This window comes from Schistocerca americana, chromosome X (assembly GCF_021461395.2).
Source record: "Schistocerca americana isolate TAMUIC-IGC-003095 chromosome X, iqSchAmer2.1, whole genome shotgun sequence".
In the NCBI taxonomy this organism is placed as follows: domain Eukaryota; kingdom Metazoa; phylum Arthropoda; class Insecta; order Orthoptera; family Acrididae; genus Schistocerca; species Schistocerca americana.
In genome coordinates this window covers 167,598,291-168,718,244 of record NC_060130.1, presented here as the reverse complement: position 1 = coordinate 168,718,244, position 1,119,954 = coordinate 167,598,291, and the positions used below count along the sequence as shown (strand labels likewise).

The 1,119,954-nt window shown below is 43.2% G+C and overlaps 1 protein-coding gene, 1 long non-coding RNA gene and 1 pseudogene across 6 annotated transcripts; 2 read left to right on the top strand and 1 right to left on the bottom strand.

Annotated features, from left to right (window-relative positions):
- Nucleotides 1–47,942: 47,942 nt before the first annotated feature.
- LOC124555543 lies at nucleotides 47,943–68,037 on the top strand. The gene is made up of 3 exons (XR_006968560.1): nucleotides 47,943–48,191; nucleotides 50,956–51,159; nucleotides 67,703–68,037. It is a non-coding gene; the product is annotated as an uncharacterized LOC124555543 (long non-coding RNA).
- A 60,951-nt stretch (nucleotides 68,038–128,988) lies between these two features.
- Nucleotides 128,989–129,106, bottom strand: LOC124557312 (annotated as a pseudogene).
- Nucleotides 129,107–192,643: 63,537 nt separating this feature from the next.
- Nucleotides 192,644–1,090,020, top strand: LOC124555490 (transcription factor CP2). 5 transcript variants are annotated; one of them, XM_047129412.1, is made up of 15 exons: nucleotides 192,644–192,882; nucleotides 571,135–571,999; nucleotides 729,270–729,396; nucleotides 841,333–841,413; nucleotides 884,249–884,394; nucleotides 889,886–889,997; nucleotides 890,330–890,474; nucleotides 897,614–897,826; nucleotides 914,266–914,412; nucleotides 915,281–915,391; nucleotides 934,043–934,128; nucleotides 1,076,624–1,076,789; nucleotides 1,078,324–1,078,520; nucleotides 1,086,413–1,086,657; nucleotides 1,088,028–1,090,020. In XM_047129412.1, exons 2-15 carry the CDS (start codon nucleotides 571,729–571,731, stop codon nucleotides 1,088,078–1,088,080), a joined length of 2,100 nt encoding a protein of 699 aa, XP_046985368.1. In that variant the 5' UTR covers nucleotides 192,644–192,882; nucleotides 571,135–571,728; the 3' UTR covers nucleotides 1,088,081–1,090,020. The 5 variants fall into 5 exon arrangements, with proteins under 5 accessions (XP_046985368.1, XP_046985371.1, XP_046985369.1 ...); XM_047129413.1 differs by lacking the exon at nucleotides 192,644–192,882 and adding an exon at nucleotides 434,722–435,034; XM_047129414.1 differs by lacking the exon at nucleotides 192,644–192,882 and adding an exon at nucleotides 537,475–537,611.
- Nucleotides 1,090,021–1,119,954: the final 29,934 nt, after the last annotated feature.

Sequence of the window (1,119,954 nt, the reverse complement as noted above, 5' to 3'; positions counted from 1 at the left end):
AATCAGCCTAACACAATAGCGTGATTGCACTCTTCTTTAGAACAAATTGGACCTACTTCTTTGCTACACTTCCACGTAAGATTATGGCATAGGACAGTACTGAGTGAACATATGCTAGCTATTTCCAGCACCATATCGAATAGGTTTCGTTACTTTTCTTAGCTCTTCACAGTTAACAGTCTGTAATGATTTTTTAATTACCAGTATGTACCCAGGAGCAGATATAAACTTAGATCACAATTTAGTATTGGTGAAGAGTACACTGAAATTTGAAAGATAAGTCAGGAAGAATCAGTGCACAAAGAAGTGGGACACAGAAGTACTAAGGAATGAAGAGATAAGCTTGAAGTTCTCTGAGGCTGTAGATGCTGTGACAAGGAATAGCTCAGTATGCAATTCAGCTGGAGATGAATGGACATCTCTAAAAAAAGGCAATCACAGAAGTAGGAAAGAAAAACATAGGTACAAGGAAGGTATCTGTGAAGAAACCGTGGGTAACAGAAGAATTACTTGTGTGAGCGTTGGAAGAAGGAAGTACAAAAACATTCAGGGAAATTCGGAAATACAAGTCACTTAGGAATGAAAGAAATTGGATGTGCAGGGAAGCTGCATGAAAAATGTGAAAAAATCGAAAAAAATGATGGTAGGAAGGACTGATTCAGCATATAGAAAAGTCAAAACAACCTTCAGTGAAATTAAGGGCAAGGGTGGCAACATTAAGAGTGCAATGGGAATTCCACTGTTAAATGCAGAGAGAGCGGATAGGCGGAAAGAGTTCAATGAAGGCCTGCATGGGGGGAATTACTTGTCTGGTGACATGATAGAAGAAGAAACTGAAGTCTATACAGGATCCATAATTAGAAACAATTTAACAGAGTTTTGGAAGACTTAAGATCTAATAGGGCAGAAGGGATAGATAAAATTCCACTAGAATTTCTAAAATTATTGGGGGGAAGTGGCAACAAAACGACTATTCACTTTAGTATGTAGAATGTACGAGTCTAGCGATATACCATTTGACTTTCGGGAAAATATCGTCCACACAATTCCGAAGATTGCAAGAGCTGACAAGTGCGAGCATTATCGCACATTCGGCTTAGCAGCTCATACATCCAAGTTACTGAAAAGAATAGCATGCAGAAGAATGAAAAAGAAAATTGAGACTGTGTTAGATGAAGATCAGTTTGGCTTTAGGAAAGGCGATAGAAAGGCCGTTGTGACGTTGCCGTTGATATTGAAAGCAAGACTGAACAAAAATCAATACACGTTAATAGGATTTGTCGACCTGGAAAAAGCATCCGACAATATCCAGTGGTGCAAGATATTCGAAATTTTGAGAAAGATGGGGGTAAGCTATAGGAAACGGCGGGTAATATATAATATTTACAAAAGCCAACAGGGATAAATAAGACTGGAACACCAAGAATGAACTGCTCGGATTATAAAGGGTGTAAGACAGAGATGTAGGAATGGAATGAACCGAGTGTTGAGCACAGAATATGGACTGAGAGTAAATCGAAGAAAGACGAAAGTAATGAGAAGTAGCAGAAATGAGAACAGCGAGGACTGTTGATCACGAACAGATGAATTTAAGGAATTTTGCTACCTATGCAGCAAAATAACCCATGACGGAAAGAACAAGGAGGACATAAAAAGCACTCTAGCACTGGCAAAAAAGGCATTGCTGGTCAAGAGATGTCTACTAGTATCAAACATAGGCCTTAATTTGAGGAAGAAATTTCTGAGAAAGTGCGTTTGGAGCACAGAATTCTATGGTAGTCAAACATGGACTATGGGAAAACAGGAAAAGAAGAAAATCGAAGCATTTGAGGTGTGATGCTACAGAAGAATGTTAAAAATTAAGTTGACTGATAAAGTAAGGAGTGAGGAGGTTCTCCAGAGAACCGGCGGGGAAAGGAATGTATGGAAAACATTGACAGAAGAGAGAAAAGGAAACTGGAAAACAGTTATAAGTCGGGGATTTTGCAGATGAGATATATAAACCAGTGTTAAGGTACCTCAGTCTGTTTTGTTTCTTCAATGAGCTGGGGACTCTCATAGGCTCTGCAACTAATTTAGAAGTAAATGAGACAGGTTGTCACTAATGTTTAGTTACAGCACCACTGTTAAAGTGGAAATATTTATCTTTATTTGTTTATACAAAACTTCAGGAAAACCGAAAATTGCGGCGGCACACGTCAGCTTTCACCCATGATATCGTAAAAATGTAGGATTCCCCTATTTAAAACTTAGACAATACGGCGAACATGACGTCACATATTACACACGCAAAAGTACAAGAACAACAGGTAAATTAATTATTTGCAGAAATTACAAAAAACTAATAGGACAAGCACAGGAATTATTGGGTTTAGGGTGAAGACAAATTAAATACACTACAGTCACAATAATGAAGACGTACCAGAACAGACAGTACCTCAAAAATCAACCAAACGAAAACCTCAGCAATCACAATAACAAAAAACCTGCAAAAAAATTGGTATGGGAAATTTCAATTGACCTACAACCTTCAGACGAAGTCCACGACATCACAAATATGGAAACCGACAAACCGGAAATTTCACATGTCCCATATAGCTGAATCGAAGGCTGCGGTATCACGAACCCACACATAACTCCTAAACCGGCTATCAGGAGATTCATTTGACCTACATAGTTGAAACGAAGTCAACAATATCACCATCCAATTCATAACTCCAAAACCTGGTATCGACACTTTCACTCGACTTATACAACTCAAAGCTGACAATACCAACAAACCACAACTAGCAGAACTAACTATTCTCAAAACTAAACCAGACCAAAATAACTGCAACACACTCCACATTATCGGCGTCATAACAATAGATTCCTCATCTGCTCATATTCCCAAAGCGTCCTTCTCGCTGTTGGTCATATGTGCTTAGCAGAGAGGATGGTGCAAGAAGTGCAGGATGCTCTCCCCTTGCAAAGGGAAGACAAGGAAATCATTTTCTGCTGTGTTCGAGGCCACATATGGATTCAGGACATGAACTCGCTGATGAGGCTGCCAAGGAAGGTTGCTCCCTTCGATTTCCTGATCGCTGTTCAGTCCCCTACAGGCTGTCACCTCATTTGTGACCACGAAGGCCTTGTGTTGGTGGGAGACTCAGTGACTGGAAGTGTGGAATAATACACTAAATTCAGTAAAACCTTCAGTGCGACCTAGGCTTACCTTCATCAGACCGACGGATTGAAGAAGGCCGCGCGGTCTCGAACGCCTCGTCAAGGTCCGCGCGGGTCCCGCCCCCCCCCCCCTCCCCCTCACCGCTCCCCTCGTCGGAAGTTCGAGTCCTCCCTCGTGCATGGGTATGTGTGTTGTCTATAGCGTAGGTTAGTTTCTTAGTTTCAGTTAGATTAAGCAGTGTGAAAGCTTAAGGAACGATGACCTTAGCAGTTTGGTCCCATAAGACCTTACCACAAAATTACCGGTCTGAAGAAGCAGCCCTTCTGCGGTTTAGTGTGGGACATTACCCATTGACACATGACTTACTCTTAAGTCGTGGGAAATTACCGCTGTGTTATCAATACGGCATATTTTAATTGAGTGTGTTTTATATGACAACCTAAGGGTTGATCTGGATTTCCCACAGGACCTACCCTTCATTTTAACTAATAATGGGGTGAGTGTGGTTTGTCTTTTAAGACTTTGTGTGACGTCTGGAATTCTTCCCAAAATATTGGGTGTGAGATTTTAATGTGTCACATAGTGGCTTCGTCATTCACTGTTTATAATTAGTCATCCAGCCACAGTCATCTGCTCCTTTCTTAAGTACGTCTTTACTGGGATTTCATCTATGATTTTAATTAATTATTTTGCTGTGTCTCGTCCTGATTTTATTACGAGCTTTTCTGATGCTCACCTTATTGGAATTGCGTTTCAATACTTGTGGGAAAGCAATTTGGTTTCCCGTTTTATTGTTATTTTTCAATACATTTTCACCATGCTTGTAGGCATATCATTCATGCAATGGCGCCCTCACCCATACATAATTCATCATCATCAACACTCCAGAATACGCAAAATTACAATCATAAAAAACTAATCTAACACACACACACACACACACACACACGCACACACACACACACCAAAAAACCAAAATAACTGTTAGTAAAACCCATACCTCCCTAATCCTACCCTCCTAAACGTCACCCACCTATACGAAGCCAATTTTAGTATAAAAATATAAATAACAAATACTATCATCATTCAAAACTTCAGAAAATCTAGCCCAAATAAAACACAAACCTATTTGCCCCATCCCACTACCACAATAACCCAAACCACATTAAACAATGCCCTTCTCCTTCTTCTTCTTCTTCAGTAGCGCTACAGTCCTTGGTGAGCGTTGGCTTCTTCAACAATCTTCCTCCACACTTCTCGGTTATTTGCTGCTCTTTTCTACTCCCGGACTCCCATACTGGTGATATTCATTATTACCTCGTCGATCCATCTTCTTCTAGGTCTCCCTTTTCGCCTAACTGAATGGATCACACCTTTCATCATTTTCTTTGGAATTCTATCCTCTGTCATTCTCTCCAAGTGTCCTAGTCATAGTATTCGCTGTGATTTCACAAATTTTACTATGTCCCTGCCTTGTATTAACTCATGTAATTCGGCATTATACCATATTCTCCAGCCTTCTTTCTCCCTTATTGGCCCCTAGATTTTGCGAAGTATTTTCCGCTCAATGGTTCTTTGTGGATTTTTATCATGTTCTGTCAACGTCCATATCTCTGACCCGTATGTGATAACTGGGCAGACTAAGGAATTATATATTAGCAGTTTAGTTTTTCTTGTAACGAGGCTATTTTTGATAAGTTGCATATTTGCAGAGTAAGCTCTGTTTCCTCCTTGTATTATTTCTCTTATAGCCTTTCCAATACTGTTATCATTTGTTATTAGGGCTCCCAAGTAGTTAAAAGAGGACACTCCTTTGAAGCATTTCCCATTGATGTTTAGGTTTTTAGGGGTTCTTCTGGCCTCAGATTGTGACATTACCATATATTTTGTTTTGTTTTCATTTACTATAAGGCCAATTTTAAGGCTTCTGTTTCCACTGCCCGATATGTTTCTAGGAGTGTATTGGTATTTCTTCCTACTATAGCAATTTCATCAGCGTATGCACATATCTGGCTAGTATTCATAAATATGATGCCCCTTCTGTTGATTTTATTTACTACACTATGCAGGGCTATATTGAATAGGATAGTGGAGAGACTATCACCTTGCTTAACACCTTTCATCTACATCTACATGCATACTCTGCAAATCACATTTAAGTGCATGGCAGAGGGTTCATCGAACCACCATCACAATTCTTTATTATTCCAATCTCGTATACCGAGCAAGGTGGCGCAGTGGTTAGCACGGGAGGACGACAGTTCAATCCCGCGTCCGGTCATCCTGATTTAGATTTTCCGTGATTTCCCTAAATCGCTCCAGGCAAATGCCGGGATGGTTCCTTTGAAAGGGCACGGCCGACTTCCTTCCCTAATCCGATGAGACCGATGACCTCGCTGTTTGGACTATTCCCCCAAAACAATCCAATCCAATCTCGTATAGCGCGCGGAAAGAATGAACACCTACATCTTTCCATACGACCTCTGATTTCCCTTATTTTATCGTGGTGATCGTTCCTCCCTATATAGGTCGGTGTCAATAAAATATTTTCACATTCGGAGGAGAAAGATGGTGATTGGAATTTCGTGAGAAGATTCCGTCGCAACGAAAAACGCCTTTCTTTTAATGATTTCCAGTCCAAATCCTGTATCATTTGTGTGACACTCTCTCCCATATTAAGCGATAATACAAAATGTGCTGTATTTCTTTGAACTTTTTCGATGTACTCCGTCAGTCCTATCTGGTAGCGCAGCAGTATTCTAAAAGAGGACGGACAAGCGTAGTGTAGGCAGTTTGCTTAGTAGGTCTGCTACATTTTCTAAGTGTCCTGCCAATAAAACGCAGCCTTTGGTTAGCCCTCCCCACAACATTTTCTATCTGTTCTTTCCAGTTTAAGTTGTTTGTAATTGTAATACCTAGGTATTTAGTTGAATTTACCGCTTTTAGATTAGACTGATTTATCGTGCAACCGAAGTTTAACGAGTTCCATTTAGCACTCATGTGGATGACCTCACACTTTTCGTTATTTAAGGTCAACTGCCACATTTCGCACTATTCCGGTATTTCCTCTAAATCGTTTCGCAGTTTGTTTTGAGCTTCTGATGACTTTATTAGTCGATAAACGACAGCGTCATCTGCAAACAATCGAAGACGGCAGCTCAGATTGTCTCCCAAATTGTTTATATAGATAAGGAACAACCAAGAGCCTACAACACTACCTTCGGGAACTCCACAAATCACTTATGTTTTACTCGATGGCTTTCCGTCAATTACTACGAACTGTGACCTCTCTGACAGGAAATCACAGATCCAGTCACATAACTGAGACGATATTCCATAAGCACGCAATTTCACTACGAGCCGCTTGTGTTGGACAGTGTCAAAAGTCTTCCGGAAATCCAGAAATACGGAGTCGATCTGAAATCTCTTTCAATAGCACTCAACACTTCATGTGAATAAAGAGCTAGTTGTGTTTCACAGGAACGATGTTTTCTAAACCAATGTTGACTGTGTGTCAATAGACCGTTTTCTTCGAGGTAATTCATGATGTTCTAACACAATATATGTTCTAATATCGTGTTGCATATCGACGTTAACGATATGGGCCTGTAATTTAGTGGATTACTCCTACTACCTTTCTTGAATATGGATGTGACCTGTGCAACTTTCCAGTCTTTGGGTACGGATCTTTCGTCGAGCGAACGATCGTATATTATTGTTAAGTATGGAGCTAATGCATCAACATACTCCGAAAGGAACCTAATTAGTATACAGTCTGGACCAGACTGTATATTAAGTGCTTTAAGTTGCTTCACTACTCCGAGGACATTTACTTCTACGTTACTCATGTTGGCAGCTGTTCTCGATTCGAATTCTGGAATATTTACTTCGTCTTCTTTTGTGAAGGCATTTCGAAAGGCTGTGTTTAGTAACTCTGCTTTGGCAGCACTGTCTTCGATAGTATCTCCATTGCTATCGCGCAGAGAAGGCGTTGATTGTTTCTTGCCGCTAACATACTTCACATACGACCAGAATCTCTTTGGATTTTCTGCCAGGTTTCGAGACAAAGTATCGCTGTGGAAACTGTTATAGACATCTCGCATTGCAGTCCGCGCTAAAGTTCGAGCGTTTGCTTAAATTTGGCATGTTTGTTTCGTTGTTTCTGCAACAGTGTTCTAACTCGTTTTGTGTACCAAGGAGGATCGGCTCCGTCGTTTGTTAATTTATTTGGTATAAATCTCTCAATTGCTGCGGATACTATTTCTTTGAATTTAAGCCACATCTGGTCTACACTTATATTATTAATTTGTAATGACTGGAGATTGTCTCTCAGGAAGGCATCAAGTGAATTTTTTCTGCTTTTTCGAATAGGTATATTTTTCGAGGATTTTGGGATTACAATATTCAGTCTCGCTACGACAAGACAACCCTGTGTTCACTAATACCTGAATCGGTTTTGATGCTCGTTATTAACTCAGGATTATTTGTTGCTAAGAAGTCAAAGCTTTCACTTGTTCTGCTAAGGACCTTTTGCTCTTGTCTCTGTCGTTGTCATTCTGATTAGTCTTATTAGTTTAGCACTTCTTTCAGTACTCTGTATAGTTCTTGCCGATTTATACTGTCAAAGGCTTGTTTGAAGTCGGTGAATAGGAAATGCAGATCTGTATCATATTCATAGAACTTTTCCACCATTTGTTTTATCATAAATATTTTATCAGTTGTTCCTCTGTCTGGTCGAGAGCCACACTGATATTCCCCTGTTATGCCTTCTGCACACTTCTGTAACCTTTCGTTTAATATACTTGTGAAGATCTTATAAGCTGTGCTTAGGAGTGTTATACCTATATGGTTTTCACATGCTGTTCTGCCCCCATTCTTATAAATGGGGATTATTATTTCAATTTTCCAATTATCTGGCATAGTTTCTGTTTCCCATATATCTGGTATTATTGTGTGCAGTCGCTTTATTACAGCGCCACCACCAGTTTTTATTAATTCAGCAATTATGCTGTCTTCTCCAGGGGCTCAATTGTTTTTTTACATGTGTTCAGCCTGGGAGACCTCTTGTAGTGTTGGCTTTCTTGCCTCATTGGTTTCATTGTCTACTTCCAGCTACACTCTTTCCTCCTGTGCGGCTGTCTCTTCATCTTCTAGTCTGGTACTTAGTGTATCTTTGAAATACTCTGCCCATCTGCCCACTATCTGTTATTCCTCCCTTATCATTTTCCCATCTTTACTGGAACAGGCCATTGTTTTTTGTTGGAAAAACAATGCCCTTCCCCAGGTTTGCTGCAAAATCCATGAACATATTCTTAGTTCGAATACAACGAATTTTCTCGAGGCCGAGAAGCACTCAGCTTGCCCTTTTCTCACATGATATACTGCGAACTATCGATGAAGGGCGAAAGGCATATTCCATATTTCTGGATTTCCGGAAAGCGTTTGACACGGTGCCCCATTGCAGACTGTTAAATAAGGTAGAGCATATAAACAGATAAACTTCTTAAGTAATATAACCCAGTATCTTCTACTCAACGGCAAGCGTCCGTCAGAGACAAGGGTGTCGTCAGGAGTGACCCAGGGAAGGGTGATAAGATCACTGTTACTCTCTATATACACAAATGATTTGGCTGACAGGGTGGGTAACAATTTGCGGTTGTTTACTGATGACACTGTGGTGTACGGCAAGGTATCGAAGTTGAGTGACTGTTGGAGAACGCAAAATTTCTGGTTTAGTTCGTATACAGCATTAGTAATGTCCTGCTTGACAGTCATATCCTTTAAATATCTGGGCATAACGTTGCAAAGCAATATGAAATGGAACGAGCATGTAAGGATTGTGGTAGGATAGGTGAAAGGCCGACTTTGGATAACTGGGAGAATTCTGGGAAATTATGGTTTATCTGTAAAGGAGGCAGCATATAGCACACTAGTGCGACCTATAGTTGAGTACTGTTCGAGTGTTTGGGGTCCATACCAAGTCGGACCGAAGGAAGACGTCGAAGCAATTCATAAGTGGACTGCTAGATTTGTTGCTAACACGTTCGAGCAGCACAGAAGCGCTACAGAGATGCTTTGGGAATTCAAATGGGAATCCTTGCAGGGAAGGCGTCGTTCTTTTCGAGGAACATTATTGAGAAAATTTAGAGAACCGGAATTTGAAGCTGACTGCAGAACGATTTTGTTGCCTCCAAAATACATTGTGCAGAAAGACCACGAAGATAAGATAAGAGAAATTAGCGTTCATATGGAGGCACATATACACTAGTCTTCCCCTCGCTGTAATTGCAAGTGGAACAGGAAAGGAAATGACTAGTAGTCGTATGGGGTACCCTCCGCCACGCGCCATAAGATGAACTGCCGACTATCGATGTAGATGTAGATTACAGACTTCCAACACACCCATCCCTCTACCCCCCAATAACCCTCTACAGTCTTTGCATATGCTATCTTTGCCTAATCTATAAATCTTACAGTATGGTTCACCATTAAATGTTGGTAACCCCAGAACCAAAATCCCTGTATGAAGACAAAGAATCTGAAACAGTTTTGCGCCATTAAACCAACCACAACCCAGTTTGCACATCTCCCCACCACCCTAAAAGCCAAATCACCCTAGGGAACAACAGCTCCTCACACCCACTTTCCCACAGGACAGTCACTTGTCTCATACTTATCCTTCCAAAAGGCAGATACATCAATCTTTACAGCAAACCCTAGCCACCCAAAAGCCCCCCCCCCCCTCTACTTTATAAACTCCGAACACACCTCACAGCAACAAAAAAATCAGTCTAAAATACAGTTAACACTGACACCCACCTGATGAGAAGAAATTCAAGTAGACGAATAATAACACCAATAACAAGTTAGCAAATCAATATAACACACAGAAACCCCGAATTCTCGAACCAGGAATCCCTCCTAATAGACATCCAAATGTTCTCACGACAGCACCATCACATGTACTCATCTCATGTTCTAGAAGCAGTGACCTTCGTCAACTTCATCAATTCCACAGAGTGCCGACACCTCACACTCACCACCATGAGGCCATATAATGGCATAAATTTAACTATCACAGCCATATAGTCGCCCAAGCAGCAACTAATGACTGACTGGTAAATTTAGTCACCAGATCTGTGCTTAGCACCAAATAATAAATAAACAAAATTGCATTTCAAATCAGGTATGAACAAATTTAAGTCGAAAAACTAACAACTTCAAAACTGAAAACAAGTCAGTAGCCAATTACGAAAAACGTTAAAATAACTCAGTGACAAGGAAACGAAAGCAAACCCTGAAAACGCCTAGTAATATACTGGATTTTGTACAATGCTGCACGAACATCATTAGAAACAATTTATAAACTCAGAAATCCTACATTAGAGTGCACCAGCGTGTACTCCAATACACCTTCTGCAAACATGATCCATATCAAAGGCTCCACACCACAATGACGTCACACAACACAAGACCGTTAAATCGTGAATCAAAACCGACGTGTGATAACGAAACTTTCGGTTGGGAGGTTATAGCTGCTATCATTAAGTTTTTCCAGTTGTATGGTTTAATCGCCGAGCGCATTAGGTGTCACCAGTGTGGCAAATTGATGAAATTAATTAGAATTGGCTCTTCCTCAAATCAAGGATCTGTTTATGTGAAGGTCGCTTCACGATAAGTTTGGAGCCCTTCATGTCAATGTTTGGAGCTCCATTAGGAGAGGTTCCTGGATGGCTACCCTTAAAGGATATTGTGTTGTTAACATACGATTGGTCTTATTATTATTCTATTTGATTGTGTGGATATGAGACTGGTGAGTTGGATTTGTTTGTGGTGGATTGGTTCAAATGGCTCTGAGCACTATGGGACTTAACTTCTGAGGTCATCAGTCCCCTACAACTTAGAACTACTTAAACCTAACTAACCTAAGGACATCACACACATCCATGCCCGAGGCAGTATTCGAACCTGCGACCATAGCAGTCGTGCGGCTCCAGACTGTAGCGCCTAGAACAGCTCGGCCACCCCAGCCGGCTGTGGTGGATTGGTATTCTTTTTGTCATGAGGTGTGAGCTGTGTTTATTAAGTATAGCCAGCCGAAGTGGCCGAACGGTTCTAGGCGCTACAGTATGGAACCTCGCGACCGCTATGGTCCCAGGTTCGAATCCTGCCTCGGGCATGGATGTGTGTGATGTCCTTAGGTTAGTCAAGTTTACGTAGTTCTAAGTTCTAGGGGACTGATGACCTCAGAAGTCAATTTACATAGTTCTCAGAGCCATTTGAACCATATTAAGTATAGGAGATCTTTGGTGGGAGGGGGGCAGGGGTAATTGTTGTAGAAACTGATGAACTGTAGTTTGGAAGGGCTACACTTGGGAGGGGTGACTGTCTTGTGGGAACATGGGTATAGGGCACTGTTGTTCCGAGGGGTGGGTGTTCTGGTATGGATTTTATGGTGTTGGGAAGATGCAGTAAATGGATTTTACTTGGAATAATAGAAGAGTGTATTGATGAGGGCTAAACTACAGTTTCTGATTTTTTTCTTCAGATAGGAATTTGGATAGTAAGGGTTTTCGTCATTTAACGGTAAATCATAGTGCAGAGTTTAAGGATATACATGAATACTATAGAGAGTTATTGGGCGGCTATCATGTCTGTTACAGGGATGGGCAGAGGCACACTTCGATTCTACGATCTCTTCTTGATGATTACAGGCTGGAATAAAAGTGTGTCAGAAAATTATTGTTCATTAATTTTTTTAAACTTGTGAGTAAAATGTATGGTCCAAAGTGGGTTGGTTAAATTTGAGGGATCAGGTGGAGGAGGGGTGTGTTTAACGTGGTTTCGAGGTATTGCTGTAGGAAGAGGGGCTTTTATGCATGGGTGGGCATTACGTTTCTGTGGCTGTTTTTTTTATATTTTGTGTATTAATTTGTTATGCACAGGTATTTTACGGTTAGGGACGGGCATCAGTTGGTGAGTGGATGGTGTTTAGGGGTGTTATGCTTTGTGAGGTGTGGCTTTTAGGAATAGTTGTGTGTGTGTGTGTGTGTGTGTGTGTGTGTGTGTGTGTGTGTGTGTGTGTGAAAGAGAGAGAGAGAGAGAGAGAGAGAGAGAGAGAGAGAGAGAGAGAGGGAGGGAGTTAGATGGCCAGCCTATATTAATCTGGCAGTTGAGTATAGTTATTAAGTGCGTTTCGGTCTTAATTGTAAGACTCCAAGGGATTTGTTTATGTGTGTAATTTATGTTGGATTAATTTGGTATATTTTGGAGGTTACGTTGGTAGTTGAACTTCGTATTTATTGGTTTATATTGGTGGGTGTCGGGGAGTGTGGTCTGGTGTCATTGGTTTGTGGGGGTTGGTGGTTTTGTGGCTTTCAGTTAAGCTACACAGCTCAATGGGAATTTGTGGTACTGTGTATTTAATTTGGATTCCTTGTAGAGCTGGATTCGTTTGAGCTATATAAGTCAAGTGAAATTTGCGGTACTGGGTTGTAGAACTTATATGTGGTGTCCTGGTATTTCCGGCTTGTTTTGAGCTATGTAGGTCAAGTGAAATGTACAATATCAATGCTGTATTTTTTGCATTTTGTGGTTGGGTTGATTGCTGAGGCTTTACTGTGCCTCATTTTCGTGTTAACATTTGTTCTAGAATAATTTCGTGATTCTTATTGTCATATATTTAGTTTGTCCCCACTGAAAACCCCCTACTTCCTGTGGTTTCTAATTAGTTTCATTCTGTTGCTGGTGTTAGATACTTCGTGAATTATTTGTGTTTGTTGCAGGTGAAGTGAGTGACGTCATGATCGCCACATTGAATACATTTGAAATATAGGTGTCCGCCATCTTGATGATGTAATAGGTCAAAACAGACAGGTGGAATCGCAACTTTCAGTAATTCACCTCACAATAAAAAACACACAGTGGCCATTACATAATTATGTAAGGCACCTGTTGCTTTTATTATGTTATCAATGTGGCTGGCTTCCAAATTTATGGTGGTGTGAAAAATCCTACATCTGCTTTTGAAATTCCAAAAAAGTTCTCAAAGTGGACTGAGTCTTGCATAATTGGTAGTTGCAGATTTATTTCTCCTGTGCAGTTCAAGTCACTCTGTTGGAATGGTTTTGCCATACCACTCCTCAAAGGAAATGTCCCATCCCTTATGAATGCATATGGAAGTTTTCACGAACTGTTAGTGACTTCTGTCTCTCTTGAAACGTTCAAAGATTTGATTTATAATCTCCCTGAAAATTCTGCACTCTGATATTCTGCCATTTGTGATAAAAACGAACAGAATGAATCTATAATTTGCATCAGCTACGGAAATAGGGCAATGCTGTCAGTATGTTTGTAGTTAATATAAAACGAACCACTTCTATTGGAGGCATAATCGTAACAGGCTCTCTGTCAGTGCAGCAAATATAGTGAGGAAAATTCCACCTCTTTTCAGAATCACTTTTTACAGTGGATCAGTCTATGTAAATTGACTTCTGAGGTCATCAGTCCCCTAGAACTTAGAACTACGTAAACTTGACTAACCTAAGGACATCACACACATCCATGCCCGAGGCAGGATTCGAGGATCAGTCATGCTCTGTATTAGGAGCTATTAAAATGGATAATTCTGATGTTAATAATATTATGTAAAAAGTATATATGAACACTTTAATGAAAAGTATGTTACTGTTACATGTATTACAGCTGATAATTTTCAGCTGAGAGTATGCTAAGTGTTACACAATTTTATAGGAGACACACTAAAGACAGATGTAATGTCTGTGCTCTGACTTCATTGACTACGTTATACTGCATAAAGGCTCAAATGCAATGCATATACAATCAGTGCACAATAAAAGAAAATTGGAATACTCGTTAAAGGCACATAAAACACAATTACACAATTTTTTACAATTATAACATAACACTTTTAAATGATTTTTAAAATTTTTTGTTGATTTTATTTCCTCACTTAAGTTTGGTAGCTTGTTAGGAAAACTTTTGCCTTCTTCATGTGGGTCATTCATTGTCAGTTTGAGATTTTGCTCTCTTGTGTAATAATTTTCCTTTCTGCCTGTTGCATTGTCATGTATGTACTTATTAAGTAAACACTTATCGTTTGCTCTCACTGCCATAATATACTAATATATTGCTTGATTTGGGAAAACAAGTTCTTTTACTGGGACCTTCCAGGCGGTGTTTTTGAAATTTCGACTTCTTGATACGATATTTTACCGCTTTTTTGAGGAATTTAAAAGTGAGAATACGTTTGTTTTACGTCACTTCCACTGCAGCAAAAGTTCTATTGTACCACGTCTCAAACTATCCAATTCTGATTTTTTTCTGGCAGAGATAGCACTAGGGCATACCAGTGCTACATACATGTATATATAGTAAATTGCCCTGAGAACTTTATCCACACTGCTTTCTCTTTTGTGTATGAGGAAAATACATATGTTTATATTTTTACACAGAATATCTGTCTGCTCCATACTTCTTTAATTGCCTCTCTATGTATTTTAATATTTACATTAGATATTTCACTCTTTTTTGTTGGAAAAATTACATAAATTATTTTAGATTGATTTATAAAAAAAATGTTTTATATTAGATACCTGTCTGTATTTTCAGCGTTCATGATTGTTCAATCATATTTGAGGCATAAAGCTAGTATGCAACGTATGAAAGATTTGGAGGTAAGCCTTCAACTGATGACCTTCATGGTCATATGTAGTTACCAGTATAGTAACTACTACTAGAAGAAGTCTCCTGATCTAGCACCTAATATATGGAATCTACTACCAAAAGAAATTGTAGTGTCTCTGATTTAGTATTAGTAGTCATTACTGATCACTTCAAGAAGCCTAAGAAAGAGAACAATTGCAGTCAACATGAGAGACATCCTCCCCCCATGAACCATGGACCTTGCCGTTGGTGGGGAGGCTTGCGTGCCTCAGCGATACAGATGGCTGTACCGTAGGTGCAACCACAATGGAGGGGTATCTGTTGAGAGGCCAGACAAACATGTGGTTCCTGAAGAGGGGCAGCAGCCTTTTCAGTAGTTGCAGGGGCAACAGTCTGGATGATTGACTGATCTGGCCTTGTAACATTAACCAAAACAGCCTTGCTGTGCTGGTACTGTGAACGGCTGAAAGCAAGGGGAAACTACAGCCGTAATTTTTCCCGAGGACATGCAGCTTTACTGTATGATTAAATGATGATGGCGTCCTCTTGGGTAAAATATTCCGGAGGTAAAATAGTCCCCCATTAGGATCTCCGGGCGGGGACTACTCAAGAGGACGTCGTTATCAGAAGAAAGAAAACTGGCGTTCTACGGATCAGAGCGTAGAATGTCAGATCCCTTAATCGGGCAGGTAGGTTAGAAAATTTAAAAAGGGAAATGGATAAGTTAAAGTTAGATATAGTGGGAATTAGTGAAGTTCGGTGGCAGGAGGAACAAGACTTTTGGTCAGGTGATTAATGGGCTATAAATACAAAATCAAATAGGGGTAATGCAGGAGTAGGTTTAATAATGAATAAAAAAATTGGAGTGCGGGTTAGCTACTACAAACAGCATAGTGAACGCATTATTGTGGCCAAGATAGACACAAAGTCCATGCCTACTACAGTAGTACAAGTTTATATGCCAACTAGCTCTGCAGATGATGAAGAAATAGATGAAATGTATGACGAGATAAAAGAAATAATTCAGGTAGTGAAGGGAGACGAAAATTTAATAGTCGTGGGTGACTGGAATTCGTCAGTAGGAAAATGGAGAGAAGGAAACATAGTAGGTGAATATGGATTGGGGGGAAGAAATGAAAGAGGAAGCCGCCTTGTAGAATTTTGCACAGAGCATAACTTAATCATAGCTAACACTTGGTTCAAGAATCATAAAAGAAGGATGTATACCTGGAAAAATCCTGGCGATACTAAAAGGTATCAGATAGATTACATAATGGCAAGACAGAGATTTAGGAACCAGGTTTTAAACTGTACGACATTTCCAGGGGCAGATGTGGATTCTGACCACAATCTATTGGTTATGAACTGCAGATTGAAACCAAAGAAACTGCAAAAAGGTGGGAATCTAAGAAGATGGGACCTGGATAAACTGAAAGAACCAGAGGTTGTAGAGAGTTTCAGGGAGAGCATAAGGGAACAATTGACAGGAATGGGGGAAAGAAATACAGTAGAAGAAGAATGGGTAGCTTTGAGGGATGAAGTAGTAAAGGCAGCAGAGGATCAAATAGGTAAAAAGGGCTAGTAGAAATCCTTGGGTAACAGAAGAAATATTGAATTTAATTGATGAAAGGAGAAAATATAAAAATGCAGTAAATGAAGCAGGCAAAAAGGAATACAAACGTCTCAAAAATGAGATCGACAGGGAGTGCAAAATGGCTAAGCAGGGATGGCTGGAGGACAAATGTAAGGATGTAGAGGCATATCTTACTAGGGATAAGACAGATACTGCCTACAGGAAAATTAAAGAGACCTTTGGAGAGAAGAGAACCACTTGTATGAATATCAAGAGCTCAGATGGCAACCCAGTTCTAAGCAAAGAAGGGAAGGCAGAAAGGTGGAAGGAGTGTATAGAGGGTTTATACAAGGGCGATGTACTTGAGGACAATATTATGGAAATGGAAGAGGATGTAGATGAAGACGAAATGGGATATAAGATACTGCGTGAAGAGTTTGACAGAGCACTGAAAGACCTGACTCGAAACAAGGCCCCGGGAGTAGACAACATTCCATTAGAACTACTGATGGCCTTGGGAGAGCCAGTCATGACAAAACTCTACCATCTGGTGAGCAAGATGTATGAGACAGGCGAAATACCCTCAGACTTCAAGAAGAATATAATAATTCCAATCCCAAAGAAAGCAGGTGTTGACAGATGTGAAAATTACCGAACTATCAGTTTAATAAGTTATGGCTGCAAAATACTAATGCGAATTCTTTACAGACGAATGGAAAAACTGGTAGAAGCGGACCTCGGGAAAGATCAGTTTGGATTCCGTAGAAATGTTGGAACACGTGAGGCAATACTAACCTTACGACTTAGCTTAGAAGAAAGATTAAGAAAAGGCAAACCTACGTTTCTAGCATTTGTAGACTTAGAGAAAGCTTTTGAAAACGTTAACTGGAATACTCTCTTTCAAATTCTGAAGGTGGCAGGTATAAGATACAGGGAGCGAAAGGCTATTTACAATTTGTACAGAAATCAGATGGCAGTTATAAGAGTCGAGGGGCATGAAAGGGAAGCAGTGGTTGGGAAAGGAGTGAGACAGGGTTGTAGCCTCTCCCCGATGTTATTCAATCTGTATATTGAGCAAGCAGTAAAGAAAACAAAAGAAAAATTCGGAGTAGGTATTAAAATTCATGGAGAAGAAGTAAAAACATTGAGGTTCGCCGATGACGTAATTCTGTCAGAGACAGCAAAGGACTTGGAAGAGCAGTTGAACGGAATGGACAGTGTCTTCAAAGGAGGATATAAGATGAACATCAACAAAAGCAAAACGAGGATAATGGAATGTAGTCAAATTAAATCGGGTGATGCTGAGGGAATTAGATTAGAAAATGAGACACTTAAAGTAGTAAAGGAGTTTTGCTACTTAGGGAGTAAAATAACTGATGATGGTCGAAGTACAGAGGATATAAAATGTAGACTGGCAATGGCAAGGAAATCGTTTCTGAAGAAGAGAAATTTGTTAACATCGAGTATAGATTTAAGTGTCAGGAAGTCGTTTCTGAAAGTATTTGTATGGAGTGTAGCCATGTATGGAAGTGAAACATGGACGATAACTAGTTTGGACAAGAAGAGAATAGAAACTTTCGAAATGTGGTGCTACAGAAGAATGCTGAAGATAAGGTGGGTAGATCACGTAACTAATGAGGAGGTATTGAATAGGATTGGGGAGAAGAGAAGTTTGTGGCACAACTTGACTAGAAGAAGGGATCAGTTGGTAGGGCATGTTTTGAGGCATCAAGGGATCACAAATTTAGCATTGGAGGGCAGCATGGAGGGTAAAAATAGTAGAGGGAGACCAAGAGATGAATACACTAAGCAGATTCAGAAGGATGTAGGTTGCAGTAGGTACTGGGAGATGAAGAAGCTTGCACAGGATAGAGTAGCATGGAGAGCTGCATCAAACCAGTCTCAGGACTGAAGACCACAACAACAACAACAATGAGAGACATTGCAGACCAAAAAACAACGTCTTGCAGCTGAAAAATTAATAAATTATGCTTCTTCACATCGGAAATGATACAATTGAAATCCAATTATATGATATGCGATTTCAGTTAGTTAGTAGATCATTTGAACAATTTTTTATTGTAATAATGTGGAACAAATTAGTTTACAGGATATGTACATATGGTTAATGTTAGCATTAATGTACACATTATTTTTAGTCGTATTCATGCAGCTATATTTAAAAACTATTTTTTATGTGGACTACCAGTTTTTAAATAGAAAATCGTCCCTGGAAGAGAAGGAGTTGTTCAGGAAAAATAATTTTAGATTAGATTTAAAATTTGGTTTGCTGCCTGTCACACATCAAAAGATAAATGATTTTTGTTTCTGCATATTGAACTCCTTTATGACACTAACAGCTCTATTAATGGGTAATGATGATCATTTTTCCCCATAGTGTTGTAGGTATGCACCTCACTGTTCTTCTTAAATTGTGATGACTATTTATGACGAATTTCTTTAGTGAATGTTTGTCTTGTGACAGCGGAGTTAAAATGCCTAGCTCCTAGAAGCGGTATCTACATGATATTTGTGGGTGAACACCATATAATATCCTTGCTCCTCTCTTTTGTGCAATCAGTAATTGCTTTCTAAGTTGCGAGTTACCCCAGAAAATTATTCATTAAGATATTGTTAAGTGGCAATATTTTACAAAAATGTCAGGAGGTTAATTCGTTTGTTTCTAGGATTAGCAAGTATACGAGAGGTCAAGTAGCTGAACTTAATTGTTTGAGAAGCTCAGTAATATGCTTCTTCCAGTTCAAGTTTTCATCAATGTGTACACTCAAAAATTTTAGCATTCTATCCTATTTACTGACACCTGTTCATGTGAAACATCAATTACTGGCATGACTGCTTGTTGTATTGAACAGAATACAGAGTGTATTTCCAAAATTTATGGAGAATCCATTTTCTGAGAACCACCTAATAATTCTTTGGAAAACGTCACTTCCGATCTCTTCTGTTGCTTTCTATCGAATTTAATTTATTATAGTACAAGTATTGTCTGCAAAAAGTGACAGTTCTGACGGTTGAATGTTACGTAGAAGGTCATTCACATACGCACAGTCCAGTCACATTAATGTCACCACTGCCTGTGTTCGATATCAACGTGCAATAATCACTCACAGATAGCAAGTGGCAGGACTAGCAGTGGAGGTACGTAAATCAAGTTGCAGAATGCAGAAAACAGTGCCACCATTGTCGTAATCTGGAAACGGAATGATTTATCTGACATACAAAGAACATAATCGTTGACTTTTGGGCCAAGGGTCGAAGCATTTCCGAAACAGCTATAAACCGTTCATGTGCAGCTCTGTTTGAAATATACTGTGCATGGCAAAATGGCACTATCCAAAACTGGCTGTGGCGCAGCTTTGGTGCACCAATGGTCATTCATGACAGGAGTGAACGACAACTGCAGAGATGTGTACGGGTGAACAGTGGTATAACTGTTGAACAACTGACCACTTGGATGAACCAAAGGGCTACCAACATATTCTACTCATTAATTGTTCAGTGAAAGTTGCTGCGTATGAGTCTCTGCAGCAGGCGCTTGATTCACGCGCCCATTCTGACTGCTATTCATCAGCGACAAAGGCTGGAATTTGCACGCCAGTACTGCAATTGGACCACCACTGAGTAGTGAGAGGAGGTCTTTTCGGATGGTTCATGTTTAATGCTTCACTGGAAAGATGACCTTTGGCATGCAGGGCATGAAACATCTGAAAGCAAACAACCAGCAGCATCTGTCGCAGGGGTGTGGGCCAGAGTGCATTCCCTGGCAATCTCGTTATTCTGGAAGGCACAATGGATAAACATGAGTATGCATCTATCCTTGGGGACCCGGTCCACCTCCACATCCAGTTAGTTCTTCCGTGGCACGATGGCATCTATCAGCAAATAAGTCACCGAGCTCAGAGTGTATATGCGACTGCAAGTACTTCTCTGAGATTAATAGGTAGACGCAGTGTGGGGTGGCGGCTGAATGTCGCCGTTTACAAGCACCTGAAAACTATTTTTGTGGACAGCCAGAAAGCGATGGAGAAGATACTGACCACAATTTCCAGTCTGCAAGGCCACATTTCTCCTTGTATTCACTGAAAGGAAATGTTTCTACTTGCTTCTTACTTTGCGGTATCAGGAAGTATGGCTATAATTAAAAGTTTTGAGTTGTAACTGATAAATATTTTCAGTAAAAGTTAACACCTACAAAACATAATAATGTTACTGATAATAATAATAATGTCCCTATCTGAAACAGCACTATTAACAGTTCAGAGGTGACCTCTATGGGAGGTTCCAAGTAAAATGATCAAAATCATGGAGTCACATAATTAATGTTTTCATGTCAGACTGAGGCTACATACGACTTTTCATGTTTTTGTGTCTAACATTTAGGGTCATAAGTTTTTCTTAAAAACGCCTGTACTGACCAAAATATTGCTCTGATCAAGTTGCAACTTCTAGCTTCATTCTTTAGTGCCACTTATTTATTTCTTAAAGTAATATATTTAGCAAAACGTATTCATTCAGTCGAAGTAGAGAGGATATAAAATGTAGACAGGCAATAGCAAGGAAAGCGTTTCTGAAGAAGAGAAACTTGTTAACATCGAGTATATATTTAAGTGTCAGGAAGTCGTTTCTGAAAGTATTTGTATGGAGTGTAGCCACGTATGGAAGTGAAACAGGGACGATACATAATTTGGACAAAAAGAGAATATAAGCTTTCGAAATGTGGTGCTACAGAACAATGATGTAGATTAGATGGGTAGATCACATAACTAATGAGGAGGTATTGAACAGAATTACGGAGAAGAGAAATTTGTGGCACAACTTGACTAGAAGAAGGGATCGATTGGTAGGACATGTTCTGAGGCATCAAGGGGTCACCAATTTAGTATTGGAGGGCAGCGTGGATGGTAAAAATCGTAGAGGGAGACCAAGAGATGAATACACTAAGCAGATTCAGAAGTATGTAGGTTGCAGTAGGTATGGGGAGATGAAGAAGCTTGCACAGGATAGAGTAGCATGGAGAGCTGCATGAAACCAGTCTCAGGACTGAAGACCACAACAACAACAACAACATTCATTAGATCAATCTGAGACTTCACAATGTTAACATTAATATACTGAAGCATACAGTGACAAAGTTTTAAAGCTTATTTTTAAGTTCACTCTTAGAATGTGGTGCAGTACTTTGTATAATACGCACATATGTGTTATGATGTCGAGGCGCTAGTGGTAGTGAACTGAAGTAAGTCCCAGCTTACTGACTCGCCTCTGTATCTATCATAACGATACAGCGCTTGTTTCGCCTTAACAGGATAGGAAATGGTGGTGGGCCGCATCAGACTAATCAGAAGACTCATGCGAAAAAAGGAAAGCCAACTAGTGAATGATGGATGGGAGGGGTGAGGTAATGATGTTTTGCTTGTGTGGAAGAATTTTCTCGAGCACAGCTGGTTATAACCTCCCATATGACTGTATCCTGCTCTTTAATCAAAGGTGTAACAAGTAGTACAATATTCAAATACGCTTCTTCTTTCGTCCTGAGGTAATTACACCAGTCATAAGGCTATATCTTCAACTCACTTGGTAATTTAATGTGGGTATAATTTTTTTATTTCTTCAACCACTCTTTGCTCCATATGTCACGTTCACAAAGGGATGCCAAAGGCAGTGCATCGTTGTCTGAGGTTGACATATTTCTGGTGCAAACTCATGCTCATAGAAGTATGTTTGAGCTTTGGGGAGATGTGACTAATTTATGCATGCCTGCGCAAAAAACTTGCACAGGCGCGCCTGTCAAGCCCTTACCTTTAGTGACGTGTATGGCCACAAAGATGGCATGCTCACAGGCAGAGACTGCTAACTTGTCTGTGACTTGTCAATAACTTGTTATTTATGTTGTTTCTTGCCCACTCGTAGTTCATATTTCATGTGCAGCTATTGAGTTTGTTTTGCATATAATGAAATGAACGGTGTATCAGACTGTGGAGTTGGTGTCTGCAGAATGTCTGAGGTAAGTAGACTAAGCTGCAAAAAGCCCTCATAAAAGAGCAGACTTCTTTGTCAAATGCACCCTTGTCTAGCAATGGATTTGAAAATTTATCTGTATATGTATAGAGTTTGACAGATTAACAATATTTTGAAGCAGATGCTGCTCTTGAGGCTTTTGTCAGTAGTGAGAATGGCCAAAAATGCAGAAAGAGCATTTCCAACACTGATGCTGACACTGTGTTTAAAAGATAAGAAGATAACAAGTCGCTGATCGATGGAATGGTTTAAAATGAGAGAGAAATGTAGACATGAAAACCTCTTAATGAAAATGCTACACTCAGAACCTGATGATTACATCAACTTTATGCAGATGGACAGTGAAACTTTGAATAACTTGTTAAGAGTTACTTTGCCCTTGAATTGAAAAGGAAGACACAAGTATGCGATAATTTACTCTGTTCCACTTGGCCCTCTATTGATAGTTCATTAAATGACCATAATTTGGAAACAAATAGCCCACGTCATCCATGGAAGTACGGGAGAACTTAGATTTTTTTATTTCATTGCAATTCCGCTTGTATGTTACGTGTAGAACATTGATTTTGTTTGTAGCCTCTTCCTGCATAATATATGGCTGTTGAAGATTGTGACACCTCTACAATTTTGGTAATTGCCAGCGCTGTATTGTTTTCATCCTCGATCATAGTTTACATATTTGTGCAAACTCGCGATGCAGTGAGATAAATTGTAATAAAGCTATTTTGCTCTAAACATATGCGGCAAAACATCGACATGTGCATCAACCACCTTGTCAGAGTTCCTGTCAGTCAATATTTCTCAGAAGCACGTCAAACATAATCTATGCTTGACAAAACGTCAAACAACACACATTATTTGATTGTATATGAGGGCCTTTTTCTTTGCAGAAAATTGGTATTGTTTTTGACACCAGAGTTAACTGCATTCAGAGAAAAATTCTATCATGTGTTTTACGGGCAATCTACATTTCACAAGTCATTTGCAAATGTGGCATCATTTTGACATCACACGCAGTTATCGAAAAGCACAGGAACTGCTACTGACTTGTTAAAGTCTGAAGTGGGGTACTTGGAGATAGCATACTGTATTTCGTATCATAACTTTCGTATTATGAATGTATGCCATTTCGAGGCAATGGCACATTGAAGATTTATAAAAAAAAAACACATAATTCTTGATACGATTTATTATATTAAAACGTCACATATTGACATGTGGGCTGTTAACGCATTCATTATATCTAAGTTACAGTACACAGACTGAGATTAATGTAGTGCATCGTGGTGTGATGGTTTTAAGCAGTGAGTAGTAGCCATGTAAGTGGTTTACATCCTATAATAAACAAATTTTTTTCGCCATAACATTTCTCAAAATTCTAATATCTGTCCCTAAAAATGTAATGATTTTTTATTAAGTCAGTTGAAGAAGTACGAAATGCTGTTACCAAATATTATGTTAGTTCATCAGAGCTCATTTCAAAAGTTTTTGTAGAACACCAACAAATACAAGTATGTTTACCTTCTCCAACGTCGCTCCTTGTTTTGTTCTAATAACAGCAAAACAGTTGAAATCTTCAGACAGTGTAGATGTATATGACATATCTTGCAACATTCTAAAGAAAGTAATCGATTGTATTGTGTATCCCTTAAAGTATTGTGTAAATAAGTGTATATCCAAGGGTATTATGCTGATTAGCTTAAAGGTCTAGGGTAGTCCCAGTCACAAAAATGGCGATAAAGACTCACAATCAAGTTCCAGACCAATTTATATATTTCCAGCTATCTCTAAAGTATATTTACCAAAAGATTGAAAATCTAGGAATAATTAGTGGATCACAGTACTTCTTTAGGAAAAACTCGTCAACAGTTAATATTATAGACTCTGTAGTGACACATGTTCTTCGAGTGTTTGAGGGTCACTTTTTGTAACTTAAGCAAAGCTTTTGACTGTGTAGGGCATACATAACTACTAGACAAATATGGACTTCTATGGCATCAAATATGACAGCCTTAAATTATTAAAATTTTATCTATAGAATCGTCAGTAAGTTGTTGTTGTTGGCAAAGAAATGTCCAGTACAGAACAAGTTATGCTACATATTCGACATGGATCTGTACTTGGCTCTCTCTTGTTCCTAGTGGTGGTTAATGACCTGCCATCATTTTATAAATCCAGTACTGAGCTATATGCTGATAATACTGCTTTTCTTCTCAGCAGTAACCATTTTAGTAGTCTTAAAACTTGTCTTACAAAGGCAGTTGTTCAAGTGTTCTATTGGTTTAAGGCAAATGGATTCTTGCTGAATGAAAACAAAACATAGGAGATGGTTTTTAAGACTAAACGACAAGCTTCTGTAAAATGATCCAAGTTATGTTAACTTCTTGTGTATATATTTGTATGATAAATTATCTTGGGCTCAACATGTACAGTGTATTAGTGATATGTTGTCAAGAGTGATTTATTTGTTAAGGTGGCTTAGCGATTGTGTACCTGAAATATATCTCAGAACATCATATTTTTCATTTTTCCAATACATAATATCATGTCGTATTATTTTATGGGATAACTCTAGCTGTGTACATGACATATTAATACTGCAGAAGAAAGCTATTAGGGTAGGGCGTCCATTCATCAGATTTATCCTGGGATAGTCTGATTTTGTTTTCATAATGTCCCATGGCCCAGAAAATATTTTTTGATGACGCTCAAATATCTCACTTGTTGTGATTCTGCTTGGTTAAAGTGTTTTATGCTAGCAGTTTATTGCACAAGTCTGTATGCTAGGTGGTGCCATTTGTACAGCTTGCTCTATGATATTTGTTTATGTACTGTTACTGCTTCACAATGTTGGTAGTAACGATTTGTGTAAAGTTGTATTTTCGATTGGTTGAGATAATGAGAATTTCCATTTCTCTTGTGATGAGCTGTCTGAAGACGCTATAGTGGATACATGACAATTTTAAGTCTATACAGTCACTGCCCCATAACGCCAAAACGAAAGAGTAATTTTAACAACAATATAAAAAGTGTAAATATTGTAGAATGTAAATGTGTTTTCCTTAGTGAACTCTTTGTGGTTCTGATGAGAAAAGAAAACGGAATGAAACCTGAAACAGCGAAGACATTACTCATTGTCAAAACACACATTAACGAGCTATCATGTGCTAACTCTATGACAAAATGTCAAAAACACATTTCTATGTCCGTCAAATTTTGTCAATACATTCCGTTTCTTTTTTTCTTAACTGACCCAGGTTTCCTTCTAAACTTTTTAAAATGTCCCATTTCTTTGAAAAAATGAAATATACACCCTATATTCGGATAAGTACTGGTTCTTCATATTGTGAACAAAACGTTTTGATGGTAATTTTTATATTTATCATGTGATAGGCCAATTTTCTTTTCATGATGTCCCACTGTCCCCAAAAAAAAATTATGATGCTCAACTATCCTACTTCATTCTGATTCTGTTGGGCTAAAGTGTTTTATGCTAACAGTTTACTGCACAAGTGGATGTTTTGATTTATACAAAGAAGAATTTACTGGTAACAAAACGCAGAGAATGTACACATTGTTACAACACAGGAAGCAATAGATGCACTCATTCTCCATGCCACCGACTGTAAAAATCATTTACTGCCATGAACTCATGGCTCACAAAATCACGAAACATGCAAATGCGAATAAATATTCACCTGTTGATAATCTGGTAAAGCAAAATACCACTAAAAAATCGTGGAAAAGACTGACACGTTTGCAACAAAATTAAAAATAACTTAGTCTCAATCATCTAAAAAGTGTATAAAAGACTTTTTATGAGTTAGTTCTTTTAGAACACTTCTTTTCCAATCACACGTCTTCAATTGAAGTACATCTTCAACCACCAATATTATACTTTTCGTCAATTTATTACAAAAAATTTTACAAACAGCGACGCGTTTACGAAAGATTCTCAATGTCTTGGTGTTTTCAAACAGCTTTTGTTTATCAGACATAAGGTAAATGAGATATTGCTGTATTTCGTCTGCTAGAATGGTATCCACCATTTCTAACTACAGAACAACCACTGAAATTAGTTTTCAGAGTTTCTGAAAACTAGCTCATTTTGCTGAGACACCTTAACAAACACTGTTGATGTACATTTTGTTGTATTCAATGCTGGCTGGCTTTGGCTTTCTTTTTTTGCTTGTAAGTCATTAACTCGCCTCATTTTCTGGGCTGATAAAGGTGTATAAGGAAAAATTGTTTGTGTGTGTGTGTGTGTGTGTGTGTGTGTGTGTGTGTGTGTGTGTGTGTGTGCTATCGGTATTCGCAAACCAATGATGTATCCTACAATCTTAAAAGATCTTTGAATGAATAAACAAATAAAATTTAATGTATGTAACCAAAAGAGTGAGTTGTATAAACTTTGTGAGACCAAACATTGTATAAATTGCGAATTATATGTGGGAAACAGCTGCCAGTGTGTGATGGCAGCTGTTCAACTGAAAAGTAGTTGTTCGAAATGCCTCTATCGACGAAGACAAGATTCTGAAAACCTTGAAAGAGTGGCGTTTCTGCATATGATATTTACATGTCACTTGCTGGTTAGTTTACCATTGCAGACAGCATTTTCCCCTCTGAGTGTTATTTTTTTTATAAATATGCTTGTGGCCCCTTATTTCTCGTTGTGCAAAATCTATTTTCGGAGCCAACATTTGGGTTTCGTCTTCCTTGTATTTAACTTTTGTCACAGCTCTAGTGCTATTACCTTCATTATAGCATTCATACCTGCCCATATGATTTCAACAGACGCCATGTTGAAAGCTGAGCAACTACATAGAATGTTTGCCGTCCTCTGTGAATGGTAGCTCACGATGCCACTACAGAAAGCTACAAACTGTGGCGCCACGTTTGTTACGAGTGTGAACCCACCTTTATTCACAGCCCATTTCACATTAATACAGAACTTAAAACATTTATAAACGATGTAGCTTCAGGTTAAGGTACCCTGCTACAGCCATCTTCGGTTTGTAGGACGCCATGGCCCTGCAGTAAGGAAAAAGCGTAACTTTCAGTTCTCACTACTTGAGATGTATGTTATTGTTTTAAATGTCATGTTCGCGTCGCGTGTTGTTAATCGAACGATCACGAAAGTCGATAGAAAACTCACTTCGTCTTCGATTCAGTACGTGCAGTCAATGTCCCTGCAAACGTGACGCCATTTTGACGTCACACACAATATCGACAACCACCTGATCCGCTATCGACTTTCGTTAGCATTCAATACGGGCCTCTCACAAGATTTCATGTGCACATACTGGAGATCTAGAAAAATACGTCGTCCTTGGGATGATTTGTTGTAATTACTGTACTAATAAAATATCATGTAATGATTTATCAACATTTAACGCCATCATATAAGAGTGCTCTCTTATGTCAATAATGTACAAATTAGGAATGAAAGACACTTGTTTTATAATTTGCAGTATACCGTTTCAGTGTAACGGTGCATTAAAAATTTATCACAAACACATCACCATTATCATTAAATGTCACTTAATAACGCAGCAACGATATAAGACTTCAAAAAAGAATATGATTACCAAGACCATAGTTAAACATCACATGATTAAGTGATAGTTTTTAAGGCCAGTTCACAATGGCCGTCTTGTCCCATCCTGTCAAAACATTAAGCAATGCATTTCAAATAGTGGCATCCACATTGGCTGTTCTGTCCCGTCACGTCACAACATGGCACTGTCAAGGTGTCTCGGGAAGAACATTTTGATGGTTGCCGTCATCCATCTGTTGTTGATCACGTGACGCCAAGCTCATTTCTTACATCGCCATACACAGATCTCCATATTTTGTTTCATCGTGGTTTTCGTTGTTGATATCATCTGTTTAATATTTGTTATAAATTGTTTCGTTTCGTTATTTGATCGTTACAATTTATAAGAATGAAAGATTAATTGAAAAAATGATGTAGCTGTCTGAATTGTACAACGTGGGTGTACTGAATTATTTGCCCTCTACTACATTTATAAACTGGATTTTTATGCATACAGGTACTGTATTTAATATTTTACAATGAAATGGATTGTAGTATGGTTACAACTTGAAGTGAAAAAAATACTGTGTGTGGAATCAGATTGATCAGTAAGTGGAATTTATTTTAAGGTTGTCATGAGTTTGTAGTGATTCGTGAAGAAATGGACTGAAACATTCAGATATTGCAATTTGTTTGTTTATATATGTGTCTGTGGCATGCTCTGGATTGTCTGTGAAACCGTTTTCCAAGCAGCAGTTGTCAATATTTATGTGGTGTCACGAGTTAACCCCAGCACAAATAAGGCACTTGAACTATTAAAATCGAAATAAAAGGTGTAAAAAACTTAAATCTTGACAGGAAAGATATTGAGGGAAATGGGACTATTACACTAAAATTTGCATTTGATGAGCTACTAAACTTAACCCTAAATAAACTATTGGTAGCTCATATGACTTGGTTCCTTTTAGTAATTCTAGGTGTAATTTAGCATAACAAATTTAAAAACCCTGATGCTTTGACTTTCTAAAATATAAAATGCAGACTCCTCTTCCACGAGCTCCTTGTATAGTATGTGAAATTCCCTTCTGTATATTACGTTTATCGAACCCATGTACTTTTTTTCATTTTGCTTTGCACTTATGTCTGGCCTCTCTAATATACGAGCTGTCCATGCAACCTTCAAACCATCTTAGTACAATAAATGTCGTTTTTGTACAAATATGCACTCCAGCATCCATGTATGTAGTAAGCTACCACATTGTGTGCATCCACTTTGAGTGTAAAAACAGTAGAAAATTATCTTGCGAAGATCGCAATTCCCGCGAAAAATACAGCTGAGGAAAGGAATTGACTTGACATGCTGACTTGTGAGGGATAGTGTAAATACACTCTGCTGTGACAGTGCCATGACGTGACGGCCAGTGTGAATTTGCCTTATTGAATAATGTCGCAATTTATCGAGTCTAAAGTTGTTGGTTCACATCCTGTTACATGCAATTTTTTTCATGTTGGCGTTGTTAACACATTCTGTTACTTCCTTTTGTATGTAAGGTCACAGAAAAAGTTGTCCACGTTGTTAAACTGTTCATGAGAGCAATTTTAAAGTTTGAAACTGGATTTCATCGATAGTAATGGACAAAATTAATTATACAAAATCATTTGGAAAGATATGTTACAAACAGCAAATTTAGTATAAATTCATTCCTTAAACATTTATATTGTGGTTTTATTGGCATAATATTTAAAGTAATGTCATCCATTACAAGCAAAAAACGTGCTACTTTTATATAGCTGAACTCAAGATATATCTGACAAAAGTGTATTATCTGTCAGATTATTTTGCAATTAAAAACAGAGTTTCAAAAAACAAAAATACTTCTTGGTAATCGGTTCTCTTTGCTGTTTTAATTTCATGTAATGAAATGATAAAAAGAATAGAATGTAATATCACTTTGTCCCTACATCCATTTGTCAGCCTAGTGTAAAACAGTCTAGCTTCTTGTCTGCTACACTCCTTCAAATGCTGGAGGCACTGATACTTTGCTTTTGGTGTTGCCAGAGGACCCATTAAGACAAATTATGATTATTATTATTATTATCAGCAATATAAAAATAATTCTAAAAATATTTTATTATATTTTCATATTTTATCTCTGCAAGCAGGGAATGGATATTCTCCAGAGTGCTGTTCTTGAAGTTGCTATGAAACTCTCACCACTGATGAATTCCATACTTTGATAAAGTGTAATTCTTGTTCTGGCCTGAGCACAAATCACAAAAGCCTCAAGATGTTTGACTTCCTTGTGCAGTGATTCTGCCACAAAGCGATTTAAAAAGGAAACAACTTCGTTGGCCCCTTTTCTTCCAATATCTTCAGCATAAGTGTATGTCTTTGAAGTTGTATTTGAAACCTGATTAACACTGAAAGAGTAAACTGACAGCTGCCTTTTGTAATAGACATCATTAGTACTTATATTTGGTAAGCATGCATTTTTTTATAGTTTGTGAAGATTAGTTCTGCTTCATTAGTCCTTTGGCTTTTTGAACAAGAATTTCTCATTCTGGAAAAAAACGTTTCAGCTTTGATTTTGTGTACTTTTTGGTCGATGGTGATCTTATCAATTTCGTTCAAGACTTGTTTCATCTTGCTGTCGCCCAAATTTTCGGATAACATCGCATTCAGCACTTTCATCATAGCAGTGTTCTTATTGCAGGTTAAGTATGTATCATTTCTTGGATACTCAAAAGCTATATTGAATTTGGTGGTGAATACTTTTCTATGCATTTCATGTGGAATGTCAAAAATTCGATATTTTTCCTGGATCAACTCATGCAATTTTTCCACCAAAAGTTCCTCTCAGAGGTACTACTTCTTGGTCTTGTCTGTGCTGTAATGACGAGATCAATCCTTAGATCAATGAATGTGATCATAAACTGCCATTCGTACTTCTTCCTTATTTTTCCGTGACCTAGTCCCATGCTTACCCATTCCAGCATGAAGAGACTTTCCCAGTTCCAAAATTTACTGAACTGTCATTAATGGTCACCTTATTACTCCATATACTGCCATGAAGGCTTTTCTTTGTATAGGAATTTCATGTGCAATGTCTTCATCTGTCACTCGTATGATGTTACTGAAATTACTCTCTAGAAGCTGTGCTTTATTTTCGTTCTTCCTTGATCACCTTTTGTGAAGTGGAAGTATTATAGTCAGGTCTTTCAGATATGATGGTTGCTCGCTTCATCCTGGCATATTACTAAATTTTCGTATAATATTTGTCTTCAACACTTACTATCTCAAAAAACATATAGTTGCAGTCTTCTCCTGGTTCATGTGAGTGAACCCTTAATTTCTTCATGACTGTACTCATCCGCCCTCGTAACTGCCTTTTTGTAACAGTGTTAGTATCTGAAGGTCTCTGTCTTTCATCCTCAGATGGAGCAGTCATCATTCAGTACAAATAATATACTATAAAAACTGAAATGAATAATTTAGAAGACCTTCATTACTAAACAGAATATATGAAAGTATAGCAATGATTTTCACTAGTACCAACAATGCACAATAAACGAAAATTCTCTGTTTCTTGCTTCAACATTGTTTGCCAAGCCACAACTTAATACACAACATTGGACAAAGCACATTGGCGAAAGTCATAAGCACTTTCTTTCCCTGTATGTGTAATCGAAAATAGGTTATAGAATGTAGACTATTCATATTATTACACTGGACAATTAACAACATTATTGCAGAAGAAACCAAGCAGCACAGTCGCCGTAGTGTAGTAGTTATGATACTAGAGTGTTGCATGCAGGTCCTAAGTTCAAAATTCACTTAAACTGAAAAATTTTAATTTGTATATTTGGTTCGAGTACATTCGAGAAGTATCCACAAATGGGAAGAATCATTGTACAGGAATGATCTGTAGCTCTATAAATATCGGATGTGTTCTGGCCGGAGGCAGTTCGCTCCGCGCTCTTGTATGTGCAAGTGCTGTGTTAGTGTTCGTCATTCATCTACTTACACCTACCTCTGCGTGACGTTATTCTGGCGGAGGCGCCGGGTATTGGAACTTGTGATACCGCACATTATCGACGACACAGTGGCTCCCATCAGGCCAGGACAGAGCCGCCGTTTACGTGGCGAGAGACCCGAGTTCGAGGCATATTCAACAGATCGCAGTCTATCGGAGACAGAGGAAGAAGAAGAAGAGGATGTCGCAGTGACAGCAACTGTGTGCCACCACATGAGACATCCTTGCGGGTTCTCTGGTGATGATGGTCAAGATCCAAACAAGTGGTTGAAGGGATATGAGCGTATAGCCAAATTTAACAAATGGGATGACACCGTGTGTTTGGCTAACGCATTTTTCTACTTCGAGGGCAGTGCCAAGCAATGATATGAGAACAACGAGGAGAAGTTCACAAGTTGGAAAGTATTCCAGGCGGAACTGCGCAAGTATTTCGGCAACACACAACGACAGAAGTGCTAGGCGGAAGATAAATTAAAGTGCAGGGCACAGCGTCCAGGAGAAACTACAGCATCCTACATTCAAGACGTCTTAGACCTGTGTAAAGTAGTGGATCCTAGAACGAAGGAGGAAGATACGGTTGCAAATCTCATGAAGGGTGACATGTACCAAGCCCTATCATGAAGGAGATTTCGACAGCAGACGACTTCATAAAATGGTGCCAGTATATCGAGACAATGCATGAAAAAAGAATTACACGCAAGAAGTTTGAACGGCTTCCAAACGTCGTGTCGATGTCTGTGATGGAGGAAGAAACTGATTTCACGAGTGTTCTTCGTCAGACAGTGAAAGAGGAAGTTCAGAAGGCACTTGGATTGCACAGCAAGCAAAAAACCGAGACGCTTCAAGAGGTCATAAGGGAGGAAGTGGAACAGACATTGAACCCAATCTCTCGTTCTTCATTTCCCTTTAAAACGGTAAAAAATTCAGGATCCAGGCAAAGTTACGTTCCTACAATGCCGCGTGAGGAATCTGTTTGGGCACCAAGGAAGACTCATGTCTGGAGGATCCAGGATAAGCAACCTGTATGATTCCATTGCGGACGACCAGGATATGTGGTGTGCTATTGTCGAGAAAGGCGGCGGATGATAATGGCCGCGCCAGAAGACAGCAGACCGATCTTAGCTGATGCCAACTCCGGGACGACGAAGATAAACAAGGAGATGTGGGTGCAGGACGACGTAGGTCACCATCGCCGCAAGCTAGCCGCTGGAGAGGACGCTCCCCAACACGCCAATCAAGGTCTCCATCGTCGTTTAGAAGCTCCAGCCAATCACCTAGCCGCCGCAACATGGAAAACTAAAGGGTGCGACCTTCCTTGGAGGTGAGGCCGCCGAAGAGAAAATGTGGTGTCACAGCCAGACACCACACTTGCTAGGTGGTAGCCTTTAAATCGGCCGCGGTCCATTAGTATACGTCGGACCCGCGAGTCGCCACCATCAGTGATTGCAGACCGAGCGCCGCCACACGGCAGGTCTAGAGAGACTTACTAGCACTCGCCCCAGTTGTACAGCCGACTTTGCTAGGAAAGGTTCACTGAGAATTACGCTCTCATTTGCCGAGACGATAGTTAGCATAGCCTTCAGCTAAGTCAATTGCTACGACCTAGCAAGGCGCCATTTATCCTTTGCTATGTATCTAATGAAGCATGTACAGTAACAAGACCAATGTTCACCAATTGTGGATTAAAGTTAAGTATTCCAGCAGCTACGTACTTTTCTTTATAGCATTCATTACGTATCCTGTTTCAGATCTCACGCCATCCTGCGTGAGTTTAAGCGCGTGCCTTCCGGTTACCCGTCACTGTGGATTGGCTGTCTTGCCAGTCCACAACATTATTGGCGACGACGATTTATCGGTCGTATTGCTCTAATTTACTTGTGTCATGGCTTCGCCACAATCTCCAGATGTACTGTCCGAATTTTATCGCTTGCAGAATCAGCAGACGCAGGCGTTATTGGATGCCCTTGGACAGCTCGTCCAGGGTCAACGTGCAATGCAAAACGATGCGGCAGCCGCCGCTCCACCGCTACCGCAGCCGCAACACGCAGCTGCACCACCTTTTCGCCCGTTTGACGTGGAAATGGAAAGCTGGACGGAGTGGTCACGCCAATTTGGATTCCATCTCGCCGCCTACAGAATTCAAGGTAACGAGCGGCAGCCTCATTTATTGGGGTGTGTAGGGGTGCAAACGTACCGTGTGATAGTGAAATTATTTCCCCGACGCGACGTAGCAATTCTGTCCTACGAAAAAATTTTGTCTGCTTTAGATGCCTATTTCAGGGAATCAGTTAATGTAGTTGCAAAACGGTATACGTTCTTTCGTACAAAACGTACGGCCGGTCAAATTAATCGGGAGTGCGTTGCAACTTTGCAAGGCCTTACAAGGGATTGTGCTATTGAGTGTGAATGTGGACTCCCTTATTCAGATACTATGGTACGTGATGCAGTTGCACAGAACGTTTCTGATGTTCGTATCCGGGAGCAAATTTTGAAACTAGTCAATCCCTCCCTTCAACAAGAGATAGACATATTGGATAGGCAAGACACACTTGACTTTGCTCAGGAATCGTTTGAAACTTCGCCAGCTGTGTGTCACATTAACCGGCCCGCCGGGCGAGCTGCACGGAACTGTAAACAGCCCTTGCGCACGTCCGCGCAGCCACGTGTCCCGCGCCAGCATGCAAATGCAGTGAAATCATGCCCGCGGTTTGCTACTAGACATTCGCGTGGGAATTGCCCGTCACGCCAAGCTATTTGCTTCTTCTGTAATAAACAAGTACATGTTCAAAGTGTTTGCCAAAAAAGCTCAGATCGAACACTAAAAACCATTCCAGGCCCTTTGCTTCGCGCCGGAATCGAACCAAGAATACTGAGGCTCGTGACCCTTCGCCCATGGAGATTCATGTAGTTAATTCCACTCCGCCCAGTGCCACTCTCTCTAATAGTGACTGTGTTCGTCCCACAAAAAGTGTGCGTTGAGATCGACGGAAATCACGTCAAGTCGCGAGTGATTCTGTACCAGTCTCCGTTCACGTTCCACAAAACAGTCGCTCTTGTCGTCAGCAGGACAATAAACTTTTTGTAGACTTAGACATTAATGGCAACGTGATCCCATTCCAGCTCGATACCGGAGCTGCAGTTTCACTGATCAATAAAGACACATACAAACAACTGGGCACACCTCCGTTGCGTGCTGCAAATGTTCAGTTACATAGTTATTCCGGACAGCATATCCCTGTGTTAGGACAGTGCAGCCTTCTTGCAACATACAAGGGACAAACAAAACTTGTGTCGTTTTACGTACTTCCTTCTTCTTCTGCAGTGAACTTGTTTGGTTTAGATTTATTTCAGTTGTTTAACTTGTCTATAGTCAATCAGGTCCTATCAGTGAACCAGACTGTGCCTTCAGCCAGTGTTTCTCGTCTATGTGAAGAGTTTGCAGACATTTTTGCACCAGGCCTTGGTTGCGCTAAGAACTATACAGCACATTTGGCACTGAAAGTCAACGCGCAAGCGAAATTTTTCAGAGCGCGCAATGTTCCCCACGCATTGCGTGATGAGGTCGCATGAACATTACACGATTTGGAATCACAAGGTGTGATTGAACGTGTGCAAGCTTCTCTCTGGGCATCACCCTTAATAATTTTACCCAAACCTTCCGGTAAATTGAGACTTTGTGTGGACTTCAAGGCAACAGTGAATCCACAACTAGTGATTGCCACTTTTCCTTTACCCCGCCCGGAAGATCTTTTTGACAAACTGTGCCCGGGTAAATATTTTTCTAAGTTGGACCTAGCAGATGCGTACTTGCAAATACCGGTGGTCGAAGAATCCCAGCGCGTATTGGTGGTTAACACGCATCTTGGTTTATATCGATTCAAAAGACTGCCATTCGGGTGTGCATCCGCCCCTGCACTGTTTCAGCAGTATCTACAAACTGTTTGTGCGTCAGTCCCTACTGCAGCAAACTATCTGGACGATATTGCGATCTCCGGAAAGACGGAAGAAGAACATTTAGCCAACCTCCGAACATTATTTCACGTCTTGCGACTAAATGCTCTTCGCTTGCGGAAGGACATATGTGTGTTTTTTGCTCGTGACGTACCATATTTGGGACATGTAATCAATGCACAAGGCATACATCCCAGTCCAGAGCACCTCCGTGCCATACAAGACTTGCCTTCGCCGCAGAATTTGAAGCAGCTACAGCGTGTGCTGGGTAAAATAAATTACTACCATAGGTATATCCCACATGCCTCTTCCATTTCAGCTCCGCTTCATCGCTTACGCCGTAAAGGTGTTCCGTTCGTCTGGACGACGGAATGCGAACGCGCCTTTCGCCAGTTGAAATCGGCGTTGCTTTCTACTACTTGCCTTACGCCATTCGATCCCCAGAAACCCCTTTTGTTGATGGTAGATGCATCGGATTTCGGGATCAGTGCTGTGCTTGCGCACAAAGGTGGTTCGCATGATCGCCCTATTGCCTTTGCGTCCAAATTGCTCTCGTCAGCGCAAAGAAATTATTCACGGATCGAGAAGGAAGCTTTGGCTCTCGTGTTTGGTGTTACAAAGTTTCACGATTTCTTGTATGGTCGTCACTTTACCATCATCACAGACCACAAACCTTTGACATCGCTTTTTCATCCGAACAAGCCTGTACCTCCACGTACAGCGCAGAGATTCATTCGCTGGTCTATTTTCCTCTCGCAGTACCGCTACGATATCTTGTATCGGTCCACTGCTAAGCACGGAAACGCCAATGCGTTGTCCCGTGTGCCTGTTGCTGAGGATAGAGCATTCGATTCTTCCGAACTAGCTTGCATGTTCATTGATTCGGAAACCGATGACGTGGTCGAATCGTTTCCGATTGATTTTCGTCGTGTAGCTACAGCCACAGCTGCTGACCCTGTCCTTGCTACCGTTTTGCGTTTTGTTGCTACGCAATGGCCCTTGTCAAAGTCACGGATCGAGGATCCGTTGGTTCGCCGATTTTTTGCTCACCAGGAGAGACTTTTTGTACGACGTGGTGTGTTGTTGTTGCGTTCTGATAATGATCAGTCCAGGGTCGTGGTCCAACGTTCGTTACAGTCCTCTGTCTTACGGCTTCTCCACCAAGGACATTGGGGTATAGTGAGAGCGAAACAACTTGCTCGTCAGCACTGTACTTGGTTCGGAATCGATGCTGCGATTACGAATATGTGCTCTTCTTGCATGGCGTGTGCCGAACAACAATCCGCACCGCCGCGGAAATTATTTGCATGGCCGAAAGCCACTTCCCCTTGGCAACGCTTGCACATCGATTTTGCTGGTCCATTCTGGAATGCTCGATGGTTGGTTGTTGTCGATTCATTCAGTAATTTTCCTTTTGTTGTCCGGATGTCTTCCACGACGTCTTCTGCCACCATCCAAGCGTTGTCCGCTATCTTTTGCATTGAAGGTCTTCCACAGACTATTGTTTCCGACAATGGCCCACAATTCATGTCTGCAGAATTTCAGTCATTCTGCAAGGCCAATGGTATTCAACATCTGACATCCACGCCGTTTACGCCTCAGTCAAACGGTGCCGCTGAACGATTGGTCCGTACTTTCAAGTCACAGATGTTGAAGCTGAAAGAGTCGCATTCTCGGGAGGACGCGTTATTGCTCTTTTTGTCTTCGTATCGCTCTCAGCCCCGAGATGGTCGCTCGCCAGCTGAGTTGCTCCATGGTCGTCCTCATCGAACCTTGATGTCTTTGTTGCATCCGCCGCATCAGGTTCCTGTGCAGCGGCAGACGCCTGCTTTTGCTCCAGGCGACGTTGTCTACTATCGCAACTATCGAGGTTCACGGCGTTGGCTCGCAGGGCGCATTCTTCGCTGCCTCGGCCGCACTATGTATCTGGTTTTGGGGGCCTCTGGTGAGGTGCGTCGGCATCTCAATCAGCTGCGCCTCTGTCGTCGCCTGGGTTCTGCCGCTCCCCGTCTGCTTTCAGCGACGGTGCCGTCCGGTCAGTGCCCTGGGGACCCATCTACTGGCTCGCCTCATCCCCAGGTGTTACCGACGCTGCCTTCCATTTTGCCCCATGGCGACGCGCCGCCGCCGCCGCCGCCACCGCCGCCGCCTGTTCTCCCGCCGGCGACGCCCGCAGTGGACGCGTCGCTGCAGCCGCCAAGCGCCTCCCTGTGTCACGCCCCGCCGATCGCTTCCAGTGACCAGCTGTCCTCCGACATGGAACTCTTGCCTGTTCCGGACCAGTTGTCATCTTCGCCCGTCGGGTGCTCCGACTCGATGGAGGTGGACCCGTCGGCCCCTCCTGACTATCTTCGGGCGCATAAACCGCATGTTGGCGTGCACCCTGGACTAGGTTTTCAGGCGTTTCCTAGCTCCCTTCGGACCGAATGGCAGGGTGCGGGTGACACGGCCTCGCCTGTTGTTAGGCTCCCCACCTCGTCGCATACGCCAACATGGGGTCCTCTCCACGGCGGGCGGAAGCCTTATACCACAACCGTCCGCCGATTTGCGGGGGAGGAATGTGGTGTCACAGCCAGACACCACACTTGCTAGGTGGTAGCCTTTAAATCGGCCGCGGTCCATTAGTACACGTCGGACCCGCGTATCGCCACTATCAGTGATTGCAGACCGAGCGCCGCCACACGGCAGGTCTAGAGAGACTTACTATAGTTCAATTCTTTTATCTTGGCGGCTCGCGCATGCCCGCCTAGACGCGGGAGATTGCTGCGTTGCCAGTTGCACACGACGCACGCGCCAAGAGAAGCAGCGCCATAGTATAGCATAGTTCGCAAGCTTACGTTTAGGGGGGAGTGCGCAGTTCATGAAGTAAAGCCACCACGGCCGCATTAACCCTTGCGCTGCTACAGAGACGTGCTCCCTGCATTCCGCGCTGTGGGCGATTTTGTCACTGCACTGCTCGCCTGTGCAGACACATTGTGTTCCGACTGCTTTGACACTCTTTATCATTCGATTCCACAAAAACTATTTGGCTCAAAAATTAGATTTTTACCTATCTTCTTGACTGATACCTTCCCCCCATAAATGACTTAATTCTGTTTCGATGTTCAACGCAGTTATTATGCAGCATTAAATATAGTAAACCATTGCACGAAATTTTGAAGAGTTTGCAGAGGTAAAGTCCATAGAGTATACTTTCCGGATGGTCGATTTTAGTTGCCACTCTTCAAACTCTGCAAACTCTTCAAAATTTCGTGCAATGGTTTACTACATTTAATGCTGCACATCAAAACAAAATTAAGTCATTTATGGGGGGAAGGTATCAGTCAAGAAGACATGTAAAAATCAAATTTTTTGGCCAAATAGTTTTTGTGAAATCGAATGATAAGTGTGTCAAAGGAGTGGGTACACCATGTGTCTGCACAGGCGAGAAGTGCAGTGATGACAAAATCGCGCACAGCGCGGAATGCGGGGAGCACGTGTCTGCAGCAGCGAAAAAGTTAATGAAGAGGCAAAGCACTAGAAATTTCATTCAAACGAATAAAATTCGTGAAGTAAGGCACTCCAATATTGTTTTTAAATAAGTATAATATTAAGCACCATACAAGGTTTGAACTCATGACCTTTAACTTGGGAGCCCAACACCTTAACCGTTCCGCTACCTCACTCATCAAACAGTTTAATTCCATAAGGACTCTAACATCTCACGCAACTACTTATAAACACTGTTGGTATGACTATGAATTACTCACGCTTCGTCGAAGTACAATAGGAAATAAACAATTACCGCTGTTCTTTATTGCGAAAAAGCAGTTCGTGAGATTGAAACAAACACTTTTCCTTGCTATCGCCTGAATTAGGAGTCTTATTGCTTGTTTGGTTTAATTAATTAATAGAATATGAAGCAATTGGTATAAAGAATGCTTTTTCCAAACTTTCTATAAAAGAAAGTCTGCTATCAAGACATTGCTTTTGTTCTATTACTTTATTTATGACTGAACGTTTCTAAAACTGAAGACACTCTCCCGTGCTCTGCACTGCAGTTGAGATCTGGCAACGTCGTTCTCTGTTCATTGGCTGACTGTGTTTTGTGACGTCAGATGCGCAGAACGAACCTAAACTCGGCCGCCAAGATATATGACGCGCACTTTAGCACTCGCCCCAGTTGTACAGCCGACTTTGCTAGGAAAGGTTCACTGAGAATTACGCTCTCATTTGCCGAGACGATAGTTAGCATAGCCTTCAGCTAAGTCAATTGCTACGACCTAGCAAGGCGCCATTTATCCTTTGCTATGTATCTAATGAAGCATGTACAGTAACAAGACCAATGTTCACCAATTGTGGATTAAAGTTAAGTATTCCAGCAGCTACGTACTTTTCTTTATAGCATTCATTACGTATCCTGTTTCAGACCTCACGCCATCCTGCGTGAGCTTATAGCGTGCATTTCGGCTTCCTCAAACAACACGGTGTTGGCACTTCTGCCGACACTTCAGAAAAATCCTCCGCCTTCGATCACTACATACATGATAGGAAACTACGTCGATATTCTCGTGGATGGCCGACCAGCCCAAGCTCTTGTGGGCTCTGGAGTATCATATTCAGTCATTTCGGAGAAGTACCGTCGCCAGAAAAACATCTCTGCTGAAGGTGGCTAATGGGAAATACGTAAAACCTACAGGAAGATGTGTTATTCGTATGGGTATAAGTGGCCATACACAGCCCTTAGAATTTATCGTCTTACAAGAGTGTAGTCATGGCGTCGTTTTCGGATGGGACTTTTTGAAAGCTTCTCAGGCAATTCTAGATTGTGGCCGCTCGAAAATTATGCTAGATGATATGAGATATTGTGGACAGGAAGCTGTGCATCCAAGTGTGTAGAGACTATGTGTGCTGTATGAAGTGAGCATTCCTGCAGTCAGCACTAGAAAGGTAGCTGTCATGTGTCATGCCATACATCAACCCATGGATCTTGTAGTGGAATGTAATAGAAGCATACCACTGAATAATAACTTGGTCATCCCAGCCTCTGTCGTCTCGTTTAAGAACGGATTCGATGAATTGTGGATAGTTAAGTCACCGAGAACCGCAGATCCTTCCAAGATGCATGCGCATAGCAAACGCTGAGCCGTTAATTGCAGAACAGCTGAGCGTCATAGAAACCTCCCATGCCGAGTCTGTGGGCGAAATTGGCGCTACCACTATGAGACAAGATATTCTATCTCGACTATCACCAGGTCTCACTAAGGAACAACAGAAGAAGCTACTTGCCATTCTTCAAGAGTTCTCTGAATGCTTCAGTCCACAGGTGAAGAGCAAATTAGACAAATCGATGGTGAAGCACCGGATTAGCACTGGAGACCATCAACCAATAAGCCAGAGAGCATAACGTGTGTCAGCAATGGAACAAGTATGGCAGTTGACCCTTTTGTGTTGATTACAGGAAGCTTCATAAGATAACAAAAAATGACGTATACACACTTCCACGAATTGACGATACGCTAGATTGTCTGAAGGGGGCTATGTTTTTCTCAACCATGGACATGTAATCGGTATACTGGCAAATCGAAGTAGATGAGGCTGATCGTGAGAAAACTGCACTCATCCCCTCTAAGGGCCTGCATGAGTTTAAGGTAATGCCGTTTGGTTTGTGTAATGTACCACAAACTTCTGAATGAATGATGGATAATCTTCTAAGGCACCTGAAGTGGACGATGTGTCGTTGTTATTTAGATGACATTATAGATGACATTATAGTGTTCTCAGAGACATTTCATGAAGACATAAAGACTGAGGACCGTTCTTAAGTGTCTCCAACAAGCCAGACTGGAACTTAATCCAAGAAAGTGTCTCTTTGGAGCAAAAGAGATCAAAATACTTGGGCACCTTGTGTCAAATGAAGGTGTGCGGCCAGATCCAGAAAAGGTGAAAGCTATAACGGAATTTCCGATTCCTAAAAGTATTAGAGATGAGAGAAGCTTCCTCTGATTGTGTTCTTATTACTGTCATTTTATCAAAGACTTTTGTATCTCAGCCAGGCCACTCCAAGAGTTGTTAAAAGCCAATGCTAAATTTATCTGGGATGGTGCTCAACAAGATTCTTTCGATGTGCTATGAAAAGCTCTGACGACTGACCCTTTACTTGGTCTGTATGATGAGAGAGCACCTACTGAACTACACACAGATGCCAGTGGGTATGGGATCGGTGCTGTTCTGGTGCTGATTTCTGATGGAAAAGATAAGGTTATAGCCTATGCTTCTAGGACACTTGCAAAAGCCGAGAGAAACTACTCAACTACAGAAAGAGAATGTCTTGCTGTGATCTGGGACATGTGCAAATTTCGACAGTATCTCTATTGAAGGCCATTCACAGTTGTTACAGACCATCATTCACTTCGTTGGTTGACAGGTCTTAAGGATCCAACAGGGCGACTCGCCAGGTGGGCACTACGTCTTCAAGAGTATGACATTACCACAGTGTACAAAAGTGGAAGAAAACACCAAGATGCCCACTGTCTCTCAAGAAACTCTGTTCAAGACCATCAAGACTTTGATGAAGATAGTGACTGTCTCGCTGCACTCCAGGATCTATCTGCTGAGCATAATAAGGACGCCAAGACATCTCAAATTATGTTCGCCTTAAATTGATCAGAGGATGTAAAAGGACAATTTAAGGTAGTTAATGGATTACTTTGCAAGGAAAACTTTGATCTGTTTGGAAAGAGGTGGCTACCAGTGATTCCTAAACACATGCACTTAGATGTTCTACAGAAATTCCATGACACACCTGAGGCCAGACATTTAGGATTTATTAAGACATACGATAGGATACACAACAGATTTTTCTGGCCAGGTTTCCTTAGGAGTGTCCGTCACTATGTGTCGCACTGTCGAGAGTGCCATAGGAGAAAGGCAGTTCCCCAAAAACCACCTGGCCGACTCATACCAATTCCACCAGCCGAAACGCCTTTACAGCGTGTTGGGATTGACCTTCTTGACGATTTCCAACGTCTGCTAGTTGCAATAGATGGATTATTGTTTGCGCTGATTATTTGACACGCTATGCCATTACAAAAGCCGTGAAAACAGCCGAAGCATTCGAGGTAGCCAACTTCACCATAGCAGACATTGTATTAAAACACGGTGCCCCAAGGTCGTTAATTACGGATCGAGGGAAAGTTTTTCAATCGAATCTTGTGACAGAGATAAATCGTCGGTGCAACATTACTCATCACATGACGACTGCCTACCATACACAAAATAACAAGCTTACTGAACGCCTTAATAAGACCTTGGCCTACTGTTATCAATGTTCGTTACTGTTGAGCAGAGCAACTGGGATGAGGTGCTACCTTTCGTGATGTTTGCCTACAACACCGCCAAATAAGACACTGCAGGATATACGCCATTTCTCCTGGTACATGGGCGTGAGGCGACGACGACGATGGACACTGTGTCTCCGTTACTTCCTGATGACGTGGACGACGACTACATCGGCCAGGTGTTGACCAGAGCTGAGGAATCTCGGCAGTTAGCTCGACTCCGCACGCTGCAGGCTCAAGACAACGATCGCTGAAGGTATGACGCGAGCCACAGCCCTGTTGTCTACCAGCCTGGTGACCTCGTCTGGATCTTCACTCCTGTTCAGAAGGTTGGTCTCTCTGAGAAGCTCCTCAGGCGCTACTTTGGACCTCATAAGGTTGTAAGACAGTTATCTGATGTTACTTATGAAGTTGAAGATTTCGACCCCGACACAAGACGACGAAGGATCAGAGATACGGTCCACGTTCTTCGAATGAATCCCTATAAGGATCCTGCAACCCAGGATAAATTCGTAGCTCCAGCGTCAAGCAACAACCGGGAAGGTAACGAAGAACGTAGCGGCAAGGGAAGTTCTAAGAAGATCACCGCCAGGTCGAACATCAGTCATCGGGAGTCGGAGTATGCAGGACCGATGACTCATTCCCGGACTAGGAGGACGTAACACCGGGACACTGTTCACTTAAGGAAGGAGCAATGTCGCAGACGAAACAGCGTAGTGCAGTCGCTGTAGTGTAGTGGTTATGATACTAGATCGTTACATGGAGGGTTGTGAGTTCAAAACTTACCTGAATTGCAACATTTTGCCCGCCAAGGTGGCCGTTCTAGGCGCTTCAGTCTGGAACCGCGGTCGCAGGTTCGAATCCTGCCTTGGGCATGGATGTGTGTGATGTCCTTAGGTCAGTTAGGTTAAAGTAGTTTTAAGTTCTAGGGGACTGATGACCTCAGGTGTTAAGTGTGGTGTCACCGCCAGACACCACACTTGCTAGGTGGTAGCCTTTAAATCGGCCGCGGTCCGTTAGTATACGTCGGACCCGCGCGTCGCCACTATCAGTGATTGCAGACCGAGCGCCGCCACACGGCAGGTCTAGAGAGACTTCCTAGCACTCGCCCCAGTTGTACAGCCGACTTTGCTAGCGGTGGTTCACTGACAAATTACGCTCTCATTTGCCGAGACGATAGCTAGCATAGCCTTCAGCTACGTCATTTGCTACGACCTAGCAAGGCGCCATTACCAGTTACTATTGATGCTGTAAAACATGTACCGTCAAGAGCGATGTTCACCATTTACGGATTAAAGTTAAGTATTCCAACAGCTACGTCCTTTTTTGCTAAAGTCTAACTTCCTTGTCCTGTTCCAGACCTCACGCCAGCCTGCGTGAGCTAAAACGCGTGTCTTTCGGCTTCCTCTCATAGTGGGTTGGCTCTCTTGCCAATCCACAACATTAAGTACCATAGTGCTCAGAGCCATTTGAACCATTTTTTGGAACATTTTAATTTCTATCTCCGGTGCGAGTACATTCTAGAAGTTTCCACAAATGGGAAGAATCATTGTATTGGAATGTTCTGTAGCTGTATATATACCCTATATTTTCTGGCCAGAGGGAGTTCGCTTAGCACTCTTGTATGTACAAGTGCTGAATAAACCTTCGTTAAGCGAAGTTAGTGTTCGTCATTCATCTTCTTACACCTTCCTCTGTGTGACAATATTAAACAACACAGAATCCTACATGTCATGGCACATGTAACTCATTTTTGGAAAAAAGCGGACAGAGCACTATCTTTTCCTGTACTCTTCAAGTAGGTTCTGCAATATTGGATTCAGTCTGCTCTGAGAACGAAGAATGAAATAAATATTTAGCGATTACCAAGTATGTGGTTAGGCAAGAACCTAAGAGAACAACTTAAATTGCTGCGACTGAAACGAGCAACAATAATATTTATGTTCTTCCTTCTCACAAATATTTGGCTCCTTATTTCCGAATATGTGCTGCCGTTCGAGTGTGTGGCTGGGCAGGAACCTATAGTGCATTTAAAATTAGTTGCGATTTTTGACGTTTGCTGGCCTGGCTGGCCGAACGGTTCTAGGCGCTACAGTTTAGAACCGCGCGACCGGTATGGTCGCAGGTTCAAATCCTGCCTTGGGCATGGATGTGTGTGATGTTCTTAGGTTAGTTAGGTTTAAGTAGTTCTATGTTCCAGGGGACTGATCACCTCAGAAGATAAGTCCCATAGTGCTCAGAGCCATTTGAACCACTCTTTTTTTGACGTTTGGCTGACTAGATGGGGACATACCGCCGTTGCCCAAGTAACGCCAATGGCGAGCCGGCTTTTCATACTATGCCCCCAGTAGTTCGGTTGGTAAAGCGCCCCTGTTGCCACGCCGTGGATAAACAGTATCACGTGGTGTCGAGCATTAGAGGCACATATGTTCATTAGCTCTCGTTGTAAAGTGATATTTCCTGGCGCTGAAGTGTTGTACAGTCGTCAGGTATTGTGAACGAGTGTTTCGTGTTGGCGCTTCAGCACGTCTGAACACAAGATTCGCAGTAAAAGTGGTCGTCCAAGAACACGTTCACCGGCTGTGAAGATAATGTTCTTTTGCAAAATATTCCTCCTAATTCGGGAATAGTAATGGACAATGCACAATACTACTCGGCTGTGATGGATAAAGCTCCAACAATGCAGCGGAGAAAAGCGGCTATTTTTCTCTGGGTACAAGGAAATGTTCAATTGGATAAAGTTGAACCTAGCTTGTGTAAGGCGAAGTTGTTGGAAGTTGTAGTACTGTACAAGCTAAAAATTTCACGCTATCAGGTCGTCGAAATGGCTAACGCTAAAGAGCGCAATTTAATCAGGCTACCTCCATATCGTGCTCATTTCATTCTGACAGAATATATGGGCCTAGGTGAAAAGTAATGTGGCAAAAAACTACAATGAATTTACGCTCTGTGAAGCTGAAATACTGACAAAAGTAGCCATTGCAAATATTACATCACAGGACTGGTCTCAAGTTGTCAGCCAAGAATATTGCTGAGGAGATATGGAATCATGAAGGAGTGTGTCGAGTTTTAAGTAATACATCACCTCTCTTGTTACTGTGTTAATATCTGCTTCTTTTGACTAAACACAGAAGAGTTTACAGGTATACATCTAACATTCTAAAGCAGTTGAAATCATGGCAGAATCATAAAACATTGTATTATTAAACTATCAACTGAGGGCGAGGCATATCAGTGGTTATGAGAAAGCCCATTCTCAGTATAAAAACAAATGTGCAGCTTCTTCAGTTATATTGTTGCAAAACCCACGGCAAATCTCGTTTCACACGCTATTGATGGACCTTAAAAACTACATTGTTTCATTTAAAAAAATCTGTAGTTGCTCCACCGGCCGTTGTGGCCGAGCGGTTCTAGGCGTTTCAGTCCGGAACCGCGCTGCTGCTGCGGTCGCAGGTTCGAATCCTGCCTCGGGCATGGCTGTGTGTGATGTCCTTAAGTTAGTTAGGTTTAATTAGTTCTAAGTCAATGGGACTGATCACCTAAGAAGTTAAGTCCTATAGTGCTTAGAGCCATTTGAACATTTGTAGTTGCTTGAATATTGCGGTAGATATGGAAGTTTCGCGTATTAATCATATGACAAAATACTGTTCTCTTTGCGTGTTATCTTTTGCCAAAATCTTGTTTCGGTATCTCAGACCGTTTACCAGTGATATATGAATATTTCATTCTGCCTTTTTCACTGGCGAGTGCGTTTATGACGGAACCCTTTATATACATTCCATTATTTCGACATTGGAGACACATAGGCGATATCCATCCAGGTTTGAAGAATAATTTAATATCGTATCTAAATTTCATATGCAGCAACATATGACCTGACATACGCCAAACGCAAATTCATAGCGGCCCCTATTTTTCACTGCAAACTTTAAGAATTTCTGGCAGTACTTTAGCTAATATCGAAATATCTCAATAACTATGACTATTAATTTAATGATAGGTAATTCACCATCAAGCTAAAGAATGAAGCGCGTCTCAAAGTTTATTATTGCATAGCTCCCTTAAAATCGTTCGAGGAAACTACAGGTCGGCCAACTTGAGCGGCTCACAGGTTTCGCGCCGAGTAGGCCTGGCATTTCCGTCGCCTGCTGAAGTGCTCAGCGCACCCTGGCCCTAGGTTTCCATTCACTCGCTCCGTACTGAACTGTCAAAGTCGCAACTAATTTTAAGCGCACTACAAGAGTACATTTTCAGTCGCTGCGAGTGAAACGTGGAGCATTGAAATTCATATTCGTCTTTGTCACAAATATTTCGCTGTTTATTTGCGAATGTGTGGCATTTCCCGAGGATGTAGTTCGGGAGGAACCTAAGAGTACGGTTTTAAATAATGCGACTAAAATGAGCTGCAGTAAAAATTTTTCTCACAATTATTTCTCTCTTTATTTCCGAATATGTAGCGACTACAGAGTGAGTGTTTAGGTAGGAACCTAAGAAGACAGCTTAAATTGTTACAAGTGAATGGAGGAGCAGTAATAATACATATTCGCCCTTGTCAGAAAGTCGATAGCCAATCATATGGTCGTCGATATTGCGCGTGACCTCTAAATGGCGTCACGTTTACGGGAATTCTTGTGAAGCGAGGAGTATCCATGTATTGTTTGGGTGACCAGCAGTTCACAAGACTTTGTGAAACTGTGACGTCATTTTGACGTCACCCGCAGTTATCGAACACTGCAGGCCTCCGGGAGAAGCGAAAATGGGAAACAGCCAAAGAACTAACAGTGATGCAGACATTGTATGCAAACGTATATGGTTCGGTTATCCGCTGTTACATGTTTTTGATGACGTTCATCAGCAAAAAGAAACTACCAACACCGTGGACAAAGAGGTACAAAAAAATTTGCTTGCTTTTCTTTAAATGTATTTAATTCTGTACAGTAACATTCATCACTACATACAGTATTTCGCCACGGTACTTTTCTTGTCGTGTTAAACAGTTTGCAGACTCGTGATTAATTTGTGTGAGATACATGCTTTCCGTGGTTTAGGATTTTAGTGAGCTATAGGATGTGTTGAATTAACTGCACTCACGAGCTTGGTATTTACACGTTATTAGATATCTGTTGGCAGGTTACACACGGAGATTGACGTAGTATTTATTTAATATTGTTTACTTCACCAAATTATAGGTAATGGACGAGGAAACGGTCGTTGAAAAGGCAGATAATTTATTCGCGAGAATTGTAGTTGGAGTTTATCTAGTTGTTTGAAATTCTGGTATTTCTGTTTTAGGAAGGACATGGACAGTACCATCCCTAACGTTGTTGCCAATAAGGAGTTGAACACAAATCTTCGTGATTTCCCTAAATCACTCCAGGCAAATGCCGGGATGGTTCCTCTGAAAGGGAACGGCCGGCTTCCTTCCCCATCCTTCCCTAATCCGATGAGACCGATGACCATGCTGTCTGGTCTCCTTCCCCAAAACCAACCAACACAAATCTTCTTTCCTCTTCCATTTCATGTACCTTGCCTCCTACCAATGTGAACGCCCCAGCTGTGCCTAACTTGGTACATCTTAATGTCGATGAGAGAGTACAAACAGATTCAGATGTCTGTTCGGGAATTTTCTGTAATTTCCGTCTGTTTAAAGGTGAACACTAGATGGCTTTATTGACCTAGATCATAGCCTCATTTTTGTTTTTGTTTTTTAAGTGGACTGCTTGTGATAAATTTAATTTCTGACTATAAAGTATATGAATAGTCAGTATTGCCCAGGCCTGTATTAAAAGATCTTGGTGCAGGAAGAATGTTCTAAACATTCAGTTAAAACCTGAAATAATTTGTCATAAAGAACTATTGTAATTGTTAAAGTTGATGTCAGAAAAATTAAGTAGTAGACGTTCTGTATAAATTAGGAGCAAACTGTATTATTTAGGTTGATCTACTATGAAGTTGATAAACTATGACTTTTTCTCATGTGGATGCTTTTCATGTGTGATGTAGGCACCCCTAGTAAGAGCTCTGGAAGAAGTATTTTAAGGGATGGATTCCTCTAAATGTACAAATGTGGCTTTCTAAATTGACTAGACCAAGACAAAATGTAGTGCTATTCATCTGGTTCAACTGTGCTCGATATTAGATGTACTTGTCAGCATCCTTGGCGAGAGTTAAGTAATGAGACACCGTTGAATGTTTTGTAGTTGCTGTGTGACTCAAGTATTACTATACATAATATACACTGAGATAATAGAGAGTAGTTTGCTACCAAATTCAATGTTCCTGAATTTACTTTGTAGTTTTAGATAATTACAAACAAAAGTGTTCAGTATGGAATGAAAATGATGTATTTAGACTTCAGGATATGCCAATAGTTCAGTCTTTTCAATAAGCTTTATATGGTTCATAATCATTGGCTTTGCCAGCTTGAACAAATTGTCTGAACAGGAAAAGATTACACTTATTTTTATAAATATTGAAAGGAGTAGAGAGCTGAACATTGCTGTCAAGGGTACATGGTCATAGATTACATCGTAACATATTCAAAACCTCCTGAGAAAAAATTAGAATAACAAAACATCAGACTGTCTGCCATAATTAAAATAAACATAATAATCATCAGTGCAATGATATTGTAACTGAATTCTCATTAATAAAGAGCATGTTCATAGGAAGAGAACTTGATCATTTGAAAGGCCTTGCTTTCCATATAAGCAAGATCCTACTGACTTTCTGTCTTTCAGTGGAATCCATAAAGGAACTGAAAAAGGGCATTCTTCATGTTGAAACTTCAGTTGTTCGTCAATAGACGAACTTCATGAATAATAACAAATTACACAGTAAATGTTTACCTGCACTCAGCACTTTAATAGAAGCAGCCAAACACTTGGAATGGTAATAAGAAAATCATAGGAATTCATGGTGTAATGTAAATGGTCAACAGCATGTTGGATAATATTGCTGTCTGTTACTGTTCAGTATTTGACTGAAAGAAATTCTAGAATTTGGACCTTACTCTCTTGGCTTGTAAAACTGATGCAGCCTGCATGAGGTGTCATAGGGAAATGTCAGGTGGAGATCACAAGTTTGCCTCCATTGTATGTTAATTGGTTATGTAAACATACAATTCGAAGTTGGAAGTGCCCGTACTCCTGAATTGGTAGTAATTGAAGGTGACCGAGCGAGGTGACGCAGTGGTTAGACACTGGACTCGCATTCGGGAGGACGACGGTTCAATACCGCGTCCGGCCATCCTGATTTAGGTTTTCCTTGACTTCCCTAAATCTCTCCAGGGAAATGCTGGGATGGTTCCTTTCAAAGGGCACAGCCGACTTCCTTCCCCATCCTTCCCTAATCCAATGAGACCGATGACCTCGCCGTCTGGTCTCCTTCCCCAAACAACCCAACCCAATTGAAGATGTTAAAGCAACTGGGTACATATGATACAGGCACCTATTATGTGATACATGTTCCCAATCATGAATCCAAATATGAGGACTAAACACGTCAGTGTTAATAGAACTGAGTAATGATGGAGTCATGCAATGGTTCTTACGTGATGAAAAATACACAGCAAAGTCTAATTAATATAACACAATTTTTTCTGTATTATGAGGTATTAGTCATATTAAGCATGCTTGCTCTATTTCTTTCAGGGCTGACACTTGTTGCTATGTTGCTGGCAACACACAAGATTGGGCATGAAATGGAGTCTGAAAAATCAGTTTACTCCTCCAGAAGAGTACTAGATGTAACTTGATAAGCAGCCAAAATGGCAGTGAAAGTAAAAAAAATGTGTGCAATTTTGGATGAAATGTTCAAATAGATCTTGACTACAAAATGGAAGTTGGAATATTTATGTAAGTATAGTGTTGTTTCAGTGAGCAAGTGTGTAACTGTTTCCTACTATAAAAATATTTTTTAAATGTTGCATCTTGTTGGATTTGGTTTGTTATTCTTTATGTTTTCACTGAATTTAATAATGAATGTGAACTTATTTTGGTTTCACACAATGTCAAACAATATAATGATTACCACCCCCGATGAACCATGGACCTTGCCAAAAGTGAGGTGGCTTGGGTGCGTCAACGATACAACAATGCAGATAGCTTTACTGTAGGTGTGACCACAATGGAGGGGTATCTGTGAAGAGACGAGATAAACAAGTGGTTCCTGAACAGGGCAGCTGCCTTTCCAGTAATTGCAGGGGCAACAGTTTGGATTACAGACTGATTGGCTTTGAAACACCTGCCAATATGGACTTCATGTTCTGATGCTGTGAATGGCAGAAAGCAAGATGAGCCTGTAGTGTTACAGTTCCGTGAGGACATGCAGCTCTACTGTATTGCTAATTGATGATTGCATCCTCCTGAGCAAAATATTCCAAAGGTTAAGCAGTTCCCCATTCAGATTTCCTGGTAAGGACTAATTAGGATGATGTGGTCATCAGGAAAACCAAAACTGGAATTTTACCATTCGGAGCATGGAATGTTAAATCCCTTAACCAGATAGGTGGGTTACAAAATTTCAAAAGAGAAATGGACAAGTTGATGCATTTACTGTTTGATCTTGACTGATTCCCCCCCCCCCCCCCCCCCCCCCCCCCCCCCCTCCTTGTTCGGAGATACATTATTGCTGGGCTCTGAACATGTTCAAAACTGTAGTGAAACTTTTTCAGTTTTGTTTGCACAAAGAAAACTTTCAGCTGTTTCTAGTGAAAAATGAAGTAAATTGAAATAATCCTCATACAGGAACCCATTTCTGACCCCTCAACAGTACATTTTTTAAACTATGCTATAGTTTTGGTTATGTAGAGTAGGCCACAAGAAAGGACCTGGTTAGGTGGTTGGAAGAGTGGCTGTGTTTCATTGATGTCAAATTATGATTGAATTTGTGTGTGCCTTTGAGTCATGAGTGTAAAAGTTATGGAATCAAGAAGCTTCCTCAATTATGTAGGAGTCATGTGTGTTATTTGTGAATTGTAATGCTCATTTTTATCTTTTACAGTAGAATGTGAGTGTGCTCCCATTATTGGCAGTGTTGTTCAGCTACATATTCACTATAAAAGTTACACATTAAAGTTCACTACTGTTAATTATATTCCTTTATAATTCTACTGTTGCATGTCAAAAATATGCTGATATTTCTGAATTCAAAGAAAGAAAATATTGCACGGTTGTAACACTGTGTACAATTGACAAAAGTGCAAAGAAACCATCAAATTTTATATGCAGTTTTTAACTTCAGTGCTTCATGTGCACTAAAAATTGTGGAAGGTATAATAATAATGTGATAATGCAATGCAGAGTACACTTAAAACACTCAAATATGACTTTCTAGGACTGCACTGAGTAAAAGCCTGTGTCAGTGTCAGTCCGTTCAGTACAGTAAACAATTACTCCACCCTTGTTGAAGCTGACACTTCATATTGGGTCATCTTGTTGGCAAGTGGGACTAAAAATATTTAATAAGGAAGTCTCTTAATCTGGTATCATATGATGTATTAAATATTTTCCGTGTGGCATGTCTGAAATGGGTCGCCACCGAATCAAAATATGCCGATACCAGTATTAAAATTAAGTTGTAAATGAAATTTCGGTTAACAATGAAGAATTCCATCATTATCAGGGGTTACTAATGCAGAGTTACTAAATTCTGTTTTCAGGGTACCTCGTTATATTGCATTACGGACGTAAGCTTCCATAAACACATTTCTGTGACGAGTCCTCCCTACACCTGTCCTCTGTAGAATCCAGATCTTAATCAGTGTGTGAATGATACCCTTCATGTTTCTAAAATGTAGTTTGCAGTTACTGTTGTAATATGTCATTTTGATTTAAAGATAATGGGTTACAAAAGAAATGTGTGTATGTTTTCATAATTTCTAGCTTGAGAGCCACTTAATGACATGACATGCTGGAAAGGTAAAAATAGTAAATGAGAAGGAAAAGATGGATCACCAGTATCTTTGAGTTCATATTTGGAGGCAGTGAAAAATTTTCCAGGTCACTCCTCATATATGAACTTGCAATTTAATATCGTGAATTTGGATTAATATACTGTAGCCAAAAGTATGCTGAAACAATAAAAGTTTCTCATTGTGCTAATTCAGCAGTTACAATCAGATGACAAGTTCGCACTTTTATTGGTCAGAGAGTGTCAAAAGTACTCATATAAGTAAATATATCTGACATTCATGGTGATACAAAACTAAAATGGTATTTATGGCAGTTTACCAATGACACCATGATACTTCTCCATATATTGTTAAGACTGAAACAAAGTAATTTGTGGTATTGGTAGAATGTTGTTCAATGGATTGAATAATGAAACACAAGATTATAATTTTCATGGTTTTTCTGTCTTGGTAATTACTTAATTAAGCTTATCATGGCACAGACATGTTGGAATACACAAAAGTATTTCATGTGTAAAACATTGTTTGACTTTCATGTGGTGGTGTTAGATGTTGCTTCATCTTGTTTGTAAGTTCTGTTGCTCCAGCCGGGATTGGCATCAGTAGTTGCCCCACTCCACTTCTTTCAATGGTATTCCACTATGTTTCATTTATTGCAAGCTCAGACTTAGCCAGATGTGGATTAACCATGAATAGTTTATTAATTTAAAAAATTATAACAAAGCCTGAAGTGTTGTAAATAAAATTGTTTAGTAGCCTCAAGTTGCATATGATTTTCCTTTGACATGTTTCGCTCATCAGACCTGATCATCTTCAAAAGTTTATCAGTCGCTCTACATGACAAAAAAGTGAATCCCCCGGAAGACCGTTGGATGTCGATGTAATTTCATACACGAACACATTTTCCACAGATATGAAAATAATTAAATTTGCAGTTATCTGCGATTCAACAGTTACCAGTGTGTGTTAGTGTTTTTTGTGTTCAGCGTTATTACCTATTCTAGTAGGGTATATGTGGTCTGAACAGCATCAGATGTCGAGTGATCACTTTGAACTGCACAGAGATGCTGCACACTTGTGTGAGACAATGTTATCAGCATCTTACAGAGTTTGAAAGAAAACTCATTGTGGTTCTCCATTTGGCTGGCTGGTCATATTGTGCCGTATTCAGATTTGTTGGGCACACGAATTTGACAATGGCCCAATATTGGACTGCGTGCGAATTCTGGAACAGGCATAACCCTTCATCAAGCTTCCGATAACACTGTCTGACCACTATAAGGGAGAATCACTGTGTTGTGCACCAAGTACATTGTAACACCTCCACATCTGTGTGGCCAGTGGGTGCTAAATTTCTGGAGATGGACGCATCTGACAGGTGAAACGTGTCAAATAAAGGAGAGTTGTATGTGACTAGTGGCTGCTAAACATTTTTATTTTTAATGGTCACTATTCCCCCTCCAGGCGATGGCTGCTCTTGCTGAAGTATTCTGTTAAAATTAGGATGAATATTTTTGTTTACAATTGACTCAGTTTTTGCATCTGGTGATGATGATGATGATGATGATGAATGATGATGATGATGATGATGCTTTCCACCAAAGGACATCCCTAAAATATTTTTCTACTGTTTGCAGTTTCCTTTTCAGATAAGTGTGGAGACATTACCCTCGTAACTGATCCATGGCAGATTTCCTGTCTGTGTATTTGCCAAGCTAAGTGCTAAAGATGGATAACTTCCATTCCATTGTTTCAGGCGAGTAACGCCTAAGTAGTGCAGTGGGACTCTTGGCATGTTTTGTAAATGCAGTAAACAGCGGTTTCAGATAAAACCATATGTATTTTGGATTGTTAAAGTTCTCTGTTTGTATGTGCAACCTAAGGTCTGCATTAACTGAGTTTATCAGAAACTTTTTTTTGTGTGTTGCAGTGTTTTAGGTACTGAACTCATGTATGGGAGTATAAGGGTTCCAATCCCTGCCTGGCTATACAGACTTACATTCTCCGCAGTTTCGCTAAATGGTGTATAGTAAATGCTGGGATAGAAATGTCATATGAAATTTACTTAACTATTCTACATGAATCTGAGGTGCTCTGTGCCTAAAGTCTAGTTATAAATAAGGCATTTTATCCAAGTATTCCCTCCTTTCTTCTGTCTTCTGTGTTGTACCGTTCATCATCTTAGTACAAGAAGCCCTTAGGACACTCACATTTGAATAATATGATGTCTGACCCACAATTAAAAGAACCCTCATTCAGTGTAGTCCAGTGATTGCTATTAAGACTTAGCTGTTGTATGCGGTTAAGTAACACCAAAAATATATTAGGATGCTTTCATTAGACAAAATTACCTCCAGTCTTCTTGTAACTATTGCAGTTAGGTCATTGCTGTTTGATGATACTGATGGGAATTTAGTGCAAGTAATTATAGTGAATAAGATGATTATTTGCAAAGTTAGGCATTATCAAAATAAATGAATGACGGATATAGATGTAAATTTAATAATTGATATTGGGATCTGTATGGTAGAGAAGCAGCCACAGGCATACACTGAAGATTACATAATTTTAGGTAACATGCAGAGAATATATATGTGGAAGAAACAACTTGGAAAATTGTAAAAATTCCATTATAGAAGTTATGAATGGCTCAGTGATTATTTCATTACTAAGAAGGTTATCAGGTAAGCTATGTTTGGCTTAGGACTGAACACCAGATGGTATCAGATTGCCCATCCAAAACTTAAATGTTTGCTATTTCTGAAAACTGCACAACACGCACAATTAGAAGCCTTATCCAGTGCTTCTGTTTATAGGCGGCTTTTCTATCTTTTGCATATCCTCAGGCATGGAAACTATAGAACTTGCAGTTCGCTGTTTCAAGACCAAGGGTACCCCTGGTACGGGCCAAAAGTGTTGTCTTTTCCATTTCATATGAAAAGTCAGTTTCTGTAAATGTTAATCATTATCAGTACTGAGAACATTATGCAGCAATTGTCATACATGATATTTTTACTGGAACGTGTTTCAGGACTACCTTATCCCATTGTCCAGAACTATAAAACAAGGAAACAAACTAATTTATAGCAGCACTACACATATTAACAAATGTATAAAGAAAAAATATTCATATCACCTTGCAGTATAACATGCCTTACAGCTAGCAATTAGACCCAATCAAAAGAAAAAAAACAGCAGAAAACTTGCATTGTCAAACATATAACTGTTCCTAGAACATCTTGTGTTGGTGAATCATACTCTGAAGACTCAGTTTTAAATTAAAGGCAGCTGGGTAAAACTGCAGACATGAGGATATTGCACTTTCAGGGTAAATGGGGGCTGCTGTCAAATTTAGAGGAAGTGTAGATTTTTGTGCTTGAAGAAAGCACTATGTCTGCATGCTAAATCAGAAGATAGAAGTGTCCAAGGGGCATTTCTGTCCCCACTGTAGTGATGTCCTGGCGCGACAGTAGCTTGTGACAGCACCCCCTCCTACAGCAAAATGGGCTGCACTAGCTCAGTTGCCACTCTTTCCCAATGGCCCAAGCACAGCTGTGACATCAGCAGCAATGGGATGGAAAGAACCACGGTCAAATTTAATCTGCCTTAGGACTACTTAGATATTTTACTACAAGAAGAAAATGAGATATTATAATGGCCCCTCAACTTTATGATAAAGAAAATGAAGGTTAATAATATTTTTGCAGCACATAATAGTGAAGGTTGTTAAAACATTTTGATTTACGGGCATCTTGTAAATGACACTAAATTCAGACTTTATTTTATATTAGTTTGTGCATGTTTTGCGCCTTACAGAAAAAAATGCATTCTGTTCACAAAACCTGTCAGTTCAGCTGAAAAACTCGCAGTGATGCTTATTTTCTGCTGTATTACTCAAATTTTGGGCTAAAGTTAGTAAAATAATTTTTTTCTTTGTCACAGTTCTAATTGTTTAACAACTCGTTAAATTTTAGCACATCATAGAACATACCGGGTGATCAAAAAGTTAGTATAAATTTGAAAACTTAATAAACCACGGAATAATGTAGATAGAGAGGTAAAAATTGACACACATGCTTGCAATGGCATGGGGTTTTATTAGAACAAAAACATATTGCTAGAGGCGTGAAAGATCCCTTGCGCACGTCGTTTGGTGATGGTGTGCTCAGTCACCACTTTCGTCATGCTTGGCCTCCCAGGTTCACAGACCTCAGTCCGTGCGATTATTGGCTTTGGGGTTACCTGAAGTCGCAAGTGTATCGTGATCGACAGACATCTGTAGGGATGCCGAAAGACAACATCTGACACCAATGCCTCACCATAACTCCGGACATGCTTTACAGTGCTGTTCACAACATTATTCCTCGACTACAGCTATTGTTGAGGAATGATGGTGGACATGTTGAGCATTTCCTGTAAAGGACATCATCTTTGCTTCGTCTTACTTTGTTTTGCTAATTATTGCTATTCCGATCAGATGAAGCGCCATCTGTCGGACATTTTTGAACGTTTGTATTTTTTTGTTCTAATAAAGCCCCATGTCATTCCAAACATGTGTCAATTTGTACCTCTCTATCTACATTACTCTGTGATTTATTCAGTTTTCAAATTTATACTGACTTTTTGATCACCTGCTATATTATTCAGAACAAATGTTTACGGATGGTAATTAAACCCCTTACTGCTACATGCTGTCACATGTCTTCTTTAAAGTGAAAACAGTGAAATGTTTGGAAAACAGCTGTTTATTAACACTCTTGCATATCATTTAGGTAATAACTTCTGCATAATACTGAGTGACTGTGATAAAAGCCCATATGCACTCTCCCACCATTGACAGGTTTACAGCAAAGAAGAGAGAGAGAGAAATTAAAATAGATTGTATTCATTAAAATGGCAAGCTGTTTTAAGCTACTTTGAAAATGTAGTAAAAAATCAAACAACACTTTAATTTTATTTTAAAAGGATATACATCGTGCCCTGAAGATCACCATCGTCAAATATCAGTCTGTTCTGACACTTTTATACTTCTCATTTTTGAGTTCTATATCCATTACTTAATTCCTAAATTCCATATGCCTGTTCGACACAACAAAAATAGTGGAATTTTGTGTTCTCATAGCCATACCCATGCTCAGCAGAAATAAATTTATATATTTTTCAGTAGGTGCCTCTAGGTATTTTATTTTCAATTCTGCGGATGCTTTCTCCCCCCCCCCCCCCCCCCCCAAAAAAAAGAATGATATACTTTTTGTCCTCAACACACTTTTTTTTCCCCCCCACTCCAGATGTCCATGCCAAGGTCCATCTTTGCAACTAACACACCATGCAGTGCGGGTACAGCTGAAGAGAGTCTGTCGCATATGCCTTCAACCAGACAATTGTCGGAGATGTGTTTTGGAGGCAACCCTGTCAGGCTGAACACCTTAGGCACACTGTCCAGCGAGTGTAGCTAGGTGGAGCTTCCCTGCTGTTATGGGGCGGCATTATGTGGGGCCGACGTACGCTGCTGGTGTTCATGGAAGTCGCCATAACAGCTGTACAATACACGAGTGCCATCCTTCGACCAATAGTGCAACCTCATTGGCAGCATATTGGCGAGGCATTCGTCTTCATGGGCGACATTTTGCACCTAAATCGTGCACATCTTGTGAATGACTTCCTTCAGAATAATTACATTGCTCGACTAGTGGCCAGCATGTTCTCCAGACATGAACCCTATCGAACATGCCTGGGATAGATTGAAAAGGGCTGTTTATGGATGAAGTGACCCACCAACCCTTCTGAGGGATCTACGCCAAATTGCCGTTGAGGAGTGGGACAATCTGGACCAACAGTGCCTTGATGAACTTGTGGATAGTATGCCACGATGAATGCAAGAGAACGTGCTACTGGGTATTAGAGGTTCCAGTGTGTACAGCAGTCTGGACCACCACCTCTGAAGGTCTCACTGTTTGGTGGTACAACATGCAATGTGTGATTTTCATGAGCAATAAAAAGGATGGAAATGATGTTTATGTTGATCTCTATTCCAATTTTCTGTACAAGTTCCAGAACTCTCGGAACTGAAGTGAAGCAAACCTTTTTTTGATGTGTGTGTTTCCTGTTTTAGTTCATCAAATGTATCAATACAGTGTGTGGAGAAAGTTTAGGGACCTACCTAAATTTCGTTGAATCGTCATGTCACCTAAGTAACACTAATTGAGTCTATGCTTTAAATTATGTTACTAGAGATCTGAATCACAAGTTTGCAGTTAAAATTTCACTGCTGTAGTTCTAATACTTTTGGAGATGAATGTTTTTCCGTTTTGTAAACAGAGCAAAACAAATCTCGTTTCCAGGCTAAAGTGTTTTCCTTCTATAAAACTGCCAGTTCTACTGATATTACAATTTAAATGCCGCTTTATTATACCTTATCTATCAAAAGAATAATAATGCAAATGGGGGAAAAAATTCCTACTGATTGAGTTACCTCTCAAACAAGATTATTTCTGAATTACACTGTAGAAAATACAGCAACAAGACACAAGTTTCTCGAAATGATTTTATTATACCATTACTAGTTTTGGGCCTGAGCACATGGGCAGATGGTAGTGTTGACTACTTCTACATTTGTGTCATCCTGAAAAGCCCTCCTATAATATGAAAAGGAGGGCTTTTCAGGATGACACTAATGTAAAAGTAGTCGGTGCTACCACCTGACAGTGGGCTCTGATCTGAAACTGGTAATGATATAATATTCATTTAAATAAAACTTCTGGCTGAGTGCAGTATTTCCTACAGTTAATTTATGAAAACAGCTATGGTGTCCTCCAACCAAAATTGATAAAATAATGTTATTTTTCCCTGGTGAATTCAGTGGCAAAATTGGCCAGTTTTGTTCTACAACTACTACCGATTAGCTACACTTAGACGAATGCTGACAACACATCTTTTTTGTCCTTGTATTTTTATAATGGATCAGCAATCAAAATGATTCTTAACTGTTGCCAATCGGGAGTTATCACAAAACAAAGCTGATTGATTCTGCCACTGAATTTAACAGGGAAAAATTTTGTTCGAGAGGTGGTGAAATGAGTAGTTAGTATTTGTATGATATTTAAGTCGTAATGAAACAGCAGTAAAAATTTCATAGCTGTAGGAGTAACAGTTTTTGAGAAAGGAAAAGTTTTGATAAAAAGAAACAGGATTTTTAATGCCATTCACAAAATGCTAAAACATTCCATTATTAGAGCTACAGCAGTGAAATTTAACGGAAAACTCATAATTAAGATGTCTAATAATGTCATATAAAACATTGACTGAAATGCTGTTACTTTTTTCTGCAAGCACTTAAGCAGTCCAAATTTATTTTTCCTGAAGCCGAAAAAACAAACTACTGGCAGAGGAAAGTAGTATGCTTAAAATCAAGAAATTTACTTACTGTCTTCTGTGTTGAACTTTTCTGAGGAAAACCTAATGATCATACAGAACCAGTTTCTTTGGCTGCAATGAGACATTTGATCGTGTTCCACATTCTCTCTCTTCTATTTCTACGACATGAGTCCCTAATATTTCTCCATATGTTCTTGAAAATATCACTTAAATACCATGAAATATAGACTTATTAAAATTAAAAGCATATTAGCTTCATTATTTTTTCCCCTATTTATTTCCAGTCCTTTGAACAGAAAAACTTTTTTAACAAGGAAAGGAATTTTCAATAAAATGGCAGTTTTCCAACTGACGGTGCTGGAACAAAGTGCCTTTGTACTTATGATGCTTTAAATCTAAAGACACTGATGCTGAGAGACTAACTCACTGGGTATTACTTTCTGTGAGTGTCTCATTGTAGTTTTCTTTGTGTAGACACCATGTGACAAATAGGTAGAACACCTCAGTCGCACAGCTTTCGACACTGCACTGGTCGCTGATGCAGTGCTGAAACGGTGTCCGCACCAGCCACGCGCCGCAGCCCAAGATCTTGGACAATGTGTCTATAGTTTTAATCTGCCAGGAAGTTTCATATGGTTGCCCACAGTTGACAATTGTGCCTTGAGAGTATAACACGTCAGCATGAGATCGTCTAAGAAGAGTTTTATGTTTGACGATGCATGTTAGTTGCTGGGTTTTTATTTTTGACGGTGCCTAATGGTATATAAGTTTTAACGTATGTTATACTACAGGATGATGTAAATATTTTTGTGGGGTTGTTAGCACATATAGTATTGCAATGTATTGATGTTTTTGTTTTATGGCACTGTATAATGGGATAACATAGTTCTGAAATATGTTGTGGTAAAAATATCAAGTTTGACAACTGGTGTGTAACTTTCTCAGTACAGATTCATGAGACATTTGCACAATGGCTTTGCAACAGGTAATGAGTATCACTGACTCTGTAAATTCCCACAGTTCCATATGGAGGACACAGTACCAATAAAATGGTAATGAGGTTCCCGAATTTAATGTTTTATGTGAAACTCGTGTTGTTTCCAGAGCTGAAAGATCTGAAGTTGGGGGACACTTGTGCACGTTATGTTTCTTTAAGTGCCACAGTGGTAGGACCTGCAGTGTAGACAGAGCTTTCATGTTAGAGAGAAAATAGCCCAGGACATGGAGTCCACCACCTCTATCCATTTACAGTGCATGTAGGAATTAAAGGTAATGAATAAGCTGATGAATGTTTGAAAATAATGAAAAGGAGCCACTGTGGCATGATGTCGAGCCACTGCACACTGTCCTCGCACTTTCAAGAAAGATCATGTTTCAGCATTAAACCTCCTTATCCATTGTTATTTAGTGCATTAATTTAGAACTTCACTACCTTGAAACATCTTGGGCTGTGTACTCATGAATAATCAGTGCATCGATCTAGGATGAGTGGGAGGAATACGTCAAAAACAAGCTGGTAGCATAAGTTAGAAAAAGCTGTCCATGGCTGTAAGTTTAGTAATAATGGAGTTGCAAGATTGATTGATAACAGAGACCTACATTCTGGTTCTGTGTACTAGACTCAGTCCATTCTCACTTCCTCTGCCTGTTAAAACCACCTGCCCTTACCTGCTCTGCAGCTCTTACACTGTGCTCAAAGTGGTGTGGCATAGTTACTCTTTACATTAACTGAAACAACTCAGGAAGAGGTTCTTACACCACCAAATAAATAACACACTAGTTAGCTAATAACACACTGTATTATTGAGACACCCCTATGTCTTCCTATTAGGTTGGTGTATAGTAATAAGGTAATAAGATAGATGGAAACGCACAGTTGCAACACACCAAAATTCCCGGAGACTGTATGGTAGCTACTAATTCTGATTGATAAGAAGCACTATTCAAATTTTAAGCACTAGCAATGTCCCTCTGAGATCACAGTAACACCACTGCCACACAGGACTTTGAAAAGGAAATGTCAGGTTAGATATGAATCTGCTTGACATCTACACCCCATATTATCCAAGATAACAGAAACGGACACCCAAAGCAGTGACCAAAATGGTCATCCACAGCTATTCAGCACAACACACAAAAAGTTTGCAACAGGGTAGTAAGCATTAACCTACTTACCACGAGCAAGGTCTGATGATGTAACAATGTGACAAACTTTGTTCGTTTAAGCCAACAATGGCCAAGGCTGTAGGTAGTGTCACAGTCAAAAATATAACTTCAAAACAATGCTTCCTACATGACTGTTCATATTTTGACTTTATCAAAATAAGATGAACGATCAGAAAGATTATTGGATCCTTGATGTGGAAATGCCATTAGTTCCTTGTCCACCCTCAGATTGGATTATATATCCTTTCCATTCCTAATCCCCTATAGTGAGATCATCCAGGATGTAGAACATGTCAGAGGAACAACGGTACACAATAAATATTTACTAAGAAAAACAAATGTGCTAATGTATACCTTCCACATATCCCAAGTGGAATGATAGTCATGGATGTGGAATGAGTCAAAACATATTTTCATATACGAGGTGATAAGCAGTGAATAGAAGAATCAACCTTCCCAGTATCAGCACCCTTTATAAATCTGAACACATCATTATCTGTAAAGTGAGATCTACCATCTGCAACTTTGAAAGAATGGCAGACAGGTAGTTACTGTTGAATGATTGATTTATTGTTTTTGAGACACTCAACAACTTCAACAACCCTATATATAACAATTAGAGATGAATATGATACACCAATGAGGACAAACAATGTGAAACAGAGATTAAAATGCATCAGTGAAGAAAAATTGAATATATGTGTGGCTGTTCATAATAAATAAGTGGACCAACTACTGACACAAAAATTTCCTCCTTGTTATTTTAGGAAAGAGCCTTAATATCACTTGGTATGTTAAAATTAGCTTCACACGTACCTCATCAATACCTAAACTAAATGGCATATCCCCTGTCAAAGATCTTCTTATGTGTACAATGAGAAGCAAAAAAATTGCCCAGCCCGAATAATTTAGAGTCCAAGAATAGACCATTGCACATGTCCAAGTTCAGAAGTACCAGTGTTCACAACTCTAGTGGTCTGTGGAGCTTTGGTGTTTACATTGTCAAATAGAAGCAGTACAATAGTTAGGATACAGCACATGACAAGATCCATTGCAGTTTAGCTCATCATATCATTTCCTTTGAAAATCATTATTCAAGCATGTAGAAATGGTTGAAATATAAGAACGCCACATCAGTAGAATTACTATGACGAGTGTTTCACATCTGTTTCAGTGGTTGAGTGGATAGGCTGACGGGTTATGAACATAAAGTACGAGCGTTCCAATCTAACTGGAGTCAGCTAGCATTTTTTTTTATTTGTGCCTGTGCAGGCAATGTTTTAAACCTTAATTCTCTACAAACAGTGCAGTTGCAGGCTTTTCTAGGTTCCACATTCTTTCAAAAGATTCAGTTTTATAATAGTCTAGTCTTTAAACAGACAAGTGGTCATAGTAAAACCATTGAAAATGGATGTATTTATTTGTAATTACTTCGCTTGTCACCTGGTGTGTCTTTAGTTTTCAGCTAAGAGAAACGTATCAGCTGGTTAGCATATTTCTTGAAGTCCTTAAGCAGAGTTTACATGACCTAGTGGACACGCCTTCCAGTATTTGTTGTTTCCAGTAAAATATTCGTTCATCAACTACAGTAGACCTATTCTATCATTATGCTAAAAAGAAGAGGTAGGTAGCTCCTTGGTAGTGTGTCCACTTACTGTTCCGGTAGCTGTAGTATGTGTTGCAGCAAATTCACTGCACCCTTTTTTATCGCATTGCAAATGTTTCTTACTTGTTTTTACTTTTTGTTGTTAAATTTTATTTTCTTTTTTATCTTTTTTTAATTCTTTTCAGTAAATAACTAATTATGGTTTGTGAATTTGATGTCCAAACATAATCTTCCTTGGAAGGTAAAAGTTATCTGACCTCCCATAACAATAAAAATTATCTTCCTTGAAGGGTGATATTCATCTGATCTCCCATGAAATACAAATAATATAGCTGCCAATAGATTTGTATTTTGAAATTAATATTGTTGGCCTAATAACTATGCAGGCCTTTTACAGAAAATGAAATTAAAATGAAGAGTAAGCTAAGTATAGCTTCAGTATTTTGTCCACGTTCCATTGGCATCAAGAACAGCTTGGATCCTTTGAAGCATAGAATTGACAAGTCTATGGAAAGTCATCAACCATGGCATTTCTCTCCCGTGAAGAATGAACCAAATCTCATAGGGCATTCAGTTCCCGGAGGAGGGTTTGGCCAATTGTCCCACAGAGTCTTCTTAAGTTGTGATTGAGATCAGGTGATTTTTAGAGGCCACGGAAGGCATTGAATAATATTCTCCCTCCATTGAAACCAGCTCTGAATTCTAATGCTGGTGTGTGTGCGAGGATGAGGGGTGGTTCCTGCACCCATGTAAGATGTCCAGCCCCAACATTTCACATTTGTGTGTCCACTTCTAGCCTGTGTGACCACTAAGTGCACATCATATGATTGCCCATCTGTGCGGTAAACAAGAGCAGAACTTCTTCTCATGGACTCAATTGTGCATTCATCTGAGGAAATTACTTTCCTCCAGTTGACATCTTCCCAGGAACTCAATTGCTAGTTTATGCAAAGAATGTTAGTCAGACAATGGTTCCTCAATAAGGACATAACGGAACCCGATTCCATGGTCCTCGGCGAGTCCAGGAAATGTGAAGCTGTCCTTAGTTCTCAGATGAGTGACAAAGGAGCGTTCTGGGCCACCGTCACCAGTTTTTCATCATCTCCATGTAGAGACTCGAGGTCTTCCAGGTATTGGATGTTTTGCTACCTCACCATTATTTCTAAATTGTCTAAACCATCTTCTTGCTGTGGAAGCATCAACACCATAATGATGTCCTGTGTCTGATGCACTAACACTGTTTTCAAAGAAAGCAGTTACTCACTCGCAAACATTCACATCAGCCATTTCGAAGCAGACCTATGATGTGTACCAATCAGCTGATACATTTCTCTTAGCTGAAAGCTATAGAGGTACCAGGTGGCAGTCGAAGTAATCACAAATAAATATTTTTACTATGATCATTTGTCTGTTTGTTTAAAGATTAAACTATTATAAAATTGAATCTTTTGAAAGAACATTGAACCTAGAAAAGCCTACAACTGCACAATTTGTAGCGAATTAAGGTTTAAAATATTACCTTCACAGGTCGAAATAAAAAAATACCTTTGCCTCCAGTTAGATTCGAACTCTAGTCCTTTATGTTCGTAAACTGTCAGCCTATCCACTCAGCAACTGAAACAGATGTGGAACACTCATCATTGTAGCAATTCTACTAACGTGGAGTTCTTATATTTCAACCGTTTCTACATGCTTGAATAATGATTTTCAAAAGAAATGGTATGATGTGTTAAATTGCAAAGAATCAGGACATTATTATTGCTTATATCTGACAATGTAAACACCAAGCTGAAGCTCCACAGACCACTAGAGTTGTGAACACTGGCACTTCTGAACTTAGACATGTGCAATGCTCTGTTGTCGGACTCTAAATTATTCAGGCCAGGCAATCTTTTTGCCTCTCGTTGTACACGTAAGATGATAATTGCCAGGGGATATGTCATTTAGTTTAGGAAATGGTGAGGTGAGTGTGAAGCAAATTTTAACATCCCACGTGATATTAAGGCTCTTTCCTGAAATTGCAAGGAGGAAATTTTAGTGTCAGAGTAGCTGGTTCACTCATTATTTATTATGAACAGCCACATGTATTCAGTTTTTATATATGTATATTCACTGATGCATTTTAATCTGTTTCACATTTTCTGCACTTATTGGTATATGTATTCTAGAGTACACAATATATCAGCCAGTCAACAGTAACTGTGTGTCCGCCATTCTTTCAAAGTTGCAAATGGTAGATCTTAGTTTACAGACAATTATATGTCTCTGTACCATCTATGTTCACATCATCCTGAGGGTGAAGTGCTATAATCTCATAACATTGTCCATATTGAATTGACTTTCCACTGTGTAGCACTGAAGGAAATTTGAAACACATCTTTAAACAATATAGCTGAGTGCTGGATTAGACACAAACCTGGACCCATGCTACAATCAATGTTAGAGGCCCAGTTATAATGTGCCAGGAATTTCCATAATGGAATACAGTCCTCTGCGGAGTGAGGAAAGAAGTTTCTCCACTGGATTCGCAAGTCTAAGAGTAAGGAATGTACCAGGTGCAGATACAGTGAAACTTATCATTGGTCACAGGCAATGGAAATCAGTTCCACTGTAAATCCCAACAATGTGTTCAATAATAACTGTGCATTATCTGCGAATTGTCCTCTGTGCTCTAAATGAAGCCTTGTGTCTTTATAGTTGGTGGCACTTTTTAGCCTTCTTGCATTGCTTTGGTCTTCTGCCATAATATTGCATATGCCATCAAAATTCCATTTTGAAGCTCTGTGCACGAGATACTTTTGCCCACAAGAAATTAATAGTTCTGTGTACTTAATCATCCGAGGAAGTTTCCAGCTGATACACCATTTTCCTTCTCGTATGCAACATCACTAGTCCCTGTTCAAATTACTCTTAAAAGGTAGTTATCAGCTGACTTCACAGTCAGTATGAATGCTGATATTGTTGTTCGTAACTGTCTTTTGTATCATCTGCTGTATTTTTGAGTGAATGGAATGATGTAGAAGTAATTGTTGTTTCATTGAACATTGTTATTTTTTCTTAGATTATAACAATATAGTGAGCAATTTGTCTCAGCTATTAATTGTGGAATGTAGTAATTTTAAGCATTTGAATGAATAGTTTGCTTCATTCTACTTGCACTGTTCTGTTTGTACCAGTCCTAAAGCATTGTCATCATATTCTAGTTTTCATGAAACTCTAAAAATCTTTACTTCAGGACCAAGACTTTAACAAAAAATGCATAAAATAGTTTAATCTGCCAAGGAAAGTAATTATATGTTGTGGAACAATATTAATTTTATTTTTTTACTTTTATGTCCAGGAGTGACCATGGTGACCAATTAAAACTTAGAAGGAAGACAAAAATTTGCAGAAGATTCACAATAATTTGCATGCAAGATTAATGCTGGCCATATAGTGAACTGTGATAGTTCTGAAGTTTTTGGTCATTGGTCGTGGAGGCAGTTGGAAAGTTAATATCAATATGACCAAAGAACAGGATAATGGACTGACAGTCTGTAAATGTACTATATTCTCTGAAGTGAGGTTTAAAACTTATCATGAACCTTAAGGACATTGTAGTAACTTCCAGAAAACTCATGTTACTGTGTTACAAATAATTGTGAAAGTGAAAGCAATGAAAATTTGTTAACTGAACAGTCAATTTAATATACAATCTGTTTTTCTCCAGAGAACAGTTTGGAATTGTATTGTTTGTAACCCATCCTTCAATTAAATCATATCATTTTGAGAAGCAGAATGCTTCATATGCAAAGTCAAAGTGTTTCATAAGTTTGTACTCACCAGACAGGTTAAGAGAGCCCGACGTACCTAGTATTAAGAGACACAGATGCCTCAGACAGCATGGTTCCAGAACCATAGTTTCCTTTTCTAGCAAAGAAGAGAAGAAGGATGTGGAAAATGAGGCGCATCATAATGCACACAACCCAAGAAAGATCCATCATGTACAAGAAGGAATGGAAGTCTGGACAGAAGAAATGTCAGTGAACTTAGGGAATTTTGCAGATACATATTTTTCTCTTCTTGATAGATCAGTGCTCTATGACTGATTAATTAGCCTTCCTAATCTCAAAAATTATTAGTTAACATTTCTGTTTAGTTTCTTTCCTTCCTGTATATGGTGGGTTTTAGTTAGAACTTACTCCACAGTAATAATCTTTTATTTTTGAAAGCTTAGAATTGCAACAGTTTGTGGGTTTTGTCAACTGGCTAATATTTCCATCTTGTTTCAAAAGTACATCTGCTTCACCATTGTTTAGATTGAGTAATGTAGTTGAAGTGAAATGAGACGTATAAAAAAACTTAGACAGTAAAGGAATGTGGTGTGAAGGTAAGAGTGAAAAATCTGATGAGATTTGTATGCAAGGTATTTTTTCTTTACAAACACAAGGCCATGGGATATAAACCAACTGAGATATTGTCATAACTAGACCACAGCCATGAATTTATTAAATGAAGTTTTCATCTTTTCCCACTTACGCTGTTTTTATGTAGACCTCTTCTTCGTTACATAACTATGCTATTATTATTGTTGTTGTTGTTGTTGTTGTTGTTGTTGTTTGTTAAGCTAGAACAAGGTTCCATACTCAAGAAAATGGGAAAATATCCACATGATGTGCTTCCATTTGTTTTGGTTTACAAATTGTACTGTTCTCGATAGTTTGACAATGGTGTAACAAATACAGCTGAAGTGGGGAAAAATGCCACCTTTATCTAATCAGTGGAAAATTTTCTTGTCTCTCCTACTCTGCCTCTTACCTGTCCTCACCCTCATCCCTAGTTGTAGTAACTTATAGTCTATTGAAGAAAAAGTTAATTCATTAATAGCACAGAGGAAAGCATATGAAGGTAATGGATTAGATTTGGAAGATCTGGGTAGAAAGCAAATAATGTTAGGCGTTAAGCATCCAATGCTAAAACTATTGCTGAGTGTTCGGATCTTGTTTTTCTACAGTGTCCACACCTGGGACAATTGTCTGAGGGATGTGGACCAGAAGCTTACCAATGTTATCAGTCCTTTTTTATGCGCATGTGAACCACTCGATGTTTCAACTATATAGTGAGTGGCTATATTTGTTCCTTTCGTTATTAAAAATGATAATGGTTCACAATATAAGAGATAAGGAAAACAGTAATTGAATGCTTGTGTAATGGGACAATAGGCAGTTGTTGTTCCTATGGGGTAATAAAGTAAGTACACGTACAAAATGCAGAAAATATTTCTAAGGTGCTATTTTTGTATCAACTTTTATAATCTCTCTTTGTTTTTCTCACAATCAACGATAATGACAATACAGTTCACAAACCTTGAGAAAAGTTCATTACATCCCAAATTTGTTTTCACCTCTTGGAAATTTGAATAATGAATGGGATGAGTAAGAGTGCAGGCAAACAGCAATAGCCATGACAGGTTAAATATAAAATACTGGGAATAGGCATTGAAGGAAGTAGTGAGTCTTTCCCTCCACTTTCTCACACTCTAATCTGTGCAGTGCCAGTCTGTGCTAATCCCCCTCACTTTTCCTCAAGTGTATATAGCAGTCAATACAATGGACTCATATCCAGGAAGATTGTGGGGTGGAAATGCACTTCTGGTCAGCTTGACTTGCTGTGTCTGATTAGTTAATTTCAGAATTTAATGTGGTAACTGTCTAACAACCTACTTTAATTAGTGTGTTTGTCACCATGTTTTGTCCATGTGTATTTGTTGTAGATATTAATTCCTCAGTTAGTTGACCATTTGGCTATTGGATATATTTGTCAGTAGAATCAATGTTCACCCTTCCTTCCCTGTATTTGCTCTCCATTTCTTATTGTTATCAAACTGCTGTTATTTCACAAGGCATTGTCTGTTATTTATAGTAGTAGATAAGCAATCTGTAGCTTTAAAAACTATTGCCTCCTTTCTTTCACATGCCCTGATTTCTTTTCATATTTTCCTTACCCCCCCCCCCCCCCCCCCCTTCCTACTACATACATTTTCTCTGGAATAAAAACCAGAATACTATAATATTTACATTGTGCCACTGTTTGCTGTTTATATTACATTATCTGGTCATGTGAGACAGATTCTCCTTTTATTCAGTGTATAGTCTTTTGTAACCATATGTCTTGCTTTTTTTATATATGTGTGTATGCATGTTACAGTAGTCATTGGTACAGATTTTAATGATAGCAGTGTGTCTAGGAGGTAAATTTATTGGCAGTTGTACTAGGAATTACTATTATCTTGTTCTCAGGTTGTGTATGTGTCTTTTCAAATTAGATTTGTGATTAATTATAGATGGTGAAATATCTTGGTATGCTGTGAGGCATAGTGAAGATGGCTTGCCATCACACAATGTTTGTAGAAAGTTAATTAAAATGAACAGCCACATTTTTCAATGTGGACAATAGACCAGTGAACAGGAGAAATGAGGGGTTCAGAGCACAAGTGGCGTATCTCCACTTACTGAGATATTCGTTAACAGAGAGACATCTCCAGTTCAGAGCTATAAGTACATATGTCTGAGGTTTCATCATCTGTGCGTAGAGTGCAGAACTGCTTTATGCTTTAACTTCTTCGTGCCTTTGTTCAGAGCACAACATATTTATGTCCGTCCATGTGAAGCTTCTTGTAGGGATCATATTATGGAGTGTTGTTCAGAATATCCACCAGACAGCAAGGAAAATGTTTCTAGGAATGATACTATGACAAGTAATAATTAATAATAATCTATATGTAGCCAAAATCAATAAGATACTGATTCTAACCTAACCTGTCGAAGGGTGCTGCATTTTCCATTACATACACAACCGAACAGAAGTGCAATTTATAACAATTACGTATCGTGAATACTATGAACATATATAACTGCATTGTAGCATGGAACTACAGTATTTGACGTAACTTTATTTATCATACTTTTAGATTCTGAGGAAATGCACTGGGCACATAAAAGGATGCGAACTCCCTGTGCGTGGAAGCAGAACATCCATAAGAATAACAGGAACAGTGGACAATATATATCTCATCATGGAAAGAACCTTCCAGAAAAAATGTTTGAGGACAAGGAGTGTAACTGCAGGAGGGACTGTAATGCAAAAAATTGAGGCAAGTAAGAGGAAAGAAATATCTGGAAATTTTTGGAAATTAGCGGACAACTCCAGACAGAATGTGTATATTCGGGGACTTGTTCAGTCAAACTCACTACAAATAAAATGCTTGAACGATGGATCTCGTTCTCCAAAAGCAGTCAAATACAAATACTTTCTTAGGGTAGGAAATAATGGTATAAAAGTGTGCAAAAAGTACTTCTTAGGGACACTGCAAATAAATGAGGGGAGGTTATACAGGTGTATAGGAAAGGAGGAAGTGTTTGCTGTGACTGAGTCATGAGGAAGAAAAACACTTGGAAATAAAATAGACGACAGTAACGTTAAAGAACATATCAAGTTATTTCTATCTTACCAGAGTCATTATACCAGAAAGGATAATCCCAAACAACAATATCTCAGCCAAGACCTCACAGTGAGAAAAATTTATGAACACTCTATTGAATGGTATCTGAACACTGGCAAAGAACTGGTGAAAGCAAAATATTACTATCATGTTTCCAGTTCATAATTGAATCTACACTTGGAGCCTCCATCCAAAGATACTTGTAAAACTCATCATGAACTACAGTTGAAGATTGCAACTGAGGACGATATACAAAAAGAGACATAGGCTGCAAAACAAGGACGATGAACATGTAGCACAGGCTGAAGAAGTAAGTCGATGAAACAAGACAGAAATGAAATGTCTGGAGACCACTATGTGTTTACGTTTGATTTACAAAAGGCACTGCCCTTTCTAAAGCTGCAGACCCCTGTTGCCTACTATAAGAGAGTTATATGTGTATAATCTCGGAAGCCATTATTTTAATAATGGAAACGGATACATGTACATGTGGGATGAAATGGAAGGTCAGGGTCCCCCCTGTATCGTGAAACACCTTAAGGAATATGCAAAGACGTACAAAGTAATAACTGCACATTCTGATTCATGTACAGGGCAGAACCATAATTGTAAAATGTGTGTTTTCTTGATAAAACTAGTGCAAGACCCAGACATGAAAGTGGAAGTAATAAACCACATATTTTGATACCTGGCCATAGCTACCTGCCTAATGATGGGGACTTTAGTCTGATTGAATTAGCCAGTCACAAAAACAATATATTTACACAGCTGGTGATTGGGTAGACTTTATCCAAGGGTGTAAAAAGAAAAAAGGCTTTCATTGTTTGCATAATGAAGGTTTACGACTTTGTCAACAAAGGAGCTACTAGACATCACAGTGATCAGGAAAAGGGCTACTGATGGGTATCCGCTAAATTGCCTGCAAATCAGGTGATGCAATTTGAATGGGCAGTGCCATTTTCCATGAGGTTTAAATCAAGTTTCCATCAAAGGGAAGAATTTCATGAGGTGGATTTTCGTAAGACCTCTTCAAAGCCTGCATCAGTGACACAAGGGAGACTTTCCAAGACCAGGCAGCCTGTACAACCGACAAGGAGGAGAACATGCTCGATCTTCTAAAATTTATTCCTCCTGTGCATCATGCATCCTTCAAGAACTTACCTACGATGGCATCTACTCAACGTTCAGATTCCCAGGATTAGATTTTGGACAAGGAAAACGACAAACTTGTATTAACACATTGTACTTGAAGTTAACAGTGGATGACTGATAAGTGTTCACTGCACAAGCTAACTCCTTTCATTTTTTATTTAACAAGTCATTTCGTACGCATTTCCTGTATGATATTCTGTTTTTTAATATATTTAGAGAGACTTTAATGCATATTATCCTGTATTCGTCAGTACAGATAAATTATTAACATTGATTGTTTATATACTTATTAATGAATACTCCTCTTACTCAAAACTATTGTAGGTGGAGTTACGCCGCTTGTACTCTGAACCCCTCAAATGTGATGCATTGTATTCATGATGTATCTACACTCGCTGTTTTGTCACTTAAGTAACTTTTGCCATTGTAATGCATGAAGACATTTTAAGGACTATGAAGTAAAACTGTTCCAGAAATCAAACAAAGCTCTGAAATACAGGAAAACTTTTTGAGATATGTTATGTACGCACACAGTGTAAAGGGGGATGACATCAGCAATACACAAAATGGTATGAAACTGGTAAAGAGCCCTTCTCTTGGGATGACCAGATTGTGGACCATACTTAGTTACGGACCACCATCTTTGTTGAGGGTATTTTCCAAGATTTACATTTCACATTTTTTTATTATGCTATCGTAGAAACAGTTTTTCTCCATAATGAAAGATGTCTTGGAATGAATTTGGTGTCCATTTTGTAAAGTATGCTCTACAATTGCTGATAATTTATGCATGAACACGACTTGTGTGAATAAGAAAAATTATACGTACTGTAAGTAAATTTGCCAATTGATTATGTTTTACATTTCTTCTGCTTTTTTTTTTTTCCTTTTTCATTGAACCTTTTTTGTCTTCATACCTCAAATGGCTTTGTACACACACTATGCCATCTGCCATGATAAATGATGGAATGTGGTGGCTGACAAACTAGTTAGATTTTCTTCATACTAATACTGCTTTCAAATGTTTGTTAAAAAGTTTTGTGCCTTCTGTATAGAAGATGCTTAATAACAATAATAATAAAAAGCTCTTTTGAGAGTCAAATCCCTTCTTTGTAAAACTTAGTCTATCATGTTCAGAGTACTGTTTGCTTGAAAATCTTATCTTTTCTTTAATAATTAACCATATCCATCTGGGATTTCCTTTCCTTTTTTTCACCACCAAGGATTAAAACATTCCTGATTTATTCACCCTCACGTGTTGTCCAGCTGTCTCTCACTTGGTTGTCCAATATACTTTCTCCCATGTTTCAGCATTGTTGGAATTATGGCCTCATCCATTCTTATCACATGCCTGTTCCATTTCTGTCTCTATTTTATTATTTCTTTGATAAGATTAACTTCCTTAACATATAACATTCTCTTGGTGTCCATGAAAGTAAAGCCCACCATGCTTCTAAGAAATGTCATTTCTATTCTTTCTACATTTCTTCCTATAAAGTAATGGTGACACTGTAATAACTTCGAAGAATTTTAGTAATCTGTACCATCTGCTGTTCTGGAAGTCCCCCTTTCTTGTACAACACACAAACTAAACTTTTTGTAGCTCTGAAGTTGTATCATGATGTCCTAGTAATTGTCACAGTCCAGATGTAAGAACCTGTTGAATTGTTCAGTTTTGTCAATGACCAATTTAGCCTGGATTATCTGACTTCTTTGGGATGTCATTAGTTGGCCTTTGTTGTAGAACTGTTCCAATTAGATTCCAATGGCACTTTCATAAACATATGGTGTTCTATTGTGCAGGTGTATGCTTTGCTGATCAACAAAATTACACACCAATCTGGGAATTAGTACATACCTCTGCCATATACCAATTCAGATGAGATTCTATAGAGTCTTTCAACTAACAGCAGTTGACTGTTTCACAAGCCTGTGTCATATCTGAAGTAATTTCAGAAATACTAAAATTACTAAAAATTTATAATTTTCCATTACATTCAACTTTCTGATACTTTAATATTTTTGTAAATACATCAAATGACAACTTCAACTCAATATTCAGTCACCATAATAATTAAACAATATTTTGTTTAAGAGCATAAATTACATAATTTTCTCAGCTTACAAAGTGCAGCAGGTTTTTTCAGTTTGTGTAATATTATTTTGATCTGTTATGCTGTCTGAGTGACTGAGGGAATGAATGTGGCATGTATATGAGGTAGGAATCTTTAAACTAGTGAATAATCAAATGTAAGTGTGTGTGGGAATCTGATTGTGCAGGCTTGATGTGATTCACTTATGTGGAAGATAATGCTAATTGTAAAGCAGCTAGTTTTCACTATTGTAGGAAACTGGGGAACAATTACATGAAGAACTATTCCATCTCGTACAAGTTATATACAAAACAAAAGCACTCCCAACAGACTTAAAAAAAAGTATCACAGTACCAATACCAAAGAAAGCATCTCCAAAGAGATGTAAACAATATTGGACCTTCAGTTCTCTAATACACACCTCCAAAATACTGACCTCTTTCATTCTAAGGTGGACTGAAGGCAGGGCAATGATCGCGGAGGGCCAATTTGGCTTTAGTAGAGCTGTTTATATATGAGAGGTGGTATTCAGCTTATGATTAATTCTAGAGCAAAGACAAAGGAAGACTCTTAGAGACATGGTTAATAGTGGTATAAGGTACCCTCCGCCATGCAGTTTACATGTTTACTTTCTTTTGTGTTAGTATGTTCATTTTTGGGATGCTTAATTTGATCTGATATACCTCACTAAATGCTTATGATCTACATTTATTATGTCTTGTTTCTTTCTGCTTTTGTTTGTTTTCTTCAGCAAGATTATATAAATTACAAAAATATAGTTCTGATCAGCAAATTTTTCTAGTGTATCTGAACTAAACTCCATACAAACAAACCTTGGAAGGCCCAACAGTACCGACCGACCACTGTTTCATCATCAGCCAATAGGCCTCACTGGATGCGGATGTGGAGGGGCATGAGTTCACCACACTGCTTTCTTGGCTGTTATCAGCTCTCGTAATCAGAACTAATGTATCACCTCTGTCATTTTTATCGTAACCAAAGTTTTATGCTGAGTTATTGTTTTTTTGTGGTGTACTTGTATAAAACCCCATTGTCATTTTGTACTGAGATTTGCTGTCATTTATCAGTTTCTGTAAATCATTGTAGAGCACTGTCTACCCCCTCATCAGAAGCATTCACTTAGGAGCATAGATTTGAATGATTTCCGTGAAGTATTGTCTGTTTCTTTTTAAAGACAAGTTTTGTTCTTCTGTCTGAGATACCTCCAATATGGGGAACATCAATTTGCTTGTGTTTGGTAAAACTTTCAAATCAATTTTCTCTGTGTTCTGTCATTAAAGGACATAACTTAATTTTAATGCAAATTAGTCTAATTTGGTTCGCCACATGTGATGTTTAACTCCTCTTCCAACTCCTCAAACTTGTCCTTTAATCATAAGGCTCTGCAGATTATTGTACTAAAATAAAAGTTGTAGAAGCAGTTGGTTTTCCAAGCTCCATTTTAGTGTTTATTCTGCTGAACGTAATGTAGCAAGCTACAAATGCAGGAGTAGATGGGTACACCCCATTGCCTTAAGACATTGTCAGATTTGTCTCAGTCAACTACTTTCAAAACTCTCACCTGGGTCCGAATAGCAACATCCCAGGAACTAGAACAAGGCAGTAGGGCCTGCCACTACCAGAAGAGTTGAATGAGGCACGTGAACAATGTTAAACCTCGGCAGACCTATTCTCACAGCAGTCTCAGTTCAGGGCTAAGTGCTATTGAATCTCTGAGGCTAGGATGAACATAACCAGGTGACATGCTGATCACATGCCAGCAAAGTGCCATTTCAGTATTGTCATTTGGCAGTGAGCCAATGTGAGAGAGAACTTATGCATTTGTGTATAGCCTAACGGATTGCACACACAGACTCACTATCTTGTCTGCCATAGAGGTTAAACATACCATTTGTAGAATGCAAACATCACAAGCTGCATTTTATTCTTATAATAACAACTGAAATTCTTGATGTGGCATAAACATTTTCAAGCAACAAATATTGTTCTCAATTTAACTTGCATAATATTCAACTCTTCGAACATGGAAAAATAAATCATAAGATGTTGTTTCACCAAGAAAAATTGTATTTAAATCTTAAACGTTCTCTGTAATTCTCTCCGCTCTGCTGTCCACTCAAAGTGTGTCTAATAAATCGAAGAATCGCATTTTGGAGGATGGCAGTTGAAACTCCCATTTGATCACACTGGTTTAGGTATTTCTTGGTTTCCTTTACTTGCTTAAGATGAATGATGTGGTGGTTGCTTCAAAGAGGACACTGCTGATTTCTTTCCCCGTCTTTTTCCAATCAAAGTTTGTGCTTAGTCTGTCACAATGTCGTCATCAATGAACCATTACAACCTAATCTCTGTTCCTTCATTTAAATAAGGGATTCGAGATACCTTAATGGATCCAAGTGTTTCCTGACCTTTTTGCCCCCAATTCCAGTTTGGAGTTAATTTAAAATACTCGATCCAAAATTTATATTACTTTGACTGGTATATTTGGGCCTGTGCTTTCACTGCTTGTTTTGTCTAAAATGCTTCTGAGAATAATTGAGTAAATGTGAAGTCTGGGAGCTAAATAAGAGTACCTTTACAAAAAAATAGGTTTTCAGTTCTCAAACACTCCTCTAAACATGCTCTTATTTGAAGCTGTTACATCAAAAACTAATGCTTTATCATAGTGCTGAACATCCCATTCAGTGAGAGTTTCATAGATAGATGTTACCTTCGTTTTTACAGTTTCAGATTATAATGGAGATCCACTGAAAGGTAGTCCAGTTCCACCATTAGAAAGGCTCAAGGCATGTCTGTCTTATCTGTTAAAGCTAGAAGTAATTTACCACCTCACTACATTGCAGCAGTCTGCAATTTTGTATCTTTAAATTGCTTCTTGATTTAACTATCCCCTTGTCTCCCTTTTTCATTGAGTTTCTTTTCGAATTATGAATGTAAATCTTGTCTGTAAAATTACAGTATCTTGACAATATTTATCACATTAGTGCTTTAACAATATTTATCACAATGCTGCACTTCATTACAGTTCTTGCTATCAAGTTTTGTGAAGTAAACATACTCTTGATAAAATAATTAACAGTAGTTTAATATGCAAGTGATGATCAGCTTAAATATCGGTCACAACATCGAGTGCTATAACAATTTCACCAGAATAAAACACTGTTTTTAAGACTGGATAAAAAGCATCACAATTGGATACGATTGCAGAGTGAAAAATGTTGGCACTAATTTACGCTGCCTGCACCACGCTGACTATGGCGAACCTTCCCATACAGATCGACTCAGTTATTGCATTTGTAATTTCTGGTCACAGCATGTTTCAACCTAGGATGAACGCCAATTTTGTGGGAGGGGTGGCTATTTAGACAGACATAAGAATATGAGCGGATTTCTGAAACACTTAATGTTTCTAAAATTGGTTAGGTGAGATTTTGATTTTTTTTGTATGGACTATAAAAGTTTACTGTTATCTGGTTTATGGAAAATGTTGAAGGATAGTGTAAAATGTGAAAGTGTAAGGAACTTTGCTCTGTTTCCAAGTTAGAAATCCCCTACTTACATGTATGGCATCTGTTTTAAAAACAATCTTTTATAATTATAAATTATTCAAAATCCAAGTTAGTGTTTCAATTAGGGAGAAGTGACATATGATTCAGAAAAAATATAGTAACAAAAGTACAACGCTAAAGTTCAGACTCTTGTAACCAATGATGCAAAACAAGTAAGTAAAATTACAAAGTTCCGAACAGTCTGTGTCAATTATCTCAAAAGTTAGTTATTTTCAAGTAAATTCAAGTGAAATGTCTTACTTTTTAATGAATGGTAACAGCACCTCTCATTCTGTCTGTTAGCTCAAAATATTTCCCCAATCTTATTGTTGCCAACATTTCAGTTAGCCATAATTTTTAATTGCCCGAGCCTTTAGTGAAACTAATTGTCGTTGGAATCAGGAAGATAAATAAAACCAACTGAACTAAAAGTTAGATGAAATTTTTCATAAATAACAATTTGATATATGCTTGTATATTTTACATATTACTTGTTCATGGGCAAAGAAAGTAGATGGCGGAGATTCCAGCTTGCTGTGTTTCAAACTGACAGTGCAACTGTGACGTATCATGTGTGTTCTCTCCTTCCACTTTGTCAGGCAATGAAAGGAGGGAACATGCTTTCTGAAATGTTGCAGACACACTGTGGATGAATGTGGCAAGAACCCTAAGATGATTTTATTGCATTATTGTGAGAACTTTCATTTGCTAAATTGTTATTGTATTTTATTAGTCTGCTAACAGGAATTTCAGCATTTTTCTCATGAGTAACTGTGATAAGGTCTATAAAACTGCATTTCTTTTGAGATAGAAATGCTTGGTGCTCCACTTTTTAAGAAAGTCTAATTACTTCCATTTGGCAGAAAAATAATACTCCTGGCTTTTAACACCAGTGCATACTACTGTGCTGTTTAAAGCTCACAGTTAAAATTGATGTATTCTTTTAATGACTGCATAGTTCATGGGTTGGGTTGGGTTGGGTTGAGTTGAGTTGTTTAGGGGAAGGAGACCAAACAGCGAGGCATCGGTCTCATTGGATTAGGGAAGGATGGGAAAGGAAGTCGGCCGTGCCCTTTTGAAGGAACCATCCCGGCATTTGCCTGAAGCGATGTAGGGAAATCACGGAAAACCTAAATCAGGATGGCCGGATGCGGGGTTGAACCGTCATCCTCCTGAATGCAAGACCAGTGTGCTAACCACTGCGCCACCTCGCTCGGTGCATAGTTCATGAAAATTAGTAAACACGCATAAATGTTATTATTACTAGTCCTTGTACCACTTCTCCTTTATTTATTTCATGTTCCATTGATCTCAAGTTGTGAGCACCTCATGTGAGATGCAGAATGAGCCAACCCAACGCAAAGAATGTTTCATAACTATCATGATTAACGTTACTGACTGGTTTGTTTTTTTTTTTGTTTTTAAATCTACAAACTCTAGAAAAATTACTTGTACCTTAAGCTTTCTTTGCATATTTACAAAAACAGATAGCCGTAATGCAATTTTATGCTACACAATTGGGAAAAAGAGCAAAACTGCATACCCATAAGGAGTTACCTGAACAACAGATGATTTTACAAGATAAGTGTTCAAAGTTGCACATCAACAAAAGATAAGTCTGATAAGATATAAAGTAAATCATCTATTGCAGATGAATAATTTATCATAGGTAGTTATTCAGTTCTTTCTGAATACAATTCCCTTCTTATGTATAAAACTCTTCTGATTCATAAAATGTAATTGGATAGATAAAAAAAGTCCACTCACTAAGTGGCGGCAGGAGAACACGCATACAACAAATGAGTTTCAGGTATGTAAGTTTTTGAAGACAGTGTCTCCTTCCTCTGTCAGAAGGGTTGAAGGGGAAGGAAAAGAACTGGAGGGGTTCAGGAAAAGTAGTAGAGTTCAGAGAAGTCACCCAGAACCACTGGACAGGGGAGACTTAACGCATGGAATGAGAAGGAAAGACTGATTGTTGGGGATTGCACCGGATGAGATTTGAAAACCTGGGAGCTTAAAGCTGGAAGATGGGGTAATGTGCAAGACAGAGATTTCCCTTCCTGTCCCTCTGCAGCTCCCTGAACAGTCACACCACTCCTCTCCTATGAACAGAGCTTGGCAAACCTCCTTAATATCCCCCAGCTTTCTCCACAGCCTCCCAACCAATAACTCATAATCATAAGAACCAGTCACAACAGTATAGTGTTCTCACCCTCTCATCTAAAGCACTGTCCCCTGCTGAATTATATGCATTGTGCAAGGGTCTAACTTTCAGCACCAAACCTGCATTTAATCATGCTGCTTTGGTGAAGGACCTACTTTTCTTTACACCTAATGTCAACTGGAAATATCACTTTGCAACCCAACCCCAAAACATTTACAACTGTAAACCTGACATTGAACCCTACCTTGAACAGTTCGTCATGATCCCAACTTGATCCACCACCAGTACCTCAAAATCATCCCATAAAAGCCTTCCAAGAATTCCTCACATCTAGCATTGGTTCACAACCCATCCTCAGGTCCCTACAACGTGACCCTAACAACTGTGCAGAACTGCAGGCTCTGCATTCCCTAAAAGCTGATGACTCCATCATAATTCTCCCAGCAGACAGAGGGTCTACCACTGTGGTACTAGAGCAACAGGAGTGTTAGTGAAGGTCTACACCAGCTGTCTGACACATCTACATACATCATCTGCCATTAAGATCCCATCCCTATGACTCAAGTGACATGCAGTCCCTCCTTAAAACCTCAGGCCCCTCACAAGGACTAACACCTCAGTCCATAGAACTACTTACCTCACTCAAACCAAGCGCCCTCACCTTTTACACTGAAGAGCCAAAGAAAGTGGTACACTTGCTTAATATCATACACTCCTGGAAATGGAAAAAAGAACACATTGACACCGGTGTGTCAGACCCACCATACTTGCTCCGGACACTGCGAGAGGGCTGTACAAGCAATGATCACACGCACGGCACAGCGGACACACCAGGAACCGCGGTGTTGGCCGTCGAATGGCGCTAGCTGCGCAGCATTTGTGCACCGCCGCCGTCAGTGTCAGCCAGTTTGCCGTGGCATACGGAGCTCCATCGCAGTCTTTAACACTGGTAGCATGCCGCGACAGCGTGGACGTGAACCGTATATGCAGTTGACGGACTTTGAGCGAGGGCGTATAGTGGGCATGCGGGAGGCCGGGTGGACGTACCGCCGAATTGCTCAACACGTGGGGCGTGAGGTCTCCACAGTACATCGATGTTGTCGCCAGTGGTCGGCGGAAGGTGCACGTGCCCGTCGACCTGGGACCGGACCGCAGCGACGCACGGATGCACGCCAAGACCGTAGGATCCTACGCAGTGCCGTAGGGGACCGCACCGCCACTTCCCAGCAAATTAGGGACACTGTTGCTCCTGGGGTATCGGCGAGGACCATTCGCAACCGTCTCCATGAAGCTGGGCTACGGTCCCGCACACCGTTAGGCCGTCTTCCGCTCACGCCCCAACATCGTGCAGCCCGCCTCCAGTGGTGTCGCGACAGGCGTGAATGGAGGGTCGAATGGAGACGTGTCGTCTTCAGCGATGAGAGTCGCTTCTGCCTTGGTGCCAATGATGGTCGTAAGCGTGTTTGGCGCCGTGCAGGTGAGCGCCACAATCAGGACTGCATACGACCGAGGCACACAGAGCCAACACCCGGCATCATGGTGTGGGGAGCGATCTCCTACACTGGCCGTACACCACTGGTGATCGTCGAGGGGACACTGAATAGTGCACGGTACATCCAAACCGTCATCGAACCCATCGTTCTACCATTCCTAGACCGGCAAGGGAACTTGCTGTTCCAACAGGACAATGCACGTCCGCATGTATCCCGTGCCACCCAACGTGCTCTAGGAGGTGTAAGTCAACTACCCTGGCCAGCAAGAACTCCGGATCTGTCCCCCATTGAGCATGTTTGGGACTGGATGAAGCGTCGTCTCACGCGGTCTGCACGTCCAGCACGAACGCTGGTCCAACTGAGGCACCAGGTGGAAATGGCATGGCAAGCCGTTCCACAGGACTACATCCAGCATCTCCACGATCGTCTCCATGGGAAAATAGCAGCCTGCATTGCTGCGAAAGGTGGATATACACTGTACTAGTGCCGACATTGTGCATGCTCTGTTGCCTGTGTCTATGTGCCTGTGGTTCTGTCAGTGTGATAATGTGATGTATCTGACCCCAGGAATGTGTCAATAAAGTTTCCCCTTCCTGGGACAATGAATTCACGGTGTTCTTATTTCAATTTCCAGGAGTGTATATGGACCTTGCGAGCATGCAGAAGTGCCATGACATGACACGACATGAACTTGACTAATGTCTGAAGTAGTGCTGGAAAGAATTGACACCATGAATCCTGCAAGGCTGTCCATAAATATGTAAGAGTATGAGGGGTGGAGATCTCTTCTGAACAGCACGTTGGAAGGCATCCCAGATATGCTCACTAATGTTCATGTCTGGGGAGTTTGGTGGTCAGCGGAAGTGTTTAAATTAAGAAGTGTGTTCCTGGGAGCCACTCTGTAGCAATTGTGGACATGTGGGGTGTTACATTGTCCTCCTGGAATTGCCCAAGTCCATCGGAATGCACAATGGATATGAATGGATGCAGGTGATCAGATAGGATGCTTATGTACGTGTTACCTGTCACGGTCATATCTAGATATATCAAGGTTCCCATATCACTCCAACTGCACATGCCCCGCACCATTACAGAGTCTCCACCAGCTCGAACATTCCCCTGCTGACATGCAGGGTCCATGGATTTGTGGGGTTGTCTCCATACTCATATATGTCCATCCACTCAATACAATTTGAAATGAGACTCATCCGACTAGGCAACATGTTTCCAGTCATCTACAGTCCAATGTCTGTGTCAACGGGCCCAGGCGAAGTGTAAAGCTTTGTGTCGTGCAGTCATCAAGGGTACATAAGTGGGCCTCCAGCTCCAAAAACCCATATTGATCATGTTCCTTTGAATGGTTCCCACACCGACACCTGTCGATGGCCCAGCATTGAAATATGCAGCAGTTTGCAGGAGTGTTGCACCACTGTCACGTTGAACGATTCTCTTTAGTTGTCAATTGGCCCTGTTCTGGCAGGATCTTTTTCCAACCGCAGCAATGTTGCAGATTTGATGTTTTACTAGATTCCTGGTATTCACGGTACACATGTGAAATGGTTGTGTCGGGGAAATTCCACTTCGTTGCTACCTCGAAGATGCTGTGTCCCACCGCTTGTGTGCCAGTTATAACACCACATTCAAACTCATTAAATCTTGATAACCTGCCACTGTAGCAGCAGTGACAGATCTAACAACTGTGCTAGATACTTGTCTTATATAGGCATTGGCAACCGCAGTGCCGTATTCTCCCTGTTTACATATCTGTATTTGAATAGGCATGCCTATACCAGTTTCTTTCATGCTTCAGTGTACCTTCTTCCTAAGAGAAACGAACCCAACCATCATGGCTGTAATGTGCAATAGTTGCCAGCTTCAAAGCATCCACCAAACTTTTATCTGCCTTAAGTGATAAACACCTGCAACCCATAGTACAAAGACTGCCATCCCGTATTGAAGACAGCAACCATTTCCTAGAACATCTTAAATCTGCACCCATCCCACTCCCACCACACACGTTGCTTGTCACCACTGATGCCATCTCCCTCTATACCGACATCCCCCATGTATATGGTCTGTCTGCTGCTGAACACTTCGTCAGTCAGTGCCCACCTGATCCCAAATCTATGACATCCTTCTTGCTCACCTTAACCAACTGTATACTTGCCAACAATTACTTCACCATTGAGGGGCAGACTTACAAACAGACCAGGGGTATGGCCATGGGAACCAAGATGGCTCATTCCTATGCCAACTTTTCTCATGGGTCACTTGGAGGGGGGTTTCCTGGGATCCACAGGCCTCCAGCCCATGGTCTGGTTTAGATACATTGATGACATCTTTGCCATATGGACTCACAGGGAGGCTGTCCTGTTAAAATTCCTGGGACCTCTAAGTACATTCCCCCAACCAAATTTCACACATTCCTATTCCAAACCCCATACCACTGTTCTTGATGTTGGTCTCAACCTCACTGAATGCCAGCGACATACTTCCATCCATACTAAACCTACTAACAAACAACAGTACTTACATTTTGACGGTTGTCATCCTTTCCATGTCAAACATTCTCTCCCATACAGCCTTGGCATTCGCAGCTAACTTACTTGTTCAGATGCAGACTCTTTACAGCAATACCCCACCATTCTCAACTGAGCCATCACTGGATGTAATAATACACCACCATTCTCACATGTCATCACTGGATGTAATACCCCACCAGCCTAGTTCAAAAGCAGATTTCCCGGGCCATCACATCCAATGCTGATCCCTCCAAAAAACAACTTTGGAACACACCACTTGTCACTGAGTATTATCCTGATCTTGAATGTATTAATCAGCAACTTCGATAAGGCCATGCTACCTAAAATCATGCTCTGAGACGAGGTCCACTCTATCTGAGATTTTGCCCACCACGCCTAGAATAGATTTTCGTCCCACTCCCAATCTCCGCGCTGTCCTTATCAGTCCCTATGTTTCTTCTGCACCCTTCTCCCTACTCTATGGCTCCTACCACTGTGGCTGTCCCTACTGCAAGACTTGGCCTGTACATCCTCATACTGCCACCTATACCAGCCCTGTAACTGGCAAACATATACTATCAAAGGGAGAGCCACCTGTGAAATGAAATATCGTATATCAGCTATTATGTAAACACTATTCGGCCTTTTACTTTGGCATGACTACCATCAAGTTATCAGGATGAATGGGTGTAGGCAGAGGGTGTATACTGGCAATACAAGATATCCTGTTGCATTGCAAAAAAGAGCATGCTCTTCAATACAACTGTCGTAATGTTGGTGTCTGTTTCACCACACGCTCCATCTGGATTCTTCCCACAGACGCCAGTTTCTCAGAACTCCGCAGGTGGGAACTACTGCTACAACATGTCCTGGTTCTCGCCATCCACCTGGCCTTAATTTACGTTAACCTTTTCTGTCGCAGAAATTATTCACAGTAACTACTACACTCCTGTCTTCACTACATTTTAGTTTTCTAAAATGGTTCAAATGGCTCTGAGCACTATGGGACTTAACGTCTGAGGTCATCAGTCCCCTTGAACTTAGAACTACTTACACCTAACTAACCTAAAGACATCACACACATCGATGCCCGAGGCAGGATTTGAACCTGCGACCGTAGTGGTCGCGCGGTTCCAGACTGTAGCCCCTAGAATCACTCGGCCACTTCAGCCAGCATTAGTTTTCTATATCTTTTATGTTCTGACCTGTCTATTTTTTGCAATGCCCTCCCACCTCTATTACATACAATGCACTTAGCTTTTCACTCTTACTAACTTATGCTCAATGTTTTGGTAGTAATCTCTGTCTTGGAAATTACCCTGTCTTCTACCTTTAAGATCTCAGGTTTTAAAATCTCATCCAATGCAGTCTCCAACAATCAGTGTTTTATTCTCATTCCCTCTGGTAAGTTTCCCTGACCTGAGGTTCTAGGTGACTTTTCCAAACTCTACCTCTTTTCCTAAGTCTCTCCAGTATTTTTTCTTCACTACTCCTCCTTCCTGTTCAACCCTTCTGCCAGAGGGAGGAGCCACTGTCTCCAAAAGCTTACCTACTTACAACCTTTTTTAATGTGTGTGCTCCTGCCACCGCTTGGCGAGTAGATTTTTTTAATCTATTCATTTACATTATATGGTCAAAAAGATATTATTTTTGTTCTTCTTATAAGTAGATGGGCATAAGTAACATATATTTCTTTAATTTAGCTTTAGATTTTCATGACTTCTTAAAAAATTTTTATCTACTCTGGGAGACAGTTCAGCAGTGAACATGACCCTCAAGAATAGCTGGATATTTGCATTGATCCATTGTGCCCTCCAGCATGGACCCCTCTGACAGTTGTTGCAGGATATTTGCTTTTGGACATTTCATGCCATACATACCATCATCGGCCATCTGTCTGATGGAGCATAAAATGTGCTTCGTCTGAAAGGCTACCTGTTGCCACTCAGTGGCCATTCAGTTGTGGTATTGGCGTACAAATTCCAGCCCTTGGTGTCGATCAACAGCCCATACACACCAACATTCACTGAACAGTCATTGAAGAGACACTGTTGGTAACCCATTGGTTCACATGGGTGATCAGTCACTCAGCAGTTGCACATCTGTTCACCTGTACATATTTCCGCAGTCATCATTCACCCCTGTCATCTGTGGCCTGTGATGCACAACAGTTGCCTTGGTGCCAGTTTAAATAGCGCCATTTTGCCATGCATGGTACCCTTTAACCATGGCAGCATGTGAACTGTTAAATTGCTCCATTTTCACATTACAACAATGACTGCACTGTTCTCTGCATCCCCCCCCCCCCCCCCGACATGCTTTATGTACCCTTCACTGCTACTGCTGTCTGTCAGTGCACACAGAGAATATGGTGACAGACACAATCAAAAGCTTTTGATAAGTCACAGAAGACACTAATTGCTATCATTTTTTTCATTTAGAGACTCAAGGACTTCATTTGCAAATGCAAACACTGCGTCATCTGTTGAATAGCATTTCTGAAAGCCAAATTGGCTCTTGTTAAGAACTCTGTTCCTTGTCAGGTGTTCAGTAACTGTAGCATGCATTAATTTGTCTAGAATTTTAGAGAGAACTGTTAATAATGAAATAGAATGCTACAGTGGCCTGCACGAAAATAGGGCTTCAACGTCATATCGCCATCTTACAGCATTACCAGTTTTTTTATAGTGATAATTTCAAATGTTCGTAAAAATTCAAAAAAATATCGGGCAACTCTATTTTTAGCCTAGAATATGATGGAATACTTTCCAAAAGAAAATTCACACTATCTGCTAGGAAAAAAGTAAAAACTAACGTTACAAGGAATTTTGGAGGAAAATAATTTTTTACTTCAACCTGTGGTAGTAACAGAACCACTAATGTAACTGGACTGAAAAAAAAAAAAAATGAACATCCTCAAAGTTTGCAGAGGCATATTCGGCGTCTTTTATTTCGGAACCATAAAAGTATTCTGAAATAAAAAAATAGAATATAAGAGGTGTGAAACTGTGCCGACTGCGTAGCGAAAAATGTAGTTGCTGATGAGTTTTCGTTCTGTAGGACTGCGAAGAAACTTCTCACGAGAAAATTGTTGAGAAAACCACAAAATTATTTTTGATAACATTTCAGGCATCATTATCGTATCGTATCACGAACAGAGGCAAATAACGTCGGCGATATTCCGTGCGCAGCAGCGCGAGTCGTCGTAGGCTGTCGCCAAGAGTTTTGGTCGGACGGCTCTCTTTAATAAGACTGAGAATATTCCCTACTTCCCGAAAATATTTTACTGGCTGCTGATACATATGATTCGTCATTGCATCCATCACTCAAAACGCCAATATACGCTACGCAAAAGTGGTGTTGTTGCAGTCTTCAGTCCTGAGACTGGTTTGCTGCAGCTCTCCATGCTACTCTATCCTGTGCAAGCTTCTTCATCTCCCAGTATTTACTGCAACCTACATCCTTCTGAATCTGTTTAGTGTGTTCATCTCTTGGTCTCCCTCTACGATTTTTACCCTCCACGCTGCCCTCCAATACTAAATTGGTGATCCCTTGATGCCTCAGAACATGTCCTACCTACTGGTCCCTTCTTCCTGTCAACTTGTGCCACAAACTTCTTTTCTCCCCAATCCTATTCAATACCTCCTCATTAGTTATGGGATCTACCCATCTAATCTTCAGCATTCTTCTGTAACACCACATTTCGAAAGCTTCTATTCTCTTCTTGTCCAAACTATTTATCGTCCCTGTTTCACTTCCATACATGGCTACACTCCATACAAATACTTTCAGAAACGACTTCCTGACACTTAAATCTATATTCGATGTTAACAAATTTCTCTTCTTCAGAAACGCTTTCCTTGCCATTGCCAGTCGACATTTTATATCCTCTCTAGTTCGACCATCATCAGTTATTTTGCTCCCCAAATAGTAAAACTCCTTTACTACTTTAAGTGTCCCATTTCCTAATCTAATTCCCTCACCATCACCCGATTTAATTCGACTACATTCCATTATCCTCGTTTTGCTTTTGTTGATGTCCATCTTATATCCTCCTTTCAAGACACCTTCCATTCCATTCAACTGCTCTCCCAGGTCCTTTGCTGTCTCTGACAGAATTACGTCATCGGCAAACTTCAAAGTTTTTATTTCCGCTCCATGTATTTTAACCCCTATCCCCGATTTTTTTCTTTTGTTTCCTTTACTGCTTGCTCAATATGCAGATTAAATAACATCGGGGAGAGGCTACAACCTTGTCTCGCTCTCTTCCCAACCACTGCTTCCCTTTCACGTCCCTCGACTCTTATAACTGCCATCTGCTTTCTGTACAAATTGTAAATAGCCTTTCGCTCCCTGTATTTTACCCCTGTCACCTTCAGAATTTGAAAGAGAGTATTCCAGTCAACATTGTCTAAAGCCTTCTCTAAATCTACAAATGCTAGAAACGTAGGTTTGCCTTTCCTTAATCTATTTTCTAAGATAAGTCGTAGGGTCAGTATTGCCTCACGTGTTCCAATATTTTTACGGAATCCAAACTGATCTTCCCCGAGGTCGGCTTCTACTAGTTTTTCCATTTGTCTGTAAAGAATTCGCGTTAGTATTTTGCAGCCATAACTTATTACACAGATAGTTCGGTAATTTTCACATCTGACAACACTTGCTTTCTTTGGGATTGGAATTATTATATTCTTCTTGAAGTCTGAGAGAATTTTGCCTGTCTCATACATTTTGCTCACCAGATGGTAGAGTTTTGTCAGGACTGGCTCTCCCAAGGCTGTCAGTAATTCTAATGGAATGTTGTCTACTCCCGGGGCCTTGTTTCGACTTAGGTCTTTCAGTGCTCTGTCGAACTCTTAACGCAGTATCACATCTCCTATTTCATCTTCATCTACATCCTTTTCCATTTCCATAATATTGTCCCCAAGTACATCGCCCTTGTATAGACCCTCTACATACTCCTTCCACCTTTCTGCTTTCCCTTCTTTGCTTAGAACTGGGTTTCCATCTCAGCTCTTGATATTCATACAAGTGGTTCTCTTTTCTCCAGAGGTCTCTTTAATTTTCCTGTAGGCAGTATCTAATTTACCCCTAGTGAGATAAGCCTCTACATCCTTACATTTGTCCTCTAGCCATCCCTGCTTAGCTATTTTGCACTTCCTGTCAATCTCATTTTTGAGACGTTTGTATTCCTTTTTGCCTGCTTCATTTACTGCGTTTTGGTATTTTCTCCTTTCATCAATTAAATTCAATATTTCTTCTGTTACCCAAGGATTTCTACTATCCCTCGTCTTTTTACCTGCTTGATCCTCTGCTGCCTTCACTACTTCATCCCTCAAAACTACCCATTCTTCTTGTACTTTATTTCTTTCCCCCCATTCCTGTCAATTGTTCCCTTATGCTTTCCCTGAAACTCTGTACATCCTCTGGTTTAGTCAGTTTATCCAGGTCCCATCTCCTTAAATTCCCACCTTTTTGCAGTTTCTTCAGTTTTAATCTACAGTTCTAATGGTCGATATTTTGAAGCCAATAGTTTCACTGAAGTCAAGCAAAATGTGTGTTCAAAAGGTTTTGTGAAACCCGAGGGTTTATCTAAATTTACTGTAAGCCTACTATTCTCAGCACACAATACGTGCTTGGTACACAAAAACCTCATTCTTACTACTGCAATATCCCTGTCTTGTGTTACAAATTAAGTCCATTAGTACAGTTATTTAATTAAAAAACCAAGAGCGCGGAGGAGACAGTGCACTGAAGTGACTGGCCAGAATAATCAATTTTATCAAGGACATTACTCTGTATTTCTCTAGCCATCGGTTACTATCGTCTGTGATACTAAAGTAATACAATTCTACGTTCTAGCTTTTTGTAGAAGTCATAAAATATAGATTTCTGTGCTCTTCTCGGAGAATCGGAATAGGTGCTGGGACTGTTCTGCTGTTACTGCACTGTTTATATATACTGTTGATACAGAAGCACCACAACGGTTTGTCATTTTATGAACTGCATTACCCTTACTACGAAAGAGTCAGTAAATCCTTCTATAGATAAAAAGGAGTTAAATTTCGAATGTACAAGTAAACCAAATGCAGTAAGATTGTATCCGAATGTAAAGATATTCGATACAGGTTTTTAGAAAAAAAAAGACTGTTGTTAATTAATGCAGAATTGACAATCTTATTTTAATTGGCAGTTACTGTCGAGTAAACTAATCGCCACCACTTGTGTTAAATTTATCAGACGTGTACTGTAAGGGAAAAACATTCGCAGTATGTCCTCCACAACTGAAATGAATAGACAAACATTTAAATCAAGTCAGCTTTTTACATAGATGGCACTTACCTAAACTGAAGGATCTTCTGGCCCCGTGTCTTCAGATTCACTGTGGCTTGTTTCACCCGGGTGTATCATTACAGATTCCACTATGGTGTCTCTTAAACCCTGGTTCAAGAAATCAGTTCCTTGCAAAGTTTCTGCGTGTTTTACGCTCCTCTCCCAGCCCTGATGAGTAATATCGTGAAGAGCTTCGTGTGTTAGCTTCTCGACACCAGCAAGTTTGAAAGTAGTATTTCTTTTCACTACTTCTCGCTTTACTTCGGCCCATATCAATTCAGTGAGATTACACTGGCAGTGATACGGTGGTAGACGTACCACTTGGTGCCCCATTTCATTTGCCAGTTGATCTAATTGTGTCTTTTTGGCACCTACGATTTCTTCCTTAGACAGGAGTGCAGCCTTCGTTTCATCGACTGAAAATGAAACATTATTTCTTTCTAACTACTCCATAGTACCTGCCTTGCGCCAATTTGAACGTGGCAGCTTTTCTGTCTGAATGGAGTGGTAGCTGGCTTTATCCATCACGATAATTGACCCTTCTTCCAGCGCAGACAACAGTCGAATAAACGAATTCTTCAAAACTTCTCCATTCATTTCCGAATGGTAATCAGATTGGCAAGAACTTTTCCCACAACGAAAAACAAGTTTGGCCTCTGGTATGAAGCATTTGGTTAATGAACCAGCGTGGGCGGTGATTAATTGGCCACCTCTACCAGTAGGCACTTTCAAACCGCCGTTTCCTTCGGCGTCGTGCCTGTATACTTATTGGTGGGGTTCTGTGAAACCCAAGTTTCATCCCAAGTACACTATAGGCCTAGTGTCTTCAGCACACAAGAGGTGTATTGTACCCAAAAACTTCACTCTTGCTGCTTCAATGTCTCTGCATTCCATTAAGAATTTCCGTCCGTCATTACACTTCTTGAATCGGAAACCAAGGGAGTGGAGAAGACGAAGAACGGAGGTCTCTGACCCCTGAGTAATTAATTTTTTCATGGAGGTCAGCCTGTATTTTTTAGCCATTGGATACTCTCCTCTGTTTTAATATCCAAGTACAGTTCTACGCACGAGCTCTTTGTTAAAATCGTCAAAGTCGTTTTATTTCCGTTCACGTTCATATCCCTTTCTTGGAGACTCGAATCATTCATGTCTGGAGGTTCTGCCAATGACACAGATTTGCTAATACGGCCTACAGTTGACTTGGAGACACCACACGCTTTAGCAGTAAGTTTATGAATAATTTAAGTTTTTCCTCGCTTCTTCATTGTCGGCCAGATCAGTAAAAAACTTGAGTATATTTAATATGATAATTTTAGATTGCTTACGAATGTCTTTCCACCCTTAACACACATCGACCGGAGGAGTACTACAAGTAGGCCGTTGCTCCTGCATTGTTGTTCACCACCGAACACACGTCAAAGCACCTTTCTAAAGACAGTAACACACTGAGATCAGACGTGAACACTCGATATAGCACGGTAACACTGAACTTTCAGCTGCTCTGACCTACCGCACCGCTAACGGTACCTACATGGTAACACAACCTGCTGGCGGCAGGCAAAACCGTAACCTTGAGGACTCTACTTTCGTGCCAGCCACTCTAGTGAGCTCAGTTTCATCACCCTTCTTATAAATACTGGTTTGACAATGACATAACTAAATCTTTCTGGAACAATGCCTAGATGAACTGTGTTTGACTCAGAATCCCACTTTTAATAGATTATTAGGGACATTATCCACCACTGTGGTATTCTTACTTTTTAGAGACCAGATAACTGTTCAGCTTTCTACCACAGTCTAATATAACAGTCGCGACACTCACTGCTGTAAAAGTTGTTGCCGTTTGACAGGTGGAGCGACACTAGCGCTCCAAGCGGCAGGTAAGGTGAACGTCAGATGCGTCGTAAGCATAATGTTTATTTGCATCCATTTCCTACGTTATTTCCGAATTATTCGAGTTAGTTTCTTGCCTCCAAGAGTTTGTGTAGTATCAGAAGGCATATGTGTTTCTAAAAATGATTCTAAAATAAGCGCAAGTATGGACAAAAACCATGAATATAGTGGCAAGCTACAACACATTCGTGAAGAAACACTTGTGACATTGGACAGAATTGCAGCTTACCACGTCGATATCAAAAGAATATAAACACACAGAATCACATGTAAGAAGCACAGACATGTACCTCTACATGCAAAAGCGATGGACAGCTCGTTTATCGTTCTGTAGGCCTACTGTGTTTGTCATTGCCGCCTGTTGCCACAAGTACGACCTTCATCTTTATATTATTCTAAGTGGGACAAGCAACTAACAAATAGTGGGAGAAATATGCTGAAAACATTATAATGAGCTGATTATATTACATTTCACGCAAAACCAAATATTTTAATAATTTTTCAAACAATCTGTCTGTAGGCACTTTCCTTGTCCCATAATAGTTTCGCTCGAAGTCTAGCGATCTGCACATTCTGACACTACACACGCTTTTGTAAGACACGAACAGCTGCACTTAATCTAACCACTTCATCGTCAAAGCAGGTCCGTGTTGATGATTCTCACGAATATGGCACTAATACATGGAGAGTTGAACAGGCTGCTTCTATGTCATAGGACTGTTTTACAGCTTTAGATTGACTGTCGAATCTTTGTGGCAGTTTCCTCTTCATCGTCAGTTGAGGTGGCTTATTTGGAATGTCAAGCAGTGTGAGTACTGCATTCCACACGAGTTTGTTATTGTCTGCGTTCATGAACTGGTTTTGTTCGAAATGTAGCGAACAAAACCTAATATTATTATAGAGGTAAACCGGGTCTTTCTTCATAAGGTCTTCTCGTCTGCTATTAACTAGCCATACCTCTCAGGATCCTTAGGAAACCTGAAAAAGACAGCTGTGGTGTCTTCTTCCTATTGCTGCTGCAATTTATTGCGCTACAAACGCTCCCGATGGTAAAAACCATTGTGTAAATCAAAATAAACAGTCACTATTCGATATCACGATCGCGCCGAACTCACAGTTCAACCTACCGGCCGCTTGGGGCGCTGCTGGCGCTGAAGGCAACAAAATCGAGGCGAAGTGTCGCGACTGTTATGTTAGACTGTGCTTCTACAGCGACATGATCAAGGTACACTCTAGGGGATTATGTTTGGGTATGCAGCTTGCCATAAAGTCAAGGCTTCATCAACAGAGGGCTTACAACTGATTTGATGAGTAACAGATAGGAAATGTTTGTAAAGAAAATTCAGCTATACTTCTTGGATTTTCTGTTAAATTTTCTCTTGTCTGATTTTTTGGTCATCTGTGTCGTTTGTTTTTGCCTTTGTCCAACTTTTTACTATTTTCCAAATGTTTTCATTGTGTTATTAGAATTGTCTATTCTCTTCCTTTTTTTTTAAAAAAAGAATTTGATTCCTGCTTAACTTTGTTTATAAGTTTCCAGTACCATCTATAATGGTTCCATTTTTCTTTATCTTTAGTTTTTCTAATTGGCAGCACTGTTGTTAGTATTCAACTGTGAAGTGCAAACTGTTGAAGGCAAAAACAATAGTCATCTATAGAGTTAGAACAACACTGAGGCATTGCCAAAGAGACATACACAAAACATCTTTCCTGACTGGTTGAAGTAGACACATGAAACACCCATGCCAATTCCACTTCAGCTTTCAGGAACCTTCTCTTGCAGACTATAATATAGTGAACATTTTTTAACACGACATAGGAGATTTTAAACTATTTTATAATGTAAATTTTTAAGGTGAAGGTACACAGTTTTTGGATGTATTTTAAGAGAGACACAGTTCTTTTACTATTAACAAAAAGAACTTCATGATATGTGGCCCAAAATCAACCTACTTTGCTGTAGTAATCAATACAACCAAACTTAGCTTCCCAGTCTTGTTTAGGTAGGGGCTCTGCCTCATGCATCACGATCTTCCAATAGTCTTGTCTGATGTCTGCACCTTGATCAGCGATTGTAAGTATAACCTGTATCACCATACGAATCTTCTATACAGCACCATTAAGATATAGCCAGTTCAAAGGTGCTTTGCGGTTGGTCATGGGTTTGTTTAATCATTCCAAGGGTATCCAACAAAATAGCCAAGAAACCCCAATGGGAGAGACTGACAGGAGTGTTATGCATCACAGAAAGCCAGAATTACAAGATTTTGAGTGCTCATTGTTCAATACAACTGAATACCATTCATTCTCACATACATAATATGTAATGATGTGTGTAAAATGTAAAATTACAAATAATAATAATAATAATAATAATAATAATAATAATAAACAAACAAACAAACCACTAATTGGGCTAACGCCCCTTTTAGTGTGATTAGTTGGTTCAGGACAGAACTAGAGAAGCCTCGGACAAGCGCCGTCATGGTCGGGGACGACGCTTGAACCTTATGCCCGCCCACAATGGTAACGACACTGCTAGCCAACTGGAAAATGATTTAAATCCAAATAGAGGTGTTTTGCAGGATATGCTTCCTGCAACCACCCTAGAAGGAAAACAAAGACAGAGGATGAGATGGTCAGATGAAGTTAATCGACACCTCATGTTCTGTTATTACCAAGCAACAAACCTAGGAACCAACACAACTGGATACAGATCACAAGTATACACAACATTTATTACCAGATACCCAGAATTAAAATTTTTAACAGAACAACGACTAGCTGATCAGATCCGTGTAATAATAAAAAATAACAGGATACCCCAGTCAGAATTAGAAAACATCAAACAACAAGTACAACAAATACTGGAACAAAATAATGTGCAATCAGAAGAAGAAGAAAATACAGTAATGGACTCAAACATCCCAGAGCAAACAAACAAAGAACAACACGCACCAATTAAACAATCAGAGGAAAACGAAATCTTAAGACAGCCACCAGAACAAGCACAAATAGAACACGAAGTGACACAGATGTTAGATATAGAAGAAAAATTTCAGCTAACATATATAGAATACAAAGACACAAATACAGACATTAGACCATTCTTTCATAGACCACCAAATAACCCACAAGTCGAAACAACAATAAAAACTATCAACACAATCATACACAACAAAATAAATGAAAACACAACTATGGAAGAGTTAAAACTACTGGTTTATATAGGAGCACTCACTACACTAAATATACACACTAGGCAGAGATCAGAACCAACCAACACACAGAAGAAACCCACAAAACCAGCATGGCAACACAGGCTACAGATCAAAATAGAAAAACTGAGAAAAGACATCGGACAGCTAACACAATTTATAAGAAATGAAATCTCGCAAAAAAAACGAAAAAGGTTAGGTAAAATCTCACAACAAGAAGAGACAGAGCAATTAGACGAAAAGAAGCAGAAATTACAAGCATTATCCAAACGACTCAGAAGATACAAAAAAAGTGAAAATAGAAGGAAACAAAACCAAACATTCAACACAAACCAAAAGAAATTTTACCAGACAATAGATAACACACACATTAAAATAAACAATCCACCAAACATAACAGACATGGAACACTTCTGGAGCAACATATGGTCAAACCCGGTACAACATAACAGGCATGCACGATGGATACAAGCAGAAGCAGACACATACAAGATGATACCACAAATGCCTGAAGTGATAATTTTGCAACATGAAGTCACCCAAGCAATTAATTCTACTCACAATTGGAAAGCCCCTGGAAATGATAAAATAGCAAATTTCTGGTTAAAGAAGTTCACCTCAACACATTCACATCTAACTAAATTATTTAACAGTTACATTGCAGACCCATACACATTCCCTGATACACTTACACACGGAATAACATATCTGAAACCTAAAGATCAAGCAGACACAGCGAACCCAGCTAAATATCGCCCCATAACATGCCTACCAACAATATACAAAATATTAACTTCAGTCATTAAACAGAAATTAATGACACATACAACACAGAACAAAATTATAAATGAAGAACAAAAAGGCTGTTGCAAAGGAGCACGAGGATGTAAAGAGCAACTGATAATAGATGCAGAGGTGACATATCAAGCTAAAACTAAACAAAGGTCGCTACACTACGCATACATTGATTACCAAAAAGCTTTTGATTGTGTATCCCACTCATGGTTACTACAAATATTGGAAATATACAAAGTAGATCCTAAATTGATACAGTTCCTAAACATAGTAATGAAAAATTGGAAAACCACACTTAATATCCAAACAAATTCAAATAATATCACATCACAGCCAATACAGATTAAGCGTGGAACATACCAAGGAGACTCATTAAGTCCTTTCTGGTTCTGCCTTGCTCTGAACCCACTATCCAACATGCTAAATAATACAAATTATGGATACAATATTACTGGAACATACCCACACAAAATCACACATTTGCTATACATGGATGATCTAAAACTACTGGCAGCAACAAATCAACAACTCAACCAATTACTAAAGATAACAGAAGGATTCAGCAATGATATAAATATGGCTTTTGGAACAGACAAATGTAAGAAAAATAGCATAGTCAAGGGAAAACACACTAAACAAGAAGATTACATATTGGATAACCACAGCGACTGCATAGAAGCGATGGAAAAAACGGATGCCTATAAATATCTAGGATACAGACAAAAAATAGGAATAGATAATACAAATATTAAAGAAGAACTAAAAGAAAAATATAGACAAAGACTAACAAAAATACTGAAAACAGAATTGACAGCAAGAAACAAGACAAAAGCTATAAATACTTATGCCATACCAATATTGACCTACTCATTTGGAGTAGTGAAATGGAGTAACACAGACCTAGAAGCACTCAATACACTTACACGATCACAATGCCACAAATATAGAATACATCACATACATTCAGCAACAGAAAGATTCACATTAAGCAGAAAGGAAGGAGGAAGGGGATTTATCGACATAAAAAACCTACATTATGGACAGGTAGACAATTTAAGAAAATTCTTTCTAGAACGAGCAGAAACTAGCAAAATACACAAGGCAATAACTCATATAAATACATCGGCTACACCACTGCAATTTCATAACCACTTCTACAACCCTTTGGATCACATAACATCAACAGATATGAAGAAAGTAAATTGGAAAAAGAAAACACTTCATGGCAAGCACCCGTATCATCTAACACAGCCACACATCGATCAAGACGCATCCAACACATGGCTAAGAAAAGGCAATATATACAGTGAGACAGAAGGATTCATGATTGCAATACAGGATCAAACAATAAACACCAGGTATTACAGCAAGCATATTATTAAAGATCCCAATACCACAACGGATAAATGCAGACTTTGTAAACGACAAATAGAAACAGTAGATCACATCACAAGCGGATGTACAATACTAGCAAATACAGAATACCCCAGAAGACATGACAATGTCGCAAAAATAATACATCAACAGCTTGCCTTACAACATAAACTTTTAAAACAACACGTTCCTACATACAAGTATACACCACAAAATGTACTGGAGAATGATGAATGCAAATTATACTGGAACAGAACCATTATAACAGATAAAACAACGCCACATAACAAACCTGACACCATACTCACCAATAAAAAGAAGAAATTAACACAACTAATCGAAATATCCATACCCAATACAACAAATATACAAAAGAAAACAGGAGAAAAAATTGAAAAATACGTCCAACTGGCTGAGGAAGTCAAAGACATGTGGCATCAGGATAAAGTTGACATCATACCAATTATACTATCAACTACAGGAGTCATACCACACAATATCCACCAGTACATCAATGCAATACAGCTACATCCAAACATATATATACAACTACAGAAATCCGTAATTATTGATACATGTTCAATTACCCGAAAGTTCCTAAATGCAATATAACAAATACCGTACAGTTAAAAGGAAGTCACGCTTGATCAAGGTCCTCGTCACTTTCCATTTTTGACTAGACATAACGTCTGAGAAAAATTATATAATAATAATAATAATCGGACTTAACGTCTGAGAAAGTGAAGGATATAATAATAATAATAATAATAATAATAATAATAATAATAATAATAATAATAATTGCAATACAGGATCAAACAATAAACACCAGATATTACAGAAAGCATATTATTAAAGATCCCAATACCACAACAGATAAATGCAGACTTTGCAAACAACAAATAGAAACAGTAGATCACATCACAAGTGGATGTACAATACTAGCAAATACAGAATACCCCAGAAGACATGACAATGTAGCAAAAATAATACATCAACAGCTTGCCTTACAACATAAACTTATAAAACAACACGTTCCCACATACAAGTATGCATCACAAAATGAACTGGAGAATGATGAATACAAATTATACTGGAACAGAACCATTACAACAGATAAAACAACACCACACAACAAACCTGACATCATACTCACCAATAAAAAGAAGAAATTAACACAACTAATCGAAATATCCATACCCAATACAACAAATATACAAAAGAAAACAGGAAAAAAAATTGAAAAATACATCCAACTGGCTGAGGAAGTCAAGGACATGTGGCATCAGAATAAAGTTGACATCATACCAATTATACTATCAACTACAGGAGTCATACCACACAATATCCACCATTACATCAATACAATACAGCTACATCCAAACTTATATATACAACTACAGAAATCCGTAATTATTGATACATGCTCAATTACCCAAAAGTTCCTAAATGCAATATAACATATACCGTACAGTTAAAAGGAAGTCACGCTTGATCAAGGTCCGCGTCACATCCCATTTTTAACCAGACTTAACATCTGAGAAAGTAAAGAAATAATAATAATAATAAACCCCGTGGAACTAAGAAAGATAAAATAAACCTAAATTGCTTGGGATTTGCTGATGACCTAGCATTACTAGCTAATAATATTCAGGAAGCCACGAAACAAATAACAAGCTTACAAAATATAGCACAAAAATTAGGACTCCAGATATCATTTGAAAAGACTGAAATAATGGTAACGGATCCACTTGTAATAGATCACATCACAGTGAACAACAGGGAAATTAAAATAGTGAAACAATTTATGTACCTGGGTGAAATTATAACACATAAATTGGACAAGAAACCTGCATGGCGAGCAAGAACTAATAAAATGATAAAAGCTCAAAAACTAACATGGTCTACGTACAATAAAAAATGTCTATCAATTAAAACAAAATTAAAACATTACAAGACGGTGGTTCAACCAGAGGTTACATACGGAAGTGAAACTCTTTTTAAAGTCACCCAGAAAAACAGAATTGACAAAATTTTAAAAGTAGAGAGAAGAATTGCTAGAACATGCATAAATAAGAAATATCAAAAAGCTGGGGAATCGCGGATATTTCCAAATGAAGTGGTATACAGAGAACTGGAGCCCATCACTGATACTATACGAAAGAAAAGGACACCAGAAACCAGATTATCGAGGAAAATTATTGAGAAACTCTGGAATTTGAAACAACAAGGAGGATGGCTTAAGGAAATAAGAGAGGATATGGAAGAATTGGAAATAACTCTGGATGATTTGCAGAACAAAACGTCAAATTTAAAGAAGTTGAGGGACACAGAAATAAGATTTAAACCAAAAATTGACAAACGACATACAATGAAAAGGGTATTTACAGATAAGGAACGACGAAAAGCATCGGAACGAATGAAGAGATACTGGGCCACTCGGAAGGGGAAAATACCAAAGAAGAGGACCAGAAATGATTGACTGAAGTGGTCCAATGAGGCCGTAAAAGCAGAAGAAGAAGAAACCCCTTGGAGGTCCAGGAAAAGAATAGGCCTCCGGTATGTTCTGCCATTCGTAAAAGGCGACGAGAAGAACAAACCACTAATAGGGCTAACCCCCCTTTTAGTGTGATTAGTTGGTTCAGGACAGAACTAGAGAAGCCTCGGACAACCGCCGTCATGGTCGGGGACGACGCTTGAACCCTATGCCCGCCCACAATGGTAACGACACTGCTAGCCAACTGGAAAATGATTTAAATCCAAATAGAGGTGTTTTGCAGGATATGCTTCCTGCAACCACCCTAGAAGAAAAACAAAGAGAGAGGATGAGATGGTCAGACGAAGTTATTCGACACCTCATGTTCCGTTATTACCAAGCAACAAACCTAGGAACCAACACAACTGGATACAGATCACAAGTATACACAACATTTATAACCAGATACCCAGAATTAAAATTTTTAACAGAACAACGACTAGCTGATCAGATCCGTGTAATAATCAAAAGTAACAGGATACCCAAGTCAGAATTAGAAAATATCAAAGAACAAGTACAACAAATACTGGAGCAAAATAATCTGCAATTAGAAGAAGAAGAAAATACAGTAATGGACTCAAACATCCCTGAGCAATTAAACAAAGAACAACACGCATCAATTAAACAATCAGAGGAAACCGAAATCTTAAGACAGCCACCAGAACAAGCACAAATAAAACACGAAGTGACACACATGTTAGATATAGAAGAAAAATTTCAGCTGACATATATAGAATACAAAGACACAAATACAGACATTAGACCATTCTTGCATAGATCGCCAAATAACCCACAAGTCGAAACAACAATAAAAACTATCCACACAATCATATACAACAAAATAGATGAAAACACAACTATGGAAGAGTTACAAATTCTGGTTTATATAGGAGCACTCACTACACTAAATATACACACTAGGCAGAGATCAGAACCAACCAACACACAGAAGAAACCCACAAAACCAGCATGGCAACACAGGCTACAGATCAGAATAGAAAAACTAAGAAAAGAAGTCGGGCAGCTAACACAATTTATAAGAAATGAAATGTCAGAAAAAAAACTAAAGAGGTTAGGTAAAATCTCACAACAAGAAGCGATAGAGCAATTAGATGAAAAGAAGCAGAAATTACAAGCATTGGCCAAACGACCTAGAAGATACAAAAAACGTGAAAATAGAAGGAAACAAAACCAAACATTCAACACAAACCAAAAGAAATTTTACCAGACAATAGATAACACACACATTAAAATAGACAATCCACCAAACATAAGACGTGGAACACTTCTGGAGCAACATATGGTCAAACCTGGTACAACATAACAGGCATGCACGGTGGATACAAGCAGAAGCAGACACATACAAGATGATACCACAAATGCCTGAAGTGATAATTTTGCAACATGAAGTCACCCAAGCAATTAATTCTACTCACAATTGGAAAGCCCCTGGAAAAGATAAAATAGCAAATTTCTGGCTAAAGAAGTTCACCTCAACATATTAACATCAAACTAAATTATTTAACAGTTATGTTGCAGACCCATACACATTCCCTGATACACTTACACAAGGAATAACTTATCTGAAACCTAAAGATCAAGCAGACACAACAAACCCAGCTAAATATCGCTCCATAACATGCCTACCAACAATATACAAAATATTAACTTCAGTCATTACACAGAAATTGATGACACATGCAACACAGAACAAAATTATAAATGAAGAACAAAAAGGCTGTTGCAAAGGAGCACGAGGATGTAAGGAGCAACTGATAATAGATGCAGAGGTGACATATCAAGCTAAAACTAAACAAAGGTCGCTACTCAACACATACATTGATTACCAAAAAGCTTTTGATAGTGTACCCCACTCATGGTTACTACAAATATTGGAAATATATGAAGTAGATCCTAAATTGATACAGTTCCTAAACATAGTAATGAAAAATTGGAAAACCACACTTAATATCCAAACAAATTCAAATAATATCACATCACAGCCAATACAGATTAAGCGTGGAATATACCAAGGAGACTCATTAAGTCCTTTCTGGTTCTGCCTTGCTCTGGACCCACTATCCAACCTGCTAAATAATACAAATTATGGATACAATATTACTGGAACATACCCACACAAAACCACACATTTGCTATACATGGATGATCTAAAACTACTGGCAGCAACAAATCAACAACTCAACCAATTACTAAAGATAACAGAAGTATTCAGCAGTGATATAAATATGGCTTTTGGAACAGACAAATGTAAGAAAAATAGCATTGTCAAGGGAAAACACACTAAACAAGAAGATTACATATTGGATAACCACAGCGACTGCCTAGAAGCGATGGAAAAAACAGATGCCTATAAATATCTAGGATACAGACAAAAAGTAGGAATAGATAATACAAATATTAAAGAAGAACTAAAAGAAAAATATAGACAAAGACTAACAAAAATACTGAAAACAGAATTGACAGCAAGAAACAAGACAAAAGCTATAAATACTTATGCCATACCAATATTGACCTACTCATTTGGAGTAGTGAAATGGAGTAACACAGACCTAGAAGCACTCAATACACTTACACGATCACAATGCCACAAATATAGAATACATCACATACATTCAGCAACAGAAAGATTCACATTAAGCAGAAAGGAAGGAGGAAGGGGGTTTATCGATATAAAAAACCTACATTATGGACAGGTAGACAATTTAAGAAAATTCTTTCTAGAACGAGCAGAAACTAGCAAAATACACAAGGCAATAACTCATATAAATACATCGGCTACACCACTGCAATTTCATAACCACTTCTACAACCCTTTAGATCACATAACATCAACAGAACACCGAACGAGGTGGCGCAGTGGTTAGACACTGGACTCACATTCGGGAAGACGACTGTTTAATCCCGCGTCCGGCCATCCTGATTTAGGTTTTCCGTGATTTCCCTAAATCACTCCAGGCAAATGCCGGGATGGTTCCCTCTGAAAGGGCACGGCCGTCTTCATTCTCCATCCTTCCCTAATCCGAAGAGGCCGATGACCACGTTGTCTGGTCTCCTTCCCCAAAACAGCCAACCAACCAACAACATCAACAGATACGAAGAAAGTAAATTGGAAAAAGAAAACACTTCATGGCAAGCACCCGTATCGTCTAACACAGCCACACATCGATCAAGACGCATCCAACACATGGCTATGAAAAGGCAATATATACAGTGAGACGGAAGGATTCATGATTGCAATACAGGATCCAACAATAAACACCAGATATTACAGCAAGCATATTATTAAAGATCCCAATACCACAACAGATAAATGCAGACTTTGCAAACAACAAATAGAAACAGTAGATCACATCAAAAGCGGATGTATAATACTAGCAAATACAGAATACCCCAGAAGACATGACAATGTAGCAAAAATAATACATCAACAGCTTACCTTACAACATAAACTTATAAAACAACATACAAGTATACACCACAAAATGTACTGGAGAATGATGAATACAAATTATACTGGAACAGAACCATTATAACAGATGAAACACCACATAACAAACCTGACATCATACTCACCAATAAAAAGAAGAAATTAACACAACTAATCGAAATATCCATACCCAATACAACAAATATACAAAAGAAAACAAGAGAAAAAATTGAAAAAGACATCCAACTGGCTTAGGAAGACAAGGACATGTGGCATCAGGATCATGTTGACATTATACCAATTATACTATCAACTACAGGAGTCATACCACACAATATCCACCAGTACATCAATGCAATACAGCTACATCCAAACTTATATATACAGCTACAGAAATCCGTAATTATTGATACATGTTCAATTACCCGAAAGTTCCTAAATGCAATATAACATATACCGTACAGTTAAAAGGAAGTCATGCTTGATCAAGGTCCGCGTCACTTTCCATTTTTGACCAGACATTACGTCTGACAAAAGAAAGAAATAATAATAATAATAATAATAATAATAATGTCTTCCTTGCTGTTTACCATTCAAGAGTGTGACATGAAGGGCAGTGAAAAATGCTTGTGCACCTTGTACCCTTTGTCTCACATAAAACTGTGGCTCTCAGAGTATAGACATAGACATAAAAATGTCTTACGAGCAATCGCTTTTAAATACCATGTGAAGTTTCTCTATATTTCAGCAGTGAATGGATGCTGCTACTTGGTTTACTCACAAGTGATCTTTCATTGCCATGAAATTCCAATCTAGGATGCATTATATTCTTAAGACAGTAACAACTAATAACAAAGAGGAGACAATTGTTATTGTACGGTCATCTCATTAGGATGGACGGTGATCGACTAACAAAAAGAATATGGTGTTTCATCCAATCTAAGAAAACAAGGCCAAGATGGTTCGAAGAATGTGAAACAGATCTTAGGCAGATTGGTATCACAGAGAGAGAAATTCCTGACAAGAATAAATTTAGAAGATTGGTGAACAACTACCAAGGTTTTAAAATGGCATCAACGTCGAAAATATGGAGAGGACCATTATCTGAAGAGCGTAAACAGGCACTTCTTGGTGGGCTCAGAAGATACTGGCAGGAAGTCAAAGCTGGAACAAGAACAAGACCTGAACACTAGAGTGAAGTGGGTTGTTACCACGCAGTCCATAGAGGCTCAACTCGATAAAAAAAAGTTTCTGCCATGTCTGCCACATACTGCCAACACAAAAATGTATATTGCATGAAATTCACCATAACAGTGCACTTTCCCAGGAATCGCAGAAGGTATGTTGCAAGTTACCACATTTCAGGACTCTCATACAAATTCTCTCGTTTTCACTTTCCCTATGTTCTAAAAATTGAGAAAAGGGGAGTAATTACTGAACTCGTAGCTAAGTGACTCAACTCAAAAATGCAATACTTGAGAAAAATAGACGTCAAGAATTCTACAAAACATAAATTGAAATATTATTTAAGCATCTTTTAAATCCCAATTAGGGAATTTTGCTAGTATATTCCGTTGTGATCTATACAACAGCAGTATGGTCATGTAGTTCTGTTGTCATTGAACGTTGTGTGTTATTAGGTAATTATTAATTAATTCTTTGAGTTGTCACTTTTTGATTTTCAAAAAACTTTTGTTTTTTATGACCCTTCATGTAATATTTTTGCCACTTTTCCACCCATAATACTAACCCCCCCTCCCCCCCTTCTGTAATATAACGACATTCAAACCTCCATCGGGCAAAATTAGTACTTAAGTGAAAATAAAAAAATTAAAAACATGTTGAAATTGTTGTATTTCAAAAATACAATTTAAGGAACATAATCTACGAAAACAAAGAATCATAAATGGGCTTATATACTGTAGGAATCTTTTTTTGCAGAGAACATGGATTCAATACGAAATTTCGTAATATTTACAATTGCTGTATTCGCCAAAACACTGTCATTCTTCAGACATTGTAATATAAGATACAGACACTGTATAAACGCAGACATTGTAATACTGAATTATATTAAAATTACTTTATAAATAAAAAGTTTCGCAACTCGGAACGTGCCTTTGATCTTGAATACCGAATGCACATCTGCCAGTAGCAGCACTGAAGTGACACTGTTCTTGATGTGGCGAATCGTGAAGTAGCCTACAACAAAACTGAAACAACTGCATTGAAATGGACTGATTGCGAGATGGAGATGCGACATTTTTCATGCACATAAGGCACTTCACACACATTTTTAAGTGATAAAAACTATATTTTTTTTGACTTGTCACTTTTTCCCACGGTGTGATTTGTACCTGAGTGCAACATATTTGTGATTGTAGTTCAAAAATCTCGTCCAGAAAAGGAAATAAATACCAGTGTCAATACTGTGTTATGCATGAAACATGAATACACTAACGAGCCAAAACATGACCACTGCCCGCTACAAGATTGAAAGCCTCCTGAAGGTGTCACAGGCACGTGAAGTGATAAGGAATGTCTATAAATGGAGTAGAGACATATGAAGAATTATCCTAGTATTTTGCTATGGGGGTCATTTATCTGGGCTTCCACGGGACGTGTGGTACTAGTAGAAGGCACCATGATGGCTGTGGACTGCATAAACATTCTGGCTCATAATTTACTGGAGTTGGTTGACCTGTGCACATACATCTGATTCCACATATGTCCAGAAACCTACCAAGGATTTCCTGAATCCGTGATATGGAGAACAGTTTGTGTATGACATTCCAAGGTTGTACAATAATGAGGTGGTCATGATGTTTTGGCCCATCGTTCCATATACTCAGTAAGCAAACAAGAAAGGAGATTAGTTGTGATGAATGTGCCGCTTCATTTAGCAGAATGATTTTGTTAATGCCTTACCATACAACACTGCAATTAAAATTACACAGGATATGGACAACACATATCTCCAACTACAATAGTAGAGAATGGATAGTTGTGCTGACTGTGTAGAATGCTTATTTATTTATGCAGTTTGAGGCAAACAATCCAAGAGAAGACATTTGTTTAATCATGAAACACAGTGGTATTGGTAATGGTGATTGTGGAACACTTTGCCTACATTTGTGATGAAGCCATGCCCCCTTTTTCCAACCTCATCCTCTCCAGCCAATCACAACAGCCTAGTATTTTAGGAGACATTAAAATGAAATTACAGTGTAGCCCCACAGCATCCATTTTGGCTGTCCTCAAGAATAGCCAACACGTTACTATGTCCATATCTAAAATACCAGTAGATCATCAAAACACACACAAAAAAGAAACCACCTGAATTGTGTGAAATGGTACTAAAAATATTGTCAACTATGTTTTCATTCCTGAATACCAAAATTTGTTTATGGACTGGCAAGACAGTCAAACCTGTAAATTTCATTGGAAAATGCATAGCATTTGCTATGAGGAAGAGTATAAAACACTCTCCATAAATACACTCGTATGCAAAACTTAAGGATGGAAGTAACTGTCGTGTGATGTGTCACTGACATATAACATAGCTCAATGAAACTTGGACCAGATACAAATGGTTCAAATGGCTCTGAGCACTATGGGACTTAACATCTGAGGTCATCAGTCCCCTAGAACTTAGAACTATTTAAACCTAACTAACCTAAGAACGTCACACACATCCATGCCTGAGGCAGGATTCGAACCTGCGACTGTAGCAGTCGTGCGGTTCCAGACTGAAGCACCTAGAACCGCTCGGCCACTGCGGCCAACGTGGACCAGATACAGAAAGCACTGCTATGATATAATTAAGGAAAGTTAAATGAAAGAAATACATAATGAAACAAACAGAAATGACACTTTTATTCAAACAAAATAATAACATTTAAACCTCCATGATTCATGATGGTCCCCTGGACATTACAAAAGATGGGTCATGATGTTTAATTGGGTGTGCTTTGCAATGTGCTTGCGTGTTGGCCACAAGGTTGGTAAGGAGTTCTTGTGGTAGGATGTTACATACCTCCACCAGTACAGCTAACAATTGCAGTATTGGTGCATGCGGACTTCTGCAGTACATTTCTCCAATGCATCCCACTCGAGCTCTACAAGATTTAGGAGATGAGGAACAGATAGGCCAAATTCATTCACCAAATACCCTCTTTTTTCCAAGAGCTGCTCCACCTGCACTGTTCGATGCAGTCATGCATTATCATCAATAAAAATGAAGTCAGGGTCAAATACCACCCTGAAAAGAAGCACATGGGAATGTGTACAGTGTCACAATAAAGTTGTTTGGTGAGTATACTGTGTTCAGATATTTGTAGGTCCGTATGCCCATACAACATTACGCCTATGAACACTCGTATAGTGAGAGGCAGGAACACATAATGCACCCAAGAACAATATTGAACATGATCATTTTGTTGGTTATGGTGTGGTGAGACATAATGTTACCAGGGCATACAGACACTCAAATCTTTTAATGCAGTGTAGTCACTAGTCAGCGTTATTGTGACACTGTACTCCTTCCCCATGTGCATCTTTCCATGGGTGCATTAGGTCCTAACTTCAGTTTTATCGATGACATTGAGTAACCACATCGAACAGTGAGGGTGGAGGCACACATGAAATGAGAGTATATTCAACAAATAATGACCTGCTCATTCCCCCAATATAAATCCCAGCAAGCATGGGTGAAATACAATGGGGAGATGCATTGCAACTCTTGTACATGCAACATCGACCATACAGCATTTGTTAACTGTGCTGATGGAGGAATGGAACGCCCTACCGCAAGAACTCATTACCAACCTTGTGGCCAGCTTGGGAGCACATTGCAGAGCATGTATTGCTGACCATGGTGATCAAACACCCTATTATGAACTATGTCCCATTGTTAGTAATGTCCAGGGGACCATCATGAACTGAAGTCGTGGCGTCACCGCCAGACACCGCACTTGCTAGGTGGTAGCCTTTAAATCGGCCGCGGTCCGTTAGTATACGTCGGATCCGCGTGTCGCCACTATCAGTGATTGCAGACCGAGCGCCGCCACACGGCAGGTCTAGTCTAGAGAGAGACTTCCTAGCACTCGCCCAGTTGTACAGCCGACTTTACTAGCGATGGTTCACTGTCTGCATACGCTCTCATTTGCAGAGACGACAGTTTAGCGTAGCCTTCAGCTAGGTCATTTGCTACGACCTAGCAAGGCGCCATATTCAGTTACTATTCTGAACAGATAATATTGTGAATCATGTACCGTCAAGAGCGACGTTCATCACTAATGGATTAAAGTTAAGTATCAAACTAATTACGTCCGCTTTCTGAATTATAATTCCTTGTCATGTTCCAGACCTCACGTCAGTATAGTCCTTCCCTCCTCACACCAGCCTGCGTGAGCTAAGACGCGTGGATTTCGGCCTCCTCTAGTAACACGGTGTTGGCTCCTCTGTCAACACAACAGAAGTGACAAAGTAGTTAATCAAGATCACTTTCAGAAAGTTAACTCTTTTTGAAGAACAGCATATTTTTAGAAATCCTGAAAGACATTTCAACATGGATGAGGAAGGTTATCTATTGAAAGTTCATAAGGAACTGCAAGTAATCACAAAGAAAGGCACATGTAGGGCACACATAATTGGCAATGAACATATGGAAAAGGTAACTGTTGTCTCTTGTGCAAGTGCAACAGGAGCAGCTATTCCTCCAATGATCTTATTCAAAGGAAAACGCATGAAACCTGAGTTTGCTCACCATCTACCAACAGGACCTGTTTGCTCCATGACAGGAAAGGGATTAATGACATTGAGTGTTGTTGAATGGTTACACATTTTGTTCATCGTAGACTTGCTGGTCGGTGCTTGCTGATTTTTGATGTAGCCCAGAGCCACACAGATTGTGTACGGTAATAGTAGTCTGCAGACATGTATGCCACATTTTTATACCGCCTCTCGTCTGACACCACTCTTGAGTTGCAGCCACCTGATAAGACAGTATTTCGTTAATTCAAACAGCACTGGGGTCAAGAAGTAATGATGTACTGGCCTAATCATTGGGAGAGAACACCAAATAAACTATGCTTTGGAGAAATCTTTGCCAAAGTTTTGGAAAAATACATGACCATATCTAATATCACATCTTGGTCGCCGGTCAGAGTGGCCGAGTGGTTCTAGGCGCTACAGTCTGGAACCGCGCGATCGGTACGGTTGCAGGTTCTAATCCTGCCTTGGGCACGGTGTGTGTGCTGTCCTTAGGTTAGTTAGGTTTAAGTAGTTCTAAGTTCTAGGGGACTGATGACCTCAGAAGTTAAGTCCCATAGTGCTCAGAGTCATTTGAAACATTTTTGAACATCTTGGTCTAAGGCTATTGGATTGTAACTCCTTAAGTTGCATTTGCACCTAGTACGGCTTCTGAATTACAAAATCTTGCAGCTACAGAACCTTTGTGAACATCGACTCCATAAAAATCAAGACACAATTTATCTTCAGAGCCTGAGCCATGAGGTGTTCCAAATAGAAATCTGAATGGAGTACGCATATTGTGTGATGCAGATGACAATTCCATTCCAATTTGGTATGCTATACTCAATGTGCCCAAAACTAATTTTTTTTTATATTTGTTCTTATGGCTTTCCAATTGTTTGATGTGCTTCGCATCATACTATTACAAGTCTAGTTTGATGTACAATGTGGTTATAATTAAACTTTCCCTACTTGAGAAGGTCCCCATGAAAAGAAGTGTGATCATAAGATAATGAAACCTTGTGGAAACATTTGCAAGGACATGCAGATGAAAAATAACAAACAATCCATTGAAAGAAATACAGTTTAATTTCCACGTGAGGTGTAACACTTATTAATTGCTTACCATGTTAACATTCCAGATTATAAACATGTGATGACCATCTGCATCCACAACAGCCTGGAAGTTTGTGTGGATACCATTCAATTGTTTGTAGCAGTTTTCGAATGGTGGACTACGGTATGTTCAGATGTCGTGACACAGCTTGAAGACTGCTCATTGTATCCAGCATTCTCAGCCATGACTACAGTAACTTTTCAACATTGGTAGCACAACTGGCCGTCGGCCTCTCCCAGGAGCAATATCTAAACCGACAGTTCGTACAAACTTCCGAATCGTGTTTTTCAATCTTGATGTTTCTATACTCACGAAGAGCAGCAGCACTGTTGCTGTTATCTTGATAAAACAACTTATGAGTAAAAGCCCTGCTCCCCTTTCAAGACCCATATTGACTGCCTGCAACTGTAATGCACACTCTGTGCTTGTGTTTCAACCTTGTGTCAGAGTACCAGAATCAATGTCTAACAACAGTAAGTAATAATGCTAACACTATTACCAACACAAATCCTGCAGTGCACAGTCTGAACATCATTCCTATGGAGTTGGGTACTCATATGGCAAGTAGTTTTCTGTCTACACTGGCTGAAGCAGTGAAAGTTTAATGTAAATACTATTCCACAAAACTTCAAAACGTGAACTAGATTGAACTACTGCTTTATGCTCCTGTTGCTTGTCACCATCAACACACGGGTGCACTTGTGAACATCCAAAGTTCGACTATGGTACTATGCTTAGTTTAACCGAGGAACCGATCAAAGCCATTCTATGAAATATGAAAATGATCCGAAGCAGCAAAGGTATTTTATGCTTTTTCAGCACTTCTGTTTCCCGCCGTCCCGCGGCTTAATCACAGTGGAGGGGGAAGGGGGGGAGGGGAGGAGGGACGTGCTATATTATCGTGTACATGAATAAGACAGCAAAGGGCCCCTCTAAGACCCCCCCCCCCCCCCCTGTTGGACAACACTTTCAGTGCCACCAATGGAAATTTGTTGAGCGTGTTAAAAATATGCCTTTTGGAAACTTCACCACCAATTTAGTCTGAAGGCAGCACTGCTGCCTGAAGGTAGAGAAGGTAGACAAACCTAAACGAAGCATGTCAAAGGGGTTGCATAATTCTCAGGCTCTAGGTTAGCTGCCAGGCGGATTTGGTGTTGAAGTTTCTGACTGGTACATTTGTAATGTGCATAACAAAGTTGGGTGGATAGCACCAAGGGTGTTGCTTAATTTGGGTTCTTAGAGGGACACTTTGCCATTACATTCACATACATGATAATATAGCACCCCTACCTGCTCCTTCCTACGATCACGCCACAGGAGAGCGTGAAACAGAAGTGCTGGAAAAGCATGAACCTCTTTGCTGCTTTGGATCACGTTCAGTTTTCGTTGAATGGTTTTGAATGGTTCCTAGTGGTTCCTCCCTCTTTGCTGCTTTGGATCACGTTCAGTTTTCATTGAATGGTTTTGAATGGTTCCTAGTGGTTTCTATTTCTGTTATGCTTGTCAAGGGTCACAGTGTTCTTTCCAAGTCTAAAAAACGGCAGCAGCACAAAAAAGTGAAGTGTTTATGTCAAGTATCACAATATTATTTTTCACACTGTTCTGGCGTAACCACAAGCGCCGGAACAAAGATTAGGATCTCAAAAGCAAAGAGAGCGGTGAGATGATGTTAGCCAATAGCCCACAGACAAAGACCGCACCACAACCGGAGTGCCCTCTAGCCGAAGAGAATATAAGCACCACTACTGCCAGCCTTGACTGCACAGTATTTGCACAGCTAGCAGCCTGGCATGGTACTACGAGAACATAACGATTGCAGTGACGTGTGATCCACATCAATTTCTTACATGGACCTTGTCTACAGCAAACGACTTTACTTGTTTGCATGTCGCCCATCGCTTGTGACACCATTGTAATTTCAAAGTTAAGTATTGTCTATCTGTTTATTGAAACAAAAACTATTAATGTAATTTGCTTGAATTGTTGTACAGCATTCCAAGAACACAGCATCCTTTAGGTATCCTATACGATACGAGTGGGCAGGACCCCACACACACACACACAGAAACACACCTGTCAAATTGGTGCTTCAAACGTGACTGTGACCCTCAAATGAAGTGCCTAAACATATGTGGCTGAAAAGTTAACATGCTAAACAGATAGTCGACATTAAAAGTCAGACCTAAAAGATAAATGTTACAAAACTAATCTCACCAGGCCTATAACTGCAGAAAATACACACCAACAGGCATTTTGAATTATTGCTAAGTACTGAAAGAATGAAATTACACTGCTGAAGAAAATTAAATTTTTCGTAACGGCATAATTGCCTACCATTCCGACGCATCAGTTTGAAATTTGTCTCTAAGTTGTCTACAACCATTCTCTTTAAGAGGGGATGTAACAGAAAATGTAAACATTTATTTACAAAATCATAACAGCCATATTTATTAACATACAACTCTAAAATTTTTCATGTGTAAAGCAAAAGAGCTGTGTTTTAACGGAAAAATATAATAAAATATGCAGGATTAATATTTTTCCAGATATTTGAATTTTTAATTTTTTACTGTCTTTTTTTTTATTAAAAAAATGCCATAACATATATCCTAATCATGCAATTAATCTGAAAACTTTTCTGTAGTGTCCTGAGAAGGTTATAAGATCACTGAACTGCAGTTATTAATTTATGGTACAAATTGTATCATTAACAGAGTTTTCAATTTTGCACATCCAAAATTAACTTTTTTTCTACATACATTCATCTAGAAATCAGAATGTAATTGCAGGATCTCGTATTTTTTAGTTCCAGGAAGGCATCAAGACATTGCGAACAGTTCCTGAAAATTTCATAGCATTAGCACATATACTTTTTTTTTTTAGAAAAGGCTTCTAATAACGTATAGAATGTAAAGTGGAGAAAATGAGGTTCAAAGGTTTTCTTCTCATACTTACATATAATAAGCTTACCTCAACTTTAAAATCCTCAATACTGATACTCCTCATCCTCCAGGTTTCTCTTCTCTCCCCTTCGAATCTGCCTGGCCTGTACTTGCAGGTAAGAAACTGATCTGTTAGCTTTCTTGACCCTGCTCTCGTCGATGGTGTAAAATGCTTTTGTTGTAAACACGCCAGGATGTATACCAACATTCTTCACGTCAATTTTGCCATTATTTCCGTTATTGTAACATAAAACTTCATCATAGACACCTATTTTGAGTATTTCAAGTCAACAGAGTGTCCTTTTTGAGCATGTAACCCAAATTAAATTATTAAGACTTTTATTTGCATTTTCTGTGTTTCCGTGAAGACTCTTCCTCAATAAATCAGGGTTTGCAAGAAACCTGAATGTGGACTTAATTGCATTCATAACAGGTTCTGGTAATGAGTGTCTATGTGAATACGTCTCATTTCTGTTGTTGAACTGACACCAATCGTCTTTCGGACACAGATTGTGCATTGGTGTTTGGTCATTTGGTCAGTAGATAGTTTGTGGGAAAAAACTGCTCACACACGATACGCCTCATTGCCTCTAAATGATGTGTTCTTCCTCATAACTCTCCAATAATATAACTGAAGAGAATTAAATTCTTCCACAGTAAGCCTCCCTTTTTCTCCTAGTGGTTTTCCATCCTCAAGTACTTCCCCTTTCTCTCTTTGAGCAAGTGATGAAGCCTACCATACAGACTCTATCCGATGTGGCCAACACATTCCAACCATTCTATTGTTGTATAGTACGGTTTGTTATCTGTTACAGCTTTGAACGAAGACGAGTCCCCACCACCAAGGTATTTAGTATATCTAACACCATATTGGTCCTCAGATCTGGAGAACATCCTCACAACTGCAACATCGTCCATGCCCCCACTTGAGCCACTATATTTTTTACAACAAGCTTTTATTGCCACAGTTTCACACTGTATTCATTGTTAGACATTTTCCTTGTTGCACACCGGTGGCAGTATTTAGACATAATTTCTACATCTAAAACGTTACCTGAGTCAATACCAATAACAGATGCAACTCCATGACAGAGGACTGATGACCTCAGATGTTAAGTCCCATGGTGCTCAGAGCCATTTGAACCATTTGAACTCCATGATATTTGTAGGAGATTTACTGTCGTGAATATCTACCCCAGGATCTATTTCTTTTTGGTTTATTTCCACCAATACCTCCACTGCTTTCTTCATAGAAACTTTGGCAGTATCACATACAGCATCAGACATTTCTTTATTTATTTTTTCAAACCTGGCACACGGTGGAGGCATGTTCAGGAAACCACACAACATATTACCTCCTTCCCTGCTCTTCTTTCTTCAACAACAATCATGCATTCTGTATTTTTACAGGTAACACACGAACATGAAAACATTATAGCCTGTCAGAGAAGCTCTAAATCATTAAGTCTGAATATTTCGAGCTGCTTCCTCTTTTTTGTTGGCAAACCTATTTCTATGAAAGTACCGTTTCCTAAACACAGTTTTTCCACCACCCATTATGCATAAATCTTGACTTCCACGTAAACGTTTGCGAATTCAACCTTTCACCTACTAATGTGTGTTAGTATTGTCAAAATATAAATAAACCACATGCAAGAAAGTTTTCAGCCAGAGGTATAGACGTCAGCCAAAGATATAGAAAGATAATAGCATTCACACTGACAAAAATTCCGCTGAAGCAAGCAGTTTCCGAAACGTCGGAAATGGTGCGAGTGGCCGCCAGTGCAGGGTTAATCAGTTTAACAATTTAAATGCATTTCTAAAGGTGCTATCACGATGAAATTCACACACAACATATATTAAACTGTGTAGATCAATAAAATAATATTTATGACAAATCAATTTTTTGGATCAAAATCTGCCCTTTGCTGCAAAAGTGTGGCACCCTGCAACGTTGCCCCTGTGCTCAGAGACACTTCAAACAGCAAGCTGTGAGACGAGCGACAAAACAGAAGGCAACAGCTCAGAAGTTAATGTGGGCCTTAAGATGGGTCAGTGATGTCACATTGGCACCAAATTTCACCACAGTTCTGCTTAGCTCTATCATGGACGTTACACACAATGGGAAGGTCGTTATGTCACATCTTACCGACGTTTCACATCTTCTTTTGACACCTCTGCGATGGAGATCAGAACCACGACACCAAGCATTGAAATCACGTAGTTTTCTTATGTGTGGCCATGGGAAACATTTCAGGCACACCGCCACTCAGAAGCAACAAGAAAAGGCCTCTGGGGGTGGTATAAATGGCATCAATGAAACCACCTCTTGCCTTAGAGTGTTAAATTCCCAGACATTTCGCGATCAAAAATGACAGTTCGCAGTGCAGTAAGCATCAGGATGATATGTTTGACCCTGATGCCACTCCTATGGGGGTTTCAACCTTACTCTAAGGACACCTTGAGGCTGAAACCAAAATGAATGTGATCTGACCTCTTTGGAGTGTAGTGTAACCGCAATTTTTGCTATGGTATACAGGGAGGAACCACTAGGAACCATTCAAAACCATTCAATGAAAACTGAACGTGATCCAAAGCAGCAAAGAGGTTCATGCTTTTCCAGCACTTCTGTTTCACGCTCTCCTGTGGCGTGATCGTAGGAAGGAGCAGGTAGGGGTGCTATATTATCATGTATGTAAATGTAATGGCAAAGTGTCCCTCTAAGAACCCAAATTAAGCAACACCCTTGGTGCTATCCACCCAACTTTGTTATGCACATTACAAATGTACCAGTCAGAAACTTCAACACCAAATCCGCCTGGCAGCTAACCTAGAGCCTGAGAATTATGCAACCCCTTTGACATGCTTCGTTTAGGTTTGTCTACCTTCTCTACCTTCAGGCAGCAGTGCTGCCTTCAGACTAAATTGGTGGTGAAGTTTCCAAAAGGTATACTTTTAACACGCTCAACAAATTTCCATTGGTGGCACTGAAAGTGTTGTCCAACAGGGGGGGGGGGGGGTCTTAGAGGGGCCCTTTGCTGTCTTATTCATGTACACGATAATATAGCACGTCCCTCCTCCCCTCCCCCCCTTCCCCCTCCACTGTGATCAAGCCGCGGGACGGCGGGAAACAGAAGTGCTGAAAAAGCATAAAATACCTTTGCTGCTTCGGATCATTTTCATATTTCATAGAATGGCTTTGATCGGTTCCTCGTGGTACTACCTTGTATACCAGAGCAAAAATTATGGTTGCACAACATTCCAAAGAGAAGGTTACATCCTGTTTAACTGGGTTACAGCCCCACAATGTCCCTAGAGTAGGGTTTAAATCCACAGAGCTTTGCAGCAGCATTGAAATTTGTCAAGAACGCCACCCAGTTGCTCGTCGCGCTACAACTGTCGTTTTCGTCAGCGAAATTTATGGGAATCAATGGCACAAACGAAAAGGTGGTTTCATTGAAACCCTTTTTAATTTATTTTTTCACAAAATTATCAACTGTCTGTCTTTTCATTGAAATGTTTGTTCTCTTTCTGTAGTCTTGGCAATTATCATACTATATATTGGTTATAAGATATGAGTCATGTGGTAAGAATACATTACTTCGCAAATAAATGTGATGAATAGTGAAAGCAGACGAGATATCACATAGATATCTCACAGAAATGAAAACAACAAATAAGTAGGTGTGAACAATGTTACAACAAAGGAATTCAAGAGCCAAAACTTCCAAAACGGAATACAACTTCGAAAACGTTAAAAACATATGTTTTGATAGAGCATTTGTTACAGCTTATGTGATAAACCTCAGTAGTTATTAGACGTGAGAGAGCAGAATGGGCCGCTCCACAGAACTCATGGACTTCGCTTGTGTTCAGGTGATTGGGTGTCACTTGTGTCATACGTCTGTACACAAGATTTCCACACTCCTAAACATCCCTAGGTCCACTGTTTCTGATGTGATAGTGCAGTGGAAACGTGAAGGGACACGTACAGCACAGAAGCATACAGGCCGACCTCGTCTGTTGACTGACAGACACTGCCGACAGTTAAAGAGGGTCGTAATGTGTAATAGGCAGACATCTGTCCAGACTACAACACAGGAATTGCAAACTGCATCAGGATCCACTGCAAGTACTATGACAGTTAGGAGGGAGGTGATAAAACTTGGATTTCCTGGTCGAGAGGCTGCTCATAAGCCACACATCACGCCGGTAAAGTCCAAACGACGCCTCGCTTGATGGAAGGAGCGTAAATATTGGACGACTCAATAGTGGAAAAACGTTGTGTGGAGTGACGAATCATGGTACACAATGTGGCGATCCGATGGCAGGGTGTGGGTATGGCAAATGCCCCGTGAACGTCGTCTGCCAGCGTGTGTAGTGCCAACTGTAAAATTCGGAGGCGGTGGTGTTATGGTTTGGTGGTATTTTTCATGGAGGGGGCTTGCACCCCTTGTTGTTTCGCATGGCACTATCACAGCACAGGCCTACATTGATGTTTTAAGCACCTTCTAGTTGAAGAGCAATTCGGGGATGTCGATTGCATCTTTCAACACAATCGAGCACTTGTTCATAATGCACGGCCGGTGGCGGAGTGGTTACACGACAATAACATCCCTGTAATGGACTGGCCTGCACAGAGTCCTGACCTGAATCCTAAGGAACACCACTGGGATGTTTTGGAACGCCGACTTGAGCCAGGCCTCACTGACCGACAACAATACTTCTCCTCAGTGCAACAATCCGTGAAGAATGGGCTGCCATTCCCCAAGAAACCTTCCAGCACCTGACTGAACGTATGTCTGCGAAAGTGGAAGCTGTCATCAAAGCTGAGGGTGGGCCAACACCATACTGAATTCTAACATTACCGATGGAGGGCGCCACGAACTAGTAAGTCATTTTCAGCCAGGTGTTCCGATACTTTTGATCACATAGTGCATTTTCATCATTTTTTTGGGAGTGATCACATTCATACAAACACTTAAATCAGGCAAAGTGGCATAGCTCACCTACTAAACAAGCATACAAATTAGGTGCGTCGATAAGAGATTCCTATCATGGGACACACGTGCTGTCACTAATGCTGTGTATGACACACCAGATGTGTTTTCCGGTGGAGGATTCGGTTAACTTCTTGCCTTGTTATCAAATGTTTGTGGTTCTCATTTGAAAGCCACATCCTTTCGGCTGCTAATAGAGTCGTGCAGAATCAACTTTCGTTACAGGTCTCTTCCTTACACCTCTTAGTTGCAAACAGACGTTACCCCGCGACGCTGAATGCAATGAACTGGAACGTCAGTGACCCGATGGACAGTTCATAATTTTGTGAAAAAACAATTGCACGATGGAGCTTTGAACATGGGCTCATCTGCTTTGTAGCCTAACTCCGTCACTGCTTAAGGGGAGCCGGAGGTGCCTATACTGCCCATGTTAAAATCACTAAGTTTGAGGAACATTTATTAATAAACTACCAAATAGAAAAATTTGAATTTTTTTTACATATGGAGTGGTTCAGTATTGCAGTTATGACAGAGGGATTTTGGAGTATCTTTTCTAGTTTCCTTCTAATTATTTTTTTTATTAATGAACCAAATTTTTTTTACAAATAATTGCTTTATAATTAAACTGAAATGAAACTACTGAACATATCGCCAAATGGCTGTGTTACAATGTAAGTTTGACCACTAGGAGTGCTGTATAAAAATTTCATCTCTCTAGCTTGAGTGGATTTTGAGAAAATGTTCCTTATATTCGAAAAATTCTAATTTATGGGAAATGGCTATCAAAGTTTCTCAATACATTCCTGCACTATAGGATGGATTATCAGGGTCTTCTTCTTCATCCTCCAAAAGCTTCCTCTTCTGTCTTCTTTTCTGGCCTGTTGTTCCATCATACTTCATATGCCTTTCTCTTCTTTCTGCTCCTCTTATCCTTTCTCTGTCAATATTTCTTAGTGCTCACACAGTGTTCACCCCAGCTGTAAATCCTAATGCCTTCAGAACTTCACACTTCACACTGTTCCCTTGGTTGCAGGTTGCTATTGCATCATAAATTCCAAAGTGCAGTGTTTTTATGCTTACAAACACCCTTTTAGGAATCACTTTCCAAATCAAATTGTTTACGCTCTCATTAGGATTCTGCGTCTTTCCATGTAGACATTTGTGTAACAATTCTGGCTGTGCTAAGTCATGAAAAATTGGTTTCATTGCATTTATCATAGCTGCTGGCAAACCATATTTGTGATCATAGTCCTTTTTTGCATTATATTTGCACCAGGAATCTTCTGGGCACAGGCTGTGTTGAGGGTATTCATTGGAAGAGGCAGTATGAAGGAACAATGCCCACACTGCTTTTCGCATGTCACTAACATTACTAGTATTTTGCCTTATAGCATACCCATAGTATCTCTGTAGACGTTCAATCACCTCATCATTACTTGAACCCAAAGTTTGTTTGAGCCTTCGAAGCCGTGCACCCATACGCTTTTGCACATGCCCAATGCCTTCCAACTTTTCAACTACAAATTCATTTCCATATGGTTTCAGTTCCTCTATAGTCTTGAAACCTTTGGAGTCACAATCCCCAAGGCAGTATTTGTACCTAACGTTGTATCTGGGAACTGAACGTTCAAAAATTTGTTTCACTCCATCCACTTCCATTGCTCCACTTGATCCACTAAAATTTGCCTCACAGGTTCCACTGTGCTCTCCTTTGATTTTATTTTTGCACCTACAATGTTTTGATAATATTGAAACATCTATCACTTTTGCACTATCACCACAAGTAGCAGTTACAACCCCATTCAGGGATTTATGATCCCTCTTTTGCCAGGAACCATCTAATGCCACTACCAAATCCCTAGAACCACCGTTCATTTCTACAGATTCCTCCACTGCTTCCTTCATGGTTTTCAAAGCCACATCTTTTACAGAGGATCCTACCAGTTCACAGTAGTACCCAAATTTGCTTGGAGGCGATGGCAAGTTCATAATACCACAAAACAGTTTACCAGCAGCAGACCCTTTTCCAATGGATCGAAGACCATACGCAAGTCGAACATTCACATCAAACACTCTAGATCGTCCACTTTCACCAAAGAGACTGGCATGTGAATTGTAGAAAGTCACTTGATTCTTGCAACATGCACAGATTATCTTCATCTCACAAGCTAAACCAAAGTGCTTTGTTATCTCTTGTCCCACTCCTACACTTGAACACATTTTGCACAGAACACTTTCTTTCAGCACAGAAGATAATAATCCAATATTCAGTACTTCGTTAATATCATCACTGTCACTAACATATTCACGAAATCTGTCACTTCCACCAGTCAGCTTCTTGCTAGAAGATGTCACAGGGCTATGGCCGGCCAGTGTTGCTTAGCAGAAGCACGCACTGTTTCAGTAATTGTAGTATCGCAACTTGGTATTAGTGTTAATTTTCTTTTCCCTATGTTCTTCCTCTTCTTATATACACGGTTACTAAAACGTGGCATCGTAACCAGAACAATGCTTTACACAAGAAGTATAATACTACCAACAACAGGCGCAACACTGAACTAATTCGAAACGGTAAACAGCAAAGAGACGATGTTCCGCGCTCTTAGCGCTTCATTTGTCACAGAAAACAATGTAGCCAACCCTTGCACACTCGCTGTATGCGTAACATAAGGCACTGTATGCGTAACAGGCCGAGAAAATCCCAAGCAGTTCGCCAGGAAGTCACGAGAGGGTGTTAGATGCATTCAGCGGCCGCCCATTCCTCTGCAGGCGTGGGGTAAAATGGTAATAACTCCACTTCTAGGGCGAGTAGAACAATAATTCAAAGTTTACATTAAAGAGGAATGTTCCAATTAATTTTCGATAGCAAAAAAAAAGTCGTAATTTTTTGGATTTGACCACCTCTGGCTCCCCTTAACCGTGATGCGTAGGCTCTTCGTCTGAGCGCTATGTGTTACTCATTGAGCTTGAACTGTTCACTGTTTTTATCTCGTTTTTTCTTTTTCACAGTTTAGTACAACTTCTTCGTGTTTTCATGCTTGAACTGTGTTCAGTCTTTGACGGGCTGTCCACTGGGCCCTATTACCGCTAAATCTGAAGGGGGTGAGGTGAGGAGTTTTCCTTGTGAGAATCATAAGCGCCTAAAGGACATCACCATCGTTTGTGAGATTGTAGCATTTATTCATGGTTCTGGAATCTGTTGATCTCATGGTGAGTCAGTTTTATCTGTGCTCTAGACCCTCACTGTATACAGGGTGGTCCATTGATAGTGACTGGGCCAAATATATCACGAAATAAGCATCAACCGAAAAACTACAAAGAACGAAACTTGTCTAGCTTGAAGGGGGAAACCAGATGGCGCTGTTACATTGTAACAACCGAAATAAAATGTTCAAACGTACCTACGTTCTGTATTTTAATTTAAAAAAAAACCTTCCTATTACCAACTGTTCGTCTAAAATTGTGAGCCATATGTTTGTGAGTATTACATTGCCATATGTCACAAAGCGAAAAAAGTGGTTCAACTAAAACATTCATATTTCTTTACGTACTCCACGAATATGTAATAAAAAATGGGGGTCCCTATTTTTAAAAAACGCAGTTGATATCCGTTTGACCTATGGCAGCGAGTTAGCCACAAAGGAAATAGGGCCTCGGAGAACAGATCTTTTGATTGAGAGAGTGACGAAATCAAATAAGTGTGACTACAAGCGAATATTTAACAAGGAAGTGCACAGTTAGTACAAATTGTTGTGAGGGTGCAGCGTAAGAATATCTGATTTTCCGCCCGGAAGTAAATTCGTGAGCTAATATATTTGTTAGGTATCTTCTACATTTGTCCAAAAAAATGTAGAAGCAGAAAAACACCCACTTACACAAAAATGCGAAATGAAGAATTGCGAAAGCTAACACATTATTTTGTTGTTGCTCTAAACTGCATTTAATTATGCACAAAACAACAAAATTCCATAAAACAATTCTTTGATTTGTTAGATAAGTTATGCATCTTATGATTATTATCATTATTAATGCTGTTATTATTGTTGGCAGTGGCTGTAGTAGTACAAACTTTGTGATGAGCGTAACCGTTATATAACAGATGCTATTAATTTCACACTGTCAAATTTTTCTGATTCTAAAAATTTGTGAATGCTCACGAGCTGCCTCTGCTTAAAGGTGTAGGGCTATGAAATGAGTACTGAAGCTGGCTGTTGAGAACCAAAGAAGAAAATGAAATATAGGAGTGAGCTTGTGCGAGATGAGCGAAAAACCGAGAAAACAATTATTCTCTGGAAAATGGCTAAATGAAGAAATTTTTAAAAAGTAGGTAGGAACAGTCAATAGCGATAACACCATAGCGAATGCAAATCTTCAGTATAGTGCTATGAACAAAACGAAATGACTTTGTGAATCACACTGGAAGCCAGAGGCATGGGAAAGCTATGTACAACTAAAGAAGTATTCCTCACACAAGTTTTTTTTTTAATCATATGAGTTGGACAATGGAAATGGATATTATTACTGCTATGCTGTTATTATTACAATTCTATTTTACGAACCTGAACTTTAAAGCTAGAGTAACGAATTAAAATACAACAATTTTCGTAGGAAAATAGAACAAATTAATCTCATTTATGTCAATATAGCAGGAGCTCCCTGTCACCGTGTGTTAATACCTTCGTTTTTGGATATTTAAACCTGAGAAATAGCAAAAGGATGCTGCAATAACTAATATAAGATTGGATTCAACAATTGGAAAAAACAGTAAGCCACAGTTGTACAAAATGCACAAGCATAGTTAAGAATGCACTTTCCGCAAATATTAAGGATGAATTAAGTAATGATCAAAGAAATAACACATTTTCCATCCTTATAGATGTAATTAGGATATCAGCAATATCAGGTTAATGTGTATGTTAGTGAGATATGTAGACAAGTCGTAAGTCAAAACAAATTTTTGATCTAATTGCCATAGGTGGAGGGGAAGGTTTTTCTTTCCTAGAATAGTATACCGAGGTTTGAGTTATCTGTTGATAATGTTGTTGTGTTTTGTACTGACGATGCCCATGTTATGTTATGTAAGAATGAATCGCTTCGAGACCCATTTCTTAAGTGAAAACTCCGAGATAACTGTCAACGGTTATTTCAGTCATTCAGCTCATTTACTTGCCGTAATTGTTTTACACAAATCCCTAGCTATGTCGAAGTTCTGATATAGAATATTTCCAGCTATTTATCTTGCTCTCCAAAGCTTCAGAGTATGTTAGAGAAAGTTCATATGTTCTTCTCAGTTAAAAATATTAAACCCCAGTAAATCAAGATGGTCAGCACTTACAAACTGTGTTAATCATGTACCGCAACAATGGAACGTTCTTGTTGAGCTGTTTGTTGATGCATCATTGGAGGATAAGAATCCTGTAAGGAATATGATCTTTTCTGAACTTCAAAACCCGTACATAAAGGCTCATCTTCATTTTTTTGAACCAAGTACTCCTGTTATATAAACAGTTCAGTGCAATGTTTCAGTCATGGAAAGTCTCTGTACAAGACCTATATCCAGAAACCAGATGATTTATCGGAATTTTTGCAGTCAATTTTATCAAACCTTCCTTTCCCAGCAAGGATGAGAAGTTAGAGAATTTCAATGTATATGATCCTAAAGTGTTGCTCAGTACTGAAGAACGTACGTAATGTCGGAGGAAAAACTACAAAGATGCTGAAGGATTGTAGTGAGAGGGACAAAGAGCAATTCAGGTTAGTTTGTATGAAATTTTACCAAAAACAAGTGCGTGATGCCTACAAGAGATTTCCAGTAAACATCGATTTACATAAGAACATGGCATTTGTGAATCAAAAATTGCTCTTAGTCCCAATTCAGAGGTAGTATGTGATCAGCGTAACTTAACAAGAAGTATGAAAGGAAGGTCGATAAACATGAGGCCGTCAAAGAGTTCAACAAACTGAAGGGGTACTTCTTTGATACAGAAAAGTAGACATTGTGATCAAAGAATAGCGTCGAACTCTGGAGTGCAGTAGGTAAAATAAAATATTTCGCTGCACAGTATGTGTTCTCAAATGTTGCCAAACTAGCAAAAATAATACTAGTTCTGTCACATAGAAATGCAGATATCAAATGGGCATTCTCCATGATGACAGACATTAAAACTAAATAACGTAATAGGCTAAACCCAAAAACTTTAAGTGACTTGTTAAGAGTACAAATAGACATGAAAAAGAAACATTATTGTTGTATTATGTACCCAGTTATGGAGAAACATATCATTAAGTTTGGAAAATATGTGTATCAGCTCTGTGACAAAGAGGAACATTTGCTGGAATAGCCTGATGATGAATTATAATGGTTGGATTAGTAATGGTTCAAATGGCTCTGAGCACTATGGGACTTAACATCTGTGGTCATCAGTCCCCTGGAACTTAGAACTACTTAAACCTAACTAACCTAAGGACATCACAAACATCCATGCCCGAGGCAGGATTCCAACCTGCGACCGTAGCGGTCACGCGGTTCCAGACTGAAGCGCCTAGACCCGCACGGCCACAAAGGCCGGCGTGGGATTAGTAAACAAATGAGAAAAGTGAAATCATCTTTGAATTCCTCAGTTGTCTAGCTTACACATTTATTACAATCTTAAATTTAAAAAAATAGTAATTTCCCTAAAGATTGCATTTCATTAAACCTAACTTGTGATAACAGTTAAAGGCAACAGAATACTGTTTGGTAAAGATATATGCAATATGCAGATATAACTCTAATCAGAAAGTAGAAAATTTATTAGAATTCTGACAGTCAATTTTATCAGATTCTCTTTCCTCACCAAGGGAGAGAATTTAGACAATTTAAATTTATGTGACACTAATGTGTTAATCAAGATAAAAATCTCTGCCGGCCAGTGTGGCCGAGCGGTTCTAGGCGCTGCAGTCTGGAACCGCTCGACCGCTACGGTAGCAGGTTCGAATCCTGCCTCGGGCATGGATGTGTGTGATGTCCTTAGGTTAGTTAGGTTTAAGTAGTTCTAAGTTCTAGGAGACTGATGACCTCAGATATTAAGTCCCATAGTGCTCAGAGCCATTTAAACCATTTAAAAAATCTCTCCTTGTTATCCCACAATGTCCTAGAATGGAATTCAGCTACAACAAAGTGACCAAATATTGCTATACTTACAAGCTCATACACTTCACTGCCATTTTGAGAAACATTGAAACATTTCACCTACAAGGTCCGGCAGAAAAACCTCCCCTTTAAGGAAAGCTAATAAAAACAAAACCAAATAAGGTAGAGCAATTTTATTTATACTAAATAAAAGTACATATTATGCCATTTTAGAAAATACTCTTATGGTCTTACTTTTTAAATAAAACATCCCTTAAATGGCTTCCTGCACTGTCGACACACTGTTTGAGTCTTTCCCTGAAGTTATTCATTACTCTTTGAGTCATTTCAGGTGGAATAGCTTCAACCTCTTGTGTAATTCTTTCTTTCAGGGCTTGTAAAGATTGTGGACGTTGTTCATAAACTTTTGCTTTTAAATAGCCCCAAAGAAAGATATCACAGGGCGTTAAGTCCGGCGATCGTGGGGACCAGCCAATGTCTCCACGCAACGAGATCACATGTCCAGGAAACATTTCCTTCACCAATGCCAGTGACTTCCGCGCTGTGTGGGCAGTAGCACCATCTTGCTGGAACCACACGTTCTCTGTTTCACCAAAAAGCTCCCTTAGTTGCGGTTGGAGAAAGTCGCGGAGCATGGCACAATAGCGTTCACTGTTGACGGTTAAATTCCTGTCATTTTCTTCGAAAAAGTAAAGACCGATCACTCCGGAATTGTAAACAGCACACCATACTGTTACTTTAGGGCTATGAAGTGGTCGTTGATGAAGTTCTTGGGGATTGTGTTCACACCAGTACCTGCAATTTCGGCTGTTCACTGTTCCGGCAAGGTGAAAGTGTGCTTCATCAGAAAAAATCACAATATCGTTGGGACGAATGTTCCGAAGAAGGTCTTGGCACAAACTTACATGGACACCACAGTCTCGTTCACTCAGTTCCTGCGTAGTTACAATTTTGTAAGGATGCATTTTAAGATCTCGATGCAAGATTCTTCTCACACTTCGATCAGATATCCGTAATGCTGCCGCATGCTTTTTAGCGGATCATCGAGGAGATTGTTGAACTGAAGCTCTAACTGCATCAACATTTCCGGGGCCTGTTGCAGTCCGTGGTCGTCCAGGTGGTTTCCTTTTTAATGCGGAACCTGTCTCACGAAAGTTAGCAACCCAAGAATAAATTGTTTTCTTATCGGGAACAGGGTCCCGTCGTCCGAGCGCAAAGCGAACGCGAAAAGCACGTTGAGTATTAATAGGCGATTCGCCATTTTGAATAAAATCTTCCACTACGAAGGCACGATGTTCACCAGACCACGCCATGGCGTACACTGAAAACGGCACGTAGGCAGCTACTTAACGACGCGCCCCCCACCACTCTGCTCCTTCTACTGTCCGCTGCACGTTACTTTGTAATCGGGGAGTTTTTTATGCCGGACCCTGTATAAAGCTAACAAAGCTCGCCTGCGAATGAATTTTTGGCAATTACAATGGCAGTTACACTGAATTTTGGAAATAAAGTGAAGTAGTATCAAATTTTGGACAAGCAAGACCTTCCCACCTAAATAGACTGAGGTGTGGAACTTCTCTGTAGGTATAGGATTGTCATGTTCTCTGGGCTTTAATGTTTGTGTTACTTATGCTAATGTGCTTGATGGATTTATGAATAATAATGTAGTTACTGCGTGCCTAAATGGCGTTGTTTGTGCTTAGTTCCAACGGCCTATGTGAGCCAACTACAGTGGTGACCCTGACTTCATGCGTTCTTCATAACTTTGAGTTTTTCGACGTTGGGACAACACAGGAAACTTGCTCACAATGGCACACGTATATCATCAGTAACAGGATGGGTTACTTCTTCAGAAGGAGGACTAAAGCGCCATCACTGTTTCTTCTACACCAGAAGATTCAAATCAGAGAGGAAATGAGGCAGTAACCATTAATTTCATGGACCATAGTGCTAATGGTGGACCAATGCGTGAACATAGCAATGGACAGCAACTATGTTATAGTACGAATATAACCTTGATTCAGATTGCCATGTACAGTGAATCCTCCACATACTTAAAGGTGGAACAGTTTTAGAAAAGCCGGTGTTATTGCAAGAGACTACTGCGTCACATTCTACTGCGGCCGATTCTACCACATCGATTCATAACCTGAGGTCTCCACCCACTTCGCGTTATACTCTGTGACCGTTGGAGCGATGTGATGCGTGCTTCAGTGACTCAGCCATGCCAATATTAAATGGACAGTCGCATGAAGTATGCATCAGGTGTCAAACCGTGCCGGCAGCATGCCAAGATCTTTTGCCGTATAACTCTGGCAACACAATGCAGTGAGTGGTTAGTGCTGAACAATGATGAGTGGAAATCATTTCAGAGTTACCAGCGTTCCGACCCAACCACCCACAGACTTCGTTTGCACTCCGTCTACAGGCCATAAGTGGCCCATCGGGACCATCCGACCGCCGTGTCATCCTCAGTGGAGGATGCGGATAGGAGGGGCATGGGGTCAGCACACCGCTCTCTTGGTCGTTATGATGGTATTCTTGACCGAAGCCGCTACTATTCGTTCGAGTAGCTCCTCAATTGGCATAACGAGGCTGAGTGCACCCCGAAAATTGGCAACAGCACATGGTGGCCTGGATGGTCACCCATCCAAGTGCGGACCACGCCCGACAGCGCTTAACTGCGGTGATCTCACGGGAACCGGTGTAACCACTGCGACAAGGCCATTGCCTACATACAGACTTGGTTTCAAATCACTGAATTCAGTTTACAGAGTTATGGAATGGTGGATGATGCAATAAATTTGTAGCAGTGCTCAACAATTTAGCCGAACATTCTCATATCATTAGTGAGATCATTGCCACTCCAAGTACTTCAAACAAATCGTATATGATAAAAAAGGGCGTTATTTTCATGCCTGTCACAGATACCTGAACAACAAATAAGCTATGCCTTGTATGAAAAGACCGTCAGAAGTAGAACACCTTCGCAATTATGGCAGCACGTAAGCCACACAGTGGGACCTGACATATTTTCAGATGACACCTTATGGAGAATATGGCTGCCCAGGCTTCCACTGTCACTGCAAGCTACGCTAATTTCAAGAGCACATGTCACTATAGATATCAAAGTACACTTGGCTAATAGACTCTATGCAGTACCGCAGCTGCATAAGGAAGCGGGTATGCACTTAAGAAATATTACCAATAATATGCAGGGAAGCATATTGCCACAGCTGGAGAGGAATGGTTCTGGAGAAGTACGAACACTTACGAACTCGCATGAGCCTGGTAGGGTGCGACGTGAGGGATCACGGGATCCACTGAGACGAAATAGTACACTGATTAAGCAAGCTTTAGCTGAAGTAGCTGACTCCCTTCGAAGGAAGACTATTGACCCAAAGTTCTTGGCCTTGCATGGAGAGCATATCAACACAGTATGTAATGGCGCTTCATAGCCGAAGGAGATATGTTGGTTTCATGACAAATTTGAAGCAATACCGCGTAAATGTACTTCTCATTGCAATTTCGCATATCAGCAACAACATACTACTGTCAGTGCGATGGACGACAAAGCCCAAGAGCAATGCAGCGTACAAGGTGTAAAGGACCAGAATAACGTTTTGTTTCTTCAGCTTTAGGACACAAGGATTTACGTGGAGGATAGAGGGTCTGGTCGCCACTTCCTGGTAGACTCTGGTTCTGTAGTAAGCACCGTACCATGGGAACAGTCCCGTCAGGCAGCAAACCAATAAGGACCTTGCTATGTGGCGTTAACGACACACCAGTGCGTCATTGTGGAACATGTCGCCTCACAGTAGATTTTGGACTATCGTGCACTTTCTGCTGGAATTTTGTGATAGCAAATAGGGGCACCACATACTTTCACTAGATTTAGAAAAAGAAACGATTAGTTGCTCTGTTATTGAACATTGAGTGTAGAGGCAGATGGACAATTTAGGTGCAACAGCATGCGGAGATAAAAGAAAACGGTTGACGAAAATTGTAGTCGATAATGTAGAGCAGATCACCAAGACTCACACCAAATTACAGGAGATGGTACAGGAGAAAGTGTTATTGCATTAAGAAAATTCAGAGTTGCGGTAAGCTGTAATGATTCGTCAAGAACAGTAGACAACATTCAGAAGAGATTAGCAGCCATGCAGCATCAGGAGCAACAGCCTCGACTTCAGGTGGCGTAGTATCTCGACAGACTAGGCTGGAAGACACAAAATACACAGGTCAGTGTTGTGCAAGCCACCAATATTTTACCCGGGTATCTCGGCAAAAGGAAAGACACAGTTAATACAAAACGGAGACAAAAAGCATTTGGAGGTGTTGTTCAAGGCACAAAGCATTACATTCACAAATTGCAAGATCCCCTAGTCTACATCAATGCAGGAGGCTGGCATTTGGGCAGCTAAACAAGTTGTGAATGAACTTTTGCACTCTAGACATAGTTCGGCCTTCTGTTAGTAACTGGGCACCGCCGATCCATTTAGTATCTAAGAAGGAGAGTTCTTATAGATTGTGTGGAGATTATGGATCACTTAACTCCCATATTATAGCAGATAGGTATCAAATTCCCAACTTACAGGAGTTTTCACACGCTCTGGCAGTTGCAAATATATTTAGCTTGATAGACTGCAAATTCCCGTGGCGCCGAAAGACACTCCTTTTTGAAATGATGCGAATGCCTTACGGGTTATTAAGTGCAGCCCAGACATGGCAGCGTTGTATCGACTCAATGTTAGAAGAGCTTCCGTTCTGTTCTTGATACTTGGATGATATATTTCTTTTCTCAAAATCGGCAGAAGAGCATGAAACACATTTAAAATTGTTTTTGATACTGTGAAGATACATGGTGTCGTGGTCAACGAAGAGAAGTGTCAACTTCGGAAAAACGAGGTAAATTTTTTGGGTCATTCTCTAACTACTTCTGGCATTAGACCTACAGCTGATAGGATTGAACCAGTCCGCTCCATGCCAGGACCTACGACCTTCAAAGAACTGCGACGATTTCTTGGAGCAGAGAACTTTTACAGCAGACACTTGCCTCGGGCAGTGCAGTTGCAGGCACCTTTGGCAGACTCCTTGATGGGGAAAGACAATCATGGGAAGCGCGTGCTGAAGTGGACAGATGATATGAACAAGCTTTCGAGAAGATCAAACATAGCTAAGAACAGTCGGTTACGTTAGCACATCCGGTAGAGGGTGCCCCTTTAACTATGTCAGCAGACACGAGTGACGCCGCGATTAGAGAAGTTTGGCGTCAGATAATCAATGGAAAACCTTACCCACTGAGATTCTTTTCAAAAAAGCTAACTGCTGATCAACGCAGGTGGTCGCCGTTTGAGAGTTGACTGTTGGCAGCTTATGAGGCAATCAGGTACTTTAAGGCGGACATCGAAGTATGAAAATTCACAGTATTGACAGACACGTAGGCCCTCGTGGACTCAGTAAGAAAACATAGTAAACATTGTCCACCTCAACGTTTTTGGCACTTGGGTTTGATCAATAGATTCTCAACGGATCTGGTACACATTAGAGGGGTGGATAATATTTCCAGATTAAATTCACTGTCAATATACCTCGACCTCAACGACATGCAGCAGCCCAAGAAAACGACGCGGAGCTCCAACAATTGTTGTGAAAAGCAGGCAAATGGCTGATACAGCAGACAGGTTATGGTGTGACACATCATATGGTCGTGCCAGGCAGTTCGTGCCTAAAAAGAATAGACAAACTATCTTTCAGAAATAGCACGGTTTATCACATCTGGGAATACGTCCATATACCAGACTAGTGACAGAAGATTTTGTGTGGCTGAACATGAAAACAGATTGTAAACTTTGAACTCAAGCTTGGTGTAGGATATCAAAAGAGCAAAATAGATAATCACACAAGTCCTGCTTTAGGAACATTCTATGTTCCAGCTTGCCATTTACGGCTGGTTCGCCTAGACTTGATTGACTCTGTTCCCACATTTAGGGGATTTAAATACATCCCATCTGCCACTAACAGAGTGACAAGATGAGTGGAAGCCACCCCATTACCCAACATCACAGCTTGGTCTGCAATGAAAGCATTCACTGAAATGTGAATGGTTCACTTTGGATGCCCAGTGGCCATCATAACTGATCAAGCCTGACAGTTTGAGTTGGCACTGTTCTGAGCTTTTGTAAAATGTGTGGAGTGAAACGCTTTACAACCAACACTTACCACCCCGAAAGCAATGGGTTGGTAGGGCAGTGACACTGCTCGTTAAAGGAGGCATTAATGTGACACAGGGATGGGTGGCACGAATCTTTCCCTTCGATTTATTAGGAGTCAGATCACGATTCAATGAAGACATAAAAGCATCATTAGCAGAAATTCTATACGGACCTTCCGGCAGAGCTCGTCGAACGAGCAGCCTAACATGAATCTGGGCAGCTGCCAGAATTAGTACAACGTATGAAACTTCATATTTCCACTATTCACACTCCTCCCCCGACAACACACGCTGTTCCACGAGTTATTCACAAAGAACTGTAGAACCGTGCTTCCATGATGCTGAGGCATGATACAGTGAGTCCAGCCTGCCAGCTGTCATATTAAGTACCACATAAAGTGATACACCAAGGAATCAGCACTTTCGACATTAAACTAACAGAAAACCATCTATAGTCTCGGAATATAGGCTGAAATCAGCATAGATAGTGCAAGATGGGGACACGATTCGATATTCACAGGCTACTTCCGACATGCAGGATGACTCCAGGGATTCACATTATGCCCAGCAGCAACTGTCAGTTCCAGACCACGCCCACACCGAGGAGACTGCTGATGCGACCCAGCCACGCTCTGGACGCTGGCACAGGCCACAGGACCTTTTGGAGGACTACATGATGGAATAGCTTTAAGTGTTATATTACGCCATACACAGATAAAATAAATTTTGTTCTTTCTTTCTCTTTTTATTACACTGTTGTGATGATCTGGTGTGGACGTCAAATTTATATGACTCATGAAGTGATATCATGAATGTATCACTACGTACACTAAGGTGCTTTTTTACGTGACAGATAATTGCACTATGACATTGTTGAACAGGTATTTAGGTAGCAGAATGAGATTTTCACTCTGCAGCGGAGTGTGCGCTGATATGAAACTTCCTGGCAGATTAAAACTGTGTGCCCGACCGAGACTCGAACTCGGGACCTTTGCCTTTCGCGGGCAAGTGCTCTACCAACTGAGCTACCCAAGCACGACTCACGTCCGGTCCTCACAGCTTCACTTCTGCCAGTATCTTGTCTCCTACCTTCCAAACTTTACAGAAGCTCTCCTGCGAACCTTGCAGAACTAGCACTCCTGAAAGAAAGGATACTGCGGAGACATGGCTTAGCCACAGCCTGGGGCATGTTTCCAGAATGAGACCGGGCGTAAGTCGTTCTTAGGTAGCTCAGATGGTAGAGCACTTGCCCGCGAAAGGCAAAGGTCCCGAGTTCGAGTCTCGGTCGGGCACACAGTTTTAATCTGCCAGGAAGTTTCATATCAGCGCACACTCCGCTGCAGAGTGAAAATCTCATTCTGGAAACATCCCCCAGGCTGTGGCTAAGCCATGTCTCCGCAGTATCCTTTCTTTCAGGAGTGCTAGTTCTGCAAGGTTCGCAGGAGAGCTTCTGTAAAGTTTGGAAGGTAGGAGACGAGATACTGGCAGAAGTGAAGCTGTGAGGACCGGACGTGAAACGTGCTTGGGTAGCTCAGTTGGTAGAGCACTTGCCCGCCAAAGGCAAAGGTCCCGAGTTCGAGTCTCGGTCGGGCACACAGTTTTAATCTGCCAGGAAGTTTCATATCAGCGCACACTCCGCTGCAGAGTGAAAATCTCATTCTGGAAACATCCCCCAGGCTGTGGCTAAGCCATGTCTCCGCAGTATCCTTTCTTTCAGGAGTGCTAGTTCTGCAAGGTTCGCAGGAGAGCTTCTGTAAAGTTTGGAAGGTAGGAGACGAGATACTGGCAGAAGTAAAGGTGTGAGGACCGGGCCTGAGTCGTGCTTCGGTAGCTCAGATGGTAGAGCACTTGCCCGCGAAAGGCAATGGTCCCGAGTTCGAGTCTCGGTTGGGAACACAGTTTTAATCTGCCAGGAAGTTTCAGGTATTTAGGTAGTTAATTTTTATTTTCTTACATGTTGATATTGATATTGTATCCTTCTGCAGTTCATGTTTTTCTTCCTGTATACTTTCGTGCTTTTGGATTTATAACGCACTACGTGTTTAGTACTCCACCCCCTGATTGACACAGTGCTCCGCACTGCATAGGAGATGGGGGGAGGGGGGGCTATGTGGCAACAGAGTACTAAACATGAAGTGTTTTATAAATCTAGAAACACAGAAGTATACAGAAAAAACATAAAGTTCACAAAGTGCAGGTCCATCATTGACATTGAAGTTAGGAAATAATGGATTTCGACCGGGATCGTTTATTGGGCAGGCAAGACTTTCCCACATAAATGGACTGAGGTGTGGAACTTCTTTGTAGGTAGAGGATTCTCACGCTCTTTGGGCTTTAAAATTGATGTTAGTTACGCTAATGTACTTGTTCATATTTACTGTGTGTTTAAATAGTGTTGGTTGGCTGGCTCTGAGCACTATGGGACTTAACATCTATGGTCATCAGTCCCCTAGAACTTAGAACTACCTAAACCCAACCAACCTAAGGACAGCACATAACATCCAGCCATCACGAGGCAGTGTTGGTTGTAATTAGTCCCAGCTGCCTATGCCAGTTAATGTAAACTCCTTATACATTTGTAAGTTCAAATTCCATATAAACAGGAAAGTACCTGTTGCATCAAACAACAGTTACTATAAACAGGTACTATATTAACAGCGACCTTGTGAATCATCCACAATCTTCAGGTCCATCACTGCCGTCCTTGGTATCGCTGATTGTCAAATGGCCTCGTTAAAAACGTGCGGAATATACGCCTTTATAGTTTAAGGTTTTTATTTAGTTTATATATCGTCAGTAAGCTGTGTCGACTATACACTGAGGTGACAAAAACCATGGGACACTTCCTAACATTGTGTCGGACCTCCTCTTCCCCAGTGTATGCGACAACTCGATGTGGCATAGAGTCAACAAGTCATTGAAAGTCCCCTGCTGAAATATTGAGCCATGCCGCCTCTATAACCATCCATAATTGCGAAAGTGTTGCCGGTGCCGGATATTGTCTCGATCATGTCCCATAAGTGTTCAATGGGATTCATGCTGGACGATCTCGGTGGCCAAATAATTCACTCGAATTGTCCAGAAGTTTTTCAGACCAATTACAAACAACTGTGGCTGAGTAACAACGTGCATTGTCATCCATAAAAATTCCATCGTTGTTTGGGAACAGGAAGTCTGTGAATGGCTGCAAATGGCCTCCAAGTAGACGACTATAACCATTTACAGTCAATGATCGATTCAGCTGGACCAGAGGATCCATTCCATTCCATGTAAACACAGCCCACACCGTTATGGAGCCACTACTAACTTGCACAGCGTCTGTGGCTTCTATTAGTGATGGGACACCCAACTGTTTTTTACAATCGATTGTTTTTTTCGTTCAATTGGTTTTTTCAGTCGAATGAAACAACTGGATGAAACTAGTCTCTGTGGTCATGTTAGCTGACAGGCGTCTAGGGCTAACAGAAGTGGGGAGGGTCGACTACCGAGCAATCCGATAGATGTCTCCTATGGTCACGCTACTATGATCTTTTCGCGAGTTCAGGGTGCCCATTTCTGGTGTTCACCTCGGGAAGGCGGGAGAAGCCAGTTCGAAACAACGGTGCCTTGAAGATTTGTCACAAACGGTTTTTTACGAGATATTTGTCAAGATACTTCAACGAACTACTCCACTGGAGCTACACTATCATAAAAGTTTTCGTCCTAGTGCTCAAAAATGGTTGCCGATCAGTTAATCATCTGTACAACAGCAGTTAATTTAATGTTTGTGGCGAGCACTTTGCTTGAAAAGAAAGAGAAATCAAACAATTGTGGGTGAAACCGTGGATAGCAAGAATAGCTCAAAATGTACACTAGAATTAGCTCCATGAGCTACAGCGTGAAGATGTGACTCTGGGAGTAGGCTAATAAACATTTCAGTTTGCCCTTATGAAAGTAGCCCCCAAATTTGCTAACAAGATACTCGTATAAGAAATGTAATTTCTTAATTTCACTCATTATAATTGAAGTTTTTGGAAGGCCTTTACATAAAGAAAGACTGCAGTATTTACGTATCATTTGATGCTTAAGGTGACGTGTTCCGAGAAAGTATTCTCACTACCAAGAGCAAATATTTACATAGGTATTTTGCGTGATGTTTGTTTGTGTGTTGCTCTGTCTCTTATACCCTACGGTTGTCTTTTTATGGTTTACTGCAATCGGAAAACAGAACAGATTTATCATATAAAGTACATATGCAAATATTTTTACTTGATTATAAGAATAAACGCTTCAAATGCGTCGTGCTAAGCCTAAAAAAATGCGTAAAAGGTCACGTGTTTCCCCTTTTAAACCACGAACGTCATTTCTGCCGAAGATCGTCTAGTGGTTAGGTTCAGTTTTTTAGCAACAGGCGAAAGCTGTTCCAGCTTGCAAGACAGAACACGAATCCCACAACGTTCCATTTCACGTATACTTCAAGAAACATATGAACCAAAATGTAAATCACTTAAGAAGAAATTTGTGAAGGTTAGACTGGGTTATTTAGAGTATACATAAACACATTTCTTTCAATTATATAACCTACAATTTATTATTAACACTTGACGTTCCATTTCTCTATAGACTCCTTGTAGCCCATTTAATTTCTTCCTTAAATCATCCACCGCACACTACTTCGAATACAGGTGATTGCTGCAGCTATTTCTTTACAATATTCTAATCGCCTATGGGGATTTTTGTAACGCATGCTTCGTTTTGTGAAGAATTTCGTATTTTTGATACTTTGAAACGATCACTATGGTGGTAGCCGCGCACCAAATATACTTCGACGTTATTTTATAGGTTAAAGGCACTACAGCAAGCGAAGTGGCAACTATAAAGTGACGAACTGAAGGCTTTTCAGCGCCGATAGGTCATTAGGTGACATTTAATTATAACAAATCGTAAAAAAGAGTGATGCGTTTGTAACAAATACTCAGCGGGCAGTTCTTTTGAATTGGTTCCTCGACTTCCCGATCTGAACAGTAGCTAGAAATGGGAACACCATGGAGGTGAAAAAAGGAAGGGAGGTGGCATTACGTCAAAAGCCGATGTCCGCCATCTTAACTAGCCCAAAACATTAGGTTCACCGCATTCGTACCCCCATAGTTCACCACGGTAACACTTCCCCATGACATCACTCTGACTGTGTCGTATTACTTGAGCAAATACGCATTCAAGAACAGATAAACGTTCGAAATTGCCTTCCTGACACTATGGTATTAATGTAAGCTCTATAATTTTTAGTATTTAAAGCAGCTGTTAAGTGCATACAGTGGAAATAAGGAACAAGAAGGACTCGTAAACAGTAGTCTGCTAATGTTTTGGGCTACTTAAAATGGCGTCCACTCTGGCGTCAAAACAACTTACAGCATAAGTCTGTGGTGCCACTTCCCTTTCTTTTTACCTCCGTGGGGCACCTTGGACTCACAAAGGATAATGGTACCGAGACCATAGAGATGTCTGTCAGATTGCTCGGTAGTTGAGCGTCCCCATTTCTGTTATCCTAGATGCCTGTATGTAGGTATTGGGGAGCAGGTGTGGTAATCACAACGATAAATAATCACTCACACTCTCGTCACTTATTAATAATGCTTTTATCCTCACAGTGTATACACAATGTGTTTAGCGTAGAGCGCATACTACAGCGAACCGATCTGGCAAAGATACAGTTGTTCTTGCTGCAGTAGGGCAACGATATTATTGGGGTAGAACCACAGGTTCTACGTCCCCAAAGAGTCCCCCCCCCCCCCAAAAGTGGAAAACACAGTGACTGGTGTACAATGTGATGCGTTGTCCTGCTGGCAATGGTGTGGGTTCACATATCGTTTTCCGCCAGGTGCCTGGGCGACCGTAGATGCGGCCAGCCTGTGACATCAGCGGCAGTGCCGATGGGGTCGTGGCAGTGTCCGTTCACGTGTTGGTGGCTGGTGGTGCATCGTCCGGTGAGGTGGCAGTGCACCGGCGGCGGTGTCTGCTGTTGTTATGAAGTGCTCCCGGACCGATATGAGCATTGTAGGTGGAAAGGGTGTGGAGGGCTCTAATGACATCGAGACCATGCTGTAACCCAACTGTCTATTGTTGAACTTGGCCCTAACTATGAGTAGTGAGTCCTGCAGTATCTTCTGGGCGGTGGTCTCTCAGGTCTAGGCCAACTGTAAATTGACTTGAGGGGCCTGGAGCTGGGGCCAGTGGAGCATAAACACCGGGTATGTCCACGCCGGTTTTAGGCGGTTCAGTGACACTGTTGTCGTTTTTCCAGCTTCTAAGATATCAAAAGTGTTCGGCCCTCGTTTCAACACCTTGTACAGACCATTGTATGCAGGGTGGAGTGCAAGTTTGATAGCATCAGTCCTCAGCATGACTTGTGTACACGATTGGAGGTCCTTGCACACAAAGATGGTCAGTGTGGAATGGTGGTGGGATGCGGACATGGGAGATGTGATCCCTGACAGATTTACTAGGTTGATGTCCACAGGGTTGGTGGTATGTGATACGAACTCTGCTGGGAGGGTGATCGATTCCCCGTAGAGCACCTCTACCAGCAAGACATCCAGATCTTCTTTGCAGGCAGCTTGTATGCCCAGCAGCACCCAGGGGAGGACCTCCATCCATTCCTGGTCATGGTATGTGAGTGCTGTCTTGAGGGTGTGGTGCCACTGTTGCACAATTCCTTTGGATTGAGGATGGAAGGCCGTTTTGTGGACCTGGTGGCACGAACAGAGGTGCGGAGCTCAGAGAACAGGGCCAACTGAAAATGCCAGCCCTGGGCAGTTTTCAGGGACTCTGAGCAGCCAAAGTGTGTAATCCATAGTGTGATGAAACCTCGGACGACACTGTTGTCCGAGATATCAGTCAGGGGTATGGCTTCCACCCATCAAGTTGTCCTGTCGATGGCTGACAAGATGTACCTGTATCCGCTTGAATCTGGGAATGGCCCCACCAGGTGTATATGGAAATGTTGGAAACGGCCCTTCAGGACAGGGAATTTCCTGAAGGGTGGTTGAGCGTGACAGCCTGTCTTGGCCCACTGGCATTGGATGCAGGCTCTCATCCATGCAGCGCAGTCCTGTTTAATGTTAGTCCAAATGAAACGTTCTGTTATGAGTTTAAGTGTCGGACGTACTCTGGGGTGAGAAAAGTTGTGGAGGAGGTCGAACACTGTCTTCCTGAAGTTCTGTGGGATGACTGGTCATTGTCTACTATGGGATATGTCGCACCAAACTAGTTTGGTTGTGCAAGCAATGATGCACTGCTTGAGCAGGAGGCCCGTTGTGTGTCCAGATAGCAGGTTTTGAAGGTCGGTGTCAGTTGCTTGTGCCTCTGCCAGTTGGTCGAAGTCAAGGTGTACCGATGTAGCAGCGAGCCATTAGAGGTAATCAGCCACTGTGTTTTCTGCTCCCCGTACATAGCGGACGTCTGTAGTATATTGTGAAATCAAGTTCAGGTGGTGGAATCATCGAGGGGAGGTATTGGATGGCGGGTTTTAATATCAGCAGCTAGAGGGTGGTGGTCTGTGTATATAGTAAGCGGCTCTTCTTCATAAGTAAAAGAGCTCGATGAATTTTGCACAGCATACAAACCATACATAAAAGTGTATGAAACTCTAGAATTTTTTTATTTTATGAAAAAATGAATCAGCTGTTATATTTTAAACTTCATGTTTAGAAAAAACTCAAATTTTATAGTTAATTATCTCAATTTTTACCACAGTTTTTAATAGATTTGGAAAATTCTAGAGTTACATACACCTGTAAGTGTCGTTTGTACGCTGTGCAATCTTTCTTACTTATGAAGAAAAGTGTACCTATAGCAACAAATGCAGCCAATAGTAAGTGAAAAATGATGAAATTTCACCCATAAAAAATTTATTTTGTTATATTTTTGAACTTCCACTGCTGTGAGTGTGAATCCTGAATCCTTCCTGGTCATGCTGACAAAGTTTTATGAATTAATTTGTGAAAGTATCAACAACAGAAATTAAATTGCCCCATGGTGCCTGTCTTGCTCCAAGTTGGCCCATTTGACATCCTACTTCCTTTAATGTACTTATTGCAACAAATTAAAGTGATAATTTGCATTTATTACATTTAATTAAGACTTTTTAGCACTATAAAAATTTTTAATGGGTCTCCGATGTGGGTCTAGTGATCACTGTAACACATTGAACGCTGTTAAGCGGCTTGTAGAATCTTAGGTGTGTGTGAACATTACGCCACAAACCACACATTTCTATCTCTCCCCTTTTCTGAAATGTATGTGATCAAAGATGCAAAGATTGTTTTGGAACACCTTGTATTTTCCATACTTATTTATGGAGACAATGAGAAACTGCCAACAATCGTCGATCCCATGCACCCCAACGTCGCCCCGTCCACGAGACAACTGAATATTTTATTTGTCATTTGCCGGGGCTAAAACTGACTTACTTCACATTCATACTCCATTCTGTAAATGAGTACTATGTTTGAACATGAACATCTCTACAATGCGCTTTTACAAATCCTTGCTGCTCTCATGACTGCTGATGGGTAGGAGACGCGTACCCACTGACGTTGTCAGCAAGCGTGGAAACATTCCGCTTCTCATGTCCCCGCTCCCCACAGTACATTGTGAGCACCGGCTAACTTATTGTCTACAGACCATATGTGTCCAACGCAGTAATCTGATTTGACCCAGATATCTGGGGTTTTCGAAGATTTTGTCTGGGGATCGGCAACTTAAGTGGTGGCAGGCATACCCCAGCGATATACAACTTAATTACTTATGCGTTAATGGCACCTGGAACAAACTAATCCACAACAGTATATGAATCACTTTTAAATGATGAAGATAAAAATTAATCCATTCACTGTATAATTAATGAACATGTATAATGCTTATTTTAATTTTGGTGTACCCTCTGAGATATGGCTTCACTTTCCCCTGGGGGTAGGGATAACCTCTAGTGGTATAATGTAGCACTGCTTTAGTTCAACAAATGAAAGTACTGCAGGCTGGTTTCACTCAGGACAATGAATGGACTACTCAGTCAGCGAAAACATTAAAGAGTGGTTCCAGCTGAAAGAATGAATACATGGTTCAACCGACAGAAAAACTACTGAATGTTTTCACTAGTAAATGAAGAGCTTTAACTCAAAAAATAAATGAATAGTAATCCAACCGTCATTTAAAACTGCAACCTGCTGACTCGGCTGTTTTCATTCGGTAGTTCCCACAGACTGGTTTTATTCAAAGGAATGAATGAATAGTCCAACCAACGGAATCGATTATTTCATTCGGTTGCTCCCACAGACTGGTTTCACTGAAAACGATGAATGAATAATTCAGTCGATATATAAAACTACAACCGAATGAGTCGACTGTTTTCCAGCAACCAAATGAATCGATTGTTTTCATTCGGTTGTTCCCACCGCTAATGGCTTCCTTGGGTGTGTGCTATACTTGAACCCTACCATCAGCTATTGACAACTGAAATCGGGGATCATCTGACCAGGCCACGGTTTTTCAGTCATCTAGAGTTTGAACGGTACGGCGACGAGCCCAGGAGATTTATTTTTATTTATTTATTTTATTTTATTTATTTATTTAGCATCCAATAGATCACACATGTGATATAGGATTTGTGATTTGATTACACATAACACATAACAACACATACACATAATAAATGGACAAACATATACAAACAGCAAAACAAATTACATACACATAGTACATAAGTAGTGTACAAGAACTTATTACACAAAAACAAAAGTACATGCTCATGATAAACAGTTGTAGATCATGAACTACGTCTTATACACAAAATGTATTACGGATATTTTACAGATTTTTCATAAGTACCATAATTATGAAGTTGAAAACATAATTAAATTAGTTTGAATTTTTAAAAAATAAGTACAGGTTTCAATCCACAGTCTGAGACAGGTATTCATTTACACTGTAGTAGCATTTTTCCATCAAGTATTTTTTTACTTCACGCTTGAAATTATTTTTGCCTTTCAATTCTTTAATTTGAAATGGAAGTGCATTTAAAACTTTGTTCCTAAGTGGCTAACATGTTTCTGACTTCTAGTTTTTGCTACATACGGAATGTGGAAGTCTTTACAATGCCTTGTATTGTGATCATGGTAGCTTGAGTTGGTTTGGAGATCGCAGTTATTTTTACTGATCATTTCCAGGCATTTAAAAATATATATTGATGGTATTGTCAGTATCTTTAGTTGTCTGAATAAGGGTCTACAGTGAGTTTGTGGTGGGCTGTGTGTCATGATATGAATAGCTATTTTTTGCATAATAAAAATGTCATTTAGTCTTGACTTGGTTTTCCCCCAAAAACTTATGCCATAGCTTGCAACTGATTGGAAATAACTAAAGTACACCACTCTAATACATTCTTTGCTACATGTCTTGGATATTATTCGTAAGGCAAAACATGCTGAGCTAAGTTTCTGAGTAAGATATACACTGTGTTCATTCCAGTTTAAATCTTGGTCAATTCGCATTCCCAGAAACTTTGTGGTGCACACTTTTTCTATTTGTTTGCTATCCAGCATAAGGCACATATTTTCCCCTTGACGCTTGCTTCCATACTGTATAAAGTTTGTTTTGTTTGTATTTAATGTCAGCTTATTTGAATAAAACCATGACCGTATGTATGAGAGCATTTTTTCTGCTGTAGTACACAATGATTATTTTATATCACTAGTTATGATACTCGTGTCATCTGCAAATAGTAGAATTTTGGCTGAGCTGTCTGGAGCTTGTATGTCATTGATATAAATTAGAAATAACAATGGGCCCAGAATGCTGCCCTGTGGAACACCTATTTCAATTTGTTTTGGTGCAGATATGAGTTTAAAATTGTGAAGATTGTTGGATGATCTCAGCTCAACAACTTGTGACCTGTTTCGCAGATAAGATTCAAACCATTTTTTAACAGTACCCCTGATACCTATTGCTTCAAGTTTCCCTAGTAATATTACATGGTTCACAGTATCGAAGGCTTTGGATAAATCTAGATTAATTCCAACAACCTGTTTATTTGACTCCAAATTTCTTACTATTTTTGTTGTGTAGTCCAATATGGCTGTGCCCTGCTCGAAAACCATGTTGACTGTTATTTATTAGTTTACGTATTTATAGATATTTTGTAACCCTGATTTTCATTGATTTCTCAAGTATTTTGGAGAAGGCTGGGAGGAGAGATATAGATCGGTAATTTTCTCTTTTATATCTGTCACCATTTTTGTGTAGAGGTATCACTTTAGAGATTTTAAGTTTATCCGGAAATATCCCTTCACTAAGGGACAAGTTTGCTATGTGCACTATAGGTTTGACAACACGTGGAGCAATTTTCTTAATTATTGATACAGGCACATCATCCAGAGGAATTCCTGAAATGTCTGCAAGGGATGGTTTTGGGGGAGGGGAGGAGGATCTGTTTGAGAAGGCAGTCAGACCTGTTCTAGACAGGGTTCAACACTGGGTCTAGTATTTGGGGGCTGTGATTGGGTGGTGAAGTGATATTTCCAGTTGAGGTTCCGGGTGAATGAGAGGAGATCTTTAACCAGGGCAGTGTGGTTGAATTTAGGTGTGGGGCTAAAGGTTAAGCCCTTTGATAGAACAAATGTCTCTGGAGGAGACAGGGTTGTCAATATGTAAAATAAGGGAAAGACAACCATTCACCTATAGTGCACACATGGCACACAAAAATAGGTAATGTAAAACAGTTTTTGCACTAACTTTTGAGCTCCTGCTCTTTCTCTAGCAAAAGTACACACGCAACCACACAGACCCCCTAACACACACACACACCCATGATCCTTAGATAGTCTTCAGTTGTGCTACAGTCCTCCTCACTTGCTTTCTCACAACCTAGAGCCTCAAACTTCACTGTCACTGGATGAGCATATGAGCATATGGACTGTCAGACCAATTGTGTGATTGGATTGAAGAGTTCCTAGATAACAGAAAGCAGCATGTCATTCTCAATGGAGAGAAGTCTTCCGAAGTAAGAGTGATTTCAGGTGTGCCACAGGGGAGTGTCATAGGACCATTGCTATTCACAATATACATAAATGACCTTGTGGATGACATCGGAAGTTCACTCAGGCTTTTTGCGGATGATGCTGTGTTGTATCAAGAGGTTGTAACAATGGAAAATTGTACTGAAATGCAGGAGGATCTGCAGCGAATTGACGCATGGTGCAGGGAATGGCAATTGAATCTCAATGTAGACAAGTGTAATGTGCTACGAATACGTAGAAAGATAGTTCCCTTATCATTTAGCTACAAAATAGCAGGTCAGCAACTGGAAGCAGTTAATTCCATAAATTATCTGGGAGTACGCATTAGGAGTGATTTAAAATGGAATGATCATATAAAGTTGATCGTCGGTAAAGCAGATGCCAGACTGAGATTCATTGGAAGAATCCTAAGGAAATGCAATCCGAAAACAAAGGAAGTAGGTTACAGTACGCTTGTTCGCCCACTGCTTGAATACTGCTCAGCAGTGTGGGATCCGTACCAGATAGGGTTGATAGAAGAGATAGAGAAGATCCAATGGAGAGCAGCGCGCTTCGTTACAGGATCATTTAGTAATCACGAAAGCGTTACGGAGATGATAGATAAACTCCAGTGGAAGACTCTGCAGGAGAGACGCTCAGTAGCTCGGTACGGGCTTTTGTTAAAGTTTCGAGAACATACCTTCACCGAACAGAGGCGCTAAAGGCAATGTCATGTTGTTAGAAAAGGCACTCGCGTCGATCGTCTGCTACCATAGCCCATTAACGCCAAATTTCGCTGCTTTGTTGTAACGGATACGTTCGGCGTACATCCCATATTGGTTTCTGCGGCTATTTCTCACAGTGTTGTTTGTCTGTCAGTACTGTCAACTCTATATGAACGCTGATGCTCTCAGTCGTTAAGTGAAGGCCGTTAGTCACTGCATTATCCATGATGTGAGGTAATGCTTGAAATTTAATATTCTCTATTCTCGGCACGCTCTTGACACTGTAGATCCCGGAATACTGAATTGCCTAACGATTTCCAAAATGGAATGTACCATGCGCCTAGCTTCAACTGCCATTCCGGGTTCAAAGTCTTTTAATTCCTGTTATGCGGCCATAATCACATCGGAAACTTCATCACATGAATCAGCTGAGTACAAATGACAACTCCGCCAACACACTGCCGTTTTACACGTTGCGTACGTGATAGTACTGTCATCTGTACATGTGCAAATCGCTTTCCCATGACTTCTGTCACCTCAGTATATTATAAATTATATTTGGTATTGTAGCCGGATATAGCGGGACCTGAGTATGCTCGTTGCGGAAATGAGTTGTTTTTGGCTGGCAACGCGGGGTTTCATTCTTAAGGACCAAGCCGAGCTCCTACACAGCTAGCCGAGCTTTGGCGGGACATACAAAATACCGGTGATACTTGCACGGCGCGCAACACGAAGGTCATCTGATCTTTACAACCTACCATTACACTGTACTATCATTGGAAGTACATATAAACACACCAAAATTATAACAACTGTGAAAAGGAGGTCTTCTACTTGTTGTGTTACATGTTCATTCTCTTTTGATGACAGCAGCTGAACCCACAACTGCATTCGACATGCATAAGGCCATTTCTTACTGTTTTAATTATGAGTATAGCAGAAAATAAAACTTTTAAGAAAGAGAGAAAAACAAAGTACTTGCATTAATTCAAGTTTGTCAAATTTATTTGGGGATGATATTCATTTTCATGTCAATGACTGAAGATTGGTAGCAACAGCATAGTTACGATGTGAACTCCAAAACACTAAGAAACATTACAAAAGAAAAAACCTAAGATAAATTTTCGTTGTGTAAAAGTCAATATCTACTGCCTGTCTTGTGACAAAGAAACAGTAATGTCTTGTGCCTCAGCTGTACATGGTTTCTCGAAATACTTACGGTGCACTATTTTTCTCCTCTTCTTTGTAGAAAACAGCCATCTCTGAGTCAGTACACTTTGGTCCTTTCTTGATGAAGCACTGCAAGCACCATTTCTTTAATGATCTGTGTAGAAGGAGACCAAGAGATGAATACACTAAGCAGGTTCAGAAGGATGTAGGTTGCAGTAGGTACTGGGAGATGAAGAAGCCTGCACAGGATAGAGTAGCATGGAGAGCTGCATAAAACCAGTCTCAGGACTGAAGACCACAACAACAATGGTGCCACCAGCAATTAACGTAGCTTTCAGTCTTGACATTTGGCGTTTTAAGACCTCCAGGAAATATTGTGTCACCAGCAAATTTTCTCTTCATTTTCTCCTTCTGCTGATTCAAATTTAAAGACTCAATATTTTCTCTTTTAAGTTCGACCAATATTCTTTCTTTCTTAATTACTGATTCCCCTTCTTCATAAACATGTAATGTATCCTCCTAGATGTCATCATTAACATCATGAAAGTTACTGACATCCGCAGAACTGGATGGAAATAGTGGAATTAAAGCAGTTCTGGCGCAATTTTGATAACAAATTGGTATTTTGTCATCAAATCAATTAATTAAATTGATCAATTAACTACCCCCTCCCCCTCTAAGAAATCCCCAGCCCATCAGCATCCTTCCCCTTCCCCTCTGGGAAATCCCCAGCCGTTCCCACCTGTCACCTCTGGGAAATCCCCAGCTTTTCCACCCCCCCCCCCCCCCACTGCCCTCCCAGAAAAAAAATGGATGGGAAAAATCGCTCAGTCTGTGCTGAGCTGCTGGACTGGGAGGATTTCACAACTCAAACTTCAAATCAATGTCAGTTTCATCGTAGAGCACATAATAATGTATTGTTTATTTATAAAATTCAATTTGCAGAGGTTGGATCTCTTTATTTGATGGGAAAAGCTCATCATTCTCTGTTGTTAATTTAATTTTGGAAGGTGCAAGAGTTGTAAAACCCTTCCGAAAAAGGAATTAACCTGTTTAAAAGTAATTAAATATGTAAGTAAATCGCTTTTTTCTGATCGTTCATGGAATACTACCATGAAATTGGCATCAACATCATCATAAAAAGTCACCACACGTAACTACACTGCTACAGATCGCAATCATAGCACTAAATATACAGTGTGTTAACTGTAAGACGGCAGAGTTGTGAGGGGAGTGCGGGGAGAGGAGGAAGCAAGCATTGGCTGGCGTGGGGTGAGGAGTTGTTGGGGAAGGGGGGGAGACAAGGCACGCCTACCAGTTGCAGTGCTGGCACTACAAATTGCGCGTCGTGCTTACACGAAAGCAGACGAAAGGCTTGGAAGTAAAACTCGCTTTAAATGTTGTTCGTAAACGAAACTGAAATTACTATGCGCTCACAAACCATTCATCCGATTGCAAAGTACAGTAATACGAATGTGTTTCGAAATAATACAGTAACCAGTGGTGTTTCCATACAAAGCAATACGGTAGCAAGGAAAAATGAAATATAAGGTAATTCGGACAAAATAGGGGGCTCCTTCAAAGTGATCGTGAACAAAATATCTGAAATGGAAACTCACCTTTTCTTGCCAGGCGTTTGTGGTGATACGCCAGGATGATTCTTGGAAAACTGTTTGAATCTTCCAATGCTACGCATGCTTTGTTCTGTGTATGTAGCAGCTCTCACTGAAGATTTGTAAATGGGGTGAAGCAATTTTTTCTGCTCCCTTTCCCTTTCGCAGCATTCAATCACACGCAATATAATTTTGCGAGCATCGCTACGTAATACTGGTTTCCTTGTAACCGTAGGCCTACCGGTAGGGGTTGTTGGCGACTCCCGAGATGGGCCAGCAACTGCCTCTTCACTCATTTTGATAATGTTTAGCACAACTCCACAATAAAAACACGCAGAACAGTACAGCGCAAAACAATAACGAAGCAGACAACAATTGCTACCTTGTACAACACAGTCAGCTACGTAATGTTGGCAGCAGTCGTAACTGCGTGCCTACCGAAGCCTCCCGACGTTTACCGATTTCTGCCCATTCAGGACTAGGGAGAGGTCTGCCATCTAAAAGTTTACACGCTGTAGTCAGTCCAGACGTATCTCTCAAAACAGAGGTCTTCTTCATGGTAAATCATACATATCGCGATAAACATTAGTTAAAAACATCGTCACAGATAGAAATATTCATTAAAAACCGCTCGAAATTGGCAGGAAACTGAACTGACACCAATTTACACCGATCATGCGTGTAGAAATTGGTGGGAAATCATACATATCGCGAAAAATCATCGTCTCAGACTGCTAAAAACATCGCAATACACTGTGCTCAAGTTCACAGAAGAAAAAAACATGATTACAAACATCGCAGAATACTTGTGTCTTCATGGGAGTGGAGCGCTTCAAGTGTGTTGTAAAGCACATGCTGAACTCATAGGTCCTATGGGCAATTTGTCGATTTCAAACAGAGAATTCATGGGTCTTCCAAAAACAGTCTTGTAGGACATATACCGAGTTGATTCATGTATACAGCTGTTGAACATAGAAGCTACGTAAGTGACATATCTCTCTCAATCTAAATGTGATTTGCTGACACAGTACGACAGCATCCAAATGATTGTTTTATGGACACGTTTGAGGTGACTGTTTGCTTTGGGATGAGAAGGTGTTGAACCTCATTTTTTGATTCACAACAACTTGCATACTTGTGTGATCTGGCAGACATAAAATTTGTTCCTCAGTTAGTCAGGATAGCATCTGCAGATCCGTAAGGTAGAACCAAGTGATTTACATAGATGAAAGCAATAGCTTCTGCGGTCATGTCTGTGGGTGATACTGGGATTAGGCACCTAGCAAAGTGATCAACAATGAACAAGATGTTATTATTATTCTTTGTATTTAGTGGAAAGGGGCTGAAAATATCTAAGGTGATATTCTGAAAAGGCCTTGTAGGTTCTGGGTGAGTTTGTAAAAAATTTTGGTTCTCAATGAAGGCACCCTCTGCCTACAAGGCAGACAATTCTGTCTATATTTCCGAACACTAAACCTATCTGCGACTGAGTCATGCAATGGCAGCTCACAGAAAGGTAGATGATTACAGGTAAGTATGCATAGCAGCAAAACTTACATTACTTTTCAGCGTCAGTTGAGGTGGCACAAAGGCAGCAGTGTCAGTAAATCAGTGACATGTTGTGGAGCATTGCAACAATGAAGGTGGAGGCACTGAGGTTGGTGATGTCAATGGTGGCAATGTTGAAGGCAGCAGCAGTAACAGCATGGACCATCAGCAATGAGCCTGCAAAACTTGGCTGCAGGTGCAGTACAGTGGAGCTGGCAGCATGTGCCAGACTAGCATGTGAACAGTGTGCAGGCACCTCAGGAACATAGTGGCCAAGAGAGCACACCTATGCAGCAACGGGGCCATCTACAGCCTATCATGGTGATGGTATGCTCTACACACATTTGCACGTGGTGAAAAATATAGTATGCACATCCATGTGCAAAGAGGAAAGTTGGGCTTTCATGTAGCCTAGCCCACTAAACTATGGGCTAACTGCACACTATCAACTCTCACTCCTCACTGTATGTGCAGCAACTATCTGCAGAAGGAATTTATGCCACATGCCATCTTGTCCCAATGGTATGTCAGATCCTGAACTGATACCAGTTTTCTATATGATATGGCCGTGGTTGGATGGTGGCACAAAGTGAGCATCTGGGCTGTCAGGACAATTTTGGCAGAAATTGAGAATTGTATGGTTTACAGATTCAATAGTGGAGTTTTATTGACTCCAAACCTATTCTCTTAGGTATGTTGCACTCTGAGGTGACAGAGGGCTGCTGCAGCCAGACTGAGGAGTATATTGTCCATAAGGAGGAGGCGCTAGTAAACATGACTTGTCAGTAGGAGAACAGGCAGGCAAGAATCCATCCCAGAGATACTGGTGAGCTCTCGCCAGGCCGTACCGTGTCCCCATGTGTCCGCCTCAACCCCTTCTATTGGCTGGTTGAGGAGCACTTTGAATGTCCCTTGGTCAGTGATTCCGTTGGAACAGTGTCTCTTGTCAGCAGTACCTGTTGTTGGAACACTGCCCACATGAAATTAGCATGGATAGGTGCACACTGAGTAAAATCCAATAGTGCACGAACTCAGGCCTAACCACTGTTTCATCATAAGATCATGTTCTAGACAGTGACATGTAACAAAATAAAACTTTGAAAAATGTATCCCTCAGTCCTTCCATTAACCCCTCAGTATGACTGCTCACCATTACACATACCATTATCAGACATCTTGGCACTGGAGCACAACAAACAGTACTAAGAGCAAGACATTTTAGAGAGATCTTTAATGAAGTGTCATTGAAACTGCCTGTTTTCATAATGCACCATGCTACTCATAAATACAAAATTCACCATATACAGCATGTTAGTTTCGAAAGCAGTGAAATCACCAAAACAAAACAGTTAACCTCTTATGTAACCTAGAACTCGAGATCATCCTGTCACCACAACCAGATTTTTTGCTTTCACGTTCATTGGCTTCGCCAACTCACAACCAAACTGTTACCTTCCAACCTAACCTTGACCTTGGGCTAAGCTACATATCATTCTCTCGTAACAACCAGATTTCTTACTTCCACATTTTGTTGGCTTCACCGAATCACAACCAAACTGTTACCCTCCAGCCTAAGCTAGACCTTGGGATATGCTACAGATTAGCATGTTACCACAACCGGATTTTTTGCTTTCACATCCGTTGGTTTCACTAAATTCGCACTACACTGTTCCCTTCCAACCTAACCTAGGCCTTAGGCTGATCTCAGATCAGTCTACCACTAGAAGCTGAGCTCTTTGGTCCCAGCCTAATCAGACCCTTGGAAATCTGTGGTAAAGAAGAACATAAATGTAATTGTTTCAGTGTCATCAATTTAAGCTGTGCTACTACATCCCAGCCTAACCAAACCCTCAGAAATCACGTATTTAGATCACATAATATTCAGGAAAAACAGCCAAGAATAGAAATGTGATTGCTTCACTCACAGCACTCATGCTCTTAGATCCCAACCTAACCACATCCCTTGCCCCTTGCCCCCAATAAAAGAAAAAAAAATTATATGTGAAGGAATAGCCTTGCTTGTTCCTCTACAGTATGTATTTTAATTCATGTGTTTACTTTATGAAAAGGTCATGTGCCTTTGCTTGCTGTGACCAGCTAATTAGATTGCACCTCTGGTCCTAGCTGTGATTAGCTCACAGAAGTAAATCAAGTTACTGCCATTTTTATTTTAGTCCTTAAAAAGCTATGTGCCATATGTGGCAGCACTCATATTTATACTTGCAAATCATAAAAATATGCAGTTCCATTCACACAATGTGTTGGATACTAACTACTTCGTACACAACAGTAAGGAGAGGTGGGCTACAGAGAGGTGTAGCAGCTGTCACTGTAGGGAAGCTGGACAGGAGCAGAAGTGATTAGCAAAAAACACATAAATACAATAAAAAGAAGTTTTACTTAACTTACAACTTTCTCCAAGCACTGCAAAGAAACTTTAAGAAAGAACAAACAGTAATGAAGTTCAGCTGTTACAAGAAGCAAACTAAAGAGCATCATGTAGTGTGAGGCTCCTACTACTAATGCACGAATGAATTTTCAAAGGCTGACTTACACTGAAGACTGTGACTGAGACTGGGCCATGTAGCTGCTGCCAGCCATCCTATATCGAGATGACAGAGTGTGCTCATAGTTGGAGCTGCTGAAGGCATAGCTCAGCATGCATGCATCGTTGGATCCGTCAGGTCTGCAAGTGACCACTATCGGTGTCTTTCAGAAATGTGCATTTCCAGTGTCAACTGTGAGATTATGATGAGGATGGTATCAACCTATGATACCACACATTTCATTAAAGATCTCTCTAACATGCATCATTTTTGATATGGTATGTTGTGATAAAGTGACAAGATGTGCAGTAATGGTAACCCTTGTGCTTTACATGCACATTATCTTACAAAAAATCAGTTCAAAGTGTTGGCACGGAATACTGTTTGTTGAAAAGTAACTGCTTGATTGGTATGGAAGTAAAATTTTAAAAGCAATGCAATGAACTACTGGTATCCATTTTTGTGAAATGAAAATCAGTAGACATAAGGGAATTAAAAAGATTGGCTGCTAGTGGGCACTGATTTACATCAATGAGGTGAGTTGAAAATTTGTGCTGGACCAGGATTTGAACCAAGGTCTCCTGCTTACTAGGCAGATGCCCTGACCACTACACCATCCAGACACAGTGGTCACCACAACCACACAGTCTTCTCTAGTACACCTCCTGTCAGACCTAAATTCTTAAGTAATACCACACACTACTGATGTAGTGGCCCTGCTCATTAGTGTCATTATTTGTGGCAACTTGCCAATTCCTGTAAGAATGCAAACTTGGTGTGCATCTCCACTGAAGCGATCATTGGCCATCGTCACCTTAATTAATTGGTGTCTGTTGTTTTGGAAATGTCCTGCAGCCTCTATGAATCAAGACATAAAGGAATTAATGACATTAGCTGCCAGTAACTGCTGATTTATATCAATGGGGTAAGCTGAAAATTTGTGTTAAATCAGGATTTGAACCTGACACTCTTGTTTCATATGCAGATGTGTAGTGGTCAGTGCAGAACAGACATCACAGATGCATAAAATCAGGAGAATAGTGAACCATGTGAAATAGATTTTTGACTGCAGTTGTGCTGAAGGTATTATAACATAAAGTATGAGGCATGGTTGCCATGTAACACTGCTCAGTGAACATACGGAGTAATAGGAGTAAACATTGACAGAAACTAGTTTAAGCTGTTTACTCTTCCCAATTCATGTTTTGAATTCCCATCTGTGTTTTAAAACATTTAGATGATACTGCTTGTAATTGCAGCAATGTAAATTTGAAGGGAACATATATCTTATCATTATTAGGTTTATATTCAGTGATAGAAACCTTACCTGCCAGGGTAGCTGAGAGCGCCAGTGCACTGATTCCTGGGCGTGGATAGGCGCGCCGGTCCCAGATCGACTCCGCCCAGTAGATTAACGATGAGTGCCGGTATGTTGGCCAGCCTCAATGTGGTTTTTAGGCAGTTTTCCACATCCTGATAGGCAAATACTGGGCTGGTCCCTACGTTCGACCTCAGTTACACGACTCACAGATATTTGAAAAATATTCGCGCCATTTCATGTCTTACACTAGACGCAGACAGCTGGGATACAATAATTCCATCCCAGGGGGTTCAGGGTGGTGACACGAAGGGCATCCAGCCACCCTCTGCCACTAACACCACCAAATCAATAGTAACACGGCCGACCCTGTGTTGACACAGAACAAAGGCCCAAAGGAAATGATGATTCAGTGATAGAAACCTTATTTAAGAGAGGTTTTTTTTTATTTTGAAACTGTGTAAACTGTTAACAAATGAGAGAACTTCAACCTTTGTGGAAAAACTACCTCAAGTACTAGATACATTTGTGATTTTATAACTGAATTGTCAAAGTATCATTTTTATCAGCACCTAAAATAAAATGCAATTATTGGAGTTGTCTCACTGATGAAGTTTGTCGTTACATGTTCCATGAACCACTAAATGTTTCGAATGTTGATGTCAGAGTGCTGAACGAATGTATGGAACACAAATTTGAAAAAAAAAAGAACACACACACACACAAAATTGCTTGCCTTTGCTCATTCCAGTGTAGAGATGTAAGTGTTCAATCATGAGCTTTAGCTTTTATCCATTTACTTCAATTTCCTCCCATTCCTTTTCTGTATATATTCTGCATTCTCATATAGTGTCTCTGGTCTTTTCTTTTTCTCTAGCTTGCATAATAGCACTACTGATGAAAAGCCTAATTTTGTTTTTATTACTTATGAAAATACACATGGCTCACTTATTGCTACCAGCAACCAGCTACCAGCTACATGCATGCTCATCAACTAACATATGTTACATCACTGGTAGCAATAAGTGAGCCATGTGTATTTTCATAAGTAATAAAATTCTCACAGACATAACCACTGATCTAACGTACAACTTAAAGTGTACTTATCAACAACAATAGTTTGATCTTTACACCTTTTTTTTACGTCTTTAATTCTCTTCACTTTCCGTTCCTTAACTTTCGTGGCACTCTGTAAATATTGCTTGTACCGCACTAATTCCTACCAAGTCCTTTTTATTTATCACTTCTTTTATGAGCTTATTTGTATCATCCAGTAATCTGCTGGCAGTCAATCTTTTCTCCTTTTCTTCCTCTGTCATTTTCTTCAAAGTCTGTTCACTACGTTCAATACCACAGAACCATCTAGAAGTGTTCCGGAAGTCTAGATTCGACCATTATGTACACTTTATAAATTTGTGAGTTTATACCAAAACAATTGCCTACTAACCACCACTGCTGGGTTCTTGCTGACTGATAAGATCTCCCCTTTGACCTTACAAGGTGGCAAAGCACATTTTGTGTGTTCTTGACGATTTGTACCTCTTTGTAGGTACTTTGTCTCTAATTTTATCTTTTTAGCCCTTTTAAGCTGTACTCAAATACAAAATAATCATATTTCTATAATAATGATTTTCAGCTTCACAAAACATTATGACAAAAATATTTTTTTCATTTTACTGAAACTTGTCACACGCTGAAATAGCATTCCAGCACAGAGTCAACGACACCGATCAGCTGTACTGGTTGCAGCACAATTTCTTTCTGCCATGAAAACCATTGTTGTCTCACTGTAGTTTCTACACTTTCACTGCCAGTCTTTGCTGTAATGCAGTAGGTGATAGACACGACTTCTGAATGTCCAGATTTTGCTAAAGCAATTGAAGATATACAGTCAAATGCCGTATCAATAGAAATACTGCAAAAAAGTATGGAATTCTGTCAACTACCTTGAGAGACCATATAATGAGAAGACGTAAGGGAAAAAACAGAATAGAAACTGTGTTTAATGTAGAGGAAGAAAAAATCATTGCAGAACACCTGATTACTGTTTCAGAGTGGGATTTCCATTTATGAAATTTGATGTTCAGGTATTAGCAAAACATTATCTTGACAAAAGTGGACAGAATGCAAAACTGTACAAAAACAATGACAATGTTTAAATAATGCAGAAAGTAAATAACAATAATGTTATTTTGTGGTGTATCCTGCTACTGGTGTTCATGAGTGTGAGTGCACTGAGACTAGTGCCACTGTGTGTGTGTATTTAAACCCACCACCAATTGTATCAGTGCAAGCCAGACACTAGATGCTGCCTGTAGAAAGCATTCATATATCACAGTCTTTGCCATGCCGTCCACATGTGACTGGCACCTATATACGTGCAGAGCAGCATTGACTCACACTCACTATGTTCTTTATTTTTTACTGCTCACATCAGTTGTTCCGTGTATCACTTATGTTGCACATTCTGTACTGTTATTTTGTCTTGTTACGTGTAGAGTCACAACAGGCTTATGTCTGTCATTGTTCAGAGGTTTGCGAATAAACTCATATTTGTGTTACTTGGATCAGTTTCGTGTACTACTTCATTACTGGTGATAAGGATGGAATGGTTACTGCGTGCGCAGTCTTTAAGTGCAATTTTATCAGGTTTAGGCATTATGGACACCATGCTATCAGCCCGGATTGAACAGCTTACTTGGGCAGTGACCACTTTTTTGGCCTCCGTCAACAGACAGGGTAGCATTCCACTGGCCTATCCACCCAGTTTTCCTCTGTACGATGATTCAGCTGAGGATTGGGAAGCTTACAAAAAGAGAGTCATACAGAAGGTGCAACATAAGTGATATGCAGGACAACTGATGTGAGCAGTACAAACTAAAAGAACACAGTGAATCAGTGCTACTCCGCCCATATATAAACACGAGCTGCCAGTAGACAGCATGCCGTGTGCTGAAACAGTTGGTGATCGATTTAAGTACATGTGCGTGGCGACACTACTCTTGGTGCGCCCACACTTACATGCACTAGTAGCAGGATATGGCCAACTGGTTGCATTATTTCCCACAGTATAATTTTAAATAACAATGTACATTAAACGTCTCCTATCTCGGAAACCATTCTGAATAGGGCACATGTCCATATAAAGTTTTTCATTCAGAATTACTTGCACTGTCACCACTCAAAAGATGGACCTTTCCTCCTGACTCACCGTGTATACTGTATAAAACCTGCCAAGTGGCTATCTACGTAATGAGAAAAAAGGAATAAAATCACATCTAAAGCCACAGGCTGCAAGTTGTTTCTCTTGCATTGTCAATACATAGAAGGTGAAGTATTGTAGCCAAAATTAAGACAACAACTAAGACAAATACTGAAACAGTATTGGGCTATCCATTCACAGCCGTGATCAAATATATAATCTTTCAAAGTTAACAGATTCCTTACTTAATTGAAATTGTAACTTTGGTGCATTTAATCATACTTGGACAAATTTATAACAGACTTCTTGTGACAAATTATGTAATAACTTTTTCTAAATTTTTTGACATAAGATTATTTCACAATTCTGACCTGGGTTTGATGGGATAACTATACAATTCTACATACAGTATGCAAAAGAAATTGTACCCCTTCTAGCAGCTGTCTAGTGGATGAATGAAGCATTCCATGTGACTGGAAAAATGTGCAGACCATTCCCATTTACAAGAAGGGATACTAAACAGATGCACACAATCCTAGGCCTAAATCACTAAAATCAGACTGTTATAGAATTTTAGGATACATTTTATGCTTTGTCATATGATTTACATATCATGTTTCTTTTGTGAAATTTCTGACTTACCTTCAGATTTGTCAAATGTCTCCATGTTGTCTGTGATTTCACATCACTTAGACAAAATTCTGAATATACTGATCAAGACTCACTCTGGTGCACAAGGTTCTAACAAAGTTATAACAAAGAACCTTCTCAATAGTATTTTCACATTTTTTGATCCATCTACCAAATAAAACATTTACTCTATTGGTGAAAAACCTTTTTTCGTACAGTATTGCGTAAGTGTTTTTAAAAAAGCTATGGCATAAAACTTATTTTACACAACTAAATTGAAAAATACAGACTAAAACTGATCAATCTGAAAAAAATATAGACTGTTATTGATTTTACTGACCATTTTCCATCCCCGATGTATCTATCACCTTCTGGGTCTTGTGAGTAAAAATAGCAATCTGGGTCACTCGTGATCATTGTTTGCAGATTGTGTAGGGGAGATTTTCAGTCTCCAGAAAGGTTATAATATGCAAGCATAAAATGTATCCTAAAATTCTATAACAGACTGATTTTAGTGATTTAGGCCTAGGATTGTGTGCATCTGTTTAGTATCCCTTCTTGTAAATGGGAATGGTCTGCACATTTTTCCAATCACATGGAATGCTTCATTCATCCACTAGACAGCTGCTAGAAGGGGTACAATTTCTTTTGCATACTGTATGTAGAATTGTATAGTTATCCCATCAAACCCAGTCACCTTTTATCTGTTAACTGAATTCAGTTGATTTTCTATCCAACAATCACTTATTTCAATATCTGTCATTCTGATATCTGTGTAATGATTTAAAGGAGTAATTTCAGTATGATCTTCCTCAGTGAAACAATTTTAACAAGGATCTCAGTATTTCGGCCTCCTCTCTGTCATCAGTCTGTTCCAGTATCATTATGGCCACCAAGTGTAGACAGGTGGCTTTGATCCATTTACTTCTTAGTATTTTTGATCAGATTAGTGGATAGAATTTTACTTTTGAATACAATGATCACTTTGTGCATGGCTCTCCATAAACTAAGTTTGAGTTCATTCAGTTTTTGTTTATTGCAAATTTGCACCACAGTTCAGAATAACACAGGCACAGCAATGTCGTATTTATCAGCCGACATGAGGCAAGCACTTTCAAGTAAATGTCTTGCCTGTATACGAATATACATAATGAATGTACGAGTACAGGTCATAGATACATGGTTGACAACATATAGAAGTCTGAGTCTCACTGTGAGTTGTGCTCAGATAGTGTAATGGTAAGGCAACTGCTTGCAATAAGCAGGAAATTTAGAGTCCTGGTCCGACTGTAATTTGCATTGTCGTCATTCCATTACTTAGCTGATGGTTGCCCATATTCACAATTGTGAATACATTTCATGTAATGCCTGTAGTCACTGCAGTACCTGTTCCTTTAGACATGCATCACCTTTCTGTTGACTACAGATCATCATATGATGGCATAGACAATGAGCAAGATGACCATGCCTTGACTGAACTAGTAACTCCTGGAAAATTTTTATGGCTTGTGAGAAGGACAATGAATGAAGTACAGAATAATAAAAGACAGCAAAGAAATGTGTCTGATCCACTACATATATATTCAAGATGGTGTTAGGCAATGAGATTCTGTTAAGTTTGGAAGGTAGGAGACGAGGTACTGGCAGAAGTGAAGCTGTGAGGATGGGGCGTGAGTCGTGCTTGGGTAGCTCAGTCGGTAGAGTACTTGCCCGCGAAAGGCAAAGGTCCCGAGTTCGAGTCTCGGTCCGGCACACAGTTTTAATCAGCCAGGAAGTTTCAGATGCACTGGTGTTCTACTTTTTAGTGTTGGCTTGGAGAAGGTCATTAGAGATGCAAACCTGCTTAGTAGGGGAATGATGTTTTCTAACTCAGTGCAGATACTAGCTTGATGATGATGATGATGATGATGATGATGATGAGATGGATATAGGGCGTTTCAGAAGTGATGGTTAATATTCAGGGATATGACAGGAACAATCACTTGAAACAAAAAAGTCAAATAAACATGGGCTCTAAAATGCATACCTTAAGAGATATGAGCAATTCTTGATCTTTGACACTGTGAAACAAATCTCTTCTGCTGCAAGCTCTTTGCTTTCCATATTTTGGAAAGTGGTAGTATGGACCAAAACAAGAAGAAAATTTCTGGTAAACATGTGCTCTAAAATGCATACTTCAACAGCTGTGAGTACATGTTGACCTTTGCTACTTTGAAACTCAAAGCTTCTGATGAACAAGTGTTCATATCTTTTAACATATGCATTTTGGAGCACATGTTTACTGGACATTTTTTCCTTGTTTTGGTCCATACTATCATGTCCCAAAATACGGAAAGCAAAGAGCTTGCAGTATAAGACATTTGTCTCACAGTATCGAAGATCAAGAACTGCTCATAGCTCTTAAGGTATGTGTTTTAGAGCCCTTGTTTATTTGACTTGTTTCTTTCAAATGATAATTTTTGTCATATCCCTGAATATTGACCATCACTTCTGGAACACAATGTATAGTTACAAGAACTAGGAAGGCAATGGAGGAGACATTAATTGCACTTGTGCAGGACAGTAGGAATATGGAATGAGTATTAACCAACAGAAAATAAAATTTATGGCTGCTGGTAAAGCATGAAAGAAGAACATGCCACCCTCCATAATACTGGGCAATTATACTTTTGAGAGAGCTGAGCAGTTTAAATGTCTGGGATTAACAGTCAGTTACTCAAGTAACACATCTTATGAAATTGAAAGAGATTAATAGCAGCCATCTATTTTCCTTGAGGCTCTTAACTCATGCCACCAAACTAATGATTTAAAACACACTGCTAACATCAGTGCTTAAATATGCATCAGAAAGTGGGCCATTAACATCAAAAGATGCTGGAATTCTAGATGTCTTTGAGAGAAAGCTACTTCAAAAATCATTGGCTCATCCTGTGAGAGAGAAGGATGGAGGAGGAGGAGGAGGTACAGTCATCAGCTGTACACTGTATATAAAGATCCACATACTAAAAGAACAGTGAAATGAGCCAGATTCAGGTAGATGGGGCATGTGTCACAGTTGAGATATACAGAAGCAACTAAAAGAATATTAGATGGATATTTAGGGGGTCCACAAGGATGGTGTTGACTGGGAAACAGGTGGCTACATGGAATCCTGGGTAACCCACAGAAAATGGGCTGTAGGCAATGGAACGCTTAAGCACTGGATTGTGATAACTAATAGATAGGTGTAGAAGAGACCAAGGTGCATGATGAATTGTAGAGCCACAGAAGAAGAAGAAGGTGTACATTTAAACTAAGTGTATTTGTTTATACCAAACTAATGTATGCTTTCTGATTGCATCCATATAAGGGTCATTCCAAAAGTAGTACCCCCTATTTTTATTCTTGGAAGCTACAGGAGATACATAAATCACAACAGCACAGCTAAATATAGCAATATTTCAGCTACAGACTATCATTTTGTCACCTAGTCACCACCATTCATCATCCACTTTTGCCAACGATGAACCAGAGCCTACATGCCACACTTGTAAAAATCAGAACCTGCTGAGACTAATTACTTCCTTACAACTTTGACAACACCATCCAAGTCTTGAAAATGTTCACCACATAATCCATCTTTCAGAGGCACAAACAGATGGAGGTCTGAAGGTGCTAAACTGGGACTGTACGGTGGATGTGGTAAGACAAACTGGAGTGGGGCTGGCTTTATTGTGTTGCAAGTCAAAGCTGGTCTACTTCTCTGGCCTTACCCTGGAAATTGAGGCTTTCAGCTTTGTCAATGTTGTCTTGTAGCATGCTGAACTGGCAGTTTCTCCAGGATCTAGGACACCCAAAAGAACCACACCCTAGGTATCCCAGAAGACTGTGCACATCACTTTGCCTGCAGGCAGCTGTGTCTTGAATTTATTCTTTGACTGTGGGTTTGCATGTCGTAATTCCATAGACTGTCTTCTGGATTCCAGTTTGTAGTGGAGACACTACGTCTCATCTCCAGTGATGATGCTATTCAGAAAAGTGTCACCTTCAGCTTCATATTAGTCCAGCAGGTCATGACAAATTTACATTTGATGAGCTTTTTGTTCTTCTGTAAGTATCCGTGGGACTCATCTCGCACAGACTTCCAACATTGTTTTCAAGACATCACAGATGACATTCAGCTTTGCACACAATTCTCTGGTTGTTATCTGCCGATCAGCACAGATGAGTTGATGAAGATGCTTTTCATAGCATGGGACGATGGCGGTGCAGGGTCGACTGAGCCGTGGCTTGTCATGCACAGCCTTTTCACCACCTTGAAAATGCCGTACCCATCACCTCACATTGCTCACATCTAGTGTATCATCTCCATACCTCTTTATCAAGTGTCAATGGATTTCAGTCAGTGCAATTTCTTCAAAAGTGAGGAATTCAATCACACATCACTGTTCTATAGGCACGTCCATATCAGACTCCATTTTGGAACACTCCTCTGCTGGTGCCAACTACTGCAGAACAACAGAACCACCTGCAAATGAAAGAAGAAGGTTCAAGCATTAGCACTACACCAAAGACATCTGGCACAAACATCCAAAGTCAGCACAAAAAAATAGGGGACCTTACTTTCGGAACAACTCTCGTACAATTTGTGTTGTCTACAGATGGGTAAATAGTTTCTTAGTCACCCTGTAAATCTTGCAGAGGTCAGGACATAAAAGAATGTACTTGTGAACTGACATTAAAAAATATGTCATTTATAATTTTAATTGTATACAGATCTCCACTGGAAAATACGAACTGTTAATTAACATCTTGGTGCTCTGTTATGCTATAAGTCAGAACAAATGAAACAAATAACTATGTGCAGTGATTTGAATGCAGATTTTCTATAGGATTCTGAGAGTAAAAATAACTTTGAAATATATTTGAATAATACGATTTGGTATCAGTCATTAATTTTCCAACAGATTTGGATCAAGACAGTAGCAAACTGCTAATATTTTATATATTAAAGCCAAAGCAAGTAGGTCAACATGTATCCAATAGTTTATAGATTTTCATATCACTAAATGCATGTAATTGGGTAAACAACACATTACTATACAGTTCTAAAATACATTATGGTACTCAGTATTATTAATGGCTTCTGGAGAGAAAATTTCAAAGGAACTGAAAATGGTGGACTAGGATAAAATTTACAGGGGAAAAATTCACACAAGATCACAGAACAAAATAACATCTATATTGATTTGAATGGAAAGTTTATAAATGATAATTCACGTAACAAGGGGTATTTTAATAATCATTTCTTAAATGTAGTAAAGAGAATAGATTCAAGGAATTCAGTGGAAAAGTCAAGGCAGCCTGTTGGGAAAGCAGCTTGTTACAGCATAAAGTCAAGCACTGGCATGCCAGATGGGAATGAGAGAGCTGTGCACAGACATCAGCCAATTGCACACTGATAGACCCCTCTCCATGGTGACAATGCGACAGCAGCCACCTCTTTGTCAAGAGGACACAAGCATCACGCACGACTGGCCATGGCCCAGTTCTACAGAAGCTTCAAGACTAGCAATCTGAATGGAAGAGTCAACTGTATTACTTCACTTGTCTTAGAACTGTTATACTGAAGAGATTTCATATTTTGCCTGTCACCCTTTCCCCCCAATGGTATCCTCACCTTGTTGTGGTGGTGGGGCTTGCATGATCAAATGGTCCTGAGAGCTATGCCAGTGGTAGCTTAGCTACCAGCAGGGCCTCCCAAGCCCGACAGGTCGAAGGTGATGATCCAGACTAAGTAGGATACCCTGGTCCTCCAGGTTGGGAGTTGGGTGTAGGGCTAACAACACCACCTCATAAAACCAGTTGTGTTACGAAAGCTAGAGAGAAGCTTTGGATACAGAACAGACATCCAATACAATGAAGTAAGTGTAGAAAAGGACTACAATTTGGAACATGGAATGTACAGTCTCTGTACAAACCTTGGGTGGCAATAACTTTAGTTAGAGAATTGGGAAAGCAGAAAATGTCAGTAGTTGCCCTGCAGGAAGTTTGATGGGAAGGTACAGGGACAATAGATGTGGAAAATTACGCAATATTCTATGGGCAAGCAGTCAAGCGCAGTTTTGGAACTGGTTTATGTGTTAACAAAGACATTGTACAAATGAAAGGGAATTTTACGGCAGTGAACCTAAGAATCTCAGTTCTAACTTTATGAGTGAAAACCACCAACTTACCTTTGTGAACTGTCATAACAGAGGAAAGTGAAGATCAAGTAAAAGATATATTCTATGCAGAGCTGGAAGATGTTATGGATTCCATCCCTAAAAACAGCTGCAGAATTCTCATCGGTGATTTTAATGCCAAGATTGGAAAGGAGACCAGCTTTACTTCCACAATAGGCCTTCATAGTCTGCATGAAAATAGTAATGACAATGGAATAAGGCTAATTAGCTTTGCTACGTTCAAGGGCATGTTTATCAGTGGCACTAACTTCTCACATAGACAGGTACACAAAGAAACATGGGTACCCCAGATGGAAAAACAGTCAACATAGCAATTAATGCAGAAGCCAGGAACTGGATATGGATGTACGAAATCCCCATGGGGCTGAGTGTGGTTCTGACCATTTCTTGGTTAAAAGTCAACTCAGAGTCACCCTGAAACCAAGTGAAAGGAGTAAACTGAAGAAAGTAGCACATTCAGAAATAGAAAAAGTAGCACAGGAAGAAACCAGAACTGAACTTCAAGTTGAGATCAGGAATCATTTTACAGTACTGCTGGAAACAGGGGACTCAGATGTAAATCAGCAATGGGAAGAAATTATAAATGTGTTTACTAAGGCTGCAGGAGCAGTCATTGGAAAAAGAGTGGCAAGGAAGAGAAAACAGTTCAGTGAGGTGCATGAAGAGGCAGTCTAGAGGAGGAAAGAAGCCTGTGACTGATCAGAGCAGTAACGCAGAATTTGACAGACTCCGAAGAGAAACACTAGTGGTACTGTGGAGAGAAAAGGGGAAGTTTGTGAGTGTGGTTATTACAGAAGCAGAAACCCACTGAGAAATTCATAAAAAATGCCAAAGGAGAGATGCTGACAAATGAATACCAAATTGCAATGAGATGGGAAGAATGTAATCCCATAGATTTTCCCGGCGTGTTATATCATTATGTTCTTCATGGGTATGCTACCAGATATAATTGATTGTGTACTCAAGGAATCCATCAAAATACAATTATCCAATGACATTATTAACAGAGATAGAAGTTTTCCTTTAAGCAAGATAGAGAACCCTATTTTATCTGATATAAAACAACAACGGCCTGGTTTTCGACCCACCACATTTTAATTTGTAATTCATCACTTTCGCCAGTTTCTACCGCTGGTGGCGCTGCAATTCTTTGCTTCACAGGGGGCAGCTCTTCTGCTTCTCAAGCAAGTGCTGTAGCCTGGACCCAGGGTATAAAGGAGCTGCCGCTTCTGCCAGATGGATCGCCGAAATATTGTGTATTGAAGATGAATATATCCGGCAGCACACCCGTGAAGAACATAATCAGATGGGAAGAATATTTCAGTGACTTGTTAAATTGTGAAAATCCAATGACACTCTTTAACTTGTCCCTACCAGAGACAGCAGACCCTGAATACCTACTGCCAATTGTAGAAGAGATCAGGAAGCAGATAAAATGGCATAAAAAGGACAGAAGCCCAGGAGAAGATGGCATCTATGCTGAAATAATTCAGGAAGGGAGTGAATACCTTGCCACAAGAATTCGCAATTTAATAGAGATCATCTGGAACACTGAAAACATTCCAGAAGACTGGAGGAATGCACTAATTTGTCCCATCCACAAGAAAAATGACCAAATGGCATGTGAAAACTACCGTGGTATTGCTCTGCTCAATATCTGTTATAAGATCTTCTCAAACTGTCTTCTAGATTGAATCCAACTATTGTCAGACACCATTATTGGAGAATTTCAAGGAGGATTTTTCATGGGAGATCTACTATTGACCAAATCTTTGTCCTATGCCAGATCATAGAAAAAAGGTGGGAGTTTGGCCAAGAACTACACATGCTGTTTGTCAACTTAAGAAAAGCATATGATTGCATTCATCGGGAAAGTATGCTGAGGTGTCTGGAAGAGTTTGGTTTTGCCAAGAAACTAGTAAGCCTCACGAAGGCTTACCTGATGGATACTACAACAAAGGTAAAAATTGTAAATAAGGTGACTGAAGCATTCAAAATAAAAACTTGGTTATGGCAGTGCAATGGACTATCACCTGTTCTTTCCAATCTCGCATTAGAGAAGGTAATGTGAGAGATGTCATCTAATGAACTCAGAGGAGTCCAAACAGGGGATATGAACATCAAGTACCTCAGAGGTGCCTAATGATATAGTGCTACTATCTGGGTTGCAAGAAGAATGAGGGGAAATGGCTGACATGCTGGAAACAACAGAAACGAAAATTGGACTTCAAATCAATCAAGACAGAGTACATGGTTCTACACCGTAGACATAATGAAACTCGAGAACCACTTCCACCCTTACAGACAACTGGAGGTTCTTATCAGCAAGTCAGGGAGTTCAAACATCTGGGCGCAGTACTCAGAGATGAACCATCCAATAAAATGGAAACACAGGCAAGACTACAGGCAGGTAATCACTGTTACCACACCCTTAATGCTCTCCTCTAAACCAGAAGTTTGTCAAGACATTTCAAAATAAACATCTACAAAACACTCCTACAGCTAGTAGTACTATATGGATGTGCCACCTGGAGTACAACCAAGGAAGATCTGAACAGACTGATGATATATGAAAGGAAAGTCCTTCAGAAGATTTTTGGACCAGTTTACGATAATGAGAGTGAAAAATGGAGGATTCATCACAATACAGACTTGTATGATATTTACAAAGAGCCAAACATCATGGCTATAAAGAAGACACGACGACTCCAGTGGGCAGGGCATGTTGCACGGATGCAGGACAACCAATGGGTGAAAACTGTTCTCAACACCAAGCCAACCGGCAGAAGGCCTGTAGGAAGACCCAGAACTCAATGGAGTGACTGAGTATCCAAAGACCTTCAGACTGTGGGACTGCTGGAAGGATGGCAGAAAGGAGCTCAAGACTGGCTGAAGTGGAGGCAATCTCTCAAAGCAGTGCGCAGTCCATTGGGCCTGATCTTGTAAAGTAAAGTAAGTAAGTCTGTCGCCCTTTGCTTGCGACACATCTATGTAATTGTCAAAGTTAAGTATTGTCATTTATCTTATTGTAACAAAAACCCATTAATATGATTTGCTTGAATTGTTGTCTAGCGATCCGAGACAGCAGGTTTCCTGAACACCCCATATTCAACGAGTAGGCAGGATTCAACACAGCTTCCACAAAATTTAATGATTTGGTACTCTCACCCACTTCTCCACCTGAGACTATAAAAATAACACCCTCTCTCAAAAATAAAAGCTCACATGAAGTTGATGAACCTTCCAATAAATTTCTAAACAGTTGGTGTCATATTATAAGTATCAAGAAAAATTTAATGCAGTCTAACTCAGAACAATTTTTTCAGGAAGACTAAATTATACAATTGTTAAACACTTTTATAAAAAAGGGGACAGAATTGATGCCAATAGTTTTCAACCTGTTTTACTGTTAAAATGTTTTATATTTTTCGGATAGTGATGCTCTCAAAAATTGTGTCCCATCTTGATGATAATTATATACATAGAAAATTAGAATTTTAATTTAAAACTGATAATATTATCTATGACTGTATGCTTTCCCGGCGTATACAGCTGGTGAAGAGTTCTCAGGCTTCCAGCCGGGTGGCGGTGTCTTCAAACTGCGACGTTTCGCCGAGTGACATACTCGTCATCTTCTGGCGAAGTGTCTATGATTTCACTCACCAGACTTTACAAGGATTAAATAACAAAATAGCACAAGTTGGTATTTTCTGTAGCCTATCCAAGGCATTTAACAATGCTAATCGCTATTTCACAATCCGAACAAATTTAAAAGTAATAGCAGTGTACATGGCTACAACATTAGGAGAAAGGATGATCTTCACTACTCAAGGTTAAATCTAACTTTGGCTCAGAAGGGGATAAATTATGCTGCCATGAAAGTCTTTGGTCACTTACCTAATAGCATCAAAAGTCTGACAGATAGCCATACAGCATTTAAAAGGAGATTAAAAGAATTTCTTAATGGCAACTACTTCTACTCATTAGACGAATTTTTGTATATAATAAGTGGGTAATTTCCCTAACCCCCCCCCCCAAAAAAAAAGTGTCATGTAATATTTTGTGTGATGTAATATCTTGTATAGACACCTTTTATTAACCTGACACGTTCCACATCATTATGAAGTGTCGTATTCATGATCTATGGAACAAGTACTAATCTAATTTTATTACAACTCTTTAGAAATTTATTGGAAGTTTCGTCAACTTCATGTGAGCTTTTATTTTTGAGAGAGAGTGTTATTTTTGTAGTCTCAGATGGAGAAGTGGGTGAGAGTACCAAATCATTAAATTTTGTGGAAGCTGTGTTGAATCCTGGTGCTAAACGAGCAACAGTGTCATAGGTGATATACAATTACAAAACTGAAAAGTTTCGTGGAATTAATGGTATAGCTAATGGATGGCTGACACCCAATTAACAAAAAACGCAGAAGGTTCTACTTTGTAATCCATCTGTGATAGATAGGGCATATTTTTCAGGTTACATTTTAAATAATTAATGCTATTTCACAAAGTTCAATCTTGAGTCCAAACTATCCAGTAAAAACCTAAGCTTCAAGGAAAAGCTTTCATTGAGTAATCCAATAATATACTAAACCCCATACATATCATTTATGGATTGTAAAGACAAGATTAGACTAATTACAACATGCACTGAGGCATTTCAGCAACTCCAGCACTCCATACACAAATGGAATGGGAAGATCCTGTAATAAGAGAGCAATGCAGCATACCTTCTGCCATCCACTTCACAGTGGTTTGCAGGGTATAAATATACAGGCACACACCACACTACATATTTTCTCTCATGAAAAGTATTGTAACTAATCCATTAGAAGTAATGACATCCATAATTGTAAGACTACACTGCCTGACAAAAACAGGAAGACTCAGAGTGGGAGGAGGAAGGGAAATGAAACTTCACTGGTTGAGAGGGTATGTGATGTTATTTCAGTGATAACAAAATCAAGTTAAATTTAGAAAGAACTTGGCAGTATGAGCCCACTCATCAGTATACCATTGCACCCCTTCTGGTCTGGATGCATGCACTGATTCAGTTGGGAAGGGCATCATAAACTTGTTTTACCTTCTGAAGCAAGGTGGCCTCCAACTGTTGTAAGTGGTCCTAGATATCCTGGGTACTGACACTGGGACAGAGTTGATGTCAAAGCTGGTCCAACACATGTTCTATCAGGAACAGATCTGTGGATCTTACTGGTCATGGGCTTAGCTCAACATCACACAGACAGTTCATTGAGATACAAGTCACGTATGGACGAGCACTGCCTTGTTGAAAAATAGTACCACAATATTGCAACATGAGACGTAACACATGAGGATGCAGGATATCCATGACACACCATTACACCATCAGAGTTCCTTCAATCACTACCAGCCATAACATGAAGCTACATCTCACGGCTTCCTGCACCATGACACCAAGAGTAACATCAATGTGGCTCTCCAAAACATTCAAAGAATGGGACCTTTCCCCAGGTCATTGTGATACTCACCCACAATGGCCATTCAGGGTAGCGCAAAACTGCAATTCATCGCTGAACACAATGTGACACCATTCATCAGCAGTCTGATTTTCCTGGTCATGACAACACTCAAAACATAACTGTTTGTATTATGGTGTTAATTGCAGTCTACATACAGAACAACTGTACCCAGTCTGGCTGTTATTAGTCTCTAACCAATGGTGTGGGATGACACAGATGTTGCAAGGAGTTCAAGATTTGTTCTTAGATGCAAACACATATGTGAAAAGGTTATGATGTAGTTGGTGCACAATACAGAGGTTCTCCCTTGTGGTGGTCATATGTGATCAACTGAAAAATTGACAACCAGTATGCCTACTTTCAAATTCCTACACAGTCTCACACTGGGCCACTGCCACATCTGAATGCCTCACAAATCTAGATATTGCATGATCAACCAGTTCACTAAATGGATATCCACAATGAGATCCCTATCAAACTGTGTCATTTGGCACTAACTCTGTCTCATTTGTGTACGCAGCATCTCTGTATCTTTCACAGTGATCACTCAACATCTGACATGGTTGACATCCCCTTATATAACCTACCAGGCCTAGTAACAACATTAAACATAAACAACTCTTTCATCTTAAGGTGTCAGGTATTCTGTCAGATATCAGTTTCGGTCATGCACAATATTTCAACAACATGACTCATTATCATTGTCAGGTGCTACCTGACCAACTCACTGCATGGAACGGGTCCTGTATTTATACCTACAGCCTTATCCCTCCATGATCAGTTCCGTGTGTTCCATCTGCTGTCCACTCCCACTTAAAACATTCTCAGGTATTCTCTAAGTTTCTTGCTGGGAGATTGAGATGGAGACATATTACCTGTTTTAGCTAGGATTAGGTATCATATTATCTCCAGAGTGGCAAACAAGGTAAAACATTGAACAAGCATGGCATTTGTCATAAAGAGGTTTCAAGATATGTATCACAGTCTAGCTATGGTAGCCAGGGAGCTTTTGCACCTTCACCTGTACATGGAAGCCTCCTTTGCAGGTAAAGATTGGGACTGAGTAGACAGCGCCTCTCAGTTTCTAGCAGAGCGTGCCAGAAAGAATGCCTCAGCATGGCAATCTACAAAGCTTAACCATATGAGTAAGAAAGAACGACAGATGGAAGGCACATACACTCTAATTAACCGAAGTGGCAAGCAGTGTGAAGGTACTCAGCACAGGTCTCAACTTTGCATTGACTCCTAGAAATGTGCCCATTTCACATTTTATCAGTACAGTGGAGCAAGTAGCCAATACACTTCCACCAAATGTGACAAGAGAAATTCACCAGGAGGCCTGCAGAACACTCACCAAGATGAAGCCTCCAAATTCAAACATCTCAAGTGATGAGAGGGTTGCACTCAAGAGGCTCCTGAAAGACAGCAGGATTGTGGTGTTGCCAACAGACAAAGGGAACTCCATAGTCATTTTGCAGCAGGCTGATTACAACGAGAGGAGGACCTTGCATGCAGACTTTTGGAATGTAACCTTATGGACAGAGTGGACAAGAAGATCAGGTTTCTCTTGAAGGAAATGGGTATGTCTGACAAGGTCATCAAACAAATACGATTGAGAGTACCACTTTCATCTTGACTATATGTGTTGTGACTTGGCGAGACAGCCAAGCCACTATGAGGTAGCCGAAAGGCACGCGTTTAAGCTCACGCAGGCTGGCGTGAGGTCTGGAACAGTTAAAGGAGTTGAGCCTAGTAAAAAAAGTACGTAGCTTCTGGAATACTTAACTTTAATCCATAATTGGCGAACATCGGTCTGACGGTACATGCATCACAAGATAAATAGCAAATTATAATGGCGCATTGCTAGGTCGTAGCAAATGACGTAGCTGAAGGCTATGCTAACTATCGTCTTGGCAAATGAGAGCGTAATTTGTCAGTGAACCATCGCTAGCAAAGTCAGCTGTACAACTGGGGCGAGTGCTAGGAAGTCTCTCTAGACCTGCCGTGTGGCGGCGCTCGGTCTGCAATCAGTGACAGTGGTGACACGCGGGTCCGACGTATACTAACGGACCGCGGCCGATTTAAAGGCTACCACCTAGCAAGTGTGGTGTCTGGCGGTGACACCACAATATGAGCTGCCAAAAGTACACAAAGAGAGCGTGCCATTGTGCCCAATTGTCAGCAACATTGGTGGATCAACATATCCAGCAGCTAGGTACTTGAAGAAACTGTGGTTCCCATATGTGGGGCAACATATTCACCACATCCACAACTTTGAGGACTTCTCGCAACATCTGAAGGAACTACATATTACAGAGTCTGATATAATGGTCAGCTTTGATGTGGTATACCTGTCCACCGGGGTGCCACTGAAAGACTCACTGGAACTTATTGCAGACAAATTTGACAGTGCTCTGTTGCACCTGTTCAGGCATATACTGACCTCAACTTATTCTCTGAATGGAACATCAGACAGAAGGTGTAGACATGGACAGACCTCTGTCTGAAGTGGTTGCCATTACATTTCATGGGGAGATATGAAGAGGATGCATTAGAGATTGCTAGATACAAACCTACGTGCTTCTTCAGGTACATGTATGATACCTGTGTTGTCTGGCCTCATCGCAGGGAGAGGCTCAATGCGTTCCAGAAACATCTTAACTCACACCACCCAAACACAAAATTCACCACAGAACAGGAGAAGGATGATCAGCTGCTGTTTCTGGATGTACTTGTCAAAAGGAGAGCAGTTGGGTCATTTAGCCATGGTGTGTTTCGCAAACCTACACACACTGATTTATACCTGTGTGTCAGTGCAGAAGAATGGAAGGCACAAACCTTGTATGACCTAGATAGCTTGGCAGCAGAAATAGAGCATCTATGATCAGTGTTCTGCAAAAATGGATATACGGCCAAACAGATTCAAAATGTCCTTCAGTGAGCCACCCTGCTACAGGACCTGGAAGAGCAAGATGGAGCAAAGGCTATGGTGTACCTGCTCCATGCAGGACTTGTTTCTGCAAAAATCAGCAGGATTCTCAGGAAGCATAACATTAAGTGTGTGTTCTGCCCACTTACCAAACTAAGAGGACAACTCGGAAATGTGAAAGATGATCTGGGACTACAAAAACCATAAATATATAATATATCTTGCCAAAAAGTCATATTGTATATTGGCCAAACAACTAGGACAGTGGACATGTGATGCAAAGAACATCAGAGGCATACCCAACTAAAAGGCAACTAAACCAGCCATTGCTGAGCAATTTCTGGAACACAATCATTCCATGAACTACAACAATATGAGAATTTGGGCAGACACCCCTTGATACTGGGACAGTGTTATAAGACAACCAACAGAAATAAAGGTGACAGAAAGGCACATGAATCATGTCACTGGGTATGAACTCAGTAGAACTGGGGATCCTGCATTGGAATTACTGAAAACACAATGAGAAAAGGAGCAGAAATCCACAGAAAGAAGAACTAAGAGTGTGGACATGGGAAATGAACCCCAGGCAGAGCATCAGGCACACTGGACCAAAGATGAAATGTCACAGAATGCTTCTAGCAGGACATAACTGCAGGGGGAACATTAGAACCACACTGGACCGACAACAGAATGCCAGCACAACAACAGGTGTACAGGACCAAAGCTAAAATACCAGTGCTTGGCCTGGTGCATCGGAACAGAGAAGAGTCACCTAAGAATGCTTCTAACAAGAGAGAACCACAGAGGGAACACCTAGAATTGCAGCGGACCAAAAATGGAACATCAGCAAGTGGACAGTTGCACTGGATTGAAGATGGAATGCTAGCACTTGGCTTGGCACACTGGACTGAAGAGGGTGAAGGTGTAAAAAACCTTTTGTTAACACATGTAGCATGTGGTGCATATCTTGAATCTTCTCTATCACAAGAACCAAGCTTGTCCAACATTTTATCTTGTTTGCCACTCTGGAGTTGATGTGATGCTTAATCCTCGCAAAAACTAGTACTTATTTATGGACTCTTCCATTATGTCTTGGTAGAAAAATTCCACAATACAATATGAAAGTATTAAAATTTATAGTGTCAAAGTTTGTGGGGTATGGAAAAGGATATTCTATTATGTTTTAGTTTTGTGTAACAGTATACGTCAGTGTGGTGGTTTGTGGATATGTGGCTGGTTGATTGCATCTTGTGCAGCTTAAAAATGGGAATGTGCTCTGCTGTAATTTATCATTTTAACCATGTACTATGTTTGAATATTACCCATTTCATAAAAATGTTATTTACAATGTAAAACATGTTTGTTGCTCAACATAAAGTACTGGTGCTCAGTTAGATAGTTCTCAACCAGTGTCACAACCTCACAAACTGTGGCATCATAACCATATAATCTGTAATACTGTAAGATTACATATTCTAATTATTGTGTATCGTGCTGTCCATTGCCTGATGTTTAGCTTACAATGTTAGAAAACATGTTTATTGCACAACATAAATGAAGAGTGTTCAGTTTAACAGTTTCTCAGTCAAATTCAAGACCACAAATAAGGCTTTATAACCATTTAACCTGTAATATTGTGTAGTTTAATTATTTATTGTGTTTAACTTTGTCCATTGAGTAATGTTTCATACGCAACACTCTATGCAAGTGATTGCACCTTCACCTATAATGTTTGCTTACTGAAGAACAAGTGTCCCTTCCAGACATTAGCCAGTTGTTTCCCGAATATGACCTAATAGGTCAAAAACCAGTTTGAAATAAACAAAAATCAGTAGAAAAAAAGTGTACTTGATATTTAACCTTAAAAAACTAGTACTACATCTCCATCTCAACATCTCATCAGGAAACTGAGAGAACTCCAAACCCACACTTTCCTCTGTCAAACCTTGTGCAGCTTCTTGACATTTTGGTAGTTTTCCTACCCATAGAGTCTTTTGACTTAAATTTTCAGTGTTTCCCAGTGATCTATTGACATTTCGTGGTGTCAGGAATTCTGCCAGATATCAGCATTGTTCATGCTTAATATTTTGACAATGTGACTCATTATCTTCATCACGTGCTACCTGTGACTGCTCATTGAATGGAACAGGTCCAGTATTTAAACTTATAGCCTTTACCCCTCAAGATCAGTTCCAGGTGTTCTGTCTTCAGTCTGCTTCCACCAGAAATGTCTTAAGTGTTCCCTCTTTAGTCCGGTGAGCCAGGCCTAGCTCTGAAATTCCGTTCTCTGTGAAATGCCCATTAAACCCGCTGGGCAGAACAGGTGATTAGGATTGTGGAAAGGGCCAAATAAGGTGGCAGTCAGTTTCACTTCAAAATTGTAATTTATTGTAATTTAATGACACATTTAAACCAAAATGGCACATAGCCAAACCTTTACAACTACGAGTTTCAAAATCCAATTCTTGAGAATAAGACTTTAAGCGGTTGAAGGTCCACAGTTGATTTTCCAAAAATTCAAAAATACCTTAACCTTTAAGTTTTAAGTGGCCAAAAATATACTAAATGAAAAAGCAATGCAATGACAGTAACTAAATTTAAGAATAAGGTTTTAAGCGGCTGCAGGCCCACAATTGATTTTCCAAAAATTCAAAATACCTTAAATCTTTAAGTTTTAAGTGACTGACGGTGCATTAAATGAAAAGATAGCACAAAAACAGTAACTTTCAGCAAAATATCCACTTTCCAGAATTCAAACTTACTTATACGGCCTGAAGGCCCTTGACTTATATAAAACACAATAAAAAAATTTTGCTTTTAAAGCATTGGCTATAATAGATTACCAACAGACCATTAAACACCCATGAAAAGGACAGTATAGACAACAGCACTCAGATGCCTCTGTGGAGAGGTGGGGATGGGCCTGCCCTCAAAACATTAACGTTCACTTAGGTGAGACAGGTGGTGGGCCCAACTACACTTGATCCATCGGTAGCCCAACCAAGAGACAGTCACGGGCCGACCGACCAAACAACTTGCTAGCCACCAATCGGTACATGAAAATTCAAAGGCAAAACTGTTACGGACGTGATTATCCACAATGAAACATGTTTTAAGCTGTCAAAACCACACACCGTGTTGGACAGTGACAACAGGTGAGGAAAGGACACTGCCTGAAATTACGTTAGTGTCCAGGGCAGGTAACCAGAACACTAACGGCCACAAGGCAGAAAATTCCGCTGGTACAATTGAATTTGAAATAAGGTAATATAGTTAACTCCACCAAAAAATAACATTGCCCGAATTGATGTCAGTGGCCAGGGAATATAACCGGATTACTAACGGTCACAAGGCGGAAAATTCCGCTGGTGCACTTGAATTGTAGGGAACCAATATAGTTAATTCCACCACACAGCGGCTCAATTTTACCACTACAAACACTCAACAGTGAACCACCAAAACAAATGACACAACATGAATGGACGTGGCTTGGGTACTTAAGACACCACTCAAATTTGACGTCCTGGGTCGGTGAGCCAATAAGCTCGTAGCGATCGGACAGCTCCACACACGCTCTGACACTGCACAGGGACCACCAGTGGACCCATCTGACTGTGCCACACGGAGATATCCTCCTTGGTCCTCACGAACTGACTGACTCCCCTCAGCATAGCGACAACATATTAAATAGTCATCAGTGGAAATAATGCCATCTACACACACAACCTGACAAACACTTGCACGAAGACCTGAAAAATGGCCAACAGCAACTAAGCAAGCATGAAGACAAATTGGGAGTCATTGAGTCAATGCGCACGTGCGCGCACACACACACACACACACACACACACACACACACACAGAGAGAGCCAACTCATGAACAATCACTGAGTCAAAGCACATCGTCTGGTAGGACGACCAACCGACAATCCACCAAGACCGTGGCCCGGCCCAAGTAATGCGTGGTGGCAATGGTCGGGTGAGCTATGTTGATGCAGACCTCACTGCTCCAACCCAACTGCACTAGTGCCACATTGCAACTCCCTGACTGGCAGGTCTGGACTGCACTCCAGACGCGTTCAAACTCACTGTCAGCCTGAACTCGTAACCCGAACTCCCTTATGACAGACAACGACCAGGAAGTAATAGCAGCCGAGCAAAGATACTACGAGACAGGATATCTCACACTCTACTGACTTGGTACCCAGAGTCACAATTCATAATGTTTTCCATTACCTTTATCTCTATTGACTCTCTTATAATACTGTCCCAGTATCTGGAGATCTGTGCCAGATCCCTTCCTTATACTTCAAGGAATGATTGAGTTCCAGGCAGTGCTCAACAATGGCTAATTTAGTTGCCTGGCTTAATCAGGTGTGCTTCTGATGTTCTTTGTGTCTGACATCCACTGCAGTATTACACAGTGGCAAGATATATTATAAATGTTGCTTTTCATAGTCCCAGGTCACCTGTCGTGGTATCATCAATGCCTACATCATGGCACCTGCCACCATGTAGCCCCTGATCACATGTCTCATAGCACACACTCGGCAATTTTGGCTCATGTGCAGCGCTGCCCAACTCGACAGTGCAGGCACAGCCCTTGCACATAGCTGCTGCTGCAGGAAACTTAGCGATGCATGGCTGGTGCACCTACATAAAACAGTTGCACAACTGTACTGCACCTATCCTGCGGTGTCACACATAGACTCATTGACAGCAGGCATGTACCTATGACACCAGAGCTCTATAAGTGCACACAGCACCTCACTGTGGCAGCTTCATCTTAGACTTCACTACTGCTGATACCTCAGTGCCACACCATTTGGTTCACCCTCATCTGCACTCAACAATGCTTTGAACTGGACTATTCAGTACTCCAGATACTGTATTCATCCAAGGATGATGCTGATTGCCATCCCAGTGACAGTTCTAGCCCCATCACTGAAGTTGTATTATTCTGTTTTCTTTATTCACTTGTAGAGGAATAAACCTCCTTGATTACTCACACATTTTGTTATTTGTTGTTCCACTATTCACAGATATGACAAAATGGTGACAGAGGCTGCTTCTTATGTTGGTTTCTGTTTTCTGATGTGGTGGCATGTCCTTGCTTTCTAGTTCTGTGTCCACCACTTCCAAAATGTGATTATTACACTTGTTTTTCCTATTTTGATTGGGCAGCTTTCAGCTTTAGGTTTTGGAGGAGCTCCTCTTTGTTTCTTTGTCTTTTCTACATCTTGTTTTACTGGTCAGTTTTTATTTTTTATTTTTATTTTTTTTGTCATGGCAGCCACCCACTAAGAGGAACCCGTGATGTTGCATGAACTTTCCAAGTATCAGTCAGTATAGTTTACTGAAGTGATGGATAAGGTGACATTGCTGTTGGAGGACCGACAGCTTCCGCAGCAAGCCCCACTTCAACATGTTGCCCAGGCTGCTGATAATGGCAGTGGACATGAACCGGCTCCTCTACAATTTCTATGCTACCACACAGGAGTGGGCTGAATGCAGACTGCTGCTATTTCAACACTTTGTGGCATGCAGCATTTTGTTTTATGTTCAGTGTTCATAATTCTTTTCTTGGATTGGCATAGATATCTTGCACATTTGCATTAAGCTTTTCCCCCTTACTCAGCCTGAAGTTTTCAAAGGAAGTGCCAACCTGCCCAGTCCTATCAGCAGTGTTCATGGACTTATTGTGCATGACCTGCACATATACAGATGGTGGTAGTATTGTGCACACAAGGTATAAAAGGGCAGTGCATAATGTGGGCCACTTATGTAAGGAACTTAGAAAAATAATTCACCTTTCCCAAAAAAATGTGCGGCTCCTGTAAGGTTTGGTGACAGGTAGACAGTCAATCAAAAATGTTGCAGTCAGTGGGCTGTAGCCCTTTTTTTGTGAGCAAGTAGCCAAGGTATTGCACTTGCTCCTGCGATAACTGGTATTTGTGTAAGTGGCACTTGAGCCCTGCATCACACAATGCAGTAAAGAGGTACAAAGGTTGCACAGGTGGTCCTAACATGTAGTGCCCATGACACTGAAGTTATCAAGATAGTACAAGTACGGATGGAGGTTAATCAAAGGAACTAGTTCCTGTGTCCACCTGGAAACAGATATTCTGGTTTGCAATCATGAGATTGAGAAACAACTTAGTGGTGAAAGGATTTCCCTTAGAAACAACTGCTTGAAGTTCATGCACTGTCCCTTGACATGAGGGGAATGTCATATTACTGCCCCAATAGTTGATGACAAACCGTTCAGAGACACCCATCTTTACCACAGTGGGCACAGTGTGGCCAGCAGTTCAGACAGTCCACTTGCAGGTGTGTCATGAAGCAGTCAGACATGACAGGGGACCCTGTTATGCAAACAGGACATGTTAAGAGGTCATTGACATGTCCAAAATCAATGAACCACAACATCACTATTGGGGAAAAGACTTATGTAGAGTCCACCCATAAGTGGCGGCTGGACCACTGCTGTTTGGGGTCGAGCCATGAGGCCTTCATTTGCTGCTTTCCTGATCTCAAAAGTGTGCATTTTTCAACAGATTGTCCAAGGAAGGGTGTCTAGTTTGAGGGTTGCAGTGCAAACATCCAGATCTGTATCCAACTGGACCACTACATCTTGGGTCAAAGAATGTGCATATGAAGTAAAATCACTACATTGAGTCAATCCTTGTAGATCTGTCACCCATAAGCAATAGAGCTGATCAGGTTGCTTGTGGTACTGATGAAACTTGAGGTGCATTGCGACCATGTGTAATCATTGTGAATAATAATTTGACAGCAATAAACACATCTCCTCAAATTTGAGAGTGGAGCCAACTTTTTTAGTAAGAAAAATATCTCTGGGGAAGCCAAAGAAAAGAAGAGTGACCATTGGAGAGTGTCATCCAGAACCCAAAAAACAGCAAAAATGCTGTTTCAGCTGCTACAAATACATGTCACAACCTTCTTTGGCATCATTAAATGGCAGATATGTATGTGGGCATCTCTCTGTCTGGGAAGTGATCACAGCCTGGATGGGTTGGGAACCCTGAACCTGTAGGCAATTCTACGAACTGTGATTACCCGACATGAGCAGTCAATGCAGGAGGCAATATAAGAATTTGTACTGTAGTCTTCTTACAAAAACCTCTTATTTATTTGACGAGATCATTATGTTAATACATTACTGATGTATATGGTGTCTGAGGTATTCCATTTGCTCCTGAAGAAACTGGCATTTGTATAAGCAGCACTTCAGCCGTGCATCGTGCAGTGTAGTTAAGGGGTACAAAGGCTGCACAGGTGATGCCTGTGACAATGGAGTTATCAAGATAGTACAAGAAGGGATGGATATGGTTAACTGTTCATGTATTTCTGGAAGTTTTAGCAATATATAATGCCATCTTCAGATCCATAAAACCAGGCAGAGGTAGTTACATCATGCAATGATCTACACCACTCTGTCACAATACAAACGTAAAATGTGTGTAGTGTGCATTATTGTAATACCTTGATGTTCTTGTGAACACTGTATATTCTTACTGGGACAAGACTAGGGTAAATTATTGTGTGATGTAACTATCGTTGTCCAGTTTTATAGATCTTAAGATGACAGTTTATATTGCTGAAACTAGTAATCTAATAATGTATTGATATAGTGATCCCCAGTTCATTGCTGGAATCCACCTAGGAATGTAATTGCTTATCGGACCTTCATGATAAACTAATCATGGGCTGCCACGAGGACCAACCGATCTACAAATTTTTTTTTGATGAGCTTATGTGTGTGCATACTAGACGTATCTGTAAATTGTCACAAGATGGTTCTGTATCAGTATTTTTGTGTGGTAGAGGTATTGCACTGAAACTTAAATTATACACAGTACAATGCCCAATAAATTTAAGTTTCATTGCGATACCACTACCATGTATAAATATTGATACAGAATCATCTTTCGACAATTTACACATATGTCTAATATGTAATTTGTCAATAAAAAAAATTGTAGATTGGGTTGGTCCTTGTGGCAGCCCATGTGGCCTTTCAAACTTCCAGGGTCAAGTTACCAGACTTAGGATTGTTATGTGGCACAGCCATACTGAATTTGATTTTATCATGGCATTACATGTGAATGTCAGATTGATTTTTTAACTGTGATAGATGTGAGAGGTAATGTAACCAGCTGCAATCAGTGTCCTAATCTAAAGTGGAAGCATAGCAGCAGTGTGGTTGTGGACAGTTTATAACCAACGGGTACAGTTATGATTTGATAAGAACAAGCAGGAAACCCTGATTTAGAGTAATCTCTTTCTAGAAAATGTTGCTCAGAGTGTGCTGCAAGTCTTTCAATGTGCAGGCACTTTTATTTCTTGCAAGCCAGAGTTTACGTTGTGTGGCCACACAGTGAACATACTCTCAGTCACTAACACTAACAAGGGATTCTTCCCATCACACCTCCTTCAGATTTAGTGGTAAGATATCTCATCAAAAACTGAACACAGATCAAGCATGACAACAGGAAGAAGGTGTGCTGAACTGCGAAAAAAGAAGCAAAATACAAACAGTGAATGGTCCGAGTTCAAGATGAGCAGTGTTGAGCATATTTATGTACCAACAGCATCATGGTTATGTGGTTACAGTGTTGGAGGTCAAAGGAGGAGATCTATGTTCAAATCTTGCTCGTGCTCAAATTGTTTTTTCTCAAAATCATGAACTGTCCATCTGGTTATTCACATGCCTGTTCGCTGTATTCAGATTTGTGTCTGTGTCATAGTGTAACATCCATTTGCAACAGCAAGGTTCAAGAAAGGGACCTCTAGATATGCATACCTACTGTTTGTTCCACAGAAATGCCATGCCTTATGACTCTTGTGTTCAGTTTTGGAAGGTTTGACTTTTGAATTCCTTTGTTGTAACATAGTTCACACCCACTTATTTCTTGTTTTCATTTCTGTGAAAGGTCGATGCAGCATGTCACCTCCAATCACTATTCATCACATTTACTTGCAACAGTAATATCTTCTTACCATGTGACATATTCTATAACCAGTGAATGGTATGACAATTGCCAAGAATACAGAAGATGAAAAGACACATCAACAACCAGACAGAAAGTTCATAACTTTCTGAAGAAAATAAAAAACAATATGAGACATGAATGGGATTTGCACACAGATCTCCCCCTTTGCAGCCCAATACCATAACCGCATAACTGTAATGGAGTGGCTACATATGTGAGCTCGATGTTGCACATCTTGAGCTTGGAGCATTCACTGTTTCTATTTTACTTCTTTCTTCACAGTTCAGTATACCTAATTCCTGTTTTCGGTGCTTGATCTGTGTTCAGTTTCTGACAGACTCTCCACTGGGTCATATTATGACTAAATCTGGGGAGGGGGGCGTGATGGGGAGTTTCCTGCGTAAGGATAGTGCTGCCTGTTGCTTGTATAAAGCTAGATATGGAAAAAAGGAATGATGAAATCTACTGTCACATATAGTTATTCACACTGAAGAACATCAAGGAAATAAAAATTTTATTGTTTCCACTGAACAGACTGATCATCATTAGCAGTATTTTATACTTCCCACCACTATGATCTGAACTGGCTAATTTCCAGGTGGGAATTAACTTTAACTCTCATTCAGCACCTTCAGTTATGAGCATATTATAATAACTGTTGATGAGGATCAATTATTATACTGTACTGATCATAAGAAATACCAATTATGTATTAGCTGATTCCCATAGGTGAAAATTACTTGAACCTAGTAAAGCGAGGGCAACATATTAACTGTTTATGCATATAACTAGTAAGTCATAAGGTACTTCCTGTTTTGGAAATTACAACATTTTCCAGTGAATTATTGGAATAATATAAAACTATTGATTTTGAAGTCCTTTCCAAAATACAGCATGATTATAATTAAAGTTAAGCTTTCAAAACACTGTAGAAAAAATACCACTGGTCAGAATGATGTCAAACTGAAACGGAATATTATCGGAGAAGGGGAAAAACATATGGCAGAAGAAAAACAATATTGTGAAAATTGACCAATAGATGGCACTGTATGTGTCAGAATACATAAATGAAAACACCTGTCATGTGCATGACAGCATCATTTATCATAGGGAGACAGGTGCTTCTGGTCCTGTTACCGGTACCATCACTGGTACGCACTATGAGTGTCTTCTACGCAGCCACATCATTCCAGCTCTCCAACAGCGTGGGTGTGTGGATGGGACCATTTTTATGCAAGATGGTGCACCTCTGCACATTGCAATTCCAGTTAAGCAGCTGCTGAAGAGCCATTTTGGAAATGGTAGAATTAATTGCTGCTATTTCCCTACAGCCTGTCTGTCCCAATCACCTAATCTTAATCTGGCTGGGGGCTATCTGAAAGATGTTGTGTTCAGTGTTCCAATTGCAAACTTAGCTGCATTGAAGGCATACATTGAACAACACATCCTGAATGTGACCCCGGAAACACTTCAATCAGTTGTGGAATATGCTGTTTCTCGATTTCAACTTGATGCAGAAAATGGTAGACAGCATATTGAAAATGTTTTGCGCCAGTCACATGGAAATTAATAATGATTGGTGGTTTTTATGCAGTTTTTGGCCTCAGGACAAATAGAAACAAATGTGATTTATGCTTTTTATGCAGTTTTTGGCCTCAGGACAATTAAAAACCTATGTTATTAATACCTTTTATGCAGGTTTTGGCCTCAGGACAATTAAAAATCGATTTTTCCCATCTAATGTGATATGATCTTGCCATGGTGGATGGGCTTACATAACTAACAGTATCACACCTGTACACCCATGCACACTGAGTAAAACAGTTTGTTTAGTGTCAAACGGACGCCTTAGGCATTGTTGTATGATTGATCTGTCATTTGTAGTCGAGCAATATTATATTATGGTGCTTACAGTGCCATCTATTGCTACATTTCTTAACTATTTATTTTTCTTCTGCCATACGTTTTCCCCCTTCTCCAATAATATTCTGTTGCAATTTGACATCATTCTGACCAGTGGTGTTATTTCCACAGAGGTTTGAAAGCTTATCTTAAATTTAATGACCCTGTATTGCTGAAAGTACTAGTATGTTAAGTTTGTGTTCCTGTATTGCCAAGTGTATGGGCCTTAATGTCAAATTTTGTCAAATTAATTGCTTTTGAAAGTTTATTTCTATTACTTATTAATTCTTGTTGGCATTGAACAGGAACAGGGACAAGACATTAAAGTAGCTCATACCAATCCTGGATTCCACAGATAAGCCACAAACTTCATTATCAGAAGTACTGTAAAACCCCAGAGATTGTTATAAAAAATCCATACATTGTATGACTCCAAAAATAAAATTATAAGAGTAAAGGAAAGAAAACATTGCAGCATTATTAAGTAACAAACAAATAATAATAATAATAATAATAATAATAATAATAATAATAGTGAATCAAATGAAACTGAGTTCCCAGATGAGAGCTGTCAGAAATGACAACACCTTGAAATCATTGGCTACCAATTTCAATTATTACTTCCTGACAATGATAGCAAATATTGCCTCTACAATAATACACAAATGCATTAGAATCATCTTGCTTGGGTTGGAAGCTCCTCACAACGAGTATCAAGCTGTATGCGTTTGCTCAAATCTTGTTTTATGGAAAATACATGTGATGGAAAAAGTGACAGTGAAATATATAAACAAGGTGAGAAAACAGTACACACACTAGCAATAGAAAGAGGTATCCACCAGAGGTGTACAGCAGGATGGAAAATGTAAGTACAGTGACATACAGAACCACTAACCACAAAAAAGAATTTTAAAAATCAAGTAAATTTATTTGTGATTACTTTGCCAATGCCATGTTGTCAAAATGATAAAAAGGACACAAAAGTGCTGACCTGTAAAAATTTATTTTCACTAGGGATATAATTTTCAGATGAACAATCGAAACAAACCAAACAAAATGCGCATGTGTTCTCAGGCATAAAATAGATACACGACCATCAACTTTGTATTACATTTTACAGAAATAAATTTGACCCACAGAATATGACAAATAGGCGAGAAAACATGTCTGGGTAAACAAAAAAGAAATAAATTGTGTTTTACAGTACGCAAAATTTAAAAACTACAAATGGGAAAAATGTGATTATTCAATTGAAGAATTCATGCAGAACAGTTTGGCAATTTGAAAAGAAAAGAAACATTAAAGATTATGTGTTGTATAATAAATTGTTAATATAGTGTATTAATTGTATTGCAAGCTACAAAATGACTATAAGTGTTATACATGTTCTTGTTAAATTGTTCATGTCTAAAAATTCAGAAATGTCTGCTTAAATATGTTAAATATTATAACCTTTCCTAAAAATAATTTGACATGTCTCCAGTACAAAAATCTTTGATCTCTAACTGTTGGTTATGAGATGAATAAACTACATTCTACATTGACTCCAGTAGACACTGTTAACACCACCGGAAAGACAACCCCTAAAGAGATAACAAATACCATTATTTTATTTATGAATTGATAATTCTTATGACAATGATGTTGTCTCTGACAGAGTATTAAAAACATTGTTCTGACTAGACAGTAGTACTTTTGGCCTTTATAATCAGTCAGGGATTTTTGAATTCAGAATGGATAACCAAAACGTTAAGCATTGGGTGCAGTCTTGTTCCTAAATAATATACATTGACAGAAAAAAAAGTGCAACACCAAGAATGAGTTGTGCAACATAAGCAAAAGTTTGTAGGTGCGCTTCTACGTCTGAAAGATTATATCTATTCAAATTCCACCCCAACAGCATAAGATTGGTGCTAGTAGCACCACTATGAAGATGCAAATCAGGTTAGCTTGAAATACATGCTGTAACAGCTGTGAGCATCAGTTACCTTTAATATTGGATGTGGTGAGTTGATGTTAGTCAAGAAAGCCTTCAAGGCAAGAAAGACACCATTATCAACAACTCGCTGAGTTTGAATGAAGGCTACGAGCAGCTGGATGTTCCTTCTGCGATACTGCAGAAAGTGTTTACAGTAATGTAGCCATTGTACATCACTGCTGGCAGTGGTGGTCCAGGAATGTATGGTCGCAAAAAGATCAGGCTCTGGAGGGCCACGTTGCACAACCAAGAGGGAAGTCCATCACATGTGGCGTATGAATCTGGCACATCGCACTGCGTCTGCAGCAGCAATCTGAGCAGCAGTTGGCATCATGGTGACACAATGAACTGTTACAAATCAGTTACTTCAAGGACAGCTTGGAGTCAGATGCCCAGTAGCATGACTTTCACTGATCCCAAAGTACTGCCATTTGCAACTTCAGTGGTGTCAAAGGAGACCTCATTGGAGGACCGGGTGGAGATCTGTTGTGTTTTCTGGTAAAATGTAGTTCTACCTCAGTGCCTGTGATGGTCATGTGTTAGTTAGGAGGAAGCCAGTTGACAGCCTGGAACCAAACTGTCTAAATGCTACAGAACATTGGACCTACACTGGGAGTTATGATCTGGAGTGTGATTTCGTATGACAGAAGGAGCACTCTCATGGTCATTCCACACACTCTGAGTGCAAATTTATGTCAATCTGGTGATTCAGCCTGTTGTGCTGCCATTCATGAACAGCATTCCAGCAGATGTTTTTTAACAGGATAACTTTTGCCCAGATACCACTGTTGTAGCCCAACATGCTCTACAGAGTGTCTACATGTTGCTTTGGCCTGCCCAGTCACTAGCTCTGTCTTCAAATGAGCTCATATGGGACATTATCAATGACAGCTCCAGCATCATCTACAAACAGCATTAACCGGCCCTATATTGACTGACCGACTGCAACAAGTACAGAACTCCATCTCTCAAGCTGACATCTGGCACCTGCACAACACAACGCATGCACATTTGCATGCTTGCTTTCAACTTTGATTGTTGTGCTATTTATCTTGTACTTACATTAACCTGTGAGCTTTTAATGTTAATTACTTGATTATGTTACCTAGGCAAATGTATTCCCAAAATTTTATTGCTCTCCATTAATTATTTTTTGGAGTTGTGGTTTTTTTCCATTAGTGTAAATGACCTTCCGACAATTTTATATGATTGTTCAAAAACTGAAATGTTTCTGAATGACAAAAGCATACTAATCTAGGGCCCAAACACTACCCCATTACACACAGCACAGATGATAGCTGAACAGGTCTACAGCCATTTCATAGCAGTCTGAGCCTCAATCATATTATGCAATTCCAAATAAATAAAAATTAACAGATGGTAGCAGAAACAGATGTTATTGGTTACACACTACATAAAACACTATGTTTAAAATTCCTTAAGGTCCATATGGATAACACACAGAAACGTAGCCAGCACATAGAATACAGAAAAGATCTCATCAAAGAGGCCAAATCAGCATTTTTTGCATTTCTCTCATTGTGATGACTTGAAGACCAGGGTGCTAGATTATTCTGCATACTTTCACTCCCTGTTGTCTTACAGAATTGTCTTCTAATTCAATGAAGCCAATGTAAACAAAGTATTTACACAGAAAAAGTGAGCTGCAGGTATCAGTCACTTGGTTGCTATATATCACATATATTATGTACTTTTTGGAATGTGTCACAGTCTGCTGTACTTTAACGAAGGATGTTTTCATCATGTGATCCTTATTTTGATGTCGGCTTACCTGTGCTTTAAACCTTTATCAAAGCTCTGAAGATGACAGATTAATCTGTTGAAACTAGTAAAGTGAAATTAAAATTTTTATGTAGCTGATGGCTGATTTTTAGTTTGGTGAAAAGAATTCTTTGTACACTAGATAACTGAAGATCATGCACAGGTCTCTCCTGTGTTCGCCAAATCCTCATGTTTGTTCCCAGCACAAATATTTATTTTGTAATAGAATCATTTTCACAGTATGGGATATGTGTTATGGAAAATTTGAACAAAAACACACATCTAATCATTATGACAGTTCTTACATGTACATGTACTACAGCAGAGAATGTATAAATATTATGATAAGAATTGTCAATAAAAAATCAACTTTAAGTTAACTTCTACACTGTTGCAAGCATATTATGCTGACATTTAACATAATTTGGTTTCCATCAGTTCCTTCATTGACAGAAATAATTTTGGAGCAGTATACCATTGTTATTCTTACTTAATGGTTTTGTTTTTATTATTGATAATGGTGGTGTAGTATATAATATGATGCCTGTGTTCCATATACTACTGTAGCATTTACTCAGTCAGATGTACATTATCTTTTACGTGGGTGTGGTGATCATATACGAGGTAAATCAGATCAAACAGATGCAGATCCTTATTTATGGATGAGATGGTCTAAAATGTTAATTCATGGGACAAGCAATAATCTTACAGTTCCTTGAAAATTGGCTATGATGCCGTGTGTGGTTGTAATCACAGCATGACCTTTACAATCCATTTTTGTGTGACAAATGCTATATATTTCAACCCTCAGAAACAAATTAGCTCTTATCTCTGCATAGAAATGTTGCAAGAGACCAGGTTTACACCATCAGTGAACGATACAGGTACTGGTGGTACTGATGGAGGTAGGTTTTAATGGAGATCATGAACAGAATGAAGAGAAGTGGACCTATGGTTGAGCCTTGAAGGAGTCGTGAGGCAACTGGTATTTCATCATGAGGAGTTGTTATTCTCTCAGATATTATTTCTACCAAATGCCTTATGTTGCATAGATAGGGCTAAGCCCAGCCCTTGAAGACTCCTCTTATACCATACACATCAAGTTCACGGAAGAAAGTGAATAAGCAGGAAAAAAGCCTTTATTGGGCCAATAACAAGTCAAAAAGCATTTTTTTGTATTAAATGCATTTAATATCTGAAGAAAAAAGTTCATTGAATTACTTACTTTTCTGAAAGCCAGAATGCTATAGTGTTAGTAAGGAGCTACTTTTCAAGAAAGGTTCTAAATGGTTCAGGTAAAATGCCAGTTCTTAAGGAAGAGTTGGTTATGTCACAGTGGTTTCACTGTTATTGTCCTTTTTATTGTGTGGACAGGTATATTGTCAAGGACACATGAGAGGGGATTATTGATGTTCCTAAAAATTTTGAGAATCTCCTTCACTGCTGCAAGAATTAGAAAAGTGATTTTTCATAAAAAGTGCATTCTAAGGAGCAAGATTTTGCTACAGGAGAGTAGCCTGCTGACAGACTGTCAGATATACCTGAAAAATATTTATTAAATGTAGCGCATATCTGTTCGGTACCTATTATTTGCTGGCCATTGGAATTCTGGAGTTTCAGCTGGGTTAGATATTGAAATTTACTATAAGATTATTTATATCTCTCACTGTGGTTGACATCTGCAAAATAACCTTAAACTCACCTTATACTACGATCTCATTATATTTAGATTTACAGAAATACACAACATCTTCATATCCGTTCATGGACTGGGTTATATTACCATTAGGTGAGTGCTAGATGCAGATTATCATTACAATATTCCACTTGATTTCCATGCCACAGTATTCATACTCCTTAACAGCATTTCTTGTTGAGCATAAAAATCCATTTAACTGATTTTTGTGATTTACAAAGTGACAATACGAGATGGAAAAAATGAACAATTTGTCTCCTTGTCTAGGTTTTTATTTTCTTGCAGTCTAATGTATAGGTCTTCACCAAAGTGCTATTACACATCAAACAAGTAATTGAGCATTCCTGTAAGTTCAACAGACGTGTAAAAGCACACTTCATGAGCTACTCCGTCTATAATTCAATTCAAGAATTGAAGTTTCCTATTAACTGCATGTCAGCTAGCAATATTCTTTGCAAACAGGTCCCTACTCTTTATTGTATCACATCACTATGATCATACATATATTAACACAGCAGTAAAAGATAAGTATTGGCTATTTAATGTATGGTAACTGAGGAACCAGATTTAGTTTTAAGTGAGGCCTTTCCTGTTACTTGTATGTTTTAAATTTATACTGAGTGAGCACTGTTCATTTACAGAAGTTTAACAGTTCTGGTAGTTGATTATTAATGCAGTTTCTAACACCTGCTTCACTTTGTTAATGATTACCTAGACTGTCCCCTCATATATGGCAGTCTTCCTGCATGATGAGATCTGTGGAACTGGGCGAATGACCACATTCATGACATTGGACTTGTAAAAGTACAGGACAGCATAAAATATTACATATTTACATAATGTACAAAATCTTATCATTGGTATCAACACATCTTTATAACAAAAACATTATTCTGCTTAATTTGATTATAAAATTATATACGTACATACAGATAGAATAAATGCTAGTGAAACCCCTTCGCCGATTTTACTAAAACTATTATACCAGTACTTTCGTTAACTAAGCATAGTAACACAGCACAAAAACTAGGTGCATAATTAGGTACATACATGGCTGAAAGATTTTGTTTTTATCTGGGAATGGTTTATAATTATGAATTTTTGTTTAGAGAGTTATGAAGTAGACATACAGATTTGAGCAAAATTCCAGGTATTCATTAATGCTGTAGATGCTGCTGTTTCTTAATAGATTTTTAGTCCTTTTTTGAATGTGTTAATGTTTGGTATTTTTTTATGCTATCTGGCAATGCACTGTATAGAATTTTTGGTTTGTAAACAGCACCGTCGTGATATATTGATTTTCTGTGCACATCCCTATGATAGTCATCCCTGTTCCTTGTTAGATAATTGTGGATCTCACTATTCAAAGCTGAAACTTGATGGTTTTTAATGAAGCAGATGCTTTCAAATATAAATACGGATGGTAAGGTCATGAATTTTAATTCCTTGAAGATACCTCTACATGGTGCTCTGTAAGCAGCATCACTTATTAATCTTACAGCTTTCTTTTAGAGCTTAAAAGACTGATTTGTAAAAGAGGTATTTCCCCAGAAAACTATACCATACTTCAGCAGACTATGCATGTATGTGTAATAAGCACTTAACACTGTTTCAGTATCGCAGCAAACTTTAAGCACTCTTAATACGTAACAGTACTTGCTTAATTTTTTGTTAAGCATTTCTACATGTTTTTTTCCACCTTACATGCTCATCCACCCATAGTCCTAAAATTTTTTACGTAATTCTTTTGGTGAATTTGGCTATTCGATGACGTGAATTTTACGTTGGTCGCATTTTTGTTTCTTATATGGTTTAAGTTCATCCACACAGTTTTCTTGTCATTGACAACTAGACAGTTATCTTTAAACCATTTTTCTGCGACTTCTGCTGTTTTGTCGATTTTTTGCTGTATCTCATAAGCATTCTCCCCTTTCATAATAAAGCTGGTATCATCAGCAAATACTATGGTATCAGCTTATGGAAACTGTTGTGGTAGGTCATTAATAAAAATCAAGAATAACAATGGTCCCAATACCGAGTCCTGGTAGACCTATATGGCACAAGACGGGGAGGAAATTGAAACCTCTACAATAATAAGTTTAGAGTAATTTATTGTGATAGTGAGAAAAGAGGAAAGCATGGAGTGACAGTTATAATAAGAGGAAAACAGTCAAATAATGTAGGCAATACTTACCAAGTCAGTGACTGGCTAATGATTGTTAAGATAAACAGTAAACCTGTGAACTTGGTAATCATTCTGATATATTTCTCAACACTGGCTCATGAGTTGGAAGAAGTGGAGACTGTGTGTGAAGATATTGAAGCACTAGTGAAACTGACTAAAAAATGGCAGTATTGTAAGAATGAGCAATCCTAATGCAGTAGTGGGATCCCATGCAGAAAATAAGACAGTAGGAAACTTTGGTTTGGGGGAAAAACATGGAAGAGGTGAAAATTTGGTTGATTTCTGCAATCAAAATACAGTCAACACAAACACATTATTTGAAGTTTCTTTTAGAAGAAGGTACACATGAGAGGTGCCACATAAAACGCAGTTTTGGTTAGATTACATACCAATGAAGCAGAGGCACAGGAATCAGATAAAATTATGCAATGGTTATCCAGGTCCGGAAATAGATAGTGACCATAAACTAGTGTTAGTCGTTTGCTACACTAGATTTGAAAGAACTAAGAGAAATGTCAAAAGGAAATAGTGAAATATTGAAAGAAAAAGCAACAAAGATGTCTTTTGAAGAAAGAATCCACAAAACAGCTAATGGAAAAGATTTATCCAAGATAATTCTGAGTGTTACCCTTGCACTTCACAGTGGTTTGCAGATGTAAGACCTGGCATGATAAAATATCAGAAATGAAACATATTCCCAAGCTAAAGGAAGGATGTGATGCAAGGTTGATAATAGAAGCCAGCTAAATATCGAGGAGAAACCAGATACCACTCACATACAAGAAACATGTTATACTGTCTACTGTCATCGGGCAAGTAACGGGTATGGCACAGACTACTAACAATTACCTTAAACTTCCGGTCTGAGACACTGCAGTGTTTCACAAAAAGACTGGCCACTATGTGTAGCAATAAGTAAACCTTGGGCTGTACTACCGGTCAATTTGTTACCAAAACCTTTATTTGGCTTTCACATTCATTCATTTCGCCATCTCACAACCAAATCGTCATCTTTCAACCAAACCTATACCTCAGGCTGTGTTAAGATCAATCTGTCACCACAACCAGAATTCAAGGGACGGGGGTGGGGGTGGCCAATGCCACACTATAACCTACATGGATGTTACCAAGAGTGCAGTGGTAAATTTCAGAACTATAGTCACAAATACCTGAGTATCCATAGAATCTGTGTAATAAGTGGAATATTATCACAGAAGCGTGAAAGCTTCGTTTTAATTATTAACAACAAAAGATCATAAAAATAAAAACAAAGCAAGAATCCACATCGAATATAAAACATTTACACGAGTAGTCGGCGCCTGCTACTTTTTTAAGGCAACGAGTATAGGTCGACGATGATTAATCGGCGTTACGAACGTAATCGGGGGCAATTTCAAATGTTTTCTGCGTACTGATACTGACCCAAGACGCATACCCATGCACTGTATTTGTATGACAGAGAATTTGAAATAACCGCCCTCGGAAAACACGATAAATAGTCACAATCATTTCCAGATTGGTGGTTTTCTTGCTCTCTGTCAAAGCAAACGTATTTTTCCTTGAACGGACTAAGAAGTATTAGCAGTCAAACATCTACAATAGCTTTTGTGCACTCAAAGCAATACTGGGAAATAGAAAAACAAGTGCTCCGCACATGACTCCATGGATAATATAACGGAGGTTACCTTCACACCGCTGTTACATGCAGAAGTAACTTTCTGTAAATGATAATAAATCGCAAATTTAGAGAGATTCCAAAAATACAGAACAAGAAATATGTTTTGGGTTTTTTCAGCGTATTGGTGTCACGATAAATTGTTTTAATTATATGATAGTTTATAAATAAAGCATAATCATTATATATTGCCATGGCCATACTTTGAAAGATTTCGAACCTTTACGTTGTAATTTCATTTAACAATGTATACATTTATTCAAGCCTTTTTGGGCAAGGTACGTAAATGTAACTTCTGTAGAACAAACGGTGATATCGATAGCACCTCCTTTTAACAGACACTTTGCTTTTCTGCCGACCAGAGAAGTTCCGTGCAGTATTGTCTTGAAGTACGTATGTTGCATGTGTTACTCTGTACGGTACTCACGTTATTGCAAGCGTGAGGGACAGATGCGTTAGCCATCTGGGGCTGGATAATGACGTGACGCTGTGTTTCTTCAATACACAGAAATATCGGATACGTTGTTGACGTGTGTCAGTTAATAACAACGAAAACTTGGACGATTCACCGCGTCAACGCTCACGAGCCACACTTCCTTATACCAGTAGTCCTCTAAGGTAGGTGAAAGTGTGCATAATTGCATTTCAATATGCGAGAAATAAGTCTTAATACATTCCATCCTAACTTTTGTAATGAAATATGCTTTGCACAACTGTTGTCCTTTTGAATTGGTACCCTTCGTTTCACAGAGTTATGATTTCATAGTTGTAAAGAAACGCCGAAATAAATACAGCGTTGAAGGAGTACTGATAGTCACCCTTAGGAGAAATGCAGGTGAACGTCGTTTTACATATGATCTACACCGGCAGTACCGTAGTTACGCTTTCAAAGCAACAATTCTTAATAAGAAAGAGATATAGTACGTTCGATGCTCTGGCCAAGTATGTTGTCTTAGAATACATGAAATCATTGTGGACAAATTTTGTACTAACTAGTGAACAATTTATCAGACGTCATGTTTCCCCAACAGCGAACATCTGTATACAATTAAAAACCAGTGAAATATCCTAGTGCATCTTGTGGAATTCCATACTATCTGTGGTACAACTAAAATACCTTTTCGTTCTGTTCAGTGATGTTGCTTGTGGAACAGTGTGTACAATCATTAACTCCCGCTATTTCCCAGTAATCACCCAGTTCCCATAGAAACCCTTTACCAGCGTTTACTAATCAAAACTTAACAGTGCTTGTAGCTTCCAATGTAATATCTTTGGCGGACAAGACGCGCCAAGTTCGTGTATACAAATTTTTCCTATAGATGAATTGTTTTTAAAATTATGTTGCTGAAGAACATTACGACGGCGGATGGGAATTCATAAAAATCACGAATCTGTAATGATGTGAATGGCAAACAAATTTGTGGTTATGTAAAAAGAGTTCCTTCGTGACGCACATTTTTCGCGCAATGGAAATAACAGGAACAATCGAGCAGTAAGTTTTGGCATGATATAATTGTACTCTAATAGGTGTTCTTGCACATACGGTGTGACACTGAACTTGTATGGATTACTACATGGTATGTGTACTTACACATATCTCTGTCTGAGACAGTTATTACGAAATAAAGTAAAAAAGCTAACGAAGACATTGAAAATGGGGTTAATGATTTAACTTCCCTGATTATTTACAAGAAGGGAATACCGTCTCGTCATTGACCTCTAATCTGATAACTTACACTAAATACAAACATAAAAAGGAAATACAAATTTGGTTTAATTTCACTGAGAATTAGTGAAAGTAAACCAAACATGAAGATACATATGACTGTAAGTATTTTTAACGTATTCGTTGAAGTCTACAGATGCTGGTGCAAACAGACGTTTCTAATTGTTGTTTGTTGTTGTTGCAGGTAGATGACAGTATCGTCTCTAGTTACTACTCGAAAAGATGACAGAAACACAAGCCATAATTGTTGAGTGACATTACTTTACACCGGGATAAATGTGATGAAAGAACTGGCTAGAGCGCAGAGTTATGTGAGGGAGAAGCTCCATTACATCGTCAGCCTTTCTGTATCATCAAACTTCCATACTTCTGTTACCCTTTTTAAAATGCCTTGACAAAGCGTGACATCATGTAATTAAATGTAAGAAAGATCATTTAGCAGAAATAGTCCTGCTCATACTCCCGATGCTCCCTTCTCCCCACTCCCTGCTCTTCCTCTCATCAGGCAATGCCCTGAAGGAGACCTAAACCTGTAGTGCTGTAAAATGTCCATCCGAAACTCTCTGGGAAGGTGGAAGGAATCCAGTACACCCAGGAGTAATGACCAAACGTAGGTAGACTGTTCATTCCAGAGGCTCATAGTGATGAGCTGGTTATGTGACAGAAAAACGAAAATTCGTGCAAAAGAACTGATCGATTAATGTTCCTTCTACAAATACTGGACCTCAAGGATGTGCAAAATGCTAAATTGCATACATTTATTTTCGCTTGGACATTACTTGAAAAGCTCACGAAAAACATTATAATGTGTGCATACAAAAGTGCACAAGATAATTCTTTGGCTGTTGTAATCAAGCGTCATCAAAACAAAAAGTTTACGAACCTTTCTCACACAGATTGCATTACACAACTGAAACAATATCTAACTCAGGCATTACACACGTTTGAGCCTGCTATGAAATTCTTCAATGAAGTAAAAGAATTTAGCTGCTAATAACTCGCTAGGGTCCCCTTAAACTAATCGTCATTAAGATGCTTACCATTCTTCTAGGTGGTGTGCCACGTTATTGTATAAAACATAAACTATATAACCGTCGTGCCACCCATATTACAGCGGCAAGACTTATCTTTGTTAATAGTTAAACTTATATTTGCTGGCAAGTTACTGAAAACGGTTGGTATTTAGGCCTTTATGAAGATTAGTAACGCCTAGTACTGATTCTAAGAATTAATGCTCCAAAAAATTTCTGTTCAAAACTCTTTTTGGAAGTATGCTCGATTTAGTTTTTACCAATATATTTGTATCATCTGCTAACAAAACATTTGTATATGATAAAATTACTCTAGGAAAGTCATTAATTTACATGAGAAAAAGAATTAGGTGCTGAATTGGAACCTCGTGGGACACCACATACAATTAATTCCCATTCGGCTGAAGGTTGTTAGCTTACTGCAGGACTCTTTCCTATTGACATACTTTGTTTACCATTAGATATTACTTGAACCATTTTGCAGAATTTACTGAGACCTCATAATATTATAAATTACCGAATGGGATGTTGTGATTTACACAGTACACTGCATTTAATAGGTAATAGAATATACCAGTACCATGCAATTTGTCTATTCTCATTGCAATATAAATACTATTGCAATATAAATACTATTTAGAAATCCAAACTGCGACTTGACATCACTAGCAGGGATGTCTGAAATATTCTGGAGACTGGAATTCGTTTCTAATATCTGTCTCATAACCTGACTGGACCTTCACAGAGGTTCTACATCTACATCCATTTTCTACAAAGCACAGTGAAGTGTATGGCAGAGGGCACTTTCCATTGTCTGACATATTGAGGTTTCTTCCTGTGCCATTCACATATGGAGTGCAGAAACATTGACTGTTTTAATGCCTATGCGCAATCTTCTATTTGCGATGCATACAGGTTTGATACATAGGAAGCTGTAGTATATTCCTAGATTCCTCACTTAATACTGGTTCTTGAAACTTCGTTAATTGGCTTTTGTGAGACAGTTAACGTTTACCTTCAAGTACCTCTCATTTCAGCTTTTTGAGAATTTCCATGGTACTCTGTTACGACAAAAAACAAAACTTCAGCCATTTCTGCTGCCATTTTTTTGTATACATCCAGTATCCTATGTTAGTCCTACTTGATACGGGTTGCATACAGTTGAGCAATATTTTAGGATGGGCCACACGGATGATTTGTAAGAAGTCTGCTATGCAAACTGCATTTTCCCAGTATCCTACCTAAGAAATGAAGTCTGTCATCTGTTTTTCTTACGATTGGTCGTGTGTGATCATTCTATTTCATATGCCAACAAACTGTTACACCCAGATATTTATACGAGTTGACTGATTCCAACTATAGTATATTAGTTTATACATTTTTCAACATTTAAAGCAAGTAGCCAATCTTTACACCACTTTGAAGTCTTAGCAAGATCTGTGTGGATGTTTGTGTGGCTGTTTTTAAGGTAGTATTTCGTTATAGAAAACTGCATCATCTGCAAAAGTCTGACGTTGCTATTACTATTGTATCCCACATCATGACTACACAACATGAATAGTAAGGATCATAACACACTTCGCTGGTGCACACATGAAGTTACTTTTACATGTGTTGATGACATTCCATCCAAGATATCATCCTAAGTCCTCCCTACACATTAATCCGTAACTGATCACAAATTTCATCCATACTTTAGGTAATAAACGTTACTGTGGTGGTTAGTAAAAAGCTTCTCGGAAGTCAAGAACTACTGCATCCACACGTTTGCCTCAATCCGTGGCTATCAGTATGTCATGTGAAAAGAGCACAAATTAGGTTCCTCATTGTCGTTGTTCTCAGAATCCATGTTAGTTGGCCCTAAGAAGGTCATTCTCTTAGAGACACCACATACGAAGTTTAAATCCAGAATACTTCCAAGATTCTACAACATATTGACTAAGTGATATCGGACAATAGTTTTGCCGGTCACTTCTGCTCCCCTACTGCTGTGACCCATGCTTTCTTCCATCCACTGGGCACAGTTTTTGTCTGAGCTATCTACAGTGTATTATATTTGAGGGAAGAGTTAACTTAAGCTACAAATTTCCTATAGTAGCTGATAGATATTCCATGGAGGCTTGTTCAGCTTTAGCGATTTCAGATGTTTCTCAACACCACTGACACTAATATTGTATCATCTTTGTAGTGGTGCAAGAAAGAAGCTGGGACACTACTCCTGGTTCATCCTTTTGAAACCAACATTTAAAAACGAAGTTTACAATTCTGCATTTACTGTACTACACTAAATTTCGATCTTTTTCATGTGGTAGGAGGGGGAAGTTGCAATCGGTTTTTCAGAAACATTCTGCCATAGTTGTCACTGAAGATTCACGGACTGCCTCTTTGAATGCCAAACGTGGTTTATTTAGCATCTCCATACCCATAATCTGTTTTGTTTTATACGTGTTGTGCAGCAGCCAGTGCTTGTGTAGAAGCTTCTTTACACCGACTCTATACCATGGAGGGTGCCTCCTTCTATGAACTGTTGTGTTAGGTACATTTCTATTCTATCTATATTAATAATTAGAAGCTGAATTACGTTTTACTCCAGCAGTCTCATCATAGAAGCAATCGCTTAAGGAGCCAAATCATACAAAACGTTCTTTCATAGTTTAGAAAATCATGGTATATACTATCTGTTTCAAGCAAGGATGTATCTTTCATATTATGACGGAACACCTTAATTTCAGTTATTACTGTAGTGTGAGAACTTCGTCTAACACTGGTATGAACTAAGTAACATGCACTGTTTGACTGCTCTGAATAGTCTCTTGATGACCTCTTTGAAATGAGGCGAAACAGACCAAACTAAACCTTCCATTAGCGAGATCTTGATAATATGGATGAGCATTATGACTTGTTTGATCCTAGTGATCTCTGTGGGGGTGTATTAACTTTACCGTATCAGGTTGCCCTGAGTGGAATGGTTAGGACGTCCACACAACCTCGTGGGGACAAATGAGTTACTATTTCAATAAATGAGCAATGACACTGATGCAAAATAGTATTAAATTAAGAGGCTTGCAACAGTCTATGAACCACGCTACATTTTGTCTTTTTGCTCAGTAAGTGGTCTCGAGAAGACAGGTTCTCTGACCGAACCTGGAATTAGTTATTCATGTAAGCTATTATGTTTATTAACTCTGCTACTCAAGGAATACTGTAATCACGTTAATTCACGCTCTCCATACTGTCTAATCGCCAACTGAAATGCCAGCATCGAGAATAGAAGAGTAACTTACAGAGAATAAAGAGCACTGACAACGATAATTCCATGACGATATCTAGCGGGCTGGGATTCATAGTTTCTGGGAAGCGTTGGTACCCCAGAAGCAAGGTTCGTGAGTTCAAGTCCATCCTTGGGCATGTCTGTGGATTCAAAATGTGCAAACACTGTATGTGAACGTGTCCTTAGAGACAGGATTGATGTTGATACACTGAGAATATATATATATATATATATATATATATATATATATATATATATATATATATATATATGATAAATTTTGGGTATACTGTAAAAAGCACAAATCTAAGAGTTGCCAATTATAAATACCTATGAATTACAATTACGAAAACTTACATTGGAAGGACCACACAGATAATATTCTGGGGAAGTTGAAACAAAGACTGCGCTTTGTTGGCAGAACACTTAGAAGATGCAACAAACCCACTAAAGAGACAGCCTACATTACACTCGTCCATCCTCTGCTGGAATATTGCTGCGCGGTATGGGATCCTTACCAGGTAGGATTGACGGAGGACATCGAAAAAGTGCAAAGAAGGGCAGATCGTTTCGTGTTATCGCGCAACAGGGGTGAGAGTGTCACTGATATGATACGCGAGTTGGGGTGGCAGTCACTGAAACAAAGACGGTTTTGTTTGCGGCGAGATCTATTTACGAAATTTAAATCACCAACTTTCTCTTCCGAATGCGTAAATATTTTGTTGACACCCACCTACATAGGGAGAAATGATCATCATAATAAAATAAGAGAAATCAGAGCTCGAACGGAAAGATTTAGGTGTTCCTTTCTCCCACGCGCCATTCGAGAGTGGAATTGTAGAGAAGTAATATGAAAATGGTTCGATGAACCCTCTGCCAGGCACTCAAGTGTGAATTGCAGAGTAACCGTGTAGATGTAGATGTAACGATCTTATCATTGATATTAGTGCATTATTATAAAATAAGCTGGCTGAATGGGTGCACAGCCGAAAGCCACTTTTTAAAAAATACATAGAGGCTGCTACTCGCTGCTCGTTTAGGCTAAAAGGTCTACGACTTTGCTTCCGCTGTTTGCCGATAGGTGACGACAACGGTAAGTAGCGGTCGAAAGAAACAGATCGCACGCGTCAGGCAGTTCGCTTGGATCTCGGTCAACATAACCTCATTCAAACATTAGTCGATTTGTGTCTGCACCATAAAGTTGTTCTTGATTGAAAATGTCAGTTTACGAGCCTAATTCTCGTCATTTGCGGGAGGTGTTACTGTTTTGTTTGAATATGAACAAAACAGCGGCTGAGTCTCATCGAATGCTCTCAAGTACGTATGGTAAGGACGCTATTAGTGAAAGAACGTGTCGTGAGTGGTTTCAACTCCTCAAGAACGGTGATTTTAATGTCATAGACCGGCATAGTGGTGGAAGAGAGAATGTTTTCGAAGATGCAGAATTGGAGACATCGCTGAGTGAAGACTCGCGTCAAACTCAAGAAGAATTGGCACGATTAGTGGGAGTGACACAGCAAGCCATTTCAAAACGTCTCAAGGCTATGGGCATGATTCAGAAAGAAAGAACTTGGGTCCCGTGTGAGCTGAAACCAAGAGACGTTGAACGGTGTTTGTGAACAGTTGATTAAGAGGCTAAAAAGGAAGGGATTTCTGCATCGCGTTGTGACCGGGGACGAAAAATGGGTTCATGACGATAACCCTAAACGCAAAAAAATCATGGGGATGTCCCGGCCATGCTTCCATGTCGATGGCCAAACCGAATATTCACGGCTCCAAGATCATACTCTGCATTTGGTTGGACTAGCTAGGCGCCGTGTACTATGAGGTGTTAAAACCAAGTGAAACAATCACAAGTGCTCGTTATCGAACGCAATTAATGCGTTTGAGCAGAGCATTAAAAGACATACGACCGGAATACAGCGAGAGGCACGATAAAGTGATTTTGCAGCACGACAACGCTCGACCTCATGTTGCAGAAGAGGTCAAAAGTACTTGGAAATGTTAGAATGGGAAGTCCTACCCCACCCGCCATATTCTCCAGACATTTCTCCATCTGATTATCACCTGTTTAGATCAATGGCGCATGGCCTGACTGACCAACACTTCCGATCTCATGAAGAAGTCACAAATTGGATCGCTTCAAAAGATGAACAATTTTTCCGACGTGGGATCCGTACACTGCCCGAAAGATGGAAGAAAGTAGTGGTCAGCGATGGAAAATACTTTGAATGAGACATGTGTAACCAATTTCTTGCATTAAAGCTTCAAATGTTGGGGAAAAAACGGCGGAAGCAAAGTTGTACACCTTGTAGTTGCTCCATTGTTGGCGACTAGCAGGTCGCAGCGTAAGGTGTGCGTTATGTAATTAATGCTGCTTTTGAAAACGATAACCGTAATCATAGGGGACACTGTGACTGCTCCTTTAAGTTACAAAATGTGTTATCTAGTATAACAATGAAATACATATCAATATGTGTTCTTTAGGACTACTAATCAATAAAAGTACTCAGTTTATTATGAATTTCGAAGTCCACTATGAGTTTTGGGATGGTAAGCATCAGTGAATGAAGAGCAGAAAATTTGTGGTGGAAAGTTTGAAGAATCTGAAGGAGATTAGCAACGTTAACTTCAGGTAATAAACATATACCGTGTGGAAAGTGACATTTCCCCAAAGACTGGGGTTCACAACCAACTTTAGACCATGCACATAAATCCATTCCACATTTGCAGCCGCTTCAGTATCAGTGTGTTTCACGACTTTCGTAAAATGCTTCTTCAAACACAGGCAAAGCTACTGTATCAGTACTATACGTTTCACCCACTGGTCCATTTGTCACTGTGCTACCCAGACTATCATCAGTTACTGTAGTAGTAGTGTTTGAAACTGTAGAAACAGTACGCACTACATCATTGCATCAAAGTCTCCTCCAAATTCTGAATCTTCTGCTCTTCTGTAACATCTTCCCAACAGTTCATTGATAGTTCATATGTGAAGGAGATAGACATACTACTTAACAAATCCGTGCATATCATTAGTTGATCAGTACAATCTACTCCCATATACTGGTTGCCTATCTTGAGTCACATTCCAGTTCCTGATAATGTACAGAAGAGTGCGCTACTATGTGAATATCAGAAGATTGTTGATAACCCCAACCCTCCAATATTGAATTGTGTATTCCCTATGGAGCAGAAAAGATGAAGACCAAGGCATCCTGCTCTAATCAAAGCCAGTATTCTTGCTGAAAATTAATTCAGTGTCATCGACGAACGGAAACGCTACTGACAACAAAACTCTTTCACAATAACTGAAACTGCACTGCACCCTGGAGAAGTCCCCTGGATTTGACTAGCCTCAGGAAGTGTGGACTTCCCCCTTTGTGTTTGGGGGTAGAATAGGCCCGTAGTATTCTTGCCTGTCATAAGAGGTGACTGAAAGGAGTCTGCTACTTTTCGGCTTTAAGTCTTATGACCCCCTTTTAAGATTTGACCTCTGCCTTTCGAAATTCTACATTTGTGCAGTCCATTTGGGGAAGGATGCCTTGCCGGCCGGAGTGACCGTGCGATTCTGGGCGCTACAGTCTGGAGCCGGGCGACCACTACGGTCGCAGGTTCGAATCCTGCCTCGGGCATGGATGTGTGTGATGTCCTTAGGTTAGTTAGGTTTAATTAGTTCTAAGTTCTAGGCGACTGATGACCTCCGAAGTCAAGTCGCATAGTGCTCAGAGCCATTTTTTTGAAGGACGCCTTACATGGTGCATCATATATCCATCATGCACTGAGACCTTCTGCACCTATTATTGTCATGGCTCTGCAACCCTGCCTGTAATCCAGCTATTTGGGCGAGGACACCATACGAGGTGCATCATCTACATCCATTGCCCACTGTCCTCTTCTGCACCCATGATAGCGATGGCACTTTTTGCGCCAATACCCAGCACAGTAGCCTGTCCATCATGGAGAGCTCGCCATGTACCCTCTTCTTTGTAGCCCCCTGACAACAGGGATCACACTGCTGATGCCTGAGATGCGAAGTTCCCATGTATGCCAAGGGATAGATCCAGTCTTCCTGGAGCTTCTGGACTTCCAGATGGCCATCATCCTAGGTGGCCTTTGCTGTGGCTGGGTGGCGCTCATGGAGAGAGCCCCTGATTGGAGTGGTGGTCATACAGTCATACGGCCCCAGCAGTCTCCAAGAGTGGAAAAGGCCAGTTCAATATTGACAGATATTACCCCAAATCGTTCACCTCCCTGGCTACCCCATGGGAGGGATGCAGGGCTAAGAATCAAGGTGAGACATACTCTCTGCAATATTCAGTTGGTGCCAGGTATGATGGGGAGTCCTTTTCAATGACAAAGCCTATGTTTTTCGTAGAACACATAGAGGACAAGTTCGAGAAAGTGGCAGGCATGTCCAAAGTGAGAAATGTGTCAATCCTGATAAAAACAACCCCCCCCCCCCCCGCCAAGTCACTGGCATTGTTCACCTGTGACATGCTGTGTGATGTCACCCCATAAGAGCTTGAACATGGTCTAAGGGATTATATTCAGTAGAGATCTCCTACAGTCTGATGATGAGTTGCACACTAACCTACAGCAATGAGACGTCTGCTTTGTCAGGCGTGTGTAGTATAGGGGCCTAAGGACAACAGGGTTTCTACTGGTGCCTTCATCTTGGCCTTTGAGGGTGATACATTGCCTGAAAAGGTCAAGATGATGGTATACCAGTGTGACGTTAAACACAATGTTTCTACCACTATGTGGTGGTTCAAATGATGGAAATTTGTGCACATGTCCTCTCAATGTAATGTCATCCCCACGTGTAAGTAATGTGGACGTCTTTGTGCCCCTCCTCCTATTTGTGTGCTCTGCAAAGATCACCATTCCCACTGTTCGCCAGACTGCGCCATTGATCTGAAAGAGAGGAAGATAATGGAATATAATTCCCTGGACAGGCTGACCTACATAGAGGCTAAAATAGAAGTACGACTGTCTTAACCCTGTACACATGACGTCATCATATGGTACTGCTACAATGCCATCGCCTTTTATGAAAATAGCATGATCATCAGCGATTCCTCTCAAAGTGGGCCTTTAGGCCGCCAGACTATGCCTGCCCCCTTGATGGTTGGGGGCACTCCTCCTCCCGTTGCACCCCTAACATCTACTTCAGGAGCAACACCCCCTCCCCTACCCCCAGCAATTTCAGACATTGGTCCCCACCTTTGGCTGGAGATGCAACAGTCTCCTCCAGCTCCTCTTGCAAGGAAGGGGTCTCTCGGGACACTGCCTTCCTAGAATTCTGCTGAGACAAACTCAGAGCAGCCCTCCCAGCCAAAGAAGCCAAAAGAGAAGTGAGAGGGCAGAAAGAAGAAGCCTATCAAGAAGGCCCCCAACACCAACACTTTCAGCAGGCTCCAATTCTGAGGATGAGGTAGAGGTCCTAGTGTCCTCTGAGGACCTAGATCTCCCCAGAGACTTACAAGGGAACCTCCCCATCGCACCCCCCTCAGATTTAGTTCTAAGTTGGCACAGTGGCTAGGCCTTGAAAAACTGAACACAGATCAATCGAGAAAACAGGAAGAAGTTGTGTGGAACTATGAAAAAATAAGTAAAATATGCAAACTGAGTAGTCCATGCGCAACATAGGCAACATCAAGGAGAACGTGAGCTCAGGCGCGCCGTGGTCCCGTGGTTAGCGTGAGTAGCTGCGGAACGAGAGGTCCTTGGTTCAAGTCTTCCCTCGAGTGAAAAGTTTATTTTCTTTATTTTCGCAAAGTTATGATCTGTCCGTTCGTTCATTGACGTCTCTGTTCACTGTAATAAGTTTAGTGTCTGTGTTTTGCGACCGCACCATAAAACCGTGCGATTAGTAGACGAAACGACGTGCCTCTCCAATAAGAACCGAAAACATTTGATCGCAGGGTCATAGGTTAACCGATTCCTCCACAGGAAAACACGACTGATATATTCTATACGACACTAGTGACGGCATGTGCGTCACATGACAGGAATATGTTGTCGACCCACCTAACTTGTACACTTGGCGAATGGGTAAAAAGATTCTTCTAGCTTGGCCGATTTAGGTTTTCTTGTGGATGTGATAATCACTCGCAAAAAAGTAATGAAAACATAAGAGTTTGTCACATAAACTGCAATAAATGAATGCAACAGTTTCACAGTCGCACCGTTTTCCCTGTGCTCTGCCAAAACATGTGTTTTTCACGTTTTCAAATTTTTCCGTGTGTAGACCGTCAAATCCTGCATATGTCCAAGCAAATCTGAACATGTCCTGGAATTTTGGAGAGCGAAATTGATTATATATAAAATTAAAATTTTCTCGTGAGGGAAGACTTGAACGTAGGACCTTTCGTTTTGCAGCCGCTCACGCTAACCGGGAGACAACCGCGTTCCTGTGGACAGTTCTTCATTGATGTTACATATTTTCTGCATGGCTATTCAGTTTGTATATTTTGCTTATTTTTTTTCATAGTTTCACACAATTTCTTCCTGTTTTCTCGATTGATCTGTGTTCAGTTTTTCAAGGCCTATCCACTGTGCCAACTTATAGCTAAATCTGAGGGGGGTGCGATGGGGAGGTTCCCTTATTAGAACCAATGGACACAGAGGCCACAAACCCTCAACAGGTGGCAGAATGAGCACCTGACGCGTAAACTGCCTCCTTAACCACATCATACCTTCCCAGGCTACAGAAAGCATCAGGCTCCAGTGGAATTGCGGCTGTTTTCCCCCCACCTGGTTGAGTTATGACAACTCTGAAGTGTTACACCTGCTTTGTACATTACCTTTCAGGAAACTTAGTTCCTGGCAATGCAGACATCAGCCCTTCGTGGCTACTGGGGGTATTACAGAAATTGTACTGACTGTAACAGAATGTCAGGTGGAGTGTGTGTATATGTCCTTACCTCTGTATATGGCGAACCAGTGCCCCCTTAAAAACCCCTAGAAACTGTGGTTGTCAGTGTGAGGACAAGGCAGGAAATTAACATCTGAAATATCTACTTTCCTCCAGATGGTGAAGTACATCACCATATATTGACTGCACTAATTTCCCAACCCCCCACACTTTTGCTTCTTCTGGGTGATTTTAACGCCCATAACCCTTTGTGGGGTGGAACCAAGATTACTGGCTGTGGTAAAGTTGTCAAGAATGTACTAACTCAGCTCGACCTTTGCTTGCTAAATACAGGTGCACCCACTCATTTCAGTGTGGCACATGGCACATACTCGGTCATTGGTCCCTCAGTTTGCAGTCCTGGCTTTGTGTGGTCTATCCAATGGAGATTCATGGTAGTGACCACTTTCTGCTCTTCCTGTCCCTCCCCTGGCGTCACTCACCTGGACACTTGCCCAGATGGGCTCTTACCAAGGATGACAGGTATGCTTTCATCTCTGCTACGATTGTTGGATCTCAATCGCATGGCAACATCAATGTGGTGATCAAGGATGTAACTACAACCATTATTTCTGCAGCTGCATCGGTAGTCCCTTGTTCCTCAGATTTTCCTTGGCAGAAGACAGTGCCTTGGTGGTCATCGGAAATCGTTGAGGCCATTAGGGATCATAGGTGGGCCCTACAACATCATAGGCGGCACCTATCCCTGGAGCACCTTGTTGCCTTCAAACAGGTCCATCAGCTAATCAAAAGGCGGAAACAGGAGTGCTGGGAATGGTGCATCTCCACCAATGGAACACAAACCTCTTCTTCCCAGGCTTGGACTAAGCTCAGACACCTTTACAGATATCAGACCCCTACATGTATGGCATTTCCAAACATGGAGCACCAACCCAGATGCAACCGCAAACCATTTTTCCGAACATTATGCTCGAACCTCTGTGTCTGAGAATTTCCACCATGTCTTTTGTCTCCTAAAACAGTGGGTGGAATGACAACACCTATCTTTTACCACATGCCACCCTGAGCCGTTCTGTGCAAGCTGCTCAGACCTATGGTAAGCCAGCAGTTGTGTTGGTTCCTTGAGTAACGGGGTCTTCTGGCTCCGTCCCAGGGCGGTTTTCGCCAAGGTCGCTCCATCACTGACAACTTGCTATACCTGGAGTCTGCCATCTGAACGATCTTTTCCCGTCCTCATCACCCTACTGCCTTCTTTTTTGACGTGATGGAAGCCTATGACACCACTTGGCAGCAACACATCCTCACTACATTGCACAAGTAGGATCTCTGGTGCTCACTCCCGATTTTTATGCACAACATTTTGTCGCTCTGCACCTTGAGTTCGAGTCGGTGCTTCACACAGTTCCCCACCATATCCAAGAGAATGGGGTCCTGCAGGGCTCCATACTGAGCATCCTACTCTTTTTAGTGGCCATTAATGGTCTCGCAGGAGCTGTGGGGCCCTCAGTATCACCCTTCTTATATGCTGACGACTTTTGTATTTACGTTTGCTCATCCACTGTTGGTGTGGCTGAACGTCGACTGCAGTTAGCCATATGAAAGGCCCAGTCATGAGCCCTAACACATGGCTGACAGTATTCAGCCACCAGGACTTGCCTCATGCACTTCTGTTGTCATTTTGGTGTCCATCCACATCCAGAACTTTACCTCGATGACCAACTATCTAACGTAGTGGAGACTTATCGCTTTTTAGGACTGGTTTTTGATGCCCACTTATCTTGGCTTCCCCATCTTCGTCAGTTTGAACGAAAGTGCTGGCGGCATTTTAACACTCTTCAATGCCTGAGTCACCAACTGGGGTGCGGGTCACCCTACACTTTGCAGGTGTACAAAGCCCTTGTACAGTCTCGTCTTGACTATGGGCGCCTTTAATATGGTTCAGCACTGCTCTCAGCATTGTGGATGGTGCACCCTGTAACCACGATGCAGTTCAACTTGCGACAGGAGCTTTCCAAATGAGTCCAGTGAACAGCCAACTCGTGGAAGCTGGGGTTCCACCATTGTGGATCAGGTGACAACACCTACTAGCAAATTACACTGTGCATATTCGTAGCTCGCCTCAACATCCAAATTACCGTCTCCTTTTCCTTAGCATGGCAATCCATCTCCTGCAATGGCAGCCCAGGTCAAGGATTATAATTTCAGTTCATGTCTGGTCCCTTCTCACTGAACTGGATTAGTTTCCTCTCCCACCTTTCTTCTGGGTCCACTCATGTACACTTCCATGATCCATGCCTAAGCCACAGCTTCGTTTGGACCTATTGCAAGGCCCAAAAGACTCAGTTCCTCCTGAGGCCCTCCACCGCCAACAGGGCTCTGAAATAATCTACACTGATGGCTCGATGCTAGAGGGAAACGTAAAGCGTTTATTAATTCTTCTGAACAGATGCAGTTATTTGTTAGACAGCCAGTTTCAAACCCATACAGGTCCATGTTCAAGCCTGGCCCACTGAGGCTGCACTGACTGCCTGATTTTAATAAGAACATTGAATGGCAACACATGTTCTATAACTGTTAGCAGGATGAATGCTACCATCCACACATGCCTGTTACCAGGTCAAAATCAATGAAATGTTGGTAGATGGTTACAATGGCCTCGCTTATCCTGAACATTCTGAACAGCGCTCCTTGCCAGATGGCTGCAGTGTTTTCACTGCAGAATTGGTAGCCATCTCTCGCACTCTTGAGCAAAATCCACTCCTGCACAGGTGAGTCCTTCCTCATCTGTAGTGACTCCTTAAGCAGCCTACAAGCTGTTGACCAATGCTTCCCTCGCCATCCTTTGGTAATGAATATCCAGGACTCTGTTTATGCCCTCAAAAACCGTGGACGTTCAGTGGCCTTCATCTGGGCCCATAGGAAATATCGGAATCCCACGAAAAGAACTTGCTGACAGGCTGGCCAAAGGGACTACCGGTAGACCGACTCTGGAAATTGGCACACTGGAAACTGATCGATCAGCCTTATGCCAAAAAGTTTCTGGGATCTGGGATACCGAATGGCACACTCTAAGTACGCCAAATAAATTACGTGCTATAAAGGAGACAACGAATGTGTGGAGGTTATCCATGCGAGCCATCCGCAGGGACTCTGTTGTCCTTTGTTGGCTCCGCATCGGCCATACTTGGCTGACTCACAGTCATCTCCTCTGTCCTACGAACCCACCCCAGTGTCAGTGTGGTTCTCGATTGACTGTATCCCACATCATTTTGGATTGTTCTAATCTAGCCACCTTGAGTCAGACTGTTATTAACCTTCCTACGGTGTTAGGTGACAATACCTTAGTGGATGATCTAGTTTTAAGTTTTATTTGAGAGGGGGATGTTTATCACTCAGTCCAAGGATGGGCGCCTGGCCTTATCTCCCAGGTCCTCACCATACCTGCAATTTTTTACCTTTTCTCGCTCTTTCTGGTGCTGTTTATTCGACTTGATGTTCGTCTTTTCACTATATGTGTTTCTCTTGCCTTGCGTCTCTAGGCTGAGGATTTTAGTGTGTTGCACAGTGACTGGCTCATCCTTTTCTTGTTTTTGCGATCATCCAGCCCAGGCCATCTGCTATATTGTTTTAACACCTTCTACCTCTTTTTCCCTTTTAGTTCATGTTTTCACTTTTGACTTGCTTCTTTCGTTTTCTCCTTTTGTGGTTACACAGTGCGTTTCACGCATTTTGTTCCTTTCCCAGGTTTTAGGTGATAGGATTCTTTTGGGGTATGGTTTTCATCCGAGACGTGTATGGCCACGGAAAAAGGGACCGATAACCAAGCAGTTTAGTCCATTTACTCTCCAACCAACCAAACAAATGTGGGGCAAATCTTCATCACCATCTTGTGACCGTAGTGCTGAACGACAGACAGTTGTTCATATTGCCGGCCGAAGTGGCCGCGCGGTTCTGGCGCTGCAGTCTGGACCCGCGAGACCGCTACGGTCGCAGGTTCGAATCCTGCCTCGGGCATGGATGTGTGTGATGTCCTTAGGTTAGTTAGGTTTAACTAGTTCTAAGTTCTAGGGGACTAATGACCTCAGCAGTTGAGTCCCATAGTGCTCAGAGCCATTTTTGAGTTGTTCATATTATATAAAAATAGCCTGCACGTGCCTACAAGGGTCCTTTCGAAGATTTCCTGGCAGTGACGAGTAGTGTGATAAACGACATAAAAGACCTTGATACTCTCCTACAGATGTTGTCATTTGTACTATATGAGGGCATGCTGAAAAGTAATCGGCCAAGCGGTTTTAGGCGCTTCAGTCTGGAACCGCGCGACCGCTACGGTCGCAGGTTCGAATCCTGCCTAGGGCATCGATGTGTGTGATGCCCTTAGGTTAGTTAGGTTTAAGTAGTTCTAAGTTCTAAGGGACTGATGACCTCCGATATTAAGTTCCATAGTGCTCAGAGCCATTTGAACCATTTTTTGAAAAGTAATCCCTCCGAACTTTTTATGAGAAAACTCTTAAAGCTTTTTAAATAAAAAACGTTATTAACATTCTACATCTTTATTCTTCATGTCTACATATTTATTTCTCGACGTACTGACCCTGGCAATGAGCACATTTCCCTCTATGAGAGACGAGTCTGTTGATACTACCACTGTAGAATGTTTGTCGTTGTCGACGGAGCCACAACCTCACCTCTGCTTGCACCGCCTCGTCATCATCGAAGTGCCGTCCTCAGAGGTGTTCTGTAAGTTTCGGAAAGAGATGAAAATCGGATGGGGTCAAATCGAGACTGTATGGAGGATGATGACATTGAATTGTTGCAGATGTCGCAGTGCTCGTGTGTAGTGTGGCATTGTCTTGCTAAAGGAGACGGTGCTCCATGTGTGGATAAACTTTCCGAATTCGAAACTTGATTACAGCACGCTGTTTCTCATGCACTAATATGGTTACGCTACACGCCGCCATGTTACACGCTACAGTTTGGAGCCCTCTTGTGGCAGAGGGCTGCAAATATGTAGACATGAGAAATAAAGATGTAGGGTGTTAATAACGTTAATTTTATTTAAAAAGTTTTAAGTGTTTTTACAGCACGCCCTCGTACTCTACTGGGGAGCTCTGTTGATATGTAGTAGTTTAGTAATATTTTTGTACATGTATAGCTATTCTTGTGATTCAGAAACTCTTAATATGTCATACGATAAATAAAATCAATTAAAGCTCGATGGCTAACATTTTCGAAGTACACTACTGGCCATTAAAATTGCTACACCACGAAGATGACGTGTTTCAGACGCGAAATTTAACCGACAGGAAGAAGATGCTGTGATATGCAAATGATTAGCTTTTCAGAGTATTCGCACAAGGTTGGCGCCGGTGGAAAACAACGTGCTGACATGAGGAAAGTTTCCAACCGATTTCTCATACACAAACAGCAATTGACCGGCGTTGCCTGGTGAAACATTGTTGTGATGCCTCGTGTAAGGAGGAGAAATGCGTACCATCACGTTTCCGACTTTGATAAAGGTCGGATTGTAGCATATCGCGATTGCGGATGATCGTATCGCGACATTGCTGCTCGCGTTGGTCGAGATCCAATGACTGTTAGCAGAATATGGAGTCGGTGGGTTCAGGAGGGTAATACGGAACGCCGTGCTGGATCCCAACGGCCTCGTATCACTAGCAGTCGAGGTGACAGGCATCTTATCCGCATGGCTGTAACGGATCGTGCAGCCACGTCTCGTTCCCTGAGTCACCAGATGGGGACGTTTGCAAGACAACAACCATCTGCACGAACAGTTCGACGACGTTTGCAGCAGCATGGACTATCAGCTCGGAGACCATGGCTGCGGTTACCCTTGACGCTGCATCACAGACAGGAGCGCCTGCGATGGTGTCCTCAACGACGATCCTGGGTGCACGAATGGCAAAACGTCATTTTTTCGGATGAATCCAGGTTCTGTTTACAGCATCATGATGGTCGCATCTGTGTTTGGCGACATCGCGGTGAACGCACATTGGAAGCCTGTATTCGTCATCGCCATACTAGCGAATTAGCCGGCGTGATGGTATGGAGTGCCATTGGTTACACGTCTCGGTCACCTCTTGTTCGCATTGGCGGCACTTTGAACAGTGGACGTTACATTTCAGATGTGTTTCCACCCGTGGCTGTACCCTTCATTCGATCCCTGCGAAACCGTATATTTCAGCAGGATAATGCACGACCGCATGTTGCAGGTCCTGTACGGGCCTTTCTGGATACAGAAAATGTTCGATTGCTGCCCTGGCCAGAACATTCTCCAGATCTCTCACCAATTGAAAACGTCCGGTCAATGGTGGCTGAGCAACTGGCTCGTCACAATACGCTAGTCACTACTCTTGATGAACTGTGGTATCGTGTTGAAGCTGCATGGGCAGCTGTACCTGTACACGCCATACAAACTCTGTTTGACTCAATGCCCAGGCGTATCAAGGCCGTTATTACGGCCAGAGGTGGTTGTTCTGGGTACTGATTTCTCAGGGTCTATGCACCGAAATTGCGTGAAAATGTAATCACATGTCAGTTCTAGTATAATATATTTGTCCAATGAATACCCGTTTATCATCTGCATTTCTTTTTGATGTGTCAATTTTAATGGCCAGTAGTGTAATTTGCGAAACAATATTATAATGGACAGTCCAATGAAAACCAAACATCCGCCACAACAGGACCATGGAATTGTTCCATTCATAAGTAACGAACACACGTGTTAAGATATTTATCCCACTGGAAGACGAGATGATCATCTCGTGTTTCGTAGGACGTGATCGGCCGCTGACGGATCCACAGCCGTACCCACTCTTACACTTCCTAGTCCGACTGAAACCGACGTCCACGAATGTCTTTCTTCAGGTAGCCAAAGGTGTGAAAATCACCGTGTGAAAGATCCAGCCTGTACGGAGGGAGTTGCAGTGTTTCGCAACCAAATCGCTGAAGCGTAGGCTTCGTCCGATTGGTATTGATGTGGTGTATGTTATCGTGAAACAGGATGATTGCGTCCGACAGCATTCCAACAGCCCGATGTCAAACGGCAAAGTCAGTAGTTTAAATATCACACCTTTCCCCCTCCAAAGAAATCCAGAGCTGTTCACGCAAGTTACGGTAAGCTCATGATGACCGTCTTGGACTGCAGGGACCCTCTGCTCGTCGAGTTCCTCGAGCGCTAAACTAAAATCAATGCGCGGTGCTGTGAAGACACTTTGCAGAAACTGCGACACACCATTAAGTCAAAACGCCCAGGAATGCTGTTGCACGTGTTGCGCGATAACACCCGCCGTCACACTGCCTATTAGACGAAGGCTACAATTCAGCTATTTGGTTGGGAAACATTGCAATGTCCTCTGTGCAGCCCAGATCTTTCACCGTTTGATTTTCACATCTTTGGCGACATGAAGAAAGACATGCCATTGCAAAACAGAGGCATCTAGTGCTACACGGAGGTACTTCTACGAATGCATTGCATTGTATCAGTCATTTACAGTGTTCAAAGCAAAAGGTTGTGTTACGTGATTCCAGAGATTCTGACATGTTTTTTTGTAGTGATCACATTGAGGATCCAAAGAAGAGCGGCGCGTTTCGTCACAGGGTTATTTGGTAACCGTGATAGCGTTACGGAGATGTTTAATAAACTCAAGTGGCAGACTCTGCAAGAGAGGCGCTCTGCATCGCGGTGTAGCTTGCTCGCCAGGTTTCGAGAGGGTGCGTCTCTGGATGAGGTATCGAATATATTGCTTCCCTCTACTTATACCTCCCGAGGAGATCACGAATGTAAAATTAGAGAGATTAGAGCGCGCACGGAGGCTTTCAGACAGTCGTTCTTCCCGCGAACCATACGCGACTGGAACAGGAAATGGAGGTAATGACAGTGGCACGTAAAGTGCCCTCCGCCACACACCGTTGGGTGGCTTGCGGAGTATAAATGTAGATGTAGATGTAGAGGAGATCATTGACGGTGAAAGTAAGTATGTTTAAAGTTATCGTAATGTAAATTTGCATTTGTACTACAGCTTTTACGAGTGGTTTCGAAATGAAAGCAGTGGTGCAGTATTTATAAATTTGTTAAATTTTATGCCTATTTTTGCCTGTTATTTAGGGCTATATTTTTAGGCATTATGAGTTGGTGGCAGTTTCGAGATTCCAGATTGTGTCTAGGAAAAATGATGAATGGTCGAAAATTGTATGTCCCAGTGATTCTAAAGTGAAACCACCTCCTTAAAACTATTAATTGCTTAATATTTATCCATTCCATCTTTTATTCATTGCTCACCATGATAAAAAAGGTTATTTTTGTGAAAAAAACTCAAAATTATATTGTTTTTCGTACTGTCGGGACTCAAAGGGTTAATCATCGTTGGTATTAGATTCTACAGATGCGCTGCTACTTTTCTGCTGCTCACTCATCACATTGTGTCCTCTTCCTATACGCCACATCCGAAGATTGCCTCGGTGCCCCAAGTTCTAACGCGGCGTGATGTTGCAGATATGATGTTCGCAGGGAAGAAACTGGGTAATGTTGCTGTGGGAACTTTTTATTACTGAGTCAATAGTAAAAATCAGGATGTGCGGCAATAATCCTGTTTTATTCACACGATGCTGCAAACGAATACACGCACAAACGTGCTCGTGTATTGCACTATGGAGTTATTATTATTCACAAACTTTCTTTGCACAAAATTCTCACTCTACTACAGTACGAAAAACATTAAACCCATCTTTCCTGTCCATTGCAAATGAACCGTCCGTCCATCCTATTTCCGCCACTGGCTGTAACTGACTACGCAGACTCAACACAAACTAACAGTGGCTGCCGTGTTGCATTGTTGACAGCCGCCCCAAGTGTAATGCCTAACCCTTAAATATTAGTTTCAATATTCAGATTTATGCTTCAGTTAAATGGCTCATAGTAGTGTGGTAGCCATGGGAACGTACACAATCTATTGGATATTACAACCGCTCTCTGCTGCTTTGTATTCATCCACAAGGATTGAAGTCATGGCGAACGGATTACGATTTGTGTTAAGAACGCCTATCGCTGGCTTAGGGGCATAATTATAATGACACGACGGTTGCGCAAGAATTATTACGTTAATAGCAATAGCACTAGTTTTCAGAGTGTGTAAAGTTTTGGAAAGGGAGTCAGAAACAGAATCAGTGTCTCCTTGTGGAACTTTCCTAACCGTTGCTGGAGATATGTGGCGCGTGTGATATAAGACAGACAAAAATTGCGTAATTTTCTCCTCCTGTTCCTGCATACAATGCATCAAATATCTTACTTCTTCGCTGCACATCACTCTAGGTGTGTACATTGACTTCCCAGTGTCCACTGCCAGATCTGTGACTAGGGCATTCTTAGCTGGTTGGCCAGTCTTTGGCTTTCGACTTTCGTAACGGCAGCATCAAAAGTCAAGTCACAAGACACTCGTGCTGGTGTCGGAGGCATTTCTGCGAAGCATCCTCCCATCGCTGTCTTCAAGCACTCGTATGGGAATTCAACTGTGATGTTACAAAAGAACTTATGGAAGCTCAATCATATATGCTAAATTTATTAAATGTCGATCAGAAACAAATGCGAAAATCAATTTCTCAGCCGTGTTTGGATTGTTATAAAATGAATGTAACTTATTTTGTGCGACTGTGTACGAGGCCTAGGTTCACCATTTCACGGCACACACGAAAGAGCAATCAGATCAGTGAGTGGAAGTCGGTGGCCGTGCACAAGAAGGGCGAAGCCAGTTTCACCTACTTTGTCCAGTGTTTCCGTAGATACAAGACAGATTCCTCTCTGGATTACCTTCCAAAGAGTAAAACAACTGGCCATTACGAAGCAAGTATTCTTTAAGACTGTGTTAAATGCATGTGAAGAGAGGCCTGATTTGTGATAGAAAAAAATTTTTTTTTGGTCAAGTAGTGCAGTTGACCACAAAGGACCTTTGGCAGTGGGGAAACTGAGGGATTTGAAGTTTGAGGTGTCGAAACATTCCAGCGCTCTAGAGATGGCAGAACAGTGGAGGAAATGCATAAATCTGAAAGGTTTTCACTTCCCAACCAAGAAATTTTCACTTTTTCCTCGTATGAGGCGTGTGGGAAAAGTAATGAGACTGAGAACACTGCGAGCGATATGACAACGCTGCGTTGTTCTACTTACGTGGATCAGTGTATTCATTCCTGCCAGATGCTCAGTCCGAGCTTCAGCTCCGTACATCCATTACGTGATTTTTGAAAACACCATCAGTAAAGTTGTGTTTTTGTTGTGTGTTATGAAAACGGAAGCGCAGAATTCAGAGCAACATTATGCCATCAAGTTTTGTGTTAAACTTGGGGAATCCGCGAATTTGACCTTTAAAAAGTTGAAACAGGCCTATGGGAACATTCTAAATCAAGCGCACAAGTTTTTCGCTGGCAAAAATCATTTTTGGAAGGCCGAGAACGCGTTGAAGATGAACCTCGTCCAGGGAGACCTTCGGTTTCAAAAACCGACGCAAGCGCCGAACATGTGCGTGCTCTTGTGAGATCAGATCGAAGTGTAACAATAAGGATGATGGGTGACTAGTTAAACGTAAACATTTTCGCCGTACATCAAATTTTGACCGAGGTTAAGCATATGCGAAAGATTTGTGCCAAAATTGTGCCGAAAAACCCCACAACTGAGCAGGACAACCGAAGAAACGTGTGCGTTGAATTTCTTGGGGGATTGCCAGTACCCACGGATGGTTCAGTCGTGCGATCACAGGTGATGAATGTGGATTTTTGGGGGCGACCCTGAGCGGCACATTGAGACATCTCCTTGACCGAGGAACCTCGAATGAGGAAATCAAAGATGAAAACAATTTTGATATGCTGTTTTGACATAAGGAGTATCGCGCGTTAAGAATTTGTTCCTCCAGGAGATAGTGTCAGTCAAGTGTTTTACAGAGATGCCCCTTCCTCAGAAAGGTGTGAATCGAGTTAGACGAGATATTGCAGACAAGTGGATGCTGTATCACGACAATGCCTCATCTCATACGGCCACTTCCATTACGGAATTTTTGACCTCAAAAGTCATTCCTGTTGTTCCACAGTCCCCCTGTTCACCTGATGTGAGTCCTTGTGTCCTTTTTTCTTTTCGCTAAATTGAAAAAGTCTTAAAAGGACGTCATTTTGGTACTCTGGAGAAAATTCAGAAGAATGTGATCGGCATGTTAAAGGCCCTACCAGGTGAGGCATTTCAGTGCTGCCACCAAGACTAGGAACAATGACTTAGCCGGTGCATAGCTGCCAAATGGAACTGCTTTGAAGGGGACAATTCTGTTGTTTGAAGAAAATAGACTACTTGCCATTACAATTACTACACCAAGAAGAAATGCATTTCACGCATTTTGGGTGCATAGATCCTGAGAAATCAGTACCCAGAACAACCACCTCTGGCCGTAATAACGGCCTTGATACGCCTGGGCATTGAGTCAAACAGAGCTTGGATGGCGTGTACAGGTACAGCTGCCCATGCAGCTTCAACACGATACCACAGTTCATCAAGAATAGTGACTGGCGTATTGTGACGAGCCAGTTGCTCGGCCACCATTGACCAGACGTTTTCAATTGGTGAGAGATCTGGAGAATGTGCTGGCCAGGGCAGCAGTCGAACATTTTCTGTATCCAGAAAGGCCCGTACAGGACCTGCAACATGTGGTCGTGCATTATCCTGCGGAAATGTAGGGTTTCGCAGGGATCTAATGAAGGGTAGAGCCACGGGTGGTAACACATCTGAAATGTAACGTCCACTGTTCAAAGTGCCGCCAATGCGAACAAGAGGTGACCGAGACTTGTAACCAATGGCACCCGATACCATCACGCCGGGTGATACGCCAGTATGGCGATGACGAATACACGCTTCCAATGTGCGTTCACCGTGATGTCGCCAAACACGGATGCGACCACCATGATGCTGTACACAGAACCTGGATTCATCCGAAAAAATGACGTTTTGCCATTCGTGCACCCAGGTTCGTCGTCGAGTACACCATCGCAGGCGCTGCTGTCTGTGATGCAGCGTCAAGGGTAACCGCAGCTATGGTCTCCGAGCTGATAGTCCATGCTGCTGCAAACGTCGTCGAACTGTTCGTGCAGATGGTTGTTGTCTTGCAAAGGTCCCCATCTGTTGACTCAAGTATCGAGAAGTGGCTGCACGATCCGTTACAGCCATGCGGATAAGATGCCTGTCATCTCGACTGCTAGTGATACGATGCCGTTGGGATCCAGCACGGCGTTCCGTATTACCCTCCTGAACCCACCGATTCCATATTCTGCTAACAGTCATTGGATCTCGTCCAACGCGAGCAGCAATGTCGCGATACGATAAACCGCAATCGCGATAGGCTACAATCCGACCTTTATCAAAGTCGGAAACGTGATGGTACGCCTTTCTCCTCCTTACACGAGGCATCACAACAACGTTTCACCAGGCATCGCCGGTCAACTGCTGTTTGTGTATGAGAAATCGGTTTGAAACTTTCCTTATGTCAGCACGTTGTAGGTGTCGCCAACGGCGCCAAGCTTGTGTGAATGCTCTGAAAAGCTAATAATTTGCATATCACAGCATCTTCTTCCTGTCGAATAAATTTCGCGTCTGTAGCGCGTCATCTTCGTGGTGTAGCAAATTTAATGGCCAGTAGTGTAAAAACTTTGATAGATAAGAAATCAGTCTCATCACTTTTCTCTCACACCTCATAGGGCCCCGCGACAGATACCGTTAGTAGTCTTGGTTTGTTATGGGCGGCTTATGTCAGTTGAATGCATAGTACTACGATTAATGTAAAGGTGGGCTATAAGATATACATCTTGGTAGCCAGACGCTGAGAGCAGATGTAACGGGAAGCTGGCCGTGTAGAACGCTGCCCTGCGTGTCCAAGGCCGCTGGCGCGCCGCTGCGTCACGCGACCGTACCTCCAGCAAGTTCTTCCGTCTGCGAAGCGGCGAAAGGGACCTGCTGACGCGGATGCAACGCGTCACACGAGGCGCGTCAACGTTCCTACACTGCTGTCTGTTAGAACTGCGACACCACGAAGACGCCACGCAACAAACACCGAATTGCCACGGAGTGCGCTAACATTGACGTGTAAATGATTAAGCATTTCAGCGCATTAGTAGCAACGCCACTTACGTATTGTATCTAGGTAAACATTACGCAGCGGGTTTATCGTTCAGAAATCACAGATGAATGTTGGTTGTTTGTGAGAAAATCGTGTTATGCGTCGTGTAACAGGGAGAAGCGTCTACCATTACGTCGAATTCCTCGATAGTGGCAGGATCGTAGCCTGTCGAGCCCGCAGTTTATCGTTCCACGATACTGTAGCTCGCGTTGATCGGGGTCCCACGATTATCATGCGAACAAGGAATCGCTGGGATCTCCACTGGCTACGCGACTAGCGCCTGAGAGTACAGACATTCTTTTTCTCTCGGACGTGTACAATCGTACAGCCACGTCACGTGCCTTGAGACAGGAAAAGGGCCTGTTTGCAGCAAAACAAGTACCCGCACGGAGACTGCGACAACGTCGCGATCACCATAGTCTGTCAGCACGGCGACCTTTGTTGCAGCTTCTCTCGACGCGGCGTCAGAGAGATGCGCCGACAGCAGTGCGCCCAGAGACGACACTGAACGTAGGAATGGCACCACGTCGTCTTTTCAGAAGTGTCCCAGTTCTGCGTACAGCATCACGATGGATGTATCCGTGCCTCGACGCTCCGAGGAGAACAGACTTTGCCAGATCATATTGGCCTTGACTTGATGATATGAGGTGCTGTTAGGTACACAGCGCGATCGTCTCTGGATCGCACAGCCGGTAATTTGGACAGCAGGCGTTAACTTTCTAACGTATCAAGCCAGTGGCTGTGCCCTATCGTCGATGCCTCCGTGACATTACCTTTCAGCAAGAAAACGTAAGGCCCATGTTGCCCGTGCTGCCGTGCGTTACCACGATACAGAGGGTGTTCAATTGTTGTCGTGACCAACAGTTCTCCAGATCTCTCATCAGTACAAACATATGTTCATGGGTTACAGAGAGACTGGCACGCCACCGCTCCCCAGCTACCACGATTGTTGGATTCTGGCATTGAGTTGAAGCAGCTTGGAATGACGTACCCTCTCTGTTATCCAGTCTCACTTCGACTTGATACCCAGCCCGGTTAGACACGTTGTTGCTCCCAGAGGTATACCAAATTGCCGGCCACGGTGGTCTCGCGGTTCTAGGCGCTCAGTCCGGAGCTGCGCGACTGCTACGGTCGCAGCTTCGAATCCTGCCTCGGGCATGGATGTGTGTGATGTCCTTAGGTTAGTTAGGTTTAAGTAGTTCTAAGTTCTAGGGGACTGATGACCACTGATGTTAAGTCCCATAGTGCTCAGAGCCATTTGAACCATTATACCAAATTTCGCATCCTGCATATCTCAAAATAACCTACATATTTTTTCAAGTATTCTTCCTAATATACTCATAATATACTGAAGCGCCAAAGAAACTGGTATAGGCATGCGTATTCAAATACAGAGATATGTAAACAGACAGAATACGGCGCAGCGGTCGGCAACGCCTGTATAAAACAAGTGTCCGGCGCAGTTGTTAGATCGGTTCCTGCTGCTACAACGGCAGTTTATCAAGATTTAAGTGAGTTTGAACGTGGTGTTATAGTCGAGCAGTGTACCATTGCACGCGCGAATGGATACAGCATCTCCGAGGTAGTGATGAAGTGGGAATTTTCCCGTACGACCATTTCAAGAGTGTACCGTGAATATCAGGAATCCGGTGAAACATCAAATCTCCGACATCGCAGCGGCCGGAGAAAAATCCTGCAAGAACAGGACGAACGACTGTAGATAACCGTTCGACGTGACAGAAGTGCAATCCTTCTGCACATTGCTGCTGATTTCAATGCTGGGTCATCAACAAGTGTTAGCGTGCGAACCATTCAACGAAACGTCATCGATATGGGCTTTCGGAGCCGAAGGCGCACTCGTGTACCCTTGATGTCTGCACGACACAAAGCTTTACGCCTCGCCCGGGCCTATCAACACCGACATTGGACTGTTGATAACTGGAAACATGTTGTCTGGTCGGACGAATCTCGTTTAAAATTGTATCGAGCAGATGGACGTGTACGGGTATGGAGCCAACCTCATGAATCCATGGATCCTACATGTCAGTAGGGGACTGTTCAAGCTTGTGAAGGCTCTGTAATGGTGTGAGGCGTCTGTGGTTGGAGTGATACTGGACCACTGATACGTCTAGATACGATTCTAACAGGCGACACGTATTTAAGCATCCTGTCTGATCACATGCATCCATTCATGTCCACTGTGGATACCGAGGGACTTGGGCAATTCCAGCAGGACAATGCGACACTCCACACGTCCAGAAATGCTACAAAGTGGCTCCAGGAACATTCTTCTGAGTTTAAGCACTTCTTCTGGCCACCAAACTTCACAGAAATGAACATTATTGAGCATATCTGGGATGCCTTGCAACGTGCTGTTCACAAGAGATCTCCACCCCTTCGTACTGTTACGGATTTATGGACAGCCCGAGAGGGTTCGTGGTGTCAATTACCTGTAGCACTACTTCCGACGTTACTCGAGCCCACGCCACGTCGTGTTGCGGCATTTCTGTGATCTTGCAGGGGCCTCACACGATATTAAGCAGGTGTACGTTTCTGTGGCTCTTCAGTGTACATGGCAACGGCCTTGCCGCAGTGGATACACCGGTTGCCGTGAGATCACCGAAGTTAAGCGCTGTCCGGCGTGGTCGGCACTTGGAGGGGTGACCATCCAGGCCGCCATGCACTGTTGCCATTTTTCGGGGTGCACTCAGCCTCGTGATGCCAATTGAGGAGCTACTCGACCGAATAGTAGCGGCTTCGGCCAAGAATACCATCGTAACGACCGGGAGAGCAGTGTGCTGACCCCACGCCCCTCCTAACCGCATCCTCTACTGAGGATGACACGGCGGTCGGATGGTCCCGGTAGGCCACTCGTGGCCTGACGACGGAGTGCTTTTTTTTTTCAGTGTACATGCGCACAATAAGTAACATTTCATAATGTGCTAACCTGCCTGGTGCTGAATTTAATTACCAGCTGTGTTATAGATCACGCGCTCGTCAAAGCACTTTCCAACGGGAGATGAACTACTCTACACCGGGATACGTCCTACAGTCCTGTCGGGCCACCATTTTCCCGGCGTAGTGCAGCAACTCGACGTGGGATGGACTCAAGAAGTCGATGGGAGTCTATTGCAGAAATATTGAGCTATGCAGCCTCTATAGCCGCCCATAATTGCGAAAGTGTTGCCGGTGCAGGATTTTGTGCACGAACTGACCTCTTGTTTATGTCCCATAAATTATGATCGGATTCATGTCGGGCAGTCTGGTGGCCAAATCATTCGCTCGAATTCTCCAGAATGTTCTTCAAACCAATCGCGAACAGTTGTGGCCCAGTGACATGGTGCATCGTTATCTGGGAACATGTAGTCCATCAATGGCTGCAAATGGCTTGGAAGTAGCAAACATAACCATTTACAATCCGTTCCATGTAAACACAGCTCGCACCATTAGCTTGTACAGTGCCAGGTTGACAACTTGGGTCCATGACTTCCTGGGCTCTGCGCCACACTCTAACCCTACCATCATCACTTACCAACTGCAATCGGGACTCATTTGACCAGGTCCCGGTTTTTTAGTCGTCTAGGGTCCAACGAATATGGTCACGAGCCCATCAGAGGCGCTGCAGGTGATGTGCTGCTAGCAAAGGCACTCGCATCGGTAGTCTGTTGCCATAGTCCATTAACGCCAAATTTCGCCGCACTTTTCGAACGGATACGTTCGTTGCACGTGTTACATTGATTTCTGCGGTTATTTCACGCAGTGTTGCTTGCCTGTTAGCACTGACAAGTTTAGGCAAACGCCGCTGCTCTCGGTCGTGAAGTGAAGGCTGTTGGCTACTGAATTGTCTGTGCTGAGAGGTAATGCGTGAAATTTGGTGTTCTCGGCACACTCTTGGCACTGTGGATCTCGGAATATTGAATTCCTTAAAGATATCCGAAATGAGATGTCCCATGCTCCAGCTACGATTCCACTTTCAGAGACTCTTAATTCCCGTCATGCGGCCTCAATCACATCGGAAACCTTTTCACATGACTCACCCAAGTACAAATGACAGCACTGCCGTTTTATACCTTGTGTGCACAATACTACCACCATCTGTATATGTGAATATCGCTATCTCCTGACTTTTGTCACCTCAGTGTACATGTGGCGCTGCAGAACAAGCAGATCTTTTTAAAAAAACCAGACGCCTGAGACAGCTGCATTTAACTACCAGTTGTCAAGTACCGATGCAGATTGCGATGGAAAGAAAATTATACAATATTGCAGCTTCTTGAGAAGAAGTTGATGCAGCGTACAACTTAAGTGGCTGGGTCGTGAGAATGATAGTAATGTAAAAAATTAAAATAAAATGGGTTACCCACTGTTTCGTGCTGTATTAGGCTTGTTCAGACAATGGGGATTCTGTCTGCGTTGATCTTTACCAGCGGGTTGGGTTTACCGGCTAGGAGAAGAAACACCCGCTGTAGGAAGAGGACTCCAAATAATGTTAAGGATCTCGGAGCATCAACTAAAAAAAAAAAAAAAAAAAAAAAAAAAAAAAAAAAAAAAAAAAAAAAAAGTATCCCACAGTAACAGGATTCCGAGTCTTCCTCCAAATTGTATTTCCGTTGTCAAGAGAGTAGGAATGGTTCGAGAGCGTATCACGTTACGTGCAGGACGTATTTTTTTTTCCTTTAATGTGTTCGATTTCTTAAAAGCGATAGTACTGGTCAAAACGGGAAAAGAGTCGGATAAACGTATCTCCAGAAAACAATATTTGTTGAAATAAGGGTCATTTTACTTGCGTGGAGAACGCTGAGTGTGATGCCTTGTGAGACAGCACTTTCAAATGTCTCGTAAATTATCTGTTCCGCACGTATCTTATTGAGACTTTCTAGTATCAGAACAGGGCTAGTGAATGCAGAGAAATTAAAGTGCACTGTTTATCATCAGTTTCAGTGCGGTAAATTATCCGCGTTGTGGGAGAACGTTACCCTTGCCGAAAGACACGAATGAGGTTTATGCACGACGGAACATCCCCTTATCTTCTACGTGTCCTACCACAGTGTCAACACAAACGTTTAATGAGTGACTGACTGGTCGACGAGGTTCAGTAGCATGGCCTCCCCCTTAGCCTGACGTGTACACGTTACAGGAGCGTGTGTCGTGTGAATGTGACCAAATAGATTGTCGGGTGAGTTCGCAAGCGTTTGTGACTTTTTGAGAAGGTGGGTTAAAGGATGGATAAGAATATGTGATAATCACGTTGAGCATCTTCCGTAGCGTCAGTAGACAGATGGCTCTCGTACTGCTGAATAGCTCACATCTCAACAATATCTTTTTTTCTGGGCATATCTTTTTGTGGAATTTTTCCTAGTTTATGCCAATAGTATCTCCTGTAAGAACATGGGATTTTTTAACACTATATAAAGCCTGCAGTGTATTGTCATAACTTTTTAATCTGTTCAGCTGATGAGAAATGAAACGCTTTTGGTAGAAACAGCCACTCCCATCAAGCTGAACAAATCCGTCCTATCCCAATTAGTTGAGGGAAAATCGTAAGAAGTTCTGGTTTAACGTCAAGTCAGTAGGTGGATCAGAATCATCTTTTCATTCACTCAGTGATCCTTGTGGCACAAAAATGGAAGATGATAGAAATCAGGCCGAAACACTGAATTTTATCTTTCGAATTTCTCTCACTGACGAATATTCAAATACGGTTTCCTTCTTCAATCATCGCGCAGTCGCTGATATGCCAAGTATTGAGATAAATGTTCACGAAATAGAAAACCAACCTATTTATGACGGAAGATATGGCGTTATTATACATTACATTGGGAATCAAAACAACGTTATTAATGAAAATAGATAAAACATAGAGTACAAATATCTTACTTATATGGTTCAAGAGTTTATAAAATTAAGTTTCTCAATCCAGTCAACAGGGTGTCCTTTGGTTTGACTAGATATGATGTTAAAGTACATACCTGCACGATGTGTTTGGATGCTAAGCGGGCCGGCTGGAGTGGCCGAGCGGTTCTAGGCGCTACAGTCTGGAACCGCCCGATCGCTACGGTCGCAGGTTCGAATCTTGCCTCGGGCATGGATGTGTGTGATGTTCTTAGGTTAGTTAGGTTTAAGTAGTTCTAAGTTCTAGGGGACTGATGACCTCAGAAGTTAAGTTCCATAGTGCTCAGAGCCATTTGAACCATTTTGATGCTAAGCGGTGTCTAGTCGCATTGTTGTATGGAGATGGGACCGAGCGAGGTGGCGCAGTGGTTAGACACTGGACTCGCATTCGGGAGGACGACGGTTCAATCCCGCGTCCGGCCCTCCTGATTTAGGTTTTCCGTGATTTCCCTAAATCACTCCAGGCAAATGCCAGGATGGTTCCTCTGAAAGGGCACGGCCGACTTCCTTCCCCATCCTTCCCTAATCCGATGAGACTGATGACCACGCTGTCTGGTCTCCTTCCCCAAAACAACCAACCAACCTATGGAGATGGATGGTGAGCTTGCTGGTATAGTTGCTGTTCAGTCACATAGGAACACAGTATTCTGCTATGCTATACACTAATTCCTATGGAAATCAGTGGAACGTTGGAACTGTTGATCCCTATGTGGCATCAGACAGTTTTTGGAGACTACAAATAAATCAACTGAAATCGCTAAATAGAGGAAAACCATCTGTGAATGTTGAGGTACCTGTATTCTTATACACAGATTATGTGAAAGAACTTGCTTCCTATCAAGCAGCAGTGTATCGTTGGATGCAGGAGAAATTAAGGGTTGACGGCAATTGGAAAAACACGCAGGTCAATTTCATTTTTAATATTTATCGTCGGACAAATGCACGTAATTGTAGGCCTATATTTCTGACATAAATCTGGTGTAGAACTATGAAAGACGTTTTATGCTCTCGTGTTGTGACTCTTTTCGAAAACGAAAATCGCCTCTATAGGTGTCAGCTCTTGATCTTGAGATTTTATGAAAACTCTGTCTATTCGTCTAAGAGGTGAAAATGGCATGAAATAACCGCGCCCAGCCTGACGATGTGTTCCTTGACTTCTGGACCCTCCTTAGGACACCATCTTCAGTGCCAGGCAGGAGAGTCTCTGCGCCACAATGATGCTGAGGGCTATGCCGTCGTAGCATAGCTACTGGCAGGGCAATCCAAGTTGGGCAGGCCTCAGCAGAGGGGCCTGATGAAAGAGTGTTTCACAGCCTAGGGAAGGGAGGCCAGTTTGGGTACGGGCATGGAGATCCCGGGTTCCCCGAGCTGAGGAGCGCTGAGTGCCACCAGACCTCTCCTACTATAAATTCTGGGTATATTTTATGAATCACCATTATAGGCGCAGTGGTTCAACGTGGTGTGTTTCAGAGAACGGGCAGTTTGGCTTCACTGCATGGACTGCGAGAAAAGTACACAGCTCCATAAAAAAAACAGCCTCAAGGGGTGCTATTTGCTTATGCCCCCCTCCACCACCACCACCAAATTGTATAAGGCTTGCTCAGGTTCGTGAGACTCTGCTTGGGTCGACATTTGTTCCCCTAGCAGCTCATGGAATCACAATGGAGCGACCTCAGTCCAAATCTACTCCTGATGGGATGGATTCACCATCAGGTAGTACCTACACCCAGCCAACAGAGATAGCTTGGATGGTCAGTCCGCTCGAGAAGTCTCAGAATTATAGTAATAGGACACTAGTCTGCCATAACGGTTTCATCATAATAGAGGAGATCTCCGCTTTCTATACTCACTAGGGGTTAGAGGGTATTGCTGGGGCCTCAAAAAGTGTTCAGTGATTTCATAATGGCACACTTCTAGCTGAAACGGCCACATCACGCCACGTACCTAAACGTCTGGTATTTAAGACCTTAGGTGACTACCATGTTGTGACTGAATTGCATGACACCCGTAACTTCTTTAAAGGCGTGATTACCTACTCTGATATAATGGAGGTGCTCCCTTACATGAAGAATGGAAAACCGTGGGTGTCACGGAAGTGCAGAACTATATAAGGAGAATCAATGGCACATTGGAAAAAACTGCAACATGTATTCTGACCTTCAGCACTCCAGGATTACCTGAACATACTGAACATATTCTTGCAGGCTAAATGCATCTTAAGGTTTAACCGTTTGTCCCCCATCCAGTGCTACGCTTTAAATGCCAACAATTAGGTCCGATCGATATGGCATTTAAGGTAGGGCTAGAAGACTCTTGTACTCTTCCTTCAAAATGTATAAACTGCTCCGGATCAACCAGTATGGAGCAGCAAGTACCGAGTTTATAATGAGGAAAGGAAAATTCAGGAGTTGGAAGCTACGAGATGAATACCGTTTGGCTTTCAAGACTGTGCAACCTCGGACGTTTGCTACTTCTTTTGCGTCGGCTCTTAAGAAGCTAGTCGCTGAAAGTGATGCCCCCACACAAACTCAGGCCACATTAGAGTACGAGTACATGTACTTATCAATGTACCTGCAGAGTAAAAGCTGCACCTGACTCAGAAACCATTCGGAGCCGTCAACGACGGACTTGGAACCTCAGCCACATACCACTGCACAGCATCAGAGGCCCACTAAGCCATCCACCAAGCCCATCCAATCAACTCCTCCCATAAGTAAGGGAAAACATCAAACAAAAAGTCATTCGAAATCGAAGGAAGTGGCAGCTAAACCACCGGATCGGCGAGCACTCTCCCTTTCCGATGGTGATTTCACTGTCCTCTGTATTGATATCCACTTGGAGGCTTCAGAGATCCGGGCGCCGGCCGGGGTGGCCGAGCGGTTCTAGGCGCTACAGTCTGGAACCGTGCCACCGCAACGGTCGCAGGTTCGAATCCTGCCTCGGGCATGGATGTTTGTGATGTCCTTAGGTTAGTTAGGTTTAAGTAGTTCTAAGTTCTAGGGGACTGATGACCTCAGACGTTAAGTCCCATAGTGCTCAGAGCCATTTGAACCATTTGAGCCAAGAGCCGGGCGCTGTCTGATATTGCCCCTGGCCTCTCAGGTAAATCACCGCCTCTGAGGAAGAAGGACAAAAACAACCGTTGCTAATCACTGGCTCCCACAGGAACTTCTGTACGGCAGTGGATACCGATCGCATTTGGAAGAACTGCAGCTCTCGACCCAAGAGAGAACGTTCTGCATGTGCTTAGAAGAAACTCATTTTAAAATCACCAACACACCAGCGTTGAGGGGCTACCACCCATACAGGAAGGACGATCTTACTGCAGACGGCACTAAGGGTTGGGTGACTGTTTTGATCGGTGACAGATGCTACTCCTCTCCCGAGGGTCTCACCACAGCCGTGCAGTGGACATTCTCACACCAGCTAAAATCACAGCGTGTTCCTTATGTCTTCCACCTAATGATACATTGGAGGCAGATGCAATGACAGAACCCTTCCTTGTACTCCCTCGCCCATTCCTCCACCTGAGTTACTTCAATGCACCCAGTGTGCTGTGGGACTCGGCTACCACATGCCCAAGGGGTCGAATTATCGAGCGTCTGGTCCATTTAGAGAGTATATGCGTCTTGAACTTTGGTCAGATGACACACTTTTCTATAACTACAGTGTCATCTTCAGCCATTGACCTTTGGTTTTGTTTCCCATCTGTAGCAGACTCAGTTCTGTGGAAAATGGCCACAGATTTGCATTCCAGTAATCACTTTTAGGTGTGGGACTACCTGCTGGCTTAGATAGCTCTTCAAAGAGCAAATTAGTTGCGATACAGTCAGTAGGCCGTCTTTGAACATCAGGAATGTGCGCAGGAGATGGTAGACCATATCACCTGTGTGATCCACCGAGCTGACGCCGATTCCGTTCCCCAGTCTAACAACCACCTCAGGCGATGGCCTCTCCCTTGGTGGAACAAAGAATGTCACTCGGCAATCAGAGTGAGGTGCGCAGCTTTGTGGAAATTGAAACAGCATCTGACTACAGAAGATCTTCGTGCCTTCAGGTCTGTGGGAACACAAGTAAGGTGAATGATAAAAGAACAGAAGAGGAACTTCTGAAAGAAATTAGTGACTTCCGTTAATCAGTCCACTTCCACTATACAAGTTTGGGAACCAGTTCAAAAATGGTTCAAATGGCTCTGAGCACTATGGGACTTAACATCTGAGGTCATCAGTCCCCTAGAACTTAGAACTACTTAAACCTAACTAACCTAAGGACATCACACACATCCATGCCCGTGGCAGGATTCGAACCTGCGACCGTAGCGGTGGCGCGGTTCCAGGCTGTAGCGCCTAGAACCGCTCGGCCACACCGGCCGGCTGGGAACCAGTAGGGCGGATTTCAGGCAAGGACAGTACACTACCCTTTCGGCCTTGTTGAGAAATGGAGTCTTGGTGGAGGTGCTTGAAGACATGGCTGAGGTTTTTGCTGAACACCTTATTACTGTCACAGCATCATCCAGACAAACTCTTGAGTTCCACATGTTCCATAGGACTATGAAGATAAGGCAACTCCACTTCTTCTCGTGTAATCAGGAGGTCTACAACCTCCCAGTCTCCATATGGGAATTGGAATCAGATCAGTCTGCAGACAGAGACACTGCTCCATGACTCGATCAGATTCATTATGCCATGCTCTGTCATATGTGACCTGGAGCGAAAGGCAACCTCTTATCTTGTTTCAGTGAGATCTGATTTGATGGGCAGTTCCCTACCACCTGGAAAGAGATAATATTAATTTCACCATGAAAACCTGGCAAGGAACGTACCAACCTAACAGTTACCAGAGTGTGGCTTATACCAGCTGCATGAGTAAGACTACCGAGCGCAAGGTCAGCTGCCACCTCGTCCGGCTCAGCGTATCCCGAGTTCACCTGTGTCGCTCACATTGCGGTTTTAGGCGCTACCGTTCCGTTCTTGACAACTTAATCCTACTGGGGACGCCAAAACCATCTGGCCGGTGTGTTTCATGATCTTGAAAACGTGTACGACAGCACTTGGAGTTACAAAGTCATTCGACAACTTCATGAATGGGGACTATGTGGACGTGTGCCGCTTCTTATCCAATCCATTCTCGAGGAGAGTTGCTTTCGATTACGATTTGGTAATGCCTTGACTGACCGCTGTGTTCACGTGAATGGCTTCCGCCAAGGTAGTGTACTCAGTGTCACACTGTTCGCAGTCGCTATCAATTGGATCTCCTCTGCAATCAGGTGCCCTGTTAGACAGTCTTTGTCTTTGGATGACTTCGCGATCTTCTACTCTTTCTCTGATCTTACAACGACAAATAGGCAACTACAGCTGACGATCAGGAGGCTGGAAGCTTGGGCCAATAAAACTGGTTGCAGGTTCTCACCAGAGAAGACTACCTCAACCAATTTTAATAGAGCTCGTCGAAGTTTTAACCAGCCAGAGCACACGGTGTGGGGCAATATATTAAATTTTAAGTGCAATGTGTGGTTTTTGGGCCTATTATTGGATTCGAAATTAACCTAACTCCCGCACCTGAAAGACCTGTAAACAAAGAGCATCATATCATTGAATATTTTGAAATGCTTCAGCGGAAAGTTGTGGGGAGTTAACAGGTCCCACCTTCTGCAGTTTTATAGGGCATTTGTCGGATCACGATTCGCTCACGGCAGCGTGGCTTATGTATCAGCACGTACCTCCTACCTCAAAACGTTAGACGCTGTTCACCATGAGGGCATTTGGATATCAGCTGGAGCCTATCCCACTCGCACAGGCCGGCCGATGTGGCCGAGCGGTTCTAGGCACTTCAGTCTGGAACCGCGCAACCGCTACGGTTGCAGGTTCGAATCCTGCGTCGGGCGTGGATGTATGTGAAGTCCGTAGGTTAGTTAGGTTTAATTAGTTGTAAGTTCTAGGGGAATGATGACCTCAGATGTTAAGTCCCATAGTACTCAGAGCCATTTGAACCATTTTTGAGCACTCGCACAGTTCAGCGCATGTGTGTTGAAGCTGGTGAACCACCACTTCGAAATCGGCGACGCCTCCTTCTGGCTCGACAGGTCCTGAAAATCGTAGCACTGCCTTAGTCATTAGCATTTAGTGCGGCAATCCACCCCAACTTGCAGCGACTGTGCAGGAATCGACCCCATGCGGCCAAGCAATTCGGGATACGTGCTACCTACTGTCTCACGACTCTTGATATGTCAGACCTCCGAATACGAAGCGAGGGATGGAACAATTTGCCGCCTTGGCGTCTTCAGAGGCACAAAGTGGTTTTAAGTTAGACGAAGTACAAGAAAACTTGTACCCATACTACGTTTTGACAAATCTGCTTTCCTCTATTTTAAGTACGTACTACGGTTTTATCGTCCCAGGAGGAATGTTCTGCAGTCAAGGAAATGAGAGAAACGATCATTCGAAGCAAAACAGTGTAGTAAGCATGGGCTCTATACTGCATACCGTAAGAGCAACGAGCATTTCTTAATCTTCGGTACTGAGAAACAGACCTCTTCTACTGCAGGCTCTTTGCTTTCCTTATTTTGGGAGGAAGTAGTATGGAACAAAACAAAAAAGTCAAGTAAACGTGGCTTCTAAAATGTATACCTTAAGAGCTGTGAGCACTAGTTCAGTAGAAGAGTTGCGTTTCGCATTAGCGAAGATGAAGTGCTTATCGATATTAAGGTACGCGTTTTAGAGCCCATGTTTACTAGATTTTTTTGTTTCGAATGATCGTCCCCGTCATACCCCGGAATACTGACCATTCCTCCTGGTACACCATGCATACGGACGTCTCCCAGCAAATGAACTCGGTTGTTCAGCTGTTTTTTCCTGGCGGGTATTTCCAAGTACTCCTTCCGAAACATTTTACAAAGTATGATGCGTAGCTAAATGACATTATGACGACATTTGATTGGATTCGAGGGTATCACAGTACAAAGCTTCTCGTCTGCTCTGAGTCACTCAGTGTGTTACAAGCGGTCCATCACATGAATCCAGTATACCAGTTGATTCAGATCATCGATGACACCTTACAGTGGACCCAAAACGTAGGCAAGGAGGTTGTCTTTTACTGGGTACCTGCATACGTCGGGATGCTGGGAAATGTCTCAGCCCACAAAGCAGCCAAAGAAACGTGCAGAGATGGTGGTGTGCGTCGATGTGCCGAAACTTGCACTGCGTCATCTCATTGTCTGACTGAAGAATCATGCGTCATCGGAACACCGAGTGGGTGGAAGTGCGCTGGAAGTGACGAAACGATAAACTGCGGTCACTAAAATCGACCGCGCAGGCATAGCAGACTTCATGCCAACCACACCGATGGAAGGAAGTGCTGCTCATCAGAATGCACATGGGACATTGGCCACTAGCACATGGTTTCCACCTCCGGCTGCAGGATACACCACTCTGTGAAGTTTGTGGTGTGCCACTTCCGGTTCAACAAATTTTGGCTACATGTGTTTTATATGCTGACATCAGGGCAACCCTCACTTTGGCTGGACATCTGACCACTATCCTCGCCACCATTGACACCATTATCACACGGATTTTGAAATTTTGTGAACTGTCGGTCCTCGTTCCTAAAGTGCCGGGGAGGGAAGGTCAGCATGCTTTGAATGGATAGCTTGCCTTGTCATTTTGGCATTTATATTGATCGATTCTCATTGTCTTACTTTAGTGCTTCGTAACGGCGTTTTTTTTATAATTGATAGAATTTCTTGCATTATAAACAACTCTGCCTGTGGGAATAGCCTTCGTCCTCCTCCCGCTCCCTTCGCCCCCACACCTGAAGCCCCATCCACCCCCACAAGCAAATGGCATGCTGACATTTCGTAAGGGCGGTAATGACCACGCTGTTGAGAGCCCCACATCCATTATCATCTTCATCATCATCATCATTGACTACTGAAAAGCATTCCATACAGTTCCGCACTGACGTTTAGCGAAATAAAGCACGAGCTTACAGATTACTGGACGAGCTTTATAACTGGACTCAGCAATTCCTAAAAACGTACAACTCGATACGAATAAGATGAAACAGATGTTCGGGAATACACCAAGGGCGTGTTACACAGCTGTTTATATATATAATTATCTGGTGGATAACGTATCGGACGCTCCGTGGCGCCATTCCTGAATGGCGCTATAGTTTGCAGGAAAGATGCAACGCCAGGAAACTGCAGCGAAATGCATGAAGAACTGCAGAAAAGCGACACTTGGTGCGAGCCATGCAGTTGACTTTTATCATAAATACACTATGTGATCAAAAGTATCCGGACACCCCCAAAAACATACGTTTTTCATATTAGGTGCATTGTGCTGCCACCTGCTGCCAGATACTCCATATCAGCGACCTCAGTAGCCGTTAGACATCGTAAGAGCAGATTGGGGCGCTCCGCGGAACTCATGGACTTCGAACGTGGTCAAGTGATTGGGTTTCACTTGTGTCATACATCTGTACGCGAGATTTCCACACTCCTAAACATTCCTAGGTCCACTGTTTCCGATGTGGTAGTGAAGTGGAAACGTGAAGGGACACGTACAGCAGAAAAGCGTACAGGCCGACCTCGTCTGTTGACTGACAGAGACCGCCGACAGTTGAAGAGGGTCGTAATGTGTAATAGGCAGACATCTATCGAGACCATCACACAGGAATTCCAGACTGCATCAGGATCCACTGCAAGTACTAAGACAGTGAGCTGGGAGGTGAGAAAACTTGGATTTCATGGTCGAGCGGCTGCTGGTAAGCCACACGTCACGCCGGTAAATGCCAAACGACGCTTCGCTTGGTGTAAGGAGCGTAAACATTGGATGATTGAACAGTGAAAAAACGTTGTGTGGAGTGACGAATCACGGTTCACAATGTGGCGATCCGATGGCAGAGTGTGGGTATGGCGAATGCCCGGTGAACGTCATCTGCCAGCGTGTGTAGTGCCAACAGTAAAATTCGGAGGCGACGGTGTTATGGTGAGGTCGTGTTTTTTATGGAGGGGGCCTGCACCCCTTGTTGTTTTGCGTGACACTATCACAGCACAGACCTACATTGATGTTTTAAGCATCTTCGTGCTTCCCACTGTTGAAGATCAATTCGGGGATGGCGATTGCATCTTTCAACGCGATCGAGCACCTGTTTACAATTCAAGGCTTGTGGCGGAGTGGTTACACGACATTAACATCCCTGTAATGGACTGGCATCCACAGAGTACTGACCTGAATCCTATAAAACACCTTTGGGATGTTTTGGAAAGCCGACTTCGTGCCAGTCCTCACCGACCGACATCGATACCTCTCGTCAGTGCAGCACTCCATGAAGAATGGGCTGCCATTCCCCAAGCAACCCTCCAGCACCTGATTGAACGTATGCCTGCGAGTGTGGAAATTGTCATCACAGCTAAGGATGGGCCAACACCATACTGAATTCTAGCATTACCGATGGAGGGCGCCACGAACTAGTAAGTCATTTTCAGCCAGGTGTCCGGATACTTTTGATCACATAGTCTAGCTACGCGAAAAACCCACTACTGTTCGACTACACAATTGGTTATAAATTACTGGAACCATAAAATGTGTTATCAGTACCCATTTGTATTTACATAGAGTGGAACCGCCACGTGAAACTGGTTGCAGGGAGGTAGATGCCAGGCTGTGATTCATTTGAAGAACCCTTAGGAAGCGTAACTCCTCCCTGAAGAACTGGCTTACGAAACAGGCTCGTTCTACTGACTCTTCAATATTGCTCGTCATTGTTGGACCATTATCAGATAGTATCAATTAAAGAATAGAGAAGATCAAAAGAAGAGCGTCACATTTCGTAATGGGCTCGTTTATTAAGCATCAGAACGTTCGGGAATGCTCATCAAACTACAGTGACAGATGCTACACTAGAATTGTTATGCGTCACGGAGAATTTGGTGTTAAAATCCGAGAATGTACCTTCCAAGACACGCTTCTTGAAGTGAGCATGACAGCAAAATGAAATACACATAAATTATAGCTTATACGGAGGCTCAGTGTCGGACTGGCCATATAGTCGAGAGCTGGGCCCTAGCCTGTGCGAGCCGCCTACCCTCCCTATCCCCTGGCTTGCGACCTAGATGTGAAATGGCTCATACATACTTAGAGAGAAATGAAACAGAAAAATTAGAAAAGTGCTTCGCCCCGAGGCCATCTCTGAAACTTGCCACTATTTTTGAGCTCTTCATACTTTACAATTTTTTACTTAGTCATTTTTAGTGATTCTAATGTTTTTTATGCTAAATTCGGAAAAGCCAAGGGTTTCTTTCTCTCACATACGGTTTTTTCTCGAAGTAGTGACGGAGATCCAGAAAATTCAGACAAAACACATAAACGAAAAAAAAAATACATAAGACATGATAAAATAAGGCACTCATAAAATTAGAAGTAAGATATGTTCTTCAGCACTAATTCAAATGCATAAACCTTAATTTTATTTTTATTTTTTCCTTTTCAATTTTCCATTGCGTTTTCTTCTGCGCTCCGACTGAAGACACTGCGTATGCAGTATCCGACTGTAGTCAGCCTTCATGCTGACATCCCGTCGGTCACGGCGCCACCGTTCCATTTGTTTAATGTCTTGATGAATCCTTTCGCCTTCTTCCTCACTCACAGCACCTATATTTTCTAGAAAACAGCTCATGCAGGAGTCCAGAAACTGCAGCTTCAATTCTCTTTGAGGTATCCAATACTTTGAAGGTACCCAGGACGTTTCTTACAAATTGTCGTACTCACGGTATTTGCAGTTGTCAGGAAACTTGTTGACAACTTGTTAATAGGGTATCCGAGATTATCTTTAAATTTCATTCAATTTGCCTTCAGATGTTTCGCCTTTCATTAGTTTATGAACGTCAGGGCTGACAAAACCACCTTCTTTCGTCTTTGCTTGCGATAGCCGCAGTAACTTTTGCTAGAAAGCGAATAATCCTGTTTTGATACTAAACCGATGTACGTTGGCTATTGTGTTCCAAGATTCTTTAACAATTATGGCAATTTAAAGAAGAAATATGTCGATTCTGAATAAATAAAAATCAAGGCACAAACCTGTTTTTGGACGCCGTATGACTGCAACATCTTTTTTTGTTCGTGGTTTATGTAACAAAACACACAATTTAAATCTAAAACTGCAAGGAAAGACCAGATCAGTACGAACATAAGGGACCAGTTTAAAACATTCAAATGTAAACTAGTTTTTAGGAAAGCGTTGAAGAATGAAGACTTGACGCGTTTTTCTGACATGTAACGTGAACAAATCCGTTCTAGTGAAATTGTATCTTATAAGAAATACGCGATGAAAATTGTGAGGCTGCCAACACTGTTTGCAGATTATAAAATTTTGAAAGTCAGTGTCTGAGCAAAACGCAGAAGTGGTTGAGAACCAGTGCGATTCAGATTTGAAAGCGAAATTTTGTGTCCCTGGATTTTACAAATATTTTACTGCCTGATTTTAAAATACCAGAAAATTCGTATTTGAATTTATGGTTCAAATGGCTCTGAGCACTATGGGACTTAACATCTGAGGTCATCAGTCCCCTAGAGCTTAGAACTACTTAAACCTAACTAACCTAAGGACATCACACACATCCATGCCCGAGGCAGGATTCGAACCTGCGACCGTAGAGGTCTCGCGGGTCCAGACTGAAACGCCTAGAACCGCTCGGCCACAACGGCCGGCATTTGAATTTATATCCAAGTCTGTAAGTACTTACAAGCAGATATTGAACTCATGAAGGGAAATAAATCTCCCGTCCGATCCAGAATTACTGACAATCAACCAGTCTAGAATTTAATCACTGCAAACGCAGTTATCCTCCAGGCAGAAACATTAATTTTGCTGTCGTTCTTCTGCCTTTGGTACTGCACATTCAAAATAAATCTGCATTTGTATGAAACGTAAAGGGCTTAAAGATTTTCTTTAAAAGGAAGAAAATAGTTTATCGTTTTACTTGCTCCTTAATGTATAGTATATTTAAATAAATGCGCATTTCAATGAAAGTTGATTTTTTTCCAGAAAATACGAACTCGCACCTCGTTGATTTGTACCGGATTAGCCTCTGAGTTTGACATGCTTGTTGTACACTTCAATGGAGTCAAAGTGCAATGCCAAAATATCAAGCAGATGGTGTCGAAAGTTTTCTAATGTCAGAAAACACAAAACGTAGAGAAACACAAAGATATTGCTGTGATCCGAAAACTGAGGAGAGTCGCAACAGACTGCCCCAGGAACATCATAAAGCTCAACGTAAGACATTTAAATAAAAGCATCCTCTGCGAGTGAAGCAACTGTGTAAAAACACGTTTCTGGATTAAAGACGTGCAAGTAATTGTGTTGTAGAAAGATGAATCTTGTAAGTGTTTGATACTGTAGAGAGTGACCATAATCAGTGGGAGTTCGCGTTTTAACGCACAACAGAACGATGCACTATAGTCAAAGCTGCGAGGACTCACGGGGGAATGAAATAGAGTGAAGTGCACGATAACATACAGTGCCAGTCGTTAACTTTCCGAACTGCGGAGCCAGTGTTAGCACGCTCCGAGATTAGTCAGCCACCATCACGGTTATCAGTTTTGTAAATAAAGTTAAGTGTTGGTACAACGGGTTCCATTGACCTTTGTGTCGTAATCCACATTCGGCCATCCTACAACGTAGGAAATAATTCCTCCAGTGTCGTTTCGCTCGTTTGTGTCACCATGTTCGTAAGATGCGAATGGTTTACGATTCTTTCAGAAGCTCGAAAGGCGCAGTTTACGGTAATTTAATGATGGCCAGTTTCTGGCAGCCCTAAATGCGAAATTTGCTTGCGGTGAACAGATCATGTCCAGATTCGTGGCCGTTGCAGGCGCCCACTAGTGAAGGAGAAGAGCATTCTCGCTCACGTCTCTCGCCACCTGAAGCGTTGCCAGCCACTGACAAAGGACAGACGCCTCCAAGGCTGCGGAGGCGTTTTTCAGCTCACAAACACCTCACACGCGGAAATCTGCCTTCTTCAACAGGAACACTTTACTGTAGCAAACTTGTGCACTGGAGCCCATCTCAAAGCTACTGGCACCGTCCTATTCACAGCCACGAAGTAAAAAACTGAGGACGCGTCAAGTGATGCAGTGGATAACACATCGTTCAGCAACTAGCATCCAGTGCCACTGCAGCCACCTTGGATTAAATTATTTAATCGATATTAAAGGGGTTCGTTTTTCAACAATGAGTAAACTCTAGTCTCGTGATGGCTGCAGCGACTGCTCACAGTGGGCAAGTAGTTTATAGCAAAGCGTGCTATTGGACGGATTTTTGTTTGATTAGATTCTAACTAGCTTTTAGGATTTCGTTCCATACTGGAAATCTCATTCTTACTTCCAGTAAACTCATTTTTAGCGTCGTATGTTCTAAAACCTTACCCGGCACCGTTTCGAACATCCGTTCATTCCCACCTTGTGTTCTGTAAATCCCCTCATGAACGAAAGGCTTCAGCGATCTGTACGAGTCAAGTTATACAGCAGAAGACGGAAGCAACCATCGTAATCTTCTATTTTACTGTCGTACTGTTTTAGTACGGTATATACTCTACTGCCCATTAAAATTGCTACACCAACAAGAAATGCAGATCATAAACAGGTATTCATTGGACAAATATATTATACTAGAACTGACATGTGATTACATTTGCACGCAATTTGGGTGCATAGATCCTGAGAAATCAGTACCCGCAACAACCACCTCTGGCCGTAATAACGGCCTTGATACGCCTGGGCATTGAGTCAAATGCATGGCGTGTACAGGTACAGCTGCCCATGCAGCTTCAACACGATACCACAGTTCCTCAAGAGTAGTCACTGGCGTATTGTGACGAGCCAGTTGCTCGGCCACCATTGACCAGACGTTTTCATTTGGTGAGAGATCTGGAGAATGTGCTTGCCAGGGCAGCAGTCGAACATTTTCTGTACCCAGAAAGGCCTGTACATGACCTGCAACATGCGGTCGTGCATTATCCTGCTGAAATGTAGGGTTTCGCAGGGATCGAATGAAGGTTCAAATCGCTCTGAGCACTATGGGACTTAACATCTGTGGTCATCTGTCCCCTAGAACTTAGAACTACTTAAACCTAACTAACCTAAGGACATCACACACATCCATGCCCGAGGCAGGAGGATTCGAACCTGCGACCGTAGCAGTCGCGCGGTTCCGGACTGAGTGCCTAGAACCGCTAGACCACCGCGGCCGGCTCGAATGAAGGGTAGAGCCACGGGTCGTTACACATCTGAATGTAACGTCCACTGTTCAAAGTGCCGTCAATGCGAACAAGAGGTGACCGAGACGTGTAACCAATGGCACCCCATATCATCACGCCGGGTGATACGCCAGAATGGCTATGACGAATACACGCTTCCAATGTGCGTTCACCGCGATGTCGCCAAACACGGATGCGACCATCATGATGCTGTAAACATAACCTGGATTCATCGAAAGAAATGACGTTTTGCCATTCGTGCACCCAGGTTCGTCGCTGAGTACATCATCGCAGGCGCTCCTGTCTGTGATGCAGCGTCAAAAATAACTGCAGCCATGGCTTCCGAGCTGATAGTCCATGCTGCTGCAAACGTCGTTGAACTATTCGTGCAGGTGGTTGTTGTCTTGCAAACGTCCGCATCTGTTGACTCGGGGATCGAGACGTGGTTGCACGCTCCGTTACAGCCATGCGGATAAGATGCCTGTCATCTCGACTGCTGGTGATACGAGGCCGTTGGGGTCCAGCACGGCGTTCCGTATTACCATCCTGAACCCACCGATTCCATAATCTGCTAACAGCCATTGGATCTCGACCAACACGATCAGCAATGTCGCGATACTATAAACCGCAGTCGCTATAGGCTACAGTCCGACCTTTATCAAAGTCGGAAACGTGATGGTACGCATTTCTCCTCCTTACATGAAGCATCACAATAACGTTTCACCAGGCAACGCTGGTCAACTACTGTTTGTGTATGAGAAATCGGTTGGAAACTTTCCTCATGTCAGCACGTTGTAGGTGTCGCCACCGGCACCAAGCTTGTGTGAATGCTCTGAAAAGCTAATCATTTGCATATCACAGCATCTTCTTCCTGTCGGTTAAATTTCGCGTCTGTAGCATGTCATCTTCGTGGTGTAGCAATTTTAATGGCCAGTAGTGTATTATGTATAGTAATAAAAAGCCACTGCTATCCGCCCCAATAGCGAAGCGTGTTGAAGCGCTGCATCCGAGACTAGGAGGTGCGCCTGGCGCCATTGAATCTGCGCGACGGATTAACGACGAGGGTCCTTGGCAGGCCACTCTAAATATGGTTTTTAGGCGGTTTCCACATCCCACTTACTGAATACCGCGCTGATCGCACACTTCCACATGAATGGCATTGCATGCAGACGCTTGGGGTACACACATTACGATCCTGGGGGTAACGTGGTGACGGTAGGAAGAACATCCGGCCACCATGAAGTTGAAGACATGCGCGGAAGAACGGACCAACCCTCAAATGTAAAAGATTAGAGAGAAGCGTTGCCATCTGTTACTGGGTATGGGAACATATCAAAATTGACACTAGTCTCACCCCAAATGTCAATTTTGATATTCCCGTACACAGCCACAGATGGCAACACTTATCCCCAAGTTTTTGCATTTGAGGGTTTGCCCGTTTTTCCGCGCTTGTGTTCAATTAACGACGCCGAATCCGTTAATAACCATGCCGACCCTGCGCAGATGCGGGACAAAGGCACGAGAAAAAGGAAAAGTAAAATAAAAAGCCACTGCTCTTCCGCTAAGACTACTTAGCTGCTGCTATTATCCCCTACTGCACTAACCATATAATGAACTTCACTGATTCCACAGAGCGCTGTCAGCTGTCTACGCAGTAGGAAAGTTAAAACACGTCAGTGCTAACTGGAATTCACGTCCACAAGTCCAAATATTATGATAAATTATAGAATGAGTCGCTAATAATGGATAATAATGTACCCTTCTACTTTATTCTGGGAGATCTTGAGTTTCATGGTTTCCTGCCTGATGTCTGTCGGCAATCTGTTCCGAACTTCGCCAGAAGATGATGGAAACGGACTCTCATCGAAACGTCGCACCATTTTGACCCTGGAAACCCAAGAACTTTATAGAAACCTGTTAAAGCCTTTTGGACTAGGATAAAAAAACTCTATTTTGAACCTTAGACAAGGACGTATATGCCACATAGAAACAATTTTTGCTTACAGTACTGTGACTGTGAATTTCGCATTTCATTCTAAATTCACTATCTTTACTAACCATAAATACCATTAGGAAAAAATATATTGGCACGAATAGAATCGTAAGGACCGTGAAGAGGCTTCTCCTAGATATTCGGTTACAGACTTTACACACTATTCCCCTATTCCCACTGCACGTATCTGCAGAGTAAATACTTATAGATCTCTGCTGCATTGCTTCAGAAGACTGCACTATAGGGCATTATCGAATGAAAATACGCAAAGTACTTTACTAATACCGTCTGCCTGGCAACACAGTGAAAGAGGCATTTCTAAGTGCAAAGCGGATAGAACTGACCTTTTGATATTACGAGGATCTGGTGAAAAGTAATGTCTCCGAATTTTTTACGTAAAAACTCTTAAATATTTTAAATAAAACAGAAGTTCTTAACATTCTACATTTTTATTCTTCATGTCTACAGGTTTATTTCTCAACATAGTCACCCTGGCGACGAACACATTTCTCCCAATGAGAGTCCAGCTTGTTGATACGGTCACTGTAGAATGTCTGACTTTGTTGACAGAGCCACAACCTCATCGATGCTTGCAGCGCTTCATCACTATCAAAGTGCAGTCCTCGAAGGTGATTTTAATTTTAGGAAACAAATGAAGATCGGATGGGGCAAGTCGGGGCTATATGGAGGACGATCGATGACCGTGACAAGGTGTCAGATTGCTGCAGATGTTCAGGCGTACGCGTGTGCGTTCTGGCATTCTCATGGTGAAGGACAGAGCTCTCCATGTGTGGAAGAACTCTTCGAATTCGAAACTACGGGTAAATTACAGTGCACTGTTTCTCACGCGCCGACGTAGTTACGTTACATATCGCCATGTTACACGCTACAATTCGGAGCTCTCCAGCGGTAGAGGGCTACATATATGTAGACACGAAGAATAAAGATACAGAATGTTAATAACTTTCGTTTTATTTAAAAAGCTTTGAGTTTTATCCTAAAAATTTCGGAGGCATCACTTTTCAGCACGCCCACCTATACAGGGTGAGTCACCTAACGTTACCGCTGGATATATTTCGTAAACCACATCAAATACTGACAAACCGATTCCTCAGATCTAACGTGAGGAGAGGGGCTAGTGCAATTGTTTAATACAAACCATACAAAAATGCACGGAAGTATGTTTTTTAACACAAACCTACGTTTTTTTAAAATGGAACCACGTTAGTTTTGTGAGCACATCTGAACATATAAACAAATACGTAATCAGTGCCGTTTGTTGCATTGTAAAATGTTAATTACATCCGGAGATATTGTAACCTAAAGTTGACACTTGAAACCTCCGACGTTCAGTTGCGTGTTGTAACAAACACGGGCCACGGTCGGCGAGCAGCATCTGCAGGGACATGTTTACGATGACGACCGTGCTTGCGAGTATGGCTGTAGTGCACTGTTGTGGTTTGGTCTAGCTGTCGCAGTGTCCGCATCTAGCGCTTGCTGCTATTGTTATTCTGCATTCGTCTCCGCACGCAGACCAACTGTAGTACACCGTGTTAACAGACGTCTGTGATAGTGTAGTGTTGTAGGAACTGTGACCGTGGTGTATTCGAACTCTGAAAAGGCGGAGATGATACTCATCTATGGCGAGTGTCGACGAAATGCAGCTGAAGCCTGCAGGGTGAATGCAGAACGGTACCCGGACAGAGAGCATCCAACGTGCCGCACATTGCAAAACATCTACCGCCAACTGTATGCAACAGGTATGGTCCTAGCACGCAAACGCGTCCGTAACAGGCCCGTCACAGGAGAAGCGGGTGCAGTTGGTGTGTTGGCTGCTGTTGCCATGAACCCACACATGAGTACACGGGACATTGCGAGAGCCGGTGGACTGAGTAAGTAGTGTCATGCGCATACTGCATCGTCACCGCTTTCACCCGTTTCATGTGCCGCTACATCAGCAATTACATGGTGATGACTTTAATCATCGAGTGCAATTCTGTCAATGGGCATTAACAGAGAATGCGTTGCAGTTCTACCTGTTTACCGATGAAGCGGGTTTCACAAACCACGGGGCACTGAATCTACGGAACATGCATTACCGGTCCGTGGACAATCCTCGCCGGCTCAGACAGGTAGAGCGACAGCGACCGTGGACTGTAAATGTATGGTGCGGAATCTTTGGCGACCACCTCATTGGTTCTCACTTCATTGCAGGGGCCCAAACAGCTGCAACGTACATCGCGTTTCTACAGAATGATCTGCCAACGTTGCTCGAAAATGTCCCACTGGAAACGTGTCGACGTATGTGGTATCAGCATGATGGTGCACCTGCACATTTCGCAATTAACACTAGGCTGACCCTTGACAGGATGTTCGACGGGCGTTTCATACGACGTGGAGGACGCATAAATTGGCCAGCCCGTTCTCCTGATCTTACACCTCTGGACTTCTTTCTGTGGGGTACGTTAAAGGAGAATGTGTACCGTGATGTGCCTACAACCCCAGAGGATATGAAGCAACATATTGTGGCAGCCTGCGGCGACATTACACCAGATGTACTGCGGCATGTACGACATTCATTACGCCAGAGATTGCAATTGTGTGCAGCAAATGATGGCCACCACATTGAACATCTATTGGCCTGACATGTCGGGACACACTCTATTCCACTCCGTAATTGAAAACGGAAACCACGTGTGTACGTGTACCTCACCCCTCATGGTAATGTACATGTGCGTCAGTGAAAAAGACCAATAAAATGGTGTTAGCATGTGGACGTAATGTGCTGTTCCAGTCTCTTCTGTACCTAAGGTCCATCACCGTTCCCTTTGGATCCCTACGTAATTCTGTGCTCTCCGATACACACGATCGAACAGCGGAGGAGTGGTACTCAAGCGTCAACTTTAGGTTACAATATCTCCGGATGTAATTAACATTTTACAATGCAACAAACGGCACTGATTACGTAATTGTTTATATGTTCAGATGTGCTAACAAAACTAACGGGGTTCCATTTAAAAAAACGTAGGTTTGTGTTAAAAAACATACTTTCGTGCATTTTTGTATGGTTTGTATTAACCAATTACACTAGCCCCTCTCCTCACGTTCGATCTGTGGAATCGATTCGTCAGTATTTGATATGGTTTACGAAATATATCCAGCGGTAATGTTAGGTGACTCACCCTGTATATCCATGTGCTGGTGACACGTCTGTTTTGTCTTAAACACAATGCGTAGGAAATTCATACACGAAGTTTTATTCAGTTATTTAATGTCTCTGGTAAATCATTTATGCAGATCAAGCACAGGAGTGGCCTAATACCCATTAGTAAAACTGGTTTCTCGACTCTGCAGATCCAATGCAGCGCAGCCCGAACACTGGCCAGGTCAGGGCGTGGCAGAAAAGCGAGTACGCCATGCGTGATGCACGCACAGGTCTCTGAGAGGTCATTGCGCAGCTGAGGTCATAGCACTACTGCCTGTCCAGAAGGACATTTCGCTCTCATTATGTCTACGCTGACACTGCTCAACACAGAGGCTACAGATAAACTGGCTGTTGAAGATAGTCCCCGTTTCTGAACGTAGCAAGCGGCCTGCTTCAAAGGGGACATTAAAAAATTAATTTTGTCTGTGGTCCTCACCAGAATGAAAAACAGAGCTGTAACTGTATTTTATAGAAATTCTAGAGGTATTATTAGGTCTACAACCTTGCTTCCAACGCTTTTCTCGAGGTTAGAGACTTTATTATGAAAAATTTACAAAATATTTACTTTTCAAAGTACTGTCTATCGCTGACCCCTACTTTCTACCATGTTTCGGGAAGTATACGAATCCCGGGGCGGAAGAACTGGGCGTCTTTTGAGGGGATCCGTGAATGTATCCAATTTTGCACTTGTTCGTATGCCGGCCGGAGTGGCCGTGCGGTTCTAGGCGCTCCAGTGTGGAACCGAGCGACCTCTACGATCGCAGGTTCGAATCCTGCCTCGGGCATGGATGTGTGTAATGTCCTTAGGTTAGTTAGGTTTAATTAGTTCTAAGTTCTAGGTGACTGATGACCTCAGAAGTTAAGTCGCATAGTGCTCAGAGCCATTTGAACCATTTTTGAACTTGTTCGTATGACCGAAAGTGCTGGTCAGCAAGGCCGGCAGGCGTTGATCGAAAAATATAGTAGTCAGAGGGAGCAATGTCTGGAAAATACGACGGGTGGGTAGGACTTTCCATTTCAACTTTCCCAAGTATGGTTCGACGGGTTTTTCGACATGGGATCGAGCATTGTCATGCAGCATAACCACCTTTTCATGTCTATCATTGTATTGTGACCATTTGTCTTTCAGTGCTCGGCACAAACGCATCAATTGCTTTCGATAACGATCTCCAGTGACTGTTTCAGTCGGTTTCAGTTGCTTCGAGCAGCATCTCTTTTCCACCACCATGCCAGCCTTCGACTTCAAAATCACCGTTCTTGAAGAGTTGAAACTGTTCTCTGCACGTTCTTTCGCTAATAGATGCCTCACCGTAGATCTTACCCAGCATTTTACGAGCCTCGGCCGCAGATAAATTCATGTTAAAGCAAAAAATTAAAACTTCCCGCAAATGGCGGGAATTGGGCTCGTAAGTTGACGTTTTCAATAGAGAATAACTTCATGATGCAATCACAAATCGACAAATATTTTGATGACGTTATGTTTACAAATTCCTAAGATTACTGTATGACGCTTACAACGTACCACCTGCACCGCCAATGTCGGCTACTGCCGTCCATTGTAAAACGGCGGAAGCGAAGTTGTAGGCCTAATGTATATTATTAGAGGAATTACATAAACCTCGGTTAAAAGCTTAGGAATAAAACAAATCTAAGACGCAAGCCAATTATTACTATATTTCACCAAACGTTGCCGATGTTATTTGAAGTTAATGCACACAGGGTAACTACAAAGTCCGCCGACAAAATTTCTGAGATTTCTCGGGGATATTTTCTCTGTATTTTGGTACAAATGACCCATGGTCTCCAGTGGCTCGTTACACAGCAATTGCGTTTCATTTGATTTAGTGTCCCATTTACCTGTGTATCTATTGCACTGAAAAAAATTCATGCATTGTCGACGGTATGCGCTGTTCATCTTGTCTGGAAAAAAAGTGTTCCTTTCACTTTTAGTACTACCTGCTGATAACAGTAATGCCCACTTTACTCTGCGCCCTCAAGTGTGCATTCAGTTCTGAGGGGTTCTGTGGTGTCACCGCCAGACACCACACTTGCTAGGTGGTAGCCTTTAAATCGGCCGCGGTCCGGTAGTATACATCGGACCCGCGTGTCGCCACTATCAGTGATTGCAGACCGAGCTATCAGTGATTGCAGACCGAGCGCCGCCACACGGCAGGTCTAGAGAGACTTCCTAGCACTCGCCCCAGTTGTACAGCCGACTTTGCTACCGGTGGTTCACTGACAAATTATGTTCTCATTTGCCGAGACGATAGTTAGCATAGCTTTCAGCTACGTCATTTGCTACGACCTAGCAAGGCGCCATTATCATTTGCCATTTATCTTGTGATGCATGTACCGTCAGACCGATGTTTACCAATTATGGATTAAAGTTGAGTATTCCAGAAGCTACGTACTTTTGTTACTAGACTCAACTCCTTTAACTGTTCCAGACCTCACGCCAGCCTGCGTGAGCTTAAACGCGTGCCTTTCGGCTACCTTATAGTGGCTTGGCTGTCTTGCCAAGTCACAACAGGTTCTGCTTCGCGTCTGTTGTTCTGGTAGTGTTAGATGTACATTAACTGTGGTCCCCAGTAGTATGGACAGCTTTACTTTTGAAGAGTGGCCGGTATGAAATTCGCGTACAGGCTCACTGAATCGCAGTACTTCTGCATTCGAGGGTTGTTGCGTTACTCTGTGTTTCGTGTTTTATGTTTTGCTTATTGCCTTTTACAGGCTTTTGCTGTTCTGAAGGCGTGTTTACAAAAACGAAAGTGATGGGGTAATAAACCGAATAAATCATAATTATGTTACGACTATGTAACGAGCCATCGGAGAGCACTAATATCTCCTACCAAAATATTCAGAAAATATCCTTGAACAACCTCCGTAATTTTGCCGATGGAGTTAAGAGTTCATGGTTTATGACGTTCAAGTTTAATATTTTCGAAAGCTGCTTAAAAAGTTTCGCGTGATCTCTTTCAACACTCCGTTAAAATGTGACTGAAGTTGTTGATTAAGTACAGGGCGCGGCGCTTAAATCCGGGTAAATTTCAATTTGAATTTTCCGCCATATCGTAATTCCGGTGGAGGTCGCCATTGGCGTTCTTGAAAGCCATAGGCATCTAGTCCACAGACAGAAGGACCGAGATCTTACGGGCAAGTGCGGAGTACAACCGAAGAGCCGCGATTATCGAAAGTCTTCGCGCTGGGTGTTCGCCCACTGAAATAGTTCGATTCTTCGGGTACCCGCGATCAAGTGTTTGCGATATTGTGTCCAAGTATAATGCTTCGGAGAAGTCTGGGGGGAAGGTTCCGCTTACCCGTCGAGGAAACCAGATTCGAGGAAATGAGTGTCGCGATCTGCGGCAGTCATCGAAAAGACTCAGGCGCCGATTGCGGAGGATCAGGGGCAATCGCTGAGGAAATTGGCGTCAGTATTGAATATCAGCGAGCGAACAATGCGTCGGATGGCAGATGAGGACCACATACACGCCATTTAGTCCAACACTGGCTCTCGGATAACGTTGACATGTTCTGGTCAAAGGAAATCTGGCCCCCCAATAGCCCGGATTTGAACCCCCTCGACTATTATGTTTGGAGCGTAGTCGAAAGATTTAACAGTAAGACGAGGCACCCTAATGTCGCATATGTACGCACGGCTGTCGAAGCAGCATTTTGCGATTGCTTCAGGACAAGACTGGAGGCAGTCATTGCGGCTGAAGGGGGCTACATCGAGTAATGCTACTCTTGAAAGATACCACTACTATATGTGAAAGAACTTTCGTTTGTATTTTTTTTAATAAATTTGCTTTTGAAAATAGTTTCACTTGTCCAGATTTAAGCGTGACACCATGTAGATCTCAGCTTTTAATTATTAATTAACCACTTCAGATCTCAACAGTGGCAACTTCACATCTCAGCCTCCTTTCTAAGTAAAGCTTTTACACTATTATAACAATGAAACACTGACGTTGTGAGACAATATGTTTGAAGACGTGCATACAGTTCTTTTAGCAACTTTTATGATACACTCCTGGAAATTGAAATAAGAACACCGTGAATTCATTGTCCCAGGAAGGGGAAACTTTATTGACACATTCCTGGGGTCAGATACATCACATGATCACACTGACAGAACCACAGGCACATAGACACAGGCAACAGAGCATGCACAATGTCGGCACTAGTACAATGTATATCCACCTTTCGCAGCAATGCAGGCTGCTATTCTCCCATGGAGACGATCGTAGAGATGCTGGATGTAGTCCTGTGGAACGGCTTGCCATGCCATTTCCACCTGGCGCCTCAGTTGGACCAGCGTTCGTGCTGGACGTGCAGACCGCGTGAGACGATGCTTCATCCAGTCCCAAACATTCTCAATGGGGGACAGATCCGGAGATCTTGCTGGCCAGGGTAGTTGACGTACACCTTCTAGAGCACGTTGGGTGGCACGGGATACATGCGGACGTGCATTGTCCTGTTGGAACAGCAAGTTCCCTTGCCGGTCTAGGAATGGTAGAACGATGGGTTCGATGGCGGTTTGGATGTACCGTGCACTATTCAGTGTCCCCTCGACGATCACCAGTGGTGTACGGCCAGTGTAGGAGATCGCTCCCCACACCATGATGCCGGGTGTTGGCCCTGTGTGCCTCGGTCGTTTGCAGTCCTGATTGTGGCGCTCACCTGCACGGCGCCAAACACGCATACGACCATCATTGGCACCAAGGCAGAAGCGACTCTCATCGCTGAAGACGACACGTCTCCATTCATCCCTCCATTCACGCCTGTCGCGACACCACTGGAGGCGGGCTGCACGATGTTGGGGCGTGAGCGGAAGACGGCATAACGGTGTGCGGGACCGTAGCCCAGCTTCATGGAGACGGTTGCGAATGGTCCTCGCCGATACCCCAGGAGCAACAGTGTCCCTAATTTGCTGGGAAGTGGCGGTGCGGTCCTCTACGGCACTACGTAGGATCCTACGGTCTTGGCGTGCATCCGTGCGTCGCTGCGGTCCGGTCCCAGGTCGACGGGCACGTGCACCTTCCGCCGACCACTGGCGACAACATCGATGTACTGTGGAGACCTCACGCCCCACGTGTTGAGCAATTCGGCGGTACGTCCACCTGGCCTCCCGCATGCCCACTATACGCCCTCGCTCGAAGTCCGTCAACTGCACATACGGTTCACGTCCACGCTGTCGCGGCATGCTACCAGTGTTAAAGACTGCGATGGAGCTCCGTATGCCACGGCAAACTGGCTGACACTGACGGTGGCGGTGCACAAATGCTGCGCAGCTAGCGCCATTCGACGGCCAACACCGCGGTTCCTGGTGTGTCCGCTGTGCCGTGCGTGTGATCATTGCTTGTACAGCCCTCTCGCAGTGTCCGGAGCAAGTATGGTGGGTCTGACACACCGGTGTCAATGTGTTCTTTTTTCCATTTCCAGGAGTGTATTAATGGGTCTTAAAATATGCCCTACTGACGTCAACGCGATTGAAATGGCCTACTGGTAAAATATTTGACTCCTATTAGGAAAGGCACTATCGAAATATCGGACTGGTTGTCCTCAATCAGATCTTGTATAGTTTTCGTAAGCCACTCCATGCGAATTCGTGAATACTGTCACTCTTGTCCAACTGAGCTAATGGTATGTTTCTAATGATTCCCTGTTGAGTCGGCCGTGGTGGCCGAGCGGTTCTAGGAGCTACATTCTGGAACCGCGCGACCGCTACCTTCGCAGGTTCGAATCCTGCCTCGGGCATGGATGTGTGTGATGTCCTTAGGTTACTTAGGTTTAAGTAGTTCTAAGTCTAGAGGACTGATGACCTCAGATGTTCAGTCTCATAGTGCTCAGAGCCATTTGAACCATTTGCATGGATATTCAAATACGGTGTGGGGCGTGTGTAGTTGGAGATATGTAAACATGCAGGATACGGCGCTGCGGTCGGCAAGTGTCTGGCGCAGTTGTTTAGATAGGTTACCGTTGCTACAATGCCATATTGTCAAAATTTAAGTAAGTTTTAACGTAGTGTTATAATCGGCGCACGAGCGATGGGACACAGCATCTCCGAGGTAGCGATGAAGTGGGAATTTTCCCGTACGACCATTTCAAGTGTGTACCGTGGGTATCAGGAATCAGGTAAAATATCAAATCTCCGACATCGCTGCGGCCGGAAAAGAATCCTGAAGAACGGGAGAACGATGACTGAAGAGAATCGTTCAACGTGACAGAAGTGCAACCCTTCCGCAGATTGCTGCAGATTTCAGTGCTGGGCCATCAAAAAGTGTCAGCGTGCGAATCATTAAAGAAATATAGTCGATATGGGCTTTCGGAGCCGAAGGCTCACTCATGTACCCTTGATGATTGCACGACACAAAGCTTAACGCCTCGCCGGGGCCCGTCAGCAGCGATATTGGACAATTGATGACTGGAAACATGTTGCCTGGTCGGACGAGTCTCGTTTCAAGTCGTATCAAGTGGATGGACGTGTACGGGTAAGGAGACAACCTCACGAATCCATGGACCCTGCATGTCAGCAGGAGACTGTTCAAGGTGGTGGAGGCCCTGAAATGGTGTGGGGCGTGTGCAGTTGGAGTGATATTTGACCTCTGATACGTCTATATACGACTCTGACAGGTGACATGTACGTAAGCATCCTCTCTGATTACTTCCATTCATTCATGTCCATTGTGCATTCCGATGCCGGCCGAAGTGGCCGTGCGGTTCTAGGCGCTGCAGTGTGGAACCGCGGGACCGCTACGGTCGCAGGTTCGAATCCTGCCTCGGGCATGGATGTGTGTGATGTCCTTAGGTTAGTTAGGTTTAACTAGTTCTAAGTTCTAGGGGACTAATGACCACAGCAGTTGAGTCCCATAGTGCTCAGAGCCATTTGAACCATTTGAGCATTCCATTGGACTTCGGCAATTCCAGAACGACAATGCGACACCCACACGTCCAGAAGTGCTACAGAGTGGCTCCAGGAACTGTGTTCTAAGTTTCAACACTTCCGCTGGCCAACAAACTCCCCGGACATGAACATTATTGAGCATATGTGGGATGCCGTGCAACATGCTGTTCAGACGATATCTTTAACATCTCATACCCTTACGGATTTATGGAGAGCTGCTGGCCGTTGTGGCCGAGCGTTTCTAGATGCTTCATTTCGGAACCGCGCTGTTGCTACGGTCGCAGGTTCTAATCCTGCCTCGGGCATGGATGTGTGTGATGTCCTTAGGTTAGTTAGGTTTAAGTAGTTCTACGTCTAGGGGACTGATGACCTCACATGTTTAGTGCCATAGTGATTAGAGCCAGTTTTTTATGGACAGCCGTGCAGGACTCATGGTGTCAGTTCCCTCCAGCACTACTTCAGACAGTAGTCGAGTCGATGCCACGTCGTATTTGGCACTTCTGCGTGCTCATGGGGCCCTCCACGATGTTAGGCAGGTGTACCAATTTCTTTGGCTCTTCAGTATAATACACGACTTACATTGGAAAAGGGAAGGATATGGGCGCTCAGTATACGGTTCCTGATCACAAAATGGTGCCAACACAGGATGAACGCGAAATACATTGAATTGACAAAATTTCGGAAGTTGCGCAGGAATGTTTTCTGAGCAAGAGACTCGTTGTCTGTTATGGTTCGTTACAGAGTAATTGCGTAACTTTTATCAATTATGTATGTGGAACACTGCGACTGTGATGGATGAAGGTTTCCTGAAGTTACTGCGACCAGCCGCCTTTTGTTTTATTCTTCAATTTTTATTTTCCATTACCGGTATCGAATCGCCTACCATCTGATGATGAATCGGTAGGCGATTCGAAATCGGTAGTGGAAAATCGAAATTGAAGAATAAAACAAAAGGCGATGATGAGTCGCTAGGGGTTCGAAATCGTTAATGGAATATAAAAATTGAAGAATAAAACAAAGGGCGACTGGTTACAGTAATTTCTGGAAACCGTTAAACTTGTTTCATTCAGTAACTGTACTTCTTGTTGACAACCGTGATGGCCACTTTACTCTTCACCCTCAAAGTATTGCTCGCTTCTATTCAAATTTCGTTTTCCGGCTATGTTAGTTGACGTTGACGGTAATATACAGCAGTATGGAGAGGTTTACTGATGATATATATAGGCACCGCTCAACACGCCTTTAAGCATATCCAGAAAAGCACGTTACTTACCAGTATCAGGTTCCACACTTTTCCTTCATTTTACTCCACAGAAAGTACGCAGCGCTACACTACACACTACACTACACGCTCACCGTAACCGAAACCTTCAGTTACTCATTTGGCATATCTCCCACAGATCGGATGTAGCCCATGGCAAATCACATCCAATAACATCTTATCAAGAAAACGATATGGGAATTTTGTATTGTCAATGAAGCGCAGAATAAGTACATAACTTTCTAATAGAAATAAATAATTTCCCTGCTTCGGTTGCAGATACAGAAGTTAATTTTGTCAGAAATAGATTTGCAGAAGTTCAGAATTACAGTTAAATATCTTCACCTGTGTTTGTGTTATACATTACTATAGTTTCAATAATTCTTCGAAAATGTTGAAATCCGTGTCGGACATACGAAGAAACGCAGCTAACTGAGCTACATGTACTCTCGCCACGGCATAAGGAATGGAAAAAGCTTCGATATTAAATGATTTTGTTTTAATTTGATTGCTTACTTGTCGGCAAATCAGTCGTTCTGTCCGCAGCTATATTTTAAGACGAAGAAATTGTTTGAAAATCAACTGCCTTAAGAGTGAAACGCTAAGAGCCTCAATGTTATGTTCTCGATATCCATACTTTCTTTTTATTTCATAAACGCCCGCAGGTATCATATTATGAGGGCACCTGGGCAAGAAGAAGCCTCACCCAGAGAGAGAGAGAGAGAGAGAGAGACGGGGGGGGGGGGGGGGGGGTACGGAGGGAGGGAGACGGGAGGGGGGAGAGAGAGAGAGAACAAAACTAACTTGGTCTTTCCACTAAACAGATTCCAAACTTCATTCTTTTTGCTAAACATGTGTACTGCAAAAACACGCTGTTGCACGTTCCGTTATTGGCGAAGGTGTTTGCAGCTCATTGTCTCTGCCCCACAGTGCTGCCAACTGCACATGGTTGCCGCGGTGCATTTCAGAATTTTTTTTTTTTTTTTTTTTTTTTTTTTTTTCTGTCACCCTGCATGTCTGAACCCAACGAATATAAAAGAGGCGTTAATTTCGACACTAAATTATTGTTCCCCTTAGAGTTCTATGTGTAACAAGTGGGCTACAGTAAGTATAAGTAGTAATGGTGATGAGCGGCCAGGACGGTCAAAACGGGGTTGTGGCAAAAGTTCACAATGCGCTATTTATTGATAGCCTACGCTATGCGAGCTCGCCAACATTGTAAGATCTCAGCCACCTTTTACGTCTGGTAATGTTACTGCAAAACTGCATCATCTTCGCTTCCACATCCACCAGACTGATCGCATTTGACCCCGATCGATTATTTTAAGTCCCTGAACTTAAGGAAACTGTTGGTGAACGAAGATCCACGTCAAAATATGACGATAAAGCTGAGAGAAACGCTTATTTTGTAGAGCTGGATAAATCATAGCCGAGCGGTCTCAGGCGCTGCAGTCATGGACTCTGCGGCTGGTCCCGGCGGAGATTCGAGTCCTCCCTCGGGCATGGGTGTGTGTGTTTGTCCTTAGGATAATTTAGGGTAAGTGGTGTGTAAGCTTAGGGACTGATGACCATAGCAGTTACGTCCCATAAGATTTTTTTTAAGAAAAAAGAAAAAAAAAGAAAAAGATAAATCATATATTCCGGGAATCAGAATTTAGAAAAGTTGTCGTACTAAATGTATTATCTAAGAAGTCCCTTATGGCAGTCGGTCCCTCATGTACAACTTTGTACAGAATCTTTAAACATGTCCTTGGACGGAGTACAACTAAAGATTTATACGCGTGCTACAATTTCAGGACATGTTTCCGAATCAAAGCCTTGGAACATTATTCGCTTCTGGACAACAACATCAAGTGACTCATTGTTACGTAACATCTAAGGTGAAATAAGAAGCATGCGGACAGTTTACCGGGGACGCGCTAGTTAGTTTCCTCTCTACTCAGAAAGGCAAGCGTTTACCACAGGCACAGGCCGCATAATTACGGGTCTGTCTACATTGTCGCCTCCGGCGCCTACCTTATTACACGCTAATTAGCTGTCATGGTCTTCATGCATCATACTGACGTACACAAAAGGGGCAGAGGAAACTCTCACACATTTCAGGCAAAAATAAAAAAAAGAATCAAACGAAATGATGAATACGAAACTTACTTTAATCTATGAAAAGCACTCGTGGTAATTTTTTTCGATTGCTCTTGAAGATAATATCACTCAGTTGGCGGCTCTTATCGATAACACATTCGCGAGCCGTGTGCATCTTGTCTGCGTCTTCTGTATCCACTGCGACCAGAGCGCCTAATCTGGTTTGCTACGCGCACGCAGTTAGCTAGGGGTAAAATAGTGCCGTGTTCGCGAGTCAGAGGACACACATCGCGGATGTAGTTCCAACCCATCACGTGACGTACTCGGCTAGAAACTCCATTTCCGACAGTGAAATATAGGACGCGAGCGCCATTTACTCGTAGCAAAGGATGTAAAATTTTCACTGGCGAAACCGACTATATCGGTTAGGATCCTACGGTTCTGCATGCGGTTCTGGGCCTCGAACCTCTGTCCAAGGTGTTTCATCACACCCCTAGATGACTTTAACAGACGCCAGCATCATTCCTTGGAGAGGTCTCAGACGTTTCTGTCTCCCATACTTCTGTAATATACTACTCCGTTGCTAATGACAGTAGGCAATATTGGTCAAAACTAGAAGAAAAATTCCGATAATCGTATGTCCTCGAAACAAGATATGGGCTGCTGTGCCTTCTCATTCTCATCTGTCTGTTGCTCAACAAACTCCAGTGGCAGACGCTATAACAGAGGCGTTGTGCATCATGAAGATTTTTTTTATTGAAATTCGAAGAGGGTGTGGTCTAGGAAAAATCGGGCAACATGTTCCTTCCACAGATGTCTCATGAAATGGCTACAACGAATAAATCCGAGAAATTAGAGCTAATATGGAGGTTTACCGTCGATCATTCTTCCCACGAGCCATTCGCGAATGGAACAGGAAAGGAAGGATCAGACAGTGATATCAGAAGTACCCTCCGCCACACACCGTAAAGTGTCTTCCAGAGTGTAGATTTCAGCCACATATACAAGGTGTTTAAAAAAAGTGTCTCATATTACTATTATATATGTGGCGTCTGCTGCATGTGGTTACCACATCCTTAAGACCCTCTGCAGTAAATCACGCACTCTTTCAAATACACCTGGCCCCATTCAGACTGCGTTACATGCATCGATCCCACGCTCCTGTAACGTCTGCACACTGTAGATGCGTTGGACATACACCAATGCTTTAAATGTCCACATAGCCAGAAATCCTACGGATTCAGGTCCATGAACCATGGACCTTGCCGTTGGTGGGGAGGCCTGCGTGCCTCAGCGATACAGATGGCCGTACCGTAGGTGCAACCACAACCGAGGGGTATCTGTTGAGAGGCCAGACAAACGTGTGGTTCCTGAAGAGGGGCAGCAGCCTTTTCAGTCGTTGCAGGGGCAACAGTCTGGATGACTGACTGATCTACAGCCGTAATTTTTCCCGAGGGCATGCAGCTTTACTGTATGGTTAAATGATGATGGCGTCCTCTTGGGTAAAATATTCTGGAGGTAAAATAGTCCCCTATTCGGATCTCCGGGCGGGGACTACTCAAGAGGACGTCGTTATCAGGAGAAAGAAAACTGTGCGTTCTACGGATCGGAGCGTGGAATGTCAGATCCCTTAATCGGGCAGGTAGGTTAGAAAACTTAAGAAGGGAAATGGATAGGTTAAAGTTAGATATAGTGGGAATTAGTGAAGTTCGGTGGCAGGAGGAACAAGACTTTTGGTCAGGTGAATACAGGGTTATAAATACAAAATCAAATAGGGGTAATGCAGGAATAAGTTTAATAATGAATAAAAAAAATAGGAGCGCGGGTAAGCTACTACCAACAGCATAGTGAACGCATTATTGTGGCCAAGATAGACACGAAGCCCACGCCTACTACAGTAGTACAAGTTTATATGCCAACTAGCTCTGCAGATGATGAAGAAATTGATGAAATGTATGATGAGATAAAAGAAATTATTCAGGTAGTGAAGGGAGACGAAAATTTAATAGTCGTGGGTGACTGGAATTCGAGAGTAGGAAAAGGGAGAGAAGGAAACATAGTGGGTGAATATGGATTGGGGGAGAGAAATGAAAGAGGAAGCCGTCTGGTAGAATTTTGCACAGAGCATAACTTAATCATTGCTAACACTGGATCAAGAATCATAAAAGAAGGTTGTATACATGGAAGAATCCTGGAGATACTAGAAGGTATCAGATAGATTATATAATTGTAACACAGAGATTTAGGAACCAGGTTTTAAATTGTAAGACATTTCCAGGGGCAGATGTGGACTCTGACCACAATCTATTGGTTATAAACTGTAGATTAAAACTGAAGAAACTGCAAAAAGATGGGAATTTAAGGAGATGGGACCTGGATAAACTGAATAAACCAGAGGTTGTACAGAGTTTCAAGGAGAGCATAAGGGAACAGTTGACAGGAATGGGACAAAGAAATACAGTAGAAGAAGAATGGGTAGCTCTGAGGGATGAAGTAGTGAAGGCAGCAGAGGATCAAGTAGGTAAAAAGACGAGGGCTAGTAGAAATCCTTGGGTAACAGAAGAAATATTGAATTTAATTGATGAAAGGCGAAAATATAAAAACGCAGTAAATGAAGCAGGCAAAAGGGAATATAAACGTCTCAAAAATGAGATCGACAGGAAGTGCAAAATGGCTAAGCAGGGATGGATAGAGAACAAATGTAAGGATGTAGAGGCTAATCTCACTAGAGGTAAGATAGATACTGCCTACAGGAAAATTAAAGAGACCTTTGGAGAAAAGAGAGCCACTTGTATGAATATCAAGAGCTCAGATGGAAACTCAGTTCTAAGCAAAGAAGGGAAAGCAGAAAGCTGGGCCGGCCGCGGTGGCCGTGCGGTTCTGGCGCTGCAGTCAGGAACCGCGGGACTGCTACGGTCGCAGGTTCGAATCCTGCCTCGGGCATGGGTGTGTGTGATGTCCTTAGGATAGCTAAGTTTAAGTAGTTCTAAGTTCTAGGGGACTTATGACCTAAGATGTTGAGTCCCATAGTGCTCAGAACCATTTGAACCAGGAAGCTGGAAGGAGTATATAGAAGGTCTATATAAGGGCGATGTACTTGAGGACAATATTATGGAAATGGAAGAGGATGTAGATGAAGATGAAATGGGAGATACGATACTGCGTGAAGAGTTTGTCAGAACACGGAAAGACATGAGTCGAAACAAGGCCCCGGGAGTAGACAACATTCCATTGGAACTAGTGATGGCCTTGGGAGAGCCAGTCCTGACAAAACTCTACCTTCTAGTGAGCAAGATGTATGAGACAGGCGAAATACCCTCAGACTTCAAGAAGAATATAATAATTCCAATCCCAAACAAAGCAGGTGTTGACAGATGTGAAAATTACCGAACTATCAGTTTAATAAGTCACAGCTGCAAAATACTAACGCGAATTCTTTACAGACGAATGGAAAAACTGGTAGAAGCCGACCTCGGCGAAGATCAGTTTGGGTTCCGCAGAAATGTTGGAACACGTGTGGCAATACTGACCCTACGACTTATCTTAGAAAATAGATTAAGGAAAGGCAAACCTACATTTCTAGCATTTGTAGATTTAGAGAAAGCTTTTGACAATGTTGACTGGAATACTCTCTTTCAAATTCTAAAGGTGGCAGGGGTAAAATACAGGGAGCGAAAGGCTATTTACAATTTGTACAGAAACCAGATGGCAGTTATAAGAGTCGAGGGGCATGAAAGGGAAGCAGCGGTTGGGAAGGGAGTGAGACAGGGTTGTAGCCTGTCCCCGATGTTATTCAATCTGTATATTGAGCAAGCAGTAAAGGAAACAAAAGAAAAATTCGGAGTCGGTATTAAAGTCGATGGAGAAGAAATAAAAACGTTGAGGTTCGCCGATGACATTGTAATTCTGTCAGAGACAGCAAAGGACTTGGAAGAGCAGTTGAACGGAATGGACAGTGTCTTGAAAGGAGGATATAAGATGAACATCAACAAAAGCAAAATGAGGATAATGGAATGTAGTCGAATTAAGTCGGGTGATGCTGAGGGAATTAGATTAGGAAATGAGACACTTAAAGTAGTTAAGGAGTTTTACTATTTGGGGAGCAAAATAACTGATGATGGTCGAAGGAGAGAGGATATAAAATGTAGACTGGCAATGGCAAGGAAAGCGTTTCTGAAGAAGAGAAATTTGTTAACATCGAGTATAGATTTAAGTGTCAGGAAGTCGTTTCTGAAAGTATTTGTATGGAGTGTAGCCATGTATGGAAGTGAGACATGGACGATAAATACACTCCTGGAAATTGAAATAAGAACACCGTGAATTCATTGTCCCAGGAAGGGGAAACTTTATTGACACATTCCTGGGGTCAGATACATCACATGATCACACTGACAGAACCACAGGCACAAAGACACAGGCAACAGAGCATGCACAATGTCGGCACTAGTACAGTGTATATCCACCTTTCGCAGCAATGCAGGCTGCTATTCTCCCATGGAGACGATCGTAGAGATGCTGGATGTAGTCCTGTGGAACGGCTTGCCATGCCATTTCCACCTGGCGCCTCAGTTGGACCAGCGTTCGTGCTGGACGTGCAGACCGCGTGAGACGACGCTTCATCCAGTCCCAAACATGCTCAATGGGGGACAGATCCGGAGATCTTGCTGGCCAGGGTAGTTGACTTACACCTTCTAGAGCACGTTGGGTGGCACGGGATACATGCGGACGTGCATTGTCCTGTTGGAACAGCAAGTTCCCTTGCCGGTCTAGGAATGGGAGAACGATGGATTCGATGACGGTTTGGATGTACCGTGCACTATTCAGTGTCCCCTCGACGATCACCAGTGGTGTACGGCCAGTGTAGGAGATCGCTCCCCACACCATGATGCCGGGTGTTGGCCCTGTGTGCCTCTGTCGTATGCAGTCCTGATTGTGGCGCTCACCTGCACGGCGCCAAACACGCATCCGACTATCATTGGCACCAAGGCAGAAGCGACTCTCATCGCTGAAGACGACACGTCTCCATTCGTCCCTCCATTCACGCCTGTCGCGACACCACTGGAGGCGGGCTGCACGATGTTGGGGCGTGAGCGGAAGACGGCCTAACGGTGTGCGGGACCGTAGCCCAGCTTCATGGAGACGGTTGCGAATGGTCCTCGCCGATACCCCAGGAGCAACAGTGTCCCTAATTTGCTGGGAAGTGTCGGTGCGGTCCCCTGCGGCACTGCGTAGGATCCTACGGTCTTGGCGTGCATCCGTGCGTCGCTGCGGTCCGGTCCCAGGTCGACGGGCACGTGCACCTTCCGGCAACCACTGGCGACAACATCGATGTACTGTGGAGACCTCACGCCCCACGTGCTGAGCAATTCGGCGGTACGTCCACCCGGCCTCCCGCATGCCCACTATACGCCCTCGCTCAAAGTCCGTCAACTGCACATACGGTTCACGTCCACGCTGTCGCGGCATGCTACCAGTGTTAAAGACTGCGATGGAGCTCCGTATGCCACGGCAAACTGGCTGACACTGACGGCGGCGGTGCACAAATGCTGCGCAGCTAGCGCCATTCGACGGCCAACACCGCGGTTCCTGGTGTGTCCGCTGTGCCGTGCGTGTGATCATTGCTTGTACAGCCCTCTCGCAGTGTCCGGAGCAAGTATGGTGGGTCTGACACACCGGCGTCAATGTGTTCTTTTTTCCATTTCCAGGAGTGTAGTTTGGACAAGAAGAGAATAGAAGCTTTCGAAATGTGGTGCTACAGAAGAATGCTGAAGATTAGATGAGTAGATCACATAACTAATGAGGAGGTATTGAATAGAATTGGGGAGAAGAGGAGTTTGTGGCACAACTTGACTAGAAGAAGGGATCGGTTGGTAGGACATGTTCTGAGGCATCAAGGGATCACCAATTTAGTATTGGAGGGCAGCGTGGAGGGTAAAAATCGTAGAGGGAGACCAAGAGATGAATACACTAAGCAGATTCAGAAGGATGTAGGTTGCAGTAGGTTCTGGGAGATGAAGAAGCTTGGACAGGATAGAGCAGCATGGAGAGCTGCATCAAACCAGTCTCAGGACTGAAGACAACAACAACAACAAACTGGGAGGCCATGCCAGCGGATCTCCTCGACCAATCTATCGCTCATGAAAGGCAGCGGTGAGGTACTGTCGCACGATCCGTAGAAAACGGGGTGGCGCCCCGTCGTGCGTAAACCACAGTCCTCTTTCTGAAAGGGTAACGTTCTCCAATAGTGCTGCTTATTCGTCGCGCGGAAGTCGGTGATACACAGCATTTGTTAATCTTTTTGGTAAATTGTATGGTCCTACGAGTCTGTCACCGACAATTCTTGGTCATGCATTGATAGTGAAGCGATCCCGATGCCTCATGTCCACGATTGCTCGAGGATTTGCATCTGCCCACTTGTGAATCCTGCCTCGTCTCTAGATACTACACGTTTCTTGTCACAAGTAAAACGGCCCTTTTATCAACGGTATCAGTTTCCCGACATCTAATTATTGGAACTTTTCTTCTAGTTTTGACCAACACTTCCTCCTGCAAGAATGTGTAACACATGATGAAAGGGAGATACTGACGTCAGCCGCATGAGGGCATTGAAATAATTCGGTGGCAACAAGACAAAATTTGTTCCGGACCGGGACTCGAACCCGAATTTACCTCTTTACGCGAGCGGTCGCGTTATCCGCTTTGGCCACCAAAGCACGCTCTACAGTCAACCCAAATTCCCAACTTGTCGCACATTACTTCCGTAGCGCCCCCCTGCCCTCATTGCTTGCAGCATCTTCCACGATTCTCGCAAGAGGTCGGACCTAAGAGGCATCCGCACTGACGATATCATGAACCGCCGTTGAGGCTTAGATATTACTATTCGGACATGTCCAAAAGAACAGACACCACACAATCACGACTCAGCGACCGAATATGTACATGATGAAAAAGAAATGCCAACGTTAGTCGCACGAGGACACTGAAATAATTCAATGGCTACAAATGAAACTTTATGACGGATCGGGACCCGAACCCACATTTCCCGCTTGACGCGAGCGGTCGCCTGAAGCGTTTCGGCTATCCGAGCACTCTTCACGGCAACCCAAATTCCCAGCATGTCGCACACTACTTCCATAACGCCGCCCTGTCCATTTTCCTCATTGCTCGCAGCATGGCTCTGAGCACTATGAGACTTAACAGCTGTGGTCATCAGTCCCCTAGAACTTAGAACTACTTAAACCTAACTAACCTAAGAACATCACACACATCCATGCCCGAGGCAGGATTCGAACCTGCGACCGTAGCAGCCGCGCGGTTCCGGACTGCGCGCCTAGAACCGCGAGACCACTGCGGCCGGCGCTCGCAGCATCTCGCATGACTCACGCAAGAATACCACGAACTGCCGTCAGCGCTTAGATATTACTGTTATTCAGTGTTTTTCCGTAAGAGCGTGCAAAAATTTAACAGGACGCGGAGGGTGCGCCATTGAAAAATTTGAAGTAGGGAACCTGGAGTCGGAGAAGCCAGCTTAAGGAGGTAATAGGAATAAAGTCACTTTACTATGTACTTTTTTATTTACACTAGTTGCCTGCGAATACCATCATCGACGCAATGAACGTACCATTTGTACTGTTTCTTACAAAATGTGCTGAAACTGACGGCCATCAATCTCAAATCAAGCATGACATCGGCGAACAAGAATCTGACGCACCCTGACGAATATTTCTGGTGTATTTCGAGTCACATCAGAGGCAGCTACAGTTCTGGCAACTAATTCCATCTCCGTATCTACTGGGGTCTCATACACAAGTGACTTTAGATATCCCCATAGGAAATAATCAAGGGGATTCAGGTCAGGTAATCGCGCGAGCCATGGGATAAGATCTCCCTTCCAATCCAGCAACCAGGAAATACTGTACCGGTAGTGCTCCATCGTATTGTGCGTCTCTGAATAGTACTGGGTAATGAATGGCTCTGTCGTTGATTCATAGCACGTTCTGTTCAAATGGTTCAAATGGCTCTGAGCACTATGGGACTTAACTTCTGAGGTCATCAGTCCCCTAGAACTTAAATTACTTAAACCTAACTAACCTAAGGACATCACACACATCCATGCCCGAGGCAGGATTCGAACCTGCGACCGTAGCGGTCGCGCGGTTCCAGACTGTAGCACCTAGAACCTCTCGGCCACCCCGGCCGGCGCACGTTCTGTCATGGGACAATGTAAATACGATACAACAGAGACGCATTATGGACAAGTAAAGTAAACAAAACCTGCATCATGAGTTACATGTAATCAGACTCGTTCTCCGTGTTTCCTTGCTGGAAATAAAGAATCTACATGTAAATAAACAACACAGTACGTGTAAACGCGTACGCATGTTAGTTGTAAATAAGATGGAAAACAGTAATGCTAGACAAGGCGGTAGACAAGTTTACTTCCACATCTCCTGTCCGCAGGTCGTGGTCGAGTGGCTAGCGTTGCTGCCTCTGGATCACGGGGTCCCGGGTTCGATTCCCGACCGGGTTGGGGATTTCCTCTGCTCGGGGACTGGGTGTTTGTGATGTCCTCACCATTTCATCATCATCACTTGTGACAGTGGCTCGCCTGGACTGTGTAAAAAATTAGGCTGTGAAGAAATTGGGACTTTGTATGGGCGCTGATGACCGCGCAATTGAACGCCCCACAAACCAAATATCATCATCATCACTTCCACAACTCCTTAAGTTGGCTTCTGCGACCACAGGTTCCCTATTTGAAGTTTTTCAGTGAAGCATTCTCTATGTCCTATTACAGTTTTGCACGCTTTTACTGAAACAGCCAGTATATGTCGTGTCTGTTCTTTCGAACATATTCCAAATAACAGAAGCTATACATATAACAGTAACAACCCTGTAAATGTGGCTAAAATCTACACTCTGCAAGCCACTTTACGGTGTGTGGCGGCGTTCTTCCGGTACCTTTGTCTGATTCCCCCTTTCCTGTTACATTCGTGAATGGAGCGCTGACAGAATAATTGATGGTAAACTTCAATATTAGCTCTAATTTCTCCGATTTTCTCGGTGTAGCCATTTCACAAGACATCTGTGGAAGGAATATGTTGCCCAGCTGTTCCTAGACTGTATGCTCCTGGAATTTCAGTAGGAAACCTTTCCATGATGCACAACGCCTCTCTTGCAGCGTCTGCCTCTGGAGTTTGGTGAGCAACACTGTAACACACTCGCGCCAGCGATACGATCACTTGACGCTCCTCGTTGCATCTTGTCTATTATCTCTTTACATTACATACCACTGCTTTCTTGTCTGCTCCTTTCTTTCACCTTACTTACATGTTTCACACATTCAGTGGTCAAAACAGTTAGGGTATATGTTAAGATATGCCAGTTGCTAATAACTACTGCCGCGCGGGATTAGCCGAGCGGACAGCTGGCACGGTAGCTCAGCGTGTTCGGTCAGAGGGTTACGTGCCCTCTGTAATAAAAAAAAACTGAGTTCATCGATCAACAACGAACTTCAATGGATGTCTTACGACGTCCGCCTCGAGCAGATGCAACGAACAACAGCGAACAAAATGAGATTAAAAAAAAAAAAAAAGCGGTCTGAGGCGCTGCAGTCATGGACTGTGCGGCTGGTCCTGGCGGAGGTTCGAGTCCTCCCTCGGGCATGGGTGTGTGGTGTGTGTTTGTCCTTAGGGTAATTTAGGTTAAGTAGTGTGTAAGTTTAGGGACTGATGACCTTAGCAGTTAAGTCCCATAAGATTTCACACACATTTGAACTTTTTTTTTTTTTTTTTTTTTTTGTAACAACTACTTTGTAATCAGACAAGGAAGCTGAGCGAGGCCAACCGATTGCTGCTTCTTTCTCGTCCCTGGCCCATAGTTGTCGTAATAAGTCAAGCTTTTATCAACCTGACGGTTAGTTTGCGCTCACAGTGCTTTAAAAGAAATTTTCCTATTGTAAGTGGTACGTTCTTGCCTTCCTCCGTCGTTTGAACTGTCTTATCCCAGATTGTTAGACGGGGAACTACCATTAAACATGGACTCCCAATAACGGTGTAACTCGGTATTTTTTACGTTGACAAACACTGCCAGAGGTGAAAGAAGTGGTAAGTGACAGATAAAAATCCTAGGACTTGACCGGTGATCGAGCCCCAAACCTTTTGGTCTGTAATATGATACTTAGCTACTGAGTCACCAATCATTGCATGACACTTTTGTCGGAGATGCTTGTCGTCAGCATGCAGCTCTCTCTGCATTAACATCTATTTTCGGAGCAAAGTCACAGCTGTCCTCTTTTTCTTGCGGATCAGGACCCCATTCCAGTATTCGCAGTCAGAAAAAAGTACCGCTGGGGTATGAACTTTAATACCCTGTCTTCCAAGACACGCACACACTGCCAAGTTACGAAGGTAGGATATCCTGACAGAAAATGTGGAGTATAATGTTTGGGACAAATTGGAATGCAATCCACATACGGGAGGACGTCGGTTCAAATCCGCCTCCGACAATTCAGATATAGGTTTTCTGCGATTTCCCTAAATCGCCCCATGCAAATGCCAGGAAAGAACAATCCAAGCTTGTGCTCCGTCTCTAATGACCTTGTTTTTTATGTGACGTTAAACCTTAATCTTCCTTCCCTTTTTTAAATATTGTACTAGGAAGAGTGAAATAGGTCGTTCTAGTTGCCTAGATAGGTCAGGTACCGCGTGGTTATAATTACACCGAAGTGCTAAAGTCGTGGGATAGCGATATGCACACCTGCAGATGGGAGTAGTATCGCGTACAAATGTATAACAGGGCAATGCATTGGCAGAGCTGTTATTTGTACTAAGGTGATTCATGTGAAAAGGTTTCCGACGTGATTATGTCCGGACGACGGAACTTAACAGACTTTGAAAGCGGAAAAGTAATTGGAACTAGACGCATGGCACATTCCGTTCGGAAATTGGTAGATAATTCTGTATTCCGAGATCCACAGTGTTAAGAGTGTGCCGATAATACCAAATTTCAGGCATTTCCTCTCACCACGGACGACGCAGTGGCCGACTGCCTTCACTTAACGATCAACAGCAACGGTGTTTGCGTAGAGTTGTCAATGCAAACAGACAAGCAACACTGCGTGAGATAACCGCAGAAATCAATGTCGAATGTATGACGAACGTATCCGTTAGGACAGTGCAGCAAAATTTGACTCAATGGGCTATGGCAGCAGACGACCAACTCGAGTGCCTTTGCTAACAGCACGACATCGCCTGCAGCGCCTCTCCTTTGCTCGTGACCATATCGATTGGACCCTAGACGACTGGAAAACCGTGGTCTGATCAGATGAGTCCCGATTTCAGTTGGTAGGAGATGATGGTTCGGTTCGAGTGTGGCGCAGTCCCCACGAAGCTATGGACCCAAGTTGTCAACAAAGCACTGTGTCTGGTGGAGGCTCCGTAATGCTGTGGGCTGTGTTTGTAGGAATGGACTGGGTCCTCTAGTCCAACTGAACCGATCGTTGACTGGAAATGATTGTTTGGCTACTTGGAGACCATTTGCAGCAATTCATGGTCTTCATGTTCCAAATACCGATGGAATTTTTAAGTAGAATTTTTGAGTCCATGCCACGTCGAGCTAACGCACTACTCCGTGCAGAATGAGGTCCGACAGGATAATGGGAGGTATCCGATGACCTTTGTCACCACAGTGTGAAGTGCAGCTACTCACAGGTTTCTATTGTAGGCTTACGATAAGTAAGGTAGCGAAACTTGGCAGATCCGCCGATCTGGAACTGTTAATGCAAGAAAAAGATATAGAAATGTATCCGTAAGTAATGGATTAGAAACGGGACGTGGGCAGAAAAGGTCAGACAAGTGAGAAGGGCATAATGTTGATTTTAGTATTATCTGCCGCTTACACAATTTGTTCAATATAAGCACCAGAGACATTGACGAGATGTTGTACAGCGCTAGATTTGCACCTGGTGGCCAAAGTTGGAACTAATTTTTTCCGAGATTAAACGAATTAGCATTAACGCGTAAGCATATCTACGAATTTCGGTACCATACAATAATTACAGACCACAGTGGACCTCCGTGAGTAGTTGCACTTTAATGATATCCGCCAGGTATAAATATTACTGAAGAGTCTTGCACTGCTCAAGAATTGAAGCTCCAGGAGCCGTCGGCGTTCTGTGCTAGTATTCAGTTAGATACGATGTAAGTTAGTGCAATGGATCAGCAACGCGACTCACCGGAATTGTGGTATGTCAGTGGTATGATAAAATCTCATCAGTAAAAGTTTGTGGCTGGGAATGCCACTGTAGTATACAACAAGCTTTCTTTCAATAATTTCCGCCTATATTATGAAGTCAGTCTTTCTAATGTTTTTTTTCCCTTTGTGGAGGGTCTTTTCTTTTCCATCTTGACTTATTCGGCTTTCTTTGGTTTGCCGGCTCGCGCACTCATGAATCGTGTCGAATTTATTGTCAGTAGGTCAGGTCAGCCTGTGAATGGTCTCCTTTCCTCGACCGGAAAGTTTTCTGCAGCCGGTCAGGTCACGTACGATCCACGTGGTCAGACTCTCATGTAAGCAGCTGAAATGTATCCTGGGTTGAACGAAACCTGCAATTTCTAGACTTCCTTACCATTTTTGAGATTCTTAGTTTTCGTGCCACTTGAGTACCCGAAAGTTAACTGAGTAATATGAAGTGGGTAAATATAAAAATATAAACGCTTTTAGTAAAACTCTCTTTGGGTGGGGGGTGGGGGGGTGTCAATTGAACGTTTGAACATCCCACACTCCCGTCCTCCCACTCCCCTCTTGGATCATCACTCGAATGCCGTAGCCAGCGTGATCCGCAGATTTCACCTCAGACTTCAGTCCTATTGAACATCTCTGGGAGTCTGTGACTCTTTAAGAACAACAAGTGCAATTTTACCACCATCTGCCACGGTTTCCAAGACTTGTAACTGGTTTTCTTGAGGATCGGGAGAAAGTAACTCCCTTCGGACTTCTTTGGTACGAAGCAGCGTTTTTCCTTCGCTGACCACATGCCATTTCAGGGGACAGTAATTACGATTCTCTGCGCCGGCCGGGGTGGCCGAGCGGTTCTAGGCGCTTCAGTGTGGAACCGCGCGACCGCTACGGTCGCAGGTTCGAATCCTGCCTCGGGCATGGATGTGTGTGATGTCCTTAGGTTAGTTAGGTTTAAGTAGTTCTAAGTTCTAGGGGACCGATGACCACAGAAGTTAGGTCCCACAGTGCTCAGAGCCATTTGAACAATTTTGATTCTCCGCCTATTCTGTGCACGGATTGTCTCCGGACCAGATTGATGGTTACTACAACCTACAAACACTCCAATAAAAATAAAAAGGAAAGATCAGGGTGTAACGTCCTGACAACGACAAGGTCAATAGACGTGGAGTACAAGCTCAAACCGGGGCAAGGAAATCCGACCTGTCTTTTCCGAATGAGCCGTCGCGGCATTCTCCGTAATCGACTTGTGGAAACAACAGAAAACACGAATCTGGTTGGCTAGGCGGGGATTTGAACCGCCGTCCTCACGTGTACGAGTCCAGTGTGCTAATCACTGCACCACCATGTCACTGTAATTATTCTGGTCCGTCTTTACGTTATGTGCGCTCTGCAGCATCGTCATTAAGTTTCACTTGTAAGCATTTCAAGAAACGATAGCGAAAGATCGACAGAACAGACTCAGCAAAATTTCCGCATATTCACATAACATGTGTTGCATATGAACTTTGAGTTGCTACAGTCTTTGTTTGTCGAAGAGAGACGCTGAGAAATACAAAATTTGTAGATAGCAGTGGGAACCAGGACAAGCGTGAGCGATTTTATATTAGTAACGACTAGCTGCAGAATACTATCAGCGTGTAACTCGTTTGAACAGTATCTTATATTAGTCTCAATTATGCTACGTCGGAAAAAGACGGTCGTTCGTTGCGCATAGGCACTCACTAAAATGACGAAGTAGTTTTAACAGAGTACTTTGTAATTGCTTCTGGCTATTACACAAATGCTGTTATATAGAATTTTACCCATAATTTTACCGCGGGCTGTTTCTTTGTACTTTTACATTGGTTCATATTCTTGTGTGGAGCTATAACTTTCTTAATGAAGAAACGGAAAGTAATAACTGTATTGTTCAATGATACTTCACGCGATACTTTATTGCATACAAACATATAGAAGAAAATTGTATCACTTCTGAACTAATTCTCACTGCGTGGAACGCGCATCACCCAACGCCTTGGAAGTGCGTGGATTCGTCCCGGAAAAACTCCCGTTTGTGACTATGGCCACCCGTACACGTTTTACACCTCTTATTTCTTCTTCAGCAAACTGAAGACTTGAAAATTACTGCTGGCGAGGTATGGCGATTTGAGAGTTCCTGGGTAGCTGTTGTTGCCGTTGTTTTTCGTGCTTTTTTCGTGGGGAGGGGGTGCGGGGAGGTCATCAGTCTTCAGTATTCTGGCTGGTTTAATGCGGCTCGCCGCGACATCCTATCCCGTGCCAAACTCTTCAGCTCATAGTAGCAGTTACACTCAACTTCCTCAGTTATTTGTTGTATATATATACAGGGTGTTACAAAAAGGTACGGCCAAACTTTCAGGAAACATTCCTCACACACAAAGAAAGAAAATATGTTATGTGGACATGTGTCCAGAAACGCTTACTTTCCATGTTATAGCTCATTTTATTACTTCTCTTCAAATCACATTAATCACGGAATGGAAACACACAGCAACAGAACGTACCAGCGTGACTTCAAACACTTTGTTGCAGGAAATGTTCAAAATGTCCTCCGTTAGCGAGGATACATGCATCCACCCTCCGTCGCATGGAATCTCTGATGTGTTGATGCAGCCCTGGAGAATGGCGTATTGTACCACAGCCGTCCACAATACGAGCACGAAGAGTCTCTCTACATTTGATACCGGGGTTGCGTAGACAAGAGCTTTCAAATGCCCCCATAAATGAAAGTGAAGAGGGTTTAGGTCAGGAGATCGTGGAGGCCATGGAATTGGTCCGCCTCTACCAATCCATCGGTCACCGAATCTGTTGTTGAGAAGCTACGAGCACTTCGACTGAAATGTACAGGAGCTCCATCGTGCATGAACCACATGTTGTGTCGTACTTGTAAAGGCACATGTTATAGCAGCACAAGTGGAGTATCCCGTATGAAATCATGGCGGTGAATCGAGGAAGTACAGTACATACTGACGAAACTAAAATGAGCTCTAACATGGAAATTAAGCGCTTCCGGACACATGTCCACATAACATCTTTTCTTTATTTGTGTGTGAGGAATGTTTCCTGAAAGTTTGGCCGTACCTTTTTGTAACACCCTATATATATATATATATATATATATATATATATATATATATATATATATATATATATATATATATATATTCTACAGTTTTCATCCTCTTTCATCCTCTGGAGCTCTCATGAAAGTTATTCCCTGTTGCCGCAGCACAGGTCCTGTCATTCTGTTCTATTTTCTATACAGTATTTTCCACGTATTCCTTTCCTCGTCGATTTTACACAGAACTTCTTCATTTCTTATCGTATTAGACCACTTGATTTTCAGACGCTTCGATTCTCCTCTTTTGCTGTTTTCGCACAGTCCATGATTCGCTCCCATACAGTGCTGTGCTCCAGACGCACATTCTTAGAATTTTCTGCCACGTGTTAAGGCCTGTGATTGAGACTAGTAGGCGCCCTTTAGCGAGCACTTCTCTCTTTACCTGTGCTAGTCCGCTTCTTATATCTTCCTTACCTCGTCCGTAATACGTAATTTTGCTACCAAGGTAGCCGAATTCCTTCACTTCGTCCTGTCACATAGTACCAAATTTTTATTCTAAGTCTGTCGCTAATCTCATTTGCCCTACGCCCCATTACTTTCTTCTGTCTTTGGTTTACTCTCAATCCATATTTTGTGCTCAGTAGATTGGCCATTCTATTCAACAGGTTCTGTAATTCTTCGACACTTTCACTATGGACAGCAGTGTTAGCAGCAAATCTTAGTCACCTCGAATTATAATCGAACTCCTTAACTTTTCTTTTACTTCCGTTATAGCTTTTTCGATATTCATATTGGACAGTAGGAGAGAAACTTTGCATCCCTGCCGTAGGCCCTCTCGTGAACGTCTCTCTTGGCCTTCAGTTCTTATGCACGTTCCATATTACCCATTTTTGCCTACAGCTTACACCTATTTTCCTGACAATTTCGAATGCCTTACACTACTTCACGTTGTCGAATTCTTTTTCTAAGCCGACAAATCCTATGAAAGTGATGAAAGTGTCTTCATTCTCTTAAGTCTTGCCTACATTATCAAGCGCAACATAGAACTGCATGTCTGGTGCCTTTACCTTTCCTAAAGCTAAGGTGATCTTCATCTACCTGATCCTCAATTGTCTTTCCCAGTCTTTAGTATATTATGCTTGCCAGCCGCTTGGATGCATGAGCTGTTAAGCCGATTGTGCCATAGTCTTCGCATTTGTCATCTCTTCCCTTCTTCGGGAGTGTTTGGGATATCCTTAGAAAGGGCACGGCCGACTTCCTTCCCCACCCTTCCCTATCCGATGAGACCAATGACTTCGCAGTTCGGTCCCCCCCTCCCCCCCCAAAAAAAATCAACCCAACATTCTTAAGGAACGCCACCGATCCCTTCTACACTGTTTGGCTGCAAGTCTTCCAAATCTCTTTCAAACTCTGACTAATTACGAATCTCCCATGTCTTCCAGATGACACCCATTTCTTATTGTGTCACGTCAGCAGACAATTCCTCCCCCATGTGAGTGTTAGCAGCATTTGAGGGTCAGTGTGGGGTTGGGCATATTAATGCAGCAGACAGTTACTGCTGACTGAAGGGCGAAGATGCCTCCATGCGTTGCACTGCACACCTTAGCATCCCCTCGCCCTTGTTCGCTTAGTCATCCGAAATTGCCCGTCTTGGATCGATCCGAGGAGTGGAAGAACTTATGTTTTTCTGCTAAAGATTGAGGTCGACGAGTTATGGGGCCATTACTTCATCACTCTCCGTGAGTACGAATGCATTCGAGTTTCATCTCCCGTAAATGTTCTTTGTAGGAATGCTTTACCTACAGCCTGAAAACAGGGCTCTAGTTTCTTCAGTACACTGACGATTCAGCCCTCTCGCGGTCACTATGTGGAAGAGCAGTTGAAAAAACGTACTATCCTAGACCAACACAGAGGAAGGAATGGTATTCAGGAGGAGTGGGGGTTCAAATCAGCGTATGGCGTTTTCCATGGTTTTCATTAATCGCATCAGATGAATGCGGGGGGCATTTCTTCAACGAAGCCACGGCCGATCTCGTCACCCATCCTTGTCCAGCCGAATTTGTTTTCACCTTGTGTTTCAAAAGCATAATGAAAATCTTTACTGCATGTTAAGAAAATCTACGGTTAATTCGTAACTTTCGTGTAACAATAATTCAGAATTTGAGTGTCATTTACTTAGCCAGGATTGTTTAAAGAAATAAAGCGACCATAATTTGTGCATGTAGGGTCATAAATGTTGCTATGTGACGACTCTGGAGTGAGATGAACACAGTGAGCTGTTGCCCTTACGGAAATTTAGTGTTATGCTTCTACAAGCGTTGAGATTACTCGCCCCCATGGCCGATGTTAATAAATCGTGAAGTCTCGGTGGTGCTCTTATCACGAGATAACTGGTTCGAATTTGGGCTTTACAACATAGTTTCACCGACAGGAACTGACGAATGCCCTGATGGAGAGTAGACAGCATACACCTCCTTAACACCAGATAATACGCGAGTGGCACGGATCATTTTTCAAATAACTCCACATAACACTGTGGAGGTAAGTTGATGAGCGTGTAAAAATGAGTTGCGTCCTAATTGCTATTCGAAAGAATTATTCTTGATGTAGGTCTGTTTCGCCCTCTCCCTGCTTTTCATACCCGTGGCATGCTTGCCAACGAAAGAACAACGCTCCGTTTAAAAAGCACTCATTACTGTTGTAACCTGTGTAGTTGTTCGTTATAGTCATGTTGTAGATTGGAAGTATAGACAATGACAAAATCTCCTCCAAAGTATGTGCCAAAAGGAAGAATATTGATGGTTCCACCGCTTCTCCTAACTTTCTTGAGTGCATCGGCTCACCTATTTATTTTATAAGCACTTTCGCCACAGGGCGCAACAGAATATGTAATATCTTGTGGAACTATGTGTTCATAAAATACCAAGATTACTGTTGAAATAGGGAAGTGAAGGAATACGTTGATACAGCTGTCTCCAGAGTCGGCGTTCTAGACCAGCAGTAGATGGGAAACTCCGAACCGGGTGCTCGGTTAGCGATTTTTAACCTTGCTCCTCTTCATTATGTTCTAGTGTCTTAACCGATGCTTTACCTTGCTCAGAAGTGCTGAAACTCTTAGTCCAAATTTTGTCTCAGATACACTTGTAAGAGTGCTCTACGCTAACAATTCCTGTTCTTGAAATCATATTTTACCGAGGATTTTTCATACGTAAGAAGTGGGGTTCGACCCCCTGTTGGTGCTATGATTTGTTTGGTCGTTTACCGCTTCTTTCTCCTCTGGAAATGACATAGAAATGTGAAAAGTACCAAGCCGTGGTTCGGGGACCACATTAAGCTGTAGGTTCCCCCGCACCTGGTAGGGTAAGTCCATTCAAAGACTGAAGGAAGCAACGGCAAACCATGCCTACTATATCACTACGGTGTTCAAACCAAACTTATGGTTGAGGAAAACTTTATTAAGATGATAGCCTAGACTACTAAAAGCATTTTATCTTTGGTTTTATAGAAACCAGAATTAGTCATGTGCAATCCCACTAAATAGCGTTGCATGTTTGGGATTAGTATCACAGATCGTATGCTCCAAATGTTAGACTCAATCTAAGACTGTGACTCTGACGTATCTCTCTTGTTAAGCCAGCATGAAGACGGGTCACTTCACTGGGCTACCTACCGACAACGTGTTAATACGTACTTTAATATTCCAGCCTCAGGTACGAAACTCTTTTATCATATTTCATGATTTAATCTGTCTCATTAACCACAACCTATGTTTATTTGATTTCTTGGAATAAGAGCCATGGAATCTGTAGCGCAACTGTCATTTATATTGAACAGCCAGATATTGTTGGAGACGGCAGCTCAATCAGGCGCTAGCCTCTGTTTGTGATACATCAGGAGAGTAACAAGTTACATACACTGACGGAAAAAAATTCCAACATCAAGAAATAACGAATGTAGAGTAATGAAATTTCGGGAAACATTTGTTTAGGTAACATATTTAAGCGATTAATGTTGCAAGGTCACAGGTAAATTGCAAGATAAGCCATTGCAAGGCGTCTTGTCACGGTCCGCGCGGCTACCCCTTCGGAGGTTCGAGTCCTCCCCCGGGCATGGGTGTGTGTGTCGTCCTTAGCGTAAGTTAGTTTAAGTTAGATTAAGTAGTGCGTAAGCTTAGGGACCGATGGCCTCAACAGTTTGGTCCCATAAGACCTTACCACAAATTTCCAGATAAGCCATTGCAAATGTGAAACGGTGGTACATTAATAACTGGTGTAACCACTAGGATGTCGATTACAAGCATGCAAGCGTGCATGAATTGTGTCGTACAGGCGGCGGATGTCAGTGTGAGGGATGGTGTTCGATGCCTGTTACACTTGGTCCGGCAACACAGGGACAGTAATGCTAGTTGTGGATGACGCTGCAGTTGTCGTCCGATGATGTTCCACACGTGCTCGATTGGAGACAGATCTGGCGACCGAACAGGCCAAGGCAAAATGTCGACACTCTTTAGAGCATGTTGGGTTACAACAGCGAGCGTTGTCCTGTTGGAAAACACCCCCTGGAATGCTGTTCATGAATGGCAGCACACTAGGCCGAATCACTGGACTGGTGTACAAATTTGCAGGTAGGGTGCGTGGGATAATCACGAGATTGCTCCTGCTGTCATACGAAATCGCGTCCCAGACCGTAAGTCCAGGGGCCCTATTCTGTATCGTTCATACCGATCGGTGTAGTAGGTTAGTCTCGGTAGTGATGTCATTTTCGGTTCTTTACCGAAATATCCTATTCAGTAAGCTTCTGAGACTTGTTACCGAACGGTACTCCCACCGATTTTACGACAATTGTACTGAGAGGTTTTGGATTTCGGTGTGGCCCTGTCGATCGGTGAGCTGTGGTTTATGTACACCTATAATTTGTTATTTTAAACACATTTAGCGGTTTTAGCTTTGGATTTAGTGATTGTGTTACTAAAGAATCACCACAGGACGCATCTGGTTGGAAAGTGAGTTCATAATAGACTATTTTCCTTTGTTAGAAATATGGTTATGTTAGGTTGTTACTGTAAATGATTACATAAAAAAAGTTTTCGGACAATATTCTCTCTAACTACGTGTTATTTTTATGCAAATAAGAATTTAAAGATCATTAAATACAAATACATCGGCTCTGCTTACGTATATTTCATGAGTGTGAACTGACGTTACTAGTGCCTTTGTGTACTTTTTCCCACAAACGGGTTAGTTAGTAATTATCGAAACGTGTTTACAACTTTCAAGTAACAATGGAAAGCAATTAAATGAAGCCTGATATTGGAAACCTTCCAAACTATCACGCATTTATGACCTACGCAGCACCGTTTCGCATCGAAGTCAAGCCTACGTTCCTCTCCACAATACTACAAGAATTGATTGCAGGACGTCTGTTGTTTGGCATGGCCAAGTCGTTACGCGCGGGAATGTGACACAAAAGAACACGGGTTCACGCATGGGTGGATGCAAATTTTTTTTCCTTTCATATATGCAACACGTTCTGAGACATTGTTATTCGTGTAAGCTAAGATTTTGCTGCAATATTCGTTATTACGTACATGTAAGAGCGCACTTCCTCAGTAATGATTTCGTGATTTCTGTGAAATTGTTGGAGATGAAATTGCTGTGAGTGAAACAACTGACAGTGACCTTTTATTTATTCTTGTCAGAAATAATTCACCATTTTTTCCCAATATGTAGCGATTTCCGAGTATGTGGTTAGACAGGAATCTAAGAGCACAACTTAAGTTACTGGGAATGCAACTAGCAGCAGTCATCTTCATAATCTTGCTTGTAACAAGTATTTATCTGCTATCGAATCCGCAACCACAGTAGACAGAGATGAAAGATCTCTGTCGTGATATTTTTAGACTGTAGCACCATATACGAAACATTTTCATTCATGAGATGCATGTTATAAACTTCGACGAACTGCTGGAGCTCTCGAAAATGTGTTTCTTTTTTTCAATTTTGTTTTTAAGACCCAAATCATTGACGTATCATATAGGGAAGTGGGCTACTTAATCATTTGGATCTCTAGGAGCGAGTTATAACCACATTCTGTTTATCTTCTTATTCTTTGAAACTCTCAGAATCAATTTTTCGGGTGTTTTTATATTTGTATTAGTACAATGTGGTACTACACACTATTCCTAACTCATTTTCCGAAACGTAAAATCCAAAACACGATGTCAGTGTGAATGAGAATAAGATGATATAATGCGGCATTTACGACAATCTGCTGAATACCGTCAAATACGCTATCGTTATTATGCATGCATGGAAACATGCGGTCAGAGAAACTGTAAAAATTTTTATGCATTTCAGCTGAGAATCATGGAAATGGATATACTGCGCCTGATACTGTTAAGGAGGAGGCAAGGGCGACGAAGACGGGCACGTCAGCTCGATGGAATGCGGCGTCATGCGTTATGGCAACGTAAATGCAATTTTTGGTACTTAGAAGAATAGCGCGCCTGTGTCGTCTGCTAGCCGCTTTGTGTCAGTTGCTCTGTGCGCGCTGCAGTGCGCATGCGCGGATCTGCGGCCGCTTGCTTTTGATTGGCTTACGCGACACGAACCGACAGCAGCGCTTCGGTTCTCTAGACCCAAACGGTATCGCTACCGAAATACATACTAAATAATGCAGGGACTCTAATTCGAGTACTAGACCTTTCGGTGCTATTGAGTTCCGAAACGATCGGCGCAATGGTGCAAAGATACAGAATAGGCACCCAGGTATAGGCCCACTGTGCCTAGGACGCTGACAGGTTGGTTGCAGGTGCTCACGTGGCTTCCATCTAACCAACACACGGCCATCACTAGCACCGGGGTAGAACCGGCTCTCATCATAACGCACAACAGACTTCCACCCTGTCCTCCAATGAGCCTACATTTGTCGTTACTCAAGTCACAAATAGCAGTGGTTTGGGGTCAGTGGAATGCACGTTGCAGGGCGTCTGGCTCAGAGCTGTCGTTGAAGTAACCGATTTCTAACAGTTCGTTGAGTCACTGTGGTGCTAGATGCGCCTCAGCCATAAGCTGAACACGGTGGTCTTCTCTCTCGGCAATGCCGCGTGGTCGGCCGGAGACCGATCTTCTTGCGAGCGTAGCTTCCTGTGACCACCGCTGCCACCAATAACGTACAGTGGCTGCGTTCCTGCCAAGTCTGTGTGTGTGTGTGTGTGTGTGTGTGTGTGAGAGAGAGAGAGAGTGAGTGAATTCTTAAGGGACCAAACTGCTGAGGTCATCGCACCCGAGACTTACACATTACTGAAACTAACTTATGCGAAGATCAATACACACTCATCCCGAGGGTGGACTCGAACGTCCGGCAGTAAGTGCCGCACAGTCCGGGACATGGCGCCTCTAACCGGGCGGCCACTCCGCGCGGCTGTGCTTTTGTAGTTGAATTCTTAAATTCCTTTCGCGTTTTCTATTTAAAAGGTGTAGTCTCGCGTTTTAGTAAGTGTGTAGTGTAGATTCACGTAGCCTGAAACACAGTTGTCATTTGTTTTGAACAGACAGCGACCGTTGTAGTCAGCTCATGAATGAGCTGACTACAACGGTCATTTTGTGATACACCAGGAGAATAATAAGCTGTTGTTGTTGTGGTCTTCAGTCCAGAGACTGGTTTGATGCAGCTCTCCATTCTACTCTATCCTGAGCAAGCTTCTTCATCTCCCAGTACCTACTGCAACCTACATCCTTCTGAATCTGTTTAGTGTATTCATCTCTTGGTCTCCCTCTACGATTTTTACCCTCCACGCTGCCCTCCAATACTAAATTGGTGATCCCTTCATCAGGCTGAAAATTTTCGTCGTCCGACCGGAATTCGATCCCGCGACCCCTCTGTTTGCAGCTACGCGGTTTACCGCTAGATCACCAGGCCAGGCATTAATGCTATGTTAATGATTTCTAGGTTATGGGCCTCTGTTTTCAAGTGAATAAAGGCATGATATGTTTTTCTGTGGCAACACAAATATTGGCTTTAGTCTGTTCAAAATGGTTCAAATGGCTCTGAGCACTATGGGACTTAACTTCTGTGGTCATCAGTCCCCTAGAACTTAGAACTACGTAAACCTAACTAACCTAAGGACATCACACACATCCATGCCCGAGGCAGGATTCGAACCTGCGACCGTAGCAGTCGCGCGGATCCGGACTGAGCGCCTTAACCGCGAGACCACCGCGGCCGGCTTTAGTCTGTTGCAAAGAGACGGCCACCATCTAAAAATCATTAATAGAGGGTGTCCCACTCAAACCTCCCTGATTTCAAAGTCTCAGCATAAAAAAACCACACACACACAGTAGATACGATAATGAAAACACTACATTGTAGATCATCTCAAAGAATTTATTTATTTATCGTCAATACACCTCTATACATGTGAACCATTTGTAGCACGAAGAATATCGAGTCTATATTCAGTTTCTTGCCAAGTTCTTTGTAACATTTCCTCTGTTATTGTTGCAATCGCATTAGTGATACGATGTCGCAGTGTAGGAATATAGTCCATGCCTCGGGCATGGATGTTTGTGATGTCCTTAGGGTAGTTAGGTTTAATTAGTTCTAAGTTCTAGGCGACTGATGACCTCATAAGTTAAGTCGCATAGTGCTCAGAGCCATTTGAACCATTTTTGAAAAAGAGGCATTTGTTAATATCTGATAACAATATAAGTTTCAGGAAGTCACTTCGAAAGGTATTTGTGTAGATTTTAGGCTTGTACGGAAGTGAAACATGGGCGATAAGCGGTTCGGACAAAAAGAGAATTGAAGTTTTGAATGTGGTGCTACAGAATAATGCTGAAGATTAGGCGTGAAAATCGAATAACTAATGAGGAGGTACAAAATCGAATTCGGGAGAAAAGAAATGCATGGCAGGGAAAGAAGGGATTTATTGATAAGATACATCGTGAGGCATCGAGGAATAGTCAAATAGTCAGTTTAGTAATGCAGGAAAGTGTGTGTGTGTGTGTTTGGGAGGAGGGATAAAATTATTGAGGGAGATCCAGGCATGAATGCATTAAGCAGGTTCGAATGAACGTAGATTGCAGTAATTATTCAGAGATGAAGAGGCTTGCACTGGTTAGACTAGCATGGAGAGCTGCATCAAACCAGTTCTAGGAATCAAGACCATAACAACAACGACGACAGTAACAACAGTATCAATAGCAACTAAGGATTGACAGACCGTAAACATTAAAGAGTTTATGTAATTTTTTGTTCATACCAAGCCCAACACTGCACACACTTTGCGTCTAGGTGATTTACTGTTTCTTTTTTCCCCCCTCTTTATCTTCCTGCCGATCTACGATACACGAGTGCGCAGTTTTGAGTGTGTGTGTGTGTGTGTGTGTGTGTGTGTGTGTGTGTGTGTGTGTGCAGAGAGATTGGAGATGTCGATGAGCTTGCTACCAGCCATCCTGAATCAGTGGCCGCAGTAATTTGCAAACGGGAAGCCCGGCTGCAGAGTGAGAGGTCGGCGTAATGTGTACCGGCAGGTTGGCAGCGCCGACTTTTTTGCGGTGTCCGCGAAGGTCGGCCAGGCAGGCAGCATGCGCGCTGTTCCCAGCGCATGGCCGCGAAAGAGCCCGCCGCTCCGTACCCACGCGCTTCTTGCGCGAGTACTCGAGCAGCCATCTCCCCCGTCCCAGTGTCGTCATGTCGCGGCCTGCCAGCTGCCTCCTCTAGCTAAACCACTGGCCTTCGTTTAACTAGAAGGGTGTTACAGAACTAACTCGACCTCCCCCGCACACGAAGCGGCGTTCTTATTACGAGACCGAGAAACGAGCTCGGGCCTCTTTCTGGTTCCGGCTATCTGAGAAGAGACGCCCGCCAGCAAACGTGCAGAAAGACGACGGTAAATACAGTAAATCCATGATTCCCCTACATCTACATGATTACTCTGCAATTCACATTTAAGTGCTTGGCAGAGGGTTCATCGAACCACAATCATACTTTCTCTCTACCATTCCACTCCCGAACAGCGCGCGGGAAAAACGAACACCTAAACCTTTCTGTTCGAGCTCTGATTTCTCTTATTTTATTTTGATGATCATTCCTACCTATGTAGGTTGGGCTCAACAAAATATTTTCGCATTCGGAAGAGAAAGTTGGTGACTAAAATTTCGTAAACAGATCTCGCCGCGACGAAAAACGTCTTTGCTTTAATGACTTCCATCCCAACTCGTGTATCATATCTGCCACACTCTCTCCCCTATTATGTGATAATACAAAACGAGCTGCCCTTTTTTTACACCCTTTCGATGTCCTCCGTCAATCCCACCTGGTAAGGATCCCACACCGCGCAGCAATATTCTAACAGAGGACGAACGAGTGTATTGTAAGCTGTCTCTTTATTGGATTTGTTGCATCTTTTAAGTGTCCTGCCAATGAAACGCAACCTTTGGCTCGCCTTCCCCACAGTATTATCTATGTAGTCTTTCCAACTGAAGTTGTTCGTAATTTTAACACCCAGGTACTTAGTTGAATTGACAGCCTTGAGAATTGTACTATTTATCGAGTAATCGAATTCCAACGGATTTCTTTTGGAACTCATGTGGATCACCTCACACTTTTCGTTATTTAGCGTCAACTGCCACTTGCCACACCATACAGCAATCTTTTCTAAATCGCTTTGAAACTGATACTGGTCTTCGGATGACCTTACTAGACGATAAATTACAGCAGCATCTGCGAACAACCTAAGAGAACTGCTCAGATTGTGACCCAGGTCATTTATATAGATCAGGAACAGCAGAGGTCCCAGGAACACCTGATGTCACTTCAGTTTTACTCGATGATTTGCCGTCTATTAATACGAACTGCGACCTTCATGACAGGAAATCACGAATCCAGTCGCACAACTGAGACGATACCCCATAGGCCCGCAGCTTGATTAGAAGTCGCTTGTGAGGAACGGTGTCAAAAGCTTTCCGGAAATCTAGAAATACGGAATCAACTTGAGATCCCCTGTCGATAGCGGCCATTACTTCGTGCGAATAAAGAGCTAGCTGCCTTGCACAAGAACGATGTTTTCTGAAACCATGCTGATTACGTATCAATAGATCGTTCCCATCGAGGTGATTCATAATGTTTGAATACAGTGTATGCTCCAACTAGCGCTAAACGATCCTGTGATGAAAAGTGTCGCTCTTCGTTGGATCGTGCGTATGTGTGTGTTTCCGTTCCTATTAATTCAACTTGGTGAGGGTCTCAGGTTTATAAGTAACTAGCGGCCAGCCCCGCTTCGCACGGGTAAGTACTAAGGGCGAACGACTCGTCTGACATAGCGGTAATAAATTATACAACAAACCTTCCTCGTGACTCAGTCTATCTATCCATCCGTTTGATGCTGTAGTATATCGAGAGGTTGTAACAATAGAAAATTGTACTGAAATGCAGGAGGATCTGCAACGAATTGACGCATGGTGCAGGGAATGGCGATTGAATCTCAGTGTAGACAAGTGTAATGCGTTGCAAATACACAGAAAGAAAGATCCTTTATCATTTAGCTACAATATAGCAGGTCAGCAACTAGAAGCAGTTAATTCCATAAATTATCTGGGAGTAGGCATTAGGAGTGATTTAAATTGGAATGACCATATAAAATTAATCGTCAGTAAAGCAGATGGGAAGAATCCTAAGGAAATGCAGCCCGAAAACGAAGGAAGTAGGTTACAGTACACTTGTTCGCCCACTGCTTGAATATTGCTCACCAGTGTGGGATCCGTACCAGATAGGGTTGATAGAAGAGATAGAGAAGATCCAACGGAGAGCAGCGCGCTTCGTTACAGGATCATTTAGTAATCGCGAAAGCGTTACGGAGATGACAGAGAAACTCCAGTGGAAGACTCTGCAAGAGAGACGCTCAGTAGCTCGGTACGGGCTTTTGTTTAAGTTTCGAGAACATACCTTTACCGAGGAGTCAAGCAGTATATTGCTCCCTTGCTCCCCCCCCCCCCCCCCCCCCCCCACACACACACACATACACACGTGTATCTCGCGAAGAGACCATGCGGAAAAAATCAGAGAGATTAGAGCCCACACAGAGGCACACCGACAATCTTTCTTTCCACGAACAATACGAGACTGCCGGCCGGTGTGGCCGAGCGGTTGTGGGCGCTTCAGTCTGGAACCGTACGACCGCGAAGGTCGCAGGTTCGAATCCTTCCTCGGGCATGGATGTGTGTGATGTCCTTAGGTTAGTTAGGTTTAAGTAGTTCTAAGTTCTAGGGGACTGATGACCTCAGATGTTGAGCCTCATAGTGCTCAGAGCCATTTGAATCAAGACGAGACTGGAAGAGAAGGGAGAACCGATAGATGTACTCACGGTACCCTCCGCCACACACCGTCAGGTGGCTTGCGGAGTACGGATGTAGATGTAGATGAAAATTGACTGAAAATCCCTGCAGTAGTGCCTGAGATTACAATTCCTGCATCAATAAATGATGTACGCAGCTAGACAGCTGCAAAAAGTTTGTTGTAATGGGCCTTGATCAGGTTTCAGTACCACTAAGGTTATTCTTTTTCAGATAGAATGAAGTCGCATAACTTACATTACCCTTAGAGGTACTGGAACCTGCTGAAAGCTTATTACAATAAACTTTTTGCAGCTGGTTGCCTTATACATCGTTTATTCAGAGTTTACGTACGGCAGCTGTTGTGAGCTATGTTTAAAACTGCGATGTAAACATCTTATATATAATATGTATAGATATTCTGGTCAAACTTTTTTCGTCTTTGGAGTTGCGGCGGTTGTTTACTTTAATACTTCTCCCTTCAGATACCCGGCCCTCTGTAGATGACCAACTCACAGCTTCCGCCATTTCCACGATATGTCACTCCAGACGCGAATTAAATATGGAACAGATAACAGTACACATGTCACACATTCATCTTTACTATAATATTATAAATTATTTACGAACTTTCTTTGTGAATCAGTCTATCTACATGGCAAAAATTAACGTGAACATATAGACAGAAACCGCGACGGGGGACTTTAATTTATAACATGTATAGACAGATACGTAAGAATCGCTCTAACAAGTGTTTCGTAGGGCAGTTATTTCCTGGACGAATTACATTTCCTTATGATTCTTCCAGTGATTCTCGGCCGTGTGTCTGCTTTTCCTACAATTTTTTGTTTGTTTGTTCATTCCACAGCAGATTGCTCCAGATGGTTGCTCCTAGACGTTTTACGGTAGGTAATGTTCCCAGTGACTTGTCGCTAATACGGTAATGGATTTCTTCGCCTGCTTAGGCGCAATATGTTACATTTATTTACATACAGAGTCAACTGCCCATCCCGCACCAATCATAGACCCTCTGCAGCTCTCTGCAATCTTCTGGCGTTGCTGTCTTCCTATAGAGAACTGCATCTCGGAGTGGAACTGAAAGATTGTATCTTCTTAGCCACAAATGCACTTCTGTCTCTTCGAACTGACCATGCAGGTCAGTGAACTGTGCCTACTGTTTTTTCAGTGAGCAGATTCCATCCCTGAAATGTGGCACTTGAAGATCTGCAAAATATTAATTCATAATGTCTTCGTTTGGCTCAAGAAGATTTCACCGGACAAAGTACATCACCTCCGTCCGGCCATTGACACTTAAATTGTCCACCGTTTCCTGAAATAGCTTTAGGCAAAAACTGAGATTGCTCCTTCGAAAAAGACACGCTTATACGTCTGAGACCGTGCTCTATCCCTAATGACCTCATCGTTTCGTTTGGGCCGATATACAGAAACGCGTCTTAATACGAGGGGAGCTGGTCGGGTTGGCCGAGCGGTTCTAGGCGCTACAGTCTGGAACCGCGCGACCGCTACGGTCGCAGGTTCGAATCCTGCCTCGAGCATGGATGTGTGTGATGTCCTTAGGTTAGTTAGGTTTAAGTAGTTCTAAGTTCTAGGGGACTGATGACCTCTGATGTTAAGTCTCATAGCGCTCAGAGCCATTTTGAACCAATACGAGGGGACTTCAAAAAGTAAGTTATACATTATTATGGCAAGCCAAGTAACTTTTTATTGAATGCCGCGCTACACTTCAAAGTGACACAGATACATTACTCTGTTTTTCAAACAGTCATCTAGCCTCTTTGTACAACGGTCGGAATGTTCTGCTAACGGTTGTATTCCTCGACTGTAAAAATCTGCTCCTTGGTCACGAAGCTATGCGAGAACCGCTGTGTGAACGTGCTCATCATCGAAATATCTGCGACTGATGCGAATCAGGTACTCGATTGCCTGGTCATTGTCGTCTGTGGACGATTTCGACGGTCTTCCTTCCCGGTCACGATGACCCACGTCTGTGTGGCCTTTGCCAAATTGTTGGCATCATTTTACTATGGCTGCACGCGAAAATGTACTTGGTCCATATACCGACAGGATTTCAGAGTAAGTCTGTGTGCAATTTAGACGTTTCGCCTACAATAATTATACTGTCCCTCGTACTTTATCTTTGGAGTACCTTTCCAGTTACCACCCTGTGATGGACCTGTTACCCACACAGCAGTTCAGCTGTTCTCTCCGGGAAACTCAGACCGTGTACTCTGTTCTCACATTGCGTCACTCCTGTCGCGCTATGGTGCTGGCATGAGACGACACGTGTATCTTACTTTCTGAGGTCACCACTTGACTGAGTCTGATCCTCGTAAACAGAGTACACTGCTGCCATTAACTTGACTGCAAGGAGGTTCAGATGTGCTATGAAAGTTTTCACTGTTCTCATCCACATTTTAGCAGCAATACCTCCAAACCGACGCAAAATATCCTACTTCATTACTTTTTTACTGCTCTATTATCCATTGAAATCTGTTTCATCAAAACTGAAGTACCTTTCAAATTTCCATGTTACTGATTTAATGAGTGAGTTTACATTCCATTTTCAGTGTTCTTCAGATATATTACACTATGAACCTGGAGGTCATGCCATTAGAAAATTGTTACGAGACGATTGAAAAACTACAGGTGATCAGCGTATGGTACAAATACAAACAGGTGCCCCTGAACGTTGATTAATGTAACGGAATGGAATGTACAGCAATGCCTGATGTAGTTTAATTACGTATTTGGTAATGAGCAACGAGTGACTGACATTCCTAAAATATCTACACTACTGGCCATTAAAATTGCTACACCAACAAGAAATGCAGATCATAAACGGGTATTCATTGGACAAATATATTATACTAGAACTGGCATGTGATTACATTTTCACGCGATTTGGGTGCATAGATCCTGAGAAATCAGTACCCAGAACAACCACCTCTGGCCGTAATAACGGCCTTGATACGCCTGGGCATTGAGTCAAACAGAGCTTGGATGGCGTGTACAGGTACAGCTGCCCATGCAGCTTCAACACGATACCACAGTTCATCAAGAGTAGTGACTGGCGTATTGTGATGAGCCAGTTGCTCGGCCACCATTGACCAGACTTTTTCATTTGGCGAGAGATGTGGAGAATGTGCTGGCCAGGGCAGCAGACGAACATTTTCTGTACCCAGAAAGGCTCGTACAGGACCTGCAACATGCGGTCGTGCATTATCCAGCGGAAAAGAAGGGTCTCGCAGAGATCGAATGAAGGGTAGAGCCACGGGTCGTAACACATCTGAAATGTAACGTCCACTGTTCAAAGTCGCGTCAATGCGAACAAGAGGTGACCGAGACGTGTAACCAATGGCACTCCATACCATCACGCCGGCTAATTCGCTAGTATGGCGATGACGAATACAGGCTTCCAATGTGCGTTCACCGCGATGTCGCCAAACACAGATGCGACCATCATGATGCTGTAAACAGAACCTGGATTCATCCGAAAAAATGACGTTTTGCCATTCGTGCACCCAGGATCGTCGTTGAGGACACCATCGCAGGCGCTCCTGTTTGTGATGCAGCGTCAAGGGTAACCGCAGCCATGGTCTCCGAGCTGATAGTCCATGCTGCTGCAAACTTCGTCGAACTTCGTGCAGATGGTTGTTGTCTGGCAAACGTCCCCATCTGTTGACTCAAGGGTCGAGACGTGGCTGCACGTTCCGTTACAGCCATGCGGATAAGATACCTGTCATCTCGACTGCTGGTGATACGAGGCCGTTGGGATCCAGCACGGCGTTCCGTATTACCCTCCGGAACCCACCGATTCCATATTCTGCTAACAGTCATTGGATCTCGACCAACGCGAGCAGCAATGTCGCGATACGGTAAACCGCAATCGCGATAGACTACAATCCGACCTTGATCAAAGTCGGAAACGTGATGGTAAGCATTTCTCCTCCTTACACGAGGCGTCACATCAACGTTTCACCAGGCAACGCCGGTCAACTGCTGTTTGTGTATGAGAAATCGGTTGGAAACTTTCCTCATGTCAGCACGTTGTAGATGTCGCCACCGGCGCCAACCTTGTGTGAATGGTCTGAAAAGCTAATCCTTTGCATATCACAGCATCTTCTTCCTGTCGGTTAAATTTCGCGTCTGTAGCGCGTCATCTTCTTGGAGTAGCAATTTTAATGGCCAATGGTGTATAATTCCACAGCTAACGTAGTTATATTTTTATTTTGTGTACGTACGTATTGAGTTGCAACCTAGTTAATTTCAAATACCGTGTGATGTAGCGCAGTGAGAGGACACTATTCCAGGGTATGGCAGTTCAATTCCCCTTCCAGCCCTCCAGATTTTGGTTTTCCGTGACTTCCCTAAGTCGCTTAACTTGAATGCCAGGATAGTTTCTTTGAAAAGAACACGGCAGATTTCCTACCGCATCCATCGCCAGTTCGAGCTTGTGGTCCGTCCCTAATGACCTGGTCATCGACGGGACGTTCAACCTTAATCTTCCTACCTTCATTCTTGTTTCAAGCAGTAGAGTATATAGTTAGATCTTAAAGCAATTCTTGTGTAACTAATTATGACCTTACTAGATTCTCCATTTGTGCCTGGAAAATTGGTAGTAAAGCATGTTTGATTCATTATCTGTATACAGATTAGTTTCATCTTTCACATTTACAAATACTGCATTCGCTAAAAACTCGCACTGTACTCTCAATGCTCATCTTCTCTCAGTACTAGTCTCTCATAAAGCAGATGGTCTATGACTTAAGATGGTTAATATCCATTGGGAAACTAAACTTCAGCGTGCATTACTGGAGCATTCATTTGTATTCTTGGTTGTACGGTACTTCAAAATGGTTCAAATGGCTCTGAGCACTATGGGACTTAACTGCTGTGGTCATCAGTCCCGTAGAACTTAGAACTACTTAAACCTAACTAACCTAAGGACATCGCAAACATCCATGCCCGAGGTAGGATTCGCACCTGCGACCGTAGCGGTCGCGCGGTTCCAGACTGTAGCGCCTAGAACCGCTCGGCCACTCCGGCGGCTATACGGTACTCAAGGAACCTGTAAACAGCTTTCAGCCCTACATACGATCGGAACGGAAATACCCACTCATTACGCTTCTGTAGCTGCGGCAATACTTTTATCATAAGGCTGTATCAGAAAGACTTTGTTCCATTCATTTCATTTGAGTTAGTTAAATTCGTTTGATTTATATCCATGTGGTTGGATATGTCACGGTCCTTCACCGAATCGTTTCTGCTAAGTTATGTTCTCGCCAAAAAACTCCGCAGGAGAACGTCTGGTTGGAACGAACATTAATGACAATGAAAACCTGAGACGAGCCTGGAGTTCACGTTCCAATACAAGTCAAACGTACGGATTCGTCTATCATACCTCTCACGTAACGACCACGAATGAAAAAGCAGAGAAATTCAGATGCACGTGGAAGAATGGCGAAAATGTTTCTTCCTCTCTACTGTCCACGGATGGAATAAGGTGTGGACGAAAGTAATTTTGGCATGTATTGTAACCTCTATAACACACTGCACGTTGTTCTGCGGAGCACCAACGTGGTTGTAAATAGGCTCTTAAACTCATTACAGCTGATGAAGAATATATGATAAAACAGGTATTGTTTCCAAATTGCTCGTCTCCTTCATATACAACTTGAGCGGACTAAAAATTAGTCACCACTTTAAAAAAGCACACTGGATTCTTTAGATCGCTGTGGATGGCGTATAACTGGCACCACGCAGTTATTTGACCCTCCCCCGCAGACGTAAGTCATGTCAGTGAAAGGTTGTATATGCGCCAGTCGGTTCCACTGAATCAGAGAAGCTGAATTGACTTGGACATGTGAGATAATGGCAGAAAAGAGCTTTAGTGTTTGGGCGCAGCCGTAATAACACCATGAATAAAGTTGGTGTGCAAATGCGGATTGTCCAGCATCGAAATTTGGAAATTTGTGGTAAGTTCATATGGGACCAAACAGCTAATGTCATTGGTCCCTAAGCTTACACACTGCTTAATCTAACTTAAACTAACTTACGCTAAGGACAACACACACACCGATGCCCGAGGGAGAACTCGAACCTCCGACGGATGGTGTCCAGCATGTCTACGAGCAATGGTGTACCATTTGTAGCGATATAACACGCGTAAGAGCAATGATAGTAAAAAGATCCTAACCGACAGAGACTGGAGGCGAGTGTCACGCGATGTCAAATGACTTAGAGTTGCGCTATGCCAAAACTACTGTTCGGTAGTTTTCATACAGTTCGTAAACGATGTAGCAAATGGTGGAATACCAGTATTATTGGTAGCATTGCTAGGGAAAGAAACAGAAATGAATGTGTGAGAGAAACTGGGAGCCGACGACTTCTCTTTCGTCGTTGTTCGTTTGTTTAGCACAGAATTAGAACCGCAAACCATTGTGTATTTTATATCATTACAAAATACAAATTGCATTTTATTAGTAATAAAAATTAGTTGATCGCGTAACTTCTGCGCCTTTAGGTAACCAAAGCAATTACTTTTAATGAAAGTACAGTTTACATGCACGCAAATAAAAAACCTGTGTAATTATTATTGTTTTGTTGTACTCATAGAACGTTCCTTATCATGATCAAAGGCAAGAGTTTCCTGTTATTATTGATAAGTACAGAAGTTGTTTATGAGTAACACAAACATGTTCTGTATAAAGTCAAGGAAGTATTGAACCAATGTGTGATACGTTTTTTGTTTGCGATTTTTTAAAATTTTATCTTTCTTTTTTTAGGAAATTGCGTTTACGAGTGCTATATGATAAATCTGTAATTTTTTTCTCTTACTACAACATCCCTGTGTTTCACGTTACGGATCAACAGTTTCGTATAAAACTGGAATTAAAAATTGACAGTTTCAGTTTCTCTATAAATACTGAAATACTGTTTATTTTTAAGTAATAGACGATAGGATAACTACATAGAACAACAAATCTTCCGTGGCTTACGCGTCCCTTCATACAGGGTGAGTCACTAACTATTGCCACCTAAAATAACTCCGAAAGTATGATAGTAGCTGAAAAGTTTGTAGGACAAATGTTGCATGGGACAACGGGGCCATAATATGACATTGGTTTTTTGTTGCTAGGTGGGGTCGCGTCAGAGATATGAAGGTCAACATTGTTTTTCTAAATGGAATGCTGTAGTTTAGTACTTATTTTCTGATAGCGGGCATCGAGACGAATCCAATGATGTTTAACAGTAAGGTCTTTGAAGGTCAGCGAAAGTCAAAAAGTTGGCATGAACGTCCATTTACAGAAGATGTATGAACGTTCATTTACAGGAGGTGTTCGAAGTGATGGCCATTGGTATCAATGCAGTGCTGCAATCTTCTTATCATGGATTGAGTGGTATTCCTTACCACTTCGGCACTTATCGAAGCACATGCTCTGAGAATTCTCTCTCGTATATGGTGTAAATAGAAAATATTCCCCGAATACGGCGCATCCATTGACATGTAAACACCATTCGACGGTTTCGCAATACTATGCTAACAGGAATGGTAAGACTAGTATCGTCGAATCAGGGGAATGTGAATGATGTATTCCTTCGAAGAACAAGTCGATATGCTTCTCATTTACGGAGACTGCCAACGAAATTCAGTGAGAGCTAGAGACTTATATGGTGATAGATATCCTCAACGTACTCACTCTACACGTCGTACATTTAAATATGTATATGATAAATTGAGAGCAACTGGATCTTTAACACATCAGAAACATATCCAGCGAAGAAAAGTTACTAACGAGGAAACGGAAATTGGTACTCTTGCCACTGTGGTTCGAGATCCTTGTGTTAGTTCGCGTCAAATCGCAAGGGAATCTGGCATGAGCCAGAGTAGTGGTGTTTGTGTTCTGCATCGGTATAAATATCATCCGTACCATATCAGTCTCCACCAATAATTAACTCGTACGGATTGTATGCGTCGCACTGAATTCTGCCGATGGGCTCAACTTCAGATTCAGAGGGATGACACATTTATTAATTTGATTTTGTTTACTGACGGGGCTGCATTCACGAACCATGGAAATGTTAATTTGCATAACATTCATTATTGGACAACTGAAAATCCATGTTGGCTGCGGCAAGTTGCACACCAAAAACCGTGGTCGGTGGATGTATGGTGTGGGATTCTGGAGCATAGAATTATAGGCCCCTATTTCATCGAAGGAAATCTTAATGGTAGGAAGTACACCACATTCCTGCAAGAAACATTAGGTCTGTTTGTGGAAGAAATCCCTATAGAGCAAGGAACAGAATGTGGTATCAACACGATGGGTGTCTGGCACATTTCTCACTAATGTCTAGAAATAAGTTGCAGAGACAATTCTCAGATTGTTGGACTGGACGCGGAGAAGATGTGTCGTGGCCGGCTCGTTCGCCAGACTTGACGCCTCCGGATATTTTCTTGTGGGGATTCGTAAAAGACGTTGTTTATAAAGACGTTTCAACTACGCTGAAGATATGCGAGAGAGAATTGTCAGAGCATGTTCTTCGATAAGTACCGATGTTACAAGGAATACCGCTCAATCCATGATAAGAATATTGCAGCACTGCATTGATACCAATGGTTGGCTAAATGGTTCAAATGGCTCTGAGCACTATGGGACTTAACTACTGTGGTCATCAGTCCCCTAGAACTTAGAACTGCCTAAACCTAACTAACCTAAGGACATCACACAAATCCATGCCCGATGCAGGATTCGAACCTGCGACCGCAGCGGTCGCGCGGTTCCAGACTGTAGCGCCTAGAACCGCTCGGCCACTTCGGCCGGCATACCCAAAGGGATCCAAATGAGGTAACGCCCAGTGCATGTGCAGCACACCTAACATTCAGGTAACAAGGTTATGATCTTAAATGACCAAAAACTACTAGGAAAACTACCGTAGTCTACGCTTACTTCTGATAGTCTACGGTAGGCTACGGTAATTTTACGACTCTGCAAATGACAGTCTGTTTCAAACCCGATGGGAATTGCTGTTGTCAATGAATGCAGGTCCAGCTCAACTAGTTTCCAACTGAAGATAGCGAAGGGAATTGCATGCAGTGAACATTTGGGGTCCATTATCTCGCGTTAGGCCGCTGCCAGTACTGGTTAATAAAGCTGCAGTGGGCCAAACACGACAGAAACTTGATAACAGCTGACTGGGGGCGTGTAGTGTGATCCGAGCTGTCGAAATTTCTTTTCAAACAAAACAAGGCGTCCAGTGCACCGACGGCCCACTGACACATATGAGCTGCAGTGTGTGGATGGTGTAGTACAGGTCGGAGGTGGTTACGTAATGGTTTGGAGCGTTGTTTTTTGTACCATGACTTGGGACCACTCATTCAGGTTACCGCGAATATGAACCAGGATATTTGAAGTCTTCACGGGTTGTCAGCCGAGTAGCGTCGCCGTCTCGTAGCAACGTTTCGATGGAATGCGTCTCCATAATCTTCAGGCGAAGACCTTCGACCGAAGATGATGGAGACGCATTCCATCGAAACGTTGCTACGAGACGATGGCGCTACTCGGCTGACAACCCGTGAAGACTCATCAACATCATCATCATCATCATTTAAGACTGATTATGCCTTTCAGCGTTCAGTCTGGAGCATAGTCCCCCTTATAAAATTCCTCCATAATCCCCTATTCAGTGCTAACATTAGTGACTCTTCTGATGTTAAGTCTACTACTTCAAAATCATTCTTAACCGAATCCAGGTACCTTCTCCTTGGTCTACCTTGACTCCTCCTACCCTCTACTGCTGAACCCATGAGTCATTTGGGAAACCTTGCTTCTCCCATGCGTGTAACATGACCACACCATCTAAGCCTGTTCGCCCTGACTGCTACATCTATAGAGTTCATTCCCAGTTTTTCTTTGATTTCCTCATTGTGGACACCCTCCTGCCATTGTTCCCATCTACTAGTACCTGCAATCATCCTAGCTACATTCATATCCGTAACCTCAACCTTATTGATGAGGTAACCTGAATCCACCAAGCTTTCGCCCCCATACAACAAAGTTGGTGGAAAGATTGAACAGTGCACAGATAACTTAGTCTTGGTACTGACTTCCTTCTTGCAGAAGAGAGTAGATCGTAGCTGAGCGCTCACTGCATTAGCTTTGCTACACCTCGCGTCCAGTTCTTTCACTATGTTGTTATCCTGTGAGAATATGCATCCCAAGTACTTGAAACCGTCCACCTGTTCTAACTTTGTTCCTCCTATTTGGCACTCAATCCGTTTATATCTCTTTCCCACTGACATTACTTTCGTTTTGGACACGCTGATCTTCATACCGTAGTCCTTCCATTTCTGATTTAGCTCTGAAATATTACTCCCGTGAAGACTTCATATATCAAATTCGCCGAGAAAGCCTGCACTCACATATGAACCAGAATGTTTATTTCAACGTTCATTGTGACCATGTACTGCTCTTCCATTACATCTTCATGATGGGACGGCTGTGAGCACTCCTGTCTTCCAAGATGACAGTGTCCGTACGGTACATTCCAAGTCTGACGAATACATATGCAGCCAATCGCACCTCCAAAGGGTCGCTTCATCATCCGGTCTGACCATAAAAAAAGTTTTGGACAATTCAGAACAGCGGGGTAAAGGTAGCAGTCAACATCCCCGGAGTTTGGTAATTTTATGGAATCTTATCATTAGTGAGCGGCTTCATCTGGATTTGGCATACCTGGGAACTTTTAGATTTCTTTCTTCGCCGAATTGACGCTATTATTGTGGTGTCACCGCCAGACACCACACTTGCTAGGTGGTAGCCTTTAAATCGGCCGCGGTCCGTTAGTATACGTCGGACCCGCGTGTCGCCACTATCAGTGATTGCAGACCGAGCGCCGCCAAACGGCAGGTCTAGAGAGACTTCCTAGCACTCGCCCGAGTTGTAGAGCCGACATTGCTAGCGATTGTTCACTGTATACATACGCTTTCATTTGCAGAGACGACACATTTTAGCATAGCCTTCAGCTACGTCATTTGCTACGACCTAGCAAGGCGCCATATTCAGTTACTATGTATCCTGAACAGATAATATTGTGAATCATGTACCGTCAAGAGCGACGTTCATCATTAATGGATTAAAGTTAAGTATCAAACTAATTATGTCTGCTTTCTGAATTCTAATTCCTTGTCATGTTCCAGACCTCACGTCAGTATAATTCTTCCCTCCTCACGCCAGCTTGCGTGAGCTAAAACGCGTGCATTACGGCCTCCATTCGAAACACGGTGTTGGCTCTTCTGCCAACACAACAATTATGAAGGCCAGAGGGGATACTAGCGTGATGCCTTCGGGGGTGAATAATTATTCGTTCGGTATGCTAGCCTTCGCCGGCCGGAGTGGCAGTGCGGTTCTAGGCGCTACAGTCTGGAGCCGAGCGACCGCTACGGTCGCAGGTTCCAATACTGCCTCGGGCATGGATGTGTGTGATGTCCTTAGGTTAGTTAGGTTTAATTAGTTCTAACAAGGGAACCTCCCCATCGCACCCCCCTCAGGTTTAGTTATAAGTTGGCACAGTGGACAGGCCTTGAAAAACTGAATACAGATCAATCGAGAAAACAGGAAGAAGTTGTGTGGAACAATGAAAAAATAAGCAAAATATACAAACTGAGTAGTCCATGTGCAACATAGGCAACATCAAGGACGACGTAAGCACAGGAGCGCCGTGGTCCCGTGGTTAGCGTGATCAGCTGCGGAACGAGAGGTCCTTGGTTCAAGTCTTCCCTCGAGTGAAACGTTTAATTTTTTATTTTCAGACAATTATCAGAGTTCAGGCACTCACACATAATCAACTTCGCTCTCCAAAATTCCAGGACATGTTCAGATTTGCTTGGACATATTCAGGATTTGACGGTCTACACACGGAAAAATTTGAGAACGTTAAAAACATATGTTTTGACAGAGCACAGAGAAAACTGTGCGACTGTGAAACTGTTGCATTCATTTGTTGCAGTTTATGTGACACACTCTTATGTTTTCATCACTTTTTTGGAAGTGATTATCACATCTACAAGAAAACCTAAATCGGGCAAGGTAGAAGAATCTTTTTACCCATTCGCCAAGTGTGCAAGTTAGGTGGGTCGACAACATATTCCCGTTATGTGACGCACATGCCGTCACCAGTGTCGTATAGAATATATCAGACGTGTTTTCCTGTGGAGGAATCGGATGACCTATGACCTTGCGATCAAATGTTTTCGGTTCCCATTGGAGAGGCACGTCCTTTCGTCTACTAATCGCACTGTTTTACGGTGCGGTCGCAACACACAGACACTACAGTGAACAGAGACGTCAATGAACGAACGGACAAATCATAACTTTGCAAAAATAAAGTAAGTAAACTTTTCGCTCGAGGGAAGACTTGAACGAAAGACCTCTCGCTCCGCAGCTGCTCACGCTATCCACGGGACCACGGCGCGCCTGTGCTCACATTATCCTTGATGTTGCCTATGTTGCCCATGGAGTACTCAGTTTGTATATTTTGCTAATTTTTTCATAGTTCCACACAACTTCTTCCTGTTTTCTCGATTGATCTGTGTTCAGTTTTTCAAGGCCTATCCACTGTGCCAAATTATAACTAAATCTGAGGGGGGTGCGATGGGGAGGTTCCCTTATAAGTTCTAGGCGACTGATGACCTTAGAAGTTAAGTCGCATAGTGCTCAGATCCATTGAACCATTTTTTTCCTAGCCTTCTGTAAATTAAAGGGAAGTTGTGTAAGTGTACTTGCAAAGCCATTACGATGCGTAGAAGTGGGCAGCAGCAGCAGAAGAGATGCGAAGAAGCGGAGCTGCTGCAGAAATTGCGCAGGAAGCGTGTGGCGTGTGGTGGGCTGCGGGAGGCAGGAGGCGAGGCAGGAGGCGCGCGTGCTGTGCTGGCCTTGGCGGGGGGCGGGGCCGCTGCTACGTCACGCCGGCGCGCCAATGCGGGCGCCACGCTCCCGTGGAACCTTTGTCCACCTCTCCACTCTGCACAACTTTCACTACACTGCACAGTTCGCACTCAAGCTTCTCACGGACACTCCGTCTACTAAGCCACATAGAAGACGGTGGCACGTGAACAGTTCTGATGTTTGTGTCGTTACGGGGTCATGTGCATAACTAACGTTGGCTTTGTGTCAACTCGTAAACACACGTACACTACTGGCCATTAAAATTGCTACACCAAGAAGAAATGCAGATGATAAACGGACAAGTACACTCCTGGAAATTGAAATAAGAACACCGTGAATTCATTGTCCCAGGAAGGGGAAACTTTATTGACACATTCCTGGGGTCAGATACATCACATGATCACACTGACAGAACCACAGGCACATAGACACAGGCAACAGAGCATGCACAATGTCGGCACTAGTACAGTGTATATCCACCTTTCGCAGCAATGCAGGCTGCTATTCTCCCATGGAGACGATCGTAGAGATGCTGGATGTAGTCCTGTGGAACGGCTTGCCATGCCATTTCCACCTGGCGCCTCAGTTGGACCAGCGTTCGTGCTGGACGCGCAGACCGCGTGAGACGACGCTTCATCCAGTCCCATACATGCTCAATGGGGGACAGATCCGGAGATCTTGCTGGCCAGGGTAGTTGACTTACACCTTCTAGAGCACGTTGGGTGGCACGGGATACATGCGGACGTGCATTGTCCTGTTGGAACAGCAAGTTCCCTTGCCGGTCTAGGAATGGTAGAACGATGGGTTCGATGACGGTTTGGATGTACCGTGCACTATTCAGTGTCCCCTCGACGATCACCAGTGGTGTACGGCCAGTGTAGGAGATCGCTCCCCACACCATGATGCTGGGTGTTGGCCCTGTGTGCCTCGGTCGTATGCAGTCCTGATTGTGGCGCTCACCTGCACGGCGCCAAACACGCATACGACCATCATTGGCACCAAGGCAGAAGCGACTCTCATCGCTGAAGACGACACGTCTCCATTCGTCCCTCCATTCACGCCTGTCGCGACACCACTGGAGGCGGGCTGCACGATGTTGGGGCGTGAGCGGAAGACGGCCTAACGGTGTGCGGGACCGTAGCCCAGCTTCATGGAGACGGTTGCGAATGGTCCTCGCCGATACCCCAGGAGCAACAGTGTCCCTAATTTGCTGGGAAGTGGCGGTGCGGTCCCCTACGGCACTGCGTAGGATCCTACGGTCTTGGGGTGCATCCGTGCGTCGCTGCGGTCCGGTCCCAGGTCGACGGGCACGTGCACCTTCCGCCGACCACTGGCGACAACATCGATGTACTGTGGAGACCTCACGCCCCACGTGTTGAGCAATTCGGCGGTACGTCCACCCGGCCTCCCGCATGCCCACTATACGCCCTCGCTCAAAGTCCGTCAACTGCACATACGGTTCACGTCCACGCTGTCGCGGCATGCTACCAGTGTTAAAGACTGCGATGGAGCTCCGTATGCCACGGCAAACTGGCTGACACTGACGGCGGCGGTGCACAAATGCTGCGCAGCTAGCGCCATTCGACGGCCAACACCGCGGTTCCTGGTGTGTCCGCTGTGCCGTGCGTGTGATCATTGCTTGTACAGCCCTCTCGCAGTGTCCGGAGCAAGTATGGTGGGTCTGACACACCGGTGTCAATGTGTTCTTTTTTCCATTTCCAGGAGTGTATATTATACTAGAACTGCCATGTGATTACATTTTCACACAGTTTGGGTGCATAGATCCTGAGAAATCAATGCCTAGAACCACCACCTCTGGCCGTAATAATTGCCTTGATGCGCCTCGGCATTGAGTCAAACGGAGCTTGGATGGCGTGTACAGGTACAGCTGCCCATGCAGCTTCAACGCGATACCACAGTTCATCAAGAGTAGTCACTGGCGTATTGTGACGAGCCAGTTGCTCCGCCACCATTGACCAGACGTTTTCAATTGGTGAGAGATCTGGAAAATGTGCTGGCCAGGGCAGCAGTCGAACATTTTCTGTATCCAGAGAGGCCTGTACAGGACCTGCAACATGCGGTCGTGCATTATCCTGCTGAAATGTAGGGTTACGCTCGGATCGAATGAAGGGTAGAGCCACGGGTCGTAACACATCTGAAATGTAACGTCCACTGTTCAAAGTTCCGTCAATGCGAACAAGAGGTGACTGAGACGTGTAACCAATGGCACCCCATACCATCACGCCGGGTGATAACCCAGTATGGCGATGACGAATACACGCTTCCAGTCTGCGTTCGCAGCGATGTCGCCAAACACGGATGCGACCATCATGATGCTGTAAACAGAACCTGGATTCATCCGAAAAAATTACGTTTTGCCATTCGTGCACCAAGGTTCGTCGTTGAGTACACCGTCGCAGGCGCTCCTGTCTGTGATGCAGCGTCAAGGGTAACCCGCAGCTATGGTCTCCGAGCTGATAGTCCATGCTGCTGCAAACGTCGTCGAACTGTTGGTGCAGATTGTTGTTGTCTTGCAAACGTCCCCATCTGTTGACTCAGGGATCGAGACGTTGCTGCATGATCCGTTACAGCCATGCGGATAAGATGCCTGTCATCTCGGCTGCTAGTGATACGAGGCAGTTGGGATCCAGAACGGCGTTCCGTATTACTCTCCCGAACCCACCGATTCCATATTCTGCTAACAGTCATCGGATCTCGACCAACGCGAGCAGCAGTGTCGCGATACGATAAACCGCAATCGCGATAGGCTACAATCCGACCTTTATTAAAGTCGAAAACATGATTGTAAGCATTTCTCCTCCTTACACGAGTCATCACAACAACGTTTCACCAGGCAACACCGGTCAACAGTTGTTTGTGTATGAGAAATCGGTTGGAAACTTTCCTCATGTCAGCACGTTGTAGGTGTCGCCACGGGCGCCAACCTTGTGTGAATACTCTGAAAAGCCAATCATTTGCATATCACAGTATCTTCTTCTTGTCGGTTAAATTTCGCGTCTGTAGCACGTCATCTTCGTGGTGTAGTAGTTTTAATGGCCAGTGGTATACACTGCTGGACAAAAAAAAAAAAGTGAAGCACTTAGAAGGGGAGGAGCAAACATAATGTAACTCTACTGGCTGCGATGGTACGTGATGTTATTTCAGTGATTACTAAATCAAGTCAAATTTACAAAGAACTTGGCGATAGGAGCCCACTCATCAGTATGAAGATGCACCCTCTCTGGTGTGGATGCATGCACTTATTCGGTGGGGAAGGCCGTCATAAAGCCGTTGTATACTCTCGTGATGCAAGCCGGCCCGCAGCGGCTGTATCTGGTCCACGGTACTAGCACTGGGACTGAGTTGAGTAAGCTGGTCCTACACATTTTCTGCCGCGGACAGATCTGGCGATCTTGTTGGCGACGGGGGTACCTCAACATTACTCCGACAGTTCATAGAGACACGGACCATTTGTGGACGAGCATTGCCCTGTTAAAAAAAAAAGCGGCACCACAATGAGGCGCATATGTGCATGGTGTTGTACTGTCACAGTACCCTTAATTACTACCAGCCGTGACTTAAGTCATACCCGATGGCTTCGCACACCGTGACGTCAGGAGTGACATCGCTGTGCCTTCCCAAAACATTGGAAGAATGGGACCTTTCCCCAGGTCGCCGTCATACTCGCCGAGGATGGTCATCCAGCATATTTATTTATCCAGGTTTGTACAGAAACGCGATTCATCGGTAAACACAGTCCGACGCCATTCGTCAGCAGTCCATGCATCACGGTCGCGGTACGACTCCAAACGCAGTGGAGTGGTGTTCCCAGCAGCTTGCGCATGGGACTGGAGTTCTCTAGTCGCCAAGCGAGGTAGCGCGGGGCTCGTTTTCGGGACGGCGACGGGTGAAATCCATGTCCGGCTACGCTGATTAAGGTTTTCTGTGATTTCCCTAAAGCGCTGCAGCAGATGCTGGGATGGTTCCTTTGAAAATTGCAGGGCCGATTTCTTACCTATTTTTCCGTAAGCCGAGCTTGCGCTCCGTTTCTAATGACCTCCCTGTCGACGGAACGTTAAACGGTAATCTTCCTTACTTCAATTCCCAAGTCTCATCGCTGCTAGTCCAACCAGTGATGCGGGATGACACATAATGTTGCAAGGAATTCATTGCTTGTTCTTAAATTGCAGTTGTGGATGAGCTACGATGTGCCTGGTCCACATTACGTCGATTCTCCCTTGTTGTGGTCAGACGTGGTCGACTGGAAACTTGAAGACAGCATGTCTTCACTGACATAACATCGGGCCAGTGTCACTTCTGAACACCCTACAAATACCGTGTGATCAAAAAGTCAGTATAAATTTGAAAACTGAATAAATCACGGAATAATGTAGATAGAGAGGTACAAATTGACACACACGCTTGGAATGTCATGGGGTTTTATTAGAACCAAAAAAATACAAAAGTTCAAAAAATGTCCAACAGATGGTGCTTCATATGATCAGAATAGCAAAGTAAGACAATGCAAAGATGATGTTCTTTACAGGAAATGCTCAATATGCCCACCATCATTCCTCAACAATAGCTGTAGTCGAGGAATAATGTTGTGAACAGCACTGTAAAGCATGTCCGATGTTATGGTCAGGCATTGGCGTCCGATGTCTTCCAGCATCCCCAGAGATGTCGGTCGATCACGATACACTTGCGACTTCAGGTAACCCCAAAAGCCAATAATCTCACGGACTGAGGTCTGGGGACCTGGGAGGCCAAGCATGACGAAACTGGCGGCTGAGCACACGATCATCACCAAGCGACGCGCGCAAGAGATCTTTCACGCGCCATCTGTGAGCTCTGTTTTTTGTTGTTGTAATAAAACCCCATGTCATTCCAAGCATGTGTGTCAATTTTTACCTCTCTATCTACATTATTCCGTGGTTTATTAAGTTTTCAAATTTATACTGACTTTTTGATCACCCTGTATATTGCACTATTCTAACAGCCGGCGAAATGAAGACCCACAATGAGGTCCCTTGCAAACTGTATGAGGTGCTGATAACGCTGTCTCACAAAAGTGCTCGGCATCGTCGTGTCCATCACAGTAATCGCTTAACATCTGACGCTGTTCACGATCCTTCAACGGGTGTTTCCACAAGAGTTTGCAAAAATTTAACACGATGCACTGAACAATTTGACGTAGGGAACCTGAGGTCGTAGAAGCCAGCTTAACAAGATAATATGAATAAAATAACATTACTCTGAACTTTTTTATTTACATTAGTTAACTGCAAACACCATCATCGACAGAATGAACGTGCCATTTGTACTGTATCTTACGAAATGTGCTGAAACTGACGGCCATCAACCTCAAAGCAAACATGACATCGCCGGCCTCTGTGGCCGAGCGGTTATAGGCGCTTCAGTCCGCAACCGCGCTGCTGCTACAGTCGCGGGTTCGAATCCTGCCTCGGGCATGGATGTGTGTGATGTCCTTAGGTTAGTTAGGTTTAAGTAGTTCTAATAAGTTCTAGGGGACTGATGACTTCAGCTGTTAAGTCCCATAGTGCTCAGAGCCATTTGAACCAATGGCGTCAGACAACTGAAAATAATAATTGCTACTCGAAATTGAAACAATCACATAAAATATAGTTTTATGTTAAAAAATTGTTTAATTAGTTATTTAGCAAAAACGTTTTTACTTACAGACCGTCTCTGCATTTGACTACGCCATAGAGTGTTATCTGTAAAATTATTTTCGGTATGAAAAACCATTGAAAATACCCAAAAGGAAAAAAAAGAAAGGATCTTATAGACTACGTATTAAATTTGGCATTGAATACGCTGAGAAATTAGATCATCTCTTGATTCATATTTATGAGAATCTCTCCCGTATGAAAAAAGTCCCACGTGACTGGAGAAGAGCGCAGGTGACTCGTATATACAATAGAGGCAAAAGAGAGGTTGCACGCATCTGAAAAAAATTATATATAACCACAATTCAACATCTACATCTACATGGATACTCTGCAAATGACATTTAAGTGCCTGGCAGAGGGTTCATCGAACCACCTTCACGATTCTCTATTATTCCAATTTCGTATAGCGCGCGGGAAGAATGAACACCTATGTCTTTCCGTACGAGCTCTGATTTCCCTTATTTTATCTTGGTGATCGCTCCTCCCTAGGTGAGTCGGTGTCAACAAAATATTTTCGCATTCGGAGGAGAAAGTTGGTGATAGGAATTTCGTGAGAAGATTCCGTCGCAACGAAAAACGCCTTTCTTTTAATGATGTCCATCCCAAATCCTGTATCATTTCTGTTACATTCTCTCCCATATTTCGCGATAATACAAACGTGCTGCCTTGCTTTGAACGTTTTCGATGTACTCAGTCAGTCCTATCTAGTAAGGATTCCACACCACGCAACAGAATTCTAAAAGTGGACGGACAAGCGTAGTGTAGTAGGTCTGTTACATTTTCTAAGCGCCCTGCCAATAAAACGCAGTCTTTGGTTAGCCTTCCCCACAACATTTTCTGTGTGCTCCTTCCAATTTAAATTCTTCGTAATTGTAATACCTAGGTATTTAGTTGAATTTACGGCTTTTAGATTAGACTGATTTATCGTGTAACCGAAGTTTAACGCGTTCCTTTTAGCACTCTTGTGGATGACCGCACACTTTTCGTTATTTAAGGTCAACTACCACGTTTCGCACCATTCCGATATGTCTTCTAAATCGTTTTGCAGTTTGTTTTGATCTTCTGATGACTTTATTAGTCGATAAACGACAGCGTCATCTACAAACAACCGAAGACGGCTGCTCAGCTTGTCTCCCAAATCGTTTATATAGATAAGGAACAGCAAAGGGCCTATAACACTACCTTGGGGAACGCCAGAAATCACTTCTGTTTTACTAGATGACTTTCCGTCAATTACAACGAACTGTGACCTCTCTGACAGGAAATCACAAATCCAATCACATAACTGAGACGATATTCCATAAGCACGCAATTTCACTACGAGCCGCTTGTGTGGAAATCCAGGAATACGGAATCGATCTGAAATCCCTTGTCAATAGCACTCAGCACTCCATGTGAATAAAGAGCTAGTTGTGTTTCGCAGGAACGATGTTTTCTAAACCCATGTTAGCTGTGTGTCAATAGACCGTTTTCTTCGAGGTAATTCGAACACAATTTATGTTCTAAAATCCTGCTGCATATCAACGTTAGCGATATGGGCCTGTAATTGAGTGGATTACTCCTACTACCTTTCTTGATTATTGATGTGATACGTGCAACTTTCCAGTCTTTGGGTACGGATCTTTCGTCGAGCGAACGGTTGTATATGATTGTTAAGTATGGAGCTAATGCATCAGCATACTCCGAAAGGAGCCTAATTGGTATACAGTCTGGACCAGAAGACTTGCTTTTATTAGGTGATTTAAGTTGCTTCACTACGCCGAGGATATTTACTTCTACGTTACTCATGTTGGCAGCTGTTCTCGGATCGAATTCTGGAATATTTACTTCGTCTTCTTTTGTGAAGGCATTTCGGAAGGCTATGTTTAGTAACTCTACTTTGGCAGCACTGTCTTCGATGGTACCTCCATTGCTATCGTGCAGAGAAGGCATTGATTGTTTCTTGCCGCTAACATACTTCACATACGACCAGAATCGCTTTGGATTTTCTGCCAGGTTTCATTCCTGCACGAAGAGAAACTCGTCTCCACATGGCAGGAAACATTACTCATCTCAAACACAGCTCGCTTTTTTCGCACATAATAGAGTGTAAATAGTGCGCATATGTGAAGGGGTACTTTGTTGGCCATTAAAATTAGAACACCACGAAGGCAGCATGCAACAAACATCAACATGCTTGAATATGCAGCTGATAAGCATTTCAGTGCAGCCGTACAAAGAGGTTAGGAATTACGTTATCTGCTCTGCATATAATAAAAGATTACGCAGCGAGTTTGTCATTCACAAATTGCATATGAATGTGGATTGTTTGTAAGAAGATCGCGATATTTCTCAAGTAAGAAGGAGAAAACTACAGCACGTGTGGGAACTCGACAGCGTCAGTAGCGTGGCCTCTTGAGACTGCTGTATATCGATCGGCGATAAACTCCCGTTGGTTGGGATTCCACGAGTGTCATGCGAACGTGGAATCGACGGGGTTAGGAGGGACGTACTCAACGCCACCCAGGATCTCAACTGCCCCCGCGACTAGCGTCTAAGAGGGTAGATATTTTGTTTGCTGAAGCGTGCAGGATCATATAGCAACGTCATGTGGCTTGAGTCGGGAAATGAGCTTTCTTGCAGCAAGACAAGTGCCCAGACGGACTGTGACGTTGTCAGGAGCACCACGGACTGTGTAATGCCTACCCCCTTGCTTTTTACAAAAAAAGTGATTGACTGATAATAGGATTAGTTAAAGATAAAGAAATAAATAAACAGCTGTCACCTAAGTGTTCCTATCTTTGGAACTTTGGATTTGTGCCTGAAAATCACTCCAAATTCAAGGAAAATTTATTGTTTGTTGAACTTAGAACCACCTTAACAATACTGCCACTGATATTAGTGGACCGGTTGTAGCCTGACATATGTTGAAATTGTGGGGTTTGGTAGCATTACTAAAGTGCACACTAACTAATTTAGCCTCAAATGGAAATCGCATGTTAACAGTAAACATTAAGAAAACAAATAGAGAGCGCATCTTTTGGTACAATAACAATAAGTGTTGTAATATGTTGAGCAAACGTGACGTACCCTAGTTTTATATTGTCTTCTAGGTCATTCACACTTCTGCTCGTTAGCAAGCGTCTAATACAGTCGCTAAATCTGACTAAATAGTTCATAAGTACACCTAATTATTTACACTCATAACTGCCTTGGCACATGACTTTAATATGATTTAAACCCTCTAAAACAGTAGAGAAACAACTCTGGAACAACCTGTTAAATTAGTGTTTCTATTATGTTAATCAGCAGAACCATCCCTAAACGTGAAATCGACTGCAGATTTTACACAGGTCACTTAAGTACTGATAGGTTCTGCATCCTCATTTACTCCCACGTTCTTCACACAGTACATGGAAGTGAATGTCTACATCTGTATCATACTTTGCTAGCCATCTAACGGTGTCGCAGTAACTGTACTTGCAGCGGAGCACATTCGACGCTTTCTCCTTTTTTTCGTGATTTATCTCACCACGGCTTTCCTTCCTTTAATTATGTTTAAATTAGAACCATTTAACATACCCAGATAAACTGAAAATATCCGTAGTTAGTGTATGGCAGATAAACTATGGAAGTTTGATGGCTCAAATGGCTCTGAGCACCATGGGACTTAACATCTGAGGTCATCAGTCCCCTAGACTTAGACCTACTTAAACATAACTAACCTAAGGACATCACTTATATCTATGCCCCAGGCAGGAATCGAACCTGCGACCGTAGCAGCAGCAGCGCGATTCCGAACTGAAGCGCCTAGAACCGCTTGGCTACAACGGCCGGACGAAGTTTGATCCTCAGTATAATTATGTATTCCTTGTGCATTTGACCAACACTAGAGAGAGAGAGAGAGAGAGAGAGAGAGATATCACAAACTATTACATGTATAAGTCGAAGGAAGAGAAAAACGAAACGTTACCCAATGCCCAATGCACTGTGGGCGAATGAATTAATGGGTCACACATAACGCTGTATTTCCAAAATTCCAAGACATCTTTAATCAGTTTCCCATGCCCTATAGTTGTACTAATGGCTCTGCTTGTTCGGGTTCTTCTTTTATCAAATTATGCCCGTTTGTTTTCAACCAAGACAATGACTTCAGCTTCTCATTTAGCCATTTACTGAACGCTCACTAGAAGTGGTAAATCCGTTTCATAAGCCGTATTTCTGAGTGGCTTACATCTCTTTTGGACGCCATGGAACCGCAGTGTTATTTCGTAGTTATTCGAAATTCAGTAATAACCAGTGCGCTGTATTATTTCCCTGTCCAGTTATATAAAGCAAAAATGCTTTAAACAACTGTCTCTCTCGCAGTCCAAAAATAGTTTACAAAGATAAATACAACGTTAACATCTGTACAATCACATTTATAATTTACTTTTAGAAACATGAAACAATTACTACTGCACATAGTTATTTGAAAGTTATCTCTGGAAGCCCATAAATTAATATATTGGTAACGGCTATGATGCTTCCACCTGGTGGACGCTTGTTTCACTAGGCTACATAGTGTTGTTGTAGACTCTGGATAAACCACAGGCAGCTCTGGAGTACCGCTACTACTACATTTATGCGTTGGCGTCCTGATATACAGGGTGATCCATTGATAGTGACCGGGCCAAATATCTCACGAAATAACAAAGCACGAAACTCGTCTAGCTTGAAGGGGGAAACCAGATGGCGCTATGGTTGACACGCTAGATGGCGCTGCCATAGGTCAAACCGATATCAACTGCGTTTTTTTAATAGGAACCCCCATTTTTTATTACATGTTCTTGTAGTACATATTGAAATATGAATGTTTTACTTTGGACCACTTTTTTCGCTTTGTGATAGATGGCGCTGTAATAGTCACAAACATATGGTTCTCAATTTTGGACGAACAGTTGGTAACAGGTAGGTTTTTTAAATTAAAATACAGAACGTAGGTACGTTTTGAACATTTTATTTCGGTTGCTCCAATGTGATACATGTACCTTTGTGAACTTATCATTTCTGAGAACGCATGCTGTTACAGCGTGATTACCTGTAAATACCACATTAATGCAATAAATGCTCAAAATGATGTCCGTCAACATCGATGCATTTGGCAATACCTATAACGACATTCCTCTCAACAGCGAGTAGTTCGCCTTCCGTAATGTTCGCAAATGCATTGACAATGCGCTGACGCATGTTGTCAGGCGTTGTCGGTGGATCACAGAAAGAAATCCGGGGACGTCAGATCCGGTGAACGTGCGGTCCATGGTATGGTGCTTCGCCGACCAATCCACCTGTCATGAAATATGCTATTCAATACCGCTTCAACCGCACGCGAGCTATGTGCCGGACATCCATCATGTTGGAAGTACATCGCCATTCTGTCATGCAGTGAAACATCTTGTCGTAACATTGGTAGAACATTACGTAGGAAATCGGCATACATTGCACCATTTAGATTGCCATCGATAAAATGGGGTCCAGTTATCCTTCCATAATGCCGTACAATACATTAACTCGCCAAGGTCGCTGATGTTCCACTTGTCGCAGCCATCGTGGATTTTCCGTTGCTCAATAGTGCATGGTATGTTGGTTTACGTTACCGCTGTTGGTGAATGACGCTTCGTCGCTAAATAGAACGCGTGCAAAAAATCTGTCATAGTCCCGTAATTTCTCTTGTGCCCAGTGGCAGAACTGTACACGACGTTCAAAGTCGTCGCCATGCAATTCCTGGGGTATAGAAATATGGTACGGGTGCAATCGATGTTGATATAGCATTCTCAACACCAACGTTTTTGAGATTCCCGATTCTCGCGCGATTTGTCTGCCACTGATGTGCGGATTAGCCGCGACAGCAGTTAAACACCTACTTGGGCATCATCATTTGTTGCATGTCGTGGTTGACGTTTCTCATGTGGCTGAAAACTTCCTGTTTCCTTAAATAACATAACTATCTGGCGAACGGTCCGGACACTTGGATGATGTCGTCCAGGATACCGAGCAGCGTACATAGCACACCCCCGTTGGGCAATTTGTTCACAATAGCCATACATCAACATGATATCGACCTTTTCCGCAATTGGTAAAGGGTCCATTTTAACAGGGTAATGTATCACGAAGCAAATACCGTCCGCACAGGCGGTATGTTACGTGATACCACGTACTTATACGTTTGTGACTATTACAGCGCCATCTATCACAAAGCGAAAAAAGTGGTCCAACTAAAACATTCATATTTCTTTACGTACTACACGAATATGTAATAAAAAAATGGGGGTTCCCATTTAAAAAAAAACGCAGTTGATATCCGTTTGAACTATGGCAGCGCCATCTAGCGGGCCAACCGTAGCGCCATCTGGTTTCCCCCTTCAAGCTAGACGAGTTTCGTTCTTTGTGTTTTTTTCGTTTGGTGCTTATTTGCCGGCCAGTGTGGCCGAGTGTTTCTAGGCGCTATAGTCTGGAACCGCGAGACCGCCATGGTCGGCCGGCCGGAGTGGCCGTGCGGTTCTAGGCGCTACAGTCTGGAACCGCGAGACCTCTACGGTCGCAGGTTCGAATCCTGCCTCGGGCATGGATGTGTGTGATGTCCTTAGGTTAGTTAGGTTTAAGTAGTTCTAAGTTCTAGGGGACTGATGACCTCAGAAGTTAAGTCCCATAGTGCTCAGAGCCATTTGAACCATTTTATGCTTATTTCGTGAGATATTTGGCCCGGTCACGATCAATGGACCACCCTGTATACAGGGTTCAGAAAAACATGTCGACTACTTTGTGAGGTGGTAGTACTCACCGAAACAAGAAAAATAAGTGCAATAAACATGGGTTCGAATACGCATAATTTCTGAGATAAACACGTGTTTATAGGAAGGGCTGCGCGACGCTTCGTTGCGGATATTAGCACAGTCGCTGCATTGGCGCTCCGTCAATGTGTCGGCAGGGTATTATGATGTCTTACGCACAGTACTCTACTTACCATTACGTGGTCTACAGTCAGTTATGTGGTTCGAGTCGTATTGTAGGCTACATTACTTTTCGTCTTGTTTGTGTGCCTTATTGTACAGTGCTGTCAACCCTGCGTACGTATCATGGTGTTTTACCTTCTTCGAAATGCGGATTCACTTACGTGTTTACTGTTATTGCGCTGTTTGTACGTACAGATGGTGTAGTACATTTACATTTTCTCTTTTCCAACAACTGTTAGCAATGGACAAGTGAAATGGCGGTTATGATATTTTGCTATGGTCTAGGAAATGGACGTAGCCTGCAGGCCCGTGCCTTCTTCGCTGAAATATAACCGCAGCTCAGAATGCCCTCTGATAAGCTGTTCGGCAGATTTTTCCAGCGTCTGAGGGACACAGGTACCCTTGAACCTCGGAAGACTGACAGTGGAAGGCCCCGCACAGTCCGCTCGCCTGACATGGAGAAGCGTGTGCTATGTTTGGTGCAAGAAGCCCCTGGGACCCGTGTCTAGATCTGCATCATACTCCGCAAGCCACGTAATGGTGTCACAGTAACTGTACTTGCAGTGGAGCACGTTCGACTCTTTATCCGTTTTTTTCGTTATTTATCCAGCCAAAGCTTTCGTTCCTTTAATTATGTTTCAATTAGAACCATTTAACATACACAGGTAAACTGAAGATAACCGCCCGCCAGGGTAGCCGAGAGCGCTAACGCGCTGCTTCCTGGACTCGGGTAGGCATGCCGGCCCCGGATCGAATACGCCCGGCGGATTGACGACGGGAGCTGGTGTGTCGGCCAGCCTGGATGTGTTTCTTAGGTGGTTTTCCACATCCTGCTAGGTGAATACCGGGCTGGTCCCCACGTTCCCGTCCGCAGCTGGTGTTCGTGCGGTAGCGTTCTCTCTTCCCACGCCCGGGTTCCCGGGTTCGATTCCCAGCGGGGTCAGGGATTTTCTCTGCCTCGTGATGACTGGGTGTTGTGTGCTGTCCTTAGGTTAGTTAGGTTTAAGTAGTTCTAAGTTCTAGTGGACTGATGACCACAGATGTTGAGTCCCATAGTGCTCAGAGCCTTTTTTGAACCCCACGTTCCGCCTCAGTTCCACAGCTCGCAGACATCTGAACACATTCACACTATTTCATGGATTCCACTAGGCAAAGACAGTTGGGGTACACTAATTCCGTCCTGGGGGGTACAGGGTGGCGGCAGGAAGGGCATCTGGCCACCCCTTAAACATAACATGCCAAATCCGATTAACCATGGCCGACCCTGCTAGCCGCAGGAGAAGGCGCAAGCGATAGATAGAATAGATAGGTAAACTGAAAACAACCTTAGTTAGCAGCAGAAGGCGTATCTCACTCTGTTATCTCGGGGATATTCCATGAACAATTAATGTATCCATATCATCTACACCGCGTTCAGGCCAAAGGATCATCTTGGCAGACAGCGGTTCTGTCAATGGCTGTTGCGAAGTGTGCCGCAGATCCACTGTTCATATCCAAGATTTCATTTACCGATGAGGCACGGTTCACAAGAGATGGTGTTGTGAATTTCCATAGCCAGTATGTATGGGCAGATGTCAATTCCCAAGCAATTCAGGAAACGGGGCATCAGCACCGACACTCAATCAACCTATGGGCAGGCGTACTTGGAGATAGATTATTCGGGCCATTTGTACTACCTGCCAGAAAGGTTAACTGGGGTGCATTATCTGGACTGTCTCATTAATGTGTTGCTTACCTTGCTGGAGGCTGTGCCATTGCAGCAACGAACACAACTGTTTATGTACGGTGGTGCACCAGCACACTTTCGTCAGAATGTGCGCGAACATCTGACACAGGCATTTCAGGACCGCTGGATCGGTCGGATGCATCCCACACCTTGGTCTGCTCGTTCCCCAGACCTCAATCTCCTAGACTTTCGGTTATAGGGACACTTGAAAGTATTGGCCTACGCCACTCCAATCAACCAAGTGCTGACACTACGGAGTCGCGTCTTCAGTGCGTTCCAGCAAGCACAACAACCGCGTATACAGGGTGTAAATTTTAAGTTGACTAACAAGAATAACTCGAAAAATAAGCTTCACACGAAAAAATGTGGAGAATCCAATGTTGATTATTTTCGAGGGGGCATCTGCTGGTGCTAAAATTAGCCCACCACCCCACCCCCCTGTGGGTGGGGCGGGGGGAAACTTTAAAATTTCAAATGGAAGCCCCATTTTTTATTGCAGAATCAGATTCTACATAAAAAACTACGTACATTTTGTCTTAAACATTTCTTTTGATTCTTGGTAATTGGCGCTGTAATTCAAGAAAATCCATGTTCTCATTTTTGCGTGGAAAGTGCTTACGGATAAATAAAAAATACTTATTTACTTCGTAGGATTTTGATTAGTTAGTTAGCTAGTCAGATGATTTGTTTGATAGTTAAAAGTTGTGTTGCCTCATGACCACGAAACAAACAGAACTTATTCGAATCTCCGGAAAAAATTAATATTTGGGTCAACATTTGTAAAACTCTAATTCCTCTCTCTCAAACGCCACCTTATGGGGAGAGAGGGAGAGTTTTTGTTTTAGCGAATGAAAATTTACGAAGTAAATAAGTATTGTTTATTCATCCGTAACCATTTTCCACGCAAAAATGAGAACATGGATTTTCTTGAATTACAGCGCCAACTACCAAGAATCAAAAGAAATGCTTAAGACAAAATGTACGTAGTTTTTTATGTAGAATCTGATTCTGCAATAAAAAATGAGGATTCTCATTTGAAATTTCAAAGCTGCCTCCGGCGGGCTAATTTTAGCACCAGCATATGTCCCCCTCGAAAATAATCAACTTTGGATTCTACACATTTTTTCGTGTGAAGCTTATTTTTCGAGTTATTCTCGTTAGTCAACATAAATTTACACCCTTTATTTCAAAGGGTGCGTCATTCTTTACGCCGGAGGACAGAGGGGTGCTTTGTCATGACTGGTCGCCACGTTGACCACCTCCTGAAAACACGTGTTTCTCGCAGAAACTATGCATTCCGGACCCATGTCTTTTGGACTTATTTTTCTTGTTTCGACGAGTCCTACTACCTCTCAAAGTAGTCGACACTTTTTTTGAACACCCTGCATCACCTGATAAAAAAATGGAGGAGCCAGAAGGGCAAGAGGGAACGAATTGAAACTCCACGGGGTGAGAGATTATGTGATGTTACTGCAGTGGTTACAAAATGGAACCAGACTGGCAAAGAACATGGCAGTCTGAGTCTGATTATCAACCTGTGTGGCCAGGATGCATGAGCTGATTCGGTTGTTAGGGCGTCTAAATCGTTTGTGTCTTCTCCTGAGGCAAGCTGGCCCACAACGGTTGTAACTAGTCCTTCATATCCTGCCTACTGGCACCAGGATGGAGTTGACGTCTGAATTGTCCTACACATGGTCCATCGGTGACAAGATTTGGGGCCGGGCGAAGTGGCCGTGCGGTTAAAGGCGCTGCAGTCTGGAACCGCAAGACCGCTACGGTCGCAGGTTCGAATCCTGCCTCGGGCATGGATGTTTGTGATGTCCTTAGGTTAGTTAGGTTTAACTAGTTCTAAGTTCTAGGGGACTAATGGCCTCAGCAGTTGAGTCCCATAGTGCTCAGAGCCATTTTGACAAGATTTGGGCGTCACACTGAGTTACTCCTGCGGCCAGTAAGACGCCCAAATCTGTCCCTGATGGACACGTGCCATGTGTGTACTTACGTTGTCCTGTTGCAAAATGGCATCACGATATGTCACATGAGAGATAACACATAGGGAGCAGGACGTCCGTGACGTATCGTGTGGCATCAGGAGCTCCTTCAGTTATGCCAGCCGTGACCAGAAGCCATACCCGATGGCTTCCCGTACCGTGAAGTCAGGAGTAACACCGCTGTGTCCTCCAGAACATCGGAAGGACAGGAAGTCTCCAGGTCGCTGCCATACTCGCCGACAGCGGTCATCTGGGGTACTGCAGGACGTTATTCGTCACTGAACACAAGGCGACGCCTTTGGTCAGCAGTCCTTGCATCCCGGTCTCGGCACCACTCCAACACAGCCGTTTCTCAAGTAGTAAAGGGTACAGCAATCAGTCGCTGTTTATTGCTGTGCAAATTATTTGCGACTGATTGCTGCACTCTTTACTGCTTCAAATTAATACAGTCGCTGGGCACAACAGTTTGCCCGTGGAATGAAACCTGACAGTGCTGACCACATGCTCCTCCATATCCGCATCCAGTGATGCCTCCGGGCTGAGGATGACACGGCGGCCGATCGGTACCGGTGGGCCATCGTGGCCTGTTCGGGTGGAGTTTAGTTTAGTTATGAAACCTGACAGCAATTTGTGTTGTGATGTTGACAGCAGCCTACGCATGGGAGAGTAATTCCCTAGTACGGCTGCTGATAGTCTGAAAAATGGTTCAAATGGCTCTGAGCACTATGGGACGTAACATCTGAGGTCATCAGTCCCCTAGAACTTAGAACTACTTAAACTTAACTAACCTAAGGACATCACACACATCCATGCCCGAGGCAGGATTCGAACCTGCGACCGTAGCAGTCACGCGGTTCCGGACTGAAGTGCCTAGAACCGTTCGGCCACCGCGGCCGGCGCTGATAGTCTCCGACCAATGGTGCGGGATGACAATATATTGCGCGGAGTCCATTACATGTTCTCGGATGGCAGACGCAGATGTGAAGGGTTTCAATGTGCTTGCTGCACAATACAGCGATACTCCCTTGTCGTGGTGAGGCGTGGCCGACCGGAACCTCGACAGAGAGTATTCCTGCTCTTACTTTCCCATGCAGTCCAACGTCGGGCCACTGTTACATTAGAATGTCCCATATATCTGGATGTTTCACGATTCGACCAGATAGCCAGTTGGAGACCCACCATGAACCCCCTTTCAAACACTGTCAGATAATGCTGCCTCACATGAATATACGAAATCTCCGTGTCCTTCACAGTGATCACTCAACATCTGACGCTGTTCACGCCCCTTTATATACTTACCTGGCCTGGTAACAACGCTAAACATGTACAACACTACTGAACTCTGATGGCCTTTATACCTGTTACAGAGAACTGCAACTCTAATCATTTACTTACCAGCCAGTGGTGTGTATGTGAACGAAGTTGCACTGACATCCGACCATAAACTTTTTTTCACTTTTTTGTCAGGCAATGTATTACAGGTGTCACATGGTGAACAGCGTAGCTCCTTCCCTGACTCGGCAGTGGTGGGAGTCGCGCTGACATCGTTTCACCCAACTACAACAGTGGACACTTGAGTGACACCACTCGTCTTTTCAGACAAGCCCATTCCTCTATACAGCATTAGGATTGACTCATTCTTCTGAGGAAACTCAGAGGAACACGAACATTGCCAGACTGCATTCGTCATCGTCATACTGACCCAGCATGTGGCGTGATGATGTAGAGTGCCCGTGGTTACACCACACAATCACCTTTGGTACGCCTAGCCGGTAATTTGTACAACAGGTATTGCATTTCAAGGCCGGTGACTGTGCCGTATCTTCAATGTCTCCGTGGTGTTATCTTTCAACAAGATAACGCAACACCGCATGTTGCCGGTGCTGTTCTGACAACCTCGATGTGCAGGGTGTTTGACTGTCGCTCTTCCGGCGTGTTCGCTATATCTCCCATCCATTAAACATCTGGTTGCGTGTTGCCGAGAGACGCCATCACTCATCTGCAATTACGATTGATGAACCTTGGCATAGAAATGAAGCAGCATGGAATGATGTTCCCGTATCTGTCATCCGAGCTCAGTTCTACTCGGTGCTATTGTTGCTGCCAGAGGTGGCTGCTCTGTGTTCTACATTTCGCACTTACAAGTGTATCCTTCCTGGTGTTGCAGTTTCAATGGCCAACATTATAGATTCCATCTTCCTAGATTTCCAAACAGCGTTCGACACTGTGCCAAACTAGCAATTGATGACTGAGATACAATCGTACGGAATGTCGTGTCAGATATGCAACTGGTTCAGTGATAGCATTGAGTCAAACAGAGCTTGGATGGCGTGTACAGGTACAGCTGCCCATGCAGCTTCAACACGATACCACAGTTCATCAAGAGTAGTGACTGGCGTATTGTGACGAGCCAGTTGTTCGGCCACCATTGACCAGACGTTTACAATTGGTGAGAGATCTGGAGAATGTGCTGGCCAGGGCAGCTGTCGAACATTTTCTGTATCCAGAAAGGCCCGTATAGGACCTGCAACATGCGGTCGTGCATTAACCTGCTGAAATGTAGAGTTTCGCCGGGATCGAATGAAGGGTAGAGCCACGGGTCTCAACACATTTGAAATGTAACGTCCACTTTTCAAAGTGCCGTCAATGCGAACAAGAGGTGACAGAGACGTGTAACCAATGGCACCCCATACCATCACGCCGGGTGATACGCCAGTATGGCGATGACGAATACACGCTTCCAATGTGCGTTCACCGCGATGTCGCCAAACACGGTTGTGACCATCATGATACTGTACACAGAACCTGGATTCATCCGAAAAAATGACGTTTTGCCATTCGTGCACCCAGGTTCGTCGTCGAGTACACCATCGCAGGCGCTCCTGTCTGTGATGCAGCGTCAAGGGTACCCGCAGCCATGGTCTCCGAGGTGATAGTCCATGCTGCTGCAAACGTTGTCGAACTGTTCGTGCAGATGGTTGTCGTCTTGTAAACGCCCCCATCTTTTAACTCAGGGATCGAGACGTGGCTGCACGATACGTTACAGCCATGCGGATAAGATGCCTGTCATCTCGACTGCTAGTGATACGAGGCTGTTGGGATCCAGCACGGCGTTCCGTATTACCCTCCTGAACCCACCGATTCCATATTCTGCTAACAGTCATTGGATTTCGACCAACGCGAGCAACAGTGTCGCGATACGATAAACCGCAATCGCGATAGGCTAGAATCCGACCTTTATCAAACTCGGAAACGTGATGGTAGCATTTCTCCTCCTTACACGAGGCATCACAACAACGTTTCACCAGGCAACACCGGTCAACTGCTGTTTGTGTATGAGAAATCGGTTGGAAACTTTCCTCATGTGAGCATGTTGTAGGTGTCGCCAACCTTGTGTGAATGCTCTGAAAAGCTAATCATTTGCATATAACAGCATTTTCTTCCTATCGGTTAAATTTCGCGTCTGTAGCACCCCATCTGGGTGGTGTAGCAATTTTAATGGCCAGTATTGTAGATGGTATTCAATCTCGCGGTGGGCAGTGCTCATAATGTTTTGACTCATGAGTGTTATTTCTTCCCTTTAAACACATCTTCCTGCTCATTGGAATATTTAACATATTACTTTACCTTTTTGTAAATTTTATGTTACTGTTTTGTTGTGGAGAGTAGTCTACAGAAAATCACAAGTTTGCTGGTAGTCGTCGTGAGAGTTTTTTCGTGCAAGTTGTAGAGATCGCTTCCCAGAGGCCACACACCCTCCAACAAATTTCCATTACAGCCCGGTCTGTCTTTCGCCTAAACATCCAAGCTACATATGCCCACAAACAAGGACACTTCGATTTTAACCACCATTACATCCAGTCTAAACTCCCATTCCTCGCCACTCTTTAAACATCCTGTCATTGCACGGCAGCAGTACAACATCCTATTCGACTATATTTGCTCTTTCTCAACAACAAACCACTATTTGTGCACACTCTTTCCCATCGCCAAGTCCATACTATCATCCTCAATGAAAACTTACTCCAATCTTATCAAACGATTTGATCGTCCTCATATATTTTACATTGTGCATGCAAATACTCCACTCCTCATTTTCCGAGATGGGGTTACTATTGATCACCAGAAGAACATCCCTTTTCGGCCACAGCCACTTACAATACTCCTACCGAACATGTCATCCTTACTCACTTGTTCAACATTATAACCATAACCTTTTTCACCATATACTTTCGACCTAACCGTCCCATTCTTTATGACTTCCTTACCCACATAGACAGAATCTGCTCCATCTTTATTACTGCTACTCACTTCAACATCCACAGCCGTTTCCAAGCTGAACTCTAGCGGTGGCGTCGATTTACTGATACCCTCCAAAGTGCTACAGTCCCCATTCCACATCGCACTGGCCTCGAAAGTAAGTCCACGTCCGATTTCATCCTAGCATCAGCTATGCCCCTTGGGCGTAGTACTGCAGAATTCCAGGATCCAATTGGAAGTGACCACCTATCCATCTTTCTTACTATCCACTATGCACTACCCCAGCCCTACACACCCAATCCTAACGTCTAAGCCTACTCCCATGCCAACCGGAAATCCTTCGATACCCATATCGGAAGACACCCAATAACCATCCAACGCCTTGATGATGTTTCTCATGCTGCTTCTTTTGTACATCAGACCTTGTTAGATGCCATATCCCAACCAAACGTATCTGTCTTAACTGTCCCACTGTCCTTGTACGAGCCCTATTCCCCGTCCAGGAATCCCGTCTATTATACTGGTCCTTCCTTTAGACTCGTGATCGGGATACACCCACACGCCACCGGCTACTACAGAGATATTTTATAAACCTATTGATCGCTGAGAAACGCGGGGTCTGGCGTCACATTTGCAACAGTCTTAACACTACACTCCCTTTAAAGTCCTCCAAGTACTGGAAAGCTTTCCACCGGCTCACTGGCAGCTATTCTGCAGCGTACTACCATCTGCTCCATAATTACCATCCACTACCAGACAACCTGAGCAAAGCTAATCATTTTACATTCTATCTTCCCTACATCTCCGCAATCTGATGATCCTCATTTCGACTACTCCTTTTTCCCCACAGTCCATTAACGTACAGATACTACGGTCCCACGTCTTATCCCCAGTTTCCCATACTTGGACAACATAATACAGACAGAGCTGAACGTATCAATAACTGCACATTAAATTAAACAAGTCCTCCACAAGAAATGCAACATTGCTCCTGGCCACGATTGTGTTTCCGATAGACATCAAAGGCCTTCTTCCTTCCTTAGCGTCTCTTGCAACTCTTTACAACACTATCCTCTACACAGATTTTTATCCTGAACCACGGAAAGCCTCCAGAATCCTTATTTTCCCAAGACTCCCTCTAGTGAAACCACCTCCTACAGCCCACTCAGCTTACCTATAAACCAGTGTGGCTGCCATCCCAATTTATCTTCCCATGACCTCATCTCCTGAACGTAACCCATACTGTATGCTATCAACGTAATGACAGTAAATCCTCCACTTCTGTATCACTTGACCTAGTTAAAGTCTATACCCATGTATGGCATTCTGGTCTTGTCTTCAAACTCTAGCATATGCTCTTCCAGTTAACTATGTCCATCGAATTGGTTCCTTTCTATCTAACCGTCCATTTTTTTCGCTATTAACAGTGCCAATTCCCATACCTTCTATCCTTTTGCAGATGTGCCCCAAGGCTCTCTCTTCTCTGCACATCCTTTACACCGCTGCATACCTAAACCACCACCTTCTGTTCATATCCTCCATTGTATCGATGACACCGCCTTCCTCGCCTCTACCTTACCCTCCAGAAATTCCAACACGCCCATTACATCCATCTTGACCAGATCAAATCCTGGGGCAACTAGTAGATCCTTAGGATTAATCCCTTCAAAATCTAGGCGATAACTATAGGACAATCCACCGGCCATTTGCGCCTCCACGACTGTTACCTTACCATTTATGATCGCGCTATCCAATTAAATATATTAAAATATCTCTACCTACTAACCGTACAACAGAAAGTCACAATAGACAAACTAAGTGACCGAACATGGGGACTGCATCGCTCCACCACCCTCCACAAGCACAAAGCCTTGATCCGACCTATTCTCTCCTGTGCTAATGTCCCCTGGATATCTGTTGACCAATATTTTATCAATCTCTCCAAATTCTTCAACGCCATGCATTCCGCCTTGCTTTTCGAATCCACTTATCCTCCCCTACAAGAATCCTTTACCAGTTCATTTCTTTTCTCCACCTTCTCGTCCACACTGAACATCTCCGTCTGTTCTATACTTTCCGTAAACTCGACTCCAACAGCCCCATTGTATCTTCCCTAATCAACAATCCCAGGCTGCTGCCGTACATATATCAACACATTCCACGCACAAACCACTGTCACACTCTCCGTGCTCTTTTCTAGCGCAGTTTTAACAGACTCCCAGTATCTGACAACGAAATCTGCCCTGACACCTATCCCTCCTACCAGATTTATCCCACTCTACTCCTTTCTGATTTCAAGGATCCACTCCCTGCCAATCTCTCCCTTTTCTTTCCTCATCTAGGATTTGACCTGGCCTCCACCCTAGCTATCTGTTTCCCGAATCCCATATTGTCCTACCAACCATCCTCCCACTTTGAACCTGTCGTTCAGGGAATGATGATCTCTCTTCAGTGGTAACATGACCGAAAAACATGCCTCTTAAACTAAATGAAAACAGTCACAAGTAACCTTAGTATCCCAACAGAAATCAATATGTTCAGAATTCCGCGTACAATTGCCTCCTATTCAGCTCGACCGTATTGCAACACCATATAAGAAAACTGTAATGAGCTTGGGTATAACTTTGGATGAGCGTCTCAACTAGACAGAGAATACCGTCGCAATGTGCCACTTGCCTCCATGCTCTCAAAAATGACTCTTTCTACCGAACCACCAATACAGTGATGTAATTCCGCGTGGCACGAGTAGTGAAAAGACAAGGCGGTTAGAAGTAACCATGAATGCTTGTGTGTGTTAGATCTCCAACATCGTCGATATACCCATTGGTCAGAGTTTCGCACGCCCAGTTATGGTGGTTGAGGTCAGACAAGTTACACAACTACCACAAGCTGTGTCTACTTCATCGGTTGCTCATCGCGCAAGAACCATATTACCACGCATCAGAGATAAAACGCCTTTCATGTCATTATAATCGCAACACCAATTCCCACATATCTAGTATCTCAGCTGTACACATTTTAAAAAGTACTAAAAGAGCTTCACATTCGCATATTCCTTCGCTGTCGCTCCTGCCTGATCTTGGAACAAGTTGTCGTGCGCTCTGCGCACAATTCAATGCCCTGCTGCTTCAGTCTCATAACGGTTTTCCCAAAAACTAACGTAAGGTCACCACAGCGCGCACGCACGGAGGAATCGTTTCACCTTTACAGATGGCGCAGTGGTCTAGTCACGTGCTCAACCGCGCGCGTAGTGCTTCTACGTAAGCATAAAGCAGTAGCTATCAGTCAGACATGTGTGTCTCGAGCGGATGGATAAAATGTAAGGGTGTGACAGATTGACAAAAAGGGCAATCATGTTTGGCCGTGCCCATGGCCATACGTTGTGTGAAGTTCCTGGACTTGTATGTCTCGAGCGGACGGATAAAATGTAAGGGTGTGACAGATTGACAAAAAGGGCAATCATGTTTGGCCGTGCCCATGGCCATACGTTGTGTGAAGTTCCTGGACTTGTATGTCTCGAGCGGACGGATAAAATGTAAGGGTGTGACAGATTGACAAAAAGGGCAATCATGTTTGGCCGTGCCCATGGCCATACGTTGTGTGAAGTTCCTGGACTTGTATGTCTCGAGCGGACGGATAAAATGTAAGGGTGTGACAGATTGACAAAAAGGGCAATCATGTTTGGCCGTGCCCATGGCCATACGTCGTGTGAAGTTCCTGGACTTGTATGTCTCGAGCGGACGGATAAAATGTAAGGGTGTGACAGATTGACAAAAAGGGCAATCATGTTTGGCCGTGCCCATGGCCATACGTTGTGTGAAGTTCCTGGACTTGTATGTCTCGAGCGGACGGATAAAATGTAAGGGTGTGACAGATTGACAAAAAGGGCAATCATGTTTGGCCGTGCCCATGGCCATACGTCGTGTGAAGTTCCTGGACTTGTATGTCTCGAGCGGACGGATAAAATGTAAGGGTGTGACAGATTGACAAAAAGGGCAATCATGTTTGGCCGTGCCCATGGCCATACGTTGTGTGAAGTTCCTGGACTTGTATGTCTCGAGCAGACGGATAAAATGTAAGGGTGTGACAGATTGACAAAAAGGGCAATCATGTTTGGCCGTGCCCATGGCCATACGTTGTGTGAAGTTCCTGGACTTGTATGTCTCGAGCGGACGGATAAAATGTAAGGGTGTGACAGATTGACAAAAAGGGCAATCATGTTTGGCCGTGCCCATGGCCATACGTTGTGTGAAGTTCCTGGACTTGTATGTCTCGAGCGGACGGATAAAATGTAAGGGTGTGACAGATTGACAAAAAGGACAATCATGTTTGGCAGTGCCCATGGCCATACGTCGTGTGAAGTTCCTGGACTTGGTGTTTCGCGTCGGACCGTTCAACGTGTCTACAAACAGAGGCGTAACACGATAGGCCACGAAACACGACGTCAGAATTGTTGTTGGAAAAAGGTCCTACTTGAGAAGGAGCGGAGACGCGTTTTATGGTTTGTAAATAAAAATCGCTTCCAAACCCGATAGAAATTGCTGCAGGTAGTGAATGAGGGTGAATCCCAATCCGTTAGTGAGAGAACATTGCGACGGGAACTGCATGCAGTGAACATTCGAAGTCGGTCACCTCGCAAGAGACCATTGCTCACACAGGCACATAAAACCGACAACAGCAAAGTTCATCGAGCTGGAAGAATATGTGACTCACTTGACGAAGGTCATAGAAAATCTGCGGAATATATTGGAACTGCGGATGAAAGGTGGACATCAGCATCCCCACAATTTGGTGCAATTACACAACAACACCGTCAGCGATTGGCTTAACAGGGATACGATGTACTTGCACAACCTTGTGGACTCACTTTCTAAACGAATCCACGCGGTTATCGAGTCCAGGGGCGGAATTACACGTTATTAAATGACGCTTGTAATGGTTACTCTACGGGTGACTACCTTTTTGTCCAATTAACTTATATGGCCAACTTCCCTTCTGTAATACATTAAAGCCAGTGCCCCTATCTTCTCCCAGTTACGCTCCTTTCTTTTTTCTTTTCCATACGAGTCACTTCATCTTCTTTTCCCTTATCTACATCTACATCTACATGGATACTCTGCAAATCACAATTAAGTGCCTGGCAGAGGGTTCATCGAACCACCTTCACAATTCTCTATTATTCCAATCTCGTATAGCGCGCGGAAAGAATGAACACCTATATCTTTCCGTACGAGCTCTTGGTTTCCCTTATTTTATCTTTGTGATCGTTCCTCCCTATGTAAGTTGGTGTCAACAAAATAATTTCGCATTCGGAGGAGAAATTTGGTGATTGAAATTTCGTGAAAAGATTCCGTCGCAACGAAATTTTCTGTGTTCCTTCCAATTTAAATTGTTCGTAATTTTAATACCTACGTATTTAGTTGAATTTACGGCTTTTAGATTAGACTGATTTATCGTGTAGCCGAAGTTTAACGTGTTCCTTTTAGCACTCATGTGGATGACCTCACACTTTTCGTTATTTAAGGTCAACTGCCACTTTTCGCACCATTCCGATATTTCTTCTAAATCGTTTTGCAGTTTGTTTTGATCTTCTGATGACTTTAATAGTCGATAAACGACAGCGTCATCTGCAAAGAACCGAAGACGGCTGCTCAAATAGTCTCCCAAATCGTTTATATAGATAAGGAACAGCAAAGGTCCTATAACACTACCTTGGGGAACGCCAGAAATCACTTCTGTTTTACTAGATGACTTTCCGTCAATTACAACGAACTGTGACCTCTCTGATAGGAAATCACAGATCAAGTCACATAACTGAGACGATAGTCCATAAGCACGCAATTTCACTACGAGCCGCTTGTGTGGTACAGTGTCAAAAGCCTTCCGGAAATCCAGAAATACGGAATCGATCTGAATTCCCTAGTCAATAGCACTCAGCACTTCATGTGAATAAAGAGCTAGTTGTGCTTCACAGGAACGATGTTTTCTAAACCCATGTTGACTGTGTGTCAATAGACCGTTTTCTTCGAGGTAATTCGAACACAATATATGTTCTAAAATCCTGCTGCATATCGACGTTAACAATATGGGCCTGTAATTGAGTGGATTACTCTTACTACCTTTCTTGAATATTGGTGTGACCTGTGCAACTTTCCAGTCTTTGGGTACGGATCTTTCGTCGAGCGAACGTTTGTATATGATTGTTAAGTATGGATCTAATGCATCAGCATACTCCGAAAGGAATCTAATTGGTATAAAGCCTGGAGCAGAAGACTTGCTTTTATTAAGTGATTTAAGTTGCTTCACTACTTTGAGGATATTTACTTCTACGTTACTCATGTTGGCAGCTGTTCTCGATTCGAATTGTGTAAAATTTACATCGTATTCTTTTATGAAGGCATTTCGGAAGGCTGTGTTTAGTAACTCTGCTTTGGCAGCACTGTCTTCGATAGTATCCCCATTGCTATCGCGCAGAGAAGGCATTGATTGTTTCTTGCCGCTAACATACTTCACATACGACCAGAATCGCTTTGGATTTCCTGCCGGGTTTAGAGACAAAGTTTCGTTGTGGAAACTGTTATAAGCATCTCGCATTGACGTCCGCGCCAAAATTCGAGCTTCTGTAAAAGATCGCCAATCTTGGGGATTTTGCGTCTGTTTAAATTTGGCATGTTTGTTTCGTTGTTTCTGCAACAGTGTTCTAACCCGTTTCGTGTACCAAGGAGGATCAACTCCGTCGTTTGTTAATTTATTGGTATAAATCTCTCAATTGCTGCCGATTTCTTTGAATTTAAGCCACATCTGCTCTACACTTATATTATTAATTTGGAATGAGTGGAGATTGTCTCTCAGGAAGGCGTCAAGTGTATTTTTATCTGCTTGTATTGAATAGGTGTGTGTTCCTCGTGCTGGACAGGGCAGCAGTCGAACATTTTCTGTATCCAGGCCCGTAGAAGACCTGCAACATGCGGTTGGGCATTATCCTGCTGAAATCTAGGGTTTCGCAGGGATCGAATGAAGGGTAGAGTCACGGGTCGTAACACATCTGAAATGTAACGTCCACTGTTCAAAGTGTCGTCAATGCAAACAAGAGGTGACCGAGACGTGTAACCAATTGCACCCCATACCATCACGCCGGGTGATACGCCAGCATGACGATGACGAATACACGCTTCCAATGTGCGTTCACCTCGATGTCGCCAAACACGGTTGTGACCATCATGATGCTGTAAACAGAACCTGGATTCATCCGAAAAAATGACGTTTTGCCATTAGTGTACTCAGGTTCATCGTTGAGTACACCATCGCAGGCGCTCCTGTCTGTTATGCAGGGTCAAGGGTAACCGCAGCCATGGTCTCCGAGTTGATAGTCCATGCCGCTGTAAACGTCGTCGAACTGTTCGTGCAGATGGTTGTTGTCTTGTAAACGCCCCCATCTTTTGACTCGGGGATCGAGACGTGGCTGCACGATCCGTTACAGCCATGCGGATAAGATGCCTGTCATCTCGACTACTAGTGATATGAGGCCGGTGGGACCCATCATGGCGTTCCGTATTACCCTCTGGAACCCATCGATTCCGTATTCTGCTAACAGTCATTGGATCTCGACCAACGCGAGCAGCAATGTCGCGATACGATAAACCGCAATCGCGATAGGCTACAATCCGACCTTTATCAAAGTCGGAAACTTGATGGTACGCATTTCTCTTCCTTACACGAAGCATCACAACAACGTTTCACCAGGCAACGCCGGTCAACTGCTGTTTGTGTATGAGAAATCGGTTGGAAACTTTCCTCATGCCAGCACGTTGTAGGTGTCGCCACCTGCGCCAACCTTGTGTGAATGCTCTGAATAGCTAATCATTTGCATATCATAGCATCTTCTTCCTGTCGGTGAAATTTCGCGTCTGTAGCACCCCATCTGGGTGGTGCAGCAATTGTAATGTCCAGTAGTGTAACAGTGAAATGTAGTTTAGTCCATTGTTTTAAAATGTCCACACCGTTTTACTATTTGTTATTTTAAATATCATCAATCAAAAGCGCCTTTTATGTGTTTTAAATTTTTTTAATTGTTCACCCTTTTTTTCAAAACTAGTACTCCATCCTCTGTTGGCTGAAGGGCTCCCAGATGACCCTCACCTCTCTGGGACGAAGGAGTGAAATGACAATAAAGAAAAATAATCTAGAGTTCGTTTGTTTAGCAGGTAAAAATTGCGGAATTCGTTTGCACCCTTTTAGCCAGGCAGTCAATGTTGTTCTCTCAAGCGTTTTGAGAGAGGTGAATGAGCTGGGCTTAAACTTCGGGCTGTCGGGGGGCGCTACTGCTGCAGTTTCAGGAGTTACAGTTAAGTGTGGGACCATGTTGATGGCAGATGGTTTTATTTCTGCCGTCGACTGCTCGCATTGTTTCGAAACTTGTGCGAGTGACGGCAAGTGGTCGCATGCAGCTGTGGCCGCAGCTGGCGCCGCGCATGCCAGTGCTGTTGCAACGGCCGGCTATTTTGGCTTGTTAACGAGCAGCTTCCTTCAGCTAGCCGCTTCATTTCTTGGCGCAGCGGTTCGCCAATTCACCTGTTAGCCGAATTATTATCTATTCTGCCATTTTATCTGAAGCGCAGTAGCTTGTAAACTGAAGTGGTAGAAAAACCTATTTCCAAAGCTACTCAAATTGTTAGTTAGCGACACAGTCCTCCGTGTACACTGCTGAACGTGAAAATTAGATACTATACCTTGAAATGCTTTCCTCTTTCAGCCGTTAGCACCAACCTTGACAGCAATGGGTAACTGTGAATGAGCGGAAGAATAACACACTGTGTTTGTTCGGACAACGATGTCTGACAGGACGGTTCGCAAACTGCATATGCGAGACAGTGAACAGTCTGAAATCGTTTAACATCGTCGCACTGCTGGAACGCTCTTCTCGCTTTTTTAGTAGCGGGCCACGCGTAGCGGTAGTTTTCCGTACAGAAGCTCTTTCGAGCTACGTGGGTCACTCCAAAAGAAATGCAAACTATTTTTGTGAAAATACAGTTTTCATTTTGCATGTGCGAAAGTTTAACTGTGTGTATATACATCCTTCCCGCTTGTTTTCAAACTTAGTTCAACCTGTCCCCGTGAGTGGCGCCGTCACAGCATGTCTTCAAGATGACTGCTACACTTGACGTTCGTCAGAAGCAACGTGCTGTCATAGAATTCCTGTGCTGTGAAAAAGAGACAGTGGGAAACATCCACAAGAGGTTGAAAAAGGTGTATGGAGATGCTGCTGTCCGCCGCAGTACAGTTAGTCGGTTGGCAAACAGGTTACGTGATGAAAGCGGGCACGGCAATATTGAGGATTGTCCTCGTAGCAGCAGGCCTCTTACTCTACACACACTCCAGACAATGTGCAGAGAGTTAACGAATTGGTGACTGCTGACAGACGCATCACAGTGAACAGTGAACAGTCACGCTACGTTGGGATAGGGGAAGGAAGTGTTTGCAGAATACTGAAAGTGTTGACAGTGGCTCACAAAGAAACAGGGAAAACGGTATGCAGCGAACTTTTGGAACAGTACGAGAATGGTGGAGATGAATTTTTTGGAAGAATTGTGACAATTGATGAAACATGGCTCCATCATTTTTCACCAGAGACGAAGAGGCAATCAATGGAGTGGCATCATGCAAATTCTCCCAAGGAAAAAAAAAAAAATTCAAAACCACACCTTCTGCTGGAAAAGTTATGGCTACGGTGTTTTTCGATTCCGAACGACTCTTGCTTGTGGACATCATGCCAAGTGGAACCATCATAAATTCTGATGCATATGTGACGACACTGAAGAAGCTTCAAGCTCGACTGAGTCGTGTTCGACCACATCGGCAAAAGCAGGATGTTTTGCTGTTGCACGACAATGCACGGCCACATGTCAGTCAAAAAACCATGGAAGCAATCACAAAACTCGGATGGACATCACTGAAACACCGCGCCTTACAGTCCTGACCTGGCTCCATGTGACTATCATCTCTTTGGGAAATTGAAAGACTCTCTTTGCGGAACAAGGTGTGAAGATGATGACTCCCTTGTGCACGCTGCCAAACAGTGGCTCCAACAGGTTGGTCCAGAATTTTACCGTGCGGGTATACAGGCGCTGGTTCCAAGATGTCGTAAGGCAGTTGAGAGGGATGGAAATTATGTGGAGAAATGAAAATATTGTTCCTAAAGGATGTATCTACACACTGTAAAACTTTCAAACATGTAGAATAAAAGATGAATTTAAAAAAAATAGCGTGCATTTCTTTTGGAGTGACCCTTGTAGATTTGGATTTATTGTTCCGGGATGCCGTTTTGGGGATTTTAGTATGGTTTCTTGCGTGCTACGAAGGTGCGCTGTTTCGAGGCGGTAGTATATTAAAGATTCATCAGAGACGCATCGTTTGATACAACTTTTTTATAATAAACTGTTTGGAAATGACATGCCGATGGACAAAAAATGACCAACTGAAAATATGTAATTTTATCTAGTACTTCTGTTTACATTTCGAAAGCACGACGCTCCGATCACCGTTCAGAACTCTCTCCGCTGTGCCAACCGCTGCCTGCAATCTGTACTAACACACAAAAAAAAAAAGGGACAGTAAACGGGATAACATTGCCGTGGGCTTGTGGTGCATGCATTTCTGCCGCTAGCCGTGTATCGCGGAACTCATAGCCAGTTCAGTGCCGCCTGTGTTGTCGACCTGGCTTGTTCTGTTCATCTGCAGTGATTGTTTTTGCTAGCGCTGTTTTGTTCTTGTTTCGTTTTTTATGATGGCAGGTTTAAGTGAACAACGTGCAGCTGTGAAATTTTGTTTTCTGGTAGATAAAAATGCTGCTGAAACTGTTTTAATGCTGAGAACAGCTTACCAAGATGACGCTTAGGGAAAAACTCAAGTGTACGAGTGGTTTGCTCGATTTAAAAATGGCGACATGCCGATTGATGACAAACGTCGTTCTGGATGTCCATCAACTGCCCGAGTCGACAAAAATATTGCAAAAATTTGAGAGCTTGTGCTTACAGATCGTCGAGAGACAATTGGTTAAGTGGCAGACACATGGTTCACATGGCTCTGAGCACTATGGGACTTAACTTCTGAGGTCATCAGTCCCGTAGAACTTAGAACTATTTAAACCTAACTAACCTAAGGACATCACACACATCCATGCCCAAGGCAGGATTCGAATCTGCGACCGTAGTGGTCACGCGGTTCCAGACTGTAGCGCCTAGAACCGCACGGCCACACCGGCCGGCTTAAGTGGCAGAGATTGGTGGGTTATCAGCGAACATTAACGGAAAATTTTGGAATTAAAAGGATTGCTGCCAAGTTTGTTCCTCGGGTTCTGACTGGCAATTAAAAGGAACGTCGAGTTTTTGGCGAGAAATATCGTGGTTCCGCTGCCCCACGCACCTTACTCGACAGACCTGTCTCCTTGCGACTTTTTTTTATTTACACACATGAAAAGGGGCATGAGAGGACAGCGACTTGACAACATTGAAGAAGTACAGAAATAAACGAGGGAGGAGCTGTCGGCAATTTCTAAAGATGACTACAAAAAATGTTTCGAACTGTGGAAGCACCGGTGGGACAAATGTCTTAGTTGTGATGGAGATTATCTTGAAGGGGAAAGTTTGTTTTATAAATAGTTTGAAAATATATAGTTTTTAAAAATAGTTCCGGTTTCTTTTGGTACCCCCTCGTAAGTGATTCATGCTTCACCCGACCTGCGCCAAAACTGCTTTTTTTTCTTTTTTTTTCTAAACGTTTGGCCGTCATCAGCTCCCACTTCTCACATTTTCATTTCTGGTCAAGCCCTGCATATACCATAAATTCGGACGACGTCGGTACTGGCGAGTACACGTGGTCCCCTTGTAAGTTGAAGAGACCAAATGGATTTAAGTCTGTGACAAGAAATCAGCGAGAAAAAGCTTCAGCGTTTATATGAAGTATTACGAGAGTCACTCCAAAAGAAATTCACACTATTTTTTTTTAAATCCATCTTTTATTCTACATTTTTGAAAGTTTTACAGTGTGTAGATACATCCTTTAGGAACAATATTTTCATTTCTCCACATAATTTCCATCCCTCTCAACTGCCTTACGACATCTTGGAACCAACGCCTGTATACCCGCACGGTAAAATTCTGGAACAATCTGTTGGAGCCACTGTTTGGCAGCGTGCACAATGGAGTCATCATCTTCAAACCTTGTTCTACGAACAGAGTCTTTCAATTTCCCAAAGAGATGATAGTCACATGGAGCCAGGTGAGGACTGTAAGGCGCGGTGTTTCAGTGATGTCCATCCGAGTTTTGTGATTGCTTCCATGGTTTTTTGACTGACATGTGGCCGTGCATTTTCGTGCAACAGCAAAACATCCTGCTTTTGCCGATGTTGGTCGAACACGACCCAGTTGAGCTTGAAGTTTCTTCAGTGTCGTCACATACGCATCAGAATGTATGGTGGTTCCACTTGGCATGATGTCCACAAGCAAGAGTCGTTCGGAATCGAAAAACACCGTAGCCATAACTTTTCCAGCAGAAGGTGTGGTTTTGATTTTTTTTTCTTGGGTAAATGGAAATGCCGTGTGGCTAGGGCCCCCCGTCGGGCAGACCGTTCGCCTGGTGCAAGTCTTTCGAGTTGACGCCACTTCGGCGACTTGCGTGTCGATGGGGATGAAATGATGATGATAAGGACAACACAACACCCAGTCCCTGAGCGGAGAAAATCTCCGACCCAGTCGGGAATCGAACCCAGACCGTTAGGTATGACATTCCGTCGCGCTGACCACTCAGCTACCAGGGGCGGACTTTTCTTGGGTGAATTAGCATGATACCACTCCACTGATTGCCTCTTCGTCTCTGGTGAAAAATGATGGAGCCATGTTTCATCACCTGTCACAGTTCTTCCAAAAAATTCATCTCCACCATTTTTGTACTGCATACCGTTTTTCTTGTTTCTTTGTGAGCCACTGTCAACATCCTGGGAACCCACCTGGCACAAACCTTTTTTAACGCCAACACTTTCAGTATTCTGCAAACACTTCCTTCCCCTATCCCGACGTAGCGTGACAATTCGTTCACTGCGATGCGTCTGTCAGCAGTCACCAATTCGTTAACTCTCTGCACATTGTCTGGAGTGTGAGCAGTACGAGGCCTGCCGCTGCGAGGACAATCCTCAATATTGCCCTGCCCGCTTCCATCACGTAACCTGCTTGCCCACCGACTAACTGTACTGCGATCGACAGCAGCATCTCCATACACCTTTTTCAACCTCTTGTAGATGTTTCCCACTGTCTCGTTTTCACAGCACAGGAATTCTATGGCAGCACGTTGCTTCTGACGAACGTCAAGTGTAGCAGCCATCTTGAAGACATACTGTGACGGCGCCACTCACGGGAACAGGTTGAACTAATTTTGAAAACAAGCGGGAAGGATGTAACTACACACTGTAAAACTTTCACACGTGCAGAATGAAAACTGTATTTTTACAAAAATAGTGTGCATTTCTTTTGGAGTGACCCTCGTAATTTTTTTGAGTCTTTTCGCTCGTTAGTTACCTTCTTGTACATTATAACTGAGATCGGCGGTTTCACTGGGCCAGCTATTCATTTATATCAACATGAAAGTCCCGCTGGAAATCGCTCTTAGAAATTAAAAACGTGTACTGGCACCAAGATTCACACTATCCCTTCCTTTCGCAATTAAGAAAAACATGACACCATACTGGAAGAGCGTTTATCAGTGCTTATGACGATACATTTATGCACTAGACATCACAGGTCTCCAGAAGGCAATGACAAACGATCTCGCTAGGTGCTTGTGCAGGACAATTAGAGGCTGGCGCACGAAATATGTCACCATTTGTTTCGTACGTGATTTATGAGACGCACTACGCATCCCGTCGAGCAGCTCAACAGCGGCAGCAGCTTTAAACAAATGAGTAACGAGATGACGTGTAATTCACAATACCGTCACTAGAAGACTAATGTTTACAACATGGCCGACAATGAAGACTAACACCGCAGCAGTGATCGGCAGTTGTGTTACTTTTTCACGAATCTGAAAGTCGTCTTGCGACTCAGGGGTGGTTTCGACAACAGTTTAACACATGTTGGGCCCTTTGCAAGAGAACCAGTCACAGGCTGTAATATAAATGTCTACAGGAAGGATCAATATTAGAAGCGAACAACAGGCGAAGTCTGTTTGTTCGCCGGAGAATACTGAAGCGGTACGAGCTGCTCTACAGAGACGCCGTAGAAAACTGTGCAGAACGTAGCAGTGCAACTGGGCACATCCACACACTCCGTTCAACGGATTCTTAAAAGTGGCCTCCGGATGTTCCCGTACGAGGTGACCTCTGCTAAAGGCTCACTGTAGTACACAGTTGGTAGAGAGGCTACCGTTTGCCCCCTGGGCGGAGGCTAGGGAACGAACTCTCAATAACGTTTCGTTTTCAGGCGAGGCGTATTTTCATTTGGATGGTGCGGTTCACAGAGTGTACATTTTTGGACTACTGAAAATCCGCAAGTGTTTCATGAACGACGTCATGCTCTTAGATTGCTCTGTGGATCGCAATTTCCAGTCACGGACTTATTAGAGCTTTTTTCTTTGAGAAAACTATGAACATTGCGCGTTATTTGAACATCCACCGCAATAACTTCTTTCCACAGCTTCTTGCTACTGCGTCGCCCTTCAACACGCAATGGTTCATGCAAGATGCAGCAAGGTCACATACTGCAAACACTGTATTGGATTCCTTTCACGAGCGTTTTGACATGCGGGTCATTTCACTTAGAATTCTCGGTCGTTTCACCGACTGACAGTTTTGAGTCCTCCAATAGTCAAGACCTCAAACCATGCGACTTCTTTCTTTGAGGGTACCTAAAGGAAACAATTTTCCCAAAACATCTAAATGATTTAATGGAGCTCAGATACCTTATTCTTGAATCTTGCTGTGAAATCACGGAAGACACGTCCCGTAGGGTTATTGCTAACATCAGTGTTCGTGCGAAGGAAGTTAGGAACCAAAATAGTGGACACATTGAGAATGAGCTTAGTTAAAACTGCTCTCCGCAGAATGTTTTCCATGGCAGCGTATGTTCCTTTGAGTTTGTCTCGATAGTAAAGTGTTTATTCAAAAACAAAATGGTGACACATTTCGTACGCCATCCAGTACGTGGAACTCACGTACCACGTCCAACGCTTATTGACCAGTAAGGCACTGATAGGTGACATGATATGACTACATTAAGTAGTGGTGTCCTCACTTGTTACCTAAATGTAAGCTCCCCGGCAAAATATCAATTACACCTTTAAAAGAGCGTGCCTGGAAAGTGTAGTATGGTCCGACGAATCGGGAGTTGACCCCTTTCCAAATGATGCATAGCGTCGAATGGTCCGACAGCCTAATGAAGCGTTCAGCCAGCAGTGTGTGAATGTGTCGCAGGCCGGAAATGGTTCTGTGCTGTTTTGGAGGTGTTTTTCATACCTGACTTGGAGCCACTCATTCAGGTCACCATGAGCATGAAGCAGAATGTTTATTTCAAAATCCGTCCTTTCTACTACATCTTCATGATGAGTATGTTGTGGACAATCCCACGTTCCGAGATGACAACAACCGTGATGACAGGGCTGCATGCGTAAGTTCGTGGTTTGACGAATACTCAAACACCCTGTCACATCACGACTAGTCCGCTAACACTTCTGATCTTAATCCTGTAGCGTATTAAATATAACACTCAACATCCGTATAATTTGGTAGCTCTCCGGCATCTAATCATCAATGAGTGAATTTGGAATATTGAAAGGTACTTGTGGACTCTCACCCTTGCCAAACGGAAATCATTACCAACGCTAGAGGCTGTGTTACGCGGAATTAGCACGATGTCTTGCCAGTGTAACTGTTTTTGTCCTGCATACTTAAAAGCTATGTTGGTATACACTGACGTGACAAAAGTTATGGGATACCTCCTGACATCGTGTCGGCCTCTTTTTGCCCGGCGTAGTGAACCATCTCGACGTGGCATGGACTCAACAAGCCGTTGGAAGTCCCCAGCAGAAATATTGAGCCATAGCCGTCTATTATTCCGAAAGTGTTGCCAGTGCATGATTTTGTGCATGAATTGACCTCTCGATTATGTCCCATAAATATTCGGTGGTATTCATGTCGGGCGACCTGGATGGCCCGTTCGCTCGAATTGTCCAGAACATTCTTCAAACCTATTGCAAACAATTGTGGCACATTGGCTTCCATAAAAATTCCATCGTTGTTTGAGAACATAGGGCTCATGAATTGCTGCTAATGGTCTCCAAGTAGGCGATCAGACTAGGGTACCCAGTCCGTTCCATCTAAACATAGCCCACACCATTATGGAGTCCCCACCAACTTGCACAATGTCTTGTTGACAACTTGGCCCCGTGGCTTCATGAAGTCTGCGCCACACTCGAACCCTACCATCAGCTCTTACCAACTGAAATCGGGACTGTCTGACGACGTCACGGTTTTCCAGTCATCTAGGGTGCAAACGATACGGTCAGGAGCGCAGGAGAGGCGCTGCAGGTGATGTCGTGCTTTTAGCAATGGCCCTCGCGTCGGTCGTCTGGTGCTAGAGCCAATTAACGCAAAATTTCGGAATTTCGCCACACTGTCCTAACGGGCGCGTTCGTCGTACGTCCCATATTGGTTTCTGCGTTATTTCACTCAGTGTTGCTTGTCTGTTAGTTCTGACAACTCTACAGAAACGTCGTTGCTCTCGGTCGTTAAGTGAAGGCCATCTGCCACTGCGTTGTCCGTGGCGAGGCATAATGCCTGAAACGTGGTGTTCTCAGCACACTCTTGATACTGTGGATCTCGAAATATAGAATTCACCACCAATTTCCGAAATGGAATGTCCTATGCGTCTACCTCCAACTACCATTCCGCGTTCAAAGTGTATTAATTCCCGTCGTGCGGCCATAATCACTCTTTCACGTGACTCACCTGAGTATAAATAACAGCTCCGCCAACGCATTGCCCTTTTGTACATTTTGTACACGATACCACCGCCATGTGTATATATGCATAATGCCTGAAATACTGGATCATCAAAAAGTCAGTATAAATTTGAAAACTGAATAGATCATGAATAATGTAGATAGAGAGGTACAAATTGACACATGCTTGGAATGACATGGGGTTTTATTAGAACCAAAAAAATACAAAAGCTCACAAAATGTCCGACAGATGGCACATCATCTGATCAGAATAGCAATAATTAGCATAACAAAGTAAGACAAAGCCAAGATGATGTTCTTTACAGGAAATGCTCAATATGTCCACCATCATTCCTCAACAATAGCTGTAGTCGAGGAATAATGTTGTGAACAGCACTGTAAAGCATGTCCTGGAGTTATGGTGAGGCATTGGCATCGGATGTTGTCTTTCAGCGTCCCTAGATATGTCGGTCGATCACGATACACTTGCGACTTCAGGTAACCCCAAAGCCAATAATCGCACGGACTGAGGTCTAGGGACCCGGGAGGCCAAGCATGACGAAAGTGGCTGCTGAGCACACGATCATCACCAAACGATGCGCGCAAGAGATGTTTCACGCGTCTAGCAACATGGGGCGGAGCGCCATCCTGCATAAACATCGTACGTTCCAGCAGGTGTTTATCAGCCAGGCTGAGGATGATGCGATTCTGTAACGTATCGGCATACCTCTCACCCGTCACGGTAGCAGTTACAAAACCAGAATCACGCATTTCCTCGAAGAAAAAAGGCCCGATAACGGTAGATGTGGTAAATCCAACCCATACCGTGACTTTCTCGTCGTGCAGTGGAGTTTCCACGACAGTTCTAGGATTTTCGGTAGCCCAAATTCTGCAGTTGTGGGCGCTGACAAACCCTCGGAGCGTTACTCAACCAATCGTCATCTTCCGCCACCTTTTGGAACGCCCACACCGCAAATGCTCTCCGCTTCACTAAATCGCCAGGTAACAGTTCATGATGCCGATGGACTTTGTACGGATAGCATTGGAGGGTACACCTCAGTGCCAACCAAACAGTAGTGTATGGAATGCCGGTGCGACGTGCGACTGCACGAGCGCTGACTTCCCCGTGCATAGACGAACCCGCTACAGTCTTCATTTCTTCCTGAACTGTCTCAGCAGCATTACGCCTTGTGCTCAGTCGGCCACTATGGGGTCTATCGTCTAAACAACCCGTGGCTTCGAACTTCGAAATCATTCTCGCCACAGCTGCATTTGTCGACGGACCTTTACCCGTTCGAATCCCCTTCCTATGGCGATAGGATCGCAACGCTGAACTAGCGCATTCCCCATTCTGTTAATACAGCTTCACTAAAAGCGCCTTTTCAGGTAACGTCAACATGCTGCGACTGCTGGCGCTTCTGATTCTCTCATTACAACTCCTTTTATACACGATTGTCATGCGCAGTCACTGACGTTTTGCTTTCCAGCGTCATCTGTCGGACATTTTGTGAACTTAGTTTTTTTTTTTGTTCTAATAAAACCCCATGTAATTCCAAGCGTGTGTGTCAATTTTTACCTCTCTATCTACATTATTCCGTGGTTTATTAAGTTAAAAAAATGGCTCTGAGCACTATGGGACTTAACAGCTGTGGTCATCAGTCCCCTGCAACTTGGAACTACTTAAACTTAACTAACCTAAGGTCATCACACACATCCATGCCCGAGGCAGGATTCGAACCTGCGACCGTAGCAGTCGCGCGGTTCCGGACTGCGCGCCTAGAACCGCGAGACCACCGCGGCCGGCGTTTATTAAGTTTTCAAATTTATACTGACTTTTTGATTACACGGTATTTATGTGAGCTTTCAAATTGATGGTTGTACGTATTCAGTCTTGTTCGTGCAAAAGAGACCGAGTGAGATGACTCTGTGGCTAAGAGTTGTACCCACATTCGAGAGGAACGCGGTTCAAATTCTTGTCCCTCATCTGTATTTAGATGTTCCACGGATTCCTTAAAGACGAATGTAGGGATTATTCGTTCGAAAAGTACACGTCAGATTTCTTTGACGTCCAATCAAAAATGGTGCTCCGTCTCAAATTACCTAATTGTCGGTGGCACGTTAAACGTTACGTTCTACCTGCGGCAGTCGAAAACAAATTCACTGCCTCCGACAGTGAAATATTTCTTAGAATCGGTTATAAGAATTTTACCGGTTAATCGTGGCGGCTGAAACAGCGGAAATGGTCATCATTAATGTGTTCAATGCGTTTTCGCTTTATGTGCTATTTTGTTATCGAAACAGCTCATCGTTATAAGCGTATGAAGATCATTTGAGCGAGCGACAAGTTCTGAGGCAGCGGAAATGGTCATCGTTAATGTGTACAGTGCGTTTTCGCTTTATGTGCTGTTTTGTTGTAGAAACAGCTTACCGTTATAAACATTTGCAGTTCATCTGAGTGAGCGACAAGTTCTGTGAATCGAAAGGTCGCCTAGTGTAGTCGACCTTCTCTTCTGTCAAAGCTGTGTGTGCACGACTTCGCGCTACAGAATGCAACACACATTTTGACTTATCGTCAACGACAATGTCGACAGGGATGAGTGAAGGTCGGGTCATTAAATTAATGGTATGGTGACCTGATTCTTAATCACATGGAGTAGACAGAAGTATTTTTGGAATTCATGGTAGTTAGGACTTCAGAATAGGACCAAGAGCTCTTTTTGGTGCTTGAGAAGAAAAATACCACTCCTACATTAACTATCTAGGAGAAATGTGATGTCATTTCGGGAGAAAGTGATGTCATTTCAAGCCATGCAATCACACATCTCCTGCGCTAAAGAAAATATCAGTTTTGATGTATTGAGTATAATAAGAAGTCTTGTAAGACTCTTCGGGTTTGCTGCCGGATCCTAAACTCAACTTGACTCGATATTTCGGCGATCCAGCTGGTCGCCATCTTCAGGAAAATGCTGCTTCTGCTGACGAGTCCCACTGAGAACTGACGCCCGGCTGCAAATCGACGTCCTATATAGGGCGCGGTTCAGTACACGGCGCATGCGCCACCCATCACGGTTTCTGGCTTCCAAAACAGGGAGGTGGCGCCGCCCTTAGTGAAACACTGCTGGCAACGATATATCGCAATCAAGGCCGCACCGAAGAACGTTCAGTTTTGATGCGAGATAATACAGGATTCCACGTTTTGCTAAGAGGAAACCCATTGTCTCTGTTGATTAAATTATCAGCCAACCTAATTTCAATCGCCTCTTTATAGACACTATTCCAAAAACCGGAAATGTTGGCAATCGCAACAGTTTCCTCCAATTTCATTTTGTGTCCCTCATCTAGGCAGTGTTCTGCTACGGCCGATTTTTCCGGCTGTTGTAGCCTCGTGTGACGGCGATGTTCCAGACACCTGTCATTCACTGTGCGAATAGAACGGCCAACGTAAGCTTTCCCACATTGACACGGGATTTTGTACACCCCGGGTTTCCTAAGTCCCAAATCATCCTTCACAGAGCCGAGCAGAGCCCTAATCTTAGAAGGTGGACGGAACACACTCTTAATGTTAAAATTCCTTAAAATTCGTCCAATCTTAAACGATAAGCCTCCAGCATAAGGAAGAAAGGCCACAGATCTATGTTCATCTTCGTACACCTCCGAAGATGGTCCAAATTCCATAGCCCGACGAATCTGTTTCTCGGTGTATCCATTTTCCTTAAAAACAGTCATCAAATGCTCAAGTTCTTGGGTTAAGCTGTCTGAGTCGGAAATGGCATACGCTCTCCGTACCAAAGTCCTAAGGACGCCACTACGTTGGTGTGGTGGATGACAACTCTTAGGGTGCAGATACCAATCTGTGCGTGTCGGCTTTCGGTGAACACTGTGTCCCAAAGTTCCATCTGGTTTTTTATAAACCATAACGTCTAAAAATGGAAGCATCCCATCATTTTCAACCTCCATAGTAAATCTGAGACGGGGATGAAGACAGTTGAAGTTGTCCAAAAATCTGTTAAGAGCATCACGTCCATGCGGCCATACGAAGAAGGTATCGTCCACGTATCTCCAGAAGCACGTTGGTTGCAAAGCTGAAGTCCTCAGTGCCATGGCCTCGAATTTCTCCATAAATAAATTGGCGCCTTTGGGTGACAAAGAACTACCCATAGCCACTCCGTCATTCTGTTCGTATGTACTTTAGCGTGGGAGGGACCCTAAGTGGATATGTGACTGAGGATGAAACACGGTAGGTACAAGAGTTCAGTTAAAATTTACCTTATATTTGAGTACACTATAACATCCTATGAGCTGATCCTTCACTGTACATTACTATAGTTCTTCTGTTCCATTACAGTGATTGCGCAATGTGGTGGCGAGTGCATGTTGGTAGGTGGATTTGCAAGTAGAAATGCTGGACTCTGTCATTTCTTGGTGGCGATGATATATACCAATTCCAGAATAGTTCCAGCTCTTCATCCACCCATCTGAGGCATTAGCACCTTGGGAAACGGCATCAAAAGCCTCTCTCAGCACCAGCACAATACACAACTTTTACATGAGCAGTTGACAGTTAGGTAGCTCGTCCCCGACTGACTCTTGGTTCCACCTTTCTATCCATGCCCACCACATTTTGCGCGCGCTACATGCTTCCGTTCCCGAGGGGAACCGTACCACCTTTTACATACAAAATAACTAGGAACCCTAAGTGAAGGTCAGCAGTTCACATAACAGCAACCAAACATATTAAATAAAACAGAACCTTTGCACATATTCACATTTCTACAGAAAAATTATTTAAACAAAATTACAATTATATACATTAAGTTTTGTTCCCTCCAAATGAGACAAAGAATTTAAATGTACATTGCATAGAATCAAACCATGACATCAGAGTTTTTACAAAGGAAAAAAAAACGAACACTCCTGTGCTATCAATGCAATCAAAACATTTAGAGAAACTCAACGTTTTGATATCAAACATCAAACGGCAAAATAAGTCAGTACAGCATTAGATCTATGATGTTACAAGCTGTCATTTGTACTCAGGTGATTCATGTGAAAAGGTTACGACATGATTATGTCCGGGTTCAAATGGCTCTGAGCACTATGGGACTTAACATCTATGGTCATCAGTCCCCTAGAACTTAGAACTACTTAAACCTAACTAACCTACGGACAGCACACAACACCCAGCCATCACGAGGCAGAGAAAATCCCTGACCCCGCCGGGAATCGAACCCGGGAGCCCGGGCGTGGGAAGCGAGAACGCTACCGCACGACCAGATTATGTCCGCACAACGGGACTTAACAAACTTTGAACGCGGACAGTAGTTGGCACTAGATGCATGGGATATTCCATTTCGGAAATCATTAGGGAATAGTATACTCAGAGATCCACAGTCTAAAGAGTGTGCCGAGAATACCAGATTTCACGCGTTACCTGTCACAACGACAACGCAGTGTTCGACGGCCTCCACTGAACAACCGAAAGCAACGGCGTTTGCCTACAGTTGTCAGTGCTAACAGAGAATAGCACTGCGTGAAATAAGAGCAGAAATCAATGTGGGACGTACGACGAGTGTAACCGTTACGACAGGGCGGGCGAAATTTGGCATTATTGAGCAATGACAGCAGACTACCGACACAACAGCACGACACCTCCTGCAGCATCTCTTGGGCTTGTAACCATATCGCTTGGACCCTAGACGACTGAAAAACCATGGCGTGGTCAGATGAGTCCCGATTTCGGTTTCGAAGAGCTGATGGTAGGGTCCGAGTGTTGTGCAGACCCCACGGAGACGTGGACCCAAGTTGTCAACAAAGCACTGTGCAAGTTGGTGGTGGCTCCATAATGGTGTGGGCTGTGTTTACATGGCACTGTGTCGTCTTGCCCAGTTGAACCGATCACTGACTGGCAATAGTTATCTTCGGCTACTTGGAAACAATTTGCAGCCATTCGTGGACTTCCTGTTCCCAAACAACGATTTCATGTCATCGGGCCACAACTGTTCGCGATTGGTTTCTAGAACATTCTGGATAATTCGAGCGAATGGTTTGGCCACCAAGTCGCCCGACGTAAATCCCATCAAACGTACAAATGTTTCAAATGGCTCTGAGCACTATGGGCCTTAACTGCTGTGGCCATCAGTCCCCTAGAACTGAGCACTACTTAAACCTAACTAACCTAAGGACATCACACACATCCATGCCCGAGGCAGGCTTCGAATCTGCGACCGTAGCGGTCGCGCGGTTCCAGACTGTAGCGCCTAGAACCGCTCGGCCACTCCGGCCGGCCATCAAACGTACAGGATGTTTCCGTAAGAGCGTGCAAAATTTAACAGACATACAGGATGCTCCACTGAACAATTTGAGGTAGGGAACCTGGGGTAGGAGAAGCCAGCTTAAGGAGATAACAGGAATAAAATTACATTACTGTGTACTTTTTTATTTACATTAGTTACAGCTAACAGCAAATACTACCATTGACACAAAGACCGTACCATTTGTACTGTATGTTACAAAATATGCTGAAACTCACGACCATCAACCTCACTGCAAGCATGACATCGGCAAACAAGATTCTTACGCACCCTGACAAATATCGCTGGCGTGTTTCGAATCTCATCACAGGCAGCGAGAATTCCGGCAACCAATTCCATATCCGTATCCACTGGGTTCGCATACACAAGTCACTTTAAAGATCCCCATAGCAAATAACCAAGGGGATTCAGGTCAGTCGACCTCGCAGGCCGTGGAAGAGGACCTCCCTTTCCAATCCAGTGACCAGGAAATACAGCACTGAGATGGTTACGAACATCCACACAGATGTGATACGGTGCACCGTCGTTGTTGATTCATAGCACGTTCTGTTATGGGACAATATAAATACTATATAACAGAGCCACCTTATGGACAAGTAAAGTAAACAAAGCCTGCATCATGGTTTCCTAGGAATCAGGCTCGTCTTCCTTGTTTCCTTGCAGGAAATAAAGACTGTACATGTAAATAAACATCACAGTACGTGAAAACTTGTATGCATGTTAGTTGTATATAAGCTGGTAAACAGTAATGCTAGACAAAGGCAGGCAGACACTCCGTCTTCAGGCCACAAGTGGCCCATCGGGACCATCCGACCGCCGTGTCGTCCTCAGTGAGGATGCGAATAGGAAGGGCGTGGGTTCAGCACACCGCTCTCCCGGTCGTTATGATGGCTTCTTTGACCGGTGCCGCTACTATTCGGTCGAGCAGCTCCTCAATTGCCATCACGAGGCTTAGTGTACCCCGAAAAATGGCAACAGCGCATGGCGGCTGGATAGTCACCCATCCAAGTGCCGGCTACGCCCGACAGCGCTTAACTTCGGTGATCTTACGGGAACCGGGGTATCCACTGTGGCAAGGCCGTTGCAGTGCTGGACAAATCCATAGACAAATTTACTTCCTTATGTTCTGAAGCTGGCTTCTCCGATCCCAGGTCCTCTACCTCAAATTGTTCAGTTGAGCATTCTCCGCGTTCTGTTACATTTTTGCACGCTCTTACGCAAACACCCGGTATATGGGATATAATCGAGGGGTCAGTTCGTGCACCGGCAACACTTTCGCAATTGTGGATGGCTATAGAGGCAGCATGGCTCAATATTTCTGCAGGGGACTTCCAACGGCTTGTTGAGTCCATGCCACGTCGAGTTGATGCGCTACACCGGTCAAAAGGAGGTCCGCACGATATTAGGAGGTATTCCGCGACTTTTATCACACTAGTGGATGCTGTTGGGGACATTTACTTGGGCCTCCGTGGCAGCAGAGGCATCGTGACAGCTGTGGACCAAGTGAACATCAATGCGAACCATCTGCATCCCTTCATGCTTAGTGTCTTCCCCGGCGGAGATGGCATCTTCCAGCATGATAATTGTCCGTGTCAGAAGGCTACAGTTATTTCAGGACCACGACATAGAACTCACGCTGATGTCTTGACCTCGAAATTCATCTAATCTGAGCCCAATGGAGCACATCTGAGTCGCTATCGGGTTCCAGATTCGCCTAGAAACCACTGGACCGTAACTTACAGGAATTGTGTAACCTGTGCATAACAACTGGTGCCACATACCCGAGGAACCTATCGTGGACCTTCGAATCTATGACAAGCAGAATCGTGCTGAATTACGTTCCAAAGGTCGACTAACGCGCTATTAAGTAGGCGACCATAACGTATTGCCTTGCATTTTTTTTATTCGAGCCAGAAACAAATGCAGTACGTGGCTCATTAAATATTACTAGTAACATCCCTGCTTTATTCCATGATTTACGAATGCACTTGTGTAAGCCTGTCTCTTGATGCCTTTAAACAGAAGTGTTTGAAAAGTGATAATCCGTGTATTATTATAAGTGCTGTCCAAAGGTCGACTAACGCGCTATTAAGTAGGCGACCATAACGTATTGCCTTGCATTTTTTTTATTCGAGTCAGAAACAAATGCAGTACGTGGCTCATTAAATATTACTAGTAACATCCCTGCTTTATTCCATGATTTACGAAAGCACTTGTGTAAGCCTGTCTCTTGATGCCTTTAAACAGAAGTGTTTGAAAAGTGATAATCCGTGTATTATTATAAGAGCTTTTAATGGTTCTTTATTTACGTGACCATTACGGCACTCCAACCCCAGTTCTCGATACCAGTAATATCGTACTACTTTTCTGCGAAGTAACAGACATGTTTTTGTGACAATATTCACATTTGGTTTTGTTGATGTATCGATATAGTACAATGATATGGTTCTTGTGTGTATTCATTTCTGTGAGACTGTCATAATCTTTGACTTACTTGTAACCGTTTTGGCGCGAATGCGCACGGACCAGTCTTAGATTCACTTTGCAGAAGTTAAGTTGTTATTTCGCTTTGTAAAACAACAGTCAAGTCTTATGTTTGGTTAAAGTGGAAATTAAATATATGAAGATTGATATAAAACTGTTTTCTTGATGATGTGACAATTAAGGAGAAGTGTATGTGAATTTACAAGAAGTTTAATAAAAATGTGGATCGTGAACACCAAGTCAAAAATTATTTCTACCATACCATTGTTCTGATCTGGGATTGTTTGATAATTAAGAATTTCCTGAAAAACGCATTTGTTGTGTCTTCAAATATTGCTAAAATACAGACCTGGACCTTCTAGCAGTCAAAGTGGAATCACCCGAGAATCAACAAAATGAGCCATAACAACTTCGACGAAATCTACGTGGGGATCCATTCAAGACGATACCATCCACAGTCAATAACTTTATTGTTGCCCAATAAAGCGAACATATGCTGCGTGAGGAACATTATTAATCTGATTTCTAACCTACTTTGCAAGTAGTGGTATTGTTAAAAGCTGTAAACTATACGCTGAGAGCGCCTTATAATGAAACTGCAGGCTGGAAATGGATGAGTGGCTGTCGTGAATGTGGAATAATTTTCCGTAATGACACTTTTGGACGTATGGAATATAATGCTGCGTCTGTGGACTCTGTATGGAAACAGCAACTAGATATCCGAATGAGCTGATAATATGGTAGTGAAAAACGTCATGTGATGTCACCACAGACTTTGGGCTTCTCATCGGCACAATATTGCTGATCATAATCAACTAATCAACAGTAAGCACAACACTGGAGCACTACATCCCTTCATAATTCGATATTCATTCGGTAAAACAGCGTTCAGCTTGAGGCTACAGTACGAACGGAACACAATTAAGACGGGATTGGCCTGACGTCTAATTGTGGGAAGGGTCTCACTTAAACGCTGAGTATTGTGGTAGACAAACGAAAAAAGTATTGGCGAGCGGCTGCTGAAACTGTGTTTCTAGCTTCGCACTGGATGAATGCAAGGCCAAATAGGGATTGTAGTTGGCCTTGGGATGAACGGCAAACGCTACGGCATCAAATATCAATAGATACGTCGGCTGAAACAGACAGTCATTATAATCGACAACAAGCACTTCCTCTGGGAAACTCCATACTCTAAGAGTCCTTCTCAATCCAGGTGCTGTAATCTAACGGAACAGCGCACGGCTTCATCCTTTATCTGACAGTCTGCTATACATACATACCATCAGTTGATCATATACTTGATATGGACTTTCGGTAACAAGCCAGTCGATGCACGTCAGTAAATATCAACAAGATTCTATAAAAATTCCGCAGTTTGTTCCTATCCTACCATCTCTCCTACAATTCGAGTTTATTCCCCGTCTCCGTGTTTGAGACATTAATCTCTAAGCTTGCGCTATTTTGCATATTCCGGCGGCTTTATTCAAACAACATATCATCTGATGATAATGTGTTCTGGAAGTTAAAACTACATTCGCTGCACTGTAGATACTACCCTGTCTATTCAACAGGTATCTATGGCGTATGGACGCTTGGCATTTGGTACAATAATGCACCCCACCCCCGTATTGACAACAGTGAACTGTAGACTTGGATCACATAATTTTAACAGTCAGTACCAAATACTTCTTTCATTGGTTACCGCAGAGTATTAAAACACTCTAAAAACTTACGTTTTGTAACGTAATGTGATTCTATAGGTCTGAAACTCCAAACATATATAATTATTGATTAAAAGCTGTCGGGTTTCTAGCGGGATGGCAGTGCTGGAAGACCGCGAAATTTCAAGTAGTGTCATACTCATCACAAAGACGTCACAATGTTGAACATTGCCACCCAGCTAGGAACCCGAGAGCTGCTAATCAGCAGGAAGTCTGCATTCTCACACATAATTATTATTCACATTGCATGTGGCATAAATTTAATTATTTACAAATGATTCCTTCAGGATGTTGAACACCTTGCCAAGGAAAGTGTAGCAGACCGGAGCTGAAACTCGAACATCTGTCTGTTGAGGGCTGGCTCTTTAATTTGAGTCATCCGAGGATACACAATGGACAGATTCACAGTTTCCCGCAGTCACACTGGTTCCTTTCTTTACTTTGTACTGAGATAACATAGTGTGCGAAAGTCAGATCCACTACTGGGTCTCAAGCGAGTACAAATCTTTATTTGTGACGTTGAACATTTACGAGTAGCCAGTCTCCTAAAGTCAAACATATTTTATTTCAGATACCATATGTATTTGAATATATTTTCATTGGGAGTAAATATACAGAAAACCGTTATGTACAAGAATCGCATATCGCAACAGAACTGTTCATTCTCATTCCTTGTAGTGTGAAGTTAGCAATGTTGCTGCTTGTGACTTGGAAAACTGTCTGCTATTCTTAGTATATATAAGGACTTTTCGCAGTGTCGGCTTCTGGAATGAAATGTTACTGTCCCGAGAATTTACTTACGGAGGTGCTTGAGTGCAAAAGCAATGGCTTCGGTCTGCATGTACTGGTTACAACTGTTAAGCGGCAACGACGTATGCTGTTCCTTGAAGGTACTGGAAAGAATAATAAAACACAGGACAGAATCGTGGTATTTACATAATAGCTTGTCAGAGATTGGACAGATAGGTTTCCGAAGAGGAAGCGGATCGTATGATACACTAACACAACTTATTAGAGACATCCCGCTTTGACTCTGCAACAAGAAGTTCCAGATAGTGGTTTATATGCTTACGGAGAATGTTTATGAAGCAGTTGACCTGTCTGGATACTAGATAAGAAGATGGGGCGACACAATATCCCTTGCCTTCATTGACAACCTCATTTTCTCTGATTAAGGTGAGAGAATTTTGCATCAAATTTGTTAGTAACAGCGTGAGACGAACGATGGCAGTGAAGGGAATCCCTCAAAGATCACTTCTCTCGCCAGTACTCTCTAACATGTACACGACAAATACGCACGCCATTTTCGACAGCACCATAGACATATTTCAGTTCGCTGATGACTTGGACATATACGCAGCGAGCGACAACCTAGAAGAAGGACGGCATAAAATGGATGCAGCTATTACAGCTATCGGCTACTGCCTGGAGGAAAATGGACTAACAGCACCACAGAACAAGTCTGCTGTGAGAATTTACACCAGACGCCGGATGCAAGAGCTCCCCACTAAGAAACTAAGAGCATTTGTTCTTCTTGTGAATGCAGTCAAGAAATACTCTCCCTATGTATCGACTGTAAACTACCGTGTACTACGCAGATAAGTCAAGTAGTAGAAAAATATGAAAGAAAAATTGACGAGTTAAGAACAGTGACAGGGGTAATATGGGATGCAGGTGCGGACTACAACACCTGCATGAACGTGTACCGATCGGCGACGGACACCTGCTATAAAGACTTAACAAGGTGCAACACGAAGAGCTTAGAATATGTCTTGGTGCCATGAAGTCAACGCCAACAAATATGTTACTTACGGGAAGTAACGTACAACCATTACACTTGCGGCGCAAATATTTAAACATAAAATTCTGAATGAAGAGGACTCACTTTTCAGAGGACGCTTTGTTATCCGGCACCCAGGAACTATCTATAATATGTTATGTTAACCGGGGACCTAGAAACGGCGGAGAGGCTGCGTCCCGGCCGCAGCCGCAGTGGTCCGCAACCCCACGACGACTACCGCAGTCCACTTCACCCCTCCGCCGCCCCACACCGAACCCAGGGTTATTGTGCGGTTCGGCCCCCGGTGGACCCCCAGGGAACGTCTCACACCAGACGAGTGTAACCCCTATGTTTGCGTGGTAGAATAATGTTGGTGTACACGTACGTGGAGAACTTGTTTGCGCAGCAATCGCCGACATAGTGTAGCTGAGGCGGAATGAGGGGAACCAGCCCGCATTTGCCGAGGCAGATGGAAAACCGCCTAAAAACCATCCACAGACTGGCCGGCTCACCGGACCTCGACACAAGTCCGCCGGGTGGATTCGTGCCGGGGACCGGCTCTCCTTCCGGCCCGGAGATCTATAATATTTTGCACGTTTAATTATTAATCGTGTAAAAATCTGTCTCCACTAGCAAGGGAATATGTAGAGGCAGCACTTGACATTAGATTAACCAGCTCTGCACGACCACTGCTCATTTTTGAACAATGTATTGTCATTGAACCTGACATGAGATTTGTTCTGCGAGTTACATGAACTGTTTCAAACCACAGATTTGTTCTGCGAGTTACATGAACTGTTTCAAACCATACCTTGCGCGAGCTCCGAACCAAATACCCACAAGTAAGGATAAGCTATTAAGTCGGCTCAAAGAAACGGGAGGGAACAGGATACGCCTTTTGGGATTCTCATGTGCTAGTAGGATTTAAGCGCAAGCTACCAGAGGAAATTACAATAATGACGGCGGAGTTTACGGTAACCTTGGAAGCACGTACTAGTCACACAGTACCGGAGGAAAACATTGTCATCTTCTTGGGCTCTAAATCTGCTCTCACTCTTCTTAAATATTTTCATCGAGCATAAAAACCACCCCATAACGTACGAGATAGTAGCGTACGTGGACCAGTTAGAAATGAATGATGTAGTGTCTGTGTATTGGATTAAACCGCATATCAACACACTGGGAAATGAGATCGCTGACTCAGCTGCTAAAGAAGCTGTGATACCGCGGATAGATGACTAAACGGATGTTCCAGCGGAGGCTCTAATACGAATTTCCAGAAGAAGATTCGGAATGAGTGGGACAAAAAATTACACGCTTCTCAGACAGTTAAAGGATAATACTGCGTACGTATTACACAAGTACTACCAACCACGGCTTTGATACCGTGGACTCTGGTGTACACAGAAATTTGCAATTACCATAGAGCGGTTGAAGTTCAACCAGTGCCGCTTTGCACAGCATCTACACCGCACAAACATAGCATCATATCCACTTTGAGCTTGCAGCGAAATGTAATACACAAGTCACATATTTTTTGGACGCAATAGCTCACGTCAAAGTTGCGAAGAAATGTTGTGAGTAAGAAATCACTGACTTTGCTGTGTGTAAAGAACTTTACTCGTTCCTAACCGAAGTTAGAAGTAAGATGTGGAATAACTTGCGTAAACTAAATAATTTTGTGTAATCTCTGTATGTTATTTTAAGTTGTTTTTGCCTTTGTTCTATATTATCACCATTGAGTTTGTTTTCCCAATTTTGTTTGCAATGTGTACCAGTTGTATGCATAAGCGACAGTGAAATGAAAATGAGACTCGCCTACGTATTGCCAATATTGTTTCGACTACGCTTCAGAAGTGTTGCTGGGAAGCCCTTGCACATCGTCCACATTGTCCCCTTCTCTCCCCATGCGATTTACATATTTTTGGAGCCCTGAAGAAAGACAATCGTCGCCGTCGATTTGGTTCAGACGAAGAGATCCACGCCTGGACACAATCAGTTCCGTAGGCAACCGCAAAAATTATTCCATGAGGGTATTGACGGTCTTGTCTCACAGTGGGATATAGGTATTAAAGTCATAGCGATTACTTAGGAGATAATAAATAGTCTTCCAGTACGGAAGACAAATAGATGAATTCCTGGATAAGCTTGTGCAAATAGCCACGGCGTTGCGGGGACAAAAAATTCTTGTGACTGCAGACATCAATGCAAAATCCCCCCTGTGGTTCAGTGGTACTCAAGATGACCGAGGAGAAAAAGCTGTCGACACCATCATCTCACTACAACTTATGGTCGCTAACAAACAGGGAAACCCTCCCACCTACACCGGGGGGGGGGGGGGGGGGGGTTGTGGAGGACACGGTACAAACATTGACGTTACCCTGGTAACGCCAAACCTTGCAACAAAAATATCGAATTGGACAGTTTGGGATCAGATTACCACAAGTGATCATAACCTCATAACATTCACCATTGGAGACAGCGAGTGCCACTGGGACACAGGGTGGGAGACGCAGCTCAACTCTAACAAAACCGACTGGGACCGCTTGGCTAGGGAGTGTGAAATCTCTGCATTGCTGGAGGGTGATGTCAACATAGAAGAATACGCCCGAGATCTTACAAGTGCGATAACCAGGGCAGTAAAGGCAGCTGTACCAACCAGGAGGAGGGCCGTCGCGGCCTCCCCTTCACCATGGTCAGCCGAACTGGGGCAAATGCGCCAGGCAGTACGGAGGGCGAGGAGGTATTACCAGCGGTGTGTCGTCTGGCACGAAAAGCAGCGATGGCTGCAGATATACAGGGAAGCCAAAGAACAGTTCCAACAGGAACTCAAGGCTGTCAGGATGAGGAGCTGGGAGAAATACGTGCAAAGCCAATTGGCTACAGACCGTTGGGGGTTACCCTACAAAATAGTAAGAGAAAAAATTAAATCACCTATGGTGCTATCTACCGTCAGGAGTGAGGACCGGATGACGGAGACCTGGCAGGAAACTGCGGGGGTCGTACTCCGTGCCCTATTACCTGACGATAGAGAGGAAGATGATTCGGAAGAACAACAGAGAATAAGACGAGAGAACCAACGGGTCTATGAAAACAACCGTGTGGTCTACCCCTTCTCTGAAGAAGAGGTAAACTCCCAAATAAAAGCTCTCAAAAAAGGCAAAGCTCCTGGCCCAGACGGTATTAGTGCGGAGGTGATACAGTACCTCGCCCCCCAGCTGGTGGCACCTCTCACTCAGCTGTACAACGAGTGTTTACGGCTTCGGACATTCCCCTCAATATGGAAGAAGGCGAATGTAGTCATAATCAAGAAAGGCCCGGACAAAGACCCCAAAGAAGCCAAGTCATACAGACCCATATGTCTACTGGACTTGTTGGGCAAGCTCTTTGAGAGGCTGCTGGCAGACAGGTTGGCTGCACACCGAGTCCTGTGCGGGATGAGTGACAGGCAGTTCGGTTTTCGGACAGGGCGGTCGGCGTCTGACGCAATCGCCCTGGCTGCGGATGTCTGTGACTCTGCCCCGCACAAGTACATAGTCGGCATCATGGTGGACATCAGTGGCGCCTTTGACAACCTGTGGCGGCCTTCGCTCTTCTCCTGCTTGCAGGAGAAAGAATGCCCAGGGCCGCTATATGGCTGTCTGAGGAGCTATTGTGAAGACAGGGAAGTCTGGCTATCGGCCCCTAGCGGCAAAGTCAATAAGAAAATCACCAAGGGGTGTCCTCAGGGATCTGTCCTGGGGCCACTCTTTCGGGATATAAACATGGAACCACTCTTGGAAGAACTAAAGAGCAGTGAAGATGTGCTAGAGGTCATAGCCTACGCAGATGACCTCCTCCTGCTGGTCGGCGGCCGTAGCCGCGAAGATTTGGAACCAAGAATAGAAAGAGCTATTACAATATTGACCACATGGTGTCATAAAACTAAAATGACTATCGCACCTAATAAGTCAACTTACCTGCTGCTCAAAGGCCAACTCACAAGAAATCCTACCGTTAGAATAAATGGCCTACCAGTCCTCAGGCGCCGTGAAGCCCGGTATCTTGGTGTCATCGTCGACGAGAGGTGGAACTATGCATCGCATATAGACACAGCAACACAAAGATCACTCACAGTACTACATAACCTAATCGGAATAGGACATAAAAGATTCCACCTCCCACCTGATCTTATTAAATTATACCATAACAGCATCCTCACATCCATAGTAGGTTACGGGTCAGCGGTCTGGGCACACAGGCTCACGAGGGTCATGCCTGCCGTGGCCGTAAGAAGAGTGCAGCGAAACATGCTCCTACGCTCAGTAGGCGCATACAGAACAACTCCAGGAGGGGCACTTTCAGTACTGATGGGGCTATGTCCACTGGACATAAAAATCAGGGAACAGGCCACCTGGTACTGGATAAAGAAAAATCGAAGGGAAAAAATAGAAGAAATCATGGGGATATATGTAGGGGACAAACAAAGCATCAAAAGAAGGGGAATGGAATTATGGCAAGAACTCTGGGACAGCGATGAAACCGGCCGAAGAACACACGAACTGCTTCCCAACATAATGGAACGCCTAGAACTCACCTACATCAAACCGACAAGGGGATTGCTGCACTTTCTTACTGGGCACGGACCCTATCCGACATATCTTTGTCGGTTCGGGAAAAGGGCAACATCAGCGTGTGACTGTGGAGCAGTGCTGGGCACTCCAGACCATGTGGTGTATGTGTGTCCCCTCTTCGACGATGTTGCACAACAACATAGGGAACAATTGCCGAACAACGACACGTACCACTTTTTCAGGCATGAAAACACATTCAGCGTCCTGAACCATCTAACAAACGTAATATCGAGAAAAGTCCTCAAAGAATATCTTGGCAACAATCGATAAATAAATAAGCACCGGACTTGTCGCGTACGCCCCCCTGTTCCGCCGGGACGTGGACTTGGCCAGCCGCCCCACGGCTGGAATCCACCAGGTTTTCGGAATAGGTTGGGGGGTAGTACATCACCACCGGACTTGACTATGCACCGATCATGACATTAGATATAAGGTTAGTTATAAGATCAAACTACGATAATAGAAATAGCATAGAACTGCAGCGACTACGTCACCGGCCAGCCCAGTGCCAGGGGCACTCCCACTGGGATTAGCTCAGTGGGAATGGCCAAAAAAGAAAAGTTAGGTTTGTATCTATTCTGGCACACCTGTAACGCTGCAGGTAGAGTAGTCATAATAATAATCATCAGCAAGTAGTATCCTAAGAATAGAAGCTAAAATTAAGGAACACTAGACAAACATTAACATAGTATAGTGTAGTATAGTAGATTAACCCCCATAGTGGTGATGGAGTGTAGTAAAAAACCTGTAGTGTTAAACATCATAATAGCTGCAGATAGAACTTAGAAATAGTTAAATATAGAACCTACTAATGTATTTAGGTAGTAGGTTACATTGTAACATGATAATGATCAAATAAAGATTTAAAAAAAAAATAGTTTACTTACATTTTTCCACCAGTCGCTTTAATTTGACTCTCCCTTATAATTCAGTTTTATTTACGTAGATGGGTGCATGGGTGGTAAACAAAGGGCAATACATAAAAAGGAAGACTTTTTATTCATGTCCCTACCTCTCTCCTTCTTAAAATGGAAATGGCAGTAATAATGAATGTTCTTTGCTACTCGGCTCCGGAACGAATGTAATTTTCCACTACACGGACTTCGCTGCGACGCCAGCGCGGGCCGGGGCTCTAGGGATAACTTCGGACAGCTGTAAGATTGGAGACGCATCCGTATTACTTTTGGTTCAAACCTTAACCACGATGGCCTGAATCTCGTCTGACTACAGGGAAATGATTTCCATTGTAGATCGGCTGGCTGCGGGCTAGGTAGGGAAGGAGAGGGTAGAGTAGTGGGAGGAAGGTTAAAGTTAACGTCTCATCGGCAGCGAAGTCATTAGAGGCAGCGCTCTAACTCAGTTGGAGAAGGGTGAAGAGAGGGAGGGATAGACCATGGCCTTGTTGCAGAACTTGTCCGGCCATTCGCCTTAAGTGACGAAGCGAAATGACGGCCGACGGTTGGGATACCGGTCCTTCCGAACGTAAATTCAGCGCCTTATCCACTGCCCCACCTAGCGAGGTTACGTGTGGTCTGGGAAGGGAGAGGAGGAGCATCGCCACATACGAGCAGTTTGAAAACCTTGCGTTCCAATCACACAGACTATGACTACAAGTTAACTTGTGTTTCGTATGTGATGTAGCCGTAACAGACAAACTTAAGCCGGCCGAAGTGGCCGTGCGGTTAAAGGCCCTGCAGTCTGGAACCGCAAGACCGCTACGGTCGCAGGTTCGAATCCTGCCTCGGGCATGGATGTTTGTGATGTGCTTAGGTTAGTTAGGTTTAACTAGTTCTAAGTTCTAGGGGACTAATGACCTCCGCAGATGAGTCCCATAGTGCTCAGAGCCATTTGAACCATTTGAACAAACTTAATTTGGAAATGGGGCTTGCTGTAGGCAAGGCGAACAGAGTAGGCATTACGTCACCGCTATGTTGGCTGAGAATGCCTCTTCAGATGGATGCGCGGATATGTGTCGCCGTGGTGCTACAGGTAAACGCATCAACATCTCCATACATATTACGCAAACCACTGTATGAAGTGTATAGGCGTGCATCTTGTACCACAACTATTCATTTCCTTTCCTGTTTCACTCGCAAGCCGGCCGGGGTGGCCGAGCGGTTCTAGGCGCTTCAGTCTGGAACCGCGCAACCGCTAAGGTCGCAGGTTGGAATCCTGCCTCGGGCATGGCTGTGTGTGATGTCCTTAGGTTAGTTAGGTTTAAGTAGTTGTAAGTTCTAGGGGACTGGTGACCTCAGAAGTTAAGTCCCATAGTGGTCAGAGCCATTTTTGAACCACCCGCAAATAGAGCGAGGGAAAAACGACTGTCTACATGCCTACATTACCTTATCTTATCTTTGCGGTCCTTACGCGAAATGTACTTTGGCGGTAGCAGAATCTCTCTGCAGTCAACTTCAAACGCCGGTTCTCTAAATTTTCTCAATAGCGTTTCACGAAAAGAGCGTCGTCTTGCCTCCAGGGATTCCCATTTAAATTCACGAAACATATCCGTAATACTCGCGTCTTTATCGAACCCACCGATCGAGCAGTAGTCAACAGTGGGCCGCCCTGGTGTTCTATTCGCGGTGTCGTATACAGACGAGCTATACTTTTCTAAATTTTTACCAATAAACCGAAGTCGACCACTCGCCTTATCTACTACCGTCCTTACGTGTTCGTTCCGTTTCATATCATTTTACAGCGTTACGCCGAGATATCCAATCGACATGACTGTGTCAAGCAACACACTACTAATGCTGTATCCGAACATTACGGGATTGTGTCTCCTACTCTTCTGTATTAACGTACATTTTTCTACATTTAGAGGAAGCTGCCATTCATTAAACCAGCTAGAAATTTTGTCTAAGTCATCTTGTATCCTCCTGCAGTCACTTAACGACGACATCTTCCCGCACACCATAGCGTCATCAGCAAAACAGCCGCAGATTGCTTCTCGCGGCCGGCCCGGGTGGCCGAGCGGTTCTAGGCGCTACAATCTGGAACCGCGCGACCGCTATGGTCGCAGGTTCGAATCGTGCCTGGGGCATGGATGTGTGTGATGCCCTTACGTTAGTTAGGTTTAAGTAGTTCTAAGCTCTAGGGGACTGTTGACCTCAGAAGCTAAGTACCATAGTGCTCAGAGCCATTTGAACCATTTTTTGCTTCTCACGCTGTCCGTCAATAGTTCATGTGTATAGAGAATAGGAGTTACCCTGTCACACTTCCCCGGGAGCCTCCTGACGATACCCTTTTGTCTCATGAGCATTCGCCGTCGAGGACAACGTACTGGGTTCTATTACTTAGAAGTCGTCGAGCCACTCATTTATTTGGGAACCTATTCAGTATGCTCGTACCTTTGTTAACATTCTGCGGAAGGGAACCGTGTCAAACGATTTCCGGAAATCTGGGAACATGTAATCTGCCTGTTGCAATTGTTCGCAGTGTTGTGCGAGGGGCCGGCCGAAGTGGCCGTGCGGTTCTAGGCGCTGCAGTCTGGAACCGCGAGACCGCTACGGTCGCAGGTTCGAATCCTGCCTCGGGCATGGACGTGTGTGATGTCCTTAGGTTAGATAGGTTTAACTAGTTCTTAGTTCTAGGGGACTAATGACCTCAGAAGTTGAGTCCCATAGTGCTCAGAGCCATTTGAACCATTTGTTGTGCGAGGAAAGGGTAAGCTGAGTTTCGCACGAGCGAATGTTTCTAAATCCATGCTGGTTTGTGGACAGAAGTTTTTCCGTCTCATGGAAACTACTTACGTGCGAACTGAGAATATGTTCAAGCATTCTGCAGCAAATCGGTGGTGAGAATATTGGCCTGTAATTTCACTGGTCCATTCGTTTACCCTTCTTGTATACGTGAGTCACCTACGCTTTTTTTCAGTCGCTTGGGACTGAGTGCTGGGCGAGACGTTCGCGATAAATGCGAGCTAGGTAAGGAGACAATTTTGTAGAGTGCTCTTCGTAAAACCGAACTGGGGTTCCATCCGGACTTGGCGACTTACTTATTTTCAACTCTTTCAGCTGCTTCTCTACGACAGGGACGCCTGTTACTATGTCCTCCGTACGGGAGTTCATGCCCCGGTATGTTCCACGAGCCTCCTGCGAGAATTAATACTTAAATTATATTCCGTTGGGGAGTAAGGTGGTAGACTCGTTCAGGTAGTGAGGACTGGTATTAGTAGCTCGAATCGTCACCCTACCGTTAAGGAGAAGTGTTTCGTATTTCCCAAAATTGCATCATTCCTTAAAGCCACAACTATTTCTTTCCTCCATAAAAAAAGTTCAAATGGCTCTGAGCACTATGGGACTTAACATCTGAGGTCATCAGTCCCCTAGAACTTAGAACTACTTAAACCTAACTAACCTTAGGACATCACACACATCCATGCCCCAGGCACGATTCGAACCTGCGACCGTAGCGGTCGCGCGGTTCCGTTCTAAAGCGCCTAGAACCGCTCGGCCATAACGGCCGGCTTTCCTCCATCCCTATGCAACTAATACCGTTATCGATCTCGATGTCGACGGAAGGTTGAACTCTATTCATTGTTACTTTTGTCTAGTTGTACATATCTTTAGGATAACAGAGCTGTTTTCGTGAATTCATGAATTGTTCCACAATTTATGGTGGACTGAAAGAACCGTGTACATTGTTGGTCAGGAGGCCCCATCTGCCGTCGATCTGCAGATGCAAGCCTGTCTATTGGACGCCGCTTGGGGGACTTGCGAGTCCAATGAAGATGAGATGGTTCAAATGGCTCTGAGCACTATGGGACTTAACATCTGACGTCATCAGTCCCCTAGACTTAGAACTACTCTAACGTAACCAACCCAAGGACATCACACACATCCACGCCCGAGGCAGGAGTCGAACCTGCGACCGTAGCAGCAGTGCGGTCCCGGACTGAAGCGCCTAGAACCGCTTGCCCACAAAGGCCGGCCAATGAAGATGGGGTGAATGATCAGAACGAAGCCAACATCTAGCCCTGAGTACAGAAAATCTTCGACCCAGACGAGAATCGAACCCAGAGCTCCACGACCTTGAGACAACTACGCTAACCAGTACACCATGAGCTGCTGCCACAATTTCTGATGTATTGCTAATGATTTATCTTTCAATTTATTCGATTTCGGAAGGTGCCCGTTTAGCCAACTCAACAGTGGAATATCAGTTATGACAATACGAACGTAAGGACAAGGCAAAACTCAATCCCCGAGCGGAGAAAATCTGCGACCCGGCCGGGAATCGAACCAGGGCCACTTCGCTTGAACGCTTATCATCTTAAATAGCCCGCTGACTAGAACAACCACTGAAACATTGATGCTTGATCAAAGCGGCAGTAGGGGAAAAATACATTAGCGAAGTACTCGGAGAGCATCTGTATGAGCTCCATTTCTATTCAGAATGTAATGTTTGCGTACTGCGCCTGCTCGTCAGACTGCAGTGGGGTAAGGAAACCGCGTGCAGTGAGTATTTGTAAACAGTGCGAACGCAACAGGCTGACTGACGCAACAAGCTTGGCAGCGCAGACATTCAGTGTCCCGCACACATTTCTGGAGTAGATACAAACACGTGCTGTCCCTCGAATTACTACTGCAAGAAACGTCATAATATATTGAATAATGATGCGCTGTTTCCGTCCATCACATTGAGTTACAAGTTAATTAATTTCCACTTGATTGTGAAATCGAGATGTTGGTCCCACTGCTACTGCTACTACTACTACTACTAAATAATATTAGTAATTCCGTACTGACTTTATAATAATGTGCGGCTGGTCCCGGCGGAGGTTCGAGTCCTCCCTCGGGCATGGGTGTGTGTGTTTGTCCTTCGGATAATTTAGGTTAAGTAGTGTGTAAGCTTAGGGACTGATGACCTCAGCAGTTAAGGCCCATAAGATTTCACACACATTTTTTTATAATAATGAATATCTCCGCTGTAAACAATGGTAAGAAACAAGTTGATTGTTTTCTGAAACTGCGCAGTAAAGTTTTAGTAAAATCTTACCATTAAGATATTCCAATTACATTTTTTACTCAGATAAGTAATTCTTTTCTAGTATATTAACAATGACAGTGCATATTTAAAATGGTAAATCCTGCACAAAATCTTATTCTTTAAAGCTCGTTAATGAGTACTTTGGTTCTAGGCGCTTCAGTCTGGAACCGCGCGACTGCTGCGGTCGCAGGTTCGAATCCCGCCTCGGGCATGGATGTGTGTGATGTCCTTAGGTTAGTTAGGTTTAAGTAGTTCTTAGTTCTAGGGGCCTGATGATCTCAGATGTTAAGTCCCATAGTGCTCAGAGCCATTTAAACCATTTGAGTACTTAACATCGTTTACTTGCAAACTGAGTGTACTCCCCATGGGTTAGCATTGTCTTACCACTTACTTTCTGGGCGAATTATCGAAACGTTACTGCAAAACCTCTTAAAAATACAGATGACTTGTTCCTTCCGCCACACACCGCTTGGTGGCTAGCGGAGTATATACACTACTGGTCATTAAAATTGCTACACCACGAAGATGACATGCTACAGACGCGAAATTTAACCGACAGGAAGAAGATGCTGCGATATGCGTATGATTATCTTCTCAGAGCATTCACACAAGGTTGGCGCCGATGGCGACACCTACAACGTGCTGACATGAGGGAAGTTTCCAACTGATTTCTCATACACAAACAGCAGTTGACCGGCGTTGCCTGGTGAAACGTTGTTGTGATGCCTCGTGTAACGATGAGAAATGCGTACCATCGCGTTTCCGACTTTGTAAAGGTCGGATTGTAGCATATCGCGATTACGGTTTATCGCATCGCGACATTGCTGCTCGCGTTGGTCGAGATCCAATAACTGTTAGAAGAATATGGAATCGGTGGGTTCAGGAGGGTGATACGGAACGCCGTGCTGGATCGCAACGGCCTCGTATCACTAGCAGTCGAGATGACAGGCATCTTATCTGCGTGGCTGTAACGGATCGTCCAGTCACGTCTTGATCAATGAGTCAACAGATGGGGACGTTTGCAAGACAACAACCATCTGCACGAACAGTTCGACGACGTTTGCAGCAGCATGGACTATCAGCTCGGAGACCATGGTTGCGGTTACCCTTGACGCTGCATCACAGACAAGAGCGCCTGCGATGGTGTACTCAACGACGAACCGGGGTGCACGAATGGCAAAACGTCATTTTTTCGGATGAACCCAGGTTCTGTTTACAGCATCATGATGGTCGCATCCGTGTTTGGCGACATCGCGGTGAACGCACATTGGAAGCGTGTATTCGTCATCGCCATACTGGCGTATCACCCGGCGTGATGGTATGGGGTACCATTGGTTACACGTCTCGGTCACCTCTGGTTCGCATTGACAGCACTTTGAACAGTGGACGTTACATTTCAGATGTGTTACGACCCGTGGCTCTACCCTTCATTCGATCCCTGCGAAACCCTACATTTCAGCATGATAATGCACGACCGCATGTCTTGTACGGGACTTTCTTGGTACAGAAAATGTTCGACTGCTCCCCTGGCCAGCACATTCTTCAGATCTCTGACCAATTGAAAACGTCTGGTCAATGGTGGCCGATCAACTGGCTCGACACAATACGCGAGTCACTACTCTTGATGAACTGTGTGGAATCGTGTTGAAGCTGCATGGGCAGCTGTTCCTGTAAACGCCATCCAAGCTCTGTTTGACTCAATGCCCAGGCGTATCGCGGTCGTTATTACGGCCAGAGGTGGTTGTTCTGGGTACTCATTTCTCAGGATCTATGCACCCAAATTGTGTGAAAATGTAATGACATGTCAGTTCTAGTATAATATATTTGTCCAATGAATACCCGTTTATCATCTGCATTTCTTCTTGGTGTAGCAATTTTAATGGCCAGTAGTGTATGTAGATGCAGATTTAGATGCCAAGGACTGTGTGATCATTTTGGCTGATGAGGTCCATCCCATGGCACAATTGTTGTTCCCCAATAGCGTTGCTGTGTTCAAAGACGACAGGACCCTTGTTCACAAAGTCCCCCTTTCAGTTAGTGACGTACCACCGACGTTTTGCCAGTGAGTAAATTTCATTATCACATTGCGATTCAGGAAAGCCTGCAAAATACTAACCTAAGATTGCCTTATCTTATTCGTATCGGGCTCAGATGTTTCCAGTCGCAAATTTCTTTAAATGGTGTTGGATTGGATGGATGTTCCAACAAATCGTAGTTAAAATGCTTCCACTTTCTAACTGCCTATGCGCTTTTGAAGATGGATGCATTCTCCTCACGAATGATATTCTTCATTTCCTCTCGTATTTTTATCTATATCACCCAGAAGTCTTGCGTCGAACTGGTCAGTTGTTTTACATTTGGTAGGTAATAAGTAGAGTCCCTTTTACATCCTCGAATAGATTGCGTTCCCTTTCTGGCGCAGAGCTGTCGACTCACATTCTATCTACGGTAATGCATCGGCGCACTAAATCAGTTGGATTCTCTGCACAGCGATTCAGACATTGCTGAGATATTAGTTTCAGTACATGCCTTTGATCGGGATTCAACAAATGCGGCGCGGAACATTTTCTGGGTAGATTTGTCGCATTGTTGACTCTTATATGCCTGTGGAATGAACTGAATCAACCATTTTATGTACACCTTTTATCACAGATCGCCCGGTTCTATATTGTGCACGTTCTCTATGTTTTTGTCTGTCTCTAATGATCTTCTTGTCGACGGGATGTTCAACCATAATCGTCCTTCCTTGCTCTTGTGTTTTCATCTGCGGTTCTTGTCTGCATGGGACATCTCAAAGGGAAATACGTTTTAATCTAGCTACGCACTTCTTAACTGTTGAATTAGAAGGAGCAAGTTTCTTGTAAACCTTTATCAAATTCGGATGAATTTCCGTTCATGATAAAGCGACCAAGGATTTTATGACAGTACGGTATTCCAGATTACCAAATTAAAAAAAAAGTAATCACAACTACTTCAAAATACCGTATCAATCTAGTTATTCCGTACGGTAAGTTACTGTGCATCATTCATCGAAATTAAAAACAGCGTCCTGTAGTTAAGCACCACTTACTGTTAGAACATTCAGGAAGGCAAACGCAATAGGGGTCCACTTCGCTTTAGACTTAATTCCTTCTCGTCCTGTCTAAACACACTAATCTCCGTGACTTCTGAAGATAGATGGACGGAGACCTGGTGTTCAAGCAGAATATGTTTACTATTAGCACTGTTTTGTTGCTATAACTACTCGAGACATCTAGCACCACTGATTTTGTGCAGATTTTCAAGATTTCGTGTACTCATCTTCACAAAACTTTCAAGAAGTTAAATTACAGTGGAAAATGTATCGTAGAGCTGACGTCGGGGTTGTCAGAACTTCAAATGCCTTCATAAATATGACGCTGACGAAAGCAATGAGACACTTCTGTGTTTCAAACATTTGTTTCATGGCGAGGAATTCAAACAGCGTTGCTACATACGGCTGAGGCCCATCCTGCATAAACCACTGCGTATGCATTGGGAGGTTAGTGGCACATATATCCGGTAGGAACTGGTTTTCCAATATGGAGGAGCACTTACTCTTTCGACTAAGGACAAACGTCACCTTATTATCCCATGGCTTGACTTTACTAGTCAAACACATGCTTATCTACTGTAAATACACCATTTAATTGCAAGGTGAGTCAGGAGGAAAGGTACATGATTTGAGGGGTGATTGTATTAGTGATTCTGAACAAAAAACATCGTATGAACGTATGCCCTGTTCTTAAACGTTTCCACGGTGACTAATGAAAATTGTATGGGACAGGACAACTGCAGGTGATATTAAATGAAACATTGTATCTAATGTTTTGTGTAATTGTGTACATTTCGTCACAGTAGGTGTTCAAAACGTCCACCGCCAACTGCAGTGCATTTTGCAGCTCTTTTAGACAGCTGCTGTGTTGCTGATCTGAGCTCCTTCGCACTGCCCTTTACTTGAGCACGCGCATGTAAAACACGAGCGAGAAGTACCTCTTTTGTGCTTTGTGTCCACTCTGCGCTTGTAGACTCTGGTCTTGAGCCAACCCCACCAACAGTTATCTAATGGAGTGACGTCGATGGCTGAGAAAAGACTCCACGGCGACCGATTCAACGCCCAGGATGTGTTTCGGTGAGGTACTGTGTCACTGGCGCTATCGTGCGCAAATGAAGTGCGCAGTCAAATGGGCAGTAAAAACAACACTATGTAGCCTGATGTCGCCCTGGTTGTATTTGCATGTGAGTGTTTTTGAAGGACATGCGACTGACGCCGGTGACTTTCAAACACCTGTAGGTCGGATACGGGTAAGAAAAGAGCATATGTTCATTTGAAATATAGTGTTCAGACTCACCAAGACTATCACTCTTAGAAACATGTACCTTTCCTTTTGACTCACCTGTATATATCGTACGTAATAGATTCTAATATGGGAGGAGTGAGGTGCAAACAACCGCCTGACCACTATATTTGGTTCAAATGGCTCTGAGCACTGTGGGACTTATCTTCTGAGGTCATCAGTCCCCTAGAACTTACAACTACTTAAACCTAACTAACCTGAGAACATCACACACATCCATGCTCGAGGCAGGATTCGATCCTGCGACCGTAGCGGTCTCGCGGTTCCAGACTGAAGCGCCTAGAACCGCACGGCCACACTCGGCCGGCCACTATATTTCTAAAGCAATTCATGCTAACGCCTCAAATAAATTCACAGTCAAAATCATTCTCCATTCTTGTTCAACATGAGCTAGTAAACTTACTCTGGATATTGATGGAAAAAAAATGTGTGTGAAATCTTATGGGACTTAACTGCTAAGGTCATCAGTCCCTAAGCTTACACACTACTTAACCTAAATTATCCTAAGGTCAAACACACACCCATGCCCGAGGGAGGACTCGACCCTCCGCCAGGACCAGCCGCACAGTCCATGACTGCAGCGCCCCTGACCACTCGGCTAATCCCGCGCGGCGGACATTGATGGAGCATGAATCTACGAAGAGTGCTGTTTCCTTCGTTTCTTCCCACCTACAGAGTCCGGTCGATTCCCCAGAAACACGAATACACACCCCTCCCTCCCGACACACACACTCATCGTGTTATGTATAGCTCATCTTAATAGACAGGCGGAAGAGCATCTACGGTTATGAGGCTAGAGTCAGACATAGCTACTGTGACGGAAGACATATAGACTAAAAGCCCAAACAGACTCACAGCTGGGTACGAAACTCGTGACTCTTTGTATATTGTCTACTCAAATTAAACACAAGCCAAAGATAGCCGACATACAGAGCGTGGAGAAAAATATGGAAACACCAAAAATATAACTCGTTAACATTCCTAATACGGTGTAGGAAAGTCGCTGATATGTAGATCAGTTTCCACTCGCCTCGGATGGGATAAATTTCAGGTCCTGTATGGTTTGCAAGGGACGAAAATGTAACGATTATGGAAGTGGATAGCGATCACGCAGTCTTCTCTCCGAAATAGACAACAAGGGCTCAATAATATTGAGAGCTGGTGACTGATGGCTCGGGCAGTCCCTATAATTCGTCCTCGTGCGAAAAAAGAAAAAGAAAAAAAAATACACACACACACACACAATACCGTAACACCTACAACCATCAAAAAGAAACGCAAAGTACACTACTGGCCATTAAAATTGCTACACCAAGAAGAAATGCAGATGATAAACGGGTATTCATTGGACAAATATATTATACTAGAACTGACATGTGATTACATTTCGACGCAATTTGGGTACATAGATCCTGCGAAATCAGTACCCAGAACAACCACCTCTGGCCGTAATAACGGCCTTGATACGCTTGGTCATCGAGTCAAACACAGCTTGGATGGCGTGTACACGTACAGCTGCCCATGCAGCTTCAACTCGATACGACAGTTCATCAAGAGTAGTGACTGGCGTATTGTGACGAGCCAGTTGCTCGGCCACCATTGACCAGACGGTTTCAGTTGGTGAGAGATCTGGAGAATGTGCTGGCCAGGGCAGCAGTCGAACATTTTCTGTATCCAGAAAGGCCCGTACAGGACTTGCAACATGCGGTCGTGCATTATCCTGCTGAAATGTAGGGTTTCGCAGGGATCGAATGAAGGGTAGAGCCACGGGTCGTAACACATCTGAAATGTAACGTCCACTGTTCAAAGTGCCGTCAATGCGGACAAGAGGTGACCGAGACGTGTAACCAATGGTACCCCATACCATCACGCCGGGTGATATGCCAGTATGGCGATGACGAATACACGCTTCCAATGTGCGTTCACCGCGATGTCGCCAAACACGGATGCGACCATCATGATGCTGTAAACAGAACCTAGATTCATCCGAAAAAACGATATTTTGCTATTCGTGCACCCAGGTTCGTCGTTGGGTGCACCATCGCAGGCGCTCCTGTCTGTGATGCAGCGTCAAGGGTAACCGCAGCCATGGTCTCCGAGCTGATAGTCCATGCTGCTGCAAACGTCGTCGAACTGTTCGTGCAGATGGTTGTTGTCTTGTAAACGTTCCCATCTGTTGACTCGGATCGAGACGTGGTTGCACGATCCGTTACAGCCATGCGGATAAGATGCCTGTCACCTCGACTGCTAGTGATACGGGGCCGTTGGGATCCAGCACGACGTTCCGTATTACCCTCCTGAACCCACCGATTCCATAATCTGCTAACAGTCATTGGATCTCGACCAACGCGAGCAGCAATGTCGCGATACGACAAACCGCAATCGCGAAAGGCTACAATCCGGTCTTTATCAAAGTCGGAAACGTGATAGTACGCATTTCTCCTCCTTACACGAGGCATCACAGCAGTGTTTCACCAGGCAACGCCGGTCAGCTGCTGTTTGTGTATGAGAAATCGGTTGGAAACTTCCCTCATGTCAGCACGTTGTAAGTGTCGCCACCGGCGCTAACCTTATGTGAATGCTCTGAAAAGCTAATCATTTGCATATCACAGCATCTTCTTCGTGTCTGTTAAATTTCGCGTCTGTAGCACGTCATCTTCGTGGTGTAGCAATTTTAATAGCCAGTAGTGTACATCTATTTAAAAAAGCTGATAAAAGTTCTCTTAACGTCTGTTTAAGAAACACTCTTCACTCCCTCCGATCTGATCATTAAAGTGTAGAAAAGTTGTAGAATGTTTTCAAAGAGATAGTATCGACAGCAGTTGAGAGATATGTACCATATAAATTAATAAGTGATGGTACTGATCCCCCCCTCCCCCACGGTACACAAAACGGGTCAGATGGTTGTAGCAACGAAAAAAGCATGCCAAACTTAAAAGGACACAAAATCCCCAAGATTTGCAAAGTTTTACAGAAGTTCTAAATATGGTGCGTACTTCAATTTGAGATGCTTTTAATAATTTCCGCAACGAAGTTCTGTCTAGAAATCTGACAGAAAACCCAAAGAGATTCTGGTCATACATAAAGCACACCAGTGGCAAGACGCAATCAATACCTTCACTGCGCGATAACAACGATGAAGTCACTGATGACAGTGCCACTAAAGCAGAGTTATTAAACACGGTTTTCCGAAACTCCTTCACCAAAGAAAACGAAGTAAATATTCCTGAATTCCAATCAAGAACAACTGAGAAACATAGCAGTAGATATCCTCGGAGTAACGAAGCAGCTTAAATCACTTAATAAAGGCAAGGCCTCCGGTCCAGATTGTATACCAGTCAGGTTCCTCTCAGAGTATGCTGATAAAATAGCTCCATATATAGCAATTATATACAACCACTCGCTCACAGAAATATCCGTACCTGAAGACTGGACAATTGCTCAAGTCACACCAATACCCAAAAAGGGAAGTAGGAGTAATCCGCTGAATTACGGGCCTATACCACTACCGTCGATTTGCAGTAGGGTTTTGGAACATATACTGTATTCGAACATTATGAAGTACCTCGAAGAAAACGATTTATTGACACATAGTCAGCTCGGTTTCAGAAAATATCGTTCTTGTGAAACACAACTAGCTCTTTATACTCATAAAGAAATAAGTGCTATTGACAGGGGATGTCAAATTGATTCCATATTTTTAGATTTCCGGAAGGCTTTCGACACCGTGCCTCACAAGCGTCTTCTAACCAAACTGCGTGCCTACGGAGTATCGCTCAGTTGTGCGACTGGATTTGTGATTTCCTGTCAGAAGGGTCACAGTTCGTAGTAATAGACGGAAAGTCATCGAGTAAAACAGAAGTAATATCCGGCGTTCCCCAAGGAAGTGTTATACGCCCTCTATTGTTCCTGATCTATATTAACAACATAGGAGACAATCTGAGTAGCCGTCTTAGATTGTTTGCTGTCATTTACCGTCTTGTAAAGTCATCAGATGATCAAAACGACTTGCGATTACGCGATAAGTCACACAAATCTGAAGGCTGTAAATTCATCTAAATGCTTTGGGATTACAATTACAAATAACCTAAGTTGGAACGATCACATAGATAATATTGTTGGTAGAGCAAACCAAAGACTACGATTCATTGGCAAAACACTTACAAGGTGCATCAGGTCTACTAAAGAAACTGCTTACACCACGCTTGTCTGCCCTATTCTGGAGTATTGCTGTGCGGTGTGGGATCCGCATCATGTGGGACTGACAGATGACATCGAAAAAAGTACAAAGAAGGGCAGCTCGTTTTGTATTATCGTGAAATAGGGGAGATAGTGTCATAGACATGATACGTGAACTGGAGTGGCAATCATTAAAACAAAGGCGTTTTTCGTTGCGACGGGATCTTCTCATGAAATTTCAATCACCGGTTTTCTCCTCCGATTGCGAAAACATTCTGTTGACACCCACATACATAGGGAGAAATGATCATCACGATAAAATAAGAGAAATCAGGGCTCGCACAGAAAAATTTAAGTGCTCCTTTTTCCCGCGTCGTTCGAGATAGCTTGAAGGTGGTTCATTGAACTCTCTGCCAGGCACTTTTTTGTGAACAGCAGAGTAATCACGTAGATGTAGATTGCTTACCTAAACAGTCTTTTTCTGCTGTTCAAGAACTTTTTTCTCTTGCCCTTGTCGTTAATTGGATATGAGGTACGCCGGCCGGAGTGGCCGTGTGGTTCTAGGCGCTACAGTCTGGAACCGCGAGACCGCTACGGTCGCAGGTTCGAATCCTGCCTCGGGCATGGATGTGTGTGATGTCCTTAGGTTAGTTAGGTTTAAGTAGTTCTAAGTTCTAGGGGACTGATGACCTCAGAAGTTGAGTCCCATAGTGCTCAGAGCCATTTGAACCATTTTTGATATGGGGTACTAAATATTTTAATGGGACAAATTATCGTCTGCAATAAATATCCGTGCAGATGTTGTTCTTTAAAAAAAAGAGTTCTTCTGTTCCTTCTTTGCGATTGAGGCTCAAGCTGTCGAACTCTATCATGGCGTTAGGATTCTATTAGGAATCGTTGTGCTCAGCGACTGTGAAATGATTATCATAAAGGATGACCACAGCAAACAGTCACGTATCAGTCTGTATTTTATTGCAGATGCAGCTACATTTCAGCTACAGTATAGCCATCATCAGTGCGTTAGTAGTAAAGTGTCACTATGGTGGCAGCAAAGGCTTGTAACAGCAGCATCGGTGTGAAGTGAGCTATGGACACTTTTGTCATTTTAACAACATGTGTACGTACATACTTTCTGGATCTATAAGACTTGCTGCTAAACGCACTGATCAGCTGAATTGTAGCTAGATCTGCAATAAAATACAGATTGATACGCGACTGGTTGCTGTGTTCATTCTTGATTGTACTCGTACTATCATGTGTTTACAGCAAATTTTGTTGTTTGTGTGCTGAACTAAGTGCATGCGTAATACCCGGAAAGTAACCGCAAGCATGTTGAAAACAAAGTATACGTCGTCTGAACTGCCGTGATCCAGCTCCAGCTCCTCTCTTGTGTTGGTGTGCGCGTGTTTCTCTGTAACGCTACGCCTTCATGGAATGACGCCAACCGCGGCCCTTCCCAGATGCTTCCTTTTTGCACTGTGTGATTTGCGGCTCTCTCTCTCTCTCTCTCTCTCTCTCTCTCTCTCTCTCCCTCACACTCACACTCACACACACACACACACACACACACACACACACACACACACACACCTTCTCCCCTTTCCCCTTTTCACGCGACGGACGTGCACATATTATACAGGGTGTCCGAAAAGTCTTTCCCTGATTACATAAACTGATAACTCAGGCTAGAAGTAAGATACAAATATGAAACTGGTGTCTAATTGTTAACAAACTATCAAAGTTTTTTTCACACATCAGTAAACTTCCACATGAGCACCCTTGGTAGCACGCAGCACATATAGGCGATATTCGATTTCCGTCCACACATTAGGCAACATCACTAGAGGGATCGATTCAACGACTGTGGTTATCCGTTGCCGCAGGGTTTCAAGATCTGGTACGCGTGTTCGGTAGACCTCGTGCTTGACATAACCCCATAAAAAGAAGTCTGATGGGGTTACGTCAGGAGAGCGTGGAGACCAAACCGTTAGCCCATCAAGACCAATCTATCGCCCAGGAAAGGTCATATCGAGATAGGCACGTACGTCCAAACCCCAATGAGGCGGTGCACCGTCTTGCTGAAACAAGACATCGGGGTGATACTGAAGCAGCTGAGGAACAGCATACAGTTGCAATATGTCCAGATAAACTGCAGATGTGATGGGAGCCTATGCGAAGAAGAATGGCCCGATAATTCGATCGTGCAATAGCGTGCACCAAACATTCACCTTTGGACTGCCTCTAGTGCACTCCATGACCTCGCCAGGGGGCTGTGAACCCCAAATGCGCACATTATGGCGATTCACTACTCCACTGACAAAAAAGGTCGCTTCGTCGGAAAAGGCAATTCGTCTGAGATAGCCATCATCGTCCTCAATACGTGATAGCATTTCGACCGCAAAGTCATATAGACGTGTACTGTCATCGGGCCCGGCCGCGGTGGTCTAGCGGTTCTAGGCGCGCAGTCCGGAACCGCGTGACTGCTACGGTCGCAGGTTCGAATCCTGCCTCGGGCATGGATGTGTGTGATGTCCTTAGGTTAGTTAGGTTTAATTAGTTCGAAGTTCTAGGGGACTGATGACCACAGATGTTAAGTCCCATAGTGCTCAGAGCCATTTGAACCGTTTGTCATCGGGCAACAAGGCCTGAACGATTTGCACTTTGTATGCACGAAACAATAAACGTTTGTGTAAAATGTCATGGAGAGAGCTTTTTGGCAACTGCAATTCACGTGAGGCCCTGCGCACCGATTTCTTCCGACTTCGCAGAAAAGACTGCCTTACAGCTTCCACCCTGTCTGCTGAGGTTCTTGGTCGACCAGACCTCGGAAGGTCAGCAACCGATCCTGTGTTCTTGAACTTCTCATACAAGGCTTTAATGCTCTTGACATCAGGTGGATTCCTTCCAAATGTTGTCTGGAAGTGTCTCTGCACTGTGGTTGGTGATCGTGTCTCATTGTACCACAGGACACACTGTGCCTTCTACTGATTGGTTAACATGGCTTCTTGGGCACTGCATCTCATCTACTACTTACGTACTGCGAAACTAAAACAGAAAAAAACTTTGATAGCTGTAAACAATTCGACACAAATTTCATATTTGTATCTTACTTCTAGTCTGAGTTATCAATTTATGTAATCAGGGAAAGTCTTTTCGGACATCCTGTATTTCGCTGCTGTCTTAAATAGTGCTAATTCGTCTCCAATACATTCCATTACATTCTCATAATGAATAAAAAGTTTTCATTATAGCCAACGTGTTTTCTTTTTCTGTTTCAGGTAAGCTACCGTTTACGTCATAATTGGGCGTGTGTACGTCTGAGAAGAGTACTGTTGGTTCAAGTAAGAAATAATCACAATTATTTCGAGAGCTAACGATGCCCAGCGTAAGTGGGCATCACTGACGAATTGTCACACCAAATACACTCCTGGAAATGGAAAAAAGAACACATTGACACCGGTGTGTCAGACCCACCATACTTGCTCCGGACACTGCGAGAGGGCTGTACAAGCAATGATCACACGCATGGCACAGCGGACACACCGGGAACCGCGGTGTTGGCCGTCGAATGGCGCTAGCTGCGCAGCATTTGTGCACCGCCGCCGTCAGTGTCAGCCAGTTTGCCGTGGCATACGGAGCTCCATCGCAGTCTTTAACACTGGTAGCATGCCGCGACAGCGTGGACGTGAACCGTATGTGCAGTTGACGGACTTTGAGCGAGGGCGTATAGTGGGCATGCGGGAGGCCGGGTGGACGTACCGCCGAATTGCTCAACACGTGGGGCGTGAGGTCTCCACAGTACATCGATGTTGTCGCTTGTGGTCGGCGGAAGGTGCACGTGCCCGTTGACCTGGGACCGGACCGCAGCGACGCACGGATGCACGCCAAGACCGTAGGATCCTACGCAGTGCCGTAGGGGACCGCACCGCCACTTCCCAGCAAATTAGGGACACTGTTGCTCCTGGGGTATCGGCGAGGACCATTCGCAACCGTCTCCATGAAGCTGGGCTACGGTCCCGCACACCGTTAGGCCGTCTTCCGCTCACGCCCCAACATCGTGCAGCCCGCCTCCAGTGGTGTCGCGACAGGCGTGAATGGAGGGACGAATGGAGACGTGTCGTCTTCAGCGATGAGAGTCGCTTCTGCCTTGGTGCCAATGATGGTCGTATGCGTGTTTGGCGCCGTGCAGGTGAGCGCCACAATCAGGACTGCATACGACCGAGGCACACAGGGCCAACACCCGGCATCATGGTGTGGGGAGCGATCTCCTACACTGGCCGTACACCACTGGTGATCGTCGAGGGGACACTGAATAGTGCACGGTACATCCAAACCGTCATCGAACCCATCGTTCTACCATTCCTAGACCGGTAAGGGAACTTGCTGTTCCAACAGGACAATGCACGTCCGCATGTATCCCGTGCCACCCAACGTGCTCTAGAAGGTGTAAGTCAACTACCCTGGCCAGCAAGATCTCCGGATCTGTCCCCCATTGAGCATGTTTGGGACTGGATGAAGCGTCGTCTCACGCGGTCTGCACGTCCAGCACGAACGCTGGTCCAACTGAGGCGCCAGGTGGAAATGGCATGGCAAGCCGTTCCACAGGACTACATCCAGCATCTCTACGATCGTCTCCATGGGAGAATAGCAGCCTGCATTGCTGCGAAAGGTGGATATACACTGTACTAGTGCCGACATTGTGCATGCTCTGTTGCCTGTGTCTATGTGCCTGTGGTTCTGTCAGTGTGATCATGTGATGTATCTGACCCCAGGAATGTGTCAATAAAGTTTCCCCTTCCTGGGACAATGAATTCACGGTGTTCTTATTTCAATTTCCAGGAGTGTATTAAAGCAGCCGGCCGCGGTGGTCTAGCGGTTCTAGGCGCGCAGTCCGGAACCGCGCGACTGCTACGGTCGCTGGTTCGAATCCTGCCTCGGGCATGGATATGTGTGATGTTCTTAGGTTAGTTAGGTTTCAGTAGTTCTAAGTGCTAGGGGACTGATGACCACAGCAGTTAAGTCCCATAGTGCTCAGAGCCATTTCAACCATATTAAAGCAGTATTCATATTTATCCTTCGATTTACAGTTTAAAAATCATTGTAACGAATTTTGTGAAGAACTGAAGTGGTACAAACTGGTATAGAATCCGCATTTACTTATTTCATACCTTGTAGTTTGACATCACGAATACTAAGTCTTAAGCGACAACGCAAGTAGGGAAGTTCTTGCTAACCAGTAAGAGAGAAATCAAGACTAACTCAAAAGACAAGGAGGCATAGATTACGGGAGTAGAGTTAGACTCCCTTTAACATCGAGACTGTGTGTGTAAATTAGATTCCAGTCATTCAAAGCAGAGAACTGTTTAGTCATCCTACGTTGCAGCAAATGTTGCTACCAGCAAATTATTTAACTTACTTACACTGACTCGAATTATGGTGATATTGGAACGTGAAAGGGGGGGGGGGGGGTAACTACCGAAACCAAAGATTATAAATTTGGAAGCGTCGCACATCTCAACATAAAAGTAAAACACGTGAGTTAAGAGGGCTGGACTGTCTTGTATATGTAACATTACCAGAGCTACTGGTTTGACGCATTGGTATAGTTTACACTTCAGTCCGCCTTATATCGTCAACTGTTAAGGAGCATCTTTTAATTATTGGACGGAATCACAAGAAAACACTGAACTTACATGTGACGTGTATAGAATTTCCAGCCTCTGCCATCTTTTTTTGCATCAGACTGCATCAGGAAATGGTATGTAGAATCAATTTACTTCGAGTTTCACTTCTGGTGAGTAGATAGTCATGACCGTGAGTTAAGTGATATTCAGATCCACAAAGCATGAGGCAGGGGGACGATGCGTGCACTAAAAGGCGCATTGGCATCATTGTGACTCTTTGAAATAATTGTACGGTTACAAGGTGTACTAGAAAGCGGACCTCTAGCTTTGGGTGACACTTCCCACGCGCAATGCCTCTCTACTGATCGGATACACAGGAATCAGTACGGGGTATGATACTCTTGCGTGCCAACACAGGATGCAGAGCAGCAGGAAAGCATGCCTTGGTTTGAGGTAATGCCTGGCTGTTAGTGGACAAGTGCAGGCAGTAGGTCATCAGTGGTCTGGGGTGGCGGTGTTCAGACTTCAAACGTTCGACTTAATGATTCATCTATGTTCAACCGAATTTAGTCTCGAGGATCGAACTAGCTATTCAAATGCGTCCTAAGAAATTTGTCCAAGTGTGGGGCAAGATTCTAAAATTGGATGTTTGATATAACTGATCCGATGAGTCTGAGAATTTATAGTGCCACAATGGTGTGCCAAAAGCTAAATTTGATAGGAAATACGCCAAACTTATTGCATCACAATTGATTGACAGGTATCAAGTCAATGCTTTATAGGTACGTTGATTTAATACCGAAATGGTAAACGTATTTAATTAGTATAAGTCAAGTACTTATTTTTATATTATTAATGTGAATTATATGAAAGTCACTATTTAGGTATAAAAATCTGAAGTTAATTCCTTCTTATGATTAAATCAGTAGTATTCAATGAGTTATTTACAAACAGTTTTTTCTTTGTGTACCAATATTGTTATATTTTCACTGAAAATTAAAAATATCAAACAGAAAGAACACTCCTGATGATGGAGCAGTTCCTGTTGGATAGCAACAAAAATAATCAGGAAAAAATGCCGAATTATTATTTCTCGAACTGTAGATCAGAATTAAACTTTAAAGGATCACAGTATTTCCAATTGCGCTCAGTAGTGCTAAATCTGCATTTGTAGAATCGCTGGCAATGAATGCTAGAAATGCGCGGAAGATTTGTACTGAGCTGGACATACATATTCATAGTTGAGTCAAAATACTGGGCACTATAGGGCCAAATGGTAGTTACAAAATATATATGCTACCGTGCGCCTGTCACGCCGTACTGTCCAGCACTCTCCCGTGTCCTCTCCCTTACCTATCAGTCCTCCGCTCCGCCACTTCGGTAGTCGCCTGCTGTAGTAACGAGCGCTGTGATTGGCTAGAGTGCTCCCGCCATGTCTTCAAGCCAACGCACACTCACAAACATAATGAACACATTCGAAATACTGGATTTACATTTAAATAACTTGAAATTAAGTAAATAGTCCTACCATCGGGGCGGATCCCATTCATGGGCTGCCAACTGGCAAGTAATACACTGCAGTGGTAATTATCAAAAGATCATTAAGAGCCATAGTCCTTGCGCAGTTTTCTGGCGAACACTGCAATGTCGTGGAACTGCAAACACCTACAGGAGTGATATACATCTCCAACATATACTTCCAATATGGAAGGGAAATAGACGAGTTCTTGGAGACACTTACACAAGTTGCCACGGCTGAGGAGACAATCATGGCATTGCAACTGGTGGTTGCCAACCAACAAGGGAACCCCCCACCCCCCACCTATTCTAGCGGCGGGGGAGAAGGCACAAACATTGATGTTACGCTAGTAACACCAAACCTTATCACAAAAGTCGACAACTGGAAAGTGTGGGACAAAGCAACCACCAGTGATCATAACTTAATCACATTCACTATTGGGGAAAGGGAGTGCCACTGGGACATGGGGTGGGAGCTGCAGCTCAATTACAACAAGACCAACTGGGACCGTCTCGTAGAAGAGTGCAACATCCCGACATTGCTGGAGGGTGACGAAAACGTGGAAGAGTGCGCCGAAGAACTGGTACAGGCGATCACCAGGGCGGTGCGAGCTGCTGTACCAACCAGGAGGAGAGCCGTTGCGGCCACCCCCACACCATGGTCGGTCGAATTAGGACAGATGCGCCAGGCTGTGAGGAGGGCAAGGGGGTACTACCAGCGGAGTGTCGTCTGGGGAGAAAAACAAAGATGGCTGCAGATCTATAGAGAAAGCAAGGATCAATTTCAACAGGAGCTTAGGGCAGTCAGGCTCAGAAGCTGGGAAAACTACGTAAAAAGCCAATTGGCTACAGACCCTTGGGGAGTCCCGTACAAACTGGTACGGGAAAAAATAAGATCACCCATGGTGCTATCCACCGTCAGGGACAGGGACCGGATGACGGGCACGTGGCAGGAAACTGCTGAGGCCCTCCTTCGGGTCCTGTTACCTGACGATGTGGAGGAAAATGATACAGAAGAACAGAAAAGAATAAGGAGTGAAGACCGAAGGGATTATAATAATGATATTAGAACCTACCCCTTCTCTGAGGAGGAGGTTGCTGCCCAGATCAAGGCCCTCAAAAGGGGAAAAGCTCCTGGCCCGGACGGCATTACTGTGGAAGTGGTGCAATTCCTTGCCCCCCAGCTCGTAGCTCCTCTCACTAAGTTATACAACGAGTGCCTGAGACTCGGGAAATTCCCAGCAATATGGAAGAAAGCAAATGTAATTATCACCAAAAAGGGTCCAGACAAAGATCCTACCGAAATTAAGTCCTACAGACCCATCTGCTTGTTAGACATACTGGGCAAACTTTTTGAGAGGCTACTGGCAAACAGACTGACAGCACACCGCATGCTGTGCGGGATGAGTGACAGGCAATTCGGTTTTCGGTCTGGGCGTTCTGCGTCTGACGCAGTCGCCCTGGCCGCCGAGGTCTGTGGCTCCACCCCGCACAAGTATGTCGTCGGCTTCATAGTGGACATCAGTGGCGCCTTCGACAACCTGTAGTGGCCCTCACTCTTTTCCTGCTTGCGGGAGAAGAACTGCCCAGGGCTACTATATGGCTGTCTGAGGAGCTATTGTGCAGACAGGGAGGTCTGGCTATCGGCCCCTAGCGGCATAGTCAGGAAGACTGTGACCAAAGGATGTCCTCAAGGCTCTGTCCTGGGACCTCTCTTTTGGGACATCAACATGGAGCCACTATTGGAAGACCTGAAGAACTGTGACGATGTGCTAGAGGTCATAGCATACGCAGACGACCTCCTCCTGCTGGTCGGCGGCCGAAGCCGCGAGGACTTAGAGCCCAAAGTGGAGAGAGCCTTAACTGTACTTACATCATGGTGTCATAAAACCAAGATGACGATTGCGCCCAGTAAATCTACATACCTACTTCTCAAAGGCCAACTGGTCAGAAACCCTACTGTAAGAATTAATGGCACACCAGTTCTTCGGCGCCGCGAGGCCCGATACCTAGGTGTAATCATCGATGAGAGGTGGATCTTTGCATCACACATACCGTATCTCAAAAATCTTTGGTTTTATTAAACAATCTCATTGGAATTGGTCATAAGCGATTTCACCTTCCACCCAACTTAATCAAATTATACCACAGTAGTATCTTGACCTCAATAGTAGGATACGGATCAGGGGTCTGGGCACACAGACTCACGAGGGTCATGCCTGCCATGGCCGTAAGAAGAGTGCAGCGGAACATACTTCTACGTTCAGCAGGGGCCTACAGGACAACACCTGGGGGAGCGCTTTTAGTGCTAATGGGGATCTGTCCACTGGACATAAAAATTCGTGAGCAGGCCGCCTGGTACTGGGCGAAGAAGGAGAACAGGGACAAAATTAGGGAGATACTTGGGGTTTATGCTGGGGATAAGTACGCCATCAAAAAGAGAGGGATCGAACTGTGGCAGGAACAGTGGAACAATGAGGATACGGGACGCAGAACCTATGAGCTGCTACCGGACATAAAGGAAAGGATAAAACTTACATTTTTCACGCCTACGAGAGGAATGCTGCACTTTCTTACTGGACATGGATCATACCCAACATATCTATGTCGGTTTGGGAAGCAGGCTACACCAGCGTGTGACTGTGGTGCTGTGCAGGGTACCCCGGAACATGTGGTGTATGAGTGCCACCTCTTCGATGACGTAGCCCATGACCTAAGGCAACAGCTACCAAACAATGACACGTACCACTTACTAAGGCACGACAACACTTTTAACACCTTAAATAAACTCACTGATGAAATATCGAAAAAAGTCCTTAAGAACTTTTTAAGGGACAATCATTAAAGGCAAAAACTTTTCACCGACTTAGACCTCGTGCACCCTTCCTGTACCGCCGGCTAGGGACTTGGCCAGCCGCTTCACGGCTGGAATCCGCCTTGCCCTGGACTAGGAGGGTACATAAACACCGGACTGGAACACGCACCGATTATGACGTATGTAATTAGATTAGATGTAGAAGATAGGATAACACCTTAGAACAGACTGCAGCGATACCAAGTTGAGGGCCGGGCCAGTGCCAGGGGCATGCCCACTGGGATTAGCTCAGTGGGCCTGGCCAGCACCCAGTACGTTTATAGTAGCACTGGCACACCTGTAACGCTGCAGGTAGCATGTAGTTTCCTTGTAGATTATGTAGCTTAGAACCACATAGCGGTAAGATTACAGTAATAATAATAACAAAATTACCTGTAGTAGAATAGAAAGCTGCATTTTCTTTGTATCATCATTAGGACCCACTAATGTAGTCAGGTAGTGGGTTAATATGTATAATGCAATGAATTGAATAAAGATTTTAAAAAAAATAGTCCTACCACTGGACCATAAACACGCTCCAACACACATTATTAAATACATAAACAAATTAAATAAACATATATCATAGGAATAGAAACAAAGAAGGCCTGTAGCCTAATGTCTGTGTGCTTCCTAAACACAGCAAATATTTGACAAATTTCTTCATGAATAGTATATATCGCATATAAACAGAGACATGCTGCTACCGTCTTTTCGTGTAACTGTGGAGCCGGCCGGAGTGGCCGAGCGGTTAAAGGCGCTACAGTCTGGAACCGCACGACCGCTACGGTCGCAGGTTCGAATCCTGCCTCGGGCATGGATGTGTGTGATGTCCTTAGGTTAGTTAGGTTTAAGTAGTTCTAAGTTCTAGGGGACTTATGACCACAGCAGTTGAGTCCCATAGTGCTCAGAGCCATTTGAACCATTTTTGTAACTGTGGAGTACTTATGGCCTGACGCGATCGATAGTAATCGGCCAAATTGACTTCCAATAACTCATGTACTAATCAAGTTACATGCCTGTAATTTATACCAATTTAGGTTTACACTAATAGCTTTCTAAAGACACGTCTATCGACAAAATTAGATGAACCGTTTAGGTTTTGGAAATTCGTTGCTGGGTGTTACTTGTATAATTTATCATCAGATACTAAACTAATGAAGATATTGAAAATCTGATTACACCATCGGAATCGTTGTGCAAATAATGGTAATGTACACGTTTCTTTTTGAGGTATCATGATTCATCTGGCTACTATTAATTTCTATACGAACTGTGAAGTGTCTGCCATTAAGGTTTCACAAAGTCCGCCATCTTTGGCAGTCTCCTTCATCGACACAGCGTCACCATGGAATTGCCACCCACTCGCTCGGCCGGACCACGTGGTCCGGCCGTTGTGCGACATCACGCAGTTGCTAACGAGCCGTGGCTTGCCGAGCAGCCTGAGCGGTGGCCGCCAATATTTCCAGGGCGCCACAACTCGCCCGTTATCTCACATACGGAAGCGAAACGTGGACGTTAAACAGATCAGGCATGAAGAGAACAGAAGCTTTAAAAATGTGGTGCTACAGGAGAACGCCGATAATTAGGTGGATATATCAAATGGTTCAATTGGCTCTGAGCACTATGGGACTTATCTTCTGATGTCATCAGTCCCCTAGAACTTAGAACTACTTAAACCTAACTAACCTAAGGACATCACACACATCCATGCCCGAGGCAGGATTCGAACCTGCGACCGTAGCGGTCGCGCGGTTCCAGACTGTAGCGCCTAGAACCGCTCGGCCACTCCGGCCGGCTAGGTGGGTAAATCAGATAGATAATGAGGAGGTATGGGCCCGAACTGGAGAGTAAAGAAGTTTGTAGCGCGCCTTGACCATAAGAAGAGATCTGTCTGTAGGACACATCCCGAGACATCAAGGAATCAGCAATTTGGTAATGGAGAGACGAATGGGGCCTGAGTGCAATAAAGAGCTTAAAGTGTATTTGCATTGCAGTAGTTATACAGAGGCGAAGAGCCCTTCACAGCTTAGAGTAGCACTGAGAGCTGCATCAAACCAGTTTTCGGACTGGAGACAACAACGTCGTCGTCGTCGTCACCAACATCTCCATCATCACCATCACCAAATAAATGGTTCAAATGGCTCTGACCACTATGGGACTTCACTTCTGAGGTCATCAGTCCCCTAGAACTTAGAACTACTTAAACCTGACTAACCTAAGGACATCACACACAGCCATGTCCGAGGCAGGATTCGAACCTGCGACCGTGGCGGTCGCGCGGTTGCAGACAGTAGCGCCTAGAACCGCTCGGCCACCCCGGCCGGCCCACCACCACCACCACCACCACCACCACCACCACCATTATCATTTTTGTGGCGGTGTTCGTAGCGACAAGCAATTCGCCGTAGAAACGGCTTACGAAGTCACCGCCACACTTTTAATAGCGGGCCTACCGGTCCGCTGGAACAGTGAACAAAAAGATGAAAACCCAAACACTCTGATTAAATAAAAGTCGGTACTTATCTTTATTAATGAAGATACAGAAAAACAGTAGTGAAGTCTAGTTCGAGTCGGAGCGGCTAGGTCAGCGTCGGCTGACGACAAACAACAACTCTGCTGCGATGAACACACAACTGACTAGCAAGTACACAATTCGGTGGCGAGTATACAACTGAGCGGCGAATACAGAACTGTCCTAGCGGTCGCGACTCCAGCGCTTAAGAAGCCAGAAGCCAGCGGTGGCGCGCGCAGACTTGCGGCGATTTCCTGTATCGCTGGCGCTGCTTGTGCGGACGGCGTCCGGACTTTGATGCTGCCAACCTTTTGGCAGCGGGCTCGGTTGGCATTACTGGCTAGGATATAACAATCATCACCATCATTATCATCATCGATAAAATCTTCTCGGGTGATCAGCCCAGTAGGTGCGTCGTCTGAATATGATGGGTGCGAAACTCACTGAAAAGTTGTGGCAAGGTGACGCCACTACTCGGCTGATCATCGGGGAAGATTTTATCATTTGAATACGCCAAAAAAGTCTGCAGTCACTTATAACATCTTCACCAACACCAGCAGCAGCTGCTCTTCCCAGGAGGTTCTATGAGGAGAGGCTTTCACAAGGTCCTTAACTTACGAATATCACACGGGAGCCGTTCGCATTACGCGTCCTGTGACGCGGTCAGCACCTGTCTGCATCCCCGTGGTTGAGTCTCGCCGAGTGAAGCAATGCTATTATACTACATGACGCAGCAGGCTTACAGTTGCGTCAAACTCGTGACGCCTGTACACAGCAGCCTAGCTGGCTCGGCCTTAAAACATTGTATTGCTAATTGAAATGAAATTAACTAGTCAAAACACAGTTTATCTACACCGTGACTGGAACTTTCATTGAGAAAGGAGTACCGCAAATGTTATGTGGTTAATGGACTGCACACATATTTTGTAGGAGCCGAGCGCTCACCATCCTGCCATCCTAAGTTGGGCTTACCGTGGTTTCCTTAAATAGATTACGGCGAATGCCGGTATGGTTCCATTAAAAAGGACGCAACCGATTTATCTTTCTAATCCGAACTTGTGCACCGTTTCCAATGTCCTAGTTGTCGACGGTAGGTTAAATATTGCTTTTCCTTCCTTCCTTTCTTTTTTTTATCGATAGGCAGCGGAAGAGATCCCATAGGAGGCTTACAAGTTAGTGATGTTGAACCGCTGCTATGCCCCACGCCGAACTCAACTTATTTTCGTGCAGTTCTCGCACCTCGCTGAGCAGACTGATAACGATAATGCGCTATAAACGTGTCACTGGTGAATTAGTGGCCACTCGCGTGCTGTGTGCTGTATACACTGTGGCTGACAACGCCGTTGCTCTGGCTTCAGCAGCCTGCTGAATATAAACCTATTACACATTCGTGCCGCATATAATCTGATCGTCTATTTTCTTTGCAACTTGTTGGTGTTGTAGCCTCCACGTTACACAGCTGGCTACGTGTTAACTGAAAAAGTATTCACGTCCGTGGAATAGGTTTTCTTATGTGGGTAAGATTAAAGTTTCTCGGCCTGCCACAGAGACGGAATTTCTATTAAACAGTTTTTGTCCTTACATTGGTACATATTGTGCAGTAACCTAAGTAATGTTTAGGTGATGTGGTTTCTCGTACACGGCTTTTTAAAGTACTCGTATTATGCGTCTTTCGCTCAGATGGCGTACTGGAATACCATACTGTCATAAAATCCTTGGTTTTGGTAAGTTTATCGCCGACGAGTTTTCGTTCAAAGCCGTAGATGTTTTTTTACGTTGTGTTCTATTTTACTTTCATCAGTTAAGGAATAAGTCTTTGAATTCAAACGTGCCGATTTTATCTTCATGCTGATCCCAGTGAAGGACACTCAACTGAACCGCTTATGAAAACGCCGAGAAGATGCACAATATAGTATTCGACGATCGGCAGTTAAGGATGTGTGAAACCTTTGGCTCCATAGGCTTGTCACAAGAAAGAGTTCGGTACATTTTACTTGACGAATTTGCTATGCGAAACCTTTGTGCTAGGTGAGTGCTGAATCCAATGCATTCTGATTTGGTACATTTACTAGGTAGCATTTACTGCATAACTATGTTGTACAGCGATAAATCAGCGTTAAATTAAATATAGATTTCATTAAAACTTTGCTTTCCAAGCCGCAGCGCTGTAGGAGGTTTTATACACTTCCCTTCCCCTGGTAAGGAAGAAGCATGTCCATCGATTTGTCAGGGGATATCCGATTAAAAGCTAATTGTGTGCCATTGTAAAAACTAGCTTGTAGAGATGCAGAAGGTAAGGCTAGAAGTGAAAATTGTGAAGTGTCACGAACAAAAATCTTGAACTAAGCGAGCTTCCAATCTCCATACTCCGTGGGATTACTAATATGCCACTTGACGAACTGAAGTGCCTAGCCACAAATGTTTCAAATGGCTCTGAGCACTATGGGACTCAACATCTGAGGTCATCAGTCACCTAGAACTTAGAACTACTTAAACCTAACTAACCTAAGGACTTCACACACATCCATGCCCGAGGCAGGATTCGAACCTGCGACCGTAGCGGTCGCGCGGTTCCAGACTGTAGCGTCTAGAACCGCTCTGCCACACTGGCCGGCGCCTAGTCACACAAGACTATGTATAAATCCATCATTCCTGCGGGGAGCGGTGTGAAGAATTCTTATAGGTTGTAGAATACAAACTTTCAAGGCTGGAAGTCATACGCCTATAAATTTTTCCTGCTTCTTATATGTCGGTGTGGTGGATTCTCTTGAAAATCTTAAAATTACGTCCTCATCTTTGGAGCACATCAGTCGTGTCTTCATTGTACGACCAATACACATACTGACGTACCAGCGACTGAAGTGAATTTAATTTGCAGTGTATATTGGCACAATTTCTCCATTGTCACTGCCGCTGTCGTCTCACGGCGATAAATTCTTATATGTACTTTCTCTTCAACACCGAAAGCCAGAAAGAGTTAAGCTTCACTCCTTCCAGGTTCTGGCAATATTATAGGTGTGTTTTAGCCATCTCTACCGCACCTGTACAACTAACGGTTCAAACGGCTCTGAGCACTATGGGACTTAACATCTTAGGTCATCAGTCCCCTAGAACTTAGAACTACTTAAACCTAACTAACCTAAGGACATCACACACATCCGTGCCCGAGGCAGGATTCGAACCTGCGACCGTAGCAGTCCCGCGGTTCCAGACTGCAGCGCCTAGAACCGCACGGCCACCACGGCCGGCCCTGTACAACTTTTCGTATTATCTGCAAATGTCTTCCAGAATGAAACTTCCTGGCGGATTAGAACTATGTGCTTCTGTGAAGTTCGGAAGGTAGGAGACGAGGTACTGGCGGAATTAAAGCTGTGAGGAGGGGTCGGAAGTCGTGTTTGGGTAGCTCAGCTGAAGACAGCCGCCTTACGGCACGCTAGCGGCACGGACGTCTTGTTTACGTCCTCGCCGCGCAGCTCGCTTCGCGGAGTTGTTTACGTGATTCTGCCGTCTTTGCGCACTTTGTTTCCTTCGACAGAGAATGGCTTATACCCACAGAAAATTGACACTGAAGATTAGCTTTGCACCTGAATATGCCCGACCAAAATCACTGGAAATCGAACAGTTTATCAGAGATGAAGTCAAGATTGACTGCAACGATCTTGTTGGCATCCACCTGTCTACAATGAGCAGTGTGGTATACGTGAAATTGGTTAACGAAGGCATATGTGACAAAATTCTCAGTGCAACTCGAAGTGGTCTTAAGTTCCTTCACTCTGATGGACACATCGGTGACATAACTGTGGAACATGCGGGACTTAGACTGCGGACGATACGTGTATTTGAACTCCCTTGCGAGGTGCCTTCAGAGGTAGTGGTATCTGCATTCCGCCCATATGGAAAGGTGATTAGTCATACAGCTGAAAAGTGGGTTCAGTTCACTACATACCCTGTTCTCAATGGAGTACGACAGATCCGCATAGAGCTAACCAAACATGTGCCGTCCTACTTATATATTGGTTGCTGCTGTGCAATTATTATTTATGATGGCCAGCCAAAGAGAGGCTCGGGATGTGACAAAAGACACCTCCGTTCCAGCTGTGTGCAACGCAGAATCACACAGTTGCCGCCTGGGGACCTGCCGACCACGACCGCTCCGACGACGCTACTGCTGACGTTTGTCGAAGTTCTCCATAACGACCCCCGACCGCTGTCACCACTGGCTCCTACTGCTGCCACATCGTCGTCTCCGGTAATGCCCTTGCCTCCTCTTCCCGACATGTGCAGTGGTGAGCAATCTCTCGGACAGGGGATGGCCCTTGACTCCATGGTTGTGCCTACCGATGCTTTTGTGCCCGAACATCCGGAACCCCAGGCGTCTTCGGACACTGAAGATCACGTGCGCAAGCAACGGTCGCCGAAGAGACATCGGAAACGGCGGATCGCACCGTCTGGCACCTGCAGGACGCAGTTTCAAGACGATGAGGATCACAACTATCAAGGTGTTCCCCCGATGGACGATTCCGTGGTGGTAGCACCAGTCTGCACCCCGTCGGAGGCACAACCATCTTTGTATGCACCAGGCGCTGTACCTTGAACAGCAGCTGAGCCAGCACCACTCTTCCACCGCCGACGTGGCGCCGCTTTCGGATTCCACAGCTACTCCACTGGACGCACACCATCCACGCACCTTTGCGTGGTCTGACGATGTAGACGACGAAACACCAACCTCTGAGACAGCAGCGAATGCTGCTGTTCCAACCCACGACTACTAATCTCTGTTTCACAGAGGAAGACCGCACTGCAGTTCCTTCTCTAAATCCTCGCACAAACGAAAAAATGGCTGACATCGAAATAAGTGTCCAAGGAATAGAAAAGCAACTGGAATCACTCAACAGAGGAAAGTCCACTGGACCTGACGGGATACCAATTCGATTCTACACAGAGTACGCGAAAGAACTTGCCCCCCTTCTAACAGCCGTGTACCGCAAGTCTCTAGAGGAACGGAAGGTTCCAAATGATTCGAAAAGAGCACAGGTAGTCCCAGTCTTCAAGAAGGGTCGTCGAGCAGATGCGCAAAACTGTAGACCTATATCTCTGACGTCGATCTGTTGTAGAATTTTAGAACATGTTTTTTGCTCGAGTATCATGTCGTTTTTGGAAACCCAGAATCCACTCTGTAGGAATCAACATGGATTCCGGAAACAGCGATCGTGTGAGACCCAACTCGCTTTATTTGTTCATGAGACCCAGAAAATATTAGATACAGGCTCCCAGGTAGATGCTATTTTCCTTGACTTCCGGAAGGCGTTCGATACAGTTCCGCACTGTCGCCTGATAAACAAAGTAAGAGCCTACGGAATATCAGACCAGCTGTGTGGCTGGATTGAAGAATTTTTAGCAAACAGAACACAGCATGTTGTTATCAATGGAGAGACGTCTACAGACGTTAAAGTAACCTCTGGCGTGCCAAGGGGAGTGTTATGGGACCATTGCTTTTCACAATATGTATAAATGACCTAGTAGATACCGTCGGAAGTTCCATGCGGCTTTTCGCGGATGATGCTGTAGTATACAGAGAAGTTGCAGCATTAGAAAATTGTAGCGAAATGCAGGAAGATCTGCAGCGGATAGGCACTTGGTGCAGGGAGTGACAACTGACCCTTAACATAGACAAATGTAATGCATTGCGAATACATACAAAGAAGGATCCTTTATTGTATGATTACATGATAGTGGAACAAACACTGGTACCAGTTACTTCTGTAAAATATCTGAGAGTATGCGTGCGGAACGATTTGAAGTGGAATGATCATATAAAATTAATTGTTGGTAAGGCGGGTACCAGGTTGAGATTCATTGGGAGAGTCCTTAGAAAATGTAGTCCATCAACAAAGGAGGTGGCTTACAAAACACTCGTTCGACCTATACTTGAGTATTGCTCATCAGTGTGGGATCCGTACCAGATCGGGTTGACGGAGGAGATAGAGAATATCCAAAGAAGAGCGGCACGTTTCGTCACAGGGTTATTTGGTAACCGTGATAACGTTACGGAGATGATTAGCAAACTCAAGTGGCAGACTCTGCAAGAGAGGCGCTCTGCATCGCGGTGTAGCTTGCTGTCCAGGTTTCGAGAGGGTGCGTTTCTGGGTGAGGTATCGAATATATTGCTTCCCCCTACTTATACCTCCCGAGGAGATCACGAATGTAAAATTAGAGAGATTCGAGCGCGCACGGAGGCTTTCAGGCAGTCGTTCTTCCCGCGAACCGTACGCGACTGGAACAGAAAAGGGACGTAATGACAGTGGCACGTAAAGTGTCCTCCGCCCCACACCGTTGGGTGGCTTGCGGAGTATAAATGTAAATAAATGTAACTATAAATGGGGATGTGCAGCCTACTGGGACAACGTTCCTGTTCGCTGCTGCTCTTCGTGCCTCCATTAGCGTCCCTGTAGACCCAATTCCACGACAAGCTTAACGGATTGGCTCCATCAATGTCAACACCATTGGCACTCCTGTCAAACTACAATTGCTCCGTGAAATGTTGAGGGCGTCGGACCTCGGTGTTGCTTTTTTGCAGGAAGTTCGCCTGGCGACGTTTCCTAATATCTATGGCTATGTTTCCTACCTCACGCCGTGTTCTGACGATGGTAGTGGGACAGCTATTCTTTTAAAGGAAAGCATTGGGGTAGAAGACGTGATTTACCTACCATCGGCTAGGGGCCTTGCTGTGACTTTCCACGATGTCAGAGACATCAATGTTTACGCTCCCTCGGGCACGGCCAAGCGACGGGAACGGTCGCGATTCTACTCCTTTGATTGTAGGCCGCTACGACCATATTATTCATGGCGGCGACTTCAATTGTGTGTTATTCCAGAAGGACCAACATCCCCATTCCACCACATGCCAGGAAATCAAGCTGCTCGTGCATGAATTGAACCTCACCGATACTTGGGACCGCGTGCATGGTGATCGACCTGTATATACGTACGTCACCAGCCATTCAGCAAGTCGTCTTGACCGTGTCTACGTTTCCCAAGGAATTGTAACTACCACGCTTGACGCTGAGCTATGGCCTACCTCCTTTTCCGACCATATCGCCTACATTTGCACTGTTTAGTTCCAGAGGCCGAAGGTGTGGCGCGGTCGAGGCCTGTGGAAGCTGAATGTTGCCCATCTCAAGGGTCCGTAATGCAGGCAGGTCGTAGAAACGACGTGGATCAACTGTGTGAGACGCCTTCCAGCGTATCCTTCAACACTCCGGTGGTGCTTCGACTGCACCAAGCCTGCTTTACGTCGTTCGATGATGAATTACAGTTGCGAAAAAATGCTGTGGCAACGACATACCATGGAATACTATTTCACAATTCTCCGGGAACTCTCAAACCATGCCCGCCCCCCTATTCAACGACAGGTTGAAATTCAACGGATTAAGGCGAAGATAATTTCTCTTATGCGTCACCGCCTTGAAGGCACAATAGAACGCGCAAGATGTCACGATTGTGTACTAGGAGAGCCCCCGTCTATGCGTCATATTATCCGAGAGAAGCAGCAGTGTCGGAGAAAGCTGGTCAACGCCCTCGACATGCCAGATGGTCGTCGATTGGCGTCCCAGAATGAAATCGTAAAACCCTTTGTGGATCAACCAGTTCTATGCAGCAGAGGACCAGAACATGGCGGTAACGACTGATGTCCTCCGTTCCTTTACAGGTACCCTGGACGAGGCTGCTGCGGAGATTCTCACAGCGACAATTACGGCTGATGACGTCGACGATGCTCTTCATAAGGGTGCGGCGAGCAAAGCCCCAGGTCCAGACGGGTTCCCGCTGGAGCTTTACCGCACATTCCACGACATAATGGGCTCACGCTGGACTGCGATGTGTGAAGAACTGATGAACGCTAACTTTCCCCTCCCACCCGAATTCGTAGAAGGCTTGCTTATCCCGGTCCCCAAGCCATCAGGGGCGCCGGGAGTTGGACATTCTCTGGTGTTGACCATGTTAAATTGTGACTTCAAGATTTTTACCCGGATTCTTGCCGCTCGCCTTCGGCGCGTCATTCCTCAAGTCATCTCTCTGGATCAAACGTGCTTTGGTGGTGACAGCAACATTCAGACGTCACTAAGCAATTACCATGACGTCATAGCCCTGGTCCCGACCTGCCGCAGTCGCGGTGCCTTAGTGACAGTGGACTTCGACCGCGCCTTTGATAGAGTGAGTCACGACTTTCTAGAAAACGTACTCCGACGGATGGCCTTTCCCCACAGGTTTATACACATCGTCTTGCGGCTCCTCCGAGGTGCCACGTCGTGAGTGCTGGTCAATGGCCGTGTGGCGGGCCGTATTAATGTCATGCGGTCCCACTGTTACACGGTTTGAGGACCCGACTGACAGGGACAACAATGAGGGTGAATGATTTCATCTGCCGCGCCTATGCAGATGACGAGTGTTAACAAAATCCGTCCTTTTTAACATGTCCAATGCCCTCAGGTGGTTGCCACGAACGTTCGTGCGGATAGCTTGAAGCAGGCGTTTATAGTTAAATGAGATCGTGCGCTGTATATCACGCGAGAAACATTTGAGCTTGTCCACTAATGGCAATAGAGCCACACTCTCTGCTGGAAGACCTCTACCGACGGACATAGCACTAGATTTCGTCAGGTTCACACGGCTGCCCGCAGCAGTCCCGTACTGGTTTATCCATGGCAGTGCCTCTCGCACTTCATCCTCCGATAGAACCAAGAACACCACGTCTCGCGACTACCCCATTTAGCACAGATTTTACCGATGCCAAAGGCAATGGCACACAGACTTCAGGCGGCGTTCGGCTACTTTGTAAGCGCGGGTCTTATCTTCAAAGACCGCTAGGACACGCTGACACTTCCTCCTCGAGATGGCGGTCTCGGCCTTGTCAACGTCCAAGTGAGAGCAGCTGCCCTTTATGTAAGTACGATGGTTAAATCGTGGACCCGCCGCCGACCCGGATTATCGGGAAGCCTGATTGACGAACTGGCCCCTCCCTCTCGAGTGACACCCGTTTCAGTAGCTCATATTTCTTCCTCTCTCCCACATGTCAGGACCTTTTTCATCGAATGCAGTTATGTCGATGCCGACTTGCCTATTACCAGGAACCTTACGGCACGTGATGTTTACCGCCTAATGATTAGAAATCATACTCGGAATGTTGTGGAAAGCCGGTATCCTACGATCGCGTGGCCCGTGGTTTGGCATTCTGCGCACCATATCCTCCTCGACACGAGCGCTCGTGCGACCTGGTACCTGGTAGTTAATGGAAAATACATGACACAACTTCATCTACATTCCATAAAAATGACGCATTCGCCGCTGTGTCCTCGTTGTCACACACTTGAACATCGACTGATGTGTGGATCTTCTGCAGAGGTGGGGCAGCTGATTCAGAAGATGCTTGCCTTTCTTCTACGTACGGCTCCCCATGCAATTACACCGAAATCTATTCTCTTCCCAGATGAGACATACTTCCCACGTACGAAGACCAACGCTGTGATCTGGATAAAGGCCTCTCGATCTCTTATTTGTTCCGGGAAGGTGATAAGAGTATTCTTGATTTTTGGACGTTCCTGCAAGATCGCTTTACTTTTCTCGTGCACCATCCACGATACCGTCAGTACTATGCCAATTTTTTGGGTAGTGACATCTTCGATCCCCCCTGCAGCTGGGGCGTCCCAGGTATGAGAAGACGATTTTAGTGAGATTGTATAATGCCAGGACTCGGTCCAATGTACCGGCAAATGCAATATTCTTCTTGAAGACGTGCCTGGATCATGCCTGACTGCCGTGGGATTCAGTGTGCGTCTACGCACAAGTTGGCGGGACGCGGATGCCATTTTGTCTGCTCTGCCAGGAGGGCGTTTTCTTTAAATTCTATAATTACGTTTTCATTTTGTTTATAATTGATGGTAATTACACATCATTTTTTTCGCCTGGAGGGCGTCCTATGTGATCTCAACAAATATAAAAATAAATAAACAAATAAGTTAGTATGATACATGATCTGAAACAAAACCTAATATCAAAAAACTATACTTATTTACATTCTTAAGAAATATTTTTTATTTTATGCAGAAGGCAGTTATTTATTTTAGAAAAAAAACCAAAAAAACACTAATCTCCTCCTCCTCCTCAAGACTTTCCAACAGTTAGAAATTATGAACTTAGGCAAAGGAATAAATATTTACAGGATCGCCTCTCTTCATGTAATACTTAGTTACTTTTATGCTTTACTTTACATGTGGCAAGGGCCTTATCGACCATACGCTTGCTCTGTGAGCCTCTTCCACTTCTGTCAGTCCAATGCGCTGTTTGTCCAGTCGCTGTTGCTGTTCATCCTAGTTGTTTCCTCGCGAATGTGATCCCGCCATCTGATTCTGGGTCTTCCTCTTCCTCTCGTTCCATATATTGTTCTGCTGAATGCCATTCTGGGTAGTCTGTTCTATGTCATTCTTGCTATGTGGCCTGCCCAATTCTTCTCTTGAGCACTTCGACGATGTTACGGTGTTTGTACAGCCCTCTTAATTCTTCATTTCTTCTTATTCTCCATTCCATGTTATTTTCGACGTATACAGGTCCAAAAAATTTCCTTAGTACTTTTCTTTCGAGTATTAAGTTTTTCCTCGTCTTTCTTTCTAAATATTAATGTTTCACATCCATATAACATCACAGGTGTAATGATCGACTGATATAAGCGGATTTTGAAGTTACTGCTAAGTGATCTGTTTCTTAGAATTTTGATTAAATGAAAAAGTGTCTTGTTTGCTGTTGCTAAACGGGCATCTATTTCTATATCTGTTCTGTTGTTATTACTAAAAAGACTTCCAAGGTACTTGAAGTGGTCAACAGTCTTGAAATTGAATCCATCTACAGTCAAAGGTGCTTCTTTTCTGGTTTTCTTACTTATGGGCAGGTATTCTGTCTTTTCTTCATCAACATGCAATCCTGTTTTCTCAGCAATTTTGTTGTACTTAGTTACTTAAAATAAAACATTATTAAAAAACAAAAAAGTGGTAGAGCACTTGCCCGCGAAAGGCAAAGGTCCCGAGTTCGAGTCTCGGTCCGGCACACAGTTTTAATCTGCCAGGAAGTTTCACATTAGCGCACACTCCGCTGCAGAGTGAAAATTTCATTCGGGTCTTTCAGAATCTGTGATCGCTAAAATGGAATCAAGTGGATTTGTGGTTGCAAAGTGTATTTCGCTGTAGCTGATTTATCAGTTTCCGATATCAAAGATGAAATGCGTTGGTCTTCCATAATGGGGCGGTAGCGGTAGCAACAACCAGCAATGGCTACAGTACGCTCAGATGTCAAAAAAAGTGATTTTGTGTACTAGAAGTATTTAACAATAATTCAGTTTAGTAAGTAGTAAGCCACATTATGAATTCGCCATTTATGGACGTTTCGACCCTCCTGAAAAAGTCCGCAGCAGACAGGGACGTACGGTACGATTTTCAAGAGAATTCAAATGACTGTGGTGTAGGGCGAATCAAGAGGAAAGATACATGATTTGAGGGGTAATAGTAGTGATGATGCTGAACACTTCAAATGAACAAATGCTCCTTTCTTAACCGTCCGCCATACAGCCGTCTGAAAATCACGGGAGTCAGTCGTGCCGGAAGTACATACGACGTCGCGTTGCCAAAGGAATATTCTCCAAGTATTCTGATAACACATTTTGAGGGAAACCAGGATACCTTACTCCATGCAGATTGTTATATAAAACAACCGTACCGATGAGCTGGTCATTAATAATACCGCACCACAAGTTAACTGCGAAACGTCGTTGAAAATTTGTTTCCATAGTAGCGTGCAGATTTTCATGTGCACACACGTGAGAGTTGCGCGTCATTCATGCCGTTGCGGGTAAATGTTGACTCATGATTTAATAGTATACCTGGAGTTCATCGTTCCCCTCGAATGAGATAAGCTCAGCAACACAGGAGCTGTGTACAAGAGCTGCAAAATGCGTTCCAGTTTACAGTGGACTTTTTTGGACTCTTGTGAGGAAATGTACACTATTAAACAAAACATTAGATCACAGTATTTAGGTTACTATAACCTGCGTTTGTCCTGTTCCCCATTGTTTTCATTAGTTTCCTCGGAAACCATTACTAATAGGTCATATGTTCATATGACGTTTAGTACTGTTCAAGGAAACAGATTCTAAACACATACACACACACACACACACACACACACACACACACACACACACAGCAACATTAGCGCAGGGCTTCTGTAGCATCTTTGCGTTTAAGAACTGCTATGGTTTGCACAGTTCTTCTCTGAAGACAGTTCTCTGCTGCTCGCACACAGTCCTTGGACCCAAATTAGCCGCTAGATGGCTCTGAAGGTCAGTGATGACGACAGTGTGTTTTATGAGGCAGTGCACTGATGACGGTTCTATTGTACGGTTGTTTGTGGAATTGTCTGTCAACTAGATGACAAGACTCTCGATGCTCTAACGAAAATTTTTAAAATCACATGCTTCTGATACACAATTCTAGTGACAAATAGAGAGGGAAAAGTCGCGCTACTCTGCAGTCCGCAAATCCTGTCGCCATCGCACTGGAATTTAGTTTCACTTGCTTTCATAACTCCGGATTCATGTATAGCTAGTCTTCGTGAGCGTTATTACGAGTATAGCGCAGATATTTGAACCAATCCTGTCCAAAGAGCTTGTTCTGAATTTTGTGGCCGCGGCAGTCTCGGTGATTTGTTCTGGCCTGTTTGATTTCATTTACTGAACAAACTTCGAGAATCTTAATGTTTTAAATGCTGGCTGTTTTACTATTCAGTGCTATATAGTGGCAAAAATAATTTATTCTCAAAAGTCCATCTGACAGTCTAGTATTTTTTTAACTGTAAAGCGACATTAGTGTACTCACTGGTAGGGTTCCTGCACTTAATTTAGGATCCACTTAGCAACTAATAAATACAGGAAACCCTCCGTTGCCAAATTTACCTTTATTGTAATTTTAATTAACGTGGAAGACATAAAAACACCAAAAATGGACGCAAAATATACGCATCTAAAGGCTGCTTAGAAAAGGAATAAAATCACTCAAATTTGTTTCCACAAGAGGAGAATACAACGACCCAATTCGGACCTCGCTAACACTTACATTTTACTGACATTAAATATAACAAGATAAATAATCATACATGTGACGAGAACAAATGAATAACACTATCAATCTTTACAGATGAGAATACGACTATATCCACGAAGGTTCGCGCCCTGGTAAGGGAGATACTCAACTTCAACATATAAGGTGATTACAGTAAGCCCTAATTCCACTCGACAGACGTAGTAACGATATAAGTGAGACAAATGTACTGAAGGAGGATAGCCGGATGTGCCGTAGTAAAAAGGGCCACTATCATCCCCGTCCGGACGCGACCCCCGTGATCACGTCAGTTTCAGCTACCTGCAACATACACACAGTCATTTGTAGCTTCTTTTAACAAAACAATTAACATGAAAAGGCACAACGCGTAACACACTAATAAAATATAAACGACTACTTCACAGAACTAGCTCCTCTTTAGGCAAAGCAAACAGCAGAATATTAATAACACGTAAAATACTTCTAACCTATAACAAAGTAAGATACCACGTAATAGAATATCGTCTTGAGCTCATAGAATACGCAGTTTGACTTGCCTGTTTATAGGTCTTACAACTCAACAGTGTCAGCTTAAGCAAACCCGCGAATACAAAACTCGAAATATGACAGGAATAATGATTGTAGCCACTGACAATGCTAGCCTGCCACAGAGAGGAGACAATAGTAATTTACAGCGGCACACAACCGACCTTACAGCTCCAGTTTAGTATAATCAGAATAAACAATTTTGTGTATAATAATTACTTACAGTACCATGATAACCTCCGAATAACACTTATTAGCCAAGGTAGGTGCTGGTATCGAAAGGCACCTTTAGTAATACAGAGTTCGAGTGTATTCACTTATTGGAAGGGTTTCAACTTTACATCCCTTTCCACATAGCTCTCTGTTTACACACTTCTATAACTTCTGCAACTAAAGAAGGGCATGTAAATGCACATATAACTGACACAGATTTAAGCAGAATAAAACAGTACCTTAGTATGGCGCAAATGGCTTCATTTGCTTTACACGTGGGATATCTTCACCATTCAGTAATTCCGAAATATATTCAACAACGCGTGAGAGCAAGACGTCGCAGTGGTATCAGCTGTTTACTTCCCACAATTTCCTGCACAGACACAAGGCAGACGAAGCGTTTTCACATGCAACAGCGGCTATCATCACACATTTCCTCCGTCACGCCATAGACACATCTCAATTTCAATGGCCATTAACAAGAACCTACACATGCCCTGGCAGCAGAAAAACCCCAAAACACAACAGTGCACCACCGCGATACGAAACACGAGGTCCCATCAAGTCACTGCCGGGATGTCTCGCTGACCCTGCCCATAGCGTACAGGCGTCTTACCACAGGCCTCACGGTAAACGTCAAGAAGCCACCTGCGACCCTGCGAATCTCCACTCCGCTGTCCCTGTTCTCTCTCCGTTAACCCCCGACCACCGGCCTGAATCGCGGAAGGCAAATTTTTTTTTTTTTTTTTTTGCTTTATTGTATTTCAATTCCCCATCGGGGCGGGCTGGCAGCAGCATATGCGCTGCTCTTCAGCCGAAAGACATAGAACAAAACAATAGAAGACATTTAAAAACAGCAAAGGAGAGAAGAAGGCGAACATAGATATAAAAAAGGGAGAACATCATGGAAGGCAATATACAAAAAAACGGGGTGACTGTAAAATGGAGATAAAAAACTGTTTAAAAGTAGCACACACAAAAAGCCACACACTGCGACGATTAAAAGAACACAAGGCACAGTATGACTGGAGCATAAAGGTGTTGACGGATGGCATAGCACACAACGTAACACTGACGGCGAACCTCTAGGCAGTACACAATTAAAATCACACCTCTTGACGCACACGAGAAACAGCACGAAACACAACACTGACGTGGCACACTGATGATGATCAATACAGAGGATCTGCCAGGTTCAAGGAGATGAGGGAGACCTGAAGAAGGGAGGGAGGGGAAGAGATGGGGGAGGGGAATGGGGGGCGCTCGGAAGAGGGCCAGGTAGGGAGGGATGTGGGAAGGAGAGAGGCAAGTATGGGGTGCAGGATCTCAGGGGAGGGGGGGATGGAGGAAAATCCGCTCTGGGAGAAGGAGGAAGGAGGAGAAGGGGGCCCTGGGGAGGGGGGGGGGGGGAACAAGGCCGGGTTATAGTTGGAAGGAAGGGTATATGTCACGGCGAAGTTCGTCATCCGGGAGGGGGAGGCGTTGGAAATTGCCCTGATGAAGGAGATGGAGGGTGTGGAGGTGGAGAGAGGGAGGGATACAGCGATAGAGGCGCGGCAACGGGCTGGGGGTGGAGAGGAAGGAGGAAACCAGAGGGTGGGGGGGATCAACCCTGCGAACAATGTAAAGGATGCGGAGATGTTGGAGGAACAAGAGGAGGTGGGGGAAGGGGATCAGTTCATACAGGAGCCGTGTGGGGGAAGGAAGGCGGATACGGAAGGCAAAGATGGTGACCCTATAATCGATGGCAGCGATGTCATTCTAAGTGCGAGAACACGACTCACTCACCTTGTCCGCGGCGTTTGGAATCAGGAATCCTGTTGCTATTTTTTCTTGCGCAACTGAGTGACGCGTACATTTCTGAATGTTTTCAAGAAATGACGTCAAATATAATGGAAGCACAAACGTATGCTTCTTTCTGTTTCGCAAGTATATTGTATTGGTCTTCCCATTTGTTGTAGATTGAAATCGCAGAGAGAGGGCGTCTTCTTTTACAGTCATCTGACGCGTGATACGTGACACATACAGGGTGATTCCTTGATGATGTTACAGATTTTTAGGGATGATGGAGAACGGTTAAAGTCTAAATTCGAGATAAGGGATCCTGGTGTGTAAATGACCGAGTCGGAAGTTACAAACGAAAATCGTTTCGGTTCTGTCGTTGCTAAGATTGAGGAGTAGGCAACTTTCATAGTGGTAATACCGACCAAAACATGAGAAACATATCGAGTAAACAGGTGCTCTAAAATGCAAACCTTAAGAGATATGAGCATTTGTTCATCTTCCATACTGTGCTTGTTCTGAACAAGTAGGTATGCAATTTCAGATCCTATGTTTACTCGACATTTTTTTTCTTGTTTTGGTCCATACTGCCTCTGAAAGTTGGGTACCCTGCAATCATAGCAGTTACCGTACTTGTACATGTATTTCACTGTCACAGGTATCAGAACGATTATTGCTTATAACTTTCGACTCTTTCGTTTCTCGACAAGGATCTCTTACTTCAAATTGATATATTTACCCTTCTCCATCATCCCTGGAAGTGTGTAACATCATCACGGGATCATCCTGTATATCAAGAACTCAGAAACGTACATTCTGTACCTTGGTAGGGGCGTATTTATAATTCCTTTGTTGTAAGTTCCTTGTACTACCCTACTGTTTGTGCAAATTGCTGCGGCAAGAAGGATACATGTAATAACTATTAAATTTATTCTACAGTCTAGCAGAGAAACTCAGCATTGCCTAGGTATTTATTTATAGCTGTGCTGAAGACTTCGTACGCGTGTAATTTATTTTTAACTTATAAAGCTTCTTTGTATATAACGTTTGAAGTAGTATGATCGAGAACATGAACACAGAGCTTGTGTTGCTTCAGTGACGGAGAGAAATACATAGAGATGGCCGTACGAAAAGCAAGTGACACTAAGGTCCCTGCCCGCAAAACACAGCGTGTGGCCTCGTGCTTTGTTTATGGTCATGGCATAACATAAGCTCACCGGGAATTGTAGACGTTTAAAGCGAAGTGGTAAACTGTTAGGAATAAGAGGGATTCAGGGTATAAAAACTCGCTTGCTTGCGCCACGTCTCGTCAAAATTTCCGCTTCGATGATGCTACGTTGGATAGAAGTAACTTCAAGCCTCTGTGGGCGAAGGGTTGTGAGGAGCGAGACAGTGCATGATGCTCTGAATCAGAGTTAAGTCAATTCTCGCTCTCGGAAGAAGTTTCCAAACAGCGAGTTAAAGGCTGATAATCTCGAGTCGCAGAAAGTCGTGCCTCACGATCTTCACAGTGGATTCTTGAGGCCGCACTGTTCTCAGTCTTTTAGCTGTTGTGGCGTATTCAGAAAGACCCGAACGTTTTCTGCGCATTTTAGTTCGTAAATAAAACGAAATAAAAACTTAATTACTTGGCATCCAAATCGCAAGGCAAACTTAACAAATCACTTCTTCCTAGGGAAAAATATAAATAAAACCTATCGAAAGAAGCAAAGCAATGTCGTTAAGTTTTTAATAAACAAAGTGAAATCAGTAGATCTGTATGTCCTAGCCAAGTAAATTCGTAAAGATAAGATTGCTTTTAATTACGATATCCTTTTCTCCGATATCAGATTTTAATAAAATTAAGCCTGTAAATTCGTGTAGTAGTTTGAAGACTAGCGTGTTCAGACAGACAGATACGACAGTTTTACAGTTTTATTTGTGCAGGTATAGCTATAGAGTAGATTGGTCGATCGAGTGTTTTGTAAGTCGCTTCCTTTGTTGATGGACTGTATTTCGTGAGGGTTCTTTCCATGAATCTCAGTCTGGCATCTGCCTCACCCTCGATTAATTTTATGTGGTCGTTACACTTCAGATCGCTCCGTACGCATACTCGTAGATATTTTATCAAAGTAATTGCTTCCAGTGACTGTACTGCAATTGTGTAGGCCTAATCATGCAGTAAAGGGTCTTTCTGTCTATGCATTCGCAGTACGTTACATTTGTTTACATCGAGGGTCAATAATTGTAGGTCTTCCTGCATTTCGCTACAATTTCTAGCATCTCCGACTGCTTTGTATACAACAGTATCATCCGCGAAAAGCTTCATGGAACTTCGGAAGTTATCTGCTAGGTCATTTATATATTGTTTTGTGACCAGTAATGGACCTACAACACTCGCCTGCTGCACTCTCGAAATTACTTTTACTTCGGAAGACTCCTCTCCGTTAGGAATGACGTGCTGTGTTCTGTTTGCTAGAAATTCTTCAGTCCAATCACACAGTTGGTCTGATATTACATACGCTCTTATTTAGTTCATCAAGCGGCAGTGCGGAACTGTATCTAAAGTTTTCCGAGAGTCAAGCAACACGGCAGCTACCTGGAGGCCTATATCAGCTGTTCACAGGGTCTCGTAGACGAACAGTGCGAGCTGGATTTCACAAAATAGTTGTTTCCGGAACCTAGAGATTTTCGGTCTCCAGAAATGTCATAATACGGGAGCATAAAACATGTTCCATAATTCTACGTGATGACTGGGTGTTGTGTGATGTCCTTAGGTTAGTTAGGTTTAAGTAGTTCTAAAATCTAGGGGACTGATGACCATAGCTGTTAAGTCCCATAGTGCTCAGAGCCAGAATTCTATGACAGACTGAACACACAGATATAGGCCTATAGTTTTGTGAATCTGTTCGACGACCCTTCTTGAAAACGGCACTAGCACTAGGAACGCTTCGCCGGCCGGTGTGGCCGAGCGGTTCTAGGCGCTTCAGTCTGGAACCGCGCGACCGCTACGGTCGCAGGTTCGAAACCTGCCTCGGCATGGATGTGTGTGATGTCCTTAGGTTAGTTAGGTTTAAGTAGTTCTAAGTTCTAGGGGATTGATGACCTCAGATGTTAAGTCCCATAGTGCTCAGAGCCATTTGAACCGTATTTGAGGCTGACTGCAGAACGATTCTACTGCAACCAGAGTACATTTTGCGTAAGGACCACGAAGGTAAGAGAAATTAGGGCTTGTACGGAATCATATAGACAGTTACTTTTTCCTCGTTCTATTTGCAAGTGGAGCAGAAGGGGAAATGATTAATAGTGGTACAGGGTACCCTCCGCCACGCACCATACGGTGGCTTGCGGAGTATCTACACGGAGGTGGCAAAAGTCACGGGATATCGAGATATACGTATACAGATGGCGGTAGGATCGCGTACACAAGGTATAAAAGGGCAGTGCATTGGCGGAGCTGTCATTTGTACTCAGGTTATTCATGTGAAAAGGTTTCCGAAGTAATTATGGTCGCAGCACAGGAATTAACAGACTTTGAACGCGGAATCGTAGTTAGAGCTGGACGCATGGGACATTCCATTTCGGAAATTCATTAGAGAATTAAATAATATGACTGTGGAGTGTCAGGAGTGTGCCGAGAATGCCATATATCAGGCATTACCTCTCACCATGGGCGGCTTGCCTTTAACGACCGAAAGCAGTGGAGTTTACGTATAGTTGCCAGCGGTAACAGATAAGCAGCACTGCGTGAAATGACCGCAGAAATCAATGTGGGACGTGCGACGAACGTCTCCGTTAGAACAGTACGGCGAAATTTTGCCTTAATGGGCTACGGCGCAAACGACCGATGCGAGTGCCTTTGCTAACAGCACGACGTCGCCTGCAGCGCCTCTCCTGGGCTCGTGACCATACCGGTTGGACCCTAGACGACAAGAAAACCGTGACCTGGACAGTTGAGTCCGGATTTCAGTTGGTAAGAGCTGATGGTAGGATTCGAGTGTGTGGTAGACACCCCCACAGCCATCGACGCATGTTGTCAACAAGGCACTGTGCAAGCTGGTGATGGCTCCATAATGGTGTGGGCTGCGTTTACATAAAATGGAATGGGTCCTTTGCACCAACTGAATCGATGATGAGATGGTTATGTTCGGCTACTTGGAGACTATTTTAGTCTTTCGTGGTCTTCGAGTTCTCAAACAACGATGGAATTTTCATGGATGATATTGCGCCATGTCACCGGGCCACAGTTATTCGCGATTGGTTTGAAGAACATTCTGGACAATTTGAGCTAATGATTTGGCCACCCATTTCGGTCGACATGAATTCCATTGAACAGTTATGGTACATAATGGAGAGGTCAGGTCGTAAACAAAATACTGTACGGCAACACTTTCGTAATTATGTGCGGCTGTAGATGCAGCATGTCTCAATACTTCTGCAGTGGACTTCCCACTACTTGTTGAATCCATATCACTACGAGTTGGCCGGCCGATGTGGCCGAGCGGTTCTAGGTGCTTCATTTGAACCATTTGAACTTCGAGTTGCTGCACTGCGCCTGGTAAAAGGAGGTCCAGTACGACATTAGGAGGTATTTCATGACACTTTCCCGTACATTATGTAGTATTGGCAGAAGCGCCAACACTGTGTTACTAGAGGAGGCCGAAATGCACGCATTTAATTACACGCTGACTGGCGTGAGGCCGGCCGAAGTGGCCGTGCGGTTAAAGGCGCTGCAGTCTGGAACCGCAAGACCGCTACGGTCGCAGGTTCGAATCCTGCCTCGGGCATGGATGTTTGTGATGTCCTTAGGTTAGTTAGGCTTAACTAATTGTAAGTTCTAGGGGACTAATGACCTCAGCAGTTGAGTCCCATAGTGCTCAGAGCCATTTGAACCATTTGAACTGGCGTGAGGTCTGGAACAGGACAATATCTTGAGAATTGTTAATAAAGTACGTAGATGATGTAATACTTAACTTTAATCCACAATTGTAGAACATCTCTCGTTACGGTACATGCTTCATAATATTAATTATCAATTGAATACGGCGCCTTGCTAGGTCGTAGCAAATGACGTAGCTGAAGGCTGTGCTAACTATCGTCTCGGCAAATGAGAGCGTATTTGTCAGTGTAGCGTCGCTAGCAAAGTCGGCTGTACAACTGGGGCGAGTGCTAGTACGTCTCTCTAGACCTGCCGTGTGGGTGGTGGCGCTCGGTCTGCCATCACTGACAGTGGCGACACGCGGGTCCGCCGTATACTAACGGACCGCGGCCGATTTAAAGGCTACCACCTAGCAAGTGTGGTGTCTGGCGGTGAGACCACACATTACAATGTCATCAGAAGACAGTCGCAGAATGCTGCTCAGCCTCTCCGTCAGATCGTTGATGTATGTAGAGAACTGCCGACGATACCTTTATCTCTGATGGGCCACTGCGTCAAACATCTACCGGAAATGTTGGAAAGTGGACTCTGCATGATGCCCTTCATACTTGGTTCGCAGGATATTGTGCGAGAAAAGGGCAGACTGAGTTTCGCATGAGCGATGCTTTCTAAATCAGTGCTGATTTGTGGACAGAAGCGTTTCTGTTTCAAGGAAATTTATTAAATCCGAAGTTAGAATATGCTCAAGAATTCTGCAACAAATCTACGTTACGAATGTTGGTCTGTAATTTTGCGGGCCCATTCTTGAACGCTTCTTATATACAGGAGTCACCTACGCTTCTTTCCAGTCAATTGTGACGTTGCGTTGGGTAAGAGATTCGCGATAAATGCAAGGTAACTAAGGGGCAAGGCCGAAGACTACTTTCTGTAAAACGGATTCGGGATTCCAAGTGGACCTGGCCAGTTACTTGTTTTCAGCCCTTCCAGTTGATTCTGAACGCCTGTGTTGGCTATTTCAGTGTCCTCTCTGCGAGAATGTGTGCGACTGTTAAACGATCCTCCTGCGTGAATGATTTTTTTTTTAACGCGAAATTTAAAACTTCTTTTCTCTTGCTGTCTCCTGTTGCCACAGCAGACTGGTCAATGAGTGAGTCGATACAAGTCTTTGACCAGCTTAGTAATTTTACGCATGACCAGAATTTTCTCGGGTTGAAGCAAGATGGCTCTAAGCACTATGGGACTTAACATCTGAGGTCATCAGTCCCCTAGACTTAGAACTACTTTAACCTAACTAACCTAAGGACATCACACAAATCCATGCCGGTGGCAAGGTTCGAACCTGCGACCGTAGCAGCAGTGCAGTTCCGGACCGAAGCACCTAGAACCGCACGGCCACAGTGGCCGGCGCATATATTCCATACTGACATGAAAGTCACGCGATATCTGAATGAGAAGCCCACTGCAGAACCTTTCCTTATACAGGGTGTTTCTGTAAGAGGGAGCAAAAATGTAACAGAACAATTTGTGGAAGGTATCCTGGAGTTGGAGAAGTCAACTTAAGAAGATAATAGGAATGAAATCGCATTACTGTATACTTTTTTATTTACATTACATTTACAGTTAACTGAAAACGCCATCACTGACACAATGAACTTACGATTTGTACTTTATCTTAGAAAATGTGCTGAAAATGACGGGCATTAACCCAATGGAAGCATGACATCGACGAACAAGAGTGTGGCGCACCCGGATAAATATCTCTGATGTGTTTCGAATCACATCACAGGCAGCTATAACTCTGGCAACTAATTCCATCTCCGTATCCACTTGGATTTCATACACAAGTGACTTCAGATATCCCATAGAAAATAATCAAGAGGATTCAGGTCACATGACCTCGCAGGCCACGGAATAGGATCTCCACTTCCAATCCAGCGACCAGGAAACACAACACTGAAATGGCTGCGGACGTTCACACTGAAGTGAGGCTGCGCATCGTCATGTGTATCCACATCCTCTCACGAACAGCCAAGGTTACGTTCTCCTACAACTCAGATAGAACTCTTTGCACGAAGCTCAAGTACAGGTGGCCATTCAGACGGCCAGGTGGAAGATATGGCTCGTCCTCCTTGTTTCCTTGCAGGAAATAAAGACTGTACATGTAAATAAACAGCACAGTACTTGTAAACGTGTACGCATGTTGGTTGTAAATAAGCTGGAAAACACTAATACTAGACAAAGCGGTGGACGAGTTTACTTCCATACCTCCTTAAGCTGGCTTCTTCGACCCCAGATTCCCTACCTCAAATTGTTCAGTGGAGCATCCTCTATGTCCTGTTAAATTTTTGCACGCTCGTACGAAAACACACCGTACGCAGAAAGTAGATGGCGTTACTCCTACCTGCTGTGTGCGCTTGCACTGAAATGCTAATCATTTACATATTTAGGCCATTTTGACCTTTGTTGCATATCAACTTCAAGGTGTTGCAATCTTAAAGACCACCAGTGTATTTGCCATGGCGTTGAGCGTGAAACTGGAAAAATTCGCAGGTGTGTTACTGGTGCGTGGCTTATTATTTCTCGAGGCTCAGACTCCACTGCTGTAGAAATTTTCGCACTGGCTGCTGGGGCATGTCCGGCCAGTGTATTTCTAGAAGTGTTACCGACTCGGGATATTTTGAATCATCACTAAATTTCTCGACAAAACAAACTGTAGTCCCGCCTGTGGCAGGAACCAATTTGATCGAGATACAGTCACGTTCCAGTTCAAAGTAGTGCTCTTTGTTATTTTTCAGTGCAAATATAGTAAATAATAGCGGAAAATGTCTTTGTGGACAGGCGCGACAGCTTATCTTTCAAAATTTTAAAATGAAGTCGATAGTGTGCAGATTGTGGAGGTCGGTCGTGTGCAGAATACGGAAGGAGGGAGAAAATACAGAGGGAAATGAGGTTAGAGCTTCAAGGAAACCATTACTTAAAACTCCGGACTAGCATACTAGTCGACTGGCGAGTCACGATTAGATATTTCGTGGTTGCCCTAAATCTGTTAAGACGAAGGACGGTTTGCTTCCTTTAAAAAGGTCGCGTCTGATTTCCTTCTCCAGTCGAAGCCCAAGAGCAATCTCTAATGACATCATTGTCGACGAGAAGTTAAACCCTAATCTTCTTTCCTTATGAAAAGAGAAGAAACGTGCTCCCAACAAGCATTCTGTTGTCGATAATGTGCTATTATGGAGAAGTTTCCGCGTTAGTACGAAGAACATTACATACCAACTTAGCAGATATGTCACACCTTTTGTGGCACAAAGCTTGACTTAACAGCTAGGAAAGAAATTCCCTGAAACATTGTTCTATCTGAGTGATTTGGTTTCTAAAGATGCCAGATTACCATATGAAAACTACAAAACACAACTGGTGGAGAAAAATTCGGTAGCTGACGTCTCTTTGTGGGTAGTCCACATCGATATGTGTGGGGTTCGATTCCCAGTCAGCACTGAACAATTCGTCATATTATTTCTAGAACAAAGTTGCTTACATCTCGCTGCTGGTGTAACAAGCCCATATTTAACGTTCGTTTTCTCTAGAATATAAAAGAGATAGGTGCCGGGTTGGAGTCCTGGGAAGGAAAAAATTAATGTTTCGTCTCGTCATTTCAGTTAAAACATCTAGCTACTGCCGAGAAAATCCGATATGTCACAGTTGATTGTGTTTCGATAACAATCCGATTAGGTTCTGGGTTCGAATCCCTGTCCAGCACAAAGCTTTACCTCACGGTATTTCAAGTAAGTTACTTGTGAAGAAGCAATATTTAACATCTCTCGTAGTTCGTTAACTGGGATAATCGGTGCTGGGTAGGAATACGCGTCCGTTAAAAATGTTTACGTTATGTAATTTAAAGTTGATATTTGCTAACTGATACTGTCTAAAATCGAGGTATATCACTCTCTGTATGCCTAGTCAGGAATGACTGTTAGTTTCCATCAGTCACGAAATCTTTGCTTAGTCTGCATGACCTGGGTTTGAATCCATATGCAGAACGAGACGGTTCGTCGTGTCATTTGAAGTTCATACATATTTTCAGCTAGCTGCTCGTGAATAACTTAAATTTTTAATGTCATTTTGTGTTAAATAATAAGTACGGTATGTTAGTTTTAAGAGGACATCATGAACACGACGAACTTACTACGTGCATTACCTATCTGACGTAATAATGAGAGTGGTAACATTTCAGGTATGTCATTTATTGTTGTAATAAATGTGAGCTTGCAAGCCTTAAGGACAGTCTTATCTGTGATAAGGTGTTCCCTGATATTTGTAGTATCGTGGTATTACTTTACATCTTGAGTTATTGCGATACAGAGCTGTGTTTTCTAGTGGTGACTTGTTGGAAGCATTTTCGATACTCAAACGACTGTACCGAGGAGCGATTAGAGGACCTGCTAGACAGCTGCGTTATGCGGGTTGAATGCGAATCCGGCGAAATGCAATTCAGGTCGTTCGGATACTTTTGAGCATGACTGTACGTGCTTTGAGCAAGTCTTGTCATTCATCAACAAGCAGCAAATCGAAACTGATACCCGCACAACGAATATATGGAAAACGTATTATAGCTTGACATCTCATATGTTGGGAGACTTGCCAGTATGTCTAAAAACAGCTGTTCAATTCTTGCGTTAATCCTACTGTCATATATTCTTCGACTTGCTCTAACACGTAAAGAAAAAAAGTCAGTATATGACACTGATCGTTGGAATGCGGTATGTGATTGAGTCCCATAGTGCCCAGAGCCAATGCGGTATGTGAAATATAACGCTATGATGCAGGGTCGGAAACGAAGATTTAAGGAAAAACAGGAGTAAACAAAGCACTGATCCAAGCTAAAAGTTTTGAACTGCACTGGGTGCTGGGTGGGACTCGTTATAAGAAGTTCCGATGCGACATGGAGCGAATAAAGCAAACCTCCGTGTTTTGGTACAGAAGGGCCAATCAGGAGCGATCGACAGTCTTGTTATGCCATGCCAATGCGGTATGGAGGGGCTCGCGATCGGCACGCCGCTCTCACGGCCGTTCTCGGCTTTGTTAACCTTGAAACCGCTACTTCTCATTCAAGTAGCTCCTCAGTTGGCCTCACGAGATCGAGTGCACCTTTCCTTTCAGCAAGGAAAAATCTCCGCCAATACCAGGGATGGAACGCGGTTTCTCCGCATAGTAGCCAGACACGCATGGCCACTGTGCTGCGAAGGCGCACGATGACATATGGAGCAAATTAACAAAATGCTGATTGTCTCGCAAAAGTAAAAGGGAGAAAGTGAAGATAAAGGAGATGGTGAGATGACCATTAATAGTGAGGTGGACCATTATGGCTAATCTTTGCACAAGACTTCCAGGAAATCAGTGGACCAGGTTGAGAGAGGTCTTCGCTGCTGTGAAACATATCTCTTCTATCGAACAAGTGCTCGGAGCCCTGAAGGTATCCGTTGTAGAAGCCATGTTTACTAGATAATTTTTTCTTGTTCTAGTCCATACTGCCAGCCGCTTCAGTCTGGAACCGCGCGACCGCTACGGTCGCAGGTTCGAACTTTGCCTCGGGCATGGATGTGTGTGATGTCCTTAGGTTAGTTGGTTTAACTAGTTCTAAGTTCAAGGGACTGATGAGCACAGATGTTAAGTCCCATAGTGCTCAGAGATATTTGAACCATTTAGTCCATACTACCTCCTCTCTCTTTCAAATTCTGAAGGTGGCAGGGCTAAAATACAGGGAGCGAAAGGGTATTTACAATTTGTACAGAAAGCAGATGGCAGTTATAAGAGTCGAGGGACATGAAAGGGAAGCATTGGTTGGGAAGGGAGTGAGACAGGGTTGTAGCCTCTCCCCGATGCTATTCAATCTATATATTGAGCAAGCAGTAAAGGAAACAAAAGAAAAGTTCGGAGTAGGTATCAAAATCCATGGAGAAGAAATAAAAACTTTGAGGTTCGCCGACGACATTGTAATACTGTCAGAGACACCAAAGGACTTGGAAGAGCAGTTGAACGGAATGGACAGTGTCTTGAAAGGAGGGTATAAGATGAACATCAACAAAAGCAAAACGAGGATCATGGAATCTAGTCGAATTAAGTCGGGTGATGCTGAGGGAATTAGATTAGGAAATGAGACACTTAAAATAGTAAAGGAGTTTTGCTATTTGGGGAGGAAAATAACTGATGATGGTCGAGGTAGAGAGGAAATAAAATATAGACTGGCAATGGCAAGGAAGCGTTTCTGAAGAAGAGAAATTTGTTAACATCGAGTATAGATTTACGTGTCAGGAAGTCGTTTCTGAGAGTATTTGTATGGAGTGTAGCCATGTATGGAAGTGAAACATGGACGATAAATAGTTTAGACAAGAAGAAAATAGAAGCTTTCGAAATGTGGTGCTACAGAAGAATGCTGAAGATTAGGTGGGTAGATCGCATAACTAATGAGAAGACATTGAATAGAATTGGGTAGAAGAAGGGTTTGTGGCACAACTTGACTAGAAGAAGGGATCGGTTGGTAGGACATGTTCTGAGGCATCAAGGGTTCAAATGGTTCAAATGGCTCTGAGCACTGTGGGAGAGGCATCAAGGGATCACCAATTTGGTTGGTTGGTTGGTTGTTTGGGGAAGGAGACCAGACAGCGTGGTCATCGGTCTCATCGGATTAGGGAAGGATGGGGAAGGAAGTCGGCCGTGCCCTTTCAGAGGAACCATCCCGGCATTTGCCTGGAGTGATTTAGGGAAATCACGGAAAACCTAAATCAGGATGGCCGGACGCGGGATTGAACCGTCGTCCTCCCGAATGCGAGTCCAGTGTCGAACCACTGCGCCACCTCGCTCGGTCACCAATTTGGTACTGGAGGGCAGCGTGGAGGGTAAAAATCGTCGAGGGAGACCAAGAGATGAATACACCAAGCAGATTCAGAAGGATGTAGGCTGCAGTAGGTACTGGGAGATGGAGAAGCTTGCACAGGATAGAGCAGCATGGAGAGCTGCATCAGACCAGTCTCAGGACTGAAGACCACAACAACAACAACCTCCTCTCAAAATATGGAAAGCAAAGAGCTTCCAGCAGAAGAGATGTTTCACAATGTCGAAGATAAAGAAGTGCTCATAGCTCTTAAGGTGCGCATTTTAGAGCCCATGTTTACCATACTTTTTGCTACGAATGATCGTTCCTTTCATATCGCTGAATATTGACCATTCCTCCTGGGACAACTTGTATAACTTTTCGGATGTTTATAAGGCTTTAATGTTGCATTACAGCTCTATAATGCTAGAGTGTCTGAAATTCGTGTCATGGCGTAATGGCCGGCCGAAGTGGCCGTGCGGTTAAAGGCGCTGCAGTCTGGAACCGCGAGACCGCTACGGTCGCAGGTTCGAATCCTGCCTCGGGCATGGATGTTTGTGATGTCCTTAGGTTAGTTAGGTTTAACTAGTTCTAAGGTCTAGGGGACTAATGACCTCAGCAGTTGAGTCCCATAGTGCTCAGAGCCATATGGCGTAATGTGCGACGCTTTTGCTGCCGTAGATACGTATCTAGGTAACGTTCCAGAACTACTCTAGGTCATACAAGATGTTGTCAAAAGAAACTGGCCCGGAAAATATTTCATGCACCTTCAGATAAGCAACCCATATAACATCATTTGCCCTGGGCAAGAACAGCAGTGATTATTTTGGTAATAGTGACGCCGTTGTGTTAACACAATGAAACAGTTATTGATTCGAAAATATCGTTATAATCTACCTCCAGAACTGAAGGGGTCTCAGAGCCCTGAAAAAAATATTGTGCCATGATGACGTTATGCGGAACTACGGTGGAACAACTAGGTATGATGCGACATACGAGGCAGGCAGTGAAAGACCGTTTAGTGTTCTTACAACAGATCGTATAAACTGAGCTATTTATGGCTTGGGTACATTGGTTCAGAATGCGTGTGCTGAGTCAGTATTCGAGTCGTAGGAAAGCAGTATGGCACAGCGAACATATTCGGATCGTTGGAAAATAGAGAGAGTCAGGCATTGCAAACACGAGGTACGCCGCGTATTGAGATGGTGGGAGTCATCCTGATTTCTAGAACATTCACCACTGAATCTCGGTTAGAATGTTACGGTGTCGGTTTATACCAGCACTTGAATCCGCAGTAATACGAACCGCAGTTGCGCAAATATCATTACGTACTTCAAGAATTTCAGTTCGGGACTAAAGTTACTTTTCGGTTGAGAGAAGAATGCTTCACAGTTGCGAAGTACAGAGTGGCTATAATTAAACTTTCGCTACTAGAGCCAGTGTAGACAGAAAACTGTTTACCATTCGGTTATCCAACTTTACAAAAATGTAGTTCAGACTGTGCGCTGCAGGATTTATACTATTGGCCATTAAACTTGCTACACCACGAAGATGACGTGCTACAAACGCGAAATTCAACCGACAGGAAGACGATGCTGTGATATGCAAATGACTAGCTTTTCAGAGTATTCACACAAGGTTGGCGCCGGTGGCGACACCTACAGCGTGCTGACATGTGGTAAGTTTAAAACCGATTTCTCATACACAAGCAGCAGTTGACCGGCGTTGCCTGGTGAAAAGTTGTTGTGATGCCTCGTGTAAGGAGGAGAAATGCATACCATCATGTTTCCGACTTTGATAAAGGTCGGATTGTAGCCTATCGCGATTGCGGTTTAGTGTACCGCGACATTGCTGCTCGCGTTGGTCGAGATCCAATGACTGTTAGCAGAATATGGAATCGGTGGCTTCAGGAGGGTAATACGGAACGCTTTGCTGGATCCCAACGGCCTAGTATCACTAGCAGTCGAGATTACAGGCATCTTATCCGCATGGCTGTAACGGATCGTACAGCTACGTCTCGATCCCTGACTCAACACATGGGGATGTTTGCAAGACAACAACCATCTGCACGAACAGTTCGACGACGTTTGCAGCAGCATGGACTATCAGCTCGGAGACCATGGCTGCAGTTACTCTTGACGCTGCATCACAGGCAGGAGCGCCTGCGATGGTGCACTCTACGACGAACCTGGGTGCATGAATGGCAAAACGTCATGTTTCGTATGAATCCAAGTTCTGTTTACAGCATCATGATAGTCGCATCCTTGTTAGGCGACATCGCGTTGTACGCACATTGGAAGCGTGTATTCGTAATTGCCATACTGGCGTATCACCCGGCGTGATGGTATGGGGTGCCATTGCTTACACGTCTGGATCACCTCTTGTTCGCATTGACGGCACTTTGAACAGTGGACGTTACATTTCAGACGTGTTACGAACCGTGGATCTACCCTTCATTCGATCCATGCGAAACCCTACATTTCAGCAGGATAATGCACGACCGCATGTTGCAAGTCCTGTACGGACCTTTCTGGATACAGAAAATGCTCGACCGCTCCCCTGGCCAGCACATTCTCCAGATCTCTCACCAATTGAAAACGTCTAGTCAATGGTGGCCGAGCAACTGGCTCGTCACAATACTCCAGTCACTACTCTTGATGAACTGTGGTATCGTGTTGAAGCTGCATGGGCAGCTGTTCCTGTACACGCCATCGAAGCTCTGTTTGACTCAATGCCCAGGCGTATCAAGGCCGTTATTACGGCCAGAGGCGGTTGTACTGGGTACTGATTTCTCAGAATCTGTGCACCCAAATTGCGTGAAAATGTAATCACATGTCAGTTCTAGTATAATATATTTGTCCAATGGATACCCGTTTATCATCTGCATTTCTTCTTGGTGTAGCAATTTTAATGGCCAGTAGTGTACGTTGTTAGTAGTGTTAGCGTCATGGGTTGCCATTAGGCTTCGGTACTGAAACGATAACGTGGGGTTGAAACACAGGCATCAATGTGCATTAACAGTTGCAATGAACATGGGTCTGGCCAAGCTGAGCAGGGTCTTACTCGTAAAGATGTTTTATCAAAACGACAACAATAGTGTTACTGCTCTTCGCGAGTATCAACGCATTAAATGACTACATACATGTCCTATTTCCGCAACGGTGTTGGGGAACATGGTTTGGAAGTTAGAATTAACTGTCGATTTGGGAACTGCTCCTGGCAGTTGCACCACAAATTGTTCAAGAAGTTAACTGTTGCCGTGGCTGAGAGTCCTGGACGCAGTTTCAAGCAGTGTGCAAGCTGTGTCACGACAGTTGAACATTTCACGATCCACAACACACCTGAGATATGTCGGGCAGCAGTCGAGCAATCTCGCAGGCTCCAGTGCGGTTCCAGGCTGGCATGGATGTTGATGGTCGTCACATTGAGCAAAGTGTGTAACCTGGAACGTAAAAATGGTACGCAGTTAACAAATGTTATCCTCCTACATGGAAATTAAAACGTCTTTCTTTCAGTGGGTTATTCTTTATTTCTCATCCACAAAGTTTCTTTGTCCTACGATCACTCGTTTTTCGTGGGAGCCCTCTCAGGTAGTGAAAGTTTATTTATGTTCGCCCTGTACAACAATCTATTTCGTTACGACTTTTACTGCTCGAAGGCAGCTCTGTGTTTTGTGCCGATGTTAACCTTACCCATTGTGAGATTTGTCAGCTGGGGCGATGTTTCTTGAAGATATACTGTATTTTCAAGTTCCATCTACGACGAGATATTTTGAGACGGTGCATAAGCTCAGACTGTACGAGAATTGAAAGGAACCATCCCAGCATTCATCGTCAGTGATTTAGCGAAACCACGAAAAAGCAATTCTGGGAATGTGAACTTCACTCTTTCCGAATACGTGTCTGATATGTTAACTACTGCGCCACACAACCCGGTGGTTCGCTTTGGAACGCTTCTCAAGCTCCTGGGGAATTGCCAAGAACATTTTGGGCTTCCATTCCATGCGTATTAAGCACGAATTGTACATTGGTGTACCCTAACATGGGGAGCACCTTTCGTACTATACTGCAGCAGTTCTTTCTCTGTATGGTCGATGATTCATCGGCTATGTTACTTGGTAATGACACATCGTGTGAAAGTTATTTTCGTCCTAAAGTTTTGCACACCAGTGTAGTAATAGAGAGCAAGATAATGTCCGGCCTCCTCCTAATTTTCCACTTTTAAAAACAGATACTTCTAAATAACATGACACACGCAGGCATTTGGTAATTGGGGCACCATACACAAGCTGTAGAATAAGGATGACACTCAGGAAAGCTTCAGTAACTATCTGCTTTCGAGAAAATTAAATATGTAATTTAAGATGAAACTGATGATTGAAATGTCGCTGCGATGTTGTTAGGTACCCAATAATACGTCATAAGATTTATTAATAACTGAATACAATATATTTATTAGTTCGTTATGAACCGGTTTCCGGCTTCTTAGGTCATCGTCAGAGAACTTCATGCTGAACAGATAATCCACACAACTTAAGCGAGAATTCATAGCTGTACGAAGAATGCTGAATAAAGATATGTGACATTTTATGACTGTCTTGATACAAAAGACAAGCTGAAAATGCTCTGAATGAATGTCCTTCATATGATGTGAAATGTGATGTTCTCCATAAAGGAACTAAAGAGAGTAAACTAACATAATTTAATGCTAATCGAAGAATGCTGACCTGTTCCGTGATGACTAAACACCGTTCCATGACTCACCATTTATAAACTAGCAGCCAGTTATTATTCCTGTCACCATTAGTTAATAAGCTTGTTATAACTGTTACACGCCCAAATCCCATAGACGTCTTCTTCTTCCTTTATTCGGCCTGTTCGTCACATTCACCGGGTTGGCCTTATGACATAATAGCCTGTGCCATTACGCACCTGTAGATTATTTCTGTTTTATACACTCACGTAGTTTTAACATCTGAATATACTGTAATATAAGATTTATTTGTTCAGTGTCTCTTTAGGTATTACACCATGCTTGTGTTTTGTATCAGTATAGTCATAAAAGTCACATATCTTTGTACAGCATTCTTTGTAGAGCTATGAATTCTCACTGAATTTGGACTATCTGTTCAACATTAAGTTATCTGACGATGGCCTAAGAAGCCGAAAGCCGGTTCATAACGAACTAATAACTACTATTGTGGAACATTAATACGTTGTATTCAGTTACTAATGTGTCCATGTTCCTTCAAGAACCGACGTAATATTCCATAAATATCGTCATAACAGTATTTCATCTGGCTCCCTTACAGTGTACGGGGTGCTGCTCTCTGGGACTCTCAAGTGAATTAGCAACACTACAGATTCCGTAGTGAAACCTATATCGCGAGTTCCAAAGAATAAATCCAAAATACATAATATTACGTGTAAGTATTAATTTAGACAAAATGTCCAAAGAATAATCGAGCTAGAGTTTAACCAGGTAGAAACGTAGCAACATCACACAAAACTACTACGAAATAAGCGAGATAAATACCACATCGAGAGTGAAAGTAGGTATCGGGCCATCTGAAGTGTTATTTATTTGCTGTTCTCCCATCCATCTCAAAGGACGTCCGAGCTAAAATGGAGGCTTCTCGAACATATTCTCAGTTCGAATATAATTAATTTCCTTGAGACAGAGAAGTTGCTGTCCATGCATCAGCACGGCTTTAGAAAACATCGCTCCTGCGAAACGCATCTCGCCCTTTTTTCACATGATATCTTGCGAACCATGGATGAAGGGTATCAGACGGATGCCATATTCCTTGACTTCCGGAAAACGTTTGACTCGGTGCCCCACTGCAGACTCCTAACTAAGGTACGAGCATATGGGATTGGTTCCCAAATATGTGAGTGGCTCGAAGACTTCTTAAGTAATAGAACCCAGTACGTTTTCCTCGATGGTGAATGTTCATCGGAGGTGAGGGTATCATCTGGAGTGCCCCAGGGAAGTGTGGTAGGTCCGCTGTTGTTTTCTATCTACATAAATGATCTTTTGGATAGGGTGGATAGTAATGTGCGACTGTTTGCTGATTGTGCTGTGGTGTACGGGAAGGTGTCGTCGTTGAGTGACTGTAAGGAGATACAAGATGACTTGGACAGGATTTGCGACTGGTGTAAAGAATGACAGCTAACTCTAAATATAGGTAAATGTAAATTAATGCAGATGAATAGGAAAAAGAATCCCGTAATGTTTGAATACTCCATTAGTAGTGTAGCGCTTGACACAGTCACGTCGATTAAATATTTGGGCGTAACATTGCAGAGCGATATGAAGTGGGACAAGCATGTAATGGCAGTTGTGTGGAAGGCGGATAGTCGTCTTCGGTTCATTGGTAGAATTTTGGGAAGATGTGGTTCATCTGTAAAGGAGACCACTTATAAAACACTAATACGACCTATTCTTGAGTACTGCTCGAGCATTTGGGATCCCTATCAGGTCGTATTGAGGGAGGACATAGAAGCAATTCAGAGGCGGGCTGCTAGATTTGTTACTGGTAGGCTTGATCATCACGCGAGTGTTACGGAAATGCTTCAGGAACTCGGGTGGGAGTCTCTAGAGGAGAGGCGGCGTTCTTTTCGTGAATCGCTACTGAGGAAATTTAGAGAACCAGCATTTGAGAGTGGAACAGGGAGAGAACATGCTAGTTGTGGTACGAGGTACCCTCCTCCACGCACCGTATGGTGGATTGCGGAGTATGTATGTAGATGTAGATGTAGAGTTAAGCGGGCAATGAATACTTGCCTGTTCTTTCGTTGTCACGCACGTGCGATTCATGTTCATGGATTAGAAATTCACCAGTAACCCTCTCTTTTCTCTAAATAATCGATCTCCCATGTATAAAACAGTTTCAAACGTCGGGTTACTGTACAAATGAGTTAATGTGTTAAATATTCCACATTGAGCATGTAAGCGAGAAAAATTTTAGAAAAGGTCTGACATTCTGTTTAAAGTTTGCTGGAAGTAGCTAAGTCCTATCATATTCAAACACTGGATGAATATAGTCTGTATAATTTGCGCGCCGCGAGTTACTTTGCCTCAAGGTTCAAAAATGGCTCTGAGCACTATGGGACTCAACTGCTGTGGTCATAAGTCCCCTAGAACTTAGAACTACTTAAACCTAACTAACCTAAGGACAGCACACAACACCCAGCCATCACGAGGCAGAGAAAAACCCTGACCCCGCCGGGAATCGAACCCGGGCGTGGGAAGCGAGAACGCTACCGCACGACCACGAGATGCGGGCTTTGCCTCAAGGCATATGCGCTGCTTTTAAATGTAATACGTGTCTTACAGTGTTAAACGTTAACGCAAGATTATTCTTCTTCATGAGTAAATTGTGAGAGCATTTTATTTTTTTTTATTCGGCCAATAATTACATGAAATATTGACAATGAAATTTTTGTTGCCCATGAAGCCCTTAGGTAGGCAACCTGCAGCAGTGACGGCGCACCATGAGGCTTGAACCGGGTTAGCCGTTAGTAATATGGATTATTGAGTGACATCCTGGCAGATTAAAACTGTGTGCCGGCCAGAGACTCGAACTCGGGACCTTTGCCTTTCGCGGGCAAGTGCTCTACCATCTGAGCTACCCAAACACGACTCACGCCCCATCCTCACAGCTTTACTTCGGCCGGTGCCTCGTATCCTAGTTTCCAAACTTCACAGAAGCTCTTCTGCGAACCTTGCAGAACTAGCACTCCTTGCCCGCGAAAGGCAAAGGTCCCGAGTTCGAGTCTCGGTCCGGCACACAGTTTTAATCTGCCAGGAAGTTTCATATCAGCGCACATTCCGCCGCAGAGTGAGAATCTCATTCTGGAAACATCCCCCAGGCTGTGGCTAAGCCATGTCTCCGCAATATCCTTTCTTCCAGGAGTGCTAGTTCTGCAAGGTTCACAGGAGAGCTTCTGTTAAGTTTGGAAAGTAGGAGACGAGGTACTGGTGGAAGTACAGCTGTGAGGGCGGGGCGTGAGTCGTGCTTGGGCAGCTCAGATGGTAGAGCACTTGCCCGCGAAAGGCAAAGGTCCCGAGTTCGAGTCTCGGTCCGGCATACAGTTTTAAACTGCCAGGAAGTTTCATATCAGCGCACACTCGGATGCAGAGTGAAAATCTCATTACTGAGTGACAGCTCTTTAGACAGTTGCGGTACAATAGATAGTGTTTCAACCACCGTCTAATTATCGAACTCACGTCCCGGCAATGTGGCAGGAACAGCATCGTCGTAGACTGGAGATAATTATTGAAGATGGCTGCTGCACACGTGTTTCCTATCGGCCAATTGTTTGCCGTATCGTTCACACACAGCCGCTGCGCTCCAAGGCCAGCCGACACGTCAGACCGCCTCCCGGCTTCTGCGGCCGCCGTGCATCCGTGCTGAGAGGCGTCAGCCCTCGCCTCCAATTACCAACACTTCGTGGCGCACGGCCAAGGCAACAGAGGCGAGCAATGAGTGAGGCGTGTTTGATTATATGCCACGCAGTGCGTGCAGACATGTAGCTAAGGGAGGCGCTTAACGAGGCTCAATGGCGCACCAACCTACTAACATCGTATTGCTGTCGACGGGGTTGTTCTCTTATGGCAGTCACAGAAAAAGCTTCATTGAGTTCAGTAACGAAGTCTCTGCGAGGATAAGGTGAGAAGTTCTCGGCCTGGGAGAGAGATAGCGTGGAGACCAATGAAGTTTTGTGGACCACATTAATTCATGTTGTGCAATATTGTAAGTTAAGTGTTAACGTAATTTGTGCAACTGTTTTGTTTACACGGCTATTTTTAACAAGTCGATTTGGTTTAGTTTCAATCGAACATCGTAAAATTGTTGGTTTGTGGCTGGTTATGCCCCCAACAGCAACTCATACCCAGTTCCACAAGCTGCGTCATGGTCGCGAATTGAACAGTCCCGGAAATAGAATAAATTTCCATTATTTCGCGTATATGGTCACAAATTTTTTATGTCATCAGACTACTCGTTTCGGTCTATAATGACCATCTTCAGTTCTGTTTTATAAAAATATGTCCTAATATACTGAAGTCATAGTGGCATCCTCAAGTGTAAAACACAAAATCAGTGGCGGCATCGTCAAACGTATATAAATAATTATATACACAAGAGTCATCTTGTCAGCAGCACTACTGTTCAAAACAGTTTGTTTTGAACAGTAGTGCTGCTGACAGGATGACTCCAGTATATTAGCACATGTTTTCATAAAACAGATCTGAAGATGGTTATTATAGACCGAAACCGGTAGTCTGATGACAAAAAAAATTGTAATCATAGACGTGAAGTAAAGGAAATTTATTCATTCTTACTTAGTGAAGGTCTGTAAGGAGGATACAACTTCATTTCCAAAAATTAAGAAGCAGATGGCAAATTTCTCTTTAATACAATCCACGTAAAGGACGTCCCAAAACAGAGCGAAAATGAAAACATATGGAAACTGCACCATCTCGTATTGGACAATCGACGATTCATAATGTGTGAAATATCTGATGCTATAGACCTCATAAAATGGTACAGTTCTTTGTACAAAAGAAAGTTACGTACAAGTTGGCTTCATTTGATTAGCGTCCAAACGTAAAGGCAGAAACGACCCTGTAATGGACTGGCCTGCACAGAATCCCGACCTGAATCCTATAGAACATCTTTGGATTTTTCGGAACGCAGACTTCGTGCCAGGCCTCACCGACCGACATCGATACCTCTCGTCAGTGCAGCACTCGGTGAAGAATGGGCTGCCATTCCCCAAGAAACCTTCCAGCACCTGATTGAACGTATGCCTGCGAGAGTGGAAGCTGTCATCAAGGCTAACGGTGGGCCACCACCATACTAAATTACAGCATTACCGATGGAGGGCGCCACGAACCTGTAAGTCATTTTCAGCCTGGTGTCCGGATACGTTTGCTCACATAGTGTATGTAAACAAGCAGAATACGGCACTGCGGTCGGCAACGCCTATATAAGACAACGAGTGTCTGGCGCAGTTATTAGATCGGTTACTGCTGCTACAGTGGCAGGTTATCAAGATTTAAGTGTGTTTGAACGTGGTGTTATAGTCAGCGCACGGGCGATAGGACGCAGCATCTCCGCGGTAGCGATGAAGTGGGTATTTTTCCCTTACGACTATTTCACGAGTGTACCGTGAATATCAAGAATCCGGAAAAACATCAATTCTCCGACATCGCTGCGGCCGGAAAAAGATCCTGCAAGAACGGGATCAACGACGACGGAAGAGAATCGTTCAACGTGACAGAAGTGCAACCTTCCCGCAAAAAGTAAGTATCAGCGTGCGAACGATTCAACGGAACGTCATCCATGTGGGGTTTCGGAGTCGAAGGCTCGTGTACCCTTGATGATTGCACGACACAAAGCTTAACGCCCCGCCTGGGCCCATCAACACCGACATTGGACTGTTGATGTCTGGAAACATGTTGCCTGATCGGACGAGTCTCGTTTCAAATTGTTTCGAGCGGATGGACGTGTACGGGTATGGAGACAACCTCATGAATCCATGGACTTTGTATGTCAGCAAGAGACTATTCAAGCTGGTGGAGGCTGTGTAATGGTGTGGAGCGTGTGGAGTTGGAGTGATATGGGACCTCTTATACGTGTAGATACGGCTATTGACAGGTGACACGTACGTAAGCATCCAGTCTGATCACCTGCATCCATTAATGTCCATTGTACATTCCGACGGACTTTTGCAATTCCAGAAGGACTATGCGACACCCCCACACGTCCAGAATTGCTACAGAGTTTAAACACTTCCGCTGCCCACCAAACTCCCCAGACACGAACATTATTGAGCATATGTGGGTTGCCTTGCAACGTGCTGTTCAGAAGAGATCTCCACCTCCTCATATTCTTACGGGTGTATGGACAGCCCTGCAGGATTTTTAGTGTCGAAACCCTCCAGCACTACTTCATACATAATTCGAGCCCATGACACGTCATGTTGCGACACTCCTGCGTGCTCGCTGGGGCCCTACACAATATTAGGCAGGCATACCGGTTTCTTTAGCTCTTCAGTGTGTATGCATGTAAGTAGGTTTTGTAGCGATAATTACATTTTCGGCTTTAATAGTGAACCTGACTTCTACATTAGACACTGTCAAGGCTGCATAAAAATTGCACCAAACCTTCCAGATTCCTGTTAACTCGACATATAATGGTCTCTACGTACATTGGACGTTAACCTGTGACATGCCTTCCCGCAAATTGCTGCAGAGTTCAAAAAGTAAGTATCAGCATGCGAACGATTCAACGGAACGTCATCCATGTGGGCTTTCGGAGTCGAAGACTCGTGTACCCTTGATGATTGCACGACACAAAGCCTGGGCCCATCAACACCGACATTGGACTGTTGATGTCTGGAAGCACCTTACTTGAAATGTTGGCTGCGCAGTAGCAACCATGCCACAGCTCTACAGTCTGTTCCAGGAGGTAAATGCTCTCTAGCTCAGAGTTAGTCGTAATTGTAATAAGCCTTAACTTTCCACGCACTCATAAGTACTGGATAGCAGAATCCACTCTTAGTTACTGAATGCACAATACTTCACAAATGTTTAACATTCCAAACTTTCTATTCTTACTGTCAGTTTTTTGCCTCCTTTGTGGTTTAAATAGATTTGTGACCTATGATCTATAATTCACAAAGCGGGCACATCGTTGATGCATAATACAGTTATAATGAAACACAAGAGGGGTCCATGTTGAAGCAGCTTCCTGAGAATCAGGCATGTGTTGAAATTCCGCCATTGCTGATGAAAGTTAACAAAGTTCGTCGTATAGCAACAGGAAATGGTGAACCCTACTGTACTCGATCAGTCTAAAATCCGTCGAAGCCCAACATTACTAAAGATCCCTGTATCAGTAGATGGTCAGTGTCAAATAATAGTAACAATAAGTATTTATTTCAAAACGACGTAGTGAATTTTGGAACTCCGTCTAACATAAGCCTCCAGAGATGTTTGTACAGTGAAGTTCCTGTCGCTTGTGGGTGAAAACCCGTTGCGAGTGTCCCTGCACGATATGACAGAATTGCACGATGCGAAGCTGTTTCGTTACGTTTGATGTAGACTATTTAACCTATTTCCAAACAACGACGAAACCACGTGTTACCAAGTGTTTAGTGCCGATAGCATGTAGAAATCCTGTCGTATCTAACTGACAGTGCTGAAAGAAGATACGACGTTCACGAATGTGTGTTCACTTAGAACGAGAGTGTTTGACGTATTCCCAATGGACACAGTTGATATACAATACATTAGAAAAAAATGCGGTGAAGGAGTCATCTCACTTCAGAGACAATCCGTTAAAAGTACTTTATGCTAGCATACACCTACACTTACATATATATCCCGCCAGCCACTGAAGAGATCTTGTCGGAGCGTTCTTCGTACCAATATAAGCCATTCTCTGCACCTATCCCTATGGAACAGGAGAAAAAATTACTCTATACGCACATGTACGCATCCTAATCTTTCGTACCTTAATTTCGCTTCCAACGTGAGGTATAATATGGAGACAGAGGAATAGTTTGCAGTATACCACTAATATCGGTTCTCTATTTTGAGAGAATACATCGCCTTTCTTCCAAAGAAACCCATTTATGTTCACTGAAGATAGCGGTTCCTCTTTCTTAAGAGCTGTGTTGACATGTTATGAGTAAGAACACGTCTCTGAATTCCTTTGACATATGTTGGCGGACCTACGTGCAAGGACCCCAATACATTGGAACAATACTAACATCGATAATGCGGCTTCCTTTATAAATGAATTGTATATAGTTCAAATGGCTCTGAGCACTATGGGACTTAACATCTTAGGTCATCAGTCCCCTAGAATTTAGAACTACTTAAACCTAACTAACCTAAGGACATCACGCAAATCCATGCCCGAGGCAGGATTCGAACCTGCGACCGTAGCGGTCGTGCGGTTCCAGACTGAAGCGCGTAGAACCGCTCGGCCACACCGGCCGGCTATGAATTGTATATTCCTAGAATTTTCCAAACAATGTTTTCATTCACCAACCCTACTTCAGAGTTAATGTATGTCTTTTATTTCATACGTCCCGTAGGATTACCTCTAGATATTTAAAACTACGTAACCGACCCCAGAAATATGCCACTGATTCTGTAATTCTGTTATGGATGCTACGTTGCATCCATCCGCAATGAAAATGTGTTTTTCAGTACAAGTGATAACACTGTATACACTAACCAGCCAGAACGTTGTGGCAACCGACTTACTATCGATATGAACTCGAGCAGGCGATAGCACTGTCACCTGGCGAGGAATAACCACTAGTCAGACACACGCACTGTGCATGTAGTACTAGAGAGCGTGTTGTCCGTGTGTAGAATGAGGAAGGCGCAAGATATCATGCCGATGGAAGGGCGCGAATCCGTCTCGTCTTCCAGGGGGACAGCTCCTTGACACCTGTGTTGCGGGACGAAGACAAGCTGGCAATAGCTTCCTCATATTCTGGGGACCATTCACGTTGACATCCACGGACCAGCGGAGCTCGCGCAAGACACTATGACGGGCAAGGACTATCGACACTTGCAGACAACGTACACCCCTTCATAACGATCATGTTTCCCGATGGCAGTGGCATTTTTCAACAAGATAATGCGCCATGTCACAAGGCGAGGAGTGTGATGGAGTGGTTCGAGGAACACAGTAGCGAGTTCCAATTAATGTGCTGGCCCCATAGCTTGCCAGATCTGAACCCGACAGAACTCATCTGGGATGTGATTGAACGTGGCGTCAGAGCTCATCGTCCCCAGCCCAGAAATTTATGGGAATTAGGTGACTTGTGTGTGCAGATGTGCGACCTACCAAGGCCTCATTGCTTCCATGCCACGACGCGTCGCCGCTGTTATCCGTACCAAAAGTGGCTGTTAGGTTGCTAGTCATAATGTTCTGGCTGATCAGTGCAAATCGTTATGCATTTCCTGTACTTTTCTATATTCGTAATCATCGTCATTGAATAATCTCAGACTGCTGCTAACCCTATCTGATGTGTAGTTTGTTTCTATCTGGAACATGAATGGTCCTGTTGGGCTTCCTTAGGACGTAGCCTGATTTCCTTTCGTTTCTGTTGACGATTTTCCATCCAATATAACTTGCTGGATGCGATCTGCCAGATGTCTGAGACAGTCACAAATCTGGTATGATCTTCCATAACTATCTTGGTTATCATTCAACACTGTGGTATAGTTTTAAGCGATTTTTGTTTTATGGGCATTAAGCCGTGGTCCAAGGCATGTTTCTCTGCCGGAGACGTAATCAGAGGCTGTAACTACACAGAAAGCAGTTACAATACCATACACGGTCAGCAAGCCGAACTGTTTGTACGTTTTCAGGCAGCCGTTGCTTTGTGACGTCATCAGACCATTGCCTAAGATCACAGAGTGGCCCCGAAATGTATTATGGAGCTTTATTTAGTACTGAGGCTCACAACTTTTCTAATTTCAATCTTTCTAGTTTTATGTTAGAGTTGTTGTGTGTTTTTGAATTACTATGGCGTCTCTTTACATCCTACGATAGTAATCACTCGATCTTGATACAACCATGGTATTAGCGAAACGAATGATACGAGGTACAGAGGGACCACAGAAATTAAAAAAAAAACTTCAACAGTAAATAAGAAGGACTGAAATTAGACTAGTTGTGGGCCTTAGTTCTAAATTAAGCCCCGTAACACATGTCGGCGCAACTTGTGCAACGGTCTGATGACGTCACGAAGCGACCGTTGCCTGGGTACGTATAAACAGTAGGGCTTCCTGAGCTTGAACTTGTTTGAGATTGTAACTACTTTCTGAGTTGTTACCGCCTCTGATGATGTCTCCAACATTGGAAGACGAAATTTCAGGCAAAGAAATACGCCTTGTACCACGGCTTGATGCCCATAAGAGAAATAACACCAAAAACGCTAATGCCAGCTGCGAATGCCCGCATTGTCGATTTCTTTTTGGAAATATAGGAAGAAGGAATTACGAGACTTTTTACATCCTTCTGGGATACAGTTATCAAAAAATTTTTGCAAATACGTTTTGCGGAAAATCTTATTAAATGTGATTGCGGCTTTAAGTCTTAAAAGGCGTGGGACCCGGTAATCTCTTTAATTTCTTCCCAAAGCCAAACTTTTATGCCAAAAGCCACATCTAGGAAATATTAATTTTATTTTTCTGGTCACTGAATTTCAACTCCTGTGGCCAGCAATTCGACATGAGTGCGTGCAATATCACCATTACACATGCTCTCACGGGCCTAACACGGAGCAATATTCGACAGACAGCACTAAACTCGTCAGCAGGTCGTCGACTTGGGGTTAGCGTTGCTGACTCTCGATTATGGGGCACCGCTATCGATTCCTGGCCGGGTCGGGGATTTTCCCCGCTCGGGGCTGGATGTATTTCTTCTTGTCGTCATTATCGAAGCGCAAGACGCCGAAGTGGCGTTAAATAAAAAGACTTGAACCAGGCGGCCAAACATCCCAGACGGAGTCTCCGGGCCAATAATGATATGCGAACATGTCAGCGCGACAGTCGTCAGAACCTGTGCGCATGCGCCTGCGCTCCAATTTTTGTTGCAAATTTGTAGTAGCAATCTCTAGTGTAAAACTCATCTGAAGATGGTTGTTGGCCTGTATATTGTGGTAACATCTCGATGTAATCCGGCTGCAGTCCCGAAACCTCATGGAATATTCACTACGCGGGGAAAACTTCAAGAGACACACCTGGAAGTAGGCGTAATGTAGAAGTCAAGCTTTCCTTCCTGCCAATTTCTTTTATGACAGTCGAGTAGCATCTCAGTCCAAATGAACATCATGTACAGGCGTCTTGAACTCGTTTTGAGCAGCATGCGGATATGATTTCAGAGTGTAATGGTTGCCGTCACTAAGAACTGCGTATGTGAACAGAACACGTCAAGTGCTAGATGGACACCTGTTGCGTTTTCGCCCAGGCAGAAGTATGAAATCTCCTGAAAGCCAGAGTGTGCGCAGTTACGCCATCCTGATCCGGAAAGCTTCTCTGCCACCAGTTGGGCTTCATAAACAATTAAGGATTCCCTTCCTTTCGTTTCTGTAAAAAAAATTAGCATATTCCCAGAGAATGCCAATGTGTGTCACAAAGCTTTTCTAGGTTGAAACCATCTCATCGTCCACTGCATAACGGGCACAAGCTCCTACTTAGTGGGGGATAGGATATGAAATCGAAAAATGGGAGATTATCTTTTCCACCGCCTCTCCCTCCGCCAATACTAAAGCTGCCAGAATATGGCTGTAACTGCTTTCATTGTTCGTTGAATTTCCGTTCCCTGCACCCCTTCCGCTGTAAGGAAGTGCACTACATCCCTATGCTCGTCTTTTGAGGCTTCCGTTATCTGTTTTCAGCACTGCTGAGTGCAGTGGGTGGATGGTGGACGCGTGCACGCTCTCGGCCTGTAACCAAATCAATGTACGCCGATGTCACCCTAGCGGCGAGTTTGGAGCCTCGTCACTCTTGTAGGGACGACACCTTCTTCCGTAGGTAGCGGCATTACGATCTCTTCAGCAATTTTCATTTTGTAGCCTCCGGCTCGTTTCTTTTTGAATCACCCTAGCACGTCGCTATGCATAACGTTCAATATAGACCGAATTTAATGCAATTTAAATTGATTACAAGAAACAGTAACACGTTTCGCCTAGTATAAAATCACAGTTATGCGTATCTTACAGTGCTCGTCACAAAAACCAGCCAACCTTACTTAAAACTGTTCCAAGATGCCTACTACACACGTCAAAGAAGGTTTGCATCACTTCGGTTCCTAAAGCTCCGGAACCTGTACAGAAAATTGGAATAGAGATCAAGATAAACATCATCCGCCCCTTTTATTACTTATGAAAACCACACGTTGCATGTTGTACCACCATACAGCGAGACCTTAAGAGGTGGTGGTCCAGATTGCTGCACACACAGATGCCTCCAATACCCAGTAGCATGTTCTCTTGCATTGATGTATGCCTGTATTAATAGTGTCATACTATCCACAAGTTCATCAAGGCACTATTGGTCCAGATTGTCCGACTCTTCAAAGGCGATTCGGGGTGGATCCCTCAGAGTGGTTGGTGGATCACGTCGTCCATAAACAGCCCTTCTCAGTCTATCCCAGGCATGTGCGATGGGGTTCATGTCTGGAGAACATGCTGGCCACTCTACTCGTTATCCCGAAGTAAGTCATTCACAAGACGTGCATGACAGGGGCGCGAACTGTCGTTCATGAAGACGAATGTCTCGCCAATATGCTACCGATATGGTTACACTGTCGGTCGGAAGATGGCACTTACGTATTGTACAGCCATTACGGCGCCTTCCATGACCCCCAGCGGCGTACGTCGGCCCCGCACAGAGCCTCCAAACACGTCTTCGACGATTGTCTGGTTGAAGCCATATGCGACACTCTTCGGTGAAGAGAACATGATGCCAATCCTGAGCGGTCCATTCGCCATGTTGTTGGGCCCATCTGTACCGCGCTGCATAGTGTCGTGGTTGCAAAGATGGACCTCGCCGTGGACGTCGGGATTGAAGTTGCACACCATGCAGCCTATTGCGCACAGTTTGAGTCGTAACACGACGTCCTGTGGCTGCACGAAAAGCATTATTCAACATGGTGGCGTTGCTGTCAGGATTCCTCCGAGACAATCCGTAGGTAGCGGTCATCCACTGCAGTAGTAGCCCTTGGGCGGTCTGAGCGAGGCATGACATCGACAGTTCCTGTCTCTCTGTATCTCCTCCTTGTCCGAACTACATCGCTTTGGTTCACTCCAAGACGCCTGGGCTCTTCCCTTATTGAGAGCCCTTCCTGGCACAAAGTAACAATGCGGACGCGATCGAACAGCGGTGTTGACCGTCTAGGCATGGTTGAACTACAGACAACACGAGCCGTGTACCTCCTTCCTGGTGGAATGACTGGAACTGATCGGCTGTCGGACGCCCTCCGTCTCATAGGCGCTGCATATTGGTTTACATCTTTGGCAGGCTTAGCGACATCTTTGAACAGTCAAAGGGACTCTGTGATACAATATCCACAGCCAACGTCTGTCTTCAGGAGTTCTGGGAACCGGGGCGATGCAAAATTTTTTTGATGTGTGTATATGAATGCGTGGTGCCTGTTCTTTCGAACATGTCCGAAGGAACAGACACCTCGGTGAGCTATGAATCTACAACCATCAGTAATGGAGATGCACATTTACCTTGGACCTCCAGATGGAATCTGATATTAGCGAGCGCGGAGGACTTGGACGGGAGCTTCGGATAAGTGGTGGCGCCGAGTGTGGATGTGGGTCGGGCGAGGAGTGTGCCGACATAGTCTGCGCATTTACGACTAACACTATGTCCGGGTGGAGCAGTGGTTAACGCAACTGTCCAGTAAGCAGGAGATCCAGGTTTCAAGTTCCGGTCCGGCACACATATTTGCTCGTCACCGGTGATTCTGCGTAAAATTCCGAAGCAGCTGATATCATCAGTACCTTTCCTTTCTTCTCCTTTCTCCCTCCTCCATCTTCAATTTACATGAAAAGCGCCTATGTTACTCTCTGCTAAGGATTTTTCCGTTCTTCTCGGCTTCTGACTGGCCGAGAGCGGTTCTTCCACCATGTTTCACACGCTAATGTGAACTTATCCTTTGCTTTACAGTGATAATTTCAGAATCCCTCGATTCGTTTTTCGGTGGCATTCACTAGCTTCTCGGAGTAACAGTTCGCTCCCGTATTTCTGGTGAGATACAGGTTTCTGGGCACCGTAAAAATTTTACAATGTGTGCTATGCTCATGGCGTGGTAGTTCTTCGATGGATTCGTCATGGGCATGACTATCTGATAGAATGAAATACCATCTTAGTATATAGAGCTCAGTTGCCGGGTGTGTCAGTGCGAGACTGGTGTCTTACGTCACACAGTGTTCGTCAATAAGGTTTCGTATGTGTTGTGTATGATTTATGTAATCAGATAATCGTTAAGAACTTACCTCTCGTTATGCACGATGTGTTAACAATATATAAAATAAGAGAAACACTTGAACAGGTCAGTAATTTATTTAGTAAGCTGCTTGCTACAACTTTTCTTTGCTGTAGATTTGCAGCCATATTGGAAAAAGTTTATATGAACTCTGCATTGTGGCCCGCATCTCGTGGTCGTGCGATAGCGTTCTCGCTTCCCACGCCCGGGTTCCCGGGTTCGATTCCCGGCGGGGTCAGGGATTTTCTCTGCCTCGTGATGGCTGGGTGTTGTGTGATGTCCTTAGGTTAGTTAGGTTTAAGTAGTTCTAAGTTCTAGGGGACTGATGACCATAGATGTTAAGTCCCATAGTGCTCAAAGCCATTTGAACCATTTTTTTCTGCATTGTGTCAAGATCTCATGGAACCCTACAACGCATTCGACAAGGTGACAAACATCTCAGACGTTTCTTTCATAAGGACACGATCAATTTCCATCCCCATCCTGGGTTTTTCGGAGCTTTCTCTCCGTCTTTTTTACCTCATCGACTGTACGTGAAAGCCTACTCTTACTTTCTTGCTTTTTAAACGTGGAAAAGAGGAGTCGCAGTGTCCTAAATAAATCGTAAGAGATTTCTCATACAGATATATAAATTTAGATCCTTATTAAAGACGCTATTAAGGATGGAAAGCATCGTTTCCTCGAAAAACTCTGTATTCGTAAACGGAATAAGTAAGATTCAAATCGCGGCCCGACAGCTTGATGTAACATTTATGTGAAACAGTAAGTCCTTGGCCGATATATGGTCAAACATGAAGTGTTCCATCACTGCCGACCAGCCGTGTTTCAGAATAGGTTTGATTCGTCCTGCTCCCATTCATCGTCGTTGTAAGGTGCTCGTACTGAATGCTGTGAGTGCAAGTGGCTTTGCACGAGATGAATGTAAGCACGCCATGCAGGACGAGAAGCCATAAACGACTTTAACTGCCAGCCTGCCAGCTTTATAGCCTACCGTGGTCGTTACACTAGGTTAGGAACAATTAAAATCAGCACTTAGGATATGATTAATTTCTGCGGTTTTTTAAAAGCCGTTCATTACTTGCAAACAGTGTAGAATATCGTAATGTTTGTCAGACCCGTGCCTTTGGCTGAAACTGTTATTCGTGGTTATGAGATATCTACACTCCTGGAAATTGAAATAAGAACACCGTGAATTCATTGTCCCAGGAAGGGGAAACTTTATTGACGCATTCCTGGGGTCAGATACATCACATGATCACACTGGCAGAACCACAGGCACATAGACACAGGCAACAGAGCATGCACAATGTCGGCACTAGTACAGTGTATATCCACCTTTCGCAGCAATGCAGGCTGCTGTTCTCCCATGGAGACGATCGTAGAGATGCTGGATGTAGTCCTGTGGAACGGCTTGCCATGCCATTTCCACCTGGCGCCTCAGTTGGACCAGCGTTCGTGCTGGACGTGCAGACCGCGTGAGACGACGCTTCATCCAGTCCCAAACATGCTCAATGGGGGACAGATCCGAAGATCTTGCTGGCCAGGGTAGTTGACTTACACCTTCTAGAGCACGTTGGGTGGCACGGGATACATGCGGACGTGCATTGTCCTGTTGGAACAGCAAGTTCCCTTGCCGGTCTAGGAATGGTAGAACGATGGGTTCGATGACGGTTTGGATGTACCGTGCACTATTCAGTGTCCCCTCGACGATCACCAGTGGTGTACGGCCAGTGTAGGAGATCGCTCCCCACACCATGATGCCGGGTGTTGGCCCTGTGTGCCTCGGTCGTATGCAGTCCTGATTGTGGCACTCACCTGCACGGCGCCAAACACGCATACGACCATCATTGGCACCAAGGCAGAAGCGACTCTCATCGCTGAAGACGACACGTCTCCATTCGTCCCTCCATTCACGCCTGTCGCGACACCACTGGAGGCGGGCTGCACGGGCGTGAGCGGAAGACGGCCTAACGGTGTGCGGGACCGTAGCCCAGCTTCACGGAGACGGTTGCGAATGGTCCTTGCCGATACCCCAGGAGCAACAGTGTCCCTAATTTGCTGGGAAGTGGCGGTGCGGTCCCCTACGGCACTGCGTAGGATCCTACGGTCTTGGCGTGCATCCGTGCGTCGCTGCGGTCCGGTCCCAGGTCGACGGGCACGTGCACCTTCCGCCGACCACTGGCGACAACATCGATGTACTGTGGAGACCTCACGCCACACGTGTTGAGCAATTCGGCGGTACGTCCACCCGGCCTCCCGCATGCCCACTATACGCCCTCGCTCAAAGTCCGTCAACTGCACATACGGTTCACGTCCACGCTGTCGCGGCATGCTACCAGTGTTAAAGACTGCGATGGAGCTCCGTATGCCACGGCAAACTGGCTGACACTGACGGCGGCGGTGCACAAGTGCTGCGCAGCTAGCGCCATTTGACGGCCAACACCGCGGTTCCTGGTGTGTCCGCTGTGCCGTGCGTGTGATCATTGCTTGTACAGCCCTCTCGCAGCGTCCGGAGCAAGTATGGTGGGTCTGACACACCGGTGTCAATGTGTTCTTTTTTCCATTTCCAGGAGTGTATATAGATGAGGAAAATTAGTTCGAATTCCAGTCATCGAAGTAAATCATCAAGAGAATGTAATCCAATACAGAATAATGTAATCCATTGTTCTACATTAAAGTCCAAGTTTCTCTCAGTGTCCCTGAAAAATTTCTGAATTTTGTGGTGAGGTCTAATGGGACCAAACTGCTGAGATCATCGGTCCCTAAGCTTACGCACTACTTAATCTAACTTAAACTAACTTACGCTACGGACAACACACACACACACACACACACACACACACACACACACACACCTATGCCCGAGGGAGGACAACCTCCGACGGTGACAAGACGCCTGAGACCGCGCGGCTAACCCGCGCGGCGGTGCCCTTGAAATGGAACCACAGGGCATTGTTGATTGTTACCGCTTCGTAGACAAAAGTGGCGACCCTTTAGTGCTTCTAAAAGCGAGCCGATTTTGTATTGTCACGAGATCTTAGCCTTTCTCTTTGTTTCGTTTCACACGTATGCACACTAGGAAAATCAGCGTCCATACCCACAGACATACATATCATCCAAGCTGTACAGTTAATGCACTCTAGGAAAATCAGCGTCTATATCCACAGACATACGTATCATCCAAGCTGTACAGTTACACACCTGACATACGCCACTAGTTACAGGAAGACGTTGGTAATATGACATACTAGGGCCTTTCCCACGTAACTTTGATTGTTTTGTTATTTGTTTGTTTATGGGTTGCAAAGTGATTATTCGTATTTTTGATCATATATATGACACATTCCAGTAGAATATACGTAACAGAGAATTAATCCTTGCTGTTTCCCGTCATGAATTTGGCTTGGTGAGGCCAGGGGTTCAGTGGTTGTGAGGGAGCGCCGTGTCGAGAACGGTCCTAGTGTCAAGGCAAAGATGTAATGGCAGTAAAATCCGTTAGAGATCCTATAGCTGTACAGCCAGCGAGGAAGGATTAATTAACGGAAAGTAAGGGCACAGAAGATATTACTGAATATTTTGTCGACTCAAGATGACCTGAAAATGTCTTATGTTTCTTCCTGACGAAATGCTAGGCCGTAATGAAAGTGTTTGATCTCGAAGTACACGTAATACCACTGTGTTCCTTTGAAGCAAAGAACTTTGACAAATAATAAAAAAGAATAAAAGACTTTTTCTATAAAGTACTCTGGATGATGTATTCGTCGCATTTTTCTTAACCGATAAGTTTTCCGTAGTATCTTGGGTCTGACGTTCTTAATACGTCTATCTCCTTTCAATAGGTGTCAGCATTTTTGACGGACACTTTTTCTTTTAATTACTTGGTCATTAGTGTCATCGAGACACAATCCCACAAGATCAGGCAGGTTAGGAAAGTAGTAAGAGTTATTCGTCGTCCCTCGAAGGAAGCTTGCACATTTCGTGAAATTTGTGGCATCGATTGAGGTTATTTGATGGTTAAGTCACTGGGCTCGCATTCAGGAGAAGTGAGACATAGATCCAAGTTAAGATTTTCCGTGGTATTCGTAAATCGGTTAAGGTGATTGCCGGGATGGTTTCTTCGATAATGATTTCCTTCCAAATAGTTGTTCCGTTGAAACGTGCCATGTGGATTAGCATGAAAGAAGGGAGATTTTCTTTTCTCTAATAATCATTACCTCTAGTACAGGGTCCGCTTTTTCACGATGCGGCGAATTTTATCATTTAACCGTGCGCCCGGATGCCCTTCCCGAATTCACAGCCGCCAAGGTTATCTGAGGGAGAGAAGTCGTCAGCACCATGTTTCTTGTGTCTGTTAACGTATTTTAACTGTTTGTACGTCGTGTTCTCTAAGGCACAACTCTCAGGCTGACCGGAGGACTAGCCCACGATCGTTAAACCATCTGGGTCTGTCTCACTTCCCTGTCTCTCACGCCAGCACGCTGCCCGTTACACTATACGAAAAAAGGGGTGATTAGAGTCTAACGTCCCGTCGACAGCGCGGTCCTTAAAGATAGTTAAGCTATAAGAGCAGGTCGCCAGAAGGGTATCCCGATACAATACTTGCAATAGTACATCCTGCAACAGTGTCGAGCAGTTTGACGTTCACTACTGGCCATTAAAATTGCTACACCAAGAAGAAATGCAGATGATAAACGGATATTCATTGGACAAATATATTGTACTAGAACTGACATGTGATTACATTTTCACGCAATTTCGGTGCATAAATCCTGAGAAATCAGTACCCAGAACAACCACCTCTGACCATAATAACGGCCTTGATACGCCTGGGCATTGAGTCAAACAGAGCTTCGATGGCGTGTACAGGTACAGCTGCCCATGCAGCTTCAACACGATACCACAGTTCATCAAGAGTAGTGACTGGAGTATTGTGACGAGCCAGTTGCTCGGCCACCATTGACTAGACGTTTTCAATTGGTGAGAGATCTGGAGAATGTGCTGGCCAGGGGAGCGGTCGAGCATTTTCTGTATCCAGAAAGGTCCGTACAGGACTTGCAACATGCGGTCGTGCATTATCCTGCTGAAATGTAGGGTTTCGCAGAGATCGGATGAAGGTAGAGCTACAGGTCGTAAGACATCTGAAATGTAACGTCCACTGTTCAAAGTGCCGTCAATGCGAACAAGAGGTGATCCAGACGTGTAAGCAATGGCACCCCATACCATAGGACATGTTCTGTGGCATCAAGGGATCACCAATTTAGTATTGGTGGGCAGCGTGGAGGGTAAAAATCGTAGAGGGAGACCAAGAGATGAATACACTAAGCAGATTCAGAAGGATGTAGGTTGCAGTAGGTACTGGGAGATGAAAAAGCTTGCACAGGATAGAGTAGCATGGAGAGCTGCATCAAACCAGTCTCTGGACTGAAGACCACAACAACAACCATCACGCCGGGTGATACACCAGTATGGCAATGACGAATACACGCTTCCAATGTGCGTACAACGCGATGTCGCCTAACAAGGATGCGACTATCATGATGCTGTAAACAGAACTTGGATTCATACGAAACATGACGTTTTGCCATTCGTGCACCCAGGTTCGTCGTAGAGTGCACCATCGCAGGCGCTCCTGCCTGTGATGCAGCGTCAAGAGTAACTGCAGCCATGGTCTCCGAGCTGATAGTCCATGCTGCTGCAACGTCGTCGAACTGTTCGTGCAGGTAGTTGTTGTCTTGCAAACGTCCCCATCTGTTGACTCAGGGATCGAGACGTAGCTGCACGATCCGTTACAGCCATGCGGATAAGATGCCCGTCATCTCGGCTGCTAGTGATACGAGGCCGTTGGGAGCCAGCATGGCGTTCCGTATTACCCTCCCGAACCCACCGATTCTATATTCTGCTAACATTCATAGGATCTCGACCAACGCGAGCAGCAATGTCGCGATACGATAAAACGCAATCAAATGGATCTGAGCACTATGGGACTTAACAGCTGAGGTCATCAGTCCCCTAGAACTTAGAACTAGTTAAACCTAACTAACCTAAAGACAATACACACAACCATGCCCGAGGCAGGATTCGAACCTGCGATCGCAGCGGTCGCGCGGTTCCAGACTGAAGCGCCCAGAACCGCTCGGCCACCACGGCCGGCTAAACCACAATCGCGATAGGCTACAATCCGACCTTTATCAAAGTCGGAAACGTGATGGTACGCATTTCTCCTCCTTACACGAGGCATCACAGCAACGTTTCACCAGGCAACGCCGGTCAGTTGCTGTTTGTGAATGAGAAATCGGTTGGAAACTTTCCTCATGTCAGCACGTTGTAGGTGCCACCACCAGCGCCTACCTTGTGTGAATGCTCTGAAAAGCTAATCATTTGCATATCACAGCATCTTCCTGTCGGTTAAATTTCGCGTCTGTAGCACGTCATCTTCGTGATGTAGCAATTTTAGTTGCCAGTAGTGTATATAAGTACACACAATTCGAGTGGTTCATTGCCAAGCTAGCAGCGTGAATGAAACAGTTTGGTCGCGTCCAATTCAACGAAATCATCGCGCCATACTCTTGAAGTAATTTATGTAAATCTGAAGCAATTTATGTAAGTCTGAAGTAATTTATGTAGATCTTGGAAAATGTACATTAAGATGGCTATATGGTATTCTATATCTAGCTCCTCTCAACGATACTTCCAGGGCAGTACCAGACTTCTTTTGAACTAGGCATAAACAAACCGGAGTGTATGGTAGTAACAACGTGGGTATTTACAATTGGCGTCTTCAAATCATGAGTATTGTGTTTCGGATGGGTAACTTCCGAGCGACGAAGCGTGATTGTCGATACGACAATGCTAAACCCCCCCCCCCCCCCCGCCCCCTTGCCACGACCTTTTTGATGTCAGATTACCGTTATTTTACTGCTAAGATGGTCTGAGCAGTAGGCAATGACGGACTCCTTCCCACATTCATTCGCCAGAATAGAGCTTGTACTGTTTCTGTAATGACAGCAGCACCGAGGAATCGTTAAACGCTAACCTCATTTCTTCATATTTGAGCGTTTTTAGCGGGTTTTCAACAGAGAAGAGGTCTGCTAACACACAGCGCCAGCGATAACTGCCTGTATTATCGTCCTTGTTCAGCTGACATATCAGCACCAACGGTGTTCTGTGCGTACGCTGTTGCAAATAGTTTTAGAATTTAATGCAGGACGAGGTCACACAGTTTGTTCTTCCTTCGTTGTTCCCAGATTTCCAGTATAGTTCCAGTTTCTCCACGAGTTATCATTTTCTTTCTTTCATCTTTAAGGCTCCGTTCAAAGTGTCTCTTGACCTGCTCGTACAGTGAGGTGAAAAAAGTCATGAGATAGGGTTATATACACTACTGGCCATTAAAATTGCTACAACACGAAGATGACGTGCTACAGACGCGAAATTTAACCGACAGGAATAAGATGCTGTGATATGCAAATGATTAGCTTTTCAGAGCATTCACACAAGGTTGGCACCGGTGGCGACTCCTACAACGTGCTGACACGAGGAAAGTTTCCAACCGATTTCTCATACACAAACAGCACTTGACCGGCGTTGCTTGGTGAAACGTTGTTGCGATGCCTCGTGTAAGGAGGTGAAATGCGTACCATCACGTTTCCGACTTTGATAAGGGTCGGATTGTAGCCTATCGCGATTGCGGTTTATCGTATCGCGACATTGCTGCTCGCGTTGGTCGAGATCCAGTGACTGTTCGCAGAATATGGAATCGGTGGGTTCAGGATGGTAATACGGAACGCCGTGCTGGATCCCAACGGCCTCGTATCACTAGCAGTCGAGATTACAGGCATCTTATCCGCATGGCTAATGGATCGTGCAGCCACCTCTCGATCCCTGAGTCAACAGATGGGGACGTTTGCAAGACAACAACCATCTGCACGAACAGTTCGACGACGTTTGCAGCAACATGGACTATCAGCTCGGAGCCCATGGCTGCGGTTACCCTTGACGCTGCATCACAGACAGGAGCGCCTGCGATGGTGTACTCAACGACGAACCTGGGTGCACGAATGGCAAAACGTCATTTTTTCGGATGAATCCAGGTCATGTTTAGAGCATCATGATGGTCGCTCCCGTGTTTGGCGACATCGCGGTGAACGCACATTGGAAGCGTGTATTCGTCATCGCCATACTGGCGTATCACCCGGCGTAGTGGTACGGGGTGCCATTGGTTACACGACTCGGTCACCTCTTGTTCGCATTGACGGCACTTTGAACAGTGGACGTTATATTTCAGATGTGTTACGACCCGTGGCTCTACCCTTCATTCGATCCCTTGCGAAACCCAACGTTTCAGCAGGATAATGCACGACCGCATGTTGCAGGTCCTGTACGGGCCTTTCTGGATACAGAAAATGTTCGACTGCTGCCCTGGCCAGCACATTCTCCAGGTCTCTCACCAACTGAAAACGTCTGGTCAATGGTGGCCTAGCAACTGGCTCGCCACAATACGCGTCACTACTCTTGATGAACTGTGGTATCGTGTTGAAGCTGCATGGGCAGCTGTACCTGTGAACGCCATCCAAGCTCTGTTTGACTCAATGCCCACGCGTATCAAGACCGTTATTACGGCCAGAGGTGGTTGTTCTGGGTACTGATTTCTCACGATCTATGCACCGAAATTGCGTGCAAATGTAATCACATGTCAGTTCTAGTATAATATATTTGTCCAATGAACACCCGTTTATCATGTGCATTTCTTCTTGGTGTAACAATTTTAATGGCCCATAGTGTACATATACAGATGGCGGCAGTATCGCGTATACAAGGTGAAAAGATTTCCGACGTGGTCTGGTCACACGACGGGAGTTAACATGCTTTGAACGTGCAGTAGTACTTGGAGCTAGAAACGTGGGACATTCCATTCAAAATGGTTCAAATGGCTCGGAGCACTATGGGACTTAACATCTATGGTCATCAGTCCCCTAGAACTTAGAACTACTTAAACCTAACTAACCTAAGGACAGCACACAACACCCAGCCACCACAAGGCAGAGAAAATCAGTGACCCCGCCGGGAATCGAACCCAGGAACCCGGGCGTGGGAAGCGAGAACGCCACCGCACGACCACGAGATGCGGGCCGACACTCCATTTCGGAAATCGTTAGGGAATACAGTATTCCGACTTCCGTAGTGTCAAGACTGTACCGAGACCATTAAATTTCAGGCGTTATCTCTCACCACGGACAACGCAGTGGCCGACGGCCGTCACATGAAAACCAAGAGCAACGACGTTTGTGTAGAGTTTTGAGTGATAACAGACAAGCAACACTGTCTGAAATAACCGCAGAAATCGATGAGGGACGTACGACGAACGTATCCGTTAGGACAGTGCGGCGAAATATGCTGTTAATGGGCTGTGACAGCAGACGACCGGCGCGAGTGCCTTTGGTAACAGCACGATATCTCCTGCAGCGCCTCTCCTGGACTCGTGACCTTATCGGCCGGAGTCTAGACGACTGGAGAACCGTGGCCTAGCCAGATGAGTCCCGACTTCTGTTGGTAAGAGATGATGGTAGGATTCGAGTGTGGCGCAGACCCCATCAAGCCTGGACCCAAGTTGTCAACAAGACACTGTGCAATTTGGTGGTGGCTCTATAATGGTGTGGGCTGTCTTTACATGGAATGGACTGGGTCCTCTGGTCCAACTGAACTTATCATGCAGCCATTCATGAACTTCATGACTCGCAACAACGATGGAATTTTTATTAATGACTATGCGCCATGTCATCGGGCCACAATTGTTCGCGATTGGTTTGGAAAACATTCTGGACAGTGTGAGAGAATGATTTGGCCATCCAGATCGTCCGACATGTGTCCCATCGAATATAAATGGGACATAAATCCTGCGCTAAATCCTGCACCAGTAACACTCTCGCAGTTATGGACAGCTATAGAGTCAGCATGGCTCAGTATTTCTGCAGGGGCTTCCAGCGACTTGTTGAGTCCACGCCACGTCGAGCTACTGCAGTGTGCCGGGCAAAAGGAGGTCCGACACGATATTGGGAGGTATCACATGGGTTTTGTCACTGCAGTGTATAGCGTAACACGCAGCGCGCTAGCTTACGAGACAGGAGGTAAATCAGACCTAAATCGAATTCGTGCGGCGGATTAACTACCGTGAGCTGGTACACCGGTAAGCCTGCGTGTGGTTTTGAGGCGGCTCTCCAAGCTCGTTTTGGCAAATGCGGGCGTGGTCGGCAAATCCCGTCCCAGAAAATACGATTCGCAGTTAACTTGCGATAACGCACAGAACAAAGTTTACACAATTCACAGACAGGTGGTTGCACACTACTTCCCTTTCTCTGGTTGCCTTGACGACTGTGAGGACAGGAAAGACATCGACCTGAGAAAGTGGACAAGGAAAAAGAAGAGGGAAGTTGTTAGAAATATCTCTCTGTTATCCAGTTATCAGTTATCCAGTATCGTTTCATCGGACATCTTTCTTTAATTTTTGTGGTTAATTTATGTTTTTCATTTGCATATTCTCACTCATTCTGTGAAAATGGCCGAAGAAGTTCAGCCTTCGATTTCTGCAGATTGGTTTTAAACTCCCTGGGCTCGACAGCCGCTTTACGGTATCCAGTGGACCGTAATAATTGTTTTCCAATGAGCAGGAGAAACAGGACTCAAACTCCTGTGTGAACATAAAGATGTAGCTTCCCTCATCATACACGTACGACGAACTCCCGGGTGGAATTTGTGGTTGGGCCACCATTGCCTACCGAACGAGGTGGCGCAGTGGTTAGCACACTGGCCTCGCATTCGGGAGGACGACGGTTCAATCCCGCGTTCGGCCATGTTGATTTAGGTTTTCTGTGATTTCCCTAAATCGCTCCAGGCAAATGCCGGGATGGTTCCTTTGAAAGGGCACGGTCGACTTCCTCCCACGCCCTTCCCTAATTCGATGAGACCGATGACCTCGCTGTTTGGTCTCTTCCCCCAATCAACCCCAGAACCCTTGCCTACTGCTCGGACTTCAGAATCTACGACGTCGACGGAACATTAGCCCTCTAACGGTAATGTGAAGTTTCCTGACATAAACGGTAAGGTGGGCTTGGATCAGACCCCACCCTCCAAATATCGATTTTGCGGTGTAAAATGAAAAATGAATAATGGGAAAAAGTTTTATTATCAATTAAACACATATAATATTTGTTATAACAAGTTTTTTTATTTTTATAGTCAATAAGTAAGAATATAAAGTACTTTGGAAAAAAATAGGAATTTTATTACAAAAAAATACCTTAATAGAAACATTATCTATAAAATTATTGAAAACATAGTAATAATCAATAGATTCAGTCATCAACTCGAAACTTGAGTGCTTTAGGAATTCCAAAGCTAGGAACTAAATGAGAAACATCTCTTACTACTTGTAGAAAATAATTATAGTGTCAGCAGTTTCGAAATATAAGGTTCTCTATAGTAAATGTCTTTGTACACATAATGTAATAGGTGGTTTCTGAACAGTTTTCTGCATCGATATTGTCGCCATCCTCTGACTCAGCCTCCTGTCGGAGAAACTCGTTGTATATCTCCTCAGGAGTTCTAAGAAGTTGATGCGCCATTTTAGTAAGATACTAGAAGAGAAAACAAAACTTAGATGTAATATAAACATCAATATGGGGTTGAATCCTCCCCTTAAAAGATACTAATAAGTGTGACGTAAACAGTAAGATGGGGTCGGATCCAACCCGAGCGCGGGTAATGTAGGTTTCGGATAGAGGGGGTAGCTGCAGGTCACTCACCAGACTGACGTGGCCTCCTCGGCGTTCTCGGGACGACTGGCTGCCAGGGTAGCTGGAACCACAGCGCTTTCAGAAAAGGGAGTGGGGAGTTATAAACAAAACAGACTCTCTGGGGTCGGATCCAACCCCAACCTTACCGTTAGAGGGTTAAATTCTGCCCTTCCTTCCCCGAGAGTTTGGCATCACCACTGAATGTTTTTGCGAAAGTTGCGAGGGCAGCACGTGTGGGGCTGAACGCGCAATTTTTGTGCGGGCGTGTCTGCGCGGCGCTTGCGCGCCGGCTCGCGGGGAGCCACAATTTATAAATACGCCGGCGTGGCCGGTACGTCACAAGGCTGGCGCGTTATCTAACCAGTGGTCAGTAGCCTGCGCAGCAGCACACACTCAGCTGGTCGCTTTCTCCGCCGTTAAAAAATCTCGCGTTTTGCTAATCTGCTATGCGATCGTAGTGCCGAAGAGAAGCCCCGGCTCTGGATAACGAGAACTGCACAAGTTCTATCTGGAGAAGGCGTGTGAGAATCGTCAGTGACGTAGAAACTAACGTGTGCCGTTAACGTTTTGTGTAGCAAAGGTGTTAGTGGTCTGTGGATCTGAAGAGGAGATTCTCCACGAGACGGAGCCGTTCATCTGCGCAGACATCAACATTACACTGGATTGAGACAAGACGTGTAAGTGCATACGCCCTTTTGGGCATGAAGGCGATTCAGTTTACGTCAGTTGGTTATCCCTTTAAGCTTTCAGCATGTTGTTCTTCAGTAGTTACGATATACGTAAAACAGGTAGTATTTCGTAAGAAACTGAAAACATTTACTAACCATTCGAAAGCATTACGCAGTACCTAAAATTAAAGAAAAAGTGGTGGACCAGAAAAGTCGAAAATTAACCCTGAATCTAAAAATCGTTTTGCGTTAGGCATATCCTTGACTGTCACTAATATCAGTTGAGACACAAGCCATTTTCCTAACAACTCACTTTCGGTTTGGTAAACAAAATGTTTGATAAATAAAAAAATAATTAAATACCGAAACGCTTAGTGCAATAGTAACATAAAAGTGACTAAAAACAGCTATTTTTGTGTGTTCCAATTCTAGATCAATATGTTAATTATTGAGAGTATCTCGTCACCTCTAGAATCGTATCCCCTGCCCTCCTCGATCATACGTACTCCCACAAGTCATCTGAAGAGTTCGTACATTCCAGCAATACGTAGATTTTGTTGTATGCATTCAGTGATGCTTCGTGATAACAAATCAGGTGCAGTTTGTATCGTACCGTGCTTTGTTCTCGCAAAGGTCAGTCTTTATACCCGAGTAGCTACGCCTAGAGAAAAACTGTGCCTTCTTTGCCCCAAAGATACTCAAGCAAAGTAGTCAGCGAACGAGATCTTACGCCTCCACTCGGCGGTAGTTTAGATTTGCATGCATTTCAGCTTGATATAATTTTCGTTTATATCCAGCACTACTTAGAAAAAATTTCTGATTTATGCGGAAACCGAATCTGTCGTGTTTTAAATCTATCATCATTTGATTCGACGGGGTACTCGATTTTGGTTGTATGGAAGTAAAATGTTACACAAAACATATGACAACGGTTCTTGTTTGTAAAAGTATTCTGATAAGTATCACTTTCTTTACGTGTTCTAGCGAAAAAATTTGTAGAATTACGTGATTTGGAATAGATATACACCACAGCTTGTGCAAATACTGCATAAGGTTGCATAAAAATGTTTTCACACAGCCGTGCTACTTTTATCCCATACTTATGCCTAAATCTACAGTGTTTTATACCTTGACTGTTTTATTTTCTTGCAAGACACAAGTAACGTGTCATAAAATGTGTTACAAAATAAATGTTCTACGAAACCTCCCGCGCACCATTCAGTGTATCAGCAGTTACAGAAAGAAGCGTTGCAACAGCAGTGTAGATTCACACACCACAGGCATAAGTTCACAGATTCATATTTTTTGAAACGTTTAAAAATAATGTGTTTTCGACACACTCCGCGCATTGTGATGGAGTTGATAGGATTATTCTTAATTTTCAGCCTGCAGTGTGGTGTCGGTACCTCTATGGAACATGAAGCATTCGCTGTGGAGGATGCTGTTGTTGTTGACTGATCTGGTGGTTGTACAAATAAATGGTTGGAATTTGCACACTGACGTGCAGGTGTCTGAGACCAGAAAGCTTGTAGTCTCTCACTCCAGACCTGCTACTTGACAAGAGAGGTAACGAGGTGCCAGCATCTCTGGAGCTATTTCAGAGGCGTGTGCTCAGCCTTGCTGAATGATGAAGTTGGTTTGGAACATGACGTCACTTACATTTTCAGAAATGTAGCGTAGGTAGCATGTTTCACCTGTCACCTAGGTATCCGTTGTGATGATTATGATTGCATTAAATGAGGCTAACACAGGTATGTTAGACGGCCTTCGGTGGTGTGTTGGGCCGAAATGACAATCCATAATGAAGAAACGAACAGTGGCCGCGATGATTAAGTGAAATTTACCATTATTTAGGGGTTAAAGCGAACAAAATTAAAACGAATTAAAATTTTTTGCTTTATAATAGATTTTTCCCTTGGTGATTGGTAGGAAAATTTCATATATTGCATATCAATGAAAATACGGACTGTGGACGTTGTACAGTATTTATTTAGTTTTAGGTTTACATGACTATTGTCAGACAAAAACCGACTATCATTGTCCTAATATACCAGTCTGGTTAATAAATTTAATGGGAGAGAACAGGGTCGGCTACATTGGGTGAGTCAAATTAGATATTTGGCTCATTTTTTTTATTTACATTTATTTGATGCTTAGTTTTAATGTTTTCTGCCATGTGACCTTTGCATCACAAAAGGTGACTTTTACACAGAGTGTGTTTCCAACACAGAGTGTGTTTACAACACAGATTTCGAATGTAACGTCTTTCTTAATGATATTCAGTCGCCTACTACCATCCTTGACAACGGTACTTAGATACCGCCTGACGGTGACGCTGTAAACCGAAAATTGGTTCGCTGGATAAACGCAGTACAGCATACACATTTTATGTCTTCATCGATCAATGTGTGTGCACTTCAACGGCGTCCAATGTAACGTATGCCTTTCTATAAAAGTCTCTCGTGTATTTTTCTCAGCTTTTATGGTAAGATATTCTTCAAATGGAACCTGAATATTCGATTACTTCACTGTTTTAGTTTTTATTCGGTGAAAATTAGGATAACTGCAGTGTAAAAGTAATTTTATAGAAAAAAGTCATGAGGCTACTGTCGGTTCCAGCCGATAATTATAAAAAGTATTTTTCTGGTTTCTAGGAAGTGTAGTTTCGCCGCTTTTGTCTTCGCAGCTCTATCTTCACTTTTTGTCTTGTTCGTTAAAGATGCCATTTGTTGTTGTTGTTGTTGTTGTTGTCTTCAGTCCAGTCTGGCTTGATGCTGCTCTCCATGCTACTCTATCCTGCGCAAGCTTCATCTCCCAGTACCTACTGCAACCTACATCCTTCTGAATATGCTTAGTGTATTCATGCCTTGGTCTCCCTCTACAATTTTTACCCTCCACGCTGCCCTCCGATACTAAATTGATGATACCTTGATGTCTCAGAACATGTCCTACCAACCGATCCCTTCTTCTTGTCAAGTTGTGCCACAAATTTCTCTTCTCCCCAATTCTATTCAATACCTCCTCATTAGTTATGCGATCTACCCATCTAATCTTCAGCATTCTTCTGTAGCACCACGTTTCGAAAGCTTCTATTCTCTTCTTGTCAAAACTATTTATCGTTCATGTTTCACTTCCATACATGGCTACACTCCATACAAACACTTTCAGAAAAGACTTCCTGACACTTAAACCTATGCTCGATGTTAACAAGTTTCTCTTCTTCAGAAACGCTTTCCTTGCTATTGCCAATCTACATTTTATATCTTCTCTACTTGGACATAACAGTTATTTTGCTCCCCAAATTGCAAAACTCCTTTACTACTTTAAGTGTCTCATTTCCTAATCTAATTCCCTCAGCATCACCCAACTTAATTCGACTACATTGCATTATCCTCGTTGTGCTTTTGTTGATTGTGGTGTCACCGCCAGACACCACACTTGCTAGGTGGTAGCCTTTAAATCGGCCGCGGTCCGTTAGTATACGTCGGACCCGCGTGTCGCCACTGTCAGTGATTGCAGACCGAGCGCCGCCACACGGCAGGTCTAGAGAGACTTCCTAGCACTCGCCCCAGTTGTACAGCCGACTTTGCTAGCGGTGGTTCACTGACAAATTACGCTCTCATTTGCCGAGACGATAGCTAGCATAGCCTTCAGCTACGTCATTTGCTACGACCTAGCAAGGCGCCATTACCAGTTACTATTGATGCTGTAAAACATGTACCGTCAAGAGCGATGTTCACCATTTACGGATTAAAGTTAAGTATTCCAACAGATACGTCCTTTTTTGCTAAAGTCTAACTTCCTTGTCCTGTTCCAGACCTCACGCCAGCCTGCGTGAGCTAAAACGCGTGCCTTTCGGCTTCCTCTCATAGTGGGTTGGCTCTCTTGCCAATCCACAACATTGATGTTCATCTTATATCCTCTTTTCAAGACACTGTCTATTCCGTTAAACTGCTCGTCCAAGTCCTTTGCTGTCTCTGACAGAATTATGTCATCGGCGAACCTCAAAGTTTTTATTTCTTCTCCATGGATTTTAATACCTATTCCGAATTTTTTTGTTTCCTTTACTGCTTGCTCAATATACAAATTGAATAACATCGGGGAGAGGCTACCACCCTGTCTTACTCCCTTCCCAACCGCTGCTTCCCTTTCATGTCCCTCGACTCTTTATAACTGCCATCTGGTTTCTGTACAAATTGTAAATAGCCTTTCGCTCCCTGTATTTTACCCCTGCCACCTTCAGAATTTGAAAGAGAGTATTCCAGTCAACATTATGAAAAGCTTTCTCTAAGTCTACAAATGCTAGAAACGTAGGTTTGCCTTTTCTTAATCTATCTTCTAAGATAAGTCGTAGGATCATTATTGCCTCACGTGTTCCAATATTTCTACGGAATCCAAACTGATCTTCCCAGAGGTCGGCTTCTACCAGTTTTTCCATTCGTCTGTAAAGAATTCGTGTTAGTATTTTGCAGCTGTGACTTATTAAACTGATAGTTCGGTATTTTTACATCTGTCAACACCTACTTTCTTTTGGATTGGGATTATCATATTCTTCTTGAAGTCTGAGAGTATTTCGCCTGTCTCATACATCTTGCTCACCAGATGGTAGTTTTGTCAGGACTGGCTCTCCCAAGGCTGTCGGTAGTTCAAATGGAATATTGTCTACTCCTGGGGCCTTGTTTCGACTTAGGTCTTTCAGTGCTCTGTCAAACTCTTAACTCAGTATCATATCTCCCATTTCATCTTCATGTACATCCTCTTCCATTTCCATAATATTGTCGTCTAGTACATTGCCCTTGTATAGAACCTCCATATACTCCTTCCACCTTTCTGCTTTCCCTTCTTTGCTTAGAACTGGCTTTTCATCTGAGCTCTCGATATTCATGCAAGCGGTTCTCTTTTCTCTAAAAGTCTCTTTAATTTTCCTGTAGGCAGTATCTGTCTTATCCCTAGTAAGATATGCCTCTACATCCTTACATTTGTTCTCTAGCCATCCCTGCTTAGCCATTTTGAACTTCCTGTCGATCTCATTTTTGAGACGTTTGTATTCCTTTTTGCCTACTTCATTTACTGCATTTTGCTATTTTCTCCTTTCATCAGTTAAATTCAATATTTCGTCTGTTACCCAAGGTTTTCTACTAGCCATCGTCTTTTTACCTACTTGATCGTCTGCTGGCTTCACTGCTTCATCCCTCAAAGCTACCCATTCTTCTTCTACTGTATTTCTTTCCCCCATTTCTGTCAATTGTTCCCTTATGCTCTCTCTGAAACTCTGTACAACCTCTGGTTTAGTCAGTTTATCCAGGTCCCATCTCCTTAAATTCCCATCTTTTTGCAGTTTCTTCAGTTTCAATCTATAGTTCATAACCAATAGATTGTGGTCAGAGTCCACATCTGCCCCTGGAAATGTCTTACCATTATATAATCTGTCTGATACCTTGTAGTATCTACAGGTTTCTTCCATGTATAGGAAACGTATTCGATACAGACGGCTTGTGAATGTCTTAGCCGGCAGTCAGTGCGGCAAGACTGCGTTAATCTCTCTTCAGTGGCTCTCCACTCATCCAGCATGCCGCTCTGCGCCACATGCACACCCGAGTACATGAAATTTGCCTTTGCCAAGTCCAAGATGCATTTGTAAATCATTTGAATCGGGACGCAAAGACACATTCAACGTAATCAGCAAGGTGAGAACGCATTAACTTCAAGTGATGTCTTTTCTTAGCGACAGCGTAGCGCAGCGGATGAAGTTTCATTTCTCTGGACGACGGCTAAAAACGGAAGCCTACGTTGTTGGGGCGCGAGGGGCGGTAACTGAACGTAGAGGGCGTATCGCCAAGAATGTGCTCTCTTGCGCAAGTTTCGCTACACCGTGCCGCTGCTCATCGCCGGAAAGGTCACTCACACGCGATGTGACCCTGGAAGAGGTATTCGATAGAAACAAATCGAAATACCGTCCGTGCAACAGCTGTTCCGCCTAAATTTGAAAACAATCATATTCCCTTACGAGTATCATAATCTCTTATACAGGATGTCCCAGGAGAAATGGTCAGTGTTCAGCGATAAGGCAGGAACAATCATTCGAAGCAAAAACGTCTAGTAAACATGGGCTCTTAAATGTATACCTTAAGAGCTATGGGCACATCATCTTCGATACTGTGAAACAAATCTCTCCTACTGCAAGTCCTTTGCTTTCCATTTTTTGAGAGGTATCAGAATGGACAAAAAAAGTGCATTAAACATGCATACCTTGAGAGCTGTGAGCACTTGTTCATATTCGCTACTGTGAAACACACATCTTCTACTGAACAATCGTTCATAGCTCTTAAGCCATGCATTTTAGAGCCCATGTTTACTAAACTATTTTATGTTTCGGTCCATACTACCATATGTTAAAATATGGGAAGTAGAGAGTTTGCAGTAGAAGTGATTTGTTTCACGATATTGAAGATTAAGGTCTTAAGGTGTGTCGCTATTCATTTTAGAATCCATGTTTACTAGATTTTTTTTTTGCTCGAAATGATTGTTCCTGTCACAGCCACGAATACTGACTATTCCTCCTGGGACACATGGCGCTTCAAAAACCATGGTTACATATTGAAAAAATAATAAATTTTTGCCAGAAATATACTCAGTCAGAATGTACTGTAAATGTCACGATTTTGGCTACAGCTTTAGTCAATAAACGGATATTGCAAACTCTGACGAAATGTCGAATGGTGGCGTCAGTGATTGACAAAAGGTGTTATTTGATTGGTAAAATGACTTTGCTGTTCACTAAGCATTCTTTGTTTCTGTAAGACATTGCTCATCTTCAGAGCACGCTAAAATGTCTTGTAAATTGACAAAGTGCGGATTACTTGTACAAAATGTATTAGCACGTTGCTTCACGTGCTATACTCAAGATGTCCAATGGTTCGTCGAAGCAGGTAAACAGTTATGAAACTATGTAAAGTGGCTGATGCAAAGTATCATTACTGGAGGAAAGTGTTAGGTTTGGAACATTTGGAAGGACGCTATCATAGCGGATTGGCAAAAGTTCTCTACGGGTAACAAACGCACAATAGTTCAGTGTCAGACTAACACTTGCAGTTTTTTTTCGGTGTCAGTGGAGACGTAGTTTCCGAATTTTTGTGCAGACAGCAAAAAATATACCGTCATTACACTCTAAGCGTTTAGAAAAAGTTGCAAAAAAATTCGCTAATGCAGACAACAACAGTGGGAAGATAACTCATTTTTTCTTCACCTGGCAGCGCACTGCCCACTCAGCTATATATTTATATATGAGCTCGTCACATTTATTTCCAAAAGTCAGTTTTTTAAATTCCAATACTGTTTTGACGTTATTAATGGTAAGACGACTTCGTCACGAGCTCTGAAGGACATTCCAAAAGGAGGACTGCAGAGCAAAAGTTTAAAAATCGCTGAGAGAGGTCCATAAATAGAGGAAGGGAGTGTTTTGGTGGAGACAAGGGCTAAGCATCTGCTAGTAGACCGAAACAAGGTGTTCGGCAATTTTTGTAACGGACCTGGAAGTATTTTTTGTATTTTGTGTCGTTTCGATACCAAAATAAATTTCTGCCTTTATTGGGCTGGTTATCTCATTAGGAATGAATCTGAAATTTAGTAGTATAATGGGTGTGTTTTTTTCAAAAAGAACTGGTATTATAGAGAGGAATTATCGTATCCTTACGTTTGCTATTAGAAGAAGGTATTTCATTCCAGTTTAGAAGAAAGTAATTACGCGCTGAAAGTATAAATGAATCTTTTTATAAATTATTACAAATAACATTTACCTGTTTCCGTTTGCTGCAACAAGCGGTGAATGTACTTTACGACTTGTTGCAAGCACATTCGTGGCCAGCAGTTGAAACTCTAGGTGGAGTTGGCATAAAATGGCATACTTACCAAATTCTGTCTACCATTCCATCTCCAAGAAAATTTGTTTTTAAACTATGTATAGTCTCCAATGAACAATGAATATCGCATACCATACTGAAAACAGGTACAAGAGTTATTTTGTAATACAAACCAGTTGGCTCTCAGATTTAAAAATAAAAATGTTTGATTGTTAAAACTGAAAAAAGTGAGTCTTCTTAAACAGGTATCGTAAATCTTTTCCTCAGTAAAAAAATAAAGGGAATTTTAAACATTTTAATTAGACCACCACTACTGTTTTTGTGTGTCTCATTGGATGAGTGTCTGGAAGATTATTTTGAATACACACACTCTGCACCAAGTACACACACACACACACACATATATATATATATATATATATATATATATATATATATATATATATATATATAATTTTTGCTTTCGAAAGAAGGTCGATTCTCCTATTATTTTGCGTTTTTCTTTTCGTTTATAGACGGTTTCCTTAATGGTGTAGAAAACACGTGAGTGGAGCTGCAATTTGCTGCACGATATGACGTGATCGATAGTAGCCTTAGCAACATAGTATATACCTGTCTGACTCCACATGGCTTTTTCCGAGTGCAAGAGATAAGGCTATCGGAATCGCAGCCTAACTCACGCCGCACTGCTCCGCATTTGTTGTTGCAGCTTGCGGCTCTATAATCATGGACACAGAGAGGTGGTGCAGCGATTATGGTATTGGGATCATATTCAAGAGCAGTGGGCTCAAATTCGTGTCCGAACATCCAGCTTCAGATTTTCCGTGGTGGTGGTGAAATGCAGGATCAAGCGTTTTCTACGTCTCTAATAACATGGTCGTCGATGGGAGGTTAAACGCCAATCGTCCTTCCACCGTCGTAATTCAGACATTAACGGGTGAGAAGTCAAATAGTTTCTTATACGTTCACCGAAAAGTTTTAAATGCCGCCATGAAATTATTTCCGCGCGTCTTTTATTGACAGTCGTGATAGCTTTTAGCTGTCCTAGATCGTCCGGTACCAAACTTCACGGTTGACTACGATACTGTGCGTCACTTTCCTGCTGAATATTACCTTGTAACGTGTCTGTATACACAATTTTCGAGACTGTGTTTACAAAATTCTCCGTGTGGTAACGAGTGAATATCAGAAACGAAAATATGTAATTGACTGAGCCGGATATATTTATTTTGTAAAGTATCGTCTGTCAATATAATAATAATAAGCGTTTGGCGTCATTGGCCGGGAGGCCCCTTGGTACAGGTCTTATTACATTCGCAAATTGGGCGACCTGCGCACTGGATGGCGATGAAATGATGGTGATGATGATGATGATGATGATGATGAAGACAGCACAACTCCCAGTCCCTGAGCGGAGGAAATCCCCGACCCAGCCGGGAATCGAGCCCGGGACCGTAGCACGGCAATCCGTCACGCTGACCACGCAGCTATCGGGGCGGACGTCTCTCAATGTGATTATATGTTTCCAAAGATGTTCAACGATGCTTAATACATTTCAGAAAACTACAAGGACGAAAATTTTGCGTTCTTACGACAAAACCACTGTGCTATTTGACTGAAATTGGAACTCCATGAAAGAAAAATGCCAATGATTCAGAACTTCCAAGATATGCAGAACATGATACAGAGAGATTATTGTCATAAATACCGGCGACTAGTACCTACAAGGTGCCCTGGACGACCATGTTCGACTTACAGAGAAGCGTTGAAGGCTGTTAGTCGTTGTCTGCCTGCAGTAAACGACGCATCTCGTTGACACGAAGAAGCTCAAATGGCTCTGAGCACTATGGGACTTAACATCGGAGGTCATCAGTCACTTAGAACTACTTAAACCTCACTAACCTAAGGACGTCACACACATCAATGCCCGAGGCAGGATTCGAACCTGCGACCGTAGCAGTCGCGCAGTTCCGGACTGAAGCTCCTAGAACCGATCGGCCACCGCGGCCGGCCACTGAGAAGCGTTATTGCTAAGTCACTTAGTTTGAACTGGGCGAAAGGTCGGTGTCCATAATGTAATTCCTCATGAAGTAGCAGTTTGTCCTGTGTATAATGTTACATCAATTAGGCGTATGTGACAGATGTGAAGCTGCATGCATATACCACAGGCCACGGTTCAGTGTGTGACATTGGGCATTTCATACTAATATTAACTGGCTGTACCATTCCACTTGCGTATGGCGTGAGTTTTTACTGCTTGTATGCGCATCTACGCGACCAAATCTGCCTTATCGTATTTTCATGATCCTTATGAGAGATACACTATGGAGGTAGTTTGTTGTTGTTGTACAGAGCACCTCGAATACCAGTTGTTCTAATTTATCCAACAGGGTTTCGAGGGAAAAAGGGCCCCTTGTCTAATTACCTCTTCGGTGATGGGACGTTAAATCCTGATCATCCCTCTTTATTAATTTCTTCGGTATCTGTTGACTTGTCTACTTGATAAGATCCCACGCACTGGAGCTGTACTCTGGAGTAAGTTGCATTATTGTCTTGTATGCGGTTTCCTTCAGTTTTACGGCACTTTCCTCGAATTCTTCGCGCCTATCAGGGCGTTCTGTTCAACTTCTACATTATTAATATTTCATCGAATTAGTCCTATTCATTTATGCAACGTAACATGCATCAGAGTTCACAATTATTATTCTATATCAGATAGCAGCCGGTTCCTCCTTTATGGACATTATCTTGAGCTTATCAACATTTAAAAAAAGTGACTTCCTGTACATCAAATAGAAATTTTGTCCAAGTGGTTTGATTTACCTTAAAATCACCCAGCAACGATATTTTGCTGTAGATAATTGCCTCATGAGCAAAAAATTGGAGAGTGCTTGTGGGGTACAGCCGATCTTTTCGTTTCTGTTGAAAACTCGCTGTCCAATATAACGTACTGGTATTATCGCTTAAAAATTATTTGACCAAGCTACTTTGTATGATCGTATCTTGATTGTTGTCCGGAGTGCTGTACGCTGTCGATCACCTTTCGGAAATGAATTTAGACGGATTCCACCTGTTCGGTTTCGTCATAGTACGTGAAACGTCAGCTATGTTTTCCAAGAATCATGTCTTCTCCATCCACGCCGACTGCAGGAGGTAAATAAGTTTATAGTCCTCAAGAAATGCCATTACAGTTTAGTTCAACATATTTTCTAGGATCTTGAAACAAATAGATGTTATAGATATTGATGTATAAATTACGGCGTCCGTTATTTTACCATTTTTTTATAAGTAAGGATAAGCTACTCTATTTCCTAAACAAGCGCAACCTCTCATGCGTGAGAGATTTTCCATAAACGTGATATGGCAAGGGGGCTAATTCCGCAGAGTATTCATTGTAAAATCTAGTAGGAATTATGTCGGTGTTTGCGGCCCTGTTTTTTGGTTGAGTAGTTTCTATTGTATTTCAACACCACGATTGCTTATTCCAGTGTCACCAATGTGTGTTGGTACAATGGTCGAATGCAAGTAAGGCATTCATGCATGATTGCATGTTTAAACGCAGAATTAACGTTCCGGCTTTCTTTGTGTATTCTTCAGTTTCAATAACAGACTGATGTATGAGAGACTGGAGAAGAGGCTTCGATCAGTCCATTGACTTGACATATGCCCTGAACATCCTTGGTTGAATCACTCTTAATTAGTTAGCTTTCCCAGGTACATAGCTTCTTCTGTGCCCATAAGCTTATTAAATGGTGTAGCAGGAATTTCTTCATGGAAATTCACTGCAATATCTACACATGAGGAGTCTTTACTCGCTTTGGATCTAGCAGTCACTTACGCCCTGTCTGGATGCTTTACCTGAGGCTGTAACGCCACCTTAAAATACGTCTTGGAATCCCGTATAGTTTGGTCTGTAATTTGTGAAGAACTGCCTAAGACCCACTCCAAAGCTAGCCTGTATATCAGACTGTTGATCTTTAATATGGAGCTACGGTAGAAGCGTAGTTCCGCCATTGCTAATGTAACCTTGAAGCACTACACCTTACGAATTCCAGGAAGAAAGTGTTTTTCTACAGATCCTGTTCGATTACAATAACAGACTGAAAAGTTCAGGACTGGGACGAGAGTTAGGCAGAGCGACGCCATTTCACCAAAACTATTTCCTGTAGCCTCGGAAAAAGCTTAGGAATCATTAAACTGGGGTGAGGAAGAAATCTTAACTGAACTACCTTCGTACAGTCAGTATGCCGACCGTAGAGCGGTAAGGATTAATGATGAAGTGCAAAAAATGACGAATTTATGTACTTAGGACGCTGAAAATTACAAGTGGATGAACACTTACAGAAATCAGACAGAAAGATAGAAAGGCCTGGGGTGTTTGTTTGGGAAGCTGAATGCTCTATGCAGAACCGAATTACTAATGTGCCGTAAAGGGAAGGTCTTCAACGTGTGTATGCTGCCAGTACTAATTTATGGAAGTGAAACATGGACATTAAATACTTTGATAGTTCAGAAATTGAGGGTTGCCCAACGAGCAGTGGTAAGATGCATTTTGGAAAAACAAGAAGGGTCAGAAAAAGAAACAGAGGAAAAGGAGTTGAGGAAGTGATAATGACTTACGAAACTGGCATGGAGATGGGCCGAGTATATACCGTGACGAAATTATGGGAATTTTGTGTTGATTCTGTGCTGAATTCCTCGTAATAAGAAAGTAGCTAGCGGACGACCGAGTAAAAGAGGGATTGACGATATAAAGGGGAAAGCTGGAAAAGTGAGGAAGAAGCATGTATCCAGCATTAGAAGACAAATTGTGGATAATAATTTACTCTAAAATCTTCTTAGAAATGTCAACACGGGTTCCTTTTTGGACGATAATTAACAAATGTGGCACTCATGGTGCGGAAAGCTTTGTTATACCAAAACATTAGTGTAAAATTTGGTCTTCATGTAATATCGATTTCTTTGCAAAGTCATCAAGGCTCGTAATTCAGTTTCCATTTATTATTAAAATCAGAAATCTTACTTTCTTGCACCATCGCTGTAAACAATCAACTAATCGTATGGCAGCAAGAGAGGGGAAGAAAACCAATGTGCACTCCGTGTGCATACCGGGGGGAGTCATTCCAGATGTAGAAAGGTTCCTTCCGGATGCCATGAAGGGTACAGGGTGCACCCATCTGCAGGTGGTCGCTCATGTCGGCACCAATGATGTGTGTCGCTATGGATCGGAGGAAATCCTCTCTGGCTTCCGGCGGCCATCTGATTTGGTGAAGACTGCCAGTCTCACTATCGGGATGAAAGCAGAGCTCACCATCTGCTGCATCGTCGACAGGACTGACTGCGGACCTTTGGTACAGAGCCGAGTGGAGGGTCTGAATCAGAGGCTGAGACGGTTCTGCGACCGTGTGGGCTGCAGATACCTCGACTTGCGCCATAGGGTGGTGGGGTTTCGGGTTCCGCTGGATAGGTCAGGAGTCCACTACACGCAGCAAGCGGCTACACGGGTAGCAGGGGTTGTGTGGCGTGGACTGGGCGTTTTTTTTAGGTTAGATGGCCTCGGGCAAGTACAGAAAGGGCTACAGCCTCAAAGGGTGCGGGGCAAAGTCAGGACAGGACATGCGGGGACCAAGCAGCAATCGGTATTGTAATTGTAAACTGTCGAAGCTGCATTGGTAAAGTACCGGAACTTCAAGCGCTGATAGAAAGCACCGAAGCTGAAATCGTTATAGGTACAGAAAGCTGGCTGAAGCCAGAGATAAATTCTGCCGAAGTTTTTACAAAGGCACAGACGGTGTTTAGAAAGGATAGATTGCATGCAACCGGTGGTGGAGTGTTCGTCGCTGTTAGTAGTAGTTTATCCTGTAGTGAAGTAGAAGTGGATAGTTCCTGTGAATTATTATGGGTGGAGGTTACACTCAACAACCGAGCTAGGTTAATCATTGGCTCCTTTTACCGACCTCCCGACTCAGCAGCATTAGTGGCAGAACAACTGAGAGAAAATCTGGAATACATTTCACATAAATTTTCACAGCATGTTATAGTCTTAGGTGGAGATTTCAATTTACCAGCCAGATATAGACTGGGACACTCAGATGTTTAGGACGGGTGGTAGGGACAGAGCATCGAGTGACATTATACTGAGTGCACTATCCGAAAATTACCTCGAGCAATTAAACAGAGAACCGACTCGTGGAGATAACATCTTGGACCTGCTGATAACAAACAGACCCGAACTTTTCGACTCTGTATGTGCAGAACAGGGAATCAGTGATCATAAGGCCGTTGCAGCATCCCTGAATAAGGAAGTTAATAGGAATATAAAAAAATGGAGGAAGGTTTATCTGTTTAGCAAGAGTAATAGAAGGCAGATTTCACACTACCTAACAGATCAAAACGAAAATTTCTGTTCCGACACTGACAATGTTGAATGTTTATGGAACAAGTTTAAGGCAATCGTAAAATGCGTTTTAGACAGGTACGTGCCGAGTAAAACAGTGAGGGACGGGAAAAACCCACCGTGGTTCAACAACAAAGTTAGAAAACCACTGCTAAAGCAAAGAGAGCTTCACTCCAAGTTTAAACGCAGCCAAAACATCTCAGAAAAACAGAAGCTGCTGAGCGGTTCTAGGTGCTTCAGTTTGGAACCGCGTGACCGCTACGGTCGCAGGTTCGAATCCTGCCTCGGGCATGGATGTGTGTGATGTCCTTAGGTTAGTTAGGTTTAAGTAGTTCTAAGTTCTAGGGGACTGATTACCACAGATGTTAAGTCCCATAGTGCTCAGAGCCATTTGAACAAACAGAAGCTAAACGATGACAAAGTTAACGTAAGGAGGGCTATGCGTGAAGCGTTCAGTGAATTCGAAAGTAAAACTCTATGTACCGACTTGACAGAAAATCCTAGGAAGTTCTGGTCTTGCGTTAAATCAGTAAGTGACTCGAAACAGCATATCCAGACACTCCGGGATGAGGATTGCATTGAAACAGAGGATGACACGCGTAAAGCTGAAATACTAAACACCTTTTTCCAAAGCTGTTTCACAGAGGAAGACCGCACTGCAGTTCCTTCTCTAAATCCTCGGATAAACGAAAAAATGGCTGACATCGAAATAAGTGTCCAAGGAATAGAAAAGCAACTGGAATCACTCAACAGAGGAAAGTCCACTGGACCTGACGGAATACCAAATCGATTCTACACAGAGTACGCGAAAGAACTTGCCCCCCTTCTAACAGTCGTGTACCGCAAGTCTCTAGAGGAACAGAAGGTTCCAAATGATTGGAAAAGAGCACAGGTAGTCCCAGTCTTCAAGAAGGGTCGTCGAGCAGATGCGCAAAACTATAGACCTATATCTCTGACGTCGATCTGTTGTAGAATTTTAGAACATGTTTTTTGCTCGCGTATCATGTCATTTCTGGAAACCCAGAATCTACTCTGTAGGAATCAACATGGATTCCGGAAACAGCGATCGTATGAGACCCAACTCGCTTTATTTGTTCATGAGACCCAGAAAATATTAGATACAGGCTCCCAGGTAGATGCCATTTTCCTTGACTTCCGGAAGGCGTTCTATACAGTTCCGCACTGTCGCCTGATAAACAAAGTACGAGCCTACCGAATATCAGACCAGTTGTGTGGCTGGATTGAAGAGTTTTTAGCAAACAGAATACAGCATGTGGTTATCTATGGAGAGACGTCTACAGACGTTAAAGTAACCTCTGGCGTGCCACGGGGGAGTGTTATGGGACCATTGCTTTTCACAATATATATAAAATTGTAGCGAAATGCAGGAAGATCTGCAGCGGATAGGCACTTGGTGCAGGGAGTGGCAACTGACCCTTACCACAGACAAATGTAATGTATTGCGAATACATAGAAAGAAGGATCCTTTATTGTATGATTATATGATAGCGGAACAAACACTGGTACCAGTTACTTCTGTAAAATATCTGGAAGTATGCGTGCGGAACGATTTGAAGTGGAATGATCATATACAATTAATTGTTGGTAACGCGGGTGCCAGGTTGAGATTCATTGGGAGAGTCCTTAGAAAATGTAGTCCATCAACACAGGAAGTGGCTTACAAAACACTCGTTCGACCTATACTTGAGTATTGCTCGTCAGTGTGGGATCCATACCAAATCGGGTTGACGGAGGGGATAGAGAAGATCGAAAGAAGAGCGGCGCGTTTCGTCACAGGATTATTTGGTAAGTGTGATAGCGTTACGGAGATGTTTAGCAAACTCAAGTGGCAGACTCTGCAAGAGAGGTGCTCTGCATCGCGGTGTAGCTTGCTGGCCAGGTTTCGAGAGGGTGCGTTTCTGGATGCTTCCCCCTACTTATACCTCCCGAGGAGTTCACGAATGTAAAATTAGAGAGATTCGAGCGCGCACGGAGGTTTTCAGTCAGTCGTTCTTCCCGCGAAACATACGCGACTGGAACAGAAAAGGGAGGTAATGACAGTGGCACGTAAAGTGCCCTCCGCCACACACCGTTTGGTGGCTTGCGGAGCATAAATGTAGATGTAGATGTAGATATTAACACTTCTTGTAGCGTCAACCATAGGGGCCGTTTTCTCATGTCATCCGTGTGTAAGTATTTCTAATTCTATTGTTGATCCTAAGCTTCTGCTAAAGAAGACAGAGATAAATGCCTTTGTCGCCTTTCACAAGGTCATAACTCTCTGTAGGAATGAGACACGCTTGTCTTTGCGCGCGAAAACTGCAGGCGGATCTTGTGTTTAGGAACATAGTAGTAGTAGTAATTTTATCGATCCGTGTATAACTTTTTCCAAAATATTAGACATCTCATTGTATTACAGTTTAAGAAAAAAAAAATACAGAGTTTACAAGGAATTACGTACGTCTATGTCTATGTTCACAAGGATGAGACAGGTACTTGGCCGTGTTCTCAACATCTACCCTTACATCTACATACATACTCCGCAGGTCACCAAACGGTGCATGGCGGAGGGTACCCTGTACCACTGCTAGTCATTTCCTTTCGTGGTACACTCGCAAACTGAATGAGGGAAAAACAACTGTCTGTACGCCTCCGTATGAAACTTGATTTCTCGTATCTTATCTTCGGGGTCCTTACGCAAAACGTACGTTGACGGCAGTAGAATCGTTCTTCAGTCGGCCTGAAATGCCGATTCTGTAATTTCCTTAATAGTGACCAGCGAAAAGAACGTCATCCCTCCAGGGATTGCCAATTGAATTCACAAAGCAAGTCATTTATACTCGCGTGCTGATCGAACCTGCCGGTAACAAATCTAGCAGCACGCCTCTGATTTGCTTCGGTGTCTTCCTTTAATCCGATCTGGTGGGGACCATCCCGGCATTTGGCTGAAGTAATTTAGGGAAACCACGGAATACCTAAATTGGGATGGCAGGACGGAGATTGGAGACTTCATCCTGTCGATTATAAGGCCAGTCTGTTTAAAACAGCGCAACTTCATTCAGTATAGAGCAGAGCCGTCGAAGTCGTCAATGGCGCACGTGCTCGGCGCAGGATTCCTGAAGTGTGACTCTGGGAGGAGGAGCGGTGGTAATGGCGCGCCGCTATTTCTGCCAGTCTAGACACTTGCTAGTGTCTCGGCGCGTGTTTGGCGGCCACCTATGTATAGCGCCCACCTACACGGCCAGCGTGTCGTCATACATGACGCCGCCGATCACGACGTCGCTCTTCCCGCTTTGACGCAGTTTTCTGCATTCGAGAGCTAACTACCTCTCTGCGCTATTCCTGCTCATCTGACGGAATCCCTTACGTCTGGTGCCCTGTTGATACAACCTTTGCTGCGTAGCAAGATGTAATTGAGTAAAGGCTGATATAACTGACTGGATACTGATACGATTCTACGTGGGGTGTTCAACAAGTAATGCAACAAATTATTTTTCTGAAAGCAAGTTGGTTTTATTGAGGATTCCAATTCACCATATCATTCCCAACTCTTTTGGCTACAAAACTATATTTTTCAACATAATCTCCTTTCACTACGACGGCCTTAACGCCACCGTACTTGGAGGGCCTTTATGCCCTCATGGTACCACTCTACTGGCCGACATCGGAGCCACCATCCTGGTGCATCAATAACCTCCCCATCATCCACATACTGCTTCCCACTGAATGCATCCTTCATTGAGCCAAGCAGATGGACGTCGGAAGGTGCTGCGAAGAAACCAGCGTCCCAACAACTGCTGGGTGAATGTATCAGCACTACCAACAGAGACGTCCATCTGAGCAGCGAGGTGTTTGATTTTGATCCGTCGTTCACTTCAAATGAGTGTCCGCACGTTCCAACATTGCAGGGAGTCACAGCTGTTTGCAGCCGGCACACAGGAGATCGGACAGGTTTGTGCGATCTTTTTGCGATGATGACAGACGCCTCGGCCTGCCCGTGCTTTTGTTCACTGCCAGTCTCCGTAGACATTCTGCAAGTGCCTATGAATATCTGCGATGCTCAGGTTTTCCGCCGAAAGAAACTTAATGACAGCTCTCTGCTTGGAACGCACCTCCGTCAGACACCATTTTGAGGCTACGTATAGCGCCACCACTTACCGGAATTTCATGAAACTATACGGAAGTACATCGCCATTGTGTCATGCAGTGAAACATCTTGTAGTAACATCGGTAGAACATTACGTAGGAAATCAGCATGCATTGCACCATTTAGATTGCCATCGATAAAATTGGGGCCAATTATCCTTCCTCCCATAATGCCGCACCATACATTAACCCGCCAAGGTCGCTGATGTTCCACTTGCCGCAGCCATCGTGGATTTTCCGTTGCCCAATAGTGCATATTATGCCGATTTACGTTACCGCTGTTGGTGAATGACGCTTCGTCGCTGAATAGAAAGCATGCAAAAAGTCTGTCATCGTCCCGTAATTTTTCTTGTGCCCAGTGGTAGAACTGTACACGACGTTCAAAGTCGTCGCCATGCAATTCCTGGTGCATAGAAATATGGTACGGGTGCAATCGATGTTGATGTAGCATCCTCAACACCGACGTTTTTGAGATTCAAATAACGTAACTATCCGGCGAACGGTCCGGACACTTGGATGATGTCGTCCAGGACACCGAGCGGCATACATAGCATACGCCCGTTGGGCATTTTTATGACTATAGTCATACATCGACACGATATCGACCTTATCCGCAATTGGTAAACGGTCCATTTTAACATGGGTAATGTATCACGAAGCAAATACCGTCCGCACTGGCGGAATGTTACGTGATACCACGTACTTACACGTTTGAGACTATTACAGCGCCATCTGTCACAAAGCGAAAAAAGTGATCCAACTAAAACATTCATATTTCTTTTCGTACATGAATATGTAATAAAAATTGGGGTTCCTATATAAAAAAAGGCAGTTGATATCCGTTTGACCTATGTCAGCGCCATCTAGCGGGCTAACCATAGCGCCATCTGGTTTCCCCTTCAACCTAGAGAAGTTTCGTTCTTTTCTAGTTTTTTCGTCTGATGCTTATTTCGTGAGATATTTGGTCCGGTCACTATCAATGGACCACCCTGTATAAATGAAGTGATACTGTTGAGTATAGAGGAGTCATAACGCTAGAGCGCTGTATCGAAGTGCAGGAAGACCTGCAGAAGATCAGCATTTGGTACATGGATTGGCAGTTGACCTTCAATATATAAATAAATGTAAGGTAAAGGAAGGAGCTGCCCACTATTATATGCTTGACACTATTACTGAACAAGCATTAAAAGCAGTCGTATGCGCAAGATATCTGAGAGTATGCGTGCGGAGAGATTTAAAGTGGAACAACAATGTAAAACTGACAGCAGGAAATGCGGATGCCAGGCTGAGATTCATTGGGAGAATCCTCAGAAAGCGTAATCCGCCCATGAAGGAGGTAGGTTACAAAAACCTTGTTTGACCGATGCTTGAATACCGCTCGTCAGTCTCGGGCGGATAACGTATAGGATTGATAGAGGAAACAGAGAAGGTCGAAAGAAGAGCGGCGCGTTTCGTCACAGGTTCGTTTGACTAACTGCGAAAACGTCACGAAGATGCTGAACTAGCTCCAGCGGCAGACGTAACAAGAGAAATGTGTACCAGGCTGTGGTGCACTGCTAAAATGCCGTGAGCGTATTTTCCTAGAGGAGTCAACCCATATGTTGCTTCCTTCGACGTATATCTCGTGAAAAGTCAATGACGGTAAAATTAGAGATATTCAAGCTTACCATCATTTGTTCTTCCTGCGCACCATTCGCATCTGGAGCAGGAAAGGGGGAACCGACCGTGTTATCCGCTATAAGGTGGATTGCGGAGTATAGATGCTGATGTATATGTTAGCGATAATGCTTTATCCAGGGAACTCATCTACAATATCTATCTAAAGCTGTCAGTGCACTACAGATTACGCTGTTCGGTCACTTCTTACAGTGCTGTTAGCCTGAGACGCCTGGGAGAAAAAAATAGCTGAGTGTTCCTCTTAATCATAGCATGAGAGATGTTGCGGCTAGGTCCGGGAGGCTGTGATTGACTTGGTCTTTACTCGTGATCTTCGCACCCATCCTGATTTAAATTTTACATTGGTCGTCTTTAGAAGAATGTCGTGACCTTCCCTTCAACAAGCTGACGGCCCGTTTTCTCCTCCGTTCTTCTGCGATTGAGATGCTGGTTCATCTGTAATGATCTCAATGTCTACAAGACGTTCAACTCCAACACGCCATCCTGCGTGCCACCCACTTGGGATTCAGTAGCCTCACCTTATCTACCGATAACCAACCTGTTACGTTTTTGCTGGGTGCCAACAAAAAACAGGGACAGAACTGTGGATTTTCATACTTTCGAATATCTGCATCTACATTTGTAGTGTAAATATCAGTGTAAATAGCTTTGCGAAAGACTTTGTTCATCATAGAAAGATAAAGTTTCTTCCAGTATTTTGGTCATGTCAGTGCGTAGCAGCTACTATGTGTCTGCGATGAGTATTATAACAAGTGTAGTGGCCTATTGGTTATCACACTGGACTCGTATTCGGAAGGAGTGGGGTTCAAATCCGTCTCTGGCCTGAATATCCAGATTTAGGTTTTCCATACTTTTGCTAAATCGATTACGCCAATCAGAGGGTGGTTCGTGAGAAAAGGACACTGCAGATTTCCTTGCGAAACCTGGCCTATCCCAGCTTGTGTTTCGTCTCTATTGACTTCTACGACTGCACTCTGCAAGCCACCATACGGTGTGCTGTGGAGGGCACCTCTGGTCATTTCGCGCGTTATATGTACGAAGAAGTAATGTGTTGCTCGACTCTTCTTCGAACGTGCGCTCTCGAAATTTCAGCATTAGTCCTCTTGTACCGACTGCCTACTAAACGATTCTGTTACTAAACGTGTCGCTCTTCGTCAGATCTTCCTCATCCCTTCTGTAAGGGACCCATACTGATGAACCTTACTCAAGAACCGGTCGAAAGGTACACTACTGGCCATTAAAATTGCTACACCAAGAAGAAATGCAGATGATAAACGGATATTCATTGGACAAATATATTATACTAGAACTGACATGTGATTACATTTTCACGCAGTTTGGGTGCATAGATCCTGAAAAATCAGTACCCAGAACAACCACCTCTGGCCGTAATAACGGCCTTGATACGCCTGGGCATTGAGTCAAACAGAGCTTTGATTGCATGTACAGGTACAGCTGCCCATGCAGCTTCAACACGATACCACAGTTCACCAAGAGTAGTGACTGGCGTATTGTCACGAGCCAGTTGCACGGCCACCATTGACCAGACGTTTTAAATTGGTGAGAGATCTGGAGAATGTGCTGGCCAGGGCAGCAGTCGAACATTTTCTGTATCCAGAAAGGCCCGTACAGGACCTGCAACATGCGGTCGTGCATTATCCTGATGAAATGTAGGGTTTCGCAGGGATCGAATGAAGGGTAGAGCCACGGGTCGTAACACATCTGAAATGTAACGTCCACTGTTCAAAGTGCCGTCAATGCGAACAAGAGGTGACCCAGACGTGTAACCAATGGCACCCCATACCATCACGCCGGGTGATACGCCAGTATGGCGATGAAGAATACACGTTTCCAATGTGCGTTTACCGCTATGTCAATAAACACGGGGGCGACCATCATGATGCTGTAAACAGAACCTGGATCATCCGAAAACATGACGTTTTGCCACTCGTGCACCCAGGTTCGTCGTTGAGTACACCATCGCAGGCGCTCCTGTCTGTGATGCAGCGTCGAGGGTAACCGCAGCCATGGTCTCCGAGCTGATAGTCCATGCCGCTGCAAACGTTGTCCAACTGTTCGTGCAGATGGTTGTTGTCTTGCAAACGTCCCCATCTGTTAACTCAGGGATCGAGACATGGCTGCACGATATGTTACAGCCATGCGCATAAGATGCCTGTCATCTCGACTGCTGGTGATACGAGGCCGTTGGGACCCAGCACGGCGTTCCGTATTACCCTCCTGAACCCACCCATTGCATATTCTGCTAACAGTCATTGGACCTCGACCAACGCGAGCAGCAATGTTGCGATACGATAAACCGCAATCGCGATAGGCTACAATCCGACCTTTACCAAAGTCGGAAACGTGATGGTACGCATTTCTCCTCCTTACACGAGGCATCACAACAACGTTTCACCAGGCAACGCCGGTCAACTGGTGTTTGTGTATGAGAAATCGATTGGAAACTTTCCTCATGTCAGCACATTGTAGGTGTCGCCACCGGCGCTAACCTTGTGTGAATGCTCTGAAAAGCTAATCATCTGAAAATCGCAGCATCTTCTTGCTGTCGCTTAAATTTCGCGTCTGTAGCACGTCATTTTCGTGGTGTAGCAATTTTAATGGCCAGTAGTGTAGTTTGTAATTCAGGTCTTTCGCGGATGAATTAATTTCTTCAAAATTTTTCCAATGAATCTCAGCCTCGTATCAGGTATTCGTACAGTTAATTTTGTGTGTTCATTCCAACTTAGTTCTTCGTCGACGTGACGTTAAACGTCAATCCATCTTCAATTATTTTGCAGCGAACACATAGTGTATAGTGGGGCGATCTCTCTGTTGTAGAAATAATTCAAAAGCCAAGAGCGCTTAAATGCTGTATATTGGATAACCGGTTTCAACACACTAAAGGTGCCATCATCAGATCTGAACGTAGATTAACATTTATAAACCATTTGGATATAAAGATACATGAGGCAGACCAGCTGATGTAAAATAATTGTCACGAAAATAAAAAACAACTGCTCTCATGGTCATTGTTTTCCATAATATATGTAAAACCGAAGTCACAAGATAAAACTACACTCCTGGAAATGGAAAAAAGAACACATTGACACCGGTGTGTCAGACCCACCATACTTGCTCCGGACACTGCGAGAGGGCTGTACAAGCAATGATCACACGCACGGCACAGCGGACACACCAGGAACCGCGGTGTTGGCCGTCGAATGGCGCTAGCTGCGCAGCATTTGTGCACCGCCGCCGTCAGTGTCAGCCAGTTTGCCGTGGCATACGGAGCTCCATCGCAGTCTTTAACACTGGTAGCATGCCGCGACAGCGTGGACGTGAACCGTATGTGCAGTTGACGGACTTTGAGCGAGGGCGTATAGTGGGCATGCGGGAGGCCGGGTGGACGTACCGCCGAATTGCTCAACACGTGTGGCGTGAGGTCTCCACAGTACATCGATGTTGTCGCCAGTGGTCGGCGGAAGGTGCACGTGCCCGTCGACCTGGGACCGGACCGCAGCGACGCACGGATGCACGCCAAGACCGTAGGATCCTACGCAGTGCCGTAGGGGACCGCACCGCCACTTCCCAGCAAATTAGGGACACTGTTGCTCCTGGGGTATCGGCGAGGACGATTCGCAACCGTCTCCATGAAGCTGGGCTACGGTCCCGCACACCGTTAGGCCGTCTTCCACTCACGCCCCAACATCGTGCAGCCCGCCTCCAGTGGTGTCGCGACAGGCGTGAATGGAGGGACGAATGGAGACGTGTCGTCTTCAGCGATGAGAGTCGCTTCTGCCTTGGTGCCAATGATGGTCGTATGCGTGTTTGGCGCCGTGCAGGTGAGCGCCACAATCAGGACTGCATACGACCGAGGCACACAGGGCCAACACCCGGCATCTTGGTGTGGGGAGCGATCTCCTACGCTGGCCGTACACCACTGGTGATCGTAGAGGGGACACTGAATAGTGCACGGTACATCCAAACCGTCATCGAACCCATCGTTCTACCATTCCTAGACCGGCAAGGGAACTTGCTGTTCCAGCAGGACAATGCACGTCCGCATGTATCCCGTGCCACCCAACGTGCTCTAGAAGGTGTACGTCAACTACCCTGGCCAGCAAGATCTCCGGATCTGTCCCCCATTGAGCATGTTTGGGACTGGATGAAGCGTCGTCTCACGCGGTCTGCTCGTCCAGCACGAACGCTGGTCCAACTGAGGCGCCAGGTGGAAATGGCATGGCAAGCCGTTCCACAGGACTACATCCAGCATCTCTACGAACGTCTCCATGGGAGAATAGCAGCCTGCATTGCTGCGAAAGGTGGATATACACTGTACTAGTGCCGACATTGTGCATGCTCTGTTGCCTGTGTCTATGTGCCTGTGGTTCTGTCAGTGTGATCATGTGATGTATCTGACCCCAGGAATGTGTCAATAAAGTTTCCCCTTCCTGGGACAATGAATTCATGGTGTTTTTATTTCAATTTCCAGGAGTGTATTTCGTACATGACCGCTGCTCGACTAACAATGCTCGGCATCCAGTAGACAGTATTTAAGCGATCTAGGCTTTTGAATTATTTCTACATCGTCTATCAGTTTCCCTGTTTTGAGTCTAATCGTATCTTCACTATTACTAATGAAGCAGCATATCTTGGAGGAGGCGTATTTTCTTTGATTTATCGGTGGAAACCTATCGGTGATGTTTTCTCTGTAGAGTATCGTGAAATTTTAATGGCTGTCACTTCTCATCGTTCTACATATTTACTATAGAATGTAGCTTCTCAGACAAGCCTATTATTCTAAGCCAATGCCGAATCCGCACACTACAACTATATTCCAATGCGTGTCGTACAAGTATCTGAAAGACAAAGTCTTTCGTGCAGAGTGTGCAGTTGCTGTGCTTTACCCGCGATTGCACAGTCGTGATGACCTCTTTTTTTTTTTATTTGTTCCATACATGGATTCCTTACTGAACTATTTGTTCTGCATACCTTCCAAAGAATACTTTAGACCATTTGCGGTAGAAATTTTGTCCTGCCCACCATTTAAGAAATGGTGGCTTTTCGTAATCTGTCGCAGGATAATAAAATTTCAAATAAAACAATTATCTGCGTCAGTCACTCTCTTTATTTCATCCCACGGCGCGTTTCGAGAGTTTACACTTTCATATTCAGGTGGAGCATTGATATTATATTACATTTTTCTAGCTAGATGCTGCCAGTTGTTTGTTGTGGTTTCATTTTGCTACAAACGTGTAACGGCCACTTGTTAGCGTAATATGGCACAATGATTATAAATTTTAATGGCTATGGAGTTACTTACAATTTGTTTCAGTGCACAGAAGCCAGCGGTTCGTCATAAATATACATTTTTAACTTAATTTGTCTCACAGAACACGAACCAGTAACATAAACTGAAGTTGAAATAAAGCAATTACCTACGTTAGTCGCAGTTCCTTACAACAGGGCAACATGGACGACGTAAGTTTGTGTTGCAGTATTATTGTAATTTCTTCGTCTCGTATGACATGATATTGAAATATACGTACCAGTCAACGGTGGTTACTCTACAGTTTCAAGCTATTTCTGCAAATGAACTGGTAGCCGGTAGATGTGCCAAAGTAAAAGTAATTGTCGCCCATCCCTCTCATGATAATCGTTTCAGCTCGAGTTTCATTCACAGATTTCCTTTCTACCGCTGTAAACACAGTTTGACTCGTCGATCACTGCTGTGGATTTCGTAACGTGGTCAGCTTTCGATACCAAATTTTATAAGAACCTGATGCTTTCTGGAAGTGCTTCACATTTGGTGATATCGCAATCCATGGATTTTTTTCGTTGGGAGTAATTACCTTTGATATTTGCATTCACGAATCGCAACTCAAGTGCCATGATCACTTCCACTTCATTTCATTGTACTCTATGCCAACTATTGGTTTGTTAATGCTTCTTATCCTTATCAAGATGAACGTGTTCTCAATGTATAAAAGACCAGAAACGAGTTGGCTGATAACTGCATACTGTTATCAGCGAACTCGTTCCTGCTCCAGTCAGTCACCAGATTGTCTGTTCTGTGCAACAACATAAATTCGGCGTGGTAGTGATGTGAGCCGCATCTGCGTATTGTGTAGTAGACTCCTGTCCGTAACTTACGGAACTTCCACAAACAAACATTAGTGAGTGTGGAAATTGGATAATTTATTTTTTATTTAGTCCGTCTCAGTTGCATTGATATAAAATTCATCTGTAGTGGTTACTGACTTCGGGTTGAGTCACCCATTTTCAAACCATACACCGTGTTATTAACCGTAATTATTCATACCATATGGTGCCAAAAAGCACAGCAAAGTGTACAGTAGGTAACAAGTTCCCTCATTTATCTTAACCTATGCTTCCGTAGCTGCTGACTGAAACAATAAAACAAATAAAAAAATAAAAATTAAGTATCCAGTTTCTTCAGTTCTGAATAGTTGCCGCCCTACCATCCCGTGGCAGTATGCTTGGAATAATCAAATTTGTGACTGCGATAATTTGTGCACTAAAAGGCAACACTGACAAGTGGTAGCTATGCTGATACGAGGTGTATCTTTTGAAAACTGGTCATGAGCCGTAGCTCGCTCTTGCCGTGTTTGATGTCCCCACCCGGGTGGCATAAAGAAAGATGTCATGCCATCACATGGCAACACAAAACTTCTACTATGGATTAGGTCGTTGAGCATGGCTAGAGGTAACGCATCCCATTACTGGACAAGTGCATTCTGGAGTCAGCAGCTGTCTGCATTAGAGCTGCAATTACTTAGCGACGTTGCGCAGTGGTTGTGACTCTGTACTCGCACTCGGGCGGGAAGAGAGGATTCAAATCACGTCCTGATCTAAGGCTGAAGTTTCATGTGGTTTTCCTGAATCGATTAAGTTGAATGTTGTGGTGGTTCCTTCGGAAAGGACACTGCCGATATCATAGCATCCTGGTCAAATACGAGCTTGTACACTGTCTTAAAGGAACTCATCGTTGGCGGGGCGGTAAACCACAATCTCCGTTCCTGATCTACTTTAGGAGCTGCAGTCATTCGAACTAGTTCGTCCCACGCATGCTGAATCGGATTTACGCCCTGGAAAAAAATTGCCCGGGAAGAAAATTGCAGCGAAATGCAGGAAGATCTGCAGCGGATAGGCACTTGGTGCAGGGAGTGGCAACTGACCCTTAACATAGACAAATGTAATGTATTGCGAATACATAGAAAGAAGGATCCTTTATTGTATGATTATATGATAGCGGAACAAACACTGGTACCAGTTACTTCTGTAAAATATCTGGGAGTATGCGTCCGGAACGATTTGAAGTGGAATGATCATATAAAATTAATTGTTGGTAAGGCGGGTGCCAGGTTGAGATTCATTGGGAGAGTCCTTAGAAAATGTAGTCCTTCAACAAAGGAGGTGCCTTACAAAACACTCGTTCGACCTATACTTGAGTATTGCTCATCAGTGTGGGATCCGTACCAGGTCAGCTTGACGGAGGAGATAGAGAAGATCGAAAGAAGAGCGGCGCGTTTCGTCACAGGGTTATTTGGTAAGTGTGATAGCGTTACGGAGATGTTTAGCAAACTCAAGTGGCAGACTCTGCAAGAGAGGCGCTCTGCATCGCGGTGTAGCTTGCTGGCCAGGTTTCGAGAGGGTGCGTTTCTAGCTGAGGTATCGAATATATTGTCTCCCCCTACTTATACCTCCCGAGGAGTTCACGAATGTAAAATTAGAGAGATTCCAGCTCGCACGGAGGCTTTCCGGCTGTCGTTCTTCCCGCGAACCATACGCGACTGGAACAGGAAAGGGAAGTAATGACAGTGGTACGTAAAGTGCCCTCCGCCACACACCGTTGGGTGGCTTGCGGAGTGTAGATGTAGAAGTGAGCTGGCCACACAAGTCACGTCATTCCCTCATGTTGCAGATGCTCGCCCTCCAGGCTTACCCTTTGTAGTCGTATATTGTCATCCAACTTGTGGAAAACGAGTCGATGATGAAAGCGTCACGGTATCTCTAGGAAATTCATCTACTGACATGTGTCCCTTACCTGATGCTGCCTCAAGGTGGAAACACTGACACCCCCATAACGGTACATTTACGTATCAGTAAGCGCTCGACTTTAGACTGTACAGGTGTTGAGTGTTTAATCCGTACTGGAATATTTTCAGTGGAAGTCAAATGACGCAAAGGGAGACATTCACTAGCCGACCGAGCTCGCGCTAACAGTGGCCTGTCAGCTATTAATTCGCGCATGATGTCATCAGAATGGGTTGACTTCGTTATCCTGCTGTCCTGCCATTTGCAGGCAGTGTGTAACTGCACACAGCACGCAGTGCAATTCATTTTGCTGGAGAATTGTGCCATACGGATTGTTGCAACCACACTAAACACTCTCATACGGTACACAGTGTACTGCTTTTATGTACCGTTTTCTTCTGTCACACATTAAAGAAAGAAGGAAGGAAGATTAGCGTTTAACGTCCCATCGACACCCTGGTCGTTAGAGATGCAGCACAAGTTCGGATTAGTGAAGGATGAGGAAAGAAGTCGGCTGTGCCCTTTGAAAGGAACCACCCCAGTATTTGACTCAAGCGAATTAGAGAAATCACGAAAAACCTAAATTTGAATGGCTGGACGCAGATTTGGACCTTCGTCCTCCCGAATACGAACCCTTTGTGCTAACCACTGCGCCACCTCTTTCGTTTGCCGCACGTTAGTCCATCAACACGAGGCTTTTTCCTGGATGTAGAAGAATCTTCAACTTAGGGACGCGAGTGTAGTATGTGACAAAGTCTACAAATATTGGAAGTGAAGAAGAGCCCATTTACTACACCTAATGAAAGAAACTGAATCCATTGTTAGTGGTGTACAATTCATGAAATCCAGAAAAATGTGCTCTTCAGTCCCTTTGGGAATCTAGATGAGCTTTCGATAGTTCAGCTAGTATCGAGAACGGAGTTAGTGCGTGCATTCAGGACGTAAGACATTGCCTGTACATCCTCTTAAAAAGTCTCGCGACGTGCGTTGAGGTTCTGACGTAATACGTGCGGAGCGGCCAAACCTGGAAGAATGTTGCATTGCGTGTGAGTGGAACATGTCTGTATAGATTTGCGTCACAACTTTCGTGATTATATCAGATTCGAGGCCGTAGAACCGGATACTGCGAATTTAAACACTTGCCCGTATATTTGCAAGGCAAACGGATGTTTTGATTGTTAATAACATCACCATGGTTATCCGGAATGAGCGTTTAACTCTGCAACAGACTGTACGCTGTTGTGAAACGTCGCGATCCATTAAAACTTTACCACACTGGGACTCGAACCCGGGACGTTCTCCTTCCAAAGTTAAGGTTCAAAAATGGTTCAAATGGCTCTCAGCACTATGGGGCTCAACATATGAGGTCATCAGTCCCCTAGAACTTAGAACTACTTAAACCTAACTAACCTAAGGACATCACACACATCCATCCCCGAGGCAGGATTCGAACCTGCGACCGTAGCAGTCACGCGGTTCCGGACTGAAGTGCCTAGAACCGCACGGCCACCGCGGCCGGCCCAAAGGTAAGGTGCCAGTTTGATATTAAATCTGTCAGGAAGTCTCATCATTGCCTTTATAATCACGTACCTACTCTCCTAAATGCACAGGACAGTCCAAACCTCTGGGATTAAATTTATACTGTTGATGAGGAACCTGAATTGAGAACTGTATGTTGAGATATGGTACTAATGGTCACAAACTCATGTTTAGTTTTACTGACATAAGCAAGTTAAATATTAAAAGTTACATCTTAACCTTATAGGAACTATTCACAGTGAAGGGTGAAGGACGCTAGTTGGGGGTGGTTATTAGCGAATTTTCTCGCAGACGATCAAATATCATCAGCTCAAATTCTTCGCTGCGAACAATACTTTGTCGAAAACCCTTGATGGCTGTCTCTGGCTTGAACGATTCAGTTTCTCGCTAGTATCCATCCACGGCAATAAATTTCTTTTAATTAGAATCAAACCGGTTGCGAAATTTTTCTCCGTGGATTCGTTCGGCTTTCTGGGCAGTACATCCTACGGCTCAATGCATTAAATGTATGTCTGCGTGCTCCTGTAACGAGTAATATTCTGTCTTTGACAGCCGATAATGAACTGCACGTAGTGATTAACGATTGTGTATGGCTTTTGAAGATAGCTCTAGCAACGTCGATGCGGCAGGCAGTTGTTTGTTATGAAACATAAACAATTTGCAGATACCTACCTCAAGCGAATTTCTTATTCGTGCTTTCTTAAATATTAATTTCTGACCTTTGACTATTTATTTATTTATCTAATATCACATCATACAAGAAAAAATTCTTTTTTAACAATACATATACACGTACTTAACACTTAGAAAATTTCATAATTATTAGTTAAATTTACAGTATTTACAAAGCACAGAAGATCAGACATACATCCAAGTTAAGACACAAAGGAAGTACAGACATCGGCAGAGAGCAGGCATTAATTGAACTCAATGGGGAAAGTTGAAAATTTGTGCCAGACCGAGACTCGAACCAGGGTCTCCTATTTACTAGGCAGATGCTCTGATGCTCTGACCACATTCTTTTTTTATCGTGGACCTATCTTCTCATCTTATTAAGTTTAATCTTCAAAAATCTAAAAAAATTAATCTACCCCTACTTGGTACAGCCACTTTAACCATAAAAAAAAACCATCGCTCTTCAGGCGTTGTCCCTGACTATTCCCAATAATTCTTCCAAGGGATTGGTTCCACAAGTCTACAATTTGTATTTTTGTTGTTTTTGCTTTATTTATTTATTTTATGTAATTACATGATTGTAATTAGTAGATGTGTACAAATGCAAATGTTATAAAACAAAACGTTACAGTAAAAATGTGGTTGAAAGTATAAAGTAAAATAGCTTTGTATATTGCTAGCGCTACTTCAGCGAAAAGAATCTTTCTTCAAGAAATGGGGCATCTAGAGTTTTCTAGTCCACTGACCCTTAGCGTTTTCTGTGTCCTTCGATACCGTCTAAAATATCTACAGCAAACTTATACTGTATTGCCAATGCCTCAGTGAATGCAGCGTTACTGGAATCAACTAAATGCTGTTCTTTGTCAGTGCCTGCAATTCAGGTCATGCTGTCTTCGATGAGATGCTGTGCCGTACGTTACATTGAGCCTGGCACTCCCCAACTAGCAGGAGGGGGGGGGGGGGTTATGAAAACGGCGCATAAATAATTTGCACAGAGCGTACGGTAACTAGATGTGAGTGCAAGAGCGGTGTGAGCGTTTTGCAGATGCCACCAGTAATCTCCCCTTCGCCGAAGATGTAATCCATTGTCATTCCCTTGAACCATGCAAGCGCATGATATTTGGCGAGGGGGAAGTAACAATCATAGGAACACAGAAGGGATCGAAGCTCAATCACGTCAGGTGGAAACGTGGGTAACAGGCACAGATCTTTTGTGTCTGTCACCAAACGCCGGACGACGTCACGCACGTGAAGCGATGTACATCAGTCTCCAGGAGGCAACAGTCGGGGAAAAGTGGGGAGTCCGTTAATCCAATAGCGTGGAGCCGGTGTCTCGTCGAATATTTTATATTGGTGGCTTGATACCACGTCGGACGCGCGGTAGTTGGCAGAAAGTGGTGGCGTATCGTTTACGACACTCGTGGCCAATTGACAGTTGGGTACTTGGTTTCTACCACGTTACGCGGAACTGCCCGCAGAAGGGTCGTGCAAAGATCTTTCGCCTTTGGCGATACCTGTGTTCCGGAATGAATGTCTATACGTGGGAGAGCTCTGACGTGACGCCGCGCAGGGTTAGCCGCGCGGTCCGAGGTGTCTTGTCAGAGTTCGCGCAGCTGCCCCTGTCGGAGGTTCGAGTTCCCCCCCGGGCATGGGTGTGTGCGGTGTCCTTATCGTAAGTTAGTTTAAGTTAGATTAAGTAGTGTGTAAGCTCAGGGACCGATGACCTCAGCAGTTTGGTGCCATAAGACCTTACCACAAATTTCCAAATTTTGTGACGTGACGTGCGCCACCGACACCGGCGAGGCGGTGAAGGTCGGGCATCAGAAAGTACGATAGACAACCCGTAAGGGAGATGTGTTGACTAGTCCATCGTTTCCACACACTGTTCATATAAAGGGCAGCTGTGAAATGGCTCTGAGCACTATGGGACTCAACTTCTGCGGTCATTAGTCCCCTAGAACTTAGAACTAGTTAAACCTAACTAACCTAAGGACATCACAAACATCCATGCCCGAGGCAGGATTCGAACCTGCGACCGTAGCGGTCTTGCGCTTCCAGACTGCAGCGCCTTTAACCGCACGGCCACTTCGGCCGGCAAAGGGCACCTGTCCGTGCTCGGACATTAACCAGTCCCAGACCTCTATTGCATAGGGTAGGGTGAGAGTTTGATAACGTATTTTAAATATGCGTCCTTTGTATAGGAAATAACTGAAGGGCGCCCGAAGTATGCGACCTGTCTTCGCTGGTAGGAGGAGAACCTGTGCCAAGTGACTCAGTTTTGATGTCACGTAGAAGTTCAGGTATTCAACACGTTGGAGCAGGCTCAAGTCCCGGTGCAGGCTCTGGCGCACCATCATACACACAATCTGTAGTAACCGTCGATAGTTTGCCGAGACCGTTCCGCACACTTCCTTCGTAAACGTGACTCCCAAATATCTCATTTCAGTAACTGGCGTGAGGGCGCCGACAGCGCCCGGCCCGAGACCGTGCCCAATATTCAGCGCCGCCGACTTATTGATGTGCAGGAGACGGCCCGCAGCCTGTCCATATCGCTCGATCCACTTTAGTACGCTGCGGACTTCATCGGCGGAACGAACCAGCACTAGCAGGTCGTCGGCCGGCGTACGCCCTATAGTGGAAGATGGTGTCCCGCAGGATGGTGCCAAATAGCCTGTGGCTGAGACGCCCGAGAAGTGGCTTGAGCGCGATTGCATAAAGGTAGGTAGGAAGGGGGCAACCTTGTCGTAGAGACCTCTTGATGGCTATCGGACCCACCGTCCGCCAATTGACCTGGATCTGAGAGCTGGTTCCTGCCAGATGGCGCCGCAGGGTGTCGGTGAGCCTGGGAGGGAATCCCATACGGTGCATCACCTGTAGCAGGAAGTTGTGGTGCCTCTGTCGATTGCCCGATTGAAATGAGTGGAGACGATTGCCGCTCGTTGGCGGCATGCCGAGGCGATCGCTATTAAGTCCCTGCAGTCGCCGGTCGCCATTTGTATGTTGGTGTTTCCCTCTGTGACGTCTGTTCCGGGGCGACAATCATTGGCAAAGTCTTCTTAATGCGTCCTGCTAAAAGCCTAATCCGGCCGTTCTGGGCGTGCGGTTCTAGGCGCTTCAGTCCGGAACCGCGCTGCCGCTACGGTCGCAGGTTAAAATCCTGTCTTGGGCATGGAATTTGCGTGATGTCCTCAAGTTAGGTTCAATTAGTTTTAAGTCTAGGGGACTGATGACCTCAGATGTTAAGGCCCATAGTGCTCAGAGCCATTTGAACCATTTTTTAAAAAATCCTGATGAAAATTTTGTAGTCGGCGTTCAACATTGTAAGTGGGCGATAGTTATTGACCGATTGCTCTCCTGTTGGCTTGTTGTACTGGTGTGAGAAATCCTTCTACGAAGAAAGGTGGTATGGTGCAGTCCGGGAACATTGTAACCCAGTGAGGCATCTTGATGTCACGGAAGGCTCAGTAAAACTCGACTGGTAATTCATTGGGCCCAGGAGAATTGTTGATTGCACCTGTGACCAAGGCGTCGTCGACCACCTCACGCGAGGCATCCTCCAGTAATGCCGTCACCATTTCCCTGTCAATAATGCGTGTCACCTGTTGTAATGCTACCGCACTGACGTCGTCTACAGATCTTTCCTGGTAAAGAGTACGAAAATGATCCTCCATGGCTTTCACTATCGTTGCTTGGGTTGTACACGAGCGACCATATTGCGTCGTAAGGCGTATGATTAACTGTCGGGGTATGTCCGCCATAATGTGGTGCATGGTGCCGACCTCTCCTGCTGTTTGGTCGTGTGGTCGCGAGCGGACTACGGCGCCTTCTAAGCAGCGCTTCGTCAACGACAATATATAAGCTTTGAGTCCGTGTGGTTCTCGTTGTGTATCCTATGATGGAGGTAGAGCGTCGAGGTCCCTGAGCACCGCTTAGTAAAGGTCCTGGGTATGCCGCTGCCACGTATCCGTGTCCTTGTCGAACAGCGTAAGTGTCCTGCGGACTGCCGGTTAGGCGCAGAGAAGCCACCACGCCAAAGTCGATTGGTATCGGGAGTGACGTCGTTCACAGTTGGCCCACATTGCGGCGACTTGCCGACGGCAGTCCGGGTCCTGGAAGTGTGTTATGGTTCAAATGGCTCTGAGCACATGGGACTTAACATCTGAGGTCATCAGTCCGCTAGAACTTAGAACTACTTAAACCTAACTAACCTGAGGACATCACACACATCCATGCCCGAGGCAGGATTCGAATCTGCGACCGTAGCAGTCCCGCAGTTCCGGACTGTAGCGCCTAGAACCGCACGGCCACCGCGGCCGGCGAAGTGTGTTATATTCGTCTTCCAAAGGCTGTTACTACGTCAGACATGTTGAGTGCGGAGATGCATCTTGCAGATGTAACCACTATGGCCATAAAAGGCCACCACTCCCTGAATAAGACCTTGCGACATATGTATACTATCCATTCGACTCGCCCAATGGCTGGTAAGATGAGTGTGTCCGGAACTATCACCATGTATCTTTTCCCACATGTCGCACAAATGAAGATAGTGAATCACCATACTCAGTTCAGGACAAGGCGTACAGTGCAGGATTTGGTTCTTGGGATGAAGGACGCAATTAAAATCGCCAGCGAAGACACTGTATTCGTACCGTCGTAGAAAAAGGAGGGGGGGGGGCAACGTCAGCGGAGTAGAACCGGGCCTGGTCACGACGTTTGGTGGTGCCCGACGAGTGGGTGTCAAATACCGTGACCGCTAATCCTCGTGCGGATGGGAGATATGTGATGTCGGTGGCTTCGATACCGCCACGCATTAAAATCGCCACACCGGTGTCCGTGAGACCACCAGCGGTCACGTACGCTGCGTAGCCATAAAAGTTCGAATGGTTGAAATGGCTATGAGCACTATGAGACTTAACATCTTAGGTCATCAGTCCGCTAGAACTTAGAACTACTTAAACCTAACCAACCTAAGGACATCACACACATCCATGCCCGAGGCAGGATTCGAACTTGCGACCGTAGCAGTCGCGCGGTTCCGGACTGAAGCGCCTAGAACCGCTCGGCCACCGTTGCCGCCTTAAAGTTCGAGAGTGCGGTCGTTCGCACTTCTTGCAGAAATGCAAAGTCGACTCATTTGGCTCGCCGCGCGGTTAGACGCGCCATTTCACTAATCTAGCGGCCGCTCACGCCGGAGCTTCGAGTCCTCCCTCGAGCTTTGGTGAGAGTGTTGTCTTCAGCGTTAAGTTAGTTTAACTAGTGTGTAAGTCTAGGGACCGATGACCTCAGCAGTTTGGTTCCTTAGGAATTCAGACATTTGAACATTCATTTGGCTCGTATTGTTACTCTTAGAAGTTGGGTCTTTGCAGGAGAGCTAACCAAGTTGATATGCATGGTGGCTAGGCGGTAAGTCTGGCGGTGCTGTGGTCGGGCAGTTTTATCCACGGTGACCGTGGAGAGAAGCGGACATGGCGAGTGACGTCACAGCGCGCCGACCGCGGCCCTCCCGGTATTGTTCAGACCTGAGCCGGCCCCGGATCGGTGTCTTGCCGAGTCTCGACGTCCTCGGGCCACGATGTGAGCGCGGAAGTCTGCTTGTGTTCAGTAAGATAGTGCTGGTTAATAGGGAGAGACCGAGCGGCTTCGCAGCCTACAATGGATCCTTCGCAGAGGACTGGCAGACGGGTTCCGCCCGCTCCGCCGTCCCTTCTGCAGGGATGGAGTCATTGGTAATGGTGTCTGTCTCATGGTCGGCGTCTGCAGGATTAGTTCATCTTCCTTCTGCGAGTGGGAGCGGCCGTGTTCCGACGTGGTACTACTGCGTCATTTTCGGTGTTTCGGAGAACGTTGTTTTCGTGTGTGGCCTTCAGTATCTGACGATGGCACTGACTCACGCCTCGGCGGCACAAAGGCTTCCATAAGTGCATCGACTGTCAGCCTGCTGTCGACGGTGCCTGCAGTGTCTGGTGATATCTATGGCATTGGACGGAGTTCTGCCAATGGCCAGTATGACTGATCGGACCAGTGCCTGCAGAGGGCGATTCCGGCACTCCAACGGCGGTGTGTTGCGTCTGGACGGACGGAGACGTCGTGAGAACCGACGCGTAACTTACTGGGAGGAATTTCGGCGTCAGTGGAGGTGCCACGTCCTGTGGTGGAAGTTCTGTAATACGACGTTGGAAGCACTCTGAACGTAAATGACCTTGCTTGTCGCATCCGGAACACAGGCTGTTAATAACAATGGCTCAGCAGGCTCCTGTTTGGAGGTATGATGCTACGTGCCGTCGGAGTTCTACATCTACATCTACATCTACATGGATACTCTGCAAATCACATTTAAGTGCCTGGCAGAGGGTTTATCGAACCACCTTCACAATTCTCTATTATTCCAATCGCGTAAAGCGCGCGGAAAGAATGCACACCTAAATCATTCCGTACGAGCTCTGATTTCCCTTATTTTATCGTGGTGATCGTTCCTCCCTATGTACGTCGATGTTAACAAAATACCGGGTGATCAAAAAGTCAGTATAGATTTGTAAACTTAATAAACTACGGAATAATGTAGATAGAGAGGTAAAAATTGTCACACATGCTTGGAATGACATGGGGTTTTATTAGAACAAAAAAAAAAGTATTGCTAGACGTGTGAAAGATCTCTTGCGCGCGTCGTTTGGTGATGATCGTGTGCTCACGCGGTATTTACGCATTCGGAGGAGAAAGTTGGTGATTGGAATTTCGTGAGAAGATTCCGTCGCAACGAAAAACGCCTTTCTTTTATCGATTTCCAGCCCAAATCCTGTATCATTTCTGTGACACTCTCTCCCATATTTCGCGATAATACAAAACGTTCTGCCTTTCTTTGAACTTTTTCGATGTACTCGGTCAGTCCTATCTGGTAAGGATCCCGCACTGCGCAGCAGTATTCTAAAAGAGGACGGACAAGTGTACTGTAGGCAGTCTCCTTAGTAGGTCTGTTTCATTTACTAAGTGTCCTGCCAATAAAACGCAGTCTTTGGTTAGCCTTCCCCACAACATTTTCTGTGTGTTCCTTCCAGTTGAAGTTGTTCGTAATTGTAATACCTTGGTATTTAGTTGAATTTACGGCTTTTAGATTGGACTGATTTATCGTGTAACCGAAGTTTAACGCGTTCCTTTTAGCACTCATGTGGATGACCTCACACTTTTAGTTATTCAGGGACAACTGCCACTTTTCGCACCATTCAGATATTTTTTCTAAATCTTTTTGAAGTTTGTTTTTGATCTTCTGATGACTTTATTAGTCGATAAACGACAGCGTCGTCTGCAAACAACCGAAGACGTCTGCTCAGATTGTCTTCAAAATCGTTTATATAGATAAGGAACGGCAAAGGGCCTACAACACTACCTTGAGGATCGCCAGAAATCACTTCTGTTTTATTCGATGACTGTCCACCAGTTACTACGAACTGTGACCTCTCTGACTGGAAATCACAAATCCAATCACATAACTGAAACGATATTCCATAAGCACGCAATTTTAATACGAGCCGCTTGTGTGGTACAGTGTCAAAAGCCTTCCGGAAATCCAGAAATACGGAATCGATCTGAAATCCATTGTCAATAGCACTCAACACTTCATGTCAATAAAGAGCTAGTTGTGTTTCACAGGAACGATGTTTTTTAAACCCATGTTGACTGTGTGTCAATAGACTGTTTTCTTCGAGGTGATTCATAATGTTAGAACACAATATATGTTCTAAAATCCTTCTACATATCGACGTTAACGATATGGGCCTGTAATGCAGTGCATTACTCATACTACCTTTCTTGAATATTTCAGTGCACCCCTGATGCACGCCGTTGAGGACTGTATACGTCTGAAATTGTGTCCTCTTTTTCTGCCACGTGTTCGTGTTCTGTACCATAGGGGCGGAGCGCCGCCACGACCTCAGCCGCCGAGAGTTCGAAGAGTAGCTAAACCATCCGTAGGCCAAATAGTCCGCAGTCCCAGTCCGGAATGAGCAACCTCGATGTTGCCGACATTTCCGGCTGCGTGGCGGAAGCGTAGTCCGTGTTTCATGTCTCGAAGAACCCTGTCGGTCGGAGCGTCATTAGTAAGTTTCAGACAGATCGTGTTACTTACGATTGAAAACTGTATGGTTACCATGTCGTCAGCCGGTATCTTGGCCTCTTCCTTTAAAAAGCGCTCAACATCGAGTGCTTCTGGCCTAGCAAAGTCGTTTCTAAAAGTGAATCTCAATATTGATCTTCGGTATTGATTCGCCGTGATCTTTTCGCGCTGCGGCGTCACGTTAGTGTCGGCCGAGGAGAGTAAACAAGGCGAGTGGGCCCGCCCTGCAGGCGAAAACACACAGCAAGTCCACGCTGCTCGGCCGCTAAAGCCGTACTCTAACCAATAGGCCATCCGGAATACCCTAGCACGACTCACGCCAGACTCAGATTCTCAACTTATCCACACACTACTAATGCAGTACCCCTTGTCCATTAACTCCATTACTTACGGCATTTCGCACTGAAGAGACCGTTGGCCGTCTCTCCTTAGAACATAGTCAGCTGATGTCTTTGTTGCCATCAGGAACTCCTCCAGATCATCAGGCATGGATCGTTTTGGGTACACGCGTACGATATGCTGAACAGTTTCTAATTCTGCACCACAATCACAGCGGGGCAATGATGTTGTTGATCCACATTTGTACACTACTGGCCATTAAAACTGCTACACCACGAAGATGACGTGCTATAGACGCGAAATTTAACCGACAGGAAGAAGATGCTGTGTTTTGTGTTAGCAGAAGAGCCAACACCGTGTTACGAGTGGAGGCCGAAATGCACGCGTTTTAGCTCACGCAGGCTGGCGTGATGAGGGAAGAACTATACTGACGTGAGGTCTGGAACATAACAAGGAATGAGAATTCAGAAAGCGGACGAAATTAGTTTGATACTTAACATTAATCCATTAATGATGAACGTCGCTCTTGACGGTACATGATTCATAATATTGTCTGTTCAGAATACATTCTTGAAGATAGTCATTATAGTAACTGAATATGGCGCCTTGCTAGGTCGTAGCAAATGAAGTAGCTGAAGGCTATGCTAAACTGTCGTCTTTGCAAATGAGAGCGCATGTAGACAGTGAACCATCGCTAGCAAAGTCGGCTGTACAACTGGGGCGAGTGCTAGGGAGTCTCTCTAGACTAGACCTGCCGTGTGGCGGCGCTCGGTCCGCAATCACTGATAGTGGCGACACGCGGGTCGGACGTATACTAATGGACCGCGGACGATTTAAAGGCTACCACCTAGCAAGTGTGGTGTCTGGAGGTGACACCACACTGTGATATGCAAATTATTAGCTTTTCAGAGCATTCACGCATGGTTGGAGCCGGTGGCGACACCTACAACGTGCTGACATGAGGAAAGTTTCCAACCGATTTCTCATCCACAAACAGCAGTTGACCGGCGTTGCCTGCTGAAACGTCGTTGTGATGCCTCGTGTAAAGAGGAGAAATGCGTACCATCACGTTTACGACTTTGATAAAGGTCGGATTGTAGCCTATCGCGATTGTGGTTTATCGTATCGCGACATTGCTGCTCGCGTTGGTCGAGATCCAATGACTGTTAGCAGAATATGGAATCGGTGGTTTCAGGAGGGTAATACGGAACGCCGTGCCAGATCCCAACAGCCTCGTATCATTAGCAGTCGAGATGACAGGCATCTTATCCGCATGGCTGTAACTTATCGTGCAGCCACGTCTCGATTCCTGAGTAAACAGATGGGGACGTTTGTAAGACAACAACCATCTCCACGAACAGTTCGACGACGTTTGTAGCAGCATGGACTATCAGCTCGGAGACCACGGCTGCGGTTACCCTTGACGCTGCATCACAGACAGGAGCGCCTGCGATGGTGTACTCATTGACGAACCTCGGTGCACGAATGGCAAAACGTCATTTTTTCGGATGAATCCAGGTTCTGTTTACAGCATCATGATGGTCGCACCCGTGTTTGGCGATATCGCGGTGAATGCACATTGGAAGGGTGTATTCGTCATCGCCATACTGGCGTATCACGCGGCGTGATGGTATGGGGTGCCATTGGTTACACGTCTCGGTCACCTCATGTCGCATTGACGGCACTTTGAACAGTGGACGTTACATTTCAGATGTGTTACGACCCGTGGCTCTACCCTTCATTCGATCCCTGCGAAACCCTATATTTCAGCACGATAATGCACGACGATCCTGTACGGGCCGTACTGGATGCAGAAAAGTTCGACTGCTGCCCTGGCCAGCACATTCTCCAGATCTGTCACCAACTGAAAACGTCTGGTCAATGGTGGCCGAGCAGCTGGCTCGTCACAATACGCCAGTCACTACTCTTGTTGAACTGTGGTATCGTGTTGAAGCTGCATGGGCAGCTGTACCTCTACACGCCATCCAAGCTCTGTTTGACTCAATGCCCAGACGTATCAAGGCCGCTATTACGGCCAGAGGTTGTTGTTCTGGGTACTGATTTCTCGGGATCTATGAACCCAAATTGCGTGCAAATGTAATCACATGTCAGTTTTAGTATAATATATTTATCCAATAAATACCGATTTATCATCTGCATTTCTTCTTGGTGTAGCAATTTTAATGGCCAATAGTGTAGATTGAGCCAGCATATCTTCTGCTGTTTGTCCTTACTGTGTTGAGCATAGACTAGATCTTGGTGTGGTCTTTTAAACCTGGTGGCCTAGACGAAATGTAGGGCACCTTAAATTGTTCTGGGATAGCACTGTTCTGCCACTTTTCTGTCCGTAGGGCCGTTGTTGTTACTCCGTTGTCCGCAAAAAATTTTGCATCTTGTAGAAATGGGTGAGGGGAGCAAAGTCTGCCTTTATTGATTCTGGGAATGACCTCACGTGGGAGGGGTTTGTTGTATGGGCTTCTGACCATTGATTTCAATTTAGGATCACGTGCCGTCCGTATACTTTTGAACTGAATGTTTTGGAACTCTGTAGAACGCCAATTAGTGTCATACCGTGTTATGCGCTGTTATTTTATTGTAGATAACATTATATTTGGAAATGCCGGTGTGTTTGACAATGACCCTTTTGATTCATTTTAAGCAGTATTTCAGTGCCATTTCGTGAGCCTTGATTTATTTTCATCTGTGATCGCAATTTGTGCTAAGTTTCTTGTCATTTTGTGAAGCACAACTATTTCGCTTTGAAACGTCCCCTTAGAAAAATTTATGAATGATTTGTGCTGATAAACCTCTTATATTATTTGATTTTCAAACAGCTGAGCAGAACTGAACGTACTCAGGCATTTCGCTCATTACCTTTTCTGATCAACAGTAAACTGACACACAATATTTTTAGCGCAAGGCAATCTGACTTTCAATAATCCCTACATACGAATGGCCCTGACTAACATTAACCTATACCTTTCACAAATCACTTACCTCACAAAAATCTTCGTTACTCGAACTACTGCAACACAGCGAGCGCCATTACTGCCAGCTAAATGAAAGATTCAAACTACTGAAGGCACTAAATACTGATAGGCATAGTTAGCAAAGGATAGAGAACAAACAATGTATTTTCCTTAATAGCGTTCAAAAGTCATAATATATATAGCAGTTCATGGCATCCAATCTTACAAATTTACTGTCTCTGATGGACACACGTCCAGATCATCCGCTCTCAAAACTCCGCCATTTCTCTTCCCACATCCACCACTGTTGGCGGCTCACCTCCAACTGCGCAACGCTACGCGCTGTTAACAGCCAACTGCCCAACACTACAATAGCATATACTCCAACAATGCAAACCAACCACAGCCTTCACACAGCAGTCAGTGATTTTCATATAGAGCGCTACGTGGCGGTACCAACATAAAAACCTAAACAGCTTACTTATAACTTCCTTAAATGCCCCAAACTAAATAGCTAAATGCCGTAGGGCTCCTACCCGGCGCGTGGCAAGCAATGTGATACAATGGTAAGACACTGGACTCCCATTCTGGAGAGTGGTGGTTCAGATTTTCCGTGGTTTCCCTAAATAGCTTAAGGCAAATGATAGGATGGTTCCTTCGAAAAGGACGCAGTCGATTTCCATCCCTATCCTTCCCCAATCCGAGGGTGTACTTCGTCACTAATGACCTCATCGTCGACGGGACGTTAAACCTTAACCTTCGGTCGTGCCTTCCGATGGATGCCTGTAGACTGACGTCACTTCCGCAGCTTATTTTGCTGCCGGTTTACTCGAGACGCTTCCTGTTTGACCTCACGGGGCTGAGTGGACTTCCTTCTACACCAGGCCTGTTCAGGAGGCGGCTAGGCAAGCACGGGCGCACACGCGCTCTCGTCGCTGGAGCAGTGAGCGCTCACGGTGAAATGTGGCTGTCAGACAGTACGTAGCGCAGGAGAAGTGCGAACTGTGCTCTATCTTAAGAGCAATTACAATATGTTAAGTTCGCCTTGGATTGAAACGCAAGCGTATATTCTTAATGGCACAGTGCTTAAAGTGGAGAGTACCTGTTTTAAAATCGACGAAAAGCGGCATTATGACCGGGTTAGGAACTTCAAAGCGAAGGTCAGATACAATATTATCAATTTGTGACTTGTCAGTACAGTATGCTTAGCTACTGTTCGAACTTACAGACCTGCAATGTGACAAGGAAGTGAGTCCTAAGTTTCAATATCAAATAAGTCTTTTAGATTCATATAAAAATTTTCTTAGACTTAAATTCCCACAACATCAGAAGTTTGCAGGTACACCTATGTCGATACTTGGACCTTTATACATACACCAGAAATTTTTTTCTGCAGTGGAGACAACGATACCTATCCACACATGCTCACTGACAGTCTTCTTCTTCTAAGCTTATCTTCGAACTGGCAGTGCTCGTAAAGTGGTACAGGACACTGAAGCTTTAGTGAAAATCAAAGCAAATAGTATTCATTGTCATGCGGTGTTTCTGTGTTAAAGTTATGATGGTCAATCCACCCTAATCAGGCAATTGCTGTTGAGCGAGAGGGCCGGGCCACATAAGCAACATTCACAGTTATAACAACACCTTTATTAAACTTTTATTTAGGAAATAAAATTTTATCTTTAAAATTTTTGTTTTAAGGTAAGTTAGCAACGAATCCTTTCAAGCACGGGCAAGCGCCCTACTCAAACAACAACATTAATCTTTAAACAGGCATTAAGTGATTCGCAAGTTAATTAAATTCTGTACACAGTAAAACTCGCAAAAGGAGACTACAATAATGAGATAAAGTTTAACCAATCATGGATATCACAATTTTTTAAAAATAAAATACAAACTGATACACCCCTTCGTGACGGATTATCAAAACAGGTGACGTCACATAGGCACGGGCTAATTCAAGTAGCAGAAGGGGGGTGCCACTGGAACCAGACCAGAGGCGGCTAGACCCAGAACCCACAGCAAGCGGGCGAGCTGGACAGGGTGCCGCACACAGTACACCATAACACACTAAAAAAAAGGTCTTGGAGCCCGTGCTACTACACAATTTCAGAGAAAGAGGGGGGAGGGGGGGGGGAGAGAAAACGGCAAGCATTAATTCCTCAAACGTAAAATAACTACGATGTATAAAATAATAGCCTATTTCCCGAACATTGAAATAAAATAGTCAAGGGTGAATCAATAACTAATGCCCTTGACGTAACCTTAAAGGCCGAGGGCGGATAGCATAATACCAAGTCAGCTTATAAATTTAAACTACGCTAGTAGGCTAACATATGCTCACTGAAACTGGGGAGCTCATTTAAATTACCCCTTAACGGGATACTGATAAACTTAAACAGTCAAATAAGACTACCATTTCACTGTTTACGAGTGAACAAGTAATGCAATTAGATAACACAGAACGTACAGATTCAGTGTTAAGCCTGTGCTTTGAACCAACTATAACAACGTCCACACAGCTCAGTGTACCGGGAAAAATATTAAAATTTTACCATACTGGCTTATGCCATCCGTCACTCCGAACAGCAATAGTACCACTTAATACACCTCGCTTACTCGGACTGTATCACATCACAAAAGCCAGATAAACCTTTAACCAAAGACATTAACACATGTTTACTTAAACAGCACTAAATAGAGGGGACCTTTTGGTTGGCAAGACGACAGTTTCCAGTCATGGTGCCGATACTTGGGAAGCAAGGATCATTATAATATGCGCACCAAAAACATGACAAGCAATTCTCACCAAATCTTATATGAAATCATTTACAGATCCAAATCAGGGCCGGTCGACTCGATGCGGGTAATGTGGCCGAGTCCAGTTCCCACACTACAAGCCAGGTTCGATCTTGAAAACGTGTCACACACCACAACCTCTGCGTCGTGCCCCGGCCTGCTCCACCACGCTCCCCCTGATTCCCCAGCGCCCCGATTGATCAATCGATACGAGCCGGCATCGCTCAAAAGTGTGAATAAAATACTCACAAATTACATATTGATGTCAATTAAAACTTCGCCCGAAAACGACATTTATCATGAATGAGACTGTAACAAAAATCATGTTTCGCACTTAATTGCACTATGTTCTTTGCCTCGTCAAATAAAATACATGTAAGCTTAATTTCATTATCATTTCTCATCAGTGCAACAGTTTTAGGAAATAAATTTGCAACGAAATGCGTTAATTAGCCACCGTGAAACGATTGATGTCCGTAAAATGATTAGCAGCTGTAGATGGATTCGTTGACATCATTTACTCGTGCCGAACGGCTGTGTTCTGATTCGTCCTCCCCTCTCCTCCCTTCTCCCCCTCATTACTGCCGTGAGCCAGCCGTTGCTCACTGCTCAGGCGTGAGCGCGAACCATCTCGCACGAGCAGATCGGTGAACAGGCCTGTTCTAGACCATCCCATCTCTGAAAAATCCGGCATGGCCAGTGTGAAGGACCCCTGCGTTTGTAGCCAGCAACGGTAATCGTTAGACGATGAAGGTGGTCAACTCTCCATATATGCTTAGACTATTTCACGATTAAGACAAGCATTCTTCCTAGTCAGTGATTCTTACATCCGAATAGGTTAATATCTGTGATTCGTGAGTGATGATGGCGACATGTATGATCGCCGAAATATTGTGCCCGTTGGACACTATATACCGGCAGCACACCCGTGGATATTTTGATTAGGTTAATATCTGGCTCGTATCCACTTCCCGCATCAGTTACACGATTCGCAAACACTTCGTAAACTTAAGGTTTTTAACATGGGTGTTAATCAGCGACTGTTGTATAATACAAAATTTTGAAAAACAAACTCTCTCACTATTCCATTAGGTAACACTAGTTCCAAACAGATAGGGTACACTAATTCCATCCGTGGGGGGGATATGGGTGGATGGAGGAGCGGAAGCGGGCGTTGGTGACAGGAAGGGCCAACCGCTAACGCTAACACTGCAAAATCCAGATTAACCTGCCGACCCCATGAAGGAAATAAGGGCAGGAAAAAGAAGAAAAAAATCTGCCACGTCGGTATGAAGCTCTCCTCCTCTAGCGACTTCGGCCATCCTACGTGCAAGTTCGTGTCATGTTTCTCGATATTTATCTTTATTGGAGCCAATTTGTAAAGTAGCTCGCAGCAGATACGTGTGAACGTATTCTCCTACCCGAGACAATATGCTGTCTGCAGTTCGCCATTTACACAGCAAAATGAACGACGTACTGTAGACTACACGTCAATATCTAAGGTCTGGCTAGTTAGGGATATCGCTTTCAAAGGCAGCTCTTTCTTCATCTTGATAGGAAGGGTTTCCGAATATATAGCCTAAGCTTCAGTCTATCCTATGGAGCGAAAGCATCTGCAACAAATTACGGAGATAATGTTAATGGATAAACTGCATTGCCAAACGACCATGCAAAATTTCTGCAGTTTGTAGTGACATAATGTCATCAAGTTCAATGGCTCTGAGCACTATGCGACTTAACTTTTGAGGTCATCAGTCGCCTAGAACTTAGAACTAATTAAACCTAACTAACCTAAGGACATCACACACATCCATGCCCGAGGCAGGATTCGAACCTGCGACCGTAGCGGTCGTTCGGCTCCAGACTGTAGCACCTAGAACCGCACGGCCACTACGGCCGGCTGTCATCAAGTCATTGATATGTAATCGGAGGTAGTAACACCAGACGCGATCGCCGGTGGATGGCAGCCTATGCCGGCATATTGCATCGGGAAACGCCATATGTCCAGCCAGAGAGAAGATCCCCAATTTTCATCAAAGAAACATTCTTTTTAATTCGTGCATGGACTCTGGCATTCGTTTAGAAAATGTCGTTAGTGGATGGAAGCTACTGGTGGACATTTCCATTAATTTTTTAGGTAGTTGACTTGACGCCATGGCCTCCGGAATTGTAATAACGAACATTTCTAAAAGAAGGCTGATGTAAAGTGGGGTAATATTCCTGCGCCTTGCGCAGCGAGTCTCGTACCGTGTCACAACTAGCAGCGATGAACGACAAAAGAGACTGCGTTACTGATTAAACTGCCAGATGAATTTTATTACTTCCTGCTGTGTCATTCTGTGTCATTTCGGCCGTCTAAAGACTGTATATGTCAGCAGGTAGCAAGAGATAAAACGATTTGAGATAATAAGCGTTCAAAAATGGTTCAAATGGCTCTGAGCACTGTGGGACTTAACATCTGAGGTCATCAGTCCCCTACAACGTAGAACTACTTAAACCTAACTAACCTAAGGACATCACACACATCCATGCCCGAGGCAGAATTCGAACCTGCGATCGTAGCAGTCGCGCGGTTCCGGACTGAAGCGTCTAGAACCGCTCGGCCACAACGACCGGCTTAATATACACTGGCCATTAAAATTGCTACACCAAGACGAAATGCAGATGATAAACCGGTATTCATTGGACAAATATATTATACTAGCACTGACATGCGATTACATTTGCACGCAATTTGGGTGCATAGATCCTGAGAAATCAGTACCCAGAACAACCAACTCTGGCCGTAATAACGGCCTTGATACGCCTGGGCATTGGCTCAAACAGAGCTTGGATGGCGTGTACAGGTACAGCTGCCCATGCAACTTCAACACGATACCACAGTTTATCAAGAGTAGTGACTGGCGTATTGTGACGAGCCAGTTGCTCGGTCCCCATTGACCAGACGTTTACAATTGGTGAGAGATCTGGAGAATGTGCTGGCCAGGGCAGCAGTCGAACATTTTCTGTATCCAGAAAGGCCCGTACAGGACCTGCAACATGCCGTCGTGCATTATCCTGCTGAAATGTAAGGTTTCGCAGAGCCATGGGTCGTAACACATCTGAAATGTAACGTCCACTGTTCAAAGTGCCGTCAATGCGAACAAGAGGTGACCGAAACGTGGAACCAATGGCACCCCATACCAACACGCCGGGTGATACGCCAGTATGGCGATGACGAATACACGCTTCCAATGTGCTTTCACCGCGATGTCGCGAAACACGGATGCGACAATCATAATGCTGTAAACAGAACCTTGATCCGAAGAAATGACGTTTAGTCATTCGTGCACCCAGGTTCGTCGTTGAGTATACCATCGCAGGCGCTCTTGTCTGTGATGTAGCGTCAAGGGTAACCGCAGCCATGGTCTCAGAGCTGATAGTCCATGCTGCTGCAAACGTCGTCGAACTGTTCGTGCAGATGGTTGTTGTCTTGCAAATGTCCCCGTCTGTTGGGGACGTGGCTGCACGATTCGTCACAGCCATGCGGATAAGATGCCTGTCATCTCGACTGCTTGTGATACGAGGCCGTTGGGATCCAGCACGACGTTCCGCTTTACCCTCCTGAAACCACCGATTCCATATTCTGCTAACAGTCATTGGATCTCGACCACCGCGAGCAGCAATGTCGCGATACGATAAACCGCAATCGCGATAGGCTACAAACCGACCTTTATCAAAGTCGGAAGCGTGATGGTACACATTTCTCCCCCTTACACGAGTCATCACAACAACGTTTCACCAAATGGTTCAAATGGCTCTGAGCACTACGCGACTTAACTTCTGAGGTCATCAGTCGCCTAGAAGTTAGAACTAATTAAACCTAACTAACCTAAGGACATCACACACATCCATGCCCGAGGCAGGATTTGAACCTGCGACCGTAGCTGTCGCTCGGTTCCAGACTGTAGCGCCTAGAACTACAGGGCCACTCAGGCCGGCCTACGTTTCACCAGGCAACGCCGGTCAACTGTTGTTTGTGTAGGAGAAATCGGTTGGAAACTTTCCTCATATCAGAACGTTGTAGGTGTCGCCATCGGCGACAATCTTGTGTGAATACTATGAAAAGCTAATCATTTGCATATCACAGCATCTTCTTGCTGTCGGTTAAATTTCGCGTCTGTAGCACGTCATCTTCGTGGTGCAGCAATTTTAATGGCCAGTAGTGTAAGTGTCTGTAATAAACTTTGTGGTAATTAATCCCTTATTTCGTCTTGTTGAGAGTGTAACATTTTCAGTGACCTTCGCATTAGAAAAAAAGAAAGGTAAATGATTTCCGAGTTAGGAGGAAGAAGGGGGTGGGGCGGGGGGGGGGGGGGGGGGGGGAGAAGTAGGGGCGCCAATTGATAATATATCACTTGCCTGTAAAAATGTTGTCGATTCAGTTCTGCCTTGAAATGAACAAGAAACAAGGCTGTAATTTTATTTTTTTTAACGGTTGGCTTATACGTTTCAAATACGGTACAATTTTTTTCATATTTTCGTAAATTATCTGTTATCGGAAAATACAGCTCTCCCCCCCCCCCCCCTTTTTCCCGTCCGATTTGTTTCGGGTAATCGACACTCTTCTGTATTGCATTGTAGCTAGTTATTTTATGTAAAATATAATTGGATTACGGTCGGAGGAAGGCAATGGCAAACCACCTCCACTAGGACCTTGCCTAGTACGGCGGTGCGGGTCTCCCGCATCGTCCCTTACGCTCCTCGGAGTATGGGACCTCATCATCATCATCATCATCATGATCGGATAGCTTTCTAGTGATGTTAATCCCCTGCAGATGGACCCACAGGGGCTTGCGACCCATTCTGTATTGATCGAATGACCGTCATATTACGAAGCATGCCATTTGTTATAAGTGCTTCAGAAGGTAAAAAGCGCGGCAGGTGAGCTATGAAGTGGAGTCGCGAGAAGAGTGGGCGGGTGGCTGGCAACCACGGAGGCATGTGCGGCCAGCTCGTGGCGTGACAAGGTTGCCAATGCGGCCGCACACACAGGCTATTCAGCGCGCCGCGCTCTACGCGAAACGATGCTGCTGTCTGTGTCTTACACGACCATTCTCTGCACCCGAATGCCACTCTGCAGGTCCCAGCTTACGCACTAATGATACCATTTATTAGCCGGCCGGTGTGGCCGTGCGGTTAAAGGCGCTTCAGTCTGGAACCGCGTGACCGCTACGATCGCAGGTTCGAATCCTGCCTCGGGCATGGATGTGTGTGATGTCCTTAGGTTAGTTAGGTTTAAGTAGTTCTAAGTTCTAGGGGACTGATGAGCTCAGTCGTTAAGTCCCATAGTGCTCAGAGCCATTTGAGCCATTTGAACCATACCATTTATCGTATAACACGAAGGATTCGCACCAGAGCCAACTACTGCCTTGTACACCTCTTACATTTCCGCGCTCGAACACTCTCCAGCTCAGAATAGTGGTGGGTAGAATCGACAAATTCAGGCAGTGTCACATTTATGCTGTGTAATACTCATTGAGAGAAGCGAGTGGGTGAAATGCTGTGCCGGCACATAGTCTACTCCTCTCGAATAGCACGGAGGGGGCAGCCGAAATTAACGTCCCCATTCGAGGTAGGATCATCAACAGTGTCACAAACCCTCTCTGCAGACGCACAGCTGAGAGGTTTGGAATGTAATCTATGGAATTGGCGCATTGTTTCATATCAGGAACTTGTCGCTGTCATCTTTCCTCCTCCTGCCGGCCTGGCGGTGAAAATCTCTCCACCTCCAGTATTCGTATCGGCTGCGTGCTTCTGTACAGCATTAGTGACATCGGCTACACAGGCGTGTAACCAAGGGAAATCGAATACACATCCTAGTACTGGGAACTCTTAGGACAGCCTAGCTGCTAGAGGCACCTCACGAGTCAGCCACGCAAACGGCTTAACTCATACAGCGGCGCATTTCGTCTAGGACTGTTAATAATTTTAATATTATCGTGTATCCGATATATCGATATTTATAATAATGTTACTATATGCCCTCGATATATCAAAAATAGTGTCAATATCGATATGGCAACGGGAAAAATATCGACACCACGGCCTATAAAAATGTCGGCTGCACATTGTAAATACACTGCCGGTTTTGGAGTGTATATTTAGGTCCAAATGGTTCAAATGGCTCTGAGCACTATGGTACTCAACATCTGAGGTCATCAGTCCCCTAGAACTTAGAACTACTTAAACCTAACTAACCTAAGGACATCACACACATCCATGCCCGAGGCAGGATTCGAACCTGCGACCGTGGCGGTCGCGCGGTTCCAGACTGACGCGCCTAGAACCGCTGTATATTTAGGTAGTGATTTATCTTTAGGTATTCTGTATATCAACAAGCTAGCACCCTGCGCACCTCCGTTAGAGGAAAAATTGGGGGGAAAACAATGCACGTTCACGCTTAGCGATAACCACTTTGCTAAAAATGGTAACTGCATGTAAGTGACACAATAAAAGATGTCTGATGGATCCGTTGTTCGGTTTCGTCACATATTGGATTTGTCCAGAACACTTCATGTCGACTTCTCTGTGTTTTCATTTCTGCAAACGAGCCAGTTACGTCAGCATTTACCGTCTCACGTACCCACCCACCACGAAGATCAATCTTGTCGTTTAGATCTTTGTTTATCGCTTATCATTTCCAGCAACTGTTACTGAAGAATGCTGATGTGAAGAAATAACACGCAAGTTACTTTAAAACTTGTTTTTTAGCGCAACCAATGTGCTGTTCTTCATATCGGAAATGTTGTCATTCCATTCACACTTTCATCCCTCAGTGCAATCGGACTTCGTCTTTTTGCCATCTATACGTGCTTCATACAGTCAGAGAGAAAAAAGACTGGACGTGATTAAAGCTCAAAAAGTAGTAAGTCGCCTTCACAAAGTGAAAGCAAAATTATATTCTACTACAGTTTCAAAAGAATAATTTCAAGTATTTACCGGAAATACCGGAAGAAATATAATGTAAAATAAAAATATCGGCACTCGATATTGCCATTTCGATGTAGATATTTCGGAGAAAGAGATATCACTGATAAATATCGATCAATTTGGTAAAAGTAATGATATGTCGATATTTTTACAGCAACCGTTGTTTCGACACGGGATCGTTCAGTCGGCACGAGAGCGTTACGGAGATGGTCGAGTGGCAGACACTACAATGAGGTGTTGTGCGTCACGGAGAGATTCAGTATTCAAATTCCGTAAGAGTATGTTCCGAGAAGAGTCGGGCGATATATTACTTCCTCCTATATAGCCTCGCGAAATGAGCACAACGATAGCCGGCCGCGGTGGCCGTTCGGTTCTGGCGCTGCAGTCCGGAACCGCGGGACTGCTACGGTCGCAGGTTCGAATCCTGCCTCGGGCATGGGTGTGTGTGATGTCCTTAGGTTAGTTAGGTTTAAGTAGTTCTAAGTTCTAGGGGACTTATGACCTAAGATGTTGAGTCCCATAGTGCTCAGAGCCATTTGAGCGCAACGATAAAATCCAAGAAACTAGAGCTTATACGAATGTTTACTGACAGTAATTCTGCCCAAGCCGGCCGGTGTGTCCGAGCGGTTCTAGGCGCTTCAGCCTTGAACCGCGAGGTTCGAATCCTGCCTCGGGCATGGATGTGTGTGATGTCCTTAGGTTAGTTAGATTTAAGTAGTTCTAAGTTCTAGGGGACTGATTACCTCAGGTGTTAAGTCCCATAGTGCCACAAAGACCTAGGTGTATAATAATAATAACGATGGTGATGTATTTACATCACTGGCTAGTATATCGACTTAGAGTAACTCCCAAGAAATTGCAGTTCAGAAAAATTCGTGATTTGAATGGCATTTTCGTTCCGCTTGATTCTCCTAAAGTTAGCTGAAAAATTTTGAAACTGATATATGTAAAAATATAGCGCTTAAAGCGAAATGTTTCTTGGGGCGGGGGGGATCATGATGACCTATAGGACATGGCTGCAGCCCCCTCCCTCCCTCCCCCCCCCCCTCTCTCTCTCTCCCCCCCCCCTTCCCTCTGCCTCTCACCATCCTCTTGGTTCGTGACTGGAACGTGAGTGCAGCGGTCAAGTTAGTTCCCGCTAAGGCCGTAATTTGACTTAGCTTTGGCTAGTAATGTGAGGTCAATGCAGGACCGAGAAATGACAGCGGTCTGGGTCGTGTTTGGACGCGCTGGTGAACACAGGGATCCCTCGTCCGCCGCTGGCCAAACCACTGTGTACTGCATTTAAGCGTTGGCGGTATTTCACGAGCGGGAGCGCGCCACGACCTGGCCGTCCGCGGCGTGGTTGAGAAGCGACTGGCAGCAGGCCAAAGCCGGCTGGCTCCATGCCACGAGCCCAGCTGGCCTCAACAGTGAGCACAGCACGCCTCGCGCCGTCTGCCTTTTTTCACTACGCCTACATCTGCGCCCCACCAATCTGCGTGAGGACCGTTCTCTGGGTACCACGTGGCAACCATGCTCGCGGATTACGATCGCGCATTCCTAATGCCCTTGTCAGAAAATTGTTAACAAGAGCTGGAAGACTTGCAAGTGATCAACCGTTAGAGAAAACACTGGCGGCTGACCCTCGACGTAAAAAGGTGTAATGTAATGTGCGAAAATAGGCGAAGAAGCCCGATATTGGGGACCATTCAAAGAAACTCGATATTGTGGACCAGTCAACAGTATCAAAAGCGATTTGAGGTGTAAGGACTGTATAAATTTTGAGGAGAGGAAGGCAAATGCGACACAGGTTTAGCGGAAGAGTAATTCTACATCTACATCTACAACCATACTATGCAAGCCACACGAAGCGCGCTGCTCTCCGTTAGATCTTCTCTACCTCTTCTATCAACCCTCTCTCGTACGGATCCCACACGTGAGCAATATTCAAGCAGTGGGCGAACAAGTGTACTGTAATCTACTTCCTTCGTTTTCGGATTGCATTTCCTTAGGATTCTTCCAATGAATCTGTCTGGCATCTGCTTTACCAACGATCAACTTTATATGATCATTCCATTTTAAATCACTCCTAATGCCTACTCCCAGATAATTTATGGAATTAACTGCTTCCAGTTGCTGACCTGCTATATTGTAGCTAAATGATAAGGGATCTTTCTTTCTATGTATTCGTAGCACATTACACTTGTCTACATTGAGATTCAATTGCCATTCCCTGCACCATGCGTCAATTCGTTGCTGATTCTCCTTCATTTCAGTACAATTTTCCCTCCAGGAAGGAGGCTTCTCAAGAAACTATCGTTCGACCAGTTCTTTAGTACTGATTAGTCGTCATAAGAGCGTCACAAAAATGCTCAAGAAACCCCATTGGGAGACTCAACGAGAGGAACGTTCTGCACCGCAGAGGTCCTTACTCTCGAAATCCCGAATGACGGTTCTCCAGTATGAATCAAACATATTTATTCCTCTCAAGTACATGGGGCGTAATGATCTCGAGAGTGAACTAAAACTCCAGCGTACACAGAAGGGTACCAAGAATTTTTGTTCCTCTGTATCATTAAAGTTGTAACACGAAGGGGAGAAAAATGACAGGTGCTCCGTATACCTTCTGTCGCACACAACACTGTGCCTCGCAGAGTTCCGAAATACAGTTTCACGGTATTCCACCTATGAACAGAGTCTGCCAGTTCTTTACTCATAAGTAAACTTTCGTCATTGTGTCGTTTAGATACAACACGCATTATACAGGGTGTTCCAGAGAGGACTTTACAACTTTAAAAATTCATATAAATTTATTGAAATAAGATATAGAGCTGGTTTTAGTGTTATTTTATAGGAAAACACATCAAGATTTTAGTACCTTAAATTAAAGATGTTGTATGTGGCTTTCATTGGTTATCCTGCACACATCCCATCGGAACTAAATTTCTTGCCAACTCGCTGTAGCATTGCAGGTGTAACTTGCTCAGTGGCGGAGTAAATTCTTGCGCTGGGTTCAGGTATGTCCTTGGTGAATCCCCATAAAAAAAAATCGAGTGGTGTCAGAACTGGGGAATGTGGGGACCGTGCAATTGGCGCATTGCGGCCAATCCAGTCAACTGGAAAGGGGTCACAGAAAATCTCTGACGTCAGCCACTTATAAATTTTAGGCTGTACTTGGTACGGAAATAAACTGAACTGTTGTCCTCGACTTCGATTCTTCAAAGCAAACCACACAGATAGCACCCTCGGGTCCAGTGAAGGCAGCCATCTTTAACGCAACTGCCGGTAGCGCTCCTTACGGTGCGATTCGGCACTAGCGAACTACGGGAGTCAATACTTGATGAATTTCCCTACAAATTGATACTACAATCACCTCTGTAGGTATTATGAATTAATTTATGTGAATTTTCAAATCTGTAAAGTCCTTTTTGAAACACCTTGTATTCTTACGACCGTTAAACACTAATAAGGAAGAGGAATTTCTGCAATATATGTTGCACTCTGCCGGCCACTGTGGTCGAGCGGTTCTAGGCGCTTCAGTCGGGAACTACGCGGCTGCTACGATCGCAGCTTCGAATCCTGCCTCGGGCATGGGTGTGTGTGATGTCCTTAGGATAGTTAGGTTTAAGTAGTTCTAAGTTCTAGGGAACTGATGACCTCAGATGTTAAGTCCCATAGTGCTCAGAGCCATTTGAACAGTGTGAAACAAGACTCATCCGACCAAATTGCTTTCTTCCAATGCTCCATAGTCCAGTTTTTATGGCTTCAGTACGAAGTTTTACTATTAGGGGCATTTGCATCACTCATGTGTTGTGTTTGAATTCCAGCTTATGGAGCTCCCTTCGTGCTGTTTTGCTGCCGTCGGGGTTCTCGAGTGCGACACACAGTTCTGCAGTGACTTCTTCAATGACCTTCTGTCACGATCACTCAAGTTCGCAGCTCGTGGTCTAGTGGTTAGTCTCGCTGCCTGTAGATCACGGGGTTCCAGAACCGCTCGGCCATCACGGGGTCCCGGGTTCGATTTCCGGCCGGGTTGGAGATTTTCTCTGCCCGGGGACTGAGTGTGTTGCCCTCATCATTTCATCATCATTCGTGATATGGCTAGACTGGGCTGCGTAAAACGTTGGAGTGTGAAAAAATGGGACTTTGTACGGGCGCTGATGACCGCGCAGCTGAGCGCCCCACGAACCAAACATCATCATTACGATCACTCAACACACTGTTCCGTACGCGTTGTGACTTAGCGGATCACGTTTTTGCGCTTTCCCTGTATGTGCTAAAATTCAGTATGGCAGGAATAGGTCACTTGTCCTAAGTTAAAATGGCAGGAGATCGTTGGTGTAAAAACCCAAGATGTCGGCAATGGGTGGAATTTAAATGTGAACTCTATATCTCCTGTTATTTTGGAGATTACCCCTTGTACTACTTAAAATTCATGATGATGGAGGTAGATATGATATTCGGTGCAATGGGAATTCTACCAAAATCAGTGAAGTATAAAGACATGCCTAGTAAGAGAGGTACAGGAACTGAATTTTTCAGCAAATACATACGTGAGCTGAGTTTTGAAACATACTAATTAGGACTGAGATGATAAGGGACTTGGTTAATGATTCATTTTCTTTCAAAAACAGGCAATGTTGTTGGGATTCTCAGATGAGAGATTTTCAGACATGGATAGATAGGACAGCTGCATCAGGGTGATTGATTTATATAATATACAGGTCGAAAGAGGATGAGAGAACACAGAATTAAATAGGGGATCAGCTGCTGTACAGTGCCAAGTAAAGGTTAAGATATATAACAGAGCTGAAGCAATAGCTGACGTATTATCAAGAATACCAAACGAAGGAAAGCCAAAGGAGAGTTCACACCTTCAGATTGGAATTTAGCAAGCCTGGTGAGTCAAATTAAAATTCCATTTAACTAGTGCTATTACTGGATGAATGCTCATTCTAAAGACTTTGTATCTGCTCAGTGTCCGCGACTGACACGTGAGTGCTTAGGTGACTCGCTGCTTATTTGCCAATATAGGCTTTCCCGTATGCATCTTTATGAGAGGTTCATTAGATTTTGAACCAAATACTCAGTAGGTACTAGCTGCATAGCTGAGTGAACAGTGTGGCTGACGTCCTGCGGAGGACCTGGGCTCAATTCCTTGTACTGCCAGGGATTTTCCGTTGGTGAAAAAACTGGAGTGGGGTCCACTCATCCTCGTGATTCCAATTGATGCCAACTGATGACCTACATCAGTGAGAAGTAATGGGTCCAAGTTTTGCAAAGTCGACAATGGCTGGGAGAGTTGTGGGCTGAACTCACGTCCCTCCGCACCACATCTAAATAACGTCATTGGCTACGGATGACAGAGCCATCGGCTGGTGACGATTGGCTCATCTGGGCCAGAATGGGGGATGTATACACGGTCCAGTCGCATCAATGTAACCACCACCTATGTTCGACGTCAGTGTGCAATACCACTCACAGACGTCAGGTACCAGCGCTAACAGTTGAGGGATGTGGAAAATAATGCAGTCATTGTCGTAAAAAATGGTTCAAATGGCTCTGAGCACTATGGGGCTCAACTTCTGAGGTCATCAGTCCCCTAGAACTTAGAACTACTTAAACCTAACTAACCTAAGGGCATCACACACATCCATGCCCGAGGCAGGATTCGAACCTGCAACCGTAGCGGTCGTGCGGTTCCTGACTATAGCGCCTTTAACCGCTCGGCCACTCCGGCCGGCACATTGTCGTAATTCGGAAATGATCTACGTATCTGAAATCCAAATGGCATTTTAGCCAAGGGCAGAAGAATTTTCAAATCAGATAAGTTTGTGAATTGTTCATGTGATGCCGCATTCAACATATACTGTGTATGGCAAAATGGCACTATCCAAAACCTGTGCCGAGGCAACTGCGGTGCACTGTGGGCCATAAATAACAGTGATTAACGATGGCTGCAGCGATGCATATGGGCGAATATCCGTGCAACTGTTGAACAACTGACTGTGAGATGAAGCATGGGTCTCTGAACAGTGTCTCTTCAACGACCGTTCAGCGAACATTTCTGTATATGGGCCTTCGCAGCAGGTTCCTGATTCATGCGCCCCTGCTGACTGCTGTTCATTGGCGATGGAGGCTGCAATTTGCATGCCAATACTGTAACTGGACTTCCGCTGATTGGTGACATGCCTCTTCAGGTGAATCACTTTTTATGCTTCATCAGAAAGAAAGCCGTTGGCATGTACGGCGTGAAACACCTGAAAACAAATACCCTGCATCAGTCGTCGGAAGGGTCCAGGCCAGAGGGAGCATTAAGTTCTGGGGAATGTACTTGTGACACTACCTGGGTAGTCTCGTCATTTTGAAAAGCACAGTGGATCAACACCTATCCTTGGGGACCATATCCACTCCTGCATGCAGTTTGGTTTTCCTCAGCATGATGGCATCTACCAGCAGGACAGTGCCATATGTCAGACATCGCACAGTGTAGGTGCATGGTTCGAAGAACACGAGGACGCCCATAGCCACCAAACTCTCTGGATTTAAAGCCAGTCAGGACTTTGTGGGACTACCTCGACAAGATTGTTCACGCCATGGCTCCTCAGCTAGAGTCAACATGACTCAAGATTCCTGACCGTCCCTTCCAGAACTTCCGTGACTCTGTTACTGCTTATCTTGCAACAGTCCGCACAGCGATAGGTGGTTATTCAGGCTTTTGGCAGGTGATCTCATTAATGCGGCTGGACAATGTATATACTGACTATTAACATGTCGGCCATAATACACTACTGTCCATTAAAATTGCCACACCACGAAGATCACGTGCTACAGACGCGACATTTAACCGACAGGAAGAAGATGCTGTGATATGCAAATGATTAGCTTTTCAGAGTATTCACACAAGGTTGGCGCCGGTGGCGACACCTACAACGTGCTGACATGAGGAAAGTTTTCAACCGATTTCTCATACACAAACAACAGTCGACCGGCGTTGCCTGGTGAAATGTTGTTGTGATGCCTCGTGTAAGGAGGAGAAATGCGTACCATCACGTTTCCGACTTTGATAAAGGTCGGATTGTAGCCTATCGCGATTGCGGTATATCGTATCGCGACAAGGCTGCTCGCGTTGGTCGAGATCCAATGATTGTTAGCAGAATAGGTGGTTTCGGGAGGGTAATACGGAACGCCTTGCTGGATCGCAACGGCCTCGTATCACTAACAGTCGAGATGACAGGGATCTTATCCGCATGGCTGTAACAGTTCGTGCAGCCACGTCTCGATCCCTGAGTCAAGAGATGGGGACGTTTGCAAGACAACAACCATCTGCACGAACAGTTCGACGACGTTTGCAGCAGCATGGACTATCAGCTCGGAGACCATGGCTGCGGTTACCCTTGACGCTGCATCACAAACAGGAGCGCCTGCGATGGAGTACTCAACGACGAACCTGGGTGCACGAATGGCAAAACGTCATTTTTTGGGATGAATCCAGGTTATGTTTACAGCATCATGATGGTCGCATCCGTGTTCGGCGACATCGCGGTAAACGCACATTGGAAGCGTGTATTTGTCATCGCCATACTGGCGTATCACCTGGCGTGATGGTATGGGGTGCCATTGGTTACACGTCTCGGTCACCTCTTGTTCGCATTGACGGCGCTTTGAACAGTGGACGTTACATTTCAGATGTGTTACGACCCGTGGCTCTACCCTTCATTCGGTCCCTGCGAAACCCTACATTCGAGCCCTGTCCGGGCCTTTCTGGATACAGAAAATGTTCGACTGCTGCCCTGGCCAGCACATTCTCCAGATCTCTCACCAACTGAAAACGTCTGGTCAATTGTGGCCGAGCAGCTGGCTCGTCACAGTACGTCGTCTTGATGAACTGTGGTATCGTGTTGAAGCTGCATGGGCAGCTGTACCTGTACGCGCTATCCAAGCTCTGTTTGACTTAATTCCCCGGGCGTATCAAGGCCGTTATTACGGCCAGAGGTGGTTGTTCAGCGTACTGATTTCTCAGGATCTATGCACCCAAATTGCATGAAAATGTAATCACATGTCAGTTCTAGTATAATGTATTTGTCCAATGAATATCCGTTCATCATCTGCATTTGTTCTCGGTGTAGCAATTTTAATGGCCAGTAGTGGATAATGGAAAGTAACCTTTAATAGTACTCTCCATTGATGAGATGACTGGAACTGATAAACTTACAAATAATATAAAGTGAAAATGTACTGCTACACTGGTCATTAGATCATCCTTGCAAAACCGAATGTGAGACTAAGCCTGTGAAGGAATGGCTTGCTCATCCGAAATGCTAAAGTAGCCAAGAATCAGGATTGAAACTTAATCGCGCAACCAGTAGGCCATGCATGAGTGAAAACAAAGAAAACATCAGATATGACGCAAATGCAAAGCCAACTACCAAAATTACTCATCCAGCTTGATGCAGTAGCATCTTGAAGTGAGAATGCGAAACTAACATTGTTCTATATAACTTTACAAGTAAAATTTTTACTTTTTCAGCCAACAAAATTCCCTGCCTGATCGATATGTAACTTAAACGTATCTGTGTGAAAACTCAGAATATAACTGGATCGGTCTTCGAAATATTTTGCGTAAAACCGGAAGAACAACTCTGCAGAACCCCCGCCCATTGTGGAGCAGACGGGCAGATGGCTGCCACAGACATGTGAGAGAAAGAAAGTTATTGGACAGTCATAGAGGGAACTGAAACTGACCTACAGTAATATATGCTACAACCTGTAGAGCAGTGGTGGTAGGAAGGGTAAACAAGTTGAAACTTACCGTGAGCTTGTTCAGACGAGCCAGTGGTGGAATGGTGGTGAAGGAAGTGATGAACCAGTCAAAACCTGCAGAGAGTTTGTCCAACTAGTAAGCCGGCTGCTCAGCTCGCCCTAAGTGTGGTCGCAGTTGATAGCTCTCTCTTGTAGCATATACTGCGTGGGCAGACGCTGCTTCCTCCAGCGCCCATGTGGAAATTCTTTATAAATTAATCATAATAATAACAACAGGGCGCAGAGCTCCAGATTGTATGTAGCAGAGCTGCAGCACTCTGAAATTAAAGTAGCACAAGTTCTGTATCTCCAACGTATTAGTTGATATACAGGGTGCTGAGAAACCGTCTGAAAAGCTTGTAAGGATTCGGAGAGTAGGTTGTGCTCAGAAATAATTGTTAAGAAAGAAACGGAATATAGTGCGCCATTTCCGAGTGAAATAGCACTGAAGTTAGCTGATCGGGCCACTGCGTGCGCAAATTAAAGTGGTCCACTAGAGACGGTGGTGCCAAACGTGTTCTTCATTTGGTTTCCTAAAATCGAAAAAGAAAAATGATACAAAAATTGGACGTGGGATCGCAGTAAGCCTGAGCGGTCTTGTGCACTATCACCTACGCTATGACAACTGACACTAATTATATCTGACAGGCCGCTTGAATATGCGTGTACAACCGCCTGATTGGCGAACTTCAGTGCTAATTACCTCAGAAAGTATCGAGTACTTTTATTAACAATTATTTCTCAGTAAAACCTACCCTGCAACATCCTTACAAGCTTTTCAGACCGTTTCTGACCACGCTCTGTAATGCCGATTCACCCATTTTGCAGTAACTTAGGACAATTGACTTAATTCCACCATCTTTAATTGAACATGGCACAAGTGGGCTAAATGCTCCATCTTGGCTTTTTCCCACTAGAAATATGGCAATTGCACATGGGGCGTGAGAGTGGGAAGGGGTTATCTTGAGAGTGGAGGTGGAAGTCAGTTTGAGCTTTCCTAGGGACTGGATTCATCCACTAAAACAACCGTCTATATAGATCACTAACGAAACTTAATTCGACCACTTTCCTGTCTGCAACACCACAGCGTAAGCTATAGGAGCATTATTTCTTCCGTATTAACTCTAAGCCCCACTGATAGGTAACAAGCTTCCATATTGATTTCACACTCGCTGAAAAAGTTACTGACATCAAACACATTGTGTTAAGTGGTCACGAAGACTTTCGCGAGGGATTTCTTGTCTCCAATGTCCTTAATGACTACTGATGTTAAACGTGGGTAAAAACCAAACTTTAGACAACGTTCACCATTTTCTTCGTCAGGAAAACAACTACTTTCACAGACAGAAAGGTAATCCAGATAAGGAAATCATGTTGTTTTGTCCTGCGACAAGAAAATTGGAAATTTGTGGTAAGGTCTATGGGACCAAACTGCTGCGGTCATCGGTCCCTAGGCGTACGCACTACTTAATCTAACTTACGCTAAGGGCAAAACACACACACACACACACACACACACACACACACACACACGCACGCACGCACGCCCGAGGGAGGACTCGAACCTCTGACGGGGGTAGCCACGCGAGCCGATACAAGGGGCCTCAGACCGCAAGGCTACCCCGCGCGGCCCTGAGACAAGATATTACATCAGTGTCGACAATGCCACATACTCTGCAGCGTAACTGATCCTATCACGATGTCAAATATGCGCGTAATGCACTGTAGTCTCCCTATATCAAACGCACATTGGCATTAATTGCTGAGCACGGACCGTTTATTACAGGCATAGGTCACCGCCTCCGTGTTATAGTGGTTAGAGTCACTAGCTGTTGACTCATGTCCCAGTTTTTACCAGGCACGGAACTGTGGCGGAACTAACAACAGACTTGAATGCTGGACAGTGTACAAGTGTGTCTGAACACACAGTGCACCGAACACTCCTAACGATGGGCCTCTGCAGCCGACGTCCCATATATGTGCCAATGTTAACACCACGACATCGGCAACTACGAATGAAATGGCTACGTGTCCGTCGGCGCAGTGGTGGCAGAGCGTTGAATGCTCTGATGAATCCCGATACCTTCTGCATCATGCCGATGGACACCGTCTTCCAGGGGAACAGCTCCTTGACATGTCTACTGCGGGACGAAGACAAACTGATGGCGGCTCCATTGTGCTCTGTGGGACATTCACGTGAGCGTCCATGGGTCCTGTGGAGCTCGTGCAAGGTACCACGACATCCAACGCGTATCGTACACTAGTTGCAGACGACGTACATCCCTTCACGACGATTGAGTAGTTCGAGGAACACTGTGGCGAGTTCCCATTCATTGATGTTCTGGCTCCCCTGCTCGCCAGATTTGAACCCGATCGAACACATCTTTGATGTGACTGAATATGGTATCAGAGCTCAACGCCTCCCTCCCCATAATTTACGGGAATTATGTGAATTGTGTGTGTAGATGAGGTGCCAACTCCCTTCAGCGACCTACCAAGGCCTCATTGCTTCCATGCTACGACGCGTCTCCGCCGTTATCCGTGCCGGAGGTGGACAAAAATGGTTCAAATGGCTCTGAGCACTATGGGACTTAACATCTGTGGTCATCAGTCCCCTAGAACTTAGAACTTCTTAAACCTAACTAACCTAAGGACATCACACACATCCATGCCCGAGGCAGGATTCGAACCTGCGACCGTAGCAGTCCCGCGGTTCCGGACTGAGCGCCTGAACCGCTAGACCACCGCGGCCGGCCCGGAGGTGGACATACTGGCTGTTAGGTTGGCGGTCATAATGTTATGGCTGATCAGTGTCTTTGGAACGACGTCTTTTCAGCCTAGGGAGGTACATCTAAAATCCTCCCCCCCCCCCCCCATCCAAAAAAAAAATAAATAAATAATAAAATAAGCAGCGAAACTGATTTCACAGATTGGGAGCCACAAAGTATTTAACTTTTCCAGTATCTGACTGATGTTACACTAATATGAAGCGCCTGCTCAATAAAGATTTTATGTCTGTTCCTGAGGCTGTGGTCGTCCACCGCTGGTTTTAGATCCCTGTGCCGATGGTACTCTGTGCGGCGCTGAGAGAGAAAGCAATCACATCGTTGGCGACGATGTAATATCTGGTCGTAAGAGATTCCGATACATCAGGGTTCTCCGCGATCATGGAACACCTGCAGCTGAAGCGTGTTAATATGGAAGCAATGTTCTGAAATCAAAGAAGCATTTTTTTGTGGGCTCGTGCAGTTTTAAGCACCCTTTCTTTCACTTCAGTAGTAAAGCTGCCCTCAACATGAAAGATGGGTTGAGCATCGCAGTGATTTACTATGAACGGGCCTATAGAGATGACTACCCTTCCCTCGAGTTGACTTACCCAACCTATAGGTTAACGTGGACTCCGAACCACCGTGCAAATTGTCGTTTCTCACATAAACAAATCAATGCCATAGGTGGAAGGTGTGTCGAGTGATAAAAAAATCATAGAACCGACTGGGGATCGAAACTCAGTTCTTTAGATTGTTAGACTGGCGTTTGCCCGTGAATCATCGAGTCGCATCAGCTATCACTTAGTTATACATTTCCCCCGCCAAAAATCTCCTTAGCGGCTCATTTTTGTGTTTGATTGTATTGCGTGAAGACCTCGTGGCGTTCTCTCACAGCCTATTGCGTGCCCATGGGTACTGGATTTATCGCTTCTTATCATCTTTCTCTTCGTGGCCTTGCTCTAGCAGTGTCTTATCTCTGCCGAGCAAGGTGGTGCAGAGGTTACGACGGTGCAAGAAGAGTGTCTCATTCTGACTACTGCCGCACTGTATTCCAGTTCTGAACAAGTTTTTCAACTGGCGGTGAATGTTGGAGTAATTCGCGATCAAGGACACCTTCTTTCCCTTCTAAATGTGAACAAAATCTAGTTTTTTTTCAAATTGTTATTGTCTGGGAAGACGGAATTGGTATTGTATCGTCATCATTTTAAATAATCGGGGTAAAAGATGCTGCTGGAGCTGCCGTTTGCGAACAGGAGAAATTATATTTTGGTGTAAACTTCGGAAGGGTATTCCTGGGTTTAAGAGGAGGAAAAATATCAACATGAAGCGTAAAATCCTTCTGTTTCTGAATAGTAGTCGTTGGTACGTTTGGTACAGTCTGTTCTCGTACTAGTTTGACACTCACCGTTTCATATTATCTGTCCGATATACATTCTAGAGATTCCAATATGAAGTCCGCGCCGCGTCATTGACGACACTACTCTTACTAGCATTTTAGGTACATTACTAATCCTATGAAATGCCTAAGTAACTGAATGTTCCAGGTCAACAACAGTGTTAACTGGAATAACGTAGTGTTTTTGCTGCAATTCTGCCTGCCCTGTGACACATATGCTCGGCTTCTGGCATTGCACGGGGAAAAACTCCTTCACCAAAGAAGACGAAGTAAATATTCCTGAATTCCAATCAAGAACTGCCACGATGAGAAACATAGAAGTAGGCCTCCGGTCCAGATTGTATACCAGTCAGGTTCCTCTCAGAGTATGCTGATAAAATAGCTCCATATTTAGCAATTATAAACAACCACTCGCTCACAGAAAGATCCGTACCTAAAGACTGGAAAACTGTTCAAGTCACACCAATACCCAAAAAGGGAAGTAGGAGTAATCCGCTGAATTACAGGCCTATATCACTAACGTCAATTTGCAGTAGGTTTTTGGAACATATACTGTATTCGAACATTATGAAGTACCTCGAAGAAAACGATTTGTTGACGCATAGTCAGCACAGATTCAGAAAATATCGTTCTTGTGAAACGCAACTAGCTCTTAATACTCATGAAGTAATAAGTGCTATCGACAGGGGATGTCAAATTGATTCCATATTTTTAGATTTCCAGAAGTCTTTCGACACCGTTCCTCACAAGCGTCTTCTAACCAAACTGCGTGGCTACGGAGTATCGCCTCAGTTGTGCGACTGGATTCGTGATTTCCTGTCAGAAAGCTCACAGTTCGTAGTAATAGACGGAAAGTCATCGAGTTAAACAGAAGTAATATCCGGCGTTACCCAAGGAAGTGTTATAGGCCCTCTATTGTTCCTGATCTGTATTAACGACATAGGAGACAATCTGAGTAGCCATCTTAGATTGTTTGCAGATGATGCTGTCATTTACTGTCTTGTAAAGCCACCAGATGATCAAAACAACTTGCAAAATGATTTAGATAAGATATCTGTATGGTGCGAAAAGTGGCCTGAATAAGGAAAAGTGTGAAGTTATTCACATGAATACTAAAAGAAATCATCTAAATTTCGATTACGCGATAAGTCCCACAAACCTGAAGGCTGTAACTTCTCTTCACCCCAATCCTATTCAATATCACCTCATTAGTTATGTGATCTACCCTCTAATCTTCAGCATTCTTCTGTAGCACCACATTTCGAAAGCTTCTATTCTCTTTTTGTCCAAACTATTTATCGTCCATGTTTCACTTCCATACATGGCTACACTCCATACAAATACTTTCAGAAACGACTTCCTGACACTTAAATCTATACTCGATGTTAACAAATTTCTCTTCTTCAGAAACGCTTTCCTTTCCATTGCCAGTCTATATTTTATATCCTCTCTACTGCGACCATCATCAGTTATTTTGCTCCCCAAATAGCAAAGATCCTTTACTACTTTAAGTGTCTCATTTCCTAATCTAATTCCCTCAGCATCACCCGACTTAATTCGACTACATTCCAATATCCTCGTTTTGCTTTTGTTGATGTTCATCTTATATCCTCCTTTCAAGACACTGTCCATTCCGTTCAACTGCTCTTCCAGTTCCTTTGCTGTCTCTGACAGAATTACAATGTCATCGGCGAACCTCAAAGTTTTTATTTGTTCTCCATGGATTTTAATACCTACTCCGAATTTTTCTTTTGGTTCCTTTACTGATTGCTCAGTATACAGATTGAGTAACATCAGGGAGAGGCTACAACCATGCCTCACTCCCTTCCCAACCACTGCTTCCCTGTCATGTCCCTCGACTCTTATAACTGCCATCTTGTTTCTGTAGAAATTGTAAATAGCCTTTCGCTCCCTGTATTTTACCCCTGCCACCTTCAGAATTTGAAAGAGAGTATTCCAGTCAATATTGTCAAAAGCTTTCTCTAAGTCTACAAATGCTAGAAACGTAGGTTTGCCTTTCCTTAATCTATCTTCTAAGATAAGTCGTAGGGTCAGTATTGCCTCACGTGTTCCAATATTTCTACGGAATCCAAACTGATCTTCCCCGAGATCGGCTTCTACCAGTTTTTCCATTCGTCTGTAAAGAATTCGGGTTAGTACGAGGGCAGTTCAATAAGTAATGCAACACTTTTTTTTTCTCGGCCAATTTGGGTTGAAAAAACCGGAAATTTCTTGTGGAATATTTTCAAACATTCCCGCTTCGTCTCGTATAGTTTCATTGACTTCCGACAGGTGGCAGCGCTGTACGGAGCTGTTAAAATGGCGTCTGTAACGGATGTGCGTTGCAAACAACGGGCAGTGATCGAGTTTCTTTGGGCGGAAAACCAGGGCATCTCAGATATTCATAGGCACTTGCAGAATGTCTACGGTGATCTGGCAGTGGACAAAAGCACGGTGAGTCGTTGGGCAAAGCGTGTGTCATCGCCGCAAGGTCAAGCAAGACTGTCTGATCTCCCGCGTGCGGGCCGGCCGTGCACAGCTGTGACTCCTGCAATGGCGGAGCGTGCGAACACACTCGTTCGAGATGATCGACGGATCACCATCAAACAACTCAGTGCTCAACTTGACATCTCTGTTGGTAGTGCTGTCACAATTGTTCACCAGTTGAGATATTCAAAGGTTTGTTCCCGCTGGGTCCCTCGTTGTCTAACCGAACACCATAAAGAGCAAAGGAGAACCATCTGTGCGGAATTGCTTGCTCGTCATGTGGCTGAGGGTGACAATTTCTTGTCAAAGATTGTTACAGGCGATGAAACATGGGTTCATCACTTCGAACCTGAAACAAAACGGCAATCAATGGAGTGGCGCCACACCCACTCCCCTACCAAGAAAAAGTTTAAAGCCATACCCTCAGCCGGTAAAGTCATGGTTACAGTCTTCTGGGACGCTGAAGGGGTTATTCTGTTCGATGTCCTTCCCCATGGTCAAACGATCAACTCTGAAGTGTATTGTGCTACTCTTCAGAAACTGAAGAAACGACTCCAGCGTGTTCGTAGGCACAAAAATCTGAACGAACTTCTCCTTCTTCATGACAACGCAAGACCTCACACAAGTCTTCGCACCCGAGAGGAGCTCACAATACTTCAGTGGACTGTTCTTCCTCATGCACCCTACAGCCCCGATCTCGCACTGTCGGATTTCCATATGTTTGGCCCAATGAAGGACGCAATCCGTGGGAGGCCCTACGCGGATGATGAAGAAGTTATTGATGCAGTACGACGTTGGCTCCGACATCGACCAGTGGAATGGTACCGTGCAGGCATACAGGCCCTCATTTCAAGGTGGCGTAAGGCCGTAGCATTGAATGGAGATTACGTTGAAAAATAGTGTTGTGTAGCTAAAAGATTGGGGAATAACCTGGTGTATTTCAATGCTGAAAAAAACAACCCCTGTTTCAGAAAAAAAATGTGTTGCATTACTTATTGAACTGCCCTCGTATTTTGCAGCCGTGACCTATTGGACTGAGGGTTCGGTAATTTCCACATCTGTCAACACTTGCTTTCTTTGGGATTAGAATTATTATATTCTTCTTGAAGTCTGAGGGTATTTCGCCTGCCTGATACATCTGGCTCACCAGATGGTAAGAGTTTTGTCAGGGCTGGCTCTCCCAAGGCTATCCGTAGTTCTAATGGAATGTTGTCTACTCCCGGGGCATATTGTAATACATATTTACGTACTGTTCTAGAGGATGTTTGCATTTACAGTTAAAACTGTTTTTGTTACAAATATTCGTAGTCAGTGCAGAACAGAAGAACACTTTGTGCAGTGTGGATCCTATTTAGTATGTTGTCTAAGTACCTCTTCAACGCTTATGCAAGTATACAGTATAACAAGACTACATAATCCAGCTCGTTCAAAAAGCTGCTCGATATTGTCAAAGTACAATGTCGGCGACAATTCGAGTAACTGACGTTAGTGACCGATGGTAGCGTTATAAGACGGATTTATCATGGGGCTCAAGTAGTATCGCAGGAATAATTCTGAGGAGGTGTAACTTAACTGTGAAAGTACTCTCTTCCAGCGTTGGGTATTATTCGTGTTCGGGTGTTTGCAGGGGTAAGACACTCAACAAAAATGAACGGGAGACATAAGAGGGGTTCTTAACATTCTACTTCTTTATTCTTCATGTCTACATATTTTCAGCCTCTGCCGCTAGTGGGGTCAGAATCCTAGCTTGTGACATGGTGGTGTGTAGCGTAACTATGTCGGTCCGTGAGAAACAGCATGCTGTAATCTAGTTTCTAGCCTCAGAAAGAATTTGCCAACACATGAAGCACCCTCTCCTTCAGCATGAAAGTGCCAGACCGCATACCAGCGCTGAGACATCTGCAACAATCCGACGCCTTGGGTTCACTATCATCGATCATCGTCCATACAGTCCCGACTTGGCCCTATCCGATTTTCATCTGTTTCCAAAACTTAAATAAAACCTTCGAGGGCGTAACTTTGGTTGGTTGGTTGATTCGGGGGAGAAGACCAAACACTGAGATCATAGGTCCCATCGGATTAGGGAAGAATGATGAAGGAAATCGACCGTGCCCATTCAAAGGAACCATTCCGGCATTAGCCTGAAGTGATATAGGGAAATCACGAAAAACCTAAATCAGGATGGCCGGACTCGGGTTTGAACCGTCATCCTCCCGAATGCGAGTCCAGTGTGCTAACCACTACGCCACCTTGCTCGTTGGTGGTAACTTTGATAGTGATGAAGCGGTGCAACCGGAGGTGAGGTTGTGGCTCCGTCAACAAAGTCATACATTCTACAGTGACGCTAGCCGGCCGGTGTGGCCGTGCCGTTCTAGGCGTTTCAGTCTGGAACCGCGTGACCGCTACGGTCGTAGGTTCGAATCCTGCCTCGGGCATGGATGTGTGTGATGTCCTTAGGTTAGTTAAGTTTAAGTAGTTCTAAGTTCTAGGGGACTGATGACCTCAGATGATAAGTCCCATGGTGCTCACAGCCATACAGTGACGCTATCAACAAACTGGTCTCTCGGAGAAATGTGTTCGTCGCCAGGCTGAGTATGTTGAGAAATTAATACGTAGAGACGAAGAATAAAGATGTAGAATGATAATAACGTTAGCTTTATTTTAAGAACTGTAAGAGTTTTCAAATAAAAAATTCAGAGGCATTATTTTTCAGCAGGAGAACTTCTATAAAGTTTGGAAGGTAAGAGACGAGGTCCTGGCAGAAGTAAAGCTACGAGGACAGGGCGTGAGTCGTGCTTGGGTAGTTCAGTTGGTAGAGCACTTGCCCGCGAAAGGCAAAGGTCCCGAGTTCGAGTCTCGGTCCGGCACAAAGTTTTAATCTGCCAGGAAGTTTCGTATCAGCGCATACTCCGCTGCAGATGGAAAATCTCATTCTGAAAACTAGAGGTGTTAGGACACATCGCGAATCGTCCAGGCACTCTTTTATCCACGCAGCACCTGCGAATTATAGAATCAGGGCGTGGGACAAATAATGAAGATGGCAGGTATTTCTCTCCAGTCACACTGCTGTGATTAAGAGAAAAATTTGCGTAGACGGAGAGTGTAACCCACATAACATCCTCTTTCTCCTCTTACTGTGATATCCGGTTGCTTGGCCGTAGGGACTTGTCCGCACGTGTACAACGGAAAGATTACTTTAACAAGACACACCCACGCCGCTTCCTCCCGACGTGTATGCATGCGTGTTAACTTAAAAGACGCTGTTTCCTACTGATTGCATTAAGTGCGCAGCAGAGTCCGACGGGCAGTGGCTGCTGCATGCTGCTTTCACAGTTGATGAGAGTGAACTTGCGAGGACAAAACAATTTCACGACCTGACACAGAAATATTGTTGGTCCAGTGAAATTTTGTTTATGTTACGTTGATAATATGGTGCACAATTGTCAGTTTCGTCCACGGAATGATTTGGTTTATACTGCTTTTTAAATTAGTTGTGTTGTTTGTGTGTCGTTCAAATGTATAAACTGAAATGCCGTGCCTTCATAATATTATTGATTTTTAGACGGTTTATGGCCAACGGATACTCATAGGAAGTTAGTGGAGGTTTATAAAGAGTGTGTTCAACAGTTAAGGACCGGATGGCTGAATTGAGACGCAGTAATAGTTCCTCGCGTGAAGTACGTCCGAAAGCTGCAACAACAGATGGAAACAGCGAGTAATGGATGAAATAGACACATCATAAAAAAGTGCGGTGCATTTTACGTGGCGAATTCTCACAGTCCAGGCGTTAAGGAGGAGGATGCAGTATTCGTTGAACGCTGATCAAGAGAAAATGTGAGTAAGAATAGTTGGCCAGTATTAACTAGAGCCTAACTGATTTTCATGAATGCAAAAGAATTTGCTAACCAGAAGGCACTGAATATCTTATAGTGCCTTGGCCACTGGTCTTGGGGAGCACCTGTTCCAGTTTGATAGTTTTCGTGAGATCGCGGATTGACTATGGGGGCACAGTGTGCGGTACAGAAAAATCAAATGTGTGTGAAATCTTATGGGACTTAACTGCTAAGGTCATCAGTCCCTAAGCTTACACACTACTTAACCTAAATTATCCTAAGGACAAACAAACACACCCATGCCCTAGGGAGGACTCGAACCTCCGCCAGGACCAGCGGCGGTGTGCGGTACAGCGAGACCGTACCTGAAGATACTGACACTATCCACCATGAGGGATCAGGCTGGGCAGGGGTGCTTGCAGGACCAGTCCCATTCCCAGCTCCTGTGCTGAGTCTTGGGAGTGACCACTCACCACCCAGTGGCAGCCCCTCATGGTGCGTCAGGCGCATAAGATCCTCGCTGTTCCCATTTCACCACCATACCGTACTGTTGCCCGTGCAGCTATGGAACGCCTTTTTTTCAGTCGTTCACGAGCAACAAGACCGTTTGGGATCCGTGTGAAGCAGAGTGGGCGTCACTTTGAGTCGGGAACGTACAAACCCGAATCCTAGGTTGGAACTGGGTGCCTCTCAGGTTACTACAGAGACCTAGAGTAATTTTAGATTTAGTGCGGTGCAGCAGAAGCCGCACTCCTACCTCTGCTTTTATTACAGTGTTAAGACGTTATAAATGAGCGCCACAACAATGTAGCTGTATTCACGGATCATTGTAGACAGGGGCACTCCCTTGGCTGCTCTGTTTTTTCACTGATCGTGTCCTCAAGAACTGATTATCTCAAGCCCTCACTGTGTTTGTTGCCGAATTTTACGCGATCTTGAGAGCACTGGAGCAGATGAAATGTTTTGCAACCGCTACATTTCTCGTCAGTTCCGACTCTCTGAGTGCCCTAAACTTTTGACAACACTTTTATCCAGCAAATAAAGTAGTCTAGGTTATCCAGGACGTCCTTCTTCACCTACAGAGACTGGAGAAGAAGTTGTCTTTCACCAGGGTACTACATGGATTTTAAGGGAAATGAAAAAGCAAATGTAGCAGCCAAGGAGGCGTATTGCGATAGTTGTATAGTTGAGTGTGCCATCCCCCTACAGGCTATCACCTGACTGGTACAGTCACGCGCAGATGGGAAGAAATGTGGCTAGAGGAGAGAGACAGTAAGCTGCGTCTAGTAAAGTCAACAGCTTGGCCATGGTGTATCTCATTCCAACCACATAGGTGGAATGAGGTTCCTCTCACTTCATCGCTGAGCGCCCGTAACCTCCTCCTTCTCCCCCCCCCCCCCCCCCACACAAACACCCTCCGTCATCGCGTAGGACACAACCTTATGACTCATTATATTCATATAAGAGGGCAACAGCTAATTTACGTACAGATTTATCCTCTATTTTAACTGACAATGACAGAAATGTGTTAAAACTTTTAAGGTCTGTGAAATATGCGACCTGTTCCCCCCCAAAATTTACGCAGAACTTTTTAATGTGTTGTCAGGATGTCTGGCTCATCCATGTTTTTTGTAAGTGATTAGTCAGCCACATATTCCTGTGTAATTATTTCAGCTTTCCTGTTTCACTGCTTGTGTTTTGAATGACAGTTTTAGAACATCTGACGGTATTTGCGCTATCTTAAAGGAGGTGAGATAGAGTGAATGTGCAGATGAACGTCAGTGGAGTTGGCACAGAGTCGGTGTAATACTGTAAGACTTGTCTGATAATGTTTTAGACGTTTCACAACATTCGTTTCTACGAGTTTTCATAAGGGCGCTGAAAGCCTCACCGTTGGGTGTCCGTGTAAAACACACACACACACACACACAAATATACACAAAAGAAATTAATTTTATTAACTGCCTTGCCTTTGTAGCAGCTGGTATATTCTATGAAGAACTTCTCGATCAGCTAGATAAAAATACGCGAGAACAAAACAAAATATTCATCATGGCGATCTATCTGCTTTGGCATGTTCTCACTACCACCTGTTCCTACATCTAAAGAAGTCTGTGACTGGAAAACTTATTGGATCTAATGAAGAAGTACGTCACGTTAAGCATTCACCTTCGTAATTTAAACAGTGACGTGGTCCAGTGTTAAGCTATTTTTACCACACTTGCTTACGTTATTAGGTTCCGTCTTTTGTTGTGTGAGGCTACATCGCTAGTAGGAAGAGGACAAGTTGCAAGGAACGAGGCAAAAAAGAGTGTTTTCTCTGTCTTTTAGACGTTGTTCTGCTCTGTGTTTGTAATAATTTTCTGGAGAAGTGTTTTGATGCCTTTAACTTTTTCGCAGCACTTTCTGTGTTCCTTCTGTCCTCTGCAGCTTATAGACATTACCATAGAAGCTTTGTCAGAATCCTTCATGAATTTTGACATGGGCCATGGTAACTGGAACTATGGTTCAAAATGGCTCTGAGCACTATGGGACTCAACTGCTGAGGTCATTAGTCCCCTAGAACTTAGAACTAGTTAAACCTAACTAACCTAAGGACATCACAAACATCCATGCCCGAGGCAGGATTCGAACCTGCGACCGTAGCGGTCCTGCGGTTCCAGACTGCAGCGCCTTTAACCGCACGGCCACTTCGGCCGGCTTACTGGAACTATGTCACTAATATTTTCCTAATGCTGAAACAAAATCCCAACTTATATATGATGGACGTTCTCTTAGCTTTAAATTCAACATTCAGCAATGGGTAATACTGCGTGCTATAACTGTGAATTCAGTTATAGTGTGAGTCATCACCATGGCGTTCCGTTTATATCCAGTGTGAATCAACATTAACTTGAAACGAAAGTAAATTAACTCTTTGTTCTCTAAGTGTCTTGTGTTTCGGTGTATCGTGTTCTACATACTAACGATCTACTCATCGAGGCAGTGTATTGTACACATCCGTTAACCCGATACTCTCCCACGTCTATGCTGAAATACAAGGTCGCTTTGCGGGCTTAGTGATGGCCATACTCAAGGCTACTACAGACCCATTATCACAAAACTTCCAAGTCAGGTCGCCGCTGTAAGAACGTGGAAGAAGCAACTACATGGTATTAGCTACGTGGTCATAATTCAGGAAACTGTAAAAGTTAACGTTATATAGCCTCTCTGAGCTACCGAGTGCTATTAAGAGCATATGCTTCACTCATTACCTCGCTGAGCAAATGTTACCGAATCGCTCAAACGGAAGTGTTGAGGTCGTACCTGTCTCTGGAGTTGTGTTATCACTCATGAAGGAGCTTCACATTCGTCATTCTCATCAGCTTGAAGCGTCTTTTTTACCAGCTATCACGTGTCGTTTCGACATCTGATTCTGTTCGATTGGCGTCTTCAATCAGTTATGACGTTACGCTCCCTAAGAGGTCCGATAATTGGCAACTGTTTGTGCTCTGTTTGATAATAGTGCACCTTTATGCCTTCTACTGCAAGATGATGCAACACACGATTAGCTCAACAGCACTGCATTATATACCTCACGCGTCAATTTAGATGATACTCCAGAAATTATCCACTAACATATATTTCTTCCTTCGATCTTGTATTATCTACACTAATGGCCATTAAAATTGCTACACCAAGAAGAAATGCAGATGATAAACGAGTATTCAGTGGACAGATATATTATACTAGAACTGACATGTGGTTACATTTTCAAGCAATTTTGGTGCTTATGTCCTGAGAAATCAGTACCCAGAACAACCACCTCTGGCCTTAATTACGGCCTTGATACGCCTGGGCATTGAGGCAAACAGAGCTTGGATGGCGTGTACAGGTACAGCTGCCCATGCAGCTTCAACACCATACCACAGTTCATCAAGAGTAGTGACTGGCGTATTGTGACGAGCCAGTTGCTCGGCCACCATTGGCCAGACGTTTTCAGTTGGTGAGAGATCTGGAGAATGTGCTGGCCAGGGCAGCAGTCGAACATTTTCTGTATCCAGAAAGGCCCATACAGGACCTGCAACATGCGGTCGTGCATTATCCTGCTGAAATGTAGGGTTTCGCAGGTATCGAATGAAGGGTAGATCCACGAGTCGTAACACATCTGAAATGTAACGTCCACTGTTCAAAGTGCCGTCAATGCGAACAAGAGGTGACCGAGACGTGTAACCAATGGCACCCCATACCATCACGCCGGGTGATACGCCAGTATGGCGATGACGAATACAGGCTTCGAATGTGTGTTCACCACTATGTCGCCAAACACGGATGCGACCAACATGATGCTGTAAACAGAACCTGGATTCATCCGAAAAAATAACGTTTTGCCATTCGTGCACCCAGGTTCGTCGTTGAGTACACCATCGCAGGCGCTCCTGTCTGTGATGCAGCGTCAAGGGTAACCGCGGCCACGGTCTCCGAGCTGATAGTCCATGCTGCTACAAACGTCGTCGAACTGTTGGTGTAGATAGTTGTTGTCTTACAAACGTCACCACCTGTTGACTCAGGGATCGAGACGTAGTTGCACGATCCATTACAACAATGCGGACAAGATGCCTGTCATCTCGACTGCTAGTGATACGAGGCCGCTGGGATCCAGGACGGCGTTCCGTTTTACCCTCCTGAAACCACCGATTCCATATTCTGCTAACAGTCATTGGATTTTGACCAACGCGAGCAGCAATGTCGCCATACGATATACCGCAATCGCGATAGGCTACAATCCGACCTTTATCAAAGTCGGAAACGTGATGGTATGCATTTCTCCACCCTATACGAGGCATCACAACAACGTTTCACCAGGCAACGCCGGTCAACTGCTATTTGTGTATGAGAAATCAGTTGGAAACTTTCCTCATGTCAGCACGTTGTAGGTCTCGCCACTGGCGCCAACCTTGTGTGAATGCTCTGAAAAGCTAATCATTTGCATATCACAGCAACTTCTTCCTGTCGGTTAAATTTCGCGTCTGTAGCACGTCATCTTCGTGGTGTAGCAATTTTAGTGGCCAGTAGTGTACGTCTAACGTCAAAACATTGAAACCACGAAAGTCCCCAATTGGATCTCTGTCATTCACCTGTGTGTAATGGTGTTAGGACATATAACATGAGTTTTGGGGCATGTAGCCGGGATAGAATTGTTTCTTTTTCCGATATATTCCTTGAAAAGCAGAGAACTCGTGCAGCAACGACACGCTGTGTAATTTGCAGATGACAAATTTGCCACATCCGCGCGACGGAAGAGGAGGAGCAGGAGAAGGAGATTAGTGTTTAAAGTCCCGTCGACAACGAGGTCACTAGAGACGGAGGACAAGCTCGGATTAGGGATGATGGGGAAGGAAATCGACCGTGTCCTTTCAAAGGAACTATCCTAGCATTTACGTGAAGCGATTTAGGGAAAACCTAAATCAGGATGGCCGGACGCGGCTTTGAACCGTCGTCGTCACGAATGTGAGTTCAGTGTGGTAACCACTGCACCACCTCGCTCGTTATCAGCGCGGGTTAACGAGAAATGTATCGCAGATGAAGCTCAGTTCTCAGTACAACAGGTACGAAGCTGCTTATTAGGAACCGCAATAATTAAGAGCCTGGCGAATCGACATTAAAACTGGTGGCCTGCATCAGAATCTAAGCAGCGAGAACTCCGATCACACGTACCTGTGAGAGCGAAGATGATATGTATAGTATACGGATTATCTGTGTTAAAATGAAAACCGTCGTCCAAGGTGATTAGAATGGCTGTCAGACATACTCCCACAGCTTTTTCGACCACTAGATCCTGACAGGATGTTGCTATGGCCTTTTTACCTTCAGTTCACGTCTTATTCGCGTCTCAATGAACAAAAATAGATACGAATTTACGCTCAGTACTCAGTTAAAGTGAATCGATTACTATAATAGAAACATTTTCTTCTGCACATCTGAAAACTGACGTAACATTAATTTCTCCCGGAGAATCGCATACTATAGCAACATTATCGTCGTCAGGCGGAATATTTAATCCCGGATCCGAGCTGGTGTCGTCGTTTTCCTTCATTAGCGGTCAGCATTTGCTTGCAGTAATTCGAAACGGCTACAAAAGATCCAATCGAAATCGTCAGTTTTGGGATTTTTTTATTTTTATTTTATTTTATTTTATTTTTTATTTTTTTGCAACTGTTCTTTCTCCTAGTCCGTGCACCTTTATAAGACACTCGAATTTCGTGATGACACGTGACATGTACCACGTATCTGTGCAAGAAAAGAATCATAACCTTCGTTGAGTCCCTGTTCACAGTAGCATTTGATGCTCGCGCGTCACCTGACTAATAATTGCGTCTGCGACACGAAACAGGAATTCTGAAGAATTCTATATTTACATTAGTAAGAACCACGCCCAGTGTTGGACGTTGTCGATAAACATTCTCGTGGAAAGCTTTCATCCCTCTCGGCACACATTTACCAGGTAACTGAAATACTTATACATTTTTTGCTGTTTGTTATTAGGAAATGACAACCCGTAAATTACAACAACGAACTTGGGCTAACTAGTTAACATAAAAATTATTAACAAAAACTTCTAAAATAAAAAGTTAAATATTACTTCGTACAGTGGGAAACTTACCAGAAACACATTATAAATTTCTGTCTCATTTATTCTGAAATATAACACAATAGCTGCTTGGAAATGTAGATTACTCTTCGTTGAAGGAATTTATTTGGACTTTCTCCGCACAAGATACAGTATTGCGTTCCTACCATATTCCTTGTATCTGCATCAAGACTAATTAATCACTGTCTTATATTTTCATGACTGTACCCATAACGACTACGGAAAAAGTAGTCATTTGTAGAGAAACTGCAGTCATACTTTCGTATTCTTTATGATGCTACGCAGCTGGCTTGTGCCTGCAATTTCTGTACAGCATAGCGAGGCCGAAACATCTTGTAACAGGAGACGAGAGTGTAAGAACTTATGACGCCAGAGCTCGGTCGGTTTACATTCCTTAATTCGCATTGCGCACTAAATCTACTTAATTTGTGTTCCTACTCTTCGTTGTTGTCCTGCCACAAGTGGAATTCCTAGAAGTTGCTTTACGTCATGGTAATCTATTGTGATGCAGAGAAGCTGCTATTCGAACAGAACTCATAACCACTGTGAGGTTTTACTTTGTTGACAGTGCTTATTACATCTCTTAATGCCATTGTTTTCCCACAGAACACACGATTTCTACATTTGTATAATGAGAATAGCAGCGTCTGAGAATCGGTTTTCGGTGTTCAGATGCATGACAGTTTTCTTTACTATTGACTCACATCGTTTGTTACGTAGACGCTACTCTTTCTTTGGTTAAGCGCCGGGGAATCACGCTTAACGGGCCTCTATCGCGGGTGTTAGGTGGGAATGTTTACATTATGTGGCCGTACTTAAGTATACAGTGGCCCAGAGACAATTGCATTCTCTTTCGCGGTTGCTAGCTCACTACAACATCCAAACGTAACGTTCCGGTAATTCGATTCCCTAGCCAAGTCAACAATAAATACAGTGTAATGTTATTATACGCGAAGGCAGAGGGTACATATTCCCGAACCATGTGTTAGTTTTCAAAATGGTTCAAATGGCTCTGAGCACTATGCGACTTAACTTCTGAGGTCATCAGTCGCCTAGAACTTAGAACTAATTAAACCTAACTAACCTAAGGACATCACACACATCCATCCCCGAGGCAGGATTCGAACCTGCGTCCGTAGCGGTCGCTCGGCTCCAGACTGTAGCGCCTAGAACCGCACGGCCACTCCGGCCGGCTTGTTAGGTTTCAGTGCTTTCCCAGCGAATGGCGGAATGGGTTCTTGAATATGCCACGGCCCCTTGATCTCAACGTCGGCGGGACACTACACTCCAACAATGGATAAATTCAAGGTAGTGCCCATTAATAAGTGAAATAAACCCGAACTATCCGACTGCACTGTCAGTGATAACTTCTGGAGGCTGCCGCATGGTTTAAAAACCAGGCCAGGTGGTACGAACCGTTATGAAATGGAGCGAACAGGAAGTGGAGAAGGGTAATGGAAGAGTTAGATCTTTTGGGAGGATTATGAGAAGACATATTCATAAAACTACACATAAGACGCATGTGCTGCAGTACTGCTCTAGTATACACCAATGTCCCAGTCAGGAAATGCTATAAGACCTCTGCACTCTGATTACTCTGAGCAGTGCTGCTGTTGACTCGTTACTTTCTCCATAAACTTGAGAAAGCAGTAGAGCAAGCGGAGACTTACATCCTCTAAACATACAAGTACCGCGTGGGAAAAATGAAACTGTCCTGGAAAATATTTATCAATTGACACGGAATTGACCCTCGTTAATGAACAGGAGAACTGCCCATAGAAGAAAATTTTAGAAACCGTGATTTGGGTGCACTATTCGGAGTCTATGACGAAGTAGACTCTGTTCAAGAAACCCACCATTACGGCAAGCAGAACAGCAAGTTGCAAGTAATACCGGGGTGAGTGACCTGTGGGATCAGAACTGTCAACTTATTGAAAGTCGTGAAGAGCCTGAGTTGTTCCCAAAGTATAACTATGATACTGCTGGCACAGAAGTCGACAGGAAATTATGGGTGAAACTGAACAGAGCTCACACGGCATGGACGACGAGTAGGGTGCTACAGAGTACCCGGTTTGTGACTGTGGGGCTCCGAACCAGACAATCAAGCGTATTAGAGATGAATGCCTCTTGCATTCTTATCAGAGGAGTTGGAGCGACCTCATGAAAGCTGATGATACAGCTCTTATATTTTAAGTTTTTTTTTTATTTTACGCGTCTAGTTCCGTAGAACCAAATTGAGCAGCAAATCTCGAAGGCCATGGAACGTATCGGTACATGAAATTACAACATAGAAGTAATCACAGATGAAATAAAATGTTTATGAGCCCAAAAAAAGACAAGCCATCAGTTTATGTAAACGCAATCTACAGTATAACACAGCAATCAGCTTAATTTTTCAAGGAACTCCTCGACAGAATAGGAGGAGTGGCGCATGAGGAAACCCTTCAGTTTAGATTTGAAAGCGCGTAGATTACTGCTAACATCTTTGAATTCCTGTGGTAGCTTATTGAAAACTGATGCAGCAGTATACCACACACCTTTCTGCACAAGAGTGGAGGAAGTGCAATCCAAATACAGATTGGATTTTTGCCGAGTATTAACTGAGTGAAAGCTGCTAGTTCTTGGGAATAAGCTGATATTGTTAACAAGAAACGACAGTAAAGAATATTTATATATACAGGGTGTTACAAAAAGGTAGGGCCAAACTTTCAGGAAACATTCCTCACACACAAATAAAGAAAAGATGTTATGTGTACTTGTGTCCGGAAATGCTTACTTTCCATGTTAGAGCTCATTTCAGTTTCGTCCACCTACGCTCAATGGAGCACGTTATCATGATTTCATACGGGATACTCTACCTGTGCTGCTAGAACATGTGCCTTTACAAGTACGACACATGTGGTTCATGCGCGATGGAGCTCCTGCACATTTCAGTCGAAGTGTTCGTACTCTTTCAACAACAGATTCGGTGACGGATGGATTGGTAGAGGCGGACCAATTCCGTGGCCTCCACACTCTCCTGACCTCAACTCTCTTGACTTTCATTTACGGGGGCATTTGAAAGCTCTTGTCTACGCAACCCCTGTACCAAATGTAGAGGCTCTTCGTGCTCGTATTGTGGACGGCTGTGATACAATACGCCATTCTCCAGGGCTACATCAGCGCATCAGGGATTCCATGCGACGGAGGGTGGATGCATGTTTCCTCGCTAACGGAGGACATTTTGAACATTTCCTGTAACAAAATGTTTGAAGTCACGCTGGTACGTTCTTTTTCTGTGTGTTTCCAATCCATGATTAATGTGATTTGAAGAGAAGTAATAAAATGAGCTCTAACATGGGAAGTAAGCGTTTCCGGACACATGTCCACATAACATATTTTCTTTCTTTGTGTGTGAGGAATGTTTCCTGAAAGTTTGGCCGTACCTTTTTGTAACACCCTGCATCTATATACACACCACTTATTGCCCGAACTGCCCGTTTCTGAGCCAAAAATACCCGTTTAGAACTGGAAGAGTTACCCCAAAATATAATACTGTACGACATAAGCAAATAAAAATAAGCAAAATAGACTGATTTTCGTGTCGAGCGATCATTTACTTCAGATACCGTTCGAATAGTAAAAATAGCAGCATCAAATCTTTGAACAAAATCCTGAACATGGGCTTTCCACGACAGTTTACTATCTATCTGAACACGTAGAAATTTCAACTGTTTAGTTTCACTAGTCGTATGCCCAATCTGTGAAATTAAAACGTCGGGTTTTGTTGAATTCTGTGTTAGAAACTGTGAAAACTAAGTCTTAATATGATTTAGCGTTAGTATATTTTCTACAAGATTTTCTACAAGTCATGTACTTATGTCATGAACTGCTCTATTTGAGACAGTGCCAATGTTGCACACAACAGCCTTTACTACCAAGCTAGTGTCATCAGCAAACAGAATTATTTTAGAGTTACCAGTAATACTAGAGAGCATATCATTTATATAAATAAGGAACAGGTGTGATCCCAGTACTGATCCCTGGGGCACCACCCTCCCTCCCCCCCCCCCCCCCCCCCATTTGATTAGAAACTTTGATATTGATTGACATTTAGTTAGTTTTATGTGTAATTTTGTCTTTGTGTTCTTGTAATATACATATACTAACGTTATATACCTGTATTTTTAAACTGCAAACGAATAAATGAATAAAACCATTCGTATGCTTCCTTGTTTCATTGCGTTTGAGTGAGTTAGAGGAGGAGACGCGTTTAGTGAACGGTTGAATGCAACACAAATTGGATTTCACAATAACATAACGCGTGTTCATTGTCGAGTGTCATGCCGAACTGTTTGCACAAGAGCTAAAGACCATAAGCGTTTTGACAACATGTCCAGAAAAATCTGAAATGCAAAACTTTCTGGTAAGATGGCGCGAAATTGGCTCTGAAGCGTATAAAAACCGTAACTATCCGAAAAGAGTTCTACTATCTATTGTAAATATTATCCGGGACAGTTTTTATGTTTTATGTTCTGTACTAGTGTCCCCATCTGACAGCAGGTTTCGAAGGAATTGAGAGAAACTGTGCTAGAATCGCTCCAGGTCGCACAGCACATACGGATGTGTAGCGTATATGGTCAGGGAAATACGACGTAAATCTTTGGAATAAAAGCTGCATTGTTCTCACGAAACTCTGTTTGACATGTTTAGAGAAGCGATTTTCGCAATAGGCAGTGCACCAATAATTCTTCCTCCATTCGTATTTTGTGCAGAGCTCAGAAGAATAAGACAGCAAAAATTAGGGCGCACACCGAGGGATACAATCATTCTTCTCTCGCACCATACACGAATGGAATAGGTCAGAGAGCGCCTAATATTGATATGAAGTAACCTCTGTCATGCAGTCTACATTGATTTACGGATTATAGCTGCAAATGTAAAACCTTCATTGTTCCTTTATACTCCGAACATACTATGTTCAGAAAAGACTTACACTTTCAGCTCTATGTTTATGAATGATACGAAATCCAAAGAGGACAAACTTGCACCAGAGAATTAACATAAAAAAATATAACAGAAAACTTTTGAAACAGAAAATCTTGATTAATCCTTTCCACAGGAGCAGATAACATTGTTTAATGCACCCTTTTCTCTTCCCTCGTCACGTATGGACAACAGCAAGAAAACTGGAAGGTAATTAGAAGGGGCATGGAAGTTTGAAGGTTTGATTCCATCAGGTGAGCGTATGTAGTCCAGCATAAAGATTACTGTTAGCGGTAATCGGAGATTTTGATTCAAATCTGAGCCCATAGCGTAATTTTCAACATCGCATATATTCCGAGCAAATGCTTTCATATACGTAACAACACTGAAGTCATGGCTAACTTAAATGTATCATTTATCAAGGAACTGAACCAAACTCCAAAGTCTGACTTCTCTGACAGAGAAGGGAGTATAGGTATTAGTAAAGAAGCGAGCTTTTGTTGTGAAATACAAACGAAATCATAGCGAGTAGCAGAAAGGAACTTGTTTAAACACGCATGTAGAAAACTTAAAAAAAATACTATTCTGCAATAGATATAACGAGTAAGGCGAAAACACTGTATGAGAACTAAATGTAGTTACAGAAAGAAATAAGGACGATTAGTGTTTTATGTTCCATGGACGACAAGGTTATTCGGGACGGGCCACAATCTCGAAATGAAAAAGAGTGGGGGTTAAAATTAGCCATTGTCGTATTTTAAAGAAAACATCAAGACATTCACCTTGAATCGTTCAAGTACACCATAGAAAACCTAAGGATATATAGGTGAGCGAGGATTTGAATCCCGCTCTTCGGAATGCGAGTCCTGTACCTTAACCACAGCTCCAAAATAAAAATGGGCCCTTGTATAAACTGAACTAAAATGGAAAAGGAGAGCAAGTAATATTTGAAATAGTTATTCATTGTGCTGACTTAAAGTATTCCGGTATGGAAGTGATTCGTGTAATTGATGCAACGACTGAAGAAAGTTGTAACGCTTTGGACTGGCAGAGAAACGGGAAAAATGAGCGTATTTTTTAAAATGCTGAACGTAAGAGGACAAGTGAAACGAAAGTGTCTTCGCGCCTAGTTGCTGTGGCGCGTGGCGCACATGCTCGCAGGCCGGAAATTACTACCCACGCGATTACTAAGTTCCAGGAAAGAGAAACAATAGCACTCCACTCTGGTAGCCGACAGGTCGCGCCTGCAAGCCGCTCTCTCGGCAACCCACACAACTTGTTCGGTGGCGGCCACATACTGTCGTAGCAACCAGTTCATTAACATCTCTTGAGTTACTCCCAGTACAGGTCAGCGAGGCCACCGACGACACTTGAATAAAGCTTTTGGACAGTAACAACGAGAAGGACACTGTTGTTACATATAATCCTTTGTTTTGAGCACTTTCGTTGGAAAGTGCGCCACGGATGTGCTCCGCGAACTACAAACACTTCCCATCATCCTCCGTAAATGGTCTTAATTTTCAACGTAATTTAAGTAAGCAAGGTGAAATTTTCTCAGCTTTTCACTTAAAAATTGTGTTTACAAGACGAAAATTCACTTTTTTGGGAAGCAGATGTAAACTACCCATGTATGTACGTGATAACCTCTTCAAAGGACTCAAAACGTTTTCCAGCCACTCATTTCATTTTAAAATAGGTGGAAATCGGTAGATGACATTCCAGATCTTTGAATCCGTGTTTCGCCACTACTAAAGCGGGCAGGTGTATTGTCCTGATCACAGGTGACTTTTCCTCTTTTCCAGACCAGATCTCATATAACGTATTTTTTCATACATCTGGTCCCGAAGACTGGACTACTGTTCCTAAGTTGTTGTTTTACCTTTTGAAAAGAAATAGAGAGTAGAGTCTCTTTCGCATCCCAGAAAACACTCTCCCGACATATAAAATCGGATTCACTCTTTCTGCTGTAGTACTGCCTGCTTCATGCCATTACTTTGCTGTTTCATTTCAGATGCTACGTGATGGGCACAAGTGAAATATACAGTTACACAAGTGCACAACTTCAGTTGTATTCTTTTCAAAAAATGTTAGATCATAATTCGAACAACACAGCCACCATCGTGAAGAAAACGTTTCCGTAGTTGATTCTTCGCGTGAAATGCACTGTGGCCTTTCTGCCGATACGCTTATGGTGTTAGTTATTTCATACGCCATTAACCGACGATCGTCCAACATCATATTACGCACTTTGTCTCAAGACAACTAAGTCCACATTTGAATTCAGCCGCCCCATTCTTAACGTTCTCGTTAACATAGCCTGATAGGTCTGCGCTGTGCTGGAAGACTTCGGCTTCACATTTAGTACAATTTTGCGAAAGATTTTACTGTTTTTATTTACTCTTTTATTTGGTTTTGAGAGAGCCTTGAGAAAATACAGCTGTTCAGATAAAGAAAGAGCAGTTCCTTCACTATCTCGTTAGATGAACTTCGGAGTATTAACTGAATATCACAGTACTTGTCCCCTTCGCGTACTATAATTTGTGAAAAATGTTCAAATGTGTGTGGAATCTTATGGGACTTAACTGCTAAGATCATCAGTCCCTAAGCTTACACACTACTTAACCTAAATTATCCTAAGGACAAACACACACACCCATGCCCGAGGGAGGACTCGAACCTCCGCCGGGACCAGCCGCACAGTCCATGATTGCAGCGCCTTAGACCGCTCGGCTAATCCCATGCGGCATTTGTGAAAAACCTTGATAATTTTTCCGATAATGAAATGTTAAGGTTGACGTAGATGACTCACATTGTACAGCGGATTGATACTTGTTGTTGTGGCACCATATTAATGTAATAGATTCGCAACCGGAAAGAATTAATGCAGATTTAAACTTTCCAGGGTCATTTAACGCCGAAGTCTACCAGGAAAATAAAATAAAGTTGAACCTCTGTTATGTAGAATTCTGTAAATTTTTTACATTTTATTCTGCCTATAAAAATAAGGTAACTCTACAAAATTAATGATTTTAGGACCTTCCGTTTTTGACTTATTAATTTTTAAGGTTCCCAAGATTGTGCGAGTATTGTCGCGCTTCGAAACCTTAAAATGGCCAAAGCTCAAAAACTATTTGACTTACAGATCTGGAATTTATACTATTTGAGTCACTTTCTTGTAAACTTTAAAAATATGTGCTGTTTGATCATATTCATTTACGTGCCAATTTATTTCCAAACAAAATTTTTTAGTTCGTTATTTCAACCCAGGAAGTTTTTAGTATCGAAGAAAAAGTGCATGTGAGTCATACACAATCGGTGTGCCAAATTTCTTGATGGTATCCAATTTCAACATACTAAAATAAATTTCACTTGATGCAATTTGCATTGCGAACTGTACATTTGCACCTTGTTTGCAAGCTCGTCTATAAAATTAAAGCTAAAGTGAAATTAATGTGTAATAGTTAAGAATACTTCGGTTTAACATTTTAAGAATTGAGTTATTGATCCCATGAGACAATTGAAATGAGTAATGTTAGGGATTTTATGTAATTTTCATTTTATACAGTTTGGTCAGAAACAGTTTGAACAGCTTGCAAGGCTGTTGCAGGGTAGGTTATGCTGATAAATACTTTTTAATGAAAAAAATCTATATTTTGCGTCATTTGCGAGTTAATTATCATTGAAGTTAGCCGATCAGGCCGTTGCGCGCGGAAATTCAAGCGGCCCGCCAGAAACAATTAGTGTCAGTTGTTGCCATAGCGTTGATGATAGCGCACGAGAATGCTCAGCCTTTGGCTCGTGTTGGATCCTTACTATCGTTTCATGTCCTATTTGTGTATCGCTCTCTTGTTCGGTTTTAGGAAACCAAACGAAGATTGCGTATGGCATCATCGTCTCTGGAGGGGAGGGGGGGGGGGGGATTGAATTTGAGCGCGCAGCCGCCTAAATGACTAACTTCAGTGCTAGTTAAGTCGGACACGGCGCAACATATCAAATTGTTTTCTTAACAATTATTTCTTAGCACAGCCTGACCTGCAACACTCTTACAAGCTTCTGAGACGGTTTCTGACCACGCTGTATAAATTTTAATTTAGCTGTGGTTTATGTTAATAAAAAATATATGCCACCAATATGTAATAAAACTAAAACATTCGCTTCTGTTAACACTGTAATTCACTTCAGAAGAGATAAATTGTTGAGATAAAATTAGTAAAGAACTGGAGTGACAAAGAGAAGCAGTGTACTGCGTAAGTGTATGACTCATTAAGCACATGTGCTGGGGTGACAGAGTGACAGAAACGTACCGCTGTCATGATTAAAATGCCTAATTACCCAATAAAATGCTGAAAGGCGTAAGTTGGAGAACGACAAGTACCAAGCGCAGGCAACGAAGTTAAAAATTTTACTTGTCGTATTACAACATGTGGCTTTCAACATTTTATTGGACGATTAAGTATTTTAAATAGTGAGATCGCAACATTTCTCCCACTGCTTCAACTGAGGTATTCATGTAGAATGAAACTGGTCTTGGCTTAATAAATGCAGCTAATATAACAATTGACGTGGTTTCTTAACATTCATATTAATCTGCTGTGCAAGCACAAGATGATCAAATATTAACTACTTTCCAGTTGTTTGAGTCTGTTGAAAGGAAAACCCCAGCAGTCACTTTATTCTATGTGACAAATTATCAGCATACAGCAGAAGAAAGGAGCTAGGCCAAAAGATTTTATGAAACTGTAGCAATCACAGGGACTCTGAAGTATGCGTCAATATTAAAGTCATCGCTTTATATTTCATGAATGTATCGTATATAGTTTCTTTTGCTGCGTATTTGGAAGATATATAACGTTCTGACATAGCTTAACGCGGTTGGCAAAACTGCTTCTCCACAGTGCCTCAGTGATATGTGATTTTTCAGAACTTTACCAATGAATGATATAGGATAACCTAGCTGTCACATGGGCATTAAATTGTAGGCAAACGTTACTGCTTTCCGCAGGAATCCAATGAAAATGTACGCTACTGGCCATTAAAATTGCTACACCAAGAAGAAATGCAGATAATAAACGGGTATTCACTGGACAAATATATTATACTAGAACTGACATGTGATCACATTTTCGCGCAATTTGAGTGCATAGATCCTGAGAAATCAGTACCCAGAACAACCACCCCTGGCCGTAATAACAGCCTTGAACGCCTGCGCACTTGGATGACGTGTACAGGTACAGCTGCCTATGCAGCTTCAGCACGATACCACAGATCATCAAGAGTAGTGACTGGCGTATTGTGACGAGCCAGTTGCTCGGCCAACATTGACCAGACGTTTTCAATTGGTGAGAGATCTGGAGAATGTGCCGGCTAGGACAGCAGTCGAACATTTTCTGTGTCCAGAAAGGCCCGTACAGGACCTGCAACATGCGGTCGTGCATTATTCTGCTGAAATGTAGGGTTTCGCAGGGATCGAATGAAGGGTAGAGCCACGGGTCGTAACACATCTGAAATGTGACGTCCACTGTTCAAAGTGCCGTCAATGCTAACAAGAGGTGACCGAGACGTGTAACCAATGGGATCCCATACCACCACGCCGGGTGATACGCCAGTATGGCGATGACGAATACACGCTTCCAATGTGCGTTCACCGCGATGTCGCCAAACCCGGATGCGACCATCATGATGCTGTAAACAGAACCTGGATTCATCCGAAGAAATGACGTTTTTCCATTCGTGCACCCAGGTTTGTCGTTGAGTACCCCATCGCAGGCGCTCCAGTCTGTGATGCAGCGTCTAGGGTACCGATTCTGCTAACAGTCATTGGGTCTCGATCAACGCGAGCAGCAATGTCGCTACACGATAAACCGCAATCGCGATAGGCTACAATCCGACCTTTATCAAAGTCGGAAACGTGATGGTACGCATTTCTTCTCTTTACACGAGGCATCAGAACAACGTTTCACCAGGCAACGCCGGTCAACTGCTGTTTGTGTATGAGAAATCGGTTGGAAACTTTCCTCATGTCAGCACATTGTAGGAGTCGCCACCGGTGCCAACCTTGTATGATTGGTCTGAAAAGCTAATCATTTGCATATCACAGCATCTCCTTCCTGTCGGTTAAATTTCGCGTCTGTAGCACGTCATCTTCGTGGTGTAGCAATTTTAATTGCCAGTAGTGTAATTCTACGTGATTATGTTTGATTTAGTAAGAACCTGTCTTAAGCTTAAGTGTACACCGGGTCAAAAATATCGGTGTCCTAGTGTTGGGAAACGAGGTGATGGCCAGTTGATCGACCGAGATGTTACCTGGCTGACTCGGCGGGCAGACGCTGACCATCACCCGTCATTACCCGTTGCGATTGTTCCATTGTACAGCGCGCGTCCTTGCTGGCGCGTGCTGAGTCGACGTCGAATAATCTCGACCGCGTGTCGTCCGTTTCTAACGACACTGGCCGTGAAACCCTGTCCTGTACGAAAAACCAGTGAGGAATCGCTGAGCTGGCAGCGCCGGACTCCGGGCGTGAGATGGGGATCAGCTTCCCATCCGGCCGCTCTGGTTTCTCCGAGTTCTTTCGACAAGGTGACGCCGATGAGTACCGCCTCCTACTCCAGGCGTGTCAATGTTCCGTCTGTAATGAGGTGGATGTGGTCAGACGACTTCTGCTTCCCTCTTGAAGCACATAGATATAAGTTTAATTGCCGGCAAGACAGCTGGACGTTAACGTGTGAGTTTCTTTAGTAAGCAAAATGGACAAAAAATTAGATACCCCTGAACACATCACGTTAATACCGTGTAACACCGACTCTGGCCTGGATAATGATCTTAACATGACGAGGAAGAAGGCGACAACTTTGTTCTGGTATGCCATATCCAGCTGAAGCCACCCAATTCTTTCTTGGTCTGCGCAGTGTACGACCAAGGCTATCAGCTTCGACAAATTCAGCGCCGTAGGGATCAGTCGCACCAGTGCGTAAAGCCCATATATTTATCAAAGAACTGACCCTTGGATCACTGTAGTGTAGTGGGCTCAAGTTAGTGAAACAGTATACAGGGTGGTCCATTGATCGTGACCGGGCCAAATATCTCACGAAATAAGCGTCAAACGAAAAAACTACAAAGAACGAAACTCCTCTAGCTTGAAGGGGGAAACCAGATGGCGCTGTGGTTGGCCCTCTAGATGGCGCTGCCATAGGTCAAACGGACATCAACTGCTTTTTTTGTAATAGGAATCCCCATTTTTTATTACATACTCGTGTAGTACGTAAAGAAATATGAATGTTTTAGTTGGACCACTTTATTCGCTTTGTGATAGATGGCGCTGTAATAGTCACGAACATATGGCTCACAATTTTAGACGAACAGTTGGTAACAGGTATGTTTTTTAAAGTAAAATACAGACCGTAGGTACGTTAGAACATTTTATTTCGGTTGTTCCAATGTGATACATGTACCTTTGTGAACTTATCATTTCTGAGAACGCATGCTGTTACAACGTGATTACCTGTAAATACCACATTAATGCAATAAATGCCCCAAATGATGTCCGTCAATCTCAATGCATTTTTGCAATTCATGTAACAACATTCCTCTCAACAGCGAGTAGTTCGCCTTCCGTAATGTTCGCACATGCATTGAAAATGCGCTTACGCATGTTGTCAGGCGTTTCCTTCGACTTTCCCCACAGAAAGAAATCCGGTGACGTCAGATCCGGTGAACGTGCGGGCCATGGTATGGCGCTTCGACGACCAATCCACCTGTCATGAAATATGCTACTCAATACAGCTTCAACCGCAAAATATACGCAAGCTATGTGCCGGACATCCATCATACTGGAAGTACATCGCCATTCTGTCATGCAGTGAAACATCTTGTAGTAACATCGGTAGAACATTACGTTGGAAATCAGCATACATTGCACCATTTAGATTGCCATCGATGAAATGGAGGCCAGTTATCCTTCCTCCTATAATGCCGCACCATACATTAACCCGCCAAGGTCGCTGATGTTCCACTTGTCGCAGTCATCGTGGATTTTCCGTTGCCCAATAGTGCATATTATGCCGGTTTACGTTAACGCTGTTGGTGAATGACGCTTCGTCGCTAAATAGAACGCGTGCAAAAAATCTGTCATCGTCGCGTAATTTCTCTTGTGCCCAGTGGCAGAACTGTACACGACGTTCAGAGTCGTCGCTATGCAATTCCTGATGCATAGAAATATGGTACGGGTGCAATAGATGTTGATGTAGCATTCTCAATACCGACGTTTTAAGATTCCCGTTTCTCGCGGATTAGCCGCGGCAGCAGCTAAAACACCTACTTGGGCATCATCATTTGTTGCAGGTCGTGGTTGACGTTTCACATGTGGCTGAACACTTCCTGTTTCCTTAAATAACGTAACTATCCGGCGAACGGTCCGGACACTTGGATGATGTCATCCAGGATACCGAGCAGCATACATAGCACACGCCCGTTGGGCATTTTGATCACAATAGCCATACACCAACACCATATCGACCTTTTCCGCAATTGGTAAACGATCCATTTTAACAGGGTAATGTGTCACAAAGCAAATACCGTCCGCACTGGCGGAATGTTACGTGATACCACGTACTTATACGTTTGTGACTATTACAGCGCCATCTATCACAAAGCGAAAAAAGTGGTCCAACTAAAACATTCATATTTCTTTCGTACTACACTAATATGTAATTAAAAATGGGGGCTCCTATTTAAAAAAAAAAAACGCAGTTGATATCCATTTGACCTATGGCAGCGCCATCTAGCGGGCCAACCACAGCGCCATCTGGTTTCCCCCTTCAAGCTAGACAATTTTCGTTCTTGGTAGTTTTTCCGTTTGATTCTTGTTTCGTGAGGTATTTGGCCCGGTCACTACCAATGGACCACCCTGTACAGTATATTACTGAACCGGAACCCAGTACAGTTGCATGTTGCCTTTCTAATGGCTTCCAGTTGCAACGAAAATTTGACTTTCAGTATTTGCTGCAATTATTGGGCGAATTTAAACATTTAAAATGCTGTCATAATCTACTCATTAATGGGTATAACCTTACGTTAGAAGTTTTACATAATAAGAGAAGTATTACGGGTGTCTCCCACTGTCAGCTGTGTTTGGAGATTCGTGACTCCCCTCCCTGGCCAAGCTCCTATATTCTTTCCCTTTTATTCTGTTTTCATCACTTTTTAGAATTGGTTAGTCTTCTCATACAATACGCACTTCTACATTCTAGCAGTCGAACGCTTTTAAATAGGAGGTGGTCTTGCCTCTACTGCATCAGAGGTGGGATATTTCCTGCCTCTGCCGGCCGGAGTGGCCGAGCCGTTCTAGGCGCTACATTCGGGAAATGCACGACCGCTACGGTCGCAGGTTCGAATCCTGCCTCGGGCATGGATGTGTGTGATGTCCTCAGGTTAGTTAGGTTTAACTAGTTCTAAGTTCTATGGGACTGATGACCTCAGAAGTTAAATCCCATAGTGCTCAGAGCCTATTTCCTGCCTCTAGCATAGCCTTGGGGTTGCTCTCTTGCTGACGTCCCTCATTTTGTTTTTACCATTGACAACACGACTGCACTTGTACGTTTTTTAGCCTTTTACCTTTTATCTTTCTGACTTTTCTGAGATGTCAACCTGTCTGAATGGACCACATTGTAAACAAGGGACTGATGACCTTGCTGTTTGGTCCCTTAAACCCCAACCAACCAACCAACCAACCAACCATGGATTGGTTTGTATGATTACACAAATACAGGACAATCATCGGAAGCAGTCACAGCCACAAAATACACTGGTGTGCAAAACTTAAGGTAAAAGTAACTTTCGCATTATGTGTCGCTGCCAAGTAACAAAGCTTGATGAAAATTTGAGCATACGTAGAAAGAACTGCTACGGTGTAGTGCAGAAGAAAGCAATTCGTAATGAGACGAACAGAAATGACACTTTTATTCAAAGATAATAATTACACTGAAGTCATCGGGATTTATGATAGTTCCCTGGACATTACGAAAGGCGGCATGTGGTTCTTACTAGGCTGTGTGATGACCACGGGCGGCAGTGCGTGCTCTGCAATGTGCACCAATGCTGGCCACAAGGTTGGTAAAAAGTTTTTTGGGAGGGCGTTTCATTCCTCCACCAACGTGGTTGACAACCACTGGATGGTCATTGGTGAATGTGGACGTGCTGCACTCCGTCTCCCCAGCGCATCCCACACCTCATCTATGTGATTTAAGTCGGAGGGACGGGGAAGACATCCATTCGGACATCCTCTCATTCCACCATCTCCTCCACTTGCGCAGTTCTATGTCGTTGCGCGTTGTTATCCTGAAAAGACGCACATGGGGAAACAGTGCAGTGTAATAATAATGTTGACCGCATGACTGTTTACAGCGGCTCCAACGCCTTGGCAAGCAGGTGATCTTTTGCTGGGTACCTGGCCACGTTGGGATACAGGGTAACAACATGGCTGATAAAGCTGCCAAGGATGCATGTTGGGATGGTGCTGTCCATCAATGTCCCATCCCGTTGCACGCCATTATCTCATTTTCTGACAGATGCATCATTCGTCAGTGGGAGACTGAATGGTTGCAGGTGTCGGACAACAAACTGCGGTCGCTCCAACCGACCACAAAAGCTTGGAGGACTTCGTGTCAGCCTCGCCGCTGGTAGGAGGTTTTGCTTACCAAAGTGCGCATCGAGCATAGCCCTTTCACACATAGCTTCCTCTCCGGGGGGAGGATCCACCTTTCTGTGAAGTTTGTGGCGTGCAGCTTTCAATTCAGCTTATTGTGGCTTCGTGTGTTCTGTGTACTGATAACAGGGCAGCCCTTGGTCTCGCTGGAGATCTGCCCACCGTCCTCGCAGATACCGATACAAGTGTTAACAGAGTGGTGAAATTTTGTGAACTATCAGGCCTCATCCCTAAACTGGTGGGGAAGGGCGGCAGACTTCAGTACGTTATAAACTGCTCTGCATGTGGGGACAGCCTTCGTCCCCACCCATGAGATTTCATGTTGATTCTTCGTCAGGGCGCTGATGACCGTGATGTCGAGCGCCCCCTCAACCCAACTCATCATCATCACAATAAGATTGACCGGCAGGCGAATGTACTGTGTTCAAAGATAAAGAGGTTTGTATGCCCATGCAACATTGTGCCTCCCCACACTATAACACCTGGACAACCAGAAATACCAAGTTGACAGTTTCCCTCAGTGCCTTACGAAACCTCATATGGCGAGAGGTGGAAGCACGCAATGCACCCAGGAACATTCTCAAACATGATCGTTTTTGTGGTCCAGGTGTTATGGCGTGGGGAGGCATAATCTTGCATGGTTTGATTTTGCGCATTGGTTTCCATTTTTCGGCCGATCGGACATTACTTTCTGAATAGCCCTCGTAAATCTCACGTGTTGTCAACCCTGATAGATACCGACCATCGTTCTTACAGCGTACCCAACGTGAATGGAATAGGAATGGAGGGAAAAGATTGTGACAGAATATTTACCTCCGTCACAAACCGTACGGTGGCTTGTGTTCTACAGATATACATTTATTTCTGTATGGTTTATGATCTGCGACAATTAAGATCTAATCTTACCTAACGCAGGCAGAGAATCGCGTGACGCTGAAATCCGTATTGTCTTAGGATGAATCGCTGCTGAAAAGATCGGATGTGGGACAGTTTGGTAACCAGAACCGCGCTGTCATTCTGTGTCCTCGCAGGAATGGTTTAGAAACGAACGACGCAATTGTTTCGTGTGTGTTGATAATTGCCATATCACACAATACGTTCAATCAATCTTTTTCTTAAAAATATTCTAATTAGTTACAATGAGAAAGCGGAGGATTGCATTTCATGGCCAGGCTAACAACAAGGAGACAAAAAGTTCGACTTCTTTGATACAAACCCAAATTTCAAGATTTAAGGAAGCTGAGAAAGATCTACAGGAGTTGGGTATTGTAGACAGGGATATAGAAAACAGAGACGAATTCGGAGAAAAGGTACAAAACGTGAAGAGTTTCCCGAAGAACACACAAAAGAACCGAGGAGGGAACATACACAGAAGAAAGAAGTGAACACCTGAGAAGTTTTGGGAATCCAAAAAAACAGAAAAGAGTATGATGTTATAAGTCGGCTGTTTCACGTGGCCCTGAAATGGCCAGTTTGGAATTATAGTAATAGTAATAATAATAATAATAATAATAATCTGATTAGATTTCACCCAAAAGTTGATGGAGATTAAGTATCACAGACTGAACAGTTAGTAGCAGTGCTATAACTACGATTTAACTATCATATTATTAGTTATACGTATTTAAAATTAGAAGTTTCGTGATAGATTAAAACTCTGTGCCACATGGGAGCAACGACTCAGTTACCCGAGTACGCCTCTCGGGCTAGCTCGCAGCGACATGAGCCAGTACCGCACTCTTCTTTTTCCGAAATCCGGAAACGTTCTCGTGCATACCTTAATGGACCGCTTTCCTTCCGAGAAACGATAGCAACAAAATAAAATATTTATGATGTGCACAAAAGATGCTAATGCCGTCAGCTTTAGCACCACGGTTTTATCTCAGCAGGATTTATTTCAGTAAGGAATTCCTAGTAATTCCTCTAATCTGTACATGAAAAAAAGAAGGGTTCCCGCAGTTTCCACAGTTCCTTTACCGAATATATGAGGATACCTTTCCTCAAGTTCATAAAATACATGAAGGGACAGATACGAGAAATTTCAGTGTAACAATTATTGCTAGGACTTGTACTGCAGTGATCTCTCTTACATTATATAACAACTTCCTTTTGGGTTGATGGTAGCAGAGAGGCGACAGTCCCATGGACCCAGCCTGAGTGCAGCGGTTACTTGGCAAAGCTAGCTTGGTAAACTGTTTGTCAAACGTCAACATCACGCGTGCCTGTAGTGGACACTCCCCTAAGAAGCAAATGAAGCACTCAACTACCCAGGCTGCTGGTAAGTAGCACTGTCACACGTCAGAGAACACGCAGTTTATATATATATATTAATCTATGTTTGTCAAGTGAGTGGAACGGAAAATCATATCAGCTTGCCTATGAAACATTGTTCCGAGATCGAAAGCCACGGTTCAAAAATTTCACAAGCTTCTAAATAGGTTGTTGATTTAATTTCCCTGGCCGCGTGACTATACATGTTGCCGTGTGAGCAGAACAATACATAGGTACTATGGTATAGACAGTCTTTTACGTAAGATCGTAATCGGGTTAATCAGTAGATGGTCGTGCGGTAGCGTTCTCGCTTCCCACGCCCGGGTTCCCGGGTTCGATTCCCGGCGGGGGCAGGGATTTTCTCTGCCTCGTGATGACTGGGTGTTGCGTGATGTCCTTAGGTTAGTTAGGTTTAAGTAGTTCTAAGTTCTAGAGGACTGATGACCATAGATGTTAAGTCCCATAGTGCTCAGAGCCATTTGAACCATATAATCAGTAGAAGAATATATTTTACAACAAACTAAAAGATATACGTCGAATCACCCGAAGCGTCGATAATTTCTTGGCATCTCCGAGGTAATGTGGAAACCAAGTTATCTCTGTTCACGTGGGAGAGACCTCCGTATTGCGTTGACAGCTGTTTCAACATGGAGATCTGTTTTCCTTGCGGTTTCTTTTTTATATAAGACCATATATTTTCAATAGTATTAGCGACAGGCGATCGCGAGGGCCAATGCAGTACCTGCACACCTTTCTCCTTTTTCCAGTCCCTGCAAAGCCTGCTGCGGTGCTTCGGATCATTGCCCTCCTGTAGTATCCAATCTTCATTTTTGTCGATAAGCCAACGTTTGGTAGTCGACATTAAACATCTTTGATAAATCTGTGACATCTTCTGTGCATTTAAATTGTTGATAAACACGTGCAAATTGCCGAAAGCCAATTTTGAGAAACATCCCCAAATAGCTTTATAGACATTGTTCCTTCTATTGGGTTGTGAAAGAACTAAGGCGATATCTGTTACCATCTGTCTGTAATGGCAATCACGCTTTTACTTAACACACACAATGGTGGCTCTGAGCACTATGGGACTTAACAGCCGAGGTCAACAGTCCCCTAGAACTTAGAACTACTTAAACCTGACTAACCTAAGGACAGCACGCACATCCATGCCCGAGGCAGGATTCGAACCTGCGACCGTAGCGGTCGCGCGGTTCCAGACTGTAGCGTCTAGAACCGCTCGGCCATCCCGGCCGGCTTTACTTAACAGACTGTATGTGAAATATAACTACATAAGAATTTACTGTGTTAAAATACACAAATTTCCAGCGGTGATGCTCATGTAACAACAAATTTTATATATTTTTTAATGCTGAATGCAGTATGCAATAAAATGCTGACGAAGATAATTTCACTCAAAAAAGAAAACAATACTTGTATTAGTTCGCAGACTAATAGCGTATCTTTGAAACAGCCGTGGAGTCACTCTTGTTTGCTGAAACATGCGAAAATAAGATAGTGGGCTGAGCTGAATTCTGTCGTCATATCGTTACGTAATCATTTGCGAGACACTTAAAATGTGATACGCTTCCAGTAAACGCTCTCCTCTTTAATTTGCTCAAGGGAAAGAGATAAGATTCGGAATCTTTGCTATGTCAGAAAGGAGGCATTACTGTACAAGCAAGAAATACAAGACAGTAACTCTTTTCCAAATACAGGTAATCAACTTATTATGTGAGAAGTGTCACCAATTCTTCCTCAACTACAGGCAACTGGGGCCATGCAATCGACAACTTAATGTCTTTATTTGTTCATCGTAAAATTACTGTAACAAGTAAGAAATACGCTGCACCTGAACAACGGTTAAAGAATGTAGCTTTCAAAATATGATCTGGTAATAAAATGAATATGATCTGGTAATAAGATGATTATGTTCGAATATTATCTATATATTTGCCATGTCTGTACAGCATTAAATTAATGGAATCTACAGCAGTATCGCTCAAAATGTCTCGTAATGAAAGCAGATTCTGCCACGGTGTAAGTGATAGTCGTCCAGAAGATGCAAATCAACAGAGTGAATTTATCGGGCAGTGTCGTCCACGGCCAATTCCGAGCATAACGATGATAGTAATAGCCTACGATGATCGTACACCCCATGAGTTTGGTAGGCCAACCCTCAGCCGTCCATGGTGCACACATATAACCCAACCCATTCTGTCGCCGTTTGTAGAAAGTCACTGAGATCTGTCCTCCAACAGGGCAAAGCCCTTGTTTACACTTACTATGTTACTCCACCTGTTTTCCAATATGTTCACCAATTCCTATGGTCAACATGAACATCATACCTAACGGACTCCCCCACAAAAGAATATGTACAGGACATGATGGGACGGTGTTTGGTCAGATACAAAGTCCCTTGACCAATTGCGGCAACAAGTGAAAGTATCTCTGAGATCTACTTCCCTAGATGATAACCGACATATCTATGATCGCCTTCAATTACAACTGCAGAACTGCATTTTAGCTAATGTAGGCTGTAGAAAATACCGGAATTGTTTCCCAAAACAATCTGTCCACAATATTTATGAATACATGATTGTGATCACACAGTGCACAACATATGTAACAAGCGAAAAAACTTCTTTAATGTGAATCCCTTACTTCAGTCACAGGTTCATATTTCTTTTTGGACTACTCTACAGTTTAAGAAGATATCAGTGTATTATCAACATTAATCGTTGTGTACCCGTTCACAAATGTTTGAAGGAAGGCATGCGTGTCATGTAAAGTCGACACAGTCCAAAATAGTTTCTACATTTGGCCGTCATTTCTAGTCCTCCCAGAGAAGACTCTCGGCATCGGTAAAGAGATTTCACTCGCTAAAAGTAGAAAAAGTAGAGATGGTAGATTCGCATGAACTGGCTGAGGAAGTAAGATGATAAACGAGTTTTTCTTTTGTCGCAAGGAGGATACAGGGTGTCAATTCTTGAACTATATGAAATAAAATCGCCATAACTTCTGAACGGTTTGCGGTAGGGCGTTCGAATTGCACGGTTGGCCGCGGGGCTTCATGGGAATTAGTATGGTTTATTTTAGCGACAAAGCGCACCTTCATTTGGATGGGTTCGTTAGTAAGCAAACGTGGCACATTTGGGGGACTGACAATCCGCAATTCGCGATCGGGAAGTGTCTTCACCCTCAACGGGTGCAATGTCCAGTCACGGAATAATCTTTGCGATATCTCTTGACGGCACGGTGACTACCAAACGGTACGCGAAGATTTTGGGAAGATGATTTCAGCCCCATTATCCAAAGTGATCCTGATTTCAACAAGATGTGGTTCATGCAAGACGCAGCTCGATCCGGTCGTTTTGGCCGAGCGGTTCTAGGCGCTTCAGTCCGGAACCAAGCTGCTGAGGTTCGAATCCTGCCTCGGGCATGGATATGTGTGATGTCCTTAGGTTAGTTAGGTTTAAGTAGTTCTAAGTCTAGGGGACTGATGAACTCAGATGTTAAGTCCATAGTGCTCAGAGCCATTTGAACCATTTGAACGCAGCTCGACCCCATCGAAGCAGGAGAGTGTTTGGTGACCTGGAGGAGCAGTTTGGGGACCGCATTGTGACTCTGGGGTACCTACAGGCCACTGGCATGGGCCTGAATTCACCGTCATATTCTCTGTATATGAACACATGTGACTTCTTTTTTGTGGGGCTATATTAAAGACAAGGTGTACAGCAGTACTCCCAAAACCACTGCCGAGCTGAAAACGGTCATTCAGGAGATCATCGACATCAACGATGTTCGGACACTTCAGCGGGTCATGCAGAATTTTGCTATTCGTCTGCGTCACATCATTGTCAATGATGGCAGGCACACCAAACATGTCATAACCTAAATCAGAATATCTGTGGTGACGTTTACATGTTGAATAAAGTGTGTGCGCACAGTAGTTTGTAACTAATTTACGTTTTTTTATACAGTTGAATAACTGTCACATTGTATCATCTATTGTTGAGGAAATATCTTTATGTTCAGTTGTTGGAAACAAAATGTCCGATTCCGGGAAGATGTGATGTAAATATATGTATAGTGCCAGTTTACTGGAGAGTTTTTTAAATTACGTTACGCCTCAAATGTCATACAGATTAGATAACACGACCAGTGATGAAAAAAATAGGTTAAAAATTAAGTCTGAGGGGGAGTCGCACCATCGCTTCATCCAAGTTTGTCTTTCGACGCTCGACCGCTAATCATATGACCACCATAAACTCTAACGTCCGGCATCTACGCACAGATGGATCAGGTAAATAATAAACGATTAAAACTTTTCTTGCTATTTTGACGGATTCCAATGACTCAGTGCCGATCGTAGAGGTAGTCAGCCTTATCGTCTGTTTATGAACGTAATACACTAAGGTAACATAAGTCATGTCATATCGATATGCACATGTAAAGATGGCGGTAGATCGCGTGCACAAGGTATAAAAGGGCAATGCATTGGCGGAGCTGTCATTTGTACTCGGGTGATTCATGAAAAGATTTCCGACGTGATTGTGACCACACGACGGGAGTTAACACACTCTGAACGCCGAATGTTAGTTGGAGCTATACGCATGAGACATTCCATTTCGGAAATCGTTCAGGAGTCCAATACTCCGAGATCCACTGTGTCAAGAGTGTGCCGAGAATACCAAATTTCAGGCATTGCCTCTCACCATGGACAATGCAGTGGCCGACGACCGAGAACAGCGGCGTTTGTGTACAGCAGTCAATGCTGACAGACAAGCAACATTGCTTGAAATAAGCGCAGAAATCAGTGTGGGACGTACGACTAACAAATCCTTTAGGATGGGCTATGGCAGCAGATGACCGACGTGTCTTTGCTAACAGCACGACATCTTCTGCAGTGTCTCTCCTGGGTTATTGATCATATCGGTTGGACGCTAGATGGCTGGAAAACCGTGGCCTGGTCAGATCAGTCCCGATTTCAGTTGGTAAAAGCTGATGGTAGGGTTCGAGTGTGGCGCTTGCCCCACGAAGCCATGGACCCAAATTGTCAACAAGGTACTGTGCAAGCTGTGTTGGCTGTGTTTACACGGAATGGACTGGTTCCTCTGGTCCATCTCAACCGAGTATTGATTGGAAATGGTTATGTTCGGCTACTTGGAGACTATTTGCAGCAATCTACATCTGCAAAAAAAATGGTTCAGATGGCTCTGAGCACTATGGGACTTAACATCTGTGGTCATCAGCCCCCTAGAACTTAGAACTACTTAAACCTAACTAACCTAAGAACGTCACACACACCCATGCCCGAGGCAGGAGTCGAACCTGCGAGCGTAGCGGTCACGCGGTTCCAGACTGTAGCGCCTAGAACCGCACAGCCACACTGGCCGGCTCTACATCTACATTTATACTCCGCAAGCCACCCATCAGTGTGTGGCGGAGGGCACTTTACGTGTCACTGTCATTACCTCCCTTTCCTGTTCCAGTCGCGTATGGTTCGCGGGAAGAACGACTGCCGGAAAGCCTCCGTGCGCGCTCGAACCTCTCTAATTTTACATTCGTCATCTCCTCGGGAGCTGCAAGTAGGGGGAAGCAATATATTCGATACCTCATCCAGAAACGCACCCTCTCGAAACCGGGACAGCAAGCTACGCCGCGATGCAGAGCGCCTCTCTTGCAGAGTCTGCCACTTGAGTTTGCTAAACATCTCCGTAACACTATCACGCTTACCAAATAACCCTGTGACGAAACGCGTCGCTCTTCTTTGGATCTTCTCTATCTCCTCTGTCAACCCGACCTGGTACGGATCCCACACTGTTGAGCAATACTCAAGCATAGGTCGAACGAGTGTTTTGTAAGCCACCTCCTTTGTTGACGGACTACATTTTGTAAAGACTCTCCCAATGAATGTCAGCCTAGCATCCGCCTTACCAACAATTAATTTTATATGATCATTCCACTTCAAATCGTTCCGTACGCATACTCCCAGATATTTTACAGAAGTAAATTCTACCAGTGTTTGTTCCGCTATCATATAATCATAGAATAAAGGATCCTTCTTTGTATGTATTCGCAATACATTACATTTGTCTATGTTAAGGGTCAGTTGCCACTCCCTGCACCAAGTAAGTGCCTATCCGCTGCAGATCTTCCTGAATTTCGCTGCCGGCCGGTGTGGCCGTGCGGTTCTAGGCGCTTCAGTCTGGAACCGCGTGACCGCTACGGTCGCAGGTTCGAATCCTGCCTCGGGCATGGAAGTGTGTGATGTCCTTAAGTTAGTTAGGTTTAAGTAGTTCTAAGTTCTAGGGGATTGATGACCATAGATGTTAATTTCCATAGTGCTCAGAGCCATTTGAACCATTTTTTTTGAATTTCGCTGCAAGTCCATGGACTTCTTGTTTTCAAACAACGATGGAAGACCACAGTTGTTCACGATTGATTTGCACAACATTCTGGACAATTCGAGCGAATAATTTGGCTACCCAGATCGTCCTTCATGAATGTCATCGAACATTTATAGGTCATAATCGAGAGATCAGTTCGTGCACAAAATCCTGCACCGGCAACACTTCAGCAAATACAGACGGTTTAGAGGCAGCATGGCTCAAATTTTCTACTGGCGACTTGCAACGACTTCCTGAGTCCGTGCCACGTTGAGTTGCTGCACTAAGCCGGGCAAAATGAGGTCCGACACAATATTAGGAGGAATCCTGTGACGTGTATCACCTCAGTGTAGCTTGCAGTGTTATAAAAATTTTCAGGCTGCCGTGTCGGAAGGAAGCGGGATAACACACCCAGCTTTTGGGTCCGTGCCTCCCGCCAGAAGCGCGCTGTAGTTCAAGAACGACCGAATTGCGTGGAGCTAGTGATCCGCGCAGTGAAGCAATCTCTCGTTGAGCGACAAGTAAACAAGTTTATTAACAAGGCGCGCGACAGCTGCTGCAGCGCTGGCGCGCCCAGACGCGTTTCGGCAGCGTTCGCGCTAACGAGATAACTGCAATCTTGGTCGTCCGCCGCCTCACGTGGCCCTCGCAGTCTGCTCGCGGCTGTTCAGACGGGAGGTGCAAAGTCTGCCTCTGCTGGTGCGGGTGCGAGCGTTCCTGTCTTCCGTCTTCGTTCTCGGGACTCAGCCGCAGGAGAAGACAGCCACAACGCGTCTACGGAAAGGACTTTACCGCTGCTTTTCAACACGAATCTCTAACTTTTTGGTATGATCTTCCGCAGTGTTTACAGTTTTGACGACGGCGAAATACTGAAGTCACGTGGTACCTTGTGTTTGTGTTTCTTAATTTTCTTTGCGACAGTGAAATGTTCATTATTGGTGGCAGAGTCAGTGACAGTGTGTTCTCACTTTTGGTGCTTTAGATAAGTACATTTTGTAGGGCGCTCTATTTTCAGTTCAGTGTTGGTTGTGCTTGTGGTGATTGTTTATTTGTTGCGTTCGTGATGATGTGGACTATAATACAGGTTTGTTTGGATGACAGTAATCAGTGTTAGAAGAAATTTATTTCTTGAAACCACGAACGATGTTGAGCATTTCTTGTTCATCTTCTTGTGGGTTACATTTTTTTTATTGTATGTCATGGACACACTTCGGTTGTACAACACGATCCATTAAAATATCGGCCGAGAGGTTCTAGGTGCTACAGTCTGGAACCGCGCGACCGCTACGGTTGCAGGTTCGAATCCTGCCTCGGGCATGGATCTGTGTGACGTCCTTAGGTTAGTTAGGTTTAAGTAGTTCTAAGTTCTAGGGGACTGATGACCTCAGAAGTTAAGTCCCATAGTGCTCAGAGCCATTTGAACCTAGACATGCAACTGATTGTTGTTGTACTAACATAACTTGAATTTCACTATAGTTGCGCCTTTGCTTCCTGGTTCAAATGGTTCAAATGGCTCTGAGCACTATGGGACTCAACTGCTGAGGTCATTAGTCCCCTAGAACTTAGAACTAGTTAAACCTAACTAACCTAAGGACATCACACACATCCATGCACAGCTTTGCTTCCTCTGCAATAGACAAAATAATGAGTACTGGATTACAGGCAGCATATGGATGCCCTAGGGGCTGTAGTTTTGCTTGAGCAACATTATCGTAGTGTTCACTTTCATCCTATTCATAATGGCCTTCATGTGCTTGTGACGTAAACATGGGTAAATCTGTGATACACTTTAAAATTTGCTAGAGTTTCGAGAATTTACACGATGAATTTCCATCAGAGAAAAATTTATTCCCTATTTCGGAGACCAGGTACCATGAATCGAGATCAAGACCCCCCCCCCAAAAAAAAAAGACTCTTCCACAACAACTTTACGTTTTCGTTGATAAATTCAGATTGATAATTTTTACAGTCGCCCGTTTCTGAAAACTGTAACGTATAGCAACTGGGGTTATGAACAGTAGATAACACGATACAAGAACGTATATTGTCCTGTGAGGCTGGATGTTCACCTCAGTGTATCATCTCAGTGAACTTCAAATAATTAGTCTCAAGGTGCTCTTCCCAACAGGTTTACATCTACCATTACCAAAATGCATGCTTACGTGAATCCGTAGCCTTATGTTGAAACTTTAAAGCGCTTCACATATTACATAACATCTTTGCGGTAGGCTGACAAGGGCCATGCTCGATGGAATTATAGTTTCCGATTGTCGCGCTAAACTTGACATGTTTTCAGCGTTCCGTAGGTTTACTTTTCTCCTTGGTTGTATCCTGAAATATTTGGAAACCGCTACTTGCCTTGCATAAAACAGTGATGTGATATTTAGGAGTAGTTTAGTGATGTTCCTTAAGTCTGAGAAATAAATAGAACAACGCATCAAGTGCGCACCGGCTCTACTTGACACATGAAGTATCAAATACATAACCAAACGTAGATGTACATCGTTGTTTCCCACGTGTTAGGATTATTTTGTTTTGTCAGTTCTATCGCTCTTTGGACAACGTTTAATCGAACTTAGTTCTGAAGTCTAATTCGTACATGTTTTATGTGTAGTACTACAAGCTACTGTTTTTTTTGTTTTTTGTTTTTTTTGAATATGTGGATACAAATTTACTTTTACCGCCATTTTCTAAGAAACACGTGTTTCTTAAAATTGCGAATCATACGTTGAATAATTTCCTGAGGATTTTTTTCCGAAAGCAGATTTCTAGAAGCAAATTTCTTAACGAACATTCCGAGAAAGGAGACGCACCAGAATGTCAGCTCCGTCAATTGGTCCTCTTGGCCGATAAATTGAGTAGAGCACGCCGGCCGTGAGCCGGCCGTTTGCTGGTGCATTGCGCAAGCTATGGATTGTCCTGCTGTCTACAGCACCACCAGTGCGTCTGGAGCTTCTACTCTCTTTTTCTCCTCATTCCTAAACATGGTTTTTGTTGGTGGTCAATGCATTCTTCTTGGACAAAAGACGATAAAATACTAACCGTTAAAAATTAGTGTGACTCACCAGAATTTATGTTAGAAAATAACTGAAATATGGGCAGTCCTCAGAAAAGTGAGTATTAAGCACCTAAAAATTTTGAGAACAATGCCACTGGAATGTGAAGTATAGTTCGCTGCCGAGTGCAACATCGAAAATATATATTGCTGTATCGTTGTGATGAAGTAACAATCACTTATTCGATAGTGTAGGGTATACTAGTATATTACTGCATGTTAAAACAAATTCTAGCCTAAAATTACTAAAAAAAACAGAAATTACCTTTATTTCTCGAAGACACGCTGTCACTACGATAAACAGCTTTCTTTAAGCAGATGCTGCCACCTACTGGGAACATGCAGAAATGGAAACAAATGATGCAGTGGAAGCACGTGGTGTAAAGTAAATGCTGTAGTCCGGCACAGCGAATTTAGGTTATTCCCTGAGCTACAAAAAAAAAAAAAAAAAAATGGATGTAGCATGAAACTATACAGGAAAATGTTAAACTTTCTCGGCCCGGGAGTGGAAGACTAATTTATAGGTCAAGATGCACCAACTTTACGACTTACTCCCCTGTTTAGGTGAACACAATGTCTCCAGCGTTGTTTTATTACTTGTTAGATATGCTTATGAAGTACGATTCCAAAGGTCTACAAATACCGATCTACGGCTACCATAATCTCCTCAATGACTCCAAACTATTTCCGGATGCAAAATTCTTTACGTATTGAAATAGGTGGACGCTGTAAGGTGCGAAATATGTTCTGAAAGTTCGCAATTCAAACCCTTGTTTTCCCATTGCTAAAACACGACTCTCTGGGCTGGTGCATTGTCCTGCCGAGAAATATTTTTTGTGTATACAAGCCACATTTCTTCTCGCTTATACACTGCTAACCATTAAAAATTGCAACACCAGGAAGAATTACAAATGAAGTTTTGTTTGTTGTGCGTCTACACATAGTAGGAAGAATCATTACCATCACTGTCACTGTCACCGTCATCATTTATTGCATTAACGGGCGTTTAAGGCTTACAACAGAAAAACAAAAGAAATAGCCACATTGCAAAACGAGAAAAAACAGCACTGTAAAAAAGTTATGAACGAACACGCTACGAAAAGCACAATAAAAAAAGGAAGTCAGTCAGTCACAACAGAGAAGATATCTACTGCAGATGCTAGTCCTTCGTTGCTGGTCTCTAGCTTCGTCTTCCACCGCCGTCGGCTCGGCTTGTTTAAGGACTGTTAATACTCGATCCTGCCATAGCTTCCTCAGACGTCCCCTTGGGCGTTTTCTAGCAGGTAGAGTTGACAGATCCCACTTATACAGAGTCCTCCATTCTCGAAGGATGTGGCTCTCTCTGAGCACTATGGGACTCAACTGCTGTGGTCATAAGTCCCCTAGAACTTAGAACTACTTAAACCTAACTAACCTAAGGACAGCACACAACACCCAGCCATCACGAGGTAGAGAAAATCCCTGACCCCGCCGGGAATCTAACCCGGGAACCCGGGCGTGGGAAGCGAGAACGCTACCGCACGACCACGAGATGCGGGCACGAAGGATGTGGCCAAACCACTGTATCCTCTCGTGCCCTTATATTAAGCCAATGTGTGGTACAGGTCTTCTTTCGTTCTTCGTTCCCATTTGCCTTCTGTGCTATTGTAGAGGTGTCCGTAGATCTTTCGAAGTACCTTTGTCTCGTAGGCACAGATTGCTTGGCCGCGCGGTCTAGGGCGTCTTCTCACGGTACGCGCGGCTACCTCCGTCGGAGGTTTGAGTCCTCCCTCGGCCATTTGTGGGTGTGTTGTCCATAGCGTAAGTTAGTTTAAGTTAGATTAAGCAGTGCGTAAGCTTAGGGACCGACGACGTCAGCAGTTTGGTCCCATAAGACCTTACCACAAATTTAGCACAGATTGCTTCTTGGGGTATTGCTGATGTCGCCCAGGTTTCAAAACCATATAAGAGTTCTGACTGTGCTAGTGTCATATACAGCTAGATCTTATTCTTCTGTGATATCAGACGTAACTTGAATCAGTTGTTTCAGACTAAGCAACATGCGACAGGCGTGTATTATTCGTTGATGCACTACATCACTTCACTTGTATTAGCCAGTATGGAACCCAGGTACTTGAATTCTTGAACTCGTAGGAAGAATATATTATTAAAGATGTAGGCGATTTGGGGGTGTACGGATTGCGAAATTCAGTATGAGCTCGGATGACAAATACGTATACGCCAATCCATGCTGCTTTAGTGCTATGACAGAGTTTGTCAATCCTGTTGGCTGGCGAGTGGTGACATGGCAGTCGCTCTCCTATCAGTGACCAGAAGTGTTCAATAGGAGAGAAATCTGGAGAACATGCTGGCTATGGCAACAGTCGAACATCTTCTGTACCGAGGTAGGCCAGGACAACGCGGGCAACATTTGGTATTGCCTTATCTACGAGGGTGAGTCAAATGAAAACCTTAAATATTTTTTTAAATATTATTTATTGTGCAGAAGTGGTACAAAGCTGTATCGCTTTTCAACATTATCTCCCCCACGCTCAATTCAAGTCCTCCAGCGCTTACAAACTGCATAAATTCCTTTAGAAAAAAATTCTTTTGGTAGTCCGCGCAACCACTGATGCACCGCGTGGCGTACCTCTTCATCAGAACGGAACTTCTTTTCTCCCATTGCGTCTTTGAGTGGTCCAAACATATGAAAATCACTTGGGGCAAGGTCTGGTTAGTATGATGGATGAGGAAGACACTCAGAATGCAGGTCTGTGATTGTTGCAACTGTTGTACGGGCAGTGTGGGACTTTGCATTGTCATGTTGCAAAAGGATACCTGTTGACAGCAATCCACGTCGCTTTGATTTGATTGCAGGCCGCATATGATTTTTTTTGGAGATCTGTGTATGATGCACTGGTGACAGTGGTCCCTTTAGGCATGTAATGCTCCAAAATGACGCCCTTTTCGTCCCAAAAGAGAGTCAGCATAACCTTCCCTGATGATGGTTCTGTTCGAAACTACTTTTGTTTTGGTGATGAGGAATGGCGCCATTCCTTGCTCGCTCTCTTCGTTTGCGGTTGGTGGAAGTGAACCCAGGTCTCGCCCCCAGTAACGATTCTTGCAAGGAAGCCATCACCTTCTCGTTCAAAGCGCCGAAGAAGTTCTTCACAAGCATCAACACGTCGTTCTCTCATTTCAGGAGTCAGCTGCCGTAGCACCCATCTTGCAGACACTTTGGGAAACCGGAACACATCATGCACAATGTGGTGTGCTGACCCATGACTAATCTGTAAACATGCTCCAATGTCATTCAGTGTCACTCGGCGGTTTTCCTTCACTATAGCTTCAACTGCTGTTATGTTCTGTGGATTCACAACTCGTTGTGCCTGACCTGGACGAGGAGCATCTTCCACTGAAGTCACACCATTTGCGAACTTCCTACTCCATTCGTAGACTTGCTGCTGTGACAAACATGCATCACCGTACTGAACCTTCATTCGTCGATGAATTTCAATAGGTTTCACATCTTCACCACTCAAAAACCGAATAACAGAACGCTGTTCTTCCCTGGTGCAAGTCGCAAGTGGGGCGGCCATCTTTATACTGATGCTGCGACGGTATGTGTGCATCTGCACTATGGTGCCACCTACAAGCAATTCTGCACGCTGTTTGTAGCACGCTTTATCAACTTACAGGATAACGGCGCGAAATTCCGATTTGTTATTACAAATTTAAGGTTTTCATTTGCCCACTCCTCGTATTTGAAAGTCGGCAACAGGCCACTCTGCTGCTGCTGTCGAATTGCGACACGTGTTGATAGACATTTACCCTTATACGAATCATAACGTGATGTTCTCGCAAAAAAATCAAATATTAATTATAAATGAGAAACCCGCTACGGACTCTTTCCTTAGTTGCAGTATGTAGGTGGCGTCACCCTTAACTACGTTGTATGGTCGCACTGAAATGCCAATCATTTCCATGTCCATGCTATACTGCGTCCCTATATGACGTTTGCTGCACTTCACGTTCATGGTGTCGCAATTGTAATGCTTGGGAAAGTATTTTACGTACATTTGGCTCAGAAGACTTACCATACTTCGTACGGTGAAAGAACATCCCTGACAGCTAGCTACACGGTAACCAGCTACCGAACGCAAAGTACAGACTGTTTCCACAACAGTAGCAGAAAGCCATGGTTTCTTGACGCTGTGGCAGCACTGCTATAAAAACAAAAACAAAATCGCCTTACATGTTTGGTTGTGGGAAACGCGCGAAGCAGTCTCGCCAGGCTCACTTTAACTGTCAGGGATCTGTGTACTATAGCATTCGCATAAAAAAAAGAAAATTTCTACATGTATCTCAGAGAATTCTAGCGGCGTGAAATAGAGTTCGCCATCACTGTTGCACAGCCACCGGCTTCCGCCCAATGCTGTGGTTGTTGTTTCGTACCGAGCGAGGGAGCGCAGTGGTCAGCACACTGGACTCGCATTCGGGAGGAAGACGCATCAAGCCGGCCGGGGTGGCCGAGCGGTTCTAGGAGCTATAGTCAGGAGCCGCGCGACCGCTACGGTCGCAGGTTCGACTTCTGCCTCGGGCATGGATGTGTGTGACGTCCTTAGGTTAGTTAGGTTTAAGTAGTTCTAAGTTCTAGAGGACTGATGACCTTAAAAGTTAAGTCCCATAGTGCTCAGAGCCATTTGAACCATTTGAACCACGCATAAAATCGGCGTCTGGGTACCCAGATATAGGTTTTCCGTGATTTCTCTTAATCTTCCCAGCAAATTCCGAGTTGGCCACTTTGAAAGGACTCGGCCGATTTCCTTTCCCATCCTTGAAACTTTCTGAGCATGTGCTCCATCTCTAATAATCTCGATGTCGACGGGACGTTAAACCCTAATATGAAGTGACAGACCCACGTCTCTTTTACAGTTACTAATGGTCAACAAAATGCTTTGGAATCTGTTACTGATGGTCCAAATACTGCAGAGAAAATCGTTTCAACGTTTGCTTTTGGACAGCGTTCTATGGATGGATCGTATGTCTATCTCAGGACTTCGTCGTATTTAATTTTACACTTAAAATGAACTGTACTCTTTCTTCATATCACCTATGTTGGCTGATGCTTTATTACACCTTACATTTTCCGTAACGCACTTTATAACACTTCACGGCGAGTACTTCACATCGTCATTAGCAGCTGTTTATTGACTCGTCTTGGACTTGTTCTCTCGGAATCTTCACAAGAGTCACCTTCAGTGTGTCCCACTGCAGGTAGCTGAGGGTTTTTGTGATGCTTTCGCTCTGGCGCAGCAAGTTCGTAACGAGTCGTACCACTTCTCTTTCAATTTTCCCCATCTCCAACTTCGTCAGGGTCCTGATTGACAAACAGTGACTGTCGTGTACGAACTTCGTAGTTATTCTTCCTGTGAATTTGTTTGACATCTGTCGTCTTTACAACTACATTAATTCACTTTATCCATTGTGGATGGCGAACTGCAACTACGATTTAAATTGAAAATTTATTTATCTTTTCGTTTTTTCGCTAACCGGTAGCTAAATTTCCATTATTGTCGCCACCACAACAACCGCAGCGTGTAGTTGCACATGGTCCAGATAATCAGGCTGCGGTGCTTGAAAATTAGTTAATGATACAGAAAATAAATCTTATAAAAAAAGACTGGTTGCATGGTATATCCAAATAAATTGTCAACTGGATTAATGTACTGTTCCAGATAAAAAAGGTCTTCCTTATTGATAAACCTACATATTTCACACATGAGATTACTTAAACTATTGCATGGAGATTGTGTAATGCAATGATTTTAGGACTTTTCTTCTATATATCAAGTCGCTGGCGCAACGAAGCGTTCCTGCCGACTGGAAAAAGGCGCAGGTCATTCTCGTTTCCAAAAAGGTTCGTCGAACACATGGGCATGGCTATAAGGCTATATCGCTGACGTCAGTTTGCTGTAAACATATGAACAACTTTCGTATTCTATTATTGTACCTTTGGAGACCGGAAATGTACTCTGTTGTAATGAACATGTAATTCGGAAATAACAATCTTGTGAAACTCAACTCGCTGTGTTCGTCCATGAGATCCAAAAACAATAGATAACAGCGCCCAGATCGATACCGTGTTCCTTGAATTCTGGTACGCTTTCGATACAGTCCTACACTGTTGCCCAGTGGACTAATGAAATGTACATGAGTGTTTCTTCTTCAGTCTGGGACAAGGTGGGTTAATAGAGTGCTTATAGAAGGTTCCAGGGGAGCAAGGTGCGTTTCGTTTAGTAAACGCGAGGACGTTAAGGAGATGCTTATTAAATCCTAGTGGAAAACGAATGTGACGGGACAGCGAGAGGCATTCGAGCTCATACAGACATACACCTACAGCCAATCTTCGCAAGCACCATTCGCGAATGGGAAACGTAAGGAGGGAAATGACAGTGATAACCGAAGTACCCCTCGCCACGCCGAAAGGTGGCTTACGGCATAGAGATGTAGATGTAGATTTTCATAGACTATACTATACTACATTTATGTTCAAGAACGTGTGCCAGCCTCCACATCAACCAGTGGTCATTTGCAAGTCATCCTGTCTTCCAAGTCTTTTTTCAAAAAATGGTTCAAGTGGCTCTGAGCACTATGGGACTTAACTTTTAAGGTCATCAGTCCCCTAGAACTTAGAACTACTTAAACCTAACTAACCTAAGGTCATCACACACATCCATGCCCGAGGCAGGATTCGAACCTGCGACCATAGCGGTCACGCGTTTCCAGACTGAAGCGCCTAGAACCGCACGGCCACACCGGCCGGCCTGTTTTCAAAATGAACGTGGAGACACCAGAAATGTTTTAAGATCTATTCCAGTTACCGGTTCTCTAAGCTGATCCAACATACATTCGCGATAAGAACATAGACATTCTTTGAACGATTAATAATACTGTTCGATGAGCATAACAGGAAGAGACTTCAGTATGAAGTATAGTGGTGGGTTACAACTGTAATAAACCATTACACTGTTTTTCCTTTTCCTTCAGGACGCCACCGAACAGTCCTTAACGATAAACTGCACGAGAGAGTTACAAGCGGTCTGTTTTGAGGTTGAACAGTGATTTCTAGAATTTCCCCAACACGCACTCTAAGGACATCACCGAGATAAAGATGAACTGATAAGAAAGTTCAAATGGTTCAAATAGCTCTGAGCACTATGGGACTTAACTTCTAAGGTCATCAGTCCCCTAGAACTTAGAACTACTTAAACCCAACTAACCTAAGGACATCACACACATCCATGCCCGAGGCAGGATTCGAACCTGCGACCGTAGCGGTCGCGCGGTTCCAGACTGAAGCGCCTAGAATCGCTGGGCCACACCTACCGGCGGTAAGAAAGTAATCATTCATAGTTTCACTACTTACTGTTTCGGAATTAACTCATTGAAAAACTATCGTTCGATGCATTCATGAATAAAGTTCTTGCATTTACGATTCTTAGTAAAAAATATTTAACAGGGGTGACATTGTGTCACTGATATGATTTATAAATTGCAATGCAAGACGCTAAAACAAAATAAATGCGCATCATGTAATGAAATTCCCTTAAATATCAGATAACTGGTTTTCTAAGAGGAATCAAAGATCATTGTAAACGGCATTCACACATAGCATAACAATCACAACGAAAGGGTAATGCTGTTTTTTTCAGCATCACCACTTTGTGAATTAGTATATTTATTCTTAACAACTTTCCAGTTTTTTAATGCCTTCATGAAAATATTTCTTTTTCCAGTTGTGCACAATTAAGTGTCTGTCTCAGCTTCAGCATCATTATTTGATGCGACTCATTGTCCACCCAACCATTTCTTTAGTCGTGGGAACAAAAAGTAATCATTGGTAGACAAATCTAGCGAATAGTGTGGGTGTGAAAACGAAAGGCATGCAGTTTTCCAGCAATGATTAAAGAATTCTGTTAGGACGCATTATGCTGCTGGAAGAGATCTTTCTACTTTGCAACATCTAGACGCTCAACCCAAATAGTATCCTTCAGCTTCGCCAATAGTAAAATGTAACACTCCCTTTTTATGTGCTTGCCCTTGTGGAGGTACACTGTAAATGCATCATAAGAATCCCGGAAAATGGTGACAATGAGTTTTCCTGTAAACTGAACGGTTTTTACTTTCTTTGTCATCCACTGTTTAAACAACTGCTTTGTCTCAGGCGGTTAACAGCGAATTCGTGTTTCATCTATTATCAAATGTAGAAAATCATTGTGATTGCGTTTAAATGAGGTTAAATATTCTGAACAGCAATGTACGCGCGCATCTGGGATGGGAACCGCCAAAAAACGAAGAGTCTTTTAATGTCGAATATCTAACTCCTATTTTATATTCGTTGTAGGGGGTAAACTTCAAAACAAAATATTTTCAGGAAAATATTAATATGTAATTGTTTATACAGAAAGACAGTTGTTGAACTATATAAAAAACGTAAATTAGTTACAAACTACGGCGTGCACACTCTTTATTCAACATGTAAACGTCACTACAGATATTCAGATTTAGGTTATGACGTGTTCGATATGCCTGCCATCATTGGCGATGATGTGGCGCAGACGAATAGCGAAATTCTGCATGACCCTCGGAACATCGATGCTGTCGGTGACGTCCTGGGTGACTGTTTTCAGCTCAGCAGTTGTTTTGGGGTTATTGCTGTACACCTTGTCCTTAATATAGCCCCATAAAAAGGATAGCATACGTTCAGATCCGGAGAATATGGCGGCCAGTCGAGGCCCATGCCAGTGGCCTGTGGGTACCCCAGAGCGAGAATGCGATCCCCAGAGTGCTCCTCCAGGTCATCAAACACTCTCCTGCTTGACAGGGTCGAGCTCCGTCATGGATGAACCACATATTGTCGAAATCAGGGTCACTGTGGATAATGGAGATGAAATCATCTTCTAAAATCTTCACGTACTTTTTGGTCACCGTGCCATTAAGGAATATCGCACCGATTATCCCGTGATTGTACATTACACACCACACAGTCACCCGTTGAGGGTGAAGAGATTTCTCGGCCGCGAAATGCATATTCTCATTCCCCCAAATGCGCCTATTTTGCTAATTGACAAACCCATCCAAATGAAAGTGGGCTTCGTTGCTAAACCAATTCATATTCACAGCAAAGTCCCGTTCGTCAGTTCTGTGGAGAATAGTCTTGGCGAAATGCTACCGCTGGTCCGTGGCCCTGTGGCTTAATGGCTGGTGGGTTTGCATTTTGTATGGGAAGAGATGCAGGTCTTCAACAACAATCTGTCGCAGTGTGTCCTGGTTGATTCCTATCTGTTGTGCATCTCGTCTGATCGGTTTGCTGGCGCTGGTTTGAAACACAGCGTGTGTCTTCCCGATGTTTTCAGGCGTTTTCAACCTTTTTGGACGATCGATATTACCAGCACTGTCCTCACAAACACTACTCGTTCTCTCAAACTTGCGAATCAAATTCTTGATTGTTATCACACTTGGATCGGTTGTCTACAGCTTTAACTCGGTCGCAAACGTCCTTTGAGCTTAGCTGGGCTGTTATTGCTCGCATAGTAGACCTTCACAAGAGTACCGCGACATTTTCACGTGCAAATGGCGACAACAAGACGCTTGCGCATGCGCTTACTAATTCCTACCATGCCCCACGGCCAACCGTGCAGTTTGAACGTCCTAAAGCAAGGCTTGAGCAGTGGACTGGTACTCCATGCAATCTCCACTGCACACCGCGTGACTTCTTGCCGGGAGCAAATGTAGGTGTTGTTAGGAAGCTGTTTTCTGTCTACGTGGAACACCTAGTTAGACGGATCGAGGCGCAGAACCACTAGTGCCACCTTGTAGGAAATAAAGAAACTCATGCTGTGAATCCTTTGTACGGATGACTTGTAATGTGAAAGATGTTACGTGTAGCGCATCGTAGGACGTGGTGGGTACGTCGTAACAGTAACACAAAATAAAATTTTTCAATTGGTTTTATACATGCGATGCTGCCACGGTTGACCAATCTCGCTAAGGCGAGTGGCGAATGGAGACTTAACACAATAGTCGCGTAAGCATGTTCCATCATGAAGATGAGAGGAATTTCGGATCATACTTCTGTTATCTTTGTGCTTACGCGCCGTGTAGAGCATTTCCTTCCAAAAAGGGGAGATGGAGCAGTCAGTATAGAGTCCTCGCAAGGATTCGCGGACATGCATCTGGCATTATGCCAAGTGTAGTACGTTTTTCCACGGTCACCAGATCTTTCATTCCTATCTCATATTTGGGACATGAAAGTCATTAAGATATGAAAACACAGTTTCGTAGACGGATGGAGTACAATACACCCCCTTGTCTGCACCAACCTCAGCTTGTGGTGACATAAGCAAGAGTTTATGACGATAGAAGGAGCATTCTGTGGATAAATAAATGTAAACGCAAGATGGGAATGACACTTGAAAGAAGGCTGTGTCTTTTAGCGTGATACATCCGTGCTCTCGTAACACCATGCGAACCACTTCACGAAGGGACTCGACCAGTGCGCTTTGAACGTCCCACATAATAAAAAAAATATCGAATTTGTGTATATCTTGCCTTCATTATTGTGTACCACACATGCTCACCAATATGTCTTGCGTTCGTCGCATTTATGGTAAATTAATTTTCAGCGTTGAAATCTCCAATTTCGAGAAGGTCCTACGTCTATAACTAATGTTCAAATGTGTGTGAAATCTTATGGGACTTAACTGCTAACGTCATCAGTCCCTAAGCTTACACACTACTTAACCTAAATTATCCTAAAAACAAACTCACGCACCCATGCCCGAGGGTGGACTCTAACGCTGCGCGGGATTAGCCGAGCGGTCTCAGGCGCTGCAGTCATGGACTGTGCGGCTGGTCCCGGCGGAGGTTCGAGTCCTCCCTCGGGCATGGGTGTGTGTGTTTGTCCTTAGGATAATTTAGGTTAAGTAGTGTGTAAGCTTAGGGACTGATGACCTTGGCAGTTAAGTCCCATAAGATTTCACACACATTTGAAAATTTGAGGACTCGAACCTCCGCCGGGACCAACCGCACAGTCCATGACTGCAGCGCCTTAGACCGCTCGGCCTACGTCTATAGGCGAGAAACTTTTTTATATGAGGAATTCGATGAATCCTAACTATGAAAGCACCAATCTCACCGCTTAAAAGTAGATTTCTGCAATTAGCAGGTACCTCGTTAAGTTTGTGTACAAGATTTAGAAATTTGGAACGCTGTATCGCAAGTAGTGTTCACGAAACGTTGGACTTATTTTCTTATTGTTCTCTGAAGAACAATTGGAGATGCCTGCACGGAGTCGGAAATCGAGTCAACACAAGGCATGTTCGAAGAAGTAATGTTTCAGATGTGTGTTCAGCTCCGAAGTTCGTTTGTTAGAACAAAGATGATACTCCTACATGAAGGGCAGGGTCCAACGCAGTGAGCAAGACGTGCGCCTGCGCGAGAATTGTGCCAAAACATGAATCCGGCGATTTCCGATCCCACTAAGTGTCAATTACACTCACTCGTTCTCTGTCTCGCTGTTTCCTAGAGTCTTCTGTGACGAGGGTGAAACCAGCGGCCCGTAACATATTGATATGGAAAGGATAATTGATGCGGTTGCGTCATGCTGGATCGTCATCGACCACAGAAAAAAAAAACGTTGCAGCAGCCCTTGAAAAAAAGTTCTGCTTGTGCGATCGAGAAGGGATTTTACTTTTTTTGGCGTCGGGTCAACCCATAAAGCCTAAATACACCGCGAGACCATCAAGACGCTTTGGTAGATCATTTGAACTCCGCAGCAGTTTCCTTTGGGATATTCTAAATAATTCTGTCTATCCATGACTCCTATCTGACATGAAGCGACTTCCTCCTGTTCACCATTTTTAAGGAGCACAGGTGCGTAGAACATTTTTTAACAGATCATGATACGAAATATGCTGTATATGATTTATCAAGGAAATTGGGGGCGCGGAAGTATACCATGGACATAACGAAGTAGATACCCAAATGACTGGAACGTAATGTCGATTTCTGCTATAATTGTAAAATATTTCCTGTAAGTTCCTTGAATAGCGAACGCTCTTGCATGACTCACTTAGTGGTGTCACTGTGCTGAGATGAGATACCCTTCTGCTCCAAGTATGTACATTAAAAATCCCGCCATGCACGAGCTTGTTCGAAATTCGGCCAGAGCGAGGTGCCTGCTTTCGGATACAAGGCCATCCGAATATGGTTTTCCGTGATTTTCCTAAGTAATTTAAGAAAAATCTTCCTTCTATAAAACCACGGCTGTTATCATTCTCCATTCTTTTCCAGTTAAGTTTAATGACAGTTCTGTTGATGAGAACTGCTGTACCGGTGCATTTTACAAGGTATGAATCACAACTGAGGTTCCAGTGTCCCTCACAAATAGAAGTTTCTTACAAGGGAACCTCCCCATCGCACCCCCCTCAGATTTAGTTATAAGTTGGCACAGTGGATAGGCCTTGAAAACCTGAACACATATCAATTGCGAAAACAGGAAGAAGTTGTGTGGAACTGTGGAAAAATAAGCAAAATATACAAACTGAGTAGTTCAATGGAAGATATGCAACATTAGTGACGCTGGGAACGCAGGAGTGCCGTGGTCTCGTGGTAACGTGAGCAGTTGTGGAACGGAAGGTCCTTCGTTCAAATCTTGCTTCAAGTGAAAATTTTAATTTGTTATTTTCAGTTTATGTGACAAACTCTTGTGTTTTCATCACTTTTTTGGGAGTGATTATCACATCCACAAGAAAACCTAAATCGGGCAAGGTAGAAGAATCTTTTTACCCATTCGCCAAGTGTACAAGTTAGGTGGGTCGACAACATATTCCTGTCATGTGACGCACATGCCGTCACCAGTGTCGTATAGAATATATCAGATGTGTTTTCCTGTGGAGGAATCGGTTGACCTATGACCTTGCGATCAAATGTTTTCTGTTCCCATTGGAGAGGCACGTCCTTTCGTCTACTAATCGCACGGTTTTGCGATGCGGTCGCAAAACACAGACACTAAACTTATTACAGTGAACAGAGATGTCAATGAACGAACGGACAGATAATAACTATACAAAAATAAAGAAAGTAAAATTTTCACTCGAGGGAAGACTTGAACCAACAACCTCTCATTCTACAGCTGCTCACGCTACCACGGGACCACGGCGCTCCTAAGCTCACATTATCCATTATGATGCTTATGTCGCCCATGGACTACTCAGTTTGTATATTTTGCTTATTTTTTCACAGTTCCACACAACTTCTTCCTGTTTTCTCAATTGATCTGTGTTCAGTTTATCAAGGCCTATCCACTGTGCCAACTTATAACTAAATCTGAGGGGGGTGCGATGGGGAGGTTCCCTTGTTAGTATTAGTGCACAGGAAAACCTGAAGAAAGAGGCAAAGTTAAGACAATGATTACTATGGTATAGACAATGAATTGTAATCCATCAACAGCGAATAAAATAAATACAGTTACTATTTTCTTCCGTTTTTCTCGCATTTCTGTACCTGATAGCTGTTCCCAGTTGTGGCTGGTGTAATGTGGCGTCTCCCTGTCTTTGGTGATTGCCACAGTAGTGGGTGAATCACAAAGGCTCTCTTCTGAAACAGAGTATATTAAATTGGCTCTGTGCATGACTAAGTAGATATTTAAAAGTGCATAAAAACCACGCTCAGGTTGAGAATCGATCGTTACTGGGATTGGCAACATTGCTTCGTGGTACTTACGTACATAATCTGATTTAATGTCCTAACGGGTCGGAAAATCCTTGTACGAGTAAAATAAGCTTCAACTTTTAGTAAGCGTTAGGGTGACACAAATTTTGCTATGATTTCAAAACTACAAACATTATTTTCGAACGAACGTTATGCTGAAATATGTATTGCTTTGAAACGCCGGCCCATATTTGAACATAAACAACCGCCTCATCAGCTCTGCAAGACTTTGACAGACAGCTGTACAGAAAGTCTCAAAAAGTTGTTTGGCGAAATGGCACGTCGCCCCATGTTCAGCATCAACAAGGAACATCTCCTCCGTTGATAAAAACGTTTATGGTGAGCTGACGCAAGGCAGACAGCGTTTGAAGTTTCGTCAGGATACCTATTTGAGGTGATGACTTGTACCTGCACGTGGAAGGCTACTTTGTTATGCTTCTTTAAACTGTTAATCAGTCGGCAAACAGGTTAAGCCACGAGCGTTGAATACTCTATTTTTCTTCGTACTGGGAAGCGCGTCTTGGTTCTTTGCAGATGTATCAGCTTCTATCAAACTTTCTGTGTGCATTTCATAGCTTTCATCGTGCCAAGTGCCGGGCGGATTTATTGCTATACGTGATTTAGTCTGTATGAAAATAGGTCCAGCACTACTTTATTCTCTACATAGTTAACAAGAATCACTTAAAAGTGATGAACAGGTTTTTTTTTCGTGGATTTTTCTGTGCTGTGTTGACAATTTCTGCGCATGAAGCTGACCACCTAAACATAGATGACTGCCAATATACCAGTGACTCAAAAGTTTGGGAGTCCATGACATTATTAAAGCATACCGCGATAAACAGCACGACATTGTAAAAAATTAGACAGATAGCGTGTGCTCGATCTGCTTCATCTCAGTATTGACTGCGCCTGAACCCAGATAGGCATTAATTAGATCACGGCCTCTGCATAATCTTAATTGTTTTAGGTATAAATTGACAATGCAGACTGTAGTTCCGGGGGTAGTGGAACCAGTTTCATTTTAAAGTAGCTCCCGTTGTTACCTAGACGGGCCTTGATTTACATATACGTTACAAGAGGTGCTGTGGCGCTGCTTCATTCAGAAATATACGAGGACTATTGGGAAAGTAAGGTCCGATCGGGAGCGAAATGGAAAACACAGTGAAAATCCGATGACGCTTTGCGTAGATGTGTTGAAGAGTGTCTCTGACATGCCCGTCGATCGCGCCACGTCACTTTTTTCACTTCAGTGGGCACAGTGAACGAGAAGGATGCCTCGAAAATAAGAGTGACCTGGTGAGTGATTTCGCCTGATGTCATGTAGCCCATATAACGTAACTGTCATGAATTTCCTTCTTCATGACAATTCTCGGCCGCACTCTGCAGGGTCAATGAAGATGCTCCCGCAGCGTTTTCGATAGTAGGTGTTTGATCACTCACAATACAGCCCGTAACTAGCTCCCCTTGAGTTTCATCTCTGCTCACGTGAATCCTTGCTATGACATCATCATATTGGCATAGACTACGAGCTGTGGACCAGCGTAGAAATTTGGAGGAAAGCATAGGCGGCTGCCTTCTATTACGTGATTTCTGAAAGTTGATACAACGCTATTACAAAATGGTAGATATCGAAATAGACGACAGAGGGATAGAGAAACAATTAAAATCGCTCAAAAGAGGAAAGGCCTTTGGACCTGATGGGATAACAGTTCAATTTTACACAGAGTACGCGAAGGAACTTGCCCCCCTTCTTGCAGCGGTGTACCGTAGGTCTCTAGAAGAGCGTAGCGTTCCAAAGGATTGGAAAAGGGCACAGGTCATCCCCGTTTTCAAGAAGGGACGTCGAGCAGAACTATAGACCTATATCTCTAACGTCGATCAGTTGTAGAATTTTGGAACACGTATTGTGTTCGAGTATAATGACTTTTCTGGAGACAAGAAATCTACTCTGTAGGAATCAGCATGGGTTTCGAAAAAGACGGTCATGTGAAACCCAGCTCGTGCTATTCGTCCACGAGACTCAGAGGGCCATAGACACGGGTTCCCAGGTAGATGCCGTGATTCTTGACTTCCGCAAGGCGTTCGATACAGTTCCCCACAGTCGTTTAATGAACAAAGTAAGAGCATATGGACTATCAGACCAATTGTGTGATTGGATTGAGGAGTTCCTAGATAACAGGACGCAGCATGTCATTCTCAATGGAGAGAAGTCTTCCGAAGTAAGAGTGATTTCAGGTGTGCCGCAGGGGAGTGTCATAGGACCGTTGCTATTCACAATATACATAAATGACCTTGTGGATGACATCGGAAGTTCACTGGGGCTTTTTTCGGATGATGCTGTGGTGTATCGAGAGGTTGTAACAATGGAAAATTGTACTGAAATGCAGGAGGATCTGCAGCGAATTGACGCATGGTGCAGGGAATGGCAATTGAATCTCAATGTAGACAAGTGTAATGTGCTGCGAATACACAGAAAGATAGATCCTTTATCATTTAGCTACAAAATAGCAGGTCAGCAACTGGAAGCAGTTAATACAATAAATTATCTGGGAGTACGCATTAGGAGTGATTTAAAATGGAATGATCATATAAAGTTGATCGTCGGTAAAGCAGATGCCAGACTGAGATTCATTGGAAGAATCCTAAGGAAATGCAATCCGAAAACAAAGGAAGTAGGTTACAGTACGCTTGTTCGCCCACTGCTTGAATACTGCTCAGCAGTGTGGGATCCGTACCAGATAGGGTTGATAGAAGATATAGGGAAGATCCAACGGAGAGCAGCGCGCTTCGTTACAGGATCATTTAGTAATCGCGAAAGCGTTACGGAGATGATAGATAAACTCCAGTGGAAGACTCTGCAGGAGAGACGCTCAGTAGCTCGGTACGGGCTTTTGTCAAAGTTTCGAGAACATACCTTCACCGAAGAGTCAAGCAGTATATTGCTCCCGAAGAGTCAAGCAGTATATTGCTCCCTCCTACGTATATCTCGCGAAGAGACCATGAGGATAAAATCAGAGAGATTAGAGCCCACACAGAGGCATACCGACAATCCTTCTTTCCACGAACAATACGAGACTGGAATAGAAGGGAGAACCTATAGAGGTACTCAAGGTACCCTCCGCCACACACCGTCAGGTGGCTTGCGGAGTATGGATGTAGATGTAGATGTAGATGTAGGTGGGTAGCTAGTAGGTGCCGCTAACTGTTGTAAATAAACCATTTTTGATTTTCTCTGTGGTTTCCATTTCGTGACCGATCGGACCATACTTTCCGAATAGCCCTCGTACTTTGTCTGAAGCAGCGGGGAGACGTCATATTAAATTTCGCCAAGCACGTATATGGTTTGTTCTGTCTTAAATTGCGTCATACGAATATATGCTCCTCCAAAACACTTAACACATTGAGGATCTCTCGAAAAGGTACAGATTATTGCAGTTAGACGCCAGGTAATGAGTTAGTGGCATTTAAAGATTTCAGGTGTTCTGTGATACAGAACCAAGTCGTAATTCGTAGATGTAGTGGGTGTAGACGTGGAGTTCCGAATTCGAAAACTGTGGTTCGCGTCCCGCTAGCTGCAAAAATTTTTGTTATTCATCTTCGCGTTTCTGAAAGATTCGGGGACTTTTCTTATAATTTAATAGAAATATATTCTGTAGTACTCCATGTCACGTACATATGAGAGCGCTCTCTCAGGATTGAGATGTCATTGTCAATAATGTACTGATTAAGCCTGAAGCACGAAAATGATTATCTGATAAAACAAACTACCACTCAAATAAAAAACGTAGAAAAGACTGACATGTGAAAAAGAATTAAAAGGTAACATAGTCTCAGCCGTCTACAAAAGTACAAAGGAAAATTTACAAGCTAGTTATCTTAGAAAACTTCTTTTCCATACAAGAACATTTTCAATTAAAATACATTTGCAGACGAAATACATCACCCCAGCTCCCAGAACTCCTGAAGATAGACGTTGACTGTGGATATTGTATCACAGACACAGTCGCTTTGACTGTTCAGAGATGTCACTAAACCCACCCAAAGATGTAAAAAACCATGCATGAGCAGCGCCTATTAGACGGATGGGTGTCCGACAGCCGATTAGTTCCAATCATTCCACCAGGAAAGAGGTACAGGGCTCGTGTTGTCTGTAGCTCAACCATGCCTAGACGGTCAATACCGCGGTTTGATCGTGTCCGCATTGTTACTTTGTGCCAGGAAGGGCTTTCAACAAGGGAAGTGTCCAGGCGTGTCGGAGTGAACCAAAGCGATGTAGTTCGGACAAGGAGGAGATACAGAGAGACAGGAACTGTCGATGTCATGCCTCGCTCAGACCGCCCAAGGGCTACTACTGCAGTGGATGACCGCTACCTACGGATTGTCTCGGAGGAATCCTGACAGCAACGCCACCATGTTGAATAATGCTTTTCGTGCTGTCACAGGACGTCGTGTTACGACTCAAACTGTGCGAAATAGGAAGCATGGTGTGCAACTTCAATCCCGACGTCCACGGCAAGGTACATCTATGCAACCACGACACCATGCAGAGCGGTACAGATGGGCCCAACAACACGGCGAATGGACCGCTCAGGATTGGCATCACGTTCTCTTCATCGATGAGTGTCGCATATACCTTCAACCGGACGATCGTCGGAGACATGCTTGGAGGCAACCCGGTCGGGCTGAAAGCCTTAGACACACTGGACAGAGAGTGCAGCAAGGTGGAGGTTCCCTGCTGTTTTCGGATGGCATTATGTGGGGCCGACGTACTTCGCTGGTGGTAATGGAAGGCGCCGTAATGGCTGTACAATACGTGAATGCCACCCTCCGACCGATAGTGCAACCATATCGGCAGCATATTGGCGAGGCATTCGTCTTCAAGGACAACAATACGTGCCCCCATCGTGCACATCTTGTGAATGACTCCTTCAGGAAAACGACATAGCTCGACTAGCATGGCCAGCATGTTCTCCAGACATGAACCCTATCGAACATGCCTGGGATGGATGAGAAGGGCTGTTTATGGACGACGTGCCCACCAAACACTCTGAGGGATCCACGCCGAATCGCCGTTGAGGAGTGGGACAATCGGGACCAACAGTGCTATGATGAATTTGTGGACAATATGCCACAATTAATACAGGCATGCATCAATGGAAGAGGACATGCTACTGGGTATTAGAGGTACCGGTGTGTACAGCAATCTGGACCACCACCTCTGAAGGTCTCGCTGTGTGGTGGTACAACATGCAATGTGTGTTTTTCATGAGCAATGAAAAGGGCGGGAATGATGTTAATGTTGATCTCTGTTCCAATTTTCTGTACAGGTTCCGGAACTCTCGGAACCGAGGTGACCCGAACTTTTTTTGATGTGTGTATATTCTGGTACTGGTGTAGGAATGTTACTGCCGGTGTTTTTTCTTCTACTTTCTGTTACTTTCAAACGCATAGGAAGAAGTTTCCTTTTCTGGCAGTGAATAAAAAGTTTTCTCTGAAATTAGAGCGTACTTCACACAACCAACAGATTTATGTAGCAGTTGGGAAGCTTCTCCATAATTACTTTTTTTGTAATACATATCATTATGTAAATAACGAGTATGAATTTGGTAAGTACTCATTTTCAGAGAAAGAAAAGACAACAGTAGTTTCCAAATTTGCAGTGAATGAACCAGCGGAACATATAATAAGCTGTTGCTTTAATTCGTCTACTAGACTGTCAGCCGCAGTCACGACAATAGTTTAACAACAGAAACATCTGTCGGTGCGTTAGAGTAAGCGGAAGCATATACTACGTGATCAAAAGTATCCGGTCACCGGGCTGAAAATGACTTAAAAGTTCGTGGCGCCATCCATTGGTAATGCTGGAATTCAATATGGTGTTGGCCCACCCTTAACCTTGATGACAGCTTGCACTCTCGCAGGAATACGTTCAGTCAGGTCCTGTAAGGTTTCTAGGGGCATGGCAGCCCATTCTTCACAGAGTACTGCACTGAGGAGAGGTATCGATGGCGGTCGGTGAGGCCTGGCACGAAGTCGGCGTTCCAAAACATCCCAAAGGTGTTCTGTAAGATTCACGTGAGGACTCTTTGCAGGCCAGTCCATTACAGGTATGTGATTGTCTTGCAACCACTCCGCCACAGGCCGTGCATTATGAACAGGTGCTCAATCGTGTTGAAAGATGCAATTGCCATCCCCGAATCGCTCTTTACCAATGTGAAGCAAGAAGATACTTAAAACATCAGTGTAGGCTGTGCTGTGATGGAGCCACGCGAAACAACAAGAGGTTTAAGCCCCCCTCCATGAAAAACAAAAAATGGCTCTAAGCACTGAGGTCATCAGTCCCCTAGACTTAGAACTACTTAAACCTAACTAAACTAAGGACATCACACACATCCATGCCCGACGCAGGCTTTGAACCTGCGACCGTAGCAGCAGCGCGGTTCAGGACTGAAGCGCCTAGAACCGCTCGGCCACAACGGCCTGCCCGTGATGCGTGGCTTATGAGCAGCCTCTCGGCCATGAAATACAAGTTTTCTCACCTCCGGCCTAACTATCATAGTACTTGTAGTTGATCCTGATGCAGTTTGGAATTCCTGTGTGATGATCTGGATAGATGTCTGCCTATTACACATTACGACCCTCTTCAACTGTCGGCGGTCTCTGTCAGTCATCAGACGAGGTCGGCCTGTACGCTTTTGTGCTGTACGTGTCCCTTCACGTTTCCACTTCACTATCACATCGGACAGAGTGGAGCTAGGGATTTTTAGGAGTGTCGAAATCGCGCGTACAGACGTATGACGCAAGTGACACCAAATCACCTGACCAGGTTCGAAGCCCGTGAGTTCCGCGGAGCCCCCCATTTTGTTCTCTCACGATGTCTAATGACTGCTGAGGTCGCTGATATGGAGTACCTGGCAGTAGGTGGCAGCACAATGCACCTAATATGAAAAACATATGTTTTTGGTTGTGTCCGGATACTTTTGATCAGATAGTGCATATTTGAAAGGAGGGAAGGCACAATACCTCTCGTAACGCATGTACAGGATGAGAAGGGAGGAAAGGTACATACTTGGAGGAATGATAGTGTTAGTGATTCTTAAAAACATCACATGGACATATGCTCTATTCCGAACGGTTTCCGAGATAGAACACATTTAACCACTTTTGTAAGTTTTCCTTGAATGACTCGAAAACCACACCTTCCAGCAGAAACTTGTCGCAGAACAAAATTAAAGTTCATTTATTTTTCTACAAAAAGGTCCTATTCAGTTTTTATCTAGGAGTAACAGTTTGCACGAAGAGAGCGCAAGAATATTGAAAATTTCGCTGGACGTCCATGTGCTGTAGCTTACGTGGTTTTTGCAGGTCAATTTGGGTTACTTTCCTGACTCGATATACTACAGGCGTCCTGTATGAAGCTGTTCGTCTCGACTTCCTCCACATTACTTGGTACGTTATAAACAATGACAAAGTTTGAATAATACAGAAAATAAATAACAATGTACATTAAACGTGTTCTATCTCGGAAACCATTCGGAATAGGTCAGGTGTCCATATGAAGTTCTTTGTTCAAAATCACTAATACTGTCAGCCCTTAAAGCATGTACCTTTCCTCCTGACTCATCCTGTATAAATAAAGGCACGTTTGCCTCGCGATATAAGCAAGTAAAGTGACCGCAGAAAATGTTTCGCGCTCAAGCACATGGCAAAAACATCATTTCAATTACGGACGATGCAAAGGGGGAAACAGTGGCCGTGGCGGTGGAGACATTGGTGGAACTTGCTTCCAAACTGCTAAAATTAACTCTATAATGTGCACATGTTGTAAGGAATAACATAATACCCATGGAGGGGGATTAGAATTTCTATTGTAAAGAAAGTGAATAAACAATGTGGTCACAACAGATATTCAACGAACAAGATGCAGAATGTGCTATTGGACAGCAATTCCTTCGATAACGTGCGACGAAGTAGTAAAGTAGGTACTAATTGTACAAAGGCTCCGACCTTTTAAGTGGACACAATTAGATTTCAAGTATAGCAAAGAATTTACGAGAAAAATTAGCGCCTCGTGGGGTCTTGGTTCTGAAAGGAGTCAAAGTAATGGTCGTATTGAACGAAAGCCTGATGACAGGCGTATTTGGTAAAAGTGTTAACATGTGCATCTAAACGTATTTTTATCCGTATCCTTTCTCTGAACGAATCACTGTTAATTTGTATTTGCTTGCGTCATTTATTGTTGAATCACAGTACATCTCCGTTACTAGGTGTTAAGATCGCCGATGACGAAACTGATCTTTCAGAAAAGCTAAGTGTATTCCGTCATTCTCTTTCGGGAAGATCATTACTACCTCTTCTTATTAATGGCTTTTTCTATAATTCGTTGATACTGAAAAATGTGTAATTACTAAACAGTTCCTCTCCCCATAGACTTGCGTAAGAGATGATTTGATTTCTTCAGAATGGGTCTGGCCATTTAATACCACGAACTCTCGCCCTCTAGCGTAACGAGAGAGCAGATGTAAACCTGCAGACATCAGCGGTGTTGGCCATCTTAACATTGAACTGCTGTGTTCTGGCGCCACGGGTTGCGGGACTATTGAATGGGTGGTCTTTACCGCAAATGAACGTATGGCGTCAGTGACCGGGAGTTCCCAGACGGGAATTTCGGCCGCCTAGTGCAGGTCTTATTGAGTGCGACGCCACGTTGGTCGATCTGCGCTTCGACAATGGGCATGAAATGATGATGAGGACAACAAAACACCCAGTCCCTGAGGGGAGAAAATCTCTTTCCCCCGCCGGGAATCGAACCTGGGCCCCCGTGCGTGGCATTCCAACGCGCTGACTGTTCAGCTAATGGGGCGAACTTGGGTCTTTGCTAATACGTCCGTATTAGCATTAAAGCGACGTTGATCGTGGGCAGATGATTTGGCTTTTCTCTTTGTTAGAAGCTGTGCCTGCTTATCCATTGAGTAGTTGTAGACAAATAAACACCGGTGACGTACTTAATCTGAGCCAAAACATTTTGACCAATGCCTACCACGGGATTGAATCCCACCGGGTGGCGTTGCGGGCAACCAGTATATTGGAATGACGACAGTGAAAATTTGTGATGCACAGGGAACCGCACTCGGATTTCCCGCTTTAGACGAGCAGTCGCCATAAACGCTTCGGCTATCCGTGCACGAATCACGGCCAAACCCAAACTTCCGTATGTCACCGTCCACGTACCACAACCTGCACTCTTACGCTGCGTATATTTCCGCCCAGAAAGAACATATCTATAGAAAACCGAAAGCCTCCGTGGCCAAGCGGTTCTAGGCGCTTCATTCCAGAACCGCGCTGCTACTACGGTCGCAGGTTCGAATCCTGTCTCGGGCATGGATGTGTGTGATGTCCTTAGGTTAGTGAGGTTTAAGTAGTTCTAAGTTCTAGAGTACTGATGACCTCAGATGTTAAGTCCCATAGTGCTTAGAGCCATCTGAACCATTTGAACGAAACAGAAGTACCACGACATGTTTGTTCGGACATGCGTGCATGCATTGCATCGTACTTTGTGCGAAAACTGGCAACTGAACCTAAATAATGAAAAGTGTGAGCGTCACCCACATGAGTGCTAAAAGGAATCCGTTAAAGTTCGATTACACGATAAAACAGTCTACTCTAAAGGCCGTAAATTCAACTAAATACCTAGGAAATACAATTATGAACAATTTAAATTGGAAAGAACACATAGAAAATGTGGGGAAGGCAAACCAAAGACTGCGTTTTATTGGCAGAACACTTGCGAAAATGGAACGGATCTACTAAAGAGACTCTACAATACGCTTGTCCGTCCTCTTTTGGAGTACTGCTGCGCGGTCAGGTATCCGTACCGGATAGGATTAACAGATTACATCGAGAAAGTTCAACGAAGAGCAGCACATTTTGTATTATCGTGAAATACTGGAGAGAATGTCACTGGATGGACACCATTAAAACACAAGGCATTTTTCGTTGCGGCGGAATCTTTTCAGGAAATTTCAATCACAAACTTTCTCTTCCAAATGCGAAAATATTTTGTTGACGGCGACCTACGTAGGGAGAAAGGATCACCATTATAAAATAATGGAAATCAGAGCTCGCACGGAAGGATATAGGTGTTCGTTCTCACCGCGCGCTATTCAAGAGTGGAATAATAGAGAATTATTGTGAAGGTGGTTCGGTGAACCCTCTGCCAGGCAGTTAAGTGTGATTTGCAGAGTATCGATGTAAATGTAGATAACACAGGCACTGCTATTTCGTATCGGAACAGAAATGAGTGTGGAATCATTCTAGCGATCAAGCGATCCGCTGGCGAAGAGGGGAGAGGGGATGAAGAATCCACTGACGTAGGCTACAGTGACAAAGGGCAGATTGTTATAGCCAGGAACCTAGGAACGAGCATCTTGCAAACGGTTGTTCGCGTGTTATTGTCGGAAGGGCGGTGAAACCTCGTGTAGGCGACACGATGTTGGACGTCTACGCCTCATCACAGAACATGGATGTCGGAGACTTGCCCGCTCTGTAAAGCAGATAGGCGGCGATCTGTAGCACGTGTGAAGACAGAGTGCAATCCCGACACTGGCACAGGTGTCTCGGAGCACACAGTTCAGCACACATATTTGAACATGGGACACCGCAGCAGACGACCCCTTTTTGTTCACATGTTCACCCAACCGAAATCGTGAATTAGTACTGTAGTGAGCACGCGACCGCCAAGGTTCGATCGCGGATAAGTGGAAACGTGTCGCCTGATAGGACGAATCACGTTTCTTGTTACACCAGGTCGATGGTTGCGTTCGGGTATGCCGGTCACTCAGGCGAACGACTGCTTAAAACATGCACCACGTCAAGGAAGCAGGTCGGTGATAACAGTGTTATGCTGTGCGGGACATTGACCTGGGCTTCCTTGGGACCAGTGGTGGTAATGGAAGGCATCAGGACAGTTATGGGTTACGTGAACATTTTAGCGGTCCGCCTGTATCCCTTCAAGCTTGATACCTTTTTCGACGGCGATAGCATCTTCCAGCGAAAAACCTAAAAAACAGGCTGTATCATAATTAATTGCAAAAGACTAACAGCGGTAAAAGTATACTATGATAGAAGCAAACACGTTCCAGTAAACATGGGTTTTCAAGCGAGGTGTCACTGACTTCAATACGTAAGGTTGTTCTGTTTAGTACAAATGTATTGGACATATAAACGTTTCGGTTAAATCACAATCTAATTAGGTCTAAATTTCACCCATAGCCTACTTTAACAAGAAATGAAATGCTAATTTAACATTTTAGTGAACACTCATACCTGTTAAAATAGGTGTTCCTTGAGTCGCTGTCGCACTAGATGCAATACTGCGCTTGCCTCTGCCGTGAGTTACGAATTCTTTCTAGCACTTCCGGATAATCTCGCAGAGCTTGACAAGAATGTACAGTTCAATTTTCCAGTTCGTCAACTGTATCATCGGGGCTGCAGTACACTTCATTTTCCAGATGACCCCAGACAGACACATTCAGAGGATTGAGGTCAGGCGGCCGGGGTGGCCGAGCGGTTCTAGGCACTTCAGCCCGGAACCGCGCGACTGCTACGGTCGCAGGTTCGAATCCTGCCTCGGGCATGGATGTGTGTGATGTCCTTAGGTTAGTTAGGTTTAAGTAGTTCTAAGTTCTAGGGGACTGATGACCTCATATGTTAAGTCCCATAGTGCTCAGAGCCATTTGAACCATTTGATTGAGGTCAGGTGATTAGGAAGGCCAAGGTACAGGTCCTGTTCGAACTATTCACCTTGGGCTATAGTGGTGCGTTAGATGTATTCTTAGATGAGGTGTCCGCTTTCTTAGCTGAATGGTAACGGGTTTGCCTACCATGTAGCGGGCCCGTGTTCGATTCCCGGACAGGTTGGAGATTTTCTCCGCTTGTGGATGTTGTGTTGTCCTCATCATCGTATGAGCATCACCGACACCCAGGTCGCCCAATGTGGCCTCACCTGAAATAAGACTTGCAACCTGGCCATCAATGCCACACGATCATTTTTTTAGATGAGGTGAAAAAAATTTGCTGGTGGCGCATGATGCATGTACCAGATTCCCAAACGTCGCGCAAGGGGAACATGCTCAAGCGTTCCTGGACTATCCCACTGCAGTACTGGATGTACCCTCGACCATGAAATTTTCTTGTAGGAATGGGCGGCCCTACGATCCTGTCACCTAGCATCCCGAACCACAAATTTGTGAGAAGCGTTGTTGATATGGTGATTTATGAACAGTAAGTGTCTCAGATTTGAGACCCGTTGGATGGGGATCTAACCGAAAAGTTCACATTACAGATAAATTTGTGATTTCCTGTCAAAGAGGTCACAGTTCGTAGTAACTGACGGAAAGTCATCGAGTGTTCCTTATGTATATAAACGATTTGGGAGACAATCTGAGCAGCTGTCTTCTCGGTTGTTTGTAGATGACGCTGTCGTTTATCGACTAATAAAGTCATCAGAAGATCAAAACAAACTGCAAAACGATTTTGAAAAAATATCTGAATGGTGCGAAAAGTGGCAGTTGATCCTGAATAACGAAAAGTGTGAGGTCATCCACATGAGTGCGAAAAGGAACTCGTTAAATTTCGGTTACACGACAAATCAGTCTAATCTAAAAGCCGTAAATTCAATTACATGTATTACAAGTACGAACAACTTAAATTGGAAGAAACACATAGGAAATGTTGTGGGGAAGGCTAACGAAAGACTGCGTTTTATTGGCAGGAAACTTAGAAAATATAACAGACCTACTAAGGAGACTGCCTACACTACGCTTGTCCGTCCTCTTTTAGAATACTGCTCCGCGGTGTGCGATCCTTACCAGATAGGTCTGACGGAGTACATCGAAAAAGTTCAAAGAAAGGCAGCACGTTTTGTATTGTCGCGAAATATGGGAGAGAGTGTCATATAAATGATACAGGATTTGGGCTGGAAATCGTTAAAAGAAAGGCGTTTTTCGTTGCGATGGAATCTTCTCACGAAATTCCAATCACCAACTTTCTCCGAATGCGAAAATATTTTGTTGACACCGACCTACATAGGGAGGAACGATCACCACGATAAAATAAGGGAAATCAGAGGTCGTACGGAAAGATATAGGTGTTCATTCTTCCCGCGCGCTATACGAGATTGGAATATTAGAGAATTGTGAAGGTGGTTCGATGAACCCTCTGCCAGGCGCTTAAATGTGATTTTCAGAGTAGATGTAACTCTGACAGTATTTTATACTGCAATCAGTGGCGTTTAGTAACAACACATTCGCCGTTACCTCGCAAACGGCTCGTTTAGCAACTCAAATTTAGTGGTAGGTTTTTACTTCTATTATTGTATACTTTCAACCGAGTCAGTTTTCGTCGTGAATTGTAATATACCTTCTATAATAAGGTGATGAATACGGTGGTCCATGTACTATTTATCAAGATGACAAGTGATGAATTGAGACGATGTGGAGCCAGGCAGTCGTATTATCTTGACGAAGATCGCAATAAACGTTCCAGCGCCCTTATATGAAGCACTGACTCCTATCTGATCAGACATTTTTAACGGTCGGCAGGCTTAGAAATCTCTGCCAAGGCAGCAAGTTAGTATTTGGACGACTATACTGTATGAAGGTGTGCACTACCCTGTGGTACGTGCTGTAGTCGCTAAGGTGCTAATAGTTCCAGAAATTTCTGATTCGCAACTACAGGGATTCGGCAACAGGCATCTCACACGATGACAGCGTGGCGGCAGTGTGAGCTATAAATCGAAGCCGTGTCTTGCATCCTGTTCAGAGCTTCACCACTCTGATACACTTGCGACGTCACTGCTGTATGCGAGCTCGCACGTTACGGTCCTACATGTTGAAAGAGGGCGCTTTCAGTACGTACGTGATTTTTGGATTTCCGATGTTACATGATGCTTTTATTTTAACCACTAAGTCTTTCGCGACGTATTTCTTGTATAAATTTTCTCACTTCTAATCTGATTAAATTTCCAGGCTTTCCACAGTATCCTTCATTATTTTTATCAGAGAAACAACTCACTTGTGTCTGTACACCACGTATAGACGCAGGCAACAGGTGGCGCCTTTACTGCTTTCACGTCTTACAGTTCAGACTATCTTTGTGACATTTGGCTGCTTACCTGTCGAAGAAAATGGAATGTATTGTCAAAAACTTGTAATAGTTCCAAATATGACACGAGTTTAGTGAGAACATTTTATACCGATATGATTATTTATTATAAGCAGCTATTTGGGGTATTTACCCCAATAACCTTTATTTACGACAAACTGTCTCGGCTTAATCGCCATTTTCAAGTACCTGCTGTTACAATATTGCTGAGAACAGGTATGGATGCCAATGCCATTCATATTAAAGTATCTGTCTTGTACTTACGTCTACATTGATGTGATGTCCGTGTTGCGTCGTTAGTTATGCAGTGATTTCAGTTATCATTAATTCAATCGTACTGTTAACTCTCATTAATACATAAGCTGTGTTAAATGATTTAATATTCACAACGTAACTAGCAATAAAAATAATAATTACTATTAATTTTCATTGTGTGATCATGTTAGAGTTAGTGACCAGTACTGAAACAAGTTATCAAAAAATGGTTCAAATGGCTCTGAGCACTATGGGACTTAACTGCTGAGCTCATCAGTCCCCTAGAACTTAGAATTACTTAAATCTAACTAACCTAAGGACATCACACACATCCATGCCGGAGGCAGGATTCGAACTTGCGACCGCAGCGGCCACGCGGTTCCAGACTGAAGCGCCTAGAACCGCTTGGCCACAGCGGCCGGCTCCCAGAGACATGTTTTGCCGCTTCCTTCTTCGTCATTTAGACTTTTTCACCACACCAGAGCGTCTCTGCCGTCTAACTTGTGTCATACAAGTATGATGATGCGTTGTTGCCGTGCACTTCCACCAACTCAACATGGATTGTTGTAGAGTTGTTCGGCTTCAGATTTTCAGGGTGCGATAGAGAACTTCGCAATTTTTGGAATGAATAAAATCAAAACATTGAGATACCGACCGATACTTTTTGTTGAAATAAAGCAAACAAAATGCCATATGCACTAACTGTTTACATTTACGGTTTTTGAACAGTGCATCATTCAGATGGCGGCCTGATGCACTACTCAAGTCTCTCTGTGGAGGTTTTCGTGGCTGCGATTCATCTCGGGCGGAATGGTAGTAACCTTGTTCTATATCGCTGAGCTTCCAGGGTATCGGGGAGATGCTCAAACACCTTGAAATTTTGGTATCCCCACAGGAAATAGTCGCGGGATGTCATGTCGGGTGAGGCTGAAGGCCACCTCTGAAGGAAACAACGTGCTCAGGAAACATATCTCTCAGGATTTCACGTGGACGACGAGATGCGTCCCGCTGATGCTCAAAGTTTTGAACTCCGCGTTCGCTGATAACATCGTCCACTTTTGGCTGGAGAAGGTTTTGCTACAACGCACAATAACGATCAGTGTTTGCTATAACTGTAACACATCTTCAAAAAAGCAGTAACCCAACACATCAGATTGAAAAACTGCATACCAAACTGGTACTTTCGGGCTAACAAGTGGAAGTTGATGAAGTTCTCGGGGGTTGTTTTCAGATCATTATCTGAAATTTTGTTTATTTACTGCACCCGAAAAAAATGGTTCAAATGGCTCCGAGCACTATGGGACTTAACAGCTGAGGTCATCAGTCCCCTAGAACTTAGAACTACTTAAACCTAATTAATCTAAGGACATCACACACATCCATGCCCGAGGCAGGATTCGAACCTGCAACCGTAGAAGTCGCGGGGTTCCGGACAGAAGCGCCTAGAGCCGCTCTGCCACCGCGGCCGGACTACTGCACCGGAAAGATGAAGAAATTGGTTTCGTATGTAGAGAGACGTATGCGCTGCACACGTTTTGAAGAATGTATGGCACAATCTCGCGTGTGTTTCAAAGTCTGTCACTCAGTTTTTGAGTCGTCACAACCTTATAAGGACGCAGCTTTAGGACGCGGTGAAAAATTCTGCGAACAGTTCAATCAGATAAGTGTAGGGCGGTCGCGTGTTTTCGTGCTGAGCTCCGTGAAGACTGCTGAATTGAATGCCTTACTAAAGCCACATTTTTCCGGTCGTGCTGCAGTGAGAGGGTGGCCAGGAGTTTTTCTTTTGAAAGCAGAACTTGTTTCTCTAAAATTTAGAGTCCATGTATGACTAATTTTCTTATCCGAAACGGGGTGATGTCGACCATACGCTTTTACTGAGTTTAAACTCCTCGACTACTTACGGACGATGCTCACCAGACTAAGTCGTAGCTGACACTGACACTGGAACATACACAGCAGATGAATGATACTCTCAGCACTCTACACCATTTCCTCGCGTAGCTGTATGTTCAGTATCGTGGAGTTCTTTTTGCTGTACGATATTCCACTTCATCACCGGGCTGCTCCCTTTTGTTACGTCTCCGCTGCTGGTTTGCTAGGGTCAAATCGCGCGAGAATTTCAGAGTGTATCAGGGCTGCAAAAGTGTACCTGCAAATAAACAAAAAATTGATTATGTGACTTTTTATCGATTTGACTTATTCCCGTACTTACGTAAGGTAATCTTCACATTTCATTTTGTTTATACAGTTGTTTGTTTTCCATTGTTGCGTATTTTGCTAGTAATAATTCTTTAGAAAACTTTGCTGTACTGAACTTACACTTTTATTGTAGCTGGTTACGATTGTCAACCAACATCCAGGGGAAAGCAAAAAAAAAAAAAAAAATACCAGTTTCGCATCTCATATATCATGCTACAGATGAATATTATACTACAAGGCATATTATGATACACTGCTCTGTATCTGAGTTGTATTTCACTGATAGCTGTTGATGTGTATCATAATATGCCGTTTAGTATAGCATTAGTCTGACCCGCCAGGGTAGCCGAGAGCACTAACGCGCTATTTCCTGCACTCGGGTAGGCGCGCCGGCCCCGGATCGAATCCCCCCCGGCGGAGTAACGTCGAGGCCCGATGTGCCGGCCAGCCTGCCTGGATGTGGTTTTTTGTTCCGCCCCAGTTACACGGCTCTCAGACATCTGAACACATTCGCACTATTCCATGGACTACACTCGATGCAGACAGTTGGGTACACTAATTCCGTCCTGGGGGATACGGGGTGGCGGTAGGAAGGGCATCCGGCCATCCCTTAAGCATTAACATGCCAAATGCGATTAACGATGGCTGACCCTGCGTAGCTGTGGGACAAGGCTCAAGCGATAGATAGATTGTATAGCATTAGTCTGTAGCATGAGATATGAAATGTAACATTCGTATTGTTTCTTGCTTTCCTCTGGATGATTTTTGACAACCGAAACCGGTCAGAATAAATGTGTAAAATTCAGTACAGCAAAGTGAACATACATTTTATAAAAATATATTCGTGCAGTAGACTTTCGCCATAAAAATGTTAATAATTAATTAGGCATTTACTGAGTGCTCTGTGCTCGTGTGTTGCAGGAACGCTGAATGTATCTGGTCGGGCCAGCGGAGAAGCCTGGGACCCTCACGTACAGCCACCGTCGCAGCTGCTATTGGATCCGCAAGCGCGAACGCAAGAGGTCCCGCCCCAGCGCGCAACGCGGCTGCGACGCCGCTTCTTCCCATGCGCCCGGTCGGCATTCGCTGCTCATAAGTTAGGCACAGCCGACCACCGTTTCGGTAATGCATTGCTCCGGCCGCTATGTCTCCGAGCAGAAATGGTTTAACAAGTGCTTCAGCAGCAGCAGTTCCGTTCCACAGACCTTTATAAATTTTCTTATGTTCGTTTCCGGTATAGCTCTGTATCTGAAGTGTGCTGTAGGAAGGCAGTGCCGCCTCCTGGCTCTGAGTGCTAAGGAAATTACCGTGCTCGAGAGAAGTCGTCATCTATAGAGGAGATTCTAGTTTCGCCCCGAGTTAGGTAATACAGTTTATCCCCTCCCGCGTGTGCTAGAGTAGGTAGTAGTGTGCTTTTGCTTGTCGCCTGCGACCGCACCGTCTAATCGCGTCCGAGGGAAGTTTTCGGTGCTGGGGGGCCGGCGCACAGCAGGCCCCTCGACTGCTCCCCGAGGAATGGAACTGCAAATGATTCTGCGTGACGTGATTAAGATAATGGACCTTCCGTTCGCGGACGAGTGCGCCGCAGTTGAAGACACAGGCGAGCTGACGGAAGCGAGTCCGGCAGGAGTGTTGGCCGCGCAGGACGGACTGTCGGTCGACTCGGTGGACCTGCTGCCCTGGACCAACGACGTGCGCCTCGTCACCCTCGGGCCTCCGAAGAAGAAGCGACGCGCCGCCGACGACGAAGGCCGCACGGCCGCCAAGAAGATCCTCACTGAGCCGGGTAAGTACTCTCGCGTTTCTGTTTTCTCAAATCTCCAGCGGGTGACACTAGCCTAGCTGAAGCAGGACAAAGCACTGAATGGACGACAGGTTTGAAGGGAGCACTCCAGTATTCCATCCGAGTGATTTGCGAAGCACTAGGGAACGTTACCTGGGATGGAAAGACAGGGATTTTAACCCATTTTTGGAAGCTACACTACTCGCCATTAAAACTGCTACACCAACAACAAATGCAGATTGTAAACGGGTATTCATTGGACAAATATACACTCCAGGAAATGGAAAAAAGAACACATTGACACCGGTGTGTCAGACCCACCATACTTGCTCCGGACACTGCGAGAGGGCTGTACAAGCAATGATCACACGCACGGCACAGCGGACACACCAGGAACCGCGGTATTGGCCGTCGAATGGCGCTAGCTGCGCAGCATTTGTGCACCGCCGCCGTCAGTGTCAGCCACTTTGCCGTGGCATACGGAGCTCCATCGCAGTCTTTAACACTGGTAGCATGCCGCGACAGCGTGGACGTGAACCGTATGTGCAGTCGACGGACTTTGAGCGAGGGCGTATAGTGGGCATGCGGGAGGCCGGGTGGACGTACCGCCGAATTGCTCAACACGTGGGGCGTGAGGTCTCCACAGTACATCGATGTTGTCGCCAGTGGTCGGCGGAAGGTGCACGTGCCCGTCGACCTGGGACCGGACCGCAGCGACGCACGGATGCACGCCAAGACCGTAGGATCCTACGCAGTGCCGTAGGGGACCGCACCGCCACTTCCCAGCAAATTAGGGACACTGTTGCTCCTGGGGTATCGGCGAGGACCATTCGAAACCGTCTCCATGAAGCTGGGCTACGGTCCCGCACACCGTTAGGCCGTCTTCCGCTCACGCCCCAACATCGTGCAGCCCGCCTCCAGTGGTGTCGCGACAGGCGTGAATGGAGGGACGAATGGAGACGTGTCGTCTTCAGCGATGAGAGTCGCTTCTGCCTTGGTGCCAATGATGGTCGTATGCGTGTTTGGCGCCGTGCAGGTGAGCGCCACAATCAGGACTGCATACGACCGAGGCACACAGGGCCAACACCCGGCATCATGGTGTGGGGAGCGATCTCCTACACTGGCTGTTCACCACTGGTGATCGTCGAGGGGACACTGAATAGTGCACGGTACATCCAAACCGTCATCGAACCCATCGTTCTACCATTCCTAGACCGGCAAGGGAACTTGCTGTTCCAACAGGACAATGCACGTCCGCATGTATCCCGTGCCACCCAACGTGCTCTAGAAGGTGTAAGTCAACTACCCTGGCCAGCAAGAGCTCCGGATCTGTCCCCCATTGAGCATGTTTGGGACTGGATGAAGCGTCGTCTCACGCGGTCTGCACCTCCAGCACGAACGCTGGTCCAACTGAGGTGCCAGGTGGAAATGGCATGGCAAGCTGTTCCACAGGACTACATCCAGCATCTCTACGATCGTCTCCATGGGAGAATAGCAGCCTGCATTGCTGCGAAAGATGGATATACACTGTACTAGTGCCGACATTGTGCATGCTCTGTTGCCTGTGTCTATGTGCCTGTGGTTCTGTCAGTGTGATCATGTGATGTATCTGACCCCAGGAATGTGTCAATAAAGTTTCCCTTTCCTGGGACAATGAATTCACGGTGTTCTTATTTCAATTTCCAGGAGTGTATTATACTACATCTGACATGTCATTACATTTTCACGCAACTTGGGTGCATAGATCCTGAGAAATCAGGACCCAGAACAACCACCTCTGGCCGTAATAATAGCCTTGATACGCCTGGGCGTTGAGTCAAACAGAGCTTGGATGGCGAGTACAGGTACACCTGTCCATGCAGCTTCAACACGATACCACAGGTCATCAAGAGTAGTGACTGGCGTTTTGTGACGAGCCAGTTGCTCGGCCACCATTGACCAGACGTGAGAGATCTGGTGAATGTGCTGGCCAGTACAGCAGTCGAACATTTTCTGTATCCAGAAAGGCCCGTACAGGACCTGCAACATGCGGTCGTGAATTATCCTACTGAAATGTAGGGTTTCGCAGGGGTCGGATGAAGGGTAGAGCCACGGGTCGAAACGCATCTGAAATGTAACGTCCACTGTTCAAAGTGCCGTCAATGCGAACAAGAGGTGACCGAGACGTGTAACCAATGGCACCCCATACCGTCACGCCGGGTGATACGCCAGTATGGCGATGAATACATACTTCGAATGTGCGTTCACCACGATGTCGCCAAACACGGATGCCACCATCATGATGCTGTAAACAGAACCTGGATTCATCCGAAAAAATGACGTTTTGCCATTCGTGTACCAAGGTTCGTCGTTGAGTACACCATCGTAGGCGCTCGTGTCTGTGATGCAGCGTCAAGGGTAACCGCAGCCATGGTCTCCGATCTGATAGTCCATGCTGCTGCAAACGTCGTCGAACTGTTCGTGCATATGGTTGTTGTCTTGCAAACTTCCCCATCTGTTGACTCAGGGATCGAGACGTGGCTGCACGATCCGTTACAGCCATGCGGATAACATGCCTGTCATCTCGACTGCTAGTGATGCGAGGCCGTCGTGACCCAGCACGGCGTTCCGTATTACCCTCCTGAACCCACCGGTTCAATATTCTGCTAACAGTCATTCGATCTCGATCAACGCAAGCAGCAATGTCGCGATACGATAAATCGCAATCGCGATAGGCTACAATCCGACCTTTATCAAAGTCGGAAACGTGATGTTACGCATTTCTCCTCCTTACACGAGGCATCAAAACAACGTTTCACCAGGGAAGGCGGGCCAACTGCTGTTTGTGTATGAGAAATTGGTTGGAATCTTTCCTCATGTCAGCAAGTTGTACGTGTCGCCACCGGCGCCAACCTTGTGTGAATGCTCTGAAAAGCTAATCATTTGCATATCACAGCATTTTCATCCTGTCGGTTAAATTTCGCGTCTGTAGCACGTCATCTTCGTGGTGTAGCAATTTTAATGGCCAGTAGTGTATGATTTTACCCAGGGGACACGACTGTACCTGTCGGATGGTGGAAAGAAACCCGTCGGTGACTCTGTACTGTGTCGTTGGAGATCATAGATTACTTACATCAAACTTCAGTCACTAACCTACAAGGATCTCAGGAATCTCTTCAGCACAGTTTCCTTCTATTAGGTAGGTTACTTCCCGAGCAATGGCTCATCTGAAGATGAAACTCCTGGCAGATTAAAACTGTGTGCCGGACCGAGATTCGAACTTGGGACCTGTGACCTATGAGGACGGGTCGTGACTCGTGCTTGGGTAGCTCATTCGGTACAGTACTGTTCGCGAAGAGCAAAGGTCTCGAGTTCGAGTCTCGGCCCGGCACGCAGTTTTGATCTGCCAGGAAGTTTCATATCAGCGCACACTCCGCTGCAGAGTAACATTTCATTCTGGTCTCATCTGAAGATATTGTTATGAAAGATATCATCGTTGCCTATGGGTCTTGGCCATTAAAATTGCAACACCGATAATGATAACAAATAACGAAATTTTACTTATTGTGCGTATACAGTATGGTAGGAAAAATAGACGATTAAATTTGTAGCTGATACAGGGGTAAACAGGATGCGAAATTAAGTGCAGAGCTGACAAGGTGAGGCCGCGACGGTGTAATCACGGATTTACTTCAAACTTTGTACATCTTTAGTGTGTGTGTGAAATCGTATGGGACTTAACTGCTAAGGTCATCAGTCCCTAAGCTTACACACTACTTAACCTAAATTACCTTAAGGACAAATACACACACACACATGCCCGAGGGAGGACTCGAACCTCCGCCGGGACCAGCCGCACAGTCCATGACTGCTGCGCCTAAGACCCCACGGCTAATCCCGCGCGGCACACCTTTAGCAGGCCATAAAAACAACATAATGTGTAAGTACTATAGTGCACTACGTTGGCAATGCCGAGAAAATCGCAAGAGAAATTTTACGCGTCTGTTACGTCACTGATGTACTTGTGCGAAGGTAACGGGTCTAAGAAGTCATTAAGGTTAGGTTAGCGTTAGTGTTGCCAGAGAGTCGTGGATGAGGCGACGGTCCGAACCCATGTAACATTTACTTTTTAATCTAAATTTTTTTCTTCACTGGTCATAAGACTTAATTTATAAGACATTTGATAAGTAATATAATGAAAAAAGACGTGATTTTCGTGAAGTTGTAGTGAATTTCGTATGTTATTTGACTATTTACTATTTGTAATTAAATTTTCAAGTCAAACTTCTATAAATAATTATGCCAATGATGTTATTTAGAATCAGTAATACAGTAAGTCACAGTCCGCAGCTCGTGGTCGTGCGGTAGCGTTCTCGCTTCCCGCGCCCGGGTTCCCGGGTTCGATTCCCGGCGGGGACAGGGATTTTCTCTGCCTCGTGATGACTGGGTGTTGTGTGCTGTCCTTAGGTTAGTTAGATTTAAGTAGTTCTAAGTTCTAGGGGACTGATGACCTCAGATGCTAAGTCCCATAGTGCTCTGATCATTTTTTTGCCAGCGTAGTGCACCTTACTACTTGCCACTACGTTGTTTTAATGACCTATTAAAGATGTACAAGGTCTGAAGTAAATCTGTGATCTCAGCGTCGTGGCCTCCCCTTGTGAGTTTGAGTGACAGATGCAGGTACAACATTCCGTGCTGCTTCAGCTCTGCCAGCGTTCATCAATCGTAGTGGCTGGCGAGTGGTCGTGTGCCAGTCGCTCTACAACTCACGGTCAGATGTGTTCAGTGAGTGAGAGATGTGGATGACTTGCTGGCCCGCTCAGCAGTATGACACATTCTCTATCGATTCAGGTCTGGACAGTAAGGGCAACTAATGGTTTCGCGTTATCTTGTTGGAAGGTAACGTCACCAAGATCTTGAAAATATGGCTCAGTCACCGATCCTAACACGTCAGAAATATAACGGCTGCTGTCCAAATTACAGGGTATGCGAAATGTAGGTGATCGTGTTCTGTACGCAACGGTATTCCGTAACGCATCGCCAGGAGCTGGATCTGTTTGATGATGATGAATGCAATCTGGTAACGTCCATTCTCCTCGGAGATTCCACACATCGACACGTGCATCATAACGCTACGTGCAGAACCGAGATTCGTTGGTGTGCAGTACTGACATTGGATCTGCTACCACATCGAGGGAGGAGCCATTACAATGGTCGTCGTGCTGACAGACTATGGTTCTCCAAGTATGGTTGCACTGCCCGTATGGTTTACGAGCATGTATGGAGTTACTACATTCACTGCCGTTGTGCAGCGTTGGAGTTCACCCAAGGTTACTGGAAGGGGAGGCACGAAGACGGAGTTTTTCACAATCCCCCACAGAAAATATCACACAACGTGAGATGAGGCGATCTTGGAGGTCAAGTGTGCAATATGACATCCGTACGCCTCTTAAGCTTGTTTTACACGATCGTCTTTCGTGTTTGAACTGATTAATCTAGACAAGTGAGTCAACTACACTCTTGTACTGATTCCTGTCTGTCCCGAGTAGTTTTTACGTTTACACATCAGTAACAAAATTGCATGTATTGTGAGAGCTGTCTGCTGTGCAATTCGGTACCTGAACCGTAAGGGAGAGGTTATGAGGAACTATCCTTTCTACGAAAAAATTGAGTAAAAATGTAGGAACAGGCAGTAATAATAATAGAGTTCATTAATGACCACACCAAAATTCATGGTAGATCTTCTTGTCAAAGATCGTGTGGTGAAATCTCTACGCTCTTGAGAACCGAAAAAATAGGAAAAGTGTCGTTCAAACATTTCAAAACAAACACATTTATTTACTAGAGAAAATATGTATATGAAAACACATCAAACAATATCTAAAACGCAGAAAACAGCTCCTTTTTATTTTATCCTCTGTATTTTGTTCTCTTGCTAACAAGGGAACCTCCTCATCGCATCCCCCTCGGATTTAGTTATAAGTTGGCACAGTGGATAGACCTTAAAAACCGAACGCAGATCAATCGACAAAACAGGAAGAAGTTGTGTGGAACATTGAGAAAAAAATTAACAAAATATACAAACTGAGTAGTCCATGCGCAAGACAGGCAACATCAAGGAGAATCTGAACTCTATAGCGCCGTGGTCCCGTGGTTAGCGTGAGCAGCTGCGAAACGAGAGGTCCTTGGTTCAAGTCTCCCCTGGAGTGAAAAGTTTACCGTCTCTATTTTCCCAAAGTTATGATCCATCCGTTTGTTCATTGACGTCTCTGTTCACTGTAATAAGTTTAGTCATGTCCATTATAATTATCCGGGCTGTTATGTCGTGGTCGGTTGATGAATTCTGAGGTGATTCCCAACGTTTCGTCTCCGACTGCGGGAGACATCTTCAAGGGGGTCCGTAGCTTGATGGAAGGTCCAACACACACACTGGCTCGCTACTGACTGCCGCTAAATTCCGTGTCCGCGCGCCCCCGCGCCGCGGCGTGACGTCACGTGTTGTAAAACGTCAGTGCAATTGGCCGCTGTCCGTCGCCGTCGATCGCCGTTGCCATCACCCAGTAGTGGACGGGTGGTACACATCTTCTTTAACACCGGCATCCATATACCGTTTAATTTGACGCCCTCCTCCTTTCGGTTGAAATTATTTGGGTGTTTAGCGATTTCGATTGCCTCCCTGTAGAGCCTTTCGTAGTATCCGCTCGTGGCCGCTAGTTCCGCAACATCTGATCGTTCCGTTTCTCCTCTTCTACAATTTCCCTTGTGCTCTTCCAAACGTTTAGAAACAGTTCTTTTGGTGGTACCCACATAAACTTCACCACAGCTGCATGGGATCCTATACACTCCAGATTTTTCCAATGGTTTGCGAGCGTCCTTGGCAGGCCTAAGGTATTCCTGTATCTTCCTGGTGGGCTTGTAAATTACGGTAATATTCCGCTTCGTCAAGATCCTCCCTATTCTTTCCGTTACATTTTTAACAAACGGCAGGAAAACCTTAGATTTTGCAGTAGCCTGTACGTCAGTATGATTTCTGCGTGGCTGGCTCAACGCACGTTTTATTTCGGCGGACGAATATCCGTTCTTCGTTAGTGCATTGTGGAGATGTTCTATCTCAGCGTCGAGCAACTCAGGTTCACAAATATTTCTAGCTCTGTCCGCTAACGTCTTGATAACACCCCGCTTCTGTTGTGGGTGGTGGTTCGAATCCCGGTGCAAATAACGGTCCGTGAGAGTGGGTTTATGGTACACTGAGTGGCCCAAACTACCATTTTCGTTTCTAAACACAAGCACATCGAGGAAATGTAGTTTGCCGTCTACCTCCTCCTCCATAGTAAACTGAATTCTTGGGTTTATACTGTTCACATGTTCGTGGAACCGGCTTAGTTCCTCCCTACCATGTCTCCACAACACCAGGAAGATACGGGAATACCTTAGGCCTGCCAAGGACGCTCGCAAACCATTGGAAAAATCTGGAGTGTATAGGATCCCATGCAGCTGTGGTGATGTTTATGTGGGTACCACCAAAAGAACTGTTTCTAAACGTTTGGAAGAGCACAAGGGAAATTGTAGAAAAGGAGAAACGGAACGATCAGCTGTTGCGGAGCATGCTTTCCAGCCAGGGAACCACAATATTCGTTTCGAGGAGACGCAAGTACTAGCGGCCACGAGCGGATACTACGAAAGGCTCTACAGGGAGGCAATCGAAATCGCTAAACACCCAAATAATTTCAACCGAAAGGAGGAGGGCGTCAAATTAAACGGTATATGGATGCCGGTGTTAAAGAAGATGTGTACCACTCGTCCACTACTGGGTGATGGCAACGGCGATCGACGGCGACGGACAGCGGCCAATTGCACTGACGTTTTCAAAACACGTGACGTCACGCCGCGGCGGAATTTAGCGGCAGTCAGTAGCGAGCCATTGTGTGTGTTGGACCTTCCATCAAGCTACGGACCCCCTTGAAGATGTCTCCCGCAGTCGGAGACGAAACGTTGAGAATCGCCTCAGAATTCATCAACCGACCACGGCATAACAGCCCGGATAATTATAATGGACATGATATTTCCGGCCGTGAAAGTTTACATTTTAATAAGTTTAGTGTCTGTTTTGCGACCGCACTGCAAAACCGTGCGATTAGTAGACGAAAGGACGTGCCTCTCCAACGGGAACCGAAAACATGTGATCGCAAGGTCATAGGTCAACCGATCCCTCCACTGGAAAACACGTCTGATATATTATATACGACACTGGTGACGGCATGTGCGTCACATGACAGGAATATATTGTCGACCCACCTAACTTGTACACTTGGCGAATGGGTAAAAAGATTCTTCAACCTTGTCCGATTTAAGTTTTCTTGTGGATGTGATAATCACTCCCAAAAAAGTGATGAAAACATAAGAGTTTGTCACATAAACTGCAACAAATGAATTCAACAGTTTCACAGTCGCACAGTTTTCCCTGCGCTCTGTCAAAAAATATGTTTTTAACGTTTTCAAATTTTTCCGTGTGTAGATAGTCAAATCCTGCATATGTCCAAGCAAATCTGAACGTGACCTGGAATTTTGGAGAGCGAAGTTGATTATGTGTGAGTGCCTGAACTTTGATAATTCTCTGAAAATAAAAAATTAAACTTTTTACTCGAGGGAAGACTTGAACCCAGGACCTCTCATTCTGCAACTGCTCGCGCTAACGACGGGACCGCGGCGCTCATTAGCTCAGATTGTCCTTGATGTTGCCTATCTTGCCCATGGACTACTCAGTTTGTATATTTTGCTTATTTTTTTCAAAGCTCCACACAACTTCTTCGTGTTTTCTCGATTGATCTGCGTTCAGTTTTTCAAGGCGTATCCACTGTGCCAACTTATAACTAAATCTGAGGGGGGTGCGATGGGGAGGTACCGTTGTAAGTACCAAATAACACCGAACATTATTTTTCTCATAAAATAATTGTGACTTTTTTGTTGTTTAAATAATTTTCATTAAAACACGTTTATCTGTTTATGTTCTTATTGTTGCGTAGTGAGGACTTTTTTTGTGCTTTCAGTTATTTCGTCTCCCTTTCAGAGAACACTAGTAAGAAAAATACCAGGATCTCGTGCAACCTTCACAGTATGTCTTGAAGACAAAGCAAACAAGATTAAGAAAACACGAAAGCAAACAATCCATTACTGTATCAAGAGTGAGCTCGGCCAGAATAGGTTAACTTCTGATGTTACGAGACGCCGCCATAGTACCCAGTTTCTGCGCATGCGCAATGTGTGGCATACTCGAAAATGCTGAACTCCACACCCGGCGCAGTCTGTAGAGTGTAGATCATCGACGTCATGGACGCACTGGCGACGTGGTTGGCTGCTGATTTACACGCGTGCACGAAAGGCGCACACTCTTCGACTAGTCGATTTTGACCAGAAAGTCGCCCGTGTAGGAATCGCGGTCCCGTAATCACGACGAAAATCACGCCACACGGTTGTAACTGAATTGCGCCCGTTGGAACGGAGAACGCAGAACGCCTTTTGTTCGTGTGTTATCGTCATCTCGACTCGATCACGTGTGTGTCACTAAGCGAGTAACCCGGAGCCCCATTTCATTTGCAGGTTGCCTATCTGACGGCTTCCAAGAACAACGAAATTATAATCTTCAGTATTTCGCTTAATTACTGACGGAATTTAAAAATTTAAAATGCTTTGTTAATCTACTCATTAAGCGGTATACTGACATGTTAGAAGTTAAACGCAGCAGGACAAGTGTCACAGTTACAAACTGTACGTTTCTAATGAGGCAGCGCACCTGACGGCGTGCAAATACGCATATTAAATTCAACCAGTGTTAGGGAATGAGAACACTTAGCAACTGCCAACAAACTTTGTGCGTAATTTAAAATCCTTACGAAACGTCTTCTCGCTGGCGTCCTCTACAAATTGATGAAAGGAAAGCAGTTACTCGTTTCCTGAAGTTTCGCTGTTCATGCAGGCAAACTTCAGCGTCGGGTATGACATTTTAATTTATTACTTCTCTACTACCCACTCTGATCGTAACACAGTGTGCATACAGTATCTACATACACCCCTGACTGTACCTGCAAAATTATATCATTATGCGACACATAGTTCACGACATAAGATGTCATAAACGTTGAGATGCATGAGAAACTAGCTTCTGTTTAAAATGAAGCACAGATTACCCAAGCTATATTCATCCAGTGTTACATAATGAGAGCACTCAGCGTCTTCCGACAAACTTTAAGCGTAATTTCGAACCTTCTTTTCAAACCTTCTCTAATGTTTGATGCTTAACGTCAAATATTTAACACATTAACTCATAAGTAAAGCAATCAGACCTTTCAAGGTGTTTTATACATTGGAGTTCGATTCTTTAAAGAATCTGGGGTTACTGGTTGGATAACGAGTGAGCGAGCGGTTAGGGAGACCTCTACCGGCAACCACAGTAACCAGTAACTTACAAATGGCACCGAAATAAACTTTTTAATCTCACATTTCTATCTTCACTAATGAAGAAGATATGTTTTTGTGAAATCGGATGAATCTCTACCAAAAACCTTGTAGTTCCTTGCTAATATTTCGCAATCACAAAAGGTGCATACTTGAGTTTTACACGAGACTAACAGACAGTGCAATATAATTCCTTTCTCTGCAATCAAAGGCTTAGACAAAGTTAAAGGAAGACGACAACTCCTTAATCTCGTCCACCTTCTCTCCCTCCAGATTAACTCCCGTCTCTCCGCCATTTTTGTTTCCCTCGACCTCCAAAATTCCTACGACCGCGTATGGCATCCCGGTCTCTTATTTAAACTCCAAACCTATGCCCCGCCTGTCAATTTTGTCCGTCTGGTCGCTTCGTTCCTCTCACGCCGTCCTTCCTATGTCACCCTCCACGACGCCAACTCCCGTATCTCTTATCCCACTGCTGGCGTCCCCCAGGGCTCACTCCTCTCCCCTCTCTATCTTCTGTACATTGCCGATATGCCCAAGCCACCCTCTCCTGCCCACCTCCTCCAATATGCTGATGACACCGCCTTCCTGGCTCTCTATCCTATCCTTCAAGAGTCCCAATGCACCCTCTAAACCCACCTTGATCAGTTCACCACTTGGTGTAACCAGTGATTCCTATGTATCAAGCCCTCCAAAACCTAGGCAATCATCATAGGCCAAACCACCCGCTCCTTCCGTCTCCATGATTTCTACCTAACCATTTATGGTTGTCCCATCCAGCTCACCCCCACCCTGAGATACCTTGGCCTCACCCTTGACCATCACCTCACCTGGACCCCTCATCTCCTGACCATCCGGCAGAAAGCCCATTCCCACCTCCGCCTCCCTAGCCAGGTATGGGGATTGCAGCCTTCCACCATCCTGCACACCTATAAATCCCTCATCCATCCTATCTTCTGTTATGCCAGCGTTGCCTGGATCTCCGCCCCCCCCCCCCTCCACTTTAATAAGGCCCTCCAGATCCTCGTACACCACGTGCTCCGCCTTGCCTTCCGTATCTGCCTTCTTCCCCCACATGACTCCTGTATGAACTCATCCCCTTCCCTGACCTCCTCCTTTTCCTCCAACATCGCCGCATCGTTTACGCTGTTTGCAGGCTTGATCCCCCCACCCCCTGGTTTCCTGCTTCCTCTCCGCTCCCGGCCATTGCCGCACTTCTGTCACTGTATCCCTCCCTCTCTCCAACTCCACACCCTCCATCTCCTTCATCGGGGCAATTTCCAGCATCTCCCCCTCCTGGATGTTGAACTTTGCCCTACCCTTCCTTCCAACTGTAACCTGGTCTTGTCCCCCCCCTCCCCAGGGCCCCCCTTTTCCTCTACCCTCCTTCTCCCAGAGCAGATTTTCTTCCTCTCCCCCCTCCCCCGAGTCGCTGCACACCCTCCTTGCTGGTTTTCCTCTCCCGTCCCTTCCCTCCCCAGCCCTCCTTCGTCGCGCCCCCCACCTCATCCCCCTTTCTTTCACCTACTTTTCCCTTCACCCTTGTCTTAACCCCCCCCCCCCCCTCCCAGCAGATCCTCCCAGGTTTTTCTTCATTATAAAGTGTGCTGCGTTAGTGTTGTGTTCAGTGCCATTATACAGTGTCATCTAGTGATGTGGTTTTAATTGTGTGCTCAACCTGTATATAGTCCATGATTGGTTGGTGCTTTTTATACTGTGGCAGACTTTTAACTTGTTTTTGCCTCTAGTGTTTTTTAAGTGCACTTCGAATTGCCAGGTGTGTTCTCTTAACTTTATATCGACTTTTTAACTGTCCCCCAGTGCATGTTCCCGTATTAGTGTGTATTTTAACTTCCATAATCTCCATTTACAGTGTTTTTATGTCCCCCTTTTATCCCCATTTTTATGTAAGAATCCCCCTTTCTGGATTTTATAAAGCCGTTTGTCTGAAGAGCGGTGGACAGTACTGCCAGCCTTCCTTTGCCTGTGTGGGGCAGGGGAATGAAACTACAAGGAAGAAAAAAAAAAAGGAAGACAAAACAGTGTGGCGTTGTTGTTGCAAGCTACAGGACTCCCCACAGTTTTCATAACTTCTATTGTCTGCGTTGATTTGGCCCATCCGCATAACCAGTATCTACTTTATCCCAACTAACACATGTTTTTCTATCCTTGAAGCAGTTGCTTCAGTGTAGGTGACACCTTTTACCTTATGCATCTTCTTTCACTGAGTTTAAAGCTATAAGCAAAAACAGGAAAATTCAGATTTACCATTGGTCTACAATAGTGGTAAAAAGTCTAGGTAGACACATTTTTATAACTATTTTATGTATACCAAAACTTTCACCAAATGCTACCTTCACAACAGCTATTTAAATTGTCGTCTTCCGGCTTCTTTTCAGACATAAACCGTTATGCAATAGTCTTTCACAGGCACTCGAACGTCAGTAATACTCAGTCATTCCTTTTTTACAAAGAAAAATGTCGTATACAGTATGAAACTACTTTTTACATACTCATGTGTCAAGAAATTACTGTTCAATCTAAATTCGCGGAGTTAGTAAATAAGTTGTTGTTGTTTTAGCCTTCAGCCTGAATACTTGTTTGAATCTTAACTACTGCAACCTACATCCAATGGAAACGGATTACAGTGCAGAAGTTTTGGTCTCCCTCTACATCTCCCCCCCCCCCCCCCCCGTCTCCCACCATTTTCAAACTTGATGTCTCTGGATATGTTATAACAACCAGTTTCTTATTTTAGTGAGATTGTGCTACAAAATTTTTTCCCCAGTTCGATTCAGTACTTTTCAATTAGCTATTCGACTTAACAATCTAATATTCAGCATTCCTCTATAGCATCGTAATTATGCTTCTATTCTCTGCGTATCTATACTTTTTATTCCCCTTTCATTCCTGTACCAGACTACACTTCAGACAAGTACCCCCAGAAGATATTTCCTAATACATAAACTCATGCTCGGTGTTGACAGATCTCTCTTTTCAGAAACGCTTTTCTTGCCGCTGCCATTCTACATTTTGTATCCTCTCTACATCTGCCATCATCAGTTATTTTGCTGCCCATATAGCAGAACTCATGTACTACTTTTAATGTCTCATTTCCTAATCTTAATTCCCTCAACGTAGCCTGGTTTAATTCGACTACATACCATTATCATTGTTTCACTTTTCTTGGTGTTCATCTTATAAAACCTTTATAAGAGGTTATCCATTCTGTTTAGATGATCTTCCAAGCCCTTGGCCGCCTCTGTCAGAATTACGTCATCGGAATACGGAAGAGTTTTTACTTTTTCTCCCTGAACTCTAATATCATTTACAAATTTTTCCTTGGTTGCTTTTAGTGCTTGCCCAATGTACATATTGAATATCATCGGGGAGAGGCTACAACCATGTCTTGCTCCCTTCTCAACTACTGCTTCTTTTTCATTTCTTTCTGCCCTTGTAATTTCACTTTACCTTCCGTACGAATTGTGGATAACTTTTCGCTCTCTATATTTTATCCCTACTAATTTCAGAATTTCAAAGAGTGTATTCCGTTCAACATTATCAAAAAGCTTTCTCTAAATATACACATGCTACAAATGTGGGTTTGTGTTTCATCAATGTGTCTTCAAAGATAAATTGTAGGGTCAGTATTGCCTCACGTATTCATACATTTATCTGGAAATCAAACTGACAGTCTTTGAGACCGGTTTTTACTGTTTTTTTCCACTCATCTGTAAATAACTGGTGTCATTATGTTGCAACCATGAGTTATTAACTGAAGGTTAGGTAATATTCTCATCTGTCAGAACCTTCCTTCTTTGGAGTAGGAATTGTTACGTTCTTCCCGAAGTCTGAGGGCATTTAGCCAGTCTCACATATTTTGCTCACCGGATGGAATAATTTTGTGTTGGCTGTCTCTTCCAAGGATCTCAATAATTGAGAGGGAATATCGTCTACTCTGGGGGCATTCTTTCGATTCGGGTGTTTCACTGCCGTGTCAGATTCTTTTCGCAGTATCATATCTCCTATCTCATCTTCAGCTACCTCTTCTCTCTTTCTACAATAGTGAAATCAAGTTGGTTTCCATTGTACATACCCATTCCTACGAACTTTCAGCCTTCCTGTCTTTGCTTAGTACCCACTTGCCAGTGACTTCTTTATTTTCATGCTGGTACTTCTCGTTTCTCCAAATGCCATCTTATTCTTTCCCGTTGTCATGCATGCTTCTACAGTCCTGCATTGTCCATCCGGCTCTGTCATTTTGCCATTTGTCAGTCTCATGTTTTAGACGTCTATATTCCCTTTTGTTTCCTTCATTCTTTGCAGTTTTGTACTTTCTTTTTTCGTCAATTAAATTCGATATCTCTTGTGGTGTTTAGAGATTTTTACGAGGGTTTGTCTGTTTTCCTGTTTGATCCTTTGCTGCCTTCACTATTTCATCTCTTAGAGCTACCCATTTGTCTTCTGCTGTATCCCTTTCCCTTGTTTCTCTTAGTCGTTGCCTCATACTATTTCTCAAACTCTTAAGAACCTTTGGTTTTTGGTATGTGCATCGTACTCACCAGATACGGCACCCTCTAACTTCGTGGTCCATTCCCAAAGTCAAATTAAAAAAAAAAAAAATGTGGTTAGCAAAAGCTTATTACCCCAAAGCGGAGGTCGTTGGATGCGCAGATGGGTATTTTTCAGATATTTCAGAGCCAAATTTTAGGCATAATATACTCACCAGAAAAACATTTTACCATGTGCACTGAGCTAAAGATAAAATAAGAGAAAAACTGCATTTTTGGCTTAAAGGAACGCATTATTTTTCTAATAAACATCCACCTTGCTCTTGTAATACGACAGACGTCCTTGCCGTTATCGTATTTAACCACATTTTCTCACATTGGTCTCGTGTAATATTCTCACAGCTATAGTCCGCCTTTTCATTTCTGACAGTGTCACAGGAAGCGAATCGGAATAAAATTTCGAATTACAATTTTCTTGAGACAGATGAGTCTTAACCTAATCTCCGGCAACGATAGAAGCTGAAGAATTAAATTAAAATTTGTGCTATAGCCAGGACTTGAACTCATGACTCCTACTTACTAGGCAGATATGCTAACCATTACACCACCATGGCAGTACAGCTAATGTAACTACTGTAGTCCAGTGCTCTCCCTAAAACATTCTTCACATCTTCACCCCATTCTCCCCTTCTGAAATCATCACTATTGTCGAGGCTTTCCAGTATTGTAATAGTAACCCAACTTTGTACGTCATGGGGAAATCCTGCCTGTATCTCATATGTCTCAAGGAAATTGTAATTCCATCAGATCAATAGATCACCCACGCTTGAGGTACAGACAGGATTTCCCTATTATGTACAAATCTGGGGTGCTATTTCAGTACTGAAGTGCGTTGGCAATGGTGGCTGTTGTGGGTTGGCAGGAGAGCCAACACCGGTAACTAGAGGAAGCCGAAAGGCACGCGTTTTAGCTCACGCAGGCTGGCGTGAGGTCTGGAACAGGACAAGGAAATTAGACTTTAGAAAAAACGGACGTAGCTGGTGGAATACTCAACTTTAATCCATTAATGATGAGCGTCGCTCTTGACGGTACATGTTTTACAGTATCAATAGTAACTGGTACTGGCGCCTTGCTGGGTCGTAGCAAATGACGTAGCTGAAGGCTATGCTAACTATCATCTCGGCAAATGAGAGCGTATTTTGTCAGTGAACCATCGCTAGCAAAGTGCTAGCAAGTGCTAGGAAGTCTCTCTAGACCTGCCGTGTGGCGGCGCTCGGTCTGCAATCACTGATAGTGGCGACACGCGGGTCCGACGTATACTAACGGACCGCGGCCGATTTAAAAGGCTACCACCTAACAAGTGTGGTGTCTGGCGGTGACACCACAGTGACAATTTAAGAAGAGGAAAATGGACTGAAGGCGTGAAGTGAAGTGAGTGTTAGGGAGGGCATTAGACTAGAGCGGTCTGTGCACGCGTGCTAGCCATACTGCTACGGTTGTGTAATGGTTATCACATCTACCTACTAAGCAGGCGACCCAGGCCGTGGCAAAAGTTTCAGCTCCTTTCTTCAGCTCCTATTATTATCGAAGATACAAAGTTTGTCATTAACAAAGCGCAACACGAAGATACGCGTAATGAGAGTGGATAGTCAAGTGTAAGTGACATGGTCTTACGTGCGACCCATCTATCACTCTGATAGGTGTACCTTAAGGTTGTACAGTATGCTGATTAGCCATACTGCGTAGCACGATTCTGTAGAAAACTAATTCTACTTTGTCTCCATCGTGAATTACGGTATTTGACACTCTTCTTCATGTCCAGCAGCGTGAATCGCGTTATCGTTGTGTCGGAGAGAAAAGAACGCTAGATTAGAAACGGAACAAAACACGTTTATTTTCAGGTTGTCACATTCGATCTCAATAACTGCGGTGGGTTTATCTGCTTTCGCGAATATTTGGCTGTTGATTCTTAACTAGAGATAAAATTCATTTCTTCACTGATGTGGCTAGTTCCACCGCACACTTATCCTGTTCGACAGTTACGATGAAATTCTCGGAACAGACTTACCTTTTCACTGGATGTTCTTGAAGCTACACTGCTGGCCACCGTAAATGCAACACCCTGAAGGAAGCATCCGAATCAAGTGAAATTTACACCATGGGTTTGCAGTGATGAGATATGCAACTGATTAGAATTTCAGCGCAGACGCACATCACGCTCGCCTGTGGCGCCACCTCATAGCGCCATTTAAGGCGCAACTTCTCTGCATACTACAGCATCATCCGTGAAAAGCCACATGGAACTTCCGACACTATCTACTAGGTCATTTATATATATTGCGAAAAGCAATGGTCTCATAACACTCCCCTGTGGCACGCCAGAGGTTACTTTAACGTCTGTAGACGTCTCTCCATTGAGATCAACATGCTGTGTTCTGTTTGCTAAAAACTCGTCAATCCAGCCACACAGCTGGTCTGATATTCCGTAGCCTCTTACTTTATCAGGCGACAGTGTGGAACTGTATCGAACGCCTTCCGGGAGTCAAGGAAAATGGCATCTACCTGGGAGCCTGTATCTAATATTTTTCGGGTCTCGTGAACAAATAAAGCGAGTTGGGTCTCACACGATCGCTGTTTCCGGAATCCATGTTGATTCCTACAGAATAGATTCTGGGTTTCCACAAATGATATGACACGCGAGCAAAAAACATGTTCTAAAATTCTACAACAGATCAATGTCAGGCCTGTAGTTTTGCGCATCTGCTCCACGACCCTTCTTGAAGAGTTAATTCTACATCTACATCTACATTTATACTCCGCAAGCCACCCAACGGTGTGTGGCGGAGGGCACTTTACGTGCCACTGTCATCACCTCCCTTTCCTGTTCCAGTCGCGTATGGTTCGCGGGAAGAACGACTGTCTGAAAGCCTCCGTGCGCGCTCTAATCTCTCTAATTTTACATTCGTGATCTCCTCGGGAGGTATAAGTAGGGGGAAGCAATATATTCGATACCTCATCCAGAAACGCACCCTCTCGAAACCTGGCGAGCAAGCTACACCGCGATGCAGAGCGCCTCTCTTGCAGAGTCTGCCACTTGAGTTTATTCAAAAAAATGGTTCAAATGGCTCTGAGCACTATGGGACTCAACTGCTGAGGTCATTAGTCCCCTAGAACTTAGAACTAGTTAAACCTAACTAACCTAAGGACATCACAAACATCCATGCCCGAGGCAGGATTCGAACCTGCGACCGTAGCGGTCTTGCGGTTCCAGACTGCAGCGCCTTTAACCGCACGGCCACTTCGGCCGGCTTTGAGTTTATTAAACATCTCCGTAACGCTATCACGGTTACCAAATAACCCTGTGACGAAACGTGCCGCTCTTCTTTGGATCTTCTCTATCTCCTCCGTCAGACCGATCTGGTACGGATCCCACACTGATGAGCAATACTCAAGTATAGGTCGAACGAGTGTTTTGTAAGGCACCTCCTTTGTTGAAGGACTACATTTTCTAAGGACTCTCCCAATGAATCTCAACCTGGCACCCGCCTTACCAACAATTAATTTTATATGATCATTCCACTTCAAATCGTTCCGTACGCATACTCCCAGATATTTTGCAGAAGTAACTGGTACCAGTGTTTGTTCCGCTATCATATAATCATACAATAAAGGATCCTTCTTTCTATGTATTCGCAATACATTACATTTGTCTATGTTAAGGGTCAGTTGCCACTCCCTGCACCAAGTGCCTATCCGCTGCAGATCTTCCAGCATTTCGCTACAATTTTCTAATGCAGCAACTTCTCTGTATACTACAGCATCATCCGCGAAAAGCCGCATGGAACTTCCGACAATTCGGAGTTAATACCCGCTACTCCAGTGTTACAGTTTGCTTTGTCGAGCGATAACCACTCGTGCACGTCGATACAAAGTCCACTCTACCGTTTCCGTCGTATGTACAAATAGTGTCTCTTGTTTTCTTCGTTGCAAGGAAAAAGCCTAAATTAAGGTTTAGTGGTAGTAAGGAATCTCCGTTTGCGTCTAGTTTCGTTAGCTTATTACTGCCCGTGACATTCTACAGCGGCTCATGCGCAGTGGCTTTCAATAAAACAGGATGGTGTGACGTCTGTGTGGAGCATTTCGTCAATCGTAATAATGTTTGCTGACAAGCGTATCACGCTGTTTTCCTGTCCCCGCATTGATTTGTGTTCCGCAAAGCGCTCAACATCGCGGCTGTTCATGTGGAGGGCAGACATCGATGCAATGTACGTGCGCTGCCGACGGATGCTACCTGCCGATTCAGGTAACCAGCTCTCGCAAATCTTAGGACCAGTTCACTGCACCTAATCACAAATACAAATAGAGGCAAAATAAATGATCTTAATATTTTCCTTGTTTGCTAAGTTATTTTCCTTCGTTGTCAATACATGAAAACCAGCTCGTACCTACTCATTAATGAGGATATGTTAAAGGTAGACTGCTGCAGTGTATTTAAGGCCAGATGATCGAACTATTAAAGGTCATATTTGTGTGTCCACTTGGAAGGAGAACACTTTGTTTTTCCCACACTAGTTTCAGCGAAGTTCACCTATCATCACTGGGCTTCCAGTTCTACAAAACGTAGAAAATTCTTAGATATACAACGATTTTAATTTACTTTGTGTAATAGTATGTTACTCATTGTATGTTAAAGTGTGACAATACCTTATCTCATACGTCACCAAACAGCTTACGATGTAAATGTGATTTATACGAAACGAACTGAAATGAACTATTGACGTTAATTAACTTCCAAATTACAAAATACGAAATTGTCAGTAGTGGATTGTTTAGGGGAACCTTAAGCAAAAACATGCATCATTCTAGATTAGATTAGATTAAATTAGTACTTGTTCCATAGATCATGAATACGACACTTCGTAATGATGTGGAACGTGTCAGGTTAATAAAAGGTGTCTATACAAGATATTACATTAGACAAAATATTACTTGACACTCAATATTCTTAATTTTATAATTTTTTTTATTTTTATTTATTTTTTTGTGGTGTTGGGAATTTACCAACTTACTATATCCAAAAATTCATCTAATGAGTAGAAGGAGTTGCCATTAAGAAATTCTTTTAATTCCCTTTTAAATGCTATATGGCTATCTGTCAGACTTTTGATGCTATTAGGTAAGTGACCAAAGACTTGTGGCAGCACAATTTACCCCCTTCTGAGCCAAAGTTAGATTTAACCTTGAGTAGTGAAGATCATCCTTTCTCCTAGTGTTGTAGGCATATACACTGCTATTACTTTTGAATTCGTTCGGATTGTTAATAACAAATTTCATAAGTGAATATATATATATTGTGAGGCTACAGTGAAGATTTCTAGCTCTTTAAATAAGTGTCTGCAGGATGATCTTGGATGAGCTCCAGCAATTATTCTGATTACACGCTTTTGCGCAACGATGAGTTACCCCAGAATATGATGCCATACGAAAGCAGAGAATGAAAATAGGCGTGGTATGCTAATTTACTCAGATGTATATCGCCAAAATTTGCAGTGACCCTAATAGCATAAGTAGCTGAACTCTAACGTTTCAGCAGATCCTCAGTGTGTTTTTTCCAGTTCAACCCCTCATCAATGCATTCACCTAGAAATTTTGAATATTCTATCTTAGCTCCCGATTTCTGATCGAAGTCTATATTTATTAATGGGGTCATTCCATTTACTGTGTGGAACTGTATATACTGTGTTTTGTCAAAGTTTAATGAGAGCCCTTTTGCAGAGAACCACTTAATGATTTTCTGTAAAACATCGTTTACAATTTCACGAGTTAATTCTTGTCTGTCGGGTGTGATAGCTATACTTGTATCATCGGCAAAAAGTACCAGCTTTGCATCTTCGTGAATATAGAATGGCAAGTCATTAATATGTATTAAGAACAGCAGAGGACCTAAGACCGAACCTTGCAGCACCCCCTCTCTTGATTGTTCCCCAGTTTGAGAAATCACCAGTTTTTTTGCATATTATGTGAACTGCTTATTTCAACTTTCTGCACTATTCCAATTAGGTATGATTTAAACCATTTGAGCACTGTCCCATTCATACCACAGTACTTGAGCTTATCTAGAAGTATTCCATGATTTACACAATCAAAAGCCTTTGATAGATCACAGAAAATCCGAACGAGTGACTTCCGGTTACTCAGAGCATTTAATATTTCATTAGTGAAAGTATATATAGCATTTTCCGTTGAGAAACCCTTCTGGAAACCAAACTGACATTTTGTTAAAACTTTATTTTTACAAAGGTGTGAAGCTACTCTACAGTACATTACTTTTTCAAGAATTTTTGATGAGGCAGTCAGAAGAGAGATTGGGCGGTAGTTGTTGACATCAGTCGTATCCCCTTTTTTATGCAGTGGTTTAACGATGGCATACTTCACTCTGTCTGGGAAAATGCCCTGCTTCAGAGAGCTATTACATATGAGGCGGCTAAGAATCCCACTTATTTCTTGGGAACAAGCTTTTATTATCCTGCTGGAAATGCCATCAATTCCATGTGAGCTTTTATTCTTGAGAGAGTTTATTATCTTCCTAATTTCAGAAGAAGAGGTGGGTGGAATTTCAATTGTATCAAATGGTGTGGGTAAGGCCTCTTCTATTAACTGCGTTGCTTCTTCTAATGAACATTTAGATCCTATTTTCTCTACAACATTTAAAAAACGATTGTTCAAAATGTTTTAGACTTCCGGCTTGTTGTTTATCAAGTTTCCATTCGCTCTGATGGTGATACCGTCATCCTGTACTCTTGGTTGTCCTGTCTCCCTTGTAATAATATTCCAAATTGTTTTGATTTTGTTATTAGAGGTATTAATCTCAGACATGATGCACATGCTTCTGGACTTTTTAATAACCTTTCTTAATGCAGCGCCCGCATCTCGTGGTCGTGCGGTAGCGTTCTCGCTTCCCACGCCCGGGTTCCCGGGTTCGATTCCCGGCGGGGTCAGGGATTTTCTCTGCCTCGTGATGGCTGGGTGTTGTGTTCTGTCCTTAGGTTAGTTAGGTTTAATTAGTTCTAAGTTCTAGGCGACTGATAACCTCAGCAGTTGAGTCGCATAGTGCTCAGAGCCATTTTTTTAACGCAGCACAGTAGTTCTTATAATATTTGGTTGTTTCTGGGTCATTACTCTTTCTTGTTGTTAGATACAGTCCCCTTTTGTGGTTACAAGATATTTTTATTCCTTTAGTAAGCCAAGGGTTATTGCACGGTTTCTTATAACTAGATTTAACTACTTTCTTGGGGAAACAGTTTTAAAATTCTCTTACAAGTGTATCATGAAATAAGTTATGTTTTAAATTAGCATCGGGTTCCTTGTACACATCATCCCAGTTTAACTGCTGAAGATTTTCTCTGAAATTTCTAATTGTTGGGTCATTAAGTGAACGCACAACTTTGGAGGGTAGTTTTGAATTACTGAATGGAGCTATGTCATATTCTGTAGTTACGGGTCTAGATTCTTTTCTTTTGCGTGGCCACAGTTTTATGAAAAATGTAAATGCTCATCTTACAAATAGCATGTATTATGATACACAATGTGTAATCGTTTGGTGACCTCTGAAGACAGAAAAAATAGTAGAACTTAATGCTATCAACATACTATACTATCAACATCGAAAATGTAATCAATTTCATTGTTCATATATAACCATTTCTTTAGTGTTTCAAAATTAAAAGCGCGCTAATAATAATGGAACATCGCATAATTTTTCCTGAGTAAAACTAAAAGATGTTTTTCATCTGGTGGACCCAGAAAACATCGCATTCTTCTCTGCACACGCGAACAGCCAGGCGAAGAATACCAATGCAGAATAAATCTTCTTTGACAAATTGAATGTCACAAGTGAAATGCGCCAAGATGTAGCGTGGTACAAATCCAATTTAAGCTGTAGGTTCTCCTGCAACTCTCTGGGTACGTCTGTTCAAAAGTCGGAAGAAAGCCTACGATCTCTAATAAGACACAGCGGTATTCAAACCAAACCTCGGGTTCATTATGACTCATTCACGTTGCAGAATATTTACAGAATATTAGAGTTTATAAATAGGAGGGGCCCAAGACAGGCGAACTTCATGGGAAGGTAACTGGTTCAAACTCCCAAAAGAAGACACTGTTTTTATGCCTGAGTCGTATTTCAGCAACTCAGTATACATTGACACAATAAAAACGCAGCACCAAAAAAACAATTAATGGAGAGTAACGAAATTTCGGTAATACGTTTGTTCAAAAGATGGTTCAAATTGCTCTGAGCACTATGGGTCTTAACTTCTGAGGTCATCAGTCTCCTAGAACTTAGAACTACTTAAACCTAACTAACCTAAGGACATCACACACATCCATGCCCGAGGCAGGGTCGAACCTGCGACCGTAGCGGTCGCGCGGTTCCAGACTGTAGCGCCTAGAACCGCTCGACCACCCCGGCCAGCAATACGTTTGTGTAGGTACCATATTTAAGTGATTAACATTGCAAGATCATAGGTTAATGTAAGCGCGAGATAAGCCATTTCAATTGTGAAATGCTAGTACATTAATAACCGGCCTTGTACAGGTGCCGGATGCTAGTTTGTGCGGTGGAGTTCCATGCCTGTTGCACTCGGTCGGTCAGTACAGGGATGGTTAACGCTGTTTGTGGATGACGCTGGAGTTGTCGTCCAGTGATGTCCCAAATGTGCTCCACTGGAGACAGATTTGGTGATCGAACAGGCCAAGGCAACATGTCGACACTCCGTAGAGCGGTGGTTCCCAATCTGGGGTAATTACCTCTTGGGTAATTTTCTGAGGGGTAAAAACAGAAGGCATGACAGAATGTGGTGGAGGTTTCAGCTTGTGACGCGAGTGTAGTAGTGGTAGTGTAGTAGTACTAGCAGGAACAGTAGTAACAGCAGCTTTATTCCTCCGTAGATCACTTTTACAAGGATATTGGACATGTCTTGCTACTAAAAGGGTGCGTCAACAAACAAGTCGCGAACTCGAGAATACCGCAAATCGTCTTAAATTTCGCGCTTCTACGCATCTAGAAGGTGGCAGCACATGCCGCGTGGAAGGTACCCGATACACATTATGCCTCGGGCAATGCTTAATGATCTACAGTCAAACCAAGGTAGCAGGTGTGATAGAAGTGCGTTCCCGGCTTGCACGACGCGATTTTTGTGAACCGAGGGACTGTCCGTTATATGGTTAGAACTTTATTTCATGGAAATTTGTGTTCCGTGAGGTGCTGGAATTCAGCAAAGGATAAAAAAGTGTCTCAGACGAGAAGCGACCTGGGCGCGCTGCTTATCCGGTGGCAGTTTCCCCGTCCAGACGTATTTCGCTACCCCCAGAACACATCGGTCTTGTGGGTTGCAGCAGTGTAAGGAACCACATAAACAATTTATGTCCCAAGAGGTCGCTCGTTAATGCGAACGCTGCCACAAGAATTCTATACTGCAAACGTTTAACGCCTTGTTGAAAGACGGGATAAGTGTTTAAGTTAACAAAGGGAGTGTGTTGAAAAAGAAAATAAGTTTCAGGCTGGTACATCCCATTTTGCGACTTATTTATTGACTCACCCCCTTACAATTTAAGAAAAAAAACGAAATTATGTATATGAAGAACATCTTAATCACGTAGTCCGTGTTTCACGCGATGAAGATGTTGATCATAATTTAATTATGTTCGTTTTTTGTTCTAATATTGTATTACCAAGACATTTCTAATATTCGTGTCAAAGTGAACTTCGCTCTAAATGATGAAGACACACACATACTTTTTAATTTGTATCATGCATCAATGACAGTAAAACTGAAGCATATACATCACATATGTTGGAGTGACTCAAGAAAATGCGTTCTCTGAATTGTTAATACACTACTGGCCATTACATTGCTACACCAAGAAGAAAAGCAGACGATAAACGGGTATTCATTGGACAAATATATTACACTGGGACTGACATGTGATTACATTTTCACGCAATTGGGTGCATACATCCTGAGAAATCAGTACCCAGAACAACCACCTCTGGCCGTAATAACGGCCTTGATACGCGTGGGCATTGAGTCAAACAGAGCTTGGATGGCGTGTACAGGTACAGCTGCCCATGCAGCTTCGATAAGATACCACAGTTCATCAAGAGTAGTGACTGGCGTATTGTGACGAGCCAGTTGCTCGGCCACCTTGACCAGACGTTTTCAATTGGTGAGAGATCTGGAGAATGTGCTGGCCAGGGCAGCAGTCGAACATTTTCTGTATCCAGAAAGGCCCATACACGACCTGCAACATGCGGTCATGCATTATCCTGCTGAAATGTAGGGTTTCGCAGGGATCGAATGAAGGATAAAGCCACGGGTCGTGAACACATCTGAAATGTAACGTCCACTGTTCAAAGTGCCGTCAATGCGACATGAGGTGACCGAGACGTGTAACCAATGGCACCCCATACCATCACGCCGGGTGATACGCCAGTATGGCGATGACGAATACACGTTTTCAATGTGCGTTCACCGCGATGTCGCCAAACACGGATGCGACCATCATGATGCTGTAAACAGAACCTGGATTCATCCGAAAAAATGACGTTTTGTCATTCGTTCACCCAGGTTCGTCGTTGAGTACACCATCGCAGGCGCTCCTGTCTGTGATGCAGCGTCAAGGGTAACCGCGGCCATGGCCTCCGAGCTGATTGTCCATGCTGCTGCAAACGTCGTACAACTGTTCGTGCAGTGGTTGGTATCTTTCAAACGTCCCCATCTGTTGACTCAGGGATCGAGACGTGGCTGCACGATCCGTTACAGCCATGCGGATAAGGTGCCTGTCATCTCGACTGCTAGTGATAGGAGGCCGTTGGGATCCAGCACGGCGTTCCGTATTACCTTCCTGAACCCACCGATCTATATTCTGCTAACAGTCATTGGATCTCGACCAAAGCGAGCAGCAATGTCGCGATACGATAAACCGCAATCGCGATAGGCTACAATCCGACCTTTATCAAACTCGGAAACGTGATGGTACGCATTTTTCCTCCTTACACGAGGCATCACAACAACGTTTCACCAGGCAACTCCGGACAACTGCTGTATGTGCATGAGAAATCGATTGGAAACTTTCCTCATGTCAGCACGTTGTAGATGTCGCCACCGGCGCCAATCTTGTGTGAATGCTCTGAAAAGCTAATCATTTGCATATCACAGCATCTTCTTCCGGTCTGTTAAATTTCGCGTCTGTAGCGCGTCATCTTGGTGGTGTAGCAATTTTAATGGCCAGTAGCGTATATGTTTGTAAATCACTTAATTTCTGGACTTCTTGCTTCTGAACTGACAGAAATTGGAATACTTTAGTCTGCCAACGCTTTATGTCATAATAATACAGAGTAGGCCCTATAGCAGTGTAATAGCCATTACGTAGCTACTGCTGTCTTGGCAGTTAGTTCGTTCGGTGTTGCGAAGCGAATAGTGAAGTAATTACCAGTCTGTTGAGGGAACTACACTACTGGCCATTAAAATTGTTACACCACCAAGATGTCGTGCTACAGACGTGAAATTTAACCGACAGTAAGAATATGCTTTGATATGCAAATGATTAACTTTTCAGAGCATGCACACAAGGTTGGCGCCGGTGGTGACACCTACAACGTGCTGACACGAGGAAAGTTTCCAACCGATCTCTCATTCACAAACAGCAGTCGACCGGCGTTGCCTGGTGAGACGTTGTTATGATGCCTCGTGTAAGGAGGAGTAATGCGTATCATCACGTTTCCAACTTTGATAGAGGTCGGATTGTAGCCTATCGCGTTTGCGGTTTATCGTATTGCGACGTTGCTGCTCGCGTTGGTCGAAATCCAATGACTGTTAGCAGAATATGGAATCGGTGGGTTCAGGACGGAAATACGGAACGCCGTGCTGGATCCCAACGGCATCGTATCACTAGCAGTCGAGATGACAGGCATCTTATCCGCGTGGCTGTAACGGATCGTGCAGCCACGTCTCTATCCCTGAGTCAACAGATGGGGACATTTGTGAGAGAACAACCATCTGCACGAACAGTTCGACGACGTTTGCTGCAGCATGGACTATCAGCTCGGAGACCATGGCTGCGCTTACCATTGACGCTGCTTCTCAGACAGGAGCGCCTGCGATGGTGTGCTCAACGACGAACCTGGGTGCACGAATGGCAAAACGTCAGTTTTTCGGATGAATCCAGGTTCTGTTTACAGCATCACGATGGTCGCATCAGTGTTTGACGACATCGCGGTGAACACACATTGGAACCGTGTATTCGTCATCGCCATACTGGCGTATCACCCAACGTGAAGGTATGGGGTGCCATCGGTTACACGTCTCGGTCACCTCTTGTTCGCATTGACGGCACTTTGAACAATGGACGTTACCTTTCAGATGTATTACGACCCGTGGCTTTACCCTACATTCGATCCCTGCGAAACCGTACATTTCAGCAGGATAATGCATGACCGCATGTTGCAAGTCCTGTACGGGCCTTTCTGGATACAGAAAATGTTCGACTGCTGCCCTGGCCAGCACATTCTCCAGATCTCTCACCAATTGAAAACGTCTGGTTAATGGTGGCCGTGCAACTGGCTCGTCACAAAACGCCAGTCACTGCTCTTGATGAACTGTGGTATCGTGTTAATGCTGCATGGGCAGCTGTACTTGTACACGCCATGCAAGCTCTGTTTGACTCAATGCCCACGCGTATCAAGACCGTTATTACGGCCAGAAGTGGTTGTTCTGGGTACTGATTTCTCAGGATGTATGCACCCAAATTGCGTGAAAATGTAATCACATGTCAGTTCTAGTATAATATATTTGTCCAATGAATACCCGTTTATCATCTGCATTTCTACTTGGTGTAGCAATTTTAATGGCCAGTAGTGTACTTTCCTGTAGACAACAGCATCATGGGCAAACTATCTAAGGCCGCTTTCAATACAATCAACCAGATCGTGTATGTAAATTGTAAAAAGCTGAGGATCTATTACGCTGCCCTGGGGCACACCTGAAGTTACGTTTGTTTCTGTTGAAGTCACCCCGTTCAGGACGAGATACTGCTCCCTGTCTGTTAGAAAACTTTCTATCTAACCGCATACGTCATCGGATAGACCGTAAGCGTGCACTTTCTGTAGCAAGCGATAGTGCGGAACTGAGTCGAACGTCTTTTGAAAGTCGAGAAATATGGCATCACCCTGGGAGCCGGTATCTAGAACCTGTTTTATATCATGCACAAAGAGGGCCAAAGATGGGCAAATCGTAGAGGGAGACCAAGAGATGAATACACGAAGTAGATTCAGAAGGACGTAGGTTGCAGTAGTTAGTCGGAGATGAAGAGGCTTGTACGGGATAGAGAAGCATTGAGAGCTGCATCAAACCAGTCTTTGGACTGATGACCACAACAACAACAACAAGCACTAAATTGGGCTCGAAATCCTACGCTTATGCAGTCTTCTAATTTTCATCACCAAAGAGTTCGCAACGACGTGGTTAACTGAATTCAAATGATGGTGGAGAGTAATCCTGTTTTTTGTTTGTGAAAGTTCCCGTTCGAAGGCCTTACAGTCCAGGATCGGTATGTCAGTTAGATAAAATTGCCGTGAGCATTGAGGCAATCACCCAACCGACGTACCATATTGAAGATACCTGATTGGTGAAACACTGTATCCTGCTGCGTGAAAAAGACCGTAACTGCTTGCTGCACATCCTTCCCCGACAGGAATCGTCGACCCTTCGAAACCTTTTTTTAAGTGACTGAAGGCGTGGGGAGAGATCAGGACTATAGGGTGGGTTCCCCAGTGCCTCCCACATAGTGCGCCTAGCTTCTGCGTCACGACGGGCGTTATCATGAAGCAGAAGCACCTGTTGTCGTAGCATTCCACGACTGTGGTTTTTAACAGACACGCTGCCCCTTACGCATTCTACAATCTCCAGTCTATTTATACCTGCGTTTGTCCTTCAACAGCCAAGAAAAGTATAACAGCACGCATTCTACAATCTCCAGTCGATTTATACCTGCGTTTGTCCTTCAACAGCCAAGAAAAGTATAACAGCACGTTGGTCCTGTTCGGACGCATTTGGTAATAATCGCCATAGTTCACGTTTCCGGATTTACCGCATGCACGACACGAATTGCGTACAGGTCGGTGCTTATATACTCGCATCGGAGTGGTGCTACGTAGCACAGACGCTGCAACAACGCCCTCAGACGGAAAATTATGTAAGGATATATAAATAGGTTTTTCGTTATTATTTTATAAATAAAACTGTTCTGAATCCAGATTTTCGTTTGAACACCACAGTACCTCACTAGACATGATCATATTGATAACAGTATCCCTACCTTTCTGTGAGCTGACTTATACAGTTAGTTAAAGGGGACCTTCAGTTCCAAGGTAATTCGTAGCCACAGTGCAGCTTTCAATGTTTTACATGTAAAAATCACGCCAGTGGGGAAAGAAGTGACAAATGGCAGAAAACATATGGAGACTGACCAGGGATCGAACTATGGACCCTTAGATCTGTAATCCGACGTCCGTTCAGCAGCCGAGCCATAGTAAAATGAGCGGAAAGTATTCCAGCAGAAGAGTATATGTGACTACAAGTCGTGGACATGTGTCCATTTTCAGTGCTCTTTGCCTACCCAACCTCAGAGTGCAAGCATCGTATTAAGACGTTACTTATAAGCTGTTAGTACACACTGGCAACAACCAAGATTATATGACAAGTAGTAAATGGTTCCATTTATGCGTTTAGCCATTAGCAAATATGTGAAGACTTTTGTGTACTCTTTTTTTTTATTTATCTACTGACGTATTACATGGTGAATAAGCTTAAATATTCTCTCACGCCGTAGTTGAGCGCACACAATCACGATCAATTTCGGTTAATTTATTTATCTGTTGTTGCTATCCCCTGACACTCTCACATTTGATACAGTGTCATTACAGTTTACAATTTGTTATTGCTCTTTTATTGCCGCTCGGGATTAGCCGAGCGGTCTAGGCGCTGCAGTCATGGACTTTGCGGCTAGTCCCGGCGGAGGTTCGAGTCCTCCCTCGGGCATGGGTGTGTGTGTTTGTCCTTAGGATAATTTAGGTTAAGTAGTGTGTGAGCTTAGGGACTGATGACCTTAGAAGTTAAGTACCATAAGATTTCACACACATTTGAACATTTTTTTGCACATTTATTGTTTATCTACGTCTAAGCTGCACGAAGTTACGTGCAATCTATCTAGTTGTTGTCTCCTTCAATACAGTGGAGCAGTAGCAGTCAGAGGATAAAGATGTGGCAGTAACACTGACGGGAGGTGTAGCATCAACGCATGAAAAGTGCTTGTTTATGCAATCATTACGGACACACAGTCGAATATTCATGCGCTCCTTTTGAGGCGTTTAATTTCCAATTCTGACTAAGAGAAAACAAGTTTTCATGCTTATCTTGAGGATGAGCTCCTAAGCTGTGGGGCTGCGAACAGCGTAGAATGAAATCGACAGTAAAATTATTCTTGTAAAAGTTACATGATTTGTGAAACTAAGAAATTCCTTTGTATGAACTAGTTCACAGTTTCAAAACAAATATAAAGGTGACCATCCTTCGGATTGTGGTGTTTTAAAGTAGCCGTTCTTGTAAAAGTAGATGCAGGAATTGGTTCCATGTGGTTTTGCAAAACACAAATTCATATAATTTTGTTAGGCAGAGATGTTTCAAGAGATTTGTGCCATCGTAAATGGCTACTTCCCTTTTATGACATATACAGAAGTTAAAGCTGTTCGCAACCGAGCATTGGTTTGAGTACCGTGGAGCTTTACTAATATTGGAAATGGTATACCTTTTCTTTTTTTTCGATATTTGATCTGACTCACCCAGCGAGTAATTGAGGGACTTGCGCTTAACCTCGACTCCGAACCGCGGTCACATTAACAAATCATTGCCAGAGGTGAAAGAAGCGATGAGTGACGGAAAAAATGCAAGACTCACTGGGGCCCCTAGAATCATGTTCCGTGTGAACTCATTCATTATTCTCCGTCGACTCGTTCCAACAGTAATAACTCATTCAGTGTGAAACTGAAGTCCTTCCCTGCAACTGTACTGAAGAAAGAACATTCGGATATGTCGTCTGGTGTAAGTGTCGAAGTGAGTAGACATTTCGGCATCACACAAGGCGCCATCGTTAAGTAGTTTAGTCTGATACACTGAGACGTTGTTTGCAACGAGTACCTATTGTGTCTACACACTACATCAGATGTGTAGCCTGATGCCGCACACACAGTTTGCAATAGTGTCCGGAGTCTCATAGTGTGTATAATAGTGGATAAACGAGTCAAGGTCATGCAGAATTTGAGATTTAAGAGGCACCTAGCCATCTGCGAGGTAGGTACATCGTTTCTCCAATAACTTGAACGATCTCAGCAAGTGACTCCTTTGACTTTTATAAATGGTCTTGTCAGTTCGTGTCAAAACCTATACGGGGTAATTATAAAAAGCGTCCTATGGTCTTACAGGAGATAGTACTGGTCAAAACTACAAAAAGATCCTGTAAAGATATGACCGGAAACAAAAACTTGTTGGGGTATGGGCGCTTCTGCCCTGTGACAGCCATCTGTCTGTTGATACTACAGGAGGTGTTCAATAACCCTACCATTCATTCTTACATATTCTTGAGTCCTCCTTCTCAAAGACTTACGGACTCGCGCGAACATACCTGTCTGCCCACAGATTTGGTCACAGGCGTGCGGTACTCTCTCTTGTAACGAGTACACGTAATCGACGGGTTCTGAATACACCTTGCCCCCAGAGCCATAAGTCTTACTGATTGAAGTCAGATAAAATGAGCCTCCTCAACCAATCCAACCTAACTTAAATACTGTCATAGAGGCGCATAATAAGGGGTGTGCGCCGTCGTGCTTAAACCACTTACTCTGGTAGCGGGGGTAATTTGTCGCTGCAGATATTGGTGATAAAGATCAGCTGTTAATTTGTCCGGTAAAATGTATGGTCCTATGAATCTGTTACCCACAGTTCCTGCACACACACACACACACACACACACACACACACATTGATACTAAAGCGAACATGATTCTTCGTTTGCACGCTCGCTCGAGAATTTGCATTTGCCCAAACGTGATTATTGGGATACTTTATTATCCATCTCTGTGTGAACCCCGCAGTATCCGTAAATAAAAGGCAAAGTGTCAACTTCGAACCCTCAGCTATCCATCTTAGAATCCATTTGTAGTCTTACGGCTCTAAAGCTTGCACACATTGTAATTTGGATACAGTACCCGGTAGTGCAGAAACGAACGCATCTTGTCACACCTTTCTCAGGATCATCTCCCACTTGTCGTTGCACTCGGTATTCCATATCTGACGTGTGGACTGTGTGAGGTCTACTGAGAGCCCTTTTCCTTGGTGTGAATGGTCCCGTGTCTGTAGGTCGCTGGGACGACCTGTTGAACATACATACACTCATCAACCAGTACATTATGACCACGACCACATACCTAATAGCCGGTATGTCCACTTTTGTCGCGGATAACAGCGGCGACGCGTCGTGTCATGGAAGCAATGAGGCCTTGGTAGGTCGCTGGAGGGAGTTGGCGCCACATCTGAGACATAAGTCACCTAATTCCCATAAATTCCTGGGAGAGGGGCGAAGAGATCTGACGGCACATTCAATCGCATCTCAGATGTGTTTGATCTGGTTTGGAAATGGCGAGTTGGGGTGGCCAGCACATCAATTAGAACTCGCCACTGTGTTCCTCGAACCACTCCATCACACTCTTCGCCTTGTGACATGGCGCGTTATCTTTTTGAAAAATGCCACTGCCGCTGTGATACATGATCGTCATGAAGGAGTGTACGTGGTCTGGAATCAGTGTACGATGCACCTTGGGCGTCGTAATACCTTGTACGAGCTCCACTGGACCCGTGGTTGACCACGTGAATGTTCCCCAGAACATAATGGAGCCCGCCACCAGCTTGTTTCCGTCCAGCAGTTCAGGTGTCAAGGAGTTGTACCCCTGGAAGACGACGGACTCGCGCCCTGCCATTGGCATGATGAAGGAGGTATCGGGATTCATCAGACCATGTAACGCCCTGCCACTGCTCCAACGTCCAGTGCCGATGATCAGGTGCCCATTTCAGTTGTGGTTGCCGATGTCGTGGTGTTAACTTTGACACATGCATTGTCGTCGGCTGCAGAGGCCCATCGTTAGGAGCGTTCGGTGCAGTGTGTGTTCAGACACACTTGTACACTGCCCAGCATCAAAGTCTGATGTTAGTTCCGCCCCAGTTCGCCGTCTGTCCTGTTTTACCAGTCTAGCCAGCCTACGACGTCCGACATCTGTAATGAGGGGTGGCCGACCAACCCCTACGACGTCTGGACGTGGTTTCACCTTGGTTCCGCCTGCTGTTGAAGACACTCACCACAGCACTCCTCGAACACCCAACAAGTCGTGCAGTTCCCGAAATGCACATCTCGAGCCTTTGGGCGATCACAACCTGCTCTCGTTCGTGCTCAGATAGATCGCACGCCTTCCCCATTATACACACGGACAGCATGCTCCCTGATACAACATGCACCGTGCGTTTGTCTGACTAGCAGTCATTCCTCGCCAATTGATGCTGCTATTGCCTGGACGGGTTTATATCAGCAGTATGTCGGTGGACATAGTGTACTGGCTGATAGGTGTATACAGGGTGAGTCACCTAACGTTACCGCTGGATATATTTCGTAAACCACATCAAATACTGACGAATCGATTCCACAGACCGAACGTGAGGAGAGGGGCTAGTGTAATTGGTTAATACAAACCATACAAAAATGCACGGAAGTATGTTTTTTAACACAAACCTACGTTTTTTTGAATGGAACCCCGTTAGTTTTGTTAGCACATCTGAACATATAAACAAATACGTTAGCAGTGCCGTTTGTTGCATTGTAAAATGTTAATTACATCCGGAGATATTGTAACCTAAATTTGACGCTTGAGTACCACTCCTCCGCTGTTCGATCGTGTGTATCGGAGAGCACCGAATTATGTAGGGATCCAAAGGGAACGGTGATGGACCTTAGGTACAGAAGAGACTGGAACAGCACATTACGTCCACATGCTAACATCTTTTTATTGGTCTTTTTCATTGACGCACATGTACATTACCATGAGGGGTGAGGTACACGTACACACGTGGTTTCCGTTTTCAATTACAGAGTGGAATAGAGTGTGTCCCGACATGTCAGGCCAATACATGTTCAATGTGGTGGCCATCATTTGCTGCACACAATTGCAATCTCTGGCGTAATGAATGTCGTACACGCCGCAGTACATCTGGTGTAATGTCGCCGCAGGCTGCCACAATACGTTGTTTCATATCCTCTGGGGTTGTACACATTCTCCTTTAACGTACCCCACAGAAAGAAGTCCGGAGGTGTAAGATCAGGAGAACGGGCTGGCCAATTTATGCGTCCTCCACGTCCTATGGAACGCCCGTTGAACATCCTGTCAAGTGTCAGCCTAGTGTTAATTGCGGAATGTGCAGGTGCACCATCATGCTGATACCACATACGTCGACGCGTTTCCAGTGGGACATTTTCGAGCAACGTTGGCAGATCATTCTGTAGAAACGCGATGTATGTTGCAGCTGTTTGGGCCCCTGCAATGAAGTGTTTGTTACAACACGCAACTGAACGTCGGAGGTTTCAAGCGTCAACTTTAGGTTACAATATCTCCGGATGTAATTAACATTTTACAATGCAACAAACGGCACTGATTACGTATTTGTTTATATGTTCAGATGTGCTAACAAAACTAACGTGGTTCCATTTAAAAAACGTAGGTTTGTGTTAAAAAACATACTTCCATGCATTTTTGTATGGTTTGTATTAAACAATTACACTAGCCCCTCTCCTCACGTTCGGTCTGTGGAATCGGTTCGTCAGTATTTGATGTGGTTTACGAAATATATCCAGCGGTAACGTTAGGTGACTCACCCTGTATATCTTTCTGCAGATAGACTGCAGCGTTGTAGATATCGTTCGACGTACGTGTTACGTGCTTGTAGATTAACGGATTAACATCATTGGCTAAATAGTAGCAGAATATAATGTCCTCCTCTTTCCGCGTGGAGTTATGGGACTCCATTTCATCGTTCACATTGTTCACGTTCCGCGGTATCTGCACAATCTCAAAAAGATACGTACGGAATGTCTGATGTAAGAGACATACGGAAATTCTATCAGACAGCATTACAGTTAGAGAAATAAGTACAGAGACAAAACGAACCTATAAAAAATGAACACCAACAGGAAACCAGCCTGCACCATAAAATAGTGACCGCTTTCGACACAAGTAAAATGGCCCATATCAAAACCAGTATTTGTTTCCGAACAAATGTCTATACCACGAGAAGTTTGAAAAGCTCGCGGAATCACCATGAGACGTGAGCGCCAGCGCAACGAGGTTCCCGTATAAAAATAGGTCATCCTGTTCAAAAATGGTTCAAATGGCTCTGAGCACTATGGGACTCAACTGCTGTGGTCATAAGTCCCGTAGAACTTAGAACTACTTAAACCTAACTAACCTAAGGACATCACACACATCCATGCCCGAGGCAGGATTCGAACCTGCAACCGTAGCGGTCGTGCGGTTCCAGACTGCAGCGCCTTTAACCGCTCGGTCTCTCGGGCCGGCGGTCATCCTGTTGCTCGTGACCCGTCAGTGCTCTGGTTGGTGGTCTGTGGTGCGGACGCCTCTCTGTCGTTATTCCCATTTAGCGATTTGTGAGTATGCGGAAAAAAAAGAATTTCTAGCAGTGATTAACTACTATGTAAGGAAAGGTATGAAAGCAAAGGAAATTCATGCCGATTATTAGAACACAGTGGGGGAGTGTGCTCCTTCCTATTCAGCTGTAGCCAAGTGGACAAATGGTTCAAATGGCTCTGAGCACTATGGGACTTAACATCTGTGGTCATCAGTCCCCTAGAACTTAGAACTACTTAAACCTAACTAACCTAAGGACATCACACACATCCATGCCCGAGGCAGGATTCGAACCTGCGACCGTAGCAGTCGCGGGGTTCCGGACTGAGCGCCTAGAACCGCTAGACCACCGTGGCCGGCAAGTGGACAAACAAGCTTAAATTTGGTATGGACAGCTTAGATGATGATCCGCGTAATGGTCGGCCTAGATGTTTACTACCAAGGAAATGAATGTAGAAGTGCGTAAAATGATCACGAGGGATCATCAACTGAAAGTGCGAGAAATAGCTGAAGCTGTAAGGATGCCATATGAACGAGCATATCACGTTTTAACGGTGGAACGGGATATGAGGAAATTATCTGCAAGATGTGTGCCGCGATTCTTAACGTAGGAACAGAAATGTATCAGACTGGAATCGCCCGAAAAATGTTTGACCTGTTTTCAGAGCAACCAACAAAATTTTCTCGCCTGTTTGTGACCGCGAATGGAACTTGGGTCCACTACTGTAGCCCAGAGATAAAATAAGTCAAAACAGTGGAAAGATGTTGATTCACCAACACCATCACGACGACGACGACGACGACGACGACCACCACCACCACCACCACCTCCACCACCACCACCACCACCACCACCACCACTTACCTCAACGAAACATTTTATTTTTTTAATGTAGTCTCCCTGTACATTAATGGGCTTGATCCAGCGATGTTCCAGTGCCTTGATCATATCTCGAAAATTACATTCCTCCGGACCTGCTAAATACCGGTCAACTTCAGCTGTCAGTTCTTCGCTTGAAGAGAATCTCCTTTCACCGAGGAAAATTCTTAGCTTGGGAAGAGATGGAAGTCTGATGGAGCCAAATCAGGCGAATAAGGCGAGTGTGTCAACAATTCGTACTTTAGTTCAAGTATTTTTGCCGTGGCAACGACACTTGAATGTGAGCGAGCATTGTCTTGATGGAAGATGAGTTCCTTCCTTGCCAAACCTGGGCTTTTTCGCATACCTTTGGTTGCAGTTGGTCCACGAGGTTATTGAAGTATTTTTCAATAACTTCTTGACCAGTGGGAAGATAATCTGTTAGCAGAGACCCCTTCGCAGCCCAGAAAACTGACACCCTGAACTTTCCGGGTGACTGTATGGCCTTTAGTTTCTCTGGTGGTGGTGGTGGTTGTAACGGGAGTAGTGGGCACCAGCACCACCGCCGCCGCCGCTTCCACCACCACCACCACCACAACCACAGAAATCAAAGGCCATATGGTCACCGGGAAAGGTCAGGGCGTCAGTTTTCTGGGCTGCGAAAGAGTCTCTGAAAATAGGTTATCTCCCTACTGGTCAAAAAGTTACGGAAAAATACTTCGCTAACCTCGTGGACCAACTACAGCAACAGATGTGCGTAAAAGGCGAGGTTTGGCAAGGAAGAAAGTCATCTCTCATCAAGACGATACGCGCCCACATACAAGCGTCGTTGTCATGGCAAAAATACATGAACTAAAATACGAATTGTTGCCACACCCTAAGATTCGCCTGATTTGGCTCCATCAGACTAAAAAAATTTTCCTCGGTGGACACAGATTTTCTTCATACGAAGAACTGACAGCTTGCGTTGACCGGTATTTTGCAGACCTGGAGGAATCTAATTTTCGAGATGTGATCAAGGCATTGGAACATCGCTGGACCAAGTGTATTAGTGTACAGGGAGACGACATTAAAAAAATAAAAAAGTTTCGTTGAAGCAAGTCGTTTCTTTCTATTCCATGCCGAAAACTCGTATGATCTTTTTTTCTAGTTTTGACCATTAAAAATACAGGACACTTTCATTAAACGCCCTGTATATTGTTTGTATCATGGAAATTTGGAACTATAGTAACTAATCCTGTTTCCAATAAATCTGTTGTACTATCACGTGGCTGGTCCCATGATGGGCACACATTTTATTTGCTAGAGGACTGTTCATAACGTATCAAAATGAAGCAAGGTTATCGGATGAGGCCGCTTTGACAATAGACGAAGCACTAGCTCGGTTGGACAGTAGTGATGAAAGTGGACCCTGACCTTGTCAAAGTAGTTACTCCAGATTTTTTAAACTACTGTAAACTTAAACGAACGACATATATTCCGGTATTACCAAAAAGGAGTCGCATGGCTTAAGCAGTGCTCTGTATCGTATGTAAAGAAGTACATTGTAAACTTGGGCTCCGATAAATGGAACGATTAAACAGGAATCGCATGTCAGTTCAATAGGAAAGATTTGGAAGTTTCTGTGACCTCTGAGAAAACTGTACTGGTTTCCAGTAGTGAAGCATAATTAACAAAGCCCTCCCAGATTGGGAAGGAGCGCCTAGTCCTCGGCACGAATCCGCCCGGTGAGCCGTCCAGTCTGTGGATGGTTTTCAGGCAGTTTTCCATCTGCCTCGGCGAATGCGGGCTGGTTCCCCTTATTCCGCCTCAGCTACACTATGTCGGCGATTGCTGCGCAAGCAAGTTCTCCACGTACGCGTACACCACGCAAACATAGGGGTTACACTTGTCTGGTGTGAGACGTTCCCTGGGGGGTCCACCAGGGGCCGAACCGCACAATAACCCTGAAAGAGTGGTACGGTGTGGGGCGGCGGAGAGGTGAAGTGAACTGCGGTAGTCGTCGTGGGGTTGTGGACCACTGCGGCTGCGGCGGGGACGGAGCCTCTCCGTCGTTTCTAGGCCCCCGGTTAACATGTAATACAATACAATAATTAACAAACAGAACATTTTTCCCGAAAAAGATGTAGTACAAGATAAAACTTAATGAAGACATTCGGCTGAAATCATTGTCGAAAACGTGTAATTTTGTGACTTCTGAAATGGTAGATAAACAATTACAAAGAAAGTAACATAACTGAAAAATCTGCACACACACTGTGTTTTTGGAGGTTACAGATACCCATAGTAGTCACACGGATTTGGCAGCGACATAGCAGTCTCCCCAATGAAGTGGTTTATCTGATTTTTACGATGGAAAACAGATCTTGTCAGCATAACAAAAACCAAATTTTATTGTTACTGTCAATCATCTGAATTCCAGGCCCTTGAACATATGCGGAATTCATACCAGACACGTTCGCTATTTCCAAAAAGATAGTCTAGGATGATCAGGCTATCGTTAATTTTACGTGGTGTTCACTATTTCTACGTGAAGGATATGTAGGCGAGTGTGAATAAACCCTGCAATTTTATCCCAGTTTTCTGTACGTACTGACGCTCTTCAGCTTATTAGATGTCTGAAATTTTGTGTGTCCGTAATACGTCGTAAAATATATATATGAGACACTTGCTATGCAGATGAACCTTCGATTTCCAATAATTCACTCCATGTACATTTCGTTGTACTATCAGTCAGGCCATTTCATTTCATAGCCTCTCACATGCCCCTCCACCATAACTTAAAAGGCGTTTGGAGTTCACTCTTTGCCCAGTCACATCCGATCCGCAGTAAAAATGTGAATGCTATCACGTTATATTTCTCTGATGCAGTTCCAGCTGCGAATAATTTAGCGCGGCAGCAATCTTATCAATACCGTAGAAGGTGCTCTGCGGGAGGAAGTTCCACAACTCTTCATTCCAGATAATGGGGACATTTTGGGACGAAAGTGTCTTTTCCTCTAGCCGCTATTCTACCAAATATATTAACACTGAATTTTAGTACAATGAATTTACATTGAAACATATTATTCCGTTGTACACTAGGGGTTTAGTACATTTATTCGTCTGAAAGAGACAGTCATTCAGTGTAAGTACTCGTATCATTGTCAGTGGAGTTGTCTGAGTTAACCTAAGGTTGAATGGCTGTATTTGTAAAAGTATAGACACTGGAAATTAAAATGTTGTGTGGTGCCTCTCCTGATTCAAGTCGGCCTGTTTGGCGCCCTACCCCCCTTAATCAGCCAACACCGCTTCAACGAATAAACTTTGTATACCCTGCCTCGAGTAGAGGCAACCCGCATCACATCTGTTTTGCGTTCTCGGCCACGGAGCAACGTTCTGCTTCTGTAGGATATTGTGGAGAAATTTTGAATTTAGCACTGTAAACTCTCAAAATTTGATAATCGCCAGTTATACATGTAGGTGTGAAATTTTTCCATAGATGCAATCGAATTTTATAAGTACATATCATGCGCCATCACTTTCCTGGGATTTCACAAATACTCAACCGACGGCTACCCCGGGCGGCTCTCCCCGTCGAGGTTCGAGTGCTCCCTTGGGCACGGGTGTGTGTGTTGTCCATAGTGTAAATTAGATTAAGTGGTGTGTAGCTTAGGTACCGATGACCTAAGTAGTTTGGTCCCATAAGATCTTACCACAATTTTTTTTTTCAACTGTCGGAAATGGAAAGCGTTACGCTGTGAAGCACTAGTCCAATATTAATCGAACATCGTGGAGATGTTCATCACATAATGAGCAGTAAATGATCAGATTTGCATTTCAATCGGAACTGATGCCCATCATCAACATCGGTATGAGGAATGACCCTCACGAGCACGAATACACTAATATTCGTTACGGTATGGCAGCAAACAGTCTCCAAATGTCATCTTGAGGAATTTCTTGCTATGCCTGGAAGAAATCTGTGTCAGCTGATTAAGATAATTGGCAGGAGGCTGGTAGGAAAGCATACGTATTCCCGTCACGTCCCAGACATGCTGTATGCGAGACAAATCAGGGAACTGAGCAGGCCAGTCAAGTATCTGTATTTTCCTCAAGGCGTTCTTTAGTGTTTACTGCAGCGTTGAGTATTGTATTATCCTGTTGGAATATGCTATTTTGTACTGTGCTCATGAAGGGTATGACAATAGGGTTTAACATTCTTGGCACATACTGGTGAGCATTCATCCTCCCTTCATCAATTACCAAACGAGTTTTGCTGCCATATCCAACGGCTCCCCACTCCGTGATTCCAGCAGTTGGAGAGGCGTGGGACTCGAGAATCGATCTTACCTGTGGACTTTCATCACGTCGTTTACGGTCATGTTGTAGTCGGTCTTACCACCACAAACAGATACGAGACTCATCGCGGATTACCATAGAATGCCACTCGGTGTCTCAGATGATTCTGGACCTAAACCGTGCAAGTCCCTGCTGTCCGTGGTATGGTGTCATCGGTAAATGAGGCATGACGACTCGAAATCTCAACCCAGTTACCAGTAATCAGTTCGTAAGGAAAGGAAGATTAGAGTTTAACGTCCCGTCGACAGCGATGTCGTTAGAAACGGGAATGGAAATTTACTGTTCCGGGAATCATCCCAGCATTTGCCTGGAGTGATGTAGGAAAATCTAAATCAGGATGTCTGGACGGAGATTCGAACCGTACACTCCCGAATGCGATTCCAGTGTGCGCCACCTCGTCCGGCCAGTCTGTTCCTAACGGTTCGTGGTGCTTGTTTTTCTGTAAACTCTGACCACTTTCCAGTTGTTCTCATCCTTCTATTCGTCAGAGACCGTCGAACATGGCTACTATCTTCTTGCGTATAGTCCTGTGGGATGGACCTCTCCCCACTTTTCTCGTCATATTGTTGTCCTGAGTCCATTTCGTCGCCATTCGCTCTGAAGTAATTGCATTACAGCCCACTGTCTGTGCTATCTGTGTGTATGACGCTCCCATGTAGCCCATGACAACGATTCACCTTTCTCAAAATCCGAAAGATGACAACAAGCCGCACGTGTACGCCCTCTGGGCCTACTTTGTTGCGATTTACGTCTTAAAAGATCCAGTGACGTTAAAAAAGGTTTGTGCCAGGTGGGTTCCCAGGATGTTGACAGTGGCTCACAAAGAAACAAGAAAAACGGTATGCTGCGAACTTTCGGAACAGTACGAGAAGGGTGTAGATGAATTTCTTGGAAGAATTGTGACTGGTGATGAAACATGGCTCCATCATTTTTCACCAGAGACGAAGAGGCAATCAATGGAGTGGCATCATGTAAATTCACACAAGAAAAAAAAATCAAAGCCATACCTTTTGCTGGAAAAGTTACGGCTACGGTGTTTTTCGATTCCGAAGGACTCTTGCTTGTGGACATCATGCCAAGTGGAACCACCATAAATTCTGATTCCCATGTGACGCCACTGTAGAAACTTCAAGCTCGATTGAGTCGTGTTCGACCACATCGGCAAAAGCAGGATGTTTTGCTGTTGCACGACAGTGCATGGCCACATTTCAGTCAAAAAACCATAGAAGCGATCACAAAACTCGGATGGACAACACTGAAACACCCGCCTTACAGTCCTGACGTGGCTCCATGTGACTATCATCTCTTTGGGAAACTGAAAGACTCTTCGTGGAACAAGGTTCGAAGATAATGACTCCCTTGTGCACGCTGCCAAACAGTGGCTCCGACAGGTTGGCCCAGAATTTTACCGTGCGGGTATACAGGCGCTGGTTCCGAGATGGCGTAAGGCAGTTGAGAGGGATGGAAATTATATGGACAAATGAAGATATTGTTCCTAAAGGATGTGTTGTGGTTGGCAGGAGAGCCAACACCGGGTTACTAGAGGAAGCCGAAAGGCACGCGTTTTAGCTCACGCAGGCTGGCGTGAGGTCTGGAACGGGACAAGGAAATTAGAATTTAGAATAACGGACGTAGCTAGTGGAATACTTAACTTTAATCCGATAATGAAGAACGTCGGTCTTGACGGTACATGATTCAATATATAAATAGTAACTGATAATGGCGCCTTGCTAGGTCGTAGCAAATGACGTAGCTGAAGGCTATGTTAAACTATCGTCTCGGCAAATGAGAGCGTATTTTGTCAGTGAACCATCGCTAGCAAAGTCGGTTGTACAACTGGCGCGAGTGCTAGGAAGTCTCTCTAGACCTGCCGTGTGGCGGCGCTGGGTCTGCAATCACTGATAGTGGCGACACGCGGGTCCGACGTATACTAACGGACCGCGGCCGATTTAAAGGCTACCACCTAGCAAGTGTGGTGTCTGGCGGTGACACCACAGGATGTATCTACACACTGTAAAACTTTCAAACATGTTTTGGAGTGACCCTCGTAAATTGTGAACAATAACGGTCCTGTCACAGATCTTGATGTATGCCAGACACTGGTTTTTCTTATGGTTGCGTCTTTCCGATACGAACACGCTACTGAGTTTCAAAATATCCACGGGTGTACTGCCGGTCTACAGTGTCCAACGGGCACAATATTTCGGCGATCATACATGTCGCCATCATCGCCTGACGATGGCGACATGTATGATCGCTGAAATATTGTGCCCGTTGGACACTGTAGACCGGCAGTACACCCGTGGATATTTTGATTATCAAATACGCCGGGAGAAACTCAAGAATCACATCATACACCTTTACGGGGAGGAGATGTACCGCAGCATGAAGAAATTTGAAAAGTTGCGCCACCGTAGACCTGATGATGGCGACATGTATGATCGCCGAAATATTGTGCCCGTTGGACACTGTAGACCGGCAGTGCACCCGTGGATATTTTGATTATCAAATACGCCGGGAGAAACTCAGGAATCACGCTACTGAGTTCTTTGTACTTGTAAGTCTTTCACTTGATCGCATACCTGTTTCTGTACTTGGCAACGGTGCGGAATTGTATCAAAGCCTTACGTTTCGAGTTTTTGGGGAAAGAGACTATCTCTGGCGATTAGCGACGTGCAGGCGCGACAGAGCGCTCGACACGTGCGGCCGCGAGGTGTCGCCACCAGCTCCGCTGCTGTGCGCCACCAGGGGCGTCATATCTGGGCGTCGTTATCCGCGCCATTAGAGACGCCCAGCTGACTCGCTGCCGCTGCGGACGTCAGTAGGCCTGCTTGCCGCGCGGCCCGAGAGATGTCGCCCCGAGCGGCGTCGGCGGCGCGCCAGTCTGTCCCGCGGTGGCGAGCTGCCCGCGCTACGTTCGCTGCCGGCTACAGCCGAACGACCACGAAAATGGCACGTGGCCGCTAAAGACGCGTCGCACCAGCTGGCGCAGCCGCGCAGTACACCGCTGGGATGACAAGAGGACCTGGCATTCGGTATCTCCACGGTCAGTCCCTACTCCATGTATTATACTCGGTACCACGCCGCGCCTGCATACTTTCAGCGCTGTCGCCACTCGTATTTCCGGCGCGGTCAGCAGCCTTTGCGTGCGCAGACGCTATAGCGGAGGACGTGGAATTAGCGAGCCGAGGCGCCAGCGGCGACCTCCCCCCTGCAGGACCGCTAGCGAAGGCAAACCGGTTGTCTGCGGCGATCAGCTGGCGCCCGAATGCGGCCTTTCGCTACTTGCTGGTTTTAGCGCAAACTACCAAGGACGCAGCTGGCTACACTGCTAGTAGCCGAGCCGACATCTCTCAAGATGTCACTACCCTGCGCTAGAACCTGTCTCGATACGAAGGCCTTTAACAAATTTCGCATTTACACGTGCTGTTCTCTTAAGCGTTATTACGTACTGAGGAGGTAAGCCGAGTGTCAGCGAGAGAATAAATGATTCAAGTTACAAAACAACAAACTGAGGCAGGTTAAGTCAGCGACTCTGCTGTGCCAAAAATCTCTTCATTCACAATAAAGTGCTTTAATACGACTAAAAACAAATGTTGACCTCCTCCCGTGGAAGACGCAACCAGTTTGGTGCTTTTGGCAACCCATTTCCCGTGTGCCATAGTTTGATTGTGTTTCGTATTGGGTGAATCGGGCAGCGATTTGCGTAGATAATGACGTGCCCTTAATTACAGTGACATGGGTGTGGATAAGGTTTTATGGTTTGCTATGCTGTGCTGATTCCTTCATAGACACATATGCAGGATATTGCAAAATCTGAAAGTGGCTGTTTCATTCTTTCTCTCTGAGAAGATCACTCATTAAGAGTCTACTCAAACATTTGTTTTACTACTTTGACTTTATTCACTTCCCTTTACTTAGAGAGATTTTAACAAAGACTACGTTTTCTCTATTTTTGTTTAGTATATGCATGTAGAACAGTATATATGGATATGGACTTGTCTTTCTTAAAACATATTAATCTCATAAAAATTGCAAAAAACAGTGCAGGGGCTAATGACCCAGGTGGGGCGTTTCATGAGCGCATAATGACAATAATAACTCTCTTCTGCGATGACGATCACATCGAAACTTTTAAATATATGCTAATGTGCCAAGCAAAATATAAGCATTGCTGGAATTGTTTTGCTACTGATATTTCGTGAGCTTGCCTTCCTTCCGCCAAGGAAAGGAATAATTATTGCTTTTATTTCATACGCTTTGGATTATAAATTACAAAAATTTCGAGGAACGAAATAGTAATTTGTAAATATTTGTCTTCGCGAAGTTCATTGAGTATCTTCGCTTTGAGTTGTGTACTTTTGTTTCTCCAGCGTTGCATCCTGTCCTGCAGTTCGTTCCTAATTACTTATCAGTCTGTCCAAAGCTCAACCGTTGTCGTTTATGCGGTTCCGTAAACAAAGCAATTCTTCTGGACCACAGATTGTAGTGTCCGTTTCTGTTGTTCCCAGGCATGAAGATGGCGCCCCCCCACACTTAGTCATCGTACAACTCTTAGCTTAGATCTAGAAGCCACTTGAGCTTCACTAAACTAAGGAACAGTAATCTTGTATATGCCTGGCGTGAATTGCGGAGTAAACAAAAGATGACACCGAGCAGGAAGTACTGTATTCTCTGTTGAGATAGCAACTTACCACTGTAATAGTTGTTTCTCATTAGCACTTTGTAGATGTACTAGTAAACACAAGGCCTCGTTAAAAAATATACTACAAAAGCGCAAAAATCGTCTACATTAGTTGATTGCGTCTAATGTACGGAGCAATACACTTTAACGAGCGTTTTAGTTAGATTGTGTCACGCGTTAGGCATTAGTAAAAACTTCCTCATAAACCTGCCCATAAATGTTCAGAATGTGTCTAACCCTGATTGCATATATCGATTGAACGATGCATGGTTGTGGATATGACTAAAGTGAGCCTATAAACCGATGCATCGCTTTTTAATCCCCCTCGTGCTGGTTTTCCCGTGCTACCTAGTTGTTGTGTTGAGTAACGTAGGTCGACATTTTGGTATAGCTGAAATGCGACATGACCATAGTAAGTTCAAGGAAACGGAGATCCTTTCCCGGAGGGCAGTGTTTATCGTGTTCGACTTATCGGTCGCATTATCAGTTGTGCTAGCGAGAAGTATCGAACACATGGCAACAGTGCGCCTTGGGTAAGATAAATGGCAGACGGAACTTCAAAAATTTACTCACGCGCCAGAGACAAGAAAATGAAACAGCATTTCGAGCTCTTTATATTCTACGTGGGGGCACGCGGTCGCTAATTGGAATGGATTGTGTCGAGAGGAACGTACAAAGCACGTAGCGTTTGTGGCAGAAACACATGTAGCGCCTGCGGTATTGTGATAAGTGTGTCGTACTGACTCTAGCTTTCAACCTGGATATCGGTTTGTGGCAAAATGCTATGAGAAAGAACACGCAACATGCATTGGAAATCTGTGGTGTAGGAAAAGGGGGTGGGGGGAGTACACTGGCTATCAGGACCCTACGACATTCTCTCAAGAACGATAGATCTAGCACAGGGCATCATATTTTGTCAAGCAACCTATACATTCAGTTTCTCTATCTCTGACGACCTCATCGCCGAATGGACGATCATTCCTAGCCCTCCTTTTTCCTTTCTGTCCTCAGATCTGCTCGTATGGAGTTACAGCAGCTCTGAAGAGTACTGTACTGTGTTGATTATGACAGATTGAGGTAGGTTACAGGTAAATGAAACCTGGTCGATTGAATTGTGTCGCTGGAGATGAGGGCAGCAGTATAATGTTTTGTGCTTCGGATCGGAAGAGATGGATTTATTCGTGTACCATTAGAAAATCTGATATGGAGCACTAAAGATAACCTTTTACTTTCGGTCCTATTCTTCTCTCCGGGGAAAATATAAAAAAGAAAAAGGAGGCGGTCTGGTCAAATTGCTCCTCAAGTAGTTACGAAGTGCTTCTTTATCCACCCGAACATCATTTAGTTCTCTTAGGAAAAAGTGTACGCGTCGAATCTGTTTTGTTTTATATGTGTATTAACAGAACTGAAGCAATTTTTTCCTGTAGCAACACACTGTAATTGGCGCATCATTCAATGAGAAAAGAAATTTGAAGCAACAGTCTGAACCGACATATGTAAGTCGAAAGTGAATTACATGCTTATTGTCAAAATAACTTTGTGGATGGCCTGCGACAGATCTTCAAAGAGGCTGCCTCAAAACTAACGGCATAAGTTACACGGATGTAACAATGGTTGCTGAGCGAGAGGGCTTAGCGGTTAAGGCATCGGCCTGGAGGACGTGCGTTCGCATCACCGAGCCACGATCCAGATTTGGTTTCCTCGCATTGCAAAGTGCGAATAACGCGATGCTTTCTTTGAAATCGCGTGGACGATTTCTTTCTACACCCGTGTTGAATTTGGAACGTTGTTCCGTCTCTGATGACTCGTTGTCAACTGGACGTTAATCCCTGATACTCCAGCTTCCATCGCACCAGTGATTGAACAACTCTTTCGAACCGTCGGTTTTGTGTCGAATTCTTTCAAAAGCAACAAATGTTGACAAGTGCTACTCTATATTGTCAGCTATAGTTGTGTAAACTAATCTCATCAACAGTCGCCATAGAAAAAAAAAAGTCTCGGAGCACTGGCCGCTTGACTGATAATATCCAGAGAAGAACCTCTGACGTATGAGCCGTGTGTCAGAGCTTCTACAGAAAACGCAAGAATGGTGGTAGCTCTGGCAAAGACGATCATTGACTATCAAACCGTATGTTGTTCTGCCTCCAACAGTAGGCGTTGTTCCATTGGGCGCATACAATCTACATCTACATCCATACTCCGCAAGCCACCTGACGGTGTGTGGCGGAGGGTACTTTGAGTACCTCTATCGGTTCTCCCTTCTATTCCAGTCTCGTATAGTTCGCAGAAAGAAAGATTGTCGGTATGCCTATGTGTCGGCTCTAATCTCTCTGATTTCATCCCCATGGTCTCTTCGCGAGGTATACGTAGGAGCGAGCAATATACTGCTTGACTCCTTGGTGAAGGTATGTTCTCTAAACTTCAACAAAAGCCCATATCGAGCTAATGAGCGTCTCTCTTGCAGAGTCGTCCACTGGAGTTTATCATCTCCGTAACGCTTGCGTGACTACTAAATGATACTGTAACGAAGCACGCTGCTCTCCGTTGTATCTTCTCTATCTCTTCTTTCAACTCTATCTGGTACGGATCCCACACTGATGAGCAGTATTCAAGCAGTGGGAGAACAAGTGTACTGTAACCTACTGCCTTTGTTTTCGGATTTCATTTCCTTAGGTTTCTTCCAATGAATCTGTCTGGCAGCTTCTTTACCGACAATTAATTTTATATGGTCATTCAAAATGGCTCTGACCACTATGCGACTTAACTTCTGAGGTCATCAGTCGCCTAGAATTTAGAACTAATTAAACGTAACTAACCTAAGGGCATCACACACATCCATGCCCGAGGCAAGATTCTAACCTGCGACCGTAGCGGTCGCCCGGCTCCAGACTGTAGCGCCTAGAACCGCACGGCCACTCCGGCCGGCCTATAAGGTCATTCCATTTTAAATCACTCCCAGATAATTAATGGAATTGACTGCTTCCAGTTGCTTACCTGCTATATTGTAGCTAAATGATAAAGGATCTTTCTTTCTATGTAGCACATTACACTTGTCTACATTGAGATTCAATTGCCATTCCCTGCACCATGCGTCAATACGTTGCAGATCCTCTTGCATATCACTACAATTTTCCATTGTTACAACCTCTCGATATACTACAGCATCATCCGCAAAAAGCCTCAGTGAATTTCCGATGTTATCCACAAGATCATTTATACAGGTTGTTACAAAAAGGTACGGCCAAACTTTCAGAAACATTCCTCACACGCAAATAAAGAAAAGATGTTACGTGGACATGTGTCCGGATACGCTTAATTTCCATGTTAGAGCTCATTTTAGTTTCGTCAGTATGTACTGTACTTCCTCGATTCACCGCCAGTCGGCCCGATTGAAGGAAGATAATGTTGACTTCGATGCTTGTGTTGACATGCGACTCATTGCTCTACAGTACTAGCATCAAGCACATCAGTACGTAGCATCAACAGGTTAGTGTTCATCACGAACGTGGTTTTGCAGTCAGTGAAATGCCCATTTGATGTATGGATTAGCACGGGGCAATAGCCGTGGCGCGGTACGTTTGTATCGAGACAGATTTCCAGAACGAAGGTGTCCCGACAGGAAGACGTTCGGAGCAATTGATCGGCGTCTTAGGGAGCACAGAACATTCCAGCCTATGACTTGCGACTGGGGAAGACCTAGAACGACTAGGACACCTGCAATGGACGAGGCAATTCTTCGTGCAGTTGACGATGACCCTAATGTAAGCGTCAGAGAAGTTGCTGCTGTACAAGGTAACGTTGACCACGTCACTGTATGGAGAGTGCTACGGGAGAACCAGTTGTTTCCGTACCATGTACAGCGTGTGCAGGCACTATCAGCAGCTGATTGGCCTCCACGGGTACACTCCTGCGAATGGTTCATCCAACAATGTGTCAATACTCATTTCAGTGCAAATGTTCTCTTTACGGATGAGGCTTCATTCCAACGTGATCAAATTGTAAATTTTCACAATCAACATGTGTGGGCTGACGAGAACCCGCGCGCAATTGTGCAATCACGTCATCAACTCAGATTTTCTGTGAACGTTTGGGCAGGCATTGTTGGTGATGTCTTGATTGGGCCCCATGTTCTTCCACCTACGCTCAATGGAGCACGTTATCATGATTTCATACTGGATACTCTACCTGTGCTGCTAGAACATGTGCCTTTACAAGTACGACACAACATGTGGTTCATGCACGATGGAGCTCCTGCACATTTCAGTCGAAGTGTTCGTACGCTTCTCAACAACAGATTCGGTGACCGATGGATTGGTAGAGGCGGACCAATTCTATGGCTTCCACACTCTCCTGACCTCAACCCTCTTGACTTTCATTTATGGGGGCATTTGAAAGCTCTTGTGTACGCAACCCCGGTACCAAATGTCGAGACTCTTCGTGCTCGTATTGTGGACGGCTGTGATACAATACGCCATTCTCCAGGGCTGCATCAGCGTATCAGGGATTCCATGCGACGGAGGGTGGATGCATGTATCCTCGCTAACGGAGGCCATTTTGAACATTTCCTGTAACAAAGTGTTTGAAGTCACGCTGGTGCGTTCTGTTGCTGTGTGTTTCAATTCCGTGATTAATGTGATTTGAAGAGAAGTAATAAAATGAGCTCTAACATGGAAAGTAAGCGTTTCCGGACACATGTCCACATAACATATTTTCTTTCTTTGTGTGTGAGGAATGTTTCGTGAAAGTTTGGCCGTACCTTTTTGTAACACCCCGTATATATTGTGATTAGCAACGGTCCTACGACGCTCCCCTGCGGCACACCTGAAACTACTCTTACTTCGGAAGACTTCTCCCCATTGAGAATGACATGCTGCGTTCTGTTATCTAGGAACTCTTCAATCCAACCACACAATTGCTCTGTTAGTCCACATGCTCTTACTTTGTTCATTAACGGACTGTGGAGAACTGTATCAAACGCCTTGCGGAAGTCAAGAAACACGGCATGCACCTGGGAACTCGTGTCTATGGCCCTCTGAGTCTCGTGGACAAATAGCGCGAGCTGAGTTTCACACGATCGTCTGAAGTACTGCGATGCACCATCGTACTGCAACATTACATGTCCTTGCATCGCGTTCTTAATGCACAGTGGGGAGGTGTGGTGAAGGACATTGCACAACACACGACAAAGATATGCAAATATGTACAAAACAGTCTGTCAGAAGTTGTGAACCACTGTGGAAAGAGACCACACTGGCTGTAACATACCTTCGTATTTATGATTTTTGTACCAGTATGTGTACGGATGAAAACAATATCTGATCAATATTACTCTGTCATCTGCTAGTGGCCAGTAATATGGGGCGTGTCCAACCATTGCCTTTGCAGCTGCCTGAACTCTGCTGAGGCACTTTCAGTGATGTGTCTGAATGTCTGTGGAGGAATGGGAGCCCATTCTTCCTCAAAAGCCAAAACCAGAGAAGGCAGTGATGTTGGACGCTGGAGTCTTGAGCGAAGTCGACGCCCTAACTCATCCTGAAGGCTTTCCATTGGGTTCAGCTCGGGACTCTGGCTAGCTAGTCAACTCCATGACTTTTACTGTCACAAACCGTTACCTAACAGATGCTGCTATACCACAGGATTCATTGTCAAGTATATACAGTGAGCTTCTCTGAACTGTACACAGTACACAATGCTATCAAATGTGTTCATACCCGTCCCATTTAGCGTTTTCTTAAGCGCCGTAAGGGAACCAGACCCTAACCACGGAAAATCACCCCTATGCCTAACACCACCACCACCACCTCCGTGCTTCACAGTTGGCATTACAAATATACAGTTCCGTACTGTCGCCTGATAAACAAAGTAAGAGCCTACGGAATATCAGACCAGCTGTGTGGCTGGATTGAAGAGTTTTTAGCAAACAGAACACAGCATGTTGTTCTCAATGGAGAGACGTCTACAGACGTTAAAGTAACCTCTGGCGTGCCACAGGGGAGTGTTATGGGACCATTGCTTTTCACAATATATATAAATGACCTAGTAGGTAGTGTCGGAAGTTCCATGCGGCTTTTCGTGGATGATGCTGTAGTATACATACAAGTTGCGGCATTAGAAAATTGCAGCGAAATGCAGGAAGATCTGCAACGGATAGGCACTTGGCGCAGGGAGTGACAACTGACCCTTAACTGAGGCAAATGTAATTTTTGCGACCACCCTCCGCAATGCAAAACGGTCCACATTCATCAGTATTTGATCGTTGCCTGGTCTTGGTTAGGCTGCGGTACTTCCATCGCTTTTCCACTTCACAACCACATCACCAACAGTAGACTTGGGCAGCTTCAGAAGGGTTGGTGTGTCCCTGATGTTTTTGTTACTCACATCACACCCAATAACTAGTCGACGCACTAAGTCACTGAGCCCACCTGACCGAGCCATACTGCTGTTACTACACTACTGACAACATAAAGTACCCTACCTTCTTTTATAGAGCGGGTCTGCGCCTCGTGACATCTAGGGGACAATTCCACATTACACATGTGTGTCCCAATACTTTTGATCTGATTGTGTGCTTCTTAAGTTCAGAAATAGAAAATGCTAAAAAAAAGTAATGATAGTATAAGAACAAAGTGAAATCAGTTTACAGTAATAAATGAGTTTAACAATATGTACGATACCATCCGAGGTTTAATATCTCGCCTCCTGGTTCAAATGGCTCTGAGCACTATGGGACTTAACCGAGCGAGGTGGCGCAGTGTTTAGCACACTGGACTCGCATTCGGGAGGACGACGGTTCAATCCCGCGTCCGACCATCCTGATTTAGGTTCAAATGATTCAAATGGCTCTGAGCACTATGCGACTTAACTTCTGAGGTCATCAGTCGCCTAGAACTTAGAACTAATTAAACCTAACTAACCTAAGGACATCACACACATCCATGCCCGAGGCAGGATTCGAACCTGCGACCGTAGCGGTCGCGTGGTTCCAGACTGAAGCGCCTAGAACCGCTCGGCCACAACGGCCGACACGCCTTCTGGTACATTTGCTCTACATCTAATTGGATGCCCATCTGAATGATATGTTTTGGATACCCTTACTCGCCAGCCAAAACTTCACAGTAACGTCACCTACGTGTACACCAATCCAAATAATGAAGACAAATGTACGAAGCCCTCAGTATTAAATACGAAACGTCGAAGCGCGCCTTACGATATTAGTAAGCTCATTTGTGACTGGTTACTGATCTCGTTTGGCTAGTATACTAGTCATTTACACAGTCACGGTAGGCTCAAAATTAAAATATCTACTTTCAGAGAATTTTGTCACAAACGTCATTATGTACATACCACTTGCATACAACGTGATAACATTTTGTTTCACAGTTACCACATAGAATATATTTTTGCCTTAACAATTGATTGCGGGCATTCGGGTTTGTCTCCCTAATGACCACTCCAGGGTACGTGGTGTACTTTTCTATTTGCGTAAATAGCCGGAAATGGCACTGCAGGAGTTGACCTCGCGTGGAACACACTGTGTATACCTATGGATTCTGTTCACATGATAATGAACTTGAGGCAAACTGCATAGTTGTCCATACGTAGAGAAAACAATGAAAATTATGGTGTACAATTCTCATTTTATGAAATAGCGTGTGGTAGTTGAAGAAACGGCTATTCAGTAAAATCGAGGTAAATATTGGCGTCTATATTATTCTGTTACTAATTTTTTGCATCCTGATTTATCGTTACTTATATGCAGAAGTTGTTGTGGAAGACCGAGATTGCTTTATCGGTCCTTGTTTATTTTTCTTATGCTTGCTGCATCTAACTGAAGCTGTCGGGCAGATGCTAATACTATCTAGAGATCAAATTACATAGGCTCGTGGCATGAATGAGTGTCACATTGAAACTACGTGAGATTCCCAAAATTGTGCGAAAGATATGTGGCGAACGCTTTTCTGTGATGCAAATGTCTGTTATCCAACTGTGCTCTTCATAAATATTGTCCTCGATATGAGTAAGAACGTCACACCGAACATATACGCTTACACCTGGAGGGATTTTGGCCTATAAGGACGAATTTACCTGAAAGGCATAAGAAAAGGCCTTTGGCATATCATTCATGGCCAAATCACTTTGCTAGCTCTCGTAGGTTTTCAAACGTGCAGTTCATTGTACCGTAAAAGTGTCCATCAGTCGCAGATAGTAAATCTGTATTGAATGTTTTTTACTTTCGGCGAATTTCAACAGTATTAATCAGTCTAGCACGCCTTGTTACTTTCAGGAGCCTAGAAACTTTTAGGATCACTTTTCCTGTAAAATTCAGCGTAAAAATATAGTGCTCAGTCTGAGATACACCAAAGTTGAACTCAATCTTCGAGACGGATTAAAAATTTATGCCACATTGAACCTGCAATAAGTTTCTCTCAATTAAAAGAGAAATCTACCAAGGAACCCGTTTTGAAAGTTTATTCAGTTATTCAAGCACACAATTTGCTCCTGTGTGATAGATTTTAATTGTGTATGGGTCTACAAACTCACGCTGTGTAAGAGATATTCTTTGCGAAATTATTTCATTCAGTATGGCTAGCTTCTTATGATTCGCAAATAAAAGCCTCCTTAGTGCCTTGAGCGGTAGGAAATGGAGGACCAGATTTGCATCTGTACCGTGAAACTAGAGACATCCAGCTTAGAGTGCCGATAGGACGTCGGTGCGGTACAGCATTAGCGATATATTTAGTCATTGTGAGCAAAATCTTGAACTTCGACGATCACGTTGTTCACAGTACCAAATGAACGATCCAGGATAATTTATATTAAGTTTTGTATCCCGGAATCAACTGTTATAATCTTTCATCCGGCTTTCGTTGCTACTGGATATTAAACATAGAACTCCTAATCGTTTGTGGACTTAACTTTATAAAACTGTACAAAGAATTTTCTTGTACAGTGCCACGTAACTAACAGAGCAGCAAAAACACAAATTCGTTAATTCGTTGTTCCCGGTGACCTGGAACAACTGCAGTTACAAAACCGCCTCTTTGCACATACATGGCACATACCGAATGATTACATACCAAAAGCCCTGCCATTTTCCATCTCCAAGCGATGCGTAAGCCGTGGAGAAACGCTTTGTTTGTAATGACCTCGATGCATAAGGACGTTAAACAGTAAATAAACACTGGTGCGCGCAAATTGTCTGCTCTCCTTCACATGAGTGGCCGTGTCACTGATTTCAAAAAGAAACACAAGTAAAAATCATAAGTTCTCTAATACATGATAGCTACATCTAAATTAAAGGCGGATTTCGTTCACGTGGTCATAAATGGCTGAGCGATCTGCGTGATCTGATCTCGCACTCCATGCCAGCGGTTTCCGAATCGTGTTTCATGAAACAGTAGTGTTTCGTGGGAGGTTCGTAAAGGTCCCTTGAAATGTGTAAGATAAAATCTGCATACAAAGTTATTTCAACAGAACAAATGAATACGGGATGTCAAAGACAAAAACAGCTCTTCAGTACAGCTTTTATCTTGGATGTAATTTAAAATCGGCATTCTTAGAAAACTGATATTGTGAAGACAGCAGAAAGTGCCACAGAATTTTCTTAAAAACAGTATAGTGATGTTTCACAAACTGCAATGCTACCACTTCCATCAGTGTATAGCATTAATAGAAAAATGTTTGAAAGAAATCTTTGTGCTGTGCAGTTCAGCCAGGATGTCAGGCAGGTATGGTAATGTATTACAGTTACGATGGTGTGTTAGGTATCTGATGTTCCAAGCAGGGTGCTTAAAAATCTACATCCTAGAAAACTGAGGAAGAAGACACAGTGCCTGGAAACCACATCGGTTGTCCATTGTGATGCAACTCAACTATACGTGACAATGTTCATGTAATTTCGTGTACAAGCCCTCTTTAGTCGTCGACGGTTCCGTTCTTGTAGGATCTTTCTCCGGCCGCAGCGACGTCGGAGATCTGATGTTTTACCGGATTCCTGATATTCACGGCACACTCACGAAACGGTCGCACGGGAAAATCCCCACTTCATCGCTACCTCGGAGATGCTGTGTCCCACCGCTCGTGCGCCGACTATAATACCACGTTCAAACTCACTTAAATCTTGATAACCTGCCATTGTAGCAGCGGTAATCGATCTAACAACTGTGCCAGACGCTTGTTGTCTTATATAGGCGTTGCCGACCGCAGCGTCGTATTCCACTTGTTTACATATCTCTGTATTTGAATACGCATGCCAATACCAGTTTCTTTGGTGCTTCAGTGTATAATGCTGGTAGAAGTTTTTGACTCCCAGCAAAATATTTTAGCGCAGTGCCGCACTATCTGCTTCTTGGTGCATTGCCAGTGTAACTTATGCCTCGATTTCTTCCAGTGGACATTTCACAGCACAGCTTAGTTTGTATCAAGCGAAAACTTGATTGAAATACCTGTGCGCTTAACCGGAGGACTGTGCTCTCTCACCAAACTGAATGAGGCATTCGCAAAGAGAGTCTTAATACACCATTTAATAATGCAGTTTGAAGTTCTCTCTATATAAAACTGGCGTACCGGTATTGCTTCTTTGCTTCGAATTGCATAATAGTCACAATAGGATAAACGTAGAAACTGAGTCCAGTGAACAGAATTTATTTAAAATTTACGTATCCCCACGATACGTAAGATGTTCGAACGAACACTAGAATGCTGATTAGGTCGATTTAATTCCTTGTCTGTTACCTCTTTCTTTATTTTATTTTTTAAAAAGAGTGCGAATTGATAGATAGTGATGTGGTTTGTATATTTTGTTCGTATTCAGCAGGAGCGAGATTAAATTTTCCATCCTGCCATCCATATTTTCCTTCCTTAGTCTCGTAAATCATCTCGGGCGACTGCCAGAGGCGTCCTTTAACAAGGGCCCCGCCGATTGCCTTACCGTCCTTCAGCACCTGAGTTAGAATTCTATCTGGAATTACCTCGGGCTAGACGGAAACGTAAATATTTCTACGAAGAATGACCAATTTTGCATTCGTATTTAAACCAACTGTTGAAATCGGGTGGAGTAAAACACTGTTTCGTCACAGTACGTGAAATTTTAACTTATTGTCTCCGTAGTATTTGTATTGGAGCTAAACAACCGCGCTGAGCAGTGCCGTTGACATCCATTTTTTGAACAAAATGCACAGTATACAGGAGTGAAACTTAGCATGGATTGAATTCTTTGTGCATCATTTGAGACAGTTAGGGACAGTAAGCGAATTTTAGACGATGAACAGATGAAATACAAGGGAGGATCAGATGCCACGGTTAAGCGTACTCCAATACTCCTGGATGTCATCCTTAAAATTGCTGATTTCAACATGTTGCTGTGATCACAACACTACAAATAGAACAGTCAGGAAATGAATAGGAACGAACTGCCTTTTTCCGTAGAAAATCATAAGACTCTGAGGAAAACAGCTGACTTCTAGTACAAAACGCTCTGTGCAGACCGTAGAAAATGTTACAGTCGTTCTCTGCCTCGTGATGACTGGGTGTTGTGTGATGTCCTTAGGTTAGTTAGGTTTAAGTAGTTCTAAGTTCTAGGGGACTGATGACCATAGATATTAAGTCCCATAGTGCTCAAAGCCATTTGAACCATTTATTTTGTTACAGTCCATCCAGTGTGAAGTGGAAACGACTTTTTCAGGAGTGCAATTAGAATTACTGCGAACACTTTGAAAGAACTTTCCTTGCAACTTTTTGAAGCCACAACGACACTACTGCTCGGTAAACACGAAGAAAGGAACGTTCCGTCGTCAACGAAATCATTACAAACGTGGCAGAAGCTCGGCTTAGGGAAGGATGGGGAAGGAAATAGGCCTTTCCCTTTTTAGAGGTACCATGGAGGCGTATCCCTGGAGCGATTTAGGGAAATCACGGAAACGCTAAATCCCTATATCAAACGGGGATTCGATCCGTCGTCTTACCGCGTGCTAATATAGTGTGTTAACCACTGCGCCACCTCGCTTGATGAACACGAAGATAGTTCTTGTTTAAATTCCCAGTACTTATGGAAAGGTAAGAAGTTATTGAGGTACCAAACCTATGATCTTTACGTACACTCTACCAACTGAGTTATCGCAGCAGTTTACACCTCCCAGAAAGTTTCAAACCAACATACACTATACTGCAAGGTGAAATTCTTGAATTCAGAAACACGGGGTTCAGATCCTCATCCTTCACCCCGACCTACGTTTTCCGTCTTTTCCCTAATTCGATTTAGGTAACTGTCGTTTTGGCTCCTTTGGAAGGGATACGGCCAGTTTCCTTTCCCATCCTGCCTTACACGCTTCTTCTGATCTCGTCGTCGACGGCATGTTAAACACTAATCTTCCTTACTTCTCTCTTCAGCTCTGTGTTAACCGTTTCAGCAATTGTAGAACAGAGAAGTATAGATCGCCCTCCATCCGAGAACATTGGAAAGTAATAAGCTCAAATGCCGAGATCGACTTGCGCTGTCCTGTTGCGCTGAGAGAACATCGATTAGCGCGCTTCTCAACGTCGTGGGATGCGAGCAGAAGCTTAAGCTGTGGTGTTCATTTGTGGGAATGTCTTATCAGCGGACGAGGAACCCCCAGTCCAACGTACAAGCGGCTACCGCCCGCTAGCTAGCTCGCTGGACACGTTCTAGTGATTAGGAATTATGCGGGAGAACAGTGTTTTTACCCTGTTCTAAAGCGAATGGTCCGCGTTTACCTCTCCCTGACCAGGATATGAATCGTCAAATGTCTAATTTTATATTGTGGGCGACTGTGATGACTGCTTGTGCAGTGTTATGTAATGTTATGGATGCGTATGAGAGGAAATGAATGAGGAACGAGAAGTCTGCTAACAACAAACAATCCTATACGCTTGAAAACCGTCACGTTCTGATACACGGATGATCGTCAGCAGTGACTTCCACCGTCATTACTAAAACCGCATCTAAAACTTTATAAAGCCAGCCACAGTATATTGTATTGCGGATAACATTAAATATCATTGGTTGTACGTATTTTATTTATAATACTCACTAAAGTATCGTGGAATAACAAGTATTCTTGTCTCCATTACCGGATGCTGGCACTAGGACGGAGTTGACGTTCGAGATGGTCCCACACAGGGTCGTGTTGGGCACGGGAGTACCTCAACATCACGCAGACAGTCCGTAGAGACACGTGCCATGTGTGGGCGAGCGTTGTACTGTTGAAAAATGGCACTGAGATGTAATACCTGAGGACGTAGGACATTTGTGTTGTATCGTTGTGTTGCCAGAGTTTCCTCAGTGTCTACAAACCATAACCTGAAGTCAAACCGGGTGGCTCTCTACAGCGTAGCACCAGGAGTGAAACTGCTGTGCCTCCCCAAAAGAATTGGAGGAATGCGAGCTCTTAGCAAACCGCCGCCATACTCGCCAACGAAGGTCATCCGGAGTCAAGTAGAACCGCAGTTTATCGCTGAACACAAAGCGACGCCTTTCATCAGCGATCCCCAATCACGGTATCACTCCAAACGCAGAAGTTTGTGCTGAGATGTTAACGTCAGCCTACGCATGATACGGTAACTCCCTAATCCGGCTGCTCGTAGTCTCCGACCAGAGGTGGGATGATACAGTATGTTGCAGGGAAACCATTCCATGTACTCGGATGGCAGGCGCAGATGTGGAGGGGGACCGAAAGAGTGGCGCAGTGGTTACCACACTGGACTCGCATTTGGGAGGACGACGGTTCAAACCTGCGTCCGGACATCCTGATTTAAGTTTTCTGTAATTTATGTAAATCGCTTCAGGCAAATGCCGGGATGATTCCTTCACCACGCTTCCGTAACCCCAACCTGTTCAAAAATGGTTCAAATGGCCCTGAGCACTATGGGACTTAACTTCTGAGGTCATCAGTCCCCTAGAACTTAGAACTACCTAAATCTAACTAACCTCAGGACATCACACACATCCATGCCCGAGGCAGGATTTGACCATGCGACCGTGGCGGTCGCGCGGTTCCAGACTGTAGCGCCTAGAACGGCTCGGTAGCCTGTGCTCCGTCTTTAATCAACTCGTTGTCGAAGGGACGTTAAACATTAATCTCTTGCTCTCCTCCATGCAGAGGGGTTACGATGTGCGTGGTGCACAATACAGCGTTCTCCCTCGTGGACAAACTTTGTTATCCCGAACCTTGACGATAACACTACCTCCCCTCAGGTTCCCATGCTGTCCTACATCGGGCCACTGTCACATCCGAATGCAACACAAATCTGGATATTGCGCGATTCGAACTCCCGACAAAATGGAGACCAACAATAAGGCCCCTTTCAAACAGTGTAAGGCGCTGATAATGCTGTCTCACAAGTGTACGTGGCAGCTCCGTGCCCGTCAGTGATCGCTCAACGTCTGACGCTGATCACGTCCTCTTATAGCCTAATAGGATACTAGGCTTGGTAACAACACTAAACACGAACAACACAAATGCACTCTGATTGCCGTTCTACCTGTCTCAGAGAATTCAGTTCCGATCGTTCACTTACGCGCCGATGGTGGGTACAAGTACAAACTTGCATTGACGTTCAACCTTGCCTTCTGTGTTCTTAGTTTCTTATTTTTTCCCCAGATTGTGTATGTGCGGCAGGAGGTCCACCGTTTAGCTTCTGTGGAAGTTCTATTGTGTCTGATTTTACAGTCATGGTTATTTCGTGAGAGATGGGAAGTAATAGGTATCTTGACTACCTGAAAACGTGCGTTCATTGATTTTCAACTGTAACCTTCAGTAATAGGTATCTTGCCTACCTGAAAACGTGCGTTCATTGATTTTCAACTTTAACCTTCAGGGCGATGCATAGTGTCTCACTTGCCACTGGAGTTTGATGAGCATCTCCGTAACTCGCTGGCACTTAGTAAACGAACGCGTGGCGCTACATACTGTTCGCCTTCGGATCTTCTCTAACTCGCTATGAATACTACCTGCAAGGTATGCAGGCTAACGGGCAATACTCAGCAATCGATCGAACGAGAATTTTTTACGTCCTAGGATTCTTCCAATGCTTTTGCTTTTGTGCAACTTGTTTCCCTTCGTCATTTCACCTTAGATCGCTACGGATGCACACTCTTTGGTATTTTGTGGTCATAACTATTTCCCGCGTTTTATCGTCAATGATACAATCAAACAATTAGTCTTTTCGTCTATTTACACGCAATACATTACATTTGTTTCAGTTTTCTGTCAACAGCCTGGCTTTGCCTCAAAGGTCGATCCTCTGCAGATCGTTTTCTGATATTGCAAATTCCCTGCGTACCACAGAGTTCTCTGCAATCTGTCTCATGGCATTAATCACCAAGTAATTTATATATGTCGTTAATAGTAACGTTCTTATAACACTTCTGGGGGGCACCTTCAGAAATTTTTTTATCTGGCGGAAATTCCCCGCCTCGGGCATGGCTATGGGTTTTTAATATACCTTTATAACATTATGTCCTGTGTATACGTAAGAAATAATTCATCATCTACGTTGGCTTGGTAATCGTGTGAAGTATGTTATTCAAATCAAACATTGAGAAATTTTGATCGCGAGACGATGAGAAAAATTTCAACACCGAAAAAACCAGTGTTCTCTTTCCCTACTTCAACGCAGAGGCAAAGTGAGTCTTGAAAACTATGTAATAAGTTCTTATCGGCGGAGATCGTGCGTCGATAATAAAGAACATGGCACGTGACGCCGAGTTCATATCCAATTAGTAAACCTTCGTTATCTTTCAAGTGCGCCGATAACCGGTTAATGTGTGTACATTCAGGGACATTCAAGTTGAAAGTATCGAGATTGGACTGGAATTTATCTTTAATTCTTTCTCTCTGTATCCCTCTCTCTCCCCCGACCCCCCCCCCTCTCTCTCTCTCTCTCTCTCTCTCACTCACTATCTTTGTGATGTACTGGAGACAACACAAGTATGTATATGTGCGTAGATGTACGTAGTTAAGTAGTAGTTTCGGAACGTGAAGTTTTCTCTTCGGTTGTGGACGATTGCAAAATGACAAAGAACCGACATTTAGAAACTGAGTAACGATCGTACATCTGTCTTCCAACTGAGTAGTTTCTAGAAGTACAAGAGTCTTTAATAAATAAATAGGCAAAGAGTTACATTGCCCCTGTGTGTTATTAAATAAATGTTATAAGACAAGTGCATTCTAATACAATCACAAATTACACCAGTTTCGTGTCTACCAGCGTATAAACAGATGTCAGATATCGATTTCGTATTGTTAATTATGTACGAGGATGAGTCAAATGGCCGGCCGGAGTGGCCGAGCGGTTCTAGGCGCTACAGGCTGGAACCGCGCGACCGCTACGGTCGCAGGTTCGAATCCTGCCTCGGGCATGGATGTGTGTGATGTCCTTAGGTTAGTTAGGTTTAAGTAGTTCTAAGTTCTGGGGGACTGATGACCTCAGAAGTTAAGTCCCACAGTGCTCAGAGCCATTTGAACCATTTGAATCAAATGAAAACCTTAAATTTGTAATAACAAGAATGGCCTGTAGGTGGCAGCATAGTCCAGATGCACACATACCTACGCAGTATCAGTATAAAGATGGCCGCCCCACTTGCGACTTGCACCAGGGAAGAACAGCTTTCTGTTATTCGGTTTTTGCGTAGTGAAGGTGTGAAACCTACTGAAATTCATCGGCGAATGAAGGTTCAGTACGGTGATGCATCTTTGTCACAGCAGCAAGTCTACGAATGAAGTAGGAAGTTCGCAAAAGGTGTGACTTCAGTGGAAGATGCTCCTCGTCCAGGTCAGGCATAACGAGTTGTGACTCCACAGAACATTGCAGCAGTTGAAGCCATGGTGAAGGAAAACCGCCGAGTGACACTGAATGACATTGCAGCATGTTTAGAGATTAGTCATGGGTCAGCACACCACATTTTGCATGATGTGCTCCAGTTTCACAAAGTGTCTGCAAGATGGGTGCCACGGGAACTGACTCCTGAAATGAGAGAACGACGTGTTGATGCTTGTGAAGAACTTCTTCGGCGCATTTAACGAGAAGGCCATGGTTTCCTGGCAAGAATCGTTACTGGGGACGAAACCTGGGTTCACTTCCATCAACCGGAAACGAAGAAAGCGAGCAAGGAATGGCGCCCTTCCTCAGCACCAAAACCAAACAAGTTTCGAACAGAACCATCAGCAGAGAAGGCTATGCTGACTCTCTTTTGAGAAGAAAAAGGCGTCATATTGGGGCATTATATGCCTAGAGGGACCACTGTCACCAGTGCATCATACACAGATCGCCTAAAAAATCATCTGCGGCCTGCAATCAAATCAAAGTGACATGGATTGCTGTCAGCAGGTGTCCTTTTGCAACATGACAATGCAAGGCCCCACACTGCCCGTACAACAAGATGTTCAAATATGTGTGAAATCTTATGGGGCGTAACTGCTAAGGTCATCAGTCCCTAAGCTTACACACTACTTAACCTACATTATCCTAAGGTCAAACACACACCCATGCCCGACGGAGGACTCGAACCTCCGACGGGACCAGCCGCACAGTCCATGACTGCAGCGCCTCAGACCTCTCAGCTAATACTGCGCGCCGGCCCGAGTGGCCGAGCGGTTCTAGACGCTACAGTCTGAAAATGCGCGACCGCTACGGTCGCAGGTTCGAATCCTGCCTCGGGCATTGATGTGTGTGATGTCCTTAGGTTAGTTAGGTTTAAGTAGTTCTAAGTTCTAGGGGACTGATGACCAAAGAAGTTAAGTCCCATAGTGCTCAGAGCCATTTGAACCATTTAATACCGCGCGGCCCCGTATAACAGTTGCAACAATCACAAGCCTGTATTTAAAGTGTCTTCCTCATCCACCATACTCACTAGACCTTGCCCCAAGTGATTCCCATATGTTTGTACCACTCAAAGACGCAATGGGAGGAAAGACGTTCCGTTCTGATGAAGAGGTACGCCACGCGGTGCATGAGTGGTTGCGCGGACTACCAAAAGAATTTTTTTCTAAAGGAATTTATGCACTGTGTAAGCGCTGGAGGACTTGCATTGAGCGTGGGGGTTGGGGGTTGAAAAGAGATACAGCTTTGTACCACTTCTGCACAATAAATAATATTTAAAAAATATTTAAGGTTTTCATTTGACTCACCTCGTGCTTTGTACTTCTGTCATGATGATAAATAAATAAATAACCACTTAATTAAAAAACGCATTCATTGGTAGTGTTTGCTGATACTGTAACATTGTTGGTTTAATTTGTGGTGTAAGCGGTGCTGATAGACAATAAAGGCGGTTTAAAAGCTGTGAGCTGTCTGGGGAAGTTAACCTTGCATTACTGCGCAACTGTTTCACCAGGTATCCAGTCTAGCTTACCAAATTCCCAACCAGACTAACATTAATTATAATCTTGTAATAGTCATACGACAACCGGTGATTATATATATATATAAAGAGAATTTAAATAAAAAGAAATAAATCAGTTTATATTTGGAAATTTATTTTAACATTGATCATTGAAATTTCAGCATATTAAACGTGAGTCTTAACTAAGCTGGTGCCTTATTTAGGACTGTGAAAATGTGAGTTTGTAATCTTACGGAACGCATCAAATATGGAGCCAAGATTGGGAGACTGCATACAACACTGCATTCATAAAATAACACACGAAGAAGGTTGAAACATATGCAAGAGGAAATTAACCACAACCAACCGATTCAATTTTCACCCAAAGAAGTTACGTTCGTAGCACAATCCTGACCGTCATGTAATTACCACACACTGGTATACTAAATTCATACTAACTCTCTGTGAAATCTTCCCGAAAAGAATAGCTGAGGGCTACTTTGATGATTACACCACATGCTTCACGTGGTCAACTTGGTTTACACAAAGAGTGTAACTCCACAATAATTTTGATAATTAAAATAAATTAGATCGAAAAGCAATTTACAAAAGAAAAACCTCGAACTGGTTACTAACGTCTTACTATTAACCTGATGGGTCAAACAATTGTATAAGCACGTGGTACTGGTCTCACAAAGTACACACCACGTGGGTTGAACATAAAGAAAAGTTGCTATATTGAAAAATATTGTCAAGGCGAGACATTATGATCTCACGCACATTCGCATTTAAGATTCATGATCTTAGTTAGAGTTACTGATCAGCACGTGGTTCCACTTTACTCACAAAGTAGTGACAAAGCAACTACTGGAAGATATTCTGAACTGTACACTCGAATCACACTGCGTTGCAATTTAAGATAACATTAGATATTTTAGAGCTAAACCTGAAATAAAGGGGATTAAATTTTCAGTTAGGCTGAGCTTAAGAAATCCATTGTCCTACGGACTTAGCAGAGACGCGCGTAGCCGGAGATCTTACCACTTCAGACGCTCGCCACGGACAGACTGCCGTGGTCCCTGCCTGAGAGTGGCTCACAAATACAAACGGAAGTGGCCAGAGGGGCAGCTTCCTGTACCAACATGACAAGGGACGGCCAGAGGGGCAGCTTCCTATACCAACATGACAAGGGATGGACAGGACCATACTAAGAATAGAAACCTCTCTCTTTCTTTTAGAAAGCGTAGCTACCTGTTCCGACGTTCGTCCTACTGTTCTCTAGCAGACAGGCTTGTCTGCTACCCTAAAGCATGCAACTAGAAATACATTTGCTCATTTATCCTCTCACACAGAAGGGAAGGGGCATGACAGTATCTTATCATATACAGTATATAAAAGAAAGCGGATGTAGGTTCTGTATGAGACTGTGTGACATGAATTACATATAAACTGTGTTTTAAGTGTAGTAGTGTGACAGATCGTTCTTGTTTATGTGTAAAAGTAACACGTTCCACTACTCACAGTCTCCTCCCAGATAGTCAGAAACGCCACAGTAAATTTAGAAGAGGAATTTATGCCGTAAATGACAACAGATTTAAGAAATTAACATGAAAGGAATCCAACAGAGACCTTTAAATACGTCTTAGTCCATAAATCGACGATCTACTCATCAATCTCATCCATGACAGCGCAAAGTATGACCGCAAATAGAAACCTGTTCCAACTACCGATTTCCATGAGAGTGAAATCAAATTGGTTCTTAAATTTGGGTTCGAATAGCAGCAGATATTGGGAAGTTGTATTTTACATATTTAGAATGTAACAAAAATGTACGACCAAATTTTCAGAATACGTACGTCGTACGTGGAAGAAGAAAATGTTACTTGGGTCTGGAAACGCTTCATTTCCGTGTTATTACTCATTTTGTACAACACTTCATAGTAAATTAAAGCCTTGATTGTTCGCTTATTTGTGAATAAGCGTAATCCAGAATAATAAAGTTTTCGAAAATGAAAATAAAAAAAATTGTAAATTTGTGGTAAGTTCTTATGGGACCAAACTGCTGAGGTCATCGGTCGCTAGGCGTAATCACTACTTAAACTAACTTACGCTAAGGACTACGCACACACACGCATGCCCGAGGGAGAACTCGTACCTCAGAGGGGGGGCACGCGGCTATCTCGCGTTTCCCTCATATACAGTGTGTTAGAGGTGTAAGTGCAGATATCTCTGTTGAGAACCGAGGACAGTGTACTGAATAATATTACTTCAGCATTTACTTCCTTTTCAGACTAGTAATTATAGCTATTGCGAGTAGTATGTTATTGGGTTGGTTAGTACCTCGAAGTATGTGTGGCACAAGCAAGTCATTAACGTCTATTTCCCACTGGGCAGCAGGCGTGGACGTAAGAGATAAGTCTATACTGACAGGCGCATCTACAACTATGCTGAAAACATCGGACAGTAAATTATGTGCCGTGTTCGTGGGAATACTATTCGACACAGGGAAAAAACAATTGGTACAACACACATTATGACGATATCCGTAGAAACCTGTACAAAGCGTGGTTTAATGAGAAGATGTAATTACAAAAAAATTAAAGTATTAAAAATTTACGTGACCGACGCCTTTGCATAAATAAAAGCACATATTTTACAAAAAAATTGGATAATATTAGAGACTTACTTTAGAATAAACAGATAGCATAAGGTTTATATAATGTTATTTAACGAGTTCCAGTAACGTATAAAACATAATCACCCCAATGAACTGTTTGTGGGCCACTTGAGGAAAGATATGTAAAGGTCTTGATGGTCGTCTGGTGTTTATTTCATGGTTTTAGATAAGATTTTAATTTTATCGTGGTTAATATGCAGTTTTTCATTATCATATGCTCTTTCAGTTGGCGTTACGAATGAGACATTCATATGAAACTTGGCCTTAGTACAAAAGTGTGAGCCGCGCGGGATTAGCCGAGTGGTCTAAAACGATGCAGTCTCGGACTGTGCGGCTGGTCCCGGCGGAGGTTCGAGTCCTCCGTCGGGCATGGGTGTGCGTGTTTGTCCTTAGGATAATTTAGGTTAGGTAGTGTGTAAGCTTAGGGACTGATGACCTTAGCAGTTAAGTCCCATAAGATATCACACACATTTGAACATTTGAACAAAAGTGTGATTTATTGAGCCCCGTATGTATTGTGAAGTAGTAACTATCCCTTTAGTGTGTTGTGAAGCAGTAACTAAGCCTTTTTGTACTCAAACTGAATTAAGTTAGCTACGGTGAAATATTGTTTTTAGGATCGTGGAACTGCAATGGATATAGATTCTTGTGATAAACAGTTTCACGTGTACAGTTCGAGCGACTGTATTTTGAAATTCAGTATATCATTTCATGCAACCATGTGAAAATTAAATTTACCAGGAATTGCAGCAGAGTAGATCATTTTACAAGCTTCTAACGGTTCATAGTATCTCTCTGTCTTTCTAAGTATTCGCTTTACAAGACCAAAATAACGGTCACGCGATAAGAATGAGTGACGGCGGATTGAAAAGCTATAAATAATTTTGACAAATTTCTGACAGTCTGTGACGGCTACTAAGAATCTTAACATGCAATGGTTCTTGTTTCTTCCACCACAGGAAACGCTATAAGATGAAGGCTCTTGAAAAGGAATGCATGCCAGGGGTATGTTATGCATGTAGTCAAATGTGAGCCCCATAATGTTGTCATTGCTTTTACATAGCTGTTCAAGCTCTTGTACGTTGCTGTAAAACCTTTTAGCTTGTCTTTCATGAACTGCTAATTCAGCAGCTAACAATAGCTTTCGAGGACTCTTTAATTTTGTGTTGCTCACAAACGGCACAAGTATCAGCTTGTAGCTTACAAAAACGTAGCCGGCCGGAGTAGCCGAGCGGTTCTAGGCGCTTCAGTCTGCAACCGCGCGACCGCTAGGTCGCACGTTCGAATCCTGCCTCGGGCATGGATGTGTGTGATGTCCTTAGGTTAGTTAGGTTTAAGTAGTCCTAAGTTCTTGGGGACTGATGACCTCAGATTTTAATCCCATAGTGCTCAGAGCCATTTGAGGACTACGCTGATGTTGGCTTGAAGATAACGAGTAGCTGCCTTTATGAAATCATCTTCTTTTGCTGGTGCCTTGTCCCGCGGTTGCGCAGGATCGGCACGGTTAGTATCGGATTTGGCAAGGTTAATTTTAAGGGATGGCCGGATGCCCTTCTTGCCTCCACCCCGTACCCCCCCCCCCCCCCCCCCCCCCCTCCGCGACGGGATTAGTGTACCCCAGCTGTCTGCGTCGAGTGTAATATGTAATCCATGGAATAGTGCGTACGTTTTCAGATGTCCGCGAGTCGCGTAACTGCGGCGGAACGTGGGGACCAGTCCGGTATTCACCTAGCCTAAAAGCCACAGCCAGGCTCTGGCCGACGTCGGTAATCAGCTGGGCGGATTCGATCCGGGGCCGGCGCGCCTACCCGAGTCCAGGAAACAGCGTATTAGCGCTCTCGGCTAACCTGTCGGGTCTACTGTCTTCATGAAATACTGTGCACTTTCAGCAATAAAACTCCAACAAACTTGAAAGCTCATTTGTCGGTATACCAAAGACGACATATCTGAAAACCCTGATGAAAAATTGTAGCCAATTTCTGTAGAGTGTAACATAATCCGTCACCTTGATGACGGAAAAGACGTTTAATGGCTTGGAGTTCTCAAAATGCAACAAGCATCGCGCAGCCTTAGTGCTTCACTAGTATCAGAGCTGGTCCGCTATTCACAAGTGTAGATGGCTGTATGGCGTGTGTAGTTAGTATTCATTCTGCCACTCTGACAAACCGGAGGTGCCGATGTAGTGCATTACCTTCCTGAATGTACAGATCTCCAGCGCATCGCTGTGATCGAATTAACAACTGTAAATGTCCCTATTTCTCTCCTGTATGCCTCATCTTTAAGACGTACAGAGCGCTGGATTCCCCACGGGATAGTACCTACCAACACAAACTATACGCTACTGATCAGACACGTCCATTCAGTCGTACAATGTCATAGATATGTACAAACATTTGGCAAATGCGTTAGTGGTGTTTCTGTGGTGGTAGTATCTGTGTGTCGTGCAACCGACGTAGGTTGGCTTGTGTGCCGGTGGCTTCTGCGCCCCGTAACCAGGAAACGGTTCTGTACAGTGTGACTCCATATAGACTACCTTGTTATCCAGCACTGATTTGGCAATCGATCTACTATACCGTGACCTGTGTATTCTATCTATCTCTTGAGCCTTGTCCCGCAGTGTCGGCCATCGTTAATCGGATTTGGCATGTTAATGTTTAAGGGGTGGCCAGATACCCTTCCTGCCGTCACCCCGTAACGGAATTAGCGTACCCCAACTGTCTGTGCCGAGTGTAATCCATGGAATAATGTAAATGTGTTCAGATGTCTGCGAGCCGTGTAACTGAGGCGGAACATGGGGACCAGCCCGGTATTCACCTAGCGGGATGTGGAAAACCGCCTAAAAACCACATCCAGGCTGGACAGCACATCGGCCCTCGTCGTTAATCCACCGGGCGGATTCGATCCGGGGCCGGCGCACCTACCCGAGTCCAGGAAGCAGCGTGTTAGCGCTCTCGGCTGGCCTGGCGGTTATACCGTGGGGACCTGTCTATGAGCTATTACAATGCGTGGTAGTCTATGGACGATCCCGATTTTCGCCACGTGGCTGACAACGCCTGACCCTGCCGACGACAGGGAAGGATCTGGCTGTAGACCTTTGACAAAGTGGCTCGTGAAGAACCCAGTGCTTGCTCCAGGTTTAAGATCATGTGCACCAGTCTTGCGAATTCTACATCTGCATCTATACTCCGCAAGCAATTTTACGATTTGTGGTAGTGTGTACCACCTTTTCCTGTTCCATTAGCAAATGGTTCGCAAGGAGAAAGATTGATCATAAGTGTCCTCGTGAGCTCGAATGCCTCTAATTGTACGTTCATGGCGTTTTATCGAAATATACGTGTGAGGAAACAATGTATTGGCTGACTCTTCAAGGAACGTACGCTCTTTGAATTTTAACAATGAACCACACCGTGTTGCAGAACGCCTCTTTTGTAGCGTTTGCCACTGGAGGTGGAGGATCAATTCCGTGACGCTTTCCTGTGTTCTAAATGGAATTGTAACGAAACGTGCTGTTCTTCTTTGGATCGTTTCTCTTTTCTCTATCAATCCTATGTGGTACGGATATCATACTCACAAGCATTAAATAGTCAAGTATTGGTAAAACGAGAGTGTTGTGGGTGGTCTGTATTTCCTGAGGATTCTTCCAATGAATCTATCTGATGCCTGTCGTAACTGCGATTAGTTTTGTGTGGTCGCTCCACTTTAAATCGCTCCTAGACATCTTATGGATGTAACTGACTCTACTGATTCTACTGCAATGGTCTAATTATTCAGTAATGGGTCTTTATGTTTATTTAAGCGCAATACGTTACATTCCTTTATGTTGAGGGCCAACTGTCAATCACTGCACCAAGTGTAGATCCTCTATAGGTCTTCGTGCATTTCTGTTCGGTATTCTAGGGTTGCGAGTTGACATTATCCCCTCGGTCAGTTGTATATACTGTAAAAAGTAATGATCCTATAACATTCCCGAAGTTACATTTACGTCAGAAGATTTATCTCCGTTGAGAATGACATGCTGTGGTCCGTTTGTTAGAACCTCTTCGGTCCAATCACACAGAAGGTTTGATTTACGGCACGCACTTGTTTTGTCCATTAGGTGTCAGAGCGGAACTGTAAGAACGCTTTACGAAAGCTAAGAAGCACGGCATCAACCTAGGCACAGGTATTACTGCTTCCTGGGTCTCGTGGACGAACAGAGCGAGCTGGATTTCACACAGTCGTTGTCTTCGGGACCAAAGTTGATTCATACAGATGAGACTTTCGACCTCCAGGAATGTCCTAAAACGCGTGCGTAAAATATGTTCCTGAATATTTCAAGAGACTTTCAACGGGCCCATAATTTACACTACTGGCCATTAAAATTGCTACACCAAGAAGAAATGCAGATGATAAACGGTATTCATTGGACAAATATATTATGCTAGAACTGACATGTGATTACAGTTTCACGCAATTTGAGTGCGTAGATTCTGAGAAATCAGTACCCAGAACAACTGCCTCTGATCGTAGTAACGGCCTGGATACGCCTGGGCATTGAGTCAAACAGAGCTTGGATGGCGTGTACACATACAGCTGCCCATGCAGCTTCAACACGATACCACAGTTTCTCGAAAGTAGTGACTAGCGTATTGTGACGAGCCAGTTGCTCGGCCACCATTGACCAGACGTTTTCAAATGGTGAGAGATCTGGAGAATGTGTTGGCCGGGGCAGCAGTCGAACATTTTCTGTATCCAGAAAGGCCTGTACAGGACCTGCAACATGCGGCCGTGCATTATCCTGCTGAAATGTAGGGCTTCGCAGAGATCGAATGAAGGGTAGAGCCACGGGTCGTAACACACCTGAAATGTAACAATTGGCTCTGAGCACTATGGGACTCAACTGCTGAGGTCATTAGTCCCCTAGAACTTAGAACTAGTTAAACCTAACTAACCTAAGGACATCACAAACATCCATGCCCGAGGCAGGATTCGAACCTGCGACCGTAGCGGTCTTGCGGTTCCAGACTGCAGCGCCTTCAAACCGCACGGCCACTTCGGCCGCCGCTGAAATGTAACGTCCACTGTTCAAAGTGCCGTCAATGCGAACAAGAGATGACTGAGACGTGTAACCAACGCTCCCCATACCATCACGCTGGGTAATATGCCAGTATGGCGATGACTGATACACGCTTCCAATGTGCGTTCACCGCGATGTCGCCAAACACGGATGCGACCATCATGATGCTGTAAACAGAACCTGGACTCATCCGAAAAAAATGACGTTTTGACATTGGTGCACCCAGGTTCGTCGTTGGGTACACCATCGCAGGCCCTCCTGTCTGTGATGCAGCGTCAAGGGTAACCGCAGCCATGGTCTCCGTGCTGATAGTCCATGTTGCTGCAAACGTCGTCGAACTGTTCGTACGGATGGTTGTTGTCTTGCAAACGTCCCCATCTGTTGACTCAGGGATCGAGACGTGGCTGCACGATCCGTTACAGCCATGTGGATAAGATGCCTGTCATTTGGACTGCTAGGGATACGAGGCTGTTGGGATCCAGCTCGGCGTTCCGTATTACCCTCCTGAACCCACCGATTCCATATTCTGCTAACAGTCATTGGATCTCGACCAACGCGAGCAGCAATGTCGCGATACGATAAACCGCAATCGGGATAGGCTACAATCCGACCTTTATCAAAGTCGGAAACGTGATGGTACGGATTTCTCCTCCTTACACAAGGCATCACAACAACTTTTCACCAGGCAAGGCCGGTCAACTGCCGTTTGTGTATGAGAAAGCGGTTGGAAACTTTCCTCATGTCAGCACGTTGTAGGTGTCGCCACCGGCGCCAACCTTGTGTGAATGCTCTGAAAAGCTAATCATTTGCATATCACAGCATCTTCTTCCGGTCTGTTAAATTTCGCGTCTGTAGCTCGTCCTCTTCGTGGTGTAGGAATTTTAATGGTCAGTAGTGTAGTTCATTTGTTCGTAGTTTGTCCGATTAAGTGCGGTGAAATCTCGTGTCTTGTCCATCCTGAATGCTACTGTCATTCAGACGCCCAGTTCAAGTTCTGACCATCTTACCGTCTCCTAGCCGGCCGAAGTGGCCGTGTGGTTAAAGGCGCTGCAGTCTGGAACCGCAAGACCGCTACGGTCGCAGGTTCGAATCCTGCCTCGGGCATGGATGTTTGTGATGTTCTTAGGTTAGTTAGGTTTAACTAGTTCTAAGTTCTAGGGGACTAATGACCTCAGCAGTTGAGTCCCATAGTGCTCAGAGCCATTTGAACCATTTTTTTACCGTCTCCTACGACCCGGAATTGTTCCTTTCGTTCCGGGCCGGCCGAGGTGGCCGTGCGGTATTAGGCGCTACAGTCTGGAACCACGTGACCACTACGTCGCAGGTTCGAATCCTGCCTCGGGCATGGATGTGTGTGATGTCCTTAGGTTAGTTAGGCTTAAGTAGTTCTAAGTTCTAGGGGCCTGATTGCTTCAGAATTTAAGTCCCATAGTTCTCAGAGCCATTTTGAACTTTTGTTCCGGTGACAGGAACTGATTTTTTTTTCCTAAAATATTTGCTATCTCTGGTACAGTAGCTCTTCAGTGTAGATGTTGCTCGATAACCATCTCGCGTGAAGTTTGATGCCTCTGCATCTCCGTGTTGCAAGTAGTGCTTGCAGCCTGTAAGTCCGTAGTGTTGTTCTTTTCATTTGCCAACTGCTGTTGCCAGGATTGCTATTGTTAGGCCCCTGTCTATTTTCTAGAGCAGAGTTTATCAGGCGAGTTTCTGTTTGGTCAGAGGAAACAATCGAGAGGAATGGAGGATGGCGAGCGACGCGTGTGGCGTGGGCGCTGCCGGCCCGGTGCTTGCGCAACGGCGAGCAGCCAGACGGCAGGTGTCCTTGCGTGGGGCAGGCCCAGGCCTCCCGCATCGCGCGTCGCACATTTGTGTGCATACTCTTCCCTGCTCATACCGAGACGGGCTTCTCAGTTTTGCCCCTGGCGACCGTAACCGCCATTCTGTCGTTTGCAGAGTACTGTGACATGAACCAGTTTTTCATGTCGGAGAAGGTACTAGATACCGACACCCGGGTTGACGCCGTGTTGCCGGCCGGAGTGGCCGAGCGGTTCTAGGCGTTACAGTCTGGAACCGCGCGACCGCTACGGTTGCAGGTTCGAATCCTGCCTCGGGCATGGATGTGTGTGATGTCCTAGTGCTCAGAGCCATTTGAACCATTTTTGACTCCGTGATCCTCGACTTCCAGAAGGCGTCCGATACGCTTCGGCACTGTTGTCCAATGAACGATCTGTGCAAGTCAGTACTGGATACCCTTCGAAATTCCAGCTGGCTCTTCGGGAATGATGCTATTATACAAGGTAGTCTGTTGATTTTGACCGGGCCAAATATCTCACAAAATAAGCGTCAAACGAAAAAACTACAAAGAACGAAACTTGTCTAGCTTGAAGGGAGAAACCAAATTGCACTATGGTTGGCCCGCTAGATGGCGCTGCCACAGGTCAAACGGATATCAACTGCGTTTTTTAAAATTGGAACCCCCATTTTTATTACATATTCGTGTAGTTCGTAAAGAAATATGAATGTTTTATTTGTACCACTTTTTTCGCTTTGTGATAGATGCCGCTGTAATAGTCACAACGATATGGCTCACAATTTTAGACGAACAGTTGGTAAACAGGTAGCTTTTTTAAATTAAAATACAGAACGTAGGTACGTTTGAACATTTTATTTCGGTTGTTCCAATGTGATACATGTACCTTTGTGAACTTATCATTTCTGAGAACGCATGCTGTTACATCGTGATTACCTGTAAATACCACATTAATGCAATAAATGCTCAAAATGATGTCCGTCAACCTCAATGCATTTGGCAATATGTGTAACGACATTCCTCTCAACAGCGAGTAGTTCGCCTTCCGTAATGTTCGCACATGCATTGACAATGCGCTGACGCATGCTGTCAGTTGTTGTAGTGGATCACGACAGCAAATATCCTTCAACTTTCCCGACAGAAAGAAATCCGGGGACCTCAGATCCGGTGAACGTGCGGACCATCCTCCTGTCATGAAGTATGCTATTCCATAGCGCTTCAACCGCACGCAAGCTATGTGCCGGACATCCATCATGTTGGAAGTGCATCGCCATTCTGTCTTGCAGTGAAACAGCTTGTAGTAACATCGGTAGAACATTACGTAGGAAATCAGCATACATTGCACCATTTAGAGTGCCATCGATAAAATGGGGGCCAATTATGCTTCCTCCCATAATTACGTAATTTCAATCATTAACTTTCTCTTCCGAATGCGAAAATATTTTTTTGACACCCACCTACATAGGGAGAAATGATCATCATCATAAAATAAGAGAAATCAGAGCCCGAACGGAAAGATTTAGGTGTTTCTTTTTCCCACGCACCATTCGAGAGTGGAATGGTAGAGAAGTAGTATGAAAATAGTTCGATGAACCCTCTGCCAGGCACTTAAGTGTGAATTGCAGAGTGACCATGTAGATGTAGATATGGATAAAGTAGACAAACAAGATTCAAAGGAAAGCAGCGTGTTTCGTCACAAGTTCAGTTAGTAAGCACGAAAGCGTCACGGAGATTAAATTCCACTGGCAGACTCTACAAGAGAGTCGTTGTGCATGCATACCTGTGTGATTTACTGTTAAAATCCAGAGAGCGCGAGTTCCTAGAAGAATTAACCAAGATATTGCTTCCTCCTACAAATATATTACGAAAAGACCATGAAAGTAAGATTAGACAGATTCGAGATCACACGTTGGTTTACCAACAGTCGTTCATCACACGAATCTTTCGTGACTTGACCAGGAAAGGGTTGCATGAACCACTATCCGCCACACACCGTGAGATGACCTGCGGAGTATAGATATATAGTGTAGGCAAAATAAAACTGTCCGTGGAAGTATTTGTAAGACTGACGTGGAAGTGACCTTTGTTACTGAACTGCAGAACTGCTCACTAGCCGCGCGAGATTAGCCGAGCGGTCTGAGACGCTGCAGTCCTGGACTGTGCGGCTGGTCCCGGCGGAGGTTCGAGTCCTCCCTCGGGCATGGGTGTGTATGTGTTTGTCCTTAGGATAATTTAGGTGAAGTAGTGTGTAAGCTTAGGGACTGATGACCTTAGCAATTAAGTTCCATAAGATTTCACACACATTTGAACGTTTTTTGAACTGCCCATTACAGAAGATATCGGGAACTGTGTTTTCGATGCTGCAATCGGTTGTCGTGACATGGGTCTGTGCATGGGCATCTCCGGTTGTTCTGTCCCGAGCACTTTGCTGTCTCATTACGTCAGTGAGGGGATCACAATTGTTTTAGTGACCAGCAGAATGCAATAAAAATGGTGCTAACGGTAAAAGAGCGCGTATTTATTGTTGGATGTTATGAGAAGCAAATTTGTGGAAAACGTGTGCGAAATTGTTTGCGCAACGCCTTAAGACTAAGCCGGCCGAAGTGGCCGTGCGGTTAAAGCCGCTGCAGTCTGGAACCGCAAGACCGCTACGGTCGCAGGTTCGAATCCTGCCTCGGGCATGGATGTTTGTGATGTCCTTAGGTTAGTTAGGTTTAACTAGTTCTAAGTTCTAGGGGACTAATGACCTCAGCAGTTGGGTCCCATAGTGCTCAGAGCCATTTGAACCATAAGACTAAAAGCTTTTTCGCAAAGTCTGCAGTGCAAAGCTTAGTGGTAAAATGGTGCGAAACGGGCTCTGTAGCGAATAAAAGCCATAACTACCGAAAAAGATTAAGAACACCTGCAAGTATTTCTCGAGTGTAGGAAATCCTGGTACAGTGCGACGAAATCTGAGCGCCATTAATCTGTGCATGTGGGAATTAAGAGATCGTCGTTTCGAAACATTATCAAAAAGGACCTACATATGCATGCTTACAAATTTACTGTTGCGCACGAATTAAAACGTTCAGACGAGCTTTCGCGTGTTGAGTTCTGCCAGTGGTTTCTAAGTGAAGTGGAATCAGAGCTTTTAGATCATCAGTTTCTCATTTCGTCGGATGTCTAGTTCGGCCTGCCAGGCTATGTGAACTCGCAGAACATGCTCAGTTTTACATCAGAAAATCTCCATTAATACTTTGAAGAGCCGTTGTATAATCTCAAGAGAGGTGTTTGTTGCGCAATGTCTAGTGTCATCTAACATCAAACTGTTAATGCTAACCGGTATGTCCAGAAATTAATTCGTATGCGGATCGGCTCACAGAAGTTGAATTAAAGTATGGATTTTTTCAGCTAGACGGAGCAACAGCTTGTACCTCCGTGACAGCCCTGTCGCGAGTGCATGAGATGTTTCGCGATTGTAGGACAGTCAGAAGAGGCAGTGCAATCTCCTGCCCACCTCCATCGCCTGATCTCTTCCTCTCCCACCTGTGATTTTTACCTGTGAGGAAAACCGAATGGTAAAGTGTACTCACATAAACATCACGCACTGGAAGAGCTAAAACCGAACAATGAAATCGCTACTGCTGCTGTCCTCAGGACGAGCTGCGGCTCGTGTATCATAGTTTGATAAATCACGCACAGCTCTCCATCATCATCAACGGTGGTCATCTTCAGTATCGTCTGTAATGTTCATTAACAAGGGTCAATGCCTCTTTAGTCGTCTCGTAAATATTTCCCGGGCCAGTTTTGTTTCGTAGACCCTTTAAATGCAGGTGTGGATTTAAATCGGGACTACGCGTAAGGTGGTCAGATGCCTGTAACAATGTGTGGAACGGACATTGTCGTGAAGCAAAATCACGGTAATCTCAACGTGCCACGTCGTTTGTTTTGAATTGCTCTTCGCGGGTCTTTTATCGTTTCGCTGAGCCATCACTATGCGTTTATTGACGCAGTAACCGCAAGCTCTTTCGAAGAAAACGTCTAGAGGGATTTTACAGGTTTCGGTGCTAAACTGCATGAGCCCACTCCTGAGACAGCTATTTTGTATCGAAGTTCTTCGATAGAACGCTTGTCTGACCTCCTGAAACAATTTCACCGAGAGAAAGATCACCTTGCTCTACATGCTATCGGAGGACCATTAGAGCCAAAGCAATTCTGAGAGTCATCCGACTGTTGAAAAATAAATCTAGGCACAATTTTTTCCGGTTTTAGCACACATAAAACTGAATGGTTTTTACAGTCGACGGGCTTTGCGATTACAGCGCCATTTCGAACTGTTGTTACGCACTGCACTCATATTGGAGCAAAGGGAAGCTCAAATCTCCATCCGGCCATCGAGATTCAGGTTTTATCCTTAATCCGAATGCCGAGATTGTTCCTTTGAAAAGAACTTGGCCAATCTGATTTCCCATTCTGTCCCCTGTACGAGAGTGTCAACCTTAGTCTACCTTCCTTACTTTTCTGTATTACAGCTACAGTTTGACGGTTTGTGCCACGATATCCAGCTGAGGGCAATCATTTTGAATCGTACGAAGCATAAGGGGCGTGTAATTCTTACCACGTTGTTATTGGTTTTCTACTTATTAATATTCGAATAATAAAATCGTCTATAATTACATGTAGATCGTAAAGTTCTTGTCGGTACTGTGATCTGCGTTTAATACAAACTGCAATACTGAAATCGCGGTTAAGCGGGAAAATATTAAAAATGTTATAATTAAAGACTCTTTTTACACCACATAGCATATTGTGGTGGAACTATCGTGTTCATATGACAAGATACAGCCATGTTCCAGTTAAAAGTAGTGCGTAGTGCAAGCATAAAAAATTATCACGAGAGATCTCTTCGTGAAGAGGCGAAACGGTTAGATTTTAAGCTCATTGACTTAAAATAGTGTCAGTACCGACGGAGACGGAACGATCTTGCAAAGTATTAAAATTAAGTTGACGTTGTGAAAATTAGGAGAGATTCGCCCGATGCCTAGGTCATTAGGATTCGAGTATTTAGCCTAAAGTAAAAGAAGCTAAATGTCGACAACTTTGTTGACGAGAGGTATAAATTTACTCGTGCTCAGAAGTTTCACTACTTTGTTGTTACTGGCATTGTGATCCGTTCCGTGACAGCTAACCTAACCACCAAATATAAAGTATAGACTGCATCCCGGCATTAAGGAATAAGAAAAATCCAAACGTAACTATTAACAGAAATTCCCTGCTCAAACAAACAGACAAATATGTCGATATGATTCCTGAAGTATTCCTGGCGTAATGAGTATTCCATGAATTTTCGGGATTGCAGCTCGATGATGTGCAAAATTTGCCACGATATTTCGGACGATAATGGAGCAATATTCGAAGAGGGCGCTAAACTCGCCGGAGGGCGCTCACGCAGCGGTAACTGTGTCGTATGCGCCACCGCCTCAATTTTCGGTATAACACGAGCAATGTGCACCAGCTGTCTCCAGTACAAAAGACTCGCTTGAAGACGGCTTAATGGTTGTAAGCCGAAATATCGTGGCAAGATGTCAACGTGATACGGCTGTAATCCCGAAACCTCCTGGAAAATATGTCGATGTCATTAGTCGGGTGTTAGTAATTGCATGTTGATGACTTTCAAGTTACCGAATATATGCAATTTCTAATTACCTAACGCGTTTCCTCTCTGTTTATCATGAAGCATCTTTAATGTTCTGAAACACATATACATATTTCCATGCAGGAATTTTTATTACATATTTTGACGTCTTAAATTATCAGTTGTTACATTTCTTAAATTTTTCAGCTTCATTATCTCACTGTAATAGTCTAATGTCCTTAAAAAAAACACCATTGGACATTCTCAAGCTAACGTTGATGGGGCAATTCCCCGTTGTTTCTTTGCTGTATTAGTAACCTCTGTATATGTTGAGATTGGTCGTGAAAGAAACTGACTCGTCTGTCGAGTTGTACCAGTCCTGTGTGAGGTACTAACAAAACTGAGATTGGATATTAAAAAAGAGGGAGAGGGAGAGAGAGAGAGAGAGAGAGAGAGAGAGAGAGAGAGAGAGAGAGAGAGAGAGAGAGCACTACAGAATTATGTTAAAAACTAAAGTTAAAACTGTGTGCCGTACGAGAGCTGAACGCTGGCCCCTGAATTTGACAGGTAGTTGTTCTGTCTGACAACGCCTCACGACCTAGTCGCAAAGCTTCGGCTTCTCAAAATATACATTGCATCGTTAGCTCCGCTAATGGTTAAACAAATGCCATTTCAGTATCATCCCTGAGGCTATGGTTACGAATATTTCTCCGAAAGGTCGTAGTCGAGTCCATAATGCTTGCCCGTGTTGTGTGATTACCCACGACCGACAGAGATCCGGCTGCCAGTTATAATCTGACATACGGTTTTAACTTTTCACAACTGTTTATTGCATCGTATACTCTTCCAAAACCGAGCGAGGTGGCGCAGTGGCTAGCACACTGGACTCGCATTCAGGAGGACAACGGTTCAATCCCGCGTCCGGCCATCCTGATTTAGGTTTTCCGTGATTTCCCTAAATCGCTCCAGGCAAATGCCGGCATAGTTCCTAATCCGACGAGACCGATTACCTCGCTGTCTGTCTCCTCCCCCAAAACAACCCTCTAACTCTTCTAAAGGCAAATTACAGGGTAAGTAAATTATTATCCGCAATTTAGTTATATTTTTGTTTATTTTGGTAGTACTGTCGTTTTACGTTGATGACGCATGCTTTGTTTATTTGTTGTTATATCTTTGCATTTTCCAAGCGGCTAGGTTCGTTTCGTTATCGCTGCCGTGCTGTTAATCATGGCTGCTCCGCTGTCTATTTTCACCAGTGAACAGCAACGCTCATTGATCCGTTTTTTGTGGTCGGAAGGCGCATCAGGGGCCGAAATACTTTCGGTACAGTACGGGAACAGTGTTTTGCCACAACGAGGTGTCTACGAATGGATTGAAAAATTCCGAAATGGTGGCACAAGTGTTGCGCACGATGATGGAGCCGGACGACCATTTACCGTCACAAATGAAGAAACCTTGAGCGTTCACGTGAAATGATTCTCTTAGACAGACAGTTAACTATTGACGAAGTGGCACATCGTGTGCAAATTAGTCACGGTTCTGCCTACGAAATCATCCGCAACAGACTTGGGTTTCATAAAGTTTTTGCGAGATGGGTCCCAAAACAACTCACACAGTTGCATAAACAAACGCGCTTGGACATTTGCAAAAAACATTTGGATCGCTATGATAACGAAGGGGACAACTTCTTCGACAAGATCATTACTGGTGGCGAAACATGGATCCCTCATTACGAGCGGGAGAGTAAACGGTAGAGTATAGAATGGAAACATCCGAATTCGCCGTGCAATAAAAAGTTCAAGACCCAACCGTCCGCAGGAAAACTGATGCTTACGGTTTTTTGGGACGCACAAGGTCCAGTACTGGAACATTGTGGGGAAAGGGGCACAACAATAAACAGTGTACGTTACAGTGAGATGCTTACTGCCAGGCTAAAGCCTGCAATTCGAAGCAAACGCCGAGGATTGCTGTCAAGAGGTGTTGTGTTGTTGCACGGCAATGCCCGTCCGCATACTGCTGCCAACACTGCTGAAGCGCTTCAGAAACTCAAATTTGAAGTACTGGATCATCCTCCATATAGTCCCGATTTGCCCCTTCTGACTATCGCTCAATTGGTCCACTCAAACAGGCATTAAGGGGCCGTCGATTTGCCTCGGACGAAGCAATGCAAGAAGCGGTGCATTCCTGGCTCGCAGCTCAACCGAGAACCTTCTTTTATGAGGGCATCAGGAAGCTTGTACAACGATGGACCAAGTGCGTTGAAACGCAAGGAGACTATGTCGAAAAAATGATGTTCTTTAAGTTTCCTATTGGTTACAATAAAATTTTATAACTACATTTCGGACAATAATTGACTTACCCACATATATACACTACTGGCCATTAAAATTGCTACACCAAGAAGAAATGCAGATTGTAAACGGGTATTCATTGGACAAATATATTATACTGCAACTGACATGCGATTCCATTTTCACGCAATTTGGGTGCATACATCCTGAGAAATCAGGACCCAGAACAACCACCTCTGGCCGTAATAATAGCCTTGATACGCTTGGGCATTGAGTCAAACAGAGCTTGGATGGCGAGTACACATACAGCTGCCCATGCAGCTTCAACACGATACCACAGGTCATCAAAAGTAGTGACTGGCGTTTTGTGACGAGCCAGTTGCTCAGCCACCATTGACCAAGCGTTTTCAGTTGGTGAGAAATCTGGAGAATGTGCTGGCCAGGGCAGCAGTCGAACATTTTCTGTATCCAGAAAGGTCCGTACAGGACCTTCAACATGCGGTCGTGGATTATCCTGCTGAAATGTAGGGTTTCGCAGGGATCGAATGAAGGGTAGAGCCACGGGTCGTAACACATCTGAAATGTAACGTCCACTGTTCAAAGTGCCGTCAGTGCGAACAAGAGGTGACCGAGACGTGTAACCAATGGCACGCCATACCATCACGCCGGGTGATAACGCCAGTATGGCGATGACGAATACACGCTTCCAATGTGCGTTCACCGCGATGTCGCCAAACACGGATGGGACCACCATGATGCTGTAAACAGAACCTGGATTCATCCGAAAAAATGACATTTTGCCATTGGTGCACCCAGGTTCGTCGTTGAGTACACCATCGCAGGCGCTGATGCAGCGTCTAGGGTAACCGCAGCCATGGTCTCTGAGCTAATAGTCCACGGTGCTGCAAACGTCGTGGAACTGTTCGCTGTTCGTGCAGATGGTTGTTGTCTTGCAAACGTCCCCATCTGTTGACTCAGGGATCGAGACGTGGCTGCACGATCCGTTACAGCCATGCGGATAAGATGCCTGTCATCTCGACTGCTAGTGATACGAGGGCGTTGGGATCCAGCACGGCGTTCCGTATTACCGTCGTGAACCCACCGAGTCCATATTCTGCTAACAGTCATTGGATCTCGACCAACGCGAGCAGCAATGTCACGATACGATAAACCGCAATCGCGATTGGGTACAATCCGACCTTTATCAAAGTCGGAAACGTGATGGTACGCATTTCTCCTCCTTACACGAGGCATCACAACAACGTTTCACCAGGCAAGGCTGGTCAACTGCCGTTTGTGTATGAGAAATCGGTTGGAAACTTTCCTCATGTCAGCACGTTGTAGGTGTCGCCACCGGCGCCAACCTTGTGTGAATGCTCTGAAAAGCTAATGATTTGCATATCACAGCATCTTCTTCCTGTCGGTTAAATTTCGCGTCTTTAGCACGTCATCTTCGTGGTGTAGCAATTTTAATGGCCAGTAGTGTAACATTTAGAAAAACGGAATCACAAATTTTTACACTTCGATTCTAACTGAGAACGTACTAACGAGCTACGTTTTAAGTCTGTAACAAAGTTGCAAGTAAATCGGAACACGAATTAAACATCGGGCGCTCTGTGATTCCAGGCAGTTGTGCTTAATCATAAAAAAAATCTTAATCCTTCCTGTCTCGTCGGTACTGGTAAGACACCACCAGGCCACACGCTCCACGTCAACGACCACACCGCGTGCAGTGAGTAGCTCGTAACGGTGAGCGACTGCGCGCTTGCTAACTTTCCTCTGCTCTTGGCGTACGCACGCAGTGTAGGGCAAGGCGGACGCTGTTGGGCGAGTCGCTAAGCGGGTCAGCATCCCGCACTGGCCGGGAAAACGAGCTGCTCGTTGAGGCATTCCCATTCCGGCGTCAGCTGTCATTAGGGCGCGGTACAGCCGCGCGCACCGCCGGCGAAGCATTGCCGCGCGCCTCAAACAAAACAGCAAACGCTGCCACGGGGTTTATTGGTCCATTAGACGGCAAGGAGAAAATCGCTATGTTGACGTAGATATTAATGGATTTTGTTTTTGTTGTGTTACATCATGATGCTCAAATAACTGTCAATTTCGTCCTGCGCTCAATTTTGTTTTTACTGATTTTCGATTGATTGTTGTTATGTTGGTATGTACGTACAAAGAAACTCACCTGCCAGCATAATTTTCGCGAAGGTTTTGTTTATGCAGCTTTTCACAGTTGTCATGTTCTACGTGTTTTGTTCAAATGGATAACGTAGAATACACTGTCGTCATTAAATTTAGTTGTGTGTGGTCTACCATTAAATGAAATTTACCCAGAATTAATACACTGCTTGGCATTAAAATTGGTACACCAAGAAGACATGCAGATGATAAACGGGTCTTCATTGGACAAATATATTACACTAGAACTGACATGTGATTACATTTTCACGCAATTTGGGTGCATAGATTCTGAGAAATCAGTACCCAGCACAACCACCTCTGGCCGTAATAATGGCCTTGGTACGCCTGGGCATTGAGTCAAACTGAGCTAGGATGGCGTGTACAGGTACAGCTGCCCGTGCAGATTCAGCACGATACCACAGTTCATCAAGAGTAATGACTGGCGTATTGTGACGTGCCAGTTGCTCGGCTACCATTGACCAGACGTTTCCAATTGGTGAGAGATCTGGAGAATGTGCTGGCCAGTGCTGCAGTCCAACATTTTCTGTATCCAGAAAGGCCCATACAGGACCTGTAACATGCGGTCGTGAATTATCTTGCTGAAATGTAGGGTTTCGCAAGGATCTAATGAAGGGTAGAGCCACGGGTCGTAACACATCTTAAATGTAAAGTCCACTGTTGAATGTGCCGTCAGTGTGAAAAAGAGGTGACCGAGACGTGTAACCAATGGCACCCCATACCATCACGCCGGGTGATACGCCAGTATGGCGATGACGAATACACGCCTCCAATGTGCGTTCACCGCGATGTCGCCAACCACGGATGCGACCATGATGATGCTGTAAACAGAACCTGGATTCATCCGAAAAAATGACGTTTTGCCCTTCGTGCACCCGGGTTCGTCGTTGAGTACACCATCGCAGGCGCTCCTGTCTGTGATGCCGCGTCGAAGGTAACCGCAGCCATGGTCTCCGAGCTGATAGTCCATGCTGCTGCAAACGTCGTCGAACTGTTCGTGCAGATGGTTGTTGTCTTGCAAACGTCCCCATCTGTTGACTCAGGGATCGAGACGTGGCTGCACGATCCGTTACAGCCATGCGGATAAGATGCCTGTCATCTCTACTGCTAGTGATACGAGGCCGTTGGAATCCAGCACGGCGTTCCGTATTATCCTCCTGAAACCACCGACTCCATATTCTGCTAACAGTCATGGATCTCGACCAACGCGAGCATCAATGTCGCGATACGATAAACCGCAATCTTGGTAGGCTACAATCCGTCCTTTATCAAAGTCAGAAACGTGATGGTACGCATTTCTCCTCCTTACACGAGGCATCACAACAACGTTTCACCAGGCAATGGCGGTCAACTGCTGTTTGTGTATGAGAAATCGGTTGGAAACTTTCCTCATGCCAGCACGTTGTAGGTGTCGCCACCGGCGCCAACCTTGTGTGAATGCTCTGAAAAGCTAATCATTTGCGTATCACAGCATCTTCTTCCTGTCGGTTAAATTTCGCGTCTTTAGCACGTCATCTTCGTGGTGTTGCAATTTTAATGGCCAGTAGTGTAAATAGAGAGTCTGCTCTTCATTTCTACAGATTATTAATGTATGGTTGAATTAAAACGTAATCGTTTTTCTCTTGAAGGTAATCTAAGTGAAGGATGTCCCAAAACTGCAGCGGTAAATGTAAATATGTTGTCTTTTAGGCCTCTCTTGCGCAGGCGCAGCTTTACGAGTAATATGGGATATATTCCGTCTTTGCTACTGTAAAGTCTTATTTGACCAGACGCTTTTCGCTTTATTTTAATGTATCACTGTTGGTCAATTTCTTTATGCTCTTGCTTTGTTTTCAAACGTTCTTCTACACGCAGGTGTTCGATTTAAGTCACGGTGCACTTCGCTGATGTAGAATACATTGTCGTTTTCATGCTTTGTAGAGTGCATTCCGTGAGATCAAAGTAAAGAGCAGTTCTGGTGCTCTATTGCATAGGTTATAAACAGAATACACACAAATTCATGATTGCATTTGGAAAGGCTGGTTTGTAGTCTACCACAATGAATCCACATATTTTGTAAATGTGACGTGCGCTGCCATCTGTCGACTTCGCTTGGAATCATCGTTTCTGTACGAAAGAGCTCGCATACAACATCCCCAAAGTTCTTTTTTTTTTTTTTTTCTTTATTGTTATTTTCAAACCCGTACAAACAGGCAGGCTGTCAGCAGCATGGTACGCCGCTCTTCAGCCGTAGAGGAGATAAAGAAAGAACAGAAAGAATACACAAATGTGACATAACGGTGGGTAATAAAACAGTAGGCACATAAAGACAAACACGGAGCCGTTCACACTCGACGATAATTCACTACGAACTGTTGTCACGACGCACTAACACTGAAGATGGCGATGGCACAGGTGAACGATGGAGTATGACGGGAACACTGAACACTAAACATGACGACACTCACGAGACACTGATGGCGATGATCTCCGGCGCGCGAAGGTCCACTCAGCGTGTACGAGTCCGGGGACCTGCCAAGAGAGATGGTGGAGGAGGAGGAAGGGGAAATGGGAGAGGGGAGAGCAGAGATGCCATGGGCAAAGGAGAGAGGGGGAGGGAAGCCCGGAGGAATCCCCAAAGTGTGTTGCCTTCTCTTAAGGGCACAGTTGCAGATTTGTATCTTCTGAGTGTGTTGTGGAGTCCGAAGGATAGGTTTTGTTTCTGAATGACCTCGAATTAGCTTGCCGCTTCTCGCGGTACGAAGGAGTCTGCTTTAAGAAAAAGACTGAAAGCTGTGAGTAGAGAACACAGATTTTGGCGTTTTCAGGGGACTGGATCCAGTGCATTATGTGTGGGAGATGGTGGCACCAACAGGGCTCTTCATTTGAGGGTGATATTGAGTTCATTTGTGACATTTGCTAAACGCGTGGTTCAAATGGCTCTGAGCATTATGGGACTTTACTGCTGCAGTCATCAGTCCCCTAGAACTTAAACCTAACTAACCTAAGGACATCACAAACATCCATGACAGGATTCGAACCTGCGACCGCAGCGGTCGCGCGGTTCCAGACTGTAGCGCCTAGAACCGCTCGGCCACTCTGGCCGGCGCTAAATGCAAACTCTGTGGGAATGTTTTGCGCACACTTAAGCGTAGGTGCACGGAAGAGTGCGCATTTGCTGTTTTTTTTGTGTTTTTGAAAAGTTCTGCAAAAATTTCCTATCTGCTGCTGTAGCTTTCCGAACATATGGATTTTGTGTTAATAAATATAAACCTAAAATGATTTTGTTTTCCTGTTGATAACAACCCAGGTGTTTAAGATTATTCCTTAACTGCGCAGTCTTAGGTACGATTGCCCTATCCTATATTAAACTTCTTGGCAGATTAAAAATTTGTGCCGGACCCAGGCTCAAAATTCAGCCCATTTGCTTATGCGGGGAAGTGCTTTACTGACAGAGCTACTAAAGAACGACTCACAACCTTTCCTCACAGCTTTACTACCTCATCTCCTACCCTCCAAACGTCAGAACTAGCAGTCACGGAAGAAAGGATATTGCGGACACATGGCTTAGTCATAGCCTTTAGGATCTTTCCAGAATGAATTTTTTTATCCTGGAGTGGCGAGTCGTGTTTGGGGATCTCAGTCGGCAGAGCATTCGCCCGCGAAAGGCAAAGGTCCCGAGTTCGAGTGTCGGTCCGGCACACAGTTTTAGTCTGCCAAGAAGTTTTATATGAGAGCACACTCAGCTTCATAACGGAGAATTAATTCCACATCCTATATTATCTGTAGATTGAAACATTGACGAAGTGCACAATTGAAACATTGACGAAGTGCACAATGTGGTATTTGATGATGGACGACTACAGGTATATGAAACAGATGAAGCCATAAGCATACCAGCTGAAAGGATACGGTAGATTTTACGTCAAGGATTAACTGCGAGAAACTATTGCTATAACTTATTTGGTGAACTCTGGTCAAAAGTAAATGAGAGAAATTAATTTCTCAGCAATATTGTAATCGTTTCGAAAAGAATGCTACTGATTTTTTTTTGCGTCAGTTTATTACCACAGAAGTCACTTTACGCCAGACGCGAAACAGTAATGAAAGTAGTGCGTGCAAGTCGGTGGCTCTGCACAAAAAGATATCGATATCTATTTCATGTCGGAGAGGATTGTCAGTGTTTATTGCGGTACGGAAAGGATTCTGCTTGTTATTAATTATGGCAAGCATTAAAAAAATAAATTGCAAATATTATATAAATCTTTTGGACTAAATCGATGAAAAATACGTGAGAAGTGACTTGAGTAGCAAAATTAAAATAACAAAGACGCTTTGACAATGCGGGTATTGTGGGATAAGGAGTGTTAATTTTTTGGGACAACCGCTCTTTTTCATCAGATTTGGGTTTGCCCGAGGTGTAATTGTTCGTATATCTATGCATTTTGAGTACAATGAAGATTACGTGACGGCCGTCGATGCATATTTTAAAGACGCTCTTGAACAGCACTTCAGGAATCGAACATACACTCCGGAGAAACGTTGGGCAACGTATACCGATCTAAAAATGGAACCACGTAAATATTATAAGTGCATTTTAAGCCATTCACTGCTAGGCCTGGAACTTTTGAACTTGTTTCCACTGTGTTTGTGTTTGTGCTCGATGGGCGGGTGAAGAGAGAGCGTTAAAACGGTTCCCTGCGCAGTGACTTCTCCCAAAAATCACCGACGGGCCAGCTAAGCTGGGTCTGACGGTCGCTTTACGGCCAAAAATGCTTTACACCCATATTGCATGAGACCCTGACGACAATCTTCAGATTTATCTCAGAATATCGGCTTGAACAAGTGCTGTGCGCAGACTTCTTTCACCCCGTTGCCATTAAGTTTAGGATGATAAGTATTCGTTCTACTACCAGGGTTCCCACTGGCTACCACGGGGACGGCGACATTGTGTCACGTTTACACTTCGGCCTCGGAATGGCCTATTGTTTAGTTTGAAAGTGCCGAAAAGCACCGAGCTTCTTTTAGACGCTGTGTAGAATACTATTATCCCACAACCTACTAGATTATTGGGTCTGCAAGCGTTAAAACGATTGTAGAATTTGCCCGCATCTCGTGGTCGTGCGGTAGCGTTCTCGCTTCCCACGCCCGGTTTCCCGGGTTCGATTCCCGGCGGGGTCAGGGATTTTCTCTGCCTCGTGATGGCTGGGTGTTGTGTGCTGTCCTTAGGTTAGTTAAGTTTAAGTAGTTCTAAGTTCTAGGGGACTTATGACCACCGCAGTTGAGTCCCATAGTGCTCAGAGCCATTTTGATTGTAGAATCGGAATCGCTCGCCACTTAAACTGGATTGATAGCAGAAGGGAATGCGAGATAAGCTAGTGTGCTAAGACGCCGGATTGAAGCTGTCTGTTCCGGTACAGACCTGTCTGTTTGTTTATTTATTTCACTCTCGGAAAGGCTGAGGTAATCAGTATATATCAGCCTCCCGCAGCGGGAAAGTCTTGAAGTGCGTGTATTCCTAGTTAGTTCGCAATCTTCAGTAGGATAAATCGAAGTAATAGTAATCATTTTGGGCATGCCAGTGCAACTGTCACTAAGCTTGCCAACACCTGTGAAATGCAATACCTGCGTTTTCAAGAATTTCAGTCGACCTCCAGTATTCTCTTTGTACGCTGTTAAGACCACACGGATCAGGTCATGTCAAAAAATTATTCGCTAAATTTAGGCGTTAAGCGGAAACACAACATCAGCCGGTTGGCCTCTTTCTTTTCGTTAGTTCGCTACATGCAAATCTGTGTTTTATACCTTACTATATATTTTTGTGAACTTTCTGCAAGTTCATTGAGTGGTTCGAAACAGTTAACACCGAATTCGACTTTTGTATTGCTTTTGTGTTACGTACGAATTGGCGCTATTTCACTGTTCTCAGTAGATGCTGCTCCTCAACCGGTGTATACGTTTCTGTGGCTGAAGTTTATTTCCTCACGATGTGGCGTAGTGGTTGACACGCTGGACTCACAGTCGGGAAGACGACCGTTCAAACTCGCGTTCGGCTACTCTGATTTAGGTTTTCTGTAATTTCCCCAAATCGCTTCAGGCAAATGCCGGGATGGTTCCTTTGGGGTCACGGACGACTTACTTCCCCATCCTTCCCTAATACGATGGGACCGATGATCTCTCTGTTTGGTCCCCTCCCCCGAACCAACCAACCAACCTCACAATGCGATTCCTTTTATCCACTTGCATATATCCATTGGAGTCGTAGCTGGTCCAACAGAGACATATCATTACACAATGAATGTTGTGGTGTCTCAGACTTTTGTTTTAATTTTATCTTGTTTTAGATCCTCGTTTTTATCTGGCCTTTTTGTTAGGGTCTTTTCGTGACAACGTAGAAATAAAGTCTCACCTTCTTATTAAAATTAGCTCATATCGTAGACCATAAATGATCCGAGCCCTGTAGTAGTTCTTGTTCTTATGACATTTGGCGAGTTTGAAAAATGCTAAAACTGCAAGCTCCGCGACGAGGCCCAAAGAACAGTGCGACGCCAACTGACCGATGTTTCATTGTCAACTCACCCTTTAGCAGTCAATATTAGGCCGTATGGTTGTCCTCAGCCGGCCGGAGTGGCCGAGCGGTTCTAGGCGCTACAGTCTGGAACCGCGCGACCGCTACGGTCGCAGGTTCGAATCCTGCCTCGGGCATGGATGTGTGTGATGTCCTTAGGTTAGATAGGTTTAAGTAGTTCTAAGTTCTAGGGGACTAATGACCACAGCAGTTAAGTCCCATAGTGCTCAGAGCCATTTGAATCTTGTCCTCATGAGCGTGGTGTACTTCGTTGCAGCTCTCCCAGGATCATTGACTGTACAGGGAATCTAACTGTTGCGCCACGTTACGGAACTGTGAATTTTTGGCATCTATCATCTTAATTGAGCGCTTTAATGGTAAAGAAGCTGACGTACGAGAAAGTGTCTGAGTTTTATCTTTACTTATTCTCATTATTTGCGCAAAGACTTACTTCTAGGTATCTACCGAGCGAAGTGGCGCAGTGGTTATCACACTGCAATGTCATTCGAGAGGCCGATGGTTCGAACCCGCGTTCAGCCACGCTATATCGCTTCAAACAACTGCCGAGATTGGTCCTTTGATAGAGCACGGCCGATTTTCTTCCCCATCCTTCCCAAATTTGATGGGCCGATGACCTCGCGGTTTGGTGCCCTTCCCCAAATCAACCAAACAACCTAGTTTCTAGCTACGTCTAGTGCCCTAGATTTCTGTTGAGGTATCAGGACTCTACTGGGGAAGTCTTTATAAACATCCTCAAAGTTGAAGATATCAGCCAACCAGTTGCAAAACAAAGGTTTATTAGCCATTGACCTAGGTTTCAATATTTCTAGATACACTACTGGTCATTAAAATTGCTACACCAAGAAGAAATGCAGATGATAAACGGGTATTCATTGGACAAATATATTATACTATAACTGACATGTGATTACATTTTCACGCAGTTTGGGTCCATAGATCCTGAGAAATCAGTATCCAGAAAAACCACCTCTGGCCGTAATAACGGCCTTGATACGCTTGGGCATTGAGTCAAACAGAGCTTGGATGGGAGTGTAGAGGTACAGCTGCCCATGCAGCTTCAACACGATACCACAGTTCATCAAGAGTAGTGACTGGCGTATTGTGTCGAGACAGTTGATCGGCCACCATTGACCAGACGTTTTCAATTGGTGAGAGATCTGAAGAATGTACTGCCCAGGGCAGCAGTCGAACATTTTCTGTATCCAGAAAGGCCCGTTCAGGACCTGCAACATGCGGTCGTGCATTATCCTGCTGAAACGTAGGGTTTCGCAGGGATCGAATGAAGGGTAGAGCCACGGGTCGTAACACATCTTAAATGTAACGTCCACTGTTCAAAGTGCCGTCAATGCGAACAAGAGGTGACCGAGACGTGTAACCAATACCATCACGCCGGGTGATATGCCAATATGGCGATGACGAATACACGCTTCCAATGTGCGTTCACCGCGATGTCACCAAACACGGATGCGACCATCATGATGCTGTACACAGAACCTGGATCATCCGAAAAAATGACGTTTTGCCATTCTTGCACCCAGGTTCGTCGTTGAGTACACCATCGCAGGCGCTCCTGTCTGTGATGCAGCGTCAAGGGTAACCGCAGCCATGGTCTCCGAGCTGATAGTCCATGCTGCTGGAAACGTCGTCGAACTGTTCGTGCAGATGATTGTTGTCTGGCGAACGTCCCCATCTGTTGACTCAGGGATCGAGACGTGGCTGCACGATCCGTTACAGCCATGCGGATAAGATGCCTGTCATCTCTACTGCTAGTGATAGGAGGCCGTTGGGATCCAGCATGGCGTTCCGTGTTACCCTCCTGAACCCACCGATTCCATATTCTGCGAACAGTCATTGGATCTCGACCAATGCGAGCAGCAATGTCGCGATACGATAAACCGCAATCGCGATAGGCTACAATCCGACCTTTACCAAAGTCGTAAACGTGATGGTACGCATTTCTCCTCGTTACACGAGGCATCACAACGTTTCACCAGGCACCGCCGGTCGACTGCTGTTTGTGTATGAGAAATCGGTTGGAAACTTTCCTCTTGTCAGCACGTTGTAGGTGTCGCCACCGGCGCCAACCTTGTGTGAATGCTCTGAAAAGCTAATCATGTACATATCACAGCATCTTCTTCCTGTCTGTTAAATTTCGCGTTTGTAGCACGTCATCTTCGTGGTGTAGCAATTTTAATGGCCAGTAATGTATCTTCTTCAGAAAGAGTCGGCCTTGTTACATAACATGAAGAATATAATGTCATGATTCAGAAGGACGACGGTTCAATCCCGCGTCCGGCCATCCTGATTTAGGTTTTCCGTGATTTCCGTATATCACTTCAGGCAAATGCCGGGATGGTTCCTTTGAAAGGGCACGGCCGATTTCCTTCCCCATCCTTCCCTAACCCGAGCTTGTGCTCCGTCTCTAATGACCTCGTTGTCGATGGGACGTTAAACACTAATCTCCTCCCTATAATGTCATGTGGTGTAACAAGGCCCACTCCTTCTGTAGAAGATGTTTTTAGAAATATCGAAACCTAGGTCAAGGGCTAATAAACCTTGGTTTTGCAACTGGTTGGCGAATTTTTTCAACCTCTTCAGATTTACACAGTTGCTGTTTCCTAGCTATGTTTAAGATCTCCAAAGTTGTATATATGCAGAATGAGTCGACAAATGAAAATTTATACCAAAACTGGGTTTCGAAGACGGGTCTGCTACTGACTAGGCATCTGCCTAATGAGCAGGAGACCCGGTTTCGAATCCTGGCCGTGGTACAAATTTTCATTCGTTGCTTCGATCTGCATATACATCGTAGTTTTTTAAAATCTGGAAAGTTCTCTGAAACTATATAGTTTCATTTACTCTCCAAAATTAATATCTGCCACAATTTTCTGAGATCTGACCATCGCCTGGACTCTATCAGCAACTGGAAACTGCTGCCAGCTTTAACAGCTTTTTTTATGAATTGTGCTGTATTCGTATGGGAAGTGTCAACTGCGCTGCTTGGCTGTTGAGTGTGTTTGGTCGGTGTAGTCGGTTGGCGAGACGTCCTCCCAGTAACGGACGACAATTGCGAGAAACGTTGGCGCGGAATTGGGGCCAACAGATGTGCGCGACTGCGGTCGGCGCAGCTGATTGATGTGCGCCTTGCGGCCCGCCCAGTGGACGCTGTGGACCGCTGTGTGACCATCTCTTCCGTTCGCAGGTTTCACAAATCGTTGTCAAATTTATGGAAACATCCGGATGCACAGTGTTAGCACTGCATTCTACCTCCCTTTGCCTTATCCAGTTGACCGAATACGGCTATCGTAGAGTAGTAGTAGGGCACTCATTTTGAAAGACAGTGTCTCTTTTTGGAATGTTACCTACAACGTAAGATAAATTGTGTCACCTTAAGTTTCAACACTGTCCGTGGCTGTAATCCGACGAGGGCGTGATAACAATGAATTGAATTGGATTGGAGGATAAGTTCTTAGCGTTTTTTCGTAAGTTTGATAAACGCAACAAATAAACACAACAGAGACTCTAATGAATAATATATTCTGCTTCACTATTTACAACAGTCTGTCAGTGCTGGGGTAGCTTCCAGATTTCGCAACTGTGGAAATCATGTGGTTTTGAGGCGAAGAACACATCGAGCCATGTTCGGAACGCATTTTAATTCTGAAAGGCTGTTCGATAGAGCGGAAAAGGTGAAAATCTGAGGGCACAAGAGCAGATGAATAAGGTGGGTGAGGTGTGACTTCTCAAAACAACTCTTGTATAGCGTTTTTTGTCAGTCTAGCATAATGCGGGCCGGCGTTATCGTGGAGTAGAATTACTTCACGCAGTCTTCCTAGTCGTTGTTGTTGGATTGCTTCAGCAAGACTTCTCGGTTGTTGGCAATAAATGTCAGCAGTGATGGTTGCACTTCAGGGGAGCAATTCGTAGTACACCACACCGCCTGTATGCCATCAGATGCATAACATTATCCTTCGTGGATGCACGCAGGTCTTTGTTCGGGGATTTGTTGCTTTGTTTGGGCTCAACCATTCTGTCCTTTTCTTATGTTAGCACGAAGATACCATTTATTGTCACCAGTAACGATACAAGATAGGAATGTCCGGTGTTGTTCACGAACCAATTGATGAGCAACCGATGATTTTGTGATTTTCGCTTAGCATGCGGTATCCATACGTCGAATTTTTTAACTCTCCCCATTGCATGAAAGTCTCGCACGATAATGGTATGACAGATAACAGTTCATCAAATCTGACAGTTCTCAAGTACACTGGCGTGGATCAGTGTCGATTAATGCTTTTAAACGATCCTCATCAAACATCGACGGTCTTCCTGGAGGTGGCTCAAATGGCTCTGAGCACTATGGGACTTATCATCTGAGGTCATCAGTCCCCTAGAACTTAGAACTACTTAAACCTAACTAACCGAAGGACATCACACACATCCATGACCGAGGCAGGATTCGAACCTGCGACTGTAGCGGTCGCGCGGTTCCAGACTGAAGCGCCTAGAACCGCTCGGCCACAACGGCCGGCTCCTGGAGGTGGAGAGTCACTAGTGTCGAAACCATCCTTCTTAAAACGAGCAAACAACTGTCTTGCCGTGCTCTACCCAATGGCATTATCCCCATACACGGTACAAATATTTCTGGCTTTCTCCGCTGCTGTCAACCCTCAAATGAACTAAACAGAAGACTATGTCGGAAATGTTCATATTTCTCTACTTGACACTCCATTTGCTATGTTAAAAAAATGTTCAAATGTGTGTGAAATCTTATGGGACTTAACTGCTAAGGTCATCAGTCCCTAAACTTACACACTATTTAACCTAAATTATTCTAAGGACAAGCACACACACACCCATGCCCGAGGGAAGACTCGAACCTCCGCCGGAACCAGCCGCACAGTCAATGACTGCAGCTTTTACACCGCTCGGCTAATCCCTCGCGGCTCCATTTTCTAGCGTCCACAGGTCCACTCACCGTCTTCAAATGACAAAATGACGATATGTAAACTTAAATAGCAACAGTGTACTACAAATAGAAAATGGCAATCGGTAAACAAACATAGCAACCGGAATACCAACATGCAAACCAAAAACTTGACGAACTTATGCACCAACCTAATAGTTATGTTAGTACATGTTGCCCAATAAGAAAAGTCTTATCGAAAATTTCATTCTCGAAATTTAAAGTAGTCGTGTTACGTGTGTTTCTTTCAAATGGATAAACTGAAAATCGAGCCATCATAAAATGATTTGTTCTGATAGTTCATCGCCAACGTGAACTAATCCAGAGTTGATGATGATTTATGTAAGGAGTCTGCTCCTTCATATAAAACAGTTAAAATGAGTTGCTAAATTCAGATGTCATATTTCGCTTGAAGCCGGCCGGAGTGGCCGAGCGGTTCTAGACGCTACAGTCTGGATCCGCGCGACCACTACGGTCGCAGGTTCGAATCCTGCCTCGGGCATGGATGTGTGCGATGTCCTGCGGTTAGTTGGGTTTAAGTAGTTCTAAGTTCTAGGGGACTGATGACCTCAGATGTTGAGTCCCATAGTGCTCAGAGCCATTTGAACTATGCCGTTCAATTATTTTACAGCCGGCCGCGGTGGTCTAGCGGTTCTAGGCGCTCAGTCCGGAACCGCGCGACTGCTACGGTCGCAGGTTCGAATCCTGCCTTGGGCATGGCTGTGTGTGATGTCCTTAGGTTAGTTAGGTTTAAGTAGTTCTAAGTTCTAGGGGACTGGTGACCACAGATGTTAAGTCCCATAGTGCTCAGAGCCATTTGAACCATTTTGAATTATTTTACATTTATATGTTGAATAATAATACGTAGTTTGTTGTAACTGCTTTTATTCTGTAGTCATGACCGTTTTGTGTGATCACAGCTACTGGTTCTGTTATGTTTTATGTACGCACATAAAAAAGATTTTTGCTTCACCTCGGTTCCGGGAGTTCCGGAACCTGTACAGAAAGAGAGGTCATCTGGAAGAGAGGTCAACATAAACATCATTTCCGCCCTCTTTATTGCTCATGAAAACCACACATTGCATGTTGTACCACCATACAGCGAGACCTCCAGAGGTGGTGGTCCAGATTGCGGTACACACCGTTACCTCTAATACCCAGTAGCGTGTCCTCTTGCATAGATGCGTGCCTGTACTACACACAAGTTAAGGCACTGTTGGTCCAGACTGTCCCATTCCTCAACGGCGATTCGGCGTAGATCCCCCAGAGTGGTTGGTGGGTCACGTCGTCCATAAAAGCCCTTTTCAATCTATACCAGGCATGTTCGATAGGGTTCATGTCTGGAGAACGTGGTGGCCGCTGTAGTCGGGCGATGTCGTTATCCTGAAGGAAGTCATTCACAAGATGTACACGATGGGGGCGCGAATTGTCATCCATGAAGACGAATGCCTCGCCAATATGCTACGATATGGTTGCACGTTACGGCGCCTTCCATGACCACCAGCGGGGTACGTCGGCCCCACAGAATGCCACCCTAAAACAGCAGGGAACCTCCACCTTGCTGCACTCGCTGGACAGAGTGTCAAAGGCGTTTAGCCTGACCGGGTTGCCTCCAAACACGTCTCCGACGATTGTCTGGTTGAAGGCATATGCGACACTCATCGGTGAAGAGAACGTGATGCCAATCCTGAGCGGTCCATTCGGCATGTTGTTGGGACCATCTGTACCGCGCTGCATGGTTTCGTGTTTGCAAAGATGGACCTCGCCATGGACGTCGGGAGTGAACTTGCGCATCATGCAGCCTATTGCACACAGTTTGGGCTGTAACACGACGTCCTGTGGCTGCACAAAGAGCATTATTCAACATGGTGGCGTTGTTGTCAGGGTTCCTCCGAGCCATAATCCGTAGGTAGCGGTCATCCACTACAGTAGCAGCCCTTGGGCGGCCTGAGCGAGGCATGTCATCGACAGTTCCTGCCTCTCTCTATTTCCTCCATGCCCGAACTACATCGCTTTGGTTCACTCCGAGACTCCTGCACATCTCTCTTATTGAGAGCCCTTCCTGGCACAAAGTAACAATGCGGACGCGATGGAACCGCGGTATTGACCGTGTACCTCCTTCCTTGTGGAATGACTGGAACCGATCAGCTGTCGGTCCCCTCCGTCTAATAGGCGCTGCTCATGCATGGTTATTTACATATTTGGGCGGGTTTAGTGTCATCTCTGAACAGTCAAAGGGACCGTGTCTGTGATACAATATCCACAGACAACGTCTATCTTCAGGAGTTCTGGGAACCGGTGTGACGAAATATTTTTTTTGATAAGTGTAATTACTTCATAACTGATTGTATAATAAGTCGTATGTATCTATCAACCTGATGGTATGGCTTTGTGCAACGACTGACGTTTTGTTTTCTTACATTGTAAATAATTATAGCAAGCTTAACACAGCTCGCTTGTAATTTTATTAACGACATATGACGGAAACTACTAGCGTTGGTTCAAATGGTTCAAATGGCTCTGAGCACTATGGGACTCAACTTCTGAGGTCATCAGTCCCCTAGAACTTAGAACTACTTAAACCTAACTAACTTAAGGACATTATACACATCCATGCCCGAGACAGGATTCGAACCTGCGACCATAGCGGTCTCGCGGTTCCAGACTGTAGCGCCTAGAACTGCACGGTACTAGTGTTGTTGCCTTAGCTCTTTTACATGTTCACTGAGAATGCGTCTTTTATAACTACGTTATTCATGACTTATGATCGCTCTGAGAGATCGTAATTATCGTTCCTGATATTTTTACGTAATTACTTTGTAACTGTGTTTTATAAATATTCCTTACTGTCACACCTGTGAAATGACGATGCAGGTTTGCGTAAGTCTTGTCACCTGTTACCTTGTTATTGTGCATTTTTCAATTGTTTTGATTGACTGTGTTGCGGTTTTTACTTCCTAGTATCAGTGCCTGCTCGTCATAGTTCAGCCAGGTGGTAGACAAAATGTTTATGATAATTGTCCCTGGACAACTAGATCTTATTATATAATGACTTCAGCAGAACTCGTTGAGGATTTAGCATAGGTAAGACTGTTGTCAATGTGAGTTGCTTATTTTATTCGTTAAGACGCTATAGCCTTAGTCCATTTTTCTTGTTCTTTTTTTTTAAACTGCAGGCAACCTGAAGATGTTCTTAGAACAAAACCAATCGTATAACAATAGATGTGTAATAATACAGCTGAAATGGTTTTCATTGATCATTAACAGTAAAGGGCCTTCCGTAACCAGGACAGTGTACGTTCTCGAAAAGGCGATTTTCAATGGGAAGATGAAGAATTTGATGAGGAGATTGTTAGAACAAACCAGGAGACTTAGCAACCTCAAACGTCCACCTAGTCCCTCGTGTAAGTAAACCTGTGGTTGTGTAACCTCTAGAGTCCAATGAAGAACTTACGACAATTCTAGATGGCAATTTTACAGACCTACAATCGCACTTCAAGAGCGGAATATATTTACTAGAAAAACATTAGTAAAAGTTTTTTTGGCTGAAAGGAGAACTAAGTCGAAAATAAATGTGTTTTTGGTCTAAGAACAGTCTTTATTTGTCAGACCAATGATATTTTAATTTGCTTTCATGCCTGTAGAGTAACAAAATGGCCAAAATAATATTTTGGTACTAATCTTTATCATCGGGGAGCTACACGCATGTCTATCGAATTGAGGCAAGTATTCGAACGCATAAGCTCTTTAGACGTCCGTCATACATAGTACGCCGCTGAATGTCTGAAACCAGATGAGTTACTCATCCGGCCATCTCTTGCGTTACGCTGTGCTTTCGTCTTGGAGATCAGTGAATAATCGCTTGTCACTGGTTGTTCCGTTTGTGCATGTCACTTTAGACTGTGTCTACAGCAATAGGATTTTGAAGTTGCTGACTGAGTTGTGATGTCACACGTGTTACATTATTCCTACGATCCTTTGTGACCATCTTTTTCAGTTTCCAGCGTTCCCTGAGAATTGGTTGCTGTCTTCTGTTATTTTTCGCTCTTATTGCCTATCAAAAGTCGTATGTGCCTTACCGAATGAAGTGGCAAACTTTGGAGAGGGTTTCCAAATCCCTGACTGTCCATCCTATTTAAGTTTTTTGACAGTCTCCCGAAATCTCTAAAAGCGAATATCTGGATGTTTCCTTCAGTAATGATGCTGCAGTCCATTCTCTCTCTCTCTCTCTCTCTCTCTCTCTCTCTCTCTCTCTCTCTCTCTCTCTCCCCTCCCCACCGCCGCACCCTTACCACATCTTGGTCTTGCCGAGCAAGTGTTTCGTTTCTGATCATTTAATTGTTGATGGAATGTTGTTTTCTAACCTTCCTTCCTTTCACTCTTTTTGTCAACCTACAGTTCTGAACTGACTTTAAATGTTGTATTTAAGAACCTGAAAATTAAAGACGTATGTTTGTTATTTACTTGCTCGGCTGTTATGTCTACGTTTTGAGAGAGTTAGTTCGGATTTCTTTGTATCGTTACGGTCGGAATTGTTGACGTCCGTAAGTTTGTTCTCCATCGTTATCATTTGCTTAGTTTGCAATTGCGGCGTTTATGCTGTAAGAAACGTATATAAGAAGTCGACTAAAGGGATTTTGAGTGACTTATAGCGGCCTTTTTACAACGCCTAGTGTGGCAGAAACTGATCGTTTGCATCAGCTATTCTGCACGTAGCATATGAAATGTGGCAGTACAGGAGAATGACAAGAGGGCCATAGACAGATAAAATTGCTAACAGTGACATTCTCCACAAAATGAAGAAAGAAAAAGAATTCCTAAACGCAACAAGGTAATGAGGAATTGAAACAGGTGTAAACTGCAAAGAAAGATACATGGTCAAAGGAGACGAGGAATATCGTCATCATCATCATCATCATCATCATCATCATCATCATCATCGTCATCATCTTGACTCGGAAACTTCAGGACATAGACGTCACACACGAGCGAGGAACTTTTCAAAATAACCAAAAATTATATAGCTAAGTTAGTCAGTAACATCCAAAACGGATACACACTAGAGGAAAAAGTACTTGTGATTTTGTTTCGAGCCATCAGTGGCTGATGAATTATCTTATACTACTGACAGTAATTCGCCATTCAAGAATGAAGTAAAGTTTGTTTGGAATCCGAAAGCAAAAAGTTAGTTCTGGGTTTTACTACACCGGGAGCCAATAGACGACATGGTTTATCGTATTGACTCCGTAAGACACCGTCTCATGACATAATTGATGTGCTAATTGGAGGAATAATTTCGTTGTCTACCAGAACCATGGCTGGCGACATACGGTGTTTCTCCAAAAGCACATTGGATTATTGAGTATGCCGTTTCAGTTGGTAGCTGGAGAGCCCCATAGATACATCGCTCTTCTGTCTCACTGTAACATCTGACAGTAAACACATTTGTGCCTCATTAATTTTAGTATCTCAGACCATAAAGTTGCTGGCTTTGGAGTATGAGCGAGGAACTGTTCGCTTCATTCTTTCAGTTTCAGTCTTCTGCGTCATACCACTGCATTATGAGACTGCCATCTACTCGCATGTTGGGCTACAAGCCGATTAACTCGGTTGTTGTTTTATTAATTTCTTATATTTGTTATTGGCTATGAACTATTTTTTAAATTACCGGAAGCCATTGAGAGACCACTTTAACTTCGCAGCAATGATTGCTTAACAGCCGTGCAAGTGCACCAGTCTCAGAGGCGATAGACAGCCGAGCTGTGTGCGTAGTTCGAGTCAGGAAGGGATTTGAATTGAATACTAACACACTTGTCCAAGCGTTCCAGTTGAAATGTTGAAGAAGAATCTCCTGTGAAAGGGGACAAAAACACGAATAACCCGAAAGTCGTTAGATACTACGCTATTCGTTTCATTCGTGATTTATTAAAATTCTGTTTGTAAATAATAATACTTGAACGATTATTTGTACTAGATTATTTCTAACACGGGAACCTCCCCATCGCACCCCCCTCAGATTTAGTTATAACTTGGCACAGTGGATAGGCCTTGATAAACTGAACACAGATCAATTGAGAAAACAGGAAGAAGTTGTGTGGAACTGTGAAAAAATAAGAAAAATATACAAACTGGTCATCAGTCTTGGCCACATAGGCAACATAAAGGAGAACGTAAGCTCCGGAGCGCCGTGGTCCCGTGGTAGAGTGAGCAGCTGCAGAAGGAGAGGTCCTTGGTTCAAGTCTTCCCACGAGCGAAAATTTTACTTTCTTTATTTTTGCATAGTTATTATCTGTCCGTTCGTTCATTGACGTCTCTGTTCACTGTAATAAGTTTAGTGTCTGTGTTAGTAGACGAAAGGACGTGCCTCCCCAATCGGAACCGAAAACATTTGATCGCAAGGTCATAGGTTAACCGATTCCTCCACAGGAAAACACATCTGATATATTCTATACGACACTGGTGACGGCATGTGCGTCATATGACAGGAATATGTTGTCGACCCACCTAACTTGTACACTTGGCGAATGGGTAAAAAGATTCTTCTACCTTGCCCGATTTAGGTTTTCTTGTGGATGTGATGATCACTCCCAAAAAAGTGATGAAAACATAAGAGTTTGTCACATAAACTGAAAATAAAAAATTAAACTTTTCACTCGATGGAAGATTTGAACCAAGGACCTTTCGTTCCGCAGCTGCTCACGTTACCACGAGACCACGGCGCTGCTGCGGTTGCAGTGTCCTTAATGTTGCCTATCTTGTCATGAACTACTCAGTTTGTATATTTTGCTTATTTTTTCACAGTTCCACACAACTACTTCCTGTTTTCTCAATTGATCTGTGTTCAGTTTTTCAAGGCCTATCCACTGTGCCAACTTATAACTAAATCTGAGGAGGGTGCGATGGGGAGGTTCCCTTGTAAGCAGATTCAGAAGGATGTAGGTTGCAGTAGGTACTGGGAGATGAAGAAGCTTGCACAGGATAGAGTAGCATGGACAGCTGCATCAAACCAGTCTCAGGACTGAAGACCACAACACACATATTTCAGAAACGCTTGTTATATTGCGTCTAATGTTAGTACTGTACATCTGCCCAGAATGCCTGAAGAAAAACCAAGAGTATGGGTTCTTAGCAAGGCGACCTGATCGCTGGTTCAAACTGGCAATGTTCTGACTGTGGGGCAGCATACTACGAACAGGAACCACCATGCGGCTGAACCATCCGTCTCACTCTTCAGCTCACCATCGAAAGCATTCTATTTCTGTTGGAACGAGGAGAAGTCTGCAACTGGGGTCAACAGAGTGGTATTGCGAAAATGCAAATGCAAGCAAACTGCAGTGAAGCCCACAGCCTTGCAAGTAGCATTGGCTCACTATTGGCAAATTAGTGAAGTGAGCAAGGCGGAATCTCGGCACTATTTCCTGACCGCAGTAAGTCGTTTCACTACGTGTTCTTAGACCCATAAGGTGGACTGCGGGAAGCGAGACACGTACGTAGTTAATATTGTGATACGGAATGGAAGTCTCCAGCTGAACCCAAAAGATGTCCAGTTAAATGACAGAACATTTCGCCTCAGTTACCATCAAGTCCATCCAGCACACAGCCGTAAACCGCCGATGAGTGATCACTGCAAGAGCAGTTGATAACTAAGCTGCACCGAAAGATGAAGCCTACTATTGCTTGACCATCTATGTTATCTTAACAGAAATCTCAGGACACCTATATATTGTGCAGAATTGACCAATAGTTGTACAAGAGGTGGACCCACGAGTATAGAAGGAATCAATCGCGAGTTCTAAAGTGCTACCAGCAGTCCATCTAGGACAATGGCTATACGCCGTGAGTTGAAACGAATATAAAACGAGGGTGAGTCAAATGAAAACCTTAAATTTGTAATAACAAATCGAAAAATCGCGCCGTTATCCTGTAAGTTGGTAAGCGTGCTACAAACAGCGTGCAGAATAGCCTGTAAGTGGCAGCATAGTGCAGATGCACACATACCGTTGCAGTATCAGTATAAAGATGGCCGCCCCACTTGCGACTTGCACCAGGGAAGAACAGCGTTCTGCTATTCGGTTTTTGCGTGTCGACGAATGAAGGTTCAGTACCGTGATGCATGTTTGTCACAGCAGCAAGTCTACGAATGGAGTAGGAAGTTAGAAAATGATGTGACTTCAGTGGAAGATGCTCCTCGTCCAGGTCAGGCACAACGAGTTGTGACTCCACAGGACATTGAAGCAGTTGAAGCCATAGTGAAGGAAAACCGCCGAGTGAACTGAATGACATTGTAGCATGTTTACAGATTAGTCGTGGATCAGCACACCACATTGTGCATGATGTGCTCCAGTTTCACAAAGTGTCTGCAAGATGGGTGCCACGGCAGCTGACTCCTGAAATGAGAGAACGACGTGTTGATGCTTGTGAAGAACTTCTTCGGCGCATTGAACGACAAGGTGATGGCTTCCTTGCAAGAATCGTTACTGGGGACGAAACCTGGGTTCACTTTCACCAACCGGAAACGAAAAGAGCGAGCAAGGAATGGCTCCATTCCTCATCACCAAAACCAAAGATGTTTCGAACAGAAGCATCAGCAGGGAAGGTTATGCTGACTCTCTTTTGGTACGTAAAAGGCGTCATTTTGGAGCATTACATGCCTGGAGGGACCACTGTCACCAGTGCATCATACACAGATCTCCTAAAAATCATCTGCGGCCTGCAATGAAATCAAAGTGACGTGCATTACTGTCAGCAGGTGTCCTTTTGCAACATGACATTGGAAGGCCCCACACTGCCCGTAGAACAGTTGCAACAATCACAGACCTGGATTTTAAGTGTCTTCCTCATGCACCATACTCACCAGACCTTGCCCCAAGTGATTTCCACATGTTTGGACCACTCAAAGACGCAATGGGAGGAAAGAAGTTCCGTTCTGATGAAGAGGTACGCCACACGGTGCATGAGTGGTTGCGCGGACTACCAAAATAATTTTTTTCTAAACGAATTTATACACTTCGTAAGCGCTGGAGGACTTGCATTGAGCGTGGGGGAGATTATGATGAAAAGTGATGCCGGCCGCGGTGGCCGAGCGGTTCTAGGCTCCTTCAGTCTGGAACCGCGCGACTGCTGGGTCGCAGGTTCGAATCCTGCCTTGGGCATGGATGTATGTGATGTCCTTAGGTTAGGCAGGTTTAAGTAGTTCTAAGTTCTAGGGGACTGATGACGGCTGATGGTAAGTCCCATAGTGCTCAGAGCCATTTGAACCATTTGAAAAATGATACAGCTTTGTACCACTTCTGCACAATAAATAATATTTAAAAAAATATTTAAGTTTTTCATTTGACTCACCCTCGTACAATGGTCTTAACAACTCCTCGTAGGCCACACATTCGTGTAGTCCGTGCTAAGCAGTGCTGGATAGTGGATGAATGGACACGAGTGATCTAGAGTGATGAATCACTGTGACAATCCGATGAAAGGTTTCATGTTTGGCGAATGTGTGGAAAACGTTGCCTCCCATTATGTGTAGTGCCAACAGTGAAGCACGATGGTAGTGGTGTTACGGTATAGGAGTGTTTTTCGTGTTATTGCGTGGTCCCCGTATTGTGCTTAAGAAAACACTAAGTGCAGAAGGATACGAACATATTTTAGAGCATTGTGTACAGCGTACAGTAGAGGAACAGTTCAGAGACTATGATTATTTGTATCAGTGTGACAGTGCACCCTGTCATCTTTTAGGTAACGTTTGTGGACAGTAACATTCCTAAAATGGACTGGCTACTCAGAGTCCCGACATGAACCCAATTGAATACCTTTGGGATGACTTCGCTCCGGACCCCAGCGTCCAACATCACTACCATCTCTGGTTTCGGCCCTTGAGGAAGAATGGGTTGCCATTCCACCACAGATATTCAGACACCTCGTTGGAAGTGTGCCCAGCAGAGTTCAAGCTGTGCTAAAGGCGAAAGGTGGACGCTCCCCACATCCTACATTAATGTCCACTAATAGGAGCCTGGGTACTTTCAACCAGATAGTTTACTTCAAAGTATGAAATTTTGTCGACTGTGAATGAACCGCGCTGACCCGGGGCTTTTGAACGCTTCATAATCCCGGAAATTGTCTGGAGGTTCACTGTCCACCAGGCGCCAATGTCTCATAGTGCTGAAAGCGTTCCACATTCCCCAACATACAGAACTGTTGCTCCCCTCCCTTCGACTGCTTTTTAAGTGACGTCAGTTGTAAATAAGTAAAGTCGTATGCCAAGAATGGCTAGGAGACCTCTAAGGGCAGTTTCAACCGCCTACTTGGAAAGCTTTTGTCCGTAAGTGTACGTGACTGTAATGGATGTGTGTGTAGTGTAGTCTGATATTCGTGATGGAGATGATGAGAGAAAGGAGAAAGTGAAACCTGGCGCCGACACTTAGCCTACTCGTCTCGAAGAGCACGAAGGGGACCGTCGAGTTTAACGTCCCCATCTGACGGACGGATCTCCATCAAACGGGTCGCAAGTCCTCACTTCATAAGGCATTGCGAAGGGCTTTGGAATTTAATCCAGAACCTTGGCTCAAAAACTGGTGATCAGGGTCTTAACACCACCACCCTTCCTAACCCCAATACCGCAAAGGCAAAGGGAAAATTGTTAACAGCGAGCGGCATATCCGAACGGTCACCCATCCAAGTACTGGTCACGTCCTGCTTCGGTGATTTAACAGGAACCAGCGTATCCACCTCGGTACTGCCGTTGACATGGTCAGCAGTGAATCAGACCATTTGGAATCCGTTTAAGGAACTTCCTTGTACAAGCAGATATGCCAGATATTGATGACTTCATTCGAAGTTATAGTACAACCCATATTGGCTTCTGAGAATCAGTAGTATTTTCAGTGTCATAAAGCTCAGAAACGGCCACACTTGGACATGAGCCCATATAACTTCGTTTCATAGTATTTTAGAACTTTTATTCTTCAAGATTCTCCTTCCCAACAGTTTTTAATGCTGAGCTGTATGTTATCCTGAAGGTACGTTAACAAACGAGGCATGGTTAAAGGACGAAATTTCTGAACTGTTGCTATTTTCTCATAAAAGATAAATCTGGAGGAGAAAATGCATCACAATACGCTGGTCTCCCTTTTTCTGTTAAAAAAAAAAGTGATGATGGATGTCTTATTCCGCTAGATATTGGAACACATTAGACTCCAACAAAACAAGCAACTTGTTGTACAAACCAACTAGGCCCACAGGAATCTCTGTCTCAGACAATGTCTCCTTCTCCCGCCGTTGGGTGTCACTCGGATGGGGCGATTTTCTCTTGTAGTGTCAATTTTAAACATGGTTCCGTACTCCATTGGGAGGACCCGGAGTTAATGGTTCGTATTGTTCATCATGTGCCAGATCTTAATTGTTTTATAGTCTTATCTGACGAGGGACTGGTGTTAGTTTTTTTGCTTAGTTTTATACGTATAAGGGGCACTTAAATGAGAACGAGACACATGGAAAAAGTAAGTAAACTGGAATGAGATTTTCACTCTGCAGCGGAGTGTCCGCTGATATGAAACTTCCTGGCAGATTGAAACTGTGTGCCGGACCGAGACTCGAACTCGGGACCTTTGCCTTTCGCGGGCAAGTGCTCTACCAACTGAGCTACCCAAGCTCGACTCACATCCCGTCCTCACAACACAGAGCACTTCCTCGCGAAAGGCAAAGGTCCCGAGTTCGAGTCTCGGTCCGGCACACAGTTTTAATCTGCCAGGAAGTTTCAGTAAGTAAACTGTTTATTATTTGAAAAGTAATCACAGTAACTGTTTATAAATATATCCAACTGTGAGACAGATGGTCAATGACCTCATGGAAAAGTGCTCGCGGTTGCCAGTGGCACCGTGATTGTACCCAGGCATGTACCTCTTCATCCGAAGCAAATCGACGCCACGGATGTCTTTCTTCAGGGTTCCAAAAATATGGAAATCGCTTGAGGAGGTATCGGGACTGTATGGAGGATGTGTGAGGGCTGCCCAACGAAACTTCTGCAGCATAATCGAAACACCTTTGGCAACATATGGTCGGGCAGTATGCTGCAACAGAATGACGCCGTCCAACAGCCCGCTGCTCATCGACTTTCTGGAGCGCGTCGCCACACTAACGGAAGCGGTACGTGAACACTTTGCAACAATTAAAGCGCATCATCAAGTCAAAATGTCCAGCGAACGGCATTCTTCTGTTGCTAGTAATGCCCGCCCACGTGTTGCCAAGGTTGTTTCGGGTATGCCGCGGAATTTTCGCTGGGAGGCCCTTACACATTTTCCATGCAGTCCCGATCTTTCCCCATGCGTTTTCCATACTTTTGGAGCTCTGAAGAAAGGCATTCATGGCCGTCGATTTGCTTCGAAAGAAGAGGTGCGCGCCTGTGTACAATCGTAGTTCCGCAGGCAGTCGCAAACGTTTCACCGGCTAGTCTCACAGTGAAATAAATATACAGGGCTATTACAAATGATTGAAGCGATTTCATAAATTCACTGTAGCTCCATTCATTGACATGCGGTCACGACACACTACAGATACGTAGAAAAACTCATAAAGTTTCGTTCGGCTGAAGCCGCACTTCAGGTTTCTGCCGCCAGAGCGCTCGAGAGCGCAGTGAGACAAAATGGCGACAGGAGCCGAGAAAGCGTATGTTGTGCTTGAAATGCACTCACATCAGTCAGTCATAACAGTGCAACGACACTTCAGGACGAAGTTCAACAAAGATCCACCAACTGCTAACCCCATTCGGTGATGGTATGCGCAGTTTAAAGCTTCTGGATGCCTCTGTAAGGGGAAATCAACGGGTCGGCCTGCAGTGAGCGAAGAAACGGTTGAACGCGTGCGGGCAAGTTTCACGCGTAGCCCGCGGAAGTCGACGAATAAAGCAAGAGGGGAGCTAAACGTAGCACAGCCGACGGTTTGGAAAATCTTACGGAAAAGGCTAAAGCAGAATCCTTACCGTGTACAATTGCTACAAGCCCTGACACCCGCTGACAAAGTCAAACGCTTTGAATTTTCGGCGCGGTTGCAACAGCTCATGGAAGAGGATGCGTTCAGTGCGAAACTTGTTTTCAGTGATGGAGCAACATTTTTTCTTTATGGTGAAGTGAACAGACACAATGTGCGTATCTGGGCGGTAGAGAATCCTCACGCTTTCGTGCAGCAAATTCGCAATTCATCAAAAGTTAACGTGTTTTGTGCAGTCTCACAGTTTAAAGTTTACGGCCCCTTTTTCTTCTGCGAAAAAAACGTTACAGGACACGTGTATCTGGACATGCTGGAAAACTGGCTCATGCCACAACTGGAGACCGACAGCGCCGACTTCATCTTTCAACAGGATGGTGCTCCACCGCACTTCCATCATGATGTTCGGCATTTCTTAAACAGGAGATTGGAAAACCGATGGATCGGTCGTGGTGGAGATCATGATCAGCAATTCATTTCATGGCCTCCACAATGTCCCGACTTAACCCCATGCATTTTCTTTCTGTGGGGTTATGTGAAAGATTCAGTGTTTAAACCTCCTCTACCAAGAAACGTGCCAGAACTGCGAGCTCGCATCAACAATGCTTTCGAACTCATTGACGGGGACATGCTGCGCCGAGTGTGGGAGGAACTTGATTATCGGCTTGATGTCTGCCGAATCACTAAAGGGGCACATATCGAACATTTGTGAATGCCTAAAAAAACTTTTTGAGTTTTTGTATGTGTGTGCAAAGCATTGTGAAAATATCTCAAATAATAAAGTTATTGTAGAGCTGTGAAATCGCTTCAATCATTTGTAATAACCCTGTATTAACGGTTATGGCGATTGCTTTTGAAATACTAGACAGTTTACTTGCTTTTTTTCATCTGTCTCGTTTTCATTTGTCTGCCCCCTTATAGAGTATTGAAGACATTTAGTTCAAAAATGGCTCTGAGCACTATAGGACTTAACTGCTGAGGTCATCAGTCGCCTAGACTTTGAACTACTTAAACCTAACTAACCTAAGGACATCACACACATCCATGCCCGAGGCAGGTTTCGAACCTGCGACCGTAGCGGCCGCGCGGTTCCAGACTGTAGCGCCTAGAACCGCTCGGCCACTTCGGCCGGCAAAACATTTAGTTATTTCACCCATATCTCCTCATAAGATTTGAGTAGCAGTGCTGGCGATCATTATAAGAGCAAAATTAGGGGAAAAGCCTTATCACCGCACCTCATGAAAATGAATGGCACGACTGTAATTTTAACCACGCTCCTTTCGGATGCAAGTCCTTTGTACTATTTCACACGTTTTGAAGATTAGTGGTCCACCAACTTCTTGGAACAAGTGGAGACACCAACTTCGGATAGTCTACATCCTCAGTATATATGCTGTGAAACCATTCACATCTTCCTGCGATATTTGTTGTTCCTCCTGAAGCAACCTATATATTCAGTTTGCATAAATCAACTTTGTGTACCAGACAGTAGTTAAATGTGTAAACTTTAGTAAAATAAAGTTGGACGGAGTTAAAAAGAAATTCAGAATTGTAGGAGAAAACGTAAGTGCTCAGGATATGCGGCTCGTCTCATAGCCAAACCTGCTAGGCGAGAGGAAAGAGAGAAGACAAAATGATGCTGCTGGCAAAATTACACGATCCGTGTTTTTCCGTTTATCCATTTCATTAAATCATCTGTCCCTTTTCATTGTCTCTACATATTTTATTGCAGTTTAGCCTTAAAATCTGAAAGCGAAGGTTTCATTTTCAGTTCTTTTATTACACTTAGCGATTGCCCGCTATTTTTATCTGTATCGGCAACGGTAACTCTCCTGCTTGTTCGTTTTTTGTTTGATTCTTATTTGTCTACCGCGAAATAAATATAACTTACGCCAGGGTATTAGTATGAAGGGGACTTCGTAGTCGCCAGCAAAACTCATATTTGTGTGTGTGTGTGTGTGTATTGGTTACATTCGCACAGCGACGATCTCGATCAGCATAAATGTAGTGCGTGTTGTATTTCTGAACGTTGCTGGCTCAAACAGCGGGGTCTGGAGGTTATCTCATCGCCGCGTTGCAGATAACTTCATCACTCATAGCGTCGAGGAACTTGTAACTGATTCGTGTGTAAACCAGCTCATACAAAAACATTACACTATTAGCCATTGACTGTTTTTTTATATTTTATAGTTCTTTTTACTTTAGGAATGTTAGATCAATTCACTAACAAAACAAGTAGGCCAGCTTGAACGGATGAAACAAAATAGAATTTTTTTTTAAAGTACTAAGATGTGTATGTTATACCAACCATCAAGGTCATTTTGGTACAATCGATGTTCCAGGGTTCATGACTATAAAGACAACGAAAACAAACTTCGATGAAGAAACAATACTGTGTAACAGACATTCATGATCAACAATTCGTAAGAGTCATGAATGGGATATTATTTGGTAATAACCTTAAACATTTGCTTGAAACAGTATATATATATATCAGTACATGTAGCACTTACAGGATCAGTTTCCTAAAATAGAATTGCTGTTTTGTATGTACATTTTCCGTTATTCGTCATCGAAATACAGATGTAGACATTCAACGAGTTATTAAAACATAACAGCATGGAACGATATGCACGCTTGACGAGGGAAACACTTGAGATGCTGCATCATTTTCGGTGTATCCGCACTGTCATAGTCCAGTATCAAAAACACACTTATTATTTTATCTAGATCTTTGTCAAGAGCTGTTACATTTCGTAGTATGTTAATCGCTCCATTGAAACTTCATATTTGCGCTTCGATGACGAATGAGAGAATTGTCACATATGGTCAGCCTAACGTGTATACAAGTTGAGGCACCTAAGACAGGCCACCTGAATTACTCATCCACTTTTAGTGATCTAAGAAAACCTATCAAACAGAAACTGCTTAGGTTGGAGGGGGACATAGTGTGGTGTTCATCATCTTTTCGTAGTTGGAAGGGTAGAGGCGATATGATAGTCAACATTTTTATTATAAATGGGTTGGAATGTTATATTATTTACGTTTTAATAATACGTTTGAAGGCGCGTACAGTGCATAAGATTGCACAGTGACTACCTTAGATCACGTCATGGTGTTGACCTTTCACAAGTGCATTTGCAAACATATGGTAATGAGACTAGAATAAAATGCACAATAAGTAATCTAACCCTAGAATACTACACCAGTTTCGAACCCTTCCATACCTATACCTTCGTTGATTCGACTACCACACCTAAGAAAATTACTAAAAGCGACGCAACAGTAGAATTATAAACCCTCGTACTGCTGTGAGGACGGTGCGCCCCTCCCGTCCACACCAGTAAGGGGTGGCGGGGGGGGGGGGGGGGGGGGATTATTAAAGGTGAATGTGTTCGACGAATCGACTACCAGTGGTATTCTAAGGTTAATGATCTCAGATAACATTGTTACAACGCGTGGTGACCATTAGCAGTCAAACATGCTATAAAACGATTGCATGTGGAGACAATGCTGCACGTTGCATTTCATTCGAACTGATAGCAGGACGAGCTAATGTATTACGAGCTTTCATGTCTTCGCGAGTGGTTGGAATTTCATTGCAAACTTTTTCAATTTACACCATAAGTGAAGGTCCAGAAGCGTTATATCTGGCGAACGTGCAGGCTATTTTGCGCTGCCGGACCAACCAACCCAACGATCCTCAGATATGTTGTTCAGAGTCTGTGTAGTTTTCCGTGCAGAATGTGCAGGACATCCATCGTGTTGGTACCACATGACTTGTTGTATGTCCAGTGGGGGTCTTCTGGTAACAGTGGCAGTACCTCTACTAAGAAATCAAAATACCTCGCACTATTTAAGTTCCCATCAATAAAATAGGGACCAATAATTCGACTAGAAGACCGGTACGATACGTTGACTGATCAAGGTCTCTGTCCGCTTCTCTCAGCTACTGTGGGTTTTCAGAGGACCAGTAGTGCGTGTTGCGAAGATTAACATGCCCATGGTTTGTAAATGCTGCTCCATCTGTAAATAACATCCTGATCAATAACATGCTATCTGTTTGCAATTCGGAGAATTGTAGCTTTCGTCGAAAGTCATCACCAAGCAGCTCCTGATGAAGTGATATGTGGTAGGGGTGAATTTTGTTGGAATTTTGTATTCGCAGAACACTTCGTTGACTGACTCCACCCTTGCGCTCGAGCTGTCTTGTACTAACACATAGATTGTGTGCTAGAGCTGCTAAGATGTCTGTTACATATCGGTTGCTGTTTTGAGCAGTTTACCCTTTTTATTATCGACATTTCCTGTTCTCTGAAATGTTTGTATTATGTTTGCAACGGCAGGTTGCGAAGATGTTACACGATGAGGATATCTGTCAGCATACAATCACATTGCTACTCCCTATTTTGGTGACAGTCGCCGTAAAGAAAAATCATATCAACTTTCTCAGCTTTTGAATAAAACATTGTGAAGATATAAACCGGAATGTGGCTTAACTTGTCACGTGATCGCGTCAGTTCCTGCTACGGGGGTCTTCGGTTTGCGTTGGAGAGTGATAGTTTTCTAAGAACAGATTTTTAATATGTGTCCCTTCTTTCTCTGTTTTTGCAATTTTCTACGGTTTCCTGCTGGACAATCCTAGATACTGATTTTACGGTATGGTCACACAAATTCATAGCTGCCGTATAAGACCATATAAAACGTAAAGCCGGCCGGAGTGGCCGAGCGGTTCTAGGCGCTACAGTCTGGAACCGCGTGACCGCTACGGTCGCAGGTTCGAATCCCGCCTCGGGCATGGATGTGTGTGACGTCCTTTGGTTAGTTAGGTTTAAGTAGTTCTAAGTTATAGGGGACTGATGACCTCAGAAGTTAAGTCCTATAGTGCTCAAAGCCATTTGAACCATTAAAACGTAAAGATGAAGTGCAAACTACTTAAAAAGCCGCAGTGAGTTTTGAACGCACATCCTTGTATCATTGCATACGGCTAACTGGAGAGGCACAAACCATTTGAATCGTCCTGTTAAATGGTTCAAATGGCTCTGAGCACTATGGGACTTAACATCTATGGTCATCAGTACCCTAGAACTTAGAACTACTTAAACCTAACTAACCTAAGGACATCACACAACACCCAGTCATCACGAGGCAGAGAAAATCCCTGACCCCGCCGGGAATCGAACCCGGGCGTGGGAAGCGAGAACGCTACCGCACGACCACGAGCTGCGGACGAATCGTCCTGTTAATCCCCATTAAGTTACCACCTTTAACGACAAATAAAGCTAATATGAAGAAGTCTATGTCGCAGTTACTGGCGATAATTGTCTTAGCAGTATCAGCGGTTACGCAGGTTTTCCCAGATGCGAGAAGCTTCATGAACACTTTCCGAAATTGTACCAGGACAGTCACTTGCTTCAGGAAGAGGGTCGTTTCGTTACAGTTCAGTGACCACGGAAATTAAATAGGCATAGATGGAGATTTCAAGTGGTTTCGGATGTAGTAGATACGCGAATAGTTTGTCAGATTTATTGCATTTGAAATGTGGGCGGGCTTGCCCTAAAACATCGGGAAGCTTGCTACAGTTCCTTCGTAACTCAAGAAAGCAGATCGTCATATTTCCAGCACCATGAATGTTTGTATTTTATTACATAGTGGATCGTAAAATTAATTTTCTGTTGTAATTGGTCCAGCGACTGACCGTGAAATTTCGGCTACAGCCTAGATGTTAAAATGTATGATAACTTATCTTATTGAGGGACCTAATATTCCTTACCGCTCATCGTATCTAGTCACGCATAGTCATCTCTTGAGAAACTTAAATACATAATTCATTGCCGGCCGAAGTGGCCGTGCGGTTCTAGGCGCTGCAGTCTGGAACCGCGAGACCGCTACGGTCGCAGGTTCGAATCCTGCCTCGGGCATGGATGTGTGTGATGTCCTTAAGATTCTACAGTGATTATGCTAAAGAACTTGCCCCCTTTCTATCAGCAATTTATCGTAGATCGCTGGAAGAACGTAAAGTACCTAGCGACTGGAAGAAAGCGCAGGTCGTTCCCATTTTCAAGAAGGGTCATAAATCAGATGCGAATAATTATAGGCCTATTTCGCTTACGTCAATCTGTTGTAGAATAATGGAACATGTTTTGTGTTCTCGTATTATGACGTTCTTAGATAATACAAATCTCCTTCATCATAACCAACATGGATTCCGCAAACAGAGATCATGTGAAACTCAGCTCGCCCTATTTGCCCAAGAAATTCACAGTGCCGTAGACACTGGCGAGCAGATTGATGCCGTATTCCTGGACTTCAGGAAGGCATTTGATACGGTTCCGCACTTACGTTTAGTGAAAAAAATACGAGCTTACGGAATATCGGACCAGGTTTGTGATTGGATTCAGGATTTCCTAGAAGAAAGAACACAACATGTCATTCTTAACGGTTCAAAATCTGCAGATGTAGAGGTAATTTCGGGAGTACCGCAGGGAAGCGTGATAGGACCTTTATTGTTTACAATATACATAAATGACTTAGTTGACAACATCGGTAGCTCCGTGAGGCTATTTGCAGATGACACGGTTGTCTACAAGAATGTAGCAACATCAGAAGACTCGTACGTACTCCAGGAGGACCTGCAGAGGATTAATGCATGGTGCGACAGCTGGCAGCTTTCCCTAAACGTAGATAAATGTAATATAATGCGCATACATAGGGGCAGAAATCCATTCCAGTACGATTATGCCATAGGTGGTAAATCATTGGAAGCGGTAACGACCGTAAAATACTTAGGAGTTACTATCCGGAGCGATCTGAAGTGGAATGATCACATAAAACAAATAGTGGGAAAAGCAGGCGCCAGGTTGAGATTCATAGGAAGAATTCTAAGAAAATGTGACTCATCGACGAAAGAAGTAGCTTACAAAACGCTTGTTCGTCCGATTCTTGAGTATTGCTCATCAGTATGGGACCCTTACCAGGTTGGATTAATAGAAGAGATAGACATGATCCAGCGAAAAGCAGCGCGATTCGTCATGTGGACATTTAGTCAGCGCGAGAGCGTTACGGAGATGCTGAACAAGCTCCAGTGGCGGACACTTCAAGAAAGGCGTTACGCAATACGGAGAGGTTTATTATCGAAATTACGAGAGAGCACATTCCGGGAAGAGATGGGCAACATATTACTACCGCCCACATATATCTCGCGTAATGATCACAACGAAAAGATCCGAGAAATTAGAGCAAATACGGAGACTTACAAGCAGTCGTTCTTCCCACGCACAATTCGTGAATGGAACAGGGAAGGGGGGATCAGATAGTGGTACAATAAGTACCCTCCGCCACACACCGTAAGGTGGCTCGCGGAGTATAGATGTAGATGTAGATGTAGGTTAGTTAGGTTTAACTAGTTCTAAGTTCTATGGGACTAATGACCTCAGAAGTTGAGTCCCATAGTGCTCAGACCCATTTGAACATACAGGGTGTTTCGAAAATGACCGGTATATTTGAAACGGCAATAAAAACTAAACGAGCAGCGATAGAAATACACCGTTTGTTGCAATATGCTTGGGACAACAGTACATTTTCAGGCGGACAAACTTTTGAAATTACAGTAGTTACAATTTTCAACAACAGATGGCGCTGCATGTGATGTGAAAGATATAGAAGACAACGCGGTCTGTGGGTGCGCCATTCTGTACGTCGTCTTTCTGCTGTAAGCGTGTGCTGTTCACAACGTGCAAGTGTGCTGTAGACAACATGGTTTATTCCTTAGAACAGAGAATTTTTCTGGTGTTGGAATTCCACCGCCTAGAACACAGTGTTGTTGCAACAAGACGAAGTTTTCAACGGAGGTTTAATGTAACCAAAGGACCGAAAAGCGGTACAATAAAGGATCTGTTTGAAAAATTTCAACGGACTGGGAACGTGACGGATGAACGTGCTGGAAAGGTAGGGCGACCGCGTACGGCAACCACAGAGGGCAACGCGCAGCTAGTGCAGCAGGTGATCCAACAGCGGCCTCGGGTTTCCGTTCGCCGTGTTGCAGCTGCGGTCGAAATGACGCCAACGTCCACGTATCGTCTCATGCGCCAGAGTTTACACCTTTATCCATACAAAATTCAAACGCGGCAACCCCTCAGCGCCGCTACCATTGCTGCACGAGAGACATTCGCTAACGATATAGTGCACAGGATTGATGACGGCGATATGCATGTGGGCAGCATTTGGTTTACTGACGAAGCTTATTTTTACCTGGACGGCTTCGTCAATAAACAGAACTGGCGCATATGGGGAACCGAAAAGCCCCATGTTGCAGTCCCATCGTCCCTGCATCCTCAAAAAGTACTGGTCTGGGCCGCCATTTCTTCCAAAGGAATCATTGGCCCATTTTTCAGATCCGAAACGATTACTGCATCACGCTATCTGGACATTCTTCGTGAATTTGTGGCGGTACAAACTGCCTTAGACGACACTGCGAACACCTCGTGGTTTATGCAAGATGGTGCCCGGCCACATCGCACGGCCGACGTCTTTAATTTCCTGAATGAATATCTCGATGATCGTGTGATTGCTTTGGGCTATCCGAAACATACAGGAGGCGGCGTGGATTGGCCTCCCTATTCGCCAGACATGAACCCCTGTGACTTCTTTCTGTGGGGACACTTGAAAGACCAGGTGTACCGCCAGAATCCAGAAACAATTGAACAGCTGAAGCAGTACATCTCATCTGCATGTGAAGCCATTCCGCCAGACACGTTGTCAAAGGTTTCGGGTAATTTCATTCAGAGACTACGCCATATTATTGCTACGCATGGTGGATATGTGGAAAATATCGTACTATAGAGTTTCCCAGACCGCAGCGCCATCTGTTGTTGAAAATTGTAACTACTGTAATTTCGAATGTTTGTCCGCCTGAAAATGTACTGTTGTCGCAAGCATATTGCAACAAACGGTGTATTTCTATCGCTGCTCGTTTAGTTTTTATTGCCGTTTCAAATATACCGGTCATTTTTGAAACACCCTGTAATTCATTATATGCTGTCGTAGTGTGCTTTCATAGAGTTTTAGGTAGAAATTATTCGCGTTCAGGATAGGTGAATGTTTTTTCTATGTCTCAGGTTAGAAAACATGAGAGGTCGTCATCTGTTGTGCTGATGAATGCACCTGGTTGGCCCGATCCCAGAACCATGTGGAGGGATTTAGTGGAAAGTAGTCCAACTCGATCTGGATCTGAAACAAAGCATTTCATTCTAGAGGTCACTGTGTTGTACGCTTTCAGTTCTTAGATCACGCCTGGGGAGACATCAACTCTAACTGGACATATTCAGTGTCAGAGCGGTGTCGCAGTGAAGTTTGTTAGTATTTGGTAACTACGTTCAGTGTTGTGTATTATGCATCAAGATGATATTCTTCCAGCTATATGGTGGCGTCTTGACGGTCATCCGCAGAGAAAACCCATAGAGGACATAATATGCTCTCAAAGGTATTTTGTGGAAAAGATTTAGGCAAGTAGTTCTGGAGACATGTCAATAAGGAATCGCCGTCTTTCGTTTTTACTTGATTTGAATGGTGATATTTAAAATAGCAGTAAATATATTCACACTCATTAAATATATTTCGAACGAATGCTGTTACAGTCATTTTTTTTCAAGTAATGTCTACGCTTAAAGTTTTCCCTGTGCTGCTGGCAGGCTGTTGGTTTAGTGAAGTTCTTTTTTTTTAATGTTTTTGAAAACTGTGTAGGGTGTTTTATTATAACTTACACAAACGAATATATGTAGTTCGTGGCGCGCGACATTAGTGAAATGTCGGCTTCTGTCTACATGTCTAGTAGTTTTTACGTGCAGTTATGTTGGGCATAATTTACAAGAATCTGATGTTTGAAGGAAGAAGAAAGAAGAATAGGATTTAACACCCCATCGGTGACGACACCATCAGAGACGAAGCACAAACACAAGTTAGGACAAGAAAGCGTGAAGAAGAAAATCTGGATATCCGGAGAATTTGAACGTATCTTCTCCCGACTGCGTGTTCAGTATTTGGCCCTAAGTCCATACCTGTCAATCTAAAAAAGTATATCAGTTCATCGAGAACACAGTAACGACTGTTTAGTACACCATAAGAAGTGTACGCTGCTATGATCTACAAACGATAGTCACTATGACATTGTATACGGAACAGTGGTTACCTCGATTCACAGAGGCGCTCAAAATCCCCGTCGAACAAAAGTGTCAGGCATGAGACATGCAACACATCAGTCAAAAATTTCAGCGGGCTAGATGAAGCAAGCGCCCAAATTCTTGAAAACACCATGTAATTCTGGTCTTGCCATGTATCACTTGAAATATTTCTGAATGGGAATAAAAACTCCTGTAATCATGAAACAATGAATGTCCCTTATAAGGTGCTTGGTAAAATTGGTTTGAGTAATTGGCTTCAAATGGCTCTGAGCACTATGGGACTCAACTGCTGAGGTCATTAGTCCCCTAGAACTTAGAACTAGTTAAACCTAACTAACCTAAGGACATCACAAACATCCATGCCCGAGGCAGGATTCGAACCTGCGACCGTAGCGGTCTTGCGGTTCCAGACTGCAGCGCCTTTAACCGCACGGCCACTTCGGCCGGCGGGTTGAGTAATTGCTTAAGATAAATAGATGAGAAAGAAATCTGTATGCGATATTTTCTTTCAACCCTTTCCAGCAAAGTGCGAAGTTCCGTCCAAAAAACCGCAGTGTAACAGACCCTTTACCTTTCATGATCACAGCGGTTTGCACGTTTAGCTCAATGTAAACGTGGAAAAATTACAGGCTCCCAGTGAAGTGAGAAAAGTGAGCACCGAACATTTTTGAGATTAGTAAGATTCGCTTACAGAAACCAAATACGAGAATTTTGCGTGACTTGTAATAAGATAACACCATAGCGAATGTATTATTTCAGGAGGCAGAACAAATTCTGAGATCCACTGAGTCATATGTTCACTATCACTTTACGAAAATTTGTGGTAAGTTGCAATGGGACCAAACTGCTGAGGTCATCGGTCCCTAGGCTTACACACTACTTAATCTAACTTAAACTAACTTACGCTAAGGACAACACAAACACCCATTCCCGAGGGAGGACTCGAACTTCCGACGGGGGGAGCCGCGTGGTATCACTTTATGAGTTAATGTTTTACCGGAATATGCGAAAAGGTTTCAAGCGTACTGCGTGAGAAAGACCCATCCGCCAAGTCTGAAGAGATGCTTGCAGACTGTTGGCGTAAATGCAAATGGCGTACTACTGCGGTTGTAAAAGCTTCGCTATCTTTCCGGCTGTTCTGCGCGCAGCCATACTATGAGATGTCAGTTGTATAGCAAATGGAAATGTCCTCTACCCCGGCGGAGATTTCGTAACAAGTTTTGCCGCGATAAGAGCTCGCTGTACGGGAAGACAGTGGCCTTGAGCACTGAGAGTGATACAGGGTCTATTAATCCTTTTGAGAGTAACGCTGATCATTCTAGTTCGCCTGCGGAATGTGCCACGCATTTATTCCGCATTAAATTTTGCCTTTCTCCTGTATAAATCGTTACTGTAGGCAAGGCGAGGCACAGCTAGCCTTGGGCATTGCACGAAAATTGCTTCATAGCTCAAGGACAGCACTACTGTTGAAAAATTGTCGGTCTGGTGGTGGCGATGATTGATGATAATGATGATGATGATGCGTGGGATGTCTAAGGGACTCAATAGCGTCCTTATTTGTCACTGTATCCCCTTCGGTATTGAACCAACGATGCAAGTTTGCGGGTAGTACAGGATTGAGTCGGATCAAGAATGACTTACAGAGTACAGTGAACTAAGAGCAATGGTAAAAGAAGGTGGAGGTAATGCACAAGCGAAGACAGAGCGCCGCGCGGGATTATCCGAGCGGTCTCAGGCGCTGCAGTCGTGGACTGTGCGGCTGGTCCTGGCGGAGGTTCGAGTCCTCCCTCGGGCATGGGTGTGTGTGTTTGTCCTTAGGATAATTTAGGTTAACTAGTGTGTAAGCTTAGGGACTGATGACCTTAGAAGTTAAGTCCCATAAGATTTCACAAACATTTCAACATTTGAAGATAGAGTAGCAGTCTGGGGAGGAGCACCCTGCTACAGAAGGCATCTGTTCCCCACATCCATCTCCTAAGTTGATTGCTAAAATGAGTGCTATTATAAAGTTTCCCTTTGGAAACTTATAACACAGGTTGATTTCGTTGCATCATCACCAAAGATCTCTGGAAAGAATTCTACGCCATTGATCAAGTGAGTCTTGACGTATCTCAAGGGTGTGGCGGACTCTAAGGGTCACTCCACTGGTGCACTGGAGAGCGTTCTCTTGCCGTAGCATTTAGCTGCATATGAGGCAGATATAACCAATATGGATGCTGCAAAAAATTACAGCTTCTCTTAGATAGTGGCGAAGCGACGTCCTTCACATTTTGGTAGGTGCTTTTATCGTTCGGACTTTCTTGGGGCGAATGTTGGTATTCCACACTTTTTTCCCACTTTTGAAGACACGGCGCCTCGGATGCGTTCGTACGCCAGCTTCCGGGATTCATATTGGCAATGGCTATATTGTGGTTACTGTACAGTTCCGCATCCTGGACCTAGACGGGCTAATCGGGCTCGACCGGCCGCCGGGTCATCCTTCACCAGTGGCGTCATCGGAGGCGATATTGAGAGGCATGTGGTCAGCACATCGCTCTCCCAATCGTTGTCGGGTTTGTTGACCGTGGAACCACTACTAATCGGTCGAGTAGCTTCTCAGTTCGCCTCACGAGGCTGAGTCCAACCCTTACCAATCCTCCTAGCAAGGAAAATTACCTGACAGTCCCGGGAATCGAACCCGATTCCTCCGCTTGACAGTCATCCGCGCTGACTACTCAGATGCGAGGCGTACTTCATGTACGGTGTGGTTATAATTAAACTTCCGCTACTTGAAAGGGCTACCGTGACAAACAAGTGAGCAAAAGACAGTGAAACTTTCTGGAAACATTTGCAAGGCCGTGTAGAAGAGAAATAACGAATAAACCGTTGAAACAAACACATTTTAATGTGCACATGAGAGGTTAACATTTGGTAATTGCGTACCATTTTTACGTACCAGGTTATAAAAGTTGCTCAATGTGACGACTAACAGCAGCCATCACAGCCTGTAACCGTACTATAGATTTCTCTACTGCTGCCCGAAACTTCTCAGGTTAGATGTTGGCTACCTCCCTCGCTATGTTAGCGTCATTACATAACAGTACACAGCGCTGATGCTGATTTTGCTGTAGGCCTTTGGTACATCTATGAGCAGTCAAGTCAGGCCGCAGCTCTCGGCTGATATACATCTACAGTTCGGCAAGTTAAGTGTTTATCTTTCCCTGTGTTTTTTCTGTAGTATGTTTCTTAAATTTCGTGCGTGTTTTTCTGTTTAAGAGGTTCAATCTCGCGTTTTAGTAAGTGTAAGTTCTTCAGTTTGCAGCGCAGTAGTTACTTATTGAACAGCTCATTCACGCAACAGCGTCCGTTGGGGACACATCAGGGCCGGCCGTTGTGACCGAGCGGTTCTAGGCGCTTCAGTCCGGAACGGCGCTGCTGCTACGGTCGCAGGTTCGAATCCTGCCTCGGGCATGGATGTGTGTGATGTGCTTAGGATAGTTAGGTTTAAGTAAGTCTATGGGACTGATGTTAAGTCCCATCTCAGAGCCATTTGAACCATTTGACACATCAGGATAGTAGCAAGCTTCATATCTAGGATTCTGTCTGCTTTTATAGTTTACTTCTTTAGTTAGTCTTGCTAGAATGGTTAGGATATGTGCATGCTGTGTGCGGACGCAGGAGGAGCTGGCCGCAGTTTGCGAACAGGTGAATGCATTTTTGGCTACGGTCAGCCACCTTCAGGCTTCTGCCTCAGGGTGTAGCGGTGGCAGGGAATCTGGGGCGTCGCGTGGGACGCTTCAGGAGTCACTATTTTTCCCCCACTGGCCCTGCTGCCGAGGCACCTCTTTGTGTACCCGACGCTGTGGATCCGCCCTCGCCGCCGGATAAGTGGCGGGTGGTAAATCGTTCGCGTCGCTCGAGGCGGAGGGCCAGTGTGGAGAATGGCCGTCTGGCGTCGCCCATTCACCCTATGAGTGGACGTGCTGCTACTTCAGCAGAGTCCGAGCGTGGCACACGGGGGGACAGGTTTGCTACACTACTGGCCATTAAAATTGCTACACCAAGAAGAAATGCAGATGATAAACGGGTATTCATTGGACAAATACAGGGTGATTCAAAAAGAATACCACAACTTTAAAAATGTGTGTTTAATGAAAGAAACATAATATAACCTTCTGTTATACATCATTACAAAGAGTATTTAAAAAGTTTTTTTTTCACTCAAAAACAAGTTCAGAGATGTTCAATATGGCCCCCTCCAGACACTCGAGCAATATCAACCCGATACTCCAACTCGTTCCACACTCTCTGTAGCATATCAGGCGTAACAGTTTGGATAGCTGCTGTTATTTCTCGTTTCAAATCATCAATGGTGGCTGGGAGAGGTGGCCGAAACACCATATCCTTAACATACCCCCATAAGAAAAAATCGCAGGGGGTAAGGTCAGGGCTTCTTGGAGGCCAGTGATGAAGTGCTCTGTCACGGGCTGCCTGGCGGCCGATCCATCGCCTCGCGTAGTTGACGTTCAGGTAGTTACGGACAGATAAGTGCCAATGTGGTGGCGCTCCATCCTGCTGAAATATGAATTGTTGTGCTTCTTGTTCGAGCTGAGGGAACAGCCAATTCTCTACCATCTCCAGATACTGTAGTCCAGTTACAGTAGCACCTTCGAAGAAAAAGGGACCAAAAACTTTATTGGCTGAAATGGCACAGAAAAGGTTCACCTTAGGCGAGTCACGTTCATACTGAGTTGTTTCCCGCGGATTCTCAGTGCCCCATATACAGACATTGTGACGGTTCACTTTCCCGTTAGTGTGGAAAGTTGCTTCATCACTAAACACAATCTTTGAAACGAAAGATTCATCTGTTTCCATTTGAGCAAGGATAAAATCACAGAAATCGATTCTTTTAATATTATCAGCTGCAGACAGTGCTTGAACCAATTTCAGACGATAAGGTTTCGTAACTAACCTTTTTCGTAGGACTCTCCATACAGTTGATTGTGGAATTTTCAGCTCTCTGCTAGCTCTGCGAGTCGATTTTCCTGGGCTGCGAATAAATGCTTGCTGGATGCGTGCTACATTTTCATCACTCGTTCTCGGCCGTCCAGAACTTTTCCCTTTGCACAAACACCCATTCTCTGTAAACTGTTTATACCAACGTTTAATACACCACCTATCAGGAGGTTTAACACCATACTTCGTTCGAAATGCACGCTGAACAACTGTCGTCGATTCACTTCTGCCGTACTCAATAACACAAAAAGCTTTCTGTTGAGCGGTCGCCATCTTAGCATCAACTGACGCTGACGCCTAGTCAACAGCGCCTCAAGCGATCAAATGTACAACTAAATGAAACTTTATAGCTCCCTTAATTCGCCGACAGATAGTGCTTAGCTCTGCCTTTTGTCGTTGCAGAGTTTTAAATTCCTAAAGTTGTGGTATTCTTTTTGAATCACCCTGTATATTATACAAGAACTGACATGTGATTATGTTTTCAAGAGTAGTGACTGGCACTGGCGTATTGTGACGAGCCAGTTGCTCGGCCACCATTGACCAGACGTTTTCAGTTGGTGAGAGATCTGGAGAATGTGCTGGCCAGGGCACCAGTCGAACATTTTCTGTATCCAGAAAGGCTCGTACGGGACCTGCAACATGCGGTCGTGCATTATCCTGCTGAAATGTAGGGTTTCGCAGGGATCGAATGAAAGGTTGAGCCACGGGTCGTAACTCAACTGAAATGTAACGTCCACTGTTCAAAGTGCCGTCAATGCGAACAAGATATGACTGAGACGTGTAACCAATGGCACACCATACCATCACGCTGGGTGATATGCCAGTATGACGATGACTGATACACGCTTCCAATGTGCGTTCACCACGATGTCGCCGAACACGGATGCGACGATCATGATGCTGTAAGCAGAACCTGGATCATCCGAAAAAATGACTTTCGCCATTCGTGCACACAGGTTCGTCGTTGAGTACACCATCGCAGGTGCTCCTGCTGTGATGCAGCGTCAAGGGTAACCGCAGCCGTGGTCTCCGAGCTGATAGTCCATGCTGCTGCAAACGTCGTCGAACTGTTCGTGCAGATGTTTGTTGTCGTGCAAACGTCCCCATCTGTTGACTCAGGGATCGAGACGCGGCTGCACGATCCGTTACAGCCATGCGGTAAGATGCCTGTCATCTCAACTGCTAGTGATACGAGGCTGTTGCGATCCAGCACGGCGTTCCGTATTACCCTCGTGAACCCACCGAGTCCATATTCTGCTAACAGTCATTGGATCTCGACCAACGCGAGCAGCAATGTCGCGATACGATAAACCGCAATCGCTATAGGCTACAATCCGACCTTTGTCAAAGTCGGAAACGTGACGGTACGCATTTCTCCTCCTTACAGGAGGCATCACAACGACGTTTCACCAGGCAACGCCGGTCGACTGCTGTTTGTGTATGAGAAATCGGTTGGAAACTTTCCTCATGTCAGCACGTTGTAGGTGTCACCACCGGCGCCAATCTTGTGTGAATGCTCTGAAAAGCTAATCATTTGCATATCACAGCATCTTCTTCCTGTCGGTTAAAGTTCGCGTCTGTATCACGTCATCTTCGTGGTGTAGCAATTTTAATGGCCAGTAGTGTAGTTATCGGGAACTCCAACGTTAGGCGTGTTATGGACCTTAGACAGATAGGGTCCAGGGCTGGAAACAAAGCCAGTGAGCACCCAGTATGCCGGGGTCCTCATTCGAGATGTGAAGACGGCCCTGCTTGCGGCTATCGAGCGTGCAGGTTGCAATCGTCAGCAAGTTCTGTCTCACGTACTCAGTATGCCGGGGTCCTCATTCGAGATGTGAAGACGGCCCTGCTTGCGGCTATCGAGCGTGCAGGTTGCAATCGTCAGCAAGTTCTGTCTCACGTACTCAGTATGCCGGGGTCCTCATTCGAGATGTGAAGACGGCCCTGCTTGCGGCTATCGAGCGTGCAGGTTGCAATCGTCAGCAAGTTCTGTCTCACGTACTCAGTATGCCGGGGTCCTCATTCGAGATGTGAAGACGGCCCTGCTTGCGGCTATCGAGCGTGCAGGTTGCAATCGTCAGCAAGTTCTGTCTCACGTACTCAGTATGCCGGGGTCCTCATTCGAGATGTGAAGACGGCCCTGCTTGCGGCTATCGAGCGTGCAGGTTGCAATCGTCAGCAAGTTCTGTCTCACGTACTCAGTATGCCGGGGTCCTCATTCGAGATGTGAAGACGGCCCTGCTTGCGGCTATCGAGCGTGCAGGTTGCAATCGTCAGCAAGTTCTGTCTCACGTACTCAGTATGCCGGGGTCCTCATTCGAGATGTGAAGACGGCCCTGCTTGCGGCTATCGAGCGTGCAGGTTGCAATCGTCAGCAAGTTCTGGCTCACGTCGGGATCAAAGACGCCTGTCGCATAGGTCCTGAGGCAATTCTCAGGCCATACAGGCGGCTGGCCTCGCGCGCGGGGTGCAAGCGGAGCTCGCAGTTTGCAGCATTGTACCCAGAGTTGATTGAGGTCCTTTGGTTTGGAGCTGAGTGGAGCGTCTCAACCAAAGCCTTCGTAGACTCTGTGACGGTCTTAGCTGCAGATTTCTAGACCTGCGTTATCAGTGGGGATTTGTAGGACTCCCCTTGATTCGCCAGGAGTGCATTACACGAAGGAAGCAACTACTCGGGTAGCAGAGCTCTTGTGGAATGCACATGAACGTCTTTTTAGGCTAGACGGTAGTTTGAGGTACTCCGATGAACACTCCCCAGTCGGTATACAACAAAAGAAATCAGGCCACGTTCAGAGTAAAGACACTTCGACTGTCAAAATTGTATCAGTTTACTGTAGAAGTATTCGTAGCAAATTTCCCAAATTTACTGCCCTCCAGGAAAGTTCTCGCGCTCAGATTATTCTTGGGACCGACAGCTGGTTGAAATCTCTGAGATATTTAGTGTGTCGTGGAACGTATACTGGAAAGACAGATTTAGAGACCGTAGGAAGGAGAGTATTCATTGCACAGGAAAGGAAAAGACTAGTAGCGGTACAGTGGCTTGCGGATTATTTACGTAATGTTGATGAATAAGTATTTTGGGGAGAATCAGTTACCACCCAAAATAAATACGAGACAAATAAACTTCATTACGCTTATCCTTTACGGATATCGTTGAACAACGCGTCTGTGTATTAACTGAATATAAATACAGAGAATTGCAACCAGTCTTTTATAAAAAAATTATTTCCATAAACTATTTTTTGAGCTTTTTCAGGCTCATATTGAGCTGGATCATGCGTACTGGCTTGCGGCAGTTTCTATTTCCACTGCCTATCGGCCATAGAATTAATGACTATTCACTATAAACACTGAGTGACGTCAGTTGTACAGCACATGCTCGATGCTGGCAGATTTCTAGTGACACTCAGTGTTTATAGCGTTTAGTGATTAATTCTACGCCCGAGCCCCGCGGGATTAGCCGAGCGGTCTAGGGCGCTGCTGTTATGGACTGTGCGGCTGGTCCCGGCGGAGGTTAGAGTCCTCCCTCGGGCATGGGTGTGTGTGTTTGTCCTTAGGATAATTTAGGTTAAGTAGTGTGTAAGCTTAGGGACTGATGACCTTAGCAGTTAAGTCCCAAATAATTTCACACACATTTGAACATGTACGCCCGCTTGGGAATGACAATTGAAAGCAGCCAGCTGGATATTAAAATCAGTACATCTCATAACGCCGCAAGCCAGTACGCACGACCCATTTGAAGATGAGCCCGAAATGATACGAGAACTACACTACTGGTCATTAAAATTGCTACACCACGAAGATGACGTGCTACAGACGCGAAATTTAACCGACAGGAAGAAGATGCTGTGATATGCAGATGATTAGCCTTTCAGAGCATTCACACATGGTTGGCGCCGGTGGCGACACCTACAACGTGCTGACATGAGGAAAGTTTCCAACCGATTTCACATACACAAACAGCAGTTGACAGGCGTTGCCTGGTGAAACGTTGTTGTGATGCCTCGTGTAAGCAGGAGAAATGCGTACCATCACGTTTCCGTCTTTGATAAAGGTCGGATTGTAGCCTATCGCGATTGCGGTTTATCGTATAGCGACATTGATGCTCGCGTTGGTCGAGATCCAATGACTGTTAGCAGAATATGGAATCGGTGGGTTCAGGAGGGTAATACGGAACGCCGTGCTGGATCCCAACGGCTTCGTATCACGAGCAATCGAGATGAAAGGCATCTTATCCGCATGGATGTAACGGATCGTGCAGCCACGTCTCGATCCCTGAGTCAACAGATGAGGACGTTTACAAGACAACAACCATCTGCACGAACAGTTCGACGACGTTTGCAGCAGCATGGATTATCAGGTCGGAGACCATGGCTGCGGTTACCCTTGACGCTGCATCACAGACAGGAGCGCCTGCGATGGTGTACTCAACGACGAACCTGGCTGCATTAGTGGCAAAACGCCATTTTTTCGGATGATCCAGGTTCTGTGTACAGCATCATGATGGTCGCATCCGTGTTTGGTGACATCGCGGTGAACGCACATTGGAAGTATCTATTCGTCATCGCCATACTGGCGTATCACGCGGCGTGATGGTATAGGGTGCCATTGGTTACACGTCTCGGTCACCGCTTGTTCGCATTGACGGCACTTTGAACAGTGGACGTTATATTTCAGATGTGTTACGACCCGTGGCTCTACCCTTCATTCGATTCCTGCGAAACCCTACATTTCAGCAGGATAATGCACGACCGCATGTTGCAGGTCCTGTACGGGCCTTTCTGGATACAGAAAATGTTCGACTGCTGCCCTGGCCAGCACAGTCTCCAGATCTCTCACCAATTGAAAACGTCTTGTCAATGGTGGCCGAGCAACTGGCTCGTCACAATACGCCAGTCACTACTCTTGATGAACTGTGGTATCGTGTTGAAGCTGCATGGGCAGCTTTACCTCTACACTCCCATCCAAGCTCTGTTTGACTCAATGCCCAGGCGTATCATGGCCGTTATTACGGTCGGAGGTAGTTGTTCTGGGTACTGATTTCTCAGGATCTATGAACCCAAATTGCGTGAAAATGTAATCACATGTCAGTTCTAGTATAATATATTTGTCCAATGAATACCCGTTTATCATCTGCGTTTCTTCTTGGTGTAGCAATTCTAATGGCCAGTAGTGTCGGTTATGGAAATAAAGAAATATTTATAAGTGAGTGGTTGTAGTTCCCTGTATTTCCCTTTAAGAGAAACTGTAACTGTAGAAAGAGTTTTTGTGAGGTCTACCATTGACGAACGTATTCTTTAACATTCCAGTAGTCACGAATACGTCGCACACGATTCCACAAAGTGTCACGATCTCCTGAGGGTTGAGAGAGTGACTGTCAGGAGTGGCGGGATCGGTGGGAGGGGGAGGGGAATGAGTTTGGAGAACGGCCGCAGGCGGCACCACACGGGCGCGCCTTCTGGGGGACATTGAGCGGCCGCGGCCGCGCGCGACCTTGGCACAGCAGCCGATTGCAGCCTGCTGCCTCACTTGCATTGATTTCCGGGGCACCACCCCACTCCCGACCTGCTGTTGACGTGCCTGGATTTGACACGTGCATTTTATCAATAAGTGCGGGACGCAGTGTTTTATCGTGTGGTTTGCTCTAACGTGCTGAACACGCTGCTGTAAAATATCTGTGGAAGGTTACTCCAAATGACTGAAGTGATTTCAGTAACGCACCGTAGGGGTGAAACTGAAAAATTTTTCAAAAAAAAATATCCGAATGTTGCTTCGAATAGAAAGTGCTTTGGCCCGACTTGCGAGATGATTTAGGTAACCAGTCAGGAGAAAGAGGGGGTACAATTTAATTTTAGGAGATAAAATAAATTATCACATACTATGGTGTCGAAAACATACAGTTCGTTAAAGAGGATCTGCTTTCCACAGTGTTTTTCCGTAGATGCCAAAATCAGATATCTAGAGGAAAGTCTCCTGGTTAATGATGAGCGCACCGATAAAATTTCTCATACCAACGATTCTCAAAGTACATTATGCCGGATGTACCGCTACGGAATGGAAATTGACAAATGGTTCAAATGGCTCTAAGCACATATTACAGAAAAAGCTTCTTCTGCACCACTCCTGTCCCTGTCAACACTTCCTCCACTCACTTCCTGCACCCCAACATAAAAACAACCAAAATAAAATGTATGCACTATACTTAGGTGTACTGTTTGTACATCACGAACGAAAGGAACTAAATACATTGGTTGCTAACGTCTTCACTTCCTTTGGTTGGTAGTCATATGTGGCTGCAGGACAATAATGGTAGTCTCTTCTTACGCACTATACTTCGGTTTAATGACTATAAATCATTGGTTTCTAATGCCTTAATTTCTTTTGGATGATAATCGTACGTGGTTATAGGATCAATAATGGGGTCTGTTCTTCCAGACATCGAATTAAGAAAAAAAAAAGAAAAAATGGCTCTGAGCACTATGCGACTTAACATCTGTGGTCATCAGTCCCCTAGAACTTAGAACTACATAAACCTAACTAACCTAAGGACATCACACACATCCATGCCCGAGGCAGGATTCGAACCTGCGACCGTAGCGGTCACGCGGTTCCAGGCTGAAGCGCCTAGAACCGCACAGCCACACCGGCCGGCTTGCAGTCGTTGTAATGTCGAAACGGAGTGATTTATCTGACGTCCAAAAGGGCTCAATCATTGGCTTTCTGGCCAACGGCGGAAGCGTTTACGAAACGGCTGAGTTTGTGTGCCGCCGTGGTTAAAGCCTACCGTACAAGGCAAAATGGCGCTGTCTAAAGCCGCCGCCGTGGCAACTGTGGTCCACCACGGGCCATAGATGACAAGGGTGGACGACGGCTGCGGAGATGTGTGCGGATGATACAGTCTCCTCAACGAGCGTTCAGCGAACGTTGCTGCAGGCATCTGGTTGATGCAGCCATGCTGACTGCTGTTTATCAGCGACGAAAGCTGGAATTTGCACACCAATACCGCAGCTGGACATCCACGGGGTGGTGACAAGTGGCCTTGACAGATGCTGGTTGCCGTCTACGTCTGAAAGCAGACTGTGCAACAGTTGTCCGAAGGGTCCACGGCAGATGACATCCCCAGGGTGATATTGTTATTCTGGTGGGCACAATGGATCAACACAAGTATGCCTCTATCCTTGGGACTTTTCTGGAGACTAGAAATCTACTCTGTAGAAATCAGCATGGGTTTCGAAAAAGACGATCGCGTGAAACCCAGCTCGCGCTATTCGTCCACGAGGCTCGGAGGGCCCATACACACGTGTTCCCAGGTAGATGCCGTGTTTCTTGACTTCCGCAAGGCGTTTGATACAGTTCCCAACAGTCAAATGGCTCTGAGCACTATGGGATTCAACTGCTGAGGTCATTAGTCCCCTAGAACTTAGAACTAGTTAAACCTAACTAACCTAAGGACATCACAAACATCCATGCCCGAGGCAGGATTCGAACCTGCGACCGTAGCGGTCTTGCGGTTCCAGACTGCAGCGCCTTTAACCGCACGGCCACTTCGGCCGGCTCCCAACAGTCGTTTAATGAACAAAGTAAGAGCATATGGAGTATCAGACCCATTGTGTGATTGGATTGAAGAGTTCCTAGATAACAGAATGCAGCATATCCTTCTCAACGGAGAGAAGTCTTCCGAAGTAAGAGTGAGTTCAGGTGTGCCGCAGGGGAGTGTCGTAGGACCGTTGCTATTCACAATATACATAAATGACCTTGTGGATAACATCGGAAGTTGACTGGGGCTTTTTGCGGATGATACTGTAGTATATCGAGAGGTTTTAACAGTGGAAAATTGTACTGAAATGGAGGAGGATCTGCAACGAATTGACGCATGGTGCAGGGAATGGCAATTGAATCTCAATGTAGACAAGTGTAATGTGCTGCGAATACATAGAAAGAACGATCCTTTATCATTTAGCTACAATATAGCAGGACAGCAACTGGAAGCAGTTAATTCCATAAATTATCTGGGAGTAGGCATTAGGAGTGATTTAAAATGGAATGATCATATAAAGTTGATCGTCGGTAAAGTAGATGCCAGACTGAGATTCATTGGAAGAATCGTAAGGAAATGCAATCCAAAAACAAAGGAAGTAGGTTACAGTACACTTGCTCGCCCACTGCTTGAATACTACTCACCGGTGTGGGATCCATACCAGGTGGGTTTGATAGAGGAGATAGAGAAGATCCAACGGAGAGCAGCGCGGTTCGTTACAGGAACATTTAGTAATCGCGAAAGCGTTACGGAGATAATAGATAAACTCCAGTGGAAGAGTCTGCAAGAGTCGCTCAGTAGCTCGGTACGGGATTTTGTTGAACTTTCGAGAACATACCTTCACCGAGGAGTCAAGCAGTATATTGCTCCCTCCTGCGCATATCTCGCGAAGAGATCATGAGGATAAAATCAGAGAGATTAGAGCCCACACAGAGGCATACCGACAATCTTTCTTTCCACGAACAATACGAGACTGGAATAGAAGGGAAAACAGATAGAGGTACGCAAGGTACGCTCCGCCACACACCGTCAGGTGGCTTGCGGAGTATGGATGTAGATGTAGATCCGACATGAAACGTCTGAAAGCAGACACAGTGCAACAATTGTCCGAAGGGTCCATGCCAGATGACATCCCCAGGGTGATATTGTTATTCTGGTAGGTACAATGGATCAACACAAGTATGCATCAATCGTTGGGGACCATGTCCACCCCTCTGTGCAGTTTGTTTCGCCTCGGCACAATGACATCTACCAGCAGGACAATGCAACTTGTCACACAGTTCGCAGGGTACGTGCATGGTTCGAAGAGCACCAGGATGCGTTTGCCGTATTCCTCTGGCCACCAAATTCCCCGGATTTAAACTCGACTGGGACCGCCTCGATCGGGCTGTTCCCGCCATCGATCCTTAACAGAGAAACCTATCGTATCTGGCATCGCTCTCCGCTGCGAAAGGTGTTTATTGGGGCTTCTGACAGGTGCTCACGTTAATGTGAATGGACAGTGTAGATGTAAGTTATTAGTATTCCAGTGAAACCGCGCGAAGTAGGTAGGAGTAATGCTCTTACAATCTGTACGTAAGGAAAGATTATGCAGCAGGGCCGGCCGCTGTTGCCGAACGGTTCTAGGCTTTTCGGTCCGGAACCGCGCTGCTGCTACGGTCGCAGGTTCGAATCCTGCCTCGGGCATGGACGTGTATGATTTCCTTAGGTTAGTTAGGTTTAAGTAGTTCTAAGTCTAGGGGATTGATGACCTCAGATGTTAAGTCCCATAGCGCTTAGATCCATTTGAACCATACTCCACGATAACGCCCGCCCTCATTCTGCTAGCTTGGCAAAAACCACTATACAGGAGTTGGGATGCGAAGTCATTCCGTAACAGCCTTATTCACCAGATCTTGCGCCCTCAGATTTTCACTTTTTCCTCTACCTATCGAACAACCTTGAAAGAACTTCCTTTCGGGACGAAAAAGCGCTCCGAATATGGCGGGACGAGTGCTTCGCCTCAAAACCACATGATTTCTACAGTCGCGGGATCGAAAACTAATCCCAGCGGTGAAAGACTGTTGTAAATAGTGAAGGAGAATTTATATTTGATGATTATGTGTATCTGTTCTGAAAAATGGAAAAACGCTACGAACTTATGCACCAACCCGGTATGTGCCCGTGAGTTCTCAATTGATTAATCAACGTGCACTGCCCGCCGATGTGGCCGAGCGGTTCTAGGCGCTTTAGTCTGGAACTGCGCGACCGCTACGGTCGCAGGTTCGAATCCTGCTTCGGGCATGGATGTGTGTGATGTCCTTAGGTTAGTTAGGTTTAAGAAGTTCTAAGTGTAGGGGACTGATGTCCTCAGATGTTAAGTCCTATAGTGCTTAGAGCCATTTGAACCATTTTATGCAGCGGGTGGCAGGTTCAGAAATTGCATTTGAATATTGATTGATTGTGAGAAGATTGTGCTATGACTCGGGAAGCAGGATCGTCTACCAGCACGTCTCGGAATTGGACAGCGGCAAGATAGTGGCCTATCGGGACTGCGGTTTATCGTTCCTCGATACTGCTACTCACTGACGAAATGAGACACGCAAAGACAAGCAAGTTATCCCCGGTTGTCAACATTAACGACTGCAGCTAATAACGAGAAACTGACAGTTCCGTCCGTGTTTTCGGAACTCAATTCTCAGTCTACATACCAGGTAAGAATTCGAGATTTTGACGATTTCTTGTATCGTCAATGTTAGCAGCGACCAATTGTCAAATCTGCTGAAGTGTTTACCTGTTATAATTAACAGAGGAAACGATGTGTTACCGAAGTCAAGGAATCTACGTGTGCTGCCAAAGATTATGTCGGTGTCTCGTGTTGTAAAAAAAATAACTCCGGTATATTTCTCTGTATGTTCTCAGCGTCGAGTGCCTGATAACAGGCACGACTAAGATTGTAGACTCTGACGTCTTCGTCGTTGTTATACAATCTGATCTTAACTCCCTGTTTGATGATATAATTCTAGTATTTTGAGAATGAAAACATGGTCTAGGTAGGCTGTGTTCTTTTTATTATCTACGCGATTGGCTGGTTTCAACCTTTGGTCGTTTCTAAGCAAGTATCTTAAGCTTCCATCTTCATTTTACATTATAATATATCGCTGCTAGATGTGAGCAGGAATACATTTTACTTCTGTGCGTATGTAGCACAAAAACAATACACTATTGTACATGGCTACGTCTGTTAGTCGATACAAACAGATCTCGTAATCTACGAGATAATATATGATCATATAATCATAATCTATTATCCAACACAAAGAGGAAGATATCATCTCATAATCTATGAGATTACGGTTAAGGCGCTCAGTCCGGAACCGCGCGACTGCTACGGTCGCAGGTTCGAATCCTGCCTCGGGCATGGATGTGTGTGATGTCCTTAGGTTAGTTAGGTTTAAGTAGTTCTAAGTTCTAGGGGACTGATGACCACAGAAGTTAAGTCCCATAGTGCTCAGAGCCATTTTCTATGAGATTAAAATCATAAGATTGCATCTGTACGACTGACCTACTGGTTGTTGTATTTGCCACAGTTAATCTCAGCTATGGATTGTAAAGATGTGGCTACACTCATACACCCTCGAAATATGAAGCTAACTTAGCTAATTTTACTAATGGAGACATATTTTATTCTCCCATTTGTGACCGAAGTATGTAAATGTATGCATTTTGCTATCTTCATGAAAAAGAGGTAACCAACCTTTGTCCAGTCAATACAGGTTGCTCTTAGTATTGTCAAAAATTAATTTGTTTTTCACATACTTGCTGTGTTATGAAGGTTATCGCGGTGTGTGTTCGTAATGATAATCATTAATAATCATTAAATCTGAAGTAAATTCAGCTCTTAGGCTGCACAGACATAATGTTGATATCAAAATCTATTTCAAAAGTAAACTTTTAAACATTACATAAATAGTTTGATGTATTCTGCTGTTGGCGTGATATTTAACACTTGGATCATTTATTAGAAGGTACACCTATGTCTTGATTTGCTGGTCTTTCTAGGAATGCCGCTATGGTTCCTATGAATTACAACCCTGGCGACGGGATTTTAGACTAAAATTTTCCTTCTTTTTTTTCTGATGTTCTCTCATTTTATTCGTGGACTTAAGAATTTCCACATGTGATATTTTACACGCTAAATTTCCGTATTGGTTAAATGTGATGTGCAAATGGTGTTTTCTGTGGTTTAGTCACTAGCGTTACTGTTTTCCTCAAGCGTTTTGAGCTGCTACAACGTTTTTCAACTCTGTGCGGCAATTTTATTCCAGACGCTCACAGACTGTGCTCTCTATTCCTATATTTCGCATTCACCCGCTCGTGAATTATTCACGAAGTGATGCCTGGAAGAGTTCTAGGGTCTACAATCCGCCCGTCGTTTGTTTTCATTCGTCGGTACCTTTCTAATGTTACGCAATATGTTTGTCTGCAACACAGATGGCCGCTGGTACTGCGCTCTCCATAAGCTGTGCGTCTAAGTTTGTCGCCTTCTTTGTAGAACATCAGCTTGTGCTGAGGTAATTGCTCACTCCGACCTGATGGTAAACAAGTGTGCTTTACTTCGGTCAACACACATGTGTGGTGTGAACAGTTAGAAGTTCAAATTATGGTACGGGTGTGAAGCTGTCTGGCGCTTGAATCAGACGCTATATTTAGGGCGTGGACGACGCTTCTTTAGCGGCGTTTTGTACCGAGGCTAAACACTCTGATGAGGTTAATGACAGGAAAAAAAATTACGTCTTCTGGCCTGCACAACGCTAGGCGAAGTCAGCCATTTCAGCACACACATTGAGCGGATTGAGACTTATTTTTATTTCACGTGCTTGGCTAGTATGTTAGTAACATGTTCCATCTGTTCATAATAATTCGGGAATGAGCGCAAAGTTGTTGCGTTTAATTATGCTGCGTAAGGAAAAAAAATCCATAAAAATTCACAATGTAGTATAGGGGCATGTCGTTAGTTAGGTTTACACGGTTAACAGAAGTAGGTACAAATCTACTGGGGGAAAATATATAAAGAGTATCGACATAGTGCGCACTACTGTCTTGTCAGAAACAAAGACAGCGGCTGTGTGAAAACACACCAAATTAGCCACTAATAGTTACCCCATTATTCTGAATAGAGCCATTAACAGGCACGTCAGGCATTAGGGCTGGCCATTACCCTCCCAGCGTCTCACAGTAGTTTGCATGGGTATTGACAGGTTTAAAAACTGTCCTGTCTTGACAAACGATAAGTAATTCATGAGCTCTCAGTTGCAAAATATGCGAGTTTGTTATTCCAAAAATTAAAACTTCAAACCTATTTCACTGTGCTATAATCTTTTCCGTGTTATATTGGCAGCATGTTGCTCATGAGAGTCGTAAATCAGAATGAAAAATGCTGCCGGAGGATACTGCTCTGGCCACTTTTAGCTATTTTTAGCGAAGAAACGATTTATATAAGAAACGATTTATATAAGTCTTTGAAAACACCAACAAAGATTTCTTCGTAAAACTGTGGAGTAATGGGTAGCGCCGGAGGGACGAAAGCTCCTAAAACTGTGAGAATGTCTGTGCAGTTGAGATATATTTATTGTCTTCCGTGTAACTGTCTGCTCAACTTGGGTTGCATTCAGCAAGAGACTGACTCAACCACTGTGGAATATGGCAGCATGAGTACTTCGAAAACTCTCCATCGACTGAAATCAGTTCTTACAAACCGTTCGGAGCTGACAACTTGGCACAAGTAATGGCTCTGTTTAAGGCAGAAAAGTGCGTAGTGCTCTTCAGCTACAACTGATGTATTCACAGAAATAGTTTACACTGGGTGACATCGTGGTCCATTATCAGTATCATCTTTGTGGCACTTAACAGTGAGGCCTACCGCCGGAATTACCTTGATGGAAAATTGATACTATTGTTCGTATCTCCAATGGAGCTGGTGAGTGAATAGATTCGCTAAGAACGAGAAGGCAAAAGTACTAATACACTCCTGGAAATTGAAATAAGAACACCGTGAATTCATTGTCCCAGGAAGGGGAAACTTTATTGACACATTCCTGGGGTCAGATACATCACATGATCACACTGACAGAACCACAGGCACATAGACACAGGCAACAGAGCATGCACAATGTCGGCACTAGTACAGTGTATATCCACCTTTCGCAGCAATGCAGGCTGCTATTCTCCCATGGAGACGATCGTAGAAATGCTGGATGTAGTCCTGTGGAACGGCTTGCCATGCCATTTCCACCTCAGTTGGACCAGCGTTCGTGCTGGACGTGCAGACCGCGTGAGACGACGCTTCATCCAGTCCCAAACATGCTCAATGGGGGACAGATCCGGAGATCTTGCTGGCCAGGGTAGTTGACTTACACCTTCTAGAGCACGTTGGGTGGCACGGGATACATGCGGACGTGCATTGTCCTGTTGGAACAGCAAGTTCCCTTGCCGGACTAGGAATAGTAGAACGATGGGTTCGATGACGGTTTGGATGTACCGTGCACTATTCAGTGTCCCCTCGACGATCACCAGTGGTGTACGGCCAGTGTAGGAGATCGCTCCCCACACCATGATGCCGGGTGTTGGCCCTGTGTGCCTCGGTCGTATGCAGTCCTGATTGTGGCGCTCACCTGCACGGCGCCAAACACGCATACGACCATCATTGGCACCAAGGCAGAAGCGACTCTCATCACTGAAGACGACACGTCTCCATTCGTCCCTCCATTCACGCCTGTCGCGACACCACTGGAGGCGGGCTGCACGATGTTGGGGCGTGAGCGGAAGACGGCCTAACGGTGTGCGGGACCGTAGCCCAGCTTCATGGAGACGGTTGCGAATGGTCCTCGCCGATACCCCAGGAGCAACAGTGTCCCTAATTTGCTGGGAAGTGGCGGTGCAGTCCCCTACGGCACTGCGTAGGATCCTACGGTCTTGGCGTGCATCCGTGCGTCGCTGCGGTCCGGTCCCAGGTCGACGGGCACGTGCACCTTCCGCCGACCACTGGCGACAACATCGATGTACTGTGGAGACCTCACGCCCCACGTGTTGAGCAATTCGGCGGTACGTCCACCCGGCCTCCCGCATGCCCACTATACGCCCTCGCTCAAAGTCCGTCAACTGCACATACGCTTCACGTCCACGCTGTCGCGGCATGCTACCAGTGTTAAAGACTGCGATGGAGCTCCGTATGCCACGGCAAACTGGCTGACACTGACGGCGGCGGTGCACAAATGCTGCGGAGCTAGCGCCATTCGACGGCCAACACCGCGGTTCCTGGTGTGTCCGCTGTGCCGTGCGTGTGATCATTGCTTGTACAGCCCTCTCGCAGTGTCCGGAGCAAGTATGGTGGGTCTGACACACCGGTGTCAATGTGTTCTTTTTTCCATTTCCAGGAGTGTATTTTGCTTCTTCCACGACCAGACGGTCATTATATGGAGGCTGTATGTACGCTGGTACCCAAAAATAAAGCAACAAACGGAAATTTTACAAGATTGTATTTATTTTGCCGCAAAACAGTGTAAACAGGTGAGAGTAAAGTAGAAACAATGTAAAGAACGCAGAACGTAAACAACTGCAACATGCATAACGGTAGACAAAAATTTTCTTAGTTTTCTCCAACTTAATGGATTTGTATACACACACACACACACACACACACACACACATATATATATATATATATATATATATATATATATATATATATATATATATATATATTCCGACAACTGGTTAATGTGCTCAGCGTGGGGTGTTACCACATTTGGCAGCAATACAGGTCTGACAACGACGGGACATGCTGTGAGTGATGGCATCAGTCTCATGTCGAGGCATTAACGCCCATTCTTCCAGCAGAGCTGCTCGGAAGTCTTGGAGAGTGGTATGTGGATGCTAACATGATGCAACTTGCTTCCCTAGCACATCTAAGACATGCTCTATGGGATTCAAATGGATAGGGCGAGCAGGCCACGTTATGCATGCAGTATCTTCCATTTCCAAGAAAACATCAACCATCTGTGTCCTGTGAGGTCGAGCATTATCGTCCATCAATTCGAGGTCTGGGCCCACACCACCTTACAACAACCGCACATGAGGTCCCAAGATCTCGTCGCGATGCCTGACAGCAGTTAAACCTTGCCGATTCATCCGTACAATTTCATGAAGAGGTGTTAGAGTGATCAACATAATCCCTGCCCACAACATTAAGAATCCTCCTCGATATCGGTCTCTTTCCCCAATGTGTGGATTCCGAAATCGTGTCCCACTTTCCCTCCAGACGCGAATGCGTCGAGAATCACTCTCCAGACCAGATCGGGATTCATCTGCGAAAAGACCAATGGTCCAATGTTTGACCGTCCAGGTGGCATGTTGACTTCACTCTAGACGTTCTCTTCTGTGAAGACACACCAGGGGTACACATACAGAAGGTTCAAAATGGTTCAAATGGCTCTGAGCACTATGGGACTTTACTGCTGAGGTCATCAGTCCCCTAGAACTTAGAACTACTTAAACCTAACTAACATAAGGACATCACACACCGTAGCGGTCGCGCGGTTCCAGACTGAAGCGCCTACAACCGCTCGGCCACTTCGGCCGGCCATACAGAAGGTCTCCAACAATAAATCCTACTCTGCCGAAGCCTTCTGTACACCGTTTGTCTCGATACAACACGTCCAGGCGATGCTACAAGGTCCGATGCCAATTGCCGTGCAATACTAAGGCGGTACCATCATGCCCTTACGGCCAAATAACGGTCCTTTCTTTTTGATATCACACGTGGTCGGCCCTGCCTTGGTCTTCGGGATACTGTTTCGGTCTCTATAAATTGTCGCCTCATCAGAGAAACGACAGAACGATTCACATTAAGCCTTAGGGCCACTTCAGTTTGCGATTGTCCTGCGCCCGCTGGCAGCACACCACATCTTGTACTCGTTCACCGCAGCGCTCGGGGTCAGAGCACCAGGTTAGGACACCTGAAGATGGGCGTATAAGAGCCCGAAACCTGTCGTGTTCTAAATTAAAGAACCTTACAATTTTAGTGGTATTTTCAGCCTCTGGTGTCCTGTTTCCATTCCTCTTATGGCCCTCCACCACAGAGAGTCCGGGTACGCGTCTTCTTTGTGCCATACTGCACCGTCTGTAACTCTATACAGGGTGTTACAAAAAGGTACGGCCAAACTTTCAGGAAACATTCCCCACACACAAAGAAGGAAAATATGTTATGTGGACATGTGTCCGGAAACGCTTACTTCCCATGTTAGAGCTCATTTTACTACTTCTCTTCAAATCACATTAATCATGGAATGGAAACACACAGCAACAGAACGTACCATCGTGACTTCAAACACTTTGTTACAGGAAATGTTCAAAATGGCCTCCGTTAGCGAGGATACATGCATCCACCCTCCGTCGCATGGAATCTCTGATACGCTGATGCAGGCCTGGAGAATGGCGTATTGTATCACAGCCGTCCACAATACGAGCACGAAGAGTCTCTACATTTGGTACCGGGGTTGCGTAGACAAGAGCTTTCAAATGCCCCCATAAATGAAAGTCAAGAAGGTTGAGGTCAGGAGAGCGTGGAAGCCATGGAATTGGTCCGCCTCTACCAATCCATCGGTCACCGAATCTGTTGTTGAGAAGCGTACGAACACTTCGACTGAAATGTGCAGGAGCTCCATCGTGCATGAACCACATGTTGCGTCGTACTTGTAAAGGCACATGTTCTAGCAGCACAGGTAGAGTATCCCGTATGAAATCATGATAACGTGCTCCATTCAGCGTAGGTGGAAGAACATGGGGCCCAATCAAGACATCATCAACAATGCCTGCCCAAACGTTCACAGAAAATCTGTGTTGATGACGTGATTGCACAATTGCGTGCGGATTCTCGTCAGTCCACACATGTTGATTGTGAAAATTTACAATTTGATCACGTCGGAATGAAGCCTCATCCGTAAAGAGAACATTTGCACTGAAATGAGGATTGACACATTGTTGGATGAATCATTCGCAGAAGTATACCCGTGGAGGCCAATCAGCTGCTGATAGTGCGTGCACACGCTGTACATGGTACGGAAACAACTGGTTCTCCCGTAGCACTCTCCATACAGTGACGTGGTCAACGTTACCTTGTACAGCAGCAACTTCTCTGACGCTGACATTAGGGTTATCGTCAACTGCACGAAGAATTGCCTCGTCCATTGCAGGTGTCCTCGTCGTTGTAGGTCTTCGCCAGTCGCGAGTCATAGGCTGGAATGTTCCCTAAGACGCCGATCAATTGCTTCGAACGTCTTCCTGTCGGGACACCTTCGTTCTGGAAATCTGTCTCGATACAAACGTACCGCGCCACGGCTATTGCCCCGTGCTAATCCATACATCAAATGGGCATCTGCCAACTCCGCATTTGTAAACATTGCACTGACTGCAAAACCACGTTCGTGATGAACACTAACCTGTTGATGCTACGTACTGATGTGCTTGATGCTAGTACTGTAGGGCAATGAGTCGTATGTCAACAGAAACACCGAAGTCAACATTACCTTTCTTCAATTGGGCCGATTGGCGGTGAATCTAGGAAGTACAGTACATACTGACGAAACTAAAATGAGCTCTAACATGGAAATTAAGCGTTTCCGCCACATGTTCACATAACATCTTTTCTTTATTTGTGTGTGAGGAATGTTTCCTGAAAGTTTGGCCGTACCTTTTTGTAACACCCTGTATACAGCAATTGTGGATGTGGTACTACCTGGCAAACACTACCGCGTTTGGTAGGTGCCTTTTCGTCATCGTTGACGTGGTCGTCCATTGATCAGAATGCCATCGTCCGTGCAGAATACGATTGTAGAACATGTGTTGACCCTTTGTATGATTATGACGTGCATTAGACGCAACACTGGGAAATAGATGTTTGTTGGTTTAATTTTGGACACCAGTGTAGTAACCACTATGAAGGCAAGGTCCATCATCCAGAACTGTTTCACAGAGTCTGCTCTCTGTGAGAGACTCGTCATATTACTGCCATTTAAATGATCATATCCGGAGTTAATTCTTCTTAATCATCTTCTTCTTCTGTCTTTGCCCCGCATCGGGGCAGAGTCGGCATGGTTATTCACGACTCTAGTATAGTTAATTTAAGGGCTGTCGCCACACCGTTACTCCCCCGGGACGGAATAAGTGTGCCCCAACTGTCTGCATATAGCGTTATTCTTGTCAAAGCGAGCTAAAGTTCTCTAAATATTTGCGAATCTTGTAACTAAGGCGGGAGTTAAGTATCAGCCCCGTCTTCACCTATTGGGATGCGGGAAACCGCCTAAAAACCAGAGCAATGCTGGCTGGAACATCGACCCTCGTCGTTAATCCGTCGAACGAATTAGCTTCGGGGGCGGCGCATCACCCCGTCCCGTAAGCGACGCTTTAACACACACAGCTGTCCGGGTAGGTAACGTATCTGTAGTTCATTAATCTGTGCAATCTCGAAACTATAGATCTCCTGAAGAAGGAGATGGTGCAGGCATCCTAGAGCCGCCTGCAAATGAAACTGACAGGATATGAATACTCGTGACAAACGCAAGGTGCTACGCATACGTGTAGTTATAGTGATATTTTCATTTTCGAACTGAAACTTCCAGTAATGGTTTTCCTTCATCAATTCTCTCTATCTACGTATCTATCTATCTGTCTATCTATCTGTCCATCTATTTCTCTGATTTCTTTACCTCGTTGATAGGCTGGAGAAGACTACTTGGGGCACACAGTCAAAAGACAGTCGCATTGGTTATGGTTGTTGTCTCGTTTTCAAAACTTTTTTTTTTAAATGCGTGACATAGAGCTGTATTAATCCTTCTTTGTTAACACTACCGCTCTCGTTAATTTACAACCTTTTACCTATGAAAAGCATTAATATTATTCAGGTTTAATAACAAATTCAGACATGGAAAACCACATATTATATATAAAATCTTCTCAGTTGTGCATATGTGGAAAAGTAATGAGTGCTAATTACTTTCTGTGGTAAAACACTTATTCTCTTTCTATATATGCACAACTGTCAATATTTTATATGGAATCTGTGGATTTCCATGTCTGGAATTCTTTTGGACGCTAGTTCAAATGGCTCTGAGCACTATGGGACTTAACATCTGAGGTCATCAGTCCCCTAGAAGTTAGACCTACTTAAACCTAGCTAACCTAAGGACATCAGGCACATCCATGCCCGAGGCAGGATTCGAACCTGCGACCGCAGCTGTCGTGCGGTTCCAAACTGAAACGCCTAGAACCGCTCGACCACAGCAGCCGGCTGGAGGCTAGTAACTAAGCTACAGCTGGCGTTACTTTCTTCAAAAGAATGTGTTATTAGTTTCGTTTTTAGTTTCTTGTTATACATTGTGGCTGTATGTGTTTATTCTCCATTTTGTGAGGATCTGAGTTGACGAGGTTTACGGCTCTTAAAGTAAAAGAAGGGGTCTCCGTAACTGAGAGTTTCCTTTTTTCATTTTGCGTGGCACTTCATATCCCCGAAGAACGCTCATGTCATAAAGTGCGCTCACATTAAATTCAAATTTATATTATTTGTTTCATCTACTTATTTTGTGCGTTTAGTATCCATGGAATATTTTCTATCGTGCGGTCTTTAATTTGAAATTAGATTACCCGAAACAAAATGAACGCGTAAAATGATTAAATTTCGATTGAATACAGAATAATATTATACGAATGGTCTCTTACGCGTTATACATGGGACCTATTTTTTCTGTATATTGATAACATACCCTGTTCTCTTAATGTAAATGCTATTAGTGTACCAGTTGTTTATTTAAGTTTTCTGTTCTTTCCCTGTACCGCTAAAGGAAAAAGCACATTTTGAGCTGTTTCTTTCTTCATCCAAGTCAAATTCGAACTTATCGATCATCTGTAATTACCTTGCCGTTGAGTAAACATTAAACCCAAACCTTTCGTACTTCCCCCGTATTGCAATGGAATTCTTGGCGTTATGCAACATGCACCTTTGCTGGCAAGCGTGGGTAATATCCATATCGGTCATAATGTCCTTTTGTGTGTGTGTGTGTGTGTGTGTGTGTGTGTGCGTGTGTGCGTGCGTGTGCGTGTACGAGCGCGCGCGCGCATGTGTGTGTGTGTGTGAGAGAGAAATTCCATGAGGTTGATCTATTAAGGAGCGTGATGCAATACGTGTGACGCGCATAACGCATGTGTTCCGTAGTCGTCGTTCAGCTTCTCTCTCCCAACACCAAGATATGTTGAATTAGCTTTGCGTCTATACCTAGTATGTTCACTGCTATGGTGAAATGTCCTTATCAATGAGATAAATTTACCAGCGATCTTACGAGATATAATGTTTCTCCATGTCCGGCCCACTACGTACTACCTATGAACTTACATTATTGAAGACCACATTATACGTAGTTAACGTTTTCAGGGTGTATACGTGGACAAGGAAAAAAAATTCCCGGATTTTTCCCGGATTTCCCGGTTAAAAATACACTTTCTCCCGGATAAAAACACAGTTTTTCCGTGTTATTAAGTGACGGTATATTTTCCCTCGGAACTGTAAAACTTATCAATTCTTTGAATGGTTATGTTTTTATACATGGGCGTAGAATTTCCCGGCACTTTAAAAAACGAAACTCAGGGAAGAAAACCCCTTTTGGAAAGGTGTTTTTTTTTCAGCAATATGTACGCTGTATATTTTCGTATCACGAAAGTATAAATTCGAATCCCACCAAACACCGCATGTTACTTTCCGAACCGTGTAATCGAGATTGCGATACGCTTTTGTAAATGAGTCATTGCTCATGTCACGTGATCCCGCCAGCCGATGACAGCGGATATTCAGAGCGTAGGACACGTGATGTAGTCCGCTAATAGCTACATCACTGTTAAGTAGCGCGGATACACAAACAGGAAAAGTTAATGTTTTAAATTAATATACATAGTGTTGCTACAAGAAAAGAAAAGCTTTCACGTTCAACATTGGTCTCTAAGGTTAATAAGCTGCAACAGAAGCTAAGCTTTCACATATAATGTTGATTTTTCTTGCCCGTGTTACACTTTAAGATACATCACACAAATGTGCCAGTAAAATTTCTAGCCGAGTCCTGTGACTTGTTCTCAAAGTTTTCCACAAATAAATTAGCTACCGCAGAGGAGCGAGAGCTTCCCGTAGCACTACATCAATTTGCTCATAATAACGACACGATTGTCTGATCTGGGCTCGAAATACTTCTAATGGCTCGTCATCAAACGCTCTGTGATTTAAGGAATTCATCGAACATTCTTACACATAGTTCCACTTGCGAAAGAGGAAATTTCTGTTGAAAGTAACGTTTTTCAAACCACCATTCGCTATATTTTCCCGCGACTTGTTAGAAATAGGTTCGTTTCAGCAGTCGTCAGAGAGCGCCAGGTAACAGGCGCCACCGCGCTTTGGCAGCTACGATGACGCAGGAAGCCCGTATGTTCGTATGTGTAAAACATTAAAAGATCTTACGTTATGTCATAAAAGAAAAGAGGCCGAAATATCGTTGTGTAATACTGCGTAAGCTGTTAATACAAATACTACCCATGACTGGTGTGGTTTCTCGATCTGATTACGTTTATTTTGTCACTGTCTGCAAGATAAAACAAAATAGGTATTTCTAACACTGCACAAAATTGTAACACACAACAAATAAACGAGACTGTTTTTGCACAAATAGTCATCTTTATAACACGACAGAATATAATTCACGAAGGCCAACATAAAATGCCTATTAGGCCTACTACAAGCAAATAGTTTAATTTTAAAAAATAGTTTCACATTTCATTCATACGCCCCAGTTTCTCGAGCATGAGATCGAATAGTAGTAGTACGAGATTTTTACTTAAATTTGGAATCGTCATGCCGGCCGCGGTGGTCTAGCGGTTCTAGGCGCTCAGTCCGAAACCGCGCGACTGCTACGGTCGCAGGTTCGAATCCTGCCTCGGGCATGGATGTGTGTGATGTCCTTAGGTTAGTTAGGCTTAAGTAGTTCTAAGTTCTAGGGGACTGATGACCACAGATGTTAAGTCCCGTAGTGCTCAGAGCCATTTTGGAATCGTCATATTCTTCCCTAATTGGTGTGATGGCCCCGTTTCTTCTCCATCATCGTTCTAACAAACAATCTTGTCATGACTAATTCTGGAACTATTCCTGCATTTGTCAAAATTTAGTCGCTGGTTAACTTCACTAACCCTGTCAGAATCACCGGTTTAGTTGTCCCTGATTATTCTCCGGTTAGGCGTTGTTATGTTCGTACATACCACTTTCCGCGCTACTTCCAGAATAGAAGTTAAGCGGCTGCTAGACGGGGACTGTACAGCTGGCCCTTACAAGTTTAGCGATCTGGCCAAAAATTTTCTGACAAAATTTCATTTTCTTGGATACACCGAGAAGATAATACGTAATCTTTCTTACCTGTTATTCCTGTTAGTCGTTTATTTCCACTCTGGTAGTCTGACTCCATGGATTTCACTAGTAATTATAACATAGCTGATCATTCCAAACTCAATCAACCACATAATCAGACAGCGAGCGGTTGGCGTTCACTCGTTCGGCTTTACTCCGCTCAGCTCGTATAACCCGGTCCCCTTTTGCTTGCAGGAAAGTTTATTTCTAGATGCGACGATGATTCCCCTGACAGACATCACGTACACTAGGAACGCATTCAAAAATTAACTTATGATTCATTCAGAAATCAACTTACAGAGTGTGTTCAAAAACCAACAGGGATGCGTTTCAAAATCATGAGTAATCGATAGTCCAACGTGCGCTGGATGCTAGGCTCTTTGTGAAACATGATTTATTTCTTCTCAAGAATATGAATTTGGCGCCCCCTCCTCCCTCCGTAATTGTCATTCGGGTCAGATACATCGGTTTGTCCCGCCACTCAACTGCGCTTGCGCATGAGCCCACTCGTTACTGCTATAACGAATCTAGTTAAACCGTTGTGACGTCACGCTCATCGGAGACATTTTGTTGTTATGAAGCATTGCATAGTCTTCCTAAGGTCTTTGACACATTTTGCTGTTGGCAAACGTTTGTATGAGCACTGTGTTTTGTTGTTGTATATGGCACATTTCCTTTGCAATTTATGTTTTATTTTCATATTTTTTTCTCGTTCAAGTTTTATTGTTGTAGTATTATTCTGCAGTAGCGGGATAGAGTAATATCCTTTGTTAGAGTATCGATTCTTACCAGTCGAGATTACAAAAATTTAACTGAAACCTAAAATAACGAAAAATTCCCGGAATTCTAAAAAATTCCCGGGTTTTTCCCGGTTTTCTCGGGTCGTATACTCCCTGCGTTTTGTACATTTCGCCTGAAAATAGTTACACAGCCGAATCGTCGTAGTACATAAAATAAAAATTAAATGAATATGTATAACAGCCACCGAGCGATGTGGCGCAGTGGCTAGCTCACTGGACTCGCATTCGGGAGGACGACGGTTCAATCCCGCGTCCGGCCATCCTGATTTAGGTTTTCCGTGATTTCCCTAAATCGCTCTAGGCAAATGCCGGGATGGTTCCTTTGAAAGGGCACGGCCGACTTCCTTCCCCGTCCTTCCCTAATCCGATGAAACCTGATGTCCTCGCTGTCTAGTCTCCTCCCTCAAACAACCCAACCCAACCCCTGTATAACAGCCAATGCGGGAAATTTACTTGTTTCAACTTAATTATTTAATACTCCTTGTCATCTGAGATAATAAAGCAAGAACTTTTTAATGGAACGATGTACTCTTTAACGGCGTTAGAAACTTCTTGATACGACGAGTACATTGGTGCAAGGATTGTTAACGTTGTCGTCGAAACTTCCCGCAAAAAATTCAAGAAACATGATAAAAGTGAAAACAATGCTGTGGGAATCGGCTATTGCCATATAAACACCGCCAAGCGGTGCTCTCGCGGTAAGCTTCGCCATTGTATCAAGCCTTTCGATAGTTTACTTGTTTCCACAAAAGTTCTCTACTTAAATATGAATTTGTCCACGCATTTGAAGTGGTTTTCCTTGACCCCTTCTGATACACTAGAAGTTAGCACATACTCGCAGTTCCTTTTACAACAATCGTAGCTGACTCTATATATGTCGTATAGAACCAAGAGGAAATACATTTTGTCTTAGTAGCGTAGACCTTTCTTCCTGCTGCATATGACGACGGTTTAGAACATTTTTCGGATATTTATACGAAAAATTTCAAAGCGAACATAAACGAGCGTTGTATCACTGTACTCGTCTTTTCAAGGGTTTTCGAATGTCATTAAAGTATATCGTTCCATTTAAAAACCGTACTCGCATTATTACCTCGGATGATACAGCAGTTAAGCGTATTGGCTATGCGACAGTATTACGTTCCCCTTTGCCTACTGTCATTTTCTGAAAACCTACTACTAGTTTAGATATCTTGAGCCGTTCACAAAATAAAAGGCGTGACTGTTTTAGTAGATTCGCCTTATATAGCCACAGCCATCCCTGTAGCATGTCTCTGTGCTACACCATGATTTAAGAAGCTAAGAAGCTTATGTCCAAAGCTGAGTATGATTTTACCTGTTGATATATACAAGGGCGCACTGAAAAGTAATGCCTCCGAATTTTTTTATGTGAGAACTCTTAAAGATTTTTAAATGAAACAAATTTTATTAGCATTCTACATCTTTATTCTTCATGTCTGCATATTTATTTCTCAGCAAAGTCACCATGGCGACGAAACCATGTCCGCTGCGCCAGAGGGTTGCAACTTGGGTCAGCAAAGCGAGAAAGTCGACCGAGTAGTATACATGACATATATTATCTCAACCGTTATTGGGAACAGAATAAATTTTTTTTATGTTTTTTGGGGTGTCCGGATACTTTTGGTCACATAATGTAGGTCACAATCGTAAAGATTTTCAAGTGTTCAGCTTTGCTGTGTGCGATAAGCCATTAGTGTCAACCACAACGGTCAAATATTTAACGTGTCTTTCCCAAAAATTTTATATGGCACGGCCATATAAATATAGTGGTTGGGAAAGTAAATGACAGTCAGAGAATAATTAGAATAACTTTTAGAAACTCTAGTTGTGTCACAGAGGTTGCTTGCATAGAACTTGCGTTACATATCCCCTGAGTGTAGCTGCACTGGAAGAGATGCGTATCAGTCACGATTAACAAAAAAGAAAAAAAAACAATAAAAAGAGCTGCATTTTCCCCCGTGGTTCTGTTTGGCTTAAACGAGTATGTCACAAGTCAGCTCAAAAATCACTTGCAGGAAACGCTGAAACAAACACGAAAATGTTGCACGATTTCTTTCGGAATTTTTTGATGACGTACGTACGTAGGACGATAAAAATAGGTAAATTAGGCCATTCCTTTCGCGCACCATCGGGAATGGTGTAGGAATTGGAATACATTATACTACCACACTATCTCTCCTCCTCAACACACGGTGAGATAACTTGGGGAGTAGGAACGCAGATGGTGTCCTTAAGTCTAACAGCAGCGGATGTGGATTGCAAATTTGACACGATTTGGAGATTAGCTTAAATTGGTGAGGACTGCGTTATGCAGTTTAGCAAAATATTCTTGGAGCCCATTACGGAACTCATTCGAGAGGACGACAGTTCAATCCCGCGTCCGGCCATCCTGATTTAGGTTTTCCGTGATTTCCCTAAATCATTCCAGGCAAATGCCGGGATGGTTCCTCTGAAAGGGCACGGCCGACTTCCTTCCCTAATCCGATGAGACCGATGACAACGCTGTCTGGTCTCCTTCCCCAACCAACCAACCATTACGGAACTCGCACAACCTATGTACTGTGTAATGTACGTCAGTTCATATTCTGAGTGAATATTTCTTAAAATCATCTAATTACCCACGCCGAAAGCCACTGTGCGAGGCAGAGGGTACGTCGTGCTAATATTGGCCCCGCTGCACACCCCAATCTCGTTAATCTTATTGTAATGGTACCTACTCGAAATATCCGATAGAGGCAGCAGAGCTGTCGCATAGTCTTACTCAAATACTTGTTCTCTATTTTTATCCAACAGGGTTTCCCGAAAACAGCGTCCTTTTTATACCAGTGATTCCCACTGAAGTTGCCTGAGCATATCTATTACGCTTTCACATCGTCTAAAATGACCTGTTACACACCTCTGATTGCCGGCCGGTGTGGCCGTGCGGTTCTAGGCGTTTCAGTCTGGAAGCGCGTGGCCGCTACGGTCGCAGGTTCGAATCCTGCCTCGGGCATGGATGTGTGTGATGTCCTTAGGTTAGTTAGGTTTAATTAGTTCTAAATTCTAGGCGACTGATGACCTCAGAAGTTAAGTCGCATAGTGCTCTGAGCCATTTGGGCCACACACCTCTGATTCTTTCCACATCCATCACCAGAACATACTGCAGCCATACTCGAGAATTGATCACACTAGCGTTTAGTATGCGGTTTCCGTTACAACACCCCATTCTCCCCAAAATGCTGCTTCGCCTTCCCTACTATTAATGTTACATCTTCGTTCTGTATAATAGTGATTAATAGTATTACCCTTATATATTTAAATGCACTTACGCACTCTCGAAGTGAACCACTTATCTTGTACCTTTCCCATGTTGGTTGGCATTCTCCTGCATCCATCAGCATTTAGAGAGGCCTCCACTCAATCCACCAAATGGGAATACTGTCTAAGTCGTTATGCATTTCCTTAATCGCACAACAATGGCACCATTGTGTGAACATAAAACCTCGTCAGGGAACAATCTGCGTTTCTTACTGCTTTCCGTAAATGGTGTATATACAGTTTACAATGAAGTGAGAAAACTGATGGGGTACCTCCCAATATCGTGTCGGATCTTCTTCTGGCAGCGTAGTGCAGCAACTCGACGTGGCATGGACTCAGCAGGTCGTTGGAAGTCCCATGCAGAAATGTTGAGCCATGCTTCTGTAGGCGTCCATAATTGCATAAGTATTGCGAGTACAGAATTTTGTGCACGATCTGACCTCTAGATTATGTCACATAAATGTTCGATGGATTTCATGTCGGGCGATCTGGGTGGCCAGATCATACGCCGAAAGTGTCCAGAATGTTCTACAAATCAGTCGTGAACAATTATGGCGTGGCCAGCTTGCACAGTGCCTTATTGACAACCTGGGACCATGGCTTCTTGGAGTCTGAGCCACACTCGAGCCCTACCACCAACTCTTACCAACTGAAATCGGGACTCATCTGACCAGGCCATGGTTTTGCAGTCGTCTACGGTCAAAACGATATGGTCGCGAGCCCAGGAGAGGCGCTGCAGGCGATGTCGAGCTGTTAGCAAAGCCACTCGCGTCGGCCGTCTGTTGACATAGTCCATTAACGTCAGCTTCAGTCGCACTGTCCTAATGAATACGGTCGTCGTACGTCCCGCATTGATTTCTGCAGTTATTTCACCTTGTGTTGCTTGTCTGTTAGCACTGACAACTCTACGCAAACGCCGTTGCTCTCGGTAGTTAAGCGAAGGTTCAAATGGCTCTGAGCACTATGGGACTTAACATCTATGGTCATCAGTCCCCTAGAACTTAGAACTACTTAAACCTAACTAACCTAAGGACAGCACACAACACCCAGTCATCACGAGGCAGAGAAAGTAAAGCGAAGGCCGCCGGCCACTGCGTTGTCCGTGGTGATGTGTAATGGCTGAATTTTGTTATTCTTGGCACACTCTTGACACTGTGTATCTCTGAATAGTAAATTCCCTGACGAATTCCGAAATGGAATGACCCATAGGTCTAGCTCCAACTACCATTCCGCGTTCAAAGTCTATTAATTCCCGTCGTACGGCCATAATTGTAGTGTTGGGAGAAGAGCCAACACTGTGTTTCTAGAGGAGGCCGAAATGCACGCGTTTAATTACACGCTGACTGGCGCAAGGTCTGGAACAGGACAATGTCTTGAGAATTGCAAATAAAGTACGTAGATGATGTAATACTTAACTTTAACCCACAATTGTAGAACATCTCTCTTGATGATACATGGTTCACGTAATAAATATCAATTGAATACGGCGCCTTGCTAGGTCGTAGCAAATGTAGCTGAAAGCTATGCTAACTATCGTCTCGGCAAATGAGAGAGTATCGGTCAGTGTAGCTTCGCTAGCAAAGTCGGCTGTACAACTGGGGCGAGTGCCAGTACGTCTCTCTAGACCTGCCGTGTGGTGGCGCTCGGTCTGCTATCACTGACAGTGGCGACACGCGGGTCCACCGTATACTAACGGACCGCGGCCGATTTAAAGGCTACCACCTAGCAAGTGTGGTGTCTGGCGGTGACACCACAATAATCAGGCTGGAAAATTTTTCACATGTATCAACTGAGTATAAGTGACAGCTCCGCCAATGCACTACTGTTTTGAGCTTTGTGTACGCCATACTAACGCAATGTATATATGTGCATATCTCTATTTCAGTGTATTTATAGCATTAGAAGTTCTTCTACGCTTTCATCCTGAACACCCAGAAATAAGTTTGTCTGTGGTGATTATCCGTCGTCCAGTGTAGCGTACTGCATGCTATAGATGTCTGGATATTTCTCCTTCTTAGCTGTAACCCGTCGAGGTGAGCACGTAAGGTGGAGTCGACAACGGTTTTTTGAGAGAAACCCAACAAAGGTGTAACAAAAAGGTATGGTTCAAATGGTTCAAATGGCTCTGAGCACTATGGGACTTAACATCTGAGGTCATCAGTCCCCTAGAACTTAGAACTACTTAAACCTAACTAACCTAAGGACATCACACACATCCATGCACGAGGCAGGATTCGAACCTGCGACCGCAGCAGTCCCGCGGTTCCGGACTGAGCGCCTAGAACCGCTCGGCCACCGTGGCTGGCTATTTCTCAAATCATGGGAAACAAACAGAACGTACAAGCACTGCATGATACCTATCTTACACGAAATGTTCACCATACTGTCTCGGTTACGGTATAAGACACCTTCCTAAATGAAATATTCGAAAGCCCTCCGTTAGCAACGATACATACATCAACTCGCCGTCGCATTAAATCCTTGATGCGGTGACGTATACCTGGAGAACTGCATACTATTTCACAGCCTTTCAAAGTATGTGCACGAAGATTTTGTGCATTTTGTACCTCGTTGCGGTAGACAAGAGGTTTGAAATGCCCCCTTAAAGAAACATCTAATGGACAAAGTGGAGGCTAAAGAACTGGTCCACCGCTACCTATCCATCTGTCACGGAATCTGTTATTTAGAAGCCCACGGACATTGACACGGAAATCAGTAGCAAGTCCATCGTGCGTGACGTACACTGTGTGATCAAAAGTATCCGGACACCTGGCTGAAAATGACTTACATGTTCGGGACGCCCTCCATCGGTAATGCTGGAATTCTATATGGTGTTGGCCCACCCGTAGCCGTAATGACTACTTCCACTCTCGCAGGCATACGTTCAATCATGTGCTGGAAAGCTTCTTGGGGAATGGTAGCCCATTCTTCACGGAGTGCTGCGCTGTGGAGTGGTATCGCTGTCGGTCGGTAAGGCCTGGCACTAAGTCGGCTTTCCAAAACATCCCAAAGGTGTTCTATAGGATTCAGGTCAGGACTCTGTGCAGGCCAATCCATTACAGGGGTCTTATTGTCATGTAACCATTCCGACACAGGCCGTGCATTATGAACGGTGCTCGATCGTGTTGAAAGTTGCAATCGCCATACCCGAATTGCTCTTCAACAGTGGAAAACAAGAAGGTGCTTAAAACATCAATGTAGGCCTATGCTGTGATAGTGACACGCAAAACAAAAAGGGGTACAAGCCCCCTCCATGAAAAACACGACCACACCATATCACCACAGCCTGCGAATTTTACTATTGGCACTAAACACGCTGGTAAATGACGTTCATCGGGCATTCGCCATACCCACACCCTGCCATCGGATCGCCATTGTGTACCGTGATTCGTCACTCCACACAACGTTTTTCCACTGTTCAATCGTCCATTGTTTAGCTCCTTACACCAAGCGAGGCGTCCTTTGGCATTTACCGGCGTGATGTGTGGCTTATGAGCAGCCGCTCGACCATGAAATCCATGTTTTCTCACCTCCTGCCTAACTGTCATGATTACTGCAGTGGATCCTGATCCAGTTTGGAATTCCTGTGTGATGGACTGGATAGATGTTTGCCTATTACCCATTACGACCCTCTTCAAATGTCGGCGGTCTCTGTCAGTCAACAGAAGTGGTCGTCTTGTACGCTTTTTGTGGTGTACGTCTCTCTTCACGTTTGCACTTCACTATCACATCGGAAACAGTGGACCTAGGGATGTTTAGGAGTGTGGAAATCTCGCGAACAGACGTATGACACAAGTGACACCCTATCACCTGACCACGTTCGAAGTCCGTGAGCTCCGCCGGCCGGAGTGGCCGAGCGGTTCTAGGCGCTACAGTCTGGAGCCGAGCGACCGCTACGGTCGCAGGTTCGAATCCTGCCTCGGGCATGGATGTGTGTGATGTCCTTAGGTTAGTTAGGTTTAATTAGTTATAAGTTCTAGGCGACTGATGACCTCAGAAGTTAAGTCGCATAGTGCTCAGAGCCATTTCAACCATTTGAACCGTGAGTTCCCATTCTGCTCTCTCTCTCACGATGTCTCATGACTACTGAGGTGGCTGATACGGAGTACCTGACAGTAGGTGGCAGCACAATGCACCTAATATGCAAAATGTATGTTTTTTGGGGTGTCCGTATACTTTTGATCACATAGGTTATATCTTTTGTCGTACACGTTCTAGCAGGATAGGTAGAGTATTCTCAAAGAAAGCGTTTCCCCGTTGAGCGTGCGTGGACGAACGCGCACTAACAGTCACGAACAATGCTGGCCCAAGCGTTGACAGAAAATCTTTGTTGATTCTCCAGGGGTACATCAGCGCATCAGGGATTTAATGCGATGATGCGTTGATGAATATATCCTTGCTAACAGAGGGAATTTTCAACGTATCATTTAAGAAAATGTTTCATACTGTAACCAAGTGGGTACCATGCAAGAAAACGTTACATTCAATGCTGTTACGTTCTGTTTCTGTGTGTATCCCCTGATGAATGCAGTTACGAAGAGAAGTGGAAAATGAGCTGTAACATGAAAATAAAGCGTTTCTGGACCCATGTCCATGTTATGTATTTTCTTCCTCTACGTCCGAGAAATGTTTCGTGAAAGCTTAGCCGTGCCGTCTTGTTGCAGCCTGCAGAATGCTAGTGTGATCCTTTCTTCAGTGCTTCTCGAGTGTTTAGGATCCCCACTAGGTAGGATTAAAGGAAGATGTCGAAGCAATTCAAAAAAGTGCTTCAATATTTTTTAGCGGAAGGTTCGATCAACGCGTGAGTATTATGAAAATGCTGTGTGAAATCAAATGAGAATCCTTGGAGGGAAAAACATGTCACGAACCGGCGTTTGCGCCGCCTGAAGAACGATTGTACTGCCGCCATCGTACATATCGCGCAAGGAGCGCGAAGACAAGATACACTGAAGCACCAAAGAAACTGGTATAGGCATACAGAGATGCGTTAACAGACAGAACGCGCGCTGTGGTCTGCAACGCCTACGTAAGACAAGTGTCTGGCGCAGTTGTTAGGTCGGTTACTGCTGCTACAATGGCAGGTTATTAAGATTTAAGTGAGTTTGAATGTGATGTTATAGTCGGCGCACGAGAGATGGGACACAGCATCTCCGAGGTAGCGATGAAGTGGAGATTTTACCTTACGACCATTTCACGAGTGTACCGTGAGTATCAGGAATCCTGTAAAATATAAAATCTCCGACATCGCTGCGGCCGGAAAAAGTTCCTTCAAGAACGGGACCAACACGACTGAAGAGAATCGTTCAACGTGACAGATGTGTAACCCTTCTGCAGATTGCTGCAGATTTCAATGCTGGGCCATCAGCAAGTGTCAGCGTGCGAGCCATTCAACGAAACATCATCGATGTTGACATTTTTAGCCGAATGCCCACTGGTGTACACTTGATGACTACACGACGCAAATCCTTACGCCTCGCCTGAGCCCCTCAACACCGACAGTGGACTATTGATGACTGGAGATATGTTGCCTGTTCGGACGAGTCTCATTTCAGATTGTATCTAGCGGATGGACGTGTACGGGTATGGAGCCAACCTAATGACTCCATGGACCCTGGATGTCAGCAGGGGGCTGTTCAAGCTGGAGGAGGTTCTGTAATAGAGTGGGGCGCGGGCAGTTGGAGTTCTATGGGACCCCTGATACGTCTAGATACGACTCTGACAGGTGAAACGTACGTAAGCATCCTGTCTGATCCATTCATGTCCACTGCGCATTCGAATGGACTTGGGCAATTCCGGCAGGACAATGCGACACCCCACAGGTCTAGAATTGATACAGAGTGGCTCCAGGAACACTGAGAAGACATGAACATTATTGAGCATATCTGGGATGTCTTGCAACGTGCTGTTCAGAAGAGATCTCCACCCCCCTCGTACTCTTACGGATTTATGGACAGCTCTGCAGGATTCATGGAGTTAATTCACTCCAGCACTACGTCAGACATTAGTCGAGTCCGTGCCACGTCGTTTTGCGGCTCTTCTCCGTTCTCGTGGGGGCCATACACGATATTAGGGAGGTGTACCAGTTTATTTGGGTCTTCAGTGTAAATTGGGTCTCGTACGGAGGCATAAACGCAGTCTTTTCTCCCATGCTTCATTCGCGAGTAGAACAGGAAAAGGAATGGCTAGTAGTACTACAAGTTATCCTCCGCCATGCACCTAGTGGAGAAAGTGTGTAGATGTAGATGCAAGGACTGAGTGCTACGAACCACATCGTACAACACTGAGAACCGCCACGTTTCTGCTGCACAGTCTAGGTAATTCTATTATCGTTGCTGGAGATGGCTCGCAACTGGAAATTTCCGGAACAAGGTGAGTGGCCCGGAAGAGCGACTGCTGGTGCCGGAAAAAGCCAGCAAAGAAAATCTGCCTGGCGACGGGCCCACACATCCATCGCTCGCTCTCGGCCGGCGTTGCTGCTCTTCTCATTGTGCTTGGGCGCCTCCAGCGTATGAGATATTCTGCGCCAGTCAGTGCCATCACTGTCAAGTTTGTACTCTGATTCTCTGTGGAAAACTGTGCAATTTTCTGGGTTGCCAAGTGCTGCTGTTTACCTCGTGTTCAGTTTCACTAGCGTTTCGCCTGTGATTAATTCTCATTTTACAGAAATTGCTGTATTTAAACCCCAGTCCAGTCACTGGAAAAATTGTTCTGCAGTTGCTCTGCATGATTTTACACGAATGCCGGCATGCAGTCTTCCATTCGTGCCCAGCAAGCTAGTGGTCCGTCTGTAATGGCTGAGGACGTTAAACTCTTTCCTTGCTGTCTTCGTGGTTAGTAAAATGTGTGCGTTTGTGGTGTTTCAGGAACGGGTGGGGGAGAGAAGATGAGTAGCTGGCAAGTGGAGGACATCGATGACAACCTAGCAGCCGACTTGGACGGGAGCCTTTCGGGCCTGGGGGTCGACCTCACCACCGGATCCTACAGCATGAGGTGAGTACCCGCATTACATATTCAGTCTGGTTGCAGTGAACTACTTCCCTTGTTCCACTCCAGACAGCAAAACGAGTACGTTGTTTGCAGCTGAAATTTGGAGGGTAACAATGCCTTTATAATAAAATTCGTTGCTGTGAAACAGCTAACAGCCACTAAATTGGTGAAATAGGTATATTGTCATTATCAATTTCAAACTGTCAGTTCATCTTCAGATATCTGGAGTTCATTTAAGAGCAGTCGTGTTGATCATGTCTTAAATACTTCGTCGCGTCATTGTGCCAGTGAAAACGTTTCATTTTGTTACGCTCTTTGTACATATTACTGTTGTTTTCACTTTGCGAATAGGAATTAGCTTAATTTTCACTTCGTCTGCTTTGTACTGTGGGGTACCACCCAACCAAAAAAAAAAATCTGTGTTACCTTTCATAAACGCATTGCTGTCAAAAATGGCTCTGAGCACTGTGGGACTTAACATCTGAGGTCATCAGTCCCCTAGAACTTAGAACTACTTAAACCTAACTAACCTAAGGACATCACACACATCCATGCCCGAGGCAGGATTCGAACCTTCGACCGTAGCGGTCGCGCGGTTCCAGACTAAAGCGCCTAGAACCACTCGGCCACAACGGCCGGCGCATTGCTGTCGTCTGAAAGTGAACTGACTATTCTGAACTGTTAATGACAAAAACCGTAAATTGATTTAAATATTTCGTCAATTTAGTGGCTAGCAGCTGTTTTACAATACGTTTATGCACACTGCTTTCCTGTAAGGATTATTTAAATCACAACACGAAGTTTGCACAAAAAGTTTCTTTCCATAATAGAAAATAAATATCAAGTTCTTAAGAAAATATTGTGCAACAGGCGATCAGCGTGAAAGAAATAAAAAATAAAATAGTGGTTAGCTTTTACATTCCGATGTCAGTGGTCGCAGTTAGAACGTATTATGACTTAGAGAGAACGTCTTTCGCGACTGCAATAAGGCTGGTAATCACATCAAACACAGTTCTCTTCATTACAAAGCATAAAGAGTGATCACTGTAAAAGTACAGCTTTGCTTGATGTTTGGATAAATGATAGCTAAAACTATTCCTGTCCGTAGTGTTACGATTTTTTAGCACGTACAGTAAGCATTTCCACATATGATTCAGTTGCGGGGTGTGGATACATGACACTGCACTGCCCTGCTGTAATAATATGGTCCTATTTTGCTGTGAAATCCTCATACTTCCGTACAGCAACGAAGTAAATTATAAGACATAAGTTAATTTAGTAATTCTTGAGATGTTGCTGCTTACATCTTTTGCTTTTACTCTGCATAGATGAGAATAATTTTATATGTACACTATTACCTTTAATATACCATATTTTACCTATCATGAGCAAACGATAATTCGATTTACACTGTCTGATCAAAAGTATCCGTACACCCCTTTTTTTTTTTTTTTTGAGTCATCAGTCTTTTGACGGGTTTGATGCGAACCGCCACGAATTCCTCTCTTGTGCCAACCTCTTCATCTCAGACTAGCACTTGCAACCTTCATCCTCAATTATTTTCTGCATGTATTCCAATCTCTGTCTTCCTGTACAGTTTCTACCCTCTACAGCTCCCTCCAGTACCATAGAAGCCATTCCCTGACGTCTCAGTAGATGTCCTGTCATCGGGTCCCTTCTCCTTGTCAGTGTTTTCCACATACTCCTTTCCTTTCCGATTCTGGGCCGATATTCCTCATTCCTTTCCTTGTCAGTCCACCTAATTTTTAACATTAGTGGAGATTAATATGGGGTGTTGCGGCGGCGCGGTTCCTTCCGTCCCTAATACGGCGAACCTGCACCTACCTGTGAACATTGTCTCAGCAGATCATCAGTCGGGAAGTCGAGCGAAACCTACTGTACTTCAACGTGAACCAGGCTGCAATTAAAGTAGCTAATCTACGTTTTGGGAGAAAGTTTTCACACGAAATGAAAGGTTGTAAATTTTGTCCTTAATTAATGTATTCTGAAACTTAGGTGAACAAGTATCACTGCCAAGCCCGTGTTAGTCTTAACACAGTCACTCACAATCCATTTCACTCACGTTAGCAAGTTTATGGTGTTGCATTTCCCGCACTAATAGCTACCGAAATACGGATTGTTTTTGATTGAGAATGCTCGACAAATATTAAATCTGTCGGTACCTAATGCAGTCACAGTTTTTAGCCACCGACCTGCTCAATACGCCACGCGGAATTTGTCTTTTCTCGTCACAAAATTCACTTAAAAATTCCGAAATTTCTACACGCCCATCGGAATAATTATGCCGTCACTTTACAACACTTTTGATGTATGAAACACTGCTAGATCCGGCAACTTATCATTTCCATCGGAACTACTACTACACACGTCCGAACTGTTTCATGGCTAGGCTCCGACTCCTCTCTACAATACGCCAAGTCTTCTCTACCAGCAGAGAAAGGCGCGCGAAGGATATTGCTTTACCATTGGTCAGTTAACTCAACATCCAATAGCAAAACAACATTCTCCCGCGTCAGTCCGCGCTTTTCATCAATAACCAATCGCAAAATAGTAAACCTAACGACTGCACTTTTTACCGACGTAATTATCTAATATGCTGAAGTTTTGTTTATGCATAAAGTTATTTACTACTGTTATTTATACCTGAATTAACTTTCCCTTTACCATAAACTTACTTTAAAAATCTATTCTACAGAAACCTCCTTTGTCCTCATCCATACTTCTTCGAAATGCTCCCACACTAAATCACACTACAAACTCGTTAAACAATTACCTTCATATTAATCTTAAACCACATTCACGCATCATTCATACTGCTAAAACACATTTATAACATTTTATATGCACAAAAAGACATAATAACACTTTATGAAAATTCTACAACAGTTTATGAAAAACATTCTATTACTTTAGTGCACTCTAGTGGGCACAATCGAAACTAAATCACAGTCACTATCCAATACTGTCCTCTATTGGCTGATACATAATCTAAGTGCGTGTCCAGTCTCGCGTCACCATCTGTCGCTATCCAGCTCTGAGACACATCTCACACTTAACTGCCTCCAAGGCAGGATCGGTATACGGCGCTACGCCTCAATGTGTCTACCCTTCGCATTTGTGACGGTTTGAAATCTGCTGTGGACACCTTCAATAAGGCGTCTTAATGTTTGTGGAGGAATCGCAGCTCAATCTTCCCCAAGAACCGAATACAAGACTGTAATGATGTTGGACGCTGGAGTCTGGAGCGAAGTCGTCGTTCTAAATCGTCTCAAAGGTGTTCCATTGGGTTCAGGTCGGGACTCCGGGCAGGACAGTTATTTTCACAGACCAGTGCCTCAGATATGTTGATTTGTGACAGGATGCATTGTCGTACTGATACAGTCAATCATTGTGTCAGAACTGTTCATCTACTGTAGGCAGGACACAGTGCTGTAAAATGTTTTATATTCTTCCTCATTTAGTGCAGTAAGGGGACCACACCATAAACACGAAAAATACCTCTAGTCCACGACACCACCTCCTCCGTGCTTCAGTGTTGGCACTACGCATGATGGTAGGTAACGTTCTCCAGCTATTTGCCAAACTCAGACATTTCCATTGCACTGCCACGTGGTACAGCGTGAGTCATCACACCAAAAAACTCGTTGTCAGTGTGGTGTCACCGCCAGACACCACACTTGCTAGATGGTAGCCTTTAAATCAGCCGCGGTCCGGTAGTATACGTCGGACCCGCGTGTCGCCACTATCAGTAATTGCAGACCGAGCGCCGCCTCACGGCAGGTCTAGACAGACTTCCTAGCACTCGCCCCAGTTGTACAACCGACTTTGCTAGCGATGGTTCAATGACAAAATACGCTCTCATTTGCCGAGACGATAGTTAGCATAGCCTTCAGCTACGTCATTTGCTACGACCTAGCAAGGCGCCATTACCAGTTACTATTGATACTGAGTCATGTACAGTCAAGAGCGACACTCATCATTAATGGATTAAAGTTAAGTATTCCACCAGCTACGTCCGTTTTTCTAAAGTCTAAATTCCTTGTCCTGTTCCAGACCTCACGCCAGCCTGCGTGAGCTAAAACGCGTGCCTTTCGGCTTCCTCTAGTACCCGGTGTTGGCTCTCCTGCCAACCCACAACAGTCAGTCACCGACTGCCAGCGGCGTCGATTTTTATATCACCTCAACCGTCGCTTAGCGTTGATTACAGAAATGTGCAACTTCTTAGGAGCTGCTCGGCCATAGTACCCTATTACTTTTAACTCCATACGCACATTCATTATGGTACACTACTCACCATTAAAATTGCTACACCAAGAAGAAATGCAGGTGATAAACGGGTATTCATTGGACAAACATATTATACTAGAACTGACATGTGATTACATTTTCACGCAATTTGGGTGCATAGATCCTGAGAAATCAGTACCCAGAACAACCACCTCTGGCCGTAATAACGGCCTTGATACGCCTGGGCATTGTGTCAAACAGAGCTTGGATGGCGTGTACAGGTACAGCTGCCCATGCAACTTCAACACGATACCACAGTTCATCAAGAGTAGTGACTGGCGTATTGTGACGAGCCAGTTGCTCGGCCACCGTTGACCAGACGTTTTCAGTTGGTGAGAGATCTGGAGAATGTGCTGGCCAGGGCAGCAGTCGAACATTTTCTGTATCCAGAAAGGCCCGTACAGGACCTGCAACATGCGGTCGTGGATTATCCTGCTGAAATGTAGGGTTTCGCAGGGATCGAATGAAGGGTAGAGCCACGGGTTGTAACACATCTGAAATGTAACGTCCACTGTTCAAAGTGCCGTCAGTGCGAACAAGAGGTGATCGAGACGTGTAACCAATGGCACCCTATACCATCACGCCGGGTGATACGCCAAGGTGGCGGTGACGAATACACGCTTCCAATGTGCGTTCACCGCGACGTCGCCAAACTCGGATGCGACCATCGTGATGCTGTAAACAGAACCTAGATTCATCCGAAAAAATGACGTTTTGCCATTCGTGCACCTAGGTTCCTCGTTGAATATACCATCGCAGGCGCTCCTGTCTGTGATGCAGCGTCAAGGGTAACCGCAGCCACGGTCTCCGAGCTGATAGTCCATGCTGCTGCAAACGTCCTCGAACTGTTCGCGCAGATGGTTGTTGTCTTGCAAACGTCCCCATCTGTTGACTCAGGGATCGAGACGTGGCTGCACTATCCGTTACAGCCATGCGGATAAGGTGCCTGTCATCTCGACTACTAGTGATACGAGGCCGTTGGGATTCATCACGGCGTTCCGTATTACCCTCCTGAACCCACCTATTCCACATTCTGCTAACAGTCATTGGATCTCGACCAACGCGAGCAGCAATGTCACGATATGATAAACTGCAATCGCGATAGGCTACGTACGATCCGACCTTTATCAAAGTCGGAAACGTGATGGTACGCATTTCTCCTCCTTACACGTGACATCACAACAACGTTTCACCAGGCAACGCAGGTCAACTGCTGTTTGTGTATGAGAAATCGGTTGGAAACTTTCCTCATGTCAGCACGTTGTAGGTGTCGCCACCGGCGCCAACCTTGTGTGAATGCTTTGAAAAGCTAATCATTTGCATATCACAGCATCTTCTTCCTGTCGGTTAAATTTTGCGTCTGTAGCACGTCATCTTCGTGGTGTAGCAATTTTAATGGCCAATAGTGTAGGTGGACTGCTGGTAACAAATTGGAACTCACGAGTGATTCCTTGCACTGATATGCTGTTATTTTTTTTTTTTTTTTTTCAACCACCGTCCGCAGTGTTCGACGGTCCCTGTGTCTCAGTCCTTAAGGTCTTCCTGGTCTCGGTTGGGCTGTGGTTCTTCCTTCGCATTTCAATTTCACAATCGCATCACCAACAATCGACCCAGGCAGCCGTAGAAGGATCGGAATGTCCCTAACGGTTACATCCAGTGACTAGTCCACGTTCGAAACGACTGAGCTCTCACGAACGACCCATTCTCATGACACTACTTCGCTGCTGGCACCCATTTTTGTACTGGTGGGCCCGCCTCTCGTGACATCTAGTGGTCAGTTCCGCATTACATAGAGTTGTCCGGATACTTATGATGAGACAGTGTATTTACCACTGTAGCGCATCATGATTCAGTGTTCCCCTCTCTGTCAGGCATGCGTTTCGTATGCCTTGAGTGCGTCGCTCCTTGTTTGTTAGCCCAGATAAGTGCGTAGTTCATGTATGCTGTGTTTCCTCTCACGTCTATGCCTATCGACTCGTATATTTGTCGGTGTTAACTTATGTATCAACATTGGCTGAAATTAGTTTATCAGTATTCGCTTGGCCTTTGTTACGACTCTTACTTTTATGGACATATTACACTGAATTCTGCGTCAAAGCTGACGATATACTAATATTCCACTTTCCCAAGAGACCTCTCCAAAATAATTTCAGTTTCTCAGTTTCGTGTTCAGTGAGTGCCAAAAATGCGTATGTCGCGACTGCAGTTGAATATTTTTGTCTGGTATCGTGTTCGGTACTTCTACATCTACATTTTTACTGCGCAAGCCACCCAACGGTGTGTGGCGGAGGGCACTTTACGTGCCACTGTCATTACCTCCCTTTCCTGTTCCAGTCGCGTATGGTTCGCGGGAAGAACGATTGCCGGAAAGCCTTCGTGCGCGCTCGAATCTCTCTAATTTTACATTCGTGATCTCCTTGGGAGGTATAAGTAAGGGGAAGCAATATATTCGATACCTCATCCAGAAACGCACCCTCTCGAAACCTGGACAGCAAGCTACACCGCGATGCAGAGCGCCTCTCTAGCAGAGTCTGCCACTTGAGTTTGCTAAACATCTCCGTAACGCTACCACGCTTACCATATTACCCTGTGACGAAACGTGCCGCTCTTCTTTGTATCTTCTCTATCCCCTCTGTCAACCCGACCTGGTACGGATCCCACACTGATGAGCCATACTCAGGTATAGGTCGAACGAGTGTTTTGTAAGCCACCTCCTTTGTTGATGGACTACATTTTCTAAGGACTCTCCCAATCAGTCTCAACCTGGCACCCGCCTTACCAACAATTAATTATATATGATCATTCCACTTCAAATCGTTCCGTACGTATATTCCCAGATATTTTACAGAAGTAACTGCTACCAGTGTTTGTTCCGCTATCATATAATCCTACAGTAAAGGATTCTTCTTTCTATGTATTCGCAATACATTACATTTGTCTATGTTAAGGGGCCACTCCCTGCACCAAGTGCCTATCCGCTGCAGATCTTCCTGCATTTCGCTGCAATTTTCTAATGCTGCAACTTATATGTTGAGATATGAGCGTATTATTGTGTGTAATTTATCGGCATCATCGCATACAGTATGGCCCATTATACTGATGTGTTGCTTCTCACCCTTATTGTCCTCACTTAATGTCAGATCTCTGACACCTACGGTAGAAATGTGTTCTCATATAACTACGCGGTCTCCACCGCGTTTCATGGTCGTTTCTAGACATGCTACTAGTGATTCGATGTTACAGTCCCACGCATTACTTTCGTACAGGGTCGTCCGCAGCTCGTGGTCTAGTAACTAGCGTCGCTGCCTCCGGATCACGGAGTTTCGTGTTAAGATTCCCGGCTGGGTCGGGGATCTTGTCCGCCCGGGGACTGGGTGTTTGTGCTGCCATCATTATTTCATCATCATCAACATTACTGCAGAGTCATGTATGATAAATTCACACTCATCAGAAAATGAGATGACACTTTTCCAAAATGACTCAGGATTTATAAGCACAAACTTCGAAAGCTTTTTTTTCTGCTATTCTTTGCTGCGGTATCTTTATGGTTCTTTGGATTTGCGTCTACAAAATGATCTTGAGCCTCTCTCCGATTGCTGCCTCTGTGTGATTTTATATTCCTTCCCTCTTAATCCCTTCAAGTTGTATGGGCGTCAGTTACAGAAAGCTTTTTTGCTGTGCTAAAGAGCGTACCCGCTTTTCGTACTGGTCGATAACTTTTGTTTCCTGCTTCCAATACTTTGATCGGAACGTCTATGCTAAACCTTCAACGTAACACACCCCTCCCCTCTACTACATTTTATTTCTTCCCTCACGTATTTAACGTCGATTGCGAGTTAGATATTTTAATTTAGTTAAGTAGTGGGAGATTTCTGGTTTTACGTTTTTTATCTTGTGACATGTCCTTGTATATACTGTAAAACGCCTGACAAAAAAACTGAAGCACCCTCAAGGAGAGGAGGGAACGAAATGGAACTTCACCATTTAGGAAGATATGTGATTTTATTCCATTCATTAGAAAATTGAAATCCCAAGCATCACGCAGACAGGTCATAAAGACACGCGCCATATGTGGGCAGGCATTATCCTGTAGAAAAATGACACCACGATACTGTCGCATGAGAACTCAGGATGTCCGTCACGTACCGGTGTCTCGTCAGAATTCTCTCAATAACTGCAGCCGTGACCTGAAGTCATACCCGATGGCTCCCAACACGATGACGCCGGGAATAACATCACTGTGCCTCTGCAAAGCATGGAAAGAATAGTACCTCTCCCCAGGCTGCCAGTATATTCGGTGACTGTCATCTGAGGTTGTGCAGCACCGCGTTTCATCGCCAGATACAATGCGATGCCATTCAACAGTATTCCATGCTTCCCGGTCCTGGCACCACCCCAAATGCAGTGTTTCTTTTGTGGTGTTAACGACAGCATACACAGGGACGGTAAGTCCTTAGCATAGCAGCTGCTAGACTCCGACCAGTAGCACGGGATGACACAGACTGTTGCAGTGAGTCCGCTGCTAAATGCATATGTGGCGGGGGTACCACGTGCTTGGTGCACTGTCCAACGTGGGGCCACTGCCACTTGTAAACTCTCCCCGTCGGAGGCTCGAGACCTCCCACGCGTATGGGTGTGTGTGTTGTCCATGGCGTAAGTTAGTTTAAGTTAGATTAAGTAGTGTGTAAGCTTATGGACCAATGACCTAAGCAGTTTGGTCCCATAGGATCTTACTATAAATTTACTACAGTGCGGACTGTTCGATGAAATTTGAATGTGTTCTCCAGCAGCAAAGGATGTTTACGCTTTTTAAGGCCTCCTATTTCGCGCCCCTCTGTGGCATGATGATTGGGGAGGGGGATGGGGAGAGGGGATCCACACTCACACCGCATGAATAAAATGGCTAAGGGTCTCTCTAAAGACCCTAACAAAAAAATGGTTCAAATGGCTCTGAGCACTATGACACTTAACATCTAAGGTCATCAGTCCCCTAGAACTTAGAAGTACTTAAACCTAACTAACCTAAAGACATCACACACATCCATGCCCGAGGCAGGATTCTAACCTGCGACCGTAGCAGTCGCGCGGTTCCGGACTGAAGCGCCTAGAACCGCTCGGCCACCGCGGCCGCCAGACCCTAACAGTTCGGCATTTGGCAACACCAGTGGTGCCACCCACGCACCTTTGTTGAGCACTTTCGACTAACTCCGATTACGCAAGCAGGCACTAGAGCATAAGCATAATGCCACACACCTACAGGGTGTTGAGGATTGGCGGCCCACAGACGCCTAGGAATCGGTCAAAGGTTGCCTCTGTACAGGTGCATTGTTTAAAGTCCACAACAAAGGTTCACGGGTCGCACCAAGGGTGTTGCCAAGCTGAGGGATATTAGAGGTACATCTGTCGTTCTATACACCTGCATCTGCATGTCAGTGTAGCACGTCTGCCTCCCCCCCCCCCCCCCGCCCCCCTTCCTCCAAAATCCAGTGATCATGCTACAGAAGTGCGCGAAACAGATGGCCTGAAAAAGCAAAAACATCATTTGCTGCTACGGAATATGTTCAAATTTCGTCGAACGGTTTTGAAGAGTTCCTATCTCTTGCCCAACGTAAAGTCCCGAGCGACTGGAAAAAAGCGCAGGTGACGCCTGTATATAAGAAGGGTAGAAGGATGGATCCTCAAAATTACAGACCAATATCCTTAACATCGGTTTGTTGCAGGATTCTCGAACATATTCTCAGTTCGAATATAATGAATTTTTTTGAGATAGAGAAGTTGCTGTCCATGCATCAGCACGGCTTCAGAATGCATCGCTCCTGCGAAACGCAACTCGCCCTTTTTTCACATGATATCTTGCGAACCATGGATGAAGGGTATCAGACGGATGCCATATTCCTTGACTTCCGGAAAGCGTTTGACTCGGTGCCCCACTGCAGACTCCTAACTAAGGTACGAGCATATGGGATTGGTTCCCAAATATGTGACTGGCTCGAAGACTTCTTAAGTAATAGAACCTAGTACGTTGTCCTCGATGGTGAGTGTTCATCGGAGGTGAAGGTATCATCTGGAGTGCCCCAGGGAAGTGTGGTAGGTCAGCTGTTGTTTTCTATCTACATAAATGATCTTTTGGATAGGGTGGATAGCAATGTGCGACTGTTTGTGTATGCTGTGGTGTACGGGAAAGTGTCGTCTTTGAGTGACTGTAGGAGGATACAAGATGTCTTGGACAGGATTTGTGATTGCTGTAAAGAATGGCAGCTTACTCTAAATATAGATAAATGTAAATTAATGCAGATGAATGGGAAAAACAATCCCGTAATGTTTCAATACTCCATTAGTAGTGTGGCGCTTGACACAGTCACGTCGATTAAATATTTGGGCGTAACATTGCAGAGCGATATGAAGTGGGACAAGCATGTAATGGCAGTTCTGGGGAAGGCGGATAGTCGTCTTCGGTTCATTGGTAGAATTTTGGGAAGATGTGGTTTATCTGTAAATGAGACCGCTTATAAAACACTAATACGACCTTTTCTTGAGTACTGCTCGAACGTTTGGGATCCCAATCAGGTCGGATTGAGGGAGGACATAGAAGCAATTCAGAGCCAGGCGGTTAGATTTGTTGCTGGTAGGTTTGATCAACACGCGAGTGTTACGGAAATGCTTCAGGAACTCGGGTGGGAGTCTCTGGAGGAAAGGAGGCTTTCTTTTCGTGAATCGCTACTGAGGAAATTTAGAGAACCAGCATTTGAGGCTGACTGCAGTACAATTTTATTGCCACCAACTTATATTTCGCGGAAAGACCACAAAGATAAGGTAAGAGAGATAAGGGCTCGTACAGGGGCATATAGGCAGTCATTTTTCCCTCGTTCTGTTTGGGAGTGGAACAGGTTCAAATGGCTCTGAGCACTATGGGACTTAACATCTACGGTCATCAGTCCCCTAGAACTTAGAACTAATTAAACCTAACTAACCTAAGGACATCACACAACACCCAGCCATCACGAGGCAGAGAAAATCCCTGACCCCACCGGGAATCGAACCCGGGAGTGGAACAGGGAGAGAAGATGCTAGTTGTGGTACGAGGCACCCTCCGCCACGCACCGGATGGTGGATTGCGGAGTATGTATGTAGATGTAGATGTATTTACCAGAGCAAACACTGCTGCCCTACACTACAAAGAAGTTGGATCGCGTTCAGTGGGTTTGCAATCCCACGATGTCCTTAGAGGAGGATTGGATCGGCCGGCGAGTGTCAGCAGTGGCAAATGTTGTCAAGAACGCCGTTCTCTGACACATCGCACTGTGAACTATCGTTTTCGACTCAGGAATGTGTGTAAATGAGAGGAGAAGGGGTTGTTTCATTGACGCCCTTTATACCACCTCCTGAGACCTCTTCGTGTCGATTGTGAGCGGCGGTGTATTTGACGTCCATCGACAAAGCGTCAAGAGAAGTAGTGAGATGTGGGTAAGAGGGTGTGACGACCTTCCCATCGCATGACACATCGAAGGTGGCGTTTGGCAGAAATGTGGTCAGTTTTGGTGCCAATGTGACGTCACTAACCCACCTTACACCTCATATGAACGTCTGTGCTCTGGCCTGTTTTTTTCGTGTGTCGAAACCTTGTTGTCTGAAGCGTTACCGGGCCCAATGGCGACGTCATGGGGCGTCACGCCTGTGCACCATCGCAGAGGGAGGTTGCAGGCACGTTTGAACAAAATTTCAAACTTCTGCTTCAAATCGGGTGAAAATGTCGGGGTTTAAAAGAAGGTGACCCTTTATTTCTAGTGCGAAGTGTATAATGTGACCTCTGATCCTTTGCTGCGTACCAATACTACGCTAGGCAGTCAGAGGCAACGTCCAAAGTAGGGCTTCCTCTAGGAATGTTTGTACTGAGAGTTCCAGTTACCGTATCCGTGGCCGCTGCCTCGGCTTACCTGTCATTAGTCTCACAAGAGATCGATATGCGTCAACAAGTCTCTCCGCTACCGGAGTAGCCTAGTCCCATGAACGTTGGCCTTACTGAGCACGGGAAAGTTGCACAACCGCGTCGAACCCAACAGGCGGTAAACAAGCGCCCAAAGGACAATTGGCTTGATAATTGCCTGTGGTTAGGTTTCTCGTGCTGATGTATTGATTGCTAGGTTGGTTTATCGTTTAACTCTCAGGTATCCTGTTAACAGATACATATTATGATAAGGAAAGAGTTAGCAAAGTGGTTTACTTGTCAACAGTCTACATCTACATCCATACTCCGCAAGCCACCTGACGGTGTGTGGCGGAGGGTGCTTTGAGTACCTCTATTGGTTCTCCCTTCTACTCCAGTCTCGTATAGATTGTCGGTATGCCTCTGTGTGGGCTCTAATCCTTCTGATTTTATCCTCATGGTCTCTTTGCGAGATATACGTATGAGGGAGCAATATACTGCTTGACTCCTCGGTGAAGGTATGTCCTCGAAACCAACAAAAGCCCGTACCGAGCTACTGAGCGTCTCTCCTGCAGAGTCTTCCATTGGAGTTTATCTATCATCTCCGTAACGCTTTCGCGATTACCAAATGATCCTGTAACGAAGCGCGCTGCTCTCCGTTGGATCTTCTCTATCTTTTCTATCAACGCTATCTGGTACGGATCCCACACCGGTGAGCAGTATTCAAGCAGTGGGCGAACGGTGTACTGTAACCTACTTCCTTTGTTTTCGGATTGCATTTCCTTACGATGCTTCCAATGAATCTGTCTGGCATCTGCTTTCCCGACGATCAACTTCATACGATCATTCCATTTTAAATCACTCCTAATGCCTACTCCCAGATAATTTATGGAATTAACTGTTTCCGCCGGCCGAAGTGGCCGTGCGGTTAAAGGCGCTGCAGTCTGGACCCGCAAGACCGCTACGGTCGCAGGTTCGAATCCTGCCTCGGGCATGGATGTTTGTGATGTCCTTAGGTTAGTTAGGTTTAACTAGTTCTAAGTTCTAGGGGACTAATGACCTCAGCAGTTGAGTCCCATAGTGCTCAGAGCCATTTTTAACTGTTTCCAGTTGCTAACCTGCTGTATGTAGCTTAATGATAAAGGATCTTTCTTTCTGTGTATTCGCAGCACATTACACTTGTCTACATTGAGATTCAATTGCCATTCCCTGCACCATGCGTCAATTCGTTGCAGATGCTCCTGCATTTCAGTACAATTTTCCATTGTTACAACCTCTAGATATGCCACAGCATCATCCGCAAAAAGCCTAAGTGAACTTCCGATGTTATCCACAAGGTCATTTATGTATATTGTGAACAGCAGCGGTCCTACGACACTTCCATGCGGCACACCTGAAATCACTCTTACTTCGGAAGACTTCTCTCCATTGAGAATGACATGCTGCGTTCTGTTATTTAGGAACTCTTCAATCCAATCACACAATTGGTCTGATAGTCCATATGCTCTCACTTTGTTCATTAAACGACTGTGGGGAATTGTATCGAACGCCTTGCGGAAGTCAAGAAACACAGAACCCGTGTCTATGGCCCTCTGAGTCTCGTGGACGAATAGCGCGAGCTGGGTTTCACACGATCGTCTTTTTCTAAATCCATGCTGATTCCTACAAAGTAGATTTCTAGTCTCCAGAAAAGTCATTATACTCGAACATAATACGTGTTCCAAAATTCTAAAACTGATCGGCATTAGAGATATACGTCTATAGTTCTGCACATCTGTTCGACGTCCTTTCTTGAAAACGGGGATGACCTGTGCCCTTTTCCAACCCTATGGAACGCTAGGATCTTCTAGAGACCTACGGTACACCGCTGCAAGAAGGGGGGGGGGGGGGCAAGTTCCTTCGCGTACTCTGTGTAAAATCCAACTGGTATCCCATGAGGTCAAGCGGCCTTTCCTCTTTTGAGCAATTTTAATTGTTTCTGTATCCCTCTGTCGTCTATTTCGATATCTACCATTTTGTCACCTGTGCGACAATCCAGAGAAGGAACTACAGTGCAGTCTTCCTCTGTGAAACAGCTTTGGTAAAAGACATTTAGTATTTCGACCTTTAGTCTGCATCCTCTGTTTCAGTACCATTTTGCTCACGGAGCGTCTGGACATTTTGTTTTGATCCACCTACCGCTGTGACATAAGACCAAAATTTCTTAGGGTTTTCTGCCAAGTCAGTACATAGAGCTTTACTTTCGAATTCATTGAACGTCTCTCGCATAGCCCTCCTCACAATACAATTCGCTTCGCGTAATTTTAGTCTGTCTGCAAGGCTTTGGCTATGTTTATGTTTGCTGTTAAGTTCCCTTTGCTTCCGCAGCAGTTTTCTAACTCGGTTGTTGTACCACGGTGGCTCTTTTCCATCTCTTACGATCTTGCTTGGCACATACTCATCTAATGCATATTGTACGATGGTTTTAAACTTTGTCCACTGATCGTCAACACTATCTGTACTTGTGACAAAACGTTTGTGTTGAGCCGTCAGGTACTCTGAAATCTGCTTCTTGTCACTTTTGCGAAACAGAAAAATTTTCCTACATTTTTTAATACTTCTATTTGCGGCTGAAATCATCGATGCAGTAACCGCTTTATGATCGCTGATTCCCTGTTCTGCGTTAACTGTTTCAAATAGTTCGGGTCGGTTTGTCACCAGAAGGTCTAATATGTTATCGCCACGAGTCGGTTCTCTGTTTAACTGCTCAAAGTAGTTTTCAGATGACGCACTTAAAAAAATTGCAGTCGACTATTTGTCCCTGCCACCCGTTATAAACGTTTGAGTCTCCCATTCTATATCCGGCAAATTAAAATCGCCACCCAGAACTATAACATGGTCGGGAAATCTACTCGAAATATTTTCCAAATTTTCCATCAGGTGCTCTTCCACAACAGCTGCTGAGCCAGGGGGCCTATAGAGACACCCACTTACCATGTATGAGCCTGCTTTAACCGTGACCTTCACCCAAATTATTTCACATTTCGGATCTCCGTCAATTTCCTTCGATACTATTGCACTTTTCATCGCTATAAACACGCCTCGCCCTTCTCTGTCGAGCCTGTCTCTGCGGTATACATTCCAATCTGAGTTTAGAATTTCATTACTGTTTACAACTGGTTTCAGTCAGCAGTATCGGCATGATGATGGGTAGAACTCTGCTTTAGTTCGTCGCTAATTTTCTGCGGTCCCTCTGTATAAACTCCGCTCTAGTGCATCGTGTGAGGCACTGCACACTAGCTGTACTATTTGTCTCTCTCTGTACCGACGGGATGAGCGGGGTGAGAAGAAACATACAGGCTTGTAAAGAAAACAGGAAGATAAACAATACTTTTAAAAAAATACTGATCTATAATTTCAGATAAAGCAGCAGCCTTTCAGAGCAATATTTTCATCGCTGCTTGCCGTTTTGGGACGTGGACAACATTCAAAAGAAATACGGACGCACTTGAATTAAGATGCTTATTTATGAGCTACTGAAGAAGAGGAAAAAACCAGTAGAGCCTCTTAAACTTTAAAGAACGTTGCATTAATTCCCCCAGGTGTCAAACTGTTCGATACAAAGAATTTTATGATGACACAGTATTAGAGTTTACCAATTTTCATCGGAACACATGTGACACAACTGCTTTAAAAACCCTTGTCAATGAAATTGTTTGCTCTGTTGAATTGACATTGAATTTTTGCGCAGTTTACAACATTATAACAAATAAAATTTTTTAATAATATTAACCCCTTATGTGTGCCAGTGCAAGAAATGCCCTCGCCCTCGTAATTCAATAAATTCTATTCCGAGCTTACGTTATTCCCGGATCGGTAAGCAATTGTAATCTGCACAAGAATTTCATTTCAATGTGTAATCCATTGTTCACACGTAAATGGCATTTCATTGCATTTGTCGCGACCCACGGTCATTAGTCCAGTATTTTAATTATTAAACTTTACTTTCTTTACGATGGCAAACACTTCCTCATTTCTGTGACTTACATGTTCACATTGATTTAGTCGCAGTATTTGTGCGTCTGCTATGGATGCTTGAACAACAGTCTTTTTTAATTCAGATCCTCCGGGGGAAAAATGAACCTTCAACTGAAAACGATAAGTAATTTCTGGTTGTGGATTTACAGGGACACACAGCACTGGCGGAATCATTCTGGACATTGTCGTAGCTACTAGTCGCGCCAGCTATTTTAACAGTAAGGACCCTTTCTCCTCCTTTTATTGGGCATTTAAAACTGTAAAGAGAGTAATGATGTTATTCCTAAGTCTGTGAAGTAACATTTTTAGACAAAGGAAAAGAAACAATAGAGAATATTAACACAAGAAGAACAAACACGAAATAATAATTTTCGTCTTCTCGATGGTTACGTCAACCAACTGTAGTTTCTGCCAAGTCACACATTTCAACAGTTTCACAGTACACGTCGGTTAACAATTAGTTCTTGTTCGCGAATTACAATGAAGGAACTGCTGTATGAAATTTTGATGATTATGAGGAAGACCAAAATAGGCTCGTGTTTTACTTAAGCGATGTGGTCCAGTGGTTAAGGCACTAGAACTTGTAAGGAGCGGTGTTCAAATCCCAATCCTCACATCTAGATGTAGGTTTTCCTTACAAGGGAACCTCCCCATCGCACCGCCCTCAGATTTAGTTATAAGTTGGGACATTGGATAGGCCTTGAAAAACTGAACACAGATCAATCGAGAAAACAGAAAGAAGTTGTGTGGAACTATGAAAAAAATAAGCAAAATATACAAACTGAGTAGTCCATGGACAAGATAGGCAACATCAAGGATAATGTGAGCTCAGGAGGGCCGTGGTCCCGTGGTTAGCGTGAGCAGCTGCGGAACGAGAGGTCCTTGGTTCAAATCTTCCCTCGAGTGAAAAGTTTACGTTCTTCATTTTCGCAAAGTTATGATCTGTCCGTTTATTCATTGACGTCTCTGTTCACTGTAATAAGTTTTGCGACCGCACCGCAAAACCGTGCGATTAGTAGACGAAAGGACGTGCCTCTCCAATTGGAACCGAAAACATTTGATCCACAGGAAAACACGTCTGATATATTCTATACGACACTGGTGACGGCATGTGCGTCACATGACAGGAATATGTTGTCGACCCACCTAACTTGTACCCTTGGCGAACGGGTAAAAAGATTCTTCTACCTTGCCCGATTTAGGTTTTCTTGTGGATGTGATAATCACTCCCAAAAAAGTGATGAAAACATAAGAGTTTGTCACATAAACTGAAAATAAAAAATTAAACTTTTCACTCGAGGGAAGACTTGAACCAAGCACCTCTTGTTCCGTAGCTGCTCACGCTAACCACGGGACCACGGCGCTCCTGAGCTCACATTATCCTTGATGTTGTCTATCTTGTGCATGGACTACTCAGTTTGTATATTTGCTTATTTTTTTCATAGTTCCACACAACTTCTTCCTGTTTTCTCGATTGATCTGTGTTCAGTTTTTCAAGGCCTATCCAATGTGCCAACTTATGACTAAATCTGAGGGGGGTGCGATGGCGAGGTTCCCTTGTTAGTATTCTCAAAGTGATTAAGGCACTGCCAATTTCCTTCCCCATCCTTGTCCTTTCAAAGATTACCCTCCGTTGCTGTTGACCTCATGGATAACGGCAACAAAAACACTAACCTCATTTTATAGTATTTTGGATGACGTCAGAACCACACCAGGTATTTATCCCCCTATGCTGATAAGAAAAACAGAATAAGTTTTGATGAAATGAAATACTGAGTCAGATATCACATTACTTTACTATTTTCTTTCTTTCTGAGCTCTGCCTTATGTTATCATCTCTTTGTGCTGTAGTCTATAACGAATGCTCGAGTAATGATGCTAATTTGCCGAGCGATGATGCTAATTTGGGAATAGCACAATGATTGGAAGGGATGTATAAAGTTGTTCGTTGGAGAATAGCATGATTCAATAGCAAAATCATTCCTTTATATTTATTGTGTTTATCAGACTCTTACTTCCAGCTGAACCAGTTTACAAACCTAGAACTCGTCTAGATGTCTGAGGAAAGCTTTCTGAATGTTAGTTTCTCCATATGCTCCGCACATTTGTTTAATTAATAAAAATGCCGCTCCAGTTGCTCTGTACAACTTTATTTAGTCCAATACCGGTTGTGGCATTTTTGTTAAGCCATTTTCAAAAATGGTTCAAATGGCTCTGAGCACTATGGGACTTAACTGCTGAGGTCATCAGTCCCCTAGAACTTAGAACTACTTAAACCTAACTAACCTAAGGACATCACACACATCCATGCCCGAGGCAGGATTCGAACCTGCGACCGTAGCGGTCGCGCGGTTCCAGACTGTAGCGCCTAGAACCGCTCGGCCACACCGGCCGGCACCAGTGTAGTAACCACTGTGAAGTACAGTCTGGTAGAGTTAAAATCTTGCTTGTCCAATGATTTGAGAATATGGTCATCTCAAGACTGTATAGTTTATTACATTACACTTATTCTTTGGGTTTACAGAGATTTATGTTTTGACACATACGAATTTGCATTATGTCGAAACATAAATCTCTGTTAACCCAAGAAGAATGATAATGTAATGAATTATACAGTCCTTAGATGATCGTATTCTCACATCATGAGACAAGCAAGTATTTAAAGCTACCAGACTTGTACTTATAGCTTTTGAATATTATTTCGTCGCTGTAAGTTTTATAATTTGTCTGTACATTAACATATAAAAACTTTCTAAAGCCAAGATCGCATAAATATTTCTTCATTTACAAACACCCGATTTCGAAAGCTTTTCTGTCATCTTCAGGTCTTCAAAAATTAATGTTACAACATGTGTTAATGAACACATGGTATAACATACATTTTTGAAGATCAGAATATGACAGAAAAGTCTGTCGAAATCGGTTATTTGTAAATGAAGAAATATTTATGCAGTCTTGGCTTTAGAAAGTTTTTACCTGGTAAAACAGATCGCTCCTTCTAATTTCCCAGCACGAAAAAATTCAATCACATAAATATGTGTTATGTAAGCCTTGTTTTTTCGTCTTCAACCATATACATATATCCATCTATCGTTTGACTGACAGTTTCAGAAACACTTGAGATTAACGTAAAAAAAGGCGAAACTGACAGTGGAGTAAATAAAGCTCTACAAAGCAATTGGATCTGCCCATTTATCTATTACATTCTGAATGTGATACATAAACGACATTTTGCGCTCGATCAGGTAATAAATTGAATGACGGAGGTCCTCTGGCTCCACAACCCGTTAGAATAAAGTCTATATTTCAATGACTGTGTTCTTATAGCTGTAGAATCTTTCAGGAGTAACGATCGTTGTATACAGGATGACTGAGTATGGCTGCAACGCACGTGATGTGGATATTTCCTTTCGGCTTGTTTATTAGGATTTGATATCCTGTTGACAACGAGGTCATTAGAGGCGAAGACCCGAGTGATAACAAGACACAGACAAAGAATTAGCGATGACCTTGTCCGTAACTATCGAGCTGTGTGTTCGTAGTTAATTCAGGGATAGTTCTGAAAAGCTGAACGGCATGGCAGAAGCAGGGTATAAACTGCAGTCATCGGGATTTAAAAAGCGCCTTAAAATGGAGCAATGACTTGGAAAGCAGCTAAGTTTCGCGGGTAATGAATCTATTGTGATGCAGCAGAAACCGTAATGAAAAATGAAGAAACGAAGAGTCTGCTCAGAAGTCGCTGATGGACGGTCACCGGACAAATTTACCCGAGAACATTGCCTCCATCCAGTGTCTTCGACGAATGATTTTGGTTGGACTTCCACGTTACAGTTTTATTTTTTTCTTTATCGTTTCCTCTCAATCAAACGTACGAGTCATTGTCTTTAAAACAGAAATATTATCATATTCTTGATATATGTACTGAAATTTCCCCTAAAAACGTAACCAAGTCAAATTCGTAAATATGCGTACTGCTGAGAACAGTAGATTGGTAATGTGGACGTGGGTGGAAGAGGTGAGGCGGCTGATATGCTTCATAACAGTTGTTATTGTGGCATGCCGTGTGTTGTGACGGAGTTTCTACTTGATGATCCATTCTTTGGAGTTTTAAGTATGTTAACCTGGATCCGTTGATGATCGAATATTTTAGCCATGAAATTGTTGCTATGTAAATGAAATAATATATGTATGCAATTAGGAAAGACAGGCAGCAACTGATTAAAAATCTGGATTTGTAGAACTTAAATCCACATTTTCCAGTAATTTCTTAATTTATTCCACGGCAGGTTTGGAAACATAAAGCTTCATCTTCAGGTTCCACCAAATATCACTAATGGGTTATCACCCCGTGTCGTGCTGTCCAGGCAGGCGTTGTGGTTGTTAGTCCTGCGCTCCCATGCGTTTGTTTGACGTGAGTGTACACCTCCCCCCCCCCTCCCCCATGGTTGATTGGCCCGACCACAACACACCTATGATCCCATAATTATTTGGTGGCACCGAAAGATGCTTCATGCTCCGAAACCAGTCGTGGAATAAATTAAGAAATTACTGGCAACTGAAGCTGATTTTTTTCTATAAATGCTTTCACTTGATATTTTGTAAAAATCTGGAACTTGGTTAGGTGAAAGTTGACAGTGCGTCGTAAGTGCGTACCCGGACCTGCGTTCCGCCTATTGTTGCTATCTTACATACTTCTTAGCTTTCTTGTTCAATCACGTTTCATTGCATCTATGCGATCAACAGTGCTTACTTACTTTATTAGAACTCTGAAGTTATTAATGCCTTTAGAGCATCACAAACCAGAATATCACGTGCACACGGGGTACACCTGCAGAGAAAAATAACCAGATATTAAAGTGGTGATGATCTGATTTACATGTCATTGACAAGTCACGCTTGAGTGAGAACAACGTAGTACCCAAACACTCTTAAATGTAGCACTCTCTCTCTTGATAGTTGGTTACTCAGTCTTGCTAGAGGAGAGAGATTTCGTGTAATTTTGTGTCCATAACTGACTTTCGTAGGACGCACTGATTATTTGTATTTTCTCCTTTATTTTCTGTCACTTTTTTTTTGTTTTCTCTCTTTCCCTTTCAAACTGTATTGAGTCTGATGTGTGTTCAATAGCAAACAGGTCAAAATCACAAAAGAGACCTATTATTTTTCGTGTAAGTCCGTACTTTATAGGTTAGAGAGCCGCGAAACAACAAAAATCTACGGCAGTAAGGTATGCATTGAAAAGTGAGCAGCCAATGCTATGAGATATGGCAACGGGTTTAGCTGCACTGGAAAACCGGTCAGGGATGGCACCTACCGTGGGCCGTTATGTTGCAGCTAAACCTTCGAGTCCGAAAATTAACATCGAACAGATGGAACAATGGTCTAAATTCAAAAGTAAAAGACTGTCACTGAAAAGCGACATCCATACAGATCGCATCCATTGCAGCACATCTAGGAAAGTATACGTCCTGCTAACATAAAGCTGCTTCAGACATAAATAATGTCGCCCCCCATACCCGTGCTTCTTCACGGTAGTGGCAGAATTGTAAAGTTTTATCAGGGGTGTGCCAAATTAATAGACGGCGAGACACTCTGCAGACTAAGTCGCAGCTCATCATTCAACAACACCAGTTTATGTACCTATTGTTATTACAAACTGAAACTAAAATTTTTGACCTCATGTAGGTTGAATATACACTCCTGGAAATGGAAAAAAGAACACATTGACACCGGTGTGTCAGACCCACCATACTTGCTCCGGACACTGCGAGAGGGCTGTACAAGCAATGATCACACGCACGGCACAGCGGACACACCAGGAACCGCGGTGTTGGCCGTCGAATGGCGCTAGCTGCGCAGCATTTGTGCACCGCCGCCGTCAGTGTCAGCCAGTTTGCCGTAGCATACGGAGCTCCATCGCAGTCTTTAACACTGGTAGCATGCCGCGACAGCGTGGACGTGAACCGTATGTGCAGTTGACGGACTTTGAGCGAGGGCGTATAGTGGGCATGCGGGAGGCCGGGTGGACGTACCGCCGAATTGCTCAACACGTGGGGCGTGAGGTCTCCACAGCACATCGATGTTGTCGCCAGTGGTCGGCGGAAGGTGCACGTGCCCGTCGACCTGGGACCGGACCGCAGCGACGCACGGATGCACGCCAAGACCGTAGGATCCTACGCAGTGCCGTAGGGGACCGCACCGCCACTTCTCAGCAAATTAGGGACACTGTTGCTCCTGGGGTATCGGCGAGGAGCATTCGCAACCGTCTTCATGAAGCTGGGCTACGGTCCCGCACACCGTTACGCCGTCTTTCGCTCACGCCCCAACATCGTGCAGCCCGCCTCCAGTGGTGTCGCGACAGGCGTGAATGGAGGGACGAATGGAGACGTGTCGTCTTCAGCGATGAGAGTCGCTTCTGCCTTGGTGCCAATGATGGTCGTATGCGTGTTTGGCGCCGTGCAGGTGAGCGCCACAATTAGGACTGCATACGACCGAGGCACACAGGGCCAACACCCGGCATCATGGTGTGGGGAGCGATCTCCTACACTGGCCGTACACCACTGGTGATCGTCGAGGGGACACTGAATAGTGCACGGTACATCCAAACCGTCATCGAACCCATCGTTCTACCATTCCTAGACCGGCAAGGGAACTTGCTGTTCCAACAGGACAATGCACGTCCGCATGTATCCCGTGCCACCCAACGTGCTCTAGAAGGTGTAAGTCAACTACCCTGGCCAGCAAGATCTCCGGATCTGTCCCTCATTGAAGCGTCGTCTCACGCGGTCTGCACGTCCAGCACGAACGCTGGTCCAACTGAGGCGCCAGGTGGAAATGGCATGGCAAGCCGTTCCACAGGACTACATCCAGCATCTCTACGATCGTCTCCACGGGAGAATAGCAGCCTGCATTGCTGCGAAAGGTGGATATACACTGTACTAGTGCCGACATTGTGCATGCTCTGTTGCCTGTGTCTATGTGCCTGTGGTTCTGTCAGTGTGATCATGTGATGTATCTGACCCCAGGAATGTGTCAATAAAGTTTCCCCTTCCTGGGACAATGAATTCACGGTGTTCTTATTTCAATTTCCAGGAGTGTATTTGTTGTGTGTATCAAAGTAATCTATCCAGGAACCCACCACCTAACACCTTAAAACTAGATACCAGAATTTATTCTGTAACATTAACCAAACGTGTCATTGTACATAATAATGAGGACCTGGTATTTCTGGAGCAACTAGTACCTCGGCAGTCTGTATAAACGAGGGTTGGGACTTTAATAGTGGCAACTACTTTGTTTACAGCTCGTACAAAATAGATACGTGTTTCAAGGTTTTACTGGCCTTCAAAGTAGTCACCAGCGTTGTGTATAACCCGTTGCCAGTGATGTGGAAGTCGTAGGATACTCTTAGCAGTGCCAGTTGTGTTGACAGTTCGAGCGGCACGGCCTATTGCCCGACGAATTTGTAGCAGTTCTGAAGCGAATGCTGTGAAGTGTTTCCTTCAGTTTAGAAATCCACTTGGACTTCCGAGGGCTTAAGTCAGGGGAGTGCAGTAGGTGGTATAGCACTTAGCAGCCCCATCAGTCAAACATATCAGTAACAGCTTGCACTGTACGTGCTTGAGCATTGTCCTACAAAATGATGGTCGGATCCTGCAGAAAGTGTCATCACTTCTGTTTCTATGCTGTTCATTTTTGGAATACAACCTACGACCAGTTCCAACAGTCATACTTCACTGTTTAAAAATAACAAAATGTAACTGCTCACAATAACTACAGTGAAATTACTATACATTTACTCTGTCTCGTGTTACATTGTCCAGTCGTGTAGAAGTCTCTTAGACACGCAGCTGTTTTCTTTCTGTGAGCGTGAGATGATCTTCACCGGTATGGATACGGTGTTAGAAGCTGGTGTAACGCCATTCTGAGGGTGTGGTTCCACCGATGTGATGCCAGAAAAACTTTCCTAATGATGTAGTGGTCGTTAAACAGAACGTCATTGTTCAAGGAGCTTTCACGATGGGAAAAGACAACACATTCTTACGCCACGCCTTTTTTTTCTCTAACACTTACTAGCAATAGCCGACAGTTGACGGCTTCTCAACCGAAAGCATGCCAGTGAGTAAATCATCCCTCTGTGTGTAAACGTCTCCATTCTTCGTACCTGCTAGCTCAACATTATCATTTGCTTGTTACCGCTCTTTGTTGAGCTCTTCCCAATCACTCAGTGCGCATGTGATTATTAGATTTGCGAATTTCCTTTCGGCAGGTGTAGCCTTCTGCGAGAAACGATGCGGGTATCCTGAATCAGGGATCAATAACCATCGATCTGGTCATTTCCGCCAGGATGTTTCGAGGCTTTGCTCCCTATACCGTCGCGTAAAAAACGAGACGACTTAACCGCGTTGCTGAGGCAGAAAACAAAACTTCACGCGTTTTTATTTATAGTTTGCTGCAGCTATAACATGCAACACGAATTGCTAGATCCAGCCGCGCGGGATTAGCCGAGCGGTCTAAACGCTGCAGTCATGGACTGTGCGGCTGCTCGCGGTGGAGGTTCGAGTCCTCCCTCGGGCATGGGTGTGTGTGTTTGTCCTTAGGATAATTTAGGTTAAGTAGTGTGTAAGCTTAGGGACTGATGACCTTAGCAGTTACGTCCCATAAGATTTCACACACATTTGAACATTTTTTTTTGCTAGATCCATCTGAAAGTGCACTCACTGATCGCGCTGAATGAATCGTTTCCGCAACAGAAGGGCGCGAGGTTTGAATCAGACTTCTCAGACAATTGCCGGATGCTTGACACAGCACTAAAATAGTCTTGGTTAGTCCTTGATAGTGTTTGTCTTTTGTGACACAGTGCGTTCTTTTTTCGATGGAGTAGTTTGGAAAAGTATAGATACTCAAAAACTAACGCTAAACGGAACACGTTCGTGGAGGTCTAGCCAGTTTGCATTTCAGTGGAGAAATTCTTGGGAGGAGGACGCTGCCGGTTATCCTGGACAGAGATGTTTACCGTAGAAGTAATGTCGGATGAGTCACAAGAAAATTATTGTCCGTGTTAAATAATAAGTGGTAGTAAGATTCGCGCTCTGAGATTTCAGGACAAACTTCATTATCTCTATCTGTCTGTCTCCGTCCGAACAGGTCTCGGAGGGCCCAACGGTATCGACCGACCGAAGTGTCGTCCTCGGCTGATAGGCGTCACTGGATGCGGATATAGACGGGCAATAGGTCAGCACACAGCTCTCCCGGCCGTTGTCTGTTTCCGTGGCCGGAACAGCTACTTCTCAATCAAGAGGCTCCTCAGTTTGCCTCTGAAGGAGTTCTAGCCACGCCCGACAGCGCTTAACTTCGGTGATTTGACGGGAACTGGTTTTACCACTACGGCAAAGTCGTTGGCACTTAATTATGTATGTACATAGTGATTATTATTATTTTACATGTCCGAGACGCCTGGTATAAGTCTTACACTTGGACGCCACTTCGGCTATTTGCGTTTCCCTAACCTATCCGTTATCGAGTCGGGGAAAGGGGACCTCCAATTTAATATGAAATGTGAACCACGTGTTCAAATGGTTCAAATGGCTCTAAGCACTATGAGACTTGACATCTGAGGTCATCAGTCCCCTAGACTTAGAGCTACTTAAACCTAACTAACCTAAAGATATCACACATCCATGCCCGAGGCAGGATTCGAACCTGCGACTGTAGCAGCAGCGCGGTTCCGGACTGAAGCGCATAGAACCGCTCGGTCACAGTGGCTGGCTGAACCACGTGTCTTTTCTGGCGATTTTTCACATCGTTGCGAGTCGAAGGCTACGTTAAACCGGAGACGGAAAAATCTATGATCCGACCGAGATTCGATCCCGCCATCTCTCGGTTTCCAGGCACGTTTTTTACCACCTTTCTTTTTTTATTTACAAAATAGAACAAAGCTGGTTTGGGAGAGAGAGTGGGCAGGGGTTGGAAATGCGAGGCATGGTCACGGTGTCCTCGTCACCTTCTGGCGAGCAGCGTTGATCAGCAGGGAAGTAAATAGCCGGATACACGGGAATATAGTAAGGGCTGTTATTTAGAAAGCAATGTTGTGGTGTGGAACTAAATAACTGGGCTACATACTGTCTGCGCGTCACTGGAGTGTTCCACTGACGTAAGAAAATGGGGGGGGGGGGGGGGTTGTAGTGTCTACTCAAGGGAAAGGATCGGCGATAGTATGGTCCGTATGCGCATTGCCGACATGGTCCGCGTATAACATGGTAATTGGATGGTGCGGTACACCGAAGTCAATTCCCGGCCCATATCGACCCTCCGTTCGGTGAAATTCAAATGACAGACTATTTTGTCCTGGGGACTTCTTCACCGCTTCTTTGTCTAGTGTCACATTGATATCATCCGGTTTGACGTCCTTTATCAGTGCTGTTGCCGCCATATTGTCTAGTGCACGCGTCACATCTCGTAACACGTCCTTAGTTGTCTCTTTCTCCACGTTCCTACCATCGTAGAAGTGACGGTAATGTTCACCAAAGACGTTGACAACGGCCACTTGGGTGGTAACCTGTTGGCCGTCCTGTGTGGTAAGAGTCGTGATGAGCTGCCGCCGGCGGCGGCGGGGTTCAACGACGGTGCGGTTAGTGGAAGGTGGTTCGTCGCCCGACTGGTCACGTCGCTGGGTTCTCACAATCACACTTTGTAGCTTGCAGTGTGTCAGTGACGGTATCTTCACCTTTATTCTGTGTCATTCCTATTGGTTATCGTGGTATGGGGTTGGATGTCGAGTTCATGCAGTATGGTGTAATAGTGGTCCATGGTGTGACGGTGCCACTCGGCTACTTCCTTCCTATACTGGACTGGCATGCGTTGGCTCGTCGGTTTGGAGCAGTCCAGCCACCACAATAGTGTGGAAGGGTATATGGGAAAACGGCGTTCACAAGTTGTCCGTGCTGTGGCTATGCACTGACAGCAGTCCTCGTCTTGTAGATCAGACATGTTCATATTTCACAGTACACGGCAACACCAGACCATCTGATGCTGGATGATCGCCATGCGGATCATATCTCTGTGATCCGAGAAAGTGAATAGCCACCACTCGGCACCCTACACACCCGGATACAGTTCTGAGGAGATGTACATCTGGTTGAGACTTCTGGTTGCGTGACTGGTGAGAAAGGTGTGTCTGGGGCAGTCACCATGCACCTTTTCCCACGTATCAGAGAGACGTAGGTCAGGCACCACCAAACCAAGTTCCTGACAAGGAGTGTAGTGTGGCACCTGGTCTTCGAGCCCAGTTGTGCCTGACAGGGCATATAAGTTAATGATGCACATTCCCAAATTTGTGAGAGCCACCAGGGGTGGTGGAGGCGAGTAGAGTCGTGTCAGATACGGAAAGGCTGCCACGAACATAGATGGCCGACTGGATCACATGTGAATTTATTGGCAGCGAATCTGTAAACTTTGGGGAGTGTGTCTAGTCTCACTTCCTGCAACAAAGTGATGTTGACATCTGACACTTGGAGCATTTCACATACCATTCATATTGGTCATCACAACCCTATATGTTTTCCGGCAGACCACAAGAGTAGGGTGTCAACCATGTCGTTGAACGAGTGTGGGACCCATCAAATCACATCGCCGCACTGATCTTCTGTGATGCGGCCTAATGTAACATATCTAAGGGGCTAGCACTGACTCTGCTCTCTAGTGTCGGGTCTTGTGTGTTGTCCTCGTTAATCCAGGCTGTAGTCGTGGGCGCATACTTGTCATCCATGTGTTCATTCGGCCCTGGGAGGTATGCCTGTGGTACTAGTAAGGAGGTGTGTGTTTCATCTTGAATAACAAGGGCCGTGTGGTTTGCCAGAGTGATGGCCTGGGACATCCCAGTCGACTATGCTGGCCCAACTCTGTCGCAGTCGGTTATCATATTTTGATGTGCGCCGTCCTGACGGGCATGTTCGTCGTCTTCTACTGAATGTATATATCCTTGTTCTGAAATTGTCCTGCGTCTCCACTTGCAGTGTCTCAGGAAACGCTGTTTCCGCACGTGAGCCTTCTGTATCAGATGACGGCGAGGAACTGTGTTGCTCCAGCATGAAGGCCTCTGTCAGCATGATGAACGACTCGATTTGTATCTTGGAGTCATTGGCCATTTCGTCAGTCGGCTGTGGCGCCGTTTGTGGCGGAGGATCGGCACCCAGTCGGGTCAATGGATTGCCCATGCGATGTCTGTGGGGACGGCGCGATCGGTTGAACAACGTAAGCGGGTGATGGTGTGAGGTGGCGAGAGATGTCAGGGTCACCATGTACATCACCAGCATTATGGTTGGTATGGATGGGATGTAGCTGGGAGGTGCATAATCCTGCACTGTATGCTCTCAGAACTGAGATCTCCCTCTTTGCTGCACCCAGAACATGTCCTGGGTGTGCCGTCATACATTATAATGGCGCGGCATCCACCAATTTGGAGGTAGGATTGCACGTGGACCTGGCTGCACAGGCCAATCTGCCGGACTCCGCTCAGGACGGGGTATATCTTGAATTATGTCAGTTTCTCTGCAATGTGGTTGTGCAAGGTGCTGTATGGACGGAGCGCCGCAACAACTTCCTTGGCCAGTAATTCAAAAGTTAACTCATGCCTAATCCGGCGTGGTCCACGCTGAAATTAGCCACGTAGCTACCAGAGTGGCAAAATTGGAGGCCACGGCCCGCTTCTCTGATGATCTGGTCACATGTAGTGTCGTTAACGACCTTGACATAGAGCGTGCTAGAAACAGTCAAGAGATGGGTACCTATAATGTCGGTTACCAGGATCTTTGCGTCGTTGCATAGAAATTGTTCCACCTCGAAGACATTGGGTTGGCCAAAGTCGGTGCAGAAAGTGAACTGATTCGCCACGTTGTTATGTAAGCTAAGGCGACTCGCACGTGGCTGCCGATAGAACGTAAACACAGGTGAGCAATCACTCCGCGCGCGGCACTCAGGCCGCGTGTCCACACCGCTACACTGACGAAAGCAGCCTGCCCGCTAAGCCACCAGGCCCAACATGTTTTGATGAGTGAGTTTGCGAGTATCAAAATATGTGACATAAATTTCTGTGTTTTTGACTCCATTGACTTAGAAGGTTAAATTTTTTACGCCGCCAATGGATTGTTGACTTTAGTATTCGGCATAAATTGAAGAGCTGAAGAATTTGGTACACCTGCATAATATCGTGTAGGGCCCCCACGAGCACGCAGAAATGCCGTAACACGACGTGGCATGGACTAGACTGAAGTAGTGCTGAAGGGAATTGACACCATGAATCCTACAGAGCTGTCCATAAATCCGTAAGAGTACGAGGGGGTGGAGATCTCTTCTGAACAGCACGTTGCAAGGCATCCCAGATATGCTCAATAATGTTCATGTCTTGGGAGTTTGGTGGCTAGCGGAAGTGTTTAATTTCAGAAGAGTGTTCGAGGAGCAACTCTGCAGCAGTTCTGGACGTGTAGGGCGTCGCATTGTCCTGCTAAAATTGCCCAAGTCCGTCGAAATGCACATTGGACATGGATAGATGCAGGTGATCAGACAGCATACTTACGTGTGTGTCACCTTTCAGATCATACCTAGACGTATCAGGGGGTCCCATATCACTCCAACTGCCCGCGCCCCACACTATTACAGAACCTCCTCCAGCTTGAACAGCCCCCTGCTGACATGCAGGGTCCATGGATTCATGAGGTTGTCTTCATACCTGTAAACGTCCATCCGCTCGATACAATTTGAAACGAGACTCGTCCGACCAGGCAACGTGTTTCCAATGATCAATAGTCCAACGTCGGTGTTGATGGGTCCAGGCGAGGCGTAAAGCTTTGTGTTGTGCAGTCATCAAGATTACACTAGTGGGCCTTCGGCTCCGAAAGCCCATTTCATGACGCTTCGTTGAATGGTTCGCGCGCTGACACTTGTTGATGGCCAAGCATTGAAATCTGCAGCAATTTGTGGAATGGTTGCAATACCGTCACATTGAACGATTCTCTTCAGTCGTTGTTGGTTCCGTTCTTGCAGGATCTTTTTCCGGCTGCAGCAATGTTCCAATGGTTCAAATGGCTCTGAGCACTATGGGACTTAACATCTGTGGTCATCAGTCCCCTAGAACTTAGAACTACTTAAACCTAACTAACCTAAGGACATCACACACATCCATGCCCGAGGCAGGATTCGAACCTGCGACCGTAGCGGTCGCGCGGCTCCAGACTGTAGCGCCTAGAACCGCTCGGCCACATCGGCCGGCGTCTTTGCATTTGAATACGCATGCCCATACCAGTTTCTTTGGCACTTCTGTGTAAATTTCACCTATGTATCTCTTCCCGTTTCTGAGAAAATGGAATTTGTAACAGCCGGATGGACGGACGGCAAAGTGATCCTGTAAGAGTTTGGTTTTAAGTGACTGACGTATGGAACCGTAAAAACTTAGTGGATACTACAGTGACAATCCCAGACTCGTCGCAGATGACGTGATTATCCGTTATAAAATTTTATCCGATTTAAGTTATGGAAATATCCAGTTTGTTCTTGGTGGAATATTAGACTTGACACAGCCATCTTCTGGTGGATATTGGTGGTGGTGGTGGTGGTGGTGGTTAGTGTTTAACGTCCCGTCGACAACGAGGTCATTAGAGACGGAGCGCAAGCTCGGGTTAGGGAAGGATTGAGAAGGAAATCGGCCGTGCCCTTTCAAAGGAACCATCCCGGCATTTGCCTGAAACGATTTAGGGAAGTCACGGAAAACCTAAATCAGGTTGGCCGGAGACGGGATTGAACCGTCGTCCTCCCGAATGCGAGTCCAGTGTGCTAACCACTGCGCCACCTCGCTCGGTGGTGGATATTGGGAAACAGCTTTTATTGTATCTTAAATGTACGAGGGCGTGCTGAAAAGTAACGCAGCCGAATTTTTTATGTGAAAACTCTTAAAGCTTTTTAAATAAAACAAAATTTATTAACATTCTGCATCTTTATTCATACTGTCTACATATTTATTTCTCGACATAGTCAGCCTGGCGAAGAACACATTCCTCCCAACGGCAGATCAGTTTCTTGATACCGTTTGGACGAAGTCCTCGAAATCTAAACTTGATTATAGCATCGTGTTTCTCACGCACCGAAATAGTTGCTGTACACACTGACATGGTACGCAATATAATTGGAATCCCTCTAGAGACAGAAGGCTGTAGATATGTAGACGTGAAGAATAAATATGCAGAATGGTATTAAAGTTTGTTATATTTGAAAAGCTTTAGGACTTTTCACATTAAAAATTAGGATGAACCCTAAAAACTTAACAGATAGTACATTGGGAGTCCCAGACTCGTCGCAGATTTCGTGGTCGTCTATGATGAGGTGTTATCTGATAAAAGTTCTGACCACCAACCATAGTAACGGCAACACCATGAGCTGGGAGTATTGGTTTATACAGGGTTATTACAAATGATTGAAGCGATTTCACAGCTCTACAATAACTTTATTATTTGAGATATTTTCACAATGCTTTGCACACACATACAAAAACTCAAAAAGTTTTTTTAGGCATTCACAAATGTTCGATATGTGCCCCTTTAGTGATTCGGCAGACATCAAGCCGATAATCAAGTTCCTCCCACACTCGGCGCAGCATGTCCCCATCAATGAGTTCGAAAGCATCGTTGATGCGAGCTCGCAGTTCTGGCACGTTTCTTGGTATAGGAGGTTTAAACACTGAATCTTTCACATAACCCCACAGAAAGAAATCGCGTGGGGTTACGTCGGGAGAGCGTGGAGGCCATGACATGAATTGCTGATCAAGATCTCCACCACGACCGATCCATCGGTTTTCCAATCTCCTGTTTAAGAAATGCCGAACATCATGATGGATGTGCGGTGGAGCACCATCCTGTTGAAAGATGAAGTCAGCGCTGTCGGTCTCTAGTTGTGGCATGAGCCAATTTTCCAGCGTGTCCAGATACACGTGTCCTGTAATGTTTTTTTCGCAGAAGTTGCACAAAACGTTAACTTTTGGTGAAATGCGAATTTGCTGCACGAATGCGTGAGGATTCTCTACCGCCCAGATTCGCACATTGTGTCTGTTCACTTCACCATTAAGAAAAAATGTTGCTTCATCACTGAAAACAAGTTTCGGACTGAACGCATCCTCTTCCATGAGCTGTCGCAACCGCGCCGAAAATTCAAATCGTTTGACTTTGTCATCGGGTGTCAGGGCTTGTAGCAATTATAAACGGTAAGGCTTCTGCTTTAGCCTTTTCCGTAAGATTTTCCAAACCGTCGGCTGTGGTACGTTTAGCTCCCCGCTTGCTTTATTCGTCGACTTCCGCGGGCTACGCGTGAAACTTGCCCGCACGCGTTCAACCGTTTCTTCGCTCACTGCAGGCCGACATGTTGATTTCCCGTTACAGAGGCATCCAGAAGCTTTAAACTGCGCATACCATCGCCGAATGGAGTTAGCAGTTGGTGGATCTTTGTTGAACTTCGTCCTGAAGTGTCGTTGCACTGTTATGACTGACTGATGTGAGTGCATTTCAAGCACGACATACGCTTTCTCGGCTCCTGTCGCCATTTTGTCTCACTGCGCTCTCGAGCGCTCTGGCGGCAGAAACCTGAAGTGCTGCTTCAGCCGAACAAAACTTTACGAGTTTTTCTACGTATCTTAGTGTGTCGTGACCATATGTCAATGAATGGAGCTACAGTGAATTTATGAAATCGCTTCAATCATTTGTAATAGCCCTGTATCTATGCAACCTGTTTCGATGTTACAGCACACCATCTTCAGGACCCTCTGTGATTACAGATACCAACGGGATCACCCAGAGTCGTAGAGGGGCCTGAAGAACCGATTACATGTGAATAAAATCAGTAAATATAGCTGATGGTGTTACTGTTACAACATATAAGAATATTGGACTGGTGTTTTAACTCTTAAAAGCTTTTAAAGATTGTAAAATCGTTTACCTCACGAAATTTAAAAAAAAGTAATAGAATTTCACTACAAAAATCACATAATCGCAGTTCCAGCTAAAGTAAATGTCAGAATTCGATTTGCGGGTAGAATACTGCGAAAAATTTTTTGTTTACGAAAGAAATTATTTACAAAAAATTTGACGGACTGTACTGCAATACTGCTTTAGTGTGTAATATGGCAGTGAACCAATAGGGGACATCAGTCATATACAAGAAAGTCTTTAACTTGTTGTTTCTCTTGCGAGAGAATATAACGGAAATGCTAAAGAAATCTTGTCTGTCAGTCACTCGAATAAGGGCGCCTAATGTCTCTCGAAGCTCTAATAAGAAAATATAATGAACTGATTTCCAGGTAGGAATCTACGAATAATTTTCAATGTTTCTCATGTCGCTTACGTAGAGATCGCGAGCATGAAATTTGACAAACGTCTCGCACAAAACCATATTACCATTTATACTTGCACAATCAGTCTGTGAATGGAACTGGAAAGAAAAGAAAGTAAATACATGGGATCTTGAAAGGTACCCTTCTTCAGCCGAACAGCTTTTTAAATATTCGGTCTGGCTAAAACAATGATTAAAAGGCGGAATGTAAATATTATTCAAGAATGTAATAATCTTGTATTATTTCCATAGATATCGTTTTGGCGTAGATGTTGCGCCGGATGATAGCGTTGATGCCTTTGACTGGTTGTGGGAAGATGATAGAAGGAATGGAATTATGAGATCGTGGGGAAGAAAGGGCATCAGGGACATACGTGGATTCTAGTGTTAGGAGTGGTAGCCTGTAGTACGGATTTTTTAATTGAACAGTTGCAAAGGTTCCTTCAGTAGTGACGTAATCCAGGGGTACAGGATTAAACAAGAGTATGAAGGCGGAGGAAAGTGAAATGGGAGTGTTTCTGGGAGTATACGGCAAGTGGCATTCATATGAAATACAGAATGTGCAGCCAGAGCTACAGGCGTTGGTCAGAAATATGGAAACATCAAAAACACAACACATTACCATGTGTAATACTGTGCAGAAAACCCGATTGCATTAGAAACAGCTTCCAGTCGTCTCGGAGGGGATCCATACAGGTCCTGTATGGTTTTCAAAGGAATCTTATACCATTCTTCTTGAAAATAGTAGCAAGTTCAGGTAACGACGATGGAGATGGATAGCGATCACGCAGCCTTCTCTGCAAAGTAGATCACAAAGTCTCAATAACATTGAGATAAGAGTATTGTGACCAGTGGAGATACTACACTACTGGCCATTAAAATTGCTACACCAAGAAGAAATGCGGACGATAAACGGGTATTCATTGGACAAATATATTATACTAGAACAGACATGTGTTTACATTTTCACGCAATTTGTGTGCATAGATCCTGAGAAATCAATATCCAGAACAATCACCTCTGGCCGTAATAACGGCTGTGATACGCCTGGGCGTTGAGTCAAACTGAGCTAGGATGGCGTGTACAGGAACAGCTGCCCATGCAGCTTCAACACGATACCACAGGTCATCAAGTGTAGTGACTGGCGTATTGTGACGAGCCAGTTGCTCGGCCACCATTGACCAGACGTTTTCAATTGGTGAGAGATCTGGGGAATGTGCTGGCCAGGGCAGCAGTCGAACATTTTCTGTATCCAGAAAGGTCCGTACAGGACCTGCAACATGCGGTCGTGGATTATCCTGCTGAAATGTAGGGTTTCGCAGGGATCGAATGAAGGGTAGAGCCACGGGTCGTAACACATCTGAAATATAACGTCCACTGTTCAAAGCGCCGTCAGTGCGAACAAGAGGTGACCGAGACGTGTAACCAATGGCACGCCATACCATCACGCCGGGTGATAACGCCAGTATGGCGATGACGAATACACGCTTCCAATGTGCGTTCACCGCGATGTCGCCAAACACGGATGCGACCACCATGATGCTGTAAACAGAACCTGGATTCATCCGAAGAAATAACGTTTTGCCGTTCGTGCACCCAGGTTCGTCGTTGAGTACACCATCGCAGGCGCTCCTGTCTGTGATGCAGCGTCAAGGGTAACAGCAGCCACGGTCTCCGAGCTGATAGTCCATGCTGCAGCAAACGTCGTCGAACTGTTCGTGCAGATGGTTGTTGTCTTGCAAACGTCCCCATCTGTTGACTCAGGGATCGAGACGTGGCTGCACGATCCGTTACAGCCATGCGGGTAAGATGCCTGTCATCTCGACTGCTAGTGATACGAGGCCGTTGGGATCCAGCACGGCGTTCCGTATTACCCTCCTGAACCCTCCGATTCCATTTTCTGCTAACAGTCATTGGCTCTCGACCAACGCGAGCAGCAATGTCGCGATACGATAAACCGCAATCGCGATAGGCTACAATCCGACAAACATTTGCCTCAGACAGTTCAGAGAAACAACGGAAAAACTGAGTGTGGATGAACGGACAGTGATCTGCAATGGTGTTTGCAGGGCGTTTAGGACTACTTATTTCAGGATTTCGCTCACACTTGTAGGAATAGGTCGGGTGGGATGCGTTATAGGTGCTACATTTTGGTGGGGACTGCAAGTGATGTCATTATATTAAGTGGTACTGTGACTGTGGGGGCGCCGGCCGAAGTGGCCGTGCGGTTAAAGGCGCTGCAGTCTGGAACCGCAAGACCGTTACGGTCGCAGGTTCGAATCCTGCCTCGGGCATGGATGTTTGTGATGTTCTTAGGTTAGTTAGGTTTAACTAGTTCTAAGTTCTAGGGGACTAATGACCTCAGCAGTTGAGTCCCATAGTGCTCAACTCATTTGACCCATTTTTTGACTGTGGGGGCATGAGGAGTGCTTTATTCGTTGTTGGGTTAGGTATTCATTTTACCACGTCAGTCCAAAAAGTTGTGAGGCTTGATTAATAAAAAACAGAGAAAAGTTAAGATGGTCGTTTTATTGCTTCTGGTGCTCTGATAGTATCTCCCACCTCCCCTCCCCCACCCCTCTCCACTTCGAGTACAACGCACAGAATGTTCGTGCAACCTTGTGAAACTGTCAGAAAAGTCATCCTTTGGGATGTTGTTCAATTGGTGCGTCATATTGGCTTGAATCTCGGTTATGTTGTCAAAGCGTTGACCCTTCATGTGAGTTTCTACACATCCTCGTTTTGTGGTGGTCCCGTATTGATAACACGAATTTTTATTTTTATTTTTCAAAAATGAGTTGTCCGCATTTTGCAAGTCGCGGCAGGCCTCCAAGCGTCGTTTTCGTTTGAGAGTCAACGAGTGCGGGACAGACTTTGTAAACACATTTCTCTTTTTCAAAATATTCTGGAGAATGTCTTGAACACTTTATTTAGAAATTTTGCTACATTGCGATTTGTGCACGTACACAGGTTTACAGTACCTGCTTAGAACTGACTTCCCGAAAGCACATATGCTGTTTACAGTTATTAGTCCGAGCTGCCACCGTAGTTACGCCAGGAATAAAAGCTGTCTCGGAACTTTTTGGATGGAGGGTGTACATAAGGCATTTGTGGTAACGGTATACTTTGATTTCGGAGTGGAATGATTGAACAAGATGTCTGCCGCAGTAAATGACGGCACCATGGGTCATCGGGTAAACAGTAACTGTTGGGAGTTATGAAGAATTGCACCCAAGAAATGTTAGACAAGAGTTGTTGCGCGTGCGGAGAGCTTCAGATATCGGAGGTTTACAGGCAGAAGTGCGAGCAGGTTGTGGTGTTCATTTCATGACTTCATGTACAATCAAATGGAATGTATTTTTCAATTTCTCCGCTGTTAACAAATGGCTCTGAGCACTATGGGACTTAACTTCTGAGGTCATCAGTTCCCTAGAACTTAGAACGACTTAAACCTCACTAACCTAAGGACATCACCCACATCCATGCCCGAGGCAGGATTCGAACCTGCGACCGTCGCGCGGTTCCAGACTGAAGCACCTAGAACCGCTCGGCCACACCGGCCGGCCGCTGTTAACACAATGTTTGCAGGTACTCTGTCCGATGTGAGTCAACTTACGTCGTGGGGTATGCAACACGTGTGATGGAGTTTATTACACAGTCGTGTTGTTCCACTTGCTGTGATGTGTAGGTGGAGCTTTGATATATGAAGCTCCCTCTTCCGTTAATCCATTTCGGTAATATTTCCCGGGTGACTCACTATTCTCAATAAGTAGCCGGAGAAGGAATTAGTTAGGGCTCTTCTTCGTTTCAGTATGCTCCCTTCCAACAAACCTTAATCTGGTGTGTCTGTTCGCCACGGCAAGGTTTATATCGTATTTCCAACGTATATCTCTCTGGATAGACACTCCTGCATACGTGACGGCTATGATTGATACTAGTGACTGATTTCCGATCGTATTATCAAATTATATCTGGTCTTGTCTGTTTTCAGGCATTACATATATTTTTGTTCAGCGTCATTTTAGTATCGTGTACCGCTTGTCTACAAGTCTGCTTCATTTCGAAACAATTATGTAACGACTTGACTTCCGTGTATGAAACTGCGTTGTCCGCTTTACGTATATAAATCTTGAGCAATAATGATCTTATCGTACTTCATTCATATACACCGAACGCTACTTTTGCCCTTGGTGATGTCTTGGCACAAAGAAAGACGTATCGAGTTCTGTTTGCTAGAAAGTCTTCATTTCAAACACACAACTGTTCCGATGCTCTTAAGCACGTGTTCTGTGTACTAGGTGATGCTGTGCCACTGTATAGGGAGCTTTCCAGAAATCAAGAAATACGTGCCCTGCCATCCACAGCTTTCTGTACCTCTAGAACGTACAGAGGAAACGAAGTTTCATACGGTAGTTGCTTGTCCATTATATGTCGAGCCTAACAAAGGAGTTATTCGCTTTCCACAAAAAAAAAAGGTAGTCATAGTCGAGCACAAACTACGTTCCATAATTCTACAACAAATTGATGTCAGTAAAATGCGGGCCAACCATAGCGCCACCTGGTTTCCCCTTTCAAGCTAGACGAGTTTCGTTCTTTGTAGTTTTTTCGTTTGATGCTTATTTCGTGAGATATTTTGCCCGGTCACTATCAATGGACCACCCTGTATACTTAGCAGCAAGAATATTTGTTTCTTTCTGTTAAAGTGCGGGTACATGCACTTTGTATTATCTGCGATTTGTTTGCTGTAGGCTAATTTCGATGTGGTATATCTCAGCGACAGGCTGTTACTGGCTTATATATCACGTATATGAATTTGGGCCGTGGCACAATTGTAGGGAGGTGACAGCGCCATCCCGAACGAAAGACGTCGCTGCGTCGTGGTGACACGTTCCAGAGATGCAGCGCTGACGCGGAGTGTCGTTATCTAGGAAGCTTCCGGTGATACCCTGCTGTGGGCACCGCCCGACTCATCTCAGCGGTCAAGACGCTGCCAATGAGACACTATTTATGTGGCAACAACGAGGTACTCTTGATGAGTTTATCGATTTTCCAGAGATGATGGTACAAGCCGTTGGAACGTTTCGTATATGGAACAGTGTGGCTCTCGGTATAACGTCGGTTTGCGTCATATGGAAGAACGCTTCGTGCTTACTCATGGAATACCGAGGTCAGTTTCCTTCAGGTTTTGTAATTAGTTATTTAGCTTTTTATTTAGATTTGATTTTATCGAACAAGGTGAAGGTACTGAGGGTCTCTCTCACCTCAAACCATATAATCTGAGTTGAGGTCCTTGTATTTAGAATGATTACAACGTTCTGAAAGTACAAAACGTCATCTAACTCTGCAAAATGACGCAAGTGAGGTTGGACACTGTTTTGAAATATCGAAATAGCGATGGAAGGCGAGAACATGTTATCTGAGGATGGCAGCTTGCTGCCTAAACACGTCTAGTAAACGATGTCTCAACTAGAAAACAGGGTTTCATATATTGCAGTTTATGATATCAAACTCATAGTATGTTAAAAATAAGTTGTCTTGTTATTGATTTGTTGTCACAACAGACGATCTTCTTATTTAGTTGTAAATAAAGGTTTAAACTTTATATATTATGAGACTGTTCCAAATTATACTACGTTCAAAAATCTCTCTCTCTTTCTGCAGATAATTTCAATTTTGATTTTATGACGAACGATTCAAAGGTTCCCTCGCAGCACACTCCTATTTTGTGTGGAAATTCCTCTCAGTATCGTAGAGTATTGAAGGTAATGCAGTGTTCATTGTATACACCATTGTAAATCTTTTTTGTGATTTATTTTCATTTTTTTTGTTTTTAACTTTTTTATCCGGTATGTGGTAATTATGTAGTGACTCATACCATGAACAAGTAGCTTTTGGTCACGTGGACCCACAGAAGCTAAAGAATTAAAGTGAGGAACTAGATGAAGTCAGTTCAACGTAAAGATGCTTATAGGGTTTTTATGTGAGGATGAGCATCAACGAAAAACACAGTTACGTTTATTATTATAAATCTCAATAGGCTGCATTGCAAGTATTTGTGCACATGTTTACTACGTGGGTCGTTCAATAAGTAATGTCCCACATTTTTTTCTCTGAACATATTTATTGTTAAGAGTCAGAATTTGGTGACAATATACATCAACATGTCTTGTCCATGTTCTATTTTTCTACGTAGTCTCCATCATGTTCTATGGCCATACGCCAACATTGTGGAGGAACATGTATTCCCTGATGGCAAAACTCTTGTCCTATAGGCGTAGCCATGTTTTCACTGCATGACTGACACTCTCGTCGTCTTCAAAGTGTGTTCCCGGTAGAGAATCTTTAAGCGGCCCAAAGAGATGGAAGTCCGAGGGTGCCAGGTCTAGACTGTAGGGTGGATGAGGCACTGATATCCAACCCAATTTGACGATGTGTTCCCAGATTCTCAGACTTGTATGTGGGCGTGCATTATCGTGTTGGAGCAAGATTTCTGCTGGGGGGTTGTCCGATCGTACACGTCGGAAAAGGTTCTTGTGTTTATTCAGAGTCTTCACGTATGCCTCTAAATAGATGGTTGACCGTCTTGGCATTTCATTCACCAGAATGACGCCATCACAGTCCCAGAATCCGATCACCATGACTTTTCCGGCAGAGGGGGTTGTCTTGAGTGTCTTCTTTTGTGGTGAATAAGGGTGATGCCACTCCATGGACTGCTTTTCTGTTTCCGGTGCAAAGTGGTGCACCCACCTTTCGTCCCCCGTAACGGTCCGTGACACAATGGCCTCTCTGTCGGTCTCAAAACGCTCCAACAATTCAGATGAAATGGCCTTTCTTTGAATCTTGTGATCTGCTGTGGAAACCATCGTGAGCACCTCTTTGAATATCGGTCAGGGATTTTCACCTGCCTCGAGATGAATGGGTGTTTGTGTTGTGCCGGCCGGAGTGGCCGAGCGGTTCTAGGAGCTACAGTCTGGAACCGCGCGACCGCTACAGCCGCAGCTTCGAATCCTGCCTCGGGCATGGATGTGTGTGATGTCTTTAGGTTAGTTAGGTTTAAGTAGTTCTAAGTTCTAGGGGACTGATGACCACAGCAGTTAACGTTCATAGTGCTCAGAGCCATTTGAACCATTTTGTTTGTGTTGTCCTCACCATTTCATCATCATTCCTGAAAGTGGCGAAATTGGACTGAGCAAAGGTTGAGAATTTGTACGGGCGCTGATAACCGCGCCGTTGAGCGCCCCACAAACCAAACATCATCATCATCATCATCATCATCATATTTGAATATCCTAGAGTCTCGATCATTGCAGACGCACTTCCAATACTGACCGACAACTGTAGAGCCAAATTGCACGATTCAGCATTTCTGATTCAGAGGCTGTGACAGGACGTCCCGAGCGTGGCTGATCGGGGAGCTCTATTTCTGCATTTATTGGGGCTGTCACTCTCTTTACCCATCGCCCAACTGTACCCCTATCAACTGCAGCATCGCCGTACACTGCACACAAACGTTTATGGATATTCGCCACGGTTTCTTTTTCTGTACACAAGAACTCAATAACAGCACGCCGCTAGTAACGTGAGTCGTATGTAGACACTATTTTGACGCTGTACTACGGCTCTGCCATCTGCCAGAACGGTTCGAAACTTCACCGGCGCACAGGACAAACATCAGATGTGAAGCACCAACACGAACGTTTGTCTGTGTATTTTAATGGCTTTTTAAAAAAATGTGGGGCATTACTTATTGAACAACCCTTGTATTTAGGGTAGCGACATACCGTATTTTATTCCGTAATTCCCCCCATTTTTCTTGAAAACACGAGGGAGGGAATTATGTCAGTATTAGAGTGGTTCTTCTAGGAATTCAAAAAAGGAACTGAAACGACGTATTAGGAGGGTAAAAGTTATATTTGCGGTAATTGGTGAAAAAAGTGTTACCTACCGCTATTTCTTTTCAGTTACCACAAAAGAATTGGATTCATGCTACGGTTTCATTATGCCTACAGTGAAGAGCAGCAATGCATTTTTTCATTGTTTTGTTTCTCTCACTATTCTGCGGCCTCGCTTTCGTCACTATCATCACCATTTTCAGGCTCAGATAAGCCATCTTCTTCTTCATTTTCACTTTTCCACAACATGACGTTCTCGGAACCGTCAATGGCACAAGAAATTTCAGTTTTTTGAAACTTTTGTTAACAATATCGACATTAATTTTCTCCCATGCACGGATTATCCACTCGCACATCGTCGGTACTGATGGCTTCCTTATCTTGCCTCCTGGAGTCAGCTGATGAGATCACGCCGCCATCCATTCGGAATACAGGCGTCAAAAATGTTCTTTGAAAGGTTTGTTGACGCTGACATCTCAAGGTTGAAGAATGGACGTTAAACCTCCAGGGATGATGGCAGGTTAGGACTTCATCCGTTTAATTTTCTCTTTTACAGCTTCCACAAGGTGACCCCGGAAACTGTCTAGAGTAAGAAGGGACTTTTCTGTAATATTGCCCCTGGTCGTCTTCCCCAGATGTTCTCCAACCAATCCACCATCAGATCTGCTGCCATCCAGCTCTTTTACAGAACTCCTAAGTGAATTCCATGTGGGGTAGTCTCATTTGGTAATATCTTTCTTTTAAAGAAGGCATAAAGTGGAAGTTTATAGCCGTAATGCACAACATCACCATACATCTTAGTTTCTCTGCTCCAGTCGTCTTCACAAGGACACTCTTTGAGCCAGTTGGAGCAACGGTTGTGTTGTGCAGCGTTGCCAACCTGGGGGAGCAAATAGTTACATTGCTGTCGCATTTGTATTACGTTACGATGGAACTCGATTACTTTATCTGTGTAGTACTGAGGTCAACGCTGGCACAAAGACGTTCTCTTTCGTAGACTGAGCTTTTGCCGTCTCATAAAACAAATCACCCAACCAATGCTTGCTTTAAAATCCTTTCTGTCATTGTTGAGCGTGGCAGCTGTCTCGTGAGCTGTTGTGGATCATTTCGTGAGGGACAACACAACCGTCATTCCGAAGTTGATTGATGTCCGAAATTACACCGTTATCAATTTCGGGATATTTCCCTGTTTTAGATTTGGAGCTTGCCTTTGCGGGCATGAGTTTATCTTTTTGTCTCTGCCAATACCATATTGAATTAGGCTCAAAGGAGAAATATCTTCCGCAGATTTGGTTGGCGTGAGATGAGACATTTAATTTAAATTTTGCGGTATAGTTTGAATATTTCGACATTATGACGACTTGTAACATACTGACCTAGAAAAATGTCTGCAACTTTACTTTCCAGATTTACGATATGTTGTGACAATGGAAATATTTTTTATTCCATGTACTGCTATTTCCATTGTTGTCCATTGTCAAAGTCATTTGAAGGCCGCTCCAGTAAGAACGAATCAAGACAGGGAATTATGCGCGATATTAGTAAAATAATTGTTTAATGATGAAACATTGTCGGGGAGGAAAATATGCGAGGGGGGAGCTTATATTACTGGTATAAGTAAGTTTAGATACGTATAATATCAGTATTGATACCAAGCATTGATAATTTTGTGGTACTTTGGGTAATACAAGCGTATCGGTTCGAAAAACCCTAATAGTATGGGGAAAAATAATAATATTTTACTACAAATTTTATGAGAATTAAAATGAATGCAGTGTCTATGTAGTATACCAGAGACACAAGTTCAGTGGTGAAAGTTAGATACCACGTGTTTCAGCAAGTTTGCACGCACTACGTCGTTAAAGTGGTTCGCGTGTGCAAATGTTTAAGAACTGAGCGTAGGTGAAGGGAGGCCCTGATAACTTCATAGAAATGAATTTTTAAAAATCTTTTGCTCCTGTAGGTTACTAAAGGATACCAAATCTGAGAGACCTCTTTTTAGTGTGCAGCAGCTATCGGAAAACATTATTCCCACGAGTGGTCACACTGTAGTCACAGCAATTAGCAAACTCGAAAGTCTTTCGTCTGGGGAAAGTTTTGGTGAACCTGAGAAACAAGCTGATGTAAATATATTTGATTTTTGGAAGACGCCTCAGGATCTTCCCGATGCCCAGAAAAGGAGGATACATTTGTGTCACCGGACATATCTTTGCATTTAGCCAGCTCACTGAGCCCTCTGAAATCAAATATTCTATGAGAGTGGAGGAATATGAAGACAATTTTCCCTGGATTGTACGAAGAGGCAAGAACTGATTTACTCAGCAATGCTACATCAGTGCCTTGAGTGTCTTTTTCACGAACGTCACCGTCGTCCAACAATGAAATTGACATTGTGACAAACGCCAAGAAATGTTAATATTTTTAAGAAACGTACCAGATGAAGAAAGATTCAAATAGACATGATTTTTCACTACAAAAACAGTTTTGCTTGTAGTAATAACACCTATGTGTGTCACGAAATTTACTTTAAGAGTTATATTTTTGTTTCGAGTTACGAATAACTGTGCTTTATTGCTTATATTTTCATTCGCTTTTATGTTGAAATTGGTTTATGCAAAAGTAGCATAACGTACATTTTTTGCCTTGCGTTGCAAATGAGTCATTTGTGTCTCAGAAAAAGCTTAAAATGCGCTAAAAAATCAATCAGTACTTTACTATACTGTGATATCGAAGGTACAACAAACGTATGGTAGGAAAGTGATGTTCGCCGCATTAATTCGTTGTCCCCAGTGAGCCAGAAGGCGCTGTAACAAGCGACAATAATATCAGTTTCATGACATCGTTCGCAATATAGACAAACATAAAATCTATGTCATTCTCCAGGAATAGAATTCCCATTAACACCCATCTTTCTACAAGCTGACGTTGTCAACATTTGATGTGATTTTGTTTTACTTATTAAAAAGGAATTCTGCAGTTCGAGGTATGAATTTCTAACCAGATTGTTAGCTGTTCGGAATTCACCACATATCCCTTACCTTTTCACAGCAGCTTCCATTCCTTGAATCGTGCCAGAACATTTACTCTGAAACGGTGCATCCGGTCATACTTGTACAGAAAATGTTAAAAGCACACCTTGGAGGACGAACTGAATGGTGAACCTCAAACTGTAAAGAATCCTGTGCAAACTCGAAGAGACGGATAGAAATGCATATTTTAAAAACCGTAAGATAGTGTAAAATTAGTCTCGTGAATAGACTTCTCAAACCTAAACACAGAGCTAGGTGGCGCAGTCGAGACAAAGGAGTCGCATTCCTGAGAACGGCGGTTCAAAGCTCCGTCTGGCCATCGAGATTTAGGTTGTCCTTAGTTTGCCTTTATAGTTTAAGATAAACGCTGGGATGGTTCCTTTGAAAGGGCGTGACCGAGTACGTTCCTCGTACTTTCCCAATCCGAACGTGTTTTTCGTTTCTACTGATCTTGTCATCGATGGGATGTCAAACGCTTATCTCCCTTCCGTCAAAACTATGCATATCATTGTTGTTGTTGTTGTTGTTGTTGTTGTGGTCTTCAGTCCTGAGACTGGTTTGATGCAGCTCTCCATGCTACTCTATCCTGTGCAAGCTTCTTCATCTCCCAGTACCTACTGCAACCTACATCCTTCTGAATCTGCTTAGTGTATTCATCTCTTGGTCTCCCTCTTCGATTTTTATCCTCCACGCAGCCCTCCAATACTAAATTGGTGATCCCTTGATGCCTCAGAACTTGTCCTACCAACCGATCCCTTCATCTTGCTAAGTTGTGCCACAAACTTCTCTTCTCCCCAATCCTATTCAATACCTCCTCATTAGTTATGTAGCACCACATTTCGAAAGCTTCTATTCTCTTCTTGTCCAAACTATTTATCGTCCATGTTTCACTTCCATACGTGGCTACACTCCATACAAATACTTTCAGAAACGACTTCCTGGCACTTAAATCTATACTCGATGTTAACAAATTTCTCTTCTTCAGAAACGCTTTCCTTGCCATTGCTAGTCTACCTTTTATATCCTCTCTACTTCGACCATCATCAATTTTTTGCTCCCCAAATAGCAAAACTCCTTTACTACTTTAAGTGTCTCCTTTCCTAATCTAATTCCGGCAGCATCACCTGTTTTAATTCGACTACATTCCATTATCCTCGTTTTGCTTTTGTTGATGTTCATCTTATATCCTTGATACGCCTGGGCATTGAGTCAAACAGAGCTTGGATGGCGTGTACACGTACAGCTGCCCATGCAGCTTCAACACCATACCACAGTTCATCAAGAGTAGTGACTGGCGTATTGTGCCGAGCCAGTTGCTCGGCTACCATTGACCAGACATCTTCAATTGGTGAGAGATCTGGAGAATGTGCTGGCCAGGGCAGCAGTCGATGACACAGGATAGAGTAGCATGGAGAGCTGCATCAAACCAGTCTCCGGACTGAAGACCACAACTACAACAACGTGCCGCTGTATGTGCCCTTCCCTATTTCCTCTTACCTATTGCTCATCGTCCCTACGCGAGATATACGTTAGTGACAAAATAATGGACGCACAGTCTTTTTCTAACTATACACCGTCTCTAAATTTAACCAACAAGGTTTCGCGAGGACGCGTACCACCCGGCGTGATGGTGCGGGGTGCCATTGGTTACACGTCTCGGTCTCCTCTTGTTCCCGTTGACGGCACTTTGGGCAGTGGACGTTACATTTCAGATGTGTTACGACCTGTGGCTCTGCCCTTCATTCGATCCGTGCGAAACCCTACATTTCAGCAGGATAACGTACGACCGCATGTTGCAGGTCCTGTACGGGCCTTAATCATCACGGCATAGTACTCCTAGGAACCAATAGACGGCGCTGTTAGTTTTTTAACTCAGTGACAGACATATTTTCCGAAGTTTACGCCAGTGACTGAACTAAGCACCGCAACCTTATCTTTACGAATATACTCTAGTAGTTAATTTACTTGGCTAGGATATACAGATTTATTGATTTCGCTTCATGTATTAAAACTTAATTCTTCGCTAGGAAAAACGAATTTATTACGTTTGCTTTGTGCTTTGGTTACCTACTCATTACACTTTAATTTCGTTTTGTTTACGAGTAAGAGTTCTTAGAAAATGGTTAACTCTTTCTGAATTCACCAGAATGGCTAAAAGACTGAGGACTATGCAGTCTCAAGTATCCAACGAAGATCGTTAGGGGAGACCTCCTGCGGCTGAGAACATTTGGCTTTAACTCGCTCTTTGGAAACTCCTTCCGACAGCCAGGGCCGACGTAAGTCCGATCGAGGGCGTCGTGCGTTAGCTCACTCCTCAGTACCCCACGCACAGAGGCTTCAAGCTAATTCTTTCCAAGGAAACATCACAGAAGCTGAAATTTTGAGAGCAATTGGTGCAGACGAGAGTTTTTACACCCCGAATCCCACTTATTCCTGAGAATTTACCATTTCGCTTTAAACGTGCACAATTGATGGGCCGTGACCGTAAACAAAGCACAAGCCCTGATGTGCGTTGCGAGCCTGGACCCTACTATCAGTTGCTTTTCGCATGGCCATCTCTAAATGGCTCTCCCTATGTTAGTGAAGCAAACGAGCTCTTCGTTCGCATCCCTAACCAGTCTGCTTTAAATGTTGTACACAAAGAAGCTTTTGAAGTCAAAAATAAATTCCATGGGTATGAAGTCTTGGGCACAGCTATAAAGCAACGCCAGGTTTCTCAGCTACTCGATAATGTCGATACGAAGTAACCTCTACCATGCACTGTAGAGTAGCTTGCGATGTATTTATGTAGATGTAGAAGTTAAGTACTACGCATTCATGAAATTGATTCGCCTAGACCGGCAGTGGGTCCACCTTCTTCAGTGCGGATACACAAGTACGACAGACCTCCTGCGGGACCCGCAGAGGAGCGAGCATAGAGGATATGGACAGGGACTGGGGGTAGGTGTCGCTCGGTGGGAGTGTGGGTCGGCCGTGAAGCGTGCCGAGGTAGTACGCGCAGTTGAAATGAACACTGTGTGTGGGTAGTGCAGTGGATAAGCAGGAGATCCTGGGTTCGAATGCCGGTCCAGCACACATCTTCACTTGTCGCCGCTGATTCCATATAATATCCCGATGCAGCTGACATCAGTAATCCCTTTCCTTTCCTTTCTCCCCCTCCACCTTCTATTTACATATAATATGACATGCATGTAATACTCTCTTTCAAATTCTGAAGGTGGCAGGGGTAAAATACAAGGAGCGAAAGGCTATTTACAGTTTGTACAGAAACCAGATGGCAGTTATAAGAGTCGAGGGGTATGAAAGGGAAGCAGTGGTTGGGAAGGGAGTGAGACAGCGTTGTAGCCTATCCCCGATGTTATTAATTCTGTATATTGAGCAAGCAGTAAAGGAAACAAAAGAAAAGTTCGGAGTATGTATTAAAACCCATGGAGAAGAAATAAAAACTTTGAGGTTCAGCCCGCATCTCGTGGTCGTGCGGTAGCGTTCTCGCCTCCCACGCCCGGGTTCCCGGGTTCGATTCCCGGCGGGGTCAGGGATTTTCTCTGCCTCGTGATGGCTGGGTGTTGTGTGATGTCCTTAGGTTATTTAGGTTTAAGTAGTTCTAAGTTCTAGAGGACTGATGACCATAGATGTTAAGTCCCATAGTGCTCAGAGCCATTTGAACCATTTTTGAGGTTCACCGACGACATTGTAATTCTGTCAGAGACAGCAAAGGACCTGGAAGAGCAGTTGAACGGAATGGACAGTGTCTCACCAATTGAAAATATCTGGTCAATGGTAGCCGAGCAACTGGCTCGTCACAATACGCCAGTCACTACTCTTGATTAACTGGTGTTGAAGCTGCATGGGCAGCTGTACATGTACACGCCATCCAAGCTCTGTTTGCCTCAATGCCCAGGCGTATCAAGGCCGTTATTACGGCCAGAGGTGGTTGTTCTGGGTACTGATTTCTCCGGATCTATGCACCCAAATTGCCTGCAGGTGTAATTACATGTCAGTTCTAGTAAAATATAATTGTCCAATGAATACCCGTTTATCATCTGGATTTCTTCTTGGTGTAGCAATTTTAATGGCCCATAGTGTATGAACGTTCCTACATATTCTTCTCTCGAGTTCAGTAGAGGGGTGACAGCGGCTGGGACAGCCACAAACATTTGCGCCGTGTATAGGGATAGCGCCATTGGACAAAAATGGTTTTCTCGTTTCCAGGAGGATCGTTTTGACATTAGTAACCCTCCGCGTTCAGGAAGACCTTCGGAGTTTGATGAAGATCGCTTAAACGCGTTAATTCACAATGATCCACGCCAGTGTACTGGAGAACTGGCAGATGTGATGAACTGTGATCATTCCACCATCGTACGACATTTGCCTGCAATGGGGAAGGTTCAAAAATCGGGTGTATGAGTACCGGATGCTCTAAGCCAAAATCGCAAAAATCAGCAGGTGGTCAGATGTGTATCTCTGCTTGCTCGTCATCAATTGGCTGACCATTCCTATTCTGTATCATCAATGGTGACAATAAATGGTGTCTTTATGCTAGCACTAGGAAAAGAAAGGAATGGCTGAGCTCAAACAAAGCAGCAAATCCCCATACAAAGACCTGCGCGCATCCACAAAAGATAATGTTATGCAGTTGGCGGAACAGCGACGGTGTGGTGTACTACGAATTGCTTCCACGAGGTGTAGTCATCACTGCTTACATTTGTTGTCAACAACTGAGATGTCTTGCAAACAGAATCCAAGAACAACGACCAGAAGGACTAACTGGAGAGATGCTACTTCACGATAGCCGGCCGCTGTGGCCGATCGGTTCTAGGCGCTTCAGTCCGGAACCGCGCTGCTGCTACGGTCGCAGGTTCGAATCCTGCCTCGGGCATGGACGCGTATGATTTCCTTAGGTTAGCTAGGTTTAAGTAGTTCTAAGTCTAGGGGACTGATGACCTCAGGTGTTAAGTCCCATAGCGCTTAGATCCATTTGAACCATACTCCGCGATAACGCCCGCCCTCATTCTGCTAGCTTGGCAAAAACCACTATACAGGAGTTGGGATGCGAAATCATTCCGTAACAGCCTTATTCACCAGATCTTGCGCCCTCAGATTTTCACTTTTTCCTCTACCTTTCGAACAACCTTGAAAGAACTTCCTTTCGGGACGAAAAAGCGCTCCGAATATGGCGGGACGAGTGCTTCGCCTCAAAACCATGTGATTTCTACAGTCGCGGAATCGAAAACTCACCCCAGCGGTGGAAGACTGTTGAAAATAGTGAAAGAGAATATATTTTTGATGATTGTTATGTGCATCTGTTCTGTTTACTAAACTTACGGAAAAACGCTACGAACTTATGCACCAACCCGGTATGTACCCTTGAGTTCTCAACTGATTAATCGACGTGCACTGCCGGCCGATGTGGCCAAGCGGTTCTAGGCGCTTCAGTCTGGAACTGCGCGACCGCTACCGTCGCAGGTTCGAATCCTGCTTCGGCCATGGATGTGTGTGATGTCCTTAGGTTAGTTAGGTTTAAGTAGTTCTAAGTTCTAGGCCCCCGGAGTAGACAACATTCCATTAGAACTACTGACAGCCTTGGGAGAGCCAGTCCTGACAAAACTCTACCATCTGGTGAGCAAGATGTATGAGACAGGCGAAATACCCTCAGACTTCAAGAAGAATATAAAAATTCCAATCCCAAAGAAAGCAGGTGTTGACAGATGTGAAAAGTACCGAACTATCAGTTTAATAAGTCACAGCTGCAAAATACTAACGCGATTTTTTTTACAGACGAATGGAAAACTGATAGAAGCAGACCTCGGGGAAGATCAGTTTGGATTCCGTAGAAATGTTTAAACACGTGAAGCAATACTGACCCTACGACTTATCTTAGAAGAAAGATTAACGAAAGGCAAACCTACGTTTCTAGCATTTGTATACTTAGAGAAAGCTTTTGACAATGTTGACTGGAATACTCTCTTTCAAATTCTGAAGGTGGCAGGGGTAAAATACAGGGAGAGAAAGGCTATTTACAATTTGTATAGAAAGCAGATGGCAGTTATAAGAGTCGAGGGGTATGAAAGGGAAGCAGTGGTTGGGAAGGGAGTGAGACGGGGTTTTAGCCTGTCCACGATGTTATTCAATCTGTATATTGAGCAAGCAATAAAGGAAACAAAAGAAAAGTTCGGAGTAGGTAGTAAAATCCATGGAGAAGAAGTAAAATCTTTGAGGTTCGCCGATGACATTGTAATTCTGTCAGAGACAGCAAAGGACTTGGAAGAGCAGTTGAACGGAATGGACAGTGTCTTGGAAGGAGGGTATAAGATGAACATCAACAAAAGCAAAACGAGGATAATGGAATGTAGTCAAATTAAATCGGGTGATGCTGAGGGAATTAGATTAAGAAATGAGACACTTAAAGTAGTAAAGGAGTTTTGCTATTTGGGGAGCAAAATAACTGATGATGGTCGAAGTAGAGAGGATATAAAATGTAGACTGGCAATGGCAAGGAAAGCGTTTCTGAAGAAGAGAAATTTGTTAACATCGAGTATAGATTTAAGTGTCAGGAAGTCGTTTCTGAAAGTATTTGTATGGAGTGTAGCCATGTATGGAAGTGAAACATGGACGATAAATAGTTTAGACAAGAAGAGAATAGAATCTTTCGAAATATAAACATAACTAATGAGTAGGTATTGAATAGAATTGGGGAGAAGAGGAACTTGTGTCACAACTTGACAAGAAGAAGGGATCGGTTGGTAGGACATGTTCTGAGACATCGAGGGATCACCAATTTAGTATTGGAGGGCAGCGTGGAGGGTAAAAATCGTAGAAGGAGACCAAGAGATGAATACACTAAGCAGATTCAGAAGGATGTAGGCTGCAGTAGGTACTGGGAGATGAAGAAGCTTGCACAGGATAGAGTAGCATCGAAAGCTGCGTCAAACCAGTCTCAGGACTGAAGACCACAACAACAAGAACAACAACAACAAGTTCTAGGGGACTGATGACCTCAGATGTTAAGTCCCATAGTCTCATAGTGCTCAGAGCCATTTGAACCATTCGGCGTGCACCATTCTGCGTTTTCTCGCCTTTAGGTGAATCTGTGGCGATACATTCACCTTCTGCCGGCCGGGGTGGCCGAGCGGTTCTAGGCGCTACAGTCTGGAACCGCGCGACCGCTACGATCGCAGTTTCGAATCCTGCCTCGGGCATGGATGTGTGTGGTGTCCTTAGATTAGTTAGGTTTAAGTAGTTCTAAGTTCTAGGGGACTGATGACCTCAGAAGTTAAGTCTTATAGTGCTCAGAGCCATTTTTGAGCCATTCACCTCCTCCGTTTGCGGTAGATTGATTCGGTGATTGGCTTACTATTTGAACAGCGAGGTTCGCTCCGTTGGAATATAAGAGATCGCTGGAAAGCCGCGAGTTGTTGTTAATTGTTGAGGGGCCGCATTTGGCTAACGTGCATCCGACGGAAGGGTACGAGGGCAGTTCAATAAGTAATGCAACACATTTTTTTTCTGAAACAGGGGTTGTTTTATTCAGCATTGAAATACACCAGGTTATTCCCCAATCTTTTAGCTACACAACACTATATTTCAACGTAATCTCCATTCAATGCCACGGCCTTACGCCACCTTGAAATGAGGGCCTGTATGCCTGCACGGTACCATTCCACTGGTCGATGTCGGAGCCAACGTCGTACTGCATCAATAACTTCTTCATCATCCGCGTAGTGCCTCCGACGGATTGCTTCCTTCATTGGGCCAAGCATATGGAAATCCGACGGTGCGAGATCGGGGCTGTAGGGTGCATGAGGAAGAACAGTCCACAGAAGTTTTGTGAGCTCCTCTCGGGTGCGAAGACTTGTGTGAGGTCTTGCGTTGTCATGAACAAGGAGAAGTTCGTTCAGATTTTTGTGCCTACGAACACGCTGAAGTCGTTTCTTCAATTTCTGAAGAGTAGCACAATACACTTCAGAGTTGATCGTTTGACCATGGGGAAGGACATCGAACAGAATAACCCCTTCAGCGTCCCAGAAGACTGTAACAATGGCTTTACCGGCTGAGGGTATGGCTTTAAACTTTTTCTTGGTTGGGGAGTGGGTGTGGCGCCACTCCATTGATTGCCGTTTTGTTTCAGGTTCGAAGTGATGAACCCATGTTTCATCGCCTGTAACAATCTTTGACAAGAAATTGTCACCCTCAGCCACATGACGAGCAAGCAATTCCGCACAGATGGTTCTCCTTTGCTCTTTATGGTGTTCGGTTAGACAACGAGGGACCCAGCGGGAACAAACCTTTGAATATCCCAACTGGTGAACAATTGTGACAGCACTACCAACAGAGATGTCAAGTTGAGCACTGAGTTGTTTGATGGTGATCCGTCGATCATCTCGAACGAGTGTGTTCGCACGCTCCGCCATTGCAGGAGTCACAGATCTGCACGGCAGGCCCGCACGCGGGAGATCAGACAGTCTTGCTTGACCTTGCGGCGATGATGACACACGCTTTGCCCAACGACTCACCGTGCTTTTGTCCACTGCCAGATCACCGTAGACATTCTGCAAGCGCCTATGAATATCTGAGATGCCCTGGTTTTCCGCCAAAAGAAACTCGATCACTGCCCGTTGTTTGCAATGCACATCCGTTACAGACGCCATTTTAACAGCTCCGTACAGCGCTGCCACCTGTCGGAAGTCAATGAAACTATACGAGACGAAGCGGGAATGTTTGAAAATATTCCACAAGAAATTTCCGGTTTTTTCAACCAAAATTGGCCGAGAAAAAAAATGTGTTGCATTACTTACATTGTTGGGTGGCGAGGGGGGGGGGGCAGAGAGTTATCTGTCGTGGGATGACTTAACGGTATGAAGAGCGCGACGCGGCGCTGCTCAGCTAGCACGAGGTAAGGGCGAGAGCGCAGGCATGGCGCCTCGCTGCAATTACCAGTGCTTCCGGCTCGAGCAGCGCGAGGGCGAAAGCGCCGTTACACCATGCCGCTGGCCACGAGGCAGTATTGGCCCTTCCCGCCACCACACCCGCCCTGGTACGTACGTCTTCACACCTACATTTACCAACCACTCCTCACGTTGCTGAAATATCGCGAAATTTGTGGGGCCGCCACCAGGCTGTGTGCTATAAAGTAGTGCAACATCGCAACCCATTGGGAAAATATGATTTATCACAGTTGTGTGATTTCATAGTGCAGAGAGTAAAACTGTGACGTGCCTCCTCAACTTCATTTGCAGATGACAAGGTTGTCTACAAGAAAGTAGCAACATCAGAAGACTCGTACGTACTCCAGGAGGACCTGCAGAGGATTAATGCATGGTGCGACAGCTGGCAGCTTTCCCTAAACGTAGATAAATGTAATATAATGCGCATACATAGGGGCAGAAATCCATTCCAGTACGATTATGCCATAGGTAGTAAATCATTGGAAGCGGTAACGACCGTAAAATACTTAGGAGTTACTATCCGGAGCGATCTGAAGTGGAATGATCACATAAAACAAATAGTGGGAAAAGCAGGCGCCAGGTTGAGATTCATAGGAAGAATTCTAAGAAAATGTGACTCATCGACGAAAGAAGTAGCTTACAAAACGCTTGTTCGTCCGATTCTTGAGTATTGCTCATCAGTATGGGACCCTTACTAGGTTGGATTAATAGAAGAGATAGACATGATCCAGCGAAAAGCAGCGCGATTCGTCATGGGGACATTTAGTCAGCGCGAGAGCGTTACGGAGATGCTGAACAAGCTCCAGTGGCGGACACTTCAAGAAAGGCGTTACGCAATACGGAGAGGTTTATTATCGAAATTACGAGAGAGCACATTCCGGGAAGAGATGGGCAACATATTACTACCGCCCACATATATCTCGCGTAATGATCACAACGAAAAGATCCGAGAAATTAGAGCAAATACGGAGACTTACAAGCAGTCGTTCTTCCCACGCACAATTCGTGAATGGAACAGGGAAAGGGGGATCAGATAGTGGTACAATAAGTACCCTCCGCCACACACCGTAAGGTGGCTCGCGGAGTATAGATGTAGATGTAGATGTAGATTACTACGCGCCACGCGACGAAGTGACCCGTGAGAAGGGGGGAATTCCTCAGAGGAATCACGTGTTTTTGGCGTCTGCGGAATACGAGTCATATTACTCTAGCTCTTAATTTGGTGCTCTTAATTATTTTACAGTAGGGCCGCTTTAAGCTAAAGTTGAGAGATGCAGCTCCATTTATGGCATCAAGCTAGAGTCAATTTGTTGTATTCAATATATCCACGGGTGTACTGCCGGTCTACAGTGTCCAACGGGCACAATATTTCGGCGATCATACTTGTCGCCATCATCAGGTGAACTGACGGACTGAGCTCCTGTGAACGTGCCGGCACGTCAGTCCGGCTCAGTCCGTCAGTTCACCTGATGATGGCGACATGTATGATCGCCGAAATATTGTGCCCGTTGGACACTGTAGACCGGCAGTACACCCGTGGATATTTTGATTATCAAATACGCTGGGAGAAACTCAAGAATCACAATTTGTTGTATGTTTGCACTCCTCTCGAAGTTGTTAGTTTCGGGGCCTTAACATGCTTCAACATCTTTGGCCTATGCACCAATTGGTGAGTGATCGTGCTTGTTCCAGCGTTCGAAATATGTCGCCTTTTTGTGTATTTTCCGCAGAATCATAATGAAAAGTTTATCGGAGATGTCGAATATGCCATACAACGCAAATTTTACACAAGGATTGATATGCTTAATGTGCATTCCATAGATTCTTAGTGATGCATTCTTTAAAAATTTGGAATAAATCCAAAAAATTAATACTTTGGTTTACTGAATAATACAATAGTTGTCATGTACTTGTAAATATGTATTTACGGAAGTACATATAATAATTCTTATACTCTTCAGGTCAGCATGGCGAAATGGAAAAAAATATTATATTAATTGTCTGTGCTGACATACTACTGTACATAAGATGTACAGAAGTCGTGTAATACGCAGTTGTGCGGCAATTAACAAACGTTTTATGACTTTTTGTATCGCACTAAATGTCTTCTACTACATAATTATTGCTCTTACTTTATGAACTGGACTATTAGCTGCAAAAAGGAATATATTATTTATAACGATTTTTATTAAGGCAAAATATATCTAGAAACAGTAGTGTTTATACCCTATTCTTTGGACAGTTCTCTCCAGGACGTACTTCAACTCTCACCTCATGTAATTCGAATTACACGTTTCTGGGTTTCGAAAACAATTTGGCCGGAAGGTTCAAATGGCTCTGAGCACTATGGGTCTTAACTTCTATGGTCATCAGTCCCCTAGAACTTAGAACTACTTAAACCTAACTAACCTAAGGACAGCACACAACACCCAGTCATCACGACGCACAGAAAATCACTGACCCCGCCGGGAATCGAACCCGGGAACCCGGGCGTGGGAAGCGAGAACGCTACCGCACGACCACGAGCTGCGGATTTGGCCTGAAGGGTTATCCCACAATACGACACTATACTACATTGTGAAGTTAAGCAAGAACTATTACTTTTTATACTATTAATGATGTAGTATGTCTTCTAATAATTATCTCATGCTAATTAAAGTTTGTAAAGAGTCATTACATTGTTTCAAAACAGCTTGGTATGAGTGCCAGAAATCCAGCTATCGTACTAGTTAGTTAGTTCCTTTCATGTTCTGTGGATCGTTTTGCGCGATAAATCGTCATGACGTGGAACGAGCCACTTTACATTCATGTATAAATCATCATGTTATCGTCATCATGTTCATCATCATCATCATCACCACCATCACCATCATTGCAGTGACTGAAACAAAACCGTCACGAATCGCTTGTATTTGCCAGCCCACCTCGTCTGTCTAGAGATGTCAATTTTCCCTGATAGCGTGCGCTCCGCATTTTTTCTGTATCGTGAAAAATGTTTTTCTAAGTGTTAATTTTGTGGTCTTACGCCTGCAGTCACGTTTTTACGAACTTCTTGGTAATGACACCTTTTCTAACCTCAAAAAATATTTAATACTAATGAGGGTTTAAGATAGAACGAATCGTGTTTCGTAAATGTTGCTTACTGCACTGCTGTTATTGGTGAAAACATGACGCCACTGTCTGGAAGAAAATACCTGACCACTGTAAGACGACAACTTTGTTACTGATGATTATTAGGAAAAAGCGAATCATCTTCGGTCAAAGTAGACTTTTTTTAAATTGCAACAGAGGTCAAAACCAGGATAATGCTCGTAATGTTTTGCTCTGTTCATGTTCTTTTGCGTTGGAGACTGTGTTTAGTGAAATTTACTTTGCCTGTCTTTGGCCGTTGTGGACCATATTGAACTACAAATTATTACATCCCAAGAAGAATGGTCAATATTCTTGGATATGACAGGAACGATCATTCGAAGCAAAAAAGTCCAGTAAATGTAGGCTCGAAAATGCATACCTTAAGAGCTATGAGCACTTCTTAATCTTCAAATGGCTCTGAGCACTATGGGACTCAACTGCTGAGGTCATTAGTCCCCTAGAACTTAGAACTAGTTAAACCTAACTAACCTAAGGACATCACACACATCCATGCCCGAGGCAGGATTCGAACCTGCGACCGTAGCGGTCTCGCGGTTCCAGACTGCAGCGCCAGAACCGCGCGACCACTTCGGCCGGCTCTTAATCTTCAATACTGTGGAACAAATCTCCTCTGCTGCAAACTCTTTGCTGTCCTTAAACGGGTTATAAAGACTTGTTCAGTGGAATAGATGTGTTTCACAGTAGCGAAGATGAAGTAGTGCTCTCCGAGCCCGTTTACTAGTCTTCTTTGCTTCGAATGATTGCTCCTGTCATACCCCTGGATATTGACAATTCCTCCTGGAATGCCCTGTGTAGATACATGAGTAAAGTTAAGTGCAATTTCTTAACCAGCCCAGCATACGTCTCGAATGTTGGAGCTCTTGTCAGTGGCGGATACATATGGGGGGCGCTCTCCCCCCACCCCCCTACCCCCACCCCCGCCAGTCAGCCCTCACGCTATTCGTTCGTTTCTTTCGTCAGTCGACTCGACTGTATCGAGTTATCGAAGAGTTGTACTTTCCTATGTAGCACGCGCGTCCGCGTCATCCTATTTGTCGATGCAATTAACCAATTTGCCAGGAAGAATAGGCGCATAGAATTCATCATCTAAGGAAGAGATCCACAATTGTAACTTTTTTATATCATAAGATGGCATTGTCTTGTATATGTGTATAATCAGTTTAAATAAAGCTTTCTTAAACTTTGCATGTGACTTGACTATTTTTTATTACGGTAAAAGTAAAGGTAATTTCCAAGAATGATTGCCTATCGAAGTTGGAGGGCTCCAAACGATACATATCAAACGTGCGATAGTAAATCGATTATGGAAGTCTCGTGGTGTTGGGAAATCGACACGGTTTCTCTTGATAACGAGTGTAATGTGTGCTGCTTCTCAAGTTTCTTCAGCGGATTGCCTCACATGGAAAACTCTAATCCCATGCATTTCCAGCATAGACAAATGTTTGACATGGACTTGTGCCGGACGAGGAAAGCAGGGACTGTGTTGACTGTGGTGTTGCGATGTCTGTGAAACTCCGTAAGAGGAGTGTGGACACTGAGATTCCGTTTCAATTTCATTGCGGACTTTGCGGAAAGCGAACCAGCATCAGGAAAGATACGTGGTTTGAGTCCTCCAAATTATCGATTAAGACGAGCGTAGTTGTTGTGTCGTGCTGAATTCGAGATTACACGTTGCAAGCCACAGCATCATAAACTGAGTTATCGCCAAATACCGTGTGTGACTACTTCGGGTTTTGCCGAGAAGTGCGCTACGTGATAATGACAAATGACAGTGTGTCAGTTGGTGGACCAAATAAAATAGTAGAAGAAGATGACTCTCACATTGCTAGACGAAAGAATCAGAGAGGACGACCTTCTAAAAGTGTAGTAGATCATATTTGGGTTTTCAGTGGGATAGAAAGGGAGTCACCCCTTCTTGAGGTTTTTCTACATCCACCACTGGCTCTTATCGGCAGCTTTCTTTGTTGAGCTACACACTTAGCTAAAAGATAATGACCGTAGCGTAGCACGAAATGAAATGGTGCTCGGTGGCGTTGCGGGCACATGACGCGGCATGGAAGGTATTTGAGCCGACCGGAGACGAGTGAGGGAGATACGGGCCGTTAATAAGGAAATTTGCGTACTTGAGCGACTTTGACTAAGAGAAGATTTTACTGGGCTTCCATAAGAGCTGTGGTAGTAATCAAAGGCACCTTGACATTAGTGGACTACGTGAAAACTATTGCAAACCACATGCAGTCCTTGTTCCTTCGTGTCTTCCCTGACGAAGGTGGAAACTTCCATCGGGATAACTGACCATGTTATGAAGCCAGAATCGTGGTACAATGTTTTGAAGCTCATGCTAGTGAACTCATTTTGACTGATATCTTGGCCACCAAATTTGTGTGATGTGGGCAAATCTTGGTTGCAAATGGTTGCTCCCGCCCATATACCACAGGCCCGTAATTTACGGGGATTGTGTGACCTGTGCGCAGACATCTGGTGTTACATACCTCCGGAAACCTGTCAAGAACTTGTCGAATCCACGCCACACACAGTCACTGATGTACTGTGTTGCAAAAATGGGCCAGCGCGATATTAAGAAGATGGTCATAACATTTTGGCTCATTAGTCTATGCAACAATACGCTCTCGCGAGGTGCGAATGCCCCATTGTTATCGTCCTGTTCTACTTTACATCTTCTTTAGTATAAATGTACTCGACGGTGTGTGTTAGCATAATGTTTCACTAACGATAAATTTTAAATCATATTGTTTATTATCAGTCATGTATTTTATACAATATAGTTTCGTATTATATTATTTGTCACTAGTGCACAACTCTTCCTCGTAGTATGTTTTATCACATGTTCAGCGGTTGATGATAACGACACAGTAAAGGCCACTCATATCTTTCATGATATATTTTCAGGAGTTCATAAATACAATAATGTTTTGTAATATCCAGTAACACACACTTTGACTCAATCGCTCTAATAACTTAGGTTTGAGCGTCCTACCGTACGAATAGTTTGAGTGACTTGCAACAATTCGAAGTCGCTGTAGAACTGAAGAAATAACGACGCAAAATCTGGACCCGTTTCTGTTTCACGCATATTACGCAATAACCTGTTGACCTTCTATAGACGTGTTCCACCGCCTGACGTATTTCCCTGATAGCTGTGTGCCACGTGTTCAACATAAACACCTAGTCATATCTGGTCTAGCTGCACTGCACTGAATAAGGAGGAGGGCAAATTAGAAATTAACGTCCTGTCGACGATGACGCCATGACATGAACATTGAATAAGAGTCGACGAGTCTTGCTTGAACCTGGAGATCGAGTTTGAGCTTTTATATACCAAAATTTGGATTCTTCAAATGGGAAGAAGGAAAAAGGAGGAAGGAAAATGAAGGTTCTAACGGCTCGTCGACGACGAAGTCATTAGAGACGTGCTACAAATTCTGAGTGGACAAGATATTCGGACTGTCCCCTTCAAATTTGCCATTCGCCGTAATAGAGCAAGGAAACCACGAAAACTTAAATCTGAATTGACGGACGGGGATTTGAATCGTGCTCATCTGAAATACGAATCTAGTGGCTCAACTTTGCATCACCGTGGTCTCTTCTTCAAATGAAATTGTTTGTTTCATGATATATTTTCGCCAGGTGCCTCACTTGTTACGAAGTTCCTTCATTGCCGCCATCTCTCGACCTTTGGATGTTAATATTCCTCCGACCATTAGTGGAGATGCTAAGCCCCTTATGGTATTCCCGGTACTGTACCTGTAGTCAACCTTTATCCAGATGAAATTACGACAACTGTTGTGAAAACTGTTGTGACAGAAGGGAGCAGTATGCTTCAGACTCCAACATAAACGGTTTTCGTGGTTCAAATGGCTCTGAGCACTATGGGACTTAACATCTAAGGTCCTCAGTCCCCTAGACTTAGAACTACTTAAACCTAACTAACCTAAGGACATCACACACATCCATGCCCGAGACAGGATGCGAAACTGCGACCGTAGCGGTCGCGCGGCTCCAGACTGTAGCGCCTAGAACCGTTAGGCCACTCCGGCCGGCAACGGTTTTCGCGTTGAGTAGCTATTCTTGGTAGCTCTTGCTCTGGTCTACACTGAACATTGTCTGGCTAAGAATCATCGTCAAAGACTCGAAATAACACTGTAACACGTTCAGTGCTGCTGAGACATTGATCCGTATCTGACCTGCTTTGTATTGACCAAGGATTCTATCCTAAACAAACAGGCGAAGATGGTAAGTAAGAAACTTGCTGAAACGTTGCCGGAAAAAAAAAAAAAACACATTTACTCGGCTGTCAACCCGAGAAGATTTTATCAATATTATGTGCTTTTTCATACCACACTAATTCGATGGCAGAACACTTTCAGTGCTATGTTATCTGTACCCGCAAATATATATTTGTCGTCTTGTTCAGGTAATGTTTCCTCCCATAGATTTCGAAACCAAAAATGCATTGCGGTAGTAATTTAAATTCCGTATTCGTCGTGCTAGAAACATGCAGCTGCTCATTCTTTGTTTGACGCAATGTCTGTTGTCATTCAATTCTTTCCATTCAATTCTTTCATATTACTAGTAAAAAAAATAAAAAGTCTACTGCAGTATAAAGGGAAGAATTCTCCTCCTGAAAAGCTTCAGGATTTTCGAATGGCTCTGAGCACTATGGGACTTAACATCTGAGGCCATCAATCCCCTAGAACTTAGAACTACTTAAGGACATCTCACTCATCCATGCCCGAGGAAGGATTCGAACCTGCGACCGTAGCGGTCGCTCGGTTCCAGACTGTAGCGCCTAGAACCGCACGGCCGAATCGGAATCATTTGGACACTAATTAGGATTATGTTTAATGGTAATCACAGGCATTCTATCATGATTCTACGAGCTAGTATCAAATGTCGGCGATATCCTGACATGAGAACCTCCGTCCTGTTATTTTATTTTGTGATTTGATTAACATCTACATCCACATCTCGTTGAGAAACTAAACTACATTTAAATTGTTAGGAACTGAACGTGTTTTCACCAGTCGTGCAAATTATCAACTTCATCTTAGTTTTTCAGACTGTGCGCTTTATGTCATTCTATTTTTGGAAAGAAAATTATTCCCCAAATCTAGTTTCCCCACGCACGAATCTAACATTGGCTTCAGTGTTACATTGTACATCTTGCTTTCTTTAGTGAAACGCATATTTGAAAAGATTCCAACCACATTCATGCTGACTGAAACCAGAATGTGTGGCCTGTAACTGTGTGTTCTTTTTGCTCTAAAAGTGCGCATGATCTACATCCAAAGATGATTACAATAATTGTCATTGTCAAAATTCACCCTTCTTCGAAAAATTTCAGCATGATTCCGGTATTTAATAGCGAGAGAGGGAAGCTGCTTCTGATTCGCCACAAAGAATCATACTTTTTTGTAAACATTTCTCACTGTGTTTATGGTTAGGCTAATTCGTTTTCCTAGTAATAAATCGGACATTTGTCGGCACTGACCGTTTTGAGATGTTTCATTTAGTTAAACGAGGCATCCCTATCATTTTCCGTATGATTATAAGTGGATGACGTGATTGATAGCTTTCTGAGTAATTTTTAAATCGGGAGTAACTCTGCGAATAATCCAAGGAAAAGGTACATGGTACGTGTGACATGTTGCAGTGTTTGAAGAATGCAACCATGATAGGGATCTCTTTTTTAACAAGAGAAGCATAACTTTGTTTTTCTTTGGTCATTGTTGTATTTTGTTGCAACTTTGGCTCAGGCAGACAGGTAGTGAGCCTCCGTAGCTGCAGGATTCTGATACTATTGCTGTGACAAGAGAGTTGTAAATAAACAGGTAAACTGTTGGCATTTCATGTGCCTAGGTTATATACTCATACAAAAATTTGACGTAACGGTGGCAGGTTCAAAAATGGCTCTGAGCACTATGGGACTTAACTGCTGAGGTCATCAGCCCTCTAGAACTTAGAACTACTTACACCTAACTAACCTAAGGACATCACACATATCCATGCCCGAGGCAGGATTCGAACCTGCGACCGTAGCGGTCGCGCGGTTCCAGACTGTAGCGCCAAGAACCGCTCGGCCACTCAGGCCGGCAACGGTGGCAGGCACGCACCGTTTAGTTAGTTTCGCAGTCATCATCTTAATGTTACTATCATGTTCATACATTTCAGTAAATTTTATCAGTCCCAATGAATAAACGAGAGCACTAATCACAAGAACATGAGTGTCACTGAAGCGGGTCGTTGGTAGTATTTTTCTTATGCCGTTGCTTGCTCTGCCTTGTGTGCTGTGGAAGCATACATACTGTTTTGACTCGACAGTTGGGCGACAGTACTGCCTTCCACTATACTGCACTCCTCCGTTATGATGATTTAGAGTTTATTTTCAGTCGGAGATGTTGTGTTTTGGCTGTAAAGCCAGTGTCAGGTGCAATAAAATTGGTCTCAACTTTTGCTTTTTGCCCATTCAAACCTTATGACTTTGACTTCTGTATATAATAACTTATTATTGTTACTTTCTTTCGCATACGCCATAGTCACGCAGCGATAGCAGGGTCGGCGTGGTTAGAACGGATTTGGCAAGATTAGTCTTAGGGTTGGCTGGATGCCCTTCCTGCCGCCGCCCCGTACCCCCACGGATGGAATCAGTGTACCCAAACTGTCTGCATGTAGTGTAAATCGTGAAATAGTGCGAACGTGTTTCAAATGTCTGCGACGCGTGTAACTGAGGCGGAACGTGGGAACCAGCCCGGTATTCACCTAGCGGGATGTGGAAAACCGCCTAAAAACCACATTCAGGCTGGCCGGCCCATAGGCCCTCGTCGTTAATCCGCCGGGCGGATTCGATCCGGCGCCGGCGCGCCTACCCGAGTCCAGGAAGCAGCCCGTTAGCGCTCTCGGCTACCCTGGCGGGTTTATTATTACTACTATTACTGTTCATACTTTCACCACAGTCTAGTAGAAATGGATTATCATAAGCTGATTATCCAGTATAGATGACGGCAGTCAGGCGAACACTGTGGTTTTCTTATGATTATTTTACTGAAAGTCGTTGTAGCCATTTGTGATTATATTCAAGAAGACGTTAGAAATGCTGACATAAAGAATAGTTCTGCAGTGATTTCTAAATGGACAACGTAGCCTTCGTGTGATATTGACGAAGAGGTACCACTAAGCCAATAAGAGACTGATGCACTTAGAATTCTCTAATTTCTATAACGGTGACTAAAGCATATCGCTTGCAACGTTAAAGTTAAGATCATTTGTAACTTACATGTAGAACGATATTCCTGAAAACAAGAAATGAAATTTGTTATCTAAATATCAAATCTTAGCCCACAGGTGATAATTATTCAATCTTTCACCGAGGAGGAAACGGATTGTAAAGTGAATTCAGCAGCATAATTCGGTGCCACACTCGGAAATGAATGAATCGTTAAAGAACTCCCAAACATATTCCACAGTGCTCCAAAGTCGGAACTATTCTAGCAGTGGTAAAGAACACGATTACTGTGACGTTGCCTCAACCGATTCTGGACGGTCGGTCTTGTGTCATTAAGCACGCGTTCGCGGGCCATCAGAGACCAAGGCCATCAGTCTGATGAATTGCAGTGTAGCGACAGGGTGGTTATAATTAAACTTTAGCTACTTGAGAGAGACCGCACGAAAACCGAGTTAGGACAATTAAACTTTGTGGGCACATTTGTAAGGACAAGCGGAAGAGAAATAACGAATAAACCATTGAAAGGAACACGAAAGGGTAACATTTGTTAACTGCGCACCATGTTTACGTTCCAGGTTACAAATGTTATTCAATGTGACGACCATCTGCATGCACGGCAGCCTGAAACTGCACTATAAATACCATGTCACAATGTTGTTGGCAGCGCTTTTTGAACGGTGGAGCACAGAATGGTCAGCTGTCGTCACAAAGCTGGTTCATTATCTGAAGATCGCACGTTGCGTCCAGCAATCTCAGCCACGGCAACAGTAACAATTTGAGGCGCAATTGGCCGTCGGGTTCTCACAGGAGCAGTTCCCAAACTGCCCATTAATTCGAACTTCAGTATCATGTTTTTCAACCCTGGTGCGAAAAGATGACCGACATCTACATCTACATCTACATCTACATACATACTCCGCAATCCGCCATACGGTGCGTGGCGGAGGGTAGCTCGTACCACAACTAGCATCTTCTCTCCCTGTTCCACTCCCAAACAGAACGAGGGAAAAATTACTGCCTATATGCCTCTGTACGAGCCATAATCTCTCTTATCTTATCTTTGAAGTCTTTCCGCGAAATATAAGTTGGCGGCAGTAAAATTGTACTGCAGTCAGCCTCAAATGCTGGTTCTCTAAATTTCCTCAGTAGCGATTCACGAAAAGAACGCCTCCTTTCCTCTAGACACTCCCACCCCAGTTCCTGAAGCATTTCCGTAACACTCGCGTGATGATCAAACCTACCAGTAACAAATCTAGCAGCCCGCCTCTGAATTGCTTCTATGTCCTCCCTCAATCCGACCTGATAGGGATCCCAAACGCTCGAGCAGTACTCAAGAATAGGTCGTGTTAGTGTTTTATAAGCGGTCTCCTTTACAGATGAACCACATCTTCCCAAAATTCTGCCAATGAACCGAAGACGACTATCCACCTTCCCCACAACTGCCATTACATGCTTTTCCCACTTTATATCGCTCTGCAATGTTACGCCCAAATATTTAATCGACGTGACTGTGTCAAGCGCTACACTACTAATGGAGTATTCAAACATTACGGGATTTTTTTTCCTATTCATCCGCATTAATTTACATTTATCTATATTTAGAGTTAGCTGTCGTTCTTTACACCAGTCACAAATCCTGTCCAAGTCATCTTGTATCCTCCTACAGTCACTCAACGACGACACCTTCCCGTACGCCAGAGCATCATCAGCAAACAGCCGCACATTGCTATCCACCCTATCCAAAAGATCATTTATGTAGACAAAAAACAACAGCGGACCTACCACACTTCCCTGGGGCACTCCAGGTGATACCCTCACCTCCGATGAACACTCACCATCGAGGACAACGTACTGGGTTCTATTACTAAAAAAATCTTCGAGCCACTTACATACTTGGGAACCAATCCCATATGCTCGTACCTTAGTTAGGAGTCTGCAGTGGGGCACCGAGTCAAACGCTTTCCGGAAGTCATGGATATGGCATCCGTCTGATACGCTTCATCCATTGTTCGCAAGATATCATGTGAAAAAAGGGCGAGCTGCGTTTCGCAGAAGCGGTGCTTTCTAGAGCCGTGCTGATGCATGGACAGCAACTTCTCTGTCTCAAGGAAATTCATTGTATTCCAACTAAGAATATGTTCGAGAATTCTGCAACAAACCGATGTTAAGGATATTGATCTGTAATTTTGAGGATCCGTCCTTCTACCCTTCTTATATACAGGCGTCATCTGCGCTTTTTTCCAGTCGCTGGGGACTTTACGTTGGGCAAGAGATTCGCGATACCTCTCCGTATTTCGTTAATACGCCGATACTCGTGAGGAGTAGCAGCACCATTTCTGGTTTGATGAAACAGCGTTACGATTAAAGCCCATCTCTACTTGTCCACTTACGGTTGTGTTTCAACCCTACGTCGCCGTGCCAGTACCGACAGCTAACGGCAAGTCAAGACACTAGCACTACTGACAACACAAATCCTACAGCAGACTGTGTGAACATCATTCCTTTAAAGTTGGGTAACCATATGGTAAACAGTGTTCCGTCTTTCCGTCTACACTCACTCAAGCAATTATGATGAGTTATAATCGCCCTGTGTATGGATCAAAATCGGTATTCCTTCTATTTCTCGGTCACTGTGGCTGCCAAATTTCGTGCCATAGCAGCTACTTCTCAGTCAGGTACACTATGTGATCGAAAGTACCTGGACACCCCCAAAAACATAGGTTTTTCGTATTAGGTGCATTGTGCTGCCACCTACTCCCAGGTTACTCCGTATCAGCGACCTCAGTAGTCATGAGACATCGTGAGAGAGCAGAATGGGGCGCTCCGCGGAACTCACGGACTTCGAACGTGGTCAGGTGATTGGGTGTCGCCTCATACGTCTGTACGCGAGATTTCCACACTCCTAAACATTCCTAGGTACACTGTTTCCGATGTGGTAGTGAAGTGGAAACGTGAACGGACACGTACACCACAAAAGCGTACAGGCCGACCTCGTCTGTTGACTCACAGAGACCGCCGACATTGGGAGAGGGTCGTAATGTGTAATAGGCAGACATCACACAGGAATTCCAAACTGGATCAGGATCCACTGCAAGTACTATGACAGTTAGGCGGGAGGTGAGAAAACTTGGATTTCATGGTCGAACGGGTGCTCATAAGCCACACATCACGCCGGTAAATACGAAACGACGCCTCGGTTGGTGTAAGGATCGTAAACATTGGACGATAGAACAGTGGAAAAACGTTGTGTGGAGCGACGAATCACGGTACACAATGTGGCGATGCGATGGCAGGGTGTGGGTATGGCGAATTCCCGGTGAACGTCATCTGCCAGCGTGTGTAGTACCAACAGTAAAATTCGGAGGCCGTGGTGCTATGGTGTGGTCATGTTGCCGGCCGGAGTGGCCGTGCGGTTCTAGGCGCTGCAGTCTGGAACCGAGCGACCGCTACGGTCGCAGGTTCGAATCCTGCCTCGGGCATGGATGTGTGTGATGTCCTCCTTAGGTTAGGTAGGTTTAATTAGTTCTAAGTTCTAGGCGACTGATGACCTCAGAAGTTAAGTCGCATAGTGCTCAGAGCCATTTGAACCATTTGTGGTCGTGTTTTTCATGGAGTTGGCTTGCACCTCTTGTTGTTTTATGTGGCACTATCGCAACACAGGCCTACATTGATGTTTTTAAGCACCTTCTTGCTTCCCACTGTTGAAGAGCAATTCGGGGATGCCGATTGCATCTTTCAACACGATCGAGCACCGGTTCATAATGCACGGCCTGTGGCGGAGTGGTTGCACGACAATAACATCTCCTTAATGGACTGGCCTGCACAGAGTACTGACCTGAATCCTATGGAACACCTTTGGGACTTTTGGAACGTCGACTACGTGCCAGGCCTCACCGTCCGACATCGATACTTCTCCTCAGTGCACCAATCCGTGAAAAATGGGCTACCTTTCCCAAAGAAACCTTACAGCACCTGATTCAACGTATGCGTGCTAGAGTGGAAGCTGCCGTCAGGGCTAAGGGTGGGCCAATACCATACTGAGTTCCAGCATTATCGATGGAGGGCGCCACGAACTTATAAGTCATTTTCAGCCAGGTGTCCGGATACTTTTGATCACGTAGTGTAGCTCCTCAACTGGTCTCTCAAGATCTGAGTGCACCCCGTTCGCCAACAGCGCTGAGCAGACCTGGACGGTCACCTATCCAAGCCCGACAGCGCTTAACCTCGGTGATCTGATGTAAGATATTTAGAAAACTACTGCAATTGAAATAACTGAATATAATGAGAAAACTGTATATTGCACTGTTTCTTCTGTTTCCACTTATAGGTCAATATGGATACATTTAAAGAGACGAAGTCGCTTAGCTTTCTTGTAGGTGCGTCTTACTCGAAGTACAACGTAATTCCCGAGTAATTTTCGTGTAAAATAGCCTGTCGCATTAGACGTTAACCTGTATGGGGTGGCATTATTCTGCTACATAGATTGGTAGTAGACAACACGACTGACTCGTATGTCTTTAACCGAAATATTCATTATACAGGGGGTCCATAAAAGAACGTCCCAGTTGTAAATTTTAATAGTTTCAATTCTACACGTTGTACAATGTTGGTCCAAGGTGACAATTAAAGAGTAACTCAAATAGTTTTAGACAAGTGCAGGCACGAGTACTGCTTTGTTGTTTTCCCGCTTGCAGCGACATACGCACAAAATGGCCACTCCTAAGTGTGAAGTATTTCGCGTTCTGCAGTTTGTGAAGAGTGAATCTGTAATTCAGTTCAACGTGCGTTCGTTTAAAGTGTATAAAAGACTACGTTATGCCACTGCCTAATGATATCGTAGAATTGAGACAGAGCTGAAGAGGCTATTGCTTCCATTACTCCGGACTTTGGCAAAAAAAAAAAAAAAAAAAAAAAAAAAAGAGTGTGGGAAGAAGTGGATTTTAGGTTGGATGTGAGCCGTATAGCTAAAGACGCACGTAGTGAAAATTTATATAAAAAAAACCTACGGTAGTTTACGTTCAATTTGATGTATGATTTATTGAAAATAGTCTAAATTAAACTGTTATGATATGCCATTGGAATTGGGACATTCGTTTATGGACACCTTGTATAATAGATAATTATGGTACTCGATGCAACACCAGGCACCTGCTTCACCTCGCTTTGATTCCAGCCACTTTATTCATCCCTCGTCGTCAACGGCTATTCGTGATCGCGCTTTGCTGTTTTGGAGGAACGACGTTTGATGGCGTGACAGACTGGGTCGCGTAATTACGCCCATGAGTGCGGTGTAGAATTCAATAGTCGTATGGGAAATGTACTATCGCGGGTAACAACGCCGGTCTAGGATGATGCGCTCATTTTCGCTTGGTTCAGCCTTCGTTTGTCAGCTAAGTTCCAACTTCTCTTGAATTTGTGACGAAGCAGTTATCTACCACGGTTATTAAACCACGGTAGGTCTTTCCCAACCCTAAGACCTTGCTTGGAACATGCTTATCTCATACATATTGAACGATGCGTTTGAATTTTATCCATTTGTGCTCCATATCTTCGTCCTGAGCACTGAATACTTGACGCTGACCACTCAGACCTCTGCAATTTTTATCATATCATTCTTGCTAAGCAAAAGTCTTTTTCTACCTTTCTTAACATCCCTTGTAATACTCGTAATCATAGATGCTATCACAGCCTTTTGGTCACTGATATCTTCTTCTCCGTTATTTGATTCGAAGGCCGAGCGGTTCTAGGCGCTACTTAACGAAACTAAAGTATCCAACTCGCAATCGACGCTAAATACGTGAGGGAAGAATTAAAATGAAGTAGCAGAGGGGAGGGGCGTGTTACGTTCAAGGTTTAGCATAGACGTTCCGTTCAAAGTAATGGAAGCAGGAAACAAAAGTTATCGACCAGTACGAAAAGCGGGTACGCTCTCTAGCACAGCAAAAAAGCTTTCTGCAACTGAGGCCCGTACAACGTGAAGGGATTAAGAGGGAAGGAACATAAAATCAGACAGAGCCAGCAAGCGGAGAGAGGCTCAAGTTCATTTTGTAGACTAAAAACAAAACAACCAGAAAGATACCCCAGCAAAGAATGGCAGAAAAAAAGCTTTCGTAGTTTGTACTAATAAATCGCCGGCCGGAGTGGCCGTGGGGTTCTAGGCGCTGCAGTCTGGAGCCGAGCGACCGCTACGGTCGCAGGTTCGAATCCTGCCTCGGGCATGGATGTGTGTGATGTCCTTAGGTTAGTTAGGCTTAATTAGTTCTAAGTTCTAGGGGACTGATGACATCAGAAGTTAAGTCCCATAGTGCTCAGAGCCATTTGATTCGAAAAGTTCAGGTCTGTTTGTTGCTGGGAGGTCTAAGACGTTACCTTCACGAATTGGTTCTGTATATGCTCCAAATAATTTTCAGACAAGACATTCAGAATAATATCACACGAATCTAGTTTTGATAGCATGACTCTCCCAATTGATACATGGCAAGTTGAGGTCATCTCTTATTACAACAACATGATCAGGAAACTTGTTCATAAAATTCTTCAAGCTCCCTCTGAAGCGCCATGCCGCTGCATTTCCTGACGCGGGTGGTCTATACATGCATCCAGTAACCATTTTTGATCGACCTTTGATGATTAACTCTACATAGATTAATTCACGTTCCTAATCTGTGATAACCTCGCTAAATATTGTCGAATTCTTTGCTGCAATAAATACACCGCCACTACTCACAACTAACCTAAGTTTACGAGAGTTTTGGGTTTCATTGCTACTCACTTCTGGGTACAACCAAATTTCTGTTTCTAATATTATCTGGGCACTATAAACTTAAATAAGCGATGCTAATTCTGGGATCTTACCATGGATGCTCCTACAGTTCCGAAATATTATATTTCAGACCTGTGAGGACGAGCATTCTCTGAGAATAGTATGGCTGATGTATCTTCGATTTCGGCAGGAGATAAAAAAATGGGGGGGGGGGGGGGGGAAGCAACGTGCACGTCGCATTTACGCAGCTAACGTTGTAGCTGCTTCCTACGTGTAGTGCACACCTGTCCATTAAGAGGAATTCTACAACTTTCCCCTGATTGCGGATGGCGAGAAATTCGCTCTAGATACCATTGCAGAATCGTATGAGCCTCTGGTTTAGACCTTCCACTCTGCTCCAAACCAGAGGACTTCGATCGGCCCTGGGTACCGTGCTACAAAAAGTAAGTTTAGCCTGCACACGAAGTACGATGCTAGCTATCTTCACCAAATGTGCCACCCGTCTGTAGGAGCTGAGGATGAACTCAGAACCCAAGCGGCAGGCGTCATTCGTGCCGACAGGAGCCAAGATTTGCAGCCGATTTGCACGCAGTGCACTCGATAGCAGCCGGCAAAGCCTTTTCCATGTCTCGGATGAGACCCCGGCAAACATACCGACTGCACACTGGGATTCTTTCCCGACATGGCTGCTATTTCCCTGAGGAGCACCATTACCCGCCTAACGTTGGAGCTCCCAGTGACTAGCATACCCGCCCTCTGCACTCGTCCAGACTGGGTAGGAAAACCGGGGACTGGTCCAACAGGAGAGGCGTCCCGCGCTGGCTCAGAAGTGTTATCGACACTGAGTAGCACCAAAACACCAAGTCTGTCTTCTGCAAAGAATCCAGTATGAGGTCCATCACTTCAGTAACAGTGTAATATCGTTCCTGTTTTCTCAGTTTCCTCCTGACAATGTCAGGACATGTTTCCTGCCTGCAGAATTACATCTGTTGCTACGAGATACGCTTTATTGACTGTGTACAAGTTTCAAACCTGCAATAAACGATGCGCATACCCAGATGAACTTCTTTGACGCAATAAAACGAATTCAGAAAATTTTGGACATGTTTCTTTTCTTCAATTAGCGATTCAACTAGATGCTAACTGCTAAATTTGTTTCCATCGGAATCAATCTCCAGTGCGCATGACAGCAGTTATGCGGGAATGGCTTGCAGAACGGGAAGAGATTTCTCTTTTCGACTGACCTCCTCCTGCACCAGACCCCAGACACATTGAAAATTGTGGGAAGAGAGAAAACGGGCCGTGTGAGAAAACTAGTATGACATCGCGCCAAGAACCCTTGATGGCCTTCGGAGTGTGACTCTAGCAACAGGGGACAAAGTAGCAGATAATTATTTATTACACACGTAATATAGTCACTGTCTCATGAAATACAGATGGTTATTGAAGTCGGACACTTTTGGACGAGAGATTGAATGGTACGCATTTTAAGAATCGTGAACTATTGGTTATATTAATTTAGTGTTTTAAACAATTAACGCAGTAACACAAAAAAATGATAAGTCACACGGTACTTTTGTAGCCATAACAGCGAGTGACAGCATGACCCGCCAGGGTAGCCGAGAGCGCTAACGCGCTGCTTCCTGGCTGCAGTTACCCTTGCCGCTGCATCACAGACAGGAGCGCCTGCGATGGTGTACTCAACGACGAACCTGGGTGCACGAATGGCAAAACGTCATTTTTTCGGATGAATCCAGGTTCTGTTTACAGCATCACGATGGTTGCATCCGTGTTTGGCGACATCGCGGTGAACGCACATTGGAAGCGTGTATTCGTCTTCGCCATACTGGCGTATCACCCGGCGTGGTGGTATGGGGTGCCATTGGTTACACGTCTTGGTCACCACTTGTTCGCATTGACGGCACTTTTTAACAGTGGACGTTACATTTCAGATGTGTTACGACCCGTGGCTCTGCCCTTCATTCGATCTCTGTGAAACCCTACATTTCAGCAGGATAATGCACGAACGCATGTTGCAGGTCCTGTACGGGCCTTTCTGAATACAGAGAATGTTCAACTCCTGCCCTGTCCAGCACATTCTCCAGATCCCTCACCAACTGAAAACGTCTGGTCAATGGTGGCCGAGCAACTGGCTCGTCACAATACGCCAGTCACTACTCTTGATGAACTGTGGTATTGTGTTGAAGCTGCATGGGCAGCTGTACATGTACACGCCATTCAAGCTCTGTTTGACTCAATGCCCAGGCGTATCAAGGCCGTTATTACGGCCAGAGGTGATTGTTCTGGGTACGTTTTTCGATCTGTACAAAATATCTTGCTGCTGAAATCTCGTAATTTGTCTGTCTGCAGAGAGTAGTGGACAGGTGCTCTCACACCGGTAGCAGCAATGTGGCGGATAAATTCAGTAAGAACCAATCCGAATGCTCTACTCACAGGAAGTTCCATTTCGTCAGAAAACCAAAAGACATAGTTTGTGCGGGGCGTACGAGCCTCTACAGACTGGTTCCAACAAGACAGTTGCAAGGTATCTGCGGAATGTTCCGTGACATCTGAGAGACAACTCCACTCTTTTTTAGAGTGTTCAAAATGGTTCAAATGGCTCTGAGCACTATGGGAATCAACTGCTGAGGTCATTAGTCCCCTAGAACTTAGAACTAGTTAAACCTAACTAACCTAAGGACATCACAAACATCCATGCCCGAGGCAGGATTCGAACCTGCGACCGTAGCGGTCTTGCGGTTCCAGACTGCAGCGCCTTTAACCGCACGGCCACTTCGGCCGGCTTAGAGTGTTCAGAGACAAGTCCAAGCAGAACAGCCTCCTCTGGTTCAGACAGGTGGGATGCGACCCCCACCCGCCATTGTGGCTTTAGAGCATCTCCAGGTCAGCATTTGTAGGACATCGAAACTTCCTCGAAAATTCCAGCCATTTTTCTCGTCTGTAGGACAGTGCTTGGAATTTTGTTTATGTTTTTTTCACAGGATATTGTGGGATTCGAAATTAGACATCAGTGTGCTTCGAGAAGTGAGGAAAATAAACAAATAAGAGCCTTAATATCCCTGACTCCAGCAGCAAATGTAAACTAAGCCCACTCAGGGTTTAGAAAAGTGATGAACATCACAACAGCTGTAGGACTCTGACAGTGCCTTCAACATGCAGTTAAAACTCGAAAAGTGGTGGGCGTCCTATTTAGAGGTACAGAAATACTGATTTCGACTTTTAGATATCGTCGTTTTGGCGTGTAAAATCAGGTATTGCAGCTGATATCGATTTCGGGATCTATTTCCCACAAAAGCGCGCGAAATGTCTCAGGCAGGAAGGGCTGGTGGGTTTCACAAGCGTGCCGCGATCTTTTTAGAGTCAGTGTTCGAGTGTGGCGGTATTCTTCGGATTGTGTAGTGGTACATTTACTTCCTGTGATATTCATGATATGTCTGTGAAAGTATTCCGCATATTGCTTAAACTCCAGATGTAATAACTCATTAGGCAGTTCGTGTTCAGCAACAAGAGGTATCCATGCGCCTGGGGTGAGGTGGAAGGCTGCAGGTATTTCCAGCACGACAGGAAGTGCTTCGTGTGCAGGTGCCCTGCGGCTGCTGTGTGTTGTGCCGTGAGCCCGGTGCATGGCTTCTTCGAGCGGTCGTGACTCTGCTGCAAGGAGCGTGTGAGAAACTTTTCCAGATACGTTTAGCACAATCTGAGACAGTGTAACTACATGGTTCCTTTCGCTAGCAGAATAAAAAAAGTGCCGCAATTGTTTAATGTCATGTAAATTGTTTAAAACACCAGCGTAAATATCGAGGTGTATTGCGATTTCTGAAGTAAATAAACAATATTCCATAGAAATTGTTTAAACAATGCCTCGTGCATGCTATATCAACCTACTGTCATGAGACCCTCCCAGTCCAACAGCTAGAAACAGGCTGAGCGAATTTCCCGCCATTTTTCCCTGGGCCGCTATCTCGGATTAGGTCACACCAGGGGGAGGGGGGCAGGGGTCAACAGTGCCTTCTGCTGGTGGTGTTGTGAACTAGGTCAGTTGGACTCCGGACCTCTTAGTGAACACACTGGGTGGATTTACTCTCTAGTCCATGATGAATGGCAACCCAAATTGTTTAAAGAAACAATATACTGCACTGCATACAAAGTAAAGACTTATGTCGACCCTGTCTGGCAGCCCAGCACAGATTGAGTCCTTTCCCTGGCAATTTCCAGGTGGGGGAAGGGAAGGGGAGGGGAAGGAAGGGGAATGGAGGGGAAGCTAGGGGAGGGTGAGTGGAGTTCGGTTAATGGAGGTAGCCAAGTTGAACTGTTTTGTCGCAAAAAAAAAAAAAAAAAAAAAAAATTGGTTCAAATGGCTCTGAGCACTATGGGACTTAACTTCTGAGGTCATCAGTCCCTTAGAACTTAGAACTACTTAAACGTAACTAACCTAAGGACATCACACATATCCATGACCGAGGCAGGATTCGAACCTGCGACTGTAGCGGTCGCGCAGTTCCAGACTGAAGCACCTAGAACCACTCGACCACCCCGGCCGGCTTTCTCGTCAAAATTTGAATTTCTCGCCATGATGTCAGCAAGACATTGACACATCTATGGCCGCCATCTTGGATCCTCCTTCTTGAATAAATTTGGCAACAATGCCGAGTGGGGCCGCACTCCCTTAGCCCTGCTACTCAGGTCAGTGCACCCTATGAGTACAAACAGCATAAATTATGTATTGCTTATTAAGGTTCGTAGACACACATTAGTTTATCGGCTGAACAACCGGCCGACCAATTTCGTTTAAGTTAGATTAAGTAGTGTGTAAGCTTAGGGACCGATGACTTCAGCAGTTTGGTCCCATAAGACCTCACCACAAATTTCCAAATTTTTCCTTTCGTTAAGAATTGTTTGATGACTTTCAGCAGCTCCGAAATGCACGATTCACCCATTCTTACATAATTATGAAAATCTGATTCTAGCTGCTTAAGTAACACAGCTTTGATGAACTCCTTTCCTTACGTTAGCCGCTTCTTTGCCCACACCTTTTTCTCGTTTATTTATTTATCTATTTATTTTTTGCCTTATGAGCTTTAAAACAACCACGACAAACTCTCGATTTTGTTTCTGTATAAAATCAAGAGGGATCTCGTAGAACATAAACGCAATGAACTTAACAAATCACAACAACGGCGCTATGTTGCAATTGCTGAGTGCTGTCAGTTGGGACGTTTATGTTCTACGAGATCCCTCTTGGTTTTATACAGAAACAAAATCGAGAGTTTGTCGTGGTTGTTTTAAAGCTCATAAGGCAAAAAATAAATAGATAAATAAATAAACGAGAAAAAGGTGTGGGCAAAGAAGCGGCTAACGTAAGGAAAGGAGTTCATCAAAGCTGTGTTACTTAAGCAGCTAGAATCAGATTTTCATAATTATGTAAGAATGGGTGAATCGTGCATTTCGGAGCTGCTGAAAGTCATCAAACAATTCTTAACGAAAGGAAAAATTTGGAAATTTGTGGTGAGGTCTTATGGGACCAAACTGCTGAAGTCATCGGTCCCTAAGCTTACACACTACTTAATCTAACTTAAACGAACCTACGCTAAGGACGACACACACACCCATACCCGAGGGAGGACTCGTACTTGACGGGGGGAGCGGCGCGGATCTTGACGAGACGCCTCAGACCGCGCGGCTTAACGGAAGGGGATACAATCATGAAAGAGACTGTAAGCTGTAAGGATATTTTGTTAGCTACATTATGGTTTCTAGCCACTGCCAGACGTTAAGAGAATCTCTAATTCAATGTTGTTTTATCGCCACAATTATTAAGTAAAATGATCCCTGCGACCTGAACGTGATTTATAGTTGACGGTCATCGTAAAACGAAAGAAATAAAACAAAAGTAGTTTATGAAAATGTTATTAATTTATGTTGTAGCATAAAAGGTGACATGTAAGTTTAAGATTAAGAAACTCTTGTAAGAAGAAAGACTACATATGGTGGTGGCGCAAAAAAATAACAACAGATACATAAGAAATGAAGCATTTAGCATCTGTTAGAACCGTAAAAAAATCCCACACTTGGCTCTTCATAGCAGAGTGCTTGGATATACTCGTAGATTGAAATTTTTTAACGCTTATAACAATGAATCAAGTATATTTCATGAATTAACGTGCATTGAAGGGCGATATTTCGGTTTTTAGACTTCATTTCCGGCAAGTATCGGAAATAAAACCTAAGAACCAAGATAAATAAGGTCGACGGACTTTTATTCTCTCTACGTGCCACACGAAACCATTAGGGATTCTTTTTAAAGAAGTGATTCATTTCTTACATCTATATTGCTATACTCCTCGAACAATTTGTCCCATAAACATCTGCAGTCTTTAAATTTCTTCAGAATATCTGCCTTTAAACTTTGGTCCACCGAGCACCCGGTCATGTATATTAGAACAGCATTTAATCCCGCGCGCAGTGACGAAAAACAGACTTTAGTTTTCGTCGGGCAGAGCTACACACGGCACAATTTGTTGGGTGCAGTGGCGGGGGGGATTCGGCTTCGGCTGTCGGTGGTCCTAACCGCCCGATCGACAAGGAAAGTTCTTCGATCGGTCGGTCAGAACGCCTACACACGTCAAATTAGTCGGTTTGTCAATCGGTCGGTTGATGTGTGTTCAGGGGCCTTTACTTTTCAGCTGGCGGCGCTTGGACAAGTATTACGCCCTCTATCAGTGTTTGCCGCCCTGTTGTGTTGTGAGCCATCACCATGTGTCGTACTGGGATAACACTGGCAGGCAGCTCTGTATGAATATACGAAAGTTTCAGTACCACCCACAGCCGCTCCTTACCTTCGAAGATAGTTCGGCAAAGTCTATCAAATATGTTAAATGATTCATTCGTACACACTTCATATTGTCAGACGGCGATCTCTGCAGGGTTCTGTCCACGGTGTATGAAAATTTCCAGTTCCAGCAGGAGGTTAGTGGATAGCTATTGCAAAGGTAATTTGTGTATTACTGTGCGATAGAAACTGCTTACGACATTTATAAAGTATTGTAATCGGATAGTTGCTATTGACCAACCTGTTGGGGCACCGTATTAAATTACAGTGGGACGACGCAGGCTCGGTACATTGACGTATGTAGACTAGTGAGAACATCAGCAGATTTACTTGTTTTCGCAGTCAGTAAATCCATGGGCTAATGTAGGTAGCACAACGGCTGTAATATGCGTGCCATATACAGTCTGTATGTACTACAACTGTTTACCATCGCTACAAGTGAGTGTGGTACGCATACTTATACCGAAACTTTGTTATTACGTGCCACTGGCCAGACGTAAGTGAGCAATATCGAGTCACATTTCTGACTTTCAGAAGTGCATAATGTTCATTCGTTATGCAACTAGGGTGGTGACAAATGCACACATTTTGGAGAAAGGAATTCCGTAGAATACAGCAAGAGTTACTCCTCATACTTTAAGTCGCGTTTGGTAGGCCATTATCAGTGTAGAATAATAGTGGACGAAAAACATTCGCTACGGACACACCCAGCCGAGTCTCACTAAAAGTAACTTAGGTTTTGTGAGGTTATTTCACGTTGCCGTACGTTGCATTCCTCGCCTTGGTCGCATTCAACTACATGATAATCAACTCTGTGAATTCTGTCTGCTTCAGTTTAATGTGTGTTTTAAATACCAAATGAAACTGATAAGCTTTTCGGTGCAGTTTAAAATACGCAATTAATGGTGTTCAATAAAGGAAACGGCAATGAAGATTCACATAAGGGTGACCATGTAGGACAGGAGATATAGCATTCTAAAAATATCCACATTCATTTTGTCAAGATTTATGATTTTTTGGCGATATGGGAGCGAATTGGTGCACTATCTGACACGAGAGTACGCGTTCGGTACTATTGGCGCTGCCATCAATCTGTTTGATTTCTAGACTTCATACTGCCAAGTACTGTTATAGTTTCATTACACTTTAAACTCACAATTAATGATTTAAGTCACTGTTCTTCATGGCTCCGGTGACAAAGTGGTATCTGAAAAGTAACGCTTCGTGGTAATAGGCGTTACCGCCTTAGCCAAGCGATGACAAATACCTACCTGTATGGGTTTCTAATTCGCTAACGTAAATTCATTTTCGACAGCTGTATGTAAAGCATTCTTGTGCAGTTATGAAGAGGAACAACAGATCACACGTAATTACCAACTGGTTATGACCAATCATACCTTCTGTTGTGACTTGGCAAGACAGCCAAGCCACTAGGAGGTAGCCGAAAGGCACGCTTTTAAGCTCACGCAGGCTGGCGTGAGGTCTGGAACAGGTAAAGTAATTATACTAGCAAGAAAATAGTACGTAGCTTCTGGAATACTTAACTTTAATCCATAATTGGTGAACATCGGTCTGACGGTACATGCATCACAAGATAAATAGCAAATGATAATGGCGCCTTGCTAGGTCGTAGCAAATGACGTAGCTGAAGGCTATGCTAACCATCGTCTCGGCAAATGAGAGCGTAATTTGTCAGTGAACCATCGCTAGCAAAGTCGGCTGTACAACTGGGGCGAGTGCTAGGAAGTCTCTCTAGACCTGCCGTGTGGCGGCGCTCGGTCTGCAATCACTGATAGTGGCGACACGCGGGTCCGACGTATACTAACGGACCGCGGCCGATTTAAAGGCTACCACCTAGCAAGTGTGGTGTCTGGCGGTGACACCACACCTTCTTTTCAATGAGGCGAAAATTTCAGCCATCCTTGATTACTATTCTGCCTCTCTCCTTTCCACGACACGAACACACTATTACGTAAGACAAAGTGCTGATTATAAAGTAGTGAAATAGTTATATCAAGAGCCTGATGGAGATTGCTACATAACTGTAACGAGATCCACTATCTAAAACTAGGTGAAGTGACGTCAAGGAGTAGTTCACTAAAGTGTTGGTGTAGTATCTTCCTCCTGTTTAGGAGTGATGAATTTCGGAGACACATCCTTTACCTTAGAAGTCCTTGAAAAGCACCCTCAATTTCGGGTTACGTACTGTGAGGTGACTTGAGGAGTTTAGATGTAGATTTCCGGTGGAATGAGGACGAAGGACTCATCACTGCATTCGCCTAAAATGTTGTAGGGAAACAACGGAAAAACTAAACAGACATGGCCCAACGGAGATGAGAACACCCTCCCTCGGGTTTTGAGTCACAATTATTTATTCATATTTTGATGATAGTGAAAACACTTTCAAAACCAGCCTGTAATAGCTTCAAGTAAAAGACAGATACTACTCCTTGCTTTGTGATCGATCGTTAGTTAGATCTGATTTCTCTTGTGACAGTGAATGTTAGATATGTATTGCAGCAGCTGTGAAATTTAAATCACTAGTGAATGACTATGCAGCGAAGGCACAGATTTTCTGAGCATCTTTAAGATCGCTCCAGTATCTTCATATCGTATGTCAATCTCTGCATATTCATCTTTACTCCGTGAACCACCTGACTGTGTGTGGCGGAGGGTACTTCTGACCCCCCTAACTGTAATCCCCATCCCTGTTGCATTGGCCAGTGGCGCGTGGGAAGACTTATGATCATTTCGCGAGACGTATGCGGAGGAAGTAATGTGTCACTGTTCCCGGAACGTACTATCTCGGAATTTCATTAGTAAACCTCTCCGTGATGCACAACGCCTCCCTTGTAGCGTTTGTCAGTAGAGTTTGTTCAGCATTGCATGTCTTCTCCTATGTACGCGCGCGCAATACGTTACATTTATTTACGTTCCGGGTCAACTGGCAGTCCCCGCACCGTTTGGCAATCCTCTTTAGGTCTTCCTGAAACCGCTAGTCTTCTGGCGTTGCTACCTTCTTGAAGATAACCGCATCGTCTGCAAACAGCCTTATGGGGCTTCCGACGTTATCTACTGGATCGTGTGTGTATAATGTAAATAGTAACAGTCTTAACGACCTCCTCGGTGTACGCACAAAATTACCTTTACATCTGTCGATTTTGTTCTGTGAAGAGCGACTTGTTGAGTTCTGTCTGCAAGGAAGCCTTGAATCCAGTCGTAGGTTGGGTACGATACCCGGTAAAGTTTTTTTGTTCGCCGCGTGGTTAGATGCGCCATGGCACAGATTGCGCGGCCCCTCCCGCCTGAGGTTCGAGTCATCCCTTGGGCATGGGTGTGTTTGTGTTGTTCTTACCATAAGTGTAAGTCTGGGGACCGATGACCTCAGCAGTTTGGTCCCTTAGACAATCTCTCTCTCTCTCTCTCTCTCTCTCTCTCTCTCTCTCTCTCTCTCTCACACACACACACACACACACACACACACACACACACACACACACACACGAACGATATGAAATCGTGGTTTTGCTGATGAAGCCAATGAATATGAATGCAAAATGAAGGTTGTATTAAAAAATTTAATCTGTAACGTAGCCTCATGTCTACATTCATTCCATATTTCTCGCTATTTTTGTTATAGAAAAACAGAAACTGGAAAAAATTCAGAAAGGCTACATTACGTTATAGACAAATCGACAAATATTTTCGTGTGTATACATTTCATAATATCATACTAGTATTTTATCCATCATCTGCAGCTACAGTTGTCTACATCGAAATAATCAGCAGCCAACTTCATAAAAGAAATTTAATATCTTAACCGGTTTCGAGTACTTAATATCCTTCTTCAGGTTATACCTGTCGCATTGTTCGCGAGTGTCAACAATAAGATGCATACAGCAAAAAGCGGTGATCATGTGGTCCATAGTACTTGTGCAGAAATGGTATAAAGAAGCGAAATAACATGTGCAGACATCATACCAGAAAAGAAGATAATCAGCTAATAATTATCTTCTGTCCTGGGATGACGTCTGCACTTGTTGCTTCGCTTCTTTGTACCGTTTTTGCACAGCCACATTGAACCTCATGACCAAGACATTTTGCTGTCTGCATCTTACTGCTGACTGTGGTGTCACCGCCAGACACCACACTTGCTAGGTGGTAGCCTTTAAATCGGCCGCGGTCCGTTAGTATACGTCGGACCCTAGTGTCGCCACTATCAGTGATTGCAGACCGAGCGCCGCCACACGGCAGGTCTAGTCTAGAGAGACTCCCTAGCACTCGCCCCAGTTGTACAGCCGACTTTGCTAGCGATGGTTCACTGTCTACATACGCTCTCATTTGCAGAGACGACAGTTTAGCATAGCCTTCAGCTACGTCATTTGCTACGACCTAGCAAGGCGCCATGTTCAGTTACTATGAATGTATTCTGAACAGATAATATTGTGAATCATGTACCGTCAAGAGCGACGTTCCTTATTAATGGATTAAAGTTAAGTATCAAACTAATTACGTCCGCTTTCTGAATTCTAATTCCTTGTCATGTTCCAGACCTCACGTCAGTATAGTTCTTCCCTCCTCACGCCAGCCTGCGTGAGCTAAAACGCGTGCATTTCGGCCTCCACTAGTAACACGGTGTTGGCTCTTCTGCCAACACAACACTGACACTCGCAAGTAATGAGATAGGTAGAACATTTTGAAGAAGGGCACTAAGTGTCCGAAACTGGTTAAGAAATTAAATTTCTTTTGTGCAACTCGTTGCTAATTATTTCGATGTATAATATCGCATGTCAACCATGAAAAATGTGGGCGGGTGCCCTATGTAACTCTTACTCTTATGTGTCAAGGCACAATATGCTAGATATGGTTGCGACTGATGGGCACTATCAGTAGTGTCCTAGATTAGATACGCAAATCTTGTTCTAAAATGTGTTTCAAGCATTCAGAGTTTGCAGTTAAGCAAAGATGTTGACATTTCTATTTCAGACGTTAGGGACGGGGCACCAGTTTTGACTTATGCAAACAAAATAGGGCAGCGTCGGGTACTGTAACGTAAACCTTCCTGAACGGCGGGTGTGTGGAGGCGGAGCGCAAGGTCGTGAAAATTATCCGGTGTCAAAGGTCACTAGATCTTACGCTTCATAATCTCTGTCTATGGGGTTATGACAAGAATAATGTTTATACACAGCCAATGTCTGCTTCAATTCGAGAACTTATAGAGGTACTTCACTGTGAATTCTGTAACTGAAGAACAACTATCATTAGTATTTGTTTTATTTATTTATTTAACCTGATCAGATTAGGGCCATCAGGCCCTCTCTTACATCGGACCAGTGTTCAACACATGCAGCATTTCACACATCAGAGTTACATCATGACCATAGTTTAAATGAGAAAATTAGCTTACTCTAGTGACAATATGAATAAAGAGTAGTGACTAAGACCTAATAAAGTAAATGCGGTAGTATTTTTACAACAGGTGCTATACATACAGATTATGATAAAAGCAATAATAACAGTAAAAAAATCACATAATAATGACAAACATGAGAAAGATTGGCAATAGTAATGAAGGTTTGTGCAGATGTACATTAATATCTTGGTGTGTAAAGTAGATGTTAACTAGTATAGCGAGTTTTGGGGAAGGGACATTTAAGGAGGGGGGAAAGAGGGAAGTAATGAGGTGAAGTGCATTCATGTACAGAGGAAGGCATTACTGTTGCTTAAGTAGATACGCCATTAACTGTTTTTTGAAGCCGGACACGTTTTTAAGTTCTCTAACATGACGAGGGAGGTTATTCCAGAGTCGGATTCCCGCTACTGTAAAGGACTTGGAGAAGGTGACTGAGCGATGCAGTGGAACGGAGAGGATTTTCTTATAATGGGAACGTGTGTTTGTCATGTTGTTCCGACATGAGAGCTAGGGACGAGGAGAGATATGAGGGACAGTGTACATTTATAAGGCAGTAGATGAGACAGTGTACGGAAATCTCTGCGTTTGTCTGCACGCAGCCAGGACAATTTTGCATATGCTGGTGAAATGTGATCAAAAAGTCGAACGTCACAGATATGTCGGACGCAGGCATTCATGACCAGTTCTAGACGTCGGGAATTTTCCTGAGAGAAGCCTTGTAGGATAATATCGCTGTAGTCAATGATTGGGAGTATAAGCGTTTGTACTAATTTCTTTTTCAGATCGAAAGGCGCGATATGTAGCATCGAGCTGACGTCTGTCGGGATACACACGTAATTCGTTTAGAATGCAAAGCTAGATACCCTCATTTGTCAATGTATGCGTAATCTGTTTTCATCGCGTGCAGTTTATAGCAGCAAAATGATTTTAAAATGTACTTGTTCTTTCTCACGCATCCTCCACTATTAGTACACGAGAATTTAGATATAGTGATAGGAACAGGACTCCATGTTCACTATGAATAGCTCCTATGTAATGCATGAATGTCCTGCAGGTAATGTCTTCCAATACCGGCATATATTTGTAGTGATTAATCATTCTTGCAGGCACAGTAGTGCATGGATAACAAGAATGTGTGTAGTTCGCATTATTAGTTCATGAGAATACATAAATATTCATGACATGGAGTGACGTTGTCGAAGAATGTTGCCAAGTAAGCGCACGTATCTTTAGGAAGAGCGACAGTTCAGTGCACTAATTATGTTTATAACAACTCTCTTTTAATCAAATAACCCACCGTTTCTTTAATGAAATTCACCACGGACAATGCAGTGGCCGACGGCCTTCACTTAACGACCAGGAGCTGTGGCGTTTATGTAGAGTTGTCAGTGCTAACAGACAAGTGCCATCGTGTGAAATAACAGCCGGAATCAATGCGGTACGTAAGACGAATGTATCCGTTAGGACAGTGCGGCGAAATTTGGCGGTAATGGGCTTTGCAGCAGACGACCGACAGAAGTGCCTCTACTAACAGCACAATATCGCTTGCAGTGCCCCTCCCGGGTTTGTGGCTGTATCGGTTGGACCCTAGACGACAAGAAAACTGTGGTCTGGTCAGATGAGTTCCTATTGCATTTGGTAAGCTGATGGTAGGGTTAGTGTGGCGCAGACCACTCGAAGCCACGGACCCAATTTGTCAACAAGACACTGTGCGAGCTGGTGGTGGCTGCATAATGGCGTGCTCTGTGTTTACATGAAATTGACGGGGTCCTCGTTATGTTCGGCTGTTTGGAGACCATTTGAAGACATCCACGGACTTCATTTTCTAAAGCAACGATGCGCCATCTCGCTGGGCCACAATTGTTCTTCGCAGTCGGTGCAAACAATCCTGCATCGGCAACACCTTTGTAGTTATGGACGGCTATAGAGGCAGCATGGCTCAGTATTCCTGCAGGGGACTTCCATCGACTTGTTGAGTTCATTCCTCGTCGAGTTGCTTCACTAGACCGGGTAAAAAGAGGCCCGACACGATATTAGGAAGTATCCCATGACTTTTGTCGTCTCACCGTATATTACTCTCGTCTTTCTTTCTTTAGCTACTGCCTTTATCCCGCATTGTGCGCAGGATCGGCAGGGTTAAGTACGGATGTGGCATGGTTAATTTCAAGGGGTGGCCGGACGCCCTTCCTGCCACCACGCCATACCCCCCGGGACGGAATTAGTGTACCCCAGCTGTCTGCGTCTAGTGTAAATCGTAAAATAGTGTGAATGTGTTTCAAATGTCTGCGAGTCGTGTAGTTGAGGCGGGACGCTGGGACCAGCCCGGTATTCACCTAGTAGGATGTGGAAAGCCGCCTAAAAAACCACATCCAGGCTGGCCGGCACACCGGCCGTCATCGTTAATCCACCGGCGGATTCGATCCGCGATCAGCGCGCATACCAGAGTCCAGGAAGCAGCACATTAGCGCTCTCGGCCATCCTGGCGGGTACTGTATGCTACTCTCGTCTAAAAATGTTTATATGAGTTATTTTTTCGGTAGGCTAGTATTATTCCTTACTATAGATTTTGTTTGTCTATATGGCGTATAGCTTTACTTGCTGTTCAATTTTGTAACAAGAGATTCCATAGTAGAACTGGGCACTGTCGCCTAGTCAGCTGCAGGTCAGGCAGTTGGCTACTGCAGACATGTGTAAGAAAACAGGTCACACAGCCCTGATGTGGTCCCTCATGACACAGTTATAGACAGAACCGAAAGTATCGTGCAAGGAGAGGACACCTACTCGTCATCGCCGAATTCGTCCAAATTCATGGTACATGTGGTGAGACATGGAAGTACCCCAAGTGGGAACTTCAGATGGCCAAGCGTTTAGGAAATAAAAGGAATTTTGATACTGATCTATCGCCATGTGCACCTGATACAATGTGTTTAGGAAGCGGTGTTTGGCTCAGCGATAAGAGAAAGGATACGTATTAGAGGGGTCGCAGGTTCGACTCCACGCAAATATTTTGTGCTCCTTGGCAAATATACTACGAGCTGTTCCAAGAGGAAGATGGATTGCAAACGTGCAGTATCAAAGTAATCCCTCCCCCCCCCCCCCCAAATGTACGCCACTAGTGCAACCCTGCGATGTATATTTTTATCGTCAGGTAAAAAACCTAATAAAAAAAGGTCAAAATTGCACTTACCTCATAGAGAGAAAAAGAAATCACTTCCCGAGAAGCGTGTATCAAACTAAATTCCATTATACATCAGCTATCCTCGCATGTATTCAGCGAAATGCTGCGTTACGCGTGGTTCGCTGCTGGACTGTGCGATGGAAGACACTGTTTTCAGAATGTCAGTTGGAACGTCCTCTTAGAAAAATTATGAATGACAGTTCTGCAAAAACTCTTACGTTATTTTATTTTCAAACAGCTGAGCAAAACCCAACGTACTCAGTTTTCCCTTTACTTATTCTGATCATCACTAAACTGACACAATATTTTTAGCGCAACGCGATCTGACTTTCAATAATCCCTACAAAAGAATGGTCCTGGCTAACCATAACCTATACCTTTCATGAATCACCTCACAAAAATCTTCGTTACTCGAACTACTGCAATACAGCGAGCGCCAATACTGCCAGCTAAATAAAAGATTCTAACTACTGAAGGCACTAACTACTGATAGGCATAATTAGCAAATGAAAGATTTTGATATAGAAGAAACAATGTATTTACCTTAATAATGCTCAAAAGTCATTATATATATCAATTCATGACATCCATCTTTACAAATTTCCTTGTTCTGGCGGACACACGTCCAGATCGTCCGCTTATAGTAACCTCTCAAAACTCTGGCATCTCTCTCTCCACACCCAACACTGCTGGCGGCTCACCTCCGACTGCCCAACACTACACTAGCGAATATTCCAAAAATTCCCCAGCCACAGACTGCACAGAGCGCAGTCAGCGACTTTCATACACAGCACTACATGGCATTACCAACATAAAAGCCTAAAAGCCTACTTACACAATCAAATCACTGCAAAAAGGCGGGATTGCCCAGTGTTCTGTACCCCAACAGCAAGCACATGGCATTCCACAAACAGCACGATCCGACTCGACCAGACATGTCGAGATCATACTACGCACGCTTCACTCGGTATCACGCACCCTACATTGATCCCCCAGGGGGTCCACAACTCTTTTGTGGATACGTGCGTAGCGAGCACGGGACCCCGAGCTAATGTGGCCCTCCTTCCTTTCCGGGCTGCATATCTTCCCTTTCCGCATCCTTCCCCATCCCCCATCTTCGCCCCCCCCCCCCTCACCTCTGGCTCTTTCCTTCCCTTTCTCCCCCTCTGGGAGTATGGTTTGTGCCTACGTCTGGAGACGGACACTCGAATCTGTTCCAAATTCTTTGCTTTCTCCGCTTGCAAGTCTTCGTCCTTCCTCTGTCCTTCTCTTTTCCTTACCTCTTCCCTGTGCCCTTTTCTCCGCTGCGGCGTTTGAGACCCCTCTTCTTTCCTTTCCCTTTCTCTTTTTTCCTCCCTGTGCGTGTCTGAAGGCTGACCCACGCATTTCCATGCGTAGCCGGTGACGGGGTAACGCGTAATTCCCCCCCCCCGGGTAGACAGGTAGGACACGTACGTACCCCCTGGTAACGGCCAGGCCCAGGGAGGGGTGATTACCCGAGCTGATACCTTCCGAAAGTGCCGATTGGTCCCTCCGTCCGTTTGTCGGGAGGTGTGACCCAAGGTGTGAACAATCACCTAAGGCGGGAGTGCCCTCAGAGAGGGCCCCCACAAGGGAGGAGCGCGCCATCGGAGACGCCGGTAATCATGGGGGATTCTTCCGCAATGGTTTCCTCACCTTCCACTATGTCTGCTCACGAGCGTAAGTTCACTGAGTCTCAGCCACAGACAGTTCTTCCATCGTTGCCACAGTTCCTTGTTATTTCTCGGTCTGACGAAGGTCACGACTTCTCCACGGTCAACCCTTTCATTATTCAGAAAGGTGTCGACGCAATTGCAGGTCCTGTAAAGTCTTGTTCCAGATTACGGAATGGCACCTTGTTGTTAGAAACACTCAGTGCCCTCCAGGCACAAAAATTGCTGCGTACTTCACTGCTCCACACCTTCCCTGTCCGGGTTGAACCGCACCGCACTTTAAATTCCTCGCGTGGAGTCGTTTATACATGCTCCCTCGATGGATTGTCTGACGATGAAATTCAGCACTACCTGTCTGACCAGGGCGCAACGGCTGTTCATAGAGTTATGAAACAGGTTGACACGGACATCATTCCAACCTGCATTGTCTTCTTGAAATTTGACAAAGTTCAACTCCCATCCAAAATCAAAGCAGGATATGAGATAATTTCCGTTCGCCCTTATGTCCCAAACCCTACGCGTTGCTATCGGTGTCAGCGGTTCAATCACACCAGCCAGTCCTGTTCCAATCCGGCCAAATGTGTTACGTGTGGCAAGGATGCCCATGAGGGTGCTTGTCCACCTCCATCCCCTCGCTGCATCAACTGTATGGGTGACCACGCTGCTTCCTCTCGAGTTGCCCCATTTTTAAAGACGAAAAGCTCATCCAGGAAATCAGAGTGAAGGAAAAAGTGTCGACCTTTGCTGCTCGAAAATTATTCGCCAGTCGACAGCCCACTGTGCCTCAGACAGGAAAATACAGCATTGTCCTTGCTTCTCCTCGGCCAACAAAGGAGGCGGCCACGCAGACTTGCGACCTCACCTTTAGTACCACGGTCGTCAGATCGGCCAGCGCAAAGATCGCCCGTTCAACCTCACCACTTTCACCTGCCCACTCTATGGCTCACCCTTCATCGGGTTCTGCTAAATCTCGAGCCCACAAGTCAGACACCAAGACTTCGAAAAAAGAGCATATTCGTGAAGATTTTTTACGTACACCAACTTCACAACCATCGTTTCCTCCTTCATCTAAACATCATATTTCCAAGAAGGCTAATAAGAAACCCAGTTCATCTCCTTCTCCGCCAAGGCGTGTCCCATCTACAGCACCACCTGGCGGAAATCGCCCTCGGCCGTCTTCTGTGTCGCCGAGGCGCACTGCTGGCGGCCGATCAACTGGCCGATCGCTGGTGGCAGGAGCTGCTCCTGACCAACCTATGGATCAGGATCTTCTGCCTTCGGCTGAATGCCATTCCATGCTGTCGGTCGCAAAATCTGAGCAGTCGTTGAGTTGACGGCCACCTTGGTCACATTCCTCCCTTTTCTGTTCACCCTATGTCCATTATCCACTGGAATATCGGCGGCATTCGAGCCAATCGGGACGAATTGTCGATCCTCTTACGATCCTACTCGCCGGTCATCTTCTGTCTTCAGGAAACAAAGCTGCGTCCACATGACTGCTTTGTTCTCCCCCATTTTCAGTCCGTCCGATTTGATCTCCCCTCTGTTGAAGGCACTCCAGCCCATGGAGGAGGACTCATGATTCTTCTCCATGATACTCTCCATTATCACCCAATCCACTTAAACACTTCCTTCCAAGCTGTCGCTGTCCATCTTTCCCTTTCTGGATATACCTTTTCTCTTTGTACTGTATACATTCCATCGTCCACACCAATGGCACGAGCTGATCTCCTTCATCTTCTTGGTCAGCTTCCACCCCCCTATTTGCTGGTTGGGGACTTCAATGCCCATCACCCGCTTTGGGGATCTCCACATCCTTGTCCACGTGGCTCACTATTGCTAGACGTCTTCCACCAAGCGGATGCAGTTTGCCTCAACACTGGGGTCCCTACATTTTTGTCTGCCTCCACGACAAATTTCTCTCACTTGGACCTTTCGGTCGGTACTATTCCGCTAGCTCGGCGCTTCGAATGGTTCGCCCTTGACGATACACACTCGAGTGACCACTTTCCATGTGTCCTTAGACTGCAGCCTCAATTGCCATATATGTGCCCGCGACGCAGGAAGTTTGCCCCAGCCGATTGGACACTTTTTTCGTCTCTAGCGACGTTCGATGACCGTCAATTTCCCAGCGTCGACGATGAGGTCACACATATTACCGACGTTATTCTTACAGCTGCGGAACGTTCAATACCACGCATCTCCGACTTGCCCCGGCGCCCCCCAGTTCCTTGGTGAAACGAGACGTGCCGTGACGCAATACGTGAGCGGCGACGTGCTCTTCGCGTTTTCCGCCACCATCCTACTTTGGCCAACTGTATCCGCTATAAGCAGTTCCGTGCGCGATGCCGTCGCGTCATCTGCGATAGCAAGAAGGCAAGCTGGAAATTCTTTATTAGCTCATTTAACACCTTCACTCCCTCCTCGGAAGTTTGGAGTTGGCTTCGACGGTTATCAGGCGCGCCTAATTTCTCCCCGGTCTCTGGGCTCACTGTCGCGCATGATACATTAGTGGACCCCGTCGCAATTTCTAACTCATTGGGTCAACACTTTGCTGAGATTTCGAGCTCTTCAAACTACCCGCCAGCGTTTCTCCCGAAGAAACGTGCAGTGGAAGTGCGACCTCTTGCTTTCTCCTCTCAAAATCGCGAAAGCTACAATACTGTTTTCCCCATGCGGGAACTCCAACATGCACTCTCTTCTTCTCGCTCCTCCGCCCCAAGACCGGATGGTATCCACGTCCAAATGTTGCTGCATTTACCAACCCATAGTCTGCGTTACCTCCTTCGCCTTTATAATCGAATTTGGACCGACAGTACTTTTCCCAGACGATGGCGGGAAGCTATCGTCGTTCCTGTTCCGAAACCTGGAAAGGACAAACATCTCCCCTCTAGCTATCGCCCCATTTCTCTCACGAGTAGTGTATGTAAGGTTTTGGAGCGTATGGTGAATTGCCGTTTAGCTTGTGGCTAGAGTCCCAAAGTCTTTTAACACCTGCCGAATGCGGATTCCGAAAGCATCGTTCTGCAGTTGACCATCTTGTTGCTCTCTCCACTTATATCATGAACAATTTTCTCCGGAAACGCCAAACAGCAGCAATATTTTTTGATCTTGAAAGAGCATACGATACCTGTTGCAGGACAGGCATCCTCCGCACACTGTTCTCTTGGGGCTTTCGAGGTCGGCTGCCCCTTTTTCTTCGCGAATTTATGGCAGAGCGCACATTTAGAGTGCGGGTGAACACTACTCTCTCCCGTACTTTCTCCCAAGAAAACGGGGTACCCCAGGGCTCCGTGCTGAGTGTTGTAATGTTTGCCATTGCCATAAATCCAATTATGGATTGTCTCCTTCCTGATGTCTCGGGCTCCCTCTTTGTGGACGATTTTGCGATCTACTACAGCTCTCAACGGACTAGCCTTCTTGAACGTCGTCTTCAAGGATGTCTCGATCGCCTCCACTCTTGGAGCATCGAAACTGGCTTCCGTTTTTCTCCCAGTAAGACCGTTTGTGTTAATTTTTGGTGACGTAAGGAGTTTCTTCCACCCTCCTTACATCTAGGACCTGTCAACCTTCCGTTTTCGGACGTCGCTAAATTCTTGGGTCTTATGTTTGACAGAAAACTGTGCTGGTCCTCCCACGTTTCCTATCTTTCAGCTCGCTGTCTGCGATCCCTCAACACCCTCCGTGTCCTGAATGGTACCTCCTGGGGAGCGGACCGAGTGGTCCTTCTCCGCCTCTATCGCGCCTTGGTGCGCTCGAAATTGGACTATGGAAGCATAGTTTACTCCTCTGCTCGGCCGTCTATTCTTCGTCGTCTCGACTCTATCCACCACTGTGGATTACGTTTAGTGTCTGGAGCTTTTTACACCAGCCCTGTGGAAAGCCTTTATGCTGAGACTGCTGAACCTCCGCTGTCCAGTCGACGAGCAGTCCTTCTGAGTCGTTATGCTAGCCATCTGTCTTCCATGCCTGCTAATCCAGCCCATGACATTTTTTTCGACGCCTCCTTTGATGTAGGGTACGCAGGCCGCCCTTCCTCCCTACTACCACCGGGAGTCCACTTCCGTCAACTTCTCCATTCTCTTTCCTTTCGCTTTCCTAAAACCTTCTTGACAACTTGGGGTACAGCACCGCCTTGGCTCCGTCCCCGGATCTGCCTGCTACGTGACCTTTGTCAATTTCCCAAGGATGGTACCCCTTCACTTGTTTATCGTCGGGCATTTGCTGCTCGATGTGCACAAATGAAGGAAGCCACATTTATTTACACTGATGGCTCGAAAACATCGTTAGGTGTAGGGAGTGCCTATATTGTTGGCGACACCCCAAATCAATTTCGGCTTCCCGACCAGTGTTCGGTTTATACTGCGGAGCTTTACGCTGTTCTCCAGGCTGTCCACTACATCCGCCGCCATCAGCGGATACAATATGTTATCTGATCAGATTCTCTCAGCTCTCTCCTCAGTCTCCAAGCTCTTTACCCTGTCCACCCTCTGGTCCACCGGATTCAGGACTGTCTGCGCTTGCTCCACCTGGGGGGCGTCTCGGTGGCGTTCCTCTGGCTCCCAGGACATGTTGGTATCTGTGGAAATGAGGCGGCCGATATAGCGGCCAAGGCTACAGTCTCTCTTCTTCGGCCAGCTATTCAATCGATTCCCTTCACCGATCTACGGAGCGTTTTATGTCGTCGAGTTGTTCTTTTATGGCACGCCCATTGGTCGACACTTCCCCATAATAAATTGCGGGACGTGAAAGCTCTTCCTTGTGCTTGGACCTCTTCCTCCCGAACGCGTCGTCGGGAGGAGGTAATTTTAACTAGACTCCGGATAGGGCACTGTCTTTTTAGCCATCGACATCTTTTAAGCGGCGATCCTCCCCCACTCTGACCCCACTGCTCTCAGCTGTGGACGGTAAGACACCTTTTAATCGAGTGCCCCTATTTTACTCCGTTACGCGCACGTCTACAGCTGTCGCCTCATACATAGTCCATTTTAGCAGATGACACGCGCTCGGCCGATCGCGTTCTCGAGTTTATTAGTTCCAGTGAAATGACGTCAGTCATTTGAAGCTTTTTTTGGGGACAACCAACCCCTTTCTGAAGTGGATTTTTAAGCCTTCCTTCTGCTTTTAGTTTCTCCAATTTTTTGAGTTTCGTTCCCATTTCTGCTGGTTTCCGTTTTGCGGTTTTTACTGTTTCCTAAGTCACGGACCGGGCGCTAATGACCATAGCAGTTTTGCGCCCTAAAACAAAACAAAAAAAAAACCCTACATTGAAACCTAATACATGACCACCCTCCAATGTGTGGTTCTTCTTTGCAGCTCAGATTGCTGTCTGGTAAAAAAGGCAGGTGTGTGCTTCACGGGAGGGTGTAATCTTGAAAGGGGGAGCAGAAGGTGATATTGACAGGAATGGGGAGAGTGTTTCCATGTGGGGACAGCAGAGTGGGTGATCTTGAGGGGGAGGTGGCGACCTTGGGGAAAGGGGGAACATGTCTGGGAATATGCAGTTTGGATATAAAATAAGGTTGAAGATCTGTTCAATTTTGAAACTCCCACTTCACGGTGTGGTACATAATGATAAAGCTGCCCAACTCATATATTGAGAACATTTTCGAATCGCCTCAGCCCATCGTATACCATTTTTCCCAACTAGGAGGGTTGATTGTGATGCTCTGTGGAATTGGCTCAGGGTTTGCGGACCGTATGTATGAAAGCGTGTGTCGCAGATACATCTTGTGCAATAAACAGCAAATTAGAGACGTGGAGCAGTTCCTGTAGAGAACACAGGTCAGAGCTTATGACCTCTGCCGTGTGCGTGAGGCGGGAGATTTGGAAGTGATCCAGTCTTCAAACTTATTTTATGTCCAAACAGTACGATACCGGACCAGTGTTTCTTATTTGAATTTTATCTTATAAGTCCTCTCTACAACCCCTAGTACACTGTAATTGGAATTGTGAAACACCCCCTATAAATGTATTTTTAATTCCATGTTACAAGCATGACGTGCAAACTAGATGAAAGATGAATGGTGTAGAAATGGCCTTACAACAGGCACACAAATCTTTAAAAATTTATTTTATCTGTTGTCCATTTTGGAAGATTTAGCCACCTTCATATCCCTGCAGTTTCATTGTATCACAGGGAATTTCTTGTTAGCGATATGTTGGAGTCACCATGCTGCTTGAAAGTATGAGGTCTGCATCGTGTTCCTGAGCCAAACTTGGAGATAATGCATACAGGTTGTCTCAAACCTTTTGCGTCAAAGTGAAACAGGTGATAGTGAGTACACAACCGTTTGTATTGAGACACCGAACCAGTGGCCAAAAATGAATATTTATTGTGTTGTGGACATACACAGTGTACACTGCATAACAATGTACCTTATAACAGTTATTGAAAGTGACCCATGATGGTGTTTTCAATAGCCACAATAGCCATGTCTGGAATGAGCACAATCCCCGTGCTATCCACACGGGTGGCCACCAGCAACGAGTATCTCTCAATGTGTGGGTGGGCATTGTCCAAGATCACCTGAAAGGACATTATTTGCTGCCTCCCCATTTGACTGTTCCACGTTACCTGGTGTTCCTGCGAGATGTGCTGCCGTAGTCCTTGGAGACTGTACCTCTTGTTGTCCGCGGAAGGATGTGGTTTCAAAACGACGGTGCACCAGTCCACTTCCATGTTTATGTCCGCGAGCACCTGAACAACACGTACCCTCACCGTTGGATTGGAAGGGGAGTCCTGTTCCACGGCCAGCGCTTTCGTTGGATCTCACATCTTCATACTTTTTCCTCTGGAGCCAAGTCAAGACGTTGGTGTATGAAAGCCCTGTAGAAACACATGAAGACCTGCTTACTATGGTCCAAGCTACCTGTCTCCAGGCATAATAGGCACCAAGGATTGTTGAGAGAGAGTGGCAGAACTTCATGCGCCATTGCCATATGTGCATCGAGACTGGCGGTTGTCGCGTTGAACAGTTACTATGAGCTACGTTGTTATTGTGTTGTGTAAGCTGTGTATGACCATAACACAATAAATATGCATTTCTGACCATTTGTTCCCTATCTCAATATAACTGGTTGTGGAGCGACTATCTCCTGTTTCGATTTAGCGCAAAAGGTTTGAGACACCCTGTATGCAACAGGTAGTTTGTTACTGTTTTTACAAATAACGGGAGCTTATCTTCGAATTAAAGCGAGTCTAAAAAGAGTGGTGACAGGAGCTTTTCCTGGTCCACATCAACGTTCATTATATTTTTAGTATGAAGACCACGTTATTAAAAAGTTGCTCATAGCCATCTTAGTGTGGACAAACTGTTTCATAGCCGGTAATACCTCAGGTAAAGATAGTTTGAAAGTCACTGTGGCATATAATCTCAACATGACTAGTTATTATACGGTCACAGAGTTCGTTGATTACGTCATGTTCCGAAAGGTTGAGGAAGCATCTGTCAGCTCTTAGAAGTGTTGGACACCTGTGCTCTCTCTGACAGTGAATAAAGACGTTATGTCGTGCCTCGCGCTGACGCACACAGCAAGCTGTTGTGTCTTCCTTTAGCAATCGTAAAACATTTGTAACGTAGTTTTTTTTTTTTTTTAGAACTTCGACAGATTAATCTCCTTTAGGCTTTAAATCGGTGACACCTCTGTTTACGATGTCGTCGGATGTCATGATCTTGCCCGCTGTGAGAGATTTGTATAGCTCTTTGTTTCACTCAGCTCTGAGAATAGTGGTCTGTTATTAAGTTGCTCTTAATCTTTGTAAACAGCATATTTTTATCAGGTATTACCCTTTCCCTTGCTGAAGGACTTTTCTTATCATAAGCTGTGCTTGTTGTATATAGTTATTGTATAACGAATTGTGATTACGCCTGCAAATAAGAAAAAGAATTCCTGCTGTTGATTGGCTCTCAACATTTGTCTCAGAATGCATCAGATTCAGACCATTATAGAATGTGCTCTAGAGTTTATATTACACAGTCTGATTCGTTGAAAATGTATTAGTGAACGTTTTCAGACTTACACAGCTAATTTCCAAACTTGCAGGTCAGACGGAATTTAGTGAGATAGCTCAAGCAGGTGTCATGTAGTTTCCTCAGCGAGATAAGATCAGTGTTATCCTATTTTTAAACTTTGTTCCTTCAGACTTGAGTAAGGTGAAGCCGTGGTGTAGACACGAACCTCGTATTAGGGAGCTGATCCTCGTCTAGCATATCTAATACTGGAACAAGTGGATGAACAAGCGCCACGCGGAATTAGCCAGGCTGTCTAAGGCGCTGCAGTCATGGACTGTGCGACTGGTCCCGGCGGAAGTTCGAGTCCTCCCTCGGGCATGGGTGTGTGAGTGTTTGTCCTTCGGATAATTTAGTTTAAGTAGTGTGTAAGCTTACGGACTGATGACCTTAGCAGTTAAGTCCCATAAGATTCCACACACACACTTTTTTTTTATACGAACAAGCGACAGGACTGTCATGGGGTTGTACACGAGCCGTGTAAAATAGCGAACAAGTATTTTAAAACTGATTCCACACTGGTTCCGAGAGCCACATTAGTTCGGAGTCGCCTGCCGCTGCCGAGAATGCAACAGACGGCGTATCGCTCGCTCGCTTCAGGGGGCAACGTCGATATCACTTCGCCGCCGGTCGTAGAGTAACACGGACAAATTCGCAACAGACACGGTGGAAATAAAAGTAAGCGAACTTAATTGTTCGAAGCGGACAGTTGTGAGCATGCGCGTCGGAAGGCTGTCGTAGGGGCGGCGCGGCGCCGGTGGGAGGCATCCGGTAATGAGGGGAGGCGAACCAGTTTGAACTGGCTGCCGACCACGGACGCACGCGGAGCCCGCCAGCGCGTCGACCCACCTACGAGGAAACAAAAGCCGCATGTCTGAAACACGCACTGGTACGCGCGCACTAATCCACGGGGCGACGCACTGGCCTCTCGTGTGTGACGGCTGGCGACCATGTGCGGCCCGACTGGACGCCAGCCGGCGCGCCACCACATGGACGAGTGCAAAAGGTAACTCTGTACCTACTCTGACTGCACGGTGAGGGCGAACGTGTTGAGCAGCCCTGTCGCGATTGTGACTGACAGGCGGGAAGGGCCGGTGCTTGCTGGCTGTCGGTGTACCGCCTCTGAGGCGAGTCGGACGGTTGGCGCCAGACGCGAAAGAGACAGACGCGTGCTGCCGCCGCGGTCCAGACTCGGCGGGAGCCGTCTCCTGCAGCCACCAAACACTATCGCGGCCCCATCGCGAATTCGGGAAGATACCGGTTGTTGGCAGGCCGTACCGGATGAGTCTGCGCCACTTCTTGTGGCTGAGGACTGCGCCATCTGGCATGCTCAGGACTAGAGCTGTAGAGTGTGCTAATAGACGTACTGGCTGTTGCCATCCGGGTATGACGCATCACCACGACACCTCAGTAGTAGGGTCTACTTGAGACGACGAGATCGATAGTAACATTGGGTGTTCCCCGAGTAAGCGCAATATGACCTCCAATGTTCTGATTATACGTAAACGTGGCAGCTAACTCTAAATATAGATAAATGTAAATTAATGCAGATGAAAAAGAAAAAGAATCCTGTAATGTTTGAATACTCCATAAGTAGTGTAGCGTTTGACATAGTCACGTCGATTAAATATTTGGGCGTAACATTGCAGAGCGATATGAAGTGGGACAAGCATGTAATGGCAGTTGTGGGGAAGGCAGATAGTCGTCTTCGGTTCATTGGTAGAATTTTGGGAAGATGTGGTTCATCTGTAAAGGAGACCGCTTATAAAACACTAATACGACCTATTCTTGAGTACTGCTCGAGCATTTGGGATCGTATCAGGTCGTATTGAGGGAGGACATAGAAGCAATTCAGAGGATAAATATGCTTCAGTAATAATAAATAAAGTAGTCACATACGTGTATAGAATTAATGTTAGGATTGAGCGTCTTACTTTGGATGAAAGGGCTAACAAGAAAATATTTGAGGATCAAGGTGCTCTTGAAAAAGTTCGTATAGCCTGTACTAATAAAATTGGTGCTTTTGATCTTAATCCGGAGCGTTCTGCAGGTGTTCCATGGCGTAAATATAGTAGGAAGAATAGATTTAAGTTTGTAACATATTCTAAACCTGAAACAAGTGCTGATATATCGAAAGTTAAATCATGGACAGATTTGGAAAGTCAGTGTAAAGCTAAGAATCGTTTGTTTCAAGGTACTAATCCATTTTATATTGGTCTTCAAATTGCTGGTGATGAACCTGAGAAAACTGATAATGTTCAGAGTGAAGTTAAATATGTAACATTTGTTGTACGAAATAGTGTGTATATGACATTTTGTAAGAGGAAAGGTACTGTTACTTTCTGAATAAAGGTTATTGTTTACAGCTGATGTCTGCGTTGGAGTTTTTTTATGCCAGCAGGCTGCTAGATTTGTTACTGGTAGGTTTGATCATCACGCGAGTGTTACGGAAATGCTTCAGGAACTCGGGTGGGAGTCTCTCCAGGACAGGCGGCGTTCTTTTCGTGAATCGCTACTGAGGAAATTTAGAGAACCAGCATTTGAGGCTGACTGCAGTACAATTTTACTGCCGCCAACTTATATTTCGCGGAATGACCACAAAGATAAGATAAGAGAGATTAGGGATCGTTCAGAGGCATATAGGCAGTCATTTTTCCCTCGTTCTGTTTGGGAGTGGAACAGGGAGAGAAGATGCTAGTTGTGGTACGAGGTTCCCTTCGCCACGCACCGTATGGTGGATTGCGGAGTATGGATGTAGATGTAGATATCAGAAAGGATCAGGAGAGCTAAATGAAATGTGGAACGAAGCGTATTCGGGAAGTGAGGTCCGATTAGAGGCGAAATGGAAACCACTGTGAAAATCCGATGGAACTTTGCACAGATGTGTTGGACAGTGTCTTTAGTGTGCTTGTCGATCGCTTCGCGTCGCTCTTTTCAGTTCAGAGCGCAAAGTGATAGCGTAGAAATGCCTAAAACAACGGTGTCTCCCGCCAAGTATGTGGATCTAGTGAGAGATTTCGCCTGAAGCTATGCAGCCCACATAAGATAAATGTCATGCGTGTCTTTCTTCGAGAAAATTTTCAGCCGCAGTCTGCAGGGGCAATGAAGACGTTCCTGCAGCGTTTTCGATGGAAAGTGTTCGATCACTCGTAATACAGCCCTTAATTGGCTCCCTCCGCTGTTCATATCCGCTCACAAGAACCGCCAGCTATGAAGACAACATTTTGGCACAAACAACGAAATTCATCCCAGCTTAGAGAATTGGCGGAAAGCACAGGCAGCTGCTTTCTGTGACGAGGGTACTGGAACATTTATGCGATGCAACGACAAATGTTTAAGTCGGAGTGGCGACTATTTAGAGAGGTAGCTGGAAGGTGTGGCTAATTGTTGCGAGTAAAAAATTTTGTGGTTTTCATTTCGCGACCGATCGGACCTTACTTTCCGAATAGCCCTCATATTTCCACGTCTAGTGAATGGCGCCTGTCTCTAGATGAACTGGATGGAGTAAAATAATCTGGTAAGGTCAGAGCAGTGTAAGGTACGTCGAATCAGGCAAGATTTTGCACATAACCGTAGGTAGGAAATGCACCTTTGTGTAACTATGACCTTAAAACCATAGACAGTGCGTGATAGCGAACGTGGTTGAGTGTATCTAGCAGTGCCGTTTCGTTCGACAGAGGTGTTGCTGTGTTGTGCTCTGGTTGTGGCATTTCGGTCCTTCAAGCTTAGCTGACTTAAGTCATCCTCTACACAGTAAACATACCAGAGAATTTGCATCTAACGTAACTAACCATGGACGGGAGTTTGAAATTCGTCTATCGCTGATAGCTGCGCTTAAACAATTATCATTTAATTTAATTAGGCTGTTAACGCAACTGCGCTGCTTAGCATAACAGATATTAGCCGGGGCAAGCTGTTTTAATTCACACACTAGCGCGCCCACGTCCCTAATTGGCTGTCGTTTTATAGCTATAGCTCAACAACTGTGCACGATGGCGTGCTTAAAAGTATGTGAAAACTCGTAAAGCTTTTTGAAAAAAACAATCTTTATTGACACTCTACATCGTTATTTTCATCTCTACGTATCTGCAGCCCTCTGCCGGTGAGGGCTCCGAATCGCAACGTGTAACAAGGCCGTGTGTAACGTCACTTTCTCGGTGTGTCAGAACAGCACGCTGTATCGAGTTTCTAACCGCAAAAAGAGTTCGTCTACACATGGAGCACCCTCTCTTTCAGCATGAAAGTGCCAGATCACACACGAGCCCTGCGACATCTGCAACAATCCGGCGCCTTGGGTTCACTGTCATTCATCATCTTCCATACAGTCTCGCCTTAGCCTCATTCGATTTTCATCTGTTACCAAAACTTGAAGAACGCGTTCTACGACTTCACTTTGGTAATGAATAAGCGATGCAAGCTGAGGTGAGGTTGTGGCTCTGTCAATAAAGTCAAACATTCTACAGTGGTGGTATCAACAAACGGTACTCTCGTTAGAGAACTGTCAGGGTGACTACGTTGAGAAATAAATATGAAAAACAAAGATGTAGAATGGTAATAAAGTTAGCTTTACTGAAAAAGCTTGAAGAGTTTTCTCACAAAAAATTCGGAGGCAATACATTCCAGCATGCCCTCGTATTTGATTGTCTGGGAAAATTTAGTCTACTCGTCATCCCCTGTCCTGCTGTGACCTTACTGTCCGGATTTTTTCTCCATTCTGTGAATAAATGCAAGTTAAGGCCCATAAAGAAAAGAACATGATAGTACAGGATGTGATTACAAGATCAGTGATACAGTCACATAGCGTAAATACCAACGGTTAATAATACGAAACAATATAAAATAGATCGGTCAGGCGAAATCTGTATCAGGGGTGCCTAATGGGAGGCAGATCTTTGGTAATGGTTCTGGAAAAAAGTATAACGCATCTATTATAAGAAAATATCATCAATCTGACAGCATATTTTAAGGATAAGAAAGCACACTTAAAACATATCAGCCCCAGAATTCGACCCCAAGTGAAAATTTGGGCCATAATTCTTGATAGTGCGCGGTTACGGACTTCTGAATGTACAGCTCTTAAACACCAGCGCACACCGATTGTCTGTCATTCGCTCCGCCTGACAGCAGCCTCCAATGCCCGAGCGTGAAGCATTCTACAGCGGAGTAAGAGGTTCGTGTTTATAATGTCTCCGAAACGACAAGCTACAGTGCTTAGTTCGTTGTGTCAAAGTGCGCTGTTTCAAACCTGTAGCTGGTGCCGGAGATGTCTTTATTGTCAACACTTTCGTATTGCGATTCACAAATGCAATGTAAATTAATGAAATCAGTAAGTGTGTCGTAAGAGAACTAGCGTAACGCCATTTAATTATTAACAAGGCTGTTGCGTGTTGTTTTCTTTGGATTCTAAAGCTGGCAGTGTTAAAGTAAAGAACATTTGCAGGAGTTGCACTATTCTTGAACATCATTGGTATGATTACATGTAAATCGAAAATCGTTAACTTCATTTCGTAATAATTTTTTAGTTGCTTAGGTTTATTCATTTCGATTTTGATGTACAATCTAAGTCATAAAAAGATGCACCACGAAGGAACTGTCCGAATGGGACGGAAGTCGGTGCATATGATGTACATGTACAGACAAACAGATGATTAAAATTTGAGAAAAGCTGGAAGATTTGTTCAAGATAAAGAGCTTCAGAAATTGAGCAAGTCAGTAACACATTGGTCCACCTCTGGCTCTTACGCAAGCTGTCAATCGGCTTGGCATTGATTTGTGGTTTGGATGTCCTCCCTGAGGGATATCATGCCAAATTCTGCCCAATTAGCGCGTTCAATCGTCAAAATCTTCAGCTGGTTGGAGGGCCCTGTCCAAAATGCTCCAAACGTTGTCAGCTAGAGAGAGAACTGGATACCTTGCAGGAACTTTCACCATGTGGGGGCGGCCATTATCTTGCTGGAATGTAAGCCCAGGATGACTTGCCTTAAAGGGCAACGAAACAGGGCGTAGAATCTCGTCGACGCGCCGGTGTGCTGTAAGGGTACCTTACTTCTACAAATTCACCTTATCGAGAGGGCCCTGCCCTGTTTGAATCCCGCCAGTTCTGATGAAATTCAGGTCTGTCGTTACAATTATATCGTCTGTCGTCATGTCGGTAGTTTCCGTGGTTCCTTTTTTGTCGGTCACGTGGTGGAGAAATTCTCCCGGAATCGTAACTGCGCGGTGGACCGTTGCGTCTGAAATTGTTCTGTCTCGCTTGATAATAATTAATTTGGTTCCCATATTGTCTATTTCTCTGAATGTCTCTGTCATAGTCATTGCCACGGAGAGGTAATCTTTCCCTGTGATTATTATTACTCTGCCAGTGGTTGCAATACGGGTGGTGTCTGTTTTGGTCACGATTTGCGTTGTATGAATAGCCTTGTCGTGTCCAGTTATTATTTCTTTCATCACGGAATTGTGTCGGATTTGACCTGTAATTGTTGTGTTCCTGTTTTCGCGTTCCGCGATTGTCAGTGTCAATTTCTAATTCTTGTAAGAGTCCCTGAAAAGCTTCAATGTCGTCTTTGCAACGTCCTGCCAAAATAATATGTCGTAAATGTTCAGGTAATTTGATTAAGCAAACGCGGATGGGTTCTGAGGGGCTGCAAGGGTTTGACAGGTACTGATTCTTGTGCAACATGTCTTCAAAATATTTCACAAGACTGTAAAATTCAGATTGTTCGAAATGTTTCATCATTATGATGCTATGTTTTACTCGGTCTTGTGTGGCTTGAGACCAATATGCTGAGAGGAATGCATGGTAAAGTTCTCCTTCACTGTGGCAATCGTGAATGACCGATCGCATTTTACAGCTGGTTCATTCTCTAAGTAGCCACACATAAATTCTAATCTGTGCTCTAATGACCAGTTGGGAGGAAAACAATGAGAGAATTGATGAAGCCACGCTTGTGGATGAATGTTGTTGCCGGAATTCTTAAATGTTTTGAATTTACGTGTAGTAATAAACAGCTTATAGTCAAAATCATCGGCCGGCCGAAGTGGCCGTGCGGTTAAAGGCGCTGCAGTCTGGAACCGCAAGACCGCTACGGTCGCAGGTTCGAATCCTGCCTCGGGCATGGATGTTTGTGATGTCCTTAGGTTAGTTAGGTTTAACTAGTTCTAAGTTCTAGGGGACTAATGACCTCAGCAGTTGAGTCCCATAGTGCTCAGAGCCATTCATTCAAAATCATCATGTCGGCTAGTCGCATGTCGGTCATTGTTACGTCGTTTCGGCGGTTCCATCTCAAAATTCGGTGTACCTTGCCAATTTCTTTCATAATTTCCGAAGTGCCCTGTGTTATTATTTAGTGGCTGTTCCGTATTTCTATGCCCCTCTTCCCGTATTGGAGCGCGAGTGTCCTCTGAAATATGAAATTCTTGTATTACCTGTGTAATGATCTTGTACTTCCCGAATTTCTCTTTGGTGTTGCGTATTAATTTGATTCTGCTTTTGTTTGAATTTCCTCATTTGTTCGTACTCTTCTGTGTCAGTGAAGGCTACAGGTCTTGTCATTCAGATCATCATCCACCTTTGTAGATAAGTTAGTGAACTGATCCGAAAGTTCGGCTACTTTCTCCGATAGTGAACTTATTTCCTCAGTGTGTTTTTCTGAACCAAGTTTGAGTGTTCATTTGTGCTGAAATCATATCTACTGTGTCCTTTAAGTTTTCCTGAGTTTTTGCAAGTTGCGCAACCGAATCGGTAGATGCAACTGAGTCAATCTTAGCTTGCAAGGTCTCATGATTTTCATGAACAATAGTTTGCAGTTCTTTTATGGCTGCTTCGTGATTCTGTAATGTATTTTCATGCCGCAAAAAAATAGGTTGGAAATGCTTACAAATTTGTGTTTTTACGTCATTACAGACTTTTTGACATTTAGATTCGATTTTATGTAACTCAGTAGTTAAACCTTCACGTGTTTGTTCAAGCGTGGTGTCTAACTTTTGAAGATTTTGTCCCATTGAGTCTAACTTTTGAAGATTTTGTTCCATTGTGTCTAACTTTTGAAGATTTTGTTCCATTGTGTCTAACTTTTGAAGATTTTGTTCCATTGTGTCTAACTTTTGAAGATTTTGTTCCATTGTGTCTAACTTTTGAAGCTATTGCTGTGTTTGTCCAATATGTTGTATTAATTGTAATAGCAATGCACTGGTGTCTGAAACATGTTCCTCGGTGCTTTTCGGCAGTGAATTTGCACCGCCAACATTCACATTTTGACAAGCAGAAAATGTGTCTTGACTTATTTGAGAAAACGGTGAGGACCCAAAACCTGAATCTACTGTATTTGCGGGATTGTGTCCTGTCATTTAGGATTCTTGAGGCGAGCTGTTGCCGACCGATCGATCGATAATGCTTCCCTGTTCACTAATTGTTTCACTGTCTACGCCATTATTTGCCGTCCGCTCCATTTCCCTATGCACTATTATTTCTCAGTTTACTTTGGAGCCTAGTGTTACGTTTTTCACACGCCATTATTGTCACAATATTTCACACGATAACACAGAAAAGCACAATTTGAAGAGCAAAATAAGAAAACACATTAACATAGCACTGAAAATAATATCTAGTTAATTGCAAGCGCAGCTGCGAAATACTAGGTGCAAATCTACATGCATGCCACAACTGTTTTACTGTACAATAATGAAAAACTACAGCTACAAAGGAAATTCTCTCTATGATTACGCGCTAGCAATAAACAATAGCTACACTAATTACACAAACTACAAGAAAAAAATCAGAAGATTCCAGTGAGGTATCCTCGGCTAAGGGTCGACATATGAAGCGTCCCCTTAGAAAAATTATTGAATTACTGTGCTGATAAATCTCTTACTTTATTTGATTTTCAAACAGCTGAGCAAAACTGAACGTACTCAGACATTTCGCTCTTTACCTATTCTGATCAACACTAAACTGACACACAATATTTTTTAGCGCAACGCAATCTGACTTTCAAAAATCCCTACAAAAGAATGGCCCTGACTAACAATAATCTATACCTTTCATCAATCACTTGCCTCACAAAAATCTTCATTACTCGAACTACTGCAATACAGCGAGCGCCACTACTGCCAGCTAAATAAAAGATTCTAACTACTGAAGGCACAGTTAGCAAATGAAAGATTTTGATAGAGAAAAAACAATGTATTTACCTTAATATTGTTCAAAGGTCATAATTATATATATCAGTTCATGACATCCAGCCTTACAAATTTACTGTCTCTGATGGACACACGTCCAGATCATCCGCTCTCAAAATTCCGCCATCTCTCCCCACATCCACCACTGCTGGCGGCTCACCTCCAACTGCGCAACGCTACGCGCTATTAACACCCAACTGCCCAACACTACAATAGCCAACAACAATGCAAACCAGCCACAAACTGCACACAGCACAGCCAGTGATTTTCATACAGAGCGCTACGTGGCGTTACCAATATAAAAACCTAAACAGCCTACTTACACTTATTTATATAAACGATATGCCCTCTAGTATTAGGGTAATTCTAAAATATTTCCGTTCGTTGATGGCACTAGCTTGGTAGTAAAGGATCTTGTGTGCAACATTGGTTCGGGTTCAAATAGTGCAGTTCATGACATAAGTTCATGGCTTGTAGAAAATGAACTAACGCTAAATCTCAGTAACACTCAGTTTTTACAGTTTCTAACACATAATTCAACAAAAGCCGATGTTTTAATTTTACAGAATGGCCATATGATTAATGAAACTGAACAGTTTAAATTTCTAGGTGTTCAGATGGATAGTAAGCTGTCGTGGAAAGCCTACGTTCAGGATCTTGTTCAAAGACTTAATGCTGCCATTTTTACTATTCAAACGGTATCTGAAGTAAGTGATCGTTCGACACGAAAATTGGTCTACTTTGCTTATTTTCATTCCCTTTGTCGTATGGTATTATATTTTGGGGTAACTTTTCCCATTCTAAAATGATATTTTAGGCTCAGAAACGGGCATTTCGGGCAATAAGTGGTGCAAGTACGCAAACCTCTTATCTACCCCCAGTCTGGGTATTTTGACATTGCCCTCTCAATATATATATTCTTTACTATCGTTTCTTGTTAACAATATCAGTTTATTCCCAAGAATTAACAGCTTTCACTCAGTCAATACTCGGCAGAAATCCAATCTGCGTTTGAATCGCATTTCCTTAATTCTTGTGCAGAAAAGTGTACTGCACCCATTTTCAATAAGCTACAACAAAAATTCAAAAATCTTAGCAGTAATCAACGCGCTTTCAAATCTAACCTGAAGAGTTTCCTCATGGATCACTCCTTCTATTCGGTTGAGGAGTTCCTTGAAAAATTAAGCTGATTCTTATGTTGTATTGTTGACTGCGTTTACTTAAACTTATGGCTTGACTTGTTTTGGGATCATAAATATTTTATCTGTTATTACTTTTATGTTGTAACTTCCGCACTGGCGGAATGTTACGTGATACCACGTACTTATGTTTGTGACTATTACAGCGCCGTCTATCAAAAAGCGAAAAAAGTGGTCCAACTAAAACATTCATATTTCTTTACGTACTACACGAATATGTAATAAAAATGGGGGTTCCTATTAAAAAAAAAAGAGTTGATATCCGTTTGACCTATGGCAGCGCCATATAGCGGGCCAACCATAGCGCCATCTGGTTTCCCCCTTCACGTTCGACGAGTTTCGTTCTTTGTAGTTTTTTCGTTTGATGCTTATTTCGTGAGATATTTGGCCCGGTCACTATCATTGGACCACCCTGTATAAAACTGCTGCAAAATATCAGTACGACAATATTGTTAAAGTACTATTGAACGTTTATGTGTATGAGGTTGACATATTACATTCTCGTTTTACTTACCACGTTTTCACGTGGGGTATCACATGTTCCCGAACAATATTTCAAGACACGTTGGGCAGGCGTCACTCCTTCCCCCCCCCCCCCCCCCCCCTAGTCTTGAACATCTCGCGGGTATGAGGGCTCTGCTTGCCACTCTGCTGCACAGTACAGGGTTATTATAAATGATTGAAGCGATTTCACAGCTCTACAATAACTTTATTATTAGAGATATTTTCACAATGCTGTGCACACACATACAAACACTCAAAAAGTTTTTTTAGGCATTCACAAATGTTCGATATGTGCCCCTTTAGTGATTCGGCAGACATCAAGTCGATAATCAAGTTCCTCCCACACTCGGCGCAGCATGTCCCCATCGATGAGTTCGAAAGCATCGTTGATGCGAGCTCGCAGTTCTGGCACGTTTCTTGGTAGAGGAGGTTTAAACACTGAATCTTTCACATAACCCCACAGAAAGAAATCGCATGGGGTTAAGTCGGGAGAGCGTGGAGGCCGTGACATGAATTGCTGATCATGATGTCCACCACGACCGATCCATCGGTTTTCCAATCTCCTGTTTAAGAAATGCCGAACATCACGATGGAAGTGCGGTGGAGCACTATCCTGTTGAAAGATGAAGTCGGCGCTGTCGGTCTCCAGTTGTGGCATGAGCCAATTTTCCAGCATGTCCAGATACACGTGTCCTGTAACGTTTTTTTCGCAGAAGAAAAAGGGACCGTAAACTTTAAACCGTGAGAGTGCACAAAACACGTTAACTTTTGGTGAATTGCGAATTTGCTGCACGAATGCGTGAGGATTCTCTACCGCCCAGATTCGCACATTGTGTCTGCTCACTTCACCATTAACAAAAAATGTTGCTTCATCACTGAAAACAAGTTTCGCACTGAACGCATCCTCTTCCATGAGCTGTTGCAACCGCGCCGAAAATTCAAAGCGTTTGAGTTTGTCATCGGGTGTCAGGGCTTGTAGCAATTGTAAACGGTAAGGCTTCTGCTTTAACCTTTTCCGTAAGATTTTCCAAACCGTCGGCTGTGGTACGTTTAGCTCCTGCTTGCTTTATTCGTCGACTTCCGCGGGCTACGCGTGAAACTTGCCCGCACGCGTTCAACCGTTTCTTCGCTCACTGCAGGCCGACCCGTTGATTTCCCCTTACAGAGGCATCCAGAAGCTTTAAACTGCGCATACCATCGCCGAATGGAGTTAGCAGTTGGTGGATCTTTGTTGAACTTCGTCCTGAAGTGTCGTTGCACTGTTATGACTGACTGATGTGAGTGCATTTCAAGCACGACATACGCTTTCTCGGCTCCTGTCGCCATTTTGTCTCACTGCGCTCTCGAGCGCTCTCGAGGCAGCAACCTGAAGTGCGGCTTCAGCCGAACAAAACTTTATGAGTTTTTCTACGTATCTGTAGTGTGTCGTGACCATATGTCAATGAATGGAGCTACAGTGAATTTATGAAATCGCTTCAATCATTTGTAATAGCCCTGTACTTCTTCGTATTAGGCTGAAGCAGTTAGGCGGAGCGAACGACAAACAACCGGTGCGCACGAGTATTTTAAAGCTGTGCGATCTGAAGGCTATAACTGCGTATTGTCGGAATTACGGGTGAAATCTGCAAGCAGGATAGATTGCTGCGGCTGGTATCTTGCTAGTGTGCTTTTTTTCTCCTTAAAATATGAGGTCAAGTTGGTGATGTTTCCTTGTTAGAGAATCCGCGTACAAGAAATTAGAAAGATAAATTCTAGAATATTGTTGCAGTATTTGAGACCCTTATCAAGTAGACCTGAGTATATATGTCGATGGCATACCCTGGCAATGAATCGGGAGCAAAACAAATCGATGGAGCATCAGACACAGAAGCGTTGACTGGCAGCCTCGTGGCCTCTCGGATGGCGACGTGGTACGGCGTTACTCGGCAAACAACTTCGTCTTATCAAGTCGAATCTGTAGTCTCGAAGGCAGAGGGAACGAACATGTTCAGTTGACTTTGCCCAACCACATTCCATTTCATAGTAATTGGCGTTTTTAAGTAGCACGTATTGAATGGAAAATTATCACAAGGTGATTCAGTGTGTTGAGAAAGACGAGGTGAAATCAGCAATTGTTGTGTCAGAGAATTCTTACAAAATGTTAAAATGGTTGCAGATTACGGAGGAAAGAAAACGATGGTCCAAAGAAGCAGTAGTACGCTCGCAATAAATGTTCTACGGCAATAGCCTAAAATGTGAAATGTCTGCGATGCTGCGAAGAATATAATGAGATAATAACTCCGTGAAATTCTCAGTGCTCTTTTCATACAGAAATGGACTACAAAAGTAACAAAAAACTGTCAGAAAATGTATCTGTCCAAAGGTTTCAGTTTTAAAAAAGTGGCTGATTAAACGACTGATCTTATGTGGACGCCGAAACACAACAGCTAAAAAGGCATACAGCATCAGATTTTCACAAAAAATAAAGCGCCGTAGGACTGTCAGGGGTTTACTTAGTCGAGACAAGAATTCACACAAATTACACTGTGAATAAATGCTTGAAACGTGATATGTGCTAGTACTATAGTGAAACAAAAATACCTCACAAAGTTTAACTGTAGCTAAAAGTGCACACTGTCGCCATATTCCTCTGTGTCTCTGGCATCTGCAGATCGTGGTCTAATGGCTAGCGTTGCTACCTCTGGATCACGAGGTCCCGGGTTCGATTCCTGGCGGGGTTGAGGATTTTCTCCGACTGGGGCCTGGATGGTCGTGTTGTCCTCCTCATTTCATCATCATTCGGGAAAGTGGCGAGACTGGACAGTGAAAAGATTGGGACTTTATGGGCGCTAATAACCGCGCAGTTTGGCGCCCCACGAACCAAATACTGTCATCATTCTCTGGCGTGAACACAACAGTTCCGCCACTCTCACTGGAACTTTCGTTTGGAAGACAGGTGTATGGGAGAAAGCTTAGGGTTTAACGTCCCGTCGATGATAAGATCATAAGACGAGACACAAGCTCGGATAGAGCAAGAATGTGAAGAAAATCTGGAGTGTCCTTTTCTCAAATTAACCGTATCGGCGCTTGCCTCAAGTGATAAAGGAAAGCCACAGAGAACGGATGGGACGGTCGTACAGGGATCCTGACGGCCGTCCTTCCTAACACGGGTGCAGTGTTACTACTGTGCCACCTCGCTCGATACTTAGGTTTGACTTGTCGCTTAATACCTTGCGTCCACACCTGATCTAAACTCCATATCTCTGTCGTTTAATACCTTGCGTCTACACCTAAACTCTGTCTCTGTACAGGGTGTCGCAGGAAGAATGGCCAATATTCGGGGATATGACAGGGACAATCATTCGAACAAAAAAAGTCCAGTAAACGTGGGCTCTAAAATGCATGCCGTAGGAGCTATGAGCACTTAATCTTCGCTACTCTCAAACACATTTCTTTTGAACGAGTCCGCATAGCTCGTAAGTTCTGCATTTTGGAACCGATGTTTACTAAACAAGTTTTTGCTTTGATCCATACTATCTCCTCCCAAAATGTGGAGACAGAGAGCTTGCAGTAGAAGAGGTTTGTTTCAGTGCTCATAGCCCTCAAGGTATGCATTTTACTAGACGTTTTTGCTTCGAATGGTCGTTGCTGTGATATCCGTGAATATTGACCATTCCTCCTGAGACATCCTGTGTTGGCATGTACTTTTTCTTGTTGGCTCGAATTTTCGTTTTTTAGTTCTAACTGCAGTATGTGAGAGACTGCCAACCCTCTTAGAATACTAGTTTCCATTCGGTGACACTCAGCACTTCGGGGTACTACACATAAAAGTTTCAATAAAATTACCAACACCTTAAATTTTTAACGGCATTGTAACAATTTGAGCGCTTTTTATATTGGTTTATGGTGATGTTTCTTTCTTAAAAGCCTCTCGATCGGAAAAATTTTGGTACCTATGAGCTAAAATGCCTAGACATACTCATTGGGCGTTGCAGCTCCAAAGTTGTCAGAAAGTTTTAAATAAAACGTGTGTACATGTCGCTCCGAGAACTGTAACGAACTGAAGCTGTTCTAAATTGGTAATAAGTGCAGGCCACTTATACTGAGCAAAACGCGCACCAGACTGAGAGTGATGGCCGCGAGAGACTGATTCCGCGGAGCGGCTCGGGTTTGTATTTTCTCTTAATAGGCACCTTCGTGCGGCTTACATGCGAACTGGGACACTGATCAGTTCAGGTATGTTTTCTGTTTTTTCTTTTGTATTTTGGGGTGCGATGCGATTGGGTTAGAGTTTGCGACTCGCAGGTATACATATACCGACGTGGCAAACATCTTGTTGATTTGCTGACGCCCTAAGCGTCTTATCTAGACTAGTGCTTGGCTCCTTCCCAAGTTTCACCTAACCATACCATTACGAACTGCCTGCGCACTTTTTCTTTGCCTCTCGGCTTAAAAAAAAAGTTAATAGCTCGTTTGCCAGTGTCTGCGATCAATAATGCAGATGCAGCCACAGTGCCGTTGTCGCACGCTGTTCAAAGTTTTCTACTTCGAGTACTGTGAACGAAAAACCGTTCCTGTTCTGCTATGGACTCCACCCAAAACACCTTTGGGTGTGGCGGCCGCGGTGGCCGTGCGGTTCTAGGCACTTCAGTCCGGAACCGCGCGACTGCTACGGTCGCAGGTTCGAATCCTGCCTCGTGCATGGATGTGTGTGATGTCCTTAGGTTGGTTAGGTTTAAGTAGCTCCAAGTTCTAGGGGACTGATGACCTCAGATGTTGAGTCCCATAGTGCTCAGAGCCATTTGAGCCACACCTTTGGGTGTAGTAGTTTCAGATCTGATTTTGCGAAATATGTAATCAGTTCTTACTTTCGAATGTCAGTTTTGTTTCAATAGGTGCTTAGTTTGGAGCGCGGAATATAGGTCCCATTTCTCTTGTTGACCACATTGGAAGAGAAAGTTCGGTGTTACAGCCGCATCCTGCGTGGTGAGGCTGGCCGCCTCCGTTCCAGTACCCTTCTGAAAAAGGCAAAGAAAAAGGTCGCTAGTAGTTCATACGTAAGACAATTTCCATGTCAGCGAGGTTACACTTTTCACAGACTAACCTCGTTGTCGGCGGGACATTGAGCTCCAAGGGTAGGAAAGCTTGGCTGCGGTAGCGAGGGCACACAGTGTGTGGACACGCGAGCGTTGGCGAGCTTTCAGGCCCAGTGGGCAGTAGCCAGTATTTGCAGTTTTGTTGCAGTGTAGTTTGCACTTGGTAGTAGCGATTAACGGGAGACGTTTTTTGCAGCGAGGCCCTGTTGACGCTACCGTCCCTGGCAGTATGCAAGCAAGAGGCGCCCTCGCCATCTGGTCCGCACAATGAGTCGGGGTAAGTTCCACGGCTGCGCGCCGAGCCTGCACCCAGCCAAGTCCTACCACGGGACCACTCAAGTAGGAGCTTCCCGCAGATCGCCAACCAGCTTCGTGAACTTAAGTCTGGTTGCGTTCAAACGCGCTGGCTGAATCGGGACCTCCGCCGTTAACTCAGAGGGACGGTAGATAACCCAAAGGCGACCATCTCACCCCAAATAACCCATGTTTTCGGACGCACCATTTTGGAGTTATCTATCCCCCTTTGAAGTGTTCAGGTATAGTACAAGGTAGGTTAGCTTTAATTGGGTGACATATTGCCACACTAAGATCACTTCGACTCTGCTTCTTTACGTTATTGAAACTAGGATTAATTTGGTCCCACAAAGCTTGGGTCTAATGTGCCACTCAACATCGCATAGGAGACAGGTAATAGGTGACACAATAAAATATAAAGGAATTACGTATTCATTCCTGAGGCATCACTGCGTATAGTTTGCAAAATGGTGATCAGAGTAATCCCCGGAACCGATCACATACATTACATTCTTTTGGAGTTTGAATTTTGTAGACTATATAATAAAACTTGAGAGTTCAACGTCCTGAAGACATATAGAGGTCATTAGCGACACGAAGCACAAGTTCCTTTGGACAAAAGTGAGGCGGTCTTGTTGACGGAACCCTACCGGCAGTCGCATTATGTGATGCTGGGAAGCCTCGAATGGCCGAACGGTTTTTTCTTTGCCACCCCTCCCGAATACGATTTCAGTGCCTTACTGTAAATTACAAAAAATGTAGGTGCCTAAGTCGGGTGATACTGGAGGTCATAAAACGGCTGTCGCCCATATAATCAACGATGTTAGCGAAGCAGCGTACACGGCGAGGGAAAGGCGTGTACATTAGTTTCAACGACACCAACACAAGCAATTTGAAATGTATGGGTATACTTCTCCAACACGTTTGGGTGCCTGTAACACCCTTCAAACAGGACTCAACAACATTAAAACGGCGCGTACGAGTTCCTAAGAAAGAATGTCGTCTTGCGAGATCTGCCTTTCCTTTGAGTTCATCGCACGTATCTAATCCACCCATCATTACTTTTATTTTCCGTTTGCCTGGTCCAGCAACTTGTCTATAATTGCACTCATTTTATTTTTCATTACACAGTATGTTCAACGCACAAGACAACTCGTAGCACAAAGCTACAGTCTATAATTCTTCATTCTGTATAAAATTACTTTTATGCTGGTTGGTTTGTAAATATCATACATTTTTATAGCAGCTTTTCAGATGACAGGGTGTAAAAGTTTGTGGTAGTAGTAAAGCTACCATCATAAAAATGGCTTGTTAGCATCATGTGAGGTATGTGTAAAATTATATAAATATTTGTTTCCCATTCTAGTATTTCTAGGCCAAGTTTTTGCTGTAGCATCAACGTACAATATTTCGTACCTCAGGTGACATATGCCATTGATTATAAATGTACACCACCATAGAATTAGACACCTAATTATCTTTCCTTTATATGTAAATAAATAACTTAAGCTGAAATGAATACGTTACAATATTATAATAATTTTCATAGTGAACAATAAAAATGTCCCATTCAAGACAGGACAAAGTGCTGAAACATTGTGGCTAAAGAAAAACAAACATTGTCTTGCATAAGGCGTAATATTTCTCCAATTTTTCTCAGTAAACACGAAAAGGAAGAAGAGAATCAACATCCAAAAATACGATACTGTAGAGATTCCATTTTTGACATGCCGAAGGTTTCGCTACTTCTTACTTCCCAAATTCCAACTCTCATCAGAGTTCCCCATTCATCGCATCACGACCATCTACATGCTAGCCAACGGGTGGACGTAGTCGCTTCGTTTTCTCTGGGAGAAAATGCGTTCTCCGTCGGGCGCACTGGTTTGTTTGCTCCAGTGACGGTGAGTACCCCATCCGCGGTAGCATAGCTATTGGGGTGGCTGCCCAAACAGCCTCCTAAAGTGGACTGAATTGGCGGACGAATCAGATGACGTATATTCCACGACAACCAACTGTTAATGGAGCAGATGTCAGAATCTCAATAGTCCGAACAGAAAATGAACCGAAAACGAAATAGACTGACTTCCACCAAATCAGTCTAAAGGAAGGAAACCTTGAATGAAGAAAATAAATAAATAAGAGCACTTACAGAGCTGACCAACAAAGCCTCGGGACTGAAAGAAACTAATAAATAATAGTGTCAGTCAGATCAAAATGAACTGATTGCCTAGAAGTGTTACTGAAGATTTTTTATTTCACAAGTTCCGTAGTTTTAACTCATTATTTTAATAGGAAAACTCTTTTCACCCTATCAGTCCGGCCGCCGGGTATTCCTTCACACTAGTTTAGATATAGCCTCTCACATTTCGAATCCAGTAAGGAATGCGCTTCAATGGTACGCCTGTGTAAATATTTATACATCGGCCCTCTTCTACAGGTTATGGATACTACAAATATCCTGTGTGAAATTTCACATTTAACAAATACAGTGGCTTTCTAAGGTTATTCTGGGTTATTCATATCAACAGTGTGTCGTATGTGCTTCGTTGCAGCAAGTAAGCAGTGTCTAATCTGCAACTCGTAAGCTAATTTGCCAGAGACGTAAAAAGTGTTCCAAATGCTATTTACAGTACTATTTACAGGCTTTTTATACATGCAGTATTTATATTAGGGAACTATGCACCAAACGAAACATGTTTACATCCTTGTGTAACTCGTGTCAAAATAAAACAAGAGGTAAAATCACAACTGGAAGTAGTCACTACATGAAATCCAAACGTCATTTTAACGTCATGTGATATTTTGAATAAATTTTTCTTCTTTCCGTTCTCTTTCAACGGTGCCAGGATTAACATTCCTACCAAGGAATGTAAAGACCTTAGAGCGCTGTCAGATGCGATTGGCTAAGTAAATTTCGTTTCAAGCTACTCTCCCGTCTTAGTCTTAAACCATCACACCAACAAACCGATTATTTCTTTTAGCAGTTTTCGTTCCAGCTTGGTCATTATCCCTGTAGCGTCGTTCGTGACTGAAACTGCCGATTACAGCTGTTTTTTCACGCCTGTGAAATCCTTTCTACTTTTCCTGTAGACCGAATTGATAGTCCCAAACCCAGGAGTAGTACTCCAAAAAAAAATTGTACGAGTATATCGGATCCGATTCTATGTAACAGACACGTTACACTTTTCCACAATTCTCCCATTTTACCTACGTGCAACTGATTTTTTTTTTCGTTACACTTCAAATAGGGTAATAGCGTTATGCCTAGAGGCTAGATAATTAATCGGTGTGACTGAGGCCAGCGACATACCCCTAAAGCTGTAATCGATGCTACTGGATTTTGTTCTTATGTTCATGCACATAATCTTGCGTTTAACTGTTCTTAATGCAAGCTGCCGTTCACTACAAGTTGGAATTATGAATAAGTTAGTGAATTTCCTTGTACTTACTGAATTTCAGTATACTCATGATCATGATTGAAAAGATATTAGAGTGTGACGCCCTTTTTTAAACTCTTTGACTTTCTTATACAGTTGGAAGAGCGAAGTCCCCACTTGTTTAGCTTTTTACCCTTTTACATGTTTCTCTCATGAACTGGAGAGTGGTAACTACTCCCTGGCTGCTTTGTGACACGTGGCACTGTCATCAGGGTACGAGGTATACCGAAAAACAGTCCATGAACCGTTGGTGACACCGTATGTGGTCTGTCTCCGCCGAGGTGTACATACTTTTGTAGTGCGTGCGGCGGTTTCGCAGGCAGTACTCGTAAAGGCCTTCTAACCTGGGTTACGCTAAACAAGAAAGTCGTCTTCAGCAGCACTCCACGCGATAGACGCTCAAACTACAGAAAAGCGTTTACACAGTACGTACGTGTCTATTCGTCTGCTCTACGTTTCTACTGCGTTTGTTGTCATCTTCCAATAAGTGAATCGGCGACTTAAATTCACTTTTTGAGAATATCAAGTATTTTATGTCCTTTTGTAATGATTGCAATATATTCGCTGAGCGGGACAGAGAATTCACAAAGAACTGCGTGCTGTTTGTCAGTTGGGCTCCCCACTCGGTCGTCTGCGCTTGCGCGAAGCATTTTCATGTGCGTGAGAATAGGATCCATGCTATTTCGTCTAAAAACAATCGTACGCGTGAATCTTATGCAAGTGGCCCGCGTTTACACGGTGAAGGCCGGCGGAACCGGTGCACCGTACGTAATCTTGCAAGCTCACACGTCCGGTGTAGAACGGGCTCAAGGCCTTCCACTGCTGAACGATCGCCTTTTGGCGCTTAGTAGTGGTTCATGATGGCAGTCGTAGGGCTCGTCTTAGGACAGCAATTTTTTTTATCTGTTAAATCCGGATTAAGTCTTTGGAGTGAGCTGGGCGCTAAAGATGTGTTATGTCCCATTGTTGCTGGTACTCTTTTACCAACTGTTTAGATGGAACATAGGACCGTGTGTGACACTAATTAAGCGCATCTACCATAGAAGGATGTTGTTTCTGTTGACAGCAACCGTCGCAGTGGGAGCAGCTTACGTGCTCCTAGCAATATGCCTCTCCACAAGAGGACACTGTTGATGTTATCAGTCCCTGTCCACAATATTAGCGGAGTTGTAAAGCGCCCCAGGAACTCATCGGATGAGCAGCGGAAAGATTCACTCTTCAGACTGAACCACGACTCAGCTGTTCCGAAGGCCACTCGCATTCGTTGGGCCACGTTCACCCTTTGTATCTGGGGAATGCATCTGGCGTTTTACCAAGTATATGAACCAGTCTCCTGAAGCCCACGACACACTATCTGACTGGGTATATGTGACATAGAGGCAACCAAAAAGCCTCTAGGCCAGCCCCGACTCTAATGACGGTACTGTCGACGAGACGTTAGACTCTAATCCGCCTTCCTTTCCTTCTAGGCCAGTTAGCTGCTGTGCTGGTTGGGCGTCTTAGTGTATTTAAGGTGCTGAGTTGTAGCACGTGGTCGCCTTGTCCGTACATTTTAGTAATACAGAGTGTATCAAAAAGAATCATCCGATTTGGCACGTCTATATTTCTTAAACTAATAAACATAGACAGTGAATTTTGTTTGTTGATCAACGGGATACTGGAAAAGTTTTTTCATACCTTTTCATAGGTGTTCAATATGTGCCCCTTGAGATGCACGGCATATGTCAATGCGGTATTCAAATTGTTCCCACAGTGCAGCGAGCATGTCTTGAGTCACAGCTTCCACAGCTGCTGTTATGCGGTGTCTCGGTTCATTCATTGTTGTTGGTAACGGAGACACATAAACAGAGCTTTTATAAACCCACCACAAGAAATAATCACATACAGTCAGGTCCTGTGACATTGGAGGCCAGTAACGTAAGGCTGAATCATTTGGTCCTCTGCGACCGATCCATCGTTCAGTAATCCTTTATTTTAAAAATTCCCGCACTTCCAGATGCCAGTGTGGTGGTGCTCCATCCTATTGGTAAACGAAGTCGTTCGAATCAGTGTCCAACTACGGGAAAAGGAAGTTCTCAAGCATATCGAGATACGTACTTCCTCTAACAGTGTTCTCCGCAAAGAAAAATGAACCATACACCTTTTCCCGTGAAACTGCACAAAACACATTAAATTATGGAGAGTCCGTCTCATGTTGTACAATTTTATGTGATTGTTCCGTACCCAATATTCTCACATTATGACGGTTCACCTTTTTTGGAATGTTGCATCGTCACTAAACACTAAGCGTGGAAGGAAACTGTCATCCTCCATCTTGCCAAGAACGAAATTGCAGAACTCCACATGTTATTTGTCACCTTCACGAGGAGCTTACAGTAGCTGCATTTTGTACGGTTCCATGTGTAAACGTCGACGCAACACGCGCCAGAGTGACATCGGGGGCATTTTGGGCTGCCGAGCTGCACGGTGGACGGATTTCTACGGACTCCTTGTGAAACTATGGCGAATGCGTTCGACGTCTGTGTCAAACACTTAGGAACGGCCCGCCGATTTGCTTTTACACGAACAACCTGTTTCTCGGAATTGTTCATGCCATCGTCTAATGCTCTGTGCTGTAGGAGGATTCATACCATATCTAGTACGAAAGTCGCGCTGAACAGTTGTTACTGACCTGCACTGCGCAAAACGTAGAACACAAAACGCCTTCTATTCCGACACCAGTTTTACTAGAACTGAAGCGGGCGCACACTGCTACTACCTAGCGGGAACCATGTAAAACTCGAGTATTTTCTCTTTCCGACAGTACGTTGTTCACACACATATCTCAGATAACGTAATAGTTACGATTTTTAAAAAAAATCGAATAATTATTTTTTATATACCCTGTATATCTTCCCTCCTGGGACCTCCTCCACAGTTATGAATTGACAGTACTTACTGTAACTTCAACTGACGCCACACTTCACACTGACTGGCTGGCATCCACACAGCCAATGGTCCAGCCTCGATGATGATGATGTTCAAAAATGTTCAAATGTGTGTGAAATCTTATGGGACTTAACTGCTAAGGTCATCAGTCCCTAAGCTTACACACTACTTAACCTAAATTATCCTAACGACGAACACACACACCCATGCCCGAGGGAGGACTCGAACCTCCGCCGGGACCAGCCGCGCAGTCCATGACTGCAGCGCCTCAGACCGCTCGGCTAATCCCTCGCGGCGATGATGATGATGATGATATGATGATGATGATGATGATGATGTTGTTGTTTGGTTTGTGGGGCGCTCAACTGCGCGGTCATCAGCGCCCGTACACATTCCCAATCCGTACACAGTCCACTCCAGCCACTTTCATGAATGATGATGAAATGATGACAACGCAAACACCCAGTCCCCGGGCAGAGAAAATCCCCAACCCGGCCGGGAATCGAACCCGGGACCACGCGATCTAGAGGTAGCAACGCTAATCCAGCCACGAATAGTGTCATTCAGGTGTGTTCGCTATGCTGTTCCCTGCGGCTCGTGTACTGTACGTTAAACACATACGACACGCAGTGAGAAATTTCTGTCTACTATGCTGTCTTGTGCTGACATGTCACGTGTTTTCGTGGCACTGGTTAGTCCACACAGTGTCGCCATGACGCAATGTTGTGCCGTAGGTCTGTAAGATCTCTGAAATTTTGGACGTGACTGTACTGTCCTTCACACGAGTGCTTCATTAGCCAGTAACTTACATACTGCTCACTCGTGACTAGAATTTTTCAGTGAACAATACTTGTCCTGGTTAACATTCTGAAATGTACAAGGACAGTCCTGTAGTCACCAACACATTTGGAGATACAACTGACATTCGGTTTTTTGTCATGAGTTGACTGTGTAGTACAGTTTAGAAAGTTTTCCGGAATCTTTAGACATTCGCCGACTTTTATAAGGTATCATATATTAAAAAAACGGTACTTAGTAATCGTTCCTAAACACGGGCAGATGTTTGGAAAAGAAACTTTTTCCCCATTTCACGTACAGCATAGTATTGAATCGTATTCTGTGTTTTTGGCCCTTGCAGTTGAGCCGCGCGGGGTAGTTGCGCGGTGTAGGGCGCCTTGCCACCGGCTCCCCCCGTCGGAATTTCGAGTCCTCAAAAATGGTTCAAATGGCTCTGAGCACTATGGGACTTAACTTCTGAGGTTATCAGTCCCCTAGACCTTAGAACTACTTAAACCTAACTAACCTAAGGACATCACACACATCCATGCCCGAGGCAGAATTCGAACCTGCGACCGTAGCGGTCGCGCGGTTCAAGACTGAAGCGCCTAGAACCGCTCGGTCACTGCGGCCGGCTTCGAGTCCTCCCTCTGGCGCGCGCGCGCGCGCTCGCGTGTGTGTATGTGTGTGTGTGTGTGTGTGTTGTGTCATTAGCGTTACAATTTGGTCCCATAGAAACTTACCACAAATTTCCAAATTTCCTTGCAGCTGGCACACGTCAGGAATAGTGATCTTTAAATCTGAACCTATTTTCTTTGACCTTCTTATAATCTAGGGTACTTAAGCTCATCTCCGGTCATTCGGGACTACTCTCCATAAATGAAACAGTTATTACGTAAAACTAACCACAATACTTGTTACTTGTCATCTTTTCAAATTTGATTTCAACCACTGTGGCTGCTTATTTTTATGATATTAATGAGTTCGTGCCGCCATTAAAGCTAACGTTTCAAAACAGAATTTAAGCTTTAAGCTTTTCCTTTTTGTCTACCATTTCAGTCATGGGGGAATGAAGGATAGTGATGGAAACAACCGAATGAAAACAATAGATTCATTCGGTTGTTTGAAAATAATCAACTCATTCTGTTGTAGTTTTATGTATCGGTCGAATTATTAATTCTTTTGGGTGAAAGTGGTCTGTGGGAGCAACCGAATGAAAACAGTCGTTAAGTTTGTCATTCATTCTTTTGAATTATACTAGTATATGGGAGTAACGGAATGGAAACAATCGTGTCAGTCGGTCTTAATTTTACCTGTCGGTTGAATTATTTATTATTCGTTTGTTTTTTTCGAGTGAAAGAAGTCAGTGAGAGCAATCGAATGAAAAGGTTCAACACCGTTGTAGCTTTGCATATTGACTGATTTATTCATTCTTTCAAGTGAAAGCAATCAATAATTTCTCTGTTGGTTAAACCATGTACTCATTGTTTTAATTGAAACCGCTCTTTAGTGTTTTAGCTGACCGAGCTATCCATTTATTGTTCTGAGTGAAATCAGCCTGCACTACTTCATTTAGCTTAACCAAAGCAGTGCTATATTATACTGACAGAGGGTGGTCCCAAGTGCAGTCGTATCTCAGGGGTATGCCAAAGTTAACGTAAGCAGTATACATGTTCGTATAATTATGATCTGAATGGAGTAATTTTTCTTTCCATCATTTCAAACTGATTCATATACTGCTGTGGATTAAATTGTTCCAGGTGCCATTAACGCTTAAGTAATTAACCTGACGTATCACTGGGGTAGGCCTACCATCACTTAAACTGCCGACCGCAGACAAAACCTTCGAAAACCCCTGACATGTGGGTGAAATCGGATTATTTTCCCGGACACAAACAGTCTGTAGAGGATAAGTCGGCCGATGGCCACGATGTTCGGCGGGGAGCGGGGACCTGAGAGGGCGAATGTTTTCTTGCTTGCGTTTCAGAGCTGACAATGCCAGTGGACATGCGCCTCCTACCGATCGAATACCAGACATTTGCCACGCCGGACATTTGCCACACTTGCCCCTTCGCCAGGTAGCTTGAGTAGCATCCCTCAGGTAAGGGACGCCCTTCCCCGCACTACCTCTGTCCGCTTTCAAACCACCGTCTTCACATCTTACTCGATACAACCAGTAAGTAAGGAACCTTCTCCTTCGACATCTTGGCCAAATACAGAGCTTCTTTTCCGAAATCGAAATATTTATAACTTTTGGGAAACGAAGGCAATACCGACGATTATGTCAGTATGTAATTAGTTCTGCCAAATATAAATATAGATTCCTCTGTCTGTACGGTAGCTTCCTTTCACGCTTACCGATTGCGATAGAAACAGTCCAACGTCATGGGAGCAACAAGAAAGGAACGATGTAAAGAGAATGCGAATGTACGCTAATCATTTCTTTTTTAATCACTGCATTTGTGCCTACTTTAATTACTACAACAGCGTGCCCAAAAGACAACAAGGAAAGTGGAAATGGGTATGTGATTGTTTGAAAAGAAGAAAGACATACTCCATATTAATTTACTCTCTAAAATGCGATATCCCTTGCGGCGAAACATTAGTTAATAAAGTGTAGCCGGACAGTGTTCAAAACATGACTGAAAATACGTTCACTAAATAGAGATAAGAACATCTATGATTGACATGTCATCTGAAGTCGACGTACACTTTTAAAATGTTAGAAATACGGAAATGAAGTAATACAGAATGCTATGCTTGTAACGTACGTTGTTGTTCTACATTGTTTGGCTCTGGTATTTACAGGGTCACAGAGAGAGCATCCTAGGTTTTGGAGGGAAAAGCCGTAGTTGTAATGATCTGCACTACAACAGAAACAAGAAGCACAACTTAAGGAAAAATAATGTAATGTGTGTTCCAGCTCACAAGCGACATTGAAGCAGATAGTTCCTGTGACTTAGTATGGGCAGAGGTCTCATCACAAATAAGTACCCTACCCATACAACTATAGTTGGCAGTGACTTCAATCTACCTTCCGTATGTTGACAAAAATACATTTTCAGACCCTATTGTAGATAGAAAACAACTTCCGTAATTGTCCTAAATGTTTTTAATTATTTTGAAGAATTAGTTCACGAGGCCATTCAAATTGTAAATGGTTACGAAAACTCACTTGACCTCTTAGCCACAAATAATCCTGAGCATCACGACGGATACAGGGATTAGTGAACACACAGTCATAGCGAGGCTCAATTCCCTAACAAAGAAATTCACCAAAAGTAAACGCGAAATATATCTATTTATAAAAGCAACTAAAAGTTCGGTTGACGTCTTTTTAAGAGACAGTCTCCAATCCTTCCAAACTATGTAAGTGAAGACCGTATGTGGCTTAACTTCAAAGAAATAGTATTAACAGCACTCCAGGGATTCATACTAAATAAATTAATAAGAGACGGAACTGATCCCCCATGGTACACAAATCACGACAGAAAGCTGCTGCAGGAGCACCGAAAAGGCAAGCATAATTTAGACGAACGCAAAATCTCCAAGATTGGCGAAGTTTTACTGAGGCTCGAAATTTGGTGCGGATTTCAATGCGAGATGCACTTAATAGTTTTCACAACGAAACACTCTTTAGACATGTGGCGGAAAATCGAAAGAGATTCTGGTTCTATGTTAAGTAAACCAGCGGAAAAGCTCAGTAAGCGATGGGGAGGAGGAGGAGGAGACAAGGGACCCAACCCTTCGGAGGAGATAAAATCGTGGCAAATGACCGGCGTGGCAAATGTCCGCACACCTATCGATCAGCAGATATAAATTACACAAGAGAGTAACAAGGATTTGTGAAAGCACATTATAGAGACGTTCATATTCAGACGTAAATGAAATCGGTTTTATACAGCTCATTGAGTAGAAGTCAAATGACATTTAAGACATTCAGTTGTCTGGCGGGCGGGGCGGCTTCTCAGTATCTCAGTAAAGAAGTATGGAAAATACAGGGTGTTCCAAAATTGTCCTTACAACTTGGATCAGATATATTTCAGAAACGGTGATAAGTAGAAAAGCGCGGTTTGCGGCATAATTTTCATCTACACCTAAGATTCTAATAGCTGCTTAACAGTTGTTAAGGTGACCATATTTTCTAGAGCCAAATTCGAGACAAGTTAAAAAAATTGATATTGCAAAAAAAGCCTGAATTGAACGTAGTAAATGCAAATTATCGCTTTAATTTGTTACAAAAAGTACATTAATTTGTATTATATTAGTACTTTCTAAGATGGAGTGCGAGTAAGCATACAGTGTTCATCAGTGCTATAAATTTTCTTCGGCATGTCTGTTTTCTTCAACAGCCTTATGAAAACATTCAACTCAAGTTTCATAATAATTCACTCTAGTCAGTAACATTGCTTTCGTGGTTTCCACAACAAACTGTGTTTTACCACTGCTCCATAGATTACTGATTTGGGAAAATATCCTTACAGTAACAGCGTACTGATACAGGTAAAATGAACATGCAATTGGGGATAAATAGTTTCATATTTGTTAAATCCGGGACAATCAGGTGTCCCGAATTACTTTTGGCAAAATTCGGGACAGAGCTAGAAAAATCGTGACTGTCATGAAAAAAAAAAAGGGGGGGGGGACCGAGGCACCGATGGTCACCTTAAGTGCGTGCGCCGACTGTGACACACATGTTATCTAAGCAATTTTCCAGTTCCATGGGGCCGGCCGCGGTGGTCTAGCGGTTCTAGGCGCTCAGTCCGGAACCGCGCGACTGCTACGGTCGCAGGTTCGAATCCTGCCTCGGGCATGGATGTGTGTGATGTCCTTAGGTTGGTTAGGTTTAAGTCGTTCTAAGTTCTAGGGGACTGATGACCTCTGATGTTAAGTCTCAAAGTGCTCAGAGCCATTTGAACCAGTTCCGTGTCTGCCTAGGATGTCCTCATTAAGGTGTGTTATTGCTGCTCTAATGCGAGCTCACAGTTCGTGCAAGTCCCGCCCGAAGAAAGAAGTGTAACGGGGTTCCGCAGGATCTGTGTGTTAGATCTGATCTGTTCAAACCATTCCACACACTGCCAACTGCTGGAGAGTGGTCAGTCAATAACTAACATGGGAAAGTAAGAAGAAACAGCTTCAGGTGTCTGTGAACATCATGCCACAAACCGCACCTTTCTACCTGTTCCCATTTCTAAAATGTACGTGATCAAATTTGTAAAGACAATTCTGGATCATGAAGTATGCACATAGGAGAACGGCTAAGCGTGCTTGCCACTACATTTTTAATAGACTAAAACGAAGACACTATCTATAGTTAGGTCCCTCTTTAATGCATTTTAACTAAGGTTTATTAAAAATCTATTTTGGCTGGTCCCGGCGGAGGTTCGAGTCCTCCCTCGGGCATGGGTGTGTGTGTCTGTCCTTAGGATAATGTAAGCTTAGGGACTGATGTCCTTAGCAGTTAAGTCCCATAAGATTTCACACACATTTGAACATTTTTTTGAAAATCTATTTTCAGGCAGTCGAATTTCCACGGGCACGAAAAAATGTCCGGTTTACCCCGAACAGTTGTATAAAAATCCCACCAGCACGCCTCTGTACTCCCTTAAGACTAGGACCAATGCGGGGAAGCCGGACGGAGTGGCCGAGCGGTTCTAGAAGTTAAGTCCCATAGTGCTCAAGCCATTTGAACCATTTTTTTGCTCAGAGCCATTTGAACCATTTTTGAATGCGGGGAAATCAGCAACCCCATCTCGGGGTACAAGGGTGAACGCAATGGTTCCCTTAAGGATGTATAGAGAAGAACGGAACCTTGCCTCGTTTTAGCTACAGTATGCATTCCGTTTTATGGGCAATGTGTGATGATGTCCACAAGTGCAAAACCATGTTATATTAAAAAGTTTTGTATTTAAATAATTATTTTCTGCTCTTTAATCTTGTGTGTGTGAAATTTTTCAGTTGATTTAAAATATTTTGATATTACAGCAGGACATGTAAACTTCAGGTTTATTTCAGTTTCTCTTCAAATGAGTCAACCAATACATTGCTTCCTCTAGGCATATCTCGCGAGAAGACCGCGGATGTAAAAGATAGAGTCGAGCTGACAGGGAACATTAGCAGCAACCGTTCTTAAGTGCGAAACTTTCGCGACTGGAACAAGAAAACAGGGAAAGAGCTGTGGTACACCAAGTACCTGCTCCCCGTGGCACACCAGAAAAGAAAGAGAGTTAATATTGCATTGTCATCCAGTCCTGAGCTAAGTTGAAAGTTTAAAGTCTCTAGCTTATCGGAAAATTAGTTAAAAACCAGTTGCAAAATTTGTAGCGAGCAGACAAACCGACCGAAAAACGAAGTACCCTTTGCCACACACCAGACTCGAAAACGAGTTAATGTTACAGTATCATCCAGTTCTGAGCTATGCTGAATGCTTAGTCTCTAGCTTATCGGGAAACAAGTTTAAAATCAACTGCAAAATATGTACCGAAAAAAGAAACAGACAAAAGACCGACCTAATAAAAACGTGTTAAAAGTGATTGTTCTTTTATATATACACAAATTTACAATTCAGCACCAGATATTAAACTTCTAGAACCAACCAAAAATTGATATTTAATGCCACAAGTACGAAAATTCGTACTTCAGTAAGTCAATACATACATTCTGAATGTACTTTATTTGTAGAAATATATTTTTGATTCACATCTCCTTGAAATAAGATACTTTATTTGTATTTAGAAAAGTTGTCAACCGTAGTCATGTTTCATATATAACGGAAAAGGCTCAAAAATAACTAACGTATGGTGTAGTCTATTTGCGAATTTACAATAGAGAACAGTTGTTATACATTTATCGCGAAAACATCAACGGTAATTTAGTATGTCCAACCTCCTCACATCACGCAATCTCTAGCGACTAATGAACAGAATTTGAGTGTATAATGCCCGTCCGCACAGAGCGCGAGTTTCTACCGCATGTCTTCGTGCTTGCCATACCCTACCTTGCACAGCAAGGTCGCCGTATCTCTTCCCAACTGAGAATGTTTGCAGCATTATGATCAGGGCCCTCCACCCAGCTCGGGATTTTGCCCATCTAACGCGCCAGTTAGAATTTGGCACGATATCCGCCAGGAGGACATCCAAAAACTCTTATCAGTCAACGTTAAGCCGAATTACTACTTGCATAAGGGCCAAAGGTGGACCAACGCGTTATTGACTTGCTCAGTTTGTGAAGCTCTTTCTCTTGAATAAATCATCCAATTTTTCTGAAATCGTAATCATTTGTTTGTCTTTACATGCAAATAACATCTATCGATTTCCGACTCGTTTGGATAATTCCTTCGTGTTGCGTCGTTTCTATTTGATGTTGAAGATTGCGTCGTTTGTATTTGATGTTGAAGAATGAAACTGCAGTTTACAATATGGAGATGACAACATGTGCAATAGTTCATAGAACTAGGCCTGAAAACTATTTCATGAAACTGGGCAGTATTTATAGTGACTTTCACAACGAATGGCTGACGCCTAGCTGCATAAAATTCACTTAACGGTGTAAATTATTGGCGAAAGATGCTTTGATTTATGTTTTGCATTTAATATTTGTGGTGTTCTGTTTCGAGAACAACTACTGTAATAAACTACGTTATTTAAAATAACTCCAGCGTGGTGATAGTTTCTTTTTTGATTAGTTGGTTGGTTGGTTGTTTTGGGGAAGGAGACCAGACAGCGAGGTCATCGGTCTCATCGGATTAGGGAAGGACGGGGAAGGAAGTCGGCCGGGCCCTTTGAAAGGAACCATCCCGGCATTTGCCTGGAGCGATTTAGGGAAATCACGGAAAACCTAAATCAGGATGGCCGGACGCGGGATTGAACCGTCGTCCTCCCGAATGCGAGTCCAGTGTCTAACCACTGCGCCACCTCGCTCGGTCTTTGATTAGTTATCCTAGTTCTAATATAGGTATACATTTAAAGTAGACATTAATAGTTCAAAACTCGTCTCGAAGACAATAGCCACCAGTTATATTCTGGTATAACTTAGCTTCAGAAACTGTTATATTCTGTCAAGTCTTTAGCCAGTGTATGAAGTCCTGACCCGTGTATGGACAAAAGTAAAAACAGAAAATTTGTGCCTTGCGTAAGGTTGAATCTGCCAAAGAATTTTTCTTTGCAACCACGGAAATCAAAATATCCCCACATCCATAGCGTGAGTTGGAGCCTGACTTGAAAAGATTGTAGGCTTTTCCTTCCTGCAGATCATCCACTGCCTGAGAGCAACCGCAGAAGGCGTCGACTGCTCTCTGTTTTCGTTAGCATAAATAAGCACGTGACAACTCATGGGAGTAACTCGATTCTCATCTGTCCGCAGCTCGTGGTCTCGCGGTCGCGTACTCGCTTCCCGAGCACGAGGTCCCGGGTTCGATTCCCGGTGGGGTCAGGGATTTTCTCTGCCTCGTGATGGCTGGGTGTTGTGTGCTGTCCTTAGGTTAGTTAGGTTTAAGTAGTTCTAAGTTCTAGGGGACTTATGACCACAGCAGTTGAGTCCCATAGTGCTCAGAGCCATTTGAACCATTTTTTTTTTTTGAGCGCCCCACAAACCAAACATAATCATCATCGATTCTCCTCTCTCTGTTACATCGATGTATAATTCCAGTCGGCCAACGGCCTCAACGCGTTTTTAGCCACAAGTGCGTCGTGTATCTGGAAACAGAAGTACATGCTCCCACAAACCTTCTTATAGTCACCCAGTGCATATTTTTACCATGTCTCCGTTCTATAGCTAAACTGCTTAATATGTTTGAATTTTTGCACCTTTAGGTTATTCCCTAGTTTTGCCAGTTTTCGTGCACCTAAGAAGGAATTTCATTTCATTGCCCCTAAAGAGCTTAGTGTTTTCATGTGAAGTTGGCCAGAGGTCTCAGATTCCCTCCGATTGCATATCATTCCTGACTCCCCACAATCCGAATATCTGATTTTGGTATTACGAACAGCAGTGGATTGGTTGCCATATGAGATACATAACTAATTCCTCCCACGCTTCATTGAACTTAGTTGTCAGAAATTTGGTGGTAAGTTCCTATGGGACCAAACTACTGAGTTCATCGGTCCATAAGCTTACACACTGCTTAAACTAACTTACGCTAAGGACAACAAACACACACACACACACACACACACACACACACACACACACACACACACACACCCATGCGTGAGGGAGGACTCGAACCTCCGAGGGGGGGGAGCCGCGCGAACCGTGACAAGGCGCCTCAGGCAGCACTGCTACCCCGCGCGGCTGGTTGTCAGAGATTTGGACCAACAGCAAGTTTAAGACTGGAGTGGTTATTTCAGAGCATATGCTCTCAGCTGCACCTCTGGTGAATTGAGGCTGACCAACGTGGATTTAGGTAAACTCTAACGCGGGTCTGCTGCCTTCTCTGGTGTTCAGTTGGTGTTACAGAACATCTTTCACCGAAAAAACTGTGTACCGTCAAATTGATCGTGGAAAGAAAATGTTATCAAAAATTTGTAGAGATAACACATGAAAATGTCAAGAACAGGGAAATTTTTCGATCTTCAGTTCAACAATGGCAAGCTGATCAGGAGGAAAACCAGAGGAGGAGACTGGGCAACTTCGCCTGAAACGAGAAAACACTTTTGTTGCAAAATAACGAAAGAAATATGGGCATAGGGAGAAAGCCAGTAAATATTTCCTTGTAAAGTTCAAAAATGGTTCAAATGGCTGAGCACTATGGGATTTAACATCTATGGTCATCAGTCCCCTAGAACTTAGAACTACTTAAACCTAACTAACCTAAGGACATCACACAACACCCAGTCATCACGAGGCAGAGAAAATCCCTGACCCCGCCGGGAATCGAAACCGGGAACCCGGGCGTGGGAAGCGAGAACGCTACCGCACGACCACGAGCTGCGGACCCTTGTAAAGTCCCAAATGGGCTCATCCGTATAATAATAACATGTTTCTTCTTCTGCCCAGAAGTATACTTACTACGTGGTACTGTTTCATAAGTCACTCCATTTCTTGCGTGATTTGTTTACGGATCTTTTCCTATCAGGTTCATATTATGTTAGTTTAGGCAGTGTTTCTGCAATCATCGTTTGTATATGTTGTAGCTAGCGTGACGTATTTGCTGAGAGCTCGTATAAGAGTGTTTCATGTTTTAGTTCTTTCGTTGTGTTGCTATTTTCGATGTGATCTAAGATACAAAATCTTTTGACTTCCTAAAAAATCTCATTTTTGATGTCTGAATTTTGCTCACATTAGCTTTGCAAATGGTTTACGTTCCACAACAGTACAGTACTTTCCACATCTGTAGTAGACGACTGGCATTAGGTAAGTGCCATGAATCTCTTTTACCATACAGTAGTACTGGAAGTGCCGTAGTTTCAAATTTGAATAAGTTGAATGTTTTTCGACATTTTGCGTTTTAAGGTTCCTTTAAAGGTCAACTGGTAGTTTAGAATCAGCTTGCTTCTTCGATGATGATTCTGTTTCTTTCATAGGTCACATCACCAAATATTTAAAATACGAAATTTGTTCAAATATCGTATTACCTAAGTTAGTCATATATCTTACCTGGCATTTTCTTCTGAATACCATTACATGCACAGAAACAGTTACCTCATAGCTGACACATTATTTATACAGCTTGATTTTGAAGCTTAGGACAAAATGCGAGAGACGACACCTGAGAGGATAATGGAAAAGTTTTAATGCCAGTTTCTTCATACGAAGAAACAGTGTGTACTGGACGTAGTGGACGAAATTGGCCTCCGCAAGACCCATGTGTGAGCGACCCAGAATCCGTGGGCATGATTCATCAATTCTGGTCCAACCCTAGTGTGTGAGGGATATTATTGGCGACTGACATGTGAGACTGTGTGTCCTTTCACGACACGCTTTTAACAAATCTCTCCTGGTTAATGTCGTTAACTTGATCTGGTAGAGAAACGCTTATCATTCGATGAAGCATACGCATTTCCATAACGGCCAGTTATTGACGAGCTCTGCCCGTTCAGAGCTACGTGACTTACCGTAATCTTGTATATCTCGGCGATACGGTGCATTGTTATTTGTTTGTCAAACGGCGCCCCAGTGAGCCCCTGCTATCGCATCCAGGCGGCTTTGATTGTGGCTCGTTCATCACTACTGACACTGCCATCGCTTTGTTAATGAGATCCAAGGTATCAGAACACGTTCACTATCCGTAGACTTTTTATTTGACTTTGAACCTTACAGGGGTAGGAACTGTTCCTAAGTAGTCAATTTTTTGTATTTAGTCGCGGTCTAAACTGACGAAGGCGGTCATGCCATTCCTGGATATTTCGGTGCAGTTCGTCTCTTTTGAAAGCGAAGAGGAAACTCGTGCGAACAATTCCTCGGATTGAAAACTACAGGAGGAGGACGGAAGAGAGGAAGACGGCGATGAGGTTTTCAGACATCAGGTAGAAGCCTTAGATAGATCGGAAATTACACGAAAGGCACAATTGATTATGCATTCTGTTGGTTATTTAACTCTGGAGATTCATAGTCTCACCTACTCACGCTTATACAATATATAGAGTACAGTTTTTTGCAGAAAGAGTTGTACGCCTAAATAAGCTATTATAAAGCTTTGCACATATCGTCCTCCTTCCCTGATAATATTTCCCGTCGTGTCTGAAGTTGATAGGACCTCCAAGTATTCATCATAAGTGAATCGTCGCAAAAGTAATCATTGTGTTATCATTGGTGACCCAATGTCTGGACCATATTAACTGGGCGAGAGGCGCTGAGAGTGAGGTATTGGACACACATTCAGAAGAGCTAGGTTTAAATTAACTTCCATCCAGTTTAGGTTTTCCGTGACTTTCATAAACCAGCAGAAGCGAAATTTGGGAAGGTTTCTTCGAAGAGACCACGCATGATTCTTTTCCCTATCCTTATCAAAATGAGATACACGTTGCATAATGATGTAGCTGTCAACGAGACGTTAAACACTAACTTTCACACGTTTGAGATTGTTGTTTACATTTCACATGTGAAGGCGGAGCACATGTTGTGATCCGCCGTGATATCGTGTGGTTCCTAATGAGTGAGTGATGCTAGCTACTTCATTTGAAGTGAATTCCATGTCAATATCGCCACTGCTTTGTGCGATAAATTTCATTATGAAAAGCTGGAATCGTAATAAAATACGACTGTGACGTCTTAAAACATTTTTTGCGTAAGTATATCGTTAGAAGGATTGGTCTAAATGTACAGAATCAGTTAAAGTAGAATTATCCATCTGGCAACGCATTTCATATTTCTAAAATTGAAACGTAAAAAAGACCACGCCTTAAACAAAACCCTTGTAGCAGCCATCCGAAGATGATGATGATAAAATCTGTAAGCAGCTATGGTTACTTTATTCAAAATATTACTAATAGTTGGTTGCTCTCTCGAAGCTATAACCAGCAACCTTGCACTATAGCCATGTTTTCTCAATATTTCTGTTTTTGACTCGGTTTCGTCCAATGTTCCCTTCCACCCAGGGGGTCCACAACTCTTTTGTGGATACGTGCGTGGCGAGCATGGGGCTCCGAGCCATTGCAGCCTTTTTTCTCTCCAGGGCTGCATTTCCTTTCCCTTCCCCTCCTTTCCCCTCGCCCTCTCCTCTCCCTCTCTTGGTGTCCTTGCTTATGTTGACCCCCGCTATCCTCCTGGTTCTGTTGGTTTTCCAATTCGGCTTTGTTGCATAATCATCTCCTCCTTTTGGCATTCCTTGGTCCCCCTCTGGGGTTTGACCTCCATTACAAAATTTCTCCTCCGTAGTGTGAGCCATTTGGGGAAGAGCATCTTACCTAGTGTCTCCGACGTGCGCCCTCCTAGTACATTCCACCTTTTCTTTCACGTCGTTGTCTGATGCTAGGGTGCATAGCCAGCACGGTAGCCAGCCCGTGTGGTGGGGTCGCTATGTACCCTTTTGGTTGAGCCCCCTGAACACACAGGGATCACACTTCTGATACCTGAGCTGTGACCACCTCATGCATGCCTTGGAGTGGTTGCTCGTCATCCTGGAGCATCGGAACTCCCGGCAATAGCCGCCGTGCCAGATGGCCCTTGCTGTGGCTGGGTGGCGCCCGTGAGGAGAGCCCCTGATAGGAGTGGGTGGTATCAGGGCGGACGTTATGCAAATGAAACACATACGGGTCCAGAACTCTGGTCATTCTTCTGCGGCCGTCTCTCTGCATGGAACTGATTCCTCAAGTGCTGCTTCTCTTGCCCCTTCGGCCTTCCCTTCCATGGCTACCCCCTGGGAAGAGGGTCAGGCCCGTCAGCTAGGGGCAAAACCTTTACCCCGTTATCTAGTTTGCACCAGGACTGATGGAGATACTTTCACCAATACCAAACCTTTATTCTTTGTGGAACACATTGAAGACAAGTTTGGCGAAGTGGACTCCCTGAGCAAGATGCGGTCGGGTTCGTTGCTGATAAAAACTGCTTCAGCTGCCCAATCTGCGGCCCTTCGTGCCTGTACCCATCTTGGCACAATTCCTGTGTCCATTACCCCCCCACCGGTCTCTAAATATGGTACAAGGTGTGATTTTTCACAGGGACCTCATCCTTCAAACTGATGAGGAACTTCGGGACAATCTCGGACGGCGGGGTGTTCACTTTGTTCGGTGTGTTCAGAAGGGTCCTAAAGACAATCGTATTGATACTGGTGCCTTTATCCTGGCCTTTGAAGGGGATACCCTCCCTGAGAAAGTTAAGATTATGGTCTATCGCTGTGATGTGAAGCCATACATCCCCCCTCCTATGAGGTGTTTTAAGTGCTTGCGTTTTAGCCACATGTCTTCCCGCTGTTCCCAGGCCCCTCTATGTGGTGACTGTGGACGTCCACTCCATGAGGGGAGTCCCTGTGTTCCCCCTCCTGTATGTGTAAATTGTCATGGTAGTCATTCTCCACGTTCACCAGATTGCCCAGTATATAAGAAGGAAAAAAAGATACAGGAGTATAAGTCCCTCGATCGTTTAACCTACACAGAGGCCCGTAAGAAATTTACACGACTTCACCCTGTGTCCATGACATCTAGTTACGCCTTGGTTACATCTACACCCCTTCCTCCCCCTTCCTTACCCCCATCCCGGACCCCTCTCCTCCCCCCCCCCCCTCCCCTGCGGCTTCCACACCTTCTCCTATGGGCGCTGCTCCCCCTCCCCAGCCGGAGAAGTGTCCCACTCCTTCGGCGTCTGCCGGTCAAGGGCGCCTCTCCCGGGATGCCCCTTCCCGGCACCTTCCAGGCCAAAGGTCTGCTGCCGCGCGACGACCGCGAGAGCCGCGGTCTGTCGGCCCCCAGGTCGCCCGGTCTCTTTCTGTTCCTGATCTTGCTGCAGCTGGCTCCTTTATGCCACACAGCCCTCCTCGATCTCAGCCTGAAAAGAAGAAGAAACATAAGTCCCGGGACAAAGAGCCTCTGCTGTCACCGGAGGTCCCTTCCCCGACTTCACAACCGGATTCTGACCTGTCGTTCATGGATGTCGCCCCCTCCTTGTCGGTGACGGGTGGGGACCCGGCGGTATGACTGGATTTAGCGTGTTCAGCCCCCATTTAAACCATCGTTCTGTGGTTCTCCAATGGAATTGTAATGGCTACTATCGTCACCTTTCCGGAATTGAAATCCCTTCTTTCGTCCTACTCTGCAGTTTGTGTGGTTCTCCAGGAATCTCATTTTACTGATGCTCACTCACCGACCCTCCGTGGGTCCCGTGTTTTCTGTCGAAATCGGGTCGGACCCCTTCCGGCTTCTGATGGCGTTTGTACGTTGGTCCGTACAGACATTGCTAGCACGTGGATTCCTCTTCAAACTACATTGGAAGCGGTTGCTGTTAGGGTCCACTTAGACTCTGCGGTCACAGTTTGCAATCTTTATCTCCCTCCTGACAGGACTCTTACACCTGCTGCCTTAACTGCCCTTATTCAGCAACTTCCTCCTCCCTTCCTCCTCCTTGGGGATTTTAATGCTCATCATCGCTTGTGGGGCAGTGCCTTTCCATCTAGACGAGGTCTTCTTATAGACCAATTTATTGCAGACCACGACCTGTGCCTTCTTAATGATGGCTCCCCTACTCATTTCAGTGCTGGTCATGGTACCTTTTCTGCCATTGATCTTTCTCTTTCTTCTCCCTCTCTCCTCCCTTCATTACACTGGTCGCCACACGACGACCTTTGTGATAGTGACCATTTCCCGTTGATTATCACGCTCCCTTCCCGCTACCTCGTTGGTCTTTCCAACGCGCCGATTGGCCTCTATACACTGCACAGGTCGTGTTTTCTCCCTCTTTGTCGGGTTGTATTGATGACGTCCTACGTGACGTGTCTGACGCCATTGTTCGCGCTGCTAGCCTTGCTGTCCCGCGCTTATCTGGACCATTTCGTCGCCAGCAAGTCCCGTGGTGGAGTACGGCCATTGCCATTGCCATCCGTGATCGCCGTCGAGCTTTGCAACACTTTAAGAGGCACCCATCCGTAGCCAGCCTTACTACCTTTAAACGCCTTCGCGCTAAAGCCCGTTATTTAATCAAACAGAGCAAGCGGATATGTTGGGAACGATTCGCTTCTTACCTTGGTTCTACTGTCCCTCTGTCACGGGAATGGGCTACACTTCGCTCCCTCCAAGGTTGCCATCGGCAGTCCACCCTCCCAGGCCTTCACCTCCCAGATGGCGTTTGTACGGACCCATTAGTTCTTGCAGAACATCTTGCGACCCATTTTGCAGTGGCATCAGCGTCAGCCTCCTATCCAGCTGCTTTCCTTCATCACAAACAGCGGGCTGAAGCTTCCACCTTATGTTTCACCCCTTGTGAGTCAGAATCTTACAACGAACCTTTTACTGAATGGGAATTTCTTTCTGCTCTATCTTCTTCTCATGATACGGCCCCTGGCCCAGATTCCATTCATAACCAACTACTTCAACATCTCAGTGCTCCACAACGGCAACATCATCTTCGGGTGTTTAACCGTATCTGGCTCCAGGGTGACTTCCCTTCTCAGTGGAGGGATAGGATTGTGGTTCCTGTCCTTAAGCTTGGTAAGAACCCCCTATCTGTTGACAGCTATCGGCCAATTAGTTTGACCAATGTTGTTTGTAAGTTACTTGAACGGATGGTAGCCCGTCGGCTCAATTGGGTCCTCGAATCTCGGGATCTATTGTCCCCTTACCAGTGTGGCTTTCGAGAGGGACAGTCTCCAATCGATCATTTACTTCGCTTGGAATCCGCAGTTCGGCAGGCTTTTTCCCAGCGCCGCCATTTGGTTGCAGTATTTTTTGACCTTCGCAAGGCCTATGACACGGCCTGGCGCCATCACATCTTACTTACCCTTCATCAGTGGGGTCTTCGGGGCCCACTCCCGATTTCTATCCGCCAGTTCCTGATCCATTGGTCATTCAGAGTTCGAGTTGGTACTGCTTTTAGTTCTCCACGGACCCAGGAGACTGGCATCCCACAGGGTTCTGTCTTGAGTGTCCTTTTCCTCATTGCTATCGATGGACTTGTGGCCTCTGTCGGTCCCTTGGTCGCCCCTGCCCTGTATGTGGATGATTTCTGCATTTGGTTTAGTTCCTCCTCGATGGCATCTGCAGAATGGCAGCTCCAGCGGGCCTCCAGCGAGCCTCTGCATGGACCCTCTCACACGGGTTTCAATTCTCTCCTTTACAATCGTGGGTGGTCCACTTCTGTCGCCGTGCTACGATCCACCCTGATCCAGAGCTCTATCTCGCTGCACAACGATTGCCTGTGGTCCCACAGTTTCGTTTCCTGGGTCTTCTTTACGACAACAAGCTCACTTGGCTGCCCCATATCAGACTCCTGAAGGTAGGATGTTTCCATAAACTCAATGTCCTTCGCTTCCTTGCCCACTCCTACTGGGGGTGCGGACCGTTCCCTCCTCCTCCGTCTTTATCGTGCTCTAGTTGTCTCGCTTGGACTATGGTTGTCAAGTTTATGGTTCAGCTGCTCCTTCCACACTGCACATGCTGGATCCAGTCCACCATCGTGGTATCCGTTTGGCCACCGGTGTCTTCCCTACTAGCCCTGTTGATAGTCTCCTGGTTGAAGCTGGGATCCCCCCCCCCCCCCCCCCTTTCTGTTCGGCGGTTCCAGTTTCTGGTGTCTTATGCACTCACTATCCGTTCATCTCCCACTCATCCTTCCTATTCTATCCTGTTCCCAGACCATGGACGTCGCCCACCCGACTCCCGCCCTCGGGCGGGTTTACCGGTTGGGCTCCGCCTTGCGTCTCTTTGCCGTGATTTTCAGCTTCCTTCTTTGTCCTGTCTTCCTCGCTCCCTCCCCTCCACCACTCCTTGGTTAGTTCCTCGGCCTCGAATTCGGATGGATCTCCGCCGAGGTCCGAAAGATTCCATCCCCCCGGTGGTGTTCCGTTCCTTTTTCCGCCAAATTTTATGGGAGTTTCGGGATGCTGTTGTTTTTTACACTGATGGCTCTAAATCTGCTGATCATGTTGGGTATGCCTTCACGTCCTCTGTTGGAACGGAACGTCATCTGCTGCCGCCTGCATGTGGGGTGTTTACTGCGGAATTGATGGCAATTTCCCAGGCCCTTACCTTTATTAAACAGTCCCAACACAACCGCGTTTTGTTCTGTACAGACTCGATGAGTGGCATTCTTGCTATTGACCGGTGTTTTTCGCGCCATCCCTTGGTCTCTGCCATCCATGACCATCTTGCTGATATTCACCGTGCTGCTTGTTCCATTGACTTCCTTTGGGTCCCTGGCCATGTGGGTATCCCGGGTAATGAGCTCGCTGATCGTTTGGCTGGGGGAGCAGTTACTTACCCCCCGTTTTCTGTAACCCCTCCTGCAGCGGATTTACGGCTTCACATCAAATCCCACTTCGCACAGTCATGGGCCAATTCTTGGGAGGCTACTCCCCTGTCTACTAAACTTCGTGCGATTAAGGTGACACCAGGCCCGTGGCGTTCTTCCTTTCGCCAAGGACTCGACCACACTGTGTCGTCTCCGCATTGGCCATACCAGGCTGACCCATGGTTTTCTTTTGTGTGATGAGCCACCCCCACTATGCGGTTGTGGAGCTTTCCAGTCAGTAGCCCACATTTTGGTTGAATGCCACCTTCTTTTGGCTCTGCGTGCTAAGTACAGACTCCCCCACACTTTACCTTTGATGTTGGCTGACGATTCCCGGATGGTCTCTCTGGTTCTCGGTTTCCTCCGAGAAAGTGGTTTTTATTCTCAGTTTTAAGGTTTTTAATCTCTCTCTGGCGTTGGGGCAGGGCGGTGAGTGTTTGGGTGTCTCCCACGGTAAGCCGTGTTTGGAGATTCCCGATTCACCTCCCTGACAGAGATCCTCTTTTCTCCCCCTTTTACTCTGGTTTTACCTTTTTTTTTTAAGGATTGGTTAGTCTCCTTTCCCCATACGTATTCCTACATTCTAGCGGTTGCACCTTTTAAGTCACAGGTGGTCTTGCCTATGCTGCTTCAGCATAGTGTTGGGTTCGTTCTCTTGCCGACTTCCCTCATTTTGTTTTTTACCAATGACAACATGACTGCCCTTTTACGTTTTTACCTTTTTCCATTTTATTGTTCTGACTTTCCTGAGATGTCCCATTAGCGGAATGGAGCACATTTGAAACAAGGGACTGATGACCTTGCTGTTTGGTCCCTTAAACGTCAAACAACCAACCAATGTTCCCTTGGTCCATAGTAGTGTGGAAAAGCTTTGCCTACGAAAATGTTTCTGAGGTAGTTTTTTCATTTTCAGGAAGCCAGGTCGATGCTTGATAAGAGTATGGAATGTAATGTTTTTTTGAGTACACATAGCTTATATTCTACGTCTTCTTTTCTGACCTTGCAGCGTCCGCAGTTTGAAAAATTCCACAAGATACATAACTGTGGTGTACTGTGAGAGTCGTCTCACATGCGCATCCCTTAACTCGTCCCTAAATCCGTCTGAGGCATCTGCTTTATTCAACACATTTTCAAAATTTTGGTACTTGTTTGTCGTATATAACTGCTCAGTGGAGTGACCGCAGGTTCGATTGTCGGAGGTTCAGACTTCAGGTTGGGTTACTGAACATTTATTTCTACAATTGTTAAAACACATAGCTGACCTTTCTAGAGGTCAATAATGACCATAACCTCCACCGAGTGCCTTATTTCGAAGATAGCTACTTAGTATCAGTACGATATACACGTATCCATCGTGTCACTCCCCTCCCATACTGCAGGTAAACATCGGCATCCATTCAGATGTAACTTGGGTCTGACGTATGAGCCTCAACCCAACAGTAAGGAACCTTCAGCTACTTTCTTTGTTTATAGGCCACTCTAAACAGCCACAAATTGTTTTGAGAAGTATCGCGACAATGTCTCTCGAAACTGAGTATTTTCTGGTAAAGCCATAGAGAAACTGAAGGATGAAACCAAAGGAAATGTGATAGCGGTAGTGCACAGACGGTTTATTAAAAGACAGTAAGAGCAAAAGAAAGAACTTAAAATACTTCCATAACGGGCAAATTATATCTGGTGACGCGGTCAATAAGTACACTACGTAAGCCATCGTAAGTTGATCGGAGGAGCATACTTGGCGTTCCATTATCATGTCCTCCCTTTCCTGTTCTGCCCGCAAATTGTGCGCGGAAAAAACTACAACTCACACGCTCCCGTACGAGATCTGATTTCTCTGATTCTTCCAGTTTGGTCATTTCACGAGGAGTTTGTGGGAGGTACACTACTGACCATTAAAATTGCTACACCAAGAAGACACATATATTATGCTAGAACTGACTTGTGATTACATTTTCACGCAATTTGGGTGCATATATCCTGAGAAATCAGTACCCATAACAACCACCTCTGGCCGTAATAACGGCCTTGATACGCCTGGGCATTGGCCCAAACAGAGCTTGGATGGCGTGTACAGGTACAGCTGCCCATGCAGCTTCAACACGATACCACAGTTCATCAAGAGTAGTGACTGGCGTATTGTGACGAGCCAGTTGCTCGGCCACCATTGACCAGACGTTTTCAATTGGTGAGAGATCTGGAGAATGTGCTGGCCAGGGCAGCAGTTGAACATTTTCTGTGTCCAGAAGGGCCCGTACAGGACCTGCAATATGCGGTCGTGCATTAGCCTGCTGTGATGTAGGGTTTCGCAGGGATCGAATGAAGGGTAGAGCCACGGGTCGTAGTACATCTGAAATGTAACGTCCACTGTTCAGTGCCGTCAATGCGAACAATAGGTGACCGAGACGTGTAACCAATTTCACCCCATACCATCACGCCGGGTGATACACCAGTATGACGATGACGAATACACGCTTCCAATGTGCGTTCACCGCGATGTCGCCAAACACGGATGCGACCATCATGATGCTGCAGACAGAACCTGGATTCATCCGAAAAAATGACGTTTTGCCATTCGTGCACCCAGGTTCGTCGTTGAGTACACCATCGCAGGCGCTCCTGTCTGTGATGCAGCGTCAAGTGTAACCGCAGCCATGGGGTCCGAGCTGATAGTGCATGCTGCTGCAAACGTCGTCGAATTGTTCGTGCAGATGGTTGTTGTCTTGCAAAGGTCCCCATCTGTTGACTCGGGGATCGAGACGTGGCTGCACGATACGTTACAGCCATGCGGATAAGATGCCTGTCATCTCGACTGCTAGTGATACGAGACCGTTGGGATTCAGCATCGCGTTCCGTATTACCCTCCTGAACCCAGCGATTCCATATTCTGCTAACAGTCATTGGGTATCGACCAACGCGAGCAGCAACGTCGCGATACGATAAACCGCAATCGCGACAGGCTACAATCCGACCTTCACCAAAGTCGGAAACGTGATGGTATGCATTGCTCCTCCTTACACGAGGCATCCCAACCACGTTTCACCAGGCAACGCCGGTCAACTGCTGTTTGTGTATGAGAAATCGGTTGGAAACTTTCCTGATGTCAGCACGTTGTAGGTGTCGCCACCGGCGCCAACCGTATGTGAATGCTCTGAAAAGCTAATCATTTGCATATCACAGCATCTTCTTCCTGTCGGTTAAATTTCGCGTCTGTAGCACGTCATCTTCGTGGTGTAGCAGTTTTAATGGCCAGTAGTGTAGTAATACGCTACCTGACAAAAAAGTTAAAACACCCAGAAATGGAGGAAAAGGAATGATACATCACAGCTTGAGACGGTATGTGATCTTATTTCCGTGATTACAATATCGAGTCACATTTATAAAGAAATTGGCTAGGTAAGCCCACTTACCAGTAGGACGTTGCGCCTCTGGCCTAGGTGCGCGCACCGATTCGGTTAGGAAAAGTGTCATAAAGCTATTGTGTCCTCTCGAGGCAAGCTTCCACAACTGCTGTAACTGGTTCTTGATATCCTGCTTGCTGGCACTGGCACGGAATTAACGTCCAAGCTGGTCCCACACATATTCTATTGAGAACTAAATGGGAACTCTTACTGAGCACGGCGGTACCTAAAAAGTACGCAGGCTGTTGGTAGAGACGCATGCCATCTATGGACGAGCATTGTCCTTTTGGAAAATGGCACCAAGATAGTGTAACATGTGAGGTAACACACGAGGACGCAGTATATCCGTGAGTATTGTTGCGCCGTTAGTGTTACCTGTGTCACTACCAGCTGTGAGCTGAAGTCATACCGGATGTCTCCTCTCATGACGTCAGGAGTAACACCTCCGTGCCTCTCCAAAACACTGGAAGAATGGGACCTCTCCCCAGGTCGTCGCTGTACTCGCAGCTGATGGTCATTTGGGGTACTGCAGAACCGTAGTTCATCGATGAACACAATACGACGCCATTTGTCAGTCGTCCATGCTTCACGGTCACAGCACCACTCCTAACGCACCTATTTGTATAGTGGTGGTAACCGCAGTCTACACGTGGGATGGTAATTCCCTAGTAGGGCTGCGGCTAGTCTCTTCGAATGGTGCGGGATGACACTAAATGTTGCAGGGGTCAATTACTTCTTTTTCGTACTGTAGGCGCAGACGCGAAGGGGCTACGATGTGCGTGGCGCACAATACGGCACTCCGTCCTTGTAGTGGTCGGACGTGGTTGACTGGAACCTTGACAAGTATTCCAGTCCTCACGTTACCAAGCAGTTAAGCATCTGGCGCTTGTCACATCCCAATGCCCCTCAGTTCTGGATATTGCGCGATACGACCAACTGGCCAAATGGAGGGCCATAATGTGACCCCTTTCACACTCGACCAGGTGCTGATAACGCTGTTTCCCACGAGTACGCGGCATCTCACAGTGATCTCTCAACATCTGACGCTACTCATGCCCGTTATATACCCTACCAGGCCTGGTGAAAACCTAAACACGACCAACACTAATGCACCTCGGTGGTCGTTATAACCTCCACAGAGAATTGCAACTCATTTACACAGCCGCCGGTGGTGTGTACGTGTACGAAGTTACATTGACAACCGACCATGTCCTCTGGGTGCTTAACCTTTTTTGGCAGGCGGGGTATTTGCGCGAAACCTTCGTAGCGCTTCCCACTGGAGCTGCTTGAGCATCTTCCTGCGGCTCTCGCGCATGGTAATCTAACCTGTGACGAAGCGTGTTGTTCTTTGAATTTCATCCCTTTACTTTATTAATACTCCGTCTCTAATGACGTCGATGTCAGCGGGTCCGCAGCTCGTGGTCTAGTGGCTAGTGCTGCTGCCACTGGATCAAGGGATCCCGGGTTCGATTCCCGACCGAGTTGGGGATTTTCTCTGCCCGGGGACGGGGTGTTTGTGTTGTCATCATCATCATCTTCATTTGTGATATGGCTAGAATGGACTGCGTAATAAATTGGAGTGTGAAAAAATTGGGAATTTGTACGGACGCTGATGACCGCGCATTTGAGCGCCCCCCACGAACCCGCCGTCGTCGTCGTCGTCAACGGGACGTTAAACCCTAATCTTTCTTCCTCCTATTTAACACTATATGAAAAGGATTCCAGATAGAACGATCAGTGTATTATCTTCTCATAAGATTGGATTTTAAGTATTCTCTGGTGAATGTTACAGACGTAAGAAGCTACTAAAAATTAGTAAATCATCAATGTCTAAGAATCGAGTAGACAACGAGAGAAATAGGACTACGTAGGGACACAGTCACTTAAGTCGCAAAGAAAGGGACGGAAGAAATGAGTCAACTCCAAACAATGAAGACACAAATAAGGATGCACTTTACTGAAGATAGTTTGCAAAGAAATGGTTTGGCAGAAGAATGAACTCCTGGCACACGTTTAGCAGCTGCTGTAAAATACGGCACTATATGAAGCGTTCCGTCTGCTATCTATTTATGCATTTGCTTCGATTTACGATTATCTCTATTCTATCTGTGGTTTCTTAATGACGTCTCCCTCTTGTACGCACACATAGAACAACTATCGTGTTCACCATATTTATTGTAGCTCCTTTACTGTTAAGTAGTAAAAAGTAGTCTCTGGCTGTACTATGATTAGTATATTTCATGATATATAATATACGTTTGTGTGTATGTGGGGGGGGGGGGGGAGGGGGGGAAGGAGAATTCCTTAAATGTACTACGTTTTAAATGTACCGTAGAGAATGATTTGCCGCACTCGACTCTGACTTTTTCATCCAGGGACATTGAAGACTATGTTGTTGAGTGCCGGTAAACTCATCCCGTCCAGCACTTACGTCTTCTAGCGCACAAATCGGTATTAACCACATCTAAGCTATATAGATGCAGCTACGTAGAATCAAAAATATCTCTCTTCCCTGAAGCCGACAATGTTTATTTCCCCTGATACACAGGGTGCGGCGCGTAAATCCGACAAATGAAACTTTTTTAAAAGCAAATTTATTAAAACAAAATACAAATGAAAATCCTTTTCTATATAAATAGTGGTATCTTTCAAGAGTAATATTACTCGACGTAACCCCCTTCAGCCGCAATGACCGCCTCCAGTCTTGTCCTGAAGCGATCGCACGCACTCTTTACAACAGCGCTGTCCATATTCGCGAATGCTGCTTCGATAGCGGTGCAGAGGGATGCGACATTTTAGGGTGCCTCGTTTTACTGGTCTTTCGACTACGCTCCAAACATTGTAGTCGAGCGGGTCAAATTCGAGCTATTCGAAGGCCAGAACTCCTTCGACCAGAACATGTCAACGTTATCCAAGAGCCAGTTTTGGACTAAATGGCTCGTATGAGGTCCTCCTCGGCCATCCGACGCATTGTTCGCTAGCTGACATTCAATAATGACGTCAGTTTCCTCAGCGATTGTCCCGGGTCGTCCGAAATCAGCGCCTGAGCCTTTTCGATGACAGCCGCAGGTCGTGACACGCGTTTCCTCGAATGAGGTTTTCTTGCCGGGTTAGCGGAACCTTCCCCAGACTTCTCCGAAGCATTATAATTGGCCACAGTATCGTAAACAGTCGATCTCGGGTACCCGAAGATTCGAACTTTTTCAGTGGGCGAACGCCCAGCGCGAAGACTTTCGATAATCGCTGCTCTTTGGTTGCACTCCGCACGTGTCCGTAACATCTCGCCCATTTTGAGGTTCTGACTGTTTACTAGATGCATATGGCTTTCAAGAACGCCAGTCGTGAACTCCTGCGGAGCTACGAAATGGAGAGAAATTCGAATTGAAATTTGTCCGGACTTAAGCGCCGCACACTGTACAAGTTAACAGATCGCTGGCAGCTCTCCTTTTATGTCTCTGTATCAGTGTGCGGTTTCCTGTACTTAGGTACCAAAGTTTGCTGTTGCCATTAATGTTTTCTACGTACAGTAAATGTATAATGGAATAAAAATGTGCTCATTATAACATGGGAGGTCAGGCCAGGTAAAACGCCTGTACGAATAATGTGAGGAAGAAATAGGAGATTTCACTGTTTTTTGCTAAACATTCTTTACAGATGCACACTAGTTACAATAATTTACTATTGTTACGCCCACCATACAATTACAGATATAAATTTCACGTTGACAGAGTTAAAGTAGGACTGGTCGTGAGATAAAGACGCTGTCGCTAGCAAAAATGAGAGCCAGTCAGAATTTATCAAGAGGGAAAAGTTCTTATCATAAGTTCATTGGCTGCAGCATGCATGGTGGTGGGTGTTTCACCGGCAGGCCAGACCATGGCGTCGTGCTAATAGAAAACGGTCTCATAGCATATCAGTACTGCAAGTCATATGTATCACTGACATACTTCTAAATTATCCACTGCGTTTAAAATTACGAGGTGGTGCTGAAAATTAATGCCTCCGAAATTATGTGGAAACTTTTGAAGCTTTTTAAGTGAAACAAACCTTATTAACATACTACATCTTTGTGCTTCATGTCTACATACTAATTTTTCAACATAGACACACAACGAGAGACCAGTTTGTTGATACCGTCATTTAGAATGTTTGACTTTGTTGACGGAGCCACAACCTCACCTATGTGCACGCTTCTTCACTAACAAAGTGAAGTCCTTGAAGGTGTTTCGGAAACTGATGAAAATCAAATGGGGACAAGTAGGGATTGTATGAAGGATGATTAGATTAGATTAATACTTGTTCCATAGATCATGAATACGACACTTCGTAATGATGTGGAACGTGTCAGGTTAATAAAAGATGTCTGTACAAGATATTACATTACACAAAGTATTGCGTGACACTAATGTTTAAGTTTTTTCCCCCTTAATTTATATCTAAAAATTCAGCCAATGAGTAGGAGGAGTTGTCATCTAGAAATTCTTTTAATTTATTTTTAAATGTTGGTTGGCTATCCGTCAGGCTTTTGATGCTGTTTGGTGGGTGACCAAAGACTTTTGTGGCAGCATAATTTACCCCTTTCTGTGCCAAAGTCAGATTTAACCCTGCATAGTGAAGATCATCCTTTCTCCTGGTGTTATAGCTATGCATACTGCTATTACTTTTGAACTGGGTTCGATTATTAACAACAAATTTCATAAGTAAATATATATACTGTGAGGTTACTGTGAGGACCCCTAGATCCTTAAATAGGTGTCTGCAGGATGACCGTGGGTGGGCTCCAGCAATTATTCTGATCACACGTTTTTGAGCAATGAATACTTTTCTACTCAACGATGAATTACCCCAGAATATGATGCCATACGAAAGCAGTGAATGAAAGTAGGCATAGTAAGCTAATTTACTGAGGTTATCACCAAAATTTGCAATAACCGTAATAGCATATGTAGGTGAACTCAGACGTTTCAGCAGACCATCAATGTGTTGCTTCCAGTTTAGCCTCTCATCAATGGACACACCTAAAAATTTTGAAAATTCTACCTTAGCTACAGACTTCCGTTCAAAGTCTATATTTATTACTGGAGTTGTGCCATTTACTGGACAGAACTGTATATACTGTGTTTTATCAAAATTTAAATAGAGTCAGTTTACTGAGAACCACTTAATAATTTTGTGGAAAACATCATTTACAATTACATCACTTACGAGTAGTTCTTGGTTTTTGGATGTTATTACTATACTTGTATCATCAGCAAAAAGAACTAACTTTGCATCTTCACCAATGTGGAATGGTAAGTCATTAATGTGTATCAAGAACAGTAAAGGACCTAAGACCGAACCCTGTGGGACCCCGTACTTTATAGCCCTCCAGTTTGAGGAATCAGCTGTTGTTTTAATATTACATGAACCACTTATTTCAACTTTCTGCATTCTTCCAGCTAAGTATGAATTAAACCATTTGTGCTCTGCGCCCCTCAAACCATAATGATTTAGCTTATCTAAAAAGAATTCCATGATTTACATAATCAAAGTCCTTTGAGAGATCACAAAAAATACCAATGGGTGATGTCCGGTTATTCAGAGCATTTAATATTTGATCAGTGAAAGCGTATATAGCATTTTCTGTTGAAAAACCTTTCTGAAAACCAAACTGACATTTTGTTAGTACTTTATTTTTACAAATATGGGAGGCTACTCATGAATACATTACTTTCTCAAAAATGTTTGATAGAGCAGTCAGAAGAGAGATTGGGCGGTAGTTGTTGACATCTGACGTATCCCCCTTTTTATGCAATGGTTTTACAATGGCATATTTCAGTCTATCGGGGAAAACACCCTGCCTCAAAGAGCTATTACATACGTGGCTGAGAATCCTACTTATCTGTGGGGAACAAGCTTTGCCGGCCGGAGTGGCCGTGCGGTTCTGGGCGCTACAGTCTGGAGCCGAGCGACCGCAACGGTCGCAGGTTCGAATCCTGCCTCGGGCATAGATGTGTGTGATGTCTTTAGGTTAGTTAGGTTTAATTAGTTCTAAGTTCTAGGCGACTGATGACCATAGAAGTTAAGTCGCATAGTGCTCAGAGCCATTTGGAACAAGCTTTAAGTACCTTGCTGGAAATGCCATCAATTCCGTAAGAGCTTTTACTTTTCAGTGAGTTTATTATTTTACTGATTTCAGAGGGAGAGGTTGGTGGAATTACAGCTGTTTCAAACTGCACAAGTATGGCCTCTACTATTAGTAGCCTTGCCTCTTCTAGTGAAGATCTAGATCCTATTTTCTCCACAACATTTAAAAAATGATTATTGAAAATATTTTAAATTTCTGATTGTTTGTTAGTACACTTGCCATTCAGTCTTATGATCGGTTACAGTTAACCCAAGGCGTCGGATTTTTGCGGATGTTGCAGCACTCGTGTATGGTCCGGCACTGTCAGGCTGAAAAGAAGGGTGTTCCACGTGTGGACGAACTCTTCAAATTCGAAACTCGATTACAGCACTCTGTTTCTCACGCGCCGACATAGCAACGTTACACACCGCCATGTTGCATTCTACAATTTGGAGCCCTCTAGCGGTAGGCGAGTGCAACTTGCCTTACCTAAGCGGGAAAGTCGTCCGAGTAATACACTGAGGTGACCCAATTCATGGGATACCTCTGGTGCAGGATTTTGTGCACAAACTGACTTCTCGACTGTGTCCCATAAATGTTCGATGAGATTCATGTTGGGCCATCTGGATGGTCAAATAGTTCGCTCAAATTGTTCGTAATGTTCTTCAAACCAGTCGCAAACAAATGTGGTCCAGTGACGTTGTACGTTGTCACCCATAAAAATTCCGTCGTTGTTTGGGAACATGAAGTCCATGAATGGCTGCAAATGGCCCCCAATTAGCCAAACATAACGATTTCCAGCCAGTGGATGTTCAGTTGAACCAGAGCACCCAGTCCATTCCACGTAAACAGAGCCCATACCATTATGGAACCATCACCAGCTTGCACAGTGCCTTCTTGACAACTTCGGTCCATGGCTTCGTGGGGTCTGCGCCACACTCGAACCCTACCATCAGCTCTTACGAACTGAAATCGGGACATCTGACCAGGCTAAGGTTTTCCAATCTTCCAGGATACAACCGATATGGTCACGAGCCCAGTAGAGGTGCTGCAGGCGATGCCATGCTGTTAACAAAAGCGCCGGCCGTGGTGGTCGAGCGGTTCTAGGCGCTTGAGTCTGGAACCGCGCGACCACTACGTTTTAGGTTTGAATCCTGCTTCGGGCATGGATGTTTGGGACGTCTTTAGGTTAGTTAGGTTTAAGCAGGTCTAAGTTCTAGGGACTAATGACCTCAGATGTTGAGTCCCATAGTGCTCAGAGCCATTTGAACCATTTGTTAACAAAAACACTGGCGTCGATCATCTGCTGCTGTAGTCCACTAACGCCAGATTTTGCCGCACTGTTCGTCGTACGTCCCAAATTGATTTCTGCGTTATTGCACGCAGTGTTGCTTGTCTATTAGCACTGCCAACGCCGCGCAAATGCATTACTTTGTGTACGCGATACAACCGCCATCTGTATATGTGCATATCGCTATATCATGACTTTAATCGCCTCAACGTTTGCACGACATGTATTACTTCCGTCGATATTAACAGAATAAAAATTTGGAGGCATTACTTTCCAGCACGTCCTCTTAGTTTCATCTCAAGTGGTATAAATAAGAAATAATAGTGCAGATGTCGTACTTTTGAGATACACTTAACAGCTCAGCTCAGAAAGGTATGATAAGCAACAGTAAGAGCATAGTTTGTCCGAAAATTAATATTTTTACTCTCACATAAATCGTACGTATTCATGGCAGTTATTGTCAGTCTGCCGTATCTCTACATTGTTTGGAAATTCTTCTGACTTCACATCAGATGTCAACTAAGAAGTGCTACAATTGGCAGTCTCAAAAATGTTAGTACGCAAAACTTTTTACTGCCGACAAGAATCACTGTTGCGACTCAGTTGATCATAATTTGAGACTACAGAAACAAATATAACGTCGACCGAACACACACAGGTTATTGCTTTGGAACTTACTGAAATTCGTTCTGTGAGACTACAGAAACAAATATAACGTCGATTGAACACACAGCGGTTATTCCTTTGGAACTTACTGAGGTACCTTTTACTGTACATCGTCTGCCGTTGTCCAGCTGTTGTAGGCGGAGGGCACTTACTGTCGATGTTGCACGCAAGCATTGATCTATGCAATCATAGTAGTGAATATGTTAGCATTCGTCTTCATGTCTTTCGATCGTCGTGGCCAAGGAAGTTGACCAACATGTTGCAATGCGTAACGCGAGAAGTGTGTGTACGGGCAATGTGTGCTGGAAAAGTACATATCGCCGACATTGTAAGAACGGCAGCGGATTGTGTTCTGAATGTTCCCTCGACAAATAACACATGTGTTCGGTCGTAGGAGGATATGGCTCCCCACACCATGATGTATTGAACAGATCTAGTCTGTCGCTACTTGATTCGCTCTAGTAGTTGCCTATTTCATGGTCAGTTTTTCACTGACGAACAATCGTGACTGACGCCAAGACGAAAGTGCTCTCATTACTAAACAGAACTCTGCGCCGTTCACATGCGCAGTTGTATCTTTCGCGACACCTCTCGCTCCAATGATGACCAATCATTAACCTAGTCCACTATCTACAGTAGGGACAGTCGATCTTCTTTTTGTATCCCTGTTAGTAGTAAAATTTTCTAACCGCCCACTGGTTTAACAGTAATGATGATTTATAAAGTATAGAACTAATTTTACTTCATTTTTGTGGTCTAGTGTGGAGAGAAGGATGCATGATCGCTATCCACCTCCATCATCGTTAGCTAAATGTACTACTATTTTGCAGGAAGAATGGTATAAGACTCCCTTCAAAACCACACAGGGCCTCTGTTTATCCATTCCGAGACAAGTGGAAGCTGATTTGAATGCTAACGGGTTTCTTACGCCTTTTTGCGCCTTATTTGGCGTGGTAATACGAGGCGGTGTTCAATAAGTAATGTACACATTTCTTCCCTCCGTCAGTTTCGGTTTAAAAAATGTTGAATTTGTTGCGGGGCATCTTGGAATATTGGCGCTTCAGCCCCTATAGTTTCATGAAGTTCCAGTACGTGGCAGTTCTATACGTAGCTTTCAAAATAGCGTCTCTAACGGAGGTGTGTTCCAAGTACAGAGCTGTCATCGCGTTTCGTTGGCGGAAAACCAGAGCATCGCGGATATTCATACTTGCTTGCAGAACGTCTACGGAGACCTGTCAGTGAACAAAAGCACGGTGAGTCGTTGGTCGAGATGTGTGTCATCTCGCAACAGCTCGCACAAATCTGCCCGATCTCTCACGTGCCTGCCGGCCGCAGACTGCTGGGACTCGTGCAGTGCTGGAACGTGCGTAGGACCTCACAAAACCTAATTGGGCTGTTCTTCCTTATCCTTCGGGAGGACGACGGTTCAATCCCGCGTCCGGCCATCCTGATTTAGGTTTTCCGTGATTTACCTAAATCACTCCAGGCAAATTCCGAGATGGTTCCTTTGAAAGGGCACAGCCGACTTCCTTCCCCATCCTTCCCTAATCCGATGAGACCGATGACGTAGCTGTCTGGTCTCCTCCCCCAAACAACCCAACCCAACCCTTAGCCACCATATAGTCCGGATGTCGCACCTTCCGACTTCCCTCTATTTGGCCCAATGAAGGATGCACTGTGCAGGAAAGCAGTTATTGATGCAGCGAGAGGTTGGCTCTTCAGTCAACCAGTAGAGTGGTACAGTGAAGACATACAGGCTATCCTAGTAAAGTGATGTAAGGCTGTCATTGAACGGAGACTGTATTGAAAAACAGGTTTTTGTAGCCAAAAGAGGGGGAATAATGTAGTGTGTGGGAATCCTGAATTGGATCAACCTACTTCGAGAAAAAAAATGTTGTGTTACTTAAAATATTGCATGACTTACTGAACATCTCTCGTATGTATTTTAATGTGTACATGTTTTTGTCGACCTCCTGTATACGGATGTGGAATACGGATGGCATACATGTCCAAGTGGTATGTTGACATGTCGCTGATGTTCCATGAATGCCTGTGTCAGTGACAGGAGTAAGCATGAAACTTGTGACTGTCTGCTATTCGCCACACAGGTGAAAGGCTGATACCAGTGACTTCAGCAACTTCTCGTAAGCCGGCCTGTGGATTGTGGTGGATTTCAGATGTAACATTTAAACTATTTGTTTCTTTGTGTCATTCTTCAGTATGTGAGACAGTAATGGCTGATTGAGCTCTTCAGCCAGGGTATCTCACAACACAACCCATGACTGCTTCATTGGCGTCTTTTCGGCATTTGCCAAATATCAGCAATGTGTCAGTGAACTCGTCAGATGTGTACACTACATTTATTCCATTTTAATATCCACGACAAACCGGACATTGTATTTTTGTGCATTCTGACCTCCCTTGTTTAGGGCAGTGTAAGAATGCATTCTACTATCTAACTGAACATGACTTCAAACAGTGCATTGAGCGAAGTGTCATTTAGTGACACCAGTAACTTCATTTACAGCATGTTGCATTCACCCCTAAAACTCTGAGCAATTGTGGCCCCCAAACTAAAATTGAAAAAAATTTGATTTGTGCACAATTGGTGTAAACGTATCAGCTATATTATAGAAAAATTAATATTCCATTTAAAAATGTATAACTCATTGGTGTAACACTCTAAAAAATAATCAAGTAAACTATATTCATAACTCTGCAGAAAGAGTAACCTTTCATATGTTTACTTATATAAATAAATATTCCTTTTTTCTACTATTTTGAAAATTATAGAGAAAAACACCATAGCTGAAACATCTTGTATTTCAATAACATGAACAACACTGTCCTTCCATTTTCCTATCTCTTGATGTCGAAAAAGCCAATGACAGTTCTGTTCAAATTTCACTAGTACTGTATGTGCTTCCAAATTACATCCACTTAGATGAATGCATGGTGTCTGTTCTTTTGGACATGTCTAAAGGAACAGACACCATGCATTCATATAACTGATTCGCCTCAATGGACAATGAATCCACCACATTCAGTGTGTGTGTGTGTGTGTGTGTGTGTGTGTGTGTGTGTGTGTGTGTGTGAATTTGGGTTGACTGGGAGGCATGCCGAGAGTCTATCAAATTGTGATAAACACTGTGTCCAGATGGCACAGTGGTTAGCTTAATTGCCTATTAAGCAGAAGATCCCCAGTTCCGATCCCGGTCTGGCATACATTTTCACTCGTTGACACTGATTTCACATGAAATCCCATTACAGCTGACATCAATAGTTCTTTCTTCCTTTCCTTTCCCCCCTCTCCACCTTCAGTTTACATAATATAAATCTGCTTAGCTGCATCCTTTCTAACTAACCATCCCTTATACAAGGGCATGCTGAAAAGTAATGTCTCCGAATTTGTTATGTGAAAAGTCTTAAAACTTTTTAAATAAAACAAACATTATTAACATTCTACATCTTTAATCTTCCAAGTCTGCTTATTTGCAGCCATCTGGATTGTAGCTTGTAACATCGTGATGTGTAACATAAATATGTTGTTGTCTCGGAAACAGTATGCTGTTATCAAGTTTTGAATTTGAAGAGTTTGTCCACACATAGAGCACCCTGTCCTTCAGCATGACAATGCCAGAACGCACACGAGTGCTGACACAGTGGGTTCGCCGTCATCGATCATCCTCCACACAGTCCCAACTTCGCCCCATCTGACTCTTATTTGTATCCAAAAATTAAAGAATACCTTCGAGTATTTCAATTTGGTAGTGATGAAGTTGTGAAAGCAAAGGTGAAGTTGTGGCTCCATCAATAAAGTCAGACGTCCTACAGTGACAGTATCGACAAACAGCTCTCTCGTTGGGTGAAATGTGTTCATCACCAGGGTGATTATGTTGAGAAATAAATACGTATGTAGACATGAAGATTAAAGATGTAGAATGTTAATAAAGCTTGTTTCAGTTAAAAATCTCTATGAGATTTCACATTAAAAATTTAAGGCATTAATTCTCAGCACAACCTCATATGTAATAGTAAACACAACCCACTTGCATATTTTCCATCAATCTGCTAGTGTACGCATAGGATCTGTCTTGATGCCCGTATACCTCAGTATGCTGATGACATTGGCTTCCTTGCTGTCCATGTCCCTCCATTAGTCTCAGCAATCCTTCCAGTTTTATATCAATACTTTCAGCTCCTGGTTTAACCAGTAGTCCTTCTTGATTACTCCTGTAAAAACATGGACAATAACTATAGGAGGAACCATGCAAACTTTGTGTCCTTGGATCTCTTACTCACTGTCAACAACTATCCAATTCACCTAACTGAAACACTGAAATATCTTACACTAACACTTAATCAAAAACTAACTTGGAACCCCCACTTACTAACCAACCAAAAGAAAGCCCCTAGAAAAGAAAATTATCTGCACAAACTGAACTCGACTCCTGCCCCATTGTGCAGTCTGTCATCTCAGTCCCATATCAGTTTGAAGAAATGTGGGATGTACAGTGGAACTGACTTGTAGCACGTGTACCAAGAACCATTTGTTGTCAAAATTCCAAAATTATGTTATGATTTAACATGAAACTAACAAGTTGCACCCTCTGCCCCCCCCCCTTTCCCATTCCATCACCAATGTAGCTCAGGTCCTGGGTATGCACTTGGTCATAAATCTTCTTTGAGTTAAACTAAGCAATCACAGAATTAATACTGTGCCCCTGTTAGAATTCATCACCAACTATTTTTGACTTATGAACCATTAGATATGATTGACTGGATCTCACTCTTTGTTCTAGTATTGTTCTTACTTCCAACTTATTACCTGCAGGTACAGTGTAATGTCTATCAAGAACAAAAATGCTTGCTGCTGATACAAACACTTCTGTTAATAAGCTAAAGAAAACAATCCTTGCTAAAGCTAATTCAACAGCTCAGGAATTAAATAAGTTGTGGGATTCATTTTGTGTGTGACTATTCTGTTGAATTTTGAATCATAAGTTGTTGAAATTGAAGCTGCTATATAGTATATCATTAACTCAAACCAGGCGTTCTGGCTTGGGGAAATACAGTAACAGTCCTATAAATTTTGTTTATTATATATTTCAGCCTCGGATCATACAAATGGTATCATTACTGGTTGTGACTCATCAACTGAACAGGCCCAGAGATGTGCTCAAGATTCCTTTGCTGTACAGGTCATCTGACGATGACTTTGTGATAAGTCTAAACTAGTAATGATACCATTTGCCTAACCTGAGGCGAAATAAATAATAAAAATATCAGTTAAACCTAACATTTAAATTATTGTGCAACTCTGTATTAAATTAACTTCTTATAAAGACCTCCTGCACAAGAAATTAAGTTCAGATTGATTTACATTAAAGACGTCCCATAAGCATGTGATCCTTTTATATATTATTTGCCATAATTAGAAACTTTTGGCAATTTTTTGCAGCATTTTTGGAGAGAGAGAGAGAGAGAGAGAGAGAGAGTCATCTTAGTTCAAATTTCAAATTCGTCAAAGAAGCTATATGACCCTCGCATTGGCATTCCACTGTGGATTCCATGAACTACGTTTCCTTAGGTTTCTGCCTGATGTCTACTTTCTTTACACCACTTTTATGTGGTCATTCTTTGTCATTCAGGATGGTGGCTCACGTGTATTTTTATGGTTGTTACCGTTTCCAATTATATGTCGCCAATAGTACAGTCGGACAGTTATGGATTTGTGGTGAAAGTCAACTGCCAGCTGTTGCACCAATTGTCAAACCTCTTCAGGTTTTAAGATTCCTTTTTTCTTTTTTAGTAAATTTTGACTCTTCTTCTCAATGAGGTCATCTGTGTAGTTCACGAAGTCTTTTTATTCATTTCCTCATGAATCCCTTTCATTTTACTTGTCAAAAAGTCACTTGCACCATGTCTTTGGAAGCTTGATCACATTCTGGATGTTAATGAAATGAGTCATCTTAAATGTTAAGTTTCATACACAGGAGCACTTAGTTGTCAAGTCTGTAAATAGGGGGAAGAGGAACTAGAGTGATGGGCAGGGAAAGGGAGGGGAGGATATTTTGTATATGGGTTGCTTAGTGAAATGCAGAATAATATTCTTAAGCCCATTCTTATTGGTAATTTTAGAAATGGAGGCCAATATTCATAGAAGAAAGACTGCTGTTTCCCGGGCTCAGGAAACTGAAATACACACAGTGGGCCTAATTTCTGGTCCAAATTTCTACTTTTGGTATACTAGTTAAGTTAATCGCTTTAATTTTCAGTTATATCCTGTTGTGTTTGTATCTGAGGCAATTAAGATTTTTAATATGAAAATATTGTTTTGACAGAATTCAAGAAAACACACAAGCACTCAGAAATGATGGAGAAAATATTGGGGGTGGCACTGCCAATTCCCAATTACATCAGTTGCTTCAACAACATGGGGCTCCTGCGGCACTCTATACTGGTTCTCCAAACAGAATGGACACCACAGGCAAGTTATAGAGTACATCAACATGGTAGACTATGATTACTGAAGAGGGTACTAAAAATTGAATTGCACCTCAAGCATTCATTTTGTTGATTTCAATGAGATTTACAATGGATTTCATCTGTTTGACTAAGCAAATGTGTTTATGAAGCCAGCTGACAGACTGAAACAGATTGTTGACTGAAACATAAACTTTGACGTATTACTTTCGTAGATTAGAGATCAATATCTTTGACAAGATTGCTAATAATCTTTTTTCTCAATAAACAGTTTCAGCAATCAGTGTTATCATCTTCAGATCTCAACAGACAATTTATTGCATACTTCTTACAATAGCAGTAAAAAAATTCTTTCTCATGAATTGGCATGTATGTAATAGGCTACAAGGATGATGCTTTGGCATGTCAGAGTTAAAACAACTAGACAGGGTGAACATTAATAAAACTGATAAATGGAGGAAAAAAAGTCTTATGAATGTGTGTCGAGAAATGGATGGTGTCCATACAACGACAACAGATTGTCCCAGAACACCGTACATAGCTGCATCGTATCCACATCACAACTGATGTTCAAAGTGGCCTTCATGGGATTGCAGGTGATGGGGATAGTAGCATTTTCTGTGCAGGATACACATAATCATACTTTGGCGTATACCATGTTGGCAGGCCAGTTCCATGGAGCGTGTACTAGGGTTCATCTCAATATCTTGTAGAACCCAGTTCTCCAAATCTGGCATACGCACAGTCTATTACCTCCCTGCACATTAGTCTGTCTGAAAGGATCCCTGCTCACACAAATGCCCAAAAAGAGCTTGGAAATGTTGTATGATTTGGCTGCTGTTTGTGAGGATACTTGTTTTGGTACAGCCGTCTCTCGACCATTTCCATCTGCTTAGCCGTACACAAACACCATTTTGGCTTGTTCCTGAAATGAACACCAGACCATTCTTCTGCTTACAGTATGCTATGTTAATCATACAGCCTGCATCACACAAAAAACACATGGCACATGGTCAGAAGAGGTCATTCATCAGTGCCATCTACTGTGGCAATGATGCATTTCCAGACACATTTTGATAGGACCTTTTTTCCTCCATTTGTAGTCATGAATCTGTCACTGCAGTTCTTCAGTTTTATTAATGTTCACCCTGTATTCCGAATTATTCGCCACATACATGTTTCATGCCACTCACAACAGAGCACATCATTCCAGCCAGGGCACTCACTGCTAGACTGGCTGTAGTGATGTGCTGTGTTGAGTGTGACATTTGTTCTAATTTTGACATGCTCATGTATCAGACTTCTAGTCTGTTATGTTCCCACCAATTCATAGAAAAGATTACGTTTACTGCTATTTTAAGAAATGTGCAATAACCTGTCTATTGAGATATGAAGATGGCAACATTGATTACCGAATCCAGTTATCGAAAATAAAGGTCACTATTGATCATGGTAAAGAAGTTCTTCTTCTCTAATCTATTCTCACAGATCGCTCCTTGAAGCTCAAAATGAGAGAAAACAAAACTTCTTTTTTTTTTTTGGCATTCTCATACACTCGTTTGTCCAGGCACAAGTCACAGCCAGATGGTTTCAGTCTGTCAATACCTCTCTCCTGTGGGGAAAGTCCTTCTGGAAACACAATTATATTTATATAATGGATGTATTAGTATAATTTAGTATGTGAACCTTCTTTGATACAGATGGTCAATCTATATTGCTTTCATGCATTCACATGCTCTTTGTATCCAGAATATATGCTTCCTTCTTATTTGTTGCAGATCTCCAAAGCATGATGTGATCACATCGTTTTAATTTTGTGAAGAGTGAAGCAACTATTGTAACTATAGGAGCAGAGTGCCTTTCGTGACCCACTGCATTTTTAGACCTTCCTCTGATTTGGTCCATGTGACTCCTGGATGATTCCTTCCACAGGGACAATTTCACCCCCATTCTTTTTCAAAATTGAACGTTTGTTACACATATTAATGTTTACAAGATACAGTGACTTAGCTAAGTCATAATGGGAGGGGAGGGCTGTCGCCCTTCCCCCCCCCCCCCCCCCCTCTCCCTCCCGCAAGAGACGTATTTCTCCTCACCATACAAAGAAAAAGGTGATGTAATGACATAGCTTTCCGACTTGACAAGCACTTACAATTGCTGATCATCGGCTGAGTGTGTATTTGCCACCATGAGGGCTAAATAAGTATAAAAGCAGTATACTCCACCCGCAGCTGCATTTAATATCGGAGGCTGTGGTCCGCCCCATTGACTTGTTGCCCATAGTTCAACTCAATATATATATCAGTAAAAGTCAATAGTTTCTGTGATTTCAGGGGCAACCACAGAAATCTATCATTTATTGTTTTACACTAGGCTTAATTTAATTTCATATACTATACCAAATTAAAGTTATGGTTTTGACTGGATGTGTTTCACTTGTACCAAAATTATAAAAAAAAAAAAAAAAAAAAAAATTCTGAGTGGTCACACTGTAGTACGTAGGGTAGTATTCCACAATTTGTATAAAATTTGTGTAAATAATAAATATTTGATAAAATTTTAGTAGAAGTTGTGACATGGCATTGATGTTACAGATTCATAGTGTATATACAAATGAGGCACTGAAATGTTTGCAAGAGTTATATGTATGACCTGAAATGTTGTTTGTTAACTTATTTTACCAAAGAAGAGACTTTTTAAAAAAAAACAACAATAATAATAGAAATCTGGGACAGCACTTGGCAATGAACGGATTGAAGACATATGGAAATTATCGGAACCAATGAAAGCGCTATTTTAGAGATAATAGCTTCTCTTACAGGATATGTACCTGCAATATTTTAAATGTTAAAAATGCTAATTCCATATTGGAGGATAAGATGTTGCATAAACTCTGCTAGAAGGTATAAAGATCAATATTTTGAATGTTCAGGTATTTTGAGTGGCTGGTGCTCTTTCCTGATACCAGGAAAAGAATGGATTGTGGTTCTGTAGTGTCTGTCAGTTTCGAATGTTAAAGAAACTAATGGTTATGTTTCAATGTTGAGATGGAGGCTCTTTCTGAAAGCTACAGATGCACGTTTCAACTCAAAACATACGTGCATTTCATAGCATTTTCAGTTCATGTGACAAAAAAATACAGTAAAATACTGCAAAAAGCTGCCAGAAAGGAACCTGTGTGAAAAACCAATTTGAATTTTTGATCGTTTGGTGTGTATTTTGTAGGAAGACTCCATTTGTTGTATAATATTTGGCACATACTCTGTAAGAGGCACCCCAGGCTGTAACATAGTTCTCTCGTAAGCTCCATTTTCATGGCACTACCAGTTGCAAACTGCTGTAACATATTTCACACGTTTTTCCAAATTGTCATTTCTCCCAAGAGATACAACTCCAAAACATTTTAGGATGTAGATATAATTCTTGGAAACATTTCAGTGCCTCAAATATGTATGTAATACATGCTAATAACCTGACTTACAGGACTTAAAACTGAAGCTGGGCCAAATATTTTACATAACATATTTTCAGCACAAATATTACCCATTTTCTCCATTACTTGTCGTGGGTTTAGTAAAACTGTATATCAGTATGTGGCACATGACATGTTTTCTCTGTTATAATTCACTTTGAATGGTTGTTGCTTTCCTATTTTGTTGTTTGTAGTGTTTCCATCCCAACTATATTTCTTAGTTTGAGAAAAGAGATAAGGACAGAACACACTTTATTGTCTATAATAAATCATGCAATCACCGTTGATCTTTGTTTTACAATTGCCATTGCCGACTTTTGCCCATATAAAGAGGTACTCATCAGCATTTAACTTCTTTGTCTTTCTCATGGTGCTACTATGTTTTCCATTTATCAACATTTTGTTGTAATTTAGTATATACTTTCTGCATTTATCCTAATGGAATATGGTCATGATAAAGAAAATGCTGCACAACAATATAAAAATGTATGACTTTTTAGGACTCACCACTATAGAATGACAGTTAGCAAAAGGATTAAGAAAATACCATGTTGTTCACTTAAGAAAATATTGATATCTTTCAATGATACAATATTTTTATGACTTCAGCTGCACCCCCCCCCCCCCCCCCCCCCCTCCTTTCAGACTAAAATCCTGGATTTACGCGTGACAACATCTAATATGCCAACAAAATAGAGAACAATGAAGGGATGGCCATTGTGAAGTTATATGGCCTGTTGTCAAATACAGCACTACTGGATAACGCGATTTAATGCTGTAGAACATCATCTGCATGCCTAGTCACTCAGGTTATTCATTCCAAGCACTTTAATAACATCCTATTATGTTAATGATATTCTGGAGATGTTTATCTTACTATTATTGCTCTTAGTTCCTGGAGCAATGTTCCATCTAACCCACACATAGCCCCCTATAGCCCACTATAGTCACAAAACCAAGGAGTTATCTACATGCCATTGATGGTCTGAGACACTGCATTTTGATAACACAATATAGAGCATAATTCCAGTATAGAGTATTAGTGACATCTGGCAAGTTATTTGCGAAACAGAAATGGTAGCAGTGCCCATTGACAGTGGATATAGCAGGTACGGGATGAGTGGTACATTAAAAAAATTAAAATGTGGTTGCTCACTGAAACTTTAACAAATCATTAGCACTTCATTTTAACTCTTAATGTTAACAAATTTAATGCATGGAGACAAGTGAAAAGATCCAATCAGTAACAAGTGATTATACCAGTCAAAGTCAGTATTTACACATTTCAATCCAGAACAACTTAACATACAGTAACAACATGAAATTAGTCACTAGGGAAGTTGATGTCAGGTTGATATTATTTGAAGGAATTCATGGAAAGTGTAACCAAATTAATGGGCAAAGCAGCTTGCCTTTATAGCCTCAGTCATCATCAGTGGGATTTTAAACCCTAATCTTCATCCCTTCCATACAATTGCAAACTATTTATGTATACTGTTTCCATGTATGTACTCCTTATAAAAGAGGACTTACAGAAGAGAGAGAGAGACAGAAGGTTCGAAAGTGGCCTTTCCAAGTCATCATGTATTCATTTATTCATAGCAAGAGTATCATAGATACAGTCACCAAACTACAGTGGAAGACATTGAAAAAAAAACAAAGGAATTGCATATTATGTGAAGGGCTGCTGCTAAAATTACAACAACTTACCTTTTAAGATGAGCTAAGTAATATTTTATGCAATGTCAATGATGGTGAAAGTTGAATCAAACAATGGAAAATCCAGGATGCATTAGTTAACCTCTACCCCATATTATATGGTGGCTGTTGGAGTGCCAAAGTGACCTATAATGAAAGATAATCACTAAAATAGAAAAGGGGAGGATTGGGAAGAGGGGGCAATTGGTAATTTACCTTACTTTGCAGCATTTACCAAGGCATTCCTAAATGTTATTTATAATGTTATAAAAATATAGATGCATTAACTGATCTTTCAGAAACCTTATTTATCTTTCTTTTACAGCTGTGTCACATGCCAATATTAACCATAATGAGGCTTTCCAATGCGCCAATAGCCAAAGTTCAACAACATCTACTCTGGTTGGAGCTGCTCAAGACCTGAACATTGACTGTCGGTAGGTTCTTCTTGTCTCATTGATATAATTTTAGAAATGCCAGTGGTTGATTTTTCTAGCTTTGCTGTTCGGCATGCTGTAGGAAAGAACATGTTTGGTGTGGAAGAGGTGGTAATTGTCATTGTGGACATATTAGTCATTGTAGGTTGCTTTGATGTGGACTGTAGTTTGAATGAGTTGGGTGGCTTGAGACTAGTTTTTAATTAGTCAAAGAAAACTGTTTTAAATGTTTCCCTTTTCACTTTGACAGAACTGCTTTTTTAATTCTTCCTTGAAAATTTTGATATGTTACTGCAGTATGTGACTACATATTTCATTTATGTTTATTCCAGCTTTCAGTATGTACTTGCAGCAGCTACATCAATTGCCACAAAAGTTAATGAAGAAACTCTGACATATCTGAACCAAGGGCAGTCATATGAAATTAAGCTGAAGAAACTGGGAGAATTGTCAGCATATAGAGGAAAAATCCTGAAGGTAATGAACAAATTGTTCTTTTTGTAGAAATCAGTGTACTTAATGCATTGGTTGTAGAACAACTATCAATCTACTCTCAAAATTTTTAATTAACTGTTTTAAGTCTTCACTTTATTTTACTAAACATAAAAATGTTTTTAATAACTGATCATGAAGTAATTTGTAAACATTAAATTAATGTTTGTTGTTCATTCCTATTTTAATATGACTGTTAATATTAAATCTTGGATCTCTTCTCTGAACAGTCTAATTATTTTAGTGGCACTTCTTAATGATAGTTATTTTCAATACACCACCAATGTTTGTCATTATAGGTGAGGTGCTATTTCAAAATGGACAGGATCAACTAATGCTAGATTATTTCACTGTTCTTTCATTGGTAGCATTAGTTACATTCATGTACGCAATAAAATTGAAACATACTTAAGACAATGAAAATGAACAAAATTCACTGGAGTAAGAAAACCAGAAAGTAGTGAAACATGTGTCATTTACTTACTCTTTTTTAAACCATTCAGTATAATAATATCGAACATGTTAGATACATTACAGATACGGTTAATACATGTACAGGGTGTCCAAGAAGGAATGGCCAGTATTCAGGGATATGACAGGAATTATCATTTGAAGAAACAAAGTACTGTAAACACGAGTTTTAAAATACATACCTAAAGAGCTATGAGCACTTTTTCAATAGAAGAGATGCTTTGCATAGTAGTGAAGATGAAAAAGTGCTTAGAGCTCTTAAGGTATGCATTTTAGAGCCCATGTTTACTGGACTTTTTGGCTTCAAATGATTGTTCCTTTCATATTTCTGAATACTGATCTTTCCTCCTGGTACAGCCTCTATAAAACATAAAGGATAGGATAGGACTACGCAAGGACAGGACAGGGAGTTGGCCATGGTCTGATCAATGGAACCATTCCAGCAATCTCCTTAGCAACTTCATAAAACCACAGAAAATCCAAGTAGGGATGGCTGTACATAGAATAAACCCTGCCTGGCATAGCCACCTCACTCAGCACATGATTAGAAGGGGAATAGGAACTGCATTGTCTACACTGAGATTGCAACATGCACAAGCAGTAAATCAGTGATTAACTAGAATGTGAAACTTAGGTATTAAATGGTTCTGGAAAAGAAAAAAATATACACATGAATACATTATGCAACACTACTGAAAAGTATAACACACAAATGTATGAAAACCTGCTGACATCATATCCATCACAACTAGTCTAGCAACCAGCTCCCTTATCTGAGGAGGTGTATTGCATTGCAACTGAAACAGAAAACAAACAGCAGAAACATTATTTTGCAAAGAAAAACAAAGCATAGGTGTCACATCAGTTAACAGAATCAAAAGAACTCAACAATAAATAAGAGCCTCATATTCCTGTAAGCTAACATATTCACTTGCAGTGTAGAAACACTCCTCAACAAGAAATGATTTTAATTCTGCTCTAAAAGCTATTTCCTTCTTCTACCTCTTTATGTAAGTTGGCAGTACTTTACAAAGAATGACACCAAAGTGCCTCACATTTCTTTGAGTACAAGTTGTTCTTACTTGTTTCATATGGAGGGACCCACAGTTGCGAGTATTATAACTGTGGTAATTGCAGGTCACCAAGTCTAGCTTTTGTCATCAACACACATTTGTATATGTAGAAGGAGGGTACAGTTACCAAACTCATCTTTTTAATTAGGGACTTGCAGTGAGCCCTAGCAGAGCTATGCAACAAGATTTGAATAGTCCTTTTCTGTAATGTAAATTTTTTCTTTAACTGACTCTTAATATTACCCCAAAACTATTCCATAAGCTACAACATACTGGAAGTAACCAAAATAAGCTTTCCTAGCACCATCTGAGGAGCAAACTTTAGAAGTAATTCTCAGAACAAAACATGCAAAATGAAATCTCTGGTAGAGTTTAGTTACACGGTCTTTCCAGTTGAAGTCATGATCAACACACATTCCTAAAAGTTTTGTGCATAATAGCCTTTCTAATTCATTTCCACGCAGTACCAGTTGGAGGTATTGGTTTTGATTCATTCTTCCAAATTAAATATAACATGTTTCTTCTCATTAAGGGTCAGGCTGTTAGCACTGAACCATGAATGCAAGGACTTGATGAAGAGTTGTGGATAGAGATTCCTTAACAAATGTAGTAGCCATTAAAGCAAAAAATTTGCTTCGATTAAAAATGACAAGTAATGGTCTTTCCTTAATTCATAAAAAAATAAAAGAGTGTCGAATATTCCACTGTTGGAATGCTATAAAATAGAGGAGGAGGGGAGGAATCAAGGATAGAACTAGAATTTTCATAGGTATTTGCCTCAAATACTACTAGAATAACCTTAAAAAACTATGCACGCACACACACACACACACACACACACACACACACACACACGCACACACACACACACATAGAGAGAGAGAGAGTGAGACAGACAGAGAGAGAGAGAGACAGACAGAGAGAGAGAGAGAGAGAGAGAGAGAGAGAGAGAGAGAGAGAGACAGAGAGAGAGAGAGAGGAGAGAGAGAGAGAGAGAGAGAGAGAGAGACAGACAGACAGACAGACAAGACAGACAGACACTTCAGTGATGTTACTGACAATATAAAAAATTATGTATTTTAAAAATAAAAATTAAGGGGATTTTAGTAAGCATTGTATATTAAGCATCCTGATATGCAGGTTCCTTTTTTGAGAAAGGAAAGACAGGAAGGTGTGAGTAAGTCAGTGGTTACACCAAACCCTGTGTCAAGAAAGAATCCAGCTTCATTGGAGCCGTCATGTAGAACTACTGATCTCCCCTTTACTTACACTTTGTATACAAAGAGTCCTACTTGCATCCATGTTCTGTGTGAGCAGCCTCAGAATTTCCATAGTTATGGGATGGCCAGGCACATGGCTGCTGGGGGCACAACCCTCATGGGGGCACACTTCCCACAGCCTGCCTGCCACTCAGGTACATGCACACAGAATTTAAAAAAATGATGCTAACTCCTATTAAAAAAACCAGCACTTGGGTGCGATGCTTCCGTCCCCACCCCCTCCCTCCATATTAGGAAGGGTGCCTCTAACGTAGCATAGAACTTTATACCAAACCCTTAATGAAAGATTAAAAACTTTACAAAGGAATCAATTTTTTCTTTCAAACTTGTAAATTAATATTAGCCATTTCTCCACTCTTCTCTTAAAAAATCAGTCTTGAGAGGGGTAGGGGCTCATAATTTCAATCTTGCTTGGGGTGCTCATGACCCTAGCTGTAATGCCATTAAGAAGTTATATAAAAAAAGAAAATTTATCTTTAGATTCATTCACTATGCTATAATGATAAAAATTTATGATGAAGTAAAGCAAATACAATTATTTAATTACAGAGTACCATTTCAGGAAATGAGAATTCCATCACATCTGATTACAGCAGTTGTCATTATACAAAAATAAGTAGGAATTAGACAAGGCTGTCCACTGTCTCCCCCTCCCCCCCTTTCAATGTTTATATTGATGATATCATATGTAAATAGCTGATTTTATTAAATGACCCTTTAAGAAATGATAATTTTAATTTTATGAAGACTTTATTTTCTGCTAATCAGATTATAATAGAAGAATCTGAAGGAGAAGTTAAAATAGGAGTGCATAAATTGAGTCAAATTTCTGCTAAATATGGAGTAAGAATATTGATAGATAAAACAAAAGTGATGACATTCAAATGATTGGAACCCATAAGAGCCAAAATTGTTATAGATGGACAAATAACTGAACAAGTAAGAGAGCTTCAGTATCTGGGGTACGGTTCTAAATTTCCCAAGTTAGGTGACATAGAGTTAAAATTTGCGAGATTCAGACATTTCTGTGGAACTACACAATGTACATTAAAACATAATGTATGAAAAGAAACACCAATTAAACTCTATGAAGGAGAAGCATTGCCTTTGCTGCTGTATGGTAAGTAATGTTGGACTTTAAACATCAATAATGATGAATTGGATCATCAGAGATGAAGCTTATCCACTTTGTAGTGGGATTGTGGTCCATAAAAGAAATACTAATATTAGACAAGTTATAAGTGTTGAACCCATTACAAATATAATTGTAAAATACTACCTGAACCAGACATACCACATCCATTGTATGTCTAATGATAGGATGACTAAAGCTGCAATACAATATAACCCAAATGGCAAGAGGAATGTTGGACATTCCTTGGAAGAGATGGCAGGAACAGTTCTGAAGCTGAACAGACCAAAAGGCCAAATCATTGAAGTCAATGATGCTGATGATGAAATCAAATTTGCTCATTTACTCAATATATAATCAACAGTGTTGAAAGCCAACATTGAATGTACAGAACAGCAAAACAAAGTGTATGAGGCCAGTAGCTGCTAGTTGTGGGCTTAGATGGTGTCTCCAAGGAATTTCATAACTGATTGTTTCTGTATTGTTTCTATATGAGTTCAGAGTTTGGTTTTATTAGCTGCTGGAGGTGTGTCAGAGGTGAGTTGCTGACCCACAAAGTCCCAGCCATGCTCATTGGGCAATGTGCCAGATGAAAGGATAGCTAGTGAAGAATTAGTATCTTCCATGCAGAGAAATTGGCTAGCTCTTATCGAAACATACACATGAATGTTTTCCTGATGTACACTGGTTTCCAGGATATGTTGAAGAATAGTGTTGAGAATACTGCCATTTCAAACTAAGATGTAACCAGACAAGTAATGTTACTCCCACACATTGTGTATTCTCCACTGGTTTTTCAACCCATAGGCTCCCTAGCATTTGTCTTCATATGTTCGATTCTTGTTACTGGGACATAACAGTAACATAAGGTCCACCTCCAGTGACATCATTGTTGACGTGAAAACAAGTCATAATCTTTCCTTGTTTGTAACTTGGGGTCTGATAAACCTAGTATTGTTGGTGTACCTATTTATAATTATAAACTTTCTTCCATTTACTCAATTGTACAAGTTACAGTAACAATAAGGGAACAGTAATTTTGGTAGTCATAACACAGCTGTTGACACTGGAGCAAGAGTCAACTGAGAATGTGATCAGAGAAAGAGAAAGTAAAATTTATAGTAGAAAAAAAGTAACAGCTGACCAAGAATGGAGAACAGAGTTAAAGAAGAGAAAGTAAACTGCTACAGGAATAATAATCTTCTTTCATTGATCCTTAATTTTAAGTATGTCTTTGGCTGTGATCACTACTTTTATATCACTTACCCATGCCATTTATCTGACTCATACATTAATACTGGGTTGAGGTAGACTATAAAATAGGTAGACTATAAAATGAAATAATTAATTAAAGTAAATCTGAATGTGTGACAAGCAGTCAGTTTCATCTTCCTCCAGAAGCATATTAATATAGCTTTGGGTCATCTTGCATGAATTAATACAATAATTATTTCTAAATATTGCATACTTCATTGAAATTTGAGGCAGTTTCTCTCTCTTCCTTGATTTTGAAAGTGAAGATAAACAGATACATAGATACACATATGTTTTCTTTTTCTCACTTACTGTTGAGTGGTACCATCAGGAGGTTAAAAAAGTAAAAAAGAACTTGCACACTCTTACTGTTCTTTCATATAAATCAGTAGATTTTCTTATTATATGATATGATTCTTATGATATGATTCTTATGATATGATTCATTATATGGATTACTTAAGCACTAGCTTATTTCAAGAACTGTGAAGGAAGCAAGTTTCTGTAACCGTTCTAAGCAGCGCTCCTGGTATTTACATAATATTAAATGCAGAACCGAGGCAAAACCTAAATTATTGTGTTCAGATGGAGCTATGAACCCTGCACCTTCTGAAGAGAGATCTAGTACTTTAACCACTACACCATATGCAGTTATGCATATGCAGTTTATGCAGAATATTTCCTTTATGTTAGTTAAGGACTATTTATTAATATTATCATGATTGTAATACCAATCAATTTACATAAGAGCTAATATTGCTTATTATCATGCCATACAACTACTCTGATGTGGTTCAGATTGGTAGTACCATAATTAGCGTTGGTTCAAGAACATGACTCATCATTTGGTGCCCCCCCCCCCTTCCCCCTTTTCTCTCATATGCTTTCATCTGTGTGTGTTTTGCTATTAATTGTGATACGCACTGTATACACACGTTGCACTTGGGTGCCCCTAGTGTCCCACTCATATTGGTGCCCCAAGCAGCTGCTGCTAATTTTGATATGTCCTGTATAGAAATCTTACAACTGTGGCTGCTGTGGCACCCCTCTCAGATTGGCGACCCATGTGGGGGATTGTTTCTCTTCATACTTAAACTGGCCCTGACCTTAATATGTAGTGAACTATGTCTTTCAGACATTGAAAATACTAAATTATGAAATTTGCTATCACTGAATTTGCTTCTGGCACCATGCACTTGATTTCTTCCTGTAAGAAGTCTTAGAGAATAATCTTCATATTATGTGATAATAGCAGCATTACTTGAGACTGAACTGATTTTCATGTATTGAGGTGTATAATTATTTGTTATTCCTCACTGCTATTTTATCTCAGAATAAAAGGCAGTTTAATTACAGGGAACAAGTTCAGTTAATATGTAACTTAAATAGTATAGTAAAAATGGTTTTATTTCATTTTCTCAAATAAATTCTCAAATACAATATAATATTTGTGTCTCCACTTACATTGTCACTAATAAAATAAGCAGCAAAAACGTTTTGGGCAGCAGTAGGAAAAAATCTTTCACTTATTCAAAGCTGTAATACATACTAAGTCTTAAATATAGCACCACAGTATGTTCTTGAACCCTAATAAAGTAGATCTGAGTTTAGAATTTGACAGTCAGCAGCCATCACTTTTATTGACTCCAATCATTGTCTTTATCAACCTAATTGCCTGTATATACTGGAATGCATTTAGAGCTACAAGAACTTGTTGGACAACCAGTCCTTTCGTAATGCTTACCAGAAGCCTCTTACCACGTATGACCATTGATTATTGTACTGTTTACTGGCATATCATGTGTACTACATTGTTACATTTTTGGAGGCTAATTAATTATTTAAGTACTTCATCTTACTAATTTTCAATCTGTTCATTAGCTTACGTTTTTATGGCACAACCCTCTGTTTCAGAGTGTGATACGGATATGTTTTCATGAACGCCGTTTACAATACATGGAACGAGAACAGATGGCTGCGTGGCAGGCGTCAAGGCCAGGAGATCGTATAGTTGAAGTAGATATTCCACTATCATATGGAATTTTTAAAGTGGAGCAAGACAGTACACTGTGCAACACAGTTGAATTCTTATGGGACCCTACGAAAGAAGTAGGAGTCTATATCAAGGTGAGATACAAATTTGTACACATTTAGAAAACACATACAAATCTTTCCATAAAGAAAACTGATGTAGCATTTGAAACTGTTTAAAAATTCTCCATCATTCTCCCTTTACATGTTCAGGAGCAGCTGTCGGCATGTATAAAGTACTCAGACATGTTTATGTTGGATTACTAAGATGACAAATAAGAAAAACTCCTTTTGCATTACCCGAAGTGTAACATCAGAATTACTGACAAGTGATTATGTATGTTATAATTTTTTAATGCTAAAGGAAATTCAGATTGGATATTGGAAGGGCTTAGATAAACTTTTGTGCAGTACCAATAAAAGGCTACTCTTAGTAATGCAACAGATAGTTTGGAACAGACACAGGTGGTATCTCCAGTGCTAGTGAGCAGAAAAGCCTTAAAAAGAATAAAGGTTCTTTTTTTCTCTTAATCTGGAACCATGGACAAGGTTTATTCAGTGTGTAATTTCAGAATAAACTCCTTCCTTCCCACCCTCCACTCTCCCTTCCACCCAACCCCATGCTTTTTTTTTTTTTTTTTTTTTTTTTTTAATGGTTTTAGGGCGCAAAACTGCTATGGTCATTAGCGCCTGCCCAACCCCATGTGATGATTACCTATACACTGTTTTTGTGCTTTTGATATATACATGTTTTTATTCATACTATGAGCAAACAATTATTCCACTGTTTGTACAATCAGAGCTAGTAGCAGATAGTTCAGTTAGATGTGGATGGTACACCATGAACCATTTGTCCATATAAGATGCAACTTTACATCAGATGGATTCAAAACACGATTCTTCCTGTTGCCCTTGATATTAGTTGACCATACTTTTTCTAGAGGGAGCAGTTTTCTTCTCAGTTGCCAATATTTTCACTGAGAAATTTTGCCAGCTGCTACCTATATTAGTGAAGTTTCTGCTTTGCTTGGCTGTCCGTTGTGTAGAAACAAACACAGAAATGTTCTTTAGAAACTGCTTGGCCAAAGTCAGCCAGAATTTTGGAAAATTTTACCTCTGTGGTTCTTGAATCAATATATGGCACCTAGCCAGTAGAATGCAATCTTGTATAACCCTTGACATGTCTCGTCACTAACAGATTTGAATGCTGATCATGCATGCCATCTCCACTCCCTCCTTGGTTATAATCTTTACAGGAAATAGATTTGAGCTTTATTTTTCTACTCCCATGTCCTCAATACACACTGACCTGTTACAATGTGTTTACAGGTGGTGGGCATTTCTCTTATCATTCCTCTTCATGCCAAGAACATTATTGGCAGGCGCAAATGTAAATTCCTCCTCATTCAGGGAAGCTGCACTGAACTAAATTAACATACTTGTCTTATTGTTGTTTGTTGGTGTTGCAGTCTAAACAGCATTGAATGTTGGCATTTGTCAATTGATTCAAAAACTTTCAGCATGTTTTATAGTGTACAACATTCCGTTTCCATTTTGTCAAAAATGTTACTGTGTGTGTGTCACTTTCTGAACTATTGATCACATTCTTCTCTGCCTTGATAACCAACACAGGACATTCCTTTCTTTGTTTTTTTAAAGGCAAATTCTGTCGGCTTCTGCATTGTATGTATGGGATATTATGTAGGAGGCAAAGCAAGGCCTAAACATGTTTACACTGGCATTTAGGTTCCATTTAATAAACATAGACTCAGTGTCATCTAGTGGTGCAACTACACTAAAGCTACAGATTGGCTGTAAAGCAGTGCACTATTCAAGAGCCATATTACATCATTAAAGCACTGTGATGACTATACCTTCATTGCATTACAATAAGAGGAACTTCAGTGATGGTTGTACATGTCACTGTAGGTGATCATTGTGCAAAATAGAGAGAACATGACATGTAGAGGTTGGCAGAGAGCTTAAGCATTTCTTTTTAACATTCTCAGTACTCCTTAAAAATGGGAAATAAATCATATCAACACTATTGCAGACAAGGCAATGGTGATACATCTCATAACACAAAAAGGAGGTGTAGATGCTGATTATACAAAAGAGCAAGACAGTTCAGTAACAAAGAAATGCTGAAACACAATTGAATATCTACTGAGCAGCCTGCTTCTTTGACAAATAGACAAAGACATTGAGGATAACCACTCCTAAAAATAGTGATGGTTGAGTTCTCCGGTTACACATGACTCAGGATGGCATGGGGAAATGGGCATCTATCAACTACTTTGCTAGCTAGCTTTTGTAGCAAGATTTTTCACTTGTGTGTCATCCCATTAAATCATGAGATTGACAATTGACATTTGAAAAATGGTTACTCCCAAGCTGTAAGCTACACTTCAGTTACTTTATGGGATAATTACATAAATTATGCACAGGCAACCACTCTGACATTGATAATTCTAAAGGTATAGAGCAAGAAAGGTTATTGTTGAGGAACGAAATTGCCATCTAGCATATTTCAGGTGACATCATCATGGAAAGTACTTCATAAAATATTCGATAAAGTATGACTCATGAATTATAATTACAGTTGCAGGAATAGGAGGAGATTCATAAAAGGGGATCTCAAGACACAACAAGAGGTACAGAAAAGAAAAAGATTTACTGAACAACTGAAAAGAGGTGTGTGGCCCACAGTACATGAAACAATGAACTAAATGTAATGTAAGATGAGCACTAGATAAAAAAAAAATTTATAATTTCTCACTGAATAGAAACATCAGTATGAGAAACTGAACATTTCAAACTGTAAGTAGATTGAGATAAGGGTATACATCTTACATGTGTTATTGAAACTCACCTTAGAGTTGATTGGGGTCAGTTTTAGCAGATTCTCAATCAGTGGAAACTGACTTTTGGGCTACAGACATTACTAGACTTGCTTACTTGGATGATGTAGCATTAATAAGCAACTCTGGGATAGACATAATCAGAATGACCCCAAACTATCATCAAACTGCTGTCAAAACAAGACTGTATATTAGTGGGGAGAAGACCACCTGTGATAAATATGAAAAACCCAGTTAAAGCACTCTTGCAAGCAGATGGATTAACCTTCAGAAGAACTGACCACTTTGCATACTCAAGGAGTCTCTTTAGTAAGGACAATAGAGCAGATATGGAAATAGACGCATGTTGAGCAGTTGCTAACTGAACACTTTACAATTAAATCAAAAATCTAAAGAAAAGAACTTGGCAGCAACTTTGAAATACACTTATATTAATCTATTATAATGGTGAAACTGTAACAATTAGGAAAAATGAGGGAAAACTATTAACATTTGAAAATAAAATAGTAACAAAATATTTGGATTTATGATTGATGAAGATACCAAGGATTGGAGGAGTGGAAAATTATGAAAACTATAAGAGTATCATGAACACCATAATGCTGTTTCAGTGCTAAAGAAAAAGAGGTTATGCTGGGCTTGTTGTATGGTAGTAATTTTATAGGGGAGAGAAACTACTATAGCATTATCTAGAAAAGGAATATGAGGATTTGAAGGACAAAGAAGTATATGAAAAACAATATCCAGATGACATAACAAGATCAATATCAACACACAATTGACAACCAAAACATAAGACAGAAAAAAATGAACAACACTTGAGCAGGTATATGACTGATAAGGACCACACCATATAAAGGAAAAGAAAGAAGATAGTACTTGGGTATTTCACTTTTCACTCAAAGTAACAGAACAGGAAACTCCACTCCATAGTGAGATTTTTTATTCTGAAAGGTATTCTGAGCAGAATGTTTGAGAGAGGAGACAATTGTGTGAAAAAGAATGTCGTAAGTGTGCAGAGTATAATGAAGTGAGATCACTCGAGTTTAGTAAATTTTATATATCCCATAGCTTTAAATGAATTGTAAGTAACTTTTATTCCACAACAAAACCATCTCTTCCATCATGCCATTTCTGTTGTACTCTCCAAAATGACATGGTCAAGCTTCCCTGATAGCTCACTAGGTTTTTTAAATCCTCTTCAGGTAAACAGAAAGCCAAAAAACAGCACAGGGGCAAGTGCAATGTGAACCAGACCTCTGTATTAGCTTTTCCTAAATTTCAGAAAAAATGTAAGTAACCCATCTTTTAGTGCTATTGCTAACCCATATCACTTTTCTTTCCATCAGTAATGCATGATTAATCCCACTTTTACTCTCCACATACTACATCTACATATACATATTCCACAAGCTACCATATGATGCATGGAGGACGGGTCCACATATCACTACTAGTCATTTCCTTTCCTGTTCCACTAACAAATAGTGTGATGGAAAAAAAAAACTGTTTATAAGACTCCATATGGGCCCTAATTTCTCTCTTCATATTTTTGTGGTCTTCACATGAAATTTATGTTGGCAGCAGTAGAATTGATTCACAGTCAGCCTCAAATGCCAATTCTCTAAATTTCTGGAATAGTGCCTCGAACGTTATCTTCCCTCCAGGGAGTACCGTTTCAGTTCAGAAAGCACTTGTGTAATACTTACATGCTGACTGAACCTACCAGAAACAAATCTAGCAGCACACCTCTGAATTTCATCCTTTAATCCCATACACTTGAGCAGTACTCATGAATGTGTCACAACAGCATGCCATATACTATCACCTACACTTTCCCAGAATTCTCTCAATGTAACAGAGCTGAGCATTCACCTTCCCAACTACCAACCTGAATGAGCATTCACCTTCCCAACTATCAACCTGATGTCCTTTGCAATGCTGCACTTACATATTTAATTGATGTGACTGTGTCAGCAGTGTGTTACTGATGCTTTATTTGAACATTACAGGATTGTTTTCCTTACTCATCCACATTAACTTACATTTTTCTAAAAGCTGCCATTCATCACACCAACTAAAAATTCTGTCGAAGTCATCTTGTATCCTCCTACAGTCACTCAACAACGACACCTTCCCATACACCACAGCATCATCAGCAAACAGCCATAAATTGCTGTTCACACTGTCCGCCAGGTCACTTATGTATATAGAGTATAAGAGTGGTCCTATCACACTTCCTTGGGGCACTCCTGATGATAACATCATCTCTGATGACCACTCACCATCAAGGAAACATACTGCTGAGTTCTATTACTTGATAAGTCTTCAAGCCACTCACATATCTGGGAACCTAATCTGTATGCTCAGACCTTCTTCAAAAGTCTGCACTAGGGCACCATGTCGAACACTTTCTGTAAATCTAGGAATATGGAAACTGCCTGTTGCCCTCCATCCACAGTTTGTACGATATCGTGTGAGGGGCAAGCCATGTTTGGCATGAGCGATGCTTTTGAAGTTCATGCTGATTTCTTCTGCCTCAAAGAAATTTATTATATTCTAACTCAGAATGGGTTCAAGGATTCTGCAGCAAATCAATGTTATCAGTATTGGTCTGTTATTATTTAGGTCCATTCTTGCACCCTTCGTATTTACAGGTGCCACCTGCACTGTTTCCCAGTCACTTGGTACTTTGCCCTTGCTGAGAGATTTGTGATAAATGCAAGCCAAGTAAGGGACCACTGGTTCACATAACCGGGAGTCCATCTGGACCTGGCTACTACTAATTTGTTTTCAACTCTCTCAGTTGCTTCTCTATGCCAGGGGTGCCTGTTTCTGCATCCTCCAGGTGGGAGTCTGCGCAACAGTCAAACGATAGTATGTTTGGGCAATCCTCCTTCATGAATGATTTCTTAAATGTGAAATTTAAAACTTCACCTTTCCTCTTGCTGTCTTCTGTTGCCACATCAGACTGGTTGCTGAATGACTGGATAGAAGCCTTCGGCCCACTTAGTTACTTTACATATCGTCTGAATTTTCTCAGGTTCTCGGCAAGATCTTTAACTAAGGTATGATGGTGTATGCTTCATGCATTGGCCTTTTACAGACGCATGAATTTCTACTTACTTTTGCCTGGCAACATTTCTGTGTTCTTTTTTGAACCAGGAGTACAACAATCGCTGTTTCCTAAGTATTTTTGGATTGTTAAACTATGGGGGGTCTTTTCCATCCTTAGTGTACTTACCTGTCACATACATCTCAAGAGCATGACTTATGATCAGCTTCAGCTTTGCCCATAATTCCTCTACATCCATTGTATTGGAACTAAATGATGTCAATTCCTTGGCTAAGTGGGTGGGTTGATTGGTTGTTTTTGGTTGGTTGGTCGGTTGGAGGAAGGGAACCAAACAGTGAGGTAATAGATCCTATTGGATTAGAGAAGGATGGAGAAGGAAATCAGTCATGCACTTTCAAAGGAACCATCCTGGCATTTGTCTGAAGTAATTGGGGGAAATCACTGAAAACCTAAATCAGTATGGCCAGATGTGGGTTTGAACCGCCAACATCCTGAATGTGAGTTCAGTGTGCTAAAAACTGCACCGCCTCGTTCAGTATATAAGTGGGATGCTAACAACTACTTATTTGCTTTTTCCAGCGTAAATACTGTCCTAGCCTTCTTGATGGATTTACTAACTTCAGTAACCACCATCACTGTCTTTATACTGACACTATTGATAGGGTCAGACCTGTTTGTAGCTATGAGATCTGAAATATTTTCATTGTGCATGGGCAGTTTTCAGAAAATGTGTTCAAAAGTACTTCACAAGACTGTCTATTGTACAACCTGTAGTGAATCCACAGAGATCATCCCTCTCTATACTCGGTAGATTAAAATCGCCTCCAACTAATACTGCGTGATCTGGATATGTCCGCAATACTGAGTGTGGACTTTCCTTGAATGACTCTACAACTGTTATGGGGAATCGTGTGGCTAGTAAAAACATCTGATAATTAACTTGAGTTCACCTAGGTCTGCTACTCAAGTCTTGGTAACTTCGTGGTCACACTCAGTTTTGACCTCGATAGACACAATATTTTTGTCAACAGCAATGAGCACTCCCCTCCCTGTGGCATCTAATCTGTCTTTTTGATATATGCTCCATGACTCATTAAATATTTTGGACCTTTTACTTCGGGTTTCAGCCAGCTCCCGGTTCCGAGAGTAATTTGAGTGTGACAACTTTCCTGGAGGACAATAAATGAAGGAACTTTGTTATGAATATTTCAACAATTTACAGTTAAGATTTTGACAGTCAAAGTGTGTGTATTTTGTATGTGATCTGATTTCACTCTCTATGTATCAACTGGTGAGCATTCATCAGAAGCCCTCAGACTACTGCCCAACCTAAAAATCCCCCATGTGCACCCCGCAAGTACTCTGCTATTAGTGTTGCTGCTTCTTTTTATGTAGTGCACCCCTGACCTATCAAACGGTATCCTACAGTTCTTCACTCCATAATGTAGGTCAAGGCATTTGCAGCCCAGACTTTCACAGAAGCGGTTGAGTGTTTGATTGAGATCCTCAGCTCGGTGTCAAACCAAAGGACCACAATCAATTCTAGGAAAGATACTGAAAATTTTGAGCTTTGCTTGAACCCCATGTGTGAGGCCAGCAGGCTTCAGCACTTCTGCTAGCAGCTTCTACAAACCAAAGATGGTCTCAGAGCCCAAGCAACAGACATAACTGGTGCCGATGTGAGACACAAGCTACAAGTGACTGCATACTACACATATGACAGCCAGAAGCAGAAGTTCTCTCTCTGTGGTTTCTAAACAGAACGGAGTGCTCCTATATCATGTATTATATAGACTTTGGTCCATGCACAAGATGTCACGAGAAAATCTTGAGAGTTTGTCAGATGCCTGTATATATAAATTTTCTTAAACTGTAATACAATGACACATCCAGTATTGAGGGAGGTGGTGCAGTGGTTAGCACACTGGACTCACATTTGAAAGGACGATGGATCAAACCCACCTTCAGCCATGCAGGTTTAGGTTTTCTGGGATTTTCATAAATTGTTCTGGGTAAATGCTATGATGGTTTCTTTGAATTGGAGGTTGCTGATTTCCTTCCTCATTCTTTCATAATCTGAGCCTGTGCTCCATCTCTAATTGTCTCACTGTTAGTGGGATGTTAAACCCTAATCTTCCTCCACAAGAGCAAGGAAATTTTGTTTCTAATTTTTATGATTCCCTAAAACACTATACAGAGCGATGTGGTGCAATGTTTAGCACACTAGACTCAAATTTTGGAGAAGGACAGTTTAAATCCATGTCTGGACATCTAGATTTTTTCCCCCTAAATCACTTCACGCAAATGCCAGGACGGTGTCTTGACCTTCCTTCCTTCCTTCCTTCCTTCCTTCCTCCCTCCCTGTAAAACACTGCAGTTCAGTGCTGGGATGGTTTCTTTGAATGGCTATCACTGATTCCTTCCCCCATCATAAAACCTTGTAACTTACCTTAGGTTGCAGTTAAGTTTAACTCTCAACTATGTCTTCTCTGCAAGACCTACTTGGAAAGTGTGGAGGGGAACTAGTGGCAGGTTAAAGTTTTGAGTCAGTCTGTAAAACGTGGTGGTCTGCTCGCTGTAAAAGGAAAGTATCATGATGCAAGTCCCAATCTGGCAGACTGTTTCAACTAGTAATTTTGTTTGTCCACTAACCATTTATTGTTTTAATCATATTTCTCTTTACACACTTGGCTAACCTTAAAATCTGTAACGTCCAAGAGCTTTCTGATACATCCTCAAATGCAGTCTGGACTTTGCCATTAAACCAAGAGAACTAGTGTAATGGCTTAAGGAAAAGGCTGGGACAAATACTTTGAAAATGACACTGTTGATTTCCTTCCTCCCATCATAGCTTGTGCAGCATCTGTAGTGACCTCACCATTCATAGGACATTCAGCCTTAATCTTCCCTTTTCTTCCATTAAATTTGTTAATGCCCCAAGCCCTGTAATGATCTTTACGACATGCATGTACCTGATAATGGATTTCGCCTTCCCTTTCATCACCATTGTAGCTGTACACAGTCTGTTTACTCTTATTTATTTAATTATTTATTTATCTAAAAACAAAGATGATGTGACTTACCAAATGAAAGTGCTGGCAGGTCAACAGACACACAAACAAACACAAACATACACACAAAATTCAAGCTTTCGCAACAAACTGTTGCCTCATCAGGAAAGAGGGAAGGAGAGAGAAGACGAAAGGATGTGGGTTTTAAGGGAGAGGGTAAGGAGTCATTCCAATCCCGGGAGCGGAACCATTATAATTATTTATATTATAATTTATATTATTTTTTATTTATTTATTTTTATTTATTTTTTTATTTATATTATAATTATTTATTTATTCATCCATCCTTAGGATATTTAGAACAACAGTATCAGACATTACAGATACAGACCAGAAATAATATATATGTATATTAAAACATAAATAGAGGAGGATAGGATTAGGCGAGGATAGGGCAGGTAGTTCGCCATGGCCTTATCAATGGAACCATCTCAGCATATGCACTGGACAGGAAAGAAACCATGATCCTCCCAGTGCATTAGCACTGGCATAACCACCTTGCTCAGCACATGATTGGAAGGACCATAACATTATGACCACCTGCTTAATAGTCTGTTCGTCTGTCTTTGGAACAAAATACAGCACTGATTCTGTATTTCAGGGATCAGACAGAGTATGTTGGTAGGTTTGTGGCATTAAATGTCTGTGCACAAGTCATGTAATTCCATAAATAATGGGCCGCTGATGTGCGTATATGGTGATGGTGCCCGATAGTGACCCAGATGGGTTCCATAGGATTTACATTAGGCAAATTTGGTCACTGAGACATCAACATGAGTTCAGTAAAATGCTCCTCAAACCACTGTAGCACAATTCTGGCTCCGAGACATGGACAATTGTACTGCTGAAAGATGACATCGCTATCAGGTGAGACATCAAGCAAGAAGGGGTGCAGGTGGTTTGTAGCTGCCAGTGTGTCTTTGAGTACTACCACAGGTCCCATGCAAGCACAGAAGAATATCTCAGAATGTCTCCCATAGCATAATACTGCTCCCACCACCCTGCACCCATGGTGTGCTGCACGTTTTGAGCCACTGTTCACCTTGATGTTGCTCTTTTGGCAGAGATGCCACAGATCACCATGTATCCTACTTCACAGAGCAGACAAGTCTCTGAAATCCACATTCTGTGAAGATTCGTGGATGTCTAACCATTTAGCACCTAGTGGCAGTTTCACTGTCCTCCTACCTGTTTCGGCAGATGCTCGTGACAGTTGCACATGAACATTCCATCAGATTTGCTATTTTTGAAATACTTGTTCACAGGCTCTGTGTATTAATAATCTGCCCATTGTCAATGTCATTTACATCAATGAATTTCCCCATTTGCTGCCCATATCTTTGGTAGGGTGATCCCCAGTCCATTTCTGCTCCGCTTATATGCTTTTGTTCCCACGTTACATGCTGACAATGCCACTAGGTGGCATCCAGTTTCACAGTGGGCAGTAGTCAAAAAGTTTTGGCTTGTCACTGTAACTAGAACATGAAATTTTGATATAAAACATATGTGAAAAAATGAGAGCACATAAATACATAACAGAACACAACACTACAGAAAAATGTAACACATGGAAAACCTGCCAACACTATATCCATCATAAGTAGATAGCACCAGATCACTTCCCTGAGGTGGTGTAGTGCACTGCATCTGAATCAGAGGAAACAGAAAACCAACAGCAGAAACATTCTTTTGCAAAGACAAACATTGCATAAATGGAACATCTGTTACCAGAATCAAAAGAATTCAATAATAAATAAGGGCCTAGTATTTCTTTAAGCTAACATATTAATTTACATTGTAGAAATTCTTCTCAACAAAAACTGATGTTAACTCTGCTCTAAAATCCAGTGCCTAAGAGTTTAGTTAAATGATCCTTCCATTTTGTGTTGACTTCTAAAAGTTTTGTGGTTCAAATGGCTCTGAGCACTATGGGACTAAACATCTGTGGTCATCAGTCCCCTAGAACTTAGAACTACTTAAACCTAACTAACCTAAGGACATCACACACATCCATGCCCGAGGCAAGATTCGAACCTGCGACTGTAGCAAAAGTTTTGTGCTTTGTACCCTTTCTAACTCATTTCTACCCACTACCAGTTGGAGATCTTGGTTTTAATTCATCTTTCCAAATTGAATATAACTTGTTTCCTTCACATGAAGGGTCAGCCAGTTGGCACTGAACCATGAATGCAAGGACTTGAGAACTTGATTGGTTGTTGTTAGCAGAGATTTCTTAAAATCACTCATTATTACACTGGTGCAATCTTCAAACATGATCTTAGCTGCACTTTCTGAGTATGTGATTCATATAAATAAGGAACAGAAGGGGTCTAACATATTACCCTGTGGTATACATATTTTGGCTTACTTTGCATCCGATACTACTCTGATTTTATGATTAAAATTTTCTGATGCGAGTTCCTAAACCCGTGATGTATTTTGTAAATAATATTGAAACCACTTGTTTTCTATTCCTTTTATCCCAGTTGCTTCCAACTTATCTAAAATTATTTCATGGCTAACAACATCTAAAACTTCAGAAAAATCTAAATTGACTCCTACACTAGCATTATTGTTATCAAAGTTCCTATTTCATCTGTGTAACACATTAGTGCTGTTTCTGTACTTCTATCTGTTTGAAAGCCATGTTGATTATTATTCAGTAGACTGTTCATTTAAGCACTTGGTGAATCATTGTTTCATTATTCTCTCAATTACTTTTGAGGAGGGATATACAGGCTGTGGCCCATGGATCACATGCAGCCCGCCACTGATGGCAGCCCATCTGTCACCATTGGTTCTCGCAATTTTTTTATTAAAATATTTTATTTCATTTCTAGATTTCTTTATGCTTTCCTTTACTGCTTCCTCAAAGTTGTAGTGTCAGTAATGACTCGTATATTCCTACAGTTCTCCAGAATATAAACTGACCTTCCCCAAGGATGGCTTTTACCAGTCTTCCCATACCTAGGTAAATAATTTGTTAGTAGTTTGCAACCATATGTTATGGAACTGATGCTTTCAGTCAAAACAGTTGTTTTGGAAATGCCTTCCGGAGAAATAGAAATTTGTTGACATCAACTGAAGTAGTTATTGTGTCCATTTTCCTAATTACAAGAAAGTGTTAGAGAAGTTGAAAGCCAACTTTAAGATTACATACAGTGAAAAAGTTGGTAACATGATTTCAACCTTAAAGTTTGCTTCACTGAGTTTCATTAGGTGAATCCATTCCTAAATTTATTTAGCGACCCTTGTGCCATTTTGCCTGAAAATGCACCAGGGGCAGTGCAGCTGGAACTCTTAGAGGTGCAAAATGATGACACTTAAAATTATATTTGATGAAGCAAATCTGTTGAGTTTCTATTGTTGTGTCAATAGAAACAATTATAAGTTATTAGTAGATAATGCATTAAAATGCACTAGCCTCTTTGAGTCACCTTAGACTATTGAAGGATGTTTCTAAAATGAAAGTAAAAAATGACAGGACTAGCAGAGTCGGTCATAAGCAACTACCACATGATAAAACATGTCTGTATCCCTTAGTGTTTAGCATTAGGTATTATTTAACAGTGTTGCACACCACTGGGAAGTTAGACATACAACATGCCATCAGAGCTGAAATGATAGCAGGTATTCCAGGTGGACAACATCACGGAGTTTCTTCCAACATACGCTGGGACACAAATGCAATGTGTTGGGCAGTGCAAATGCCTGTTTGATATGATGATGCGTAGAGAGCAGCACCTGTGCACATTGCAGAGTCTGGTTCATCCTGTGTCAGTGTGTCAACAAACGGGGTCAGTCCTGCGTTTGGTAGTGTGTGGAGTGGACATGAAATGGAGCAGTTTTCTTGAGAGGAAAGGGCAGACGTGCATTGTGTTTATGGAGTGGTGGATGGAAATGCTCTCACTGCTCAGTGGATGTACATTAATTGGTTTCCAAATCGTTGAATGCCAGATCCATACATGTTTACTACTATCCACAGGTCCCTAAGACAGACAGCTGCCTTTTGGTTGAGTTGTCCACTGACAAAGGTTTCATAATGGCACATGTGCATTTGAGGCCTACTGTGAACCCTGATGCATTAATTGTGTGATGCAGGTGCAAAGGCTGGACAGTCACAGTCGTTAATGCACAGTGCATACATCAGAGTTTGAAGAAGAGGTGTTAACACTGCTACAAAACATGCCCACAACAAGCTCATGGATTGTTGCTCAAGAAATGGGTGTAAGCTATTCTACACTCTGGCGTGTGTGAAATGAAAATGATTTGCACTTTTACTGCTTACAGAAAGTTCAAGTCCTTAATCCATAAGATTTTCCGCATCACATTGACTTTTGCAGAAATGTGCCATTCAACCTGCATTCCCACACTTTGTACATTTTACGGATGAGACATCATTTGCAAGGGAAGGTGTGTTCAACAGCCACAATCAACATGTGTGGGCAAGGGAAAATCCACATGGTACCTTTGTTCATGGTCACCTAGAGTGCTTTGCAATCAATGTTTGGGCTGATTTGGTAGGTAATAATCTGACTGGTACATACCTTGGTCCATACTCTGATGACTGAACATTAGCAGATACTTAATCTTTTTAAGGGAAACACTGCCAGAGTTATTGGAACGTGTCCCACTCAATGTGAGACAGCACATGTGGTACCAACAAGACAGTGAATCTGTGCTTTTCTCTCATGTGGTGCACAATCGTTAGGTTGAGGCCTTCTGGTGAGGACTGGATAGGGTGCAGTGGGTTGGTGGCAGCGTATGCACATTCCCCCAACTTGATGCTTCTTAATCTTTTCATCTGGGGACATCTGAAATCCATTGTTGTTGAACCACCTATTGAGATGGTGGAAGAGCTGATAGTGTGAATTATGACAGTCTCTGCAATCCCCACTTCATGAGGGGCATTTGAAAGGGTGTAACAATCTCTCAGGCATCGCTGCGTGGCATGCATAACTTAATCAGTTCTTGTAACTGTTTGCAAATAAAGATCATGAAACACCAACCCTACCTCTCTTTTTGCCTTGACGTCACAAAAAAATTAAAAATGTTGCTCTGCAAACCTGCTACCATGTTGATTTTGGTGGCAGGTTGTATGCCTATCTTCCTGGTGGCACACAATGCTGTTAAATGATGCCTAGTATCAAACTGGGTTGCTATGTGAAAGTTGCTTGTTGTTACTCACTCAACCAACCCTCTCATTTTTACATTCATTTTAGAAACATGTTGTATATGTGAGCAAACTTTATCCATGACCACTTGCTGAATGAAAGTTTTAGACACCTCAATTTTTGTGTATAATGATAGACTGGTTACTGAAATCCATTATTTTAGCAATAAAATTAAAAATAAAATGCAGTAATGCAGTCTCATTTCCCATAAAAGGTTACTGTGTTCCAACTAATACCAAACTGTATAACAACTCAGAATTATTTGACAGATTATGATTATCTTAATCATAGTTATATCCCCAATTTACCTGCACCCATTCCAGTTTCATCATTTAGGATATTGCCCTTCTCAATGTTTTCAGTTTGTTTGCTATTGGGCCCTGCACAAGGATTACTTAGAAGTTCCATTGAACTTGGCATAATTTGTGCTGTGCTTCTTGTAGCTCTTTTGAAAGTGTACTGTATAACCACTAAACAGACATGACAATGAAGACTCTTAGAATTCTTAGTGCTGATAAGATGATTCTCACATGCCATTGTCAGCTGCTCTGATTTATAGCTTTTAGCTACGGAATTTCCAAACAGAGGTTTCTTGTTTTACTGTTTACACTTCCCCATCATCCCTGTAAGCTTATTCAGTCACCAAGGGAACATTCTCAATGTACTGAGATAAAGTGCTTCCTTTTGAGTTTCTGTATTTTGTACAAATGGTACAGTTCATTTCAGAAGATGACGAATTGTAAAAAGGTAAATAAATAAAATTTGGTGATCTGATATTGTATGCAAAATGCTACAATTTTCAAGAGATTACAGTTAGTCTAGAAAAACTGCTAGCATACATTACGTCAAGTGCTGATTACTATAAATCTATGGAAATACACTGTGCAACACAATTAAAGGATCACTGTTTTGAAATGCTGTAAATGTATCCCATTGCGACGTAAAAGTTTTGAATGTGGCTCAAAGGTGCCTACAACCTTCCTCTGTAATTGTGCGAAAGTATGGCACCATCTGACGTCACTCTCGGGACTGGTGGTGCCTCTATACAGCAAGGTCTCAACACGTGCAAAAAAAAGGTCAGACCTCAGAAGTTCATGTGTGGTGTAAAGTGGATTAACACTGTTACACTGACAACAAATTTCACCGCAGTTCTGTCCAGTGCCGTTTGTGTGTGTGTGTGTGTGTGTGTGTGTGTGTGTGTGTGTGTGTGTGTTTGTGTGTGTCACATGATGGGAAGTTCATTACACCCCTCTTACCCACATTTGCGTTTCCTGACACTTCTGTGATGGAGGTCAGAACTGCAACACTCAGCATGGAAGTCACATGGTTTTCTTGTGGATGCCCGAGGAAAACATTTCAGACACACTGCCACTCAAAATCAACATGTAAAGTCCTCAGAAGATTGCATAAAGGGCAGTGAAACCACCTCTTTCTGTGGGGGCACTGATTCCCACACATTTCATGATCAAAAATGACAGTTGGCACTCAGTGAGCAACAGGATGACATTCTTGACAACCTCTGACACTGGTAACATCCCCCAGATGATTCAACCTTCCTCTAAGGATGTCATAAGCTAGCAACCCCATTGAACATGATCACACCCTCTTGAAGTTCAGTGCGACTGCAGTATTTGGTCCGGTTTACAGGGTGGAACCACTAGGGACCTTTCAAAACCATTCAATAAAATCTGAATGTGATCCAAAGCAGCAAAGGGTGCTTACACTTTTTCAGCTTTCCTGTTTTGCACCCTCCTGTGGTATCATCTTTGAGGAATGTGACATTGAACTCGTGTATGAATGAAACAGCAAAGAGTCCCTCTAAGACTCCCACCAGTTTGGCAGCACCATGGGTGCCACCCACCTACCTTTGTTGTTGTGCATTTTAAAAATTGGCCTGTACAAAAACCAACAGCCTGCAGGTAGGCTACACTGCTGATCTTGCACCTGCTAGTAGGCATGTGGAATTGGAGGGTTGTCAAGGGATTGCCTGCATGCATGCTCCTAGGACTTGGGCAATGGGAGAAACTTGCGTCATTTCAAAACAATGATCCTTTAATTTTGTTGCTCAGTGTGCAATACTATCTGAGTTTAATACTGATAATGTATTGCCATACTCACATTGGCACAGTAAATAATGATAATACAAACTCTTAGGTGTAAAATAACAACATAAAATAAAGTGGATATAAATGTAGAATTTTGTATTGGACAACTGACATATCCCGTCTGAAATATAAATAATAAATATTTGTAGAGTAATGAAACTATAATTACATGCATTTTTCATAACCTGTTGTAGACTGAAGAGAGCAAGCTTACTGTGCCAACAGTATATCTTTATTCTTTGTTGCAGGTTAACTGTATAAGCACTGAATTTACTCCAAAGAAGCATGGAGGAGAAAAAGGGGTTCCATTCCGTATTCAGGTAGAAACATACCTACATAATGAGGGTAAACTGAAGTGGCTTCATGCAGCAGCGTGTCAAATAAAAGTTTTCAAGGTAATTATTCCAGGATTAATGTTTTTCCTTTAGCTCATAGTTATTGAAAACAAAACAAAAAAATATTTGTATTTATGGCTTCACTGAAAGTAAGCACTAGCCACATGACCATTTGAATGTCTGTCATTTCGTTATTGTAAAAATTGGTTCCATTAACTAAAAGAATAAGAAGCCACTGGAAAATGCATGACTTCAGCTTGAAAAACTGTGATGATAAATAGAGCAGTCACACATTTCAAGCATACTGTGATAATGTTTCAGTTGCTTCGCCTCTTTCAGTAGTTTCTCTTGAAAATCATTAAAATATCCCAAAGTATTTTCCTTTCTCTGCAGAGAATAAATACAGTTTACTGTAACTTATATTCACATTTGGTTTCTTCCTTCAGAGCTTCCCTCTGGCTTTCAAACTCTAGTATCAAGTGAATTCACCATTTATGCTGCTTTGATCATGAAATATTCTGTCTGTTCTGTAAACAGTCTATACACATTCCCTACATTGGACGATGTAGGAAAATTTACAGAACTGTGGTTAATTCTTATGATCAGGGCTCACATTCAACTTTTGGCATGATTACAGTCATGAAGATTTTTTTGTTGATTTAAAAGGAATGTTGAAGCTTTCAGGTGGTTTGTGAAGTGTGCTTGGGTGACTCGGTTGACAGAGCACTGCACACCAGAAGCACGGGCTACATTAGCTGGGTTAACCTAGTACAATAGACCATTTGCACCTTGAATGTTGCACTCTTTAAAAAATTCATGAGCTTAGTGAAGCCAATGCAAAACTGATGTTTAGATAATGAATAGATATAAAGAATAAAGTTCTTATTATTGAAATAGTTTCAAAGGTATATGCTTTGTAATTTTTCAGTTAAAGGGAGCTGACCGTAAACATAAACAAGACCGTGAAAAAATTCTGAAACGTCCACCAGCAGAGCAAGAGAAGTTTCAGCCTTCATATGAGTGTACAGTTTTGAATGATGTAAGTTACTTGCCATAAATGGTTTATTGTTATTATCATCATGTGCTCTTTAGTCACATTTCCTTTCTTTCTAAGTTACCCGTTTTCAGGCCTAAACATTTGTTCACTGCAATTATTGCTAAGTTTTCATGTTAGATAATGTGTGTGTATGTGTGTGTGTGTGTGTGTGTGTGTGTGTGTGTGCGTCTATCTAGGTCGAAAATGCATCTCAACTTACATTTTATTTGGTATAAACTGTTGTTGTTGTTGTTGTAGTCTTCAGTCCAAAACTGATTTGATGCAGCTCTCCACACTAGTTTATCCTGTGCAAGCTTCTTCATCTCTGCAACTACTGCACTCTATGTCCATTTGAACTTACTTACTGTAGCAAGGTCTGTCGCCATCTACAAGTTTTACTTCCCATACTTCCCTTCAGTACAAAATTCGTGATTCTTTGATGCCTCAGGATATGACCTGTCGGCTGATCTCTTATTTTAGTAGACTTGTTCAATAAATTTCTCACCCCCCCCCCCCCCCCACCTTTCCATTTGGTTCATTGCCTCATCATTAATTACTCGATCTACCCATCTAATCTTCAATATTCTCCTGTAGCACCATGTCTCAGATTTTCTGTCCTCTTCTTGTCTGAACTATTTATCAGTGTTTCACTTCCTTGCAGGCACCACACAGGGCTTCTGAACACTAAAATTTTTATTTAGTCTTTATGAATTTCTCTTTGTCAGAAATGCTTTTCTTGCCATTGCCAGTCTGCATTTCATATCCTTCCTACTCTGATGCAGCATCAATTACTTAGCAATTCACTTAGCATAACTCATTGACTACTTTTAGTATCTCATTTCCTAATCTAATTCCCTCAGCATCACCTGATTTATTTTGAATACATTCCATTACTTTTATTGATGTTAATCGTATAACCTCTTTTTCAAGACAATATCGATTCCATTCAACTGCTCTTCTGAGTCCTCTGCCATCTGACAGAATTAAAATGTCATTGACAGTCCTCAAAATTTTTATTTATTCTCCCTGAACTTCAATTCCCTTTCCAAATTTCTCCTTGGTTTCCATTACTACTTGCTCAGTTTGAAAGGCTGAATAACATCTGAGACACATTGCAACCCTGTCTCCCTCTCTTTTCAGCTACTGTTTTCCTTTCACTCCCTGTTACTCATACCTGCACTCTGGTTTCTGTACAACCTTCGCTCTCTGAAGATTTTCCCTAAACTCAAAGAGTATGTTCCAGTCAATGTTGTCAAAAGTGTTATCTAATTGTAAAAATCCTATAAATGTGAGTTTTCCATTTTTTAACACCCATCTTATAAAAATAAGTTATAGAATCAGTATTGCTTCGCATGTTCCTACATTTTTCTGGAACCCAAACTGATCTTACCTGAGGTTGGTTTCCACGAGTTTTTCCATTCTTCTGTAAATAATTTGGGTCAGTATTTTGCAACCTTATTAAACTGTAGATTAGTTAATATTCATACATGTCAGCACATGCCAGCTTCAGAATTAACACATTAATGTTAATGAGAATGAAACAAGCTGTACTTAGATATGATTGTTATGTCACTACCAGTTTTATTCAGTGAACGTTACCAAGTGCCACTGAAAATTCACCCATAGTCTTTGTAACTAATTGTCACTGAATTTTGCCAATACCATGACTCAAGAAGTCTAATCATCTCAAGGAACATTAAACGCACATTCTCAAACACAATGAGCACTTACTGCTGGCTGTGCTTGCCCAAGACAGTTGCCAGAGGGTCTGTGTGCTCCTGACATTCCAGAATGTGCCTTCAGTGTTATGTAAGGCAATTAGACTTTTTTTAACCATGCTGATACAATTCTGTGAGAACTAGTTGCGAAGACTGTTGGGAAATATTTGGTGGCACCTTATGATGGTCATTGAATGAAACTGGATGTTGCATAATAAACATACCTAAATGCAGCTGTGGTATTTCTTATTAACATTACCATAAATCAGCTGTGGAGCACAAAATGATGAAAATGTACTCATTATAATGTTCTTCTCAAAGTCTCATGGTATTTTACCTGTTGTATATTTCTTAAAGACCAAGTGGAATAGTTTCGTCATTGCTGGTACTCCGAGGGTCATGTTTCATCTTAGAGCTTTCATTGTTTTATCAAATTCTTCTCACTGTACTGTATCCTCCATTTCATCTTCATCTATTATCTCTTGCTTTCAGATGTGATTCCTTTGAATGGCCCTTTTATGTATTCTTTTCCCCTAGTCATACATGCTTCTACAGCCTTGCATTTGTCCACTAGCCATACCTGCTTAGCCATTTTGCATTTTTTGTCACTCCTGTTTTTTTAGGTCTGTATTTCCCTTTGTATGCTTCATTTTGTATTTTCTCATTTTTGTACATTAGATTCACTGTTTCATGTCTTTCTGAAAGACTGCTGCTGGGCCTTTCTTTTTGCTTATTTGAACTTCTGCAATCTTCACTATTTCATCTCTCATAGCTACTCATTCACCTTCTGTTATATCATTTCTCCTTTTTTGTCCAATGTTCCCTTTGAAACAATCTTTGGTTATTTAAATTTATCAAGTCTCCATCTTATTTTCCTACCTTTTTGTAATTTCTTCCATTTTAATATGCAGTTCATAACAGTAAATTATGGCCAAGTGTCCATATCTGCCCCTAGAGATGTCTTACAGTCTAAAATCTGGTTTCCACATCTCTATCTCACCATGTATAATCAATCTGAAACCTTCCAGTATAACAAGGTTTATTCTGTGCATACAATCTTCTGTCATGATTCTTAAGCAGTGTGTTAGCAATGTGATCTGTGGAAAATTCTACCAGTCAGTGTACCTTGTCATTCATTCCTTTCAGTCTCCTTCATTTTTTATTCTCTTCTTTCTCATGCTATCAAATTCCAGTCCCCTATCACAATTAAATTTTCATGTCCCTTAACTGTGAATAATTTCTTTTTATCTCACTACACATTCTTCATCTGCGGAACTGGTTGGCATATGAACTTGTATTACTGCAGTGGGTGTTGGCTTTGTATCTATCTTGGTTACGATAATGTGTTCACTATGCTATTCATAGTAGCTTACTCACATTCTTATTTTCTTATTCATTGTTAGACATGCTCCTGTATTAGGCTCTTTGATTTTGAATTTATAACCCTGTACTCATCTCACCAGAAGTCCTGTTTTTTCTGCCACCGCAATTCAGTAAGTTCCACTACATCAAACTTCAGCCTATCCATTTATCTTTTTCAGTTCTCTAACCTAATTACCAGATTAAGTGATCTAACATTCCATGCTTTGACTCATAGCATGCCAATTTTTATTTATTTACTTATTTATTTTTTCCCTGATGGCAACATCCATCTGAGTAGTCCCCATCTAGAGATCTGAACAGAGCGGATTATTGTAACTCTGGAATATTTTACTCAAAAGGATGCTATCATCAGTTAGGTATACAGTAGATTAGCATGTCCTTAGGAAATGTACTGGCTGTTCAGCTCATGTTCAACTGTTCACATTACCAACATTGCAAGGCCATGTTGGCTAATGTTACAAGTCCAGATCAGTCAATCAACTGGATGTTGCCCTTGCAACTGCTTAAAATACTGCTGCCACTCTTCAGGAAAAATAAATTAGTCAGGCCTCTCCACAGATTCCCCTTCATTGTGGTTGCAACTGTGATACAGCTATCTGTATCATTAATGTACATAAACCACCCCACATCAGTAAGTTCCTTGGTTTATGGATCTGTGTATAATGTAGCCACATAACTATAACACAAATTGAATGGGAAGAGGGGTAAGAAATAAGCTGCAGGAATGTTAAATCTGTCAGTAGAGAGAAATTGCATTTATAAAATTTTAAATTAAGAAAAAATACTAAATATAGTTTGTTACTAATTTCAGTTACTAAACAACCATATTCAGATGCAATGTCTACTTATGCTGTAGCTAGAACACCATTGTACCAGCCAAGTTTCAGTACAATGTTGGTTATAGCAGTGAAATTACAGAATGCAAATATGAACCACTTTTCTTGTCCTCTGTATCTTTGTTGGTATACCCAACAGTGTATTGAAACTTGGCTTATTCATAAGCATGTACTGAGCTATAATAGCAGACCATGGCATTCAAGCCTACAGTGTCGTTGCTATGAGTGATCTGAAAAATGTTGTTTGGCAAACAAAATTAATAATCCACTGTATGTAATAGATCTTTTTTGTTATCAAGATAATTAAGACTTTGGAAAAAAAAAATTTTTTTTGTAAACTTTCAAAATACGTAAGATTGCTTTTCTCCATCACCAGATAATATCAGGTCTTACTAAACTGCATTTAGACTGGTGGTTAAATCAGTTTTCTGTTGTAGAGGCCTTTTTTATTTGGCTTATGTTGCCATTTGTTTGTATATTACACTTAGGATGTTACAGGAAAAGACTTAAAATACGCCAGAAAAATATCAGAGATGCAGTTTTTGAAAAATTGCTATGCCCTTATACCCTTGTATGTAGTCATGTAGTACACATAGAATTGGGGAATGATTTGTGCTCTTCTGAGGATAGATAGAATTTCCTTTAGCTCTACGAAGTTGACACGATTCTGTTTGAACACTATATTGTTATGTGTACAACACCACTGCTAAGATCTGTTGATGATGCGTGCTGTAGCAAATGGGGAAGGGGGAGCGCTAAGGCATGAATGGATGCACAAGGAGCCTGTGAATGTAGGGTAGAGCCTGAAGGATGCAGAGACACCAGAAAAAGGTACAGGCAGGGGATGAGCACAAGAGCGCAGGAAAAATGTGGGCTGCTGGGCGGTGGGAGGAGGAGGAGGAGGAGGAGGAGGGGGGGGGCAGGGTGGCAGGAAGACCATTGCCACTGCTTTTTTTTCAGAGCATGGCAACAACTGGATGGAGGGAGACGAGCAGGCAGTGGGAAAGGTGTCCTCGCAGCATGAACAGGAGCACAGAAATAATCTACACTGTGGTGAAGGATGTGAGTTACACAGAAGCAAAAGCACGTAGTGGTTGACCATGGCTTCATTTGCTGGAAGTTGCAGTGTGCATTGACAGGCAGTGTTGGGCTGGACAGTTTGAGGACAGCTACAGGTTTAGCTGAAGTGGAATCAGGGGATGACAATGGGACTGCCATCTGCACGCACAGCAACAGTGAAATTGTAGCATCTGGTCAGGGCTGCACCAAGGCAAAAGGCATGGCAGATGAGCAGCATTGGACATGACTGGAAAGAGTAGTGGGTTGGCAGCAGTTGAGTCGTGATGCTGTGTGCAGACAGCTGGCCATGGCTTTGATGTCATGGATACAGCATCGGGCATGGTGAGAGGAAAGTAAGCAGGGACCTCAGTGCTGGCGGATGTGGTGCACCACCCACATGATAGGCCAGCCGTGGCTGCATCCTCATGGCAGAGATGCAGTGGACAGAAGCAGCATCGGACTGATGGTCAAAGGGCGGTGGCAAGTGCGTAGTGAGAGAGGTCGGGTGCAGTGAGAATGGAGGACACTGTGGAAGCCAGATGATGCATCCTGGGTTGACCCAGCCTTGTGACGAAGGCCTGCCATGGCTGCATCTTCATGCCAAATTGTGAGGTGGCAGGGCAGCATCAAATGCAGCTGAAGGCCCGACAAAACAACATTGGGGGATGATCCCAGGAGCCGCACTGTGTGGACTCAAACCCCATATCCAACAGATGTCCAGGTAATGCCAACCTCAGGAGAAAGGCCAACCATGGTTGCAATATGCAGAGCAGCGTTGGACATTCCTGGAAGTGGGCAGCGGGCAGGCAGTGGACAAGATAAGGAAATGTTGTAAGGGCCAGTGAAGGTGCTGGAGCCAGAGGCAGTACAGATGTAAGGTCTGGAGCTGGATCAGCCTCAGCCCTGACAGATGGGCAAGCGGTACAAGCTACCTGTGACAAACCATCCCTCTTGGCTGTGTTTTGCCACAGACAGACACACCAGTGATGAACCATCCCATGTGATGTTGTTTTGCTACCAGCAGTGACCTCCATAAACACAGTGGGACTAGCAAACATTTGGTATTCAAGTCCACAAAAGTGCAAAAAATGTACATACATTATGAAGTCATCACACATATGATGTGTCCAACTCAGACTATAAGCAATGTTCCTTATTACCAATTCTTAAGTCCTTTGTTTCCATTGTTAAGACCCATTGTGGATGATGCATGCTGTTGTAAATTATTATTCCCAAGTTGTATTCATGAATACTTTATTCACAGCACCAGTTCACAACGAAATTTACTTCTAGTAACAACTGAAAAATTGTTTGTGATCACTGGAGGGTACCAGAAATAAAGTTCACTGGCATAATAACAATTTCAAGGGGAGCCTGGCCTGGGTGGAGTCCATGGGGCTGTGCTGTGTGGCATACTGAAGCAAAGTTGTTGTGTTGCATTGTAGGTGGAGCACCCAGTATGGTCTGTGTGTTCAGGTTGATGGGCCATGAGGTGTAGCCAGCTTGTGGCCTGGAACTGAGGGAGAAATTGACTGTTGCTGCCTGAGGTTGCACACTGCTTTAAATATCCAGCAGGGTGGAAGTATGCCTACAACCACATGTGTAGACAGAGCTTTTTTCCTCAATAGCAGTGCTGCTGCTTTCCTGATATGGGTGCTGCTCAGACGTGTGGCTGGTGTCCCCTGCTGGTGCCTGTAACAGTCAGTATATCAACAGACTGTATACTGTATCTTGTCCACAGTATGTGATGCCCTTGTGGTATTTTAAATAGTCTCCAGAGGAGAGATTCCTGTAGGCCAAGACTAAGCAATGTGCAGGGTGTAGATGTTGTCTCTGGAAGGATAATGTAGCCTTTCTATGGATGATATACAATGCATGTATCCAGCATCCTTCAAATTTCCAATGTAGTGAGTGCCTGTATCCCTTTGTTGTCCATTGTAGAATGTGCTTTATTCAGAATATGTTTGATCATAGGTTTGAATGTATAGTTTTGTAGTCCCCTTTATAGATCACAAAAGTCATTTATTAACACTTTACTGAATATGTTGAAACACAGAATAAATGTCACATAGTTCTCAAAAGTTACTGGTGCTTTAAAAGAATCAATCAACCGGGAGTAACAAAACACTGTGGGGGTGAAAGATGGAACCATTCTTAGATGAAGCTAAAATCAATCACCTGCCAACCCATTATCGTAGACCCCGAAGTAGAACTTAACAATGGTAGGTGGGTGTCACTGTACTCACGTCCCAAGTAGGCTCAGCCACCATGACCAAATAACATACGTACAAAGAATATTCAGGTATAAGTGATGTTGTGCAGTCATTGTCAGTACTTCAGTTTGTTGTGGAGAGGAACACATTAGTTATCAAACACAAGTGAGATTTGATCTGCAGCCACCTGACCAAAAATTGGCCAGCTGATGGGCTCACCTGACATGCAGGCCAGAGATGATGCGCTGCTTACAGCTTGTGGCAACCCTGTTGGGCATAACTGTAGTGAGGCATATCGATAAAATTGAATCATCCATGGGTATGTCCCATGGGATATGGCATAGGTTTTTTTTTCTCTGTGCTTCTGCCAAAAGTGGATTTGAAAACTTGCAGCTCATATGCATTTAATGATAAAACTCAAGTGACTGTCTCTTGTCAGAAAAAGCCTTGTTATTAAATTTATTATGGAGCATGTGACCAAAGTCATCTCTCGATTTTTTAAGACTTCTATTGCCTACAAGAAGGATACTGTGATCCACTTATAAGATTCTAGTAACAAAAGTGCATTGCATAATGACAAACCTGGCACTTCTTCATGAAGTGTACAATATGTAATAATAATAATAATAATAATAATAATAATAATAATATTTAATAATAATAGCTTTATTCAACATCGAATGGTACACTGCACATGTACAAAGAAACAGTAATGTTTAAAGTTTTTTGTACAATACACAAGACATATTCTTCTGAATACGTCATTAATTTACAACAAAATTACAATAAGGTGTTTACTTATTTCTATTCACATAATTTCACAGAGCATTTGTTGTTCTTCATATAAGTATGGTACTCTTCTAATCTGTAGAAAGGGTGTTTTACTAAAAATTTCTTAAGCTGATGTTTCAGTTTAATTGTAGGAAGAGCCATGACTGCTCTAGGCAGTGCATTAGCTAATTTTATACCTGCATACTGAGGTCCCTTTTCGTAAAGTGCTGTTCTGTGGCTGCCAATGTAAAATCTTTCTTTATTTCTAGTATTGTACTGGTGGAAATCTGAATAAGTGTTTGGGTGCAGTCTTTTCACAAGCAATATGGCTTTTAGAATGTATGTGTTTATAACAGTTAACACCTCTGTTTTTGGAAACAAGTTGCGACAAGATTCCCTATATTTTGCTCCACAGATTATTCTCACACCCCTTTTTTGAAGATTGAGTAGCTTATCTAGATTAGCTTTGGTTGTTGCCCCCCAAATTTCAATACCGTAGTTCAAGTGAGAGGAGAAAAGAGCATGGTATGCAGTCTTCAGGACTACGGTGTCTCTACAGAACTTGCTAATAGTACTGATTGCAAATATATTTTTTGACAACTTAGTTGCTAGAGAGTCAATATGTGTGTCCCATTTCAGGTTGCTTTGGATTGTTACGCCAAGGAATTTTACACTAAACTCTTTCTTTACCAATTCGTTGCCCATGTATAATTTAATTTCATTATTCAAACTACTTTTGTTAAACTCCATCAAACATGTTTTACTGGTGCTTACATTTAAGTGGCTTTCATTAAAAAACTGAACAATTTCTTTTGTCACATTATTACTCGGCCTCTAGTTCATTACATGATTCCTTTTTACATACAATGGACGTGTCATCGGCATACAGAACAATTTTGGAATTTATAGTACAGTATTTAATATCATTTACATAGATCAAGAACAGAAGGGGCCCAATACCGAGCCCTGGGGCACCCCATATTTTATGCAAATGATCTCTGATTTTTAGACACCACTTTCCACTTTAAGTAGAACAAACTGCTTTCTATTGCTCATATAACACTTTATTAGGTCATAAGCAGCGCCTCTAATGCCCATGTTCCATAGCTTGTCTAATAGGATGTCGACGTTCACACAGTCGAAGGCTTTTTCCAGGTCTAGGTATACACCTGCCACATGTTCCTTGCTTTCGATACCCCCTAACACCTCTTCAATTAGTTGAGCAGCTGCAGTGCTAGTTGATTTACCTTTTATGAATCCATTTTGATTTTCGAACATCAGGTTGTGTTTGTTAAGAAAGTTTATAATCCTGTTGTATATAACTTCCGCAACTATTTTGGAAAAGACAGGAAGGATTGAGACTGGTCTGTAGTTTTCTATTTTGTTGTTGTCACCTTTCTTAAAAATGGGTGTTACCTGTGCTATTTTTAGTCTGTCTGGAAAGGTGCCCGATTCTATTATATTGTTGACTGCTGCAGACAGAGGTACAGAGACATTTTGGCTACAGGCTTTTAAAACATTAGTATTTAGGCCATCATGCCCAGCTGAATTAGAGGGTTTTAGAGAGCTAATGATGCCCATTATTTCTGAACAGTTTGTGGGGGCTAGATATATACTATGGTCACATGTATTACCTTTAAAACTGTAGTGCATGTTTTTATGTTTGTCATTTATGGCTTCCCCTGCGGAAGAAAAATATTCATTAAAAATATTTGCAATTTCCAGTTGGTCTTTTATGAGCATGCCATTGTGGTTAATAGTAAAGTCCATACAGGATTTGTCATTGCCGGTTCTAAAACTGTTTATGACTGCCCAGATGCCAGTAGTTATGTTGTGAGTTTTGAAGCTTATTTGCAACATAGTTGCTCTTGGTCTGTGTAAGTAAGTCCTTATAGTGTGCTTGACATATTTTGAAGGCTTCCTTTAGCTCAGGAATCTCTCTATTATTCAGCATTGCACTGTGGAGTAGTTTTAATTTTTCCCTCGCTTCAGTGACATTACTATTACCCAAATATTTTTGTTTATACAGGCTTATTACAAATGATTGAAGCGATTTCACAGCTCTACAATAACTTTATTATTTGAGATATTTTCACAATGCTTTGCACACACATACAAAAACTCAAAAAGTTTTTTTAGGCATTCACAAATGTTCGATATGTGCCCCTTTAGTGATTCGGCAGACATCAAGCCGATAATCAAGTTCCTCCCACACTCGGCACAGCATGTCCCCATCAATGAGTTCGAAAGCATCGTTGATGCAAGCTCGCAGTTCTGGCACGTTTCTTGGTGGAGGAGGTTTAAACACTGAATCTTTCACATAACCCCACAGAAAGAAATCGCATGGGGTTAAGTCGGGAGAGCATGGAGGCCATGACATGAATTGCTTATCATGATCTCCACCATGACCGATCCATCGGTTTTCCAATCTCCTGTTTAAGAAATGCCGAACATCATGATGGAAGTGCGGTGGAGCACCATCCTGTTGAAAGATGAAAATAGCTCCCTGCTTGCTTTATTCGTCGACTTCCGCGGGCTACGCGTGAAACTTTCCCGCACGCGTTCAACCGTTTCTTCGCTCACCGCAGGCCGACCCGTTGATTTCCCCTTACAGAGGCATCCAGAAGCTTTAAACTGCGCATACCATCGCCGAATGGAGTTAGCAGTTGGTGGAGCTTTGTTGAACTTCATCCTGAAGTGTCGTTGCACTGTTATGACTGACTGATGTGAGTGCATTTCAAGCACGACATACGCTTTCTCGGCTCCTGTCGCCATTTTGTCTCACTGCACTCTCGAGCGCTCTGGCAGCAGAAACCTGAAGTTCGGCTTCAGCCGAACAAAACTTTATGAGTTTTTCTACGTATCTGTAGTGTGTTGTGACCATATGTCAATGAATGGAGCTACAATGAATTTATGAAATCGCTTCAATCATTTGTAATAGCCCTGTATTTTTTGTTTGTTTCAGTTTTGTGATTACAACTGGGCATGTGGTATCAAAGCAGTAATAGAAGTCAGCAGCAAAGTTATCATATGAAAAGCTATTATTTTCAAACCATTTTATTTGTGCTAGCATCCAGTTTAGTCTATTTATGTTGTCATTATACATTATTCTTTTAGTTACAAACTGTTCCTTTGTGGTGACAGTGGGGGCCTCATGGCGTTCCAATTTAAGCTGTACTGCATGGCGATCTGAGGTTGCTAGTTTTAAAACCGATGCACTGTGGGATAGGTGGCTCATGTTTGTTATTATGTTGTCAAGACATGTTTTACTATTGCCAATTTCTCTAGTGGGTTCCCAAATGAGTGGGGTCAGGCTAAATTCATCACACAGACGATGTAACTTTTTGATGCTGACATCATTTGTTAATAAATCTATATTTATATCCCCTGTAACTATAATATTTACATGACCATTTGGCCCAGAAAATGTTGTCTATGTATACAAGCAAGTCAGAAAGATTTACAAAAAAGGTATCTGTATTTGCTGCAGGTGGCCTGTAAACACCGGTAACTGTTATGTTATCTCTACCTCATTTCAGGTTTACTGCAGCAAATTCTGAGACTCCTTCCAAGCAATAACATTAAAATTACTTTCATTTACAGTGAAAATTGCTACACCTTCCCCAGTCTTGTCTTTTCTACTGAAGGCTGTGCAGAATTTCATACACAGTGGTTGACTAATGCTAATCAGAGCTTCATTGTACCAATGTTCAGTTACAACTAATATATCGGGTTTGTCAATCCGTGAAATTACATCTAGATCATTATGCTTATTTCTAAGACTACCAAGATTCTGGTGTATGATTTTAAGGCTGAGTTTTACCTGCTGGACCTTAGAGGATAATTTTGGACTAGCAATGAGGCCAGCAGGCTTCACAAGTTTCCCTGGCTTGCCAGCAGTGGCTGGTGCTGTGGCAGATTTTGTTGAGGTGGGTTGTACCACCCCATGGCAATGGACTTCTTTTCATCACTTTGTGAACAATGTCGCCTGACTTCCTCAATAATTTTGCTACTAATGAGCTTTTTGCCTCTTTTGTTCATGTGCAGACCATGAGATGTGTGCAGCTCCATTTCTAGATAGCTGACATTTACTAGAGACACATTCTGAAATTTACTACATAGATATTTAATCCTGTCATTTGTTTTATGAACTTCCCGGTTCACAATAGACTGTTTCATAAGATCATGCCTCCGTGGAATGTTGACAACAACTGTTTTAGTGTCATTTAACTTACCCAGTACCATTTTCATATGTCTAATTGCATCATTTGCTTGATTTCTTGCTACATCAAATGAACCTCCCATAATAACGACACAGTCATTGGATGAGGAGGAGTCACACTCCTGCATGCACGGCTTCACCACAGCAGAATGAGGGGCTCCAGGCTGGATGTGGCCTACAGCTGCAAAGTTGTCTTGCATGTTTGCGATGTTTTGCGCTATTTTACGTCCATGGCTGTCTCCATATAATAGAATCCGGCCCTGCTTGTGTTTCTGATTGTCGTTGTTTCTTCTGTTTTTCTCTAGGGACGATTTCTTGCATGTAATTTCACAGATTCCACTTCCTTGGACGGTTTTTTTACGTTCAGTTTCACGTTTTGCACACGAGTTTGGGACTTAGTGTTTTCTGAACTTATCACTGACAGTTTTTTTGCTGCTTGAAGGATTACTTCTAGTTTGCACGGACTGAACTTACTATCCATGAGAGACATGAGACTATCATCAACCACCATAGGCAAAAACAAATCATTTAGGGTCAGTGTGCTGTTCTTGTGGAATTTGTTGCCTGCCAAAGTAGACTGGAATTGAGTGTAGAAAACTTTAACATATAATCTTCTGGAGGAGCTATAAGTATGGCTGTAACACAAGTCTATCAACAAATTTTGTTTGTAGGTATGTATAAAATTTGCTTAAATTACGAAATTGGACCGTTATAAGTTTTCCATCACAAAATAATACTCATCCATGATATTTGAATTATGTCTTACAGTTTTCCCATTAACTATATATATTTTGCACCAACAAATAAATTTACATTAATTTCATCACAGACCTTGTACAGTAGTCCTGAATTTTGCTTCAGGGTGAATAGTGATGAGAGATTAAAGAGAGAAGTTTTCATTTGGGAATTTCAACTGCTGTGACTTCAAGCACACCAATAGCATATATATGAGTAAACAGTGTGGATTGTGACATATTTTTCCAGATAATCATCTCCATTTCTCTCCTTTCATTTAGCCTGTCTTGCATAACATCACAATATTAAGGAAATATTTTGCAAATTCAGTTTAAACTGTGTCTCTCATGGTGATGTGGCATTTATTAATCTCAATATAATTCTTGAAATAACTTTTTATGTTGAACACTGTTGGTGAATTCCACTGTAAAACTGTAAACACTATCCCACTTAATAAGATATTCTATGATATTTCTGAAATCTTACCATACATTGTTTCTGCTTACAGTTAACTTTGCAACTTAGCACCAAAAATATGACCTTGGCAACAATTTACCCACAATAAAATAATTACATAACCTTCAAACATAACAGATTCCTGAATTTTTGGATTTATAAACAACTACTGAAGTAAACATTACATTGCCAGTAGTGCCAAAAGTTTAGGTAACTAAAAGTAACATGTAACTAAACTAGTATGAGTGTTTGAGAGATGCCATATTTAGAAGTCTTCATGGAATAGTGTATCCTGTGACTGCCTTCAAATGATAATCAAAACTGATTTGATGATTGGTCTTTGTGGTGATTAAAGACTCTTTTTAGCTATAGAATGAAGATATGGTTATGAAATGTTTTATCACTCCCATGTTAAAAACCTCAATGTTGCCACATTTCTTGTATCTCTCTATAGAACATGATATTTGTTGATAATCAATCACTTCTTTTAAATGCAGTGGATAGAATTGACACTTCGTATGTCTTATTCAGCACAACACTATCTGTTTCATCAACTCTGCACTTTATTCCTCTCAATGTTGTTGGCATTGTAAATCTAAGATGATGATGATGATGCAGAAGTAACCCACATTTTATACCTTCTTCTTTCAGTTTGTTATAAGTGGTGTGCTCTGTTCTGTTGAGTATGGACTGAGATCTCTTAACTGTTGCATGTTTAACGCTAACACTGGTTCTGGAGTTTTCAAGTAGTTGAATAAATATGTCTTTGCTCTTCAGGGATTATCACAGGACATAATATTTATTCTGCATTTCTCCTCCTTTGAATCCTATATTTGACACATTGTTTGGTCTTTTACCACTTCCGTTAATGTTAAAGATAGTTTGCAGTTAATTGGGTTTGCACCCCAGCTTTCTCACTGTCTTTGTTGCACTTTCGTGCTATGACATCATTTCTGGATCAATTTCCCATTATTTGACAATATATTCCTTGAAGAATTCTGTTAATATCACTTTTCTGTTCTCCTTATGATGTCTTACTTGCTTGTTCTGTTCATTTTTTTATTTCTTCTTATACAAGAGCTTGACTTCACTGTTTTAAGACTTCACTTAAAAGTGTTTTGCATCTTTCTTTTTATGAAGATGCACTGTAATATCTTCATTTCTGAATAAATTTGCATTTTCCTTATATTTTTAGTTATGTGGACTGCATTACTTGCACCTTGAAACATGGTAATAAGCTGTGTTTATGCCTTAATTTATCTTTAGTAAATTTCTGTTTCTTCTTTCTCTATTTGGCTTGTAATTGTTTGATGTATATAAGTATAATAATTGTGCGCACCCTGAGGTCATGGTCAAGCTAAGACTTGTTGTAGGTGAAATAATTGGGAGAAGACATCTTGGAAGCAGTTTTAAGGTAATAAAGTGCTTCATGTGAAGTGCCAAAGACTTCTTCTGTTGGTGCTTTACACTAAAGTGCCCAAAGGAATCATTAGTGAGTTTGTGTTGGTATTGCGTAATTCAGTGGGAAGGTGATTTGGAAGGGAGGGGGATTTACAACACCCAGAAACACTAGAGGGGAAATAACAAGACAGCACAACATAAAAAATGGAACATAAACATTCCAGCACCCATTCAGCATATCAGCGTCATTAGAACAGAGCATAAATTTGAATAAGCATGGGAAAGGGAATCACTGCACAACAGTAAAAATGTTTTAGGTTCAAAACTACCTTATTGTTTTGCATTTACACCTACTGAATTCAAAATCTCCAAAAAATTACTGATTTCTTGTTGTTCTGGATGTACAGTGATGTAATTTTTTACCAATCTACATTTTTAGTTTGGGATAATTTAGGTTTTGAAGTTGTCACACCTGTTAAATGACAAAACGTAACATTCTCCAGCCGTCTGTAGGTTATAAATGTGATTACTGTTGCCATGACTGAGTTTGATATTGTTTGTGGTGTAATTAGTGCAGAATTTTTGGTTTTTGAGTGTTTCTGAAATGTAAAAGTTGTTAAATTAAAATGCCATGAAAATATGTAAATTCAATGACTAATTATTATTAAATTTGTTGTGAAATAATATTTTCATCACAAAAAGACAATCTGAAGCCTCTTTTGAAGACTGTCTATCAACATTATTTTGCTATGAAAGGCAATGGACTCCACATATATGTTGCAATTCTTGTTCATTTATACTAAAAGGATGGCTGAAAAAAAAAAATATCTGTAACTTTTGTTGTCCTATGATTTGGCAGGAGCCTCCAAACCATACAGATAAATGCTATTTCTGCTTCACTCTGCCTATAAAGGCAGGATTTTCAGTGAAGAAAAGAGAAAAAGTTAAATATCCTCATCTTCCATATGCTATTCAACCTATTCCACTTTCAGATACTTTACCAGTTCCTTTTCCACACTAAAATTATGAGCTTGAAGTAGAAAATGAAGACAGCATGGAAGAAGAAGATTCCAACAAGCCTTCAACATACCATGTCTCTGATTTTGATGAAAAAGTTGATAACCCACTGAGATTGAGTGATCTCATTCAAGACCCTGACTTGTCGAAGGAGAAGGCAGATTTTCTAGGGTAAAGACTACAGCAATAGAATCTTCTCCAGTGTGATGTCAAGGTCTTACAGTATAGACATTGTCATAGGGATCTGATTGCAATTTTTTATCCTCCCCAGAATAAAAAAAAAATCTTGTTTGCTGTGATGTCAATGCTTGATGAAATATTTGAATTATGATCCCACTGATTGGAGGCTATTCATAGACTCCTCCAACCTTAGTTTGAAAGCTGTAGTACTTCACAATGACAACAGTCTTCCAACTGTTTCCCTTCTGTTCCTGTTGGTCATGCAGTTCACATGAAGGAGACTTATGCCAACATGGTAACCCTCCTTAACTCAATGAAATATGGTGGAAAGAAGTTTAAAATCTGTTGTGGTCTGAAAGTCATCACTGTATTCCTAGAAATGCATTGAGGTATACTCACTACTGCTACTTTTATGTATGTGGGACAGTAGGGGTAGGAAATCACGTACTCGAGTGGACTGGCCTGCAAGAAATCTTAACTCCAACAAGGAAAATGTTGTCGAGCCTCTCATCGACCGAGAAACATTCTTCTGGGTTTGATGAAAATTTTTGGCAAAAGTATGAGCTTACATTAAGTCATGCAAAAACTAAGGAAGGTATTTTGTAGGGACACAAATTCCTGCATTTGACCAGATTTTGAAGGGGAAAGAAAAGGAAGCTTGGGAAGCATTAAAGGGAGTCCTTCATGATTTATAGGCAGCAAAAGAGATCAAAACTACAGTCAGTTGATGACAGTACCTCTGCAAAAATACCATTAACTTGGATGCAACATGCCTCTTAAAATCGAATTTCTCCACTCATATCTAGCCTTTTTCTCCTCTTAATTGTAGAATTGACAGCGATGAACATGGAGAAAAATTACATCAGAATATTTCTGTAATGGAAAAAATGTATCACTGCTATGGGAATGAAGCAGCTCTTGTGGATTATTGCTGGACTGTGTATAGGAATGCTCTGGAACTCACTCAAAGAGGCAAGCCAAAACACAATGATCTCATAAAGCCACCATATAATTATCTTGACCCAACCAACTGATTGGTATTCTTCCATCAGTTTAGGGTGCTTAGAATGTAACCATCGTGAAAAAAAAATCAACTGGATTTTCAATGTCACTGTCATGCGTAATTAAAATGTATTGCTTTCTCTTAACCTTAGTACTTCCACATATTGCACGTCATAGAAACTAGAGATAATAAATATTTCTGTCTCACATTCATTTTGGTCAGTGCAGGATTAGTAAAATTTGGCTCATAAAGTGAAGGAAACAATTTTTTTTGTTGGGCAGTGAAAGAGGCCATGTCCCTTTTTAAAGGAGAATATACACTTGAAAGCTTGTCACTAACAAGTGGCCCACAAGCCACTTGGGGAAGAAACTGATGCAGATAGCCTCATCTGAGCATTCTGAGAGCTACATTTGTCATGAGCAGGTAGACACTTTTAAGAGTGCAGCTGGGCCATCCCATCCCCTTTGGCCCATGCATACTATTGTGCTCACTGCAACAATCAGCAGCAGATGGCTCATGCTTGAGCAGCTCTTGAGCTACTTTGCTCACATGTGTAAACATGTGTTAAAGAACCACACTAGCATTTACTCTAAGTGATTTTGGGAAACTATGGAAATTGTTCATTAGACAGAGGATTCAACCCACTTCTCCCAAATGAACATCCAGTGTCCTAATCACTGCACCATCTCACTAAATACTGCTAGCCTCTGGAATCCCAGGTTAGCTGTGTGTCTGAACCAGCATGAGAACCAAAGAGACTGAGTCTTTGTACATAGGTGGTGGTCCATTGTTCAGATGACTATGCATCTCTGTGGGCTGCTGAGAAATAGTAGTTGCTGTCTTAGCAACATACCGTGTGTATTCTTTTGGAGCTCTATCATCAAAAACTTGAATAGCAACAGCTTTGTATTTCGAACGAGGGAAATCGTGGCCGTGCAAAAATTTGTTGTTCATGATGTACTGAAGTTTGTAGAAGAAAGGGAAAAGGAGAAAAATGTTTAAGATACTTGTTACATAACAAAAGATGACCTCCATGTATGTCAACAGGCAGTATGCTAGCTTGCACAAATGGCAGTGACATGAGCCAGGCTCGGATTGAATCTGTGCAGCCATTCAACTGTGAGCTGGTACAGTGGCCAGCTCGAGTGCAGTTTGTAGGTGGTTTTGCATGTTGATTTAGGCAAATACTGGTTATTTTGGCAAATACTTAGCTAGTGTCCAGATTCAACCTCAGAGAATATGATACACAAACAGTTAAAATATGGCAACACAGAATGAGGCCTACCATGATTCTTAGAGATATCGTGCATACAGCTTCCCTCCCTCAGGTTACCTTGATGACTGTGATGTCATAAAGGACATCAGACCACAGAGTTTAATAATAAAATAAAATCTGTCTAATCTTGAAAAAGTTGACCCTTTATTAGATGGAATAAATGGTGAGGAAAAAAGGAGGAAAAATATACAGATGCATTTTATGAAGCCCTCTGGAGGTGATCTGTTCCATGGCAAATGACAGCTGCATAACAGGCTGTAGGTTTTCTCATATAAAATGTACACTTCCATTTTATTTATCCATATATGCTACAAATCATTAATAAACTACCTCATTACACTGGAAGAATATGTTTCCAAATAGATAATCATCTATGTTTTACAGATACCATCAGATCTGATCATGCATACATCAATGTCACCCATCGTTGGAGGTAGTACCACGAGTGTTTACAGCCCACCAGACAACCAGTAAGTAATAATTTTCATAATTCCCAGGTTTTTAACTAATCTTTCTGATGCATAAGAACTTCAAATTTAATACAGGACCTTTAAAATTTTAATTCTAGCCTCCCCAAAATTATTAAAACATTTGCAATTTTTCCTTTTAATGAAAACAATAACAACAACAACAACAACAACATGCATGACGCTTCAAAACAATGAGATGAAAACAAATTTTAGCATTGTGTTCTGGGACCTCACTGTTAATGGGTCAAGGAAAAAGGTTTCCTGAATAAAATATTCTGTTTTATATTAGATCGTATGACAGTATAATCAGCTAGTTGCACAGTAAAGTAGCATGCCAAACTGAGAATCAAATATAGACATTTCCAGTCTGTGCACTGAGCTATGTGAACAAAATGCTGGTACTTCTTATAGTTAAAAAAATATCTAACTTAAGGAAAAACCTACACAAAGTATGGGGCTCTTGTTATTCATTTGCTGCATTTTTCTTGTTTGTGTCCTTTCAAACATTATTGCAACAAGAGTAGCAGTAACCCCAAGAGGCCATCATATGTGAGAAACTTTAAAGTAGATTTGGTAGCTGACAATCTGGGTACTTCATCAGTTCAGAACATATATTTAGCCATGATATGTCGACCCTTTTTACTGGTGCTGCTCAGCAGCAGAGAAAATGGGCACAAGTTTGAAGATATTCATTTTTCTCAGAGCACTGCAAATATTTCAGCATGTCTCGCGTATGCTTTCGTATAAGCACAAAACATAGGTTAGGAGGCAGCACTACCATCCCCTCACTGCTGCTCTCCCATCAGCAGTCCTGATGCGAAGGTAAGGCATGCCTCCTGCTGTTCCCAATAAGTATATAGTTATATTCTTACACAAGTCCCTAAAATACAAGACACACAATACAGCTATAACTATAAACTAATAATGTGAGGGTCTTAAACCTAGTTTCTGTATAGAACCAGCATGAACAAAATACTTGAGAATTTGGAATCTGAGGGTCTTTCATTGGATGCTATATACAGTGAGAAAAAAGGAAAATTGTGGAAAAGAACCAGAATAATACCAAAACTCTATCTATTTTAACAGTTCTCTTGAATTTGATTGAACTTAACTATGAATTTACTACACTGGCATTGTGTGATGACTTGTCAATTGTAATTCACTGCAATAGGAACACTTGTAACTAGGCACAATACTTGCGTGTTGGAACATAATGATAGCACTAACTATTAAATAATATACTCAAGATGTTCGCTTTTAATTTTCAATATATTAATAAAACCAAGAAAAAAGTTTATATCAGTTTTCACGAAGAAACATTTTACTGCCTGGAACAAATTTAACTCTAAAAATGATCTCACAAATATTGCCCTACAAAGGCTGCTCCATAACTGCCACCCTGTGGTCTCTGCCACGCCATCTGAAATACTTTTCTGTAACTGTATGTATGATTTTACATTACTTAAAAGATTATATTGACATAATTGCAATTAAAATTTTAAGTTTTGCAAAAATTACATGTAACATGGTTTACAGCACATTATGGATTATTTGTCATTATAATCTGACTGTAAAATATGTTAAAATTTCATGAGAAATTATATTTTGAGACAGTCTTTAACAATACTTTCACCAAATGTTTTTGATTAGAACTTCATTACTTTGAATATTTTGTTATTGTTGTAATTCCAATGTTTGTGTATGAAGTGTGTTCTTTTGCTTGTCCAACTTATGATGTGAGAGAATGTTAAGATATGATTCCAGAACTATTGACAGCAATAAGAATATTCTTTGAAATAATAATTTTCATAAAAGAATTGAATAATTAGTTAAATGTTGCATAAACAAGAAATAAAGTTGAATTAAAGTTCATGCAACAGTAAATAAACATATGAACACACAAATTAGTCAGTGCACACAATGTGCAAGTAAAATACATGACTGGTATTGAATATGATACTTAACTTAGTATTGATAAGTACAGTAAATGTAATACTACTTGACCACGATACACTACCTTGGAGTAATAGTAGGATGAAATGTAATAAATAACGAAGAAACATTGTCTTTAAGGTTAAAGTTCCAGATTACTTAACATAAAGGAGCTATCAGATAGCCCAAAAATAATGATTAAAAAGCAAAGACAATTGTAGGTGTAAATAATGTTGAAAACCAAAAAGGAAGGTATGACTGCTGGAAAGCTGAAATGCATTTGTATTTTACTCAACTACCACATTAGATAACAATGGTGAGCCATTTTCATCGTGTACCATGAATCATTTAAAAAAGGATTTATTGTGTTATTAGAGCCTGTGGTTGTCAGGTAGAAGATATATGTATCACATTGGGCAATCTGATCACATTAAGAGAAAAGTGTAGGTAATAAACTGTTCTCCATCATTTTGTTTCAGTCAATTTTAAATGTACTATGAAAATTCACACTGCATTGTATGGAATGGGTTATGAAAAGGAGTCTAGTGACAGAGTGGTACAATGTTTTAGGATAAATTATTATTGGTTTTTCTGTCTTAATCTTGTTTTGGTTAAAGAGTATTTTTTTACCAGAAGCATTTTGCTTTTATTTGTAAAGCATTTTCTGTGGTTCTTCTGGAAATGTGGCACCCAATAATTCACTACATGGTATTTATAGAACAAAAACAGTGTTTCATTATAAAATTTATTTACAATTTGGCTACGGTGCTTTTGCCTCTTGTTTACATATTCAACAAACCACTGCTTTTTCCTTTGTCATTAGTGGAGGTTGAGGTCAAAGGACTTTCTTGCACATTGTGGGGTCAACGTCAACCTCTGATAAGAACACAGGAAAAAGCATAATCATAAGTTCATAGCCTTACAAATTAGCTGGCATATGCTGGGAAACTATATTGGTTGATTGCTTGATTTGATTGGATGTATCAATTTTTGTATGGTTAGAAAATAGGAAATTAGAACTTAAGGCAAAAAAAGAGGATTTGACACACAAATGAAACATGATGCATCATGAATATTTATTGCTGATCAAGAGTGACGTACTTTATTCATCTTGAAACATTTTTACATGGAATTAGTGTTGTCCACTAAATAATCAAATAATTAGGTAAGTGATAATAGGTACAAAGAATAATACAAATTAGATACACTACATGAATTATGGAAATATAATACTGATAACACTGCCTGTTGTTTATTTATACTTCAGTAGCACGGAAAATGTAGTTGAGTCATTAGATACTCATAGAATTCCTTAGCAAAGCAACTTATTTTTCATTCCTTTTGCGGTACTATTTTGAAGTTCATTTGTGAGCATTTTGTAGGCATTTTCAGATAATTTGTAGATGTGGATAAGATCAAGATATGTATAGTGGTTATGGGTATTTGCCAGCATAGCACACAACTTGTTTAATTTATAGCCAGTTCTTGTGTTGTCATAAAGGGCCTCCTTAGATCATACTTCCTTACATTCTCTTTAACAAAGGTAGTGGAGTTATGGATATTTGGGTCAGATACTGCCACTTTATTCCATCCTTTAAAATAATTGCTGTTATAGTGACATGTGTCAAGTGCTGAAATATACATGATAACTTCCTTTTTCCCATTTAAGCACTAATTTTGAGCCTACGGAATTTCACCATAATACCACTTACAGAAGTCAGGTCACAGTGAATGTGTGCATATAATGAGAGTTATCTACTGGCGAAGCTCCTCAATCGTTATGGCAGATAGATCACACAGGCTAGTCTGCACCAAAATATTTTGTGCAAGTATCCCAACCAAGGTTTTGGGCTACATGAAGTCCTAGTGCTTGACTGTTTTATTGCCATATATGGGAGTATTCAGATTGAATATAATGTATTCAGTTTTATTGCGACTTTCTTTGTAGTGCATTTCCATCACTCTGTCACTACTACCATATACTGTTGCACTTCCTAAAGATTGGTACGACGTGTCCCTAGTATTCTCTTATGCATACTGGGTGTATAATAATTAATGGTGTAAACACACACAGTTGAAAGTACTCAAGACTAGAAGCAAAAAAGTCTTAGTAATCATGTGCTGTAAAATGCATACCTTCAGAGATATGAGCTCTTGCTCATCTTCACTATGTGAAACACACATCTCTTTTACTGAACAAATGCTCATAACTTTTAAAGTATAGATTTTACAGCTCATGTTTAGTGGATCATTCATGTAAATAAAGGTGTGGGGAAAAGATCTGGCCTTGGTAACTGGTACACTGTCTCACTTTTGACTGTTTATATTTACTACTGCCTAAGGAAGACTGCATTAGATGCAGAATGTTATCTCCTGTCCCATAACAGTGGAGTTTTTTTTTTAATAAGATGGGTAGGAAACCATATCAAATGATTCCTTGAAGCCAACACTGCTACACTATTTCTCCATTTTCAAAAAAATTGTATACTTTCCCTACTATGCTTTCAACTGAGACCTGTACCAATGTTGTGAGGGATTAAGCATATTATTAAAGTGTTGGCTCTTCTGTTTATACTTGCAGGATTCTATTACTGTTTATCTTGTAGATATAAGTGAAATCAGTTGATAGTTATCTGGAGATGCTACATCTTCTTTCCTGAGAATTGATTTGATACCATTTTCAAACATCCCTGATAGTTCTATTCATTCAATATTTTGTTAAATGTTATAGTCAACAGGATGACCATTTCTTTCTAAGAATTTGACTCTTCAGTGTCCTACCATTTGACTGCTTACTATAATCTTTGGTGTTAGTTGCTATTAATCTGCAGTTAGTGTTGGTTACAGCTAGTAAAGCAAGAGTTAGAGCCATCTGAAATGACTGACAGAGCATCAAAAGACAGTCTAACAACAAACATCTAAAAAAGAATGATATGAAGGATCATTGTAAGATCTGCAATTAATGTGCTAGGGGCAAAAAAAATATTGTAATCAATATAAAGTCTACTTGATTATTTATGCATATATTCACATCTGTATTTCCAAATGAGATGGTGAAGACGAAGTGAAAGTACTTACATGACATGTTCCACTCATAACTGAAAGTCTCAAGTAGATTATTCTACAAACAAGGTGACTTGCTAGCTTTTCAGTCAAATTTGTCTTGGTATGAAGAAATTAAGTTTTTGAGAGACTTCATGACTTTGTAGCAGATGAAAAGTATTTCTTGCAGAAACATAACCCCATCTGAACACAATGATGTGAACAGTTGTTGTTAAATGTACACAGAGAACATGACAGAGAAATGACGAGAACAACTTGTTGTCATTAGAAGCCAATTCTTAAAAGCTGTCAAAAAATTTAGAAAGCAGCATTTCAGTGCCTCCACACTCACTCTCCCCATACACAGACAATCATAAGAGACAAATATGGAGTTGTTGAACACAGAAAAACGAAAGCTGAAGCTTGTTGACAAACAAATGTCAAACTCAGAGATACAAGATGACACTTATCCTTTTGTACAGAGTTTGCCCCCCCATGATGTGGAAACTATCACACGAAGCTCAGTTGAGAGAAAAAAAAAATCTATTGGAAGAATTGCATTTCAGTGCACATTCTATCTTGTCTTGTTATGGACTAGAAGATTCCAAGTTGAAAGAGTCATTTAAAAACCTCGAAGTTTACAAAAACTTCAACAATTATTCCAACATCCTGTCACCTATGTAGTGAATTGTAAGCTATGGTGATGTGTAACAAACTAATTGCTGGTGGTAAAAAGTGTTCTGTAAACTTAATGTGTATTTGTTGATGGTGACCATAGGTTTCTCTTCACTGGTAATAGCCATTCCGAATTTTTGTTTTGTTTTGTTTTTGTAATCGACTTGAAACAGACGACACTGTATAATAAAATGGCACAGAACTCATCCTGAAGTAATTCCAAAATTTATCTTTATCGTTTCTCAAGTCACTGTACAGATGATTGTATTCTCCTTCAGTTATCCCTCCATGTTGATTTTGTGCACCCATTCGTAACTGCTGAGAGTTCAGAGAGCTCTGATTTCTACTAAAAAAAGGAATTTAATGATTTGGTGAAAAACTACATCATTCAAAGACTGCTAAACAACTACCAGCCAGACCACTCGATCAAATCGCGCTGCTTTAAGGAATCTGCTTCATAGCATATCACAAGCGATGTAAATTCTGTCCAACACCATAATACTGAAAGAAGGTGACACTACACTTTTCTAAGTCAATTATCATTATCATTTATCAAAAACAGGCCTAAAAAATTATAAGAGAAATGTTATAAGGGCAGAAGTAGGGAGCATTTCAGAAAAGCTATTGTCATGTCATATAAAGCTGTGTGAACTGTGCTGTCCATCCTCACAACCTAAGTGAAAGACGTTCATTGGAAAGTAATGAAGAAGATCTGTGTCATGGTTTTTTTTTTGTAAATGCCATGTCTGAATGAAGTCACAATCCCAGAAAAACATTTAAATCATTTTATCCATATTAAACTGTGTTTGTATATTACACATAGTGTCTTTACATGTAATAATCAATACTTTTAGGTTAATTTAATACAAGTAACTCATATAAAGTTTTGTTTCTTTTACACATGTATAAATTTTTAAAGGATAGCATAAATCACCAACATTTTGGGAATTTTTGATGAAATTTATTTTGCCATTGACTTAAAAGGTATTTAAAAATTTTATGTTGTTCTGTACATTTTACCCATGGAAAAATACAGGACAAAGTAATGTAAGTTTCATTTTGTCAATCATGGTGGAAAGTGCAATATCCAAACAGCACTGAAATGCAGTGGCACCACATATCTGCATAATTAGCCTGCAATTCACAATTAAATCCCTGGAAGAGGGTTCACCAAACCACCTTCAAGCTATTTCTCATATGTTCTCCTCTCTAACAGTGTGCGGTTAACGTGAATACTTAAATCTTCCCGTGCAAGTTCTGATTTCTCTTATTTTATTAAGATGATCATTTGTCACTATGTAGGTGGATGGCAACAAAATATTTTCACACGCTGAGGAGAAAGTTGGTGATCGAAATTTCATGAGAAGATCATGCCAGAATAAAAAATTCCTTTGTTTTAATTATTGGCACCCCAACCTCATGTAACATATCCGTGGCTCCCCGTGCCCTTTTTCATGATAATACAAAGTAAGCTGCCCTTCTTTCAACTTTCCTGATGTTAACCATCAGTCCTGTCTGATGTGGACCCCACATTGCACTGGAATGCTCTAGAAGATGGTGGACACACGTGGTGTAAGCACTCTTTTTAGTAGACCTGTTGCATTTTCGAATTGTTCTGCCAATAAATTGCAGTCTTTGGTTTGCTTTACCCACAATATTATCTATGTGTCCATTCCAGTTTAAGTTATTTGTGATTGTAATCCTTAAGAATTTAGTTGAATTTGTAGCTTTTAGATTTGTGTGGTTTCTAGTGTCACTGAAGTTTAGCAGATTCCTTTTAGTACTCACGTAATTAACAAGATGGAAAAAGACAGCATCAGCCGCAAACAATCTAACATGTGTTACTCCTAATCTCTGTATGTAATATAACCACATGACCATCTACTGAAGACTACTGTATTTTAGAATGACTTTTAAATAACGATACAAATATAAAAGAATTGGACATCTGACTACTACTGCTTTCCAGCCATTATACAAGGGTGGACAGAAACGTGGAAACACCAAAAACATAACATGTTACCAAGTGTAATACAGTGTAGGAGACCTGATTGCATTCAAAATGGCTTTCAGTCATCTCAGAATGGACAAATGCAGGTCCTGTATGGTTCTCCAGGAAATCTTATACCATTCTTCCTGCAAAACAGTGGCAAGTTCCAGTGGATTTGGATACTGACCACATATCCACCTCTTCAAAATAGACTGCAAAGGCTCAATTGTTATGAGATACACACTACAAAAATTATTGTAACATACTCAGAAAAGTTGTAAGGAAATCAAGAAATATGTATGTTAGAGAAAAAATTAACAACTCCAGCAATAAAATAAAATCAATGTGGAGTGTTGTTAGACGGGAGAGAGGAAAAGTAACCACTGGGGTGGGTAGTAGTACTATTAAAGAGAACGAGACCATCATAACCAACAGTACACAAGTAGCTAATGTATTTAATAACCATTTCTTAAGTGTAGGAGAAATAATTGGTGAGAACAGTTCAAAAGAAAAAGCCAGGCAGTACATGGAAGAGTCTATTTTGAAAAAAATTAGTCAGATTAAGCTTCACCTAAAAACCTCTTGTGAAATAAGTAAAATTATTAAATCTTTTGAAAAATAAATGTTCTGTTGGAGTAGATGACATCTCTAATAAGATATTAAAACAATGTGGAGCAATTATAGCTGATGTTCTGAGTCACATATGTAATGCATCACCAACTCAAGATATTTTCCCCAACAGGTTAAAATATGCCATTGTCAGGCCTCTCTGCAAAAAGGGGGACACCACAGATGTCAATAATTACTGTCCAGTATCCTTGCTTACAGCATTTTCGAAAATCTTCGAGAAAGTAGTGTACTTGAGTGGTTAGCCTTCTCAAAAGTAATGGGATACTTAGTAAATCACAGTTCGGATTTCAAAAATGCTGTTCCACTGAGGCAGAAATATACAATTTCTCTGTCCACATAATATTCTCTTTAAATAGTAAAATGTCACCAATAGAAATTTTCTGTGACTTGTGCAAAGCATTTAATTGTGTGAACCATGACATTGTTACAGAAATTACAATTCTATGGTATAAATGGAATAGCATATGAGTGGTTTAAGTCATACCTACAGAACAGGAAGCAAAAAGTTTCCTTATATGGGTCAAATGATATAAATAAGTTTGCCACTTCATCTAACTGAGGTGAAATTACATTAGGTGTTCCACAGGGTTCAATCATGGGTCCCCTTCTGTTCTTGATATTTGTGAACGACCTCCCGTCCTATCTGAAACAGGAAGCTGAACTGACACTGTTTGTCCTTAATTGGTTTTCTGCAAATGGGCTTGCTCTAAACTTTGAAAAAACACAGAACATCCAATTTTCTGCTGTAAAAAGTACAGTTCCTTCAATAAATATAACACATCAACAGAAATCAGTAGACACGGTAGAGCATACTAAGATTTTTGGTGTACATATAGATGAGACTCTTAATTGGAAGATTCATATTTTGGATCTTCTAAAGCGACTAGGTTCAGCAACTTTTGCAATCAGAATAATTGCCAATTTTGAGGATATAGAAATTAGTAAGCTAACATAATTTGCATACTTTCACTCTCTGATGTCATACGGAATAATATTTTGGGGTAATTCAACATTTAGACAAAAAGTATTCACTGCTCAAAAGCAAGTGGTTAGAATAATGTGTGGGGTTCATAGTTGAACATCTTGTAGGCATCTTTTTAAAAGATTGGGAATTCTCACAACAGCCTCACAGTACATTTACTCACAAGTGAAATTTGTTCTCAACAACATGGGCCAGTTTAAAAACAACAGCGACACTCTTGATTATAATACCAGAAAAAAGAGATACTTACACTATCCTTTACTCAACCTATCTTTGGCACAGAAACGAGTAAAATATGCTGCTAAAAATTTTTCAGCAAATTACCAGATGAAATAAAATGTGTGACCGAGAGCAGGAATAGCTTCAAAAATTAATTGAAATCATAACTCCTTGACAACTCCTTCTATACCATAGATGAATTCTTGAATAGGAATAAATAAATCTATAAATATAGTATATGCATTTTGTGCCATTTAAGGGAATGGGGTAAATAACAGAAATATCAGTCTTCAACTCTGCATTTTAATATATACATTAAAAAATCTTGTTTCATATGGGCATTTCTTGTGCACTTGGCACGCTCCACATCATAATGCCTTCCGTACCATGCAACTGATCAATGGAACACGCAACCAACCAACCAACTAACTAACTGTGGTGGCCAGGGGAGAAGTGTCAATTCATCCTCGTGCTCACAATACCAGTCCTGGATGGTGTGAGCTGTGTGAACAGAGTCCTATCGTTTTGGAACACATCACCATTGGGGAACAAACATTGTACTATGGGATGAACGTGATCAGCCAAAATGGTCACATAATCCTTTGCAGTAATGTGACCTTGCGTAGTAATCATGGGGCCCACGGCCATGTTTCACTCTTTGGGCATAAACTCGGCCAGAAGTGGGAAACAATATGAAACGAGACTCATCTGATCAAATGACTTTCTTCTATTGCTCCATAGGCTACGTTTTATGGCGCCACGTTTTCCAGCTACAGGCATATGCGAAACTGATGAGTGGTTTCGGAATTCCAGCTAGCGCTGCAATTCTCTGCTTACGGAGTCTCCCTCCGAGTTGTTTTTGTGCTGACAGGGTATGCGAGTGCGACATTGTGTTCTGCAGTGACTTTTATAGCTGTCGTCTCTTATTTTTCGTCACAATTCTCTTCAGTGAGTGTCAGCTACTATCGCTCAACACACGCTTTCGTACGCGTTATGACTTACTGGACGATGTTTTTCCGCTTTCCCTGTATGTGGCATGAAGCTTTGATATGATAACTCTTGAAACACCAAACACTGCACCTGCCTTAGTTGTGGAAGCACGGCACCGTGCAAGCACCAACAATTTGCCTCAATTCGAATTCACTACCTCCGACACAACACACTTACCTCTACACAGAACACTGTTCTGATCACGACTAAACGTGCAACGTACCGAGTGCATTGCAAAGGTGCCGTTCGTGTTCAAATACAACAGAACAACCTGCAGGCGTGGCTGGCATCTGCATTTATATTGGAGCATGCGTTTTTCCATATTTTTGTCCGACGCCAGTCAGTGGCAGACGGTCGTTTGTGCATTCGGCACTTATGCAGTTTAGGGGGTACATGCGCTGATCACGAGAAAAGGGCCTATTTTTGAAAGAAACGCGTATTTCTGAAGATATAAGCATATATGTTAAAATAGACGAGAGCTGCTTCGTCAGGAGTAAGTAACATCGAGGTCATACGGTGCGGGAGCAATGGGTCTTCGGTGGTTATGACGTTGAGACGAAGCAAAGCTTTATGGTTGCTGTGCCACGACGTGATGCTACCCATTTGCTGCAAATTTTGCAACAGTATGTTTAGCCTGGAACCGCAGTAGTTTCTGATATGTGACTAGCTTACAACACCATAGGTAACTTGGGCTACAATCATCTGAATGTTAATCGTTCGCTTTATTTTGTCGATCCCTTTACAAACGCAATCGCAAATCACGTGGAGTCAGTTTGGCAAAAAGCTAAAGAAAAAAAACAAAAGGCGTTTCGGAACTCACCGTGCTATGCTGAATATCTACCTGGCGGAATTTCTCTGGCGTCAACGTTTTGGGAAAAATCCATTCAACAATTTCTTTGAGCATGTTCGAAAAACATATCCTAATGCTGCAAATTAACTTGAGGTAGCTGTTTTGATCTAATCTGTGATTCGAGCTTTAATATATATCTGTGCAAAATAAACAAATATGATTTTTTGAGAATTTTGTTATTAATTCCATATTTTTTGCAAAAAGAAATTCCGTGCGTACATATGCAATACATCATTTTTGATAAAAAAAAAATTTGAGACAGTTAATTGATCTCTTTTTGCATCCATATGAAAATAAGTACTTTTTTGGTGACGAGCGCATCAGATATGACTGTAACACACGGTTTTTGAACTAAAAATTTTTTTGGTATTCTGTGCATATATATGATTACATCTTCAGAAATATGAGTTTCCTTCAAAAATAGGTACTTTTCTCGTGATCAGCGCATGTACCCCCTAAACTGCATAAATGCCGTGCATTCCGACTTGCCTTAGTTTCAACGGTGAAAACATGCCTCCTGTAACTTAACCGAACATGACTGAAAAATGCGCGTGAGACATGGTTATAATAATCGCATACCAGTTACACTGCTCTTTATATGAGTTGTATTGCGTAAATCACAGTGGGCTCATTTCGGCATAATGCCATCGTCAGGTGATCTGTAAACGCATAAAAAAGGTGATAATCATGATAGTGTAAACTGTAACTATGATCTTAAAGGCATTATACATTCGACTGGTGTTTTTACCTTACATGTAATATAGATGCTGCCATATGCTGTCTTTGTTCGAATTTGTATTTAGACGGTACTCGTACGTTTGTTGTAGAAGTACTGTTACATCCAGTTTTTAGATCTAGATCGGTCAGTTTCTGTGTGTTATTTTCCCTCGTGACTGCCTAGATGACAGAGGATCGGCGCTATACATGTTTACGTAGTTAGAAGAAATAGGTGATTGGTTCTGATTGTTTTTTACTTGGAAAGATCACCTACTTCTAGAGATAACTATGTAAACACGTAATATCGCTGATCCACCGTCATCCAGGCCGTCAGAGGAAAATAACGCATAGAAACTGGCTAAACTATTTCTAAAAATAAGATATAACAGTACGTCTACAACGAACGTCCAAGTAACATCTAAATACAAATTCCAACAAAATCAGCATATGGCAGCATCGATATTACACGTAAGGTAAAAACACCAATCGAATTAATAATGCCTTTACGATCGTAGTTATAGTTTACAATATCAAAACTGCCACGTATTTAGGTATTTACAGAACACCTGTGATGGCAATATGCCGAAATGAGCTCATTGTGATTTACGCACTAAAACTCATGTAACTGGTAGATCATTATCGTAATACTGTATCTGTTACAGTTAAGCGACGGTTTTGTGTGTTGCCTCATCGGTGGCGTGCTGCTCCCCGGCAGCTAAGAATAGAAACTCGTTGCTCCTTCCGGGTCGGCATTGCGTTGATGAGGCCAGAGGCCGGAAGCCCGCGCTTAATAAGTAACTGGATGTTTCCGGTTGCGGTCGCGGCTGCGGTCTGGCGTTGCCAGCTTCTCAGTTACTCACTGCCCCTTCACTCTGGGAGAGCTCACGCTAAGGCGAGCCTCGCATTCGCTAAAAGACTTGCATTCAGCTGTTTTCGATATGCACTCTGTCTAGAATTTCAATCTTTTCTCATCAGCAGTCAGTTCCGAAACCTTGTCAGTGGTTTATCATGAGTAAATATTCAGTGACATAGATGTGCAAGAAATCTCGTTTTTTTCCCATATTAGATAATAATGCAGCGAACTTTCGCGTAGAAAGGACAATATTACCTGCATGTCTGAGTTGAAGCACTTTCTTCGATTAAACTTTTCGAGAGGTTGTTCAGGGTGTTGAGTGATTTCTTTTCGCTAACACTTGGTCTTCGGAATCTTATTGCAGCACTCCCTCGTGCTCAACAAGAATTGGTGAAGAAAACTGATTGGGAAATGCCTGAAGATGTCATCTAGATGCCATCAAATAACAACTGGAATAACAGAAAATCAGCGTGGGTGATGTATAAGACAATACACAACATACGGATTGTGTTGTCAGTATCACGATTGATCACATAACTGCCTACAGTCTTCGCGGTTCATTTTTTTCTGAACCATCACAAGCGGAAGAACTCATTTCCTAGGCTCTGTAGTTTGCACCAGTACACACCTACTGCAAGTACTCAATGTAAACTGTAATCATGCGATGTCAATAGACGTTTGAACATTGCCTATAGTGTCACGGCGAAATTCCTTTTCTGTCCGGCCAGTCGCGAGAACACGGAGGATTTTATTTCTTTGTGACCTCATTCATTCCAGTTGCATTGTAAACTGGTAATAAACTGGACGTATTCTAATGACGCCGATGCGTCCACAAGAGGGCTCAAGGGATGGTGAGGGGGGCGACAACAGGGGCACTTGCGGCCGTATTCCCCACCGGAATCCGGAGTACAGCGTTTTTATTCATTACAGAATTCTCATACATTTCTAGAAGTGATTTCACGTGATCCGGTACACCTCTCATTTAGCCAGTTGTAACATTACGTGGCCGATCATAGTGAGTCAGTACTATGGATTTAGCAGTTGCTGGTTGGCTCTGAGCACTATGGGACTTAACATCTATGGTCATCAGTCCCCTAGAACTTAGAACTACTTAAACCTAACTAACCTAAGGACAGCACACAACACCCAGCCATCACGAGGCAGGGAAAATCCCTGACCCCGCCGGGAATCGAACCCGGGAACCCGGGCGTGGGAAGCGAGAACGCTACCGCACGACCACGAGATGCGGGCTAGCAGTTGCTGTATAGCTTATATTCTTGTGGCAATTTTGGGGTCTAGTGCCTTCGACAGGAAAGTGAGGTGACTTTTCAGCAGGACAATGCACTTTCACACAGGGGCGCTGCAACGCAGCGTGCTATTCGTGGTGTACACCTACTGCCCTGGCCAGCAAGATCACCAGATCTCTCGCAACGTACTCGTTCTCCAGAGCCTGCAAGAACCATTACCGAATTGCAACGAAATGTGCAAGATGCTTGGGAAGTCTGTTGCAGGATTCAATTCGGCATCTTCGTGATAGTTTGTGTGGTGTCACCGCCAGACACCACACTTGCTAGGTGGTAGCTTTAAATCGGCCGCGGTCCATTAGTACATGTCGGACCCGCGTGTCGCCCATTAGCCGAGCCAATAGTTAGAATAGCCTTCAGCTAAGTCAATGGCTACGACCTAGCAAGGCGCCATTAGTAACATTGCATGTATCTAAAGAGTCTCACTTGTATCGCCACAATATCCAGATGTACCAAAAGGATGGATTAAAAAAATGGTTCAAATGGCTCTGAGCACTATGGGACTTAACTTCTAAGGTCATCAGTCCCCTAGAACTTAGAACTACTTAAACCTAACTAACCTAAGGACATCACACACATCCATGCCCGAAGCAGGATTCGAACCTGCGACCGTAGCGGCCGCACGGTTCCAGACTGTAGCGCCTTTAACCGCTTGGCCACCGCGGCCGGCAGGATGGATTAAAGTTAAGTATTCCAGAAGCTACGTACTTTTCTTTATAGCATTCATTACGTATCCTGTTTCAGACCTCAAGCCATCCTGCTTTAGCTTAGCGCGTGCCTTTCGGCTTCCTCTCATTGTGTCTAGGCTGTCTTGTCTAGACACAACATTTTGCGTGCGAGAATACACGTCTGCGTTGCCGCCAGGAAGGAGGGGTGGGGTGGGGGGGGGGGGTAGCAGCTGCGTATTTATGTTTGGTCACCCTTTACTGTGACGTGTTTCATTTGGTCTGAATTTATCACGTACTCCTACAATGATAGGCTGCCCATCACATCACTTAATAAAATGACTGTCCTTGGGATGTTGCACTTTTTTTCTGACAGTGTACAATTTAGTCCAAAAAATCCCTGAAAATTATTTAACATTGCCTCCACAAATTATAACTTTCTTCAAAGATTTTATTTACTTGGCCTTTGGCATTGCTGCGCCATACAGCCAGTTAGGTTTCCCGCATCGTCATTGGAGTTAGGTTTCCCGCATCGTCATTCGTCTCATCACGATGTAAGCTAAGGAGCATACTCCTCAGCAGCCAGGCACCCACTGAGGTGACGTAGTGGTTAGCACACTGGATTCGCATTTGGGAGGACGACGGTTCAATCCCGCGTCCGGCCATCCTGATTTAGGTTTTCCGTGATTTCCCTAAATCGCTCCAGGCAAATGCCGGGATGGTTCCTTTGAAAGGGCACAGCCGACTTCCTTCCTCGTCCTTCCCTAATGCGATGAGACCGATGACCTCGCAGTTTGGTCTCTTCCCCCAAACAACCCAACCCTAAATCGCTCACTTTGAAAGGGCAGGGCCGATTTCCTTAACCATCCCAGACACAATCCGAGCTTGTGCTTCGTCTCTACTGACCTCAATGTTGACGGGACGTTACACCCAATCTGCATTAGCAGCCTCTCAGTATCAAGCGTATGCCTCCATACGTTACAGAATTCGTAGCCCGTGTATCTAAAAGAGTAGTTAACGCATATTCAGTTTTCCACAGCGCTCTTGATGACAAAGTTTCAGATATTTGAAACATGTGCTATAAGCCGTTTCTGCTCAAACAAGGTTTTGTATATTTTCATAAAGTTGCATTCGGTCACAGCTGATTTTTCTAGTTTTGACGCGACAAGTTCACGGAGAACATCTTTAACACCGAAGCGGTCGAGGAAGACTTGGTAATTTTGTTCTCGGTTTCCTCTTATCATAAATAATTCTGCCTGCACGACGTAGTCGCTCCTGTAAATTGCTCCCTTAAATTTTAATAGAATTAAAAGGATATACGCATACTTTCTAGAGGTTTTACCGGATTTCACGGAGACGCCGATGGCCCATAATATTATGACCATACATATGATAGCGCTTCGGTCTTCTCTTTATATACAATAGCCACAATTGTCGTGGTATAAGTTTTAGAAAGTCCTTAGTACACACCGCAAGTATTATCGTTAGCGTCGTCCACATCGAGGTGCACTGACATTTGATGACTTACCAGTTACATTCGATAAGGTTGATATTCAGCAAATTTTGGGGACAGGGCATCAAATGAGATACATGTTGGTGCTCCTGTTAATAGTAACATGATCCGAACATACTGGCACGGACACAAGTCCTGTTGGAAAACGCAACGACCAATTGGGAAGATATCGGCCGTTAAGCGGTCGGAAATAAAGTTGACACAATCCACAGGTTCTTCAGGAACAGCCATAGGCCGTTAAGGGCACGTTGAGAGTATCCTGTTGATTTTTTTATCTCCTTCGACCGTTTTCCATCTCTGGTGAATGAAAGCGTCTTCCATGCCGTTCCATTACATTCGGTCTGTACCATCAGGGTACCACCGAATTTCAACAGTCTCCTTGATGTCATCTAACTTCGTCTAAAAACCAGGGAATGCTTTTAGTGTTCTCGATGTCTCGTGGCTCTATCTTTCAGGAATCTTGTCTTGCATTGTGTCTGTCCCAACGCCATTTTACTGTTACAACGGCCTCTAAGACGTTTCTCTCTCTAATACACATGTATTTTAATAGTGCCTCGGGGCTAACGCCAAACTTAGCCTCTTAACTGCACATTGTGCACACAGTAAATTTATGATATCTCGTCTGTTAGAATCAAATTTTGTAAAACCGTAAGAATGGGATATAAGGACTGTACAGTTTAATTTTTAGGTTTATTTAAAAATCCTTGTTTATCCGGATGAATAGAAGCTTTCTGGATTCTGTACGCCTTAATCCTATTTCCGCCATTTTTTCAGCCTTTCTCTAGAAAAATTTTGTATTTAGGCTTAATGTATCCGGAGACGACTTCATTGGGTCGACGGTTATGTACCACTGGCTGCAGATATGAACGAGAACTCAAGTTCTTTCTATATTCATCTACAGATTTACTTATACAGAGGCAGCTTTCAATTCTTGAATCGTAATCGTTAGTTATGTCAGGTCTCCGTTTGTGAGAACGATGTCTAATATTAACCGTAGTTTGATTCTTCCAGTATCCAAATCCAAGCCACTGAATAAAACTTTCACGACAAAGATAAACAGCTACGGAGACCTTGTTTCACCCTGGAAAACTCCAATGGTTAATGAGGTCTTCCCATCTATGAGATCTTTTTTAACTTCGATGGTCATCGTTGCCTGCTCGTAGGTGTGATTCAAGAGCTTATATGCTTTCGATTAACAATTGTGTTCATAAGGGCTTTCTAAATTTGCAATGACTTAAGTGCTCTGGGATATTCAGCGAATGGTGGGTGTATATCGGTGTCGTCTTTCATATGCCGTATACCATAATATCGTTTTCATCGATTTACGTTGTGTTTGTGGTGAGTGCTGAAGTGTACTACTTCTGGATAGCGGCGTATTTTAACATGGCCAGCGGCTGGATTATAAAGGAATCGTGATTTACCTGATACCTGCATTTCTCATGACGTAAGTGTTATTTATTTAACAATGGCATACACAGGTCGCCTGCTACATCGCTCGTTGTTGCAAATGGAGCTATGACCTGCGCTCTCCGAAACATAGGTACCTCCACTATCGTTTTATTCTGTCAGTCGCATCACAGACTGCTACCTATTCTGCTTTACAGTGCGGGGTACTAGTGTAGGTAGTTTTCTTAGACCTTATTTGCCTGGAAAGGGGAGGAGAGGTTGCAACATTAATTTTCATTGAGTTTTAGCTGTCCCGTCGTCTTAATCATCAACGTTTTTTGTTTTAGGTGCTATCCTTTTCAATTTTGAATCAAGGCCTATTCAGTACTCTTCCATTACACTTGGTTCAGTGCTGTCGTGTACTGTTGCCAGTCTTCCTAATGCCACTAATAATTTTTTTTTCTGAAGTCTTCAAACGCTTGTTTTTTATCCTCGAGATCTCGAGTAAACCGTTTCAGGGTTGCACTTGTTTGAGTCTTGCCTCGATATGTAGCAGGGTCACTGCTATTTCAATCTGACAACTCTCCTGAACTTGCCTGTGGCTTTTTTCCTGGTCACCTTCATTCTAATCTTGAAACCGAGGCTGAATCACACCATTCACTTGCTCCATTTCATCGGGATCGTTCTAGTATGAGATTATTCTCACTCATCAAAGCCAGTGTTTCAGCAGAAAACAAGTGTTGTGCGTTTTCGTTTTAGATTTCCTGGGACATCTTTGTTTGACAAGATGAGCTTCAACTTCCTCACTACTGCCCAACTCGTCCTTACTTTTAATACAGTGACTCCTCTTTTTGACAGTGGGCTAAATCAGTCAACTCAAAGTTTGTTTTAAAACAGCAGTGCTTTGTCGGGCATGGTTGTTTTGGAAGTTGTACGAGGCGTGTTTTTTTAAGTAAGTACCGTTTTGAAATTAAAAAAGACGTGCTAAGATATCTCAGTAATTTTATTTTTACATGAAAGCCTGTACCTTAATCTACTCACTGACGCCATTACAGTCTGATTCTTCCTTGTTTACGTTGTGTACTGAGTGTTTAAGATGCCTCGGATAATCGTGAGTCCCGCCGACTGGAAAGTACGGACTATTATAAGATTTCTTAGTGCTAAAGGCCTAAAAGCGATCTATATTCATCGTGAGATCTGTGCAGTTTACGGAGAAAACATTGAGTGATGGAATGGTAAGAAAGTGGGTGAGAGCATTTAAAGATGGCCACACAAATGTGCATGATGAACAACAGGGTGGGCGTCCTTCGGTCGTTAATGAAAGTTTGGTGCAGGAAGTGGACAATAAGGTGAGAGAAAACAGACGCTTTACGATTTCCTCCTTGCGGGATGACTTTCCTAAGGTTTCTCTTAGTGTTTTGTATGGCATTGTGACCGAGCACTTGAATTACCGAAAATTGTGCGCACGTTGGGTACCGAAAATGTTGACGGATGTGCACAAAACCAAACGTTTAGACAGTGCATTGACTTTCCTTGAGCGGTATCACAAGGACGGTAATGATTTCTTAGGCCAAATTGTTAAGGGCGATGAAACATGGGTGGCCTGCGTCACATCAAAATCAAAGCAACAGCCCATGGAAGTTGAGCAAGGGCATCGTTTTGCTGCAAGACAATGCCCGTCCGCATGTGGCGAATCAGACCAAAGATCTCATCACATCTTTTCGATGGGAAACTCTAGATCATCCTCCGTACAGCCCCGATCTTGCGCCCAGTGGCTACCATCTGTTCCTGCACTTGAAGAAACACCTGGGCGGTCAGCGACTTCAAGACGATGACGAAGTCAAAACAGTGGTGATGCAGTGGTTAACAAGTCAGGCGCCAGACTTCTGTGAGGAGGGTATTCAAAAACTGGTACAACGTTACGACAAGTGCCTCAGTATTGACGGAAATTACGTAGAAAAGTAGATTAAGGTACAAGCTTTCATGTAAACATAAGATTGAGATATCTTAGCACGTCTTCTTTTTAATTTCAAATGGGTACTTACTTAAAAAACACGCCTCGTACCATCCAATAACAGGCGGACGTTCAGTTTAGCGTGGAGTCGGAGCCCCAATGGAATTAGGCATTTTTTCACATACACAGTCCATCGCCACAGGTAAAAGAAACGATAACTGAGGTGTCCTAGTCCAGCAAGCTATTCCTGATCTGAGTTTTCCGTGGCCTACAAAAGAGAGAGTCCTTGAAAAGGGCTAAGGCCTATTTATGCACCCATCATACAACATGGTTAGTTACCGGTACGTAACAGCTTTGTTAAAAAAAAAAAAATGGTCAAATGTGTGTGAAATCTTATGGGACCTAACTGCTAAGGTCATCAGTCCCTAAGCTTACACACCACTTAACCTAAGTTGTCCTAAAGACAAACAGCTTTGTCTGTTGACGTTACATACAATCACATTCATAAGAGAAAAATGAATGAGTGTGCATGTATACGAGGTTAGTCAAGGCTACCTACGTGCTAGGTGAGTTCGATGGTGTAGGCAGTAGGAATACGGGGTGAGTCCCCGCTTCCGCTTTACCGGAAGCCTCCAACAATTCATTGATCAGGTCATCATCGCAAAAAACTTAAACTAATATTTCTGTGTATTGGCTTTCTTGGTGATTTTGGTCCAGTATTGTTATGTCACTGATACCAACCAAAAGAGTTTTTCGCTCTAAATAACCGTGCACGAAACTCTTTTCACGATAGATAACAGGTTTTTTGTTGTTCCTCTATAGCGTTTACGGCGAATACTGAGATGGTTCGTTTGGAGTGATATGGTAGAGTTCCTACCCTATCTTTGTCCAATCAGAATCGGTTAACCATTGCTAATGATCTCGTCGTCGACGAAACGTTGAATCGTACTCTTCTGTCCTTTGTTTCGTACGACAGACCACAAGAATTTCGGCCTTTGGGGCGTGGTTCTGGAATTGGAGTGTACGGTTAGCGAGAGTGAGGTACTGCTAGTTAATACAGATTGATAGTTGCAGTTTTGTTTCCTTCGGCCTGCTGCGCCACTGGGGGAGGTGTTGGGTGCGCTTCCGGAATCCCCGACGTTCGTGGCCTGGCTGCGTGGCGTAGCCTGCACTTTGTTGTGGAACGCCGCGAAACGGAAGGAACGATAATCTCGGCTGCGCCAGCCGCTAGCTGGTTGCAACCGGGCCGAACTGGCTGTGTCGTGCTCCTCGCCCGCAAGCGGATTTATCCAGAAGATATCTCAGCTGTGCTGGCCTTTCCCGGTTGCACACCTACCTTCCAGATCCATCCACTCGCTCCGTGCTATATGCCAGGCCTCTGAACTTCGGAGCCTACTTAGTCCCCCCTCCGTATCGGTCAACCAGACGGACGTGTCCGAAGAACTGTTAGCAGCCTAAATCTTCGGTGTGTGATAACTCTGGCAACCGCCGTTTGCGTGGCCCAGCCTGGTGCAAGCCTTTTAATGGGGAGCTATTTCGGCTACCCTGTCCGGCATGAAAGTCTGTAATAGTGTCGGTGCATGGCATGTGATGGGTCTGGAAAGGATGTATAATTGAGCTTATATTGTAGTTGAAGGTGCCTGGGGTCACAGAGCGAAACGACCTCACCCGACAAATGGATCACTATCACTGTAAAGAGACAATACGGAGAGGTTTAGCAAATAAACCCAGTGCATTGGTGCAAAGTCTGGCGATAAGAAAGTTTGCACTACAACCTTTCTGTACCGTGCTAGCCAGATACCACCGATAAAAGTTTTTTTTTAGCAACAATACCAGCCGACAAGTGCAGAGTGGAGCGGCAACGTACAAGTGTGGATAAAGAACATCGGAAACAGAGGCGAGTAACACGGTAAACATGCATAAATGGTTTATCCGATGTGCTCGACAACACTGACGGAAGTGTCGTCTGTAGGGAGGTTGCGTCAGTGAATGATTGTAAGGAAATTTGACAGTGTTTCCGCGTTGCGTTGATTTGGGGGGAGAAACCGAACAGCGAGGTCATCGGTCTCGTCGGTCTTACCGGATGAGGGAAGGATGGGGAAGGAAGTCGGCCGTGCCCTGTTAAAGGAACCATCCCAGCATTTACCTGAAGCGATTTAGGGAAATCACGGAAAACCTAAACCAGGATGGCCGGACGCGCGATTGCAAGTCCAGTGTGCTAACCACTGCGCCACCTCGATCGGTAGTATTTCCACGCAGTGTACCATTAGCACTCTTCTAATATGGATAACTGCAAGAACAAGAGAAAGGACCCGTTATTATCGGATTACTAGAGTAGTGGTAAACTTCTGGAGCTTGCTGTATCGTTTCAATATCTAGGGCTAATACTGCGAAGCGATATGAAATGAAACAAATACGTGACATCAGTAGTCGAATGGAATATTTTATTTACTGTGAGAATTAGATCAGTACAGCTTGTGTAAAAGCGTAATAAAGGTCCTCAGAAAACTTAAATGGAAATTTGCCGAAAGAAAATCGACGCTTTCCTCGTGGATTTTAGTTGAATAAATTTAGAGAACGTTAGTTGAAGTAGAGCGACTTGACATCTCTGCTGGGTAGCTTTATGTATTCTGTAGCTGCAGCAAATCACCAAAACGGAATGTTGGAACGATTCCGTCAGTAAGATCAGAGTCGATTCCTTATGTTTCTTCCTTATAGAGATAGGGTCGGGCCTGGTGGTCTAGCGGTAGAGCGCGCCCCTAGAAAGAGAGATCGCGCTATCGAATCTCTGTCGGACCACGGAATTTATCAGTCTGCTTTCCTGGCTTTCACCTATCAACGATATGAAGAGTCGCCACAAACTACTCGTGGGTCGGATTCCACTATAAACTGTAGATCACCTTTCCTCAGTTGGAATTAGTTAATTAATTAATTAATTCATAAAAATGAAGTTATTACTACACCTGCATTGGCCTTATTACGGATTGGAAGTTAGATGTAGAGGAAAGAATTCGCAGATTCGAACAGCGGTATTCCCCGTGCAGGTCACTAGCACCATTGGTGGCGTTAAAGCTAATGTGACCTTTTTATATTCCCCATCCTTCCGTACATTGTTGGGTATGACGCTGTGAGAGAGAGATCTGTGTATCTGTTCATCTTTAAGAAACTTTTGACAGCAAAGAGAAATTACTACGTCTGCCTTAAATTTTGGCTGTCTTTATACATCCAGGCTCAATGTGAAGCACAATAAGAAGTGATTTGGAGGGGAGCAAGATAATCCCTGACCTCAGCAATTGAAAGCGCGATAGTTCATTCCAGAGGCAAATGACCTGCCGTGTAAAACCATACGTGATGCTGCAAGCCAACTATGGTGTATCACATACAAACGAGAAGTGCGTGGCCTGTATTCACTTTTTGTGGAGTCTACTGCGCTGAAGAGGACACGGAGAGGAGATATGAGGCTAAGACATATTTCTTCAGGGGCTAAGTTTCAAGAAGCTGTGAGTTTTTCCAAGAGTTTCCTCTGATCATCCTTATCGGAGATTTTGTATTCCGGAAGAAGCTGTTTATGTAATCTAATACTCGAAGCAAGTAACTTACTGCCAGCTCAGCACGGACAGTGACTTGCGCTATGTAGGCGTAGCTCCTTTATCTGAGCTGTCGTTGTCCGTGGATATCAGTGTAGCGAAGGGATGTTCTTAGTAGAATCACACCATTTCCACCGTTGCATTTGAATTTCGTAGCTTTGAATTTCTGTAGTGTCTAAACGAGTGACAGGGTTGGTTTTTCCACAGGTTTATCGTACTTCAAGTGGGCTGACGTCCATTATGTATCCGCTGCAGACACCAGCGTCATTTCTAAGGGAGAAGAAATTCGAACTTGGACAAATGTAAACCGCGGCACATAATAGCTGATAGCGCGGCGGCTTAGGTTACATTCACATATGCGAGACCAATAATTTACATAGAAACTATAGTCCAGCTTTACCTCCGCCTTCTCTTCACCTAGCCGCCACGAATTTTCATTCGTCAAATAATGTGCGTAGCTTAAAGTACACGGCTTTGCCTTCTGGCTTCGTTTTGTTTCACGGATTCCTTTTTACAGCTGGTATTGCAACTTGTTCGTAGACCCATTAATGGGCTCTGTCTAAATTCTGTTTGCAGTAACAACCGAAAATCCATCTTATAAGAAACATGGTAAATCTTCATATACATTCGTTCTCCACAAGCCACGGTAAAATGCTGAAGGATACAAAGCTTGGCAGGATCTTCGGACAGCCGTCTACATTTGGCGAGAAATATGCCTCGAGCACTTCTAGTAATGCGCCTCGGTCTGCGCTCACAAATGTCTTGAAGAAGCCACTTGCGATGCTTACCGCATTCCACAGTATTTCCATGTCCAGCCACTTCCGCTTCAGACCTTGTCACTGTAAAATTCAACTCTCCTCCTTATGCTTTTCCTTATCGCTATTCGTATTATTGTTCTCCGCCTTCTCGATAACGACGCCATGGTCGATGCCTAACAAGGCACGCTCAAAAAAGTCCTTGGCTTGTCAAAGGAAACGTAATATGTAAGAGATTTTTCATTTCTCGACGAGGTCGCCTTGAAAATAATACATTTTGTCCAGTGGCTTTCCATCTTCTTAATACACTCAAAAAAGAATTTGTCTAACTGTGCAGTATGGGCGTCAGTTTCAGCTTCAGTCACCTGATTTGCCTGTTCGTGCATCCATAAATTTCATCATGTTAGCGAACAAAAAAAATCGCTGTGACCCGAATATGATGGATGTCGAAGCACTAGAAGGCGGTGGGCATGCAGTTTTGCAGCAAAATCACACACGTATGTGAGAAAACCGTGATAGAAGGGAACGAACTACTTTGCAATATGTGGGCGTTAGTTTTCCACTAGTAAACCATAATAGGGGGGATGAATTCAACGAAACAGTAACCAAGTCGTTTTCTGCAACATAAAACGAAAGTGAAAACGCCTTTAATGTTTAATCTATCTCCTCTTTCTTTGGGGCTAAACCTTCTTACAATGAAGTATGTTATCATAGATCGTAATTCAGTTCTCTCCGTTTTTCACGTGATCGACACGAACAAGTAGCTGAACGTAAATCTTTGGAACTTCATAGAAGAACTAAATTGTCTAAGGCCTTGTTAACTGAAATTTTGATACTTAACTGTATGTGCTGCGAAACACATTTAAGGATTATGTGGAGACACACAATTCGTGTACATACTATGTTGACGTAGACGTTTGCAGCTAAACTATCATTCATGTGATCCATGAAAATCAAATTTTGTTTGCTAAAGTTCTGTTCGTGAGTCTTCTGCTTCTGCCACTAAATGAGGCAGAATATGTAAAAGTAAATACAAACAAATGGAGAGATGTCTTTATTTGCTGAACTGTCAGTAGTAAACAGTTATCTTGTGATGTGTATGTGATAGTTGTGAAAAACAAATAGCAGAAACTTCTTCACTTTGGCGTTACGTTTATGATCCAGTGAATATGAAACAAAACAACGTATTACCCACTGAACTTTGCACTAACTATGAACAGTTTATTTACATTATATATTTACAAGGGCATACTGAAAACTACCCAAAAATGCAAAATTATTTTCTTCCAGTTTTTTCGCCCACAAAAATCTTTCTTTGCTTCACGGATTATGCTAGAAAGAAGTTGGCACTACACGGCAGTCCATTTCAATAAACTGTCGAGCGTTCGACACGTATTTGGTAGTACTGGTCTCAGATATCCTTCCAGTCGTTCAAATTTAGGTTTTATACAGTTTCGACAAGAACATAGAGACGAGTGCGCGAAGAGTTCCTTTAAGAAGGCCCTCGCATCATCTTTGTTCAATCAGAGCTGGTTTTTTTATATGGTGATATCGTCGTCGATGGGACATTAAATTCTAATCCTTCTTCGTTCAATCCTTCCTGCTTGTCTCATTTTAAATAATATTTATTTCCTAAATGTGCCATTTAGGATGTTATTGATAACAGATGTGAACAAGTAAATGGTTTCTCTTTTCAGATGTATTTTTCCCCCCAAAGGAACAGTCTGCCATTTTACGTTTGATAATTCCGACTGTCAACATGCTGACATATTTCTGTGACGTTTGTGTTGAATTGAACGACATTAAAACCAATGTTTGTACTAGTATCTAAAATGTCGACGTTTTGCTTCTTGGCTGCTGTAGCGCTTGAAAACACTCAAATAGTCTTGTTTCGATGATGAAGAAAACGGCATTTCGTTTATGGTGGAACAAGAGTGTCCAAGGTGTGGTCAGTTAAACGTAAATTGCAGTTCCTTGGTTTGAGAAGAATCGTGTTATAACATGTTCCTCTCACAGATAGTATCCAGCAAGTTACTACAGTTTCCTAAAATATAGTGAATTGTCTCTGTCCCTGAGGCACGTTTCGCTCACCTGTGGGAATTTCCCATATCTTAGAGTGTCAATAAAAGAATATTATCGAATGAGATAACGCTTGTTCAGCCACTAGACTTATTGCGTCGAGCATCCTTCACACATTTCATCATATGAACTATAAATAGAATCGAGATATTCACTCTGAGCTACATTTATGTTTTACGGCCCGTTTTTATATCAGCAGTCAATATAGCTCCCTTTTTAGATTGTTTACGTCAAATGTTTTCAGTTCGCGCATTACAAAACTCGCGAGCGACGAGACCCATAACTGTAAAGATCGATCCTGAGTCTCAGCTGTTGAGTTAAATAAAAACCGTTAGCGCTCTGAAATCAGTACGACCCGAACGCATAAATCTGTCTGATGCTCGCTATAGTGACATGGTTAATGTGACCGTAGCTGATTCCACTTGCCGGCGTAACCGTACTTAGTGTTGTGAATACACCCACGTTGGCAAGTAAGTTGTTTTATAAAACGCATTTTAACCATCAGCTGTTAATTTGACCCATTAGTCATCTACCGGCTTCGATCATTAACCGTCATCCCGGATGTAAGGTACAACAGATTAGTTAAAAGCATCCCGTATTCCTTTGAAGCCTCAAATGAATATGGGATGCTTTTAACTAATCTGTTGTATCCTACACCCTAGATGATGGTTAATAACCGAAACCGGTAAACGACTAATGGGACAAATAAATTATACATTAGATTATCACGACTGCTGACTGGGCTGCAACGTTGAAAGTACAAAAACCTTTACACAATGGCCTGTCGGAGTGGCCGAGCGGTTCTAGACGCTACAGTCTGGAACCAAGCGACCGCTACGGTCGCAGGTTCGAATCCTGCCTCGGGCATGGATGTGTGTGATGTCCTTAGGTTAGTTAGGTTTAAGTAGTTCTAAGTTCTAGGGGACTGATGGCTTCAGAGGTTAAGTCCCATAGTGCTCAGAGCCATTTGAACCATTTTACACAATGTTTGGGCCCCGAACTCGTGTTCCATGTTCCTTCCAGTTGCCAATCCGTCGAGAATCGCTCTCCATACCAAATTCTGATTCACCTGTGGGGAGAACATTGGCCCACTGTTCGACCGTCCAAGTGGCAACTCCAGAGGTTCCCTTCTGTGAAGACACGTCAGCGGCACACATACGGCACTTCTCCGACAATAAAGGCAATTCTGCCGAAGCCTTCTGTACACAATTGTACCTTGACACAACACGTCCAGTGGATGCTGGGAAGTCAGATGCCAGCTGCTATGCAGTAGTAAGTCGGTACCGTCGTGCCCTTACAGCCAAATAACGGTCCTCTGTTTCTGATGTCATATGTGGTCTTCGGAAGAGAGTTTCGGTCTCTGTAAAGTGTCGCCACATCCGAGAAACAACAGAACGATTCACATTAAGCTATCGGGCCACGTCAATTTGCGACTGCCCTGCTTCCATTCTTTCTCTGGCAATCCATTTCAGAGAGCCTGGTAGGTAAGCGTCTTCTCTGTGCCATACTACACGACTGTGACTGTGTTGGATGTGGGACTACACGGCAAACACTACTCCGTTTGATAGGTGCCCTGACGTCATCGTTGGTGTGGTTGTTCTTTGACCGGAATGCCATCTTCCGTGCAGAACGCGATCGTACGGACATCTGTTATCGGTTTGTATGATTATGTCGTAAATCACACACAGGACGGGGAAATAGCTGTTTGTTGCTTTAATTTTGGACACCGGTGTATCACAATTAGAAACATCTCCATGTCCTTCAGTGGGTAAACAAAGGGCGAAAGTTGAATATGTTTGAAGTCCTTGATATCGTCAGATATCTGGCAACCAACACTCAGTTTTTAACGATCAAACTCAGCGTAGTACTTCCGCTTTCCTGAGTTCACTTCAGTTCCTCCGTTTTTCAAACTTGCCATACTTTCTCCCCAATCCTACACACACACAGACACACGCACACACACACACACACACACACACACACACACACACACACACACTTTATTTCCCGTTTATTTTATTGCGAATTGCAGTATATTTAAAACTGTTTAATGCTCTGAAACTTTGTGGCACATTCAAATGATGTGCTGGACCGAGACTCTATAAGTTGGATCCTTGCATTTCGCAAGCAATGCCCTTGCCGACTGAGCTACCTATGCAGGACTTAGGGCCTGCCCTCACAAATTAACTTCCGCCAGTATCTCTCTCCTACGTTACAAAATTCACAGATCTGCTGCATATCTTGCTGGATTGGCACTTCTGGAAGAACGAGAATTGCGGAGCATTGCTCGCGAAAAGCGATGTTCCAAATACGAGTATCCGCTTGACACAGTTTTAATCTGCCAGGAAGTTTCAAACCAGTGCACGAGTGAAAGATTCATTCTGTTTAATATTATGTTGCTTTACCAGACACACGCCACTTCTGCAGTTGTAATTCATGATGTTTAATACAAATGACAGGTTGGGCTGCATAAATATTTATCACCGTAGGCATTTTTTCAGTAACAAGCTGCGATTTAACTGTAGCAGGATTCGCAACTACAGCCTAATGTGTTTCACCTTTTGCAACCTCGCCTTTCTTACTCAGTCTTTAGTTTTAATGTTCTCTGCTGTCACGACTGTACTATCAAAAGTAACTTTCATTCTACAATTTTTTTTACATGCTTTTCTTAGATAATATACAGGGTTTTCAAAATGAATGTACGGGTTTTATGACCTTATAGCATTTATTGCATTCAACTTAAAGTTATAAATAATGAATCAAATGGAAAGAGCAACTTTGTTTTCTTTGTATATCTGTGCGCAAAAGGAAGGGTATGGAACGACCAAGGATGACTGAAGAAGGCGTTGAACGAGTGAGTGTCTTGCACGCGTAGTCCCAAGAAATCAGTTCGGAAGGCTGGACAGGAATTAGCAGTTCCAGTGACATCTGGCTGGAAACTTAAGGAGACGTTTACAGCCACGTCCTTATCGTCTGCATTTGTTACAAGCTCGAAAGCCTACAGACTAAAGTTTACGTGCCAACTTTGCTGCCTGACCATGAAGATTTTCTAGATCGCGTTGCCTTCAGTGATGAACAGATATTTCACCTTAAGTGGAAATGTAAATACACATAATGTGCGCATCTTGGGTCAAAAAAATCCCCTTGAGATGGTACAGATGCAACGAGACACTCTAAATTAAATGTTTTTTTTTTTGTGCCATATCCCGGCGAAAAGATTATGGGTCTTTCTTTTTCGGTGAAGCAACTGTAACTGATGTTTCTTATCTTGATGCGCTAGAATTATGGCTCTTTGCTCAGTTGGAAGAAGCTGAACCACATAACGTAATTTGGCAGCAAGATGGTACGCCGCCTCACTGGCATAATTCAGTACGTGATTGGTTAAACGACGTTGCACGCGACAGCTGGATTGGCTTTAAGGGGCTGGATGACAGTGCTTGTCTAGCGTAAGCTCCACATTCACACACGATCAGACGCCATGCGATTTTTACCTATGGAGTTTCATAAAGGATCATGTGTGTGTGTGCCTCCGCTACCACCTGACCGGCTCGATTTTAGAAACTGCATTGTTGCAACAGTAACCCCAGATACAGTGATGAAGCTTTGGGAAGAACTCTCCTGTCTACTCTATGTGTGACGAAGGGTGCTCACACTGAACACTTGTAAGAAAAACTACTTGATGCATTATTTATACATGTAAATGCTACAAAGTCTTAAAATCCGTATATTCATTTTGAAACACTCTTTATTTACCACACACATTCACCTGCGTGCTATCGTTTTAGATTAAAATTGTCAGTCTTTGACTGATGATGGTGGTGTTACCTGAAACTCGGTTCACAAGATACACTGAAGAGCCAAAGAAACTGGTACACCTGCCTAATATCGTGGAGGGCACCCGCGAGCTCGCAGAAGTGCCGCAACACAACGTGGCATGGACTCCAGTAATGTCTGAAGTAGTGCTGGAGGAATTGACACCTTGGTTCCTGTAGGGCTTTCCATAAATCCGTAAGAGTGCGAGGGAGTGTAGATCTCTTCTGAACAGCATTTGCCGGCCGTGGTGGCCAAGCGGCTCTAGGCGCTTCAGTCCGGAACCGCGCGACTTCTACGGTCGCAGGTTCGAATCCTGCCTCGGGCATGGATGTGTGTGGTGTCCTTAGGTTAGTTAGGTTTAGGTAGTTCTAAGTTCTAGGGGACTGATGACCACAGCAGTTAAGTCCCATAGTGCTCAGAGCCATTTGAACCATTTGAACAGCATTTTGCAAGGCATCCCAGATATGCTCAATAATGTTCATGTCTGTGGAGTGATTAAACTCAGAAGAGTGATCGTGGAGCCACTACGTATCAATTCTGGATGTGTGGGGTGTCGCATTGTCCTGCTTGAATTGCCCAAGTCTGTCTGAATGCACAATGGACATGATTGGATGCAGGTGATCAGGCAGGATGCTTACGTACGTGTCACCTGTCAGAGTCGTATCTAGACGTATCAGGGGTCCCATATCACTCCAACTGCACACACCCCACACCATTACAGAGCCTCCACCAGACTGACCGGGATGAGGATTCATGGGATTGTCTCCATACCCGTACACGTCCATCCACTCGATAGAATTTGAAACGAGACTCGTCTGACCAGGCAACATGTTTCCAGTCATCAACAGTCCAATGTCGGCGTTGATGGGCCCAGGCGAGGCGTGAAGCTTTGTGGCGTGCAGTCATCAAGGGTACACAAGTGGGCTTTCGGCTCCGAAAGCCCATATAGATGATGTTTCGTTGAATGGTTCGCACGCTGACACTTGGTTGATGGCCTAGCATTGAAATATGCAGCAGTTTGCGGAAGGATTGCACTTCTGTCACGTTGAACGATTCTCTTCGGTCGTTGTTGGTTCCATCCTTGCAGAACCTTTTTCCAGACGCAGCGATGTCGGAGATATGTTGTTTTACCGGATACCTGATATTCACGGTACACTCATGAAATGGTCGTACGGGAAAATCCCCACTTGATCGCTACCTCTGAGATGCTGTGTCCCTTGGCTCGTACGCGGACTGTAACACCATGTTCAAACTCACTTAAATCTTGTCGTCTTATATAGGCGTTGTGGACCGCATCGCCTTATTATGCCTATTTACATGTCCGTATTTGAATGCGCATGCCTATACCAGTTTCTTTGGCGCTTCAGTGTATATAAATGTTATAGAACATTCAGGGTATATGTTTTTATTAATAATTGCGAAATTATTCTACCAAGCAGCGACGGAAGAATAAAGACCGTTAAGCCCCTTCTTGTGCTCTGGTTTATTACACCAGAAGATGTACATACCAGAATTTTGTCGAACTATCTCACCTGTTGCCGAAATTGCCGAGCAGTTAAAATCACGGACCTCTGTTAAGACTCGTCTGCATTTGTATTACACCATGTAACTTGCAGTATTCGAACGGTCGATAGAGTTCGCTACCTTCCTTCCCACGCTTTACTGTTTCATGCGAACAAGTGACGAAACTTCTGACTAATTACAACCTTTTACGTAAGTCACACTTAAATCAATACATCGGAAAGCCCCTCCGAGGACTTTGCAGGCGACCTTGGACCATTTTGTCAAATAACTACGAAGAATTGTGGAATATACGCTGTTGATCCACAACAGCGTCAGTCCCTTTTCCTGTCATATTGTCATCTCGGTCGTATAATGCCACAATGCTACGAAGTAATGAACCAAATACTGATTGATTAGCCGTTGACGGAGATCGACATCGCCACAGTATAGATGAAGAGCCTTCAGAATACGAGAAAGGTTTCAGTACCATGAGATTCCTCAGTTTGTCATCCAAGCTTTCTAAGAAAGTTACCCAGTATACGAAACTTGTCAGTGAGTTACTGCAGCGTTGAAGTTTTCTTGTATGTAACTGCAGATTGAGTGACGCTTGTAGCTGCAGTTAAGGTAGACTTCTATACTGCAAATTATGGCAGCGTAATTATTATGTTGCCCTTCGTTGGAAAATATGTAGTCCTAAGTCTAAAAATGCATATATACCCCTGAAGCCCCTGTGCAGTGCATGGCGGAGGGTCTTCGTACCAGTATTATCCGCTCTGTCGTATTCCACTGATACAAAGGAAATCGTGTTGTCTGCCTCCTTACCCCCAGTGATCTCTTTCGTCCTATTCTCATGTTCCCTACTTGAGATGAAGGAGTCTAATTGTTGCACGGCCTACCTCTAAGACCTGTTATCTGCATTTGTCGTACAGGGTTTTGGGAGACCAAAAGTCACAGACAATCCTTCGGACTTAATACTATCCTAGCTCTGTCTCTCTGAATCCTTCGATGTTTGCTGTCATACCTGCTGTGATCAGGACTCCAAACTTTGGAACAGTAGTCTAGAGTTAAGTCGCACTAGCGTCTTTTAACAGATGCTCTGCACTTTCGATAACGCACTCTCCACATTTGACACCTATCCTACTGCCTATTTCACGTGTTAGTTCTATTCGGTATCGCTTTGTAGTGTAATCCCAATATATGTAAACTTTGTGCCACGCTCCAGAATTCTACGACTAAACTTGTAATCAGATATTTTTGGTAATTTCGTAGACTGAAGACGAATTTCTGAAATAACGAATTCAGGGCTTTCCTGCGAAGATGTTCTGATATTAAATAATTTTCTTTTGTGTAATGTGATAATATTACTTTCTGGGCGAGGTTTGAGCTGTATCTACAGTTAATTCTACGCTGTTTTACAGAAACCAAAGGTTATTTTTTTCTATGCATTATCTCGTCGACTCATCCGTTGAAAAATGCTAGGTCTGTCATATTTGTAGAACTGAAACGAAGTACTACTTTTTCCTAGTAATCCAATATGGAACGTCAGTATTGTCACACAGGTAGGGGAAGTGTTTTATGGAGCAGCATCCCCAACTTAGTCACATTGTTAGTTCAAATTCTAAAGGCCGAACAAAACAAAGTGCCAGCAATCCTTAACATTGACATTTTCTTAAAGCCTCCCACACGGTTACCATTCGTCACTGCATTTTACTTTAAGAAGTACAGCCACCACCCACATCTTTATGTATTCACAAGTGTGAAAAAGTGGGTATTGGTCAGTGAGGCAGAGCTGTGGCAGTTAGGACCCTACTGGAAATAATGGAAATCAACAAACACACGACACAGAATGCCAGGCCAGTATGAAATGATTAGACTCAATTTCCATTTTCCCCCTTGTTAATTAAGTTTTCGTCACAAATACTAGTTTCAAAGGGTAAATTCATTCTATTTCCCATCATTTTTTGCATTTATCTCCACAGAAAACTTGGTTTATGCCCCTTTTCTGTTAATGTAATTATTGTTAGATTATCCTACGTAAACACTTTTCACTTTTGTATTTTCTGTACAAATAATATCTGTGTAAGTAGTAGATCATGTTTACTTGCGTTTACAACATTCAGTTGTCACCTAAAGATGTCCTGAGAAGCCGAAAGGTGGTTCGTGTCCAAATAAATATAATTTTGCAGAACATTAGGAAGTGTTTACCTCTTTAATATTATCATCACGTACTTCCAAGCACCGACGGAAAATTCAGTTAATATTTTTATTTACACCAATACGCCAAATGAAGATGAGCAGAAGCGTAAAGCGCGTATTGGTATAGATAAAAATACAGGGTGTACATTAAGTCCGGGAACATTTTCAATTATTTATTGCACAAGAACTAAACATTGTACAGATGCCATACATAATGCATTTTGAAGTGAAACTCAGAAAGGTTTTAGAAACATTCGATATGCGAACCATGAGTGACCCGGCAGATGTCAATACGGTAATCAAATTCTTGCCATACCCATCCCAGCATGGCATCGTCGACTGTGGCAGTTGCTCCCGGAGCTCTACTACATCACGTGGTAGAGGCGGTACATACACCAGATCTTTGATGTGTCCCCAGAGAAAAAAAGTCACACGGAGTGAGATCTGGTGATCGGGGAGGCCATTTCATGAACCAGCTGTCGATCTCCAACACACAGAAAGCTCCCTCCGCACCTGAACTCGCCATGTTTGCGACTAGCGTTGCCTATCCGCAAATTACCAAACTACGCTGTGGCGGTATACATGAAAAAAAAAAAAAACTTTCAGGGTTTCTCTTCAAAGTGACATATGTATGTTATCTGTACAATGTTTGGTTCTTGTGCAATAAATAATCGAAAGTGTTTCCGGACTTTATGTGCAACCTGTACATAAAAAATGGTGGGTTGCTGTATTTAAGTAATGTAATTCACAGCCACTAACAAGGGGAGGCCGCCAATTGTGAAATTCAGATTCGATTCATACTGCGCATAATAAAAGCTCATGGCCAGAGGTGCAATGTGGCAAAGCACCAAGATGCACTTCTCAGCCGTTGTCGAGAAAATCGACAGTTAAAAGAAACCGTTGCGGTGAAATACTCTCGACAATTAATAGTATTCTACAGCGTCGTGGCGCAGCGGTAAGCGCTCGGGTTCGTAGTCCGAAGGTCGCCGGATCGAATCTCGCGCCATGCAATTTTTTTTATTATTAGTTTTTTGTAATTCAAATATATATATATATATATATATATATATATATATATATATATATATCATTTTTCCGTTTTTTTTAACAGGGTGTACCAAAGCTCTCCCGTCCGCACTGATTTTCGACAATGTTATAAGTTGCGCTAGGGACCGCATCTACCTTCTTTCGAAGTTAGCAGGCAACTACGCTGTTATGCGGCGGCTCGTTTCGGCCCATTCAACATCTGTCATTCAAGTGTAACGAGCGAGTAACGGAGTTTATATTTCATACCTGCCACAGCAAATTTGTGTTCGTGGGGTCTCTATTCTAATTTAAACGTTTGACTTACGCTATACGTATTCGTTTCGGAATATCGTTTCTACGTCTTCCGTTAACTATACGTGGTTAACATTATGAAGACAATTAATAACATTTGTGAAATACAACTTTGTTTGCGGAAAACATAATGACGTCGCCAGTTTTTCCACGACAAACGACTTTCAACAACTTATTATATGCATAATTGTTGCAACTGATTGCCGGGAATTATATATATATATATATATATATATATATATATATATATATATATATATATATATATATATATATATATATATATATTTGAATTATAAAAAACAAATACTAAAAAAAAAGTTGCATAGCGCGATATTCGATCCGGCGACCTTCGGATTACGAACCCGAGCGCTTACCGCTGCGCCACGACGCTGTAGAGAATTATTAATCGTAGAGAGTATTTCACTGCAATTGTTTCTTTTAACTGTCGATTTTCTCGACAACGGCTGAGAAGTGCATCTTGGTGCTTTGCCACATTACACCTCTGGCCATGAGCTTTTATTGTGCGCAGTATGAATCGAATCTGAATTTCACAATTGGCGGCCTCCCCTTGTAAGTTAAACAACGAGTAAAATGGATAAATTAATGTTACTGCATTTTCTAGCTACAGTTGCATAAAGCAGATACCGTAATGAGCTAGCGCTTCAGTGCCGCTGACAATATTTATGTTGACAATATTTATGTTGACAACACGACTACCATAGCTTGGTCCTTATGCCCTGCTCCACTCAGATGTAACTAATTAAATTCGTACCGTGGTGCGAAGACGTGCAAGGTATTATTCGGAACGTCTCCTGACTATCATCGCAGTAGCATCCTCGGAACCTCGTGCCTGGGACATCATGAAAAACGAAAGACGATTGTGTGCTGTTTCTGTACTCTAACAGCATTGACGCTTAAAATGAAAATGGCTTGAGTTTTTTCACAGCTTTGATAAGTCTTACAAGTGACATATATTAACAAGCGAAGCTGTTCGATAATTTATTTTTAATTGTTCGTCCGGATTCAGTCAGACACTATTTTTCTTTACAAACTTTTGTTAATAGCAGGTGCTATATATAGGGACAGTCAAATGAAAACGAGAGACACGGCAAAAACTAGGTAAACTGTTTATTATTTCAAAAGTAATCACCATAATTGTTATTAGACCCAACTGTGAGACAAAATGGTCAATGTCTTCATGGAAAAATGCGGTTGCCTACGGAACATTGATTGTACGAAGACGTACACCTCTTCGTCCGAAGCAAATCGACTGCCACGAAAGTCTTCCGTTAGGACCACAAAAATATGGAAATCACATGGCAAGATGCCTGACCTTTCGTAACAGTAGATGACACAGATTCATCATTACACGGCTGAGATAAGCGAACATTGAAACGATGGATGACGAAACTGAAGGTACACAAAGGAAACCAAACACTGTTCTTTCTACATCAAAACGTATATAGTTCATGGGATTCTTATGGTGCGGTGCTGACGGGACACATCAAAAAGGGCGGAACGATGTCGTGGGTGTATCACATTTCGCACTATCAAACAAGTGGCACAATAGCAAGGCAGAGGGTTCACAGTCGAAGGAGTAGAGCTCAAATCTGTGCCGAGCCAGCCAGATTTAGGTTTTCTTAGGTTTGTCTACTTCGATTAAGGCAAATGGCGGGATGGTTACTTTGAAAAATACTCAGTTAATTTCCCTCTTCAGTCTCCCATAATCCGATATTGTGCTGTACCTCTAATGACGTCAACGGGATCTTAAACGCCAATCTGTCTTCTTCACACTTCTCTGCTGGATAGTTTGAAACACGGTATTCAGACTAAACGCCCATCTTTGTCAAGGAGGATTTTTTTCTAGTTTTGGTTCCTAATGGTCACTTTGTGTCCCCGAACGTGAAGAAATGGTTGGGAGGATGAAGATTCTTATTAAATGACAAGGTTGAAAACATTGCAGCTACTTGTTCATCACTGCACGTCAAACACTTGGTGCACAGCAAGCTGTAATATCGCCAGAATACCTCCGGGGTTGCACGCTGACATTTTTAGACTCCTGCAGTTCGGATTCAGGTCGTTCTGTATCAGACGTAAACACGGCAATTTTAAGCAGTCGGTACCATAAAATTTGATTAGTGCCGGTATGTTTCAGTTTGCCCCGCTACGGATGCGTGCGTCCGAAATGTACCATAGCAAATCTGCTACTGAAAGCTCAACACCTGCCAAGCCGAGCAGGCTATTCTCGTACCGAGAAAAATTCCAGGGCGATGGAATGTAAACTTCGTAATCTACGGAATCTGTGAGCCCTCTTCTCCTTTTTGTGAAGTTTATTGTATCTGGTTTAGTTAAGTTTTTGACTTGAGTGTCTGCCCGAGACACATCAGACTAAATCTGGAGAACGGAGACTTAACGCAGTTCATGCGCAACTCTAAACACCGCGTGTAATTCATCCTACCTTACCACGCAAGTCTGTATCGTTACCTAGCTTCGTTACCAGTAAACCACAGATTCTTTAACCAATCGAACTCCCAGATATAAATCAGCTTCAAACTTATGGTTACTTTTGTAAATGGGTTAATGTGCTAAATATATGACGTTCAGCATGTAAGGGAGAAAGTGCATAAAAGGTTTTAAATTAAGCTTAAAGTTTGTTTGAAGTAGCCAAGTGCTGTAATTATGAATCACTGAATGAACATAGTCTGGGTAGTTTGCAATCGACGTCGTGTTCATTGAACTGTGTGTCGTACAATGACATTATTTTGCAGGTATATTGAGTGATATATGTAGATACTGCCTGCAAATTGTGTTAAGAATAGTGTTTGTACACTACTGGCCATTAAAATTGCTACACCACTAAGATGACGTGCTACAGATGCGAAATTTAACCGACAGGAAGAAGATGCTGTGATATTCAAATGATTAGCTTTTCAGAGCATTCACACAAGGTTGGCACCGGTGGCGACACCTAAAACGTGCTGACATGAGGAAAGTTTCCAATCGATTTCTCATACACAACAGCAGTTGACCGGCGCTGCCTGGTGAAACGTTGTTGTGATGCCTCGTGTAAGGAGGAGAAATGTGTACCATCACGTTTCCGTGTTAGGCGACATAGCGGTGAACGCACATTGGAAGCGTATATTCATCATCGCCATACTGGCGTATCACCCGGCGAGATGGTATGGGGTGCCATTGGTTACACATCTCGGTCACTTCTTGTTCACATTGACTGCACTTTGAACAGTGGACGTTACATTTCAGATTCGTAACGACCCGTGGCTCTACCCTTCATTCGATCCCTGCGAAACCCTTTTTTCAGCAGGATAATGCACGACCGCATGTTGCAGATCCTGTACGTGCCTTTCTGGATAAAGAAAATGTTCGACTGCTGCCCTGGCCAGCACATTCTCCAGATCTCTCACCAACTGCAAACGTCTGGTCAACGGTGGCCGAGCAATTGGCTCGTCACAATACGCCAGTCACTACTGTTTATGAACTGTGGTATCGTGTTGAAGCTGCATGGGCAGCTGTACCTGTACTCGCCATCCAAGCTCTGTTTGACTCAATGCCCAGGCGTATCAAGGCCGTTATTACGGCCAGAGGTGGTTGTTCTGAGTACTGATTTATAAGGATCTATGCACCCAAATTGCGTGAAAATGTAATCACATGTCAGTTCTAGTATAATATATTTGTCCAATGAATAACCGTTGATCATTTGCATTTTTTCTTGGTGTAGCAATTTTAATGGCCAGTAGTGTAGTAAAGAAGTAATAAATTAAAGCTTCATGCCTGATGTGGCAGTTTTACTGCATGGACAGCGAAAATATAGCAAGCGACAAACTGTTTCCCTTTGATCTTTTGTGGAGGGTGCCAACGATATAGTTTCCAGAGGGAAGAAATTATGTGGGAAATCGCAAAGTGCTTTCATTTTCAAATACCGATGAATAGAGTATGGGCATTTGCGCGCTATCAGTTACTATGTCTCAAGGCAAACACACAGTTTATAACTGTAAGACTTATCATATTTAATATGTTCGAATCTTTCGGGTGGGAAGGTTACAAGATGTGCTTCAGTCGTCAGTAAGTGCAACCATTGGTATAAATGTGCACTTTTACTGTGTGTTATAGAGTTTAAACACTCACAAGCATCAAAGGAGTGCTACATATGTAGACGTGCCAAACTCCACAAGGAGCACTTTAGATGTTTTGACTAGTGGCAAACCCATCTGTAATTTTATTTCTGGCAAACCTGTGTGGAATGTGCAATATATTCTTTAGTAAACTGTTAACATGACATGAGTAATGAACGCTCAATGGACCATGACTTACAACCAAAAAAGGTTTTGAAGAGCTGAAAATAACAATCTTATCTGTGGAAATCGGTCAGTAAAAAAAAAAATCAGCTCTGAACGCGAGCTCTGCTATAAAGAATTTCTTTAAATTACATACAGATAGCTCCTTCTCATTTCTGATTATGAGGAACTTCAATTAATTATTCTGATCAGTTACTTATTCTCATATAGCACAACAAACAAATGTTTTATTCCGCTGACGTACAGAAACAGCATATTCGCTACATATCTTTAGGGAAGTAACCTAATTTACACTTTGTAGTCGCTTTTCTAGTTGACTAAACCTATGCATCAAGTTTCGTTTAAGTGTGATTCTGAATATCTTTAAACTTGCTTACGACAGTATTAAGCAAATTCACTCTAATTTCTTAGATACAGCCTGTTTGTCCAATATGGCGTTTCCATTTTTTTTCCGCCTGGCGGTGAGCAGCGTTATGTTTAGTAATTAAGTTACCTTGAAAGCGTGAGCTTTGCGATTAAAAGAAACAGAAATGAGTGTGCTGAAAAAGAAAAGTGGTGGTGATGACGACGGATGATGATGATGATTGGTTTGTGGGGCACTCAACTGTGTAGTCATCAACGCCCGTGCAAAGTCCCAATATTTTTTTTTTACACAATCCAATCCAGCCACTGTTAAGAATGATGATAATGATGAAATGATGACGACAACACAAACACCCAGTCCCCGGGCAGAGAAACTTCCCATCCTGGCCAGGAATCGAACCCGGGGCCCCGTGACCCAGAGGCAGCAATGCTAACCACTAGACCACGAGCTGCGGACTAAAAAAGGAAAGTGATGAAGATGATGAAATATATATAAAAGAGAAAATAAGGAGATATGAGTGCGGCACAGAAAGTAAAGGGGATGTGTGTGTGTGTGTGTGTGTGTGTGTGTGTGTGTGTGTGTGTGTGTGTGTCAGAGGTAGAGAGAGAGAGAGAGAGAGAGAGAGAGAGAGAGATGTAGAGCTGACAAGAATTTTGAGCAGAGTTGAAGGCGCGTACGATGTCTGTCAGGAAAGGGATGTTACTATATCACGAGGGGAAAATTTCCCGACGTAAAAATAAATAAATAAATACTATTCCAGTTGGTATGGTGTTTCGGGCTTCGCAAGTTGTGTTTGGGACGAAATATATTTAAATCAGTTTGCAACGTATTCTTCCATTTGTTGTAAAATATAATTTGATAGACTATTTTGCCCGCATCTCGTGGTCGTGCGGTAGCGTTCTCGCTTCCCACGCCCGGGTTCCCGGGTTCGATTCCCGGCGGGGTCAGGGATTTTCTCTGCCTCGTGATGGCTGGGTGTTGTGTGCTGTCCTTAGGTTAGTTAGGTTTAAGTAGTTCTAAGTTCTAGGGGACTGATGACCACAGATGTTAAGTCCCATAGTGCTCAGAGCCATTTAGACTATTTTTTTCACTCATGTCAAGTATTTACAAGATCACAACCTATCACCCACTGTGTACTCTCATACAGATTAGTTATTGATAAATGTAGCTGCGAACGCGAGTTTGTACAAGTTCACTTGTCTTAGATTTGCGACTTGTTGATCTTAGCTGTGTTTATACTTTTGTTCGAAAGCGCGCGTGTTCCTCTTGTTGGTCTCACTTCATTTGAAATCAGTATCGCCGAATTCGAAGTTGACGGCTGCGGCACAAGCTTTCTGTCGCTCCGCAAACGATATTGGCAATTCTATTTTCTGTCACTGTAAAATGTTAAGTTCTTAAATTAAAGATTACTGGAGACATTGTCAAAGAGGTATAGGGTTTCAATGTCCAGCGTTGAAGTTTCGTCTACCTCTGCGGAGAGATTGACTCTTTGCCGGTAGCGGCAGCAATATGGCAGCCGTGAAATAAGTTTGCGTTAACGAAACGGTAGTCTGGTAACAGAAGATGGTACGGTGCACTCCAATAGCAAAGAGAGATTTGAATGGCTGGTAGTCAGCCTTGGAACGGAGCTCGGGTGCATTTGCTAGTCCTGGCGTGATCCCCTGGAAGTCTCAGAGCTGGTCACCTCCCACCGAACTAGAGGCTGCGCCGGTTTTTTGCCGCGTTGCCACACGTGCGCACTGATGCTTAAAGTAGCGCTAGCGCAGCCAGGCGTCGGCACTCTCCTGGATTCATAACAAGCGACGTGTCCTCCTTAGTGTTGTCTTTTCTCTGTCTCCTCCAGCGACAACTGATCGCTGGTAACACTACTGCGCCTGGTTTGATCATTTGTGGGAATGCTTACACACACTCTGGTATTGATGTTGAAGGAAATGACTGGTAGCGTTAGGTTGAAAATCGATCTAGATACTAGGAGGAAATGCGAGGCATACGAATAATAATGTGCTGTGTTGGAGTCGGACTGAACAGTGTTACACGGGCCTGCTGTGGAAAAGCATTACAAAATGGTTCAAATGGCTCTGAACACTATCGGACTTAAATTCTGAGGTCATCAGTCCCCTAGAACTTACAACTACTTAAACCTAACTAACCTAAGGACATCACACACATCCATGCCCGAGGCAGGATTCGAACCTGCGACCGTGTCAGTAATAAGTTCAACTCGAACCTTTAGGCTTTTTTCCCCCTCAGTTGGCAGAGGGTAACTGCATTAAGATTACTCTCTTAATAAGAGTGGCTTCAATAGGACTTGGAATGTGGCAGGTAAAGTTCACAAACGACATTTTACATATCTTCATGTCTGCTGTTAATACTACTGTTCAAATGGTCACTGACTAAACCGAAGATAAATTAGCAGCTAGAGCCTTACTCATAGAAAATCTCAAACCCTGTGTCACAGCTTCAATAAATGATTGTACAGTTTTCGACATCAAAGATTAAGTTATTTAACAAATTTATGGTAATATTAAAATCTGTGCCAAGTTATTTGCTAATAGGTAAGGTGTTCAGAGGTTTTCCCACGAAGCCGGACGAGGAATCCCTCTCCCTCCCCCCCCCCCCCTCTCTCTCTCTCTCTCTCTCTCTCTCTCTCTCTCTCTCTCTCTCTCTCTCTCTCTCTCACTGTCTCGTGTGTGTTTTGCTATGTTTGCATGAAAGTGGTCCTTTTTTTTAATGTTCAAATGTGTGTGAAATCGTATGGGACTGAACTGCTAAGGTCATCAGTCCCTAAGCTTACACACTACTTAACCAAAATTATACTAAGGACAAACACACACACCCATGCCCGAGAGAGGACTCTAACCTCAGCCGGGACCAGCCGCGAAGTCCACGACTGCAGCGCCTCAGACCACCTTTTTTCAAAAAAAAAAAAAAATATATATATATTATGTTAAGATACTTGGGAGGGTGGTATTGTGGCTATTGAGGGAGGAACTATAGAAAGTCAATGTGGTTCTGATAGCTGTCAGAAAGTGGGTAAAAAGTTGTAGGTGTTTGGATGGTTGAATTTTTGGTTTAAAGTTTATTAGAAGGTGGTCATGGAAGAGTGAATAAGAGGAGGCTATGTGACATTATTCTGGTAATAATCTGTTAGGGCGTCATTCAGCTGTTTTACACGGTGGTGAGGACTCATGGGACACTTCCTAATATCGATTTGGATCTCCTTTTGGCCGGTGTAGAGCAGCAACTCGACGTGGCACGGACTCAGCAAGTCGTTGAAAGTCCCCTGCAGAAATATTGAGCCATGCTGCATATACAGCCGTCCATAATGGCGAAAGTTTGCCGATGCAGGATTTTGTGTACGAACTGACCTCTCGATTATGTTCAGTGGGTTTCATGTCGGGCGATGTGGGTTGCAAAATCATTCGCTCGAATTGTCCAGAGTGTTCTTCAAAACAATCGCGAACAATTGTGGCCTGGCGCATTGTTATCCAAACAAATTTCAACTTTGTTTGGGAACAAATGGTCTCCAAGTGGCGGAACATAACCATTTCCAGTCAATAATCGGTTCAGTTGAACCATAGGTCCCAGTCCATGCCATGTAAACACAGCCCACCCGCTTATGAATCCACCACCAGCTTGTACAGAGCCTTGTAGACAACAAGGGTCCATGACTTCGTGGGATCTGCGCCATAATCGAACCCCATCATCAGCCCTTGCCAACTAATATCGGGACTCATCTGACCAGGCCACGGTTTTCCAGTTGTCTCGTGTCCAATCGATATGGACGAGCCTAGGAGAGGCGCTGCAGACGACGTGCTGTTAACAAAGGCACTCGAGTTGGTCGTCTGTTGCTTGAGTCCATTCCCGCCAAATTTCGCCACACTGTCCCAACGGACACGTTCGTCGAAGTCCCACATTGATTTTTGCAGTTATTTCACGCAGTGTTGCTTGTCTGTTAGCACTGACAACTGTACGCGAACGCCGCTGCTCTCGGTCGTCAAGGGAAGGCCGTTGGCCACTTTGTTGTCCGTCGTGAGAGGTAATGTGTGAAATGTGGTATTCTCGGCACACTCTTAAAACTGTGTCTCGGATTATTGAATTCCCTAACGATTTCCGAAATGGAATGCGCCAATGCGTGTAGCTCCAGCTATCATTTCGCGTTGAAAGTCTGTTAATTCCCGTCGTACGGCCATAATTACGTCGGATGCTTTTCCCATGAGTCACCAGAGTACAAATGACGTCTCCGTCAGTGCACTGCCTCTTCCTCCGTGTGTACGCGATACTACCGCCATCTGTGTATGTGAATATCGCTGTCCAATTACTAAATGGCTCTAAGCACTATGGGACTTAACATCTGAGGTCATTAGTCCCCTAGGCTTAGAACTACTTAAACCTAACTAACCTAAGGACATCACACACATTCATGCCCGAGGCAGGATTCGAACCTGCGACCGTAGCAGCAGCGCGGTTCCGAACTGAAGCGCCTAGAACCGCTCGTCCACAACAGCCGGCTCGTCCAATTACTTTTGTCACCTCAGTGTATGTATTGATGTAAACAGCAAGTAGTTTGTCATGTATACCTTGAAACCTCCCCACAGATAAATAATATGGTAATAACCTCTCAACAGTAAAAAATATGATTATATAATTCACATTCAGCGTAACCTTCCAACAGATACACTCCAAAACCTCCCAACAGTAAAATTTCGTAACCTACCAATAATACAATGCGACTAACTTCTCAATAAAATTGTCGCTCACTTATAACCTTTCAATAATGACTGTGAATTTAAACTGGTGACTTTTGGACGTCAGCAGCGCTGCGTAATGGCCCCTGAAAAATCATTCTGAATAAATTGAAGATTCTTACCTCAATAAGGTCACCGGATAACGCGTATATATCTGCTCCTATAAGAAATTTTTCTGTCACAGCCCTGTGCAATGCTGGCAGATAGATTTGTCATGTATAAAAAGAAACAACTGATTTTTCTTTTCAATAATCGAGATGACCATGGATTGGAGAAATTAGTAAGTTCTTTAAATTGAGATGAATGATTTTCAAAAGTTAATTTTTTATAAGAAAGATTATTATTAAGAGATAATTTAAAAACATTTACATGGGGCTTGACATAACAATACTACATATGCGCGAGGCTGCTTTTACCTTATACTACAACGCTCAGGCTCCGCCATCGCTCCCCACGACCGGACCGAGCGAGGTGGCGCAGTGGTTAGACACGGGACTCGCATTCGAGAGGACGACGGTTCAATCCCGCGTCCGGCCATCCTGATTTAGGTTTTCCGTGATTTCCCTAAATCGCTCCAGGCAAATGCCGGGATGGTTCCTTTGAAAGGGCACGGCCGATTTCCATCCCCGTCTTTCCCTAATCCAATGAGACCGATGACCTCGCTGTCTGGTCTCCTTCCCCAAAACAACCCAACCCCCAACCGGCCCAGCCAACGCGATACACCGGACTACTACTACTACACCTAACTGCTACACAGTACCTATTGCAGTCAACACTGCTCTCTGGTCTGAGATTCTCTTATAGCTTACGTATCGCAGGCAGCGCGTGAGTAATCCATCGAAATTACATCTCCTCGAGTGCGCTAGCAACAAATTCCTCTTACAGCCTACTTGGTCATTTAGAATTATTATTTTCTGCTTTCGCATTTTGTGTATGATAATTACCATCCGAACACTTCTGAGATTAATTTTCGACGACCCTCTCCCTGACCAGCCAAAATCCCACACTCCCAAGTATCTTAACATAAAAAAAACCTCTTTCATGTACACATAGAAACTTATACACACATACAGAGAGAAAAAGAGAATAGAGGCGATAAAATACAACGCAGCAAGAGAAAGGCGTTTAAAGGTATACAACGAATATTTATATACTTGCTGCAGTTGATGGGCACGCAAACAAACTTGTTAACCTCTCAGAGAGATGAGGCTTCCTCATTTCCTGGCTGAAGCCAGCAGCGTCTGGTGGTCGGCTACATACAGGCCACGTCCCTGTTCGACTGTAGCATCCTAACCGCTGTCGCTTTAATGTGTCCTATGCCTTACTGAAGGAAACCGCTAGTAAATTTTGAAAAATACCCATCACAACGAACATCATAGACTGAGTGGACAACTTTTTTCACGTGGCTTTTTCAATAAACAAACACAGGAAATACGATCTCGGCCACTGATTTAAGCAACTTTTTCAAAGGTAGAGATTATATGTATTACAGATTGTAAGGGACTGTCCCGGATCCTGATATTAGTCGCAGGTTGCCCATCTAAAGGCTTCCAGGGGCAACAAAAATTTGATTTTCAATATTTCGCGTAGTTATTGACCGAATTAAAAAATTTTAAATTTTGTCAATTACTCATTAAGAGGTATAATCTTATGTCAAAAGTATAACACAAAAGGACACGTATTACTGTTAGAAACTGTGTGTTTGCCCTGAGGTATGGTAACTGACGACATGCAGATATTCAGACTTCATTCGCCCAGTATTGGCGAATGAGAACACTTAGCGACTTGCAACAAAGCTTAAGCTTGATTTAAAATCTTTTCTAAGCTTTTCCTCGGTTACATGCTTAACACCAAATATTTAATATGTAAACTCACTTGTAAAGTAATCAGACGTCTGAAACTGTTTTATACAAGGGAGTTTGATTTAAAGAATCAGGTGCTTACTGGTAAGCTAGAATCGGGAGTAAAGCAGTCGTGCTTTGAAACTTTTAAGAGACTGTTCCCTATCCCCAGGGGCCACGATTAATAAAACCTTTTTTAAAAGCTGGCAGGCGAAATCACGCTGCGGTGAAAGACTGAAGACTCTGGACAGTTTTTCCTAGAACGCCTTGGAAAAATGCAGTGCGTGCAGATGCAAACTGGATCACACGGGTATGTTGCGACGCTCTCGCGGACCGTACCGGATTTTGAGGCTGTTATCTGACAATTCAGAAAGAGGGGAGGTCTGGAGGGCGACGCGTCTGAAGACGTATAGTGGTGCTGCTCTGATCAATGTGAACGTATCTGGTACCTTGCGACATGAATGTCAAGTAATAGGAACTTCCTTTGTGACACGCAGATCTAATAGGATGACCAAACCAGCCTACTCACAATAACAGTGTTTTTTATATTCCGCGTATGAGGACGTAAAACGAGAAATACCGCGCACGTGAACCGTTCTGTTTGCGATCAGATAAGATAAAACAACGTTATAAAAGTCTATGCGTGCGTGAGTGCGTGCGTCATTTCTTTTGGTTCCTCACTTTTTGTTTAATAATCCAGGCTTTTGACCTAGATATAAAAGGTTCCATCATATGACCCTGTCAACTCAGAATTACTTCTATCCTATCGTTGGGGAACCTTCGTACCTGTAATACTACTTATGCCATGTTTCGAACTGTAAACCGAGGTAGGTAGCACAGATTCTCGACAACTGTAAACCCCGTTGCTTTCTCATATCCTTAACACTACGACGTGAATGTTTTTTTTTTGTATCTCATTTACCCGTTTTTCACTTTCTATCTGTATTTTGAAAAATGTTCACATTTTTCTAACAGTTGCTGCAATTGTTGGCTCATTTATCACCGTCAGTGATTTATGATACACTATTTGTTCGTATATAGTGTAAAGAATCTCTTTTCTCATGGGTATCGTTTTCAGTAGTATGTTAGCTGTCTTATGGTCCAAGATACGCTCTACAGTCCATGTGTGTTAGGCAAATTACTGTAATAAATGTGATGAGGGTGTCAAGGTACGTAGTGTGCCAGAATCTTATTCTCTCTGCTTATTCCATTCGCGGATGGTGTGAGAGAAGAAAGATAACCATTAAACTACTGTACATGCTCCAGTTTCACTTGATGGTAATTACGTAAGTTATACGTTGGATAAAGTGTGTGTTACTTGACTCCTCTTAAAACGTCTAGTCTCGTAATTTCGGGAGTTAGTCCGAATAAGGCTCTTTGCGACATACAACGTCTTTTTTAGCGTCTTCAACTGGAGTAGTTGGAGTTTTTAGGCTCTTCAGGTGACCAAGCGAGCCAGTGAAAATGTTGCAGCTTTTCTTTGAATATTCTCTCTCTCTCTCTCTCTCTCTCTCCCCCTCCCCCCCTCATATATATAATGTTTTTCGCCCCCTCCCTCCCCTCTCCGCTCTCCCTCTGCCGTTAAATCAACTGTAAGGGACAGTCAAATGAAAATGAGATAGGTGGAAAAAGTAAGTAAACAAGCTGTTTACATATTTACCCCACGGTGAGACCAGACGGTCAATGCCTTCATCGAAAATTTTTGCGGTTGCCTGCGGAATCATGATTGTACCGGGCGTGCACCGGTTACACAGTCCCGATCTCTCCCCATGCGATTTACATATTTTTGGAGCCCTGAGGAAAGACATTCGTGGTCGTCAATTTGCTCGGACGAAGAGGTGCAATCGTGGATATAATGGTTCCATGGGCAACAGCAAACATTCCATGAAGGTACTGACCGTCTTGTCTCGTGAAATAGATGTGTTAACGGTTATTGCCGTTACTTTTAAAATAATACATACTTTAATACATTTTTTCCATCTCCCTCGTTTTCATTTGACTGCCCCTAATAGATAAAGGCTCTAAACCAAAGAATAATACTCACCAACTGATAGAACCAGGATTTTACTAGCGGCCTCATTATTTAAGTGGGATGCATTTCAGTAGAATTCTTCAGATAACTGAATCCTTCATTTACATTAAGGATCAGCTACAAATCTGTGCGACATGCGCTGGTTATCTGCAAGTCTCTCTACATTTCATAGCATTTTCTACCGGTGTGGCTTTCTTGCATGCAACATATTACGCGAAAGGCCTTACAAACTACAAACGTTGTTTGCCTTGTCATTTTAAACGCTGCTAGCGATTAATACTCAAGCAGTCTCAAAGCGGCGTGCAACAAAGGAAGTTGGCACGAAGTGTGCGTTACACGTTTCGATTTCAGCGTAACCGCACAAATGGTTCAAATGGCTCTGAGCACTATGGGACTTAACATCTATGGTCATCAGTCCCCTAGAACTTAGAACTACTTAAACCTAACTAACCTAAGGACATCACACAACACCCAGCCATCACGAGGCAGAGAAAATCCCTGACCCCGCCGGGAATCGAACCCGGGAACCCGGGAACCCGGGCGTGGGAAGCGAGAACGCTACCGCACGACCACGAGATGCGGGCTAACCGCACAAAGGAGGTAGTCTACGTTCTGTACACATGATGGACCAGGAGGAATGGTCAGTATTCAGGTTTCTGGCGGGATCTCTTATCTGAAGCCAAAAGCCTTATATGGATATACAGGGTGAGTCACCTAACATTACCGCTGGATGTATTTCGTAAACCACATCAAATACTGACGAATCGATGCCACAGACCGAACGTGAGGAGAGGGGCTAGTGTAATTGGTTAATACAAACCATAAAAAAAATGCAGGGAAGTATGTTTTTTAACACAAACCTACGTTCTTTTAAATGTAACCCCCGTTAGTTTTGTTAGCACATCTGAACATATAAACAAATACGTAATCAGTGCCGTTTGTTGCAGTGTAAAATGTTAATTACATCCGGAGATATTGTAACCTAAGGTTGACGCTTGAGTACCACTCCTCCGCTGTTCGATCGTGTGTATCGGAGAGCACCGAATTACGTAGGGATCCAAAGGGAACGGTGATGGACCTTAGGTACAGAAGAGACTGGAACAGCACATTACGTCCACGTGCTAACACATTTTTATTGGTCTTTTTCACTGACGCACATGTACATTACCATGAGGGGTGAGGTACACGTACACACGTGGTTTCCGTTTTCAATTACGGAGTGGAATAGAGTGTGTCTCGACATGTCAGGCCAATAGATGTTCAATGTGGTGGCCATCATTTGCTGCACACAATTGCAATCTCTGGCGTAATGAATGTCGTACACGCCGCAGTACATCTAGTGTAATGTCGCCGCAGGCTGCCACAATACGTTGTTTCATATCCTCTGGGGTTGTAGGTTGGTTGGTTGGTTTGGGGAAGGAGACCAGACAGCGTGGTCATCGGTCTCATCGGGTTAGGGAAGGAAGTCGGCCGTGCCCTTTCAGAGGAACCATCCCGGCATTTGCCTGGAGTGATTTAGGGAAATCACGGAAAACCTAAATCAGGATGGCCGAACGCGGGATTGAACCGTCGTCCTCCCGAATGCGAGTCCAGTGTCTAACCACTGCGCCACCTCGCTCGGTTTGTAGGCACATCACGGTACACATTCTCCTTTAACGTACCCCACAGAAAGGAGTCCAGAGGTGTAAGATCAGGAGAACGGGCTGGCCAATTTATGCGTCCTCCACGTCCTATGAAACGCCCGTCGAACATCCTGTCAAGGGTCAGCCTAGTGTTAACTGCGGAATGTGCAGGTGCACCATCATGCTGATACCACATACGTCGACGCGTTTCCAGTGGGACATTTTCGAGCAACGTTGGCAGATCATTCTGTAGAAACGCGATGTATGTTGCAGCTGTTTGGGCCCCTGCAATGAAGTGAGGACCAATGAGGAGGTCGCCAATGATTCCGCACCATACATTTACAGTCCACGGTCGCTGTCGCTCTACCTGTCTAAGCCAGCGAGGATTGTCCACGGACGAGTAATGCATGTTCCGTAGATTCAGTGCCCCGTGGTTTGCGAAACCCGCTTCATCGGTAAACAGGTAGAACTGCAACGCATTCTCTGTTAATGCCCATTGACAGAATTGCACTCGATGATTAAAGTCATCACTATGTAATTGCTGCCGGCCGAAGTGGCCGTGCGGTTATAGGCGCTGCAGTCTGGAACCGCAAGACCGCTACGGTCGCAGGTTCGAATCCTGCCTCGGGAATGGATGTTTGTGATGTCCTTAGGTTAGTTAGGTTTCACTAGTTCTAAGTTCTAGGGGACTAATGACCTCAGCAGTTGAGTCCCATAGTGCTCAGAGCCATTTGAACCATTTTTGAACTATGTAATTGCTGATGTAGCGACACATGAAACGGGTGAAAGCGGTGACGATGCAGTATGCGCATGACACTACTTTGACTCAGTCCACCGGCTCTCGCAATGTTCCGTGTACTCATGTGTGGGTTCATGGCAACAGCAGCTAACACACCAACTGCACCCGCTTCTCCTGTGACGGGCCTGTTACGGACCCGTTTGCGTGCTACGACCATACCTGTTGCATACAGTTGGCGGTAGATGTTTTGCAATGTGCGGCACGTTGGATGCTCTCCGTCCGGGTACCGTTCTGCATACACCCTGCAGGCTTCAGCTGCATTTCGTCCACACTCGCCATAGATGAGTATCATCTCCACCTTTTCAGAGTTCGAATACATCATGGTCACAGTTCCTACAACACTACACTATCACAGACGTCTAGTAACACGGTGTACTACAGTTGGTCTGCGTGCGGAGACGAATGCAGAATAACAATAGCAGCAAGCGCTACATGCGGACACTGCGACAGCTAGACCAAACCACAACAGTGCACTACAGCCACACTCGTAAGCACGGTCGTCATCGTAAACATGTCCCTGCAGATGCTGCTCGTCGACCGTGGCCCGTGTTCGTTACAACACGCAACTGAACGTCGGAGGTTTCAAGCGTCAACTTTAGGTTACAATATCTCCGGATGTAATTAACATTTTACAATGCAACAAACGGCGCTGATTACGTATTTGTTTATATGTTCAGATGTGCTAACAAAACTAACGTGGTTCCATTTAAAAAAACGTAGGTTTGTGTTAAAAAACATACTTCCGTGCATTTTTGTATGGTTTGTATTAAACAATTACACTAGCCCCTCTCCTCACGTTCGGTCTGTGGAATCGATTCGTCAGTATTTGATGTGGTTTACGAAATATATCCAGCGGTAACGTTAGGTGACTCACCGTGTATACTCTAAGCCGAATAGTTTCAGAAGAACAAATTTAACGTATTTTTTTCCAGTGTCGCGCACGCATGTGTGTTACCCACCCAACGTCTTCCTTTCCATTATTACTATACACTGATGAAACCAAGTTCCTATGCAATGGAATCAACAGTATACGTAATAATCATCGATGATCGCATGAAAATCCACATTCTACAGTGGAACCCAACAAACAAAGTTCGTTCTTCGACCAATGTTTGGTGCGGCATGATCGGTAGCATGTTGATAGGCCCATTCACTTAGAGGTGCGATTGACGCGAGAGAATTACTTGCAGTTTTCCGGAAAATTCGTTTCTTAGACACCTCGAGGACGTCCCTTTGGCCATGTATATGAAGTGTACTTCCAGCACGACGGAGTCCCTCCACATTTTACCAGACGTGTCAGGGAACATATCAGTCGCACTTACCTTAACAGCTGGAGTTGTCGAGGTCATACAATGAAGTGGCCACCAAGATTACCAGACCTTGGGCCATTAGATTTTTGTTTATGGGGTTGGATTAGGTATAGGGTGTACAAACGAAAGGTGAATATGAGAGATAAACTACTTAGCCTCGTCATGGATGGTGCACCCCTCATTAAGGAACATGCAGAGGCACTCAGACAAGCAACACAACATGCTCTCCCGAGAGCGCACAAATGCACTGAAGCTGACCGTGGGGTATTCGAAAATTTATTGTGAAATGTACAACAGCTGTAACTTAATCTGACGTGTACGTTGACGCTGAGAGGAAAATGTGTTACAAATACGTATGTCTCAATTGTTGTACGTGTGTTCGCGTGTAAACCTGACAGTGTATTGAATAATACAAAAATAAACAACAATGTATATTAAATGTGCTCTATCTCGGAAACCGTTCGAAGTAGGGCGTACGCCCATATGAAGCTTTTTGCTTCAAATAATCATTCCTGCGATATACCTGAATATTGACCATTCCTCCTGGGGCATCTTTTATCACGAAATACAACGTAGGGGGTTTCTTATTCAGATATCGAATTTGTTTGTGAGGAATCCGTGTTACACCTCGCGTATTGAGGAGGAATGTATACTGACCTGTCGGAATTCGACAGCGGCAGGGTTTTATCCTGCCGAGACTCGTTTGACGCCACGACTCCCACTCGAATAAGGAATCGATCGATGCAAGAGGGCTATACTCAACCCAATGCGGGGTCTGGAGGCCTCTCACAACCAGTACCTCAGACGACAGGCATATCATTCGTTCACACATGGTGGGTAGTAAGCCGAGCCATGTACCTAAAGTTGGGGTATGAGATTGTCTGCAGCAAGATTAGTATCAACACGGACAGTGCGACGATGTGTGGAGCACCCTGGACTGCCATCACGGAACTATTGTTGTGGTTTCCCTTGTCGCGGGAGAGGACCCGACATTGGAGCGCCCAGCAACCCTAGGCACAGGAATGGTACCACGTCATCTTTTCAGCCGAGTCCCGATTCATCGTAAAGGCTCACGATAGAGGCACCCGTGTGTAGACTCTCCGAGGGGAAAGGATGTTGTCAGACCGCATTAGTCATCGTCATACGGGTCTAGCACCTGGCGTGATGTATGACGTGGTCCACGTAGCCTGAAATTTGGGCGGCATTTGTTTGTTACACTTTTGACTTAAGACCGGTGAATGTACCGCAGCTTCAAGGTGTCATTGCCGTTACCTTTCAGCAAGACAATGTAAGATCGTATATTTTCTGTTCTGTTCTGAAATGCCTCGCCGTGGCCAGTACGTTCTGCAGATCTCTCAGCCGATTGTTGAACGTTGGAACAGAATTGAAGCAGCATGGAATGATGTTCACGTATGTGTCATCGAGAATTAGTTCGACTCGATGCTCAATTGGGTTAGAGTCGTTATTACTGCTTTGTGTATCAAATTTCGCATCCTGTATACCTCCACATTGCCTACAGATTTAATGTGTTCTTCCTACTATACTGTATACGGACAGAAAGTAAGATTTCGTCCTTTGTTACCCTTCTTAGTGTTATTTTAAACGCCAGTATGTATCACGAGGTACTCAGTTAGCTACATCGCTCCTGGCGATGTCACCCGATTACACTACTGGCCATTAAAATTGCTACACCAAGAAGAAATGCAGATGATAAACGGGTATTCATTGGACAAATATATTATACTAGAACTGACATGTGATTACATTTTCACGCAATTTGCGTTCGTAGATCCTGAGAAATCAGTACCCAGAACAACCACCTCCGGCCGTAATAACGGCCTAGACACGCCTGGTCATTGAGTCAAACAGAGCTTGGATGGAGTGTACAGGTACAGTGCGCATGCAGCCTCAACACGATACCGCAGTTCATCAAGAGTAGTGACTGGCGTATTGTGACGAGCCAGTTGCTCGGCCACCATTGACCAGACATTATCAATTGGTGAGAGATCTGGAGAATGTGCTGGCCAGGGCAGCAGTCCAACGTTTTCCGTATCCAGAAAGACACGTACAGGAGCTGCAACATGCGGTCGTACATTATCCAGGTGAAATGTAGGGTTTCACAGGGATCGAATTAAGAGTAGAGTCACGGGTCGTAACACATCTGAAATGTAACGTCAGCTGTTCAAAGTGCCGTCAATGCGAACAAGAGGTGACCGAGACGTGTAACCAGTGGTACCCCATACCATCACGCCGGGTTATACGCCAGTATGGCGACGACGAATACACGCTTCCAATGTGCGTTCACCGCGATGTCGCCAAAGACGGATGCGACCATCATGATGCTGTAAACAGAACCTGGATTCATCCGAAAAAATGACGGTTTGCACCCAGGTTCGTCGTTGAGTACAGGCGCTCCTGCCTGTGATGCAGCGCCAAGGGTAACCGCAGCCATGGTCTCCGAGCTGATAGTCCATGCTGCTGCAAACGTCGTCGAACTGTTCGTGCAGATGGTTGTTGTCTTGCAAACGGCCCCATCTGTTGACTCAGGGATCGAGACGTGGCTGCACTATCCGTTACAGTCATGCGGATAAAATGCCTGTCATCTCGACTGCTAGTGATACGAGGCCGTTGGGATCCAGCACGGCGTTCCGTATTACCCTCCTGAACCCACCGATTCCCTATTCTGCAAACAGTCATTGTATCTCGACCAACGCGAGCACCAATGTCGCGATACGATAAACGGCAATCGCGATAGGCTACAATCCGACCTTTATCAAAGTCGGAAACGTGATGGTACGGATTTCTCGTCCTTACACGAGGCATCACAACAACGTTTCGCCAGGCAACGCCGGTCAACTGCTGTTTGTGTATGAGAAACTGGTTGGAAACTTTCCTCATGTCTTCACGTTGTATGTGTCGCCAGCGGCGCCAACCTTGTGTGAATGGTCTGAAAAGCTAATCATTTGCATATCACAGTATCTTCTTCCTGTCGGTTAAATTTCGCGTCTGTAGCACGTCATCTTCGTGGTGTAGCAATTTTAATGGCCAGTAGTGTAAAAACGACACACTAACTTCTTTGGGCTATAATGTCTGCATTCCAATCGCTGTCGATGTTCGGAGCAAAATGATATTGTAGACTTTCTGAAATACAGGAAAACTGGCATCAACCTGCACACCGCTTTCTGCAAATTCCTGGATTTCGTTGGCGGACAGAGAAAATTAAGTTAGTATGGTTGATGTTCGTGGAATCCACGATATACCTACGTCGTTCGGACTCCAACGAAGTGGTGAAATGCGAGGAAGCAGTTTTACGATCGCGGGTCTTCGCTAGCAAGCTGTAGGTGGGCGCGAACGGAGCGGCGGACAGCCAGACGGGTGCGGGGGCGTGCGCAGGTAGGATACCCGCGGCATCCAGCTCGTGCCGGATCGCAACCGCCACCAACTCACTCCCACAGGCACGCCGCTGCCGACGCCCCCACCTGCTACGCGCAGAGAAATGCCTTCATAGTCACGCTAGCCTCGCAGGAAGAACCTCTGTACGTAGCCCACTTCCTGTTGTTCTGTCTACATTGTTGGCCATTGAAATTGATGATGACAACAAAGGATAACAAATACTGAAATTTTACTTGTGCGTATAAAGTATACTAGGAAAAATAAGTGTAAGAGGAGGAATACTTAAATTTGTGGGTGATTTTAGGCTGTACAGGGTGCGATTTTTAGTGTAGCTAGCTGCCACCTCTGGCTACAGTAGCAGCGGCTCTAACCCGGCTGGGCAAGGAGACAAACTGAACTTGGATGACAGATACGAGTGCGTCATTCCATGTTGCATCGGCTCTCTGCCAGAGTGAGTCAATCGAAGTGGCTGGCGAGTGCTGGGATGCCAGTCCTTCGGCAATCCGTGACCAGATATTTTCAGTGGGTCAGGGATGAGGGCAAAGTGTTGGTCAGGACAGCAGTCAAACACCCTCTGTATCGAGGTAGGTCAGGACAGCGTGGTAAACATCCTGTTTAGAGTTATCTCGTTGAAAGATAATGTCGTGCAGACCTTTAAGATAGGGCACAGCCGCCTCTCTTAGCGTGTCAGAAATGTAACTGCTACTACCAATTTACCAGATATGCCAACCAGGGATTATCGTGTTGAGAACCCAGTGGCACACCATATCACCATGTCAATTGCTGGGCGCGTATGGCGATGCCGAATGAAATCTGGCAACGTTCGCTCTCCTCGGAGCCTCCACACAGGTATATGCCCGTAGTGATGCTGTACGCACAACTGAAAGACGACATGGTACTAATCCTGTGTCCAGTGTTGTCGGTGGCCGCACCACTGACGGTGTACCTCTTTCTGCTCCCGCGCAGCAGGAAACCGCAGCAGTGGTGGCCAGCCGTCGTCGCAATGTGTGGATACGCGTCTTGCTGTAAACAGGCCGCCATCCGACTCAAGGTACGTGGCGTGGCTGTACGAACCTGCACGGCAGAGTAAACAATACTCAGTCCTCTCGGCCGCAAAGCGTGGGAGGCCGTTGAAATCCAGCATGGCGCTGAGTGTGGCCCTTTAGAATCCTTCACTTCCATGTTCGCGTGGCAATACTGAAATTCTGACAACGCGAGCGGCAATATAGCGGAACGATAAGGTGCAGCATTGATAGGCCACAATCTGTCCCTGTCGATTTCAGACACGTGCAGGTAGACCTTTCTTCTTCTTAGAAGAGGGATAATACGATCTTCTCACAAATAAACAACATTCAGATGCGATTTCTGAATGAGAAACCCTCTGCATAATCCTTCCTTGTGTGCGAAGTGTCGATGGCGTTAGTTACACCTGTTTTGCGGGGTTGCGCTGAGACGCTAATCCTTTTCATATTCAAATACTCTCTTGGAAATTGAAATAAGAACACCGTGAATTCATTGTCCCAGGAAGGGGAAACTTTATTGACACATTCCTGGGGTCAGATACATCACATGATCACACTGACAGAACCACAGGCACATAGACACAGGCAACAGAGCATGCACAATGTCGGCACTAGTTCAGTGTATATCCACCTTTCGCAGCAATGCAGGCTGCTATTCTCCCATGGAGACGATCGTAGAGATGCTGGATGTAGTCCTGTGGAACGGCTTGCCATGCCATTTCCACCTGGCGCCTCAGTTGGACCAGCGTTCGTGCTGGACGTGCAGACCGCGTGAGACGACGCTTCATCCAGTCCCAAACATGCTCAATGGGGGACAGATCCGGAGATCTTGCTGGCCAGGGTAGTTGACTTACACCTTCTAGAGCACGTTGGGTGGCACGGGATACATGCGGACGTGCATTGTCCTGTTGGAACAGCAAGTTCCCTTGCCGGTCTAGGAATGGTAGAACGATGGGTTCGATGACGGTTTGGATGTACCGTGCACTATTCAGTGTCCCCTCGACGATCACCAGTGGTGTACGGCCAGTGTAGGAGATCGCTCCCCACACCATGATGCCGGGTGTTGGCCCTGTGTGCCTCGGTCGTATGCAGTCCTGATTGTGGCGCTCACCTGCACGGCGCCAAACACGCATACGACCATCATTGGCACCAAGGCAGAAGCGACTCTCATCGCTGAAGACGACACGTCTCCATTCGTCCCTCCATTCACGCCTGTCGCGACACCACTGGAGGCGGGCTGCACGATGTTGGGGCGTGAGCGGAAGACGGCCTAACGGTGTGCGGGACCGTAGCCCAGCTTCATGGAGACGGTTGCGAATGGTCCTCGCCGATACCCCAGGAGCAACAGTGTCCCTACTTTGCTGGGAAGTGGCGGTGCGGTCCCCTACGGCACTGCGTAGGATCCTACGGTCTTGGCGTGCATCCGTGCGTCGCTGCGGTCCGGTCCCAGGTCGACGGGCACGTGCACCTTCCGCCGACCACTGGCGACAACATCGATGTACTGTGGAGACCTCACGCCCCACGTGTTGAGCAATTCGGCGGTACGCCCACCCGGCCTCCCGCATGCCCACTATACGCCCTCGCTCAAAGTCCGTCAACTGCACATACGGTTCACGTCCACGCTGTCGGGGCATGCTACCAGTGTTAAAGACTGCGATGGAGCTCCGTATGCCACGGCAAACTGGCTGACACTGACGGCAGCGGTGCACAAATGCTGCGCAGCTAGCGCCATTCGACGGCCAACACCGCGGTTCCTGGTGTGTCCGCTGTGCCGTGCGTGTGATCATTGCTTGTACAGCCCTCTCGCAGTGTCCGGAGCAAGTATGGTGGGTCTGACACACCGGTGTCAGTGTGTTCTTTTTTCCATTTCCAGGAGTGTATATATTACACTTCGTTCCAGTTTGATGTACTTTGCATGCTGTCTTTATGGTGTTACAGTTTTAGCGACCATCATTTTACAGCTGTACTTTGCAAGCGACCTTACGGGGCGTGGCAGATGCACCCTGATATGCCATACGACAGGCATTCTGCACGGAGAAATGAAACCCTATCTGATTATCCTATTGAACCTGCCCCCCTTATGGTCTCCCAGCCTACAGTGTCATACGATTCGATCGTTCTGAAAATTCTCGGCATAACACTGAGATGACATGCAAATTTCTGTAATATTATGAGCTTTGGAAAGTACTATTTATTAGATACCGCTCTGTGCAGTTCCAGAGACGTGAACGTAAGGGCTTGAGTGTGGCGATCGTGTTAAAGAAAGTGTTAATTATTCCACGAAAAGTATTTAAAGTAGAATTACGGGATGTGATTAAACGCTCCATTTTAAATGTAGAGTATGGGAGAAGTATTCCTCCCTTTCGTTCTTTAAGAAGTGAGCAACTGAATTTAAACGTAGCTGTGCTTCCATATAAAGTGATGTTCAAAAACCTGTAAAACCGGCAATATAGAGGAAAAAGTTCTCAGTGCTGTACCCTCTTATCCGTGACGCGATCTCGTTGACTTCTGAAAAGAGTTTAGTGCCTCTGCATCTCAAAGAATTAGTGTGGACTTTCATTCATGGGGGTCAGTAAATGAGAGAATAAGTCATAGGAACCTATAATTACTTTTATGTGAAATAAATACAAAACAATAACCAAAATAAAAACAGTATTTTCGAAATCTGTACATCAGCGAAATGAAAATCTGCTGTTGGGTAACATTCAGTACCGTGTTGCTCCACCCCGTACATCGTAACATGGTGTGGGATCCTCGTTGGCATGCTGTCCAAAACATGATAGTGCTGCTGAAGCCTGTTCCACTGCTAAACAGCGATCCTCCTCATGCGATCCAGTGTTTGGGGAGATATCTTGCAATGCTGCTCTGCAAGTTTCGACTGAATCAGGTTTATGTCCGCAGACACCGCGTGTCATTCGAGTGGGATGATTTCTGCAGAAAGGTGTTAGTAGGTGGAAGAGGTGTGTTTCAAAATTACCATTGACAGGAAGAAGCCGTCACCGAAACAGGATTGGAGGGTATTGTCCCGAAATACGTAGTTTTCAAAATAACCATCGATAGCTGAGAGGGATATCAGAGATCTGTACGTGATGCTGGTTCGTAACATGACTGACCCACTTTCTTGCTGAACCCGTGACGTGCTTTAGTGCTTGGCCGCCTCCACGGTTTTCTACTGTGGTCTTCAGACGTCAGACAAATTCTACACCCGATGACAAATGTAACGGACGCCATTCATACAGATTCCATTCCAAGTGGTCCCTTTCCCATATCACTTTATCATCACGGTGCTGGGGATTTATATTGATGTTCGTAAAGCACTAAGAGGGCAAATTTATCATGTGCGGACAGTTACGTTCTGTCCGGACCGACTCAGCCGTTCCTGTTGCCTCCAAAAAGCAACGCACAATTGTGTTGCAATTTCTCTTGGGATACAAATGGCTCTGAGCACTATGGGACTCAACTGCTGTGGTCATAAGTCCCCTAGAACTTAGAACTACTTAAACCTAAGTAACCTAAGGACATCACTCACACCCATGCCCGAGGCAGGATTCGAACCTGCGACCGTAGCGGTCGTGCGGTTCCAGACTGTAGCTCCTTTAACCGCTCGGCCACTCCGGCCGGCTCTCTTGGGATACATACTAGCCACAATTTGCTAGTAGCGGTCATCAACTGTTGTGACCGCGGGAGCCAACTAAGATGCAAATATTCAACGTTTATGTCTCTCAATAGCGATTGATCGTTCAAAGGACGTTGCTGTGGTGTATCTGAATTCGGCGCTCAGCTTCCAATGCTGACTGCCCTTGTTGCCGTAAAGTGAGAGCGCACGCACCGTATAACCTTGAGATGATCATTCAAGGCATGTTGACATACTGAGCGGAGTACGCAGACTTCATTGTCTGGCTTATGGTTGGAGAGACAGCGCGCTCTGCCGAAGAACAGTGAGAAAGCAGCGTCATTTTCACCTCCATTGCACAAACGGCTGTGCGTAGTAATTCCCTTTGGCCGAAAGAGTAATGAGAAAAAGGTTTCCACAAAAATCTCCATGCAAGTCATGAGGAGGGGCAAGACATTTTTTCGAGCAGTCTCTTTCGCGGGGCCGTTCCTACTACATTTTATACCACATTTTGGTTATGATACAGCTTTTTCTGCTGTGGGTACAGCGTCTGCTAGTCGGACTCAAAACGCGTTCGAATGAACGTAACTCAAGAAAGTTTAGAGTAGTATAAACTCGGTTTCAGAGTTTCAAACAACACTTTGCATAACAGTAGACGAAACATGGATCTATCATTACAGGCCAGAGATGTAGGAGCGGTCGGAAGAGTGAGGGACACAGAAGTATGGCTGAGTTCTTGAGGTGCTTACAGATTATTTCTCAGTGAGCTAAATGATCACTGCAGAGTATTACGCAGAAAAGTACACATTTGACAAAGAAAGTAAGTTAGTTATCTCCCATTACGATAACACGCCCTCACACCCGTCTCTGATAGTTGCTGCAAAACTGCGCGACATTCGCCTCGAAATGCTTCCAAATGAGCCGTATTCGCCTGGCATTGATAACTTTTCGTTCTCAGACATGAAGATATTGCTGTGTGGACGAATATTGACATCAGATGTTTTGGTCTGAGCTAAGCTAGAGGCTTATTTTTCACATTTAAAGAAATGTTATTTTACTGAGGGTATCAAAAACTTCGATATCTGTTGTGCTAAAAATGTTGACTTACAGGGGTCTGGTGAGCAATAAAATTCTAAAAAAATTGTCTTAAATCGGAGAACTTCTTGAACGCTCCTCGTAGAATACAAAATAAGCTGTGGTATGAAGAAAATAAATAAATAAGCTAATTTTAAGTTATAACATTTTCCTGATTGAAATCAACCAGTTCTAGTTGCTACGGACGCAACGTTCACACGAGAGGAGTTTCATAAGAGAAGTGTATCCACAATACGCAGGCAATATTCGCTGGTTTCTAAATGCAACAGACTTCCAGCATAAGTTTGTTTCTGTTCTGTGAAGACAATCTGTTGCCCAAACAAACAAAGTATGCGCCATGGCGGAATATTCTGGAACACGTGAACAAGTAGGTTGAGAATTATGCCTGTGGATAAATTCAGTGCCGGCCGCGGTGGTCTAGCGGTTCTAGGCGCGCAGTCCGGAAGCGCGCGACTGCTACGGTCGCAGGTTCGAATCCTGCCTCGGGCATGGATGTGTGTGATGTCCTTAGGTTAGTTAGGTTTAAGTAGTTCTAAGTTCTAGGGGACTGATGACCTCAGAAGTTAAGTCCCATAGTGCTCAGAGCCATTTGAACCATTTTTTTTTTTTTTTTTTGATAAATTCAGTTCTTTGAACAAACAAATTATTAATGACGGAAGAATGCAATTTTCCTCCGAGACACTACAATCCATCGCCACCGTACAAGTCATTCAGGCAGTGCAGTGTCGCATGGTATCGTACACTCTTTTATGCTTCAGGTCATGTGGTAAGTGTACGATTAGTTTCAGCGCAAGAAATTTTAGTCAGCCTCGTATCTCAGAAATCTGCCTGCAGCTGCGACCTTAATAATGCTCTGAGGCAGATGGCTGTTGAAGCCAGAAATGTTAAACCGTTCGTCCAATTGAGCTCCGTCACTAACGACTTCGCCATCGAAGAGTCGTTCTAAATTCCACGTTCTAGGCAGCTTGTTCTGACGCAAAAGGCATTTTTAGTGCAAAAATTTGTTCGTTGTCCGGCAAACGAAGAAGAGATGGTGACATCCAATTCCGTATGGCCAGCTTGCTTATCGATCAAAATCTTAGTCAGTTACATGATAATCATCGGTGTACATTGAAGCCAGATGCAGAAATCCCGAATTGCTGTCGTGGGCAAACTACAAGTAGATGCAGTCCGCAGTTCGTCCGGCGAGTTATGGGGTTATCAGTGTAGGCAGCGTGTGGATGTCTATGATGGTGCTTGTGCAGTGTAGTGTTCAGAACTTGGGTGTGAGTATAGAATGAAAGGGTATACACCAACACTCTGAATTTAATTACACAGTTCTACAGTTTGTCGAATATTGAGCAGGCAGAAGACGATGCGCCCGATTGTTCTGTATACAGTATAAAGGCAGCGACTGCCTCTTTCTCCACAGGTTGTACTGTAATGGCTGGGCGCAGAGCGCACCTAAACTGCTATTTCGGGTAACCGTTTTTCTGGGACACCGTTCTCAGATGCTCCACTTCCAAGGAGAGAAACTGTTCGTCTAAGATGGTGGACGCCTTGTGTACAAGTGTTTTGAGCACCCCATTCTTCTGCGCTGAGTGGTAACAGCTCTGCATAGGTACAGGTTACTGTTAACTCCTTTGCGATTTATACTGTGGCCAGGGATGGCATCCGCTTTTCCCTTGACCTCGATTCGAAGAATGGTCGTCTTTTTTCTGCCTCAGTCTCTGTAGTGAATCTGATACTGGGATATGTGGATGTGCGAGGAAGTCATGGAGCTTATCTTTTCAATGAGATCAGATGATGAACGTGTCGTCCACACAACGGAGAAAAAGCTAGCAAGTTTCTAGCTGGATGACTTCAGGGCTTCATCTTCGAAGTGATCCATGTACAGATTGGCAACGCAGGCAGGAGTGGACTGCCCATTTCGACCCCCTGTGTTCGTTGTATTCTCCATTAAAAACAAAGTATGCCGGCCGGTGTGGCCGAGCGGTTCTAGGCGCTTCAGTCTGGAACAGCGCGAACGGTTGCAGGTTCGAATCCTGCCTCAGGCACTGATGTGTATGATGTCCTTAGGTTAGTTAGGTTTAAGTAATTCTAAGTTCTAGGGGACTGATGAACTGAGATGTTAAGTCCCATAGTGCTCAGAGCCATTTGAAAAACAAAGTATGTTGACATCAGGACATTCATCAAAAGGTCGGTAGACTTAGTCAAATTTTTTACTAATAAGCTGTAGGGACTCTCATATTTGTTGAACAGCGGAACATTAAAGTTCATCAGCATGTCTGAATGCTTCAGACTGAACTTTAGGTGTTTCACAAAATTCGCAGAATCGTGGACATGAGGGGTGAGTATGTCTCTTAGGTATTTTGCCAACAAATATATAGGAGCCCTGTGTTACTGACAGTAGATCGTAAGGGAATTCTCCCTTTTTGGATCTCAAGGTGTCCATAAAGTCTTAGTGGTACAGGTCCTTGTGGTAACAATTTCTTGATCCCCATTTGGAGTCAATCCTCATCCTTGAGAAGTGTCCTGGTCTGGTTCTCCAGCGTCTTGGTGGTGCAACGTTCATCTTCCCGTAGGAGTCATCTAGCAGGCCCTGCATCTTCTCAGTGTAGTCTTTGTGAGTTAGGGGTATCTGTTGCGTTGCCTGTGTCAAAAAGAAAGTCGATAATGTCTGGGAACACTCTAAGTTCCCGAAAACGTCGCCCTCTCGCTGCTTGTGATTGACTTCGTAAGTTTAGTCCTTGTCAGAGCACAAGTTTCGTGACGAACTGCCTCAGCTGCTTGAGGCGGGATAATGATGTAAGCCGACGAAGTTACTATCCCCACCTGCACAGGTAACCAGCATTGCGATTTTGTATAACTTTCTTGCTGGCTGTCTTTCACTTGAGCGATGTTTTCTGGTGTTCTGTCACATTTCAGATAGTTTTCTGATCATCTCTTTGTGATGAGGTTACGTTGCCATAGAATGCCAAAAACACGTTTCGAGCAAGTACTATGTTGGCCACCAACATACAATGCGTGTTAAACATTTACATTCAAATACTTAGTACGTTATACAGGGTCCCAGTCTCAGTGAACTGAGATAATAAACTATTGGCCCGAAAAAATATTTAGCTTTTTTCTTTTTATTGCCGTAAGCAACATATACCTTAGCAGCTGTTGGAAGAGACTAAAGGAAATACCCATCCACATAAGATTACTCCGTATTCTCTCAAATATTATTGATGTCTGCTGTGCAGTGAGACAGGCAGCTAGGCTCCTACCAGCAGTACCTCTCCAGTTCTTACGGGGTTTCATACACAGTAAAGTTTCTGAAATCGTGTCATTTCAGATGACTGTGTATTGTTGTTCAAGATAGTCCTACTAGCTAAAGGCAAGTGGTTTACGAGCACATACATCACATGCATCGCTCATTCAAGTGTGTGTGTGTGTGTGTGTGTGTGTGTGTGTGTGGTGCAAGGGGGGGGGGGTGTCAAAAGTCAGTACGAAAAGGACGAAATACAGAAAGCTATAGTCTTCTATCCAGTCATGTTTCAATTTCTGAAAATACGTATTTTGATTACTGGGTGAAGGTGCAAGTCTGTATTCGGGAAGTAAGAAGCGTGGTATCATCTTGGGCTGTGCTATCTGCAGCCTTCTAGGCCTCATGACCTAACAGACCACTTTCAGTTTACCCGTCGTCTATTGCTTACAAAACCCATATTAATAACTACAGATGACTTGCCCAGCCAGATATGAAATCTTGGTCGTCATAAATGTAGAATCTTTCAGCCCAGGTTATTGTACAATGTGTCTGATATATTTTTGCACCCGCAGTAGACGAGAAAAAACTCGCATTACTTTCGTGCAGAATATGTTACTCGATAGTTTCGCTTTACTCACTGAGAGAGGAAATAAACGACTGAAGCTCTGGGGCGAGTATATAGAGAGCAACGCAGTTGTTTTTAGCTCGGCCGACAGAGGGCAGCACGCTCGTGTGTGGCAGTGAGCTCTTGGCGGCCAAGGTCGCATCGCAGCGCACCGCGCGTCGTCCTGTGGAACTGGCGGTTCACACACCCGCCCGTTCTCTCCAACTTGCGTGTTTCTCACGGCAACAAAAAAATAATCAGGCTTCATCTGCCGAAAAAAGACGGTTTCTCATTCGTCGCGTAACAATGTTCGGTGGAGCAGATGGGTTCAATTCTCCTTGGGACTACCCAGCTTTAGACTTCCATAGTTTCTGGAAAATATATCATGTTAAGTCAAATTACCTCTTGCAGAAAATCAGGTGCAGCTTCTCTGACTATTCTTGCCCGACTGACTGTCACATACGTTGGACACGACATAGTAACCAGAATAGCAGTTCGCGTTCGATTCTGTGTGTCTCCTCGCTACTGAACAATAACCAGCGTATCAGATTCTAGATATGTTGGTGCCGAAAACGCACATCCGTATCACCGGTCAGTAACACCCACTAATGAACTGACGTTTATCCTCGTGGTTTCCGGTTCGAATTCTGCTAATGCAAGAAACTATTATCACCAGTTGGCCAGCAAAGGACGAGCATGCAGCAGTGTCCTGAGTTGAATCTCAAACGTCTAGGCTGGAAAAAAAATACACTAAGCTCTTGATTATCAGGTTGCGGATTATCCAGTTTGTGGATTATCTTCTAAAAGTTCGCCGGTTTAAAAAAATAAGAAACAAAGCCTGAAATAGTAAGTTATAATTAGAACAAATATTTTCGTTTAGAATACTGTATTTTGTAGTGACTTACGTTTTACCGCTGGAAGTCAATATGTGCCCCTATCCCAGCGACGGATATCCTTGAAATATTTTGCCGTTGTTTCCCATTATACCTTGCGGTAAGCGAAGGGGCGGCACACTTGTTACATGTCCACGGCTGATTTTATGTCTGTGTTTGCCTGGCCCTTTCCCTACGAGGGTAATTTCCAACGCACTCAAGGCCGATAGGAATGATTTTAAGTTTTCTTCTGGGACAGTTCCTTCCATAATTCGTGACGGTCAGACGGGAAACTAAAACTCGGGGCCTCCTTGATCGTATTAGAGAGGAGCAGCCGTTGTACCAGGTTTCATTCTCTCCTTTTCCTTTCATTTCATAGGCGCTCACACATGCGCTGCAGAAGCGTTGGTAGTAGTCATCCGCGTGATACGGATGCAGGCATGAAACTTCACAGCAAGTCGGAGGAAGGCAACGGCGATTACTGTACTGTCCAAAAGGCTGGCGCCGAGCATGGGAAGGCCTTGGGCTTAGAGGTCCCGGAAGTTTGGTTTTATAGAAATAAGATGCTGTTATTATCAAGATTACGAAAGGAGACATTGCAGAAAAAAAGTATACAACGAGAAGTTATAGACGTACAATAAATAGTTTTTATTAGAAGGTTCTCTTTCACCGAAAGACAAAACAAAAAAGTCGTGCTTCTTTATACAGGGTGTTTCCGTAAGAGCATGCAACAAATTAACGGGACATACAGGGAGCTCCACTGAACAATTTGAGGTAGGGAACCTGGTGTCGGAGAAGCCAGCTTAAGAAGGTATTAGGAGTAAAATGACGTTAATGTGTACTTTATTTATATTAGTTACAGTTAACCTGGAAATACCTTCATTGACACAATGAACGTACCGTTTGTATTGTATCTAACAAAATTTGCTGAAAGTCATGGCCACCAATCTCTGTGCAAGCACGACATCGGCGAACAAGATTGCCTCGCGGGATTAACCGAGCGGTCTGGGGCGCTGCAGTCATGGACTGTGCGGCTGGTCCCGGCGGAGGTTCGAGTCCTCCCTCGGGCATGGGTGTGTGTGTTTGTCCTTAGGATAATTTAGGTTACGTAGTGTGTAAGCTTAGGGACTGATGATCTTGGCAGTTAAGTTCCATAAGATTTCACACACATTTGAACATTTTTTTCGAACAAGATTGTGAAACACCGTGACATATCCCTGGCGTGTCTTGATCACATCATAGGCAGCTACAATTCTGGCAACTAATACCATCTCTGTATCCACATGGTTCTCATACACAAGTGACTTTAGATAACCCCATAGGAAATAATCAAGGGGATTCAGGCCAGGTGACCTCGCAGGCCATGGAATAGTATCTCCCCTTCCACTCCAGCAACAACCAGGAAATACCGTACCGGAACTGCTCCATCGTCGTGTACTGTACGTCTCTGAATAGCGCTCAGTAATGCAATGGTCTGTCGTTAGTTCATAACACGTTCTGTCATGGGACAATGTAACTTAAATACGATACAACAGAGGCACCTTATGGTCAAGTAAACAAAACTTGCGCCGGCCGCGGTGGCCGAGCGGTTCTAGGCGCTTCAGTCTGGAACCGCGCGACCGCTACGGTCGCAGGTTCGAATCCTGCCTCGGTTATGGATCTGTGTGATGTCCTTAGGTTAGTTAGGTTTAAGTAGTTCTAAGTGCTAGGGGACTGATGACCTCAGATGTTAAGTCCCATAGCGCTCAGAGCCATTTGAACCATTTTTTTGAACCTTAAGTTTATTCATCTGCTAAATTATGTTGTTGTGTTGGCCGATATCGGATCTCATTCAGTGCTAATGGTCTTAGAACTGTGGAGGACCACTGATGTAGTGTTTATCCATCCGTCATAAATGCCACCGTTAGCTAGCTGCTAGTGTTCTTCAGTTACACTTAACTGCCGGAGCAGAATATCTCTGCATAGCGTTTGTCAGTACCTATAATAGCCTTGTATAACAGCTTGAAAGCCCAACCTTACGAATTCCGAAGCGAAAACACTAGAACATCCAACGCGTAAATACACTTTTGACTAAAGCCCACTCATCCATCATTCTTAATAACAAAGATCGCTTTCAATTGCCACTTACGTCAGTTTCGGATGACGTCTTGATTGAATTCTAAACTCAGGATTTGCACCTGCCTGCAGAGTGGTGGTATTTTGTCTTACACACAGATCAGTGCAGCACACAGCCACCGAGTACTCATTTCGCTGATGCGAGGCAAACTCATTTCAGATTTTAACTTTGTTCTTTGTAGAAAGTACAGAAAGATCCCGATTGCCAGTGTGCGGTTTACCCGTCCATAATTTGGCTTTGAGTGATATAGTAATGGGGAAAAAGGGAGATTAGTGTTTAAGGGGAGTTGGAACGCCCTATCCCGACAATGTTAAATTTAGTGATTTGGCTTTCCTGTATTTCAGGAACCACTGTAGCCATTGACATGAAACTTTTAACAGGACATTAAACTGTATGTTCTGAGTCTACTGAAATACACTAACTGCATTTCAGCCACTGATTTCGGAAATACAATTTTTTAATTACACTGTTAAAATTTTGTGTACTTTTTTTTCCTGAAAATTTGAATACTCTACTCGAAGTGGTTTCTGAGATTTAGGGAGAAATGCAACAGAAAATGTAAATTTTCAGGACGGCTTCTAAAGTTTCAAAAGACTGTAACTCAAATATGCTTAATTTTTTATTTTTAGTCACTCAGAAGCACCCTGCACCATACTGTATATCGTCCTCTTGATCGTTTTCCAAGTTTTTTCTTATTTCTCGACTCCTTAGTGGCCAACTGTGCTGCATACTCTGCTTTATCAATGTGAACCTTGTCCATCCGTTCAAGTTCTCTGATGCAGTTAGCTGCAGGTTTAATTCCCATACGCTGTAGCGCTTTCATCCTATCGATGTTGCCATCATTAACAGCAATAACAGCATCACTGACCCTCACTTTAGTGTCTTAATTCCAACAAAACCATTTTTTGGTAAGCGAGTCCATATGAGATTATTGAACGACTCATTGGGATTTTGAGTCTGACCATGCAGACACTTCTTCAGTAATTCAGCATTTGCCAGATTTCTGTAAATAGGTTTTATGATATCCATGACTGCTGCTGGGATGGAATGTTTATGGCTGCATGAACTGTTTGAGTACTGAACTTTGCGGTAATTGCACCATGAATCAGGTCCAGGAAGGCAAAGGTGGTGTACTAGTTTTTCATCAGTTGACAGTCTCTGGAAGAAGGTAGCCCATACTGCCTGCTTCATTTTCAACAAATCCTCAGTATTATTTCTAATGGCCATCCCATAGTACTGCTGTAGTTCATGAGTCATTTTGTCTGTCAGCCTGCCACTTACGGTTTTACAATCAGAAAGTTTCTTGTCTCTCAAACTTTTGTTTCAACTTCCTCAACCTGGGGGACATGACCAGCACATTCCAGTTTTGTGATCATCTTCTCACCATAAGGCTGAGCGGCTACTACTCTGTTATATGCTTTTGAGTCTCCATCACCTAAGAACTTTGTGTAACACACTCCCCTCTCGTTCACAGATCGACTAAAAATTTAAATAGCTGCAGAGCCTCTGTACCACCACTTGTTCCTTCATAATTTGCGTCACAGATAAGCCCTTCTTCATTCCCCGATGTACACTTACAACAATCGTTGGATAAAATCTGGAAATCTGTTACCTTTCCAGTATCCACACTGATCGCCATAGCAACAGAATTCTTAGAACTGTAGCCACGCTTCTGCCAAATGCCGTCAAAAGCTACTGGTATGTCACCCATACCATCATTTATTTCAACAGATTCGATTGCTGCACCCTTCATTGACTCACATGCAACAGATTCCACAGCAGCTCCAATAAATCCCTCATACTTGTCAATTTTACAAGGTGGGCGTGGCATATTCATCACGGTACACATTGTTCCTGCTGCAGTGTGTCCATTGCCAGTAGCTCTCAATTCATAAAACCACCTAAAATAATTATCTTTACAGTTATCAGAATTCTAAAATGAATGAGTATATTTACAACTGGCACAGTTAATAAGTTTCCTGGCTAGTCCATTTGATACCTCACTGTCTTCATGTAAACTGGCCCTCCGCATATTTTACAACACACACACATTCACCTAACACCCTTGTTAGGATGTGTAAATCTATCAGAATATAACCTAACCTAACATTTACATAACTTTCGTTTGAGAAAATTGTCTCACAACTTTTTTATTTTAATCTTCGAAGCACTAATGGGTGTTTCTGTAGATACTGACGAGTTTCCTTGTATTTCATTGTCTGTAACTTCACACGCCACATTTTGAACACCATGTTTCCCATTATTTGAAAATCTATTACCATGAAACCCACGTTTCTTAGAAACATTTCGTTTTGGCGTCATACTTTACTTTTTGTGAGATTACCAATCTATTCGACACTTTTCTTCGGAAAAATGTTAGCATACAACGCGTGTTTATACTATGAGACGATACGATACTGTTCTTGACAGAGTTACCAATACAAACACGTAATTTAACCTTTATAACACAGCAATCCACAGCCTTCTATATAAAAAATTACCGATTTTTATTAGATCTTGAAGTAACGCACGTAAAAATTTTAACACTTTCAACCAGTGTAGATTATACTTACAAAATAAAATACATCCCATGTGAATTTATAAGTGATATATATATATATATATATATCATTTTACTCGTAAAGTTGCAAATTTTATAATGAGATAAAAGTCCGAGAATGTGAAAAAAAAATTTTCCATTATAACTCCCCTTAACGTCCGGTCGACAGTGAGGTCATTACAGACAAATGCCATCACTCTCGGATTAGGGGAGCATGGGGAAAGGAAATCAGCTGTGTCCTTTCAAAGGAACCATCTCAACATGTGCCTTAAGCGATTAAGCGAAAAACCTAAGTCTGGATGGCCGGATGGGGATTTGAATCGTCGTCCTCCCGAATGCGAGTCTTGTTTCCTAACCACTGCGCCACCTTGTTCGGTTATAGTTATGGGGGAATGCGATACTGGTACTCCTCTGACCGATCTTGGGAATTAAATTTCTGGTTGTGAAGACGTGAGTGACGAAACCAACGGCGAATGTTTGAATAGCTACTGTGTCTGTGAACCTGGATTTGAGCAGCTAAAGTGACGCTAAACAGTGAAAAAGAGTGTTCAATAGAAGAAGAGAACGAAGACGAGACCATCGAGAAACCAGATATCACGCACGCCGAGGCACTGAAAGGCGTTAATCTGTTATTAGAATATGTAGGTAAAATTCATAATAATATAGCAACAGTTTGACACACTGGAAAAGGAGAACCGTCGCCAGGAAGTAAGTAAATGAAAAACAGAAATAGAAAGTGAACTCATAGTTAGAGATATGAAACGCAATGTGTTTTAAGTATAATTTTGTAAATAAGTTGTCAGTTTCGGATAAACAGCGCGTAAGTAATGTAGGGGGGGTTCTCAAATGTTACGTATAGCATGTATAACACAGTAAATAGCAATTTCTGTTAAACGCGTGTATTTAGGATTCTCTCTCGTTTATTAGTGCAGTCTCGGGTCCCCATTAATTCGAATAATCTGGAGCTTGTTTATAAACACTTGATCAGTTGCATCGGACGTGTTTTACTACTTCAGTTTATTACTTTGACCTTCTGAACAATCGACGGGATTCCAGTTTTAATACTGTTCACAATGGTTTTTCACCACATATCTGACTTGTTTTATTGTGTATCAGATGCTTTATCATCGAAGCTCGTATAGATGAAGCTAATTTTACGTGATTTTAGTGATAAAATGCCACCTAAAGTCATTTCACACAGCTAATCCGTATTTGCTTCGCGCCGTTATTCGCATCGTCGGGTGGCAGCCACCGATATCTGAGGAAAGCAGGGTAAAGCTGGCCATTTCGCTGACAGAGCGTGCCTGCGAGCGGAAAGTTACGTCTTTCGCTTTGCAAGGGGAACGGTAGTCCACCAGACTGGGAGACATTACTTGTCGCACGCAATAACGCTCCGTCTCGTTTCTGTGTTATCGTCTCTCTAACCTGGGCCAGAAAAATTCTTGGTATTGTGCTCAAGGCACTTCGCTGCTGGTCGTGAGGCATTTTTAGTGCCTTGATAACTTTGTGCCATTGAAGGTTTCTTGATGGTTACCTGGAAACGCTACTGTTTTGAGGAAGGTACACTGCCTTCGGAAGTGAGCTTCCACAGCTGTAGTTTAGTTGCTGTTTCACTCTGTGGTCGGATGCATCTCTGTAGTGTTTCAGTAATGGCTGCAAACTTTTCCAGGTAATGAATGCGGATATTTGTTCACTTTTTCCAAAATGACAGAAACTGTCACCTTTTTTTGCTATAAAAATACAGCGACGAGCCACGTATTTTACACAGGCGCACTACGTTATCCGCCATGTTGTCGACTGACAGTTTTGTTTACATACAAGCAATTTATCTATGGACAGAGTTATATTTTACGAAAGTTTTGAGGTTCTAGCTAAGCTACTGTTTACTAAACATTGATTTGGGTGATAGAAGTATTCTAAGTACGATGTATACTAAGTTTTTTTTGTTACTTAGGCAGTATTGAAGATAATAAACTAACATAACACATTTATACAAAGCAGTAATTCATAAATTTACAAATAACAAAGATAGAATTAAGATTTTTATGTTGTATATTGTTACATGCATTTGTTGGGTTTATATTAGATTATTATTTCTTGATTGTGCTTAGTAAATGGTTTGATACGTAGAGTGTGGAAGTTTTTTAGAAATATTCGGTTTGGTAACTGTTTGGTCGTTAAATATGTCAGAAGGGGATGCATGTTTATGTGAATAAATTTCGATTTCTTATAGGAGGTTCATTCTTTTTCCTGTGTAAAATACGTGACAAAAAGTGTTTGTGCTGTTACAAAATAGAAGAAAGGCCAAGAAAAAACAAGGAGAGGAGAATGTAAGTAAAATGAACGACTGATAGTGCGTAACTTTAAACTCGCGAAATTGAAGTAAATGATTGGAATCGTTGCGTTTGCACAGGCCAGCTGCAGCATCCAAACTGCTGTCGATATTGTACCACAGTAGAAACTGAAGATACATGTAATTTGCCAGCTGAAGATGGGTGCAAACCCGAAATGCATATTGGAATAAATAAAACGTATTAAAGAAAAAGTGGCTGGTTGCTGTATTTTTATAGTAAAATATCATTATCCATGGCCACGGAGCTCAACAGTCCAAATAAAATGGACAAATTGTTACTGTCACCGTTATTTAAGCACATAGTTAGACCAGTCTAAACTGTAGTGTAGTAACGAACGACAATTGGACTTTTGAAGGGTAATGAGTAAGTGTAATGTACCCTTACATTTATAGACAATGTTTTGGCGTAGGCAGCAATTCAGAACGTAGAAGAGGAAAGCCTATATGAGAGGACTCAACAGTTAGAAAGTGACAACATTTCAATATTGTTCAGTATACAACTAGGATAGTGTTAATCCACTAATATATTGAGCGAGTCGTACCAAAGAGGAACTGTACGAAATAAGACTCAACAAGACAGTCATTAAAAGAAAACTTCGTTGGTATAGTTAAATAATTCACAAACTAAAAGTATTTGTATACAGTAACTATGTATATCTTCTAATTGTTTGCTTTTATAAATTGAAACAAATTGAAAAGGAAATCATCCGAAGGGAAATTCATTGGAACGACGCATCCGAATACTGATGATTAGGTAGGAAGTTAGTGTTAATATAAATGTTGGTAAGGCAGTAGTAGACTTTAGTGGTGTGGACACATAATGAGAATGGAGGACAATGCTTACTTTGTTACCATCTGGAAGCTTGGTTTCATTACTGTGTACTTTTCACTAAGAAACGCACGACCGAGAGGAAGTACAGACAAAAGATTTTGCCGTGTCTTTTGCGAGAACATTCAATTACTTTCGGGCAACTTTCATTTGGTGGTCTTAACTGGTACTGTTGCCCACTCTCCTGGCATTTTAATATTTAATTTTCCCCTGTTTGCTTTTGCTATCTAATCGAGAATGAACTGCACAGAAGAAAACTTTTATCCATTATGGACGTTTGTGATGGATGGTATTTTTTTTAATTTTCCCGTTATAGGTTTCAAGTCGCCTTACGACTCACCATCAGATTGTACAGTTCCTAATATTCATTCACAGCATTGTGGGGGCTGTTTTGTAGAGTTACGTGATTCCACCCTGGTGCACAAATCAACTAGGAAAACATTATGGGAGTTGTTGAATGTGCCGAAATGTGTGTACTGGTGGTTAATTAACATAACTGGCAAACATAAACAGTGTTTTATAAAGTGATTTGTGCACAAGGAATAATCTTACTGAATCAAATAATTCCACACAAACACCACCACATAGCTATGAATGAATACTAAGAACTGGGCCAGCTGATTGGATAAAAACGGCAATGAAAAAATAAAAATTGTACTAACACAAAAAGCGACTACTTGTAGTAATTTCTGAAGAACTTCTGTATCTACAGAAGCTCGCGGACATAGTCCTTTCATATAGTTTGTGACTGCAGTATCGCGAGCATTAAGACCGTTACAAATTAATCTCACCAATGCTACAAGCAGTTCAGCGAGCTATCGCCACAAGTAAGAAATTAACGTTACGAACTGAATCTATTAACTACGAACGTTATGAATAGACCGCGGATTTTAGGTAAAAACCTATTTTGTTCCTGAGTTCCTATTTGCATAAAAATTTGTACTTGTGGGTTTCATGACTATTTACACTTAACAGCGTTAATTCTATAGGACCTAAAAAAGCCTATTTCGACGTTAGTGCCTATTTCGGCTTTAATATCCTAAAAAGTGCCTATCTCATCATATAAGACAGTGGCTCCAAGTTTTTCCACACTATACGACAGATGGAAAAAATATTTTCTCCCCAGCGTGCAGCAAGGAGGCTAGTTGATATGCGCTCATGCTTCGTATATGCCTAACACTTCGGTCTTTTTTTTAGTTTTGTATATCGCTGTCCCTGTTAATACCAAATACTCTTTATAGGTGTTTTATTATTCATATGTAAAAAATAGATCACGAATCTTTAGGTTAAAACCTATTTTTTTTCCTAAGCTCCAATTTGCATATAAGTTGGTAAGCGTTTCGTGACTAACTAAACTGAATACCGTTAGTTCTATTGGACCTAAAATTGCGTATTTCGACGTTGACGCCTAATTTTGCCTATTTCGGCACCAAAATTATAAAAAGTACCTATTTCGTTAATCTGACAGAGTTCTTGTGTTTTCAAAGATTAGAAGAAGGAAGTAAACTTAGGGCTTTGCGTCTCGTCGAAGGCGAAGGTCGTTAGAGACTGTTTACAATTCCTTTGCTTGCCTTACTACCAACAGCACTCGGCACGGTTGAATGGTCATCCATCCAAGTACGCGCCGAGCGCAACAGTGCTTAACTTCGGTGAGCGAATGGGAACTGGTCAAAGATTTGAGTTACACATTAGAATCGAAGGTGAGAATACTAAATGTTATATTTGAAAATATTTCGTTCGTAGGATTCTGGCCAGCTGTGTATTTTTGCAAAGAAACGGTTTCATAGGCCTTAAGCTGAGCACGGATTAAAAAATCACAATGTTAATCGTAGACGCCCTCTATAGCTAAATTACTGCCCTTCGCGCATTTTCTCGCTGCTACCTACAGATAGTCCTATCAAACTACTCTGTTTCGTGAAAGGTATTATACGTGAATTTTCCGGTTCCAAAAATAATTTGCCAGTAGTGAGATGTTTTCATCTGAAGCACCGGTAGATTCCATTCGCTTGTTCAAAAGGGGCGGCCATCTGTCAGGTGCCATATGTCCAGCAACGAGTACGGTACTTCCCCTCCCGCTTTCATGCAACGCAGTAAAAGGAAAAAAAAAAGCAAGTCATCGTTCTTTTTTTCCCAGCGAAAACAAATCAGTACATTGAATAGCGACCGACGTGTTAAGTGTTACTGACGTTCTAAGTGCAAAATAAATTCTAGTTTCTGTATGAGAATACTACGCCTTGCTGACAAGAGCTAGTTCAAAGTCTACTTATATAAGGCAGTGGCTGCAAGATTTTCCGCATTATACAACAAATGGGAAAATTATTTTCTGCCAAGCATGCAACTAGGAGGTTAGCTGATGTTTTTCTGAGACTTCTTATTTTCCTGTCACTTAGGATTCTTTTTTACCGCTATCCTTTAGTAATACGAAATACTCTTTATATGCGATTCTAAATTGCATTTCCCTTTTCTCTCGTATTAGGTTTCGAGCGTTAAGAAATCTCACTTAACTCAGCATGCAGATGGAATCGCACATAAAGCTAATGTTGAACGAAAGTCAAAATCGAAGCAAACTCTTTTAAGCAATAACTCTGGTGAATCCTCCGAAGAAAAACAAGTTCTGCAGTGCTTTGTGTCATGCACTTGTGGCAGCAAACATCCCCTTTCGGAAACTAGAAAACCCTATTTTCAGAGGTTTTCTTGAGAAGTACTGCCATCAGTCTATTCCTGCAGAGTCAACTTTACGTAAGAATTATGTGGATTCAGCTTACAATGCTGCATTGCACAGAATCGGAGAAGATGTTGGATAATCTTGTATATGGATTTCTGTGGATGAACTACTGACAGTCTTGGCCGTTACATTGCAAACCTGATTATTGGCAAGCTAGATCCAGATGCTCCATCCAGGGCTCATTTGATTACTCAAAACAGCTTGCAAAAACTAACCAACAAACAATAGCACAGTTTGTGAACAATGGGCTTAAGGTGCCATACCCAAACGGAGTGGATGAGAATAAGGTGCATCTGGCCGTCAATGATGCTGCTGCATATATGATAGAAGCGTTTCAACTATTAAAAGTATTCTACCCATTGATGCTGCACGTAACTTGTGTAGTGCATGGGATCAACCGCATAGCAGAGCAAGTAAGGCTACAATTCCCTAAAGTAATATCTATGGTGAAGAAAATTTTTGTTAATCCACCATCAAAAATACAGGCATTCAAAGAACAGCTTCCAGATGTCCAATTGCCGCCAGAGCCTGTTGTCACCCGCTGGGGCACATGGCTGATAGCAGCAGAATACTATAGTACGCATCTCTCAACTGTCCAGAAGGCGGTTGAAAATATACCGGAGGGGCAATGGAGTTACTCAAAGATTCTTCTTTAATACGGGACTTATCTCTCGTTATGGCCCACTACACATTTATGGCAAGAATAATTTCACAATTGGAAGGCTCAGGGTGACCTACCTATGACAATATTTCTTTGCTTGAAGAAGTCAAAATGAAAACTAATGAAGCGCCAGGTGAAGTAGGGGAAAAAGTACGGGCAAAAATGCAAACGGTTTTGCAGAAGAACACTGGCCTGAAGGAGTTGTGTGCAGCTGCCGACATACTTAGTGGAAAATCCAGCACTCCTGACTGCAGCATTCCTGTCCAACACGTGCCGAAAATGAAGTACATCCCTGTCACATCTGTTGATGTAGAACGTTCTTTTTCAGCGTATAAATAGATTCTGACTGTCAAGCGCCACAGTTTTTCACTAGAAAACCTAGAAAAGATTTTGGTTATTTATTGTGAAGCCAACTATGGTCAGAATGTGTGAAACAACGAATTTATTAATTAAACCATTGCCACATCTTTTTTACGGAGATATTTATCTTGCAGGAACTCAAAAAATTTGGAGTTATGTTCAACATTAATGTTGTAGATTGCTGTGCTCTGTAACGGTGTAAATATTCATTCTCCTTGTTTTAATGACTAAAAAGATGTTCATACTGTGTGTTCATACTGTGAACACTGTGTATTTTAATTTATTTTTATTTTCTCTGCATCATTTTTATTAGAGCCTATATCAGGTTTTATATAGCCTAAATGAACTACTGAAAGAGCCTATTTTAGGTGCCTAAAACACACTTTTTTACGACCTAAAAATCCGTGGTCTAGTTATGAAATACAAAAATAAGTTGCCAATAATTCTGTATGCAGATAATGGATAAACTCAATAGAAATTTCATACCGCATATTTTCATCTTAAGTAGAAAAAAGGGAAAAGAAAAACAAGCCAACTAATCTGTCTAAATAATGATCTTAAAAAAGCGGTACTCACACGATTACAGTTGTAAAATGGCGACCTCTGTCTTCCCAGTTTGCTTCTTGCAGTCACAGTGCAGCGTTGCCTTGACGTGAAGAAGCAGGTCGCTGGATTTAGGGGTCCCATCTGCTGTACTTGAATGCCATCTAAATATTCCCCAACGTGCCAAAGTACCGTGTGACACGAGTATGGTTGTTGCCTGGAGACATTCGCTGTGGAAATGGAATACTGTTGCATAGTTACACCTCATTTACACGCGGACATTAACATAAAGATGTCATTGTCTGTCTTTTACACTTAGTCCTTACAAAATTTGTGCTGGTGGAATGCCTTAAAACTTGAAAATCTGTTACTTACGTGTTACCGACTCGTAGACAGCAAGGAAAAAACTCAAACATTTGCATGACAATATGCGAGATCGGAAACAATGAAGAGCCACGCTGACTGTCTACATAAGCAATAGTTTACATGTCATCCATCGGCGAGAATTTCAGCTACTGTATTACTACCTCTCCCGGTGACAACGCGAACCAGACTGCGCAAAGTGGATAAATGTACGAGCCACCTAGCGCGGCTGAACGCAAACCCGGTGCGTACCGGATAGTATGGACTGGTCCAGAAGGCGAAGCCGGACGCTCGCAGTCTATACGAGGGCGAATTGAAAAGTTCACGGTCTGTCACAGAGATGGCGTTGAAATCAACAGAGCTTTGCTTATTTTCTGTTGGTGCATGTTACTGAATAATACTAAAGTCAGGTGTCTACTTGATCAGATCAATACTTTAGTTCACGCGACTTTTAAAACGTTGTCCTGTGGTGTGTTCGATGGTTTATCGTCAGCGGAAGTCAATCCTAGCTTGGTGAAGGTCTGTGAAAGGTTTGCCCGTTATTCTCAGTGAAATCTCGCTATTTTCATATATTTACGTAGCTCAGTGGTACGCTGCAGTATGTTTTAACTTAGAAGAGTGTGCAAGCTTGGGTGTTTCTGTAAACCTGAGACTCCATGACATAGTTGAGTTTTCTTTCGCCCAGATAGTTCTCTCTTGGAGCATAGCAGTGCTTTCGCTTGAAAACATGGATTGCTTAGTGAGATAGAATAATAGAATGGCCTTTTTTTGTCTCAAAACTGTAACCGGTGGGACGACAGGTCAAGAAGAAATTAGGAACAACGAAAATACACCTAATGGTGCATTAGTAAGGCTCTGAGCACTATGGGACTTAACTGCTGAGGTCATTAGTCCCCTAGAACTTAGAACTACTTAAACCGAACTAACCTAAGGACATCACACACATCCATGCCCGAGTCAGGATTCGAACCTGCGACCGTAGCGGTCACGCGGCTCCAAACTGACGCGCTTAGAACCGCACGGCCACACCGGCCGGCGGTGCATTAGTAAGGAAACACTGTTAAATAGAGCACACTTTCGTTGTAAGGCTTCCTTATCAACTGCATACTAATTGAAGCGTCAACCCTACTCCTTGGTGAGGGTGTCATTTTCAGTATGGAATAGTTTTCTTTTTTAATTATCGTCCCAAAACCGGTTGAAAGTCTACCGCATCTTCAGACGAATCTACTTAACCAACGGTGGCAGTTATTTTTTTGCATGTCATATATTACATGGTTTATGCCCTTTCCTATTATGAAACCGCATAGCAGCAGTCATCATTGGATGAATTGCAGTTAATAATTTCAGTGTCTTAAATCATTAGCATGCATGTTCTGACTGTAAGCTACAGCACAGTAAATTCGATCTCAAGTACGAAACCACGAAATTTTAATTATTTTATGACATTCAGATTTCGATAAAACTACCTACGTTGTAATTTTTCGTTTTCATAATAGGAAAGGGCATAAACTAAGTGAATTTGATATACAGACAAACTGCAATCATAGGTTAAGCAGATTCATACGGATATCGGCCGGACTGGCTTGAGACAGATTATAGATCGATAAATAAAAATCAGGACGTGACTGATACGGTTTTATGAACACATTACTCATTGAAGCATCAATGAAATATCAAATGCGAAATCGAATTACTGAGTGGGACTAACTGTAGCAGCCAAAGAATTAATGAAGTTTGGAATGACAACTTAAAAGGATGGCAAGTTGCACTGCTAGCAGTAACATGGCGAAATGTAAAAAAAAAAAAAAAAAAAAAAAAAAAAAAAAAAAAAAAAAATACGGTTAAAGGTGCGATGCAGTTGTTAATATGAATAGCTAATAACGGCATGACGATAAAGATTAATTAACTTAGTAGCCTAAAGGATGTGAAGTGTGTACCTTGATTCTTTCATTGACGTATCGGAACTAACAGTCCCAATATCAGCTCTGAGGAAGCTATTGAGATGACCAACCAATTCCACAAGTACAGGAACTGTTGGAATTTAACCATGTATTCTGGCTCTGTTAAGTGAGAAGACTGTCCTTTTAGTGAGTGACCTGTGTGTGTGTGTGTGTGTGTGTGTGTGTGTGTGTGTGTGTGTGTGTGTGTTTGTTAGTCAGGAAGAACCCTTGAGACAGATTCTGAGACCTTTAATATAAAATGTTGCCTGATTCAAGTACCTGTTTACACTCTGGTGTTTTCTCTTAATTTCTCTACTAAGATGTTAAAAGTGTAATATCTCAATAGATAACGCATCAGTAGCCCGAGATAACAGTAATCTGATCAGTGTTGACTTTGCTGTGAATGGATGTCACAACGGTAATCAGTCAAACCAAATAAATGGATGCACACAAAACTTCAACAGTACCTTAAAAGGGATTGTCCGCAGCTCGTGGTCTCGCGGTAGCGTTCTTGCTTCCCGAGAGCGGGGTCAGGGATTTTCACCTACCCCGAGATGACTAGGTGTCGTCGTATTGTCTTAATCATTATTATTCATCCCCACTACGGTCGGAGGAAGGCAACGGCAAACCACTTCCATTAGGACCTTGCCTAGTACAGCGGTGGGGGTCTCCCGCATCGTTCCCCAACGCTCTCTCAAGAAGCATGAGGCTACATCATCATTGTAAAAGGGATTGAAACTAATTAATTGTACTGCAATGTTCGCTATAATTAATTTCATCCTGATATGAATTACGATTATAAAGTAAATGTACTATGCATAAGTTTGTCTGCATCCGAAAATGATTTTCGTGAGAAAGTAATTAAACATCACGTTAGAAAATCGATTAAGGAATTATGGATTATTGGAAACTTTGAAACAGCATGTAAAATTAAATGCAAAATGTGGAATATTAGCAGTGTACCAGTAGTGATGTAATATTGTTAAATACATTTTGTGACTTGAAGAGGTTGGCATAGGAGAGGAATTAGTGGCACGTCTCATCAAACCCGTCAGAAGAGTGATTATAAAAAAAACTGGGAGAGTCATTAAAGCTTTGAATATTTTGATTCAAATTAATATCTGAAATAATAGAGAGATACAGAACTAGGCATGTGAGAAGTAGGGAAATAAGTTATCGAACAAGCGAATTGGTTGGTAAAGAAGAAGACGCGATTATAAGGGGCAAGGTAAAGTAAGAGAAATGTTCCAAGTAGTTAGAAAGAAATAGCACATCAACTAAACTCCGTCCGAACAGGCCATGAAGACCCAACGGCACCGACCGGCCGCCGTGTCATCCTCAGCCCACAGGTATCACTGGACGCTGATATGGAGGGGCATGTGGTAGGCACACCGCTCTCCCGGCCATTGTCAGTTTTCGTGACCGGAGCCGCTACTTCTCAGTCAAGTAGTTCCTCAGTTTGCCTCACAAGGGCTGAGTGCACCCCACTTGCCAACAGCACTGGACAGACTGGATGGTCACCCATCCAAGTGCTAGCCCAGCCCGACAGCGCTTAACTTAGGTGATCTGACGAGGTCCGGTGCTACCACTGCGGCAAGGCCGTTGCCACTGAAGCACATACCTAAATTTAAATTGAGAGTAAATAGTCCCCACGGCAGATTCACAGCGTAAAGCGAAGTGCGCTAGCATGCGGGACGGTTGTTAGGCAGTTTTCCACGCTCGCTTAGACAGATGAGCTGGTCTCTCACTCCCTCCCGTGCTGCTATTGCCTCAGCGATTTTCCAGTGGTCAAAACAGACTCCTAAAGAAGCCTTCGCCGCTGCCATGGAATCATGGCGTCAGTGTTGTGAAAAATGTGTACGTCTGCAGGGTGATTACGTCGAGAAGTAACGCCAGTTTCATCGATTTCGGGTGAGTAGTTAATTAGAAAAAAAATCGGAGGCCTTAGAACTTGAATGCACCTCGTTTAATGAAAGTTTATTCTGCGCAACTACTCTATTATCAGCCGAAAGGTAGTGGCTTTCGAATGGGAACCGGAAAACACCTGTGGTGTGTCATACAAGGCATTAATGACAGTACATGTGTCATATGATAGGAATCTCTTATCGACGCACCTAATTTGTACGCCTGGGGAGTGAGTGACATATGCCTCCTTGCCCGATTTAGGTGTTCGTATGAACGTGAATATTCCCAAAGAAATGAAAACGTAATAGTTCGTCACATAAGCTGCAACAAATGAACGCAACAGTTTCACAATCACACATTTTCTCTGTGCTCTGTCAAAACATATGTTTTTGACGTTTTTGACATTTGTATTCCTTTATTGCAACATAGTTCACGCCCGTTTATTTGTTGTTTTCATTTCTGTGAGACGTCTGTGTGGTACCTCGCCTGCTCTCGCTATTCATCACATTTATTGTGACGGTATGTGTTCTTACCACATGACTCATATTCTGTAACAAGTATATAATGTGACAACCGCGTAGACAACCCACAAATATTTAACTACAAATGGTGACAGAGTGACTGACACAAATACTCGTCCTGTCACAACGATATTGCTTTTATATCTGTTCCTTCATGAGAAAGGCGCGACAAGTTTATTGTCGATCCCAAGTCCTTTCCCGATCCACAAGTGCTGCTGTTCAGTCTCTGATGGTCTTATCTCCCTCTGAATAATCTTAGCAATTCACAGTTTTGGTGTCAGTGAAACCTCACAACTGGCTCACTATCCAAACGATTACTAGGAAGGGTGCAAAGATTTGGCGAAACAAAATAGTCTGAGAAATCTCAAGAGAAAAGCTGTCTTTTCTTGGTGGATCACCATCACTTACAGACCACCTTAACAAAGCATAGAATTTCTGTTGTACCGGTTCAATGTAAATGTGACCATAAATCGAGTATCTAATTAGTATGTATACAATTTGGTGCTCGCGAAACAAGTGCACTCGCGGGAGAAACAGTAAAGATATTTTGAACAAAGTGCATCGTGTCTGTTGGTCTTTTACAGTATTTGCTTTGGTGCGAAGTTGTCATCCCTTTGTGGGGAGAGGAGGAGAAGCAATCCTCGGCATTTTATAATTTAACCGAAGTGTGGAAGCCTGTGGAGATTTTTACCGATTCTTTCTCGTGTTGTTCATAGTGTAGCTGCAACAAATATGCTTGTTGACCTTTCACACGTAAAACAGTACATGTCTTGTGAAGGACTTGCTTTTGTTGTGACTGTTTTGAAAGCCTGCGCGTACCCCAGCACGAATGCTGAGAAGTTGATTACTTGCATGAAGTCGGCCGCTGTCTACATTGAGCTCCAGGTGGCGCCGTTTTGAGACGCAGGACTCGCGTACGGAAGAACCGGAGCCATATTCCGGCCCAGTAATGCTAGTGTGTATTTCCCTCAGTTTCTGTAAATTACTCAAGCGAGTGCATAGACATTTGTTTGAAAGAGGTCATCTATTGTGTCTACGGCCTTGGACGATTAGTATCCTGAATTTGTAGCAAATCATAATTTAAAGAAATAAAAGAATTTCCTATCTTCCAGACAAGAAAATTCGCAGCGACTTCTTTGTTTTGTTACAGAAGTAACATGAAACTGAACAAATATGATTTCTAAGAGAAATTTCTAGAGGCATTCCTTGAGAGTAGGAATTGATGATTGTACCGTATAAACTTCGTACTGACTTGCATTCCATTGCAGTCATGTACCTCTGTTCTGTTACATAAGTACAAAAAGTTTTTGACACCCTGAAAATGTTAGTGGTCAGTCGAGTGGTTTTGTAATTAATGAGAAACTATTTGATAAAGAATGTTGTGCAACCATTGGAAAGTATGTGTCAGAGGCCGAACATAGGCTACAGCATGTAATTTTTTCGTTTTTCCTTTTCCTTTTTTTAACAAGAAGAATAGCTGGCTTTTGTTATCAGTTCCGTTAGGCCTACATCGCGACAAAGGAAAGGGGACTTGTAGACTGATCCTTTCTTAAGAGTTGCTTACAAAACAGTACAATATACACAACTCTTATTGACATAGAGAAAGAGTGCTACTAAGTACACCTGTTTTGGGTTTTTTCCTTGCATCTGTTACGTAACTGAATCTTGTACCGAGACTGGACATGAATCTTGCTCCCTCCAGGCAAGGATAGGCTTTGATACTGTTTTAAAGGTAATGAACCTACACAACGGAAGCTATTTAGTAGCAACGAGCTGTGAGGTTATAAACGACGAGGATCACCGTTGTTGCTTTTGAAAGAAGACTCCAGCCTTTGAATGAAACAGGTTTTTTGTCACTGGGGCCTTATCTACCAGATGTCTGAGAAGACTGAATATTATTTATCAAGAGAAACTAAGAAGTAGCGCAGACTGGAGTCAGAGGGACAAAGCGGCTTTGAAACCACAAGGAGAACCCAAGATTAGAAATTAAACATCCAGTCAACATCAAAGTCAATAAAGACGAAACACTAGATCAGTGTGGGGAAGAAACGGTTGTGGGCTGTTTGAAGTGAGGGAAAATGATCGTGCTTTAACGCCCCGCCGACGACGATGTTAAGAAAATTGACCATGTCGTTTACAACGGAACCACACCGCTATTTACCTTAAGCGATATAGATAAAACACGGAAAACTTAAATCTGGATGGGCGGACGGCCATTTGAGCCCAACTACTCCAGAATGCGAGCTGTGTTTCTTAACCACAGTGCCACTTCGGCTCATTCTGGGTTTTTTGAAGGAATTTCTTGAAGTTGGCTCAAAGTGATTAAGAGAAACAGCAGAAAAATGAGAATCAGGACGGTCGGATGGAGATTTGAGCTGTGCTTCTCCCTAAGACACGATCAGTGTCTTAACATGTTAAATCCAGTCATTCCAAAGGATTTAAATATGCTTAATCTCATGTTAGTAAATTGTCGAAGTGTCTGTAGCATAATGTCGTTGTGGCTTCTATGTCAGTGAAAGTTGCAAAAAAAAAAAAAAAAAAAAAAAAAAAAAAAAAAACAGCATAGAGTTTTCTTGTTTGGGAAAGCAAATAAAAGTGTCATTAATGAATATCTTCATAGTCAGCTCCAAACATTCACCGCGGGACACAAAGATATTGAGTATCTTTGGTCGGAATTTAAAGGTATTGTCTACCATGTGCTAGACAAGTATGTGCCTAGCAAAAGTATAGTGGAGGGAAAGGATCCACTTTGGTAAAACAAACATATTAGGAAGTTGCTGAGAAAGCAGAGAATTTTGCACAGCCGTTTTAAACGTAGTCACTGCCCCGGTGACAAACAGAAATTATGCGAAATGAAAGCAGCTGTCAGAAGGACAATGAGGGATTATTTTAGCGAATTTGAAAGCAATATTTTATCTGCAGATTCTAAAAGCAACCCCAAAAAATTTTGGTCGTACGTAAAATCTATGAACGCTACAAATAATTCAATACCTTCTCTTGCTGTCCGCAGCTCGTGGTCGTGCGGTAGCGTTCTCGTTTCCACGCCCGGGTTCCCGGGTTCGATTCCCGGCGGGGTCAGGGATTTTCTCTGCCTCGTGATGACTGGGTGTTGTGTGAAGTCCTTAGGTTAGTTAGGTTTAAGTAGTTCTAAGTTCTAGGGGACTGATGACCATAGATGTTAAGTCCCATAGTGCTCAGAGCCAGCCACCTTCTCTTGCTGAGAGTACGGGTAACGTAACTGATGATGATAAACATAAGGCCGAAATTCTAAACCTAGCCTTCAAAAACTCGTTTACGGTAGAGGAATGCAGCACAATTCCCCCTTTCATTTATCGAACAAACGCACTGACGGCTGACATAGTGTTTAGTGTATCTGGGATTGTAAAACAGTTAAGATCCTTAGACGCCAGGAAGGCATCTGGCCCAGATTTTATGTTGACTATGCTACAAATATAGCACCATTCTTATGCATCATCTAACAGAGTTCATTGGAACAGCCGAAAGTTCCTCGGGACTGGAAGAAGGCCCAGGTCATAGCAATCTATACAAAGGGTAGAAAATCGGATTCACATAATTACCGGCAAATTTCACTGACATCGATTTGTTGTAGAATCATGGAACATATTTTGTGTTCAGACATAATGACCTTTCTAGACTATGAGAAGCTCATCTGCAGAAACCAGCACGGTTTTAGGAAACAGATGTCATGCGAGACACAGCTGGCCCTCTTTGTGCATGATATACAACAGGCTCTAGATACCGGCTTCCAGGTTGATGCCATATTTCTCGACTTTCGAAAGGCGGTCGACTCAGTTCCGCACTGTCGCTTGCTACAAAAAGTGCGCGCTTACGGTCTATCCGATGACATATGCGATTGGATAGATAGTTTTCTAACAGACAGGAAGCAGTCTGTCGTTCTGACCGGGGTGACTTCAACAGGAACAAGCGTAACTTCAGGTGTGCCCCAGGGCAGCGTAATAGGTCCTCTGATTTTTACGATTTACATAAACAATCTGGTTGATGGTACTGACAGCGGCCTTATGATGCTGTAGTCTACAGGAAAGTAGTATCACACGAAAGTTGTGAACAAATCAATGAGGATTTGCAGAAAATAAATGCGTGGTGTTATGACTGGCAGTTATCTCTCAATATTAGCAAGTGTAACCTACTGCGTATAACAAGGCGAAAATCCCTGTTAACGTACGAGTACAAAATAAATGCCCAGTCCTTGGAAGCGGTAACGTCCGTCAAGGATCAGGGTGTTACTATTCGTAATGATCTCAAATGGAATGATCAGATTACACAAGTAACGGGTAAGGCGAACTCTAGACTGTGTTTTATTGCTAGAATCCTGAAGCTATGCAGTCCTTCGACAAAGGAAATATCTGACAAGACGTTAGTTCGTCCAGTCTTGGAGTATTGTTCGTCTGTTTGGGACCCTTACCAGTTGGGTCTGATTCAAAAGATTGAGAAGGTCCAAAGAAGAGCGGCAAGATTCGTGACTGGTACATTTGGACATAGCGAGAGCGTTACAAATCTCATAGAAAGTTTGAAGTGGGACACACTTGCATAGACGGCGCGCTAAACAGAAGGGGCTGCTCACCAAAATCCTGAAATCCGATCTTGACCGAGGATGTAGACCATATATTATCACCACCAACTTTCAAATCGCGCAATGATCACCATTCAAAGATAAGGGAAATAAGAGCTCGTACTGAGGCGATCAGACAGTCGTTTTTCCCTCTGCGATCCGCGAGTGGAACAGAAGGGAGGGGGGGGGGGGGGGGGGGGGGGAATATGACGTTGGCGCGAATTGTGCCCTCCGCCACACACCGCTTGGCTGCTAGCGGAGTATATATGTAGATGTAGGTCGTCAAATATTGGATGTCTAGAAAACCTGCTTTCTCGAATAGCTAAACCAAATTCAAGTAACTCGTGTTAATGAGTTTTATTACAAAAAAGGAAAAGTTTACAATACTTAACTTTGACTATTACACAGAAGTGTCGCAAGCAAAGAGCGACATACGAAATAATCAAGTTTCTTCAGTATAGACAATGCTACGAAGCTACTGTAGAACTGGGCCGCGGCCATTTTGGCGCTTCGTTTATCCTCTTCGCATAGGGGCCGCTGCTGACGCATTGTCGTCCTGGAGAGAGGTCGGTCAGCGTGCGATTGGCTGATGCCTTCTCTTCTATATCGTTTCCGAATGGCGTGCCGGCGCTTGACTTTACGCTGTAACATAACCAATGTGTCATCTCCCCCTATGAATCTACAACAGTAACTTTTACGCTCTTAAACCACTTCCTTACTGCTGTACGGCTCCAAGAATATTCTGTGCAATATTTATCAGAATTTGACTGGGTAGTTGGTTGAGAGTCAGCTGTATTTGACTAGTTTCGTTGTACTATTACGATTTACTGTTACCTCTGGCAGCGTTTATGGCTGAGGGTCTTCCTCCATTGCGTTTCGTCTTACAATAAGTCGGTGAAGAAATGCTTTCCTGTCTCATGACTACCGTGGCAGAACGTGATATCCTCGCCCGCCTGCTTCAGTTTTGTGAATGTTTCGTTGCATTACCTTGAAGTGACACAGGATGTCATTACATAACGTTGCTCAATTGTTCGTTGTTTCGTTTTCGTGGTACGGGGGGAGCATACAAGTCTTACATAACCTATTAACTTCATTTCAAACTGCAACTGAGGTTACAATAGACTCACTTGTGCACAATCTATTATTCTTTGCGTGTTGATAAAACAGAAAAAAAAACCCTGATGAAACTGAGTGTATGACGCTTTGCGTGCAACAGTAGACAAGTGTTCCATATTTAGCCATTCGTTGCTATATCAACAAAAATAGGTCGTCCTGTAAAGAAATTTGCAACGAACAGTCCTGCTTCTTAGTTGTGCGACCATTTTCGTAGCATGAGAAATCTTGGAATTCATTATTGCACTCTGATACCGTTTTACTTCAAGAAATTAGCATTACAGAATTAGAACAACTGTGCCGAGTGAGGTGGTAAAACACTCGACCCGTTTTCGGGTGGAGGACGGTTCAGATCACCTGCATGTAGGATTTTCATAATTTCTCTCAATCGCCTAAAACAAATGGCGGTATGGTTCCTTTGAAAGGGCACGAGCGATTTCCTTCCCTAGCCCGAGCTTGTATTCCGTCTTTATTGTTTTTATCTGTTTATGCATCAGGCATGAAATACACACAAATCAGAACAAAAATATCTAAATCTCGGAATGATTTTTAATCTTCCTGTAATACAGCTTCTCATGACATAAAATCCGAGATAGTTCACCTTATCGGTACATATTGGTTTGTTAACTTGATGCCACGTTGAGAACAGAATTCTGTTCCTTTGCTGGTATTGCTTCGTCAGGGGTAACTGCATTGAAATACCAAAAGACGACTTTAATGTGGTCTCCAAGAACTTCTTTCTGAAATGTCGAAACATAGCGTAGCAGAGAAAATATTATCGGCTTCCAAACATTAGTACGTCGTAACGCCTGTGAACATTACGCTGATGAACTCGCTGTTAAGAGCCCTATACATACTACAACCACCACCACCACCACCACCACCACAACGCCTGTGAACAGCGTCAAGTTTGCCTCCCTCCCACCAGTCTGTTACTAACGAGAGTATACAAACAGTTTATAGGTGGAGATAGTATGTTGCCGGCACAGATAATTTTTGTGAGTACTTTTCGTAACGGGCTTTGAAACTGCTCTGAAAATCACGTAGTGCAAATCTTGTCTAGTTTTGATTACTTTGTGCGAATTCCAGCTTTTACATTTAACGAAAGTTTTACGTGCTAAATAAAGAAATATGTACACTCTGTAGTTAAGCATAGAACCAGCGTTGTGTCCAATCAGTGGGAACAAAATAGGTTGGTAATTTGTTGAGGTTAATCGATTGATTGTAACAGTTTCGAATTTAGTTGTGATGCAAACTGGTATGGGCGTCTACGGAAGCTTTTACTGAAGAAGGTTAGTTTGCAACACCCCGCCGACGTTGTGTTGAGCGGAGACTGAATGTCAGATCACTTTGATCAAGGATGGTGAAGGAAACTGACTGTGGCCTAATTTATGGAACCACCTAGATATTCGCCGGAAGTGTTTCCGGAAAAGAATTGCCAACTTAAATCTAGATAGTCAACTCCAATTTGATCCCCTCTCATCCGATTCAAAATGGTTCAAATGGCTCTGAGCACTATGGGACTTAACATCTATGGTCATCAGTCCCCTAGAACTCAGAACTACTTAAACCTAACTAACCTAAGGACATCACACACATCCATGCCCGAGGCAGGATTCGAACCTGCGACCGTAGCGGTCACGCGGTTCCAGACTGAAGCGCCTAGAACAGCACGGCCATCTCGTCCGGAATACGAGTGTTGTCTTAATGTCACTTAGTGTGAATGTTAGTTACTGTCTAGTAAACATTCCATACACTAAAGCAGCATTGTGAAATTATTCGTCCTAGATCAATGGAAGCAACAACATTCTTAGGGCCGGCCGTTGTGGCCGAGCGGTTCTAGGCGCTTTAGTCTGGAACCGCGCGACCGCTGCGGTCGCAGGTTCGAATCCTGCCTCGGGCATGGATGTGTGTGATGTCCTTAGGTTAGTTAGGTTCAAGTAGTTCTAAGTTCTAGTGGACTGATGACCTAAGATGTTAAGTCACATAGTGCTCAGAGCCATATGAACCATTTGAACATTCTTAGACAAGCTGCTTAATCGAAGCGTGCTGATTACTTCATTGGGAGCTACCACGTACTTAGGTTTTCGTACAACATAGTTTTTACTATGATTTTTACATTTAGAGCATTTTCTCCAAGCAAGAATGGTATTAGTATGATACTTGGTGTTTGTGCGAGTTTCTTGCGGAAAAAATTAATTACACCTCTTGTTAACCGTAGGATATCTTATCCACTAACTGATCAGTGTAAACAAGAAACAAAGTTGATAGCATCGAACTATGTTAGCATTGCTACCGCTGTCGACTTTTTCACAACTTTCAGTTACGAAACGACAAGGTGGTTATCGTCACGGAGTCCATGTGGCCTCGACAGCTTGGATGCGAGTAGCAGGTGCAAGCTGTCGAAACTGACTGAATGAATGAATGAATAAATACTGGCGCCATGTAGCAAAGAGCTGCTGAGAACACAGTTCGCTCTGGTGACAACACCACTCACGGGACACCTTGTATTATATGGCCGCGTTGACCTCGCTCACAGTGCGGCTTAGCATCGATCATACATTTCAATGCGTTTGTGGTTGCTCCACATCGTTTGATATTTAACGTAAGCTGTCTGCCTGGTTTGTGGAAAAGTTTGGCTTATGTGGCTTTTTAAATGATTCATGGTGAGTGTGTATGTGTGAAATGTATAAACTGGACTACTGTGCGATCATGACAGTTGCTGGACGATTTACCGTTCACGGAAGATCATCCAGAATAAACGAAAGATTATGAGGAAATTCTTCCTTCGTTCTTAACAGATAAGAAATAAGCAGAGGAATTCAAACTTGGCCGTACTTCTTTTGAAATAATCCACATGAAGTTCTACTCAAAACTGTAACTAAATGCAAAAATATAGAGGAAGTGCATTACATGGTACTGGACGACATCGTGTGAAAGGGGTATGAAGTAGCGGACGCAGTAGGCCTACAGACTCACCAAAAGTGAGGATACATTAATTTCAGATTAATATGCAATGAGAAAACTTTGTTCGGGATTTTTGCAGCAGTTTTTGAAAGCTGACAACAAAGTAAATGGCGAAGAAATGTCTCAGCAATTTTTTTTTTAAAGAATCCAAATTATTCCGTGCTGGAAGCAAAAGAGCAGTTAAAGCAGATGGTTGAAACCGGTAACCCTCCACCAGAAAGACGGAGTCTCTTTCATTTTCCAGCAAGGTTATGACTAATGTTTTCTGGAATTCCAAAGAAGTCTCCTCATTATGCAGCAAATGGTTAAAGACTTCTTGCTAATTCAACACAATTCTTTCGGACAAAGTTGCTGAAAAAAGGAGACCTTCATGGGAAATAAGTAATACAACTGCCTGCAGATGTATTTTGATAATAGTGAATGTAATTGATTTAAAGTACGAATTACTCGAAAAATCCTCCCTATTCACCGTATTTGACACCCTCTGGCTTCCACATACTGCCACATCTAAAGAAATTAGTATTTATAATAGTTTTTTAGTCTGTTCAAAAGATTATGACAAGGTTATTTAGCAGATCTTCCAGAATCCCACTTCAGGAATCCACTCTCCGGAAGAATCCCGGTCAAAGTGATTGATGTAAGAGTGAAGCCTATATATCGATATAAGCGCAATTTTTACCCAGAATACACTTTCTTCGCCCAAATGTCAGTAACTTTTCACCTTATCCTTCTACGCAAGTTAAATGTTAAGAAGCGAAGTTATTCAGTAAACTACACTCTAGAACAAAAAAGAAATATCATACACACACACACACACACACACACACACACACACACACACACACACACCACGAAGGCATTATCCGAATGTGACGGGAATCGATAGATGTGATGTGCATGTACAGACGAACAAGTGATTATGATTTCAGAAAAAAACTGAATGTTTATTCAACAGAAAGAGCTTCACAAATTGAGCAAGCCAGTAACGCGTTGGTCCACCTCTGGCCCTTTTGCAAGCAGTTACTCGGCTTGGCATTGATTGATACAGTTGTTGGATGTCCTCCTGAGTGATATCGTGTCAAATCCTGTCCAATTGACGCGTTAGATAGTCAAAATCCTGTTGGTTGGAGGGTCCTGCCCATGATGAGCCAAACGTTCTCGGTTGGGGAGAGATCCGGTGACCCTGCTGGCCAAGATAGGGTCTGGCAAGCACGAAGACAAGCGGTAGAAACACTCTCCGTGTGCGGGCGTGCATTATCTTGCTGGAATGTAAGCCCAGGATGTATTACTAACAAAACGGGGCGTAGAATATTGTCGACGTAACACTGTGTTGTAAGGGTGCAGCGTATGACAACCAAAGGGCTCGTGCTATGAATAGAAATGGCACCCCAGACAATGACTCTTATTTTTTGGTGCAATAAGTTACCAACAGCCGTATGATTTGTAGAAGTTTATTTTATTTTATGAACTTCTATGTGCTGCCAGTTTCGGCATTACATTGATGCCATCTTCGGGCCCCACTCGTCATAGTCGTAAATTCGCTATACACCGAAGGAGCCGTATAACTGGATGTGTGAATCAATCGTTCTGCAACAGCTGTTGGTGGCCAGGCGATACAGACTTTGAGTCAGACTCAGTCTGTGTCGCCTGGTCACCAAGAGCTGTTTCAGGACGATTGATTCACACATCCAGTGATACAGCTCCTTCGGTGTATAGCGATTTTACGACTATGACGAGTGGGGCCTGAAGACAGCACCAATGTAATGCCGAAACTGGTAGCACATAGAAGTTCATAAAATAAACTTCTACAAATCATACGGCTGTTGGTAAATTATTGCACCAAGAAGTTCATGCCAGCCGTCGTCCCATGATCCATAGTGGATCAACGAAGAATGACTCTTATTGTCGGACTGTAAAGCGGACGATAGTCAGGTTGCTACCCCACCGCTGTCCAGGGCATCTTCAGACACATTTTCGACTATGAATCATTGATGAGTCCCGCTTCGAATTAGCGACCACCGATGACGTGTCTGGAGACGGTCTGGACAGCGGTGAGATATCAACGTGACTGTCGCCCGCTGTACGGCCCAACAACCAGGAGTGATGGTCTGGGGTGCCATTTCTTTTCATAGCAGGACGCCTTTCGTCGTCATCCGCGGCACCCTTACAGCAAAGCGGTCCGTAGACGATATTCAACTCCCTATTTTGTTGCCCTTCGTAACAAGCGATCCTGGAGTACATTTCAGCAAGATAATGCCCGCCCGCACACGGCGACGACATCTACCGCCCGCCATGTGCTTGCCAAACCCCACCTTGACCATCAAGGTCGCCGGAGCTCTCCCCAGTTGAGAACGTTTGGAGCATTATGAGCAGAGTCCACCAACCAACTCGGGATTTTGATGATCTAACGTGCCAGTTGGACAGAATTGCCTCGATATCCCCCGGGAGTACATCCAACAACTAAGTCAGTCAGTGCCAAACCGAATAACGCTTTGCGTAAGGACCAGAGATGGACCATTGCGTTATTGACCTGCTCAAATTGTTCAAATGGTTCTGAGCACTGTGGGACTTACCATCCGAGGTCATTAGTCCCCTAGAAGTTAGAACTACTTAAAGCTAACTAACCTAAGGACATCACACACTTCCATGCCCGAGGCAGGATTCGAACCTGCGACCGTAGCGGTAGCGCGGTTCCAGACTGAAGCGCCTAGAACCGCTCGGCCACTGCGGCCGGCTAGCTTGCTCAATTTGTGGACTCTTTCTCATGAATAATTCATCCATTTTTTCTGAAACTGTAGTCTCTAAATTACATCATATTCACTGATTTCCGTCCCATTCGGGTAATTCCTTCGCCGTGCGCCGTATTTTTTTTTTCTTTTCTTTGGAATGTCTCTTGGATGTAGTACTACCATCTGCAAATCTCGGTAGGTTTTATGCAAATATTTGCCTGCAAAATGTCGTCAGGATACTTGCGTCATTTTGAGTAATGCTGTATTAAAATTTCGTTCGCTGTAATGTAGTAACTTAAACACGTCGAGTTTTTAGCTTTTGCGCGACAAAGAATTGCATCCAGCTGCCTCTGTACAAAATTAACCGCGTTAACGTCAGAAGTTCAGTTACGGAGGGGCCGTAAAATGAAGCTTATTTGAGGCATTGCCTCAACATTTTTGGCTCTGCCTCAGTGGCATATTGGCTATAGACAAGCAGATAAAAGTTTAGATTCCCACTGACGCTGTCGGATTTTTACGTGGTAGGGAACTGCGGCATTGCGACTACGCAGCCCTGTGCAGCCAAATAAACAAAGTTTAAAGCTTGCTCGATGACGCTACACGACATTATTGAACAAGTTTTACAGTAATTGCTACCAGTCATTATTTGATGGTATCTTCCTTAAATTTGTTTGTGGAACATCAGTAGATATAAACCTCTTGTAGGTATCAAAAATGATGATCGGATATGTAGCCTAAGTATGCAACGATTTTGCCATGGTATTTTTCTCGTGGTGTGGAATGTAGAGAACTCTGGGACGAAACAGAAAAACAATGTGCGTGTGATAGTGTTGCTTCATTAAATGATTCCCTGCTAATAATAGTTCAAATGTTCAAATGTGTGTGAATTCCTAAGGGACCAAACTGCTGAGGTCATCGGTCCCTAGACTTACACAGTACTTAAACTAACTTACGCTAAGAACAAAACACACACACACACACACACACACACACACACACACACACACACACATGCCGCAGAGTCCGTGACATGACTCCTCAAACCGCGCGGCCACTCCGCGCGGCAATAAGAGTACTAATGAAGTCATTCATAGTGTTAAAGTCTTAAAATGTCCTTGTAGTGTACACTGTGTTGCGCTTCCTCCACTGCTGCAGCTTGTGGAATGTCAGCGATCATTCCCCGAAGTCACCTAAAAAAATACGTTGTTTGCTATACAAATCGTCACTAGTTACCAAGGGAGTGTGGTATGGCACTGTGGTTCAGGCCCTGAATTCGCATTTTGGAGGAAGTGACTTCACATCCACGTGAGAACATCCTGATTGAGACTTTCCGTTGTTGCCCTACATCACAAAATCCTGGATGGTTCCTTTGAAAAAGAAACAGATGATTTTTTTGTCTTTCCTGTCCTCGTCCAGTTCGAACTTTAGCTACATCTCTTACGAGACGGTCGTCGACGGTTTTTTTATATTTGAGCCGCCGTCGTTAAAGATACAAGCCGTGTCTCTTGCCTAACCTCCAATTTCTCACCGATATTTGCGACGTAAGTTTTTTCCCCTAATGCCAAAACACATAGCATCTTTCTTAACAAGACACACAAAATATCGTTCCGAATATGTTGCTCATGTTTCATTGCTGTTGCGCTCTCTCTCTCTCTCTCTCTCTCTCTCTCTTTTTCTTTCTTTCTTTCTGATACTTCCTGAGAATACGAGTTACTTATACAAAAGGTGGTTATGAGTTAGTGTCAACGATTTCTGAAGTCAAACAATATCAACGACATCCAGGTTGGTCTTCGGTGAGCTAGAATCTTTCTTAATCAGAGTCTGTGTCCAATGTCATTATAGTCCAGTATTTGATTTTTTTTTTCTTTTTATTCCTATTTAGTCATTTTCTGAGCAGCAAACTCTGCTTTGTCCGAATAGTACATGAAATGGACATATTAAACGTGCATTGTGTTGGACACTAATCTCACGCTTAACCAGTCCAAAAATTTAAGTCTCGTACCGCTATTACATTTTCGTTCACTAGAACATTTTTAGGCGTACATCATATTATTACGTAGACAAATTGCATTCAGAATCTTCTCATCCAGATTTTTCTTAGCGTCTCAGGACTTACCAAAACCCTCAAAAAACAGATTTCATTGCCTCCACTACATAACTGTACCTTCAAAACGAGACGCTTCAGCGTTTTAGACTACGTGACTTGGAGAATCTGACTCTTCAACTGTTGGAGTCTATACGAAGCCACTAAAATTACCAGGACAAATTCTGTATAACATTTTAATTTAACTGACGTAACATCGTCCGTTTTTAAAAAATTATATGTTATTATGCTGAGACAATGAAATATCTGTGGAATAGTTAATAGGAAATGTAAAAGCAGAAAGGAGTAAAACACACTAACGATGAAGGTGAGGGAGTGAGGGGGGAGGGGGGAGGGAGAGGGAGAGGGAGAGGGAGAGGGAGAGAGAGAGAGAGAGATAGTAACGGGAGGGGGGGGGGAGTGGATGAAAGACGCGAGGAGGATGGAGACAGAGAGATTACTCCGTCAGCAGTTTCCTTATCTACTGTGTATTCTTGATACTGCTATCAGCCACACATTTTCGCGTGAAATGGTCCACTTTGTTTAGGAGGCAAGTATGCCAAAACGTTTGTGTACTCTCTTCGGTGGCACGTTAACCCCGTACTTTCATGTTTCGAGCTATACTCTCCTAAAACGAGTATGCGAGGAACTGGGCCGTATTCTGGTAGTACACAGAAGGCCCCCTTACTAGCCAGATGTCAATGGGTAAAAAGAATTTTTCCACAGATGCAAACTGAAGTAGTAACAACATTTCAGATTTAGCAGAGCCTTGCGTCAGAATATCGGATGACAGAAGATGTGTGAGTATTTTGGTCGCTAAAAAGATCCCAAGAAATCCGGCATTGTCCAGTTAGCGCTGGGTTGTGTACGTCGGGGCGGCTGAGACTTGTTCGCGCCTATGATAAGCGCCTGCGGCGGTTGGCGCCACGTACTTACATAACCATGCACCCTGTTTCAGGTGTTCCACTGCCGGTCACATCTATTTTGCTGCATAAGCTCCCTATACTGCTGTAACCTAGCTCTTACGTTACCATTCGAGACATCGAAAATACAGATGGTTCCAAAATTATTGAAACACCTGAATGAACATGATAGTAGGGCGTTGGATTACCATCACCCTGCCGTTTGTAGTATGACTAGTCGCGAATTGCATGCGTAAAACTTGAGGATTGTATCAAGATGTTTATGTGACGTTCGCCCTTCTCTTAAGTGGCAGATGGGGAGACAATCTGCTCCAGATTTTGCTCTCATAAGGTATTACTTACGATTAAAGTCAACGTTAAGTCCCGTTATAAGGAAATGAGCGCCGAGAACAAATGTGGAAGTACTGCATTTCCATCTTGTGGACGGTCGTGATAGAGATGGTTTGTCGTTGTATTCCTCCGATGTGTTTTTTAGTGTGAAATGCTCACCTGTATAGTTTGGATGACTTATGAATATTTGTGGAGCGTATTGGTTTTGTTTTGTTATCGGTGAAACGAAGGGGGAAGGTGAAACCTGGCCGATCACATAGACTACAACTCTCAAAGAGCAGCTTAATGTCCCTATCCAACGGTCGGACCACCATCAACCGTTTTACCTACTCGCCCCATAAGAAACTGCGGAGAAGTTTGGAGTTTAGCTCAAGAAGTATGTGTTAGCTCCGGTGGTGAGGAACCGTACGCTACCGCTTTTCTTCCCTTTACCGTAAAATAAAGGCAATTTAAAATTATTTCGTCAACAAGAGTCGAACCAGCTTCCTCCAGTCAAGAGCCACCACCACGACGCAAAAGTGAGGAACCTCTCCTACAGAGGTTAGTACAGAAGGTCCATAATACTGAGGTCCTCTAACAGGTCGGACGAGGTAAGAAACATCTACATGATTGTGAAACGAACCATGAACACAGATAGTAGACTGACTTGGAACATCATCGATTTGAAAGATAGCGTGAACAAGATCTTTGCAATAAGAGCATCCATCGAGAATAACCATAGCAGTAGTAGGTTAGCACAAATAAATGTCCCACTTCATCAATGAACAGCTCTCTGTAATAGGAAGTAGTTAGTACGAAACCTAAGCTTTAAGAGAGCGGCATTGAAACAACGTGAGGTATGAGTATAAACTCTTTTCCAGCCGTCGTTGTCCCACGTTGTTGTTTAGTGGCATTATTTACTCGCTACTGGCACATTCTCGGCGGTGATAATTGGTATGGAATTCGTCACATTCGCTCAGATGTTCATGTTATGCAGCTCGCACCAGACTGCAATTGGTGGAACAGTCTCTCAGAAATTCTGAGTAAGGCTTAACATCACATGTTAGTTTTGCGCTATGACGTTTTGTGACAGCCGTGCCAAGTGATCGATGGCACCATTCACTGACGACGGCTATTTCCCTACTAGAAGTGTAATGGATTAACGAATGAACGATCTTAAAGGGACTTAAGTGTGATTTGCAGAGTATCCATGTAGATGTAGAAAGATCACGGTTGGTTTGTATACCTGGCGAGCAAGTTGGGTAATAGGCACGCTGACCCTTGTAAGCCTCTTGCTATTGGCCAGTTTTCACGCTAGTTACAATTCCTAGTTGCAGTCTGGAAGATCGCTGACGTATTCTTACGTCGTGCAACAAAGGCTTGCTCTTAGCCGGTAGTTTCGTGCAACAAATCACGTAAATCTACACTTTTGCTTTCGATACACCCAAAACACAGACAGCTTTGCTCCTGCACTGCAGCTACTAGTGTGCGCTTTTGTAAATTGCGGCCGGTCGGAGAGGCCGTGCGGTTCTGGGCGCTAGTCTGGAACCGAGCGACCGCTACTGTCGCAGGTTCGAATCCTGCCTCGGGCATGGATGTGTGTGATGTCCTTAGGTTAGTTAGGTTTAATTAGTTCTAAGTTCTAGTCGACTGATGACCCCAGAAGTTAAGTCGCATAGTGCTCAGAGCCATTTGAACCATTTTTTTTGTAAATTGCGCAGTGCCTATTCCACTTTCATTATAAAAATGAACTACCGAATTACTTCCCCCGCGTCTCCAATAATAAACATATGATGGTTGCCGTCTAGTACATAAAGTTTATATGCACATCTGTTGAATGGACGGCAGTAGATTAACTAAAAAGTTACTTAACAGAATAAATTCGGAAAGGTAAAAATCATATGTTTACGAGAAAATAAGCAGAACTTAAGAAAAATTAACGCCATCAGAAAATACCGTCAGATAACTCAAAGCCTTTGGAATCCTAGTTGTAAATCACACATTCGGCGGGAAAACTAAGAAGACCACTGGAAAACAGTGGACAGAGGGGAACGCAAGAAGAAACGTAGGGAATTCATGAAGAGATTTTGAGAAAAGAAGGAGAAAGGAATCTGACAGACCAAGCTAACAAGTCCAAACGCGCTCTGACTGAGGAAACGAAGAAAGAATAATGCTACACCGATGTCGGAACTAATTTATTTTCGAAAATTACAGACGGTTTAGGTCGGAACGGTGAAGGCTATACAGTATCTTAAATTCACACGCTTTTAAAAAGAGAGATCTCAAGTTGGTTGATCGAGATGCGTGAACAGCCAACTGAGACCATTATCTCTTGTGTAAATATTGTTATCACTGACCAAACACGCAATTTAAACGTCAAATTCCTCGATGTATCATACTAAGCACCAGTCTTAAAGAATTACATAATGTATCATTTCTGATTTAGCGTGTCAATTCGTTTATTGTGCTTCGGTTCTCCGTTACGATGAGACTACATAGATTTAAATAGTGTGGTAGTGGTTTTTTTATGGATTCCCCTCTGAACTATGAAGGATATCACATCTCGTCAGTGAAAATGACCAGCAAAGGTGTATTGTCTGTTTTAATAGTGCATCTTCGCTGTTGGTAATTTTGGACAGATGCCGTGAGGTGTCTGCATCCGGAGAGGCTCCTTTTAGTGTACAACTGGAGAATTTTTTTAGCTGCGCATATTATTTTTACTTTCTCGAACCATTTATTTTTCTGTAAAACCATTCAAGTACTCTTTTGCGATATTCCACGTGTCCAGACACTACTTTGTATTGGCCTCCAGAGTTTTGCCAGAAAACAGTACATCATCATCATTAACCGCCCAACGAGCATGGTCTACTGATGGACTTTTTTTTAATTAACGCAGTACATTATATCGTTTTTGGTGCTTTATGCATGGTTCTCCAGACAGTCATATCTTTTCCAAAATATCTTTATACAGCGCCAACGCTGCCCCAACTTTGCATCTACCCATCCATAACTGACTGAACTACTTTTCGGATTGTAGGTAAATAAGGGCACAACACTTCCATAAAGATACTGGTCCAGTAAAGCACTACCTTCAAGGTTGGTGACTAAAATGCCTTTTTGATTATTTGTGAAAATACCGAGTTGATTTTCTGTGGATACTCACTGCTATTTATAATACCATGCTATTTATAATACGCCTTTGCGACCCTGCATACATTTTGGTTGATTATAACAGCCACTTCATGAGGATGATATATTAAAAAGAAAGGTTGGAATTTGTCACGTTGACATCAAGGTCTTTAGAGGTAGGGCTCTTTTGTATAAGTGTGCGGTAGGTAATTCGCATCGACCTTTTCAAAGGAAACGTTTTGGCATTCTCCTCAGATTATTTAGGTAACACGTGGAAAATTTTAATCGGGATGACCAGATGGAAATTTGAAAACCATTCTTGCAGAATACAGGTCTGTACGTTAACCACTGTGTCAACTCGCTCCGTCTGAAATTTGAATAGCGTCGCTCTGCTACTGTCTTTGAAGTTACATAGCTGACATGGGTGTTACACTCTATTCAGCCGCTATCTTACTGACGATTCCATTATTCGTGGCTTTCAACATATCTTTTCATGTAAGGACCACAAGGACAAGATAAGAAAGATTAGAGCCCTTGCGGAGGTATTCAGATATTTTTCTCTCGCTCCATTCGGGAATGAAATAGCAGTAGTAGCATAAAGCAGTGTGTCGCAATCTTTATTTCTCGCCGTACTTCCAGGCTGGCCTAGACTCTCAACACAGCACACCAAAATGTCTGACCGCTCAAACTCGTGTGAATCTTAATGTAATTATAAATTACTAAGTCTTTATGTCATTACTATTATTGTTATTATTATTATTATTAAATATGACTAGACTTAAGCATTTATTAACAAGTTATTAACTTTAATTCAACGTAGGAAGTACGTTTCTAATATGAATTTGAAAGTAAATAGCTCTTCTCATACATTCAATGTGGTACTTGAGCTTGATTAGGTTTACACCGACGGTTGATTCGTGGCGCAATCTTCATCACTGGATTTGAGTCTCTCTCTCTCTCTCTCTCTCTCTCTCTCTCTCTCTCTCTCCCTCATATTTTAATTTCAGTCGACATCGAGGAGCTTAACTCACACTAATATTAGTTGCCAATGGTAATAACACATTAACTGTCATCTCTGAGATAACCTGGTATTTACTGCTTATTGACAGCCAAAATATGTGCAAAGACATTTCGAAAAATATTGATTTCAGTGTTCTGTCTGGTATCAAATTTGCCAGTACTTCTTGTAAGTCTAAACCTAAATTTAATTTTTCGGAAGATGTTTCAAATCCACCAGCGAATCACGAACCCAGTCAAAATCTTTAAAACTCTCTCCAAAATGTTTTTCGAAACTCTGCTGCAAGACTCCTAAATGTTGTTTAATTAAGCCCATCAGCACCTTATTATCGTCAGCGAGGAGCTAGACACCAGGGAACATCTCACACGATCCGTTTTCAATTGTCTGTACCCACTAATTTAACGTATTAATAAATCCTTGAATATTATTCATACTAGTCAGAATATTTTCGTTTCTGCCTTGCAGTTTTCTCTTAAGTTAATTTAAGTGTGCGAAAATAACGTAAATATAAGTCAGCTTCGATGCGCATTCATCTGAAAATAAATCCGCACACTCACGCCCCTCATTTGTAAAAAATTCAAGTACCTCATCTCTACAAATATTTGCCTATCGCGTTAACTCAGGGTGCAATGATGCCATTTCTTGACACAAGAGTTAAAAAGCCGCACATTTAAGGGTCGATATTTTATGACGAACATGGCTTTTACTACTTCGTCCACAAGAATTTTCAGAGGAGATGGCAAAGACCTAGCAACAATGGCTTCGCGGTGAATGAGACAGTGATCGGTTCGTAAGTTAGGACTTCATTCGCTTACTTTACCCCGAATCCTTTCACGTGGCCTGTAATAGAAACGACCCCGTCGGTACAAACACCAATGCAATCGTCCCACGTTAATTCATTACAGACCAAATATTCGTTAGTCGCACGAAATATTTCTTCATAGATTTCTCGTTCCGGTGTTCTTTGCAAACAAAAGAAATTACTTGCAATTACATCCTCGTTAACCCGTAACTCAAGAGGTGTCAGATCGCGCCAGATTTTTTCACGTCGCTCTCGTAGGTCAGTTATGGCAGAACGTTTTTATACGCCACCTACCCTCTTTGTCACCAACCCTACAAATTACACTCCTGGAAATGGAAAAAAGAACACATTGACACCGGTGTGTCAGACCCACCATACTTGCTCCGGACACTGCGAGAGGGCTGTACAAGCAATGATCACACGCACGGCACAGCGGACACACCAGGAACCGCGGTGTTGGCCGTCGAATGGCGCTAGCTGCGCAGCATTTGTGCACCGCCGCCGTCAGTGTCAGCCAGTTTGCCGTGGCATACGGAGCTCCATCGCAGTCTTTAACACTGGTAGCATGCCGCGACAGCGTGGACGTGAACCGTATGTGCAGTTGACGGACTTTGAGCGAGGGCGTATAGTGGGCATGCGGGAGGCCGGGTGGACGTACCGCCGAATTGCTCAACACGTGGTGCGTGAGGTCTCAACAGTACATAGATGTTGTCGCCAGTGGTCGGCGGAAGGTGCACGTGCCCGTCGACCTGGGACCGGACCGCAGCGACGCACGGATGCACGCCAAGACCGTAGGATCCTACGCAGTGCCGCAGGGGACCGCACCGCCACTTCCCAGCAAATTAGGGACACTGTTGCTCCTGGGGTATCGGCGAGGACCATTCGCAACCGTCTCCATGAAGCTGGGCTACGGTCCCGCACACCGTTAGGCCGTCTTCCGCTCACGCCCCAACATCGTGCAGCCCGCCTCCAGTGGTGTCACGACAGGCGTGAATGGAGGGACGAATGGAGACGTGTCGTCTTCAGCGATGAGAGTCGCTTCTGCCTTGGTGCCAATGATGGTCGTATGCGTGTTTGGCGCCGTGCAGGTGAGCGCCACAATCAGGACTGCATACGACCGATTCACACAGGGCCAACACCCGGCATCATGGTGTGGGGAGCGATCTCCTACACTGGCCGTACACCACTGGTGATCGTCGAGGGGACACTGAATAGTGCACGGTACATCCTAACCGTCATCGAACCCATCGTTCTACCATTCCTAGACCGGCAAGGGAACTTGCTGTTCCAACAGGACAGTGCACGTCCGCATGTATCCCGTGCCACCCAACGTGCTCTAGAAGGTGTAAGTCAACTACCCTGGCCAGCAAGATCTCCGGATCTGTCCCCCATTGAGCATGTTTGGGACTGGATGAAGCGTCGTCTCACGCGGTCTGCACGTCCAGCACGAACGCTGGTCCAACTGAGGCGCCAGGTGGAAATGGCATGGCAAGCCGTTCCACAGGACTACATCCAGCATCTCTACGATCGTCTCCATGGGAGAACAGCAGCCTGCATTGCTGCGAAAGGTGGATATACACTGTACTAGTGCCGACATTGTGCATGCTCTGTTGCCTGTGTCTATGTGCCTGTGGTTCTGTCAGTGTGATCATGTGATGTATCTGACCCCAGGAATGCGTCAATAAAGTTTCCCCTTCCTGGGACAATGAATTCACGGTGTTCTTATTTCAATTTCCAGGAGTGTATAATTGTCAGTTGCGTTATCGCCATATTTGATTGTTGTTGACATGTGATGGGGTCTCCTAGACCGCGCCTCGTGAACTATGCACCTGCTTTCGTCAGTTCAGTAAAAAATGTGTTAGCAAAAATATGACAATTTTACACACTCTAAGTTCGATGAAATTATTAGTCAGTGGATGGAAAGTGATGTCAGTGATATAGAACAAGAAGTGGACGAAGAAGACAACGATTTTTCAATAGACAGTGATCACAATTCTGCATGCGAAAAGGAGGTCCATTCAGAGGAAGAACTTCAGGACAATGGTGATGAGGACCTTTCTGTTTCTCCAACAAATACTTAGTGTTAGTTAAAATTAAATGTGTTCTGAGTGGTAGTAAAGAAAGATGTAGATCTCAGTACTGATTATTAATTTTGCAGCCTTTCTTTTTCTGGTTATCGAGTTCAGTTTTTATATGCCAGTTTAAACCCCGGAAATTAGTTTTATGCGAAAATTTGCTTTCTGCAGATATACCATAATTTTTCAGAACATAAAATTCAGTTCTCTTAACAGTTCGTTTTGTGTACTATTGAAAAAGATTCATAAAAGTATGTGATTTTTGCTTGAGACAAAAATACTGGTGGCTTTATTGAGTGGAATAAAATCAACAAGGAGTATTTAAACAACACTTACATAGTTGCAACCATGTATGTTATGTAACAGAAATTAAATTTTCAAATGATTTACAGCTTAAATCTTGGTTTAAAGATAGGATTCTGAGACCACACCTCGTAGTATACGTTACAGAAAAGACGCCTCGTGAGTTAAGGGATAACATAAAAGTAGCTGTGCTTGACCGCCAACATCGGTGGACTCGTTAATCTGAAGTGAGATCTTCCGACTGCTCTCTGTTTTCTCCCTGAAAATACCTCCGATCCCACCGGACATTTCACTAACTCGGCGGCTGATTGCGTCAGCAGAAAGAGGAAATTTTTAAAATTTCAGTGGCAGATTCTGAACCACGGACTATTTTTAACATTCCCTTATACGCGGTCATTAACAACGTTTCTGATAGTGTGTGGTTTTTTGGCCTTTAATACGCTCGGCTACCTTACAGCTAGCTTCCTGTACTTTTTGCGAAACACCTACATAGTCTTCCAACAACCGACGAAAGTAACTTACATCTTCACTTAACAGAGAGGAACGTTTCAATTTACTGGGAGTCAAACCAGTATTACTGAGTTTTTCACCACACACAACACACACTAGGGAATTGGGGATGTTTTGTCACCACACCAAAGTAATAGTAAGATAAATATCGCTATACTAGCTTTCAAGTACTTTGTTTCTTTTGTTCGGGCTCGATGGTTTCACTACTTACACTCAAGGACGGATCACTCCTTACAATGAACTTACCCATATGGGGGAAAATAGTTCAATAACGCTGTAATAGAAAACACTGGTTAGCGATTAGAATATTCACACTACTGTAGAGCACAGCTGTGATCAAACTGAACTGAAACACTGAAACCGTGGGAAGTTCAGAATAACAACAATATTATTGAACCGAAGAACTGTATTGTTGTCTGACAATGTGTGGGGCCTACTGTATTCCCATCAAATACTCGTCTAGGAGAATATCATTATTACTGCTTATGTCTTCGGTCTGGGAACTGCTAGAAACTAACTTAGACCGACGGCTTGATGCATTGTATCTCCATTGTATGTTTCAAGTAGTTACGGACTCATCACGATTTGGAAAAAGCGCTGAACTAAGGGACTTCCATGAGATCTTGGTCAACTTGACGCCTTGCCAGTAAACGTTCAGGCACACACAGTGAGGGCATCTGGACTTAAAATACGTTATTCGACTGGAAATATGCTAACTTTGTTTGATATCAGTCGATGCACGCAAGACTAGTGGGTGGCATCCCAAACGAAACAGACAACCATGACGTGGCTAAAATCCATCTTGTTGCCAAAGGCACATTTTTTGGTGTTGCCAGAATCCTTCCTGAAAATTTTCGATGAGAAAGTGCTGCTCAGAAGAAGCGTAACAAGATGGAGAAATATTAAAATCAGCGCTGAATAGTGGTGCATCCTTCTTGTCCAAGAATGAAACGCGTGTAGTTTCGTAATCAATTGTGAGATGCCACGGTCAGCACTAGACATACGGATGACAATTTGAGAAGCACCTAATATAAAGATGCCACTTAGAAAATCTACATCTACGTCACTACTCGGCAATTCACACTCAAGTCCCCGACTGAGGGTTCATCAAACGACCTTCAGATTACTTCTGTATCATTTCACTCTGGAATAGCGCGCGGTAAAAAACGAACACACAAATCTTTCTGCGCGAACTCTGATTTCTCTTATTTTATAAATATGAGCATTCCTCTATACGTAGGTGGGCGCCAACAAAGTATCTCTGTATCCGAAGGAGAAAGTTGGTGGAAATTTTGTGGAAAGATGTCGCTGCAACGAGAAACGCCTTTGTTTCAATTATTGCCACGCCAACTCGTTTGTCATGTCCGCGAGACTCTCTCTCCCCCCCCCCCCTCCCCCATTTCGCGATAGTACAAAAAGAGGTACCGTTCTTGGAGCTTTCTCGATGTCCTCCGTTAATCCTATTTGGTAAAGATCCCATACCGCGCAGCAATTCTCCAGACGAGGACGGACAAGCGTAGTGTAGGCAGTCTCCTAAGTAGACCTTTTGCATCGTCTATGCGTTCTGCCAGTAAAACGCAGTCTTTGGTTCACCTTCCCCACATTATCTATCTATGCGATCGTTGCATACCTGCAGGACACAGACAGCTTTAGCCTGTATCGAATTCGCGCAGCGGTTTGCAGATTCAAAGAATCGAGACAACTTTGAGAAATTGGTAGTTCTCCACAAAATCATTATCTCTCACGCGTGAAGCGGAAATCATCTACCAAATACTTCAATGCGCACCTGAGCACCTTAACTCTCTCAGAAAGTGAACTCACGTGATAAACGGAAACACTATGGACGCTGCGCTTAACTCGGCGAATATTATTTGATAGTGTACTTTCATGACTGCATGAGTTAAAGTTCGCCATAATGTAATAAATCTCTCGGTGGAGAAATGTGTTACTGGTTTCTATGTTGGCATGTCTTAATGCACCGTGCCCTACACTTCGTTGCTCCATGTACACCTACGACTCTAGTTGATTTTAACGTCGGGAAACGATTTGGTTAATCCCGTTCACCGGCTGAAGTGGCCGAGCGGTTCTAGGCGCTACAGTCTGGAACCGCGCGACCGCTACGGCCGCAGGTTCAAATCCTGCCTCGGGCTTGGTTGTGTGTGATGTCCTTAGGTTAGTTAGGTTTAAGTAGTTCTAAGTTCTAGGGGACTGATGACCTCAGAATTTAAGTCCCATAGTGCTCAGAGCCATTTGAACCCTTTTTTAATCCCGTTCAGTGATTTCACTCGTAACCGGAGACTATGAACTCCAGCAACGGAAGAGCATATACTCCTCAGTCCCTCGACGTGTGTTGCAGCGCTTCGTTGCGAAATTTCTGTGACACGCTGGACAAGCGCTATCCAGCCCTGTGACGTGATCTTTCGCCGGCTGTCAGTGGGACAATCTGGCTCGAGTTAGTTGACCGCCGGCTGTGCACGTGACGCAGGAAATTCGTTTTACTCCCGCTTCCCGTTATCACCTCCGCCGCCGCACGGTCACGGTGTGGTAATCTTTGCTGCCTGAGACGGGCGACAGCCGGTGGATAGCAGTTTCAGGTCCCTGCTGGTACGTCGTAAAAACGTCGCCAGCCTGATGGTTCCTCATTTCTGTTCTGCGTCTGGTGCCAGGATTACAGATACAAACTGATATAAGAAAAGTACAGATTTCAATATCGTTCGTCAAACAGACATCCTTTGCAATAGACGTGTGATTGATTAGCTCTTACGTGAGAGCGTGAGCTGGATGGTCACTGCATCTGGTTGAAAGCTGTTTCGTTATGAGGTGGACAGTTGTTCTACAGTGCTGGCTGTTGACACGTGCCGGAAATCTCAACCATCGACTTTGTCGCTGTTCTCCACGCATGAATTGGTTGTTGCTGATTTCCCGATATTCGCACCTCTTTCTAAATGCGTACTGTCGGGTGATACGCACTTCAGCTTGTTTTAAAATTGACATACAGGGTGACTACTGTTGAACTACACTCCTGGAAATTGAAATAAGAACACCGTGAATTCATTGTCCCAGGAAGGGGAAACTTTATTGACACATTCCTGGGGTCAGATACATCACATGATCACACTGACAGAACCACAGGCACATAGACACAGGCAACAGAGCATGCACAATGTCGGCACTAGTACAGTGTGTATCCACCTTTCGCAGCAATGCAGGCTGCTATTCTCCCATGGAGACGATCGTAGAGATGCTGGATGTAGTCCTGTGGAACGGCTTGCCATGCCATTTCCACCTGGCGCCTCAGTTGGACCAACGTTCGTGCTGGACGTGCAGACCGCGTGAGACGACGCTTCATCCAGTCCCAAACATGCTCAATGCGGGACAGATCCGGAGATCTTGCTGGCCAGGGTAGTTGACTTACACCTTCTAGAGCACGTTGGGTGGCACGGGATACATGCGGACGTGCATTGTCCTGTTGGAACAGCAAGTTCCCTTGCCGGTCTAGGAATAGTAGAACGATGGGTTCGATGACGGTTTGGATGTACCGTGCACTATTCAGTGTCCCCTCGACGATCACCAGTGGTGTACGGCCAGTGTAGGAGATCGCTCCCCACACCATGATGCCGGGTGTTGGCCCTGTGTGCCTCGGTCGTATGCAGTCCTGATTGTGGCGCTCACCTGCACGGCGCCAAACACGCATACGACCATCATTGGCACCAAGGCAGAAGCGACTCTCATCGCTGAAGACGACACGTCTCCATTCGTCCCTCCATTCACGCCTGTCGCGACACCACTGGAGGCGGGCTGCACGATGTTGGGGCGTGAGCGGAAGACGGCCTAACGGTGTGCGGGACCGTAGCCCAGCTTCATGGAGACGGTTGCGAATGGTCCTCGCCGATACCCCAGGAGCAACAGTGTCCCTAATTTGCTGGGAAGTGGCGGTGCGGTCCCCTACGGCACTGTGTAGGATCCTACGGTCTTGGCGTGCATCCGTGCGTCGCTGCGGTCCGGTCCCAGGTCGACGGGCACGTGCACCTTCCGCCGACCACTGGCGACAACATCGATGTACTGTGGAGACCTCACGCCCCACGTGTTGAGCAATTCGGCGGTACGTCCACCCGGCCTCCCGCATGCCCACTATACGCCCTCGCTCAAAGTCCGTCAACTGCACATACGGTTCACGTCCACGCTGTCGCGGCATGCTACCATTGTTAAAGACTGCGATGGAGCTCCGTATGCCACGGCAAACTGGCTGACACTGACGGCGGCGGTGCACAAATGCTGCGCAGCTAGCGCCATTCGACGGCCAACACCGCGGTTCCTGGTGTGTCCGCTGTGCCGTGCGTGTGATCATTGCTTGTAGAGCCCTCTCGCAGTGTCCGGAGCAAGTATGGTGGGTCTGACACACCGGTGTCAATGTGTTCTTTTTTCCATTTCCAGGAGTGTATATGGAAAAACCTAAATTACTTACAAACTACGGTGTGCACACACTTTATTCATCATGTAAACGTCACTACAGATATTCGGATTTAGATTATGACATGTTCGATGTGCCAGCCATCATTAGCGATGATGTGGCGCAGACTAGTAGCGAAATTCCGCAAGACATGCTGCAGTGTCGGAATATCGATGCTGACGATGGCCTCCTGAATGGCTGTTTTCAGTTCAGCGATGTCTTTGGGGTTATTTATGTACGCCTCCCCAGAAAAAAGAGTCGCATATGTTCAGATCCGGAGAATATGGCGGCCAATCGAGCCCACGCCAATGGCCTCTCGGTACCCCAGAGCCGGAATGCTGTCCCCAAAATGCTCCTCCATGACATCAAACACACCCCTGCTTCTATGGGATCGAACTCCGTCTTGCATGAACCACATCTTGTCGAAATCAGTATCACATTGGATAATGGAGATGAAATAATCTTCCAAAACCTTCGTGTACCGTTCGGTAGTCACCGTGCCATCAAGGAATATAGCACCGACTATTCCGTGACTGGACGTTGCACACTACACAGTCGCCCGTTGAGGGTGAAAAGACTTCTCGATCGCGAAATGCGGATTCTCAGTACCCCACATGCGCCAGTTTTGATTTTTGACGAACCCATCCAAATGAAAGTGCGCTTCGTCGCTAAACCAAACCATGCATGCGCGTACCAATACCCATTAGCCCCAGGGCCAACCGTGCAGTTTGAACTTCCTAACGCAAACCGTTCAGAAGTTATGACGATTTTATTTCGTATAGTTCAATAATTGTCACTCTGTACATTCTACGTTACGTTACAGAATTAAGAACAATACATGATTTCTGCCTTGCGAACTATAAGGGAACTAGCCAGTCATTAGACGATAAGAAATGGCTCTGAGCACTATGGGACTCAACTGCTGAGGTTATTAGTCCCCTAGAACTTAGAACTAGTTAAACCTAACTAACCTAAGGACATCACAAACATCCATGCCCGAGGCAGGATTCGAACCTGCGACCGTAGCGGTCTTGCGTTTCCAGACTGCAGCGCCTTTAATCGCACGGCCACTTCGGCCGGCTAGACGATAAGAATTTGAGCGTTGTACGGATACGACAGGTTTTATCTGCATCTCGCAAAAAGCCGATGTTACGGTCTGATGCCCAATTCTACGAATAGGAAGACGAGTCGTAGCATAACGAATGCACCTAGAGTTCCTCGAACGTTAAATTGTGGTAGATTTTGAGGCAGCGCTGGACTCACCAGCTATTTTCCGGTGCCATCTCTGAACCTTAGTCTCCCACTTCGTGCTGTGAAAGCTTTCGCTCAGATAATAAAGCAGTCTATGTGTGTACTCTCCAGAAGAAGCCTCTATAGCAAAAACACGCTCTTCACACGGGACAAGGGCGTTCCATCCGCACTGACGTACAGTACCAAGCAAAGGAGTCAGTGCATTATGCTTCCACATTTGCGTTCGCAATCCATGTAAACGCGAAATATTTTGGAACATATACAGGGTGGTCCATTGATCGTGACCGGGCCAGATATCTCACTAAATAAGCGTCAAACGAAAATACTACAAGGAACGAAACTTGTCTAGCTTGAAGGGGGAAACCAGATGGCGTTATGGTTGGCCCGCTAGATGGCGCTGCCATGGGACAAACGGATATCAACTGAGTTTTTTTTAATAGGAGCCCCCATTTTTTATTACATATTCGTGTAGTACGTAAAGAAATATGAATGTTTTAGTTGGACCACTTTTTTCGCTTTGTGACAGATGGCACTGTAATAGCCACAAACATATGGCTCACAATTTTAGAGCAACAGTTGGTAACTGGTAGGTTTTTTAAATTAAAATACAGAACTTAGGTACGTTTGAACATTTTATTTCGGTTGTGCCAATGTGATACATGTACCTTTGTGAACTTATCATTCCTGAGAACGCATGCTGTTACAGCATGATTACCTGTAAATACCACATTAATGCAATAAATGCTCAAATTAATGTCCGTCAACCTCAATGCATTTGGCAATACGTGTAACGACCTTCCTCTCAACAGCGAGTACGTCGCCTTCCGTAATGTCGCACATGCATTGACAATGCGCTGACGCATGTTGTCAGGCGTTGTCGGTGGATTACGATATTAAATATCCTTCAACTTTCCCCACAGAAAGAAATCCGGGGACGTCAGATCCGGTGAACGTGCGGGCCATGGTATGGTGCAGTGAAACATCTTGTAGTAACATCGGTAGAACATTACGTATGAAATCAGCATAAAGATAAAATGGGGGCCAATTATCCTTCCTCCCATAATGCCGCACCATAGATTAACCCGCCAAGGTCGCTCATGTTCCACTTGTCGCAGCCATCGTGGATTTTCCGTTGCCCAATTGTGCATATTATGCCGGTTTACGTTACCGCTGTTGGTGAATGACGCTTCGTCGCTAAATAGCGTGCAAAAAATCTGTCATTGTCCCGTAATTTGTCTTGTGTCCAGTGGCAGAACTGTAAACGACGTTCAAAGTCGTCGCCATGCATATCCTGGTGCATAGAAATATGGTACGGGTGCAATAGATGTTGATGTAGCATTGTCAACACCGACGTTTTTGAGATTCCTGATTCTCGCGCAATTTGTCTGCTACTGATGTGCGGATTAGCCGCGACAGCAGCTAAAACATCTACTTGGGCATCATCATTTGTTACAGGTCGTGGTTGACGTTTCACATGTGACTGAACACTTCCTGTTTCTTTAAATAACGTAACTATCCGGCGAACGGTCCGGACACTTGGATGATGTCGTCCAGAATACCGAGCAGCATACATAGCACACACCCGTTGGGCATTTTGATCACAACAGCCATACATCAACACTATATCGACCTTTTCCGCAATTGGTAAACGGTCCATTTTAACACGGGTAATGTATCACGAAGCAAATACCGTCCTTACTGGTGGAATGTTACGTGATACCACATACTTATACGTTTGTGACCATTACAAAGCGAAGAAAGTGGCCCAACTGAAACATTCATATTTCTTAACGTACTACACGAATATGTAACAAAAATGGGGGTTCCTATTTTAAAAAACGCAGTTGATATCCGTTTGACCTATGGCATCGCCATCTAGCGGGCCAACCATAGCGCCATCTGGTTTCGCCCTTCAAGCTAGACGAGTTTTTCGTTTGATGCTTATTTCGTGAGATATTTGGCCCCGTAACTATTAATGGACCACCCTGTATACAGCCAAATCCATACATCCTGTTACAGATTCTAGGTGTGTGCTCACTTCGATGCAGGGTGGGTTATTGACGAAGACGAACGGACAAGGTAGAACGGCGGTGGTATAACGTGTTCACCTGGCAATTGGAGGTATGGATTGTAGCATCAGCTTATCTGCAGTTTTACGAAGAGCGTTTCGTGTTGATTTACTCGTTATTTATTCCTATCAGTCTTAGTGCGCTATTCGACTCTTTATTACACTTGCAAGTATGTAGTACTTCGATCTAACCAGAGGTTTTAAGAGACTCACTAGAAGTGTAATCCCTGCACGATACAGCCCATTCTCCCAACTGCTGCCGTTCGTGAGCGGCGAACATAGAGTGTGGTCATAAAGTACAGCGCTGGACGACGTCGTTTCTGTGGAAGGATGGTGTAAACAGTGCGGATATTCACAGGCGATTGGTTTCAGTGTGTAGAGAAGTGTGCACAGTCTCGAAAAATCCCCTTGCAACACAACTCTCGTCCCCATACGAGTCGGAAAGCTACGGCTGCTGTATCTGAAATGGGGTTCCAGGTACTGCCACACCCACCATATTGTTCTGACTTTATATAGATATATAATGTAGTACCTACGTGCGACTGTAACGATGAGTCAAATGGCGTCCCATGACTAATGGGAAAAAATAAAATGTATGTCAATATGGATCGCCACTGGTGATAACAGTGAAAATAAAAGGTACATCCTAAAATTCATACAAGTGGCGTTCAAAAAGTAATGCAACACTAATTTTTTCTCGGTCAGATTGTGGCGAAAAAATGCGTAATTTGTTGTGGGACATCGTGGAATATTCCGGCTTCAGCCCCTATACTTCCATGAAGTTTCGATAGGTGGCAGCACTATACGTAGCCTTCAAAATGGCGTCTGTAGCGGAGTTACGTTACAAGCAGAGAGCTGTCATTGAGTTTGTTTTGGCGGAAGACTCGAGCATCGCAAATATTCATGGGTGCTTGCAGTGAGCAAAAGCAAGGTGAGTCGTTGGGGAGGCGTCTGTCATCATCGCAACAAGGTCGCGCAAACGTGTCCGATCTCCCTTGCGCCGCGGGCCGCACGCAGCTGAGACTCCTGCAGCGTTGGAACGTGCGGACACACTCATTCCAGATGATCGACGGATCACAATCAAAGGTTTGTGCTAGCTAGGTTGGTCGCTGCCTAACAGAAGATCATAAAGAGCAATGAAGGACGATCTGTATGAAGTTGCTAGCGCTAAGCGAGGCTCATCATGAAACTTTCCTGTCGAACATCGTCACAGTTGACGAAATATGGGTTCATCACTTCAAACCGGAAACAAAATGGCAATCCTTTGAGTGGCGCCACGCCACCACTCTTCCGAAGAAATACAAGCCGCACTGTCAGCCAGTAAAGTCAGGGCGACGGTCTTCTTAGGCTCTGAATGGGTTATACTGTTTGACGTCGTCCGTCATGGTGAAGCGATCAATTCTGGAGTGTATTGTGCTAGCCTCAGGAAATTGAAAAAACGACTTCAGCGTGTTCGTCACCACAGAAATGTAAACGGGCTTCACCATGACAACGCACGGCCTCACACAAGTCTGGGCACGAGAGACGAACTCACAGAAGTTCATTGGATTATTCTTACTCATTCAGCCTACAGCCCCGATCGCGCACCTTCCGACTTCCATCTGTTTGGCCCAATGAAGGATGCACTCCGCGGGAAGCACTAAGTCGCTGATGGGGAGGTTATTGATGCAGCAAGACGTTGGCTCCGACGTCGACCTGTGGTGTGATACCATGCGGGCATACAGGCCCTCCCAGTAAAGGTGCCGTAAGGCCTCGCATCGAATGGAGATTATGTCGAAAAACAGGGTTTTGTAGCCAAGAGAGTAGGGAGTAATATGGTATATTTGAATCCTCAATAATACCAAATGGCATTTAGAAAAAAGTGTCTGATTACTTATTGAACGTCCCTCGTAAAACAAGAGATTTTACTTTTATATTTATTCAAGCTCAGAGTAATTTCCAATGGTCACACTACGCTTTTGGTGACGTTCACAAGCAGCTGGAAGCTGTCAGCAAAGGTTTCCTTTGAAGCGACCGAAGGTCTGATACGTCAGGTATTTGAGCGACAGTCGAAATGTGACACAGAGAACTGTGCACAGCAGTCTTGTTGGTTTGGATACCTGAGTCTGGATCGAACTGATACTCTCAACTGATACCCCTCAACGAAATCAGGTATCATCCAATATCCCAACAAAGTTTAGGACCTAACTAAACCCTAGGGAGAGGCAAGGTCTACATCTACATCCATAATCCGCAAGCCACCTGACGGTGTGTGGCGGAAGGTACTTTGAGTACCTCTATCGGTTCTCCCTTCTACTCCAGTCTCGTATTGTTCGTGGAAAGAAAGATTGTTGGGATGCCTCTGTGTGGACTCTAACCTCTCTGATTTAATCCTCCTGGTCTCTTCATGAGATATAAGTAGGAGGGAGCAATATACTGCTTAACTCCTCGGTGAAGGTATGTTCTCGAAACTTCCACAAAAGCCCGTACCGAGCTACTGAGCGTCTCTCCTGCAGAGTCTTCCACTGGAGTTTATCTATCATCTCCGTAACGCTATCACGATTACTAAATGATCCTCTAACGAAGCGCGCTGCTCTCCGTTGGATCTTCTCTCTCTCTCTCTCTCTCTTCTATCAACCCTATCTGGTACGGATCCCACACCAGTGAGCAGTATTCAAGCAGTGGGCGAACAAGTTTACTGTAACCTACTTCCTTTGTTTTCGGACTGCATTTCCTTAGGATTCTTCCAGTGAATCTCTGTCTGGCATCTGCTTTACCGACGATTAATTTTATATGGTCGTTCCATTTTAGATCACTCCTACTTTCTACTCAGATAATTTATTGAATTAACTGCTTCCAGTTGCTGACCTGCTTTATTGTAGGTAAATGATAAGGGATCTTTCTTTCTATGTATTCGCAGCACATTACACTTGTCTACATTGAGATTCAATTGCCATTCCCTGCACCATGCGTCAATTCGCTGCAGATCGTCCTGCACTTCAGTACAATTTTCCGTTGTCACAACCTCACGATATACTACAGCATCATCCGCAAAAAGCCTCAGTGAACTTCCAATGTTATCCACAAGGTCATTTATGTATATTGTGAAGAGCAACGGTCCTACGACACTCCCCTGCGGCACACCTGAAAGGTGGCGGTACTAACACTTGCTTTTTTTTTTTTTTAATAACGAAAAATATGTAATATATCCGTTCCTACGAATAACTCTCTCTATCTCTCTCTCTATCTATCTCTATATCTGTCTGTGTGTGTGTGTGTTAGCTAAACCAAGGAATAATGATTCAACGGGATAGTTTGTGCAGCATGTGTCTATCTATTTTCGTAATCGATTTGATGTCAGCCAGTGCATATTGCCAGCCACGCTCCAAGTTCATTCGCTTCCTTGCTTCTGGTTTCTTTGTTACCAGAGTCGAAAATCTACTTTCGCACCTGCAAATTTTGATAACTGAGATAGGTAAACTTTGCGGGTTGTACTGACAATAACCGGTACTCGATACCAGCCATTCCACAGCGTTCCCAGACGAAGCGTTTTCTTCGCGGAGTCCCATAAATTGTGGTCAAGCTAGGTTGTAATAGACTGGGCGACGATTCGAATCCCCGTCCTCCAATTCAGATTTAGGTTATCTATAATCTCCCTAAACGGATTAAGGTGAATGTCGAGATGTTTCTTTTGAAAGGACAAGGCTGATTTTCTTCCCCTTCGTGCGTCAGTTTGAGTTTGTGCTCCCTTTCTAATGACCTCGTCAACGGGACGTTAAACACCTATCTTATTCCTTTCTTTCGTCTCCATGTGATACTCCCTGATATATCTGCCTGCAGGGATATACACGCACAAATTTTTGACAAGCAAATTATACACTCTAAGGGAAAAATGGCGCGCCACGAAGTAGTTATCCGAATGGGACGAGTATTGATAGATGTGATGTATATCAACAGACAAACAAATGATTACAATTTCAGAAAAATGGGATGATTTACGAGGATGAGTCAAATGAAAACCTTAAATAATTTTTAAACTATTATTTATTGTGCAGAAGTGGTACAAAGTTGGTTCACTTTTCAACATAATCTCCCCCACGCTGAATGCAAGTCCTCCAGCGCTTACAAAGTGCATAAATTCCTTTAGAAAAAAATTCTTTTGGTAGTCCGCGCAACTGCTCATGCACCGCGTGGCGTACCTCTTCATCAGAACGAAACTTCTTTCCTCCCATTGCGTCTTTGAGTGGTCCAAACATATGGAAATCACTTGAGGCAAGGTTTGGTGAGTATGGTGGATGAGGAAGACACTCAAAATACAGGTCTGTGATTGTTGCAACTGTTGTACGGGCACTGTGGGGCTTTGCATTGTCATGTTGCAAAAGGACACGTACTGACAGCAAACCACGTCGCTTTGATTTGATTGCAGGCCGCAGAGATTTTTTAGGAGAACTGTGTATGATGCACTGGTGACAGTGGTCCCTCTAGACATGTAATGCTCCAAAATGACGACTTTTTCATTCCAAAAGAGAGTCAGCATAACCTTCCCTGCTGATGGTTCTGTTCGAAACTTCTTGGGTTTTGGTGATGAGGAATGGCGCCATTCCTTGCTCCCTCTCTTCGTTTCCGGTTGGTGGAAGTGAACCCAGGTTTCGTCCCCAGTAAAGATTCTTGCAAAGAAGCCATCACCTTCTCGTTCAAAGAGCCGAAGAAGTTCTTCACAAGCATCAACACGTCGCTCTCTCATTTCAGGAGTCACCTGCCGTGGCACCCATCTTGCAGACACTCTGTGGAACTGGAGCACATCATGCACAATGTGGTGTGCTGACCTATGACTAATATGTAAACGTGCAGCAATGTCATTCAGTGTCACTCCGCGGTTTTCCTTCGGTATGGCTTCAACTGCTGCAGTGTTCTGTGGAGTCACAACTCGTTGTGCCTGACCTGCACGAGGAATATCTTCCACTGAAGTCACACCATTTGCGAACTTCCTACCCCATTCGTAGACTTGCTGCTGTGACAAACATACATCACCGTACTGAACCTTCATTCGCCGATGAATTTCAATAGGTTTCACACCTTCACTACGCAAAAACCGAATAACAGAACGCTGTTCTTCCCTGGTGCAAGTCGCAAGTGGGGCGCCAATCTTTATACTGATACTGCGACGGTATGTGTGGATCTGCACTATGCTGCCACGCTTCTGTATGCTGTTTGTAGCACGCTTACCAACTTACAGGATAACGGCGCGAAATTTCGATTTATTACAAATTGAAGGTTTTCATTTGACTCACCCTCGTATTCAAGAGAACGAGCTTCACAAATTGAGAAAGTCACAACCCCTTGGTCCACCTCTGGCCCTTATGCAAGCAGCTATTCGGATTAGTACTGACTAACAGATTTGTGGGCTATCCTCCTGAGGGATATCGTGTCAAATTCTGTCCAATTGACTTGTTAGATGGTCAAAATCCCGGGCTGTTTGGACGGCCCTGCTACAGGCGCCGGACAGAGTGGACGAGCGGTTAAAGGCGCTACAGTCTGGAACCGCACGACCGCTACGGTCGCAGGTTCGAATCCTGCCTCGGGCATGGATGTGTGTGATGTCCTTAGGTTAGTTAGGTTTAAGTAGTTCTAAGTTCTAGGGGACTTATGACCACAGCAGTTGAGTCCCAAAGTGCTCAGAGCCAAGCCAAGCTACAGGCAGGTAGGTATCCACCGCTGTCCGAAGCATCTACAGACACGTCTTCGACCTGGAATCTCTCTACTGGAATAAAACTGTCTTCAGTGATCGGTGCTGCTTCAGACTGAGTCCCGATTACAAGCGAAGAAAGCCCCAGACAGCTGAGGGGTACCTGCTTGTCACCCGTCGTTAAGGCCTGACAGCCAGGAGTGATGATCTGTGGTGCCACTTCATTTCATAGCAGGACCCCTTTGGTTGTCGACGATATCCTACGCCCCATTTTGTTGCCCTTCTTGGCAAGCCATCCCGAGCTTAAATTTCAATAAGATAATGCACGCCCGAACACAGCGAGAGTTTCTGCCGCTTTTCTTCGTTCTTGCCAAACCCTACTTAGCCAGCGAGGTCGCCAGATCTTTCTTCAGTTGAGAAGGTTTGAAACATTGTGGGAAGAGCCCCCAACCATCTCGGGGTTTTGATGAGCTAAGGCGCCAGTTGAGCAGAATATGGCACAATATCCCTCAGGAGGAGATCCAGCAATTCTATCAATCAAGGCCAAGCCGAATAACTGCTTGCATATGGACCAGAGGTGACCAATGCGGTATTGACGTGCTCAATTTGTGAATCTCTTTCTCTGTTATAAACCATTCAATTTTTCTGGAATTATAGCCATTTGTTTGTCTGTACATGTTATTGACGTGCTCAATTTGTGAAGCTCTTTCTCTGTAATAAACCATTCAATTTTTCTGGAATTGTAGTCATTTGTTTGTCTGTACATGTACGTCAGACCTACCGGTTTCCGTCCCATTCGTGTGATTCCTTCGTGGAGCCTCGTTTTTTTTAGTTTTTTAATTTTTGTTTTGTTTTTATTCTTAGTGTGGATATCGCTCCACACTGGACTTCCTAGAAGCATCTGCTAGTAACTGATAGGGTCAGACGAGCGTTTACCTAGATGATTCTGTAGAATGCATTCTGAGTGTAATATAGGTGATTGTCATGCGGATGTCAGACCCGAACAAATCTACAGATTCGAAAAGAATGCTGCGCTAAGGAAGAAAGGTTCAGCGAGAAAGTATAGGAAAAATGTAAAGCAAAATTTCGGGAACAGATTTCTCACACGCAAACAACGTGTCATCCACAGACGCAAAAAAGAAAAACAAATACTGAAAAACAGCCTCTGTATATCTTGTCTCAAGGGACTCAGCTCAAAATATTTCAGGTAAACATAATACGTTTCGGTTCTTCAGTTAGATGTGGCGTGTAGCGCTCTTGTCTCTGAGAAGAATGGTACTTCCTACTACCGATCAGATCAAGTTGACTATCGAGCAACCTTGCCCTTTTGTTACCTAGGCAATGGGAAAGAATGCGTGGGAAGTTCTGCCTAAAATTCACCTATGGTACCTGTTCACATTGGCCGAACATTATCGTAATTGAAATCCAACAAGCAATTGTACTCGTCTATCCCGTACTGGTGGTTATTCGACTCACGTCATTGTGTACATAATCAAAATTATCTCGCGGTCTTTGCTTGGAAGACAGGAGTAATAACCACCTAGGAGAGCTGACGGAGAGAAAGAAACATTAAATGAAATTACCTGACTGATTAAACTTGTCTGTTGTTCCAAGATTTGACTCTGGGTTAGGCCTCCCGTAGGCAACGCCCTATGAAAGTGAACCATCAAGCACGTTTCTCTGTCCGACTTAAAAGTTTTACCGGTACCGTAGCTCCCACTCACTCTTCCAAGCTGCACACAATGTCTCCAACATTTCAGTGCTTTCCGTGTTCTGTGATCATTCCCCAATTGATGTTGTTGAATATCTCTGACACATTGCCATGAGCGGAAGAACGTTGTTATCGCCGCGTGGTCTTGGGCGTCTTGCACGGTTCGCTCGGCTCCTCCCGTCGGAGGTTCGAGTCCTACCTCGCGCATGGGTGTTCTTGTTGTCCTTAGTGTAAGTTAGTTTAAGTTAGATTAAGTAGTGTGTAAGCTTAGGGACCGATGACCTCAGCAGTTTGGTCCCATAGTGCTTACGACAAGTTTCCAAAAAACGTTGTTGTCATATCTCTCGCCCACTCCCCTTTCTCCAAGCCTCCGCCACCACCACATTTGTTTCCCATTTGCATCCAAATTCATACATCAATAAATAATCCACCACAATTTGAGAAGAACGGTGATGTACGTACCTACAACGATAGAGAGAAAAGACTTTCTTGCCCATTGTTAAAGCTGTCAGTGGCTCAGAAAGTAGTTCAATATGTAGGACCAAACATTTTTGATCATTTTCCCAATAACATAAAATGTTTGACAGTTAGTGAAGCAGGTCGTAAATCTAATTTAAAATCATTTTCCTGGACAACTATTTCTATTTCATTGATGAATTTTTACTTAAAACCTGGTAGCCGTTAAAAATTAAGTGTGATTGTACGAGTAGGACAAAAAAATACTGTGTTCATTAATGTTAATAGTAATCATGTATACATATACTGTAAATTGACTCTTTCATATAATTTCGATAAAAGAATCGTTCAGCTGATCTATTGAACATGTAACTAACTATCTAAACTTTGCAAACCACTGTACAATGTGTGACGTGTGTTACATAGTGTACCAGACATCTCCATTCGCGGATACAGAAAAAGAAAATCGGTATTGCTCTGTAGTAGAAAATGGGCTATCATTTTACTCTCGTGGACAGTAAGTTAGATGTAAATTAAGGGAAGGGATTGCATTAACTAAAATTCCACATCTGCCAGAATGTTCTTCATTAATAATGATACCTGTTAGGATATAAGATTTTGAAATGTGATGTTACAGAATAATGCTGAAGGTGATACAATTAGATTGCAAAACCAACGAAGAGGTGCTGAATTTTTATGGGGTAACTTGACTAAAAGAAATAGTAGGTTTAAAGGACACATCTTGAGTCATCGAGGAGTGGTTAGCTTAGTAATCAAAGGAAATTTGGGGAGGTAAAAATTATAGAGGGAGACAAAGACTAGAATGTGGCAAGCATGTTCAGATGGGTGTAGATTGCGGTAGTTTATGCGGGGATGGAGAGACTTACAAAGGATAGGAGCGCATGAGAGCTTCGTCAGACCACTTTTCAGACTGAAGTCCACAACACCAGTTGTCACGAACAAGTCGCGTCATGAATTAGCATTGAAGGGAGCGATATTTTATTTGGTTCGTATTGCAATGTACGCTCTGAGAATTTCTACCATCAGGCGTCCTACAATGCAGAATGCCCATCTTGCAGCGATCCCCATTGGAGTTCCTTGATTATATCTGACTCTACTGTACTACTCAGCGAACGTGTGAGAATTCAGGCAGCTCTTCTTTGAATTTTTTCTCTGTGTTCTGTTGATAAAACTTGGCGATGTTTCCAGCAGATGAATAATACTTCAGAACTGATGGATCAAAAAATGGCTCTGAGCACTATGGAACTTAACATCTGAGGTCATCAGTCCCCTAGAACTTAGAACTACTTAAACCTAAATAACCTAAGGGCATCACGCACATCCATGCCCGAGGCAGGTTTCGAAACTGCGACCGTAGCAGTCTCACGGTTCCGGACTGAAGCGCCTAGAACCGCACAGCCACCGCGGCCGGCTCAACTGATGGATCAAAAATTTTCTCAGTGGCCTACTTCGTGGGTGGATAGTCCTTAGGAACCTTCCTACAAATCAGTGTCCTTCACCAAAGCCGTATTTATGCTGTCATTTCACCCGAAACTACTCCGAATACATCTTCGTAAGTACTTGACGGTTGTGACTGATTCCAGTGACTCATCATCAGTTGTGTAGTCAAACATATTAGAAGGTTTAATCTGCTTGTGATCATTCCATTAAATTTATTTATGTTGGGAGTCAGCTGCCAGTTTTTGCATCATGCGTTAATCATCTGCAAGTCTTCTTGCATTTCGTAGCACTCTTCTAGCGATACCTCATCACAGAGTTCCAGAACGTTAGATATTTGTCCGTTGATTTCACTCAGTCGACCAGTATCGTCCGAATCGAGGCTGTTGTCAACCAATAAGTTACCGTCGAATCAGTGCGTGCCATTTGCTGTACCTACAACTGAGTCTGTGTTAACGTTTCACCGTATAGTGAGGTGACGAAAGTCATGGGGTAGTGATATGCCCAAATACAGATGACGGTTGTATCGCGTACACAAGTTATAAAACGGCAGTGTATTGCTGGAGCAGTCATTTGTATGCAGGTGATTCATGTGGGAAGGTTTTCGACGTGATTATGGCCGCACGAGGGAAATTAACAAACTTTGACACAGTGTGGTAGTTGCAGTTCGACGCATGGGACTTTCATTTTGGAAATCATTAAGGACTTCAATATTCCGGAGATCCACAGTGTCAAGAGTGTGCCGAGAATACCACATTTCAGACATTACCTCTCACAACAGGCAACGCAGAGCAGCGGCGTTGTCGTAGAAGTGTCAGTGCCAACAGACAAATAACACTGCACGAAATAACTGCCGAAACCAATGTGGGACGTACGACGAACGTGTCCGGTAGGACAGTGCGGCGAAATTTGGCGTTAATGGGCTCAGGCAGCAGACGACCAACTCGAGTGCCTTTGCTAACAACACGTCTGCAGCGCCCCTACTCGGTTCGTAGCCATATCGATTGGACACTAGACGACTGGAAAACCGTACACTGGTCGATGTGTCCCGATATCAGTTGGTAAGAGCTGATGCTGGGGTTCGATTATGGCGCAGACCCCACGAAGCCATGGACCCAAATAGTCAACAAGGCTGTGTATAAACTCGTGTTGGCTGTGTTTACATGGCTGTGTTTACATGGCATGGACTATTTTATCTGGTTCAATTGAACCGATCATTGACTGGAAATGGTTATGCTTGGCTACTTGGGGACCATTTTCAGCCGTTCATGGACGTCGTTTCGCAAACAACGATGCAATTTTTATGGATGACTGTGCGCCGTGCATCCGGGCCACATTTGTTAGACTGGTTTGAAGAACATTCTGAACAACTCCAGCGAATGATTTGGCCACCCAGATCACCCGACATGAAGCTCATCGAACATTTATGGGACATAGTCTAGAGGTCAGTTTGTGCATCAAATCCTGCACCGACCACACTTTCGCAGTTACGGACGGCTACAGAGGGAGCATGGCTCAAAATTTCTGCAGGGGACTTCCAGCGAGTTGTTGAGTCTATGCCATGCCGCTGCACTACCCCGGGCAAGAGAACGGCTGACACGATATCACGAGGCATCCCATGACTTTTTGTCACCTCAGTGCATTCTCCTGCATATCTGCTTCTGCTTACATACCACTCAAGCCACGACACGGTGAATGGCGGAGGGTACCTTCTGCATTTCCAGTGACTCCGTTATCTGATCCACACACAAACTGAGTGAGTGAAAAACTACAGTCTGTGTGCTTGCTTACGAGCCCTGATTTCCCTTATCTTCGCGACCCTTACGTGAGATGTGTGTTAATAGCAATAGAACATTGTGCAGTCTGTCGCAAACCACGTATTACGATAAAAGTGTCTTCTTCCTTCCAGGGAATCTCATTTGAGTTGCCATTGCATTTCCGTATTACGCGCATGTTGTTCGAACCTATCACTAACAAATCTAGAAGCACGCGTCTGAATTGCTTCGACGTGTTTCTTCGATCTGGCGGGGATCCCAAACGTTCGAGCGCAGAATGAGTCGCACACGTGATTTACGACCTCTCCTTTACCAATGAGCTACACTTATCTGGAATTCTTCCAACAAACCGAAGTCGACGATTCGTCTTCTCTACTACGGACCTTAATTGATCATTCCATTTCATGTTGCTTTGCAACGTTAAACATATACTTACTCGAAGTGAATGTCAAGCAGCTCACCTCTACTATTGTATTCGAACACTAGAGGATTCTTTTATGTATTCATATGAATTAAACCATATTTTTCTACATTTAGAGCAACTCCTCGTTAGTTACACCAAATAGAAATTCTGTCCAAGTAACCACGTATCCTCCTACAGTTACACTACTGGCCATTAAAATTGCTACACCAAGAAGATGACGTGCTACAGACGCGAAATTTAACCGACAGGAAGAAGATGCTGTGATATGCAAATTATTAGCTTTTCAGAGCATTCACACAAGGTTGGCGCCGGTGGCGACATCTATAACGTGCTGACATGAAAGTTTCCAACCGATTAATCATGCACAAACAGCAGTTGACCGGTGTTGCCTGGTGAAACGTTGTTGTGATGCCTCGTGTAAGGAAGAGAAATGCGTACCATCGAGTTTCCGACTTTGATAACGGTCGGATTGTAGCCTATCGCGATTGCGGTTTATCGTATCGCGACATTGCCGCTCGCGTTGGTCGAAATTCAATGACTGTTAGCAGAATATGGAATCGGTGGGTTAGGAGAGTAATACGGAACGCCGTGCTGGATCCCAACGGCCTCGTATTACCAGCAGTCGAGATGACAGGCATTTTATCCGCATGGCTGTAACGGATCGTTCAGCCACGTCTCGATCCCTGAGTCAACAGATGGGGACGTTTGCAAGACAACAACCATCTGCACGAACAGTTAGACGACGTTTGCAGCAGCATGTACTATCAGCTCGGAGACCACGGCTGCGGGTACCCTTCACGCTGCATCACAGGCAGGAGCGCCTGCGATGGTGTACTCAAGGACGAACCTGGATGCACGAATGGCAAAACGTCATTTTTTCGGATGAAGCCAGGTTTTGTTTACGGCATCATGATGGTCACATCCGTGTTTGGCGCCATCGCGGTGAACGCACATTGCAAGCGTGTATTTGTCATCGCCATACTGCTGTATCACCCGGCGTGATGGTATGGGGTGCCAATGGTTACACGTCTCGGTCACTTCTTGTTCGCACTGACGGCACTTTGAACAGTGGACGTTACATTTCAGATGTGTTACGACCCATGGCTCCACCCTTCATTCGATCCCTGCGAAAACCTACATTTCAGCCATTTCAGCAGGATAATGCACGACCGCATGTTGCTGGTCCTGTACGGGCCTTTCTGGATACAGAAAATGTTCGACTGCTGCCCTGGCCAGCACATTCTCTAGATCTCTCACTAATTGAAAACGTCTGGTCAATGGTGGCCGAGCAACTGGCTCGTCACAATACGCCAGTCACTACTCTTGATGAACTGTGGTATCGTGTTGAATCTGCATGGGCAGCTGTACCTGTATACGTCATCCAAGCTCTGTTTGACTCAATGCCTAGGCGTATCAAGGCCGTTATTACGGCCAGAGGTTGTTTTTGCGGGTACGGATTTCTCAGGATCTATGCACCCAAACTGCGTGAAAATGTAATCACATGTCAGTTGTAGTATAATATATTTGTCCAATAAATACCCGTTTATCATCTGCATTTCTTCTTGGTGTAGCAATTTCAATGGCCAGTAGTGTATATAAAGTCAGAAGAATATGGTGGGTAGTGGCCAGTAGTGTATTAAGAATGACACCGTTCCATGTACTACAAAGTCCTCAGTAAAAAATCTCAGTTTGCTTTTCAACCAATGCGTCAGTTCGTTTATGTGTATACTGAACAAGAGCGGTCCTGTCTCACTTAGGCAATCCTGGGGTTATTGTTGCTCTTAATTATTTTAACCTAATTGGCTGTAGTTGACAATGACTGTTAAAACTGCTTTTTTTATATATATGCAGTAATCTCCACAGTCATAGTATGTTGGCTAAGATTCACGCAAGTCGCCTACTAACTATGGCTCGTGTGGTTATTGCAAAAATAAATAAATAAGTTGTTGTGTTGTTGTTGTTGTTGTTGTTGTGGTCTTCAGTCCTGAGACTGGTTCGATGCAGCTCTCCATGCTACTCTATCCTGTGCAAGCTTCTTCATCTCCCAGTACTTACTGCAACCTACATCCTTCTGAATCTGCTTAGTGTATTCATCTCTTGGTCTCCCTCTACGATTTTTATGCTCCACACTGCCCTCGAATGCTAAATTTGTGATCCCCTGATATCTCAAAACATGTCCTACCAACCGGTCCCATCTTCTTGTCAAGTTGTGCCACAAAATCCTCCCCAATTCTGTTCAGTACCTCTTCATTAGTTATGTGATCTACCCATCTAATCTTCAGCATTCTTCTGTAGCACCACTTTTCGAAAGCTTCTATTCTCTTCTTGTCCAAACTATTTATCGTCTATGTTTCACTTCCATACATGGCTACACTCCATACAAATACTTTCAGAAACGACTTCCTGACACTTAAATCTATACTCGATGTTAACAAATTCCTTTCTTCAGAAACGCTTTCTTTCCTTGCCATTGCCAGTCTACATTTTATATCCTCTCTACTTCGACCGTCATCAGTTATTTTGCTCCCCAAATAGCAAAACTTCTTTACTACTTTAAGTGCAATTTCCTAATCTAATGCCCTCAGCATCACCCGACTTAATTCGACTACATTCCGTTATCCTCGTTTTGCTTTTGTTGATGTTCATCTTATATCCTCCTTTCAAGACACTGTCAATTCCGTTCAATTGCTCTTCCAAGTCCTTTGCTGTCTCTGACAGAATTACAATGTCATCGGCAAACCTCAAAGTTTTTATTTCTTCTCCATGGATTTGAATACCTACTCGAAATTTGTCTTTTGTTTCCTTCACTGCTTGCTCAATATACAGATTGAATAACATCTGAGAGAGGCTACAACCCTTTCCCACTGCCTTCCCAACCGCTGCTTCCCTTTCATGCCCCTCGACTTTTATAGCTGCAATCTGGTTTCTGTACAAATTGTAAATAGCCTTTCGCTCCCTGTGTTTTACCGCTGCCAACTTTAGAATTTGAAAGACAGTATTCCAATCAACATTGTCAAAAGCTTTCTCTAATTCTACAAATGCTAGAAACGTAGGTTTGCCTTTCCTTAATCTTTCTTCAAAGATAAGTCGTAATTGGCGATTTTATTTCAAGAATTCAAATTTGTTCTCAAGTGGCCGCCAAAGTCCACAGGACCTATTCCTGCCGTTGGATGTAGCGTGATGTTACGAAATCTCCGTGAGACGGATGAGCTGTTTGGCGTAGGTTGTCCTCTCCAGCCAGGGTGGGCGAGGAAACGCACGCGCAGTACAGAGGCGCGCTATTTTCGTCCTCCGTCACGTGAGCCTGGAATGAGTCACGGTTGCTGCTCCAGGCGTTCACGTTCTCACAGTCTGCATTCTGTGAGAAAACGAGCCTCCCGGTCTCTTGCCCCCTTTATAGTGGCCTCACATACTGGGTGACAATTATTGAACTATATGGAAACGACATAAATTAGTTACAAAATACGGCATACACACAGTTTAATCAACACGTAAACGTCTCTACAGACATTCGGATTTAGGTTATGACATGTTCGATATGCGTGCCATCATTGGCGATGATGTGCCGCAGACGAATTTCGAAATTCTGCATGACCTGCTGAAGTGTCGGAACATCGATGCTATCGATGACCTCGTGAAAGGCTGTTTTCAGCTCAGAAATGGTTTTGGGGTTATTTCTGTACACTTTATCTTCAATATAGTTCCACAAAAAGGAGTCGCATGTGCTCAGATCCGGAGAATATAGCAGCCAATCGAGGCCCATGGCCAGTGGCATCTGGGTACCCCAGAGCCAGAAGGCTGTCCCCAAAGCGCTCCTCCATGACATCAAACCCACACCTGCTTCGATGGGGTCGAGCTCCGTCTTGCATGAACCACATCTTGTCGAAATCAGTGTCACTTTGGATAATAGGGATGCAATCCTCTTCCAAAACCTTCACGTACCGATCGGTAGTCACCCAGTCATGAATGAATATCCTACCGATTATTCCGTGACTGTAATTGCACAATACACATTGAAGTTGAAGAGACTTCTCATCTGCCGGCCGAAGTGGCCGTGCGGTTAAAGGCGCTGCAGTCTGGAACCGCAAGACCGCTACGGTCGCAGGTTCGAATCCTGCCTCGGGCATGGATGTTTGTGATGTCCTTAGGTTAGTTAGGTTTAACTAGTTCTAAGTTCTAGGGGACTAATGACCTCAGTAGTTGAGTCCCATAGTGCTCAGAGCCATTTTTTTAGACTTCTCATCTCGAAATACGGATTCTCAGTGAAAGTGGGCTTCGTCGCTAAACCAAACCATAATGCGCAGACTAATTCCAATCAAGCCCACCCCCCACCCTCCCTCCGGCCAACCGTGTGGTTTGAACGCCCTAGAAAATCGTTCAGAGGTTATGATGATTTCATTTCGTATAGTTCAATAATTGTCAGCCTGTAAGAAGCTTCCCAGAAACTTGCCTTCACAATGAACGCAATTTGATGTGTGTCAGAATGTGACAGATCAGCGCACCACACGCGACATTAGGTAAACTATTCCCGGTTCATTAACACGTTGTTGGAAATTTGACTACGAAACGTAATGCACATAGTTGGCTTGTTCCGCAAAACCTAATTAAATGGTTGGAGTTAAAAATTGCAGGTCTCGCCTCCCCATGGCACATTAATTTCTTGGCAACGTTGACGATTGACCTGATCGTAGCTGGAAGAAATTACGTTATAGAAAGAAAATTAAAATCAGCGCACCTAATTTAACTCTTGCATTCTCCGCCGTATCTTACTCATTTAGTACTTGCAAGGACATTTCACAAGAAGACATAGAATGCAGACAGAGACATACATAGAATGGAGAATTTTATGAAACTGTGATACAGGGGCTGGACAAAAGTAGTAAAGCACCAAAAACACGTCGGCCCGGGTGGCCGGGCTGTTCTAGGCGCTACAGTCTGGAACCGCACGACCACTACGGTCGCAGGTTCGAATCCTGCCTCGGGCATGGGTATGTGTGATGTCCTTAGGTTAGTTAGGTTTAAGTAGTTCTAAGTTCTAGGAGACTGATGACCTCAGAATGTAAGTCCCATAGTGCTCAGAGCCATTTGAACCATTTTGAAACCTACTGGCAATCAAAACAGCTTCCAGTCGTCTCGGAATGGATAAATGAAGGTCCTGTATTGGTTTCAAGGGAATCTTATACAGTGCTTCCTGCAAAATAATGTGAAGTTCAGGTAACGATGATGGAGGTGGATATCGACCACGGCCGCGCGGGGTAGCCGAGCGGTCTGAGGCGCCTCGTCACGGTCCACGCGGCTCCCCCCCTCGGAGCTTCGAGTCCTTCCTCGGACTTGGGTGTATGTGTTGTCCTTAGCGTAAGTTAGTTTAAGTAGTGTGTAAGCTTAGGGACCGATGACCTCAGCAGTATGGTCCCATAAGACCTTACCACAAATTTGCAAATATCGACCACGTACCTTTCTATCCAAAGTAGACTTCTACAGCTCAATAACACTGAGATTTGGGGTCTGTGGTGGCCGGGGAAGACACGACAGTTCATCCTTCTGCTCACAAAACCTGTCCAATATTTTACCATGGAATGGACCTGAACAGCCAACATGGTCACATAATCCTTGGCAGTAATGCTATCTTGGAGAGTAACCATGGGGCACATGGAATACCGCGATGTGGTTGCCCAAATCACCAACGACCCACCGTCATGTGCCTCTCTTGATACGTGAACTCGACCGGAAGTTGAAATCAGGGTGAAACAACACTCGTCCCACCAAATGACGTTCTTCCATTGCTCCATAGATCAGGCTTTATGACCGAACCAGGTGGCACAGTGGCTAGCACACTGGACTCGCATTCGGGTGGACGACGGTTCAATCCTGCGTCCGTCCATGCTGATTTAGGTTTTCCGTGATTTCCCTAAATCGCGTCAGGCAAATTCCGGGATGGCCCCTTTGAACGGGCACGGCCGCCTTCCTTCCTCATCCTTCCCTAATCCGATGAGACCGATGACCTCGCTGTTTGTTCTCCTCCACCAAATTAGCCCAACCCAATCAGGCTTTATGCAAATTATCGTGGTCCTCCATATCACCACTACAAGGGAAATTTGGAAATTTCCCAGACTGGCAGTGATATAACACTGACATCGCTGAAAATTTGCTTTGCGTATGGTCGTACATACTGTACAATATAATAGTTACTAATACTTCTCATAAAATTCAGTTTATAAAATTTTTATTTTTTGGACGGTTTACTTAGAAGTGAAATTCACCGGAAGTAGGTGATTGCAACGATTGGGCTCCCTCATCTTCAACAGTTCAAGAAATAGTGGAAATAAAGTGGCCGTACTACTCTTAAAGATAGCTGAAATGTGAGCTGATTATGTGAGAACAGGACCGGAAAACTTGTCTTGAATCAGGACAACGCACCTGTCCATGTAGGTGCTTTGGCAACGAGAAAACAGGGCTTTTCAGCACGAATCATTGGAATATCCATCCTGTGCGGCAGATTTCACATCCTCTGACTTCGATAAATTCCGACAGTTAAAGTAATTTGTGACTGTAAAACGCTGAGAGTCCAATCAAAAGGCTATGACAGCCGCACATGTATCGGTTCTAGAACACCAGGCATGAAAATCTAGTCTGGTGAAACACGTTGGAGGAAGTTAATTGTTCTAAAACGGTATTACTTCGAAAAACTCAATGCCTTTCTGATCTAAAAGACTTACATGGAGGACTTTTCGCCTTCCCCTCATACTGCGGCAGAAGTTTACATACTGGGATGCTACGTGCGTGCGGTACTGTACACCATTGTGTTTCTTTATCTACAGTCGTTGTACTGTAGAGGAAAAATAAAAAAGAAACGAAAGAACTAGCTATCTGTTTACAAGTGAACTCCATGTTTTGTGGAAACGTGCGTAATAAGTAAATGGGGATGATGGGCGTGCGATTTTAATCCCGAACGCCCCCAACGTAGATAGTTTTCACTAGTTCGCAAAACTGCTCAGTGGATGTCATAACCGAGAGCGTTGTCCAAACACATAGCCTATAGGCAGAAATTGTTACCAGTCTCTGGACAACATTTAACCACATGTCTGCCCGCTTAGAGCTCTTCGTGCATCCAGTTATATCATTGGTCCTCCATCGCAGCTCCTCAGCTTCAACATAGCGAGTTGGCGCAGGCATTGGATTAGAAGTCGAAAGGAGCAGAATTCACACAACCATGTTGCCATCAGGACTCGAGTCTAGAATAAGGTTTTCGGTGGTTTCCTTAATGGGTCTGAGACATACAAAGTCGGTTCTTTGTGAAAATAAACGGTCCGTTCCTACCCTTATCCTTACTCAATCTGAGCTGATTCTACTGCTATAGTCACGATAAATCCGTAAGTTATACAAAGCTACAAATGTATAATTGCATGTATCTAGCAACTTAAGTTACATTCAGTAGTGCAGTAAACGTGAAAGCAACCTTTCTTCCCATGATTCGTCCCTAACTGTAAATACATAGTTTGCTAGTTGGGGTGTAATATTAAAGGCGTATCGCCTTATTATAATACTCAGTGTAGATGTAAAGAGAAGATACTCGTATTTCTGCTGCGACCAAGTTCTCTCTCTCTCTCTCTCTCTCTCTCTCTCTCTCTCTCTCTCTCTCTCTCAGCCGAAAGGTAAGAATATCTGAGACGTAAAATTGTAGAAACCGTGCATTTACATGGGGAAATACACAAACACCAAAAAAAGTTTTGCATCACCTCGGTTCCGAGAGTTCCGGAACCTGTACAGAAAATTGGAATAGAGATCAACGATGAACATAAACATCATTTCCGGTCTTTTTATTGCTCATGAAAACCACACATTGCATGTTGTACCACCATACAGCGAGACCTTCAGAGGTGGTGGTCCAGATTGCTGTACACACCGGTACCTCTAATACCCAGTAGCTCGTTCTCTTGCATTGATGTATGCCTGTATTCATCGTGGAATACTATTCACACGTTCATAAGGCACTGTTGATCCAGATTGTCTCCAGGGAACCTCCACCTTGCTGCACTCGCTATTCAGTGTGTCTAAGGCGTTCAGCCTCACCGGATTGCCTCCAAACACGTCTCTGACAATTGTCTGGTGGAGGGAGTATGCGACACTCATCGGTGAAGAGAACGTGATGCCAATCCTGAGCGATCCATTCGGCATGTTGTTGGGCCCATCTGTAACGCGGTGCATGCTGTCGTGGTTGCAAAGATGGACCTCGCCATGGACGTCGGGAAGGAAGTTGCGCATCATGCATCCTATTTCGCACAGTTTGAGTCATAACACGACGTCCTGTGGCTGCACGAAAGTCGTTGTTCAACATGGTGGCGTTGCTGTCAGGGTTTCTGCGAGCCACAATCCGTAGGTAGTGAGTCATCCACCGCAGTAGTAGCACTTCGGCGGCCTGAGCGAAGCATGTCATCGACAGTTCCAGTCTCTCTGTATCTCCTCCATGTCCGAGCATTGGTTCACTCCGAGATGCCTGGATACTTCCCTTGTTGAGAGCCCTTCTTGGCACAAAGTAACTCTGTGGACGCTATCGAACCGCGGTGTTGACCGTCTAGCCGTGGTTGAACTACAACACGAGCCTATACCTCCTTCCTGGTGGAATGACTGGAACTGATCGGCTGTCGAACCCCCTCCGTCTAAGGCGCTGCTCATGCATGGTTGTTTACATCTTTGGGTGGGTTTAGTGACATCTCTGAACAATCAAAGGGACTGTGTCTGTGATACAATATCCACAGTCAACGTCTATCTTCAGGAGTTCTGGGATCTGGGGTGATGCAAAACTTTTTTTGATGTGTTTAGAACAAAGCGTGGAGGTTATATGTAAGATGCTTTGCAATAAGTTAACCGTAAAGTGTTACTTCATGGAAAGCGAGGGGACAGTAATTTTTTGCTTTAGAAACAGACTTATTGTCTGCATGAAACGTACCACTTGCAAAGTTGTGTTAAGGTTTATTAAATCACTTGACGTTGATTCTGCATGATTCTAAGGCGAACCTCCAAGCTGCCCCAACTGTTGCCCGAACTAAGGGTTTGCCAACCGCTAATCCAGATGGTATCAAATCAAATTTTTATCGCATAGCATGCCTCATTCAATCAAAGATTGTGACGTAGGTGACTTCTCAATTCTAACACTACATACAAACTTAGATTAAGTTTGTTACTGTGAAACACATATGTTGTTACTTCTTCAAACAGATACTATTTTAGATGCTTATCATTAAGAAATCTTCTACTCTATAGTAGCAGTTACTTTTCAGATACCTTTCTGGACCTCTTTCAGTATTTCTTACATTTGTGTCACACTTCCCCTTCCAGATTTTGTTTATAAATTTTATGTCCATATAATGTAGAGTGGATAGTCAGGCAGCAGTTAGAGTTGACGGTAAATTGAGTTCATGGTTCAGAGTAGTTTCAGGGGTAAGACAAGGCTGCAAGCAGTCTCCACTCTTGTTCATATTATTTATGGATCATATGTTGAAAACAATAGACTGGCTGGGTGAGATTAAGATATGTGAACACAAAATAAGCACTCTTGCATATGCGGATGACTTAGTTGTGATGGCAGATTCGATTGAAAGTTTGCAAAGTAATATTTCAGAGCTAGATCAGAAATGTAAGGACTATGGTATGAAGATTAGCATCTCCAAAACGAAAGTAATGTCAGTGGGAAAGAAATATAAACGGATTGAGTGCCAAATAGGAGGAACAAAGTTAGAACAGGTGGACGGTTTCAAGTACTTAGGATGCATATTCTCACAGGATGGCAACATAGTGAAAGAACTGGAAGCGAGGTGTAGCGAAGCTAATGAAGTGAGCGCTCAGCTACGATCTACTCTCTTCTGCAAGAAGGAAGTCAGTACCAAGACTAAGTTATCTGTGCACCGTTCAATCTTTCGACCAACTTCGTTGTATGGGAGCGAAAGCTGGGTGGATTCAGGTTACCTTATCAACAAGGTTGAGGTTACGGATATGAAAGTAGCTAGGATTATTGCAGGTACTAGTAGATGGGAACAATGGCAGGAGGGTGTCCACAATGAGGAAATCAAAGAAAAACTGGGAATGAACTCTATAGATGTAGCAGTCAGGGCGAACAGACTTTGATGGTGGGGTCATGTTACACGCATGGGAGAAGCAAGGTTACCCAAGAGACTCATGGGTTCAGCAGTAGAGGGTAGGAGGAGTCGGGGCAGACCAAGTAGAAGGTACCTGGATTCGGTTAAGAATGATTTTGAAATAATAGATTTGACATCAGAAGAGGCACCAATGTTAGCACTGAATAGGGGATCATGGAGGAATTTTATAAGGGGTCTATGCTCCAGACTGAACGCTGAAAGGCATAATCAGTCTTAAATGATGATGATGATGATGAGGATGATGATGATGATGATGATGATGTAGAGTTTTTTCATGTAATTTTAGTCTGTTGGTAGCTAAAATATAACTTGCTCTTTGTCTAGTCTCATGGCGCAAGAGGCACTTACCCTCAAAAAGTTGGGGATCTCTCATTGTGAAAATGAGTATCTCATGTATATACATGCTTGGAATGGACATTAGATATAGTTTGTCAAATTCGGGTTTGCAGTGTTGTTTCTTTTTATCTCCTACCAAGGCCCGGATGGTCCTCTCGCAGAATATTATACTATACCTAATGATTGAAACAAAATATGCGTAATATACAGTTTTTTACAGCTAAATTAGTGATACTATGTAAGACCTCCATGACAAATGTGAGACTGTTCAGTCGACTCAGTACGCTGTCCACGTGATGACTCCACAACGTATTTTATTTATTAGTACGCCAAGCAATTTGACACTTTAAAGTGTCCAATTTTTTTGTCTCTGTAGCTTACTTCACTTATACATTGTGCTGATAGTTTTGTGATGAAATGAACAGTCTCTGTTTTCTCAAAGTTTAATTTCAAATTATTATTTTTGACCCATGCCTCTACTTAAAGTATGACATATCATTAATATAACAGAAAAATAGTGGTGGCCGTAATATTTAACCTTTTGGGACGCCTTTCCAGCCAGAGAAGAATTTCTTGTCATTTTTCTTAACAGGTATTCTTTGTGTCCTGGTTGCCAAGTACGACGACATCCAAGAGATTCTCCTTGAAAACTATAGCATGCCACGTTTTGGAGAAACAGGTTATGGTTTACAATATCGAAAGCTTTGACGTCACGAAAGTCGCATAATACGTTATATCACGAAGACATCTACTAACTTGTGACCAATTCATTTATTGCGTGGGTTGTTCGGCAGCCTTTCCTGAAACTATTCTGCGTAAAATATTGCTGTGAAATGAATTGTAATTTTCCATCCCATCACATGCAGCCCTTTCAAATATTTTTGAGAAAATTGATAACATTGAGATAGACCTATAGTTTATTTCCCCTTGTTTGCCCTTTTTATGGATCGGGCGTAGTTTAGTGTATTTTAATCGACCTGGGAAACTCACGAATATTTAGGGTGAAAGGAATCAAAAGGGAGTGGGATGGGAAACAGATAGGAAGGAAATAATGACTTCGTCTACATCTACATCCATATTCCGCAAGTCACCTGACGGTGTGTGGCTGAGGGTACCTTGAGTTGAGTACCTCTATCGGTTCTCCCTTCTATTCCAGTCTCGTATCCTTCGTGGAAAGAAAGATTGTCGGTATGCTTCTGTGTGGGCTCTAATCTCTCTGATTTTATCCACCGGCCGGTGTGGCCGTGCGGTTACAGGCGCTTCAGTCTGGAACCGCGTGACCGCTACGGTCGCAGGTTCGAATCCTGCCTCGGGCATGGATGTGTGTGATGTCCTTAGGTTAGTTAGGTTTAATTAGTTCTAAGTTCTAGGCGACTGATGACCTCAGCAGTTAAGTCGCATAGTGCTCAGAGCCATTTGATTTTATCCTCATGGTCTCTTCGCGAGATATACGTAGGAGGGAGCAATATACTGCTTGACTCCTCGGTGAAGGTATGTTCTCGAAACTTCAACAAAAGCCCGTGCCGAGCTACTGAGCGTCTCTCCTGCAGAGTCTTCCACTGGAGTTTATCTGTCGTCTCCGTAACGCTTTCGCGATTACGAAATGATCCTGTAACGAAGCGCGCTGGTCTCCGTTGGATCTTCTCTATCTCTTCTATCAACCCTATCTGGTACGAATCCCACACTAGTGAGCAATACTCAAGCAGTGGGCGAACAAGCGTACTGTAACCTACTTCCTTTGTTTTCGGATTGCACTTCCTTAGGATTCTTCCAATGAATCTCAGTCTGGCATCTGCTTTACCGACGATCAACTTTATATGATCATTCCATTTTAAATCACTCCTAATGCCTACTCCCAGATAATTTATGGAATTAACTGCTTCCAGTTGCTGACCTGCTATATTGTAGCTAAATGATAAGGGATCTTTCTTTCTATGTATTCGCAGCCCATTACACTTGTCTACATTGAGATTCAATTGCCATTCCCTGTACCGTGCGTCAATTCACTGCAGATCCTCCTGCATTTCAGTACAATTTTCCATTGTTACAACCGCTCGATATACCACAGCAACATCTGCAAAAAGCCTCAGTGAACTTCCGATGTTATCCACAAGGTCATTTATGTATATTGTGAATAGCAAAGGTCCTACGACACTCCCCTGTGGCACACCTGAAATCACTCTTACTTCAGAAGACGTCTCTCCATTGAGAATGACATGCTGCGTTCTCTTATCTAGGAACTCTTCAATCCAATCACACAATTGGTCTGATAGTCCATATGCACTTACTTTGTTCAATAAACGACTGTGGGGAACTGTATCGAACGCCTTGCGAAAGTCAAGAAACACGGCATCTACCTGGGAACCCGTGTCTATGGCCCTCTGAGTCTCGTGGACGAATAGCGCGAGCAGGGTTTCACACGATCGTTTTTTTCGAAACCCATGCTGATTCCTACAGAGTAGATTTCTAGTCTCCAGAAAAGTCATCATGCTCGAACATAATACGTGCTCCAAAATTCTACAACTGATCGACGTTAGAGATATAGGTCTATAGTTCTGCACGTCTGTTCGACGTCCCTTCTTGAAAACGGGGATGACCTGTGCCCTTCCAGCGGCACAGGGGATTGCAACAGTGCAACGGCGAGTGCTGAAAATCTTTGCTGGACCAGGGCTCGAACACGGCTGCTCCATGTCTTAGAACGGTTGCCTCAATCGTCTCAGCCATCCGGACACTCTTTCCGTCCTCTCCAACTTCCCAGCATCCCGCTGGCCGCTATGCAACGACCCTCCCACCCTTATTAACTCTCTACTCATAATTTTGTGATCCTCGTAGGCGTTCCGACATTGGTTGTGAATTCGCACTGAAATTTTTACATCAACTAGCCGTAGTGTGGTGTGTGTTATGTCGGACATGTCCGATAAATACATCTGGTAAACATCCCTCATCAAAAGACTTGTTGATTATGAGGGAGAGTGGATGTGCAGTACTGTGATAAACTGTTTTTATTGTTCTGGTGGGCTTCCGTATTTTAAAATTAACTAGAGACAATCGTCGAGACGATCATTTCGTGGGAAAAAAGTTTAGCTTTTTCTTTGTGCTTCACGTAACAGGCTTTGCAAGATGTTAAAAACTTCCGTTTCACGTAGCGACTCCCGTTTCACCATGGCTTCCGTCGGTATGCCGGCAGTTTTAGTCTCCTCCTCCTTATTCTCGGTATTGGTCTTCTGTGTCCCTTCGGTAGGGTCCACATATGACAAGCAATCCACCTTCCACGATCAAGAAAATTTGTTTTTATTTTGGCGCTTGATGTTCTTCTTTTCTGTACAAACAGCGGTAGCCTAAAAGGCTTAACGTCTCGTCGATCGCGAGGTCATTTGAAGCGGAGCACAAGCTGGGGCTGATCATGGATGGAGAAGAAATTCGGCCATGACATTTTCTAAGAAACCACGTTCACATTCGCCTTAGATGATATATAGTAAAACCACTTAAACACCAGATCTATATGGTTGAAAGGGTATTTGAACTCAGCTACTCCCGCGAGTGAATGCAGTGTCTTAACCGCTGCGATCTGTGTTATTAGACATAAGACTGCGATTTTCAGGAACCTCGAACCTTTCTTTCCGACACTGGTTTTAATGACGCTGTAGAAGGAGATTGTATTGTAGATTTGATATCCACCATTATCTCTGTTCATAAACTAAAACGTTTATTAGGTGTAACACCTGTTGTATTTTAACGTTAAGTTTTAACTGATGCCCCCCATCTTTTCTGAGAATTAATGCGAACAACAAAGTGGTTCAAATGGCTCTGAGCACTATGGGACTTAACATCTATGGTCATCAGTCCCCTAGAACTTAGAACTACTTAAACCTAACTAACCTAAGGACAGCACACAACACCCAGTCATCACGAGACAGAGAAAATCCCTGACCCCGCCAGGAATCGAACCCGGGAAAACAAAGTGGTACAGTCAGCCACAAGGTACTTCACAGCTTCACGGAATACAATACTACGAAAAGGGAAGTAATTGCTATTGAGAGTCTTAATTGAAGTTTTTATTCGCGAATTCATTCATGAAAACGTAATATTCATGATTACGGAAAAACTACTTGTCTAAGACGGAAGTGTAAGAATTCAAATAATAATGCAAAATTCATTGTGCAGTTGCTCCGACATACAAACGTAGCCGACGTACGTTAAGTACCGTACTGAGAGACTACTGACAGTGTGTGAAAGCGTTCCGGACGTTCACTGGGAGTGACCAAGACTAGTATAAATTCAACACGATACAAGTTCGAAAGAGTGATACATGTTTCGGAAATAGGGCCTCCCCTCTTTTCTATTGGTGCTTGTGTGCCATAAGGTGATTTTCAAGTCACTAGGCTGCGTAGCGCCGTTATTAGTGTCACATTAACCTTGCCTTGTTTTAGCTGAGTTGCACAGCTTTTTTAAGTTCGAAGTACATCGTGGCACATCGATGCTAAAGGTCTACTTCCTTGCTGCCCAGCGCTGTCTTATTCGACGTGCCGATCGGTATGCTATTTGAAACTCGTTTCACAAATACCTCCCTTGTACGGGTATTTATGAGTTAGATGTGCTTCTCCGAATCATTGCTGTTAACAGATACCCATCTTCGTTCGCCAAAATAGAATAGAATGGTGGTAGAAACATTTCGTTCTATTGATTGTCATCGAATAATTGAGATTCATTACTTCCATGAATTACGTAATTAAAGACTCAGGTCAACAAATGAGAATTTTATTTCAGAACCTATCCTTGGGTAAAACTAATATAGGTTATGCATATATTGTTAAAAGTCCAGGGAAACATATGAGCTTATTTTGTTCACATTCTCATGTTTACAACAAAAGTAGGTTACGTCAGCGTAAGACGAAATATCTGCCGAAAGCTCAACGACATTGGAACTACTAAAACAGAAGAATCTAATATTATTCGCTGATAAGCACAGTCTACGTTAATCGGTGTGACAGAGAACAAATGAATAAAGAAACGCGTTAATCTCGCACAGTTCATAGTATATCAGCTCGGTGTCGTATTTTGTTCTCTCTCCGTTGCACGCAGGACGAATGAAATCCACAGGACGTCAACGATACGAGCGCTCAGCCTTGAAAGCCGAATGAAAGCGGAGTTAGCCGAACACGTAATAAGGCAGAGCCGACAGGGAACATCGTCGCAACTGGTTTGTGCCAGTTGGAAGCTGATTTTAGCTGCTGGCGCACGGTTCTGCACGCACTCCTACTGCAGTCGTTGCCAGTGTCGGTTCGTTGTTGTATATGTATCCGAACAGCGTCGCACTCTCTGGATTCCAGGGAAGTCTGGAGATAAGAACAGCTTGTAAAGTTGTGCGTTCAACATTGAAGTGATTTATTCGTGGTTGCAGCCGTGGCAACATCGAATGAGCGTCGGCGCTCGTTCACACTGTTCGCAGATTCATTGTAGAAGTTGCTTCAGAGTTTTAAAGCTGCGACCCTACGTTAAGATTTGGGAATGGTTGTTCCAGTCCCAGAACATTACAGCAGTGTCGGAGCTGGAGCCGAAAAGGGCAGCGTATTTGTTCGCCAGGATCACTTCATTAGCTGACGAGCAATTAATCCGTCCGGCAACAAAAAGAAGAGGGCCCTGTGCGGGAGGAGAGGCTGCCCGAAATCTACTGTTGTGGATATTGGACGGACTCTGCCTTAATTCGTTGGCATCATCAGCTGCCAGCTTAATATCTCCCAAGAACGCTTTGTTTACCTCCGGTGTAATACAAGGGGGCAGGCGTTACAGGTTTGCTGCAGGACTGACATAAAATCAGCTGCTGTGCGTCGCAACAAAGTGGTTAAAATTTGTCGGGTTCAAAACCGAATCCTGGCCAAGAAGATTTGTGCTACTTCACTGAGCAGTTGTGCAGTGAATTGGTTCTGTACGGTGAGAGGTTAGAGAGTCAATTGTTTACAATTTGTGTTGGATCTGGAAAATCCATGCACCAATAAGCAATTGTGAGATTAGAGTTGTTGATGTTTAAGTTTCATTCTTCGTGATGATAGTAAAATCTTGTTTACTCAACTCACTCTTGCTTTATGTCCTTCAGGACATTTAATTGAGACTTACACCTGAATTTAATGAGTCTACCTTTTAATAACTCATTGCTTGATAGTACAAATGTAAAGTATTTGTAACAGTAAAGAAAGAAAGAAAGAAAAGATCATAATGCTCCTCTTAGTTCATACAGTTACACTGGCACATGAGGACTATGTTGTGAGTGCACGTTTTTATCATTCAATGTCTTGTATACCTCATGAACGTCGTATACACCTGGCATTGCTTGGCAAACGTGTGACAGTAACACTTAGAAGATCGCAAGGGGAGCACAGAGTTAAGCGGCTGATACACTGTCGCAAACACACAGCACGAGACAGACCTTCAGTAAGACGAACTCTTCGAGCACTAGCACTGTAAGTTACAGGTTAATAGCAATTACCCTAGTGTAAGAACAATTCTGTACTGTAGACCATATGCATATCTTGTTTCAGTGGTAATGTCTGATAGCAGAAATATATGAACTTAGCTAACACTTCATGCTACTGTTTATGTAATGTATTCTTTGGTAATTCTGTCAACGAATATTATGAAACCATTTAATTTAAATTTGGAAGCAAAGTTTCCCACACATCTAGAAATTATTGTATACTAACGGATAAGTCATCCATTATTACTTGGGTAGTATTTTATATTGTATCTATGTAGGAATTCCATGGGAATTCATACATTATAGAAGTAGTAAGCAGTCAGTAGATACATACAACTATGAAACCCTTCCAAGAATATTGTTGAAGGAAAAAAAAATAGTTTTTTTTGTTTCAAAGCATACAGTACTGATACTAATAATGAGGAAAAGGAAAAAATGGCTATTTACCAATATTTTGAAATGTTATGGAATATGTCATCTGTCTAGAGCGTATGTTGTTTGTTGGTCCCCATTTCTGTCATCTGACTCCAGTTCATGTGATCTGAGATCTGACTTTTGAGAGCTTAAAGTTTGACAGTGATATAAGTTGTTGGAAGGGACATGATGGAGAACAGAGTAGGCAATGTATAGTTTCTTCAATGACATGTAAGGAATGATGCCAGGGATACGAGTTTGATGTTTCAATAGATGAAGAACATGTTGGTAAATACCCCTCTTTATTATGGCGCTGATTGAGGTGTGGGTCTAGTTATTATTCTAGAGATCCTTTCACCCAAGAGATACTCTGATTTGTATCATATGATTGTGTAAAGTGGTAGAGTTTCATTGTAATATAGTTTTAATATGTTGCAAAAGGCTGTGTGATACATATGTATTCGTTAAGATAGGTATCATTCATGTGGTGATAGTGTTTTTTCCCCTATTGTTTCTGTTCATTGTTTGTAAACAGTCTAGAGATAAAGGTCAGTCTGTTTCGCTAGTATGTTCTTAATGTAACCATTTCTCTTCCAGTGGTAATTCTGGACATACTGTTGGTACGTCAAATGGTAGTAATGTGCCCTCAACTTCAGTCGCTGCAAAAGAAGAAAGGAGTTCACAACCACTGAACACAATTCCTCCTGTTCCAGTGATAAACACAGTACTTCCAGATCAAGGAGCCATACCTACAGATGTTCCAGTAAGTAATGGAACACTCGTTAAGTTAACTGCTCTCTTTCTGTATTAATTATCAGTCCATGTCCTTTTTTTGCCCTCATAGCATCCATTTGTTGGATACATTTTTTGATGTAAAAGCAAGTTTCTGCTGAGGTGCAAAATCAAGAATCTGTTTACAGTTGTAGGTAGTTGTTTGCAGTGTAGGGATGCCCACCAAGCTTCATATTAAATCGCAGAATATGACTGGACTTTCAGAATTGTTCTTCATCAACTGAAAAGCCATATTTTAATGTATTTATACTAAATTCATAATCGTTATCCACTGTAATTCAGGGTACAAGAAATATATTTAAAGTTAGTCCAATTTTATCCATTGTTTTCCTGTTTGCAGAAGAAAACTTTTATCGACTAGCAACATGCTCATGTGTTTCACTTAAATGGATTTCCACTCTTTGAAGAGCATAAAATTTGACAATTTGTCAGCAATGTGTAGCACTGCTACTTTACCTGAAACATTCCTTTACATGTAGTATATGTAAAATTGTTTTATTTGGTATAGAGGACTCAGTTAATGTGTATGAGGATTAATTACTGTTCTTTAATTAGAAGAGGTACTGAGTAGCAGACAGGCTCATAGAAAAGTCTGAAAATTGCTTATGACTGCACAAGGTCCTTAAATACTAGTGCTTTTATTTTTGCTTTCTTCTGACATTTCGGATTGTTGCTGCAGTGTCTGGAAACTACAAGTAATTTAGTCTTTAAAATTCCATGAATAATTGTTGGTTACTTATCTATTTATATTGTCAAGTCACACATAAATTATCAGTTGCTCTATAGTGAAAAAAGAAAACAGTGCATGTCTTCTGTGCCGTGTTTGTGAAAATTTTACCGTAGTCCCATAGAAGAGTTGCCATATGGGTGAAAATGCCAAGCTCCCAACAAAAGCTCAGTAAAATTGTGACTTAATGTGTTTGGATAATGAAAAATTTGGCATTTTGAAAATGCAAACATGACAGAGAATCTAGCAAATAGAGAAAAGAAATACAATTGGAAACTGAAATGTCTGAGTTGTCTAAACATTTATTTGGCAATGAAATAATTCAGAACATATTTCTTACAGTTTCTCAGATGTTTCTGGAAGTTAATATGCTGTTCAGAAGCATGTACATGGCAAAGCAAAATATGTAACAAGTGTAGCACCATGCTGTGTTGTGTTTTTGGGGTAAACAGTTTAAGCTGTTAGAATTTTCAGAAAAAGTCAAAAGCGGAAAGCCAAGTGTAACTTATTGCAGTCTGTGTTATCTTCATTTGCAAATGGGAATACACAAGAATAGGTAATGAAGACACAATAAGTGTGTTAGGCTAGATACAGTGCCAGTACTGTCCGTTGACACATAGAAAAGTGAAAATGTGACAGTTTCTAGCAAATGGAGAAAGAAATACGATTGGGAATTGAGAGGTCTGTGCTGAAATATTTAAAATTGACATTTGTGAATAGTAATTGTTCAAAACTTGGTGTTAAGCAGTCTAAGTTTGATTTATATTTGTTTTTACAGGTGTATCAGGAACCTTTGGCAAGTGAGGCCACTGCACAACAAGCGGCTCAGTGGCTTCAGGCAAACCGGTTTGGATCTTACCTGCATACATTTGCTAACTTTTCTGGAGCAGATATTTTACGCCTATCAAGAAATGACCTGATACAAATTTGTGGTGTGCCTGATGGCATTAGATTGTTCAATGCTCTTCATTCAAAGTAAGTCTGTGAAATGTTTTATTCATTCTAGTTGTAAGACTGATATCTTTTTTGTGTTATTATCTGCCTTAATGACTGTGTGCCTTAAAGCATCGAATTCTGGGATGAAGAGGAATGCTGCCACCGGTTCAAATCCACCCAACAGATTAATAATGTGTGTCATTGTACTGGCCAGTTTGTGGTGTTCAGGCAGTTTACCACATCTCACTATGTGAACATCATGCCGATACCCACATCAGACCTCTGACACACACCAAGCAAATATTTAGGACACTTTATCACATTTGCACTTAGAATTTACTCTAGCTGCAGACAGAAGGTGTACACTGTTCCCATCCTGGGGGGAGGGGCAGGGGTGAATAGGAGACTGGTGACCTTATATGTTTATTCTCCTTAAACCCATAATCAGTTGCAGCAACTTTTTGTGGTGCTTGGATATAACATATTTGCGAAGTCCAGGGGAAGTTGCATCATGTACTGGAATGCCCAGTGGGCAAGGCAAAGTCCCTAGAACGGCACCCAGTTGGATGCAAGAAAAGCATGTTTAAAACGCTATGTTCAAGGTCACATAGACTCCTAGTGGTTCCCAGAGACACTATGAGCATCCCAGAGTGCCCCTGAAAGCTACAACACCAAGAAGAATCGCTTCTCGGCTTTTGGCAATATCAATATGTAGTTGGTTTTTTTTTTTTTTTTATTTTTATTATTATTTTTTTTTTTTTTTTTTTTTTGGTGGTTCAAGGTCATAAATAAAACACTTTGGACATTCAAGGTCATTTAATGTCTATAACACCTGCAGTCTTAATCTCACAATTAAAATTACTTACTTTGGCCCAAATAAACAAATGCTCGTCAGAATTCGGGAGCTTCTGTCTTCTAGTTGAAAGAGAAAACTGCTTGTCTGGAACCAATCTACCATACGGAATTTTAGCCAGTAGTCCTGTACTCTCTGTTATACTCGAAGTGGTTAAAAAAATAATGTTGACATAATAGTTGTGCAAATGCATCTTACCAATCTTACCAAAACATACTAGGAAAGAATGTGCCTATCATATTCAGAGAAAGTTCATGCCAACCAGACACTGTGTTTAACTGACAACCATAAAAAGCTATGTCAAGAACTGTTAAGTGATGTGGACATAAGAAATCAGAGGTTGGGGTGGGGTGGGGGGGGTGGGGGGCGATCCTCTGTAGCAAGGAACAGTGAAATGTGTGGTGCACCAATGAATAGCACCATTTTACCACATCTGACTGTAATAGGTGTTTCAGGGGGTGCACAACATTAATTGCTGGTTTTCACGTCAGCACAGGTATGAAAAGACTATGTAGCTATGCAAATGTTAGCTACAGGTGACAAAACACACACGGGGAATATTACAGTACTAATCAATGCTGCTAGTTTTCAAAATTTATAGATTTTTATGAGTGTTAAAAATAGAAATAAGTATCCCTGAGTGGAGAATAGCCCATCAGTGCCAAGGTAAAGAACAGCTGGGGGATGTGGTGTTGATGAGAGACAGAGCACACACTGGTGATACCACGAAATATTCGTCTCTGTCTGTGAAGAATTTATCATGTAACTGCTTTCTAATCTTCATAGCACTCAAACTCATCTGACTTTAATTCCAATTATAACTTCTGCCTATAAAAATAGTTAGCCAGTCGTGTTGTGTATTTCCTTATGATCCACACAACCTTTTTTTAATGTAAGCTTTTGTATTTCACTTGAAGCAAATTGCAGAACTGTTATTTATTTTGGAATACTTTGTAAAGTTCAGTGCATTGTAATATGATAGTAGTATTTGTGATAATGTGTGACCTACCAGTGCTAATTTATGTGATTGATTGATATAAGATTATGGGCTTTTATTTCAATTCTTTTTTTTTTTTTTTTTTTAAATTCCGATTTTGGCCGTCTAGGGACCGCGTTAAACAACTATTTTTCAATGTACATTTCTCCTATTGCGCTCCTCTTTTCTCTTCTGCCAATATGTCTTCATCCTCTCTCTGTGCTGCTCCCTTCGGTCTTCTGTCCACACTGTTCCTCCAGTTCTTCTCTTCTTCACTTCAAATCCTTCAAAATGTTGAATTTTGTCTCTCATTAAGTCTCTGTTGGTTATATCATCTTCTCCTATACCCATCTCCTCTAAGTCTGCTTTGACTTCTTTGAACCAGGTAATTTGGGTTCTGGGGTTCTTGTCAAAAAACATGAATATTTTCTTTGTCAGCCTTTCATCGTTCATTCTTTTCAAATGGGCGTAAAAGCTTACTCTTCTCTTCCTCATAGTATCTCCCACTTTCTCAATTTTGTCATACACTTCTCTATTACTTCTAAGCTCCCAAGTCCCATTCTCAAATCTCGGCCCGAGTACTCTTCTAATGATTTTTCGCTCCTTTTTTGCTATATCTTCCATTTCCTTGTTAGTGTTCATTGCTAAACATTCAGATGCATACAGACACTCTGGCTTAATCACAGTGTTGTAGTGCCTTATTTTTGCATTAATTGATACTGACTTCTTGTTGTACACATTCTTTGATAGCTGGAATGTCATTTCCATTTTTCTTGTTCTTGTTTTATTTCAATTTATATATCATGGAAAATTTTTTTCTGAACTAATGAAAGTTCCAGCAATTGCTGTAAGTTGTTGTTACATTTAATAGGTCTATATTGTATGGAAAAAGGGACAGTTCGTGTCCAGAAATATTAATCAAGATTCTAAACAAATTTTGGAGTAGATGTTGACTCAATTTGATTTTTCTGGAGGGTTTCTACATAATCTGTACCAGCATTTGTAACAGTCATTTAGTTCATAAGTATCAGTGTTGCTTCAGCCATAGACCGCTGACCTCACTGTTCGGTCTCCTCCCCCCAAACAACCCAACCCGCTTCAGCCATACAGTTCAACTATTGTGTATGTCAGTATTTTCCATTAAATAGGATTTTGAAAGGCAAACAAGTGTGTGTGTGTCTATTGTCTGTGTCCTGTGTGTTGCATTTCAGATTTATAATAGGCAAGGCAGAATAAGTTTTAGTTCTTGCTAACCATTTTTGTCTGAGATTTCTTTCATACAATGTTAGTGTCATACTAACTTTCACAGTGCCACATGTATTAACACTTTTGTCTGTAGATTCATCAAGAATAATTCTAATTTTCTACTACATATTGTCACTTGAAGTAGTAGACGTAATATAATTTTTTCCTGTGACTGGTGTAGGAACTATAAACAATCCATCAGCACGAGGGAACAGTAATGCAGGACTTAATTGTATCAGTTTTTTTAAAATTAAATTTGTCTCACATAATTAGTGCAGAAATAGCACTCTTCCCTGGCTTAGCTTGGGTAGCACTCAGTTTCTATGTCCAGACGGCTTGCCTGGTATAGTGATTGTAAGGTTAGCTATATTAGTTGATTAATTAAAATGTCTTTGAGGAGTGGGAAATATCACTACCTTCTATTTGTGAACTGCATGATAGTAATAATGTCATGTCAGTCATGGTTTGTAGCTTAGGTAAGTGCTGGAAAATAACAAGAGCCATGCTGTCTGGGATGCCCATAGATGAAATAGTTATTTCATTTACATTTGACTTGTGATTTTAAATTGCCAGACTAATTTTTCAAATATTGCCCAGTCAGTCAAATGATAATTACAAATTATAAGAAAATAGGAGTAGGATACTTACTGTGTCTTTCATAGGATGGAACTCTTTGTGTGCTGTCTTATTACTTTTTTTTTAGTTTACACATAATGAGACTAACTGAACAGCATAAATTATGTAGCTAATTGAGAGAAAATGGGGTAATTGGAGGGAGGGGGAGGAGTGGTAGTGTGGTAGACTCTCAAGAGGTAGATCAAAACACAGGATTTAATGACTTTGAATAGCAAGGTATTCATTTCAGTTAAAGATTGCATTTGTGTTATAAAATGACTCGGTTCATGTTCACAAAAAATGCTCAGACCACCACATCTATTTTTTGAGCTGAACATGAAGTACTTAGAGTATTCTGCTCCACAATAGCCATGAACTGATATGTGTAACATAGTAGTGATGCCTACATTGAAAACTCAAGTCACTCGTTAAAATGCTGAGCTGAGCCTGCTAGTGAGATACACCACTGATTGTGTACTTTTTAGACTATCCACCCATGTAACACCAACCTGATGTCGTTCATTTGATTCATTTCTGTGAACAGACCCAGAATCAAAAGTCTCAGTGTGACTATACATTACACCTGGTTTTTAACTTGTCTGAGCCACATACTTTAAAACTTCTGAAATTTACAATTACTTCAGATGACTGCATAAAATGTGAGCAAGTCTTAGTTAATTGATAACCTGTTCATGTTTTTTTCTGCAAGTATGCCAAACAGTACTCCCACCACTCAGTCACAGTAATCTGACCATCAAAGTAAGACATATTTGAAGTACAATCTGCTGGATGAGCTGGAAGTGACACACTCAAATACTGACAGGTCTCTGTAGTTATGCTGCTCCATTGGTTCCCACAGCTGCTGACAGTTGTGCGTCAGGGTATTCATACAGCTAACATAATGTTTGGGGTACTACATAGACGCTAGATTTAATCAAGATTCAGGAATTTATAGGTCATGAAAGTACCTTCAGAGTCATGATTGTGCTCTTCCAATTGTTACAGATGCCTGTAGCGGTTTCATGTGTTATGTTGCAGAAAGAAACCACTGTATTGAGCGGACAGACACTCACTCTGTAAGGGTTGGTGAACTCCTAGAATGGAGTCATGGTCAAACCAGTAAATAATACACTATACGTATATTAGTGGTCCTGAAGAAGGCCTCAGGAACATTCTCATAATGTAGTATTGTCTGCACCACCTCATGTTATTGCAGCAGTAGTTGCAGAGTGATTGTGATGACATTTATTTGCAGGCATGTGAATACCAACCTGTTCTGACAATGTGATCTATCAGGCAAGGCTACCAATCACCAACAAGTCATTCCATTTCTGTATGGTTGGGGAAATATATATTTTTTTGTGGATTACAATAATGTTAGCAAGAGTGCAGACATTATTTGTCTACTTAAGAGCATCATACATAAGATGATACGAGGGTAATCCCAAAAGTAAGGTCTCCTATTTTTTTATAAGTACATAGACCTGTTTATTTGTACAGTGGTTTACATCAGTTTACAACTTGAACATTTAGCTATTTTTTGACATAATCACCATTTCTGTCAATGCATTTTTGTTGACGCTGTGGCACTTTCTGTATGCCCATGTCATACCAGCTCGCCGCCATGCTGTTTAGAAAGTTATGAACTCTTCTTTCACCTTGTCATCGGAGCTGAACCGCTAGGACTACAATTAACACTGACAGGTACTGTGAGACTCTGAAAAAACTTAAACGGGCAATTCTGAACCGGAGAAAGAGGAATGTTGAGGAAGGGCGTACACATTCTCCATGGCAACACTCGCCCACACATCGCTCGGCAAACCGTTGCTCTCCTGCAACACTTTCAGTGGAACATAATCACCCGCCCACCCTATAGTCCTGACTTGGCGCCCAGTGACAATCACCTGTTCCCTAGGTTAAAAGAACATTTGTCCGGAAAGTGATTCAGCTCCAATGACGAGGTGAAAGAAGAGATTCATAACTTTCTGAACAGCATGGCGGTGAGCTAGTATGACATGGGCATACAAAAACTGCCACAGTGTCTACAAAAATGCATCGACAGAAATGGTGATTATGTCGAAAAATAGCTAAATGTTCAAGCTGTAAACTGATGTAAACCATTGGGGGAAATAAACAGGTGTATGTACTTACAAAAAAATAGGAGACCTTACTTTCGGGATTACCCTCGTATACTGAGCTAATTTTCAAATGGGACTGGTTATGCCTTGGTTTATTTGGACAGTGAACTGTTTACCTATGGCATGTTGGTTAACTTTAAACACCTTTCAATCATATGAAATAGGGTATATTGCTACTCACTACATACAGAAGGCATTTAGCAGCAAACACGTATTGAACATAAATGTGTGTCTTCTGTTCAGTGCATCCTTTGTGATGAATAGCAATCTATCCTGTTTCATATAACTGTTATTCCATCCCAGATTTACAATTTTCAGTGGGATTCATGTTCATCATGGCAGTTATTAAGAATGCTGTCATCAGTCCACTAACAACAAACTTTCAGAGGCATCCTTCCATTGTCCATTTGAGTAAAAGGCATATAGGCAGACAATTGCTCCCCTTACATCACATATCACATTCAGAAATAGTTAAAACATGACAGGATAATGTTTATTAAGGGTTATGCACACAGTGCTCTTTTGTGGAGTATAGAGTAAGTGTTGACAATATGTCATTGTTCATGTCGGAGACAGTCAGATGGCTAAGGCCATGACATTAACCAAGTGTTATCGAAAGACCAGAAAACAAGTACTCAATTGTTACACCAAAATACTTAATGGTTTCATCTGAAATATGATGCCTTGGTTATGGTGACAGAACGATTGGAAGGTCACCAGTAGATTTGCTGCAAGTGGTGGGGATTACGTGAAAATCAGTCTGGCTGCTCCTTTTCTGAGATGTGATTGATGTAGCAGTTGACAGTATGAATTTCTACATTTGTGAACTCTCAAGTTTAAAGGACTATCCAAAAGCTATATTAGCTAATTTTCTACATATTTAACCAGAATTCACAGGGGTTTTTCCCCTCATAAGTGTGGTTCACTTTCGTTCTGACTGCTAGTACATACAGGTTATCATCATCTTAGAAACAAAGAAGTTTTTTCCATGATCAGAACAAAATCATCTCATTGGTAAGTCCTTGGTTGCTCAAAATTAGCTTTTACTCTGACAACTTAATTTCCATGATCACTTTTTGGCAGATGTTACCAACATGTGGTTCTTGTTAAATGTGTTGATGGTCTCATGTAATGTCTTACTTTGCATTTTGGTGGTAAGAAATATGCTTAAAAGGTGTGATGTGAAATGTCCACTTCACGTGTGTGTGTGTGTGTGTGTGTGTGTGTGTGTGTGTGTGTGTGAGAGAGAGAGAGAGAGAGAGAGAGAGAGAGAGAGAGAGAGAGAGAGAGAGAGAGATCCCCTCTCCCAATCCCTGTACAAACAGTGCCCTATAGTACACTGAATGGATAAATATCACGATATATGTAAGGCCATGTCAAGAAACTATGACCTGTGGTAAAATGTGTAAATGTTTCCCTTATAATTACTGAGCTTTGACATTTGGAAATTTGTATTGTAGTATCCTTTAGCAAGTGAGGTTCAAAGAATGTTGGGTGTAGAACAGCAGCTGTACTTGCTCTTTTTCCCTTTTAAGGGAGTAGCAGTTACTTTGCTTTCAACAATTGCTCAACACCTTCTCCTAATATGGAACTTACTGGCAGATTAAAACTGTGTGCCGGGCTGAGACTCAAACATGGGACCTTTGCCTTTCACAGGCACGTGCTCTACCAACTGAGCTACCAAGCACGACTCAACCTGTCCTCTCAGCTTCACTGCTGCCAGTACCTTGCCTCCTACCTTTCAAACTTTGCAGAAGCTCTGCTGCAAAACTTGCAAGACTAGCGCTCATGAAAGAAAGGATCCGTTCTTGGTCTGGCACACAGTTTTACTCTGCCAGGAAGTTTCATACCATAGCACACTCTGCAGAAGAGTAAAAATTTCATTTGCCTAATATGTTCAACATGTTAACTGTTGCATTTTTTTGGGCATGTATTGGTTGGATTTTGGAAACCTTGACACTACCAGTTTTCTTCAAAATAAAACTAAACTGCTTGTGTTAGATATAGTTTGTCACATCATCTGGTTCATTTGTAAAAGCTTTGTTTTTTGTGTTGCATCATGTAATGGGTAAAAGTGGTTCTTTAACTACTATTCTTTTTTCAGATCCATTGCACCGTGCCTGACAGTGTATCTCTGTGTGGGCCAGAACACAGTTTATCATGCTTTGTATCTTGATAATTTTTCGTGTGGTGAGATGGCCCAGAAATTAGCAACTATGCTTGGAGTATCTGGTGATCAGATACATGACTTGTATATGCAGGGTCCTAATGGTATTCATATCCAGGTGACAGATGAAGTTATCCGAAATCTGAAAGATGAAGCCCTTTTCAATATTGAAATATTGCATGGTGAGTATTTTATTCACACAAACAGTTTTGTGTAGTACCATAAAATGTAGCTCATTCCAAGAATCAATTTTTATGATGTAAAACCACACCCAAAATAATACAACATAATATCAAAGTGAAATTCTGACAACTGGTATAAATATCACAATTTGCTAAGTATTATAACAGATCATAATTGGATTTGTCATGCCAAATGATCTCATGTAGTACAGTATGATAGTTTGTGGTCAGACATTTTAGTGTACTTAACATGGAGGAACTGAGAAGACATGTACGGAGTTCAAGAACAAACAGTAATGTCACTGATTTTCGAACTATATATGTAGGAATCACATTTTTCATGTGGGGAAATAACAGCAGCAGAAAACTGCAGGAAAATACAAGACAATCCATGGATGATACACTAGCTACAGGGCTTCAGTGTTGACCCTTAATATGAACAAATGTAATATATTTTGCAGAAATAGGTTGAAAAACACATCAGTGTTATGCAACATAATTGATAATTATTCAGAGCTGTAAAACATTAGTAGATATGTGTGGAATGATTTAGAGTGGAACAACTGTACAAAATTAATTGTAGGAAAACAGACATCAGAAAGTTTCACTAGAAGACTACTCAAGTAAATGTTGTTAACCTATGAAAGAGTGAGCTTGCAAAACTTTTGTTCAGTTGACGTTTGTGGTGCTATTAAGTCTGGACCACTCACCAGATACCATCAGATGATGAGGATGATGATGATAGTTTTTTGGGTGCATGACAGCAAGGTCTTCAGCATCTGACAGGATCAATAGAGGAGATAGACAAGACCGAAATAAGAGCTACATGTTTCATTAGACTTTTTTTTTTCAGTAACTGAAAGAACCTTACTGAGATGCTCATCCATTTCCATTGGTAAACTATATGTGAGGAGAGTGGTGCATTGCGGAGAGGTTTATTTAAAATTCTGGGAATGTGTTTTCCAAGAAAAATCGAGTAACATATTGCTCACTTGCACATATATCTTGCAAAAAGGACCATAACAGTAAAATCAAAGAGACTATAAACCATGCAGAGTATTACTGACAGTCATCCTTCCCAGATCCAGTTCGTGAATGAAACAGAAAAGGGGAAAATGATTGTCGAACCCCAACTTCTCTCCATCGCACACTGTTGGGTGGCTTGTAGACTATACATTGAGATATATACTTCTGAGAGAGGTACTGTTCATCGTTTGAAGCATGGTTATAAGATTTAGTATGTGCTTGCTTGTATCTGTGAATATTCTGTAGCAGTAAAATTTGTGTCAATGTTTCATAAACGATTTGCAAAAAATACTTGTTGTCTGAAGTTAACAAAGTATCTACATTTTTGTTTTGGTTCTTTACAGATCAAAATGGGGCAAGATATCGACTGCTATTGAAACCATCTCAGTCTCAATGAGATGCCGATGTGAGATTTCCTCTTTTATATTTTGTACGTGGTAATCATTGGTGTTTCATTAAAAGTGAAACTTGTGCCTTCTGAACTGTTTCTCATGAGGTTGCCTTCAGTATTGACAGAGTGACTAAGAATTGTTATGGTGGTTTTTTACCAGCTGTTTTCTATGCCATGTTGTAAGGCTTCAGATTTTTATATCTTCGTTGCCATATTGCACATGCCATAAGATATATTTATTAGTACTAATTACTGACTTTGACAGTATCATTGAATATGGTCTCCCTTTATAGAGGCTGCATATTTTTTTAAGGAGAATATGTGAGCATATTACTCCAAAAATTACACGAGCTTTGTTTCTATCTTCTTGAAAAATTTCATAAAAGATACGAGCAAATGTGTTACCACTTCATTACCTTTATAGCTGGGTGGTGCTTCCCAGCTTCAAAAAGTGCCTGTACACACAAGTATTGTAGAATTTATTCGTTTATGTGCCTTTGTGTAGTAAAGTAATCATTAACATTTAACAAGTTTTTCATTGTACTGAAAGACATTTTATTCCTTTCTATTTTTATGTAATGTTACATCAGTCTGGTGTTGACTAGTGTCATACAGATTGTAAATTGAGTCATAATCACCTGTCATCTTTAGCATGTGTGCTGTTGTTTGGAAAGCACAAAAATGTTTTATTTCATGATCCTCTCCTCAAAAGCTGTACCTCTGGAAGGCGCTTTTGCATGGAGTGCGATTTCTTGAATTTATTCTCAGAAAAAGATTTATGTGGTTACTTCCTGATAAAATCCAATGTAAACTTACAGTGTTTAGTATCTTAGTTAAAGTTTCTCTAGTTAGTAAAATTTAGTTTTTTGTTAAGCATATCATGCACCAAAAAACAGTGAGCAAAATTATTAAAAACTGTTGATTATAGTTCATTTTTAAGTAAAAGTCTTACTTTTTTAAAATATGAGTTTTGGTTGCCTTTTCGATATTGAGGTGTGCATTGTTGTAGCTGTTTATTACTTTTACAGCTTAAGTCATTTAAGTGTTGATGCTTATTATTTTATGTGAAAATGTTTCTACATTAGACGCTGTGTAGAATACATAGTTCCAGAATATAGTCATAACGTAGCTCGTTACTACAAATGGGAATTTTGAAGGAAAGTCCTTGATTTCATTTCAGTACTGGGAGGGGGGGAGGGCAGTGGCAGTATTTTTAGACTTCCATTCCCTTCTAAAGGGTGCATTATCTTCATTTGCATCTTTAGCTACAAATATTGTATTCTGTCAATTCATTTTCAAATTTCATTGTGAAACTTTCATTCTTTGGTGTATAATGTATTGTCTGAAAATGTATGTTTTCTTATACTGAAATATCAGAATTTAGCATTATTATTGAAGGGATATGTAGCTATGTAAATTATAACATGACAGTTTTTGTACCAGTGTGCCAGCCTTCTGTGAGTCAGCTGGTGATGGACAAGTATGTACAGTGACTGGATGACGGTGCTGACTGTGTCAGATGGTATATTAAAAAGTAACCTGTCTATCTCATCCAGAAATTGTGCATGACTCCCTGTTATCCATTTACTGCCATAAACTATCATTTTCGTAAGAGTCACTGGATGTTTCCAGTAATTGTCTGTATCAGCGTTTCATCCTCTGCTGTAAAATAATGCGTTTCATATCTGAGTAGTAAAAACAGGGATTTGATTTTTTTTAGCACAGCAGCATTTATATACTTCAAAAATATATGGTGGTATTGAAAATATATTTTATTGTAATTTGAAGTTTCCTAGTGCTTTCCTAATGGAATTTTTGCATGCAAATGATCTTGCTGGACAACAATTATGCATATATTGAATTTGGTACTCTTTATTTACAAATTATTTCCATAATTTTGTTTTCAATTGTACAATAAAGAAAGAAATACATAAATTTTAACTACAGTTTGTTGAAGTATTTACTTGAAAGTGTGTCTAATACCTATATACTGTCCCCTCATGACAGAAGGTGGTCCTTTGTTACACAAACATAAGACACTTTGCTACAAAAGCTAATGAGAATAGCATCATCCATAACTAAAGACCTTCCTAAACATCAGGCCTAGCCACACTCACAGAATTGCATTATATGTTTTTAAAAGGTTACAAACCTCTCTTGGGTGTGGTGGAGTACAAAGGAGAGCACAATGCATGGACTGAAGTCACTGATTTTATATACGGAACTAGTATCCTTCCTAGTTACCTTTCTGTGGTTTGTGTGCACAATGTTGCATTTAGGCCTTTTTTTTGGGGGGGGGGGGGGGGGGGTTGGGGTTGGTGGTATTGGGTTGTACATGGATAGTAGTGTGCTGTTGAATGAAGGTGTGATGTATCTATCAAATGGTTTTTTTCCCCCCTTTTTTTTTCCTTTTGTGATAAGAATTTCAAGGTGAAAATGGAACCTACTTTTAGTATGTCCACCAATTCATGCTTTATAAAATTTGACAGTTGCTCATGTAGTGTTGTTGTTGTTGTTGTTGTCTTCAGTCCTGAGACTGGTTTGATGCAGCTCTCCATGCTACTCTATCCTTCGCAAGCTTCATCTCCCAGTACTTACTGCAACCTACATCCTTCTGAATCTGCTTAGTGTATTCATCTCTTGGTCTCCCTCTACGATTTTTACCCTCCTCGCTGCTCTCCAATGCTAAATGTGTGATCCCTTGATGCCTCAGAACATGTCCTACCAACCGGTCCCTTCTTATTGTCAAGTTGTGCCACAAACTCATCTTCTCCCCAATTCTATCCAATACCTCCTCATTAGTGATGTGATCTACCTATCTAATCTTCAGCATTCTTCTGTAGCACCACATTTCGGAAGCTTCTATTCTCTTCTTGTCTAAGCTATTTATCGTCCATGTTTCACTTCCATACATGGCTACACTCCATACAAATACTTTCAGAAAGGACTTCCTGACATTTAAATATATACTCGATGTTAACAAATTTCTCTTCTTCAGAAATGCTTTCTTTCCTTGCCATTGCCAGTCTACATTTTATATCCTCTCTACTTCGACCATCATCAATATAGTGTCATTGTTAAATCACTGCCCAAAACTTTAATGTTGCCGTGAACACAAAAATTCACTGTTAAGAAAGAAAAATATTAGAAAGAAAAGGAAAATTTAATAATTTTAGAATTTATACAAGATACACCCAAATCTACTCAAATGGGCTAAAATGTCATAAAAGTTCACCCACAGACTGAGACACTGCATGGCGTGTTCAAAATGTAAACAGACATAGTTGTCATTAACAAACTGTCAGTCAAATATTCCACTCAGTGTGAATGTTGCACTAATGAGACATTATTGCACTCGAACTGGCTGAAGGCAGTTGAGCTAATGGTGAATGTTAAGTGTATGCAGGTTTCATATAAATGAAAGATGACACACTCAGATTTTGAAATAAATACCTCTAAAGTTAATAGGTTGAGATGGTATGTGATGTTATGTCAGTGATTAAGAACTCGAGTTGAATCAAAGGTGGTATCAGTATGAGCCCATATGTCAATGATATTCCACTACATCTGACCTTGATGCATGACTTTATTTAGTTTCCTCTTCTGAGGGAAGCTGGCCAACAACTGTTGTAACTGGTCCTCGAGATACTGCATATTGGCAATGGGGTGGAGTCAATATCTGAACTGGTTCTACATGTTTTAACAGAGGCTGGTATTGGGGATCTTAATGGCCATGGGAGTCCCTCAAAATACTGCAGACAGTCTGTAGAGACAAGTGCCATGTGTGGACAAGCATCGTCCTGTTGGAAAAATGTCACCACAATACTGTTGCATGAGAGGTAACACTTGAGGATGCAGGATTTCCATGATATACCATTGTGTTGTCAGATTCCTTCCTTAATCACTAGCAACCATGACCTGAAGTCGCATCTGCTGGCTGTCCATTCCATGATACCAGTAGTAACACCACAGTACCTCCTCAAAAGATTGTAAGACTGGAATCTCTTGCCAGTTTGTCACCATACGCACAGATGATGGTCATTTGGAGTAGTATAGAGATGTAATTTGTCACTAAACACAATGTGATGCCATTTGTCAACAGCCTATGCTTCCTGGTCACTGCGTCACTCCAAATACAGCTTTGTAAAAGTTCAGTCATATAGCTGTGTATCGTATCAGTCTGTCTTTAGATTTACTTGGGTTGCTCAGAATTTGTTGTTGATTAACAAATTGCGTACTTCATTCTTTTGGTACTTTGCATTTGATGAACCATCTGTCTCAGTACAGCAAAGGTATCTTTAAAAAATGCATTTATTAGAGCTATCTAGTCAGTTTTGTGACTTGAAGGCTCTGACAGGTAGAAAAAATTTTGTTCATGATAAAGAAATTTTCACTGTCCAGTCACATTAATATGGCCATCTGTCAAAAGCTCGAATAACTGCCTTTTGCTGTGCGACCCCCAGCAAGAGGTGCAGTAAGAGTGTCAGTGAGGTTCTGGAAGGAACTGACAGGGATGTGGAACCATGCTGACTTCGGTGCTGTGGTCAGCTGCTCTAGGTTTCTCGACTGACGATCCATGGTCAGGTCAAGGTGGTCCAACAGATTCTCAGTTGGGCTTAACTCTAGTGAGTTTGTTGGCTATGGGGGCACAGTAAACTCATCTTGGTGCTCTTCAGATCAGGAACGTACACTGTGAGCTGTGAGACATGTAGCATTGGCCTGCTGGAAGATGCCATCGTGCCAAGGGAAAACAAACTGCTCGTGGGGGTGGACGTGATCCACAAGGTTACCTACAGTGGTCAAAATAAATGTTACATATTTGTTTATTGCCAATACTGGACACAACAGAGAACTGGGTACTGTCATGAGAAAACAAACATAAAGAGGATAAACACAGTTCCACTTAATAAACACAAGGAAAAAATAGATAAATAACAGAACCTCATAAAAGATTATACCACAAGCACTAGTGTTTTTTCTGTTATCTTGCATAATACATTATTTATGACCCAGTTGGCTTTCCTCGTAATTGGAGACACCTTTAATCCCATACCTCCACAATGGCCTCTATGATGCCCTGTAAGGTTTCTGGCGGGACAGGATGACTGCAAACTGCTCGTTTTAGCATGGTGCATGCTTTCTAATTGCAGTTGAGATATGGAGAATGTGGAGGCCATTCCATCCAATTGATTCTATGCTCCACTAGGAAGGTGTTCACAAGATTATGATGGTAGTGTGCATTGTCCCCTATCAGTGTGAATCCCACTCCAGTACATTCACCAAATGGGGCCATGGTGCGTGCAAGAATGTCATCCTAATATTTCACAACATTCATCCTCCCATATGTTGGCACAAGGGGAGGCCTGTGGTCATACATGACTCCATCCCAAAGCATGACTGAACTGGCTTGATAAGGGCAGTCCGCAATATAGTTACGTTTTAAAAGTTGTCCTTCTTGCCTCCACACATGAATATCAGTATTGTCATGGTGGAGACTGATATAGGTCTCATCAGAAACGAACACTGCGTCCCACTGCTGCCTAGTCCACAAAAAGTGGATTTGTGTCCATGCAACACGAGCCCTTCTCGAACTTCATTTAGAGGAGGAACATTGAGAGGTCTTCTGGCATGTAATCCCTTCTCATGGAGCCTGTTCCATATCGTCTGTGTTGCCACCTGCACTCCTGTGGCTGATTAGAATGGCCACTGTAGACATGTAGTATTGTGTTGAGGATTCCTGCTTGCTGTTACACACAGATGTTGGTTCTGCACACCTGTTTTTCTTCTGTGGCCACTTCTGTGCCAATCCTCAACTGATCCTGTTGCCAGTTCTCGAGATATCGCTTTGACTCACGCTGACATTCACACCTAAGTCCCACCTGTCTCCTTTATACACCATTAGAGTGACTATATGGAGCCTCTGATTGTGTTTTATTGTTGTCCAAACCATCCTGAAGCAACACAACTCTTGTAATGACACACAGCATGACTACTGCAGCGTTTAAAGGTGACACGGTTGCCATAGACTGCACATATCGACCCATTGTGGTAGAAACGTGGACCATTCCCACTGGAATTACATTTTAAACAAACCAATATATTGATACGATAATATATTTCTGCATCACAGCATTCAATATTAACGTTTCATCAATATGCAACATTTATTTTAACCACTGTACATAGCTGTGTCAATCTACTGTGCCTTCCAGAATGACAAGATCACCCAGAGGATGCCACAGAAACATTCCATATACCATGACACATGCAGGGTGTTTGCTTTCAGGTGTTTCATGCTGTACACCACAATAGCTGTGTGTCTGATGGAGCATAAAATGTGATTCTTCTGAAAAGGTTACCTGTCGCCACTCAGTGGACATCAGATTGTGTTACTAGTGAGCAAATTCCAGCCTTCATTGCCAATAAACAGCAGTCAGCATGGGTGCGTGAACCAGACACCATCTGTAGAGACCTATACGTAGCAGTTTTCACTGAACGGTCATTGAGGAGACACTGTTTTGGAGCCCCTTGGTTCATCTTGTCTGTCAGTTGCATGTAAATTCGACCACACACATCTCTGTAGCTGTCATTCACCCATGTCATCTATGGCCTGTAACACCACAGTTCTCTCTGCACCAGTTTCAAATCGTGTTATTTTGCCAAATGGCAGCACGTGAACTGTTTACAAACTTAGCTGTTGTGGAAATTCTTCCTCCTTTGGCCTGAGAGCCAATGATGACGCCCTTTCTGACATTGGATAAATTGCTCCATTTCTGCATTGTGACAACTACTGCATTGTCTTCTGCATCCTCCTGACATGTTTTATATACCCTCTATGGTTCGTGCTGCCACCTGCTGTCAGTGAGTGGTTATTGCACATTAATTTTGAACATAGGTGGAGGTCACTAATGATGAAGCATTAATATTTGTAAATTATCTACACTATTAATCAATTATGTAATTGCCTTTGATAAAACAATATCTGAAAAATCAACATGTATAGTTGTCAGATCCTGAGGAAATTTTAGCCTGGTACAAAGAATAGAAAATTTCCATAAATGTACAGATTCTAAAATTATGAACATTATTTTCTTTTTAAACATAGTACTGTTTGATAATGAAATTAATAGGTGAACTAGAGTTATAGTATGTAATCATTACAGAAGTTAATTTGTTGGGAAACCAATATGCTTTCAGTCACAAACAAAATGTGTTAAAACCCTACATAAAACTCACATAGGGAGGGTGTGAGTAGCAACTGTAGGCATAGACATATGCATCATGTTATTAATTTCAAATGTATCCATGAATGAAACAGGAAGAAAAATAAGCGCACTGGCTTCCATAAATAAATGATATAAAACATCAAAACAAAGGATTTAAACAGTAATAAAAATTGAAACATTGACATGATATCAATGCATATGTAGACGTAATTCCACTCTATAAAAATTTATGTATTTAGAAACTGTTTGAAATGTACAAAATGGATTTATTAGTTTGCTATGGCACGGAGTGTGTCATGACATATAATACCTAATGTGTGGTACTATTGAAGGTCATGTCTATGAGGTAGGTATTGAGTGAAAGCTGTCCTCCTCACGAAATTGATCACACAGCAGCACAGATTTTGGGAAGGAGGATTTTGAGCAGTAATATACCTCCAGAGAGCATCTCAAGATGCTTTGTGGGATCAGGGGGTCAAGAGGAATACTTGATACGAGTCACCAGCTTTGACCACTGGCATAATGTTAATAGCTATTATGATGTCACCGTTTGCGCACATACTCGCAGTTTTGTTGTTTGTTGGTGAAGACAATTAATGTGAAACTTTTTAACTTGGTTGTGGTGACAGTCTGCTGTGGCTCAGCCAATTTCAAAAAATTTTCACTGATATCACTTCATAGTTGCCATGTTGTTTATCACATTCCCTATGACACTGGTCAAAGCTGATGACTTGTACTGAATATTCGTCTTTATCCAGATCAGGTTGAGATACCAAGCTGACCCCTCCATGCATTGAATTCTTAGTTATTGAAGATATTTGTCTACAATACAAGCTCCATCTGGATGAGCGCTGCAGACATGTGTGTGTGCTGAGAGGTTTACTGCAAACACTCCCTCCTGTGATAATTGGTGAACAACACACACCTGATTGATAGCCTTACATACATACTTCACTTATGAAGCTATCTCCACAAAGTACTCTCTGATATTACTCTTACAGTGGCTGCAGCTAATTGCTGTGTGATCGTGGCCCCATTCCTTGGAGTACACAACCACAAATATCAGTCTGGTGCACAGTATCAGGTCTTGGCTCAGCTTTCTAGGTGGTGACTTGTGAATAGATTTTTTAGTAGTCTGTGAACAGCAAACAGACCCACATGCAACCATCTTTCCACCAGTGTCTCAGTTTGAGCTGTCTTAAAATTGTTGATTGCCTTCCATCACAGCTAATGATACCTTGACACTATTAGACCAAGTTGACAAATGCAGTGGTCTTCATTCACTGTTGCTGTACAAATGGAAGTTTTTCTCTGAAAGTTGCAATTGTTTGCTCTGTGTCAATGATGTAATTAGATTGCAGTGCCACTAATTGCATAAGGTAATTATATGAAGAATTTTTATAACAGCAACATAGTGAATATTCATGACAGTTAGTTTATGGTTTCCAGAAATGATGTTGTTGAGGTTTTCCTCTAACTTACCTGTGTTACAGGACAGTAACAAGTTCCTTCAGTCTTATCTTTGGGTGTATAGTTGGAAATGTGTAGTTCATCTATGTAAAGCAATGGCCATAAAACACTTGTCTGATCTAGATTTGTGTTCCTGTTTGAAAGTGTTGGATTTGTATCAGGCTGGTCCAACAAAGTATTAAGTTATGTAAACGGTTATTCATAAGTACCTCTAGGGTTGCAGAAGATGATTGTGCAAAAACTACATGACATAAAGAGAGTAGACACATATCAGTGGATACAGCATCTCTCCACGTTTTTAACTCACATGACAATTTGGTTCCTGTTTGTGACATGGCAAACATCAGTACATCATTAAGTCACTGACAAGAAGAGCACGGGAAGGTATTACAGCAGTTCACTTTGGAAATATTTTTATTAAGTTGCCCATCTGCAGGCACAAACCAATTTGATGCAGCAATATGGAGCAGATGAATTGTCTGCATTTTCCCACTCACTTTCCCCCTGGTTCAACTATGCCACAACACATATTATGAACTAAAAGTGGGAGAGGTGATCTATCCACTGATATGAGTCATTTCTCTGTAAGTCTTGTACTTATTGTGCAGTTGTCTTCTGAAACCCCAGAGGTACAAATAATCCTATATATTGTAATGGCTGTAAGATGAGAGATCTTTGAAATCAACAGAAATACTGTGTCATGGTAACACTGTACAGACTAACATATAAACATGGAGTGCAGTATATATGACACACAGTTATGCAAGTGCTTAGGTGTGACTGCAACAATTAATGAAGACAGAGACATACGTATCTGCATGGTAAGGGGGGGGGGGGGGAGGAGGCAAGAGGGGGCACTTTCCCTCTCCTGGAATCTGTGTGCAGGATTTCTACCCATTACAGAGTTCTTGCTAATATCTAGCAATGAATGTTTGTGACTCTACTAAACTGTGTATTCATTGCCAATGCAATGAGAGATACTGTGGTTTTAGCAGTCAATACATATCAAGGATTTTTGTGGTGGTGCTTGTTGTTAAGATGTTCACAGAAAACTAAACTGATTCCCTGGTGCTGCTATGGTTTTGGTGCTGTCCTGCAGTCAAGGTGGAAGTGAACCTTTAGAGAACAACATTGAAATAGTGCCCTCAGTCCATTCTCTGGCACTTCCTCATAATGCCCTTATCAAGCTACAAGAAGGGGTTGGCCCAACACACTGACATTATGATTCGCAACACAACTTATACATGGCAGCAGTATTTATGCGTGTCATCCATCCCCAATACTGTTTATGGCAAATAAAGAAAGCATGAAAATAATGCATTAAATCCAGTAACTTCATCATATGTGAAGTAAATGAAGTATTGGTGATTGCATTAAAGTAGGAGCAGTTTTTTTAAAGTTTATTCTCTGTTTCTCCTCATCAAGAACTATCTTCTGTTGATCACTTTTTGTTGAGTTCCAACAAGATTTTCTCAGTCAAACATTGTTCAGCTTCACCCTATCACAATGGGAATACAAATAATTATTTTTTGTGTTAATTATAAAGGGTGATCAAAAAGATTCTGTTTGAAGGCCGTACAGTCAAGAATCGGTATACCAATGAAGCAAAATCGCTGTGAGCATTGAGGCAATTATCCCACCGACACACCGTGTTGATACTCAATTGGCAATATGCCACATCCTTTTGCGTGAAGATGTCTGTAACTGCCTGCTGCACACCTTCGTTTGACAGGAATTGTCAAACCTTCAAGGCCTTTTTTAAGGGACTGAAGGCATAACTGCATGGGGAGAGATGAGGACTATAGGGCGGGTGCTCGAGTGTCTCTCATTTGAGTCAGCTTATTAACTGGACGAGGCTGGCCTCCAGATCGACTGGCATCTTGTATCAAATTGTGACTAGCACTGAAACTGGCAACCCATTCCACAATTGTGGTTTTCGACAGACGTGCTCCCCCATACACATTCTACATTAGCCAATCGATGTCTACTGGATGCATTGTGTAACAATGTTGCCATATTTCATGTTTACACATTTACCACATGCATGTTGGAAAGACACGGTTGCCACTCTAATCCCTTGGCTACAGGTTGGTACCTACATACCAGTGTTGGAGCCAGGCTACGTTGCAAAGATGCTGCACCAGTGCCCTCAAATGGAAACTTTTTGATCACTCCTTATATTTTCTAGCTTTATTTTGTAACTAGTTGGATACTGTCTAGATCTACATCTACATACATACTCTGCAAGCCACCGCACGGTGCGTGGCGGAGGGTACGCTGTACCACTACTAGTTATTTCCTATCGTTTTCCACTCGCAGATAGAATGAGGGGAGAACGACTGTCTATATGTCTCCATATGAGCCCTAATTTCTCATATCTTATCTTCATGGTCCCTACACAAAATGTATGTTGGCAGCAGTAGGATCGTTCAGCAATCAGCTTCAAATGCCAGTTTTCTAAACTTTCTCAGCAATGTTCTTCAAAATGAATGTCTTCTTCCCCCCAGTGATTCCCATTTGAGTTCCTGAAGCATATCCATTACACTTGCATGCTGTGTGGGTTTAATCACACAAGGATTTAGTTTCGGATTTTTTAGCCAGAAAGCTGAAATACATATTAATATTAATAACATTAGGTGTATTTTGTATAAACTGTTTAATTACAGTTATCATTTATATATCAGGGTAATATATTTTCAAAATATTAAATGCATATCAGTTATTTGAGATACAATAAGTTTTCTGCACTTACCAAATTTAGTTTTCAGGATAGCAAACTTACCGGATTAGTTATGTCACAACTAGCAATTTTGAAATCTTGTCCCCCTCTTGGAAACATTTCTGTGGATGCCCATGGACAGAGATCTCGAATATAGTGGCTATGATTCTGTAGAGTCCACTTTACAGTAGAGTATTCAAGTCTTATGGATGCATGATGGCACCGCATTTTTATGCAGTGGCAGCTCGTGCAAAGTTATACCAATGTGGTAGAATGTGGTGACCTAAGGCTTTTTGACTTACAATGGTAGTAATCGTAACTAAATTGAATTTATTAATTTTACATATACAAACTGAACTGTTTAACTACATGTATTTAAATTCTATAGTTGATAGTTTAACATTGCGAGAAATAACACAAAATGAGAAAAAATATGTTGGTATCAGCACGAACTCAGCTGTGTTCGCTAATTACCAATGCCTGCTTCAGACCCCCCCTTTTTTTAATATCATTTCGTTCTACATTATATGTTGACTTTGTGCGTGGCGGACGTCCTATGACACTTGTTCTGGTTGTTCGTTGATCCGTTCACTCAGTTTTTTTTTTATTACATGGGATAGCTAAACCCTCTGGCCGAACACGCTGAGCTACCGTGCCGGCGTCCCCTCGGCCGCAACGCCATTGCTGCAATGCTTCTACAAGAAGTCCTCATACTCTGCGCTTGCACGTTACACTACAGGGAATTACAAAGAAAAATGCTCACTTGTTGCTGTGAGCGACGCAGCACTCTTAGTGCCAGAAGGAATGACGTCGCGTCAGTGCACGTGCAGTGGCAGACAGACAGCTCCGCCGCTTCTCTGAGCTGATCCTAGTGCAGCTCTCCGTCATGTCAGCACTCGACGCTGGTTTCTAGTTATCGCAGAGAGACCGTTACAAAACATTTTCGTTCATTTTATTTGCATACCAGCATGTATTCGAAGAGAAATGGCGTAATTTTAGTGCGATTTCTGGCTCGCATTCGGAGCGAAACTGCATAATTTTAGTGCGATATTTACAGGGTGCTGTACACATTATCACATCATAATCGCTCGCACTGTACGGATGACAATGCACGTGTCCAAACTAATGGCAGTTTGTAGGCCAGTCACCGGCAGTGCAAGCTTGGCCCAGGATTCATTGTTGCTTGCATGGTCATTTCGTGGCTGTGGGGACAACTTCAATGGCAGAAAATATTCATCGGCAGTACGGGGACGGTTAACCACGTGATATAATCCAGCACCGGGGTGATAACATTGCCTTAAGCCCCAAATATGTCAATTCTACATGGCACCCAGCCTGGATGAAGGACACACAGTGGCTAGTGGATCACATATCTCCTACCAGACTTTGTATCCTCAGCTTTGAGAGCCTGCTTTGTATGATTGGCAACCTGCCTGATACATCACACTCACAAAACGCCAGATGTTTCAGCAAATGTTGTGTCTTGCCCATAATGAGTTGACGTAGGAACACGTATAGTGTCCACACTGTTTAGCCTAGAGAGTAATATTCACCTTCTCTTTGATTAGCACAACCATGAGACACGTTACAACATTGAAAATACCGCCGAAAACGACCAATGTGGTGTACCAGTCTTTTTGTTTGTGGTTGCCTGATGTTCGGAGCACATAAGCCACTGTATGTGTTTCCTAACTATATTATGTCTACAAGCGTGACGTCCTAACGTCCTACAACAGAATGTGCACACCTGTTTTTGCAGAGCGTATTAACCTTGGTTTTGCGTGATGGATGATAATACCCACCAACACAGGGTTCATACAGTGAATGAGTAAGTGTAACGTGAGGACCTGAGATGTGTAGAGTGGACAATTCACACCCTGGACTGAATTTCGATTGAACATGTATGGAGCACTCAAGTCCAAAGAACAGTGGCCTTGAAACGTCCTGGCAGATTAAAACTGTGTGCCGGACCGAGACTCGGACTCGGGACCTTTGCCTTTCGCGGGCAAGTGTTCTACCATCTGAGCTACCCAAGCACGACTCACGCCCCATCCTCACAGCTTTACTTCTGCCAGCACCTCGTCTCATACTTTCCAAGCTTTACAGAAGCTCTCCTGCGAACCTTGCAGAACTAGCACTCCTGAAAGAAAGGATATTGCGCAGACATGGCTTAGCACATGTTCGCGGGAGAGCTTCTATAAAGCTTGGAAAGCAGGAGGCGAGGTGCTGGCAGAAGTAAAGCTGTGAGGACGGGACGTGAGTCGTGCTTGGGTAGCTCAGATGGTAGAGCACTTGCCCGCGAAAGGCAAAGGTCACGAGTTCGAGTCTCGGTTCGGCACACAGTTTTAGTCTGCCAGGAAGTTTCATATCAGCGCACACTCCGCTGCAGAGTGAAAATCTCATTCTGGGAACAGTGGCCCTAACTTTACTACACTTTCTAGTCACTTTAATACGACCATCTGTCAAAAGCCTGAACAACCGCCTCTTGCAGCATGGACCACAGTGGGGCTTGCAAGAGGAGAGTCAGTGAGATTCTGGAAGGTACCAGCAGGTATGTGGAGCCATAACCACTCCAATTCCATAGTCAGCAGCACTGGGTTCCTCTCTTGAGGATCCTTTGCGTGTAAAGCCCAGTCGAGGAGGTCCCAGAGATTCTCGACTGGGCTTAAATCCAGGGAATTTGGTGACTAGAGGAGTACAATAGACTCTTCGAACCGCGCACATACACTGGAAGCTGTGTGACACGTTGCATTGTTCTGCTGGCAGATGCCATTGTGCCGAGGAAAAACAAATTGCATGTAGGGGTGGACATGGTCTCTAAGTATAGATACATACCTTTTTGCTCCATTGTGCCTTCCAGAATGACGAGATCACTCAGGGAATGCAACGAAAACATTTTTCAGACCATAATACTCCCTCCTCTGGCCTGGACCCTTCCGACGATTGTTGCAAGATTTTTGAGACGTTTCACGCTGTACACGACAACGACCATCTGTCCAATGGAGCATAAAACGTGATTCGTCGGACAAGGTCACGTGTTGCCACTCAGTGGACATCAAATTACGGTACTGACGTGCAAATTACAGCCATCGTCGCCGACGAACAGTAGTCATTACGGGTGCACGAACCAGGTGGCTGCTGCAGAGGCCATACGCATCAACTTTCGCTGAATGGTCGTTGAGGAGACATTGTTGGTAGCCCCTTGGTTCATCTGGGTGATCAGTTGCGCAACAGTTGGCCATACACATCTCTGCAGCTGTCATTCACTCGTATCATCTATGGCCCGTGGTTCACCACAGTTTTGGATAGCGCCATTATGCCATGCACAGTATATTTTAACCACGATGGCACACGAACAGTTTAAGAACTTTGTATTCGGAAATGTTTCCACCTTTGACCATAATGCTGTTGATAATGCCCCTTTGGACGTCAGATAAATTGCTCTCTTTTCGCATTACGACGACTGCAGTGTTTTCAGTGTCCACCTTACACGCTTTATGCACCTTCCATTGCTATTGCTACCACATGTTTGTGAGTGGTTATTGCTCACTGACGTCGAACACAGATGGTGGTCACGTTAATGCGACTGGACATTGTACCATGCACCACTACTTAAGTAGAGAGGCTGGTCACCCAGCAGTAGAGGCCTTGGTAACACTGAATGACCGTGAGTAGTTATATATTGACTCTGGTGCTGCAGAAATTCCAGCTTTGCACATTGGTGATGTTACTTCTGGTAGCTCAGTTGCGCCTCCGCTTGCCTCCTGTGGCGTCACTCTTGGTAAAGGAAACGGGAAAAATCCAAGATGTGGAAATACTCCACTTGTGTTAAGTTAGAAATCCAAGAGGTCAGCAAAAAACACCTGTCCTGAGGAAAATGGCAGGGGAAAATCCAAGGTGGTAGAAATATCCCACTTGTGGCATATGAAAAACCAACAGGGCAGAATAGTCCATGTATGTTAATTAAAATGAGAGAATAATATTTAGCTAGGAAATTGAAAAAAAACGAATATCAATTGCATTGAATTGAAATTGTAGAAAATATGGATTAGGCAACAATCAAATAGGAAAAATGGTGGGAAAAATTGCAATGTCATTGAAGTTGTCCTACTGTCCTGTGTGAAACAAATGAAAAGATATTCTAAAGAAATCAGCTGCACTAACAGGTAAGGTGAGCTGGTATCCATCATGTGCCAGTAGATTATATCCTAGCTTATGCAAATTTTAACAGCTGGTACTTCAGTGACAGTCGTCCATGTTCCTCTCCAATCGAGCACACCAACTGAGGTAGTCATGGTGATATCAGGCGTGAGATCACTGGACCTAGCTGTAAGAGAGAGGTGCACAGTATTGGCTCATCAAGGGCGAACACGGTTAGGTGGAGGAGATATTGGGCACAAGAGCCACATCAGAAAAGGAAATAACAGTATAAATGGTAGAAAACAGCAGAACTCTGAGACAGGGTAGAAACAGGGAGAAGAACCTACCAGTTCCTTCCTCACATAAAAGAAAGCTGAAGATCTCTCCTACGAACGGAGCAATACATTGCATGTTGGGACATAGTTCATTTTTCAACCATTTATTAAAAAAACACATGGCAGATATTTACGACTGTGGAGCAGTTGGCACACTGGAACACATAGTCTGGGAGTGTACCAAAAGACAATATGTATGTGGTGCCTGTTCTTTTTGACACATCTGAAAGAACAGACACCACAACACACACACACACACACACACACACACACACACACACACACACACACCCATATATATACAGGGTGGTCCATTGATCGTGACCGGGCCAAATATCTCATGAAATAAGCGTCAAACGAAAAAACTACAAAGACGAAACTTGTCTAGCTTGAAGGGGGAAACCAGATGGCGCTGGCGCTATGGTTGGCCCGCTAGATGGCGCTGCCATAGGTCAAACGGATATCAACTGCGTTTTTTAACATAGGAACCCCCATTTTTTATTACATATTCGTGTAGTACGTAAAGAAATATGAATGTTATAGTTGGACCACTTTTTTCGATTTGTGATAGATGGCGCTGTAATAGTCAGAAACATGGCTAACAATTTTAGACGAACAGTTCGTAACAGGAAGGGTTTTTAAATTAAAATACAGAACTTAGATACGTTTGAACATTTTATTTCTGTTGTTCCAATGTGATAAATGTACCTTTGTGAACATATCATTTCTGAGAACGCATGTTGTTACAGCATGATTACCTGTAAATACCACATTAATGCAATAAATGCTCAAAATGATGTCCGTCAACCTCAATGCATTTGGCAATACGTGTAACGACATGTCTCTCAACAGCGAGTAGTTCGCCTTCCCTAATGTTCGCACATGCATTGACAATGCGCTGACGCATGTTGTCAGGCGTTGTCGGTGGATCACGATAGCAAGTATCCGTCAACTTTCCCCACAGAAAGAAATCCGGGGACGTCAGATCCGGTGAACCTGAGGGCCATGGTTTGGTGCTGTCATGAAATATGCTATTCAACACCGCTTCAACTGCGCGCGAGCTATGTGCCGGACATCCATCATGTTGGAAGTACCTCGCCATTCTGTCATGAAGTGAAACATCTTATAGTAACATCGGTAGAACATTACGTAGGAAATCAGCATACATTGCGCCATTTAGATTGCCATCGATAAAATGGGGGCCAGTTACCCTTCCTCCCATAATGCCACACCATACATTAACCCACCAACGTCGCTGATGTTCCACTTGTCGCAGACATCGTGGATTTTCCGTTGCTCAATAGTGCATATTACGTTACCGCTGTTGGTGAATGACGCTTCGTCGCTAAATATAACGCGTGCAAAAAATCTGTCATCGTCACGTTTTTTCTCTTGTGCCCAGTGGCAGAGCTGTACATGACATTCAAAGTCGTCGCCATGCAATTCCTGGTGCATAGAAGTATGGTACGGGTGCAATCGATGTTGATGTAGCATTCTCAACACCGACGTTTTTGAGATTCCAGATTTTCACGCAATTTGTCTGCTACTGATGTGCGGATTAGCCGCGACAGCAGCTAAAATACCTACTTGGGCATCATCATTTGTTGCAGGTCGTGGTTGACGTTTCACATGTGGCTGAACACTTCCTGTTTCCTTAAATAACGTAACTATCCGGCGAACGGTCCAGACACTTGGATGATGTCGTCCAGGATACCGAGCAGCATACATAGCACACGCCCGTTGGGCATTTTGATCACAATAGCCATTCATCAACACGATATCGACTTTTTCCGCAATTGGTAAACGGTCCATTTTAACACGGGTAATGTATCACGAAGCAAATACCGTCCGCCCTGGCGGAATGTTACGTGATACCACGTACTTATACGTTTGTGACTATTATAGCGCCATCTCTCACAAAGCGAAAAAAGTGGTCCAACTAAAACATTGATATTTCTATACGGACTACACGAATATGTAATAAAAAATGGGGGTTCCTATGTTAAAAAACGCAGTTGATATCCGTTTGACCTATGGCAGCGCCATCTAGCGGGCCAACCATAGCGCCATCTGGTTTCCCCCTTCAAGCTAGACGAGTTTCGTTCTTTGTAGTTTTTTCGTTTGATGCTTATTTCGTGAGATATTTGGCCCGGTCGCTATCAATGGACCACCCTGTATATATACACACTATGTGACCAAAAGTATCCGGACATCCCAAAAAATACGTTTTTCATATTAGGTGCAATGTGCTACCGCCTACTGCCAGGTACCCCATATCAGCGACCTCAGTAGTCATTAGAGATCGTGAGAGAGCAGAATTGGGCGCTCCACGGAACTCACGGACTTCGAATGTGGTCCGGTTGTTACATGTCACTTGTGTCATACGCCTGTACGCCGGATTTTCACACTCCTAAACATCCCTAGATCCACTGTTTCTGATGTGATAGTGAAGTGGAAACGGGAGGGACACGTACAGCACAAAAGCGTACAGGGCGACCTCGTCTGTTGAGTGACAGAGACCACCGACAGTTGAAGAGGGTCGTAATGTGTAATAGGCGGACATCTATCCAGACCACCATACAGGAATTCCAAACTGCATCAGGATCCACTGCAAGTACTTTGACAATTAGGCGGGAGGTGAGAAAACGTGGGTTTCATGGTCGAGCGGCTGGTCATAAGTCACAAATCACGCCAGTAAATGCCAGTCGACGCCTCGCTTGGTGTAAGGAGCGTAAACATTGGATGAGTGAACAGTAGAAAAACGTTGCGTGGAGTGACGAATCACCGTACACAATGTGGCGATCCGATGGCAGTTGTTTTGCGTGGCACTATCACAGCACAGGCCTACATTGGTGTTTTAAGCACCTTCTTGCTTCCCACTGTTGAAGAGCAATTCGGGTATGGCGATTGCAACTTTCAACACGATCGAGCACCGTTCATAATGCACGGCCTGTGGCGGGGTGGTTACACGACAATAACATCCCTGTAATGGACTAGCTTTCACAGAGTCCTGACCTGAATCCTATAGAGCACCTTTGAGATGTTTTGGAACGCCGACTTCGTGCCAGGCCTCACCAACCGACATCGATAGCTCTCCTCAGTGCAGCACTCTGTGAAGAATGGGCTGCCATTCCCCAGGGGACCTTCCAGCACTTGATTGAACGTATGCCTGCGGGAGAGGATGCTGTCACCAAGGCTAAGGGTGGGCCGACACCATATTGAATTCCAGCATTACCGATGGAGAGCGCGACGAACTTCCCAGCCAGGAGTCCAGATGACAACGATCTACCAACCGATAGACCTTGAGTGGCATGCCAGCACAGCCCTTCTGGATCCTGAGTTACGCCTAAGGACACCAGGGGCTGGCAATCGAGAAAAAAAGTGAGGAAAACAATTTTTGCTTCTGGCATCAAGTGATAGTAGTGTAATGTGGTGATGTATTATGTTCTGTCGAATAGAGCAGAATAGTGTAATGTAGTTTGGAATTATAAATTACTAAATCTATGGTATAGCAGTGCGGTATAGTGCAGTAGCATGTGTGTTCTGGATTCCAGATGGTCATACACAGTGTGAACGTGAAATCCACAGAAAAAATAGCGGAGGTTGTGCAGGGATGTTTTCTGAGTATTTTGGTGTAGCATACCCATGGTCTCAGGTGGCTAGTTGCACAATAATTGAATTTAGCTTGATTTATTTCTGTTATTTATCCTTATACGTCTAATGCACCAAAATATCTGCACAACGTGGTGTGCTCTGTGTTTCTGGTTTGGAAACAAACGTGTTCCTTTTGCTGTCGACATCATTAATGCCCAATCTACTCATCGCCCCCAAGTATGCATTCAGTTCTGCTGCGTTCTGTCTCTTTTTTCGGTAGTGTTAGTTGTACGTTAACATTGATAACAGCAGTGTGGATAGGTTTGCTGCGCCGGCCGAAGTGGCCCTGCGGTTAAAGGCGCTGCAGTCTGGAACCGCAAGACCGCTACGGTCGCAGGTTCGAATCCTGCCTCGGGCATGGATGTTTGTGATGTCCTTAGGTTAGTTAGGTTTAACTAGTTCTAAGTTCTAGGGGACTAATGACCTCAGCAGTTGAGTCCCATAGTGCTCAGAGCCATTTGAACCATTTAGGTTTGCTGCGTTTGCTGATCTGCGCCTTATGTATTGTTTTGCAGAGTGCAGTTGACGAGCGGCAGAACTGCATTATGCTGTTTCCCCTGCGACGGCAGTCACATCATAGTACTTTTGCATCTGTGCGGTCGCACCTGTAACAAACCGGATCGTTCCGTGTTAAAGTGGAAGATACTGGTTGTGCATTTCACTATTGTGAAGATATTTTCACAGAAAAAAAGATACCGAGTAAGTGAGGCTGTGAACGAATAAATCATAATTACATTATTACTCTTTAATGAGCTATCGGAGACCACGGGTCCCTGATATCGGAATATTCAGAAAATATCCCTTGAAGAACTCCGAAGTTTTGTCGGTGGAGTTCGATTTTATCCTGTGTTTTTCTGCCCGGAGGACAAAGCGTAGCGTATAGACTTTTTTTATTTCTCTGTTTTCCCCTTAATAAGTCATTATCCATCTTGTACCTTTCTCTGTTCCTCTCTCACACTCTCTATCTCGATTTCTCTTCTTCCTCACTTATTTTACTCTCCTCTGAACACCATAACAGTGAGATACACTAATAATTTTGGAATTTAATGTTTTTATATTATGTATTATATTCGTTAGACACCTTTATATGAAAACATTGGTTTGTAGATAACAGATTAAAAGAAAATGAGCAAATAAACATCCTATTTAACCTCTTCATGCCCATTCTGACCATTGCGTATTGGTTTTCATTTGCTGGTCGTGATTTTTTTGTCCCAGCAATGTCATTTGGTCACACTTTTCAGTAATGTATAACTTCTCAGCCCTCAACGCTCATTGTAAGCATTACGCAAGTTTAGCACGTCACATTTCATAACTGCCTCGCGTTTTCAAGTCCCAGAAATGGTGATTTTTGCTGGTAATGCTGTTCTCGTATTTTCCAAATTTTACGCAGGAGTATCGTTACTTCCCACCTTCCGTCATCTCTCCCCAACGTACCTTTTCACGAGTTCCTCACTTCTTTACGCAATTTTCTAGTAATTCAGCGTTATTTAGAACACAACGCATTGTAAGTTTACTTTTATTACCATGGCAATGAAACTCATAGAAAGTATTCACCTGCAGCTGCAGCGCGAGAAACTAAAATTCGCAAGTATACACTACTGGCCATTAAAATTGCTACACCAAGAAGAAATGCAGATGATAAATGGGTATTCATTGGACAAATATATTATACTAGAACTGACATGTGAATACATTTTCACGCAGTTTGGGTGCATAGGTCCTGAGAAATCACTACCCAGAACAACCACCTCTCGCCGTAATAATGGCCTTGATACGCCTGGGCATTGAGTCAAACAGAGCTTGGATGTCGTGTACAGGTACAGCTGCCCATGCAGCTTCAACACGATACCACAGTTCATCAAGAGTAGTGACTGGCGTATTGTGACGAGCCAGTTGCTCGGCCACCATTGACCAGACGTTTTCAATTGGTGAGAGATCTGGAGAATGTGCTGGCCAGGGCAGCAGTCGAACATTTTCTGTATCCAGAAAGGCCCGTACAGGACCTGCAACATGCGGTCGTGCATTATCCTGCTGAAGTGTAGGGTTTTGCAGGGATCGAATGAAGGGTAGGGCCACGGGTCGTAACACGTCTGAAATGTAACGTCCACTGTTCAAAGTGCTGTCAATGCGAACAAGACGTGACCGAGACGTGTAACCAATGGGACCCCATACCATCAAGCCAGGTCATACGCCAGTATGGCGATGACCAATACACGCTTCCAATGTGCATTCACCGCGATGTCGCCAAACACGGATGCGACCATCATGTTGCTGTAAACACAACCTGGATTCATCCGAAACAATGATGTTTTGCCATTCGTGCACCCAGGTTCGTCGTTTAGTACACCATTGCAGGCGCTCCTGTCTGTGATGCAGCGTCAAGGGTAACCGCAGCCACGGTCTCCGAGCTGAGAATCCGTGCTGCTGCTAACGTCGTCGAACTGTTCGTGCAGATGGTTGTTGTCTTGCAAACGTCCCCATCTGTTGACTCAGGGATCGAGACGTGGCCGCACGATCCGTTACAGCCATGCGGATTAAGATGCTTGTCATCTCGACTGCTAGTGATACGAGGCCATTGGGATGCAGCACGGCGTTCCGTATTTCCCTCCTGAACCCACCGATTCCATATTCTGCTAACAGTCATTGGATCTCTACCAGGCCGGCCGAAGTGGCCGTGCGGTTAAAGGCGCTGCAGTCTGGAACCGCAAGACAGCTACGGTCGCAGGTTCGAATCCTGCCTCGGGCATGGATGTTTCTGATGTCCTTAGGTTAGTTAGGTTTAACTAGTTCTAAGTTCTGGGGGACTAATGACCTCAGCAGTTGAGTCCCATAGTGCTCAGAGCCATTTGAACCATTTGATCTCTACCAACGCGAGCAGCAATGTCGCGATACGATAAACCGCAATCGCGATAGGCTACAATCCGACCTTTGTCGTAGTCGGAAACGTGATGGTACGCATTACTCCTCCTTACATGTGGCATCACTACAACGTTTCACCAGGCAACGCCGGTCAACTGCTGTGTGTGTATGAGAAATCGGTGGAAACTTTCCTCATGTCAGCACGTTGTAGGTGTCGCCACCTGCGCCAACCTTGTGTGAATGCTCTGAAAAGCTAATCATTTGCATACCACAGCATCTGCTTCCTGTCCGTTAAATTTCTCTTCTGTAGCACGTCATCTTCGTGGTGTAGCAATTTTAATGGCCAGTAGTGTATTTTTATATCGTCTACTGGTTTTTAGTTTCTTTTTTCAATACTGAGTACGCTCGCTACGCTGCAGTTGCTGCCCCTGATCGTATTTGTTTCTTAGTTTCATACGACATGCATGTCACATTTCACTTACATCTCACTTATTCATCTTCGAATGTTACACATTTACAAGTCTCAGTTGCTTGTGTTTGAGACACGAAGGTGGTATGTGAAGCGTTGTAGCAGTTTCGTAGCTGGTGCATGAAGGCGCGTCACCTTGGGTTGATCCGTCTGAAGCCTTAGGTCTTCAACTGTGGCGTGCATGTACATAAGCAAGTTTTTCAAAACCTGGTATCCTGCAAGAAGCTGAGAACATCGTGTCTGCCGAGAAAAACGTATATCAATAATATAAAAATATAGGACTAAGCCTTGACATTCCAAAACTTGTTAGATGCATCTTCAGTTGACTGCACATAGTTTAAGCCAATAAACAGTATAATTGTTAGTGGGAAGAATAAGTTATTTAAAACTTAGCAACAAATGAAGCTGCCATTTGTAATTTGTATAGATATGGAATGCATGTTACAACCAGTGGCTACTTTCGGTTATAACAGTAGCTCTGGTTTGTATTCAGATCAGGTACACCCACATACACAGTTCAGCATAGTCTGGGATATTAGAGAGTAAAATTGTGCTTTTCATATATATACAACAATCAGTAACAAATTACTTTTAATCTTTTTACATTTTTACACACTTAATGCATTTACGTTTTTCATGTGATAGTGACCTCAAGCCAAGATATCCCCATTACATTTTTCACTCACATACACTAAAATCGGTTATAAAATCACGTTTTACATTTTTTTCACGCATTCATACACACACTGAAGGAAAAAATTACAACACTAAGAAATAATTAATGTAGAGTACTGAGATTTCAAGAATACGATGGTGGTTTGACAAGTTCTCGGAATCACCACGAGAGGTCAGCGCTAGCGCAACGAGATGTTCACGTGATATTCATTGGGCTGTTGCCTGTAAACACGTGCCACATCAGTGCTCTTGGAAGAGAGCTGTGGCTGTGGCGTGGCTCTGTTGTTGTTCCCGGGTAATGATTTGCGAAAATGGAAAAAATCGAGATTCGAGCGGTGATTAAGTACTTCATAAAGAAAGATATGAAAGCAAAGGACATTCATGCCGATTTCCAGAATACAGTGTGGGACTCTGCTCCTTCATATTTAGCTGTTGCCAAGTGGACAAATGAATTTAAATTTGGTCGGGAGAGCTTACATGATGATCCGCGCAGTGGTCGGCCATCATGTGTCACTACTCCAGAAATCATTGCAAAAGTGCTCAAAATGGTCATGGAGGATCGCCGATTGAAAGTGCGTGAAATTGCTCACTCTTACCAGATGTCTTCTGAAAGGATATATCACTTTTTAACTGAAGAATTAGAAATGAAAAAATTATCTGCGAAATGGGTCCGCAACTCTTGGCGCGCGCCCGCACTCATACACCGTCGCCATGGCAAAATTACATGAGCTAAGGTATGAATTGTTGCCACACCCGCCTTATTCACATGATGTGGCTCCATCAGTCTTCCATCTCTTCCCAAAACTGAACATTTTTCTTGGTGGACGAAGATTCACTTCAAACGAAGAATTGATAGCTGAAGTTGACAGCTATTTTGCAGACCTGGAGGAAACTCATTTTCGAGATGGGGTCAAGGCAATGGAACATCGTTGGACGAAGTGCATTGATCTACAAGAAGACTACATCGAGAAATAAGGAAAAGTGTCAGTGATGTAAGTACTTTTTTCTATTCTGTTCTGAGAACTTTTCAAACTACCCTCATACATTTCTCTATGCAACATATTTAAGTGATTAACGTTGCAAGTTTACACGTTCATGTAAGTGGAAGAAAAACCATTGAAAATGTTGAATACAAGCATCAAAAAGTGTATGCATTGTGCCGTACAGGTGCTGAATGTCAGTTTGTGGGATGGAGTTCCATGACTGTTGCACTCAGTCAATCTGCAAAATTGCTACACCACGAAGATGACGTGCTACAGACACGAAATCTAACCGACAGGAAGAAGATGCTGTGATATGCAAGTGATTAGCATTTCAGAGCATTCACACAAGGGTGGCGCCGGTGGCGACACCTACAACGTGCTGACATGAGGAATGTTTCCAACCGATTTCTCATACACAAACAGCAGTTGACCGGTGTTGCGTGGTGAAACGTTGTTGTGATGCCTCGTGTAAGGAGGAGAAATGCGTGCCATCACGTTTCCGACTTTGATAAAGGTCGGATTGTAACCTATCGCGATTGCGGTGTATCGTATCGAGACATTGCTGCTCGCGTTTGTCGACATCCAATGACTGTTAGCAGAATATGGAATCGCTGCGTTCAGGAGGGTAATACGGAACGCCGTGCTGGATCCCAACGGCATCGTATCACTAGCAGTCGAGATGACAGACATCTTATCCGCATGGCTGTAACGGATCGTGCAGCCACGTCTTGATCCCTGAGCCAACAGATGGGGACGTTTGCAAGACAACAACCATCTGCACGAATAGTTCGACGACGTTAGCAGCAGCATGGATTCTCAGCTCGGAGACCGTGGCTGCGGTTACCCTTGACGCTGCATCACAGACAGGAGCGCCTGCAATGGTGTACTCAACGACGAACCTGGGTGCACGAATGGCAAAACGTCATTGTTTCGGATGAATCCAGGTTGTGTTTACAGCATCGTGATGGTCGCATCCGTGTTTGGAGACATCGCGGTGAACGCACATTGGAAGCGTGTGTTCGCCATACTGCCGTATTACCCGGCGTGAGAGTGGTGCTGCTATCGTACGAAGTCGCATCCCATACCACAGCTCCAGGTGTAGGTTGCACATATCCAGGCCTCAGAAAGGTTGGTTGCAGGGACTCACCTGGCTTCCTTCTAACCAACAGACGGCACCGAGACAGGACCAGGTTTCATCAGAAAACACAACAGATCTCTACTCCGCTGGCCAATGAGCTATCGTTTGGCATCACTTAAGTCGCAAGCAGCAATGGTTTGGTGTCCGTGGAATACATGCTACAGGGCGTCTTGCTCGTATCTGTTCTTGAAGTAACTGACTTGTAACAATTCGTTGTGTCACTGTGGTGCCAACTGCTGTCGAATTTCTGCTGCAAATGCGAAGTGATGCGCAACAGCCATAAGCCAATCACGATGGCCTTCCCTCTCAGTAGTGCCATGGTTGTCAGGAGCCCAGTCTTCTTGCGACTGTGTCCCCGTGGCCAGCACTGCCAGCAATCCTGTAAGTGCCTACATTCCTGCGAAGTCATTCGGAAAGTACATCCAGCTTCTCGCAGCCCTATTACACGACCTCATTCAAACTCAGTGAGCTGTTGATAATGGTGTCTTCGCCGTCTTAAAGGCATTTTTGACTAACGTCGACTCACTATGTCCAATTTCAAAGGTGAGTAACTCTCACAACAGTCACAGCCCGTATTTAAAGCAAACGTGATCTGTATCCTTATAGTAGCGCTACTAGCGACACTGTTTCGCGGTTGGCGCGATATTTGAATAGACGCTATCTGTCAGATGTAGAGACATGACTATCAACTTTCGTTTATGTCGCACGACTCTTTCGTGGTTTTGCAAATTTTTTTCCGGTAGTGTACAGAAACGTTGTTGGATCAGTCTCGAAGTAAAAAATGTAGTCGATGATCAGTCTAAAGAAAAACTTGTCAACCGACTTTTGGGTCTTCCACCATTTCCCTGATTGGGTATTAAATAGCAGCTGCTGCAGTCCTTTGACCACTGCTCATATCGGGCACTAGATGATACCCACTGCAGATTCTGCAACATTTAATGAGAAGCATCCCTGAATTACAGGAAGTAATCAGTCTGCAAATTTGTGAAAGACATTGCAGTTGCACTCATAAAAAAGTTTTACTACAGAAGAGAAGAGGTGTGGAAGAGTCTTGGGCTATCAGAAAGAATACAACTAAGAGTCAGAAACATGAATAACAAATGCCTGAATTGTGTTATAATAGATTTTGATTCTATAAATCATGGAATACTTGTAGATAAGCTCAAGTACTGTGGTGTGAACGGGACAGCAATCAAATGGTTTAAATGATACCTACCTGGAAGATTGGAGAAAGTTGAAATAAAATTTGTTATGAAATAAAATGAAATTTGTTATTAACAATCTGTTCGAATTCAAAAGTAATAGCAGTGTACATGGCTACAGTACTAGGAGAAAGAATGATCTTCACTGTTGTTGTTGTGGTCTTCAGTCCGGAGACTGGTTTGATGCAGCTCTCCATGCTACTCTATCCTGTGCAAGCTTCTTCATCTCCCAGTACTTACTGCAACCTACATCCTTCTGAATCTGCTTAGTGTATTCATCTCTTGGTCTCCCTCTACGATTTTTATGCTCCACACTGCCCTCGAATGCTAAATTTGTGATCCCCTGATATCTCAGAACATGTCCTACCAACCGGTCCCATCTTCTTGTCAAGTTGTGCCACAAACTCCTCCCCAATTCTATTCAGTACCTCTTCATTAGTTATGTGATCTACCCATCTAATCTTCAGCATTCTTCTGTAGCACCACTTTTCGAAAGCTTCTATTTTCTTCTTGTCCAAACTATTTATCGTCCATGTTTCACTTCCATACATGGCTACACTCCAAACAAATACTTTCAGAAACGACTTCCTGAAACTTAAATCTATACTCGATGTTAACAAATTTCTCTTCTTCAGAAACGCTTTTCTTGCCATTGCCAGTCCACATTTTATATCCTCTCTACTTCGACCATCATCAGTTATTTTGCTCCCCAAATAGCAAAACTCCTTTACTACTTTAAGTGTCTCATTTCCTAATCTAATTCCCTCAGCATCACCCGACTTAATTCGACTACGCTCCATTATCCTCGTTTTGCTTTTGTTGATGTTCATCTTATATCCTCCTTTCAAGACACTGACCATTCCGTTCGACTGCTCTTCCAAGTCCTTTGCTGTCTCTGACAGAATTACAATGTCATCGGCGAACCTCAAAGTTTTTATTTCTTCTCCATGGCTTTTAATACCTACTCCGAATTTTTCTTTTGTTTCCTTCACTGCTTGCTCAATATACAGATTAAATAATATCAGGGATAGGCTACAACACTGTCTCAATCCCTTCCCAACCACTGCTTCCCTTTCATGTCCCTCGACTCTTATAACTGCCATCTGGTTTCTGTACAAATTGTAAATAGCTTTTCGCTCCCTGTATTTTACCCCTGCCACCTTCAGAATTTGAAAGAGAGTATTCCAGTCAACATTGTCAAAAACTTTGTCTAAGTCTACAAATGCTAGAAACGTAGGTTTGCCTTTCCTTAATCTTTCTTCTAAGATAAGTCGTAAGGTCAGTATTGCCTCACGTGTTCCAACATTGCTACGGAATCCAAACTGATCTTCCCCAAGGTCGGCTTCTACCAGTTTTTCCATTCGTCTGTAAAGAATTCGCGTCAGTATTTTGCAGCTGTGACATTAAACTGATAGTTCGGTAATTTTCACATCTGTCAACACCTGCTTTCTTTGGGATTGGAATTATATTCTTCTTGAAATCTGAGGGTATTTCGCTGTCTAATACATCTTGCTCACCAGATGGTAGAGTTTTGTCATGACTGGTTCTCCCAAGGCCGTCAGTAGTTCTAATGGAATGTTGTCTACTCCCGGGGCCTTGTTTCGACTCAGGTCTTTCAGTGCTCTGTCAAACTCTTCACGCAGTATCATATCTCCCATTTCATCTTCATCTACATCCTCTTCCATTTCGATAATGTTGTCCTCAAGTACATCGCCCTTGTATAGACACTATATACTCCTTCCACCTTTCTGCTTTCCCTTCTTTGCTTAGAACTGGGTTTCCATCTGAGCTCTCGATATTCATACAAGTGGTTCTCTTTTCTCCAAAGGTCTCTTTAATTTTCCTGTAGGCAGTTTCTATCTTACCCCTAGTGAGATAAGCCTCTACATCCTTACATTTGTCCTCTAGCCATCCCCGCTTAGCCATTTTGCACTTCCTGTCGATCTCCTTTTTCAGACGTTTGTATTCCTTTTTGCCTGCTTCATTTACTGCATTTTTATATTTTCTCCTTTCATCAATTAAATTCATTATTTCTTTTGTTACCCAAGATTTTCTACTAGCCCTCGTCTTTTTAGCTACTAGATCCTCTGCTGCCTTCACTACTTCATCCCTCAGAGCTACCCATTCTTCTTCTACTGTATTTCTTTCCCCCGTTCCTTTCAATTGTTCCCTTATGCTTTCCCTGAAACTCTGTACAACCTCTGGTTTAGTCAGTTTATCCAGGTCCCATCTCCTTAAATTCCCAACTTTTTGCAAGTTCTTCAGTTTTAATCTACAGTTCATAACCAATAGATTGTGGTCAGAGTCCGCATCTGCTCCTGGAAATGTCATACAATTTAAAACCCGGTTCCTAAATCTCTGTCTCACCATTATATAATCTATCTGATACCTACTAGTATCTCCAGGAGCCTTCCATGTATACAACCTTCTTTCATGATTCTTGAACCAAGTGTTAGCTATGATTAAGTTATGCTCTTTGCAAAATTCTACCAGACGGCTTCCTCTTTCATTTCTTACCCTCAATCCATATTCACCTACTATGTTTCGCTCTCTCCCTTTTCCTACTCTCGATTTCGTCACCCATGACTATTACATTTTCGTCTACCTTCACTACCTGAATAATTTCATTTATCTCATCATACATTTCATTAATTTCTTCATCATCTGCAGAGCTATGCTGTTTGTAGTAGCTTACCCGCACTCCTATTTTTTATTCATTATTAAACCTACTCCTGCATTACCCCTATTTGCTTTTGTATTTATAACCCTGTATTCACCTGACCAGAAGTCTTGTTCCTCCTGCCACCGAACTTCACTAATTATCACTATATCTAACTTTAATCTGTCCATTTCCCTTTTTAAATTTTCTAACCTACCTGCACGATTAAAGGATCTGACATTCCACGCTCCGATCCGTAGAACGCCAGTTTTCTTTCTCCTGATAACGACGTCCTCTTGAGTAGTCCCCGCCCGGAGATCCGAATGGGGGACTATTTTACGTGCGGAATATTTTACCCAAGAGGACGCCATCATCATTTAACCATACAGTAAAGCTGCATGCCCTCGGGAAAAATTACGGCTGTAGTTTCCCCTTGCTTTCAGCCGTTCGCAGTACCAGCACAGCAAGGCCGTTTTGGTTAGTGTTACACGGCCAGATCAGTCAATCATCCAGACTCTTGCCCCTGCAACTACTGAAAAGGCTGCTGTCCCTCTTCAGGAACCACACGTTTGTCTGGCCTCTCAACAGATACCCCTCCGTTGTGGTTGCACCTGCGGTATGGCCATCTGTATCGCTGAGGCACGCAAGCCTCCCCACTAACGGCAAGGTCCATGGTTCATGGGGGGGGGGGGGGGGGGGAATCTTCACTACTCAAGGTTAAATCTAACTTTGGCTCAGAAGGGGGTAAATTATGCTCCCACAAAAGCCTTTGGTCATTTACCTAATAGCATCAAAGGTTAGGTTAGGTTAGTGTTGTTTAACGTCCCGTCGACAACGAGGTCATTAGAGACGGAGACGGAGCGCTAGCTCGGGTTAGGGAAGGATGGGGAATGAAATCGGCCGTGCCCTTTGAAAGGAACCATCCCGGCATTTGCCTGAAACGATTGAGGGAAATCACGGAAAACCTAAATCAGGATGGCTGGAGACGGGATTGAACCGTCGTCCTCCCGAATGCGAGTCCAGTGTGCTAACCACTGTGCCACCTCGCTCGGTAATAGCATCAAAAGTGACAGATAGCCATATAGCATTTAAATGGAAATTAAAATAATTTCTTAATGGCAACTCTTTCTACTCATTAGATGAATTTTTGGATATAGTAAGTGGTAAATTACCCCAACCACCACAAAAAAAATTAAAAATATTAAGTGTTATTTAATATTTTGTGTAATGTAATATCTTGTATAGACACCTTTTATTAACCTGACACGTTCCACATCATTACGAAGTGTCATATTCATGATTTATGGAACAAGTACTAATCTAATCTAATGGCAAAAAATCAGAATGGAAGGGACAGGATAAGAACTAAATCAATACGAAACATACTTCAGGTCAATCCCCTAAAAGAAGCTCAGGCGACTAAAATAGGATGAAATGGCTTGGCCACGTTAAAAGACTGGGAAAAGCAGGCTACCAAGAAGACTAATGGAAAGACCATGAATATGAAGGAGGACTACAGTGGGAGGAAATGCTGAACGATAGACTATGAGCGAAAACAGAAGATTTTAAGAGGCTTTGTGAACTGCCTGCATAAGGAGAAATGGTGCAGCAAGAAGAAGAAGAAATACATGAGTAACAAACAGCAAGTAATCAGTAGGTGAAAGATGTAAGATTGTTAGTCCATAAGCCGGCCTCGGTGACCGAGCGGTTCTAGGCGCTTCAGTCCAGAACTGCGCGACTGCTACGGTCACAGGTTCGAATCCTGCCTTGGGCATGGATGTGTATGATGTCCTTAGGTTACCATTTATTGTTAGTCCATACAAATTATAAAAATGTAAGTATGTACATATATATGTATATGTGTATGTTCTACATTTCCTCCTAAACCACTGGACCAATAAGAAAAATCTGCCTATCAAAGGGGTTAGACGAGGGGTGGGGAGGTGAAAAAGCAGTGTAGCCTGCGACTCGAGAATACTTGTACTTGTCATTCAGTATTTGAGAACGAGAGCACTTAGAGACTTGGAACAGACTTGATACATAATTTCAAACCTTTACTAAACTCTTTCTCGCTGACGACCCTCACAAAATGATGAAAGGGAAAAAGTTTGTCTAAACACTGATTGCGCGAAGAACTACAGCATCTAACATTCTGCGTAGTGTCTGTTTGTTCGAATTCATGTCTCCCTACCACTTTCGCGCACGACGCTCTGAGCGTGTTTTTTTTAGGGAATTGACTAGTTTGAACCTGGGACCTGTTGCTGGTAGGGAGACGCCAGACCACACATGACATGTAGAGTTCAGAAGAGTTCAGTGAGAGTAGCGACGATATAATCAAATACTTAATG

Coding starts and splice junctions, on each gene's coding strand:
- LOC124555490 (XM_047129412.1), top strand. CDS start 571,729: ATGGAACTGCAAATGATTCTGCGTGACGTGATTAAGATAATGGACCTT. Junction 884,395..889,885: donor AAACAGAATGGACACCACAG/GCAAGTTATAGA, acceptor TTTCTTTTACAG/CTGTGTCACATGCCAATATT. Junction 914,413..915,280: donor GTCAAATAAAAGTTTTCAAG/GTAATTATTCCA, acceptor GTAATTTTTCAG/TTAAAGGGAGCTGACCGTAA.